At 35.9% G+C, this 1,153,433-nt stretch overlaps 1 protein-coding gene, 2 long non-coding RNA genes and 4 pseudogenes across 13 annotated transcripts; 4 read left to right on the top strand and 3 right to left on the bottom strand.

Moving 5' to 3' along the window:
* Positions 1-314,593: 314,593 nt before the first annotated feature.
* On the bottom strand, positions 314,594-315,929 carry LOC116587821 (annotated as a pseudogene).
* Positions 315,930-352,970: 37,041 nt separating this feature from the next.
* On the bottom strand, positions 352,971-353,473 carry LOC116587820 (annotated as a pseudogene).
* A 16,029-nt stretch (positions 353,474-369,502) lies between these two features.
* On the top strand, positions 369,503-971,261 carry KHDRBS2 (KH RNA binding domain containing, signal transduction associated 2). 11 transcript variants are annotated; one of them, XM_032340347.1, is made up of 17 exons: positions 369,503-369,847; positions 469,581-469,708; positions 587,260-587,376; positions 676,853-676,999; positions 757,922-758,049; positions 764,199-764,397; positions 902,025-902,107; positions 924,306-924,364; positions 937,163-937,228; positions 943,774-943,825; positions 945,910-945,969; positions 960,993-961,071; positions 963,326-963,359; positions 963,891-964,060; positions 965,655-965,766; positions 966,597-968,343; positions 970,815-971,261. In XM_032340347.1, the coding sequence occupies exons 1-11, from the start codon at positions 369,757-369,759 to the stop codon at positions 945,932-945,934; spliced, it is 1,095 nt and encodes a 364-aa protein (XP_032196238.1). In that variant the 5' UTR covers positions 369,503-369,756; the 3' UTR covers positions 945,935-945,969; positions 960,993-961,071; positions 963,326-963,359; positions 963,891-964,060; positions 965,655-965,766; positions 966,597-968,343; positions 970,815-971,261. The 11 variants fall into 11 exon arrangements, with proteins under 11 accessions (XP_032196238.1, XP_032196235.1, XP_032196232.1 ...); XM_032340344.1 differs by having other exon boundaries at positions 943,774-943,947; positions 966,597-966,918; XM_032340341.1 differs by having other exon boundaries at positions 943,774-943,947; positions 966,597-968,057.
* On the top strand, positions 605,099-616,159 carry LOC116588804. Its single transcript, XR_004285096.1, has 3 exons — positions 605,099-605,108; positions 609,950-609,951; positions 616,008-616,159. It is a non-coding gene; the product is annotated as an uncharacterized LOC116588804 (long non-coding RNA).
* LOC116587889 lies at positions 795,515-895,852 on the top strand (annotated as a pseudogene).
* Positions 971,262-1,047,832: 76,571 nt separating the features above from the next.
* Positions 1,047,833-1,047,989, bottom strand: LOC116589514 (annotated as a pseudogene).
* Positions 1,047,990-1,121,212: 73,223 nt separating this feature from the next.
* LOC116587819 lies at positions 1,121,213-1,138,914 on the top strand. The gene is made up of 3 exons (XR_004284657.1): positions 1,121,213-1,121,247; positions 1,138,135-1,138,139; positions 1,138,874-1,138,914. It is a non-coding gene; the product is annotated as an uncharacterized LOC116587819 (long non-coding RNA).
* The last annotated feature ends 14,519 nt before the right edge of the window (positions 1,138,915-1,153,433 follow it).

Raw genomic sequence — 1,153,433 nt, 5'->3', positions numbered from 1 at the left:
TTGTATTTTCTATATTACCTCTTAATATGTTCAAATGTCCTGTAGCTTCTTGAGCATATGGCATACATTTTTAATAATTTATTAATATCCTTATATAACAGATTTACTGTATGTATCATTTTTTGCATGATTAGATTGGTTGAGTTTTTAAAATTAATTTTGGGAATGTCTGGGTGGCTCAGTGGGTTAAGCCTCTGCCTTCTGCTCAGGTCATGATCTCAGGGTCCTGGGATTGAGCCCCACATCTGGCTCTCTGCTCAGCAGGGAGCCTGCTTCCCCTCTCTCCCTGCCTGCCTCTCTGCTTGCTTGTGATCTCTCTCTCTCTGTCAAATAAATAAATAAAATCTTTAAAAAGTAAAATTAATTTTGGGTAGTATTTTTCTTCCTTGAAGACCTATAATGTTTAACTGGATACCAACCATGGTGGACCTTGCCTTGTTGGTGCTGGATGATTTGTATTTCTTTAAGTATTTTTGAATATTATTTCAAGATGTGGTTAAGTTAGTTGGAAATGATTAGTGCCTTTCTTTAACAACAAATTAGGCAGTTCATGAGCAGGTCTCAGCCTCAAGCTAATTATTCTCCAAATGAGGCAAAACTTTTCTAAGTACTCTTCCCATTGTCTCCTGAATTATGAAATTTTTTTCTTTTTTTTCACTCTGGCTAATGGAAACAGTTACTATTCCTGAACACTATTCCTTGTTGATTGTTTCTTCTAATCTGTTGGGGTAGTTTTGTTGTTGTTGTTGTTTTGTTTTATTTCGGTTTTTTGTTGTTTTTTCTTACCCAGCTTTGCATGGCTTCCTTGAAAGTGTGCATTGATCAATACTCAGCTGAATACTCAAATGGGTGTCTTGCTTATATCTAAAATGGTCTCTGTGCTATGTTTTATTCCCTGCGAATTCTGGATGCTTTGGCTTTCCTGGATTTCCATGTCAGTCTATTCAACTTAAGAAAACCACCTAACTCTGTTTTGGATTTCCCTTGTACCCAGGGAGTAATCTGGAGCAACATTAAAGCTTACCTCATTTATTTTCCATCTGTCAGGGAACACTGACCTTTATTGCCTGATGTCTAATATCTTGAGAATTGTTTCATGTGTTTTGTCTTTTTTTAAATGTTTTTTAAAATTTTTTTTCCCTCAGGTACTTAAATCCAGTTTCTGTTACTACATCTTGGCTATAAATACATGTTTTTTGGTATCTATTTTAATAATTTGAATTCAACCTCATGGAGTCATCTTAACTTTCTATCTTCTGAATTCCTATCCTTCTTTAAAATACTGGATAATTTTTCCTCATCTCCTTATTAACTAGAATGGGAAACATCTTACAATGCTTCTTTATGGTGTAGAGTTAGAAGTATGACAATTCCTTCAGTAAAGTCATTTTTTTTGAAAATTTTATGAACTGAGAAAAATATTAAGAATTGGCAAGCCAAATCTTCATTTTGGTCATTCCGTATATGTTATTCCACTTAATGCAGTCTTAATAGCAGACTGAATTATGTGAGCCACATGGATCTTTATACACTGTATGTCCTTCCAAGATTAGTTGCTTTGAATCTTTTAAATTATATTTATATAAAGAGCTAGCATACACCTAAATATTCTTCAGATAGACTCTTTTCTTATCTCAGGACTTCTCAGACTTAAATGTGCATTTTTTTAAGAGATAATTTGGTACTCAATACATCCCAAACATGTTTGGATGTGATTTTTTGTGGTTGTTTTGAGTATATTTAAGTAATAGTATTATTATTATTATTATAAATTATTATTATTATCATAATCATATTATTATTATTATATATTATTTTAAGTAATACATATTGGAAGTATATCCTTAGTAAATACTTTAAAATCACCAAGAAGTGATTGACAGTCTATGACAGCATTCCAAAAGAATTGCTTTAGAAAGCATATTATTATCAAATACTTAAACTGTACCATATTTTTTCTTTTATTAATGCAGAAGCCTCATCTAAATAAAAATTCCAAGGGATTGAAAAACAACATATCTTTCTGCTTTGTCACTTGTGCCATTCAATAAATGCTTTTGAAATTTATGTTAATAACACAACTATGCTAACAGAATTGGAAAGATGAGCATGAATATCATAGCTATCAAGAAATAGGGATTTTGTTAGAGAGAAACAAATTTTTCTATTTGGATATTTTTCTTAGTAGTACAAGGTGTAGAAATTATAGTACTTGAATTTAAATTCAAATATCTTATAAATAATTCAAATCATTTTCTTTTACTGGCTTCTAAATACTAGTTAATAGTTGATTTTTTTTTCTATATCTCAAGGCTTTTAACAATTAATACTTCTTTTGGTGCATTTTTGTTTCTTTGAATATTTTCGTCTGCTGTTGTTAATGTTAGAGACCTTAAGTTTTTAGAAATTACAAATTTAGTCACTGGTTTGAGTTATCAACTTGAATGTAAAGATTGCCTTACTATTGTTACATTTAGTAATAAAGCATTAATTAACTAGACTACTTAATAAGTGGGTGTTAAGGTTAGCATTGTCACAAAATTTTAAACATGTTTCTTAGTCAGGAAATTGGATGATATTTGTAGAAGATACATTGTATTTCTCTTAATAAAATCTTTTGTTGATGATTGAAGGTCTTGTCCAGTCTCAGGGCCATCCTTCTGAACATCAATGAACTCTGGATTGTACTGCATATAAATAAATGGGGTGTTGGATGTATCTATTCAAATTATAGGACAAAACCCAGAAATGCATTTCGTTGTAGGTCTTATGATAGAATTCTTACCTCAAAATCTGAATATGGAAGACAAATGAGAAAGTAATTCTAGTTAATTGATAATTCTCCATTGTGCTTTTGTTCACAGAAATGTCCTTATTATGGTCAATTTTTTGTATTATATAAAAGAGAAAATAAATGGTGTTTATTAGTGATGAAACTTACTATAAAATAAGGGCTTGATAATTTTCCAGCTGCTATGAAGGAACATCTTGACTATAACAGCCTAACATATGTAATAGAAGGGGGAGATAAATGGGGAGTAAGGCATCTCTGCATAGCGAATAGAAAAGCACATTACACAAAACAGGTTTTAAGGCTTTACTTATTCATTTGGAGAGTTGATACTGAGGCACAAAAACCATTTTCCTTTTGTATTTGTTGCACCTTCATCATCTATTTCATAGAATACATGGCCACAAAAAGCCCATAAAATAGGGATCTATATTAAGATAGATCACTTCTTTCAGTATGGGTAGTCATGAAATAGGACAAATTATAAAAACTCACCTACTAAAAATATTAATCTTAACTTTTTCCCTTACTTACATAGGCACAAAAATATGTTTATGAAATTTCAATCTACATCATGGAATATTTGTTTTTATAAAAAATATTTTAAAGGCATTCTTGCTTAAGCATTAGAAAATTATGAGTCACATTTCTTATTTTATCCTGACGCCCCATTGAAAAAAAAAATTTAAAGAATGATCAATTTTTTAACTTCCCAGGTTGTTCTTTCAAATTCCCACAAATCAGATTTGCTACTCTGCTTCATTGCTTCATGTGGTCTGAGATTAATCTGTGGAGTGTCAATAAATCAAAAACTCTTTTATTCATGCATAAAGTACATTCAATCAATTTTACCCACTGCTGAGTTTCTGGTATTATCAAATCTCTGATCTATCTTTGTGCATTTAATACATAATTTAAGAATATGTTATTGACTGATTATTCATTATTTTGAACTACTCATGGACTATAGCAATATTAAAATGTTTCAAACTGACAAACATCACCTCTAGTTGCTATTAGAGTATAATGTCTTACAATTGACTTTCTTTTCTAAGGTACAAAGTTGTCTTATGTACTGGGGATATGTTTTAAATTATTTTTAAATAATTTGGTATCTGGTTATATAATTACATTTGTTTTTATCTGCTTTATTATATTAAGTAGTACATTGTCTTATCAACTATATTCTTCTCCAATTACTCTTGGTCATTCTCTCATTTTCAGTTAATTTTTTTTATCTTGAAATGATCTAAACAGAAAATTAAAAGAATATTAGAAAATATTTCCATATGCTATTACTCATTTTATCTTACTTGACTTATGGTTCTCTCTCTCAATATGTGTATATATATTTAGATTGAGATATATATTTTATATTTATATAACTATTTCTTTTATATAAATATTTTTATGGACTAATTGAGAATAAGTTGCAGACCGGATGCCCATTATAACTAAAAGCCAAGTACACTTTTTGCACAACCTTAGACCAATTGGTGGTATGCTACAACTACTTTGAATTGGCTTGCAAGAGCTAAATGGCACATCTCTTCTAACTCTTCATGTTAGTGGCGTGAAATCAGCAGTTGTGGGAATACTTATAACATGGAAATCAGTGAATGTAACAAATTTGGGCTTCCTCAACACCACTTAGGGAGAGACAGTTTACCCCTTACTTTATGTATTTTCCCTCTGTCTCTCTATTATGGAAAACAGTAAATATGTTGGGAACATAGTCTGTGCTTAATGAACATTGGTCTAATGGATGAATTTCCTATGGATATGTTGTTAAAGCAATCCAATACGTAAGGAAAAACTGAATTTTATCTGATGCTTTCTTAAAATTCTGATACATAATTCAATATAAGTTCAAAATGCTTGCTCAATTTTATTATATATCAACAAATTTAACTTACTTTATAAGTAATTTAATTTTTCAAACATTTAACTTAAAATATCTAGCAGTGTAATATATGGTTGAATATGATCTTTTCAAATTTCACTAGAAGTAAAATTTTTCCTTTGTTACATCTCCATTCAGTGTCCTGTTTATTTGCCTACTTAATTAAGTATTCTACCCATCTAGAGTGTGTATTAACACATCAAAATAGGACTTATACAGTCTGGCGAAGTAATCAATTTTGCTTGTTTTACTTTTCGCAGTTCCCTGACTCTCTAGAATCCCTCCCCTACTGAGTCTATAGATTAACAAATATTAGTATGGTAAAGGTTTTCAGGGATTACAAGGCTTTGACTTCAGAACACATTATCAGAACTCTGTAACAGCAACTTCCTGCTTATTAATGGACATTACTGAATGGAAAGTATCAACTATGGTATGTATGTGCATATTTATCTTTTGTCCACAGAATAAGTAAATAGAATTAATCCTTCAACTGCCATTTTATTCAGGATTTTCCATCTACACTAATTCCTAAAACATTTAAAATTTTTGAAAAGTCTATCAGTAAAGTCATATTCCCTTTATTGATTTATATTTAACCTTAAGTTTATGGTAGCTTCACCCTCTAATTCTAAAAAAATCCAATTTAGTATCTCCTCTGGCCCTTCCCTTTTCTAGCAAATACGATATATTGCTTCTATTTTCCCTTGATCCAAAAATCTTCTTTGTTATCTCTGGAGATTACCATAAAAATCACTTTTAAATTTTTTTCTAGATGTATCAGTACCACTCAATAATACTCTAATGCTTTGAGTTGTGCCCCAGGGCTTAGCCCTTGGACCCTTACTCAGTCCTTTGGTGATTTTAACCTGTCTCACATTCTTAAGTATTATCTGCAAGCTCCTAACTCCCCAATCCAGCCCAGATCTCTCTTCTGAACCACCTGGAGTTGTTTATCCAACTAACATTTTGAGAACTCTACTTTAATAAATTAGAGATATATCCAAAATGTATATCTCAAACTAAACTGTTTTTCTTTACCAACAGTAGGGGGTATCCTCAAATGTCTCTCTTTATAACTTCTGCTTCCATTGCCACATCTCTGACTCTGACCCTTCAATCTCCCTTTTATTAAGAACCCTTTTGATTACCTTGGGGCCACCACTATAAGCTAGGTAATTTCTTTCTCAACTTTCTCAATTAAACATATGTGGAAGGCCCATTTTCCTATGTAATTAATCTCAGTGTCTGGGTGTTCTACCTTTTATGTATGTTTCTATTTGTGAAAACTTTAAATTCACAGGGAGTTAAATATACAGTTTTATCAAACACATACACCCATTTAACTTATATCCCTACCAAGATACAGAATAGTTCCATCACCCCAACAAGTTCATTTGTGCACCAGTCATTTCCTCACCTAGAGACAGCCATTATTCCAGTTTCTATCTCTATGAGTTGTTTGTTGTTGTTGTTGTTGTTGTTGAAATTCTTATAAATGAATCATATACTTGTACCATTTCTATGACTGGCTTTCTTCCATCCATATATGCTTTAGGTTATCTATGTAGTTGTGTACAAAAATAGTTTGTTCCTTTTTATTGCTGAGTACTAATCCATTGTATGAATATGCCATGATTTATCCATTCTGTCTTTCTTTTATGAACATTTAAATTGTTTCCAGTCTTTGATCATTATGAATAAAACTACTACAAACTTTCTTGCCTTATAGATATACGTTTTCATTTCTTTTGAATAAATAAGAATAAATTGTTGGATCAGGAGAAAACTAGCAATATATTTTCAAAATGGTTAAAACATTTTATACTAAGACATTCTTGCTGATATTTGCACTGCCAGGCATTTCAATTTAAGCCATTATAATTGGGGTGAAGTATAGTTTAAATTGCATTTTATGGTGATTAATTATGATGAACACTTTTTCATGTGCTCATTGGCCTTTCACAAAGTTCTTTGCTCATTTTTAATTGGGTTGTTTCCTTTTTTTATTATTGCGTTAAGGGTTCTTTATATATTCTGGATATAAGCAGTTTGCCAGGTATATGCATTACACATATTTTCTCCCAATCGGTGGCTTATCGGTTTACTTTCTCAATGATGTGTGTGTGTTTAACTTTTTAAATTTTTTTTAAGATTTTATTTATTTATTTTTTTGTCAGAGAGAGAGAGAGAGCACAAGCATGTGGAGTGGCAGAAAGGGGGAGAAACAGGCTCCCCACTGAGCAGGGAGCCTGAAGTGGGGCTTGATCCCAGGACCCGGGGATCATGACCTGAGCCAAAGGCAGATGCTTAACCAGCTGAGTCATGCAGGCATCCCTCAATGTTGTGTTTTGATGGGCAAAAGTATTTTTTTTTTAATTTGTGTTTGCATGTGTGTGGGGGAGTTCTTTTGAGAAAAAAGTTTAAGCATACAACTAATTTTATTATTATTATTTAAAAATACTTTTGGGGGAGCTGTTTAAGGTTCACAGCAAAAATAGAAGGTACAGAGATTTCCCATATGCCACTCCCCTGACACATGCACAGCCTCCCCCATGAAATATACACCCCACTAAAGTGGTATATTGTTTACAATTGATGAACCTACACTGACACATCATAATGACCCAAAGCCCATAGTCTATACAAGGGTTCACTCTTGGTGATTTACATTTTGTTTTGTTTGTAATTATTGATAAAGCCCAATTTATCAAAATTTTTTGAACACTAGTTATGTATTTAAAACATACTATTATCAGTATTTGAGAATTGGGAATCTAAAGAAAATATATGAAATGCCATTGGAAAACATTCGTCTACTTCATGCAACAGTATTTAGGAAGACATTTAAGATCAATTACATTTCAAAAAAATAGTTGTTTTATAAAGTCATATAAAAATATGCAAAAGAGGGCGCCTGGGTGGCTCAGTGGGTTAAGCCGCTGCCTTCGGCTCAGGTCATGATCTCAGGGTCCTGGGATCGAGTCCCGCATCGGGCTCTCTGCTCAGCAGGGAGCCTGCTTCCCTCTCTTTCTCTCTGCCTGCCTCTCTCCATCTACTTGTGATTTCTCTCTGTCAAATAAATAAATAAAATCTTTAAAAAAAAATATGCAAAAGAATGAAAATTGGACAATTATCTTACAATATACACAAAAATTATTTTAAAATGATTAAAAACTTAAATGTAAGACACAAAACAATTATCCTACTAGAAGAAAACAAGGGAAAACTCTTTGATATTGGTCTTGGCAATGATTTTTTGGATGTGACATCAAAGTAAAATCAACAAAAGCAAAATTAAACAAGTGAGACTACATCAAAGTAAAAGCTTCTGCACAGTAATAGAAAAAACAAAATAATAAGTCAACCCAGAGAATGGGACATTATTTGCATATTGCATATCTGATGGGAGCTTACTATCCAAAATATATGACTCACACAAATCGATGGCAAAAGAAAAAGAAAAAGGAAAAAACAGGAATCAAACAGATGTCTTCCCAGGAAAGATATACAAATGGCCCAACAAGTATATGAGAAGATGTTTAATATTACTAATCATCAGGGAAATGCAAATCAAAACCACAATGAGCTATCACCTCAGACATATTAGAATGGCTATCATCAAAAAGACAAGAGTTAACAAGTGTTGATGAGGATGTAGAAAAATTTGAATCTTGGTGCTCTGTTGTGGGTATAGCCACTATGTAAAATAATACAGATGTTGTTTGTGTTGTTTTTAGCAAAATTTCCCTAGTTCTGAAAAAGTTAGAATTCTTTTTTTTTTAATTATTTAAAAAAATTTTTTTACAAACATATATTATTAGCCCCAGGGGTACAGGTCTGTGAATCGCCAGGTTTACACATTTCATAGCACTCATCATAGCACACACCCTCCCCAATGTCCATAACCCCACAACCCTCTCCCCACCCCCCTCACCCCTGCAACCCTCAGTTTGTTTTGTGAGATTAAGAGTCTCTGATGGTTTGTCTCCCTCCTGATACCATCTTGTTTCACTTATTCTTTTCCTGCCCCCCAACCCCCCACATTGCCTCTCCACTTCCTTATATCAGGGAGATCATATGGTAGTTGTCTTTCTCCAATTGACTTATTTTGCTAAGCATAATACCCTCTAGTTCCATCCACATGGTCGCAAATGGCAAGATTTCATTTCTTTTGATAGTTGCATAGTATTCCATTGTATATATATACCACATCTTCTTTATCCATTTATCTGTTGATGGACATCTAGGTTCTTTCCATAGTTTGGCTCTTGTGGACATTGCTGCTATATACCTTCGGGTGCACGTGCCCCTTCGGATTACTACGTTTGTAGCTTTAGGGTAAATACCTGGTAGTCCAATTGCTGGGTTGTAGGGTAGCTTTATTTTCAACTTTTTGAGGAACCTCCATGCTCTTTTCAGAGTCGTTGCACCAGCTTGCATTCCCACCAACAGTGTAGGAGGGTTCCCCTTTCTCCGAATCCTTGCCAACATCTGTCATTTCCTAACTTGTTAATTTTAGCCATTCTGACTGGTGTGAGGTGGTATGTCATGGTGGTTTTGATTTGTATTTCCCTGATGCCGAGTGATATGGAGCAAAAAGCTAGAATTCTTAATAATTACTACTTGTTGCTATCCTCATTTTGAGCATTCTTACCCCAAAGAAAGACTGGAGCTATTTCTTGTGTTCTGATGAATATCTATGACTTATGCTCATAGCTTACATAATAATTACTCTAAGTCCCCAAATTGAGAATAATACAACTACTTGATTTTTCACATGCAAACTATTTTTAGAGATCACCATTTGACTATTGGATAGCACTGAGTTTAACTCTTTCACCTTCAAGAGAGGTTGAATGTAACTAAATATGATTGGTATTTCCACTATTTTTAAAAGATTTTATTTATTTATTATGACACAGAGAGAGAGCACAAGTACACAGAGCAGCAGGCAGAGGGAGGGGGAGAAGCAGGTTCCCCACTGAGCAGGGAGCCCGACATGGGACTTGGTCCCAGGACTCTGGGATCATGACCAGAGCTGAAGGCAGCCACTTAACTGACTGAGCCACCCAGGCATCCCTCCATTATTTTTAATTAGTTCACTAACTATCATGAGTTGTCTTTTTTTTTTAATTTTTTATTTTTTATAAACATATATTTTTATCCCCAGGGGTACAGGTCTGTGAATCACCAGGTTTACACACTTCACAGCATGAGTTGTCTTTTTTATTAAGCCGCAATATGGGAAAGTCAGTGAAATAGATTAAAGGAGCTAAAATTTCCCTAATCTATTATGTAAATGTAAACTGTTCTTTAAATGAATACATTTCAACAATTTTTACTTTTTAGTATGCATAGATGCACACTAATGTTCATGTGCAAAGATTGACATAATGACTGTCACTCAGTTGATATTATAGAACATATTATTTCATGGTTTTAAAGTATCTTTGTGAATTGATGGACTTTGTGACACATAGTTTATTGAAAGAGTTGGAAAGCTCTAGAAACTTGTCATCGTCCTCACTGTCCATAATATGTTCTTATCCTCAGAGTAATCTAAAGATTCATTCAATAGTTTAGTATTATAATACCTGATAAATGGAGTCCATAATCCTCAATTCTTATACTGTTTGTAACTATAATAAATGAACCAGAGCCAGAGTCTTCAAGAATGAATACCTCAATAAGGACAGTGCCATTTACTCTCTCTCTTTTAAATTTTTATTTATATATTTGACAGAGAAAGAAACAGCGAGAGAGGGATCACAAACAATAGGAGTGGGAGAGGGAGAAGCTGGCCCCCCACCCAGCAGGGAGCTTGACTCAAGGCTCGATCCCAGGACTCTGAGACCAGTACCCAAGCCAAAGGCAGATGCCCAGCGACTGAGCCACCCAAGTGCCCCACTGTCATTTACTCTTAAAACTTTTTTTCAAGATTTTTAAATTTATTTGAGAGAGGGAGAGAGTAAGAGGGAGAGAGAGAGAGCACAAGCCAGTGAGAGGGAGAAGCAGGCTCCCCGCTGAGCAGGGAGCTCAACTCCATCCCAGGACCCTGGGATCATGACCTGAGCCTAAGGCAGATGCTTAATGGACTGAGCCATCCAGTCACCCCTCTGCCATGTACTCTTGAGAATTCATAACCATATAGCAGTCTCATGAGTACAGACTTCCCAGTGGAAGCAGGCACTGCCATGAGCACACTCCTATCAGTCTTGTCTGATAAACCAAGTCAGGATTTCTGGGACTTTTAATGCAGAGGCAGATATCTCAGAAAAGTAGACTACTAGCTACCCAAAAGGAACTGAACAAGAATGAAGTATATAGAAAAATAAAATAAGTGAGGGAGACCTCATGAGATTGTTTGTAATATTATTGGTCTCATTGTTAAATTTTTATCTTCTGATAGATGTATGAGAAAATCTCTGTCTTTCTTCTTTATCTATCTCTAATTCTCAAGGTAGTTGGCTCTTCTTACGTAAAGTGAAGTGAAACATTCTTTGAGTGATAGCTTAACTCAAATGACCCTGCAGAACTCAGGAAAAATCCTAATATTGGCATACGAAAGATTCTAAGAGGCTATGTAGTTAAAAAGTCATGCTTAAGTAAAAGTCCCAAAAGCCTATTCTTCAGAATTTATATTCTCTAACAACTATTAACATCTTTCTGAACTCTAGGATTCTCAAAACATAATTTTAAAAAATTACTATGGAGTTCATCTATCTCCAGATTTTCAGAAATCATTCCTTTGATGTGGACTGGCCCTTAACAAGCTTTCTTTTATTTTAACTTTTTAAAAAGAGGCTTTGGGAGGAAGAGATTTCAGCTTCAACTCTCTATGTATTAGCAGGGAATTGCTATAAAATGTAATTTGAATTATCAGTAGGCTCAAATTGATGACTGGTCAATTCCAGCCTGCAGACATGTTAGAGTTTGGCTTAAGCAGCTCATTTGAGTCAGCATTTAAAAACCAGGAGTTTCTGAATAAAAATAGTCATTTCTGGCACTGCCTGATAAACTGGCACATCTGCCAATGTTAGGAATGCCTTCCCTTGTGCCAACCACCAGCCATAGCTAAGTAGTACTGCTTCATAGAAAGGGAGCTGTATTGGCTGGAACCCCTGCTGGTCTACGTAACAACGTTACCAGTCTGGTCACCGCATTGAATTACGGTCCCTCATTTCATAGTAACTGACCTTAGGTTTGTTCCTAAACATTTACTGAGCCTCTTCACAATAAATGGGAAAGATTCAGAACACAGAACACATAAAATTAAAGCTCATAGCCTGGGTAAAGATAGGGAGTCAGTAAGAGCACAGAGAGTTTCATTTTTTCTGGACAGTGAACAGTATTAGAAATGTCATTAAAATGAAGAAGCCCACTTCAATCAATCAAACGTTTGATAGATAGGAAGAGAGTATCACAGCATTGTAGGGAAAAAATTAGTAGCATTACCAAGTGAAAAACCAATTTCATTTATGTTAGCCTAAGTTTTTCAGAGAGTAGGATGAAAACTTAGACTCATTCTTTCTTCATTTAACAGGCATTTTTCAACACATAACCCTAAAGAGTCAGATCCTGTGTGCTGCAAACCACTTGAGGACATCATCCTAAAGGTACTTGATAGGGTATATTTGGAGATGGGTGAGAAGAGGAAATGTAGAGCAGATAATTTAGCAGCATAAGCTAAAGCATAAGCAGTCACTTTCAGTTACAAGTCACAAAAGAAGTCACCTATCAAAAATGTATAAGGAGTCCAAAGTTAAATCATAAAGTTTTCTGAATGAGTATGGAGCTAAAGTGTTCACAGCCTGGAATTAATTTGTGTTCACTGAAAAAGAATAAGTTTCACCTTTTGACTAATATCTTTTCCCAAATAAACTGTAGAAAAGATAAGTTGCAAAGAAACACTTTCAATCATTTCTGTATGCAGATTAAGCTCTGAGGATCCCAACTATGATTTGACATAGCAATTTAGTTAGAGCTCAACTTGCCTTCTTGAAAAACAATCACTTAATTTTTATTTTGATAGTTTCTTTCATTCAAAATACTGGACATTAAGACTATGAGGGAATCTATGAGAAAAAAATGAAAAGATAAATATTATCGCACAGAGGTAGTCTTGTTTCTAAATATATTTTTCAATGTGTTCCATGAAGAATCTGGTTACCTTAATCCATTTTGAATATTTACAGACCATTCCAAACCTTTTGAGAACCTCAGCCACTGATGAATAGTTAGTCCTTTTTCTCACTTTAATCAAACATTTCAGCATGAATTCATGCACTTAATTCTAAGGACCATTTCCTCTGAAATTATCCATAAATCTTCTATGTCCTATGGTAGAGAAAATAAAATTTAATATCATTTTTAAAGTCTTGAAATTAAACTATGTTGAGTTTTTAATGGAATCTTAGGTTGAGTATGACATCCATAGTCCTTTGGGAGAGCTACTAAAATACTTACAAAAAATTTTTGGATGAGACTTTCTGGTCTCTTTCTTCATATAAATTTTTAGTCACTCTAGCTCCTTTATTTCAAAGGAAATATTCTTTATTCTTTCATAAATAGGCCTTTAATCTTTGATAATTTTTTTTCTTTATAGTTAATATGCTCTCTGACTTTGAGAAAATTATTTACTTGGCTAGGCTTTTGATTAAACCCATATATAATTAAGATGATGAGTATTTGAGCTTTATAGTCTGAAATTAATTATGTATCAAAGTTTTGGTACTATGCATTTTTTAACCTTTAATTTTGAAATAATTCTAGATAATAGAAGAATGACAAAGATAGCAGGCAGTTTCTCTATACTTTTCATTTGACTTCCTTTATTTATTTATTTTTCATTTGACTTCCCTTAATGATAATATCTTACATGGCTATGATATCTTTGTCAAAACTAAGTTTTGAGAGAACTATTAGTATAACATTATACTAATATTATATACTATATAACGGTATAAACCTCAAGGTTTGATTTGATTTCATGTTTTTCCCACTGCCTTTTTTCTGTTTCAGGACCTAATTCCAGATCTCATATCACATTTAGTTGTCATGTCTCTTTAAGTCTCTTTTAAACTTGGACTCAGTCTATCCTTGTGTTCATGACCTTTACACTTTTGAAAATACTGATTAGCTATTTTGTTAAATGTCCCTTATACTAGATATGTTTGATATTTTCTTGGGAATAGATAGAGGTTTTGGATATGGGGGAGGAATATTATAGATGTTATATATTCTTTTCATTGCATCATATCAGGAGTAACATGATATCAACATAACTTTTCATTGGTGATGTTTATCTTGATCATTGGTTAATATGGTCTGTCAGGTTTCCTATTCTAAAGTTACTATTTTTCTCTTTACACTAGCGAAAAGAAGCAAGCCCCCAAGTCCAGCCCACTCAAAAGCGAAGGGGAAATAAAGCTACATCTCCTAGAGGGATGGGTATCAAGGAACTTGTGGTCATTGAAACTGTGCCATTATTAGTAAATTTTGGGGAGAAACTTTGGGGCTAAGCAAAGATCTTGTTTCTCTTTAAAGTTTCATCTACAGATTTTAGCATTCATCAATGGACCATGCCTGCTACAATTCCTTCTATATCAATTAACTGGAATTTTTCTGTAAGAAAGATCTGTCCTGGGGCTCGTGGGTGGCTCAGTGGGTTAAGCCTCTGTCTTTGACTCAGGTCATGACCCCAGGGTCCTAGGATCGAGCCCCAAATCGGGCTCTCTGCTCAGAAAGGAGGCTGCTTCTCTCTCTCTCTCTCTGCCTGCTTCTCTGCCTCCTTGTGATCTCTCTCTCTGTCAAATAAATAAATAAAATCCTTAAAAAAAAAAAAGAAAAGAAAGATCTGTCCCTTCTTTCTCATTGTTTTATCTATCTATCTATCTATCTATCTATTTATTTATTAAAGGAGGAGATTCATTTTTTTTTAAATTTGTTTGACAGGCAGAGATCACAAGTAGGTGGAAAGGCAGGCAGAGAGAGAGGAGGAAGCAGGCTCCCTGCCGAGCAGAGAGCCTGATGCGGAGCTCGATCCCAGGGTCCTGGGATCATGACCTGAGCCTAAGGCAGAGGCTTTAACCCACTGAGCCACCCAGGCACCCCTATCCACTTATTTATTTATGTCAGTATACCCTTATAGAGATTTACTTTATGTTTAGCATGATAATCTAATATTATTATTACTTATTATATTGTTTAATTTGCTTTTGCCATTAGGACCTCTCTCAGATTGACTTGGGGGTCCCTTTAACATGATCCATCATAAATTTTGGCTTTGGGGGTGTGTGTGTGTGTGTGTGTGTGTGTTCACTTCATACTTTGTGTCACTAGAAGACAATGCTTGATTCTTTAGGAGGCTCTGAAGGGTAATCTCTTCCATCCCTGGCTCTTTCCTAGCTTCTGTTGGTTGCTTAAGGGCTTGGCGTTTCTTGGTTTGTAGCTGCCTCACTCCAGTCCCTGTCTGAATCATCACATGTGCCTTCTTTGCTATTTGTCTCTCTGTGCCCTATCTTTATAAGGACACTGGTCATTGGATTTAGGGCCCACCCTAGTACAGTATGACCTCATCTTAAATACTGACATTTGCAAAAAACTTTTTTCCAAATAAGGGCAAATTCTGAGGTTCTGGGTAGATGGCAAGTTTAGAGGGACACTATTCAACTCACTACGATGTTTAGAAATCAAGATCTAGGCATTGCATTTTAAAATAAAAATCACTCTGTATGTATATGTGTGTGTATTATATATATAAATAAAAATGTGATATTTTGTAAGATACTACAACCTGTTTGATAATTGCACTGCTTTACTCCTTTGTTTCACATTGTATTTCGAAGTCTAGAAATTTCTTTAGGTGCACTATACCTTTAATCTCTGAATTTTCAGTATGTAAATTTCAAAATATTTTTGTAGAAATCAAATCTGTTGAGCCACGTGATAATTATGTTGTTAAAAGAGCTTATTTTCAGTATTTCAGATGACCAGAGAAAAGCAAAACCATAAAATTTACATTGGTTCCATTTAGCTTAAAATAATTTAAATTTCAATGTTTAAATTGTGAAATATTAAAAAGGTACAGGAAAGGTACACAGAGTAAGAACAATGTATTCACTACCCATATTTAACACATGGTTTGGTAATTTTTGCAACATGAATCTTTGAAAACTAAGTAAATTATTCTAAAAAGAACTAAAATATTGGTGTAAAATTGAAAGCCTTGTGTCATGTATATTCAAACTCATATGTATAATAATAATATCTATGAACATAGCATTACTTTGTTTTCATATTTATGTAAATGACACACTTATCAAGATTTATCCACATTAACACATGTAGATAGAGTATATTTTAATAACATATATTATACAAATTTCTAGATTTTAGTAAAATACAGAATGATTAACTATTAGTTCATTTTCCATTCAAAATTTAGATTGTTTCATTTTTCAATATTAAAAGTATTTTTCTGTAGATACCCATGTACAAAGAACTGCTGATTTTTAATATATGTGGATATCTAGCTCCAGCTGATATTTCCATATTGTTCTTCAGAGTGGTTATTCTTGTATTCATGCGTATTAGCAATGTAAACAAGGTTCTGCTTCTCCAAGTCTAAGCCTATTTGATATTATCTTATATAGTTTTATATGTATATATAACACATTTTTATTTTTGCCAATTTGATAGGTGTGAAATTATATCTCATTGTTTTAATAAACACTTCCTTAATTACTAGTAATATTAAGCTTTAAATATGTATATTGGGAATTCAGATTTTTCCTTTTATGATTTGTTTATTTAAATCCTTGGCTCATTTTATTTATTTTTTTGTTATTATTTTTAGAAACATAATACATTCAGAAATTAAATATTGATTAGTTATAGGCAATACAAATATAATTTTGCAGTTTATGGGTCATGATTAATATTTGTTTTTGTTGTCATACAGAAATTTTAAATTTCAAAGTAATGAAATGAATCACGTTTTTCCTTTGTTTCCTTTCAGTGTGTGTGCACGTGTATTATTTAATTTTATTTTTATTTTTTTTCATCCACATTATCACTTCGGTGACCACTTTATTTATTTATTTATTTATTTCCTTATTTATTATATGTTAGTCACCATAGAGTACACTATTAGTTTTGATGTTCCATTATTCATCGTCTGCGTATAACACCCAGTGCTCTATGCAATCTGTACCCTCCTTAATACCCATCACCAGGTTCACCTTCCCCCATCCAAAGCTGTCAGTTTGTTTCCCAGAGTCCATAGTCTCTCATGGTTCATCTCCCCCTCTGATTACTCCCCCTTCAATTTTCCCGTCCTTCTCCTAATGTCCTCTATGCTATTACTTAGTTCCACGAATAAGTGAAACCATATGATAATTGACTTTTTCTGCTTAACTTATTTCATTTAACATAAACTCTTCCAGTTCCATCCATGTTGGTGCAAAAGTTGAGTATTCATCTTTTCTGATGGCTGAGTAATATTCCATTGTATATATGGACCACAACTTTATCTATTCATCTGTTGAAGGGCATCTCCGCTCCTTCCACAGTTTGGCTATTGTGGACACTGCTGCTATGAACACTAGGGTGCATATGGCCCTTCTTTTCATTACATCTGTATCTTGGTGGTAAATACCCAGTAGTGGAATTGCTGAGTCATAGGGTAGCTGTATTTTTAATTTTTGAGGAACCTCCATACTGTTTTCCTAACAATCTTCTTACCCTGAGGACATATAACTGTTCTTTTAAACTACATGTTTATTCCATTGGGATTAAATTTTTCATAATATAGGATAAATATTCTTTTATATTTTGTTTTTTTCCATTTAGCAGTCCATTGTTTCCAACATCATGTGTTGAATAATCCATTATCTCTCTGCTTGATGTGGTTGTAAAATCACTAACTTTAGAATATTCCAAGTTGACATATCTGCGTCTATCTGCTTCTGGGGCACCTCTCCAATTCTATTTCTCTGTCTGCGCCAAAATTGTAACATCTTAATTTCATCCTGTTGTGCTATTTATTAAGTCAAATCTTCCCACTTCACTTTTCTATGTAAGGGATATAATGTACTGGCTTACCATGTAATGTTTGGAGATAGATTATTAGAGTTCAAATCTCAATTCTATCTTCTTTTAACAATATGACACTGGCAAGTTACTTGGACTTTCTGTGTCTCATTTTCTTCATCTGCAAAATTAAAGTATTAATAGATTCAATATTAGAATGCTCTTTCAAAAATTAAGTGTTCTTATTCCTGTAAAGCATTAGAATTATTCCTGACAAATAGTAACTACTCGATAATTAGTTATGACTTTTCTTGGTCTTATACTTTTAGCTGTGAATTTTAGGGTTAGCATTTTGAGGAGTTTAATAAACCCTATCCAGATATTTAATTGAAAATTCACTGAATTTATAAGGTAATTTATGTTCTCTAGCTGATTCTGTGAGTCAACTTTGTTTGAGCAGCATTAATTTTAACTCTTAAGTTGTGACGGAAACTAATGTGAAAGTAGTCCTGATAAACAACACTGTGTGGAGCAGCTTTGCAAAGTCTCATGGATGTGAAGTAATTTTAGAAATGTGAGACTTTTTCAAAGAATAGTGGAGTAACTTAACAATCATGTAAAATCAGGCCCCGTGTTACAAATGAGGAACTTGAGGTCTGAAAACTGACTTCTCAGTGGGGCATAAGTGGTCTTAGGCTCACAACTGAAGTGTGGCTCTCTGAGTACACTAGAGTATATTTTATAAAAAATAGATTGATTAAAAAATAGACTGACTCATTGTTACTAGGGAATTAGGAAATAAGACATATTAATGTTAAAACTCTATTGAACATACTTAGTATGTTTTTGATAACTGACTATACTTAAGTATTTTAAAGTGGTCCCAGGTGAACAGGAACATACACTGATACTTTGGAGAATATTTAATTGAGATTTTCAGCTGAGAAAAATGGCATATAAAAATAAGCTTTTACTTGGTTTTGATACTTACCTCAAAAGAACTCTGAATTCCTTCTCAAGTCATTTTCTCTCTCTCTTTTTCTACGAAGTCTATTAATCACTCACTACTCTGCAAATACTTAAAGGTTTGGAGCATCCCCGATCAGCTCGGGTTTGTGACTGGTGCTCAGCAAGCCCTCTTGGAGAGTGATTTGGGAAGGATAATAAGGGTGCTGATTACGTTGCTTGTGAAAACACCTAATTTTTAAGTCACACCCACCTTAAAGAAAAATTGTATTTGACTGCAATTCATGTTTCAAAATCCTGTTTTGCTGTCGTCTCTTCTGTGAAGCCATTTATGACATTACCGGAGGAAAACAGAAAATGTTTTGTAAATAACTTCATCTTTTCAAAAATGAATGTAACTGTGTCGTAACTGGATATAAGGCTATCAGATGACTCTAAAGATGTACTTCAAAGACCATGCACTTGCTACTATTGCTTGCACATCATGAATAAAAATCCTAGTGATTCGGTTAAAGGAGGAAAATTTCTACCTATTTTTCAGGTAGTTCTGCTGCTTAAAGCAGGCAGATTCTTGATTCAGTTTTAGTTGAAAAGGGTTTTACAGAGGAAAAAAAAATCTTCATTTGTTGTTTACTCATTGGTCCATTTTGCAGCAATTCACATTGAATTGGTGATTTCCATTTCTTTTTGGAATGCATCTACTCAGACCAATATGATTGAAAGGCACTTCTACTTCAAAGCCTCTATTTTTAGTAGCTTGTAACCAAACTAATTAACTGGTGAAATGAAATGATTCATGCCTATTGTCAGGTGAAAAGTGAATTTAGCTATATGGAAACAAAATCCTTGATGTTATTTTAGAGGATTAGAGTAAAACAATCCAAAGTTTGATAAACATATTTTGATAAAAATTCTTTGGTGATATAAGTCAACCTAGACTCAGTTATTTAGATTAAACAAGTAAATGTCTGTTCAAGAACACAGCATTATGCCTAATTTTGATTCTCCTCAGCAAGAACATAGGTGTGGTTTCATCACATTAAAGAAGTAATTTCATATGTTAAAAATAAAGCAAAGTTTCTACAATATTTAATACTTCATGTATTATGCTTCCATAATGTTCATTTTTAGGAATGTATGTGCAAAACCAGTAAGATTTATATTATGATTAATAGCCAGTAAAATCCAAATTTGTTTCTTCACTCAATGCTTAATAGTAAAGTGACACTGAACAAATTACTTAAATGTTCAGTACTATAGAACAGAGAAGCAATACCTAATTTATGAAATTGTCATGGAAAGTAAATATGATATGGTAAGAAGTATAAACATTTAGACAATTTATTTTTATTTTATTTTATTATTATTTTCTTAAAGATTTTATTTATTTATTTGACAGAGAGAAATCACAAGTAGATGGAGAGGCAGGCAGAGAGAGAGAGAGAGGGAAGCAGGCTCCCTGCCAAGCAGAGAGCCCGATGCGGGACTCGATCCCAGGACCCTGAGATCATGACCTGAGCTGAAGGCAGCGGCTTAACCCACTGAGCCACCCAGGCGCCCCCATTTAGACAATTTAGATATGGAGCAATTTTGTTTTCTTTCCACCCACTCTTCTTACTACTCACAAAAGAATGAAACAATCCAACAAGAACGATTTAAGACCTTCCTGTCTTTATAGAAAGGAGAGTTGGTATCTTTGAGTATAGAAAGACCTCAAAAAATGTCACCTGAGGATGGCTAAGGAGGCAGGAAACCAGTCAATCTTAAAGAAGTTGTGTCATAGTGGAGAAGATTCCACTCTCTTAGAACACCTGGGTGAGCAGATATAGTGAAGGCTGACAAGAGCAACCAGGAATAACCAGCTCTTTGGAGCTGAATCATGTATCAACTTCCCTACTATTCATGGGGGCAAGATTGCTCTATTGTTTATGTCCAGGGTACTATAATGTTGAAGACCAATTGGGATCCAAAGAATTTTATCTTGTCAGCCTCCAAAACCTCACCTGTTGATTGCCAGTAAGAGTAAGATGAATGAGACCCCAGATGCTCCCAAACTAATTTCTATATCCCACCAACCCAGTATACAAATACAACATTCCAGACCACAAACAAACTCAATTCTCTAATCTTAACTATATTATGGAGGATATGAATTTAGGAGAAACTTTAAATATTCAAATTCCACTTAGTGAATAGAAAGACAAAGAAGTAAGAATTTTTAAAAAGTGGAAATCAGTTTCTTGAAGGTTATTTAAAATATTAAATGCTATTAAAATCAAGAGGAATGATGACTAGGAAACAGCTTTTAGATTTGACAAGGACATCTGGTATCAGGAAAAAATAGTATATTCATGAATGTTCAAATCATAGAATTTTGTTCAAGAAACTTTTAGATTAGGGGCGCCTGGGTAGCTCAGTTGGTTGAGCTGACTCTTGGTTTTGGCTCAGGTCATGATCTCAGGGTTGTGGGACTGAGTATCCTGTAAGGGCTTCATGTTCAGTGAAGTCTGCTGGAGATTATCTCCCTCTTCCTCTTCTCCCCCGCTGCTCCTCCCCAACTGTGAGTGCCCTCTCTGTCTCTCTAAAATAAATAAATACAATCTTTAAAAATAAAAAGAAACTTTTAAGTTAATTGATGGAATCTAAAATTCAACTTTCACAAAGGAAAATTGGTCTCTTTTCTATAAAATTTACTCTTCCAAAGTTAGAATGATCTCTTGGTCTCTGTCCTCTTTAACCATCCTATGTTTACCATGTGGATAGGGGCACATCTTCAAGTGATAAGAGATGGGTACAAATAAATGCACCTGGCTATAGGGAAGATTTAAGTATATTTCTCTTTGCTTATCACCTCAAGATCACCCTGTGAGTGCAAAGCCCAATATTCTTATCACAGTATATTAGAACGTAAGCAGACTCCATTATTCTAAATATTTAAATAATACTTGATCCTTTAAATGCATTATTTGGTCAGTCATTTTTTAAAACAACATGACAATTATTTCTTCCCTCTTTCTTGTATCATGTGAGGAATTATATGGGATTATGTTAAGAGAGATCTGGTTAAGATCCATCCTTCTGATACACTTGATTGGAAGAATCAAACCAAATGTGCTCTTCAGTAACTTGAATATTTGTATAAAATGAAAAAAAAAAACAATAAAGGGACACTACAGATTCGAGAGGTATTGAAAATGGCATGGTCTATGCTTGTGGGATGATCTGCTGCCAGAGATCATGATGTCACAGCAAAGTTTCCTAAACTATTAAAGACGATGAATGAGAACCTCATCTGTTCAGCAATTATAGTTCTTGACTGAATATAAATAAAACAGCAATTTAGTTTATGCAACCATTTCTGTGAACTTAATAAGTGCAAAGTCACAAGAAAGAAGCCCATTCAGTGGACTATCAAATTAAAAGACCAGATGTTGAGATTGTAGTGAATCGACCAAGAGAATACCACTGTATGTGACTGGTCCAGGGGCCCAGCTAACTTTTCTTGTGAGATGTTGCTTTAGATAATACTGTCCTCAAAACTTTTTAACTTCTACTTCAAAGAAATCTTCTGAGAAATTTAAATTTAATTTTGAATATATAAATCTGCAAAAATGATTACAGTGCTGCATCCTTTGTAAACAAAGCTGTTTGTCCATTATTTCCTAAGTAACTAACATTTCCTAACTAACATTATTTCTTTTTTTTTTTTAATCAAAAGTGACTTTTATTTTCTTTTTTCTTTTACATAACTTCTTTGCCGTGGATGAAAACACTGGTAAGGGGACCTCTAAGTCCCAGCTTATCGGCACTATCAGAACACGATGGAAAGGGATCATGGCTAACTACGTCAGAAGACCTACACAGGTGTCAAAGGTCGTACGATTCCTTGAATGGTATCAGTTGTGTTTTATGATTTCTACACAATGAATTTTTTTTTCTTTTTAATTTTTTATTTTTTATAAACATATATTTTTATCCCCAGGGGTACAGGTCTGTGAATCACCAGGTTTACACACTTCACAGCACTCACCAAAGCACATACCCTCCCCAATGTCCATAATCCCACCCCCTTCTCCCAAACCCCCTCCCCCCAGCAACCCTCAGTTTGTTTTGTGAGATTAAGAGTCACTTATGGTTTGTCTCCCTCCCAATCCCATCTTGTTTCATTGATTCTTCTCCTACCCACTTAAGCCCCCATGTTGCATCACCACTTCCTCATATCAGGGAGATCATATGATAGTTGTCTTTCTCTGCTTGACTTATTTCACTAAGCATGATACGCTCTAGTTCCATCCATGTTGTCGCAAATGGCAAGATTTCATTTCTTTTGATGGCTGCATAGTATTCCATTGTGTATATATACCACATCTTCTTGATCCATTCATCTGTTGATGGACATCTAGGTTCTTTCCATAGTTTGGCTATTGTGGACATTGCTGCTATAAACATTCGGGTGCACGTGCCCCTTTGGATCACTACGTTTGTATCTTTAGGGTAAATACCCAATAGTGCAATTGTTGGGTCATAGGGCAGTTCTATTTTCAACGTTTTGAGGAACCTCCATGCTGTTTTCCAGAGTGGCTGCACCAGCTTGCATTCCCACCAACAGTGTAGGAGGGTTCCCCTTTCTCCGCATCCTCGCCAGCATCTGTCATTTCCCGACTTGTTGATTTTAGCCATTCTGACTGGTGTGAGGTGATATCTCATTGTGGTTTTGATTTGTATTTCCCTGATGCCGAGTGATATGGAGCACTTTTTCATGTGTCTGTTGGCTATCTGGATGTCTTCTTTGCAGAAATATCTGTTCATGTCCTCTGCCCATTTCTTGATTGGATTATTTGTTCTTTGGGTGTTGAGTTTGCTAAGTTCTTTATAGATTCTGGACACTAGTCCTTTATCTGATATGACATTTGCAAATATCTTCTCCCATTCTGTCAGTTGTCTTTTGATTTTGTAAACTGTTTTCTTTGCTGTGCAAAAGCTTTTGATCTTGATGAAATCCCAATAGTTCATTTTTGCCCTTGCTTCCCTTGCCTTTGGCATTGTTCCTAGGAAGATGTTGCTGCGGCTGAGGTCGAAGAGGTTGCTGCCTGTGTTCTCCTCAAGGATTTTGATGGATTCCTTTCGCACATTGAGGTCTTTCATCCATTTTGAGTCTATTTTTGTGTATGGTGTAAGGAAATGGTCCAATTTCATTTTTCTGCATGTGGCTGTCCAATTTTCCCAGCACCATTTATTGAAGAGGCTGTCTTTTTTCCATTGGACAGTCTTTCCTGCTTTGTCGAAGATTAGTTGACTGTAGAGTTGAGGGTCTATTTCTGGGCTCTCTATTCTGTTCCATTGATCTATGTGTCTGTTTTTGTGCCAGTACCATGCTGTCTTGATGACGACAGCTTTGTAATAGAGCTTGAAGTCCGGAATTATGATGCTACCAACGTTGGCTTTCTTTTTCAATATCCCTTTGGCTATTCGAGGTCTTTTCTGGTTCCATATAAATTTTAGAATTATTTGTTCCATTTCTTTGAAAAAGATGGATGGTACTTTGATAGGAATTGCATTAAATGTGTAGATTGCTTTAGGTAGCATAGACATTTTCACAATATTTATTCTTCCAATCCAGGAGCATGGAACATTTTTCCATTTCTTTGTGTCTTCCTCAATTTCTTTCATGAGTACTTTATAGTTTTCTGAGTATAGATTCTGTGCCTCTTTGGTTAGGTTTATTCCTAGGTATCTTATGGTTTTGGGTGCAATTGTAAATCGGATTGACTCCTAGATTTCTCTTTCTTCTGTCTTGCTGTTGGTGTAGAGAAATGCAACTGATTTCTGTGCATTGATTTTATATCCTGACACTTTACTGAATTCCTGTACAAGTTCTAGCAGTTTTGGAGTGGAGTCTTTTGGGTTTTCCACATATAGTATCATATCATCTGCGAAGAGTGATAATTTGACTTCTTCTTTGCCGATTTGGATGCCTTTAATTTCCTTTTGTTGTCTGATTGCTGAGGCTAGGACCTCTAGTACTATGTTGAATAGCAGTGGTGATAATGGACATCCCTGCCGTGTTCCTGACCTTAGCGAAAAAGCTTTCAGTTTTTCTCCATTGAGAATGATATTTGCGGTGGGTTTTTCATAGATGGCTTTGATGATATTGAGGTATGTGCCCTCTATCCCTACACTTTGAAGAGTTTTGATCAGGAAGGGATGCTGTACTTTGTCAAATGCTTTTTCAGCATCTATTGAGAGTATCATATGGTTCTTGTTCTTTCTTTTATTGATGTGTTGTATCACATTGACTGATTTGCGGATGTTGAACCAACCTTGCAGCCCTGGAATAAATCCCACTTGGTCGTGGTGAATAATCCTTTTAATGTACTGTTGAATCCTATTGGCTAGTATTTTGGTGAGAATTTTCGCATCTGTGTTCATCAAGGATATTGGTCTATAGCTCTCTTTTTTGATGGGATCCTTGTCTGGTTTTGGGATCAAGGTGATGCTGGCGTCATAAAATGAGTTTGGAAGTTTTCCTTCCATTTCTATTTTTTGGAACAGTTTCAGGAGAATAGGAATTAGTTCTTCTTTAAATGTTTGGTAGAATTCCCCCAGGAAGCCATCTGGCCCTGGGCTTTTGTTTGTTTGGAGATTTTTAATGACTGTTTCAATCTCCTTACTGGTTATGGGTCTGTTCAGGCTTTCTATTTCTTCCTGGTTCAGTTGTGGTAGTTTATATGTTTCTAGGAATGCATCCATTTCTTACAGATTGTCAAATTTATTGGCGTAGAGTTGCTCATAGTATGTTCTTATAATAGTTTGTATTTCTTTGGTGTTAGTTGTGATCTCTCCTCTTTCATTCATGATTTTATTTATTTGGGTCCTTTCTCTTTTCTTTTTGATAAGTTCGGCCAGGGGTTTATCAATTTTATCAATTCTTTCAAAGAACCAGCTCCTAGTTTCATTGATTTGTTCTATTGTTTTTTTGGTTTCTATTTCATTGATTTCTGCTCTGATCTTTATGATTTCTCTTCTCCTGCTGGGCTTAGGGTTTCTTTCTTGTTCTTTCTCCAGCTCCTTTAGGTGTAGGGTTAGGTTATGTACCTGAGACCTTTCTTGTTTCTTGAGAAAGGCTTGTACCGCTATATATTTTCCTCTCAGGACTGCCTTTGTTGTGTCCCACAGATTTTGAACCATTGTATTTTCATTATCATTTGTTTCCATGATTTTTTTCAATTCTTCTTTAATTTCCCGGTTGACCCATTCATTCTTTAGAAGGATGCTGTTTAGTCTCCATGTATTTGGGTTCTTTCCAAACTTCCTTTTGTGGTTGAGTTCTAGCTTTAGAGCATTGTGGTCTGAAAATATGCAGGGAATGATCCCAATCTTTTGATACCGGTTGAGTCCTGATTTAGGACCGAGGATGTGATCTATTCTGGAGAATGTTCCATGAGCACTAGAGAAGAATGTGTATTCTGTTGCTTTGGGATGAAATGTTCTGAATATATCTGTGATGTCCATCTATTTCCTTGCTGATCTTTTGCTTGGATGATCTGTCCATTTCAGTGAGGGGAGTGTTAAAGTCCCCTACTATTATTGTATTATTGTTGATGTGTTTCTTTGATTTTGTTATTAATTGGTTTATATAGTCGGCTGCTACCATGTTGGGGGCATAGATATTTAAAATTGTTAAATCTTATTGTTGGACAGACCCTTTGAGTATGATATAGTGTCCTTCCTCATCTCTTATTATAGTCTTTGGCTTAAAATCTAATTGATCTGATATAAGGATTGCCACTCCTGCTTGGAATGGTAAATTCTTTTCTACCCCCTCACTTTAAATCTGGAGGTGTCTTCGGGCTTAAAATGAGTTTCTTGGAGGCAACATATAGATGGGTTTTGTTTTTTTATCCATTCTGATACCCTGTGTCTTTTGACAGGGGCATTTAGCCCATTAACATTCAGGGTAACTATTGAGAGATATGAATTTAGTGCCATTGTATTGCCTGTAAGGTGACTGTTACTGTATATGGTCTCCGTTCCTTTCTGATCTACCACTTGTAGGCTCTCTCTTTGCTTAGAGGACCCCTTTCAATATTTCCTGTGGAGCCGGTTTGGTGTTTGCAAATTCTTTCAGTTTTTGTTTGTCCTGGAAGCTTTTAATCTCTCCTTCTATTTTCAATGATAGCCTAGCTGGATATAGTATTCTTGGCTGCATGTTTTTCGCGTTTAGTGATCTGAAAATATCATGCCAGCTCTTTCTGGCCTGCCAGGTCTCTGTGGATAAGTCAGCTGCCAATCTAATATTTTTACCATTGTATGTTACAGACTTCTTTTCCCGGGCTGCTTTCAGGATTTTCTCTTTGTCACTGAGACTTGTAAATTTTACTATTAGGTGACGGGGTGTGGGCCTATTCTTATTGATTTTGAGGGGCATTCTCTGAACCTCCTGAATTTTGATGCTCGTTCCCTTTGCCATATTGGGGAAATTCTACCCACTAATTCTCTCCAGTATACCTTCTTCTCCCCTCTCTCTTTCTTCTTCTTCTGGAATCCCAATTATTCTAATGTTGTTTCGTCTTATGGTGTCACTTATCTCTCGAATTCTCCCCTCATGGTCCAGTAGCTGTTTGTCCCTCTTTTGCTCAGCTTCTTTATTCTCTGTCATTTGGTCTTCTATATCACTAATTCTTTCTTCTGCCTCATTTATCCTAGCAGTGAGTGCCTCCATTTTTTATTGCACCTCATTAATAGCTTTTTTGATTTCAACTTGGTTAGATTTTAGTTCTTTTATTTCTCCAGAAAGGGCTTTTATATCTCTCGAGAGGGTTTCTCTAATATCTTCCATGCCTTTTTCGAGCCCGGCTAGAACCTTGAGAATTGTCATTCTGAACTCTAGATCTGACATATTACCAATGTCTGTATTGATTAGGTCCCTAGCCTTCGGTACTGCCTCTTGTTCTTTTTTTTGTGTTGAATTTTTCCGTCTTGTCATTTTGTCCAGATAAGAGTATATGAAGGAGCAAGTAAAATACTAAAAGGGTGGCAACAACCCCAGGAAAATATGCTTTAACCAAATTAGAAGAGATCCCAAATCGTGAGGGGGGAGAAAGGGGATAGAAAGAGGTTCAAAAAGAAGAAAGAAAAAAAAATGAAAAAAGAAAAAAAAAGAAAAGAATTTTTAAAAAAGAAAACAAGAAAAATATAAAAAAGAAAAAATATATATATTGGATAAACTAGTTAAAAATCATTAAAAAAGAAAAAGGTAAAAGTTAAAAAAAAAATTTACCAGAAGGCAAGAAAAAAAACAAAAAATGAAAAAGAAAAAAATTAAATTAAATGCAAGACTAAAATAAATCACAGGGAAAAAGCCATGAGTTCCGTGCTTTGCTTTCTCCTCCTCTGGAATTCTGCTGCTCTCCTTGGTATTGAAACCGCACTCCTGGGCGCCTGGGTGGCTCAGTGGGTTAAGCCGCTGCCTTCGGCTCAGGTCATGATCTCGGGGTCCTGGGATCGAGTCCCGCATCGGGCTCTCTGCTCAGCAGGGAGCCTGCTTCCCTCTCTCACTCTCTGCCTGCCTCTCTGCCTACTTGTGATCTCTGTCTGTCAAATAAACAAATAAAATCTTAAAAAAAAAAAAAAAAAAAAGAAACCGCACTCCTTGGTCTTGAACTTGGTCTTGGCTGGATTTCTTGTTGATCTTCTGGGGGAGGGGCCTGGTGTAGTGATTCTCAAGTTTCTTTGCCCCAGGCGGAATTACACCGCCCTTACCAGGGGCCGGGGTGAGTAATCCGCTCGGGTTTGCTTTCAGGAGCTTTTGTTCCCTGAGCACTTTCCGTAGAGTTCCAGAGGATGGGAATACAAATGGCGGCCTCCTGGTCTCCAGCCTGGAGGAGCCGAGAGCCCAGGGCCCCACTCCTCAGTGCACCCTCAGAGAACAGCGCCCAGTTACTCCCGTCTGCCTGACCTCCGGCCGTGCTCCGAGCTCACGGAGCCTGCGACCGGTTCAAGGTAACACCGAGCTGTGAGCTTACTCTCGGCTCTGTCTCTGTAGCCGGCTTTCCCGTTCCAATACCCACAAGCTCTGCGACACTCAGACACCCCCGATCCTTCTGTGACCCTGTGGGACCTGAGGCCACGCTGACCCCGTGTGGGCTTCGCCCCGGTTTAGCCTCTGGAGCGATGTCCCTCAGTGGAACAGACTTTTAAAAGTCCTGATTTTGTGCGCGGTTGCTCCGCCGCTTGCCGGGAGCCGGCCCCTCCCCCCGGGGTCTATCTTCCCATCGCTTTGGATTCACTTCTCCGCTGGTCCTACCTTTCAGAAAGTGGTTGTTTTTCTGTTTCCAGAATTGCTGTTCTTCTTCTCTTCGATCTGCCGATGGATTTTCAGGTGTTTTCAATCTTTAGATAAGCTATCTAGCTGATCTCCGGCTAGCTGAAGTAGTCTCAGCCTGCTACTTCTCCGCCATCTTGACTCCTCCTCGTAACTAACATTATTTCTAATAGCTAAATTGGTTTAGTCAGTAAGTGTATGTAGGGCAACTAACTTCTTTAATAGAATTCAAGTCAATGTTGACAGTATATTTTGTACTCTTTCAATGAAGCCAAAGAAATCTCATTTTTATCTTTATTTCTTTGGAGTTATATGCATTATTTTATGACATCTACCAGCTATGTTTTGGCCCCAATATGCATGATTTTAACTAGGAAAATTCTTAGTTTGAAATAAGTAATAGCTACTATAAATAATATATTTATATTATAAATATAAATAATATTTTATGTAAATAATATATTTACATAAAAGCAGGTTTTATGATGGAATCTTTACCCCCAAATTCTAATTTTGTGACACGTGGTGACAATTTTCATTCTTTTTTGTTTCTCTTTTAAGCAACTGTTTAATCTTATAATGTTGATATGTTTATTAAATACACAATAATTACTTCATATCAACTGATTGAAAAATTAGATAATTGGAAAATGCAGAAAATATCTAAAATTATAGAATATTAATTTCAAATTTCAAATTAGCAATCTAAAGCAGAGGTCAATGAACTTTACCTGTAGAGGGTCTGCCAGCGAGTATTTTAGACTTTGCAAGCCATATGGTGTCCATTGCAACTACTCAACTCTGGTGTAGTGAGTTAGCTACAGACAATATGTAAACCAAGAGGTGTGGCTGTGTTCCAATAAAACTTACAAAGAGGCAGCAGGCTGGATTTGAAGCCAGAGCATGGGCCAGAGTTTGCTGACTGATTTCTGAGCTTTAGCATTCAGAAATATAGACTTAAACTGGGACTGAAATATCAGTAAGGTAGCTGTGCTGCTTTGGAACTCAGAGCTTTGGCAACTCTTCGTGGGCTTGATTCCTAGATCAACCCTTGCTCAGCTCTGTGATTTTTGTCAAGTTACTTAATTTTTCTGTGCTTCAAACTCTTAAATTGCAAATGGAAATGATATGGATACCTGTTTTGTAAAAATATTTGAGATAATTACCCTAGATAATTTATGTAAAGTGCTTAGCAGAGTGCAACTTGGTATGTGAAAAGCAGTCAATAAACCTTAGCAATGTTATGACTTTTCCCTCACTAAGATTCTATAATATATATGCTATGTAATATAACATGTTTAATATGTACTTTATTGTTTGTCTCTAAGATTATGTATCACAAAATTCATAATGTATGTCATCTACGCAATACAACCTAAAACAGATATTATTTGTGTAAGAACAATTGATTTTGAAATTTTTGTTGCCCAATAACTTTTGTTGATTTTTCTCCCTTAGTTTTGTATGTATATTACTTAAAATGTTTGAAATAGCTCTGTATTATTTTAATTGAACACACTTTCATTTAATCATTTCTACAAATAAATTTAGGAATAGGCATAATAAGAAATGCTAGACATATTAGAATTAATTAAAGTTTAGGGAAAAAAAATGTTTAGGGCACCTGGGTGGCTCAGTTGGTTAAAGGACTGCCTTCGGCTCAGGTCATGATCCTGGAGTCCTGGAATCAAGTCCTGAATCAGGCTCCCTGCTCAGCGGGGAGCCTGCTTCTCCCTCTGACCTTTCCCCTCTCATGCTCTCTCTCTCTCTCATTCTCTCTCTCTCTCAAATAAATAAATAAAAATAAAATCCTTAAAAAAAAGAATTACTGGAAGTCGATATACATAAAGATTAAAGAAAGCTAGGGGGCACCTAGCTTGATAGGTGGCTCAGTCCCTTAAATGTCTGACTTGGTTTTGGCTCAGGTCATGATCTCAGGGTCCTGGGGTTGAGAACCTCCTCATTCAGCAGGACATCTGTTTCCCCTCTCTCTCTGCCCCTATCCCTGCTCACACACACTCTCTTTCTAAAATAGATAACTAATCTTTAAAAAAAAAATAAAGCTAGATAATCTGTTGTATTTAATTAAGAACCAGACTGGCATTAAAAAAAAAAAAAAGTGACTCAAAAGGTTTTCACATGTTAACCACCTGTTCTGTGGAGCACCAACATTATCACAAAATAATTTTTGTCTTGGAAGTAAGGCAAATGAGATGTATGCCTTTGCTGTTTCAAATGGTACAAATTAGCAAAATCTGGATTTCATTAAAAAGTATGTTCAACATTTATCATGAGTTTTAAAAATACCTTTTAGTGAATTCTTCCCTTATACCATTTGTGTATACATATTCATATAAATGTGTATGTGGCTATATAATTGCTTAAATATATTACACAACTTTCTGCCTCAACAAGGTGTAATAAATATATGTGTTGATCATAACTGACCTTCTCTGGGTGATTCATCATCTTACTAAAATAAGCATGATTGTATTTAAGGGCCCCAGGATGTTCCAATTATTGGTTTCATTTCATTTGGTATTGAGAAGTTCTTATCCTGTGTAATCTGGTGCAAATCAATTAAAAGCATACTGTTTCATTTTTACTTTGCATATAATTTGAATGCAAGAGTAGCCTGTCTTTGGAATTGGAGCTTTGTAATATTTTTATGCTCAAGATGTCTATTTGTTTGCTCCTATTTTTAGAAAGATATGACTTCTGAACTTAATATGTGAACCCAGAATTCAAAGAATTTTCCTGCTCCCTCTAAAAATATACTAAGCTTAAACTCTTGGAAGAAAATGATGATGTTTGCTGAATTCCAAAGATTACTTGTAGGTAACAAAATAAGAATAATATTGCCATCGGTGTGCTTAATTCTGACTATTGAAAGTTTTACGTATATCAAGATTTTACTGAATAATTTCAAATAGTTTTTGACAGTATGGGTAGTGAAGACTTCCAAAAATGTTTATCTGAAATCCCTTTCTCCCTTGTACATTAATCAGTATTGTGATTTAAAATAATTGCAGGACTTCATCACTAATAAAATATTTCAGAATTTGTCCATGAGCCCAGATGGTTAAAAAAGATTCAATGAATCACCAGAAGTCAGGTTACGGATTAAATAGCTCTCATGACTCTTAATTTCTTTCAAAGTCTCAGTCAGTAGGATGTTTATAGTATTGCTGAATTGGTCTTTTCTCATTCGATTCTAATAACTGTAAGCCAGAAACCAAGATACCGAAGATGCATAAATATGTAAACATGTGGTTTACCACAAATGTTTAAAGTTCTGGAGTTTTACTAGCAGAGGCTATCTAAGCTTAAATTAATTGAAAAATGAAGAAGGAAGTCATTAACATAAAACAACACGGGATTTTTTTTTTTTTGAGATAATGGTCTATTCTCCCCAACCAAAAGGATGAAATTATTAACTATGGTACAGCCTTCTCCAATACAAATCAAAATAGATTCCAAAAGCATTTATCTTGTACTTTACATGCTTTTATTTGTGTTTTGAAATATGCTTCCTGAAAAAGACTAGGTATAATTGTTCTTGTGGTTATTGGTGATCTTAAGAATTGTATTTAAAGATAAAATTTTTAAGGAACCTGGCAGCCTACAACTAGCTCCAGTGTCCTTGATTTATTACCTCCCCCCACTGAAGTCAGTCCTTGAATGGAGCAGCTGAAAACCTGTAGCAGAAGCCAATTCAGCAAAGCTAGTGAAAGAAGCAGCCAGTGTATCCGGGATCCTGTTTTCACCAACTCAGGAGAGCCCGTTGTGCATATGTCTTCCCAACTCTGTCAGTGACATTGTGTTGGTAACTTGAAATTGGCCATGGTAGGAGTGTTACCCCCAGAGAAATCAGAAAATGCTACAAATCAAGCCTTTTCATCTTTTTTCCTTCTCTCTACCCGTAGCCCAGTGAACCAACTCTTAAAGATTTCTGAGCAAACCACTGGATATAAATCACAATAGGATAGTTTCTGATAAGGATTATATATATATATATATATTTTTTTTTTTTGAGATTTTATTTATTTGTCAGAGCGAGAGAGAGAGAGAGAGAGAAAGAACCCAAGCAGGGGGAGGTACAGGCAGAGGAAGAAGCAGGTTCAGCTCCCTGCTGAGCAGGGAGCCTGATGGGGAACTCATCTCAGGACCCTGGGATCATGACCTGAGTCGAAGGCAGACACTTAACTGATTCAGCCACCCAGGCGTCCCTTCTTTTGGTTTATAGAAGGTACAGTGATATTCTCATTTAGATTGTTATAAGCAGAATAAATAAGGAAATAAGAACAATGAGCCAAAATCAATGATAATAATACCATTTTTTACTTTAGATGGCAGATTATGGATTGTTTATTAATTTATTCACCTAATCATTTCTTGTTTTGTTCTGACTATACTGTGTGCCAAACACTATGGCTGGGTGCAGTTGTTTTGAAGATGAGTAAGAAAAAGGCATTGCACTCAAAAAGCTCATATCTGTAAGTAAAACCATATAAAAGCTATGTATTAAATGCAAATGTGTAGATATGCATGGGATATTATGGGAACCCGTAGAGAAAAGAACCTGTAACAGGATAGTGAGTTCCTAGTGGATTCCTAGAGGAGATACCACCTAATTTCTGAATAAAACTTGGAATGTAGGTACTACAATATATACTGTTGGTTAAATCATTATCAAAGAAATGGAACCTGTCACTTAAAATCCTTCATTTAAAGTATATATTTAAGATTTTTAAATCTATCACAATAAAAACATCTTTCTCTTCAATCTAGAATATATATCTATTCTTTTTGTATCTAGTCATACATCCGTCATGATATCATGGTATTTTCTACTTTCAAATTTTCAAAGAGAATTTGGTTTGTTCTCAGACTATGCAATAATAGCTACATGCAATGGGAAGAAAAGCAACATTTTCAATGTAGATTTTATTTTTAAGGCTCTGATATTTATGTACATACATATACTTGCTTAAATTATGTTTTTGCATATGTCAGAGAAAACATATTTTATGCTTGGCAAATGAAAGTTTATAAGACCTTAGTTGAAAAAATGAAAAATGCCTTAAAAGGTTGCCAAAATGAATTCAAATATTGAATGTACAGGGTGTGTCCAGACTGCACTGGATGCTTTTTGAATATTCCCAGAGATGGCATCATTATCTTTGCAAACAAAAATAATTACTAACAGAATCCTATAATTATAGGTTTTATGTGAAGAAGTCATTAACAATGGCAAGAATAAACTCCATTTCAGACCTCAGACACTTGAGTACTGAAGCCAGAGAAATCACCTGAAAATCCAAGTACTAATGAATAAAATGTTATTTGTCCAGATCTGAGACCATCCAACTTGGCTAAATATGAATGTGGTACATGTTAGGCCCTAGAATCATTGCAAAAAGGCAAGGGCTTCAAATTATATTACATCACTGAATGCTTATTTTCATCAATTGGTTGTGTTGAACATTAGTTGCTGAGGTGTTATTAATAAATTTACAAGAATGTTCCCTGAGGTAATTTTCCAGTGGTGAGGTATAAAGCAAAGTGAAGACATAAAGAATCACTCTTAAAATTAAATCTGTCAGAGAATGATCTACTTAGCAGACTCTAAATAGGAAAAACTTATATCCATGGTGCTATCTGTATGGAGAAACATTATCAGGGTGTAATGGTGAAGAAATCCTAATTGGATCCAATAGGATGGCTTAGGGGTCCAAATGGGAAAGTAAACCCAAAGAAAGGCAAATTTGAACATGGAAATAATTACCAATAGTTGAATAATGCATTATACACATAAAATACTTTCAGGAGCATCATCTCATTTTAATCCTAATAAATACCCTGTCAAAAAGGATTTCTTTTTATTACCATGCTGCATATAGAGCTCAGAAATGGTATGGAACTTGTTTGAAGACACAGGGCTAGAAAGAACTAGAATTGAAATTTGATCAGCAATATTCAAAGGTCACATCCAAGATTCCTGATACCATGAGGAAATTTTAAAAGAGAATTCCTTTAGCTAAAACTGAGATGAATCACTTGATTGTAAACATAATCAAGTGACACAGTGAAATGTACCTGTGATCACCTGGATTATTGTTCTGTACAGCATGTGGACGGTGATGGTGGGGTATTCTGACCCACTCAGACTACATCTTAAGGAACTAGTGCAGAATCAATAAGTGTGGCCCTTTATTGATATTCAATCACAAATTCCCTTCTTCTCTTTTGAAATATGAAGAGAAATCTGGTCATTTTCTTCCTAAATTCTTTGCAGAGAAGTAAAAGGCAAATAGGTTTTTTAAAGCAACAAGCTTAAGCAAGTGATTTTTATAAGTGTTTAACTTCCTTCTTTTACAGTACCGGTATTCTGGACAATTTCTAAAGTGTAGAGGGGGAAATCTTTATGTGAGAAAGAAAATTTTACTACCTAGTAATAATGGGAATTTCCTAGAAGGCATTCAAGAATATCAATGTTATGTAATGTAATTACTTTGTTTCCTGGTAGTTTTAAGTGAGGTCTGGCTTTTGAAGAATATAGGGTAAACTGCAAGGAGTATGAAACTTACATTTAATTTAATTTACTGAGCACTGTTTATGTCTAAGGTGTTAGGGTAAATAGAAGTGAACACAACCAGGTGGTATTTACAATTTGGTGAAGAGAGACACAAAGACCTTTGATACAATGTTGCAGTAAATACTACAGAAGAGATAAAAATACAGTGAGAGACCAAGAGAAAGAAAAAATATTTTCACTGGGAAAGAGATATGGAAGAGGTAGTATAGAATTAAGACAAGGAATGGCAATTGGCGAAAATAGTGGAAGGGGTAACCTGAAGAACGACATGTTTTGAGAGAGGTTTGAGATGGATTGATGAGACCAGCATAGAAGGATTCTGCTAAGAAGACTGAGACCCGGAAATCTAAAAGACATAGTGGTAACAAAGAGGCCAAAAGACATAGTGGTAACATAGAAGCCAAGGCAGACAAGAGAGAAATTTTCTCTAAGTGAATTCAGATCATTAAAGCTGCTATTGGCTTTGACACATCAAGACTGTATGTTCATTTCCAGGATAGTTCCCAGGGAGTGGAAAGCCATGGAAGAAGAAAGTAATCTCAGTGTATTGAAGAATGAATGGAATTTATAGTGATGATGGGAGCTGGTGTGAGTGGGTAATATTTCTTTCTGAAAATCTGCTCTTAGAGAATATGTAGGTGAGTAACAAAGAGTCTTGAAAGAGCAAGTTTATAGGAGCCAGCAGGGAGGGCTAGAAAAAGAGGAGAAATATGTCATGGGCATTGCCTTGGAGGAAACTGGATCCATCACTCAGGTGAAAACAGGGAAACTAGTCCTGAATAGAAGGTGGGACTTCTTTAGCTGAGACTAGAAAAAAGGAAGGGAAATATGGATAAGGATATGTTAATAAGTAAACATGTTGGAAAATTGGAAATATCTACTTCTAGTTACTTCAGTTTTCTACTCGAAGTTGAGTTAAACTACCAAAAGATTATGTGGCAAGTTAAAGCTTGAAAAATGAAACCTTCAGTGAGGGGAAATGGAAGGTGGAACTAAGTAAGAACAAATAAATGCATTATTAAATAGATATGAGGGTCCAGCTCTTTCTGAAAAACTTTTTTTTTTTTTTTTTTTTTTTTTTTGGTGTCATTAATCTGCATGGTTGTTTAGTTTTATCTCGCAGAGCTTGGGAAGCTGCCTAGGTAAGAAGAAAGAGACTAAGGGATTGAGTCACAATTGCAATGTTGTCCCCAGTGAAAAGACACAACTGCAAGATTATTGAAAATGCTAGTGAGCAGTTTCAGAAGGGGGTAGGGAGAACGCACCAAAAAGGTGAGATCAGGGGGTGCCTGGGTGGCTCAGTTGGCTTAGCCGCTGCCTTCGACTCACATCATGATCCCAGGGTCCTGGGGTCAAGTCCCACATCAGGCTCCTTGCTCAGGGGAGAGCCTGCTTCCCTCTCTGCCTCTGCCTGCCGCTTTTGCCTGCTTGTGCTCTCTCTCTCTCTGAGAAATAAATAAATACTTTTTTTTTTTTTAAAAAAGGTGAGATCAGAAACTTTTTACATGCCAGGTGAAATGGAGGGATGGAGGGACTAGAGTTATGAAATTGGAAACGATGTCCAAGGGAGAGAACACAGGTATGCACATTAATTTACCTTTTCAGGGTTACTTTTTCTCAGTTCCGAATCTTACCTTTTGTGTAATAATTATAAATATTTTCAAAAATACATCTATTATTTCATGCTTAACTTACAGATTCAAAGCTTTCCTCTTAAAAAAAGAAAAAAACACATCATAGCATCAGCAACCCCACCACAGAACTGATTTGGGGAGACGTGTTTGGCAAATAGCAGTTTCCTTGGATTGCTGATTCAGCTCAGGTGATGAGGGTCGGTTCTCATACACAGTACAGCTAGATGAAGACAAAATGAGCTTAACAGCTAAACTGTAGACGATTCAACATTCTCAGCAGGTGAGCTCTCTAAGTTTGGCCCCACAGATTTCTAACTACAGGAGGCTGCCTGGTAGTCACTACTGCATTAATTGGAACTGATTTATTTATTGGACCAGCTACTATACATGCATTTAAGTCATAGATTTTTCTACCTGCTAAATTGAGGTCACTGCGTACAATTTAAGGGCTTTTGTTAGGTAATAATGCTTCTAAGTAGAGCAAAATATTTAACAAAAACAAAATTGAAGTTTGCATACGATTAACGTGTAACACCCATAGGGTCTGAAGCTGGTAAAAGCATACTTTAATATTAATATCAATTTAATATTGCATGAAGTTATTTTCATTCTAAATGGAATTTTGACTATAGATTTTGTTAGACTATTTGGAAATCTCCCTTTAGCATTCTCTTGGTTTTCTGTTAGCCTGTTCACCTTTGTCTTCCTCACATTTTAAGATATCTTGAATTACCCAGGCTCAGTGTTTAAGTAAGGTTACAGCATTACTGAGGAGAGATGCTAGTAAATGAAACTTGGTTTTTAATTTTTCATTCTAACCAGAAACACATTTTCCAGAAACTCTCATCACCAAACAGTGAGCTTACTCTATTTTTGGTAAATTCACAAATTCCTTTTCCTTCACTTCTTTGTCACTCATAAGACCTTAACAGTATATCAAAACATATATATATATATATATATATATATATGAATCCTTTCCATATTACTTACCACTGTACTAGATATTTTGGAAGATAAAATCCAGGCCATGACCTTAAGTTCTGACAGTCTGAGGCAGATTAGTATCATTCAGGAAAGTAGAGGGAATATGAAGTGTTAAATTATGCTCCTGACACTCCTTTATTCAGCAAACATCAGTGGAGTACCTCATTTCAGGTACTCCTCTTCAGGTACGGTACTGAACAAAACTGATAAAAAATACCTATTCTCGAATGGCTTACAGTGCAGTAGAACAGACAATAAGTAAGATAAATAGGTAAATACATTAAAGAGTAAATAATGCTAAGCAGAAACAACGAGGAGGAAAGGGGTATGCAAAATGTCAACAGGACAGAGTGAGGAATTTTGGTAAGGTATGCAGTGAATAGAAATCTGAAGCAAGTGGGTCACTGAATAGAAATCTGAAGCAAGTGAAAGAGATAAATTGACTGGCCATGCAGATAACTGGAAAAGCGTAAGTCATGTGGAGGGGAGGTCAGGTACAAAGATCCACAGCAGAAGTATGTATGATCAAGAGGGCAGAATAGTGGGTGTGGTGTGACTGGAGAGAGAGCAGTAATGCAATCAGAACCAGATCATTAAACATGCATTGGTCATTGGAAGAGACTTGGAGTAAGAGAGTTTTGGGATGAGAATGAATAAAAAGGATACCCCAGGATTTCAGCTCTGAACTGGGTTTCAATGAGTGGATAGAATTTGAATGGTTGTGTCATTATTGATATAATATTATAGCTTAATATTAGCAAAGACACAGTAAAAATTACCTAGGAGTCTTCGAGGATAAGATGCCTGGTGTGCCTTGAGTAGAGGAAACATTTTGGGACTGGCTAATTGTGGTGGAATTAAATTACTAATCGCCTTGGAAGACCTGAAAGGAATTTCATGTGGGATTTTATAGAAAATCAGTAATCTTGGAAGTTTTTAACCAGCAATTTTGAGTAAATTGGAGACAAGAGATAAAAGGAAAACAGAGAAAAAGAAAATTGACCTCTCTAGCAGTTTAAACAATCAAACTCTTATTTCTAACCCTCAGTGGACTTTGATTTTCTTCCCATGGTTTGTAAACATGGATCATTATATGCACTTGTGAACAGAACCACTGATAATGATAATGTAAGAAAAGTAGTTGAAGATGGTAGAAGAGACTAAGAAGTAAAGACGGGTAAAGGAAGATAGAAGAGGGAGGAATAGGAAAATAAGTGAGAACATATATGAGTAAGCCAGACAAGCTAGAGTTTTATTAATAATTTTTATTAGATATTAAGAATGTGTTAATGTAGTAACATTTGTTGCAGTGTAGTAATCTGTTTTTTAGGCTACCTCTGACTGGTCCTTCAGGTGTCAACATTTTGAGATAGACGGTGGTTTGAAACCTGTTTTTCTGAGAGTAAAATAATAAAGTACTTTAATGTTTGCCTCCTACTGCCTCTCTGACACAGAAAAATTTTCACACAAGCTGATATAGGAAGTAAAAATAAAAATTGCTTTTACTGAGCCACTGGACTGTGAAATGCAGTAAATTTCTAAATAGCAACACTAGAATGGTGTTTATGACTGTGGGGGATTTGCTTACTACAGGGTACATTTTTAGGTGGGCTAGCAATTTGTGAAATTCTATTTTCTATATGTAACCTTTAGCAAGTATAGAAGATGGGAGAAAAATTCTTTTCAACCTTAACTGGTTTACAAAGTAATATCCAATAATTGGGTTGTTGGTTAAACTAACTGAAAACAGAATCAGTGTAAATATGTGAAGTTTCATGTTTCTGAGCCAAAATGAAAAAGAGGTAGAGGGGAGTTCTGTGAACAAAGATAAAGAGCAACAGCATCTCTAGTACTTCTAATTAATTTTCTGTGATCTTTCTTATCAACACTTATTGTCTTCAATGAGACAATCCCGGTATAGAAACACAAAACGCCCTAATTACCTCACACATTCTATTACTGATGGCAAAGGTACAGGAAGCAATATTCTAAGTCAGGCGGTCTCAAACTGGCCGGTGGACTAAATCTATGAACCCCAGCTTCTCTTTGTAAATAAAGTTTTATTGAAACACAGTCATATGCATGATTTACCCATGGCTTATGGCTGTTTTTTGGATACAATGAAGAGTTGAATAGTTGTTATAGAGGTTTCCTGACCCACTAAGGTTAAAAATATTTCTATGCGGTCTTTTATAGAAGAAGACTGAGACCCTTGAGTGGCTCAGTCCCTTAAGCGCTTGCCTTCGCTCAGGTCATGACCCCTGGGTCCTGGGATAGAGTTCCCCTCTGGCTCCCTGCTCAGCAGTAAGTCTGCTTCATCCTCTTTGTCCCCACCCCCCCTTTGTGCTCACTCTCTCAAATAAATAAATAAAATCTTTAAAAAGAAAGAAAAATTTGTCATTCCTCTTCTTAAGAATCATTGCTTATGAGAATCATGCCACTGAAGGTAACAAATATTCTGTTAATGGAAGGCAAAGGAAAGTGGGGGAAGAAGTGGATGGCAGAGATAAGAACTCATAGCAGTAAAAGAGCTCATGGGCCTCATTAAACAGCTTTTGAGTACTACTGTCTATGTACAGCTTACTTGAACCCCTATGTCATCCAGTGTTTTATTTTTTTAAATAAAAATTTCCCCCCCTGAATTCTATAACACCATATTTGTCATTGCCTTAGGAGGAGGTATTTATTCACCTTCTACCAAACTACTACAAATATAGCAGGGATGCAATGTAACAAACAATTGTTAAGAATTACGCTTCTTTACCAAGGTGGTCATTAACAGGCTGTTGTCATTTTCTCATTCTCATCCCTTTCCTTGTAGAAGCAGTCACATCATTTTGAGACTGTATGGAAGAAAACTGCTACTTGCTGAGATCAAAATGTAAAGGCAAAAAGAGATGAGAAAATCAGATGTATCACATGCCACATGGGCTACTATTTATTTAAAGACTGAAATTTGTTTTACTGAGGGGAACATCCATATTCTCTCTCTCTGAGGAGAGCCTGATAACACTTCTACCTCATCCACGAAAACTCAAGGGGCTGTGCAGTTCATGAACATGTGCGGAGAACATGCATAGTGCCAAGGGGTGATGGAGACACTGACTTCAGGGTTCCCTGTGAGCTAGCTGCTTTTGCTGCTGTTTTCATGGCTGTTGCACCCTGTTGAACAAACTGGATTGATAAATACTTTCATTTGTTTCAAGACAATTATTGTTAAATTTTTCTGAAGAACTATGCCTCTTTTCACTTTTACAATAGATTTTAAAGGTTTTATTAAAGAAACACTATACATGGTCACATAAATATTTTAATTCAAAATAACTATTTATTTATTTTAAAAGAAAATTTGATTCCCCCTCCCCAAATTCTCTAAAGGTAAAAGTGGCATAGGTTTACTTTTTTTTTTTTTTTTAAGACTTTATTTATTTGACAGAGAAAGACACAGGGAGAGAGAGAACACAAGCAGGGGAAGTGGGAGAGGAAGAAGCAGGCTGAGCAGAGAGCCCAATGGATCCCAGGACCCTGGGATCATGACCTGAGCCGAAGGCAGACGCTTAACAGCTGAGCCACCCAGGTGCCCCAGTTTTACATTTTTAAGGCCTCTTTACTATCTAGCTTAATAGAAGATGTCAGATGTCAAATTCCTTTATGTACTTCTGCATTCATTTTACAGCAGTATGTTGTTTGGTGGGAGTATATGAGGAAATTCTGGCCTTGTATAGATATGTTTATTGTGATATATTTCTCCCTTCAATTCTGCAGTGTTTGCTTCACATATTTGGGAGCACTGATATCAGGTACACCTATACTTGTAAATGCTGTATTTTTGGGTAAACTGACCCTTTTATCATTATGTAAAGTCTTTTTTAAAAAATAACAGTGTTTTACTTACAATCTATCTCATCTGATACAAATATGGCCATCTCTCCTCTCTTTTCATTACCACTTGCATGGCATATCTTTATCCATCATTTCCTAAAGTGTCTTCAGGAATCCATCAAAATCCTTAAGGAGAACACACGCAGCAACCTCTCTGACCTCAGCCACCGCAACTTCTTGCTAGACACATCACTAAAGGCAAGGGTAGCATTGGCAAAAATAAACTATTGGGGCTTCATCAAGATAAAAAGCTTTTGCACAGCAAAGGAAACAGTCAACAAGACTAAGAGACAACCAATAGGATGGGAAAAGACATTTGCAAATGACATATCAGATAAAGGGCTAGTCTAAAATCTATAAAGAACTTACCAAACTCAAAGAAGAAATAATCTAATCCAGAAATGGGCAGAAGACATGAACAGACATTACTCCAAAGACGACATCCAAATGGCCAACAGACACGTGAAAAAATGCTCCACATCACTGGGCATCAGGGAAATACAGTCCAAAACCACAGTGAGATACCACCTCCCACCAGTCAGATTGGCTAAAATTAACAAGTCAGGAAATGACAGATATTGGTGAAGATGTGGAGAAAGAGGAACACTCCTATGCTGTTGGTGAGAATGCAAGCTGGTACAGCCATTCTGGAAAACAGTATGGAGGTTCCTCAAAAGGTTAAAAATAAACCTACCCTCCAATCCAGCAACTGCACTACTGGGTATTTACCCCAAAGATACAAATGTAGTGATCTGAAGGGGCACCTGCAGCCCAGTGCTTTTAGCAGCAATGTCCACAATAGCCAAACTATGGAAAGAGCCCAGATGTCTATCGACAGATGATGGATAAAGAAGATATGTGTGTACACACACACACACACACACACACACACAATGGAACACTACTCAGCCATCAAAAAATGAAATCTTGCCATTTGCAATGTCATGGATGAAACTAGAGGGTATTATGCTAAGTGAAATAAGTCTATTAAGAAAGACAATTATCATACAATCTCTCTTATAAGTGGAAATTAAGAAACAAAGTAAAGAAACATGGGGAAGAGAGGAAAAAATAAAATGACAAAATCAGAGAGGGAGATACACCGTAAGACTCTTAATCACAGGAAACAAACAAAGGGTTGCTGGAGGGGATGAGTCCGGGGATGGGGTACCTGGGTGATGGACATTAACAGGGGCATGTGATGTGATGAGCACTGGGTGTTATATAAGGCTGATGAATCACTGACCTCTACCTCTAAAAGCAATAATACATTATATGTTAACTGAATTTTAATAAAAATAAATAAATTTTTAAAAAATGCCCAAATACCCCCCAAAAGCAAAGAACAAACAAAACATAAAGTGAGTCTCTTTAAGATAGCATATAATTGAATTTTTTGTTGTTAATTTAGTTAATCTACGTTTTTGCTTAGGAAGTTTAATCCATTCACATGTAAAGTAATTGCTGATAGAGATAGCCTTATCATTGCCATTTTCTTTTTGTTTTATGTCTTGTAGCTATTTTGTCCTTCTTCCTCTTTTACTACATTTTTTTGTGCTTCATTGATATTTCACAACCTTGTGCTTTGAATACTTTCTCATTTCCTTTGCTGTACATTCTGTAAGTATTTTCCTTGCAGTTACCATGAGGATTACCTAACATCTTGATTATGTAACCTATTTCAAATTGATAACAACTTCAATTGCATAAAAAGCTCTATTCCTTTCCATTTCTGCCTTTTCCACTTCATGTTTCTGATTCACAAGTCACATCTTTTTATATTGTATATCATTGTCATAAATTTGCAGTTATTTTGGTACTTTTATCTTTTAAATTCTACATCAGAATTAAAGGCGATTTAACCATCAGTGGTATAATACTAAAGGATCATTTTTCTGTCTATATATTTACCTTCACCAGAGAGCTTTATATTTTTATACGCGTTCATGTTGCTGTCTAGCATCCTTTTGTTTCTGCTTGAAGGCATCCCTTTAGCATTTCTTATAGGGCAGGAATAATATTAATAAGCCCCCTAGCTTTTGTTTATCTGGGGAAGTTTTAAGGTCCGCATTTTTTCTCAGCTTTATTTCAATATAATTGACAAAAAAAATGTATATATTTAAGGTGTACAATTTGATGTTTAATATGCATACACATTGTGAGATAACCAGCACATTCATTAATGAGCATATCCATCACCTCACATTATTATCATTGTGTGTGTATGTGTGTGTGTGTGTGTGTGTGCACGTGCGTGTGGTGAAAACACTGAAGATTTGCCCTCTTAGCAAATTTCCAACACACAATGAAATATTATTAACTATTGTCTCATTGTTAAACATTGGAACTCCAGAATGAATATATTTTACATAACTGAAACTTTGTATCTTTTGATCAACACTCCCTATTCCCCCACCCTTTGGCAACCACCATTTCTGCTTCTATGAGTTTGACTATTTTAGTTTCCATATATGAAAGAGATCATGCAGTATTTGTTTCTGGGCCTGATTTATTTCACTTTGCATTGTGTCTTCCAGGTTCATCCATGCTGTTGCAAATGACAAGATTCCCCCCCTTCTTTTTTTTTTCCTTAAGACTAAATAACATTCACTCATATATAAACACTAACACTTGTTACTCTTTGTCTTTTTGATAATAGCCATCAACAAAGTTGCTAAGAATATATAATGGGGAAAGGACAGTCATTTCAGCAAATGGTATTGGCAAAACTGGATAGTCACATGCACAAGAATCAAATTGAACCCTTATCTTTTATTATTTCAAAAATCAACTCAAAATGGTTTAAAAATTTAAATTTAATATGTGCAGCCATAAAACTAACAGAAAAAAAATTGGGTAAAATCTTCTTGACATTGGTCTGGGAAATGATTTTTTAAAATATGACCCCCAAAGCACAGCAACAAAAGCAAAAATAAGCGATTCAGTTTGCCTCAAATTAAAAAGCTTCTACACAGCAAAAGAAATAATCAACAACATGAAAAGTCAACTTATCCAATAATACATTTGCCTACAACTTCTAAAAAAATAGTCTTGAATAATTAAAGCAACAGCAACAACAAAATAGCCATATCTCTCAGTCTTTACTATTTTCATACCAAGGAAGATCTTGGTTAATAAGCCTAGCCAGAAATTTTGGGGAGTGTTTAAAACCTTTTGTGGGCTTGTACAGGTAATTTCCCAGTTAGAGAAGTTTGCCCCCTTCTCTGCATCCTGTAATCTCTTGCGCCCCCTGGTGACTAGAAGCAGTAAAACAGTCTCTCTAGTAGTGCCTCAAGAAGGCGTGCTTGCCTTTGTTCAGAGGCCCTTGGTCTGGCGCTAAACCGACAATTATTTCAGGGCTCTGAATCAGTTAAGAGGGAAAGCAGTCCCTTGAGTAGTCTCTGAAAAAAGAGATCGTTAGACTCACAGTCCACGCTTCTCTCTGAGTGGAGAAAGAAGCCCGAGAGTTTGTGGAGTTTTCTCCAGATGACGCTGGGGTGACTACGGTGGGTAAAAGCAAGGAACATTCTCACTGGCTTCTAGCCATCTTTTTCTGGATTTGTACTCACCTGTGGTGCTGCAACTTCTTACTTGGTTTCTGGAGTTTGTAGAAAGGTAGTTTGGGCTATATATTATTGCTAAGTCAGTGTTTCTGTTGGAGGAATGTGAACTTGGAGCTTCCTTTCCCACCAATGCTGATGTCACTTCAGTAGGTCACTTTTGAAATACAAATTTTTATTAAATTAAATCTAATGTAATTATGAATATTTTGGCTCATTATATCTCTTTTTAAACCCCGAGTACACTTGATTAATTTTACAAATCAGCAGACACACTTTTGTGAAATTTCACATAAGTTAATATGAGCGTAACATTATAAATTTCTCTTTTCAGTGGCTATGATCGGCTTCTTATTCTTCCCTTGCCTGTTTTACTGGTTAATATATCATCATGAAAGAAAGCAGTTTTCAAAAGCTAATCAATTTTGTTAAGCTTTAAGTGGTTAAAGCTTAAAAAGTAAAAATATTTCCTAGTATTAGTTTCAGGTATGCAGGTAAAAAAGAAGATAGCACGCTGACTTACTCAGTCAATATTAATTTTCATTAGAAATTTACTCAATAGAATTTGTATTGCTTTCTGCATAAAAAAGTAATAATGTAAACAAAATTAAGAAATGATGTGTTTTTTAAAAGAACTACAAATAAGAATTAAATAACTGCTTTTCTTTAAAAGAAGCTATCTTATTGAGAAATTCAGGGCTTTGATCATAACTGATGAAAACTGTGTTTCTTTGTCCAATTATAAAAACATCAACACTAACATATTTATTGATTTATGGACAAGGTGTTTGGACCTGCTAGAAGCTGTTTTCTTATCACTTTTTTGCAATGACCAGAAAACAGTAAAACTGTTAAAAACTTAAAACTTTTTTGATAAATAAAGCACATGAAACTATTATTTCTGAGCATGACAAAGCATGCAAATATTTTTGTATTTATAGTAAAATATTTCAAGAAGAAAATGTCTACTTTTCAATGGTAGCATTTATTTTGTGAGTCAAAGAATGAGTTTTGCAAATGGATTCGCATTTGTGAATATTGCATTAGTTACACTCCCAGTGCCACTGCCTTTAGGGGCTGAATCCATCGATTAACTGTCTAGTAAGATAAAGATAACAGATAAAAATCTACTCTTGATTAATTACATATAAGGAAAAGTATGTTTAGAAACCTGACTTACAGGCTTGGTATGTTCTTAGAAAACATAATTTTCAAATTCGAGATGGTTTATCTGGAAGCATCAGCAATAATGGACATAAATTACAGATTTCTTTTTCTTGACTCTTCCAAGGTATTATACCCTACATGCTTCCTCATTTTACCTACCTATGTGTATATCTGTATATCTGGGTGTTTATATATCTATCAGTGGTTTATTGCTCCATTTACTTCAAAATATTTTTCAGAACATTCAAAACAAATAATTCAAGACAAGTAAGTCAATAGCTAAGTGCAACAGTGAGCAGTGTAGGACATTTTCTAGGTTGGAAGCTCTGATGGAAATAGCTCTTTAAGTTCTCATGAACAGACTCCCTTTTACTCATTTTCCAAAGAGTCGGCACAAGTTTGACATATACTAGATGAAAACATGACTATTTGGAGCACTTTACTGGGGGTAGATAAACAATGGAGATTTATTTGCATCTTTTCTTCCCTACCATTTTGTCAAGGATCAAAGCAGAGTGTCAGGTACTTGAACTCTTCCTTTTAATATTTTAGGGTATTCTAGATATCAAATATTATGTGAATTAATCAGATGTTTAAATAAAATAATAGAAATAGAACACAGAAAGAACTTGAAAAAGACTTGTTTCTCTAAACCGTTCCTACTCCTGGCTAGTGAACTAATGTAAGTTATCAGCTAAAGCATGGTCACCCTGATAATCATTCCCCCAAAGTGTTGTCTTAGCTCTTGGAGTTTGCTCTGTTTGATTTTCCTTCTTCCTATCCAGATGTTATTTCATTGATCTTCACCAACCCCTTTCACCTCATGTCCTCTTGATTCATCTTAGGCTAAGTGAAATATCACAGGACCCATCAGGATGAAATGTCGTAGTAACATTTACACTGCAAAATGGCATTGCAGGACAGCCTTCAGCAACTGAAATGAGTATCAAAGTAGTGGTCTTCCTGAATATCTTGATGGCTCACACTCTTCTAGCCTATTGTGCTTTAACACCTAGCTCTTGATGTCATAGTAATTTTATCCGGCAGCCTGATAAGCTATGCGCTATTGCATATCTATACACCTGCTGAGGGTGTACCTGTTTCTAGAATTTCTTCACTTTAAAAACACAAAGAAATGATTTCCATAGCAGTCAAGAGTTTGTGTTCATTTATTATAAAATACAGCTAGACAATGCTGTGAAAACAGGTAAATCTCTAAACTGCCTTATGATAAAATAGAACAAAAATAAACTGCCTTTAAAAAATATATATGGCTTATCAAATATATATGCATTAGCTTTAATGATGGAATAATCCACTTTTCCTGTCCAGAGTAATAAACATTTTAGGTTAAATTTTTAGTCTTTTGGTGATCTGCTTCTGAGGAAAGACTAAGTCTTTTCATACACTGTCTGAGTCATAAATAGTGAGGTAGATGCAGTGGGGAGGAACTTGCAGTTATTTTAACTGAAAGAGTAGATCATTAGCTTCTCCTAGTACTACTTCTTTGGGCTCTAAAATATAGTTTTTTTCAGCCCTTACTTTACAAAGATTTTGTTACATAGTTAAGAGACTCAAAGAGCAATGCTACAAAGAAAACAAAACCAAAACCAAGACAATTAAAATCACATTATTTTCTTGAATACTAGTAAAATTCTTAGATATACAAAACCCATGTAAAATATACATATTTGCATATTTAACTAACAACACACTGGATTTAGAAAGGACATTTTTTTCTATACTAATTTATTATTGACTATTCATGCTTCTTTTCTCCATAGTTCCTTTTTGAGCAAAGAAATGTTATATTTGAAATCCTAATGAATAAATAGGATATTAAAATGTTTGCAGTTGGAGTAGTGTGCAAATTAAAATGCAGTGTGTTATACTCTGAACTTCAAAGATTATCACTTAAACTAATTATCCTCAAAATTAAAATGACACTATCCATCTATTACAGAATTACTCAAAAGTGATAAAGATCTTTTAACTAAATTTGAAGAACAAGCTTGGAACAGTTTGGTTTGGTAAAAAAGACTATATAGTACATGTGAAACTCACTTGAATTGTCATTAGGGGACATTAAAAAATATAGTCATTCTGTAGAGAATGAGAAAGCATGGCTTTTTTAGCTTCAGAGGTTATGACTGTATAGTCTAATGATATGTAGGCTATGCCCTACTTAAAATTCATCCATTTATATGCTCAATAACAGACTACATGTTACATTTATATGTTTGAATTCCTAGGATAAAATAGTTTATACATTAAAAAACAGGTTTTATATAAATACATATAAATAAGTTATCTATATTTATATATACTACTACTATTCTTTTTATGGCCATTTAACTTTTTATTCTTTTAAATACGCTTTTCTATCATAGAACTTATATATTACTGTGTGTGTATATATATCATTATAAAGTATATATATCATTATATATGATATATAAAATATGATAGTGTCTATCTCTCAAATTATATCAAGACATCCAATTCTTTCTGATGAGGCCCACCTTGAGCTTAAACTACCCAAAGAACTCAGAACTCTTCAGTTAGAAGGGGTCAGTCATGCTTCCAAACATCTGGTGAAGAGGTAGTTGGGGGGTCAGTTTCATTGTATTTATCTCTGCCAAAGTTGCTGAAGAAAGCTAGTGTTAGTCCTTCACCTGCATCCTCTCATTTTAGAAATATGATTCCCTACAATTTTAGTAAAGAGAAAACTAAGTCATAAAATGAAATAATTTGCCTAATAAATTGAGTAAATGTCAGATTCAGGATTTAATCCATGGTCTTTAGACCCCAGGCTCCACATTCTTTTCACAGTATAATAGTTCTCTTCATAATCAGCAAAATTAACATTTTGAAAGAATGTTGATATTTCAAGTTCTGCATTCACTGGCAATTTAACAGCCTAAAAATGTCATTAAAAGGAATATGAGAAATTATACTTGTAACAAGTAGAGTGCACTAATTAATCCAGCTGATATCTAGTGCAATATGCTAGTTATTAATGAATAACACTTGCCTAGTATTACAGCAATTTAAATTTTATTTATGCATGAAAGAGATGACACTTTTTCTTTTTGCTGACTCCTTTTTCTTTCCTATTTTCCCAGCAGGTGACTTGAAAATGGTTTGCATATTAATGTGTTGGTATAGCCAGGATAGTAAGGTTTTTTAATTTGACTAAGGACCAAGAACTGGAAGTTATCTACTCATTCATCCATTCACTTGCTCATCATCCATGTGTGACTTAATATAAAATTACAGTGGACCATTTATGAATGTGGCACACTAGCAAATGTTACATCTTTTTATGGATTTGCCTACTTAGAAGCTAAGTCTTGACTTCGAAAATATTTGGGCTCCAGACATAGACTGGAATAGTCAGCACAATATAGTGGAAAAACATTTTCACATCAGACAAATGTGAATCTTAGATCTGCCACCAACAGGATGGTCTTGGATAAACCACTTAACTTTTCTTAGCTCCATTTGACCATGTGTAAAATGATAGAATTAGTTTATATATTCCACATTTGCAAATTTGTGTAGCAAGGGTATATGCATAGAATCTGATATATAATTTAGGCACTATATGCATGTTGTGAACATGACTATCATCTGCTAAGACTAGATCTTTCCTGAGGTGCCTAGGTATCTCAGTTGGTTAAGAGTGCCTTTGGTGGGACGCCTGGGTGGCTCAGTTGGTTAAGCCGCTGCCTTCAGCTCCGGTCATGATCCCAGCATCCTGGGATCGAGTCCCACATCAGGCTCCTTGCTCGCGGGGAGCCTACTTCTCCTTCTGCCTCTGCCTGCCACTCTGTCTGCTTGTGCTCTCTCTCTCTGACAAATAAATAAATGAAATCTTTTAAAAAAAAATTTTAAAAAAAAGAGTGCCTTTGGCTCAGGTCATGACCCTAGGGTCCTAGAATTGAGCTCTGCATCAAGATCCCTGCTCAACATGGAGCCTGCTTTGCCCTCTGCTCCTCCCCCACCCTCCATCAAACAAATAAATAAAATCTGTAAAAAAAAAAAAAAGACTAGATCTCTCCCTTCCATTGTTATGGAAGGAATAATTGAGCTGCCTTTTTAATTTAATTCAATCATCTTTTTTATTTAACTCGAAGAATGTTTCAAGTTTAAGCACTAGTTTAAACACTATTTTCTCTTGAGTAGGTATGTAAACCAATATATTTAGTACTTATTAAGTGCCAGGCATTATGTTAAGAGCTCCAAGCTTACTGTGCTATTTAGAAGTCATGCCTCAATAAATAAATAGATAAATAAATAAATAAATAAATAAATATTGCTACAAAATTATGTGGGAGCTAATGCAATCTTTTATACTATTTTTTAATATCATAGAACTTAGATTAATTCATTGAAGATTTTAAGCACAGTAAAAGAGAAATCCAACAATTACATTAAAAATTGATGGTTCATAATTTTCTTTCATCATACTTTATAGTAATCATCTTTTTTTAAAGAGATTTATTTATTTGACAGACAGATAGAGAGCATGAGTAAATCAGAGAAGCAGGCAGAGGGAGAAGCAGGCTCCCCGCTGATCAGGGAGCCTGATGTGGGTCTCCATCCCAGGACCCAAGATCATGACCTGAGCTGAAGGCAGCCGCTTAACTGACTGAGCCACCCAGGTGCCCCTATATTAAACATCTATGAGGTTGTATCTTTATAAAATTAAAACACAGAAAGTAAAATATATAATAAAGTCTTGATATATTTGAATTAATTTGTTGATAATTTTAGAGCCTAAAAGAAACAATAATGAAAAGCATTATTTTAAAATTCAATTTTACCAATAATGAAAATATGTATTTGTAGAAACAATGGTTATCCATAGAAAAAAGAATACCATCTTAATATTTGCAAAACCAAAAGAAAGGAATATTGGTCTATAATCCCACAGGGCCAAAGACGAGGAATGCATGTTTGAATATCTCAAGAGAAAGAAGCCATGACCTATTAGCAGAGCAAGAAGCATTATGACTCAAGTACCAAATAAATTTCAGAAAAACATCCCCCCAAATCCAACCTTATCATTTTGAATAACCTTAGTGAGAAAGAAAAAATGGAAACTAGGAAATATCCAAAGAAGTGGCATATGACAATTACCTCCATGAAAAATTTAGGTCGGAAAAGAGGTAACAAAATATAAGTTTGAAATGAGTATCAAATAACTTTGCTAACAAACAAATGGAATGACAATATATTGAAAATTTCAGTGATATGAAAACCTTACATTGTTATAGGATTATATTTTTAGAAGCTAAAGATAATTGCTAAAGAGTCTTTTGTTTATTGTTTGTTCCTTTAAGAATGTTCAAGCAAGAAAATGAAGAAAATATAAGTCTTTTATGAGTATGCTCTATAGAATCAAGTGAGTCCTTTCAAATATCCAAACTGGAGAAATCTTTGCCCAATCCTTTAAAAAATGTAAGCTATCATTCAAGATTTATAAATTGTAAGTTCTTGTGTAATGTCAAGACATGACAGTTTGTAACTTACTAATTGTACTACCTCAGAGGAATTATTTAACTTATGTGTACCTTAGATTTCTCACCCTTAAAATGAGGATAAAAATAGTTGCTAGCTCACAGTGTTATTGTGAGATTTAAATAGGTAACATAACATAATGTATAGAATTGTTGAATCATTACATTATAAACATGAAGTGAATATAACACTGTATGTGAATTATACTTGAAAAAATACATAAATAGGATAACACATTTAAAGCATGAGGACCAAAAGGTACATGGCAGCAGCATTTAATTCTTTCTGTTTCTTTTACTCTACTGCTTGGTGTGCTGATAAACTATTCATAACCAGGTGGGTAGGAGGGAGACTTGATCTATAGTGCTTGCTAATGTCTATGGTGCAAATACTCCCATCACGGATGATCCCATCCATCATGAAGTCATTGAATGGAAGCTGGAAAGGGACGCACGATAGCATATTACTTAATAGTTCCATCATACAGATATCAGTAACTTAAAGAGCATTGATGACAGTAAAATATAGTAAAGTAACTAGGAAATAAGTTTTGAGTAACTATTACTTTGGTTTTTTTTGTTGTTTTTTTTAATTTTTTATTTTTTATAAACATATATTTTTATCCCCAGGGGTACAGGTCTGTGAATCACCAGGTTTACACACTTCACAGCACTCACCAAAGCACATACCCTCCCCAATGTTCATAATCCAACCCCCTTCTCCCAAACCCCCTCCCCCCAGCAACCCTCAGTTTGTTTGGTGAGATTAAGAGTCACTTATTTTAAGAAGAAAGAAAGAACGAAAGAAAAGAGACTTCCTTGAGTAATGAATTGCAAAAATATATATTCAAGGTGTGCCATGTGCAAAGCTTACTTAGAATCTTAGATTCTAGGAGAGCAGACTATGTCTGGTCTATTTAACATTCATTTGACTCTCCACAACACAGAGTTAATGAATAGAAAGTACTTATTCATGGAGGACTTGGTGGAATAAGAATTAATATTTTTTTTTCTTTAAAAATTTTCAATTTATTTATTTTCAGAAAAACAGTATTCATTTCCTTTTTGCTGTTAATAATAAGAGTAGTATTTTTTTTATTGTAGAATAAATGCAAAGTATGGAAAAGCTAAATATATATACAGATATATAATACCATATTATTGATATCGATATATCTTTAAAATATTAATTCTCTGAAGAATTCTCTGAAGAATTAATATTTTAAAGATATATCGATATCAATAATATGGTATTATATATCTGTATATATATTTAGCTTTTCCATACTTTGCATTTATTCTACAATAAAAAAAATACTACTCTTATTATTAACAGCAAAAAGGAAAGCTATGTAACATCCAAATCAAGGTAGTTCCTATAGAAACAATTAGGTAGCCAGCATTACAGGGATGTTAAGGCATGATTGTGACCAAGTTATAGCTGGATCCAAAGGTTAACACAAATTTTCAGTTTCCTTTTCCATCTAACCTCCTATAACTATGAGTTGGTTTTATGCTATCCTAATACCAACAGATTTTCATCGTCCTGGCAGATCGAATGGTCACATTCTCCCGGTTATTATGGTGTGACCACAAATGTATTCTACATTTGATTTGGCATAAAACTCTTGCAGAGGATTCTGATTGACCCAGGATGGTTAATGGGCCCATCCACAAACCACCTCTGTAGCCTTGAAATAGAGTATCAGATTAACCAGTATAGATCATATTTTCTCTAGTGGAGGAGGAGTGGTTTGCCAAACTTCCCAGTTCTATAGAAGGGATGATTCTTTAAAGAAAGCTATGAAGGGAAGTAAATAATATGTATTTACTGTAATTGTGACATGAGGGTGAAAGGTAAATTGGTAGCTAGAGGGGAATATAAGGCCTAAGGAATTCACATAAAGTAAAATGTTATGTATGATATTTGAAAATTACCTAAAAGCTGAGAGGAACTATAAATATAGTAGATAGGAGGACTGGACTCAAAATGATCTCAGTTGACAGAAATGAGAAACATAAGACAAGATGTAATTTCAAAGGAACAAATATAAATTCCTACATTTAGGTTCAAACAGTTGGTTTTATATAAATAAAAAGTGGAAAAACAGGATTTGTAGCAGTTCTACTGAAAAAGAAATACATGAAGTTTTATTTAGCTTCAAGTTCAATAGGAACTGACAGCATGACACTATTGCTAAAAAAGGTAATCCAATCTCAGGCTGTTGTATGGTTCAGAACAAAGATGATTATAGTCTCCTAGTGCTCTGTACTGATCACATTAAATCCGGATTATTGCTTCCAGTTTTGGATTCCATACTTTAAGAGTGACACTAACAAACTCAGAGGACTCCTGAGTGAGATGAATGGGATCAAATAATATCTTGAAACAACAGAATAAACTGGGTATGTTTTTATCATAGAAGGAATGGCTTTAGAAGTGTAAATATAGCATTCTTCAAATATTTTCAGATATATCCATGGGAAAGGAAGATCATTAATTCTGGAGTCTAGAAGGACAGACTTAGACTAACAGAATTCAAAATAAAATGACATTTTAGGCAGATGACATTTCTAAATGAAATCACTGCATCTCAAAGTAGTGTGTGTCTTTTAAGCAATAAATTAGCACGGTGAAGTGAGAGAGTTAATATCACTAAGAAAATGAATAAGAGCAGGAAGTTGTGGACACTGGTCCCTGCTAAAACACTACACAGATATTTAAAATATACATATCATTTATATTCTAACTTTTATTTGCTTTCTTCAATTTTAATCCATGCTGTCTTTGTACCTGTTTTTTAAATTTTATTTTTAACAGTTTTATTCAAATATATTTGACATAAAACAAACTGCACATAAAGTATATAATTTGATGTTTTGACATATGTATGTATCTGAGAAGCCATCGTCACAATCAGTAAAGTGAACATGTCAATCATCTCTAAAAGTTTTCTCATGCCTGGTTGGAATTCCCCCCTCCCAAAACTTCCCTCACTCTAATGCTTGTATTTCTAGGAAAACACTGATCCTAGTTTGTTTGTTTGTTTGTTTGTTTTTTGCCCTATTAATTTGTTTGCATTTTTTAGAATTTTATATTTGCCACTCTTTCTTCCTGTCTTGGTTTACCCAGAATAATTACTTGTGGTTTATCCATGTTTATGTGTATCAATAGTTTAATCACTTCATCGCTGACTAGTATTCCACTGTATAGATATTCCATAAGTTGTTCATCTAGTCACCTATGCATGGACATTTGGACTGCTTTCAGTTTGAGGCTATTACAAACTTTGTCATAGACATAGACTTTCACATCTTTTGTGTAAATATCTAGGAGTCAAAAGGCTGGATTGTATAGTATGTGTATGTTTAACATTTTCAGGCATTTTTGCCAAACTTTTTCCAAAAGGATTGCACCATTTTACATTTATAAAAGAAGTACATGAGAGTTCCATTATTTCCACATCCTGGCCAATATATTCAACTGTAAACATTCAAATGGGTGTATAGTGGTAATTTTCCTAATTACTAATATTGTTAAGCATTTTTTCATGGGTCTATCTGCCATCCACTTGTCTTCTCTGAAGTGTCTAAGTCTGCCCAGTTAAACAAATTAGCTTGATTTCCTATTATTTCATATTATAAACACAAGTTTTTATCAGATACATGAGTACAAATATTTCCTCTTCATTTGTAGCTTGTCTTTTATTCTTCTAATAATATTTTTCTAGAGCAGTGTTTTTAATTTTAATGAAGTCAGTTTATCAATTTGTTTTATGGATTATACTTTTTAAATAGAGTGTGTTAAGAAATCTTTATCTAGCTAAATATTCATAAAGATTTTCTCAAAAGTTTTATTTTAGAAACTTATTGTTTTTGGACTCTACATTAGGTCTATTATCCATTTGGAATAATTATTTTATATAATACACAGGATGGAACCAAATCCATTGTATTCACATATGGATAAGTGATAGGTCTAGTGTCATTTACCAAAAGGATAATTCCTTCTTTAGTGAAATACCTTTTATATGCTTTATAGGAAATCACTTATTATTATTATTTCCAAGGTAGGCTTTTTATACACATAGCATTGCATTACTTGGTTTGGTTACAAACTTATCTCCAAGGTAAATATCATTTTTTTCTTTACAGATGAAGAAATAGGGTTAGGGAGGTTAAGTAATTTGGAAAAGGTCACACAGCTAGTAAGTGCTTGGCTGATATTAGAGATTGGGAATCTGATTCCAAATCCAAGTTATTTCCATATATCATTTACCTTATTTCAGACTCAGTAGCCTCAAATGTTTTAAAAAAAGGAAGGATCAGATAATCTTTTAACCTATGTCACTTTGGAGGTTTCCTCTCTGTTTCAGAGGTGACAGGCATTTCTTTAAAATGGAGCAGAGAGAGAAACAATCAAGATGGTAGAGATGTAGGAGACCTTAGTTTCGTCTGGTTCCAGGAACTCAGCTAGATAGCTATCAAATCATTCTGAACAGCTGTGAACTCAACTGGAGATGTAAGAGAATAGCTGCAATTCTACAAATAGAAAACTGACCACTTTCTGCAAGAATGACAAGATGGAGAAACTCACCTTGAAAAAAAGAACAACAGGCAATACTGACTGCCAGGGACCAAATCAGAAACTAAAAGAATTTGTGATTACCAAACCAGCCCTACAAGAAATATTAAAAGGGATCCTTCAAGCAAAGAGAGACCTCAAAAGTAACACAGACCAGAAACAAACAGAGGCAATATACCGGAATGGTGACTTCACAGGTAATTGTCACAGATAATACAATGGCACTAAATTCATATCCTTCAATAGTTAACTCTGTAAGAAAATGAGCTAAATACCCCAATCAAAAGACACAGGGTATCAGATTGGATAATAAAGCAAGACCCACTGATATGCGGTCTGCAAGAGACTCATTGTAGACCTAAAGTCACCTCCAGATTGAAACTGAGGGGGTGAAAAACCATTTATTATGCTAATGGACATCAAAAGAAAGCTGGGATGGCAATCTTCATATTAGAAAAATTAATTTTAAAACAAAGACTGTAATAAGAGATGAGGAGGGACACTATATGGTAATTAAAGGGTATATCCAATCAGAAGATCTAACAACTGTAAAAATTTATGTCCCTAACATGGGAGCAGCCAGTTATATAAGCCAATTAATAACAAAATTAAAGAAACAAATCAATAATAATACAATAATAGTAGGATATTTTAACACCCCCCCTCACTGCAATGGACCAATCATGTAAGCAGAAGATTGACAAGGAAACAGGGGCTTTGAATAACACACCGGACCAGATGGATTTTACAGATATATTCAGAATATTCCATCCTAAAGCAACAGAATACACATTCTTCTCCAGTGCACATAGAATATTCTCCAGAATAGATCACATCCTGGGTCACAAATCAGGTCTCAACTGGTACCAAAAGATTGCCACCATTCCCTGCATATTTTTAGACCACAACGCTTTGAAACTAGAGCTCAATCACAAGAGGAAATTTGGAATGAACTCAAATACATGGAGGTTAAAGAGCATCCTACTAAAGAATAAATGGATCAGACAGGAAATTAAAGAATTAAAAAAACCCATGGAAACAAATGAAAATGAAAACATAACTTCAAAACCTTTGGGATGCAGCCAAGGCAGTCCTACGGAAGTATACAGCTATACAAACCTTTCTCAAGAAACAAGAAAGGTCTCAAATATACAACCTTACCTTACAACCTTCCTACTGCTCCTAAAGGAGCAGTAGGAAGAAGTGCAAATAAAGCCTAAATTCAACAGGAGAAGAGAAATAATAAACATTAGAGCAAGAACCAAAGAAATAAAAACCAAAAGAATAGAACATATCAATGAAATTAGGAGCTGGTTCTTTGAAAGAATTAAAAGATTGATGAAAGTTTAGCCAGATTTATCAAAAAGAAAAAAGAAAGGATCCAAATAAAATCATGAATGAAAGTGAGAGATGAAATGAATGAATGAAAGTGTGAGAGATCACAACAAACACAACAGAGATATACACAATTCAAGAACATATTATGAGCAACTATATGTCAATAAATCAGGCAATCTGAAAGACATGGATGCATTCCTAGAGATGTATAAACTACCAAAACTGAAACAGGAAGAAATGGAAAACCTGAACCGACCCAAAACCAGCAAAGAAACTGAAGCAGTATTCAAAAATCTCCCAACAAACAAGAGTCCAGGGCCAATGGCTTCCTAGGGGAATTCTACCAAACATTTCAAGAAGAATGATTACCTATTATTCTGAAGCTGTTTCAAAAAAATAGAAATGGAAGGAAAACTTCTAAACACTTTCTATGAAGCCAGCATTACCTTGATCCCAAAACCAGAATGAAGACAGTACCAAAAAGAAGAATTACAGAACAATATCCCTGGTGAACATGGATGCAAAAATTCTCACCAAAATACTAGCCAATAAGGTTCAACAGTACATTAAAAGGATTATTATTTTTTTCATTAAAAGAATTATTCACCACGATCAAGTGGGATAAATTTCTGGGGCTGCAAGAGTGGTTCAACATCCACAGATCAGTCAATGTAATACACTACATAAATAAAAGAAAGGACAAAAACCATATGATCCTCTCAATAAATGCAGAAAAAGCATTTGACAAAGTACAACATTCTTTCTTGATTAAAACTCTTCACAGTGGGGGCACCTGAGTGGCTCAGTCATTAAGCACCTGCCTTTGGCTTGGGTCATGATCTCAGGGTGCTGGAATGGAGCCCCACATCAGGCTCCCTGCTCTGTGGGAAGCCTTCCTCTCCCTCTCCCACTGCACCTGCTTGTGTTCCCTCTCTGGCTGTCTCTCTCTGTGTGTCAAATAAAATCTTAAAAAACAAAACAAAACAAAAACAAAAACAAAAAAAGCTTTTCACAGTGTAGGGATAGAGACAACACACTTTAACATCATTAAAGCCATCTATGAAAAGCGATAGTATCATTTTCAATGAAGAAAAACTGAGAGCTTTTTCCCTAAGGTCAGGAAAATAACAGGGATGTCCACTATTACCACTGTTCTTCAACATGATACTAGAAATCCTAGCCTCTGCAGTCAGACAACAAAAAGAAATAAAAGGCATCTTAATCAGCAAAGAAGTAGTCAAACTGTCCCTCTCTGCAGATGACATGATACTGTACATTGAAAACCCAAAAAGATTTCACCCCAAAATTGTAGAACTCATATAGAAATTCATCAAAGTGACAGGATATAAAATCAATGCACAAAAATCAGTTACATTTCTATACACTAACAATGAGACAGAAGAAACAGAAATTAAGGAGTAAATTCCATTTACAATTGTACCCCAAACCGTAAGATATCTAGGAATAAACCTAACTAAAGAGGCAAAAGATATGTACTGGGAAAACTATGGAATACTCCTGAAAGAAATAGAAGAAGACATAAAGAAATGGAAAAATCCATGCTCATAGATTGGAAGAACAAATATTGTTTAAAAGTCTATGTGTCCTAGAGCAATCCATACATTCAATGCAATCTTTATCAAAATACCATTGACATTTTTCACGGAATTGGAACAAATAATCCTAAGATTTGTATGGAACCAGAAAAGACCTGGAATAACCAAAGAAATGTTGGAAAAAGAAAACCAAAGCTGATGGCATCACAATTCCACACTTCAAGTTCTATTACAAAGCTGTAATCATCAAGACATTATGGTACTGGCAAAAACAAAACAAAACAAAAACAAAACAAAACAAAACACAAACAAACAAACAAAAAAACAACCAGACATATAGATACATGGACAGAAATGGACCCAGATCAATGGTCCATAAATGTACACTAAACTCTATGGTCAACTAGTCTTTGACTAAGCAGAAAAGAATATTCAGTGCAAAAAAGACAGTCTCTTCAACAAATGGTGTTGAGAAAATTGGACATCCACATGCACAAGAATGAAACTGGACTGTTCTCTTACACCACACATAAAAATTGACTCAAAATGGATCAAAGACCTCAATGAGACAGGAATCTATCAAAATCCTAGAGGAAAACACATGCAGCAGCCTTTGTGACCTCGGCTGCAGCAACTTCTTGCTAGACACATTTCCAAAGGCAAAAATGAACTACTGGAACTTCATCAAGATAAAAACCTTTTGCGCAGCAATGAAACAGTCAACAAAACCAAAAGATAATCAACAGGATAGGAGAAGATATTTGCAAATGACATGTCAGAGAAAGTGCTACTACCCAAAATATATAAAGAACTTACCAAACTCAATACCCAAAGAACAAATAATCCAATTGAGGAAATGAGTAGAAGACATGAACAGACATTTCTCCAAAGAAGACAACCAAATGGCCAACAGACACATGAAAAAATGCTCCACATCATTCAGCATCAGGGAAATAGAAGTCAAAGCCACAATGAGATATACACCAGTCAAGATGGCTAAAATTAATAAGTCAGGAAAAAAACAGATGTTGGTGAGGATGTGGAGAAAGCAGAACCCTCCTACACTGTTGGTGGGAATGCAAACTGGTGCGGTCACTGTGGAAAACAGTATGGAGGTTCCTCAAAAGTGTGAAAATTGAGCTGCACTCTGACCTAGCAATTGCACTACTGCATACTTAACCAAAAGATACAAATGTGAAGGGGCACCTGCACCCCAGTGTTTATAGAAGAAATTTCCACAATAGCCAAACTACAGAAAGAGCCCAAATGCCTATATATAGACACACACACACACGCACACACATATGCAAATACACACACAAATTTATATATATATATAGAATGTATATATGTGTGTGTGTGTATATATATATATATATATATATATATATATACATACATACACAAATACACACACAGTGGAATACTATTCAGCAATCAAAAAATGAAATCTTGCCATTTGCAATGATGAGGTTGGTACTAGAGGGTATTATGCTAAGTGAAATACGTCAATCAGAGAAAGGCAATTATCATATGATCTCACATGTGGAATTTAAGAAACAAAATGGAGGATAAAACGGGGGAAGAGAGGGAAAAATAAAACAAGATGAAATCAGAGAGGGAGACAAAGTATAAGAAACTCTAAATCATAGGAAAAAAACTGAGGGTTGATGGGGGAAGGGGATATAAGGAGGGGTAACTAGGTGATAGACATTAAGGAAGGCATATGAAGTAATGAGCATTATATAGTGAGTATTATATAAGACTGATGAATAATTGACCTCTACCCCAGAAACCAAAATACATTATGTTAATTAATTGAATTTACATTTAAAAAATGAATATTAAATGAAACAGAGATCCAAAACAAGAGAAAACAAAAAAACCCTATGTCACTTTGTAGACACTACCAAAAAAAATGAAAAGTTAAGTTTTTAAAAAGTATGTGCATGTGGCACAGCACAATGATTAAAATAATAAAACAGACTGTCATTCCGTCTCTGTGCCAGCATCCCACTTCCTAGAATTCCCAACACAAAAATATTTTATCTGCACAGGTTTCATTTATTTGAGTAGAAAACAAAAACAAACAAACAAACAAACAAAAAAAAACAACGACAAAAAAAAACAGTTATTATAACCTGAAAAAAATTACAGGATTTATTTCTAATTCTAAAAATGAAGCTGGTATACTCTTTCACTAAACCAGAAAATATACCTTCCTCTCTCATGAGCCTGATTCATATTTCTTTTATTAATTCAATATGGGGTTCATAGAACAATGCATTTTATGACTATTAATTCACACCCTGTCTTCTCAATTTTCAAGTGGAACTCCCTAACTGTGAAAAGAGTTTCATATTAAATCTATAGTAGGATATGACCCATGGTTTTGTGCCTTGAGATTTCATCAGTGGAATTATAACTCCATAATTCATGCTTAGCTGTTGTAACTTCTATACTTGAGTAGTATATATTTAAAGTATGTTTATAAAGCATGCAGATGCAAACATTTCTGAATTAATTTTTTTGTTGGTATTATAGGCTGTTTTCTTTGATGTATATTTTACTTCAATTTAACGAATTAAAAGTGAAGCAAATTGGAAAAAGAAAATGATGAAAAATACAAGTGTAATTTCTTTGGGTTTTTTTAATAGATAGGTTTAGAAGGAATAACTTATGTGTATTACATGAAGTACCCAGCATAGTCTACGACATTCCCCTCAAATCCTCCTACTGTCTAATTAAGGGTGCCTTAAATTTATCCTAATAGTAACTTTTTAAAATAAGCTTTATTTCTTACATTTAAGAATTTAATAATAGGTTAGAAATTTTTTTTAATCAGTTGATTATATTTCAGTGGGAATACAGTCCTCATACTTTCTGAGAGGTTTCATTTACCAATCTTTATTGAATCAATCAAACAATGTTGACTGAGTAATAATTAGATGCCAGACACCATGCTAAGCAATGAGTTACACAGACAGGTCCCTTCACTGTTGGAGGATGTAAAGTGAAACTGTGGTTAGCATGGGCAAATCAGGCCAAGGTTCTCTGGGATGGTGAAATCAGGCTGAAATCTAAATCAGACTGAAAACTGAATGTGAGAAGTCTAAATAAGACGGTTCCAAGAGGAACAAACAGTAAGTGCAAAGGTACAGAGATAGAAACAAGCTTAGAACATTTAAGGAACAGAAAGAAAGCCAGTGTGGTTTTAAGGTGGAGAGAAGAGGGAGAGGTCTGGAAGATAATATTAAATAGATATGCAAGTACGAGTTGTGTAGAATATTATGTGTCATGGTATGGAGTCTGTATTTTATTCTAAGTATAAGAGGATGTCTTAAAGCAAGAGTGATTTGATTAACTAATTTTTAAAAATTATTTTGTCTATTTTTTGAAGAATGAATTGAAGGGGGCAAGTGTGGGGAGGTGTAAGTGTAAGATGGCAATTTCAGATTTATTTATTTATTTATTAATCAATGACGGAACATGAGGTCAGCGGGGTTGGAGAGAAACTTATTTAAGACTTATTTAAGCTTATTTTGGAAATCAAGTCAATAGGATTCGCCAATTAACTAACTGGATTCAGGGAGGAAAGAAGAGTTAAATCAAAGGAACACTCTTGGATTTTTTACCTAATCTTATAGATAGTTCCATTTATCATGACGGGGAAGACCAGAAATAGGGTATAGTTATGTGTTTGGGATATTTAATGGGTTAAGTTAAGAGTCCCATGTTCAATAGGGTAAATGAAGGGACTATTATTAAGACAATAAGATGTATTCTAGAGGGCACGGATTGCATGGAGCACTGGGTGTGGTGCAAAAATAATGAATACTGTTATGCTGAAAATAAAAAATAAATTAAAAAAAAAACAAAGGTCAAAAAAATTACCTATATATATATAAATGAACCAGAATAGTGGGAATGAGTGAAAAATAAAAGTTTTCCCATGGGGGAAAAAAAAAAGACAATGAGATGTATAGAAGGAAGCTGGATATTTTGAGTCTGGAACTTGAGGGAGGCAAGTGATGGATGCAGACAATTATGAGTCAGATAAATACAGATAATCTTAAAGCCATAATCACCAGAAAATGATATAAGTAAAGAAAAGTTTAAAAATCAAACGGTGGTTTAACTTAACATTTAAGGTCAGTCATAACAGGAAGATTCAGGAAAGGCAATTGCTGAGGAAGGGCAAACAATTCAAGTAAATCAGGGACATATTTTGTGGAATCCAAGAATGGAAAATGTTTCAGGGAAGCAATGGCCATCTGTGCTGAGAGATGGAATAATATGAGAGCAGCCAAGTGGCCAGTGACTTTGGCAAATGAAGGCTAATGATGGGGTTGAAAACACAGTTTTAAAATAATATATTTGATAGGACATATCAGATAAAGGGCTAGTATCCAAAATCTATAAAGAACTTATCAAACTCAACACCCAAAGAACAAATAATCCAATCAAAAAATGGGCAGAAGACATGAATAGACATTTCTCCAAAGACCTACAAACGGCCAACAGACATATTAAAAAATGCTCCACGTCACTTGGCATCAGGGAAATACAAATCAAAATCACAGTGAGATACCACCTCACATCAGTCAGAATGGCTACAATTAACAAGTCAGGAAATGACAGGTGAGGCAAGGATGCAGATAAAGGGGAGCCCTCCTATACTATTGGTGGGAACACAAGCTGATGCAGCCACTTTGGAAAACAGTATGGATGTTCCTCAAAAAGTTGAAAATAGAGATACCCTATGATACAACAATTGCACAACTGGTTATTTGCCCCAAAGATACAAACGTAGTGATCTGAAGGGGCACAGGCACGCCAATGTTTATAACAGCAATGTCCACAATAGCCAAACTATAAAAAGAGCCTACATGTCCATCAACAGATGAATCAATAAAGATGTGGGGTGTGTGTGTGTGTGTGTATATATATACACACACAGTGGAATACTATGCCGCCAACAAAAAACCTGAAATCTTGCCATTTGCAATGATGTGGATGGAACTAGAGGGTATTACGCTAAGTGAAATAAGTCAATAAGAGTAAGGAAATTATCATATGATCTTACTTACATGAGGAATTTGAGAATCAAGACAGAAGATTATAGGAGAAGGGAGGGAAAAATGAAACAAGATGAAACCAGGGAGGGAGACAAACCATAAAATAATCTTAATCTCAGGAAACAAACTGAGGGTTGCTGAGTGGATGGGGTTGGGAGGGATAGGTGGCTGGGTGATGGACACTGGGGAGGGTATGTGCTATGATGAGTGCTGTGAATTGTGTAAGACTGAGGAATCACGGATCTGTAACCCTGAAAAAAACACATTATATGTTAATTTAAAAAAGAATATATTTGATAAAAGGGCAGGGAGGGGTATAGTGTTATTATGAGAAACTAAACGTTCATAGGCACAGAGTAGCTATAAGTCTAAGTTTGCCAGAGACAAATTTGTTATACTTCACACATCAGTGCCTACAGAACAGGTAAAAAGCTTTTCCTATTCTACATGGTTGGATTACTTCTTTGACATTTTCTTTTCATTATACTCCAATAAATGTTTATAACTCACTAATTAATCTGACAGCCTAATTATTTTTTAGAAGATTTATTTATTTATTTTAGAGAGACAGAGAGAGTGAGAGAGGAAGTCAGGGAAGGAAGGGGCAGAGGGAGAGAATCTTTAAGCAGACTCCTGAGTGTGAAGCCCAGTGCAGGGCTTAGTCTTGAAATCCATGAGATCATGACCTAAGTCAAACCAAGAGTTCGCTGCTTAACCAACTGAGCCATTTGGGTACCCCCTAAACATTACTCTTTCTTCATTGTCTTGGTACTCCAGTCAAAAATCAGTTGACCATAAAGTTGTGGTTTATTTCTGGACTCTCAAATCAGTTCCATTGATCTGTATGTCTATTCTTAGGCTAATACTATCCTGTTTTGATTACTGACGTTTGTAGTAAGTTTTGAAATTAAGAAGTGTGAGTTTTCCAACTTTTATTTTCTTAAAAAATTGTTTTGGTTATTATGGTTCTCTTATATTTCCAAATGATGCAAAAGAAATTCATCTGTTAAGAATCGCCTTGAATCTGTAGATCAGTTTTGGGAAGCAATATATTTCTGTGCACTAGCAATGAACAAATAGAAAATGAAATTAAGAAAACAATTTCATTTATAACAGCATCAAAAAGAATAAAATATTCAGGAATAAATTTAAAAAACAAAATGTAGAACATTCTGAAAACCAAAAATGTTTAAAAGAAATTAAAGAAAACTTTAAAAATTAAAGAAAACTTAGGAGAGAGAAAAGAGCACGCAAGTGAGTAGGAGGAGGGGTAGAGGGTAGGAATCATCAAACAGACTCCCTGCTGAGCCCAGAGCCTGATGGGAGGCTCAATCCCAAGACCCATGATGAGATCATGACCTGGCTGAAACCAAGTGTCCCATTTTCAACAGATTGAGCCACTCAGTTGTCTCTCGGCAGCCTAATTCTTAAGAAAGAATTAAAGATTTCCAGTAGTGTTTACCTACTGCGTGCCTGCTACCTAAGTTATGGGGGTTTTCTTCTAATTTTGTCTTCTTGCACTTTGATCTTCCTTTAAGGTTTATCTTTTACTTTTATTTAAAAAAACATAAAACATAAGGGACAGATGTATTTTTTTATGATACTAACAATTTTAAAATTTAATCATCAGTTACACTATTATTATATTCCTTGATGGGAGATTTGTGTCAAATATTGGAAAGAACTCCCAATTATCATTTAATACCTACTCATGCCAAAATTGAGCACAAAATAACACATTACATAAAACTAGGTATAAGTATATAGTTGGAAGTTATGCATATTATAACTTAAAACTTTTCTCTTGTGGGAAAACAAGAAGTAATCAATTATCATCTTATTTGTCATTCTTATAAATTCATAGAATCCAAAGAATATCCTTTTGGTTTTTAGTAGAAATAAAATTAAATTTCTTCAAAATTCTTTATAAATTTTCAATGTTTATACAATGTCTTAAATATAGAACAAGTGACAAAAAAGATTACCTCTTTAATGGATATATATGTAAACATATACGAACATGGTAAAGACAAAATATAAAAAGCTTTATATATACTGGTAAGGTAAGATAAAGTTACCTTAAGACCTTATCAAATACCACACCACAACTGTGCTGGTTATTTTCAATTTTAAAAGATATATAATAAAGTTAGTTATCCTTTCACAATTGCAAATAAATTTAAATCTATGTGAAAAGATAAATTTGAGCTAGGGGTTCTAAAAAATAATCATCATTTAAAAAGTTAGCAGAAAGTATACAATAGATCATTTTAATTTCCTCAGGTTGACAAAATATGGATGACAAATATTTCATTTATAGGCAAAGGAATATAATTCAAGAAGTACAACTTGAGTAATTACATGTGTTTAATGTAATGACATTATTTTAAGGATTTAATTCATTTAGTAGTTTGAAATAGTATTAAAAGAGAAAATTATCAGTTGACATAATGTCTACCTAAGGTGAATAGTACCTATTTGTTGCTTAGTTGAAGTTAAATTAAAACATTTATCAAATAGGTATCTTATATTCTGAATTAAAAGGATAAAGAACTAAGTGATTTGTGAGTTAAATGATATAACATTTATTATTTATCCTGAAAAGATTACCTAGTAAATCCATTACTTCTTGACTGCTTTCATAAATTGTTTCAAGACCTTAGTGAATATCATCTATTTATATACTACCTGCCTGAATGGTTTCAGGCATTACAAAAATGTTGGTGGACACATATCTGTACTGAAAATGTTACTTCTTACCTCCTACACTTGGAAATCACATGGTGAGTTAGTATAGTATTAGCTATTATCAACCATTTTTGGCAGATTCCCCTGAGACCACTTTTCCAGAATACTTTAATAAGGACACTAACTTTCATTTGTGAAAACTTCTGTTTGAGGTAGGAAATATTTTTTCAATCTTTAGGCATCTATATATGGAGCACATCAAACTAGTGCTTTCCATGTTGAATATCTGAAATATTATCAACTGAGGAGACCTAATTTTGAGGGTTCCAAACTAGAATGTCAAAAAAGTTAACTAGAAAACTAGAAAACAAGACAGGATTGTTTTGGGGACACCTGCATGGCTCAGTCATTTAAGTACCTGCCTTTGGCTCAGGTCATGATCCCAAGATCCTGGGATCGAGCCCCACAGCAAACCCTACAAAGGGCTGTCTGCTCAGTGGCAAGCCTGATTTTCCCTCTCTCTCTGCCATTTACCCAGCTAGTTCTGTCTTGCTGTTTCTCAAATTAATAAATAAAATCTTAAAAAAAAAAAAGAGAGAGAGAGAAAGAGGATTGTTCATCTTGAATGAGAAATATCAAACTTATTCAGCAAGAATCTTTCTAGAAAGTCATGGTTTTCTTTTAGAGAAAATGTTCATCCTTTTTGAAAAAAATCATAGCATATTGATGTATTAATTTTAATATACAAATTAAAACATACTATCAGCAAAATTTCCAATTTTTACTGGAAGAAGTTGGTATTTCCAAATCATGTGGCAAGCAAGTAACTTAGCTGCAATCAGAACCAAGCTTTGCTGACTATTTTCCTACAGCCCATCATGCTATACTATGCAATTATTCCTGAAGTATCTCCTTTATGTAATTACAACAGCGAAAACAAACCCTACTGAAGATATTTGTCTTGGGGCCAGGAATATCTGCCATTATAAAAGCCCCTTGCTTTCCAGCCACAGCGGCTGTAAGATTTATGAGATTCATTGGGAAAGAGGTTGAATTTTAGAATATTGCAATACTCTATTGGCACTAAAAAATTAATGACACAAAAAACTGTCTGCAAGACAAAAAGTAATGGAAACACTCTATCGTTCAATAATCACTCTGGTATTTAGTATTTCAAGATGGGTAAGATTGTCTCCAATGTATCATTCTCCTAAAATGAAAGAGTGCTTTAAAAAAAAAGAAGAAGAAGAAGAACCTGAGGTGTTTCCTAACAAGAAATTGAAAAAAAAAATTTTAATACTGTCTAAGCAGATGAAGCAACAGCAGCCAGAATTTCCCCTTAAATTGATATGCTGTGAGGTGTATTAAAAGCAACAGCTTCCTATAATTGTGACATTCAAAAGGTGATTATTTAATATCTGTAGCCCTTTTAAGAGATTTGGAAAAACAGAATTCAAATTAATACCTCATTTCTTTAAATCATAAGGTTTCCTACTAACGTTAAAAAAAAGTGTTACATAAATTTTGAAAAATGTTACTATGCTGTTAAATGTCTCATTTATGTTTCACACACAGTTCTCAGAAATAGGGACTAATTTACTACTGAGTATTTTTGAATTAAGGAACTAAGATTGAGAAAAAAGAATTCTGAAAAGTTTAGAAAATTACAAAATATTTTTTTCATTATCAAAGAGAAAGATATATGCTCTGTGGGCAAGAGATCTAAAAGAAAGTAAAGAAAATAAATCCCTTGCTTGGACCCTGAGATACAACTACTTACAAGATATCCATTCACTATGAAAGATAAGATGAGGACAATGTATTCTCTGTAATGACCAATGAATGCACAAGCCCATAAATGGGTCTTGTAAAATAACTGAAAAATAGTCCATGTATAATCTAGTTTCATATATAATTATGTAATTAATAACAAGGTCATATAATGTCAATAATTTGAGGAAAAAGATATAATTTCATAAGAATTTTTGGCACAACTGTCATTTTATTTCTTCTTCTGCAAATATTTTATTCATTACCTACTATACTCCAGCTACTAGGCAATGGGTATCCACATAAACAAGACAGATGAGGACCTTCATGGAACACACATTTAGTGGGAGCGTGGAGGAGACACTGCCCAACTCAAAAATGTATATAGATAATTTCAGGCAATTATACATGCAGGGCTATAAAGTATAGATAATTGGAATCTGGCTGGGGAAAGAGTAATGTAGGGTAGGAGTGGGGCTTTTTAATTCAGGTAGATCAGTGAAAACCTCTCTGAAGGATAGTATTGGAGCTGTTCCGAATCCTGTATTAGAACCAAATATACAAAACTATAAAAGAATAGTGTTGCTGGCTGGAGATCAAGTATTAAGATTCTCAGTAGAAAATAGTTAAGGTTCCATAAATATTATTTGATATTTTATTTGGAAACTTTGACTGTCATTGGTGCTCACACTGAAGAAAAGAAGCAAAGCTAAAATCACAAGTGTGAAAATTCACAGATTCTTTCATCTACTGTAATCTTAAGTCATTTATTTCCCTATTCTTATTCTTATTCTATTCTTACTTCAGTACAATTCTATTTAAAATATATGATCCAAATGTATTTAAGATTATAAAAATTTTCATTTAGAAGGGCAAAATTAAGTGATGCTTGTCTTCAGAAAACCCTTAATGATAAAGCACAGATAATACTTGTATCATTTTTCTTAAATTCATTAATCTAATTTAAATCTTAATTTCAATAGTGCAGAGAAACACAATAGTTAGCTTTAAACTTGAGTTTTAAATTATATTTCCACTTTAAATAAAGTTTTATAAACATGTTTTGTAAAAAAAAAAAAAAGGGGGAGCTTTTGTGCATTAAAGGACACTACCAACAGAGTGAAATGGAGAAAAACATTTGCAAATCATACATGTGAGGGCTTAATACCCAGGGTATATAAAGAACTCCTCTAACTCAACAACAAAAAAATTTGATTTAAAAATAGGCAAATAACTTGGCTAGACATTTCTCCAAAAAATATACAATTGCCCAATAAGCACATGGGAAGATGCTTAACATCACTAATTACTAAGAGAAAACCAAACAAAAACCCCAGGGATATTCTACTTCACACTGGCTATTATGAAACACACACACATGCTAACAAGTATTACTGAGGATGTGGAGAATTTGGAACCCTAGGCATTGCATGTGAACTGCTGCAGTTGCTATAGAGAATGGTATGTCAGTTGTTCAAGAAATTAAACATAGAATTACCAAATGATCCAGCAATTCCACTTGAATTTAAAGCAGGGAACTACACAGAAACATGTACACCCATGTTCATAACAACATTATGTACAATAGCCCAGAAGTGGAAGCAACCCAAGCGTCCATCAAGAGATGAATGAATAAACAAAATGTAGTATATACATAGTGGACTGTCCTTCAGCCTTAAAAAAGAAGGCATTCTGACACATGCTACGACATGCTTGGGACTTAAAGATATCCTGTTAAATGAAATAAGCCAGTCACAAAGTGTTAAATACCATGTAATGTACTTACATGAGGTACCTAGAGTAGTCAGATTCATAGAGACAAAAACCGGAATGGTAGTTGCCAGGAGTGGAGAGAATGAAGAGTTACTGTGTAAGTGGTACAGAACTTCAGTTTCAGAAGATGAAAAAGGTTTTGGAGATGGATGGTGGTGATGATTGCACAAAAATGTGAATGTATTTAATGCCACTGAACTGTACACTTAAAAATGGTTAAAATGGTAAATTTTGCTATATGTATATCTAACACAATTTTTAAAAAGAAAAAAAAGAAATGTCTTATTAAATGTGGTGGTGATGTGCTTTCCATTTGTGATGTAGACTCCTTGCTTAATATGGAATTCTCAAATAAAGAAGCATAACTTTTACTGCTTTGATTGTGTTAAATATTTCAAAATATCCAGCACTTTCTCTTATTAAAATAGAATAACTTGAAACTTGTTAACCAAAAAATTCTACATATAAATTTTCCTCAAATTTTCTTGATTTTAAATGATTATAAGTAGCATGGTGAAGTGTGTGAAATTTTAAAAAATGATGTTATATGCTGGCTAAACCTTATTTACTACATATATTATATATATTATGTTATATAAAGAGAGAAAAGTGGAACTTACTATAACATATACTTCAAATAAGTCTAATTGTCGGCTGTAACATGTAACACATTTCATCAAAATTTAAAATCAATGAAAAATTCTAATAATTGTGCTAGAGCCTTATCCCACTGGTTATTGAGAAAGTGATTTTTCTCTGGAGCCAAGCAATTTATAAGAAAGATTGCACATTGTACATGATGCCATTTTATATTAATAAACATGTTTCTAGTAATGCCATGGTGAATTCCCAAAGCATTGCTTTAATTAAATGTTTTATTAATTAATGTAAACCTCATGTAGTGAGAATGAAATAAACTGCTTTTTTCCATTGCACTGTGCTAGAAAAGCTTAAAGACAAAAGGTAACTTTACAATAGGGAAATATATATTGAGAGATGAAAAATTATGAAGCTGTCTTCTAGGAAGCAGTTTGCTTCAAAATCATTTACATTTAGTCCAAAACTACAAAAGACCATGAAACATCCCTCAGCTTCATAGAAGGCTTTCCTGAGCAAAGCGAACTCAGAAATTCAGCCACTAGGGAGTGGCATCTCTCACCATTTATGCTACCTACATATTATTATAGTAGAAGGTAGGGGAAACCAGTGGTAACAAGATAATAGAAATGTGGTTATTGAATGCTCTAATTGTGTAGAAAAGCCTGTATTTTAGCACATTCTCTAGTGTATTTGCATAATGTATCAATTTCTTTGCCTAAACCCACAGAGATGACTACGGCTAGAAACACAAACCCATCTGGATTCTAGACTCATGTTAAAACATAATCAAAAGTCTTCAAGTTGAGCACTGCTCAGCAATCCTTTTTGTTGTCACTATTTACTCCCTCTCTTTCTCTCTTCCAGATTTTATATTTCCTTTTATCTCCTCAAAATTCCATCTCCCTTTCCACTTTCCTAACTCTTGAATGATGATCTTACTTTTTATTTCACTGAGACAACAAGACTACAGTTGACCGTTGAACAACACAGGTTCAAACTACATGGGTCCACTTACGTGAGGATTTTTTTTTTTTTTGGTAAATATATAAATAAACACATTGTAAATGCTTTTTTGATTTTCTTTCTTTTTAAAATACTTTACTTTTTTATTTGACAGTGAGAGACACAGCAAGAGCAGGAACACAAACAGGGGGGCGTGGGAGCAGGAATGCAGGCTTCCTGCAAGCAGGGAGCCCTATGTGGGGCTCGAACCCAGGACCTTGGGATCATGACCTGAGCTGAAGACAGAGGCTTCACACCTGAGCCACCCAGGCGCCCCTCTTCCTTGATTTTCTTAATAACATTTTCTTTTCTCTAGCTTACTTTATTATAAGAATACAGCATATAACACACAGAACATACAAAATATGTGTTGACGGTTATGCTACATGTAAGTTTTCCAGTCAATAGCTCCAGTCAATAGTAGGGGAGTCAATAGTTGTATGTGGATTTTCTACTGCATTGCAGGTTGGCAACCCTAATTCCCATGTTGTCCAGGGTCAACTATATAGGCAACTGCCAATTACACCAATCCATTTGCCTCTGCTTCCATTTCTCCCTTCACTCCTGACCTTGCTCTTATCAAGGCCAACACCGCTCCTCTAGATCCTATACCCTGACTTCCTGAAGGAATTTGCTTAGTAATTCTCCCCTCTCACATATCATCAATATTGCTCCTCACCAGGATGATTGTTATGAGAATACAAAATTAATTCTCATTTTAATAATTTTTAATAATTAATTTAATAATTAATAATAATTTTTAATTAATAATTAATTTAATAATTTTAAATAATTTAATAACTCCCTTCCTTAAATCCATTTCCCTCTTTCAACTATATAGAAAAATCACTCAAGAGAGCAGACTATACTCATCGTTTCCAATTTCTCACTTCTCATTTTTTTAGATAATTCTAATCATGGCTTTTTACCCGTATGAAACACTCTTTTAAATGACTGCCTTGTAATATCCCATGTTAGAAGCTTTGTCTTACCTTATAAAAATTATCAGTAGCATGGCACAATTATTTTGTTTTATTTTTTCAAATTCTAAGTTTCTTTCTTTTTTCCTTTCCTTCTTCCCTCCCTTCCCTCTCCTTCCTTTTTTCCTTTTCCTTCCTTCCTTTCTGTTTCCTTCTTCCTTTCTTTCTCTCTCTTCTCCTTCCTTCTTTCCTCTTTCTTTTCTTCTTTTTTCTTTCCCAGAGAAATAAATTCAAAGATGAATAAAGAATTAATGGTCTCCCCCATTTTGTCTCTTGAAATAACCAATGTTAAAAACCTATTGTCTAATATTCTTCATGTTTCTTCATTACCATACAATCTTACACAATCGTATGTACACAAATGTATAGTATGATTCCATTTAGAAAAATTTCTAGATCATTCTAATCATGCCTTTGTACCCATATGAAACTTTCCTTCAAATGACTGCCTCATAAAATTTCAAAATGGAGTCATATTACATATGTTTCTCCATAATTTATAAATGTTTCTGATTTATGTATATTTAACTTAATCTTTTTAATAGTTGAATAGTACTTCATAATAAGGACATACCAAATTTTATTCAATTATTTATCTTTTGCTAGTTGTTTCAATTTGTCATACAAATAAGAGTGTTGATACAATTAATATGTTTGTTCATTTATATCTATGTCTGGGTTCCCCAGAAATCAGAGCCTAAAATAAATGGTTATGTGCAAAGGCTTTTCTAGAGCTCATCATTTAATGAGCAGGAGTGAGAGAGTAGAACAAAGCAGAAAGAACTGAGAGCTAATACAAATACAAATGGTATTCTAAATATTACTTCTTCACTTCTAAGTTTCCCTCATCTTCAGACAGTATTTCAACTGGTTTGAGCCATTATTTGCCTCGATTTCGTTGAACTGTGGTTATGTCACCATTATCACTGGACACAGATGCACCCAGTAAATCCTATGTTTTCCTTAGATACTCATGCCTGACCCCAGTGTGTAAAAGCAAAGGTAGTTCTTTATGCTAATCAAAATGGATTACCCCTCTCCACCTCTCCCACCCATGTAGCACGTCCTTTCTTTTGATCCATGGGCATGAGTAACCCAAAGTGAACAAGTAATTTCAGCTTCCAGTTCAGCAGAAGATTATCTGTCTATCCTCACAAGAACTAGAAATAGGACTTCAAATCTGGAAGACTAATTTTGGGGAGATAAGAGCACTATTGTTAGTGGGTCTGTAAGAGTAACCAATCCTTTGTTCCTCAAACTGAGCATTCTATCCACTAGAAACACAGCACCCACCACATATTGGTTGTTTATTCAGCAACTCCACTGCATGTTATTGTCCATTCTATCATCCATTAGGATTTATTTGGCTGTTCTGGATAACAGTATACATGATAAGATAAGGGATCATGTGGTTTTGTGTCCCTCTTTTAACTTCTCCTTCCTAAAATGGGCCTCTGATCTGAGGCAATGCTCTGGGGCATGTCATGGCTGAAATTCACTGGACAGGTCATACCATCTACCTAGTTGGAGAACTTCTGTGGTGGGCATCTTCTAAAGGAATACAACCTACTTCTTTTGTGGGCAGTCCCATAGGCCTAGCTACACATCTCTTTCTGTGTTTCCTTATCCTAAATCTTTGATTCCCACCAGGAGCTCTTTTTCCAAAGTACACAGTATGAAATATTTATAGGAACCTAAGTGCCACTATTTCAATTATCCTATTGAGGCTTTCCAGAAATCTGTAGGATTTTCACATAGGAAAACTATTATTCACAGATAATTCTTATTCCCTTGGACTCTCTGAATCATATAGCCAGAGAGCTAAGGCATCTTGCCATACAGACTTGATTTGCTCTCTTGCTCTGTGTTCACTGAAAACTGGACATCTTCTTAGTCCCCGGATGAATGGTGATAGGAACAGTATTCCCAAACATGGTATATGGTGCGGCAAAATCAAAGACTCCCATGAAGCTCTGTGCCTCTTTTTTAATGAAAGACAGTGCCAGAGTTAACAGCCACCAGTATGTTCAATCCCAAAGTACTTCACAGAAGTGGAAAGTCTTTAATTTTCCTAAATGTACTTTCTGACTGCCAACATGCATGTATTTAATTAGAAACTTCAACATGTGTGCCACTTATTTCCAGCTCAACTTTGCATACTATCTCCAATACAAAGAAAAACTGTGATGTTCTAAAGAATGTTAAGTGATCAAGATTCCTCTGGAACAAAAGAAAAATTACAAGGCATTATAACTCTGGGGTATTGTTGTGAATATATGCCACTGTATTTTCCATGCAATTCAAAACTGCACTTGATTCTTCCTATGGATGAATATTAAGAACACATTTGCTAGCTCCACAACCTGATTTCTTTACCTCTCTGTTGGTGGTTTGGCAATAGTTTTACTAAAACAGAGTTTAAGCCAGGGGTTTTATATTCAGCCAAGTAGTCCATTAAGTAAAAAGTTAAAAACAAGTGATATTGAAAGTGTAAGAACATAAAAAGTATTAGAGCTGTGTTGTGCAAAGTACAGCAGCCACTAGCCTCATGTAGCTAAAAACATTTAAATTAAAATTAATTAAAATTAAATAACATTTAGGGGAACCTGGGTGGCTCAGGGGTTAAAGTCTCCACTTTCGGCTCAGGTCATGATCCCAGGGTCCTGGGATCGAGCACGGAGCCTGTTTCCTCCTCTCTCTTCCTGCCTGCCTCTTTGCCTACTTGTGATTTCTGTCCAATAAATAAATAAAATCTTTTAAAAAATTAAAGAACATTTGAAATTCGGTGCCTCAGTCACAGTAGCCATATTTCAAGACACATTCACTAGTGCTACTTATTGCATGCATTTAGAATACCTCCATCATCACAGAAAGTTCTATTCAACAGCACTCTAGTAGAGGATGAGCTTGATTGAACAGAAATGGTTAGGAAACCCCAGCACTGCTGGTGAAACCTGAATATATTTAATAAATTGAATACTCTACTCAACATTGAAACTACTATTCATATCTGGAAATAAAACTAAAGAAAGGAAAGGATTAGGATGAAATGTTGCTAAGTACATGACATGTACTTTTACAAGAAAGAAATAATACAACTATCACTTTTTAATAGGAAGAAAATAGAGAACAATGATAGAAAATAGAATAGAAACCACTGACTTCTGTAGTTTAGGAGCAATAGGTGGGAGATTAAAATATATCATTTAAATCTGATAACCCAAATAGTAGAATCTTAAGTATATAAAAGATAAACATTAAATAATCTCACTAAATCAAGCTGGGTGAAGGAGAAGAGAAATAGAAATGAAGACTTAACAAGTTTAGTCTGTTTTACTCACAGTAGGGAATCAATAAACAGTATCTGAAAAAGAGGCAAAAAACCCTACATGCTAATATAAAAGTAATTTCTGGAATAAAAATGGGAACTTTACTAAATATTACAACTTATATCATCATGATGAAAAAATATTAAAAACTCAGTGAGAGTAATATTTACATATATACTGATTATATAAAAAAAGTTAGTAAGAAAAAAAAATGAGAAAAAAAAAAGTTAGTAAGAATGGCTCACCTATCAGAATTATTTCCAGATTGTCTTTCAAAGCAAAAACCAATTCTATGCTATAGTGATAGATGATTAGGAAAAACTGAATATAAACAGGGGACCAAAAGCACACAGGCGACTCCAAACAAAAGGAAAGTGGAGTTTTCTCTTATCAGACAAGCTAGATTTCAGTGCAAAAACACTGAATGAAATAAGCTATTATTCATCAAAATTCTCAAGTTATAAAAGTCATTATATATATATATATATATAATGACATTATATATATATATATATATATATATATATATATATACAAAATAGCATGTAATCTTTAAAGAGTGAATCATCTCAATGCTAACTATAATGTTCAGAATATGTAAAAAAGAAGAACACTTATAAGTGATTTCCATGAAATGAGTATAGTTGATACCAGGACTTTTTAAATATTGGAAGCAATTATTATTTTGGTGAGTACATTACAAGGATGGCAAATTGATTTCTCTCATTGAAGCACCTTCAATATACTGGCAATGGTGATGGACATTTTGTGTTGAGAAGGATTCTGAGGGTGTAACTGGGCACAGTGAATATCTTCATTAAATAAATTTTTCATCAGGAAGAAAGTAAGCTGTCTTTGATCAGATAATTATGATTTTTTATGATTAAAAAAACCTGCAGCAATGGGCAATTGACTTTTTTTTTTTTTTTTTTTTTTAAAGATTTTATTTATTTATTTGACAGAGAGAAATCACAAGTAGGCAGAGAGGCAGGCAGAGAGAGAGAGAGAGGAGGAAGCAGACTCCCTGCTGAGCAGAGAGCCTGATGCGGGACTCGATCCCAGGACCCCGAGATCATGACCTGAGCCGAAGGCAGCGGCTTAACCCACTGAGCCACCCAGGCGCCCGCAATTGACTTTTATTTTATATATGTATTAATACATATCTAAGTTCAGTATTGTTTTATATATACACTGCTGAAGCAAGCACAATTGATATATTTTGTGAAAAATATATTGTGAAATATTGTGATATACTTATTATAACACTAACTTTAAAGTTACTCAAAGTAGGTTTCCCTACAGTAATTTTACTTAACTCTAGTCCTGAATTAGGACTTGATACAGTTTAATGAATAAGCAAGTCATATATAGCGTGTTGACCGAAACTACCGAATCTGGAATTCAGTGTGGGTTTGTGTACATACTGGATTAAATACTTTGAAAAGTTTTATTCAGTTAAATTCACTCGTTTAAGTGTTTATATCAGAGGTTATAGGGATGAAGCATTTTATACTGGTTAAGAATATAAAATCTGAAATACAAGCCCTGTTTTTTAAACCTCCACTTACTGGCTGTGGAACCTTGTCTCAGTTTCCACTCTGCCTCAGTTCCCTTGCCTGCACAGTAGGAATTATAATAATATTTATATCATAGAGTTGTAGGAAGACTAAAGTGAGTTAATATTTATTATGTGCCTAAAACAGTGCCTGACATAGTATCATATAAATGTTTGTGAATAAGCTGTGGGGCACAAAGTTTAATCCTTACCCTCAAAAAGATAGCAATCTTGACTCGTGCTTCACTGCATCAACCATTTTCTGTGTCAAAAAACCACAGTCAGGGCGCCTGGGTGGCTTAGTCATTAAGCATCTGCCCTTGGCTCAGGTCATGACCCTGGGGTCCTGGGATTGAGCCCCGCTTCAGTCTCCCCACTCAGTGGGAAGCCTGCTTCTCCCTCTCCCACTCCCCCTGCTTGTGTTCCCTCCCTCTCTTTCTCTCTATCAAATAAATTTTAAAAATATTTTTAAAAAATCAGTCAAATATCATAGAGAAAGGGAAAGGTATTTATAAATTAAACAACTTGAGAAAAGCATTGTTTTTGTTATTGATCACACACATAAAGAAATATGATGCAGGTTGTTGCTCAATAACTTAAAGTTATTTGATAAAATATTTATGTAAAAAATGGCTTTTCAATGAGTGCTACTGAATGAAGTCCTAGAAACTTTTCCCAATACATTTTAGCCTACGCATATTTTATCTGTTAAAATTTTAATCTTGGCATGAAATTAGCCCTGTATGTGGACAAATGTCTTCAGCAAAATTGAATAAATTAGATTTTTCAAAAAATATTTTATTTATTTATTTATTTATTTGACAGAGAGATCACAAGTAGGCAGAGAGGCAGGCAGAGAGAGGAGGGGGGAAGCAGGCTCCCTGCCGAGCAGAGAGGCCGATGCGGGGCTTGATCCCAGGACCCTGCGATCACGACCTGAGCCGAAGGCAGTGGCTTAACTTACTGAGCCACCCAGATGCCCTGAATAAATTAGATTTTAAAATAATATTATTCTTTCAGATATTTAAGAATCACATATATTGCCTACAAAATAACATTTTCCAATGCATTTTATGAGACTTCAGATATACATATGATTTTATGTGAAATCTAGTTTTACTAATTTTCATTACTTTTCAATGACAAAGTATAAGATTTATTAGCATATTTTTATTTCATTGACCAAATATAAAAAAGTAATTTAGAAACTTTATCCCTACTGTTTTTGGGATAAAGGAAATGGATTAGGAAAAAATATATATACATAATAATGACCTACAGATGTTGCCTCTGAGTTGTCCTTTCAATAAGAGGATCTCTTAATTTTTTTTTGTATTTTAGTATAGATCATGAAAAATACCTGTATTACTATTTAAAATGAACCATGTCAACACCTAGCATTATTTCACCCCCTTGCCATGACTAGACCTATGAAATTTATTAAAAAATTTTTTTGTATGACCATCTCTCTTTTCCCAGTTATCTTACTGAACCGAGATTCCTTGGTTCATCCTTACCTATACAGCTTTCACTTAATTTTCTTTTATCATTATCCAATTGACAACCAGAATCTCACTTTTCCTACTGGGTTTCTCCTGTTTAATTAAGTGATTTAATAGTCCATGCTGAAAAAGCTTCTGCCTCACTCTGTTTTCATTAAAGTAACATTTCCTGATTGTCAATTGTACTAAGGGATATGAGGAAGGCATTTTTAAAAAGCCCCACAGTGATATCAAGAAGAGGAATACACATCAGTGAAACACTAGAGACCAATTAAAAGGCAACAAATCAGTAAGCCCACGATTATGTGGTATAATCAATATGCATGAGTACCAGGAGAATGAAAAATTAGGGAAAATAAGTCTGAGATGTAATTAGGTCTAATTACATTCTCTGATAATAAGCCTGATTGTCCGGTGGTGATTTTACATTTATTGTTTGAGGTCGTGAGGATATGGTTTACCCATTATTCATTCCACGCAGTAAAGACATTGCTGCAAAGGATTACCTTAGTCACCTAGACAAGGTTTTTGTTAGTATTTCTCTCTCTGTGGCTAGCAATTCATGCAATTTTGAGTTTTAAGTAAATGCTTTTTTATGTCTATGTTTTACATTTTTAAATGTCAAATAAATATCATGTAAACATGACATAATTATGAGCGTTATAGATTAAAAAAGGTTATCCCATTTTTATCTTTTCATTTTAACTTCAAACTAAAACAACACAGATTAAAATGTACTGAGGACCAAGAACTGATTCTCATATACGAAGAAGAAAATTAATAAAATCTCCTTACCTTTTGTATGTTTTCATTTTTGTCAAGTAAGTAATATATTTAGATTATAATTCGAAGTAATCCAGTCTTGCCTTACCCCTCAAAACAAGGATTCCATGTGAATCCAACTTTCCAGAGTATGGGGCATTATGAACATGTAGTGACAATCTACACATGAAAACATGCACAAGTAATAGATATACTTCCATATTGCATGTATTACATGTATGTATTTGCAACTCTTAAAAAATTGCATACGACTATATACAAGATGATCTGATTTTAAAAGCTCTGTCCCATTTTATTTAATGGAACGACCACCATTAATTGAACAAATTTGCTCTTTATGAACACTTTTTGATTATGACAAACAGTTACTTGGTAATATTTTTATGTTATAGTCTTCAATATTGGTTTAGGCATATTTATTCACCAAATATATGTAAATTTAGAGATTTCTATCTGCCCTGAGGTAAATTTGCTTGGTTAATGAGAAAGCAAAGTTAGGTGTTCTTTTGTTTGTATTTTCCCGAATATTTTTCCAAAAAAAGAGTATAGGTTTGTACTTTTGCTAATAATGTCTAGTGACCTTTATTGTCTTATTTCATATTTTAAGTATATTTCAAGATTTTGCTTAGGTGAATAAAAATACCTCCTTGTTATTTTACTTTGCATTATTTATAATGAGATTCAACATCTTTCAAATTCATTGTCCATTTATATTTTGCTTTTTCTTTGCCCATTTGTATATTGAGTTATTTATTCATATTTTCTTGTTAATTTATAAGCACTCCTTGTATGTTAAAAATATTTAGCCACTTAGCTTTCACATTTTTCTCGGGTTCTTGTCTGTCTTTGGCTTTGTTGTTCATTATTTTATTTAGAAAATTTTAATTTATATATAATTAAATATGGAAGCAGTTCATTTTTAGAAATAGCATGTTTTCCCTTATAAGATATGCTATAGCTTTACTATAACTTTAAGCTGTACCATAAATATTTCCTCTACTACTTTTTTGCAAAGGTAACAAAAGACTACTCAATAAACATATGATTGTTTATGTCTATATTTATATTTTGTATATTGAAAACAGAGACAAAATACTATTGTGGGTTTTTTTTTTTAAGATTTTATTTATTTTTGTGTCAGAGAGAGAGCAAGCGAGAGCGAGCACAGGCAGACAGAGTGGCAGGCAGAGTCAGAGGGAGAAGCAGGCTCCCTGTGGAGCAAGGAACCCGATGTGGGACTCGATCCCAGGATGCTGGGATCACGACCTGAGCCGAAGGCAGCCGCTTAACCAACTGAGCCACCCGGGCGTCCCAATACTATTGTGTTTTAAAGTTACGAAAGTCCAGGGCAAATTGACAGAAAACTACTGCCAATTACTGAGTTTTACGAATTAGTGAACAAGCCAGCAAAACAGGATTAAAAATGAAGGAGATCATATCACAAAATGTACTTTGTTCCTTTATCTTGACAAATGTATTTCAGTACCAATTCTTTGATAATGCTTCAGGGTAGACTAGTAAATTTCTTCTAACACATTTTGTGAAAATAGTTTAGTGTGAGTGATAATGAGGTCTCACTCCAGTTCTTAGCTAATGATTTGTTGCTGAGAAATGGAGGAAGATGGCTGGATATGCAATGAGAATGATGGGTTTGCAAGCTATGGAAATGACACTTAACAAGTTTCCCTTAATGGGGGAACTATTTTATCTTTTTGGAGTAGGATGCAATTTCATGGCTGTCTCTAATTCTAAAAGCCTGTGGTGAACCTGGAGTGTCGCTGTAACTGAAAATGAAATATTAATGAATGAAGTACACTTAATTGCAATAACTAAATATATCTATGACTGCAGAGGAGAAAAGTAAAACAGGAGACAAAGGATTTGTATTTACAAGGGCTATCTCACAACTTGATATTCAACACCTTTTTTTGGCTTTTCAATGAAATGAAACTTGCTCTCTTCATTTCCATGTATGTGGTGTAAGAATACAAGTGTAAGTTTTGATACAATATGTTAGAAGTTCATAAGGAAAATAATTAAACAAATTTAATTTTGATCCAGATTAAACTTTTAGGAAAAGCAGTTTACAAGGTGCTCTGGGGTATATATCACCAAATGATTATGCATGGGATTTTGCAAAACCATAGTTTGGTCATAAAGAATTTTTGAGGAGGACAGAATTAGGAGAGAGACTAACAAAAAATAGACTAATAGTACACTACACCACCAAATTATGTGATATGAGAGCTGTGATTTTTCATCCATTCCCTGTTTCCCATCACACTGTATTCATATTTAAAATATACCAATCTATTTCTTAATGGAAACAGAGTTCTGTAGGAATACAAATTTCTTTAAATTTCTAGTCCTCCTTCTTCAAATACAAATATCCCATATCTCATCTTGTGAATAAATGGTATAAGGATTCTTAAACTTCACTTTCCTTCCTTTCCTTTTTCCTTTCCTCTCATTTTGCTTCCTTTTATTTATTTATTTTTGCTCTGCCCTGCTTTACCCCTATTTTCTTTATATTTCAGTTTTAATGCAGTAAATACTTGAAATGTGCTAGAAGTCAAGATTTCAAAGATATATGAGTAAAAGATGGAGAAATGCTTGATCCCTACCCATGTGAACTCATCAGTTAGAGGAGGGATTTACATCAGGTGTGCCAAGATAAGGACATTACCAGTTCATTCTTGTTTCCCCCAATGTAATTACAATAGAACTTTCTTTGGTTCTCAGAAGCTTCCCAGTGGGAGAGACTATATGTTCACTCTGGATGTTGGAAATATCGGGGTCTGAGGCTTGCTTTATTTGACATAATTTCAATCAGTGCTTTTACTTCTTGCACCTCCATTACTGCAACCTCAAGAGACTTAAGCACAATTTAGTTCAAGCAAGAGAATTCAGAGGTATTAAAATTTCAGGAATCGAAAATTTCTAACTCAATAAGAATTAATTTAAGAATTTAAGAATTCAGCAAGCCCTAAATATAAAAATATTTGCTCCAATAGAAATGTTGAGATTTACTCATATGTAACTCAGAAAAAAAAACAATTAATTATATAAATAAAAACATTTATTTTATGGTTAGAGTTTTAGTGGTTGTTCTCTACTTCCCTTTAATGTATTAATTGCCCATGGAAGCATAACATCTTTTCTTGTTATGGTTTCTTTGTTTTGGTTTCTTTTAATAATTTGAAGGAAACCAGATGAGGGAAAACGAAAAAGGACCACTGAACCAATTTTCACTAGTTTTGTTGTCTAAGAAGTTCAGACTGATAAATATAAATAGTAAAGACAAATATAGAGTTTTTAAAGAAGGCTCTATCTACTATGACAAACAAGGATTAATTCCTTTTATTTGAGCAATATTGGATATTTGATTTGAAACAATATGTTGGATATATTGCTGATCAGTTATTTAGACATCTGCTTCAAAAATAGATATAGGTCTTTAAAAAAAAAAAATATATATATATAGGACCCTTGAACAACAGGAGATTTAAACTGCATGGATCCACTTCTATATGGATTTTTTTTTACAGTACAATACTTAAAATGTACTTTCTTTTCCTTATGACTTTCTTAATAACATTTCCTTTTCTTTATCTTACTTTAAGAATACAGTATGTAATACATATAACATACAAAATATGTGTTAATCAACTGTTTACGTTATTGGTAAGGCTTCGAGCCAATGGTAGGCTATATTGGTAGTTAATTTGGGGGGTAATCAAAAGTTATACACAGATTTTCAATTGTGCAGGAGGTCGATGTTCCTAATGTTCCTCCATATTGTTCAAGGGTCATCTGTATACTTTAAGAAGGGTGGCTCAGTGGGTTAAGCCGCTGCCTTCAGCTCGGGTCATGATCTCAGGGTCCTGGGATCGAGTCCCGCATCGGGCTCTCTGCTCGGCAGGGAGCCTGCTTCCCTCTCTCTCTCTCTCTCTGCCTGCCTCTCCATCTACTTGTGATTTCTCTCTGTCAAATAATAAAAAAAAAAATCTTAAGAAAGTTATGATGAATAAAATATCAAGTGATGTTAGGTAGTGCCAAGGACACAGTTCTCACTTTCAAAAATATGACTGCTTGCTAATTATCATAAACATTGAAGGCAGAGTTTACTGTAGTGATGCAGAATTAATCAGATTGCTTCTTATTTAACATGAAATGCTATCTCTATACACCTGTCTATAATACACAAAATCAAGTGTTTACATTCCCCTTCGGAGAAAGATTTCACTTACCACAGTGTGGTTTCCTGGGTTTATGTTTCATTATTTTTCGTTTGTCTGATTTTGTTTGTTAGGTATTGTCATTTATAATTTTCAAAGTGGGATGCATAAGGACAATAAATTCTTAATCAAGTTTTCTTATTTTTAGAGAAGCAAGAAATGCATACTAGTCAGTAAGCCAAAAATGTTGTAGTATCAGAATAAACACACCCAGACCACTACTGATTTATACAATGGTTTGGAAAGGAGAATCATAAAACTTAACTGAGCTTGCAGGAAGCAAAAATGAAGTCAAAGACACAAAGGCTTTTTTCAGACCTAGCGGATATTTATTTCCTGGAAAAACTCAGATGGAAAAAGTGGGGGAAGAAGAGCTGTTCAACCTACATCCCAAGGAATAAAGAGGGCACATAAACATGACATTTGTTTTCTTTTTCCTGGGGAATATTCAGAAGAAAAAAAAATTAGTTTCATTGTCTATTGTGATTCTATCAAATCTTGTTATCTTCATAAAATGAATGTAATTATAGATTTTATGAGTCTATAATTTTATATAAAGATGAAGGATTGAATTTCTTAATTTTAGTAAATTAAAGGTATTTTTGTTGGATATATTATACATACTGGAAAGAAGTACTTTCTTTCTATTCATTCATTCTTAAGTGCATTTATTCATAATAAGAGTGTACTACACATACACAATTAAGTTCCGGTGAGAATTGCTGAGTGGCTTATGGTTAATGACCTCTAGGAATTCACTGGTTTTTCATCGCTTAGCAAACATTTGTCATTCCATGTCCTTTGGCTTGGACAAAATCAAATCATATATGTTTCAATTATATTATTGGGAATATTGGCTTCAATACTTAGTGAGGCTATTTAATTTAGCAACCATATGACAGTTCTCACTTTTGGTGATTCAATATGCAACCCCAACTACACAACTCAAATTTCAATTATCACAGTATATTAATTGTAATTACACAAAATATCAACTTTGCTTTTAGCTTTTTAGTCTATAAACTGACTGCATAAATAACAAATGTGCATTACAATCAGGAACCAAGCATGTGACTTCTTTCAAAGGCTGTCAGCAATAGGTCATTGCACAGCAGTTATTCAGCTCATACACAGACAGCAAAGAGTGTAGTTGTGTTGCCTCATCACCTACAGGTGAGAGACACTACAGGCAAATTATAAATTATAATCAGAAAACCTTTCAAGTACCATTTCTTTTGAATAATGCTCCAGGCTACTCTGATTCTCTTTGGAACTTGAATAAAAATGTGAACATTTAATTTTTACCACCAAATTCAACTTCATCAGTTCAGCTAATGGACCAAAGAGTCATTTCAACACTTGAAGCCCTATTGTCATAGACAGGCTAATGATGCTACTATGGAAGATCATGAAATTTCTTTAGATGAATTTTGGAAAAAATATGACTTATAGCATGCCTTGGAAAATATTTAAGCATGATGGCTGTAAGTAACAGAATAAAATACATGCAGTACAGCAGAAACTACATTGTGCAAATAATTTTCAGAATTCAAATCAAACATAAAAGGGGTTGCAGAAGAAATAGCTGATCATGGGAATGTCAACACTACAGCTGTTTGGGAGATACTAGGTATGCATCCAGAGGAACTTCGTGAAGGCACACTTACTGAAATAATGATGACAGAAAATGGTTGTGATGAAAAAGATGAAGATATCTCAGAAGCGATGTGGGCAAAAACTTAACATTAAAGCAATTCTCAGAGGCACTTCATGACTTCAAAAGAACAAAGGATAAAATGTTGGAAGTGGATCCAGACTTAGAAAGAAGTATGTCACTTCACAAGGCATAGAAAGGATGCTCAATCAGTACTGTAAGTTATAATGACAGAAAGGAGTCAAACACTGTTCAACTATTGCTGACACTTTTTAAAAAAAGATTTTATTTATTTATTTGACAGAGATCACAGCAGGCAGAGAGGCAGGCAGAGAGAGGAAGGGTAGCAGGCTCCCCACTGAGCAGAGAACCCAATGCAGGGCTCAATCCCAGGACCCTGGGATCATGACCTGAGCCGAAGGCAGAGGCTTTAACCCACTGAGCCACCAAGGCACCCCTGACACATATTTTTTATCAAGATATAATACATCTCAATTCTCAACGTTCTTAATATTTTAAATTATAATATATAAAATAAAATGTGAATTTACTATTTTTAAATTTTCTATATACATTTATTTTTTTTTTGACCTGTGAGATATCTGATTCTTTTTTTTTTAAAGATTTTTTTTTTCCAGCATAACAGTATTCATTATTTTTGCACCACACCCCGTGCTCCATGCAATCCGTGCCCTCTATAATACCCACCACCTGGTACCCCAACCTCCCACCCCCGTCCCTTCAAAACCCTCAGATTGTTTTTCAGAGTCCATAGTCTCTCATGGTTCACCTCCCCTTCCAATTTCCCCCAACTCCCTTCTCCACTCTAAGTCCCCATGTCCTCCATGCTATTTGTTATGCTTCACAAGTAAGTGAAACCATATGATAATTGACTCTCTCTGCTTGACTTATTTCACTCAGCATACTCTCTTCCAGTCCCGTCCATGTTGCTACAAAAGTTGGGTATTCATCCTTTCTGATGGAGGCATAATACTCTATCCCCAGGGGTACAGGTCTGTGAATCACCAGGTTTACACACTTCACAGCACTCACCAAAGCACATACCCTCCCCAATGTCCATAATCCCACCCCCTTCTCCCAAACCCCCTCCCCCCAGCAACCCTCAGTTTGTTTTGTGAGATTAAAAGTCACTTATGGTTTGTCTCCCTCCCAATCCCATCTTGTTTCATTTATTTTTCTCCTACCCACTTAAGCCCCCATGTTGCATCACCACTTCCTCATATCAGGGAGATCATATGATAGTTGTCTTTCTCTGCTTGACTTATTTCGCTAAGCATGATACGCTCTAGTTCCATCCATGTTGTCGCAAATGGCAAGATTTCATTTCTTTTGATGGCTGCATAGTATTCCATTGTGTATATATACCACATCTTCTTGATCCATTCATCTGTTGATGGACATCTAGGTTCTTTCCATAGTTTGGCTATTGTGGACATTGCTGCTATAAACATTTGGGTGCATGTGCCCCTTTGGATCACTACGTTTGTATCCTTAGGGTAAATACCCAATAGTGCAATTGCTGGGTCATAGGGCAGTTCTATTTTCAACATTTTGAGGAACCTCCATGCTGTTTTCCAGAGTGGCTGCACCAGCTTGCATTCCCACCAACAGTGTAGGAGGGTTCCCCTTTCTCCGCATCCTCGCCAGCATCTGTCATTTCCTGACTTGTTGATTTTAGCCATTCTGACTGGTGTGAGGTGATATCTCACTCTGGTTTTGATTTGTATTCCCTGATGCCTAGTGATATGGAGCATTTTTTCATGTGTTTGTTGGCCATCTGGATGTCTTCTTTGCAGAAATGTCTGTTCATGTCCTCTGCCCATTTCTTGATTGGATTATTTGTTCTTTGGGTGTTGAGTTTGCTAAGTTCTTTATAGATTCTGGACACTAGTCCTTTATCTGATATGTCGTTTGCAAATATCTTCTCCCATTCTGTCAGTTGTCTTTTGATTTTGTTAACTGTTTCCTTTGCTGTGCAAAAGCTTTTGATCTTGATGAAATCCCAATAGTTCATTTTTGCCCTTGCTTCCCTTGCCTTTTGCGTTGTTCCTAGGAAGATGTTGCTGCGGCAGAGGTCAAAGAGGTTGCTGCCTGTGTTATCCTCAAGGATTTTGATGGATTCCTTTCGCACATTGAGGTCCTTCATCCATTTTGAGTCTATTTTTGTGTGTGGTGTAAGGAAATGGTCCAATTTCATTTTTCTGCATGTGGCTGTCCAATTTTCCCAGCACCATTTATTGAAGAGGCTGTCTTTTTTCCATTGGACATTCTTTCCTACTTTGTCGAAGATTAGTTGACCATAGAGTTGAGGGTCTATTTCTGGGCTGTCTATTCTGTTCCATTGATCTATGTGTCTGTTTTTGTGCCAGTACCATGCTGTCTTGATGACGACAGCTTTGTAATAGAGCTTGAAGTCCGGAATTGTGATGCCACCAACGTTGGCTTTCTTTTTCAATATCCCTTTGGCTATTCGAGGTCTTTTCTGGTTCCATATAAATTTTAGCATTATTTGTTCCATTTCTTTGAAAAAGATGGATGGTACTTTAATAGGAATTGCATTAAATATGTAGATTGCTTTAGGTAGCATAGACATTTTCACAATATTTATTCTTCCAATCCAGGAGCATAGAACATTTTTCCATTTCTTTGTGTCTTCCTCAGTTTCTTTCATGAGTACTTTACAGTTTTCTGAGTATAGATACTGTGTCTCTTTGGTTAGGTTTATTCCTAGGTATCTTATGGTTTTGGGTGCAATTGTAAATGGGATTGACTCCTTAATTTCTCTTTCTTCTGTCTTGTTGTTGGTGTAGAGAAATGCAACTGATTTCTGTGCATTGATTTTATATCCTGACACTTTACTGAATTCCTGTATAAGTTCTAGCAGTTTTAGAGTGGAGTCTTTTGGGTTTTCCACATATAGTATCATATCATCTGCGAAGAGTGATAATTTGACTTCTTCTTTGCCGATTTGGATGCCTTTAATTTCCTTTTGTTGTCTGATTGCTGAGGCTAGGACCTCTAGTACTATGTTGAATAGCAGTGGTGATAATGGACATCCCTGCCGTGTTCCTGACCTTAGCGAAAAAGCTTTCAGTTTTTCTCCATTGAGAATGATATTTGCGGTGGGTTTTTCATAGATGGCTTTGATGATATTGAGGTATGTGCCCTCTATCCCTACACTTTGAAGAGTTTTGATCAGGAAGGGATGCTGTACTTTGTCAAATGCTTTTTCAGCATCTATTGAGAGTATCATATGGTTCTTGTTCTTTCTTTTATTGATGTGTTGTATCACATTGACTGATTTGCAGATGTTGAACCAACCTTGCAGCCCTGGAATAAATCCCACTTGGTCGTGGTGAATAATCCTTTTAATGTACTGTTGAATCCTATTGGCTAGTATTTTGTTGAGTATTTTCGCATCTGTGTTCATCAAGGATATTGGTCTATAGCTCTCTTTTTTGGTGGGATCCTTGTCTGGTTTTGGGATCAAGGTGATGCTGGCCTCATAAAATGAGTTTGGAAGTTTTCCTTCCATTTCTATTTTTTGGAACAGTTTCAGGAGAATAGGAATTAGTTCTTCTTTAAATGTTTGGTAGAATTCCCCCGGGAAGCCGTCTGGCCCTGGGCTTTTGTTTGTTTGGAGATTTTTAATGACTGTTTCAATCTCCTTACTGGTTATGGGTCTGTTCAGGCTTTCTATTTCTTCCTGGTTCAGTTGTGGTAGTTTATATGTTTCTAGGAATGCATCCATTTCTTCCAGATTGTCAAATTTATTGGCGTAGAGTTGCTCATAGTATGTTCTTATAATAGTTTGTATTTCTTTGGTGTTAGTTGTGATCTCTCCTCTTTCATTCATGATTTTATTTATTTGGGTCCTTTCTCTTTTCTTTTTGATAAGTCGGGCCAGGGGTTTATCAATTTTATCAATTCTTTCAAAGAACCAGCTCCTAGTTTCGTTGATTTGTTCTATTGTTTTTTTGGTTTCTATTTCATTGATTTCTGCTCTGATCTTTATGATTTCTCTCCTCCTGCTGGGCTTAGGGTTTCTTTCTTGTTCTTTCTCCAGCTCCTTTAGGTGTAGGGTTAGGTTGTGTACCTGAGACCTTTCTTGTTTCTTGAGAAAGGCTTGTACCGCTATATATTTTCCTCTCAGGACTGCCTTTGTTGTGTCCCACAGATTTTGAACCGTTGTATTTTCATTATCATTTGTTTCCATGATTTTTTTTCAATTCTTCTTTAATTTCCCGGTTGACCCATTCATTCTTTAGAAGGATGCTGTTTAGTCTCCATGTATTTGGGTTCTTTCCAAACTTCCTTTTGTGGTTGAGTTCTAGCTTTAGAGCATTGTGGTCTGAAAATATGCAGGGAATGATCCCAATCTTTCGATACCGGTTGAGTCCTGATTTAGGACCGAGGATGTGATCTATTCTGGAGAATGTTCCATGTGCACTAGAGAAGAATGTGTATTCTGTTGCTTTGGGATGAAATATTCTGAATATATCTGTGATGTCCATCTGGTCCAGTGTGTCGTTTAAGGCCTTTATTTCCTTGCTGATCTTTTGCTTGGATGATCTGTCCATTTCAGTGAGGGGAGTGTTAAAGTCCCCTACTATTATTGTATTATTGTTTATGTGTTTCTTTGATTTTGTTATTAATTGGTTTATATAGTTGGCTGCTCCCACGTTGGGGGCATAGATATTTAAAATTGTTAAATCTTCTTGTTGGACAGACCCTTTGAGTATGATATAGTGTCCTTCCTCATCTCTTATTATAGTCTTTGGCTTAAAATCTAATTGATCTGATATAAGGATTGCCACTCCTGCTTTCTTCTGATGTCCATTAGCATGGTAAATTCTTTTCCACCCCCTCACTTTAAATCTGGAGGTGTCTTCGGGCTTAAAATGAGTTTCTTGGAGGCAACATATAGATGGGTTTTGTTTTTTTATCCATTCTGATAGCCTGTGTCTTTTGACAGGGGCATTTAGCCCATTAACATTCAGGGTAACTATTGAGAGATATGAATTTAGTGCCATTGTATTGCCTGTAAGGTGACTGTTACTGTATATGGTCTCTGTTCCTTTCTGATCTACCACTTGTAGGCTCTCTCTTTGCTTAGAGGACCCCTTTCAATATTTCCTGTAGAGCTGGTTTGGTATTTGCAAATTCTTTCAGTTTTTGTTTGTCCTGGAAGCTTTTAATCTCTCCTTCTATTTTCAATGATAGCCTAGCTGGATATAGTATTCTTTGCTGCATGTTTTTCTCGTTTAGTGCTCTGAAAATATCATGCCAGCTCTTTCTGGCCTGCCAGGTCTCTGTGGATAAGTCAGCTGCCAATCTAATATTTTTACCATTGTATGTTACAGACTTCTTTTCCCGGGCTGCTTTCAGGATTTTCTCTTTGTCACTGAGACTTGTAAATTTTACTATTAGGTGACGGGGTTTGGGCCTATTCTTATCGATTTTGAGGGGCGTTCTCTGAACCTCCTGAATTTTGATGCTCGTTCCCTTTGCCATATTGGGGAAATTCTCCCCAAGAATTCTCTCCAGTATACCTTCTGCTCCCCTCTCTCTTTCTTCTTCTTCTGGAATCCCAATTATTCTAATGTTGTTTCGTCTTATGGTGTCACTTATCTCTCGAATTCTCCCCTCGTGGTCCAGTAGCTGTTTGTCCCTCTTTTGCTCTGCTTCTTTATTCTCTGTCATTTGGTCTTCTATATCACTAATTCTTTCTTCTGCCTCATTTATCCTAGCAGTGAGAGCCTCCATTTTTGATTGCACCTCATTAATAACTTTTTTGATTTCAACTTGGTTAGATTTTAGTTCTTTTATTTCTCCAGAAAGGGCTTTTATATCTCTCGAGAGGGTTTCTCTAATATCTTCCATGCCTTTTTTGAGCCCGGCTAGAACCTTGAGAATTGTCATTCTGAACTCTAGATCTGACATATTACCAATGTCTGTATTGATTAGGTCCCTAGCCTTCGGTACTGCCTCTTGTTCTTTTTTTTGTGTTGAATTTTTCCGTCTTGTCATTTTGTCCAGATAAGAGTATATGAAGGGGCAAGTAAAATACTAAAAGGGTGGCAACAACCCCAGGAAAAAATGCTTTAATCAAATTAGAAGAGATCCAAAATCGTGAGGGGGGAGAAAGGGGATAAAAAGAGGTTCAAAAAGGAAGAAAGAAAAAAAAAAGAAAAAAGAAAAAAAAAAAGAAAAGAAAAGAATTAAAAAAAAAAAAGGAAAACACCTTTCAGAAAGTTCTTGTTTTTCTGTTTCCAGAATTGCTGTTCTTCTTCTCTTCGATCTGCCGATGGATTTTCAGGTGTTTGCAATCTTTAGATAAGCTATCTAGCTGATCTCCGGCTAGCTGAAGCAGTCTCAGCCTGCTGCTTCTCCGCCATCTTGACTCCTCCCTCCTCTATATACATTTATAACTGACATTTTCATTTCTTGCCAAAAACTGCTGAAGGTAATAAGGCAATCATAAATTTATCATTTGCTATTAAGACCACTTTGCACTCTTTCAGCTTATACAGTAATTTATAATGCATTAACACTACAGAGCAAGACAAGGACTGCCCACATTTAGATTCACAGTAGATGTGAATCAGTACAAAATTATACTTTTTACTTATATTTATTTTCAATATATAATATACAATTTATTTAAATTTTACTATTATTTTTACATCTATTTATTTATTTATTTATTTATAGAGAGAGCAGTTGCAGGGGATAGCCAGAGAAACAGAAGAAGAGAGAGGGAGAGAATCTCAAGCAGGCTCTATGCCCAGCATGGAGCCCATCACCAGGCTTGATCTCACATGTGTGAGATCATGATCTGAACCAAAATCAAGAGTCAGGCACTTAAACAAATGAGCCACACAGGCACCCCTACTTATATTTAACTTTAACATCTTTTTTCCTCATTCTTCTTCAAGACTCTCTTTTAGACAGAGACTAAGCTATGTATATGTTAATTACATAAAGAAAATAATAATATAAATTGCAATTGAGTATTTAAAATTCGAATCTAAAATAGCTTTTTTTAAATACTTAATTTTTTTTAATTTATTTTTTAAATTTCTTTTCAGTGTTCCCAAATTCATTGTTTATGTACCACACCCAGTGCTCCATGTAATATGTGCCCTCCATAATACCCACCACCAGGCTCACCCAACTTCCCACCCTCTGCCCCTCCAAAACCTTCAGATTGTTTTTCAGAATCCACAGTCTCTCGTGGTTCATCTCCCCCTCCAATTTCCCCCAACTCCCTTCTCCTCTCCATCCCTCCATGTCCTCCATGTTATTTCTTATGCTCCACAAGGAAGTGAAGCCATATGATACTTGACTCTCTCTGCTTGACTTATTTCACTCAACATAATCTCTTCCAGTCCCATCCATGTTGATACAAAAGTTGGGTATTCATGCTCTCTGATGGAAGCATAATACTCCATAGTGTATATGGACCACATCTTCCTTATCCATTTGTCCACTGAAGGGCATCTTGGTTCTTTCCACAGTTTAGTGACTGTGGCCATTGCTGCTATGAACACTGGGGTATAGATGGCCCTTCTTTTCACTACATCTATATCTTTGGGGTAAATGCACAGTAGTGCAATTGCAGGGTCATAGTGTAGCTCTATTTTTAATTTCTTAAGGAATCTCCACACTGTTTTCCAAAGTGGCTACAACAACTCGCATTCCCACCAACAGTGTAAGAGGGTTCCCTTTTCTCCACATACTCTCCAACACTTGTTGTTTACTGTCTTGTTAATTTTGGCCATTCTAACTGGTGTAAGGTGGTTCTCAATGTGGTTTTGATTTGAATCTCTCTGATGGCTAGTGATGATGAACATTTTTTCATGTGTCTGCTAGCCATTTGTATGTCTTCACTGGAGAAGTTTCTGTTCATGTCCTCTGTGCATTTTTTGATATGATTATCTGTTTCGTGTGTGTTGAGTTTGAGGAGTGCTTTGTATATCCCAGATATCAGCCCTTTGTCTGTATTGTCATTTGCGAATATCTTCTCCCATTCTGTGGGTCACGTCTTTGTTTTGTTGACTGTTTCCTTTACTATGCAGAAGCTTTCGATCTTGATGAAGTCCCAAAAAATCATTTTCGCTTTTGTTTCCTTTGCCTTTGGAGACATTTCTTAAAAGAAGTTGCTGTGGCCAATGTCGAAGAGATTACTACCCATGTTCTCCTCTAGGATTCTGATGGATTCCTGCTCATACTGAGGTCTTTTATCCATTTTGAGTTTTTCTTTGTGTATGGTGTAAGAGAATGGTCGAGTTTCATTCTTCTACACATAGATGTCCAAATTTCCCAGCACCATTTATTGAAGAGACTTTTTTCCACTGTATATTTTTTCCTGCTTTGTCACAAATTATTTGAACATAGAGTTGCAGGTCCATATCTGGGCTTTCTACTGTGTTCCACTGGTCTATGTGTCTGTTTTTATGCCAGAATCATGCTGTCTCGGTCATCACAGCTTTGTAGTAAAGCTTAAAATCAGGCAACGTGATGCCCCCAGTTTTGTTTTTCTTTTTCAAAATTTCCTTAGCAATTTGGGGTCTTTTCTGATTCCATATAAATTTTAGAATTGTTCGCTCTAGCTCTTTGAAAAATGCCGGTGAAATTTTGATCGGAATGGCATTGAAAGTATAGATTGCTCTAGGCAGTATAGACATTTTAACAATATTTATTCATCCGATCCATGAGCATGGAATGGTCTTCCATCTTTTTGTGCCTTCTTCAATTTCTTTCAAGCTTTTAAGAAACTAAAACCCAGGAACCTAATGTATTTTTTAAAGTTCCAGAGAAATAAAAGAAATAAAATGGACATTAGCAGCTATTGTTCTAACATTTTATTACATTTGAATCTGGCAGAAGATTTTTACATATTGGTAAAGATCAGCCACCTCAAATGAAGGGGAAACCTAGACTAAGTACTATTAAGATGGGCCAAAATGAAGCTACCTAGGAATACAGCTCAAATATTCAAAATGCATTTTAAAGAAGGTAATATGCATGTTAAATTGTTGCTTTTTTTACTTGTTAGACATAAAATTTCATTGAATTTGCTTATGTAATTCACACATCTCAGTCATATATACATGTCTGTATGTATGTGTATTTGTATATATATACATATACATATGTGTGTGTATATATACACATACATACATAAGACTTACAGACATGTATATATGTATATATACACACATACATACAGACATGTATATATATATGTGTGTGTGTGTGTGTGTGTGTGCATTCTCAGACCAAATTCGTCTAGTTTTACCCATTATTACATTTTATTCCAAAATTTGCACACTGGAAAAATGGAAGTTGGGTTTAAGGAAGAATATTTTATAACCATAAGGGTGATGCATCCTAGTTGTCTAAGTAGTATAAGCTCCAGTGTTCAACAAATCCTATAATTACAGATACCAAATAAATATTTGGGCATATCTGATGTTATTGTAACACTTACACATTTCTTGGACCATTACTATTGCTCTAAGTTATGAAAATATCCCCCAGGTAAGAGAACTGATTTCAGTAAATATTCATCACAACTGAAGAATTAGGCATGGGGGAATGTTGTTCATTCATCAGTTCATTGTATTAGGTGCCAATGATTGTTTTTTCCCATATATATCTACACATAGTCTTCCCATTTATTCCCTCTGATCTTTCTGACTTCCTCTGACTTGTTTACTTCTTTCTTCTCTCCTATTCCTCCAATTTGCCTGGCTTACTCTTTGGTTTCCCCTTTTGAGTATATCATTAGAGTAACACAAAAACTTTATGTGCATCCAGTGTCAGAGTTTAGATTGTGTTCATTAAAATAGCACAACCTCTCTCTCTTTTTAAAAGAGTTATTTATTTATTTGAGAGAGAGTTAGAGAGAGAGAATGAGCAGGAGGGGCAGAGGGAGAAAGAGAGGGAATCTCCAACAGACTTTGTGCTGAGCACAAAGCTCAATACAGAGCTCAATCTCTCAACCCTGAGATGACCTGAGCTGAAACCAAGAGTTGGACACTTAACTCTCTGCACCACCCAGGCACCCTAAAATATCACAGCCTCATAAAAGTAACATAGAACACTGAGGAGACAGTGATTTATAGTATTTTTCAACTTCTAGTGTGATAATCATCACATAATATAAAGTGTTACTATAGAAGAGATCCTAAGAGGCATTCAAAGAAACTGGTAATCCAAAGTGACCAGAAGTTAGCAAATAAAGGAGAGCCTATGGGTGCCTGGGTGGCTCAGTGGGTTGAGTGCTGACTCTTGACTTCAGCTCAGACCATGATCTCAGGGTCCTAAGATTGACCATGCCCAGTTCTATACTCAGATCAGAGTCTGCTTGCCCCTCTCTTTCTGCTCCTCCCTTGTTCGTGCTATTGCAAATAAATAAATAAAATCTTTTAAAAAATAAATAAATAAATGAGAATAATCTACAAATGACAATTGACTTACATCTTCCTGCCCCTGTTCCATACTCCTATTCTTTTTGGTCTCCCTCTTCCGATAAGCACACTAAACATATTGTAAGTGTTTTCTGATTTTTGATTCTCAAAATTGTTTGCATGTTCTAAAATCTCTAAGGGCAGGGGTTAAATTCTGCAATGGCTTTGACATTCAAAAGTTGAAAATCCTAAAGACTGGTTTTGAAAAAGCTAACTGAGCTCCTAGTATTCACAGATGATTGTTAACTAATTTTATTATTCTGTCAAGTGCTTTATACCCATGATTCTTTATAAAATCCTATGTAGACACTTTGAAATATGAAATTTTGGTTGTTATACTTCTATATTTCAGTTTCATTTTTATACAAATGTTCTAATCCCTTGGAATCTTAAAGAACAATGAGGCACAAATTTCAGGAAGCTCAAAGAAAATTTATTTCCTTTGGGTGAAAATATCTAAGAACACCCTCTTCCCCAAGAAAGGGAGATCAAATGGCAATTAGAGGCTGCCTTTAGATGGGGTTTTTTTGGTGTGTCAGTTACTGGGAAAACATAAAGAAACATATGCAGCCAGCTTACAACAGAGACTCCTTGCAAAGGAAGTGCCACAGCTGATAGAAATGCTAGGGAATACATGACTCCCAAAGGAAAGAAGGAAACTGATACTTAAGTGCAAGTTGACAAAGATCTGCAGGCCAAACCTCTAACTGATCATGATCAAGTGGAATCCTGACTTTAATTATGAAATAGGAAAAAACAATGGTGGATTTTAACCATCTGAATATAATGTAATGAGTGAAACATAGAAAATAAAATCACCAAATACAATTTCAACAACTTATACTAGATATAGATGAGAAACCTCTATGACCATTCTAAGTACAGTACAATGAAGAAGATCAGAAATACATGTGTGTTTCCCCTAAAGAAATCATAATGTGGAAATCTTTTGCTGCTTATCTAAATATGCCTATTTCCACTATACTTATGTTTTGTGGCACTTAGCTCTCAAATTTAGGTATGGAAAGGTGAAAACACTGAGGATTAGGTGGGATATGTGTGTAGTCATTCCTTCGTACACTCATTCAAAAAACAAACATTGAATTCTTTCTATATTTTATCTGATTTTCTTGAATTAATTCTAACGTTTAAAAAACAACAGTACCATGGATCTTAAATGGAGAAAAGAGAGATATGAAAATAATGGAGGAGGTATCAGACTCTTAATCAGTCTCTTAGATGTTTGCATTTTAACTACACCAGGATGAAGCCAGCTTTCCAGTGATACCGCCAAGCACAGGAGAGTCATCATGTCTGAGCCTAAACAGAGTTTACCATCTCAAAAACACTTTTAATGACATCATAAATCCCCCTTCTCTGCTTTTTTTTTCATAACACTAATATGATAAAGGCTCATTGCTGGCTAACCCAACTATCTACTGTTCCTGTACCTGCCTTCTAGTAATCAAACAGTGCTGGAGAATGTAGGTAAGTTCAATGACAAACCTAAGATCAGTATATCAAATGGAATCAAATAGGCAATTCTACTCTATTTTTTAATTTTTTATTTTTTATAAACATATATTTTTATCCCCAGGGGTACAGGTCTGTGAATCTCTACTCTATTTTTTAAAAGATTTTATTTATTTGTCAGAAAAAGAGAAAGAGAGCACAAGCAGAGGTAGTGGCAGCAGAAGGGGAAGCAGGCAGAGGGAGAAGCTGGCTTCTTGCTGAGCAAGGAGCCTGTTATGGGACTTGATCCCAGGACCCTGGGATCATGACCTGAGCCAAAGGCAGATGCTTAACTGACTGAGCTACTCAGTCATCCCCACAATTCCACTCTATTCTTTTCCTTTACCTTGTCCTCATAATTTACACATGTATTCATACACACAAACACACAACTCTACAGTCTTCTTAAATCTGAAGTCTTCCAATGAATCCTCAAGTCTTTATAGAAGATCTACAATAAATAGCACAGGAATTTTTCAATGCAACCATACAAAATTATATCTGTGAACACCTTGTCCATCCTACTTCTTACTACAAGAGAGGAAAGGCCCTTACTATGAATGTACTATAAATCCAAAATATTCTAATATTATTGAATACCTTTTTCTCATTTTATATTCAACCTGTACCTGGATTCTTACCATTGGATTTTAGACAATTACAGAATTATCATATTCATACCATTGGCAACAAACACACCTCACCATAGTCACTCTTTCATTCATTCATTTATAGCTACTTTCGTAGCTTTCTCTTTTCTTCTCTTTTGTTACGAAAAAGGTTTTCTATATAAGCTGTCTTCATTTCTGCATCTTGCTCTTATTTCATATTTGCTGTGTGCTAGTATGGATATAAGCCCAGCTGCTACAACAGAGATCCAGACTTAGCAAAAGACTAAGCAAAAGTGAATTATCTTTCTCTTGTAAAAGTTGGAACTGTTGTGGCAGCACCCGTCTGATAAGTTTTCAAAACTCATGCTCCTTCTTATTGCTCTGATATCCATAAATTGTTGCCTTTATCTGCATGGACAAACACAGCTTACCAACATACCCACATTCCAGTAACTGGGTGAAAGAATAGGAGAAAGAAAGAGTATTACTAGGAAGTTGTGTTATGTTATCTATATCTATATCCATAAATCAAAAATATAATCACATTTAACCATGATGGTAATAGAGAAATATTGGCTTAATTTTGGAAGTCGAGTGCACAGATAAAAATGGGAGGTTCTATTACTCTGTAGGAGAAGATAAGAATGGATAGTGGAGAACACACGGAAGAATCTACCAATTTTATATGCCCTCCTCCAAAAGAACTTCCACTAAGAATGATGATTGTGTCCATAAATTTAAATTCAGTAGGTCTGAGGAGCTAAGATGGCAGAATAATAGTAGGACTTGAGTCTTGCCTCATCCCTCAAACACAGCTTGATAAATATGAAATCAATCTGAATACCAAGAAATTGATCTGAAGACTGACAGAACAAAATACATAACTAGGGAGAGAGAAGAAGCCACATCATGGAGGGTAGGAGGAGTGGAGATGTGGTTTGGGGAAGAAAAGGATCAGAGATGTGGTAAAGGGAAGGGAGCCCTGGTCACAGAGAGAGGGGAAGGAGGGAAGAAAGGAAGGAAGGTGAGAGAAAGAGAGAGGAGCACACAAGGAATCACACCAAAAATAATAAATAAATAAATAAATAAATAAATACTTTCCCAATGTCAATGACGGAGAAAATGAAGGGGGTTAATTTTCAGAAGTTTTTACAACCAGTGGGGCTCACACACCAGAGATTAAGAGGTCTGTAGGGGATGGTTGGTGTGGCACCCCCCAAGGCACAACAGTGTTCCTGTGGAGAAGTAGGTCAAAGAACAAGAGAGCAGATGGTGTAATCTGAAGATCCTCTGGAACACACTGGGAGAGGTGCCATTGCCTTGCCAAGGACAAAAAAGCTAATAGGCTCCATTTCCCTCACCTGTCTCTCAGCATAGAGGTGCAGAGATACCTGTTGAGGTGGCTAACCTGGACACTGGCTCTTTGCTGTGCTTTACTCTAAACTCCATGCTCCTATATTTTGGTGCAGTTGCCCTACTGGGACAAACCTTCATTAGTCCCAGAACAGTGAGAACTTCCCACAGAGGACTAACATGGGTCTGTGTCTCCTAAGGTCCTTAACTTTTGGAATTTTAAAACTCAGCAGGCCTGCCGGGATAGACCCCAAGGTGCACTGTGCTGATGGGTAGACAGACAGCCCAGACACAGGGTAAAGATAGGGATCTGAGGGACAGCTGGGGCACAAAAGGGGAGACTGTTCACTCTTCTGGGAGTGCTTCTCAGACAGCAGTAAGTACAAACTCCCCTCTCTGGGATAAGGGTGAGTGCTGGCACTTTTCTCTCCCCCCTACAAACTAACTTCAGCAATCACCATAGTGCCAACAGGGACTGTCTAAACCACTTACATCAAACCCTATTCTCCAGTGCTCTGCAGGTACTGCTTCTCTCAGACACGTGTGCTTGAGAATCAGCACAGTTGGCCCCTTCCCCTAGAAGACCAGCACATATCCCTTACACAAACCATGTCTACTACCCAAAGAGTTCTGCAAAGTTTCAGCCCTAGCAGAAATAGCACCAGGTCTCTTCTAACAAGTGGACCAGAACACAGCTACTTAAAACCCACTACACTCTGGCCAAGGTCCAAACACTCTCCACTGGAGGCAAGGAGAAGCTCTGCAAAGGACTGACTTGGGGGAAAGAATAAGCAAAACAAAGCAGCAGAGTACACACAGCATACAGCAGAGACACCTCCTGAAGTGTCCTGGATAGCATATGACCTCTCCTTCATAAAACCATTATGCTTAGGAGCAAGAAACAGCAGTTTTTCCTTACACACAAAAGAAGACAGAGATCTATATAAGATGCAAAGATGGAGGAATTCATTCCAAAAGAAAGAATAAGAAAAGGTCAGGGATCTAATCAAAACAGATATAATAATATGCCTGATTCAGAAATTAAAGCAACATTCATGATATTAGCCGGGCTTGGAAAAAGTATAGAAGACATCAGGAAGTCCCTTACCACAGAGATGAAAGAAATAAAAACTAGTTAGGCAGAAATGAAAAATGCAAGAACCAAGATTTGAAAATGACTGGATGTAATGACCACAAAGATGGAAGAAGCAGAGGAACAGATAAATACCACAGAAGATAAAAATATGAAAAAAAGAAGATAAAATTATGGAAAATAGTGAAGCTGGAAAAAAGAGAGAAATAAAAATATTAGACCACAAATGTAGACTTAGGGAACTCAGTGACTTCAAAAAAATGTAATAATATTTGTAACATAGGAGTTCCAAAAGAAGAGAGGGAAAAGGGGGCAGAAGGCTTATTTGAGGAAATTGTAGCTGAGAACTTCCTTCATATGGGGAAGGAAACAGATCTCCAAATCCAGGAGGCACAGAGAACTATCAAAATCAACAAAAGCATAGCAACATCAAGACATATCATAGTTGAATTTGCAAAATACAAAGATAAAGAAAAAAAAATCCTAAAAGTAGGAAAAAAAGAAGTCCCAAACTTATAGGGTTAGATAAGTAAGATTAGCAGATGATCTCTCCACAGAAATGGCAGGTCAGAAAGAAGTAAAATGATATATTCAATGTACTAAATGGGGAAAATATGCAGCCAAGAATACTCTATCCAGCAAGGCTATCATTCAGAATAGAGGAGAGACAAAGAGTTTTCCAGACAAACACAAAGGAAAGGAGTTTGTGACCACTAAACCAGCCCTGCAAGAAATATTAAAGGGGACTCTTTGAATGGAAAAGAAAGACCAAAAGTGACAAAGACTAAAATGGAACATATGAAATCTAAAATAATAATAATAAGAAGAAGAATAAAAATAGAAGAAGAAGAAGAAGAAGAAGAAGAAGAAGAAGAAGAAGAAGACGATGAAGAAGAAGAAGGAGGAGGAGGAGGAGGAGGAGGAGGAGAAGAAGAGGAGGAGGAGGAGGAGGAGGAGGAGGAGGAGGAGAAGAAAGTGGCACTAAATTCGTATATATCAATAATTACTCTGAATGTAAATGGACTAAATGTTCCAATCAAAAGACAGTGTGTTAGACGGGATTAAAAAAAAAAAGAAGAAGAAAAAAAAAAAACAAGATCCAGCTATATGCTGCCTACAAGAAACTCATTTTAGGTCTAATAAAACCTACAGATTGAAATTAAGGGGATGGAGGACCATTTGCCATGTAAATAGATGTCAAAAGAAAGCTGGAGTAGCAATATGTAAGTCAGACAAACTAGGTTTTAAGCCAAAGAGAAAAAGAAGGACACTATATCATAATTAAAAGGTCTATCCAACAATATCTAATAACTTTAAGTACTTGGGCCCCCAAATTGGGAGCATCCAAAAATATAACATAATAAATATTAATAATAAATATAAAGGAACTCATTGATAATAATACAATAATAGTAGGGGACCTCACTTATATCAACAGACAGATAATTTAAGCAGAAAATCAACAAGGAAACAATGGCTTTGAAAGACACACCAGACCAGATGAACTTAGCAGTTATATTCAGAACATTTCATGCTAACACAGGAAAATACACTTTCTTTCAAGTGCACATGGCATTGTCCAGAATAGATCAAATTAGGCTTCAAAAAATACAAAAAGATGAGATCATACAACGCATATTTTCTGACCACAGTGTGATGAAACTTGAAGTCAACCACAAGAAAAAATTTGGAAAGACCACAAATACATGGAGGTTAAAGAACATCCTACTAAAGAATGAATGGATCAACCAAGAAATTAGAGAAGAAATAAAAAAATACATGGAAGCAAATAAAAATGAAAACTTGACTGTCCCAAACCTCTGGGACACAGCAAAAGCAGTCCTAGGAGGGGAGTATATAGCAATACAGGCCTACCTCAAGAAGCAAGAAAAATCTCAATACACAACCTACCATTATACTTAAAGGAGCTAGAAAAAGAACAACAAATGAAGGCTAAAGGCAGCAGAAGAATGGAAATAATAAAGATTAGAACAGAAACAAGTATATATACATATATATATACACACATGAAATAGATATACTTATACACTAAATACATTTATATATATAAATATCTATAGATAGATACCGATATAGATAAGAAATAACAGATTGAACAAATCAGGAGCTGGTTCTTTGAAAAATTTAATAAAATTGATAAACTCCTAGCCAGACTTAACAGAAAGAAAAGAGAAAGGGCCCAAATAAATAAAATCATGAATAAGAGAAGAGAGATAACAACCAACACCACAGAAATACAATTATGAGATTATTATGAAAAAGTATATGCCAAACAATTGGGCAATCTCAAAGAAATAGATAAATTCCTAGAAACATATAAACTGCTAAAACTGAAACAGGAAGAAATAGAAAACTTAAACAGACTGATAACCAGAAAAGAAATTAAAGCAGTAATCAAAAATTTCCCAACAAATTCCAGGACCAGATGGCTTCCCAAGGGAATTCTACCCACCATTTTAAGAAAAATTAATTCCTACTCTTCTCAAATTGTTCCAAAAAATAGAAATGGAAGGAAAATGTCCAAACTCATTCCACAAGGCCAGCATTGCCTTGATTCCAAAAGCAAAGATGTCACTAAAAAAGAGGATTATAGATCAATATCCCTGATGAACATGGATGCAAAAATTCTTAACAAAATACTAGCAAATCGAATCTAACAGGCATTAAAAGAATCATTCAGCCCAATCAAGTGGGATTTATTCTTATATTGCAAGGGTGGTTCAATATTCACAAATCAATCAATGTGATAAACCACATTAATAAAAGAAAGGATAAGAACCACATGATATACTCTTTAGATGCAGAAAGAGCATTTAACAAAGTACAGCATCCATTCTTGATAAAAACCTTCAACAAAGTAGGTATAGAAGGAACATACCGCAGAGGGAGGAGTCAAGATGGCGGGGAAGTAGCAGGCTGAGACTACTTCAGCTAGCCGGAGATCAGCTAGATAGCTTATCTAAAGATTGCAAACACCTGAAAATCCATTGACAGATCGAAGAGAAGAAGAACAGAAATTCTGGAAACAGAAAAACAACCACTTTCTGAAAGGTAGGACAGGCAGAGAAGTTAATCCAAAGCAACGGGAAGATAGACCCCGGGGGGAGGGGCCGGATCCCGGCAAGCGGCGGAGCAACCGCGCACAAAATCAGGACTTTTAAAAGTCTGTGTCGCTGAGGGACATCGCTCCAGAGGCTAAACCGGGGCAAAGCCCACGGGGGTCAGCGTGGCCCCAGGTCCCGCAGGGTCACAGAAGGATCGGGGGTGTCTGAGTGTCGCAGAGCTTGCGGGTATTGGAACGGGAAAGCTGGCTACAGAGACAGAGCGGACAGTAAGCTCACAGCTCGGTGTTACCTTGAACCAGTCGCAGGCTCTGTGAGCTCGGAGCGCGGCCGGAGAGCAGGCAGACGGGAGTAACCGGGCGCTGTTCTCTGAGGGTGCACTGAGGAGTGGGGCCCTGGGCTCTCGGCTCCTCCAGGCCGGAGACCAGGAGGCCGCCATTTGTATTCCCGTCCTCCGGAACTCTACGGAAAGCGCTCAGGGAACAAAAGCTCCTGAAAGCAAACCCGAGCGGATTACTCACCCTGGCCCCTGATAAGGGGCAAAGACACTTGAGAATCACTACAACAGGCCCCTCCCCCAGAAGATCAACAAGAAATCCAGCAGAGACCAAGTTCACCTACCAAGGAGTGCGGTTTCAATACCAAGGAGAGCAGCAGAATTCCAGAGGAGGAGAAAGCAAAGCACGGAACTCATGGCTTTTTCCCTGTGATTTTTTTTAGTCTTGCAGTTAATTTAAATTTTTTTCTTTTTCATTTTTTGTTTTGTTTTCTCGCCTTCTGGTTAAATTTTTTTTAACTTTTACCTTTTTCTTTTTTAAAGTTTTTTAACTAGTTTATCTAATATATATATTTTTTCCTTTTTATATTTTTCTTATTTGTTTTCTTTTTTTAAATTCTTTTCTTTTCTTTTTTTTTCTTTTTTCTTTTTTTTTCTTTCTTCCTTTTTGAACCTCTTTTTATCTCCTTTCTCCCCCCTCACGATTTGGGATCTCTTCTAATTTGGTTAAAGCATATTTTTCTGGGGTTGTTGCCACCCTTTTAGTATTTTACTTGCTCCTTCATATACTCTTATCTGGACAAAATGACAAGACGGAAAAATTCAACACAAAAAAAAGAACAAGAGGCAGTACCGAAGGCTAGGGACCTAATCAATACAGACATTGGTAATATGTCAGATCTAGAGTTCAGAATGACAATTCTCAAGGTTCTAGCCGGGCTCGAAAAAGGCATGGAAGATATTAGAGAAACCCTCTCGAGAGATATAAAAGCCCTTTCTGGAGAAATAAAAGAACTAAAATCTAACCAAGTTGAAATCAAAAAAGCTATTAATGAGGTGCAATCAAAAATGGAGGCTCTCACTGCTAGGATAAATGAGGCAGAAGAAAGAATTAGTGATATAGAAGACCAAATGACAGAGAATAAAGAAGCTGAGCAAAAGAGGGACAAACAGCTGCTGGACCATGAGGGGAGAATTCGAGAGATAAGTGACACCATAAGACGAAACAACATTAGAATAATTGGGATTCCAGAAGAAGAAGAAAGAGAGAGAGGAGCAGAAGGTATACTGGAGAGAATTCTTGGGGAGAATTTCCCCAATATGGCAAAGGGAACGAGCATCAAAATTCAGGAGGTTCAGAGAACGCCCCTCAAAATCAATAAGAATAGGCCCACACCCCGTCATCTAATAGTAAAATTTACAAGTCTCAGTGACAAAGAGAAAATCCTGAAAGCAGCCCGGGAAAAGAAGTCTGTAACATACAATGGTAAAAATATTAGATTGGCAGCTGACATATCCACAGAGACCTGGCAGGCCAGAAAGAGCTGGCATGATATTTTCAGAGCACTAAACGAGAAAAACATGCAGCCAAGAATACTATATCCACCTAGGCCTATCATTGAAAATAGAAGGAGAGATTAAAAGCTTCCAGGACAAACAAAAACTGAAAGAATTTGCAAACACCAAACCAGCTCTACAGGAAATATTGAAAGGGGTCCTCTAAGCAAAGAGAGAGCCTACAAGTGGTAGATCAGAAAGGAACAGAGACCATATACAGTAACAGTCACCTTACAGGCAATACAATGGCACTAAATTCATATCTCTCAATAGTTACCCTGAATGTTAATGGGCTAAATGTCCCTGTCAAAAGACACAGGGTATCAGAATGGATAAAAAAACAAAACCCATCTATATGTTGCCTCCAAGAAACTCATTTTAAGCCCAAAGACACCTCCAGATTTAAAGTGAGGGGGTGGAAAAGAATCTACCATGCTAATGGACATCAGAAGAAAGCAGGAGTGGCAATGCTTATATCAGATCAATTAGATTTTAAGCCAAAGACTATAATAAGAGATGAGGAAGGACACTATATCATACTCAAAGGGTCTGTCCAACAATAAGATTTAACAATTTTAAATATCTATGCCCCCAACGTGGGAGCAGCCAACTATATAAACCAATTAATAACAAAATCAAAGAAACACATAAACAATAATACAATAATAGTAGGGGACTTTAACACTCCCCTCACTGAAATGGACAGATCATCCAAGCAAAAGATCAGCAAGGAAATAAAGGCCTTAAACGACACACTGGACCAGATGGACATCACAGATATATTCAGAACATTTCATCCCAAAGCAACAGAATACACATTCTTCTCTAGTGCACATGGAACATTCTCCAGAATAGATCACATCCTCGGTCCTAAATCAGGACTCAACCGGTATCGAAAGATTGGGATCATTCCCTGCATATTTTCAGACCACAATGCTCTAAAGCTAGAACTCAACCACAAAAGGAAGTTTGAAAAGAACCCAAATACATGGAGACTAAACAGCATCCTTCTAAAGAATGAATGGGTCAACCGGGAAATTAAAGAAGAATTGAAAAAAATCATGGAAACAAATGATAATGAAAATACAACGGTTCAAAATCTGTGGGACACAACAAAGGCAGTCCTGAGAGGAAAATATATAGCGGTACGAGCCTTTCTCAAGAAACAAGAAAGGTCTCAGGTACACAACCTAACCCTACACCTAAAGGAGCTGGAGAAAGAACAAGAAAGAAACCCTAAGCCCAGCAGGAGAAGAGAAATCAGAAAGATCAGAGCAGAAATCAATGAAATAGAAGCCAAAAAAACAATAGAACAAATCAACGAAACTAGGAGCTGGTTCTTTGAAAGAATTGATAAAATTGATAAACCCCTGGCCCGTCTTATCAAAAAGAAAAGAGAAAGGACCCAAATAAATAAAATCATGAATGAAAGAGGAGAGATCACAACTAACACCAAAGAAATACAAACTATTATAAGAACATATTATGAGCAACTCTACGCCAATAAATTTGACAATCTGTAAGAAATGGATGCATTCCTAGAAACATATAAACTACCACAACTGAACCAGGAAGAAATAGAAAGCCTGAACAGACCTATAACCAGTAAGGAGATTGAAACAGTCATTAAAAATCTCCAAACAAACAAAAGCCCAGGGCCAGACGGCTTCCCGGGGGAATTCTACCAAACATTTAAAGAAGAACTAATTCCTATTCTCCTGAAACTGTTCCAAAACATAGAAATGGTAGGAAAACTTCCAAACTCATTTTATGAGGCCAGCATCACCTTGATCCCCAAACCAGACAAGGATCCCTTCAAAAAAGAGAGCTATAGACCAATATCCTTGATGAACACAGATGCGAAAATACTCAACAAAATACTAGCCAATAGGATTCAACAGTACATTAAAAGGATTATTCACCACGACCAAGTGGGATTTATTCCAGGGCTGCAAGGTTGGTTCAACATCCGCAAATCAGTCAATGTGATACAACACATCAATAAAAGAAAGAACAAGAACCATATGACACTCTCAATAGATGCTGAAAAAGCATTTGACAAAGTACAGCATCCCTTCCTGATCAAAACTCTTCAAAGTGTAGGGATAGAGGGCACATACCTCAATATCATCAAAGCCATCTATGAAAAACCCACTGGAAATATCATTCTCAATGGAGAAAAACTGAAAGCTTTTCCGCTAAGGTCAGGAATACGGCAGGGATGTCCATTATCACCACTGCTATTCAACATAGTACTAGAGGTCCTAGCCTCAGCAATCAAACAACAAAAGGAAATTAAAGGCATCCAAATCGGCAAAGAAGAAGTCAAATTATCACTCTTCGCAGATGATATGATACTATATGTGGAAAACCCAAAAGACTCCACTCTAAAACTGCTAGAACTTATACAGGAATTCAGTAAAGTGTCAGGATATAAAATCAATGCACAGAAATCAGTTGCATTTCTCTACACCAACAGCAAGACAGAAGAAAGAGAAATTAAGGAGTCAATCCCATTTATAATTGCACCCAAAACCATAAGATACCTAGGAATAAACCTAACCAAAGAGGCACAGAATCTATACTCAGAAAACTATAAAGTACTCATGAAAGAAATTGAGGAAGACACAAAGAAATGGAAAAATGTTCCATGCTCCTGGATTGGAAGAATAAATATTGTAAAAATGTCTATGCTACCTAAAGCAATCTACACACTTAATGCAATTCCTATTAAAGTACCATCCATCTTTTTCAAAGAAATGGAACAAATAATCCTAAAATTTATATGGAACCAGAAAAGACCTCGAATAGCCAAAGGGATATTGAAAAAGAAAGCCAACGTTGGTGGCATCACAATTCTGGACTTCAAGCTCTATTACAAAGCTGTCATCATCAAGACAGCATGGTACTGGCACAAAAACAGACACATAGATCAATGGAACAGAATAGAGAGCCCAAAAATAGACCCTCAACTCTACAGTCAACTAATCTTTGACAAAGCAGGAAAGAATGTCCAATGGAAAAAAGACAGCCTCTTCAATAAATGGTGCTGGGAAAATTGGACAGCCACATGCAGAAGAATGAAATTGGACCATTTCCTTACACCACACACAAAAATAGACTCAAAATGGATGAAAGACCTCAATGTGCGAAAGGAATCCATCAAAATCCTTGAGGAGAACACAGGCAGCAACCTCTTTGACCTCTGCCGCAGCAACATCTTCCTAGGAACAACGCAAAAGGCAAGGGAAGCAAGGGCAAAAATGAACTATTGGGATTTCATCAAGATCAAAAGCTTTTGCACAGCAAAGGAAACAGTTAACAAAATCGAAAGACAACTGACAGAATGGGAGAAGATATTTGCAAACGACATATCAGATAAAGGACTAGTGTCCAGAATCTATAAAGAACTTAGCAAACTCAACACCCAAAGAACAAATAATCCAATCAAGAAATGGGCAGAGGACATGAACAGACATTTCTGCAAAGAAGACATCCAGATGGCCAAAAGACACATGAAAAAGTGCTCCATATCACTCGGCATCAGGGAAATACAAATCAAAACCAGAGTGAGATATCACCTCACACCAGTCAGAATGGCTAAAATCAACAAGTCAGGAAATGACAGATGCTGGCGAGGATGCGGAGAAAGGGGAACTCTCCTACACTGTTGGTGGGAATGCAAGCTGGTGCAGCCACTCTGGAAAACAGCATGGAGGTTCCTCAAAATGTTGAAAATAGAACTGCCCTATGACCCAGCAATTGCACTATTGGGTATTTACCCTAAAGATACAAACGTAGTGATCCAAAGGGGCACATGCACCCGAATGTTTATAGCAGCAATGTCCACAATAGCCAAACTGTGGAAAGAACCTAGATGTCCATCAACAGATGAATGGATCAAGAAGATGTGGTATATATACACAATGGAATACTATGCAGCCATCAAAAGAAATGAAATCTTGCCATTTGCGACAACATGGATGGAACTAGAGCGTATCATGCTTAGTGAAATAAGTCAAGCAGAGAAAGACCACTATCATGTGATCTCCCTGATATGAGGAAGTGGTGATGCAACATGGGGGCTTAAGTGGGTAGGAGAAGAATAAATGAAACAAGATGGGATTGGGAGGGAGACAAACCATAAGTGACTCTTAATCTCACAAAACAAACTGAGGGTTGCTGGGGGGAGGGGGTTTGGGAGAAGGGGGTGGGATTATGGACATTGGGGAGGGTATGTGCTTTGGTGAGTGCTGTGAAGTGTATAAACCTGGTGATTCACAGACCTGTACCCCTGGGGATAAGAATATATGTTTATAAAAAATAAAAAATTAAAAAAAAAAAAGAAGGAACATACCTCAACATTATAAAGACCATATACAAAAGACCCACAGTTAATATCATCCTCAATGTGGAAAAACTGAAAGCTTTTCCTCTACGGTCAGGAACAAAACAGGAATGTCCACTCCCACCACTGTTATTTAACATAGTACTAGACGTCTTAGCCTCAGCAATCAGACAACAAAAATAAATAAACTGGATCCAAATCAGCAAGGAAGAAATCAAACTTTCACTATTTACAGATCTGAAAGACTCCACCAAAAAATTGCTAGAACTGATACATGAATTCGGTAAAGTCTCAGGATACAAAATCAATGTACAGAAATCTGGTGCATTTCTATACAGAAAGAGAAATCAAGGAATTGATACCATTTACACGTGCACAAAAAACCATAAATTACCTAGGAATAAACAAACCTAACCAGAGGTAAAAGATTTGTACTCTAAAAACTACAGGAAACTTGTGAAAGAAACTGAAGATGACACAAAGAAATGAAAAGACATTCCATGCTTATGGATTGGAATAACAAATATTCTTAAAATATTTATATTACCCAAAGTAATCTACACATTTAATGCATTCCCTATCAAAATACCACCAGCATTTTTCATAGAACTAGAACAAACAATCCTAATATTTGCATGGAACTACAAGAAGAAGAAGTGGTATATATGTACAACGAAATATTACTCAGCAATCAAAAAGAATGAAATCTTGTCATTTGCAATGACATGGATGGAGCTAGTGTGCATTATGCAAAGCAAAATAAATCAGCTAGAGAAAGATAAATACCATAATATTTCATTCATATGTAGACTTTGAGAAATGAAATAGATGGACATACTTGAAAAAAGAGAGGGAAAACACAAAACAGACTATTAACTATAGAGAAAAACAGTGTTGCTGGAAGGGAGGCAGGTGGGTGGAAGAGATAATTGGGCAATGGGTATTAAGGAGGACACTTGTGATGAGCACTGGGTGTTATATATAAGTGATGAATCACTGAATTCTACTTCTGAAACCAATATTATACTGTATGTTCACTAACTATAATTTAAATAAAAACTGGAAATAACAACAATCCAATAGGTCTTTCTTCCATATTACTCTTGTGCCACTTCTTAGCATCAATCGCCACGGATTACATACTTCCTTCTTGAAATATGCTTTTGACTTGATTTTTATGACACAATAGTCTCCTGTCCCCTCTGATTTTTCTGCCATCTACTTCGTGGATTCAATTTTTCTATCTATGAAATTCTGGGATTCATTATGAAAACAGCACACCATTCTCTCTTCCCCTCTCACTTTTTGTATTCCACCTCCTGTAGGCAGATATTTATATTTCTGCTATGTGCTTCCCTGATTTATGCCACCTCCAATCTAGGCATCTTCTAATGCTCCTCATTCCAGTTAATGACACCAATATGTTCCCAGATGGGACACTTCCAGGGCATAACATAGTTTCTAGTTTACAGCAGACACTTGATACGTATTTTTGAAACTGGTCTATGAATAGTTTCAAAATTTTTGAAATTTTGATACTTATTTTTGAAATTGGTCTATGAACACATAGACCAATGAGATGATAGCATATCTATCTAGGAAAATCATTTTTAATCATTTTATGCTATATTTTGTACTTATTAAGGATGATAAAATTGAAGCCTAGACAGATGAAATTATTTTACAGACTCCTATAACAGAGGGAATTGTATTCTAAACAATGTTTATCTGTCTGCAAACCTATGGTCTTCCTACAGTATTATATTGCCTGTTCTTGACAGAATATGAAAGAAACCAGACTGCAGGAGGAAGAGAGAGGAAGAGAATATGAAAATCGATTTTGCAATGTGTTATCTATAGGAAACAAAGGAGAAGTGTGTGGAATTATGAATTTGAGTCATTGGGAAAAGACTGGCACCATGAAAAAAAGGAGACATAATGAATTGAATTTTTGACAGAATAAATTTAAACTGCTGAGAATCTATGTAAGATTTCCAAAAGTTATTTGGAAGAATGATTCTAGATGTACACTCTAAAAGTGAGCACTGGAATGTAAATATAGGGTAAGAGTGTCAGCAAAGGGGAATATTAAGCTGGGGAAAAAAATTATCTGAGAATTTTTCTTTGTTACACTTCTGGCTCCTTTGAAAATGCAGAATAAAAGTCACCCTGCCCAGTTTACCATGAAGTCTAGTACTAGCCATTTTATGGAAAACTTTGATCACTTCTGACCTCAAAGCCTCGCAAATCTCCTTTGACTGTAGTTTTTCCAGATGTTAATTATCCTGTTCTCCTCATTATCTATCTGAGAAGAGAATTCCTTCTCTGTAGTCAGATCATTCTCTCTTCACATGTTCAGCTATGATCGTTACATACAGATGACTTCATTTTATATGATTCTTCTGAGTTTTTCAAGTAAGTCTTCAGTCTAATAAAACTGGATTATTGAGATGCATGTTCTCCTCGTTTGGCATATACACCGGTCATTCTCACATTTTTTCCCACTTTAACGCATTTTCAAATGCAAAAATTGTCCTTGAATGCCATTACGTTTTGACAGTCCTGCTGCAAAACTATAACAGAGACTTTAGAATAGAAGGTAATGTCTGGATTCATTCATGAGCATTGCTGTCGAAAGATTAAGTAAGAAAATCATGTGATCGTACTGAAGTCACAGGAAGACCCTCTAGATATGAAATTCCTTGAAGACTGGAAACATATCATGTTCATTTGTTTCTTCATCAATTAGGCCATTTTTGGGCACATAGAAGGCACTGAACATTTTTGGTGTTCTGAAATGAACTGAGATGGTGAACCATTTTATGTATCACTAGGACATAAACATAATTCAAAATTCAATTTCTACCAAAATAGGGAACCAGTTATCTGTTGCCTTAACTGATCCATGATTTAAAACTCAAAATGCTTTGGCTACAATTTTTAAAGGGCATGGAACAACATGTTTGTTATCAGTATTGGCAAAGTTATATCCCGGTGTCAGTATTTCCTTTGGATAACATAATTAAAAAAGCTAAACAAAGCACACAATTCTTAAACCCCAGCATGGATAACCCACTTCAAACAGTTGCAAAAATTGGGGGGAATCTCTTGCTGTTGGAAAGAGCACCATGCAATTTGTCACGATTGTTGTAGTAATTGTGTCTGCCTTTAGGAAAAATCCAAAGCAGAACTGGGTATTATACTACCTCAGCGTGATCTCTGCAGGCAAATATATCACCATGTGGCAGAATGCCATGCTGAAGCAAACTGCCCTGCGCAAGTCTGAAAAATGATCACTTTTAATCCCTGTATGATGTATGGCGGTATAACACTTAAACTGTTTTCCATTCCCTGGTTTTTAAAGCAATTATACTGTAGGCTGCAGGGCACATTGTTAGATGCGTTTTTCTGTCCTCAAAACTTTCCTTTTCCTATTGAAATTTTCCAACAGGAACAATTCCTAGCTTGCTATGGAAACTGAGTATGAAGCACAGAAGTTGTAAAGGCAGCTAGAAAGTCCAGGTTTTGATCCAAAGCAAGAAATAACAGCTTAATCTGGGATTTGGTTGTGAAGAAATCACCCTCTCTTCTATTTACCTACGTACTCTCCTAAGGATGTTTACTTGCATGTTATTTTAATGTATCTTAAAAACCTTGAATTTTGAAATTGTTCAATAGATCATGAAGGTTATTATTAATTGGGAATTCTCAAATCTCTTAGTAAAAGAATTTCCTCATAAAGTACATTATAATTGAAAAGTATTTGTTAGATTCCCATTAAATGTTTTTTAGAAAGTCACTTATAAATATAGTTAAATGCATTCCACTTACGTCATCTTTCTACAGAGCGCTGTTTTCCTCGTGCTTCTCTTTAAAAATGGACAAAAATAGTATGAAAGTTGAAGTGTTCATACCAATGAGTAGAGAAAAACCAACCTTCACTGTAGTATAGAAAGGAGGTGCCTGGTCTGTGATGAAAGTTAAAAGAAAATCTTGTTCCCTCTCCAGCCCCTCCAAATTTGTAACTCAGCAGAAGTGAAATTTAACTATATGGCATAGACTTTCAACTCTATTATAAGTTGACATGGAAAAATTCCTGCTCCAGAGGAAAGCTTGAATTAAATGAGGTCATCATTTTAAAAGTAGGAAAGTAGGTGAATATGTTAACCCTTGATTTCCACTGGTAGGTCCATTTGTAAACCCACCCATGTCTCCTTTAGTCTCCTTCAATTGCTGCGGCTCTGTTCATGGGCACCCTTCATTATTCACTCATTTACTCATTCATTCAAAATAAATTGTTGAGAACTTCTAAATGTTCTATACCGTATGAACCAAAGAATGGGGCAAAGAGACATTCAATACCTAAGTCCAAAAAATGCATTTTGAAGATTGTTCTTTGAAAACCCAGAGTAACAAGAGAAAGACAAAAGTGGAAATAGATTGGATGCTTTAGAAAAGCTTCTGACTATCTGAACAAAGTGTAGAAATGTTCTTGTTAATAGCTTATAAGTAGCTATTTCCATCAGAATACAAACATGTTTTCTCTAGCTGCCAAATTGGGACATGTTACTTTCAACTGTCTAACTTGTTACTTTAGTTGCCATGCTAACCATGTCCCTGTTTTTAGTTCCTAGGCTGCACCAGGGCCAAATTCTTAAAGACACACTAGGGCAAATCCTAAACTTTTAGGATTATCAATTATATGTAGATTGCTACTCTGCTCAATAGGATAAAAACACTGACTACATTATACATGCTACAAGGACATATTCCTCTCCTCCTCCCTCAACAGCTGCCTAAAATCCAAGATCAACATTGTTATCATATTGCCCATAAGATTTCAGAGAGAAGATTTATCTTAGGTATTATCTGCCCAAGTCAGTAAGTTTTCAAACCATGAAGGACAATCAGGCAGAACTGTGAGCCCCTGTCACTTTTCATTTGATTAAAAACTGATTAGTGATCTCTGGTAGGATTTTGTTAAAAAAAAATTCTGCATTCTATAAGCATAAAACGCTAATTCACCTCACTATATCACTATCTGCTTAAATAAATTAAGGCACTGAAATGAAGACTCTGAAGCCTATAGCATTAGTTGCTGCTCTTACCATTTACCCACTAATTTTCACTTAGCCAACATAAGTTATTTTTTGTAGTCCACAGATTAAAAAAAAAAAAAGAACCATACAAAAATGATAGAAACATGCAATAAAAAAGTGTGTCTAAATTTGGATTCCTTTTTCTTGGACGCTAACATTTTTTACTTTGTGTTGCCTCTCAGAATTGTCCCTGAATAAAATGCTTCCAGTGAGGCACAATTTTATTGGCTATTCAAGGAAAAAACATCTACGGAAATGCATTATGAAGTCAAATATACTTCTATTAGCAGCCAAAAGCCAGAACTAAGGAGAACAAAAAAAAGACAGTGGAGCTCGATGCAGCTCGATGTGCATCCCAACTCTTCTCAAGGACTCAAACTAATTAAGAGTGCTCAGCACATGTCAGAGACTTAAAAAAAGAGTAAAAGGTCTAGTTAGAATGTTGGAGCCTAGAAATCTTAGGTGAATGCCTCCGACTGACATCAGAAATACTGCTGGGCAATTCAAGAGAAGACAGCCTATTGACCAAAGTCGATAAAATCACCAAGCTTGTGACAGTTTAGCAAAGGTAACGAATTTACCTTTGATAACCTCTAACAGTTATTTGTTCTGTTACAATCAGGAAATGATAATAGATAGAGACATGGTCACTGCTATTTAGACCTGAGACCATAGGAGACTTCGAATTTGTTTCTGGTCAGTGGTTTGTCACATGATGAGGGAAGTCAAATATCAAGAAATGAGATGGATTTTTTTTTTTTTTTTTACTTTTCTTTTTTTTTTTTTTTATTTCCAGCATAACAGTATTCATTATTTTTGCACCACACCCCGTGCTCCATGCAATCCGTGCCCTCTATAATACCCACCGCCTGGTACCCCAACCTCCCACCCCCCGTCCCTTCAAAACCCTCAGATTGTTTTTCAGAGTCCATAGTCTCTCATGGTTCACCTCCCCTTCCAATTTCCCCCAACTCCCTTCTCCACTCTAAGTCCCCATGTCCTCCATGCTATTTGTTATGCTTCACAAATAAGTGAAACCATATGATAATTGACTCTCTCTGCTTGACTTATTTCACTCAGCATAATCTCTTCCAGTCCCGTCCATGTTGCTACAAAAGTTGGGTATTCATCCTTTCTGATGGAGGCATAATACTCTATTAGAACTTTTTATATTGAATTGAACATAGAATTCAGACCAGTTTGAATACATATTTTTCTAATGATGCTTTTACTTTTAAAAATATTTCTAATGCATTTTATGTTTATTTTCATTGCTCAGATACTATAAAAATTGGTAACTGCTATCTTAATTGCAAAGCAAAAATTTCCTTTATTCCTCATTCCTGCTATACTCTAACTATAGTCCCATTGCTTTTCTCAGTGCAATTCTTAAGCTATATGAATGTCAGTTTCCAAAATCCCAAATCTTCTTCAACATGTCTTCAGTGCAGTATAACTTTCCTCCTTTACATAAGTATTTAAAATCTCGTAGCCTTGTCTTCAGCTTTATTCTTCAAATATCACGTGGTATTTTATCACTTTTTCTGTCGTGAAATTGTTTGCTCTTGTGCCCTTTATTCCACGGCTCTAGAATGTTCTTTTTACCTCTCTGGTATATATTTCACAAGTTCCTTAGCACCTTCCAGTCCTCATATATAAATACTCCAAAATAATCAATTCTGCTCACTGCTCGAATTTGAAAATCTCAGATAAATTCTGTCATCCAGGATATCTATCATCTTTTTAACCCTCAATTTTTTCAACATTGGGATAAGTATAATAATAATAACAGCTGGTTATAGTCAAAGAATTGTTGGAATCAAATGTGTAAAATTAAATCATAAATTTGAATAATTTATAAAGATATGTTGATTAATGGCTAATCAATTAGAATCACATTGACAAAGATGTGTCTGTGATGCAAAATGGCTCATCAGAGAGTTTGGTGGAAATTTTTTTCCTGACTTATCAGGGAACACACTCTTTTCTGTGATTGATAAACTGAAAGATATGGTCTAATTAATTCTACCATAAAAGAAAGGCTGTTTGAGAAACAGAGAGAGACAGAGCCCAATGATATTGCTTGAGTTCTTGAATCCAATCCTATCCTTGGAGGAGCCAATCAATTATTTTTTCCTTATACCTGTTTATTCTTTTTTTTTTTTTAAGATTTTACTTATTTATTTATTTGACAGAGAGGAAGAGCACGCCAGGGGAAGTGGCAGACTACCTGCTGAACAGAGCCCAATGTGGGCCTTGATCCCAGGACCTTGGGATCATTACCTGAGCCAAAGGCAGATGCTTAACAGACTGAGCCACCCAAGCTCCCCTATCTTTTATTTTAAGCTATCAAATCACTGTTAATTCCATATTTTTCCTCTTGTTCAAATCACAGTGGATATGAGAATTCACTCTTACTAGGATAAAAGCTAATCTATTTGCATAAATATATTTATATTATTCATTAAAAAGTGCCAGAAGTCTATAAAGAATCATACAATCATAAAACCTTCTCTAATTAAACTGAACTTGAGAACTCAAATATCCCCAAGTCCCTATCTTCTTGTTTGCATAGAATTACATATCCACCTCAAATGCCATCCCCCTTTCTAACACTTGCCCTCTGCTGAAATATTACTAAACACACCATGCACACAGCAAATGTCATTTCACTTTTAAAAATCCTGTCTTACCACTGTAATATTGTATGTATATCCTGTCTTGCTTCCCTCCTCTATGGTAGCCCTCTACTTTGGTTATCTAGATGCCTTTTAAATATCTCTTACTAAAGTATAAGCTCTCTGAAGGCAAGGATTTTGTGTTCACCTTTGTAGCTCCTACAATATCCACAAAATGTAGATAGCTGATACTCAGTACTATTGGTTTGTTTGAGTTAAATCATGTTCCTAAGGAAATAGGAAGATTTTGATCTTAAAAACATTTAACATTCCCTATAGCTATCCACATGAAAACAAGGGGGACAATCATAAAATTAGTTTGTCTGTTAGAAGGTGAGTATCAGAACCCTCTCTGCCTTTCAAATTGTGAACTGAATTAAATAAGCAATAAATTGAGAGCATCTCTTGGGAAAAAACTGTCCACTCTTCCGAAATAATTTGTTTGTTTTTTAAAGATATTCTCGCCTTAGTATCATTATCTAAACCCAATATGCCTTCTGCAAAAACCTTTAATTTTTCCCAAATCTTATATTGACATTAGGAGAACATTAGTACTTGAAACATTTTTCAATGCATTTGTGACATCCCTGAAATTATTAGATGGATATGAGTTCTCCTTAAAGTTAAAGCATTAAGTAATTCTTTTAATCATTCATATCTTGGCATAATTTAATAAGGAAACTGTAGTTACACCAGACTAGAAGCATTTAGTTTTCTATCCAATGCATGGGATTTCTAGAGAGCTCCTCTTCTACCCAAAATAACTTCATGCAATAGAGTAAAGCTTAGTGTGACTCTGTATGTGCCTCTCTCACATCACATAGTTCTTACTCTTTATTGGTCCTAGGATTGCAATACAGAAACATTATTTATGGTTTTTTTGGTATACATTTATAACTACCATCACCACTTATTCTATTACTAAGGTATTACATCCATTAAGAGAATTAATTTTAAGAGTCATACAGACTTGGGATCAAATGGAGACTAATACCTGCTAGTTTCCTGATATATTGCCCATTAGTTTACTTCACCACCCTGAGTTTGATTTCTTTCCTGTAAAATTATATTATCATAACAAGACAGATAAATCTGACAATGAATTTGCCATGAAGCTATGTATGAATATTCAATTTTAGAAAGTTGGAGCTGGAGCACTTGGTTGTCTCAGTAAGTTGAGCATGAGACTCAATCTCAGGGTTGTGCATTCAAGCCCCACATTGGGCGTGGAGCCTACAAAAAATAATAATAATAAAAGAAAATAAAATGTTGTAGCAAACCTGAAATGCTTAAACAACTTTGTCAAAAAGTCCTGCTTTGTTCTTTAAAACAGAAATAAAAGGAACCTAGTAAGAGAATATCTATGTGGCTTGGATTTATGTGCTGTTTATTTCTTTTAGGCTTTACTGAGCAATAACTGATAAATAAAACTGTATTTGAGGTGTCAAAGTGATGTTTTGATGTACATATACATTGTGAAAGGATTCTAACAATTGAGTTAATATATCCAGACTCCCCACTGAGCCTGGAGTCTGATGTAGGACTCCATCACACAACTCTGAGATCATGACCTGAGCCGAAATCAAGAGTTGGATGATTAACCAACTGAACCACCCAGGAGTCCCTTCTTTGCCCATTTTTTAATTGTTGTATTTTTTGTTTGTTTGTTTGTTCTATTTTTATTTCTTTGTTTTTGTCATTGAGTTGTATGGGTTCTGCACAAGGTCCTTCTAGGGAGATACTGGTGATTTACAGAAGGCTGCTTTGAAAAGCCCAGGTGCATTCTTCTGGTTTCCAAGTCTCTGGGGAAAATTGTGGTCAGCTCCTAGATATATACTAAATTAGCCTGACCCTTAGGCAGCAGCTTTGAAAGTATCCAGATGGCCTCTTTCACAGCAAGACTGGAAAATGGGCATTTTGTTTGTTTGTTTTTGTTTGCTCCCTCTGCATTGGGTCTGGAGGAATAGCCATGTAAGTCTTTATAAGTCCATTAAGAATTCTTTCAGGGCACCTGGGTGGCTCAGTTGGTTAAGCAACTGACTTTGATTTTGGTTCAGGTCATGATCTCAGGGGTCCTGAGATGGAGACCCGCATTGGGCTCCATGCTCACCTTGGAGTTTTCTTGTCTTTTCTTTCCACTCTCTCTTTCTCTCTCAAATAAAAAAAATAAAATCTTTTTTAAAAACATTCTTTCTTTGGGGCAGCTGGGTGGCTCCATGGATTAAAGCCTCTGCCTTCAGCTTGGGTCACCTGGGATTGAGCCCCATATCAGACTCTCTGCTCAGCAGGGAGCCTGTTTCCTCCTTTCTCTCTCTCTCTGCCTGCCTATCTGCCTACGTGTGTGATCTCTGTCTGTCAAATAAATAAATAAAATCTTTAAAAAAAAATTCTTTCTTTGTTAGCTATATTCTGTAGTCTCATGGACACAAGCCCCATTGGCTTTCAGAGCTAGGTGTTTGGGCCACCTTTCCCTCAGGTGGGAGTCTTTAAAGAGTTGTCATGCTAGATGTGGGGTTCCAACTCTTTACTCCTTAGGGAGAAGCTGGAAGTTAAGTGTTCCCTTCAGATTGCATGGCACTATGCTGGTAGTGGAGTTCATGGTGAGAGCATGTCTCAGCCTTTACTGCCCATTTTGATTTGGGTGATGTGGGTATCTTCTCATTTGCCTGATGTGTAGGAGTTGCCTAGCTAGTTTCTGAATTTCTTGCAAAGGGGACTTCTCTGAATGTCAGTGTAGATTCATTATGTCCGTGAGAGGAGATGAGTTCAGAAGGCTCCTACATTCCAATCTCAGATTAGATAACTCAGTAGTTTTTTATGGGATTAATTTTCTCCAATGTAATAAAAGTGACATACATATAAGAGTGACAAAATACTCAATAACTGGGACCATAAGTGTCCATCCTAGAGAATCTCAATGGAATTAGTACTATCTCTTTCTATTCAGTAGCTTAAACCATTATCACTAGTTGTAGACCATTTCCAAAATATATATATTTCTAAGCTTATATTAAAGAATATCACAGGATGATCCTCAGACAACAGTGCCAACAATTTTGTTTCTTCTTGTAGAAAAAGGATGAGTAATGAATGGGCTGAGCGCAATATTGAAAGAGAAGGAATAAAAAAAAAAAATCCAAGATTGAGAGCACTGAAATTATACTTGACATTTAGGTCACACTCACACATTTGGGAAAGAGCAAGTAGAGATGACTCTGAAAGCTTAACTGAAAGATAAGGATACAAATAAAACTGCTTACCAGATTCATGGGACAAAGGGCAGGAGAGGCTCTGGATGGGGATTAGCTGGACTTGCTATAATAAGCAGAATTTGTATAAGTGTGTCAAGAGGGCTTATACAAGCATTATTGGTAATAAAAAGAAGTTGTAAGAACAAGTAATGTTTGGTTTATAGCAAGTTAGATTTGCAAGAAAAACAGTTTACTCTTTCCAGAAGATAATGAAAAAGGACATACTACAACAATAAAATAGCATTACCTATAGCTAATGTCCTGAGGTCTTTACCTTACAATACACAGAAAAGGGGGAGATAAAAGTTTTAGAGGTCCAACAATGTATTATGTGGTAGTTCTTTGCATTAACCTACATATATTCTTAATACAAAAAAAAAAAAAACACATGCTGATATGTCAGATTTTATGCATAGTTTTTAGTTGCTTGAATAGAGAAAAACGAAATGTGGTTGTAGCAAGTTCGATAGGGGAGCCTGACTGAATTAGGCCACTGGGAATGGAAATGGAAGGAAAGAAAAAGAGAGAAAAGAGAACAAACTGGCAGTAATACAGCCACTTACAGTAGGATTAGGTACTGTTCATTACCAAACCATTAGTATCACAGCCTATGGCATATAAAAACTATTGGCCTCCTAATGAATGCTGAAAGTGCCTCTCATATATCGTGTGTGTGTGTGTGTGTGTATGTGTGTGTGTGTGTGTAAATTCATGTTGACATCTTTTAACTCCATTTTCTTGCACATTATTTCATGGATATTAAATAGGAAAACCATAATTAATGCTTGAGCAAACTAGTAAATATCTCCCAGCTGCAGCACTTCCACAGGGGAATGGCTCAATTTCATTGTGTTCATGAGGTTTATCAGTGGTTCAGAGTTTAAATCAAACAAGGTATGCATTTTCCTCAACTATAATTGGTGTCAGTTATTATGGTTGAATGGAGTAGATTTGAGAATGCATTCTATACACCCTTAGAAGCACATATTCTTACACTGATGATTGATTAAACTACAAAGACTAAGTTGAATGTTCATATTTGCCTCATATTTAAGAGGGAAATTATTCTTTAACTGACTTGTTTTGAAACATTGTGTGATCTTAGCAAGAATCAAAAGTTCAGTTAAAAGTAGAGAAAGTCAGCTAAGAAATCTCAAATTTGTTCTAATATTGTTCTTGGGTTCTTAAAAAATTTTGGATTCTTGAGATTAGATTAGCCATTATTAGCTCACCTGACTTTATTCTGTCTAAATTTATATTATTCAAGTGCCTTCTAGTTCTGATTAGTACAGCTTTATATAGACTATATATGGATGTAGTAACATCCCTCTCATGTTTATTTTGCCCTATCATAGACACAGGGGCCCTTCCTCCATAGATTCACATATATTCTCTATCCCTTTCTCTCTCTCTCTCTTTCTCTCACTCTCTGTAATTGAAAAACCATGTACTTGTGCCTGGTCATGAATTTAGTCTCTCTTCTCCCTTCTTAAATTCCAATACATAAAGAAAAACTACTTTTCTTTAATCTTTGATCACTTTCTTGTTCTCTCACAATGTAATTTAGATACATTTTAAGTTATTAATAATTTTAAAAATTTTAGAGTAATTTTAAATTCATGGAAAAATAGAGAAAGAAGTACAGACATTTCCCAAATGCTTCCTTCTCTTGTACTTTTCCTCCCCAATTATGAGTATTTCCCACCAGAATGATACATTTGTTACAACAGATGAATTTACATGGAGGTATTATTATTACCACCTGAAATCAAGAGTTTATATTAGGGTTCAGTCTTAGTGTTGTCTTTCAACAAATATATAATGTATCTATTGTTAAAGTATCATCCTGAGTATTTTCACTACCCTGAAAACCCTATTCATCCTTCTCCTGCTCCCTCAAAACTCCTGGCAACCACTTATCCTTTTAATTGTCTCCACATTTTTGCCTTTTCCATAATGTTGTGTAGTTTGAATCTATAGTATGTAGACTTTTCAGATTGGCTTCTTCTACTTAGCAATGTGCATTTAAGGTTTTGTTTTCATGTCTTTTTGTGGCTTGATAGCTAATTTATTTTAAGTGATGAATAATCTTCAATTTTCTGAATGTACCATGGTTTACTTGTCTATTCACCTACTGACAGACATCTGGGTTTCTTCCAAGTTTGGCCAGTTCTGAATAAAACAGCTATAAACATCATATGCAGGTTTTTGTATGTATATAAGCTTTCAGTTCCTCTGGGTAAATACCAAGGAGTATAATTTCTGGATTGTAAAGTAAGAGCATATTTAGTTTTATTTTTAAGAAACTGCCTGACATCCTAAGTGGCTGTGTCATTTTGCCATCCCATCAGTAGTGAATGGGAGTTCGTGTTGTCCCACATCTTTGTTAGCATCTGGTATTGTCAGTCAGTGTTCCAGATTTAGGCCATTCTAATAGGTGTATCATGGTAACTTGCCATCTGGACATCTTCTTTGGTGAGGTGTCTGTTAAGATCTTTGCACCATTTTTTTACTTATTTATTTGACAGAGAGATCACAAGTAGGCAGAGAGGCATGAAGGAGGGGCAGGAAGCAGGGTCCCTGCTGAGCAGAGAGCCCAATGCGGGGCTTGATGAGAGGCTCCATCCCAGGACCCTGAGATCATGACCTGAGCCAAAGGCAGAGGCTTAACCCACTGAGCCATCCAGGCACCCCAGATCTTTACCCCATTTCTTAATTGAGCTAGTTCTATTCTTACTGTTGAGTTTTTGTATATTTTGGATAACAGTCTTTTATCAGATATGTCTTTTGCAAATAGTTTCTGTCAGTCCATGGCTTCTCTTCTCACTCTTGGCTTTGTCTTACAGAGCAGAAGTTTTTAATTTTAATGAAGTCCAACTTCTCAATTATTTCTTCCATGGGCCAGGATTTGATGTTGCATCTGAAGAGTCATCACCATACCCAAGGGCATCTAAGTTTTCTCCTATGTTATCTTTTAGGGTTTCATAGTTTTGCATCTTTTATGTAGTTCTGTGATCCATTCTGAGTTACATTTTGTGAATAATGTAGGGTGATGTCCAGATTCATATTTTTGAAAGTGGATCTCCAGTTTTTCCAGCACTGTTTATTGAAAAGACTATCCTTTCTCCATTGTATTGCCTTTGCTCCTTTGTCACAGCTCAGTTGACTTTATTTATGGTGATCTATTTCTGGGATCTTTACTCTTCCACTGATTTCTTTTTTCTATTATTTCACCAACACCACACTGTTTTGATTACTGTAATGTTATGATAAGAGTTAAAGTTAGGTAGTATCAGTCCTTCAATTTGGTTCTTCTCCTTCAATATTATTTTGGCTATTCTGAGTCTTCTGTCTCTCCATATAAAATGTAGAACCAGTTTGTCAATCCCTATAAAATAACTTACTAGGATTTTATTGTGATTGCATTGAATCTATGAACCAAGTTGAAAAGAACTGATATTCTGACAAAATTGAGCCTTCTTATTCCTATCCATGAACATGGACTATTTCTCCATTTATTAAGCTCTCTTTTTTATTTCTTTTATTAACATTTTATGGTTTTCTGCATATAGATTTTGTGCATATTTTGTTAGATTTCTAACTCAAGTATTTCAATTTTGGGGTGCTAATATAGATGAAATTGTGTTTTTAATTTCAAATTTCACTTGTTCATTGATGATATATAGTAAAGCAATTGACTTTTTTGTATTAACCTTGCATACCACAAACTATCTAAAACCCTTTATTAGCTCTTATTTTTTATATTATTTCATGCATATTTATATATATTCATAAAAAGGTATATACAATATTTACAGTATTTATTGAGATTAGTTTTACATTTTCCTGGAAATTATCTAAATGTAATCATTTAATATGCACTTTCAGGGGCTTTAATTAGCATAAAGCTCATGACATTAATCATAGTTTCATGCTTTCATAATGAATATATTTTTACTGCTGAGTGGTATTCAGTTATATGAATGTATTTATTTATTCACTTTTTAATGAACATTTCGGTTGTTACAAGTTTTGTGTTATTAGAAAAGTGACTGTAAATATTTATCTACAGAATCTTTTGTAGATATATGTTTTCACTTATTTTGAGCAAATATCTACAAGCAGAATGTCTGTGTCATTTTAAAGCAAAGCCAAAGAATTAACCAGAATGCCTGTACCCTTATTCTTCTCCTACCAGTACTGTGTGAGAATTCCAATGGATCCACATCCTTGCCAGAATTTGATACTCTTAGTTTTCTTTTTTTTTATTTTACACATTTTAGGGGGTACCTGACTCTCTCTTTAGCTCTTCCTTGTCTTTTCTACATCATCTCTTAGTGACTAATTTCCACTCCTTCTACTTCTGAAATATATCTCTAATACCTTTTAGCTATCCCAAGTGTGTCTTTGCTAACTTTAACTTTTTAAAGGCAATAACATTATTATTTCTTTGACAGTGTGATTCTTTAACCTCCACACAAAAACTAGCAGAATGCTAAATATCACCAGAGGTTAAGTGACATTAAATTCTTAAATCACAGAATATTTGAGGTAAAGGAGACATTTTCTTGATGAAATGCTTTGCTTTACAGGTACCGTAAAGTATTCAGATTGTACTTGTATAATATTCAGATTGTACTTGTATAATGCATTGCTCAGACTACACAATGGCTGAGTTAGGATGAGAAAACAAATCTTTAGCTTGTGATCCAGAACAATGTACACTGTACCAGGCAGCTTCTCTTGATAGACTGACAAATAAGTTGTTTTGAACTCTGATCCTTTTAAGAGTCAAAAGGTAAGGGCATGCAGACTTGAGTCTTTAAATAGTAACATACCCTGAGGAATGCTTCTCTCCCTGGGGCATCCATTTTATGTTTCTTACTTGGTGCTCATGACAACTTTTCCTGCTCTTGAAACAATCTCAAAGCTGGGATTTTTTTTTTTCCTGATAAACAACCTGAGTTTAAAAAAACAAAACAAAACAAAACAAAACCAACCTGAGTTTTATTTGGAATGACATAAGGAAAAAAAGGGATTGCTTTGGATTTTTTCAGAAGCCATAATATTTAAAAAAGAAGAAGAAGGAGAAGAAGAGGAAGAAGAAGAAGAAGAAGAAGAAGAAGAAGAAGAAGAAGAAGAAGAAGAAGCAGCAGCAGCTATAATATTTCAATTAATATATAAACACTATATTTAAGAGTTTTTAAATAGATTCTTTGCTATATTTATTATTGTATATTTGTTGTACTAGGATGGAGGGGGGGAGAAAGTACCACTCACTCCTTGGAAATTGTGGCAACGACTAGATAAGCTTGTGATATGAAGAACATCTTGTAATATACAGGTCTTTCCAAGTTTTACCAGTACTCAAAAGACCTAGACAAAATCAGATGTGGACCAACTCTATGTGGATTTCAGAGTCTGAAATTACCAGATCAAGATATGTTGCTATTCATAGCTTTTCTAACTGCTATTCATATCTTTTCACATATGATAAATGACACATAAATTATGCACAAAGAAAATTTCAAATACCTACATTTTAATATTGGGAATTAGAGCATTTTCTTATATTTCTATGAATTCTCTTCCTTTAACTATAATTACTATGAAAAATTCAGAGCATGCCAGAAATTATGGCAATGCTTATCAGAAGCCTAGAATATGGGTAAAAGTTGTTTATTGCCATGCTTTGTTCTTTGAAAATCTATTAACTATTCCCTTGATTTATCTGTCTAATAAATCTTAGGAAGATATTCTGCATATATTTTTTATAATTAGTGTATAAAGAGATGTCTTAAAATTTAGCAGAATATTTCATGACTACTAAGCTCAGACACATAATTCTTTTTTCCCTAACTTATAGAGTAGAATCTGGCTTTTCTTAAATCCTGACAGTAGTTCCACTGCCTTGCCTGTTGATGCCTCTGACTCAGTGAACACAGAATCTTGCAGTATTGCCAATGATTCTTACAAGTGTTGATCCCCTCCCAACAAAGCCAAGGTGTTAAAGACTATTGTGTTGGTAACATAGTTCTACATTTAGAGCCCTTGAAATATTATCAAAGTCCTTTCTAGGAGATTCTGGAAGGCTGAAATATACTTATATCACATTATGCTAAAGGTTCTATGGTAAAAGTAACAATTTTACCTATTATATAAAATATTTCCTCATTCTGTCAAATGACCTATACAAAAGCATGTGGCAAATATTGCCTAGTTTCCACTTGATCACCTGCTGTGGCACTGGACTCCTTAAGACTTACAATACTGTTCTGGATCATAAAGGCAAGATATGTTTTGTGATTGGGAACCAAAGGCCAAATGCTTATAATATCCTTTATGTGCAATTGTAGAATGATAGCATACGCTCAAGGTGAATTTTTTTTGCTGATGCTGAAGACCAGAATTTTTGGAAAATAAGATAAACACCAAAAAAGAAACCAGTAAATTCATTTTTTTTGACAATGGCTTGACAGTTAAAGTTATAACAGGATGTTGGTATGTTCATAGCACTGTAATTACATATCTTGGATTCTCTTTTGATTCTTACCGTATTTCTCACAATATCTGAAAGTTTAAAAAAATTACAGGATTTATTTAATTATTTATTGTTTTTTAAAAAGTTTTTAAAGATTTTATTTATTTGACAGAGAGAGAGAGAGAATGAGCCGGGGGAGCAGCAGGCACAGGGAGGAGAAGCAGGCTATCCGCTGAGCAGGGAGCCTGATGTGGTGCTCCATCCCAGGACTTTGGGACTATGACCAGAGCTAAAGGCAGACACTTAAATGACTAAGCCACCTAGGCATCCCCCAAAATTACACGATTTAATGTTTGGTTTTTATTCAGACCATGGTATCCCAGAGTAATCATGGATAATCTTTCCCTGTAACTACTGACTTAGGTTTCTTCTCTGTATTAGTGAGAAAGACAGACATTATAAACAGTAATTTATTTTTTTAAATCCTACAATTATTTTTATTCTGTATAACTATATTATTAAAATGACCATATGCTCAGTTCATCACAAAATAATAGTATTTAGTCTGAAATATACTTTTATATTGAGGTTTCAGGACCTAGGATAGACATGGGTGATTTATTTTTTGTGTTTTACAACTAATTATTAACGTGGATTTTTATCAATCTATAGGGGGAAAATAATTACACTTGTAACCTGTGAGAAGTATTTTCCAAGATATCTGGGGGGAAATAAAAAACCCTTTAGTTAAATTACCAATGTCATATAGATATGTACTGAAAAACTATTTTTAAATAAAAGCCATTGAGAGATTTCATAGGTGAGCTTTTTAATGTTTTACTGAGGTTTACCATGCATAATGTGTGCAAACATGTGTACAATCAATGTTTTATGTATAGACACCTATATGGCCTCTAAGGTACATCTAATCCTAAAATTTTAGCTCCTTGTTATAGAACAACAATAACAAAAATCTGTCCCTTTTCTAGCAGAAGAAATTTATTTCTTATTTATTTCTTATATAATTATTTTTTACATTTATTTCTTATATAAGCTAAGCAAATTTATTTCTTATATAATTATTTATTTATTATATGATTGCTTTGGGGAGTAGCTAGAGGCCAAGCATGATGGTCAGTCTTGCATTCATCTTGTGTAGGCCACAGTACCCAGTTATTCACTGAAACACTAATCTACTTGTTGCCCATGAAAGTATTCTGAAGATATGATTAACATCTACAGTCAGTTGACTTTAAATAAAGGAGATTACTCTTAATAATCTAGATGGGGCTCATCCAATCAGTTGTTTGGCCTGGAGAGAAGAACTGAGGTCACCCTGAAGAAAAAACTCAGCCTCTGAACTGCAGGACCATGGAATGAAATGAAGGATTTTTCAGGAGCTACATTTTTATCAAGTTGTAAAATGTGATGTCTCAGCTCTACTGTAACTTTAGTCTCAGAGGTTCTCGATACTGTAGTGGGGACTTCTTGGACCCTGAGCTGTCCTGATTTCCTTCACTTTTCTGGTTACTCTCTCTCAGTACAGATTCCACTGCATGTCCATCCACTCTCCTCTATGTGTATTTAAGTAGTGGATTTGACAAGAGTAAATCTTAAACCCTCTTCTCCTCTCACTCTGTACTCTGTACTCTCCTCCTAGGCAATTTATTCATGATTGTGTGTGCAACTGTAACCATATGCTAATGATTTCCAAATTTGCCTTTTTAGCCCACATGCCATGTGTAAGTTACACATGCATAAATCTCTATCTGATATCTTGGTTTTAATGGCTTTAAGTTGCCTGATAGTCACCAAACTCAAAACCCAGCTCTCCAGTTTTTCTCACTAACGCTTCCTCAAAGCACAGCTACAGGTCCTTCATTGCGCAAGAGCCTTTTGAAATCACAGCAAATGCCTATGTGCCAATGAAACAGTAGTGTTGAGGAATAAAATTTAGTCAGGAGAGTTAGCAATAACTACCTTTCGCACTCCTTCCCCAGCACATCTGTATTGTGAGACCAATCCTTCCACTCTAAAAACCAGCTTTAGCTTTGTCGCAAGCATTACAATGATTCTATTTCTGAGTCCTTGAATATGCTCTCAAAAGCACAAATAATTTAATTTTGTGCATAGTTGTACACAATACAGGTGGTAACAGAGATCTAAATAATGAACCTTTCAAACATCCTTTTAATTAATTCTCCTAACAGTTCTTGAAATAGGTAATGTTACCCGTATTTTGTAGATAACACAATGCAGGCACAGGGAGAGAAAGTATTTCCTCCAAGATCATAGAAGACAGCAGTAAAGTTAAGATTTAGATATAAATGTATCTGAGTCAAAAGTCTATGAGCTTTCAACTTCATGAATCTAGGAATTGACATTCCCTTTGCCAATCCACAGCTTAAGACTTACATATTCAAGAATGATTTACCTAATAGCAATTTTCAAAAAATTGAATCTAGAATTTTCAAAAAATTGAATTCACTTTATATATTCCTAGAGATTGCGACTTTATATAACTTCTCATGTAACATAAAATGGCATGGAGATGTAGATTTATTTTAGCAAAAATATTGTACTCTAGTATAACAACTCTCTCAGGCTGTCTTTTTAACTCAGAATAATGTGTGTGTCCACACACTTGAGTGTGTATGTTTAATATGTCACAATTTCTTTCTGTTTGACTATTTTTTTGATATTTTGTTTACTCAAGATTCCAAAACTGATCTGTACTTTTTCCCATGGTTTTTAAATAAGGTTGTAAATTAGCTCATGTAAAAATGTTATTAACTGACTATTAACTTGCTCTTCCAGATCATGACTCAATAAAATATCTTGTGGAGAAGAAATGAGAATAATATTTTTTATTTTTTCTTGCATAACAATTGAAATGATAATATTTTTTAATAAAAAGGAGACATATTCCTCTCACAGCCTGAAAATTACAAACACCTCAATTCTTATTATAAAATAAAAACTGTCATTATGCCCCTCAGTATAGTGCCTTTTTCAATGAGCAAGATTTGAATACTTTTGATTTTGAAAATGAGGGTTTTTTTTTTCCCCAAGTCTGTATGGTTTAAGTATTTCCTGACATCTATTTACATCTTCTTTATAGAACTGGATTAATATCAATCACTTTATAGACTCTACTTTCGGCTGTCAATTGTCCCGGCCTCTTCTTTCATTTCTGGAAAGCTCTGAATAGCAGAACCTTGCACAAGTGTGACCTGGCCAAGTGTATCCTCTACCCCAGCTCCCATCACCTAGTACTTGCTCTTGATTCCATTTGGTTTTTTTTTTGTTGTTGTTGTTGTTTGTTTTTTGTTTTTTTTAGTGTCCTACTCCTATAGTACCTCTGATTCTTTCAAAAGAATTTTTAAAGGAAGAAAAGAAAACACAGGTAAATAGACCAGTATAGACCAGAAAAAACAAATAGATCCCAGGCATCTGTATAAGAGAATGAAAACATAATTTTTGGTCAAAACATTTGTCTTTAAGGGCGCCAACGTGACTCAGTTGGTTAAGCGTCAGACTGTTGGTTTTGGTTCAGGTCTTGATCTCAAGGTTGTGAGATCCAGCCCCACGTAGGGCTCCTCACTCAGTAGAGTCTGCTGGAGTCTCTTTCTCCCTTTCCCTCTACCCCTCTCCGCCATGTGCACCCTCTCTCTCTCTCAAAATAAATAAAATCTTAAAAAAATGTTTATGTCTCTTGATGAAATAAATTTAAATTTTACTAGCTTTTTAAAATCTTACATTAGTCTAAAAAGGAAATAATTTTTCTTATTTTTTCATTTTTCAGCTGCTAAAATTTCAAAAGAAATTGTAAAATGTAGTAGAATCACACCCATTTTAATGACTGAATGAATTAGATTATGATCAAAACAGGACATGAAAAATATTTTAATTTTTTTTATTGGCTAATAAGAATGGTCAGTTTTAGGAAACCTATACACAGTTTTCTCAACTAAAATTAAGTTACATATACTTAAGCTTTTTTTAAAAAAAAATTCTCTTTCTTTCTTCTTTCTTTCTTTCTTTCTTTTTTTTTTTTTAAAGATTTTATTTTCTTCTGACAGACAGAGATCACAAGTAGGCAGAGAGGCAGGCAGAGAGAGAGAGGAGGAAGCCGGCTCCCTGCTGAGCAGAGAGCCCTATACGGGGCTTGATCCCAGGATCCTGGGATCATGACCTGAGCCGAAGGCAGAGGCTTTAACCCACTGAGCCACCCAGGCGCCCCTCTTATTTCTTTCTTAAAACTTTTATTTTTTTTTCTTTTTTAAAGACTTTACTTCTTTTGTACTCTTATTCTGTTAGCTCTGCTACTGAAAAAATATTTTTATTTATTATATTTTAATTTCTCTGATTAAAAGCAGCAAAATTTCTACATAGATTGCATTAGTGATTGAAATATTCTTTAGATGTTACCTAATCTGATGTCTTTCTTTCTAATTTGTAAATATATACAGTCAACCAGAGTCATACCTTTCTACAGAACTCATTCTCTTCAAACATTTTTAAAATGCCCTTCTAGAAAATGGCATAGTCAGAGTATCACATCAATTTACCTCCATTAAAAATAATTTTCCATTCATGATATAAAAAATGAACAAGTGTTGCAATAAATATAATATATTAATTATTGGAATATTCTATATGAAGTAGGTCTTCTGGTCTTCTCACTTAACTTCAGGAAGAGTTGATTTAGCTTGAATTATTCAGATTCTACAAATCTTTGGTGTGGATAATTTGGAAAGCTTTACCATTTCAATAACTGAGTGTCTGTCAATTCAATTAGCCATGTGGGACTCTAGATCAACCATTTAGACCACACTCCAACTGAACATGCTAAGATCCTTTTGAATGTGTTCAGTTCTTAAAGCTCTATGAGTCCCATCTCTGTGCTGTGCTTTATAGCTTGAATAATGGCAACACTGCTTACTTCCTTCAGGGAAGGTGTTTTAATAGCTGTAAAATGCTGCCTTGTTTTTAAATGCATAATTATAGGTTTTGCATTTGCCTGAAGATTTTAATAATTTAAAAGATGTTTTTCTAGTAATCAAAATGAAATAATTTTTCCTGATAATTACCTCAGTCAACTTTTAAAGAGTCAATGATGAACATATTCATGCTGTGAGATATAAAAAGGTGATTAAACAGAATTTAGCATTGAATATATTTTCTCTCTGCCATCCATTGAAATCGCTATTTAAGTTTAGTACTGGTGAGAAATTGGTATTTCTGTAATGAAACATAATTAATAGCATCTTTTTCATTTCAGGAAAAATAAATTTTATGCAAGTTTTTTATTTTCATCATTGATGACTGTACTGTGAGGGAGCACTGAGTAGGCATGTACAGAGAGAGGTATTCCCTGAGCCTAGAGAATGAACTCACTTCAAAGACTACATCAGGGCAGCTTCATAGACTGGATACCATCTCTAAAGAGACAGAACTATCTCAGGCTTAATTCGAGGGCAGTTCAAGATAAGGAAAATTTAAAATTATGAGCAGAGCAGAGTACTAGGGAGTCCCCATGATAGTTAACACACAGAATACATTAAGAAGAACTTGGGTTAATGCACAGCGCTAGCTTCCATTCCCTTAATGAAGATAAAAGCAAGGCTTAGGGAAGTATCTTCAACCTACAGATTGGTATTGGGATATTTTTAGGTAAGAAGTGGTGGAGAATATAGAAGAGGAAGTAAGAAAGTATCTAGTCCTTTGGTTCTTTGAACTGAGTTGATGAGAAGGAGTGTAATTAGAAGCAGGCTTGGATGAAGAGTGGTGGTGATGGTGGGTAAATATGACTATGAAATAATGTAAAGTCTGAGGTGTGTTCCTCAAGCAAATGGGTCCAGGGTCTTGTAAAAATACACAGGGTGTCACTTTGGAGCTTAGTAGTCATGACTAAAAAGCCATAACTCAAACATTTGAATCTGGGTTGTCTAATTCTGAGTTTGATTTGAAAACACTGGGTATTGTTATAAGAATACGGAGAAAAAAATATAAGGGGATCAAGACAAGGAACGAGAGTCTTCACGATGCTGTAACAATGTCTCAGGTCTCCTTTAACTCTGAAACAAACTTAAAATTAATTAGTGTTCCAAGATTTTCTTAATGAAGTTTCTCAAACACATCCTTTTTCTGGGAATAATTCTGCTCATTCACAGAACTGTTTAATTCTGCTTTATAAAATAGAATGCTAGTGAATGCTGATTCCCTCCTCTAAAGGACAAGTTTCTAGAACCCAAGACTTCAACATCAGCTCACTGGCAATGATTAGGAAGAACTGAGTAGAGAAATCAAGCAGGATTATTACAACTTCAGCAAAAAAATAATTTAAGTATATATTCCTTTAATGGAGGACAGTGGCAATGTTTTATAACTCAAAAAATGTGGAAGTTAAGGCATTTTGTAAAACAGTCTTACACACTCATAGATGAGGAAATTTTGGTTAAAATGTGATTTTTTTCATATCCTCATCCAGATAGTGTTCATTTTAAAATATTTGTGTAAAGCTAGTTATGCAGCATCAATGCTGTAGTAGAAGGTAATTTACAATGATAATAAGAAGAAGTCATATGCTGTATTCAAGTTTATAATATGGCACCAATGTTAATTTCCTACTTTGACAATGTACTCTTTATTTGAGATGGTAATGATGAGGAAAGCTGCATGAACAGTACAGGGAAACTCTGTACCATCTTTGCAACTGCTTGTTAAACAAACAATTTCAAAATTAAAAGTAATTTAAACTAACAAAGACAAAGAAGCTCTCCTCATAGGTATCATGGCATACAAAATGAGAGAGGAATTAAGTAAACAGTCACAACAATCTCAACTGTAACAAGTGCTATGAAGCAAGACTCTAAAACATAGCCTTGGAGATTTATACCAGTTGTATAACCAGAGAATACTTCTTTCTGGAAGTCTAGATGCTGACTAAGAGAAACTTAACTAATTGAACGGGTTGGGGAGAGCACAGCAGGCAGGTAGGACAATCATGTCAAGACTCCGATGTGAGAGATCTGGGCAAATATTTGGAGCTCAAAGAAGCCCTCTTCATCCCGAATACACAGCAAAGTGAGAAAGGATGCTCAGTGTGGCAAGGGGACTAGATAATGCAGTACTTGTATGGTATGATACAGAATATTAATTTTGTTCTGGTAGTAATGAGATTATTATGAAAGTCTCTGTGATGCTCTACATATTAGAGGACAACTGATTAGTCTTAGGAAAATATATGTACTCTTTTCTCTTAGGGAAGCGGACATGTCTGCATGGCACAACAATCTCTTTTCTCAATTCAGATATACAATGACTTATTACAGCATATAAGGATAGCTCATAATCTCAATGCTAACCTCTATTTGAACATTCATTTTTTTAAAAACTTTCTATCAAAACATACCACAAATCATACACAAATCATAAAAGTATAGCCCCAATTTTCACAGTGACCACGCTCATGTAGCCTCCAGTCAGGTAACGAATTTGAGCATCAAGAACACTCCAGGTGGGGCGCCTGGGTGGCTCAGTGTGTTAAGCCTCTGCCTTCGGCTCAGGTCATGATCCCGGGGTCCTGGGATCGAGCCCCACATCGGGCTCTCTGTGCTGCAGGGAGCCTGCTTCCTCCTCTCTCTCTGCCTGCCTCTCTGCCTACTTGTGATCTCTGTCAGATAAATAAAGAAAAAATCTAAAAAAAAAAGAACACTCCATAGTCTCTCATAGTCTATGGACTCTGAAAAACAATCTGAGGGTTTTGAAGGGACGGGGGGTGGGAGGTTGGGGTACCAGGTGGTGGGTATTATAGAGGGCACGGATTGCATGGAGCACGGGGTGTGGTGCAAAAATAATGAATACTGTTATGCTGGAAATAAAAAAAATATATATATATATAATATATAAAAAAAAAAAAAAGAACACTCCAGGAGCCCCTCTCCTGCCATAAGTACCTGCCCTTCTCCCAAAAGATGGCTGCTATGCTGACTTCCATTCTGAGGTCTGACGTGTGCTTCTTTGAATTTATATCATGTAATCTTTTATAGTTGCCTTCTTCCCCTCACTATTGTGCTTGTGATTCATCCGTGTTATTGCATGTAGCAGTAGTTTGTTCATTTCCATTACTGTTATTCTGTTGGAATATTTACTGATTTATCAGGTCTTTTCTTGATGGAAATTTGTGTTGTTTCTATCCACTTATTTTTAAGCACAGAGTATGATGGTTTGGGTCATTATTTTAGGGTAGCAGCCTCATTTGTGAATTTTTTATATACATAATTTAAGCCACAATACATAAATACAATGAATTATTAATAACATAATTTAACAACAGAGTCAAAATATGCTAAAGATACTGGAGAAAAATAGAAAATTAGGGAATTTCTTGTTGATTAAAGAGTTTGAAATGAGTGGTAACAAAATTTATAGGTTGGAGGACAGGCATTGAATTAACAATGTTCAAACCAAACATTTAATTTTACATTTTGGTGACTCATATATTGTTATGTTAGACATCTCTTAATTGTTATTTCTTGCAGAAAAGGGAGAACTAAAACCTGTAATTATATAGGGTTTACAACTAACATTAGGTTTCAAAAAAATTCTAAAAGCTTTCTTAATTTTTCAAGATACCCTGCTGTGTTTGCCTCTTTACATAATTTATCTTGCATATGCATTGTAGAGAAAAAATGTCTTCAAGAACAGCCCCCTTGTGTTTTTTTGTGGGCTTCTCTTCCAGAGGACAGACTTAGAAAAGAGAAGATACTGGGATGAGCTACCACTGTCATGACTGGAGTCAGGGACTACATATGGTATTCATCCTGTCCCTCCTCTACTATCCATTCTAAATTCTCATCAAACTTGGTTATCACCTTGGCAGATCTTGACGGCTTATCTTGTGATGTGACCCAACATCATTCCTACAGAGTCTGAGACCTCAGTAATAAGAAACTTCGCAGGCTAGGGTTTCTTCACGTATTGATCCGAAGTTACCATGTTGGTAACTTCTGATTACCAGAAGGCTCTCCAGTGGATTACCAGCACCCCACACAAACTCCTCCCTGATGGCATTGTGTAATAGTAAGCCTAGTGTTTCTCCTGATCAGGGTTAACTAACCCTGCAAGATAGTGATCCCTAACACAAGAAATCCAAATAACTCTGGAGGTATCCATAAATTATAACTCAGTAGTATATTTGCTAGTCTTTAGAGTACAGTCCTTCAAGTATCAGGACTTATAATCATTCAGAGCCCAAGGTTAGATGATGGGGTACACTATAGCTTTTGAGTTCTCTCTTGGCCAAGGAGATTGGGGAAGTTTCAGAGGCTTCCACTTGACCATCTCTATCATGATAAATATTAACCCACAGGCCAACACCACAATGTGGAGGTTATTCTAACTACCAACTATAGCAATCCCAATTATAAATGACAACTGGTTGGTCCACAAATGTGATTTGGATTTGTAAATGGGCTTATCCATGGGAAATGAAAGAAAGTTATCATAACCTTTCACTGAGGAGTCATTCCTAGGCTTCCTGCTCCTCCTTCTTCTGTCTATAAATATTAAATAGCAAACTTCTGTCCAGCCTGTCCACTTATCCCTAGGTATGCTCTCTTAACTATCTGCACAAATCCATGCCAGTTGAGCTTCTTGGTGCCCTTCCACTATTGCCAGTTGTTGCAGTACTTCTAAGCCTCTTGTATCCAGTGGTGAGGTTAGTCATCATCACCTGCCCTCTATTACTAAGAATTGAGGGAGAAGACTGAGCATTATGTCCTTGGATATTATGAGTCCAACTATGTGATCACCTTTCCTATTATCACTTGCCTGAACCACCCCAGAACTACTTGGTGTTATCCATGCTGTTCTTTTCAGCCCATTCCTGATGGCCATGGTGAAAGGAATGCACTCTGGGCCCTCCAGCTGAGCATAATCTATTGTGGCCTTACATAAAATGCTCATTCAGTCATGACCATTTCTCTTGGCCCCTTCATTCCTTCCTCTGCTGTCTACCAGAGCAACCCAGACATTTCTACTACAACATTGGCTCTTGATTTCTCTTCTAGAGCTCCTAAGGGCTGGGCTTCTAAGAGCCAATTCGACCTCATCCCCTGGAGTATTTTCCAGGGTATTAAGTCTGAGGATGTGCCCTCAAGTTAATGGAATTCTCACTTATCCAGTCTATTGTCTCAACTCCCTTGATCGAGCATCCTTAGTACTACTCTGGTTCCTGTCAATGCATGCTAGGTAGTACTTATAAGTACTATCGATTACTATTGGTTTATACTCTCTTTTCTTCCTTATTAGGCACAGCAACTCCCCAGCAATGTTGTAGTTAGAGGTCTGTCAACAAGGAGAAGGAATAAATTTCCATTTATTCCTAAATGGAAATACCTGTTAACTTGCAAGGGAGAGGCCTCTGCAGTCTTCCAGCATGGGGGAAATGCTAGCTTTGGTTGGGAGGTGTAAGTCACCTATGCAAGCTACGGTCATTGAGGAGATCTGCAGAACCAATAAGCTCAGAGGCATATCAATGTCTCCCTCCTACATTTTCCAGTCCCAGATGTTCTCAACCAAGACCCTGACTATAACACAAGTCATCTGCCTTGGATGAGCTTTTAAATGTCACTGGAGCTCTACGACTAATTATCAGAACCTCAGTTCTACTTAGTTACATCAGCTATCCCCCTCCACAAGCTAAAGCCTTTTAATAAGCTACCAAAGACACATGAAAGAGACTTACTGAGTGAGGCTTATGGAGGAAAAAAAAGAGAAAGCAAGAGAAGGTGGAAAGTGCCTTCACATGTTAATGCATGTCTGACCCTTTTTAAGCAGAAGAATGTCAGACCACAGTACAGTACTAAGAAAGCTTGCCTAAGCCCATGGGGAGATCCTTGAACTGCAGCCATTTTTTTTTTTTTTTTTAAAGTCCCGCATCTTGCAGGAATGAGCCTGTATTAGTACCTCTGCAATGTTAATTGGCTAGGTACTGCCCTCCAGAAATACAGCGCAAATACAGAGATGGAACCAGAAGAGAAGCAGCTGAAGACCTCAGTCTTAATTTCCCTCCACACAAGATCCAGTCACACATTAGCAAGGCTGCCACAAACACATTTTTCAGCCTCCCTTTTCAACTGGTTACCTGTTAAGTACAATGGAAAGCACTGATGGCATATTGATAAAAGACAGGGAGATACCAGGCAATTACTCTCCCTCTCTTTCACTTTTGCTTGATGACCAAAAACAACTGTACCTCTTTTGTGGTTTTATCAGAGAAGAGTTACAGTTACAGCCCCTCTGTCTATGGTCCCAGCAATTTCTGGGCAGTCCCTGCTACGGTTCCAGGCTTGGGACTCTGGCTTCTGTGATCTCAATGGGCTTCTCTCATTGTCTCTTTAGCCCTAGGGAAGACTGAGTTTCCCATCTGTATTCATCTCTGGATTCAATCACTGCTCTCTCTGGCTTCACAACTTTTCCCTCATCTGAATAATCAGTTTCTTTTAGTCAGTTTTTTTCTTTTTTTTTATAATTTTTTAATTTTTTTATAAACATATAATGTATTATTAGCCCCAGAGGTACAGGTCTGTGAATCACCAGGTTTACACACTTCACAGCACTTACCATAGCATATACCCTCCCCAATGTCCATAATCCCACCACCCTCTCCCAACCTCCCCTCCCCCCGCAACCCTCAGCTTGTTTTGTGAGATTAAGAGTCGCTTATGGTTTGTCTCCCTCCCGATCCCATCTTGTTTCATTTATTCTTTTCCTACCCCCCAACCTCCCCCACCCCTGCCACATTGCATCTCCACTTCCTCATATCAGGGAGATCATATGATAGTTGTCTTTCTCCAATTGTCTTTTAGTCAGTTTCTTATAATTTGAACAGTTAACGTCTTTTAAAAATTTTTTTTTAATTTTTTACCTTCCTGGGCTTTAACTAATAGAATTAGGTTAAATAATGTAGAAACCCATGTCATTTTTATATAATAATATCTTTTTTCTTTATATCTAGCTTTCAGAAAAATGACTATTACAATTCTCTTATAAAATCTTCCTAATATATTAAAATTATCATCAATTTTAGGGATATTCTTTTCCTATAACTCACATTTCTAATTAACATGTTCTTAAAATCACAGCAAAAGTGAGTTAAGAAAGAACAAGAAATTACCTTCCATAAAACATGTTTAATTGTTGAAGATATACAGTATTTATACTTAGAGACACATAATTCTAATTCTATACTGCTGAACTTGACATTTAAAAAATTTATTAATTAGTTTAAAACTAAATCAATACACATACATTGCAAAATAGAAATGTGTATTAATTTGGATATTTTTCTTCCCTACTTATTGAGTTTTCAAGCCAATAGGTAAGGGTAATAAAATGCTCAATGATGCATTTAAAATTGTTAATGCCTTTTTTAATGGACTGTCCAAATACAGATTTATCTACCAGATAGATTCATGTTCACCATTTAGGCTGAACTATAATGAACACATTTATCTGTATCTTGATCTCTACTGATACGTTTCACTAGACAAGTAACCTTTCTCAGTGTTTCTGATCAGTCTGCGTTTCAAGCATTATCAGTTAGCAAGGCTTGCACAGTCTAACATTGTCTATGATTAAAGAGTTCTTCCTTCCACACACATACAAAGGAGGGAGAGGAAGGGAAAAAAGAACGTAGAGGTCAGTGGAAATAGTTTTTCTTTGCAGTTTTACCTTATACATAAGGAAAAAAATATGCGAATTGTTGACTTTGAGAATGATCTTGACTCTATAATCTTGTCTTATCTGCTGGACACAGGCCTCCACCTTACAGACTAAACTCACCAGTCTTTTTTGGCCATGCCTGAACCCATACCAAAGCCTAATCATTGATGTTCCCTAGTGGATTTTAGAGAGTGTAGGGTTCAATGGCAATCTAATCGGGATGTTTTTTCCACTCATATCCTTCATAAATTCTCTATTATAATTGATACAATATAGAAATGATCCATACACTAAGTGAACAGATTGGCTGTCACCTGATGCTGGAGTAAGACAATAAGACTGAAAGTCAAGAGGTCTTTATTGATCTCAGAGAATTCCTATCTCTAAGATAAAATTAGCAAAATCCTCCCAATATATGATGCATTTGAAACCTCTTTGATTTTTTTTTTCTTAAGCCAAAAAATCTAATCAGAATACCATCTCCTTTTTATTTGGTCGAACTATAGGAATTGCTGATATTTGACCATTTTTGGTCTAAAAAATAGCAATTTCTTAAAGTTCAACAAAATAGGCTTCTAAAAGCCGAAACAAAATCACCTAAAAACATCTGTTGAGCATGTGAGGCTCCACGTACATGTGAAATAACCTAATGCCATTTGTAAAATGAAGACATTCAGCAAATATCTATAATCTGTGTGAAATCACCCAGACTCTGCAAAATGCCAAAATCAGATTTTTCAAAGCATCAATCTTTTCTCTCTACTGACCTAGTGATCTTGCAAGGTTTCAAGGTCAATGTGCCTATAAAGGAATTAATATAGTAAATCCATAAAGGTTCAGACTCTTTCATCCTGACCATTCTACTTATAGCAAAATGCCGTTATTCAGAGAGAAATCTGGATGTTTTTTCCAGGTCTGTCACCAACTAGTCTTGTAAATTTTAAGAAACTGCTGTCAGAATATCCTTTTCACTTGGAAAGAAAGGTTATTAACCTGGTGATTTCTGAGGTAATTTCACAACCTGCTTTTGCCTCTTGAAGCATTCTTTTGAATTAAATTCTTCACTTAATTAGGGCACAGTAGTGCTTAATTTTTATCGCATCCCTACAATTATAAGACCTGTTGATCTGACTTTATGTCACTGTGCCATTCACGGAAGTTCTCCTTTGTAAACTGGTAAGCCTCTAGTGTTGGTTAAAATTGTTTTTCTAGTTTTATGATTTAAACACAAAAAACAGCAAAGAAGACTTTAACCAACATTAAAGAGCTATAAATTTAAGTTAGCTGTTCTTGCTATGTTTTCCTATCCCTCTAATTTTCACAGTTCTCTGAGGGTCATGTTCCCACCTGTAGAATACATAAAAGCCCACACACTTCTGGAAGAAGCTTGAAGATCTGGTAGTACCCGCAATTAGCACTGTCTGGGCCACAGCCAGAACCCATGAACACCACAATCAAGGTTGCTCTAGCATTCCCGCCCTAGCTGGCAATAGGACCCTACTGCTTGAGAATGACAATGAAATCCACAGATTCTCCCACCGCTGCAGCAGGTGCTGTTGGAAGCACCCTAGAAGCAGAAACAATAATACTTTTCTTTCCTAACTTTCATACTCAGACTAGGATTTCCCATTAGCAGAAAGTATCTAGGAATCCATCACCAAGGAAGTCTGGGTTATGTAGTTTTCTCACTTATCTCTATGGCTCTTGATAATCTATTCTCACCTTTGTACCCCTACTCAGCTTCCATACATCATACATTCACCTAAAAATGCAAGTGTTTTTGTACAAATTAAGCTGCTCTCAGAAAAATGGGAAGTACAAGGACCCAGAAGTCTCCATATCCATGTCTGTGTGGTGTTAATTTCTTTTCTAGTATATTCAATATCCATCCTCCCTATTCAGCAATCTAAAGACTAAATCACACTGTCAAAAACACTGTGAGTTCTCCTTACACAAGAGAGTAAGGGAAAGGGAGAAATTGAAACAAGAAATAAAGTAACTAATGAATATATACATAAATGCTCAGAAATAATATACATTAAAATTACAAACATAAATAATATGCAAACAAGAAAATGTGCACTAATGTTCTTTTCTACACATGGTTACCTAGCCACACTTGATATTAATAACTATATAGATAAGGAGGCACAAGAGAGTGAGGAAGACATAAAGAAATGGAAATAGATATAAAGATAAGGACCATAAAGCATAAATACTTAACCATTAAGTGATATTAACTAAGCTTGAGCACCAGTGAATCCTTTTTCCCTCCACAAACCAGTTTGAGAATACATAAGAATATAGGCCCAACCCCCCCTAAAAAATGTACATGAGCAGATACATGTAGTATCTCTCACACGACTTCAGAAGGTTCACTGACTCCCTGAAGTCCATCAACCCACTATTCATTTTTTACATTGATCATTTATTGTTTTTTCTAATGAGAGAAAACTAAGCAATATGCCAAGAGCACATTTCTTCTTCTTAAGAAGAAGAAAAGGAAAAGCAGGCTACCTGATAATAGGGACATTTTCTATATTTCTAGGAAATGAAAACAACAAAATCTTTCTAAGGTTAAAACAGCCACATAATATCAAACCAGTTTGTTAGAATATGAGTAGATAGTCATTTGTTTTGAGCAATTTCAAAGGATATAGGGTTCTGTTCATGAATGCTGCATCATTTTTGTAATGTAAATTTTATCTTTTAAGTAATGTAAAACTATACTCAAATTATTCATTCAAAATTGCTTATAATAACTCATAAATCTTCCATAAAAACATTGTATTTTATTTAGTGTATTTTCAAACTGACTCATTTGGGAAATCCTTTTGAATTACAAACTAGCAGATACATGAAGTCTCTGTTGTGGGAGAATGAAAATTATTTTATAGTATATAATAATATTTAGTGGTTAATATCTGATACATGTAGAGGTTTAGTTTCAATTTTCTTTGAAAATAGAGATTAAGCATTTTTCTTTCAAGGTTTTTATCTAGTATTTTCCCTTTTTTCAGATCCAGTTGAAACCTTTAGAGCTATGTATCCACCCAGTGTTTCTTCAACTATGCTCTTTTAATCATAAAATAAGGATTGAATTTTTTCAAACTCATAAATATTGCATGTAATTCAATTAATTGGTGATGATACTAATGCTGCTTAAGAATAGTTTGTTACTAAATTCACAGGAGGAAGCAACCACCTGAAAGCAAATTATCAAGAACAAAATAATTGAACATTATTTATTTGATTTAATATATAATTTTGAATAAGTTAATTGCATTTGTTTTTTTTCTCAATATTATTTTCAACTCATTTTAGGAGGTAGGTGAAAGAAAGGTGGAATGAAGGAAAATAAAACTAAAATTTAATTTATGTAGATTTATAATTGTAACTTAAACATCTAAAATTTAAAAAATAAAAATATCTAATTCAGGTAATGAAATTAATTTGTTTCAAACCCAATTTGATAATTTTGTCATTATTAATGTTCATCCGTCCTCCACTCTGGGTCCTACCTTGTGTTTCGTAGCCCATTATTTGCTTTTTAGGTATCTGCTTTTCACTAGGGACTAATGTTTTCTCAGGCATCAGGATAGTTGTTGTTTGTGTTGGATAATAACCCTCGTACTCCTCTGAATATTTCTCAGGCACAATACATAATTCATGGGACAGGGCTTCACTAAAACAAACATTGCAACAGTATCTCAGGGTCCCCTACATTTCCAATTTTATTTCCTACTTTTATCTTTGAGGATTCTAGAAAGTTATCTCCAGTAAGCTGAGAACCATTGTTTCTATATTTTGGCATTAGTTATGGAATCAAAAAGGACACCTTCTCCAGTGGGTGCCCAACAAATATTTACCAATGTAAAAATCTGAGAATCTCCAGTCAGATCACTCACCTCAGTTTGACCTTTCCATGCAGGAATACTTTCATTCGTTCATCAGCACACATATCTATTACCATCTCTCCTTCCTATGAATTATCTTAGTTGTCATATTGAAGCTCTGGGTCTATCAAATAGATTAGATTGTATACCATTGTTGGTATATTATGTGAATTTATTTTGGTTTGTTAGCTTTCTTTTTCTTCAATACAATTATAGGCAGAAATGTTAACTGTGTTCTTCAGCAACCTCCTCTATCACCTATTTTCTCATTGAGTGAAACATCGGGGGGTGAATTGAATAAGCAAGTCAAAGGCATAAGCAATTGTAGATACTTATTCAACCCAAATTTATAGTGCTCCTACTTGATGTGAGACACTATGCTTTTGATGTTGAGGACTCAAAGCAGAATAAAACAAAAACACTAACCTCATGGAGCACGCTCTGTTGATGTAGAAAGGAAATCACACCAAAAGTTAAAATTCAAGGCAATTATACTATCAGAGAGGAAAACACGAGATGCAATAGCAAAAAGGGGGAGACTGTGGATTGTCTGCAGGGCAGAGTCAGTGAGAACCTGACAGAGGGTAAGGGTTAGTGTCTGAACTTCAGTGCAATAGAGATTTAATATGATTACTTTTATTTGTGTTTAATAATCCCTGGTCCCGAAGTAATAAATCTCATTTATGTATATTGTTTTACCCATGTGAAAGACCAATGTATTCATTGTTACATCTCCATCTATACTAAATGCTATACAACATAGTTGAGGACAATTAGGGAGCTTCTAGGTATTAGTTTTCTCATGAAAAGAAAAACTAGTAACATAGCTGCCATAAGAGTACATTTTTATTTCAAGTGCAGATTTATTTATCAATTTATTTTTAATCCTACCCAGAAAGCAGCACAATCTGTGGGCTCATACTTTCAGTGGTAGGTGTGATTCATTCAAGCAATACTGATGAGACAACCCCAGTGCAGCTTTATCTTCCGTGTTCATTTACTCCAAGTGCTCAACTTAAAAGCTAATCCAATGTTGCCTAATTAAAAATTACATGTTTCATCTTCTCATAAGTTAGCAAAATTGTGCCTTTTACTATCGATACTGGCTTGACATAGCAATTTCTTTATATAAAAGCACTAAAACACATTATAATCCTTATAATGAACATATATAATTTCCTTAATATTTGGAACAACTTCTAAAATGCTTCTGAGCTTTCATTTTATAGCCCTGTTTTGGCCAGGGCTTCAGGGTTTTTCTAGGGTAAATTGTATCACAGTTTTGTCTGGGAGATCTTGACGTTTGGGCTCAAAGTTTGCTTTATGGGATTTTTTTTCTTAAGTATGAAAGTTGCACATGCCTGGCCTCGTGCGTCCAAAACCACACAAAATCAAGATATATTTCCTTCATATAAACAAAGTATTAGAGCAGGAGCCTTACACAAGCTTCATGGGAGAACCCTATCCCAGGGGTGTTGTCCAACTCTGTGTGAGAACTATTTCCTCTGTCCCGCCACTCACCAGAATTTGCATCTTACCACGGGCTCCCAGTTCTACAACCTCCTGGCCCTGTGTGGAGCATGGACTCTGTGGGAAGAAGGCTGGAAGTCTGATAGCCACAGGACAGCTTTGGGTAGAGGAGGCCAGTGCCCTTCTTCCACACAATGTACCACTCTGGCTGCTCTTAATGTTCAGGGCACCCTGTGGTGGATGAGGTGAAGGGGCAATCATCAGCCATTGCAGCCTCTTCCTAAGTGCCTTCCTTAACCGTGAGAGAGCTGGAGATCTAAAAACTACTTCACACAAACTCCCTTATATCCAGAGTTATGGATGGGAATTAGCACCTGCCAGTTAAACGCACTCTCAAGATGAGATGGGCAGAAGTGAGGCTGCAGAGAAGCTGCTGTTGCTGCAAGCGAAAGGGGCATGGAGGTGTGGACAAGCCTGTTGTGGTGTTGCGGTCATGGGTTCTGGGATTGCTGACATATAGGTATGCTGGATCACTGCTACTTAGTCCCTAAGCCCCAAAGTGTACAGGATGGCCTCTGGAGGCCCATCCATCCTCACTGGGATAGAGGTAAGAGCTCTTTTGGAAGTCCAGTTAAGCAGTGTGTTTTGGGGGTTCACTCAGCCCATAATTCTTATGACAACTTCCTGGTTTAAATCTCTTTCTCCTTAAAATAACTAGAATGGTTGCTATTTTCTGCAACTGAACTATGACAGATATTCATTATGAGTCTCACTCATGGCTGCCCAAACTTGCTTCAGAGACTTTTTCTGCCTCATTTCACTACATTTGCAGCTGTTGCTGTGGTTGATGAATGATACACTCATTTTAGTAACCTTATTCCCAAACTACTTTCACATGGTGAGGGATAGTTGGAGATCATTCCTGAAATAGTTCTGGAATGTCTTATAATCAGGGACGTATGAGTTCCAGAGTACAAAGAGGAGGTCCTCACTCAACTTTACCCTACCACTGATCTAAAAATCTACTTCATTAATTGTCCTAGAAATAATCTCCCCCTGCATAGTTGTTATTGGCAGCTTCAACTCCCTTCAGTTGAAACACAACCCTCACTCACAAGTTTTCCTCTATCCTCAAGATATGTGATAGCAACTGATACATATATAATCCTCGAAGAAAAAAATATCCTATTTTGTCTTCATTTGCTTTATAATACTTATAACTATCATATCAGAACAAGCTGTAATTATGACCTTATACCTGTTGGCAAAATCCTAAGCCAGAAAAAGGGTAGTTCTTATTAACATATCAAAATTGGGCATTTTTATATACACATTTATTCTTATCTTTTCTATGACTGAAAAAGCTACCCATCTTCTTAAAGACCTATGCACGTTAGCTAATGTTAAAATCAATTTTTGTTTTTATGAATATTTTCACTTTGGTCTTTTACTGAGTTTACTTGAGATACAATACTGTACTCTGTACACGGAATAGGAGGAACTATGATTCACTTACATACATATCCACTTTCAGATATTGACTCCCCAAATCCACAGATCATGTGGTTTTCCCAAATTAATACGGTATCTGGTACACTTGAGTGTATAACATTTTAACTGTACAGTGGAACTGTTTGGGGATTTTATTTTTAATTATCGGTATATTCACTACTCAGATATTGAGTATGCTCAGTATATCCATTTATTTATTGTACTACATTAAAGATGCTACTCTTCCCATTGACAGATGGATTCTTTCCCTTGAAATCAGGCTTGCCTTATGACTTTACATGTCTAATAAAATGCAGAGGAAGAGATGTATTGGGAATCCAGGGTAAGATCATAACCAATTTTTTAGGTTCTACCAAGCCTACTTTGAACATTTTGTTGAGTGCACATCCTTGTGGAAGTCAGCTTCATTGAAGAAGTGCAACACTGAAACTACCATGATGTGTGAAGCACAAGCCACATGAAGAATCTCTGGAAGGTGAGACACCATGTAGAGGGAGGAGAGATAAAGATGGAGATGGAGACAGAGATAGAGATAAAGACAGAGATGTAGAGAGACACCAAGGAGCTCTAAGGCTCAGACATGTAAATGAAACAGCCATCATGGAAGAGAATCCTGATGCAGCCATTTTCCCAGCAACCACTCCCTTCACAAACTTCTGACCTCTGAAATTGTAAATAAAATAAAATGTTTGTTTCAAGCCACTAAATGCTGGGATAGTTTGTTATGACACAGTGAGGAAAGAACAATCATTCATTCATTCAGTAAATGTCTTCCCAGAAAATGACTGCATGTTGAGTAATACAAAAATGACCATATTTAAAAAGAAAAACCTCTAGTCTTAAATGAAGAAACATCCTAGTATTCACAATAAAAATTGGTAGGCAAATAGTTACACAAAGACCTGCTAAGAGAAATATTAAAGAAATGTACAGAGTGTTGAGAAGAAATGAAGACATATTTCATTCCAAGTAGGAGCTGGAGAATGAAGTGAAGAATCACAGAGTGGTATCTAAATTGAGTCCTTCTATATTAATGGGAATCCATTTTGTAGATAAAGAAGTAAGACATCTAAGGTACACAGAATAACCTACAAAGGGAAAATGACACATGTTCCATCATAGTATTGGTGAGGTGTCCTAGTATAGATACATAGCATGATATGCACAGGGAGGAAGGGGAAGCAGATTTTGAATGAAGAGAAAATTTATAATTATCAGGTGACTCGTGGGTCATAAATAGTATCTAACAGGTAACAGAATTTTTTTAAAGGATTTTAAAAGTAGTCAAACCACTATTACAAATAGATTCCCAAATATTTGGCAGCACAAGTATATTTCTTGCTCAACAGAGAAGTCCTGACAGCCACGGAATGTCTACCTTAACTGTTAATTGAAGGATGGCAGGGATAGTGCAGAAAAACTGAATGGGAAGAAATCAGAAGGAGCCAAACCATGAGAGACTCTCAATTCTGGGAAACAAACTGAGGGTGGTGGAGGGAGAAGTGAATGGGGGGATGGGGTCACTGGATGATAGGCATTAAGGAGGGCACATGATATGATGAGCCCTGGGTGTTATACGCAACTGATGATTCATTGAATACATTAGAAACTAGTATGTTGGTTAACTGAATTTAAATTTTAAAAAATAAAAATAAAAAGGAAAGATGGCAGTGGGACAGTGATCTTCTGCTCCACACAGTAATTCACAGAATCTGAGTGAGGCAAGCTCCATGTCTTCAGCAAGTGATGTTCAAGGTCACCCTGAGTGCAAACACAGCAAGCAGAAGGGAAAGAGTATGGTGAATCAAGCTGTAAGTCTCTATGAGCCACCCCTGGAAGTGACACGTAACACATCCACCAATACTTCCCTGGTTAGAGGTCAGTCTTAGTACCACACCTAACTATAATGTCATCTAGCCAGATGACCAGAACGAAGAGTTCTTCTGAGCAGCCAGCAGTTTCTGTCACAAGGATAAAATTAATAGATTTTGACAACTAATTAGTGTGACAGAGAAGGTGTTTAGGCTGACAACCAGATTTCTCACTTGGACAATTTAGGGGGTACTCATGTCTTTGAACTAGCATAAGAAATACAGTAAGAAAATGTCACTTACAGATTTTTTTTTTTTTTTAACGATTAAGTGATGTTAACAACAGGTTAACAGGTGTCATCACATCTTGATTTTTTTGGATGAGGAGCCAGAAGTGGTGACAGGTTAAGTAAATTCCCTAAAGACACACAGCTATTAGATGAGAAATTCGATCTATTTTTCAAATAGATCCAAAATCTATTTGATTTCATAGCTCACATTTTTAACTACAAACATGACATCTAAGTTAAAACATTCAGAAAATGGCTGTGAATTGTATTATAATGCACAGAGAACACTTGAAACTGGGCCTATTTCTGAGCTTGCCAAGGGAGAATGCATAGAGAAATAAGAGGACCTAAGAGGAGCAAAGAAAGTCTGCTCAGATGAGTCTCTTAGTCCTGATGCTAGACCACAGCTCCACTGTGGCATGGCTGAAGAAGCTGACAGGCCATGTAAGAACTGCTTGTCTTTGAAAACTGAGGAACGAGTTATAGGGACACTCTAAATTTGAGAAATCCAATACTATAATGTCTAAACCAAGGGCCCATATGAGGTGGGAGGCTAACAGTCTTCATAAATGTAGCTCTCAAATCCCCAATTCAGAGTTTAAGTTGATGACCTGCTAGGCAATACTAGAAACAAAGATCAGGTCTTAGCAAAGAGTCTGTCCTTTGCACTAAACATGCTCATAAAGTTTATGTCTTATTGCTTCCTCTTATATCAGGTTAACTACCGGATACCATCATGTTTGCCTTGTAGACTTCCACTATGCTTCTACTTTGGTATGACAGAGACTACTGTGTTCACAAAGCCTGGGTCCTCTTCCTCCCGAACCCACAACTAGACTATATTTCTCAGACTTCTGATTGAGTGCTATTGGTCAGTGCCATAAAAGTAGACATGGTGCAAGATACTTAAGGGATGCCTTTGTGCACAGTATCTCCCTTCATGCTCTTCCTCCATCCACTAACTGTACATAAATGATTCCAATCCTAGAGTGCATTAGATTCCCAATATGAACAGAGTTGTATAAACAGGTAGACTACAACATGAACAAGAAATACACTCATACACAGTTAAGCTAGGGTAATGTTCAGGATTGTTTGTTACAGCTAATGTTACTTTAATGCATAGAAGGATAATGAAAAACTCCTACAGCTCAGACATGAAGGCAGATAGGATTCTTTTAATGAGGGTGAACATGTTACACTGCAAGTCTTGGGATTGTAGCCATTTATTATATTTCCAAATTTAGGCATTTTCCCTTATGAGTGGTCATTCTAGTCCAACAGAATTCTGTAGAAAACCTTTAAGTGGAGATCAAGGGAGGTCAAAGGCATGAAGAAGAAAAAGGAGTATGAAAGATAAAAAGAAAACTAGGGAGACAGTGGCACAAAAGCCAGGGAAGGGCAGAAATTAATGAAGCAATGAGTGAGCCAGAGTGAAATACCATAGTATTATGGATTAGTTTAAAGAAAGAAAAGAAAAGAAAAGAAAAGAAAAAGAAAAAAGAAAAGAAAAACAAAACAAAACCTTGAATTTACCAGTTGAAGTCATGAGTGACGACTGCTTAGAAAGTATTATTTAGTACTTAGAATGTGCCAGGCAATGTACTAGCAAGAGATGGAAAAAGAAATGAGGAAGACAACAGCATACTTTTTTTGGGTTTGCATTTCATAAGAGTGGCTCTTAATTTGAGTTTATTTGAGGTAGATTAAGTGTAATTAATACAAAAGAAGTAAACACAACAGGGTAAAGAGATAGAGGGTGAAGGGGTAGAGAGTGAATAAACCAATATAAGACAAGCAGCTGAAACAAGCTGAATCTGGAAGGGAGATAGATGAGCTCAGAGATGACAGACAGGGGCCAGATCACATAGAACCCTATAAATAAGGATCAGTATTTGGGTTATTTCTAAGTGTAATAAGAAATCATCAGAATTTACTCTAGCTTTAGAAATTCTAGCATTAGAAATTACTTTGTTTTCTTTAAATATCTGTCTTTCTTCAGTTATACACTTTTGGGGAATATAGACTCAAAGATACTGCAGGTTTGGTTTTGCAAAGCGAATATCACAATAAAAAGAGTCTAATGAATTTTTTAGATTTCCAGTCATAGAAAAGTTATGTTTTATATCTAACTGTGGTGTATCAAGTGTGCAATGTGTCTCTAAAATGTACATACCATAATCTAAAGACACTTTAATCCTGCAATTTGCTAATCATCATCTGAGTTTAGTGAGTGAACTTTTTGCTGGTGGAGAGTCTTGCCTCCATGCTGATGGCTGCTAACTAATTGGTGGAGGTTGCTGAAGTTTGAAGTGGCTGCAGCAATTTCTTAAAATAAGACAACAATGAAGTTTACCACATTGACTGACTTTTCCACTCACAAACAATTTCTCTGTAGCATGTTTGAGAACATTATACCCACAGAACATCTTTCAGAATTGGAGTTAATCCTCTAAAAATCTGTTGCTGCTTTATCAACTAATTTATGTTTTACTCTAAATCTTCTGTTGTCTTCAACAGTCTTCATGGCGTCTTCTCCAGGCATAGATTCCATCTCAAGAAACCACTATTTTTTGTTCAGTCAGAAGAAGTAGCTCCTCAGAGAGAGACTTTTGAGATGTATTTCTTACATAAAAAGACTTGAAGGTTGAAATCACTTCTTGATCCATGGGCTGTAGAATGTTGTATTAGCAGACATGAAAAAATCATTAACCTTGTAATATATCTCCATTAGAGCTCTTGGGTGTCCATCAGAGCTCTTGGGTGACCAGATGCATTGACAGTGAGCAGTCATATTTTGAAATACAGGATTTTTTTTTTTCTGAGCAGTACTTCTCAACAGTGGGCTTAACATATTCGATAAACCATGTTGTAAATAGATGTGCTGTCATCCAGGCTTTGTCATTCCATTTACAGGACATAGGCAGAGTATATTTAGCATAATTTATTATGCTAATATATAATTTATTATGCTAATATTATTATGCTATTATTCCTAAGGGTCCTAGGAATTTTCAGGATATTAAATGAGAACTGGTTCCAATGTAAAGCCACCAGCTGCATTAGTCCCTAGTAAGGGAGTCAGTCAGTCCTTTGAAATTTGAAGCCAATCATCGACTTTTCCTCTCTAGCTATGGAAGTTCTAGTAGGTGTCTTCTTCCAATATAAGGTTGTTTCATCCGTGTTGAAAATCTGTGGTTTAGTGTGGCCAGCTTCATGAATTATCTTGGTAACCTATGGCAGCTTCTACATCAGCACTTGCTGCTTCATCTTGTACTTTGATGTTATGGGGATGGTTTCTTTCCTCAAACATCATGAACCAACATTTACCAGCTTCAAACATTTCTTCTATAGCGTCCTCACCTTTCTCAGTCTTCATAGAATTGAAGAAAGTTAGGGTTTTGCTCTGAATTAGCTTTGGAGTAAGGGAATATTGTGGCTGGTGTGATCTTCTATCCAGATCATGAAAACTTTCTCCAATCATCAGTAAGTCTATTTTTATTTTACTTTCTTATCATTTATGTTTTCATTAGAGTAGCACTTTCAATTTCCTTCAATAGCTTTTTCTTTGCACTCACAATTTGCTTAACATTTTGTCACAAGGGACCTAGCTTTCAGTTTATCTTGGCTTTCAACATGCCTTCCTCATGAAGCGTAATCACTTCTAGCTTTGGATTTAAATGAGATATGTGGGGGCGCCTGAGTGCCTCAGTCAGTTAGGCATCTGACTCTTAATTTTGTCTCAGGTCATGATCTCAGGGTTATAGCATCAAGTCCCACACTCAGCATGAAGGAAAAGGACTGCTTGAGATTTTCTCCCTTTCCTCTGCTCCTCCCCCTGCTTGTACACTCTCTCTCTTCTCTCTAGAATAAATAAAAATAAATAAAATGAGAGACATACAACTCCTCCTTTCACTTGAACACTTAGAAGTCATTGTGGAGTTATTAACTGACCTAATTTCAATATTGCTGCATTTATGGCATAGGAAATTCTGAGGAGGGGGGGGGGGAGAGAGAGAGACCAGGGATTGGCTGGTTTGTGGAACAGTCAGAAAATGGTGGAACATTTATGAATAGCTTGTGATATTATATGAATGTGGCTCAAAACAATTACTACATTGAATATCACTGATCACAGATCATTGTAACAAATGTAAAAGTATAGGATATTACCAAATATGACACAGAGACATGAAGTGAGCAAATGCTGTTGGAAAAATGGCACCAATACACTTCCTCAACTGGAGGGTTACCACAAACCTTCAATTTATAAAAAACGTAATTTTTACAAAACACAATAAAATGAACCACAATACAATGAGGTATACATGTATTGATTTGTCAAACTTTATTTAAAAACTTGTTGGTATTTTTATTAGGATTACATTGACTTCACTTTACTTTAGGGAGAACTGACATCCTCAATTCTCATCCTATACAAGAATGTCATCCTATACAAGAGTCATCCCTTGTTGAGTCATCCTATACAAGAACGAATGGCGTCTCATTTTTAAAGGTCTACTTCAGTAGCTTTCAGGAGTGTTTTAAAGTATTCTTTGTATATGTTTTATGCAATTCTTGTTCATTTTTTTAAGTATTTAATCTTTGTTGCTATTGCAAATAGGTTATTTTTCATATATTATGTCTTCTAGTTGGTTATTATCTACATAGATGAAGGCTAATGATTTTTGCATGGTAATTTTTTTAGCCTACTTTTATTTTATTAGTTTTTTATTATTGTAATATTAGTTAATTGTTAGTTTTAGCAATGATTCTTTTCAGTTTCCAAAGTTCACTGTTATAGCATCTATAAATAGATACACCTTTACTTAAAATATATATATATATGTGTATATATATATATATATATATATCTTTGATTGAGTTGTCTAATTTCTTTGACAAATGTATATAGTAGAATGCTGAATAGTAGTGGAGAAAATGGGCATCCTGGACTTACTTGTTCCTTGTCTTAGTAAAATGTCCTTAGCATTTTCTCATTCTATAAAAAGTAAGATATCCTATTTTCTTGAGTTATTTTGTTTTGTTTTCAATCAGGAAGAAGTACTGAATTTTGTTATAGTTTTAGCATATATGGAAATACATGATTACATTATTTTTCTTTGCCATTTTATCATAGTTTATTATATTAAATGATTTTTTAATATTCAACCAAATTTCTATCACTAGAATAAATTCCACCTGATCAATTATATTATTTTCTTAGTATGGATTTAGATTTCTAACACTTTATCTGGTATTTTTACATTAATATTCACAACAATGTTTCTGTATTTACCAGGTTTATATATAAAGAATTAATAAAAATAATTAGGGGATATAATTCATTACAATTCCCTGAAACCATTCATAGAGCATTAGGTCTATCTGGTCTTTAAGGTTTAATAGACTTTGTAAAAATATCTGGGTTAGTTGCTCTTAGAAGGAAAAGGGAACAGTTATTTAATTACTATCTCGATTTCTTGTACAAAAATCAGTCTCTTTAGATTCTCTTTATAGAATGGGATCAATTTTGATAAACTGTATTTCCACAGAAAGTTATCTGCTTCAATTAGGTTTTCAAATGTATTCACATAGAAATAAACATGGGCAGTCTCACGGTTTTTACAATTTCTTGTTTCAGGGATTCTTCTTTAATCTATTTCATTCTTAGTTTATTTTCTACCTTGCTCAATGATCCTTATTAAATTATCACTTGAGTTAAGCCTCTCACTTGCCTTTGTAATTTAATTGTTGTGGACATAATTTTTTTTTCACGTCCATTTCCTGACTTCTAACAATTCTTTTCATTCCTCATTTTTTTTTCTACTTCTGTTTCTAGTTTTGTTAGTTTCTCATTCATCATGGTTTTTCCTATTGACCAATGCTTGTTGAAACCTATTCATTCAGTTTGGAATGTTGCCTTATAGTTTCTTTTTTCCACAGTTGTGTTTCAAGAAAACTTTTCAAGAGTTGAGTTTGTTGGATCTTATTTCCTGATTTTGTGTGTGTGTGTGTGTGTGCGTGTGTGTGTGTGATAACTCAGAATTAGTTTTGCTTCTATGTATTTTTTTTTTAATTTCCTCTTTGTTCTCTTCATTGACCCATTAGTTGTTTAGTAGCATGCTGTTTAGCCTCCACATATTTATGTTTTTTCCAGGTTGGGGTGTTTTGTTTTTGTTTTTGTTTTTGTTTTTGTATAATTGATTTTTAGTTTCATACAATTTGGCCGGAAAAGATGCTTGATGTGATTTCATTCTTAAATTTATTGAGAGTTGTTTTGTGGCCTAACATAGGATCTCTCCTGGAGAATGTTCCATGTGCTCCTGAAAAGAATGTGTATTCTTCTGGTTTTGGATGGAATGTTTTGCATATATCTCTTTGATTCTTCTGTTCTAAACTATAGTTCAAAGCCACTGTTTCTTTATTGATTTTCTGTCTAGATAAGATTTGTTGATGAACTGGCCATGAGAGATGATGGAAAGAGGGAGTAAGAGCATATTTCTGGCTTGAGTAAACATGTGCTTGGGGGTGACTTTTATTATAATGAGGAAGACTGAAAGACAAAGATATTTATGACTGAAAAATTTTGCTTTGATCTTGTTAACCTTGAAATGTTCAATATGCATCCACTTGGAGTTGCAAACTGGCTTTATTATTCTGAGATTTGGGGATGAAATCAAACATGGAATTACCTTGTTATTTTATCAATGATCTATGACCTCTTATTTCAATGAGTTATCTAAAAAATTAAATATTCCAGAGAAATTTTCATTTTTGAGTTTCTTCCTCTAGATCAGTACTTCATCTTTCATTTACATGTTTTGTTCTTTTACTTTAATTTACTTTCCTCTTACAGTAGCAGGTTTTGCACTGGCCACTATGACTCTTCTTTACCTCATATTCAGGCTGAACTTAAGCAGTTTTGTCCAGATAAGGAGAATTTAGCTGGAATTACTTCTGTACTCTTATTTGAGATTATTTTAATTGTCCTATGCCAGGCTATACTTAACCCGGTAGAGAATGCAGTCATTTATCATAAGGGCATAAATAAATCCTGATGGCTCCCTAATTTGCCAACAGATCCTAGAGGCTCTATTTCTGTCAGTGAGAGTCAGATACCATATTTCATCCCTACTATTTAGCCAGACTCTCTATGGCAACTACTTCTATCTTCACTCAACCATGTTGTGGTTTTCCACCTTTTCTAATCCTCATTCCCAAGTTAAGAAGGGAAAAAAATAATATTCATAAGCCTAATGACTTGGAAACATGATGGTCTAAGTGAGCACTGTGACGATTTTGTTTAGTCAGAGTACAGCTTCTGAGGTTGGGTTAGGGGTACTTAAGAGTAGTATTATCCACAATCTGCCAGTTTTCTTGGCTGTCACCTTTGAGGTATATGACATGAAGTTAAAATCCTTGTTTGTTTAATACTACAAAATTTTTGCCTTAAAATTTTTAAGTTTTGCATGTTATCAAGCACTGGAGAAGGAAGATTTTGTAATCTGGTGTCATCCCACCATCTGTATATGGAAGTCCTAAATTGAAAAATCTACATAATGTAGTAGTTAGAAGTCAGCTACAAGGGTCTAAAGGATTCAGTAAAGGATTCATATCCATAAAGATATGGAGGCAATAGGTCAGGCTATTTTTTTTATTTTCTTAAAAAATAATTTTGAAATTATTAAGAAGAAATAAAATTGAAGCAGGAAAAGAAACAAGTTCAAGTAATTTTTGTTATTTTTAACATTGGAAAGATAGATGCAAGATGCAGGTTTAAACTCAGAATGGAAGATGATTTTTTACCATGACTGTAAAAGTCACTTATATTGTGGGCATTGATTTTTAAACTTTCACAATGAGTATACATCTTATTTTTAAAGTGTTTCATGGGAATCAATGTACCAACGTCTACAAAGCTACCATAAAACTGAGAAGTTTTTTTATTGTTTACTGTGATTTTTTGTTTTTCCTATGCATTCTCAACTATTTGGCCCTTCCTGGGAGGGTTCCAGGAGTAAAACATATGCAACCTGAAGTTAAGTATATAGAAGTAAAGCCAAATTATTCATAGTAGGTAAAAGCATGCAAGTTCTAAAGAACTTATAGATATTTCAAAACACTCTCTATGAGCAGACACTACTCGTTGCTCCGAAAACCTGCAGGCAGGAAAAAAAACACAAAAAAACAAAAAAACACCACAAACAAAACAACAAAAGCAGAAACAAAAACTCTAACGCAGGGATGGCAAATATGTGATAGCAAGTCCTCACTCAGTTCTCATTTGCCAGTGATGGCCTTCACTGACACACCACAGCTCTTCTTTGTGCTGAACAGAATGATCTCAGAATCATTTTTTTAAAAAAATTTTTATTTATTTGAAAGAGAAAGAGAGAACGTGCATGAGCAAGGGGAGAAGGACCCAGGGAGAGGGAGAACCAGTTTTCCTGCTGAGCAGGGAGCCCAACTAGGGGCTTGATCCCAGGACCCCCAGATCACAACCTGAGCTGAAGGTAGACGCTAACTGACTGAGTCACCCAGGTGCCCCAGAATCATTTTTTTTAATTTTAATTAATTAATTCTATTTATTTATTTTAAAGATTCTATTTATTTATTTGACAGAGAGAGAGACAGAGAAAGCAGGAATGCAAGCAGGGGGAGTGGATAGGGAGAAGCAGGCTTCCTGTCCAGCAGGGAGCCCAATGTGGGGCTTGATCCCAGGACCCTGGGGTCAGGCTCCATCCCCAGGGCCCTGGGATCATGATCTGAGGTAAAGGCAGTTGCTTAAAGACTAAGCCACCCAGGCACCCCTCCCTAGAATCATTTTTGATAACGCTACCTCTGTTGTCTTTTTCCACCAACGACAGACTGAGTAGATAATTAAAATGAACGTGAATTTGCCAATGGTGTGTGAAATCACTGGTGTTCAGCTTTGTTTATGTCTTTGATCACCTGACAGCCACCTAAAAACCACTTCTTCTTATGCAACACCCTGAGAAATTGATTTCCTTGTTCTAGAGTGTGGCCTGGGCACCACTGTAGTTTAGAACTCCCTGAGTGATTGTAATATGTAGCCTGAAAAAGTCTGAGATGGACTTTTCTAGCAAACACAGACTGCACATTCAACCTGTGCTGGCCTTCATTCAGGGAACTATAATTTTTTTTATTCAGTCCACTGTAGCTGCTCCTGTAAGGCTAAGGTTTTACTCTCCCCACAGGGTATGTTTCCTGCAGCAACCAAAATATTGCCTCAGCTGACCCAAAGAAGCCTGTCCAAGTCTGAGGGAAACCTCCTTCCTGCCTGGCCTTTGTGCACCCTGTTTTTGTTTTTGTTTTTTTTTACATTAACTAGTCTACATTAATGTGTCTTTATATATATACAAATCTAGTTCCTTATTAAAAAAATAGAGATACCACCTAGGCTGTTTCCTTCATTTTAGAGAAAAGTATATTGAAGATCAGAGCAATCAATGATTTGTAGAAAGTATCAAACTTGACAGAGGCAAAGCTTAGTTGAGAATTCAGTTCACTTTTCTAACTCCCGGGACAGTGGTTTTCTAGGTTTAATATTTCTTAAAATTAATGTTTACTTCCTTCCCTGTTTACTTCCAAATGGTAGAAACAAAAGCATAGGAAACTTTTATTATAATCTGATGCCATCTTCAGAAAAATAGTAACAAACAGCACTCTCTAATTTGATAGAAAGATCCTAAGGAAAAAGTGCTCTAGTCAGCAGGCTTTATTCCCCCTCCCCCCTCCCTGCCCCAAATTCTTACTGACTTGCAGTACTAAAGAGAACAGCAAGGTTTACCATAGCCCTCCTTGCTAATTTCCGATGTCTCAATGAGATTTTTTTCTTCTGAACTTTGACAAATTACTGTGAACTTCTGAGTTTATTGAGACTCAGTCCTCATTTCCAGAATTCATTAAGTCTCACACTACTAAATAATTTATTCTAGAAAATAATGATACTCTAGGTAATAATTGGTTAGATGAATTCAGCAAAGACTGAAGATGTTATAGATCTGGAAACAAAAAAAAACAAAACAAAACAAGAATAATTCCAAACTTAGAAAAGTAATAGGGATGGCACAACTAACTTCATATTTTATGGTAGGCAAATTAGAAATCTTTTTATGTAAAACCTGTAATGAGTACGAACCTTTAATAAATAAAGTATAATAAATAAATGAATAAATAAATAATATGTAGTAAGTGCAAACCCCTACTAAATGAAAAACAGGAACAAAATACAAACTAATCACATAGCAAATAAGCCTAGACCATAGGCATGTAGTGATAACAAACTAACCACATAGCAAGTACCACATAGCAAGTAAGCCTAGACCATATGCGTGTAGTGATAAGATTAGCGCGGAGTAACAAGTTGTAAATATTTTAACTTGTGCGAAATATCGTAAACCAAGACATGTTTACGACGTGTGTATGTTTTTGGTGTGTAAGCATAAGAAAAATAAGTGATGTAATATGTTTATGAAGGAGACTTAGCACAGTATATAAAGAGGCATCGGGTTGGACTGAGGTGAAGCGAGTTCCCTGTTGGGAGAACATCATCGCTGGTGCTACCGACGCCCGAACAATTTCATTGCCGACCACTCGCTGGTTCCCAGTCTCAACTTCTGCGTTGACCTCTCTGTCTGGATTGTGAGGCAACATCTCCTTCTCCGTGACAACGTCAGCGGACCGTGACCGGGCCACGATAGTGGTGCGGACCTCGTCCCAATAAAGATCAAGTGAGTTACATCATATCCATCTCTCTATCTCTTCTTTACACGTTGCGACCTCCTGGCGGGAAGCAGGGGTTTTGCTTGCGACAAAACACAAACTCAATCAAATATTATAAAATAATGAATTGATTTTTTAAAAGTTATTGTTGGGAAAAATTTATTATATAAGACTTTCATTATGACATAACTTACTACCTTAGAGAATCATATCACCAAGATCAAATTACATTCAGAGATGCATATCAACATACAGTAAAAGTCTGACATAAAACAATCAGTGCATGAGGCATTCAAAAGGATTAATCTTCTCTAAGATAATCATATTTGAAGTGCTGTTGTAGTTGTAAATAAGTATTTTTAAAATAAATATATATTCTGGGAAATGTTAGAATTTTTTTTTTATAAACATATATTTTTATCCCCAGGGGTACAGGTCTGTGAATCACCAGGTTTACACACTTCACAGCACTCACCAAAGCACATACCCTCCCCAATGTCCATAATCCCACCCCCTTCTCCCAAACCCCCTCCCCCCAGCAACCCTCAGTTTGTTTTGTGAGATTAAGAGTCACTTATGGTTTGTCTCCCTCCCAATCCCATCTTGTTTCATTTATTCTTCTCCTACCCACTTAAGCCCCCATGTTGCATCACCACTTCCTCATATCAGGGAGATCATATGATAGTTGTCTTTCTCTGCTTGACTTATTTCACTAAGCATGATACGTTATAGTTCCATCCACGTTGTCGCAAATAGTAAGATTTCATTTCTTTTGATGGCTGCATAGTATTCCATTGTGTATATATACCACATCTTCTTGATCCATTCATCTGTTGATGGACATCTAGGTTCTTTCCATAGTTTGGCTATTGTGGACCTGGCTGCTATAAACATTCGGGTGCACGTGCCCCTTTGGATCACTACGTTTGTATCTTTAGGGTATATACCCAGTAGTGCAATTGCTGGGTCATAGGGCAGTTCTATTTTCAACATTTTGAGGAACCTCCATGCTGTTTTCCAGAGTGGCTGCACCAGCTTGCATTCCCACCAACAGTGTAGGAGGGTTCCCCTTTCTCTGCATCCTCGCCAGCATCTGTCATTTCCTGACTTGTTGATTTTAGCCATTCTGACTGGTGTGAGGTGATATCTCATTGTGGTTTTGATTTGTATTTATTTCCCTGATGCCGAGTGATATGGAGCACTTTTTCATGTGTCTGTTGGCCATCTGGATGTCTTCTTTGCGGAAATGTCTGTTCATGTCCTCTGCCCATTTCTTGATTGGATTATTTGTTCTTTGGGTGTTGAGTTTGCTAAGTTCTTTATAGATTCTGGACACTAGTCCTTTATCTGATATGTCGTTTGCAAATATCTTCTCCCATTCTGTCAGTTGTCTTTTGATTTTGTTAACTGTTTCCTTTGCTGTGCAAAAGCTTTTGATCTTGATGAAATCCCAATAGTTCATTTTTGCCCTTGCTTCCCTTGCCTTTGGCGTTGTTCCTAGGAAGATGTTGCTGCGGCTGAGGTCGAAGAGGTTGCTGCCTGTGTTCTCCTCAAGGATTTTGATGGATTCCTTTCGCACCTTGAGGTCCTTCATCCATTCTGAGTCTATTTTCGTGTGTGGTGTAAGGAAATGGTCCAATTTCATTTTTCTGCATGTGGCTGTCCAATTGTCCCAGCACCATTTATTGAAGAGGCTGTCTTTTTTCCATTGGACATTCATTCCTGCTTTGTCGAAGATTAGTTGACTGTAGAGTTGAGGGTCTATTTCTGGGCTCTCTATTCTGTTCCATTGATCTATGTGTCTGTTTTTGTGCCAGTACCATACTGTCTTGATGATGACAGCTTTGTAATAGAGCTTGAAGTCCGGAATTGTGATGCCACCAACGTTGGCTTTCTTTTTCAATATCCCTTTGGCTATTCGAGGTCTTTTCTGGTTCCATATAAATTTTAGAATTATTTGTTCCATTTCTTTGAAAAAGGTGGATGGTACTTTGATAGGAATTGCATTAAATGTGTAGATTGCTTTAGGTAGCATAGACATTTTCACAATATTTATTCTTCCAATCCAGGAGCATGGAACATTTTTCCATTTCTTTGTGTCTTCCTCAATTTCTTTCATGAGTACTTTATAGTTTTCTGAGTATAGATTCTGTGCCTCTTTGTTTAGGTTTATTCCTAGGTATCTTATGGTTTTGGGTGCAATTGTAAATGGGACTGACTCCTTAATTTCTCTTTCTTCTGTCTTGCTGTTGGTGTAGAGAAATGCAACTGATTTCTGTGCATTGATTTTATATCCTGACACTTTACTGAATTCCTGTATAAGTTCTAGCAGTTTTGGAGTGGAGTCTTTTGGGTTTTCCACATATAGTATCATATCATCTACGAAGAGTGATAATTTGACTTCTACTTTGCCGATTTGGATGCCTTTAATTTCCTTTTGTTGTCTGATTGCTGAGGCTAGGACCTCTAGTACTATGTTGAATAGCAGTGGTAATAATGGACATCCCTGCCGTGTTCCTGACCTTAGCGAAAAAGCTTTCAGTTTTTTTCCATTGAGAATGATATTTGCGGTGGGTTTTTCATAGATGGCTTTGATGATATTGAGGTATGTGCCCTCTATCCCTACACTTTGAAGAGTTTTGATCAGGAAGGGATGCTGTACTTTGTCAAATGCTTTTTCAGCATCTATTGAGAGTATCATATGGTTCTTGTTCTTTCTTTTATTGATGTATTGTATCACATTGACTGATTTGCGGATGTTGAACCAACCTTGCAGCCCTGGAATAACCCACTTGGTCGTGGTGAATAATCCTTTTAATGTACTGTTGAATCCTATAGGCCAGTATTTTGTTGAGTATTTTCGCATCTGTGTTCATCAAGGATATTGGTCTATAGCTCTCTTTTTTGATGGGATCCTTGTCTGGTTTTGGGATCAAGGTGATGCTGGCCTCATAAAATGAGTTTGGAAGTTTTCCTTCCATTTCTATGTTTTGGAACAGTTTCAGGAGAATAGGAATTAGTTCTTCCTTAAATGTTTGGTAGAATTCCCCTGGGAAGCCATCTGGCCCTGGGCTTTTGTTTGTTTGGAGATTTTTAATGACTGTTTCAATCTCCTTACTGGTTATAGGTCTGTTCAGGCTTTCTATTTCTTCCTGGTTCAGTTGTGGTAGTTTATATGTTTCTAGGAATGCATCCATTTCTTCCAGATTGTCAAATTTATTGGCGTAGAGTTGCTCATGGTATGTTCTTATAATAGTTTGTATTTCTTTGGTGTTAGTTGTGATCTCTCCTCTTTCGTTCATGATTTTATTTATTTGGGTCCTTTCTCTTTTCTTTTTGATAAGTCGGGCCAGGGGTTTATCAATTTTATTAATTCTTTCAAAGAACCAGCTCCTAGTTTCGTTGATTTGTTCTATTGTTTTCTTGGTTTCTATTTCATTGATTTCTGCTCTGATCTTTATGATTGCTCTTCTCCTGCTGGGCTTAGGGTTTCTTTCTTGTTCTTTCTCCAGCTCCTTTAGGTGTAGGGTTAGGTTGTGTACCTGAGACCTTTCTTGTTTCCTAAGAAAGGCTCGTACCGCTATATATTTTCCTCTCAGGACTGCCTTTGTTGTGTCCCACAGATTTTGAACCGTTGTATTTTCATTATCATTTGTTTCCATGATTTTTTTCAATTCTTCTTTAATTTCCCGGTTGACCCATTCATTCTTTAGAAGGATGCTGTTTAGTCTCCATGTATTTGGGTTCTTTTCAAACTTCCTTTTGTGGTTGAGTTCTAGCTTTAGAGCATTGTGGTCTGAAAATATGCAGGGAATGATCCCAATCTTTCGATACCGGTTGAGTCCTGATTTAGGACCGAGGATGTGATCTATTCTGGAGAATGTTCCATGTGCACTAGAGAAGAATGTGTATTCTGTTGCTTTGGGATGAAATGTTCTGAATATATCTGTGATGTCCATCTGGTCCAGTGTGTCGTTTAAGGCCTTTTTTTCCTTGCTGATCTTTTGCTTGGATGATCTGTCCATTTCAGTAAGGGGAGTGTTAAATTCCCCTACTATTATTGTATTATTGTTTATGTGTTTCTTTGATTTTGTTATTAATTGGTTTATATAGTTGGCTGCTCCCACGTTGGGGGCATAGATATTTAAAATTGTTAGATCTTCTTGTTGGACAGACCCTTTGAGTATGATATAGTGTCCTTCCTCATCTCTTATTATAGTCTTTGGCTTAAAATCTAATTGATCTGATATAAGGATTGCCACTCCTGCTTTCTTCTGATGTCCATTAGCATGGTAAATTCTTTTCCACCCCCTCACTTTAAATCTGGAGGTGTCTTCGGGCTTAAAATGAGTTTCTTGGAGGCAACATATAGCTGGGTTTTGTTTTTTTATCCATTCTGATACCCTGTGTCTTTTGACAGGGGCATTTAGCCCATTAACATTCAGGGTAACTATTGAGAGATATGAATTTAGTGCCATTGTATTGCCTGTAAGGTGACTGTTATTGTATATGGTCTCTGTTCCTTTCTGATCTACCACTTGTAGGCTCTCTCCTTGCTTAGAGGACCCCTTTCAATATTTCCTGTAGAGCTGGTTTGGTGTTTGCAAATTCTTTCAGTTGTTGTTTGTCCTGGAAGCTTTTAATCTCTCCTTCTATTTTCAATGATAGGCCTAGCTGGATATAGTATTCTTGGCTGCATGTTTTTCTCATGTAGTGCTCTGAAAATATCATGCCAGCTCTTTCTGGCCTGCCAGGTCTCTGTGGATAAGTCAGCTGCCAATCTAATATTTTTACCATTGTATGTTACAGACTTCTTTTCCCGGGCTGCTTTCAGGATTTTGTCTTCGTCACTGAGACTTGTAAATTTTACTATTAGGTGACGGGGTGTGGGCCTATTCTTATTGATTTTGAGGGGCGTTCTCTGAACCTCCTGAATTTTGATGCTCGTTCCCTTTGCCATATTGGGGAAATTCTCCCCAATAATTCTCTCCAGTATACCTTCTGCTCCCCTCTCTCTTTCTTCTTCTTCTGGAATCCCAATTATTCTAATGTTGTTTCGTCTTATGGTGTCACTTATCTCTCGAATTCTCCCCTCGTGGTCCAGTAGCTGTTTGTCCCTCTTTTGCTCAGCTTCTTTATTCTCTGTCATTTGGTCTTCTATATCACTAATTCTTTCTTCTGCCTCACTTATCCTAGCAGTGAGAGCCTCCATTTTTGATTGCACCTCATTAATAGCTTTTTTGATTTCAACTTGGTTAGATTTTAGTTCTTTTATTTCTCCAGAAAGGGCTTTTATATCTCTCGAGAGGGTTTCTCTAATATCTTCCATGCCTTTTTCGAGCCCGGCTAGAACCTTGAGAATTGTCATTCTGAACTCTAGATCTGACATATTACCAATGTCTGTATTGATTAGGTCCCTAGCCTTCGGTACTGCCTCTTGTTCTTTTTTTTGTGTTGAATTTTTCCGTCTTGTCATTCTGTCCAGATAAGAGTATATGAAGGAGCAAGGAAAATACTAAAAGGGTGGCAACAACCCCAGGAAAATATGCTTTAACCAAATTAGAAGAGATCCCTAATCGTGAGGGGGGAGAAAGGGGATAAAAAGAGGTTCAAAAAGGAAGAAAGAAAATAAAAAGAAAAAGAAAATAGAAAAGAAAAGAATTAAAAAAAGAAAACAAATAAGAAAAATATAAAAAAGAAAAAATATATATATTAGATAAACTAGTTAAAAAATGTTAAAAAAGAAAAAGGTAAAAGTCAAAAAAAAAAAATTTAACCAGAAGGCGAGAAAAAAAAAACAAAAAATGAAAAAGAAAAAAATTAAATTAACTGCAAGACTAAAAAAAATCACAGGGAAAATCCATGAGTTCCGTGCTTTGCTTTCTCCTCCTCTGGAATTCTGCTGCTCTCCTTGGTATTGAAACCGCACTCCTTGGTAGGTGAACTTGGTCTCGGCTGGATTTCTTGTTGATCTTCTGGGGGAGGGGCCTGTTGTAGTGATTCTCAAGTGTTTTTGCCCCAGGCGGAATTGCACCGCCCTTACCAGGGGCCGGGGTGAGTAATCCGCTCGGGTTTGCTTTCAGGAGCTTTTGTTCCCTGAGCGCTTTCCGTAGAGTTCCAGAGGATGGGAATACAAATGGCGGCCTCCTGGTTTCCGGCCCGGAGGAGCCGAGAGCCCAGGGCCCCACTCCTCAGTGCGCCCTCAGAGAACAGCGCCCAGTTACTCTCGTCTGCCTGACCTCTGGCCGCGCTCCGAGCTCACCGAGCCTGCGACCGGCTCAAGGTAACACCGAGCTGTGAGCTTACTGTCGGCTCTGTCTCTGTAGCCGGCTTTCTCGTTCCAATACCCGCAAGCTCTGCGACACTCAGACACCCCCGATCCTTCTGTGACCCTGGGGGACCTGAGGCCGCGCTGACCCCGCGTGGGCTTCGCCCCGGTTTAGCCTCTGGAGCGATGTCCCTCAGCGGAACAGACTTTTAAAAGTCCTGATTTTGTACTCCGTTGCTCCGCCGCTTGCCGGGAGCCGGCCCCTCCCCCTGGGGTCTATCTTCCCGTTGCTTTGGATTCACTTCTCCGCCAGTCCTACCTTTCAGAAAGTGGTTGTTTTTCTGTTTCCAGAATTGCTGTTCTTCTTCTCTTCGATCTGCCGATGGATTTTCAGGTGTTTTCAATCTTTAGATAAGCTATCTAGCTGATCTCCGGCTAGCTGAAGTAGTCTCAGCCTGCTACTTCTCTGCCATCTTGACTCCTCCAGAATTTTTGTTTAAAATGATTAATAATTTTATAGTGAAAATATTAACTCTGAAATGAAAATCCTTATTATTCCTCAGATATTTGAAACCTAGGTTTAGGCCTATCCATTCAGCATCATAATAGGCAGACAAAATAAGAAAGCACACATAAAGGATTAACAAATAATTTATAATAACAATAATACAATATCAAAGCACTTGCCTTGGATATTTATTTTTAATGAAGATCTATAGATAAATGGTAGAGAGAAAGAACAAAATGATTACAATTAGACATAAAAGAGTAATGATTTCAATAAAATTTCATGTTTGGGAGGTAGTATGGTCTACTCCAAGGAAATATCCAGTACTCTCATTAGCTAGCTCTGTAATCTCAAGAAAATTGTAATATTTGGGAAATGTGTGTGCTTTAACAAAGATAGAGCCTTCAAAATAAATTTGGGTAATGTGGTATGGGTTTGAAGGTTAAACAGAAGGACTTCCTATCACCAAATATTAATACGTCAAGTTGTCCCAGTGCCTGTTATTTCAGAATGACATTCTCTCTTTTGGGTTAAACTTTATCTTATCCTTGGCAGCCCTTCCTGAAAAAAGGAAAGACCACTGCATAAATGAGGAATTCAATGAATGCATTTCCAGACAGTAAGTTGGTAACGATTACTGGGTGGAAAATTTCTTCAAAAAGGATGTAATGAGAATAACATGACCCCAGAGAAGGAAAGAATATCTAAAAAGGGAAAACTATGTTTAGAAGAAGGCATGTATCATAAATCTAAGACTTATATCATAAAATTTCCCAGGACACCCTTATTCATCAAAGAGCAATTTTACTTGAAGTAAAGAGAGCTTTCTTTACTGTCATTTAGTCTTTGGGTTGTTCCAGAATTAAGTCAAGAAGAAACCAGACTGCATTCTAAATATATTATTTGAATATGTGTTATTCAGATACATTAATTTCATTTAAATGTATTGACTTTAAAATGAAAACTGTATTTCATCCAAAAGAAAGACATCTTTTTTTAAGGATTTTATTTATTTGAGAGGGAGAGACAGGACTAGAGAGAGTAAGCACAAGTTGGGGGGTGGTGGCGCAGCAGAGGAAGAGAGAGAAGCAGACTCCCTGCTGAGAAGGGAGCGCCATGACGGTCAATCCCAGGACCCTGGGATCATGACCTGAGCTGACGGTAGATGCTTAACTGACTGAGCCACCCAGGTGCCCTGGAAAGACATATTTTAAGAAGGAAATAAAGCACATAATATAGGTGAACAGATAAAAATTAGCAAAAACAAAAAATGAAAAAACGTCTACACTTTAAGCATTTACCTCACCATTTAAAAATTTCCTGCTATTACAATGTTTCTGAGATAATAGAACTCATCAGAACAGAATTTCAAAGAGATAAAAGGTCAATTCCCCCTTTGCTATAACACTGCCAGCCTTATTGAATCACATCTCCTTATTTTAAATGAAGTTGTCCCTATGCCTTTTCAATCTGTAAAACTTATATAGCAGCATGTTAAAGTGAGGCAGCAGCCTCTAAAAAGAAGCTGAACCTGTGCTAGCCAAGTTGGTAAGATAAGAATCTCACTAATACCAACAGAAGAATTTGGGGTAGAGATGTGGAATGTAGCACTTCTAAAATTCTGAGAAGCACCAGAAATAGCACATTATTTCAGAAAGAAGATCTTATGAATCAATACATTTAGGTTGAAGTATTTTCTGTATAAGGTCATTGTGAGGTATACTTAAGTAAATATAGGTGAATGACATCGTTTTGAGACTAGTATATGGGAAGAAGCAAATATTAATTATAGGTACGTACTTTAAAACTATATAATAGTGAATTTTTCCTGGAAAATCTTTTATTACTAGTCTTGATGGCCAAAACATCTGCTTTGAATATTTATGTTTAATGAAGACTGGTAGAATCAAAGCAAGAGAAAGCAGATAAAGAAGTTATTTCAACAAAAGTTCTTATTTCAGAGACAGTACAGCCGGACTTAAATATATATATATATATATTTATACACACATTTTTATATATACATATATGTATAACACACACACACACACACACACACACACACACACACACACATATACACACACACCAGCTCTGTAATTATTTAGCTGTGCAATGTAAACCAGAGCTTCTCATTTGGAAAAATGTGTGGTTTAACCACAACATAAACACTCAAAATTATTTACTCCCTCTGTATGACCTCCTCATCCTGACAATCTGTTCAAATGTCAACCTTTGATTTTTCAACCCTACTGATTAAAAAGGCCTTCTGTATGTCAGGGATTAGCTTCAGTTGTTCTGAGCTGTCCTGTTGTCCAAAATACCCGTCGAGCCTTCTCTCCCTGAGCATTCCAGGTGGCATAGCATAGTGCTCTGCTCCCTTACTACCTTTCAAATCTCTTTGCCCTTTTTGATGATAGGGTGCAATAAGAATTCATTGTTCCATTATTTGATGCTGTGTATGTCCCTTCCAATTGCAAATTTCTGCATGAAGCAGCACTCAAGCTACTATTCTAAATCAGAGGTTGGCACTTGCATAAATTGGATTTGTAAGCAGGAGCCATTTACAGTTTCTTTGCTTTTAGATTTTATCTAATGAGGAGAAACAAACACATATTCAAAGTTACTTTACTGCTTCTACGAGAAGGGCACGATATGATGGTACAGTTAACTACGGAAAAATATGAAATGAATGCTGAAAGCCAGTGGGTCTCCAGGAGTGGGATCTCTCTCATCTCGTCTCTTAAGTCATCAGATCCCAATGGATGTTTGGTATCAGCAAAACCAATGTACCTGTCCATGCTACATCAGCTCTTTGCAGGGAGGGTTGAAGAGACCTCTTTTTTGGGAAAAAGGTCCAGGCCCTTCTTAGTAGAGCCCAAACACTTGAACATGCTACCTCAACCCCCAGTTACCTTAAAGCTTTCTCATTTAATCCAACTTTTACCATTGAATCAAAATTGGTTTTTGGCAACAGAATTTTACTAATTAGACAGGATTCCAGGAAGCGTCTGAAAGGAGCAAAATTGCCTGTTATTTCAAGCCCAAGAAAAAACAGATTTCCCTAGGATTTACTCAAGCTACAGAACAATGGCATTAAATACTGTTTTGTGTATGGCTTAAATAATCATAATCTTGACAAGCCCAATTTTGATTGTGTCCTGGAAAAGAGACAGCTGAGGTCTTGAAGGAATATAAGTGAAGTAGTCCTCAGCTTACGCAAATCAGGTGAGACCCCAGAGCTGACCAAAGCTAGGAGAGTGGTGGGTAAATTGGATTGGTGAGGATAGGTGGTAGCGTGCAGAAGATAGAAAATACTGAATGGAATACAGCTATTGCCACATGTATATTTTCTCTTTATTCTCAACATTTATCTTTTTAATTTTATCTAACATAACCATTTCCTTCAGAAAAAAAAGTTAGAAACTACCCCAAAATTCTGTTAGAAGATTGACTGATGCATATGAATGAAATGATATAGCTATTAAATGCTTTTGTTGAGTAATACTTAACACTGAAAACATATGCATGATATATTCTTGAGTCAAAAAATGGTTATGCAAGAATAAATAAAAAGTAATATTTCAGAAATTATTTTTGTATATATATAATCTGTAATCATGTCAGAAGATAAAAAGAATATGCAGGAAAAAATAGCAGTAATTTTTTTTTTCCATTATAGCTGTTTTGTGTCTTTTTTTGCTTCTTTAGGCTCAAACAGCTCTTGGTTTAAGGAAATTCTTTTAGGACTTGTTTTTGTTTCGAGAGACATATCAGTTTTCCTCTGGGGGCTCACAATACTATAAGGAAGCCTGACAACACAATCAATATAAATTATAAAATCAGGGCAACAACAATGACAGAGTCAAGATAATATGCTGTTATACTGGAGAATATAGACTCACCTAGGAAGTGACATCAGGATTGAAATAAATGCAGAAGTGCTTTGCAAAAGGTAATGTGTTTATACTAAAAAAGTATTTATATGTTAAATTCTGGAGAAAGATCTCTCTGATGGCCATCTTCTGAACAAGACACAAATAATTAATAGTTAATTAAAATAACTAATTATGACTCAAGTTTGGTGCTGTAATTCAGTAATCTATTTACCACACCCACATTAATATTATATTTATAGCAAGACTGAATTCTTAAACAATGGTATGCTCTTTTAACAAAAAATGTAATATTACTTCAGTAAAATAAATGGAGAAATTTATCAGATTGATTTTAAGAATACATTCATCCAAGTGTAAACTGATGGACAAATAGGCTGATGATAATTTCATTAAGTAATGAAAGCAGGATTAAGAAAGTCCTGAAAACCTATAATGTGATTCAGAGGAAGCTGTTTTAAAATTGTTCCTTCCTAGTCCCATTATTCATTTCTAATACATATTTTATATATTCTAAATTTGAAATTGCTATTAAAAAATAACACAACGAAAGTGTTTATGAAATGTATGGTTATAAGATGAAATCTACAAGCTCCCTGATATCCAAGGCCTACTCCTTGGAAGTGCCATCACTGTTGATGGGAAGGGGGCTTATGTTTTTTTATAAATTTTCAATGGATAGACATGTGTATGTAGACACCATAGAAACACAGAGGGACATGTACAAATTCATCTAAACAAACAGGATTATACAATACACACCACACTGTAACATTTGTTAATCATTAATAATTTCCTAACCAGAAAGATAATAGAATGAATTTGTAAGCCCATTTATATTTATCCCCTTACTTTTTAACAGCAGCCTTTGTATATATAAAACTACCACCACACTCTCCCCCTTATTGCCATATGACTTATGCCCTGCTCTTCTGGTCACACTTTAAATGTCACCTGTTCAGAGTTCTATCTTGACCCCCCCTTACCTAATTTAGGCTTCCTATTTCCTCTATCATGCTCCTTAATTTTGTTTTCTTCATAGTATGCATTATAACCTGAATATATGTATATGAATACATATATATATAAGCAAAAATTTGTTATTTGTTTTCCATGACTTCCACTAGAATGTAAGCCTTTATCTTATTCATTTTGGCCTACTTACAAAGTTTAGGACTAAGCCTGACTTATAACATATTATAAGTACTTATTGAGTAAATGATCAAATTTAGTCACTTTTTTGGTAAATATTTATCCTAGTTATCTCAAGATTACAAGCAATACTGGAAATAAGATCTTTTCATTATTTCTATAATTCAAGTATGTGTGTAAAAAATACCAGTAGTCAACTGGCTAGATTAAAGAATTTGTACATTTAAAAATGTTGATAAACAGGAGGAGTCAAGATGGCGGAGAAGTAGCAGTCTGAGACTACTACAGCTGGCAGGAGATCAGCTAGATAGCTTATCTAAAGATTGCAAACACCTGCAAATCCATCAGCAGATCGAAGCGAAGAAGAACAGCAATTCTGGAAACAGAAAAACAACCACTTTCTGAAAGGTAGGACTGGCGGAAAAGTGAATCCAAAGCGACGGGAAGATAGACCCCGGGGGGAGGGGCCGGCTCCCGGGCAAGCAGCGGAGCAACTGCGCACAAAATCAGGACTTTTAAAAGTCTGTTCCACTGAAGCACATCGCTCCAGAGGCTAAACCAGGGCTAAGCCCACGCAGGGTCAGCATGGCCTGAGGTCCCGAGGGTCACAGAAGGATCAGGAGTGTCTAAGGGTCGCAGAGCTTGCGGGTACTGGAACGAGAAAGCCGGCTACAGAGACAGAGCCGACAGTAAGCTCACGGCTCAGTGTTACCTTGAACCGGTCGCAGGCAGCTCGGAGCACGGCCGGAGGTCAGGCAGACGGGAGTAACTGGGCGCTGTTCTCTGAGGGCGCACTGAGGAGTGGGGCCCTGGGTTCTCGGCTCCTCCAGGCCGGAGACCAGGAGGCCGCCATTTGTATTCCCGTCCTCCGGAACTCTACGGAGAGCGCTCAGGGAACGAAAGCTCCTGAAAGCAAACCCGAGCGGATTACTCACCCCGGCCCCTGGTAAGGGCGGTGCAATTCCGCCTGGGGCAAAAACACTTGAGAATCACTACAACAGGCCCCTCCCCCAGAAGATCAACAAGAAATCCAGCCGAGACCAAGTTCACCTACCAAGGAGTGCAGTTTCAATACCAAGGAGAGCAGCAGAATTCCAGAAAGGAGAAAGCAAAGCACGGAACTCATGGCTTTTTCACTGTGATTTTTTTTAGTCTTTCATTTAATTTAATTTTTTTCTTTTTCATTTTTTGTTTTTTTTCTCCCTTTCTGGTAAATTTTTTTTTAACTTTTACCTTTTTCTTTTTTAACATTTTTTAACTAGTTTATCCAATATATATATTTTTTCTTTTTTTTTCTTTTTTCTTTTTTTTTTTTTGTTTATTCCTTTTTTAACCTCTTTTTATCCCCTTTCTCCCCCCTCACAATTAGGGATCTCTTCTAATTTGGTTAAAGCATATTTTCCTGGGGTTGTTGCCACCCTTTTAGTATTTTCCTTGCTCCTTCATATACTCTTATCTGGACAAAATGACAAGACGGAAAAATTCAACACAAAAAAAAGAACAAGAGGCAGTACCGAAGGCTAGGGACCTAATCAATACAGACATTGGTAATATGTCAGATCTAGAGTTCAGAATGACAATTCTCAAGGTTCTAGCCGGGCTCGAAAAAGGCATGGAAGATATTAGAGAAACCCTCTCGAGAGATATAAAAGCCCTTTCTGGAGAAATAAAAGAACTAAAATCTAACCAAGTTGAAATCAAAAAAGCTATTAATGAGGTGCAATCAAAAATGGAGGCTCTCACTGCTAGGATAAGTGAGGCAGAAGAAAGAATTAGTGATATAGAAGACCAAATGACAGAGAATAAAGAAGCTGAGCAAAAGAGGGACAAACAGCTACTGGACCACGAGGGGAGAATTCGAGAGATAAGTGACACCATAAGACGAAACAACATTAGAATAATTGGGATTCCAGAAGAAGAAGAAAGAGAGAGGGGAGCAGAAGGTATACTGGAGAGAATTATTGGGGAGAATTTCCCCAATATGGCAAAGGGAACGAGCATCAAAATTCAGGAGGTTCAGAGAACGCCCCTCAAAATCAATAAGAATAGGCCCACACCCCGTCACCTAATAGTAAAATTTACAAGTCTCAGTGACGAAGACAAAATCCTGAAAGCAGCCCGGGAAAAGAAGTCTGTAACATACAATGGTAAAAATATTAGATTGGCAGCTGACTTATCCACAGAGACCTGGCAGGCCAGAAAGAGCTGGCATGATATTTTCAGAGCACTACATGAGAAAAACATGCAGCCAAGAATACTATATCCAGCTAGGCCTATCATTGAAAATAGAAGGAGAGATTAAAAGCTTCCAGGACAAACAACAACTGAAAGAATTTGCAAACACCAAACCAGCTCTACAGGAAATATTGAAAGGGGTCCTCTAAGCAAGGAGAGAGCCTACAAGTGGTAGATCAGAAAGGAACAGAGACCATATACAATAACAGTCACCTTACAGGCAATACAATGGCACTAAATTCATATCTCTCAATAGTTACCCTGAATGTTAATGGGCTAAATGCCCCTGTCAAAAGACACAGGGTATCAGAATGGATAAAAAAACAAAACCCAGCTATATGTTGCCTCCAAGAAACTCATTTTAAGCCCGAAGACACCTCCAGATTTAAAGTGAGGGGGTGGAAAAGAATTTACCATGCTAATGGACATCAGAAGAAAGCAGGAGTGGCAATCCTTATATCAGATCAATTAGATTTTAAGCCAAAGACTATAATAAGAGATGAGGAAGGACACTATATCATACTCAAAGGGTCTGTCCAACAAGAAGATCTAACAATTTTAAATATCTATGCCCCCAACGTGGGAGCAGCCAACTATATAAACCAATTAATAACAAAATCAAAGAAACACATAAACAATAATACAATAATAGTAGGGGAATTTAACACTCCCCTTACTGAAATGGACAGATCATCCAAGCAAAAGATCAGCAAGGAAAAAAAGGCCTTAAACGACACACTGGACCAGATGGACATCACAGATATATTCAGAACATTTCATCCCAAAGCAACAGAATACACATTCTTCTCTAGTGCACATGGAACATTCTCCAGAATAGATCACATCCTCGGTCCTAAATCAGGACTCAACCGGTATCGAAAGATTGGGATCATTCCCTGCATATTTTCAGACCACAATGCTCTAAAGCTAGAACTCAACCACAAAAGGAAGTTTGAAAAGAACCCAAATACATGGAGACTAAACAGCATCCTTCTAAAGAATGAATGGGTCAACCGGGAAATTAAAGAAGAATTGAAAAAAATCATGGAAACAAATGATAATGAAAATACAACGGTTCAAAATCTGTGGGACACAACAAAGGCAGTCCTGAGAGGAAAATATATAGCGGTACGAGCCTTTCTTAGGAAACAAGAAAGGTCTCAGGTACACAACCTAACCCTACACCTAAAGGAGCTGGAGAAAGAACAAGAAAGAAACCCTAAGCCCAGCAGGAGAAGAGCAATCATAAAGATCAGAGCAGAAATCAATGAAATAGAAACCAAGAAAACAATAGAACAAATCAACGAAACTAGGAGCTGGTTCTTTGAAAGAATTAATAAAATTGATAAACCCCTGGCCCGACTTATCAAAAAGAAAAGAGAAAGGACCCAAATAAATAAAATCATGAACGAAAGAGGAGAGATCACAACTAACACCAAAGAAATACAAACTATTATAAGAACATACCATGAGCAACTCTACGCCAATAAATTTGACAATCTGGAAGAAATGGATGCATTCCTAGAAACATATAAACTACCACAACTGAACCAGGAAGAAATAGAAAGCCTGAACAGACCTATAACCAGTAAGGAGATTGAAACAGTCATTAAAAATCTCCAAACAAACAAAAGCCCAGGGCCAGATGGCTTCCCGGGGGAATTCTACCAAACATTTAAGGAAGAACTAATTCCTATTCTCCTGAAACTGTTCCAAAACATAGAAATGGAAGGAAAACTTCCAAACTCATTTTATGAGGCCAGCATCACCTTGATCCCAAAACCAGACAAGGATCCCATCAAAAAAGAGAGCTATAGACCAATATCCTTGATGAACACAGATGCGAAAATACTCAACAAAATACTGGCCTATAGGATTCAACAGTACATTAAAAGGATTATTCACCACGACCAAGTGGGTTATTCCAGGGCTGCAAGGTTGGTTCAACATCCGCAAATCAGTCAATGTGATACAATACATCAATAAAAGAAAGAACAAGAACCATATGATACTCTCAATAGATGCTGAAAAAGCATTTGACAAAGTACAGCATCCCTTCCTGATCAAAACTCTTCAAAGTGTAGGGATAGAGGGCACATACCTCAATATCATCAAAGCCATCTATGAAAAACCCACCGCAAATATCATTCTCAATGGAGAAAAACTGAAAGCTTTTTCGCTAAGGTCAGGAACACGGCAGGGATGTCCATTATCACCACTGCTATTCAACATAGTACTAGAGGTCCTAGCTTCAGCAATCAGACAACAAAAGGAAATTAAAGGCATCCAAATCGGCAAAGTAGAAGTCAAATTATCACTCTTCGTAGATGATATGATACTATATGTGGAAAACCCAAAAGACTCCACTCCAAAACTGCTAGAACTTATACAGGAATTCAGTAAAGTGTCAGGATATAAAATCAATGCACAGAAATCAGTTGCATTTCTCTACACCAACAGCCAGACAGAAGAAAGAGAAATTAAGGAGTCAGTCCCATTTACAATTGCACCCAAAACCATAAGATACCTAGGAATAAACCTAACCAAAGAGGCACAGAATCTATACTCAGAAAACTATAAAGTACTCATGAAAGAAATTGAGGAAGACACAAAGAAATGGAAAAATGTTCCATGCTCCTGGATTGGAAGAATAAATATTGTGAAAATGTCTATGCTACCTAAAGCAATCTACACATTTAATGCAATTCCTATCAAAGTACCATCCACCTTTTTCAAAGAAATGGAACAAATAATTCTAAAATTTATATGGAACCAGAAAAGACCTCGAATAGCCAAAGGGATATTGAAAAAGAAAGCCAACGTTGGTGGCATCACAATTCCGGACTTCAAGCTCTATTACAAAGCTGTCATCATCAAGACAGTATGGTACTGGCACAAAAACAGACACATAGATCAATGGAACAGAATAGAGAGCCCAGAAATAGACCCTCAACTCTACAGTCAACTAATCTTCGACAAAGCAGGAATGAATGTCCAATGGAAAAAAGACAGCCTCTTCAATAAATGGTGCTGGGACAATTGGACAGCCACATGCAGAAAAATGAAATTGGACCATTTCCTTACACCACACACGAAAATAGACTCAGAATGGATGAAGGACCTCAAGGTGCGAAAGGAATCCATCAAAATCCTTGAGGAGAACACAGGCAGCAACCTCTTCGACCTCAGCCGCAGCAACATCTTCCTAGGAACAACGCCAAAGGCAAGGGAAGCAAGGGCAAAAATGAACTATTGGGATTTCATCAAGATCAAAAGCTTTTGCACAGCAAAGGAAACAGTTAACAAAATCAAAAGACAACTGACAGAATGGGAGAAGATATTTGCAAATGACATATCAGATAAAGGACTAGTGTCCAGAATCTATAAAGAACTTAGCAAACTCAACACCCAAAGAACAAATAATCCAATCAAGAAATGGGCAGAGGACATGAACAGACATTTCTGCAAAGAAGACATCCAGATGGCCAACAGACACATGAAAAAGTGCTCCATATCACTCGGCATCAGGGAAATACAAATCAAAACCACAATGAGATATCACCTCACACCAGTCAGAATGGCTAAAATCAACAAGTCAGGAAATGACAGATGCTGGCGAGGATGTGGAGAAGGGGAACCCTCCTACACTGTTGGTGGGAATGCAAGCTGGTACAACCACTCTAGAAAATAGCATGGAGGTTCCTCAAAATGTTGAAAATAGAACTGCCCTATGACCCAGCAATTGCACTACTGTGTATTTACCCTAAAGATACAAATGTAATGATCTGAAGGGGCACGTGCACCCAAATGCTTATAGCAGCTATGTCCACAATAGCCTAACTATGGAAAGAACCTAGATGTCCATCAACAGATGAATGGATCAAGAAGATGTGGTATATATACACAATGGAATACTATGCAGCCATCAAAAGAAATGAAATCTTGCCATTTGCGACAACGTGGATGGAACTAGAGTGTATCCTGCTTAGCGAAATAAGTCAAGCAGAGAAAGACAGCTATCATATGATCTCCCTGATATGAGGAAGTGGTGATGCAACATGGGGGCTTAAGGGGGTAGGAGAAGAATCAATGAAACAAGATGGGATTGGGAGGGAGACAAATCATAAGTGACTCTTAATCTCAGAAAACAAACTGAGGGTTGCTGGGGGGAGGGGTTTTAGGAGAAGAGGGGTGGGGTTATGGACATTGGGGAGGGTATGTGCTTTGGTGAGTGCTGTGAAGTGTATAAATCTGGAGATTCACAGACCAGTACCCCTGGGGATAAAAATATATGTTTATAAAAAATAAAAAATTAAAAAAAGATGTTGATAAACATTGCCTTCTGAAACTCACAGCAGTATGCACTCTCACCAATAGCATCAGAGAAGATTATTTCCAATACCTTGAATAAAACTCATTGTTATCAAACAACTTAATCTCTGCCTATCTGATAAATAAAAAACATCTCATAGTTCTTTATATATTTTTAAAACATTTTATTTATTTATTTGACAGAGAGAGAGATCACAAGCATGCAGAGAGGCAGGCCGAGAAAGAGGGGGGAGCAGGCTCCCTGCTGAGCGGAAAGCCTGATGTGGGGTTTTATCCCAGGACCCTGAGATCATGACCTGAGCTCAAGGCAGAAGCCTAACCCACTGAGCCACCCAGGCGCCCCTCATAATTCTTTATATTTATGCTGCATTTATTATGATAAAGTTTCACAGCTTTCTATGGTATACACACACAATGGAATATTACTCAGCCATAAAAAGATGAGATCGTGCCAACTGTGATGACATGGATGGACCTAGAAAGTATTATGCTAAGTGAAATAATTCAGACCTTGAAAGACAAATGCTATATTATTTCACTTATATGTGAAATCCTAAACAAACAAACAAACAAAAGAAGAAACAAACAAAAAAGCAGAAACAGACCCATAAATATAGAGAACAAAGTGGTGGTTGCCAGAGGGTATGAGGGTGGCAGGAAGGACAAAATGGATGTGGGGAAGTGGGAAGTATAGTAGCCACTGGTTATGGAATGAATAAATCATGGAGGTGAATGGTACAATATAGGCAGCATAGCCAATGGTACTGGAATAGCATTGTATTGTGACAGATGGTACATACACTTCTAGTGAGCAAAGCATAGTGTATACTTGTCTAATCACTACATTGTGTATACCTGAACCTAATGTACATTGTATGTCAATGATACTTAATTTTAAAAAATTAAATTTAATTTTTTAAAAGTTCCACATCTTTCTACATTTAAATTTACTTTGTGGTGACCTCAATGTTACACAATTTAACCATTTGTCTTGTGAGCTACTAGTCTTTTTCTTAGTTACTTGCAAAAGCTATTTGTACATTAAAGAAATTCTTCCTTAGTTAACTATGTGAACTAATTTTCCTAGAATTTCCTTTGTGTTTAAAAATTCTGTAATGATATTTTTCTGCACAAGTGTTTAAAATTTATGTAGGCAAACTTATCAAAGGCTTCTAGGCTATTATTCATTTTCTGTAAGTGTTTTAAATGATTTCATTAGAAATGGCCAAACCATTTCTTGAAGATATTAGGTAAGAATTATATACATAGGTGATGAACAAATCCACAGTCATATCCAGAAATTAAAATCATAAATGTGAAGCTGCAAATTAAAAGGCAAATGAGATGAAAGCAGTAGCCTTGAAAGAATGATTCATCCTAGGCTTGATTTTTAAAAAAACAAGTAGGCTTGATTTTCTTTAAAAGATTTTATATATTTATTTCAGACAGGGAAGGAGAGAGAGAGAGAGAGAGAAAGCACGCGTGCATGTTTGGGGGAGGGGGCTGGGCTGCTGAGGGAGAAGCAGATCCTCTGCTGAGCAGGGAATCCCAATCCAGGACTCCATCCCAGGACCCTGAGATCATGACCTGAGCGAAAGGCAGATACTTAACCAACTGAACCACCCAGGTGCCCCGAAACAGCCTTGATTTTTAAAAACTGTTTAAAAATAAGAGAATGAAATTTAGTAATGTCTAAAATTTAAGTGCATTTTTCATAGATGAAATTCCATACAAATGTTCTTGAAATAAGCTTACTATTTTGGAAGGAGAATTTAAGAGAAAAAATAGAACTTTAAAAGCTGAGAGAAAAAAGTTTATTTTTTCTGAGAATCCATGTGGTTTAGAGATGGTACAAGTAATACACTCAGAACGGTTTTAAGTAAGTAGCTTATTTATATCTTGAGTTAATCCACAAAGGATTTAGGATGGTTTATAAAAACACAACTAACAAAATAGTAAAACATAAATAAAATATAAGGATCAAGGAAAATATAAATTAGAATAGAAGGAACAGACCAAGGGGAAAGAGAACACAGATAAGCAGATGTAAGGTCCAAAATGGTTGTTATAACTGAGACATAAATTTGTGTCTAACATCCCAAAAAGTCAAAGCAAAATGGAAGGTATTGTTAGTTACATGGTTTTCATTATCTATGAGAAGAAAATAATCCAGATCTTTGGGAGAAGCAAACCTATTCTTAGATAACATTTTAAAACATATTTCTTATGTAGATAAGCAACATGTAATTTTTGAGTTGGAACTTAAATCTTTAACTGGAAATAAAATTCATCTGTCACATATGCAGTTGCCTCCAGTACTCCATCTATAGCCATGACACAGCATTTTACCTCCCAAGGTCAGTCATTGATTTGTGTTTTCATTTCTCTCTGGCAGACAGCAGACTGTAGCCCTCTTGGAGCTCATAGTGTAGTCAGGGAAATGGAATCCCCAGAGATGAGAAAGGGATAGAGCAGGGTAGGAGCTTGGGGTTTAAACAGAACTAGAAGATGGGCATCTGAGTGGCTCAGTCCTTAAGTATCTGCCTTTGGCTCAGGTCATGATCCCAGCGTCCTAGGATGGAGCCTGCATCCAGCCTGCATCAGGCTCCCTGCTCTGCGGGAAACCTGCTTTCCCTCTCCCACTCCCGATGCTCATGTTCCTGCCCTTGGTGTCTCTGTCAAATAAATAAATAAAATCTAAAAAAAAAAAAAAAAAACACACAAACAAACAAACAAACAAAACCAGAAGAATGGGAAAGGTTTTCCTTGCAAGATGGAATCTGAACAGAATCTGGAAAAATTTGCACAAACCTTCAAGGTTAAAGAAGAAGGAAAGGTCATTTATAATTCCATAAGATTATAAAATGAAGGCAATTTCAATATATATTAAAAGCATATAAATTCAAATGGGTTTATATTTTGATCCAATAGATAGAATTAGTCTTTTCCATTAGGTTTTTTTAATATTCAGTAGACCCACAATATTTCTTAAAGCAAATCTCGGATAAATTGAATAACTTTAAATAGAAAATTGAATTGTAAAAAAGTATCATCATCTTGGTTGACCTTTCCCAGGAAGATATTTAGTTGCTGATGTTGAAAACTTGCTTTACACACAGGAGACCTCTATGGAAACTCTCCACCCATCTTCTGTCACATCACCTATTTCATTTTCTTCATTACAGTTCTGACTCTTTGAAATTATCTTTATTAGTTGTTGATTGTCTCCTACATAATGTACACTTCACAAAGGCAAATTTACAATGTTCTCAGCATTGCTCAATAAATATATTTTGACTAAATAGATGGATTCAGAGGTTCATGATATAAATTTAAGTAGACAATTTTAAAAATGGAGAAGAGGCAAGGTCAGGCCTCAGTGTAGGAAAAAAGACACCATGTCCCCTGGCAAGTACCTATCACTAAACTGTTATTTTGATGGCTGCTTCCCATAGCTGCAATATCATAGATTTTAAAGATGTCCATTTCTTTACCTATCTAAATTCTCTAATGTTGTCCAGGACTTGATTTTTGAAGATCACAGCACTGAATTATGTAACTATATTGGGGGAAGCTAGCAAACTTGGAGCACTCTTTTCTCTGACCCCCAACATTTGTTAAGAACTAATAATAAGAAAGAAAGTGTGTCTTAATTTGCTGAGTACAACCTTGTAGAAGAGGTAGCATATTTACCCAATGTTTGCCAGTAGGGGGAAAAAAAACCCACAAAAAATGAACTTTGCAATTAGAGGTAAGTTGAAAATTGTAGGCTTGGCCACAAACTAAGGTGCAAACACTCATGATCATGAGAATTGTTTTGTGACGTAAAGAAGTCTTCTATGAGGTCATGATTTCTAAGTGTTCAAGCAGAGATACATACAAGATCAGATCTTGTATGTAACTGAGAACTTTTCCAGAGGCTAGGCTTCATTTGAGGTATAGTGTGTTCACTAGTGGGGGATGCGTGACAAAAATAAATTAGAGTATTAATTGATTTGTGAATCAATTGTGGTTTAGGGCCAACAAAACATGGTTAATACATTGCAGCTCAGAGCCTAAATTAATCGGATTAAAAACCATATATTGTTTTTTACAAATTAATTTTCTCCATGTGTTGCTTTCTGGTATGTCAAGACACACCTGTGTCATGATTAAAAGCTCACTAGCTTAGCACATGCTCATCTCTTTGACCTTAAAAAAAAAAAAAAGCATAAACAAGTTTCTTGTAGCTATTCACAGTTGTACTTTCAGTGCCTAACATCCCATGAATCATTCTATGTAGGGGAATAGTTCTACTCTGGTATACTGATAACTTTGCACAAGTCCACACACACCATGTAGGCAAGGATCGACTGAAATCTATGCCCAAGTCTTTGTGAAATACACTGATTTCTCTGGAACACGGAAAGATAAGGAGCTTGGTGAGGAGATGCCATAAGGCCATTTCTCATCCACATCCCCATCTTGAGGGAACTGCCACAATCTGTTTCTATATTCCATTTCCCTAATTTCTGTTGGACACAGGACTTTCTACCTTATCTTCCTCTATGGTACAATTAAAGGCTTTAAAACCCCTTGGTTTAGTGTTTAGTGTTGACTCTTCAAAGTCAGAGCAAACCACCACCCAAGAGCTGCCTGTTTCCTGCCTTTCTGGTTGGTATCTTCCTGTAGGTCTTAGGACACAGAAGCTGACAACATGCAGAACTTGCTGCTGCCATTCGTGCAAGTAATATATTGTCTGAATTCATTCAGAACATTTTCCTTACTAGCCAGATCCACTGAAGTGTGGCAAGGCAAACTAGCAGCTCCAAAAGTGGGTATGGTGGCCCCGGTAGCCACCATGTTGCTGCCTAATGACTGTCACATAACTTAGTATTTTATACTCAGCAAGAGTTACCCTATCCCCAGCCCCTTCTTCTGCCTGCCTGAACTTGGTAATCAGACTATAGTCTTTTGGAATGTCATGGAACTTAAACCGGGGTTTCCAACAAACAATATTCACTTATGATATACCCCCTTCCTACTTGTGCATTACAACATGGTCCTCTGATTTTGAGTTACACCTCAGAGGACAGGTAGGACAATGTGTTGTGGAAATCTCATCTTTCTCTGACATCTGCTGCCCAAGATACTCCCACATACATGCATCTGACATTGCTGCCCAAGATACTCACACATACATGCATGGAGATGAATTATCTCTGTTTTCCAATCTGAGCTCCATCTTGAATTAAACAAACTTTGCTTTTGAGTTTTGTGTATGTATAATCCATTGATGCACATACATTTCAAAGAACTGCCTCTTCTAATAGCATAGTGGTCCCTCTATGTCTTTACAATGTTTGCTGCATGAGAAATTTACAAATATATCACAGAGTTTGATTATCCAAAAGCTTATCATGTATACAAATATTAGAGCCTTCATATCCTATATTTGATAAGGTTCAAAGACTAACAAATCTTCCTAATGATTCATTATTCTTTCAAAATCCCCTGAGTAGGAAAAAGTATTAAAGATGACCATTTCTCTGTAATCACTACATTTGTAGTTCGCGACAAAAGAAGAGAGAGAGCAGCATATCATTCTAAAAAGGATGTCCTAACAGCACCTTAACAGGTGTGAAGAAGAAATATAACAAGAATCTAAAATTTGGTTTAAAACTGACACAAAGATCACCACAGCAACTTTTCTCTAAGAATACTATCACAGCTTTTGTTAAAAAATATTTATATCTTTCTGATTAAAACAGTTTTATATGTATATGTGTATTTACTGTATATACATAAATGTATAAAGATCATATTTAATCATCATATTACTAAGTATATAAAAATGAGTTAACTAAATTAAGTGGAAGATGATCAGTTATTCCACAATGTGCATACAAAATATATAATTTATAGAAAAATACTTATAAGTGGTAAAGCAAGATATAAATATAGTATAATCCAAATATACATTTCATTTATAGATAAAGATACACAAATATAGAGTAAAGCTTTTGAAAAATTTAATCTAGTTGCTATTAGCTATTTGTGCTATCTGGAGCAGGGAGTATTAAGAAGTTACGTGTTTTTTACACTGCTTTTCTAATTTTTCCAACATGCATTTTATACATATTGGTGACAACACTTTTTAAAATAAGCACACGGTATACTCATTTCTCTCCCCTCCCTCTTCCTCCTCCACTTTCTCCTCCTCCTTTTGATAAACTGTTCTATGAGTCTTAACTCATGTATTCTGATAACTACCATCACCAAAAGAATATAGAACAATTTCAACACCCCCAAAGAATTCCCTCCCTTCTTCCTTTGTACTCAGACTCTCTTCCTACTCCAGATCCTTGTCACTTGTCACTGATCTGTTCTCTACTCCTATAGCTTTGCCTTTTCCAGAATATCAAGTAAATGGGTAACCCAATTTTTATTTTCACCTTAAATGTTTTCATATTGTTTCAAATTAAGAAATGAGGTTTTTCACAGAATTATTTATTTACAAAATGATTATATTATAAGAAGTAAGTTCTGGATTCAGAATTGCTTATTCAATGGCATACCTTTTGATTGATTCATAGGTATTTCAAATTGCTTTCCAGGAGTTCAGCATCAATTTTTGCCTCTACAATTAGTGTACAAGGCTGCTCTAAGAAAATGCTTTGCTATCATAGATTGAAAATATGGCAGGTAAAAATTACATTCTATTCACCTGATTTTTTTTCATTACCAATTTGTTAGATTTTTTTTTCTAAGCATGTTATTAGCCATGTACATTTTCTTCTATGACTCATTGGTTCCTATCTTTTGTTTACATTTTCTAGGCTATTAGTGATATTTTTAATTATTAACTTGTAGAGGGGACCTGTGTGGCTCAGTCAGTTAAACATCTGCCTTTGGCTCGTGTCATGACCAGGTCAAGATCTCAGGGTCCTGGGATCAGTCCCAGGTCATGTCTGGCAACCTGCTCAGCGGGGAGTCTGCTTCTCCCTCTCCCTCTGCCCCTCCCTCCTGCTTGTGCTTGTTCTATCACCCTCTCTCTGTCTCAAATAAAAATATTTTAAAAAATCATTAACTTGCAGAAATCCTTTAAAAATAAGCATATTAACCTTGTGCCTGTTGTATTTGCTGCAGAAGGTTTCCCAGTTTGTCTTCCTGTTTTCATTATGATTTTTTAATCTATTAAAGTTCCATACAGTTTTTGTTAAACCTATTGTTTGGGAGTTTTTAACTTTTCTATTGATTTTATTTGGAAGAAAATATCCCCTCCCTCAACATTAAATATTTATTTATATTTTTATTTTGTAAAAAAAAATGAAACAAAACCCATAATTCCATATTTTCTTTCATAGACCAAATGTTGGCTATTGGATTTATTTGTTTTAGTCATCATCCACTTGGCTGTGTGTAGATCTATATTTGGACAGCAGATTAAAATATCTGATTCCAGGGTGCCTGGGTGGCTCAGTGGTTAAGCCTCTGCCTTCGGCTCAGGTCATGATCTCAGTGTCCTGGGATCGAGCCCCGCATTGGGCTCTCTGCTCAGTGGGGAGCCTGCTTCCCACCCCCCCTTCTCTCTCTGCCTGCCTCTCTGCCTACTTGTGATCTCTGTCTGTCAAATAAATAAATAAAATCTTAAAAAAAAAAAATCTGATTCCCAGTCCTCCACAATTCACGCTCTATACTATTCCAATTCTTAGAACTGATGAGGAACATATTCCAGCAGCCTATGTCAGACACAGTTAATAGTTTTCTCTTTCTCTCCTCTCTTTCTTGAAAAACAACAACAACAAAAACTGCCTTTTTTTCCATGCAGGTAACGTGCTCAAGCCTAAATGATAAATCATAATTGGTTTAAGATCGCATGACTGTATTATTTGATTTCCCAACTCTTTTCATAATAGGGTAGGTGTGTGATCCTGTTAGGATTGCCTGATGGAGTGTACAGGATATCCAGTTAAATCTGACTCTCAGATGAACAATGACTAATTTCCTAACATTGCACTGAACATACTTAGAGTTAAAATTAGTCATAGTTCTAGTTACCTCAAATGCAAATTTAACTATGTGCCTTATATTTCTACTTGTATATCTGGTACTCACCTATACCCCGTTCTGGCCAATGAAATCTAATGGCGAGTCTATTGAAAAGATTTCTGGGAAAGTTTCTGTCTTCCAAGTAAAAGGGTCACATAGCCCTGACTTTTGCCCATTCATGAATGTAGATGCAGTGCATGGTGGTGTAGTAGCCATGTCGGGATGAGTGTTACCCCCAAAGAAATATAAATGAAAGTGACAAACTGAGAAGGCAGATAGAAAAGCTACCTGAAGCCTGGGCTCTGGAATAAGGGGCATTGGAACCTGACTCCTGAATTCTTTCCTTTACAAGAAAAATAATTCCTATTTAATAAAACCACTGTAAGTTGGATTTCAGAAAAGCTGAATGCATTTCTAATAGTTGCATACTGCTGGGGGACAATTTCTGCATTAAGAGTGCTTCATTTGTAATGATAATAAATACAATCATTCCTTCATTTAGCACTTACCTTTTGAGCACTGACTTTATGTTTTAGAAGCACTGATTTACTATACCACTCTTCTAACTGTCAATTATTTTCCAGGGTGGTGTAAAGTATAGAAAGTTTTTGGCATTACTAACATACTTCAAGTTCTTCAAAAATAATGTTAGCCACATGCCAGATGCAATATTTAGGTCAGGGTCAGAGAAGAGGGAATTTATAGTGTATCCTCCTATTTTTGTTCAGAAAGCTAGCACAGCTCTTTGACATGAAGTAAAAAATATATGGTCACTGTTACTTTTCTCTGTCTAATAGTTTTGGTTTTATAAGCTGTGAAAATTATTTCTAGATACTGAGGATAGGTCATCAAGCATGGGTTTGTAGTGTGGCTTTTTCCCCACTTGCTCTTTTGGGCATCATCTCACAATTGGGCTGTCTCAAGAGATATTAGATAATGCTATTAAAACCTGATGTTCCTATTTTTGGAAAACTTGACACAGTTGTCTTGTAGTCGTGACTTACTTGCTGATAAATTTTACATCCATGTTGTAGCAGAAGGTAATTTCTTTTAGGAACTAGCACATTTTTTCAATGTTATGGGCTTTGTATCCTGTTGTATACAGAGGAAAGAAGTGAAGGAAATCATGAACCAAGCACAGCCAATCAACTTCAATCCCAACCAGACAAGTTTTCAAAAATAAATCTAAGTTCTAGTTTGCTTAATATTTTTAAATACTATATTCAAAATAAATTTTATATTAAAAGTATATTGTAGGGTTGCCTGTGTGGCTCAGTTAGTTAAGTGTCTGCCTTCAATTCAGGTCATGATCCCAGGGTCCTGGGGCTGAGCTCCGCCTTGGGCTCCGTTCTCAGCAGGGGAGACTGCTTCTCCCCCTCCTTGCTCATGCTCTCTCTGTTTCAAATAAATAAAATATTTTAAATAAGTAAGTAAATACATAAATAATGTGTTGCAGTATCAATTACTCTATTAGACAGTCAATAAACTCTTTAGTAACTGAAAAATGTTAATGGAAAATTAATGTTGACTTATATCATGTTGATTACCTGAACAATTGCTTTCTGAGGAAATCTAATAATTATATGTTATATATTTGGTGATTGCAAAGTTATGTTAAGCTATTCAGTGCTTTCTCGTTTTTAAAAAAATACATCTTCTTCAAGTGAGGTTACTCAAATTTTATTCAGTTAACTGTAGTATACATGGGTTAAAAGCATAAACTACGTGTGGTTGGCTGAATAATGGCTTCCCAAAATGTTTATGTCCTAATTCCTAGAACCTGTGAATGTTGCTTTATATGGCAGCAGGAACTTGTCAGGTAGAGCTAAAATGAAGAGCTTGAGTTCATAGATTTTTCTGGATTATCCAGGTAGAACTGATATAATTACAAGGATCTTTACAAGAGGAAGGAAAGGAGTCTGAGAGACAGAAGGAGATGTAAAGAGAGAACAGAGATTTGAAATGCTATCCTTCTGGCTTTGAAGATGGAGGAAGGGGCCATCAGTCAAATAATGCAAGGAATGCATCTCTGAAACCTAGAAAAGTCAACCAAGATGGCAACATGTGTCATTCCTGAATTGCTACCCCTAACAAGAACAACTAACCTCTACACAATAATAGGACAGCACTGACAGGTTCTAGAATCTGAGAACATAGGCATGAGGATAAAGCACCATACTACAACACAAGATCAAGACAGACTGCATTTGAAGGGTAAGAGAAATGGCTACATGTTGACTGGACTGCTCCTCTTCCAGGCCAGCACAGCACCATAAGGAGAAGTCCTCCCTAAGTGTTCGGCTTCTCTAGTGGGGGAAAAAACCCATGGGGGACAACCAATTCTCCCCAGCATTGTCAGTCTCTTTGTGGGAGGCACCAGTCTGATCTCATCCCACTGGGATTGCAAAGCAATCTATGGGAACCAGCCACTGGGAAACTGATTATAATGGAGAACGGAGGAGGGACCTACAACAACCAGCACTCATATTTTAGCAGACTAAGTTCATGCCTGCATTGCCAAATGGCAGTCCCAACCAGCAGCTTTGCTCCTCTGTAGAACCAAGTCAGTGGTGCACTCTGACCAGGAAACTCAGGGGGATAAAGATCTGCTTGATTTGGATCAAGCAAGGAGATGAGTCATAATCCCTCCAGTTGGAGAGTGTCTCCCAGTCACATCTGACCAGAGGGCCTGTATAGCCCAGCAGCACTCAAGCTCAGAGAAGGGCTAGCAGAGCTGATCACTTGCAAAGCAAAGCCAATGGACCTGTTCAACCAAAGAAATTGAGGTGCAGGTCAGTTTGAGTTAAGACACCAAAGAGCTCTACTAGTTTTAGAGCTGCTCTCCCACTGCAGTGGGGCAGAAAAACTAATTCATAGCCCTTCCTATTACTGTATACAGTCTCCAGAGCACATAGGAAAACTGGTTAGATGGCTGGTCACATCTGCAAGGCAAAACCAGTGGTCCACGTGAGCAGGGAATTCAGTGTGGTCTTCTTGATTGATTTGATAACGCTCAAACAATGAGCCTTAACAGGCCCTGGTTCCCATCCTGCTGCCCTGCCAGGTCAAGAAAGCTAATTCATAGTCCACTTGTAACTGAATATAGTACTTTCTCTTCTTCCTTTTGTGACTGACACTTACAATTTAACCTCAGAGAAAGGTACCCAACCAAGGACATAATTTTTGCCTAAGCAGGGGTCTTCCTGTTGACTCTGAGGACAGCTTTATTTTTGACCTTCCTATGTTTTAAACTCAAGAGATGACACACTCTTCTTTAAGAGTTGCCTCTTCTAAACTGAATTTCTGTCATTGGCCTCTAAAGTGTCTTGACAGATGCACTCACCTCCATGTGTGTTCTGTTATCCACCCATTTTTACATTATGTTTAAGCCTACTCAGATCGCTTCATATTTTCAATATTTTGTGAGACTTAAAGTGTTTTGTTTCCTCAGCCTGAACTTGACTTTATTTAAACATGTCTTAAAACATCTAAACACCTGAAGGTACAATTTAATATCGAATTATCATGTCTTAATGAAGTTTTTCTTATTCTTGTGGTTGCAAACTACACGTTTGCAACTCCATGTTCTTAAAGCTGGTGATTTCCTTCAGATTCGAACTTGCAAAAGGTATACTTCAGTCTGTACTTTAAAACCTCTTGCTCCCCAGAACCCATATCCTTCTTTTAGTCAATTCCTTCTCAAAAATGTTTCTCAAGATTTTTATTAATACTAAGGTGTGAGTAAATGACTGTCACTTACAGTGTTATTAGTAACTGATATTTTTTAGAATAAAAATGATCGAAATAATAAGAATAGGTTGTTAAGTTCTAAAGGTAGAAGTTCAGGTATTAATAAAAAATCAAGGTGATTTCATGGGTCTTTAGGCTATCAAGTCACACTTGGATTTCTTAAGTCAATTATTGTGTGAAATACAAAATTTAATTATGTATCATTAGGTGCCTTGTAACAGAAGTGTTTTTAGATAAGCCCAGATATCTAAAGTATCTTTAGGTGTTTAAAAGAAAAACCATACCTGAATCAATATGTGTGGCAATGATTTTATATTCTTGTGGTTATCTTTTAAAATGTAATCATGTGTATAACAACCATCAATGTTCAATCTTTAAATGGACTGTTAGTTTTAAGACAGAATACAGATACCTCCTCTTTTCCTGTCCCACTCTACCAGATAACAAGACGAATGAGAAAGAAAAACGGAAATCTGCCTTGATGGTAAGAAAAAATAGATATAGAAAAAAACATATGCATATATACATGCCTCCCATTATAGTAAAAATAACACAGGGATGAGAATGAATGCCTAAAAGCATGCCTGCTGGTACAGATTTCATGCAAAGGTATTGGAAAACTAGCTTTTCAAGGGAAGTGGGCTATTCTAAGTGGCAAGGTCAATGATCTTTTCCTTGAAAAAAGCAGATTTGTCTCAAGGATGAGAACTCCTACAGAAACTTCCTTCACATTTTGTTCATACTAGGATCTTGCAAGGGAAGATGAGAAAATCCACCATCTTTGCAACTGAATGGCAAGGTGGAAGAAAACCTGTGGGTTGGAAGCAGTTTTCAGCTAAAGAAAAACATGTGCCAGGGGAAAAGATGTACTATGTATGACATGAAAATCAAGTAAGCAATTTAAGTGTGTTTAAATGTATGGAGGTAACCTCTAGAAAAGCCAGGAATTAATTATATAACCTACAAAATACTGTGAAACCATGGAGATTACAGAGATGGAAGAAAGTAGATGTATAGACATTTCAGCATCACTTGCAGTAGGAAATCAGTAGGCACTGATAAAGTCACAGATTAATTCCACTAAATAAATTACAATTATGAAGGACCACAATAACTTTAAGAGAGCATAAACTTTTAAAATTATCAAAGGTAAGCATACACAGAGAAGGAAACACAGAGCTTCTTGAGAAAGAAAATAAACAAAATACAAATTTTAGGAAAAAAATAAAGAGGCAAAACTAATCCAAGAATTAATTTCATCTCCATAAATTTAAATGAGGTTTGCTTATCTATTAAAAGAAAAAGTATGCTCACATTGGATAATTAAGCAAAGCCCAACTGCATGTTATATACAGGCAATATAAAATAAAATAACTTGGAAAGGCTGAAAAGAAAAGAGCAACCAAAACATAGCAGTAAACTGAAAATTTAAAACTTCTCAGCACATTATCAGATAATACACAATTCTACTAAAAAAACTGAATCATAAATAAATATGTTTACAAACACAATCTAGAGATTGTTGTTAACCCAGTCCTATATTTGCTGATACAGAGGGATTCAGTCAACAGAACTTTTTTTCAAGCAAGTCACAGTTAATTCTGAAAACTTTGATAAGAACTAGCCTAAGAACTATTTGGTAATGAGTCACTTCATTAATTTTTTCATTTTACACCAACACTATAAGCATTTAAAAAGATGACAAACTGTGGGCTACTTTAGAATGAATTCAGAGTAATAAAAACTTTATCCTGAATTAAGAATAACTTATGTTTAATTGTTGATCTTTTTTAAGTTTTTTTTTTTTAAAGATTTTATTTATTTATTTGACAGACAGAGATCACAAGTAGGCAGAGAAGCAGGCAGAGAGGAGGAAGCAGGCTCCCTGCTGAGCAGACAGCCTGATGCAGTACTCTATCCCAGAACCCTGGGATCATGACCTGAGCCGAAGGCAGAGGCTTTAAACCACTGAGCCACCCAGGTGCCCCTAATTGTTGATTTTAATGCCAAAGGGTGTTTCATATGACTTCCACAGTGTTCTAATGTCCTGATTAAAAACAAAAACAAAAACCCCAAAACCCCAACTATGGCACTTCTTTATGTATTAGTCAATAACAACTTTTTTGTTTGGAATTTCTAAAGGATTTCAGTTTTGAGACCTAGTTACATTAAAATGAATCAAACTATACTTTTGGGACCTCATCAAAATCAAAAGCTTCTGCACAGCAAAAGAAACAGTCGAGAAAACAAAAAGGCAGCCCACAGAATGGGAGAAGATATTTGAAATGACAATACAGACAAAAGGTTGATATCCAGGATCTATAAAGAACTCCTCAAACTCAACACACACAAAACAGATAATCATATCAAAAAAATGGGCAGAAGATACGAACAGACACTTCTCCAATGAAGACATACAAATGGCTATCAGACACATGAAAAAATGTTCATCATCACTAGCCCTCAGGGAGATTCCAATGAAACAACATTGAGATATCACCTTACACCACTTAGAATGGCCAAAATTAGCAAGACAGGAAACAACATGTGTTGGAGGGGATGTGGAGAAAGGGGAACCCTCTTACACTGTTGGTGGGAATGCAAGTTGTTGCAGCCTCTTTGGAGAACAGTGTAGAGATTCCTCAAGAAATTAAAAATAGAACTTCCCTATGACCCTGCAATTGCACTACTGGGTATTTACCCCAAAGATACAGATGTAGTGAAAAGAAGGGCCTACTGTACCCCACTGTTGATAGCAGCAATGGCCACGGTTGCCAAACTGTGGAAAGAACCAAGATGCCCTTCAATGGACGAATGGATTAAGGAAGATGTGGTCCATATACACTATGGAGTATTATGCCTCCATCAGAAAGGACGAATACCCAACTTTTGTAACAACATGGACGGGACTGGAAGAGATTATGCTGAGTGAAATAAGTCAAGCAGAGAGAGTCGAGTATCATATGGTTTCACTTATCTGTGGAGCATAACAAATAACATGGAGGACATGGGGAGATGAAGAGGAGAAGGGAATTGAGGGAAATTGGAAGAAGAGGTGAACCATGAGACACTATGGACTCTGAAAAACAACCTGAGGGTTTTGAAGGGACAGCGGGTGGGAGGTTGGGGGAACCAGGTGGTGGGTATTAGAGAGGGCATGGATTGCATGGAGCACTGGGTGTGGTGCAAAAATAATGAATACTGTTATACTGAAAATAAATAAAAAGTAAATAAAAATAAATAAAAATAAATAAATAAAGTAACTATTTTTAATAGAAGTTTTAGCATGATTAGGTTATTCTGGAACCCTGAATTAATTTTTTTTGGTAGAGTCTAGCAATCTTCTGACCTTGTACAAGATATCCAACTCCTGAGACTCAATTATTCATGTTTAAAATAACAGTACTCCCCTCATACAGTTCTTGTTAATCATATCAAAGTAGGTAGCACAAAAATGATTCCTACATTAAGCTTCTATTTTACTTTATTACTTTTGGGAGTGGGGGGTGAAAGGATTTAAAGACCATTATCTTTTGCATAACATTTACAGAATCAATATTCAGTGCCTCAAATGCCAATGCACGCAGTTGAAAACAAATACACTTAATTAGTGACAAAGCATTTCTACTTTTGATAGCAGTCCAGTAGTTTGTATGAGGCTCATCCTCTTATATATGGCAATTGAAAACTCTGTGAAAAAGCTAAAAAGACAACTACTGACAATACTGGAAAACAACCTACATCAGGCAGAACTGGAGGGAAGATGATCGCAGGAAGGGTAATTTTCACTGGGTGATACTTGAGTTTAAATGGCTTTTCTCTCCTTAACAGTGTGAAGAAGCACAAAGTCAGAGTCTAACTAGTCTGAAAAGCCAGAGTTTAGGAATTCCAGAGGAATTAAAACATCCAGGGAATATGGAGTATCCACAGATAGGATAGACCAAAACCTGACTATAAACTTTCTCAATATCCTTGATTCTTCCATAAATAATGTACACAAAGGTGCCCTACAGATAGCAATAGATGAAAGATTACAGCACTGAGCAGGGATTTTTAACTCCTCCTTTCTTGAAGGTAAGACAGAATTTAGAATTTAAGTCCAACCAAATTCACTATTTGAAAAAACAAAACTCAACATTCTTCAAAGAAAGCTATCTGGTTTCAGTGTCTACAATGTAATATTCACAGTGCCCCGAATACCAAAACAAAGCAAAATACTGAGAATTAGAAGGAATATTGGACCATTAGATAAGAGAAGTGATCATTAGTAACAGAATCTGCAGGTACGCAAATGTTGAATGTGGAAGTGAAAAACCAGAACTTCAAAGCAGCTATTGTAAAAATGTTTGGACTTAAAGGGAAATATGGCCATTAAAAAAAAAAAAAAAAAAAAAAACAGATGGAGAATCTTGGTGGAGAAATATCAGCCATTAAAAAAAAAACTAACTGATATTCTAAAATTAAGAAGTAAAGTATATGAAATGAAATCAGCTATCCCTCAAATGGCCTTAGCAAGCTTAGTGGAGATGCCAATAAACATGGTGAGCTTGGAGATAGAGCAATAGAAGTGATCTACCAGAAAAACAAAAAGGAAAAGAAAAGATTTTTAAATAGTGCATAGAGGCTTCCTGTCAGGCAATACTGAGAAGTCAAACACATGTGCAATTATAATCCTCAAAGATGAGAGACAGAGAAAGAGGGAGGGAGGAGAGATAATCAAGTAAGCCAAAATATAAACCACTGGTCAACTGGAGTGTAAGTTATTTAAATTTTTTTACTGTTCTTGCAATTTTTCTATAAGATTGAAAATACATAAAAAGAAAAAGGAACTAAAGCCAAAAAAAAAATTATGCTGCTTTTTTTTCCTTGAAGTGCAGTTTAAACATTTGATTCACCTCTATAATAAGTCAACACCTCTGGGCTATTTAATAAGACACTTTAGAACAAATTAAATTAGAGTATTTACAGTAATTAAAAATTCAATTAAGGAAAAGTCCAACATGTATATAATGCATGATGGAAGAGCTAATTATTCACATTCATAATAATCTTAGAAAGAGACTAATCTTTCTATAACTTTATTTTCAAAGACAGAGTAATATTGAAAATAAAGATGAAGACTTAATTAAGTCTTAAAAATAGATTCTGAAAAATTAACTGCATTTTCCATTTAATTTGTAATGCAGAATGCTGTTTTATTGAGCAATATTAAATAAATACACTTTCAATGTGTCAATGGCCTGAAACCTTTATTTTTCCAGATTTAGACCAACCTGCTTCCGAGAGTTTGGCTAATTTTAAAAATAATTGGGAATCTGAATTTGGGTCAGATTGCTCAAGGATATCTCAAAGCAGAGCCTTTGCTTATCTTGAATTTACACTTTATGCACAGAGTCATACCTTTTTATATACCCATCCATACACAGATATACATACACAACTACAGAGTAATTAAACAGAAAGGTTACGTTGTTCTAATACAGAAAAATTATTTTCTCTAAAGTTGGATTTTTTTTCTCTGAGAGCACATTAAAGACAATGAAGATCTTTAAAGTATTAAAAATACTTTTCTCCAATTTAGGCAGTTATGTTTTCAACAGCATTTTTTCTTTTCAATATATAAAGTATGTTTAAAATTACAAGTAATTTGCAAACTCAAGATTGTGTTATGAAAACTAGGGTAGTAGCGTTTTACAGCATTAATGTTAATAAGTTCATTAACTTAGATTTACTTGTATATAACAAGTCAAAACAACAGCCTAAATAAGAGTAAATGTGAACAATGCAGAAAATAACATAATTTAATAATGTGAGGTTTATCTAGTTTTTACACTTTTTAATGTGTTTTGAATTATACAAATTATAGCTAAATGTGTACTTGTTAAAAATGTCAAATTGTACAGAAAATATAGTTCGGAAAGTCTGCCTCATTGTAGCCCTGCATCTACTTTATTTCTTTCTCCAGATATAAATATGTTGATGTTGGTTTTGTTTTTCCAGACCTTTAAAATTATTACTAAACTTTCATTCATGAATGTATGTATATTTATATTTGTTTCATATATTTCCTCTAATGAAAACTACTAAATACTATTATGGAGTGCCTTTTTTTTACTTAATAATATAACCATGCCATACATATCCTAATATCTATGAAATAATTCCATGTCTATAACACTTCCCTTAAAATTATTCCTCAGTATCCCATTGTACAGATATAACATATATATGTTACCATTCTCCACTGAGAGAAATTTAAGTTTTACTATACAAACCTGAATGCAATGATTCTACTTCTTCATACATCTTTGAGTACAGGTGAATTGCAGTGTCAAAGGCTTTGATAAATATTGAAAATCTGACTTCAAAAAGATCACTGGTTTATAATTTTATCATTAGTATCAAAGGTACTGTTTGCCATTCTCTTTGCAGCACTGAATATTATAGAATTGTTCAGTATCCTGAGGTCAAGACAATATTATGTTGTGCTAATTTGCATTTTCCAGTGATTGAGTATTTATTTTTAACAAAGATTGACTATTTTTATTAGCCATTTTTCTTTCCTAAGTTTTTTTTTTAATTTTTAGGACATTTTTCTTCAATGCTGTTAACTTTGTTCTTACTGATTTTTTAAGAATTGTCTTCAGTTTTAGTTTAGTCTTTAGTTAGCATTTATTTTCCTGAACTGTTGGTGGAGCTCACGATACTGAATGATGAATGAAAAAAAAAAGCTGAATATTTATTATAGACATTAATAATGATGATGAACTCTGGAAAAATTAGACCATTTACTTTTATATTCCTGAATCTAGAAACCTCTAGGAATATGACAGGCATCCTTGAGGGCCAAGGGATGCTCTCTAGCAGGCCAATAAATTCTCTCAATAGGTACGAAAATATTTGTGTTCATGTGCTTATTCTTTTCTTGGCAAAAGCATAGGTTTGTTTTTTTTCTTCTCTTTTTTCTTTTCTCTTTTCTTCTTTTCTTTCTTTTTTCTCTCCTCTCCTTTCCTTCTTTTCTTTTTGTCTCTTTCATCCTCCCTCTCACCTTCTTTCTTTCCTTCTTTTTTCCTTTCTTCCTTTCTTTCCCTCACTCCTTCCCTCCTTCTCTTTCTCTTTTCTTTTCCTTCCTTCCTTCCTTTGCCTCCTTCTCCTCCTTCCTTCCTCCCGCTCTCTTTCTTTCTCCTTCTTTCCTTCCTTCCTAGAATTACCAACTGGCTATAAAATATACAACTCGGGAACAGCCAGATGGAAGAGATGCATAGGGCCAAGTATGTGGGAAGGGGCATGGTGTTTCCACCACCTCTCTGGATGGGTGACTCTCCCAGTACTTTCTTTTTTTAAAAGATCATATTTATTTATCTGAAACAGAGTGAGTGTGGGGGAAGGGGCAGAGGGAGAAGAGAGAGTTTTAAGAGACTCCACACTGAGTGGGGAGCCTCAATGGCTCCACACAGGGCTTGATCCCATGACCCTGAGATCACCAACAGAGTCGAAACCAAGAGCCAGACACTAAACCGACTGTAGCATCCAGGTACCCCACTCTCCCAGTACTTTCATATGTTTACCAATCAGGAATCTCTAGGTAGATTTCATCAGATTCTCAAAGAGGTTCCAAACCACAGGGGTTTATCACTGTTTAAGACCAAACATGGAAATAGTCTTAAAATTTATTGCATGTGACTCTTCTAACCTTGATTCCAAACCAGACAAACTGATACGGAAAAGAAAAATATGACTAACCAAGAAAAAAACAAAAATATTAAAGCATTCATATATAGAACCCACCCATGTCTATGAGAGATAGTATACTATGATAAAGTTCAATTAACACAGAAACTCAGTAGCATAGTGGTAGCAAATTAGGAAATGTCAGTTCCACAATAAATATGTCATTCCCATTCTAATTAGCAATTATGATAACTTGAATATACTAAAAACCTTTGAAAATATTATCAATAAAATATCAAAATCCCACTATCTCCACTTTTATTCAACCTGGGAAGTCTTAGTTAGTGCAATAAAACAAGGAGATAAACAAGGATTAAAACCCAGGGCTATCATTATTTGCAGGTGTTTTGGTTGCTTACACATAAAATACAAATAAACCTATAAATAAGTTATTAGAATAAATACATGAGCAATTAATAGTTGAGTAAGTTTACTGGAGGGAAAAAAGTATAAAAATTAGTTGTGTTTTTATTTACCAGAATTAAACTGAAAATGTAATTGTAATAGGATGTGACTGATAACAGGGTATCTGAAAATAAGTCTAGAGTCTACATAAGCATAATCACATTCTTGTAACATTTTGGGAGTGTAAAAAGAGACTATTTAAAAGATACCTTCATAAATCTTATGTTATAATACCATTGATGTCAATTATTTAAATGTACATGATTACATGCATAAATAGCTATATGATTATAGTGATTCAGTAAGTTAATGGCAGTTACCTCTGGCTACTAATATCTCAGGTGAATTTTACTTTCTCATAATACCATGTATTCAATTTTGTGCCAAATTAACTTTTGTCATTTACCTAATTAAAAACTAGAAGATAGGTATAATATCACTGTTGCAAAGCAAAACTCAAAAACCTGCATGGTACTATGAAAATTTATTTATCTTCATGTCACACTGTTTAGTTTAAACTAAAACAGTTTAGGTGTTTTAATGGTTGCTGATAACATGCACAGCAGTTTACATCATTCTGAAAATATATGTATTCTCAAGAACATGAGCTAACACTGCTCATTCTACGTTAAAGTTGATCTCTTTCAGAAATCACAGCAAAGAGAGACATATATAAGAAGAATATAGCAAAATCCTTCGTAAGCTGAAAAATGTGAGTACCTTAATGAGGGGAGAATAAACACTAGAACTGTCATACCAGAAATGTCATGTAAGCTGGGACACCGATAAAATTTGGGGAGTCACCTGTGAGGAAGAGGTAAGTGATCCTGCCAAAAGAGAGTACAGAAGGAAGACAACCAAGCATGGAAACCTAGATAATCTCAACACTGAGAACCCCTTCCAAAGTTATATATAGAAAATCCATAAAATACTCTTTTATGGCAAGAAAACATGCCATTGAAGCGGGGTGTAGCTGAGTCCAAGCTCCAGCTCACCACAGGACAAGCTAGTAAGTCATGAGGCAATATGCTCAAAAAAACAACTTTATTCAGAAATCCAGCAGTCTGATGGTGGACTCTTGTCCTAAAGAACCATCTCCCCTTGTCACAAAATTCCAGCTCCTTTATGTTAGCAAGAGAAGGAACTGGGAGGAGACTGAAATCACAAGATGAATGACATCTCTAGACATCTGGGGAAGGTTGTACAACTTCTTTGTCCTTGGTCAGTAGATCTGACCGGTCAGGAATCCGGTCATGTTGTTTCTGTAAATCTTAACAGCCTACTTATTTCTGTACACTCTTACTTTTCTCCTTAGGTGACGGAGATTTGAAGTAAACAGCAGTTTTTAAAAATCTTAGCTGTAACATGCCTTTGGACAGGGCTAAGCAGAAGTTTCTAAGCGACAAGTCACAGTAGCAAGGGAAACAGAAGCAGTATGGAGTCACATATGCCAAATTTCTCCCTGTTATACTGCCTACTCTCTAAGGTCCATTCCACAGTCATATGGGATAAGGGACAAGGGGACATCATCACTCATCTGATTACTTCCTGTTGAAACAGGGTCAACAAGGGGCAACAGTAGAATAGAATCATTTGACTTGACTGTGAAATATTCCTTAGTGCCTCTTTTTGGTGTTGGGGTCTTAGAAGTAACCGTAACCATTTCTATGGAAATAAAAGATAAACACAGGTTAATGGTTGAAGCAAACTATAAACCCAGTGCCCGAGTCCCAAGGACTGCCAGTGAGAAGATTTTTAGATGCTGGGCTCAAAGCATTCTCAGATGGAGTGCGGGCATGCAGCAGCATTCTGATAGATGTTTCTGGTTTGTAGTTCAAATGTCTCTGGTGATCCTTTTGAAAGGCTCACACAACAGGCATGAAGATTGTCTATGTAAGAGCTTTTGTGGCAATTTCTCTGAAGTTTACTTCAGGTTGTCTAGCTTCAGTTTGCAGGACTTTAGGAAACAAGGCAGTTTTAGAACTTGGTGATTTCAAATGTAGAGAATGGGAGAAAACTGGAAATTTAATGGGGCGTTATGACCAAATGTTTGAGGAAAGCAGAATAATTCAGGATCCAGATTAGTTTTAGAAGCAGGGGCGCCTGGGTGGCTCAGTTAAGCCTCCGCCTTCAGCTCAGGTCATTGTCTCAGGGTCCTGGGGTCAGGCCCCGCATCCTGCTCTCTTCTCAGCAGGGAACCTGCTTTCCTCTCTCTGCCTGCCCCTCTGCCTACTTATGATCTCTCTCTCTCTGTCAAATAAATAAATAAAGTAAAAACTCTTTGAAAAAAAAAAAAGCAAATAACACTCAAAGACTAGAATCTAGTGACAGAACTAGAATCTAGTATCTACAGAAGTCTGTTTCTGAAACAAAATTTTTCACTCTAAAGTCACCTTCATTTTGATCAAAAATGGCCAAGTGAAGAATAATTTGATTGCGAAATAAGACCAGTTTTAACAGACTTGACCTAATTATTTACATAAATACAGCAAGAATAGTGATTAGTGATTAGCCATATCGGTTCTTTTTAATCTGCCTCACTGAACTTTTTCTAAGGAATTTCAGATTGGACTTCTAACAGCCTTTTTTTTTTTTTTTAAGATGTTATTTGTTTATTCATGAAAGACAGAGAGAGAGAGAATGAGAAAGGCACACGGAGAAGAGGGACTCAATCCCAGGACCATGGGATCACAACCTGAGCCAAAGGCAGACACTTAACAGACTGAGCCATCCCTCTAACAAACAGCCTTTTAAAGCTAAGAGCCAAGCCAAATGTCTGTCATCAGGTTTGCCTGCAATACCCGTGTTGGTTATTTGGGTGAATTCCTCTCCTCTCAAGGTCCCCAAAATATCTTGAGGTTCTTGCACCTGTCAGGAAGTGACATTCTTTACCCTCCTGGTAAGGCTGCTGGGAACTCTGTAAGCAGAGTATCAGGCTGTTTTTTTTTTTTTTCCCCAGGGGCTTTGTTGGCTGCATAAAGTCGACCTTAGTTCCTTGAAGCTGCCTGGTCATCTCCAGGTCTATTGTCTTTCTCAAATATAACATTCTAGTCAAGCCTTGGTAATATAACCAATGTTTTCAATGGTGTTCTGTTATAAGGGCAACAGATGTCTACTGAATTACGCAAACAATGATAATTGCCATGAAAGAAAGAATACTCACTGAGAGTTTCTGAATTCTGGAGAGTTCAGGTAGGGAGAAAAGATAAATGTTTCTATCGTGCACAAAGGAATATTTTATCAAATTTCTGTAAATCACAGATAGCTTAAGAGAAAAAAGTTTCCTTAAATCTGGAAGGGCAAATATTAGAAAACCAGTGATGTTTCATACAAAAGTCTTAAAAACTATCATCATTTTTCTCAATTTATTTACTCTCATGTAACCAATTCTTGTTCTGTTTGCATGCAGGTTTTCTATTAGTTTCTGAAATCCCTAGTTCAGTTTAATGATCTTAAAGATAGCAGAAGCCTGTATTTGTCAAAAGTCCTTTTCATGAATCTCCTTGAAGCTAAACACATTTACAAGAGTATCAGAGTCAAACAATAACTGTAAATGACAAAGACTCAAAAATGGCCATGAGTAAAAACTTGATGAGAGTTCATTATAATGTTGATAAGGAAATCTGGTTATTTTTGTGACACACATTTCAATAATTAGAATTACAATTATGATTGGGGCACCTGGGTGGCCCAGTGGGTTAAAGCCTCTGCCTTCGGCTCGGGTCATGATCTCAGGGTCCTGGGATCGAGCCCCCCATCAGGCTCTCTGCTCAGCGGGGAGCCTGCTTCCTCCTCTCTCTCTGCCTGCTTCTCTGCCTACTTGTGATCTCTGTCAAATAAATAAATAAAATCTTTAAAAAAAAAAAGAATTACATATGATGACATTATACCAGGGCATAATAAAACTTTAATTTTGTAAAATTTCTGCAATAGTTATAGCATTCACCCACACAATATAACCTCAGAAGTTTTTACAATGCTTCCCGTGTCACTCAACATACCAAGTAAACAAGCCTAATTAGTCAAAAAGACTTCATTTAGAATTTGAATTTTGGGGGATTTTGTTAACAACTTCAGAAGGTTCTAAAGGGCATGCCTAAATAGGATTACAGATTATTAGAAAATTTAGTATTTAATTCTCTATCCAACCAAAGTGGCAATAAGAGATTTCACAGGTCACATAGTTAACGAAACTTATCTCCTTTAATGTTGAGAAGTTTTAATTTTCTTATTTTTTTAATTTTAAGATTTATTTATTTACTTTAAAAGCGAAAGTGACCAGGGGGAGGAGTAGAGAAAGGAAATCCTTAAGAAGTCTCCCCGCTGAACTTGAAGTCCCAAGACAAGGCTTGATCCCAGGACCCTGAGATCATTACCTGAGCTAAAATCAAGAGTTGGATACTTAGGGGCACCTGGGTGGCTCAGTGGTTTAAAGCCTCTGCCTTTGGGCTCAGGTCATGATCCCAGGGTCCTGGAATTGAACCCTGCATTGGGCTCTCTACTCAGCAGGGAGCCTGCTTCTGCTCAGCCGGGAGCCTGCCTCCCCCTCCCTCTGCCTGTCTCTCTGCCTACTTGTGATCTCTGTCCTTCAAATAAATAAATAAATAGACAGATAGATAGATAAATACATACATACATACATACATAAATGAATAGATGGATACTTAACCAATTTAGCCATCCAGGCTTCTCCAGAAGTTTTACCTTTCTTAAGTATTCAGAGTCCTGATGAAGGCAAAACATAGAAACTGTTTTTCCAGAGCCAATAAAGAAAAAAAAAAAAACTTTATTTGAAATTTCTTATCAAAAGCAGACCAACAATCTAAGAAACCAAATTCTGATCTTATACCAGTGTACTCTTTTTTTTAAAGCTTTTTTTTTTTTTTTTTTTAAAGGTTTTATTTATTTATTTGACAGAGAGAAATCACAAGTAGATGGAGAGGCAGGTAGAGAGAGGGAAGCAGGCTCCCCGCTGAGCAGAGAGACCCATGCGGGACTCGATCCCAGGACCCTGAGATCATGACCCGAGCCGAAGACAGCGGCTTAACCCACTGAGCCACCCAGGCGCCCCACCAGTGTACTCTTAAAACACGTTCATTCCAATCTCAGTCCTGACCATGCATAAAATTCTTTTCAAAGACTCTCCTTCATGAATCCTCTACAACTTCCTTTTTCATTCAGATTTTGTCCTAAGTTTTCCCTCTCTACACTGCAATTCTCATTTTAGGATGATACCTTTTTTTCCCTCAGCAAAAACATATTCTCATTCCTCATACCTTTTTTTTATTTTTAACCTATAACACATATTGTTTTCCTTATCATTTCTATCATTAATTATGTTTTCAGAATTTTAACTTTTAAAAAAACCTTAGTTTCCAATGAAAACTAAAGAATGGTGAATTATTATACCAGAATTCTTTAGATTGGCAAATTTATACATAGATTTCATAATTTTTAGAAACATGTGTTTTTCATGTAGAAAATAGAGCGTAATATATGTTTACTAACAGACCCAAGTATTTTTGGTTTCTCTATAAGACAAAGGCATACAAACCCATGTTTAGCAATTAATGGTTTAGTCCCTTATCTTTTTTGTAAAAGACTTAAGATATTCTAGGAACTCAACACAATTTATCATTTAACTGAGCAAAACTTCAGTTTTAGGTTCCCAAAGATAGTGTTCACACTATTTAAAACTTCATCTATAAACCTTTTGTTATTTAACCTATTTGCTCTTAACAATTACCGATGAAATCTTCATGAGACAATATCAACCATCATTTTTAAGTCATTTTCACTGACAACGTGCAAGAGAGATAACATGAGCTTATTTGACTTTTAGTGAACCTCGTAGAATAAGTTTTATAGCTAATGCTGATGATTCTAAAGGCATGTCTATCTTAAGTTAACAAGCCTGAATTAGCTTTAACATCAAAATGTTGCCACCTGTAGCCACTAAAAGTCAACCACTTTTCTCCCCATTGTCAGTTGTTGTTTTTAAGATTTTATTGAGTCATTTGAGACACAGAAAGAGGGAGAGAGCACACAAACAAGGAGGAGGAACAGAGGGAGAGGCCGCCTCCCTGCTGAACTGGGAGTCCCATGTGGGGCTTGATCCCAGGCCCTGAAGATCGTGACCTGAGTGGAAGGCAGATGCCCAACCATCTGAGCCACCCACGCCCTCCCCTCCTGGGTCAGTTTTACCTGGGCTTCCGTGGGGAAGTTTGGAGTGGGAAGTTCAAGCCCCTGGGCCCCTTCATGTTTGAACCTCCGAAGGAGGTGGCTCAACAGATTGGGGTCCTTTCTGCTCCTCTATACCGAGGGTAGGAGGAGCAGGAGCCCATGGCACTGGGGTTGTGGAAGATAGAACAGAAACCATCCGCACAGGCCATACTGGTGATAGTACACGAGCAGGAGGAGGGTAAGGTGAAGCCAGAGCTGGCAGGGGTTCAAAGTTTGGACTAACATTCCTCCATCCCCATCTCCTGGCTCTCCTTCCTGCAAATTAGGCTTTTTCTCTGGTTGCTTTTCAGCATTCTTCACCATTCATTCAAAATAGTCCCTAACAGACTTTATTTGGGAACAGAACGAATATTCCCTATCCTCCTAGGCAAAAGCTCAGAAAGAACACAGAAGAAACACCACCATAACTAAACGAAGGCCAGGGGACCTCTGTGGGCAATGTTCCTCCCCAAAGGTCGGGAGTTAGACTGAACCAAAAGGCCTCCTAGATAAGCTCAGAGAGGCAAACCAAATGGCCATTTGGAGGCAACCAAATGGGAAAAAGATCTCCACATTTTCCAGTCTTTTCCAAAAAATTCCAAATTTCCCATTTGGACGCAACCAAATGGGAAAAAGAAAGCTATGAATCACTAATATCTGTGCAGGGAACATTAAAGTCCCAATTTCCAAATATCTCCCTTTGAGGAAACAAATCTAACACAGCCAGTTTCGTCCAAAGATACCAAAAGCTGCAGCAACAAACAAACCAAATGCAAACGAAGGGGTTCACAGACAGAGCTTGTCCAAAGTCCAGCAATTCTTCCCCCTCTACAACAGGGCGCCTGAGACAAACGCAAACCAAGTGGCTTCTCCCCAAGATAAAGTCCAAACTGACTAGCAGGGAGTTCCCGGATGTACACGCCGCAGCGACTCGCCCTACTTTCTGTTGCGGAACTGGCAGAGGCTTGCAGATTGCTGCCGCGACAGCCTGACACAAGGGCGACGCGGGCTACAGGAAGTGGCCGAGAAGGCCCCGGAACCAATGCTGTCGTCCCCCGCGCCCTTCAAAAGGGACTTCCGGGAAGAACCGCCGGAAGGTGGGCGGGCTGGCTACCTGAGGTAAACTCCCGGCGGCGTCGCAAAATTGTAACCCGGTGCAAGCTCCTTCTGCTTGCCACAGGACAGGCCAGCAAGTCGAGAGGCGAGATGATGGGGTAAGGAAAGCGACTTTATTTGGAAGCCAGCAACCCGTCCAGATGGTGAACTATTGTCCTAAAGAACCACCTCTTCTTGGCCTGAAATTTCCAGCTGCTTTTGTTAGTGGGAAGGGGTTGGAGTCAAAAGATGACTCACATCTGTAGACCTCTGAGGAGGGTCGTATAACTTCTTTGTCCTTGTCCGCTGATTTGTGCACGGAGGAATATGGTCACGTTGTTCCTGTAAATCTGAAGCAGAGCATAGTCATTTCTGTATGAACTTCGTTTCTCCTCAGGGGAAGTAGGTTTGGGGTAAAGAGCGGGTTTTGCATATCTTAGCTGTGTGCAGGGCCAAGCAGAATTTCTAAGCCATACGTCACAGCAGCAAGGCAGATGGAGGCAATATGGAGGCACATGTGCTAAGTTTCTCCCTGTTACAGGAGTGATGTGGGTTGCAGATGTAAAAACTCTGTGGGGCCCTGCCCACATCTTGGAGCCTTACTCACTTTTGCTGGAGAATTTCATGCCATAGCCTTTCGACATGGGTTCATGAGAGACTGAAGTATTCCAGAATTAACACCTCTTCTGGTTCCCTGATTAGCCTTCAGTCTATAGCCGTTAGTGGATTGGTGTTTAAATATCCCAGTATTTTCACCTCTTGGGTTAGTCATTCCAAGGTATGGGTTGTACACCACTTCCCAGAGTTTCCCCATGTTTTTGAGTTGTTGCCACAATGTTAGCTGAGTTAGTAATGTACACATTATTGGCTGTCTTCTCTTTCCTACCTCAGTTTCCCATTCCTGTTAGTCTTACCTTGACTTCCCACATAAATCATTTGCACTCAAATCCTTGTCTCGAGACCTACCTCCAGAGGAACCCAAACCAAAACTGCAGAAAGTTTGCAAATAAACAGTAAGGACTTAGTTAGGAAAGGTACAGAAGTGGACAATTTTCAGGTGGTTATTGGCCAGCAGAGACTCCCCCCTCCCCCCACATGTCGAATTTTAAGCTTATTGTTAAACTATAAAGTAGTCACATGAATAAGTAGAGAGGAAACAGTAGAAGCACAGTAGGGATTTTTTTTTTTAATGTCCATGAGCTAAAAGAGGAAAAAATTATCCTTACTTGCCATTCCAGATGAATTTATAGTTGGCAACTGGGGCAGATATATTTGTGATACTGGTACCATAAGCCAATGAAATGAGGGGGGAGGGAACAGAGAGTGTGTACAGAAAGTGCTGGAAGAATGAATGAAATCATTCTCAAAGACTCAAATTAGAATGTTGTTGTTAGAACTGACAAGTTAATTTCAAAGTGTTATGTTAACGGAGACTTTTGTAACAAGTTATTTTCTAAGTCAGAGATGATGCAGGTATGTCTCACTTGAATCTGGTTGAAAGAGTGACTATGGAAAATTTGAAGAGAAGCAAACTCATCTTTTGACATAAACCAGTATTCTAGTGGTCCTGTGGTAGGGAGGGGTTAGTAGTCAAAATTAAAAGAGCTTTTTAAAAAAGGCATACCTATGTTCTTATACTAGAAAAAGGGAAAATATATAGGAATATCTCATTGTTGTGGTAAATGAATGATGTAACCAGATTCTAACAGATGGCTTTTCTTCTTCATTTTATTATGTTAGAAAAATCCCACCTGCTTTTAGAAAAATAAAAAATGCTGTCTTATTTATAGGCAAACTATTGTAAAGGCAGTTTAATAATTAAAATTCTTAAGGCTTTCTTAGTTTATGGGGGGGTGGGGAGAGGGGGAATGATTGCTCCTATACAGAAACTTCTGGTTTGGAGAACAATATGCAGATGTTTGTTCTAAAAAGGAGTTTAAAGCTGTTATGAATTTTAAGACTAGTATTCAGAGTCACTTTTTCTAAGTAATTATTGGTGCTTCTTTCATAGTTTGATGACTTAAAGATGTTGAAATATAATATTTGCGCTAAATTCTTAAGAGATCCACTTGGGTTATTAACTGTCTTAACTTATTTTAATTTAATAATTGGGAATGGAATATTGCAACTGACTTTAGAGTAGCCAGTAAATGACAGTTTTTACTAGGACTGGATGTAGGTCATGATGCCTTCAACTACCTATTATCAAACCAGAAGCAAAGTTTCACTCCTTGCAGATTCATCATTCTAATGGACCTCTTGGTTCATATTCTCTCTATGCTCTGTCATTTTTGTGATACCGCTTATGAAGTTTCCAAAAGTCTGCCCTACCTCAGTAAAATGGAGAATAGCAATATTAATTAGGAGAGAACCAGATGAAATGGTTGTCTGAGCCATTAAAAAAAAAAACCCTTCTTGGGAAATAAAATAATATGCTGTTGAACAACTCTAATGTGTGTTGAAGAGTAGAAAAGGTCTCTTTGTCTTATGGCCTCAAATGTTCTTGTTGAAAAGAATTACCTGGAATAGCATAAGCCACAGTCTGCATAATGCAGTACATCGAAGTCATGGCTGACTGCTAATTCCTCTTCTACTTCACTTCTAGAATTGTGATTCTGATGACCCTCTTACATTTTTGAAGACCACTATTTATCCTTGGCAGTCCACTTCTATGAAATCTGGTTGGCTTAACCTTATCCCATGAACAGTAAATTGTACTGAAAGTGTGGGAAATGAGGCCACACTTAGAGGGGCCTCGGAGATAAGGAGTCTGCTTTAAAGTATGGTGAAAATAATGTGAGATGAAATAATTGTTTCAAGATCACTTTTTAAAACTCTGTCCTTTGAAATCTCCACAAGGAACTTACACTCCTGAAAATTGTGTGTCTGGAACAGTACCCTCTTAACACTCTTTTTGTGATAGGTAATTGCTGATTATTGCCCCTGTACAATCATCAGGATTTTCTAGAAGAAAATGAGCATTCTGGAATCATGCAACAAGACTGAATGAGGCAGAATTCTTTACCTTTGTGAAATGAATTTCTTCAAGTAAGTTTTCTCTAAATACCTGAAATAGCCGAAGTGAAGAGCAAAATACTATTTTTAGTGGCTTCAAATTCTCCATGTATGGGATAACATTACATCAGAGATGACTGAGTGACACTTATTAAGTCTGAGCAACATGTCTAAAAAAACAAATATAAGGACACATTTAAAGCTGGTTTCAGTCCTGGTTCCTTGTTTGCTTTTATGTTGGGACTGAGTTTAAAATGCTTTTAAAGGAGACTCTGATGTATGCCTTAAGGGGACAGCAAGGATGAAAATGAAAACGGCTAGAGAAAATGAACAGGTTCCAAAGAAAATAAGATACCTTGGTCACCTTAAATGTCACTTGATTTCAGAGATACTATTTACCATCATTTAACAACTTAGAAAAGACTATGCCTTATTAAAGTATTACCCGTTTAAGCAGAACTCTTCAAAATCGACAAGGGATCATACTTAAACGCATAGCCTAGAGTGCAGTGCATTTTAGATACTAGTTGATGTCCTCTCTTGGCAATAACAGTCAATCCTAGATTGCTTTAGGAAGAACTATAAAAATGTAAATTACTAAGACCTGATTTGGTCTTATTGCCTTAGCTAAGTTCTAACACTTAAACTTAAAATATATGGCTGCTGGAGCTAATTAATACTGGTTAATTTGCATATTCAAGAGTCTTCCCATAGTACTCCTTCTCTCTCTTAATATGAGATGACTCTTTCAAAGCTCATGAGGCCATTTAAATACTGAACTGGATTAAAATTTGTGCCTTCATTTAAAATGTTTCAAATTTTTCTCAGGCACCATATCCCAGTTTGAATTCTATCTTATGTTTCTTACTAGTTCTCCTCTCTAATAAACAGAAGATAAGGACTATTTGGTATCAAATTACACAATTTAAATAGAAAGTAATGTCTTAAATTAGCATAATAAAAAGTTTTAAAAGTGATTGTATACTCATAAAATAATTCAGTCATGCATTTAAATACAGCAGAAAGTAAGCCTAGAATATATACTTGCAAATGGGTCATAAGAAAATACCTACCAGAGTAGATTCATAACACAGCAGAAATGGGAATAAAATAATTATATATTTAGAATAAAATAAAAGTGTTATTTACTTGATATTAATATTAATTTTCCAAATTCAGTAGTCTCTGATTTTGAGATTACTTGGTTTTTCAAATAAATGAGAATTAAGAATAATTTATTACAAGTTATTGAATGAAACTAGTTGGGAATATAATTATATATTACTCACAAAATTCAAGGCATATGTTGGTATACATGCCATCTATACAGAAAATGATATAAAAAAAGTGAGGGTGACTAAATGTCACATGCAAGATCTGGTAAGCCAAATTTAATCTTTTATAATATTTTTTAACTTTTCTTCATAAAATCCATCAATGTTAACTTTTTTTTTTGAAAAATTGAGAAATTACCTCCAAATTTGTTATCTTACAAAGTTAACATAGCGTTTATCACAGGACATTATGCCCCTCTTACTATGATCACCAAAGTATATGAAGAACATATATTTAAGGAAATAGTCATTACTGAAACAAGTATATGGTCACGCCTAGTTGACTACTTTTCAAGGAAGAATATAATACCAATAAGAGCTTATAGCCATCCGTGATCTATAAATGGCTATATTAGAGATACATAGCTGAATTTACCCAGACACAGATAACGTGTCAAACCTCACTTTAGAGTTCCAAATTTTTAGTACCTAAACAAGGTAAACAAGTACCTAAACAAGGTGAGAATGCCTTAAACAAATTCTAAAGCTAAGAAAAAAAGGGGAAAAAGTAACACAATTGGTCCTTCATTACAAGGCTTTAAATATAGTTGCAAGCTTCAGTTTTAAAATATGTTATCTAATGCACCCTGGATCTCCAATGTGTAATTAATTTTTATGGTTACCTTCCTCTTGAAGGACAAAATGGCCATTGGACATTTTATCCTTCAGTAAGTTGTTTTCCTCATCCTTTACTAGACTGGACTATCTCTCTCAACACCATTTTAATGTCTAAAACCGAACACCTAGAATTTTCATGAGGCTAGGATCTCTCAACTACTAGTTTTAATTGAATGTCTTAGCATGTTTTGTATCCATTATGGATATACAGTTTCCACAGATATAATTTAAGGATGCTATGTTTCCACATTAATAGAAAGCAAATTTTCACTCATGTTCTTCTGCCAGAATTGCATATTCCTAATTCAAAAGCATGAATGGGAAATTCATTTAATTAGAGATTGTGGTGTGTTTTCAAAGTAAAAACCTAGTATACTTATTAGAATGCATGAACCTATCATTGTTCTGATAAGCCTTTATTGCATTCAGTGAGCACTTCCACTCTCAGCTATGGGAAACTTGTTCCTAAAAGCAACGAGACCACCTGTACCCTCTCTCTTGCCTCTACTCAACCCTGAATAGTTCATGTAAGATTGTAGAAACAACACCAACTGATGACAGAAACCAGCAACTCTTGAGAACTCAACTTTCACTGCACTTTGAGAAAACACTGGAAAAAAAAGAAGTTGAGGATGAGTACTTGATTGCACCTCTCCAGCTTCCACACTCAGCATCTGACATCAGTCGAGGTTAGAAATGAGAACGGTGTATCTTTTGAAAGTTGGATATCATGCTTAGAGTATTGTTTAATGTAAGCACATAAATTAGTGTATTTACATTAACAAATTTATGATGAAAACTATTGGCTAAACACTGAATGCTCATATATTCATTTATAATTTTCAAAATAAGTTAGTTGTAGCTTATTTGAACTTTACAGCATGTTAAAAAGTTACTCATGAGCAAACTGAAGCCCAGTAAAAGTAGGTAATATGTTGAGTCAGTCATCTAGAAAGTACTAGACCCAACCTCCCCTCCAGGGCTCAACAGAGCTGGCAGGAGGGGCCTTGCCAGCTTCCGCAACAGAGTGGCTTCAGACTTGGAAAAGAGGTTCCGGCTCCCTCATCTCTGTGGGGCTTACAGGGGGGATGAAGTCAGGGTGGGGGGACTTGCAGGAGCATGATACATGATGCAGGAAAAATTACCAGACTGATATAAGGATCTACCACATCCTGGTCTTTCTTTAGATGCATGATACTTCTAGAGAGTATTTCCTTCCCTTGAAAGGCAAATAATACCATACTGTTGGGAAGTCCAATTATTAAAAAACTCTTCCTTTCCTTGAGCAAATGTGTAAATGAGCAAGTCTTTTATTGACTGTTATTAAAGAATAAAGAACATAACATTAAATCTGAATTCAATAATGAGTTTCTTTGCTGTTTGGAGACAAAATGGTTTTGGTACTTCACTTTATGATGTCATAACTAAAAGTAGATATTCAATTCAGTGAAATAAATTCTGACCATGTCTATGTCAAAAGTCCTGTGAAATATGCAAAATTAATTGAGCTAAGCTTGAATGGTAAGAACAGAAACAATTAATTAGTGTTTCCTCTCAATTATCATCTAACTTAAATCTTGAAGAGATTTAGAGTGACAGTAAAAATTGTGACTGAAAATCTTACATGTGCCCATAAGTACAGTTGGCTAATTTTAGACACCTGACGTAAAGATGTCAACATAGTCACTTTCTTGTCAAAGTATAAGAGTGTCATTACCCACTCCCAAACAGAAAGCCAATACACTTCAGTCTGGTGTCATTTGAAAGAATATCATGTACATTACACACCATGAGATGTCTCTGCTCTAGGCTAAAGCAAATCTCTCATCTATTTTTTTTTTAAACTCTCTTTTATTGATTATCTCTTCACTCACCTGAATCTACAAACTCTACTCATTCGTTCCTGCCTGTCAGAGTAAAAATAGCACCTCCAAAGTTAGACAGGTAAGAAAAATTTTATTCAGTACTGTTGCAATACAGAACACACTATTAACTCTGCTAAAACAAAGGGCACCATAGTTTCTAGGAAATGGAGTAGGGAGCTTGTAGGCGATTCGTATTTCCTGATTGACCTTACCCAAAGGAAAAGTAAACTTTCTGATACCGTCACAACAGGAGGTGGTTTTACAGTTTGGGCTGGTGCCTATCAGACCCTCCCACAGACACTGGGAGATAGGGTGCTACCTTCCCTGATGTTCACATTTCAAAGGGCAGTTCCCAGGTCCTTGAGAAAGACAGTCCAAGGTTATAAAGCTAACAAGAGGCTTTTTGAAAGATTTATATCTCAAACATGCCGAGAAATACTTTGCAGGTACAAATGTTCTTAAGTAAATGCCCTGAGCAAAGGGAGGCTACGAGACAGGAAGAAATCCACCTAAAGTTTAATCACACTGAGAGGAATGTTGTGGCTATCTAAAGGACACAACTATTTCCCTTCTTAAAACAATAAGCAAACAAATAAACCCTAATTCTTCTTTCGACACCTTATTCTCTTTTGCTGTGAAGTGGTGTAGGCAGGAAGTGATGGAGATGAGTGGTCTGTTCTGACCAAGAAGAATATTTCATCATTGAATTGCCTATTAATTGTGATAATAAACACAGACAGATTTTTACTGAGTTCTCTTGCTGTTTTACAGTTCTATAGATAATAGTGCAAAGTCTTATCCCCTGCATGTTGGGCAGAAAACACCAACTGGCTCTGCCCATAACCCCTTCACATCACTGCCTCTATTGCCCTGTTTCTTGTTTTCCCTTCAAAACCAAACATCTTGAGAGTATTTTCAATGCTCAATGTATTTGCTTCCTCATAGAGATCATACTATGCTAAGGAATTCACTTTTTCCAGTCACTAAGAATTGAATCATTTCTAAGTCCAGTTGATAATTCATAGTATTTATGTTGTATATCCTCTCAGGTATATTTAATAGTTTGTAATGTCATACATCTCCAGTTCTTCTGTTGCTCCCATTATCCTCTTTGGTGGTCTTTCTTGCTCTGCCATGTCTTAAAATGCCCATGCTTCTCTTTCAGATGGTCTTATCTTCCCACTTAAAATATTCTCTGAGCAAACTTAGCCTTTCCCATAGATTTATGCACATCCATATTCTGATGACTGCAAATTATAATTCCAGCCCATGTCTCTTTTCTGAGCATTAGGCTTATACTTCCACCTTCATTCTAAATATCTCCCAAAGCTCTCCTGAGGATATCCTAAAGTCAACAAAACAGAAAAAATCAACTGGCTTCCAATTCTATTTTTCTAAATTGAAAACCCAACAGCTAACCTTGATTTCTCCTTCTATCCCTCATGTCAGATTTAGTTAAACAGAAACTTTTATATCATCTCCAAATTACACATCTTTCAAACCTATCCTCTCCTCTCATGCTGTTTTCTACCAAAATCAGGGCACTGCAGCTCATACAAATTATCACAACCTCCAAAGCCAGCAGCTCTGTGCAGTCAGTAAAACTGTCCTTTTCTGTTCAAAGTTCTGTTCTGTTCTTAGCACACTGCCCAGGACAAAACAAGAATTTTATAGATTTTTTTTGAGTGAATAAAGGTAAACCTGATATTTTTCTTATTTTCATTGAAAAGAAACATAGATTTAGAATCTTTTCACTTTTTTTTTTCTTAAGGAGGGGGTAGGAGAGAGGGGCAGAGGGTGGGAGAAGAAAAAGAGAGAGAGAGAGAGAGAATGAGAATCTTAAGCAGGCTCCATGCCCAGCGTGGAGCCCAATGCGGGGCTCAATCTCACAACCCTGAGATCATGACCTCAGCTAAAATCAACAAACAACTAACTGACTAAGCCACCCAGCTTCCCCTGCTTTTGAATATGTTCAATAATTACTTAAATATTTTCAGTTTACAATCCAAAGTTACATGTCATATATTATTGAATAAGTTACTAGGAGCTATATTCTCTTTCAACTGCATATTTATCTGTTTCATATTTGAGCACAATATCAGAACATGGAATAAGTTATGACCCTCCTCTACCCACTACTAAGTAGGGCTGAGATATGCCATGCTCTGTATTTCAAGTACCTGTCTGACACCCTTCAACTTAATAAAATTAAAGCAACAACTATTTTATTGTATGTCATGATTCTGTGAATTGACTGGGCTTGATTGGGAAGTTCTGCTCCACAAGGTGCTAGCTGGGGCTGTAGTCATCTGAAAAGCTCTACTGAGCCCAGATGTCCAACCAAGGTAACTCACTCACATAGCTGACATTTGATGTTGTCTATTGGCTAGAGCTTCCTGGTTCTGGTCCCAACTCATATCGTGGCAGTGGGTTCCAAAAGCATAAAAGCATAAGCTTGTAGGCCTTTTAGGCTTGGGATTCAGATTGACTGAGCATTATTATATTGATTATTGTCCCATATTATATTGATTAAAGCAGTTCACATGGTTGGCACTGATTTAAGAGAAGGGAAATTCTGTGGGAAGTTTTAGGTGATTTTGATTATTGTGAATGATACCACTATAAAAATTCATGTACTTGTCTTTGTATGAACATATGCTTTTATTTCTCTTGAATAAATACCTAAGAGTGGAATTACTTGGTCATATGATAAAGTGTCTGTACCAAAATTTGAGGAAATTCAAAGCTTTTTTTTCCCCAAGTGACTATACATTTTTACATTGCCACCAGCCATGAATGAAGATTTTAGTGTCTCCAGATTCTCACCAAAATATGTTATCTTCTTTCTTATTACTGCCATCTAAGTGGATATAGAGTAGCATCTCTCTGTGTTTTGATTTGCATTTCCCTGATGCCTAACAATGTTGAGCGTATTTTCATGTGCTTATCTCGTTTATATATATTTGTATATAATCTTTGGAGTAATATCTATTCAAATCCTTTGTCCACATTTCATTGGGTGATTTGTATTTTTATTACTGAGATGTAAGAATTTTTTATATATAGTCTGTTTTATATATATATAATATATATTACATTATATATTATATATAGTCTGGATATAGTCTATTATCAATATTTGAATTGCAAATACTGTCTCCCATTGCATGGGTTTTCTTTTTTATTAGTCTAACCACTCATTTATTTTTAGTTTTATTGAGGTATGATCAATATAAAAAAGGCACACATTTAATGTATACCTTTTGATGAGTTTGGACATATGCATATGTTTGTGATACTGTTACCACAACCAAGGTACTAAATATATCCCACCTCTAGCAATTTCTTTGTATTCTTTTGTGGTGTTCTTTCTTCCTTTGGTAAAGAACACATGAGATCTATCCTCTCAACATATTTTAAAGTGCAAAATATTATATTATTAATTATAAGTATTATGTTGTAGAGCAGATCTCTAGAACTTGCTCATCTTGCATGACAGAAACCTTATACCCCTTGAAAATAATTTCCTATTTCCCCTTCCCTTCTTCTATTGCTTGGTTTGACTATTTTAAATACCTCATAAAAGTGAAATCACACAGTCTTTGTTCTCCTGTGATTGGCTTATTTTACTTAATGTCCTCTATGTTTATTTATTTATTTATATTGTGAAAAATGGCATTTCCTTTTTTTTTTTAAGCTGGATATACCATTGCAGGTGTACCACATTTTCTTTATCCTTTTATCTGTTAGCAGATATTTGGGTTGTTTCCTTATCTTGGCTATTGTGAATAATGCTGCAATTAACACGAGGGTAAAAATAGCTATCTCTTCAAGATCCTGATTTCAGTTCTTTTGGATATATATTGTCATTTATGCTTTTGATATCATATCTAAGAAAGCATTGTCTACCCATGATCATGAAGATTTACCCTAGGTAAACTCTTTTTCTAAGACTTTTAATGGTCTGGATCTTATATTTAGATCTATGATTAATTTTAAGTAATATGCTTGTATGGTGTATAGTAGTGTTTCAACTTCATCTTTACATGTGGATATATTGTTTCTCAGTACCATTTGTTGAAAGGACTATATCTTTCTTCATAGAATTATCTTGACATCTTTTCAAAAAATAACCATAAATATCTGAGCTTATGTCTATACTCTCAATTTAATTCCATTGATCTATAGATTCATCCTTATGTCAGTAGAACACTATAATGATTATAACAACTTTGTAATAAATTTTGAAATTGGAAAGTGTTTGTACTCCAACTTTATTTTTCTTTATAAAAGTGGTTTTGTCTGTTTTGAAGTCCCTGGATTTCCACAAGATTTAAGAAACAGCTGGTCAATTTCTGGAAAAACTATAACAGAAATACCGATAGGGCTCATGTTGAATTTGTAGATCAGTTTGGAGAATAATACCATTTTCATAATTTTTTGGATTCATGAGTTTGCAGTATCTTTCCATATATTTAGATCTATTTAAATCTCTTTGAAATTTTCATTGTACAAGTTTTGTACTTCTTTTGTTAGATTTATGTGTGTTTTATTCTTTTTCAATATTACTGCTAAATAATTTGAAAAAAAATTTTATAGTTGCAGTGTTCATTTCTAGTGCATGTAAATGCAATTGATTTTTGTATATTGATCCTTTATTCTAATAACTTGCTGGACTCCTTTATTAGGACCAATAATTTTAGGGGATGCTTTAAGTATATTCTGTATATAAGATTGTGTCACCTGCATATAGTGATTTTATTTCTTCCCTTAGCAATCTGAATGTCCCCTTTTTTCAATTTCCAGAGACTTCAAATTGTTTCATTTGTGTTTTTAAATTTTCTCCAGTTAAATGTTTTTGTTAGGGAGTGAGGCCACTGCACCCTTCAGTTTACGCCAGAAGTCAGTCTCTGTTGAATCACCTTGGTCGCATCTGGACTCTTCAAACCAGGCAGATTGCCAAGTTTCAGTGAGTTCTGGCAGGAAATAAATGGCACATTCTAGGGTATTAACTAGGGTATTAACTGAGGAGAGTTCAACGAATGTATGGAGGGTTTTATGGAACAGCAAATTTTAGTGAAGAACTCTGGAATGAGAACATTAGGAAGCCATTACTATATGAAACAAGAGGGGCAAGAGAAGAAATTATTTAATGAAGCCTGTAGGGAGCTAAAAACCTTGGAAATGGGTCATCCAGTGAGCTGCATCTGTAGACACTACTCTATTATTTCCTTTCTCTCTCCTGAGTTTTTAATCACTGAACCTCTTCTGGTCCTTTCGCATAAACCAACACAATGCAGATGCAGGGAGAAAGTGAAGGAAACTCCAGACTATCTCTATTTCCACACATCCATCTCCTGTTGGTGCTTTGTATTGTACAGTCCCCGTGGGAAAACCAAGGGGAAGGGAACCTGAGTGATACAACTTGTAGAAGTCATCTCTAATGCATAGCAATACAAGTAAAGGGAGAGAGTGGATTTGGAGGGGCAAGTAAAGACTAACAATCCCAATCACAAACCCAATTGCTTTAGAATATGTTTGATAATGAAGGTTACCACAGTCTGCTCCTCCATGTCTACCACTACATCTGACTTCTTTAGATATTTTGTGCTATTATATATATATTTGCTATTATATATATATATTATATTTTTGCTATTATATATATTATATTTTTGCTATTATATATATATTTTGCTATTATATATCCAGATTGAGATTGTAATTTCTCTTTACATACTGTTATTTAAACTTTTTTTTACCATTTGCCCTTGGTAAGATTTATTGCCCTAGTTTTAATTTCTGGTCCTCTTCATCCCTGCCAGCCTGCTGAACAGGCCCTAGGCATTCCTTTCTCTACAATAGTATGACTTGTCCCTTGCAAAGTGTAGATTATATCTAAGGATAACCTAGCTACAAATGTGCTCCTAGACAGAAGATGAATTTAAGTATGTCTTGAGGTTATTTATATATTAAAGAAAGCCTTGCCATCAACAAGGCAATAATTTAATTTTTTAAAGTTAATGAAAATGGTCTCTTTTTTTTAAATACAGTAATCCAGTAAAGCCAAATGTTTTAAACCATTTTTCATCTGATACAACAAGATTATATTTATATGACATGGAGAAAAACAGGTTGTGTTTTTGCTTGCTATAGAAAAAGGAAATTTGTTTAATTCATTGAGTACTGAAAAAAATGAATATAACTGTAAGGGGTATGTCTTAAGGTACTGGGGCGACTGGGTGGCTCAGTGGGTTAAGCCGCTGCCTTCGGCTCAGGTCATGATCTCGGGGTCCTGGGATCGAGTCCCGCATCGGGTTCTCTGCTCCGCGGGGAGCCTGCTTCCTCCTCTGTCTCTCTCTGCCTGCCTCTCTGCCTACTGGTGATCTCTATGTGTCAAATGAATAAATAAAATCTTAAAAAAAATATATATTGCAATATTAGATGAGTGTCTGACATGAAATTACTCTCACACTATTTTAGCAATACCAATGTGTTCAGTATTCTGAAGCTTAAGACATTGTAGGGGTAGAAAACTTCTCCCTTCTAAACTTCTAGGTTCTTTTGCTGATCCAATAATTAAATTAATATAAAACAGATTAACAGAAGGAAAACAAATTTAATTTTGTATGTACATACAGAGCCCCATAAGAAATAGACTTAATGAAGTGAACAAACCAGTGGCTTTTATACCTTTTAAACAAAGAAACAATAACTTTGTAAAGAATTGATAAGATAAAGAAGGTTAGATTTGGGGTAGGAAATTAGTGAGGACACAAGTTTTGATTATCCATCTTTCTCAGCCCTAAATTTCGTATTTCTGATAATAAGGATGCCTTCTGCTCTCCTAGTACAGGAAGGACACTTTTCACAAGGGAGATTTGTTTTCTGTTTTCAAGGGGACAAAGGAAGATCAGAAGGTCCTTGTACTGGCTATTTCTTAAGTAACTTTAACTCAAAATAATCAATATGCCAAAATGACTTATTTTGTTTATTCTGCTTCTTTTCAAGCATATTCTGCTTCTTTTCAATATATATTAAGAATATATGGTTTGGCCCATAGATGGTTTTCCTCAGTTAAATCAAACTTAGTATTTTTGCCTTTAATTTTTCTCATTTTCCATGATAAACAAATAGAAAAAAGATTTCTTAAAGTTTATTTATTCTTCATGTAAAGTATTATTTTGAAAACTCAGTTCTACTGACATTAATATTTTAAAATTTATATTATTTTGAAAACAATTTAATATCCTACAGTATAAGTGATAAAAAAATTCCTTTTCTAAATGTCTAAATGATTATAATCTATGCCCTTTACAAAAGAAAGATATTTGTTTTCAAGTATGTAGGTAGTGGAGGAGTGTGAAATGCTTGGGGCCAGAATTGATCTTCAGAACACCTTCTGAATCACACACAAAGGTAATTTGATGACAGTTCTAGATGTTTACCTAGTATTACCAATAATGAGCTGTAAAGCTGAAAGCAGCTTTCTAGACTATCAATAATAAGCACATTTTTATAAATTATACTAGAGAAAAAATACTTTTTTATTCTCTCCTCTAGTTACCTTACAAACAAGCTATCAGAATTTGTAGCCAACAAATGTAGAAAAATTGGTTATTATTAATAACATGGGTTAGGCAATTAAATAATAAAAATGGGGTCACCTGGGTGGCTCCTTTGGTTAAGCATCTGCCTTCTGCTTAGGTCATGATCTCAGTGTCCTGCAATCTAGCCTTGCATTGGGCTCCCTGCTCACTGGGGAGTCTGTTTCTCCTTCTCTCTGCTCATGCTCTCTCTCTCTCTCTGTCTCTCTCATTTAAGTCTTAAAAAGAAAAAACTTTCTAAATTAAAATTTAGATTTTTTAGATTTTGTAATGATTTTGATGCTTGTCAGCTTTAAAATTTATTTTTATGAATGCTTTTTCGTTTTAAATAAATATTCAGTTGTGTGCCTACTCTTGTGTTCTGTTGCTAAAGTTAGTATGGGAAATTGCATGAGTTCCATGTTCCACAAAACCTAGATTTGCTGCTTACTGACCACCTTCGATGACATCTTTTTAACTCTTCTCCGAGCAGATTCCCCCATCCTGTCACCAACAAACACTACCAAACAGAAGTCTGGGCTTGAGTAAGGATAATCTCAAACATAGAAAAATCTGGGTAGAACTCTGTAGAAATCCCTGAAGTAGGATGCTCAGATTATGAAGTGGTTTTTCTCTGGGACTGGGAATGATTAAGTAGGATGGACATTTGGGGTCACCCTGGATGGTCATTATAAAATCCACCTCATCCAAATACTGGTATTTCCATTATAAATGCCTGAAATTGAACTGAAATTATTCATATGGGTTAGAATTTTATTATTAACTTTTCCCCTCTTTATCCTGATTACTCTGGCTAATTTAGAAATCATTGACAGCAGCTAGTCAATGTTCTCCTTCTCTAGCAAAGGGAATTTACAGTATATACTTGCATTTACTTAATATTAAATTTTCCCCAACTAGGCAAAATGAAAGGCATATTTTCTAATTCTTCTTAGGAAAAACTCACCTATCCCCTTTTTATATTGTGCTCTTTATTCCAGGAAAAAAAAGTAGTGGAGTCAGTGCTACTGGAAATTACTTATATGCTTCTCACACTATACCTGGATTTCTTTTCTTCTTCTTTTTTTTTTTAGAACAAGACAAATACAATTCTAATCTATTTATTTATTTATTTATAATTTTTTATTTTTTGTAAACATATATTTTTATCCCCAGGGGTACAGTTCTGTGAATCACCAGGTTTACACCCTTCACAGCACTCAACAAAGCACACACCCTCCCCAATGTCCATAATCCCACCCCTTTCTCCCAAACCCCCTCCCCCCAGCAACCCTCAGTTTGTTTTGTGAGATTAAGAGTCACTTATTATACGTGGATTTCTATCTTGTATTTTTGTTTTAAATCACATTGACTAAATTATCCAACTGGTATAAAAACTGAGGACTGAGGGGATATCTAAAGTCTTCACAAAAAATAGAAGCAAAAATATTTATTAAGATAGTGTATAATTTGATCATTCCCAATGTTTGTGCGGTCAAATTCAGAAGAATATGATAGTAGGTAGTCTTTGGTTAATTGGTGTTAATTATATAATTATATTTTATGTGAGAAAATGTTGGTGTCTTTGCTTTATAACATTATTAAATATATGGGTTTTTTTTAAGTTAAGACAGAAGACTAAATAATAAATATGATCCAGTATCTTTCTACTACAATATTTACCAAAAGAAATCTTTACAATATTTAATTTCATTAGACATCATTTACAAAATGAATTAAAATATTTTATAAACAAATTTTAGTTAGATCCAATCTTAATATTAATAAAATATTAATTATATTTTATATATAGCTTATATAACAAGAAAATTAAAAATTCAACTTTAAAACAACTAACACAGTTTTATTAGATACTATCAGATAATGTGAAATTCCTATAGAATATTACCACTTTAGTTGCACATTTTGCCAGAGAATTAAATAGATGAGATTGATAAGAGTTCTTAGGAAAATTTCCCAATTGAAATGTCATAATGAACATAAGTTTGTACTCAATTTACTGGCAATCAGTTGGCCCTTATGCTATATTGATGCTGAGTTTATCATAAATAGCACAAGTGAAATTAGTTTCTGAGAAACTCAGGAAAACCTTGTGTTTGAATTGATAATTCTCTTCTATATTTTTAAAGATACGTTTGTTAAAGGGCAGATAAAAATATTTGAGCAGCTTTTGTTAAATATTTTATTAATCAATCTAAATTATTTTAACTTAACAGCACTGTCTCAGAAGACTTTGTCTTGGTAATTAGATTCTTGAATTCTGCCTTTAACAATGCTTCTTTTTTCATTTTCTTCCATTTGTCTTTCAAGAGTATCTTTGCTTTAACAGAAACTTCTAGTCTTGCAAATGTGCTGTCACCACTCTTTCTTGCAGTTCTATGGGGAAAGAGGAGGGGGACATATTCTCTTTTTGTTTTTCTGCCCGTGTCTATTTTAAGTCTTTCCTCCCAGGCAGGTTTCTCTTTCTCCAGGAGCACTTGCAAGATTTTTTCAGCCCACTGAAAAAATGGGCTCTCCTCCTGAACACTTGTTTAGCCACTCATTTGTAGAGTAATAATGCCCTGATACTTGAATATTCCATATGGTTTCACACTTCATCATGTCTGAAAGAGTACAACAAATATTTTGCACTCTAATCACTGTTTTCTGTGTTTGACCTATTCTACACCATCTCTAGCTCCGTCTCTGATCTTTGACCTCATCTAGACTTCTGAACCTATTTATTTTTCCCTAGTTTATCCACCTTGCCTTACTCTCTTCCTGCCTTCATTGCCTTTCACAACTCTTGTTCATGCCTCAAATCCTCCTACCTCACACTATTACCTTGCTGCACTCACTAGAAAAATCTGCCTGGATATACATAATAGTCTGCCTTCAACATGTACAATACAGTAGTTCCCTCTTATTTACGGTTTCACTCTCCATGGTTTCACTTACCCACAGTCTCAATTATCCATGGTCATCTGCAGTCCAGAAAGATTATCCTCCTACTGACATATCATCAGAAGGCCCGTGGAAGCCTCATGCTGTCATCGAGTAGGTCTTTATCATCTCATATCAATTCAAGAAGGGTGACTACAAGATGTTTTGAGATAGAGACCCTATCACATAACTTTTATTGCAGCACATTGTTATGATTGTTCTATTTTATCCTTAATTATTGTTGTTAATCTCTTACTCTGCCTCATTTACAAAATAATTTTATCATAGGTATATATGTGTGGGAAAACACACAGTACATATAGGGTTTAGTTCAATACCTGGCCTCTGACATCCACTCAGGGTCTTGGAATGTATTCCCCTCTGGGAATGCAGGGAGGATAACTGTACCTAAAAGATTAAGTAACTGCTGAGGTATTGCATCATAATGTAGACCAATACCATTGCACATCACTCTTGAAGACTTCAACTTTAGCTGCATCCTCATTGATCTCTGAAAATCTTTCTTTGCCTTACCCAGCTTGTACATCATTCTTCAATCATCTCCTCCAGCTTTGCACTTTTCTTAAGTCTCTTTCATAGCATCTACCACAGCCATTTTTGGTAGACTTTCTGGCCTTTTCTCTGACTCTAAATGAATGGGTTAAGTTGATTAGCCATAAACTCCTTCAGGTTCAAAATCATAATAGCAAAGTTAACAAATTTGCTACAATATTCCTTTCTTTTGTTTAGTGTCTGAGAAAAAGCTCTCCTTCTCATCTTCAATTTGGCAAATTCATCTCCAGATAGTAGCTTTTTAATATCACTCTAATTCCTCTCCCTGGTCCCATCTCTTTTACTGCATTAGTTCATCATTTTTAACCTTCTAGGGTGCTTTTCCTTGTACCTGTGTTTTACCCCTGCTACCAACCAAATTCATTCTCTGTATCACTGCTGGAGTGATATTTCTAAAATATAGACCGAATACATCATTCTGTACTCAAAATTCTTGATGTCTTTTCTTTAATTTTGTTCACAACCCAAATGACTTAGCTCCACTAATCAGACTCATTGTAAGTCTGGCTCATCACTCAGCTTCCCACCAGCCACTGAATTCCTTACAACCTTCACACGTCTTACATCCTCCTGTATTTGTTTCTGTGTTTTGCTTTGTTTCATTTCATTTTTGCCTCTGTACACGTGGCTTCCTCTACCTGGAATTCTTTCTCCCTGGAAAAATTCATGTATGTAATTCAGTTTTGCCTGATTTGTAACATTTTCCTGGACAACCTCTCTTCCAACCCTCTTGTCATCTATCTTGGGTCTCATACCCTTTGTTGTACTCTGTGGCTTTGTGTTTACATTCAGCCTGTGGGGGGGGGGAGTGGTGGTAATGATAAGTTCATTTACCTAAGATCACATTAAAAATGAAATACAAAACTTATTTCCCCAAAATTAAAATGACCCTATTTTGTTTTGTTTTGTCTTAAACATCTCATATAAAATAATGCGAAAGTTATCTTACCTAGTCTTTAACATATCAGGCAAAATAGCATTTTATACAACATAGTATAATGTCACATTTACATTTCATGATTGGTGTATTTTATTAAAGAGTAGACATTATTGAACAAAATACCTGGTACTGGGGCGCCTGGGTGGCTCAGTGGGTTAAGCCGCTGCCTTCAGCTCAGGTCATGATCTCCGGGTCCTGGGATCGAGTCCCGCATCGGGCTCTCTGCTCAGCGGGGAGCCTGCTTCCTCCTCTCTCTCTGTCTCTCTGCCTGCCTCTCTGCCTACTTGTGATCTCTGTCTGTCAAATAAAATAAATAAAATCTTTAAAAAAAAATAAATACCTGGTACTAGCAAAGTGAAGTGGCTATAGTCTGTCAGCATGTGGTTAGCAGTGAGATCCTGTCCAAAGGATGGTTTTATAAGAATGTTTAGGTATTTTGTTATAGACACAAAAAATTTTCCGTAATTTGTCTTATTCTTATTCATTAATTTATTCATTTATTTATTAGTTCCTTCAGTATATGTTTATTGAACATCAAGTAGGTGCTAGGCACTGTGTTACTTGATGAATATATGCTGGTTACAGAAAATAGTTATGGCTCTGACTTCATGATACTTAGAGCTTTTAATCTTGTCATTCCAGTTACAAGTGCAATATATGCTAGGTAAGAATATAACAAACACTTCTGCTCTAATATAGGCATTTATAGGTATATGATTGACAAAAACATACTAATGTCTCAACACCTGTTTGGAGCTAGAAGTTAAATTTCCATTAGATTTTACATAAGCTTCCATTTACTCTCTATATGAATGGTTGGCCACACAGTGTCTTTATTAGAAAACATATATGCAACTTATAGCTGAAGGAAACTTCTCAGTTTCTAGTAGAGATACTAGGTCAGGGAAAAAAGTAGTCATCTTGTGCTCAGAAATAAATGAGGAAAATAACCCTTTCCAAACACTGCCGTGAGTCAGTGTGCTAGCCATTCTCTTATGCTATCCCATTTTCTACAGTAGACTTGCTATTTATATTCTTACACTCATTTACAGACAAAGGTTCAAATATTCAGAAAAGATAATATTTTTTTTTTCTAAAGGGCACTCATCCAATAACTATCAGGCCAGAATTTTAATTCAGGACAGTGATCTTTTTATTACCTAGATGCTATATGATTAACAACACTAGGGTGGAACAGGTTTTCTTCTGACCAAGGACACAGCTCAGTGCAGGAATTCCTTGCTGAAGAAGTGTCTATAGAGTAGTAAACTAGTGCATCAAAGAATTAGGGCTAGAAAGCTTATTTTCTTTCAAGAAAACCATATCCTTTAGTTAACGAAAAAAAAAAAAAAATGTGAGCAAGAGCCAGTATGAATATCTCAGCCCTTGATAGAGAGGACAACCAAGATGGAATTACGTTTTTGAAGAGAATGAATAATATCACTTAATAGAGATGTCAGCAGGAGAGATTTAATAGATGAGGATATATGTCCATCTGATAGATTCTCGTGACAAGTTGCCAGAGAGGCTTATTTCAGGAAAATAATACTGTGCTGGATGAATTAGTGTCAAGATCTAGTCCTCATATATTTAGAATTATTTTGTAGGAATTAAAGCCCTCAAACCCATCCACAGAGTTTACTTTTTTCTGCTTTAGGGCATGAGTAAAGTAGCACAAGATCAACTTACGTCATTTTCTATGTTTTTAAAATGTTTTGTGAGAATCCTAAATTGAACCTAATCCAAAAGTGATAAAGATATTTTCTTTTTGAAACTCTACAGTTGGCTTTCTTGGATTCCATATTTGTATATGAACACTTCTTTTTTAAAAGATTTTATCTATTTATTTGAGAGAGAAAGATTTAGCAGGGCATGGTGGGGAGAAGGGAAAAGGGGAGGGACAAGCAGACTACTTGCTGAGCAGGGAGCCAGATGCGGGACTCGATTCCAGGACCCTGAGATCATGACCTGAGCCGAAGGCAGACCCTTAACCAACTGAGCCACCCAGGTGTCCCTGTATATAAACACTTCTTTAAATAATTTCTGCTTTGCTTTTAGTTCTCATAAGGGAAAGAAATTAGAAAGGTCTACACCATTAGAAACCTGTTAGAGTACTTTCTTGACTTATTGTTCAGTAGTTTTGGAGTATCTATTTTCTATCAGGCTTTGGCATATGCTAGGAATACGGAAGTGCACAACCGACATGGTTTCTGCTTTCTTGGAGTAGCAATCTAAAGGGAAAACAAACAGTTCACAATTAATGTTTGAAAAAAAAAATAGGGGCACCTTGGTGACTCAGTTGGTTGAACATCTGACTCTTGATTTCAGCTCAGGTCATGATCTCAGGTTGTAGGATCCAGTCCACCGCTGAAGTCCACACTCAGCGGGGAGTCTGCTTGTCTTCCTCTCCTTCTGCCCCTCCCCCTAGTCTCTCTCTCTCTCTCAAATAAATAAATAAATCTTTAAAAAAAACTTTAAAAATGAAAAAAGCTTATAGGTATGTGCCTTCTTGATATATAGTCCAAGATAATTCTTTTGAGATATTTGCTGGCAAATAAATCTTAATAGAAGATTAATTAATTTGCTATTGGTTATTCAAAAAGGCGAGACTGACATTAAAAGGCATTAAGTAATTCCTTTGCAGATTCTGGCATTTCTATGATAACAAACTGTCAGAAATATAGACCATCTCTTTATTCCCTATACTGAAAACTTCTGGTTTTGCTTTCATTGGATATATCTTTACTCTGGTCTGGTAATATCACCTAAATTTTCCAGGGGGAATTTCTGTTCTTCCATGCTACACAACTTCAGTGGCTGTCAATCAAGGTGCACTGTGTTCATTTTGAAAAGAAATAGACAAAGGACCCAGACTAGAATAATTTGAGTCTCTTTTCTGGGCATTTTAATCTAAAGATTAAATTTAATCTAAGTCAAAGGACATGAAAACACAGATTAGTTAGAACTTATTTGTCCACAGCAACAAGGCCCTAAAAAAAAACCATCTCATTCATCCAGCAGCCTGTATTTTCCTGTAGCAGCTCTGTTTTCTGTGTTCGCTTCAGTCAAACCCTACCCTATGCGCTGTGGATAATATGGTGATGAAAATAGATGTGGCCTTTGTTCTCATCATGCTCAAAGTATGGTGGTGAGGGTAGATGTTTATGACATAATCACACAAGTTAGTTAATTGCAAACCAAGAGAAATAGGACCAAGGAAAGACTGAGGTGAGACTAGCAGTTAGGTGTCTAGTAGTTAGCATTGTGGAAAGTCCCAACACCTTCCCCATCTCTCTTGCTAAGTGAAATTTTTGACATTTTATTGAGAATTATTGTTTAATTTGGTTTGCATAGGTAGATACATATAACTCAAAATGAAAGCCCCTTGAAAGCAGAGGGAGCTAACAAGCTGCATCATCATCAGTTTTCGTTCTTCTTGGAGAACCTGTTGTATAAACAAAAGTTTTTTTGTTCAGTAGAACGCTAACATCATCAAAACTAAAATGATATGGATCAAAAAGGTGAAGCAATTATGACACTATTAAGCTTACATGAAATGAATAAAAGTACTCCACTTCACTTACTTTTACTTCAACATGACATACTTAAGAGCATAGGTATAGCTAAAAGAAAATTGAAGATTATATGATGGTAAAACATCTGTCTTTATGATTGTAGTAGATATTGCTTCACATTTGTAGCCTTTCTATTTAAGTGTTATGTTTCCCTTGGAAGAAAGGCATGTTAGTATTTCTCTACAGAAATCAATTTTCATGACTTAAAAAAACCAAAAATAAACAAACTGGAAAGTCGTCACCAATAAAGAAATTTGCTGCAGACCTAAAAATACCAATTTAAGTGTAGAAAGGTGAAATTTGATGTTAAATATTTATTCATTTAGAAGATTAATCTTTTCCCCTAATATAATATGCGTATAACAGTAAACAGCAACTGTAAGAGCTAATGCATATTTTTTCTTAAAATCCTTAATTGGTTAAAAATATTTATAGGTGAGCTAACTAGCCCATTGATGGATTTATAATATTCCTTACTGATCATTACAATAGAATTCTGGTATTATCTTTTAAATAATAACAATAATATTAGTTATTCATCAATAGTCATTAACTCCAGTCTAAAGGGAAAATTCAAATATTGATGTGCAATGTAAAAACATATTCACTTTCTGACTTTAGCTACATATACTTGCACATATGTTTTTCACCATTATCTTTTTAACTCCTCTGGGGAAAACTTAATAATTGTTTATAGATCTTCAAGAAAATCATATTTACCAATTGTAAATTTTTCCCTGATTTATCTGTGACAGTATAGTTATGGATTCTGTATAAAGTTTGTCTTGTACTTGAATGTGATATAATTTCAGTGTACTCTATTATAACCTGCCTTTGTCATTAGACACATATTATGAATATATTCACATTTTATTAAATCTTTTGATAAAAGAGTATTTAACCAATATCATATAATGGAATCTTTCATTTGTTTTTCTTTTTTATTATGATAAAATTGAAGTAAGTATTTTTGCAAAAATAGTTTAGGATGTGAAATAAAATTGTTTTCAGTTTGTGCTTACATAATTTGGTAATTATATTTTATTTTATTTTATTTCAAATTCCAGTAAGTTAACATACAGTATTATATCAGTTTCAGATATACAATAGAGTGATTCAGCAAGTTCATACATCACCTAATGCTTGTCATGACAAGTGCACTCCTTCATTCTCATCACCTATTTTATCCATCCTAATATGGTATTTTCGAACTGATTTGTTTCTCTTTCTTTCTTTTGCTTAACATTCCTTACTTTGAAACAATTAACTTCCTCCCATATGTAACCATATTTCCAAAAATTATTTAGATAATGATTACATTCCGCATCCTTTTAGACCACAAATTTACATTCTTGAAATTTCTTTTTTACTCATTTTTCAACTGAATGAATGGAGTGGATACTCACAGACTAAATCCTTGCATATGTACAAAGAGTGTCTCTTGGCATTACAAAGTGGTTTGGGAGGGGTGAATTTGTTTCTACCATTAATCTCTCCATTTTCTTCTTTTGTTTAATAAACAGAAAGGAAAACTGAAGTCAGGTATTTTCCTTCAGTGAAAAATTCTGTCAATGTGTTTAGATGGCATATTTTATTTTACCTTATTATTGAATAATTTCAGCAGGATTCACTTAAGAATTTATACTCTCTTTGGAATTTGGTGCTATTTAAAGGATTTCTTCATATGTATAGAATTAAGTCTTAGCACAGAAAATTTATTTTTCTAGTTATCTATACTTTTCATTTCTATCCTACTTGTTCTTTCTCAAAAATACATGTTGTTAACACTTTTCCCTTCTTCATAACTGTCACCTTAAACTGTTTTCATCTATTTGTCATTTTCTTTCAATCATTTGACCACTTTTACTCACATGTAAGTTATTTGATTTTTTTACAATGTCAGTTCTGTGTTCATTAGTACAAAAAGAGATTTTTGCATTGTTCCATTATAATTTGTGATCACAATTTTTCTTATCTCACTTAGCTTTCTTTTTAAATGACATTTTATCTAGGTAAAAGATTTCATCATTCTATCTTTCACTGCATTCTTCATGCCACCCATGTTTTCTTGATTTTGGCAGAGATCACAAATGACATAATACCTGAAATGGATTTCTTATCTTATTAAGGCTTATAGAAACTATGCTTGTCTTCTATTTCAAGTTTTATTTTTAGGGGCACCTGGGTGTCATTCAGCATCTGCCTTCAGCTCAGGTCATGACTGCAGGGTCCTGGGATCGAGCCCTGCATCAGGCTCCCTGCTTAGCCTGAGGCCTGCTTCTCCCTCTCCCACTCCCCCCACTTGTGTTCCCTCTCTTGCTGTGTGTGTGTCTCTCGCTCTGTCAAATAAATAAATAAAATCTTTTAAAAATAATTTTTATTGTTGTTGTTGTTTTTTCCCTAATCTCTCTTCTGTTGTCTTGAATGGTAAAATATCTATTGGCATTTTCTTGAATTCTAAGACTCCTCTCTGCATGCTCTTAGGATCTTCTTCTCATATCTTAAGAAATTTGGATGGCTGAGGTAAAGTGACATAACCAGTTCAGGAATACTGCATTTTGAGATAAGTAGGACAGTTTTCTTCCCCATGGTAGCCAAAGTGTTCCCAAGTTCATTTGTTCTTCCTCATCATTGAGCCCTGTCTTCAGCCTGCCTACCTCAGGGTATCAAGAACCCTGCTCAGCTAGTTGAGCAAGAATTCCCCACTCTTGTTAGCCGATCACCCTGGCCTGCCTTCAGTAAGAGTTCTGTGAAGTTGGTTTATCAAGAATACTTCTACCTTTGGTCTTCCCTTAATAATTTTTTTTTTAATCTACTCACCCTCTTACTCTGCTCTTTGGCTTTAAATCCCCAGTTGACTTTATTGTGTTTGGAATTGAGCCCTCTCTTCTTTATTTCTATATTCTTGACACCTATTATACTAGCTGTGAATGAAGTCTTTCTTGCCATTTTACTGTCAGAATAATTTTTTCTTTAACGTGAGCAGTTGCCTTTTGACAGCTCTTCCACCCATTGCTTCTTTTCCATTCTCTCCCTTGAAAATGAAGAGAATCTAATAAATCAAATCATGAGATTTAAGATTATAAAATACTTTCTTTTGTTTTAAATAAAGCATTTTCTATTACTCTAAAAATTAGTTTAACAGAAAGTAAATACCTAATATAAATGACTTTGAAACACATCGTGTATGATTTGTGTGTCCATATTTAATCTGCATTCAATAATTTGTGACAGATAAAGTGTGAACCACTGAATCTAACCAATTTCCTGTATCTCAGTGCTGAAACCAAATTGAGAAATTATTTATTTTTTAGGACATGTCATGACTACTGCTCCATTTATCTGATCATATACAGATGAGGCTTACATAAATGTTAAAAATAATGAATATATTACTGAGCTTGAATATAGTCACATTTATTTTGACATTTTATTCCCTTAGCCACTTATTTATATATTGGCAACCACATGGAAAGATTTTAATATTATGTATTTTTCTCTTATTGTATGAAAAAACATCTCAGAAACTGTTTAGGTATGGGATCCTTTCAGTATTATCTCCTTTGAACTGTGTTTGCAAATGTCTGATGAAGATCCCTTTTTTAAAGATATTATTTATTTATTTGAGAAGAGAAAGAGTGAGAAAGAGATCATGAGCAGGGGGGAGGGGTAGAGAGAGAAGCAGACTCCCTGCTGAGCAAGGAGCCCTAGGTGAGACTCGATCCCAAGATCCTCGGATTGGGACCTGAGAAGGCAGACACTTAACTGACAGAGTTACCCAGTTGCCCTGATGAAGACCTTTGATTTAACTTTTAAAAATGCCTTCGCAGGGTCGCCTGGATGGCTCAGTGGGTTAAAGCCTGTGCCTTCCGCTCAGGTCATGATCCCAGAGTCCTGGGATGGAGCCCTGCATCAGGCTCTCTGCTCAGCGGGGAGCCTGCTTCCTCTCTCTCTCTCTGCCTGCTTCTCTGCCTACTTGTGATCTCTGTCAAATAAATAAATAAAATCTTTTAAAAAAATGTCCTGGCATTAGGTCATCGTATTAATATTTGACTTGTGCATGAATATATATGTAGAGCCTAATAAAGGGAATACTTAAGGTCAAAATGATCTTTTTAAACATTGTTTTTAAAAATTCGAATCAATGGACTAAAAACAAAGCTTTTTAAAATAAAATGCTACCTTACTTTTTCTGACGTCTATTAAGCTCTTTTTCAGCAAAGTGAGTTTTTAGGAGATGTGTATATCATTTATGAAGTAAAGACAACTTTATGCCTATATTTCGGCTGAATAACAGATAAGCTTATCTAAACAGTATTTCATTTACCCAACTGTCAGCTTACATTTTATTACCAAATTTTTATCAAATGGTGAGAGTGGCATTTTAACACTCAGATGACGAATTATTTAAAGCATATTTTTCTAAGATTATTATCTTTCACGAATTGTAAAGTCAGTCATTGATAAAAGGAAAGAAAATAATTACAAATTAACCAAAATCATCCTTTTGATAGATAAATACATGATTTCATAGATTTATGTTTATTTATTTTGTAGCTGGACTTACATTCACATCTCTAAGTCTAAATTCTGTTTAATTCATTATCATGTGCAATATCATTTCTCCCTAATCAGTTCCTTGCACAATTTATACTACTCCCCCAAACCCCTGCTAGTCTTTCCCCATTCTTATAATCTAGTCCTTCCCCATTCTTATAATGATCTCCCATATTGCCCAATAAACACTGGTAAACACTTTGAAGTGTTCCCTAGGTGGTATTTCGTCCAATTAATTTTTTTTCGTATATAAGTTTGAAGACTCTACCTTAGCCAAACAAAATTATTTATTACAGACACAAAATTGATTTATACTCTGAGTATGAAGTTATTAATCTACCTTCATTTGCAACTCTAATTAATATGATTCTTAACGAAATCTTTCCAGACTAATCCCTTTATGGTCTTTGACTTGAGTGAGCTCCCGAGCCTTTATATTTCCTTACCTTCTTAATCACTTTGTACTTCCACAGCCCTCAAGTGTTATCCTCCAAAATGTGCAGCATTGAGAAAAGAAGAAAATTAGCAGGATAAATTTGCTAATTTAAATTCAATTATGTACAAAGTAAGAATAACAGATTTTAATTTCAATGCTGGTTTATGGGTATAGACTGTCTTTACAAAAACATCTGTGTCATCCATTGTGATTTATTTCGCTGCAGTGTCTTTGCACTTATAAAGAATGGCCACTAGAGTGCTGCAAGTATCCATTCAAGTTTGAGTCCTTTTTCTGTGTGAATATTTTAGTAGTGATTAAAACAATAAGGCTGATGTGTCTTTGGAACATCTGGGCCACTATCAGTAAAGAAATGCCCCAAATCATTTAAACCATGCACAGTTTTATTTGCTAATACGTTTATGCTTCTGACTCTTTCTCTGTTCATGCGTTACATTCAGAAGGTCTAGAAACTATTGAAATAAAGTCAATGTTTAGTTAATAAAAGTTAGTTTCCAGGGGTACCTGGGTGGCTCAGTGAGTTAAGCCTCTGACTTCAGCTCAGGTCATGATCTTAGGGTCCTGGGATAGAGCCGCACATCAGGCTCTCTGCTCAGCAGGGAGCCTGCTTCCCCTCTCTCTCTGCCTGTCTCTCTGCCTACTTGTGATCTCTCTCTCTGTCAAATAAATAACATCTTTAAAAAAAATTAGTTTTCATTTTGCCATCTTACCATCAGCACTTTACAATGTAGTTACTTTCTTTTAACATTGAGCCTTGAGTATTTATATATATATCCTTTACATAGCATTTCTTAATTTCTATTCACTAAGAATATAGGCCAAGCTAGAGATAAACTTTGATTAATTTTCTCTTTTAAGATATGTTTTTGAGTTTATATATCCATTCAAAATATCAATGATAAGTTTTTTATTAATTTTTTATTTTTTATAAACATATATTTTTATCCCCAGGGGTACAGGTCTGTGAATCACCAGGTTTACACACTTCACAGCACTCACCAAAGCACATACCCTCCCCAATGTCCATAATCCCACCCCCTTCTCCCAAACCCCCTCCCCCCAGCAACCCTCAGTTTGTTTTGTGAGATTAAGAGTCACTTATGGTTTGTCTCCCTCCCAATCCCATCTTGTTTCATTTATTCTTCTCCTACCCACTTAAGCCCCCATGTTTTTAAAAAAAAAAATCCTTTTTTACGTGTATAGGCTTCAATGTCAAGCTGCCCCAAGATGGGCCATTTTGGCATGAATATAATTATTTTGAGTTAAGGCAATCAGAACTCAACAGATTCAGAAAGAGCTCTTTACCTCCACATCTACTCCTAAAAAGAATTTAGACAGGGGACATGATCCAGAAATAAAGTTCTTACCATAGATATCTACTTTATGTTATGAACTAGTTATGGTAAACAGCAAGGAACCTAGCAAGGTCTGTTTAATCAAAATCTTCTATGTTCCATTGTTTCTGAGTGCCAGCAAACATTTGTTTACCAAACATCTTTTTCATCTTCCTGGGAACTGCATTCCTTCCCTTTGAAGTCCCAAACTCCTACCCACTTCTCCTTAGTTTCTATATACCTCATTTTGATTGCCTTATCTTTGGAATTTCTGTGTGGATTACTTGTGTGGATAAAACTAAACTTCAGTTTATCTGTCTCCTGTCATTTAATTCTTAGTCCAGCTGGAAGAACCTTGAAGGACAGAGTAAATTCTTTCTCCCTGACATGTTTTACTAGACATGTTTGAATTTTAAAGTTCAGCCTACAAACTAAATGCATTTTTTATACTTAGAGGTGAGTTTGTTGAGGACCAGGTGCTATTTTATTTATCTTCATAGTTATAGTGTCTACTTTGTATCTTTAGAAACAAATATGAATAATGGTCATTCAAAAACAGGAGAATAAAATGTATTTCTTAGTAAACATTAAGAAAAGCACTTGAGCTGGCATATATGTATTTTATTGTCTGTATTCATTCTGATATTTCCACTAGAGTAATACTTTATATGAAACATCTTGGGATATTGTGACTAATTAGAAATATATGTATTTGCTCTTCGTCCCGTCCCCATTTCTGACACAGAGCTCCTAAAACCCTTGGAATTTCTTAAGTGATGATAGTGATAGAGGTGTCTTTTGTGATGTTAATGAGAGTTTGGGAATGCTTCTGGGTAGCTGAAGGATGGGGGCTAGTTCTCAGAGGAACCAACAATGTGATTAAAGGGTTGGAACTTTCATTCTTACCTCTCTGACCTCCAAAATGGGGAGAGGGCCCGAAACTGAATTAATCACCAATGGCCAATGATTTAATCAATGTGGACAACGTAATGAAGCCTGCATAAATTTTCAAAAGGATTGGATTTGGGGAGTTCCTGGGTGGGTGAACATGTGAAGATGCTGGGAGAGTGCTGCAGCTGGAGAAGACATGGAAGCTCAGAGCCTTTTCCTCTTGCCTTGCCCTATACATCTCTTCTCTCCGGTGATTCCTGAGTGATGCTTTTTAAAAATAAACCAGTGATCTCATGGGTAAGCAGGTCTCTTGAGTTCGTAAGCTGCTCTAGCAAATTAATTGAAATCAAAGAGAGGATCATGGGAACCTCTGATTTATAACAAATCAGTCAGAAGAAGTACAGGTAACACCTGAAATTGCAACTGGCATTTGAAGTCAGGGAATGAAGGCGCTCTTGTAGGACTGAACCCTTAACCAGGGCATTAGATATTATCTCTTAGTAGATTGTGTGAGAATTAAGTTGAACTTGAACTATTTCTTAGTGAACATTAAGAAAAGCACTTGATCTGGCATTTATTTATTTATTCTTGAACTCCTACTGGTATCTGAGAATTGCTTGGTGTTGTGGAGCAGTGTGGGGAAAGTCCCCTCATGTGGAGTTAATCCAAGAACACAAAAAAGATACCTTATTTCTTTTGTTAGGATTAGAAGTATAGGGTAGTAGTACTATTTTCACTGTAAATAAAAAAATGAGATCAAGGCACAGAATTTACTTCATATATTAAGTTGTTAATAGATATTATACTGAAATTATATCTCCTGACTGAGAAAAGAATTATTTTTATCATCTTCTTCCTTGTGATAAAGTCTTGAACTTGCCAAAATCTCTATGTTCAATCAGCTCCTATCTCAACGGTATGTAAATTACAAGTTTATCACTATACACCAACTAAATAGAATTGGTTAGCTTCAAATTAATTTAATATATTTCAGCTAAGACCAAGAATTAGTATTTTTACCAGTCAAGAAATCAGTCATTAAGATCCTAATTTTGTTCATTTGTGTCTGAGAATTACAGGTTACCCATTGTAGCCTGATAGAACCAGTTGGTGACACAGGCATTCATCTTCAGTAAAACTTGGCTTCCCACTGCTTGCAGGCATCCAATCAGTTTTCCATGAAACTTGAGGCAAACCTGTATTTTCAATCTCATTTTCCATAAGAATCTTTAATAACAGGTACCGCCAGAATTTGTTTCTGCCTGTGCCTATATTCATTATGCCCTCTTATTCTAAAATACCCCTTTTCCAAGATAGCTCAAGTTTTGGTTCATTTGTTATGCCTTCCATAAATCTTAAATTGGATATAATTGCTTCCTTCTTTGGAATCCCATAAAGTTTTGTTTACAGATCTAATTATAATATGGTTTATATTTTTCTCTGTTTTATTAAATAGGCCCCATTTTCCTGATGTGTTTCTCTCAGATAATTAATTGAGTTATCTATTCATTCATTACACAAGTATTTGATGAATGCCTGCTATGAGCTCAGAATTGCTATAAGGCCTGAAAGTAAAATAGTGAACAAGACAAAATCCCTGCCCACATGGGGTTTACTAGACTGTAGTTTAGGCAGATAGTAATAAATAAATGGAAGCACATAAATATATACGTAATTGCAGGAGATACATCATATGCAAAATATAAAGCAGGTTAAAAGAATAAAGAGTGACAATGAGTATGTAGCTGGCCTCTGTGGAGATGACAGAAGTAAGCAGATATGTGCGTGCCCAAAGGAGAGGGGCAAGCCACGCCACTCTCTGAGGAAGCAGTGATCTGAAGAGAGGATACAGCAACTGCAAAGCCTAGGAGGCAGAAGTGGACTTGGCAAGGTGAAGAACGATAAGTGCTTAGCAAAGGCCTTTAAAGGAGACATGTTTAAGGACTCCTGGTGGCTCAGTTGGTTAAGCACCTGATTCTTGATTTTGGCTCAAAATCAAGATTATCCTGATCACAGGATAATGAGATCAAATTCCACACTGAGCTGTGGGCCGGGCTTGGAAGCCTGATTAAGATTCTTTCTCTCTCCTTCTGCCCCTCTTGCTCCCTCTAAAAAAAAAAAAAAAAAAAGGAGACACATTTAGAGAATAGAAAACAATATGATCATGATGCCTTACCATCCCTTGGTTTCTTGTATCTCATATTGCATTTAGTATACAGGGCTTTACACAGAGTAATACTCAGTGGTAATACAATGTGGTGATTTTGGGGTAAGAAAAATTGGGGTTTGAATTAAATTTCATCTCCTTATCAGCTTAATGACGATGAGCACATTGCATAACCTGGGCTTTATGTCTTTGTTTGATCAATGTTTTCACTTTCCAGTTAAACACCTTATATTAAGATCATCTATTAAGAGAGAAAAAGATAAGTTAAAAAGGTAAATTCTCATAGGAGAAAATATATACTTAGGATAATTAATCAAATAGAACTTATAAAATAAACACTCTGAAGCACATTAATATTCAAAAATTGGACAAAGTTGGTAAATTGTTTTAACTAGTAAAACTCCTTAGAGAACCTAGTGCCTTTCCTCACTGAAAATCAGCTCCACACAGCCTTTCTCTGCTCTGAAGAACAAAACGCTTCTAAGAACAGGGTTCATTCATCTGGACTCAATTTTTTGTTCCTTTCAACCTGATCTGCATTAAATTCTGAGCCTCACTCTATTTTCATTCTTAAGACAACTGGAAAAAACTAATTCAAATGATGTAAACTGCCAGTAGACAAACATTACATTTTTCTGTTTATGTCTATGATTAAAAATATTTTGAGGGGTGCCTGGGTGGCTCAGTGGGTTAAGCCTCTACCTTCAGCTCAGGTCGTGATCTCAGGGTCCTGGGATCGAGCCCCGCTTCAGGCTCTGCTTGGTAGGGAGCCTGCTTCCCCCTCTCTCTCTGCCTGGCTCTCTGCCTACTTGTGATCTCTCTCTCTCTCTCTCTCTCTCTCTTTCAAATAAATAAATAAATAAATAAATCTTTTTTAAAACTATTTTGAGATAAAAAACTAGTCATCATCATTCTCTTCCATTTTTAATGGGCAGTAAAATTCAAGATCCTTCATTAGGGAAAATAGTTTTCCCCAAATCTGGAAACCAATAAAATTGGTATCAATCTATCCTGAAATGGTTTATTGTCCTTTTGAGGTAGAAGAATTTTCTGAGAATATCTTATGTCCTTCACTTACTTGAGCTCCCACCTATCTTCTTGCGTATGTGAATAGAAAATATTGATCATTTTAAATGTGAACTGAAGCAGTATGTTCATTCACTTTTCTGATAAAATCTCCAGAGTTAGCTGCACACTTAATATGCTTCAGAAGCCTGGGTTCGCTTTACCAGAAAATAATAAAATGAACAAAATAATTTTGCCTTTTAACACATTTACTTTCAGTATATGCCCTGAAAAATTAATATTGCCTAATTAATTATAATTTTGGGATGAATTTCTAATTTCATTTCTTCCTAACATGCTCTTTGCTTCTCTTCTTTTGTACCTCTGTATCCTGGAAAACAATTTGTTTCGTTATATCTCTGTAAGTTTGTATTTGTCCTTTGGTACCCTATTCTCTTTTTACCCTTTCTCTTTGAAAATTCCTAGTATTACTAATTAAAAAAAAAAAAAGTCTTCACCTCTCCACTCCCATTAGAATTAATCAGATATAAATATCTGCAATTGATGAAGGATCATTGGAAGAGAGGCAGGCAGGGACAAAACGCCCCCTGCCCCCTGCCCTAGGAGGAAACCACCCTTAAGGATTCTACACCACTCAGAAAGAGCCCTCTACCATTTCCCATGTGATAGATGACAAAAACCTGGTTGAATGATAAGTACATGGAGGGTTAATCAGATTAAAACAGCCTGCCAACAAGCCCCTAAAAACCCCAGATTTAGAAACTCTGGTGGCAACCTTCTCAGGTTCCCTCCTGCTTTGGGAGCTTTGTGCTGTCATTTTACTGTGGCTCAATTAACTTTGCTTTTGCTGCCCACCACTCTTTGTCTACTCTACCTCCTCATTCTTCCAATTGGCATGATCAAGAACCTTGGGCACTGAGAGGAGAAGAAATCCTGCGACACAATGTTCCCTCATCATTTTATAGACATTATATTCTACTCCTTGTGCTAGGATACAACTAATGTTTTACAGTTTACAGCCTTCTGTTACATTGTGAAACACTTGGACAGAAAGTACTTGTGTTATTAATTTTTGTAATCTAGAGATGGACCCTGTGAGAGGTACATAGTAGATACAAAATTTTAATTTGGTTAATTTCACCTTAAAATGAATAGTATTTTTTTCTGAACTAGAGAATTTCTCCTCTGTAAATTGCCTAGTCTCACCATTTTTATTCTCAAAAAGAAAAAAAAAAGTTACCTATCTGTGAAATTACTTATCTGTAAGATATTGGCTGGTAATTCTGCCTTGCCACACCTAGAATTTATCTCATCTTTTTGTGTCTTTAACAACTGCTTGTGAATATACTGTCATCCATTGAGTCTTAGAAAAAAGATACTCTATATCATGAAAACATTCGCTAAGATGTCAGCAATCAGCTCACATTGGGAACTTCTAAGTACTTATGCACCTCCCAACTTGGACAGTTATGCCAAGTGGTCTCTGTGTAAAGTAGATCGCTCAAAATTTCTAATAGATTTTTAAGCCTTTTGAAGATAGAAGCTGTGTCATACTATCTTTGTATCATTTGTTGAATTCAACACATGCTTTGTACATGGAAAGTAATTAATAAATATATCTTGAATGAGTATGTAAGTATATATATCTAAGGATATATTATAAATAGATAATTTACTACTGTCTATTAATACCTGTCTTATTAATTAGCTATACATTTGTAGTGACTTTACCTGAAAGCTGTAAGAGATAGGAAAATTAGTATTAAGCAGGGTTAAGCAGGATATTCCCTGAGAGCCCAATTCTGCTTGCCACCTGTTTCTGCATTGCCCATGAGCCTAGAATGGTTTTTACATTTTTAAAAAGGTTACAAAGTAATCAAAGGAAGAATATTTTATGGCATGTAAAAATTACATGAAAATAAAATTTCAGTGTCCATAAATAAAGTTTTATTGGATAATAGCCACACCCATTTTTTTGGGTATTTTCTATGGCTGCTTTCATGGTGCCATAACGAAGTTGAGTAGTTGTAACATGTGTGGCCCTTAAAGCCAAAAATAGTTACTGTCTTTCCCTTTATAGAAAAAGTTTAATGAACTTTTGGGACTTCATCAAAATCAAAAGCTTCTGCACAGCAAAGGAAACAGTCAAGAAAACAAAGAGGCAACCCACAGAATGGGAGAAGATATTTGCAAATGACAGTACAGACAAAAGGTTGATACCCAGAGTCTATAAAGAACTTCTCAAACTCAACACACACAAAACAGATAATCAGTCAAAAAATGGGCAGAAGACATGAAGAGACACTTCTCCAATGAAGACATACAAATGGCTATCAGACATATGAAAAAATGTTCATCACCACTAGCCATCAGGGAGATTCAAATTAAAACCACATTGAGATACCACCTTACACCAGTTAGAATGGCCAAAATTAGCAAGACAGGAAACAACATGTGTTGGAGAGGATGTGGAGAAAGGGGAACCCTCTTACACTGTTGGTGGGAACGCAAGTTGTTGCAGCCACTTTGGAGAGCAGTGTGGAGATTCCTAAAGAAATTAAAAATAGAACTTCCCTATGACCCTGTAATTGAACTACTGTGTATTTACCCCAAAGATACAGATGTAGTGAAAAAAAGGGCCATCTGTACCCCAACATTTATAGCAGCAATGGCCATGGTCGCCAAACTGTGGAAAGAACCAAGATGCCCTTCAACGGACAAATGGATAAGGAAGATGTGGTCCATATACACTATGGAGTATTATGCCTCCATCAGAAAGGATGAATACCCAACTTTTGTAGCAACATGGACGGGACTGGAAGAGATTATGCTGAGTGAAATAAGTCGAGCAGAGAGAGTCAATTATCATATGGTTTCACTTATTTGTTGAGCATAACAAATAGCATGGAGGACATGGGGAGATGGAGAGGAGAAGGGAGTTGAGGGAAATTGGAAGGGGAAATGAACCATGAGAGACTATGGACTCTGAAAAACAACCTGAGGGTTTTGAAAGGGCAGGGGGTGGGAGGTTGAGGGAGCCAGGTTGTGGGTATTATGGAGGGCATGTATCACATGGAGCACTGGGTATGATACATAAATATGAATTCTGTTATGCTGAAAAAAAAATAATAAATAAATAAATAAATAAACAAATAAAGCTCTTGCTGCAGAAGACAAAAAAAAAAAATTTCCTCCAAATATTTTGGATTTTGAGTGTGATTGCATACAATTTGGATAAAAATATGTGGAAAAAGAAAAAAAGAAAAAGTTTAGTGGCTCTCTTCATAAAAACTAAACAAACACTTGATAAAGCAAAATTGACTATAATAATGTTTGCAGTCTTTTTTCAACAGCAGACTTATCTAGTCATTTCTCTGCTCTTTCAATAATGCAATCCCATATTGTACAAGATTAGTGTTTTAATTCCATGTATAGCAGTGATGTGTAGATTTCTCCTTCAAGGGATTCAGATATATGCATTTTCAAACACACATGTACCAAATCAATTCATTATAATAAGAATTGGGAGAATCATGGAGCAATTTTATGCTGGGAAGCATTCCAGTGGCTGGAATGGTATATAAATCTAGCACAAATTTAATAATTTTGATTATCTGATATAGGTAAGAGTAATATTTAAAATACTGAATCTTACTAATTTTAACTTTTAAAAAATTTAAAAATAAAAAGTATACTAAGTGCTAATGTGTTCATGTTCCTCCCAAATATTACACAAACATGTGATGAACTTTAGGTGAAACCACATCTAATTTAAGTTACATTTGATCATTTTAATTAAAGGAGGTACAAAGATTTTGTTGTGCATCTTTAAATCCAAAATACTCTATTTGTCTAGAATGCCTAATTTTGGTTTTGTTTATTTCTTTGAGGACAGAGTCAGATGAAGAAATTTCGACTGATATTTAACAGGAATCTTACAATAAAATAAACTTAATTTCTGCTTTTAAAAACAACATGAGCTTAAATAAATGCACTCATTTTAGCTACTTCTTTTCTTTTCCACCACAGATCTATCTCCTAATAATTTCTTCACTCAGCAGTCTAGCAGACTCTAATCAGCTAAGTTTATAAAACGGAAGAAAACAGTTAAGCCACAGAGTTGAGTGGGTAATCTTCCTTTCATAGCAACTGCATTGCTAATTGAGTCTCAACTTCTAGTGATGAACTGTTTGACTTTTGCCAATTTAATGATTGCATATGTCCAGGATTGCACAGCTGATGTGGCAGTGGAAGTCTACCACTATATCATTTCGTGTGTGTATTGATGAAGAAGTTTACCTTCATATACACCTTAATGCAAATTTTCTGTTGCATTACAGTAGGTATCAATTAATGATAATTATTCCAAAGCTAGTACACATGATAATTCTCAACAATACCACCAAATGCTGGTTACCTTTAAGACCCAGAGCATAATTTTAAAGCAGACCAAGTGTCTATGGCATATTGTCAGCTCCTTTTGTGAACATATATATACTTCCTACATTTTCACAGTGCCTCTGTTATACCTGATGCAAACTTCTAGCCTTCAGTGATCTCTTTGCTGTTCCATCCCATCCTGTCCTGTGACACAAGCCCCCAACTAACATCATTTTCCCTTATTATATGATCACAGATGCAGCCATTTATTAAAATTTCCATGTGACATTTCCATGTGACTTTTGGGAGGAATTATGTTAGAACACACACACATATTAAATAGAACATGAGTAATCAGAATAAGTCTGTGATATTTGATTGAGTAGTGATGACATAACAAGAAGAAGTAATTTCCTGACATTTCTGAAAATACCGAGGTGCTACCATTAGAATTCTCTCCACATGATCAGCTACACTTTGGGAAAGTAGTGCCCTCATAATTTATAAAGTCACTTAATTATTTTAAGGCAGTGTTGTATAGAATAAAGAGAAATGGTACCCTCATACCTGTCTTATTTCTATACTCCCTTACCATCATCTGACTCTCTCATCTACTTAATATAATCCTTAAAGTCCTATCCTCTTCCCACTAAATAAATAGTCTCAACACTTGCAATGATAGAATGCCATAAATTTGAATATTTAAAAAATAACTGAAGTCCAATGTCTTCTTAAAACAATATTTATCCCATGTTTCTAGAATATTATAGAAACCCACTCAAATTTTACTTTTTCAAGCTCATCTTAATATAATACACTGAATAAGCACATTCTCTTTCCAAGTGAATGAATGAATGAGTGAAAACCAAAATTAGCCAACCTAAACCAACAAAACCAAAAGTCTTCGGGAAGAAAATTGAAGTAGAAGGAAAAGGAGGAGACACTGATAATGACCTGACAGACTGATAGGCATTTCTCCTCATATTCTCTCAAAAATGGCTTTTGTGAGCACAACAGACTATCACTTAACACACAAGTATAAATGACCTCAGCTGAAATCAGCAGAGAAACTGTCCAGGTGAGTCCATTCCAAATTGCTAACCCACAAAATCATGAGCCGAATGCATGGTTAGTGTTTTAAGCAACTAAGTTTTTGGATTGGTTCATTAAATTGCAAAGGCATAACTGTGACACACACAGATGATTATCTTTCTAGCTGTCCTCAGTCCTAAACAGAGCAAGAGAGGAAATATGGATATATGAATGCTTAGCTTATTTACATTGACTCCAGTTAAATCACAGAACAATAAAATAGGTCTGCCTTAACCATTAAGTCCTAAAGCCTTCATACTCATTGCAGGCTTTAGTTTACATCTCAACTGCATTTCTCCATCACCTAATTTATAGCTAGTTCACTGAGCAACCAAAACCACCCCAATTCTGGCTCCCGCTCATTTCTTCCTCTGAGTGATTCTCTACCCATTATTTTCCTCATTGTATTGTTAACCTCACGAGGAACAAGGCCTAATCACTTGGACATTCTTAAGGGATATGTGTATAGTTTCATTTTAACTTGAATATCATGTCAGATTTTTTTGTTTTGTTTTAACTTGTCTGTCATCACTCCCTCATGCTCTAAAAAAATTTAAGCATTTTTTGTGCCAATTCTTCATGTTGTTAGATTTTCCCCAACCATTCCCTGAATTTACTAAAATATTACATTTTTCCACCTGATTAATTTATAAAAATTGATGTGTGCAAAATATTAATAACAATCAGTATAAAAAATATTAAATATGTACAACCTGGTAATTATACTCTTTTCAAAAGATCTAATCAGTTGCTTCAACAGCAAATTTCTTTTTTTTTTTTTAAGATTTTATTTATTTATCAGAAAGAGAGAGAGAGAGAGGGAGAACGAGCGAGCACAGGCAGACAGAATGGCCGGCAGAGGCAGAGGGAGAAGCAGGCTCCCTGCTGAGCAAGAAGCCCGATGTGGGACTCGATCCCAGGACGCTGGGATCATGACCTGAGCTGAAGGCAGCTGTTTAACCAACTGAGCCACCCAGGCGTCCCAGCAAATTTCTTTTTTTAAATAATGTTTTGTCAAATGCTAACTTTACTGTATGGTAAATTCTGAAATTGACTTAAATTTGATTTTGCACTTTCCCATTCAGTTCCATCAAGCTGTCTAGACCTAATAGTAAGAAATCTCTTGAATTATCCTGTTTTTGAATGTACTTCAACATTTTCTAGAGCTTAATTGGCCCACTTGATGATTATTCTTTTCCAGCATCTAAATGGCCCTTTTCATAAGTTATTTTTTTAGATTAAATTTCTATTATTTGTCAAGTTCCACAATAATCTTTGTGCTTTGATTGGGATTGTTTTGAATTTTATAAAACAATTTAGGCAGACCAAATCATATGATTATTATCTTCATAAATACTAGAAAATGCATTTAACAAAATTCAACACTGATTTATGTTAAATCATGTATAAAATAGGAATTTATGGATACTCCCTTAACATGGTAAAATATACATAATTCAGTGCAATTGCTAGAATGTTACTTAGTGGCAAAGTAAGAGAGATTTTCCTACTAAATTCAAGAAAGATAAACATACCAATTCTTTTGTTCTACTAGTTAACATTCAATGGAAAATCTTAGCCAAAGCAATTAAACAAGAAAGTAATTAGAGATTATAGATTTTGTAACTATAGATAAAGCTATAGATTAAAAAGGTAAGAGGCATAATAACATATCAACAATCACATTTTAGAAACCTTTGTTTCTTTGTTAGTTTGCTTGACAAACTAACAAATTATGTAACAAGTCAAGAAATGTGAACATAGGTAATATTTAGAAAGTATTTTACTATTTCAGGTGTGATAATAGTATTGAAAATCTACTTAGAGAAGATTCTGACATATTATCAGATAAAATGATGTATCATCTCAAATTTCCTGCAAAGTGTTCTGGGGTGAAGGAAAAGAGATAAAACAAAATTGGCCTGCATGAATTGTCAGAGTTGGGTAGAGGTACATTGAAGTTCACTATACTGTTCTCTCTAAATTTCCATATGTTTGAAGTTCATCATAAAAATATATACACATTTATTCATTTTTTACTCAACCTTTCATTTCTTATAAAGATGTTACTCCTCCCAGAAAACAATGTACAGTCAACACTTTATACTTTCCTTATGCACCCTCAGTGTTTTCTTGGGAGTTTTATTTTCCTGAAGTTTTTGTATTGATTGGTTATATAAAGATGACAGGAAAGGAGGAAGGTTAAAAGACTGTATACTAACAGAATCTGTCAAGTTCAGAGATCAGAGGGGCTGAAAGAGAGTAACAAATAGACATCTACACACATTTTTTATTGGAATAGATCTCACAACTCAAGATTCAGAAGCTGATGGGTCTTTTTTACCTTTGTCACATTTGTTTGGTTGCTTTATTTATTTATTTATTTATTACAGTAAAGGAGAGAGTTCTTTTTTTTTTTTTTTTAAGATTTTACTTATTTATTTATTTGACAGAGATTGTGATATAGGGAATACAAGTAGGAGGGGTGGGAGAGGGAGAAGCAGGTTTCCTGCTGAGCAGAGAGCCTGATACTGGGCTCCACTGAGCCACACAGGCAACCCAGTAAAGGAAAGAGTTCTACAGTTAAGTCCAGGCAATTAATTAAAAAATAAAATCCCTTAGAAGAATAGTAGCATGTAATGCAGAGACACTGATATATATCATTTGCAATATGTAGTTTTTGACCAAAAATTAGTAAAAATGCAAAGAAATAGTCAAAATTCTGGAAAACTAAAAACATTCAATAGAAGTTGTCTCTGGACTCCAGTGTTGATGTTAGTCACAAAACCATCAAAGTAACCTTATAAATGTGGTCAAAGAATTAAGCAGTATGCTAATAAGATTCAAGTAAGAAATAATCATAGAGAACTGGAACTAAAATTAAAACAAATTGGAAGTTATAGAGCTGAAAGTACAATAATTTAAATGAAAAATTTATCAGCTAGGACTTATATAAAACAAGCAGTTGCACACATGGTCCACAGTCAGTGAGACATGCATAGATGGATTGATGGATGAAATTTAAGGTTTTATTCTAAGAAGTGAATTTACCATTTCTCTGCTTGAGTAAACACTCCCTAATGGGAAAACCTTGGTATATTTCCTTATGCTGGCTTTTGTAATCAACTGTTACATAATTTCACATCTCTGTACCCATTTCCTATCTCTTCAAAAAAATTAAGCAATAATAGCATTAAACTATCTTGTAATTTATTTGGTAAGAATAATGAATTGATCTACACAAAACACTTTGTTAGCATAATGAAGCATATTAATGTTAAGTACCATGATTAATACTTCTGATTGTTATGAGAGGGCATATAAAAGAACTAGTAGAAATTTACAGCTCTTTAGAAGAATCCTATAAACAAAACTCCCTAATGGCTCATCTTAGTTCAACAGAGGAAAAAAAAAAAAGATTGTCACTTAGAACCATTATATAACAGTATCTTTACTGTACAAATTTCAAGTGTTAAAATGTTTTAATTTTCCACTTCCTCTGTTCCAGAATTCTAGATTCAGTGTAAATAGGATAATTTTTAGACATGGGATAATTTCAACAATACCATATTATTTGGTTAAAATCCCCTTCCTGAATTTTTCAGTTCCCCCAGCCCTCCCCAATTCTTCCCATTTATACAAACCAAGGCACAAATATAAAGGTAAATATATACAATGTTCCATTTTACTATAATGAACTTATGAAAGTGTCACTATTTAATGCAATGCTTTTAGTTCTATTGTTTCTATATTAGAACATCAGTTGAACAGCTCATACGAAATATTTTTCTCATAAAATGTATTTTTTTTAAAGATTTTATTTATTTGTTTGAGATAGAGAGTGAGAGCAAAAGTATTGGCCAAGAGACAGAGGGAGAGGGACAAACACGCTCCTCACTAAGCAGGAAGCCTGATGCTGGGCTCGATTTCAGGATTCTGAGATCATGACCTGAGCCAAATGTTCAGACGTTTAACTGTCTAAGCCACTCAAACTCCCTTAAAAAATGAATTTTAAGGAAGAATTACAGATACTGTTAAAAATGATAGTTACCAATTCAGGCTTACACTGGGAACATATGTTTCTTTCTTCTCCATAATGAGAATTCAATATAATGACAGAAAAGTATAATTTTAAATGGTATAAATAAACAAACAAAAAGATACAAACTGATAACAAAAGTGAATGAGAGATATATTGTTGGATGAGATTTCTGTCACATTTCTGGGAAAAGAAAAGGTGATGGAGGAGTGTTGACTGGTGAAACAGAAGGAAAGAAATCTTACATAGAACAACATGCAAAGGGTGATACACCAAAGGAAGGGAAAATTCATGGTAAAGGCTGCTAATTTTCCCCAACATCTATTCTGCCTTTCTTCCTTTTTGATAATTAAAGAACACTGACATCCAACCTCCCTTCTTAACAATATGGCTCAGCTAGAGATTTTACACCTTTGTTTTCCTTATAACTAAATGCAACCATGTGACTAAATGCAAACCAATAAGATGTGGGCAGAATTTGATGTGTAAAACTTCTGAGTCAAAATCTTAAAAAGAAAGATGATTGTGTGGCTTCCCCCCACCTTTCCCTTTTAGATTGACAGGAAAATAAATGGCTACAGCCAGTCTGTAACGGGAGTCTATGACTGGGAGTCTATGGATAATGTCATGGAGTGGAGTCATCTATCTGCCATGAATTACCCACAAACTTCCGGTCTTTTATGTTAGAAAGAAATTAACTTCTGTTTATTTAAAGGATTGTATTTTGGAGCATCTTTTTTTAAAGATTTTATTTATTTATTTGACAGAGAGAGACACAGAAAGAGAGAGAACACAGCAGAGGAGGTGGGAGAGGGAGGAGCAGGCTTCCGCAGAGGAGGGAGCCCAATGTGGGGCTCCATCCCAGGGCCCTGGGATCACGACTGGAGCCAAAGGCAGATGCCCAACAACGAGCCACCCAGGCACCCCTTTTAAAACAGCTTAGCTTTAACCTAACGAATAATCATTTTACCTGACAAAATTCCATATAGGCTCAAGACCATGAAAAAATAACTAAAAATAATGATGAGAAATTGGGTTGAAAACAGAGTACTGTTTTGGAAACTTTAAATAGAAAATTTCACTCCACCCGTGTAACATCCTTTTCTATAACACCCTCATCTGCAGTCTGTTAACTTAGAAGGAAAAATGAAGTGCTGTTCTCTTTGGAAATTAAACCAACTTTTAGGGAAGTAAGAGGACAGTTACACTTAGATTTATCCAAGGCAGGAAGCACAGTGAGTTGAATGAAAGCGAGTGTGGTCAAGGGAGGCAAGTTGAGGTTTGGATCCTATCTTATTTAAAGTAATGATATTTTTCCACCAGGGATTTTTTTGGCATTAATTTTGATTTTTTAAAATACTGTATTAAATGTACCTTGATTACTATGTTTTTTGTCACCACCCCAAATTCTGTGTCAGTGTCAAATGCCTCCTCAGTCATTCCTTCTAGTTCCCGCTGGGATCTTATCAGCTCAGTTTTCCCGATCATTTAGATCTCTACCAATGTTTTGTTTGTTTTTTTAGTGAGGGAGGTGGGGGAAGAAGCAGAAGAAGAGGGAATTTGCTTAAAGAAGATACTTGCTTAAAGGTGAGCTATCAGTGAGCCATTTTTAGCATTGGCAGAGATCTCAGGGCACCTGGGTGACTCAGTTATTAAGCGTCTGACTCTTGATTTCTGCTCAGGTCATGGTCTCCGTTGGGAGATGGAGCCCTGAGTCAGGCTCTGCACTGGGTGTGGAGCCTGCTTAAGATAATGTTTATCCCCCTGGGGCTAATAATACATTATATGTTAATAAAAACATTTAAAAGTCATAAAAAAGAAAAAGATAATGTTTATCAGTTTTGTTGCTCTGTTCTGTTTCTTACCTTAGTAGTTTCCAAAATAACTAGAAATGTAAGCACATCACAAATAAACAGTTATCTAGTATTTTCATTTCCCTTTTTATGGTTTCCCACATATTAATTTATGTTATCCACCTTTCTGCCAAATCTCTTAATATATTAATCATATAGAATACAGCTCTCATGAGATTTATGAAAGAATATTTGGAAGTTATTTGAAGAAATATTAAAAATGTGATTTAAATATATAAAAATATTTAAATGAATTAAGGAATGAATACTCAATATGATTATGATATTCTGAATATAGAAAGGTAAAAATCAGCAAATGGATTTTGATTTTGCAATAATAATAATAATATCAACAGTATATAAAATAGCAAAAACTAAGCACAGGAAAGAGATATCGAAATTAGCAAATTTAATATAAATTCCTAAAACGCACATGCAAATGTAAGTGTGTATGTGTTGGGGGGGGTGATTATCTCAGGTCATTTTTCTTTACAGCTATCTTTTCTACCCTTCTATGTAAATAATTTTACTCTAGCAGGAAAGATATGGTAGTAAGGGAAGTATGTTGATGAAAGAGGTGTATATGCTTTTCAAACAAAACCAAGTTAGAATGCTAGCTCTATCTTCTTAACTTTCTAATGTGATAAAATTGTGTAACTCTGATGTGTAGTATTGTCACTCGTAAAATGAAGGCAAAATGGCTTTAGATGGTGATTTAAATCTGGGAGATAACAGATGCAAAGAACCTAACAAAAAGAAGATACCTTATATATATTAGCTGTTTTGGGGCGGCAAGGCCTGTGGGGGTGGGGGATTTGGGAGCTGGGTATAGAGGAAGGGTTGTTATAATTAGCAGGTACATTGAAAATAACAAAATTTAGACTTGTACTTTAATTTTATTTTTGTGACTAGTTTTGTAATCTTGAGATACATTTTTAACTTTAATGAGACTGCTTTTTATAAAATAAAAACATAATTTAAATCATGTTACTGTGAATGTTAGGAAAATATTCATAAAATGTCTAAAGTGCTTATCAGTAAACACTCAAAAATAATGGTTATTGTTCTTATTAGTAAGTACTACTGCTACTATTAGTTTGACATTTTTTAATGAAAGTCATCTGTTCGCATTAAAAAAACTCTCTTAAATGTTAAGCCAAAATTTTCATTTTTATTCATAAGTCTTGTATCTATTTTTTAAAATATGCTATTTATAATATGCTTATTTTGCTCTTTGCACTAAAATTTCATTTGATGTGGTTACTCTTAACCACCGTTCTCTTATGTAACCATTAATTTTAGGGTCCACACTTTCAGAAAATTCCTACTTTCATCTGCTTCAAACTGTCAAATAGAAATCAGTTCTGGATCATTAGGTAGTTTATCTAAGTTAGCTTTTATCTTAGAAATGTGTCACTAATATTAGATTGTCTTGGACATATATGGATATGAATCAATAGTATGACTGTATTTCCCATTTCTGTTATTCCTCTGCTTATACTGCTTAAGAAGACAAAAATCCATACATACTACATATCCCTTGATACTTTGCTAGTTTCAGCTGTATGAAAATATCAGTATTCTCGGATGTGAAATCTTATTACACAAGCTCTTAATTTCACAAACATTCAGTTGTTGCAGTCTTCAAGGTTTTATGCACTTCCCCTATTCATTATTGGGGGAGATTTTCTTCATAATTAAGTAAAATGTAAAGTTGCCAGTTTTAAAGAGAGTGACACAAAAAGTACTGTTCTTTTTTTTTTTTTTTGATAATTTTTCTTTTGAAGATTTTATTTATTTATTTGACAGACAGAGATCACAAGTAGGCAGAGAGTCAGGCAGAGAGAGAGGAGGAAGCAGGCTCCCCGCTGCACAGAGAGCCCGATGCGGGGCTCGATCCCAGGACCCTGAGACCATGACCTGAGCCGAAGGCAGAGGCTTTAACCCACTGAGCCACACAGGTGCCCCCCAAAAGCACTGTTTTAAAATTTTAGACTGATAACTATAGTTACCACATTTTGAAAAAAGTCTCAATGAACTAGTCTAAACAATAAAAATCATATAAAGTACTACATAATTGGTCTTTTGAATAAGGTACAGACAGATGTCTACTAAAAAAAGTGCCTAGCTTTTCAGAGAGGAGCTATAAGTAGTTTCATAGAGCAGGAGTTACGGATTTAGTTTTTTAAAATGTCATGCATTTTCAGGGTAGAAAAAGGAAGATTATTAAAAAGCAAAAGGAACAGTTCATGTCAAAGAAAGCAAATATGAAGTGTGTGATGCATTTTTCAAATACTGAAATGTTTAGGAGGTTCGAGTGTTATGTGCCCAGTTAATATATCTGAAAAGTTGGGCCGTGTAATATTTATTGACTAAGTGGATTAAGGGAAAGAAGGGAAGGTGGTAGGGAAGGAAGGAAGGAAGGAAGGAAGGAAGGAAGGAAGGAAGGCAGGCAAGCAGGCAGAAAGACTGAGCCATGCTAGGTAAGAAAGATATTTCTTCATCCTAAAGGGAGGAAAACAGGTACTTACAGATACCACAGTAGGTAAGTCTACAAGTGACAGGATAAGAGGGACAAAAGCCATTTTTCCTATGATGAATTTGATGGTAAAAATAAATTCATATGAAGTTTATTTCAAAGTTACAGGAAAAGTGTCATAAAAACTGATAAGTTTGAAGACTTGGAAAGTAGCCTTAAGAACTTTATTGACTCAAATCAGAGAACTCTCATCTCAAAATACTAGATTCATCAAGAATTGCTTGGCAGAAGTGGAATTTAGGGTGTGGTTTCAATTTAATAGAACCAAATGGAAAGATGAACGAAGATTGTAAACTTTGATTCCTTCAGCTCTCTAAGTAACTCTGTGTGTCCACCCACTGGAGTTCTTGACTTTTCTCTTCTAGTAAAAAGATATCAGTTATTTCAGTCACTTTAAACTGGGCCTCTCATGATATGATGAGAACAATCTGAACAAATAGTGTTGCTTAATACATGTATTTGACAAAAGTTCAGAGGAAAAAATGTCTTCAACATTTTTATTCTTCACTGAGGACGAGAAATTATAACCAACTTATAAACTCACATGAATAATTAGTAGCAGCATCTAGACTACAACCTAGGACTCTAAAATAACAATAAAAGGGGTACAATTCACTTCTGGCAGTAAGGTGACATTTAACAGGATGCAGTTCATGACAGGAAGGTGAGAGACACTCTTTTAGCCAGAAAGGTGCCATAAAGTATATGAAGAAGAAAGCTCTATATAATTGTGTTTTGGGGGGGTGGTTATTGTGTAGAGATAAATTGATTCTCCAGCAGGAGAAAGTTGGGTCATTGAGACAGGTAGTCAAACAATACATATCTTATGCATTGAAAAAGATGTCTTTTGGACTTAGGTTCCCAGATATGAGCCTTTGGAGACATATCTTGAAGTTGCTGTGGCCAATGTCAAAGAGATTACTACCCATGCTCTCCTCTAGGATTCTGATGGATTTATCCATTTTGAGTTTATCTTTGTGTATGGTGTAAGAGAATGGTCAAGTTTCATTCTTCTACACATAGCTGTCCAATTTTCCCAGCACCATTTTTTGAAGAGACTGTCTTTTTTTCCCACTGTATATTTTCCTGCTTTGTCGAGGATTATTTGACCATAGAGTTGAGGGTCTGTATCTGGGCTCTCTACTGTGTTCCACTGGTCCATGTGTCTGTTTCTGTGCCAGTGCCATGCTGTCTTGGTGATCACTGCTTTATAATAAAGCTTGAAATCAGGCAAGGTGATACTCCCAGTTTTGTTTTTCTTTTTCAACATTTTCTTAGCAATTCAGGGTCTTGTCTTGTTTCATACAAATTTTAGGACTGTTTGTTCCAGCACTTTGAAAAATGCCAGTGGAATTTTGATCGGGATAGCACGGAAAGCATAGATTGCTCTGGGCAGTATGGACATTTTAACAATGTTTATTCTTCCAATCCATGAGCATGGAATGGTCTTCCATATTTTTGTGTCTTCAGTTTCTTTCATGAGTGTTCTGTAGTTCTTCGAGTACAGATCCTTTACCTCTTTGGCTAGGTTTATTCCCAGGTATCTCATATTTCTTGGTGCTGGAGTAAATGGAATCGATTCTCTAATTTCCCTTTCTATATTTTCATTGTTAGTGTATAAGAAAGCAGCTGATTTCTGCACATTGATTATGTATCCTGCCACATTACTGAATTGCTGTATGAGTTCTACTAGTTTGGGGGTGGAATCTTTCAGGTTTTCCATATAAAGTATCACATCATCTGTGAAAAGAGAGAGTTTGACTTCTTCTTTGGCAATTTGAATACTTTTTATTTCTTTTTGTTTTCTGATTGCTGTTGCTAGGACTTCTAGTATTATGTTGCATAACAGTGGCGAGAGTGGGCATCCTTGTCATGTTCCTGATCTCAAAGGAAAGGCTGTCAGCTTTTCCCCATTGAGAATGAAATTTGCTCTGGATTTTTCATAGATTTTATGAAGCTGAGAAATGTTCCCTCTGTATCTATACTTTGAAGAGTTCTAAATAATTTTTAAGGTTTTATTTATTCACTTAACAGAGAGGGAGAGTACAAGAAGGGAGAGCAGTAGGCAGAGTGGGAGGGAGAAGCAGGCTCCCCACCAAGCCAGGAGCCAGATATGGGACTCAATCCCAGGTTCCCAGGATCACGACCTGAGTTGAAGGCAGCCACTCAACGAACTAAGCCACCCAAGCATCCCTGAGAGTTTTAATCAGGAACAGATGATGTATCTTGTCAAATGCTTTTTCTGCATCAAGTGAGAGGACAATGTGGTTCTTCTCTCTTCTCTTATTGAATTGTTCAATCACATTGAGTGATTTGCGAATGTTCAACCACCCTTGCATTCCAGGGATAAATCCCACCTGGTCATGGTGGATAATCTTTCTAATGTACTGTTGGATCCTATTAACTAGGATGTTGTTGAGAATCTTGTCATCCATATTCATCAAGGATATTGGTCTTAAATTCTCTTTTTTGGTAGGATGTTTGCCTGGTTTGGGGATGAGGGTAATGCTGGCTTCATAGAAAGAGTCTGGAGGTTTTCCTTCTGTTTATATTTTTTGAAACAGCTTCGGGAGAATAGGTATTATTTCTTCTTTGAGTGTTTGGTAGAATTCCCCAGGGAATCTGTCGGGTCCTGGGCTCTTGTTTTTTGGGAGGTTTTTGATCACTACTTCAGTCTCTTTACTGGATATTGGTCTATCCAGGTTGTCAATTTCTTCCTGTTTCAGCCTTGGAAGTTTATAGATTTCCAGGAATGCATCCATTTCATCTAGGTTGCTTAACTTATTGGCATATAACTGTTGATAATAATTTTTGATGATTGTTTCTATTTCCTTGGTATTTGTCGTGATCTCTCCCCTTTCATTCTTAATTTTATTAAAGTCCTCTCTCTTTCTTTTGAATTAGTTTGGCCAGTGGTTTATTGATCTTATTGATTCTTTCAAAGAAACAGCTTCTAGTTTTGTTGATGTGTTCTACCTGTATCTCTAGTTTCTAACTCATTGATCTCTGCTCTAATCTTGATTATTTCCCTTCTTGTGCATGAGGTTGGCTTAGTTTGCTGTTGATTTTCCAGTTCTTTAAGGTGTAAAGAGAGCTGGTGTATTTGGGATTTTCCAGTTTTTTTGAGTGAGGCTTAGATGGCTATGTAGTTCCCCCTTCCGACTGCCTTTGCTATATAGCCTATAGGTTTTGGACTCATGAGCCTTCATTCTCATCAGTTTTCATGAATTTTTTAAGTTCTTCTTTGATTTCCTGGCTTATCTAAACATTCTTGAGCAGGATGGTCTTTAGCATCCAAGTTTGAGTTCTTTCCAAACTGTTTCTTGTGGTTGAGTTCCAGTTTCAAAGCATTGTAGTCTGAGAATATGCGGGGAATGATCTCAGTCTTTTCGTATTGGTTGAGCCCTGATTTGTGACCCAGTGTGTGGTCTATTCTGGAGAAAGTTCCATGTACATTCGAGAAGAATAAGTATTCTGTTGTTTTAGGGTGGAGTGTTCTGTATATATCTATGAGGTCCAGTTGGTCCAATATGTCATTCAAAGCTCTTGTTTCTTTATTGATTTTCTGCTTCGATGATCTATTACCGAGAGTGATGTGTTAAGATCGACTATAATTAATGTATTCATATCAATCTGACTCTTTATTTTGATTAATAGTTTTCTTATGTAATTGGCTGCTCTCATATTGGGGGCATAAATATTTACAATTGTTAGCTCTTCTTGCTGGGTAGACCCTTTAAGAATGATGTAGTGTATTCTGTATCTCTAACAACAGTCTTTAGCTTTAAATCTAATATATCTGATATGAGAGTTTCTACCCCAGCTTTCTTTTGAGGCTCATTGGCCTGAAAGATGGTTCTCCATCCCTTCACTTTCAGTCTGGTTGTATCTTTAGGTTCCAAATGAGTCTCTTGTAGACAGCATATGGACTGGTCCTATCATTTTATCCAGTCTGCAATCCTGTGCCATTTTATGGGAGCATTTAAGCCATTCATGTTGAGAGTTAATATTGAAAGATAAGTTTTTATTGACGTCATGTTCCCTGTGAAGTCCGTGTTTCTATAGATGGTCTCTGTGCTTTTCATTCTGACCCTACATACATATATGGCACAAATTCTATAGTTCATCATATCAGCAAGTACTTAGAGTTCCTTTTTATTAATTTCATTTATTAATTTTTTAAAAAAAAATTTTAAGATTTTATTTATTTATTTGACAGAGAGAAATCACAAGTAAGCAGAGAGGCAGGCAGAGAGAGGAGGAAGCAGGCTCCCTGCGGAGCAGAGAGCCCGATGCGGGGCTCGATCCCAGGACCCTGGGATCATGACCTGAGCCGAAGGCAGAGGCTTTAACCCACTGAGCCACCCAGGTGCCCCTCATTTATTAATTTAACTTAAATTTTGTTTAGTTGGAAACTCTTTGCCAGTTGTAAAAACATGTAAATAATTGCAAACTTTATGTTCAGGCAAGGGAAACAAGCTCATCTCTCTCCTTATCACTATATCCACAACTGTTTCTTCAATGAAGAAATAAAAACAATGTCTATAAATTACTGCAATTTTATTTCTCCTTCCAGGGTCAAACTTTCACTACCAAAAAGAATGAATATTCAGTATAATAGAATAGCTTTGGGGAACATACATGTAGTTATCCTCATTCTACTCCAGGGGATTGGCTTTAAACCTCCTGAAATAGACACTACTCATCATTATTCTGTGTCTTGATTTATATAAGTTTTTGAAATTGAACTTTTTAACATTTGAAAATATCTTCATAAACTGTTCTATAAATTGTTTAGCAAGATCTTAAAAAACAAATTGAACTGAGTAAGTTTTAAAGATCTTATTAACTTTATTCAATGCTTCATGAAGTGAGCAACATCCAATTTAGCATATAGGAAAGAGCTACGACGAACTGTTCAAATGAAAAACTTTTTATAAGCAGAAGGGAGCAGTAAAAGAGGTTACAGTAGACAAAAAAAGCAGATCGGTTATGCCAAAACCATTTTCCTTGAGGGGATAAAAGGGGCCTATTAAGCAGATTACCTAAATAGTGCTAACCAGGGAATTCCTGGTTGAGTGGTTTAAGGTTCCATCACTGGGGGAGCCAAAACTGTAATTAAGTCCAAATTGGGCGAAATGGGGCTTACCTTACCTGACTCCATTTTGAGCTTGTTGTCTTATTTTTAACAAAGATAAAAAATAAATGAACATTTAAACCACTTTGATCTATTTAAGCGATCTAATTTTTTTTTCATCCTTTTTGGGAGGTGTCTAAATTTTTATTTCAATAAATATTTTTCTGTATTAAGTAATTACTTACTCCAAATGCTCTTTTAACCTGCTCTTTTAACCTGCTCTTGTAATATATAATTACATGTAGTAGCAAATCAAAATTACACTTTCTGACATGTTCTGAATGTTTTGTAATAAGAAAGAATTAAGCAGAACTTTGATTTACTAAAAATCCTTATTGAAAAGTTACATTGTAGTTCTGTTCAAAGCAACCACCTTGCCTTTTCTAGAATATCCAATTCTCTATGTAAATAGGAGAAGAAAATGGAGATGGGCTCTGGTTGGCAAAACTCTTCTTACTAGAAGTTACTTAAAGCAGTGTTATTTCTGATACCAGAATTCATACTGTGCATCCCCATAGTGGTACAACCATGATTTCTTTGAATTTACTTAGAACATATTTAAAACCCTTTAATTCACATGAAACAATGAATGAATGATTCACCATATATTTTTATGAATAACATATATAAATATTTACATATATATGAATATATGTACTCATTCTCAAAATGAATTATATTCTGCTATATTTTAACTTTGGAATGATCTCTAATAACAGTGTTTGAGATTTATTTTCTTCCAAAGGGCTATGGGTGTAAAACCCTTTTAATATATAGATTATTTAGTATCATTTTAATCAAACCTGTAGTTATCAGAGACATGCAGATTCCAAATAAGTAATAAATTAACTTAAATAGAAATTATATTTATTTGAAGCTGTATTGGAAATGAATTAATCTGATCTTAAAATTTTACTATTCTTTTGTATTTTAAGTTGACTGTAGCTCATGGTGATATCATCTAAAATTCTTTTGACATGGAAGGAAAGACATATGATTTAACAGTCTTTGCCATCATCCATCTCCAGGACATGTTGAATTAGAAAACCTAGAGGATTGAATGACACATTTTTCTTTCATTTCGTTTCCTTTATGTGATCCTGTTATATACCCAGCTGCATGATCCAAACATCACAGGTGTGTGTGTATATGGGTGTGTGTGTGTGTGTGTGAGAGAGAGAGAGAGAGAGAAAAAAAATAAGAAAAAGAAAAAGGAAAAAGAAGAAGAAGAAGAACTAGGGGCAACTGGCTGGTTCAGTCAGGGGAGCATGTGACTCTTGATCTCAGAGTCATCAGTTTGAGCCCTACCTTGGGTGTAGAGTTTGCCTAATAAATGAAACTTTAAAAAAGAAGAAGAAGAAGAAGAAGAAGAAGAAGAAGAAGAAAACAAAAGACAAGATGAAAGAGGAGGAGAAGGAAGAGAAGACAAAGAGGAGGAGAGGGAAAAGGAGGAAGAAGGAGAAGAAAGGGCAAGTGTGGGGAGGAGTAAGAGAAGAGTAAGAGAAGGGGAAGAGGAATGTAAGGAAGGAAAAGACACACATGAAAAGATATGAGTGCAATAAAATAGAGAAACTAAAAACACAATAAGAAGCACAGGGAGACAAAAACAAGAAAAGGAAGCTTTTACAAATCTTTTATTAATTTTTCTCAAAATATTTATCTGTGCAAAGAATTTTTCCTTTCTTTTGCTAGGCACACAGTCTAGGAAACTAGCAGCTGAAAAAGAAGGCCCTATTGCATAATCGTTTAGAACTTGGGTTCTGGAGTTAGACCATTTTATTTTTGAACCCTCGGAACTTACCATAATGAGGAATTGCAATGAACCTCAAATAAACAAAGTTAAATTTTTATACGCAACTGTTGGCTATAATGATCTGTTCAGTTTTGAAGGGTATTTAATAAAAACACACATTTTTTGGAATATTTGAGATAAAATATTTTGTATAGAAATAGCTAGGTACTTGAAAGAAAAATTAAGGCTACTGCTGGCTTGTGATATTAAGATTCTTTTTAGAACTTACAAAACTGAACTCAAATAAATGAACATAATTTCAAAAGAAGAAAGAACATCAAATGATCTGATCTCTCACCCTTGCTGTTCTAACTGCACATTGCTGTTTAATGTAGTTTGCATAAGATCATTCAGACTGAATCCATATTAATTTCTATGTCTTGACCTACAACCATACTTGTCAATATTCTAATCTTCAAAAGAGGCCAGTCGTCTCCTCACAATCTTTGTCCCTCTTCAAATAAAGTAAAAGACTGAGACAGAGATTAAGAAAGGGATAAACATGTTTAATATCTATCTGTTCCTCATACATAATATTGGGTTGGAAAGGCTGGACTTGGAATTTATTAATAGTATAAGAAAATGGTGACAAACAAATCAGAACTCTGAAATTACATGGTGAAAACACTCAATGGATCTTTGAAGTGGAATTGCCTGTATATTGAGTCTATTAGTCAAGATCGTATTTTAGAACTAATCTGAAGGACAAGAGTTTGCAAGAATCAGAATTAATAGTTAAAAGAGATATGGATGCTTTTAGGGACAAAATGTTTTATTTGCTTTGATTTAAAGTTTTAAATGAATAAATGAGAAAATACTACTTGATGTAATCCAATGAAAGAAGAATTTAAGAAGTATGAATTTTAAATATTTTTATCTCTGGATTGAGTAGGGGAACGCATATGCAAACTATAGCTTTGCTTGTTTCACTGGTGACCTACATTTTAGCTTACTTTTAGTCTCCCATCCCCCATGATGTATGTTGGAACTTGGGCTGGAATTTCTAAGGGCCATGTATGTTTTTTCCTTTTCCTCACCTTTATCCCATCCCATGCTTAGGCTGTACACACCAATGTCTTCCATGAAGACATTAAGGAAAATAGTTTTTAATAAGAATGTAGGATAATTTCTTCATTTATGGATGTCCTTGTTGAAATGTTTTCAAATGTACTTTCTTTTCACCAACACAAAATCTGAGAAAAATCATCCTCTTCTGTTTCACTACACAGGTCTCTGCTTTTAGCACTTTTTACATTTTGTTACAATAATTGATTTTCTCATCTATTTCTCTTCATTAGTTTATAAGTTCATTGAAAGGGGCTATTGTTACTTATTCATCTTGGGATAGTCAGCACATAGCATTTTGTGTGATATAGTAGAACTCAATCCACATTTGAAATAATGAATAAATGAGTAAATGACATGAGTATAAAGGGAGAAAATAATGGAAAGGCACATTTCTCAGAGGAAATATTTAGGAAGAGAATTTTTAAAAACCTCATATGTCTCTAAGTTTTGCAGAGACAAAAATAGACTAATCTATGGTTCATTCTTACCTCTTAAGATTTTTCCTGCCTTCACAAAATCTCTTGGAACATACCATATATTATGGCTTAGTCTAAAGGAAGAGTTCCAATAATAGGATTGGTTAGAAAAATGGTGAATAAGTAGATTCCCCTATCAATAGTTCTTGTTAAGATAAATGCATTGCTATGTTTTTTGTTGTTTCAGTCTTTTCAGGTTTCTTTCTCATCATCATACATAATATAGGACCTTCTTAATCAATTACATGTTTTTAAGATTCAAGTCAATGGAGAAGCATAAGAAAAATCAATTTGTAAATTTATAATTCATAACTCGGGCTGGAACACTGTTCTTGTTTACAGCTATTTCTTTATGATGTTAACTAATTGTTACTATCAGAGGGCTTGTAACAATTATTTTTGGTTTCTGTCTGTTGATTTCAATAAAAAAGAGGTTGAGCACAGTGGATTTCACTATTTGGTTGTCAAAACACAGCATAATGTTATTAAGTAAACTAAGGCTAATTACGCATTATTTTAAATCAAACACAGTAGCTAGAGTTTAGCTCACAAACATAGGCATGAATATCAAGCATTCAAACACTAAATCATCAGGTAAATTTTTGAAGTTTCATTTGTATGAGTACTTTTAGGGAAATACAAGAAAATTAAGAACACTTGTGAGGTGGTCAAAATATGGGCAACTTCTGAACTCATCCCCTGTTGAAATTTTCTTGTCTACCTATGTTTTAATAAATCACACCAGAAAACCATGAATCCATGTTGAAATTGGCCTTATTGCATAGTTGATCTGATTCTTTGAAGGAATAACCAACTCTGTAGTTTACTCTTCACATTTGCTGTAATAAATGATAACATTCTGCAGGAGGATATATTTAATTTAGCATTTTCTTTAAGATTTTTTTTTTTTTTGCTTATTTCTTTGACAGACAGAGATTACAAGTAGGCAGAGATGCAGGCAGAGAGAGAGAGGAGACAGCAGGCTCCCTGCTGAGCAGAGAGCCCAATGCGGAGCTCAATCACAGGACCCTGGGATCATGACCTGAGTCGAAGGCAGAGGCTTTAACCCACTGAGCCACCAAAGCACGCTTAATTTATCATTTTTATATATCTCCAAGAATTATTTTTTTCAAGCTAAAGCCAGTGGTCATGTATTTTCTTAGCACATGATCACCGGTTGAAAGAATTTCTGAAGGTAGGGTTTCTAGATAAAATACAAGAAACTCATCTAAATTTCACTTTTGGATGAACAATGGTTAAGTTTTTAAGATAAGTATGTATGTAATATTTGAGACATAGTTATAAAAATTATTGGTCATTTATCTAACCTTCAATTTTAAATGTAAATCTTGTATTTTTAATAGCCAAGAGTTCTTTTAGAGTGGATTATAATAAATAGCTACGTACTAGATGTTTTACTCCCCTTTGATTGCCTTTCCCACTTAAAACTATGAGCATCAGGCACCACAATACTCTTAATGATGCCGAAATTACAGTATATGAGAAGTTGTCCCATGGCCTTCAGAATATTTAGAAATTATTGAGTCTTATTATTAGGTAGGAGAAGGGAAAGAAGTGAATTGATGGTTAGGGTTAGAGTCATGCAAATATAGTTTGTTTTTATTTGAGGTAGTAGTTTAATGGAATGTGCTGGAAAACTGCTAAAATGCTAAAGCTAGAACACCTTTGTTTTGTAAAGAGTTTAACCTTGCCCAAAAAGACATCTGTCTTTTGTTATTAGCTCCAGGAAGATAAACTCTAAGCCTTTAAAATGTCATGCTTTGTAAGAGTATCTTTGTTTGCCTGGGGGCTTTGGGCCCCCAGATGGTAATAGTGTGATTTAGGGCCACTTCAACAAGGTAATATAGGGTGGTGGTTTTGGGTTCTGCAGGAGGTGTCAGCTCAGCCTTCTAAAGGGCTGGAGACTGAGGTAAGCCACTTGAAAGAGTAAATGAGGCTTATGTGATAGAACCCCAATAAAAACTCCAGACATCAAGACTTTGGTGAGTTTCTTTGGTTGGAAGTACTCCATGTGTATGGTTACACATAGTTTCTAAGAGGCATTACAACTGTCTGTGACTCCATGGAGAAAGGACATTTAGAAGCTGCATGTTTGGAACCCTCCTGGACGGTGCCTTATGCCTTTCTTGCTTCAAGTGATTTTAATCTGTATCTTTTCCCTGTAAAGCACTGTGACCATAAAGATTACATCTTTCAGTGAGTTCTGTGAGTTCTGTGAGATCTTCTAACAGATTATCAAAATTGAGGGTGATTTTGAGAATCCTCCCAAACCTGCAGTTGACAATGGTCTTATATGATCTGTACTCTCCAACTTCATAGTTGGCTAACTCTCGCACCCCTCAGCTTTCTTTTATCTATAAAATAGTATCAACTTGGTAAAAAAAAAAATTTCCAAAACAAAACGAATGCCAAAAGGAGTAATCTAATTGTATTACTAGTTATCTATTGCTACATAATAAGCCAGATCATACTGTCTGTCAGTTTTGTAGATGGATTGAGCTCAGCTTGGAATCTCTCTCTCCTCGTGAAGCTAGTTTAGGCTTGCCCACAGCATGGTGGGCTCAGCGTAGTCAGACTTCTTACAATGGTCAGACATCCCTCTGAGCTAAACTAATCTAAGACCATAGGAAACCGGAAAGGCTTCTTTTGACATAATCTTTTGAGTCACAAAGCATCCGTTATTCTTCATTTTCTGGGTAAAAATTTACTCCTGTTGCTGATCCTAGTTTAAAAGGGGGTCATCTACATAAGAATAATAAATGCTAAAAGGCATCACCCACTGGGTGACCATTTTTGAGACCATAACAAAATATTCAATATGATATCAGGAAAAGAGTTGTCCACCTATAATTACCAAAGTGCTACCCTTATTTTTTTTTTAATGAGGTTAAATAAAGATACTTTCACAAAAACAAAAACTGAGAGAGTATTGTAAGGGCCTATTTAGCCAAAGTGATTCCATCTCGGTTAAACAGTGATTTTGTTGTTTATGCAGTAAAACTTAAATTGACCATCCCTTCCCCAGCCCACCCTGAGGAACTTACTTAGAAGCAAGTCCAGAAACCAGTAAAATATGGTTGACCAGTCCCTGATAACAGAGCCCAAATACAAGGGCAGGTCAGGTCAGGTGGAGATATCCAATCACTATCTCCCTAAAGACTATGGGCCCCACCTTTTGGGTGCCTTTTGGGCACCAATTCTGACCAAGGTGATAGGCTAATTCATATAGCTACTACAGGGTGAATTGTAATTCAATTGGCCACCCGTGTGTGACCTAGCATGACTATACAACTTTCTCTGTGTGTTACAATCTCATTGGCCACCTGTCTGTGGCCAGGCTTAACCACATGGACTTTGCTCTATAAAAGTTAGTCTGCGGAGGAGTCAAGATGGCGGAGAAGTAGCAGGCTGAGACTACTTCAGCTAGCAGGAGATCAGCTAGATAGCTTATCTAAAGATTGCAAACACCTGCAAATCCATCGGCAGATTGAAGAGAAGAAGAACAGCAATTCTGGAAACAGAAAAACAACCACTTTGTGAAAGGTAGGACTGGCGGAGACGTGAATCCAAAGCGACGGGAAGATAGACCCTGAGGGGAGGGGCCGGCTACCGGCAAGCGGCGGAGCAACGGAGCACAAAATCAGGACTTTTAAAAGTCTGTTCCGCTGAGGGACATTGCTCCAGAGGCTAAACCGGGGCGAAGCCCACGCGGGGTCAGCATGGCTTCAGGTCCCGCAGGGTCACAGAAGGATCGGGGGTGTCTGAGTGTCGCAAAGCTTGCGGGTATTGGAACAGGAAAGCCAGCTACAGAGACAGAGCCGACAGTAAGCTCACAGCTCAGTGTTACCTTGAACCTGTCGCAGGCTCGGTGAGCTCGGAGCGCGGCCGGAGGTCAGGCAGACGGGAGTAACTGGGCGCTGTTCTCTGAGGGCGCACTGAGGAGTGGGGCCCTGGGCTCTCGGCTCCTCCGGGCCGGAGACCAGGAGGCCGCCATTTGTATTCCCCGTCCTCTGGAACTCTACGGAAAGCGCTCAGGGAACAAAAGCTCCTGAAAGCAAACCCGAGCGGATTACTCACCCGGGCCCCTGGTAAGGGCGGTGCAATTATGCCTGGGCAAAGACACTTGAGAATCACTACACCAGGCCCCTCCCCCAGAAGATCAACAAGAAATCCAGCCGAGACCAAGTTCACCTACCAAGGAGTGCGGTTTCAATACCAAGGAGAGCAGCAGAATTCCAGAGGAAGAGAAAGCAAAGCATGGAACTCATGGCTTTCTCCCTGTGATTTTTTTTAGTCTTGCAGTTAATTTAATTTTTTTCTTTTTCATTTTTTGTTTTTTTTCTCGCCTTCTGGTAATTTTTTTTTTAACTTTTACCCTTTTCTTTTTTAACGTTTTATAACTAGTTTATCTAATATATATATATTTTCATTTTCATATTTTTCTTTATTCGTTTTCTTTTTTTAAATTCTTTTCTTTTCTTTTTTTCTTTTTTTTCTTTCTCCCTTTTTGAACCTCTTTTTATCCCCTTTCTCCCCCCTCACGACTTGGGATCTCTTCTGATTTGGTTAAAGCATATTTTCCTGGGGTTGTTGCCACCCTTTTAGTATTTTGCTTGCTCCTTCATATACTCTTATCTGGATAAAATGACAAGACAAAAAAATTAACCACAAAAAAAAGAACAAGAGGCAGTACCGAAGGCTAGGGACCTAATCAATACAGACATTGGTAATATGTCAGATCTAGAGTTCAGAATGACAATTCTCAAGGTTCTAGCCGGGCTCGAAAAAGGCATGGAAGATATTAGAGAAACCCTCTCGGGAGATATAAAAGCCCTTTCTGGAGAAATAAAAGAACTAAAATCTAACCAAGTTGAAATCAAAAAAGCTATTAATGAGGTGCAATCAAAAATGGAGGCTCTCACTGCTAGGATAAGTGAGGCAGAAGAAAGAATTAGTGATATAGAAGACCAAATGACAGAGAATAAAGAAGCTGAGCAAAAGAGGGACAAACAGCTACTGGACCACGAGGGGAGAATTCGAGAGATAAGTGACACCATAAGACGAAACAACATTAGAATAATTGGGATTCCAGAAGAAGAAGAAAGAGAGAGGGGAGCAGAAGGTATACTGGAAGGAATTCTTGGGGAGAATTTCCCCAATATGGCAAAGGGAACGAGCATCAAAATTCAGGAGGTTCAGAGAACACCCCTCAAAATCAATAAGAATAGGCCCACACCCCGTCACCTAATAGTAAAATTTACAAGTCTCAGTGACGAAGACAAAATCCTGAAAGCAGCCCGGGAAAAGAAGTCTGTAACATACAATGGTAAAAATATTAGATTGGCAGCTGACTTATCCACAGAGACCTGGCAGGCCAGAAAGAGCTGGCATGATATTTTCAGAGGACTAAACGAGAAAAACATGCAGCCAAGAATACTATATCCAGCCAGGCTATCATTGAAAATAGAAGGAGAGATTAAAAGCCTCCAAGACAAACAAAAACTGAAAGAATTTGCAAACACCAAACCAGCTCTACAGGAAATATTGAAAGGGGTCCTCTAAGCAAAGAGAGAGCCTACAAGTGGTAGATCAGAAAGGAACAGAGACCATATACAGTAACAGTCACCTTACAGGCAATACAATGGCACTAAATTCATATCTCTCAATAGTTACCCTGAATGTTAAGGGGCTAAATGTCCCTGTCAAATGGCACAGGGTATCAGAATGGATAAAAAAACAAACCCCATCTATATGTTGCCTCCAAGAAACTCATTTTAAGCCCGAAGACACCTCCAGATTTAAAGTAAGGGGGTGGAAAAGAATTTACCATGCTAATGGACATCAGAAGAAAGCAGGAGTGGCAATCCTTAAATCTGATCAATTAGATTTTAAGCCAAAGACTATAATAAGAGATGAGGAAGGACACTATATCATACTCAAAGGGTCTGTTCAACAAGAAGATTTAACAATTTTAAATATCTATGCCCCTAATGTGGGAGCAGCCAACTATATAAACCAATTAATAACAAAATCAAAGAAACACATCAACAATAATACAATAATAGTAGGGGACTTTAACACTCCCCTCACTGAAATGGACAGATCATTCAAGCAAAAGATCAGCAAGGAAATAAAGGCCTTAAACGACACACTGGACCAGATGGACATCACAGATATATTCAGAACATTTCATCCCAAAGCAACAGAATACACATTCTTCTCTAGTGCACATGGAACATTCTCCAGAATAGATCACATCCTCGGTCCTAAATCAGGACTCAACCGGTATCAAAAGATTGGGATCATTCCCTGCATATTTTTAGACCACAATGCTCTAAAGCTAGAACTCAACCACAAAAGGAAGTTTGGAAAGAACCCAAATACATGGAGACTAAACAGCATCCTTCTAAAGAATGAATGGGTCAACCGGGAAATTAAAGAAGAATTGAAAAAAATCATGGAAACAAATGATAATGAAAATACAACAGTTCAAAATCTGTAGGACACAACAAAGGCAGTCCTGAGAGGAAAATATATACCGGTTCAAGCCTTTCTCAAGAAACAAGAAAGGTCTCAGGTACACAACCTAATCCTACACCTAAAGGAGCTGGAGAAAGAACAAGAAAGAAACCCTAAGCCCAGCAGGAGAAGAGAAATCATAAAGATCAGAGCAGAAATCAATGAAATAGAAACCAAAAAAACAATAGAACAAATCAACGAAACTAGGAGCTGGTTCTTTGAAAGAATTAATAAAATTGATAAACCCCTGGCCCGACTTATCAAAAAGAAAAGAGAAAGGACCCAAATAAATAAAATCATGAATGAAAGAGGAGAGATCACAACTAACACCAAAGAAATACAAACTATTATAAGAACATACTATGAGCAACTCTACGCCAACAAATTTGATAATCTGGAAGAAATGGATGCATTCCTAGAAGCATATAAACTACCACAAATGAACCAGGAAGAAATAGAAAGCCTGAACAGACCCATAACCAGTAAGGAGATTGAAACAGTCATTAAAAATCTCCAAATAAACAAAAGCCCAGGGCCAGACAGCTTCCAGGGAGAATTCTACCAAACATTTAAAGAAGAACTAATTCCTATTCTCCTGAAACTGTTCCAAAAAATAGAAATGGAAGGAAAACTTCCAAACTCATTTTATGAGGCCAGCATCACCTTGATCGCAAAACCAGACAAGGATCCCATCAAAAAAGAGAGCTATAGACCAATATCCTTGATGAACACAGATGCGAAAATTCTCACCAAAATACTAGCCAATAGGATTCAACAGTACATTAAAAGGATTATTCACCACGACCAAGTGGGATTTATTCCAGGGCTGCAAGGTTGGTTCAACATCCGCAAATCAGTCAATGTGATACAACACATCAATAAAAGAAAGAACAAGAACCATATGACACTCTCAATAGATGCTGAAAAAGCACTTGACAAAGTACAGCATCCCTTCCTGATCAAAACTCTTCAAAGTGTAGGGATAGAGGGCACATACCTCAATATCATCAAAGCCATCTATGAAAAACCCACTGCAAATATCATTCTCAATGGAGAAAAACTGAAAGCTTTTCCGCTCAGGTCAGGAACAGGGCAGGAATGTCCATTATCACCACTGCTATTCAACATAGTACTAGAGGTCCTAGCCTCAGCAATCAGACAACAAAAGGAAATTAAAGGCATCCAAATCGGCAAAGAAGAAGTCAAATTATCACTCTTCGCAGATGATATGATACTGTATGTGGAAAACCCAAAAGACTCCACTCCAAAACTGCTAGAACTTGTACAGGAATTCAGTAGTGTTAGGATATAAAATCAATGCACAGAAATCAGTTGCATTTCTCTACACCAACAATACAGAAGAAAGAGAATTTAAGGAGTTCATCCCATTTACAATTGCACCCCAAACAATAAGATACCTAGGAATAAACCTAACCAAAGAGGCACAGAATCTATACTCAGAAAACTATAAAGTACTCATGAAAGAAATTGAGGAAGACACAAAGAAATGGAAAAATGTTCCATGCTCCTGGATTGGAAGAATAAATATTGTGAAAATGTCTATGCTACCTAAAGCAATCTACACATTTAATGCAATTCCTATCAAAGTACCATCCACCTTTTTCAAAGAAATGGAACAAATAATTCTAAAATTTATATGGAACCAGAAAAGACCTCGAATAGCCAAAGGGATATTAAAAAAGAAAGCCAAAGTTGGTGGCATCACAATTCCGGACTTCAAGCTCTATTACAAAGCTGTCATCATCAAGACAGCATGGTACTGGCACAATAACAGACACATAGATCAATGGAACAGAATAGAGAGCCCAGAAATAGACCCTCAACTCTACAGTCAACTAATCTTCGACAAAGCAGGAAAGAATGTCCAACGGAAAAAAGACAGCCTCTTCAATAAATGGTGCTGGGACAATTGGACAGCCACATGCAGAAAAATGAAATTGGACCATTTCCTTACACCACACATGAAAATAGACTCAAAATGGATGAAGGACCTCAATGTGCGAAAGGAATCCATCAAAATCCTTGAGGTGAACACAGGCAGCAACCTCTTCGACCTCAGCCACAGCAACATCTTCCTAGGAACAACGCCAAAGGCAAGGGAAGCAAGGGCAAAAATGAACTATTGGGATTTCATCAAGATCAAAAGCTTTTGCACAGCAAAGGAAACAGTTAACAAAATCGAAAGACAACTGACAGAATGGGAGAAGATATTTGCAAACGACATATCAGATAAAGGACTAGTGTCCAGAATCTATAAAGAACTTAGCAAACTCAACACCCAAAGAACAAATAATCCAATCAAGAAATGGGCAGAGGACATGAACAGACATTTCCGCAAAGAAGACATCCAGATGGCCAACAGACACATGAAAAAGTGCTCCATATCACTCGGCATCAGGAAAATACAAATCAAAACCACAATGAGATATCACCTCACACCAGTCAGAATGGCTAAAATCAATAAGTCAGGAAATGACAGATGCTGGCGAGGATGCGGAGAAAGGGGAACCCTCCTACACTGTTGGTGAGAATGCAAGCTGGTGCAGCCACTCTGGAAAACAGCATGGAGATTCCTCAAAATGTTGAAAATAGAACTGCCCTATGACCCAGCAATTGCACTACTGGGTATTTACCCTAAAGATACAAACGTAGTGATCCAAAGGGGCACGTGCACCCGAATGTTTATAGCAGCAATGTCCACAATAGCCAATCTATGGAAAGAACCTAGATGTCCATCAACAGATGAATGGCTCAAGAAGAAGTGGTATATATACACAATGGAATACTATGCAGCCATCAAAAGAAATGAAATCTTGCCATTTGCGACAATATGGATGGAACTAGAGCGTATCATGCTTAGCGAAATAAGTCAAGCGGAGAAAGACAACTATCATATGCTCTCCCTGATATGAGGAAGTGGTGATGCAACATGGGGGCTTAAGTGGGTAGAAGAAGAATCAATGAAACAAGATGGAATTGGTAGGAAGACAAACCATAAGTGACTCTTAATCTCACAAAACAAACTGAGGGTTGCTGCGGGGAGGGGGTTTGGAAGGGGGTGGGATTATGGACATTGGGGAGGGTATGTGCTTTGCTGAGTGCTGTGAAGTGTGTAAACCTGGTGATTCACAGACCTGTACCTCTGAGGATAAAAATATATGTTTATAAAAAATAAAAAATTTAAAAAAAAAAAAGTTAGTCTGTGAGGCTGGGAGTGATCACTCTCTTTGTAAGAGGCGGCCCCAACCGGTCGGTTTGATTCTCGATGCTTGGTGCAAGATAAAGCTTTGCTTGACCTTTGCTTTGTATCAATCTTGCTCCTTTGATCACGTACCATAACAGTATGTAACAGAATCTCAGTAAACGAAATTTTAAATGAGCACTTGAGCTAGAAAGAAAATAATTCCAGGTGGGAATACTATGATATGAGTAAGAAGGATTAATGTTTGTTGCCAAATCAAATAATTAACTAAGACAATGATAATGATATACTGCCTTAAGTGACAGATTAAGCAGACAAAATTTAGTAAGAGTTTAGAAAAATTATACAACATAAGCTTGATCTAATAGACATATGTAAAATTCCACTGAGGAAGTTGATATTATAGCGTTCTCAAGAACATACTGAACATTAAGAAAAGCAATCTTAAAAGTAAATATAAAATATGATTATTCAAAATAAGTTTAAAAATCAATATTTAGGCAGAATTGAAATGTAAAAGTATGTAACTGTAAGAACATACAGAACTATAATCCCATTTTTATGACATTAGAAAATTAGCACCTCCTGTTGATTGTCTCTATATCAAGAGTGGAAAATATTACTTAAACTATATTCTGAGAATGCTCAGCTTACTAAGAATAAACCAACTAGAAATTTGTAAAGGACTAGAAAAATCCACAACCATAGGAGACATTGAAATGTTATTAAGGAATTGCCTCCTAAAATGGCTCTGGGATAAACATTTTTAAGCTTGAATTATTTTAAACTATCTAGAAAGAGGAAACTTACATGTTACGATACCCAGGGTAAAACATAAAAAGAGGGAATGTTATGCAACTTAGTGCTAAAACTGACAATGAGAACATAAAAAATGAAAAGCATTGATTAATGACAGCAGTTTCAGGTCTCATTCCAACTCTGACTCATTAGTAGTAGCTGCTGACAAGTATTATGTAAATAATGAATCATTAGCCTCATTTGCTTTCACCAATTATGATATCTGCCATGAACACACGTGGTTCTACAGATGACAAGCATTTTCCATTCTTGCTATAAAAACTATTTTGAAATAACATAGATAGAAATTCCCATATAGCATCATCAGAATCAATTTCAACATTATAGTAATAGTAATCAGTTACTATGAGTAAGATGTGTTCACTCCAGGAGTCAAAGAATAATAATATCTTGGGAGATCTATTAATATAATTTATCACATTAATAGATCCAAAAAAAGTCTCTCAAATGATAGTATAAATTTAATAAATATTCCTAGTAATGGACTCAAAATTAGTAATGGCAAGATATTTCCTTTATGATGAAAGTTTTCTGATATAAACTAATAGCTAACATCATATTTTGTGGTGAAATTTTGCTGGTGCTACCACTGCCAGCCCAGATTTTACTTGAAGGTGTTTTGTTTTGTTCCATTTTAGAAATTCTATCTAATGCAATAGGCATAAAATTGAATTAAAGGTTTAATTTTTTGAATTAAAGAAGGTATAAAATTATCATTCAATTGGAAGTTATAATGCAAAAGTGGTTATTTTAGTAAAGGGAATCATGACATAAATAGCTAACAACAGCCCTAACTACAAATGCTTAGACTTCTTCCAGTTAGGATCTAGAAGAATGTGAAAGACATTTGTTTCATGATAACAAGAAAAATATGAGTAAATAATGACTGTAATATTTTATGTGGTTATCGAAGAGCAGTAGGCACAAGAAACCCTTGAAGAATTATATTCCAGAGAAAAACAGCCTTTCTCACCTAAGTAACAGGGCTACAACTTCCATACCTGGAGCAGGCTGGGACAGGTCAATTGAAGAGTGGCCCTAACATAGAGAATAATTGCAGGGACAAAGAGAAATCAGTTGATCATTAGATGAGGTAAGGGTAGCTAGAAAGGAGATAAAGTCAGGAAGGTCCCCAATGCAGAAGCAAATCAAATAACCAGTTTTTCTCTTAAGACACACACTCAGGTTTAACCAAGAAAGTACCATGGAAGAGGGGTTATATAACAGAGTAATTGCATAGTTCCACATAGTCTCATGGTGTTAGATTCCAGAGCTCTGACAGAGTGGAAGCATAAGGTAAATAGAAAACATCTCAAACAGCTACCCCAACACAATCCAGCTGTACTACTAGTAAGACCAATACCATATCCTGATAAGATGGTGGAAGTTTGGGCTTGAGCACATGTGAACCACTCCAATTGCAGCTCAGTTTAAATTAAGGAAGAACCAGCTGTTACCCTAACTACTTGACAGAGGAAAGGGCTAGTGTCTGTTGGAAAATAAAATGAACAAAAATATTATTACAAAATATTGCTGCATTATAAATGCAGCCTAAACCTCATGGCATAAAATACCAATTTTATTATATCTCACAATGATTACTATGAATTTTTACATAAACTAGGCTTTCTGAAAATGTCTGGTGAACAAACAAATGTTAAAGAAATTTGCAAAAAAAATTTTTTTTCTAAGTTTATGCATAAAGACACACTAATTATTTTGCCTTTGTAAAATCTTTGAAAATTCCAAATGGAAATATTAAAAATTTATTACCAGTTTAAATTAGGAATATTGTCTCAATGAAAAAAATCGTGTTTTATTCTTCTGTGAACTGCTCTTACTGAGCTCTCTATAACTACCCCTTTCTTGTAGTTGGCATGTCCTTTAATGATATTTTAGTCTGAATCCATAAAATTTTAGTTATTTCAGTTATTGAGAGTCTCATTTCAGTAATTAAAATTTGATCTTTTTCCTTTAAATGCTTCAATTTCACATTTGATGCAGAGCCCACCAGAAGTAAGTACAAGTTAAAGCATGGTGATTATGAGAGCATTTGTATGGTTTATAAGGTGAAGGGACAGAACAGCTTGGAATGAAGGGACAGGCTCGGAAGGGAATGTATGTGGCCGGACAAGAAGGACTGGAGTCCAGAAGAATCTCTCACAGATGACTGGAACGTAGCTGTGAGAGATCAAAAAACCAAGGTATCTTACAAATTAACAAGTAAACACAGAGATTTGTGGCAAATATTGTCATATTTAGGAAATACCCAGCAGATGTAGAGGAAACAAATTGCTGAGTTCTACTGCCAAAGGAGAGCTAAATATCTTGCATCATCATGATGGGTTAGAACATATGATTTCTCTCTTGATTTGAAATAATAAAGCTATTATACCAACAAGCAATTTAGAAAACGCTACATTGTAAAGCCTTTGAAATTATAAGTTTTAAAACTAATAAATTGAATTGCATTGAAAATTTTTGAAAAGGAGTCAAACTATCCCTTGTTCTCATTTCTAGCAACATTAGGCTGAGTTCCACTGTGGAAGTTAGAGAGAATAGTGGGCTGCCCTTTTTTACCATGGTTGTCCTGGTGCTCTTCCCCTCATCTTGGGACAAGGAAGACAGAGGGTAAAGGCATTTCTTTCAGTGCTTGTTCTTATTGGACAGGATAATGTGAGTAACCCCATGCTTCATCTATCAAGAATGGAAGGTGTGGTGGTACTGCTAGTCCTTATTGTTTCTCTGTCCAATACCAACTGGCTATTTGTTCTTTCTGTATTTTGTGTGTTTTAAAGCCATCTCCTAGTGAGGCATTTGCTGGTTCCTCGAAGTTCTAGATCTTACTCACACATGATCCCTGGGCATGAGAGAGCCACTTGAAGTGCAACCTTCTCCTTTTCTCCCCAACTCCAAGCCATGCCATGGCCAACTATCTCATAGCCTTGTGCAGTTAGAGTCCTCTCCCAGAGAGTGGCCTTCTTGGAGGCATTGGCAAGAATACTTAAGATGCTGTAACCATCCAAAGTATCTCATGGGAAGGCCCTAACCACTGCTATGTTAAGTGAAGAAAATCCAAGCTCTCATTTCTTCTCTGCCCCCTCTCTTCTGCCCGTTTTGTGCTCTCATAGCAGCAGAAACTGAGCTGTTTTAATGACTCAGAAATTTTCTGATAAGAGGGCATCATTTATTAGAACTTAAGAAAAAAGTGTTTTAGGCACTTTCTGGTGAAGAAGTTGGAAAGAAAAAAGATGGATTGATTGGTTGTTGCTGTATAACTTCATTCATGTAAAGACCATACTTTCTCACTCCTGGTCTACTTATTGTATCTCTTGATTAGTTCACTAAAAGAGTCAGACCTTCCTCTAATACCAGGGAGCATGAGAATTTTATATGAAGATCCAGGTATTCTTCTGACTCTGGAGCAGTTAGCAACTTTTCTGTAACTATACTTTAATGACAGCATTATTTGCATTAGCCACACTCCTGCATCCACCTAAAATATAGATCTTAATCAGTACCTCATAACCAGTTTTGTAAGTATACCTCTGTAATAGAGATTTATGAAAATAGGGTAAGTTATCTATGGGTTTTTTGATCTTCTGCAATCATCTATAAACACAAAATGTATGCAAACCTGTATCTTAGAGCATTTTATATTATCAGGGATGATATGGGTACATTCTACCCAAAGAGATAGATGGCTAATGTTCCTTCAGGCAATTTTCAGTTGCATAGTTGACATTTTGGCATAAATAAAATATTCAAAGTAGCATGAAAGGTGCAAATTAGGATTGGTAATAGCTCTGGTATCAGATATATTAATATCATTTTCTGAAGTTATTATCTCATACAAAATTCTCTCGAGAAAGACAAAGAATGAACTATATAATTACACAAAATATAGGCATCTTACAATTGCTTCCTGTGATGGCTCTTAAAATGATTGCTCTGCATGTGAATATTTTAGTAGTTGTAACCATCCAATTAGATATACTTCGGTATAGTAAATTAAAAAGTTTATTTCATCTACTGTAACTCTTGAATAAATCACATCAGCAGTTAAGCAAAGGAAAAGTATTCAGAAGTTTAAATCAGAATGAAGGAAAACAGCATTTTCATTTTTGAGGTACTTTCTGAACTTCTCAGATTGACAGATTGTCATCACCACACCTATTCCTCTAAGGAACATGGCTGGTTTTCTTATTGTCACAGAGCAGAAAAGTGGTTTTCTGGTAGCAACACTAGCATTTCTGCCATCTCTTAGCACCAAATTTGACACAAATGGAACACAACAGCCTATAATTTTCCAAAAAGTGGCACCAGAGATGTGACACCATCTTAAATTACTGTCAGCTCTACTCCCTGAACTGATGGCTTACTGCTGAGAAAGGCAAAGCTGGAGATGAAATTCTCTCATGATGACTGCATGGGATCTTTGTCAACACTCGGCATTCTGGGAATTTTCAGTACTCTGATTATCAGTGTGCATGAAGAAAGACAATAAAGACAGAGATTTGAGCATTAAAGCAGATTTATGTTTGTTAGAAAGGAAAATCTATAATCATAATATACACTATATTATTTTCAATCACATTCCTACAGTTGGAAAGAATAGGAACCTAAAGCTACATTGTGATGACAGTATTTTATTTATAAGTTGAATTCTATTATAGAGGACCTTATCTTTGTTTGATATATAATTAATGATAGAGCACATTGTCTCGTAGCATTCTAACTCCCAAATAAACTTGTTAGGTGAATGGTCTCCCTATTTTGCAAAGAAGAAACTAAGACACACAAATTGTTATTCACCTTATTTCAGATCACATAACTGGGAACCCTGGCATGGAACTTGAAATTAAGTCCACTTAAAGATCAATACCTTTTCTTATATGCCACAATTGTCTTTGCAGCATGGAAGGGACAAGGGGTGAAATGGTAAGAGCACATACTTCTCAAAGTTTGAGTCAAACACAAATCCGGGAATCAGATTTGGAAAACATAATATACTGACTTTTGAACAAATGTTTTCAAAAAAGATTTAAAAATATGTGTTGATTTCATTATGGAGGCACCTATATGAAGTACTCTTCATCAAAAACAAAGGCAGAATGGACTCCAGATACATTCATTATGTATTGCATAGAGCAGGACCTAAGACTTAAACACATTCTAAAGTCATGTCTCATTTGCATGGGTGGTTGTCTCTTTTAGGACAACTTTATTTCTGTTTTGTCAACTCTATGTCTGTTTTGTGACTTCTGGCCTATTAGTATCTGCTTATAGTGTCTCAAAAAAGATCAAGAAAAAATACATTCTGCTCATAGAGACTTCAGAATTTTTTCTGTTTAATTTAATAAGTAATTCAAGTTACACGTAGAACTCCAAACCATAGTCTTTTAGAAGTAGCAGTGTAAGCTGGCAAATTAGAAAGGGATGTGATCATTTGATTTACTAACTCATTGCTACTTGCAGCACCACACGGAGTAATGAGAAGGCAAAAATAGGAGTCAAGAAACTCAAGACAAAGGAAGATGATTCTGGTTTTGGTTAAACCAAAAGTGAGTGGCTTTGAGGTTTCAGTGAGCATTGGCTCTCTGCTGTCTGACCAAGGAGAGTGAGTACCAACTTTGTGATCTCACAAGTCACAACCACCCTTATTTCTGTTCTCCCTTATTATACTGAATGGTCAGAAGAGAAGACAGATTTTTTTAAGTCAATAAAATATAAGAAATGTCATCAGAGAGAAAATTGGCAACTACTTAGCCATTTTTTCAGCCCTGCAATTTTTTTAAGCGTACCTTCCAATTATAGTATAAAACCTTACTTTGACAATGAAGCCATACGGTCCTTCTGAAAATAATTCACTAGTGGCTCCAGACACTATAATCAGCACCAAATGCTAGGGAAATCCTGAAATAATGATGTCCTGGGAGGTAGTCAATATTCTGACACTAAACAAATGCTCCCATCCAGTTGGCTTTGCCATCTTGGAGGCAATCACAAGCCCGGCAGGCAGAGACAAGAGCAAAAGGCAAAAGAAAATACATTTTTGAGCAAATGATAACTAGGAAAATAGCAACAGTAGGGAGCCAGAACTAGTGTGTGTAGCAACTGGAGATGAGAAAGCTCAATTTGATCTAAATTATCTGACCATCCCTGAGGCATATTATGAGTCAACCTTTGAAGCTCAAATTATGTTAGTCATTTCCGTCATTAAGCAGCATCTCTGCAGATACCACTGAGTAGACAGGGAAGAGTGTAAGGCTTGTAAAATACTTACTGATAGTGACTCTTGTTGGATTATTAAATCTGTGTGCCAGTTGATAAGTAGCTATTTGGATGTGGTCCTGTACCTTTGAAATTACAAATGGACTGCCATTACCATATTTGAACTTAAGTTCATTTGTAAGGCTTAGGACTTCATGTGAACATTGAACATAATAAACAATAACAACCTGTCTTAATGGAGGGTGAGGACTAAGCCATATTATATACTGTTACTATGGTATACACAGAATCAATTTTTGTGAAGCTTTGACTGATCTGTGTGATAGCCATATTTATTTTATAATGGTTCCTATTTTATTATGCTGTGTTTTATTTGGATAATTATGTGTTCCATTTTTCTCATTATAATTTGTGTGAATATAGTCCTATCAAAATATTCCAGACATGCTGGCAACATGTGATATGCAAACAAAGACAATAACAGTCAACTAACTCTTTTTAGTTAACCCAGTAACAGGATGGGCCCATTATCTGGACATGTCCTGAAACATCAGTCAGTTTGGCCAAAAATGTTCTCATCAGTTGACTTAAAAAGGGAAATGATAGTGATATATTATGATTGAAGACATTTACTTTAGAATAACATTTCCATTTTTATTTAGGGTGTGGAATTTTCATGATGAAGAGGTGGGAGCTTCATTGTTGCCTTTGTAATATGGAAAAAAAAGTGGCTATATTCTCTTTTCCTCCCATGTAAAGTTGCAAAATGACACATATGATTCTGTGAGTTACAGAAAGATATTATTGCATTTATTTTACTTTTAACATTTCTAACTCATGATGTAGCCAACTCTTTCAACAGATCCAAACTTGCAGGCAGACCCAAGTATAAAAGGGACATAATAATAATACAGATTTCCCAGTATAGTAACGATTAAATGAAATAATGCACATTAAAATATTTTAAAATACAAGTATCACTTATAAAAGTAAAACTTCTCATTGAACTCACAAAATTTCTAAATTAATTAATTTAACTTCAGCTTCCTTATTTGGTTATAGCTGAAATTTATCGAAGTGTAATTTAGATATAATAAAATAAACAGATTTTAAAGTTATAGTATGAGTTTTTAAAATGTATACAATTTAACCACCACCAAAATCAACATAAAGGAAATTATTACAGAGCAAAGTTTAATTGTGCCAGTTTTTGGACAATCTCCACCCACCTCCCCCTTTTTAGAAGCTACTAACAGAGCTTTTTTTTTTTTTTTATCACCAGAGCTTAGTTTCCCTATTCTAGAACTTTATGTAAATGCAGTTATACAGTATATACCCGTTTGTGCCTGGCTTTTTTTGCTCAGCATAATTTTCATTGTCCCTAGCACAATGTGGGAGGAATACTGACATACTCGCTTTTTGAAATTCCTTTGAGTTACAAAGCACCCAGGTGACTCCCTGGATTATAGTAGAATACTATTGAAATTTTTTTTCATTTTTGTAACATTTCTGACCTATGGCATAATCAACTGTACACGACAAATTGATCTCAAAGCCTAGAGAACTGGTTTTTGTCATTTAATAGTTAAATAATATCGGGCAAGGATTTAAATTCTCTGCAACTCGATTTACTTATATACAAAATAGAGATGATAGTAGCACACAAGATTCAATGCTTTAATAAAGGTTAAATAGCAAATAACAATCTATATGAAAACGTAAAACTTCTGGTTTCTGCTGAGCATCTAGACAACAGATAATCTACAGAAGTATAACTTTTCAAACCATCAGAGATAGGTCATAGAGAAACTAACCAGTCTATAATCCAAGGACAGGCAGCACTTTCAAGTAGGAGTGCAGTGTGAGAGCTGACTTATATAGGGCAAACCACGGGAGGAAAATGAAGTTTTCATACAAGTGGGAAAAATAATTCAGCTAAAACTTTTAATGAATGCTAAAGGTTTTGTGCGGGCTAATGTGAGAGTTTAGAAGCCTTAAGAACTGTAGACACAAAGGATGTTTGCATTCACTCATTGGCATTTCTACAAAGAACTTCACTGAATACTCATGAACAAAGTGAAAGTAGGGTTTTTGACCCAATAATTGCCTCAGTTTTGCAGATTTGGAGGAAGAAAGCGTTCACCACCTTGGAAAAATGAGGAAACCTCACTTGGTTCCTTATTTCCTACAGAACAAAAGCCTTCGTCTTTTGGGGAAGGGAAGCAAACTCTATATTGATCCTAAAACACATGTGAAGACCCATTTTTGACTGAAGGAAGGGGATATGAAAAATCCCTCTATCCTTGAGAAAGGGACAGTATAGTCCTGAGCTTAGATCATTCAAAATTTTCTTCATCTGGAGGATGGACAAAATTATTTCAAAGTCTCACCATGGGGGGACCTGGGTTGCTCAGTCAGTTAAGCATCCTCTCTTGATTTTGACTCAGGTTATGATCTTAGGGTTGTGAGATCACGCCCCACATGGGGTTCCATGCCCAGTGTGGAATCTGCTTGAGCTTGATTCTCCCCCTCTCCATGTGTCCCTACCTCCACTCATGCACTCTAAGTAAGTAAATAAATAAGTAAATAAACTTCAAAAACGAAAACAAAAAACAAAAATCCCACCATGAAGACACATGGACACACTATCTGCTTCAGACTGAGATAGCATCAGAGCACTTCCCCCTACTTTGCACCACAGGCTGGCAAGCCCCCCAAACTAGCATCAGCTGTCCAGTCCTGCAGAGAACAAAATTTAAGGGAGACTGTTGATCTGATAAATTTCTAGAAATTTATGTAGGTAGTTTCTTAGGTAGGACATTTGAACTTAGGTAGGACAATTATTTTGGTAGCTACATTTTACAGATGGGAAAAGTTCCTAAATTCTTTAAATCTTAATTTTTCTAAGGTCACACAGTAGGTAGAGCAGAAGCAATTACTCAAGAATTTAGAGGGGACTAGGAATAATTACATGGAACCAGTTGAAGATGTGAGAGAATAATTTTTTTTAAAGATTTTTATTTGACAGAGATCACAAGTAGGCGGTGAGGCAGACAGAGAGAGAGGGAAGCAGGCTCCCCGCTGAGCAGAGAGCCCACTGTGGGGCTCAATCCCAGGACGCTGCAATCATGACCTGAGCTGAAGGCAGAGGCTTTAACCCACTGAGCCACCCAGGCACCCCTAGAGAGTATTTTTTATAATTTTATGTAGAGTTAATATTTCTCTATTACAGAACATATGTTGTGATATTTTAAGGTATATATAATGACGATTTAAGATACAGTCTTGTGTGATGGTTGACAATCTAAGCTCTAGAACCAGATAGTCTAATTTTGCTTCCTATCTCTGCCCATACTAGCTATGTAAACTTGGGCACATTCATTACTTAACCACTGTGTCCTTCAGGTTTCCTCTCTATGAATGGTGAATTTAATAATAGCATCTAACTGGTAAGGACGTCGAGAGGATTTACTGAGAAAATACGTATTGTTTACTTAGGGCCGTGACTGACACATAATGTCCAATAACTGTTAGTTAATATCATCTCCATCATCACCCAACACCACCACCATCACATCATCATTAGGAGTAGATATTGTCAAGAACAGATAAAATAAAATTTCAAAAATTAAAGTTCCATTAAAATGTATGCAGATGATGGAGATGATGATAGAGAAAAGATGATGATAGAGAAAAGATGATGGAGAAAAGAAAGATGTAAGTTATAGTATTTTTTTTATTTTGGAGTGGAATCATCAATTTAAAATTTACCTTGTTCTATTTTAGTTACTTACCTATATGTATATGACTGTATTTCCTGTTAGATTTTATGTACTTTTATTATTGGAAAGTTTTTTTAACTTCCAAAGTTTTGAATAGTTCTATGCATGTAGTAGTTATCCAATATTTATTGGCTGACCACAAACGAATGAATAAAGTAACTGTCACCATTTATAGCACAGAACATGGGAAATGAAGCATCATTCATGTTTAACAGAAAGTTAATTGAAATAAGTAGCTATTTTTGATTAAGCTCCTTTCTCAGTTATTTAAATCCTTTGGAAGCACTGAACTTGGTTAAAATATAAAGGGATTACTTCTTTGGGGACATGAATTAAGATACATTTGTTTGTGTTTAATTAGAAGAGGACCTTTACCAATAGTAATTTCACTGAATTCAAATTACAACCTTATTAAATAGTGAATGTTGAGTTCCCTTCTTACAGAGCCATTAAACAAGGGTCATCTCATTGCATCTTAAAGTTGAAAGGTATTTTCTTATCAGTGCAGTTTCTTATTTTGCTACTAATTTGATAAAACAAATAGAGTAAGTTCCATAAATTTTCAAAAAGGACTTTACAACATTTTGTTAAAAATTTCCCTAAATGATAAGAAAGATTCATTTTCTTCGCTTACTAGTGAAATAAAATTATGTCTTTCTATCCTTCATTTTGATCCTTTATGCTCAAAGTTCATGGAAGAGGTATTTCCATAAAATATTCTGCATTAGTAGAACATAGTAACTAGTTGATTCATATACTAATTCAAAAAAGGCTGCTCCTCATATGAAATTAATCTTCCACAGTAAAGATTCATCCTGGAATTGTTATTCACATGGGACCATGATGTGCTTTTTTTCTATATTCCTGCTTGGATAGTAAGAGTGTATTCATTTTGATTTGCAGCAGTCAATACCATGGTAACATATGAGTGTTCACTCTTTTGTATAAAACAATTACACTTTGAAATAAACTTTTGAGAAAACTAGAAGGCATTGAGGTGACTGTATCTTTCAGTGTAATGTTCTGTGCTTATAAAAGAAGTGCCCGATGCTTACAGTCTCAAAAATATTTTGTATAGCAAAATTAGGGACATCTTAAATATTCTGATATTTGTCTGCTGATGGAAAAAAAAAGGAGCATATATTTCTTAAGCAGACCCAGCTAGAATGTATGGAAGTGACTGCTGTAAAGATCAAAAAGAGGTAGGTTGTGACAAATCGGAACTCATTATTTGAAAGTACAAACAAAGCCAATGTGTGTATATGAAAGAGAAACCTGAGAGAGGTCTCTTTGAAAACTTAAAACTAAAAATGAAGTCATCAATACATGTGAACAGAATGAGCAGAAAGTTAACAAGCTAATATAAAAATACGTGTTGATTAAAACCTATTAGTAATAGGCATTGAGATGTTTTGTATTTTTTTATTTTATAGGAGGACTTTTTATTTTATAAGAGGAAAAATATTTCAGTAACAAGAATATGAAACGATAATAGTAATGGGAAATAGTAATAGGAATTAGTGATAAGAAAAGTTATATCTGTAAATCACTGCCATATTTTATTAATTAGAATAAAGGATTGAAGGAGCAATCATTAGTGAAATTCTAGTGGAATAATAAGCTAAGAATCTATCTTCTTATTTTTCCAAACTTTTAGCTTCCTTCTAGTTTAGGATGATGAATAGCCTCATATATATACTTCACTTTGTGTGTATACATATATATATAATGTGTATGTATATATACATACATATGCATGTGTCTGTGTGTGTATGCATTATTATGAGAAGTGAGGTTCTGTAAGCTTAAAGTATAAGTTTATGTTATTATTATATTAATTCTAAAATGTTCACTCTACTTGGTTGTCATCAGGTCTAGCTATTCCTGTGCCTGTGGACATTAGAATTGTAGTACTTTTTATATGTCCATTTCTACATTTCTTCTCTGAAAACAATCTCCACAGCTCCACTTCTTAACTACTACCCTATTTGTACTTCAACCAACTATAACCAGACTTTACTTATCCCTGTGGTTCTAATTCTGAGCCTGTTCTGGACCTTCTTGATTTCTCATGTCCCCAAACCTGGTTTTACCCCACTGTCATCTCTTTTTTGTTTTGATCTTGAGCTTCCAAGCCCTCTTGAGATTACTATGAAGTAATCTTCCCTGACTTGAAAAGAACCTATTTTCTTAACAATCTTTAAATTGATCTCTACTTGACTTCTTATTACATTATTCACATGCCTTTACAATCTTCTAAATAATAAAAATAATAATAGAAAGCAGTTCCATAGTGCCCACAATGTGCCAGACATAGTCCTAAGCACTTCACATATATTAACTCATTTAACCCTTACAGAAACATAAAGGTATTTAGGTGAAAGATTTTCTGGAAAAAAATCAGCTATATCACAAATGCAGGAAAAGAAAGTAATTATGGATTTTAATGTGATTTTCTGACCCACTTTTTCAATGAAATTCTTCTTTAAAGTCGATTATCTTCTCTCATTAACCCAGTTCAATAGCAGGTTTTAAGCATATCATTCTTGAGCACCCTGTAAAATGTTTGGCCAGACTTCTTTCTAACATTCTTTCCTTTCTTTGCTTCTTTTATATTGCTTTGATTTAGTTGTTTTCTTATCTTCATACTATGAAGCTTTCCCATTTCATTATTACTCTCTTTCTCTTTGAGCACCCCGAATAAGGGCATTCCAAAGTTTGTGCTTTGACCCATAGGACTGAAGCAGATGTCTTTTTCATAAAATCATCCATTGCCCTCGGCACAACTCTGACTCAAATGTGCATTCTGATAGACAGTTCAGAGCAACCTCAGAATCATCTTGGCTATCAGGGTCCCACTTCAAGGGCATTCTCTGAACTGGCTATTTAACAGGGAGCCACCCAGAAATTCAGCAAGAATTAATCTCTGTGGGCACTCATCTACCAGTGGGTTATAGGAAATGGTGGCTAAATGCTCTGGCCTCTTGCTTTTAGGTGGATAATTCTGGGAGATAATTTTTATGCTTCTTGCAAGTCATGGTGGCACCAAGCCCAGTTATTTACAGCAGCAACATTAATGATGCATCTTTATATTTAGGCTTTTCCCTCCTTGCTGTCCAACTTTGCCTGTTCCCTCTCTCCTGCTTCCTGGGGTCCTCTTCCAAATAAATGACCTGACTTTGTCTTTGATTCAGGTTCTGCTTTCAAAAGAATGAAAACTAAGTAAGCAGATAAATATTTTATGGGGAAGGGGATCTCTTTTAAAAAAAAAAGAATAAAAAATGTTAGTTTCTGATAAATCACTGCACACTACATCTAAAATTAAGTATGTACTATATGTTGACTAATTGAATTTTTTTAAAAAAAGATACATGACATATATTTTTTATTTTTTATTTATTTATTTTTTAAAGATTTTATTTATTTACTTGACAGACAGATCACAAGTAGGCAGAGAGAGAGGAGGAAGCAGGTTTCCCACTGAGCAGAGAGCCCGATGCGGGGCTCAATCCCAGGACTCTGGGATCATGACCCGAGCCGAAGGCAGAGGTTTTAACACATTGAACCACCCAGGTGCCCCCGACATACATTTTTTTTTTAATTGGCAGGGATGAGGATCAAAGAAAGGGGTCTCAGGTCTGCCAGAGGATGGAGTACTGTCCATAGGTGTGAGTTTATTTTTGTACAGTGGGTGAGGGTGAGGGGGCACTGTACCCTGCTAGCCCCTTCAAGGGCCTATTTTTGGTACAGTTCCTATCATCCCTGCGACAGAGTTGTGTCTCCAATAAACATGTGTCTTGAAGCACAAAAATAAATAATGGTGTACAAATTAAAAAAAAAAATTAGTTTCACAAATTTTACAAAACCATGTGACCATATGAAGCTATTCCTAGAGACCCTCCCATGGCCTTGGAAGGGGCACATATAAGTGATGGGCCCGGTTACATTATAAGTATCATTTTCTGCATGAAAACCACTCTTGGCACCAATGCAATAAACAGAGACCAGTGCCCAAAGTGAAAGCAGAAAAGAGTTTTATTAAGGACAGTACAATCTCAAGGTGGGAGACCAGGCAGTATCAGAGGTCGCAATTGCCCTGAGACTATGGAGGAGGGGAGTTCATTCTTCTTATGTGAGGTGGGGGTGGGGGGGTGCTTGCATCATGCATAGTGTAGTTTCTAATGGAGGCTGCTTCCAATCATTTGGGGGACTCCTCCTTCAGGTTGGGACAAAACCCTATGAGGTTTATTATGGTATCCTTCCTCCATGGGGTGGTGGTAGCATTGTAATGCAAATGGGTAGAGGGGTTACCTGGGGCAGAAGTGGAAGAGAGCTTAGCTTGTGGCTCTTGGTTTGTTAGCCCCAGTGCCTATGGAGCCAAAAGATCAAAATGTTGTGCCCTCAGGCTTCTAATATGTAACCTATATATCACCCTCTTCTCCTCCAGCCCCTAACTAACTTCCTACTCTATCATTCCCCTCTCAAGGACTTGTGACTCTAAAATCTTTCAGGTCAAGGTATGAAGGTTCCTCTGTGCATTCCTTCCACTGCTTTTATCTAGCTTCTACCTAATTAACTTTTTTTGACATGTGGGTACTATTTGTCCACTACTTTTCTCTCTCAACACTCTCTTTCTTAGCAGAGTTAGCTATCATTTGTATGTGTATATTTTCTAATTCTGAGCTACAAATCTACATAAATAATGCCATGCTGGATACACCATCCTGGGCATCATCTTAGGACATCAAGCATACTTTGAACAACTAAGCACATTTCATTCTTAGGTTCTTTTGTTCCAAATGGTAATATTTGATCCCTCACACCTGATATGCAATTATTTATACAACATTCTGTAAATGACTCATCCCATTTCCAATCCCATCCTTTCTAATCAGCAGTAAGTTTCTAATACCTCTTGTCTGTATTTTTAAGTATTCCTAAGCATAGACTAAATTCTCATTGAGATCACCAGCTATACTGTCCAACTTACTAATACAGCCAACGTATTGCTTGCAGATTGTTTCTTCTATGTGATTCTAATCATATTATTCATTTGCTTATATATCTTTAGGTCTTCCCACTGCTAAAGTTAAATATCAATTTCCAATTCTGTCTTTTAATCTATCAATCAATCAATCAATCAATGTATCCTACTTATTTATGCAAAGGTGAGCTGGCAGAAAAAGAAGGAATATATTTCTAACACCAGAAACAACGGGAAAGGTTAAACCAGAAAAATTGAGTATTTACCCCAAGATAGTATGATTAGCAAATAGAAAATTTAGTATTTAACTCGGCCATTCTGGACTCAGAAGAGGACCTTTCATTCTTACTTTATTCTTTAAACACTTTATTCATTAAACACCATTGAAAGAGAATTAGTTACTTCCAAGTTACATTTGAAGAAATTATATAGAGGATAGGATATTGAAACAAAGAAGACAAACATGAAAGAGATAACAGTTTCACTGTGAGGTATCTAGACATGTATTTCCTTTTATTTTTACTGATTGATATTTGTTGGGTTTCCTGAATCTGAGAAGTACTTTTCATTAGTTCTGTTTAGTAGTTTTATATCTTTGGTAAAATTGGTAAGGCCAAGTGTACTTGTACTTGATTCTCATCCAGGGACTGATTTTAAGGATAAGATGATTTGGTTGACTACTTGAATAAGTGAGGAAAGAAGAATTTTTGCTTCATTGGAATTGGCCTGACTTTTGGAATTTGTCCATACAAAATATGTGAGCATTTTCCATGGATCAGAGGTGAGTGATGCAAAGGAAAGATAAGCAACCTGAGGCCAGTTCAAATCCTCTAAGAAAGTTGCCAGAAGAGGAATGGGAGGCTAAAAAAGAATTGATTGAAATTATTAAAAATAAGGATCCAAGGAAAAGACACATCCCCAGACCTTATTGTGCAATCAAATATCACCAGCGGGGGTCCCTGAAGTATCTTTGAAAATATCTATGGGGGAAAAAAATAGTTTTTAAATATACACCAGACCCAAACAAACAGATTTATCTAAGAAAGTTATAAATCTGTGTGAGAACATTCTTTACCACCAAGCTCAATTCCCTTTTCATGATTGGACCTTGTGAAACCATATTTAGGAGGCTTACAGAGAGAGAAGTAGGATGACGCTGTTCTATCCCACATCAAGAGGCCAACCAGAAGAAAGGAGCAAATTTATCATTAAATCTAAATCAGAGTTTTGGTTATCATTGAGACTGTATATTGTCAATAATTTCTTCAAGACTGTGTTGGGTCTTAAATAACTATAGGCTTTTCTATTGCCTAACATTGATTAGAAAAGTCATAGTATATAAGTAAAGAGATATGGAGAAATAAAACAAAGTTTCTCTTACAAATCCATTTTATAAACTCTTCTTATTCAACGTAACAGTTGCCTATAAGCAATTGATTCTCAATTTAATATATTTAATCTTTATATTAAAAAAAAGACTCCCTTATTCAACTGTCTAACCAATATATACAAGATAGATACATCCCATGAAGATAAACTTATTTGATAATCTGGAAGAATAGGTCTTTTGGGGTTTGGTTTTGTTGTTGTTGTTGTTGTTGTTTGCTTTTTGTATGTTAAGACCAAATTTTGTCATGTGTCTACCTCTGGACCAATATCATTAGTCAGGAAAATGTCAAGTACTGATTTGCTTAACATTGGAATCCTGTATCTGGCAAGGAAGAAAGTATTAGCATGATTGATTATGACTAGTATCAGTGAAAATGGAGTCAACTTCTGGGGCATCAGATAAGCTAATTAGGGAAGAGAAGTATAAAAATCAAAGCAGCATATTAACACCAGGAAGACTGGTAAAACAGAAGCTATGAACTATCAACAGGGTATCTTTGTCTATATTTTGTTCCCTTTATTTTATTTTACTTTTTAAAAATTTTTTATTATGTTATGTTTGTCACCATACAGTATATTGTTAGTTTTTGATTTAGTGTTCCATGGTTCATTGTTTGCATATAACACCCAGCACTCCATGCAATCCATACCCTCCTTAATACCCATCACCAGACTCACCCTTCTCCCCAACCCTCTCCCTTCTAAAATTGTCAGTTTGTTTCCCAGAGTCCATAGTCTCTCGTGGTTTGTCTCCTCCTCCATTTCCCCCCACCTTCATTTTCCCCTTCCTTCTCTTAATGTCCTCCATGCTATTCCTTATGCTCCACAAGTAAGTGAAACATGTGGTAATTGACTTTTTCTACTTGACTTATTTCACTTAGCATAATCTTCTCTAGTTCCACCCATGTTGATACAAAAGTTGGGTATTCATCCTTTCTGATGGCTGGGTGATATTCCACTGTATAGATGGGCCAAATCTTCATCCATTTATCTATTGAAGGGCATCTTGGCTCTTTCCACAGTTTGGCTATTGTGGACATTTCTGCTTTGATCATTGGGGTGCATATGGCCCTTCTCTTCACTACATCTGGGTCTTTGTGGCAAATGCCCAGTAGTGCAATTGCTGGGTCATAGGGTAGCTCTATTTTTAATTTTTTGAGGAAGAGCCACACTCTTTCCCAAAGTGGCTGTGCCAACTTGCATTCCCACCAATAGTATAAGAGGGTTCCCCTTTCTCCACAACCTCTCCACCACTTGTTTTCTTGCCTTGTCAATTTTGGCCATTCTAACTTGTGTAAGGTGGTATCTGAACATGAGTTTTATTTTAATTTCCCTGATCATTAGTGATGATGAAAAATTTTTCATGTGTCTGTTAGCCATTTGTATGTCTTACTTTGAAAAGTGTCTGTTCATGTCTTCTGCCCATTTGTTTTTTTATTTTTCAGCCTAACAGAATTCATTGTTTTTGCACCACACCCAGTGCTCCATGCAATACGTGCCCTCCTTAATACCCTCCACCTGGATCCCCCAACCTCCCACCCCCTGCCCCTTCAGAACCTTCAGATTGTTTTTCAGAGTCCATAGTCTCTCATGGTCCACCTCCTCTTCCAATTTCCCTCAACTCCCATCTCCTCTCCATCTCCTTATGTCCTCCATGTTATTTGTTATGCTCCACCAATAAGTGAAACTATATGATAATTGACTCTCTCTGCTTGACTTATTTCACTCAGCATAATCTCTTCCAGTCCTGTCCATGTTGCTACAAAACTTGGGTATTCATCCTTTCTGATGGAGGCATAATACTCCATAGTGTATATGGACCACATCTTCCTTATCCATTCATCCGTTGAAGGGCATCTTGGTTCTTTCCACAGTTTGGCAACTGTGTTCTGCCCATTTTTTGACATGATTTTAGGTGTTGAGTTTGAGGAGTTCTTTATACATCTTGGATACCTGCCCTTTATCTGTAGTGTCATTTGCATATATCTTCTCCCATTCTGTGGGTTGCCTCTTTATTTTGTTGACTATTTCCTCTGCATGCAGAAACTTTTTATCTTGATGAAGTCCCAAAAGTTCATTTTCACTTTTGTTTCCCTTGCCTTTCTTTGGAGACATGTCTTCTTTATTTTCACTTTTGTTTCCCTTGCCTCTCTTTGGAGACATGTCTTGAAAGAAGTTGCTGTGGTCGGTGTTGAAGGGGTTATTGCCTATGTTCTCCTCTAGGTTTTCGATAGATTTCTGTCTCGCATTGAGTTCTTTCATCCATTTTGAGTTTATCTTTGTGTATGGTGTAAGGGAATAGTCAAGTTTCATTCTTCTATATATAGCTGTCCGATTTTCCCAGCACCATTTATTGAAGAGACTATCTTTTTTCCATTGGTTATTTTTCCTGCCTTTTCGAAGATTATTTAACTTAGAATTGAGGGTCCATATCTGGTCTTTCTATTATGTTCCATTGGTCTATGTATCTTTTTTTGTGCCAGTACCATGCTGCCTTGGTGATCGCAGCTTTGTAATATAGCTTGAAATCAGGCAATGTGATGCCCTCAGCTTTGTTTTTCTTTTTCAACGTTTCCTTGGCAATTCACGGTCTTTTCTGGTTCCCCACAAATTTTAGGATTGTTTGTTTCAGCACTTTGAAAAATGCCATTAGTGTTTTGATCAGGATGGCACCGAAAGATTGCTCTGGGCATCATAGACATTTTAACAATGTTTATTCTTCCAATCCATGAGCATGGCATGTTTTTTCATCTTTATGTGTCTTCTTCAATTTCTTTCATGAGTGTTCTGTAGTTCCTAGAGTATAGATCCTTTACCTCTTTGGTTAGGTTTATTCTAAGGTATCATATGGTTTTTGGTGCTATTGTAAACGGAATTGATTCTCTAATTTCTCGTTCTACAGTTTCATTGTTAGTGTATAAGAATGCAGCTGATTTCTGTGCATTGATTCTTGTATCCGGCCACGTTATTGAATTGCTCTGTGAGTTCTAGTAATTTGGGGGTGGAATCTTTTGGGTTTTCCAAATAAAGTATCATGTCATCTGCGAAGAGAGAGAGTTCAACTTTTTCTTTGGCAATTTCTTTTTGTTTTCTGATTGCTGTTGCTAGGACTTCTGGTACTATGTTGAACGACAGTGATGAGAGTGAGCATCCTTGTGTTCCTGATCTTCAAATAATAATCATTTGGATTTTCCATAGATGGATTTTGTGAAATTGAAGAATGATCCCTCTATTCCTATACTCAGCAGAGTTTTAATCAGAAAAGGATATTGTGTTTTGTCAAATGCTTTTTCTGCATCAGTTGAGAGGACTATGTGGTTCTTCTCTCTTCTCTTATTTATGCATTCTATCTCCTTTTAGTTGATTGATTTGCGTATGTTGAACCACCCTTGAATCCCAGGGATAATTCCCACCTGGTCGTGCTGCATAATCCTTTTAATGTACTGTTGGATCCTATTAGCTAGGATCTTGTTGAGAATCTTGTCATCCATATTCATCAGGTATATTGGTCTTAAATTCTTTTTGATGGGGTCTTTGCATGGTTTTGGGATCAAGGCAATGCTGGCCTAATAGAAAGAGTCTGGAAGTTTTCCTTCTTTTTATATTTTTTGAAACAGCTTCAAGAGAATAGGTATTATTTCTTCTTTGGATGTTTGGTAGAATTCCCAGGGAATCCATCAGACCCTGCACTCCTGTTTTGGGGGAGGTTTTTGATCTCTGCTTCAATCTCGTTACTGGTTATTGGTCTATTTGGGATGTCAATATCTTCCTGTTTCAGTCTTGGTAGTTTATAGGTTTACAGGAATGCATCCATTTCTTCCAGGTTGCTTAATTTATTGGCATATAGCTGTTGACAACAATTTCTGATAATTATTTTTATTTCCTTGGTGTTAGTAGTGATCTCTCCCCTTTCATTCATAATTTTATTAATTTGGGTCCTTTCACTTTTTTTTTTTTTTTGATAAGTCTGGCCAGTGGTTTATCGATCTTATTAATTCTTTCGAAAAACCAGCTTCTAGTTTCATTGATGTGTTCTACTGTAGTTCTGTTTTCTAATTCATTGATGTCTGCTCTAATAAATTATTTCCCCTCTCCTGCGTGGGTTAGGTTTAATTTGTTGTTGATTCTCCAGATCTTTAAGGTGTAAAGATAGTTTGTGTCTTTGGGATTTTTATATTGTTTTGAATGAGGCTTGGATGGCTATATATTTCCCTCATAGGACCTACTTTGCCATATCCCATAGGCTCTGGACAAATGTGTCATCGTTCTCATTGGTTTCCATGAATTGTTCAAGTTCTTTGATTTCCAGGGCGCCTGGGTGGCTCAGTGGGTTAAAGCCTCTGCCTTCGGCTCGGGTCATGGTCTCAGGGTCCTGGGATCGAGTCCTGCATGGGGCTCTCTGCTCAGCAGGGAGCCTGCTTCCTCCTCTCTCTCTGCCTGCCTCTCTGCCTACTTGTGACCTCTGTCTGTCAAATAAATAAATAAAATCTTTAAAAAAAAAAAAGTTCTTTGATTTCCTGGCTGACCGAAACATTTTTGAGCAGGATGGTCTTTAGCTTCTGCGTATTTGAACTTCTTCTAAACTTTTTCTTATGGTTGAGTTCTAGTTTCAAAACACTGTGGTCTGAGAATATGCAGGAAATAATCTCAGTCTTTTGGTATTGGTTGAGACCTGATTTGTGACCCAGTATGTGGTCTATTCTAGAGGAAGTTGCATACATGCTTGAGAAGAATGAGTATTCTGTTGTTTTAGGGAGGATTGTTCTGTATATATCTATGAAGTCCATTTGGTCCAGTGTGTTATTCAAAATTCTTGTTTCTTTGCTGATTTTCTGCTTAGATGATCTGTCTGTTACTGAGAATGGAGTGTTGAGGTCTCCTACTATCAATGTATTATTATCAATATGTCTATTTTGGTTAACAGTTTGCTTATGTAGTTGGCTGCTCCCATGTTGGGGATGTAGGTATTGATAATGGTTAGATCCTCTTGTTGGATAGATCCTTTAAGAATGATATAGTTTCCTTCTATATGTCTAACTATAGTCTCTAGCTTAAAATCTAATTGGTCTTTTATGAGAATTGCTGCCCCAGTTTTCTTTTGAGGTCTGTTGGCACGAAAGATGGTTCTCCTTCCCTTCACTTTCAGTCTGGATGTATCTCTAGATTCAAAATGAGTCTCTTGTAGACAACATGTGGATGAGTCCTGTCTTTTCATCCAATCTGCAACCCTTTGCCATTTTATGGGAATATTTAGGCCATTCATGTTGAGAGTGATTATTGAAAGATAAGGTTTTATTGTCATCATCTTGCCTGTGAAGTCCTTGTTTCTATAGATTGTCTCTGAATATTTATGTTCTATATCACTCTTGGGATCTTTCTCCTTTTATAGAACCTCCCTTAATATTTCTTGCAGGTCTGGCTTAGTTGTCACATGTTCTTTTAATCTCTGCCAGTCCTGGAAGCTCCTTATCTCTTCATCAATTCTGAATGACAGCCTTGCCAGATAAAGAACTCTTGGCTGCTTGCTCTTCTCATTTAGTACCCTGACTACGTCTTGCCAGCCCTTTCTGGCTTGACAGGTCTCTGTGGACAGGTGTGATGCTATTCAGTGTTCCTCCCACTGTACATATGGAATCTCTTCCCCCAATTGTCCTTAAAATGGTTTCCTTTGTTCTAAGATTTGTGAGTTTTACTATTACATGCTGGGGCATTGGTCTTGTCTCCTTGATCTTGGGAGAGGTCCTCTCTGCCCCTAGGACATGAATTCTTGTTTCATCCCCAGATTAGGGAAGTTCTCAGCTACAATTTGCTCAAATATATCTTCTAGTCTTCTCTCTTTCCACCCACTCAGGGATCCCAATAATTCTGACATTGGGACATTTCATGGCATCATTTATTTCTCTAATTCTGTTTTCATGGACTTAAGCCCTTTGTTCCTCCTCCTGTTCCTTCTTTCTATTAGTTTGTCTTCTAGATCACTGATTTATTCTTCTGTCTCATTTACCCTAGCTGTTAGAGTATCCAGATTAGATTGGCTCTCATTGATAGCATTTTTAAGTTCTGCCAGATCAGCTCTCATTTCTGCCCTTAGAGAATTTATGTCACCATTAATAGTTTTCTCCTGCCTGACTATTGTCTTCATAAGTGCTACCCTGAAGTCTATTTTTGACATCTTGCTGATATTCATTAGCTCTGTGGGAGAGACCATTGTCTATGGGTCTTTTCTTTGTTGGGAGTTGCTCCTCCTAGTCATTCTGCTGAGTTGTGTTTGAGGGGATGTACAGCTGAAAATATCAACCACAATTCAGGCAAGGTGCACCCTCTTGACTAATGATCCTCTGCCCATAGAGATCCAGATGTGTATAATCTTACATCTCAGACTGATTTCATGGGTGTTCAGAATGGTTTGGTAGATTTCTAGCTAAATTCAGAGGACTAGTTGAAACGGAGTCCCCCACTCCTTCACCATCTTGGGCAAAATCCAGGATCTGTTCACTTTATTTTAATTGATAAGAATCAGTGGAAGTAAAGAAATACTTTTATCAAGTTATTAAGAACATCTCTATTAAGTTATTAAGAACTATTTTTATAGTATTGATTTTCTTAAACCAGTGTGTTTAAAAACCACACATATAATACTTAGGCTTCTACAAAATTTCTTTTGTCCTGTTGGAAATAGCTGGACTCAACTGCTTTCAATCTCAATTCATAAAAATGTTCATCTTCAATGTGATCTTCTATCATACTGATAGCACAGCAAAGTGTCTCAAATAAAATACAGTCTAGGATGTTTTACTTAAAATTTGGTTTCAAAATCCCATTTTTTCTTCTTCGGAGGTCTTTCCTTAAAGATGTATTTACTTGGCTAAAATATGACTTGAGATTTACAGCTAATGCATGCAGAAAAATGTGTAGCCCAGCTTTATAAATATTCAGGACAGTAATAATGGGAAGAAATATAGAGATTACCTTATATCTTATTAGTCGTCAGTAGTTCTTTTTACATTATGCTATAGATTAAATACCTTACAGTAGACATGGAAAAAATGAAAGTATTTTCCTTTGCAGAAATATAAAATGAATCCTAGTACTTCTATTTCCATAGATTTATATGTTCTTTGTGTTGTCAGGATTTATATTAGGAAAATGATATGTTCATTTTTGACACACAGGACTATTTAAATATTTTAAATTTCCATGTTCCATCTGAAAAAGCTATCATTTATAGCATTTTTTGTACAACATCAATTTCTAAATGTAGACTACCAAATAAAATTCTTTGTCACTAAATTTAGATGGTATATGTTAGGGATTTGTTCTAGTCTGCTTTATTATTGCTTAGATTTAAATATATTTTTCTCAAATGACATCCAAGAGAGAGAAGTTATGAAATTACCAAAATTATCTCTATTTTTGATACATGAATTCTAAAGGTATAGGATGCTCCATTGTGATTCTTGTTTAATGGCCGTGCTATTGTTCCTAACATCTATTAGAATATTGTTACTAATAAGTCTACATCTCTTTTTGTAAGAGAGAAGGTATACTTTCTTTATGTTTACAGGTTTGATCCTGCTTACAACTTAGCTTCCTCCGTTTACAAGAACCATTTCATCTCATATTACTAACATGCCAGCTTGGTCTGCCTGTTGCTATGGTTTCCCAGCAGTCATTGGCTATGCCCTGTTGCTTGAAATTATGCTTAGGCATGTCCTCATAGAATTTCATCTTTCTGCTGTGATTTTGGTTGTTCTCAGTTTTGCATAGAACAGTAATCCATTTTTTGTAATCCATTTCTACACTGATTTTATTTGACTGCAGCAGAATTGAATGTCTCAAAGATTTGGTTGGCTCAGGATTTATGGTGGCTTGCCTTGTTAATGGCAGACCCTAGACTTGTAATATCCCTACTGCTCATGGAGTTGAACAAATGGCATTGTCCCTGCATGTGCTTTAATACCCTCATGAATCTGACATATTATTTACCTAAGATGAGTTTCAGTGGTGACACAGCTGTTGGTTTCATCTAAGGGCTTACCCTTTTGTTCATTGTGACATGGTGGAAGTACTGACATTTAGCAGCATCTGTGAAAATCTAGGTCTCACAGTCAAATTTCAAATTGCATACTACCACTATTCTATGGGCTATTAGCTTGGCTAGGAGCATTTTGCTCCACTGGTGTCACATTTTGTTAGTTAGGCTTTCTGGGAACATGCTGGCATTATTTATTTTGTTCTCTATTTCCTGAATATCATGCTGTTTAATATTTTGCCAAAATGGTAAAATTCAATAATCAATTTTTATTTTTTCATCTCCAGTAAAAGGTTTTATGCTCTTATGCTATGATGTGCTTTCCACTTAGATGAACTTCAGACTCATTATAGTTATTAACATTACTGAATAACAATTATTAAACACTCATTAAAGTAAGATCCTTTTAAAGAGAAATACAGAATTGAAAGGGGAGAATCATGATTTATTTTTTATGATATTTTTTCTATTCAAAATTAACTTTTTTACAAGATACTCTTAGAGAATTGGTAGAGAATAGAGAGAAAAACAAGGAGGACACAGGAGAAATCAATTCAGACTAAACAATGGTATGATTGGTCTGGATAGAATAATTAAATATTATATGAAGTTATATATTCACATACTTTCACATATACATTCATATTAAAGCATTAAAAATGATTTGATAAGACATTTATCTATTATCAAATACATCTATCTCCAATTCATGCTCAGTTACACCCCAGAAATATCTTAGAATTAAATTTACAGGATTAGTTTTAGATGTAGAGAGACAAAATTACAGTTTCTGTGTTCTTTAATTTGGTCATGACTAGGTATAACTTCATTATTGGTTAATAAAAACCCTAAAAGAATGATAGATTTTGGATATAGGTAATTTGAGAGGACAATCCATAAGCTGGACAGTTTACTCTGTTGAAGAACTGTTAAGAAAGAAGTTAGCAAATATTTATATGTTACCTTAAAATTTAAGTTAAATTTATTTATTTATTTTTTTGTATTTTGTATAATAGCATCATAAATTTGAATTTCTGTGTAAGCCCATTTGTTAATCAGGGCAAAGGGTTTTCCTGGAATTTTGAAAAAAAAATGGTATGTATATTGTCAAGTATTATTGATTGATTTTAATTCCAGAAGCTGTCATAAGGAACAGCATTTGTTAGGATATTTGTTATGTAAAATCATATTCACTCATTTAAAGTTTTAAACCATGCTTCTATAAAACATGCATCTTCACCATGACCTTGGTAATAAATTAGCTCAATTTTGCTATAACAAAACTAATCCCCAAATGTATAAAAAGACAGTTACAGAATTTACTCCTGGTAGAAACATGGTAAGGTTCTATTTTTTATCCTAGATTATAACTGATTATTTAGCAAGCGAAATAAAAAGTTAAGTAAAATAAAGATGGTCTTAAAAATGATACAGATTCTGAGTTCATGATCACATGGGATTTTGAGAATATTCAATTAGACAAGAGCACTGTCTCCTAGATTCGGAATCTCAGCATTAATACTTTTGCTGTTGATGAATTCCTGTCAATAATGCTGCTTTTATAATGGATATTATTTTGTATTATTTTACATGTGCTTCCCTGCCTCTTCTATTTTGGGCCTACTGGACTGTGTTCTCATTTTACCACTTGCTTTCTCTGTGGCCTCAAATATGTCACTCCAGTTTTCCCATTCTTTGCTATCTGGAAAATGAAGAGGCATTTTGTGAGAATGAAATGGGAGAAAAAAAATTTTAAGTTTTTATTTTAACCACCTGGTGTTCATCAGGACAAGTGCACTTTAATCCCCATGGCCTATTTCACAAACCACCCCCCCCCAACACACACACACAGAATGGTCAGTGTGTTCTCAATAGTTAAGAGTTTGTTTCTTGGTTTGTCTCTGTCTCTGTCTCTGTCTCTCTCTTTTTTTTTTTTCAAATGGGAGAAAATTATGATAAAAATTTTAAGCTGTAAATTAACACAAATGTGAATTGTTAACTTAGCAGTTATAGAGGACTATTTCATGGATTTCTGAGGATGTATTCTAAAGTTGAAACTGTTTTCTGCCAATTACCTAAAACCATATTTGTTTTACTTTAGAGACAGAAAATATTCTCCTGGTCATTAAAGTCAATGTATGAAATTGAGGTGAATAAATATAAGCATTTTATGAGAAAAATACTTTTCTTCCTGAAAAATTTTCCTTTGTGGGGTGCCTGGGTGGCTCAATGGGTTAAAGCTTCTGCCTTCGGCTCAGGTCATGATCCCAGGGTCTTGGGATCGAGCCCCACATCAGGCTCTCTGCTCAGCAGGGAGCCTGCTTCCCTTCCTCTCTCTCTGCCTGCCTCTCTGCCTACCTGTGATCTCTGTCTGTCAGATAAATAAATAAAATCTTAAAAAAAAACATTTCCTTTGTTACGAGCCAGCCATTTTTTTACTTCTAGGTTCTTGACATAACTCAATGCATTCAGAATTTTTATTGTTTTAGCTTAAACACATTCCACATGAAAGTAATTAATAATCATTATAATGGACATAAGATTAAAAAAAGATGTAAATAAGCAGATAAAGATAACCTGTTACATTGGAAAGAGTAGGACTAGTGGGTTCAATAGATTTGGGCTCAAATTCCAATACTTCTACTTTCTTAATATGAACTTTGGGGAAAATTATTTAATTTTTTGTACCTTAATTTGCTAATTATATAAGGACAAAAAATCCATTTTCCCAAGATAGTCTATGTAAGTGATCTAAGATAATACATGTAAGCCACTTTTTATAGGGCATGGCTCGTAAGTGCTTAAAAATGACAACTTTTATCATTACAAGACTCTCATTCCCTGTGGAACTATTGTTTATATTATTTCTTTGCTTAAATTTCAAAAAGTACTTTTTAGCTAGAATAAAATCAGGAAAATTAATTATTAGAAAAAAACAAAGATTATAAATCCTTTAATCTTTATATTACATGCCTGCTTACTCTTTATAGTTTTATGTAACTTTTGCTTAAATAACAGTTTCCAGGCATTTTTACTAGGTAAGCATTTGTTTCTTAATTTCATATTCAAAATGTGGGCCCCAGAATTAGATTTACTATACCTTAAGTATTGGACCAGCGAATATTAGAATGGAATTAATCTCTTTCTCTGTCTGGATAATATGTTTCTATTACTAGAACTTTTTTTTCCAAATTCTACTTTCATCCTTAAACCACAAGAAGGTGGGACACATGGGTGCCTCAGTTGGTTAAGGGTGGGGCTCTTGGTTTTAGCTCAGGTCATGATCTCATGGGTCATGGGGTCCAGCCCAGTATCAGGCTCAAACCCCACCTCAGCCTCCATGCTCAATGGGGAGTCTGCTTGAAGATTCTCACCCTCTGCTCCTGCCCCCTAAAATAAATGAATAAATCTTAAACACACACACACACACACACACACACACACTTTTGGTTACGAGGGTGACTTTTGGTTAAGCTTGAGTTCCACTAAAGTGTCCTACCTGTCATTCCTAAAGAACTAATATCTTTGTTTTTAAATTGAAAATGTAAATACAAAATTTTATATTCTTCTTGAAAAGATTTTATTTATTCATTTGACAGAGAGAGAGAGAGCGTGCATGTGCACATGAAGAGGCAGAGCAGCAGGCAGAGGGAGAGGGAGAAGAAGGCTCCCCACTGAGCAGACAGCCTGACGCAGGGTTCTGAAGCCAGACGCCTAACCTACTCAGCCACCCAGGAGCCCCTATATTTATTCTTAATAAACCTTATCTGCCTTGTTTTAGCTTAATATTCTAGCTTAATTTCACATACTTTTATTCTGATCCGGTTGTCAGATTTTTTTTTTTAAGATTTATTTATTTATTTATTTGACAGGCAGAGATCGCAAGTACGTGGAGAGGCAGGCAGAGAGAGAGGAGGAAGCAGGCTCTCTGCTGATCAGAGAGCCCGATGCAGGGCTCGATCCCAGGACCCTGGGATCATGACCTGAGCCTAAGGCAGAGCCTTTAACCCACTGAGCCACCCAGGTGCCCCCTATTGTCAGATATATTAACAATCCTTCCTGCTTTGTAACAGTGACTGAATGCTTTATATATCTTTAGAAATATCTTGACTTTTTAAAAAGTTAAGTAGAATAAAGCTAATATGGAATCCTATGGCATAGCCTTAGAGCAGTTTCTCCAGGTTGATAACATTTCATTGATAAATACTCATTTTTTTGAGACAATTACTCAAATAACCATTAGTCATATGCTTATAATCTGGTGTCTATTTCTCCACCTTATCCACAAGACATTGAGAATTTTGCTGAATGAAAACTAAAATAACAACATACTGTTTATAGAGCAGTCAAATTCATCTATTAGTATAAAGACCCAATCATGATAGAGTAAGTCAATTTAATTTTTACATGATTCCTTTTAGTGGGGATGGTGGTTCAGTATTACTTCTGTATTCTTTAACAAATCACTCATTTAATAATCTGCTAGGAATTTTTATCTTGATATTGAACATATTGGTTTGATATGATATATTCCAGATTCCATTATTTTTTTCTATTAAATAATCCATTTCCATTTATTTTTATTGCCCAAGCCTCATATTATTGTTTTTATTTTATAGAATAACAAATATCCAGAGGGCACTTACCCTGTGCTAAGCCCAGGGGTGATGCAATGTTGAACTGGACAGACAGATCCTTTTCCTTATGAAATTTATATTCTAGAGAGTTCAATAGACAATAGGGAGGGGCACCACTTAATGCACAAAGAAAAGAAATCTAGAAGGAAGTAGAACTAGAAAGGAAAAGAATAAATTGCTGTGATAGAGAATAATAGAGACAGTTTTTCACAGATACAAGTTTAGGCAATGACTGCTGAAGGGAGTTATATTTTAGATTAAAAGGGGTCAACTGAGTGAAGAACCAGGAAAAGAAAATTTCTAGCAGAAAGAATAATACAAGGACCCTAAAGAGAAAGCATTTTTTCTTTTCTTGATTCAAATAGAGCTCCAGGTGCTGAAGTGTGGTTAAACAGAGAAAGAGTGGCCTGAAGAAGCTGGACACCAAGTCAGGAGTCAGATCACTCAGGGGATATTAGGCTTCTGCCAGGCAGATTAGATTTTACTGTGTAAATTGGGACTCCATTAATAGACTTTAAATAGGCAGTCTTATGATCATCGGAGCATTTCAAAGTGGAATGGTCTCTGGCTGCTGCGAATGGAGAAGATTGAAGGATGCATGAGAACAAAAAGAGGAAGACTAGTTAGAAAGATTTTTAATATTCCCATTAAGATATAATGAATGAATTACTTTAGTTCAGTTTGTCCAAGAGAAAATATGCATCAATTGCAAAATTCTTGAATCTCTACAAATAATTCATATATATGCTGAATGATCAATATGCTGAGTGGTAAATTTGCCAAATTTACCAATTTACTGGAAGATGTTATTTATTCATAAAGTTTAGAGATATTTTGATTGAAATGGATGGTTTTAATAAACTTCAAAAATTCCTAAAATGTTTTAGTCAAGGAATTTAAGTTTTAATTCAGTTTGTTTTAAATTTATTATGAGTGATTTCACTCTGGCAAGCCAAAATCTAGTATATTCCTGATTGTTTTACTATTTCCTTGTTGAAAATGAGACTATTTTACACATTTTCAGTGACAAGTTTTGGGCATATATTCAATATTGGTACTTTAAAATGAATGAGTTTCTATCTTCCAATAAATTGAGAGTCACAAATTCATCAACAAACTCAAACAAGTTAATATTTGAGAATTCCTTAAGGACTAAATTGTGAATCCCTCTTAAAATAGACATTTAAATAAATTTCACCAAAAATTCACTGCAAAACAACTACAGTAAGTAATATGTAACAGTATTAAGACTATTATGGATCAACTCATCTTGAAGATTATTTTAAAATCCTGAAAATCTCATTAAATAATCCATGTCTCCACAATATGCTGAAAAACTATATAAATATTTAATATAGATGTTTTTGAGGGAACTTGCATTTTTATGAATTGGTTTTTAGACAATTGATTTTACACTAGTTTGTTTATTAAAAACAAACAAGGTTTTGGTGATTTGATGATTTAGCTGAAACATTGATAGTGGCAAAGACAATTAAGGTAAGTGGATATGATATTCTGGTTGGAAAGACTACCACATTTGATGCTAAGCTGGATTTGAGGAATGGAGAAAAGGATATATCAATGACTACTACAGTTTGTAGACATGGTGAGGGCTAGGACTGTTCTCTGAGAATAGGGAAATTTGGGTATAACAATGTTTACTGCCAAGAGGAATTTTTTCAAACCAATATTTTTAATATACTTGAGATGCTAATATAAACACCATGTAAAGCTATCAAGTAGACAGTAGGGTATACCAACCTGGATCTAACAGGAGAAGACTAGCATGGAGACAAATCTTTAGGAGTCATCAGAATATGGATGACAATTAAAACGAAGGATGGGAGAAGAAAGACACACTAGGATTCACTCCTGAAGTTCTCCAACATTAACACTATGTATAGAAGTAATACAGATGGGGAAGGAGTCTGAAATGACTAGCCAGTGAGTTGTGCTGCTGCCAAAAGTAAGAAAAGGAAGTTTTCAAGAAGGGTAGAATTGTCACTTGTATCCTATAAAACAGCAAAGTTTTATTCAGGTTATCACCTTTGACTCCCCACTTTCTTTCTTTCTTTTTTTTAAAGGTTTCTAGTTCATTTTATTAGCATACTTCCTGTGCTTTGTTTTTTAAGTACATATATACAGACATACATACACATATGCTTGCATGCATTGGATACATATAGCATCTATTTGTGTGATTATGTCTGTCTTCTACTTCACTCTTAACCATGAACTTTTTAAAGGCAGGTACCTTGTCAATCATCTTTATATGCTTAGCACAGTATCTGGAGAATAAAAGGTACTCAGAAATATTTGTTGAATTGCATTATTATTTCTAATAAGGACTTCATCTCAGTCACCATCAGTATACAAATATAAATATTGATAAAACCTGTAAGTGCATCATGCATTCTCAAGCCAAGTGTATTTTAGTCCTTACTGGGCATTTTAATCTTCACACTTGAAAACCAAGTTAACTTTTTTTTATTGAACACACATTATTTCTTTTCTGTTTATCTCTAAATTTCTTTCTTTGACTGTTTATGAACATCCCTTGAAACTACACGGTTAAATCACAAATGCTGAGCTCAGAGCAGAAAATTTGCAAAAAGCCACATCTGCTTGCTGCACCAGCTACTGATCTGAAACTGCAAACCACACCTGTAGTGCTAAAATTGATTTTACTCATCTTTGCATATGTCATCAAGATCAGCATGCATTTTGAGCCATTACTTAAGATTTGTTATGAAATATTGGAAGTTGCAGCCTGTGAAAATGATTGGTTTTTTGAAAAGCTTCTCTGCTCATTTGCACATAGACAAAGGCCATGTGTAAACTCCTCAGCAAAACTGTAAACCTGGCATTATGCCATTATATGAGCAAAAATCCCAGAGATTTGTTTATTCCTGAGATTGAAATATTCACTGAAACAATATAAATGGGAATGAGTTCCATTCTGTGAGATCACATAATAAAATAATAGAGAATGTAGCCTAGTATATGTGAGAAAAAATTAAAAAAAAAAAAAAGAAACTAGAATGGGAATGAATCATCAGAATCCATAAGCGTAATCCAGAGGGTACATGTTTAAACTGACCTTAAAAGTAAATCTATGTACAGAAATCAGTTGCTCTCTTATACACTAACAATGAAAATATAGAAAGAGAAATTAGAGAATAGATTTCCATTTACTATAGCACCAAGAAACACAAGATACCTGGGAATAAGCCTAGCCAAAGAGATAAAGGATCTGTACTCAAAGGACTACAGAACACTTGTGAAAGAAACGAAGAAGACACAAAAAGATGGAAGATCATTTCATGCTCATGGATTGGAAGAATAAACATTGTTAAAATGTCTATACTGCTTAGAGCCATCTATGCTTTCAATACCATCCCAATCGAAATTCCACCGGCATTTTTCAAAGTGCTGGAACAAACAATCCTAAAATTTGTATGGAATGAGAAAAGATGCCGAATTGCTAAGGAAATGTTGAAAAAGAAAAACAAATCTCACCAAGACAGCATCGTACTGACACAAAAACAGACACGTAGACCAGTGGAACCGAGTAGAGAGCCCAGATACAGACCCTCAACTCTATGGTCAAATAGTCTTCAACAAAGCAGGAAAAAAATATACAGTGGGGAAAAAAAGAGTCTCTTCAATAAATGGTGCTGGGAAAATTGGACAGCTGTGTGTAGAAGAATGAAACTTGACCATTCTCTTACACCATACACAAAGATAAACTTGAAATGGATAAAAGACCTCAACGTGAAGCAGGAATCTATCAAAATCCTTGAGGAGAACATAGGCAGTAACCTCTTTGACATTGGCCACGGCAACTTCTTTCAAGATATGTGGACCATATCTTCTTTATCCATTCGTCCATTGAATATACAATGGAGTATTATGCCTCTATCAGAAAGGGTGAATACTGAACTTTTGTATCAACATGGATGGGACTGGAGATTACATTGAGTGAAATAAGTCAAGCAGAGAGAGTCAAGTATCATATGGTTTCACTTACTTGTGGAGCATAAGGAATAACACAGAGGACATGAGGAGAAGGAAATGAAAAGTGAGATGGGGGAAATTGGAGGGGGAGACAAAGCATGAGAGACTGTGGACTCTGAGAAACAAACTGAAAGTTTTGGAAGGGAGGATGGTGGGGGGTTGGGTGAGCCTGCCAGTGGGTATTAAGGAGGGCATGTATTGCATGGAGCACTGGGTGTGGTGCATAAACAATGAATTCTGGAACACTGAAAATAAATAAAATAAAATAAAATGAAATGAAAAAAATAAATCTACGTGCAATAGATTTTCTAGCATTTCAGACTCAATCTTCAGGGTTATTTCATTATAAAGCCACAGAATTTCAGCATTAATATAAAGCTTAAGAGATCTTACCTGACTTAAAGGGGAGGGCCATTGGATAGCAGGCAATACAGGGGGGAAAGGGTAAGAACAGCTGCATTCATGTCTATTTACATTGTTTTTCTACCTTATCACATGTTTCTCAAAGAAGAGATGAAAGCTCTTATCTCAATCTAGTTTAGTATGTTGAATGTTTCCAATAAATACGATTGCAAAAAATATGATTGCTAGTTAATAACCTGCTTTTAATTATACTTGAAATTAAAGTAACAATGAAAAACTCCTTTTTATATGGCTTTGTCCTATATTTATGACTAGTAATGGCAGCATATCAACCTCATATTAAAATTGGTCTTCATTGCCCAATTACATACTGGGATAAATGAGAAAGGAGTGCCAGTGTCATATGTTGAGAATCTAGACATTAACATTTGAAATTGATCAACCATAAAGAGCACCTTATAACATACAGTATTTTTTTATATTTGGTTTGTTGATGTTTATTTCTCATCTTTTCACATGAATTTTGCAAAACAAAAGGAGAGATTTACTCAAAGTGGACAAAATGAAACCAGCTTTTTGTTTTTTATCTTTAAAGTCTGAATCACCTATAGTAACTCCATTAGCACTAATGGAAATTTGCATGTAATAAATCCTTTTGGTGCTTGGAGAATATACCACAGCTCTTTTAAAGTATCTGGTGCTTTTACCCTTGGGTCTCTCAGAAGTGATGAACCATCAGATACAGTGTTCTTGGAAAGGAATAGGAAGATAATTAGAGTATCTTCAATTTTCTGTCTTTGCATATAACAGTCCTTTTTTTTTCCCCCCCAAGTGCGTGTATACATATCTTAATACTCCAACACAGCTACAGAAGAGCTCAGGAAAAAATGCTGAATCCACATGAAGGAGACTATGGTTATTACTTCTGAGAATATTATAAGAATTTCCTATATTTTGTATAATTACAGTTAGTTATAAAAGGAGTTAGAGAATGTTACATATACCTTTAAGGACATAGTGTCTGCTTAACTTTAAAATGACCAGTTGCTTCATTAACTTAAAAATGGTAAAAAAAAAAAATATTACCAAGATGAAAGTCATACTTCAGTGTATCCATCACTTGGGAGTGTTTGCTATTGTGTCTGAGTGTGCTTCTCATATTCGCAGTTAGGGTTTCTACATATGAATTTTGGAAGACATAATTCAGACCCTAACAGATGTGATCCAACTAATATAGAACCTCTTTCTGACCAAAAATGAGAAGTTTTTATAATTCACCAGCTCTTTTCTATTTATTTGTTTGTTTGTTTGTTTGTTTGTTTAAGAGAGCAAGAGAGAGCACAAGCAAGGGGAGAAGCAGGCAGATGTAGAAACAGGCTCCCCGCTGAGCAAAGAGCCCAATGCAGGACTCAGTCCCAGAACACTGTGATCACGACCTGAGCTGAAGGCAGACATTTAACCAGCTGAGCCACCCAGGCATCCCAATCAGCTCTCTTCTATATGACTTGTTAAGCAAAACTCTGGATAGAAAGGCTACCAATTAAGATGTATTTATAAAAATATTCTGTTGCTTTAGGCAGATTATCACCATGCCCTAATTCATCTTTAGCCAAAACATACAAAATTATTGATTTGTATCAATTCTGATATAATGATAAATTGATAATAGCATTAATAAATTTTATAAATTTAAATAGTAATTATGTGTTAAGTAGGGATAGTGGTAGTTAACTTTCAAGTATTTATAATTGAGTGTTTAGCTAAACAGATAGAAAAGTCTATGATACGGAGTTATATTTCTCTGATATGAATAATGCATTCTCTCCATATCCCATATCCTTTTTAAAACTATCATGCAGTGGAAAATTCTTTTGTATTAATACATCAATTCAAATTCATCTGTAATTTTAATAGATATTTTAACATTTACTTTTTAATAAAGCTATTTCTTTCCCAATAAACCAGATAATTAAAGGGTTTAAAAATAAACAAGCTGGTGGGGTGCCTGGGTGGCTCAGTGGGTTAAGCCTCTGCCTTCGGCTCAGGTCATGATCCCAGGGGCCTGGGATCGAGTCCCGCATTGGGCTCTCTGCTCAGCAGGGAGCCTGCTTCTCCTCATCTCTCTCTCTGTCTCTCTGCCTATTTGTGATCTTTCTCTCTGTCAAATAAATAAATAAAATCTTTAAAAAAAAATAAAATAAAATAAACAAGCTGGGGGCACCTGGGTGGCTCAGTGGGTTAAAGCCTCTGCCTTCGGCCCAGGTCATAATCTCTGGGTCTTGGGATCAAGCCCGCATTGGCTCTCTGTTCAGCGGGGAGACTACTTCCTCCTCTCTCTCTGCCTACTTGTGATCTATCAAATTTAAAAAATAAATAAATAAACAAGCTAGAAAATACTTATTTTAATGGGCATTCCATTTGTACATAAATTTCTTTTAAGTATGTTTAATGACAATAAAATGATATTTAAATGCACTAGTAAAGCTTGCTAACAAATCTTTTTGTAGAAGAGTCAGTATTCAAAGTGAATAATCTACAGAATACATGCTTTGTAATTCCAGTGGCCATGATAGTTTTCTATTAGCAAAAATTATTTTTAAAATAATCCTTAATACTACAAACATATATACAAAGAAAGCTATAAAGGAGAACAACAAAATTATTTGTAAGCTCATAACTCAGGCAATCCATACAGATTTGTTAAAATAAAAGTAAAAAATCCATAAAATTAGAAAATTTAACAAATAAGTAAAACCTCCATCCCAAACCTGCACATATTTTCTCTTCCAATGATAACCATTTTAAGAATTTTTTATCTTACATTTTATTACACATAGAAGTATATTAATTTGAGCCATATAAAAGTTGCTAAATATTGACCAGCAATTTTATGACTCAAACTAATACATGTGATTCTATATCTTGTTTGTTAATCTAATAATATATTTGAGTACTTTTTATATTAGAAAATGTGCTTTATTTAGATTACATATTATCGTACATATATAATAGACACTTTCACTGATGCTCTTTTGGTGAAAAATTATGCATCTTTTTGCTATTTCAACCTTTATAGATTATCTTGATATATGTTTGTATATATATTTATATTTAAGCACCTAATAGTGCAACTATTGTATCAAAATGATGCACATTTAAAATTTTTACAGGTACCTTTAAATTACTCCCCCAGATTTCTCCCTCCATAGCACATACAGAACTTTGTCAGGACTAGGTATTACTTATGATTGATTAAAAAAAATAGTATCTCATTTATTTAGTCATGAGCTGAACATTTTTTCATATGTATTCATTTATCATTTGTGTTGCTGTTTCTCTTCCAGTATACTGACTATACATATGCTTGGTTCCTTTTTACTTTCTTATTATCTGTAAAACACTGCTTTTCATATCTCCTTGTATGCTTTTTGTAAGATAAATGGTGCTTTATTTACCATATATCTTGTCATTCTTCTGAGTTTGTTTACTAAAATCACAAATAAATTTATCCAGCTTTTGCTTTTAGAAATCTTGGATTCATTTTTACATTCAAATCCTTGATCTCTCTGGAATTTATTTTGATATAGAAGTGAAGATGACATTTAGCTTTGTATTTTTTTTTTCTGAAAAGTCTGTTGTTACTATTGTAAGTGACCCATCATTCTTGTTAGCATGCATCCCACCAAATTTTCTCTTTGTTTTACATGGATTTCTTAACTTAATAATCTTGGATTTCCTAAATAAATAAATATATCACAAACGATAATTTTGGCAGATGAAACACTGGCCACATTGCAAAAGAAATTTGAGACCTAAAAATACTTATTAATTCCATGATAATGATTGAATTATCTAAAGCAGAAAATTTATAAAAGGTAAGTCTAAAGATTAACCTTTGTAGAGTATCAAATATCAGTTTACATTTAATACTGGAGAAGGTAAGAAAAAGTAGAAGTTTCTCTTCACAGGAATTGGAAGAGAACCATGAGAACATCTTGTTGCCTAAGTCAGAGAACTTAAAAAAGTGAAAATTGAGACAAAAACTCTAAAATTGGTGAGAAAAGCAATTTGGACACAGTTACATGCACAAAATTAACATTAGAGATCAGAGAGGGAATGGTATAGGAAAGGATATCTCAGTTTGTAGATTATTCTTCCTAGAAGTTGGAGATACTAAGAAAAGAGAAAAACTCAGCGGAAACTATCTTTAAATCAAAGGCATTTTTAATCTGAATCGAGATTTGGGCAATTTTAAAGGCAGAAGAGAGGCCAGGAGAGGCAGTGGGTGAATGAGAAGGTATGAGAGTTAGAACATCCTTCAGAATTCAGGAAGGATTAAAACTGGTATCACTGTAATTTTGAGGAAAATAGGAATGGGCTAAGGACAGAAGGCCAAACTAAAATGTGTTCTATTCCATGAGATTAGGTTTGGCATTTGGGAAACTCTAAGACAACCAATGTGAAAATGAATTGAATGACATCTAAACATTTAAATATGAATATAAATAAATATTCTAACAAAGTCCACAAATGTCAGTATTACTTAGTAATATCCATAGCTTTCATGGAAAAGATAACAGAAAGTTAGGAGAAAACATTTGAAGTATTGCAAATAGGGACTTAAGCAAAATTAAAAGCAAAATTTGAAAAAAAAAAAAAAAAGCAAAATTTGAAAATAAGGATGCTGTAGTAACACAGAGGAGAGTGCCAATTAACTTAAACTGATGTATATGAAATTCTTCCTCTGGTGAAATTTTTAAAACACCAAATTATAAATATTAAGAGCATTGAGTTTGTTAATCTGTTAATCTATTATGCATTTGTCATAAATCATAGATAAATCACAGATTTTAGTGAAATTCCTTTTATCAGTAAATATATTCATCTATACCTATCAGAACGTTTTTGTAATCTTTGTGAGTACAAATGGACTTTATTTCTTTCATATGTGAGTCATATATACACACATATATACATATAAGCAAATAAAAAATATACCTATATGTGTACATATGTATGTATGCATATATGTATACAAATATACATATATACATATAAATCTCCAAATACATATATATACACATATATAAGCAAATAAAAATAAAGTAAATAAAAATCTATCATGAAAGTGTCCCAAAAAGGTCTTTTGGAAAATGTATTTTCCAGAAATTATGTAGCATTTATCTTTTATCCAAAATAAACTTAAACATTAATGGTGGCTCTCAAATAATCACGGCAAAGTAATTTTAAATAAATGTTTCTTTTTTGCAATCTTTGAATAAATAAGTTTTTCTATAGTCTATATTAGGTGATGTTTATTTTACTTTGATTAGATTGAAAACGGATTTTATTGTTCTATTTCCTGAACATTTCAAAGTAATTTTAAGTCTAATTGAACAAACACATCTTATTAGTCTTTCCCTGAGATGTAATAATTTAAACAGTCCTATTTGTAATTAAATACAAAGGAAAATTCAATCCAAAAAGGAAATGTAGCAAGACAGAGGGCCACTGTATTTTGCAAATTATTTTTCCCAAAATCTGACTGGTATTTAATTAGATAAGGGAGAAAACCAGACAATGAGGAACTTGGTAGCATTATCCCTTGCATTTGGGAACACTTGCCATAACATTAAGCTATTTCCTGGGTTAAAATTCCTGTTGCTTTCAATTCTCCATAGATGAATATAAAACCTCCGTTTTGAGAGACCACTTGGTCTTGTTCTTATTTATGAATACCTTGAAAGAAACCAGGAGAAAATAGGTAACACTGACATACCCAATATATGAACTCTTTATCCTTTTATAATTATAGTTCAAAATAAAATATACTACATGTATTCTTGAGTATGTCTTTATATCAAGTTCTTGAATGTAAAATTACTTTTGGTCTTTTATAATTTCATGATGTTGGAGTTAATTTTTTTTAAGGTTTTTATTTATATATTTGACAGGTCACAAGCAGGCAGAGAGGCAGGCAGAAAGACAGGGGGAAGCAGGCTCCCCACTGAGCAGAGAGCCCAATGCAGAACTTGATCCCAGGACCCCAAGATCATGGCCTAAGCTGAAGGCAGAGGCTTAACCCACTGAGCCACCCAGGAACCCAATTGTGTTGGAGTTTAAAAATGAGAGGGATGTCCACCTCTCTCTGTGGCTACAGCTTTCTTTAGGACAGAGAGATCTGTTGCAGGACTACTAGAGTCGGCCTTAACTTCTGGAGTTCCAGAGGACCTTTCATTGAGAAACTACATTCCTCAAAAAAATGCAACATTCATCTTTTATTCCAAACAAACCTAGATATTAATGGTGGCTTTCAGATAATGATGACAAAGCAATTGAGCCTTCTTTTTTTAGAAGAATACTTCAGCTTAAGAGTTCTGTTTATTTTTTAAAGAATGATGAAAACACATTGCTTTGATTAATAATCTCCACGAGCCTCCTAGGAACTTAATATGCAAGTTCAGGTTTTCATTGACAAGGGATTTCCCACTTCTCATTTTAAATGTAATTAATTATTTCCATATATATGATGTTACTGTTACAACACATTGTGTTCCCTACTGAAGAGACAGTTCAATGTTAGGCTTCTTCATATTTGCCTTTGATCTTTATTCCAAAGAGCTTCTTGTAGCAGAAGCTTAATAATTTAAAGCCACAGCCTTGACAAAAATCAGAAAGAAAAATGAAATTAGAAGAGATAATAAAAAGGTGAAAATAAATAAACATAGAGTTGCATAGTTTTCTTAAACAATAAGCTCTCTGGATTTCTTGTTGAAGAGATTATGCTGAGAGCATTAGAAGGATTGTACATGATATTCCTGCAGTTTCTATGCCTCACAGGAAACAGTGACAACCTACTTCACATTTGGGCCCCATTTGCCAGTGTGTGAATGTGGGAAGTACAGATAATAAGAACTAGGAAGAGTTCAGGAGTGCTGAACTGTTTAAATTCTTTGTGACAGCTCCTATTCACCAATGTCCAAACTAAAATCCCATTTGCTGTTATCTACAATGGACAAATGGGAGATATTGGCAGTAAGGAGGCAGATAAAGGAAATCATCCAAACCATGAGGTAAGGTCTGGATGGCTGCTCCAAGGTAGGTTTTGGAATTCCAAAGGATAATCTTGCAATTCAAACATCTAACAGTGAGATAATTCAGCCTTGAGAATGGAGCTCTGGACCACAAAGTTTGTTTAATAATGTATAGAATAGGGAAAAATAGATAAAAGGAAGCTAGAAAAGGAAATAGGATTATATGATTTACTCAGAAAATTTTTTACAATTATTCAATAATGTGATTACTACATTTATTTTATTAAGCAAGAAATGAGGCCAATAATCTTCATTTATTGAAATATTTTTTATTATTGACATTATTCCTTTGGATAATTTGTCTTTCTAAAAGTCAAGTAATTAAAGTAAATTACTTCTCTATGATACTTTCAGCTTTTTGAGTTAACAATCTAAATTTTTTATTCAAATTCTTCCTGGTAACCCAATTCTTTTAATGTATACAAGTTAACATATTTGTATTTTCCAAGAATCAATCCTTATTCCTAAAAATATGAAGAGATTAAAAGTTAATTCATAACATCATGAGGTGAGTTCTATCATGCACTGGGATAGGAAGGAATTCCTTACAATTATATCCTTTCTATCAATAAATCATCTTTAAGCACTAATTTTATGCAAGGCTGTATGTTAGCTCTAGGAAATATATATATTAAAAAAGCAGCTCCTATTCTTAAAGAATATCGCCACTGACCTAGTTCTGATTGCTATCTTTTCTTACCTGTATTGTTACAGTAATTATATAATTGTTCTTCCCTCATCCAGTTCCTTTTGCTTTAAAGCTGCCTAAATTCTCATGTCATACCCTTCTCAAAATTTTCCCATTTCTCCTTTTCCCTAAATTGCTTAACATGTAGCCCAAGATTTTCCAATATGTGATTCCATTCGGTCTCTCTTAGCTTTGTCTTTACCAACATCCATCCCATGTACACTAACATCACAAAAATACTCATTCTGAAAATTTTGTGATTTTGTAGCTTTTCCTTTGACCTGATATGTCTTTATTAATTTATATTCATTTCTTGTCAAATTCAAATTCAAATCCCACTAAGAAATCTAAGAAATTTTCCCTCATCTTTTCTTATCTTGAAGGAAATGTTCCCTGTTCTGTGTTTCAACAGCACCTAGTATGTTATGGTATTATTTCATTCTCCTTTTGCATCATATTTAATCACCTTTTTTTTTGGTTTCCCATTTGCCTTGAAACTTTTAATTCTTATTTCTTTTTTCTGTACAGATGTCTTTCACTGAGGACCACTTCAAATCCTCCCCCCCCCCATAATAATCTTTCTTGTGACAGGCAAGGCTGTTCCCTCCCATGCTGGGAGATACCGTGTGGCAAGTGACAAAGCTTTGAACCTAGCCTCTCTGGGGGCTGCAGTGGTAGTGATGGGGGAAGGCGATGGGCCCCATGGCTGGGCTAGTACCATGACAGAAGCCTGCTGCTTTGGGGAGACATACTCTTCTAACTGCATCCTGATGCCTCTGGACTTTAGGCAAGAGCTTTCCAGCTCTACTTGTCCTGCATCTTCTCCAGGATAGGCACAATCATATCAAACTTGGACTACTTAGTGGGTCTTCATTCACGCAGATCTTCATGAGCTTACATACATGGGAGGAATGGCTAGTGGGATGGTAGGCCGAAGGCCCTCCAATGCCACCTGCATTTGAATCTCCACATTGGAGAGTTCAGCAAAGGTCCATCCCATGTCACCATTTCCCACAGAAGCACTGCAAAACTCCACATGCCTGCTGAACATCTGTTTGTATCCTCAGGATTCTGCCGAGCTCAGGGGCCATCTAGGCAGATGCATACATGCACCCAGAACATTGCAAGGAGAACTTGACATTGGCCATGTTGATTAGGGCAGTCATGTCCTCTTCAGTCATTACACTATGGCTATTGAGTGCATGTTGTGGGATGAGGGGCTCTAATGTGTGTAGGAAGGCCATGCCCCTTGCCATGTCCAATGTAAACTCTACAGCCTGGCTCGGGTCCACAAAAGAATTGCTGCCTTCATGTGATACATTGTACAGGGATCCTGTGTGTGAGACTGGTGAGGAGAAGGTAGAGACTGACGGGCACCTAGCACAGGGAGAACATCTGGATTCGAGAAAATCCTTAGATGGGGACATTCCTCATTAAAGTCCCTGCTCTTCCTTGTACTCCAGTTTCAAACCTTTAGCATCTTCATGACGATGTCATTGACCTGTCAACAGCCCTTACATAGCTCTCCAGAGTGATGGTCATTGAATTTTGCCAGAAAGTTGAGCTGTTTGAAGTCAGTGCCAGCATGTTTGTGCAGAGTCCCATTCTGGGGCCAAGTGCGGGTGGTTCTCTTCCAAAATGTGTCCTTGTATGGAATATGGTTAAAGTTGTGGCCCATCTTCTCTGCCTGCTCTCAGAACAGATCCCTCAGAGGTCCTTGGCTTTGTCCTTGGACATCTCTCCATACTTGTTATAAATGCTGACAAGACCCCCATTAGCCACCAGGTCCTCTGCAACCCGATGTTGGCCCAAAAAAAACAGGCATAATGCAGGGGCACATTTCCATGTACATTCACTGCATTGATGTCAGCTTTATACTGCTGCAGCTTCTGCACAATATCACGGTGTCTGGGACCGGCTGCCGGGTGCTAAGGGGTGTCATCACCACGGTTCATCACATTGATTCATGTTCCCCACATGATCAGCATCTCAACCACAGGACAACAGCCCTCTTGGCAGGGCCAGGGCAAGGGGGAGAAGCCATGATCATCTCCTGGTTGAGGCTGTTTTCGTGTTGTCCAGCCTACAGGTGAATGGCCACCACATTGCCCTCCCACCACTGGGTAAAAATGTCATCCATAACAACTTCTGGGCACTGAATATGCTAGATTGGGGAAGACTGTGGATGGAGACTCAGGCTGGAGCAGCCTTCATCAGGGAACTCCCCTCCGGCCAAGCCAGCCATTGGTCCACCCCTGGCCCTCTTCAGACCCCGTTCCTCCCTCCTTCTCACCTCCCTTGCCCTTCTCTCAAATCCCTTTTTTTTTCTTTTCTTTTTTTTTTTTTAGTTTTTATTTAAATTCCAGTTAGCTAACATACAGTGTAATATTAGTTTCAGATGTACAATATAATGATTCAACACTTCCATACAACACCCAGTGCTCTTCGCAAAAAGTGTGCTCCTTAATTCTCCATCACCTATTTCACCCATTTCCCCACCCACTTCCTCTCTGGTAGCCATCAGTTTGTTATGTGTAGTGAAGTATGTTTCTTGGTTTGCTTCTCTCTTTCCTTATTCCCCCATGTTCATTTGTTTTGTTTCTTAAATTCTGAAAATGAATAAAATCAGACGGTATTTGTCTTTCTCTGTCTGACTTACTTCACTTAGCACAGTACTCTGTAGCTCCATCCATAACATTGCAAATAGCTAGATTTCATTCTCCTTATGGCTGAGTAACATATATATATAAAACTTCTGCATCCATTCATCAGTTGATGGACACTTGGGCTGTTTCCATAATTTGGCTATTATAGATACTGCTGCTATAAACCTTGGGGTGCATGTATCCCTTAATGAATCAGTATCTTTGTATTCCTTAGGTATATACCTAGTAGTGCCACTCCTGGACTGTAGGGTAGTTCTATTTTTAGCTTTCTGAGGAACCTCCATATTGTTTTCCAGAATGGTTGTGCCAGTTTGCATTCTTACCAACAGTGCAAGAGGGTTCCCCTTTCTCCACATCCTCACTAACACCTGTTGTGTTCTGTGTTGTTTTTAGCCATTCTGACATGTGAGGTGATATCTCATTGTAGTTTTGATTTATATTTCCCTGATGATCAGTGATGTTGAGCATCTTTTCATGTTTGTTAGCCATTGTATGTTTTCTTTGGTAAAATGTCTATTTATGTCTTCTGTCCATTTGTTCACTAGATTATTTTGTTTTGGATATTGAGTTTGGTAAGTTCATTATAGATTTTGAATACTAGCCCTTTATCAGATATGTCCTTTACGAATATCTTCTTCCATTCTGGGACTGCCTTTTAGTTTTGTTGATTGTTTCCTTCTCTGTACAGAAGATTTTTATTTTAATGACATTCCAATTGTTAATTTTTGGTTTTGTTATTACCCTTATCTCAGGAGACATATATAGAAAGAAGTTGCTATAGCAGATGTCAAAGAAGTTACTGCCTTTGTTCTCCTATATGCTTTTTTATGGTTTCAGTTCTCACATTTAGGTCTTTAATCCATTTTGAATTTATTTTTCTGTTTGATATAAGAAAATGGCCCAGTTTCAGTCTTTTGCATGTGGCTGTCCAGTTTTCCCGACACCATTTGTTGAAGAGACTGTCTTTTTCCTGTTGGATATTCTTTCCTGCTTTGTCAAAGATTAATTGACCATAGAGTTGTGGGTTCATTTCTTGGTTTGATTTTTTGTTCTATTGATCTATGTGTCTGTTTTTGTGCCAGCACTGTATTGTTTTTATCACTACAGCTTTGTATTTTAACTTGAAGTCCAAAATTGTGATGCCTCCAGCTTTGCTTTTCTTTTTCAAGATTACTTTGGTTATTTTGGGTCCTTTCTGGTTCCACACAACTTTTAGGATTATTTGTTTTAGTTCTGTGAAAAGTGCTGTTGGTATTTTGATAAGGATTGCATTAAATGTGTAGATTGCTATAGGTGGTATAAATATTTTAACAATATTTGTTCTTCCAATCCATGAACATGGAATATCTTTCCATTTGTTTGTGCCTTCTTTAGTTTCTTTCATCAGAATTTCATAGTTTTCAGGGTATAGGCCTTTCACCTCATTGGTTAGGCTTTTGCCCTAGGTATCTTATTGTTTTTGGTGCAATTGTAAATGGGATTGATTCCTCAAATTTTCTAACCACACAGGCACCACTAATTTATCAGTTTTAAGAGTTTTTTGTTTTTGTTTTTTGGTTTTAGTTTTTTTTTTCTGTAGAGTCTTTTAGGTTTTCTATATAGAGTATTATGTCATCTGTAAAACAGTGGAAGTTTTACTTCTTCCTTGCCTATTTGGATGCCTTTTATTTATTTATCTTTTAATTTTTGTTGTCTGATGACTGAGCCTAGGACTTCTAGTACTATGTTAAAGAACAGTGGTGAGAATAGACATCCCTGTCTTGTTCCTGACCATAGAGGAAAACTCTCAGTTTTTCCCATTTGAGGATGATATTTGCTGTGCTTTTTCCTATTTTTCTTCTTTCTTTCTTTCTTTCTTTCTTTCTTTCTTTCTTTCTTTCTTTCTTTCTTTCTTTCAGATTTATCCGTTTATTTATTTGACTGAGAGAGAGAGAGAACAAGCAGAAGGAACAGCAGAGGGAGAGGGAGAACCAGGCCCTCCGCCAAGCAGGGAGCCAGTAGCTGGACTTCATCCCAGGACCCTGGGATCATAACTGGAGCCAAAGGCAGCAGCCCTAGGGACTGAGCCACCCAGGGACCCCATGGTGTGCGTTTTTGATATGTGGCATTTATTATGTTGAGGTATGTTCCCTTTAAACTTACTTTGTTGAGGTTTTTGTTTTGTTTTGTTTTTTGTAGTTTTTTAATCATGAAGGGATGATGTACTTCAAATCCTTTTTTTAGGGGCACCTGAGTGGTTCAATTGGTTGGGCCCCTGACTTAATTTAGGTTCAGGTCATGATCTCAGGGTAATGGGATCTAGCCCCATTCAGTGGGGAGTCTAGTTGAGGATTTTCTCTTTCTCCTTCTTCCTCTGCCCCTCTCCCTGCTGGTGCACAAACTATCTCTAAAATAAATAAATCTTTTCAAAAATCCTTTTTTTAGAGGTAAAAAGATTATGTTAGTAAATAAATGTCTTTTCCTCTAGGTTGAACATTAGATAGAGGCAGAATCACATCATGGTTGCTTTTGCCTTAATCAATAAATATATGCTAATTGGATTGAAGGTGATATAAATTGAATTGTTTTCAACACCAATTAAATGGAAGATGTTTCAGAAAGAATTTTTATAAATAAGAAAGAGACCTGAGGTTTGCTATGCAAATTCATACTAATAGTGAAAATCCTTTGAGTCGTAAGTCACTTTAAGTTTCATGTTTTGTCAAACACAATTTATATTTCAAGTTATGGAGAGATGGAAAGTTGTATGAGTAAGAATAATTTCTGATATGATAGATTATTATCAAAGCTAATGTTTGTTTTATATAAAGAATCAGTGGGGTTATTTAACCCTAGGTACTTCTGTTTGATTATTACTGGTTCTGGCTAATGAATGAGAAATTAATAGAGAGAAAATAAAGGAGCACAAGTATACACCAGACTTAATAAATACCAGAATGAGAAAACACCCATAGTTTATCTAATTAAACGACGTGTGTTGGTTTCAGACACATCTGATGGCAGGGACATTTGCCTGGAGGGCACTGTTTTTGATGAAAATATTTAAATGCATCTATGTTACTTTATTCAATTTTTTATAAGCCATTATGTCATTCATCTATGTATTTTTCAAATACTCATTGAATCTATTAATATTTTCAACTTGTATTGCAGCTTTAACAGATTCTACATACTGACTCAAGCCAATCAAATCCAAATAATATTTACCAAGTGCCTATGATAAACCAGCATCTATTCTGAGCAATGTTATTCAAAGGCATACCAACAGACTTTATTTTAAGATGATTGGCTAACATAAACACTGTTATAAAAGAGCGTGATGAAACAGCCAGTGGTAATTTTACATAAGTATTAGAGGAGCCCTGGGGCGCCTGGGTGGCTCAGTGGGATAAAGCCTCTGCCTTTGGCTCTGGTCATGATCCCAGGGTCCTGGGATAGAGCCCCACATTGGGCTCTCTGCTCCGCGGGGAGCCTGCTTCCTCCTCTCTCTCTCTCTCTCTGTGCCTGCCTCTCTGCCTATTTGTGATCTCTCTCTCTCTCTCTCTCTCTGTGTCAAATAAATAAATAAATAAAATCTTAAAAAAAAATTTCAAAAGTATTAGAGGAGCCCTGAAGAGAAGCTTCTAACTTGTGCTCGTACAGCTAACGTTGGCTTTCCGGAAAAATTGAAGACTATTAGAAAACTTGAGGCAAAGTAATGCAGTTAGAAGAGAGGGAAGACAGAAAAAGAAATGGAAATTACAAGCAGAGGAGAAAGTGTGAGTTAAAGCAGAGGGAAGCATGAATCAGTAGAACTGGAAACTGCTGACAGTTCATGGTTGCTAAAAGATAAACCATTCTCAAACTGGCACGAAAGGAATGACCAGTATTTCTAATGTCTTAGAATTTGGTCAATAAAAACATGGTTGCTTTATCTTTTGTGTTGCACCTCTTTAAAAAAAAAAATTTCTGACCTTTTAGTACAACAGTCATAATAGGTATAATGATAATGACATATATAATATATAATTAGGTATTATAGATAAGTTTATATTATACATAATATATAATAATATATAGATGTCTCTATAATAATACCTATATATTATGTGTGTATACATAATAATATGTATATGCTATATAATTACAACACATAATTACATATAATATATAATAAAATTTCTTAAAGGCTTATGTCCCAGATATTGTGCCAAATCTTTTGCTTCTGTCGTCCAACTTTATCCTCACAAAATCCTTTGAAGTAGATGGTGTTATCAGCCGCATTTTGTAAAATGAAGAAATGAACTTTGTCCAAGTTCATACTGTTACCGGTATGGGAATCCAGATAATTTTAGGTGCCTTCACTAACACTTGAAGTTTCTCTGTATCATTTTGAGGTGGTAATTAACCTTTCATTATTTATGTTTTTAAGCAAAGAACTTTTTAAGTGACAAGTTTTCATTTCTAAGTTGTGGCTTGTCATTTTCTCTGTTCTCCAGGATGATGTGGAATTTCCTGTGGAAAATCTTAGGACCCCATTTGTCACTGATTTTCTTTGAGAAATAATTATTTTGGCTCCTCAACCTCTTTAACTCTCTACCCCACCTTTTGTCAATTTCTAAATTATAATTATCCATTCAGTCATTCAGGATTAGATCATGGTTATTATAGTTTTAAATCTGTTCTCTTTTCTGTGTCTTTGAGCTGGCAAGTTTCTCTCAAGAAATGGATGCACTTCTGCTTTTTGAAGGAGATGATATACCTAATTCTAAGACAACATCTATACTGTGACTTCTTAACCTTGATTAAACTAACGTTCTATTCTGAATCTACACCATATCAGATTTTTCCCTTGAGCTCAGACAAAATTAGTATGGATTTGTATTGTTTTTGTTTTTTTCCCTTCAGAAACTTTGAATTCTAGTACTGACACTTAGAGAACTATATCAACAATTTAAACAATTTTCTTTTGATTTGTTGTGATTAAACCTCAGCTGGTTCCAGTCCAAATTCCTCCCTTTTCTCAATCTTTCTCAATTAAAAAAATGGTTATGTGTGAGGCTTTTACTTTATTTTGTAGGTCTTTGTTTCCTAAGGTATTTTGGTGTTACAACTTGAAAGAAATTTATTTCTATTATTATGAACTAGTGTATGATTTACTTTAAATGTTTGAACAAATCATGGCATCATGCTATAAAAAGAAAATTCTAGTGGAGATTAAAAACACCACACTCTCCATTTACCCCTAACCCAAAGCCTTAATGCACTATATGTAGCATTAATCTGAATTACATATCTTTTTGACCAGGGGCTCTCAAATGTTATTGTGAAAAATAATCACTTGAAGAACTTATTAAAATGAAAATTATCTGGTTCCTACCTAGGATACCAGGGTGGAGTGCAAGAACATCTGTGATTAGCTTCATTATATAATACAATGTAGCGTCTTCAGGACACACTTAACCATTGAGTAAGACTGCTACAAAACACTTCCTTTCCCAAAGCTCTACATTTGTTAGGGAAGCTCCTTGACACATCTTCCCTGGAAGCTCACCTAACTTATTTATTTTAGTAGTTTTGTTGAGGTAAAAATTTATGTACAGTAAAATGCATTCATTGTAAGAATACAATTCAATAACTTTTAGTAAACTTAATGGATCATGTAATCATTACCACAGTTCAACTTTCAGATATGTCTATTAGCCCCAAAAGTTTCCTTATGCCCTTTTGCAGTCTACTGTTTACTTTCTGTCTCTTTATGTTTGTCTTTTCTAGACATTTCAGTCATTCACTCTGTGGTCTTTTTTGTCTGGCCTCTTTCATCAAGCATAATGATTTGAGATCTATCCTTGTTATAGTATGTATGTATCAGTGATATGTTCCTTTTCATTGATGAATAGTATTCTAGTGTGTGGACTTACCATATTTTAAAAACATCTATGCTTCAACACACAGACATTTGAATTGTTTCAAGTTTTGGCTTTAATGAATAATGCTAAGATAGTTTATGTATGAGTTTATTTTGACATTTTTAACATTTTTATTTTTCTTGGATACCTTCATCTAATTCATTTGTAAACCATCTGTCCAGTATTCAAATATTTTATTTCCTGAAATCTTTCCATTTGCAACGGCATGGATGGAACTAGAGGGTATTATGCTAAGTGAGGTAAGTCCATCAGAGAAATACAATTATCATATGACCTTCCTGATATGAGGAATTTGAGAGGTAGGGTGGGGGGTTGTGGGGAGTGGGGAAGGAAATAATAAAATAAGATGGGATTGGGAGGGAGACAAAACAGAAGAGACTCTTAATCTCACAAAACAAACTTCTTCTGCAAGAAGACTCTTAATCTCACAAAACAAACTTCAACTGAGGGTTGCTGCAGGGTAGGGAGGTAGGGAGAGGGTGGTTGGGTTATGGACATTGGGGAGGGTATTTGCTATGGTGAGTGCTGTGAAATGTGTAAGACGGATGATTCACTGACCTGTACTCCTTGGGCAAATAATACATTATATGTTATTAAAATTTTTTTAAAATTTCCATAATCAAAATGATATTAAAAATAATTTTATCCCTTAAGGAAGAACACAAATTTACAGGTATTTACATGTATTGCTTGTGTTACATTAAGTATACAGTTTGTGAATCATGCACCAGAAATCAGTAGTTGTCTAATTCAAATGTTATGCTTCCTTCTTTCTTGAGTAACAAAATTTTCATTTTTTTTTTAGTTTATTTTTATTTTATTGAGTACATTGTTACTCCCAATTTCCATTACAGTTAAATATGACCATGTGATTAAGCCCCAACCAAAGAGCTGTAACTAGATATACTATCTGGAATTTTGGGGAAGACTGCATATAACAAGTTTACTTAAGCTTGGAGGGACAGCTATTTGTAATTGTACCTTCAATGATGTAAACATAGATATTATTGTATTAAATTTTAGTTTTTCTTACTTTATTTTAAATAAACTGCTTTTGATATTAAATATTTATTTCCAATATTTTGTAACCCAAAATTAGCACAGATATGTCAAAAATATCAGGTTTGTTAATCGATCATCTTAGAAATATTATGAATATTATAACAGAATTTACATGATCATCCATAAAATTTCAATTCAGAACTTATTTTCCAAGGTGAGATGAGATGAAATAAGAGGGGAAAAGTCATAATATATGTTATATGATATTCTTCTCTTTGATTTTAATGTCTTTAAAATTTTTCTCTTAAAACTTGAGGAATACTGACTCAGTTACTTAAAATTTTGTTTTTATGTGAAGGGTTTTCTCTCTGTATAATGTAACTTTTATGATTATTAAATTACTACTGTTTTTCTTAATAAATAAAAATATTTTAACCATTGAAATTTTTAAAATATTATATCAGAAATGCTTCTCCAATGTATCATATACTGTGATGACTAAGTTAATAGTGTATGTAGGTAAATATTTTCTCTTTTTAAAGCAGATTTTTAAATTTTCAGATAATTTTAGACTTATAGAAATTTTCAAAGATAATAAAAATAGCTCTCATATACCTCACATTCAGTATCCTTCATTTTAACATGTTACAATACTGTGGTACATTTGTCAGAACTAAGAAAAAATATTGGTATATTGTTATTAAAAAAACTCCAGACTTTGTTTGGAATGCACCATTTTTCCCTTAATGTCCCCTCTCTTTTCCAAGATTCAAGGCACCCCAGTGCATTTAACTGTTAGGTTTCCCTACTCTCCTCTGGTCTCTGATGTTTTCTCAGTCTTACCTTGCTTTTCAAGTCTTCAGCAGTTTTGAGGAATCCCATCCATGTGTCCTGTGGAATATCCCCCAATCTGGGTTTGTCTGATATTTTTTCTTACGTTTCTTATGTTTAACATGGAGTTATAGGCTTTGGGGAAAGAATGCCAGAAAGGTGAAATGTTTTTCTTGTCATATCACACTAAGGGTACGTGCTATCCACATAATATCACTGACAATGCTAAGCTTGATGAGGTAGTATTTGCGAAGTTTCTCCACTGTAAAGCTACTGTTTTTCCCTTTCCCTACTCAACTCTTTGAAAACAAGTTCAGCCCACCTTCATGAAGGGAGTATATGATTTTGAATTCCTTTATAAGAAAGATTTATATTTTCCTCTTTATTTATTTATCCAATGTAAATATTTTCTTGATTGCAAAATTTTTTCATTAGGTAATGTATTATTCAATATATTAACTTTAGAATATTACATGATGTATCAGTCAGGATTCTTGAGAGAAACAGACCAATAGGAAATATACATACATGTATATGTATACGAATACCTGTGCAGCGTGCATGTACATGTACATTGTGAGAGAGAGAGTGTTAATTCAAGGAATTGTCTCATCTGGTTATGGGGGCTGGGAAATCCAACATAAGGAAGGCCAATAAGCTGGAAGTTCTTGGGTAGATGTTGATGCTATAAGACTGAGGCAGAATTTCATCTTTGGGAAACTTTAGTTATTGCTTTTAAAGCATTTCTATTGGATGAGGCCCACCCAAATTATCAAGAACAATCTCCTTGACTTGAGGTCAGCTGATTGTAGATGGTAACCACATTTACAAAATAGCTTCACAGTGGTAACTACAGTGTACTCAACTATATAATGGGATACTATACCAAGATGACACATAAAGCTCACATGGTCTGTGAGTTAAATTTGTGTCCACAAAGGAAGACACTGGTGCAAGTTTTGGTGTCTTTTTCTTCCTAAAGTGCATTTAATTTAAATTTATTTCCCATCATTTGCATCTTTAGGCAAGCAAACAAATAAACCAATATAATAAAATATGTAGAACTGTACAAGCACCTGGGTAAAGGAACTTCAGTTATTTTCCAAGAAAGGAAAGGAATTACAAAGAAAAACTAATGCATCAAAGGCAAGAACAACTGCTCTCTCTTAGCCTTGGTTCCCCCAGAGCAAAGCCTGAGGCAGTTAATGGAAGAATGTAATTTTAGGATGTACAAGTGAGGGACAGGTGAATAAATAGAGAAGTTAAAATACAAGATCTGTGTCTACTGAGATCTACCCTGAGAATCTTGGGTACTCAGTCCCACAGGACCTTCTGAGAAGTCTCCTAAGATGTGCTCAGAATTGACTTAGACCTTCCGTTGGTGTAGGGTAATCACCCTATGAGTGCCACATCGTTTTCTAAGAGACTGGTACAAATAGTGAGAGGCCCCATGCAGGCTCAGGTGAGAAGGGTTTGTTAATGGCCTGCAAAATGCTGGCAAGCCCAGGGAAGCTGGCAGCTAGTGCAGTGGCTGGAGCAGGAGGCAGGTGGACAGGTTATGAAGAGATGTACACACGTGCTCCTAGCTTTTGTGATCGATTGTGTCCCATAAAGTCACGCTCACTCTCTATCCACTTCACTGTCAGTAGAAAACCTCTGTCATTAACAATCTCACAAGCAAACATGACCATTTCCTTATTAGCTTTGGTGGACTTTCAGGGCCAGGATAGACACTGAATGGCTGGAAAGAGATATTTTTCAAGTATGAAAAACAAACAAACAAACAAAAAAATGAGGCCGTTTTCTCCTAAACATTTGAGGATTCATTATTTCAGCCTAGAGTATGGCTTCATTATTGAGGCTCCCAGCCACAGAGTCTCTCTCTTCTGTTACCTACGGTCTTCTCCTGTCAGATACATCTGTTTATTCCATTCCTTTTGAACAAATTGATGCATGTTACTGCAGCCTTAGCTAATTTTGAGCCCTAGCACACTACTTTTAGCATTTGGATAATTCCCAGGACTTACTTGTCAATGTGTGGTGTTCCACTCCCTGAGAAGTAAACCATTAATTTTATTTTCCTGATATTATTGTTGGTAATTCCTATGGTCTGTTGAACCTCAGTACCTCAATATGATAAAGTTTCAAAACCATCTGCTTTAAAAATAACATCTTTTTCTTGGCCTGACATTTTGTCCATGAGCCATTGGCCACAAATACATCCTGCATACATTTCTTTAATTGAAGAAATTTAGAATTTCACAAAATATTTTCTCTGAATTTCACAAACATTCCTCTGACAAATAAAACTGTAAGTGAAAGGGTTTTACACATTTATTTACCAGGAAATGAACATTAGAAAGAAGAGTCTTGAGTCACTTTTAAACATTACTGCAAAAGTTTAAACAGACACATGTATTTTTCTTATTTCACCCTCTCTTGTCAAGTGGGAATTTTTTTCCTCAATAATTACATTTAATTACATTTCAAATTACATTTAAATTTAATTACATTTAATTTTACATTTTAATTACACTTCTGGATTCCTACAGATTTCATCAGAATAACTGCAAATATTTCAGACTTGTTAGCATTTCAGATCATTGATTGATAATAATAGAGAAATCTATTGTGTACCTACCATGTGCCAAATATTGTGCTAAGTACGTCCCATACATTTCTTCACTCAAAGTTCACAAAGACCCAAACAACAGATGAGGACATTGAAGCTCGCACAGGGGTCTGGCTTGTCTAAGACCACAGAGTCAATATAAGAGCAAAATACACGTTTGTCTATCTCTATAAGCGATGTGACATAACCAAGTCGAGGAACCTTTCAGAAGCTACTACCACTCTGACAGTATTTTTCATTTGGGCCTGACACCCATTATCTTCTCGATTTTAATTCTTTGTGCATTTCTTTGAAATTGATGATATTACTTTAAAAAACTTTTTGACTCTTTGTAGGATTAGATTGGTGATAAATAGGAGACTCTTTTTTATTGAATTATAATCGACATAATAATATATAAGTTTCAGGTATACAAGATAGTGAGTCAATATTTTTATACATTATAAAATGATCATCACAATAGTCTAGTTACCATCTGTCACCATACAAAGTTATCAAAATGTTATTGACTGTATTTCCCATGCTGTACTTTATACCCCCGTGACTTACTTATTTTATAACTAGAAGTTTGCCCTTCTTAATCTCCTTCATTTATTCCCTACTTTCTTCCCTTCTGGCAACTACCAGTTTTTCTCTTTATCTATGAACCTGTTCATGTTTTGTTTTCTTTGTTCATTTGTTTTGTTTTTAGATTCCTCATATAAGTAAAAGCATATGGTATTCATCTTTCTCTGACTTATTTCACTTAGCAAGGTCTCCTCTAGTTCCATCCATGTTGTGGCAATTGGCAAAGCTTTTTTTTTTTCCATAGCTGAATAATATTTCATTGATATATTTCCCATTCACTTACTGGTGAACACTTAGGTTTCTTCCATATCTTGGCTATTGTAAATAATGCTTCAGTGAACGTGGGGGCATGTACATCTTTTTGAATTTGTATTTTTGTTTTTCCCCGATAAATACAGAGAAATGGAATTGCTGGATTTTATGATAGTTTTACTTTTAATTTTGGGGGAAAACTTTCGGTTAAGACATCTGTGGTCTCATCTTTGTGGAACTCATAAAGCCTGAGTCTGGAGAAGGCCTGAAATGGCAAAGGCCATAAAAACAAAGTGGAGGTGAGATTAATAGAAGAAAGGAGAGAGCCATTTTATTTTTAAGTAAGTTTTATGCCCAACGTGGGGTTCTACTCATAACCCCAAGATCAAGAGTCTCGTGCTCTACAGACTGAACCATCCAGGCACCCCAGAAGAGGGCAATTTTAGATTGAGGAGATAGAATGGGCAGAGGAGAACTGATCTTGGCAGGTCCAACAAATAATAAAGTCATTAACCTTCATTAGCAGAGAGACAGAAATTAGCTTAGTTCATGAGAGAGCTTCATATTTTATCCAATGGGATGGATTAAATTCAAACACCTGGAAGAAATGTGCTAAGTCTTTGATAAAGAGGTAAAGAAATGAAATGGTGTTTCTTAAATATGCCTCAGGTGAGAGTGAAGAGGCCATAGTGGTAAAAATCTAGAGGCAGAAATACTGGCTGAAATACATAGTAATCTAACTGATATTGTAGTTTAGGCTGGTAATTGCTGAAGTAAAGCTAAAAAAGAAGCAGAAAATATTGTTGTGGGAACATCAGGAAAACCAAATACCTAAATTGATACCAGATGGAAAGATGTACAGGCAGGATGCAATAAAATAAAATAAAAAATAATTGCAAAAGTTTGAGGATGATGGACCAGGAGACTGATAGTCTTTATGGAATTGTATGTTTTTGTGGGAGAGGATCAAAAAATAGTACTTATACTTAGCCTTGAATGTTAGAAAATTCCTCAAATTCTCAGAAAATAAAATGGTATTCAAAGATAATTTCATAGTAGTTTATTTTTTAAATTAAAATTCTAGGGACATACACATTAAAATGTGGAAATTATTTCAAGTTGTGTTGCATTTAAATGCACTTAATTTGTGTAAATCACTTGTGTATTCAAATAGTTGACCTTTTGTGACTAGATCAATAGTCTCAAGGTGATCTTTAAATATCAGCCTCACTTTTTGAATATCAATTTTTAGCTTTCCAATCAACTTAATTTTTTTAACTATTAGAAAATGACTCTTAAGGAAATAAAAACATGTTGTATCTTTCTTTCTGCTATTTACATTTTTTTTGTCTTGAACTTGGATTTTGTTATTGACCAGAATGTCTTACCTTGACCGGTGAATAGAAGTGGAATCCAACTTTTACATATCTGATTAATAGATGAATATATTAACATAGACTCACTCATATTACACTCACCAGGATTTTTCTACTATTTCTAACCTGGAACCCTGCAGAAATTTTCCTCTTTTGTTGCTTGCCACTCACTAATGTGTTATTACTTGAGCACCTAAACACTGCTCTCAATAAAAAAAACAAACAAAAACAAAAACAAAAAACCTGCTTGCAATATTAACCCAGCAGCAACATAACACTTTAGGAGATTATATTCTAGTGGGTAGAAACTGACAATAAGTAAGTAAGTGAGTAGGTAAGCAAATTAATGAATGAATGAATGATGAAATTTCTGATTATAGAAGTTATTATGAAGAAAAAATTATGGTTTTATGATAGAGAAATATGTAGAGAGGATAGCCAATGTTAGATAAAGTGGTTAGCAAAGACCTTTCTGAAGACATCACTTTTTTTTTAAGATTTTATTTATTTATTTGAGAGAGAGAGAATGAATGAAAGAGCATGAGAGGGGAGAGGGTAAAAAGGAGAAACAGACTCCCCACCATGCAGGGAACCTGATGCAGGACTCAATCCCAGGACCCCAGGATAATTGACCTGAGCTGAAGGCAGTCAGTCGCTCAACCAACTGAGCCATCCAGGCACCCTGAAGACATGACTTTTGAGACAAGACCTAAACAATAAAAGAGCTAACCATTCTAAGAGCTGAGTGAGAGGGTCCCAGGCAGGGGAAATAAGAATTAAAGCTAAAACTGTAAAATTCTTAAAAGAAAGCATAGGCATAAATCTGCATGATCTTGGACTTGGGAAAGGATTCCTAAATATAACATCGTAAGTACAAGCAACACATGAAGAGAAATAGATAAACTGGACATCATCAAAATTAAAGCTCCTTTTTTCAAAGGGCACCATTAAGACTTTCAAAATACAACATACAGAATGGGAGAAAATATTTGCAAATCATATGTCTCATAAAGAACTTGTGTACAGGGTATGTGAAGAACTTTAACAACACCAATTAGAAGACAAAATAATTAAAAATGGACAGATGATCTGAACAGGCATTTCTTTTTCTTTTTCTTAAGATTTTGTTTATTTAAGAGAGAGAGAGAGGGAAAGAGAGCAAGAGCAGGGGACTGGGCAGGGGGAGAGGAAGAAGCAGAGCCCCCGCTCCCCCCACCCCCTCATCAGAGAACCCAATGTGGATCTCGATCCCAGAACCAGGACCTGAGCTGAAGGCAGATGCTTAATCGACTGAGCCAACCAGGTGCCCCTGAACAGGCATTTCTTCGGAAACAATATGCAACAGGTACATAAGCATATGCAAAGATGTTTGACACCATTGATCATTAAAGAAATGTAAATCAAAACCATAATGAGATGCCACTTCTTATCCAGTAGGATGGCTATAATAAAAATAAATTAATAAGATAATAACAATTGTTAGCAAGGATATGGAGAGACTAGAGGTCACACACTCCTTACAGGAATGCAAAATGGTGCAGCCACTTTGGAAAATGGATTGATAGTTTCTCAAACAATTAAACATACAGTTACTATAGGACCCAGCAATTCCACTCCTAGCTATATACCCAAGGGAAATGGAAATATATGTCTACACAAAAACTTACACACAAATGTTCATAGCAACATTATTCATAATAGTTGAAATGTAGAGACAACCCAAATAGCCATTAACTGCCAAATACATAAACAAAATATCTGTATCTATAAAATAGAATATTATTTGATCATAGAAAGGAATGAATAATTGATAAATGTACAACATAGATGAAGTTTGGAAACGTTATGATGAAAGAAGCCAGTCACAAAAGACAACATATGATGACATTCATATGGGAATCCAGAATAAGAAAATAAAGAGACATAAAAGTAGATTAGTAGTTGCTGAGGGCAAGGGATATAGGACAAGAGGACGGTGGAGTGAGAGCCAAAGGGTATAGAGTTTCTGTGAGGTGATAAAAATACTTAAAATCAACTATAAAAATGTATTTGTGAAAATATTTAAAATCATGGAGTTGTGTACTTTAAAGGGTGAATTATGTGGTATGTGAATTATATCTTAACAAAGCTTTATCTTTTTTTAAAAAAATTAAAAAGTCTTTGGGAAAGAACAGAAAGAAAGCCACATGGCTGAATTAGAGTGACATGAATTGCAGATGTTGGGGGACGCAAAGCCAGATGTCAGAAAGTCCAACAGGCTCTCTGGAAATGAACCTGGGATTCCCTTCCCTTCTCACTGAATCTCACGTCAGCAGCTGCCTGCTTGACAACTGGGATTACCAGCAGGTCCTGAAGAGCGGCTGGAATTTACCTTCACGCCTTCTCCACGATATGCGACTTTTCTCTGTTGGCAATACCAAACCTCAGCTTTCCTAGAAAAATGAATAGTAAAGATGTGTCCCATACTTCAGGCTGAACATAGCTATTTCCTTCTTATTACTTAGGTTCTCTACATACACACCTTGCGACCTGGTTCTCATCATCCCTGCTTTCCTTTCAATTGCTTCTTTTCTTTGTTTATTTCTCCTTTTCGTGGGTAAAGAGTTTAGTGTCTGCGGAATTAGGAAGAAGGGTCCAGTTTCCCTTACAGGTCTGCACTTCCAGATGTTAATTAATGTAAAAAGGCCCCTTTTACTTGGACATACAGCATTTTTATTATAGCCTAACACAAACATTGTACCTATATGGGCTGAAACCCACTCATCATCCTTGTTTCCATGTTGTCCATTGTGACATGGAATAATAATGAATGAGAAGTGCAAATTATATAACCACGATTTTATTAGAAATAGTGAATACGTTATTTGTAAGAAAGGGGGAATTTAAGAAAGGAACAATTTATTGAGAGCGTATTATATATAAGAACTAATACTTAAAGAATGCTATATACTTTAAGCCTCTGAACAATCTTATCCTTTAAATATTATAGGTCCAGTATTATACTGGACAAACTGAGGCTCAAATGCACTGTTACCTATCAAAGTGGCTACATGCCTATATGTGGGGCCTTTCACTTGGGGGACAGAGCTGGGAACTGGCAAGAACAAGGACTAGGATATAGTGTAGAGGGGACGATGCTCCCCATTCCACAGTGAATTCCAAAATGTCCAAGAATTTTAAATTTGAGCATGGACTTCCAGGTTGCTATGGAAGTCAGATAGGGTACATCTGCTTGATATTGTTAGTATAATGTATAAGTGCATATTTAGACATTCAAACTCTTTGTTGTCTTGTTTCAGATCCTTAGTGTTGGGGATAGGCTAGTATCTGTGGATGTGATTGTGCAGGGGTTGCAGTGGAGGCATGGGGGATGGTGGGTAGTAGGTTAGGGAACTGAAATCCTATTTATAAAGCACTGTAAATGAGGACTAGAAGTTAACATATTATGCATACAGTCTGAGGGAAATTACTCTGTTGTATGGCGGATGTTCCTCTCTGCAGAGAGGAAGAAAGAATTAGCTTGCTCCTCAGTCCAAAGATCAGAGCCCTTATGACGCTACTTCTAGCTGCGAGTCAGGGTGTAGTCAGGAGGGTGTTTGCTGTTGGCCAAAATGAGGGATTCCACAGTGACCTCTCTTCCTTGCCTTCTGAAACAGCTCTCAACGGAGCAGGACTGTGGCTGACTTTCTTTGTGTTTTTATAAGAGATAAGGATTCCTAGGGGAGTAAGAAAATCAACCCAACCCCCACCCAGACAGAGACTGGGTAGAGAAATATCTTTGGTTGCTAATATCACAGAACCCATGTAAATGTTCATTGCCACTTTGAGGGTGTCAGGATGAACCCAGTGAAGCAGGAACTTGTGTATTATTTCCACAGTTCTGAGGGGGCATATTTGAAAGGATTATTGGGGGAGGTGAAGAAAGAGAAAGAACACTGCTATCCATTGCAGTGGTAGGTGCCAATCCACTGCAAATAGGTAACCTGATCGTCTATATGTTAGTTAGGAAGGCATTTCTCTTTTTAAAATGGTTTTTACACCAAGGGACACAAAACACCAATGCACAGATTGAATTCAGCTTGATGACATTATGCTTTCTGTGCACAGTGCATTTGAATATGATGTATTTAGATAAGCAGACTTTCTCCAGTTCTCCATATCCCCAAGTTTTACGTGTTATCTCTTCTACTCTATATTGACATTACCTAGCTGGCCCTGGCAGCATTTGAATTTTAGCCTCTGGTTTCAACTGTGCTGTCTCTGGAGATTAATACTTGCTCTTGAGAGATGTGAGATTGTATGTGTGTGTCTGTGTGCATGTTAAAGAGAGACATAGAGCAAGAGAGATAGGTGGAGAGAGAGAGAGAGAGTTTGAGAGAGATAAAGAGAGAAGCAGACAAAGAAAGAGAGACAGAAAGAGACAGAGTGACAAAGAAAGTAAGACAACGTCAGAAGGCAGGGACTAAGCAGAAAAATCCAGAGAAATCTGTGCAGTCATTAGCTGTAGCTTTCACTGATACAGAGACCTCATGATGGTCCAGATACAGAATGCCTGCTCTCCCTAGAATTTCTAGGAGATTGGGACTCATTAAAACTGAGAAAGACACATAAGGAGAAATAAACTGTGATGGATTAAATTGTGTCCCCTCAAATTTGTATGTTGAAATCCTCACTGTAATGTGACTATATTTGGAAATAAGGCTTTTAAAAGGTAACTAAAGTTAAATGAGGTCTTAAAGGTGTGGTTATAATCTGATGGGATCGGTGTCCTTATAAGAAGACAGAGAGAAAAATGTCTTTTTGAGTGCACACACTGAGAGAAGGTCATGTGAGGACCCCGTGAGAAGGCAGCCATCCATAAACCAGGCAGAGAGCTCTCACCAGAGCTCAGCTATCCTGTGCCTTGATCTCTTTCTTATTCTAGTCTCCAGAACTGTGAGAAAATAAGTTTCTGTTGTTTAAGCCATCCAATCTATGATATTTTGTGATGGCAGCCCAAGTGGACCAATACACATAGTGAGAAGAAAGGAGGGGTGGATTTCACAGTGAGCTCACCCCATTGATAACAGATGACATTTCCTCCCAAAGGGATCAGAAAAAGAAAGTGCTAGAGAGTTGCACTTTGAGAATCAGGTAGGGAAAAGAGGAAATTGGATTTCTATATGGAGTTTAATTTTGGGATGCTTTTCTCTTGTACTTTGGGGAAGAGTAGTGTTTAGACAAGTGTGAAATTTTTCCATCCCCTTTTGCCGTGAAATTATCAGAAGCAACCTCACCTCTTAAGTAAAATCTGATGGGTTCCTTCGATGTTGCTTGCCGATAGGGAGAAGAAAGGTTTGAAGATATCCCATAAACTTTTATTCAGAGGGAGAAATGGACTAAAGAAAAGAAAGGAGAAAGAGAACTAGATGATGAGAACTGACTCTGCTCAACTTGGGGAGGACAGGAGAACACAGCTGTTGAAGAGCAACTGCCCAGTAGATGATAGGAGAAGAAATGTGGGAGAGCCCTTCTTTTATCCAGGTTAAGAGAGAGAAAGGTAACTCAACAGGATCTAAAGGGTTCAGAAAGATGGACATTTGGGTAATTTAAATAATATTATGGGAGCTAACTAGACTAACAAGAAAAAATTATCTTACAAGAGAGATTGGTACAAAGGCATACCTGGAGTGGATTTGCTTTAATCATATATTTGTGGATTGATCATTGGTCACACCAAGAGAATAAAAGGGACCAAAGGCAAACCATCAAATCATCACAGTCATTTCCACAGCAGCTGGCCCTTCGGAGGGGGTGGTGGCAGAGGTGGTAGGGCTTTTTAAAGACTTATTTATTTTATAGAGAGAAAGAGAGTGCACTCACACAGGGGCGTGAGAAGGGGGAGGGGCATAGGGGGAGGGAATGAGGCAGACTCCCTGCTGAGCCTAGAGCTGGAAGACCTGGAGCTAGATGTCAGGACCCTGAGATCATGACCTGAGCCAAAAAGAAGAGTGGGATGCTCTATGTACTAAGCCACCCAGACACCGCACCGGCAGTAGGGCTTTTTAAAGGTACATTTCTTACCTCTGTACGTCAGTCCTGGAGATTGTGGCATCCGTCTTAGATGTAAGGATGGCTCAGCATATTGACAGATGTTGCTGCACTGCCAGATTCCTATTATCAATGTATATGATACATAGTATTAGAGTGGAAATAAATGCACTGTTAGCTTTTGTTAGTAACATCTGCATTAATTTTTGTGGTGGATGAGACTACGGTTGGACGTAATATTAATCAACATTAGCTACAAAGCAAAGGTAAGTTTTCCATGAGAAAAGAAATAATGGTAATAATGCCTTGTATCTGTATTACCTTTGATAGATTACCATATGCAATCATGTCACTGAACTCATTTAATCTTCACAGCAGCCTTTAATCTAAGAAAAATAGCTATTACATTATTTTAATATTTTTGCAAGTCAGGATAATACTTGTGTCAAAGTTTACTAGGTAAATAAGCAAGAATGAATTGAGTACACATCCAATGTTTGCCCATCATAACCACAGCTGTTTCCTGTAGCAGATAGCCCAGGAATGGAGGGAGATGTGTGCTCTATCCATCATTGGGCTAGCAAGAACCTCATACCCTCACTACAACTAGCACTTTCTGTTTTCCTATCTCAGCATATTATTCAGGCAATAACCTAAGGAAGAGTGCCCTAGGGCAACTCTCACAGGTGCAAAATAAATAACCAGAATCTTATCAAGCCAGTGGAATTCCCTAATGCCTTGTTTAATTTTTTAAAGCCCACCGATACAGTTATCTTTAAACCACTAGAACAGAGTTCTAATGCCAAAATCCAGCATTGATATTAGGCTTTCTGTATTTTAAAGAGACTTATTGAGATTACAGAACTGTCAATGATATATTGAAGTTTAAGAAGAGCTTCATAAGGTAGTCTTCAAGTAATTAGTTAATGAGTGTGTCTGTGTTTTTTTTTAACCTTTGTTGCTCTTTCACAGTTTAAATAAGCAAAACTTTCAGCATTCAACTCTAAGTTTCATTAATGATTAGCTTATAATCAATAAGTAGGTGACATCTATAGATGTTATAGTAAATTCCACATCTGTTATTGAAAGAAGTAAACTAAATTAATTAAATTTCCATAATATACCACTACAGGTCTTTTTTTCTTTGCCTACAAATCTAATGGTGACAAACAATATGAATTTACTATGTTCACTGGGTCATTAGGTGCTATAAATTAAAATCTTCTTTTAGCATTATATTTAGGATTGGCTAAATATTTGTTACTGGAACCAAGAACATTTATATACATTTTTAAAGATTTTATTTTTTTATTTGAGAGGGAGAGCAGAGGGAGGGGCAGAGAGAGAGGGAGAAACAGACTTCCCGCTGAGCAGAGAAACCCATCGCAGGGCAGGCCTCAATCCCAGCACTCTGGGATCATGGCCTTTTTGAATGAGCCACCCAGGCATCCCTGCAACCAAGAACATTTAGAACCAAGAGACATGTAGAAGGCCATGTACATATTAGATGAATTCCTTAAAAGGGGAATGCTTATCTTTGATAGATTTATAGTCTCAGCCCTGAACACATGACTTGCACATAAAAATAAACGTTTAGTAAGTTGAAATCAAGAGATTTGAGGTATAACTTTAGATCACAAACATTACAATATTTCAGGTAAAACCAAATCCAGAAACAAAATCAGAGAATAAGTAATCATTAGTGGTCAGCCATATATAGCTATATAGTAGTGCAACTTTTCCTTTCCTTTAAAGTCATAATTTGAAAATCACCTTGTAAATGTAAAATCCTACTGAAAAACTAGATTTCATTTAACTTTTAATATGTATTGTTTCCCGCAGCCGGCAGTGTGTTTCTTAATACTGAGAACCATGACTGATCTGTGAGTGCAGGTCAGGACGCTTCTCTGGGCTACTCTCCTATTAGCGAAATTGACTTTATTCCACAGATCACTCTATAGAATAAAAGCACATATGAATTACATATTAGACTATGAAAATTCCAACAAGTCAGGGACTGATATTTGTTTTGTTATTATTGTATACTCAAGGCCTTGAATACATTTGGTACTAATAGGCACTCAACAAATTTTTATAGAATATCAAAATTATAAAAATATAAGTACAGATAATCTTGCAGTTCATATCATCTGCTGTGATAGTATTTTTCAAGTGTAAATCACTACATGATAACATTTATTGCGCCATCCTTCTGTGTAGAAAATTGAATTATGCATTTGGAGACAAAACAAAAGAAATATTTCACAATGATTAAAAAAACATACAAATTCCTTAAAAGTCTTATTTGAGCAGGTGTTTTGGCATTTGCTAAGCATAATGTAAACAGATTATTTTTCTATTACACACTTTGAACAGAACTGGCTAAGAAGAAATTTTAAAAGACCCAAATTAACTGTTTTTGGATTCTTGGACAGTATCTGCATTCATACCCAGTGGCATGCTGCAGTTGACTCTGTTACTCTTGGGGCATTCTTTAGAGTCTGGAATCAGATCAGAATCTGGGAATACTTCTCCCTTGTTCTTTTAATGTTTTTTTTTCCTTCCCGTCAAATCTCAAGACAAGCCAACAGTGTACACCAGGCAAAACTGATACGGGGCACAGAGTTTCACTTTTTCAAAGTGAACTAAGCAAAATACTCTTCTTTTGTGTTTTTATTCTGTGGTTGAAGCTGGACTGGAGCCTTAGGCTCTTCGTAAATCTATAAGGAGTCATTACACTGGTGATGACCCTTACCTCAGGCATATCAACAATGTCCAACTCAAGAGTTGACCTCATTCAACCCTTTGATTAGATAGCTTACTTTAGGGCTAGAAAGGAATCAAGTTGATATTTGGAAAGAGAAAAAGAAAGTTATGATTCTCAAGACACCTACGTCTCCATATCACACAAATGCTTGCTGGAATTGTACAGAACAAAAGGAATAAATGTGTTAAATGTAAGGAAAATTCTTCACCATGACTGTTATAATACCTCAAACAGATACCAATGGGACTTATAAAATCTCCATTTTCACTGAATTTGATTTAAAAATAACTTACAAAGATCTTAGAAATGCAAGATCTCAAAATAGTCTTAATTTTCGTGTGTGGTTTTGTTTTGTTTTGTTTTAATGTTTTCAGCCTCCCAGTGCTGCTTTTGCTTCTCACCCAAGTTACTAAGATAGTTCACAGCCAGTCTTCTTGTTGCCATTCATCAATTATAAAATATCCCAAATATAACTTGTAGAAGAGTCTTCAACATTCAAGAGACTACGTGTATTTCAGAGGCTGCTTCCAGGGTAGTCGACTGGACAGGTGGAAGGGACAAGACACTGCCGGATAGCAGTGGAGGAAACAGCTTCAGGAAGAGAAAAAGAACAATTCTTAGATTTGGGCAGATAAAAAGGTAGAAATACATTCTTTTTCAGAGAGTGTGGAAGGGACCTGGGAGCTCATTCATAGAAACAATGGGAAATGGGACACAGGAAACAGGGGGAAAAAAAAATTGGAAAACTCAACTGGGCTCATTTGAATTGGGTCTATTTGAATTGATAGATTAAAAATTATAGCATAGACTACAGAATCCCCTGGGAAAATATTTGTCATTAAAAAAAGTCTGATTGTAGCAGACTGACTGTTAAGGGAATTATTATTTGGTCTAACTCCTCAAAATTTGGTCTGAGCATCAGGGTGAAGGCAAGGAAATCCTTAGGGTCGTTTCATAGACAGAGACGACGTCAGTCGCAAAGAGGAAAGGTATCCTCAGTTCCTTCAGTTCCATTGTGCAAACAGTCACCCAGATGATGCAGGTGGCTGGGTGTTTGGCCATTAAGAGAAAGATGAGTTATGAGTGAGCAAACTAAAGCAGATGTGGCAGACAGTGGTGGCACCACCACAGGGAAACCGAGGGGATTAGTTTATGAAACCTGTGTGAGAAGCACATTTGGAAGCAAGCCTTAGGGAATGGTTGAGGTGTGGTGATGCTTTCATTCCTGAAGCTATCATTTATTCTGTTAGGGATTCTTTTCTTAAGATTTCAGGCCTGTCTGTGCAATTCCAGGATTTATATTTCTATACCTGATTTGTAAGATGCATTTTCAACTGCATAATAACTGCTCTACCTGTATGACCTACTTGCACCTTGAAATCAGCATGAGCAATCCCAAATTTATTACTCCAGCTCCAAAAGCAGCAACTCCTGGTGACCTGCATGTTTTGATTAATGGCACACGCAGTCTCCAACTTACCCAGAATGAAACCTCAGAGACATCTCTGACTCTTTCTTATATCTACTTGATAAGTTGAAAAATCCTCAGTTACCTCCAAAGCGCCTTTTACTTCCGGATGCTGCTTTCTATTTTCACTTCTACTACCTCCTTTTAGTTAATGCCATTGACAATGACAGTAGCTGTGATTATTTGCTAAATGGTTCCTTATTAGGTGTCACCAGAGCACCAGGACCTTTCACAATTTACCTTATGCAATCCTCAACAAATCTAAAAAGAAGAAGCTACTTGTAGTGTCTGTTTTCTGGATGGAGATAATGATCCCCAAAGAGATTTAATTATTTGCCTAACGTAACCAAACTAATAAACAATGGAGTCAGGAGTAGAGCTACAGCCTAGCTCCACAGCCTAAAATGTTCCACATGTGCTCCTCTGGCTTCCATGGAGACGTGTGGCTTTCTAAAGCACAATTTAAACAGACTCCTGCCTGAATCTCGTCCTCCAACACACTTGCTCTTAACACTGATTTATCCTAAACATTGGTGTCAGAAAAGTTTTGTGATAGTGTGAAACTCCATTTATGTCAGCCTCTCATAAAACCTTCAATGGCTGTCCATATCTACCGAGACTGGTAAAACATTTCTCTCTGCAACTCCAGAAATTTAATGGTTTGGCCATAATCTACAGTTTTCTCCTTCTTACTGTCTATTTTTCCTGCATAACAGTTCTTGTGCAATCTCTGTAATTTTTCTGATATTATAGATCAGTGCCTAAAGTTCCTTCTGCCTTAGTTGCCATCCTATTGATTTCCTACTTGGTCTTCAGAGAGATTTTGAAATAAAGTCTTGATGATGAATATGTTTTTGAGATAATCTTGTAGAGGGCATTGTGTCTGCTGGGCTTCTATTTTTAGTGATGTCTGTACATCACTAGAAACCCTTAACTTCCTTTCGTGCACTTGCGTGGAAACTATTCAATTTATTGGAGAATAAATTCTCCTGACATTGGACCTTGGCCTCACTATTCATTTCCATTTTTATTTTACACATTGATTCATTAATTATCTAACTAATTGTACACTGAATCACACTGAGCTGACAGACAGGTAAAGGAAAGGTGTTTGATGTGGGAAACAACTGAGCAGAGGTGAAGAACATCAGGGGCTCGGGAAATGGAAACATTTAAAGGGGGATGTAGTCATAAGTCGCATATGTACTCCAAAGTGGGAAGAGATAGATCAGGAATGCTGTCCTGTCCTGGTAGAGTTTGGGGCAATGTCAATTTAGACTGGAGCTTGAATTAACTTGAATTAATGGGTGAAGCTACCAGGATGTTTTATCACAGTACAAAGAGTGTGGGACCAAGATATTTTGAGGGGAAAATGAAATACATGAGATTCACACTGGATGGCCCAATTTTATAAATGAATTGCCAACAAAGCCACCATCTTCTGGGGTTAAGGAAGAAAGAGCAAGTTGATGACTAAAAGAGAAAGGAACAAGTTTATCGTATCATATCCTGTGGGGAAGGAGAAAAGAACCCAACAAAAATGGGTGAAAATATTCATCTGCAGCAATAAGAACTAAAGGAAGGTATGGAAAATTCTAGCGAACCCAGTGAGCACGATTTTACTTTAAACCATAATGTTGAGATATTGAAACAATTAAGAAACATTAAGTTATGATATAACACCATAAAAATTGTAGAGACAGTTAATTTGGAATGTAAATTTTAAATGAGTACTGCATTTTGTGTATGTGTGTGTTACACAGAGTCAGTTGTGGTACTATGTATATATTAGTTCTATGAAATATATTTTATAGAAGACAGGTGTATATATTTATAGATATATTAATTAAATATATAATATAATTAAATTATGTATTTTAATTAAACATAAGACATGCATATACATATGCATATTAAATGACAAATTACAGATGGGAGGATAAAGTACTAAAATGACACCTTTTCTAAAAACATTATATGAATGCAGCTATTTATAATGAAAATGAGTATATATGACTAGGAAGATAATTCAGGCTTTTCTAGAATTAAACTTTTCTAGAATTAAAAGTTATCTTTTATCTTTTATCTTTTTTATTTATCTTTTTTATTTTTATCTTTTTTATTTATTTGAGAGAGAGAGAGAGAGACAGAGAAGACATGAGCAGGGAGAGGGAAGGAGGCTGACTCAGGACTCACCCCCAGGACCTTGGGATCATAACCTGAGCCAAAAGTAGACGTTTAACCAAAAGAGTTACCCAGGCACCCCTAAAAAGCTATCTTCTTTTTTAATGATGATTATTTCCACCTGAAGGTGGACCTTGTTCATTTTTTTATTCTAAAGTCTTTCTCTCTTTCAACTTTACATCTAATATTTGTATGTACTTTCCTTTCATAAAACTATTTTTCTATATTATGTGGTTATATCATTTTCCTAAATAACACTCACCATGCATATAATGGGCACTAATGAGAAGGTACCATTGAGCACTTCTCTGCACCATCAAACAAATAAGATCCTTATACCATATCATTTATAAAAGGTCATTTATGTTTGAAATGGACTTCCAGGCTCTCAGTCCTTGTCCTGTTCTTTATCATGGCTCTAATCAGGTATAGCACTGCTTTATACCATTCTCTTTTTAAGTACACAAATTAAGAAGTGCTCAGTAAATCAGTCTTAAGCCTGCCCTATATTAATCCTACTCTGACTTTGGGCCTAAATTAGCTAAATCTGTCTTATTGCTTATGACTCATTCTTTGACTTTTATTACTTTTTTCAATCCTTCAGTCATATCTGTTGGTATGTGCCATATGATAACCACTGAACTAAGCCCTCATGGGACAAAGATATATAGGACCCCCTGCCTTGAGGAACAAATAGGAGAAACTATCTCCTAGTTTTTGCAGGGCCCAATATTTGCCTTTACGTCATAAATGTGCTTGCTCTGTTTCCTTCTCAACCCAAGTACCAGAATTTTGACAGTTCTGAATTTATAACCAAGGTTCCACAATCCATTCATTACATAACCCCGCCCCTGGTTGGCCTCAATGCACTTACACAATGTACACTGGTAGTCCTTATTGGAATCCTTATTCCTGGGGTGCCTGGGTGCTCAGTTGGCTAAAAATGTGACTTCAGCTCAGGTCATGATCTCAGGGTCCTGGAAATGAGCCCTATGTCCAGCTCCCTGCTCCACGGGGAGTCTGCTTGTCCCTCTGCCTCTCCCCCCTGTTCATCCTCTCTCTCTCTCAAATAAATAAATAAAATCTTCAAAAAAAAAAAAAAAGGAAACTTCATTCTTGCTCTTCATCATCTTGCTCTCTCCATATCCACATGGGGTCAGATCCCCAGCACTTTTCCAAAACTCCTCCAGAAATATCTAATAATCCTGCAGTTTTTTAGGGCTATCTCTCCAAGTCTGATTTATGGTATATCCTTTTCTATCCTTTTAATTTTAAACTATTTCTTTGAACATGAAGCATATTACTTGTAGAAAGCATGCAGTTGATAATCTCATACTCTCTGCCTTTGGTCAGAATGTTAAATCTATTCATTTTTAATGTTACTATAGATATGTTTGGATTTACATCTGCTGTTTTGTGTTACATTTACATAACACAAAACATGTCACAAAACACAAAACATGTCACAAAACATGTGACATGTTATGCGTCTCATGAGTTTAGTTCCTCTGAGCCTCCTGTTATGCCTTCTTTTGTGTTAAGTGGGTGTTTTTTAGTGGAATATTTTAATTCCTTTTGTGGCTTTTTCATTATATTTTTGAATTATTTTTCTTAGTGGTTGCTCTAGGGCTCACAATATACATCTCAACTTATCAGATGTTTTTCAGACTCATACTTGGGTGTAAAAAGATATAGAAACTTTACTCCTATAATTCTAATTCTTCTCAACCATTTTATGTTATTCCTTTGATACAAATGTTTTATATGTGTTTCAAAATCCATGCATAGTTTTAATGATTACCTTATATAACCTTACTGTCTTTAAAGATATTGGAAAAAAGAAAAAGAGTAAGAGCATATTTATAAAGTTTGTTATATTAAGAAACTTACTTATCAGGTCCCATATTTTGCTATTTCTTCCAAATACAGAAAAATTATTTTAAAATATTTTATTATTGTTAATAGAAAACACATCCAGAAACCTAATATAAAGAGGGAAATAAACACAAGACTTCTTTTGGCCTCGTTTGCCTACCCTCTATTTCATGTTATTCTTCATGGGGCTCTGAAGACTTTTTAGACTCCAAAAAAAGTTCATTATTTAAATAGCAATTTTCTATTACTTTATGTCATAACTAAGGAAACTGTCTATCTAGATAATAATATTCTCCTAGAATTTCTTTTAAAGTATTTATCATCTAATTTTGCCAAATTATTTTGCCTACAAATAGAAGCCAGTTATGACACTTATTCTTACGTTCATATGATGAGAATTATTTAATGAAAAGCTGTCTGTTGCCTCTAGTTATGGAATAAATAGGTCATGGGGAAAAAAAGTACAGCATAGGAAATATAGTCAATGATATTGTAATAGTGCTATATAGTGGCATGTCAGCTATACTCAAGTTAAAAAAATTTTTAAAAACAAACAAAATAAAAGCTGTCTATTATGTTTTTATTGACTTCCTATTGTACCTATAATTCTCTACAATATAAAAAGACAGCCTCTTCAATAAATGGTGTTGGGAAAATTGGACAGCCACATGCAGAAAAATGAAATTGGACCATTTCCTTACACCACACACGAAAATAGACTCAAAATGGATGAAGGACCTCAATGTGCGAAAGGAATCCATCAAAATCCTTGAGGAGAACACAGGCAACAACCTCTTCAACCTCAGCCACAGCAACATCTTCCTAGGAACATCGCCAAAGGCAAGGGAAGCAAGGGTAAAAATGAACTATTGGGATTTCATCAAGATCAAAAGCTTTTGCCCAGCAAAGGAAACAGTTAACAAAATCAAAAGACAATTGACAGAATGGGAGAAAATATTTGCAAACGACATATCAGATAAAGGACTAGTGTCCAAAATCTATAAAGAACTTAGCAAACTCAACACTCAAAGAACAAATAATCCAATCAAGAAATGGACAGAGGACATGAACAGACATTTCTGCAAAGAAGACATCCAGATGGCCAACAGACACATGAAAAAGTGCTCCATATCACTCGGCATCAGGGAAATACAAATCAAAACCAGAGTGAGATATCACCTCACACCAGTCAGAATGGCTAAAATCAACAGGTCAGGAAATGACAGATGCTGGCGAGGATGCGGAGAAAGGGGAACCCTCCTACACTGTTGGTGGGAATGCAAGCTGGTGCAACCACTCTGGAAAACAGCATGGAGGTTCCTCAAAATGTTGAAAATAGAACTGCCCTATGACCCAGCAATTGCACTACTGGGTATTTCCCCTAAAGATACAAATGTAATGATCCGAAGGGGCACGTGCACCCGAATGTTTATAGCAGCAATGTCCACAATAGCCTAACTATGGAAAGAACCTAGATGTCCATCAACAGATGAATGGATCAAGAAGATGTGGTATATATACACAATGGAATACTATGCAGCCATCAAAAGAAATGAAATCTTGCCATTTGCGACAACATGGATGGAACTAGAGCATATCATGCTTAGTGAAATAAGTCAAGCAGAGAAAGACAACTATCATATGATCTCCCTGATATGAGAAAGTGGTGATGCAACATGGGGGCTTAAGTGGGTAGGAGAAGAATAAATGAAACAAGATGGGATTGGGAGGGAGACAAACCATAAGTGACTCTTAATCTCATAAAACAAACTGAGGGTTGCCTGGGGGAGGGGGGTTGGAAGAAGGGGGGTGGGGTTATAGACATTGGGGAGGGTATGTGCTTTAGTGAGTGCTGTGAAGTGTGTAAACCTGGCGATTCACAGACCTGTACCCCTGGGGATAAAAATATATGTTTATAAAAAATAAAAAGTTAAAAAAAAATTCTCTACAATCTTCACAATCTTTAGGTCTGCTAGTGATACAATGTTTATACTTTTTGTTTGCTTCTTATCTGTTTTCATCTAAAAATGTCTGAAATTTATCTTCATTTATGCTATTTTTGCTAAATAATAAAATTCTGGATTCAAATTATTTCTTTTCTTCCCCTACCACTTTGAAGATGTCATCTCATGACTTTTGGCATCCATAATTTCTTTTGTCGCTTATTTGGAGTAATGAGGATTTTTCACCTAGGTATGTGTTCACATTTTCAGCAATGTGAATATGATGTGCCTAAGGGGGAATGTGAATGTGTGTTTTTTAACCTCATATAGATTTGTGGAATACTTGGATCTGGGAGTTGATACTTTTCTTCCTGTAGATTTGGATATTTTTACAATTATTTCTTCAGATATGGCTTTCATCCCAAAGCACTTGGGGTGGCTCAGTCAGTTAAGCGCCCTATTTTTTATTTCAGCTCAAGTCATGATCTCATATCCAGGAGATCAAGCCCTGCATGGGGCTCTGAACTGGGCATGGAACCTGCTTAAGAGTCTCTCTCTCCCTCTGCCCTTTACCTGTGCTCTTACTCTATCTCTAAAAAAAAAAATAAAAATAAAAATAAAAGGCTTCCATCTTATTCCATCGTATTTCTTTTCACTTTTTCCCTTTGGGATTCCAGTTATATATATCCTAGATACTATGATCATATCCTGTGTGTCTTTTATATTTTGTTTTGTGTCTTTTTTGACCATGCCCCATATGTTTCTTATAATTCATTTTTTTTTTCTTTTGGTGTTTTTCTGTTGCTCTATCTACATGTTCATTAATCTTGTCTTCTGCTCTATAAAGTCTACAGTTTATCCCACCATATGATTTTTTTAGTTCTGAAATTGTATTTTTAGTTTTAGAATTTCTATTTACTATTTATTATTCAATTCTGATGAAACTTCCCCCCTCATATATTTGATCCATATTTTCTTTAATTGTTCCTTTATTTTGTCTAATTATAACACACATATTTACTTTGAAAGTGTTGTTCACTAAATCCAGTATCTGGATTGTCTTTGGGTCTGTTTTATCTCTCCAAAATTGAATAGTGTTTTCCTGTTTCCTTATATACCTAGTTATTTTTATTATATGCTGGATATTTTAGAAAATACTTTGAAGAGTTCTTGGGTTATTTTAATATCCTCTAAATAGTATTAAGTTTTGTTCTGGGGTCTACTTACATTACCATTGGATCACACTAATTTGATCAAGGATTGCTCTAAAGCTTTATTAGAGAGGAGAGTTCTGGTTTGCCCATACTCCCAGAGCACAACCCCTACTTTAATGGCATAGTCCTTATTTGTGTGATATGTCCTTTCTTCAATTTCTACTGAAAGCCTAAGTTGTTCATAAGGTGTCTCTGTTCCAGAAGGACCCCAAATCCCTTGTGTATCTCTTCACTATTTTGCACACTAAGAATTTCTTCTCTGCTCTCTAATCCTTGGTAGCTATTCTCTCCTAGTTTTCCAGAGATCCAACCATGTACTCACAGATTAAACGCCATCTAAAAGCAAAAGCTCCGAAAAAATTTTCCAGAGATTTTTAGGGTTAACATTCTGGGACCTCTGATTCCTGCCCCCAACTTTCTTGGTATCCCTGAACCACAATCTCTGTTTTTTCCCTCCAGAGAAACTTACTGTTTAATTGGGTTCTGTTTTCCTTAGCTGGAATATGCAAAAAATCCTTACAAAGAAATCTGTTAAACTTATGTTTTTCCTTGCTTTTAGGATACAGAACTTTTCATTGGTTACTGGATAACTCCCTGAAATTGTTGTTGTACATTTGTAAAATATGTAGCTTGAATATTACTTTAGCATGGAGGGTTTCAATGCCATCTAACCCACCATAGCTATAAATGGAAGTGTTACCCCATTTTTTCTGAAGTCTCTTGCTCATTTACTCCATTCCCCCCAAGGATTTTACCTCATACCTCATACTAGTTATGGAGCAAGACATGCTATTTATTGCCTATTGCCAGACTCACTGATGCTATTAGCTACATTTGTTTCCAGTAAATGCAAAAATCTTGTCTTGATCTCTTCTTTTTCCATTGTTCTGTTTTCTCACATTATCATTCCTCATCCTACTTACAGTGTCTGTCTAAGTATCAGATCCTTTTTCTCTGAATCTCTGTAATACGTTAAAGATTTTCTATGTCTGCCTTACAGTGAAAGCTTTATCATTTTTAAAACTTAACTTCCTAAGAGGGATGAACTTGCTTTATATTGAATTTGAATTGGTTTGTATTGTTTCCAGGGCATAAGTTAAATACAACTATATATATATATATATATATATATATATATATATATATATATATATTTATATGTATATAAAAATATATATATATATATATTTTTTTAAGTAATCTCTACATGCCCAATATGGGACTCAAACTCCCTACTACCTTGAGATCAAGAGTCACATGTTCTACTGACTGAGCCAGCCAGGCGCCCCTGATGCAACATATATTTTAACTTAATTGGTAACAACCATTTAAGTGAAATGTAGGAAGTAGAGAACAGTTTGCTGAGGAATGAGAAATGAGTAGGAAATGAAAATAGATGTAGATGTTGGTCTGTGAAGCATTGGCAGGAAATAGGTCGATAGCTAAAGCATTCAGTGCTCAAATGATTAATTTATGATTTTTCCATTCCTTAATTTAATTATTATTTATTGAGTACCTACTATATATTAGACACTGAGATGTGATGAAAAAGAAAATGAACACAAGAACTTATCCTCATGGAACATGTTTGAGTGGCATGTTTACAGTCAAACAAATATTTGAAGATATCTAAATGCTGGTAAGAAAGAACAAGTAACAAGGGAGAAATTGAAGGTGCTGGAAAAATAAGATAATTGAGAGAGTAAAGTCTTCGATGAGATGTAAATTGATGGGGAGCAGTAGTGCAAATCAGGTTTACTATTGGCCTTATGAAGGAGGAGACAGAGTAAACATTTATACCTGATTTCATAATAATAATAACACTTGTAGATTGTTCCTATATTCCAAACATTGTTCTAAGCATTTTGATGCATTAATTCAGTTATTCCTCACAAAATTGCCCTAAAGTAGAAGTTATTATTCACATTTCACAGATGAGGAAACAGATCCCAAGAGAAACATGTCGAAGGCCACAAGATAGTAAGTGGTAGAATCAGATGAAGACTCAGACATTTCAGAAATGATTAAACTTTTGAGAGAATGTAATATAAAGATAAGTAATGTTGTAAAGAATTAAATTTTAGTGAAGAAGGAACTATAATGAAAAGCTCGGAGCTAGGAGCTAGGCCTTGTAAGTGCACATCAAATTTTTTCATTATTGTTCACCAAGTTATATGTTCCTTTCTAAACACGGCAAACAACTTCTATGGTTGTAGACTGATTTAGATAAATGATGTGTCATTTGAACAATATTTCTGTGTATTTATTTGAGATTTAAAAAATGGCTCAAATATATTCTCTGCAACCAAGATTTTAAAATGTTAAGATACTATATAAACTGTTTCCTTGAGCACATAAAATAAAAATTGGATTAGAAACTGAATTAATTGATAGTTCACTAAGCAATAAAGTGAATTAAATATTGATCCTGAATACTTTAAGCATGAGAAACTAATTCACATCTGAAGTTGATACAAGGTATGTCTTACATAAAAATCAGTCTTTTATTAAGAGAAATAATATAAAGATTAATAGAAGTAATTCTTAGTTTAATGAGTGCTAAAGAGACATCAGTTGGTTGAGATAAGAAGCTAGTTCAGCACTGTGGGGAAAAGGTAACCTAGTAATAACTATAATGAGAGATTGATGACATTTGAAGGATTAGGAGAATAGGAGTTTTCAAGAGAAATTTATGAAAAACAGCCAGCTTTACATTTTGTATTTTATTATGTCTTCTTCTTGCTTCACATGGTGACAATGGTAGAATCCAGAAAATGGGTCATCTTGAAATCCCCACTGAAATGTTTGAATCATGGGAAAATATAAAGTTGTGAAATGATGTGATCAGGCCTGAATTAAAAAGAAAGAAAATCAATCCCATTATTTCTAAAGAATAGATGGACTAAAGAGGGGGATTAAAACTGGAAGGCCAAGAAAGTATTTAAGAGGTTATGGCAAAGTGCACTGGAACATAGTAATAACATTCATTAAAACAGTAGTGACAGTAGTAAGTTGGAGAGGAAGCAATAAATATGTAACTGATTGAAAAGTAGAATCTACAGAATCTGTGGCCAGTTGGAATGGGGTGGTGGGGGACATGAAAGAATCAAACATGATTACCAGGGTTTACACAACTGCATGCATAAAAGCATGCCAAAAATTATCTTGTGCTAGGTATTTTCCATTTCCTTTGCAAATACACCTTGCTCTGCTTTGAGAAGCTGACCTATGCAAGCTATTCTATACTCTTTCTTGCCTTTGACTTCCAATTTAGATTAAGTCCATGGGAAAAAGAAAGGACAATAGAAGAGAGTGATGTTAGTATATTTCTCTGGCTCCTCCCTTCAGTTTTACCTTAGGTCTCACATTTTATTTTTTCTCAAGATTCTATTTATTCACTTGACAGAGAGAGACAGCGAGAGAGGGAACACAAACAGGTGGAGTGGGAGAGGGAGAAGCAAGCTTCCCACCAAGCAAGGGACTCGATCCCAGGATTCTGGGATCATGACCTGAGCTGAAGGCAGGCACTTAATGACTAAGTCACCCAGGTCACACATTTTTTCAAGGAAGGAGTCTTAACTTGATCTCCTTCTGAGGTCTAGTAAATACCTTATGTCCTAGGCCCAAAGGGAACAGGGTTAGTAACAGCTCTGCTGCTATTAGCCTAGGATGGTTATACTGTTTATTGTGGCTTCTCAGTGTGCAACCAAATCTCCACGAATAACCCCTCTGAATACAAGCATTCTTTAAATTTTACTAATTTTTTTGCCATGCACTTCTGTTTGGGATCCAGAATGAAACGAGTATGATCTGGCTTCTATTTTAAAATTGTAATTGTAGAATTTTGCATTGCACAGAGATAGAGAAACAGGGACTTGATTTGTTCACTTGAAAAAATAAAAAATGGTAGACATCAGGTAATGATGGACAATGAACTCCAAGAAACTGAAAACAAAAAAGGAGAGCTCTATGCTTACTCCATTGCTTTGACTGCTGAGAGTGAGATTCCAAGCTAAGGTACAGGGAGAGCACTCAGCTGGAGGTAGAGGTGACAGTGCCGAGAGATTAAGGCAACTTGTGTTCACAGGACAGAGTACCAAAGAGGAGACAGCTGTACAGAAAAAGAACTCCAGCGAGTTCCCTACAGAGGGTCTCTCTCAAGTGTTCAATAAAAACAAAATGACTAGCTCATGGGTGTGAAGATACCCAGGACTTGAAGAAAGAACTATCTGGAAGTATTAAAGAGAACAGTGTCTAGCATCCAAGATGGCTAATGTAATGCAGTTGGTATGGGAATCTGATATCTCTTCAATGTAGAGATGTTATTGCCTTTGGAAAAATACCTAGAAGTAGGATTGCTGGATCATATGGTAGTTCCACTTTTAATTTTGAAGGGAAGATCATATTGTTTTCCATTGTAGCAGTACAAATTTACATTTCCATCATCACTGCATGAGGGTTCTCTTTTCTCCACATCCTCACCCATGCTTGTTATTTCTTGTTTGTGTGATAATAGCCATTCTAATAAGTATGAAGTGATAGCTCATTGTGGTTTTCATTTACGTTGTCCTGATGATTAGTGATGTTGAGTATCTTATCATCACCAATGACTGAGCAGAGTTCATAAAGAAGGAAATAAAAATGTTTCATAAGATATGAAATGCTCAATCTCTTTCATAATAAAATAAATGCAAATTTAAACAACACTGCTAATGTGTTTCATCTATGATCAAATTAACAAAAACTCCAAAAGTCTGACAGCACACTATCTTTATGAAAATATGAAGAAATGGGGACTTGATAACATTACTGATGGGAGCATAAATCAGTAAAAAAGGAATAGAGGCACTTACCAGAACAAAATAAGGCCACAAATCTAGAACACTGACAACACCAAATGCTGGTGAGAATGTGGAGTAACAGGAATCCTCACTCATTGCTGGTAGGAATTTAAAATGGTACAGCTACTTTGGAAGATGGTTTAGTGGTTTTGGAGAAAACTAAACACACTCTTACATACGATCCAGCAATCATCTTCCTTGGTATTTACCCACAGGGGCTGAAAACACATCAGTACAAAAACCTGCACACAGATGTTTGTAACAGCTTTGTTCATAATTGCTGAAACTTACAAGCAACCAAGATGCTTTCAGTAGGTGAATGGATAAGTAAACTGTGGTACATCTACATGATGAAATATTATTCATCACTAAAAAGAAGTGAGCTATCAAGCTATGAAAAGACATGAAGGAAACTTAAATGCATATTATTAAGTGAAAGAAGCCAATCTGAAAAGGCTTCATAATAATATTATTCCAACTATATGGCATTCTTGAAAAGGCAAAACTGTGGAGACAGTAAAAAGATCAGTGGTTGCTAAGAGGTGGGTGGAGGAGATGAATAGAGTACAGAGGATTTTTAGGGCAGTGAACACACTGTATGATAGCACAATGATGGGTGCATGCCCTTAAACATTTGCCCAAACCCATGGAATATGCAACACCAAGACTGAACCCATAATGTAAACTATGTGCTTTGGGTGATAATGATGTGTCAATGTATGTTCATCCATTGTAATTAATGTACCGCCTCTGGTGGTTGATGCTAATGGGACAGGCCATGTATGTGTGGGATCAGGGGGCATATGGGATATCTCTATACTGTCATCTTAATTTTGCTATGAACCTAAAACTTCTCCTACAAAAATCTTTACTTAGGAAAAAAAAAGGAGTGGAGGCTAATTAGGAAATACCCTTCAATATATTAAATATCTATATTCTGCTTGTAAAAAATATCTTAGAGATATGTTCATATACAAGAAAAATGACATAACTTACCCTGTTTATATTATTAAGATATTGAAAACATCTCAACATTTGCATTAGTAGATGTGTGGTGGAGACGCTCATGTGGGCTCACCAATATTATCTTATTTTTCTCTTTGTTACATTGCATTTATCATTCTGCCTATTTTTAGGGGGGACCAGGTGACTGAGTTCTGTGGGTCAAAAGAATGTGGTTAGAAATGATGTGCCTGATTTCTCAATTCTCCCTCAAAATCCTCTATTCTTCTATCTATACATAGTTTTTAAAATGTAGTGCCCTATGAGCAGAGGAGGTAGATGATTGAGAGTATTGGAATCAATAAGAATGAGTATATATTATACTAATTATATTTTACAAATCATTAGTTTAAGTTCTATATTCTCTCTCAGCTTATGTTAATTCATCATCTTCCTATTGTTTTTTAAGTTTTCAGTAATAGGTATTGAATTTTATGGAATGTCTTTTCACCTTATCCTTATGTTTATTAGAAAATGATTTTTGTGTTGAATTATTAATACTTTTTCTGATAAATATATTAACAATTACTACTAATATTACTCCTCCTCCTACTACTACCACTACCAGCTAGCAAATATTGAACTCTTGCAATTTTCTTTCTTTTTTTTTTTTTTTACTCAGGCTTATGAAAATTTATTATTATCACTTTTTTGCTATCAAAATTTATGATCTTGGTCTTTCCTTCTTGCCTTTGTATAAGGCCAAAAGAGAGACATTGGCTACTTTCGATAACCTTAAAGCAAACTCCAGGAATGTCACTGACAGCATAACCTTTGTAACCAAATCCAGCAACCAAAACCTCATCATTTTCCTCATAAAAATCAAACAACCATCCTTGGGTACAAAGCCTGTGATTTTTTTGCCATTCTTGATCAGCTGGACCCTGACACACTTCCTGATGGCAGAATTTGGCTGCTTGGCCTCAACCCCTACTTTTTCCAGCACAATTCCTTTTGCCTGGGACGTGCCTCCAAAAGGGTTGGCCTTCAGGGCTGTGCCCACAAGGGCTTTCTTGTACGGTTTATCATGCCACTTCTGATCTCGTCGGTGGCTGTGGAGCTTCCTGACAGTAAGGAGACTGCGACACTTGCCCATCCTGCCGGCCCCAAGGGCCTGAGCAAAAGAGTGAACTCTTGCAATTTTCCAGACACTATCTTAAGTGTTTTACAGCATTAATCAACCTAAATCTTCACAGCACTTGTTTGAGATACATAACACTAGCCCTATATTATGAATAAAGAAAGGGAGTCAGGTCAAGTTCAGCAACTTGACAGAATTAAATGTCCAGTAAGTGGCTGAGTTAGTCTTCAAATCTTCTCTTAAACATAGATTTATATTCTCCTTTATTAAATTACCTCGCATTCCTGAGAACTAATCTCACCTATGACTAAAAACTATTTTAATATACTGGTGAGCATATTTGCTTATATTTAACTTGTGATTTTTACATTTTTATCTATAATTGGAATTGGAATGTTAAAAAAATAAAGTTTTGGTTCACTTATATTAGCTTCTTAAAATGACGGCAATAACTACTTTCTTACTCTGAAACATATGGTATAGACTAAGACTAAGTCTGCACCAATAAATTTGAATTGAATTCGACTATATGACACTCTTAGATTGGAGATTTCAAGAGGTAATTTTCGTTGTCTTACCTGATCATAATCTATTCAGACTGTAAAATTTTCTTATGCCACATTTGGTAAAATATATTTTCCCATAGAATTATTCTAAACCTATATTCTTTTAACTAAAATAAAGTAGAATTTGTTTGTCAATAATATAGAAACTTTTCTTTTAAAAAATAATTTTTATCTAACTTGTAATTTGACATTTGCTTATTTAAATGGATATCCAGAGTGAGACTAGCATGTTCTGCTTTAAGAAAGCTTTCATTTGCCTTCATGGAGTAAAAATAATTAGTTTATACACAGAAGCCTCCCAGAATATCTGCTTTTTGTGTTCTTTATTAACACATAAAGAAATATAACTATCAGTCTACTGTATTAAAATTTTAACTTTAAAACTGTAGATGAGAAACAAATTTAGTTTTAAATTAAAAGTTGCTTTTTATTGAGTTTTTGAAATGAGTTTCTTGAATTTTTATTTCTATATTTACAATTAGACATTTCTTGGCACTAGAAGGAAAATATACTCAAATGTTAGACAATTACAAAAAATGTTTAAAACATCTGTTGACCTTAAATTGCCATCATACTTAAAAGAAATGCTCATGTACACTAATTTCATTTTTACAGAAGTCTTTTAAAATTTCTTTCTTTTCCCAAAACATTAAAATACACTAAAAATAGCAGTGGCTCTATTTACTTGAAAAAGTATTGTAATTTCTGTTTTGATCGTAATGAGTTCCTGTAAGGTATACTTTTTTAAGAAAAAAATACCTGATTCATCAGGTATCAGATCTGTCGGCACCTTCATCTTTGACTTCCAGCCTCTAGAACTGAGAAACAAATGCTTACTGTTGGGGGGGGTATTAATAAGATACATTAGTAGAAAAAGTGGAAAAGTCAGAGAAAAGTCTATATTAAGAAAAAGATATAATGAGGACTATATTTTTTAATGTAAAATTTCATCAAACAGTAATGTAACTTCAAATATACCAAAAGAAAATCTCTACCTGAAAGTTTGGGGGCAAGACTGGATGAATCAGGGGTTAAACTTGGGAGAGGGCTGGGGATGCTAACTTCTGGAAATGTGGCAACCCCAAGGTGGGAAGCCATTGCCCTGCCTCATTTAACACCAGAGGGAGCCAAGACAGGAACTCATAAAGTGATTTGGACACAGCACCGAGGACTGCAGATGAAAAGTGTCTTTCTGTCACTGAAAGTGTATATAGTTTTCTGATTTAACAGAGAGGATAGACTAGGAGCAGGGTGGCCTGATGGGAGCCCAAAGTAAGTTAGGAAACATCACTGAGAAGGAAAAGTACTGAATGAGGAGGAGGAGTAAAGGGTTGTTCTTTTTTCTTTTTTTCCCCAGGATTTTATTTATTTATTTGTCAGAGAGAGTGAGCACAGGCAGACAGAGAGGCAGGCACAGGCAGAGGGAGAAGCAGGCTCCCTGCTGAGCAAGGAGCCCAACGCAGGATTCCATCCCAGGACGCTGGGATCATGATCTGAGCCGAAGGCAGCTGCTTAACCAACTGAGCCACCCAGGTGTCCCTAACGTGTTGGGACAATTAGAAAATTGTTCAGCAATCAGCTGGAAAGTCTTCATTTAAAGTTAGAACTGATTGGGTAGTCAATATCCAAGGTTCAAATACTCCAACTGAGTGAAAACTGAAGATCACTTACAAAGATACATTTATTTGTGTATCTGTATATTAAATTATGTTTATTACTCTCACAAACCATTAGCAGTAATATAAGTTCATGAGCAGTGAAGCTTGTCTTATTGACTTAGAAATTTAGCACACATAATGAGAGCCTTTACTTAAATATGGTTATATGCAGACACACACACACACACACACACACACACACATTTACACACTTGTGTATGTATATTGTTTTCACAAGGAGGTGAACTCCTTGAGGTAAGAAATCACTAATTTCTCTTTTGTATCTATTATCACTTAATGTGTATCCTTTCATATAACGAGTTCATGATGACTGTATGCATGATATAGTTTGTTTTTATATGACCTCCTTACATTTGATTCTAGTATTTAGTACAAGCAATTTGCATGATGGTTTATACTATGTAGATAGTAAAATCACTGAACTCCAAGACACTGAATAATTGTTATACTAAAGAAAAGCAGGGTAATATAAAAAGAAGGAATCTAGGGGAAAGAACTATTCATATCACTAAGTTATTATTTTTTCTATAAAAATATATTCCAGTCTTTTCCTTAGTGGATACATTGTAATTTCTCCTGGCTAGAATTGGCAGTGCCCTTTTATTTACTCCTCTTACTTCTCATTTAAATATCACGCACTAGACTATCATTCTTGATTTTACTACTTTTTACTGCCTATGGGCTTTTCTTTCAACTCATTTAAAAGGCATTATGCTTTGATAATGGACTGTCTGAAGATGGAACTAAATTATAATTTTTTTAACTTCAATTTAATCAATGCCAGAGGCGACCAAGAGATATCAGGTTTCTCATGAAAAGTTCTACTCTCGTTGAACTCTTTATATATTGTTCTGTATTGGAAGAATTTCAGAGTCTATATACATAACTATGTGTGGACAAATATGTAAATATATTTGCAAAAGTAATTCTCTTCATTATAATTAATTAGCATTAAGACAATATCTTTGAATATGTTTGGCTTTATTTATAGGATGAACATACAAGAAAGAAGCAATATTTAACAGTAAGAACACAGACCTCGGGATGTGGTAGATTAGCTTCAAATTCTTGTTCTGCTTTATTCTAGCTTGTAACCCTGGTGACATTTTTTTAACTTCTCTAAGTTACCCATCTGGAAAATGATGATGACAAGCCCTACAACTGAAGTTTGAATTAGATAACATTGTAAATCACTAGCCTTCAAAAACATTAGTATTCCCTTTAGAGAAAAAGAGAGAAGCTGATGCTTTAAATAGAGGTCCTGTTTGGGTGCTTTTTCCCTCTAGAATAAATAACAACCACAAGAAAATGGCATGTTTGCACAGCAACTTCATCTACTTACGAGTAACGTAAAGGGGAAGAGAAAAAAAAAAAAAAGAAACAACTCAGGTTCAGTGAGAATTCCTAAACCCACTATAGGGTTATAGATCTTCTGATGACATTCTAATTAACTATGAATTTTTTAATGAATTTAACAATTACAGTCATTTCTGAAAGTATATATCCATTGCTTGATAGATTTAGCACAGATTTTAAACAAATATGATAGAGGGATTTAGTATTTCTGAGATGCATCCAAAGTGAAGTCTTTATTTTTCCTCAAATCTTGCCTCTTCAGTTTATCCCCAATTCAGTAATGATGACACCATCTACCAAACTGTTGTTCAAGCCACTTATCTTGGATTAATTTTTGACATTTCTATTTCCCTCACCCTGCCATGTCCAATCTATTGTTAAGTCCTTTGGTTTCTCCCTTTAAAATAGAGCTTGAATGTGTCTTTTTCTCTCCATAGCCACTGTCTCTCTATGCTGCCTCTCATTTGATCTATTACATCAGCATCCTGTATTAGGTATTGGCTGCAATAATAGAAACCCCCAAAGTAACCATTGCTTTTAAAAGTTTGTTGTTTCCTTCTTAAAATAAAAGAAACATAGAGTTAAGTAATCCAGAGTTGACATGTTCATTCTATGAAGCTGTTGGAGAACCAGAGTCCTTCCTCTTCACCGTTTGGTGTGATTCTCAAACTCATGGTCCATGATGACTGCAAGAGCTCCAGCCATCACAACCAGAAGTATGGAGGAAAGAGGGCAGAAGGATGTATTTCCTCTCTTTAAAGAAAGGAGAAAAAAGTGCACATGACACATCAGTTTGCATAACTTTGGCCAGAAATGAATTCCATGGCCCACTAGTTATAAGAGATTCTGTAAAATATCTTTAAGTCAAAATGACCAGCTAAAATTTGGGATTCTGTTTTTATCTGGTTCTTGTCTGCCTCTCCATGTAACATCGCAGCAAACTCCTAGTATGCCTTCATATATGTAAGTATATACTAAACTTTCACCACTGCATGGTCTTAGCCTGAACTATGTTCTCTGCCTAAAGGGTTCTAACTCCATTCCTCCCCTGGATAACTCCTTATCATTGAGGTTTTAGGATAACTCCTTATCTTTCAGGTTTTACTTTTTTTTTTTTTTAAGATTTTATTTATTTATTCGACAGACAGAGATCACAAGTAGGCAGAGAGGCAGACAATGAGAAAGATGGAAGTAGGCTTCCTGCTGAGCAGAGAGCCCAACGCCCGGGCTTGATCCCAGGATTCAGGGACCTGAAGGCAGAGGCTTTAACCCACTGAGCCACCCAGGTGGCCCCAGGTTTTACTTTAATATCATTTCTTTGGATACATCTTCCCTGATAATCCAATCAAAATTGCCTCCTTCCATCAACCAATTTTTTTTTTTTTCTCGGAGGACTCCATTATTATCATAACACTAATTGCCAATGACATTTATCTGTTTTTTTTTCTTGTTTGATTTCTACCTGCTTACTTTATCCACCACTCTAAAAAGCCTATGAAGGTGAGAACCGTATTTCTTTTTTCTCAGTGTGCAATGCCTAGACATAGTGATACTCAATGAGCATGAGGGGAAAAAAAAGGAAAAGGAATGAAACAAGGGAAAGATTAAGAAAAAGAAGATAAGAAACATAAATTCTTTTGAAAACCCAGAGATGCTAATACCTTTATGGAATGATTGGTGGTTTGGTTTTAATCTTCTAATTAGTCATTTCTTCCATTTTTCTTGTCTCAATTACAGTTCCCAAAAAAGTACATTTAATTCAACAAATATCCATTGAGTTCACATTTATCTTAAATATGAAAACAATCAGAATTGTTTTTAAAGTGTTCTGCTTTGAAATAATGCTGATTTTCCAGATTCAGCTCTCCAGGTGAAGATGAAACGGATTGAATCCCAAAGTTTTTCTGCATGTTTAGACATTGCCTCCTAAGAAAAGAATCTGAATAGTTTTGGAGTCATGTTTATGGATAAAGACTTGCAGATCTCTCTCTGCAAGTCCAGACACAAAAATACGAGGATTAAACTCCTGAATACCTTACAAAGTGCCCCATCTGCTGCTGTAATTGTTTGTAAGGAAATAAAAATACATTAAAAGGCCTTTTGCCTGTATGGTAATGTGTATGAAAGTGTTCTACTGAATATAAAATCACATATTTTCCCTCAAAATCAATCCAATTGGATTGAGTGTCCCTGAATACCTTATGAAAGTTTGTCAATCCTAAACATGTCTCTTAAACTTGCTTTGTGTTTAATTGTCAATAGTTATGTCTTATTTTGCCTTTCCCTGAATGACACTTTTACCTTCAGTAATGAATATAGAAAACTAATTGAAATCAATGTTTATCTTGAATAACATTAGGTTATTCTCAGAGCTCTTAGCTATTCTAGTCTGTACTTTGATTAGTTTTATTTAAAGATTTTTCTGTCGTATGATGTTGGTGTACCATTTGGATTTTTCTCTATTTTTTTTCATCATTGATCTGGTTTTACTGTTCTTTTGGTTTGCCTTGTAGGAAATTAAAATTTCCTCTCATTTTACTTTCTACAAGCCATCTTTGAGACTGTAGAACATTTTTTTTAACTTATGCCAAAGAACACTTCATAAACATTGGTGAAACAGTGCACTGCCAATACTTTTAGCTGAGCTGTATTTTATTTTTAATGAAAGGATGTATTAGTATTCATGGGAGAGTATTATATATTTTGAACTCAGTCACATTTCCATTTGGCTGCTTTATAGAAATAATTTTTCTTTTTATGGGGGATTTATCAGAGAATTTTAAGAAAGGAAAAAGCCTTTGAAAACTAGTACCCTGCCACCAATACATTTTGAAGTAAGGGACATCATCGTACATGAAAGTTATTTTCACTTAAATAGAAGACAATTCTTCATTCACTAATATAATTACGAGAATGCATACTTAGTAATTCATGTGCCTAAAAATATAGATGCTATAGTAGGCAGAATAATGGCCTCCATAAATGTCTACATCCTAATTTCACAATCCTGTGAATATGTTAGGATTGTATTGTATTAGTTTTCTATGGCTGTTGTAACAAAATACCACAAACTTAGTAGCTCAAAACAATACAGTTTTATTATTTTATAGTTCTGGAGGTCAGAGGTGTAAAATGAGCCCACAGGGATGCATTTCTTTGAAGGCTCTAAGGGAAAATCATTTCCTATCTTTCTTGGCTCACGGTTCCTTCCTCCATCTTCAGAATAACAGTTACAAATTTCTTTCTCTCTCACTCATTCTCTCACTCTCTTTTTCTTGCTTCCTTTTCTCCCTTTCTGTTGGTTTTTTTCCCTCTTCTCCTTCTCCTTCTCTATGTCTATCTCTCTGTCTCTATCTCTCCCTCTCTCTTTTTCTCTCAGACCCTCAAACCCTTACCTCCATTTTATAAGGACCCCTGTGATGACACTGGGTCCCCACCTGGGTAAATCAGAACGAGCTTCCCTTTCTGAGCTCCTCCATCTGTGAAGTCTCCTTTGCTATGTAAGGTAACAGACTCACAAGTCCTGGGAATGAGGATGTGGATGGACATTTGGGAGGAGGCATGATTCAGCCTACCACAACTGCAGGTGGAGCTAAGATTGCTAATCAGCTGACCTTAAACTAGGGAGATGATTCTGGATTATAGAAGTGGGCTCAATGAAATGAAAAGGGACCTTGAAAGTAGAGAGGGAACCTAAAGAGTAGGTCAATGTGATGCAATGTGAGGAGGATACAATCTGCTATTGCGGTCTTTGAAGAAAGGGATCTGGGTCCATGAGCTAAGGAATTCAAGGAGCCTGAAGAAGCTGGAAAAGACAAACCTTCCACAAAGCAGGACAAAGACAACCTTGACCATACACATAGATTTTAACCCCATGAGACCCATGTGAAACTTCTGACCTATAAAACTGTAAGAAAACAACTTTTTGTTGTATAAGCCACTAAAACTGTGGTAATCGGAGACATTTGGCCAGCAGCTATGTTGGATGAGTCCTATATATCTTAGCCAAGCCTTTATATGACTACAGCATTAAGCAAAATTTTTGACTGCAACCTCATGAGAGATCTTACGCCAGAACTACCCAGCTAAATTAACCCCAGATTCCTGAACATCAGAAACTGTGTAATTATAATCAATATTTATTCTTATAAGCTGCTAAATTCTTGATTTGTTGCACAGTAGATAAATAATATAAAAATTGATAGAAGCCTGGCATATGGTAAGAATTATATATGAATGACTGGCATTGATGTTCTTCTCTTGAGGGCAAATGAATATATGTGTCTTATCTCGTCTACCCATCCCTAAGGGAATTCCAACAATCAGGAACGATGAAGAGTCAAATCTAGTTACTCTAGAATGATGAGCCTTCTTGCTCACACAGGCTCATTAGTGTCTCTGGTATTTCCTTAGGGCTCTGCTCACTTCTTAGAAGTGTCAGGATTACATTCCAGTCCCTGACCTCTGCCTTCAGAGTTAGAGTTTAGGTTTAACTTGCCAGAAAGTGGACATTTGAGGAAAGCTGCATGGAGAAACTCACAATTAGCAAGTGAGAAGGGTAAAGTATGTGTGTGCGTGCATGTGTGTATGTGTAGACAGTGAGTGAGTGCATCAAGGATTCAACATGTTGTGGCGAATTGGATTACTTAATTAGTACTCAGGGCAAAAGAATTTGAGACTCTGTTAATTAAATAGGAAAGCAGGTTCAGGTCCAACCAAAAATTATAGAATGTCTAATTGTGGCGAAGTCTATTTGAAAAATTCTTCATTGTTATACTGTTATGCCGAAAAGAAATAAAAAATTAAAAAAAAAGAAAGAAAAATTCTTCATTGTTGATCTGCTGAATAAGTAACTTTTGATTAGTTAGGTTTCGAAGGAACTAGTATTTAATAAATACTATGGGCCCAAATTATTTGTGTATTCTAAATTTTGAGCAAATTAGGATTAAATTTGAAAGTACCAATAGCCTTTATTTTAGTTATTTTTCATTTACATAATGCTGCTCCTGAAAATCTCAAGTTACTTAGTCTCCACTGAACACAAGATTGATGTCATTCCTTTAAGATTCCAACTCCCTGGGCAGTTTAACCAGATTATGCTGCCATCCTATTTGCTTTTCTATTATATATTTTAAGAAATACCTGAAAATTTCCAAGCCCTCTCAGCAGGCGTAACTTCATGTCATGAATGGGTAAAGTTAAGTCCTTTATTCCCTGCGTGAATGTGTGCGTGCATGCACGCGCCTGGCATACACACATGTACACACACACGCATAAATCTCTGTCAACCAAGTAAAACTCACATTCTGCTATATCATTATGTAATGACTCTGAGAAAATAATTAAATGAAAGGTAGAGAACAGCGACTTAACCCGATAAAAAAAATCAGTATATGGGGGCCTTGTTAGCCCTGGAATCCCTTTCAATAAGTGAAATAAAGATGTATTCTGCATATTTCCAAGCTTGAGGTCCTACAGCAGCATTTTCTGCTTCTAAACTTGCTTTTAAAAATTGTTCCATATTTTTATTTTATTTAGGTGAAGTTCACATAAGATAAAATTAGTCACTTTAAAGTGAAAAAATTCAGTGACATTTAGTAGATTCCCAGTGTTTTGTAGCCACCACTTCCATCCAGTTACAAGACATTTTTCTCATTTCAGAAGTAAACCCATTCTCATTAAGCAGTCACTCGCCATTTTCACCTGCCCTCAAATCCTGGCATCTCTCTCAGTCTGTGTTCTGTCTTTATGGATGTTGTGGCTATTTCAAGTAAATGAATTCATACAATATATGAATTTTTGCATTTGTCTTTATTTAGTATGTTGGTTTCAGTTGATCTGCATTGTAACATGCATCAGTGCCTTATTCCTTTTGTGGCTGGATAATATTCCATTCTATGACTATATCACATTTTGTTTATCCATCCAATGACTGACAGAATTTGGGCTTTTGACTATTGTGAATAGTGCTGCAATAAATACGTGAGTATATGCATTTGCTAGAGTACCCGTTTTCTATTCCTTTACATATATACTCAGATCATATGGTAATTTTATGCTTACTTTTTGAGAAACCATCAAACCGTTACACCGTCAGCAATGTATGAAAATTCCAGTTTCTCCACATCACTGCCAAAACTTTTTTTTTTTTTTTTTAAATAGTGGCCATTGTAGTGGGTATGAAGTTGTACCTCATTGTGATTTTGCTTTTCATTTTTCTGATGATTAATGAAGTTGAGCATCTTTTCATATGCTTGTTGGCGATTTATGTATCTCCTTTGGAGAAATGTTTATTCAAGTTCTTTGCCAGTATTCTAAATTGGGTTGTCTTTTTGTTGTTGAGTCCTGAGAGTTCTTTATACATTCTGGATATAGGCCTTTTTTTTTTTTTTTTTAAAGATTTTTTCTTTATTTATCTGACAGAGATCACAAGTAGGCAGAGAGGCAGGCAGAGAGAGAGGAGGAAGCAGGCTACCTGCAGAGCAGAAAGTCCGATGTGGGGCTCGATCCCAGGACCCTGGGATCATGACCTGAGCTGAAGGCAGAGGCTTAACCCACTGAGCCACCCAGGTGCCCCTGGATATAGGCCTTTATTAGATAGTTGATTTGTAAATATCCCCTCCCATTCTATAAGTTGTCTTTTCATTTTTGGATAACCAAAATGTACTTTTATGCACAAAAGTTTTTAACTTGAATGAAGTCCAGTTTATTTATTTTGTTGTTGTTGTTACATGTGCCTTTGGTGTCATATCTAAGAATCCATTGCCAAGCCAAGGTCATGAAGATTTACCCCTATATTTTCTTCTAAGAGTTTCATAGCTTTAGATCTTATACTTAAGCTGTTGTTCCATTTTGGGGTAATTTTTATATATAGTGTGAGAAGGGGGTCCAACTTAATTCTTTTGCATTTGGATATCCAGTTGTCCCAGCACCATTTTTTGTAGAGATTATCCTTTCCCTTTTGAATGGTCTTGTCATCGTCTTTGAAAATCAATTTGCCTTAGATGGCTTCCTTTCCTTTGGACTCTCAATTTTATCCTACTATCTATATGTCTATACTTAACCAAGTACACCCTTTCTTAATTACTGTAGCTTGGTAGCAAGTTTTGAAATCAAGAAATATGAGTCCTCCAACTCTATTCTTCTCTTTCAATATTGGTTTGGATATTTGGGGTCCTTTGCATATCTTGGCCTTCCCTCCTAATATTTGTGAGGATTCAGAAGAGCAGTATTCAAACACAAGAGTAGGCTTTCTACATATATCACTTCCTTTCTCTCTGTTTCTCTTCTGCTGTCCTTTAATTATACACTTGTGTCAGCTTAAATCCAATATGCTAATTTGAAATCTTCTCAATCAGAAAACACCCCCCCCCACACTCACACACACTGTATAGAGATAGGCCAGATTTGAGTGCTGAATTTTCATTTTGTGCTGTGACATGTTAGCATACAGTATGCATTCTGGCTCTGGAAAAATTACATATGAAAGATTTCTCACTGCTCATGCTTCTACTGCTAAAGTTTCTTGCACAGACAAGTCTCCATTCCCTTCTTCCTTTCTTGAAACCCTAAAATATGTCATGAAAGTGAGAAAGAAAACTGGGACTACTTTCAGTTGTCTAGTTAGTGAAACTAAAACAAGTAGAAATATTAAACCAGCACCTTTTATGTAATGAGCTCTGCCGGAGTCTTCAGTAGATGAAAATATGTCAGTCTTTTACTATACTCTGTCCAAGGTACCAAAGCATTAGAAAGCTTAGAAATAGTAATACCTTAAGTCTCTATTATCATTACATAAATTATTGGATTGCTGTAATTTTACTAACCTATGATTCTCATTGTAAGTAGCTTCTATTAAATTCTCGAAGAAGTAGTTAGGCTAGTGAAGTATCCCTAAAGCTGATGAGAACTCTGAAATAGAAACTGTGTGTTTTATTTAATAATACTGGTTGGGCACTTTTTATTAGTCTGCAAAAATAAGCTTGATTAAATGCCCTTTAGCTTGGCCTTTCTTATAAGGGTTTGTGAAAGTGTTGAATACACAGTCTGTGCATTAACTGCAGGACACATTCTATAGCACATACCTTATTCATCCTTCCAAACCAAATTTAGTTGGTGCAAAATTTTCCATAATATCCTATTGTAAAAATAATAGTGCAGGAAATGAAATACCATTAAAAAAACTTTTCAGGACTAGAATTCATATTTAAAATGAGATAAATATCTAAGATATACAAATCAATTTAGTGGTAATTTTGGTTATTTATACCATTAGAAGAAGAGGTGGGCTTACCAGTAGATGTAATTTGTTCATGTATAGGCACATAATACTCTATTCAACAATCACGTATAGAAGGCTAAACATCTAGGTTTACTAAATGTTTACATTAATAAGGTTATCCACTAAATAATTGTGGTATCTATAAAATATTAATATGTGAAATAAATGGAGAACACAGTGACAGAGTCATCTATTTAAAACACATATATCTCATGCTGGATAAACTTCTGCATAGGGTACTTGAAGAGTTTGCTTTTATTCAGCCATATCCTATTTGGAAACAGACAATATTTTACAAGTCAGTTCTGAAGCATACTAATTTTTAAGAGTCAATACAATGTGTATGTTTTTATTTTATGATGTCCATCATGTGCTAACACATTTGTGTTATCATCTTAAAGATTAGGTTAGCATTCATTAAAATTTTTTTAAATGTACATTAATACATTTTATTTCTGTTAGAATGCCTTTTAGGCATTTGCTGAGAGTTTACCTTGGAAAATAAAATTATAAATTGTGTTTGATAATAACTAGGAAAAGTAAAAGTTGGCTAGTTTTTCATATTTATAATTATCTGAATATCCAGAGATACTGTATAATAAAATCAGCCCTTGGACAGCTCTCCATGGTACCTTCTTACTGCCCCTTTAATCATAGTAAGAAACCTGTGAATAGATAATGTAATTGCTGTTGCTGAACATAACAAGAGTTACTGCATCTTTTTGACTCATTGAACTGGGTCTATGCATATCCCCATCAATGCCATATACTTTTAATCTCTTGGCATGCTACAAAGCAAAATGCAATTGTAATTATTGCACAATAATTACTCTAATTTATACTCATTCCAAAATGTTTACAATTTATTAGCTGTGGTTGGCATCTTATCTACTCTCCATTGCTATTGCATTTCTGTCCACCTCTCTGCAGACTGGTGGCACATTTTCCCTTCAAATCTCTGTAGCAAATCAAGTGCAAAATGTACAACCCTTCAGCTACTAAGCATCCTACCCACATTCACCTAAAATGGCAAGTTTTAGCCATTTTTAGCCATTTAGGTAGCCATCCTACCCACATTCACCTAAAATGGCAAGTTATAGAGAGCAAGCTCTCTATAAATATCCTCCATTTTACATTGTAACTTCTTTGAAAATAAGAACCTAAAGAAATCATTTGAGAAGCAAATGCAAATAGCATGAAGACAATCCTTTGTGGTTCCCCTAACACACATAATGAAATCTGAATTATTTTCCAACCACCGTCCCTCACCTTTAATATTTGTCTTTTGTCTTCCACAGCATTGCAGTCACATTGACTCCAGTCAGTTCTGGGAATAGGCAAGCTCTTTTTGGTCACATGGCTTTTGCATGGGCAAGTTCACCTGCCCAGAATGCTTTTCTCTTCATCTTACACAGATAGATTCTTCTTTTTCCATTAGGTTTTTCTTTAAAAGTCAACTCCCTAGCAAGACTACAAGTTTACTTTGGGGGAAAAAAAAAAGTTCTTTTCTTTGCATTACCTTTCCTAACTCCTTGTTTGGTCCCCTCTTGGGCTTTTTTGCAGGCAGCAATTACCAGTTCTCTTGTGTACTCAGTTTTATTGGCCTTTCTTCATTAGAAAACAATCTTTATGATGATAGGCTAGGTTCTTTTCGATATTCAATAAATGTTTATTGAATGCAGACATACATAAATAAATTAAATATTTAACATACAAAAAGGTAGGCTAAAGCAGTACAATCTCGAGCTAAATGGTGCTAAATACACTTGAATTTTAATCTCAACTTTATGACTAACTAGCTACAAGACTTAAAATTTTTTTTCTTGCAGGGGTGCCTGGGTGACTCAGTTATGCGGCTGCCTTTAGCTCAGGTCATGATGCCTGAGTTTCAGGATCAAGTCCTGCATCAGGCTTCCCACTCAGCAGGGGGTGTGCTTCTCCTCAGATCCTCTCCCCTCTCCTCACTTTCTTTCTCTCTCAAATAAATAAATAAAATTTTTATTTTTTTTAAGATCTATCCTTTACCAACTGTATCATTAACTGTAGTTGCTCTACTATATACTACATCCCAGGACTTATTTATTTTATATTATTTATTTTATAATAAAGTTTGTACCTTTATAATAAAAAATACTTTTTAATAAAGTTTTTACCTTTTGACAACCTTCGTGCATTTGCCCATCCCTCTATCACAAGATACCTTTATAAGCCTAGAAAAACATTATTGGGAGCACAGATTATTTTAAGGTGTTAGGTTTTTGTTTTGTTTTGTTTTTAAAAATTTGCATTATTTATTTGACAGGGAGAGAGATTACCAGGAGGCAGAGTGGTAGACAGAGGGAGAGGGAGAAGCAGACTCCCCGCTGAGCAGGGAGCCCCATGAGGGCTATCCCAGGACCCTGGGATCATGACCAGAGCCAAAGGCAGACACATAACCAGCTGAGACACCCAGGCACCCCAAGGTGTTAGGTTTTTACATAGGAAAGCTCTTGATTAAAAAAAAAAAAATCCTAAAGAAATGTGACATTTTTTCCTATTGTCAAAACTCCAAATTATCAAAGTGTCATGGTTCTCACAGCTTATTTCATGAACTTTTAGCAGTCCTATCACATTTGTTAGCCACATATCCCCTCATCATTGGCTCCCATGTAGTATACACTCAGCTTTTGGGTGGGATGAACATGGCTGGTGCCAAAAGAGATCATATTTGTTAGTTCTGGATCACTGAACTTCTCTATCTTTGCCTTCATTTCCATACCTATGAAACAGAGAAAACAATACCCATGCCACGTTTTTCAGAGTGCTTCTGTGAAGTCAAGTTGAGGTAATGGATATGAAGACGCATTGACATTTTCAAAATTATACAATAAAAAAATGTATCATGCTAAGTACAAAATGTAGATTCTGGGGGAAAAATAAAAATAAAAGCTGAAGTTTCCAAAAACAAAAAATAAAATAAAATAAAATAAATAATTATATAAGTAAAAGATACTTCTCCAACCTCATCTTGAAAAATAATGACAAGATTTGAATACAGGAAGAGAACTTGGAAAAGTTTTAGCACGAATTGTAGGAAAAGTAGTCCCCATTCTTCTACAATGAAAACAGTAGTGGAGAGGCAGATTGGAAAATGATTGTTCATGAAAAGAGACGGTGGGAAGATTGTTTTATAACACTTAAGGCATACAAGCTGCATTTTCAGGCCCCATTACTAAGAGAAGGATGGGCACTGCTTCCAGTGTTGGTGATACCTGGAGGATTTAACTCTCCTTTAAATAGAGGTGGGATAGATACAAAGTAGCTCAGCGACAGCACCAGGTGAAACACACTGTCACATCTAAAATAAAGAGAAAGGGGGAAATTAGAGCAACCGTGGATACCTATTTTCTAGTCTCTTCCTTCTTCCACTTCCTTCCCAATTCCTTCACAAACTGTAGCTAATTGATTATACTGCTCTTTAGTTTTAAAATTCAGCCCCCTCCCAGAACCTCTCCTATCGATAAGGATTGGGGGAGCAGGGGATGGACAGGAGGAAAACCAGAACTAAGTCAATACCATAATGATTGTACACCGGAAGCATGTTGCTGTACAATATCGCCAGAGCCGCTTTGTTTATCAATGAACATCCTACTGCGTCCCCGAGATGTAGGTCAGGCTCATTGGAAAATATCAGCCGCCGATCGCATGCAGTCTTCATGATATTTCCAGACCGGGTGCGCTGCTGATTTTTGCACACTGGAGTGCGTCTGAGCTGCGTGATGGAGAGGGGACACCTGTACCTTAGGGACGCAGGTGAAGTCCGGTCTACCTTCCTGGTACTTTTCCTAGCGCTTCCTCATTCCCTCAGCCTCTCACTCTTCATCTCCATCTCCCCTGCTGTCTTGGACCCAAGCTCCTCTGCTAAACGGTGCTTTTCCCGCTCTCTCCTTTCTCCGCACCTCAGCCGAAGACAGAGTGCTCCACACAACTGGGCATGCCTAATAACCAGGGAAAGCTTGGGCTGCAAGAAGAAAGCGCTTGCACCTTCGGAGCGGCCCTCCCCTCTGCAGCTGCCTCCTGCCAGTCAGGCGATCCGACGTGCAGCGAGGCCCAATGAGAGTCCGCAGCCTTCGCGGGGGCCCGGCCTCTCCGGGCGCTACCACCAATGAATGGTTGGCGGAGGTGGGACGCGCCCTGTTCCCGCCTCTCCAGTTAAGGCCGCCGGTGTGAGCCGGGGCTCAGCGCGAGAGAGGGACGGGGGAAGAGACCGGCAGGTGTGGGCGCGGGGCTGAGCAGCCCGACGGCGGGAGTCGCAGTCGCTCGGTGCATGGGCCAGTGAGGACGCGCGGAGATCTCCTCGCCGCGGCGGAGGCGGAGCAGCGCCACAGCAAGGCGCTGCCCGGCGACCCTGCGTCCGAGCGAGCGGAACCTTGCGCTTCGGCAGGGGACGGTCCGAAGTCCGCGCTATGGAAGAGGAGAAATATTTGCCTGAGCTGATGGCAGAGAAAGATAGCCTGGATCCATCTTTTGTGCATGCATCGCGCCTTTTGGCGGAAGGTAGGACTTGCCCCCACAGATGGGCGCAAACCACTGGCCACTCTTCTCACCCGCGGCTTGGTTAGGGGAGTGAAGTTGGGGAGGGACGCCTGTCTCCTTCGCAGACACTGTCCCCCTGAAGATGCTCGCTTCAGAGCTCGGGCGGACCGAGCCCGTTCTTGGGGCGGGCAGCAGTGCTCCTTCTCTACGTCTTAATTTGGGGAAGACCAAAGCTACGAGACGTAATGGCAGTAGTGATGTGACCTGTTAGGATCATTGATGGAGAAACCATAAAGTGTGGCGTGGTCAGCAGGGATCTTTGCACTTTGCAGAGGAAAGGGAAATCAGTTTGGGAGTAAATGGTAATCCGTGTGGTTTTCTAAGAGCTTCTTAGCTACAAATCGGCATATATATATATATTTTTTTTCTTTCTTTCTTTCTTTCTTTCTTTCTTTCTTTCTTTCTTCTTTTTCTTTTCTTTTCTTTTTTCTTTTTGCTGCATTTCGGAAGTGATTTTGATACCCTTTATCTAATTACAGCCGTTCCTATGGAAAGTCTTAGAATTAACCTAGATTAAAACTATTTATGTTCGTAAATGTTTGTGAATGTGGCAAAGGCTAAAGTGCTTATCAATTTATTTCAAGTGTGATGATTGGGTACTCTGAGAGATACTGGCCCCTGAGAACACTTCACAAGTGATCAACTGTTTTACCAAGTGTGCATTTTCTTTTGTGTTCCTGTAATGTTAAAGGAGATTTCATTCTCAGAGGAACATGTATATCATATTTTGCATTGCTTTGAAAGATTGTTTAAACACACGCACACAAACTTCTGTATGACAGAAATATTAGCCCAGTTACTCTATTCATCTTGAAATAATGCCATCTATCTGGTAAAGATACAATATGTGTAGTTATCTACACATGCCTTTTTAAAAACAACTCCAGATTTTTTTGATGAATCTTTCATTAATGAATTTCTTTATCATCAAATTGACTACAATGCAGTTTTGTAGCTTAGGTTGTTATGGACTTACCTATACCAAAACTAAAAGTGACAACTTCCTCTTCCTTGGCCCTTCTGCATTAAAAGAAATGCTTTCTTTTTTGAGACGTAGTTGTACATGGAAGGAAAAATTGTAATCCTCCATGTAGAATTCAAATAACCACTTGGTTTGCTTAAAATTTTCATTTATAGAGTATTTATAGCACAATGAAGTCCAAGTTATCTTTTTTCTTTTTGCATACTAAACAATTAAGATTTATAATCAAAATCTTGAACATGTGAAATGGCTAAACTGCTGCAAGGAGCAGGTTGGCTTTCCAGTGGATCTGGTAGGGTGAAAAGCAATTATGCCGACTACTATCGTGGTTACTGAATGAAAATAATAGAAATTAAGTTGAAAAGTAAAGTCCATTTAAAAATGAAGTTCTCCCTCTACCTTATTGAAAATAAGGATAAATGCATAAAAGTAATAGGAATATTGACAATTAATGAGTTAATAAATGCTTAAGGTTGTTCAAAATGATTTAAAATGCAATTAAGCTTTCTGAAATCTTTTATTTCAATATATCTTACAGAAGCATCTTTATTACGCTGATAATGTCTTTAAAATGAAAAAAAAAGTTACGAATTGATTATTTTCTCTGATCTGCTAATTGGAGTTCTCTTTGGGACAGTAGGCTCAATGATTAATTCATCAGTCATTGATGGGAAGTTAGTGGAGATGGTATATGTTTCAAAACCACCACACTAAAGAAATGCATATGAGAAACTCTTAGCAGAGTGTCTAAGTATTTCTGTGGTGGATGAAACAGTCAGAAAAGGCTGTGCCTTTGATTCTTTAACATTCTATCATTCCCAGAAACTTGATTTCTTGATACTTAGGAACATGTTTGAATGTACCTTGTAATTTAATTTTTTCCCAGTAGGGGGAAGCATGTCCTGCTTTTGTAAAGAATTAGGAGGCAAAAGCTCCTAAATAGAAAAACATCTAAGTAAGAAACAAAGAGAGGTGTTCAAATTTCAGAGAAATCATAATGAGGAAAAGAGAACAGAGGAGGTGATGATTATAATCATGGAGTATATAAAAATATATGCAAAAAATGCATAAGTTTTACATTAATTCTTTATTTCTACCTTAAGTTCTTTGTATGTACTTACTAAAGAGTATAAGGTGAGTGTCCTTTGGAATCTCTAATAAATCTTAACGTACATTTTACATTGTAGATCTTTCATTGTTTTTTCAAAGGCCATTTGCCAAAATTTCCAGATTTTGTTTCAGATCTCTATAGGAGAATATGTTGAGATGATTTTATTTCTCTTACCTGGAAATGCACTGATTGAAGGCAGTGGCTATAAATAAACCTGACATAGATATTCATTTGGAGAGAAGGTGCACACTGAAGTACATTTCAGTCAGTACTGTGCAGACAGTCTCAAGACTGAGTGAGCAATAAAAATGATCCAGATGATTCAGTTCTTCAGAATGATTTTCTGGAAGCCTATATATATATATATATATAAAAGGTCAGTGATGTAAAGCAATGAGCTTTCACAGTGATTTATTTCGCATTTTTGATTGGTGATAAATGCAAGTCAGTGCTCGATTGCAACTACTTCGTAAGGCCATGGGGTTAAAATACTAGTTTCTTGATTATTTTGTTATTTTTATTGTAATTTGTTTTATTTCACTTGTTTCTGCTATGTGTTTTCAGTAGGCATGATTCTGTGAAAGCTAATGGGAGAACCCATACATTTTATGTATTTGATTGTTGCTTAGAAAAGATCTTGAATAATATGGTTTGAAGAGTGCTTATAATATGTTTGATTAATTAAAATAATTTTCCTCCTGTGATTATAATATTGTTTAATTATCCATTTGTTATGGAAGGTGCTTTTGAATATGATAAAACAGCAAACTCAGCATGATCCTTAAAGTTCCACTCAGCCTCTGAATTTGCTTGCCAGATGAAATTAGATGAGGTTATTTATATCTACGCTGCTTCTGGGAAGTGCACTAAACTGAATCCAGATACCTGGATTTTGATTCCACTTTTGCCTAAACAGAATGTTGATAAACTTCCCTTCCCCCAGGCCCTAGGCCTTGTCTCTGAAATTAAGGAGTTGGACTAAATGATGTTTGGGTTTCTTTGTAGTCCCAGACTTAATTAGAATTATAAAGTTCTCCAGTCTGCAAGATTTCCTAACCTGACTTCTTCACAAATATTGGTAGATTCATCATTATTTTGGTTGACTGATCAAATAAGGAAGTCAAATATTGCCAAATATCCCAATAGTTAATTAATTTTTTTTTTTTTTTTAACATTAGGTGGTATTTTAAAATTTGGGTGAAGAGCATGGCCTTCCATCTAGGATTGGCTTTTGTGTTTGCAGGTATAGAAAAACTTTTAAAGCTATGAGAGAAACAGGAAATAATATTTATCACAAACGCTGACTGGTGGTGACTTAACTGCATGTAGATTCTCAGTAAGATCATTATTTAATTAGGTTGTATTCCTCAAAATTTTTTCCACAAAGAATAGAGTTCTTAAATTAAAGAAAGGCATTGGTATAATGTCTAAAACTAGCATCTGATAAAAAAAAAAATAGTATTCACGTGACTTTCCTTTTGATCAGTATAACCCATTTTTTCTCCCTGTACATTTGGGATAATCTGGTTTGTTTCTTAAATAAAAAATAAAAATTAGTGAAAAAATAAATTTCAAGGTATTTTTGATTTTCAAGTGAGACATAATTATGATATAGTGCAGAAACTTTGCTTTAGCAAACAAAACACTTCGGACAGAGTGTTGACACTTAACGTCTACCATGAAATACGGGATATATCATTTATGTCCTCTCTGATTCTCCGTTTCTTCATCTGTAAAACAGAAAAAGTTGTATCTACCACCCACGGTTATTTTAAGTTTAAAAAATTCTGTTTGTGATAATATAAGCAGTATTTTATACAAACATGTATAGTATAGATCTTTTATACAAATATAACATAAACAAATTACACAAATATAAAATGATGCTTTTTAAGATTTTCTTTAACATTTTAATGGTCTTGTGGACTTGACCTCAACTTGAAGCTTGGCTTTGTAAGAAAATGAGCACTGCCTTTACTCTTTGGATCATTGCTGAGTGAATTTTGAACTTACAGACCAAATTATGAAATAAATTATCTTATGAAAAATTATTCCAATCAGAGTTTTTAAAACATTGTGTTCTGTTGTGTTCCCAATGCTCACTTTCAGTGTTTTACTTGAGCTTAATTAGCCCTTGTCCCATCCATGTCTTTCCAGGGTAATTCCAAATCTCCTCAGGCCTCCTCATAAACCCACACATCCTTCACTCTTGGCAGCTGATTTCATCCTCTGTTTTAGTAGGAAATGAATATATCTCTTCTGATATTTTTCAACCTCCCGTCATCTAAAGACCTGCATAGTCCTTCTTATTCTCCTTCATTCCCAGAATGTGCTATGTTTCTTTTTTGTTCTAGGCTGACTTGTGCACCAGTATCCTAGATCCTAATGCTTATCGTGTCCTCCAGACTCATTCCATAGTTCTGTCTCTTCTGCAGTATCTCCAACTCCCTCTCCGCTCTTTTATAGTAGTAGCCTGTAATTGATCCAATTTGAATAACTTAAAAAAATATTTTTTTCACTTGCCAAAAGTAACCCAAATTTTCTCTCTCCATACTCCTTGTTTCCTTCAAGTTTCCAGTAGTATTAGGCTTTACTTAGCTGCCTCACTTTCTCAGTTAACCTCTTCAAAGCTCTTCATTCTGGCTTCTGTCTTCTTCATTGTCCTAAAACCAGTGACCAGGAGACAGAGTCGTCTCCGAATTGCCAAATCCAATAAAATCTTTCTGACCTCTCATCAGGTCTCTTGGCTGCAGTTTCCACTGTTGGCCTTTTTCCAGTTTCTTGGCTTTCCCCTTGGCTTCCAGGCACTACCATATTCTTGATTTACTCTTCTCTGTTTCTTGTCCTCACCATCCTTTATCTGTCTTCTCCCCTCCCCAGCTATGCTTGCCAGAGTGATTCACTCAAAGTCAAAGTTTGACTGTGTCACACTTTTTAATATTCTCTTTGGGCAAGCCTCCTCTAACATCATGCCAGCAGCAGGAGAGGGGACATTACCTTAACACCTGCAGGTGGAGGTGAAAGTCCATGTTCCCCACTAGGGACCCATTGACACCATTCTGGCCAGAAAGAGGGAGGTGCACTCTGTTCCTGTTTCCTACTTGGGACTCCAGTAGGGTTGGGGAGGCCTCACTCCTGTTGGAGCATGATGAAAATTCCAGCAGAATGAGTCCTCTGATACCACCCTGGCTTGGAGGGAGAAGGGCGTCTTGTTACTCTTTGTAAGATGGAAGGCCAAGGTTTCTCCATGGCCTCCACTTCAGGGCACATACTTACTGCGGGTGGAAATGAAGTCCCTGTTCCTCATCTAGTCTTTTCTGATTCCAGCCAGAGAGGAAAAATATATCTCTTTACATTTGGGTGAGATTAGAAGTCTAGGCTCCTCTATTTAACCTTTTTTGACAGAGGTGAGCACAAGATGCTGTTTTGTTTTGTTTTGTTTTCTTCTTTCTTTCTGTATTATTTGGCTAGAGAAGGATGTTTGTCTAAAAGTTTTCTATCTCGCTAGGTTGCTCTCTTTCTAGTCCTTTGGCTAGCAGGCTTCTCTCTCTTTTTTTTTTTTAAATTTTTTATTTTTTATAAACATATATTTTTATCCCCAGGGGTACAGGTCTGTGAATCACCAGGTTTACACACTTCACAGCACTCACCAAAGCACATACCCTCCCCAATGTCCATAATCCCACCCCCTTCTCCCAAACCCCCTCCCCCCAGCAACCCTCAGTTTGTTTTGTGAGATTAAGAGTCACTTATGGTTTGTCTCCCTCCCAATCCCATCTTGTTTCATTTATTCTTCTCCTACCCACTTAAGCCCCCATGTTGCATCACCACTTCCTCATATCAGGGAGATCATATGATAGTTGTCTTTCTCTGCTTGACTTATTTCGCTAAGCATGATACGCTCTAGTTCCATCCATGTTGTCGCAAATGGCAAGATTTCATTTCTTTTGATGGCTGCATAGTATTCCATTGTGTATATATACCACATCTTCTTGAACCATTCATCTGTTGTTGGGCATTTAGGTTCTTTCCATAGTTTAGCTATTGTGGACATTGCTGCTATAAACATTCGGGTGCACATGCCCCTTTGGATCACTACGTTTGTATCTTTAGGGTAAATACCCAATAGTGCAATTGCTGGGTCATAGGGCAGTTCTATTTTCAACATTTTGAGGAACCTCCATGCTGTTTTCCAGAGTGGCTGCACCAGCTTGCATTCCCACCAACAGTGTAGGAGGGTTCCCCTTTCTCCGCATCCTCGCCAGCATCTGTCATTTCCTGACTTGTTGATTTTAGCCATTCTGACTGGTGTGAGGTGATATCTCATTGTGGTTTTGATTTGTATTTCCCTGATGCCGAGTGATATGGAGCACTTTTTCATGTGTCTGTTGGCCATCTGGATGTCTTCTTTGCAGAAATGTCTGTTCATGTCCTCTGCCCATTTCTTGATTGGATTATTTGTTCTTTGGGTGTTAGCAGGCTTCTCTTAAGGCTTTTTTTTCCCCTTTCTGTCTGCTTCTGTTGACTTTTCTGGTTTGCCAGCTTTTCTCATACTCACTTTGATGCATCTGCAGCTCAAGAAAAATTAAGGAAATGACTCCCATCTCATTCTTGGGTCTTGTGATATCTCACCAGCCATCCTTCTTTTTTCTTCCTTCTGTTCCTGAACCCAGAAGTCAGATCTGTGTGTCTGATGCACAGTAAGGCAATCTCTAAGTCACCAGGTTTAAAGCAGTAAAAGTTTATTCTCAAAAGAGCAGCCCAAGGAGAAGGCAGGGATTTGGTCAGAAATCTGCCTTGTCTTTGTTGAGCCTAAGGACTATGGAGCTAGCAAGGTATGTGGGAGTTAGGGCAGGTACTGGATAGGCCTTGAAACTTATTTACAAGGAGAGGCTCAAAATTTTTGAGATTGTGTGCTGTTTTGGACATCCAGGCTCCATTCTAGGGCCCTGGTGCATTATATTCGTGTCTGCAGAACAGGTGTTACCAAGTAGCCTCCTTCCCTGGTTCTTGCAGGTAGTATTGGAAAAAAATAACAAAGAACAAGGTTGATAATTTTTGCATGGCTATGGAAGAATGTGCCTATGTGCATCATTGAGATTATAATGAAGGAAAAGCCTAGAGTGGGTTGACATGAATAAAGAAGTGGGAGCCCAGACTTCACAGTGTCTTCTATGTTTATTTCATATGTAATATTCAGTCCCTACTTATTTGTATATTGTAATTTCTTTCTTTTTTCTTTCTTTCTTTCTTTTTTTTTTTTTCTTTTAAGATTTTATTTATTTATTTAACAGAGAGAGAGAGAGGAGAGAGAGATCACAAGCAGGCAGAGAGGCAGGCAGAGAGAGAGGGTGAAGCAGGCTCCCTGCCGAACAGAGAGCCCGATGCGGGACTCGATTCCAGGACCCGAGATCATGACCTGAGCCGAAGGCAGAGGCTTAACCCACTGAGCCACCCAGGAGCCCCTGTAATTTATTTCTTTATAAAATTTTCCTGTGAGAGGCACTTGGGTGGCATAATAAAGTACGTTGGACTCTTGGTTTCAGCTCAGGTTGATGAGATCAAGCCTGGATTGGGCTCTGAGCTCAGTGCAAAGTTTGCTTAATATTCTCATTCCTTGGGCGCCTGGGTGGCTCAGTTGGTTAAGCGACTGCCTTCAGCTCAGGTCATGATCCTGAAGTACCGGGATCGAGTCCCACATCGGGCTCCCAGCTCTATGGGGAGTCTGCTTCTCCCTCTGACCTTCTCCCATCTCATGCTCTCTCTCACTCTTTCTCTCTCTCTCAAATAAATAAATAAAATCTTTTAAAAAAAAAAAAAACAACAACTCTCTCTCCCTCTGCCCCTCCCCTTCCTTCCCTGGCTATGGAGCGTGCTATTTCTCTCTCTAACTCTCTCTCTCTTAAATAAATAAATAAATCTTAATTTTTTTTTTTTCTTGTAAATGAGTGTTAGACATTGTACATTCATATTTTATTAACTGGTTATATATGAATGAGAATGACCAGGATAAACCCATCTGGATAATGGGCGCAATATCTTATTTCAAAGATGCTTTGAGACAGTTTCTGAAACTGAGATCAAAGTGATGTCTGGTCATTATTCTTAGTTTTTCTGTTTAAGTATACAATCTAGATTGAAGCTCTTTGTTTCCATAGCAGCTGAAGGGAAAGAAGTTTTAGATGTAGTTTTTGGAAACCCTTGGAAATAATTCTATAGTATTGCCCACTTTTCTTATACTCTCATTTGTTTGATGCCTGATTTGATCTTTTATTTTTTTGTCTGAATATATAAGAAATGTGTCTTAATTGGAATTATATTCTGATAACAGTTTATTTTTAAAAGCTGTAAATAGTGAAAGATTTAATAAATTCAGAGATTGAAATATGATTCTTTTTCTCACAAAAATGGTTAATTTCAATAAAATAAGTGTGGTATGGAAATTGATTTATTTAAAATAATGGCATACAAGTTGAAAACCGATTTGCCAAATTGTTAGCAAATACCTATGCTGTATGGCGTCTTCATGTTCTCAATATTTTATGTTTTGTTAATGAACATGATTGCATCTTTTATTTGGTAAAAACTTGAGAAGGCATAGCCAAGCATCCTGTTGCTCAATTATTATTAACTACTTTGGGAAATAAGTCATTTGTAGCATATCCTCCTTTGTCTCTTGCACACTATTTCCAAGCAGATTTTGCAGTAGAGAGGTAAGGAACATTTGAGAACACCAGAATGACAAATTTTTAGGCTGTTTACTATAGATACCCTTATAGTTTAGCTACAGTTTGGGATCGGATTAGGATTCTACTGCATTGAACTATGTAATCACACATGCACTTTGATGTGTGTTGGTACCATTTGTCTGCAACATGTGCTGTTGGTATTTGAAGAGGTAGTAGATGTTTAGTGTGTTGTTTTCTGAATAATCTGTGGGAGATTCAGTATATACATAAGCTGCAAATAGCAGTGCATGGGAAGATCTGCTAGGTTTTACAGACCAATGATATCATGGGAATTCATGATTCTTGTTGGTCATGGTTTCCATAGATTCTTCTTCATTGTTGTCATTGCTGTCAACATTTATTGGGAGATTACTCTTTTGTCAGATGCCTTACTAGAGGTTTTGCATGCATTACCACAATTAACTCATCCATCAACCCTGTGTGATAGTTATTACCATCATCCTTGTTTTACAAATGGGAAAAATGAAAAATTAGGGAAGTCCATTTATCTCAAGTCACACAACAAATAAATTGTAAATCTGAACCCCAGAGATCACATGTAACCATTGCAGGGTATTGTCTCTTGTGAAAGAGACATAGTTTTAGTGAGGCTTTAAAAGAAGGGCCAATATTAATATGCAAAGTATGCCTAGGAGATCAGCGTGGATGTTGCCATTAATTTGAAATAGGTTCCTGAATGCAAGTATTGGATGAAATTACTTCACAATATTGTTACATAATTATAGCATATAAAAGGTTGGTGAATTTATAAGTGGGGAAATTTTCTTAAGTACAGAATTGGGTTAAAGATTATTCAGATAGCCTAAATTTTCCGAATGTCCTCTATTGACAGTGGTCTCTGAGGGAGTTTGGTGATGAGGTGGCAAGGGACAAGAGAACATTTTCCACTTTTTTTTTTTTCTTTTTGAATCCTAAAAAGTGATTGGAGAACTTTGTGTGATTTGCTGAGGCATTTTTCTTTCCATGTTTATTAGAAAATTACTTATATTTGCCGAATTCTTCTAGGGAAGGGCAGCTATAGGTCCTCTCTTTGTGTCTTGAGGCAGTGTTGGTTTTGTTTAAAATTTGGAAGTGGGCAAATTTCACATGTGGTCAGAAGCAGATAGCTCAGCAACATGGCTTGATTAAAATGTTATCTATAGGTTCTGCGGTTTTAGGATTTAATAACTTTGAAACGGAATGGTTGGTATTATTACACTGTTATCAGAAATGGCACAATTGATGCCTATTTCCTTTAAAATATTAAAGATTAGATTTTACTCTTCTAATAGAAAAGCAGAATGAATGTGTTTTCTCTAGAGTGTAGATATTTTTAGCAGGTTTATAGAATTGTGTGTCAGAAAATGATGGGCCCTGGCTACAACTCAGAAAAAGGAGCCTCTGTGACAGAAACTCAGTAAAGAGGCTGAAGGAGAAGAAATTTGTTAATTTGAGAATAGAGGGATGGCTAAAGGAATAGCTTCTTTTATTGAACTTAGGCTCAGGTCCTTGCATTATATCCCAAAGGCAGGTAATACTTCACCTATATATGGGAGAAGATAAAGAGGCAGATTAGAGAGTAGCATACTCAATTTGGTTTTTTTAAGCAGTAAGTCAGAGGTTATATAGATGTTCAATTATAATATAAAAGACTGTCAAAAAGCAACCATCAAACATTAAACACTATTGAGTATTACTGGTTTAGGGGAATACGAAGAACATGGCTTAGATAAGTTTTAGAGGAGTTAAATACCTGTAACTATAGAATTTATTGCTTCTTTTAAAATACTCTTCTCCAGCAAATTTAAGGAATTTGATACACATGCAGCAATTCACTCATTGTGTGAAAGAACACTATAAAATGCAAATAGTAGATCAATGAATACATAATAGAATAAGTTTCTTATATGTTTTTAGGCTTGTAAATATTCCTTAAGTGGGAAATTTAAGTGAGTGTTAAGTTGAATTAGGTACCATTCATGTCTCCAGATAGTCTAAGTTTTTCTTTCTGGGAGGGAAAAAAAAAACCAACCCAAACCAAAACCAAAACCAAAACAAAAAAACAAAAAAAAAACCCAAAACTAGAAACTGTTTTTTTAATCCATCCAAGAGCTGGTGGAAGAAGAGGCCCTTAAGGAATTGTGTGAAGATGAAAGAACATTTGGTGTGCTGAGGCAGATGGCATTTTATTATATGATTCTGTTTTGGAATGGACTGGGTGATAGATGGCTGTGCTTTAAGCTAGTATTCTGGAATTGGTGAAAGATTGGAAATTATGTCATATCCACATAAGGAAAATCTAGCAGAATAAAGCATTGCGATAATTAAAGGCCACTTAATGGAATTAGATGGAAGTGTTAAGTGTTTGAAATAAGTTGCAGTAAGCCAACTGGTTTTCTTTGAGTAGAATAAGTGTGTGTGTGTATGTGTTAAGCATATACTGGACATAGGTAAAGAATGAAAAACAGTGCAGACTTGGTTCACTGTTTTTTATTATCTGTGCTCTTCATTGCCATTGGAGACTTAACTTTAGATTGGGGAGGTAACAAGAGTTTTAGGCAACTAAATAAGGACACCTAGGTGGCTCAGTCTGTTAAACATCTGCCTTCGGCTCAGATCTGGGATTGAGCACTGCAATGGGCTTTCTGCTCCACCGGAAGCTTCCTTCTCCCTCTGCCTCTGCCTCTCTCTCGGTCTCTCATGAATAAATAATAGAAAAAAAAAAAGAGTTATAGGCAATTAAATAATTCCCATAGCATCTGCAAAATGCAATCATAAAGTAAATAGATGATGCTTTAGGAGTGCTGGCTAGGGCACCTAAAGGAGTCTACATGTAAGGGCCTATTCAGCCAGTGCGGCCCCACCCCGGTTGAACTGCCATTTTGTTGTAAAACTTAAATTGACTTTGCCACCTGCCCAGGGGAACTTACTTAAAAACAAGTCCCGGAAACCAGTCCCAGGTAACAAAGGCCACATACAAGGGTGGGTCAGGCCAGGTGGAGGTATTCTATCAGTGGGGGCGCATACTGTCTCCTAGCTACCAAGAAGTATGGGCCCTGCCCTTTGGGCACATTTTGGGTGCCAATTCTGAACTAGGTAATAGGCTGGTTCAAATATCTACTAGGGTAAATTGTAATTCAGTTGGTCGCCTAGCATCATTGTGGAGTTTCCTGTGTGTGTTACAATTTCATTGGCCACCTGTGTGTGGCCAGGCCCAACCACATGGCATTTGCTCTATAAAAGTTAGTCTGGAGAGCAGGGAGGGGTCATCCTCTCTGTTGGGGTGGCCCAGACCGGTCTGTTTGACGGTCAGTCTGATTCCTGATGCTTGGCGTGAAATAAAGCTTTGCTTGACTTTCACTTTGTATCAGTCTCGCTCCTTTAATCATGGACCCATTATTGGGGTACCCAATTTTGGGGGGACCCAACATACAGAAGTCAAGGTTGTCTTCAGTAGGAAGGGGCATGTTAGTTGAGGTCTAACAAATAAGTAGTATATGGCCAAGATTCGGGGAAGAAGGATCTCGAAGTGTACAGGGCTATATAGCAAACAACACCTCCAAAGCCTAAAAAAAGAACATTTATTTGAGTAAGTATAAGTTAAATGGGATATTGTGATTTATAATAAGAAATACATACTCGGTTTTTCTTCTGTGTTCCTGTCAGAGCTCCTAAAACTTTTGGAATTTCCTGAGTACAGCCATTAAGGTCTTTTGTTATGTTAATGAAGTGATTTTTCAAATTTACCTAAGGATGGGAGCTGGTTGTCAGGAAACTAACCCTGTGATTAGATGGCTATAACTTTCTCTTCCACTCCCACTGACCTTCCAGAAGGGAAAGGGGGGCGTGGAATCCATTGCCAGTGGCCATTGATTTAAACATGTAATTCAGTCTCTGTAAAAACTCTGAAGGACTAGGTCAAAGAGCTTCCTGGTTGGTGAACTCTAGGAAATTTGGGAGAGCACTGAGCTCAGAGAGAACATGGAAGCTCCTCAACCTTTCCCAGTACGTTACCCTGTGCATCTCTTCTGTCTGGCTCTACCTGAGTTATCTCCTTTGGGATAAACTGGTAATCTAACAACTATGATATTTTTGTGAGTTCTGTGAGCTGCTCTAGCAAATTAATTGAACTCAAGGAGGCTATGAGACTTCTGCTGACAGCCAGTTTGTTAGAAGTGCAGGTAGCAACCTAGATTTGCAACTGGCATCTTCTGTCCAAGGAAGGGAGGATTGGAATCCCCAGCCTATAACTGGTCAGTCAGAAGTACGGGTAACAACCTGGGCCTGCAGTTGGTGTTTGAAGTGGAGAGGGGACTGTCTTGTAGGATTAAACCCCTAACCTGTGGTATCTGATATTATCTCTGGTTCTAGTGTCAGAATTGCTTGTGCTGTGTGGGAGGGAACTCCTGCACCCACCCCACCCCACCCCCCAACTTTGGAATTGGGTCAAGAGATCCAAAAGATTAAGTATGTTTGGAAAATACAGTAAAAGAGAAAGCATCAAGAAAAGTGGGTGTAGGGGCGCCTGGGTGGCTCAGTGGGTTAAAGCCTCTGCTTTCAGCTCAGGTCATGATCTCAGGGTCCTGGGATCGAGCCTCGCATCGGGCTCTCTGCTTGGTGGGGAGCCTGCTTCCCCCTCTCTCTCTGTCTGCCTCTCTGCCTACTTGTGATCTCTCTCTCTGTGTCAAATAAATAAAATAAAAAAATCTAAAAAAAAAAGTGGGTGTAATGAGAATAGTAGTGGCTTAGTACACATATCCTGTAAACTACTGTGTTAAGTTTGGATTTATTCGAAAAGCAATAGTAAGTCATTTAAAGGTTTTTAAAAGGGCAGATAGGACATCAGAGTTTCATTTAAAGCATAGCGTGGCTGCAGTGTTGGAGAATGGAATCAACAGATAAAAGACATAGGCAGGTTTTTGGATAGCTAAAGCAGCAATCCGGGAGAGAAGTTATGGTGACCTGAATTCAGATAATGAGAGACATGAAATGGACATAACTAATAGAAATTTAGCAAGTAAAAGATAAAGGTTAAGAATGGATAGAGGGTTTGAAAAATAAAGGGTGGTCAAGGCTGTTGTCTGGGTTGTTCCTTTGAAATAGTGGTATCAGTTGTAGACTGGTTTGAGGGTGGTATCAATTATTAAGCTAGAAATTAAAGGAGGTTAATGCTGAGTTCAGGTGGATACACATACATAAACGTGAAAGCGCACTTGAAGTGTAGGGTTTGGAGTAAGATATGTGCTACCTGTAATGGTTTCATTAGCATGTAGGTGATAACTGACTTTAGAAGTTAGAAGAGCTCACCTAGGGGGAGAGGATATGGAGTACAACAGACAGGAGATTTAGGATAAAACCCTGAGGAATGTCTGCATGAAAGAAGAGAAAAGAAAAGTCTACAAAATGGACTAAAAGGACTTTCCTAGAATATAGATAGGAAAGATCAAGTAAGTTCAGTGTCAGATAGAGTATTGGGATGATGAAGGATTTGGTTAATATTTTCAAGTGCTGCAGATAGGCCAATTAAAACAAAGATTATACATTTCTTTTTTAATATTTAATTTTAATTAATTAATATATAGTGCATTATTAGTTTCAGGAGTAGAATTTAGTGATTTGTCAGGTGCATGTAACACCCAGAGCTCAAACATCACATGCCCTTCTTAATGCCTGTCACCTGGTTACCCCATCCCCATCCCTCTCCTCTCCAGCAGCCCTCAGCTTGTTCCCCATAGTTACAAGTCTCTTATGGTTTACTTCCCCCTCTGTTTTTATCTTATTTTATTTTTCCTTCCCTTACCCTATGTTCATCTGTTTTGTTTCTTAAATTCCCCATATGAGTAAAATCATATGGTATTTGTCTTCTCTGACTGGACTATTTTGCTTAGCAGTAATACACTCTAGTTCCATCCATGTCATTGCAAATCACAAAATTGCATTTTTGATGGCTGAATAATATTCCACTGCACTACTTTTTTAAATATACTTATATATATTATATATTTTATATATTCATATATGTACATTTTATTTTACATAGTATATATATAATTTTAATTTTCTTAAGTGCCTTTTGAAAGGCAGAAGTATACACACACCACATCTTCCCTATCCATTCATCCGTCGATGGATATCTGGGCTCTTTCCTTATTTTGGCTATTGTGGACATTGCTGCTATATACATTTCTTCTAATGGATTTGGCAAAAAAGAACAAATCAACAGAGGTGATGAAGAAAATCTCAAATTTCTTCAACCTGAGGAGTGAATAGTAAGGCTATGAGAGAATGAGGTTGGAAAACTCTTTGAGAAACTTCAGCTTCATAGAGGACAAGAACTAGGAGTAATTTGTTAAACTACGAAAAATTAAAAATATTCAAATATTTTCACCTAAAAACAGCAATTTTGTACGGTTTAATATATGTGGGGGAGAGAGGCATTTAAGGGTAGTGGTTAACAGCATAGGTGCTGGAACTAGACTCCCCAAGTTCCAATTTTATTCTTATAATTAAAGCTCTGTATTATTTTGGTGAGTTACTTTCACCTCTATGTGCCTCTTTTCCTCATGTGTAAAATACACGAATAGTTCTAGGCTAACAAGACAATGACAGCCAAGCATTATTGTTTCTTTTGCTCACTTTAAATTACAGTGTGATTCCTAGACTGCTCCATCATCTCTGTTTCCCATTCCCTCTGCTTCCACCTTGCTCCTTTTCTTAGCTTTACATGGACCGTCCTAATACAAAACTACATCTCATATCAAAAAATTGTCAGTTTAATCCCTACTCTTTTTCCCAGACTGTCTTTGAACTTGAGTCTTTCCTTATCCCAAATCCATTGCATGCACCTGTTGTTTCGTTTGACTGTTCTTATTGACTTGCTGGCATATACAACTTTGTTGACCATTGCCCCTTTCTAGATATACTTTCCCCCTTGAATATGTGATTCTACCATCAATATAGGAATTTACCACTTTCGTTCTAATCAGTGAAGCTATGATGAACCATGAGCATAAGATGGGTGCCAAATCTATGATACTCTTCGATCCCTTAAAACTTGTACTATGAGCATTTTTCCACACTGAGTAACATTATAATGTGAAAAGATACATGAGTTCATTTCAGGACCGGAGGAAATACTGTGTTGGTCCTGAAAGAAAACATGTGCTTATGCAAAATTTTAATTATACATTTCAAGGTTAAACATTCCTTTTGAAACATTTAGTGTGTGTGTGTGTGTGTGTGTGTGTGTGCGTGTGTGTGTATGGTTATTTCTTAGTCTGGAATGTGGTAAAACAGGTTTGAGTACTATTATAGCAGAAAGAACACATCAAGAGAAGTCAAAATACTAGTGTTTGAGTCCCAGATCTGCTATCTCTTTGCTTTGTGACTGTGAGCAAATTTCTAAATCTCTTGAACCTGTATTTCCTAATTTATCAAACAGGCAGGCTCTTATTGGCTATATCATAGCTCAACCAATCATCTCATGAATCCTATGCAAGGGTACATTTAGTACATATCCAATGGCAGAAATCAGTGAAGATTCTTATCTTTACTCCACTTTGCCTGGTTTGCTTACTTTAAAGATATTGAGGCAAATTTTATAAACAGTGAAATATGGTTTTTAGGTATACAATTTGATGACTTTTGATAATTGTATAATCTTGTGTAAGTAATACTCTTGGCATAGTGGAGAACATTTCTTTCCCTCAGCCCGGAGACTTTCCTTACGACCCCTTCCCATTAATCTTCATTTCCTTTGCCGGCCACTATCGTGTTTTCTACTGTTTTAGATTACTTTGACTCTTCTTCAACTTTATGTAAATGGAATAATAGACTGCGTACACTTCCTTCTTAAGATCAGTGTTATTTTTGAAGTCATCCATAAGTGTTTTTGCACTTATCAATAATTTTTTTTTTCTTGCTGAGTAGTGTTCCATTGTATAAGTATGTCATAATTTGTTTATCCAATCCCTTGTGGATGGACATTTGGGCTATTTTCGGTGTTACTGTATTATAAATAAGCTGCTACGAATGTTCCTGTGCACTATTTTGTTGAACAAATGTTCTCTTTACTTGGAGTGGGATTTCACGGTCTTAGAATGTCTATGTGTAGTTAGCCTTATTTTATAAGGTATTGCCAAATATTGCTTTAAATCGATTGAAATATTTCACCTTCCATCAGTGATCTATGAAGACTCTAGCTGTTCCACTTCCTGGCCAACATTTGAAGTTCTCAGTCTTTTTAACAACAGTTATGCTAGTGGTTTCAAGTGCTAACTTAACCTTGGTGTTCGTTCGCATTTCCTTGATGATTGATGATGCTGAGCATATTTTCATGTACTTTTTGACCATTTGTATGTATTCTCTTATTTGAAATAATTCATTGGAATGTTGACAAATTTTATTTAGATTATTGATCTTTTTATTGTTGTGGGAGTTATTGATATGTTCTGGATTTTCATCTTTTGTTAGATATATGTACTGCAAATATTTTCTCCCAGTATGTGGTTTAGCTTTTAATTTTATGAAGTGTCTTTGGAAAGGAAGAAGTTATTAATTTTTCCTGAAGTCCAGTATTATTTTTTTCTTTATGCTTAGTGTTGTTTGTATTCCCTCAAAGAAACTTTTGCCTACCTCAAGGTACCAAAGATCTCAATGTTTTCTTCTAGAAGCTTTATGGTTTTAACCTGTAAGTAGAAATAGAAGTGGTTTTTCTATATCATGTCAAGTAGGGTCACAGTGCTTCCTTTTCTTTTAAGATTTCGATACCCAGTTGTTTTAGAATCATTTGCTGAAAAGCTTTAACTTTGCTCATTATTGTGTTTAAATGTTGGAAGATAGAATGCAAATAGGATGACTGTATAGTGCTTAAATGCATGAAATGTAGGAAAAGATCATAATGTTTAAGTATGTGAACTGCCTTACAATATTGGCCCTCCCAAAAGGAAATGACTACCTTAGAATTATTAAGCTTGATATGGGTTTATACTGTGCTTTTAAATTATGTATAACTTTGGTGCCTGGGTGGCTCAGTGGGTTAAGCCTCTGTCTTCAGCCCAGGTCATGATCTCAGGTCCTGGGATGGAGTCCCGGATCGGGCTCTCTGCTCAGCAGGGAGCCTGCTTCCCCCTCTCTCTCTGCCTGCCTCTCTGTCTACTGGTGATCTCTCTCTCTCTGTGTCAAATAAATAAATAAATAAAATCTTTTAAAAAATAAAATAAAATTATGTGTAGCTTTATGAAATGTTTGCCCTTTCCTCATAATTTAGAACATGATCCTTGAAGAAATATGAATATGCTTTTCTTATTATTATTGAGAAGACAACTAGCTAGCCATCTTAGAAGCCTTGGTGTTTACTGAATCTGACAAGTATAGCGTTCTACCAATAAAGATGGAAGGTATTTGCTGCTTATGAGCAGTAGTGATGGCTATTAAAACTTGAACAGTTGCACAGTCTTGAGTTGCAGCGTAGTATCACAAAACAGTAGGGTCTAGTGTACACATTAAATATTTCATTTAAAAAGGCCTTATAATTTTAGATAATAGGTTATATGCCTTTCCTATTTTTTCAAGAAAAAAGCATATTGTACTGAAACAATATATTGTGCAGAATTGACAACCTTACCCTGGGTGAGAAAGGTATACTGGTAGACGAACAGTGGAGACCTACATCTACATCCACAGTGATAGCCCATTTATTATCTCTTGATCTTCAATGGCATAGTAACTGCCAGCATTGCTATCACCCTGAAATGTGACATAAAGTTTTTGAAATTGCCCAAGGGCGTAAGTGCCTGGTGACTTTACATTAATCCCTAAAGCATAGGTACCAAACCACTATCATTTCGTAAACACGTAGGTACTCATCATGTCAACACTAATAACCAAAAGGAAGATTTAACAATGATCCAGACTGACAGACTAGAACAATGCTGGCATCTGACAAGGTAATTCTTGGGGGAGTGTGTTTATATGGGCAAGAAAGCAACTCCCTGAAGGAAAATGATAACGTTGTGGGGTTTAGAGATGCAGTGGACAATTTCTGTTTGCATTTGGACAGGAATAAAAATGGATTTAGATTCTATCAAGTGATATAGCATTGTGAAGTATCAAAATGTGTTCCCATGGGGGTATTTAGAACCTCCTATAGAAAGTTGTGAGAAAAATGGGGCTCCTGGGTGGCTCAGTAGGTTAAGCCTCTGCCTTTGGCTCGGGTCATGATCTCAGGGTTTGGAATCGAGCCCCACATCAGGCTCTCTGCTCAGCAGGGAGCCAGCTTCCCCCTCTCTCTGCCTGCCTCTCTGCCTACTTGTGATCTCTCTCTCTCTGTCAAATAAATAAATAAAATCCTTTTTTAAAAAAAAGAAAGTTATGACAAAAGGAAAAAAGTTATTGTTTTCCTCAAAGGATATAGATTGATATGTCCTTGGAAATGGAGATTTTGGTTAGATGACCCATGAATATTCATTTTATCTTATATTTTAAAAATTTCATCATGTTAGACAATAACTCCTTATGTTACCATAAAGAAAAATGGTTTTTGAAATTTATCTTAATAGTATGTTAGAGTGTATGATTTATGTTAACAGTATAAAAACTTACTAACAGTGTCTAAGCAGTATATTAACAAAGAGATATAAACTGTCTTTTTATATATGTATCAAACTTTTACAACATTAGTCAGTTTAAGATTCACAGTGAGTGGGGCGCCTGGGTGGCTCAGTGGGTTAAAGCCTCTGCCTTCGGCTCAGGTCATGATCCCAGGGTCTTGGGATCGAGCCCCACATAGGGCTCTCTGCTCTGCGGAGAGCCTGCTTCCTCCTCTCTCTCTGCCTGCCTACCTGCCTACTTGTGATCTCTCTCTTTGTCAAATAAATAAATAAAATCTTTAAAAAAAATTCTTTAAAAAAAGATTCACAGTGAGTGAATAGGAGAGAATAAAGTCTCTGATGCATCTAATGTTTAGCATTAGTAGCTCATTTTGACCACTCCCAATTAGAAATGAAAAAACAAGTACAACTTTCTTAGATGTAATTTGCTTTCTAGTCCCTAATACCAAATATTATATTGATGTTTTGGAATCTTCTTTAAAATTGTTTTGACCCCTGTTCTCTTAAAACCCCAGTCCCTTTCTTAGTGCTGTTACAGACCCTTGTTCACCTGGCTGCAACCAAATGGATAAGAGTGGCTACCTAACTCTTTCTGGTAAGAAACTGGCATTAAAACTGGGAAAAAGCCAACAAGTTTGGACTGGTTCCTAGTACAGAGGAAATGTAAACTCTGGAATTGTAGGTCTAATCTTCCGACAGAGCAAAACAGATATACAGAGTGAGGCCAATATGAGAGATAAGTTCCTGAATTTCCTTTCTGAGGATGTCAAGGGGCCCAGCTGTCCTTGTTTCCTTGAGACACTCCAGAATTTGTCCAAGATACACACTTTTCTGATAATTATTTAAGATACTTCCAATTGCAAGTAAAATAACTTGGACTAAGGGAAAATAGAACTGGTCTGAGTATACTAGCAATCTCTTGGGATGTTTTAGTTTGGGCTCCCATAAAAGCAGATCCTGAGATGAGGATTTGAACGTAGGAACTTACTTTTACTAGATAATTGTCAGCATTGAAATGGATTAAAATGCCAGAGCAACTTTTTTAGTCTCTAAAGAGTTAGGATTTTTCCTTGTTTGTTTGAATGCTGGTAAGTCTAATTATAATTTTATGTAAGTTAAAATGCCTATATAATATACACTATTATTTAAAGTGTTTATTTTTAAAAACCTATTAATCCTAAGAAATGGAAATAAAGACAAAGAACACAGTTATTAGTTTGTCCTATGCTCTGTTGACATCTTCATTGTTAATGGTATGTTAGAATAAATATGCATTTTGGATTTGCCCTGTATTCCTTTTTGGGTGAAGTTAAGTCCAAACTTATTTACCAATAGTTGTGTGCATAATGTCTTACAATTTTCTCCAGAAATAGACCTTGAAAAAATATTAAAGTTCAAGTAATTTATTTTGGAGCTGCTCTCAAGAAATGGGGAAGTTAGACATGAAGGAAGCAGCCCAAAAAAAAGGTTTGTTTTTTTAAAGCAAATTATTAGTTGAGGCAACTGATGCTTAATCACACCAGGAAATTTTGGAAGCCAGCGTAAACTATATCCACACTGAGGGATGAAGGAGCTAGAGCTCTAGCTCCTTCATCCAAATTTGATTTCACACCGAATCCTATTAGTTATTGGTTGAAAGTAGCTCCTCGGCGGTATTATTTCTTGATGTATCATTCTTGTCACTTGGGGCCCAAAAGCGGGCCCTTAATAGCCAGTGCTAGCCCTTAGGCAGGAAATTTATAGACCTTTGCTATTGGAAGTTCAGCAGGTGTGCCTTGATATTGAAAGGATGAGGGAAATTAGGCGAGCACAGACTCTACTGTGGCCTCGGTTGCTATAATGTAATGGATTGTTACATAATCCATTTTTTTTTATCAGTTTAAGACAGACAAAACATGCAAGAATCCCTTGTGAGTTAGAAAAGAGTTGGCTAAATAAGGAGGAAGAAGGTTTGTCTACCCAACCTCTTCCTGCCCCCCGCAAAACAACAAATTGATAAACACGAATGAGGTTTGAAGAGTACCTCCTCTGAAATGTTTCTATATGAATGAACTTTAGAATAATGCTGCTCTTTATTGAACTGAGGCAAAATATTTTAGCTGCCTGATAACAGCCTGCCATATTACAAATCACCAAGGTTACAAGGTTACACAAGGTGCCTGTAGAAAAAGCTAAATGAATTACTTCAAATAGTATGTTTGTATTCAAAGGGAAAAGCTGCACATTTGGTAGTGACAGTCTTTTCTGTTGATTTCAAAAGGCCCATTGCCACACTTTGCCTTTCCATTTGCTGCTGGGAGTCGAAAGCCTGCCGTGAGCAGGTGAATAGAAGATACTCCTAATTGAGAAAGAAAATAAGAAAAGAATTTTTGTGAAACAGTCACAAGGTCTCTCATCTGACTATTGTAATATTTATAGACTCTCAGTTTGGTTAAACAAAGTGCAATTGAAAATATAACATTTAACTATAATTCGTTTTCTTAACCCCTCCTCAATTAATTTTCTTATTAGAAAAAAAATCCCATACTTTTTGATCCTTTTTTATGTGTTAAATCTAGAGGAGTCTATCTAATTTAACTGCTAATGATATGCCTCAAAAAAGGCACACATAAACACATGTCTGTATACACGCAGATGGCATTAGGGGAGGGATACGGACACATACATACACACACATGTTACAGTAGTGCTGGTGTTTATTCCTATCAAGGTGGAAGCATAAGTTGGCTTGTAGCTGGGAGGAGACAGCTGCCCATTCGGCCACGGTGGTATGCAGGGGACAACTTTTTCAGTGGTTTGTTTTACCCTTACCTTGTGTCATTCTGATGGCTTACCATATGGGCAAGATCAATTAAGTTCATTTTCTGTCTAAATACTGTTTTAGTGTATATTGTACCACAAATACTTTTAAGGACGCCTGTTATCTCTCTTGGTTTACTTAACAGTGTTTCAGGTAAAACTTTTAGCTTATTGCTTCTCTCTGGTAGTTTGTGAACCCCAGCTCATTAAAAAATACCCTTCTTTTTACCGATAATAGCCAAAGTGCAAACAAACTTCCTGTTATTATTCCATTGGGTCTATTGTGTTTAGAGTTTATTTTCATATTAAGTAGTTGAAATTGTTGGTCTGATTAGTGAGTAGGAGTATTGCTATTTATTCAGTTCTTTGTCATGAGAAATTAGATTTGTGGGATCTCTGGAAAGACAGTACAACCTTGGATGACACTTAATCTTTGAGTTCCTTTTCAACACAAAGATTCAGTTTTTCTAATAAGGAACAGGAAAAAAGATAGGCTCAGTAAATTGGATGATAAAGGAAATAATGAACTAAAAATGTAGATTAAAAAAAGAAAGAGGAAAAGGCAAGGTGACCAATCAGTAAAGTTAGAATTATGTGGTTATAAACTTCTACTATAATTATCTCAGTAATTACAAAGCCAATCCACTATCACATTTCACAGTGAGAATAAGATAACTTGAAAGCTGAGAACAGTTCTGTGTGGGTTCTTGCAAAAAGGTCTGTAGAAATATGTAAGGCTGGAGAATGTAAAGGAATGTAAAGGAATGTAAAAAAAGAGAATAGCCTACCTGTGTGTGATCTTTTGTAGTGTCAGAACCTTAAGGGTAGCGTCAAGAAGCCAACAAGTTAAACGTGTGAATCACTGTGTGAAGACATAAACTGTTTCTTCTGAAATGAATATGACAGCTATAATATAGTGCATGGTCAAAAAATACTGATATATGTCTTTGGATCTTAGAGTATTTGATGACAGGAATGGGTAATGAGCATTTTTTGGTATGACAGGTCCCTACCAAGAGAGCAGGTCCCTGAAAAACTGTTAATTGTTATTTTTTAAAACTGACATTAAAGGGGCGCCTGGGTGGCTCAGTGGGTTAAGCCTCTGCCTTCGGCTCAGGTCATGATCTCCGGGTCCTGGGATAGAATCCCACATCGGGCTCTCTGCTCAGCAGGGAGCCTGCTTCCCTTCCTCTCTCTCTGCCTGCCTCTCTGCCTACTTGTGATCTCTCTCTCTGTCAAATAAATAAATAAAATCTTTAAAAAAAAAAAAAAAACAACTGGCATTAAAATCTTGGATGTAAAGGAAGCATAGTAAAGTTTCCAGCTAATATTTTTTCAGCAAGCAATATGACTCAATCACTTCTTATATATAACTCTTTTTTTTTAATTACCTGATTTTAGCTGATTATGAAGAGTATATATTGTTAATATCCTTTCATTTATTTGGCTAGATGCCCACTTAAGTTGTCGTATTAAGTCAGACTTAATTTATTTTTTTAAAAGATCTATTTATTTATTTTAGAGAGAGAGAGTGAGAGAGAAAGAGCGAGTAGGGAGAAGGGCAGAGGGAGAGAAAGAATCCTGTAGCAGTCTCCCTGCTGAGCACAGAGCCTGACGCTGGGCTAGATCTAGGACCCTGAGATCATGGCCTGAGCCAAAATCAAGAGTTGTTTGCTTAACCAACTGAGCCACCCAGGTGGCCCTCAGATTTCCTTTAAATGAGAAATAATACATTGTTGGGTTTTCTTCTTTTTATTGCATTATGTATGTAGCTGTGTATTTGACCGTACTTTTTGAGAAAAAAAGCTTCCCTTCGTTCTTTTATTTGCTAATAGGACAGTGATGTCCTATGATTTTCATCCTGAGGGCTCAGATTTTATCTCTGAAATTAAAGCAGTTTCTGACTTGCACAATTGTGAACAACTTGTCTTAGTGCATGAATTAATTGTAAATACGACTCTGTGGGCACAGATATAAGAACAATGACTAGAGAGGTCATTTAAACCTAAGGCTTCGTGCACATTTTTGTAAAGTATTGAATATGAAGCAGTAACTAAGAGAATCTAGGAGATAGATGTTATTATTTAAAGATGCCTGATTTCATAAGTAGAAGAAGTGTTAGCTACATAGCTTGTAAAGAGATTCTCAAATTTTTGTGTTCTAGAATGTAGTTGGGAAAAATATGTGTATGTTTGCAGTGGTCTTAGTGATGCAGTAATATTTTAGAATGGCAAAATGTGAAAACAATTGATATTAATTATTCCAGTTGGAATTAAGATATTATCACCCTGTTAGGCAAAAATAACATATTGTTTTCACTGCAGTGGACCTGAATCATGTGTGGATAATATTTGGTTGCAACAATATGCAGCAACTCATATTTTTAAAAATATTTAAAAATAGTATAGTTGATAATTTGTGTAATAGAAAAAAATGAGTTGGTATTACAACAGAGGATCCTGCTGGATCCTCAAAATGCCTAAAAAAGAAGCTGGGTCTTTAGTTATGAAAAACATTCAACATCTTATGCTGAATTATACATTTATAAAAATAATTTATGAAATTTCTCCAGAAAGTAAATGCGATAGTTTTATTATGAAAATTTTATACCACTGCATGTGCTTTTGAAAATTAGGTTGAACAAAATATACTTACTACAACTGATGTAGAAAATGCAAATATGAAATTCTAAGTTACTAATGAAAACTTGCTTGGAAAATTCAGTGAGTGGCAGTGTATGAATATCAGGTTTGTTTCATACAAGTTTTATGTTTATACTTAAATTTGATCTCTTGCTTTTTGTTTGCCTGCCTGCAAGTTTTAAAGGTAGGCATGATGAAATGTCAGTGTGACACAGGTAAAGCAGACTAAGGCACCAGTTTTATGTATATTTGATTTTAGAGAACATTTTCTCTCTAGAGAAAATTCTTAATCTATTTTTTATATATTGTGGCTTATTTTTCTACTGAGGTTCATTCATTTACTTATAGTTACTTTTGTATATTACATATACCATATAGGTGCTTTTGTATATTAAATATATGCTAATAATCTAACTTAGCATGTATTTATCAAGTGTAACTATGATGTAAGCACTGGGCTAGATTTTAATACACCAAGGTGATAAAACAATCCCAGCTAAAAATAAACTCTTCAAACCCCATGAAATTAGAATTTCAGAATTTCACATATGGTGTTGGATTAGATTCCAATTGAGGTTTCATGAAGTTTTGTACATTTTATTTATTTATTTTTTAATTTTATTTATTTATTTGACAGTAGATGGAGAGGCAGGCAGAGAGAGAGAGAGAGAGGGAAGCAGGCTTCTTGCTGAGCAGAGAGCCCGATGCGGGACTCGATCCCAGGACCCTGAGATCATGACCTGAGCCGAAGGCAGCGGCTTAAACCACTGGGCCACCCAGGCGCCCCAGTTTTGTACATTTTATTAAAAGCTGTATTTCAAGAATTTAATTTTTAACTTTATTTCTACTTTTATTGTTTAAATATGTAAATTAACATAAAATGTTTGATTTTGCTGATAGTGATAGGTTAGCCCAGTGACAGAACCTCAGATGGTATGGCTGATAGATGTGTTTTAATGTAATTTCAGTGGAAGTTCATGTGTCTGGTTATAACAAAACGGGAATTACTTTTAAGATTTTATTGATGTAAGTGATAGAAATTCACAGTGGAGTTCTGAGTCCTCACTTCTGATGTCTTGTACTAGAAGAGTACTGTATTTCCAGAGCTATTCAGATATTCATATCTAAATACTGAGTATGCCTCCTGCCACTTCTTGATAGAATTAACAAAATAAATGAGGGGATTTTAATTTTTTTTTTCAGTTTTTAAATAATTATATCAAAGCTTCAGTGAAAAACACTAGTACGTGCCCATGCCTTTAATTAGCTATTTATGGGGACTTGGGATAGAGAAAAATCTCATTGTTACCTGTTTTCAGAATATCCATTGGAGGATATTGAATTGGATCATGGGCTATTTAATGCCACCAAATACAAAATAAAGATAGTAGTCATGAGCTTAGAATTAATGTTTGTTGGATTAAAATGAATAAATTCCAAAAATTAATATATTTTTAGTCTATTACTTGTGGACCAGATGGATAATATATGATTTTAAAGATTTTTATTTATTGTTTATTTGAGAAAGAAAGTGTGTTCATGGGGGAGGAGGGAGGGGCAGAGGGAGAGACTCTCAGACTCTGAACTGAACCTGGGCTGTCTCTCTGACCCTGAGATCATGACCTGAGCCAAAACCAAGAGTTGCTCACTTAACCAACTGAGCCACCCAGGCACCCCAATAATGTATGATTTTAAAAGCTCTTTCTTGCTGTATAACTTACTTTGAATGGTAAGGAAAGATATTGCTTGTTTTCTGCTTTAAGAACACTTTGCTGGCTAACTTTGCCACTAATGGAAAATGGTTTATTTGTCTTCTATTCAGAGGTCTCTTTATTATATTAAGAGGACTGTAAGAACATACATACATCTCTTTAGTTTTAAGTCATTGTGTATAATGATTTCGGGCACAATTTTAGCAAGTAGTAATACATTTCTTATAAAATGGGAGTCACCAAATTAGTTGCAACTCACTGATACTGGTACACTTTTGCCAGTATGAAAAACACTGATGATCCTTTTGCTTATTCAGATCTAGCTCAGAACTGGTAAGTAGTTCCATGGAACTAAAGCATGTGGGCACACATGAAACAGTTGAGACTAGAAAAATTTACAAGGACAAATTCATGAAGGAAGTTAACCCCTAATGAGTTGAATATTTATTCTTTTGGTAAAAAGAAATTATAGATCTTAGGTAAAGTGTGAAATTATTATAGTGGCTTAAATCTACTTAAACACTATTACTTAAACAATCATAGCACATTCATTTAGAATCTCTTCTATTTTTTATAAAGCTATCATTATGGATTAATAAAAGCAAGTAGATCTGTTTAGTAGCCTAGAATTAGATGTATTGCTGGTGACTATGTTTCAGGAGGAGAAAATTCTGCATGTGAGAAAAGAAAATAAATTCCTTGAAACAGGACACTGGAAAGCAAAGGCTACTACTAGCTGTTGTGAATTGTTACTAATTCCTTTTTTTTTTTTTTTAAAGAAAAAATGTTTCTAGGGATGCCTAAGGGGTTCAGTTGGTTAGGTGTCAGCTCAGGTCATGATCTCAGAGTCTTGGGATCCAGCCCCATTTTGGGCTTTCTGCTCAGTGAGGAGCCTCTTGTCCCCCTCTACCTCCCCCTGCTCCTGTGCTCGCTCTCTCTCTCTCTCTCTCAAATAGATAAATAAAATCTTTTAAAAAATATTTCTTAATTTTGTCTGGTTCTTAAAAAATTACTTAAGTATTATGTTTGCTCATTATAATTAGAATAAAGGTGATAAAGCAATAGAAATGGAAATGGTTAGACCTGATACTTGAGGAAAACTTTCCTTAAACCACCACAAAGGGATTGAAACTGTTCTGAAAGTGATCTTCCCGTAGAATATAGCTTCAAAGGCTGATACATTTATCTACAAGTATCAGTCATAAAAGAGGTCACTGGGCATTTCAGGTAAAAAGGCCAGGTGGCTTTTCTTTGGACAGGAGAAGAGAAGTAGAGATCAAGGACTGTGTGGATAACTGCTTGAGAATAGTGTCAAATTGTTACTTTCTCTGAAGCTCTGAGGGGTGACACACGTAAGAGTAGTACGGTTTAAGAGGAGTCAAAGATGGCTGCCACTGTGTTCCATTCAATCAAAGACACATAGTTTAACTCGGACTTCTGTGATAATCAGAATTTGTTAATGGGACCAAAATTATATCTGATGAGAAGTCCATTCCTTGCTTTTATCTAGAAGCCCAATGAATGTTAAATCTGAATTTCTGTAGAATTAAGGTTCATGTTACTTCATTGGAGCCTCAAACAGAGGTAAAAGGATACATTGTATTTGCATCTTACTGATAAGAGAGCCGAGGTGCATGCAGCCAGAGCCATGCCAAACTGGACTTGAACCCCAACCTTACTGAGAGCAAAGCCTCAGTTCCTTGTGCAGCACCGTGAGAACTTTTGGACAGGTGCTGAGTAGCCTAATCATGTACTCACACTGACAAGTAACAAATTACATTCTGTATAATGTTGACTGCTTAGAGCTACCTTGAAAACTGGGACTTTGTGCACAATACAATCCTGACATATATATTGGAATTCTGGAATTATCTATGATTGTCTTCATTGTGTTTTTAGTAATCCCAAGATTTTCTACAATGACATTTATTTCTTTTAGAAACAGAAAAATATTCCTAAAAGAAAACTACTATGTTTTGGGTTGAAGCTTTTAGTAGGCATAATTCTTTGTCTATTGAAACGCATCCATTTTCCTTTCTTCATCTGTTAGAGCATAAGGTTGGTTTCTCTCCTTCAGTAACTGGGACCTTGAGAAGGGGTCCATTGCCTCATTTCTTATTTTCTCCTCTGCGAAAAGGAGGCACTGCACCTAATACCTGAGATTCATTTCTGCACTAACACTGGGCATTCTTCAGAATGCTCTCTTATCTGAGAGGTCATCCCGATGTTGCCATGGTCAGAACTGGAACCCCCCTGCCAAGGCACCCCAGTAGGAACACCACTCATTTCCATGAATTGTTAACTAGCTAAACCTTCTTCAGGCTTGCGGGCACATTGGGTCATCCCAGGGATTGCAGAGCAAAAATGTTTCTTGTAATTAGGGGAATATTAAGAGATGGATGTGAGTTTATCTTTCTGGGAAAAAACCAGGGTGCTTGCTCTGTAATTTTTGTGTTTCTAAACAAGAAACCAAAAAAAACACAAACTTATTAGAGACCAGGTGAGTGAGAGGTTTATAAACTCTTGAAGTAGGTCAGGAGGAGAGGGAAATCTGAGTAAATGGTTAAATTTACCTATTCAACTAATAAGCAAGCAAAATATAGACTTGCTTTTACTCAGTGGAGGAAATAAGCCAAGGATACAGGAAGATAAACTGCCTGAGGGTTTTTTGACACTAACTTAATAATGGGTTATTAAAGACAAATAAGAATTAATAGTAAGTCAGTTGTCTCCTATAGGAGGGTTAATTGCCTCACAGTACTGTAAAATTAATCTACTTTCATATATCCTCATCTTTGATAGTTTTAATAAATGCAAACAGATAATATACCACTTGTGCAACAGAGAAGGCAATTAGTATTCGTTATGAAGCATTGGTTATATGCTAGTCAATGTTCTGGTGCTTTCCATCTTAAATCCATCTAATAACTCAATAATAGGGTTGATGATAGAGATGGCAATGGTAATTGTAACAGTGGCATTTTATTTATTTATTTATTTATTTTTAAAATTTTTATTTTTTTAAAGATTTTTATTTATTTATTTGACAGACAGGGATCACAAGCAGGCAGAGAAAGAAGGAGAGGAACCAGGCTCCCCGCTGAGCAGAGAGCCCGATATGGGGCTTGATCCTAGCACCCTGGGATCATGACCTGAGCTGGAGGCAGAGGCTTTAACCCACTGAGCCACCCAGGTGCCCCAACAATGGCATTTTATCGTTTACATTGTGTCCAGGAGAATGCTAAACTTTGTGATTGAGGTTGAGACCGAGGACCTAGACTCCCAGTGACAACACTTGCACTCTATGTTGTCTTGGGAAAAGTTCTTATCAATCTGTACACCTTCTTTTCTTTTCTGTAAAATGAATGCAGTATTGACCTAACATAGTAGTTTTGAGGGTAAATCCATATGACTCACTGATAAAGTTCATGACATACAGGAAAGGCTTAGTGAAATCATTGTTGCTTCTCCTGCCCCACTACCTTATTATCATTTATCTGCACAACAGTGTGAGGGTGATACTTTTTAAGCCCCATTTGGGGAAACTGAGGATCAAAAAGCATAAATAACTGACCCCAAATCACACTGTTTATATGAATGAAACCAAGATTCTCTTTTGCATCCTGAATGCTCAGAAATGTCTGCTTTGGTTCCCTGACCCTGACTACTACCTTATCATTGCTGTTCCTCTGACTGTTCTTGAGAAAAAAAATAACTTAAATTCTTCAAAAGTAGTTGTAAGTGAGAAACTGGGCCAAATAGTAACAGGTGACAAGCTTTCCTGGGATTACAGAAGTCAGGTATCTGGACAGATGCCCCGGTAGCTGCTGCTTGAAGTCCAAACTTCTTCCTTAGTCCTGAGTCAAAGGAGGTTTTTGGGTTGGTTTTTCAAGTTGTGTCAATGCAGAATTTTACTAAAGATTCAGTTGCTCAACTTACCGTGTCCTGTAAAAGTGTGTAGGTTGGTTTTACCCAGGTATTATATTAGAATATCCTGTATTAGAAGACGGAGCAGTATGTACCAATAAGTTCCGAAAGAGCTTGATCAAGATTCACAGGCAAAATCACAGGATTCACATTACTATTTCTCCGGGATTTCTTTTTTTCTTTCTTTCTTTCTTTTTTTTTTTTTAAAGCATGAGGAGTAAGAGTAAGTACAGTTTACTTGGTTGTTAAGAGGGTTTAAGAGAAAGCAAGCTTGGTTTGAACTGCCTAGATTTGACTCCCTGCTCTGCAAACTACTGAAAGCAGGAGCTAGTTAACCTGAGATTCTTGGTGTTTCATCCGCACCATGGAGACACCCATTCTATGTACTTCTGATGTTGCAATAGGCTTAGCATTATGCTGGTACTGGCTTAGCATCCAGTCAACAGTAGCAGTTGTCCATTTTCCTTTTATGTACCATATGGACCCCTGTTTGTCAAACTCAAGCTGTAGAATGAGTATTATTAACACATTGTAGAGTACATAGAACTCGCTGGGAAAAAAAAATAGTGGGCTTTTTTTTTTTTTTTTTTCTGAGAAGCATGTGCTTTAGATTTCCAGTTATGGAGCATGTGCTTTAGATTTCCAGTTATGGAGACATGAAAGAACTTCAGGAAGACCCATTTATAAACTGGAAACTGCCTGTTTATTTTTCTCACTTTATAAACTGCCACTATACGCAGTGATTACAGTTGCATGGTCTTGAGTGGAGTTCACCTTAGCTGGAGTCTCAGGATTAGGTTACGGTTAGGTTACAACTCACTATCCAGATTTCAGGATCCGTGGGAAAAAAACAACAGTAAATTTTTTATCACTAACACTCATTTAGGACTTATAATATGCCATATATTTTGTTAGCGCTACATTATATATACACTGCAATTTACAAATCACTTTCCTTTTTAACTTTTTTAGCAAATAACATTATTATAGTATTATTATTATTATTATCCTTTTATTATTTTTTCATATTTTTGTTCCAGTAGCTTTGGTTTTGTTTTGTTTTTGAGTTTTTATTTATATTCCAGTTAGTTAACAGATAGTGTGATAATAGTTTCAGGAGTAGAATTGAGTGATCATCACTTAAATATAATACCAAATGCTCATGACGGTAAGTGGCTTCCTTAATAACCATCACCCGTTTAGCCCATCCTCTACCCACCTCCCCTCCATCAACCTTCGTTTGTTCTCTGTAGTTAAGGTTCTCTTATGATTTGCCTCCCTCTTTTTTTCCTTCTCCTATGTTCATCTGTTTTGTTTTTTAAATTCCCCATGAATGAAATCATACAGTATTTGTCTTTCTGATTTCACTTAGTATAATATACTTTAGCCCCATCCACATCATTGCAAATGGCAAGATTTCAGTCTTTTTTATGGCTGAGTAATATTGCATTATATATCATTATACACACACACACACACACACACAAAATATTGTGTGTGTGTATGTGTATATATATCTATATATACACATACAGATATATATATATATATATACACACACATATATACACATACACATATATACACATACATATATATATATATATATATATATATATATATATATATACACACACACATACCACATCTTTATCCATTCATCATTCAGTGGATATTTGGCTCTTTCCATAATTTGGCTATTGATAATGCTGCTATAAACTATTATTATCTTTTTAGAAACCCTCATAATCTATTCCTTCAGCTGCTTTCAGGAGTGTTAGAGCCTGCTGTCAACCTTCTCTAACCCTAACTGCCCATTGCAGTTAGAATGAATTATAGTGTCTAAATCATGGCCTATTCAGTTCCCCCTCCTCTAGCCTTGTCTACCTTTCTCATCTAATTTCACACCACTTACATTCCATTGTTCACTTTGTTCCAACAGCACTGGTTTCCTTTTTCTTTCTTGACCATTGGTCATTTCCTGTGTTAGGTCCCTTGTACCATTTACTTTTCTGGGAAAGTTTCACCCCCAGAATTTTGCGTGGCTGATTCCATTTCATTGTTCTTGCCGCAGCCCAGAGTGGCCTTCCATGGCCAGTTTAAGTCAAATGGTCTCTTTCATCACCCTTCTCGGTCCCATTATCATCTTTTCTTTTATTGAAAACATTTGTCATAAACTTAAATTTGTTAACTTACGTGTATCCTTATCTCCTTTACACATTGTACATTCCATAAGGGCAAAATCTTTTGTCTCTCTGATTCTCTATACCTAGAAAAGTACTTGGCATATATTAAGCATTCAAATATTTGTTGAATGAATGGATGCAGTTAAGAAAGGTTACGAAATGTGTCTATCATCTTGGAGCTAGTGAGGTGACAGGATTCAGTTTGTTTGAATACAAGCCTATTGCTCTCTAAGGCATGAGGACATATAAAATGCATGAGCATCAATGGAGCAAAACCATAAATGTTATGATGTAATAGTTTTTTGACATTTGTTTTATTTTGTCAACCTTTTTGCAAGGAAGAAATGCCATACTTTACTTCCTATTGTACTGTTACTTCCCATGTGTATGAATTTCTGTCAAAGTTGATGTTCTGGGGCAGTCATATCAGTCTCTGTTAAAAGTTGGAATCCTTTCCTGTGCCAGTCTGCATGGCTGCTGACTAATGGGCGAATTCCCCACATGAACGAAGAACTCTGGTATATGGTCCGTAGGGTTATGTGTGTGGAGGAGGAAAAAGTTCCCTCACAGTTGTACCAGAAATAGAAAAGTTTTATTTCAGAAAAATAATGCTAATTGCAGTAGTTTGTAAGTCCAACATTCAAGTCATTTCGGTTCTTGTAAGGAAAAGTAGGAGGGCATTTGTGTGTCGGGATTGGGTGAAAATATGGAGTCTAGTTACACAAACTTACTGTAATAATTATTACAGTGATTACAAATTATTACAGAATATATTTATAAGAATCACTACAAATATATTACAGTGATAATAGGATTATTTTTCTCTTCTTCATCCTCTTCCTTGTCCTTCTTCTGCACATCAACTTTATTCTTATTATAGATAATTATTAATTTATTTTTATTTATTTCTTACAGATAATTTCTTAGAGGAAATGGAACCTGAATGTTAAACAGCTTCCAAATTGTACATCTTGCAGTTTTATTAGAGAAAACGAGGGGCACCTAAGTGGCTCAGTTGGCTAAGCATCTGCCTTCAGCGCTGGTCATGATCCCGGAGTCCTGGGATCCAGCCCTGCCCCTGTTGGGCTCCCTGCTCAGCAGGGACTCTGCTTCTCCCTCTGCCACTCCCCCTGCTCATGCTTTCTCTTTCACTCACCCTCTTTCTTAAAAAAAAAAAAAAGAAATTAAAATCTTTAAAAAAAAATAGAAAAAGAAAGAGAGAGAAAGAAAGAAATGGCAAGGGAGAGAAGAGGTCAGAGGGAGAGGGGGGAAAGAGAAAGAGATTGCCTTAATGACTTTTCTGATCCTCAGGACTAAAAAATCCCAGAGAAGGGTCTCATAGACTCAACTTTGGTTAAGCTAAATCTTTTCTGAGGGAGGGGCAAGAGAACAAGGTTAATACCCTATGGGTATCCATAGTGTGAGTGTGCATAAATTATGTATAGTTCATGTGTCAATATACATAAGGCAGAGAAACCTCACCTGATTAAAATGTGAAGACTATCTTGATACTCGAAAGCAGTACTGTGAGTCAAACACCTCGCTAGAAATGGCATCAGGGAAATAAAAGTAGAAAATACTCACTGGTCTCAAAAATCTCATAATGAAATTTGGAGTACATAAAACAAACAATAATTTTAAAGGCAGAATGATGTTTTATATGCCCTTTATGGGATATATATGCATATTTGGGGGAGGAGCAGGAAGCCATGGTAGATTTTAAACAAGGGGAAAACCACCCAGCATTCCACTCTGAGGCTATTACTGATAATATATCAGTATGATATATATATCATATAGGGCGTTTATATACGCCATTCACGTTGTTTTATATTATAATTTGGTTTTTCAAAGTTATGATGATATTTTATATATGCCTTCTGGGTTGTTGTGATTACTTAACATTTTAAGTACAAATTTGTGATTCATATTTAAACTATGAGTACATTCACCAGGTGAAGGCAAGGGACAAGTCGAAAAGTTTTTGAAGTCTTCCTTTGAACTGGATTTTTAAGAAATTGAATATTTCAACTAGAGAGAAGAGAAGGAGCAGTCATGCTATTTGTTTTCCCTTAAGTAATCACAAGTATCGTCAAACAAGATTTAAAGACATTTTAACTGTATGAAACTTCAGGAAAAATTAAAAATAAAATCACTAGTAAATATTGAATTGATTCAACCAGAGGCCATTAAGCATTATGATTAATATAAAGATATTTTACACAGTCCCTTGTCTCAAGAAGATTATAATCAGTTCAATTAGAAATGAAAGAACTGGTAAACAAACAAAAATCCAGTTTCTATAATAAGTTTTGAGTAAGTGTTCAAAGTAATGAGAAGGCATACCAGAAGTTGGCATTTATGGCTAAATGAATTAAAACATTTGAATCTGAAATAAGAAAAGTTTTAGACAAAGAGGTGAGATAAAATTGTTTTTAAGGGATCAGTAGAGAAGAGCAGTCATGTAAATTCTGGCTGGCAGGATGGTGGAATGAAACCATAGAGGAGGCCTGTACAGGTAGGAAGCTTTGCTGTAAACCCAGCAACCATGAAATGTTTCCTAGAGTAAATCTAGCACTCATAATACTGAGTGCTGTCATCAAGCAATGAATATTATCATTATTGTTTGTCAAAGCCTATTAAAAATATAAAAACCTTAGGGAAAGAACACATTTCTAAGACATTTATTATACTTTTCTTATAAATTCAGTCAATAAATATTATTATGTGAAGTGTTATACCAAGAATACTCACCTCCTTGGTAATAGGTAGGCTACTCATTCGTGTTCACAGATGTCCCACTGTGAGACCTTACAAATGGTAATGGAACTGGATTTTAAATTACTCTGAGCATTTAGCCTTTCATACAATTCTTATTTTTCTTACAACTTTAAATATTATTTATTTTCTTTAAAACTATATTTACTGCTCTCTTTCTTAATAATTGTGAATTCGAAGTAAAAAGATGATAACATTTGTGGGTGCAAGAAACATCATCTGTTTTTTGTTGTTTTTGAAAATTATTTCCACAGTGTGTAATTACACGAAAAGTAGAGTGTTAAGTATGTATGTAGAGTTTTAGTATCTGGATTTGTTGTTAAGTTGACATCCTCTAACTCATTTGTGAGGATAACTATACTACCTCATTGTCGTTTTCATTTATTAAAATCCCTGAGCCTCCTTGGTTGTTTCCACCAACTTGATAGATATTCTGTTTATTTAAGGAACTTTGAAAAATTGTCATAAGAGGCACTTTGGACTTAGGCTGTCTGGGTTTGAATCTTGGCTCTGTCAGTTATGAAATACGTGATTTGGGCCAGTTGTAAACCTCTTTGCCTTCGTTTCCTTAGTTGTGAAGAAGAGGGTGCACATCTCAAAGGTGCTTCTTAAAAATTAAATGAGTGGTGATAAAGTTATCCATACATCACATGGTACATGCTTTGAGGTTTGTTTAAAAAAAAAAGAAATTCAGAGGTGCTAAAAGTGCCATTCCACCTGCCACATATTTTTTAACATTTTATTTTAAAATAATTTCAAACTTACAGGGAAGTTGTAAAAATGAAAATAGTACAAAGAACAAAGAACACCGGTATACCCTTTATCCAGATTCACATGTTTTTAAACATACATCATGTCTCTTTACCCCTAACTATTTTAGCAGGGACATTATCTAAGATTAGGAATACTCTGTTCCATAATTACTGTTCAGTTGTCAACCTCAGTAACTTTGATGCAATGCTTTTATGTAATCTATCATTCCTAATACACTTGTATCTGCTGACACAATAATGTCCTCAACATTTCCTTCTCCAGTGTTGGATTCAGCTTAGGATAAGATATTCTGCTGAAGAGTTATGTCTCTTTAGCCTGTTGGATCTAGAACATTTTCATAGCCTGTCTTTATCTTTAATGACATTTTTGATGCATATAGTACCACAATCTCCCCCCCCCTTTTAAAATGCAACCTGTGGTGAGACACTCCAAGATCCCTCTAGATTTAGCATCCATGGATAATTCATGCCTGATACGATCTGTACTATTATGATTAAACAATGATATTTTCCAACTCTGGCACTCCGTCCACATTTACCAGGCAGCTTTCAGTATTCCACTGAAAACTGGAGCCCTCTTTTTTCTTTCCTTATTTCCCTCTTTCCTCCCTCCCTCCTATTCTTCCTTCATTTCTATATGAGCTCTGTTTTTCCACATTTGAAATCAAAATTTATATACATTTCCTAAATTAGGTTATAGAAATTTCTCATTAGAAGTTACCTATTTAAACACAATTGTAAGACACTCCAATTACCCTTACATAAATCAAAGCTAGTTGTATTCTCAGACTTGTATCTTATGGTATTTTTTACAGGGAATGTCAAGAAAGGATATTATGCACATGTATAAACAAGTCTAAGCATGCTTTATAATTATAGTGTTCCATCAACAATGGCTGATCTAGAGGAAACTGTTTGTTTACTCTCGTAACTAAGTCTTTATTCATCTGACAGGAGAGTCAGTGTGCTTCTGTATTCCCTGGGATAGACTTTTGAAGGTTTTCTGGGTAGCAGAATGACTATTGCCCGGAGAACTATTTCCATTTCCATTTAAGTGATAATAAAAGTGTTTTCTTCTAATTTGAATCTAGTCTTGAGTGCAAGAACAGAGCACTACAGTTAATAAAAAGATAATTAAGAGACAACATGTGGGTAAAATTGGTGCCTCAGTGGAACTTCTGAACATACGAGGAAGCTGCCTTTTTAAATGTCAACTTCAATTAACTAAATTTATCATATTAGTTATCTGAGGCAAGACTTTTTTTATGGAACTGTGCAGCATGGACTTAGTCATTAGAGAGTGGAAGGTCATGTTCTTTTCATAAACATGAAGGCCACTTTTCTGAATTATTCTACATGGAAAATACGCCCTTGATAGAGAAATTGAACATATGTAATGTAACATAATGTATTGGATTGCACAGGGCAGCAAGATGGCAGTTTTCCATTTGGGTTAAATGGAAGCTTGTATTTCATAAACTATAATGGTGAAATGAAAATGAAATTTTTTTTGGTCTTATTTTAGTTTATTTTAGAATATATTTCCCATATAAGTAGTTGTCATATACTCTTTATTCTATAAAATATTGATAAGTTGAGGGAAGAGAAAATTAGACATATTGATGTTGCTCCATTGTTGCTTGGCTTTGTTTGAGAAGTTAGAGTAGATGTTAACCATATAACTATCTAAATGCGATTTTGGTCCACTAATATATTTGATTCATGACAAATATCTTGTAATGTTTAATATACTACCTTAGAAATTGATGTTTAAAACTAACTTTCAGATTAAGGTAAGCACTCTATACTTTTCAAAATGTATGCAGAATCTACCAAAGAATCTACCAAAGAAGACATAGGTTGAGATCTTCCTTAATGATAAATGGATTTTTCTGTATTTTTGATCATTGGGACTATAAATAAATGTGTAATGTCACATACATATATAAATAATTGTGGCAGTTAAGCAATAGTGGAATACTTTACCTGAGAAATTTTACACATTTAGCTTATCACTTTAGAAAATTTTTATAGAAATGGCTGAATGAACATGTTTAAACCATCTTTTAAAACCTTTTTTTCAAAATGAAGTTATAAAAGTTGATGAGACTCTTTTCTGCAGACATTTTTGCTAAATGTACAAGGTCAAAATCTAAAGGATTATTTATTCAAAATATTACATTTATAAAGAATGATAGCATTTAAATTAGTCTTGATTTGTCTTTTCTTTCTATCCCAAGTCTGTAGATGTCCTCATTCTCTTTTGAATATAGTCTTTATGCATTCATTTTAGTAGTCTTTAATTCCCCCAGTGTGTCTTCCCCTGTTTGCAGTTGCGCTGGTACAACATGCTCACTTTTCAGTTATTTTCTAATGTCTTTTGCCTTTTGGGGTTTTCCTCTAAAATCAAGCAATTTAGTTGAGCTCTGCATCAGTCTTTCGAAGTTGAAGACATAATGCCATCAATAAAAAGGAGACTGGATCAAACATCCTGATGGGTCCAGGTTAAAAAAAAAAGAATCCCTTCTTTGTATTGATAATTTTATCTAATTCTGTTAATTACTCATGCTCTTATTTAAGTAATTACCTCTTTTTTGTTTTTTGTTTTATTTTGTGAATCCTAGAAATAATGGAAGCTACCATGATTTATGGTAATTTGATTAAATTTATCATGTGACTACAAACCAGCTATAGAGTTAACAGATCTAGTGTAGGCCAATAACTACACTAGAATTAATAATTTATGTGTAACTTATTTCCCAGTTAGCATCTATCTGAAAATAATTTAGATACTGAGACTGGCAATGGTATCTTTGTTTCAGGATAGCATTACATTAAAGAAAGCATAAAGGAAGACCATTTTTTTTTTTTAAAGATTTTTATTTTATTTATTTGACAGACAGAGATCACAAGTAGGCAGAGAGGCAGGCAGAGAGAGAGAGGAGGAAGCAGGCTCCCTGCTGAGCAGAGAGCCCGATGTGGGGCTCGATCCCAGGACTCTGGGATCATGACCTGAGCCGAAGGCAGAGGCTTTAACCCACTGAGCCACCCAGGCGCCCCGACCATTTTTTTTTAAACTTTATTTTTTCAATGTTCCAAGATTCATTGTTTATGAATCACACCCAGTGATCCATATAATACATGCCATCCTTAATACCCACCCACCAGGCTTACCCATTCCCCCACCCCACTCCCCTCCAAAACCCTGTTTGTTTCTCAGGGGCCATAGTCTCTCATGGTTCGTATCCCCTTTCAATTTCCCCCAACACTCTTCTCCTCTCCTTCTCCCAATGTCCTCCGTGTTATTCCTTATGCTCCACAAGTAAGTGAAACCATATGATACTTGACTCTCTGTGCTTGATTTATTTCACTCAGCATAATCTCCTCCAGTCCCATCCATGTTGATGCAAAAGTTGGGTATTCATCCTTTCTGATGGAGGCATAATACTCCATTGTATATATGGACCATATCTTCTTTAACCATTCATCTGTTGAAGGGCATCTTGGTTCTTTCCACAGTTTGGTGACTGTGGCCATTGCTGCCAAGAACATTGGGGGTACAGATGGCCCTTCTTTTCACTACATCTGTATCTTTGGGGTAAATACCCAGTAGTATTGCAGGGTCATAGGGTAGTTTTATTTTTAAATTTTTGAGGAATCTCCACACTGTTATCCAAAGTGGCTGCACCAACTTGCATTCCCACCAACAGTGTAAGAGGGTTCCCCGTTCTCCACATCCTCTCCAACACTTGTTTACTGTTTTGTTGATTTTGACCATTCTAACTGGTGTAAAGGTGGTATCTCAATGTGCTTTTGATTTGAATCTACCTGATGGCTTATGATGGTGAACATTAAGGAAGACCATTTTCTAACACTGTAGAAAAACTCTTCTTCATCCCCAGTGAAACTTCATTGAGTTTGAAAAATGGAGCTATTTTCCAGAGAGACCTTCAAACAAGAAATTAATACCTACCTACAGCCTTCTTATTGACAGGAAATGATGGTATTCTAATTGACTACAATTATTTAGTAGTACTAGTAGCTGCAATTTTTAAAGCACTTTTTGTTCCTGTTACTATGCAAGTCACTTAAACCTTTTGTCTCTTTTCATAATGGGGATTGGTCTGTGAAGTAGGAATTATCTCTATTTTCTCTTACCAATGAATAACACTCTGAGGCTTAGAGAACCTAAGATAAAAGAGTTAGTGAGTGGAATAGCAAGGTCTAGAATCCAGGTTGGCCAAACCCCAAAAGCCTTTGTTACGCATGAGGTTTGCAAATAATGCAGCTGATTTCTTAAATTATGATAGTCCATATTATTTTATGCAAAATAAAAGAATTCTACAAAATCTCTTTTTCTTATAAAGCTAGAAATTCCTCATTAGTGTTAAAAGACTTCCAATGTAAGCATATGTTCTTTTGGTGTAATCTGTACTATAGTAGCCATAGAAATAGAATGTAAACTTAATAGTGGAGTTGTGGCCCTAGTGGCTAGATTTAAAAATGTACCAGAAATGTCAACCACAATAGTGCTGTTTACCAGAAGAGTTAGGAGAGGGTTGCTGTTTTCTTCAGCTTTTAGAGGAAGTTTCTCTCCCTTCTCTCTCTGGAGACAGTTTGTATGTAATGAATGTGTTTAGTATTGATCAGACAACCTTCATCTTTATAAGGTATTGTTGATAAAATTATTTCAACCAAATCTTTTGGCCTAGGACTCAGTGATCTACAAATTTCCTCAGAAAAACTTAAAATAATTCACTCTCAGGTAATTATTCAGTGTTGCCACTTTTCATGTTTTTGACTGATAAATTCAGTTTCTTTTATTAAAATAATGCTTTCTATTTGATTCATATATTTGTTTGAAATTGAACTCAATTGAAAGGGGCATGGCAGTATAATATTTTGCTTTACCAAATTAAGGAAAATATTTTTAAAATCAGAAATCACTAAGGTATGTATAGATATATTTCCCTGAAAGCTTCATTAAAGATACATGAGGGTTCATTTTTCTTTTCCTACTTTGTCAGCATTTGAAAATGGCTCTATATTTTTCTTCTGAAAGCTGACTTTGATTAAATGCCCTGTATACTACGCACTGAAAATTTCTTACTTCTTTTATTTTGTAAAGCAGGATATTTAAAGTTGTATGCTGTAGATTGCAAAGAACAAGAAAAGAATTCCTGTTACATATCCTTCCAGGATCACTGATAAGAAAATCTGGAAAACCTCACTTGAAAAAGGAACTGTTAGCAGTAGAGAAGAGAGGGGAGTGGAAGTTTTTTTTTTTTACAAAGTTATCTCAGGTTTATCTCAGTTGAGGAAATATGTTTTCTTTCTTTTTTTTAAAGATTTAAAAAAAATTATTTGACAAAGATCACGAGTAGATAGATAGGCGGTGTGGGAGGGTGGGGGCGTGGGGGGGGGGGATGGCCAGGAAGCAGGCTCCCTGCTGAGCAGAGAGCCTGATGCCCAGTGATGCAGAGGATCAGATCCTAGGAGCCTGGGATCATGACCTGAGCCGAAGGCAGAGGCTTTAACCCACTGAGCCACCCAGGCGCCCCATTAGGATTTATTTATTTATTTATTTGACAGACAGAGATCACAAGTAGACAGATAGGCAGAGAGAGAGGGGGAAAATATGTTTTCTAAGGTGCAAAATCATGTAACTTCAGCTAGCTAATATAACTTGCTGAATAATCAAAAAAGATCTTTCTTGTTCATTTCTTGGAACTCCTGAGCCTGGCTGATTCTTTATCTTGGTTCTCTGGCTGTTAATCCTCCCTTATATACTTTTGGAGACAGGTCACTATAACAAAAACCCCTTACTTTAATATACATTCCTCCACTTTGATGAAATTCTTCCTTACATTGAACAAGATTAATACTAGCTTATGGGGGTATAATTTTAACAGTGATTTTTATGTACCAAATAATTACACTAAGATTTATAAATTCTCCATTTAGAACACATTATTTGGCACAAGTCCACATATGTATGTATAGGTGTGTGTGAAACTCGTGACTGTCAAATTTTAGAAATTCTCAATAGACTGATATTGGCACATCATTTCTATTTTGTATTTAAAATACAGATTCTTTTAGAGATGCAGACAGACTTGTTTGAGCTGATTCTTACCTGTAGTTATTTCAATAATCACATACATTGAGGCTAGAGCTTTGCTTTCAACTGGAAGTGCTTAAAGTAGTAACAGACATAAAATAAAATGTAATTATTTGATTTTAATTTTCAAAAGATTTTAGCCACTCTTTTCAATTTAGAGGAACTGCAATTAAAACAATATTCAGGAAAGTTTCATTTAGAGTAGTGAAGGTAAGATTTTCTTTGTGTAGTCTGCACAGGTTTGAAACATTCAATTAGAATTTCCTTTTTCAGATAGCTGGGCTACAGAGATGATATTGAGATTAAAATGCTAGAAAAGCAACCAGAAAATATGTATCTAAAAGTAGCAGAGAATACCAAGAACAAAGAGAATGCAGCATACCTTCTTAAGCATTAACAGGATAAAGAACATTTCTGAATTGCACTTTCCACCTTGTGTTCAGATATTTAGTATCAGTCTTCAAAACCCCTTCCAGATGGATGAATATGTTGGCTATATTTTTAGTGTTCTGGTGTATGAGGATCTTGGGAATAAGCTGTAGAACTCATAAAATGCCATAATTTCCCTCTTCTCCTAGGCAGAAAGTGACCTTTCTTGGTGTAAGCAAGGGTTGAGCTTGTGGCTGTGTTGCTCGGATGACCATAGCCCTGAGGTCATGGGGTGCAGGTACTTATCTGGCTGGCTTTGCTCAATATTCCACTTCATAATCACCGGAGGCTGCAGAAACAAGTGCTGAAACATGGCAAGGCAAACGCAAACTGCTGTGTTCAGTAGAGATTACATTCTAAAGACATGAGATTTGGATGCAAATAGGCATAGTTCAGAGATCTGTAATGGAGATCTTTAGAAACAGATGTATTGTTTAATCTGTTTATACTTATCAGTTTACAGTTGGACTCTGGATTAATGCCATAGTGATGCAGTTCATTTACCTGCAACGATAAGAATGTTGGATATCAGGAAAAAAAACCATTTCTTTCTTACATCTGAGCTTTATGCTTCCCCTGAGGTCCATCCCATTGTCTTTAATTTATTCTCAAAATAGTCTTTTAATTGCCATTTGACAATGCCTATGTGCTTCCTTTGTTTACCTCATAATGTCTGTATTTGTCACACTTCTCCTCATTCTCCACCTTTTTTGTTTTTTAAGGTAACTTGAGACCATAGGAGACATTATAGACAGATGGATTTCAACTTCCTTTACATTCTTTTTTAAAATAACATTTGCCTAACAATGGAAGGAGCTATTTAGAACTAGGCAAATCCTATTCAGCTTTCCTCGACCTTAAGCTCTTTATGATATATAAAGACTTCCCCTAACATAGAAAAATATGGAAATATTCCAACCTGTGTTTTTGATAGTCAGCAAAACCCAACATAAGGCACTGATAAAGCAAACAAAGCCAAAAGAATAATTACATGCATACATTTAGATGGAAAACCCTAAATACATTGTTAGGAAATTGAGCGGTCTTTTTTAAAAGTAGCAGATGGCAGGAACAAGTAATGTTTTGCTTCGTTCCAGGAATGACCGGATGATTCAATAATTGGAAATGTGATTCATATAACTTATCAGTAATTGATAAAAAGGGAAAAGAAGATGTAAGATGCTCTTGAAAACTATGGAAAAAAGCTTTTAAAATATTCTATTAGATTCTTAATACACCGTGTGTAGGACACTTCCTTTAGCTGTTAAAGATTCATGTCTACCATTTAGTGAACGTCTATTGTGTCCAGCTCTTGGCTTGCCATTTTATATACCTCTTAACCCATCCTTTCGGGAATTAGACAAGGTAAGAAATGATAGTTTTTGTTTATTTATTTGAGAGAAACGGAGAGAGAGAGAAAGTGCACATGTGATTCAGAGAGGCGGAGGGAGAGAATCTCAAGCAGACTCCACTGCTCAGAGCTGAGCCCAATCCAGGGCTCGATCTCAGAACCCTGAGATCATGACCTGAGCTGAAAACAAGAGTTGGATGCTTAACTGACTGAGCCACGCAGGCACCTCACCAATGATATCTTTATATACAAAGATACAAAAGATTATGAGATGTAGGTTTGAACCCACCGAGTCTGACTCTAAAGTCCATACTTTTCCATTAGCCCCTTGTACAGCACTTCTGTTTCCTTAATAAATTTTTTTCTAGTCCATTCGAATGAGATTTCTTTTCCCTTCTATTTTTCAGGTAGTTATTATGTCTTTTTTTTTTTTTTTTTAAGTGAACTCCATGCCCAGTGTTGGTCTTAAACTCACCACCCCATGATTAAGAGTCATGTGCTCTACCATCTGAGTCAGTTAGGCACCTCTTATATCTTATTTTGAAGTCTTCGGAACACATTGCTTTTTCTTTACATTTGAAAGTAAAAGTAAAATGCAAGAAAACCACCCTGGAGGGTAGACATCTCAATATAATCAGTCCCTTTACATGTCTTCACTTGGTTTACAAACCTGACCAGCAGTGTGATTGTTTTCATTTTAGGTTTTTGTATTGAGGCCACTGAACCTTAGTGTATGTGCTATCCTGGAGTACTGTTTATATTATAAATTTCAAATTGATCCACAAGACCAAATAACTACATCATGCCAATCTTTATGAAGAGATTCCCTGACCATTGTAGAAGACATTAGAAACTGAGTGTGTCTGGGCGACCTGGGTGGTGTGGTCCTTTGAGCCACTGGCTCTTGGTCTCAGCAAAGATTATGATCTCAGGGTTGTGAGATTGAGCCCTGCACTGGATTCTGTACTGAGCTTAAGTTTCTCTCTCCTCCTCCCTTTGCCATTCCTGCCACGTGCTCTTTCTTTCTCTCTCTCAAATAAATAAATAAATAAAATCTTAAAATCTTAAAAAAGAAGAACAACAACAACAGTAAGAAGAAACTGAGTGTTTCCTGCCTCAGAAAACACTAGAATTTTCAAAACAAATTAACCTATTAAGGTGTGTATCCACAGGTATTTCTAAAGTAACTTAACGTGCTCAAACAGGGCATTGCGTCTTGTATGTTGGACCCTGTGTCCCTTTAATTTCAGACTCAGAGACTAAACTGATGCAAAGCTCACAGGATGGGAAGGTGTTTCTGAAAAAATGATCTCAGTACATACGCTGCTTCTCCCATACGTTTTGTCATTCTGTGAGGGTTATGGTTGTGGCACCTGACAAAGTGTACAAAAGCAAAGAGGCATGTCCTGCAGGTGTAACATGAAGGCCAGCTTTGGATTGGGTTTTAAATCGTGTCAGTGCCATAAGGGCAGATGACTTTAAAGAAACAAGAAAAGCGTTGGTTCTGAGAGAGAATACATTGTTCAGTTCTCTACTTGTGAGGACGTAATTTATAAAAGAGATGTGTGTCTTTCTTTTTTTTTTTTTTTTTTCTTTTTTCAGTGCTATCAAGTTTGACTTGTTTTGGAATAAAATTTGAGCCAGTTAACTCCTGGGGGAAAGAAAAAAGCTTTTTAAAATAAGCCTTGATTTTGCTATACTGTCAAAAGTTCTCTTATTTACGTTTAGTAAATACCATTCCCCTAAAGTTTTGGCTCTTGACCAGGATGGCAGTCTCCCTTGGGCACATTGGCAATGCCTGGAGACTTTTTGCTTGTCACAACAGGGTTATAAATTATAAAGTAGAAGTTTTCAGTTGTCGTGTCCAAGTCTGTAAGTTAGGATCATCTAAACTCCCTCATGTTGAAATACTACACACTGACATTTGGGAGATCCTTGAAACTCTTCCAACAAAATAACTCCTTTCTTAGAGAATAGAAGACCAATCTAGCAGAGCAGTATTTTCAGTTTATTATATATATATATACATATTTATATATATGTATATATATATATATATATGTATATATATATATACATCCATTTGTTCTTCTACTATACTTAGCTCACAATCTGATATTCTGCATAGTCATGATAACGATTGCTAACATGTTTTGAGCCATAACTGTGTATCAGGCACTCTATCAGTATTTTTTCATCCCCATTTGCAAATAAAAATTAAGCATACAGTATTTCAATAGTTTATCTAAAGTGACATTTGTATTAATGGTGGAACTGAGATTCAAACCATGTGGTTCCCACGGTAGCCTGCTGCCTCTCTGGTTCATTGCAAATACCTGTCTTCACCATTCTTCTGCAGGATAACTGAACACTGTTGGAAAAACAATCACAAAGAGCTCATGGCCTAGTACGGGTGTGAATGTATTTTCCAACCTTAGCTAGTTTACTGGTAATTCATCTGTTATTTCCTTGTATTTTCAAATAAACTATTCAACATCTTCAGCACTTTCCTAAAGCTTATTCAGAGCTTCTTACCTCAATTATATGACTTTATTTTTTATCTTTTGTTATAGGAAAAAAAAAGGAGAAAAAAGATAGTCCAGGGTTTTCTATTAATTCTTGATGAGCACCTTCCTCTGTATCCTTGTATGTATCCAGCCTCATAATCTTTACTATTTCCTCATAAGGTTACCATGAAGATACCAAAAAGTTAATCAAGCTTAAGCTTCAGGGTCTTTCTTTTATATGTTCTCTTCAAAGGCAGTCGAAAGGCTCCTAGCAATGTCTTTTCGTGTTTTTTTATGATGTTATAAATTTGCCAAAATAGGATGATTTTACCTTATTTTTTCAACAGGTTTTTTTTTTTTTTTCATTTTCAAATACTTCAAACATGTAGAAAAGATAGAGCAAGAAAAACACCCATGCAGGAGAAAAAAGACGTTGATCTTAGTAACTTTGGGAATGAGCGCAGTCTGTATGATCAAAGGCAAAAGGCATTGCCCATAAGCACTGTATGCTACAGATAAAGTTGTGTCCCAAGGAGGTAACAGTCAGTAGTTCTGAAACTACTATATATAGTGTAGTGGAGTTGAACAAGGAGGTGAATGTACGATGGATGGGAGGTGCCCCATTTCTCATTGCTGGAACAAGTGGCTGCATATAAGCAAGGAGAGAAGACTAGAAAGATCCTTGTAATGAATTTAGGTTAAAGACATCTGTATGAACTCATGGTTATCATAACGTGTGTTATGTACTGGCTAGAGACATTGTATGCTATATATTCATGATTAATATACACAGATGTGTATATTGCTCTGTGTTCTGAGAGAGCCTAAAGCAGTGACCATCGACGAGCAATAGCATACCCAGCAGTCAGATCTTGCTTTTCAGTAAGCTTCGACCTATTATAAAAGAAACCAGGGTCTTTGGGAAATCATTGATTGTAGGACGGGGGCAGGATATATACAAGGTGAGCCTGAGCGTCTTGTAGTGCTGGAAAGCAAGGGGAATTCTTTTTAAAAAAACCCACAATAATGGAAATAGGTCAGAAGGACACAAGAACCACTGAAAGAACTCCCAGAGGCAACTATGGAGCAGTTTGAGTTAAAAATAAATAAATAAATAAACAAACCAGTCTTGGATGTTAATCCAAAATTTGAGATAGATATCCATGATTCCACGCTGCAATAAATAAATAATTTATAAATAAAGAAATGGGAAAAACACAACCAAATCCTGTGAAAGAGAAATCCAAATAGTTTATGCAGATACTTTGTCCTCAAGAAGGAAGGAGTTGAAGCATAACTCCTCTTTTCTGAAGTCAGGGCTGTTCATAGTAACTTTTTCATGAAGAATATAGTATGGAAAGGGAGGAAAGTAACTTTACCGTGGGGCTCCCTGAGAGATGCTACCTCACTCAGTTAGGCAATCCAGGTAAACATCAGTTGTGAGGTCACATTCATAATATGTATTCCTGTTATAATGTAGCAAGAATGTCATTTTAACTGTGTGGTATTTGTCCCCAAAACACATTACCCCGATCTAATCGTGAGAAAACTGTCGGGCAAATGCCCATTGAGGGATATTCCACAAAATACTTGATCAGTACTCCTCAAAACTGTCAAGGTCATTAAGAACAAAGAAATCTGAGAAAATATCATAGCCAAGAAAAGCCTAAGGGGATTGACAACTAAATGGGATTTTATTATCCTGGATGGGATCATGAAACAAAGGACACTAGACCAAAATTAATCTATGAGTGTGTGTTTGCATGCATTCACGTATCTATGTAAGCATGCGTGTGTGGTTTTGTGTGTGTGTGTGTGTGTGTGTGTGTTTAAATAATCAGGTCATTTTCATAGTTTTAATTCAAATCTAGCAATTCAGAGTTCTTCCCCACCTTCCCCCATTTCATATCACTATCTGCCTTCTTCCATAGTGAAAATTCTGGTTCCCCAAATATTGGTGTTTTTACTCATTTGCTCTGTACTTAGGTATATATGAATTAGTTGCAGAATTTCCATACTGATAACACTATCTGCAAATTTAAAAGGCTCTACTAATTAAAGGTGAGATTGTTTGGCAGTTCTTTTTATTCCTGTGGAATATTTAATAAAGTTATGTAATCAAAGTATTCTAAAGTAGCTTGATTTATTGTATATATGTGGTTATAGGTATGTTATTAATTTGATACACATAAGGCATATTCCACTTTATATATGATTTTTCGAACTTTTATTTTTTAATTTATTTGAACCATGTAAAACACAGTCCTTTAGTTCTGTATTTTCTAGAATGTCATCTAAATTGAATCATACAACAGTAGCTTTTGGGTTCTGGTTTCTTTCACTTAGAAAAATGTGTTTGAAGTTCCACCCACATTTTGCATGAACAGATGTTCCTTTTTATTGCTGAGTTGTATTCCATGATAGGGATGTACCACAGCTTGTTTATTCATTCATCTAAGTTGTTTTGTTTTTTTTGGCAATTATGAGTAAATCTACTCTAGGTGTTTATTTTACATATTTGTGTCACTTCACTTGGCTAAGTTCTCTAGAGTCTGATGACTGTGTAGTGTTGTAACTATATTTTTAACTCTAGAAGACACTAACAGACTCCAGATAAGATGTTTTTTGGGGGTGTTTGATGTAATCACCTTATTCGTTTTGTTCCTTTCTAGATGATGACCTAAAAATACTATGTTTAATAAAATGCTTTTCTTTTTATAAAATGAGACTATATTTTCTGAGAAAATATGTAAGAACTGAAATAAAGGCAGAATAAATGACTTACTTTTTTTGGAGTAGGTTGAAAATAATTCTACTGACATATTCACTTGGGACTTATAACCCAAAAAAGCTTTGTTCTCTTTTTTCAAAAGGCAAACCTATGACTTTTTAATTTATTTTTAATTTAAATTTTTTTAAATTAAAAAAATTTTTTTTTAAAGATTTTATTCATTTATTTGACAGAGACAGAGGGATCACAAGTAGACAGAGCAGCCCAGGCAGAGAGAGAGGAGGAAGCAAGCTCCCTGCTGTGCAGAGAGCCCGATGCGGGGCTCGATGCCAGGACCCTGGGATCATGACCTGAGCCAAAGGCAGAGGCTTTTAACTCACTGAGCCATAATGTAGTATTAGCCCCAGGGGTACAGGTTTGTGAATCGCTAGGTTTACACACTTCACAGCACTAACCATAGCACATACCTCCCCAATTTTATTTAATTTTTTAAAAGGATTTTATTTACGTATTTATTTGAGAGAGAGAAGAGGGAAAGCAAGCTGGGTGAGGAGCAGAGGGAGAGGGACAAGCAGACTCCACCCTGAGCACGGAGCTCAATGCCCAGATTCTAGAGCCGAGAGCCTCAGCAGGACATTTAACTGACTGAGGCATCCAGGCTCCCCATACCTGTAACTTTTTAAAAGTGAGAAATGCTCCCAGAAAGATAAAACAAAATGAGAGAAAGAGATACATTCTGACAATAGGCAATTTTAACATTTCTACATAAAATTGGTGCTTTAGATGCCATGTTAGTCAGAGGTAGAAGAAGGAGGTGAGTTACGTGGAAACAGTCAGATTTGATTTAAATGTGTACCTTTATGGGAAATAGTAATGCTTGTTTTGGTTACACTTTCTTACCTTCACTAACCGCATACACAAATAATTTCAGCCTGAAGATATTTTCATTTGCTGCACTTCATCTTTTCATTTTTTTTATTTCTAAAGACAGATTTACTTTTGGGATTATGGCATAGATGAACAGTGGCAGTTCATCGTAAATGCAAATTTAAATGTTCCCTCAGTGGGTGGGATGGGGACAACAATAGCCAAACTAACACAAATTTAAACAGCATGATGAACATTAATCTAGCATAAGCTAGTATATGAGGTGTGAATTGGGTCTGTCTGTGCATCTAAGGCCTCTTATAGAATGAATGCCTAGCAGTACTGAGTGAGATCCTGGAGCATACAGAAGGTTATTTTTCTTCATTCATGGGTATTGCTGAACTCATATGCAACATGATGTATACCAGCATTACTGGCATGCAAATTACTCTATACAGATTGGTGTATGGAACTCACATTTTAAAAATTCATATAGTTCTTAATGACATTTTCACCTTATATGCTAGCTTTTTGTCCTACTCATTGTATCTTGAGTCTTTTTTTCCCCAAATTTAATTATTAATGGTGAATGCATATAAAGTGCATAATTACCAATGCTTTTGCTAATTTATGATTGGTATACAATATTTGCTAAGTTTTGAGTGTAAATTTGGTACTTCAGATTTTTTTTTTTTACTTTACTGAAAAAAACCTTTGTCACTTTCTTGAAGAAGTCAGCCTATGATATGTCTTCAAACCATATTGGAACAATGAGTACTTAGGGTAATGACTACTTTAAGTAATGTAAGTTCTATTTAATACATGGAAGGGTTGACTGCACCAGTAAGTTAATAGAATAGTCTAGTTGAAGAACTTAACTGTTTTTTTTTTTTAACAAAGGAAAACTTCTTCTCTAATATAGTAGAACTCACTACTTAGATTATATGCTATTTCAAAATGTAAACACACGCACGCATATATATGTGTGTATATATATATATGTGTATATATATATATATATATATATGAACTTTTTATGTATTTATATATCCCTGGGAAATGTAGTAAGGTCTATATTTTTTGCATTGTAGAAATCCCAAGCATTTTGAAACTACATAAATATTTGTCAGTAGTGACAAGTGACTTTCTTTTTAGTATCTATACGACAAATCCAAAATCAAATACATTGGCTATTTGTTCATAATATACTCTGTAAGACAGCTTTGATTGAATTGAAGATAGGATCTGTGACTCTCCTTTGTGTCTTTCCCTTCTGAAAAGTGTGTCCTCAAGGCTATTTTGTTGGAAATGCATGATCTTAAAGCTCTTTTTACTGATTTTTTTGACAAAAACATTAGATCCTTTAATCATACTCTTAAATTTTTATCATTTGTCCAAGGCCATGCAGTTGAGTATTGTTAGGACAAAGATAAAGCTAACTTATCTTGATGCCCATGACTACTCTTACATTAGATTAGGCTGTGACTTAGTTCTCTATGATATCTTAAAGATACGGGGTCTCTAAAAGATGAGTGTAAAGATATATTCATACATAAACATATATTTACATAAAGATATATTCATTAGCCTAAAGTCTCAGGTGTGATAGTGGAAAGTATCACCTGTTTTATGTATCTACCTATCTACTGTTGGATCAATTAATCAATTGATTTTACTCAAGTACCATAAGTAAAACCTATTTTGTTTCAGGAAAAAAAAAAAAAAAGCAGAGTGTTAAGCAAACTAAGTAGATTGGTATTATAAAATTTAAGTCAAAATTTATATACTCTTCTCTCTAATTATTTTCCAAACTCAGATAATATTAAGCTTCTTAAGAGTTAAGGAGCTTTAAATATTTTTCTTCATATTCTACTTCCACTGTTTTCTTCACTTTCTCATAGATTTTTATGGCTAATAAATTCATAGACTAAGTCCTTAGAAACCTCCAAGTTTTCATCTTTTTAATATCATTCCTATTTACTGATTTTTGGTTTTTGTGAAAGTCTGATTTAGATCTTACCAAGATACTGCACTAACACTTCCATTGTAATTAGATGGAACAGTGATGGAATGTTTCCTCTTAGTGACAGCAATTGGTGTAAGTTTTTTTTACCGCCTTTTATCACCTTGTGTGTATTATGAGTGAATTATTTTAATGATCTTCCCCTTTAGCAAGGAAATTACTTATTACAATAAGTAATTTCTACAGAATTCTCTCTCTTTCTCTCTCTCACATGTATTTGTTATGGTATGTCAAAAAATAATTAGTAATAGAGAATTCTTTTGAAAATGAGTTAGTTGCTTATGCCAAGACAGTAAACAATTTTGATGATTACTGCCATTAAGCCAGTTCTACAAACAAAAAGGGATGATGGAAAGGCCTTAAAAGTGATCTAATATTCTTCCTCTGAAATAAAAAAATGGTAATCTAAATAGGCCATGTGACTTAGTCAAGATTATAATATTAGTTTAAAAAATCCAAGGAAAATCAGAATGTTTGATCTGTCATTTCTGTGGGTTCACAAAATTAGATTCAAAGTAATTAACAGGTTTCACATTTTATAAATCTCTGAGATACCCCATAGAAGAGTCTTGATATGTTTTTTGTTTTGGGGAAGTAGTTAGTGGTGAGGGAGAGAAATACTTCACTGATCTTGCCATTTTTTTGGATAAGTTTTAAATGGGATGAGAATGGTTTTCTATTATAATCTTTTAAACAAGTTTCCCTTAAAATGTTGTATTATTCAATCAAATTCTCAGGGGGAAATTTTGCATTCCAGTGGCTTCCTGGGAAAGTCATTTGGACTCTTCAGTGAGAAAACACAATAAGAGTATACATAATATCTGATCCCAGAGGAAATAAATGCAATTTTGGGAAAAGAAGATAAAATTTAAAAATAAATTCTCTGTGATAATTATCCTCAGAAAGATATGAAAAGATAATGTGACTTCCAGTTTCAAGGTTGGTAAAATAGAGGCAGAATGTAGGCTGGTAAATAGGTGAGTTGGGGTGGATGGCATGTTGTGGTACTAGTTGACTGAACATTATGATCCAAACAGTTTAAGAATATCAGGAAGCAATGGGAGAGAAACATAAAACAGAGATAAAAGGGAAGTGTGAATTAGAAGGTAGAAAAAGAGCAGCATGGATAACATTTCTTTAATGATTTATCACCAGAATATTAAATATATGGTCATCTTTTAATTAGGTGCTTAAGATAGATCATGTAAGCAATTAGTCCAATGGTTTGTTGTTTTGAACTGGCTTAAAAAAAAAAAATAAAACAAAAAGAAAAAACAAAACAAAACAAAAAAACCTCAAAACTAAAATAAGTGGAAACATCCTCAGTTTGTACCATAATAAGCATTCTATAATCTACGTTAAATCTTTTATTAAGTGTTCATCATTACCAACCAAACCATTTACAAACGAAATATTCTAATGTTTTTAAAATAACCATTTTATAATTGATATTTTTGTTTTAGTTGGGTTTTGGTGCAGAAGGGAAATGGGACTGTACCCTGACCCAGGAGCTCAGCTGTAATCTTTGTCAAATTTGTCTTGGCCATTAGAGATGAGTAGATATATGATAGATAATGATTTTGTGACGGGGCTGGAAGCTGTGCTGGAGGATTTATTTTCAAGCACTTCTGTGAACTGGTCGCCACTCATTGCCCAAGTCAGAGAATGGGGCAGTCGGCAACAAAGGAACATTAAGGATTTTGATGACATTAATGACTATTCTTTCTAATAAACTTGTTCTCATTACTTTGTGGTTATTGAGTTAGACTTTCCAAACTCGCATTTTCCACTTTAACAGAGTATTTTTAAAACGGTATTTTATTTTATGTATTTTTCAAGATTTTATTTATTTGTTTGTTTGTTTGTTTGTTTGTTTGAGAGAAAGAGAGAGCATGCAATGCAAGTCGGGGGAGTAGATGAAGAGGGAGAGCATCCGAGGCAGACTCTGCACTGAGCATGGAGCCTGTAGCCGGGCTTGATCTCACCACCACAAGATAATGACCTGAGCTGAAACCAACAGTCAGACACTTGCTTAATCAACTGAGCCACCTGGGCACCCCAACAGTATTTTATTTTTTGAGTTTCAGATTGAGATATGAGAGGAGCATAGGATAAAATGTAATGCTTCTTGTCTTTTTCTTTGTATCCCCAGGACCTGGGATATAAAAAGTACTCAGTAAATATTTTTTGTCTGAATTAATAAATTAGCTGACTATATTGCATTGGCCCTTCCATATGCAAGTTACATAATCTTCACAGCAAAAATGTATTGTGGTTAGTAATAAAACCCCATTTCACAGAGAGAGAGGGCTTAGATGATTTATCTAAGGTTGCCTATTCATAGTAGCAAACTGAGACTCAAATCCAGTTTGTATCTGGTACTCTTTTTCTCCAAACTACAGGTGCTAGTTTAGGGGATTGGTGGTTAGAGCTCTAGTGTTAATGTTGCTTATTATCAGTCAAACTGTTTTGAGCCATGCATTTAACTTAACTGCATTTTGTGTGTTATTTCATATTCATAAGTTTGGAAATTTAGAATACATGCATAATTTCTTAAAAAAAACCTGCCTCTAAAATTATATAATTCTACAACACAAAACCCATGTTCAATTATTCCACAGTGCTTACATGTATATGGTGTGAGTTATGATAAAATCCTCTATTTAGAGTCTTATAAGACACTTACTCCAACTTAACTTTTTATCCTGAGATTTTTGCATAACAGTATGTACTGACAGTAGAGAACAATTTCCCCCTACTCTTGTAGTTTGCTTCCTGACATGATGATCTGTTGCTATAACCCTGGTCCTCTTGTGGATTCTGCCCCAGAAATGGACTGATAAGACTGATTAATAAATTTGTGAATGCTCACTTCAGCCCCACCTGCTTTATTCTGGGAGACAAGAGCAAGAGCATTAAGAGAGAGCACACAGCTAGATCTGTTTCCCCAGAGGGCAGATCTTTGTGAGGCTCCATGTGGATTAATGAACACATTTAGTTTACAGACTTAACCTACATTCTCCAGCCTGGCCCCTATCGGCAATAACAGCAATATTTGACCCTAATTTGCAGTATTTATTTTAGTTCTCATTTTGATCTTAACTGAGCATGGGAGAAAGGTGCTATTTTTTTGAGGATCCCATAGAGATCCTAACAGGACTTGATTTCATGGTTATTGTAGGCAGTTAACAACGTGAAACCTAGTTTTCTGATCATGTCTCACTTTTATTGACTAGACCTTTGAAAACTATGCTATTCTTAAAGATACCATATATTAAATTTCTTTTCAATGTTAGGGGCTACTGGGTGGCTCAGTTGATTAAATGTCCAACTCTTGATTTCAGCTCTGGTCTCAGTCTCGGGGTTATGAGTTTGAGCCCCTCATTGGGCTCCATACTGGGTGTGGAACATACTTAAAAAAAAAAAAAAAGATTCTTTAAAATGTTTAAGCTCAAGAATTAGCTGTACTGGTAGGCTATGAAAAATTGAATATTCAGTTTTGTGATGTTGATAGCTTTTGGAGGAAACTATTGAATTTCCATTTCATACTTGCACGAGGCTAGAAACGCTGAGATAGTAATGGAATGGAGGGACTGAGAAGGAGACTGTTGATGTGTATAATGCCCACTTACCCATTATGCTTTCTTCCTTTCCAGTAGAAGCCAAATTTTGCTCTGGGGTCCGAATCTCCTTCACCCAGCTTGTGCTGAGGAAGCTATCCTTCTCACTGGTGTTTAGGGTGGGCCCAATTAGATCAATCATCACATGACTTTTTTTTTTAGCAACTGTGGGCAACCTAATGTAGTCCAGTAAAACGAAAAGGAATGACTACCGTCGTGGTTCCAAGAATGGTTTCTTTTTCTTCATGTAAAATGTGGTAAGGAACCATGATTCTTTTTTTTTAAGAACCATGATTCTTAAGTGCTTCTCTTTGGTGGGTGACAGAGCAGGGGAAATAGAGTTCTCTGTGACCTAGTTTTACTTCGCTGGTGGGCTCTAGTTCTCCTGTTGGTTTGCTTTAATTTTAGGCTGTTTACTATGTTAAGTAATCAATTTCTTTATTAAAACCCATTTTATTGTTCTAAAACCAACCTAGTGAATTCTTGTAAGACATTTTGACAGAAAAAAGTTTCAGAATAGAAAATAATGGCCACAAGAAGATAGGAATCTATTTACCTGGCTCAGTCTGTGGAGGTGTGTTTAAATAAAGTCTTAAACACAGTACAGTCAGTAAGTTTTAGGAGTGTGTGTTTCAGGTATGTGGGTGTGTTTCAAATAAGTGTTAGCAGGTTTTAGATTCATGCGTGCATGTATTTATTTCAAGTGTGTGTTTTGTTTCTTAGGGAAAGTAACTGGTACCTTTCCTGTTTTGGAATTTCTTTCCTCAGAGTAATTTTACTCTGAGGTCAATGGCTTGGTCAAAAGAACAGAATTTCATTTGACACATGTTGGGATTGCATAGGATGAAAATCATTCTCACTTGCAGAAAAGACTTATTTATTTGTTCAGCAGGTATTTATAAAGTGGCAATATTTACCACGTACTGTTTTGAGCACTGGAAATAGAGGTCTTAAGCAAGACAGATAGTTTTTTTCTTCATGGATTCGTAGTCAAGATATGACAAATTCTCTGATGCTACAGTGTTACACTATCTGTACAGTTCAGGTCAATCTGAAATCTGTGAAAATATTAAAATGTTCTCTCCCCTCTAAGAATAATTACTTGTCCCAATAACAAATCCTTTTTTTTCATAACTAAAAATGATAGTGTAACCTAGATTCAATAGTGTAACTGCCCTCATGGAAGTATAGAACATGAACACATTAGAAAGGCAGATTATTTAAAAACACAGTAATCTAGGAAACTCTGTATCAGTTCATTACTGTACAATATGATAAATTAATATCTATAAGAAACATTATAAGAAGCCGTCAGGAGGCAATCAAGACAGATTGGTGTCTTGAGCATCCATCATAACTAGGTAGACCATGTATTGCACCTTATCTCAAACACTGGGAGTAAATGCCTCCAGAGAAAGCACATTCACCAGAAGCAAAAACAAAGGAAAAATGAAAGATAATAAAAATGTTCTTTGGAAATTAAGGTGTACTACAAACAATATTTTATAATTTTTGCCAATTAGTTCTCAGCTGCCCCTAGATGTGCATAATCTATTAGGCTTGATGCAGAGTACTGTTGATGATTTTATTTTCCATACTGTTGAATATTCTTGGCATGTGAGGTTTTGCTGGGGAAATTTTACATTTGTACTTACATGTGGACCTCTAAAACAGTGATTGGATTATGAGGCATGACCATATGAGGCGTGGACTCTTGTATGACCCAGTATAGCATTCTGCATTTGCTTTGACATAAGTCCCAGTCAGTTATAGTCATCATGCATTTAAAGGAGCTGCTGATCATAGGGTGATTGATTTGGGTCCTGGACTATTCAGGAAGAGCAAAATAATCAAACCAGTCAGATTCTTAACACGTGTAGTTGTTAAATTCTTGATGATAGCAGTATCGTCTGATTTAGTCAAGCTGAAACATCATAGTTTGGGTTTTTCACTGACCTCCGAATTCGGAATTGATTTTTCTTTTTCCTTACTTTCAAAAGTTTTTGGAAGGTAGTGAATTGGGTAAATACACTTGACGTTAGCCAAAAGACCAAGAAGCACTTACGAATTGGGTAAATACGTAATAACATTTAAGCAATTAAAATATAATGATTAAAAATTTCTTCTAAGTGCTAGGAACTATTTTAATTGCTTTCCACATGTGAAATTCTCTTAACTTGATGTAAACTAACAGGGCTAGGATTTGATCACTAGCATGTGGCTCTAAATTCAGTGATAGCTACCACTGTATTAGATTGCTACAGTCTGCACAGAGCAGTCTTTCTAAGGGAAAAGATTATTGTCCTATTACAAACTTGGAATTCCAGCTGAATCTTTGAGTTTTACTAATAGTTTACATAGATTCTAATTCTAACAGCTTCTTATCAATTTAGAGTCTGTGAGTCACTTAATGATGTAAGTACTGCAGAGATTTCATTTTGGGGCTTCTTCTGTCATTGTGTTTGTCATTTAATTTCCTGCCAAATTTACTCCCAAACTAAACAGAAACTGTTTTGTGACATTTTAATGAAACATTTTTTTTTTGCTTTACTAATTTATGAACTTGCAGAAAATAAACAAAAGGGTGTTGAAAAAATGTAAAATATGCAGATAAGGCAAACTGGCCTTTTCCAGGTCTGCATGTTGTATATGGGAGGACATAATACATTTGGATTTTCCGCAAACAATGAGTTTGTCTTCCACCAAAACACCAGTTTCAGAATCGTGGTCTCTAGGTATACATAGAGGGGATCTCCAGATTTCATGAAGATCATTGCATTTCTCATGCCAGCGTGTAAAATAGGAAATAATTTAAACACTTAAATTTTTATTTAAATGGACACACCCCAAGCTGGTACAGTAATCCTCTCTTCCACTTGTTACAATATATGATTAAAAGGCTCTTTCATGAAAGTGTGAATAGGTAAAATTTTATTGAGTTTACAGAAGATGACATTAAGTATATCCTATTCTTCACAGCTTAGAGTTTTTCTAATATTAACTTTTAAATTCCTTATTCTAAGGGTGCTTTTTGTCCAATCTAGGAAAATATGAAAGAAAACAACACAAAATTACTATCACACGAAAATCAGAGGGATAAGAAAACCCTCCCAGACTGATCAGATTAGACGAGGGTTCCGCAACGTGGCACCATTGACATTTTGGTCTAGGTAATTCACTCTTGCAAAGGACTGTTTTGCATATTGTAGGCTGTTTGACTGGTTCACAGACTTCTAGCTGCCATATTCTGGTAACATCTCCTTCAGTTATAAATTAAAAAAAAAAAAATCCACATAGTATCAGATGTCCCCTTGGGGTAAAAAAATCACACTCAATTGAGAATTAACAAATTAGCCAGTATTAGAGGGAATATTGAAACCAAGAAAAACCCAATTTGAAGAGTAGACAAAACACTGGGAAATGTGTTTTGTTGTTTTTGTTTGTTTGTTTGTTTTATGTTGACATATCAGATATGGGTATCTTTGAGCGTGCAACTTTTCTTTCTATATTTGGACCGTGAGTCATTTAATCCTTTTATTTGATGGCAGTGTAACTCAGAAAGTCACAAAATGGCATATAAAAGATTTTTACTTAACTAATTTCTAGACAGTAATGGTAGAAATTTAAATCATGCTTCCATTCCTAAACACTGCACTCTTAAACACTTCATATAAAATTTTGAAGATGGATTGGACTGACACCTGTTTAAATATTACATATACATAAATTCTAAACTCAGCACATAAGGAGAAAATTGTGTATGTCAAAGTAATTATTGAAATCTATAGGATGGTGCCAGGTTGAAAAATGATATTCTGCCTGTTAGTAAGTCCTGAATAACTAGTGTTTCCAAAAATGTTAGGAAAGTTTAGCCATTTCTTCATCTGAATACCAGATGAAAGGGTTATGTTTAGGGAGTCATAGTCACGTGTATACCCACACCCTTCTCTTTCTCTCACACACACATGTGCACATATGCATGTGTTACACACGAGAATGAGCACACTCGTATACACACTGCATCCCATGGAGATCTGCAAAATACTAATACTGAGAGAAGCACACCCAATCCATTTCTACTACCTCTTACACAATTTCAAATTTTCCTTTGTTTTACTACTCAGTTTAAAACATTTTCTAATTTCCATTGTGATATCTTTCATCAATGGTTTATGAAGTATATTTCTTGATTTCCAGGTGTGCAGGGATTTCTAATTATTTTACCATTTTTAAATTTGTTTCTAACTAAATTTTATTATGATAATAAGCCACAGACTCTGTATTATTTCAGTTTGTTAAAATTTGTAAAAATTAGTTTTTGGCCCAGTAAAAGGTCAATTTTGTAAATTTGTGAACTTTCAGATGTGCTTGAATAGACTATTTTGCTAACAACATCAATAAAAATTAGTTGTCTACCTATTCATAAATTTAGGTTTCTAATTATTTTGCTCAAAATACTGATTCCCTTTTTTTCTGATCAATCTATCAATTTTTGAAAGGATCAAGTTTAATTCTAACTGTGATGGTGGATTTTTAAATTTTCTCTTATATATAGCACTATCAGTTTTTGCTTTGTATACTGATAGTGCTATATATAAGAGAAAAAAGAGACCATGAAATTGTTTATTAATTTAGAGGTTTTATATCTTCCTGATAAATTAAGCCTTTCATCAAATGAAGCAGCTCTTTTAATCTAGTTTTTTGTGTGTGCCTTTTTGATACTAATATGACCATTCCAGCTTTCTTTTCTTTTAGTATATACATACTGTATCTTTGTATATCCTTTATTTCCACAGTTCTATTTCCTTAATATATAGGATTTTTTACAAACAGCAAATTATTAAGTATCTCTTTCTTTTTTTTTTTTAATTTTAAAGATTTTATTTATTTACTTGACCGAGAGAGATCACAAGTAGGCAGAGAGGCAGGCAGAGAGAGGAGGAAGCAGGCTCCCCGCAGAGCAGAGAGCCCGACGCGGGGCTCGATTCCAGGACCCTGAGATCACGACCCGAGCCGAAGACAGAGGCCCAACCCACTGAGCCACCCAGGCGCCCTTAAGTATCTCTTTCTAATAAAACAATCTTTTTCTTTAAATTGGAGCTTTAATTTCATTTCCATTTAAAATAATCACCTATATGGGGCGCCTGGGTGGCTCAGTGGGTTAAGCCGCTGCCTTCGGCTCAGGTCATGATCTCAGGGTCCTGGGATCGAGTCCCCCATCGGGCTCCTTGCTCAGCAGGGAGCCTGCTTCCTTCTCTCTCTCTCTGCCTGCCTCTCCATCTACTTGTGATTTCTCTGTCAAATAAATAAAATCTTAAAATAAATAAATAAATAAATAAAATAATCACCTATATATTTGCTTTTAAATCTGTCATAGTCTAAGTGCTTTCTCTATGTCTTGTTTAGTGTCACTATACTTTTTCTTGCATGTTTTATTATTTTATAATTCCATTTTTACTGTATTATGAAGTTACGTATTCTTATGCCATTCATTCATCTATTGCCCTAGAAATTATATAATAGCTAATGAGTATGATGATAGTCTAATGGTAATTGCTAATTCCACTCTTCTCCTTAGAACACTTTAATTTCCCTTACTCCTGATATACTTAATATATGATCTATTCACATAAATGTGTGCACGTGTGTATACATATAATTATATACAAATATGTACACTTAATATGTGTACCTGTGTATTTAAGTGTGTATATATATTGTGTGTTTATATATGTTGCATATATATATTGCCCAGTAAAATCCTGTTATCATTAAAATTCATAAAGGTGATAAGCCATTTAGATTTCCCCATGTCGATAGTATTTCCGTTGTTCTGCTTTCCCTTTGTGTGTTTGTGCTTTCATCTGGTAGCATTCTTCTATTGAGGAACCCTCTTAATATTTCATTTGCTTAAGCTTGTTGATAGCAAATTCTGTCACCTTGGTTTTGGCTGATAGCATTTATTTCTCTTTTTAAAAATACCTTTATTTGGTATAGAATTCTAGGTTGCCAGTTACTTTCTTTTCCAGTATTTGAAGGCTATTCTCTTGTCTTCAGGCTCACATTGCTGTTACTGAGAACTTTTTGTCAGCCTCATTCTCCTCTCGTCTTCTTTCCACTGACTAGTTATCATATATTCTCTTTATCTTTAATTTTTGCTATTTTATGCTGACATAGTCAGACAGGAATTTGTGTACACTGTCAACAGTAATTAATTTTAACACTTCATTTACTTGAACTTTCAACACTCTACATTTTGGTGTTTTATGGTTTTATGTTACCATAATTTTTCCTTTGGCTTTTAAAAACTAACCCCCATTATTATAAAAAGCAAATTATATTTTCATGTTATGTATTTAAGACAATTTGGCACATTTCCTTAGGCTCAAACTGTTCTAATCAAGATATCAGTTGGTCACTCTTCTAGAAAATATAGCATAGGGCGCCTGGCTGACTCTGCCTGTTACGCCTCTGACTCTTGGTTTCTGCTCAGGTCCTGATTTTCAGGTGGTGAGATGGAGCCCCACCTCCAGCTCTGTGATCAGCAGGGAGTCTGCTTCTCTCTCTCTGACCACATCCCAAAGGCTTGCATCCTCGGTCTCCCTCTCTAAAATAAATAAATTAATTTTAAAAAAATGTAGTTTAAATGTCCTTTTACTTATGAGCCAATCTCCAGTATTCTAGCTAATTTTCCATTCTGCACTCCCTTGGTACTTTACTAATTCTTATCACATTGACCACACTGTATTACCAATCACATTTTTCGAAACAGCTCTTCAGTAATAAGGATTGAGTATCATTACTGTTTATATCCACAGTGCCTACCAACAGCATCTGGAATTTAGTAAGTCCACAGTAAATGCTTAAATGAATTAAAAACTTTTGCTACTCAGAATTGTTAATTGAGCATAATCAATGAAGTGGCATTGAAATATACCCCTTGAATACAAAACCATAAACCAGTTGTTAAAGGCTCTGTTTGTATTTTCACCTTTATTTATTTGTTTATTTAGGAAGATAGTGTTGATTGATCAGGAATAATCTCATTCTGATTTTAGTGTGTGATTTCAGTTTGTGAGAGACTCAACTTCTTTTTGAAAAAAGCATAGAGATGTTTCTCCTGCATTATTTAAGAACATGTATTATTCTCTTTGAATTGATATAGTGTTCAGAATAAAAATATAGTAGAGATGTCGATGATAACAAGAACATAGTCTCAAATTTCGTTCTTTGACACTTTATTTTTTTAATGATATCATCTTCTTTTGAGAGGATATTTCAGCCACACAATTTATTTTTTTAAATTTAATTAATTTATTTACTTTAATACACATATAACGTATTTTTATCCCCAGGGGTACAGGTCTGTGAATTGCCCGGTTTACACATTTCACAGCACTCATCATAGCACATACCCTCCGCAATGTCCATATCCCCACCACCCTCTCCTGTCCCTCCTTTCCCCCAGCAACCCTCAGTCTGTTTTTTGAGATTGAGTCATTTGTGGTTTGTCTCCCTCCCAATCCCATCTTCTTTCATTTTTTCTTTTCCTACCCCCCAAACCCCCCACATTGCATCTCCACTTCCTCATATCAGGGAGATCATATGATAGTTGTCTTTCTCTGCTTGACTTATTTAGCTAAGCATAATACCCTCTAGTTCCATCCATGTTGTCGCAAATGGCAAGATTTCATTTCTTTTGGTGGCTGCATAGTATTCCATTGTGTATATACACCACATCTTCTTTATCCATTCATCTGTTGATGGACATCTAGGTTCTTTCCATAGTTTGGCTATTGTCAGCCACACAATTTCTATAGTCTGTTAGTTCACCTCCTCTTGATTCCAACCCCTAAAACCACTGTTAACAGGTCTTGGGTTCATTTCAATAATAGTGCTTGGTTCTCCAGAGAATGAAAATTAAACATTTCTGGAAAAGTTTGTCCATGTGCAAACTTCAGGCTCCTGATATCCAGCCAAGATTTAGGGATCCAGGCTTTTCCTCTTCCGTTCTGCTGTTCTGCTTGAAACTTGCTCTTCTAACATTGGGAGAAAAATTACAAACACTGAATAAGAAAACAGAAGAAGGAAGAAAAAGAAGTATGTTCAAATTATTTGAAGAACGTGAAGCTAACCTTAGTTACACGACTTTTTTGCTTTGCTTCCCAAGCCCACCACCATTGCCATGCATCATTATAATGAATCCTATAGAACACCAATCTCTCAGAGACCCTTAGAATAAATGTATTTTAAATGCTGAGGGTGTCTTACTCAGTCCATTAAGACCCCTAACCTTTAAATAGTTTATTGCTTTTATGGCATATAAACAACTCTGTATATTTCATAAGAATTTGCAGGTTCCAGGTCTAAAACAGATTTGATATGCTCTGCTGAGAGATTTTAAAGGTCCACAGAACAAATCATTGTGTCACTAATTTTATTTAGAATTATCACTCAGCCTTATTCTTAATCACAGTAGTCAACATTTTGTCAAATGATTCCAAGTTGTCATTGGACATTTTTTGTAACAGTATGAAGTGTTAATGTATGGTGATTCTAGTACTTGAAAATCAGTTTTATTGAGTGTTCTGGAGATTTAAAAGTAAAATACAAAAGGAGTCTTAAATAAAAATTTCTATAATTGATGTACAACGCCTATAATTTATGACTAAACAAAAATTAAAATGTTGAGTCCACTCAACATGTGATCAGCTCAACATGGTTAAAAATACTAATATGTCCACAGTGTTTAAAATTAAAAAAAGAATGGGCAGAGGACATGAACAGACATTTCTGCGAAGAAGACCACCAGATGGCCAACAGACACATGAAAAAGTGCTCCATATCACTTGGCATCAGGGAAATACAAATCAAAACTACAGTGAGATATCACCTCACACCAGTCAGAATGGCTAAAATCAACAAGTCAGGAAATGACAGATGCTGGCGAGGATGCAGAGAAAGGGGAACCCTCCTACATTGTTGGTGGGAATGCAAGCTGGTGCAACCACTCTGGAAAACAGCATGGAGGTTCCTCAAAATGTTGAAAATAGAACTGCCCTATGACCCAGCAGTTTCACTACTGGGTATTTACACTAAAGATACAAACGTAGTGATCCGAAGGGGCACGTGCACCCGAATGTTTATAGCAGCAACGTCCACAATAGCCAAACTATGGAAAGAACCTAGATGTCCATCAACAGATGAATGGATCAAGAAGATGTGGTATATATACACAATGGAATACTACGCAGCAATCGAAAGAAATGAAATCTTGCCATTTGCGACAACATGGATGGAACTAGAGCGTATCATGCTTAGCGAAATAAGTCAAGCAGAGAAAGACAACTATCATATGAGCTCCCTGATATGAGGAAGTGGTGATGCAACATGGGGGCTTAAGTGGGTAGGAGAAGAATAAATGAAACAAGATGGGATTGGGAGGGAGACAAACCATAAGTGACTCTTAATCTCACAAAACAAACCGAGGGTTGCTGGGGGGAGGGGGGTTGGGAGAAGGGGGGTGGGGTTATGGACATTGGGGAGGGTATGTGCTTTGGTGAGTGCTGTGAAGTGTGTAAACCTGGTGATTCACAGACCTGTACCCCTGGGGATAAAAATATATGTTTATAAAAAATAAAAAATTAAAATCTTGTAAAAAAAAAAAAAAAGAACACAATTTTTGAAAGATGTGTGAAAAAAAATAAAATTAAATTAAATTAAAAAAAGATACGTTGTGAAAATTTTTTAGTGTTATTTCTAAATGAGATTAAAGAAAAAAAAAAAACCCTTGTGAAGATACAGTTCATCGCTTATGAAAGACCGTAAAACTGAAACTGAAACGTAAAACTGAATTTACAGGGCAATAAGCCTGAGTAATATACATTGTTTAGATATTATCTGTGGTTTGAAGAAGATCCCAATTTAAAGAAGATGAACCCAAACTGTAAAAATGTCATATGTTTGTTCTGGTAGGTTGGGGAGATTATGCTGAAATCTGTGAACTCAGAATGGCTTAAATTACGAAGAAGACTTTATTTTCTAATGTAAATACTATATATATTATTTTTGAAAAGATATTTTTTTCTTACTGTGTTTGGGGATGACATCTTGCCAGGACCTAGTATTTCTTTTCATGTGTAAGAATCGCCAATGATTTAGCACACCGGAATGCTCTCTATTTCCTCCGTCACTTCTGTCTAGGAGGAGGAGGAGGAGGAGTGGTTTAACATGGTTGAAGAAAGTACTGAGAGATCATAACCCAGCCTCTATTTCCTTCCTTTACAGAAAGTTTCCTTCCCATAGGAAATTTGTGTTTTTCTCTGTTCCTCTGTGCTCTAGAATTTAATGGGCAGCACTCACCACCCTAGCGAGATGAGATAGCACTGCAGGTGATTAGGTGAGGAGAGAAGGTATATCGATTATAGGAATCAGAAATAGAAAATTCACTTGTTTGTGTAACTAAGTTATATTTTTGAATTTCTACTTTATTAATAATAACATGGTATTTTGCTCTTTGTAGTTCCTTACTTTTATTTCTCAACTGGTTCTGAATTTCCCTAGGGAAAAAGGATGCTATTAGAATCCTGTTTGCTTTCCAGGAGAACAATGACAGGTCCAGTGAACTTGTTTACATTTTTGTATATTTTAAGTTTATTTTCTTCCACTTATGTCTTGATGTGCATGTATATCTCTTTCCTTAAATTAACTGAATGAATAAATACTGTCAGTAACAAATGAAGAAAAAGTATATTTTGGGGGGCATTGATGAATGTGATTAAAGCTTTCAGCCAAGTTTGAGAGGAATGGAAGTGAATGGAAATAAGAGGAAATTGATTATTGTGATCTGTTAAGAGCGGGGAGGGGGGAGAAAATATATGTGGGAAGTACTTATTGTCCAGCTAAATTCTGCTACTATAGGTAACATTTTATGTGGCACAGGCTTGCCAGATGCTGCTGAGCCAATTTTCTCTTTCTGGGTACTCAGAATAAAGAAGAAGAAATAGAAGAAGAAGAAGAAAAACTACCTTTCAGATAAGCTGCAATTGTGTGAATGAGTTTTGATCATGGGCATGAGTGAAAAGGATGTCATCGATTTCTAGGCATGCTTCTATTCCTTTTTTAATGACTTCAGTTAGCTGTTTTTCTTCTTTATGTCCAGGATTTAGTTTTGTTATCTGAGGGAGAATTAGTCTGGCAAGATCTTACTCAGCCAATACCACCAGTTAACTTCTAAATGGGTTTATAGTTCATCTAAGTTATTATTTCTGAGAAATTTTATTTTATAAATTTCATATTATTACAGCTTTCCAGGGTTACAGTTCTGTTTAGTATTAAAAGAAGTTCATAATATATCAATATTTCATACCTGCATTTATATAATCATGAACAGTGTTTCTAATATGATATATAATCCTTTCCTGCATATGGTGGAATGGTATAAAGTGTGTATAGTGGAGTTCAAAAAAATAAAAGGTATCAGCAGTTACACAAGTAATTTATTTTGCACAAGAAAATTTTGCCGTGGATGCATTTTCTGCAATATAAATCAAATCTCAAAAGTAAACAAGTGAAGGATCAAAAGGCATAAAAACAGGATTTGAGCATACAGATAGAAAGATCTGCAAGGGACAGAAGACAAGGCTGTTCAGTTTGCCATGGACAAAATCTTGGAGTTTGTTAGTTATTTTCTAAATACATTTTGTACTTAAATTAAATGCCAACATGTTTTATCATCCTGTTTGTCTCTTGGCATGAAACCTATTTGAGAAAACAAACACATATATATTAGAATTAGAAGTTTAAGTTATTCTTTTTTTTTCCATTACAAGGATAGATATTATATTATTTCCCAGACTTGTTTTATCTCTGAAATCTTATAACTACAATCTGACTTCTTTATTTTCCCCCTTTGAGTTTACAAAATCTATTCTATGGAAGGCCAATTCCCTTGATAATTTTATTTATATAGTGTTTTCTTTTAAACAAATTTAATGTTCCAGGATGATGTTACTTGATAAGGACTACACATTAACTCTTTGGCAAAGACTAGCTGATCTTTACAAGAACTCAGATGCTTAATCTATGACATGTTTATTTTTCAGAGATATCCCAGTATAAGAGATAAAAGAGGGGAACTCTTCGAACTCTGTGTGTGTGTGTGTCTGAAGATATGTATATTTAGAGAAAGAAAAAGAGAAAGAATTAGGTGGTGTTTGCAAAGCTGTATTTATTGGTTTGAATTTTCATTAGAGATGAAACTTTTTTGTACATTAGAGTGTTATTAAGAAAAGTTTTTGGCTGGTGATCTATATGTGGGGTTTTCTCTTCTATCTTTTTTTTTCTTTTCTTTTTAAATTATTTTTTATTTTTTTATTTTCTTTTCAGTGTCCCAGAATTCATTGTTTATGCACCACATCCAGTGCTCCATGCAATACGTGCTCTCCATAATATCCACCACCAGGCTCACCTAACTTCCCACCCCCCGCCCCTTCAGAACCCTCAGATTGTTTTTCAGAGTCCATAGTCTCTCATGGTTCACCTCCTCTTCCAATTTCCCTCAACTCCCTTCTCCTCTCCATCTCTCAATGTCTTCCGTGCTATTTCTTATGCTCCACAGATAAGTGAAACGATATGATAATTGACTCTTTCTGCTTGACTTATTTCACCCAGCATAATGTCTTCCAGTCCTGTCCATGTAGATAACAAAAGTTGGGTATTCATCCTTTCTGATGGAGGCATAATACTCCATAGTGTATGTGGACCACATCTTCCTTCTCCATTCGTCAGTTGAAGGGCATCTTGGTTCTTTTCACAGTTTGGTGACCGTGGCCATTGCTGCTATGAACATTGGGGTACAGGTGGCCATTCTTTTCACTATATCTGTATCTTTGGGGTAAATACCCAGGAGTGCAATTGCAGGGTCTTAGGGAAGCTCTGTTTTTAATTTCTTAAGGAATCTCCACAGTGTTCTCCAAAGTGGCTGCACCAACCTGCATTCCCACCAACAGTGTAAGAGGGTTCCTCTTTCTCCACATCCTCTCCAACACATGTTGTTTTCTGTCTTGTTAATTTTGGCCATTCTAACTGGTGTAAGGTGGTATCTTAATGTGGTTTTGATTTGCATCTCCCTGATAGTGATGATGAACATTTTTTCATGTGTCTGATAGCCATTTGTATGTCTTCATTGGAGAAGGGTCTGTTCATGTCTTCTGCCCATTTTTTGACATGATTATTTGTTTCGTGTGTGTTGAGTTTGAGAAGTTCTTTATAGATCCTGGGTATAAGGCTTTTGTATGTGGGGTTTTCTCTTCTATCTTTATTTTAGAGAATAACTCAGATAAGTTCTTAACTTCATCTTTAAAGTCCACTGAAATAAAATCAGTGATTTTTATTGTTAATTGAATCAGTGTTAATTGAACCATTCATGTTCAGGTTTCTCTAATAAAGTAATTTGTCAATAACTCTTAATTGGAAACACATGAAGAAATATGACTTCTCTAAAAAGAGGTAATCTATTTGCTGATGACTTTTAAGAATACTAAAATAATTGCTTTTAATTTTTCTATTGTGACTAGCATGTGCTTAGTGTTCATCAGGAATTTATTATTTAACCAGAGAATTCTTAAGAACACCATCTCTACTTTCTACCATTCTGTCCAGTAAAAGTAGATGATCTGATCTGCGATTCTTTGATGATAATTGTTCTTAACTGATAAATAGAACAAACTATTTGCAAAATTTCTTGCCTGTGTGATATGAGTCCTAAACTTTATGTAGTCTTCTCAGTATCTAACAGTAATATGGTTAGAGAATGGGTGTCTATGTGCACATGTGTTCACGTGCTGTGCATGGGTACACATTTTTTGTACATGGAGTATGTAAGACTTTATACAATATGTACTTTGAGGAATGGTCTGTAAAGCACCAAGAATGAAGCTTATCCACTCTCACAGAATAATATGATGCCTCTATCTTACTCTGTCTTTGATTTCCTCTCTTCATATCTCCTTCCCCTTTGACTTACATTTCTTACATACCAGAAAGAAGAATGGTAGGAGATTTTGAGAAGTGCCTTTTGCTTTTTATATCATCCTTTTCTAAAGAATCATCTACTACTTCCTCCTCTCAGAAATCCAGTCCCTTTAAAATAATCTTTGCGTGAATGCTAGAGATGTAGAGATGACATTTTGATTAACTATATGATAATCAATTGGGGCGACAGATGTCAAAGACAGCTTACCTTCATATAATAATGTTTAGATAACAACAAAGAGTTTTGTGGATTTCTTTTAAATTTCTTTAGGTTTTGTTTTTTGTTTTTTGTTTCTTTTTTGTTGTTGCAAAGCATCCTTCATATTTAAAATCCACTTTCCCATGGATTTTCATTTTGGCTTCAGGCAGTTTGGGAGATAAATTGGTCCAGTTGTTATTCACTCATCTTCCTGGCTAAAAAGGTATGAGTTTTGTAATGTAAGGATGATGGTTCCAGTTTCTTTCAGTGTCTGAGATTAAGCTGGTCAGTAGGACTAGCAGTCTTACTAATCATATAAACCAAATTGGCCCTGGAGTTTGTGGCTAAAACAGACATTTATAACACATATTGGAATACATCTCTGGGTGACAAATCATCCCATTTATTATTTTTTTTTCATTTATTTATTTTCAGCATAACAGTATCATTATTTTTTCACCATACCCAGTGCTCCATGCAATTCGTGCCCTCTCTAATACCCACCACCTGGTACCCCGACCTCCCATCCCCCCACCACTTCAAACCCCTCAGATTGTTTTTCAGAGTCCATAGTCACTCATGATTCACCTCCCCTTCCAATTTACCCCAACCCCCTTCTCTCTAACTCCCCATGTCCTCCATGCTTTTTGTTATGCTCCACAAATAAGTGAAACCATATGATAATTGACTCTCTCTGCTTGACTTATTTCACTCAGCATAATCTCTTCCAGTCCCATCCATGTTGCTACAAAAGTTGGGTATTCGTCATTTCTGATGGAGGCATAATACTGCATAGCGTATATGGACCACATCTTCCTTATCCATTCATCCGTTGAAGGGCATCTTGGTTCTTTCCACAGTTTGGCGACCGTGGCCATTGCTGCTATAAACATTGGGGTACAGATGGCCCTTCTTTTCACTACATCTGTATCTTTGGGGTAAATACCCAGGAGTGCAATGGCAGGGTCATAGGGAAGTTCTATTTTTAATTTCTTGAGGAATCTCCACACTGTTCTCCAAAGAGGCTGCACCAACTTGCATTCCCACCGAACAGTGTAAGAGGGTTCCCCTTTCTCCACATCCTCTCCCAACACATGTTGTTTCCTGTCTTGCTAATTTTGGCCATTCTAACTCTGGTGTAAGGTGATATCTCAATGTAGTTTGAATTTGAATCTCCCTGATGGCTAGTGATGATGAACATTTTTTCATGTGTCTGATAGCCATTTGTATGTCTTTATTGGAGAAGTGTCTGTCCATATCTTCTGCCCATTTTTTGATATGATTGTCTGTTTTGTGTGTGTTGAGTTTGAGGAGTTTATTATAGATCCTGGATATCAACCTTTTGTCTGTACTGTCATTTGCAAATATCTTCTCCCATTCTGTGGGTTGCCTCTTTGTTTTCTTGACTGTTTCCTTTGCTGTGCAGAAGCTTTTGATTTTGATGAAGTCCCAAAAGTTCATCTTCGCTTTTGCTTCCTTTGTCTTTGGAGACATATCTTGAAAGAAGTTGCTGTGGCTGATATCGAAGAGATTACTGCCTATGTTCTCCTCTAGGATTCTGATGGATTCCTGTCTCACATTGAGGTTATTATCCCATTTAAATTATCCCATTTAAAATGATTAGATTTGATGTTATTAATGTGTTCATTTATATGTGTACATATGTGATACTTCAGTTTTTATATTATGGTTTTCAGAGTTAAAAATTTTTTGTTTACTGATGTGTCTCAATCATCTTGAACAATGCCTGCCACATGATAGACAATAGTTGTTGAATCTACACAGTTTCTGAAATATGGATGCATAGATCCAAGTTTAACAATAGTAACTGTGGGATTATTTAAACTTTTCTGTTCTGCTCTTTGCTTTCTCATATGTTATTCTTTTTCTGCCAATAACATTTTTATTGCATCTATAAGTGTTTTATGTATGTGTGGGTGGGTAGGTAGCTAGAAAAATAAATATTGTTAGGTGATAGTTTTAGACTTCATTGTTAAATGATGCATACTGCCTTAGCATTGCTTTGGTGACTGAACATGGAGAAGACAGATCAATAGCAATGTGTCTACACATGAAATGAGAACACTCAAAAAGTCAGTAGGGGGAAAATGACTTTCAACCACTTACCCATGCATCCATCTCTGTCTCTGTATCTAGGTGTGCATCTATCAATCGTCTACCTTTTCTATACCTTTGTATGTATTATATAGCATAACTTCTTTTTTAAAATTTTTTATTAACATATAATGTATTATTAGCCCCAGGGGGTTACAGATCTGTAAATCACCAGGTTTACACCCTTTGCAGCACTCACCATAGCATATACCTTCCCCACTGTCCATAACCCCACCATCCTCTCCCTACCCCCCTACCCCCAGCAACCCTCAGTTTATTTTGTGAGATTAGGAGTCTCTTATGGTTTTTCTCCCTCCCAATACCATCTTGTTTCATTTATTCTTTTCCTACCCCCAAACCCCCCACGTTGCATCTCCACTTCCTTATATCAGGGAGATCATATGATAGTTGTCTTTCTCCAATTGACTTATTTCGTATATAATATAACTTCTTAATTTGTACTCGAATATGGATATATAATGTAAGTATGCATGTATATATGTATTTGTATCCCAAAAGCATTTAAAAAGGAACCGGAAGGATTTGAGTAATGTTTTCAGTATAGTAGGATAGATAGAAGAGGTCAGGGGAGTTGCCAGGCTTCTGTGTTTTTGAGGTACTGACAGATAACAATGTTGAGTTGGGAGGTCAGTTATTAGTCAAAGTAGGTGTGAGAGTCTGAAGAACACAGTTTCTGAACATTTAACAGCAAAATTCCTGTTCACTGATTATAAAATTGAGGAAATGGTATAGCTTTGTTATAAAATACTATTTCTAACTACAGTAGAATGTGTATATTATTAGGAGTGTATAACCAGAATAAATACAAGCTTTATACTTAGTGTCGATTTCTTTTTAAGTGAGGTTATTTTCACATACTGCTTGGAAACTACATTTTAAAAAAACAAATATTTATTGCATGTGCATTTAACTATGTAGAGTTTTTGACCCTAAGGGTTATTTAAACTTTTTAGATAGCCACAAGAAAAAATATTTCTGAAATTAAGGAGATAAAAAACACATCCCCAAAATATTTAATTTTTGAAATTTAATTTTTGAAAGTGCACAACTTTGAAATGTGTAAACATTGACATTGCTGAACATTAACTATCTTTTATAGAAAGAGTCTCTTCCCTACTAGTTTAAGTCATTATGCACAAATGACTTACAGTAGTGACTAGTGGTTTAAGGTCATAGGACAGAATATTTTATTCTTCTCATCCATTTGTCCAAAGCAAAAGTGAAAGTTTGCTTCACAGATTAATTTAGTTTGGTTAGATGCATGTATTTACCCATGTCCCTGTCTTCTATTATTTATACCAGCCAGATGTCATTTATGTGAGGTCTTAAACTATCTTGGACACTTTAATATGAACTGTACACTATTGTTCCAAGCACCTTTAAAGATTCACAGCCCTTTCTGACAACTTTCAAAATGTCTTTCAAATGTCTGCCACATTTACCACATTTTAATTACACCTATTCTGTTCTATTTTTATATAAGCTTCTTTCATCTGTTTATATAAGCTTTAAAATTCTTATCCCTACTCTAAAATCTGTATTTATAAATTCATGGACTTTGTCTCTACTAGACACACTAGAGGGCTTTTGTGTTTATTAGTTTGTAAGACTGGGCTCAAGAAAGCTCATTTTTAATGCTTAGTGTGATAAATACTTGAATTGGCAAGTACGTGTCTTACTAGAAGAGTAAACTCCTTTAGGACCCATTATTCTTAGAAGCAGTGTTCTTAGAGTAATCTTAAGGAACAGTTTCTGTAAATGATTGGTGATGTATTACATATGATGCCAGTTAGAATTCATACCGATTTGATTGTACCACAGCTTTCCCTCAGTAAAATACAGGTTTTCAGAAATACTATTTGATCTATGTTTACAATTGAGTTTGCAAGTTTTAACTTGATGTTATGGTACATATCTTTATCACATTTTTCTCAGGTTGTGATGAAATTGTAGGGAAAATGTTAAGACTGTTAAATCTGCTTGCCTATCCAAGGGGCTTTGGAATTACGTATACATGATAGATTTTTATTATTATTATAATCTAATACTCCATTTTTTGAGGGAAAATTTCATGTTCTGAATCCTTATTCTAATTTTTTTTCCACAGGATGAAAAGCTTATGTAGTTGCTCTAATTATCATACGAATTATTTTGTCCTTGGGATTTTTATCTTAAAGATTGTATTTATTTATTTGTTAGAGAGAGCGCCTATAAGCGGGGACGGGCGGGGGGGCGGCAGCAGCAGGCAGAGGGAGAAGCAGCTTCCCACTGAGTAGGGAGCCTGATGTAGGACTCCATCTCAAGACCCTAGGATCATGACCTGAGCTGAAGCAGACACATAACCAACTAAGCTATCCAGGTGTCCCGGAATTTTTTATCTTGTTTCATAAAATGCAAGAGAACAAAGTAGATTATAGAGTGACCAGCATGGTACCATCCTCACCAGACATGGGCCCATGCTCTGAGCAATTTGCTTTATGGAAAACCCTATTGTTCTCCTCTGGCTGTGCCTTCCCCATGAGGAAGGAGTCCAATAGGACCAAGCAGAATTTCTCTGCTAGAAAATTAGACTTCATTCATTTCTACATTCATTCAATGAAAATTTTTTGAGTGTCTAATAACCAATGACAGGATGCTATTATTATTTCACAGTATTCAAGTCAGTTGTACTACAACAACAACAAAAGAATAAGCTGTGTTTTATAACAAATGTGTTTATTTTTTAGGGGAAATTTTGTTGTGCCCATGTAGAGTCACAGCCCCATCCCCATTTTCTAGAATATAGGTCTGAAATCCTCAATTCCCTGCCCACTTGACCTAAACCCACTTCTTGGGCCTATTTAAGTTTATTCCTCAAGTCCGTCTTTCTGAGGGCAGACCTCATTGCTAGTGTATGAATATCTAGCTTGAAGGTTTCCAAGGAATTGGCTATATGCAGAGGATGGGTGACTGAAGCTTGGAGGTATAGGCTGAGTGTCCCATCTTCCTGTGGACAGACCACATCATAGGTATGCATACCCTGAGCTGCTTCTAAAGTGTGGGTGATATATAGGTGGAATATGTGGTGTGGCCTGGATATCCATCTTTCCAAGGATAGTCCACACATAGATGTGCCCACCCAGGGCCTAAGAATTCCAAGACATGGTTCTCTGCCAAGATGGAGTTTGGTGGTGGGATGGATGTCCACACAGATGTGTGAATGGCCTTTTTCAGTACTAGTTAGAGCTGAGAGTGAATCTGGCTCTTCCTATACCATTCTGTTTGGGCAGAGAACTTGGAAAAGTTCTGGACATCTAAATCTAATCAGGCAGTTAACCTAACTGGAAGTGTATTTATCAGAGAGTAGTGTATACCAGTACAGCATTGAGTAGAATTTGTCATATTAAAAGAATAGAACTTGGAGCGCCTGGGTGGCTCAGTGGGTTAAGCCTTTGCCTTCGGCTCAGGTTATGATCCCAGGGTCCTGTGATTGAGTCCCACATTGGGCTCTCTGCTCAGCGGGGAGCCTGCTTCCTCCTCTCTCTCTCTGCCTGCCTCTCTGCATACTTGTGATCTGTCAAATAAATAAATAAATAAAGTCTTAAAAAAAAAAAAGAATAGAACTTATTTTATTGAAAGTTTGTTAACTTGATTTATAACTTACAAATATTTAGATTTATGATATAGCACCTTCTTTTTGTATTGCTACCCCAGGCCCTACAAGTGATAGGAGTTGGTCTAAACAGTGGTTCCAAATTCTATTTTCTAAATACAATATTCACTTTTTATTAAAGTTTCGAGTTCTTTTTATTTATAGAATTGTAGATCCTACAGGGAACGTTGAAGTCCTTTGGTCCACGTCCTCCCCAAGATTAGAAAATCACTTTGTAGGATCATGTTTTACTATGCCTCTGTTTTAATATGTTTAGACATGGGCATCTTAACAACTTATGAAGTGGTGCTCCCAATTATTTCTTTAATTTAAATTAAAAAAATAATTTTTAAGATTAATCATGTTCTTATTTCCCTCCATTTGTTCAGTTGAAATAGGGCTCAGTGTCCCAATTATCCAGCCTAAGCCAAGACTCAGTGCTGGAGCCATCTTGTCTACATGGAGACTTTCCTCTGGGGATGAGAATTTACTGATTATTCTTAGTTAGACTGTGCACAATTTATGTATTTTTATACACACCATTCATTTTCACATTCATTCTATGAAGATTAATTGAGTGTCTAACATCCAAGGACTTTTTTCATTCCTTAGCTTAGAAAAGATTCTCAGAATGTCATTATTTCACAGCATCAATTTCATTTCAGTTTTACCAGAAAAAAAAAAAAAACTGTGCTTTATAAAAATGTTATTTATTTTTCTAAGGGAGGAAGTTTGTTTAATGACTAAGAAATTTCTCATTCAGTCATTGTGTCTTCCTCAAACTTATTTTTTTTTTTAAAGATTTTATTTATTTATTTGTCAGAGAGAGAGCGAGCTAGAGCGAGCACAGGCAGACAGAGTGGAAGGCAGAGTCAGAGGGAGAAGCAGGCTCCCTGCGGAGCAAGGAGCCCGATGCGGGACTCGATCCCAGGACGCTGGGATCATGACCTGAGCCGAAGGCAGCTGCTTAACCAACTGAGCCACCCAGGCGTCCCCTCAAACTTATTTTATTAAGAACTTTGCTGAGTTGGAAGAATAATGTAGGAATACTCTCTCTTTCAAAGAACTTATGGGGGGATTGGTAGATAGATTGTTAAGAGAATGCAAGTGCCAAAATGTAATTGACATAGAAAACCCTTAGAGATCTACACAAAAAATATTAGAACTAGTAAATAAAAAATATACAAAGGTTGCAAGATAGAAGATTATCCAAAAATAAACTTATTTCTATATCAAAGGTGAAGGATCAAAAAATGAGTTAAGAGAATAAATCCATTTACAGTACATAAAAGGGAATAAAATACTTAAGAATGAGTTTAACAAAATGTGAGGATTGCATGCTGAAAATTGCAAAACTTTGTTGAAAGACATTAAATACCTAAGTAAATGGAAATGCATCCCACATTCATGATTTGAAAGAGAAATTTTATTAAGATGACAAAGTTGCCTTATTGACCTATAAACTTAATGCAATCCCTATCAAAATCTAGCTGCTTTCATGCTTGTATAAACAGGCAAGCTAATCCAGAAATTCACATGAAAATCCAAGGGATCCAAATAGTCAAACCAATCATGAAAAAGAGGAACAGATTTGGAGAATTCATACTTTCTGATTTCAAAACTTAAATACAAAGCTACAGTAATGAAGACAGTGTGGTATTGATGTAAGAATACATTGAAAGATCAGTGTAATAGATTTGAAAGTCCAGAAATATGTCTTCACATTGTAGTCAATTGATTTTTGACAAGGGTGCCAAGAACATATAGTGTGGGACAGATAATCTTGTTAAAAAAATGGTGTTGGAACATCTGGATATCCACTTGCAAAAGAATAAAGTTGGACTTCTACTTCACACCATACCCCAAAATAAAAATAAAATAAAAATTAACTCAACATGGGACAAAGACCTAAATTTAAGGGCTGAAATTATAAAATTTTTATGGGAATAATTTTTGTGACCATGAATTAGGCACTGGATTCTTACATATGTTACAAAACTTAAATGACCAAAAAAAAAAGGATGTATTGGACTACATCAAAATTAAAACTTGGGTGGAAATGATGCCATCAAGAAAGTAAAGAGAAAATATAGAGATTAGGAGAAAATTACTTGTCTGATAAGGAACTTACATCCAAGAACGTAAAGAACATTTACAACTCAATAATGAAAAGACAATCCAATTAAAAATGTGCAAAGGATTTTAGACATTCCTTCCTAGAATATATGCAAATTACAAGTGATCATATTAAAAGACGTTCAGCATAATTAGTTATTAAAAAGCAAATGAAATTCATAATGAGATACAGCCTCACACACAGTAGGATGGCTAAAATAATGATAGACAATAACATGTGTCAATGAAGATGTGGAGAAATTGGAACCCTCATGCATTGCTGGTGAGATTTTAAAATGATACGGTAACTTTGGAAAACAGTTCTGTGGGTCCTCAAATGTTAAGCAGATAGCTACTGGAGGACTGAAAAATTCTAGGAATCTATCCAAGAGAACTGAGCCCATATACCCACACAAAAACTTGTACACAGATGCTCAAAACAGCATTATTTATTTTATCAAACCAGTAGAAACAACCCAGATGCCCTTCACTCATATCCATACAATTTAATATCATTTGGCCTTTAAAAGGACTGATACATGCTACAAAATGATCTTGAAAACATAGTAAGTGAAAGAAGCCAGGCCTAACAGAGTACATATTGCATGAGTCCATTTTTATGCAAAGCTTAGAATAGACAAATCCATAGAGATAGAACGCAGATTAGTGGTTGCCAGCAGCTGCCGCCAGAGGAGAATAAATAGTGACTGCTAATGGGCATGGGGTTTTATATATATATTTATTTATTTGGTGAATGAATTGTTTCAAAATTTGATAGTGGTGATTGTTTCACAGTGCTGTCAATATATTTAAAAAACCACACTGAATTACAACTTTAAAAGGGTCAATTTTATGGTGTGTGAACTCTATCTGATGCTTTTAAATGGAGAGATATAGATATAGATTTATGAATATATAGATATCTCTCTTGGCGCCTGGGTGGCTTAGTCGTTTAGTGTCTGTCTGCCCTTGGCTCAGGTCATGATCCCAGGGTCCTAGAATCAAGCCCCGCATCGGGCTCCCTGATTGGCGGGAAGTCTGCTTCTCCCTTTCCCACTCTCCCTGCTTGTGTTCCTCTCTCACTGTCTCTCTCTGTCAACTAAATAAATAAAAAAATCTTCTAAAAAATATATAGATTTCACTATATATCTAATATTTATACATCTAATGTCTGTCTGGCTAGTATCTATATCTACATCTATATCTAGATATACCTCCTACCAGAAAGGTAATTCACAGAATCCAGTCTAACTCACCTATCTTGTTTTGAAGATACAAAACAACTTTCATCTGTAAAATATTTTTCGACACAGGAATACTTCCTCTTTTACCACAGCTGAGATTTCCGGAAGAAGATACTGTGGTCAGCTAACTAAACAGGTTCAATCTGTGAATAATTAACAAATACGTGCTGTGTAAGACAGAGTGCCTTAGGCTCTCCCTTATCTTGTTGACTTTTCCTTCCTTTAGCTATACTTCTGAGGAGTCTCCGGTTTGAGACCATAATGTAAGCACGGTGCTTTTTTCTACAGGTAGATTCATGGACACCAAGAATCATAAAAACAGCAATAAAAGTATATCAAGTAATATTCTAAGCAATTTAGTTGTTATCACCATTAACACCAAGACAACAGCGTGAAGTAAGAATATTGCTATCTCCATTTGATAGATGAGGAAAATAGGGTCCTGTTTCTTAGGTTACTCTTAACCATTATAATATAGGATGTGAGCGATAGTGAAATTGCAGTAAAAATGAAGAAGAGTTGAAGTAACAAAAAGAAAATATTTCAAATCGAGTTAACCTCAAGCTTTTTAAATCAAGGACCAAATAATTATGTTGAACCTGTCTACCCTACAGACATCACAGTCTATTTTTGCATGATAAAGTTAGACTCAACACATAGCAGAATTGGAAGAGCCCTTCTGATTTGTTAAGGAGAAAAAAATATCATTTGCTGATAATGACACTTGGAACTAAAAGTGTAAATGGACTTGCACAAGGTCAAGTAATGGAGTTATGGTACATGTTAATAATAATAATGGTGGTAATTCCAAGTTTCTAGTCCTATGAGTATGATAAAATGGATATATTTTAGCTACTTATGTTTGGCATGGGAATTGTAATGAAACATGGGCTTCATGTTCTAGGATATTGTCAAATGATAACGTGTGACAAAGAGAAATTAGAAGCTTTTCAACTGTTATTTATGTCTTCATATATTTGAAAACGAAAATGTCTCTCTGACAATGTGACAGGGGGAATGCAATACAGTGACAAAGTAGAAGGAAAACAGCAGACAGTTACACCTTGGGTTCCTTCTGAGTAGCTGAGTGTAGCTGAGTGTCTGTTAAGGAGAGAGATCTCAAGATCCCGGTTTCCAAGTCTACAGTCAGCCACCTGTTCCCACTGCATGTTCCTGAATGACCAATGAAAAGAGATTGTTTCCTGGCACGTTGCCACAGAACACATTCTGCTTTATCATAGGATAACCTGTGCCATTTGTGAGACCTATGGAATCTATGGCAATTAAATTCAGACTGCGTGCCGACCAGACGTTGGTACCTTTTCCTCAGCAACAGAGAATTCATTTCTCAAGGATTTACTGCTTCATGGGTGAGGAGAAGCAGAGGAAGGCAGACTCGAAGAAAATAAAGCATTTCTCACTATATCTAAAGATATAGTTGAAGACAGACCCTGAGTGTGTATTTTGTTCAGGACCACACCATGGTGGTAAGAGGCCCATTCATAAGATGATACCAGTCTATTTTATCATATCATTTGCATGGGAATAACTAAAAAGAGGAATAGGAAGAACAAATGGAAAGTAGATCATCTGAAGCACTATAGGAACTTTGTTTTTAATATGGCCCCTCATTGTTTGACTTGATTTAGCAGAGGAATTTCTCTCTTTAGAATTGGTTAAAGATGATTGGGGTAAAGGGAAAAGGTTGGTAAATTTAGAGAATAGAAATTACCACAAACACCGAGTTCATAAATTATATCCTGTCCAATTTTTAAAACAGCCCAACAAAGTAGGGAGATATATATAGATATTATCTATATATATCAATCATATGTTATATGTTATATAATATAAACACATATGTATATATATGTCTGTGTTAATATACACAGACATATATATTTGGAATCTCTTAATTGCTTCTATATACTTATGCCATAATTGGATAACTGCATATATCAAATTCAGCAGTAACATTGATGCTCTAAGGAAGAGGGCTTCCAACTTATGTTTATGACATTTGTATATACTGCATATAAATTTAACAAATTCAATTTGCCTTTGATAGTTTGACTTACTGAAATACACAAATAAGAAATTAGGCATGATCTGAATAAGAATAAAACATTGTTTCACTGTGATACTTGCAATTATTGGTCACTAGATAATTAACATTTGAAGATAGGATGTTACTTCTGCTTTTTCTTCTTCCCAATAACTTACACACAATATGACATTCTTTGTAACGTTTGCTGAGTGTACAAAAGTATTGGACGAAGTAATTGTGCCCTGGAACATGATGAATGTGAAGCAGGTCATATTCAGTTCTATTTAAATACCTTCTGCTTTGGCATATTAGGAATTTTTAACTCCAGTGAATAATAGCTCACCTTTATTCAATTCAGGAAAATTGATTTTCAAACACAAGGAATACCTAATGTAATTAGACTTTTGAACATCTTGAAAATAAATTAATACAAATTCAAGCACATCTGGGTGTAGTATTTCTGTAAAATTAGTCTAAATGGTGAATAAGTGCTGATTTAGATAATTATCACAGTAAAAGTAGACTCAGGAAAAGGTCTTTTAATTTGAACTGAACCAATGCTGATTTAAAATTTTTTTTTATTAATATAGTGTATCTACAGGCAAAAGTATATCTTTGGCAAAAGTGAAGTCTCCTTTTTTCCCAACACACACACACACACACACACACACACACACACACACACACACATATGTTCTACTCATGCTTTAGGAATAAAAATAGTTGAATATGAATATGAGAAAATCAGAAATATCAGTAATGACTGCAGTCTGTGCCCACTTAACACTAGTAATACATTGAAAAAAATAAAATAAATTGAATAAAAAATACTGACACCTTATTTTTCCATATTTTACATGAGAATATTATAATGCATAACATATCAACTCAAAAGCTTTAACCAGTTTTCTAAAATAGAACAATAGAACAGCTAAATAGCAATATACTAGTAACAGTAACTCATATTTGATTGCAACATGCTTAAAATATCACTTGATTACTAAACAAACTTCTACCTTAAAAATAATCTAGTTTTTAGACCTCCACCTCTAATACCTTAGCCTTCATCATATCCCACCTGGTCTCTGTCTCACAACTGGTCTCCCTGCCTCTTCTGGCTCTTCTACATAAGACTGCAGAATAGTCTTTTAAAAACACAAATCAGATCAAAGCCATGGTAAAATTCTTCGAACTCTTTGCATCACACTTAAAATAAAAATTCAGTACCATGGTGTATCATCTGTTGTTTCATAATAAATGACCTCAAAACATAACAGCTTAAAATGACCAACATTTATTATCTCACAGTTTCTGTAGGTAAGGAATTTGTGAGAAGCTTGGATGGGTGGTTCTAGCTTAGGGTCTCAGAAGAAATTGCACTCATCTGAAAGTTTTCTTAGGAACAGAGTGTCTGCTTCCAAGATGTCTCCTGTGTATTACTATTAGCTGCAGGCATCTAGAATGTGGGACTCTACCTAGCGCTAGTTGAGTGTCTTCTCCATGACAGGGCAGTTACTTCCTCTAGACACATGATCCAAGAAAACAAGGAGGAAACCATAGAGTTTTTCATGATATAGTCTCCAAAGTCATACACCTTCACTTCTGCCATGTTTTATTCATTAAAATTGTGTTACTCCATCCACACACAGGCTACAAGTCCTTCATATTACTCCTTCGAACTCTCTCACCTTATCTACACTGTCCTTGTGATAGTTGTCAAGAATGCCAAATTCTTTGCAGTCTTAGGTGCTTTGGACTTGCTGTTCCCTCTGCCTAGAAAACTCTTCCTAGATGTTGATGAATTTAACCCCTCATTTAATTCAGGTCTCTGATCAAGTATTAGCGTATTCAGGAGACATTTCCTAATCATCTCTATCTAAATATCACACCCCTCCCACCATTTTCTGTCATTATGTTTCTTTGAAACATTTATACCCACTCAGATTCTGTCATAATTTACTTACTCACTTACTTTCTACTTCAACTCTATAAGATTCAAGAGGGCAGGGATTCTGTCTGTCTGCATTACCCTAGTTTTTCGCATTCCTGGAACGGGGCCTGCTGCACAATAGGCTCTCAGTAAATATTTATTGAATGAAAGAGTTAATGGGTGAGAAGATGAATGATTCATGTCATGGCTAAGAACCAGCAAGCATAAATATGTATTCTGCTTTTGTTTTGTTGAGTGCAACTTGGTGTGTGTGTAACCTAGCAAGAACTAAAATAAAAACCTTGAATGCATTCAAAGAAGGGCAAACCCAAGATTGTGCATGGATATATTTGGAATGAGTAGCGATAAAATATTCTATTCCTTTTAAAAGGCATTAATTTTAAACCTTAAGACTTTGTGTCTGGCAGTTAACTAGGTTGAGAAATAAAAACTTGACCTCTTGCCTTTTGTGAAGTATCACTGCTTAGTGTTAGGTGACAACACTATCCCAAAAACACATTTTTGATGAGGTCTCAACAAATTAATTCTATACCTGTTCTTACTGTCACTGTGGGATTATGTTTCTCATTCTTTGTCATTTTGTCCTATTTCTCATTTAAATCAATGCCTATGACATTTTAAACATGTACATAATGGTACTAGTCTGGTAAAGGAAACAAATATAAATCCTGGATGTGCCCTCAATAATTAATAATCTGCCTAAAGACTAGGTGTAAGCATGTGGTAGTGTTGTCTGTCATGATGTCTTCTTCTTTTTTTTTTTTTTTTTAAAGATTTTATTTATTTATTCAACAAAGAGAGAGAGATCACAAGTAGGCAGAGAGGCAGGCAGAGAGAGAGGGGGAAGCTGTGCAGAGAGCCTGATGCAGGGCTTGATCCCAGGACCCTGAGACCATGAGCCGAAGAGGTTTAACCCACTGAACCACCCAGGTGCTCCATGATCTTTTTTTAATAAAGATTTTATTTATTTATCTTAGAGAGAGAGATTATAAGTTTGGGGGTGGGAAGGGCAGGAAATGAGAGAGAGGAATAAGCAGACTCTGCACTGAACGTGGAGCCTGACCAGGGTTCAGTCTCACGTGATCTCAACTAAAACCAAGACTTGGACGGTTAGCTGACTGAGCCACCCAGGCACCCCATCATGATCTTTTAATGATGGAAAAGAAAAGAGTTCAGTGAAACCTCATGTCCAGCCATCAAAGACAAGTAATAAAATTATAAGAGCTAATAATAATAACTCTTATTATGTATCAGGTATTATACCAAATTATTTTGGATAAACTTCTTTGACTCATTTAATCCTTACAGCAGTTTTGTGAAGATATTATACCATTTTACAAGCAAACAGTGTGGCACAAAATTTCTAAGTAAACTAAGTGAACTCAACTAGTCCATGTATAGGATCATTGCCTATCACATAGAAAATTCTTAGAAAGGAATAGGTATCATCACTCTTGATGCCGAGTGTTCTACAACAAATAAGTAACAGATACAATTCTATATTATGAAGTTATGATCTTGAGAATATACTAGAATGTGCTTCCTAAGAGTTGTTTGCATTTTAAGGTAGGTTGGAGGGTGGATAGGAGGGAACAGATGAAGCCCAGAATGCTTTTACATGACTTGTCCAAAGCCATAGAGTTAGGGTGTGGCCTTGTGTTAGGACTGAAAGGTAGTTCTGATTGAACTACCTTTGAACATGTAGTACATGATTTGAATCATAGGAGTTCACAAAGAGAGAAATCCCTTTAAGTTACTCTGTACTCCATGGGGAAGAGGAAATGTGAGCTGTGGCTTAACAGTGGTTGGAATTTAGAAAAGCAGCTAGGAGAGGGCGGCAGGTAGGTATCAGTAGTTTCACAATTTTAGTGACTTCAGGGTATTAAAATGAATTAGTAGTTAAAATAGTTTGTAGTCTTCTTTTTTTTTTAAAGATTTTATTTATTTATGTGACAGACAGAGATTACAAGTAGGCAGAGAGGCAGGCAGAGAGAGGAGGAAGCAGGCTCCCTGTCGAGCAGAGAGCCCGACGTGGGGCTCGATCCCAGGACACTGGGATCATGACCTGAGCCGAAGGCAGAGGCTTTAACCCACTGAGCCACCCAGGCACCCCAAAATAGTTTGTAGTCTTATGGTTAATCTTGTTGAAAACAAGGAGTTGCTTTATTTATTTATTTATTTATTTATTTATTTATTTATAAGTAGGCTCCACACTGGGCATGGAGCCCAACACAGGACTTGAATGCAGGACCCTGAAACCAAGACCTGAGCTGAGACACTTAATTGACTTAATTGACTGAGTCACCCAGGCACCCTTGGGTTGTTTTTAAATCAAGTTTTACAGTTTCTGTTTCTGTTTCAATTATCAAATTACTTTTGTAGGTACTTAAATTATTTGCAGAACTTTACTACTGATTTATCATTAGTAAATCTGAAATAATTGTTTATGCCTTCAATAAAAAGGAAAATATTATGCCATGTTTTGGAATATCCTCTCATCCCTTAAGACCTTTTGGAATTCGACTACTATTTACTACCTCTGCTGACCTTGATTCTGAGAGATCCATTATTTGCAACATCTCTTTTGCTAGCATCATTATTCACACATAAAGTTCCCTTCTTATTATTTAAGCTTTGTTTTGTAAGAAATAGCCCATTTCATTTTACCTTGGTGGGAAACACATATTTAAGACATAATTTCTTCTTTTATCTAGTTAGTCATTGGACTAAGTTCACAGATGTGAAAACAAGTAAAATAAATCTGCTCAGACGTTAAAATATAGAGGGAGACAGATATGAAACATTATAATATCAAAAAATCATAATTATTGCCTAATTCCCATAATGTCATTTGATAGATTTGCTTTCCTTAAAAAAAAAAGGAAATTTTGCTTAAGATTGTGTAGCTAGCAGGTGACAGACCTGCTTTTAGCATTCAGAGTTAACTCCAAAGACCAAAAAGAGAGCTTACAGAAATTTTGCATTAGTAGAGATTGTTGGCTTAATAATTAATTTTTAATACTGAATATTAATTTTAAAATAAAATGGTACTTATCACTTATTTCTGAGGTGGATTTGAGGCAGCTTATAATAAAACATGTACAAAATAAGGGTAAAAATGCTATCACAAATTAAATAATCAAAAAGTTGTAAAGAGGGTGAAAAGGAAGAAGAATTACACAAGAAATCCTTATCCTAGGCTAGTTAGAAGAAGGTAAGTTTTCTTTAAAGACAACTCAGCTCTGAGCTTCCTAGAAGCAGGTGAGACAAGACATGAACCTTAGTTACCCACCCCAGAAGATATTTTATATAAGAACAAGTTGCTACATGGTATTTTTTAAAAGATTTATTTATTTATTTTGGAGAGATATAGAGAGAGAAAAAGAGAGAAAGAGAGAGAAAGAGAGAAAGCACGAGCAGGAGGGGCAGAGGGAGAGAGAGAGAGAGAGCGAGACAGAATTTCAAGGTCAATGTAGGGCTCTATTTCATGACCCCGAGATCATGACCTGAGCCAAAACCAAGAGTTGGATGCTTAACCAACTGAGCCACCAAGGTGCCCCATGATAAATGATACTTTTAAGCAAAGTCTGGCTCTTTTAAAAAATAATTTTTGTTTGCATTATTAAATATAAGGCTACACTGAGAACTGCTCTTCTTGAATTTTTATTTATTTTTTATTTTTTTAAAAGATTTTATTTATTTATTTGACAGACAGAGATCACAAGTAGGCCGAGAGGCAGGCAGAGGGAGAGGCAGGCAGAGAGAGAGGAAGGCAAGCAGGCTCCCTGCTGAGCAGATAGCTCGATGCGGGCCTCGATCCCAGGACCCTGAGATGATGACCTGAGCTGAAGGCAGAGGCTTTAACACACTGAGCCACCCAGGTACCCTCTTCTTGAATTTTCAAATCCCCCCTTTTTCCTATTGTTCTCCTTCTTGTATTTATAGTATATATTACATTAGCTCTTTGAACTCCTGTTTATTTATTTGAAAAGGGAGATAATTGTTACCCCATGGAGTTATGCTGCTAAAAAAAATTACATATGTCAAAGTAACATTGATATTTCCTCACCCTTTCTTTGGGACTGAGATTTGAAAGTATATATATATCTTTCTGATCAATAGCAACAAAGCAAATTTTGTGCCAAATCATTTCCTCAGATTCTTTTACAGTTAATGTTAAGTTTATGTTTCACAACAAACAGTTGTTATTTATGGCCTATTTAGCCATTCATTCTAGACTTAGATCTTTAGAATTTTAAAATGCTGGAATCCTACTGCATTATAGAATGCTGATGTCTAAGATTTTACATGGGGATTCTAAAAGGATGATGAAAATTACTCTATATTTCACTCTTGTATTCTATTACATTAATTGATAAAAGCTTGGTTCTGTATTCAAATACAAACAGCAGAAAACATTTCTACTTAGCAACTTAAAGGGTATAATTTGAAGGTGAAATAAGTAGGATAACCTTTGCTTAGTTTTATAACATAAGTGTAAGTTGTTCATGCCTCATTTATAATAAGGACTTCTAATCACTAGGCAGTTGACATTATTTGTATTATAAAGTCTTTTTGGAAAATACCCATAAATAAAAGAATTTTTTACAGCCTCTTACTGACTTTTGGTTTTAGACAAAGCACAAATTTCAAAATAACTCAATACTGGCATCATTCCCCATTGTTATATTTAAAGGTCATTTGTATTTTATTGGCAATAACTTGTTTTCCTCCCAGACTAATTCTATGTTCTTTGCTTCAATATATTATACAATTATACCTTGCATGTAAATGTTCTTTTCTCTCATATTGCATTAAAAATTATTTTCAAAGTCTAACTGGAAAGTAAATGTATCTTGATTCTTTAAAATATCACTAGAGCTAGAAGTTATTTGAATTTTAGAACTTTTAAGTACTTGGAAGAGCATGTATTTCACTCATGAAAAAATTTAGGCACACAAAAAAAGTTAAGTATAACCATGTTCTTTGTAATTTGTTTGACTAAGAACATTTATTATTATTTAGTATATAGTTTTAACAAGATTGGTTATATGATTTCTTGGTGAAATAAATCAGCACGTGTGTGTACACTCACACACACGATCAATGTTGTTGCTAAGATCACTTATTTAGGGACTGTCATTTATTTTTCCCTTTCTCCCTTCATTTCTTACCTATAGTTAGGAGAATATATCTTGCTTTCAGGATTTATCCTAAGTCTCATCACTAGTGACTTTTCAACCTCAATCATGTATACTAAGTCTCCCTCATTATTTCCTGGATTTTACTCTTTTCCTTCTCTATTTAACCCTCCATATACTCTGTGAGGTAGACTATAATTCAGGAGTATTTATTCAATTAATGAAAGACGAAATTCATTGCTCACATTGATTAGCTTTGATAGAATAACTCACATTCATCATAAAGTCCCTGGATCATGCAAAGCATATTCCTTGAAATGTCTGGGAAGTAATGAATTTATTTTAGAAAGATCACTTAAAATATGCAACTGCCCAATTTTTAAATATGGTTTTAAGAGAAAAGCTCATTTATGTTAAATAACTGATTTTTCATGAAACAAGATAATTGTGATTTCCCTGTTATTGTGTAATTATATGTCATTTATGTTTAAAAATATGAATCTCTATAATGTGCCAGTTACAAAAATAAATTTAACCACAATAAAATATCTTGTAGAAAGCATTGCTATATAGACACAGCCTAGCACATCAATTTTATGGCTACTAATTTTTCTAAAATCCTAAGCCAGCTGTATTCTGGAGGTCAGAAAAATGCTATGTAGAAGTATATGGGAAACCACTGTTAAATACTCAACACCCAGTTTAGAAAGTATGAGTTATGGGCGCACCTGGGTAGTTCAGTTGGTTGAGTGATGGACTCTTGGTTTTGGCTTAGGTCATGATCTCATGGATGGTAAAATCCAGTCCAGCCTGGGTTCCATGCTCAATGGGGAGTCTGCTGAGGGATTCCCTCCCTTAGCCCCTCCCACTATTGGTGTGTGTGTGTGTGTGTGTGTGTGTGTGTGCACGCGCGCGCACGTGCATGCACACATGCACCCACATGGTCTCCCTCAAAGTGGATACATAAATATTTTTTAAAAAGAAAATGTGAATTATGACTTCAGAAGAAATCATGTATTAAGAAAGTGACTGGAATGTGGAGGTATGAATTCACACATTCAGATAGAATCCCCTTCATTGAAATTTTATTCATATTTTCAAGATGAGTTTAATCTAAACTTTAAAGGATTTGACATTGTTTATACTTGTGGCTATAGAGTATAATAAACTACAAATATAGGGCAGATACTAAAAATATTTTTAAAACATTAGCAAAATGAAAAGCCTTTCCTTTTTTTTTTTTTTAAGATTTTATTTATTTGACAGACAGAGATCACAAGCAGGCAGAGAGAGAGAGAGAGAGGTGAAAGCAGGCTCTCAAGGAGCAGATAGCCTGATGTGGGGCTCGATCCCAGGACCCTGGGATCATGACCTGAGCTGAAGGTAGAGGCTTTATCCCACTGAGCCACCCAGGTGCCCCAAAGCCTTTTTTGATACATAAGAATTACACAATATAATTCTTCAGTCCAGCAAGTTGCTTTCCCTCTTTCTCTGTAATGCTTTCTTAACCTGGAAATCAGTTTCTGGATCCCTCTTCGGTGAAATTTTGCCTTATGACTCTAGTGCAAACATTGCTTTGGTCCTTTTAAATTTAGTATATAATAATGAGAATAATAATAAAAACAACAATGCTTTTGACAGACACCTTTCTAAGCACCTTGCTCATATTAATTTAGTTAATCCTTACAATACACCAAAAATTCTTTCCTAATTTCTGTTATGCCTCAATAATGGGTCCGTGAGTAAAGGAGCGAGATTGACACAAAGCGAAGGTCAAGCAAAGCTTTATTTCGCGCCAAGCATCAAGAATCAGACCCACCATCAAACAGACGCATTGGGGCTGCCCTTTACAGAGAGGACAACCCCTCCCTGCTTTCCCAACTAACTTTTATAGCGCAAAGGCCATGTGGTTTGGCCTGACCTCACATAGGTGGCTAATGAATTACAATTCACCCCATGGTAGCCATAGAAACTAGCCCATCACCTTGGTAGCTAGGAGACAGTGTGCACCCCCACTGATGGGATATCTCCACCTGGCTTGACCCATCCTTGTATTTGAGCTTTATTACCTGAGGCTGGTTTCTGGGACTTATTTTTAAGTAAGTCCCCTGGGGGAAGGGGAGCAGGGACAGTTTAAGGGTTAAAAAACAATGTTTTTGTTTAACCTCAATGGAAGTCTCTGGCTAAAATATAAAAATATAAAATAGGTCCTTACAATTTCCAGGTGTCAAACTGAGGCAGACATTTACTGCTCATATTTTAAAACAGTGTTTTGTCTTCTTGCTTTCTGTGTGTGTGTGTTTGTTTTTTCAAAGATTTTATTCATTTATTTGACAGAGACAGAGAGAGATCACAACTAGGTAGAGAGGCAGGCAGAGAGAGAGGGGGAAGCAGGCTCCCTGCTGAGCAGAGAGCCGGATGCAGGGCTGGATCCCAGGACCCTGAGATCATGACCTGAGTTGATGGCAGAGGCTTAACACACTGAGCCACCCAGGCGCCCTGTTTGTTTTTTTAAGCCTGAGTTTTAACCACTGTCTGAAACTAATTTTGTAGCAATTACTTCTCGTCCATTAAATCTTGCATTATTGTTTATACCTGTCAGCCTCAAAATCGATCTCTCTCCTTCTCTTTTCCACCCCTTTTCCCTCTACCTCGCTTCCTCTTTCTGCCTATCCCTCTCCCTCGGATCAGCACATTGAGCTAGTCACAGTCCTCAGTTCATGTGACATTATCATACAGTTCTTTTATGAAACAATTTCTTGAATTGTAGTTTTTAGTGTTTCTTCAGTTTTATTGCTTTAGTTTTCAACTTCTCAGAGCTCCAGGTATATACACCTTGGTCATTACCTGTCTTTTATATCTTTCATGTTCTCTCACATCTTTTTAACTTTCTGATTTGATAGTGGTGCTTAATTCTTTCCTCTGATTTTATTTCTTTTCTTTTGACCATTTAGTCTTTTTTTATTTCTAGTTTTTCACTTATGAATTAAACTCTTTCTCTCTCTTTCACTCCTGAGCTTTGATAGCTCTTTTTACATGTTTCTCTAATTTATTGGTTCTTACATAATACATTTCTATTTCTGATACATATGCCTCTTTTATTACTTTTGTACATTCCGTATCTTCCCCTCATTTAATATATATTTTCTGCTTTGTTATGTTTCTCTCCTGCTTTCACGTTCTGTCAATATATTATTTAGTTCATCTTCCTTTTTTGTTTTCTTATGTAATATACTTGTATGAGGTTCAACACAAACTGTTTCTCTTTTTAATGTTTAAATGAGAAAGTTTTGCCTGTGTTTTTAGGAGGTATTCTCTTGGAATAGTCTCTTCAGCTGGGGTGTCATCCTTGCCTTATGCTCCTTGAGGACTTTGTTTGAAGCAGTTTTTCCCTCTCAGGAAGGGACTTATTCTTAAAGAAGAACATTTTTGTTTTCTGAGATCCTGAAGTGCTTGTGCTACTATAGTACTGCCAGCTTTTTCCTCAAGCATTGTATAGTCTCCATTGTTTAGGTTTTCCTCATGCGTTATATGGTCTCCATTGTTTACTTCACAATCACTTATCATTTAGAGCTTGTGTGGTCTTGTCCCAGTTTTTTGTTTTTCTTTCTTACTTTTCAGATCACAGAGAATTCTACATTACAGGCCATCTCTTCTTTTGAGGATAAGTACTTGCTTGAAATTTCTGTGTTCCAGGGCTCTTGGAGCTATCTAAATTTTCTTTTTTTTTCACACTCTACCTTATACAGGACCTAGTAGAGTTCCTACTATTCGGTTTTTTCAGAAACCCACTTTTTGATAGGGTTCTTATAGATTGTCTGGATTATGAGGATGTTTTCAGAGTTTAAGGTTTTTTGTTTTTGTTTGTTTGTTTGTTTGTTTTTCTTATTTTATCCTAGGCATTTGTCTTGTTTCTATCTGTTGCGAGCAAAACCCCTGCGTCCCGCCGGGAGGTCGCAACGTGTAAAGAAGAGATAGAGAGATGGATATGATGTAACTCACTTGATCTTTATTGGGACGAGGTCCGCACCACTATCGTGGCCTGGTCCGCTGACGTTGTCACGTCGCCTCACAATCTAGACAGAGAGGTCACCGCAGAAGTTGAGACTGAGAACCAGCGAGTGGTCGGCAACGAAACTGTCGGGGCGTCGGTAGCGCCGGCGATGATGTTCTCCCGACAGGGAACTCGCTTCACCTCAGTCCAACCCGATGCCTCTTTATATACTGTGCTAAGTCTCCTTCATAAACATATTACATCACTTGTTTTTCTTATGCTTACACACCAAAAACATACACACGTCGTAAACATGTTTTGGTTTATGATATTTCGCACAAGTTAAAATATTTACAACTTGTTACTCCGCGCTAATCTTATTACTACACGCATATGGTCTAGGCTTACTTGCTATGTGGTTAGTTTGTATTTTGTTCCTTTTGCCTGTTTTTCATTTAGTAGGGGTTTGCACTTACTACATATTATTTATTTATTTATTTATTTATTTATTACACTTTATTTATTAAAGGTTCGTACTCACTACACTATAGGAGAATTAGGTGAGGTTAAAAATCTAAGCCATTGGGGGTGCCTAGGTAGCTTAGTTCGTTGAGCATCCAACTTTTGATTTCAGCTCAGTCATCATCTCAGGGTTGTGAGATCGAGCCTTTCATGAGGCTCCTCGCTCTGTGAGGATATCTGGTTGAGGTCTCTCTCTCCCTCTTCCTCTTTCCTACCCATGCACTCTCTCACTCTCTCTCAAAAAATTGGAATGAATAAATATTTTTAAAAATATAGGAGCAGTTGGGTGGCTCAGTTGGTTAAATATCTACTTTCAGCTCAGGTGAAAGTAGGTGATCTTGGGGTCCTTGGATCAAGCCCTGCGTTGGGCTCCCTGCTCAGTGGGAAGCCTGCTTTTCTTTCTTTCTCTGCCTCTTCCCCTGCATGTACACTTTCATTCTCTCTCTCAGTCAAATAAAATAAAATAAAACAAAAATTAAATAAAAAATCTAAGTCATTGGAGGGAAATGGAAGTCATAGAAATACATCTTTTCTGTTTGTGGGAATGTTCCTACCATATTTTATGGAACAAAACAGTAGAGTTTGGTCAAATTAAGTATGTGCATAATTTAGGAACCAAAATTCCACTTATACACATATTACAAAGAAATTCTTGCACACTTCTTTGATTCCAAGTTGAGCCCAGTGTAGGAAAAAGATCACATTGATTTACAGCTAACTTTCAACCCAACAGCAAAGAATATATACCCATTCCTGGTAATGTTTATAAGCCCTGACCAAAAATTTACCCACTAAGAATTCCTTCATTGAAGTCTAAAATATAGGGGCACCTGGGTGGCTCAGTGGGTTAAAGCCTCTGCCTTCGGCTCAAGGTCATGATCCCAGGATCCTGGGATCAAGTCCTGCATCCTGCTCTCTGCTCAGCAGGGAGCCTGCTTCCTCTCTATCTGCCTGCCTCTCTCCCTGCTTGTGATCTGTCCATCAAATAAATAAATAAAATATTTTTTAAAAATCTAAAATACAGAAGTAATACTAACAATTCAATTAAAAAAAAAAAAAAGAAATTAGGGATGCCTGGGTGGCTCAGTCAGTTAAGCATCTGCCTTTGGCTTAGATCATAATCCCAGGGTCCTGGGATCGAGTCCCACATTGGGCTCCTTGCTCAGCACAGAGCCTGCTTCTTCCTCTTGCTGCCACTCCCCTTGCTTGTGCTCTTGTCTCTCTCTCTCTGCCTAATAAAAAAGTATTTTAAAAAAAGAAATTAATATCAAAGTAGACTGGCTTTGGACATTTGGACATTTTTCTTATTTTATTTTATTTTATTTTATTTCTTTTCAGTGTTCCAGAATTCACTGTTTATGCACCACACCCAGTGCTTCATGCAATACGTGCTCTCCATAATACTCACCACCAAGCTCACCCAGCCTCCCACCTCCCTCCCCTCCAAAACCCTCAGTTTGTTCATCAGAGTCCACAGTCTGTCATGGTGTGCATCTGGACATTTTTAAAAGTGGTATTAAACACTAAACAACATTTTGAGAGTAACAAAATGAAATTGCCAAAATTCTGCAAAGATATTATTATTGAAACACAACTAATCAGAATAGACAGATATAGCTGAAGAAGTTTTCTAAAGAAAATTCATAGCATTAAATACATTAATCAATAAAGATATAAAAAAGAAAATGAATTAATATGCAAATTAAAAAGTTTTATAAAATAAAATAAACCAAGAAGAGGCAATTAAGAAATTATATGCCCAACAAAAATGAGGGAAATGTGAAACAAAGCAGAACTAAAAGTTCCCTTCAAAGTATCTTCTTACCTGAAATCTACAAAAGTCACTAACCAATATGAAGGAAGATACAAATAAGAAGAAGGAATCCTGTGTTTGTGAATTGGAAGACTTAATATTGATAAGATGTCCATAATACCCTAAGAAACCTACAGATTCAGTGCAATCCCTATTACATCTCAATTATTTATTTTTTTTATTTTTTGCAGAAATAGAAAAAAATTCTGAAACATGTATAGGATCTCAAGAGACTCCAAATAGCCAAAATAATTTTGAAAACAAAAGACAAATATCAAGTGTCACACATCCTGTTTTCAAAATATGAGACATTGTAAAAAAATTGTATATTATATGTAATACATTACACACACACACACACACACACACACACACACCCCACATCTTTATTCATCAGTCCATGGACATTTGGGTTGTTTTTATAATTTGGCTATTGTAAGTAATTCTGCTGTAAATATCAGGGTGCATGTATCCCTTCAAAATAGTATTTTTGTATTCTTTGGGTAAATACCTAGTAGTGCAACTGCTGGATTATAGGGTACTTCTATTTTCAACCTTTTGTGGAACCTCCATACAGTTTTCCAGAGTGGTTATACCAGTTTGTATCCCCACCAACAGTGTAAGAGGGGGGGAAAAGAGAGAGAGAGAGAGAGAGTCAAATCAAGAAATAGACTCTTAACCATAGAGAATAAACTGATGGGTATCAGAGGGGATGTGGGTTCAGGCATGGGTTAATTAGGTGATGAGGATTAAGGAGTGTGCTTCTGATGAGCACTGGATATTGTATGGAAGTATTGAATCAATATTGACACCTGAAACTAATATTGCACTGTACGTTAACTAACTGGAATTGAAATAAAAACTTTAAAAAAAAATCCAAAACTGAAACAATATATCTGTATGTATGTGTGTGTGTGTGTGTGTGTGTGTGTGTATTATATGATGTAACCCTCATGATGACCGTGTGATACTGACATGAAGACAGAAATATAGACCATTGGAACAAAATACAGGGCCCAGAAATAAACCCTTGTGTATATAGTCTAATGTTCTTCAACAAGGGTGCCAAGAACATACAATGAGGGAAGGACAGTCTTTTCAACAAATAGTGTTGGGAAAACTGGATCTCCACATGCAAAAGAATCAAGTTGGAGTCTTGTCTTAACACCATACATAGAACCTAACCCCAAATGGATTAAAGGCCTAAAAGTAAGGCCTAAAACTATAAAACTCCTAGAAGAAAACATAGGGGGAAAGCTTCAGGACATTAGATTTAGCAGTGATTTCTTGGATATAGCCATTATCAAAAGAACAGAAAATATCAAGTATTGGCAAGAATGCAGAGAAATTGGAACTCTTGTGCACTTTTGTTCTGAATATAAAATGGTGCAATCATGGAAAATAGTATGGAGGTTTCTCAAAACATTAAAATGGGATTGCTATGTGATCCAGCAGTCCCACTTTTGCATATATATCCAAAATAATTCAAAGAAAGAGCTCAAAGAGATACTTCCATCCCCACATTCATCAAAGCCCTATACACAGTAGCTAAAAAGAGGGAGCATCTCAGATGTCTATTGATGGATGAATGGATAAAGAAAATGTACTATGTATCTACAATGGAATGTTATACAGACTTTAAGAAGGAGGAAATCCTGACACATGCTACAACATGGATAAACCTTGAGGATATTATGCTAATTGAAATAAGTCAGTCGTTAAAGAGCAAATACTGTGCTATTCTACTCATAAGAAGTATCTAATGTGGTCAGGCATAGAAACAGATAGTGAAAAGCTGGTTGCCAAGGCCTGTGGGAAGGGTATGGAAAATGAGAGTTCAATGAGTCTAGAATTTCAGTTTTGCAAGAGGAAAACATTCCAAAGATATGTTGCATAACAACATAGTAGACTTATCACTATTCAACTGTACTCCTAAAATGATTAAAATGGTGAGTCCTGTCATGTGTTTTTTATTACAATAAAAAAAATACTTTCTCACTATAGCTTCTAGCTGACTAAAATGCCAGTGGATGCAAGGTGAATACACCCATGACCAAAAGTTAACTCTGTGGTAATGTCATACTTTCAGTACTATGGAGAGAGCCCCTAAAAATAAGACCATGAATGCTTTAAAAAAAATACTTGAACGAATATGGACATTAACAGATAAAACATGAAAGGAGAACAGAAAATACTAAAATCTGTGTAGTTTGACATTTAACATAAGCTCACCCTAATGTAGAATATGTTTTCCCAATAATATGAAGCTAAATTTTAAGAGAGACCATATAAACAAGTATAAAATAATTGTTCAACTCTTCTGCACAAAACTGTTTAGTTATTACTAGATGATAATGGGTGCCTTTAAATTTTTATTGATACCTGTCCCACAAAAAATGTGCATTAATGATGAAGTAAAGAATTATTTTAAACTAAAATTTAGAAAGGAAATGTGTTGTATACATTGTTTTCTCTGGTTTTAAATCAGGCAAATTTGGCTTATACCATTCTATGACTATGCATTTGACAAATATAATTACTGAGCTATTAGTCATGTAGATATGTCAAGAAAGACAAGATAACTCCTTGAAAGTATCAGAAGGGCAAAAGATGTATCAACATTTCTAAAAGGAAAGTGTAGAAATGAGCAGAAAAAGCGTTGAAATGGTATTTTATTCAGCACCATTTCTTGATGGAAAATTTATTGGAATTAATCACTGATTGATAAAATTACAAACATCTGAAAATGCCAAGGGTAGTAGTTTTGTAGAGAACAAATAATGACAAACAAATTCAGTTTATTTTATGGCAGAGTGACAAGGGGAAACCATACGTTTAGTAGAGCGGGGAATGAGTTGGTCTCTTCCGTGTGTCTCACATTACAATCGCCTCAGCAAAACTAGGAAGTATAGTATGAGATAGGATCATTTACGCAGAGGGCAGTGATCAGAAGTTCACTGTCAGTATCAGAAGACAGAATGAATATTCTTTCTTTGCAGTTGTCAGAGTTCTGTATGTAATAATTATATAAGGGATTGAAAAGCCTGAATAGAGAATGCTGCTTGTTTGAAAAAGACAGTCAGTTAAAGTGGCTTGTTAATAATCTGGAACAGAAAAGTAAGAATCTGATGCCATTGTTCTTAGTAGAAATTAGAGACATACTGCATATAGCTTCTTTTCAAGCAGTACAGTTTATTTTAAGATAATTGTCTTTAGGAAAATTACAGCATATACCTGAAAAAAGTGATTGTAAATGATTTTGTGCAAACAATGCAGTGTGGCATTCATTCCGCCAATCTGAGGAAGCAATGTAATCTTACTTCAGAAAGATTTTTAACAATTCCACATGAGCCAAATAAATAGTATGCTAAAAGATTTCCGTCCGGAATGTTATAGGGATTTTATGTAAGGTATGTGAAATCATTTTGGAAAAGATGCTAATTACAAATAAAATAGCAAAGAACAAAGCTGTTAGATGCAATACAGTATTCCTTTTACCTCCAGAAGTAGTCAGATCTGTAAAAAATAATTGTTCAAAATGCAATATAAATTAGCATGAATTGAGAATTTCCATACTTAATGGGTATCATCACCTTTCTTTTACTCCAAAATTACAGAAACAGAATGCTTTTGTCCTATATCTAATAAAACTAAAAAAACAAACAAAAAACCTATCTTAATAGCTTTATTTATTCTTTATCCCCACACATAAATATGCATGTGTATGTTTATATATATATATATGTGTGTGTGTGTGTGTTCATTTTCTAATTTCTCATTTTTTGCATCAGAATATAGATTCCATGAAAACAGAGACTTTTTTGTTCTCTGTTTTGTCTGTGGTACCCACAGTAGCGGTTTAAGAATCTTTTTGGAATAAACTAATTTAAAAAGAGAGAGTAGATAAGTATTGTACATTTGCTCAAAAAATATCCATTTTGGGAATAGTCTCATAAGGCAATAGTAGTGATTCATTTTAAACATACGGACAGATAATTTCATAATGATGAATATGAATGATAGCATTTACAGATTTAATCCTTTAAAAGACTTTGCTGTGACCCCCTTTTTAATTGCCTTTAAGTTTTGTTAGAATATAAAATAACATGCTATTTATCTTTACTATCCAATTAGATAATGGATGATTACTATTTTCCAAATTTTTTGTAGGAATAATCCCGAGTAAAAATGAAACATGTAACCTTAAAATATATTTTATTCTATTTACTGTCCCTAGGAAAGTTATGTTCATTTAGATATTTTTTATTGTTAAAGCGCATATATTTTTCCTTGTGTTTTGTTTGAAGATGCTAAAAATTAACTTCTTCATGGAAGACAGTCGCATCTTCAGTGCTAACTTTTTAGTTTAAGTTGACAGAGGACTTTTTTTTTTTTAAGATTTTTATTTATTTATTTGACAGAGAGAGACACAGCTAGAGAAGCTAGGAAGCTGAGGAAGTAGGAAAGGGAAAAGCAGTCCCCACCCCCCACCCCCCACACACACACCAAAACACTGTGGAGCAGGGAACCGGATGCGGGGCTTGATCCCAGGACCCTGGGATCATGACCTGAGCTGGAGGCAGATGCCCAACAACTGAGCGACCCAGGCGCCCCCCCCCCTTTTTTTAAAGATTATATTTATTTACCTGTCAGAAAGTGCACAAGCAGGGGGAAGTGGCAGGCAGAAGGAGAAGCAGGCTCCCCGCCGAGCAAGGAGCTGGATGTGGGACCAGATCCCAGGACACTGGGATCCTGACTGGAGCCAAAGGCAGACGTTCAAGGACTGAGCCACCCAGGTGTCCCAAAAGAGGTCATGTTAATGTATGGTAGCAGCACGTCCATAGCTGTTAACAGATGTTTTAAGTCTTTCAAGGGTCTTCAAAATCTCTTTTTAAGAAGTCAAGTAATAAGAATACTCATATTTATGATGACTACTCCTTTTGCTTACTGTTTTTTCTTTTTTTTTTCAGAAATTGAAAAATTTCAAGGTTCTGATGGAAAAAAGGAAGATGAAGAAAAGAAATATCTTGATGTCATCAGCAACAAAAACATAAAGCTCTCAGAAAGAGTATTGATTCCTGTCAAGCAATATCCAAAGGTACTGCAATATATGCTCTGTTCTCATGGAATTAAGAAAAAAATGATAAACATATGACCTGATGTTTTATTCATTGTCTTTCATGAAGTAAATATTTAAAATTTCATTATATTAATATATACAAATATATGATACTGATACAGAGGAAAGAGAAGTCTTTGAAAGTATACTGATATGAACCGTTTTCACCTAAAGACCGTAGCACTTTTATTCCATGAATATGGGAAGCGTAAATAGATATTTAATTATTATTTAACATGTAAATTGTTCAACAATTTGTCCAAATATACATACTCACTTGATTATGTTTTGGTTCATGTTACAATATATATTCCTACTATAAAAAAGAATAGAAGTAATGATACCAAATATACAGCATTAGCCAATCCACAGGAAATTATAACCAGGAAAGTAATCTAGTCTGTATTAAATCCTTAGATTATAACCTCTAGTCTTCTGTAGTCAGGGTTCATTTATAAAAATAATTATCATACTGTTCTCTTGAGAGTACTTTTTCACTAGGCATTTGCTTTTCCTACAAGATTTCTATCACCAGAATCATGACATAGCATTCAATGGCAAGGTTTCATCACTTATACTCATAGATTCCAATGGGTAACCAGAGTTTCTTTGTTAAATAAATTAAGTATGCTAACAATGGAAACTCAGATTTAAGCTGGCAATTTACTTTCTGAAGAATGAATTTGAAACAAGGACCATGTAATTATCTTAATAATAAAAATTACAGAAATAAATGCTGTAGTTTACCATTGTCTTCTAATATGATAAATTTTAATAAATATTATTAAGTAGAATGTTGTGTTTATAATTATTTCAAATAGGAATAAATTGTTACAGCCCACCAAACCGTAAAATTTAACTTTCAGATGAGGTTTTTGGGCATGCAACTATTTCGTTTTTTGTGTTGTTTTTTTTTTTAAGCTATATTTACTCTACTGCAAGAAAGGTGCATTCAGTAGATTTATATTTTACAATTAAATTTTTAAATTTATTTCATAATCATGTGTTTATGAATATTAAATTAGGCAAAGAAATGTACATGAAAATGTTTACTTAGTAGTGAAATGTGGGAGAAATGTGGGTATGAAGAACAATGTCTTTTTAAAGGAATTTGATTAATCCATTATGAAGTACAAGATTCTCTCTCTAAGTCATCTATTTAAATATTTATATAACTTGATACTGTTCCTCAGAAGAACACTTGTCTATTCTCTGGATATGGGAAAGCCAATGACAGGCTCAGTATCTCTTTCTCAATAAAATGCAGCTCTGTATTTCTGACCAACTCAGGTTGGCCAGGTGTGAAAGGCATTTCAAGTCCTGGTGGCTCTTCAAGTGACAGCATGAGTGATTTTATAGTGAAGATTGCCATAGTCTATATTTGATGCATAATGATGAATATTGAAACAAGAACACTGTATAGTGTCTAATTTTTGTGTGAGATTTAATTTCACAATTTGTGGGAAGATGATCAAATAACAAAACTGTCTATTTGTATTAAAACAGACCATATCTCACTAGCAAGTTATTGTACCTGCTTGAATATTTAGAATCACAGAATGTTTAAGCTGGGACTAATTTTTGAAATCACAGAATATATAAAACTTTTATTTTCCAAATGAGGTAACTGGGAAATCAAGAATTACTCAAAGACATATCTTCATCTTGCAGATGGAGATAGCGAGCTTGCTGTTATTGTAGAGTCTTCGCTTTTTTTGGGACCCATTACATTTTTTAACTTGATCGGTAATGCTCACATTTTTTATTACTTATTCATGTAAAATATGGAAGATTGTGAGGAATGAGAGCTCCTAATGATTAGGACTTTTATGGAATATTATCAAGTAACAATTTATGCCTTAGAAAATTTGCCATTTTTAATTGATGAATAGAATACTAAATCACTTTAAATTATTTCTAAAGGGATGTGCAGTTCATACATCCAGTTATCACAGTGAGAGAAGTCTTAGAGTCCTTTTACAGAAAAAGGTACTGAGAAACGGAATGGAACAGAATCATCTATCAAGTTGACCTACATTTGTTTTCGTTTGCTTTTAGAGTATAGCAAATTAAAACCAACATTCTGAAAACCATGTTTTATTTCAAAACTAGTGATTCCCTCCCGCTGAGTAATTATTGCCCACCTCTCACAAAAATAGTGGTGGGGTTAAGATTACAGTCACTGTGCTTGCGTCGTATTGGATGGACTTTTGGGAGCTGTAAAGTATGTGGTGTGGTGTGATGCTGTGAACTGTTGAGCAGAGCACAACAGCATTTATGGATTTAAAGTTTAATCTTTTATAATAAAAAGTGATTTATCCCTCAGGGGGGTATATTGGAGAAAGACCCACTTTTCACAACTTCTCTCAGAGCCTTCTCTCCCCTTGATGCCTGCTGTCTGTTTGATCCGGTAATTAGTGTGGGAATGACACAGTCCCCTCCAACAAAGGGCAATAAATAACTATGGGACTTCTTGAGGAAATGACCTTATCCTGACTTTACTACATGACCTTTTTGGATAGATTGGACTTCAGTTAGTCTCCAGTATCAAGTTAATTTGCTGACTTAATTGAGTAACACAAGGAATTGAAAGACATTTAAGATTTTGAATTACAGAAAATAGAAAAATACTGTCAAACACTTTAAGAATGATTTATCTAGCTCTCCTGCTTACATTTAATCACTCAATTTGGGGAAAAATATGTCATATCAAATTATTATAATAAACAACTTTTCTTATTTTTTTTAATTTTTTTGTTTGCAACAGGATTAGTCAAGAAATAGACTATACACATCTATTGTTTACATTCGCAGATGTTTCAGAATCGGTGCAATTATTTCTTGATAGTCAAGTCTCCAAGGAGACATGTGGCATTATGTCCCTCTGTAATCATAAGAGACTCACACAGAAGATCCTGGAGAGATTTAGGCAGAAAACTCATCATCGTTAATGTGAATTCTTTCTTCTTAAATCCACACATACTATATTTCATAGTCTAATACACACTTATTTTTTAAAAATTTTACCATTTCCAACTGGTATGTATATTAGAATCATTTTACAGTCTCTGTCGGGCAAGCAGTGGTCATAACTCATAACGAGTTGTCTATAAATTCGGTCCAAGTAAATTTGGCCATGCCTTCTTGCATCTAGTTGTTTATTGTATTGGAAAAACGCAGATTGAGTTTCATCACTATTTAAAATGACTCCAAAGATTGCGTTATGATTTAGTGTTGACATACAGAGCTATATGACATATCCAAGAAAAGAATAGAACTGTAGCTAGAGTACAAATTTGGTACGAAGACAATATTTATCGTTGGAAGTCAGAAAAATAACATGATTTTATGGTCCTGCACCAACAAGTGCCTTATAGGACCTAAGAAACAAAGATACATGTAAGTGGCTAAGGCTGTATTCTGTTTTATTACCGCTAGACATGCAAAAGGACAGCGTCTCACAAGCATGGGCCATGAGTGGATGGGATATGCTGGTTGCTTGCAACTATACCTATTTGGCAATCGAACCTCTCAACGACTTTTAAAAGTATCTTTTGATGTTGCCTTCAGAATCCTCTGAAATGCATCAGACCTTTCCTTCAATTAATTTTGCCTCGAGGCCCACTTTTTATTTCCCAACTTGAGTTACTGCCAACTTTTTAAAGCAGTAGATCTCCAGGAGTGTAAATCGGCCCCAAATTTGGCCCCTTTTAAAATCAAACGCAGCTACGTTACTGAGTGCTGCTTTTCAAATCAATTCCTTATGTAGATTAATGCAGAAAATTAAAGTTCCAAAAGATGTTCAAAAGCACCACACTTGCCCTATATTTTGGTTACCCTGCTCAGTCCCAGGGAGAGGGGCTGCCTTTGTGCCTGGCTGGAACCAGTCTCTGAAACCTGGCATGTCTTCTCACAGAGCTTGTTTCTTTCTTTGTGCTCCAAAAGATGAAACCCAAATCCAAATTCTTGATGAGTGCTATTTTTTCTAACTTAATAAGTAATTATCAGATAACTTTAAGAAGAGGAAACCCAGTATTACTAGCTGTGGAAACTATGACCGAATATCAGAGCCAATATCACATCCTACAATCTGGGAAACACCTCTCTATTTTTCTAAGCAATGTGGTTTTCCAAAAGCCACTCAGTAGCTTACATCTTAAAGCTGTTTTATCTTTACCAGACAGAGACTATTGCATCGCATTGCTTTTTTACTTTTCTAAAGGAAATGGAAGAGAGGATTTGATGCGGGCTTCGTGATTTCAATTTCATTCATATCAGTTACCTAGTCTCTCACCTGTGAATGTAAATCTCAATTGGAAAATAACATGACAGTCAGATTCACATTTTCTATGAAAAAGAAAAACTTTCCAAAATGCTATGGACTGCATTCTCTCTAGTAGAATGGCACCTGAAATAACTCTGTTTTTTGCAAAATTTAGAAATTTGCAGTAATATTATGTCTAGTCCTCATCTTTTCCAAGAACTCTTTCTTTTAACTAATGTACATCCCATGTATTTCAATATTATTTTCCATTTGGTACTTAAAGTTTTTTTCGTCTCCGTGTTACACTGATCTGTGTGTTCCTAATCCTGAATTATGTTCTTCTCTCCACATCCTTTTTAATGGGTTCAGCACAGCCTCACAAAATATGTCCTCATACTTCTCGAAATAATCTCTCCTTTCTATGTCTAGATCTCTTAGAGGATCATTAGTCTGTTTTCCTCTGTTGTTTCCTTTCTGCCAGGTTATTTCACATTTACCCTCAACTGGAAAACTGCAAACTACTTCGGAAGGATCATTAAAATGCAAGTGCCTTTTGAAATATGTGTAAACCTATATCCTGACTCAAGGGCTCCTGGAGAGTGAAAAGATCTTCCACCTCACGACCCTCTCTATAATCTTACCATTCTTCATTCACTTCCTTGTTCATTTGTTTAATTCAGCAAGCCTTCAGTGAGTTTCTCCGCACCCATAGAATACAGATGACTCTTCTGTCATTTCTTTCATTGTCGCAGTAGAAGGGGCTTCTCATATAGATAGACCTTTAAAGGACTAGAGAAGAAAGATCACTTAAAATCAAGAGGTACTACATTAGCAGTCTAATGGATTCCCATATTATTATTAGTTTTGAAGGAATTATTGACATATGGAAGCAAGTGAATTTGATGTGAAATCAAACACTCTATATGTTGAGATTCACAGAAAAACAAACTTTCTCTGGAAAGGATACAGAAAGTAAAAATGAATGCATCCTTCCCCGCCACCATACAGCTAGATAAGGGATTACTGTTACTTGTAGTATGAAGTTAGAACCTGACTATAAACACTTTTTGAAAGAAATTTAGATCCATGCAGAAAAATTGCGACTTTTATTTGTTTTCTCAAATTTAAGTGATTGTTTAATTTATGTAGCACATGGGGCTCCTGGGTGGCTCAGTGGATTATAAGCCTCCGCCTTCGGCTCAGGTCATGATCTCTGGGTCCTGGGACCGAGTCCTGCATCAAGCTCTCTGCTCAGCAAGGAGCCTGCTTCCCCCACCCGCTCTCTGCCTGCCTCTCTGCCTACTTGTGATCTCTGTATGTCAAATAAGTAAATAAAATCTTTTAAAAATTATGTAACACAATTTAGATTTCTATCATTTTATAAGTAATTTCCTTAAATATATATGGATTTCACAAGGATATCTCAAAAAAATAAAACATTGCAAGAATTGAGTTTGAGTATCAATGCAGGAGCTTTAAGACATTACCAAATGTTGTGTTCCCGTGTTCATAGCCTCGTTATTTACGATAGCTGAGAAGCAGAAACAATCCAAATATCCTCAGAAGCTAAATGGATAAACAAAATGTGGGGTGTGTGTGTGTGTGTGTGTGTGTGTGTGTGTGTATACAACAGAATATTACCCAACTTTAAAGAGCAATGAAATTCAGATACCTGTTATAACTTGGATGAACACTGAAAACATGCTAAGTAAAATAGTCTAGACACAGAATAAATACTATATGATTCCACTTATATGAGGTACTTAGAACTAGCAAATTCATAACACATGGAAAGTGGAATAGGTGTTACCAGGGGCTGTGGAGAGGGAAAAATGAAGAGTTACTGTTTAATGGATACAAAATTTGTCTTTGGGATGATCAAAAAGTTCTGGAAATGGATGTGGTGATGGTTGCACAACACTGTGAATATACTTAATGCCACTGAATTGTACAGTTAAAAATAGTTAAACTAGTAAATTTTATGTTATATAAATGTATCATAATAAAATGTCACAAAAATACCAGTAAATGTATTTTAGTGCACAGTACAAGCAGAATAAATTACACCCAAATGTATTTTATTTCAGGGGTGTAAGAGTGGCTGAATATTTAAACATACTTTTAAAAATTTAATGAATTTTAAAATAGGATCAAACATGATAAAGTTTTACAATAGTATCAAACTTGATAGGATCAAAATTGATAAAACAGATTTCTCAGCCCTCATGAAATGTAGACATATATCCTATAGTAAGTATATATTTGTAATCAGAGTGAAAAAATCCTTTATTCAATAAATATTGGAAAAGTAACTAGTGAAGCATTTAGAGGCAAAAGAAAAGAGAGACTAAATCTCTTGCTCATCTTTTCCACCAATATCAGTCTCAACTGGTCTAAGATTAAATGCAAAAAAAAAAAGTAGAATATATTATAGGAAATTTATTTAATGGGTTTCTAAGAAAGATGGAAAAATACTAAAGCCATAAGTCAACAATTAAAATATTTTATGACATAAAACTTCTGTACAAGCAAAACTGATAATGATGATTACCAAAATTAAAGATCACAATTAAAATGGCAAACTGGTATAACTATTTGAGAAATATTTGAAAAACAAATGATAGAATGTTCATTTCCGTCAGATGTAAGGGACTTAATTTTTCTAATTGCACTAGAAGTTGATGATACCAACAGATAGCTATCACACACGTACTGTTTAATTGAAATGATTCTGTTTTCTATCAGACTGACAAGTTTGATTATAACCAAAAATGATGTTAGGGTATGGGGAAAAAAATACTCCATAACCTGTTGTTCAGAACATTGAGATTCAGACATTTGGAGAAGCAGTTTTGCAAGATCAGTGAAAATCACAAAGGCACAGACTTTCAGAAGCAGTTGGGTATCTAGCAATTTATTTAAGAATTATATATTTACAAACATAAGTACTGTTAAGTAAAAGTATAAAAAATGATAATTTATTCCTCTTGAGTATAAAAGGAATATATTTACATTTATATTTGTATATATATATATATATAAGATGCTAGATTATAAGTAAACGGAAGGAGGCCCTTTTTTACTGCAGTCTGGTTGTGCTGTTTGAATTAGTGTTAATATGTTATTTTCCTAATAAAGATATTTTAAAAATAGTTTGAGCTAATGACAACATATTAAAATAAAAACAATTCTGTTTAGAATTTTTTCCTAGAACAGAGGAACAAATAATAAAAGCTAAGGATCACTGACTTTTTTTTAAATAAATGAAACACTTTATTTTGTAGTTTTTACATAGTTAACTCATTGTAAAAGTTTTAATAATTCATTCCTTCCCATCTTATAGACAAGGAAACTGAGACTCAGAGGAACTTACTTGCCAAAATCACATTACCAGGAAATGACCAATTCAGGATTTATATCCAGCTACTCTAATTTCACAGCTTCTTGTGAAATTAGAATACATTTCAATTAGGGGCACCTGGATGGCTCAGTTGGTTAAGTGTCTGCCTTTAGCTCAGGTCATGATCCCAGGGTCCTGGGTTGGACCCACATTGTGCTCCCTGCTCCCTGGAGAGCCTGCTTCTCCCTCTCCCTTTGCCTGCCACTCCCCCAGCTTGTGCTTGCACTCTCACTCTCTCTCTGTCAAATGAATAGGTAATGATACAAAAAATTCTTTAAAGAATATCTTTCAATCATTATAATGTAAGCAAATGACATCTTGAAACGTACATAGAAAATTTGATCTTCAAAACCAAATAAAAATTTTGTCTTGATGAAAAAAATCATATATTTCTTTTTCTGGTTTATCAGTAAGAGTGTTGCTTAAATGAAGCATATGTTCTAGAACTCAAGTTTGCAGGAGCAGCTAACTTTAAAACATGAAAATAGTCTTTAAATCTGGGACCTCCCACTTAGAGAATTAAGGTTTTTTTTTTTTTTTTAAGAATTCAGTGCATATCAAACACTGCGCAAAGCACAGTGAGCTATTTTATTCCTTTAAGAATACTATAAAAGTCTGAAGAAGAAACCAAGTTTAAAAATATTTAAGGAACTTTCATAAAGCCACGCAATGTATTAGTGATAGTATTAACATTGAAATTCATGTGTGTTTGTACTGAAGCTTCTCTTCTTTGCATTAAGCCATTGTTATAATTCACTTTTTTATAATATGAAGAGGCATTGAGATAACTCTGGACACAGACTGCTCAGATTGCAAAGGCCCACAGATGGAAAAGCAGATGTATTTCTCCTCTGGTGTTAAGTGAGGCAGAAATAATAGACTCATTAGTTGGAGTGTATCTCATAGGTCGTATGGTCTAATCTACCCAATTAGGAATCATTTCTAGAATATCTGTGATATTCATCAGCCTGTCTGTGAATACCTTTAGTGATTAAAAAGAAAGTTCAATATATTATAAAACAGCTGGATCTAATAATGAATAGATGTTGCTGTTTGAATTTTTTTTCTCATTGAAATATGATTTTTATCCTTGTAAGTTGCCATTAGTCCTGGTTCTGGCTTCTGCATCATAAAAAAAATCTCACTTAAAACACTTGATTCACAGTCTTAATTGAAGTATCACTGATAGACTGTCTTCTTTTGGCTTCTGGACACCAGATTTATTTTTATCTCCTGTTATAAAACTGGTTTCATTTCTCAGCCGCCTGCTCTTTCTCCTCTTCCACAACTTAATGTGGAAGTTTCCCAGGGATTCGCCGTGGTACTCCTCTCTATGTGCATTCACACTCCCTCGGTCATCTCACCTATGACATGGCTTTACATACCTTATAAACTGATGATCCAGTCAAGACCTGTGCTCAAGACTTAGATACATGGAGCCATCTACTTGACATCACCATGTAGATGTCTAGACACCTCATATTCAAAAGATATTCTTCTGACCCCACGTGTCTCACTGGTTGGCAGTACCATTTTTTTATTTGGTCAGAACAGAAACCATGGACCCTCCTTGATGCCTTTCTTGCTCCCACATATCCTATCCAACCTGTCAGGCAAATCTGGGAGTCTTATCTTCAGAATACATAAAGAATCCAATAGCTCTCACCACTTCCACCATTACTTCCCTGGCCCAAGTCATCATTTTCTTTTACCTGGATCACTCTGATGGTCTCAGCCTCTATGTGCCTACAAGTTCCTTCATCTATCCCAATGCAAGTACTCATATTCCCTTTACCCTTCTCTAGTTTTTCTTTTTTCCATAGCAGGTATCACCTTCTAATGGACTTTGTAATTTACTTGATATTTTTATGGTTTCTCCACATTTGTATGTAAATGAAAAAATGCCAAGTCTCCTTGTCTTTCTCGATCACTCATGTATACCTATCGCATAGAATAATGCCTAGCACATAATTAGGTGGTTTATAAATAATTGCTGAATGAATGTAGTGTAACTTCATAGCCTCTTTGCTAGGACACTCTCTCTGGAGGAAATACAACCGACCCAGAACAAGGATCTCCCTATTCTCACCTCTTGCCTCTTCTTACAGAATTTTCAGGGGACCTATCACACTTGTAGGAGTGACATCACAGTTTCTCTCAAGGAGACCCAAGTATTGCTGTCTTCACTGAAGCCCCAGTGCTGTTCTAATCTTGCCAGAGAGAACCCAAGTACAAGAAGAAGGCAAAAAGAGTGAAAATTTTACTCAAGTCTAATGCCTAGATAATCGGTTATTTTACTTAACCAAATTTTCTAGTTAAAATGAAGTTAAAGGTTAACTCAGAAATTAATTTCAAGTCATTTCTGAATATCATGTTACAGTTTTATTATTTAATTATCCATTTTTAGTAAGTGCAGTATATTGAACATCAATTGACCTTTTTCAAAAGAGCTTACGACGCTTCCATATCATAATTCTGAATATTAATTCCAGTTCATTCATTCATTCAGGAGATATTTATTGAATCTGTATGGTGGTCACTTGGAATTTATCTTGTAAATGTGAAAATTAAAAAGATGCCTTCATGGATCTCAGGATGTCTTATAGTAGTTTTAAACAATTGTCCCAATATGGCTTTGTACTGGGATAGATCCTAAAGCTTGGGGACTGTATTAGTTTAAATGTAAACCTGAGGTCAGATTGTCTTTAAGAGTTTCCCTTTAAACTTAAGAGACTGATACAGAATGAAAAGGAGACAGAGATATGAGAAAATAGGCCTTATTTGAAAACAAACAAACAAACTTAGCAGGTAAGAGAAGGAGGGATAGGGTATTTGGAATGGAGGGTTGAGAGGAGCAAAGATCAGAGGAATGTTTATTTTACTGTCAAGTCCTCTCAATAGAGAAGCTTTACTTTATATGGAGGCTTTTGCAACCTGGTAATTTTTAGGTCTGGCCTCTTTGTTTCTGGAAAGAAACCTGTAAGAATATATTAAGATGTAGCATTTTTGAGAGGCTAAAGAGAGCTGTGAATAGGCAGTATAATGTACTGAGAAAATAATAGAATCTTGGACCAGATAGACCTAACTAAGTGTGAGTCACAGCTCCACCTTCATTCAGCTATGGCAGTGGAAAGTTCCATAAACACCGTCCTCAATGTTTTTCAGCTGCAACATGACTATAATGATATGCCATGAAGTTTCACCCAGGATGCTTGAGAATATATCTATATATTTGGCTTGTATCAGTACATGGTGTAAGGTTGCAAAAGTATCATCACTAAGTAAAAATTAGTTTCTTCTCTTTTTTTTTTTTTCCACTCAGTAACAATCTTTTTGGTGGGGAAGCATCTACTCTGTAATAGGCTCTGTATACGTGTGACACAAATAATTGGAATTTTTCCCTGAGAATTCTGTAATACCATTCCTGAAAGGGAGGCATTAAGACATTCATAAAAATAGGGAGAAAGTGAATGAAAGGGGATAACGATTAAATTGAGGGTAATAAAAGTTTTATTTGTTGACTACTGTGTATCAAGCAATTTTATCTGTGATTTTATAGTACTACCTGATTTAATCCACTTAGTGTCTCTGTGGAATATGTACTATACAGAGAAAGAAATTAAGGCACATGGGCGCATGGGTGGCTCAGTCGATTAAGTGCCTGCCTTCAGCTCAGTCATGATCTGAGGGTCCTGGGATGGAGCCCCGCATCAGACTTCCTGCTCCCCGGGGGATCTGCTTCTGCTGTGAAGCTCCCCCTGGTTGAGCTCTCTTGCTCTCTCCGCCTCTCTCTGTCAAATGAATAAATAAAATCTTTAAAAAATTGATGCACAGATAATTAAACTGTTTAAAGTCACATAGACATTTAATCAGATTGAAGAAGAGAAAAAAACTTGTGCATAAATGTTATGTACAATGTTCATTTACAAACTAAATTTTATCCTTATTTATTTAAATAGAACTGTAAAGCATTGCTCACATACTCTCTCCACCTCCTTGTTCAAATGTTTAGAATTTGAGATTTAAATTTGTGGACTGTCATAGATTGACATTCATTCATTAAAAATGAATATTTGGCATGTGACATTAAATTATTAAATGAAGTTTCTGTAACTATGTTGCTATAATTGAATTTTTACAGATTAAATCTGTGACTCATTGTGTACACCAGTTTGTGTTAAAATATGAGTACAAACTCTGACAGTGTATTTTGTTTACTTCCTATGTTCCCATCTGAAGACACATCTCTTAGAGGTAGAAATTGATGCTGCTGCTAGTTTATTTTTAACTATGTGTACTAACTAAGTGAGAGTGAAAAGTTTTGTGTTTCACTTACTTGGATATCTGTTAACCAACAAATATTGAAGTTTCACAGAATTTTTCATTATCACTTGTGCCAAGAATAACTGCTTCATTTATATGAAAGCCCGTGTAATGTGAAATTAGAAATCATAACCCATGGGCTTAGCTTGCATCACTTTTATTTTCTTCTTTTAGAGTAAGGCATTATACTTAAAGTAATGGAAAAATTATTAAGTTTATGGTGTCATAAAAAGCTACAAAATTAACTTTTTAGAGTTAAAATCTAAATGCCAGAAAAATTTAATGATATACTTTTTTTGTTTTATAATTTGAGCAATAGAATCTAACAAAAAGCTGAGGAGAGTATTTCCTTTTCTGTACTCTTTTTTGTTGCAATTCAGGTAGAATACTAATGTTAGATTCAAAATAGAATTTAAATTTTAAGGTAAAATTGTAATGAGGAAAATTAAATTTCTGAAATGGTCAATGCCCTTCTGAATTTTCATCAAATTAAGAAAAAACTCAAGTTAATGAGCACTTTTGATAGTTTGGTTATCTGTTGGGATCTAGTTTCAAAGTTTTCGAATAATTTTTTATTTTATAGTTTCATACTAACTACACAGTTGACTTTATTACCAACATTTGATCATGTAACCAACCTATTACTCCATTTTGCTTTAGGTCAATCTAAATCTAATGAATTAGTCAAAGAAATATTTTATTGTAAGACTTAATGTAGTCCTCAAAAATTCTCTATGAAATCGACTGTTTAGGGGCGCCTGGGTGGCTCAGTGGGTTAAAGCCTCTTCCTTCAGCTCAGGTCATGATCCCAGGGTCCCGGGATCGAGCCTCCCATCGGGCTCTCTGCTCGGCGGGGAGCCTGCTTCCTCCTCTCTCTCTCTGCCTCTCTGCCTACTTGTAATCTCTGTCTGTCAAATAAATAAATAAAATCTTTAAAAAAAAAAAAAAGAAATTGACTGTTTAAAATGTAACTTCTCAGTTGATAAAAAAATAAATGGTACAAGACACACAAAAATGTGCATAGTTTTGTGGAACTTGGGGAACATTTTTCACATGTTTATCATTTTTATGTTTGCATCACAGATGGTTTGAAATTATTAAAAGCTTCTTTACACACAGTGATTCTGAACCTAAGCTATCAGATATAATTGGATTGATTGCATTACTAAGAACCTTTTGTATTTCTGGTATGGATAGAATTGTTTCTGACTATACACTGGGAAATGTGTGGGGAAATGCATTAAGTTAACATATACAATTCTGCTGCCAGACAATATGTTGTCTAACTAGACAGAGAAATTGCTGCAACTGCATTTCACACGTGTGATAAAGGAGTGAGCCCATTATGTACTCCGAAATTATGATGGGATTTTTTCCCCCAAGACACACCAGTGGGATAGAACACTCCAATTTTCACAAAAATGGAAAGATTATGCAGAAACTATCACTTTCCCCCTGTTTCCATTCTTCTTGCAAATGACTTATGTGAACTCTTGTATTTTTGTAAACTGCGGAAGACAGATCTGGGAATAGCTTACTCTGTGCATTCTAAAAACAACCATATGAGAGGAAAATTGTTTTAGATTATATGAATAGTAATTTTACATTAAAGAAAAAAAATAATAGCCTAGCAATAAAGTTGAATAAAATGAATGCATGTGCATTTTGCTACTCTGGGCATTGTTGAGAGGAGAGCAAACCTACTGGCCTTAAAGTCTGCATATGAGGCAGAAGGTACATGCATTATGGTCTTTGGCCAGGTCCCTTATGTTTGCTCTATACCAGTCCCTGGCAACTCCATCTCCTGCTGTGATCCTTAGAGCAATGTATTTGTTAATGACTTTTAAAGTCCAAATCTTTAGGGACGCCTGGGTGGCTCAGTTGGTTAAGCAGCTGCCTTCGGCTCAGGTCATGATCCCAGCGTCCTGGGATCGAGTCCCACATCGGGTTCCTTGCTCAGCGGGGACCCTGCTTCTCCCTCTGCCTCTGCCTGCCTGTGCTTGCTTTCTCGCTCTCCCTCTGACAAATAAAAAATAAATAAATAAATAAATAAAGTCCAAATCTTTAGCTGATATTTTTTTTTTACTTCGATTTATTTAGTAACTTAGTTAACATCCTCACCTGAATGTCCCCAAGGCCGCTCAAACTCAGCAAGATCAAAACCAAATTACTTCCCTTTTCAGTAGAATTTGTTTTTACTCTTCTCCTATTTCAGTGAATGGCACATCATCATCTTTGTTGAAGAGAGACATTTGGGTATCATTTTTGACTCTTAATTTGACTTTATAATTGCCAGAGCCTGTACATTCTTACCTTCTAAGCACGGTTGAAGTCTATTCATATTTCTCTAGCCCCACTCCCACCCCTCCTCCTCTAGGCTACCAACATTCTTGACATACATTTTTGCAGTAGCCTGCTGACATGTTTTGCAGAATTCAGTCTTCCTCCTTCTGATGTATTCTTCATAAAGGATCTTGAGTAAGTAGTTGTACATGTTGTTCTCCTGCATAAAACCCCTTAGTGTTTCCCCACTGCCTGAATCCAATCTTCATGATAATTCTTGTCTGATTTGAATGGTTTCACTGTTCCTTGAATCCCATCATCAATTGCTTCTGTCTTTTGGTATATTTGTGCATGACTGATCCTCAAAATTCAAAGCTTTGTGTGGTTATAAGCTCAAATCTAAATAAAATAAATGTGTGTGGTCTTGTATTCTTAAAACAGTGACCCTTCACTTGACATTCTTCTCTTCAGCATCATTTGTGATACTCTTTCAATTTTCTCTTTTTTGTTTACACATCTTTTTTTTTTTACCACTTTATTAACTCTTAATTTTTTTCCCCACTTTTTCTTTTCGAGAGGGAAGAGGAGGGGCAAATGGAGAGGGATCGAGAGAGAGAGAATCTTCAGCAGGTTCCATGCCCAGTGGAACATGGAACTCAATCTCACGACCCTGAGATCATGACCTGAGCCAAAATCAAGGGTCAGACATTCAACGAACTGAGCCACTTGGACAGTGACTTCTCTCACCTTCTTAAGATGGATAGAAAAAACGGAAGCAATGCTAAGAAATGAATCCTTCCACAAAGAGATGTTAGCAGAGATTGAGAGAGCATATACATTGGAACCCTGCTTCTTTCTTCCATATATAGCTTAAATAGCAGAGCTTATATTATTTGCTATTTCTTAATTAAAATTTGATATATTCTTGAAGTATCTGGCTAGAAGTCCCATAAAGTTACTAAATAGTGAAATAATTTCAGAGCTTTTCATTCCTTTTTTCTTCTATTCAAATCTAGGTTAGAAAGTCATGCAACAGATGAAATAAGGCAGAGGAAACTAGAAATGTAAGAGGAAGATCTTAAGAGAGAACATGAACAGAAGCCCAGTGACACCTGAGTGGTGTGTCCCAGGGGCCCACGTGTTTTTGTTCTACCTCTGTGCCTACATTTTCTGAACAAGCACTTGATCACGCTAAAGCCTTCTCTGATGCAGCCTCTCATTATGCTCCATCAGTACCTTGCTTGGCTTCCTCCATTTTGTCTTGTCCAGGAGGTATTATGGTCATTTTAGTACAAAGATGATAATCCAGTGATAAAAGAGCTTCTGCTAGTGAAAAAAAGAAAGCAAATGCCTAGGATTCTAGTACCCCCAACTCCTTAAGAAAGATGTGTTTCGTGACTTCAGGGGAGGCGGGTGTGGAATGATTAAGTAGGATGTCTAGGACAAGACGTTTGAGATTCTTACCTTTGAAGTCATACTATCAGCGCTTTAGGCAAAGTCTGTGTGGAAGACTTCTGGTGGTTGCAAAAGAATCTCCCTTAGCTTATACTCATGATTCAAGAGAACGGAGTATAATTATGCCAGACATTTTCTAAAAAGCAAAAGAATATTCTTCATTAGGTTTAGTGAACAAGAAAAATTGGGCATGAAAGAGGGTTGAGTGAATTTGACAGTAGCTATTCTGCCATTTTGCCCATACATCAAGATGTAACTGTGGCCTTGGGAAACGCTGATCCTATTTTATTGTTTTCTCTCCATGTTTTACAAAAATAAATATTGGAATGAATATTTATATCATTTAACTTTAAATGCACACTTAAAAAGGGAAACCTTTTAAACCATTTTGCTTAGTTATTATTCGGTGCTTTTTTAAAAACAATATAAAGACTGACATCTCTTATCTTTTCTTTCCTTTTTTTCCCCTCTTATCTTGGGGCCATGCATTACGCTTTTTATCTTAACACCAGTCATAGCTCCCTGTAAAAGAAAGTGCTTCTGTGCTATTTGAGATGAAATATTAATGAATTCTGAAAATCTGACTCAGTACTCATCTTTGTTTTTCTTTATTAATAACCAGATTTTACTTTGCACTAAACAAGCCTTCAGGACCTTCGTCATTTGCTCAGCCTTAGAATTGTACAAGCAAATTTGGATTTGGAATTTTTGCAGCATGTCCTGCTTAAAACACTAAACAAGTTATTCCCTAATGCTCAATTCATTCATAGTTTATGCTAATGAATTTAAGTCTTGGAAGAGAGTGAAACTAATCCTTGAGATATGACCTTAAAATGTGAAGTTTAATGTTTATCCCATTGAGCAAGCTACAAACTGTGAAATACTGTTTCACAATCCAGGGTTTCCCCTCCAAGCCCTTTATTCACATACATAATCACCAGTGTGCCTCACATGGGCCCAGCTCCGATGCTATCAGGTGGATCCAAAGTTCCATAGCTTTACCCTGCTGTGTTCTTGGTCTCTAAATATGCAATTTAGAAAGCTTGTAACAGGCTGAAGATATTAGTTTGTTTACTTCAGATCTGAGTTCTATTCCCTGAGTTACTTGTCATGCACAAGTTACTTCTGAGTCATTCCTTAGGAGTGATGTGTGTGTGTGAATGACAGCCACAGAACACACTCTTCCCGTGTATGCCAGCCGTCTCCTCGGATCAAGCAGGTGGTAAAGCCATAAATGAACCACAAAGAGGAATTTAGCCAGGTCAAGATTTGAATATAGATTTTCCATCATCATCTTCAAGACATTTTGGACAGTCTCCTACGAAAAGTCTGCATTTTTAAATTTTTAATAACTTGATTAAATGAGTGCTAGTACCCCACTCTAAGAGTCCTTCATGTCAATCATGTATTTTCTCAAGAGTCAATAGATTATTAAGTAAATAAAGTAATGCCTTTTCTAAAGCAAATGACTCAACCCCATTTGTCTTAATATGTATAAGAATAAACAGATAATGAATTCTTCCTGAGTGGCAGGCACTGTGTTTTTTACTTGTATTATCTCAGTTAAGCCTCACATAAGCCCATGTGCTAAATATCATTATTATTTCCTTTTAACAGATGAAGACATTAACTTATAGAGAAGAAAAGTATATTGCCTAGTCTCATGCCTATCCATATATGGATATTTAAGATTCAACCCAGGCAGTTGGCTCCAGGTGACATACTTAATATTCACTGCACTATTCTGGCGTATTTATTTTCCCTTCTTGTTAGAAATTTTGCCCATGTGATTAATATATATATCTCTTTCTGCAGATATAGCCTTTTTGTTCCATATGTTATGTGCCATCTTTATTCGAGATTAACACCAGTGCTGGATCTTAGTTAGGATAGCCTGCTGACATTTCTTACTTATGCTGTGATATTGGAAAGTGTGTGTGTGTGTGTGTGTGTGTGCATGTACACATACCTGCCTGAATAACCTTTCTTTTTCTTATACTTGTAGCGACTTTAGTTCACCACCCACAAGCTTAAATATCTTGCTGCCACTTCCTTCAGTGTTTAATTAATTTGCACCTCCAAGATACGTGTCATGGTCCATCTTAGATTATACAAGCCTGGAGAAGACTGAACTGCATTTTTTCTTCCTATACTCTTAGATATCTTCTTCTTGGTTAAGATTAAGGAAAGCTCTATTCCTCACTGAAGGGAAAAATCTTAAATCTAAAAGCAATCCTATTGTTTAATTTTCAAGAAAGCAGCATTTCAGGAATACTCCCAGAGAGAAGAAGATTAATTCGGGGACTATGATTGTGAAGTGTAGAAAAAGATGGGTTTTATGTGACAGTATGTGAACTCAATTTGTTTTTTGAGCTAGAAGGAAGGAAAAGTAATATCTATTGATTATACAATAAGGAGGAAGTTCTGATACAGTAAGTTCTTATATCCAGTTTAGAGATGAGGAAACCAAGGCTAACAGAAATTAATTAAATACCTCAGTATTACATCAACAGTGTGTTGCTAAGGCAGGATTTGATGGTATGAGCCCTGAGTCCATGTATGCTCCCTGTCTCCCTACTGCTGCCCTGTAACAAAGATGCAGGTAAAATCTCTTGGGAGGGTGGGGGATGAAAGTGACAAAGTGAAGCTGAAAGGAAGATTGTTCAGGGAGAATTGAGATTAAATTAAGATCAAGCATGAATTATAAAGGATTATCTTTGGCTTTTGAACCTGTGTAAGAACAAGATAAGAGCTGTCAGTTGCTTACAGAACTATACATTAAAATCATTACCACATTGATTTGATGTCTTCCTTATAAATATTCACTGGGTTCTGGGAGTATAAAGATTTCTGTGGCACAGCCCTAGACCCTAAAGGATCAACAGACTCCTTGTGGGGAAATGGCGTTTACATTGAAGCAAAATATCTAAATAGGTGAAGACAGAGGAACCAACATTTTTTATTTGGGTGCTTTGAAAAATGTTTGTTTGGATCAAATTTTTTAAAAAAATAATTCATGTTTCAATCTTCAGTGGAACACCATTTAGAAAAAAAGGGGAACATTATGTTTTGGTGTTTAGGCATGAAAAAATGGGACTGCTCTTGATCAGAAATATTCCTGTACTACTTATTACTAGCCATGGGTGCGACCAAGGGACTGTCTTTCCCATATCTGTGATCGGTGGCCATCTCTATCACAGGGATACATGTAGTACCAACCCCCCAGGGTTTTCTTTTCTTTCTTTTTAAAGAATTAAATAGAGATAATGCATATAAGATACCCAACACACCTTCCAAACCATGGCAAGCAAGCTTCCAATGTATGCTAGAGTTTAAAATAAATATTTTACATATATATATGGGGGGGGCTATATATATATATATATATATATATATATATTTTTTTTTTTTTTTTTTTTTTTTAAATAAACTCTCAAGAATGATCCCTGTCTCGACTCCCACCAACCACATGGTGGCAGCAAAAATATTATCAAGGCCATTACTTAAGAGGTGGACATTTATTCCCCCAAATGGTGAGATTGAAATGTGGTAATAAAGGAACCAGCGCAACATAGCTGGGTTAAATGTAGTCTTTCCTTTTGGCTGTATGACTTTCTCAGAAAACCCCCTGCTCCTAGTGCTGATCTGGTTTGCCATGGATTTAGAGTGGAGAAAGGAAGATTATTATGAATTCAAGATGTACTACATGCCAGCCACAGAGCTAAATGCTTCACATCTGTTATTTCATTTAATCCTTTTTAACAATTTATGATGTAGACAGTATAACTTCACATGAGAAAAAGAAAAATTGAGTTCAGTTGGGTTAAATAGCTCACTTACCAATCAGTGCTAGTATATGTTAGATGGAAAAGGTTAGAACACAGCTTTGTTCAACTACATAGGTCTATATGGATGAAAAGATTTTTGATAGGTATCCTTCTGTAACCATGAATACCTTTAATGGGTTATTTCCTGAAAAAAATTTTTATGTGACTAATTCAATAAGTTCTTACATGCTGAACCATATTATACTTGGCTTTTTGTTGAATTCTTAGAAAGTGCTTTATTTGTATCATATCGGTTAATCATCATCTACAGGCTCTGTAAGTTAACTTATTTAATAAATATTTGTTGAACAAATTACTCTTGCACTATGCTAAGCAGCAGAACTAAAAACACCTGTAATAGTACTTGTTTTTTAAATGCTCACTTTTCCTTAAAAGACCTTTTAGCTTGGGAAGAAAACAAGCAAGCAGACACTACAGTGCCATGTGCATAGACCCTGTGAGGTAAACTGCACAGTGGTTTGGAAGCATGCCACTACCCAAAACTCCAGAATAAGGAAAAGCTCCTCAGAGGATCTGAAAGGTGATTTAAGACATTGAGGAATTACACATATAAAGAGGGAAGGAAAAGGGCAGTGGTGAAGGGGTAAGATTCTTCTAGGTATTTAAAGTGAATACCCAAAACCCTTTCTGTTTTTGTTGCATTGTTCTAAGTAACTTTGAGTGCAAATGAGAGAATTTTGGGTGCTCACTTTTTTTTCTCGCTTGTTTTAGTTCTTATAATGGACCTTGTGCTTACTTACATCATCATGCTTACCACATTGCGAGTCTCTGTTAATGTACTGAATCTTGTCTCCAAGACTGGGCTTCTTGGAGCTAAGGGCTGCCTTTTATCTCCTTGTTCTTAGTGCCAGGCTCAGCGCCCTGCTTGTAAATGGCAGTCAGTAAATGCCTTGGTAGATTAACTAATTTATGTCTGTATTACAGACCTTGTTCTTTATAACTGTAAAGAGTAAGTACCAGAGGTTTTAGTCTATGGTTAAGAAAATAGACTGTTTAAAAAAGGATACCAGGGGGGCACCTGGATGGCTCAGTTGGTTAAGCAACTGCCTTCGGCTCAGGTCGTGGTTCCAGAGTCCTGGGATCGAGTCCCGCATCGGGCTCCCAACTCCATGGGGAGTCTGCTTCTCCTTCTGACCTTCTCTGCTCTCATGCTCTCTCTCACTCTCTCTCTCTCAAATAAATAAATAAAATCTTAAAAAAAAAAAAAAGGATACCAGGACTTTGCTTTTATTTGTATGTTGGCTATAATTGGTTAAAAAAGTATGACCAAAGATAATGCAGTTACAGGCAACTTTTTATTAATTTTCAAATTTTTGAGGTCAGTCCATTCAGGAAATGTTCAGATAAAAATGTATGCTAACCCATCAGCTATGAGTAGTACTGATGATTCCAGTTTGCTTGTTTCAGAGCCTTGCAAAGTTTTACTATATCCTGTGGAGCGTTTGTGTCCTTTTTTTATTTGCTCCTGGCTCTGAAATGGATAATGTTTGTAAGAGCTTTGTGTTATCCTTTCATATGTAGACTTTTGGTGCTGAAATAAATTATTTAGTCCCTGGCTATTTGACCTCTTCAGGCCATGGGTTTAGGGAAAAACAAAGAACCCTTGGTGTAAAGAAAAGAGATGTTATCAGCATTATCATGTAAATACACACCCTTTCTTAACAAGACACTGTAAGTGGTTTAATGATTACATTTATCATCCCCTCCAGCCACTAAGCTTTCCATATTACCCCAAGGAAACCTATCAGAAATATTGACAATTCCCAGGGTTTAATTTGAGTTCTTTGTTATTACACATCCTTCTTCTCACATATTATTTCTGTAAAAGTTCTTTGAATAGCAGCTTTTTCTTTTTCTTTCGTGTGTGTGTGCATGCATTCTAGAAGAGTCACAGGGCAGCTGCAGCCTAACTTGATTTTGGAAGAAAGAAAAGAAAAGACAATCCATTATGGAACCAAACAAGGTGAAATTAAGAAGTGTCCAATGACCAGTGACTTATGGGAAATAAGCTATTTTCTCTTTCTTTCTCTCTATAAAAGAAATATTGATAATGCAATTTGTAAAATCAGAGAATCCTAGCTTACTAAACATATTGCTGTTATTTGACAGATTTAAGGAAAATCTTCTGCTTAGTAGAGTGTTTCTGGGAAGAGGTAGGGAAAAAAAAACTTGCTTACTTCAGTTTGGGCCGTCTCCAAAGTCTTTGAATTCCTAAGATTGATTGCCCTAGGAGAATTGAAGCAACATACAGCAAACTTCTTTCCTCATGGGATTAGTGAACTCCATGAGCAAGAATAACTGAGACACCCAAAATGTAATTTCTGAAGAGGAACCAGTCTGAGGGCTAATAACTGTGTGTTTGTGTGATCATGTGTTCTTATGTTGATCTTATATAAGATCAATGCTCTTATATTGTGAGCATTTTTAACAGTAAGAAAGCTAAATAACTGATTGTAAATACTGTTGGGGGTGGGACTTGAGCATAAAAGTACAGTCTTTAACAGCGGGAACTGCTCATCCCAAGATTCACCAGGTCAAAAGGTTAGAGCCTCCTACCAGTGGAGGAGCCTATGCAGATATTTTTGTTTCTGCAAATAAATGTTTCTGCCAGTGTTTCAAAAGTTAGCATTTTCATTGATGTATACATGTATATTTCTTAACACTTGAATTGGGTCTGATGCAGAAGAGATACTTCATCTTTGCTGTTGGGGCTTAGTGCTGGGATTAGTCTTATACATAATTGTAATCAATTTAGAAATACTTTAGAAAGGTATAATTATGATTTAGGAGACAGCTTTCTTTTGGTCACTTTATACATGTTGGCACATAAATAGAGTTTTTGTGCATGTGCTCCTTTTATTTTTCTTTTAGGGAAAATAATTTATTACTCTGTGGCTAAGAGATGTTGGCAGTGAAGGGAAGGCCTTGTAGTAGAGAATATATTGTATAGGAATGGGGATCAAATCTGTAGAGACTCTTGTAAAGATCATACTTCCAAGGTGAAATGTATGGAAAGAAATTTTAAACCTTTTAATTTTCTTCTTTTAAAATCCATCTATAAAGTAGTTACTTAAAAGCAGGACAGTGAGGTCAGAAATAGCTGAGAAAAGGGATAGCAGTGAGTGATTTCTTAAAATATTTTCTTTTGTTTAGGTGATTCGAGACACTGGTCATCCAACATATAGTCAGTGGGGAGAGATTATGGAAACAGGGAGATAGTAAGAAAAATTTTAAAACTTTAGGGGACATTTTTTCTGTTTCTGAGGTAATAAATAATAATAATTTATTAATAATTCATAATAATCAATGATATTCTGAGTGTAGTAGTGGACAGTTCTGTCTTATGGGTAGAATAAAGGAGAAATTACATGATAATTTTCAACTAGAGAGATATCCATATGGAATCTGAGAACAGAGAGGTGGCAGAGACCCAGAAAAAACAGGCAGTGGTTTCATTATTTCATCAACACAATTACCAAACCCCATTTGAGAATCCTTTGCCTACTTCCAAGTTTGGAAGCTGAAGGGAAGATGAGTTTCTGAGTAGAATGAAAGAAAGAATGCAAAATAGAATCCAAGAATCAAAAGCAGTACAGTGGGAGGAAGTTTCGTGCCCAGATGTGAGAGGCTGGACAAGGAAAAGACTTAGGAAGGGGGAAAGAGAGAACCCTACACCACAAAAGCCTGCCTGGTAAATAGGAGGGTGTTCACTCAAAGAAAATAAGATCCCTTCCTGTGGCCTGAATTGCATCCTCCCCCAAATTGATATGTTGAAACCCTAACCCTCATTACCTCAGATTTGACCGTAAGTGGAGACAAGGCCCTTAAAGAAGTGATTAAACAATCTGGTGTTTTTATAAGAGGAAATTTGGATTGTGCAAGAGGGTGGCCATTTGCAACCAAAGAAGGGAGGTTTTTTAAGAAATCAGACCTGACAACCCCTTGGTCTTAGACTTCTAGTATCCAGAACTGTGAGGAAATGAGTTTCTGTTGTTTAAGCCACTCAGTCTATGGTAGTTTGTTATGGAAGCCCTAACGAATACATCTGTCTCTCACAAAGCAATTGCATTGGAGAATGCGGAGTGGGGTGCTGAGATAAAAAAGGGAAGGAGGATGGTAATGTTTGCACACGTCTTTCAATGTGCTAGAAATTACTGAACTGTACCTATAAAATGGATGGTATGTAAATATACCTCAAACCTAGTTGAAAAAATTATAATAAGTATAACTAAGATTATAATTTCTTTCAGAGGATCAAAGAGAGAAAACTTCCTAACTCATTCTATGAGGCCAGTCTGACTTAATACCAAAACCAGACAAAGACACTGCAAAAAAACTGCAGACCCATTACCTCTCTTTAGCATAGATGCACAATCCTCAACAAATTGTTAGCAAATCAAATCCAAAATACCGTGAAAGGAATTAGATGCACACTACCACCAAGTGGAATTTATCCTAGCCATGCAGGGCTGGTTCAGCATTTGGAAAAGCAATTAATGTAATACATTGCATTAATAGGCTAAAAACAACAACAACAAAATCACATGATCATATCAATAGATGTAAAAGAAGTATTTGACATTCAATAACCATTCGTTAGAAAATTCTCAGTAAACTAGATAGAGAGGGAAACTGCCTTAATTTGATTAAAATAAATCTACAAAAACTCCACAGCTAATATACCTAATGGTGGGAAATTCAAAGCTTTCCTACTGAGATCAGGTACAAGGCAAGAATGTGAGAATGTCTCCTCTTACCACTCCTTTTTTAACACTGTGCTGGAAGTCCGTGTTAATACAGTAAGTCAAGGAAGGGAATAGAAGTCATACAGATTGGAGGCACCTGGGTGGCTCAGTGGGTAAAGCCTCTGCCTTCAGCTCAGGTCATGATCTCAGGGTCCCGGAATCAAGCCCCACATCAGGCTCCCTGCTCAGTGGGGAGCCTGCTTCCCCTCCCCTCTGCCTGCTTCTCTGCTTACTTGTGAGCTGTCTCTGTCAAATAAATAAATAAAATCTTTAAAAAAAAAATAAAATTAAAAATGTATTATCATTTAGATTACAACACCAAAATGAAATACTTAGGTATAAATTTAACAAAACACATACAAGATCTCTGTGAGGAAGACTATAAAACTCTGATGAATGAAATCAAAGATGAACTAAGTAAACTGAGAGATATTTTATATTCATGGATAGGAAGAATCAATATTGTCAAGATGTCAGTTCATTCCAACTTGATCTGTAGATCTGACGTGATCTCAGTCAAAATCCCAGCAAGTCATTTTACAAATATCAACAAATATTTTCTAAAGTTTGTTCCAAGAGGCGAAAGATTCAGAATTGCCAACATGATACTGAAGAAGAACAAAATTGGTGGACTGATACTACCCAACTTCAAAACTTACTACAAAACTATAATAATCAGGACGGTTGGGTGCTGACAAAAGAATAGACAAATAAACCAATGGAACAGAAGAGAGGACCCAAATAGATCCCCATAAATAGAGTCAAGTGATCTTGCCAAAGGAACAAAGGCAATACAATGGAGTGAAGTTATTCTCTTCAATAAATGGTTCTGTGACAACTGGACATCCACATTTTAGAAAATGAATTTAGATGTAGACTGTTCACTTTTCATAAAATTTAACTCAAAATGGATTATAGACCTAAATGTAAAATACAGAATTATAAAATACTTAAAAGATAACATAGAAGAAAACCTAGATGATATTGGGTATGGTTATGACTTTTTAGAAAGGACAGCAAAGGCATGATTCATGGAAGAAATAATTGATAAGCTGGACTCTTAAAATTTAAAACTTCTGCTCTGCACGGTATTAGAAGACAAGCCACAAAGTGGGAGAAAATATTGTAAAGGACACATCTGATAATGGACCTTTAATCAAAATACAAAACAAAACAAAAACATTCAAAAGTCAACAATAAGGGCACCTGGATGGCTCAGTCAGTTAGGCATCTGCCTTCTGCTCAGGTCATGGTGCCAGGAATCTGGGATCAAGCCCCGCATCAGGCTCCTTGCTCAGGAGGGAGCCTGCTTCTCCCTCTGCCTGCTGCTCCCCCTGCTTATGCTCTCTTCCTCTTTCTCTCTGTCAAATAGATAAATAAAACCTTGGGAAAGAAACCTCAATAATAAGAAAACACATAAGCCAATTAATATATGGTCCAAAATCTTAACAGATACCCCACCAGAGAAAATCTACAGATGGCAAATAAACATATGAAAAGATGCTCCCCATCATGTTTCATCAGTGAAATACAAATTAAAACAATGAGATACCACTACATACCTATTGATTTTATGTATGATTGAATGGCCCAATCAGTCGTAGTAACACTGAGAACACCCAATGCTGGAGATAATGTGGAGCAGCAAAAATTCTCACACCTTGCTGAGAATACAAAATGATGCATCCACTTTGGAACACAGTTTGACGGTTTCTTGCAAAACTAAATATAGTCTTGCGATATGATCCACTAATTGTTCTCCTTGATATTTACCCAAAGGGGTTGAAAACATGTCCACACATGAACCTGCACAGAAATGTTTATAGCAGCTTTACTCATAATTGCCAGTTACCACTTTGGTGGGGGATGCTGATAATGGGAGAGGCTACATGTGTTGGGGGAGAGGGCATATGGGAAATCTCTGTATCCTTCTCTTAATTTTGCTTTGAACCTAAAACTTCTCTGAAAACCACAGCATATTTAAAAAAAGGGAAGGAAGTTTTATTTGGAAATATCTCTCAGAATTTTGAATATCTGTGCTCTGCATGTGGGAAATTATCTTAGAAATGTGTTCATGTTCACGAAAAATGATATAACTTGTTTATATTCATATAATATTGAAAATGTCCTAAGTGTGTATCAGTAACTATGTGACAGAGACACTCATATGTGCTTACTAATATCATTTTGTTTCTTCCTTGGTCACACTATATTTATTATTCCCCCAGTTATTAGGTAGAACCATGTGGCCAAATTCTGTGACCTTGAAAACATTTTGCATGATATTGTAATGATGGAAATATATCATTATACATTCGTCCAAACCCATAGGATTACAATACCAGTAATGAACCTCAAAGGTTACTATGGACTTTTGGTGATCCATGTAGGTTCATCCTTGGTAAGAAAAAAAAAAGTACTATTCTGGTGAGTGATATTGATAATGGGGGAACCTATGCATGTGTAAGTGGGGGTGTATATGGGAAATCTCTGTATCTTCTCAGTTTTATTATAAATCTAATACTGCTCTAAAAATAGTTTTAAAACCCTCCAAAACCTATGATGCTTTTTTCACATATTGATGGCTCAGTCTAAAAAGTGGAGAAATAGGTCCAAGTATGTGTGAAAATTTATGTTCTAAAAATTGGGCATGTCAGATCATTTGTAAGAGATACTTTACTCAATATATGATGCCACAGCAGTAAAATTACTTTGTCTCATAGTTTATCCCAATATAACTCAGTGTATTGAAAATTTAAATATATATTTTATAGTTCTAGATTGAAAATTTTGATAAAGTGAAGGTCTCAATCTGGGATTGAGGCCCACATCAGACTCCCTACCCAGCGGGGAGCCTTCTGATCCCTCTCCCCCACTGCTTGCTCTCTCTCTCTTTTTCTTTTGCTCTCTAAAATAAATAAATAAATAAAATCTAAAAAAAAAAAAATGAAATAAAACTGTAGGTCTGTATTTATTGACAGAGAAAGATGTATTTTTAACTATTAACAGGAAGTTGCATAATAGCTCACATGGAATTTTTTTTTTTTAAGATTTATTTATTTATTTGACAGAAATTACAAGTAGGCAGAGAGGCAGGCAGAGAGAGAGAGGAGGAAGCAGGCTTCCTTCTCAGCAGGGAGCCCGATGTGGGGCTAGATCCCAGGACCCTGGGATCATGACCTGAGCCAAAGGCAGAGGCTTTAACCCACTGAGCCACCCAGGCGCCCCTCACATGGAATATTTGTAAGCACTGAGCCAACCACACTATGGTGTTTAGACTATAACAAACAGTAGGCACCAAAGAAATACTGATTTTTATTTTGTTATTTTATAATGTATGTGTTTTAATATTTAGCATTAATATATCATTAAAATATTATAATTAATGATGTAATTAATATGCATTTACTATAATTATAGTAAATCACTCAGTGTAATCAAACACCCCTATTAAACTCCCTGCACATCAACTTTTCAGTCCATGCATGCTCTCTCCAACGTGTCATATTATGTTTATTATGTTGGCCAAAAATACCACTTCCATAAACTATGGACGCAAGAAAAATTGATTCCGTCATTCACTTCTCATCTTTTTTGGTCTATTTCTCAGTCGTCTCCGACATAATGTAGACAACACAGGACTATGCAAATATTCTTCCTCTAGATTTATTCTTACTTCTAATTATGGCACTTGTGTCATTTCAGTTGCTTGCTCTAATATTTGGATTTTATTCTTGACACCCTCTTCTTTCTTGAACCTCACGGTAATTATAGTCCCTCAATGTAGTTGAGTTTGTCCATTTCTCTCCACCTATTTTGAGAAGTAGCAGCTGGGCTCCCAGCTTCCAGTCTTGTCCTTCATTCTCGTACAGTTTTCAGACAGCAGGCAGGTAATCATTTAAGAAAGATGAATCCAATCATGAATACTGCTTGAAACAATTTGATAGCTTCCCAATGCACTAAAGAAATATCCTTAATGTTTGACAAGGTCTATCACATGGTTTCCCTCCCTAACTTCATGGACATGCTACTGTCTTCCATATACATGATTCTTCTTCATACGTTCTGTCACATGCAATCTTATCTCAGCCTTTACATTACCTTGCATCTTCTTTCTGGGGTATTCTTTTCACTCTACTTATCTACTCCCAAAATGCTTCTCCCTGAGATACTAGGTTAATGTTATTTTTGCATAGGAGCCTTTCTCACATCCTTAAAACTACAGTAGGTAGGGCTGTCATCCATAAATGACAATGAATGTTGACTGGTAAGATGAAAGTGAGACCCAAATAATTGAGTAAAATTGTGAAGGGCATGTAGCTATTCCACATGAACTTGGGTCCCCTAGAACATAGAAATTTCCATATCCAGGTATAAAGGGAGCTTACAGATAAGATCATTGAGCCACTGTCAGAGTTTGCTGAAGAATAGAAACATGTATTCAGAGGAGCTCTGAGAGACCCAGTTTGGGGAAATGCCTGCTAATTTTTATAAAGCGTTAGAGGATAGAATTTATGAATCACTGACTTGTTGACTTGCTATCAATCCTGAATGCTATCTTCAAAGACTTTATTTAAAAAATATATATATATGTAAATAGTTAACATTTAAAACAGGAAAAAAAAATGTGTGATTAGAAATAACTAGCATGGGTCTCTAAATGTAGATTATACCAAACTAGCTTTTTGGCAATAAAATATAGTAGACTTAACAATCTTGTCCTTATTAAGGCATTTTATTAATTCCTTCATGATATAACAAAGAAATATGGGGTATAGGTAAAACTAATTGAGGAGACTAGTGCCTGGTTTTAATTGTCAGTTTTGATAGACATGTTTATTTGAGTGCTATGAGATACCTTCACTACTTTTGTGACTGGTTTAAATGAGGTGCCAAGAGTAGGCTTATCACACTTTGTTGTTGTTTCAAACTGCAAAGAATGGCTGTTATATTGGATAACTGAATTAAGATATGTTTTGTATCTTAAAAAGGGATAGATTTCAAAAGAAATAAATACAGGAACATGTATTTTTTTCCCAAACGTGTCATAATTCTTATCTATATAAATCCATAGTATACCACGGTTTTAAGAGCAGCATGCTATTCAGAATAAGTGAATCAGTAATCCTATTTTGTATTACTCAGGCTCTTAGTATATTACATTCTGCTCTAAACCTGACACTCTAAAATACAGGGAGAAAAACTACCCTGAGACTTACCAAAAGGAATTACCATTATATGATTCAGAGTTGCTTAAAATCACCTATTATGAAGAAGAGTACATAGAACTGGAAATTTACTGTGTGAAAGAGAGGATTGCAGGGGGAAAAAATGTAGCAGTCTTTAAACATTTGTGGTTGGGGCGTCTGGGTGGCTCAGAGGGTTAAGCCTCTGCCTTCGGCTCAGGTCATGATCTCAGGGTCCTGGGATGGAGCCCCGCGTCGCGTCGGGCTCTCTGCTCAGCGGGGAGCCTGCTTCTTCCTCTCTCTGCCTACTTGTGATTTCTTTCAAATAAATAAATAAATAAACCTTTAAAAAAACAAACAAACAAACAACATTTGTGGTTGATACCTGAACATGGAACAAATGGGTGTTAAACACAAAGAGGCATTTCAGCCCCATATAAAAAATGTGAATGATATTGACCATTGTCTTTAAACTGTTTAATATATACATTAAAATAACTTTATCAACGTTAAAATAGCTTATGTCTTATAAAAACAGCAGGCTGTATGGATACATGAGTTTAGCATAATAAAAAAGTGTGAGTAGTTTTTCAGAAAAGGAAAGCTTTTGTGGGAAGTGTACAGTGAGTTAGGAATTACACCCATTAGCTTAATCACAATAAATTTGTATTACAGTGGGATCACATAAATCTTGTTATAAAGTGAATGAAACAACAAGTTTATGCAGAAACTTTGCTAAAGGCTTGGGATACATTTTCTCCTAGTTTTCAAGCCAGAGTGAGTCATTTATGTGACAGTTAACTTTAAGGTAAACCTATTTTTGAACTTAAGGTTTTGTAGATGCTAAAGAGGTGATTTTAAAACTCAGTAATTAATACAAACTTAATATCTGTGTTTTCCAAAAAATCTAAAACCCTATTAATTTAGATGTTGAGGAAGGAAAATCAATTGTATATATACATATCAGTATATATGTATGTGTGTATATATATATGTATATTTGTGTGTGTGTGTGTGTGTGTGTGTGTGTATAAATTGATCTCTATCTATTTATAATGTATAATGTGTAAATGTTTTCCTGGATATATTTCACCACCTGCTTGTTTCTAATATGTAGATATTTAATTATAGGACTTAAGAATACAATTCTTTAGGGCGCCTGGGTGGCTCAGTGGGTTAAGCCGCTGCCTTCGGCTCAGGTCATGATCTCAGAGTCCTGGGATCGAGTCCCGCATCGGGCTCTCTGCTCAGCGGAGAGCCTGCTTCCCTCTCTCTCTCTCTGCCTGCCTCCCCATCTACTTGTGATTTCTCTCTGTCAAATAAATAAATAAAATCTTTAAAAAAAAAAAAAGAATACAATTCTTTAAAAAAACATAAATGTATAGCTTATATAAGATTTAACATTTGTCTGTTCCTTCTTGAATTTATACACATAATATATCTTGACTTAGGATAGTCCTAGTTCCTCATTGACATGGAATTTCCTCTAATATTCATGTTGCTTATTCCATTGTGGTATTCTAGATGTTTACTTAAATTTACAGTGTTACTGATGTTTACTTAAGAATAATTACATTGATTACATTTTTAGATGGAAAATAAACCTATAGTTACATATAAAACATGGTGCTTAGGTACTTAGAAGAGGTACTCATGTTTAAGGACAATAGTCTTAAAGAGTTCACTTTACCAAATATTTCTTTGGAATGAGGCTACATCCTGAGATCTGTGTTCTTTAAAAATAATCTGGGTTCGGGCGCGTGGGTGGCTCAGTGGGTTAAGCCACTGCCTTCGGCTCAGGTCATGATCTTGGGGTCCTGGGATCGAGTCCCGCATCGGGTTCTCTGCTCAGGGAGGAGCCTGCTTCCCTCTCTGTCTCTCTGGCTGCCTCTCTGCCTGCTTGTGATCTCTGCCTGTCAAATAGATAAATAAATAAAATCTTAAAAAAAAAATCTGGGTTCTTGTAGTACATATGTAGTCTCTGGGTGTCAGTTTAGTTTATTAGAACCTAAATCAAATCATAATTTCAGATCAATAGGAACAGATATGTTCAGAGACATACTTTCTTTGGATGTTTTAAAATACAAATGGAATTGCCTTTGTAATCTGGGGAATGACGAGGTCTACATTTTGAAATTTATGTTTCAAGCAAAACTTAGCTTACTCCATACAGTAGTAATAATGGTAATAAAATAGGATCACTACCCACTCTGCAAAGGTGTGAGTCTTCACTGTCTGTTCCCAGAAGGAATATATTTTCATGTTTTGAAAACTGAATCTACATAATATTTATAGTTAAAAAAAAAATCTTATCTGTAGGGAAAGCTGCACCAAATAGAATATAGCATCAGCTTTTGACTACCAAAAGAGACATGAGTATAAATAGAATGGAAAAGTGTAAGAATCAGATCATCATACTTAATGTACAACACCAAATCTTTTGGACATATGACCATCCAAGTGTGCATGAGTAAAACAGCAGCTCATTGAAACCAGCTACAGGAGGCACTGATTGTACTCTGTCCAGAATATGTCAAGTGTCCTACTTGAAGTACCTTCAAGTGGCTAGTTGAGGGCTTTTTCTCAGTCCAAACACAGATCGTGTCAGATGTACCAAGGAATTAGTTACTTTGGGCATAGCCCTTGGCCAATGACAGATGACAGTTGGGGTTTCTTTACTTCTTAGGTGGATAAGCTGAGGGATGTTCTCTGCTGTCTCACGGAGGTCCCCAGTGTTACTGAGCCACAGCTGCTCTTAGCAATAACCTGATGATTAGTAGGCTTTCTTTCATTCTTTTTCTCACTTATTCCCTTCCCCAGTGCTCCCTAGAATCCCCTCCCAAATAAACTAGTCACACTAAAGCCTTTGTCTCAGTCTGCACGTAGAGTGATCCAACCCAAGACAACTGCTTATTGACCCTTCCGGGTGTTCTCAGTGACATCCATGTTAATATACCCAAGGAGATACAAGGTTGGAGAATTGTACACTGAGGGAATATTAGGCAGCAGTCTTTCAGGGTACAAGACACATTTCTACCCATCAAAATAGAAATAGAAACCTAAAGCAACAACAAGAATTAGACAGGAAGAAGGCAGTGGTTTTTATCCCATTCCTATTTTGTATCTTTGTGTGGACTTTGGTCTTTGACCTCCAAAAAACTGGCTAGAGTTTACCCACTGCTATTTTACCATTATCTTGACAGACTGATCTCACTTACCTGCCCTCATGAGTATCTTCTTCCTATAATTCCCACAAATTGGGTATAACCAGTCAAAAAGTGTAGAAATTCACTGAAGGAAGCAGTAGTAGATACAAAGAGTCCTAGAACTGTTGATTGTCATTTTTCTTTCTCACTTCTCATTTTTTAAATTTTTATTTTTAATATTTGTTTAATGTTTCAAGTTTTTCTGTATATTTTAGTTAGTTAACATATAGTGTAGTATTAGTTTCAGGAGTAGAATTTAGTGATTCATCCCTTACATGTATCACCCAGTGCTTATCACAACAAGTGCCTCCTTAATACTCATCACCCAGCTAGCCCATCTCCCACCCACCTTTCTCCATCAGACCCCGGCTTGTTTTCTGTTATTAAGAGTCTCTTATGGTTTGTTTCCCTCTCCCCCATTTCCCCCATGTTCTTCTGTTTTATTTCTTAAATTCCACATATGAGTGAAATCATATGGTATTTGTCTTTCTCTGACTGACCCACGTTGCTTAACATAATACAGTGTAGTCTTTCTCTACTTTTGGTGAGTTAAGATGTATGGACTATTTAAAACCACTCAGGGATATTTCCCACTCCATATATTGTTTGACAAAGCATATTAGGAAAGGTAAAATTTTTAACCCAGGGAAATCACACTAGAAAATATGCTTTAGATACAATACATTTAATTAAAAGTTCTGTAGATCAGCTTCTTTTCTAACTTAAGATCTAAGGGTACAGTTATTTTAGCAATCATGTAAATGAAAGGCACAAGAGGAAATCTGCCTACCTTATATGTTAATATGTGCCAGAGTAACGTGTGGCATAGAGTAAGTACTCAGAAAAACAAATAAATAAGTAAATAAAACTTCATATACTCCATACATATATCAATACTGGCTATATAAAAATATTATTATTATAGAGCCTATGATGTAATCCTTAAAAAAAAAAACAAAAAAATTTCATCTCATTTAAAAAATAAGCATTGTATTCATTATGCACAGGAAAGAGATATTTTGAAAAAAAGATTTGTTACTGTAAACAGAAGAAAAATGAGAAAAGCATCTACTGCACTGAATTTAAACTTTATTTTGTTGAGAAAATTGAGGCCAACAGGCATGATCTCTTTCATCTCCCCTATCTCTAAAACCTAAGGACTGCTCCTTCATCTGTCACATAGAATGAAGTTTCCTCTGTATGCTTAATTTCAAGTCACTTTTCTTTTTCTTTTTTTTTTCTTTTTGTTTGTCAATTCTCACATTATCTTCTCACAATCTTCTTTAGAGCCTTGTTTTATTAATATTGTTTGCCAACATCACCATTCTACAGACTTTCTCTTCTTAGTCAAAGTAAATATCTAAACCTCTTCCATTCAGGAAAGGAAGTATATATATCTAGCTGCTATCTAATATCTTTTCCCTCTTTAATTTTAGCTTTAAAAAATAATTCTGTTCTCATTGTGGTCACCTCTACACTGCTGTTAAATTCCAAGTTCACCCTGTTCTGGCTTTCATGCTTATTTCTTCCTTATTCAAAGCTATTACACATTTTTTGAAAATGTTTAGCATCCCCCAATCCTGTGAATTAGATTTCAGTAGTTGTGACAATCAGAAAACACTTCATATATTTTCAAATGCCCCCGCTCCAGGTGTAATGGTATCGTCACTGATTGTAAATCATTGTTCTTTCAAAACTGTCCTCTTTAAGCACTTTAGTGGTATTCTAGTTGTAATCACCATAGAATTTCTTTCTATGCAAGACTTCCATACTAAATTGTACACAGTTAATCCTGTCCTCCTTTTTAAAGCTTTATATTTCCTTTGATTGTAAAGCAGTGCATTTGCCACTTTCTCCTTCTACTTCTCTAGTTATCCTCTTTGCCTTTTCCCCCCTCTCTTGGTCCCTTAATTATCAGTGTTTCTCAGAGTTTCATTCATTGCATGTAACACTACATGAGTGATCCTTAGTGCTTTTGGTTTTTTCTCTCTGAAAGTCTATTGACAGCTGTGGTCTTTTTAAGGGAGATGAGTGGTGGTAACATGCATATCACAAGCACAAGACATTATATCTATATTTCAGAGGGCTTAGAAATCCTCTGAAGCCCATTAGTGGACTTTTGATTTAAACTTTTGATCATCGATTGTCATTAACTATCCATTGATAACCCCAAAGTTTATATTATTTATTTCCATGTTTATTACAGAAGTCTCCCAACTGTTCCAGCCTCTAGTCTTGCCCCCAACGAATGCAACCTCCATTCAGCTGCCAGAAGTGTCTAAAATGGAAATCTGTTTGTTGATTTGTTTAAATATCATGTAAAAGGATGCTTCCCATTCTTTGTACACTACCTGTCTCTCCTGCCATATCTCTTGTTATCTCTTGCACGTAAATACTTCTCATGGTGTGCATGCTATGGGCCAGAAACTATATCAATTATTTTGCCTTGTGTGTCTCAAAAAGTTGTCTTGTTAAAGCCTTGCTAAGAGATTTGGAACTCTTTATGGAAACTACAAAAAGCTAGGAACTTAAGAGGAATTATGGAAGAAAAGTAATTATGAAGGAAAAGGTTTCCTGGGAAGTTTCTATCTTTAAAATTATGGAGTGAGATTAGTAGACCATAGGGTTCGGGTTATTTTTTATTCATATCCAGATATTTTAAATATTCTACATGGATATTTGAAAGTAAACAAGATGGGCAGAGTAGAAGGAAAACAGCTGAGAATGTGAAATCTCACATGGCAAATTTGAAAAGTGGAAGAGGCATTAGGGGGCAGTAGCAGAGCATAAACCGTCGGCAGAGAAGCTGGGTTGATTACTGCTAGCAGCCCTTATGGTTGATTGTCAGTTAGTGAATGATTTGACTTATGTCATGTTACTCTAATGGTTTAGAAGTCGGTGACCTTCCCATTATTCTCATCAGAATCAAGTAGCTCTGATTAAGTGTATGGTGTATTGATAAAGGGTCTGTATAATGAGAACTACGTGGGTTGAATCAATATCTAGAAATGGGGTAATAAATGGTTGTCTTAATCTATTTTCGTGTTCTTCTAGATTTTCATTATAAATCAGTGATTTTCAAGGATTTTTAAACTCAAACTAAAAAAGTCATTTTAATAAAATAATATATATTTCCACTTTTGCCTTTCCATTGACATCTACTGAGAACTTCTTCTCCCCCCTGACAATTTTTGCTCTTGGAAAAGTAATAAAATCTTAAACCAAAGGTTCCAACATACTATGTTTTCAGATTGTTTTTCATCTTAAAAAAAAATCTGTTGTTTTCAGCACTGCCCATTACAGGATAAAAGGGAAGCATTGTATTTGCTAAGAGAAAAGTGCATAGAAAAAATTACTTATGACTTCCCAGTACCCATTTTATGCACCGCCTAGGAATAATTTAAAATATCCAATTTTACACTCTTCCTGTAAAAACATGCTGGCAGTTTGATAAGATAAAACATTAAAGAGGCAGGCTTGTTTATATTTAACTTTACACTTAGTTATAATGGCAACACATATAGTGTTTGGTGATATTTCTCTATTTTCCTTAAATCTTTCTTGAGGGAGTAATCTGTTTAAGTCATATCTGCAAAATATAATGGGTCTGGAAATTCTAGTTCACAGTCAGTTTCACACAGAACCATTTCTAGGTTTAATCCACCTCCTTGATGGTCTTGACAAGCTTCAGTTATTTGTTACTCCCTTTGTTTTGGCAACAGACTACTATTTTAGGATTAAGTGAAAATGCTATATGAGCAACTCATTGTAGAATCACTTTTTTATTAGCTTCTGAATTGGTCACGGTAATAAGAGATAACATTTTGGGTTAGGTTTTGCATAAGTAGAAATTTAGAGGCCTACTTGCTTTACAAATAACAAGAATTTCACATAAATCACAATTGATAGTATAATATTCTCCTGAAATATGGATCCTTTAAAATACAAAACGACTCTTATCAATATTGGTTTTATTGCAGAAGTGGCACTGCATCTTCAAGTGATCTGATTAGTCAAAAGTGCAAATGCATTCCAAGGGCACAACTGTTGAAAAACAGGTGCAATTACAGAATAATTGAAACTTGTCAAGATCACCTAGATGCCCGAGGAGGAGCATATGATAATCTTTATGCATACAATATTTGGAATCAAGAAGACAGAAGATTATTGAGTACCTTTGCATGCTATTGCATTGACTCCAAGTCTTACTCAGAATATAGTGATCAATCATGGTTGTGTTCCTAGAGCAGAGAAGAGTTAGCCCACAAGTTTAACATCTGTCGACGGTAGACCCAGGCAAAGAGGGAATAGGAAATGTGCACGTGAATGCAGCAGCAGAACAAACATACAGAGCTGCAGCCATCACAAGGTTGCACGTTGTGAACTTTCTCATGTAATTTGAAGATCCCAACTAAATAGATCTCACTGAACAATAATTAAACCACTAGGAGGAAATGTCGTTCATTTAACTTTGGAAACATTAAGACATGAACTCAAAGATTTTAAATAATTTAAAGTAATTGAAAACTTAGGGACACCTGGGTGGCTCAGTGGGTTAAAGCCTCTGCCTTCCGCTCAGGTCATGATCCCGGGATCCTGGGATTGAGCCCCGCATCGGGTTCGCTGTTCAGCAGGCAGCCAGCTTCGCCCCCTTTTTCTGCCTGCCTCTTTGCCTACTTGTGATCTCTGTCTGTCAAGTAAATAAATAAATAAATAAATATCTTTTAAAAAACTAATTAAAAACTTAAGTCAGAGTTTCTAAAGTAGGAGCCTATGAAGTGCGTTCAATCTTCACAGTATTTAAGGAACAGTAATTACTGGACAGCATTTAAAACCTGAGTATTTTACATAGAGAATCTGTTTCAAAATATTGCTTTAAAAAAAAATGGAAAAGAGGGTAATACTGACTTTTATAGCCTAACGTAATTAATCAGGTGGTGAGAAGTAGTGAGTCTTTCCTTCTGGTAGGTTATAACCCCCTTTTGTGTGCTCAATCCTCCACCACACCCTATTGTTCACTGGCACAGAAGACAATTACCAGTTGTAACTTAATATGTCTTGCAGTGCTTTTTCATTTATATCTGGAATTTGCTCTCATTATTTTTAACCTGAATCACCTCTGAAGACTTTGAGATTGTAATTCTGCTCTAATTAAACTGATTTTGAAATTATATACCTCATATAGTTTATCCCCAGGAGACTGTCTACTTTAGCATCGAGAAATCTAGAAGATGAAACAAGCAGTCTCAGAATCTGAGAATTACACAGATTTAAGAAAGAGCTAGAAACCACTCAAATGAGATTTGGCATCTAGGGGCTCAGACCAAAGAATAGGAGATGGGGAACAGACCAGGCCAACTTTGCAGGTGCAGTTTGTGAATTCTTACATATGTTACTAAACTATGTGCTTTGCCTCAGAGAATAGAAGAAAAGACTGTGTGTCTAAATTGCTGTACTTTTAAAGTGCTTGGTGAGCACTTGGCAGGCAAAAGCCAGATATCTCCTACGATTGTGACTGTTTGCTGTGGTAGAGAGGCCGAACTAACAACTCACACTGACAATTTAACATTAGTGATAGTCTTACATTGTTACTGGTTTTCTAATGTTTTTTTCATAAGGGAGGAAGAAAACTCAATGCCTTAACATCATAAAATATAATTTTAAGAAACCAAATCTATCATCTAAGTAAAAGCAAACACTATTCTATTTGTGATAGTCATACAAAATTAAGATAATCTTGAATAAACTATAATGCATAAAAACATTTATATAATAATGGAATGCTGCTGAATCTTTAGTTTTAACGAGTTCCTCATATTTAAAGGACTATGTCTCCTGATTGGAATCATTTACTGAAACTGCCTCTTCTAAGCTACATATGATTTGGGGGAAAAAAAATCCATCTTCCTTAGTTCCTTTTTTCATGTCTAAAGTGGTTGTCCTCAGATTCCTTAGTTCACAAGAGTTGAAACAATGATGGCCTATGGATCAAATCCTTGACACATTTTGGTAAAGTGTTTTTTTAGACTCCTTTGATTATGTATTATCTATAGCTAATTTGTTTTATGTCATAGCCAAGTAGTTCCAAGAGAACATATGATCTGAAATCTCCAAAATATTTACTATCTAATCCCACGACTTAGATATTCAACTAATTTTTATGAATAAATCAGACCGAAGTAGACCCTGCTAATCTGGTTCAAAACTATCTGCAACTTGTATTAAGATGCATGATTTCTGGTCTTGGTGCTGGAATTCGTGGGAATTTTCTAAAATCCATGAGAAGGAAAGAAAGTAAGAGACCTGATCCTTTTTAAACACATTACAGTTGGTGGCGTAATGAACATCGTATTAGCATATTATATGTTTCTACCAGGTATCCTTCTGGAATGATCATAATGATCAGAAGGTTAACATGGTGACAAATTTATCATTTTAAGTCAGGATAAAACTGTAGAAAAGTTTCCATCAGTAGATTTTGGTTCCTTCCAGATACTCAGGTTTCAGCTATATTGGCTGCCTGCAGTGGATTACAGATAATCCATTAAAGGAGTGGTGGTCAAACTATGGTTGCCTCAGGATCACAGGAAGGGCTTGTATAGACACAGATTCCTGGGCTCCACTTTTAGTATTTGTGACTCATTGGGGCTGGGAGAGCGGCAATTATTTGTATTTCTAACAAGTTTCCAGATGATACTGATTCAGCAGCTTGGTCAAGTGACCACACTTTGAAAATCACATTAAGGTGTTCATTCAGTGATAAGAAAACAAGGAATATCCTACATGACATACTCGCCTGTACATTTTAAGGATGATATTAGGTGACTCAGTAGTTTCCCTTTATCTGCAGGGGCATACATTTCAAGACCGCCCTTGGATGCCTGAAGCCCCAGATAGTACTGAATCATGTATACCATGTTTTTTTCCTATACATACATACATACATTTGATAAAACTTAATTTATAAATTAGACACAGTAAGAGATTAACAACAGTAATAGAACAGTGGTAACTATATATAGTAATAAAAGGTACAGGAATATGGTCTCTCTCTCGAAATATCTCATTGTACTGTACTCTTCTTCTTGTGATTATGTGAGATAATAAAATGCCTATGTGACAAGATGAAGTGAGGTGAATGCCTTAGACGTTGTGACATAGCATTAGGCCACTACTGACCTTCTGATGATAAGTCAAAAGGAGGATTATTTGTTTCCAGACTGTGGTTGACCATGTGTAACTGAAACCATGGAAAGCAAAGCCACAGATGAGACTACTATAGATTAATAATTTAAACAATGGACAGAAACTTTAAAGCAATAGTAAAGACCTGGATCTGAGACTGGCTTTTTTCTTGTATTCATCAGCCAATTAAAATCTCAATTTTTGGGGCACCTGGTTGGCTCTGTAGGTTAAAGCCTCTGCCTTCAGCTCGGGTCATGATCTCGGGGTCCTGGGATCGAGCCCTGCATCGGGCTTTCTGCTCAACAGGGAGCCTGCTTCTCCCTCTTTTTCTCTCTCTGCCTGCCTTTCTGCCTACTTGTGATCTCTGTCTGTCAAATAAATAAATAAAATCTTAAAAAAAATCTCAGTTTTCTTTTATTAAATACTGGAGATGAATTTCAGTTTCTACCTATCTTATAGATGGTTTTATAGTATTATTGACTGCTTGACAATTTGAAAATTACTGTTAAAATGTAAGACATTTACAAACATTTTAAGACTATTAACTAGTTCCTAGCAATGTCATTCATTAAAATAAACTAGATCGTTTTGCTGATATCTATCCATAACTATCTACTTCACCTTATTCTCAATGTCTTGTTAATGCAGTTGTGATTTGCATCATTAGAAATTTTTATGTAGTCATTTGGAACACAGTCCACCATAAAGATAACAAACCATTCATTGAAAATGAGAAGTACTAGACACCTAATGTGTATGACGTACATCTCCCATTTACTTCTCCATTCCAGCTCCTTACTGCTGTCCTCCCTATTTTCTGCTATAGTCATGATATACCTGGACTACATCAATAGGCTAATAGAGACTCTGGCTTCCCATTGGGTTTTATCAGTTAGGACCCCAGCAGGAAATTAGGGAGGAAGAAAATGGAGAATGAGGTGAGGATATTTATTCCCCTGGTTCTTCTCTGATATTTCTCAAGATGGCTATGTTTCATCAGAGTCATTGTTCCTCTCATGGAACCTGCTCCGTGGCATCTCTCTGCTAACCTCTGCTCCTTCCTCTCTTCAGACGTGGTGAAGGTACAGCTTGATGTTACAAGCTCCACATGAAGACTTACCTGGGTGACCCTTAGATACTACTTTTACCTGTCTAAATATACCTTTTAGAGTAAAGCCCTCTGAATTATTGCAATTTTAGTGGCTCTTGTTGCGATCCTAACTAATAATAACACCCTTACAGTGAAATTCTGAAATAAATATTATTCTACCATTTACAGATGAGGAAGCTAAGTCACCAAGAAGTGTCTCTATTCAAACTCAATCCCAATGCTCAAGTATACAGTGTTTCTGCTACCAAATTTTCTTAAATGTTGGTACATAAAACAATTTCTTGCAGAGTTTGTGATACATATTTATTAGTAAGCTCCATCAACAAAAATTGTGAATTTTGGTAAATATGATTCATTTTAGAAGGGCACACTTTAGAAACACAGTTTTTCCTGGACATAATAATGTTAATAGCAATCTCATTACCTTTACGAATACTACCATTAATTAATATTTCTTATGTTCCCTATTAGGTAATATCTTTAAAAAATCATAAGGAAAAATATGCCATTCTTACCTTTTTATAGACGAAGAAACTGATGAATACAGAATTTAAGAAACTTGCCTAAGGTTATATACCACAGAGCAGTGGCTCAGGTATCTGATTACCAGCCCATGCTCTTGTATACCCCACTATATAGTAGACTTTTGGGCCATTATTTTTTTTTTAAGATTTTATTTATTCATTTGAGACAGAGCACAAGCAGGGGAGAGGGACAGAGGAAAAGGAGAAGCAGACTCCCTGAAGAGCAGAGACCTCTGACACCGGGCACCATTCCAGGACCCTTGGATCATGACCTGAGCCAAAGGCAGATGCTTAACCAATGGAACCACCAAGGCTCCCCCTTTGGGCCATTTTTAGGGAATTGCTACAAACTACCAGTAGGTCCCCAACTTTACGGACTCTCAATTTTCTCACCTTATTACATTCTTTAGTTATTATTCTAAGTGAATGATTCTATCATCATTATAATCCTAGTATCTCTAATTTACTTCCTTATGCCAAGGACTATGAAAGCAATAATACTACCTGCTTTGTTTGTTTGTTTTTCTTTGTTAATTTCATTAGACAGAATTACATCTCTACTAAGGATTTTGGAATTTATTTATTTATTTATTTTTAAGATTTTGTTTATTTATTTGACAAAGAGAGAGAGATCACAAGTAGGCAGCGCAGTAGGCAGAGAGAGGAGGGGAAGCATGCTCCCTGCTGGGCAGCTCAGTCCCAGGACCCTGAGATCATGATCTGTCTGAAGGCAGAGGCTTAACCCACTGAGCCACCCAGGCACCCCTGGAATTTTTTTTTTAATACCTGGTTTTAGTAGTTACATACAGATAACATGTCCAGTATTAAAATGCATGGATGTTTTTTCAGCTGATCATCTACAAAGAATCTTGTCTCATTTTTTTGTTTTGAAATATTGTATATAAAATCTAGAACATTGGCTTTAGGTGATAATAACAACTTCATTCCATATTCCTGAGTCTGAAGAGTAGTGTTTTCTTAATACTCTAGAATACTATTCTTTAACAGAACTTTCTATGATGATAGACATTTTCTCTCTGCATTGTCTAATGTATTACTCACGAGCCACATGTGGCTTTTGAAAACTTGAAATATGGCTAGTGTGACTGAGAAACTGAATTTTTAATGCTACTCAATTTCAATTAATTTAAATTAAAATAATCATATGTGACTAGTGGCCATCATACTAAAGAACACAGTTCTAGAAAGCACATTAAACAGCAGTCTTTGGTCACTGACTCTTTAGTTGACATATCTAAAACAAATTTTAAATATATTTTTTTGAAACTTGGAAGCGGCTAAGATATTTAAGTCATTAAAAGGTTTAGATCTTTTTCATCAATGGTTTTATTTCTATTGCTATTTAAATTTAACCCAGTGTATCAAAAATATATAGTTGGTTTGTGTATTCTATGTCTAATGACTTATTCTTTTTTTTTTGTCCCTTTGTTACATGTTTTATGAGTGCATTTTTTGCACTTTGGAACTTTATTTTCTGTAGTCATGATGGATGTTGTTGGAGTACTCCAATATTTGAACAGTCCCCCATGAAATCATGACAGTTTCCTATAAGAAGCAATTCAGTGTGTCTTCCATAAATCTTTAATCAAGTATATAACTTGTTGTGAGGTTTTAATAAAGTTGTAAACATAGGAAATTTAAAGCCATCATTTCACACTGTTTTAATCCATAAAACTTAGAAAAGTGGTTGTTATTTTATCCATCTGCAGCAAAATAGAATGATTTTAACAAGCCTTGGAATAAATACATTGAATATGATACACATTTTTCAGTTGAATCTGACATCCAACCTCATGAATAAAAAAGGTCCTATTTATCATGCAGTGATAGTCCTACACATCATATTTATCACGTCTATAAGGGAATAAGTTATTTCCTGAAACTCTCTTCTGTTACTACATAGTAATTATGTAATATAATTATAATAATGTTAAGTATATAAGCAGAATATAACTACTTTGAATTTGTTTTTAATTTTATATTAATCTGTGTATTGGCTGGGATGTCGTTTTAAAATGTCGACATTCTTAATGTGTTCTTATAACAATTTTCATCTCGAGGAAGTTATTAATTCTGTCATGCCTATGAATATCTACATTAAAATATATTTAGAAAGGTATAAATCTTAAATTTATCAAGCTGAATGAAAATAGATAATGAGTTCATTCATCGGACAGATTTGAAAGGTAGTTATTAGTTTAAAAGACTGTGATACTTTCAATTTCTTTATAACAGATAATATTTAAGAGAAATTTGGAGTCTTTCATTTAAATAACGTTTATCCTAAAAATCATCTCTCCTACATTTCCACTAAAATATTATTAAAATACATTCTTAAGGAGAAAATCTTACACAGTGAATATTTGAATTCACAATTCACCTATATCCAGAATCAGAGAGATCTATTCACCAACTATAAAACCAAAGGAAGTAGACTGAAAAATTCGGTAATAAGAATCATCTCAACCCTATGAAGTAGCTACTGATAATATCCCCAATTCCCAGCTGGGGAAATAGGAGCATCAAGTAATTTGCCCAAGGTCTTACAGGGAGTAAGGGGCAGAGTCTATTCTGGCTCCTGAGTGCGGGGTCCTAACCACAATTCTGTGTAAATACTTAAATGTCCCTGCCCCGGGGGAAACTATAGACTAATAGGGGGGCATAGGTTTATAAGCTTTTAAATGCAGGAAAGTTACTGGTTGTAGGTAGTAGACTCATGTACGCTCATATAAAAGAAGAGAAGGAAATATTACTTCTATAAAAGGTGAGAAAGATAATAAGAGAGAAACCTTTTTTTAAAATATTTTATAAACATATAATATATTTTTATCCCCAGGGTACAGGTCTGTGAATCGCCAGGTTTACACACTTCACAGTACTCACCATAGCACATATCCTCCCCAATGTCCATAACCCCACCCCTCCTCCCAACCCCCCTCCCCCCAGCAACCCTCAGTTTGTTTTGTGAGATTAAGAGTCACTTCTGGTTTGTCTCCCTCCCAATCCCATCTTGTTTCATTTATTCTTCTCCTAACCCTTAACCCCCCATGTTGCATCTCCACTTCCTCATATCAGGGAGATCATATGATAGTTGTCTTTCTCTGATTGACTTATTTCGCTAAGCATGATACCCTCTAGTTCTACCCACGTCATTGCAAATGGCAAGATTTCATTTCTTTTGATGGCTGCATAGTAGTCCATTGTGTATATATACCACATCTTCTTTATCCATTCATCTGTTGATGGACATCTAGGTTCTTTCCATAGTTTGGCTATTGTGGACATTGCTGCTATAAACATTCGGGTACACGTGCCCCTTCGGATCACTACGTTTGTTTGTATCATTAGGGTAAATACCCAGTAGTGCAATTGCTGGGTCATAGGGTAGTTCTATTTTCAACATTTTGAGGAACCTCCATGCTATTTTCTAGAGTGGCTGCACCAGCTTGCATTCCCACTAACAGTGTAGGAGGGTTCCCCTTTCTCCGCATCCTCGCCAGCATCTGTCATTTCCTGACTTGTTAATTTTAGCCATTCTGACTGGTGTGAGGTGATATCTCACTGTGGTTTTGATTTGTATTTCCTTGATGACAAGTGATATGGAGCACTTTTTCATGTGTCTGTTGGCCATCTGGATGTCTTCTTTGCAGAAATGTCCGTTCATGTCCTCTGCCCATTTCTTGATTGGATTATTTGTTCTTTGGGTGTTGAGTTTGATAAGTTCTTTATAGATTTTGGACACTAGCCCTTTATCTGATATGTCGTTTGCAAATATCTTCTCCCATTCTGTTAGTTGTCTTTTGGTTTTGTTAACTGTTCCCTCTGCTGTGCAAAAGCTTTTGATCTTGATAGAATCCCAATAGTTCATGTTTGCCCTTGCTTCCCTTGCCTTTGGCGATGTTCCTAGGAAGACGTTGCTGCGGCTGAGGTGGAAGAGGTTACTGCCTGTTTTCTCCTCAAGGATTTTGATGGATTCCTTTCTCACATTGAGGTCCTTCATCCATTTGGAGTCTATGTTCGTGTGTGGTGTAAGGAAATGTTTCAATTTCATTTTTCTGCGTGTGGCTGTCCAATTTTCCCAACACCATTTATTAAAGAGGCTGTCTTTTTTTCCATTGGACTTTCTTTCCTGCTTTGTCGAAGATTAGTTGACCACAGAGTTGAGGATCTATTTCTGGGCTCTCTATTCTGTTCCATTGATCTATGTGTCTGTTTTTGTGCCAGTACCATGCTGTCTTGATGATGACAGCTTTGTAATAGAGCTTGAAGTCCGGAATTGTGATGCCACCAACGTTGGCTTTGTTTTTCAATATTCCTTTGGCTATTTGAGGTCTTTTCTGGTTCCATATAAATTTTAGGATTATTTATTCCATTTCTTTGAAAAAGATGGATGGTACTTTGATAGGAATTGCATTAAATGTGTAGATTGCTTTAGGTAGCATAGACATTTTCACAATATTTATTCTTCCAATCCAGGAGCATGGAACATTTTTCCATTTCTTTGTGTCTTCCTCAATTTCTTTCATGAGTACTTTATAGTTTTCTGAGTATAGATTCTGTGCCTCTTTGGTTAGGTTTATTCCCAGGTGTCTTATGGTTTGGGGTGCAAATGTAAATGGAATTGACTCCTTAATTTCTCTTTCTTCTGTCTTGTTGTTGGTGTAGAGAAATGCAACTGATTTCTGTGCATTGATTTTATATCCTGACACTTTACTGAATTCCTGTACAAGTTCTAGCAGTTTTGGAGTGGAGTCTTTTGGGTTTTCCACATATAGTATCATATCATCTGTGAATAGTGATAGTTTGACTTCTTCTTTGCCGATTTGGATGCCTTTAATTTCCTTTTTTTGTCTGATTGCTGAGGCTAGGACTTCTAGTACTATGTTGAGTAGCAGTGGTGATAATGGACGTCCCTGCCTTGTTCCTGACCTTAGTGGAAAAGCTTTCAGTTTTTCTCCATTGAGAATGATATTTACGGTGAGTTTTTCATAGATAGCTTTGATGATATTGAGATATGTGCCCTCTATCCCTACACTTTGAAGAGTTTTGATCAGGAAAGGATGCTGTACTTTGTCAATTGCTTTTTCAGCATCTACTGAGAGTATCATATGGTTCTTGTTCTTTCTTTTATCAATGTGTTGTAGCACATTGATTGATTTGCGGATGTTGAACCAACCTTGCAGCCCTGGAATAAATCCCACTTGGTCTTGGTGAATGATCATTTTAATGTACTGTTGAATCCTATTGGCTAGTATTTTGGTGAGAATTTTCACATCTGTGTTCATCATGGATATTGGTCTGTAGTTCTCTTTTTTGATGGGATCCTTGTCTGGTTTTGGATCAAGGTGAGGCTGGCCTCATAAAATGAGTTTGGAAGTTTTCCTTCCATTTCTATTTTTTGGAACAGTTTCAGGAGAATAGGAATTATTTCTTTTTTAAATGTTTGGTAGACTTTCTCCGGGAAGCCGTCTGACCCTGGGCTTTGGTTTGTTTGGAGATATTTGATGACTGTTTCAATCTCTTTACTGGTTATGGGTCTGTTCAGGTTTTGCATTTCTTCCTGGTTCAGTTGTGGAGGTTTATATGTCTCTAGGAATGCATCCATTTCTTCCAGATTGTCAAATTTGTTGGCCTAGAGTTGCTCAAAGTATGTTCTTATAATTGTTTGTATTTCTTTGGTGTTAGTTTGATCTCTCCTCTTTCATTCATGATTTTATTTATTTGGGTCCTTTCTTTTTTCTTTGTGATAAGTCTGGCTAGGGGTTTATCGATTTTATTAATTCTTTCAAAGAACCTGCTCCTAGTTTCGTTGATTTGTTCTATTTTTTTTTTTTTTGTTTGTTTCCATTTCATTGATTTCTGCTCTGATCTTTATGATTTCTCTTCTCCTGCTGGGTTTAGGGTTTCTTTCTTGTTCTTTCTCCAGCTCCTTTAGGTGTAGGGTTAGGTTGTGTATTTGAGACCTTTCTTGTTTCTTGAGAAAGGCTTGTACTGCTATATATTTTCCTCTCAGGACTGCCTTTGCTGTGTCCCACAGATTTTGAACAATTGTGTTTTCATTATTGTTTATTTCCATGAGTTTCTTCAATTCTTCTTTAATTGCCTGGTTGACCCATTCATTCTTTAGAAGGAGGCTGTTTAGTCTCCATGTTTTTTGTTCTTTCCAAATTTCCTCTTGTGATTGAGTTCTAGCTTCGGAAGATTGTGGTCTGGAAATATGCAGGGAATGATCCCAGTCTTTTGATACCAGTTGAGACCTGATTTAGGACCCAGGATGTGATCTATTCTGGAGAATGTTCCATGTGCAGTAGAGAAGAATGTGTATTCTGTTGCTTTGGGATGGAATGTTCTGAATATATCTGTGATGTCCATCTGATCCAGTGTGTCATTTAAGGCTTTTATTTCCTTGTTGATCTTTTGCTTGGATGATTTGTCCATTTCAGTGAGGAGAGTGTTAAGTTCCCCTCCTATTATTGTATTATTGTTGATGTATTTCTTTGATTTTGTTATTAATTGGTTTATATAGTTGGCTGCTCCCACGTTAGGGGCATAGATATTTAAAATTGTTAGATCTTCTTGTTGGGCAGACCCTTTGAGTATGATATAATGTCCTTCTTCATCTCTTATTATAGTCTTTGGCTTACAATCTAGTTGATCTAAGGATTGCCACCCCAGCTTTCTTCTGATGTCCATTATCATGGTAAATTGTTTTCCACCCCCTCACTTTAAATCTGGAGGTGTCTTCGGGTCTAAAATGAGTTTCTTGTAGGCAACATATTGATGGGTTTTATTTTTTTTTATCCATTCTGATTCCCTGTGTCTTTTGATTGGGGCATTTAGCCCATTAACATTCAGGGTAATTATTGAGGATATGAATTTAGTGCCATTGTATTGCCTGGAAAGTGACTGTTATTGTATATTGTCTCCGTTCCTTTCTGATCTACTACTTTTAGGCTCTCTCTTTGCTTAGAGGACCCCTTTCAATATTTCCTGTAGAGCTGGTTTGGTGTTTGCAAATTCGTTCAGCTTTTGTTTGTCCTGGAAGCTTTTTATTTCTCCTTCTATTTTCAATGATAGCCTAGCTGGATATAGTATTCTTGGCTGCATGTTTTTCTCGTTTAGTGCTCTGAATATATCATGCCAGTTCTTTCTGGCCTGCCAGGTCTCTCTAGATAAGTCTGCTGCCAATCTAATATTTTTACCATTGTATGTTACAGACTTCTTTTCCCAGGCTGCTTTCAGGATTTTCTCTTTGTCACTAAGATGTAAATTTTACTATTAGGTGCTGGGGTGTGGACCTATTCTTGTTATTTTTGAGGGGGGTTCTCTGCACCTCCTGGATTTTGATGCTTGTTCCCTTTGACATATTAGGGAAATTCTTTCCAATAATTCTCTCCAATATACCTTCTGCTCCCCTCTTTCTTCTTCTTCTGGAATCTGAATTATTCTAATGTTGTTTCGTCTTAAGGTTGTCACTTATTTCTTGAATTCTCCCCTCGTGGTCCACTAGCTGTTTGTCCCTCTTTTGCTCAGCTTCTTTATTCTGTCATTTGGTCTTCTATATCGCTAATTCTTTCTTCTGCCTCATTTATCCTAGCAGTGAGAGCCTCCATTTTTTATTGTACCTCATTAATAGCTTTTTTGATTTTAACTTGGTTAGATTTTAGTTCTTTTATTTCTCCAGAAAAGGCTTTTATCTCTCCAGAGAGTGTTTCTCTAATATCTTCCATGCCTTTTTCGAGTCCGGCTAGAACCTTGAGAATCATCATTCTGAACTCTAGATCTGACGTATTACCAATGTCTGTATTGATTAGGTCCCTAGCCTTCCGTACTGCCTCTTGTTCTTTTTTCTGTGGTGAATTTTTCCGCCTTGTCATTTTGTCCAGCTAAGAGTATATGAAGGAGCAAGTAAAATACTAAAAGGGTGGCAGAGAGCCCAGGAAAATACACTTTAACCAAATCAGAAGAGATCCCAAATTGTGTGTGTGTGGGGAGAAATGGATAAAAAGAGGTTCAGCAAAAAAAAAAATAAATAAAAATAAAAGAAACAAAAAAAGAAAACGATTAAAGAAAAAATATAAAAAAGAAAATATATATATATTAGCTATACTAGTTAAAAAACTTTAGGGGCGCCTGGGTGGCTCAGTGGGTTAAAGCCTCTGCTTTCGGCTCGGGTCATGATCTCAGGGTCCTGGGATCGAGCCCCACGTCGGGCTCTCTGCTCAGCAGGGAGCCTGCTTCCCTTCCTCTCTCTCTCTGCCTGCCTCTCTGCCTACTTGTGACCTCTGTCAAATACATAAAATCTTGGGACGCCTGGGTGGCTCAGTTGGTTGGACGACTGCCTTCGGCTCAGGTCATGATCCCGGAGTCCCGGGATAGAGTCCCGCATAGGGCTCCCAGCTCCACAGGGAGTCTGCTTCTCTCTCTGACCTTCTCCTCGCTCATGTTCTCTCTCACTGTCTCTCTCTCAAATAAATAAATAAAATCTTTAAAAAAAAATACATAAAATCTTAAAAAAAATAAAAAAAATAAAAAAATAAAAAACTTAAAAAAAGAAAAGGGTAAAAGTTAAAAAAAATTTAGCAGAAGAAGAAGAAAAAAAAATTGAAAAAGAAAAAAAAGTTAAATTAACTGCAAGACAAAAGAATCATGGGGAGAAAGCCATGAGTTCCGTGCTTTGCTTTCTCCTCCTCTGGAATTCCGCTGCTCTCCTTGGTATTGAACCTGCACTCCTTGGTAGGTGAACTTGGTCTCGGCTGGATTCTTGTTGATCTTCTGGGGGAGGGGCCTGTTGTAGTGATTCTCAAGTGTCTTTGCCCCAGGCGGAATTGCACCGCCCTTACCAGGGGCCGGGCTGAGTAATCAGCTCAGGTTTGCTTTCAGGAACTTTTGTTCCCTGAATGCTTTCGGTAGAGTTCTGGAGGACGGGAATGAAAATGGCGACCTCCCAGTCTCTGGCCTGGAGGAGCCGAGAGCTTAGGGCCCCACTCCTCAGTGCGCCCTCAGAGACAAGCGCCCAATTGCTCCCTTCTCCCTGGCCTCCGGCCGCGCTCCGAGCTCACCGAGCTTGCGACCTGTTCAAGGTAACCTTGAGCTGAGAGCTCACTCCTCAGCTCTGTCTCTGTTGCCGGCTTCCCCGTTCTAATACCTGCAAGCTCTGCGACACGTGGACACCCCCAATCCTTCTGTGACCCTGCGGGACCTGAGGCTACGCTGACCCTGCATGGGCTTCACCCCAGTTTAGCCTCTGGAGCGATGTCCCTCAGCAGAACAGACGTAAAAGTCCTGATTTTGTGCTCCGTTGCTCACTGCTTGCAGGGAGCTGGCCCCTTCCCCCGGAAGTGTATCTTCCTGTTACTTTGGATTCACTTCTCTGCCAGTCCTACCTTTCAGAAAGTGTTTGATATTCTGTTTCTAGAATTGCTGTTCTTCTTCTCTTTGATCTCTCGTTGGATTTGTAGGTGTTTACAATCTTAGATAAGCTATCTAGCTGATCTCCTGCTACTTGAAGTTGTCTCAGCCTGCTACTTCTCCGCCATCTTGACTCCTCCCCCAATAGAAACTTTTTTTAATGTGTATTTTTAGTGGCTTCTCAGCACAACCCTTGGTGCCTGGCAAACTCTAGGTGTGAAATAATTGCGTGGTTGAATAAGTGAATTAATCAGTCAGTGAATGGATCATTCAGTGAATGAGAAACTGTACAGAAAATCATAATCAGTGTTCAAGGGGTCTTGAAATATTATAAGGAAACTAGAAATATTAGGCTTGAATGGTAAAGATAGCCTCTGTATTAGTAAAAATTTTTCAGATATAAAAAAAAATTTTTCAGATATTAAAGACTAAGTATATTTGTCCTATATGACTCCATAGGGCAAAAGTAGGGAAAATTAGTAAAAATTTAAGCATAGTAAATTTTGACATGAAGTAAGAAAGAATTATCTAAAAGTTGTTCCCATTTGTATCTTAATTTATGAAATGTATGAAATTTATTTCATATAAGTGAAATATCAGTATAATAAAATACTTAGTATAATAAAAACTTCAAGTAGCATATATTAGTTTGTAACCTATTAATATATTACTAATTGTTGCAGTAAGAATTTTTTAAAACATTGATCTAGTTTCTTAATTATTAAAGTATAACTAACATTCAATGTTGTATTAATTTCAGGTGTACAACATATTGATTGCGACAATTCTGTACTTTCCTTAATGCTCACCACAGCGTCATCTGTCACCATACAACTTTATTACAGTATTATTAACTATATTCCCTATACTATACTTTTCATCTCTGTGGCTTATTTATTTTATAAATGAAAGTTTGTTCCGCTTAATCCCGTTGGTTTCACCCATCGCCCCACCCACATCCCTCTGGCAACCACCAGTTTATCTACTCTATTTGAGAGTCTGTTCATTTGATTTGTATTTTAGATTCCACATATAAATAAAATCATATGGTATTTGTCTAGAGTAAGACTTTTTTATTTGACCAAATCAGTGATAAAGTTGGCCAGTTTAAGTGCTGCATTTGTCTCTCAAAAGCTTAATTACTTTTATATGAAGAAAGAGTTTAATAATATTAGAGAATTCCCATCACTGTGGAAGCCAGTTTGGCGATTTCTTATGAAACTAAACAAACTCTTATCATATAATCCAGAAATCATACATTTTAGTACTTACCTAAATGGGTTAAAAATTTATATCCACACAAAAACTTACATACAGATGTTTATAATAGCTTTATTCATAATTACCAAAACTTGGAAGCAACCAAGATGTCCTTCAGTCGGTGAATGGATAAATAAACTGTGATACTTCTAGACGATATTTCTCAGCATTAAAAAGAAATGAGCTGGGGCACCTGGGTGACTCAGTGGGTTGAAGCCTCTGCTTTCGCCTTGGGTCATGATCTCAGGGTCCTGGGATTGGGCCCCGCATCGGGCTCTCTGCTCAGTGGGGAGCCTGCTTCCTCTTCTCTCTGCCTCCTTGTGATCTCTGTCAAGTAAATAGATAAAATCTTTAAAAATAAATAAATAAATAAATGAGCTATCAAACCATGAAAAAAACATGGAGGAAGCTTAAATATATATTACTAGGTAAAGGAAGCCAATCCAAAATCCATTTAATTCCAATATATGACATTCTAAAAAGACAAAACTATGGAGACAAAAGAATATCAATGGTTACTAAGGTTGTGGAGGAGAGAGGCAGGTGGAGCACTGATTTTTAGGACAGTGAAAATACTCCAAATGATATTATAAAAATGCATATATTTTATTATATATTTGTCCAAACTTTCAGAATGTACAAGATCCTACATAACCAAAACAGTCTTGAGAAAGAAGATAGCTAGAGGCATCACACTTCCTCATTTCAAGTTATATTACAAAGCTCCAATAGTCAAAATAATATAGTATTGGCGTAAAAACAGACACACAGTTCAGTGGAACAGAATAAAGATCCCAGAAATAAACGCATGAATATATGACCAATTAATTTATGACAAAGAGACCAAGAATTTATAATGGGGAAAGGATAGTCCCTTCAATAAATGATGTTGGGAAAACTAGGTAATCACATGCAAAAGAATGAAACTAGACCGCATCTCACACCATACACAAGATCGACTTAAATAGATTAAAGGTGTGAATATAAGACCTGAAACCATAAAACTCCTAGAGGAAAAGTAAGTTGTAAACAACTTGACATCTGTCTTGGCAATGACTTTTTGGGATTTGACACCCAAAGCATAGGAAACAAGGGCAGAAATAAACAAGTGGGACTCCCTTAAACTAAAAACCTACATAGCAGGATAAAAATAGAAAAAAAAATGAAAAACAAAAACAAACTGGTCAGAGACTCTGAATAGACATCTTTCCAAAGAAGACATACAAATGGCCAACAGATACATGAAAAGATGTTCAACTTCTTTTAATCATCAGAGAAACATATAAAAACCACAGTAAGATATAATCTCATACCCATTAGAATGGCTATCATCAAGAAGATAAGGGATACCAGACAGTGCCTGGGTAGCTTAGTCAGGTAAGTGTCTTCTTGGGAAGGAGGGAGGATATGCCAGAGATCTACAAATAGGGATTGGTTCATTAAGGTACCATGCATGATTGTTGTTAAGAAACTATGAATATAAAATTCATGAGTCAGAGAAGAGGAGGGATGCAAAAGAAACCATAAAGACAAATGGCATTTATAGGTAGCAAGCAAGACTTACACAAAGGCATTTTTAACCAAACCAAATTCTTTATGGATAATATAACTTGTGTGGGTATCACTGTTTAGAAGACTCAATTATCAGTGCTGAAATTAACCACAGTGGAAATTATTTTTTTGAATTACTAAACATCTACATGTAATATTGAACTACATGATCTGATGAACAAAACATCCAGTTCTTGAACTTAGAGAGTTGCTAGCTTTAAAACATGGGGTCCCCATGGAAACTTCCATATGCAATCCAAGATGATGGCTGCAGGGTCACACAGGAGAGTGTGGTGAGGAGGATGGTTCAGGAAAGATGTGATAATAGAACTGATTCTGAAATTCAGCAAATTTTCATTGAATTAAGGAGGAGATTCCAGGGAAAAGGAGAGATAAAATATGTAAATAGGGCATGAAACTGGTTTGTGAAGAAGAAACCCTGAGAGGTTTTGTGGCCCAGGGCACAAAGTTCAGAGTGGCATAAGTTGAGTGGAGCACTTGAGAGAGTGTGGATGACCACCAAGTCACTCAAGAGCCTTGTATTCAAGGAAAGGCAAGGCGGGTTGAGGCAAGGTGAGGTGAGGAAACCTTGCACTTTATTTTAGATGTTGTCAGGGACTACATCTATCATGGAGGAAGTTAGAAGTTGAAAATTGCTTGAGGTTGGTGCTCAGGATTGACTTTCCAAGTAAACATTTACTTTATAACACCTGAAGCCAAAGAGGTGAAAAGGGCCCTTAGGCAAGAGCAGAAGGCCATGCTCAGATCCTTGGGGATGCCAATATTTAGAACCTTCAACTCCAAACAACAGATAAGTAAAATGAGAACAGAAAAGTGTCCATCAAATTTAGCAGTTTGGAAATACTCATAACTTTGCCAAAGCCGTTTAAACACACACTGAGAAGGACACATACAGGGGGGAAAATAATCAATGTGATAATTGTTTTATCTACTCACATCTTATCAAGCCTCAAAGGACAGTTTTACAAAGGACATAGGACATTTGTTTGTATTTTAAATGATAAATGCGAATCTGCCCAAAACAAAACAAAATAACAATAACAGAAGGAACAGTGTTCATAAGTGTCCACAGGATTGAGACTACTTCTACCTGATGTTGTCAAATAGCATTATAGGATTTGCACATCTGAACACAAGCATACAGAATGCATCACTTTGAAAGGGATTATCAGTGATAAGGTTTAAACATTCTCTTTTGTGGCCTAATGCTTCTTAAAAAATTAAATTCAACTTTGAACAAATGTAATTTATTATGCAATATAAAAGTTATGAATGGGGCCTCTGGGTGGCTCAGTCAGTTAAACACCTGCCTTTGGGTCAGGTCATGATCCCAGGATCCTGGGATCAAGCCCTACATAGAGCTCCCTTCTCATCGGGAAGGCAGCTTCTTCTCCCTTTCCCTCTGCCTCTTTCCCCACCCAATTTGTGCTTTCTCTTTCTCAAATAAATAAATAAAATCTTTACAAAATATATAAAAATTATAGCATTAATAATTCTAAGGCTTTGGAGATTTGGCTATGTTGTTTGAAAAACAGAAGATACAATTTAAGGGTTCAAGATAAATTTGTAACGTGTGGGGCGCCTGGGTGGCTCAGTGGGTTAAGCCTCTACCTTCGGCTCAGGTCATGATCCCAGGGGCCTTGGATCGAGTCCCGCGTCTCTGCTCAGCAGGGAGCCTGCTTCTCCTCATCTCTCTCTCTGTCTGTCTCTGCCTATTTGTGATCTCTCTCTCTGTCAAATAAATAAATAAAATCTTTTAAATAAAAAAAAAATTTGTAACGTGTTTTAGAAAACTTTAAAAAATGGGCGCCTGGGTGGCTCAGTGGGTTAGGCGGCTGCCTTCGGCTCGGGTCGTGATCTCAGGGTCCTGGGATCGAGTCCCGCGTCGGGCTCTCTGCTCAGCAGGGAGCCTGCTTCCCTCTCTCTCTCTCTCTGCCTGCCTCTCCATCTACTTGTGATTTCTCTCTGTCAAATAAATAAATAAAATCTTTAAAAAAAAGAAAAAAAAAGAAAACTTTAAAAAATATGATTGGAGTTTATCCTCAAGTAATTTGATGATGCTGATGAAGCTGACTTTGTTTAAATGGTCTTGCCATTCATCTGTAGTGGACACTCATGTTTAAGAGAATGCAGAGAGGACAGATTGACTGTGTATCATTAAAGCATGGAAATAGCCTCAAAATAAGAAATTTGCTCATTAGAAAAAATTTTTTTCTGGAGTTTTGGAAGTTGGTATACCTTTATCAACTGCTTACATGAAGCAAGCCATTAACACATGCATAACCATATTATTTTCCTCCAATTGATTCTGTCATTCTATTTTTAGTGAAATATCATCTCACCACCGTAAGCCCAAGTGCATCCAGAAGCTTAAGACTTAGGAGTTTGGGGGCGCCTGGGTGGCTCAGTGGGTTAAAGCCTCTGCCTTTGGCTCAGGTCATGATCTTAGGGTCCTGGGATCGAGCCCCACATCGGGCTCTCTGCTCAGCGGGGAGCCTGCTTCGCTTCCTCTCTCTCTGCCTGCCTCTCTGCCTACTTGTGATCTCTCTCTCTGTCAAATAAATAAATAAAAATCTTAAAAAAAAAAAAAGAGTCTGTTTTAAGACTTGGGAGTTGGCTTTCATCTTACCTTTGCCATTTGTCTTTCTTCCCTTTGAAAAGTTACTTGCCCTCTCAAAGCTTTGATAAATCTTTATCTGTAAAATACTGAGTAATGAGATAATGGTAGCAACTCCATCCAGCAGCACATTCTAATTCTGACTTCAGGAGCAGTAATACTGGGGTGAGCTGGACCCTTAGTATCCTGCAAACTATAAACATGTCACCCTTTGACTGTCTTCTCCAAGACCTCATGTTGTGCATAACCTTAATATAAAAATTAATTGTATAATAAAAAAAGTTGTGGTTTATATTCAAACTCGTTCTTTTGGGAGTAAAATAGACTTTTGAAATAGATCACAATAAGAACAGTAATTTTGAGAATGGAGAATTTACATCTATTTGTGGATATTTTTAAAAGAAGAGAGAAATTCAGAATCATTTCATCATACAGAATCAGAACCAACTGAACCACTCCTAAATTAAATAATTGCAAATGAAAGGGCAAGTGAGAAATAGTTTCAAAGGGCAGATGTGAATTCCTTCCATTAAATATTTATGCCACTAAAAGAGTTCATTGACCCGGAATTATTAGATATTGAATGTGATGTTTCTTTAATATTTGGACTCTTCAAGTTTTGACATTTTTTTAAAAAAATTAATGTAATTGTATATTGCAATCAACATGTACTTACTGTGGGTTTTGTTTATTTGATTAGGATTAAGTTGAGAATTTAGACTCTGGAACCAATGTGTGCTAGATTCCCCTTCAATTCCCCTGATTCATTGTAAAATGGGCATAGTAAGACTTTTAATGAGTTACTATAGATAAAATGCTACAACGATACCTAGTATATGATAATGTGTATTAAATGTAAGCTGTCATTGTTGATAATACAGTTTCTGTCACTTAGATCATAATATAATTAGGTGATGAATAATACACAGAGTCATAGGCTTTTTTAAAACATATTTTATTTATCTATTTACTTATTTATTTATTTATTTATCTGAGAGAGCGAGAGAGAGAAGGAGCAGGGGGAGGGCAGAGGGAAAGTGAGAAGCAACTCCCTCCTGAGCAGGGAGCCCAGCGTGGGACTGGATCCCAGGACCCTGGGATCATGATCTGAGCCGAAGGCAGAAGCTTAACCAACTGAGTCTCCCAGGTGCCCAGAGTTGTAGGTTTTAAAATCTTCTGCACTGTATTTCATTTAGTACTTTTTGTGGCTGATATTACTGCCATCCTATTTCTCAAATAAGGAAAACTGCTCAGAAAGGACTAGTCACCTGTTCAATATCTCAAAACTATTCTATTGCAGAATTAAGTCACTAAAACATGCTCCTTTTCCCTTTTGTCAACTCACAATTGAAGAGAGGAGCCCTACTATTATTATTTATTTTCATTTATTGAAAGCAAATGTTTCTTGCAAGTGACTTTTATTTGGTCACTGAAGCTTTTTATCGCCTCTCATTAATTTCACAGAGTAGGAATCATTAATTTTTATTTTCTGTTGCATTTGGTTCTTCCAACTTTATTGACAAATAATTGGCATGTCATTGTAGAAGTTTAAGATGTACAATGTTTTGACTTGATAGACTTATATTTTGTGAAGTGATTACTACAGTAGTGTTAGTTAACACTTCCATCACCTCACGTAATTTCATTTTGTGGTGAGAACATTTAAGATCTATACTCTCAGCAACTGTGAAGTATGTAATACAGTACTGTTAACTATAATCCCCATGATGTACATTAAATCTCTGGAGCTCGTTAGTCTTATGAGTGGAAGTTCGTGTCTTTTGACTGGCATCTCCCCATTTCCCCAGCTCCCTAGTCCCTGGCAACCACCATTCTGCTGTTCTCTTTTTTTAAATGTGTTCACCTTTTTTAGATTCCACACATAAGTAATATCATATAGTCATTCATTGTCTTTCTCTGTCTCACTTATTTCACTTAGCATAATGCCCTCAAGGTCTATTCACATTGTCACATGGCAGAATTTTCTTCTTTCCCATGGCTGAATAATATTCAACAATATGTATGACATAAATATGTAACTGTGTATGTATGTTTATCTGTATACCTATTTATAGATGTATGTCTGTCTCATACCTTCTATATCCAGTACAAATTGTTTCTATATCTTTGCTGTTGTGAATAATGCTGCAGTGATTATGGGAGTGCAGATGTCTCTTCAATATCTTATTTTTATTTCCTTTGTATATATAACCAGAATGAGATTTCTGAATTATATGGTAGGCCATTTTTAATTTTTTGAGGAAATTTTATACTGTTTTCCTTAGTGGATGAACCAATTTATATCCCATCAGCAGTGCACAGGTGTTGCCTTTTCTCCACATGCTCACCAACATTTATTATCTCCTTTTTCATGATAGCCATTTTAACAGGCATGAGATGATATTCCATTGTGGTTTTTATTTGCATTTTGCTGATGATTAGTGATGTTGAGCATATTTTCATGTACTTGTTGGCCATTTGTATGTTTTCCTTGGAAAATAACTTGTTTGGATCCTTTGCCAATTTTATTAATTGGGTTGTTTGTTCTGTTACCTATTAACTTGTATGAGTTTTATATATTTTGGATATTAACCTCTTATCAGATATATGATTTGCAAATATTTTTTCCCATTCTGTAAGTTTCCTTTTTGTTTTGTTCATTATTTCTTTGGCTATATGGAAGCTTTTTAGTTTGATATAGTCCAACTTTGTTAATTTTTGTTTTTGTTTCCTTTGCTTTTGTTGCCAAATCCAAAATCTCATTACCAAGACCAAAATCGAGCTGCTTATCCTATATGTTTTCTTTTAGGAGTTTACGGTTTTAGAGCTTATGTTTGAGCCTTCAATTTTGAGTTCATTTTTTGAGTAGTATAAGGTGGAAGTCCAATTTTATTCTTTTACATGTGATTATACAGTTTTCCCAGCACCTTCTATATGAAAAGAATATCCTTGCCCCTTTGATTATTTTTCGCTTCCTTGTTAAATATTATTTTATATTATATGCAAGATTTTATTACTGGGCTTTCGATTCTGTCCCATTGGTCTGTGTGTGTACATTTATACCAGTACCATATTTTCATTACTATAGCATTATAGTATTGCTTGAGATATGGGTTGTGATGCCTCCAAATTTGTTTTTCTTTGTCAGGATTGTCTTGGTATTTGAGGGTATTTTGTGGTTCTGGATAAATTTTAGGATTGTTTTTCCATTTCTATGGAAAATGCCATCAGACTTTGAGTAGGGTTACATTGATTACTCAGTATGTAGTACGGACATTTTAACAGTATTAATTCTGATCCTTAAAGAGAGGGTATATTTCCACTTATTTGCGTTTTCAACAATTTCTTTCATCAAAGTCTTACAGACCTGGTATAAAAATCTTTTACCTTCTGGGTTAAATTTATTCCTCTGCATTTATTATTTTTGAATTATTATAAATGGATTTATTTCTTTTTCAAATATTTTATTGTTAGCATGTAAAAACTCAACTAATCTGTCTGTTAATTTTGTTTTCAGCAACTTTGCTGAATTTGTTGATTACTTCTGTTTTTTGGTAGAGTCTTTTGGATTTTCTGATATATATGATCATATTAGCTTCAAATGAAGACAGATTTCTTTATTTTTGTTTTTAAATATTTTCTATTTATTCATTTGAGAGAGTGAGTGAGAGCATGAGCAGTGGGGACGGTTAGAGGGAGATGGAGAAGCAGACTCCCCACTGAGTAGGGAGCCCAACTCAGGGCTCAATCCCAGGCCCCCAGGATCATGACCCAAGCTGTGAAGGCAGACACTTAACTGAGCCACCCAGGTGCCCCATGTAGACAGTTTGAATTTTTCCTTTCCAACATAGATACATTCATTTCATTTTCTTGCCTAATTGCTTTGTCTAGGAATCAAGGACTTTGTTGACTAAAAGTAGTGAGATTAGGAAACCTTGTCTTGTTCCTGATCTTAGAGGAAACCTTGTCTTGTTCCTGATCTCCACAACTTTGCTGAATATGATGTTAGCTGTGTACTTGTCATATATCCCTTTTATTATATTGAGGTATGTTCCCTCTTTAACAATTTTATTGAGATTTTTTATCATGAGTGGATGTTGGGGTTTTTTTCCAAATGATTTTGTCTTTATCTATTGAGATAATTATATGATTTTTATCTTTTATTTACATGCTATGTTGTATAGCATGGATTGATTTGTGTATGTTGAACCACCTTTGTATAACAGGAATAAATCCTGCTTGACCATGGTGTGTGATCTTTTTAATGTAGTGGTGAGCTCAGTTTGCTAATATTGAGAATTTTTGAAATTATATTCATCAGTTGTTTTTTTTCTATAGTTTTCTTTTCCTATAATGTCTTTATCTATCTTTGGTATCAGGGAATGCTGGCTTTATGAAATGAGTTTGGAAGTGTACCCTCTTCAAATTTTTCAAAGAATTGGGTTAGGATTGGTGTTAATTCTTTTTAAAATGCATAGTGACATTTTCAGATAAACCATCTATTACGAGGTTTTTCATTACTGATTCAATCTCCATATTAGTAATTTGTCTGTTCAGATTTTCTATTTTTTCATGATTTAATTTTGATAGTTTGTTCCTAGGAATTTATTTATTTCTTCTAGTTTACCCCTTTTGTTGGTGTATCATTGTTCATAGTAGCCTTTTATGGCTACTGTGTTTATGTGTTTATAGTCACTGTATTTATGTGATATAAATTCTAATATTTCTTCTTTCATATCTGTTTTTGTTTATTTCTGCCTTTGCTCTTTTTTTTAGACCAGCTAAAAGTTTGTCAATTTTGTTTACCTTTTCAAAATACAGCTCTTAATTTCATTGCTCTTTTCTATTATTTTTTTATCTCTATATTTTTTTTAATTTCTGCTCTGAACTTTGCTATTTCTTTTGCTGAATTTGGGCATCTTTTTTGTTCTTTTTCTAGTTTCTTGAGTTATAAATTTAGGATTTTTTTTATCTTTTTTTTAGTGTAAGAGTTTATTGCTATTTTTTAAACTTTCCTCTTTGAGCTGATTTTGCTGCATCCCATACATTTGATATGTTGCATTTTTCATTGTCATTTGTTTCAAGGTATTTTTAATTTTCCTTTTAATTTTTTCTTTTAGTCATTGGTTTTTCAGGAGTATGTTGTGTGGTATTACTTTTTTTTTTTTTTAAAGATTTTATTTATTTATCAGAGAGAGAGAGGGGAGAGAGCGAGCACAGGCAGACAGAATGGCAGGCAGAGGCAGAGGGAGAAGCAGGCTCCCCGCCGAGGAAGGAGCCTGATGTGGGACTCGATCCCAGGACACTGGGATCATGACCCCAGCCGAAGGCAGCTGCCCAACCAACTGAGCCACCCAGGCATCCCACTTTTTTTTTAAAGTAGTCTTCACACCCAACATAAGGCTTGAAGTCATGACCCTGAGATCAAGACCTGAGATGATATCAAGAGTCGGACACTTGACTGACTGAGCTACCTAGACACCCTGTGTGTTGTTACTTTTCACTTTTGTGAATTTGCTAGCTTTACTTTTGTTAATGATTTCTCGTTTATATCATTGTGGTCAAAAAAGATACTTAGTATGATTTCAGTCTTCTTAAATTTGTTAAGACTTGTTTTTTGCTCTCTCACATGATTTAACTTGGAGAATGTTCCAGGTGTATTTGTGAAGAATGTGTGTTTTGCTTCTGTTGAATGAAATGTTCTGAATATGTTTCTTAGGTCCATTTAGTAAAATATGGTTCAATTCCATTGTTTCTTTATTGTTTTTGTCTGGATAATCTGTGCATTTTCCAAAGTGGGATATTTGAAGTCCTCTACTATTATTATATTGTCTCTTTTTCCCTCAGATCTGTTAATATTTGATTAATATGTTTAAATAAATCCATGTTGGTTGCATTATATTCATGGTTGTCATAGCTTCTTGATGACTGAACTCATTTTCACTATATAATGACCTTTGTTTTTTGTTACTGTTTTTGGTTTAAAGTCTATTTTGTATGATGTAATAGTAGGTACTCTCATTCTCTTTTTCTTTCTATTTGCATAGAACATCTTTTTCCCTCCCTTCACTTTGATCTTATATCCCTTCCTTAAAATTGAAGTGAGTCTCAGAATGGATGCCTCTAGGTCAGCTGAGAAGATGGTGGAGTAGGAGGACCTTAAGCTTGCCTCCTCCCAGGAACACAGCTAGATACACCCATATCACCATAAATAGCCATGGAAATGACTAATGGACTGGCAGGATAAACTCCACAACTAGAGGCAGGTAAGAAAATAGAAGAAGGTAGGAAGGCAAAGATGTGGCTTGGGAGCACATGAGAGATGTGGACTTTGGCTCTCCACTGTGGGGAGGGAGCCTGTGGTACAAATATTGGAAAACAGACTTTCACACTGGGGAGCCCATGAACAGAAAGAATAATCTCCATAATATTTGCCTTTGAAATTGAGAGGGGCTGCATTTCATGAGTTCTTAATTTCAAGACCTACTGGTCTTAAACCCTGGACTTTTAAAAATCAGTGAGCTTGCCTTTGGGAGAGCATGGATGGCATTAAGAAGCAGAGTCCCTGCCCTTAAAGAGACACCAGTAAAAACAGCTTAGAACAAGCTGTTCAAAAAACACCTGCAGCAGATGCAAGGGAGAGTGATTTGCTTAACTCAGAATCAACTGAAGAGAAAGATTCACAGGGACTGGGAGACCCCATGAAGAACAAAGGAGCTGGCAGGTACCATTTTTCTCCCCTGTCCCCAGAGTAAACAACAGCCACCTGTCAGAGACAGCCTAGCACCAGCACTCCTTATCTAACTTCTTTTCACCAAGCCCTGCCCCCGTGCTTTGGGGGAATCCACCTTTCCCGGTTGGGCTGGCCTCAGTCCAGGTGCATCAGGTACCTCCACCAGAAGACCAGTGCAAATCCTTTTGACAACGTATCTCCTGACCCACGTGTTCTGTGGGACCTTAGTTCTAGCGATGATAGGGGCAGGTCTCATTTCATAGGCAGACCACCACACACCTCGCTGCCCACAACAGGCAAAGAGAACATCTGCAAACAACAGGACTGAAGGAAAAAGAGACCAATACCCAATAGCAAAGGACATGCAACACTCATAGGAGACACTACGTAAAGTGCCAGACCCAGGGAACAGGCAACACTGCACTACAAGACACTACATGGCACCACAAAAAGAAAATAATGCAAATTGAGAATAGTCTCAGAGGACTCAGTGATTCCATCAAGCATAACATTTGCACTATAGGAATCTCAGAAGAAGAGAGATGAAAGCACAGAAAATTTATTTGAAGAAATAATAGTTGAAAACTTTCTTAATCTGGGGAAGGAAATAGATATCCTGATCCAGGAGGCACAGAGATCTGCCCAAAAATTCAACCCAAGGAGGACTATACAAGACACATGGTAATTAAAATGGCAAAAAGTAGTGGTAAAGAAAAATTTAAAGCAGCAAGAGAAAAGACCATTACATACAAGGAATAATCCATAAGGCTATCAGCAGATTTTTAAGCAGAAACTTTGCAGGCTACAAGAAAGTGGCATAATACAAAGTGCTGAAAGGAAAAAATCTTCAGCTAAGCACTGTATCCATCAAGTCTGTCATCCAGAATAGGAGAGATAAAAGAGTTTCCCAGACATACAAAAACTAAAGGAGTTCATGATCACTAAACCAGCTTTGGAAGAAACATTAGAGGGGACACTTTGAGTGTAAAGGAAGATGATTGGTAAGCATCTAAAAATTTAAAAACACACACGCACACAAAAGGAGTACAAATAAATATTTCTGTAAAAATTAGTCAAGGGATTGATAAAAGCACATAAAATATGACATCATCTACCTAAAATATGGGGAGGGAGAGTAGTAAAGAATGGGCTGAAACCTAAGCAGCTATCAACTTAATATAGACTGCTGTATGCAGAAGATGTTATATGCAAACTTAATGGTAATGATAAAACCAAACCAAACCAAAAAAAAAGTAATAGATATGCAAAGAATATCATTAAAGAAAGCCAAAAAGCAATAAAAGAAAAAGGAGAAAAAGGTTAGAGAATGCCTGTAGAAGCCACAAAACAAATAACAAAAAGTCAGGAACAAGACAGGGATGTCCACTCTCATCACTTTTATTCAGGATAGTACTGCAAGACCTAGACACTGCAATTAGATAAACCAAAGAAGTCAAAGGCAACCAAATCAGTAAGGAAGAAGTACAAGTCTTACTATATGCAGATTGCATGATACTATATATAGAAAACCCTAAATACTCCACCAAAAAACTACTAGAGCTGATAAATGAAATCAGTAAAGTCACAAAATACAAAATCAATGTATAGAAATCTGTTGCATGCCTATACAGTAATAACGAAGCAGCAGAAAGTGAAATTAAGAAAATAATTTCACTTACAGTTGCATTAAAAACAATAAAATATCTAGGAATAAACTTAACCAAGGTGGTGAAAAATACTCTGTACTCTGAAAAGTATAACACTAATAAAAGAAATTCAACACAACACAAAGAAATGGAAAGACTATTCCATGCTTATGGGTTGGAAGGACAAGTATTGTTAAGATATCTATACCACTCAAAGAAGTATATAGATTTAATGCAATCCCTATCAAAATACCAATAGCATTTTTCACAGAGCTAGAAAAAATAATTCTAAAATTTGTATGGAACCACAAAAGACTTCAAATAACCAAATAATCTTGAAAAAGAAAAACAAAACTAGCAGTATCACAATTCCAGATTTCAAGTTAAAATAATTAAATCTGTACAATACTGACATAAAAAGAGGACACATAGATCAATGAACTAGAATAGAAGACCCAGAAACCCACAATTCTATGGTCAGTTAATCTTTGACAAAGAAAAAATGAATATACAATCAGGAAAAACACAGTTTTTTTTTCAAGAAATAGTGTTGGGAAAACTGGACAGCCACATGCAAAATAATGAAACTGGACCATTTCCTTTCATCATATACAAAAATAAACCCAAAATGAATTAAAGACCTAAATGTGAGACCTGAAACCATAAAAATCCTTGAAAAGAGCTCAGACAGCAATCTCTGATACTAGCTTTAGCAACATTCTTCTGTATATGCCTCCTCAGGCAAGCAAAATAAAAGCAAAAATAACCTATTGGGACTGCATCAAAATAAAAAGTTTCGGGATGCCTGGGTGGCTCAGTTGGTTGGACGATTGCCTTTGGCTCAGGTCATGATCCCAGAGTCCCGGGATCGAGTCCCGCATCGGGCTCCCAGTTCCATGGGGAGTCTGCTTCTCCCTCTGACCTTCTCCTCGCTCATGCTCTCTCTCACTGTCACTCTCTCTCAAATAAATAAATAAAATCTTTAAAAAAAAATAAAAAAATTAAAAAAATTAAAAATAAAAAGTTTCTGCACAGTGAAGGAAACAAAAGGCAACCTACTGAATGGGAGAAGATATTTGCAAATTACATATCTAATAAAGGGTTAGTATCCAAAATACGTAAAGAACTTATTTAAAAAAAATGCCCCCCAGATCCTGATAATTCAATTAAAAATAGGAGAAGACATGAACAGACATTTCTCCAAAGAAGACGTATAGCTGATCAGGAAGAGATGCTCAACATCACTCATCATTAGGGAGATGCAAATCAAAACCACAATGAAAAATCACCTCATATCTGTTAGAATGACTAAAATAAAAAACATGAGACGCAAGTGTGGGTGAGAATGTGAAGAAATGGGAACCATCTTGCACTGTTGGTGGGAATACAAATTGGTGCAGCTATTGTAGAAAACAGTATGGAGCTTCCTCAAAACATTAAAAAATAGAACTACCCTACAATCCAGGATTCCACTACTTGGCATTTACCTAAAAATACAAAAACAATTCAAAGGGATACATGCACTCCTGTGTTTATTGCAGCATTATTTACAAGAGCTAAAGTGTGGAGTCATGGAAGCACCCTAGGTGTCCATCGACAGATGAATGGATGAAGATGTGTATACACACACATACACACACACACCCTGGAATATTATTCTGCCATAAAAAGAATGAAAATCTTGCCATTTGCAACAACATGAATGGAGCTGTAGTGTATAAAACTAAGAAATAAGTCAAAGAGAGACAAATAGCATATGATTTCACTCATATATGGAATTTAAGAAACAAAACAAATGAACAATGAAAAAAAAAAAAGCCAGGAAATAGACTCTTAACCATAGAGAACAAACTGATGGTTGCTAGAGGGGAGGTGGATGAGAGAATGAGTGAAATAGATGATATGGATTAAAGAGTACACTTACTATGATAAAAAAAATAAAATAAAATTTAAGAAAGTATAAAAAAACAAAGTTTTCTTTAAAAAATGAAGTGAGTTTCTTGTAAGGAGCATATAGTTGTGTCTTGTTTTCGTTTTTGTTTTTTGTCCATCCATCCACTCCATGTCCTTTGATTAGAGAATTCAATCCATTTACATTCAGAGTAATTATTGATGTGTAAAGACTTGGGAATGCCATCTTTTCCCCTCCCCCTGGTTATTTTGTAGTTCTTTTGGTCCTTCCTCTCTTGCTTCCTTTCTTTGTGAATTGATAGTATTTGTAGTGGTATGCTTGGATTACCTTCTTTTTATTATTGTATATCTACTCTAGATTTTTGCTTGTAGTTACCATAAAACATCTTATAGATACAAGTCTATTTTAATACTGGTAACAAATTAGAAGGCATACAAAAACTCTACTCTTTTATTCTCCTGTTAGGTTTTTATGTCACAATTTCTCTTTTTTAATATTGTGTATTCATTAGCTGATTTTTATAGCTATATTTATTTTTAATACTTTTTTTTTTACTGTAATCTTAATACTAGATTTAGGTGGTTAATACCACCATATCATGCTATAGAGTATTCTGAATTTAACTTCTTACTTAGCTTTATTAGTGTGTTGTGTATTTTCCTGTTTCCTCTGTTTTACTTGCAAATTACAGTCATTTAATTTCATCTTAAGAAACCTATTTTAGCACTTTTTGTAGTGCACATCTTAGGGGTGCTGAATTTTCTCAGCTTCTCTTTTCTTGGGAGAGTATCTCTCCTATATTTCTGAAGGATAACTTTGTTAGTTAGAGTGTTCTTGATTGTCAATTTTTTCTTTCAGCACTTTAAATATATTATCCCCACATTCTCCTGGTTTGTAAGGTTTTTGTTGAAAAATTCACTGATAGCTTTATGTGGGTTTCTTTGTATGCTATAAGTTTCTTTTCTCTTGCTTTTTTCAGAATCTCTCTCCATCTCTGATTTTTGATAGTTTTGTTTTAATGTTTCTTACAGAGGATCTCTTTAAGTTGAATTTTTTTAGTGACATATAAGCTTCATGAACTTGGATATCTGAATCTCTTTCCAGATTTGGGAAATTATGTCATTATTTCTTTGAATATTTGTTCTGCCTCCCTCTCCCTCTCTCCTCCTTCTGGAAGTCTAACAGTTCATAAGTTGTTGCTATGCTATAATTCATGTAGTCTTTCTTATTGTCTTTCAGTATTATTCCTTTATTCTGCTCTGACTGGATAATTTCAAAGTGCCTGCATTCTAAGTCACAGATTCTTTCTTCCATTTGATCCATTCTGATGTTGTTGCTTTCCATTGAATTTTAAAAATTTCATTCATTGTGTTCTTTGGCTCTAGAATTTGTTTGCTTCTTTTTTTTTTTATGATTTCTGTTAAACTTTTCATTTTGTTTGTATATTATTTTCCGGATTTCACCAATTGTCTTTCTATGCTTTGTGCTAATTCTTCGAGTTTCTGTGAATAGCTATTTTGAATTTTTTTACCAGGTATATTGCAGATCTTAAGTCTTTCAGATCAGTTACTGGGAAACTGTTTTGGTTTTTTGGTGGTGTCATGTTTCCTCAACTTTTCATCTTCTTTCAAGTTTTGTATTGCTGGCTTTGCATTTAAAATAGCAGTCACCTCTTCTAGTCTTTATTAACTACCTTTGGGAAAGAAATATCATCCATAAGTCCTGCTAGTTCTCCTATTAGATACATTTTTTTTTTCTTCTTTCTCCCTTTTGTGGCAGAATTCTTTAGCTTGTTTGCCTTCTCTGCATCCTACAACATGCCAGACCAGATGCTGACAGCTTCCTTTTTGTTTTCCCACAAGTGGTACTAAAGTTCAAGTTTGTGGTCTCTCCTTGGCCTACAGATTCAGGCCAGCTTTCTGTACATGTTTACTAGCTGTCAGCCAAAGCTCTCTCACCACCACCATAGGGAGTGGGTATAGAGAACTAGTCATGGGTTAGGGGTGTGTGTAAGTAAGTCCTGCAGAGGGGGAGGTGGTGAAAGGGGGGTATGCAAACAAGGCATCCCCAGCAGTTTGAGGGCTGACTCTCTCTCACTCTCTCTCTTTTTTTTAATTTATTCATTTGACGGAGAGAGAGAGAGATCACAACTAGACAGGCAGAGAAAGAGCAGGAAGCAGGATAGCTCTCTGGTGAGTAGAGAGCCCAATGCAGGGCTCGATCCTAGGACCCTGAGATCATGACCTGAGCTGAAGGCAGAGGCTTAACCCACTGATCCACTCAGGTGCCCCTGTAGGCTGTCTCTTGATGGAGTCCATGGCACATTCAGTAGTATTAATGTCCATTTAATGCCCTCCTAAAGTCCTATCCATAGTCTCTTCTTGCCCCCAATTATTGGGAGTATTATGCAGTCCTCCGAATATGGCAGGGGAGAAATGGGCTTTTGGCAGCATCCCGCATATCTGGAATAGTGGATGCTCATTCACATGCTGTCATTTTTCCCCCATGGGAGAAATCATGGGGTAAGAAGTTCTCTTTTGGTGCTGAGCTGTGCTGCCTTGGAGGAGTAATGCAGGTAAAATCAGTTTCTTCTACCCTCTCCAGTGCAACAAAATTGTGTATTTTTTTCTTCAATGATATGTTTGAACTTCTCTGCTGAAAAACCTGGACTTCCACAAAGGCTCTTTCATCTCTGGGTGATTGTCTAAGACAACATTTTTCAGAGGATCCTGGACCATGGCTCAAATGGGTAGGAGTCAGCTCATAGGTTCCTTCAGAATTCACAGCTGGAACTGAGGTTTTCGCCGGTACATGGGTGGGCAAGACCCCTGGGTTCCTTGGCATGTGGCACTGGATCACACAACTCCCACAAAGGCACTTTTGTCCATGGATGGATTGTTGTTAAGGGGGAAATATGATGAGAGATGTCTTTTTCAGCCAATAAGATCCACAGATGGGAATATTGCCATCTTGCTAGCTCCTGAGAGTCATTACTAATTGTATAAATTGTGATTATGTTAAGGTTTGGGATTTGCAAATTCTCTGTTAGTGAATATATTTTGTCAAATCTCTGATTCTTCCTGCTGATTTATCAGATAGCCCTCCTCAACTGATTTATTTTATTTATTTATTTATATTTTAAATAAAAAGTCTCTTGGGAGAGTTGAATGTCCATAATACTGTTGTTATGAGCATAGAAGCTGTGTAATTTTTTGAAAACAGCATTTGGAGAAACATGAAAAGATGATAAGGTTTGTTATCTCTACATAAAAATGACTTGCCATAATTCTTTGAAAGCGGTTATACCAAAACAAAGCAATATTTTAATTATATTTTTCTATATTTAATACTAAACCTAAAGGTACATTTCTAAAACCATTTTTCCAAATTAACATCTTATCATTCATATTGTCTCAGTGAAAAAATATATTTTCAGGACATGAAAAATTATATTCTCATCTGTCACCAGCAATTCAAACCTGGACTTTAACACTGTTTGCTCTTTTTTTCTTAATTTTAGGTTTTGCTTACTATGAGCTTATATAGCAGTCAGTATGTCCCACGAAGCTTTTGTTCAGACAGAGTGTGAGTCTTGTGACATAATGCATGCATGAAGAACATTAACCCTCGGGATGCCTGGGTGGCTCAGTTGGTTAGATGACTGCCTTCGCCTCAGGTCATGATCCTGGAGACCGCGGATCGAGTTCCGCATTGCCGGGAGTCTGCTTCTCTCTCTGACCTTATCCTCGCACATGCTCTCTCTCACTGTCTCTCTCTCTCAAATAAATAAATAAATAAAATCTTAAAAAAAAAGAATATTAATTCTCAATTTGTTGATTTTTCTAGGTTTTAATATGTAATATACCACTCCTGTAATGTTATAGTTTCCTTACATTATATCCCATTAAATGAGATATTTGAGTCAGTACATCCCCTGGACAGCTTCATTGGTTTAACCAAATAATATCAACACATTTTGGATGCCACTGATTAAAAATAAATGGTACTTAAAAGGAAATGATAGCTAATTACATAGAAACGTGGGTGGTTGGGGGGGTGGATGAATGGATGAATGGATGGGTATAGAGATAGACATCACAATTTTGGTGCATGTTTTAGTTTTTCTGTGAAATATTTCCACTTACATGAAAATTCCAGGGAAAATATCCGGTTAAAGGTGATTTTGATGCATTGGCTGCCCTGTTATTCCAAGAATATTTGTAATGCCCTCTTCGCAGAAGGCATGGTTTCTGTTGAACTTTTTGGTGAATAGTCATTCTGGTTTGTCACCACACAGTAGTTTATATAAGTGTGATAAAAATACACAGGAAGCTTACACAGTAATTTAGCATCTTTATTAGGTTTCCTACAGCCCTTCATTATATAACACTTTTCATTTTTGGAAAGGATTATTGTATAAGATATGGGGTTGATTTTATTACCTTTTTCTATTTAAGTTCCAGTCTTCTGTTTCACTCTCCTCATGAGAACTCAGTGAACAGATTTGCTGGTGTATAAATCCCAGTGGAGATGCCCTATTTATTCAGTGTTGCCTAAATCTTTTGTGCCCAAAAGATTTCTTCTGGTTTTATTGCTCCACTGTGATATTTTAATATTCTCAGGGTAGAGAGATAGATAACTTGAGCCAAAAGAATGCTCAAATATGCAGTAATCATTTGCCCTATCCAAGTTGCTATAGTATGTCTCTCCCATTAACTGAAGAAGTTGGTCAGATTTGGGGTTCACAGAATTTTTCCCCAATTCTGTTAAGAAATATTGCAATTGTAAATGCCACACACAGGAGTGCTGATTCAGTTTAACTACAGACTTTCACATTTGTAATCATGATATAATATATGAAGTGAGATTTAAAGTGAATAAAAGGTGTTTCCTATTTTTTTTATTGAGGTACCTTACCTTTATTACTCCCAAGATTTAAACTCTATTTTTTAATTAGTCACAATTATACAGTTATTTCTAATATATCAGTGATTCACAAAGAATGATTCCTGGGCCAGCAGTATCAGCTTCACTTGGAAACTTACTAGAACTACAAATATCCTGTACCAGCTCAGACCTCCTGAGTCAGAAACTCTGTGGTTGGCATTCAGCAATCTATTTCTTAACACTCTCTCCAGTTGAATCAGATACAGCCACAGTTTGAGAACTGCTGTAATAAAACTTACCACAGGAAATTAAGTATGATAGCTGAAGCATACAAATTTCCTAAACATACTGTCCAATTTCACAACATACTTACGGGACTTCACCATTAAATAATTTTATATAAGGTATGCTGTAACGGAGGCAACACATAGAATGGGCATTCAGAAATATTTGTTGAATGAATAAATGAATTCTGTGTAGACCTAGTTCATTTAGGCTCTATAATAGTATACCAGTTTTAGAATTTGAAAAAAATGACCCAATAGGCAGCATATTTGAATGCCATTATTTATATTTCAGGGAAGTCTTAATACATCACACATTTTTTTTTCCCTACAATGGTAATAAACATAGATCTAGCTATGAATTCTATGTGGATACATTAACTTCCAAAAGAATCATAAAATATCTAAAGTAAATTTCATGAAAATACAGTAGAATTGATTTGCAACAACACATCTAGTATTGAACTGTGCTGTCACAAGTTATAAGCATTTGCTGAGGTTCTTTAGCTATCTATCACAGAAGAATAAAATAGTCACTTTATATATTTAATGGCATTATTGCAAAGGTCCATTATACTTAGAAGCAAGTTCTAAATTTTAACACACAAATATATTAGCTGGATAGGCTGTCAAAATGCACTTTACATTTTTTTCTGTTATTTTTAACAGGTTTTTTGAGTTAAAATTGATATACATGCAATAAACTGTGCATATGTAACCTATACAAGTTTTTACATATATGTACATATATGTTCTTACATGTATGTACACCAGAGAAACCATCATTAAAATCAAGATAATGACCTTCATGGCCCCAATTTTCCTGTCCCAAAAGATTCCATCGTAGTCCCTCACTCTTACCCTTACTAATTCATTTTATTCACAGGCAACTTCTGTTCTGCCTTAGATTAGTTTGCATACCATTGAATTTGCATAGATTAGTTTGCATAGATTAGTTTGCATACCATTGAAATTTATATAAATGGAAACTTACAGTATGTGGGACTTCTTTTGAGGGCAAAGGCTTGTTTCTTTCATCCTGAATAATTAGAAGATTTGAATGGCAGGATTATATGTTAAGTGTGTGTTGGCATTTTAAGAACCTGTCAAATTGTTTTTCAAAGTGGTTGTATCATTTTATGTTTCCATAAAATCATTACCATCTCTTCCACATCATCACCAGAACTTGATGTGGTCAGTCTTTTTAAGTTTAGCCATTCTACTCAGTAGGTAATAGTGGCACACTGTGGCTTTAATTTGAAATCCCTTAACGCGTAATGATACAGAACATCTTTTCATATGCTTATTTTCCATCTGTACATCTTTTTGATGACTGTCCAGATCCTTTTTGCCTGTTTTTTTAAATTGAATTTCTTTTTTATTATTGAATTTTGAATTTTCTGTATGTATTCTGGATACAAATCCTTGATTACATATATATCTTGAAAATATTTTCTTCTAACCTGGCACTTTTCATTTTATTCTCTTACAGTAGTGTCTTCTGAAGAGCAGAATTTTAATTTTGATGAAGTCCAGTTTACCAGTGTATCACCCCTTTTATGAAACTTGTTTTTGGCTTCATATCTAAGAAATCTTTTCCTAACCCAAGGTCATAAAGTTTTCTCATATGCTTTCTTCCAAAAGTTTTAAAGTATTAGGTTTTATATTAAGGCATATAACCCATTTTTAGTAAATTTCTATATGCAATTTAAAATTTAGATAGAAATTATTCTTTTCTTCCTTATCCTCCCTCCTTTCCTTCCTTCCTTTCTTTTTTTTCCTCCCCTCACCTTCTCCTCCTCTTCTACTTGTCCTCCTTCTCCTTTTTTTTTTTTTTTTTTGGCGTGTAGATATCAAGTGTTTCCTCCACTAAGCTGACTTTAAACCCTTTGTTGTAAAATCAGTTGTCCATATATGTGTAGATTTATTCCGGGGCTCCTTTTTGTTCTACTGACTTGTCTGTCTTTATAATAAGACCCTGATAAGTAGTTTTACTCCTTCAACTTTGTTCTTCTTCTTTAAAGTTGTTTTGGATATTCTGGTTCCTTTGAATCTAGTTCCTTTGAATTTCTATATGAATTTTAAAATCCAGTTGTTAATTTCTATTTTTAAAAAAGCCTGCTGGGATTTTGATTGGGATTACATTGAATCAGTAAATGAATGTAGATGATGTAGATTTGGGAAAAATTGACATCTTAAAAATACTGTTTTCTGATTCTTGAGCACAGTGTATCTTTTCATTTACTTAAACCCTGTTTAATTTCCTTAGGAATATTTTGTAGTTTTCTACATATTTTGTCAAATTAACATCTAAGCACTTCTTATTTCTGGTATTTTAAATGGTTATTTTGAATGTCAGTTTTATAATATTCATCACCACTATACAAATACAATTTCTTTTGTATATTGATCTTAATATCCTGTTACCTTGCTGATCTCACCTATTAGTAGCTATTTTGTAGATTGCATTGGATTTTCTATGTAATTAGTCACATTATTCTGAATAGAGTTTTACTTCTATTTCAATTCTGGATGCCTGTGTTTTCTTTTTCTTTCCTCATCTCATCAGCTAAACTTATAGGGTAAGTGAGTAGAAGTGATGAAACTAAACATCCGTGTACAATATTTTTTCCTCCAGTATAGTACTAGCTGCAGGATTTTAGAAGATGTCCTTTATACAACTGAGAAATTTTCCTCCTCTTCAAATTTGGTGAACATTTTTGAATAGGAATGGATGTTGGGATTTTCTCAAATATTTTTTTCATTATCCGGAGAGGATGGAGTGATTATATTTCTCTTTTTCAGCTTATTAAGGTGTTGGATGTATTGATTAATTTTCAAATGTTTAAGATAACCTTGCATTTTTGGAAAACAGCCCTTGGTAATCCTTTTTATATATCATTCATTTCTATTAACTAAAATATTGTCAATAATTTTTTGAATTTATATTCTTGAGGGATATTGATCTGTACTTTCCTTATATATTTTTTGTTTAAGTTGTTGGGGTAATGCTGGCCTGATTGAAAAGGTTTGAAATTATTTGCCCTTCTGTAATTTTTTGGAAGACTTTATATATAATTAATATTATGTCTCCCATAAGTGATAGAATTCATCAGTGAAGCCATCTGGACTTTTATTTGTAGAAGTTTAACTAAAAAATACATTTTTAAATTTCATATAGAGCTATACAATTTATCACTTTTTTGATGAGACATGGTAGTGTGTTTTCAAGTAATTGGTCCATTTCTTCTATGTTGTCAAATTTATAGGCATATCATTATTTATGTTTCTTTATTTTTTTAAATATCTCTAGATTCTCTAATGAAGTCACTGCTTTTATCATGTCATTGATATTTTGTATTTTTTCCTCTTTTTTCACAACCAATTTGTCTGAATATTTATCACTTTTATTTATCTTCAGCAAGAACAACCCATATGTTTCATTGATTTTTCTTTATTATTATGACTTTTTGTTTTCTACTTCATTTATTTTCACTTGAGTTTTTTGTTTGTTTGTTTTGAAATTTTTATTTACTTATTTGACAGACAGAGATCACAATTGGCAGAGAGGCAGGCAGAGAGAGAGGAGGAAGCAGGCTCCCCGCTGAGCAGAAAACCCAATGTGGTGCTGGATCCCAAGACCCCAGACCATGACTGAGCTGAAGGCAGAGGCTTTAACCCACTGAGCCACCCAGGTGCCCCTTCACTTGAGGGTTTTTTTTTTTCCCCCCCTTTTCTTAGTTTGGATTTAATTTATTCTTCTTTTACCAGTTACTTAAGTTTGAACCTGGGGTTATAGATTTTGAGACCTTTTTTTCTTAATATAGAAACATATTGACATCAGTTTCCCTTAAGGAGTCTTTTGGTGAGACTGTGCAGGTATTGATTTGTTGAATTTTTATTTTCATTCAGTTTGGAGTACTTTCTTATTTCTCTTTGGGTTATATTTTGACCCCTATGCTATGAAGAAGTGAATTATTTACTTTCAAAATATTTGGAGATAATTAAGGTGTCTATTACTAATATACAGTTTAATTCCATCGTGGTTACAGAACATATTTGAATGAGTTTAATCTGATTTGAAAAAATGGTCAGAGTGAGCGCTATTTTGGTAAATACTATGTGTACACTTGGAAAGAATGTGTATGGGCTATTGTTGGGTAAAGTGTTCTGAACCTTCAGTTACCTCGAAATGGTTGGTAGTCCTGTTAAAGCCTTCTATTACCTCACTGATTGTCTGTCTTGTTAGTATTTTTGTTTAAACAATAAATTTGCCTTTCAAAGTGATTTTAAAAATGAATAGCTTATATATTTTCCTATATGCTTACTATTTCCAGTGTTCTTTGTTCTTTATATAGTTTCATATTTCCTCATGGTGTCATTTTTCTTTTGCCTGAAGAGCATCTTATATATTTCTGGTAATAAAGATCTACTGTTGATGAATATTTTTAGTTTGTCTGAAATTACTTTCTTCCACCTACATTTTTTTTAAAAGATTTTATCTATTTATTTGACAGACAGAGATCACAAGTAGGCAGAGAGGCAGGCAGAGAGAGAGGAGGAAGCAGGCTCCCTGCCCCTCCACCTACATTTTTAAGAGATATTTTACCTTGTATAGGATTCAGAATTGAGTTTTTGTTTCTTTCAATACTTTTGAAAGTCTTGCTTCACTTTCTTCTCACTTGAATTATTTCTGATGAAAAATGTGCTGTATCCCTTTTGTTTGTTTCAACATATCTTTATTCTCTGGCTGCTCTTCAAGTTTTCTCTTCACCACTGGTTTCAGCAATTCAGTTATGTTGTGCTTTGGTGTATTGTTCATGTTTCTGGTGTTTGGTAAATGATGACCTTCATGCATTTGGGGTTTATGGTTTTAGCAGATTGGAAAAAAATCTTCAAAAAAAATTTGGGGGGCACCTGGGTGGCTCAGTGGGTTAAGCCTCTGCCTTTGGCTCAGGTCATGATCTCAGAGTCCTGGGATTGAGCCTTAGGGCTCTCTGCTGAGTGGGGAGCCTGCCCCCCCCACCTCTGCCTGCCTCTCTGCCTACTTGTGATCTCTCTCTGTCAAATAAATAAATAAAATCTTATAAAAAAATTTTTTTTGTCCACTTTTTGTACTTCAATTACATGAATATTTAGGCTTTTGAAGTTGTCCCATGGTTCATTAATACTCTTTTAATCTATTTTAAATTTTTTTCTTATTGTGTTTCATTTTAGATAGTTTCTATCTGTATTTCTACCTATATAGCTATATCTATGAGTTCACTAATTCCTTGCTTGGCAATGTTTAGTCTCTTTCTTACCCTATGCAGTCTATTTTTTATCCAAGGTATTTTAGCTTTCATCTCTTGACTTATCTGGGTCTTCTAAAAATCTGTATCTCTAACTTTTTGAATATATGGAACACAGTATGATAACTGTTTTCATGCCCTTGCCTGTTAACTTTATCATCTGTATTAGTTTATTATCTGTATTATCCATTTCATCTGATTGATAATTCTCTAAATAATGGCTCATACTTATTGCTTTTTTACATGTTTGGCAATTTTTGGCAATTTTTGGTTGGATGCCAAATTATAAATTTAACATTGTTGGGTGTTGGATACTTTTGCATTCTTACAAATATTTCTGTGATTATGAGTTTGTTTGTTTGTTTGTTTTTTCGTTTTCGTTTTGTTTTGTTATGTTTTTGTCTGAACTGCAGTTGAGTTATTTGGAGATAGTTTGATTCTTTTAGTCTTGCTTTAATAGAATGTTAGGCAGTCTTGGAGCAGTATTCAGTCTAGAGCTAATTATCCTCCATTACTAAGACACAGTCTTCCATATAGTATTGGTACTATATCCAGTATAGTATCTTTCTCAGGTGACTGTTTTCTTGGCCTCAGATAATTTCCTCACATTCATCTACTAATCAGTGTTATGCTGAATACTTGAGGAGAACCGTGGCTATTACAGGTACTCACATGTGAACTCCAGCTGCCTTGGTCTCTCTGGACTCTCAGCCTTGCCTCTTAAATTCAGGGAATGTAATGCATCTGCCAGGGATTTCCCTCCCTATCTCACTCCCTGGAAACTGTCAAGCAGTAAACTGGGGTAGACTTAGGCTTCACCTCATTTGTTTTCTATTTCTCAGGGAGCTTTCCTTCATTACTTGATAAGCAGTATGTACCTGATAAGCACTATCTTGAAAAGTGTTCCCTTTGCCCCATTCATATATTTATATACACATATATGTATGTATATAATAATATGTACATATATGTATATACATATGTATATATTTTCCCCCCTGATTTATTTTTGGTAAATCCAATCCTGGTTTCTCTGTCTTGCCTATAACTTGAAAAGCTACCTGTATCCTGGTTTTTTACTGGGGTCTTACATAATTTTTTTTCAGGATGTAAGAAAACCTGTATAACTTGAAAAGCTACCTGTCTTCTGGTTTTTCACTGGTAATTTTTTTCAGGATGTAAGAAAACCTGTATTTGAGGTACTAAAAATGTATATCATTTTCATGTTTTATTTGCATAACTTTTTTGGTATACCTTATGCAACAGCTCAGTATTTGCCCAAAGGTATATCTCAACATACACTCAATGGGATATCTCAAAATTACATTTCTTTCAACTATAGGCAGGGAGAAGTTTCATTTTTACTTGTAGAAAAGTAGAAAATATTATTGTTAGTCTATCTCTGTACACAACCTCATTAAATTAACTAGAAAAGGTTATGGGACACCTGGGTGACTCAGACCGTTCAGCATCTGAATCTTGGTTTTGGTTGTCCCAGGTCATCATCTCAGGGTCATGATATCAAATCCCATGGTGGGCTCTGTGTTCATCCCTGAGTCTGCTTGAGATTCTTTCCTTCTGCCCCTCCACCCCCCTGCTTGCACAGTCTCTCTCAAACAAATGAATAAATAAGTAAGAATTATACTGGAAAATGCTAGAAGTATTGACTGAATAATTTTAGTGCAAATGGGCAAGTAGTTTTTTGCACTTGTGTTATCCCTGCCCTTTTTTTTAAGATTCTATTTATTTATTTGTTAGAGAGAGACAGAGAGAGAACACAAACACAGGGAGAGTGGCAAACAGAGGGGAAAGCAGCCTCTCTGCTAAGTAAGGAGCCCCATGCAGAACTCGATCCTAGGACCCTGGGATCATGACCCGAGCTGAAGGCAGATGCCCAACCGACTGAGCCACCCAGGCGTCCCTTATCCTGGATTTTGTGTTTGGCTGTTATTCTGTTAACTAACATCCTTTAGATTATTATTTGTTTCAAGTATTATTCTAGTGGTTGCTGATTATTTGGGGAAAATTTTGAATCAAAACAATTTACATTTATTTTTAAATTACCTATTTTTAATGATATAATTTCTAAAAATTAAATAGGCACATATATATTAGCCACTCTGTTATAAACATTTAAATAATTGCAGTCTGTTTCTGAGAATCCCTCAGATTATGTTCAAAGTTTGTGGATTTCTTAATTAATAAGGTTAAAGGATCCTGCATTTTAGAACCTACTAAATAATTACCGTAGAATATAGTGTTTTATCATTATTTATAACTCTAAAAATAAACATAGGCAAAAAACTTGATTTAGTTATTCTAATTAAAGAATTTTGCTGAGTACCTGAAACTATGATATAACTAGTGTATTTGCTTACATTTCAAGTCTTACAGACTCTGGGAAAAAGTTCTATTAATATGTGTAAACTTCATAATAGAGTTGTAATGCTTGTGTGTGCCTCTTGAAGACTGTAAGATCATCTTATGTTAATTTGATTGTTTCTTTGAGTTTCTGAAGATTTGTGGGGAAAAAAAATAATACAAAAAGAAAAAGAAGAAAAGTTAAATGGGCTTGCATTGAATTTCAGGTCCATAATGATGAACTTTCATATATCAAAATAAACATCCTCTTAGTCAGTATGTCCAAAACTGAATTCTTGATTATCTACCCTCCCCACAAATTTCCTTTACTTTTAATTCTTCTATTTGCTCAGACCAAAACAACTTTGATTACTCTTTGTCCCAGACCCCATATTCATCAATCAAGAAGTCTACGAACTCCACCTTTAGTATATATCAAGAATGTTTTCCGCTATGGTAGCCTTGTCTGAGCCTCTATTATTTTCTTGCCATGACCATTGCAATGACCTCCTACCTCATTTCCTTACTTCTTGCTTTGTATGCATGCCTACATCTATTCACAACAAAGCCGTCCAAGTGATTTTTTTTTTAAGATTTTATTTATTTATTTGACAGAGAGAGATCACAAGTAGGCAGAGAGGCAGGCAGAGAGAGAGAGGAGGAAGCAGGCTCCCTGCTGAGCAAAGAGCCCGATGCGGGACTCGATCTCAGGAGCCTGAGATCATGACCTGAGCCGAAGGCAGCGGCTTAACCCACTGAGCCACCCAGGCGCCCCCCAAGTGATCTTTTAAAGTGGACCGTTACTTTCCTCTGCTCAAAACCTGTGGAGGTACCTGTTTCATTCCATAAAAACCCAAAACCCAGCAGTTGCCTGGAAAGTCTGTTTTACCCACTCTCCCCTCCTGAATCAGTTGCATCAAAAATGTGCTTGTTGACTTTTTTGGTATAACCTGAGATTGGCTGCTGCATCTAGGTAGAATGGTATCTTTTAGAACAGGATTACCTTTGGTAAAATTTTTATTTATTTTTTGATTCTTGAAGCCTAAGTTTTCATACCTTGCATGTGTTTTATTTCCCCCACATTATAAATAAAAAATGAACTACCTGATCAACTACCTGAAGATTTTAAGCTCAAGGCTACATTATGAATGAGCTTTACTTCCTCTTCTCCTGTAAAAATGATTTTTAAAATTCATGCTCTTTCAGGCACTAGAGATAGATTTTCTGCCCATGTACTTACAAGAAGACTGCTTGGATTGGTAAGTTTTCATTCTCATCAATTTATTAGTCTTTATAAAAATCTGCAACACAATAGCTTTCATCTCTTTCTTTAGTCTAAAGATACTTACTTTGTGGCTCTTACCCAATAGGCTCTGAACTTGAGGCTGGCTGAGCAAAATAAACAAAAGTCCTGTTCCCAGATAGTTTACATTCTTGCACATGATAATGACCGTAGCTAAATAGTTATGGAAATATTTAATTATGGTAGATTTGATGGCTTTTATCACAGGGACCCAGTCTCATCTAGAAAGTCACATATAACTTCCCTGAGGAAGTAAGATTTGAACTGAAATCCGAAATGTGCAAAGAATATAAATTTGCAAATTCTAAGAAGGTTGAGGTAGATAGGTAGATTTGTCAGGGAAGTCCTGAAGCAGGAAGATGTATAGAAGCTGGATAAATGTTGGCGTGTCTGGAGAATAAAGAACAATGAAGGGTGTGGTGCAAGAAGAGGTTGGAAACAGAGAGAAGATGGAGACTGAATACCTAATAGATTGTTTCAAGGATTTACGTCTTCATTCTAATCATACTCTTGAAGACTTTTACTATGGGAGTAATATTTACCATTTAAAAAGTGGTCACACTGAAAGCCATGTGTATTGCAGATTTAAAAAGGTGAAGAATGAATGTGATACAACTCATTAGGAGGACAATCCAGTATGCCAGCCAAGAGATGGTGGTTCTTGGGTTAGGGTGGTGACAATGGAGAGGGAGAAAAGTAAAAGAAGGCTAGAAGTATTCAAGAGATAAAAACAGCAGGTTTGAATAGTGCTGCAAAACATAGCACTGTATCAGTGAAGACTTGTAGGTTTGAACTTTCACAACTACATAGAGTGTGGAGTGTAAGACATTTTACTACATTAGGGAATGTTGGCAAAGAATCCTGTTCACCGGATTGTGAGTTCTAACTTCGGGATATTGAGTTTAGGTGCTCAGAGATGAAACTTGGAGATGGCCATTGACAACTGGAAGTCCATATGTGGAGTTTAGAATAGATGCCTCTTCTAAAGATCTGAATGTGACATCATCAGCACATAGACAGTCATTCAACCACGGGCATAGATGAAATAACATATCACTGAGTGAAAAAAGAGTGTCCATACTATACTGTATCCTATTTTTAAGTATAAAAACTCTCTGAACTGCCCTTCTTTCAATTTAGGGTCTTGTTATAATAATTTATATTCCATTTTAAGAGTGTGAACTTTTTCTCTCAGTTGTTTGTAAATCTGACCTTTCAAGAAAATATTCTTTGTAAGGAACAGGCAGGCACTGGGCACGTTTGTTCTGTTATTGACTGGTGTCATTCTCATGATAACCACAAAGAGAAAATCTTTTAAGAAAAACATAGGCTTGTTTGTGATATTCACTGCATTTTCATAGACTTTTTTTTATGAATAGGAATTAGTATTGGACTAAGATGTGTAAACTGCATATAAACACCTGCTTTTTTAGAATTTTAAATAATTCTCTTCAAGTGGCAATGGTCTGTATGAGCAATTTGGTATTGTTTTGTTTTGGAGTGGGGAAGGAGTGATACATGTAAAATTATAACTTTCAAAGTGGCCAGACAAAAGTGTGTTTTAACATACCTCCTTTTGAATTTGAGTCTTAATGAGTTGACCCTAGTTTCTGATCTGAATGAGTACCCTATATCCCTCCCATTACCCACATTCATTATAGATAGCAGATTCATATGTGTTTTCTTGTATTCATATTATACCTTTGTTATTTTGTGGATATAAATTTAATAGGTGCCTTGATAGATAACTGTATAATTGGTCCAATTCTCTCACGGCAGAAAGAGACATGGAAATAACAATTGTTCCTTTTATGTCTACTTTTCATCCATAGAGGTAGCTGTTGGACCTTTTAGAAAACCAGAGCTCTATGGTTTTTAAGACTATCAGTCACTCTGTTTTGAAATGGATTTAGAATCTTCGCAATATGCTTGAATAATTCCTTCCTCCGTCTATTTTTATACAGAAGTATATGGTCATCTCTGCAGTTTTGGGTCCTTATTAGAGTTTTTTTTTTTCTTTAATAGGAGAATGTCAATCTTATTCTCAGCCATTAACCCTGTTTAAAAAATGTCGATCTTACCTTGATCAGCAACGTAGACTATCTGAATTCTAGGCATTTGTCAGTATAACCTCAAACTTACTGGTTTTTAATACCTATAAAAAGCTTAGTTGGGGGAAATGACATCTACAGAGAATTTCCTAAAGCTTGTTCATTCATGTAGAAATTCTGAATTTTACCCTTGGACTGGCAGAAGCCACCCGAGACTTGTGTTTTGCATGCTACTCTTTCTTTTGACTTTATCTTACTTTACCTAAGGTTAGAGCAGTTTCTCCATTTCCTTATTCCTTATTCTATTTTATAATATATATTGTTGAAAGTTGCCTTATGTGTTTTTGACTAGTTTGTGCCTAATTTACTGAATAAAAAATGGAGGACCTTAATCTGTCAGTTGTTCATAGCTGAATATGAAATACAAATATTTAAACATCTCCTTATGCAAAAGATAAATGCTGTAAAAGGGCTTACCTTTCCATTGATTTCTCAATATTAAATGAACCAATAGTATAAAACTCTCCAAATCTTGCCATCAGCCCTTTCAGAATTAACCTGTCTGGTACTCCATAGTGGTTTTATCTAAATCAACCCCTGAATGGAAGCTAGAGGCTAGACAATAGATATTTCCTATTTTATACTTTTCTAACATTCATATGCCTTACAAATTCACTGATAATTGATCATCAAAGTATAATTCCTTTTTCTGCAACAAAAATTAAATGATTATCTTGCCTTTTCATTGTTCCAATACATTTTTCACTTTTACCTATAAATTAGAGTCAGAGAAGAGTGATTAATATAAAGGTCATTTATAAATTCATCTCTATTCCAGAGAAAGAAGGTTTCAGGAAAACATGTAACAGGAGAGGCAGAAATATAATGAAATATTATGTTACCTTTGATCAGGTGGGTAATTTTTTTTAATTAATAAACTTTATTTTTTGAGTCCCAGCAAAATTGAGCAGAAAGTAGAGAGTTCTTGTATACCCCCATTAGGAAGGTGATTTCGATTAGTATGAAAATATCTGTTTTTTCCCATAGGCAGAGGCAAGAGGGGAATAGAGTAACATACATTAGTTCTCAACCATTCCAGCTTTAGAGGAAACTTTCTAAGAGTCTAGTAAAGTTGCTCTGTGTAATGTTTGACTCGGGGGTACCAGTACTTTCTGATGTCAATGGGAGCTGAGAGAAAACATTTGAAACTGATCACCTATTTGGAAATGTTTATTTCCATAAAGTTATTACCTATTTCCAGGTTGGGTTTATTAAATCATTCTCAAGAATGTGATTTTATTGGCCTCTTTGTGATTATCTCTGCTCAGTAAATGCCATGTAGATGACTTATGCAGTGAGATGTCGGGGCCAAACTCCAAATCCACAGAATCTGACTGGGGAATGAATACGGGGACTTGGATGGCTGGGGCCTATAAAAGACCATTGGAAACAGAATGGCAGAAGGAGCAAAAAAAAAAAACCCTGGAGAACACATGAAGCAGGACTTTAGGAGATGTATCATTGGATCTGACAAGGCCTAGTTGTCAAGTAGGGTAATACTCCACTGTCTTTGCAGTTTGCTTCCTGTAATAGCCCCACCCTGTGCATCCACCTAGAGGCTCCTTGATCTACCGAGGTTTCACTTAACCCAGAACCTGGTTAATAGTTATAATTGATAATTAACATATAGTGAGCTTTGGTGAGCACTAGTCTTGATGTCTTATATGTAATCCTTAGAACAAGCCATAGCATTATTATCAACCTCGCTTTATAGGTAGAGAAATGGCGGTATAGGAATGTTCATTAATTTTTTTCAAGGACTCAAGAAGCAGAGCAAGAACAGGGCCAAAGTCAGCTGGCTCCAGCATCTGTAGTTTTTAACTCTGTACTCTACTTCCTGATGATCATGTGATGATGTGGAAATGGTACTTTTTCTGGTGAAAAATTAGTATCTATTATTATTATTAATTGGGAATTCTGACAACACACTTGCAACCATGAATGGCAAGCACATGAGCTATCAATGTAATTACAGAAAAACACAATTTCCTGGAAAGAAATTGTAAAATGTCAACAACTTTCATTAGTGTGGAATGAGTAACTTACTTAAGTGAATTAATTTCCTAACTTTCTATTAAATGCCAATGGAATTACAGTTTCAGATGACTATTACTTTTATTTTCCTCATGAGTAGCACCAAGGTAATTAAATACTGATATTTCATGCTAAAATTATTAGAAAATTATCATTCTTTATGTATGTTATACAACCTAACTAGAAAAAATGTTGAGTATACTGATACAATTACATGATTAGCTTATGTGTATGTTGTCAGTGACCCTCAGGACCAATTCTAGCTCTAAGGTTTTATGAATGTGCTCATCAGGTCCCCACCCTGGAGTATAACTTAAATGTACTGTTCAGTGATATCAGGGCATGGCAATGCTGTCCTTTTAGAAGAGTGCTGTGCTTTTAGTCGTCCAAACAGGCACCCAGATAGTACTACAGCTGTGTTCCCCATGTCAGAGCCGCCGCTGGGTTGCAGTGAAGGATGTGACACATTCTGCCATTCCCAGTTACCGTGTCACCCATATGTTGTAGGAATAGCATTAAGCCTGTGGTATCTCTGTTTCTCATAGAAGCACCTGCCATTCTAACCCTAACAAGTGGTATTTAAGGTGCGTATTGGTCAGTATTCTTTGTGACATTTGCTAAAATCATGTACCTAAATATACCTCAATCAGTGATGTTTCCACCTTCGATTTACCTGAGTTTGAAATAAAATTGACATCAGGAACATAGAATTCTGAGTTCCTTGGAAAAATTTTCCACTTAAATATAGGCTAGCTTTTGTAGTGTGCATTTTCATCTTAGTAACTTCTATTTATTTTATAATCAAACTGTTGGATAATAGAAATGGTATCTCTGTTCTCCCTGACACATAAACATATTCAGGTCTCTTTGGATCATCATGCATGACTGGTGCTCAGTAAATGTTAAACAGAACCCTTTCTGTATCCTCTGGGGGTTATTGGCAGATACAGCACTGCTCCGTTATACAATTTATGCCCCAGAAGGGAACTGGCTTTGTTTGCCAATATATGGAACTTAGAGTGCTGAGTACAGAATTGTTGACTACTACATATCATTGACAGTGACTGTTAATTTCTTTTGCTTTCTTGATATAAATGAATATTATCTATCTTTGGAGGCAATCACTCCTGGGGACTTAAAACTGTGAGAAGAGCCTATGAAAAATTCTAGACTCTTTCAAGGGTTAATTTCTTGGGTACAGTTAAGGAGTTATTTCTTTCTTTCTTTTTTTTTTTTTAAGATTTTATTTATTTATTTGACAGACAGAGATCACAAGTAGGCAGAGAGGCAGGCAGAGAGAGAGGGGAGGAAGCAGGCTCCCTGCTGAGCAGAGAGTCGGACGCAGGGCTCGATCCCAGGACCCTGGGATCATGACCTGAGCGGAAGGCAGAAGCTTTAACCCACTGAGCCACCCAGGCGCCCCTAGACCCAGAAACTTTATCAGACTTAGGATTAAGCCTTTTGGCAAGACGATGCCTACTGTATAGCCTTGTTTTTATGCTATCGGCGGTTGTTGATACCCAGTGCCTGAATCTGTTAGTTCATTGGGAGATGCCAATTGATAATTTGTGAAATCTTTCATTGCTTTTTATTTAATAGCTGAAATAACATTATAAATAAATGCTTGTACTCGTCTACCATTTAGCAGAATAAGTGCTTGATTCTTTTATTTACATACCTGTTTTCAAGGTAATAAATCGACTCCCTATAATTTTTCAAAGTTGGCAAATCCATTTTCTATAAAATGTCTTTATGGGGGCGCCTGGGTGGCTCAGTGGGTTAAAGCCTCTGCCTTCAGCTCAGGTCATGATCCCATGGTCCTGGGATCGAGCCCCACATTGGGCTCTCTGCTCAGCGGGGAGCCTGCTTCCTCCTCTCTCTCTCTCTGCCTGCCTCTCTGCCTACTTGTGATCTCTGTCTGTCAAATAAATAAATAAAATCTTAAAAAAAAATGTCTTTATGAACTGGGATTAAACTATATTTGAGGGGCTTGAGTGTATTATAGTTTTCACCCCTTTTGGAACTCAAATTATTCCATTTTGCACCAGTGGGAATTTTGCTCAGTTGATTTTTGAGTTCTTTTGATTTTTGAGTTCTTTTGACATCACTTCAGTATAGTAGTCTTTGGTAATTTTTTCATTATCTGCTATGACCACAATTCCAGGTACCTTGTTGATTCTTCCACCCTCACTATGCCTTTCATCCAATAAACTCTGATTTATCGTAGTGGAAGGCTGTACACAAAACTGCAGTCTTTGTGCTAGGAGTACATATATGTTTGTCATTGTTTCTGGGACTTTTCAGGAGACAAGCACTGGGTATAGGAAAGGGCACAGAATACTGTGGTGTAAGCATCATACGAGTTCTCACTGATACTCTCAGTGAAGGATTATGTGGGTTTTTTACTTACCTTTTTAAATATTTTATCTATCTAATATCCATACCACAAATGCTGGTTCTCCAGGTGTATCCCTTATGGTAGAAGGGATTTAACATGACCCCCAGTGACCCCACTTCTGTTATTCAACCTCTGATAATCCTTTTTGCTTAACCACAAGACTTGTTTCTAATCGACAGAATATGGCAAAGGTGATGAGATGTCGCTTCTGTGATTATATTATGGAACCTAAAGTACTGTCTTGTGGGAAGACTTACTGTAGAGATTCTTACTAGTTTGATTAAATAAGTGACCATATTGAGGAAGGCACAGGGCAAGGAACTTCTGATGGCTTCTAGGAACTGCAGGCAGTCTCTAGATGCTGAGCGTGGCCTCTCAGCCACAAAACCTGAAGTCACCGGTTTTATACAGCTGTGAAGAACTGAACGCCGCTGACAGCCATTACTGTGTAAGAGGATCTTTCCCTGGTCAAGCCTTAAAAATCAGAATCCAGCTGTGGCCAACCTCTTAACTGCAACTCTACACTCATACAACAAAACCCTAGACTCATGCCTGGACTTCTGATCTGTAGAAGCTGAGATAATGTGTGCTCTTTTAAGGCCCGGCACTTTCGCACTAATTGGTTATGCAACAATAGAAAACAAATAACATCCCCATACTTACTGACTGGCTTTATGCCATTTACATAAGCAGTAGTCTTAGAATATCAATTTTAATGCTACCCACCAGTGTGATCATTGCAAACAGTAAGTAAATAAATAAATAAATATCACATGTTCTTCCCTTTTCCACACATTATCTTCAATAACCATATGGCATGTACATTATCAGAGCACACAGCTGTTTCTACAGTATACTTTTTTACCTTCAACTCTTATAAGCTCCAGGTCTGCACATTACTGTTTAATCCTCACTACCATTTCCGATTTCAAGGACTCATTACTTACTTGGGTTATCCCAAACTACTTCTCTGTGGGATTCTTCAGCAGGTGCTCACATGTTGAGTTCTTACGTGTTGAGATGAGTTTGATTATGGCATTTTTATGCTTGAAAAACCTGGTGGAGAAGAAATCCCTGGCTCAGGCTTTCCTGAGTATCTTGAGGATATTACTGCATTTTGTTTTTCTGTTATAGTGTTGCTGTTGAAAAGCCTGGTGGTAATCTCATTTTTTTCCCTTATGAGTCACTTTTGAATAGATTTCAAAGAACTTTTTCTCTTAATTTGAAGTCCTGTAATTTTAACAGACATATTTTTTAATGTTGATTGGTGTCAGTATTTTCCTGTACATGGTATGTACTTTCAATATGTTGTAGCTTCTTTTTAATTCCAGAAAATTTTTCTAGAATTATAACTTTTAATATTTTGTTATTAAAAAATTCTGTTATGTTGCTTTTATTCTGTTATGTTGCTTTTGCTTTCTTCTTCAGGGAACCCTGTTTTTCCATTTGGATCTTCTTTATATATCTTCAGTACTCACTTTCTTTTTTAATTTTTTTTCCATTTTATTTTATTTTATTTCTTTTCATTCTTCCAGCTGTACTCACTTTCTATTAAACTTTATATCATCTCATTTTTTTTCATTTATTTCTGACCTACTTTAAACATTTTTTCTTCTATTTTTCTTATCATTATCTATTATATTAATTTGCCTTTTTTTCTTTCCAAATTTGTCTAAATTTATTTATTTATTTTTTTAAATATTTTATTTATTTATTTGAGAGAGAGACAGTGAGAGAGAGTATGAGCAAGGAGAAGGTCAGAGAGAGAAGCAGACTCCCCGCGGAGCTGGGATCCCGATGCGGGACTCGATCCCTCAACTCCAAGATCATGACCTGAGCCGAAAGCAGTTGCTCAACCAACTGAGCCACCCAGGCGCCCCATGTCTAAATTTATTAAATGATTTTCTTTTTCTTTTATTTCTAATTTTTTCTTCAGTTAAAATAAATTATTTTTGAATTCCTTAATTCTGATTTATCTTTAGACCTAATATAAATTTGTTAATGTCTTTGAGGTTATTTGAAAGAATAAAGTACAATTTTGATATGTTTTGTGGCCATACATTTCTGGCATGCTTTTTATGTTTGTAGGAATCGTACATGGTCTATATTCTGTTTTGAGTTATAATAACTGCATAAAATTTGACTTTGATCCTTTTCTGGTGCTCGTTCATAAAACTCATGTTTTCTAAACTTTTAGAAGGAGGCATGGTTCATATGGGGTTTTTTAATTCACATAGTTCTCTATTTCTTTTTTTTTAATTTGGTAAACTATTTGATATATCGCTTTTGTTACTTCTTGGCTTTCAAACCTTCTCTCTTATTTTTACTTTTCTCTCTTTGTTTATATTGTCACTTTTCTGTTCTAATTTTGATTCTACTTTTGGTAATTTTTCCTTGGTGTGACAGTCATCTCTGAAAAGGATTTTTGGTCAATTTTGAGAGAGCATTGCTCTTCAGAATTTACAGTGAATGCTCGGTACCTACCAGCTACTAGATTAGAAAGATACTCTTATTTTCTTTTTTTTATTATTATTTTTAAATTTAAATTCAATTAATTAACATAAAATTATTATTAGTTTCAGAGGTAGAAGTCACTGATTCATCAGTCTTATATAATACCCAATGCTCATTACATCATGGGCCCCCCCCATAATGTCCATCACCCAGTTACCCTAACCCCCTACCCCTGTCCCCTCCAGCAACCCTCAGTTTGTTTCCTATGATTAAGAGTCTCTTATGGTTTGTCTCCCTCTCTGGTTTGGTCTTATTTTATTCTTTCCACTCTTCCCCTATGATCCTCTGTTTTGTTTCTTAAATTCTACATATGAGTGAGATCATATGAGCACTGTCTTTCCTGATTGACTTATTTCGCTTAGCATAACACCGTCTAGTTCCATCCGCGTCATTGCAAATGGCAAGATTTCTTTTTTCTCTCTTCCTCTTCTCCTTCTTCCTCCTCTTCTTCTTCTTCTTCTTCTTCTTCTTCTTCTTCTTCTTCTTCTTCTTCTTCTTCTTCTTCTTCTTCTTCTTCTTCTTCTTCCTCTTCTTCTTCTTCTTCTTCCTCTTCTTCTTCTTCTTCTTCTTCTTCTTCTTCTTCTTCTTCTTCTTCTTCTTCTTCTTCTTCTTCTTCTTCTTCTTCTTCTCCTCCTTCTTCTTCTTCTTCTTCTTCTTCTTCTTCTTCTTCTTCTTCTTCTTCTTCTTCTTCTTCTTCTTCTTCTTCTTCTTTTGATGACTGAATACTCTCATTTTCAACTGTTGATCTCAAATTGGCCTGTCATGTTTTCCAGTGAATACCATTTAAATGTTTTGGGGTTCTCCTATTTTCAGATTTGTCACATACCCCATTGCTTTTCTCCTCTTCATGTGAACAATGTGCTGACACAGATGCAGGCCGCCAACATTTATGTTTTGTGGTTCTTGGAGAATCCTTGTGACCTAGTTTTGTTATGAGTCTTTCCTAGTGGTTTGGATTTGCTATTTAGTTGCCCAGTTTGTATTTGTCAGAACATTCAAGATTTCAATGCTATCACCACTCCCTCTACCTTCCAAAAATTCTCTGTTCTATGTGTTGCATCAGAAACCCAAATTTCTTAGTTTTCTCCTGCACATTCTCTATGACTATTTGAGTCCATTAAACATACACCAAACCTTCAAGTCCTTCCACTCTTCTCTATTGCTGATGTTTCTGAATCCTTTCCTATGCAGTCAGAATCCTAGGATTAATCAATCACTTTGAAATAATCAATAGTGCTGTCATTTCCCTAGTTTCTTGTTTTTTCCTAAACAATTCCTGTCAATGACCTTTTTGTATTTTAAGCTGACTTTAATGCTTTTTAAATTTTTATATGTATATACTTATTCATATATATTTTATATATATATATATCAAACATCACCCAAAATTGAGAGTTGATAGACGCAATTAGACACATAATTTACAAGCTCTTTCAAACGTTAAGGACTAGTTTTTAATGTGCACTGGCAATTCTTTTTTTGTCTTAGCACTTACTCAGATTTTTCGTAGCAATCTAAATCACCAACAGTCTTCAGAAGCCCTCTAGTCTCCCCTCTCAGCTATTAACAGATTATATTTTTCACAAATTCTGAAGGAAAATAGACTCTATCATACAATCTCTTTTTCTTATTTCTAACACTAACTTTATTCACGCTAATTCTTTTTAAAATTTTCTTGCCATCCTTTCTTTTCAGTACCCCCGTGCACGCATTTTCAATGTATAATAACATTCCATGACCATGCAACCCTACAGTTAACCCTAACCCTAGCTGTAACCATACCCCTCATTTTCTGTTTGCTTCTCAATACATTGTCATAAGGCCTTAATCTCTCATCATTCTGCTGAAAATACATTCCCTAGTATCTCCCTTAGTTTCCTAAGAAATAAGTTCTATGGACTTTGTTCCTTCACAACACTTTGTTTGTATTTAATACAAGGGTTTATTTCACTTATCAAATTCAATTCTTTACTTCTGTATATTTCTGTATATTCAGTACTTTAATTGTGTGTTTAAATAAAAAGGAGCAGAGATCTTCTGTAGCACGTTTTTCCATTAATTATTCTTTTTTTTTAAACTTTCTTTGCTTCCTTAGCAGTTATCTTCTCCATTCTTTTTTTAATTGAGAGAGCACAACAGAAGAGTGTGAGAGAGAGAGAGAGAGAGAGACCATGAGCAAGAGGAGGGAGGCAGGAAGTGGATGTGGAGGGGAAGAAGCAGACTACCTGTGGAGCAGGGAACCCAATGTGGGGCTCAAAGCCAGGACCCCAGGATTATGATCTGAGCCAAAGACAGCCACTTAACCTACTGAGGCACCCAGTCCCCTTCCACATTCTTTTTTTTTTTTTTAAGATTTTATTTAATTATTTGACAGACAGATATCACAAGTAGGCAGAGAGGCAGGCAGAGAGAGAGAGAGGATGAAGCAGGCTCCGCGCTGAGCAGAGAGCCCGACACAGGGCTCGATCCCAGGCCCCTGGGATCATGACCTGGGCCGGAAGCAGAGGCTTTAACCCACTGAGCCACCCAGGCGCGCCCCCTTAAATTCCTTTTGATGCTCTCTCTCTTCCATTTTTATCCCCCACTCCCAGACTTTGCTGATCCTCAGCTGTCTTTCCAGTGGTTTTTATATTCTTATTTTACAGAGTCTTCATCTTTCATGCATTGAATTTTGCCTTCTTTTCCATGTACATTCTTCATTGCCTTAATTCGGAACTTCATCTTATCTGGCTAACACTGTTTTACCTAGCAATACTTGTAACCTTTGTATCTCAGTTAAATAATGTGATTATTTCTTCAGCACCTTCATATTCTAATATATCAAATATAATATCAGAATGAGTAGGTACTGAAGAGTATTTCTTTGGAATTCTTAAGTATAGAGTAGCATCTATATGTTAATTTCTAGAAACTTAATATGCAGATAATTTTATGATGCTGTTTCATTGTCAGATGTTTGAGCTTCACTTGTATGTACTTTAAATGTTTTGTTCTAATGATTTTTATAGACACATTAATTTACATGTGATGTAAGAATTTGGAATATACTGAATCATGTATCTTTCTTGAAGGAAAAAAAATAGTTGTAATTTAATTTGTCATGAAAATCATGTTTCTGTAATGGGTGAAATAAGTTTAATGAACTATTTAATGGGAGAGCTTTTCTCAGCTAAAGCATATTTTGAGAAATGTGAGAAACCATTATTATAAATCCACATAATACTTCATTAAGACTATTAACAGAAAACACATTTTTCATCTTTAACGATGCAACATGAATAATTTCATCTATTTTTTCTTTAATCTTTGTTATTAGTTCAGAATAATTGTGTTGATTCCAGAGAAACCTCTAGGAGAATATTATTACTTCTTCTACTTGTCATTTAATCACGCCTTGGAGATATCTACTTAAACATCTTCTATATTTTCAGAAGTGGATTCTGAGTTCATATCTTTATATTCTCCTGGCTACCCGTTGTTCTTCTGGGAAAATGCTGATCTCCAGAGTTCTTACTCCTTGGTACATATATCATGGCCTTTTCTCTTTACTGACCCCTGCATGGGAGCTCTACTTTATTTCACCAAGAAATGGGAAAAACGTCTGCATTAACTGGGCCCTTATCAGCAGAGCTCTCCAGCATCATTGGATAATGTGGAATCCCCAAATATCTCTTTGGCTTTTGTAGTGGTCTCTTGTTCTTCAGAAGCTAAAAGCCAATACTTGAAGGTGAGCAGGGGCAGACCTTAAATCACCCCCTTCAGCTGGATATTATGCAGATAGATACCAGAGGTAGATAAAAGCCTTTGCAATTTCCTTTTTTTTTTTTTTTTTATCTCTTTCGAGTTGCACCTGATAGGACTATATGAATACAAAGAAACCTATACTAATAGAAGGAGTACAAGAAAGGAATGACAAAATATTCGGTTTATAACCTTTTCTGATGTATGAAAATTAGAAATATGTTCTGTTTACAATGGAATTTGGTCCATGGTTACATCTTTTTTTTTTTTTTTTTTTTTGGTTACATCTTTCTTGATGATATTCATTTTTATCTCCTTAATTGTTTCCATAAGCTAATATTAAATTTGACAAACAACTGATGTGGTTAGGTACGTTTGTGTAGCCTATCACTAGCCTATAAAATAGAAGCCTCTCTATATAGTTGACCACTGAATCTACATTTTTCAGGATTCTTTTGATTACAAGTGACAGAAATTCAAACTGTGCTAGCTTAATCATAGAGAGATTTAAAGGAGGATTTAAAGAGTATCCCATATGCTTAAAGGAAGGATTGAACATTCAAGTTTTGGGACATGAAGGGATCAAGCTGGGCTCAGCACAATTAGTAGACAAGACTCAAAGAGCACGAGAACTCTGTTTATCTCCTCTCTATTTTTCTCCAAGTTTTAGCTCTATTCTCTCCTATATATACCTACTTCATACATATGGCTGGAATAAAGGGTGCTTTGAGCTCTGAGTTTCCTATTTAGAGTTCATTCCAGAGGATATACACTCTTGTCCGGTTTTCTAAAAATTGCCAAGAAGAACAATGACTTACATTGGCTAGGTCATGTGTCTATCCCTATACAAGTTAAATGTGCAAAGGTAGATGTGGTAGTGAGAAAATATGAAGTAGTTCCCCTAAATGGAAAAGTCCAACACAGAATATATTCACTGGACATTCTTAATGTTTATCCTTTAAATTCCCTTTTTCTCAACCCAGACCAAGACACAACATGCCTTATATTAATAAATATGTAAAATCTCGGGGCGCCTGGGTGGGTTAAAGCCGCTGCCTTCGGCTCAGGTCATGATCCCAGGGTCCTGGGATCGAGCCCCACATCGGGCTCTCTGCTCAGCAGGGAGCCTGCTTCTTCCTCTCTCTCTGCCTGCCTCTCTGCCTACTTGTGATCTCTGCCTGTCAAATAAATAAATAAAATCTTTAAAAAAAATAAATAAAATAAAATAAAATCTCCCCAATAATGTTTCTATAATACACAGTAGTATTGTGTCTTAGCTTCTTCAATAAACTAAGCGTTGTTTTTTTGCCCTTTTCCTTGTCAGAAGACTGCTTTTAATAATCTTTAGTGATTTGTTGATTGGGCCAGAATCCAGCTCCAGTTCTGGAATTCCATTAGCTCCCTCTTAAGGGATGAGTCCAACTTTGACTCAGTTACCTCCTAAAGTAGCTGTTTGAATGGTAAATTTTCAGTTCCCATTGGCTGTAAAACAATTTTTTTTTTTCATTTTAAATCAACAGATGAATACCCTCAGTTGTTCTTGATTTATTGCAGTTCTGAGATTTAATTTTTTGAATTATTTCCAATAATAGCAATAACATTTCTATTTACCCTTAATATTTTGCTTAAATTAGATATTTAAATCTGATTCTACATACATAAAAGAGAGGAAAAGTAACTTTAAATGCATATAATTTTTAAAAATTTTCCCTCAAAAGTGTGTGAAAAGTTATAAACATCTGAATTTGGCAATAAAAAAACCTGAAACTAGCTACAAATAAGAAGAGACAAATAAAGAAACAAAGGAACAATTTAATTGTATAGTTTTACATTATTAGTAATGAAGATACTTAAAAGATAAATAAAGATAACTCAAAATTAAATAACTTGTTGAAAAGCTTTACCATTATATATGTTTAACTGATTTGGGAAGGTCCCTCCCTTCCTTCATCTGCTTTAACAGAGCACTTTATTTCATTATTCTGTGTTATTCAGTTTTAGTTTTACACAGTTCCATTTAAGACACTTTGGTAAATTATTATTCCCCCAAATGTCTCTCTTTTATAGCATATTTTTCAACCTTTTCAAATTCACTGTTTAGGTACAATTTCAATACACAAGAAAAATCTCTTGCCCATTTTATATTAAGAAAATATTTTAATCCTCTTTATTCTTCAAAGATGAAGCCTAACTTTTCCCTAGAAGATTTTCCAACTAAGTTCTTCTACAACACCAGGGAACTCTATTTTTACATCCCTTTTTCATAATTATACATTCCTCAGTATACCTCTGGGTAAATGTGACATGGCTAGCTATTAGGTAAAAATTAGCTATTAGGCATAAGTTTAAAAAATACATCACCTTAACATTTGGTCTTCATGACTGTATTTGGTCAGTGTCTCAAAAGGGAAAAAGAGCACAATCAAAGGTAATGATTAACAGATGTTCATTGAAGAGGGCATTTACACAGTATGGTCAGTGTTAAGGGAAACAAGGAACAATGAGATGTCCAGGGACAGTAATAATGAGGAGCCTTACTACTCCTGAGTCCAAAAGGCCAAGGAAAGAGAGAGAGAGACTTTGAGTTGTGGAAGATGGTTGCCAGACAAGAGCTGTGTCCTGTGATAGAGGAACATAGCGCCAAATGAATGTGCAGCTAGGAGGGAGCCCAGAAAATACACGCTCTGGTTTCTCTGGCCTGTTCTCCAGTTATTTCAGTTGTCTCTCATTGGCCAAATCCAATCAGAAACCGAAAGGAAAGAACACGGAGACCTCAGGTTCCAGACTTCCACAGAGAATCTCAGGGCACAGACCAGGACAAAGAAAAATTTTTAGGGTATCTGAATGGACAAATGGAGACTATCCAGAACAATAGTTAATATACAACATTTCAGTCCAGTTTGTTATCATAAAATATAACCACAAACATGAGGTCACTGCTTGAGTTTCATCACATATTTGTTTGAGGAAAACAGTATCTCTGATGCTGCCTATTTGGCTCATTTAAACATCTGTAAAAATCTATAGGTTTTCTCTTCATTAATCCTCATGGTTATAGAGACCATTTTCTTCAATCCTTGTGCCTAATATAATAACTGCCCTTGATATGTTCTTTGATGTTATTCCATCAAAACTTTGATTCCATCAAAGGGTATATAATAGGTTTGGCTTAAGAATGAAATAAGATAATGGATATAAGACATTTAGCATGGTTATTGGCACATCACGAATAATCAGTAAATATTGATTAACATGTTTTTGGCTTTTCTTGAGGAATGCTACAGTCAACCGCATTATAAAACATGTCTCTGAAGGTATTGCTGCATGGAGTTGAGAATCTTTCTGTGTAGTGCCATAAAAAGTTAATTTCACATGTTTTTATGTATTTTATAGTACTTGTAAATCTATTTATTGTAAATATATGCTTTTTTCATATTAGGAATATTACAAATTTTAACATCATCTTTCAATTAGCTTTGGCCACAAGAAAGCTCATTGTCGAACATGCTAGATCAGAAAACTTTTGGTGTCTCTGTGGTTGGCACATCTATAGGCACTAATTTTTAACCTATTTTGTAGTGTTTCGTACAGCATTTTATGGTATGATTTTATTTGTAAAAGTTCCTTTGTAAAATTAAAGGAGATTTTTGAACATATCAATGAATACACTTTCCTGAGACTCAGGTTTTAGTTATGTGCAGACTTCAGAAGATGTCTGTCTTGCTTCCATCCATCTTAGTATAAGCATTAGAAATACATTTAATACTTACCAAATTGGAAAGATCCTCAACTATTGTAGCTATTTTTCTAAATTTATGCATGCAACATTAAATTTTTCTTAGAACTTTCTGCAGTGACAAATATTAAGAGACAATTTAAAATTTTTGAATTCTTGATAACTGTTAATACATGAGTCCAGGCTGTATTTGATAAGACTAAATATGTAATAGCTGCCAACAAGATTTCTAACTTGTATTCTGGTGATTGTTAGTTAAAATAAAGCATCCTTTTTTAATGATCATATCTTACAAGAATGGTTAATAGGACAGGATATCAAAGAAAAATCATTTTTCATTTAAAATGTGATATTAAAAAAGCCATAGCATACTAAAAAACATGGTGAAATAGATATCCTCATACAGAGAAATCCAAGACCTAAATTCACAGTGGACAGACAGTTATGGATCATGGTGAATAATTGTTTCTGCTTAGTTCATGGTGCAAAGCAATTGTTTTTAAATATGCTGCACAGAATTTAAGGGTAGACTTTGCCACAATGATTATCATCCTTTTGCAAGTTAGTGGGGAATGAAGTTTGCCTATGGAGAAGTAAGATATTAATGGGAAAGATTTTGAGAAGACATCAGTTAAAAATATAGCTGACTTCTTCTCTATGAGCAAGTCTCCCAACAATGACATACAAAAATGTTCCCTTTTAGTAGCAAATGCAAAAAATATTGATTTTCTCTAAAGCATGTCATTTGCCATTTTGCTTCAAAGCACTTTAAAACCTTTTAACACCACGGAAGTAGAAACTAGGGTACATTAAGTGTACTTTCTGTGGTGTAATTTTCTTCAGAATATTAGATCTTATGTATAGAATAATTATTACATTTCATGCACACTTTCATGAATTTAGTAAATTTTTCTTTCAATTCCTGTCATGACTTCTGTGGTATAAATAATCACAAAGAAGTTGTCCTATTTCCCTTCTTCTGATAAAGAGTAAATTATAAATTAAAAGTATTTGCTTTTAAAAGTCAGATCATTAGCGATTTCATCTTTATTTTGAGGAAAAGTGTTAAAACTTCTGTAGGTACCAGAGATGAAGTCATATTTGACGGTTTTAAAGCTTGATAATTTAAATAATCAAACCTGCTTTACATAAATGATAACATAAGTATATTTTAAATCTCTGATAAATCTGTGCACCTCTGATAAATATGTTAAGAACCTCCATAATATATAAGCTTTTATAAATATAAATATTTATTTATATTTTACTCCCCAAATATGTTTATTTTATACTGTTGTTCATTACTTATATGTTACTTTATGATATTGGTCATAAGATTCTAAATCTATCACTTGGAATTCCCGTTACAGCTGTATTATGTTCATAAAATATGCCAAGGTGTTATGTGGTCATAATGAATTACAAAACTGCTGAAGACTACTTTAGGTGATTTTGCAAAAAGGTGTCATGCAAATATTCTTAGCAGCATTTATGAAGTCACTTTGCTGAAGACAACTAAAAATGGCATTGTAATTATGTTATATAGGTATCTTCAAATGTGTGTAAGATGTATTTTTCCTCATGTTTTAGACATTTAGAAAGATAAATGTCGTATTTCTTAATTTTTTTAATGAGGGAGACACCGTGCCTGTTGATGTACATTTGTTATGTATTCGATTTGTGCACCAAGCTCATATTGCTTTATGACCTTTCTCTTACTAGACTGTCACATATTCATTCGTCAATGCATTCCTTCTGTCAGTTAATTAATAGAGCACCTACTCTGTGTTGAGCTGCCAAGTGTCAAGGTCGTTAATTAGGACAGTAAGTCAGAAGGTAACATTTATATTTTTATTCACTTATTATGACAGTGCAATCAAGGGGCCAAAAATGGTGCCAGCCACTTTTCTTCACAGAATAACACTGTGGGAAGATTAAGTGGATGCAATACAGATAATGTTGCGTTCACACGAAGGAGCCCCAACAAAGACTCCTGACTTTTTGTGGATGCGGAGGCCTGGGTAGGGAGTGAGGAAGATGGAGAAAGGCCAGAAGTGGAAACTACTGAATCAAAACTGGGAAAATACTCATTGAAGACCCCAGAAAAGTAATTCTTTGTCAAGATGCCTGGGACTAGAAATGCAGGTGTGTGTGGAGGAGCATGACTGGCCGGGTGGGCCTTAGTCCTTGACTGCAACTTCTTCCAATAAACTGCAATTCAGTAGCTGTGCACCAGCTCTGGTGTGGGAATGGCAGCTTCTCGATCGACATGAAACCTGCCAGGAGAAGACTTGTACTTGCCCATGGTCAGGCCTCAAAGATCATACATAAGATTTTGACCCGGAGCTAGACTTCTTGCTATGTGATGTGCACTAATAAGAATAAAAGGACATACTTGCCCTTCAGAAAATGAAATTTTGTCAGATATAACATTTTTTTTAAAACCAAAAATGCATTCTTTGGTAATAAATTCTATAACTGATACAAGATGTCCCACAAGACCTTGATGTAAATCTTCACTTGCTTATTTATTTATTTGTTCACTCAGCAAGTACTATTAAACACCTCCTTTATTTTAGTCACCCTGTCAGGCCCTGGAGATGCTACTGAACATAATAGACTTGCTGTCTGGACATACACCATTAAGTTTCTGTTATTTACAGAATTACGTTAAGATCCTTTAATCTAAAGCATTTGAATCTCTTAATTGTATGACCCCAAACTAATTCTCTACTGAAAGGACTTCTAAATGAACACCTGGCGTAAAACCCTTCCCCCCACTTCACCACAACCAACACAACCTATTGATCGTTTAATACAAATTAGTGATTCGTTTCATGTGCCTTGACTTCCTAGAACCTTTCATGAACATCTCCTTAACTCCCAACTTCACCATCTGGCAACATCTCTCCATCTTCACGCAACTCTTGTTATTCCTTATCATAATGTGTATTGTATTAATTATTCCTTCATCTTCTTACTGTATAGAATCCTAGATCTGTTGAGATTAGACTGTTTCTGCCTTTTGGAATCTTGTTACAGCATGTTTGTCAGTGCTGTGTGTATACTAAGAACACAATATGTATCAGTGTAATTTAATTCAGTCTAGTTTTTTAGCAGATAAAGAACACTCATTTAACCAAAAAGTTAGTTTGCAGTACATGAGGGCTAACAAATATAGGGGGTTTAGATGAACATAGATATTCTAAATTAATTTCATTAATAAAACATATTGAGATGTGGGACAGGAACCATGCACACATGGACTATGTACACACAGAAATGAGAACTAAAGTAAACAATAACAACAAAAAAGTCCACATACAAAACTGATCAAAGATAAAGAAAAATCTCTCATTGCTCTGAAAAGAGAGAAATTAGTTATTGCTAGGCCACTGATATGGTGTTATGTGTAAGTCAGAGCATGCGTATAGCCTTCTGGGTCTGGAAACTGAACGCAGGGGCTCTATTACCTACAGAAAGGCAATAGATTACCTTAATCAAGTCTTTCTTAATATTCCCATTGGCCGATCTGGAATTGTATAAAGCATAAATTGCATAAATCCTGGGACAAGAAGAGTTACCAGCTAGGAAGTTAGGATCAGAAAAATCATACCATTCAGGCAAGAAAGATTTTAATCCTTATAGGAGTTAGGGTGGAGGAAAATCCACCTATATGAAATTGAAACCCCAATCCTGTGCTAAAAAAGTTGAGATCTCGATATATATTCATATGGTACATGAACCATAAGCCATTAACATCATCATAAAATGTAAATATTTATAAATATTTGTATAGTATAGTATAAAAATGTCTGACTCTCACTTTCTCTCAGTGTCTCTCTCCCTGCCATTTTTTCTCTCTTACACACACACACAAGCTCATTTTAAATGATTACAGGAAGAAAATAATGTAATCAAAATAATAATTTAAAATAAGTATGGAGGGGCACCTGGGTGGCTCAGTCGTTAAGCAGCCGTCTTCCTCTCAGGTCATAATCTCAGGGTCCTGGGATCGAGCCCCGCATCTGGCTCTCCTCTCAGTCTGTGGTGAATCTGCTTCTCCCTCTCCCTGTGTGATCTCTCTTGCTTTCTCTCTCTCAAAGAAGTAAATTTAAAAATTAAAAAAAAAAAAAAAAGAACCTTTAGCTTGGACAGGGTCCATTGGCTTAAAAGAATCAAGTCCAAGCAGAAGAATCATTGAGTTTAATATATTGTGTTCTGCTTCTGGTATAAGAAGTTTCCTTTCAAATATATAGTTCCTTTTACATTTTCTAATACAACTTAGTGGGTATGAAGAAGGACTTGAAATTTGAATTTCCTGTTTTCTCTTCTAACAGATCCATGTCTGTTTCACAGTTGAGGATTTCAGAAAAGCAGGTAGGAATACTACCTATAGTCAGTTGAAAAGTAACCTGAGGAGTCTGCTTAAATGACCCAATCTTTTAACCTGTGTTCATCAGATTAATGCTATTTATGTGAGCTAATCAAATTAACTTTCTTCTTAGTCTACTGCTGAATTAGTATCTACCCTTAGGGAATTAAGACATATCCTTCTAGAATGATTAGGACTTTCCATATTATATACAGGAAAATACGAAACAATACAACAGTTGTTTTTTTAAAATATTCTATTTATTTATTTGACACAGTGAGAGAGGGAACACAAGCAGGTTGGGTGGAAGAGGGAGAAGCAGGAAGGGAGCCCGATGCGGGGCTCAATTCCAGGACCTTGGGATCATGATCGGAGCAGAAGGCATACACTTAACGACTCTACCCAGGTGCCCCCGGTAGTTGATTTTTTTTTCTTACCTTGAAATTATAAATTTATTTAAATTTCTTAATGATCAAAGAATTATATTTTTAAGTCTGCAAAAACTGTAAGAAAGTTACAGCAAATTTTTTTGAGCAAAAATTTTACCATTTTTAAAAAAATTTTTAAATTTTTTTAAATTTTTTATAAACATATATTTTTATCTCCAGGGGTACAGGTCTGTGAATCACTAGGTTTACACACTTCACAGCACTCACCATAGCACATACCCTCCCCAATGTCCATAACCCCACCCCTCTTCTGCTAACCCCCCTCCCCCCAGCAACCCTCAGTTTGTTTTGTGAGATTAAGAGTCACTTATGGTTTGTCTCCCTCCCAATCCCATCTTGTTTCATTTATTCTTCTCCTACCCCCTTAACCCTCCATGTTGTGTCTCCACTTCCTCATATCAGGGAGATCATATGATAGTTGTCATGAAGGACCTCAATGTGAGATAGGAATCCATCAAAATCCTTGAGGAGAACACAGGCAGCAACCTCTTTGACCTCAGCCGCAGCAACATCTTCCTAGGGACATCGCCAAAGGCAAGGGAAGCAAGGGCAAAAATGAACTATTGGGATTTCATCAAGATCAAAAGCTTTTGCACAGCAAAGGAAACAGTTAACAAAACCAAAAGACAACTGACAGAATGGGAGAAGATATTTGCAAATGACATATCAGATAAAGGACTAGTGTCCAGAATCTATAAAGAACTTAGCAAACTCAACACCCAGAGAACAAATAATCCAATCAAGAAATGGGCAGAAAACATGAACAGACATTTCTGCAAAGAAGACATCCAGATGGCCAACAGACACGTGAAAAAGTGCTCCATATCACTCGGCATCAGGGAAATACAAATCAAAACCACCACAAGAGATATCACCTCACACCAGTCAGAATGGCTAAAATTAACAAGTCAGGAAATGACAGATGCTGGCAAGGATGCGGAGAAAGGGGAACCCTCCTACACTGTTGGTGGGAATGCAAGCTGGTGCAACCACTCTGGAAAACAGCATGGGGGGTCCTCAAAATGTTGAAAATAGAGCTACCCTACGACCCAGCAATTGCACTACTGGGTATTTACCCTAAAGATACAAACGTAGTGATCCAAAGGGGCACATGTACCCGAATGTTTATAGCAGCAATGTCCACAATAGCCAAACTATGGAAAGAACCTAGATGTCCATCAACAGATGAATGGATAAAGAAGAAGTGGTATATATACACAATGGACTACTATGCAGCCATCAAAAGAAATGAAATCTTGCCATTTGCAACAATACCGGGATAGTTGATTTTTAAGCAGCTGGAGCCTTGAGAAAACTAGATAACATCTAGGAAGCAGAAAAGCAATTAGCTGTTTTAAGCTGGAAATAAATATATGCCTCTTTGTTTGTTTGTCTGTTTGTTTTAAAGATTTTATTTTTAACTAATCTCCACACCCAACATGGGGTTTGAATTTACAAACCGGAGGTCAAGATGCACATATTCTACCAAGTGAGGCAGCCAGGTGCCCCTAAATGTGTATTGAGAATGTAGGTCACTGGGGTCAAAGAACTTTGTTTCATGTGCTTCGCTATCTCCAGTGTCTTGAACAGTGGCTGGCACATAGGAAATACTCTATAACCAGTTCTCGAAAGATTATGTCCTTATCAAGCATAAGCTCATATATTGATTTCATGACATGGTATAGAGAGGAACAAGTCCTATAAAGAACAAACATCTGTAGTTTAGACATATAAACACAGCTTACAAGAGATTTACATGACATTTAAATAAGAGATTTGCTTTAGAAATTCAGGATTCTATGTGATAGCATCATTTTGGCTTATTTAAGATTTTTAAAAAATTCTAAAGTATAAGAATATGGCTGACATAAAGTGTTAGTTTCGTGATTATTCAAAAAAGCCAAAGAACTATCTTCTAAGTAAAAGCAGCAGATTAAAAAAAAAAAAAAAAGTTATCTTCCTACATGTCACTATACTGAGTAAATAATCATCTACCTTTACAAATGACTATATGATCTTATCCTGTAGTACTCTAGAAACTTTTATTCAGACAGTCATACGTGCTGAGCAAGTTAGTGTTTGGGTTTGAACTGTGGATATAATTCAAATTAGGGCTGTTTGGTAATGATACTTTTCACTTAATGATGGTGATTTAAATGTATCTTTCCAAATCAAAATAACTTGAATTTGGAGAATGATGCCCTAGAGTTGTATAAATATGACAAAGACATGGATCAGGAAACATTTAAGGATGGTCCACACAGGATGAAAAACATTTAAAACACGACCAAAGGCTCTTTAGTTGTCTGTGAAAGGAGAATATGATTTACACACATAAATGCTGAAACATAGTGAAGAATTATTTATAGCAGAACAAATGGGACATGAATTGTATATGTGTTTAAAATTATTAAATTATTTACATTACTAAAATTATTAAAATTTAAAATTGTTAAATTATTTATGTTACTAAAATTCACATCTAATCATTTTTATCAGCATATTCTCAAGTTTCTTTGCTGTGTCTATAAAACATGGACTATCCTGTAAAATGGTAAAATGTTGGGTGATTTTTAACCTAAACCATGTTATTTGGATACTTTCAGAGACCAATATTGATTAAGCACAAATTATACCAAATCACCACATTTTAAGGGACTCACATTTTTTACTTGTTATAAATCTTCTCTAACTATGTATGCTTCCTTCAAATTCATATACTTCCCTCTAAAGAAAGTGATCCCCAGTGGGATTTTGGGATCTTGTGGCAAGCAAGAGAAATTGCTCCTTACATTTGTGGTAAGCCTTTTTATTTAAACTGTTCTAGTTCATGTATGTGTTGGCATTTACTATTGTATTTTGAAATGTATAAATTCTGAGATAAAATCTACTGGTAATGATTGGCATTTTAACACAGAATCAAAATTCTTCCTAATTGCCCAATCCAATGAATGGTTTGTTTTTCTCAAAGTCTGGGCTACCTCCGTCTATAACCTCTGCTAAAATGATCGCTTCCTCATTTCTCCATCTCTTGACTTACTCCTTCCATTCCTCACATCTCAGTCAGCAAGATGCCTTGAGAGTAAAAGCAGGTCATGCCACAGTTCACTTCCCCCATCCTCCACCCATTGCAAGTTTAGACGGTTCAAAATACCTTTCACTGCTTTTACCTCAGACCAAAATTCTCAACAGCATCATGAGTACCTAAATATTTTTTCCGCGTTTGTCTCCCTTCCAGCTGCATTTCTTACACTTCCAAAGGGAATTTCTTGCTATTTATCAAACTTGTCATGCTCTTGGGGTTTCCTCATTTGTCATTCTTTCTGCCCGCAAAGTCTCCATCAGAACTCTCTCACCTTCCGTCCCTGCCCCAGCTCCCCATACATCCCATCTCTGTTTCAATGCTAGGGCCCAGGAAGAGTTTTCTAATGACTCCAGTTTCACATTTCCATGGAATCCTAAACTTCTCCTAGCACGATTCTTGGTGTATAATTGTCATTTGATATGTATTTGGGGATTAAGCAATTTATTTTTTAAAAATCTAGCTTTCTTTTGTTTTTTCCGAAACTCGTCCTTTGTCGGTCTTCCTTCTTTTCTCTTCTAAATATAAGTGCTCCTCAGACTTCTCTTCTGGGCTTTTTTTTTTTTTTTTCCCCTTAACCTTCTCCCTTAGTAATTTCTTGACTCTAAGTAGCACTTCTATGTAGAAAATTGCTGGAGCTGTATTTTCATATGTGTCTCTCGGTGTCTATATATGCGTGGCTACTAGATTTCTCCATTTGGAGGGCATCTGAAATAGAATATACGACAAATTTCCCTCTAAAACTTTTGCTTCTGTCTTCCACAGTTTTATTAATGATACAATATATTTTCAACCCTCTGGATGTATACTATATTTTGATTACTAATTCACGTTCCTTTCTTCATATTCCCCCAGCTGAATAATTTTCCAGGTCTTAATGTGGATACCACCCAGTCTCTCTTTCACTTCCTCTCCGCTTCTATCTTTGTGACCACCATTTTACTTTATGTTCCACTATCATTTATCAAGGTTACACCAACTTCCAATGGGCTCCTTCATCTTTAGTTTTTCCCCACTCCACTACATCTTTCCCAATCTTCCCTGTTGAGCTTTTTTATGTCCCTGTCTTCTTTCCATGCCCAGCTTCTTCCTCCCTGTTCAAGATTCAGCAAAAACATCAAACTTCCTGAATTTCCCAATATGGAAACAATTTCTTCTTCCTTTGAATTCTTGTAACACTTAATATACTTCTGTTATGGCATTTGCCAGTTTCTTTTAAAAAGTTTTACAGCTGGGAGGCCTGAGTGGCTCAGTAGTTTAAGCTCCAGTCATGACCTATGATCCTGGGATTGAGTCCGGCTTCGGGCTCCTTGCTCAGTGAGGAGCCTGCTTCTCTTTCTGCCTCTGCCTGCCACTCTGCCTGCTTGTGCGGTCTCTCTCTCTCACAAATAAATAAATAAAATCATTAAAAATATATATATATATATATATATATGAAAAATAAAAAGTATAACAGTTTATGTACATTCCCTTTTCCCCATATAAGTTTCCTGAGGAAGTACTTATATCTGGGGTTCACTTTGTATCCCCCATACATTTCACAAGTTCTATGTGCTAACAATGTGTTTAGTAAGTAAATGAATTGATTTCTTCCTGATTTTACATAAATATGTATTTGAATGGCATTTAGTTTATGACAACATATTGATATTACAGTTAATAGTTAATTCTAAAACACTCTCTCCCCACCACTGTTTTCTTGAATACTCATCATTGTCTGTTTTGTTAAATTGAAAGTGGTCTTCTTTGATAGAGTTCTCTGTAAATTCCAAATGGCATTATTTAATTCTACAGACATAGCTTGATATTTTTATGGTTGAATAAAGCTCTGTTCCCTTGTTCACCACTGTCCTTTGATGATTGCTGAAATGAGTACCTGAAGTGTTGTCTCTTCCTGTCTGTTTATACAGGAAGAATATTTTTTGATCTGCAACTGTGGTCTCTCCCTGTGCAATCTGCCCAAATTTGTTTAACTTTATTTTAATGGCAACAAACACAAGAGTAGAATACTAAAGAATGACTTAATACTGAATTCCCAAACGCAGAACAGCAAGCAGCTCTATGAATTCCTACTGATTAAGAAGGGGATTCGTACTCAAGTCAGGAATAGGATGGAGATGAAAATAGTACTCAAATGCAAACATAAAGAGATGTGAGGACAAGAGTAATTTGAGGATCAAGAAACGAGGGAGTTCAGACCCAGTTGTGGCATATGAAAGTAGAAAAATATGCAGGGACTAGTCGTTCAGAGATTCCTCTCAAGTGGCCCTGGTGATCGGCCCTGCCCTTTCATCTTCACAAAGCAGATGTAATCTTAGTGCCCACAAAAAGAGAACTAAGGCTAGGTGAATTGCCCATTCTATTTAAGAAACAGAGCTGCTGGAATTAGTTTACAAACATTTCATTAGAAAAATAACGTTTTTTTTTTAAAGATTTTATGTATTTATTTGACAGAGAGAAATCACAAGTAGATGGAGAGGCAGGCAGAGAGAGAGAGAGGGAAGCAGGCTCCCTGCTGAGCAGAGAGCCCCATGCGGGACTTGATCCCAGGACCCTGAGATCATGCATGACCTGAGCCGAAAGCAGTGGCTTAACCCACTGAGCCACCCAGGCACCCCACGTTTGTTTTTTTTTTAAAAACAAGATTTATTTCATGCAAGTACTGATGAAGTATTATTAATCATGAAGAAACACATTAATAGAGAGGAAAGGATATAAAGGAAGACTGTAGCTTCTGGTGTATTCTATACTTAGAGGATGAGTTGATAAACTTTGAAATAAATATGCCCAATATTATTGAAGTTTATTTTCACCTAATTTTAAGCTGTTCTTGGGTTTACTCTGTTAAAAATGTCCCTGGGAAACCTGGATGGCTCAGTCGGTTAAGAGTCTGCCTTTGGCTCCGGTCATGATCCCAAGGTCCTGGAATCGATCCCACGTCGGGCTCCCTGGTGAGCAGGGAGCCTGCTTCTCCCTCTACTCTCCACTTGTGCTCTCTCTCTCTCTTACCATCTCTGTCCCTCTCAAATAAATAAATAAAATCTTTTTTTAAAAAGTCCCTAAAATAGGGGCGCCTGGGTGGCTCAGTGGGTTAAAGCCACTGCCTTCGGCTCGGGTCATGATCCCAGGGTCCTGGGATCGAGCCCCAAGTCAGGCTCCCTGCTCAGCAGGGAGCCTGCTTCCTCCTCTCTCTCTGCCTACTTGTGATCTCTGCCTGTCAAATAAATAAATAAAATCTTTAAAAAAAAAATGTCCCTAAAATATTTTTCTTAAAATGTCCCCAGTTTTATGAAAAGCACTTGCTTTGCCACAAATTATATTTTATAAGTTTACAAATCCAAATCCATTGAAATGTTTTCTGTTGGTTGATATTACTTGACATAATTTTAACATTTCCTTTTAGAAAAAAATTAAAAATCTGATTAAAATTGCTCAAAAGGTTTTTTGAGTTTAAAAGTTATTGCAAAACAACTGTTCAGCGACTTAGCATAAATGAATTTGACATACACAAATATAATTTTCTTAAAACACATGTGGATAAAATACCTACAAACTATTTGAAGATATTTAACATACTGAAAACACAGCTGTGTTCACTCTGTTAAGCCTTAAGAATCTTAGAGGTTCCCAAGTTACTAAATTATTTTAAAGACACTGTTGTATAGTATTTGAGTTATTTTCTGTGTTTAAGAGAGATTTTGTTTAAGGAAAAGGTTAGAACTAACTGTTTTCAATGAACTGATAATTCACCTGTCATGATTATGTCACTTGACTTTGGTTGAAGGTGGACTGAATATTGGATGAAAGCAGAGAGGGAAAAAATGTCTTATTAGAACAACTTTTTTATTGGCTATTTTCAGAATTTATGTTAAAATACATTTCCAAAAACTAAGCACAATATAAAAAATATGTACCAGCTTCATTATTACATCTTATGTTTTAAAATCTCAAAAAGAAGTGCTCTCCACTCTTTGGATGGAAGTACCTGCCTTTACAGTAGAGGCGGCCATGTGAGCAAGGGTTTGTAAACATTTCTTCTCTCCACCACACTTATTGTGACATCATCCATGTAGAGGACTTAGTGCCCAGCACACAGTGAGCCTTTGAAAAATGTTAATTGTAACAAGTAATCGCACCCAATAATCATAAAAATCACAGTATATATAATAACTACAAAAATAAAAGTATTAATAGAGAAATAAAAGAATGAGGGTTACTCACTATTTCAGTATAGGTGTCAGATACTCTTACAATTTGCTGAAAAAAATATCTAATAATAGCAACACACTTTATAAAACTGAAGTATAATTAACATACAGTGTTATATTAGTTATAGTTTTACAACATAATGATTCAACAATTCCATACATTATTCAGTGTTCATCAGGATGAAGGTAGTTACCATCTGTCACTTGAGAAAGTTATGACAATATTATTGACTATATTCCTTAAGTGGTACTTCTCATCTTTATGTCTTTTTTTTTTTTTTTTAAACAACTGGGAGCTTGTACTTCTTAAGCCCATTCATTACCCCTGACCTTCCTCACCTCCTCTCTGGCAGCCACCAGTCTGCTCTCTGTATTTAAGGGTCTGTTAATTTGTTTTCTTGCAACCCAGTCACACTTGGGTTGCTTCCGTATCTTCACTATTATAAATAATATCTTTCAAATTGTTGATTTTGCTTTCTTTGAACAGCCCACATTTATTGAGCAATATTGTCATGTATTACTATCTTTATTCTCCCCATTTACAGATAAGAAACTAAGGAACAGTTAAGTAATTGAGCCAAATTTACATAGCTAGTGAATTTCCAAGCCCATGTAATCTGGCTTCAGAGCCATGCTATTAAGCATTATGCTCTACTTACTAACTGATGTTCGGGCATTTTACTTATCCAAATAATAATCAGGGGAAAAAAAAGTTTTCTGAGTCATTCCTCGTACTTTGTTCCAAATGCAGATATTGGGGAAGTAATAAAATAATATAAGCAAACTTAAAGTATGGTAAATAAATACTTATTTGCAAAAGCAAATGGTGATTGTATATTTACAAATTTTAGAAAAACATTAGAAGGACTTCATGCTTAAAATGCCATGTAATTAATGTTACTCATAAAATATACTTTCCATCACTTTAAGTTAAATCTCTCATTATACAACACCTTCATTCTGTTGGATGTATGTGTTCTACTTCAAAAGGTAGAGTTTGTGAAAGAATTAAAAGGGATATCTCCCTTACAGTTTCAGAATTGGCTTCAAATTGGTCATTGGTTAGAAATGAAGCTACTGTACTGAAATAGAAGTGTTGGGAAATGTGTCACAATAATCAAGGTAAGAACAGAAACTTCTCAAGAGTATGGCCCACGTATGTATTTTGTCAATAACCTGTCCTCTGCCAGGAAGGCATGACATGTTATGTCTTCCTTTCAGTCATAAGCATTCCCAATGGAGACATCACTTTGAGTGCTTTGTATTTTTCCATTTGATGTTTTACTACTACCAGTAAAGAGGCAAAAAGGTTCTGTAACAGAGTATTGAAGAGTTCAGTCAAATTTGTTTAACTGGGGGCACCTGGTGGCCCAGTGGGTTAAAGCCTCTGCCTTCGGCCCAGGTCACATCCCAGGATCCTGGGATGGAGCCTGCTTCTTCCTCTCTCTCTCTGCCTGCCTCTCTGTCTACTTGTGATCTATCAAATAAATAAATAAAATCTTAAAAAAATTTATTTAACTGGAATTGATCTGATTTTTTAAGTTATATAATATTAATACATTCGAAGACTGTAATTTTCAAGTAGAGCATAAAACAAAATAAAATGGGGACTCATGAACTCCTAAGTTAAAGTCTCAAATATTACCTGTTACTTTGACAGCACCTGTATGTTTCCCTTTCATCTTTCCTATCCATTCCCAGAGGTTACCAAGACCTTGAATTTTTGTGTTTATTATTACACCTGTTATTTGAGGACTAGATTAACTACCTAAGCATTTATTCATAAATAAAAACATTAATTTTGCTTATCGGGTTTTATAAAAATAGTGTCATATGTTTAGAGCTTGAATTTTTCACTAACATTTTATTTCTAGGATTTAATAATAGAATTTCATGTAGTTATGGGCAATTTATGTTCACTGCTGTAAATATTCCACTATCAATATGTCACAGTTTACTTAATGATTTGTACCATCGTGGTTTTGGGAGGAAAATAAGATCTACTCTCTATATAATATTATAATCTATAATTTAGAACTAGCATGATGTTGGAAGAGATGAGGGATGGGACCTTAGGAAAACTGCCACCCATAGGCAGTGAACACTTGAGCCTGAAGCTTGCCAGAACTTAGAACCGGAAGCTTAGAGAGATCTGTGGGGCTCCTGTCTCCACACAGTGGGAGCCCATGTAGAGGTCTGTAAAACTGCGATGCTGAGCACCATGATTTGCCGAGAATAATGGACTCCAATTCATGTTAACCTTCTGTATCTCATGCAAATTCCTGTTATTGACGAAATCCACAAAAGGAAGCATATGGGGGAGAGGATCGAGGAAACACAGACGTGACGTATTGTTGTGGGGTTAAGTTCACCCCATATCAAGCATACCATTCTTGAACTGATGGCTTTTCCCCAATTATTTTTACTCCTACAAGCTTTGAGACTTAACATTCTTGTACATGTGCTAAGACTTCTCCACAGAATATAGTAGGAATGGAATTGCTGAGACACCGGTTAAATACATTTACAGATGTATAAGACAATGCCAAAATGGTTGTATCTTTTACATTCTTATAAGAGTCTTTGTGGCTCCACATTCTGACCCATGTTTGGTTTCTGACTTCTTCATTTCTACCATCACAGTGTGTATAAAATGATGTCTCATTGTCATCTTAATTTTAAGTTCTAATGAGGTTGAAGTCTTCATGTATTTTTCTTTTACAATTCTTTCTTCAATAACATTCATGATTTTATCTTTTATCTATTAAGGTGTCTGTCTTTTCCTTACTGCTTATACTTGTTTTTGTAACCTAATACTTTATTGGTAACATGTACTGTAAATAGTTATCAAATTTGTGACTTATGTTTTCCTCTGCTTTGTGGTATATTTTATTTTAATAAGCACATATTTTTAATTTTAATCAAAATTTTATTTTATAGTTAGCATATGTTTATGTCTTGTTTTAGAACTCTTAGGCATTATTTCCCTATATTTTTCTGTTAGAAATTCTAAAATTTTGCCTGTCACTCTCAATCTATAATCCATCTATATTTCTTTATTTTTTTTATTATGGTGTAGGAAGCAATTTCATTATTCTTATTATGAATAGCCAATCATGCTCTGTATTAGATAGTCCCTTCTTGGCTTAGTATATTAGATTCCTATTATTTCTTTAATAGTTAGCACAACAACTCAGTGGCTTAAAACAGATTTGTTATTTTATAGTTATGTAGGTCAGAAGTCTAAAATGGTTCTCATGGGCTGAAATTCAGGTGTCACTAAGGCTGCATTCCTTCTGGAGGCTTTGAGGGAGAATCTGTTCCTTAACTCTTACAGCCTGGAGAAGCTACCCTTAATCTTTGTTCACGCTCCCTTCCATCTTCAAAGCCAGCACTTGCATCACTCTAACCTCTGACTTTGTGGCCTTCTTCTTTAATTTATAAGGACATTGGGCACACCTGGATAATCCAGGATAATCTCTTCATCTCAAGATTCCTAATTTTGTCACAGTTGCAAAGTCCCTTTTGTAGGAGAACGTATTTACAGATCCTGGCTATTAGGGCATGGGCATCTTTAAGGGGACTTTAGTTAGTGATCTGTACTGCCCCTGTATCATATATCATTTAACATAAATAAGAGTCTGTTTCTGGATTCTGGATTCCATTGCTCTATTTTCTATCTGTGTTCCAGGACTATACATAATCATACTAACATAATTAATGATAGTGATTCTTTAAAATGACTCCTTGCATGTGATAGACATAGTCCTTGCTCTTCTGCTTCTAAATGTTTTGGCTGTTTTTGGACTTCGACCTTTTCATACAAACTGTACAACTAATTGGTAAGTTAATCCAAATCCTATTGTGATTTTTATTAGAACTGTATAGAACCTATAGATATTGAAAATACTAGAAAATGAGACTTACTGTCCATGAATATAATCTGTCTCTCAATCTATTTATGTCCATTTGACAGCTTTATGAATATTTTTATACATTCTCTAAAGGTTTTAATTATAAACAATTAAATATATTCTTAGAAAATCTTAGTTATTTTATAATGATGCCATAAATGGTCTCTCTCTATTTTTTAAATTACTAATTATACGTTGCTCATGTACAAAAACACAATTGATTTTTTTATATTGATTTTGTATAAAACACCTTGCTAAGCTCTTTCACTGATTCTAATGACTTTTCTGAAATTACTTTGAGCTTTTTAATGTATATAAATTATATAAACCTTGACTGGTATTTTGTTTCTTACTTTCTGACCCTTATAACATTTATCTTATTAGGTGACTTAAATCTTCAGTAGGGAATAAAACAAGAATGTGCACCTTTACCTTTTTTTTGGTATTATTTTACTATGAAATACGCAATTCTTATTGGGTTTTAATAGAAAGCTTCTATTGGGTTAAGAAAGTTTCCTTCATTCTTCAGATGATGTGAGTTTTATAATGATTGAAATTGAATTTCATAAAATTATTTTTCTTTTGAAATAAAATGTTAGCCTTCTTTCTGTCCAAATAAAATACTCACCTCGTTTTCTCCATTGTTAGTAGGTTAGTTACAATTAGGGGTTATAAATCTTAACCTACCCATGTAACTGTGATAAACATGACTCAATCATTATATATTTTTTGTATAAACAGCAGGCCTTGATTGTGCTGCTATTTTGTGAAGTGGGTTTTGTTTCATGAGTGGATTTGCTCTTTAAATTTTATTTTCTGGTTTGCTTTTACTATCAAGGTTATATTAGCCTGCTAACTGAGTAGAGGGATATTTCCCCATATCTTTCTCTGACTAGACTGCTCTTAGCTCACAACCTCAGGAATTTCCTGGGTGAATTTCAGACCTAGCCCCCATAAACAGAGGGCAAGAACAAACTGAGGAAAGAGGCAGGCCACTCCAGATTGATGGCTGAAAGGCTTAAAAGCAAGGGAACTTACAGAGGAGTCTCGTTTTGGGCAGCTGCAAAATGAGTAGATCTCAGGACCTGCCCACCAGTACCTTAAGAGATTATATAAGGACCTTAATGAGGTTCAATCATATACACAATCCAGACGGTTCCATAACACATCACTCTTTCTCAAGGCTGTGTCATTGAAGTGGATCCCACTGTGGGATCAGTGGGCAGAACATAAATTCCAAGGAAAAGCCAGGGGGTAAAGAGCCTCTGGTTGCCAAAATCAAGGTGGTGGGGTCAATCGGCAATCACATCTTCTCGGTGACTCCTCCCAACATCTGCCTAGATTGGAATGATACATTTCCTAAAGGTCTGTGATATTTCTTTGTACGACTACCTGGGATTAGTATTTACTTGTAGGACATTTCATTATGATATTATTTTTAAAATATTTATATGTTTTCATCCTTCTGATTTTTTAATTGAAGTGCAATTTACATACTGTGAAATGTACAGGTTTTAGTTCATGATTTGAGGAGTTTTGACAAAAATTTACCTATACTTTCAGCAAATTAGAGAACAATTCTAACATCCTAGTTGATTCCTTCATGCCACTTTCCAGCCAGTCCAGTCCTGGCCTTCTATTTTCCACAGGCGGCCACTCTTAGGAATTCTAACAGCATATATTATTTTGGCCTCTAGAATTTTGTAACAGTGGAATCTAACATGATACATTTTTTTGTATCTGGCATCTTTCACTCAACATAATTGTGAGATACATCCATGCTGTTATGTTAATCAATGACTAATTCTTTCAATTTATGTATAAACGTATTTATTTTTTCCCCTTGGATGGGCATTGGTTTATTTCTAGTTTAATGGTTATTGTGAGTAAAGACATTCTTGTATAAGTCATTTTGTGAACATATGCTTTTATATCCCTTAGTTAAATACCCAAATAGAATTTCTGGGTCACAGTGGAGCTCAATGTTTAACTTTATAAATAATTGTCAATCTTTCCAAGACAGTTACTTTATTTTATTTTTTTATTTAAAGATTTTATTTATTTATTTGACAGACAGAGATCACAAGTAGGCAGAGGCAGGCAGAGAGAAAGAAGGGGAGCAGGCTCCCCGCTGAGTGGAGAGCCTGATGTGGGGCTCTATCCCAGGACAGCGGGATCATGACCTGAGCTGAAGGCAGAGGTTTTAACCCACTGAGCCACCCAGGCACCCCCAGTTATATTGTTTTAAATTGTTAATAGTGGCTGCTGTATTAGTTCCACATCCTCATCATTTGGTCTTTTTTGTTTTGTTTTGTTTTAGTAATATACTGACTTGATAGAGTTTTTTATAGATATAGATACTAATCATTTAGAAAAAATTTAATTCCAATTAGTTAACATACAGTGTTATATTTAAGATACTAATCATTTTTTGGATGTATGCGTGGGGAGTATATTCTCTCAGTCTGTGGCTTATCTATTTAATTTCTTAATGGTTTTTGGATCAGCAAAAGTTTTAGTGAATGCTGTTTGCTTACTATTAAGTAAATCTTCTCAGTTTAAAATTTGCAAAGGCATTCTTGTATGCTTTCTAACTAGCATTCTTAACATTTTGTTTTTATGTTCAGATCTTTGATAGATCTCAAGATAAAGTTTGCCTAAATGTGAGGTAGGACAGAAAAGGTTTTTTAGTGTTTGTTTTGTTTTGGGCTTTTGTTTGTTGCATATAAATTTCCAATTGTTCTAGATTCATTTACTAAAAAGATTTGCATTTCAGATTTTATTACTTATGCACTTTTGTTGAAAATCAATTTACCTTCTCAGTGTATAGTCTTTCTGACCTTTATAATATTCCATTTATCTATTTGTCTATAGGTAAGTAATCTACACTTCAGTACAAAATTAAATAAATGTCGTGACAGCAGACTTCCTTGAATTTATCCTAGATTTAGAGGAAAAGCAATTAGTCTTCAACCATTCAGTATGGTGTATTTCTTACTACAGGACTATAGATTTAAAATATGTATATAGAAAAACTCTGATTTAGAAGGCAGCAACTTAATTTTATTTATCTTTGTTTTTCATTTACCCAACACAGCTTTTGGTGCATTCTATAAGCCCTTTGTATTTTTTAAATTAATCAGTGAATGATTATCCAAGATGTTTGTTGTGGTAATGTTCCATTCAGTAGCTGACAATATACTCTCATAACTGCTCTTATTTCACCTGTTTTTAACCATGTTTCAGGATGAATGAACAAACTGAAAAACCTCCCAGAATTTCTCATTTAGAGAAGCTGTTTTGTATTACGTGGTATCAGTAGTGTTTTGAAGTTTTCCGTATATGGGATCGCATCTTTTGTTGTATATGCGATCACATCTTTTATTTGCTGATCCTTAGAACAACTCTTTTACATAGAGAATGTAAGATTGAAGAATAATTGAATCGCTTTATGCCTAATCATGAAATTTGGGATAGAATGTTACAGGCACTGATAATACTTAATAAAAATGAATATTAACTTTTATTTTAAAAATCTATTTAAGGTACACCTGGGTGGCTCAGTCAACCGACTGTCTCCTTTGGCTCAGGTCATTATCCTAGAGTCCTGGGATCTAGTACCACATCGGGCTGCCTGCTCACTGGGGAGTCTCCTTCTGTCTCTCACTCAATCTCTCTTGCAAAAATAAATAAATGAAATCTTTTAAAAATCTATTTAAAATTAACCTTTGCAATTTTGGAGGTGCATAGTCTAACATAATTGGTGTGTGTGTGTGTGTGTGTGCGTGTCTGTGTGTTTTCAGAAATCTGGAGAGAAAAAGCCTTTAGCAATTTTGTAAACCATAGTTCTCCCTGATTTCTCTCTTACCAGTGATTTATTTATTTGATTATGTAAGTAACATATATGACATGTTCAACATATTATTGATCTTGGCAATCCTATAGGAAGAGCCCTCCTTTTTTAAAATGGATCCTAGATTAGAGGTCTGAAATAGTTTCATGCTTGTGTCTGTTGTGTGAATGGCATAACTCTCTTCTGCATGGTAAAGTTTGAAAAGCCCATTACCCATCATTTATTTTGGGTGAAAATTATTACTTTTTCCCACTCTAAAACAATATTCTATTGATTTTGTTTCCTAGTTCAATTTTGTGGGGAAATTGCTCGGACCACGAGGCAACTCCTTGAAGAGACTACAGGAAGAAACAGGTGCTAAAATGTCTATCCTGGGCAAAGGATCAATGAGAGATAAAGCAAAGGTACTGAACTTTGATTTTGATTTTTAACACATACAGAAGGTTACCTGTAACAGTCAGGGTCAAATTTACAAGCACATCTGCACTGTTCTCCCATTGTTTCCCACGATTTTCACCTTCTGGGGCCACCTTGTTGCACTCTCAGTCAATTCCTCTATTTTCATAAAAATCAATTACCCTTCTTTTTTTCCCCCCCTACCCCAGAACATGTAATTTTGTATCTTTATTCTCTTTAGTCCTTTGTGTAGGTTGTTGACAACTCTCCTTACTTTTTCTGTGTCCTCTGTAGAATATTTCTATATGTCTATGCTCATTTTCTTTAATTCCCTGTCTGCATCCCTTTTCTCTCTTCAACTATGTCACCTAATCACATCCATTGTATCATTCTCTCTTTTTATCTCTATGCTCCATTTCACTCTGACTTCCTACCCAAAGCAATTTCAAATACTTATCTGCAAATCTAAGAGAATTCCACTTATTTTCTGAAATGTTTCAGTGATGTTTAACCATTCACCTGACCTCAAAAGAACAAATAAACCAAGAAAGATATGAAGTTTGATGTTTGAAATGATTTATTTCACATCTGAACTACATCATTTTCCCATTTTATAAAGTGATAGCAATTTTCTCTGTGTTAGAATTCATTGTTTTGGAAAATACCAACCATTTTTAGATATGTATTCATAAAGGACTTTTAAAATTCATTGAGAAAGGGTGGATATATTGAGGTGGTCAATATACTGGTCAAATAGGACCACGCCATGCTTTTCTGATTCAATATGTTGAATCATATTGAAAATAAAATATTCAAACATTTATTTCTGACTATGGGAATCACATAGGAAATTGTTTAGATATTCTCTCTTTTAACTATTAATGTGAAATCTTAAAGAAAATTACAGTGGGAAATGTCACTGAACAGATATCTCATAGTATTATACTGCGCACTTCAGACTGTATTTTCTTTTTTTTTTTTCTTTTTCTACACACCTTTTTAAGATTTAGATCAGGCATCATCTCCCCAACGGGTCTTTTCTGAAACTCCTGTGATAGGTTAATCCTCCCATCACTTAACATAGTTTGTTGAAATTTTCTGTTTCTCTCATTAAACTGTAAACTCCTACCAGCCAGAGAAATAAAGTAGTGAGTTTCATATACCCAGAGCATCTGTATAGGCACTCCCATATCTTCCAAAGCAAATGGGTGTTTATTGTTTATTCCCATATATTTGGAATTTTTTTTTTCTGTTCACAGAACTTTACATTGGATTTCTTTTTCCTTGTGAGCATGTTAGGAAGCAGCATAAGTATTTGAAAATCTGGTTGGAAACAAATTTAGTTCTATTTAGTTTCCATTAGGTTTAATTTAGTGATATTAGCTGTTACTTAAACTCCAGTTTCTCATTGATTACTTTTTGGGCGATCAATCAGTTTGTCTTTGCTTCAAGCATTTTCACTGTACCTTTACAAAATGAAAGAAAATGAAAACAATAATAATAATAATAATAATAATAATAATGTATTGTACTATAAACTACATTTTATAGAATCTAAATAAGACCTTACCTGCCAGGGGTGGTGGGCATGCACCTGAAATAAAGCCACAGACATGAATATGCAAAAGTCTACCTTAGGAAACATTTGATTAAAATAAAAATAAATCCTTGGTAAAATATTGATCACTGGGCTGCTATTTCACCTCTTCTGCATGATCTGATCAGGAAGGAAGATTTTATATGTGATTTTGTTCTTCTAACAAATAAATAACTTATCTCATTCTTCAGTGGCAGCACATACGTATTTGTACAGCCACACAGGAATATATTCATGCATTAATTGCAGGAGTATTTGTTGCTGTGTTACACTGTGTCACCTGTAGTTCTGGTTTATGGTAATGAATAGGACAAAAATTTTTCTTCTCCTAGAGTTTATAACCCAATGGGAAAGACAGACAATAAATAAGTGAATAAACACATTTTAATAATTTTTATGTATTAAAATAATACAGATTGTTTTTCTGTGTTGGCTCTGCTATTACGATCTTTGTTTCATGATAAATAGGAGACATTTGGATAGTTATCTAAATCAGGATGAAATAACTATGCAAAAGCCTTTCTTACACATCTGCTATGTGCTCAACTGGAGATTACATATTATGCTATGTAGAAAATAAGTATTAGACATGAGTTGATCCCTCACAAAACTTATAATTTAATTAGACATACTGATCTGTTTAATGCTTTCTTTAAAAAGAAGAGTTAAGAGTGACATTCTCATTGAATTTTAGTTTTACAAATCTAATAAGAATTTTTCAACCTTAGAAAAGCTTGAAGTTTTAGGATTTGTTGTAAGATCATTATAAAATTGCATAATACAGAAAATAGTTCTAGTGGTTTGGTGTATTAAGAAGATTCTAACAAGTTCAATGTTTTTATTTGTCTTATTTTGGTTTTGGTGTGTTTGGGGAAAACCTTCCTTTTCTTTTAGCTACACCTAGGCAGTAACTCTGTGAGCAGAGAGAGAAAACAAAAGCCAAAACAAAATGAGATGTAGTGATATTCAAGGGAATACCAGTAGCAAAATCCTACCTTATATTCAATATTTTAGTCCCATACTGGTCAGATCACTGAGTATGTGAATTCACGTTTTACTTAGAACCATCCAGGAATGCTTGAACAGAAGCTAACTTTTACATAATGATGATAAAGATATTAATAGAGAAAATTAGAAAGTAATATATACAGTATATTTACAATATTTCAAAATATCTCGGGAAATTAACTGGTAGTTCAGAAATTTCTTTAAAGTCTGAGTCCCTCATACACCATATGGCCAACCAGTTCTAAATAACCACACAGCTGCCTGCTTCTCTAGCAGTTGCTTCCCCCCAAGCATTTGCTTCTGAGCAATCTTCAGGGGTAACTTACTGAAGCTTCGGATAGAGTGTTGCTATTTTTAGTGATGCTGATGGCAGAGATTAGTGAGCAAGAACAGAGGAAGCAGTGGTCTATAGGCTTATCTTTGAAAAGAGTGAGAAACAAACATATTATCTTGGAGAAAAAGGGTTTGAGAGGTTAGAGAAGACCAGACAAAAGCTGAGCACACCCAGAGAGAGGAAACAGCAGGAAAGGTTTAAAGCAAATTTCTTGCCTACCTTCATTGTCCTTAAATGGAAATCACAAATAGACATGTTGCAAGTCAATTATGTTGTAATGACAGGTGTTCTGGCATTTCTATTAATAAGCTTGGTTGAAATTATGGAACGCAGTCTTAGAACATGCTGGTGACTATATATTAAAAATAAAGTGCTGTTTGGTGGAGTTTTATTTGAAAATGTGTGATAATTCTCTAGGCTAGCTTCTCTCTCTTTGATGTGCTAATATCATGTGCAGTTTCTATTTTATAATCTATCTTCTGTATTTGGTGATGGCTACTTTAGTAAATCCTTTCTAATTTCATGGCAATTTGATTTTCATCAACAAAAAAATCAACTGAACACTTTCAAAGTGATGCTGCTGCCTGGTGGGTGTGAACCCCGTACCAATCATCCTTCTCTCATTTGGCTTCTGGGCTATGCCTCACATCAAACGGCACGGTTAGTCTCTCAAATCCTGAAGGAGCGAGGCCATGCTCACTGCTTGTCAGTCAGGCTGAGATCGGTTAGGTGGACTCCTGTTTCAACTTTTTAATATCCCCAACAACAAAGCAATCTGTAATCCCACAAAATCAAGAGCCCAGATACTCTGATTTTAATTTTAGCTGTGCCCCTAAGACACTGCACCAGAGATCAACGTTTGCTTCTCCATTTTGCTCTGCAGGAGAGTGTGCCTAGCCCATTGTTACTTCCAACCAGAGAGAAAGGAATAAGCATTTTTTTTTTAAGATTTTATTTATTTATTTCACAGAGAGAGAGAGAGAGAAGTAGAGGGAGCAGCAGAGGGAGAGGGAGAAGCAGGCTCCTTGCCGAGCAAGGAGACCGATGCAGGGCTCCACCTTAGAACCCTGGGATCATGCTTGACCTGAGCTGAAGGCAGATGCTTAACCAACTGAGCCACCCAGGCACCCCGGAATAAATGTTACTTTTGTTTAAGTATCACTTGAGTTTGTGAAGGACAAAAAGAGTAGATGAGAAATTACAGATAGGTGGGAATTTATTTTTGATTTATTCACTGCATTCTTCTGTTTCTTGGATCTGCATGTTGAGAAATCAGAGTAACAGACTGAGCGGTCCCACCTGAAGGGTAGCGCAGTAGTGCATGCGATATAGGAATAGTATGCTGCAAATACGTGTTTTGTGAGAAAACAAGGAAACTAGTTTCAATGATAGACCAACACAAGGGTGTTTCAACCTATGATCTATTTCAGCTATAGGGGACCAAACAATGAAAATAGGTTTGAGTTGAAGAGTGAAATAGATCATGATACTAGTGCGAAATCATCTCTTACATTAACATCTTCAACCCTCTTAGGTACAGTTTGTCATTCATTTTAGTGGATGACAAAGAATGAAAAGGAAAAAAATGCCACAAACCTGTCTGGGCTCAGTTCTTCATAAGCTTCAATGACAAAGCGTGAGCTGGCAATGTTTTGTATGTTGTGAATCAAAGTTACGTGTTACCTTAAATCATTACTTTCCTCTAGTTTGATTTTATTTACAATTACACAAATTTATAATGGTTCTTGTCATTGAAGCCTGCTGTTAGAAAACTTCCAAGGACCTAATGTCTCGGCCATAAACCAAGGATACTGTACAAAAAATATATCTTTTAAAGTTACTAGTATAATAGTTTTTCCTTCATTGCCACTTGTCACTCATTATTTGGTCTGTACCCGTGTTTCCGGTAAGAAGTGAAATAAGGGAATCGCAGAATCAAGATCTCTCACACCACAGTGCAGGAAATTTTTATTTATTAAGCTGTTAAATAGAATGTAGGAAGGAACATTTCTAGATATTTTACATTTTATAAGTCTATTGTATTAATATACATTTGTAATAGTATATTTCCTTCCTGCCACTGAGAAAGCCTGTCCCTTTTTGCTCTGAGATATACTGTCCACCTCAAAATACTGCAACCAAAATTCAAATGAGGTATCTCCAGTATAGAAAGGGACTGAGGATGTCTTAGAAATATTTTAAATAACATATTCTGTGGTAGTTTTAAACATGGCTGCAAATTCTTTGACATTTCTTTTAGAGAAAGATGAGTAGGGTCTAATTCTCTTCCTCTTGAATCTGGATAGTTTGAGTGGCTTGCTAGTAACAGAAAGACTGCGAGGAGGGGGTCACTTCAGGATTTCTGAGGGTAGGTGGGAAAACACAGAGCACCTTCTGCCTCATTTACAAGAACTCTGTCTTTTTTGGGAACTCTGAATTGCCTTGTAAGGATTCTGACAATCTTAAGACTGCCCCCTACCTCCCACTGTGAGGAAGCCAGAGTGTTACAGAGAGGAAGGCCCTGGATAGGTACCAGTGGGAATTTCCAATGGAGCCCACCATTGAGTTATCCCAGGCTAGCCGTTACACCTGAAAGTAAAGAATTCTCCAGATGATTCCAGCCTCTAGCGATCTGAGTGACCACAGGCTGTTTGATTCTTCCTATCTGCAGCCCCAGGCTCTGGGAGCCAAACAAATTATCCCCATTGTACTCTGTCTAAATGTCTCACCTACAGAATCCATGCGCATCGTCATAATAACAACATGGTTGTTATTTTAGGCAACTAAATTTGGCATGGTTATTTATCTAACACTGGACAGCTGGAACACATTCCTACAATTTTATTTGTAAAATGCAAAGATTCTCAACATTGTGATCCATTGTCCAAATACTGGATTTGTTCTCTTCTTGTGTTTCTACTGCCCTCTCATGGCAATTACTAAAGACTTTTAAGAATTCTGCGGTTTTGTGGGGATTTTTGTATTAGGTGTTTTGATATTTTTGTTATTTACTTACACCTTATTTTGAAGCATATGCCAAAGTTCTATCTCCAAGTTGCCAGTAAGGGAAGAGACTTCCAAGAAAGACAATGCAAAGATTTCCAGAACGTTTGACCTAAAAGGTATTAGGCTAGTCGGAAGGCTGGACTTAGAAGTCCTTGTACCTTCGAATGTCTGCTTTAATAACATGAGACTCAAGGTTAATTGGGCAAGTAATTCTAATTTCTCTGTTAAGCTTCTTAACTTTATTACAACCTGACAAAGCGAGTGCTCCAGCATTTTATCGGGGATGTTAGATAGATCCTAGAAGGAGATAGAAATGCACCATATAGCAACTATTGCCCCAAACCAAGATTAGGAGAGTTTTCTTTCTTAGTCTCTCTTTTTGACCAAGTCAGATGGCTAAAGATTTGTCTTAGCCAAGAAAAGGAGGACCATACAGCATTTTTGTTCTGAGAACATTAACTGAGCTTGTTGCTTCATCGTTCTTTTCTTACATTTCTTATAGATGGTGGAAAATACATAAGGGATCAAGTTATAAAATATACCACCATGAAGATTACCTGCAGTCTATATAGGGACCCATTGACATTCTTTTCTTTCTTTACCAGTTTCCTATGTTAGGGAAAAATTTCTAAGAAGAATGCTAATGTGATTCCATTTACTGATACACATTTACATATTATGAATGTATTTTGTATTAGTGCTAAATATATGCTTAGTTGACCTCTCTCTCTCTCTATACACACACACACACACACACACACACATATATACATATATATGTATATATAAATATTTTAAGTATTAATGCTGCTTTGTGTTTTTAAATTGGACCCAACCTTTGCTTTGCTTACACATTGCAAATTCCAGTAGACACATGAATAACCAAAGCAATAGACCCATATGAATAGACAATGAATATTTTGGGTCTATATAATAGGCCAAATAAATACTTGGGTCCAATAGACCCATATGACTATACCATTGCTTTCACAGAATTGGATATTAGAAAGAAAAATTCCTAAATAACTTTATTTTGCTCATTATGAAAAATCATGCATTTTTCATTTTATGGATAATTTTAATGCCAAACCAAGTAAGAATGGTTATCTAAAAAAACGTTTTAAATAATGATATTTATACTCATAAAAAAGCCTTTGATAAGAAAGGGTATTATTTATACATTTTTAGAAACATGGTGTGTTAAATGTTTGTTCTAAATGGTTAGAATTTGACCCCAGTATAAGCCTTGTTCTCTGAGGAGAAGCTTGGACTACTTGTTCTAGCACAGTGTGGGGAATTCGGAGATACAGTTAAGAGGATAATGGGCCCAGAGTGGGAATGTTACAGTGAAAAATCCCGCACTTAACTCAAGTACACTATCAGCACTAATTCAGATTCTGAATTTCTTGCAGTGATGTTTTTGACTTTGTATTCTGTTTTCTCTTTATTGTTTTTCTTTTAATTTCATAATTCATTCAGAAGTTGAATAGTACTCTAGTTTTATCAGTCATAAATATCTGAGTCATTCTCAGTTCAGTAGTGTTGTTGTGAATACTCGAAAATTTGTTTGAGCTCTTAACATCCCCTGATAAATAGTAGAGAGCTGTATTTTCTGGTTACAGTTCATGATGCTGTACAGAGCCCAAAGAAGGACAAAGTAGGCAAACTCCTTCCTAATGGATTATGTTCCTGAGTTCACGTTTGCTTTCTGTGTGTACTGGTTCACCAAAAGTAAAATCAAAAAGACTGAGGAAAAATGAAAAACCCAGGATACAAAGGAAATTTTATATATTTTGCTATGAACACAGTCAGTTGCACCAGTTGACTTATAGTAGCTGGGACAAAGTTTTGAATACTTCCAGGGATGCCATTCACAAGGCATTCTCTTGTGAACTGCGCCTCTAATTGTCTGATACTGTTTGTCACCAGCACCAAAGCTAGTTACCAGAGAAAGCACACCAACTGTCTATATAGGAAACACTTCCATGTATGTTTTTCTTACTACCTAAATACCAGAAATCACCTCGACTTCTTATAAATATATTTAGTTTTACAATGTTATCTGCAAAGATATATATTGTTTTGTATATTTTTTGTGCAAATGGCATTTGTTTTTGATAATATTAACATCTAAATTTTTTTGCTTTTTGAGGTCAGGGTTTTGAGATAAACTGTGAACGTATGCCAGTATTCTGCATGTGGTTTATCCCAGATAAGCCATGCCTAATGTATAGGTAGGTATATAATTGCTAACATCTACAATTCTAGGATCACTATGGGGTTAAAAAAAAAAAAAAGGGCAAACAAAATGTAGCGATTCATTTAGAGAATTTGGAGTGTCTCCACAAGCTTTCATATTCACATTTCTAAGCTTTCTATACACTGTTTGCTGTTTCCTCTTTCTCAATAGTAGGCTGTTTTCTCTTCCTTTTGTATGTTTTGACAAATTTTTTTATTTCAATTATTTGGCATTTTTAGGAAATGTTTTCCCCAGTCATTCTTAATTTTCTTCCTTTCACCTGTCTACCTTAAAAAATAATTTTAAACCTAAAATAATTTAAAGTCAGAAAAAATTTTCCAGCGTTTGAATGTGGAGTAGCTCTCATTTCGAAAGGTGTGAGAGATATTTATTTCCTCAGCAGCACCACCAATATCATATTTACTTAAATCAAACCAAGTCAACAGTCACTACTACCAAACCAGGAGCATAAACAATAAAAAATAAAATAGTAAGACCATCAACTGAACAGACATAGTCTACCTTGTGCTGAGTTAATATTTCCAGGATCTCAATTCTATACCATTTTAGATTAAAAGTGATATCCACATTTAAAAAAAAATAATAACAATAATAATCTTAAAGCATGCAGAAACTTTTATTTTGATTATCATATATCTTTTTTTTCCATTTTTTCTTTTCTTTATTATGTTCAATCCATCATTGATCTTTTTTAAAGATTTTATTTTATTTAAAATTAAAGATTTTAAATAAAATCTTTAAAAAGATTTAAAAAGACAGTGAGAAAGAGAGAGAGCACATGAGCCAGGAGAGGGGCAGAGAAGCAGATTTCCTGCTGAGTAGGAAGCCCAATGTGGGACTCAATCCCAAGACTCTGGGATCATGACCTGAGCTGAAGGCTCAGGCACCTTGATTATAACTTGTCTTAAGGAAGATTTCATAATATATGGACTTTTTTTGAAGGCCTATAAAAATACTATTTATTGTCTTATTAGTGACTAAATGAAGAGACTTTTACAACTGAAAAGTCTCTCTAGAAAAGGAAAATACTTTTTGAGGCTGACCCCTCAACTTGCCTAAGGCCATATGGTCATGGCTCACGGTTCAAAGGTAACATGTACCTGGGGTGGGGGAGCACAGCATCATTCTGGAAGTCTCCAGATAAGGCAAAACTATGTTTGTTAGCAGCTCTGTATCTTTGGCATAATAATTTGCTGGAACATAGAAATTAAACTTGAGTAATCCTTAATTTATTAAGGTGACTGTAGGGTTGTCTTAATTTTCACTGAACTGATTGGAGGTGTAGCATATGTGCTTTTATAGCATACATGTACCCACGCATATATATATTGGCTTATATAATCTTAGAGTTGGCAGAGAAGGTAAAGATGCTAGTTTAACTCATTAATTTTTATAACCAAAATATATTGTTCCCCAAGAGACAGTAATTTTCTTGAGATTCCTGTGAAATTACTAGGAAATATTTAATTATTAGAGGTAAAAAGGAAAACATAAAGATGAGGACCAGTTTTCATGAAAGTATCTTGCTTAAGTATCTTGCTTAACTAGCAGATTAATTTCAAGGAACCATAACACTGAGAGGAATAGAACTTACTAAGTTTTTTCTTACTGTTTCATAAACTGTTATATCCAAGATAAGAAGAGAACAGACCCAAATTACTTTAAATAACATAAAATTACCTACAGGATGTAACATTGAGTTGACCATGATTCTTCATCACGATCTAACCTCTATAAAACTGAGTAGTTTAGATACAACTGATTTGTGAAAATGTTTTTATCTATCTTCTGTACTGTTTATATTACATGCAGTGTGTACCCTGGATGGATGAAAAAAAGAGAAGGGAGCACCCTTTGCTCAGCATGCCTGAGTTGGCAGGCTTTATGTTGGGGTTTAACAGCTGTCTGCATTTGTGAGAACTCGTGCAGAGAAGTGAGGGAATCACTTTGCCAGTCTAGTCCCATCCTTGGGAGAAGAGTAGAAGCAGCATGGGCACTTTTGGGAAATCTTCCTGTCTTAAGAGCCCAGTTTCCCTTTTAGGAGGAAAGAGTTTTTCTCACTCCTTCATCCCTCTATAGTTTTAGAAGTCAAGAAATTGATGACAATATATTTAGCAGCACATGTAATACCTTCTTCCACGTTGCTGTGAATTCTTGTTACAGTTATAAGCCAAACGTCGTTTTAGTGCAGGTATTTTTCCTCTAACCATTGTTTTATTCTGTTTTTTAAATCACCAGGCCTGGATCATATTTTTTTGCCTTGCTTTTATTCGGGTATAATTTACATATGTGAAAATCTACCCTTTTTAAGTGTACTAATGTGTATAGTCATGTTTGTATCATTACCATCAAGATAAAGAATACGTCTGTCACACCAAAAATTTCCTCTGGGCCTCATTTCATACCCTGGTCCCTGAAGACCACTGATCTGCTCTCTGTTATCATCCTTCACTTTTTCCTAGAATTTCAGAAATTGATTTATACTGCATACAGGCTTGCTTCTGAGTTGTTTCACTTAACATAACGATTTTGAGGATAATCGTGTTGTTGAATGTATCAGTAGTTTGTGTTTTTACATCACTGAGACATTTTCCATTTGTGGCTACACCAAAACTTGTTTATCCATTTATTGTATGGTAATTTAGATAGATTATTATGACTAAGGCTGCTCTGAAGATTCATATATGTCTTTGTATGGAGCTACGATTTCACAATAGGGAATCTGGGAATTATTCATTGAAAGTTAAAGCAGTAGGACATTTACATAATCTTTTTCATTAATGTATTTGTCACAGGACTATATATTTTTAAGAAAGTCAGAAAGAAGTACTCCGAAAGTCTTGGTTGTATATTTACTCTCCAATTTTTGGTATGGTTTACTTGACATTTGTAACATCTATTAGTTCTATGAAAGACTGTTTTATTAGTTATTCATTTTTCATTCTGCAAATAATCATTTCTAAATTAAGGTTTAGAGAATTTTTTTTTTTTCCAGCAGTACCCTAAATTAGGATACCAGAGTTCAGATGCAAACTGGAGATTCTGATTCCCTAGTCAGAGAGATGAGATTTGTTAGATAAATGAAGCCATCTGCATCAATTTAAATAGTTCTACCAAATTGATTCATGAAGTGTCTAATATTTCCATGTAATTAGCAGTGGCATTTTCAAATCTCTATAACTGAGAGGAAAATTTAACCTTCTCTGAAGACTTGCACACTCTAGGGTTGATACTTTAGGAAATTATATTGTTCTAAGGGAATACTCACCAAAGAATTACATCAGATTTTGAACAGATGCTGCAAGAACCCTGTTTTATTGCCGGTGCACAAGAGTGGTGATATTAAAAGTCTTCATCTCCTCCCTCGCATCTGATGTTAAAACAGATTTCCCATTTCTCAACTCTGTCAGTTTAGTGGTGAATCTCTTGTGGCTCTTCCAAAAAAAAATTCTGCTTTCTCTTCTTTTCTCCTCTACTGTAAAATTAAACTCTAGTCATTAAGTTCAATGTATCTCTTTTTGTTGGGACTCTAAGGAGTCTTTCCTCTAAGGGAAGATGGAGGGTTTATTTCAAAGATAATATCTGTTTTTCTCTCAATCAAAGAATTTAATTTTTTAGTATATAATTTTACATCTACATATACATTTTCACTTAAAAGTAAATAAATGTGCAAAATCCATATATAATAATGATAGAATTTTATCTATAATTATATTAAATATCTATAAATATAGATGGTATTATCCATGAGCTTCACATCATATCTCATATAATTGCTTTACCAGGGGAAATCTTAGCGCTTGATTAATTATAAAAATCCACAAGTCTGTTAAGATGCCATATTCCTATTTCATCTTTGCTGTTAGATTTCTGATCTTTTTCTTCTTTGTGCTGCATTGATGGTACTGAATGCAGATGAACCACCTTGTATTTTATGTTATAGAAGATAGACATACTTAGATAATTAATCTGGAGAATGTTTGTCTCTCGTGGCCTATTGCATGGGAGTTACAAATTAATTTCTAAAACTAGTTATGTTTTTTCATAATGTTAAGATATTCATAATTTTTTTAGACATTATAGTAGATGATAAGTATAGTTTACTCAGAAAATGTTGATTCATTCTGTGAAATAGTTTAATAAGAAGGATGTTAGATAAATCAGGCATGTGTTGTAAATTATCTGAAGGTTTTCTTTAGGGCTATACATCATCCATATTAAAAAACAAAAACAAAACAAAAACTCTTCTTTCCCAAATATGAAGTAATAATTGCCAATGGGTTGACATTAATATGTCAACATATTAATGTTGACAAAAACTATTATTGCTATCCCAAATATTTTATTGTACCTACTAACTAAAACTTAGTTATGAGGTTTTTTTTTTACATATTAACATTATTAAAGTATGTGCTATCAAAAATAAGATTTGGATAATTATTATATGAAATTTCTAAACTACAAGGCATTATTACCCAGACTTAGTGGAATTATAATATAGTTCATGACCATGGCTAACTTATTGGAGGATTGTTAACTGTTTAGTTTTAGGATATAGTTTCCCAAAATCCACCTGTGCATAATATGTTACCATTTTTATTGTTTGTCCAAATAATTTGACAGAATTCTAGATGTAGACTAGAGCAAGTAACAACAAGACACAAGAGAAAAATTAAAATTCTGACTTCTCAATCTTGGTTATCTTGAAGATATGTGTTACTACTTGAAAGCAGAGGGTCTTGTGAATTTTCCCATGTGTTGACAAGCAAATTTTCACATTCTGCCCAAGTGATTAGTTAAGAGTTGAACACCTATTTATTTTATTTATTTTTTAACTTTTTTTTAGTTTTGAGTTTTTAAATTCTAGTTAATGTACAGTGTAATATTAGTTCAGAAGTACATTTTGGGGTTCATCACTTACTATATAATACCCAGTGCTCATCACAACAAATGCCCTCCTCAATACCCATCATCCATTTAGCCCATCATGCCCCCCATTTCCCGTCTAGCAACCCTCAGTTGAATATTAATTTATTTAGGCAGGTTATTTACTAATGTCTTTAAGGAAACAAGTTTCCAGGGGTGCTTGGGTGGCTCAGTGGGTTAAAGTCTCTGCCTTTGGCTCAGGTCATGATCTCAGGGTCCTGGGATTGAGCCCTGCATCAGGCTCTCTGCTCGGTGGGGCGCCTGCTTCCTCTTCTCTCTCTCTGCCTGCCTCTCCGCCTACTTGTGATCTCTGTCTGTCAAATAAATAAATAAAATCTTTTTAAAAAATATAAAAAAAGATAAGTTTCCAGTAAGCATTACTAGTCTAATGTTGCACATACATACTCATATGCAAGCACACATGTCCTGATACTTTAAAAAGTACAATAAAAATATATCACTGGAAGCTCTGACAAAAGATCATGATAAATATAATAGATATATGATAAATATAATGTAAGTAATATATGAAGAGAGAAAATAAATAAAAACAATATAAATAAGATATAGAAACCAAAATACTCACAAATAAATCAGCATCTGTACCAAAACTAAGTGACAGCTATCCTCCACAAACCCCAAAATGCAGGTGGGTAGAGATAAAGTAATGAAAGCTACGAGAGCCATGTGATATCAGCATTTGTGGGAGAAAAGCAGAAAAAAACAATGTGGTGTCTGATGGCACAAAAAAAGGAATATCCCCAAGTAACAGTATTTTGTCAGGTGAATCTAAGATTAGAAGCTGAACCTCGAGAGGTGTTTTTATACCTGGATTCATGGGTGAAGTCATTGAATCTACTTGAAGATCTGAAGATACTAGAAAAATCTAGGTTCTATGAACTCTTGAAATTCTAAGACAGAGCCACACAATGAGAAGCTGCAAGAATAGCCCCAGACAGAGCAAGGAAGAAAAGAGCAAAATAAATGGAGTATTTAAATTAAATGGATCGTTAAGCAGAGAAGGTAGATTTCAGAAAGCAAGAGGCTGTAATTTTTATCCCTTTGGAAAAGGAACAAAAGAGGGGGTGGTAGTGTTTACTCCACATACTAAACAGTAAAGAAAATCTCTCCTCACTTAAAAATGAGCAACAGAAAAGGATTTTGGCTACATTTCATTCATAGGGAGCTATTTTAAGAAATAGATGATGAAGCCTCAAAATGAAAATGAAAACAGACATGCACACAAAATAAGTAAAACATGTAATCACATATTTAATAGCAAACTAAAAAAAAAAAAGAGAGAGAGAGAGAGAGAGAGAAGTGTTGAATAATACCAGAATTATTTAATTGGGGAAAAGAGAGTTTCATAAAGAGAGATGACAGGACTGATGAAATTATTTTAATAAAAGTAAAACAAATTTCAGAAATAGAGTAAATTAAAAGAAACAAAACAATAGAATCATCAGTAAGATTATTAAATCACTGTGCTGTACACCTGAAACTAATATAACATTTTATATCAACTACACTTTTAAAAATTCTAAAAAGAGTAACAAAAGAGCAACTAATAATTTCTTAAATTCGAATGTAAGTGGAGAAGGAGCTGATCAGAATTTGAGGGGTGATGTATATAGAATACAAGTGAAGAATTCTGCCATATGTACAGTAGGAGTTCTCAAAAAAGAAAAGCTAAGCAAAGGAACAGAATAAAAAGCCATAATAGAATGAAATTTTCCTGTAACTAAAATTAAGACTTGTAACTATGTACAGAAAGTGTTCACCGTGTACTTTGGGAAACTGGCCATAAGGTATTAAATATAGCCTAATAAAAATAATTAGACTTAAAAAAAAAAAGTCTTTGTTCATGAAAGCAAAAATACTAAGTCACTTATATGAGGTGAGAAAAAATTAGACTATCTCAACAATGGTTTTTGCCAGAGATAATCAACTAACATATATCAGATGTTTAAGGAAAGATAACGTGAACCAGGAATTTTTATTCAGCCATACTAACATTTTATACATAAAATGCTAAAATTTTTAGTAATGCACAACAACTAATGAAATATTGTTGCCATAAGTCCTTTCTGAGTAATTTACTGTAGAGAACAAATGTAATGGGTTTACTGGGTTATCCTTATGATATATGGGTAAGTGACCAAAGCACAGCCAAGAAAATTATATATATAATTCTATTATTTATGTAAGAAATGGGAAATATAAATATAACATAAACATAAGTAGGTAAATATAAACTTTGAGTTTGAAACATCTTGTCATAATAGAAATTAGGATATCTGTTTATTTCAGGTTTAGGTACAGAGAGTCTTAGAAGCCAACTCAAAATGGCTCCCTCTGTTAAAGACGGGACAATTTGAACATCAATAAGGACAATGTATTTTTCATTTCGTGATAGAAGCATACAATTCCACCTATGAAAAATACTTGATTGGGGCACCTGGGTGGCTCAGTGGGTTAAAGCCTCTGCCTTCAGCTCAGGTCATGATCCAGGGTCCTGGGATCAAGCCCCACATCGGGCTCTCTGCTCGGCAGGGAGCCTGCCTCCCTGCCTCTCTCTGCCTGCCTCTCTGCCTACTTTGATCTCTGTCTGTCAAATAAATAAATAAAATCTTTAAAAAAAAAAACTTGATTTTTATCAAGCCATTAGATCTAATTAAAAATTTATATAAAGCATAGGAGAGGGAGGAACATGTTAAGCAACATAACGTTAATATAATAAGCAAAGGCTCATCTGTCCCAACAGTACCAGGGAAAAGGGTCTTGGTATCTTCTAAAGAAAAAGACGTGAGGAAGTGAGACAGTTTGAGAGACAACATAGAAATATATTAAAAAAAAAAAAACTTAGGAAACATTGTGTCTGATCACAATGTGTGTACCTAATTTCAATTTTCAAAATAAGAAACAAAAATGTAAAAAAATTACAAATGAATGAGTGAACACTAAATTGATACTATTGAAATTAAAGTTGTATTGTTGATTTTTATAGGTGATGATGGCATTGTAGTTATTTTTTTTTTTAAGTCTCCATCCTTTAGAAATGCATACTAAGATAGAGATACACTTTTTGGGAGAATAAATGTAGATATGTGGAAGAACAGTTTTTTTAATCCAAAAATAAGATTATAAAATGCTTTTCTGAAGGTAAAAAGTGGTAATTGGTAATTATAAAATACTCTTCCCATAGATGGAAAGACACCAATATCTTTAAAGTTTCTTTCATGTAATATTAAAAGTTAGGAAGAGGAACTTGTAAGCAATTATAGTAGTAAAGTTGAGATAAATGATTAAGGGAAACATGCCAATTTAAAAGTGATGTCTGAAACAATAAAATTTAAATCTTCATTAGCATAGACTTTTAGAAGAATTGTATACCATTGCCAGACTATCTCTAGAGTATGAAACTGCATAGGGACAAAATTAAATTTCAAAATTAAATTTTAGTTTTATTTAGTACATGAATTTGACAATATTGGCAAATTTAGAGAAATTTGCCCTTCAATTTTATTTTTATTTTTAGGTATGAAAATGATTAATTTTTAATATTTTATTGATTTTTGTAAAATAAATTCTTATTTTATTCTGTAGTTTAATTGTTATTCTGGCTTTTTTACATATAGACAAATGGAGAGAGGTTTTTTTTTTTTAATTGTTTTTTTTAATTGTTATGTATCCCAGGTTTATATTTGAGTATTATTGGTATTTGTGAGGATCATGATAAATACTTTTAATATACTCTAATGGGTTACTGTTACAGGAAATTTTGCATTGCCACAATGGAGAGAGCATTTACATTAAATTACATTACAGGGCTACAATTAAATAGAATGATGAAAAAATAAAAGCTCAAAAGTTCAGAGAAATTAGATTCCTTGATAATCAATTCAAAAAATATGACAAACATAGTTTAAATAATGAAAAAAATGATTATGTTTGTAATATAACTAGTAAAGATTAATGACCTCTCATTTAGAAAGATGGATGTCTATAAATTATTTTACCTTGATAAATTGCTGTAGTAATATATTTTGCCTTCAAAATGTATCTGTGCTAAGTCATTTCAATTTTGAAGTTATGACTTTAAATAGGTTTAAATATGGCAAAACTTCAGTAATTTATGGTTTCCTTAAAAAAATTATTTAAAGGAATTTTCATAGTCTGTGCTTCAGTTTCCTTGCATGTAGGCATACAGACCTTAAGAGTTACACAAGATTGGGGTGCCCGGGTAACTCGGTTAAGTTTCTGACTCTTGATCTGAGCTCAGGTCTTGATCTCGGGGATGAGTTCAAGCCCCATGCTGGGCTCCATGCTGGGTATGGAGCCTACTTAAGAAAAAAAATAGAGAGTTCCACAAGATGATCAATGGGTGGAGTGGAAAGTAAATATTATAAAGCTTTTTAAAAACTTTTTAGAATGATATTAATATTACTTCAATAATATGTTAATTGAATTATATACATGTATCTCATCTATGTGTTTTTTATTTTATTTTTTATTTTTTAAAAAGATTTTATCTATTTATTTGTCAGACATCACAAGCAGGCAGAGTGGCAGGCGGGGGGGGGGGGGGTGTGGAGGAAGCAGGCTCCCTGTTGATCAGAGAGCCTGATGTGGGGGCTCGATCCCAAGGACCCTGAGATCATGACCCAAGCCTAAGGCAGAAGCTTAACCTACTGAGCCACCCAGATGCCCCTTTGTGTTTTTTTTAATATAAGATGTGCATGTTCAACAAATTATTTTGGTAAAAGTATATAGTCAATAAACTCAAATAATAATCTAGTGCCTTGAAGTTGCAAATAACTAAATAGATTCTAAAAACTTAATGGTGTAATTTTAAAGAACAACGGAAGAATATAAGGTTAAAAAATATTGGTCTTTGGTCTTTGAGGCAGCTGACTGGCTCTGTGGGTTAAGCCTCTGCTTTCTGCTCAGGTCATGATCTCAGGGTCCTGGGAACAAGCCCCACATCCGACTCTCTGCTTGGCAGGGAGCCTGCTTCCCCTTCTCTCTCTGCCTGCCTCTCTGCCTACTTGTGATCTCTCTCTCTCTATCAAATAAATAAAATCTTTAAAAAAAAATTGATCTTTGGTTTTTGTAGCAATATTTACATTTTACAGCACGAATTCTTTGCATTTGTAAGTAATTTTAAGATTTACTTAGATATGCAAAGAATACTATTGATTATATAAAATATTCTCAAATTTATTATGTTTATAGTCTTACTCTAACTTCATTCATATTATAAATATATTGCTGACTGAAAATTTATTTTACATAATGGTGCAAAATGTTGTGGAAACAATAAATTTATTTCCTTTGATGGTTTTTGTTGTTACCTTACTTTAGCAGTAAATGTATGATAATAAACATAATTTTTCCTTAATATCTAAAATTATCATATATTTACTTATTTAATCGTTTCAAAAATAATAGTCACAAAATTAATAATTTTTGAGTAAATTTTTTTTTCAAATAAAGTGCTGTTTAAGGCACATTTTTACAGCTAAACAAGAAACAAAAGTGTGGATAATGTCAATTAATAATGAAAAACAAATACTGGGAAGCAAAGTGGTCTTTGTGATCAATTAAGATTTTATAAAGAACATCTGTTCCAGAGCCAACATTAACTGAAGACCATTTGACCTGAATCTGCTATAAGTGTTCTTACCATCAGATTTCATTATTTTGTATCAATTCCACAAAGATATATAAATATATGCCCACATTATTTCCTGAAGTAGACAAAAGTTGCCTGGCAAATTAATATTGTTTGACAATCTGACACACATTTCAATGTACTCAAGTTTTTATGAATCTTTCTTACACACACACTAGAAAGTAATTTTTAAAAATATATTCTCCCAATCCTCCTTAGATCTCCAGTTTAAGATAAAATGCAACACATTGTTTTGAAGGTACTGATGATACTGCATATTTATTGTTTCCCATATCCCATGTAGAGCCTTCTCCAGTATTTCTAAGACCATAGAAGCCTACCCTCTTGACCAGGCTTTTAAAATGTCTTTCTTGGAAATTAATTATAATGATGGCTTTATGCTACTTCATTGCAAAAGCTGTTGCCAGCATTCTGAGAGCTAACATATAATTTTTTTGCTACAATATGACAGGACAAATTATTGCAGAAAAAGAACAAAAATAAAGAACTTGAATTCTGAATAAAGCAAATATTATCTGATAGAAAAATATGTATACCATGCATACACTATAGAAAGATTATGTTGATTAAATGAGAATCCAGAAATTTAAGTGGACTTTGTTATTGATTGTTGCCTCAAAGCTGAGGTAATAATCCAAAGAAGACAATAAGTTTAGTCAAAATGAAATGAAATGGAAAAAAATCTAATGAAAAATTACAAATGATAATAAAGACAGCAATATGTAAATTATAATTGTTCCTATCATTTTTTTAAATATACAGCACAAAATAATTTGCCCAGAATTTTATCTTTCTAGTAAGATGACCAATATGATATATTTAATGTGTGGTTACCTAGGAATTGAAACATAATGGTATAAACGTTTTCTAGATTTACTGTTTTGATACAGATAGATTGGTTCACTCAAACAGTCCTATAGTCTTAGCAAACCTGAGGATATTTAGAATATGATAAATTCCTACTGAAGTTGGCTAATTAAACATTTTCATTTCATGAAGAGAAATTTATTTTCCAATCTTATAGGTAATCCCTTTTCAAGGTGAAATCCTAATAACTGATTAAGAGTTTTTCTGATATTTGATGTAGCACATGAATAAATTCTCCTTTCCTTCATACAGTGCATACTAACTCTTTTCCCAAATATCATTTAGCTGTTTCCTTCAAGGGCCCATTCTCTTTCAGAAGATTTTGTTGTTAATTCCATTTTCTTCATTACAAAAGTTTCCTTTCCCTTCCACAGACTCACATTTTGTTTCTGTACTATGAATAGGACTAAAATTACACTTGAAGGGATTATATGATGTACTGTGTTAATCCATTTTAGAATTTCACTTCTTACACCTACATTTTAACCTTCAAGATGAAAATGTAGTATATTAATACATTTGGGGTGACATCATTTTGGTGACATTAAGAAGTATAAATGTGCATTTGGTTGGCAAGTAGATGACTGCTATTGGTCATGACTCATTATCCTGTCACAGACATGCTATTTCAATAGATTGGAAACTTACTCCCTCTACATATTCAGTCCAAATCATAAATTCTTCAGTACTGCATTTTATTTTCTTATAAGGTTCAGGGTGTTATTTTTTATAGCTAAATTATGATTTATACAAACTGTACTACATAGTTCTTCCTATTCAGGTGTTAGCAAGGTGCATTATTACATTCCAAATTAGGCTCTTTTAAAGTACTTGGTAATATTGAGGTGAATTGTATATATTTTTTAGTATCCTTGTTCTCCTTAATGTTTATATACTTTTTCAGTTTTGAGAAAGAATTAGATTTCTTTACAGATTAGTCTCAGAAGTCAGTGGAAAATATACAATATAAAGGTTTTCTTTTATAAAGAGGGAGTTTGCAAAAATGAAAGATAATCCTTTAATATTCACATGACTTTAATCATAAATCTAAATTTGTCTACACCATCAAAATATCTTTGTATTTCCTGGGAAAATTGGAAAGGATAAATTTAATTTTAAGAATGTGATTAAAAGTGTCCAGAAGACAACATAAGCAAATGGTTATCTTGATGACTATAAAGACTGTTCTAAATTAAACATTAAATAAGCTTTGACCCAAGGGCTTCATTACCTTCTAGGAAGGAGAAAAAGTAAATTCTATTAAGTCACCTGGACATAGCTGATGGCAGTTTAACTGAAATAACTTTTAAATGTATAAAGAGGATTTATGAAAGTGCAAGGATATATCTGACCACTTAGGCTTATGCAGTGAGTAGTCATGAAATTGATTTAAACAAAAATCAATTTATCTTCATATTTAAAATATCCAGATCTTTGGATTATGTCCTACACTTTCAGTCATGTAAATGAACAGTTCTATATTTATTTGAATTGACAGTACACTCATATATTTATATACACTAGTAAGACCATAACTAAAAAAGAGAATATATATGTATACAGAGAGAGAGAGAAAGAGAGAGAGAGAGTATCCTTCAGTAAACTTTTTAGTCCAGTGAACCAAAGTAATGAAAAAGATTTATGAAAGTGCAAGGATATATCTGACCACTTAGGCTTATGCAGTGAGTAGTCATGAAATTGATTTAAACAAAAATCAATTTATCTTCACATTTAAAATATCCAGATCTTTGAATTATGTCCTACACTTTCAGTCATGTAAATGAACAGTTCTATATTTATTTGAATTGACAGTACACTCATATATTTATATACACTAGTAAGACCATAACTAAAAAAGAGAATATATATGTATACAGAGAGAGAAAGAGAGAGAGGGAGTATCATTCAGTAAACTTTTTAGTCCAGTGAACCAAAGTAATGAAAAAAGATTTGCAAGGCAAAATATAATCCTATGATCATTTATATACCACAACATCAATTTTATATTGGTATTTTGTCTTTTAGAAATTCATCTTCCGATTGTATACACTTACTCAGCTTCAATCTACTTCAGACTGGATAACAAAATCCAAGGATTAGGTGAAAATTTTAGACCCACAGATATTAAAAGGAAAATAAGAAAATGTTAAAGCAACTTTATGTCAATGAACTCTACAACTTCAGTGTAAAAGAAATATTCTTTGAAAGATACAAGCTGCCAAAGTTTCATTAAGGTTCATTAAAAAATAGATAGGTAGCCTGATAGCCCTTTATCAACTAACAATTGACTTTGTTCTTAAAGGCCTTCCCTAAAAACTCAATGCCCAAGCTGCTTCACGGGTAAATCCTATCAATCAAATAAGGAAAGTATAATACCAATTCTGCATAAAATATAACTAAATATTGAGGAGGAGGAACTATTTTCCAAGTCATTCAATGAGGCTAGCATTGCCCTGATACCAAAATAAGAAAAAACAATGGGGGCGCCTGGGTGGCTCAGTGGGTTAAAGCTTCTGCCTTTGGCTCAGGTCATGATCCTAGGGTCCTGGGATTGAGCCCCACATCAGGCTTTCTGCTCAGCAGGGAGCCTGCTTCCTCCTTTCTCTGCCTGCCTCTCTGCCTACTTGTGATCTCTGTCTGTCAAATAAATAATTTTTTAAAAAATAAGAAAAGACATTAACAAAACAGAATAAGAATGAAAACCCATATGATAATCTCAGTAGATGGCATTAAAACGATCTGTGAATATCTTAACACCATTTCTAATAAATATATAGTAAACTTGGGGGCACCTAGGTGGCTCAGTTGGTTAAGCGTCTACCTTTGGCTCAGGTCATGAGCCCAGGGTCCTGGGATGGAGCCCCACATCGGGCTCTTTGCTCAGCAAGGAGTCTGCTTCTCACTCTCCCTCTGGGGCTCCCCCTGCTTTGCTTTCTCTCTCTCTGTCAAATACATTAAAAAAATACAGTAAACTTGGAATAGAAACAGACTTTTTCAATCATACAAAGTGCATCAGTAAAAAACCTGGAGGTAACATTATATTTAATCCTGAAAGACTGTATCCTTTCTCCCCCCAGGTTTAAGAACAAGATACCATGTCCGCTGCTACCATTTCCATTCAACATTTTACAGAAATTTCTAGCCAATGCAGTAGGGCAGTACTATTTAAGGCCTCCAGATTGGAAAGTAGTAAAAGGGCCCTTAGACACAGATAACATGATTGGCTATTGAGAAACTCTACTGGGATGTTAAAAGAAGAAAAAAACAAAGAAAAACAAAAAACAAGAGCTAATAAGTGAGATAATGAGATTGCAAGATACACGGGTGCCTGGGTAGCTCAGTCTGTTAAGCATCTGTCTTCAGCTCAGGTGATGATTCCAGAGTCCTGAAATCTAGCCCCATATCAAGCTTCTTGCTCAGAGAGAAGCCTGCTTCTCCCTCCGCTTTTGCCTGCCACTCTTCCTGCTTTTGCTCTCTTTTTTTCTCTCTCTGTCAAATAAATAAGTGAAATATTTTTTTAAAAATTGCAAGATACACAATCAACATACAAAAGTCATTTTCTAAATTCTTGCAAAAAACAATTCAGAAATTTAAATTAAGAAACTGTACTATTTACACTACCAGAATAAATGAGAAGTATTTAGGACTAAATATAATTAAAAATTTGAAAGAGCTATATATTAAAAATTACATTGATGAAAAAAATTACATTGATGAAATTAAGGAAAACATAAATATATCAAGAAATATGCCATGGCTGTGGGTAGACAGATTCATTAAGAGGTCAATGTCCCCAGTCTACATTTTCAACACTATCCCAAAGTTCCAGAATTCTTCAATGGTAAACTTATTCTGAAATTCATATGGAAATGCAAAGAACCTAAAACAGGCAAAACATATTTAGAAAAAAAATAGAAGAGGGGTAAATACTATGTGATTCCAAAACATATAAATTACAGTAATAAAGACAATGTGGTTTGGGTGTCGAGATTTGACAAAGAGATCATATTTACTATGCAATGTCAAGAAGGCCCAACCCTGAATTTTAGTTTTTTTTTTAATTCAATTAATTAACATATGGTATATTATTGGTTTCAGAGATAGAGATCTGTTATTCATCACTTATATAATACCCAGTGCTTATTACATCATGTGCCCCCCATGATGTCCATCATCCAGTGACCCAATCCCCCTGACACTGTCCCCTCCATCAATTCTCAATTTGTTTCCTATAATTAATAGTCTCTTACGTTTTTTTTCTCCCTCTCTGGTTTTGTCTTGTTTTATTTTTTCTTCTATTCCCTTATGATTTGTTTTGTTTCTTAAATTCACATATGAATGGATAATGTGATAATTGTCTTTCTCTGTTTTATTTTGCTTAGCATAATACCCTCTAGTTCCATCCATGTCATTGCAAATGGCAAGATTTCATTTTTTTGATGACGGAATAGTATTCCATTGTGTATATATACTGCATGTTCTTTATACATTAATCTGTCAATGGACATCTGGACTCTTTCCATAGTTTGGCTGTTGTGGACATTGGTGCTATAAACATTGGGGTACAAGTGCCCCTTCAGATCACTACAGTTGTATCTTTGGGTAAGGACCCAGTAGTGCAATTGCTGGGTTGTAGGGTAGCACTATTTTTCAACTTTTTGAGGAACCTCCATACTGTGTTCCAGAGTGGGTATATGAGCTTACATTTCCTGTTTCTCTGCATCCTCACCAACATCTGTCATTTCATGACTTGTTAATTTTAGCCATTCTGACTGCTGTGAGGTGGTATCTCATTGTGGTTTTGATTTGAATTTCTATGATGCCAAGTGATGTAGAGCATTTTTTCATGTGTCTGCTGGCCATTTGTAGGTCTTTGGATAAATGTCTATTCATGTCTTCTGCCCATTTCTTAACTGGATTCTTTGTTTTTTGGGTGTTGAGTTTGTTAAGTTGTTTATAGGTCTTGGATACTAGCTTTTTATGGGATACATCATTTACAAATATCTTCTCCCATTCCACTGGTTGCCTTTTGGTTTTGCTGACTGTTTCCCTTGCTGTGCAAAAGCTTTTGATCTTGATGAAGTCCCAATTGTCCATTTTTGCTTTTGTTTCTCTTGCCTTTGGAGATGTGTCTAGCAAGAAGTTGCTATGGCCAAAATCAAAGAGGTTGCTGCCTGTGTTCTACTCTAGAATCTTGATGGATTCCTGTCTCACATTGAGGTCTTTCATCCACTTAGAGTTTATCTTTGTGTATGGTGTAAGAAAATAGTCCAGTTACATTATTCTACATCTGGCTGTCCAACTTTCCCAATACCATTTGTTGGAGAGACTGTCTTTTTTCCATCAGATATTCTTTCCTGGTCTATCAAAGATTAGTTGATTGTAGAGTTGAGGGTCCATTTCTGGGTTCTCTATTCTGATCCACTGATATATGTGTCTGTTTTTGTTCCAGTACCATACTATCTTGATGATTACAGAATTTGTAATAGAGCTTGAAGTCTGGAATTGTGATGCCACCAGTTTTGGTTTCTTTTTTCAACATTGTTTTTGATATTTGGGGTCTTTTATTATTTCATACAGATCTTAGGCTTTGTTCCAGCTCTGTGAGAAAAGTTGATGGTATTTTGATAGGGATTGCACTGATTTCTCTAGGTAGCAAACACTTTTTCACAGTATTTGTTCTTCCAATCCATGAGCAAGGAATGTTTTTCCATTTCTTTGTATCTTCCTCAATTTCTTTGATGAGTGTTCTATAGTTTTCTGAGTATAGATCCTTTGCCTCTTTGGTTAGGTTTGTTTCCTAGGTATCTTAAGGTTTTGAGGACAATTGTAAATGAGATCAGCTCCTTAATTTTTCTTTCTTCTGTGCTATTGTTAGTGTATAGAAATGGAACTAATTTCTGTGCATTGATTTTATATTCTGCCATTTTGATGAATTTCTGGATGAGTTTTAGCAATTTTGGGGTGGAGTCTTTTATTCTTTCCACATAGAGTATCATGTCATCTGCAAAGAGGGAGAGTTTGACTTCTACTTTGCTGATTTGGGTGCCTTTTATATCTTTTTGTTATTGTTGAATTGCTGAGGGTAGGACATTTACTATGTGAACAACATTGGTGATAGTGGACATCCCTGCCGTGTTCCTGAACTTAGGAGAAAAGTTCTCAGTTTTTTCCCATTGAGAATGATATTCACTGTGGGCTTTTCGTAGATGGCTTTTATGTTAAGGTGTGTTCCCTCTATCTCTATGCTGTGAAGAGTTTTGATCAAGAAAGAATACGTACTTAGTCAAATGCTTTTTTTCTGCATCTATTGAGAGGATCGTGTTTTTCTTGTCCTTTCTTTTCTTTTCATTTTTTTTTTTTTAAGATTTTATTTATTTATCGGGGGGGAGCACAAACAGGGAGAATATCAGGTAGAGGGAGAACTGGATCCCCACTGAGCTAGGATCCTGTTGTGGGACTCAATCCCAGGGCCCTTTTCTTTTCATTTTTTTTTTTAGATTTTATTTATTTATCGGTGGGGGGAGCACAAACAGGGAGAGTATCAGGTAGAGGGAGAACCAGGATCCCCACTGAGCTAGGATCCTGTTGTGGGACTCAATCCCAGGGCCCTTTTCTTTTCATTTTTTTTTTTTAGATTTTATTTATTTATCGGGGGGGGGGGAGCACAAACAGGGAGAGTATCAGGTAGAGGGAGAACCAGGATCCCCACTGAGCTAGGAGCCTGTTGTGGGACTCAATCCCAGGGCCCTGGGATCATGACACAAGCCAAAGCCAGACATTTCACTGACTGAGCCACCCAGGCATCCTTCCCTTTCTTTTATTTATGTATTGTATCCCATTGATTGATTTGTGGATCTTAAACCACCTTTGTAGTCCAGGAATAAATCTCACTTGGTCTTGGTGAATAATCCTTTTAATGTACTGTTGGACTCTATTGGCTAATGTTTCAGTGAGAATTTTTACATTCATGTTCATCAGGGATTTTGATCTGTAATTCTCCTTTTTGATGGGGCCTTTGTCTGGCTTGGGGATGTAGGTAATGCTGGCCTCATAGAAAGAGTTCGGACGTTTTCCTTTCATTTCTATTTTTTGAAACAGCTTCAGAAGAGTCGATATTCATTCTTCTTGAAATGTTTGCTAGAATTCCCCTGGGAAGCCATCTGGCCCTGGACTCTTGTCTTTGGGTGATTTTGATTAAGGCTTCAGTTTCCTTGCTGGTTATGGGTCTCTTCAAGTTTTCTAGTTCTTCCTGTTTCATTTTTGGTTATTTATATGTCTCTAGGAATGCATCCATATCTTCCAGATTGCCTAATTTATTGGCACCTAGTTGCTTATAATATAATCTTAGAATTGTTTAGATTTCTACAATGATGGTTGTGATCACTTTCATTCATGATTTTATTTACTTGGGTCCTTTCTCTTTTTTTGATACATCTGGCTAAGCTTTTATCAATCTTTTTATTCTTTCAAAGAAACAGCTCCTAGTTTCATTGATCTGTCCAACTGTTCTTTTGATTTCTATTTCATTAATTTCTAATATAATATTTATTATTTCTCTTCTCCTGTTGGATTTAGGCTTTATTTGTTGTTCTTTCTCCAACTTCTTTAGGTATAAGGTTAGATTGTGTATTTGAGATCTTTCTTGTTTCTTGAGAAAGGCTTGTATTGCTATATACTTCCCTAGGACTGCCTTGGCTGCATCCCAAAGGTTTTGAAGTTATTTTCATTTTCATTTGTTTTAATGGATTTTTTAAAAAAATATTTAATTTCCTTGTTGACCCATTCATTCTTTAGTAGGATGCTCTTTGGCCTCCATATATTTGAGTTCTTTCCCAATTTTCTCTTGTGATTGAGTTCCAGTTTCAAATCATCTTGGTCTAAAAACGTGCAGGGAATGATTACAGTCTTTTTATACCAGTTGAGACCTGATTTGTGACCCTGTTATGGACCCTGTTGTGATCTGTTCTGGAGAATGTTCCATGTGTACTCAAGAAGAATAGGTATTCTGTTGCTTTAGGATGGAATGCTCTGCAAGTATTTGTTAATTCCTTCTAGTCCAGTGTTATTTAAAGCTCTTGTTGCCTTGTTAATCTTCTGCTTAGATGATCTGTTCATTGCAGTGGGTGGGGTTAAAGTCCCCTACTATTATTGTATTATTATTGCTGTGTTTCTTTAATTTCATTATTAATTGGCTTATATAATTAGCTGCTCCCTTGTTAGGGGCATAAATATTTGCAATTGTTAGATCTTCTTGTTGGACAGACCTTTTGATTATGATATAGTGTCCTTCCTCTCTCTTATTACAGTCTTTGACTTAACATCTAGTTTGTCTGATATAAGGGTTGGCACACCAGCTTTCTTTTAATGTCCATCAGCATGATAAATGGATTTCCACCCCCTTAATTTCAATCTGGAGGTTCTTTGATTCTAAAATGTGTCTCTTGCAGACAGCATATCAATAGGTTTTGCTTCTTTATCCAATCTTATACCCTGTGTCTTTTGACTGGGACATGTAGCCCATTTACATTCAGAGTAGCTATTAAAAGATATGAATTTAGTGCCATTGTATTACCTGTAAAGTCACTGTTTCTGTATATTGTCTCTGTTCTTTTCTGGTCTGTGTTACTTTTGGGCTCTCTCTTTGCTCCAAAGATCCCTTATAATATTTCTTGTAGGGGCAGTTCTGTGATCACAGATTCTTTCCATTTCTTTTTGTCCTGAAAGCTTTTTATCTCTCCTATTTTGAATGACATCCCAGCTGGAAAACATATTTTTCTCATTTAGCACACTGAATATATCATGCCACTCCTTTCTGACCTGATGGGTCTGTGTCCTGCCAGTCAAATGTTTCTACCCTTGTCAGTTATGGACCTCTTGCCCCAAGCTGTTTTCAGGATTTTCTCTTTGTGTCTGAAATTTGCAAGTTTCACAATTATATGTCAGGGTGTTGACCTCTTTTTATTGATTTTGAGGGGGGTTCCTTGTACCTCCTGGACTTGGATGCCTGTTTCTTCTCCCAGATTAGGGAAGAGCTCCACTATAATTTGCTCCAATATACCTTCTGCTCCTCTCTCCCTCTGTTTCCTCTTCTTCTGGGATCCAAATTATTTTAATATTGTTTCATTTCATTCATTCTCTCAAATTTTCACTTCATGATCCAGTAGTTGTTTATCTCTCCTTTTCTCAGCTTCTTTATTCTCCATCCTTTTGTCTTCTGTATCACTCATTCTCTCTTCTGCCTCATGTATCCTAGCAATTTGAGCCTCCATTTTTTATATTATCTCACTAATAGCCTTTTTAAATTTCAGCTTGATTAGATATTGTCTCTTTTGTTTCTCCAGAAAGGGATTCCCTAGTGTCGTCTATGCTTTCTTCAAGTCCAGTTTGTGTATTTATAATCATTATTCTGAATCCTAGTTCTGACATCTTACTTACTTCCATACTGATTAGGTCCCTGGCAATCAGTACTGCTTCTTTTTCTTCTTTTTGATATGTATTTTTCCATCTAGTCATTCTTACAGAAAGTGGTCACTTTTCTCTTTCTTTCTTTCTTTCTTTCTTTCTTTCTTTCTTTCTTTCTTTCTTTCATCTTCCTAAGATTTTATTTATTTAGGACAGAGAAAGAGAGAGAGCATGCATGAGAAGGGGGTAGGGGCAGAAGTAGGCTCCCTATTGAGCAGGGAGCCCAGGTCCCTGGTATTAAGACCTGAGCTGAAGGCAACCATTCAATCACTGAGCCACCCATGTACCTCCAAATGGTCGCTTTTCTATTTGTAGAGTTGCAGCTATTTTTTTCTTAGAATTATGGTTGAGTTCACAGGTGTTCTGGAAGATTTGATAGCTATGTAGCTGAATTCCTGGGACCAGATGAAACTAAGATCTCCTACTCCTTTGTCATCTTGGACTCTCTCCCAACCCTGAGTTTTAGACTTAATTTCTAAGACACAGCAAATTAGCAAAACTGGATTACTATAGTACTATGTTAGCACACTCTCTAGAATTAAGCTATCTGACTCATTCCAGATCACTCACTGACAGTTGTTGTTAGCTAGGCTAGTCACCAAAACTTTCAGGGCATCAGTTTTCCCATTTGTAAAATGGTTTTAGAAATAGAAGTATTCTGAGATGCCTGGAAGGCTTAGTCAGTTCAGCCTCGAACTTTTGGTTTCAGCCACAGTCATGATCTCAGGGTCATGGGATTGAGCCCTGTGTCTAGCTTCATGTTTAGCGTGGAGTCTGCTTGAGATTCTTTCCCCTATCCTCACCCTTCTCCTCTGTTTCTCCCCTGCCCACACTCCCTCTCTCTCTAAAATAAATAAATAAAATCTTAAAAAGGGTAATAAATGATAGAACTAATCAGAGGGACCTGGGTGGCTCATTCAGTTGATCCTCTGACTCTTGATCTCAGGGTGGTGTTCAAACACCTGGTTGGGCTCCATGCTGGGTGTGAAGGCCACTTAAAAATAATAATGATGATAGTGATGATGATGATGATGATGATGATAATAATAATAGAACTAACCTAATAGAGTTAGTGGACATATAAAATGAGTTAATGTGTGCAAAGCATTTGGAAAAGTAGTTGACAGTAGTTGACATGTGGTAACCTTTATATAAGTATTAGCTTATCTTTTTATTACTATATTATAATTACTGTTATTTTTATGTTTAGGAAAAAAGAAGCCATATTCTCCAGGGTACCAAGATACTTAATGGACATAATTAGTCAGACAGGAAAAAATCAGTTATTAACTTAATTTGAGATTATATAAAGTCTTTCTCTTTTAGAAAAATATTTTCACATTATTCACTAATTTACTTATTCAATAGTACAGGTTAAAATATATATGTTAATATTAACTTAAATTGTTATGCTCTATTATTTTAATAATATAGTTTGTCAGACTACTGAGTTATAATTTTTTGACACATGTAAATTATTTTTCTAATGTCAGTTATATATGTTTTTTCCTAAAATTGAAAAGAATTTTATCTCTGACACTACTGAATATTGAGTCCAAATACACAATAAGCTAATTTATATTAAATAGGCAGTAGCAAAAAGCCCATTTCAATGTAAATCACATTTTGGTCATGGTAGATGCTGATCCATAATGGCATTAATTTTCAGTTGTTATAATGACGTTTCTAGTGGAACTGAGCACTAGAATTTTAGATAGATTTATTTTTAGGATTAATAAGTGCTGGAATAAAATCACACTTTTTATAATTTGCAGTGGGGAGTGAAGTTTTTATATCACATTTACAAGAAGCAAACTGATGTATTAAAAAAATAGCTATGAGTTTGCCCTCTATTATTATATAACTCAAATCACATTAATGTTCTGAACATGCTTAAACTTGGGAAATGTTTGCTATTTTAACAGGTTTCTTGTAGAAGGAAAAAGGCTATAATGTGAGTTGCTTCCAAATTGCTCTTCTAAACTAAGTTTATAGAAAAAATATATATATATTTATATATTATAAGTATTTATATGTTTGTGTTTATGTTATTTTATAATATTTTTGTATGAAATTTCCTTTCATAAGATAAGTTTCTATTTCATCATTTTGAAGAGGTAGCTCAGAGATAGTAAACTGGTATTTTCCCCCTCACATACAATTTGTTTGAATTCTCAGTATTGATGAAAAAGATTAAACATTTTTCATTTCTGATTTACATTTCTTTTATGAAATTTTGTGTTCTGAGTTAAAATTTTATGACACATGTTCTTTTTGTGATTCTTTTTATATTATTTTATAATGTTTTGCTGGACAAGTGTGATTAATCTACTTTGTCATTTAATCAGTTTCTATCTAAAGCAGATCTTACCTTCCTTTAAGGATTCCAAGATGCTACTGAAAATCACCTTCTCATGTTACTTGCAGTACAACTTCTTATAATTAAGGAATGAAAATTATTTGATAGAAAAAAAAACAGATAAGTTGATTCCACTAATATATAGTTGTTTTCACTTGATTGTTTTGTTATGATTTGTTCAGTATCTCTTATTGGGACTTAATTCTTTCAAGTAGTAAAATTTGAGTGTGAGGAACTACGGCTTTATTCTGATTTCATATAATGTTAGAGTGGGACACACTGCCTTAGAAGTGGTAACATTATGCTAAGGCAAAATTAAATAAGAAACACAGTTATGGCCACTGTCTCTGGCCACAATCTACTTGGACTGCTCAGGGTTGAAGAATATACATATATATATATATATATATTATATATATATATATATATATCTCCTTCTTACCTGAGTACTTTACTTAATTAGATTTTTGCCAAAGCTATCAGTTATCAAGTATTTTCCTTTTTTTAAATTGATACATAATTGGCATACAATGTTATATTGGTTTCAGGTGTATAACATAATGATTTGACAATTCTATACATTAAACTATATTCACCACAATAAGTGTAATTGCAATTTGCTACCATATATTATTACAGCATTATTGTCTATATTCCCCATGCTATATAGTTTTCATTCCATGACTTTTTTATTTTTGTAACTGGAAGTTTGTACCTATTTATCTCCTTCACCTATTTTGCAGAGTCCCCCAAGCCATCCCTTCTGGCAGCCACCAGTTTGTTCTCTGTATTTATTATTTTATTTGTTTTTTGTTTGTTTTGTTTCTTAGATTCTATATATAAATGAAATCTTATGGTATTTTCCTTCTCTGGCTGATTTATTTTACTCAGCCTACCTTCTAGGCCCATCTGTGTCACAAATGGCAAGATCCTTTTTTATGGCTGAGTAATATTCCATTACACATATACCATTCCATTATACATACACCATGGCTTTGCTATCCATTCATGTATCAGTAGACATTTAGGTTGCTGTTATAAATTGGAGGTTGTAAATAATGCTGCAGTATTAAACATATGGGTGTATATATGTTTTCAAATTAGTGTTTTCATTGTATTTGAGTAAATATCCAATAGTTGAATTACTGGATTATACGGTATGATGGTTCTATTTTTAATTTTTTGACGCATCTCCATACATTTACCACAGTTGACTGCACCAACAGTGCACAAGTGTTCCCTTTTCTCCACATATTCATTAACACTTGTTATTTCTTATCCTTTTTATATTAGCCATTTGGACAAGTATAATATGATAATCTCATTATGGTTTTGATGTACATTTCCCTAATTATTAGTGAGCATTTTTTTAATGAGTCTGTTGGCCATCTGTATGTCTTCTGTAGACTAATGTCTGTTCAGGCCTTCTGCCCATTTTTAATCCGATTATTTGTGTTTTTATTTGGTTTGATTTGGTGTTGAGTTGTGCAAGTTCTTTATATATTAGGTCTGAAGTATTTTTCTGAACACATATAAAGACAACAAAATGTTCAGTGCTCTTGTATTTCTCCCAATATGACCAGAACTCAATTTTCTACACTAATACATGAATGCAAATGACAGAGACTCTCAAGTTATTTGCAGAAATTACTGATGTGATGAAGCTTTTTAGGATGCTTGAATGTTAATCATCCTGCCTCATTCTACCATTAAATATATTCTTGGGTTAAAAGTTGAAATTCCCAAGTATAAGCTGATAGGATCCCTGGAAAATGTGTGTGTGTGTGTGTGTGTGTGTATTCTTTTTTTTCCCCACTGTCTGGATCTGGCTATTTAAATTAATGATGAATTTAAAAACATATCAGAAAGTCTCAACCTGGGTGAAGGAAAACCAGTTTGAGGGAGTTCAGAAAGAAGACTAATTACTCAGCCCAAATGGCCTCATCTACCTTCCTTGACAGTGGAGTGAAATTACTGAAGTCATCAGAGCAAAGAGGAAAATCCTCAAACAATTTAGCCTTTGTGATTCAAGAGGGGATGCTAATTGTACCTACCCTATGAGAAATTTAGAAATGGCATTAAATTTACCTAATTTTCTGATCTCAGGATAACAGTTCTGGCTGTCATTAGTAGGATTGGAAAATATAAAGGCTTTCTCTGTGTTTTTCAAACATTTTAAACCTAGAATGAACTGCTGTTTTTGTCATCCGCGTGGGCTCTTCTGTCTATTTCTCATACCTGACCATGAAGCTGGCAGTGGAGGTGGTGAGTGGGAACACAAAGCACTTCACACTTTTGTCTGGAGCTCTGGAAATTGTCACTGCACAGGAGGATCACAGGAATTTTGAATGAAAGACTGGTCATGACAAGATGATTCTGACAAGATGTTTCTATTAGAAGAAGGTAGACTGTAGTACTACTGACTAAGATGAATCATGGCAGAGTGTGAAAATACTACAGTAGACACAATTCATGCACCTCTGTCTCCCCAACTTTTACTACATCTTGCAAAGCTGAGTGGGCCAGGACATGGGACTGAGTCTGGGCTCATGATGTTTCAACTAGGTGACCTTCCACAAAAGGTTTTCACACCACGAAGCCTCAGTGTCGTTATCTATAAAAGTCAAATTGCATAGATAGTAGATTCTTCTAACTCTATAATGTTGTCATAGGCATTCTATTTGTGTATTAATGTATAATTTTAGCAGCTCTAAATACCATTGTACTAACAGTATAACTATTATTTAATTATGTAAGTTTGAGAGATGCAAAAAACAGGAAAGAATCACTTTTAAATGTGCCCCTGGTTGTGCTCATGTCATGCACATCCGACCCTGAACACATTTCATGATTATGATTTGTCATCATAAATGTTTCAAGTCTTCCTTGAACACATGCTAGGTGTGTTTTGCCAAAATGAAAAACTCACAGTAAGAAAACCAAGGCTGGGAAACTAAAGGAGATTAAATTTATCTTTGTGAATTAAGAATCATCCTAAATGAAATTAGATTCTTATTGTTTTCTTATAGAATGTGATTTATACAATTCATTAAATATATGACAGTTTTATGACCAGCTATCCAAAAAAATTACATTCAAATAAAAATATTTCATGTGTTGTATGACTAGACAGAAGTAAAATCTAAGATTTCTCAGTTCAGGAAAGAAGTAATTTTAGAATCCAAATTAAGTGTTGAATATTCGTTAAGAATGAGAGATTATTCAGTTAATCTTTGTTACTCTAGTAAAGGCAGTTAGATCTCTTACTGCTTAAATTACAATTTTAGGTCTTGCATTACCATATGAATTAAATTATCTTTTTTTCCCTTTTTCTTTCTGTCACTCATACTCTGTGTAGCCAATAATATTATAAAATGTTTTAAAGGAATTAGATACAATTTGTTATGTCTAGACTGCCAGGTAACTTAACTGTTATTTAGATATTCACAGAACAATTTGGAGCTTGCATTTTGACAAGTTGTTGGACTCTTTTTTTTTTTTTAAGATTTTATTTATTTATTTGACAGAGAGATCACAAGTAGGCAGAGAGGCAGGCAGAGAGAGAGAGAGGGCAGCAGGCTCCCTGCTGAGCAGAGAGTCCGATGCAGTGCTTGATCCCAGGACCCTGAGATTGTGACCTGACCTGAAGGCAGAGGCTTAACTCACTGAGCCAAGCAGGCACCCCTGGACTCTCTTGATTAAACTAAAACTTTAATTAAAAAACTGAATACAAAACAAACAAACAAATAAAACAACAAAAAACAAAAACAGAAAACAGGCTAGGAGAGACAAACAAACACACATATACAAAAAAGAAAAAGAAAACAATACCCCCCCCAAGCCTTTCTGTCCCTAGGAAGACCGGAAGCAAGATCTCCTAGCATATTTATACTTTATTTATGAGGAACTATAAGAAAGAAACGCAAGTATGATTGATTCTTACCCAACAAATTTGGAACTAATATTTTATAGACTGAAAAAAATGTGTAGAACCCATTAAGAGTAATGATATAACCTAAGATTTACGTGGGGAAATAAGTAATATGCCTTTTGTTTAAATTATTTAAATATGTGTATAATTAGTACAGACACCACACACTTACTACTATGCTTTAATAATATTTTCTTAGAAATTTTAATCATTAGTGTCATTCATATCTCATTGCAACAACCCACTGTGGTTTTCAGATTTTCAGTCAAAACTCAGTAGTATATACATAGCTTTGATACCCAGCAACAAACATCCTGCAGAACCAGGAGTGGGAAATACTACTTCCCTCTTTTCCATGGTCCCTAGAGCTAGCTATCTAACCCAGGCTGCTTCTCTGGGTGCTCCTCTGGGAGCTCCTTGCTCTGCCACTTGCTGTATCAGTGTGTTTTGGTGAAGTCTTTAGTATGTTTGTGCTCATAAAGATGGAAGTATTGCTAGCATAGTGATACCATACAAATGGTGCCTGTGTTGGGCAGTGCACCCCTGCAGATACAGCAGATAGTACCAGCTTCACTGAATCATTATAAGGTGTTGACAGGATGAAATTTGTAAAAGTACATGGAACAGTGTTTGTTTGAGGGTCAGTTCATGTTAAAAGTTATGTCATTACTGTTGACAAGTTTGGACACAGGAAATTGCACAAGGCATCATCAGGGATGAGGTAAAAATGACCTCAGCTTGATTGGCAACTTTGAATGGAAAGAAAGATGTGTTAGAAATGCGATGTGTCTCTTGACTCCCTCAGAAATATTTTGGTGAGGAAAGAAAATGTTTTACTTGAGGAGACCAAGGTATCACGTAGGTTTTAACTGTGGGCAAAGTAGAGATTTTGTCTTCTTACAGTAAATATTAAGATTTTTCAAAAATGCAGGCTGGGGAATCATGGCTAAGAGCATATATTTATATTGTCTCACTCTACACCCATTTCAAGTCCCCTCTGCTTGAGGCTGAAGAGCTAACCTGCTCTCTGCAGGCTCCCTTACAGCCTGTGAGCCTGCCTCTTCCATTCAGACATCTCAGAAGCTCGGAGTCCAGATGGCTGTAGGCATGGAGGCTGCGTGTTCTGGCAAGAGTGGTGGTGACAGGTCTTATTTCAGGGATTGGCTGTGGAGGGGCTTTTGGCAACCCTTTGTGAGTGTGGTCAAGGCTAAACGGTGGACTGCGGTGGCAGTTTCACCAGAATAGTCCTGCGGTGCAGCCGGGGTGTTATTTCTCTCTGTGGGCTCCTCGCTGGTTCTTTGGACATTTTAGAGAGCCATAGCTTTACCTAACAACTGTTTGTGAATACCCTTGTCACTACACCACCTGAAACTCTGATAATGAAGTCTGGTGAAATTTGTTCTCTCTCTCTCTGTGTCTCTTTTCTGGATAGGTATAGATATGGCTATGTTGACAATTTAAAATTAAGATACTTGTGTGATAAAAGTAATTTTCAACCAAAATTGACACCTGATTCTATTAGGGTTTCACTTAACTGAGTTTCATATTGATATTTATTGTATGTGACTATAGGTTTTTAATTAAATTTAAAGCCAAAATCCTGTCCCCAAACAAGCAATACGATATGTTAAGAAAAATAATTTCAGGGGCACCTGGGTGGCTCAGTCGTAAGCATCTGCCTTCAGCTCAGGCCATGATCCCAGGGTCCTGATATGAGCTCTGCATCAGGTTCCCTGCTCAGCAGGAAGTCTGCTTCTCCCTCTCTTACTCCCCCTGCTTGTGTTCCTTCTCTAGCTGTGTCTGTCTCTGTGAAATAAATAAATAAAAACTCTTTAAAAAATAAAAAGAAAAAGAATTTCAGTGGCTGAATGTTTAGAACATGTTTTTATTTCTGCTTTAAATAGTTATATTATGAAATGAATGTTTTTAGTCCAAATTATCCAGATTCTTCAAATCGTTATTTTGATTTGTTAACTAATGTTATCTTCAAATAAAAGTAATTCATTTTTAAGATATAGTTTTCTTTGGCCTCCAATTTTGCTTTCTCTCATTGCTTCCCTAATATATTTCCAAACTGTCCCCCCAATCCTAAACCTCATTCCTATTCCGCCATTACTACACTTGCTTTGGTTCTCTCTACATCTATGCAAATCTTATTTTCAGCTTTAGTCCACTAATATTCATCCAGTGTTTCATTTGTGCCTTTTAATCAGTTTCTTCTAAAATTATATTAATATTTTTTGACCACTGGGTGAAGTATGGAAATATTGAATCACTATATTATACATATGAAACTAATATAACACTGTGTGTTAACTAATTGGAAGTTAAAAAAAAAAAAAACAAAAAACTAGGGTGCCTGGGTGGCTCAGTGGGTTAAGCCTCTGCCTTTGGCTCAAGCGTCCTGGGATCGAGGTCTGCATCAGGCTCTCTGCTCAGCGGGGAGCCTGATTCCCCTCTCTCTGCCTGCCTCTCTGCCTACTTATGTCCTCTCTCGCTGTCAAATAAATTAAAAAACCTAAAAAAAATCTTAAAAAGCCAAAAAAATGTTCTGTTTTTTATGTTAATTAAAAAACTATTCTTTAAGTAATGCAATAATAATGGTAACTAACATTTATTACATGGTTGTTATTTGTCAGGTACTGTGCTAATAAATTTGTGTGTGTAATCTACTTTAGCCCTCACAACCTTATACCAAAAGTTCCTATTCTATACATGTGAAAACCGAGCCTTAGAAAGTTTAAGAAAGTTAACCAGGGCCACCAACTAGTAAATGGTAAAACAAGTATGGGAACCTGAGCAGTATGCTTTAGAACTTTTGTCCTATACTGTTTCAATTTTATAGTAATAATAATAATAATACAGATAGATAGACTTTGCTAGGATTTTAAATGATACTAAGTATATCACTTTGGGATAATATGATGACAATAATTTTGATAAAATTTTACTCTTTTCTGTTTTTAAAATTGTTATTTAATAAATAGGTTAAAATGTAGAGAGTGTAAAATGAAATTTTGTTGGGGTGTCTGAGTGGTTCAGTTCATTAAGCAGCCGACTCTTGGTTTCAGCTCAGGTTGTGATCTCAGGGTCTGGGATCGAGCCGTGTGTTAGGCTCTGTGCTCTGCAGGGAGTCTGCTTCATATTCTCTCTCCCCACCACCCTCCCTCCAGCTCATGTTCTCCCTTTCTCTCTCTCAAATAAATAAACAAAACCCGTAAATATTTTTTTCTTTCCACTACCGTTTGGTCAAACTATACAATAAATTATGAATAATGCATTTAGGGTCTAATATATTTGAAATAATTTAACCAGATTATCAATTACAAAATGAGAAGTACTCATTCTGTAATTTCTGTTCATTTTTACTACTAGGTAGAAATCATATTTGCTAAGTTTATTTGTGCCTCCTAGCTCTCCCTATTGGCTGCCTTGTGGTCTGAATAAAATGCTTATAACCTTCCACCCAATGAAAATGCCTTAGAAGCTTTGCCTTAGAAGTTTCTAAAGGCCTTAGAAACTTTATCAGTAAGATTTGTTCCATAAGGCTCTCCTTCAAATTCCAAAGAATTTTGGTTCTGCAACCAGAATTTCCTAAAATGAAGAAGCTATTAAACTTCTAGGAGCAACTTCTTGATGTGATCCTCCCTCTTGGAATCCTCTCAGTTCCCTGTCCTTCCGTAATACCATCAATTCATTTCTTCTGCCAATATTTATTGAGGACTTACCATATTCCACTAATAGTCTAGAATCTAGACACAAGAGCTAACACCTAAACAAGATAAATATTTTCTCTACTTTCATTTAATAGGTTAATTTCATTTAATTCTATATAGGGGTGTAGTAGAAATGAAAGAAAGCAAACAAGCAAGCAGACGAGAAAGCCTGTCAGGTTGTGGTAAATGCTGTGTAGGTAACTGAAATAGAGTGATGTGATCAGAATGCTTGGTTGACTCTCTAGATTGAATCGTCAAGAAAGACCTCTCTGAGAGAGTGACATTGAAGTTGAGATAATAAGCTGACTATGAAGAGCCAGCCAGGGTCGGAGGAAGAACATTACAGAAGGAAAAGCAAATGCAAAGACCAGAAGGAAGGTATTTACTTGTGTTTGAGACTTAAAGAAATTTGGCTGGAACCTTATGGGTAAGGAAGAAATGTCACAGGGTCAAGGACATTAGCAAGGATTGAGAGCAAGTAAGATGTTCAAGCCAGAAAGAACAGTTTGAGTTTTACACTTAGTGAAAAAGGAAGAAGTTGAAATGAATCTGATTTGTATTCAAAACTCTGTTTAGTGAACAAGAGTGGTAAAAGAATTGCTGGTTAGAAACAGTACTGCCGTGGCCAGACAATGTACATAGTGGCGAGATGGAATGAGAGACCAGGAGAGAGGGAAGTTCGTGGCTTTTGAGTATGTTTTGAGAACAGAATCCGCAGGGCTAATTATTTACAAATGATGTAGTGAAGAAGACTGAATACCAAAAATAACTCATGGACTCTTGGGGTAATATAAGTAACTGTTGTCAATAGCGCTGTACTCATGATTAGTTGTAGGTGCCTTGCAGACATTAACATGCTCATGTCAAGAAGACAGTTGCTATGTGAGTTTAAAAGATCTGGGGAGAAAGCAATTCCTTGGTTCAGGTCAGGGAACATCTTAGATGCCATTTTCTTATTGCTTATTTTATATGAACACCTCCTGCCACTTCTTTTTTGTTTATGTAAATATTGCCCTAAATCTGTTTCTAGGTCATTAAAAATCTGTACTTCTCTTAGAAACAGTTTTAGCAACTCTGTATTTGCTGAACTCGTTTTTTCATGGTAGATTTGAGAAAGTTTATAATAAAGGGAATGCAAATAATAAACTAAAACAAATAGTAATAATGATGCATAGCTCACATTTATTGAGCACTTAGTATGTGTATATGTGTCAGGCATTGCTACATGGGCTTAGAGAGGTCTGTTATCAAAAATAATAGTTGCAACAGCCCTAAAAAGTAATTTCTAATAAAAAATGGGAAATCAAGACCATGAAGGAGCAAATGTTCCAGCCAATAGTATTAATAGTATCACTGTCATTGAACCCCATGAGAAACTAAGTGTCCTATAGTATATTTAGCATAATTCTTGTGGTTGCAAAGGAGAAAACATACTCGTTCTGCAAGGGAGGTAAGTATTTTCCTAGTACTCTACAATAGTTATCCCCCATGGAGTATTACTTAAGGAGTATTATTTTGCCATATTTCATTGATTTTAGCACACATATTTTTAATATTTTCACATCTCTGAAATTGGGGTGAATATTATGATTATGAAAAAACAAGAAGCAGTTGCAATACAGTTATCATTGTTTATGGGCTTCAAAACTTGAAGACTGTTTGGAAGAAAGCCCTGGGGACAATGATGAGCCATTCTGTTAAGAAATGCTGATTCATCAGGACTCCTGGGTGGCTCAGTAGGTTAAGCATCTGCCTTCTGCTCATGTCATGATCCCAGGGCTCCTTGTTCAATGGGAAGCCTGCTTCTCCCTCTGTCTGCTGTTCCCCCCTGCTTGTGCACTATCTCTCTGATAAATAAATAAAATCTTAAAAAAAAAAAAAGAAAGAAATGCTAATTCATCAAATATTCCTGATGGCACAAAGATCATATCATGTTGTGTGATAGACTGCATTGATGATCCTAGTTATTCACTCTTCTCTATATTAATTACTTTACAATGTAACTTCATAGCACCACCCATGTTGGGAGTATGTCAGCCTGCTTCGTACTTTGGCACTGGATCCTCATTTTGACCAAAGATGAATTAGTTTACATGGTGTTAACAGAGGCTTGAAAAGGAGATTGTTCTCTTGTATGTATGTCAAAAACATGAGAACTTTCTTAGAGTCAGCCTGATGGAAGTTGGGACATGTGGCTAAAACCAACCTCCACCACCCAGCCAATAGCCAGCCAGCTAACCCTCAGACAACTAAGTAAATTTAATCAATATCAGCAAATCCAACACCCAGCCGACTTCAGATATGTGAGCTAAATAAATGTTTATTGCTTTATGCCATTGAGTTTTGAGCAGCTTGTTACTCAGAAAAAACTGATACCTATAGAAGAAAACAGCCATCAATGATTTTGAGTTGAAAAATGACAGAAAATTCATGCTCTGAGTGTGAAAAAGTTTTAGGAATAACTGAACCAGTTTATTTTGCTAAAATTTTAATTTTTTGCATTTATATAAAGAGTTCTTTCAATAATATAAAATAAAAATTATAAGGGAGGAAGTATTTTATTATATATATATTTTTAATATTTTATTTATTTATTTGACAGAGATCACAAGTAGGCAGAGAGGCAGGCAGAGAGAGAGAGGAGGAAGCAGGCTTCCCATGGAGCAGAGAGCCCGATGAGGGGCTCGATCCCAGGATGCTGTGATCATGACCCAAGCCGAAGGCAGAGGCTTTAACCTATTGAGCCACCCAGGCGCCCAGAAAGCAGTATTTTAAAGTTAAATTGAGTATTTCTTCTTTTTCAAGTTGTGCATTAAATACAGGTCAGTCTTACAATAGATAGTACTCTTACATTGCATGTAGGTACCTGATTGTACCATTTCCTTGTTTCCTTGTTTATTTCTTACACTGAAGAAGCAAGGACTACCTCATATGTATCATTGGATTAATTAGACTTAGCCTTATGGCTTGCACATCATTAAGTCAATAAATACTATTTCTATACAGCAAAATTATTAACTATTAAATAATTAGCATGTTTTCCTCACTATCACTGTCTTTTTTAACATGATTGGATAGAGGATAGACTTCAGTGTTAAAAAAGTTGTTAATTATTTTACCAACTTTTTTTTAAATTTTTAAATTAACATATAAGTATTAATAGCCCAAGGGGTACAGGTCTGTAATTCGCCAGGTTTACACACTTCACAGCACTCACCATAGCACATACCTCCCCAATGTCTATAACCCAACCACCCTCCCACCTCCCTACCCCCCACCCCCGGCAACCCTCAGTTTGTTTTGTGAGATTAAGAGTCTCTTATGGTTTGTCTCCCTCTTGATTCCATCTTGTTTCATTTATTCCTTTCCTACTACCCAACCCTCCCATGTTGCCTCTCAACTTCCTCATATCAGGGAAATCATATGATAATTGTGTTTCTCTGATTGACTTATTTCACTCAGCATCATACCCTCTAGCTCCATCCACAACGTCACAAATAGCAAGATTTTATTTCTTTTGATGGCTGCATAGTACTCCATTGTATATATACCCCACTTCTTCTTTATCCATTAATTTGCTGATGGACATCTAGGTTCTTTCCATAGTTTGGCTATTGTGGACATTGCTACTATAAACATTTGGGTGCACGTGCCACTTCGGATCACTACATTTGTATCTTTAGGGTAAATACCCAGTAGTGCAATTGCTGGGTCATAGGGTAGCTCCGTTTTCAACTTTTTGAGGAACCTCCATGCTGTTTTCCAGAGTGGCTGCACCAGCTTGCATTCCCACCAACAGTGTAGGAGGGTTCCCCTTTCTCCGCATCCTCGCCAGCATCTGTCATTTCCTGACTTGTTGATTTTAGCCATTCTGACTAGTGTGAGGTGGTATCTCATTGTGGTTTTGATTTGTATTTCCCTGATGCCGAGTGATGTGGAGCACTTTTTCATGTGTCTGTTGGCCACCTGGATGTCTTTTTTACAGAAATGTCTGTTCATGTCCTCTGCCCATTTCTTGATTGGATTATTTGTTCTTTGGGTGTTGAGTTTGCTAAGTTATTTATAGATTTTAGATACTAGTCCTTTATCTTCTTCCATTCTGTCAGTTGTCTTTTGGTTTTGTTAACTGTTTCCTTTGCTGTGCAAAAGCTTTTGATCTTGATGAAATCCCAATAGTTCATTTTTGCCCTTGCTTCTGTTGCCTTTGGCAATGTTCCTAGGAAGTATTTGCTGCAGCTGAGGTCGAAGAGGTTGCTGCCTGTGTTCTCCTCAAGGATTTTGATGGATTCCTTTCTCACGTTGAGGTCCTTCATCCATTTTGGGTCTATATTCATGTGTGGTGTAAGAGAATGGTCCAGTTTCATTTTTCTACACGTGGCTGTCCAATTTTCCCAACACCATTTGTTGAAGGTACTGCCTTTTTGCCATTGGACATTCTTTCCTGCTTCGTCGAAGATTAGTTGACCATAGAGTTGAAGGTTTATTTCTGGGCTGTCTATTCTGTTCCATTGATTGATGTGTCTGTTTTTGTGCCACTACCATACTATCTTGATGATGACAGCTTTGTAATAGAGCTTGAAGTCTGGAATTGTGATGCCACCAACTTTGGCTTTTTTAACTTTCCTCTGGCTATTTGAGGTGTTTTCTGGTTCCATATAAATTTTAGGATTATTTGTTCCATTTCCTTGAAAAAATTGATGGTATTTTGATAGGGATTGCATTAAATGTGTATATTGCTTTAGATAGCATAGACATTTTCACAATATTTGTTCAATCTCTGTTCTTCCAATCCATAAGCATGGCACATTTTTCCATTTCTGTCTGTCTTCCTCAATTTCTTTCATGAGTATTTTATAGTTTTCTGAGAGGCAAGATTGCTTGCCTCTTTGGTTGGTTTATTCCTAGTTATCTTATGGTTTGGGGTGCAATTGTAAATGGGATTGACTCTTTAATTTCTCTTTCTTCTGTCTTGTTGTTAATGTCTAGAAATGCAACTGATTTCTGTGCACTGATATTATATCCTGACACTTTGCTGAATTCCTGTACAAGTTCTAGCAGATTTCGAGTGGAGTCTTTTGGGTTTTCCACATAAAGTATCATATCATCTGCAAAGAGTGATAGTTTGACTTCTTCTTTGCCAGTTCGGATGCTTTTAATTCTTTTTGTTGTCTGATTGCTAAGGCTAGGACTTCTAGTACTATGTTGAATAGCAGTGGTGATAAAGGATATCCCTGCCGTGTTCCTGACCTTAGAGAAAAAGCTCTCAGTTTTTCTCCATTCAGAATGATGGGGCGCCTGGGTAGCTCAGTGGGTTAAGCTGCTGCCTTCGGCTCAGGTCATGATCTCAGGGTCCTGGGATCGAGTCCTGCATTGGGTTCTCTGCTCAGCAGGGAGCCTGCTTCCCTCTCTCTCTCTCTCTGCCTGCCTCTCTGCCTCTTGTGATCTCTGCCTGTCAAATAAATAAATAAAATCTTTAAAAAAAAAAAAAAGAAAAAAAAAGAGAATGATATTTGCTGGGGTGTTCATAGATGGCTTTGATGATATTGAGGTATGTACCCTCTATCCCTACACTTTGAAGAGTTTTGATCAGGAAAGGATGCTGCACTTTGTCAAATGCTTCTTCAGTATCTATTGAGAGTATCATATGGTTCTTGTTCTTTCTTTTATTAATGTGTTGTATCACATTGATTGACTTGCAGATATTGAACCAACCTTGCAGCCCTGGAATAAATCCCAGTTGGTTGCAGTGAATAATGCCTTTAATATGCTATTGGATCCTATTGGCTACTATTTTGGTGAGAATTTTCATCAAGGATATTGGTCATCTGTGTTCATCAAGGATATTGGTCTGTAGTTCTCTTTTTTGATGGGATCTTTGTCTGGTTTTGGGATCAAGGTAATGCTGGCCTCATAAACTGGATTTGGAAATTTTCCTTCAATTTCTATTTTTTGAAACAGTTTCAGGAGAATAGGAATGAATTCTTCTTTAATGCTTGGTTGAATTCCCCTGGGAAGCCATCTGGCCCTGGGCTCTTGTTTTTTGGGAGATTTTTGATGACTGATTCAATCTCTTTACTGGTTATGGGTCTGTTCAGGTTTTCTATTTCGTCCTGGTTCAGGTGGTAGTTAATATGTCTCCAGGAATGTATCCATGTCTTCCAGATTGTCTGCTTCCAGATTTGCTGCTCTATAGTTGCTCATAATACGTTCTTATAATTGTTTGTATTCCTTTGGTGTTGGTTTTGATCTCTCCTCTTTCATTCATGATTTTATTAATTTGTGTCCTTTCTGTTTTCTTTTTATAAGTCTGGGCAGGGGTTTATCAATCTTATTAATTCTTTCAAAGAACAAGCTCCAAGTTTCGTTGATTTGTTCTATTGTTCTTTTGGTTTCTGTTTCATTGATTTCTGTTCTGATCTTTATTATTTCTCTTCTCCTGCTGGGTTTAGGCTTTCTTTATTGTTCTTTCTCCACCTCCTTTAGGTGTAGGGTTAGGTTGCATATTTGAGACATTTCTTGTTTCTTGAGAAAAGCTTGTACCGCTAAATATTTTCATCTCAGGACTGCCTTTGCTGTGTCCCACAGATTTTGAACCATTGTGTTTTCATTATCATTTGTTTCCATGAATTTTTTCAATTCTTTTTTAATTTCCTGGTTGACCCATTCATTCTTTAGAAGGATGCTGTTTAGTCTCCATGTATTTGGGTTCTTTCCAACTTTCTTCTTGTGATTGAGTTCTAGCTTCAGATCATTGTGGTCTGAAAATATTCAGGGAATGATCCCAATCATCTGGTACCGGTTGAGACGTGATTTGTGACCCAGAATGTGATCTATTCTGGAGAATGCTCCATGTGTATTATAGAAGAATGTGTATTCTGTCCCTTTGGGATGGAATATTCTGAATATATCTGTGATGTCCATCTGGTCCAGTGTATCATTTAAGGCCTTTATTTCCTTGTTGATCTTTAGTTTGGATAACCTGTCCATTTCAGTGAGGGGTGTTAAAATCTCCTACCATTATTATATTATTGTTGATGTGTTTCTTTGATTTTTTTATTAATTGGTTTATATAGTTGGCTGCTCTCATGTTGGGGGCATAGATATTTAAAATTGTTAGATCTTCTTGTTGGACAGACCCTTTCAGTATGATATAGTGTCCTTCCTCATCACTTATTACAGTCTTTGGCTTAAAGTCTAATTGATCTGATATAAGGATTGCCACCCCCAGCTTTCTTTTGATGTCCATTAGCATGGTAAATTGTTTTCCACCCCCTCACTTTATTTATTTTTTTTAAAGATTTTATTTATTTATTTGACAGATGGAGATCACAAGTAGGCAGAGAGGCAGGCAGAGAGAGACAGAGAAGCAGGCTCCCTGCTGAGCAGAGAGACTGATGCGGGACTCGATCCCAGGATCCTGGGATCATGACCTGAGCCAAAGCAGAGGCTTTAACCCACTGAGCCACCCAGATGCCCCACCCTCTCACTTTAAATCTGGAGGTGTCTTTTTTTTTTTTTTAAGATTTTATTTATTTATTTGACAGAGAGAAATCACAAGTAGACGGAGAGGCAGGCAGAGAGAGAGAGAGAGAGGGAAGCAGGCTCCCCGCTGAGCAGAGAGCCCGATGCGGGACTCGATCCCAGGACCCTGAGATCATGACCTGAGCCGAAGGCAGCGGCTTAACCCACTGAGCCACCCAGGCGCCCCAAATCTGGAGGTGTCTTTGTGTTTAAAATGAGTTTCTTGTAGAGAACATATTGATGCATTTTTTTAATCCATTCTGATACCCTGTGTCTTTTGATTGGGGCATTTAGCCCATTTATATTCAGAGTAACTATTGAGAGATGTGAATTTAGTACCATTGTATTGCCTGGAAGGTGACTGCTACTGTATATTGTGTCTGTTCCTTTCTTGTCTACTACTTTTAGGCTCTCTCTTTGCTTAGAGGACCCCTTTCAGTATTTCCTGTAGAGCTGGTTTGGTGTGTACAAATTCTTTTAGTTTTTGTTTGAACTGGAAGCTTTTTATCTCTCCTTCTATTTTCAGTGATAGCTTAGATGAATATAGTATTCTTGGGTGCATCGTTTTCTGTTTAGTGCTCTGAATATATCATGCAAGTTCTTTCTGGCCTGCCAGATCTCTGTGGATAAGTCTGCTGTCAATCTATTATTTTTACCATTGTATGTTAAAAACTTCTTGTCCTGGGCTGCTTTCAGGATTTTCTCTTTGTCACTGAGACTTATCAGTTTTACTATTAGATGACGAGGTGTGGACCTACTCTTTTTATTTTGAGGGGGGTTCTCTGCACCTCCTGGATTTTGATGCTACTTTCCTTTGCCATAATAGGGAAATTCTCTACAATAATTCTCTCCAATATACCTTCTGCCCCTCCCCTTTCTTCTTCTTCTGGAATCCCAATTATTCTAATGTTTTTTCATCTTATGGTATCACTTATAGCTCGAATTCTCTCCTTGTGGTCCAGTAGTTGTTGGTCTTTCTTTTGCTCAGCTTCTTTATTCTCCATCATTTGGTCTTCTGAAACACTAATTCTCTCTTCTGCCTCATTTATCCTATCAGTAAGAGCCTCCATTTTATATTGCATCTCATTAATAGCTTTTTAGATTTTAGCTTGGTTAGATATTAGTTCTTTTATTTTCTCCAGAAAGGGCTTTTGTTTCTCCAAACAGGGTTTCTCTAATATCTTCCATGCCTTTTTCGAGCCCAGGTAGCACCTTGAGAATCGTCATTCTGAATTCTATATCTGACATTACCAACGTCCATATTGATTAGGTCCCTAGCCTTCTGTACTGACTCTTGTTCTTTTTTTTTTTTTTTTTTTGTGGTGACTTTTTCCATCTTGTCATTTTATCCAGATAAGAATATATGAATGAGATAATAAAATACTAAATGGTTGGCAAAGACCCCAGAAAAATGTGTGTTAAGCAGATCAGAAGAGACCCCAAATCGTGGGGAGAAGGAAGGGGGTAAAAAGAAATTTTTAAAAAAGGAAAAAAGAAAATATATATATTTGAGTGGTGAGTAGAACAGAGCTAACCACTTGATTTTGGGAGTATTTTGGTTTCTTAGAAGAAACTACCTCCCAAAATTTTAAAGAAAGATAGATATATATATATATATATATATATATATATATATATATATATACACACACACACACACACACAAATAAGGGTAAACATGATGGAAGATGGAATATAAATGTAAAGATGAAATTTTAAAAATTCTAAAAAAGGAGTTGATAAGATAAGTTGGTTGAGAAAAGAAAGAAAAATAAAGTGGAGGGAATTTGCTCATGCTGGAGACTAGAACAAACCCTGTGCTAAAATTAGGGTATATTTTGATCTATTAGAAGAGGTTGTATCCCAAAATTTTTTAGAAGAAAAAGTCCTATGTGTATACGAAAGATAAAGTTAGATACAATGAAGGATAAAAAATGACTATAATAATAAAGGCTCAATAAGATTTGTTTTAAGAAAGGTATTGTTAAGATAAACTAGTTCAAAAACGTTAAAAGAGGAAAGAGTAAAAGTTTAAAAAAATTAGAATAAGAAAAAATATTTTTTAAATTTAATTAACTTTGCAAGACTAAAGAACCATGAGGAGAAAGCCATGAATTCCATGCTTTGCTTTCCCCTTCTCTGGAATTCCACTGTTCTCCTTGACCAGTGAGCTTGGTCTTGGCTGGATGTTCCTGCTGATCTTCTGGGGGAGGGGCCTGTTATAGTGTTTCTCCAGTGTCTTTGCAGGAGGTGGAAAAGGGGCCAGGCTGAGTAATCTGCTCCAGTTTGCTCTCAGGAGCTTTTGTTCCCTAAATGCTTTTCGTAGAGCTCTGGAGGATGGGAATGAAAATTGTGGCCTCCCAATCTCCAACCTGGAGGAGCCGAGAGCTTGGGGTCCTCTCCTCAATGTGCCCTCGGAAAAAGCATGAATCACTCCCATCTCCCTGGTCTCCAGCCACACTCCGAGCTCACTGGGCCTGTGACAAAGCAGAAGAAACATTTCTGTTTCTGGCACACAGCCTGTTTGGATCTCCAAACCCAGCAGATTCCTGCAACTCTTCCAGGAGGGTTTCCCTGGATCTGCCACTTGTGGGGTCCCTGCTCAAAGAGCTTCCCCACTCTGATACCTGAGAGCTCTGCTACACTCAGACACCACTGATCCTTCCATGTCCCTGTGGGATCTGAGACCACGCTGTCCCAGTGAGGGCTCCAGCCTGCTTAGCCTCTGTAGTGATGTCCCTCAGTGGAGCAGACTTAGAAAAGTTCTGATTTTGTGCTCTGTTGCTCTGCTGCTTGCTGGGAGCCAGCCCCTGCCCCTGTGGTCTACCTTCCCATTGCTTCAGATTCACTTCTCCACAGGTCCTACCTTTCAGAAAGTGGCTGATTTTCTGTTTCTAGAATTGGTGCTCTTCTCTTCGATCTCCTTTTGGATTTGTACGTGTTCAGAGTGGTTTGATAAATCCTCTAGCTGATCTCCTGCTACCTGATATCATCTCAGCCTGCTACTCCTTCGCCATCCTGAATCCTCCCCCTCTTTTACCAACTTTTAAATATAGCAAGATATATGAAGAATAGCAAGAATTTTTGAGGTTGGCTGAGAAATTCATTTTAATTTTTTAAGATATTATTTATTAGACACTCCGTTTTAATATGAATAGAAATAAGTTTACTTTGCATCTCAAAAATCATTAGTTAAAATGCATTCTCTCTATCATGAGATGTTTGTTATTGGTTGAATGTCACTAAGCTGCATAATTATTTGCTTTGTGTGTTTTTGTTTTCATACGCATTGTTATTGCTTTGTAATGTTGATTCTAATACAGTGTTCATGTTTGTAAATAGTATCATTTTATTTTTCATGATGGTTTTTTCAGCATTACAGGAAGAATTATGGAAACCATTTCTACCTGATTCATTCTGCATTCTAGGTGCTCCATGAGTTTGGCATTTGTGATTCTAAACAGATGGCAAAATCCTGTAAAGTTCACTTTTAATAATTTCCTTCATACTAGCCTGGTTGTACATTTTTAGGGGATAGCACAAGTTATCAAAATGTTACTGTCCTTATATGCCTGCTCATTACTTAATAATGAGCTCTTCATTAGAAACCACAAAGTGAAGACCTGTGTGGGTCAAGGAAAAAATGTACAGCACTTTAAAGTGATATCTGTACTAAAAGAGACAGATGTCTTTGTTTTTGGAAAACTGGAGATGAGATATGGAGGTCTTAGTTTTCTTTGCTGCAGATTTTTTTTCCCTGATTTTTAAGAAGGTGAATTTTAAAAAAGCAAACATTTTGGACTTGTACTGTGTAATTAACAGTTAAACAAAGATCCATTTAATAATACATCAATGAAAACTAAAATCATCTTTGTCCTTTGTCACATTTTCCTGTGTTTTCAACAAAACACAGGATTCATGTTATATTTGTATATATGTATTTGTATATATCTATTTTAATTCTACAATTAGCAATCAAATTTTAATTATACATTTTGGTTGTAATTTTTTCAATAAAACATTTCACATACAAGCTCAAGAATCAGCTATATTAGAAAAGTTGTTTTAACTTTAAAGAAAAATTTTGACTACTTTATAAGTAGATCTCTTATAAGAGGTCCAGAAATTGGTAAATTTTATATAAAGTTCACTGCACAGAAGATTAAAAACCTCTACTTTCTTATTATGTGAAGTCATGACTTTTATTTTAATGCACAGTGATTGATAGTTTATCCGAACTACTTTTGAGAAAAAATTATGTAAAGGCAGAAGTGTCCAAAATGACAGGTTTTCAAGTGAGAGTTTATGAACTGATGCCTCTTGATCTCCGTGCCTCCTGCTCTGTGCCACTGTATAACATTATTAAACTACTGCAGTTTCTAATGTCTCCATTAAGCCTTGTCCAACATGGTTCCTGTCCTGATTTTTAGCTTCTATACATTTTTGTTCACTTACAGACATTGTCACATAGTTTCCATGTTACAATTTTATTTTACCACTCAGTTATTCTTTGGGATTTTTAAGGTAAAGCTATAAGCTTCTAGATGACTGAAATTATACTTTAAATGTAGCAATTCACCCAAAACAAAAAGCTGTATTTCAAGGGCACCTGGGTGGCTCAGTGGGTTAAAGCCTCTGCTTTTGGCTCAGGTCATGGTCCCCAGGTCCTGGGATCGAGCCCCACATTGGGCTCTCTGCTCAGCAGGGAGCCTGCTTTCTCCTCTCTCTCTCTCTGCCTGCCTCTCTGCCTCCTTGTGATCTCTGTCAAATAAATTAATAAAATTAAAAAACAAAAAAAGCTGTATTTCATCTATGTAGCAAGAGAGAGAAATCCCCTTCTACAGACTTGGTGTTATAGGGCAGGGGGTTGCTAGTGAGAGAATGTTGACTCTGCAGTTTTATTCAGAGGCATGCTATCTTTATCTGTTTTCTGAGGTTGAGAGAGTAATTATGATGACAACAGTAATGATTGTACTTAAGTAACTGATAGGCCATGGCCTTTACACCTTAGGAGAAGGCTCTGAAGGAGAAATCCTCACCCTATTGCACAGAGGAAGAATCTGAGGCTCATGAAACACTGAACAGTTTGTCAAATGTCAAGTCATAACTACCAGATGGCAGATGTGGGACTTAATATCAGATGTGTTCCCCTCGGCAGAGCTTGTGTTCTTCATCTGCTATCGTGCCATTAGAAGAGCCCTCGGTACAGAAATCGTTATTTATTACTTTAAACTGGGAAATTTTAATTTTTCAAATGATGTTCCTCCGATGCACTATTATCCTATAAAAACTTTATGTTTCATTAGTGTGGTTTTCAATATTGCTTTTCATGCATTCTGAAATTGAATTTGAGGGAAAACAAAAGTCTTTAGCAAAACACTCCTTCAAATGTAGGCTAATTTTTATCAATTTTGGCTTTAGAGGGTTAACATTTGATGCTAATCATCCCCTAAATCAGACACTGTACACTACGTAGATGTGGAATTCTCTGTATTGATTTAATTAAAATTTACAGACTTGTAATAAAGATAATAACCATAATAGTTAACTGTTGAACACTGTGGTCAATTCTGTGCATGTGTCTTTAGATGATTTAGGCTTAAAACAATTGCTCTTAGGTGATTAAAAAACCCGAAGCATGTGATACGTTTTATTATACATTGCTGAGACAGGTTATACCCAGCTAAAAATGTTTACTTATTTGCTTTTGGTGACCCTGAATGAAAGTGATATTGTGTCCTAAATGAGAACTTTTATGATGAAGCAAATAGTAAAATTCTGTGATTTTTCAATCAAAACATGTTACTTTTTCAACTTTTATTTGAGGATTTCCATATCTATATATGATCAGTGCTTGACATTTTTTAACATAGAAAATTAGGAATTCATTTCTCTCTGATATTTTTCTTTACTTCTGCAGATCTCCTCTACTCAATTTTGCCATTAAACAGTGGAGCTAGCACATGTATATTCTAATTTTATTTTTTCTCTAATGTCAAAAATGCCTTTAAAAGTATGACAAATGTATGAAGACAGCAGCTTTCTGGTTTTGTTTTGTTTTTTAAATATATGATTGAAGGTTTGACTTAAAGAAAAGCTTTGCCAACTGATTCTGCATCCCCTTTTCAGTTACAAACTTACTTGCAGTGAATTTTAGTTGCTGTACCTTAAAGAGTGAAAGATGTGGTGTGAGTTTGTTCCTTGTTAACATACCTCTATGTTTTAATGGTTTTATTCAGAATGTTAATTACACTCTACGTTTCACTTTCTATTTTTGATAGGTAATAATTAATTCAACAAATTAAAATTGCATGAGAATATAAGCATAAATAAAATGTGGTCTGTGGCATCAATTATCATACATCTGATGAGTTGAGCAGAGAAGTAAGTTCACGCATAAATTTTAAAAAACAGATAAAGGATGCACATGACAAAAAACAAAACAAAAAACAAAACAAAAATAAATTTTAAAACCCCACAAAAATGTAAAAGAGCTTTGAACAGCAAGTTTTTCTCTGGCATGTTGAGGAATGGTGGCAGAGTTGAGTGGTCATGAGGACTGTCCCACAGGTATAATTATAAAATCTGGACAAAATAATAAAGAAATTATTTAAAGGCACTTGGAGCTTTGTAAAAATAAGGAGAAGCTGCAGGATAATTAATTCTCAAAATCTGCAACTATAAGGGAAAAGAACTGTTGTGTTAGTAGCTCTCTTATTGAGAAGGGTCCTAGCTCCCATGGCTAAAGGGAATGGTGGCAGAAAACTGCAGTATCATGTCAAGGAAGTAACTCGTTTTTTGTTGTTTTTTTTTTTTTTAACTTACATAAATTTTATTGTGGTTAATATCATCTGTCATCACTTTTTCCATTTCTTTTTCTTTCAATGTTGTCATATCCTTGTGTTTTGGTTGGGTTTCTTATAAGGGTCATGTTAGGGTAGCCAATGACGTGGGTGGCAAAGAATTGCACAAAGAATAGAACTAGCAGGGCAGAGTTTATTCACTCTCCAAGGGAGGCATCAAGAGAGATGTCTGTTAAGCTGAGCCTTTTAAGGGGTTTTGAAGGACATGGGAGGGTTGCATCTGTGTGCATGAGGAGGGGAGAGGTCTACTCTGGCCAGGAGAGCAGGAGGTGGCAGGTTTTGGGGGTGGGGGGGCTCTGTCTGAGACTTGGGAATGTGGGTTGGGGTCAGGCTAGAGAAGAGTATGTTTTGTAGTTGGGAATCTACTTTTTGAGAAAGTACGGCACCGTGACCTAGGAAAACTAAGAGTTAGGGCCAAGCACTGACACCTGTGAGTTTTATCTGAAAGCTTGGCTGGGGAGGGAGCTTTAAACAGATTCTTTTCATATCACAAAGCTGGATTTTTTTTTTTTTAACTCAATCTGACAACTTCTGCCTTGTAATTTAGGATCTATATTATATTTATTGATAGATTTATACTAGTTTCCTTCTTAGTTATCTTGATTTGTTTTACTTTACTCCATTTCTTTCTTTTTTGTTTTCTTTGAAATTTCAATTAGAATTTTTTTATTTAGTTTTTCCAAAATATGTTTGAAAATTATATATTCTATATCAAGCTTTGTTACCTTTGAAATATTTACCATGCCCATTTACAGGATAAAGTTACTATTTTAACTCCACCAATAAGCATAGAAGGAATTAAAAACACCTCAATAATCCCTCCTAAATCTATATTTTAGTTCTCTGCATGTATGCATGTGTTTGTATGGGCACACATGCTGTATTCTAAGCCATGATTTAGGCATTATTATTGTTGCTGTTGTTATTTTTATATAGTCTGTGTCTGATAGATTTGCCAGTATGCTTACTTCTTTCACTGCTCATTTCTCTTTGCATTTCTAGCCTTCATTTTGAGATAATTTCCTCCTTGAAGTATAATTTTAGCAATTTCTTTGGGAAAAATATTGAACACTTAGTTTTCAGTAACCTGAAAATGTTTATCTTGTGTTTCTTCATGCAAGGTAATTTTTTGCAGATATAGTTTTAGGTGGACAGTTTTCCACTCTCAATCTCAGTCATCATTGAACACCTTTCTGGACTCCCCTGTTACCTTGAGGAAGTCTGTATTAGTCTCACTGTCCTTCATACAGAAGTGGTAATCTTTCATTCCACTCTGGCTGCTTTTTCAGGTTCTTTTTTTCTTTTTATTTCTCTTTTTTTCTTTTTTTGCTCTTTTACAATTTCACTACTATATATTCAGGATGGACTTCTTTTATTTATTCCACATGTGATTCGTATCATTTCCTGGAGATTCTCAACCTTTAGAATATTTCTTCTTCCTCACTATTTTCTCCTGTGGACCCTGCAGTTGGACATAAGCGAGGCTGTCTCATTCTATATTTCTCTTAATCTTGTTCTCAAATTTTTCATCTCCTTGTATCTATGTGTTATATTTGGTATAATTCCTCCAGTGTTTCATATCACATTATCTCTTAAGCTGTGTTTCATTTTTTAAAATTGACATATGACTAACATACAATATTGCATTAGTTTCAGGGGTACAACATGATGATGCTATATTTGTATATATTACAAGATGATCACCACAATGAATCTCATTAACATTGTCAGCATATATAGTTCCACAGAGTTGTTTTTTCCTGTGATGGAAACTAAGACCTACTTTTTTTTTTTTTTCTTTAAAGATTATTTATTTATTTATTTATTTATCTGATAGAGATCACAAGTAGGCAGAGAGTCAGGCAGAGAGTGAGAGAGGAGGAAGCAAGCTCCCTGCTGAGCAGAGAGCCCAATTCGGGGCTCCATCCCAGGATCCTGGGATCATGACCTGAGCCGAAGGCAGAGGCTTTAACGCACTGAGCCACCCAAACGCCCCTAAGATCTACTTTCTTGCCAACTTTCAAATGTGAAATACAGTATTATTAACTAAAGTCACTATGCTGTACCTTACATCCTAATGACTTATTTCATAACTGGAAGTTTGTAGCTTTTGACTCCCTTCACCCGTTTGGCTCAACTACTGTCCCAGTCTGTTCTCTGTTTGACAACCATCATCTGTTCTGTTTCCATGAGCTTGGTTTTTGTTGTTGTTGTTTCTATTGTTTTAGATTCCACATATGGATGAGATCATATGGTATTTGTTTTTCTCTTTCTGACTTATTTCATTTGCCATAATGTCCTCAGGGTCCACCCATATTGTCACAGATGACAAGATTTCCTTCCTTTTTTTAAATGCTTGAAAAATATTCTATTATATACATGTACCACACTTTCTTTATTCATTCGTCAGCTGCTGGACGCTTAAGCTGTTTCCATATCTTGGCTATTGTAAATAATGCTGCAGTGAACATGGGGTACATATATCTTTCAACTTAGTGTTTTCACTTTCTTCAGATCAAAATTCAGAAGCAGGATTACTGGATCATATGGTAGATCTATTTTTAATTTTTTAAGGAAGTTCTGTACTGCTTACCACAGAGTGCACCAATTACAATCTCACCAACAGTGCATGGGGTTCTTTTTTTTCTCCACATCCTCACTTGTTATTTCTTGTCTTTTTAATAGTAGCTTTTCTAAAGTTGTGATCTCTCATTTGGTAGTGATCTCCATTTCCTTAAAGATTAGTGACGTTGAGCATCTTTTCATGTATTGGTCATCTGTATGTCTTCTTTAGCAAAAATGTCTGTTAAGATCCTCTGCCCATTTATCAATTGGATAAATAGACTTTTGTCACTGAGTTATATGAGTCCTTTATGTTTTTGGATATTAATCCATTGTTTTATATATGTCTTACAGATATTTTCTCTGACGGTATGTTGCCTTTTCATTTTGTTGATGGTTTGCTGTGCAGAAGCTTCTGAGTTTGATGTAGTTCAACTTGTTTATTTTGGCATTTATTGCCTCTCCTTTTGGAGTCCTTCCAAAAAATCATCATCAAAACCAGTGTTAAGTAGCTTACTGCTTGTTCCTTTTAGAAACTTTATGGTTTCGGGTGCTATGTTCAAATCCTTAATCCATTCTGAGTTCGTTTTTGTGCATGGTTTAAAATAGTGTTCTAGTTTCCCAGTTTTGCATGAGGCGGTCAAGTTTTCCTAACATTATTTCTTGAAAACTGTTCCTTCCACATTGCATATATAGGCATACCTCAGAGATATTGTCAGTTCGGTTCTAGACTACTGCAATAAGGCAAATATCACAGTAAAGTGACATGAATTTTTCAGTTCCCCAGTGCATATACAAGTTCTGTTTACACTATAGTGTAGTCTATAGTGTGCAATAGCATTATGTCTAAAAAATAATGCACATATCTTATTTAAAAATACTTTATTGATAAAAAGTGCTAACTACCACCTAAACTTTTGGAGAGTCACGATGTTTTTGCTGGTGGAGCATCTTGCCTGTATGTTCATGGCTACTTACCAGTCAGGGTGGTATGTGCTGAAGGTTGGGGTGGAGGTGGCAATTTCCTAAAATAAGACAATAATGAAATTTGCCATATCAATTGATTCATCCTTTCATGAACAGTTCTCTGTAGCATGTGATGGTTTTTGACAGCATTTGCCTACAGCAGAACTTCCTTCAAAACTGGAGTCAGTTCTCTCAAACTGTGCTGGTGCTTTACCAACTAAGTTTATGTGATAGTCTAAATACTTTGTTGCTAACAATCTTCACAGCATCTTCACCAGAAGTACATTCCATCTCAAGAAACCACTTTCTTTGCTCATTCTTAAGAAGCAACTCCTCTTCCATTCAGGTTTGATCATGAGATTGCAGCAACTCAGGCACATTGTCAGGCTCCACTTCTAGTTCTGGTTCTCCTGCTGCTTCCACCCCACCTGCACTTACTTCCTTTCTCTTTCTCTTAAGAGGCCACCTTAACTGACCTAAATTTAACATTGCTGGGTTTCAGAGAATAAGGAGCCCCAAGGAGAGGGGAAAAGCCTGGATTGGCTGGGCAGTGGAGCAGTCAGAACACATATAGCATTTATTGATCAAGTTTGCCATCTTGATATGGACATGGTTCATGGTGCTCCAAAACAATTAAAATAGTAACACCAAAGATCACTGATCACAGATCATCATAAAAAATGTAATGAAAATGTAACACAGAAACACAGAATGAACTAAAGATCTTGGGAAAATGGCCCCAATAGGCTTTCTGAATGCAGAGTTACCACAGACCTTCAATTTGTTTAAAAAAAAAAAAAAAACAACACAAAAACCAGAGTATCTGTGAGGCATAATAAAACAAGGTTTTAAATCAATGTTCTCCATTATTTTTATTGCCATAGTTACATGAAAAACTAATTTATATATATATCTTTTTATAAAAAAGGTTAAGTCAGAGGAGAATAGGGCTAGTACCATGAATGTTGTATTATATAATCAATACTAATAAATATAAATGCTAGCTTGGTGAAACTTCCAGAATGCTTATTATTTTATTCCCTGACCACATCTGGATGAAATTATTCTCTCTAGGGTGGAATTTTAGCTTAAATTAATATGTTACTCTTCATTTCATAGAAGTTAGTAAATTTCTAACCTCCAAATATTATTTGAAATGATAATATGTTGGATAAGATTAGTCACCTAGTAAAATTACTGGGTAATTTCTGGGGAACCTGGGTGGCTCAGTTGCTTAAGCAGCTGACTCTTGATTTTAGTTCAGGTTGTGATGTTAGGGTCATGAGATCAAGCCCCATGTTGGGCTTTACACTGAGGGTGGAGCCTGCTTAAGATTTTCTCTCTCCCTGTCCCTCTGCTACTCCCCCTCCCCCCCCCCAAAAAAAACTATTGGGTAATTTGTTTTTAAATGTAATTTTGTTTTACTGTTATTGTCTTTATATTTAAATCTATTTGATAAATTTTTTAAAAATATTTCACAAATATTGTGAAATACTGTGAAATTTGAAGGAAGCTACCACTTGGAGATAGTATTTTTAGGATAGACAAGGACTCTTGCCTTAATTTGAATAATGAATACATGCAAAGGAAAAGAAGTTGGAAAATCAGTTGAAAAATATGTGTAATTTAGCCAAAAAGTAAAGGGATAATATTTTATATACATTAGGTTTATCTATGAAAATTTCTGCATGTAAGCAGATGGTGGGATGTAGTAAATATACTAAATTCTCAAAATGATTTTGTAAAGTGCAGGAGTTGTGAAATCTTAGTTGTCTTAGTTTTCCAACTTGTGTAAGAGTTATTGTCTTAAAATTACGTTATAGAATCTCATGTTTCAATTTAATATATAGAATATAAAATTAATATAAAATTAAATTGTAAGAAATTTTACCTTTACTATATCTCCTTTCTGTTACGACATTTGTGACTAAAGTGTAATTATAGAAAAAGAACATAAATTAAATGGGTCTTTTATGATAGCTGTTTCTATTACATTCTTTGTAATTTTATTGAATCAGTGAATTTTAAAATTTTATTGACTTTTATATTGATGAATTACATAATTTAAATTTTCAGATAATTTATTTTATAACAAAAAAATAAACGTCATATATAATAGCTTAAACCAGAAAGATGCTTTTATAAAAGAGGAAAGTATGATTTGATTTTATATTATTAGTATAATTATTCTAGATAGAAATGGTAGGAAAGATTAGTATTATGATATTTCATTAGTAGATTTTAAGAGACATCAGAAAAGTCCCCCAACACCAAGTGAATAATAGATGTTTAAAAAAAAAAAAAAGTTTAACTCTTTCTTTATTCCTAATTTTTAGCAATAGCAATGTACCAAGAAAAGCACTCACATCCCATATAATCCTATTGCCTTTCACACATGATCCATCTTTAATAATAGAAAATTTTGGAGACTCATGAGGAAAAATATCAAACACCTTCATTTGAATTAAAAGAAAAAAACTGCTGGTTCGTAAAGCCCATAAGGGAAACTTAATAGCAAAATGGAATGGTTTCAATAGCCTTCTCTGCCTGAAAAAGGAAAATGCTCTAACTATTCGGTAAACGCCTTACAGAGATCAGGGAGCATTACATCTCCTGTGCTTCATCTAAAGTGACTACAGTGCCATAACGTGCTCAAATTTAATTTTCTCTTTGATCTGCTTTGCAAGTTCACTAGCTTCTTTCAAATAATTTCTCAAATAACCTTCTTTCAGTAAAAGCCTTGCCCGATAATCCACCTCTCTTCAAACTCAGTATGAAATAGATGTGTCAGTAGTAAGCACAAAGACGTTTGAAACAAAATCCAATAACTTTTCACTCCTGAGATTTGTTCACCCCGGTGTCATTTTAGTTCATCTTCTGTGTATGTCATTCATGTTTGTACAGATTGTCTTGGTCGTTTCTTGTCCAAAGGCCAAATTATTCCCCTGATATTCAACACACTGAATAAGTAATGCAAACAAAATCTATTAATGACTTGCATTAACATTCAAAAGTCAGTGTGTTTACCAACTGTCAAAATTTAATCTTATTAAGACTGTGATCCATTCTACCACTGCTGAAGCTTGCTTTGTTGCTGCTGTAAATCTTGGCTTTCTGTAATTTTTTTTTCCAACCTGGGCAATTTCACGTTTGCATTTTTACACTACTTTTTCAAAAGGAATGCTATTTTGCAAAATATTTTAATTTTTCCAATATATTCAGTGTTTCTAATCAGAGCAGCACAGTAAGTAGAGCCCCAATATGTAAAACAAAACAAAACAAAAGACAAATGATTGTGAGACTCTCAGTTTTATACCATCAGCTTAAGAAATAGATTTCCTTAGTGATCCTCCATTCCCGGAAAATAGCATGTAACCTATTTGATAAAACTCTGGGTATATTTGATGGTGTTTAAACTTTAAACCAGAGACTACTGACCCATTAACTCCACTAATTAGGCTGAAACCTAATTTGCATGTTCTTTAAGGACTTTGCCCTTGAGTTGCTCATCTGCTTTTACATTTCACTAACCATTTAAATTGTCCTTCTCAAGTAAGGTGACCAAAACACAATAAGCTACTCTAATAATACTGTGACTAATGCAAAAAAGAAGGCCTGCTTCTCAAATTCTCAAACACCATACATCATTCTTCATACATAAATGTTGTTACTTTTCCAACCAATATTCCTGGTGATAATTTGTTTAAGTTGTATTTCTCTGTATGTCAATTGAACATGTTTCTGCAGAACTTAAGACAGTGTAACAGTAGTTAGTAGTCATCAAACTCATTTTTTATTTTTGCCATTGAAGCACCATGCTTTCCCAATTTTGGATCATTTGAAAATTGTTAAGTCTGTAATTGAACATTTACAAAGACACTGATTAAATATCACAAATCTGTATGATGCTTGATTTGATACTTTTATCTCTTTTTCCTGTCCTCTCATTCCATACCAGGTTTATATTAAGTTCTCTTCCAGTTTAATTCGCGTATCTGCTGTTGCTTATTCTTTTAACAACAGTGTGATTATGAGGAATGGTTAAAAGGTTGCACGTATATTCCAAATCTAACTAACTGATATTGTGTTGGAATCAGTGTTGAGAAGGATTCTGAGGTTGCATTTGAGTTTAGAAGAAAAAAAATCTAAGATCAAGGAGTGATGTTTACTGCGCCCTGTAACTAGGAAGATGGTAACATTTTTGCTACATGTGTGCTTTCACTGGATCTAAAGGAGGTTTTCTGTTGTTCTTAAGCTAGAACTCACAGTAAGGAGTATGTTTTACATCATGACTCAGTGCACATGCACACTCATGCAACCACACACACACACACACACACACACACACACTTCTGAAGATGTCCCTATCTAAATCCTGCAACCTGTAGGGATGTTACCTTATTGACCTAGTAGTAAAGGAGATTTTGCAGATGTAATTAAATTAAGGATCTTAAGAGAGAAAGAATATGCTGCATATCCCAATCTAATCACAAGTATCTTTCTAAGAAGTAGATAGGGGAATCAGAGTTAGAAAAAGTAAAGGTAAAGATGGAATGAGGAGATGTTAAGGTAGAATCAGAGGTTGGAGATCAGCTTTGTAAAGGAGGAAGGAGGAGCCACAAGTCAAGGAATACAAGCATCCTTTAGAAATTGGAAAAGCAAAAAAAAAAAAAAAAAAAAAAAAATTCCTCAACTGAAGTGTCCAGAAGGAATAGAGCCCTGCTAACACGCTACTTTAGATTTATGAGCTCAACAACTATAAGAGAATAAATTTATATTGTTTTAAGCCAGTAAATTTGTGGTAATATGTTAGATCAGTAATAGGAAACTAATACAATAATGTATAATTGAAACAAAAGTTTTACTGGATGGTACTTACTAGGTGTGTGTGTGCCTGTGTGTACCTCCTTATTCAAACATTAATATAGGACATGTTCTTTGATATTAGTATTCTATTGTATTTCACTTTTTAAAGTGTCAGTTGAAACTCAATAAAATAAGGTCACTTACCTGCAATGGGTCTCTACCTGCAGTTTGACAAGCCAATGACCAAAGACCTGCACTTTAAAAATATTGGCTCACATTTATTTTATTTTCATTTTTGTGACAACTCCTACAGAATCTAAAAAGATTTATTATATATCCTAAGTTCTTTATTACAAATCCATAAATTCTACCACTTTTAATAAATAGCACCACTTATTCAATGTTTAATTCTTGGCATTCAGTATTTCTGCTTATAAAACTGGACTTTCAAAATTGCATATCTCACTTTCAAAGCATATCTACTATAAATGCAAATTATTATAAATCAAATCATTAGGTCCAAATGATGCATTTACTTATTAAAAGATAGCTTAAAGTATTCATTTGCACAGAAACCATGCTACACAATAACTTGGTAGTACCGAACAAAATTATTATAAACCTTAGAATCATATATATTTTTAGTGAGAGTTAAAAACTACTTCCTTTCTAGATATTTTAATTCTTTCTAGCCTTAGTTTGTATTTTGCCTGTACTACAATTTACATCAGCTATTTGGGCTCAGCTATAGTTTTATCAATGCTTATCTTGTTTCTGTCTTTGTCATTAATGAGAAAATAATTTGTTTAATATCCTTTGATTTCCACCATAATATAAAGAGCATTTAATCTTTAATTTTGTTTTTGCTTTTAATAATAAAAATATGATGTTTTCTATTTTATTAATATAAAGATTTTGTCAACTAGACACCATAAAAAGTTTGAAGGGCAGAAAAAAACTAAAAAAAAAAAAACCAACCATAACTTTACATGATTTAATAGGCATATTGTCTTTAAGTGGCTTTAAAATTCAGTTTGTTTTAGTATTACCAAAACCCTTTTGGGCTAAAGATTTCTTTTCATTTTCTTTCTTTTTTTTTTTTTAAGATTTTATTTATTTATTTGACAGAGAGAGATCACAAGTAGGCAGAGAGGCAGACAGAAAGAGAGGCGGAAGCAGGCTCCCTGCTGAGCAGAGAGCCCGATGTGGGGCTCTATCCTAGGACCCTAAGATCATGACCCGAGCTGAAGGCAGAGGCCTAACCCACTGAGCCACCTAGGCACCCCAAGATTTATTTTCTTATTTGAGTTGTTGTCTGAAATCAATGCAACATGCAGAGTTAAAAAAAAAAAAAAAAGTAATTTAAGCACTTTAGAAACTCATTGTGAGATTTAAGGAGGGTGGTCATTCTTTGGGGCAGATAAATACAACATGTGCCTGAAGTACAGGAAAGGGGTATGGGGAAAATATCTTTAAGTTATGTCAACATTTTTGCTTATAATACTAATGCTTGTTCACTCACCGTAATGTGAATGAGTCCAGTCATGTTCTAGGTGTATTTTAAGTTTAGTGTGTTTTTTTTTTAATTAATGAATACTTTCAAATTGATCTATAATTTGTCTTAGTGCAAAACAGAATTTTAGTCAGTACAGATGCATAAATGTAAGAAGTTCAGAAAGAAAATAAATGAGATATAGTCAAAGAAACGTAGATTTTGGGATGCCTGGGTGGCCCAATCAGTTAAGCTTCTGCCTTAGGCTCAAGTCATGATCCCAGGATCCTGGGATCCAGCCCCATATCGGCCTTGCTCAGTAGGGAGTCTGCTTTTCACCCCCCTCTGCTGCTGTTTGTGCTCTCTCTGTCCAATAAATAAATGAAATTAAAAAAAAAAAGAAAAATAAAAAAGAAACATGGCTTTTGGAAATATGACTAAGTCTAAAGCTGGTTATATATAGTTAAAAAAATAAGTATGTACATACATGTTTATATCTAAAGATAGGAAAAAATTATACTTACATGAATAAACAGCAATTGGTATGATTTTGAGGTGAGTTTTTGGGGTAGGAGATGTCAAGAGGAAGAAAAGGATGCCGATTTACCCTGTAGTCTACAGATTAATTTCAAGGGTCATCGAAGTTTTTATTTCCTTTAGAACCAAGGTGGCATGTTTAGTTTTTGGCATGAATTTGGAAAGCACAAGACAAAAGATAAGACACACAAACCAAATGTATTTAACAATATGCCAGTAAAGATGAGCAAAACAATGTTTTCTGGAACTTCTATAAATGTAATTTGGTTTAATACAATCACCTCAAGAAATAAAAGTCATCAAAGAAATTAAATTTCCACTCGGGGAAAGAAACCTCTTGTCAAATTGGCATGTGTGGCCCACTTGCTTTTATTCATAAAATATGCAGGAAATTAAGTATTATTTAAAACAAAAATATATTTTTGCTTGAGGGAATTGGGTGCATTCCAGAAACTTTTGACTAGACTCTTTCAGGAGCATAAGGAACAGCAACAAATATATTATGGGTAAAATTTTGTCAATGAAGTATGATTACAAAATAGTTGTTTGAAATACTCATTCACTGAATTAATCCAATTGCTTTTCACTCATTAAAATTGCCTCCGTGAAACTGCTTTAATGAATTTTTACTTCAATCACGGTCTTTTAGAATGCTTTAAACTTCAATGGGTCTCCTTCATTCAGGTTTTGAATTTAATATATTGAAGAGAAAATATACTTCATTTCAATAGTGCCACTGTAACCATATTAATTACACTGATGTTAATCTACACCTATAATTCAGTTTTAAAATTAATTGTGATTACTATAGCTTCAAACAATTTGAGTTACTTTGTCAAACATTAGTAAACCAAACATATTGATTCTAGTTGATCTGATTCTCCAATTTCTGTGTCCAAAGCATTTTTCACAGGCATTTTCAAGAACACCTAATGCCTCCTGAATGTGCTCTGGTCATTTGTCTGCTCTCTAATACTATGCATGTCTTGTGGGAAAGTACTCTTCATCTTTGGAGCATGGCAACTGAATGTCATTAGAGCTTAGGAAAAGAACATATAACCTGGGTTGCGAGTTAGCTGGGAGAAAGCCCTGAGGGAACATCCTACAGACTCAGTGATAGATGTTGTGTCTAATTATACCCTAAAGAGCTTGACTGAAGATTAGGAGGATTCACAGCTAGTTGAACCCTCAGAGTGCTACTTTAACAGATTGGTGTTAAATTGGAGGAAGGTCCTAAATTGAGGCAAGATAATTTTACCACTGGACTTAGATGGGAATGTCAATGTGCGCTCGCAAAATCTGCAAGAAAGAGAGCTTGGATGAAATGTTTGGGACAAACAGGTATAGATACACTTGAATGAGGTTCTGCAGTTGACTGATTCTTTCAAATATTTTTAACAAATTTCAAAATGTCAGTGATGTTACTTCTGAACATTCGGCAGTACATGCGAGGTGTGCATCAACTACCGGTTCAAGAAGGGTTAAGGGTGGGTCGGCCTATGTTGGCCAGTATTTATGATCTTTTCACCCAGGACCAATAGGATGATAATTAGTTTCTTTCTACTGTGATTTAAAAAAAAAAAAAAAGGTAGAGAATTTTAAAAGCTACATTTTTTTTTTGAAGATTTTTTTTTATTTATTTGACAGAGATCACAGGTAGGCAGAGAGGCAGGCAGAGAGAGAGAGAAGGAGGGAAGCAGGCTCCCTGCTGAACAGAGAGCCCCATGCGGGGCTCGATCCTAGGACCCTGAGATTATGACCCGCCCGAAGGCAGAGGCTTAACCCACTGAGCCACCCAGGCGCCCCTAAAAGCTACATTTTAAAAGGAATATTAGCAAACTAGAATTCATCAGAATGAATCCAGGATAGCAACAGGGGTAAAAACATGGTTCAACTTAGAAAACAAATGATGGAAATGTTTTAGGTTAAAAATATGTGTGTCCTGAGGCGCCCGAGTGGCTCCATCAGTTAAGCATCTGACTCTTGATCCCTGATCTGCTCATGATCTCAGGGTGGTGAGATTGAGCCCCACATTCAGCTCCAGGCAGAGAGCAGATGGCAGGGTGCAGGGAGAGGTGAGCAGACAGGGAGGGAGAAAGAGAATCTTAAGCAGGCTCCATGCCCAGCCTCAGTCTGATGTGGGACTTGATCTCACCACCCTGAAATCATGACCTGAGCTGAAATCAAGATTCAGTTGCTTAACGGACTCAGGTGCCCTGATGAGATACTAAGGTTCTATGTGACTCAAGAGAGTAAAAGTAAGTAGTGGATGGAAGTTTAATTTCTAGATTTCAACTCAATTTAGAGAACTCTGTAAGAAATAGAGGTTCCTTGCATTGGAAAAAGTTACTTTTTCAAAGGGAAAACATTTCCATTTTGTGGTCTACCAACCATTCTTTGATATACTACAATTCAAAATATAGAGAATAGTTTTCTAATAAGAAGTGATGGGGGTTGGTGTATGGAGATTTTTAGCAAACTTGATTATAAAGACATTTAGGAAAATAGATATGACAGCCAAATATCCACTTATAGCAGAAAACTAAATTGGATATAGCGATATTTAAATAGTGATTTTTTTTTTCCTACTCATTTCAAATATATAGTGTCTTCATCAGAGTCCTGACATCAGTGTCTTCACTAGCCAATTTGGGGATCATCTAAAGCTTTCCCTAGCACCTCATTTTCATTCTCATGTAAATTACTTGTGACACAGCACTTTCTGAACCTCTAATTAAAAATTTCATCCCAAATCACAGATACCATTTTATAAGGCATTAAAACATTTTTAACATCTGTCCTGTAAGCAGATTAAACATGATAGCATTGCTTTTGAAAATGATCTTTAAAAAAGTGTTTACATAGCCAATTGAGGTGTCATATCCCCAGAAACAATTACACTTGTGCTCAATTCCTTTGTCTCCTTTCTTTTTTAACCAATATTATTAGGCAGCCTCTAAGTATCTTAAGCTAGTATGCATTGATTGAAGTCTTTACAGACTAATGTACCTTTCACAAACCGCAGGGGTTTTTTTGTTTCAAATGAAGCAATTGCTAAAGTCCCAAGTAGGAGAGAGTTTGAAAGACCCGGGTTTAAGGCATCTCTCCATTAACAGACAGAAAACTGATAGGGAAAGTGGTGATGAGTCAACTTAACAGGAGACAGATACAGAATTTTGTAAATTGCCTGCTGATTTCTTTCCTTGGCACCACGGTGCTAATTAGCATTACCCTCCTCACGCACCCACAGGTCTCCCTCCCTAGGTTAGAGAATTACAGTCCAATTCCCCATTGAGTTTTACAGGGCCTCTACACTCAGATACCACCCGCTTCTTCCACCTGAGATCATGTTGCACTTTTCACACACCTGCCTGGGACCACAAACCTGCCTGGCAGGAGTTTTTGCCGTTCCTGACAGAAATGCACGCTTTCCTGCTTCCGTACCTATAATGGTGGTAATTAAGGCTGGCCATCTAAGTTGCTGTCCAAACCCGAACACTTTTGACATGAAAGTACTTACTAGGGAAGCCTGGGTGGCTCAGTGGGTTAAAGCCTCTGCCTTCAGCTCAGGTCATGATCTCAGGGTCCTAGGATCGAGTCCCGCATCGGGCTCTCTGCTCAGCGGGGAGCCTGCTTCCTCCTCTGTCTCTGCCTGCTTCTCCGCCTACTTGTGATCTCTGTCTGTCAAATAAATATAAAAAATCTTAAAAAAAAAAAGTACTTAATATTAGCTATTAGGCAAAGGCAATAGTGCAAACCTGGACTCTCCCAGGGCAAACAGGGAAATGAGATTGCTGTGGTAGTAGTGCTCCTTCTCCATCTACTCCCGGGCATTTGCAAATCCCAGCCATCCTTAAAGCCCAGCTGATTCAACACCGCTTCCATAATACTTCGTAAATTATGAAAGTAGACATTAAATGTATTGAAAAGTAAAGCAAAAATAGTCACCTCAAGTTTGAATTACTCGTTTTCTAATATTTTGAGATAGTAGCAATTTTATCCTTTGAAAATTGAACAATGACCACCATTCTAATCTTCCTTCTCAATTAATTGTACCTTTTGCATTACATCTGACTACTTTCACAAAATTCAAAGACAAAGCCTCTCTTCCCCCAAAGAGACAACATGTCCCTGTGCACTTCAAAAATCTCTCTCACGCATTCAGTCTTTACGGTACTCTGAAAAGCCCGATGTTGTTTGTCTATGTCTTCCACTTCACATCTCATTTGCCTCCACTTTGCACTTTATTCTCTATGTTTAAGCAACACTGGCTTGCTTTCTGCTTCACACATGCCAAATTTTTCCTGCCTGGAGGAAATTTCTTTTATTCTTGACTTTGCCCACAATACTGCCTTCCTTTCTCTTCAGCTCTATATAGGCAAGCACCGTATCATTATTCAGCACTATGCTCCGAGAAGCCCCTTGACTCCACCCTATCCAAATAATACTCTGCCCACCCTGGTGCTCCCACCCTTGTCTTTTGTTTTCCTTTATTGCACTTATAATATAATATATATTGCAGTAATTATATATGTGTGTATAATATATAATGTAACATATATAGTATATACAACGTATGTGTGTGTATGCATGTGTCTGTGTATGTGTGTGTGTGTGTGTGTATGTAATTCTTACATCCTTTTGTTATTTCACTTCTTCCACTAAAATGTAAGCTCAGTGAGCAGACAGGCCTTGGATCCGGCTGAGTCTGTATATTGGAACTGTGCTCCTACAGCAGAGGGGCTCAGGAAATATTGCTGAATGCATACATATGCCCAGGAATAAAGTCACATAACTTTTCTTCTGACTTCTATCACTTACCGGAATTATTTTGTAGAGATGCTTCATCTGTCCCTGTAAGTAATGAGCTCTCTATGGTCAGAGTCTACCCAGAAAACTCATTTAGCAGTGTCTTCTCATGAAGATGCATTTTAAATGTTTAATAGGTAAATTAACATATATGTTAGTAATTATTTAGAGCACAACCATCAGTGCAATCTTCCGAAATACTTATTTTTCAGAAAAAAATCAGTTTGTTTCAAGAGGAGAATGATTAGATTTCCTTTTACCAGAGGCAGCCTCTAGAATAAAAGTAATTCACTGTCAATGCCTTGTCATAAAGTCCTGAACAGGATCCTTAAGACAGGGGTGGCTAAAGCCTTGGAAACTCCTCTTTGAAGAATTAAGAATTCTTGAAAATTAAGGCCTCTTTAGAAGTCCTTATTAGAAGGTCTTATTAATATTCTTGTGAACGCTCAGAGTGGGAACTTGTGACTTACCTGGTAATTTTCCTTCAGCATGCTGAGAAGTTTCTGGTTTCCGGAAAACCATTGCCTTTCCACTAGCTTGTTCCTCCAGTAACAGGCTGTGAGGTAAACAGCAAAATATCCCACAGCTCAGAATCCAGCCTCAGGCTTGCCTTACTTCTTGTTGTGATATGGGATAAGATAGGATTATCAGTGTGGGCTTAACAGTTACCATTGAGCCAAATGTTTGAGTCAGTTGATTCCCTTAGATTTTGTCTGGCTTATTCAAGGTATTCAAAGAATCCTTTGTTTCCTTAAAAGTCAAAATGCAGATAATGTTAACCCATTGGGAGGTTTAAATAGACCTTAGGTGAGTGAATCGCTAGTATACTTCCAGCACATTGTGGATAGTCAAGGTATGTTCTCCTCTGCGCCCCCCCCCCCCCAGCAGAGTCTAAGTAGCAATGTTAGCACCAGGACAGCAAGACAACTGAATATATACCCTCACTTAAGAAAATGATGCATGTGGTTTTTTGTGGTTGGAGGACTGGAGGGCAATTATAGCCCTCCCATCCTTGACCTGTGTTCTCCAGACGGATCTACCATTGCTGAGTGCCACCACCAGGGACACATGGGCTATTGGAGTAGCAATGGCAGGAGGAAGGCCATGATGAAGTCTTAGAATATAAGTGAGGTTCGGTGGGGTGAGGTCCAGAGCTGATGACCAAGAAAGAATTCTTGAGACATCTTTGGTGTAAAACGGTGGTTTATTAAAGCATGGGGACAGGACCCATGGGCAGAAAGAGCTGCTGCCCCGGGGCTGTGAGGAGTGGTCCATTTTATGCTTGCAAGTTGGGAGGGGGTTAGGGACGGTGTAAGTCTCTAAGGAATTTGGGAAGGAAGATTTCCAGGACCTTGAGCTGCTAGCTATTGTGGGGAAAAAAGGTTATTCATTAATGGTAATAAAACCTTCTGTGGGACCCTTTAGATATGTGTCAGTGGGCCATATACTTGGGAATGTTTGTCAATGTGTATCTTGGAGGGTTTAGAGATGAAGTTTCTGTAGGAACCGTTCAAGTAGACTTACAGGATCCTGGTTGGGGTTAGGGGTTGGTCAGGGTAGGATTGCCCTTTGCCTTTAGCAAAGCCTCCAGGTGGAGTTAGTTGAGTCCCTAGAGGAATGTCACCCCACCCTTCTCAAGGGCTTGTTAGTGGGTAAGGAAATTCAATAATTTTTCTTCTGCCTCTGTTTCCCATATCACTAAGAAGAGACTTGATTGAAACTTCACAAAGTCTCTTAATATTTTTCTGTATATTTTCAGTGTTACAGGACAAACCCTCATTCTTTGAACTACTATGATTCCACTTTTCCCGTCTGTTTATGCAGCATGCAAAGATGTTTGCTGGCATGGGGTGAAAAAAGACTGAATCTAAACCTCCTTTAAACATAGGTAGGTGGTGATAAAAGATTTTCAGATAATGACATGAAAATAACCCTCCTAAGTATTGGTAAGAGAGGAGTTCCTCTCCTGGAAACGCTCTTTTCTGGGTGAAAGGAGACAAGAGATGCACCAGCAAATAAAAAGTGGTATGAGGAGCCACTCCAGATCCATAGCTCTTCCTTTCATACATTTTCTCCCCAAAAAATTATTTCACAAATTAAAAAAAAAAAAATTGCAGTAGGGCTTTGCCCAATTTTGAATTGGCTTTGGTATTGAGGCGGATCGAGACTCACGGCTCCAGCCCCTTTCCATCCACCGCTCCCCTTTGCTCCCGCTGAGGCCAAGGAAAGACCAAATAGCCATCCCATTTGACTAAGATAAGAGAAGGAGTCCTTGCTCCTGCTGAGACGAAGAAGGGGACCAGTTGCCCAGTCCTGTTTGAATAAGAAAAGAAAGAGAAACAGCCCCCTAGGTGATTTAGCACTCTCCTGACCTACCTTCACATAGATGATACTTCCAAGTGAAAGGGCCATTTGGCCTTGAGAGACTGGGCAAGCGCCTGGTCCTTGAGAGACCTCGGTAACACCCTGTTAGCGTCCCCCATTGCCTGTAACCGTAAAAACTCACTCCTAACCCTGTCCGTGCTCAGTCTTTGGGAACGATCCCACTGAGCCCGCTGGCATTGATAAAGCTGTGTTCTCCCATCTCTCCGGGTGCTATTTGGGTTTCCTCGGTCACCTCAGATTTTCCGCAACAGTATCACATGTCCGAGTTCAGATTCTTGGTAAACAATCATGCTTGAAAGTTAGTTACAGAAGGGTGCGAGGATGCCCTTCCTCCCGTGTGCTCTAACCCTTACATGTTTGGGTGTCTCTGGCGCTGGATTTGTATTTTCCAGCACTGATAGAACATTCTGTCAGTCTGTAAAACAAAGCGGAGATGAACTCTTCAGAAAAAAAATGTTTATAAAATTAGCATTCACTCGCTACCACTTTCCTCTGAGACATTATCAAATTTTATTTTTCTAAGACAGAGTGAGGGACAGAACGGGAAAATGATCATGTGATAAGATATTGCAATATCCAGAAGATCAAGTTCCTGTCCCCCATTCCCCCTGGGAAGTATTTGTTATCTGTGCAACAGAAAGTATAAGTGTTCATTTGATTAAAACAATTAATACAAAAGTATATAGAGATTACATATCTTATTAACATTTAGATAGGATTTAAGAAGCATCACTTAAGTATATGCTGCCCTCATCTACCCATGCCCCTCCTATCTCTCTCTCTCTGTCTCTCTTTCTCTCTCTCTCACACACAGATGCATACAGAAAAACATACTCCATGTTTAAAAGATCCACGGATCAAAATATTCTGATGGGGGTTTCAGTCAATATTATAATATAATGCCAAATATTTACAATATAATATTATTGAGATGTTACTGTTGAGAATCTGTGGAGCATTGAATCGTCTCTGCATTGCTGGTTGTGTAGAGTCTGACCCGAACCTTGCAAGAAAAATACAGGTCCACAGGGCTTTGAAAGAGGATGATGATTTCAGAGAAAGGTGAGGAGGGTTTTTTAGTGATTGGAAAATAATGTCTGCAAAAAGGATGCCCGAAGATGAAACATGAGCTAAGCCAGTGCCGGATTAGAAAGGTCTGCAGCGCCTTGTTGCAATTGTTGAATTTTAGGTAACTAGGGTATCAGCAGAAGGTTGTAAGCAGGAACTAATATGATCTGGAAACCCTTTCTTCAGAAAGCTAAAAGTGGCAACAATAAATATTCTTCTGTTGTGGCATTTATTGACCTTGAATCTATGCTGTAAATTTGGATGCCCTTTCACACTGATACCAGGTATATTCTAGTCAGTGGTTAGCCACTTTATGGGTCCTAATGGTGTTTGCTTCTCAGTCTGGTCACTTGATGAACAGCATAATGCATTTGTTCAAAGTAAAGCCTTCCATAGCATATCTTCAAAGGCCAAATTGATCCGTCTGCTGCCATTGCATTACCAGTAGACAATGTCTGCACAACTCCACGGGAACTTCTTCAGCAACTTTTATGGCCTTTTTGTTGTCATTCTTGTTTTCTCTTCTCTGGCTATAGTCACTCCAGCATCCTAGGTCAAAACTGTTTTGGTATCTCTTTGTCGTATTCTCTACAGACACATCTGGTTGCACAAGATGTCTTCCCCAAAACTGATATTCCATCTCTAAATTTGCTTTCAGAACCAAGCGGTTGGCCTGTTGCTCCCTGCCAACTGGGCTACCCTAGTATTTGGTTCTCTATTACTGGTTGGTGGTGACGACTTGTCCTTTCAGGGTCATGAGGCTTGGAAGCAACTCTGGCAATATCTTGCTGGGTAAAGATGGCTTTGCTGAGGTCCCCTTGTCTAACTCACTAGTTGTCTTCACTTCTTCATTGGTTCATGGGCTTCTTTTCAGCGCACCTTTCCTCCTGGGTCCCATTCTAAATTCAAATGATGCCAGTCTTGGGCTTCAGTAAGCCTTTTAATCTTTAAGAATGCCTCTTCTTGAAATGGAAAACAGAATATAGGTACACTGAGAGTCAGCATACTAAATAACGTGATTTATGAAATATTCTCCATCTTTACCCACGTTCTTGCCAAACAACTTTTGTTTCACTTATTGCTCTTTTTAAAAAATATATTTTATTTATTTGAGAAAGAGAGAGAGAACAAGAGAGAGCAGAAAACATAAACAGGGAGGTGGGGGAGGGAAGGGCAGAAGCAGACTCCTCACTGAGCAGGGTCCTGAACCCAGGACGCCAGGATCATGACCTGAGCCAAAGACAGACACTTAACCATTCAGGCGCCCCTTGCTTATTGCTTTAATTGGAATATATTCAGAATTTTTATTTATATATTTGGTTTTTTTAAAAAAAGATTTTATTTATGTATTTGACAGAAAGAGAGAGAGAGAGATCACAAGTAGGCAGAGAGGCAGGCAGAGAAAGAGGGAGAAGCAGGATCCCCACTGAACAGAGAGCCCAACACAGGGTTGGATCCTACTACCCTGAGACCATGACCTGAGTTGAAGGCAGAGGCTTAACCCACTGAGCCACCCAGGCGCCCCATATTCGGAACTTATTAAGTCCAATTTTAGACTAATGAGTCCTCTTGAAAATAAGCCTTGCCTTTTTGCATTAATGATAATCTTTCAGTGGACTTAATTCCAGGTAGTCTAAACATTGTATTTCTTGGAAAAGCATAAGAAGTGCCATAATTTATATCAAAATATTTAAAATAATAATTATCACCTTTTAAATCATGAGCATCCATGGCCCTGGGAACTTTGCAGTCATATCTTTTCTCAGTGTTGGAGAAGGGTTATTGAATACTCTCATTTCTGGAGTAGTAAATAAAATTATATATATGAAACACTTAACATAGGGCAAGGTTACCATATAACCTTGAGTTATGGAGAAACATGTCCTTATTTCTAAAATCAAAATTTTATAAATGAGAAGTCTACTGCCAATCATATTTTTCCCCTTTGTAAAACTAGTTCTAAAGGCTTTAAGAGTTTTTGTTTGTTTGCTTACTTTTGTTTTCATTAAAGTTCAGGGGTTTTACTTCAATGTACTCCTTAGATGTAGGTCTTTTTCTTTTCAATCCAGGATAGAATTAGGTAAGCCTTCATCATCTTTAAACTATGAAAATTTACTTCTATTATGTATTTGTTTGTTTTTGCCCTTCCTTGTGCTCTGTTTGTGGAATTCCTGCTGATTAACAGAGTAGTGTTGGGTCCAAGGTCAAAGGAATGAGACTGATACAAAGCGAAGGTCAAGCAAAGCTTTATTTCCCGCCAAGCACTGAGAATCAAACTGACCAGCCAGGGCCGTCCCTTGCAAAGAGGCGACCTCTCTCTGCCTTACAGACTAGCTTTTAAGGGCAAAGGCCATGTGGTTGGGCCCGGCCATGCACAGGTGGTCAATGAGATTTTAACACAGAGAAAACTGCACAGTCATGCTATGTCCCACACAGATGGACAATTGAATTACAAATTACCCTATAGTAGATATTTGAACTAGCCTATTACCTTGGTCAGAATTGGCGCCCAAAAGGCACCCAAAGGGTGGGGCCCATACTCCTTGGTAACTAGGGAGACAGTATGCGCCCCCACTGATTGAATACCTCCACCTGGCCTGACCCACCCTTGTATTTGGGCTTTGGTACCTGGGACTGGTTTCCAGGCCTTGTTTTTAAGGAAGTCCCCTGGGGGGGGGGGCAGGGTCAGTTTAAGTTTTTCTGCATAAACAACAAAATCACTGTTTAACCGGATGGCATCACTCTGGCTAAATAGGCCCTTACAGTAGCTTTCCTGGATCTGTCCTCCATTTCTGATTTTCCTTCATGATCTTTATCTATTCATGTACTTTTTTGGCATTTAATTTGGCATTTAATAAATCCTGAGTTCAATCACCCTCTCTCTCCTTCATGGAATGTGCTGAATTGTCATTTGGGTTTGAGTTCCCTTAGAAAAGATAGTGTGTCAAGATTAGTTACCCGATATTTATTTGGCAAGAGATGTCTCTGGGAATCCTCACAGAGGAGCGAAGAAGTAAAATAAGAAAACGGAAGAAACCTGTATAACATGCATTGTCAAACAAGTTCAGCCTGTGAGCTTATTTCATTGAGGTACTCTGAGAAACGAGAACCTACAGATTACCTTGTCTAAGGATAAAGCAAGCTTGATTCTTTAGAAGCCAACTCTCCTAGTCACTAGTTGAGAGCTGCTCCTAGAGGGGGTTGATTCCCTGCCATTTCTTTCCTGCTAAATACATAAGTGGGGCTATCCCTCCCGTCCAGAGCAAGCCGTCTGGCAAAAATGATGAAGTTCTAGAACCTAGGTGAGGTTCCGTGGACTGAGGTCCGGAGCCGATGACCAAGAAAGAATTCTTGAGACATCTTTGGTGCAAAATGGTGGTTTATTAAAGCACAGGGACAGGACCCATGGGCAGGAAGAGCTGCTGCTGCCTGGGGTTGTGAAGGATGGCAGGTGTAGTACCCTGCGGTTGGGGGAAGGTGAGGGAAAGGGAGGTTTCAAAGGAGTTTTCATATGCTAAAGAGGGCCTACAAGGTGCCAGGATTTGGAGGTCTCTGGGCTAGTTCACTGTCTTTTAGCAAGCCATTAACATGAAGATAGTTGGGAGATTCCGGTCTTGTAGGATTGTGATCTCTGCAAGTTAACTATTTGTTTCTCATTTAGGGCAGTCAGGGGTCAGGGGTGCCTGAGGAATGCTACACATATTACCGAGGGGAGCGGGTGGAGAGGGGGTGCAAGGTGCCAGCTTTTGCTTTGTCCTCAGCCAGCCTCCTGCTCCCTCATCAAAAAGGTGAATAAATCCTGGATGCGGGAAGGTAAGAGGAGGATATGGGCAGAGTAGCCACAGCATGGGTTACTATTTCAGTGGGTGATGGGGAAATATAAGTAAAGCAAAATCTTTTCCCAGCCCAGAAATCCTTTCCACATAGCAGTAAAGAAAGTACTTTCATTATTGAATAAGCATTAAGGCACAATGCAGTGGACATCACAGGCAATCCACTGAGAGATGGCAAAGACAGAAAGAAATCTCACTTTTTCATGTATCCCAGGAGACAGAAACCATTACATACTTGTTCTCAACATAAACAATAACTCCTCCTCAAGTAAGAAGTCTTGAAAGGACCCTTTGTCATAGAGTTCATCCTAACTTTATGTGGTTCTTGGGGTGATTAGTGTTAGCCAGTCGGCTTCATCCCAGGGAAAAATAAACTTACTCCATCTTCATGATGGGAGGTGATTTTGCCCCTTGGAGCAAGGCAGCCCTGGAAGTTAGGCTTCTCAGTCCCACAGAAACTGGGAGACCATGGTGTTATCTATCCTGATGCTTACATTTCAAAGAAATGACTCCAAGTCCTTGAGAAATCAACTTCTAGGTAATAAAGTTAACAATAGGCCTATCTGGTCTTCAAAAGGATTTATGTCCATTTCAAAGAGAAGAGGATTTACAATCACAAGTTTTCTAAAGTAAGTGCTGTGAGAAAAAGGAGGGAAGGAACTCTCTTATTTTCAACAGGGAGAAGTCAGCCTCTTAAAAGCCTTTTTTAAAAGTTTTTTTTTAAAGATTTTATTTATTTATTTGACAGAGAGAGATCACAAGTAGGCTGAGAGACAGGCAGAGATGTGGGGGCAGGCGTGGGTAGGAGAGCAGAGACCCTGATGCTGGGCCCAGTCCTAGTGATGAGGGAACAGAAGGCTGGCTGAGGACAAAGCAAAAGCTGACACCCTGCAACCTTCCCCCACCCCCACTCCTGGGTGGGACATATGTGACATTCTTTGGGAATCTCCCAACTATGTTAATGTTAATAGCTTGCTAAAAAGGGAAAAAAATGATCTTGACAATGGCAAGACCTCTGGTATCCAGATTCTTGTTGGTCCTCTTTAGCATATGAAAGTTCTATTGAAACTTCCCTTTTCCTTACCTCCCCAACCCCATCTTATAAAACCTTACATCCTTCACAACGCAGGGGCAGCAGCTCTTTCTGCCCACGGGTCCAGTCCCAATTCTTTAATAAACCACCGTTTGCACCAAAGATGTCTCAAGAATTCTTTCTTGGTCATTGGCTCCGGACTCTACCCCACCAAACCTACTTACATTCTAAAACTTCATCACTAGGACCCTGAGACCATGACCCAAGCCGAAGATAAAGGCTCAACCCACTGAGCCTTTTATTTTTAATTTGCATTTGTTCTTACCTTAGAAGTCTTATCTTTTAAAACCATAAATTTTCTTTTTTTTTTAAGATTATTTATTTATTTATTTGACAGACAGAGATCACAAGTAGGCAGAGAGGCGGGCAGAGAGAGAGAGGAGGAAACAGGCTCCTGGCTGAGCAGAGAGCCCAATGTGAGGCTTGATCCCGGGACCCTGGGATCATGACCTGAGCCGAAGGCAGAGGCTGTAACCCACTGAGCCACCCAGGCGCCCCACAGCCATAAAATTTTTGTGTCTGCATTTTTATCTCCTTCACTGCTTCCTAAAATGTGTTTATTCAAGTGTTCATCTTTCTCCTTCTGCCATTCAATTGGCATGTGTTCAAATGGCATATGTTGAGATGTTCTGCCTGATTTTCTTGTCTATGGCTGCTAGTATTGTATGCTATTTTTATTTGTCAACTTAGATGTGGTTGTTGAAATCAATTACTGCTGACATTCTTTAAATAGTGAGTGGAAGACACAGGGATTCCCACCCTAGTGGGCCTCTGATCCCAGTTTCCTTGATTTCTCCTAGTCTCAAAGGCAGGGCAGGCTTTTTGGTTGCTTCTCAGCTCCGGAGGTCAGGGAGAACCATGACACTCCCATGTCCTTCCCCCACAAAGTGCACAGATCTCTGAGGACAGACTCTTCCCAGGATCCACTCCCTTTATCCGTTTCTCTCCACTGGGCTCCAACACTGCTTTCCAAGTGCATTCACTTCCCCTTCTCAATTCCCTCTGCTGAACCTGAATGGAGCCCATTTACATCCAGCTGGATATGGAAAAGAAGAGGCTAGAGAAGCATATTTAGAAAATTGTGTTCCCAAATGGTTCTATTCCACAAATGTTTTTGAGGATCTTAATTACTAAGCAAGTGACTTTTTAAAAAAAATTTTAAAGATTTTATTTATTTATTTGACAGACAGAGATTACAAGTAGGCAGAGAGGCAGGCAGAGAGAGAGGACGAAGCAGGCTCCCCACTGAGCAGAGAGCCCCATGTGGAGCTCAATCCCAGGACCCTGGGATTATGACCTGAGATGAGCCAAAGGCAGAGGCTTTAACTCACTGAGCCACCCAGGCTCCCCTAAGCAAGTGACTTTTAAATAAAATGAGGGGATACAAGTCTTTCATATGTTAATTCAAGACGAAGACCTTGACCATTTGGTCAAGACCAATGACTTTCTTTTTCTTGAAAAGTGAAGAGCCCTTTTATTGTATCTAGACACTCCATTCACTGTTTCAAACAACACACCTTCTAGTTTGAGAAGTTAGACCATTCTTGATGTAATGTAGAATGTATGATTTGATGGTCTTGAATTGAGGTTTATACCCTCTAGTAAACACTCAGCTACCAAACTCAACCATAAGGAATATTCTGGCACTATCCACTAATATGGTTTTAAAATCCTGACCTACTTTAGAAAATACCATCTTTGGTTCCACTATGTCTGGTACTTCACCCTTCATGAAACTAGGTCTATTAGAATGGATGTGGTGAGAAAAGATTCCCCATAGCTGAGAGCTATAACCTAGAAGAGCTCTTGCCACTTTGAATTCGAGGGGGCAGGAATTTGCAAGTGACAAACTGACAAAAACCTGAGGTGTTCTTCAGGATCAAGCCATTGCTTCTCTACCATGTATTTATGTGCATCCATTTGTATAAAAACACTTTGTGTGGATAAATTTTTGGACCACTAATTTGTACTGTCATAAAAGAATTTCCACATATGTGTATTTAAAAATGCTTTTAAATTGACAATTCAGACAAATCCTATTCAAGCCAAGGTATAAATAATAAATGTGTGTTTATTTGAACTTCTTGATGGAGAAAGCTGTGCAGACAATAGACTTATTTATTTCTAAAGAAGATTTATGTTAAAAGAAAATTCCCTGGGGCATTAAGAAGAAAAAGCCTGCAAAAAGCACTCTAGTAAATTATAACTCTGAGGATAAAATATGACAAAAATAATTGCTAAAGCAAAAACCACAGCATAAAACTTGCATGTACTCTATATCATATGTTTTCAACTTTTTTTTTTTTTTTAAAATTCCTGTCACTGAAAGAACTACTCCTGGGAGAATAATTGGGATTTTCCAATATGTTAACTCTCTCAATTTATATAGAATTTTGAATATTGTTTTGAATTCTGTATATTTAGCATAATGATATTTAGTGATAGTCAGATTAGTGCTTATTATTTTATTACTATCTTCATCTTATAAGGAGGAATTCAAAACCTGGAATAGTAAGGTCACTTGCCCACGTTTTATGCCATTAATTGGAAGAGCTGGGATAAGCTCTTCCAATTAGAAAGAGCTCTTCCAAAATGAAGACCTGACATGAGCAGAACCTGGTCTGTTACCTATCATGATATATGGTCTTTCAATGGTATATGATCCATGTGACATACTGTAGACAATAAATTTGTGAGTCATTTGAAAGTTAAAATTCAAGGAAATACATGGGGTGATGTTAATTTTTCCTTATCTTTCTAAGACATGTGAGCTCTCTGGTTTAGAGTAATTTTCAAATATACATTCTCTTAAAGTTATACATTTAAATTAACTTAATAGGTAAACCAGCATTCAACCGATGTACTCTTACATCGAAACAACAGTTAATTTGAAACTTTTATAATTATATTTTTTCAAGTGAATTTAATGTTCATTAAAAGCACCCATTAACATAAGAGTGCACTTTAGAGTTAGGCCTGCTAAATTCAAATCTCTTATTCACTGAATAATTGCAACCAAGTTACTTAGCTTCTCTGAGAAAAAAACCTTTAACTTTTTCTGAGGGTTTATAATGTGCCAGACACTGTACTTGGGATTTACGTCCATTATCTCATTTCATCTTTACATGAGAGACTTAGAGTTTCCTTATTTTGTAGATGAAGAAACCCAATCTCAAAAGAATATAGTACCTTTCTATAATAAGTATCAGGGCTATTAATTCAAATTGAGGTATTTCTAACTCCAAAATCTTTTTTTTTTTTCACTTTTCATTACCCTCAGCTTCTTCCAATACCCCCCTAAGGGTTCTATAAAATTAAATGACATAATGTGTGTAAAATACACAGTAGCAGCCTCACTGTAGGTGCTTAAAGAGTAACATGAATAGTTTCTATTTTTAATTTTTAATTTTCCAAGTAATATATCCTAGTAGATACTCTGCTTGGAAAGTGGCATATTCTACTATCAAAGTCCTCAGTAGCTGTGAAGGAGAGTCATATGGTGAGTCATGAAATGTTGAAGATGTGAGAAAGCTTAAGTATCATCATATCTAACATTGTCTATTATTTTTTGTTTAGTGAGCTTGTGGAACAATATCCTCTTACCCCAAACTGTTATATATAAACAGGTTTAAGTTGAGTTGATATGGTTGAGTGGGATGGAAAAAAATCCTCATTTTGTATCCATGTGGTCCATGAGACACACCTTTCTGGAACCCTCAGGGCTCCACAAAGCACCATTTGAAAATTCCCTCTCTGTAACTTTCTCTTTTCTTGCATATGAAGAAGGCCACAACAGCAAAATATCTGATAAAATTTGCAGTTAGTAGAGGAGCTATGGCAAGAAGAGATATTACACTTGGTGCTTTCTAGGTCCTGCTCCAATGCACTTTCCTGGACTTGGAGCTACATAAAAGTGTCTACAGAAAAGCAGTCGTTTGGGGGCAGCTGGTTGGTTCTGTTGGTGAACCATCTGACTCTTGATTTCCGGCTCAGGTCATGATCTCAGGGTTGTGAGATCAAGCCCCGACCTGGGCTTGTGAGTGAAGCATGGATGCTGCTTAAGATTCTCTCTTTCTCTCTCTCTCTTTCTTTCCTTCTAAAAAGAAAGAAAGAAAGAATAAAGAAAGAAAGAAAGAAAGCGGTGGTTGGTATTTGTAGGATTTTTGAAATATTTGTTTCTATACATAGAAAGCAATACAAAAAATTATTTCAGTCTCTAAGATTATAACAGTTGTCGATAAGGTATTACTATAAATTTTGCATCACTGGGAACTTTCTGGATGCTAAAGTTTGCTGAGATTGATTTCTGAGAGCAAAGAGTAAGCACTGTACTTATATAGAAATTGATTCTCCTGAAATGGGAATGATCTAGTAAGAACTGATCCATCTGCCAATTCCTGAGGCACCTGGCTGGCTCAGTCAGAAGAGCATGTGACTCTTGATCTCGAGGTTGTGAGTTCGAGCCTCGTGTTGGGTATAGAGATTACCAGCTGCCAATGCCATTATGCAATAAGGTATCAAGCCAAGGAAGGTCTAGAGAGGAGGGGCTATGGTAAAAAATTTGCTTATTCTAACTTGTTTATGAGTAACACCACAATACTCTCTTAGGTTACAACCTTCTGTTGTTTTACTCACTTACACAGACTATATGCTTGTAATAACAGAACAAATACTTGATGTGGTGTAAACTGCAATTGCATAATTATTTGCTTACAAAATAAAATATCATTGAATATACATATTTAAGACCTATACATTGTTATTCATTTAATCAGAGACATACTAAATATAATAATAATTTGGACATTTTTTCCTAAGCTAAAAATAAAGTCATACTAGTAAATATAGATCACTCCATTCCAAGGTTTCGGGACAATAAATGGTTGAGCATTTAAAGAAAACCTTAGCCTGAGGGGTACTTGGGTGGCTCAGTTGTTAAGTGCCTACCTTCTTCTGTTCAGTCTTCTTCCCAAGGTCCTGGGATTGAGCCCTGCATTGGGCTCCCTGCTCTCTGGGAGACCTGTTTCTCCTTCTCCCACACCCCTGGCTTCTGTTCCCTCTCTCACTGTCTCTCTCCCCTCTCTCTCTGTCAAATAAATAAATAAAGAAAAAAGAAAAAAAAGAAAAAAGAAAAAGAAAAAGAAAAGAAAACTTTAGCATGAGCAATAGAGTAAAGATTTCTTTTTGATAAAAGAAAACTGCAGCATGATTTTTACCCCTAAGTAATTAATTCAACAAGAATTTATTGAATATCTTCCTCATATTCTATCAGATACACTTATATATGAAGAATAATTTGGGAGATAAGAAAATGATGAAACAGATGTGTGTAAAGATAAATTATGAAATAGAATAATGATGCTGTAATCTAGGAACAAAATATTGTGCAAAAATCATAATTAATTAATGTAATTACAGAAGCAATTTTGAAACAGTAAAATCTCCCTTAACCTATATGTTTTTGGTTTGAAAGTTTTTTGATAATTTTTAAAAAGTTGAAAGGGGAATTATAAAAATATAATAAAATACAATAACAATAACAAATACAACAGGTATAAACAAGTTTGGGAACTAATGCCACTGACTCAGGGTTTATAAAGTTTAGGCAGTAGGATCTTAACAATCAGATTATCGTGGACATTCGGTTAACTATTTTATGGGGGAATAAATATTTAGCAATTGTGGTGAGTTGGTTAAGTGGTTCAGAGTAAAGACTACTTCTGTAATTAAATATTTAAGAGAAGAAAATATAACATATATATGATATCACATATATACATCTAGGTGAATACATAGGTGTTTAAAAAAATGATGGCTTGGGGGCGCCTGGGTGGCTCAGTTGGTTGGATGACCGCCTTCGGCTCAGGTCATGATCCTGGAGTCCAGGGATCAAGTCCCACATCGGGCTCCCAGCTCCATGGGGAGTCTGCTTCTCCCTCTGACCTTCTCCTCGCTCATGCTCTCTCTCACTGTCTCTCTCTCAAATAAATAAATAAAATTTTTAAAAACAAAAAAAATGATGGCTGGGACATCAACAGAGTTACTCAGGTGTCCTCTCTGCTGGTAATGCGTGCTTTTTCAGGAGACACTGGAGAGACAAAATAACCCCAAATCTGGAGTAACACAAAGGAGGAGTACATGATTTACATCATATTGAGACAATTTATAACATTTTTTTTTTTTTAGAAAATTGCCCAAAGCAAGTGAACACTCTTCTTAACAAAATGGAAACATTTTCTTTAACTAGAGTTCCACTTTAAAGAGCATTCTATTTGCATGTGTGTGTGAGAGATAAAAAGAGAGGTGGACAGAGACAGAGACAGATTCCAAAGGGTCATCCCAAGTAGCAAATGATGATCACCACTGTGACTTTTAAGGATAGTAGGGTCGATTAACTGGTAGGCCCTTTATTTCACTGAGCTCCAGTAAGTTGGACTTGCAAGCTTAGGAATTAGCCCTCAATAACTAAATTACTCTCTCTAATAGAGGTGAAAATAATTTGAAATTTCCTCGGAAATTCCAAGTGGGAGGAAAGAGTAATACAAACATTAGACACAGGAAAGAAAAAAAAATTAAAATTGTGTAATGAAGCAGGGAAGAACTTGTGACAAGAGAATGAGAATTTTTTGAGTTGCTGTAATGAGGTTATCAATGTGACCTCTTTGCTTTGTGCCCCTCTGATATTTTAAATGAAGTCTCTGTCACCCATAAATGATTTTAACTGTGGATATTCTAAGGTACTTTAAGACATTTTGGGTTTTACATTACAACTAAAAGTTGGCAAATCCAGGGAGCATAAGGCTGGACTCAGGCTCACAACATAAGGGAACATCTAATCCTGTGTCCTCTTTGGGCAAATTTGCCTTGAGTCATCTGAACTAAGATGAAATACCCAGTTGTAAGCTGACTGAAGTCTTTACTCCAGAATGGAATGTGGGTACAGAGGGTCCCAAAGACCCTGCCCCTCTGTTGGACAAACTATGCAGGAAAATAGAGAATGACCCTTCATGAGGTACGTTTGTTGGAGGAATACAGCATGAGTATCCATGAGAAATTGTGCAAACTAATCTGAGCTCCACCTTAAATACTTTGGATAAATGCCTTGTTTGGAATGGATGGTCCAAACAGAGGATTAGGCATAAACAATGTGACGTGAGATCACTAGCATTTTTAGGTAAAGTCCTTCATAAAATAGGAGATGAGTAGTGAGAACCTTGAAAATAATAGTTTCACCAAGCACTGATAAGCATACAGCTTCCAAGGAATCAGAACCTTTTAGGAGGGGAGAAGAAATTCATATCATATGGGCTAAGTGCATAAGGACCTGTTATCTGCTGTAGGATACCCTGGACAGCCCAGGGCTACATGGGACTGAATACCAGGAAATTGCTGAGAGACCACTAGCTATGATATTCCATAAACTACGCAGATACATCTATGGGGAAATCTGGACCTAGAAAATGTTTATTTACATTTATCATACCTATATCAGTACATACCAGTGTGATTAACCACTAGACCTGGTGTGAGATTATCTGAGTTCTAACCCAACTCCACGATTTATAGTCTCTGTAATCCTGGACAATTTTCTCTCTGTGTACCAGTCCCCTCATCAGTAGAATGAAGGAAGTAACATTATGTAGAATAAAGTATAGTTGTACATACAAAATTAGATAGCCTATGGAAAGTACTTTGCATACCCATGACCTAAGAAGCAATATTAAAATTATGATTTCAATTTCATTGCTATTACTGTAAAAAGATACTTGAAGAAGATACACTGAAAATGCTAATAGTATGTCTTAAATTGTGTGGTTGTTGATATTTTTTAAGATATTTGTAGTTTGGGGGATTTTTTTCAAGTTTTTTTCAATGAACATGCTATTTTGAATTAAGAGGAAACTTTTCTAATTGTCAAATTATTTCCAAATCAGAAGCATTCTTTTGTGGAAGCTAAAATACAAGTGATAATTCCTAAGAGAAAGTTTTCTTTAAAATCCTTTTAACGATTTAACACACGAATGCAATTCAAATTAGACTCTCTTTCCTGTAATGCTATTCTCTGTAAAACAACCAGTAAAAAACTGATATGTTTTACTTATATTTTACCTTAGGGTACAACACGGGTGTAGAATGTTTGGGGATATGTAAAACTAGATTCGATATTTGTAATGACTTTGTTTTGAATTTCTCATGTTTAGCAGCTAATAATTGCACTTGAAATAATTAGCTCGTGATTCCTTTGTAATAGCTGAACACCATAAATCGTGTTCTGAAGGTCAGCGGTTTAAGTAAATATCCTCAGTGGAATAAATGTACCTTTTTCATGGAAGATTAAATAATATCAACTGAATGTGCAGTCTTTTAAGCAGAATTCTAAATGACGTCATGCTGATTCACCTTCTAATATGTGCATCTTACATTCTTTTGATTTAGTCCCTGTGCCCTTTTCTGTGCTTTCATTAGATGGAGAACCAGTCTTCTGTACTGGTAACTTCGGACCAGTTCGTGTCAATTTATACCCAAGATTTTTCGCTACCATTTCTAATTCCTTTTTTTTTTTTTAATATTTTATTTATTTATTTGACAGCGATCACAAGTAGGCAGAGAGGCAGGCAGGTGGGGCAGGTGGGGTGTGAGAAGCAGGCTTCCCACTGAGCAGAGAGCCCATGCTTCGGGGTTCCATCCCAGGACCCTGAGATCATGACCTGAGCCGAAGACAGAGTCTTAACTCACTGAACCACCTTGGTGCCCCTACCATTTCTAATTTCTTAATCTTTTTCTTTACTTTTCTTGCTGTTATGTCCTCCTTTCTATCTAGTGTAACCTGCCACAATACTATGATCTTTGTTACAAAACACACAAAAAGATAATTGGGCAGAAACATAAAAACACTACTTACTGCCCCATTCATAATCAACTTATCAAATAATGAATTTACTGCAAAGATAAACTTTTTTTTTCCCTCAAAATACATTTGGAACTCTTGTTTAAGAAATACCTCATGAGATTTTATTAAATTACTATAAATGTACTTACTGGTTTCTGGACATTGGTGCGATTTGGAATGGCTGTGGTGTCTGCCCAGAGACAGACTTGAAGCTTCATGTTACAAATCCACTGGGGCTATAGTCTTGGTTTTTGTTTGCTTGTTTGTTTGTTTGTTTTTTCTTTTTTGTTTTTTGTTTTTAAAGATTTTATTTATTTATTTGACAGACAAAGATCACAAGTAGGCAGAGAGAGAGGAGGAAACAGGCTCCCCGCTGAGCAGAGAGCCCAATGTGGGGCTCGATCCCAGGACCCCGGGACCATGACCTGAGCCGAAAGCAGAGGCTTTAACCCACTGAGCCACCCAGGCGCCCTTGTAGTTTTGTTTTTGAAAATAAAATCTGGACGTTCTGGCAGACAATGGCTAGCTATTCAAAAAATTAGATTTAATGAATAGGTATGATTTTAACTAGCCCTAAATGAAGACTGGGTGCAAAGATGGCTTGTTGTCATCCAGTCTCCATTCTCACTTGTTTCTGTCATAAATGAAACCCTCACACTGAGTCTCATGGCTTCTCAGTCTGAAACCACATTTATAGCTTCCATTGCATTGGGCCACCATGTGACTACACTTTTACCAAAGAGAAGAAGAGCAGAGATGATGTATGAAACCTCTGGTATGTGTCCCTGACATAAGCTTTTTGCTGCTACATTTTCTTTCCCTGGCCCCTGGAGCAGAATTTAGAAGTGATGGTAGACAGCCTCCTTCGTCAATAAACATGAAAATGATGTCCTCGGGGCCGCTAGAGTTAAGAGAGGGGGAACCAGGATCCCTGGATAAGACCGCAGACAAGAACCACCTGCTCTTCCAGTTACTCACCGCTTAGACATCTACTTCAGAAAGAAAACTCTTCTTCACATTTGAGATACATTTATTTTGGTCTCTCTTGAAACAGCCCGGCAATATTTTAAAATACTACTTGAGAATGTAAGAAATAATACTTATTACTGTAAGAAATATGTGTAGCATTTTTAGATTATAAAATGTCCTTCACTTTTCTCAAAATCCACAAAATCCTGGGACCTCACTATTATTATCGAAGTTTGACAGGAAGAAGCAAAGGCCTGGGAACGTTTGCTCTGTCAAAAGTTACGCCAATATGTGAGTTCCAATGTAACACACCTTTGAAGATATGCAATTTAGTTTTGAGAATAACCAGTAGTAGCTCACGATTGCTTCTGCTGTGTTAACTTTTCTCCTTTGAAATCTTTATCACTGCTAACACCTACTTTACTGGGTCCTGGCTGAAATCCTGACCCACATGTGACCTCCAGCAAGTTTTTTAATAGCCAAAGACCTCAGTTTCCTCATCTGCTTATATAAAAGATGATGGGGGAGGGGAGAGGCAAATATTTTTTTAAATAGCAAGCTGCATTTTATTCATGAACATCAGGCTAGTGGCCCGACTGTAGTCAGGCTCATTTTATTTGAGAACCTTTAAAATGAGTATTATTATTCATATTTGAATGCCATACCTCAAGGCATGCAGACACTATAAAATCTGGCTAGCAAGAAGCCCTTGATAACCAGCAGGAAATCAGTTCAGGAAGTATGGAGAAGGAGGCAGTGTGAAGAATCCTGATTTAACCACCTGAACACTTAGGTGCAAGTGAAGCCGACCCCAGAGAGAAGGACCAGCTTGCCTTGCAGCAGAACCCCAAGAGGAAAGAAATGTTTACTACACTCTGTAAGTGCATAGTCTTTGAGGCAAGTGCTTCTTCTCCCTAAACTGAGAAATGGGCGTTAAGATAACCCTTTTAAGTAAAAATTCCTACATAGAGATGGAAAGTAGGCTTAGGGGTGTAGAGTGGACTACCAGGCTGAAAGATGTTGCTGTTTGGAGACTTTTGATTACATGGGGGATGGACAGAAAAGCAAGCACACCTTCCCATCTCTTTCATGGATCCTTCATGTATTGAAACGATGGACATTTCTTCAGTTAAGCACACTAATATGGTTCATATACTTAACTCATAAGAGATCAATAGCAAATTTGCTTTCATTTATCTAGTTAAGGTCTACTCATGTTACTTTTCTAGTCAGTCCCCACATAAAACTAAAAATTACTTTGTCATTCAGTTTTTATCCTTTGAAATTTAGTGGAACAACTACAAGTTTACTGGGGAGGGGAGTCAGGAAGAGTAAAACATAATTAACATTATGTTACTATTTTAAATGAATTTTGCTTCCATGAATACCCTAGACAAATGCAAATCTGGTTGCAAAATGAACTGGATTTGAATCCTAACTTTGCTGAAACGACTTGAGGTTTTTTAAACTCAGTTTTCTAGTCTGAGTTGTGAATAATGTGCAAGGTTATTGTGAGATTAAGAGATGTTAGGCGTCAACTTCCTGGCACTCATTAGCAAAGTATATAGATCAGGTACTGATTGGCTCTGCTCCTGTGTTGAATTAATCAGGCCACAGTAGTCGCTTGGGTACAGTACTACAAAAAATCTGATCTAACAGTACCATGTTGTTGGTTAAGCTGAGGAGATATAGATCATGCAGAATGAATGCCAACATAATGCTTAACTGCCAGCCCTTTAATGGACTTCTGTTGACTAAAATGAGGCAGCAAATGACAGAGAAAATGTGGGTACAAAGGCAGATGACAGCCTGGGCCAGTGGGCACCTAGACAAAAACCAAGACATTGGTTTTGCATACATTAATGGAGAACAGGTAACCTTTACACTGTTTCTCAAAAAATAGCTAGAAAGTGCTTGTTTTCTTTTTTTTTAAGATTTTGTTTATTTGAGAGAGATCTAGAGAGAGAAAGCAGGCACAAGCTGGGGGAAAGGGACAGAGAAAGAGCGCGAGAAAAGCAGACTCCCTGCCGAGCAGGAAGCCCAGGGCAGAACTCGATCCCAGAACCCTGGGATCATGACCTGAGCCGAAGGCAGATGCTTAACAGACTGAACCACCCAGGTGTCCCGAAAGTTCTTGTTTTCTTAAAGAACAGTGATAATCTTTCGTTTATTATCTGCAAAATATTACTCATCAGACACAAAAACAATCCTTTTCTTCCTCAATATAGTAGTGTACACTCAAACTTTAAGGCATTTCTGTAACTTCTTTTCAGGGGTTTAGCATTTTCATTTAGCTGATTAAAATCCATTGTAGATGATAATTATGCCAGCTTTTTAGAAAAATCATTCAAACACTCAAAAATGATTTTAAAATCTTTAAATGGCTTGTACCAGATTTTTATTTCTCAAAGGGTTTCTACTTATGGAAAATTTGCTTAGATTATGCCCTTTTGTCACAATCTCAGTAAATGTTAAGTCAATGCAAAATGGGTGGATTTGTATTTCTAAAAATAACCTCTTTCACAGGAAGAAGAATTAAGGAAGAGTGGGGAAGCCAAATATGCCCACTTGAGTGATGAACTTCATGTATTAATTGAAGTGTTTGCTCCACCTGGGGAAGCTTATTCACGAATGAGTCATGCATTGGAAGAGATTAAAAAATTCCTGGTTCCCGTAAGTGTCTTTCATTTTTCACAAAGATGTTTCTCATAACTTTTTTTTTAAGTGCGCCTTTGATCGTCACTGACTTTTAGATAGAGAGTCATGTGGCAAACTAGTTATTTGTGGAGTTGACAAGAAGGTAAAATAAAATAGGTTACATCAATCAATTAGCACAGGACCTGGCATGTTGCCACATACCCAAGGTTTGACCGTGTCCTCCATACATCACTAGTTCACAGTCAGGAAGAAAATGACCATTGACACATAAACACAAATATGTAATTGAAGTAGTGAGCTTTTCTCTTGTGTCTGAATCACTTGGTAGTTGACATGTATTCTTGGTAAAGCATTTGCAGGTACAATGGGAGGGGGAAAGAGATTAGATATGTAATATTTGCAACAAGACAAAGACGTTACTTGAAAATACCAAATGTACTGTTACGTGACATTATGCCAGGTGCAGGCTCATTATAAAACATAATGTAAAATAATCAATATTAATAGAGCCAGACAATTGTTGACATCAAACAAAAATTGGAAAAATAAACTCTTAGCACTCTATAAGAGCAACAGAGATCGTTCATTTAGTAAGGCAGCAAATTCAGGGCTGCATATTGGGTAGAATTAATTCTCTACTGATTTTCTAAGAAATAGAGGAAGGTTAAATGAATGAAGCTTTTATAAAAGTAGACAATTTAGCATTCTAGGAAGAGGTCATTCAAACAGAATTGGCGCTGGGGCTTAGAGCTGGGAATAAGATAATTGGAAGAGAATGCTGAGTCTGGTTTTCTGGAGTGCCTGGGCAGAGGAGCAAGAGAATAGCTAAGATTAATCTGTTCAATGAAGAAACACTGTAGATTTCTAAAGTAAGCAATAAACTCAGAGGAAATGGTAGGTAAGATTCATTGATTGGCAATGATTTTGAGAATGGGAAAAGGAAAAAAACAAAACAAAACAGAATTTCAGAACATAAAAGCATCAAAATCTAGCCACATAATGTATTTATGTGCCCAGCTTAAAAATTTCTGTCAAGACAAGGTTATGGAGCAGTCCCATACCACACTGATTATTTCCTAACTTTATACGCACACAGAATTTCTGCACAATTTATTTTTTGGTGCTTATCAGAACACTTTCCTAAATAGATCCAATATTTCATAAGCATGAGGATGTTATGTGCTCTCTTCCTTTTGCCTCCAAACTAAATGCCTCGTGCTGTTGGGTAAGCAGTTTTACTATACTTAGATCAGGCCTCTAGTGATATAGGTGGTGTAGAAAAAGACTAGGACTACCTGCATTACTAACTCATTTCATGCCTGTAGACATATAATTTAAGTTCTCAGAGCTTCAGCTTCTTTAAAAAGAAGATAATTATAACTGATTGACCTCTGTCACAGTTATTGTGAATATTAAATAGCATAATGTATATGAAAGGACATAGAAAATTATTAAGTAACACTTAAATGGATGCTTTTAATCTATTTTATTGTTATAGTAGATAGAATCTTGGAATGACTTCTTGAGGTTAAATATGTATACTTGAGGTTAAATATGTATATTATATGTACACTATATAATTGCTACATATATATTGGATCTAAGTTGTGGGCTAGGTTAACCCTGTTTTATTATAAATGCCAGTGATACATCTCCCCTATTTCTAGACCTTGTGATACGTGTAATCATTTCATGTGTAACTTCTCCACGGAACTATAGACCCCATGAGGACAGAGCTGGCAGTGCCTCTTGTATTCCCATCATTTAGCATCGTGCATGGCGCAATAATTATTTGTTTGGGAGTCTGACTGATGGAATGGTAGATTAATAGGCACCAAGAGTGATGCAGAGATATAACACAGCTACTTGGGTCAAGTTGAAAGCATAGTATCCCAAAATTAAGATGCTTTATATATACCCATCCGGCTGAGAAAGGAAAATCTCACATTGACCCATATAACCTGTTCCTGCCCACCTCTGGGAATCTTCTCTCTACCTGACCGACTACTCCCCCTCTCTGCTCCAGACGTGCGGTCTTTCTGCTCATCTCGCACTCCAGACTCTCCAGGCTCACTTCTCACTGAGGGTCTTTAAAGATTCTTCGCCGAAATACTGACAGCTGTCATTTAGGTTGCTGCTCATGTTAGGAATGCAGGAAATTCCTCCCTGATCACACCGTCTAAAGTCACCTCCCTACATTTGTACAAGCCTATTATATTTTGCTCACAATATCACTGGCCCCTTAATTAACACTCCAGTTTACTGTCTTCTCATGCTTTGGCCCTCTTCACTTACTTAATTTTCCTCATAGCTTTTATAACCTGTTCTATATCTACACACATAAAATATATATTACTTATTCATTTATTGTTTCCTGCTAAAATATAATGTCATGAGGGTGAGCATTATTGTTAGTTTTACTGCTTGATTCCTTGTTTTGAACTATGCCAGACACATGGGAACATGTAATAAATATTTTTTGCATGGGTGAATAAATGATTGAATGAATAAGTTTTTGTTCTCTTTTAAAATTTTTTTTAAAGATTTATTTATTTTGGTGAGAGAGGGAGCATACCAGTGTGGAGAGGGGCAGGGGAAAAGGGGGGAAAGAGAGAAGAAGTCCTCTCACTGAGCCTGGAGCCCAAGGCAGATCTTGATCTCACAACCCTGAGATCTCAACCTGAGCCAGAACAGAGAGTCAGACTGACTTAACCATGCAGATGCCCCTGAATAAGCTTTTTAAAAAATAATAGGGGCACCTGGGTTGCACAGTCAGTTAAACCTCCAACTCTTAGTTTCAGCTCATGTTGTGATCTCAGGGTTGTGAGACCAAGCCCCAGGTTGGGCTAAGTGTGGAGTCCGCTTAAGAATCTCTCTCCCTGGGGCACCTGGGTGGCTCAGTGGGTTAAGCCTCTGCCTTCCGCGCAGGTCATGATCCCAGCATCCTGGGATCTAGCCCCGCATCGGGCTCTCTGCTCAGCAGGGAGCCTGCTTCCCCCTCTCTCTCTGCCTGCCTCTCTGCCTACTTGTGATCTCTCTCTCTCTCTGTCAAATAAATAAATAAAATCTTAAAAAAAAAAAAAAAAGATTCTCTCTCCCTCCCCCTCTGCCCCTCCCCACCCATGGTCCACCCCCCAACTCATGCTTTCACTCTCAATAAATCAGTAAACAAATAATTAAAGAAATATCCTGATATCTCTCAATGTTGTATTGGCTAATTATACAATCGGTAGAAGTCCTACTTGATAAATTTTTCCCATTTGCCTTATTTGCCTCAGCACCAAGCAAAGGATGGCAACTGTGTACTTCATCTTTCTCTGGAACCACAGGGAGCAAACATGAAATGCCAGTTCTTCTTTTATTATGAAAAATCACTTGGTGATCCAAGTTTCTTTTGACATTCAATATTAAAGTCTATAGAAACGCTAACATATCAGGACATTAAAATTTACAAATACGATAGGTGAAGAATTATAGCCAGTAAGAGGTATGCTAGAATGATATAGAAAGCTAATGGAGAATAAGACTACCATCTAATTCCTCTACAAAACAGAGTGTCTTTCCATGGTCACAGTTTTTATCCAGCATGTATCCAATGTGCCCTATGTCTGGACGTTGTAGTTGTTCGAGACTGCTAACTTCGGAACATACAACATGTCATGAAATGTCTGAATGCTGTAAGCTGTTTGTTTTCCAACAAAACAATAGGGAGTTTTAGTATTTTGAATGAATTGTTAAGGGCAAAAGAATTATTATTACCTAGGGAGAAAATTTCTAACTTGCTGGTCTCTCCATCCAGTTACTACGGTCTTATCAAAACATGTAGGGTGGCATGTCAATAAAACATCAATACATTGAATTCTCCTAATTTTTAATCTCTAATACTTAGAGCAGATTCTCTATTAAAGTTTTCATTTATTGCTAATTTGTGTTACAAATACAGATTAAGCCTATTAAATCATTTGACAAATAGTGACAAAAAGGGTTTAAAATCCTAAACTAATATATGTTTAGATAATGGTAAAGGCTTTCACTTTCCTTTATCATCAGTAAAGGAGTAAACAAATGTCATTATTATCATTATTATATTTTATAATACTCCTTTCTCTTATAGTTCAGGCACTAAGCATGCCATCTATGGTTGTGCAGATCGCCTCCTACACAATGCTAGGGAACAACATTTACATTGTAGTTTATGAATGAGACCCCTTGGGATCCCTGAGTACAACTTCCCTTTTTCCAAACCCTTGTCAGCAGATTACTTTAAAATAATGACACTGTATTTCATATTTCTACGGGCTAACTCTCACTTTCAATTAGGTTGAGCTAGTAAATTATACGAATGCTTAATAATTAGCTCATGATTGAAGCATAATACGTTGTCTCAGAATTTATGAGGGCCTAGCAAAATTCTGCTCATTGAATGTGAGTTTATTAATTCTTTCATAGAAAAGATGAAAGGATGGGTTCCCACACCAACCAGGAAATTAGGTTTAGGTCACAGAGAACAAAAAGATTACTTTGTCACTGGCTCAAGAGTTAGTTGTTGATAGAATTAAGAGATTACAATACTCATTTCTACCAAGCCCTGTCATGGCCCCAGAATCTTTCTCATCATAGTGTGCTACACAGAACTAGAATATTATCAGAGTTGACAGAATCTGAAAAGTGCTTGTCATACTGGGATAGGTCTCTAATGATCATCACTAGAGGTTTTAGCACTTAAAGAAAAGGCATTTTATATATATATATACATATAGGTAATATTCAACATAGAATACAGCATATTGTACATTAGTAAGAGAATACAATACATTAACACAATTCAACACAGAAACAAAAAAGCATCATTCTATATTATTTCTTTCCTACATCAGATTGGATGTGCGTCTTGGCGACAGCAGTGATGCTTAAAATGGGGCAATTAGGGCATATTATATCATTTTGGGTTTGGGATTAGAAACCTGTATAGGAAACCTCTCAGGAGTGTGCTATGGAAGAAAAGTAAATGCTTTTCCTCTTTAGAGTAAAAGCAAAGAGAGGACATTCTTGCCTTCTCTTTCTCAAAGACTGTCATCCTAGCTCTGAAATGGGAAAATGACACTGATCATTATTAGCAATCACACAGGGAAGTAGGTACAAGGAAAATAGAAAAGGAAAGCAGAGTATTTTCAGTCTAGGAGATGGAATATCTAGACTTTCATGCACTGAAAAAAATTTTATAAAGTTTTGAAAGATTATAAATATAAGAACATATTCCTGAAATTCATGTTATAATTTGATAAGAAGTAAAAATTCGGTCAGAGTATTTTTTGCAAGTGAATATGTAGGGAAAACAATGTATTAAATAAAAAACCCACCAGCCAGCAAAAGTAATGATAATTGGTACAAGACCTATAGACAAGGTGGAGAATGCAGATACATTCTGGGGAGCAGGTGGCCGGAGTTCAGCATGTACGGCAACAGCATCTTACAGGCAGGGTAATGATCAGCAATAGCATAAAAAAAATGAAGTTCAATGTAGAGAGAGAAACAGAATCCATAACCTGGATATCATTCCCTCACTGCTGTGGTTGTTGTTAAAATGTTGCCAAGAGTTTCCTCAGATTGCTTCCTTCAAAACAATTGATTCTCTTTTCTTTCTCATAATTAACCATATTCTAATGGTGTGGTAACTAACAGCACTAAGCAAAAAGCCACATGTATTCATGTAATTATTACTTGCTCAGAAATGCTTCCTGTATTGCTATAGTACTAGGATAATATTCTGATTGTATTTGGAGACATTTGTAATCAACTCGCATTGAGTATTTCTTCTTATCTGATAAGTTGTAATAGATAATACAGACCTATGACTAGGGAAATAATTACAATTATTAATTATTCTTAGAAAATAACTAATAATGATGATTATTATAATTAATTAGAATGACATTTATTATAATAATTTATAATTAATTAGAATGCCACTGTAATAATATAATTTTTATTATTGTTGTTGAGATAAAGCCACTTTAGTGACCTTAGTGACTGGCTTAACCTGGAAAGCAGATAAAAAGAAGAAATGGATAACTACTGAGTTTGATTTTCTACACTACTCACAGTACAAATAATCAAAGTTTCACTTTATGAATCTAGGGCCAGGATGTGATCATCTCCTTTCTGTTTTAAGAAACAATTTATCACTAATGATTTCTGGGCTCATTTGACTTCAGGGATCTCAATTCTTCAAGGCCACTCTTTTCAGGAGTTTTTATTGCTTTTTAGTTACCCAGTATCTTTCTCCTGTTTCTTTCACCATCTGGATTTCATCTTGATGATTTACTTCTTCCCCATTAACTGGCATTAAATCACAAGAACTGCTTTTGCAATACCAAATGTAGTCATTTGCATGAAGGTTTAGCATCATTCCTAAGGTTATCTGTGTTTTTAAAGATCTGTGGTTCTTAAGGATACAGGTTTGATCTTCCAGGCAAAAATCTTCACCTCTTGGAGCACCTGGCTGGCTTAGTGGAGTGTGCAATTCTTGATCTCAGGGTTGTGCTTTCAAACTCCATGTTGGGGGTAGAGATTACTTAAAAAAATAAAAATATCTTTAAAAAAATCTTCACCTCTTAACGCCTTCTGATTCAAGTATAATGGAATTCGTAGAGGATCAAATAGAAATTTTATATTGTAATTAGAACATTTACTGAATGCTAATCCTGCACTTGTACACAGGTACACAACAAACATATGCCAATACTGACCTGAAAATACTTTTATAGCTGGATGCAACTTAAGAAGACTCATGATTTGTTACAAAATAATTTGGTACAAAAAAAGAATTTGGTACAAAAAAAAAAGAATCACAGCAGGAAAATAATTCAATGATCAGAATCTGTTAAATAAACGTATAATTTTAACCAAGTCAATAATTTAAGTAAGTAGTATCAATGGTCTAAATAATGCAAAGCAGAAGATTTGTTTATATTCAATTCAACAAATATTTCTAAACATCAAATATATGCTAGGTATGATTCTAGGAATTTGTGTATTTAATAACTGCCTGTGTATTTAATAACTGAGAACTATCTACTATTTAATAACTGCCTGTGTATTTAATAACTGAGAACTATCTTCAAGATTTAAAAAATAAATATTATGGAGACAGATTTAAGAGAGAAAGGGAAATGAGAGACCAGATTAGATAGTAAGGACAATATGGACAGTAGTATGACGGACCAGGCAATTTTGATCAAACCGAAAGTGTTAATTCTAGAGTCAGCAAAATCTTGTCTCCTAAGAGGGGTTCAAGGTGGCAGTGTAGGAAGATCCTGAGCTCACAACCTCCTATGGACACAAAAAATTTACCACCACATGTGGAATAATTTCCTCAGGAAAAAAAAAATCGGAAATCTGGATGACTAAGCCTTCACAGCAAAGAAGAAAAAGACTGTCAAAATAGAAGAGGCAGAGGCAATCCTCAACAAAATATTAGCAAACCATGGTCTTCCCAGGAAAACCCCCTTCCCCCTGCCTAGGCACAGCAATCCACAGTTGGGATCTCAAAAATGCAACTCTTTTCCCTGAAAAGGGAGGGGTCTATGCTCCATACCAGGTACCCAACCCTAGATTCTGATCAGGACAGATGAGCCCCCAAGAAGCCTGGCTTTGAAAATCACCAGGAATTATATCCAAGAAAACCATAGAGCTGTAGGAAATGTGAGAACCCACTCTTAAAGGGCTTACACATAAAGTAACTTGTCCCACAACTTAGCTTAAAAACACCAGTTGGATAAGCACTTGGACCATGAGTGAAGGAGACCCACTTACTAATTTGGGGTGTCTGCTGGAGAAGCAGGAACTTGTTGGGATTCTCTCTGGGACAGAGACACTAACATTTGCCATTTTTGTGATCTCATTCTGAACTTGCTAATACTAGCACTGTCAAACACTATTTTGGAAATTTCTTCTAGCCTGTTAGTGCTAGGAGACATGGTACTTTGAAATATAAACCAAATTGGCAAACTTTTAGTTAGACTCACTAAGTCACTAGATAAAATAGAGAGGACTCAAGTAAATAAAATCAGAAGTGAAAGAGGAAAATTACCACTCGTATCATCACGTTGATACCAAAACTAGATGAGGGCACAGCAAAAAAAAAAGAAAAAAAGAAAGAAAGAAAAGAAAATTATAGGCCAGTATCCCTGATGAACATAGATGTGAAAATCCTCAACAAAATAATAGCAAACCAAATTCAGTAATACAGTAAAGGGATCATGCACCATGATCAAATGGGATTTATTCTAGGGATGCAAGGATGTTTCAACATCTGTAAATCAATCCACATGATACACCACATTAACGACAACAAGAAAGATAAAAATCAAAAGACAATTCAATAGATGCAGAAAGCACATTTATAAAATCTAACCTCCATTTACAATAAAAACTCTTAACAAAGTGGGTATAGAAGAAAAGTACGTAAACATATAATATAGGCTATATATGACAAACCCACAGCTAACATCATACTCAATGGTTGAAAAACTGAAAGATTTTCCTCTAAGATCAGGAACAAGACAAGCATACCCATTCTTGCCACTTTTATTCAACATAGTATTGGAAGCTGTACCCAGAGTAATAAGATAAGAAAGTGAAATAAGAGCTATTCAAGACAAAAAGGAAAGGTTAAACTGTTACTATTTGCAAATGACATGGTACTATATATAGAATACCTTAAAGTCTTCACCAAAAAAAGGTGTTAGAATAAGTGAATTCAGTAAAATTGTGGGATACAAATTAAATATACAGAAATCTGGCAGCTCTATACACTAGTAACAAACTATCAGAAAGAGAAATGAAGAAAGCAATCCCACTAACAGCTGCATTATAAAGAATAAATCTTAGGGTAAATTTAAACAAGGTGAAAGACTATAAGACAAAGTTGAAATAAAATGAAGACACAATAAATGGAAAGATAATCTGTGCTCATGGATTAGAAGAATTAATATTGTTAAAATGTCCATTCTACCTAAAGCAATATACAAATTCAGTGCAATCCCTGTCAAAATTCCAGTTGCATTTTTCACAGAAGTAGAAAGAATTCTAAAATTTGTATGGAACCACAGAAGATTCCAATACCCAATGCAATCTTGAGAAAAAAGAACAAAGCTAGAGGTATCACAGACTCCTTGACACTACAAAAGGTGTCATACTCTCTAGACTACAAAGCTAAAGTAATCAAAGCAGTATGGTATTGGCATAAAAATAGATAGATCAGTGAAATAGAATTAAGAGCCCTGAAGAAAACCCACAAATGTATGGGCAATTAATTTATAACAAAAGAGCCAAGAACGTCTAATGGTGAAAAGATGATCTCTTCAACAAGTGGTACTTGGAAGACTGGACAGTCACATGCAAAAGAATGAAACTAAGTCACTGTCTTACACCATAGGCAAAAATTAACCCAGTGGATTAAAGACTTGAATATAAGACCTTCATACCTAAAATTCCTAGAAGAAAAAATAGTGATAAGCTTCTTGACATCAGTCTAAGCAATGTGGATCTGATTCCAAAGGCAAGGCTAACAGATATAAAAGTAAATGAATGGCACCACTTCAAACTAAAAATAAAACTTACCCGCAGAAAAGGAAACCATTGTCAAAATAAAAAACCTACTAGATATTTGCAAACCATATATCTGATAAGGAGCTAATCTCCAAAGTGTAAAAGGAACTCATATAACAACAACAAAAACCCAAACAACCCTATTAAAAAACAGATGATCTGAACAGACTTTTTTCCAAAGAAGACATACTAATGGCCAGTTGACACATTAAAAGATGTCCAACATCAATAATTCTTAGGAAATTTCAAATCAAAACCATATTGAGATATGCCCTCACACCTGTTAAAATGACTATTATGAAACAGACAAGAAATAACAAATGTTGGAGAGGATGTGGAGAACAGTGAACCCTTATACACTGTTATTGGGAGTGTAAATTGGTGCAGCCCCTATGGAAAACAGTAGGGAGATGTATCAAAATGTTAAGAATAGATCTACCGTATGATCTAGTTACTCCACTTCTGAGTGTTTATCTAAAGAATATGAAAATACTAATTGAAAAGATATATGCACCCCCTATGTTTATTGCAACATTATTTACAATAGTGAAGGCATGGAAGTAACTTAAGTATTCATCCATGGGTGAATGGATAAAGAGAATGTGTTATATGTATATACAATGGAATATTATTCAACCATAAAGAAAAAAAAAATCTTGCCTTTTGCAAAAGCATGGATAGACCTAAAGGGTCTAATGCTAAGTGAAGTAAGGCAGATGGAGAAAGACAAATACCATATGATTTCACTCATGTGTGAAATCTAGAAAACAAAACAAATGAATAAATAAAATAATGCAAAAACTCACAGGTAGAACAGATTGATTGTTACCAGAGTGAAAGGACGTTGTGAGGTGGGCAAGACGTGTGAAGGAAAGAGGTCAGTTGTATGGTGATGGGTGGTAATTACACTTTGGTGGTGATCACTTTGTAACATATACAGATGTCAAATTACAGTGTTATACACCTGAAACTTACATAACGTTATAGGCCCATTTTATCTCAATTAAAAAAAAAAAAAAGAAAGAAAGGAAAAATCAATTGCTGACACCACCACCATACAGATAAGAGTCAGTTATGCAGCCAGATGGAGAAAGTTCGAAAGATAAAGGTAGAACAGGAGATCAAGGTGAAGGGGCTGTGGAGTAAAAGAGAGTGTGTTTTGATTAGTTTCTTGAAGGTGTTGATAACCCCCAGTTAAAAAGTCTACCTCATAACGATTATCTTTTAAGAAATACAAGAAAAATGTAGGGAATGGCATATTCTAAAACTGGTTATTTTTGCAAAATTATGTATTCCTGAAATATATCTTCAACTTCTGTTCTAGCAATTAGTTTTTACTTTTCAAACAGCTTATTTTGCAGCTACGTAAGATACAACGTAAGCTTATTTTGAATTGCTCTTCTTTGATTAACTGATCTCATTTTACTTTCAGCAAGTTGCAATGGGAAATATATTGACAGTTTTCAAACCAGATATCCAAGGGACTTGGAAGGATCCCTACTCTTCTAAGAAATATATCTTCTATCTCATCTCTAATCTTTTTTCTTTTTTTTCCTGGGCCCTTTCTCTGTTGCACCCAGCCTCTCCACAAAGCGTGTGTAAGGATGCATATACAGGTGACCCTTGTACAATGTAGGAGTATGGACGTCAACCCCGCCCTGCGTACTTGAAATTCTGTGTGTACCTTATAACTCCCCCAAAACTCAATTACTAACAGCCTACTACTATTGAAAAGAAGCCATTTCATGAGGTAGTCAACACATATTTTGTATGTTTTGTATATTATATACTACATTTACAATAAAGTAAGCTAGAGAAGAGAAAAAGTTAAGAATCGTAAGAAGATTAAGAATTGTTAAGAAAATCATAAAGAAGAAAAAAAATTTACAACACTGTGTCGAAAAATGCATATATAAGTGGGTTCAAACCCATGTTGTTCAAGGGTCACCTGTATAATTCCTTAAAATACAAATAGAAGTGGCTTACTGGATGGCCTGTACTGGATATGGTACAAATAGGAACTGGTTTTATTTTTCTGTCATTAGTGTTGTTCTTTCTTTCTATTCATTACCAGCAGCGTGAGCAAATCACATAGCTTTCCACTCATTCTCCTATTAGAATCTTAATTTACGTAATTCAGGTTTTAAGTCCAGTTATTTCCAAATTATGATTTCAATTTCAATTCCAGTTCAAACCTCCTCCCCAAATTTACAGTTTGGGGAGTAGCAGTGGGGGAAGGAGGCACGGTCAGCTCATCTATCTCCTCCTACTTTTTCCATATTTCAGCTTCTAGCACTCCCAGAGCTTTGTGAATGGTCTTGGCAGGTGAGTTAGGAGGTGATAAGAAATTAGAGAAACGTGGGTTCTAAAACTGGTCCTGTGGTAATCTGGTTAATTTGAAACTATTTCAGTTATTTTCCTCAGAGGGGATTTATGGATAACAGACTAGAGGAATTCCTGCTGTTCCTCAAGTATCTTGCTTTCTCCCTTTCACCTGAGTGAAGTCTGGGAGGAGGTGTGTTTTCACATGCAGTCCTTTCTCTCCGTGGTGTCTTGATGGTATTCTACCATCTTCTTGCTTCCAGGGCTTCAGGTGGGCTTTGTCCTGTGTACCTAATTTCTCCTTTCTCTCTGAGAGCTGGAAGGATTATTTTACCTTGTCTTGAAGTTGAAGAATTGTACCAAAATATGCGGAGGCTGGGCCCTTTTCTTATCAACCCCGTCTGGAAATCAGTAAGCTTTTTCAATTGGCCGTGGCATTAGGTCTTCCTTTCAGCGAAATGATCTCCCTGTTATTTATATATTTTCTTCTCTCTGTATTTTTCCTTTCTCTTCGTTTGAAACTCCTATGGCGCGTGGCAAGTCTCCTGAATTTTTTTTTCTTCAATTGTCTTTTTCTATCAATTTGCATCCTCTCACCATTTTGCTCCTGTGTCCCTCCTCCATGGTCTTCTAAGCTACAGATGCAAAATTTAGCAGTGACGATGCTATCTTCCAGTCCCTTGAATTGTTTAGATGGAATCATGTAGATATTGTGCTTATTTTTTTGTTTTGTTTTCCATCTTCAGAAAATACTGGAACTGTATTGTCTTAGGTATTTCTTCTGCTTTTCTGTTTAGGTTTATTTCTATCCTCTCTAACAGTTTTATTTCACTGGGCAGGTTTTCTGACTGCTCTTGCTCTCTCCAGATGTTCTTTCCATTTTTTTTTTTTCTTTCTTTCTATCTTGATTAGGTAATAGCACCAGTCAGAAAGTCAACCAGTCTTCCCCACATGGACCAAAAATGTAGAACTATGCAGGCCAGAAACACTTTCCTGTTCTCCCATCTCCTTTTCACCTTCCCAGATTTGAGGGCTCACTCATTCTGAGTCATTCTAAGGTTTTCCGTAGCTTCTCGCTGACTAGAGAGAATTGGCCTCTTCAGGTGAGTCTCTGTGGCAACTTCACACTTGGATGAAGTACAGATCTTTGCAACCCATAGCCTTTCTCAAATAGTCACTCTACCATTGCCCTGCTGGGGTTTTCCTGCACTGGATTTCATGTACTGTCTCAACCCACACACAGTAAAGGCCTATACCAGTTCGTTCTCTTAGCTAGGTCTCTCGGAGAACTCAAAGTCTGACCTACACATGAATTTCTGAGCGTCTCCGTCTTTATTTCAGCCAAACTGCGCTACTGTGTTACAGCTGATAAAGAAGAAGAAAGCTGTATTAAGGTCACTACCTTCCAAGGAATACTAAGGTCTTCCACAATTAGTTTAATGAGTTCTCTTTACATATGGAGGAAAACATCTAAAGTAACTTTATAGGTGCCAAAGATTTTAAGTTTGAACTCTGTACATCATGCGACACTTCAAAGATGAGTATTTTATTCTGTAATAAATCGGAAATTATGTATTTAAAATACAATAAAATTAAATATTTCACAAGAGAAAAAAAATAATATTCCATGCACATGTACCCCTCTGAAAACTAGATACACAGTAGTTTCCATGTTTTATATACAGATGTTGTTGAGTTAATATGCACAAATATCAGTGAAGGCCTTGCCTTAATGGCAGAAATATTCAGGTAAACCTAGCTGGGAATTCAGAGCATTCGTGTAAGTGATAAATGTGCCAGTAACAATTCCTATGTGCCATTAATAGCCAATCATGAGTGTAATATTAATTTTACTATGTTTTTCAATACAAACACTAAAATGCTAATAGCATATTTCTACTCTTTTTGTATAACTTTTGCCTGGGATTTTCTGTAAGGAAGAGATAGTGACATTTATTTAAATTCTACGACCTGCTAGACATTCTTGTGAGTAGCTTATCGACATCATCTTTTGTTATCCTCCTAACAAGCCAGTGAATGTGTAATGCTTATTCTATAGATGAGGAGGTTGAGGTTGGGCAGGATGGCATAGCTACGTAAATAGCATGAGTAGCCTGGCGTAGCAAACCCTACCTGACTTTGAAGCCCTAGTTTTCTCACAGCAGTGCATCATTTCCACATTAGACAATAAAAGAGTGCAATGTCTAAGATTGGATCCAGTCAGACATCTGTATTTAGTTACAAAACTGTTGATAAGTGACAAACTAGATATGAATAAAACATAGAAAATATCACCTTCGCATAGCTCCGTTTGGTTTTTGCCATCGGATGTTTTGGGATTCTAATTCTGTATGTGTGTATGTATATAAGTGTATAAAATAATCCCTTATGGTGTTTCTATGTATAGAACCAATCAGTTGTTACCAGTAGTAAGTCACTGTGGAAATTTGTTCCTTTCCAGGGCAAACTTCTTTTGAGATTCCTGAAAACCCATTTACTCTTAGATTGCCGGCATGTTCCTGATGCCCTTTGTTCCTTCACTTTCTCCTGAAGTTTGCAGTTTTAGGGCTTGGCTGCTATAATATGGAACTTTCAGTTACTCTATTAGAACAAGAATGATAGACTCTTAGAATTTTAGGAGATTCTGTTGTTTTGGCTCCATCTTTGATGCAGGAGTCCACATTCTCCAACCAGTATTTATCTTTGTTTAGGTCAAAATAAATTTTGAGCACACAGATTCTTGTAATAATTTTATCCAACCTTACTGGTCCTATTGCCTGGGGCACATTGAAGGTGATACCAACCACCACCTGGTATTAGCACTCTTCTGCAAGATGAGTTACATTTTATCTTCTCTTCTCTTCCCTTCCTCGTACTAATCTACGTCTCATTTGAGAAAGTTGAAAAGCTTTAGAAAGTCATATTATAAGCAAGGGTAGATAACAGAATCAGAGTGACATTCTTTTAAAAGTGAAAAAAGGACCTCCTACAATTAGGAGGTAGATTACAATTAGAAGGTACTCTCCTTAAACCCATAAAGAAACAAGCTATAGGCAAGATGAGGTTTCAGCTAAAATTAGTCCTCATGCAAAGTACAGACATCATCTTATCCCAAACACATTTTTATTTTTTTAAATGTATTTCTTAATTTAAATTCCAGTTAGGTAACATACAGCGTAATATTAGTTTCAGTACAATATAGTAATTCAACCATTCCATACAATATGCAGTGCTCATCACAGCAAGTGCCTTCGTTAATCCCCATTACCTAATCCATCCCCCACTCACCCCCCTCCCCCAGTCACCCATCAATTTGTTCTATATAGTTAAGGGTCTGTTTCTTGGTTTTCTTCTCTTTTTTTCCCCTAGGATTGCTGTTTTGTTTCTTAAATTCCACATAAGAATGAAATCATGTAATATTTGTCTTTCTCTGACTGACTTATTTCAATTAGCATAATACTCTCTAGTCCCATCCATGTCATTGCAAATGACAAAATTTCTTTCTTTTTTATGGCTGAGTAATATTTCATTGTATAGACCACTTCTACATCCATTCATCAGTTGGATCCTTGGTCTCTTTCCATAATTTGACTATTTTTTAAAGATTTTATTTATTTATTTGAGAGAGAGAAAGAGAGCGAGCACAAGCAGGGAGAGCAACAGGCAGAAGGAGAGGGAGAAGCAGTCTCCCCACTGAGCAGGGAGCCTGATGCAGGGCTTCATCCCAAGACCTTGGGATCATGACCTGAACCAACGACAGACACTTAGCTGACTGAGCCACCCAGGTGCCCCTTGACTATTGTTTTTAATGCTGCTGTAAACATTGGGGTGTATATATTCCTTCAAATTAGTATTTTTTTTGTTCTTTGGCTAAATACCTCTTAGTACAATTCTTAGATCATAAAGTAGTTCCATTTCTAAATTTTTTTTTTTAACCACGGCTGGATATTTGTATTTTACTTTTTTTTCTTTTCTTTTCTTTTCTTTCTTCTTCTTCTTTTTTTTTTTAATACATTTCTAGAGCTGCAGAACAACACAAATAGTGAAACAAGTACCTATATTCCTATTATCCAGATTTAAAACTTCTAACATTTTATCTTACCTACTTTCCTTTGTTTTTGTTTTTCTTTCTTTCTTTCTTTCTTTTTTTTTTTCTGGTAGTTATTTTTAAGAAATATAATATTACCAGCCTCCCATGGAACAACTCAAAAACACATTTAACTTTTTGAGGAATCTCCGTACTGCCAAATACATTTTTAAGTATGAAACAAACCTACTGTGTAAGAAATAAATAAAAGACCATGTGTAAGAAATATTCTTCACTTAGAGAAGTATACTGAATTATTAGAATTAACACTAAGCTAGTAATTGCACAAGTTTCTGATACAAGGAGAGCAACCCTTTAGAACTTAGATGCCCTAACAATAATACAACAAAACACAGGTCATACCCATACAAATGATAATGTCAATATTAAGTCAAAGAATCAACTTGAAGTTCGATGAGCAAAGATATTCTTTTTCCAAAAATTCAACCTTGTTATCCTGGAATTAAACCCAACCCATTTTGTCACAGGAAACATTTTCTGTGTTAAAGCTTTTATCCCCATGTCTATATAGACAAATTTTTTAAATTATAGATCTGTAAGGAGTTTTTAATCTCAGGGCAATTAATAAGTTTCCAAGGCAATTTAAATTTTGATGGTTAGGAAGAAAATAATTGAAAATACTTCATTTTTGCCGATTCCCTAAAGCATTTTCAAAGCTGTGGGGTTCCAAAGAGGGTAGTTTGAAAATTACTGGTGTAATCCAACTCTCATTTTACCAATGAGAATACCAAAGACCAGCATGATTACCTGAGTTATCCAAGGTCAGGCAGGAAAAGATGAAGAGGTCAGATGCCTCCTTATCAGGAAAATTATCAAAATAAGAGGGCCCAACTGCTAAAGATCTCTCATGTTCTGTTGAAGAGGATGAAATAAGTCATGTACAGATGATGATGATTGTGTGGTTAACATTAGGCTTCTCCATGTAGTGAACTCTGGACTTACTACCTTTCAGTAAGCATTTACCAACATTATTTTTAATGGCATGGCAGGCACAGTTTTCCCTTCTCATTCTTAGATACTCACTAATTCGATAGTATCTTCATAAGTCTATTCTACTTGGGGACCTCTTCCTTGCTTTCACTTTCTTATTTTTATGGCACAAATGCATTATACTCTTAGTGAAAGAATTTGCTGTTGTTTTTAAACATAGGTAAAGAACTGTGACAGAGCTTTTATGGTAGGACTAGAAACATTAAAATAACATATTTTGAAATTATACATTGCCAGACACTTTAAGAAATATTCTTTCATCTAAGAGCAAGCTGATGCCTCCTTACATTATAATGTAGTCATTCTCACAGTTAGTAGTAATGGTTAATAAGGCAACATATTAAAATATATGTTTATAAAAAATAAAAAATTAATTTAAAAAAAATTAAAAAAAAAGATATATTTAGAAAGTACACTGCAAAAGGAAAAAAAAAAAGGACTGACACAATAATGAATATATGGTATTGGCTATTCTCAGAAATAAAAGCAAAATACCATTTGAAATTACCCCTTTGGAACTTCAGGGTCCTCTTGCTTGGGTAACGAGGTTATAGGTTTAAGTAATATTCCGTACACTGTGGAGAGAATGGTTCTACTTTAGTTAGACCCTTCTGGTTAAAGTGAAAAGTGATTTACTCAGATGAGATTTTATATATACACATAAGTGGAGGGAAGGGGTGTCATAATAAAATATCGTATATATTTTTAATATTCATATTGTATTCTAATAATTGTTATGTTAACTAGTTATACACACACATCTCTGTGTGTCTGTTCACTTCTCAACTTCTTCCCAACTGCCACTCTCCTTGTTTTCCTGTATATCACAACTTCTATTCAGTCGTGCCTTGTGACTCCTTCGAACTTTGTTTTGCCATCAGAGCTTCACTTCATCTTGCTCCTGGCCCTTTAGATCTCTCCTTTGGGGCATAGCTCCCAGGGCTGCCCTTTGTTCTCCTTCTTGTATCGATCTGCGATTATAGATTCAAGGTGAACAGCTTGGAAAATTGGCTTAAGTATCAGAACACTCAAATAAATGTAATTCTCTGCCCCAAATCTCATTGATATGGTGTTATATTTTTATAATTTTTAAATTTTATATTTTATAAATATAGTTTACATTTTAATAAATGTTTTATATTTTTAAATTTTATAATTTATATAATTTTTATATAATTTCTTCACTTTCTTCCTTCCTTCCTTCCTTCATTCCTTTCTTCCTTTGTTTTCTTTTCTTATCTTCCTTAAATTTTAGTGGAGGCATTTGTCTATTTTTTGTAGACATAGGGAAAGAAATCCTACTCTAGTCTAATAATTCAAACATAACACAATACTATAGTCGTAACTTCAGATGTATTGCTACATTTGTATGACTTTAACAACTAAAATTTTTTAAATTTTTGAAGAAAATAACATGAATCCTCTTCTCCTTTAAAATGTATACCAATTAAAGTACATAATTTTTAATAGATCTTAGTTCCTAACACTATTCCATCCAATTAAAAAATACATATTAGGAATTGTTTGATAAATAGCCCTCATAAATTCTTAATGTTGCTTAAATTAGCTTGATATTTAGAAATTAGAAACATATTGATGAGTAAATGTCTGATAATGCTACTATTTAGGGAGATGTTTTCTTTACATACAGGATAGGGAAAGGCAAAAAAAAAAATTCAATGTCTGAACCAGGAACACCAACCTTATTCCAGTGGTTTTAGGTACTCTCGGATCTCTTGAAGTCACCTTCCAACAGATGACACCAGGGTTGGAATAGTTATGCAGTGCTCATGCAGTTGGGGACAGTATTGAGAATTTGGAGGGAAAAAAGATAAATACCTGAGATGATGGATGTGTTAATTAACTTGCTTGGGGGGATCCTTTCACAATGTGTACATATCACATAATTGACTAAATATCTTACAGTTTTGTCAAGTATACCTCAATAAAGCTGAAAAACATAAACCAAATGTTATTTATAAGACAAAAAAATAGAGAGAATTGGACTGTCACATCATGTGACATCAAACGGACTTTGGCTTCTTAGGATACTGTGTCATTCTTATTTTCTCCTGCCAGATAGATCCAGATCCCTGATCACTCTGAGATGACTTTAAAATCAGATGAAACCTCCAGGTACCTTGCCCAGAAAAATGCACAGGCACATTAATATTTTTCACAAAAGTCTGGGGGATTCACATTCACGGATCCAAGATTAAGGGGCTCACACTAGAAACTGTCAAACTCTTGCTATAGGAGAAGAAAATATAAAAATGCATGACTAAAACTGTATTAAAATGCTAAACTTATTAATATTAGAAAATTAAGTGATCTATATTGAAAAACACAGGTCAAAATTGCCTCAAACTACCTGAAGATAATTATAATAGAAAAGCAGTTTTTCCTATAGTTATCTTCTTAAATGAATGAATATTTTATCGTACAATGAGGTAATTTCATCACCAAACTGTAATTCACCATCTTTCTCCCTTCCAAATTTCATTTTAAGCAGAATATGAATGTCATATCACTTACAGTGCATTAGAATATATTTCATCCAGAGGTTTCTTCCCCCTAATATCAATCAAAAGATTTTGTCTGATTGAGCAGGAATAGGATTCTGTATACACTGAATAAATATGAGGTTCTACTGCCTATTGCCAATTGACCCTAAACTTCTTATTTAAATAACAAAATCAGGAAATGTAGCTCATTATAAAAAAAAATAGGCAAAGTGGTGAAGAAACTTGACTCTAGGTTATTTATTACATTTTAGATTAATTTATTGTCGTCACTCAAACTGCCACTTCCAGTTGCAGTGATTCTCTAAACATTATCCATCAGAGTATCAGTAGTCCCATGGCTTTCTACTCTCCCTTACAAGAAAATGCCTTTATTCTCTAATCTAGAAAAGCTTTCCCACAGTCCAGAATATCTATATCTGTAAATTGTACCTCTTATTCATTTCTGATGGGGGGGATAAAAATAATTGTATAATATTATAATGGAAGAAGTGTTGCCTCGTATGGGTGACCCAGGTGATTGTTTTTAGGGTATCAGCTTTCCCACGGCCCCACATCCAGCCAGTCTGGAAAATATCAATCCTCCTTCACTTTGTGCTCTCCATTTGCATACATTGGACCTGGGGTTATAGGGAGGAAAATACCTGAAGGGAATAATGTTAACCTGAAAACCAAGCATCTCCTCAGATCCCCCTTGACTTTTATTATCTGAATTTAAATAATCAGAGATCGAGAAAGGGCAGGAAGCCTAATGTCCTTTCTTTCTCCCAGGTCTGGTGCTTGGCCATGCCTGTAGCAGTCCACAATCTGGGCCCTCTTGCCTCTTTGCTGGGCCTTCAAGATTTCACACCCGTAAGGGCTATGATTGGTTTTGGGGGCAGATGTTTCAAGCACCCTGAAATTGGCCACTGACACATGGCAAACCCTAAGCCCTCACAGGGGAGTAGGGAAAAACCCCACGAGCCCCTGTCATTTCATCTTAACGTTTCTTCTTTACATTTTCATCTCAATTTTAGAAAGTCAACATCAGAACCCTTTTCCAAACAGCATCAAAGTTTAACTAACCCTCCTCTTCATCCAAGTGCCTAAGATTAATAAATTCTCCAAAATATACATTGAGGGACATCTGGGTGGCTCAGTTGGTTAAGCATCTGCCTTTGGCTCAGGTCATGATCCCAGGGTGCTGGGATTGAGGCCTGCGTCAGGTTCCATGCTCAGCGGGAAACCTGTTTCTCCCTCTGCCTCTCCCCTTGCTTATGCTGTCTCTCTCTCTGTTAAATAAATAAATAAAATATTTTAAAATATATATTTATACATTGATATTCATAAATCATACATTTAATTCAATATACAAAATATCTAAATATTTCTGGGTATCCAGATGTTTACCCATGTGCAGAACAAAATGTACACATATTTGACTAAGGATTTTTTAATCCTGTTGACAGACTCTATTTTTGCCTAAACACCTGTGTGGAAATCTGCTTAAGTGGTTTTCTTTTGAAGCACATTTCTGCCACCGCTGTTTGGCTCATTCATCTGTTATTTATGTTACAACTCGAATGTCAGAATCACTTGAAAGCTAGACCAAGACAATGATTGCTTAATTAATTTTTTTAGATAACTCAAAGTCTTAAAACCACATTGGCTAATTAAATTCCTCAGAGTCTATTTTTAAAAAAATTCAAAAATCCAATCATGACTTGTAATAATAGGCAGTTAATTTCAGGAAGGGGAAAAAAAAGTTTAGCTTTCAGAAAGAGTCCGTCTATTTTCAGAAACTATAATTTGATTGATCAGATTGCTAGTGCAGTGCTAATATGCTGGAGAGGAGTATGAATTGACAATGAAGGTGCTGTTTGCACACGTATCTATCCACTTTTCTCCTTGAAACCCAGCTCTCTGAAGTCAGAAATCAGAGCTGGATTATACGTTATAGGCGCATGCTGCCTGATCTGACTACATACTCTGTTGGCCTCAATAAACATCGATTAGTGGAAGTAGCCTCTTACAGTGTGACAAGGTTAAAAATGTTAAACTAAATTTTTACATTTGCCAGGTATTCTTCTACAATAATAAGTGTATATGATACGTGTGGGCTTTTTTTTTTTTTAAGATTTTATTTATTTATTTGACAGACACAAGTAGGCAGAGAGGCAGGCAGAGAGACGGGGGGGAAGCAGGCTCCCCACTGAATAAAGAGCCTGATGTGGGGCTCGATCCCAGGGCCCTGAGATCATGACCTGAGCTGAAGGCAGAGGCTTAACCCACTGAGCCACCCAGGTGCCCCGTAATGTGTGGGTTTCTAAAGAGCAGTGTTATCCCGCTATAGCTCCAAATTTGATACAGTGAACCATAAATGATAAACCTTTAGACTCATTCTTGATTTTTTCTCTGAATGAATCCATATGGTAACGGGCTGCTGTCCAAGGGGGTCTGATACTTGGTATTGCAGTATCTACAGAGGGAAGGAGTGCATTTATGTATCTATAACCTATCTTGAGATATCGTTATATTTCTTTAAGTCAACTGGAAAACAGAATTAAAATTGGCCATCCACGGGGCACAGTATGAGATTCGTAAAAGGTGTATTAATTTATGGAAAAGCCTATATAGTTAGGGATAAAGGAAGAAACAGAATTTCTGCAGGCTTAGTTTTTAGGATCTTGCTAAGATTATTATTCCAATATAAATCCCAGCAGTGGTTATCAAGAAGACCTTTGTCTTGGATTTATCAGGGCCCATACACAGCCTTTTACCTCGGTATGGAGGTGGAAGGGAAGACCTGTAAGATTCTGCAGGCTGTGTGCCTCAAGCAGACTGAGTTAGGGAACTTCCTTAATTTAGACCCGGTTAGAACATCATTTCCCAAAATATTCTGTGGAACATTCATTCTACACAGTGGTCTGTGGGAAAAGAAGAAGTTAGAGGGTCCCTGTGGTCAAGTAAATTTAGAAAATGCTGTTGTCTTTATATCCTTTTCAGAGATTCATAGTCCAAATTACCATTTTAAAGGCTCTGAGTGGTCTGAAGTAAAGAAGTTGAACCAGCTGAGAGCAGTGTCATTTAGGGGGTGCCTGGGTGGCTCAGTCAGTTAAGCATCAGACTCTTGATTCCGACTCAGGTCATGATCTCAGGGTCCTGAGATGGAGCCCCACGTCAGGCTTTGTGCTCACTGGGGAGACTGCTTGGGATTCTTTTCCTCTCCCTTCCTCTCTGCCCCTGCCCCCACTCATGCTCCCTCTTGCTTTGTCTCTCAAGTAAATAAATAAAATCTTTTTAAAAAATGACCTTTACCTCATCCTAAATTTTCTATATTCTCAGGTGTTCTCTTAGATTACTAAAATGCCATTGTTCATTTTTTCATAACCTAACACGTAAATCTGAATGCCATAATTTATAATTACCTAAACTGTGGCTTCACTTCATGCTCCAGACATAGGTAACCAGATTGCCATGGAACTTTCTCTGCTTTTGCATGTATTTGACAGCACCAGTGCCCCGTCCAAGCATGTTTATGGCCATTTTTTATTTCACTAATAAATAATAACCAACTCAAGGGATACTTGATAACTAACAAATTGCTGTTACCTATGTGAGAAATAAGAACAGAATGATTAACATGCTTAACTTGAGTCATTTCTCTTTAATCATATCTGGTTCCAGAAGAACAGACTTAAATTCACATATGTGATATCACATTAAAAATGTAAATTAGTTTCCCTTTTGATAAGCTAGAAATTTGGCCTTCAGAGTCAGTATTCTTTTTTTTTTTTAAGATTTTATTTATTTATTTGACAGAGAGAGAGAGATCATAAGTAGGCAGAGAGGCAGGCAGAGAGAGGAGGGGAAGCAGGCTCCCTGCTGAGCAGAGAGCCCGATGTGGGGCTTGATCCCAGGACCGTGAGGTTATAACCTGAGCCAAAGGCAGAGGCTTAACCCACTGAGCCACCCAGGCGCTCCCAGAGCCAGTTTTCTATATAGAGAGCAGGTGGGATATAGGTTGCATGTCTGATTTGTATAAAATGGGCATATTATCCTATTATCACAACCCAAGAGTTACCTGGCTGAGGTAACTGGGGTTGCTATCTAATTGTCACAAAGCAGTTTAATAGTGATGGATGGTAACTAGACTTTTATTGGTGATCACTTTGTAGTGCATATAGTTGTTGAATTATAATGTTGTACACATGAAATCTTTTCATTAAAGATTTTACTTATTTGTCAGAGAGAGAGAGTGTAAGCAGGAGGGGCAGTGCAGCAGGCAGAGGAAGAAGCAGACAGAGGAAGAAGCAGGCTCTCGGCTGAGCAAGGAGCCCGGTGCAGGACTCAATCTTAGGACCCTGCGATCATGACCTGAGCCAAAGACACCCACTTAACCCACTGAGCCACCCAGTATCCCCACCTGAAACTTAGATGATGTTTTATACCAAATTTATCTCAATTAAAACAAAAATGAGTCACCCTTGTAAGAAAGGAATCACTTTTTAATTAAAGGGAGATTTTAAAGCAAAAAAGAAAAAAAAATTACAATTGATGAAAACCATCATTTTGGGCATACATCCTCCAAATGTATTTATCATAATTTACCGATTGTCTTCTAACTAGAAAAAGATATAAACAAATTATAAGCATGTTCAGTGTTAGGAAGTTTAATGAATCTTCCATAGCATTGTAGCTATACTTTCTATATTAATGAAAGGTAACATTCACTTGCAAAAGCAGATCAATAGACAGTTTTGTGAAACCTTAACACTGTCCCCCACAAATGACTCCCTAACATCTGCAGCCCCTGGATTGGGAGCCACTGCAATGGAACACAGAATTGGGGGCCACACATGTTATTTTATCTATGTTAGAATACTAGTTTCCTGAGAATAGTCTTGGATATGCCCACAGTTACTGCCTCATCTCAAGCTGATGGTAATGTTTCCTCCTACCAAGACAGGGCTCCTAGAGAGACCCTTTATTGATTTTTATTGCCATTTATCTTCCCTACCCATTCTTTTGTAAATCAGCGATAACCAAAACTATCTCTGTGTCAGTCAGTCCAAAGACTAGCTCTTTTGAACTTAACCACACACTTTCAAAGCATAGAGTTACACATTTGATTGGCAACACAAGAGACCTGCCCTTCAGATCCTGCCAGAGATTACAAACTCAAATGCTCAGCTGCCCAATTCCTATCAAAGCTTGGTTGTGAGACATAATGTTTATTGAAGATTGCCTGTAAGATATGCTTGCCTTCAGATCATAAATAAATTCATGAATTACATTTCCTAGAGTATTTTCCATGGATCAGAGGTCCTAGAGGGTTCTGGCAAAGAACACACACAAACACACACACACATTTCTGCATAATCACAGTGCCCTGCAGACTAACATTTTATTTTTTTTTTAAAGATTTTATTTATTTATTTGACAGACAGAGATCACAAGTAGGCAGAGAGGCAGGCAGAGAGAGAGGAGGAAGCAGGATCCCTGCTGAGCAGAGAGCCCCATGTGGAGCTCGATCCCAGGACTTTGGGATCATGACCCGAGCTGAGGCTTTAACCCACTGAGCCACCCTGGTGCCCCCTAATATTTTATAAGATAGCCCTAGAAAATGTGCTATTGTATTTATTCCACGGCCTTCACATAGTCTTTTTACAACATGGCAGCCAGAATAATCCATTTTAAACTAAACCAGGTAATATTAATCCTGTGCTCAAAGCCCTTTGGCTCTGAGGCTCTTTCCTTCATGATGACTAAAACTTAAAGAATTTATGATGGCCTTTAAGATACTACCTGAGTTGCTCACCCCACAGTTTCTCTTCAGCCTCACATTTTGTGAGTCCCCTCTGCTTCTTCTGCTCCAGCCACTCTAACCTTTTCATCTCACCTAAAGCAAGTCAGGCTTGTTCCTAGTTCAGGGCCTTTGAACAGGCTTTTCCTCTGTATGAAACCCACTCCCCTTGATTCAGCATTGAAGACTTCCTCACCTTTTGCAAATCTTTGTTCAGATGTCATTTTTTTCCAACGAGTCCTTCCCCAAACCCAAAGCCCTTGAAACTTCCTCTTGCTTCCCTGACAGCACTCCTGATTTCCCTCACCCTGCCGCATTTATTGGCTTCTCTTTTTCTATAGTGCTCACCACGTTCTAAACCACCATGTAATTTGCTTAATTATTAGGTCTCTTGTTTGCTGTCTGTCTCTTTCTGGTACAATGTAAGATCCAGTGATCTCTATCTGGTTTATTTATTGAGAATCACCAGAACTAAGAAAAATGCCTGGCTCACAGTAAATGCTCAGTAAATTAGTATTGGTTGAATCAGTGAATGAAAGTTTATTGTAGGTTGTTGTCCCAGCATAATGTAACGCTCACCTGGTTGCAAACTCGGGGAGAATTTCTCTTAGGTTTCTCTTTATCCATGACAATGCCCACTTCCAAGTTATGAACTGATGTGAGTCCAACGGAGAAAAAGCAGTGAACTCCCCACTAGGTTCAGTGTTGTTTCAAATTATTGTTTTCTTCCCCTATCTGCATGATACATTTTAGAGTCCTCAAATAATGACTTCATCCATTCACTGGGATAACAGTGTGGAGGATGCTTATTACATCTTTCCCTGAGCTGGAGTCTCTCCAATTTCTTCTGCTTTTCTTCAGAATTTCTCCAGAATCTTTTCCAGTGTGACTCTTTACCTCATTAAGATTAAGGCTCTGGGCTCAAAATTTACTCACAAATGTTTATAATTCCTTTCAAAAACAAATTTGTGTAGAGGAAAGAGCATTGGTTATTTTCAGAGGACACATTTCTTTGAAGTGCTTAGAAGAGTTTAGCTGTAGCTGAATTTCATTTATTTTAATGGAGACATACTGCTTCTTGTTGACATGTTGCAAACTTGACTTTTCTTATTTATTTTATAAAACCCATCTGCGTAAGCTACTCATGTCTTTATTGATCTGAGGTTCAGTGTGTCTATTGCTTCTGAATTATCCCACTTTATTTGACCACAGTATTGTGGAAAACATCAAACCACACATAATTGTGATTATTAACAATCAGTTAGAGTACAAAAACTCCCTGCTTGAGTGTATTTTTTTTCCTTCGTGTCGCTTCACAGATATATTAGGATAGCATTTTTATTTTCTTATTTGTAAATGTTCTAAAAAAATGGTAGAAGGCGATCAATACTTATGAGATTTTTAATATCCTTTAAACATCTATGCTTTAATATTTTTATAATACTGAACCACAGCCAACTTCCAGAGATCTACTTTTCTTTTGTACAGTGCTCTCTCAGGACATAAAATTATCATATTGCTTCAGTTTGATTTTTCAAGAAACATTGGCTCATAAAGATCTCAAGGTTTTTTAGCAAGTGTAAATCTAAATTAAATACTTGTTTTTAAAGCTACATATTCAGTGGGAGTTTATGCACATTATTTTAACTCTGAATTTGACTTATATAAAAGTTAAGATACTTCCAAAATTATGAAGATAAGGGGTGCCTGGGTGGCTCAGTCATTTAAGCATCTGACTCTTGATTTTGGCTCAAGTCACGATCTTAGGGTTGTGAAATCGAGCCTCACCATGTTGGGCTTACATGCTGGGTGTGGACCCTGCATAAGATTCTCTCTCTCTTCCTCGCCCTCTGCCCTTCCCTCCCCCCCAGAAATTATGAAAATAATCTCCAGGAATGCTGTCCAATATTATATATCCAATGTGTATATTAGCATATTCTTCTTCCATAAATTTTTTCAGCATGAAATAACACTTAGCAAATTAATAGAGTTATTTACTATTAATAACATTTATGTGAATATATGTATCATTTGCCTTAAGCTCTGTGTGGACTGCAATTCAAAATATGTGAAAATGTTGATTGAATCTAGATTCTATCTGTGTGATTAAAAGAGGAAGTAAAATATAGTTTTAGTATCCTGGAAATTTAATGACTTAATACAAGGAAATTGATTAAACTAGGCTTCTACAAAACAGAAAGTATGATTCTAAGTTACAGATTTTTTATTTTACCCTTAAGTTGTATCTCCTGATTGTTTTGGACTATAACAAAAGTATCTGGAAGGACTGCAAAGCTTTTGTTAGTAGAAGGATATGAGTCTAAAGAGACCAGGAACAGAGGATCTGGAAGTTGTCCGTGGTTTATAGAGTGAAGGCCAGATTGGGAAGATTTTCAGACTAAGTGAAAGCAGATAGGTTCTCTAAACCCAGGCAGGGAAACAGACTTCAGTATACTGGAGATCAGCTCTAGGAAAAAAATAAATAGGAGATCTAAAGGGGGACACCTCCTGAGCCCTGGGAATCACCACAGAGAGCTGTGAAGCCAAAGCTAGGTACCTGAAGATTGCAGAGAAACATTTAGCAACAAAGCTAAGTAAATTAAGGCTAATTATAGTTTAGATTTCGTCCTCCAGTCTTGATTATTTCCAAGTCAAGGGATCATTACTTTTTTTAATGAAATCAGAATCAAGTTTTGAGCCAGTTGAAAAGGAAAAACATTGGGGCGCCTGGGTGGCTCAGTGGGTTAAAGCCTCTACCTTCGGCTCTGGTCATGATCCCAGGGTCCTGGGATCGAGCCCACATCGGGCTCTCTGCTCAACAGGGAGCCTGCTTCCTCCTCTCTCTCTGCCTGCCTCTCTGCCTTCTTGTGATTTCTGTCTGTCAAATAAATAAATATATCTTTAAAAAAAGAAAAAAGAAAAGGAAAAACATATATGTAGCTGGTATCTAGGAGCACAGAGGCAGGGAGTCAAGAAATAACGACGGTGGCATTTAAGCATTTTTAATATTTTATTATAAAGCTAATGTTTACCTTATTAGAATTTGTCTGCTAATATGGTTGCCATTGAATGCACACTTGACTTCTGTGGCAAATCTAAAACTGTATTTCATCTTACCTAGCCCGTAACTGTCTTCATATTTTTGCTTACACTTGGCAGAGTCTACTTTCTGTTACATTTTATATTTTATTTTTAGTCCTGTTATATAATTAAGAATAGTGGAAGCATCAAGAAACCAGACCGTATCATCTCATGAAACCCTTAATTGACTTTTCTATTAACTTTTCCAGTTTCCCTGCAGAAATGGTTTCTATCGATATTTTAATTTCATGTGAGTCAAATGACAGGAAGTAAAGCGATTTCAGCAGATGGTTACTACAAACTACACACTACATTTCAGAATTGGTCTACAAAACTCTGCAGCTTGGCAGTGTGTGGTGGATCATTTTACTGTCTGTTAATGCCAAAAGAAATCTGGTGGAAACGTGTGTGCTTTTCCATTTAATTTATTCTCTGACTTTATTAAGAGCTACCAGACTTGATTTACTTGTGTCTGACGTATCCATAAAATTAAAATTCAAGAAGTTTCGCAAGTCAGTGTTTCCCATTTGCATTAACTGAAATTTCACGACATCTAAGATTAAATCTTTAAAGGAACTACTGATAGCTTTAAATAGAGCTTTAAATATTCTTTTCAGTGGGCATTCCTTTAATGCAGGTAGTTGAAAACATTGACTGTTGTTGTGGTAACTAAGAGTATGCCCTTATATTTTTAACCCAAATCAATATTTCCATTCTTAAAAATCTCAGCCAACAACTTTCTGTGAAGTAGGAGGCAGTGTTATCTGCTAAATGTCAGGACGGAGATGCTGGTCCAAGGCTAAGGAGATGTAAAAAACTTTTAAATTGTTGTGGACAGTGCTAGCTTCGGCAGCACATATACTAAATTGTTGTGGACAATAAGAGAGATTAGGCAAAGTCTAAAATGTTTAAAGAACCAGATGCTGTTGAAGTGGCATCAGTTGAGGTTATAATAGTGCCATTGACATTGGAGTGCATTTTCCTGCAAAATTGTCTGTCCCTCAGCTGTCCACAGTAACGTTCATGTGGATGGATACCAAGAGACAGAAATTTCGATGGACCCACAGTTGGGTTTGGGTCACATGGGTTTGATGTAGCGGCAAGAGTTGAGAAAATTAAAAGCATTGTCAAGGGCATAGTTTGAATTCTAGATCATGGGGCCAAAGCTAAACAGAGGAGGGAGTAAAAACAGAAGACAGGATGACTATGAAAAGAAAATTAGAAAAGAAATTAGACTACTGTATTACATTTAAAAAAAGGGTTATAGAAATAAGAACACCTAAAATAGAATAGGAACAAAGTTGTAAATATGGATGGTGGTGCTTAAATGGAAAATCCAAGAGATTAAGCAATTCTAAGTAGTGCAAACTGAAGAGTATGACCAATAGAACAAGTCACAGGGGGTGCCTGGGTGGCTCAGTCGTTAAGCGTCTACCTTTGGCTCGGGTCATGATCTCAGGGTCCTGAAATTGAGCTCAGCGGGGCTCCCTGCTCGGCGGGAAGCCTGCCTCTCCCTCTCTCAGTCCCCCTGCTTATGTTCCTGCTCTCACTCTCTCCCTCTCTCTCTCTGTCAAATAAATAAATAAAATCTTAAAAAAAAAAAAAAGAACAAATCATTAAAGTGGAATAGAAGTATAAATACCACTATGGCAAGAGCTAGGAAAATGGATAGGTCTCTATATGGCTACGTGAAATCTTTATATTAATGAATAATTTGTTAGAAAAAAAAAGCATAGATTTTAAGGTCACAAATGAATAAGGGTATATGTAGATGGCTTACAGACAGCAGTATGTGAAGAAGGGTGGCCACACGCCTTCACTTCAAGAGCACAGGTTTTTTTTCTTTTACCTGCCAAATAGGAATTTAATCATTGGAAGCAACACTGATGAAGGTGGAAGAAATGCACTTCTCTTTGTGATCCGGACAGATGTGAGGGACAGAAACAGCATATGCTCACTGGATTGCAGAGAAAGGAGAGCCAGGCTCTAGTTAAGAAAATGTGGGCTCTGTCCACCTAGAGATGGAGAATATATAAGGTATTGTGTTCTGTTGTGTCTTTTGTTATATCACAATAGTTGAAACAGAAAACAGAATTAAATGGTTTAGGTATGAATAGAGAGGTCAGAGGTTGGATCAGGGCCTAGAACCGTGAGAACATTTATGAATGAGAGTGAGGGGATAAAGGTAGATTATAGTCATGATGATGACATCAACAGCTGATGACTGTTGAGTGCTTGCATTTATAAGGTGCTGTTTTAATTGACTCACCTCAAACTTCAGATTCATCAGATCATGTACTATTGTTTTGAACTGAGGCACAGAGAGTTCTAGAGACTTCCGGCACACGGCTGAAATGTGAAGAAGCCGGGAAAGATTGATGGAGTGTACCTTTATCTGCAATCAAGGTATAGGGATGTGTGGAGAATGGTGAATTTTCTTGGTCCGTTAAAAAAAAAAAATCACTAGCCTTAGTAACCCCTGGACTTTTCTCTCTTTTCTCTGTGTGAAGAAGGTGGGAGGGGGTTGGTGGAGTTCTGTTCCCGGAGTGCTGCCTGTGGCTCCGGTGTGGTAGCTGTGGTGGTTAGCAGCCTGGAGAAGCAGCCGACGATACACTGTTGGAAAGTGTTTGAGGTGTCGAAGGAAGAATGCGGCGACGGTGACCCAGGAATTCAAGGAGACAGAAGAGACAGTCCATTTTCATTGGTGAACCATAGGACGTTCAGCAGTTTACGCTGTGAAAATTAATAAAAGGAAACCTCACTAACGTAGCATAGGGAGTCTGGGAAGGGGAGCCTACCACTCAACATCAATTATAGGAAGGAGAGCCAATTACAGACTCTAGTGAGGTTTCCCTTTATTAATTTTCACAATATCCTGTGATGGCCTCTCAGTGCACTGGTTGATACTACATGGCAAAAGTCATTAACATAGATTTATGAGAATCAGAATTACATGTAATGGAAAAATTACATATATCGGTATATTATGCTTTGAATCTATAATAAGAGCTGTGTTTGGAGCATGAACTCTAGAGCCAGACTGCCTGCGTTCAAAGCCTGGCTCCTTTGTTCACAAGCAATGACTCTGGGCAGAGTTAACTGTTCTGTGCACAGCAACATCATCGGTAAATTGAGGATAATTATAGTGCCGCTCTCTTAGGATCTTTCTGGGTATTTAGATAGGTGATTGGCACTTAAAAGTACTCAGTAAATACTAACAATTATTATTTATAGGAGTATGTCTTTATCTATCTATCATCTACCTATCAATCATCTGTCTAATCTAATCTATACGCACATGCACATACACACAGGACCCTATAGACTCCGTTCCGGACTAAGAAAGAGTAGGTGCTGAGGACTGTGGCAGGTGCTTCCGAAAACGACATACCACTGAAGCGTGCTTCTCAGTGCTGTGCCTGGTGGCACTCTGCGACGCCCGTGGCGCGTCCCTCTGCCAGAATTTCTCTGGTACTATGTGACAGTCCTTGATTCTGTGGCAACTTTGTCCTGATGCCCGTTTATTCACTGTGGCGTTTCCATTGCCATCTGTTTCCTTTCCTGGCCCATTTTCTTTTTCCCTCCCCCCCCCCCCCAGTTTAGAAACTTGTCGTGGGTCTCCTCTAAGTGAGTTGCTCACAGTGATCTTTCATCTCTGCTAGCTGCAAAGTTAACCGTGGTATCTTGCTTGTGTTTTATTTGCTTGTGGCCCCTGCCCTTCCACTCAGTCTTTCTGAGTCAGCATCTAAATTTGTTCTGTCTCAAGCTGCCCTTGTATCTTTGGAGAAGGCAGAGAGGTCGGGGCGCTCTATCTCTCCAACAGTATCAGCAAATTGTTTCGATTTCTTGAGCATGGGTGGGTCACACACTTTTTGCTTTCCTGTAGAAGAATGGATTTCATGAACAGGACGAGAGAGGTTCATTTTTTACGATTTTATGGCTGAGAGCAGTACTTAATCGTTCGAGTAGCTTGCTTTTTCAGTTGGTGGCCGAAGGGCATCATTGTCGCAGACAAGAGAGCAGCAGTGTCATAATGCCAGCAGTATTAAGTGAAGTTCTGCCCTTTTTGTCAAAGCTGAGTTGGTGTAACAAGAATTTCCCTCAGAGCGCTTTAGGAATTGTAATGATATTCCCGGATTCCAATTGACCTTTCTTTAAGTGGTTGTAATTCGGCATATGTTAATGCCTATATGGAAGAGGGTTTGGGACAATTGCAAAAATACTTGTGGCCCTGGGGCACCTGGGTGGCTCAGTCAGTTAAGCTTCTGACTGTGGCTCAGGTGATGATCTCAGGGTCTTGCCATCCGGCCCCCTCTGGGTCTTTGCCCTTAGTGGGGAGTCCGCTTGTCCCTCCTCCATTCCCCCTCCAGACCACTTGTGCTCACTGCGCACACACTCTCTCTCTCTCACACTCAAATAAATGAATAAAATCTTTAAAAAAATACTTGATGTTCCAATCTTTATTTTTCTAACGCTTATCAATATGTATACTACGGACTTAGATGGTTTTCAAAATGCATAGCATTGTTTGAAACATCATGCTGGATTGGTCAGAGTCAGAGTGTGTGGAGTCTGAATGGTATCACTTAAGCCATGATTCCCTCATCCTTAAAATAAGTAACAATAGCTTCCCTGCCTTTCGCTGGGCCATTGTGAGTCTCCAGGTACCTAATATATGTGAAAGTGTTTTGAATATCCTAGCTAAATTGTAAGATTTCACATGTAATGAACTATATAACACATTTTGGGAGTTTTCTAAGTTGAACCAGGTATAAACAGTTTGTTCAAAAAACTTTGAGTCAGTGTCATTATTCACAGTTTTTACAAATATAACAGAAAAAAAAAATCACCTCTAAAGTATACATTCCAGAGTAGACACGATAACCATATGGTTGCAACACAGGCCCCAGGGCAGTAGGGGCATGGAGAAGGAACATCCACACAGGTGATGTGAATTGAAATGGGACCAAATGATGAGTAGGGAGACTAAGCTGTTTGATGTATTTGTTTTATTTCATTTTATTAATGACAGTTGCAAGTCATGGCAACACTTTAGGAACATGTGTAATGCACTTGACACAACAGGCTGCGGTAAGCGCTCTATACTCTCCAGTTCTATTTGAAGTATACTGATAGGAAAGAATGACTGTACTTGTTTTGAGGATATTGTGTGTAGAGGAAGAGAAACAGATGTGAGTCATGGGATAATCTATGAACTTATTAAAAAACAGGTTTAAATGGTAATTGTTCATTGTGTGAATTTATGTTCAGTGCACTCAGTGAATAGTCTTAAAAGTCCAAACTGAAGAATAAAAATTATTATGGCAAGATGATGGCAAAAAGATCAGGTGGAAGATCCAGAAATGGTTTGTGATTCCAGCCAGTCTTTAGTGTGTGGGCACCCAAGCCAGTGGTCCTAGTCGGGTCACCCTTATTGTGCTTCTTGCTTATGTATCTTCAAGTTTGTCTTCTCGATATAAAGTTTGTAACTGAAAAGCTATCTCAGTCAGTACCTTAAAGATAATTAAAGTTATCAGTCAAAGTGAAAAAATGGAGCAAAGTTCTCTGCTATGTGTTATGATCAGTTGTTAATGAAAATGAACTAGAAAATGTTTATGGAACCTTTTGAATGTTGCTGCATGATCATCAAAAACATGCAGGATCATCGATGGCAATTACATCATTATTCTCCAATACAGTGTTTTGGGTATAATTATAGAATTCTCGTAAACAGAATTGGTCTGAGGAGTGGTTTCCTTTGATTGTACAGATAATGTTTTACTTCACTTTAGCAAGGCTATTTGAATTGCAAAAACTATAATTATAGAACCTTTCTAATGTGCTTTCTGAACTTCTCTGACAGTATGCCCCCCCCAACCCGCCAAAAAAATCCTCAACAAGAGAATGAGGGATTACTTATGCAGACACTGATGTGATAAACACCTTTTATTCACTTCAGGTTAAATTGTGCATTTTAAACATGGCTGGAAATAGCTCTTTCAAGGTCACTTTATGGCCACTAACCCAAGATTGGTGCATCCTGTAAAAGTATTCACTAATTTACACTGTATGCTGATTTTCTAATCCTGCCTTTGAATGTCTTCAAGTACCTCACCGTTAGGCTAATACATTTAAAGGAACTGGATGAGTGAGCAATCAAGAGGTATTAGCATGGCAGGATGTTGTACAAGTGCCCTGTATTCTTGACCATGATGTTGGAAGGCAAGTTTTCAAGCCTCTTCTAAGAAAGGCTTGTGGGGGAGAAAAGTAGAGGCAATACTAGACTATTTCTGGCACGGTGCTAGTACAGAAAAAAAAAAAAGTTGATTTTTAAAAAACTAAAATGTGCTGTTTTGCATGGTAGAAAAAGTAATTAGTAGATTGATAACTATAGATTATGCAGTCACTCCCCTCCTCCCCCCAATATTTTTGAAAGCCACTCCAAAGCCTTCTTTTCTAAAGGAGTTTACTCCCTATTTTCACCTGGAGCTGTTTGTCAATTTCAAGGCTACAGTTTTTCGAACAGCAAAAACACTTTGTCTACAGCAATTGTCTTTGGAAAAACCTGCCTCTAATACAGATTCATTGATATCAAAGTTTTTCTCTTATTCTTTTCCATTTTTGAATGATGATGACTGTTTTGAAGCTTCAGATGAAAGAACCATAGAACAGAGCAGAAAATAGCATGAATTTGCCATCAGTCTCCATGACACATTATGCCTCCTGCTTCTGTAGGGGAAAACTCCGGAAGTTATGGAAAGCTTACCTTTCAGTTTTTGTGTATGCCTGTGATAGTTTTGAGTTCAGTCACCCCACATTTGGGCCTGGTAAATATTCAATAATCAGGAAAATAATATTAGTGAGATTTCATCACTATCAACATCACTAGAATTAATCTGAATACACGGCATAGTTAAGCTTGTTACATACTCATTAAAAACAATAAACACACACACACACACACACACACACACACACACACACAACCACATGAAAAAAATGGTAGTGGAACTCAAATTCCTTCCCTTCTCCAAGGGGAAGTTTGACATTTAGCCTTACCTCAAGCAAGATCAACTTAAAGCAAATATCACTTAAAACCCTCAAGGGATATCATGTCTTACACATTTTAAGTCTTGTAAAGACAAATAATCCTACTCCAGGGAGGGCAATAAACCAAAAGCTAGTATAGTTGAAATAAGTAAGTTAAGAGAATTTCATAGAAAATACACTTTCCTAAGACTCCGTGTAGCCTATATTAACACAAAATCCAGAATTACATCAATATCATTGATTGATGGGGAAACAGACGGTAGATCTATCTACATGAAGAAAAAAAAAATCTAGGATTAAGAGAGTCTTGCAACATCTGGAATGTTAACTTTTAGTGAGCATTTCAACACTCTACTATCTTAATTCAGGAAATTCATTTCGTAGCATCTGTTTCAGAAGGAAATTGGTGATATCAGTAGTGATTACTATAAGCTCATTTACACCAGAGTAATATATTGAATTTTCAACATCAGCACTTACTGTTAAATAGCAAGCCATTCAACTCTTGGAGCTGTACTGTATCCAAGGGAAGAGCATTAAGACACAACTAATACAATTTTCACACTGAGAAGCTATTCCAGTAGTATATCAGCTGTCATCCAGTAAGCTTGCCAAAGACAGATGTTTCGTAAGATAAAGGAATTTTCAGCCACCCACCTTCCTGTTGATTCTGTTATTAGGCCGGTCTTTCTTTCTTTCTTTCTTTCTTTCTTTCTTTCTTTCTTTCTTTCTTTCTTTCTTTCTTTCCTTCTTTCTTTTTGAGAGAGAGAGAAAAAAATGACAGCTTTCACAGCAGCCAGTGTATTTCATTCCTTTCAGAACTTTCAACTGTAATAAAACACGGTATTTTGGTTTTGAATATTGTGCTGATAAACTTTCTGCCAACTAAAGAAAAACATCTCATTTTTTAACAGTTAAACTAGCTATAGATAATATTATGTCTTTCTATTTCAAATTTACAACATGAGATAATAGAATGGTAGATAAAACAAGTTGTAGGTGTTTTTGCCTTTAGGGAGTTATTTTTATTTATTTTATTTATTATTTTTTTAAATTTTTTATTTTTTATAAACATATATTTTTATCCCCAGGGGTACAGGTCTGTGAATCGCCAGGTTTACACACTTCACAGCACTTACCAAAGCACATACCCTCCCCAATGCCCATAACCCCACCCCCCTTCTCGCAACCCCCCTCCCCCCCAGCAACCCTCAGTTTGTTTTGTGAGATTAAGAGTCACTTATGGTTTGTCTCCCTCCCAATCCCATCTTGTTTCATTGATTCTTCTCCTACCCACTTAAGCCCCCATGTTGCATCACCACTTCCTCATATCAGGGAGATCATATGATAGTTATCGTTCTCTGCTTGACTTATTTCGCTAAGCATGATACGCTCTAGTTCCATTCATGTTGTCGCAAATGGCAAGATTTCATTTCTTTTGATGGCTGCATAGTTTTCCATTGTGTATATATACCACATCTTCTTTATCCATTCATCTGTTGATGGACATCTAGGTTCTTTCCATAGTTTGGCTATTGTGGACATTGCTGCTATAAACATTCGGGTGCACGTGCCCCTTTGGATCACTACGTTTGTATCTTTAAGGTAAATACCCAGTAGTGCAATTGCTGGATCATAGGGCAGTTCTATTTTCAACATTTTGAGGAACCTCCAAGCTGTTTTCCAGAGTGGTTGCACCAGCCTGCATTCCCACCAGCAGTGTAGGAGGGTTCCCCTTTCTCCGCATCCTCGCCAGCATCTGTCATTTCCTGACTTTTGATTTTAGCCATTCTGACTGGTAGGAAGTTATTTTTAAATCTGGAAAATATTTGTATCTGAGAATATAAATAAATTGTTGGGTATGGGTTTATTCTTTTAAAATTTAGTCTCGATAATTTTATATAAATATACAAAACAGTCTACCATGCCTGTAAATATAAATCTATGAATAAAATTACAATGTTAGCATAAATGGAAATAGTGCCATTTGAGTTACAGAGTACACACAGAATGCCTGGGTGTGTGCGTATGCACGTGCATATACACACACAGACACACAGACACACACACACATGCACTGATAGAACATTAATGTGATTTATAATGACAGATTTACCAGTTCTTTATTTACCTGGATCCTGGCATTCTGTGTGGGATCTTAGTCCTTGCCTAAGTGAAAAGGCATTTCAGTATGAGTAACTAGTTACTATTATGGACCATAAATTGATTTCATGTATCCATGTAACTGTTCACAAATCCTGTCTTACAATGTTTCTTTCATGTTTTTGCTTGGTAGTATCAATTCTTTTTATTTACACCTAATTCATTTCTGTTTATTTTGAGCTGTCTTATTTGACTTAATTTCACGTGGAAGTAATAGAAAGAAGATTAAAATAAAGGAAGGACATTTAAAACTAAATCCACAGAAATTCAGGCTGCAGGGAACAGATAGTAACGCATTACCAAAAAAATGTTTCTAAATAAATAAAACTTCACATGTAGATATCTCTGTGTGCACTTGGGTATCAAATTCAGGCAAAAATAAAGATGTGATTCAAGTGATACTTTTGTATCTTGCTACCAAAAACAAGTTTGCAGGACTGGAGAAAGAAGAAAAAAAGAAGTGGTAATACATTGTGCCTTCTGGCTGTGCTAAACACATTTTTTTAGCACAATAAATAATTAAGTATTTTTATTTCCTTATTGTAATAATTTTACTATATTTCCTTATTGTTATATATTTCCTTATTATAATAATTCCTTTATTATAATATTTTATCTTCCAAAAATAAGACAATCCTATCTTATTTTCATAAAATTTACTCATCTTAAAAATATGGCTTTAAAGTATTGAGATGTTTAGTGATAGTTTTTTATAATTAACAAAATATTAATTTTTAATAAAATGAATTTTAGCAAGACAAGTCTTCTTTTTTTTTAAGATTTTATTTATTTATTTGACAGACAGAGATCACAAGTAAGCAGAGAGGCAGGAAGAGAGAGGGAGGGGGAAGCAGGCTCCCTGCTGAGGAGAGAGCCTGGTGCGGGGCTCCATCCCAAGACCCTGAGATCATAACCTAAGCTGAAGGCAGTGGCTTAACTCACTGAGCCACCCAGGTGCCCCAAGACAAGTATTATGTGTATTTCTAAGGTCTATATTGTTCATGTAGGTTGTTTAATAAGGGTACTACATTAATTTTTTTGGAGCATTCACTTGCCAGTACACATTATCAAAGACCTTCCTATTACATTTTTATTGATACATCAACCATTTTCATTGGTATTTGTTATCTTTACTTCTGATGAACAATGGAGTTACTATTATTTACCTCAAGACTTCTAAATTAAAATAAGAATAGAGATTTTTGCCAATAATGTTGGCAAATGCTATGAATTTTTCTCCTTTTTTTTTTTTTGACTTAATATTATTATGAATAGTATCACTTATGATTAAGAATATTGGTTCAGGAGCTCCTGGCTAGCTAGTCAATAGAGTTTGTGACTCTTGCTCTCCGGCTTGTGAGTTCAAGCCCTATGTTGAGGGTAGAGCTTACTTAAAAAAAGATAGATAGATAGATAGATAGATAGATAGATAGATATTGAGAGAATGTGCCAAGGGAAAAAGAGATGGACTTGACTCTGAGTTGAATGTCAGGGGAACAAAACATTTTGCTATCACATTTTTCCTAGGAAAGTACTAGAATACTTCCACATGGATAGAACATCCTCTACATAGTCTGTGACAGCTGTTGTCTTTCTTTCACTATTTAATGAACCATATGTCCACTGGTTTCTTCCCAGTGTCTTACAATCAGCATGGAATTCTGTCCATCACATTGGTTCTTCAAAGAAAGGAGGGTCTTGGAGTCTAAAATCTAGATTCATTTAAAAGTATAAAGAACCAAATAGGATGTGGGGAAGATAACTTATGGTCATACCTACTCTCCTTTCTTCTAAGTATTTCAGTCTTTAAATTTCAATAGCATTGATTAAACCATTAGAAATCTGTATATTTTTAACCAGCTTCATTCAATCATTCATGAAAAAGGTGCTTATTAAGATTCTACTCTGTACCAAGCACTGGTGATGGAAATGTCAGTGTACAAAACTTGCAAAGATTCCTAAACGGATGGAGCTTATGTTCAAGCGATTGCTGGAGGTTAATCAGGTGATAAATATGAAATAAGTAATTTTGAATTCCACAGGAAACCAAGCGATTTTGATTTTGGTAAATACAATGGAAAGTAGAGCAGGTTGTAGTCGACTGCATATGATAGAACTATGTTTAACATTTCAGATTCACTGGATACCTGAATGTGTCTACACAAAAATGACCAGCTTAATCCTACTGAGTTTTAAAATCTCAGCACCGCTGACATTTTGAACCAGAGAATTCTTTGTTGCAGGGGCCAGCCTGTGTGTTGGAAGTCAGTTAGCAGCGTCCTTCACCTGTCACCACTAGATGGCAGTAGCACACCCTCCTCCTCACTCAGTATGACCGTGAAAAATGTCTCCAGACCATGATAGATGTCTCTTAGGGAGCAAAATAATACCCAAATGAAAACCACTAGAAAACATGAATAAGAGGTTGTTTTTTTTTTTTTTTTTTTCCAGAAGTTGTATCTAGAAAAAAACGTCTGCCTCTCTTGAGAAGGCACATTTCCATATACGCACTGCCATATACGCACTGCCGGCCAGAAACCAGTGCCATAGAGCAACGATTTTTTGTCTTTATAACATCCTCCCTTATATTTCTAGTTCGTCTTTTTGTATTTTCTCAAAGAGACACTAAATCCTTTGTAAAAATAGTGGGTGTAAATACATTAAATTGCCTTTGTCAGTTTTCCCTTTCCTTTCCACTTCCCTTACCAATCTACTAGTCTGAGCTTTTATCTTTGTACAATGGAGTTACCGCACTGCCTTCCTGCCTCTGTTCTCCCATGCCCTGATAGACAACACTGACAGATTAACCTCCTCAGAGCAACAGTTTCAAACGGAACATTCTAACTTAAAATATCTTCAGTAAAGAACATTTAAACTCTCAAAATCTCTCCTAGGTCTTCTGATCTCTCATCTAATTAGTCTGCTCAAGGGAAGGCAGCAGTGATTATTACCTCACAATATACTTGGCACATCCTCACCTCCGTAGCATATCTTATTGCTTTTGACTAGAAATACTTCCCCTAACTTTTTAAATTTTCTAAACTTGTGGGTTTTTTATGTTACTTATTTAGAACAGTCTTAGGCTCACCACAAAATTGAAAAATGGTACAGAGAATTCTCATACACTCCACACCCACACCTACCCCCAATACCAAGTATTGATATTGGATAACCTCACCCCTACCCCCAATATCAAGTATCGTTCACCAGAATGGTACATCATTACCATTGACACATCATAATCAACCAAAATCTGTAGTTTACCTTAGGGTTCATTCTTGATATTGTATCTCCTTTGGGTAAATACCAAGAAGCGTGATTGCTGGATTGTATGGTAAATGTATGTTTAGTTTTGTTTAGTTAGGCAAGAAACTGCCAACTCTCTCCCCAAAGTGTTTGTACCATTTTACATTCCCATTAGTAATGCATAAGAGTTCCTATTGCTTCATATCATAGTCAGCCAGTGCTCCAGATTTTCACCTAAAAGGTGTGAAGTAGTATCTCTTGTTTTAATTTGAGTTTCCCTGATGCATTATGATGTGGAGCATCTTTTCATATGCTTATTTGCCATCTGTCCATCTTTTTTTTGAGGTATTTGTTAAGATCACTGGCCTAGTTTTTAATCAGATTGCTTTGTTATTGTTGAGTTTTAAGAGTTTTTTTTTCTGTATTTCACATGAGTGTCTTTTATCAGATTTGTCTTTTGCAAATGTTTTTTCCTAGTCTGTGGCTTATCTTTTATTCTCTTAAATTTGTCTTTTGCAAAACAAAAGTTTTCTTTTTATTTTATTGAAGTCCAGCTTTAATTACTTCTTTCATGGCTCAAATATAGTGTTGTATCTAAAAAGGCATCATCATACCCAAGGTCATGTAGGTTTTCTCCAGGGTTTTCTTCTAGGAGTTCAATTGTTTCATATTTTACATTTCATCTCTGATCCATTTTGAGTTCATTTTTGCAAAGGATTAACGTCTGTATTTAGCTTTAGTTGTTTGTGGGTTTTTTAGTTTGTTTTTGTTTGCTTGCATGAGGATGTCAGATTGTTCCAACACCATTTGTTGAAAAGACTGTCTTTGTTCCCTTGCTGTAATTTTAATTGAGGTTGCATTAAACTTATAAATCAAATGGGAAGAACTGACCTCTTGACAATATTGAGTCTTCCTATCCATGAGATGGACTATCTCTGCATTTATTTAATGATTCATTGACTTCTTTCATCAGTTTTGTAGTCTTCTTCATATAACTCTTGTACAATATGTTGTTATATTTATACAGTAAGAATTTTAACTTTAGGGGATTCTAATATAAATACTACTGTGTTTTTAATTTCAAATTCCACTTGTTCATTGCTTATATACAGGAAAGCATTGACTTTTGTATATTTTTTTTTAAAGATTTTATTTATTTAACAGAAAGAGAGAGAGCATGAGTGGTGGGAGGAGCAAGGGAAGAGGACCCGGGACCCAGGACCCAGGATCATGACCTGAGCTGAAGGCGGACACTTAACCGCCTGGGCCACCCAGGCACCCTTGACTTTTGTGTATTAATTTTATATCCTGCAACTTTGTTATAATTGCATCTAGGAAATTTTTTGTCAATTTTTTTGGATATTTTACATAGATGAATATGTCATCTGTGAATAAATAGAATTTTATTTTTTCTTTCCCAATTTGTTTATCTTTTGTTTCCTTATTGCAGTAAGTACATGTATCAATTACAGTGTTGAAAAGAAGTGGTTAGAAAACTCATGCTTGCCTTGTACCTGATTTTAGTGGAAAAGCTGTGAGTGTCTCACCATTAAGTGTGATGTTAGCTGTAGGGTTTTTTAAAGATAGTCTTAACCAAGTTCAGCATATTCCCCCTCTCTTAGTTTCTTGAGGTGTTTTGTTTTGCTTTTTTTGTTTTGTTTTGTTTTTTAATCATGAGTGGCTGTCGGATTTTATAAATTGCTTTTTCTTTTTTTCTTTTTTTTTTAAAGATTTTATTTATTTATTTGACAGAGAGAGATCACAAGCAGGCAGAGAAGCAGGTAGAGAGAGAGGAGGAAGCAGGCTCCCCGCTGAGCAGAGAACACGATGTGGGGCTTGATCCCAGGACCCTGGGATCATGACCTGAGCCGAAGGCAGAGGCTTTAACTCACTGAGCCACCCAGGCGCCCCTAAATTGCTTTTTCTTAATCTATTAATGTGATCATGTGATTTTTAAAAATCATCTGTTTATATGATATGTTACATTAATTAATTGATTTTCAAATGATCAATCAGCTTTGCATAAATCCCAGTTGTTGATCCTACATAATTCTTTTTATATATTGTTGGATTCAATTTGTCTGTATTTTATGAAGGATTTTTGCATGAGAAATAATGATCTGCAGTTTTCTTTTTTTTGGTAATATCTTTTTGTGGTTTGGTATCAGGATCACTTGGCTTTATAGAATGAGTTAGGAAGTATTTCCTCTGCTTCTATCTTCTAAAAAAGGCTGTAGAGAATTGGTATAATTTCTTTCTTAAATATTTGGTAGAATTTATCAATGAACCCATAAAGCCCTGGTGCTTTCTGTTTTGGAAAGTTATTACTTATTGATTCAATTTCTTTAGTAGATATAGGCCTATTAAGAGTGTCTGTTTCCTCTTGTGTGAGTTTTGGCAGATTGTGTCTTTCAAGGAATTTGTCCATTTCATCTAGATAATCAAGTTTGGGGGCATAGAGTTGTTCACAATATACTTTTATAATCCCTTTAATGTCCATGGCATCAGTCCCCTCTTTGATTTCTGATATTATAACTTATATTCTTTCTTATTTATTTATTTTTTTTAGGTAGTCTGGCTAGAGGCTTATCTGTTTTATTAATCCTTTCAAAGAACCAACTTTTGGCTTCATTGATTTTATCTGTTGATTTCATATTTTCAATTTCATGATTTCTGCATGACTTTTCAATTTTTCTTTGCTTCTGTTCACCTTAGATTTAATTTGCTCTTCTTCACTAGTTTGATAATGTGAAAACTTAGATGATTGAGTTTTTCTACTTTTCTAATATTCACTTTTCTTTCTACTTTTCTAATAATTACATTAAGTGGTATAACTTCCTCTCGAAGCACTGCTTTCCCCCAAATTTGGTAAGTTGTGTTTTTATTTTATTTATGTCTTCTGGATTTATCTGTTTTTATAGCAAGTTGAAATTCAACTCTTCCATGAAATCTTTACATGTCATTTACTCAAAGTGATGCAGGCCCTCTTTAATGAACACTGATCTTATGTCAGTGCATTTTTTCTTTTAATTTTGTTAAAGTTTAAATATTTTATCTTATTTAATTCAGCATTAGATTATAACCTTTTCAAAAAGAAATAATAAAACTTACTTTCACATTTGTGCAGACATAGAAAATATGTTTAAGAGAAAATAGAAAATATTTCTAAACATAGCAAATATTCAATAATGTATTAGTGATTTAAATAGTTAGTTTGGAGTCATAGAATGTGCACTGAGAGTTTCTGGCCAAGATGGTGAAAGAAGCTGACATGGAAAACATCTACTACCCTACTCATATGCAAACAGTGGATTGAAAAATTAGGGGGTAATTAAAATTAAAAGTAAAAAAAAAAAAAAATTAATTCAGGTGCCAGAAGTTAAGAGGAGATTTTCAGGACTATGTAGGAGTGTGTCCTTGTAGCTCATGGGGATTAAGCTGTGGTTATAGAAGACTTAAAGGATGGAGTTTAATTCTGTTTAGAGCTCAGAATAAAGGCAGTAGGCCTTATGGATCTAAAAGTTACTGAACCAGAGCTTCCTTTACAAATACAGTTACCAAGCTAAGGAAATCTCAGTAGAAAACCTCAGTCTATTGGCTGAGGCTATTAAGTCCAAATTCAAATGGAAAACCTGTGATTTCTAGCCTTATGATAGGTGTGTGGTCTCAACTCTTGCCTTACACATATATAGCAGAAATTCTCAAAGAAGAAAATAGTGAAACTACCCAATAGGTTTAAGAAACATAGAGCACATGAGAAATAAGTCAATAACAAAACATTTCAAAACATGTGAAATACGTTCAATGACATCATGCAGCAGTCAGAGTAATAATGGCTAAGGAGCCATTAACAAAAGGAGTCTGAAAGATACTTTAAGAACTTTGAAATGATCGATGAACAAAATAAGCAACATGATTCACAATGCAAGAGAAGACATGATAAGATAGAGAGGATGTGGGATGCCTGGGTGCCTCAGTTGGTTGAGCATCTGTCTTTTCACGTCATGATCCCAGAGTCCTGGGATGGAGTCCCATGTTGGGCTACTTGCTCAGCGGAGAGCCTGCTTCTCCCTCTACCTGCTTCTCCCTCTGCCTGCCGCTCCCACTGCTTGTGCTCTCTCTCTCTCTCTCTCCCTGACAAATAAACTAATTAATTAAAAAGAGAATGCTTTGCAAAAGACCCAGGTATAAATTCTAGACAATAAAATAAACAGATTAAAATTAAGAAAAACTCAACGGGATGGGTAAAAAGGGTGGACCAAATACAACTGAAAAGAAGGTGGATTTGGGGTGGTTATTCAGAAGGCAACGTCATGAGATGAAAAGAAAATCATGCCGGAAGGAATAAGAAGTTCCTACCATGTTTAGTGAAAGTTCAGAGTGGATCAAGAAAATGGATCAGATACACTGTTTGAAACACATTTTCTGAGAATTTTTCAAAACCCAAAACGAAATTAATTCTGAAAATATAAGCAAAAGTCCTGGAAATGATGTTAGACATATTTGTCATCTATAATGTATTAAATAAAAATTTCTAAAAAATAAAGTTTTTTAGGAAACTTCATCACCAAAACTAGATACAGTGCATAAAAGAATAATATTTTCAACCACTGACAGAAAATAATTATGATCAATTTTCAGTTCAATTAGAAGCTAAATTGTCATTCAAGTCAGAAGACAATAATGATATTTTCAGACATATAAACAACAAGTTTACCAGCTGCAGACCTTTACTGAAAGAACTACAAAAGATATACTTCAGCCCAAAGGAAAACTGACATAAAAGAAAATGATGGAATGCAAGACACAAAGATGAGTCCAATATCGAGAAAGTATAATGCTCAAATCTAGAAAATTATTGACTTGAAAAGATAATAAGAAGAATATATGGGGGAATGGGGATGGTTAAAATAACACAGACTAAAATATAGGCTAACATTAAAACGAAAACTGAAAATGAGGTGGCAGTTCACGCTAAAGTACAAACATTTTCATGAGGAGGGAGAACTATGGAGGAGTGCCTGTGGGGTGGGCTACTGGTTTTGACGAATGTTCCACTGTATTGGAATATTCTGAAGTCATTTTGCATATTTAAAATGTATAATAGGAAAACATCTAGTTTTCAGATTACTACAGAGGACATAGAAACGTGATCAATCTACTAGAAGGCAAAAAATGGGGAGGGTGGGAAGCAACAATAACAGAGCAAAAAACAAAAGCAAAGAATAAATATAATAAAATATATGTGCAAACTATAATTATATGTGCCCATAGATATTTATAGGTATTTATTTATATAGATAGATACTTATTTAAAGACAATATTGACTGGAAACCAGTTGCCACAAGATTAGCAGAGTATACATCACTTTTTGTTTATGAGTGCATAGACAGATGATAGAATAAGGAAAGTTTAAAAATTTACTACCACAAATAGGAAAGAATACACACCAAACAACTAGAAACCATAAAATGGAATTGGGAAATTGGAAATGTTCACTTTAACATTGTTAATGTATAACCTATGCTGACATCAATATGATAAGATTGTTATTTTCTGAAGTTCTCTGTAGTTAAATATTCAAAATATCATTCTCTGAAATTCCCTGTGGTTAAATTTTGTTTCTAAAAATAAAGATGGGGTGAGCAGTCCTGCATTCTTGCTCTATCTTTGGCCTCAAGTAAATGTTTTTTGTTTGTTTGTTTGTTTGTTTGTTTTACCTTACTGGCCCTCAAATTTCATTAATTTCAAAATGCGTGAGTTGCACTATATTGTCTCATTCATTTTTTTTTTCTCCCCTTGGAGTGGTAGAGGAAGAGGGAGAGAAAAATCTCAAGCAGCTCCACACACAGTGTGGAGCGCAATGCAGGGTTTGATCTCATAACCCTGAGATCACGACCTGAGCAGAAATCAAGAGTCAGATGCTTAACTGAACTGAGCCACCCAGATACCCCTCTGTCATTCAATCTTAATACATTGTGCAGAATGTGAATAATACTGAGGATTTAGCATCGTTGAGCCAAACAATTTCACTCAGGGGAATTTGCTCCCCTTTTGCAGCACAGTGTGCACAATTTCTTGTATAGTATTATAAAACCTCAGATAATATCCTCTATGACTGTAATTATCTAGGTGATAAACTATTAAGTATTCATACCTATTCTGACAGTCTCCAACACAATGTGTTGTGCGGGAATGACCTCTGAAGAACTCCCTGCTTGGATACATATATAATCTCCCTTTCTCCAGTTGCCCCTGCACTTGCATTTACTTTTTCTCTGCCTGATCCCCACGGAGTCATCCTTTTGCTGCTTCACACCTGTTATCTCCCTTTCTGCCTGTCCTATTGCTAGTCAAGGACAGCATGGACAGGGGTGACACTGACAATGGCAAAGGGAAAAAGAAGGATAAGTAAACTTTATATGCATTTTTCATTCAAAAATCCACTAACTTCTGCTAAATTCCAGGGATGATAACTCTCGGACCACATTTAGTGTCTCATGCCCTCTCTTTTTTTTTTTTTTTTAAGATTTTATTTATTTATTTGTCAGAGAGAGCGAGCACAGGGAGACAGAGTGGCAGGCAGAGGCAGAGGGAGAAGCAGGCTCCCCGCTGAGCAAGGAGCCCGATGTGGGACTCGATCCCAGGACTCCAGGATCATAACTCGAGCCGAAGGCAGCCGCTTAACCAGCTGAGCCACCCAGACGTCCCTGTCATGCCCTCTCTATAGAGGTCTATTCCTCAAGCCCAATCCTCAAGGTCTACCTGAATTCCTTTAATGAAATACTAAAGTGTTAGGGAACAAGAAAAGAAATATGATAGCCCATGAGTTTACTAAATCTTCTATCCATTTCTATATCTTTTGAGTCTCTGCCCAAGTAAATCTGAGAGAATTCTTGAATTCCAAGTTTCTATCACTCAATTTGGCATTCTGATTGCACTTTCCCATTAAAAAATAATAATAATAATACAACCTTTGGTAATGTTCTTAGATTTCTTTCAGTTTCTAAGACAATAAATTCTGGCATTCTCAATCAGTTTTCTGCTAAGAAAACTGATCTTTTAAAGTTAAAGGTAAATTTCAGTAAGTAGAAGCTGCACAGGATTGCACAATTTGTAGAAAAAAGAGAATCTGCCTCTTTAATTAGATGGTACTTATTGGACATGTTTCTCTATGTTCTAGAGAGGAAATAGTGACCAGTGTTTACTTTATGATGCAAGAATTGCTTAGTCTGCAATGCTCTCTCAGAGGTATAAAATTATAATATTTAAAATGATTACCAAAAGTAGCAAACATATAAAGCTTCTTAAAATAACTTCTTTGATTTTAGATAAATACATATATATATATGTATATATATATATACTTAAAATTTCAAATAAAAATTTTTAAGTCCAATATTCAGATTTTTTTGTTTCTCTTTTGGTAATATTATTCTTTTAGCTTTTATAAACTTCGAAACTTTTATAATAGGTTCAGTTACTTGAAGGTTTCAGCAAGTATTTGACCATCAGAGGTTTACAGATCCATGATCATACACTCATAATCAACTTTCTTTACCCTTTATTATATAACAATATACAAAGGAATCAGACCATATTTTCTTGTAGTGATTTTCATTAAAGATTCATATGAGTGGTATTTTAGGCACAGCTTTTTCCTATTTTTATTAAAATTCACTTTTGCCCATTAGACAGATGTATAGAAAATATTTTATTGTGTGTAGTCTGAATTCTTTGTTGATTGCTATTATTATGTAAAACTGGGAATGTTTATTTCAAATATAAAAAAAGTTGTTCATTTGAAACAAAAACAAATTATTTCTACTCACCTGAGTGGAAACATTGCATGTGTTAATTTTGAATGATCTTCCTTTTACTACAGAGTATGTTGCTAGGTTTGGACATTGAAATGAACTTAAACTCTACTGAAGTCTGGTACTTAGCTTCCTCCAGACAACTCATAAACTAACTTGCTTGAGTTAGCTCCCCCTTTACTTGCTTTAATTATGATTCTTTTTCCTTTTCTGTGTATATACTCATTAAATTTATAGTCACTACCCTTCCGTCTTTAGGAGATTTATGGAGTCCATTGTCACCTGCCAGTTCATTTACAAAGTCTACCATTGGCACACAATGGTGCAAGTTAGTCTCCTTGAACATTTTCTGTGAGAATGCCAGTTCTAAAAGGTTAGCCATTTCTCAACCCTTCTGTTTTAACTGTCTTATAAATAGACATGGCAAGCCATGGGATGGGTTTGGGAAGGAGGGGATTAAGTAATTGAATAATCCTGATCTTTTATTTACTGGATGAGAAAACCAAGTAAACCCAGAGAGAGGACATGTTTAAGTTCATGCAAAAAGTGAATACAAACAAGCTTCATGCAGCAATTTTGAAGATATTATATATTTATAGTAAATATATTTAGAGTAACTTTCCTCTTTGCAAACATTTGTTAAAGGATAGTTATATCCTTTTAGCTTGTTAGTTTTCTGCTTATCAAATTTGTATCTACAGTACACTTTTGTCATATTTCATGATAATGTTCAAGAACTTAATAACATCAAGGAGTCCAGCTAAATTAATCCATTTTGAGTAAGCAGTTTTATCTCTCCCTGTGATACATTCTAAATTGCTTAAATCTTCTCTGTATCTGGATTTTTCTCCCCACTTCTGAGTAAGTTGAGTGTGAATGATTGAAAAGGTCGTAATAACCTATAGGTATTCAGATGGTAGAAAATGGCCTTTGGGCATTTTATATTTCAGACACATATTATATTGCTATTAAGATGACTAAGTGATGGAAATGAGATACTTTAAAAATGTTCCCTAAGTCAAATTCATGCAGGTTAAAAAGAAAAAAAAAAAAAAAAAAACTGATGGCAGCTTTTGACTTTGGCCTACACCCACACATGTTAAAGACAGCTATGATGAATCAATCTGAAGAATTTGCTTTTAAGGTATAACTATCAGTAAAATTAGAATCTTCTTCCAAAGTTGTTTTTCTGATAATTACCTAAAAGAAAAAGACTTACAGTCATCTGATTCAGATAGAATATGACATCATTTAGGTACATTTCTTTTCACATGTATGATTGCTTTGAAAACTTAGTTTTAACACTTTTAAAAAATACCAAACAAAATTAGGTATTGAAAAATGATCTATAAGGCCTCCAAATGGAAATGGAAACAAAATGTCACTGGCACTTAGAATTTGCATCACTTTTTGGAAGCCTGATTTTTGCCAAGATGGCCAAAATACTATTATTCTAGAATATTTTAAAAATAAATACCTTCTCAAAATAACTGAACAAATGAAAAATGTTGGCCAGTCCTTTCAGATTGAGTATTTAAGCAGAACTACTACAACACTGTCTAAGAAGACATTACCTTTCACTAAGGTATAATTTGATGAAAGAGGGAGATAGCTGTTACACACTCCAGCATAGAAAGGGCACGTGTTATTCTAATGAAATGATAAACTCCTGGTGGTGCCTGGCTGGCTCAGTCAGTAGAGCATGCGACTCTTGATCTTGGGGGTGTAAATTAGAACCCCACATAGGTGTAGAGATTGCTAAAAAAATTTTTAAAAACCTTAAAAAATATGACAAATTTCTGAATTCTAATTTCTGATCCTCCAAGACTATTTTCTTTATGGCTTCCCACATTAGCACTTCTTTCCACTCTATTTTATGGCAGCTGGACAACCACAAGGAGTATAACCACACTGTAGTCAGTGTTCCTAGAGACCTAGATTATCCTTCTTTGCTCAGTTTGGATTCTTTTTTGGCCTCCTTTAGAAGAAGAAAATTTGCTTATAGCAGTCTTAAAATTTTTATCTAATTATATATGTAAATATGTAAATTAAAGCATGGTATTTTGTAATCAGTAATAATATTTACTTTCGAATTTCACTTCCAAAGAGCCGCTACTAGTCTTTAAAAATAGTGGCAACAATGGAAAAGAGAATCAGACAAAAGATAAATTTTAAGGCCTAATACCTAGTTTTGTAATCTTTCCAAAGTGTCCTGAAATCTGTTTTTCAGCTATAAATGTGGTATAGTTCATTAATTAATTTTGTCTTAAAAATGTAGGTGGAAAAGATATAGAGTGGAAATACCAGGCATGATAAAACCTAGGAAAACATAGATGACACATATGAATAATTGCTCTTCCTATAGCACAAAAATATAATGACCTGCATATAGTCCTCTTTTAAATCCCTTTCATATAGTGCACCCCCGTAAAATGGGCATTTTTTATGTTTACATGATCTTAAAATACACTGGAAAGCATATTGAGAAAGCTTAAATAAAATGAATGAAGTAATTGCTTGAGATATTTGATCATTCTGAATAACAGTATGAATAATTTAGAACTTAAAATACTTTTGCCTCAACAGAATGGGCATTGTACAAATAGCAGACTCATATTTCCTCTTCACTAACCTGTTTCCACATAGCAGTTTTATAATTTTATCATGAAAACAGTGTTTTTCTCCTCTGGAGAGTTGAGAGTTGTAAATAAGGAGGAGGAAAAAGCAATGATTTCCTCTAGAACTCATTCAGGTTTGCTTAGCACTTTATACTAAATAAGTTCCAGGGACTACAATTACTAAAGACGTATAAATTTGAATGTAGAAGCTGGAAAGAATTGCTGTATTATACACTGAATTTGAATAGGCAATCAAGATGTGAATTGATAACAATCACATTGTTTTCTATAGGAAACTTCCATTTTTCTGTGGCAATCTTAACAGTTATATGATGAGGTAACCACAAGAACATGGTTTGCTCACCAATCAAGCAGGGAGTAGCACTTAGCCAGTATTTCCTCTGACACCAGAAAGCATTCCAGGTGTAGGGTGTATCCAAGATTGGGCAGCACTCACCAACAACAGTCAACAGTGTCAGTCTCTTCATCTGTGAAATAAATCCCAATAATTATCTGCTCTCATAGCCTACTTTATTTGTAGATACAGAACTATCACACATTACAATTTTGTAGCTGATTGAAAAACAGCTGTAAGATTTAAAATAAGTATCTTACCCTTGTGTTTTTCCCATTTCTGTACAACAGATGTACATTATACAGTATTATGCATTGAAGCATATTTTTAACTATTTATTGTGAATTGAATCAACCAGCATTTTAAAAGTGATAGATTATGAATGTAGTCATACATTATGAATTTGGGCCACCAAATTGTTAGGGTGTTCAAGGGAGATTGGGAGTTTGGACAATCAATTCTTTACCTTCAGCATTTAAGGAATTTTTTACTTTTATTTAAAAAGATGTGATAGTCCCAGAGGGTTGACTTGGAGACCTAATGGAAGATGTTTTCTCTTCTCTGTAATGCTCTGAGTAATAAGCACCACTCTTGAAGTTGTCAGTACCTCAAAGAGAGTAGTTCTCAAATTTTAATGAATAATACAGATATGAGTTCCTTTATGTTTTGTAGGGCAGCTTATAATGGAGATTGTTATGTCTCTTATGGGTAAAAATGGTGACTTGCTCAAAATAATAACCCTGATTTAACATACACTAGTTATTCTAATTGTTGGTAAAATAAGTCTACAAATCTATCATATGCCAGCCTACCTCTCTACATTTATTGTCAGTCATCCCATCAATAAGGTAAAAAATATTTTTACTATTTTTATTATTGTTATTTTTATTGTTATTATTGTCTCTGAAAATTTAAATGTTTTTTTCACTCAGCTGTTCATTGACAAAGTCAGTAATCTAAAAAGTCTGTCCTAAGGGGCTCAGTCTGTTAAGCAGCCAACTCTTGATCTGAGCACACGTTGTGATCTTGGGGTCCTGAAAATGAGCTCCACGATGACTCCACACTTAGGGCAGAGTCTGCTTGCAACTGTCACTCTCCCTCTCCCTCTGCCTCCCCACCGCTGTTGCTCACGCTCTCTCTCTCTCTCTCTCAACAAAACAAAACAAAACAAAAACAAAAACAAATAAAACAAACAAAAAGCCCCACAAAAAACAAACAAACAAACAAAACTCTACCCTATTCCAAATTTTAGGCAGTATTTTCCTATACTGGAGCTATACTGTGTTCAGCAGACACTGCTCCTGCCCAAAGAACTAGATGGTGGATGAGTGCTAAGCGTGATGGTGGTAGGGAATGAAGTCAGAAATCCAGAGACTTATTTGAAACCCTTTATCACAATATTCATTTCTGTGGAAATGGGAGATCATTAAAATATGTATATATTTAAGAATTCAGGAAAATCCTGGTTAGCCTGTGGCCCATTTGTTTCTCCCAAGCTTTTGTTTCTAGATGACATGCTTCACGTTCTTAGCTTTGACCCCCCGCCTACTTGCTGAACCCCAAAAAGTCCTGCTTCAGATTCTCTCCTGACTTAGTTCCCATCCTACCTGATACCAAGAACTTCCCTGATCAATGATGCCAGGTCCCTGCTGCCTCATGAGACACCCTCCCTTGAAGACCCAGGTCGCTCTCCGGTTTGCTGCAGCTCCTCGACCACAGTGACGTGGATTTGAGCACGGGAAGCACCACTCTTGCCTGGGTTGGTGTCCAAATCTGTCCTCTGAACTTCCACTGGTGTGCTGTCCGTCTCATCTCCCAGCATGTATACAGTTAGTACATCAGGATGGGATTCTACACCTTCTTAGTCCATTGTCCTATATAGCACTTGTACTCTACTTAAAAACAGTACAAAACAAAAAATGAGAGAACAAACAAACAAACAAAGTCCTCAGGGACTCTTTTGCCTATAGGATCAACTTTATATTCCTAAGAAGGACATTTTCACAATCTATTTCCGGACTTGTTTACCAAGCTCATTCCTTGCTCTATCTAAGCCCACCCACTCCCACACCACCAATGGTGTCCAGCAATGATTAGTACATTGCTAGTCCAGAAATGATTAGTACTTCTTACACAGTTCTTTAAAAAACCAAAATACATTGTACCTTTGGACAGGCAGCTCCATGATGCTCTTTGCCTCTTTTCGGTCACATAGAATCCAGCCCACGTGTCACTTTCTTCCTCAGCTATAATTCCTGCATACCCTTGGACCTCACCCTATAAACCCATTGTACTTTTATGTAACACCCAAACACTTTTCACAATGATTTTTACATAAATAGCTACATTTTAAGAATTATTAATAACTCCTAAGTAATTATAGACATATCATTTAATCTAAGTATCAGTTTTCTCATTTTTAAGATGTCAATAATATTATTACCTACTTTATAGGTTTGTGAAGATTGGAGATGTAATACATGCAAAACAAGTCTAGTACACAGTAAGTGCTCAGTGAATGTTCCAAGTAACATAATGTGCTTACCTCTATTAAAAATTTTATTACTCCAGGGGCACCTGGGTGGCTCACTGGGTTAAGCCTCTGCCTTTGGTTCAGGTCATGATCTTGGTTCTGGGATCGAGCCCTGCATCGGGCTCTCTGCTCAGCGGCGAGCCTGCTTCCCCCTCTCTGTCTGTCTGCCTCTCTGCCTACTCATGATCTCTCTGTCAAATAAATAAAATCTTAAAAAAAAAAAATTACTACTCCACAAAACTGACTTTCTTGGAGAAAAGAATATTTATCTTTGTAACTGCAAGAGATCTCTTCATCCTGGCATGTAGTATGTACTCAGTACATTCTTACAAATTATTAAATTATTATTCCTTAATGTTTCTATGTCATTCATTTTAAACCTGGTGTTGTTTTCTTTTCTTTTCTTTTCTTTTTTTAGAAAGTTTGGATTATACAAATTTCAATAGTAAATTGGATGATATAATTACTAAGCAGTGATTTCAAACACTTTGGACTCCACTGCACATGATGTATACCTATAAAATAGCATCCACTCAACTATTCCGCCTTTTGTTAGAAATCTTAGTGATTACTCTTCTAGCAAGTTAATTTTGCAAGTACTAATACAACCAATTCAATTAAAAGCCTACATGTTGTTAGAGTCACCACATTACAAAAAAAGTTGCTCATTTAAGTGAAAGAATTAAATAGCCTAACATTACTAATAACAGTTTTACTCCCTTTACCCATATGGACTAAAGGAATGTGGTCTAATTTCAGCAACACAAAAACAATGAGTGGTTATTAAATACATAGGAAGGGTTCTTCTCCCCCTTTATTTCTGAGCTTGATCTGTCCGTCTGGATACCATGTTGTTAGGCTACAATAAATGGGTTATTGCCTCATAACCGCCCTCCTACTTCTGCCATGGTCTCCATCCTCCACATAGCCTACTCTCCGTGATCCTTTTAAAGCTTCTGTCATATCGCATTTCTCCTCCATTTAAAACTTTCCAGTGATTCCTATTGTACTGGGGGTAAGGCCAAAAGCTGCTCCAGCCATACTCCATGATGTTCCATAAACATCACAGGCCTATTCCCACTGCCAGGCCTCTGTCTCCATGCTTCTGCTCCCATAAAGCTCTTCACCCAGATCTCTTCATTTGCCACCTTGAATCTTTTTTTTTTTATTAAATTTATTTATTTTTTTATTTAAACATATTATATTTATTATATATTTTTAAATAAACATATAATGTATTTTTATCCTCAGGGGTACAGGTCTGTGAATCGTCAGGTTTACACATTTCACAGCACTCATCATAGCACATACCCTCCCCAATGTCCATATCCCCACCACCCTCTCCCGTCCCCCATTCCCCCAGCAACCCTCAGTCTGTTTTTTGAGATTGAGTCTTTTATGGTTTGTCTCCCTCCCAATCCCACCTTCTTTCATTTTTTCTTTTCCTATCCCCCAACCCACCCACATTGCATCTCCACTTCCTCATATCAGGTAGATCATATGATAGTTGTCTTTCTTCGATTGACTTATTTCACTAAGCATGATACCCTCCAGTTCCATCCATGTCATCACAAATGGCAAGAATTCATTTCTTTTGATGGCTGCATAGTATTCCATTGTGTATATATACCACATCTTTATCTATTCATCTGTTGATGGACATGTAGGTTCTTTCCATAGTTTGGCTGTTGTGGACATTGCTGCTATAAACATTTGGGTGCACATGCCCCTTTGGAGCACCACATTTGTATCTTTAGGATATGTACCCAGTAGTGCAATCGCTGGGTCATAGGGTAGCTCTATTTTCAGTTTTTTGAGGAACCTCCACACGGTATTCCAGAGTGGCTGCACCAGCTTGCATTCCCACCAACAGTGTAGGAGGGTTCCCCTCTCTCCGCATCCTCACCAGCATCTGTCATTTCTTGACTTGTTAATTTTAGCCATTCTGACTGGTGTGAGATGGTATCTCATTGTGGTTTTGATTTGTATTTCCCTGATGCCGAGTGATGTGGAGCATTTTTTCATGTGTCTGTTCGCCATCTGGATGTCTTCTTTGCAGAAATGTCTGTTCATGTCCTCTGCCCATTTCTTGATTGGATTATTTGTTCTTTGGGTGTTGAGTTTGCTAAGCACTTTATAGATTTTGGATACTAGCCCTTTATCTGATATGTCGTTTGCAAATATCTTCTCCCATTCTGTCAGTTGTCTTTTGGTTTTGTTAACTGTTTCCTTTGCTGTGCAAAAGCTTTTGATCTTGATGAAATCCCAATAGTTCATTTTTGCCCTTGCTTCCCTTGCCTTTGGCGATGTTCCTAGAGAGAAGTTACTGCGGCTGAGGTCGAAGAGGTTGCTGCCTGTGTTCTCCTCAAGGATTTTGATGGATTCCTTTCTCACATTGAGGTCCTTAATCCATTTGGAGTCTATTTTTGTATGTGGTGTAAGGAAATGGTCCAATTTCATTTTTCTGCATGTGGCTGTCCAATTTTCCCAGCACCATTTGTTGAAGAGTCTGTCTTTTTTCCATTGGACATTCCTTCCTGCTTTGTCGAAGATTAGTTGAACATAGAGTTGAGGGTCTATTTCTGGGCTCTCTATTCTGTTCCATTGATCTATGTGTCTGTTTTTGTGCCATCTTGAATCTTAGCTCACATGTGGCCTCATGAGGCCTTTCCTGAGTTGAGCCTATTTAAAAATTGAAATCACTACAACCTTCTTCAGAATTATCTATTTCCCTTCCCTGTTGCATTTTTAAATATAGCACACATATCACATCCTTAATATTTAATATTGTACATGTCATCACACATTACTTACTTTACTTTTTTATTTGTCTATCGCTATTCCACCACAAAAATTTTAGCTCACATCAGGCAAGGATTTTTGTCAATTCAGTTCACTTCAGTACTCCTGTGCTGATAATGTTACAGGGAGTCAGTAAATACTGATGAATGATCAATCAATAAATAAAGAAAATGCAAGAATAATTTTGTTTTAATTTAATTTGATATTTTCAGTGTCCCAAGATTCACTGTTTATGCTCCACACCCAGTGATCCAAGCAATAGGTGCCCTCCTTAATACTCACCACCAGGCTCACCCAACCCCTCACCTCCCTCCACTCCAAAATCCTGTTTGTTTCTCAGAGTCCACAGTCTCTCATGGTTTATCTCCCCCTCTGATTTCCCCCAACACTCTTCTCCACTCCTTCTCCCAGTGTCCTCCGTGTTATTCCTTATGCTCCACAAGTAAGTGAAACCATACAATGATTGACTCTCTGCTTAACTTATTTCACTCAGCATAATCTCTTCCAGTTCCATCCATGCTGCCCTCTTCTTTTCACTACATCTGTATCTTTGGGTTAAATACCCAGTAGTGCAATTGCAGGGTCATAGGGTAGCTCTACTTTTAATTTCTCAAGGAATCTCCACACTGTTTTCCAAAGTGGCTGCACCAACTTGCATTTCCACTAATGGTAGAAGAGCGTTCCTCTTTCTCCACATCCTCTCCAACACTTGTTTACTGTATTGTTAATTTTGGTCATTCTAACTGGTGTAAGGTGGTATCTCAATGTGGTTTTGATTTGAATCTCCCTGATGGCTAATGATGATGAACATTTCTTCATGTGTCTGTAAGCCATTTGTATGTCTTCTCTGGAGAAGTGTCTGTTCATGTCTTCTATCCATTTTCTGACATGACTGTCTGTTTTTGAGTGTTGAGTTTGAGGAGTTCTTTATAGATCTTGGATATCAGTGTTTTGTCTATAGTGCCATTTGTGAATATCTTCTCCCATTCTGTGGGTTGCCTCTTTGTTTTGTTGACTATTTCCTTTGAAAATGCAAGGATAATTAAGCTAAATTATCATGTTTCAAGTTTTAAGTTATCATCTGTTTTTATTAATGTATAATAATTAACATATCATTTCTACTTAGAATTGAATTAATGAATAATCAATAATAAGTTGAATGAAATCTTTGGGTAGATGTAATATTAAATAGCATATTTGGGGTCCCCTGGGTGGCTCAGTGGGTTAAAACCTCTGCCTTCAGCTCAGGTCCTGATCCCAGGGTCCTGGGATCGAGCCCCAAGTCGGATCTCTGCTCTGGTGGGGAGCCTGCTTCCTCCTCTCTCCCTGCTTGCCTCTCTGCCTACTTGTGATCTCTGTCTGTCAAATAAATAAATAAAATATTTTTTAAAAAATAGTATATTTACATAACCTTAGTTTTCGTTAAATTTTTAAAAAGATTTATTTGTTTATTAATTTATTTATTTGAGAAAGAGAGAAAGCAGAGTGGGAGGAATGGAAGGGCCGAGGGAGAGGGAGAGAGAATCCCAGGCAGACTCCTCCCTGAGCAAGGAGCCCAAGGAAGGCTAGATCCCAGGACCCTGACATCATGACCTGAGCCGAAATCAAGAGTTGGTTGCTTAACTGACTAAGCCATCCAGTTGCCTCAGTTTTTGTTAATATTTTAATGCAATCCAAGAGTCCCAGTTTTTATAAGTTAAAGACTTAAGAATGTTTATCTGACTAGACATATTTATCTATATAAGAAGAAAAACAAGTAGAGTAAAAGATTAACAAAATCTTAAGATCAGTGTTAAACTTCAAAAATTCTAATGCTTGAGGGCACCTGGGTGACTCAGTGGGTTAAACCTCTGCCTTCAGCTCAGGTCAGGATCTCAGGGTCCTGGGATCAAGCCCCACACCAGGCTTTCCACTCAGCAGAGAGCCTGCTTCCCCCTCTCTCTCTGCCTGCCTCTCTGCCTACTTGTGATCTCTGTCAAGTGAATAAATAAAATCTTTTTTTAAAAAAGACTCATTTAAATTAAAAAAAATAAAATTATAATGCTTATTACAGTTTAAGGGTGAACAATAAAAAAGGTTATCTAAAATTTTTATTAGATTTATTATAAGTGATAAAAACTTGAACCTATTTAAAGTAGACAGTTTGATATTTAAGCATATGCCTACATCTATGAAACAGTCACTAACTCAAAACAGAATACCTTCAACACCCACAAAAATTTTCTTATGGCCTTTTGTAAAAATCCCTTCCTCCTATAGCTCTCTTACCAGGGATCACATTATAGATTTGATTGAATTAAATAAATAAACCAATTTGAGGAGAATTGCCTACTTATCAATATTGAGTCTTCCAACCCATATCTTAGCATATCTCTCTATTTATTTAGGTTTTCTTTAATTTCTTTCAACAAAGTTTTATAAATTTCAGTATATAGGTCTTTCACATCTTTCGCAAGATTATTTCTTTCACATATTTTGTTCTGTTGTAAAGGATATATTTTTATATTTTCAATTTCTAATTGCTCATTTAATACACAAAATGCAATTTTTATATGTATTTTATATCTTACAGCATTGCTAACTTTACCTATTAATGGCTTAACTTTTTAGTAAATTACATTACATTCCTTACATAGACAAATATGTCATCTTCAAACAAAAATTCTTTAACTTTTTTTCATTCCAATTTGAATGCCTTTTCTTCTCCTTGCCCTATTCCATTAGCCAGAGCCTACAGTATAACATTGAGTAGAAGTGGTGTGAACAGACTTGCCTTTTCCCTGATCTTAAGGAGAGTAATTAATTCAGTTTTAATCATTAATATGAAATTAGTTGAGGTTTTTCATATAATTTGTACCATGTTAAGCAAGCTTTCTTCTATTCCTGTTTTGTTGAATTTTTTGTTTTATTTTATTTTATTTTATTTTATTTTATTGGTCTGAAAAGTGTCCCATGCTCTTCATAGTTCTGAAAGAGTTTGTGGAGAGTGAGCATTTCTTTGTAATTGGTAAATTTCATCAGTGAAGACATCTGAGCTTGAATTTTTCTTTTTTGAGAAGGCTTTTAATCTATAAATTCAATGTCTTTAATAGATAAAATGATATTTGAGCTATTAAATATGTAGTCTCCATGGAACTTTGGTAGCTTTTGTCTTTGAAAGAATTTGTCCATTTCATACAGGTTGTTGGCTTTGTTGTCATAGAGTTAGCTATAATATATTTTATTAAACTTTCAACATCTATAGAATCTACAGTGATCTTACTTCTCTTGGTTCCAGTATTAGTAACTCATGTCTTCTCTTTTTCTCTTCATTTTATTTTTCTAATTCTTCATTATTTCTGTTCATTTTGGATAATTTCTGTTGCTGTGTCTTCAAGTTTGCCATCTTTTCTTCTGTGGTGTTTAATCTGTCCTTTCTAGTACATTTTTCATTTCACAAATTGTAATTTTCATCTCTAGAAATTCAATTTTCAGTCTTTTATTTCCTTCGTGTTTACTTAACTATTTTATTAAATGGAATATAATTCATAGCAACTATCTTAATACTTTTGTAACATTTACATAAATTCTGCATCAGTTTCAAGTCATTGTTTTTTGTTTTTTTTTTCCTGATTATTGATCATATTTTACTGCTCCTTTGCTTGACTGGTATTTCTTAACTGATTGTTAGACATTATGAATCTCATCATAATAAATGCTGGATATTATTCTGGAATGGTCTTAAGTTACTTGTAAACTGATCCTGCTGTGTCCTGCTTTTGAAGCTTTATTAGGGAAGACCAAAACACTATTTAATCTAGGGCTAATTATTCCCCACTACTGAAACAAAACCCTTTTGAGCTCCCTACCCAATATCCTGTGAACTGAGTTTTTTAGTGTGGTTTGTCAGCCTCCACTTCTGGTTCCATATGAGCAATACAGACTGTTCCCAGTAGTCTTTTCTTGTGGTTGTTTTCTTGGCCCCAGATAGTTTCCATTCACACAGGCACTGTAAAGAACTCTGTTGAATACCCAAAAGGGATTCTCCTCAGATTTTCAGAGTTGTCTGTTTTTGTAGCTCTTCATTACTCTTTCCTGGGAATTCTAGACTCCTTGGTCTCCCTGAACTCTTAATAGTGTCTCTGTAACTCAGGGAGTTTCTGGACTTTGTTCAGATTATTTACTCCTCTCTGTGCCTTGGCATGAATACTTTCTCAAGACAATATACTCTAGAGCTTACCCCATTTGTTTCTCATCACTCAGGGATCACTATTCTAAATTACCTGAAGTCCAGTGTTTTGAAACTGTTGGGTTTTTTATATCTATCTACCTATCTATCTATTTCTACTTTTGTGTTGTTTTGTTTTGTTTTCAGATGGGGAGGTAATTCTGTTTTCAGTTACCCCATCTTGGTTTGAATCAGAAGTTTCTACAAATAGATTCTTAAAAATTATAAACAATAGAATAATGAATAGGCTGTTCAGAAAAGAGGTGTTCATATAAATATTCACTGTGAGATACAATTTTTTACCCATATAGGTGGCAAATAAAAAAAAAAGATGGTAACAAGTATTATTAGTAAAGTTGCAGAAAATGAGCATTTAATATCCTGTGGCTAGATAGTTGTGTGAATAATACAAGCCATTTTGAAAAGCCTGGCTGTGTGCATTAAAATTTTCTTAAAAATAACACATAATTTGACACAATGATTCCTTTTCAGAGAATTTAAACTAGGAATGAAAAGAAACCATGTAATAAAATGATAATCATAGCATTGTAGTGACAAAACAGTAGAAAAACTTAAACATCCATAAATAGAAGAATGATCAAATGTATTAATAAATCACATGTATGCTATGAAAACTTATGGAAGACTAATTAGCTACTCTACAAACATTGAGTTCTTTCATTGGCCCTGAGAAATGGCTATGTTCAGTTAAAAGAGAAACTTGCCAAGCAATATGAATAATAATATAATAATAATAATATTTTCAAATAGAAAAAAAATTAAAGAACCATAGAAATATAAGTGAAAGGATAAACCCTATCCTATTTATTTTGACCTTCAGGAGGATGTGTTGAAGAGGTGTCATGGATAGGTTATTAACTTTGTAAAAAAATTATTAATATTTTTATCATATTACTTGCTACACTAAATATTCCTTTAAAAAATAAAAACAACAATTTAAAAATCCCAAGAATGTTACCAACCACTGTCCAATATAATTGCTGAAATACACAGATACAATTGAAAGAAAATCAATAAAGAAGGCCACTTTAATGTGTATGTAATGAAATGCAAGAATTTAACAGAAATATTTTATTTGTCTAAGATCACAAGAGAAGTTACCTCGTTAAATGAATGAGATAAGAACACTCACTGAGAGGTACCATTTAACATTTATTATAAAAACAAGGCACTGGAAATGAAAGGGATATTTGATAGTACTTTAACATATCCCATAGCTTTGGCCTGTGTTGCTCATTGCCCAAGGATATTGCCATGCAGTTTAAGATGAGACTAGTGATTGGAACTGATAATCTGGTACTTTATGTCTTTCTTGTTTATTCATCTTTCCTAAATGAATCAAATTTAAAATTTTTGTCTTGAAAATTTATTTCTTTTAAACTTTTCTTTGTCATTTGAGTTTTTTTTTTTTTTTTTTTAATATATCTGGCTTGGAAATAGGTAATGCCACTGCCATCATTCTCCACCCCCACACCTCCCCCCTCCCACCAAAAAAAAAAAAAAACATTTGAATTTATGTTGACATTTTACTAATTTTTCCTTTTATGGAATAATTTGCATGAGTATCCTCTTTCGTTGTGTTTCATTTTACTTTTCTTCCAGCTTCATTTATACAAAAACTTTTTTTAAAAAGATTTTGTTATTTTAAAGAGAGAGAGAGTGTCAGCATAAGTGGAAATGGCAGGGAAAGGGAGAAAGAAGCTCAGGCAGACTCTGCACTGAGCACAGAGCCCCGATACAGGGCTGGATCGCATGACCTTGAGATCATGACTTGAATGGAAACCAAGTCAGATGCTTAACCGACTGCACCACGCAAGGGCCCCATGCAAAACCTTTTAGTCACTTTCTGTTGTTATTTTATTGGTCTTCCTTAGACTCAATTTCATGCTGATGATATCATGTTCACCAAGTCTAAATAAACTAGCTCTGGCTGTGGACTCTTCAAGGATTGGAGCTTTTCCAGATATTCAGTTAAGAATAAGCTGCAGACTTGGTTGTTGGCTAAATGTACTTAAAAAGAAGCAGCCTGAAACTGACTCATGGCTATGAATCTTCCTGAATTTGTCAAATCCGGGTTTGCCTACATGTTCTCCCCCAAGGCCTTAACCTTCCAAGGATAAATATAGTCAAAACCAGATTTATTGTATTTCATAATTTAGATTCTCTACCACTTTAGAAAAATAAAGGATAAAATGTATTCACATACAATCAACACCTGAGGATTTCTTTTTACCTAAAATTCTTCTAAGAAATAAAATGATATAACAGACTTGCCTTATCATTTCAAATACGTGGTACATCAGAATAGGGCATCCTGTAACCTGCATGGGAAAAATAATAGCTAACATTTATCACATGCTCAGTGTGTGCTAGACACCATCTTAAGCAATTTACATATGTTTACTTATTTAACCCTCCCAACAGCCATACTATTTTGTTTATTACTGTTATTAATCTCATTTTATAGATTGAACATTTAGGCCCCGAAAGGCTTAGCATTTACATTAAGCCACACAGATAATAAATGTTATTGCCTGAATCTGACCCAGGCAGTAGGACCACCCAGTCACATTCATAATTGCTACATGATATTGTCTCTCCAGAGTCCAATAAAGACCATTTTACTTTTTGCTCATAGTTTTAAAACTTAATTCTTCTAAATATTGGCATGGCACCTAAAAATATCATGAAATCAAACAACTAAATGCTACCACTGTACAGTAATGCTACAATCATGTTTTTGTCTCCTTTAAGCTCTTTGGGTCTTGTATCATTTTTTTTTTTAAGTAGAAATTGATTTTTGTTCCAACTCAAAATACATAAAAATAGATTTTTTTTTCACACCACTGTTAGAATTGTGAAAGGGGAGAGAAAGGTACTGAAGTGATATTTCACCCATACAAACCTCTGAAACACACAGTGATGGGATCCACACGGAAAATACCAGTCTTACAGCCCCCGGAGAGAGGGAAGGTCTTTTCTTATTTCTCAGGCAGGCCGTAGTTTACAAAGTTTGGAAAGGTGTGATGGTTTAGTAGTTACTCGTTTTAGATCTTAAGCCACAGTGATCAGGACCAGAAATCATTCATAACAAGGAAATTAGACCAAAAAAACAACCTTTTGGAAGAGAAGACTAAATGAAAGATCACATCATAGTCATATTTCTACAAATAGACGTTATGCAAAAACTAGCCAGTACATCAGAGCTAGGGAAAAAAAGTGTGTGTCGGGGGGTCTTATGAATTGGCTGGTTTACATGAATAATTCTGACATAACAGTTTCATCTAATCACACTGTGAATTTAGATCTCATCAAGCAGTCAATTTCCAACATACTGACAAATAACTATGCTGTCATTTATTGCCCATATTGTTATAATGCAAGCTACTCAACCCCATTTCTCCATGCCCTGAGTCACACTTCTGCTGCGCTTGCTAACCCTTTCCTGACTTCTTTAGCTATCTTTTGTATTTCTAAACATTTTTGCACAATCACATATTTTATGTAAACCTCGGGCTGCTATGTGTTCTGCTTTTCTATTTACTGGTCCTTGCCCTCGGTTTTAATTGTCTTTGTAAGTGCCTACAGTCATGTACACATAAATGCATACTGTCCAGATACACAAGCATGTAAATGAACATGTGTAAGAATAACATGTGGTTACCTAGACACTCCCAGTATCAGTTGAGTTGTCTTCACATCTGCAGAAATGGAGTCAGGTTTTAAGTCCGTTTGGAGATAAGAAAATAGATAGTTGAGGGGCACCTGGGTGGCTCAGTTGTTAAGTGGCTGCCTTCGGCTCAGGTCATGATCAGGGTCCTGGGATCGAGCCCCACATCGGGCTCCCTGCTGAGCTCCCTGCTTCTCCCTCTCCTGCTCCTCCTGCTTGTGTTCCCTCTCTTGCTATCTCTCTCTGGCAAATAAATTAAAAAAAAAAAAAAAAAGAAAATAGATAGTTGAGAGAAGAAAGGTGACTTAGCCAAACTAGAGCTCAGAATTCCTATTTCCAGGCCCAGAAAGTATCCTATCCAATTTATACATTTATTTATATCACCTGCTAGCTAGTAGCAATTTATTAGTCAAACAGCTGCCATACACGTTTTACAGAATTGTCAAACACACACGTCCTCCACCACCACCCGTAACACCACCACCAGCAGCAGCAATAATACCAGCTTGGCAACAAGGGCAATGTGACATCCTTGGATTTCTTTTTCTGTTTTCAGAAATAACACAGGGGGGTTCCTGGGATGCCTCAATCAATTGAGCATCTGGCTTCCGCTCAGGTCATAATCCCAGGGTGGTGGGATTGAACCCCACGTCAAGCTCTTTGCTCAAATCTCCCCACTCTGCCCCTCTCGCTGCTCATTCTCTCTCTCTCTCTCTCTCTCTCTCTAATAACTAAATAAAATCTTAAAAAAAAAAGCCACAATGATTCAGAAGGATGGCCCCCATACGCCCCATGATAATGTGGAGATCAAAGGACTTGGAGCTCTGATTCAGAAATCTATGGTCCTTTGACTGCAACATGCTTAATTTCTAGAATAGGTCCAGGCTGACAGGTTCTCAGACCTGGAAGAAACTAAAAAAGGAATAATTTAACTGGGATAAAGATGAGGGATGTAAGGCATTTAAATGTTTTTACCACGAAATCCTGGTTGTGATTTGCCTCACATTCATCATTTAACCTCTGAGTCTGCAAATGGGGGTAATAATCCTCCAACCCTCCATCATTCACCAAGGTGCCATAAAGATGAATTTGGTCTGCTCCTGATGCACTTACGGCTCCTGACAGATTGGCAGTGCATAACAGAGGAGCTTTCAGTAGCCTCCTACCTCTTGTGATGAGCAAAGAAAAAATTGGGTAGCACCATGATTTTTGAAGCTTGCATAAATTGTTTCACCTTGATGAATATTGTCTTTATTTCCTAGCATCATGCTATCAAAATAATACCCTGATTGGTTTTTTAATAAACTTGATTCTGAGAGCAGTTTTAGGTTCACAACAAAATCGAGCAGAAAGTGCAAAGAGTTCTCTTTTATCCCCTGGCCTCACATATGCGTAGCTTCCCCCACTGTCCACCTCCGTTACTGGAGTAGCATATTTGTCACAACTGATGAACCGACATCGACATATTATTGTCCCCTAAAGTCTATCGTTTACATTAGGGTTCACACTTGGTGGTGTACATTCTATGGCTTCTGATACGTGTATAACAGAGTATTGCTATACATGAAATGTTTACCCTCCCCGCCCCCAAATTCATATGTTGAAAACCTAACCCCAAGATGATGGTGTTGGGAGGTTGGACCTTTGGGAGGTGATTAGATTATAGTGGTGGAAGCCGCGCGAATGGGATTAGTGTCTTTGTAGAAGAGACTCCAAGAAAAAAGATGGTCTGTAAACTAGAGAAGGCAGGCCCTCACCAGACACTTAATCTGCCGGCACCTCGTTCTTTTTTTAGGTCCCAGTCTCTTGAACCATGAGAAATAAATTTCTGTTCTTTATAAACTGCCCAGTCCTATGGGTATTTATTATAGCAGCCTGAGCAGACTTAGAGCCACCTCCACCATTGCACTATTCTATAAAATAGTCTGACTGCCTTAAAAATCCTCTGTGTTAGTGTCCCCTGGGTGGCTCAGTTGCTTAAGCAACTGTCTTTGGTTTAGGTCATGATCCCAGAGTCCTGGGATTGAGTCCCACATTTGGAGTCCCGGGATCAAGTCCCACATCAGGCTCCCAGCTCCATGGGGAGTCTGCTTCTCCCTCTGACCTCTCCTCTCATGCTCTCTCACTCTGTCTCTCTCTCTCTCAAATAAATAAAATCTTAAAAAAAAAAAAATCTTCTGTGCTCCACCCAGTCACCCCTTCCTCCCCTTTCTACCCCTGGGAACTACTGATCCTTTTATTATCTCCATAGTTTTGCGTTTTCCGGAATGCCATATAGTCGGAATCAGATAGTATCTAGTCTAAAGCTGCTACAAGCATGTGTGCAGGCTTTTGGGCTGACCTAAGTTTTCAAATCCTTTTGTAAATACCAAGGAACAGGATGGCTGGATGGTATGGTAAATGTATATTTGCTTTCATAAGAAACTTCCAAACTGTCTTCCAAAGCAGCCGTACCATTAAGTATTCCCCCCAGCTATAAATAAAGGTTCTTATTGCTCCATATCCTTGTCAGAATTTAGTGTTATCAGTGTTTTGAATTTTTGTCATTTTAATAGGTACATGGCCAAAAATTGTTTAAACTAAGAATTACCTACTGGTATATGATGCTGACCCTGTTTTCATATGCTTTTTTCTAATCTGCATTGTCTATTCATATTTTTTGTTTATTTTTTAATCAAGTTGCTTATTTTCTTATGATTGAGTTTTGAGGACCCACTGTGTATTTTGGATAACAGTCCTTTATCAGATGTGCTTTTGCAAATATTTTTTCCCACCCTGACTTGTTTTCTCTTTGTCTCAAAATCCTGATTGATTTTTTAAATTTACCCTGCATTATTTTTCAGATTATTTATTAGCTTTCCAATCAGTATTTGCATTTGATTCCGAGCACAAAACTTCTTTGTAGGGGCCCCTGGGTGGCTCAGTCAGTTAAGTGTTCTAGTCTTGATTTCAGCTCAGGTCATGATCTCAGGATCTTTGAAGAGAAGGCATCTGCTTGTCCTTTTCCCTCTGCTCCTCCACCACTCTCTCTTTCTCCCTCTCAAATAAATAAATAAAATCTTAAAAAAAAAAAAAACTTTCTTTGTAAAGCTTAGTTAAGCAGGAGTTGGCAATTCTTCCAGTATTTATTTGTATATGTAAATGCAATTACATTCTAAATAGGATAAAACAGAAGATGAGATAGCTAGGAAGTTTGCTGGCGTCCCAGAACTTCAGTTGTGTTGCAAGTAATTTAGAGAAATAGCAAAAGCAATTTGGTGAGAGTTGAATTCCCTGCTTTCACACGCACACCTTCTCTTATACACACATCAATAATTTAGAACAATAAAGGTCTTTAAAATAATAAAGTTATACAAGTATCGTTTAAGCTTTGTAGAAGAAGACTGTATGAGAATCCCTCATATCAAAGTCTAAACCTCAATATGGCTGACTTGCAAGGATCAGGCTAATTAAGTTGAGAATTAAGTGTATTTTAGAAACCCATGAAAATCAGACCTCTTGGAAGAATGTTTTTGTTCGTTATAAAATCAAGACTTGGTTATGTATTTCTAATCTATAAATTGTCTGGAGGGTGATAAAGGAAAGAGAACCATAGATCTGCTCTGTACTTACTGATGCTTTGGAAGCAATATCCGTGATAGTGCAGAAGACAGCCAATTAATGGCTTTTGTGGTTTGCTAAATGCCTGAGTAAAGTTGAGGTGTTTAATAACCACAAAAGCCCTTTACTGCCACTAGAGTCCTAAGATTCCAGTAGCAATTCATATTCTCGACCAGCATTAAAGCTGGTACAACAAACCAGAGTGTAAATCTCTTTTTAAAGCATTTTCTTTCTCCCTCCAGAGGAGTTGTTGGTACTATTTTTTAATTTCTTTTTGTTTCAATGACTTTGCAGTAAAGAAGTACATGAAATGAGAAGGTTTGCAAAGCAAAGTATCATTTGAGTATGTGTTTTGTGAAGAAATTATTACATAAAGAGACAAAAATACAGCTACATTTCCACGTGCACACAGCACCCGAATCATCTGTATTTCGATTCTGCAGTAGGAAAGTAAAAATTGAGTAGTCTGTCCTCCTTTTGATATCCATGGCAGACTTCTTCATGAGGAAGTCTTGTGGAGATAGCTCGGGCATTATTTAACTGAATTATTTTGACCACTTTTTTATTTTCTACAGAAATAGAGCCAGAAATGACTTGTTCAAAGGCCCGAATCTAGTTTAAGAGCAAAACTTGAATTCTGCCCTCATTCCAACCTTCATTGTCTCAGGTCCAGATGGCTCTAAAAGTCCCCTCCAGTAACTGAATTTCTGTAGAAGAAGTGAATGACATTCCTCTGACTTCAGTCCCTCATCCACATTCCTGAGTGATCCTTCCAAAATCTGTCCATGCGGATGCCATTCTGTGAGTACTCATTATCCTGAGACCCAAACCTCCGCTCTTCCAACCTGCATTCTCCACACACCCTTCTACTGTCTACCTCAGACGTGAGGCTTTAGGGAAATTGCTTTATTGACTATTCTACCCCATCACTTTTTTTCGTCACTTTTCATGACTTCATATGTTCAAATCTTCCTGGATCGTTCTTTTTCACCTCTACCAAATTTCCACCTTTCTTTCTGATCCCTAAATGACTTCATGTAAGGACATTTATGTTTCCTCTTATGAGAAACAGATCATGTCTTTTGCATTTATTTATTTATTTATTTGTTTGTTTAGTAAGCAGGGTTTTTAAAGACAAGCTATCCATATGGGATAGAATCACATCACACTTTTTTAAAAATCCCAATTTAGAAAGGCTTCTTGGGGCACCTGGGTGGTTTAGTGGGTTAAAGCCTCTGCCTTCAGCTCAGGTCATGATCCCAGGGTCCTGGGATCGAGCCCCGCTTCAGGCTTTCTGCTCAGCAGGGAGCCTGCTTCCTCCTCTCTCTGTCTCTGCCTGCCTCTCTGCCTACTTGTGATCTCTGCCTGTCAAATAAATAAATAAAATCTTTAAATAATAATAATAATAAATGAATGAATAAATAAAAATAAAAAGTCTCCTTGTTTACAAATAACATTTGCTTTCCTTTTTTAAGAATAGAGAGAGATGAGGGAAACACATCCACTATCTTTCTCATGCTATCTCTCTTTAATAAATCTTTTAAAAAAGACAAACTACCAGTTATTTCACTTCCATTTAAAAACTACCTAGGCCATCTATTATACTAAGAATAAAGCCAAGAAGAGCCAGCATGGTCTGCCTTCCGCCTACTTACCAGACCTCTCTCATGCTCACTAAATTCTTGACATATGTGCTCTAGAATTCTGTCCGTTCCTTAAGGAGACTCAGCTTCTTCCTGGCTCATGGCCTTTGCTTTCCAGCCACCTGAGAGACTAGCGATTCAGATCCTTCTCTATAAGGCTTCTTTACACTCAGGTCTCAGTTCGTAGGTTATCTCTTCAGGAAGGCTGTGCCTGACATCCCATCTAAACCAACCTTTCCAAGCAGCCCCTCGGTCATGTTGCCCTCTTCCTTTTTATCATAGCATATTACCATCTGAAATGAGCTCACATTTTCCTGGTTCATTTTTTTGTGGTCTGTTTCCCCATTTTAGAAGATAAGCTCAAGGAGGGCCATTTTGTTCACTATATTTGCAGCACTTAGAACAAATATATAAACAAATAAGCATATTTTCTATATTAATACTGTAGTGGTACTATATTTAATAATAATATACTTTTTCACCGAAGAATGCAATAGTCCCAGATGCTCCCTTCCTGGCTCCTGGCCTTGTAGGTTTGTACAAGTTCCGTAGAAATCCTGCTTTCTGTCCCTACCTGTGAGTGGTATGAGTCTGTGCTGATGGTAACCGAGGCAAAGGACAGAAGCATTGTAGATAGTATGAGGATGTTGTTTGATGCTGCAATTCATAGGAAATAAAGCAAAACTGAAGTTCCTTTGGCCGGTCTCCACCTCTTGAGAGCCTATAATGTCTCCCATTGGGATGAAAACAAACCCAAGAATAACCTTCATTACAGAACATAGAACTAATGTTGTTGGATCCCAGAGCATGTTCTTTATAGAACAATTAAATGGTTGCCTTCTTTCAATCAAAGTTTGCAGAATAAATCTTAAAAGAGAGTGAGAAAGGGATGAGGGAAAGTTATTTATTTTAGGATTTTATTTATTTACTTATGAGAGAAAGAGCATGAGTGGGGGGAGAGGCGGAAGGAGATGGAGAAACAGGCTCCCTACGGGACAGGAAGCTGGACGTGGGGCTTGATCCCAGCCCCCTGGGATCACAACCTGAACCCAAGGCATACACCTAACCAACAGAACCACCCAGGCTCCCCATGAATGCTAATTCTTAATACTACTACACCCTTGGTTTTGATGAAAGGGCTTGACAGACACGAGTAATTTGGTAGGGAAACCGAATGGTCTTGAAGTACCTGATATTGGACGTGATTCCAAGAAAGCAGGCATTACCTTTACTCTTTGAGATGCAGGGTTAGAGATGGAAGAGATCCAAGAGATCCTCCTGAAAGGAGCCCTGGAAATGGCCCATCAGTCCCATGTTTTTTGAGAGGATCTGGTGGCTTCCTGCAGCGAATCCTTTCTACAGAAAGATTGGTTCAGACAACCTGCGGTATATGTTCATTGTGTGGAGAAGGAAAGAGGGCTGCCTGACTTAGTGGATTCCAGTGCCCCTGAGGAGCACCATGTAGATGGCAGGTGGGATTAGGGAATCTTGGGAGAAGTTTGAGAACAGAGAGGTGTGCTGTCCCCTTCAGAGGAGAAGCCAGCATGCTGGCTGCTCTGCACGGGCCCATGGCAACAGAGAACCCAAGTCGTCGTCGCTCGGCAATCTGCCCAGCACAGAGAGGATGCAACTCAAGACCCATTCAGAGGCAGAACAAACCCACCCACAGATTAGTGAATACAGCTGAGAGTCCATTAAAGAGCCTTAGTCAGTTGAGGAAGAGAAATCCAGCCAAACAATTCAACAGAGGTTTTTTATTGATGCAGAAGCAGTGGAAGCAAGGAAAGGAAGGAAGGACGTGCACCTCACTCCTCTAACTCTAAACCTGTGTTCTTTTACACCTTGCAATTCTAATTTATTTCATGAGGATATGTGAGAACTTTCACATCATATTTTGATGCATCTTCCAATACTCCTTCATTGTATTGCACTCATATATCACAAGTCAATTCTTCAGCTACTGACCAGGGAGCTAAAGTCTTTCATCAGGTGTTTGTTGGCTTCCTCTCCCGAGTACTTGGTAGCGGAGCTTCCAATACAGCGTTTGGAAAAGCAGCACTTTAATTATTTGTAATGACTACTCTACTGTAATACCATTACATATTCAGGAAGGGTACCATGGCAAGGATTTTTTAAAGGATTAAATGTGGAAGGAACTGGTAGCTGCAAGCCAAACAAAAGGATAACTTTAAACAAAAGAAAAAAAGGGGCATGTACAGCATATTTTATACTCAAAAAAGCTTCAAAAAAGTTGCCATGGCTGAGTAGGATGTTGTTTTCCTGGTTAAAAAACACAGAAGGAATCATTACAGTATTTTCATTTGGGGAAAAACAAAAAAATACTTCTAGGAGAGATTTTTCTCATGAGCCACCTATATACTCTTCTTAGTTAATACTTTTCTATCGAAAACAGAAATGTAAGGGCACCTGGATGGCTCAGTCAGTTAAGCGTTTGACTCTCAATTCTGGCTCAGGTCAGGATCTCAGGGTCATGGGATAGAGCCCCCTGTCGGGCTCTGTGCTCCGTACAGAGTCTGCTGGACATTCTCTCCCTCTCTCTCTGTCTGATTCTCCGCCTACTTGTGATCTCTCTGTCAAATAAATAAATCAATCTTAAAAATAAATAAGTAAATAAAACAAATGTAGAATTCGACATTCTACATAAAAAGGTGGCAGCTACTAAAAACATCTTTGTGGCAGCTACTAAAAACATCTTTATAATATCAGGAATAAATTATTATTTAAATCAACAAAAAGAAAAATGAATTGAGCATACACTGATTCAGAGCATATTAAGGAGGCTTCTCTCCTTGCCTAGAAAGAACGTTTCATGAACAGGTGCAGAGATCTAGTCATCTGGAGGGATTTGAGGCCTGTGGTTCAGGGACGTTTTTCCACTGTGTCTACAACACCAACATCGATGTCTGGAACTTGTATGCTGCTCAGAAATACACTGAATAAATAAAATGATGATTTTTTTTTTAAGATTTTATTTATTTATTTTACAGACAGATCACAAGTAGGCAGAGAGGCAGGCAGAGAGGGGGAGGGAAGCAGGCTCCCTGCTGAGCAGAAAGCCCAATGCAGGCCTCGATTCCAGGACCCTGGGATCATGACCTGAGCTAAAGGCAGAGGCTTTAACCCACTGAGCCACCCAGGTGCCCCAAAAATGATTTATTTAGCAAAACTCCATTAAGCACTTAAAAAAATCTAGTTGGTTAGGTGCATTACTATCTTAATATGTAAATTTTCTATGTCTGGGTGAAGTCCCAGAATTACAAGGTTATTAATAAAAAATCACCCACATGTGCCATAGTCTATCAACTATGCACAGAATAATGTTTTTCATGCATGGAATTTGCACTCTTCTCTAAATGTATCCTTATCATGATGATTTCTCTGTTAAAAAGAGTTTGGATCCATTGGATCGATGGTTCCAAACAGAACATTAGTTCTGTGTTAGCCTAGAGTTTGTTTGTTTTTTGTCTTCATAAATTAAGGTAGATATATGCCAAAGTATTGAATCAATGCCTATTTCAACTTAAAATTCAGAAAGAGCTCCTGTCTCATGTGTGCAGTAAAGTTACCAAGGAATTTTGCTGAAGAAAATAGGGTTATTTTGGCTCTATTTAAATAAATGGAACTTGGTATTTTTAGAATGACAATCCAAATCTTTCATTTGCCATTATTTAAATATTTATCTCCTACCCTAAATCTAACTTGAGGTAGTGGCTGATTTTATAAGCCAGGATGGGTGAAGTTATAACTCCAAATACACAAGTCAAATACATTGAAATACATGAATCCTTCAGTGCTCAATCAAAAGGTCTTGGCTCCTAGAGCTCATCTATCAGTCACCAGTGTTTGCAAATGTTTAATAAAATAAGATAGAAAATAAGTCAACTGTCCTGCAAAATATCTGCCTGAAATCTATATAGATATTGTCTTATTTGATGATTTTTATGTAGTGCACAATATGAGTTGGTAATGGGGAAAAATGAGAAAGCTTTCTTGAGTGACAGAAATTGTCTTCACTAGCAGTTCAAGATACAAAGTGCACGTTTTTACTTTGTGATATTCTACGTCTTTTGGCGAACAAGCTTTATAAAGCCTTTATCTAGACCTTATGCAGAGTCATGCACCGAACAGATTCTTAATAAATCTGAATCGACTGTTCTTTGACCACATTTTGTTAATGAGGTTTCCTGGTACCATGCCTGGGCTGATTAAAACTCACCCCGTGTTGGCTAAGCGCTGTTATCTAATAGCCTAAGATGTTTTGCTAAATAATATCCAGCACAGCACTAGTTGTTTTCCGAAAGAGCTTCCTACCCAGTCTAATTCAGCTACAGATTTGATATTGGCACAGGACCCATTACCTCCCAGACTTTCTTGTTTATTACTCTGGTGAAAGTGCCCTAACCTAATTGTTTGTAGGGGCTGAGGAAATCCCAGGTCTCTTTGTCATGGCCCAGCCAGGTTACAGTCTGCATTTCATTCTCCCCTGATGTCGTCTGACAGTCTTGGCCTTGGTAGAGCTGAATATACGTTCACATGTTACCAGTGGTTATAATCACAGTTTTAAATGTGCAGCACCAGTGCCCATCAGGGTCTCAGAGGAGGGAATTTGGCAGGAGAATGGTCCCTCACTGTGCCCCCAGGTAGCCTATCCACACCTGTCATCACCTGGCATCTATAGGCAAGTGAAATAATCTTCCCAATTTGTATGTGGGCATCATGCCATCCTAACAGATGGACATGAGTGTATGTAACTGGGAAATTATGCATATACATTAAATATGCAGACTATGAGCATGAGTCCTTTCTAGGAACATCCAAACATCTGTCTGCTCTGAGCTTTTGTGTATACTGTTTACACCATATGCCGTCACAGTGGGAGGGCCTTGTCGGAGAGGCAAAAAGGAGCACGCATGAATTTCAGGGAAATTATTTCATAGGGCTAATTTGCCTCATCCTGAGCAAAAGGAACATGTAACAAGTATTGTGAATATCTTTTTTATTATTTCAAGGGGGCGATTTTTAAATTTTGGAGGCAAACAAGCAACATTTTTGGACATTATAGGAAAAATAAAATTAAAATTTGAATCAATCCTAAAAATGTTTTTGTATATGTGTGTGTTATTTAAGCCTTGATAGATTCATTTAAAAGTTCAATGTTTCAATCCCTTCTATCTGAAACAAAGCTGCAGATCAAACCCATCAGCATTTGTAAAGCGCCTTATAACTCATCTTCAAGGCAAAGGGTATTTTTAATGTGTGTATGATTTATTTTTAATGTGTGTATGATTTATTTATTGCTGGTATACCCAAAGCTGTAAAGCATTCTCTATTATTTGAAGTGTAAAATCCCAGTAATTTTGAATCTTATCTAAAATAATATTAAGGTTCATCTGTAAGTATAACTCATTTTTTTCTAGACATTTATTTTCTTCTTTCTTTAAAATATGGGTAAGTTTTATTTAAAAAATTTTGTAATATTTCTGTTTCACATACCAGTTAAATACATAAGATTTTATTTTTATATTTATTATTTTATTATTATTTTATTTATTATAAATAATATGTTTATATCATGTTTATTTGTTAAAATATTTATTTTATTATTTATTTATCTCAAATAACTGGAAATTATTTTTTCCATTTTTGTTCATCCTGAATTGTCATAACTTAACCTTTCTTGGTCCCTTATGAACTTTTTCACATGCTTAGGGAATTATTTTTCTATCTCTATCTCTTTCTCTCTCAAAGGTCTTTTAATATCAAATAGGAAATAAAAAATACTAAAATAATATAAAATGCAAGTTATCATAATTACTACTTATAAACTTATATCTTTACTTTTCAGTGAATGTATGTGCTAGCTAATTGAGTGCTAACATTAAAAATGCCATAAAACTACAACCACCCATTCATAGTATAATTATTTTATGACTGCAGAACCTTAGAACTCAGTACCACTCAGATGAACTATGTGGTGATATTTTTTTTTAATAAGATAACATTTATAAGGTAAATTTGGAATGTTTTGTTTACTTGTATCTTTAAGGTTCTATATAACTGAAAAAAATGATTTTATATAACTGAAGAATCAGCAAAACATGCCATAATTAAATGTTCAACTGGATATACAATTTTCAGGTAGACTTATGTTCTAGTTATGAAAGATTAATTCAAAATTAGATCTGTGCTTACTGAAGACTGGAAAAAGCACTATAATATAAAATTACAGATTTAGGGTTTAGAAAATTATATTTATGTTATAAAAATAATCCACAGACTATATTCAGCCTAGAAAATATTTAGTATCAAGTATCCTTACCTGTGGGCATTAAAAATGTTCTCTTCCATATTTATTTGCAACATGTAGATGCTTCATTACTATAAATGCAGTGGTGTATATATTTTGAGTATCTAATTAGAAGAACTTGAGTTTATTAAATGACCTTGTCTTTTAATATTTAATAATCCACATACTGTAGTTAATAAGTTAACTGACATCTTCAGTGATACAAATTTACATTAACAGTATGTTTAGAAAAGTTTTATCACTGCATTATTTTACTAATCTCTTATGCAATCTTTGTGCTAATATTTTATTATCACAAATATGTGTGGATGACATTCAGATTTACTCTCCCAACCCAGATCTGAATTTCTAAGATAACCCTTAATGTCACTTTGACATTTTAAACCTTAGGTAATTGAAATCAACTACAAGGGATGCCAGGATGGCTCAGCTGGTTAAGTGTCTACCTTCAGCTCAGGTCATGATCCCGGGGTCCTGGGATAGAGTCCTGCATCTGGCTCAAGTCTGAATTACCTCTCCCCCTGCCACTTCCCCACACTGAGCATGCTCTCTCTCTCAAATAAATAAAATCTTTTTTAAAAAGACCAAATACAAATTCTCTACCTCTAAGCCTTTTTTCCCCCCTAATTTCTTCTTTTATCTGGTTAATGTTCTACTTCTAGTCATCTCTACAGTTAAAAATGTCTTTTGTCCCTACCTTTCCCAATCATATCATTCACTTACCAGTAGAAGACTCCTAAATTTTTTTGTGGTTGCCCATATTCTCTCTCTCTTAACCCACCACACACCTGCACACACAGATTTTCATTGTTGCTGCAGTTTATCTGAGCCAACCACATTGTTCTGGTCTCCTGCCCAAGATATGGCTTGTGTCTGTCCACTCCATGACTCTTTCATATTGTCCTATTAAGTGAACTGTCAAAAAAATTGCCATTCATTGCCAATCATTGGCAATATGCCATTCATTTTTTTTAAAAATATCAATTACTACCGTTTTTGGTAATCAATAACCGGTTTCATGTTTAATCCGCATCTAACCATTTTTAAGTAAGAGAACAGCAATAGTTATTTTGTTCTGTTGAACAAAAGCTCCACCAGCATTAACGTTAATACATTTATCAAAGCTCTCAGCTTTGTAATCTTAAGAACTTGGTTTTGTCAACACTTTATATATTCATTGATACCAAATTGGGATTATACACATAGGATTTTGATAGGGAAAATGTTCTTGTAACAAAAATAAATAAATAAATAAATAAATAAAGGAGCAAAGGAAGACTGGGAAGCCCTCACATCACAATATCTGACCTAAAGGAAAGAGAAGTGGAAAGGCCTATTCTGTTCTAGTGCAATGACATTAAAACCAAGTTCAGGGGAGCCTGGGTAACTCAGTCAGTGGTGTGTTCAACTCTTGGTTTCTGCTCAGGTCATGATCTTGGGGTTGTGAGGTTGAGCCCTGTGTCAGGCCCCATGCTTGGTGGGGAGTCTGCTTGAGATTCTCTCCCCTCCTCCAGTTTTTTTATCCCCCATCTAAAATAAATAAATTAATTAATTTAAAAAAAAAAAAACACAGCCAATTCAGTAAGGCAGTCAGAGAATCCTTGAGGCACAGACCGAGGCGTCCCGTGACTCCCCGGAATGGCCCTCTTTTAGCATTTTGACCATATCTGGTCATTGACTAGGAGTTGCTCTTAGGGAGCATGGCCTTGAGAGCAAGAAGATTTCAGAACAGAGCAACGGGGATTCCTAGTCAATTACATCTGTAGGTAGAGGCCTGTTCTTTTGACCACCACAACCCTGGAAGATGGTCATTTCTTTAAACAGAATATGTAGCTAGGTTCATAGAAAGATGGTCATTTCTTTAAACAGAATATGTAGCTAGGCTCATAGAAAACTTGATTGTATATCAACAATAGCTGTTTTGCTTACACGAAGAATTAACCCACAGTGTCAGATATTCATGTCAGTAAGATGAAGATTTTCTCCCTGTCAGCAGGTTTCCGTCTAGACACTAAATTCCAATCTGCAGATGGATCAGTGAGCACCGACTCTGAATAAAGAATTTTAAGTAGACATTTCAAACTTTAGTGACACTAGGGTATGACATTAGCTATATTTACCGCCACATGAGGGCTATACCTACCCCAAGAAACGTGTAGCTCACACCTGGGCCTGCACACCCTCCTTCGGACAGGAAAGGAGAAAGCCTGCTGAAGTAAGCCTCTCCGACTGGTCTCTCGTGTTCCACGCTGGTCAGCCCCCTCTAGATTTGTTAGTTTTTGCATAAAACAAACCACCAGAATGCTGGCTTAATGCACCCCTTTATTATTCCCATTCTGGGAGCAAGAAGGTGAATTGTTTTTTCAGTCTTCATCCACTTGACTCATGTTGGATGGTCTAGGATGACGTCACTCTCATGTTTGGGAACTCAGATGGGATGGTAAGAGGGAAGGGGTGGCTGGAGCCTCTCTCCACATGGTCTCTCTTTATCCAGAAAGCCAGCATGGGCTTCTTTACCTGGAGGCATATGTCTCAGTGACAAGAAAGGGCAGGTTCCAGAGTATGGAAGCACCTTTCAAGTCTTTGCTTTTGTCACCTGTCTTCTTGTCCAATTGGCTAAGACAAATCACATGGATAATATCAGAGTCAGTGTAATGGGATCTCTCTAAGGTATGGATGCAGGGAGGTCTGATCTCCTCCTCCCCCTCTTCTTTATGAGTATCTGATACATGAGACTACATCTACATTATTACATTTTCTGATTCTAGCATAAAAGTAGAATTTACATATATTGGATTCATCTCCAATTTCTTAGTTTTTCAATTTCAGGGTTGCCAACAATGAAAATCTATCTTGTTTTACAGTTAATAAGGACCCTGAGAGTTCATGGATCTTCTTCAGATAAGAAAACAAAATGATTCCCCTTACCAATTAGGACTATTACATCAGGAAATTACAGAATTAGTATTTCATTTTAATGGTGGCTGGCCAGTTCACTCAGAAGTAGCAATTCGTCCCATTCCCTGATCCTAAGGAAATAATAGACATGTTTATTCTTCAGTTTGGTGGTTGCGTGAATGTGAAAATTAAGAAGTAGAAGTGGAATATATATATATTACAGTGGAAACTGTAATTTTCTACTGTATAGCTCTCTGTCAGCCAAGTGTGCTGAGCCCATTACGAGATGCTGAAGAGGATGAACATGAAAGCAACATGTTAAAAATAAGAAGATAAATACTTTGGAGTGACTAGTACTTCTGCTTGAAATCAAGGCAATTTTTGGAGCATGACGTAAAGCTGTGCATTAGAAATCCTTGTAGGCTGAATGCATCCCTGCCTTTTTCTGAACAGAAGTGGGTGGGTAAGGATACAAAGTATTTAGTTAATATTACTGTAACACATACATGCTGAGCTAAACCGACAACATTGGTAAGAGGATATATTTGTGTTTTGGGGCACACAACTGAGCTTCAAACATCATTTCTGTCAGCCTTCCCTTTACAGATATTTCTAGTGTCCACTTATAGGCCCTTCTTCAGCACTAGCAAATCCACTACCATGTTTTCACTTAAACATATATTTAGAAAAAGAATTTAATTAGTGGCCATTTGGTAAAAATAACCAATTATTCAATTTTGTACTATTCAAGCAGGGGTGCTGTATGGGGGGTGTGGGGGTGTGTGTTAATAAAAGGAGAGACAGGTAAGACTGATACTTGTTTTTTAAAGAGTATTCATTGTTAGTGACTCCAATCATTTCTTTGGGCTCATTAAAATGATGGACATATTTCCACACTGATGAAAGATAAAGTCCCTTTGACTTTGACTGAATCTCTGGTTAATGCTGTGAAATTTGCCTTTCGCTGTGGCTATCTTTCCATCATCCCAATGCTAGAACGCCAGAAATCCCTTATTTTTAAGTATTGTCCGTCAGGTTGTTTGGTTGGATCACGCAGCTTCTCGGTTGTATGAAACTTTGCTCTGTGGTTTGTCCTTCTTTATGATTTTAACACAGGGTCTGCTCCGGGCCTTGAGACCACCCCTTTTTGGTTTATGCATCAGGAGGTGTTTGAGACTCATGCAGCCATCACAGTTTACACATACCATCCCAGGAGAGCTGTTTTTCAGTATTCCTTATGCTAATCACCACTTTGGTATATTCCACGATTTTGTTCTGTATTGCTGTCTTTCCTTTTCTGGCTAATACATCAAGTGATATCCCAGCACATTTCATCTGATTTCCTGCTGAGTACTTCCTTGATAAAAGAAGCAACTTCAATTTCTCTATATAAAAATAGGAATTTAAAGTATATACACTTTCTACATCACTTTAGATTTTCATATACAAGACCCCAGAAAATGGATGAAAAATGTCCTTTTGTATTGTTTTTGTTCAGCTCTAAGAACCCCCCATTCCCCATTTTAACTCATCAGGTCCTGTTTTTTTTGTTTTTGTTTCTCTAGGACTACAATGATGAGATTCGTCAGGAACAGCTACGTGAATTATCTTACTTAAATGGCTCAGAGGACTCTGGTCGTGGCAGAGGCATTAGAGGCAGAGGGATCAGAATAGCTCCCACAACCCCTTCAAGGTACATTAGCTCTTACTTGAAATAAATTAACAGCAAACACGGATGGCAAGCCTTTGCCGACCTGCCCAGTGCCATGGTCACAGGTAGGAATAAACAACAGTGGCCACCACAATAAAAACCATGACAGTGGATGCTTATATAATGCATAAGAACTTTCATAAATTAACTCACCAAGCCTTCCATACCAGGCTTAAGTATCATTCACAGGTGACAGATTGAGGTACAGAAAGGTGTAAAGAATTTGCCCAAAGTTTCATAAGCGGTCTGACTCTAGAATTCACAGGTAGGGCTCTTAACAACTATCCCAAGAAAATAAGAGGCATAAACCTGAGACTTTCTTCTTTGTGGTTCTGTGCTCAGGATTAGAGCATGCAGATGATACAATTCTTTGCCTTTTTTGAACCAGGATGCTCTTGCATGAAGAGAAAGTTAAAAATATGTCTGTGCCTTAAGTGGCCCTTGAATTGATAGTCTTTCTGGATAGGTAGAGAGACAGGGATGAGGAGCTAGGAAGGTAGATGTTTAGATAGATAGGGAGAAAATATCTATGCCACTAGTCCAGAAAGCCAGAAAGGCATACTTCTTATATGGCTGATGGTAAGAGTATTGAAAGTTCAGGTACATTTGACTTTGGAATGCCTTTGGTCAGCAGAGGAGGATTTTATTTGATATTATTCACTTCACACACACACACACACACAAAATTGGGATCTTTCTGCATCAGAATTTGTTTTGTATGATTCTGAATTAGTCCAGCTTTCAATAGAAAGCATTGGTTTGTGAAGAGGTAAAGCAAAAAATACTCATAGCCTTCACACACTGACTGTGTAATTCAGTCATTCTCTCTACCCTGTTAGAGTTGGCCTTCAAATCTCTCAAGGATATAGATCTAGAATATTATTTCATACACTGCATAGAAATCATCATTAGAGATTTTAGGATACTTTGCTGATTCAATTTATTTAATAAATTATGCCCCAAATATTGTCAGCCACCAGTGTCAAAAATCAGTTTTAACATTTAAATCATAAACATCTCCATTTTGCAGTTAATCAGAAAAAAAATGATAAATATCCAAGTAAAATACCAAGGCAATGGCTATTTAAAAATAAAATGTGTCAATTCTGAAAATTACATTTAACTAAAGGAAAACTTCTTAAAATCTTCCAGAGATTATTACATTTTTATCCCTAAAGATGAAAATAAGTGCTCTCTAATGCTAATTAGCTAATTATTGCTAAAAATTAATGTGACATAACTTTTTTTATGGACATACTTTTATGGAATCAGTCTTTTATAAAATCTTGTACATTTCTAAGCTCATCATGATGGGTTGTGAAATGATATCGTTACAGGTAATCTTAAATTGATTAAATCATGTGCCTTAAATAATGGAACTGTCACTTTTGTAATTCCCAAAATGCCAAATTTTATATGGTGTAACCTAGTATATATTGAATTTTATATAGTGTAACCTAATATATATTTAGAAAGTCTACAGATGGGGAACAAGTTTTTTCTATTCTATATTCCTTGAAATTAGGACCATTTCTTAAAAAATACATTAACTAACTTTTGAGATTATAAATTCGTATTAATATATTTTATTTTGTGATGCTCCTTAATGTATCATTATGTTTCAGAATTTCAGCAGACCATATAAGATTCAATTTCAGTACAGTTTCATTCTAAAATATTAATATTTATGGTTTAATAAAGAATAGTGCATTGTGGTCTAGTTTTTTAAGTGTGCTAGAAAAAAAGTGTTTGAAAGTTTTGCTTTTTAAGAACACATATATCATACAAATCTGATACTACCTAATGTTGAAATTTAAACCTCACTTCAATGCTATATTGATATCATCAATATATTAACGTTAATGAAAGTAAATGGACCAGAATTCTGCTGTCTTCTATTTCAAACCACATGATGGAAAGTATCTACAGTTAAAAAAGAATAAGGAAACAGCTTTACAAAACAGAAGATCATATTGATTAGGAAGCTCTTGAAAACATGAGTTAATAGAAGCTAATTTGTATATGCTTAGGAAATTATGACTTTATTAAGTCATTCAATTACACTTATATAAGAATGGTGTCTGGGATACTTGAAAACTTCTATAATAATTTATTGGAAATATATTTAATTAAAGCAATTTTCATTTCAATAAATATAGGTATCAAAACTAATCTTCCAGTAATTGTGCATACCACAGAACAAAGCATTATGTCTATATATTATAATAACTTATAGTACATAATTGAAGAATTAGGATATTTGACATCTCTGACACACATTATCACTATATATTGATTGAGAGCAAACTGAGGAAAATAAAACATTAGGGGCGGATTTTGGAGGCTTTTGTTTACTACGATGAGAATTAATATATAGCACTAATGCAGTTTGTGAAAGACGGGGAGTAGTCATACTTGTTTCTAAGGAAGACTATTCAGTCTTCACTGTAAGTGAGAGAGAAGAATTAAAGCACTCAAAGAGAGACAAACAGAAAGACACTGACTTATGGCAGGGAAGCCAGTAAGAAGACGCCATTATCCAGGACAGAAATGAACTCCCTGGACTGTAGAGATATAGGACTAGCTTAGAGATTAGAATTTATAAGAATTAGTGCCCAATTAGATGTCGGAGAAGAAAAAATATTTGGCCCACGACAAGGATAACTCTCTGATGTCTAACCTAGTTAGGGATGAATGATATCATCCACTAAGATTAGGTGGAGAACCAATTTAAACAAAGAATAAAATTATTCCTATAATTAATTCAAGGACTGTGGATTGCTCGTGTCACCTTAGCAGGTGACTTGTACCTTCTGTGTAACTTGGTACTCAACCTTTAAAGTATCTCAGGAATAGCTACATAACAACATCATCAAGGTTTTAAAATTAGATAATACATATAAGGCAGTGGTTCCCAAATTGATCTGCACACAAATCCCTGAGAGATTCCTGCCGTTTGAGATTGTGATTTAATTGGCCTGGGGTGTGGTCTGGAATTTAGAGTTTTTCACAGTCTTCGGGAGATTCTAAATATTGCATATGCCTCAGTTTAACTTTTTTTTTTTAAAGATTTTATTTGTTTATTTGACAGAGAGAAATCACAAGTAGATAGAGAGGCAGGCAGAGAGAGAGAGAGAGGGAAGCAGGCTCCCTGCTGAGCAGAGAGCCCGATGCGGGACTCGATCCCAGGACCCTGAGATCATGACCTGAGCAGAAGACAGCAGCTTAAACCACTGAGCCACCCAGACACCCCCTTCGGGAGATTCTAATAGACCAGTGAAAGAACCTCCAATATGAGACATATAATCCAGGATATGGCACGTGTTAGGAAGGAAACAGGTAATAGTCATCATTAGTGTTAGAGAATGCAAGAGTCCAAAAAAGGTGTTTTCCAGCTAGTTATCAATGCACAGTGACATATGTAATAAGTGCAGTGGAATGGGGACTGTTTGGGTTTGGAAACAGGTAGGTTACTGGTAATCTCAGTCAAGATAATTTTCAACAAAGTGGGTAGACAATAACTAGATTGTATTCAAAGACTTTCAAGAAATCAGAAAAATGAAGGATACTGTAGTATAGATTCATCCAGGAATGGTATCCTAAAATAGGTGATGTGAGACTTCAGCTGAATCGGAGAAGAGAGATGTGAGATTAAAATTCAAAGGAAAGGAAACAGCCTATAAGAGGTGTTGAGTCAGATTCAGGAGACAGGTTTCTAGGGTTGTGTCTGGGACATAACTGAGGGAGGAAATAGGGTGAGAAATTACATTTGTGTGGGCATCATTTTCTTTTTATTTTACTTTTATTTTTATTTATTTATTTTTTAGAATGAGAGCTTGAGTGGGGAGAGGGGCAGAAGGAGAAGGGAGAGAGAGAATCTCAAGAACACCCCCTGCTGAGCACAAAGCCCCACATGGGACTCAATCTTATGACCCTGAGATCATGATCTGAGCCAAAATTACGAGTCTCTGCTCAACTGACTGAGCCACCCGGGGGCCCTGAGCATCCTATAATTTTAAAGCAGGAAGAATTGTTACAGATGCAGAGATTCGATTTTACCCATTAGGGAAAACAAAACAAAACAAAAATCCACCTTAAGCCTAGGGAGTTAGTTACATGACTTACTTACCTCTGATTATTCAGTGGGATAGACAGCACTTGTGAATGTAGTGTAGATATAATTTACTACCCACACCTGGGCACTTCTGAGAGTGTTAAAATGCTCAACTGAACGGGAAGCTAGGACAACAGTTGTAAATCAGAACTGTTCTAGGCAAACCTGGACATATGCTCACCCTGCTTAGGAGGAAACAGAGAGAAGCTTGGAGGCCCAGTGAAGGTAAAATTGGTCTTTACATCCTTTTTCATAGATGTGTTTTATATTATCATGGTAATATAGTATAGTGTATTCTCAGCTACTGCTGTATTTGAAATGGGCGCTGGGCCTTCTGGGTCCTTTGTATTTCACCTTCCCCAATCCAGGAGAACATTCTCGGTACATTAGACTTACAATAAATTGTTTGATAATTTCTCTATTCATCAGCTCTATAATCTATTTAAAACTTTTAAGGACTCTACCAGCATTCTTACCGTCCGCTCACAAAAGCTCATTTTCCGCAAGCAAGAAGGAGCCAGCTGACTGCTATTCATAGCTGAATGCAAAACCTCCATCCCCCACCCGTGGGCACAGCCAAACAGTGTGATTGTTGACATCCCCAGGATCATCATTTTCCCCAAAGCTTTAGTGTTCCCGCTGAAAGCAGTGCTTTCTGGAGGCCAGCCTTTCAGACATAATAAAAAGTGAAATAACCATGCTTTTGCCCAAAGACTTCAAACACTCAACCTTTCCAAAGGCCTTGGAAAACCATAAAAGTTGGCTGCAACCATTTGATCTTAGGCTTTTAATACAAGTTACTTGTGTGTCAAGCACCGTAGTACAGAGCATTCAGTCTACTCTTTTATCTCAGAACCCTGACGTATTTCACTAACACTGTAGTTACCATAGGCAAACAAATTATATTAGTTCAGGGGGTCGTATGCCCGATGACAAATCAGTGACAGTGAGTTGTGGTTTTAACGACCTCAAGCTTCAGCTACAAGAATAAGCAGAATGATATCACCGTGCTTCAAGTTCCACATTTTATTAAAGTGTGAAAGTGCAGTCAGATGTTTTTTTTTTCCTTTGTAAATACAACATTGCACCTCACTATCAATTACCTCCAGAGTGGAGGAGACATTGACATTCAGCAGTTCAGTTTCGTGGGTGGTCCAGCGGGTCATGCAGGTTTCCCCTGCTATCCAGCATGCCTGTGAGACCTTTCATAAGCTGAAATGGCATAAAGCAAAGAAGCAATTACCATTAATTTATATGGAAATTTTTTTGAGTGTTCCCAGACCCCTGAAAAATAACCTCTCAGGCTTTTCTGGTACCTTAGGACACATCCTGGTAATGGATACACAAAATAAATGAAGATAAAGCACAGGTGTTCACACAGTTCAAAGCTCTGAGGGCTTGGTATGGAGATGCTAAGTGTAGTTCTTGGGGAAGGAGCTTGGTGGAGACACTCTGGCTGCTTAGGGTACATGCTACCTCTGTACTGACTTGCTACAAAAAAAAAAAATGCTCAACACTATTTTTACTTTTCACCTTTTTTCATAAAAGTGGAAATCATCTTCTGATTTCTTTCAGTTAGCGAAAACAGGTGCCAATGTACGTCTTTTGTAAAAGCAAACTTGGCATACGGTGAACTTTTAAAAAGCAGGAAATACTTTGTGGGTTAGCTGAAGCTCTGATATGGGTCTGCTTGGAAAAACTGGAATAAAATGAGAGTGGGTTGGTTTGTGTTCATTTTTTTTTCCATTTTATATTAAAGCATTTTGCATGAGTTTCATTATGAGAAGTTATAGCCAACATTTACAAAATTTATTCTGCCGTAGAGATCAAAATACTTTATACCCTAAAGAAACTCAATTACACACACACACACACACACACACACACCTGGGAGCACTCATGCATACGGATAAATTTGGTTTTCTTCCTATCATATGGCGATAAGATGGGCATGCTATGTTTTAGTCTCTTTCTCTCATCCCTGATTTCTCATCTATACATGACCTGTTTCTCCTAGGGGCCGTGGGGGTGCCATTCCTCCCCCGCCACCGCCTGGACGAGGTGTACTCACCCCTCGAGGGACTACTGTGACTCGCGGAGCTCTTCCAGTGCCCCCTGTAGCAAGAGGAGTCCCAACCCCACGAGCCCGGGGGGCACCGACAGTGCCAGGATATAGGGCACCCCCTCCTCCAGCCCATGAAGCTTATGAAGAATATGTAAGTACCCTTGAGAAATCAGTGGGTGGGAAGAGTTCAGCTGGTTGGGTAATAGGTTAACCCTCAGAGACACTCAATACAGAGAGTCACAGAAAACAAAGGTCATTTGCAACAAAATTTAAGCAGCGCATTTAAAGGAGAGCATTTTGAGAAAACTTTTATTTTCCAGGTGCCATGATTGTTGGTGCCAGTTAAACAGTTTGCATTTTAAAAGTCAAACTATCCTGAGGTTTTCTTATTCTTTAGAAGATCAATTTCAAAATGGATATAATTATGAATATAATGTAAATTGTCATATACTCAGAAGTTTCTTCTAGGACATGTTAAAGATGAGCATGAAAATCACTCAGAAGCATTTGACAGATAAAATATAATTGCCTTGTAAACTTTGGTAAGAATGTAAGATCACGCGACTGGTCTTTCATTTAAATATCCTTGCTCTCTCTTTCACCATATGAAATATATGGGATTGGCAGATGTGAAGAATTCAAAAAATATAGAATGAGCAGAAGGAATGAGGTGTCTATAGGCATTCTCCTCCCTTCCTAACCACTGGGTCACGATATACACCCTTTGACCTTTCATCCAGGTTGTTAATATTCCACTGGTCACATGTATTCTAGTCCTGGTGACTAGAATATTGGTCACATGTATTCTAGTCCTGGTGACTAGAATATTTACAGGGCACTGTAAAAAGGGACAGGTTCTTAATCACTTGTGTAACCATAGCAAATCTACTGTAAATGTTAAAGTTAATTGACGCAAGCCAGTCGTCATCTTATGAAATAGATTCATTTTACCTTTAAACTTTCGAGCAAGCTCATCCCTGGTCTGGGTGTTTATTTCATTGAACCATGCACAGACACGCTGTCTTCTTAAATGTCCTCTGTGAGTGGTTACTCATTAAACATAAACTCTTAAATAATAATAAAAAAAACCAACAACATAAACTCTTCAAGGACAGTTACCATCACATGCTAGACACTCAAAACATATAAATGTTTAATGAACTGGTTAATAACAAAGTAAAATATATTCTAAAACAAAGTGAACATTATCGATAGGTGTCACTAAAAAATGTATTAGTGCTTGGAATATGTTAGTATTTAGAAATAACGTTACTGCTTAATATGGAACATTGACTCTATTTGCAAGAGTGAGAAAAATTAAGTTTAGAAATCCATTTCTACTGGAAAAGAAGAAATACATTCATCTAAAGTATGTTTTATGCCAAAAAAAGTCTTTTATACGGTATCAGGTATCAATATTTAAAATCTTTTGACAATCTTAAAATTGCAAAATTGGAAACAAAATGTATTCTACCCTGTGAACAAGACTACAAGACAGGAAACACAGAGCCTAGTCTTGATTCTGCCATCTCTTTCCTGAGATATATAATGTATGAAATACGAACTTGTTAAATGGGTGAACATCCACAACAGGGATGATGAGGTTTGGGGGGTTTCTTTTCTTTTCTTTTTTTTTTTCCCAAGTCTCCAAGAAACCTTCTACCTCTGCCATCTTTATGTATATTGCTACTCTGGTGTGTTTTTATCTTCCAAATAGAAGTTTAAATAGTCAGATCTTACTTCAAAAACTTAAAGAGAGAGAAAACTTTTTCAGTTAATTGTGGTCAACACTGTTATTAACCAGAAAATGTTTAGGGCATGTGAAATTTACAGGGCACTGTGAAAGAGAATAAGATTGGCAAAACATTGTAGCTTTGGTATAGCTAAGAAAACGCTGTAGCCTTCCATGTGCATTCCAATTTATAGTCAGATAAATCACTGGAATGCAGACCCAGTAAGAGTAAGCTACAAAAGCATAAAGAGTCTATAGCAACATGAATGAGAAAGTTTATATTCTCAATGGAAATCTAGGAGGAGGGTAGTTCTTAGAGTAAGGAAAGGAAACTATGTAAAGTCATATAATCTGAATTTTTTACTTAGATATTTGGGAAGTATCCAGTCCCTTTTATTTATTCACCCAATCATTGACTGAGCCTCGCTCTTATTGTAGGCACTGTCCTGAAAGTCCTGGAGATGTAGCTGTGAACAAAACAGACCAAACAGCTGCTTCCTTAAAGTTCACATTTTAGCGGGAGGAGAGCAAACACATGTCACTGAGTGAACCAAGTAATGCCAGGTAGACATAAATGCTCTGGGGTTAAGTGGGAGGCCCCTACTGTACCATGGGCTGTCGGGGAAGGTCTCTGTGCTGGCAAGACTTGAACAAATGCATCACGAAGCGAAGGTCCAGTCTCAGGGGCTGCCTCCATAAAAGGCATCACTGGTAAAGGAAACAAGGAGTACAGATACCCTGAAATGGAACCTGCTTGGAATATTTGGGGAACAGCAAGGAGGATGTTACAGCTGGAACAGGATGTGTGAGGCCGAGGTGGTAGATGAGATAAGGTGAGGGGATGGACAGGACTGTGGGGCAGGAGAGTGACATGATCAGATTTATGTTTGAAGAGGTTTATTCTGCGGACATCTGGAGAACAGAATATGGGGTGGGCACAGAGTAGAAACAGAGATGGGCAAGTGACTTTTTGCAGTCATTCCGCATGGACAGAATAATGGCTTGGAGGGGATGAGAAGACATCGGAGTCTGAGAGCACTGGGAAAATGGTCTGTTAGGATTGGATGATGGGCTGGATGTAAAACTTGCGAAAAAAGAAACGAAATGAAATCTTTGTGAAGTTTCTGTGAAGTGCAGGTTACACTGAACCTTGAACTGAACAAGTGGGTTAAATGGAGGGGTCCTTTATTGAAATGAGGAGCGCCAGAGAGGGAAGGGGAAAATCTAGCCTGAGGGAACGTCAGTTGCGTTGCTGGAGGGAAGGGACCTGACCTGAGAGACACAGAGCTGCATCCCGAGGTTTGCATTCTCACCACGTCACTTGCTCTGTCATTTGTAAATACTCGGAGGCTTGGATTTCCCTTTCTACAGGAAAGGGGAAATGTGTTCATCTAACGTATGTTTTATACAGTATCAGGTATCAGTATTTAAAATCTTTAGACAATCTTAAAATTGCGAAACGAGAAACAATAAATATACTCTCCCCCATAAACAACCCTCAGGTCAGGAAACCCAGAGCCTAGTCTTCTGCCATCTCTTTCCTGAAACCTAGTAGGTATGACATAAGTACCTATTGAATGAATGAATTAAAAGTTCACAACAGTGTGTGTTGGGGGGAGAGGGGGTGGTTCATATGAATAGAGAGTCATGAAATCCAGTAATAGCAATGCCATCAGGCCTAAAAGAACAAAGAACCAGAAAATTTTCAAGAATCCTTATATCTCATGTCTGTTCTTTGCATATATGTTTCTTCTTTTAATTTAAATTCAATTAGCCAACATATAGTACACCATTAGTTACAATGTAGTGTTCAATGATTGATCAGTTGTGTGTAACACCCAGTGCTTGTCACATCACGTGCATCTGATTTTATTCACTTAATCTACATACTGAATTTGCTGCCGTCTCTGATCAATGTTTGTCCATCCTAGGGCTGCCATATTCGTGACCAGTCCTTGTCACCTACAGATACTGACTGGTTTGTCCGTCTCTCAGTCCTAGTCTAGATCCCCAGCGAAGGAATGATGTTTACCCAGGCTTGTCAAGTGTCCAACACTAGTCAGTCAGCTATGACTAGAGAACAGTTTCTGGAAATTAAGTCTGGGATCTACTACTTCCCAGCCACCAGTGGCAAGAATAAGGTAAAGGTCAAGTTCATACAATATAAACATGTTTACTGGGAGCCCAACTCCAGGGAGAATAAGAGGAGATTCTTTCTCTAGTTTCCAGAGAAAGAGAAAGTATATCTCCAATATCTTAGTCTTGGTAATAGGAAAAGGTAGATAACTTTTTTTCAAAAACCCCTTTATGCCATGTTTCATTAAAACCTGTCATATGTCATATTTTAATTTTTTCCCTATAAACAGTGAGTATGTACAGAGTTTAATGCATGGCTGGTAAGCTGCTGACAGCAATCTTTAAGGTCTCAGTGCCAAGCTCAGATTAACACTCAAGAGCTGCTCCTCTCTGCTCTAATTTTAAACTATTGATTCCTCTGTAAGGGGTAGGAAAAACAAAAGTTTAAGTGTCTCAGTAACAAAATAATAGCACCATGCTGAGTTGATGGTAAAAATCTCCAAGGAGTTCTTAACTTTCAGATAAAATTTCTTAGAAAAGGTTCCCTTTATTATAAATGACACTGGGAGCCAATTCTCTTTTCAGACTTTTCTTTCTCCCCTGCTGGGTCCCAGCACTAAATTTCTGACCACACAGAATGTATAGATGTAATCAAATCCACTCCTTGCAGCTTGCCTGACAAGCAACAGCTTACAGTAAATGAGATTGCTGTTTAAAGCCACCATTCGTGTTAGTGGAGTCTTAAAAAATGTGAATTTGTGTCTCATGGTTGCACATCCTAATCCAGACTTTAAATATTTTAAAGTTTCCTTTCACTGACTTCCTACTAAGAGGTACATTTAAATTTTACAGATCCGTCATTGTGATTAAAGTAGATGTCCGGAATTGAAGAGTAGAGTTCAGAAAATCTCCTACATGACAAAATATGAAGCTGATCAGCTCTCTCAGTGGATAATACGTTAAGAGAGGGTAAACCGAAACATGAATTTTTGAGTACCTACCAGGTTCCAGGCACTATATTAGTTCACTTAATCTCTTAATAAATGACGACCAGTTGTTCATGAGCTATTTTAGTAGATGAGGAAAGTAAAGTTTGATATTGAGACTTGCGTGCCGTTTCCGGTCTCCAGATCTCTGGATCTCTGTCATCATAAGCTTGCCTCACAGAGAAGTCACATGCAGGAATACAAACCATTTGTGCTCCACACCTCCCATCCAGACCAAACATGACATCTAGTCAGTGTTTGAATCTCCTCAGCCATATTTAGGACGTCCCCCATCCCTACAGGACTATCTCTGACTATGGAAAACTCAGTATCTTCAGAAATCTTCAGGTGCTGGAAATATAAAAGCTGTGGTTAAAAAGACCTCTACTCTGAAAAGCATGCCATCTAGTGGGAGAGAGAGTTAGTCTAACAATTAACATGTCCTATGAGATTGCTATATAGGACTCTTACTTTACTCTACCTTGTACTGCAAGTAATTTTTGCTCTTCTCTCACAAGATTTAATTAAGCATCCTAAAGGAAGAAAGTATTTCTTAAATTTATTTTATGTTTGCAGTTCTAATAGTAAAGTGTTTAGTGATAGCAATTGAATTGAACCTTCTTATAATATTGTTGGAAAGATGTTATAGCTGTGCACACTTAAGTACACATGCATGTTTTATATAAATATTAAACGAATAGCATATATTAAGTGTCAAAGAGAGACCACACTTGCTTCCAGTAGAGGGAGTTATCACCATGGCATTGGATGTTTTAGAAAACTTCTAACACAGCAAGGAAGATGGCCAGAGCAGACCAAGATGAGCAAGTAGAGCTTTGACAAGTAGAGAGAAGAGGTAGGAAGCTCCATGCAGAAAAGAATGATAAGGGGGAAGGCTAGAAGAGGGACCTTTCAAAGGAAGTCTGAAGAATCCAAGAGAATGGTTTGGGGAAATAGAATTCATTTAAGATAGCCATGGACATAATATAGGCTGACCTCAAAGGCTGAGGGTCTAGCGTTACCCACTGTAATTAAAGGCTACCTAAAGATTTATAAGCAGAAGATAAAGATTTGGGGGAGTTTTATAATTCTCAATTGTTCCTAATTCTCAGTTTTCTAATTCTCAATTATTATGGTGGGTTGGAGAACAGTTAAGAAAGAGGAGATATTTAGGCAATCAACAACAATGAGGCTTAATGAGATGTGACCTTGACTTACGTAAGCATAAGAATGGATTGGAAGTATCCAGGCCAAACACTGAAAATGGAAACAGTAGGGTTTAAGACAAGAACCATGAGAGACTATGGACTCTAAAAAACAATCTGAGGGTTTTGAATTGGCAGGGTGGGGGGGTGGGGGGGCGGTTGGGGTACCAGGTGCTGGGTATTATAGAGGGCACGGATTGCATGGAGCACTGGGTGTGGTGCAAAAATAATGAATACTGTTATGCCAAAATTAAATAAAAAATAAATTAATTAAACAACAACAAAAAAAGAAGTTATGAAAGGAATTGGAAGGACCAGGCAAGGCTCACACCAAGGTTTGCTGTAGGAGGGATGAGAGTGGGACAGAAGGGAGGGCTGGAGTGGGGAGGGGCCAGGCAGTGAAGCATGGACTTTGAAGCTGAAGAAACTCCTTTCCAAGGCTTACCCAGGTGCTCACAGGGTCATGTCTCTGAGTTCCAGAAATAAATTCTTTCACCTGCTGTAAGTTGAGATCACTTCCTGACCTGTCACACTTGCCTTCGGTTGAGGTGATGTTAGCAGACAAGGCCATTTGTGAAATCATGGTACGTGGAGTTCATTTACTTTCAGTGTAGTTGGATATTTTATTTGTGTGATTAGTTATGGCTAGCGCTCTGTTACAGAAATGATTCCAGGAATACTCTTCCTGTCTCCCCTGGTGTCATGATACACAAGTCTTCATGGACACAGTTCTCACTGTTATTTAAACTGGGGACTCAGACACTGGTGCTGAAAATACGTGCTTAGTGGTGGAGAAATATGGTTCGAATTGTATGGGGCCAGAAATATTCTGTCAAAAACTCTTCCATATCATGACGACAGATCTGAGGGAAACTTGATAGAGGCTTCCCCTAACTTGACAGTAATCCTCATAGTCTAGAATGTAACCACTAATGAGTTGTGAAACCGAAAGAAACTTTCCAAACTATCAATTATAACAAAGATTTTGTCAACCAGGCTAGAGGAAAAAAACTGAATTTCCTCTTCTCTCTACAGAAAATATGATAAAGTCATTGTCATAGTAAAGGTGATAAAAAATTATGCCTTCAAAAAATAGGAAAAATAATCTAGGGGTAGGTATATTAGGCAACTAGTTAATAAAAATACTGGACCATTTTCTGGATTTTGTGATGCTTGTATTTTGAGTTTTTAAAAATTTTCTAATTAGTTGTGATTGCTTTTGTCATTCAAAATATTCACTTTCATGCCAAATACATATTCATAATTTTGTAACCTTTTTTTAAAGATAGAATGCAAAATTGTATACCTTTAGGACCCATAAACTCTTGATCTGGTCCCCATAGAAGAAAATAATGGCAACATTTATTAGGAAAGTGGATGATAAATGTAGGGCTGGAGGGGTGGGGTGGGGTATTGTTTAAAGAAAAAAAATGGGACTGTGTAACCTTAGTTTCTTTCTAGGACTGAAAGTCTGTTTGGCTGCACTTTGCCGTGGCTGTGTTGGTAGTGTTGATAAGGATGTTGCTCCTTTATTATTATTATTTTTAAAGATTTTATTCATTTATTTGACAGAGAGGGAGACAGCAGGAGAGGGGAACACAAGCAGGGGGAGTGGAAGAGGGATAAACAGGCTTCCCTCTGAGCAGGGAGCCCGATGTGGGACTAAATCCCAGGACCCCGGGATCATGACCTGAGCTGAAGGCAGATGCTTAACAACTGAGCCACCCAGGTGCCGTGAGATACTCTCTTTTTAACAAAGATTTCATAGTAGAATTAAATGTGCAGATAAATGCACACAATTTCCAGAAGTGTCCATCAGACCATCACTCCCTATAAAAATATACTGACAACACAAATATTTGCTTAAACACTCTTTTGTAGCCTCTATGTTGGTGTAGCATAAAGACCAAAAACAAAACCCTCAGGTACACAAAATGGTTCCCTGTTTCCAAAGATGTAAGTCCAGTTAATTTTTAAATTACCTTGAATTTTTTCCAACAGTTAATACCCAGATACCAAAATGGTGTATGGGGATACAACAAAGCAAGAAGCAATGTCAGTTCAGTGCTACATGAGAAATTTGGCTGCGTATAATCAATCATGTTAACCTAATTTATAAAATTCATTTTGACAAACTTTTGAAAAGCTTTTCTTTCCATCAGTCTTAACTAAGCCTATCAGCATGCAAGCCCGTCCTATCATCTGATTACAACTCTGAGGCATCCTTCCAGTAACAATGAGAGAACTAGAAAATTCACTGGTAAATCAATAGTCCTTAAAATTTCCATAAATGAGTTCAGGCTGCCAACCTCCAATTTCATGTGTATGGAACATTTTTTGACAGGAGAGGGAAATAAGTATTAAATGATAATTGAAATCAATTCTTGTGCCATTTTTGTGGAAAGAAAGATTATGAGCCTGATCTATAATGCATTTTGAGGGAACCACGTGTGGTGGTTTTCTGTATAAAAGCCAAGAGCCTTCATCCAACGAAAGGAGATTTTTATTAGCGTTTCTAGATTAGACATTTGTATTCCATTAAACATTCTTGTTTGAGTTTCATGCTCTAGTCTCCTCTTAGTAGAGACTAATTTGCTGGAATACAGTGTAGGATTATTATTTTTTTTTTGAAATGTAACTAATATTTAAACTAACCAAAACATGTGAAGGTAATGAAATTTTTTTTAACTAGGATGGACATAATGCTACTGTGGTTTAAACCTCCAGAGAAAGGTAGGGGTATTTAAGGACTATTAAAATACTCAATTATTGCCCATTAATATAAGGCAACATCCTCTGAAATTGTGTGCATTTTCCTTCTGAAGTTGAAACTTGAACAAACCATCCTTCTTCTAGCATTAAGTTTTAGATTTTAAGTCATTTTAGAACAGATGCAGTTTCTCCTATTGGCCACTTAGGATTGTATGCAATTGTATCCGAACCTGTACCTTATAATTACCACGATGACTAATGGCTTTTGTAACACTTACAAAGATGAAAATAAGTTTCCTCCATGTGCCTTTTTCAGTCAACTGTTAGCTGATGGAAAATGTTATAAAGTATTTTAAAGTTTTCTCTCAGCTCTGCTCCTACGATCTTTTTGCAGGGTCTGCCATAGACATAAGGAGGAGAGCCATGGCAAAAATGTCCCCAAAACTGCCTCTTCAGCCTTCACAAGTTCTACTGCTTTTTTTTTTCCACATTATTTAGGTCATCTTATTTTCTATCTTTGCTTCATACACATGGCCCAAGGATTCATAACAAAAGTGAATTGAGCCTTAATTTCTTTCTATAGATATGTTGAGAGGCAGTGTTGAGTACAAATTAATCATTTTTATATCCTTTTTTTTCTTCTGAGTTTATTATGATTTTGATGATTATGTCCGCACCAAAAAAAAAATAATAATAATAATAATAATAAAAGACTTACACAGGGTGACTGTCAGACATAAGAATCCTAAAATCACTTTTCTTTTGCTGGCCAAAAAGCAATGTTCTATGTGTTTTGTTAATACCACCCTTAAGGTTTTGTAGCAAACAGAACTTATTAAATATAACTTGCCTAGCTATTTAGATTGCCAGGGGCTTCTGCAGAAAAACCAAATAGGAGTGGCCACATAGGATTGAGTCCCTATCCATATTTTGGCTCTCTTTCCTTATGGATCCCCCCTGTAACTTGAAAATAGTAGCTGCTGAATCTTCCCATCCATCACGGATCTTTGTGATTATTTTCTGTATATCTTGTGAGTTAAAGGCACTGCTGGGGGAGCTGCAAATGTTCTTTGCAATAACTTTTAATAATCTCAACATTTGAATTAAGGCAATTTCTCTTCATTATTGGAGATAGGAAACTGTACTTTCCCTTTATATGAAACCATGTTATGGATGAATTCTGCCTTATATTTCTTAGAAACAAAGTAGAGAGTATGCCACTAGTGGGCTTTTTTTTTTTTAAATATCCCTTAATGTATTATATTCATTGCATTCACCTATGACCTATAAACATCCGTGTAAAGTGATCTGGTCCCTATTTTCCACAGCCACGGTACTAACAGAGCTAGAGACCATCGGGGGCAGCCGGTGTGAGGGCTAGAGAGAAGGTTTGGGAGGCAGAGAATGAGCAATTTGTCCTCTCAGGTGATCTTTTCTTTCTGCTTCTCAACCCGCACACATAAATCCCAAATCCCCCTCCCCTTTCTTTTCTATTCTTGATGTAAAAAAAAATTAAATTAACAAGCTCATTTGATGTGAGTCATGAGGATGTGTGTCATAGGGAAGGAAAGAAATTCCGCTTTTAATATTCTTGCTGTTCTTCGCCTCCTAGCAGTAGTAGATGTAACTACTTGAAAAGAAAAACCAATGTCTTTTGCTCTAATGTCAGCCCATGTTGTAATTTTTGTTACATGACAATATTTTTTATTAAATAATATGGATGAAATTTATACCTTTGCAAAATAATAAATAACTCGCCAGAATAGTAACTGGTACCCACCACTGATATGTTCATCTGCTCCACACAAGTACAGAGCACCAGCTGGTGTTCATTCTGGCTGTTAAATGTTGTATGACTTCCACACTGGTGAAATTCTAGTAGAAATATAACGCAACAGACTTTTGCAAATAGACAAATTAACTCGACTAAGCTTAGAGATCAGGAGGATTCCTTAGCCAAACCATCAGGCCATTTGTCTGAGCCAGATGGCTGAACCGCACCACGACCTCTTCTGACCACAGCTGCAGCTGATGGCCCTTGTGATCCAGATCCCAGTGCTCTGCCTGTCATCCTGCTGAAATCCATCACGGTCTCTTTCCTGGACAATGTGTCCCACATCTGTAGAGAGAATGGGATATGATCTGATGTACCTCTCCTACCTCACTTCATTTATATAGGGTCTCCTGAATGCAAAAGACCATCATACACTTTTGGATGTTACAAAGGGTCTTGTCTAGTCCACTACTTTATTTTATATTGAAGAAACTAAGTTTCAGAAAAGGGATGACTGAACTAAAGTCACAGCCCTGGTTTCCTGACTTTTCTTACAATACTTTTTCTAATAGATGTTACCAAAAGAGCAGGAAAATCACAAATACACTCTCTCATGTATCTCCCAATTAACTAGACTCATCATCCAGCCCCATGCTGAGGTTCAAGATTTTCTAAAACTTGCAAGGAATACATCAAGAAGATGACATAGGAAAATGTTTGAGGGGCACTCGGGTGGCTCAGTGGGTTACGCCTTTGCCTTCGGCTCAGGTCGTGGTCTCAGGGTCCTGGGATCAAGGTCCGCTCTCTGCTGAGCAGGGAGCCTGCTTCCCTCTCTCTCTCTCTGCCTGCCTGCCTGCCTGCCTACTTGTGATCTCTGTCTCTCTCTGTGTCAAATAAATAAATAAAAGCGGGGGGGAATGTTTGAGACCTCACCCTAAGTAAATCTACCAGTGAGGTTTATAGGGTCCAATGTTATTATGTCTTCCCTCATCAGATACCTGAAAACCTTCTAGAAGTCACACACATAATACATACGCATACACATACACACATGGGCAAACATACACGGGTACATATCCTCTGTATTTTATTATTACTTTTGTTAGCCTCTTGACACTCCCAAAGAAACCAAGAGCAAAATAAAAACAAAAGGGGAAGGCTCTAGTCTTCCTTTATTTATCAAAGTAGCTCCATCTTGGAAACAGTATTTCTCGAAACCATGTGAGAGTATCCATTTCTCATGATCTCCCTTCCTTCCAAAACCCTACCCAGCGCTACAGAGTTAATAGTTGTGGAGACAAGAGTCTAGTTTACTGTCACATAGAAAACATACCCAGGAGGTAGGAAAAGGTTTGAGGAGATATCTCTGTGGATTTAGTAGATTAAAAAGTGCTTACTCATTAAGCCAAAACTGACTCCTGATTGAAACCAGATTTTTACCAAACATGTCTAATCTGTTTTAGCTGCCAAAAGTGAATTAAAGCATTTTAAGCAATAAACTACAGAATGGAATTACACACATAAAGCATTAACTATAAGGAAACAAAACATATATTTCATTTCATACCTAGATCACATTTAAGATTTTCTTTTACATAAGAAAATACAGTCTTAAAATTTGATACAGGATATATGATCATTTTCTTAGTGGCAAATAATGAGCCCAAATAAATCTACCAAATCCTCTTCATCCCAGAAAACAATCTCAGTTAAAATTTCTTCCCAAACAAACAGGTTTCATCCAGATGTATTCTCCTTTTTTTTTTCTATTGTAAGCTCCTTACAGGGCTTATAACCCATATTTTCTCCTAATACCACATTTTCAGCTTTCATTTCTAAAGCTGTCTTAAACTTTGACTCTCCCTATTGACCTATATGTTCGAGAGTCTTCAGTTATTTCCATTCTAACTGTACCTCTCTTCCTACACCCATGCATCTAAACCATTCTGCAACATCTCCCAAGTTAGGATTCCTCCCCAGTTGTCTACTTCTGTTTAGTTGAACCCCCACAACATAAAAGCCCTTTTTTGATTCTTTCTTTGTTTTTGTTTCAAATGCTAGACTCAGATGAGTTTTCCTAAAATTCTAACTTTATCTTGTCGCTCCTTTGTTAAGAAACATCAAACTCTTCCTATTGCCTAAAATACAAAATCCCAAGTTCTTAACTTTACATACATAACATTACGAGGATATAAAGTAAGTGACCTCACAGGCTTGCTGTGTTAACTGTGTTTCATTTCCAAATGAGATTTTGACCAAGAATAAAAATAAAAATAAATCACAAAGCAAGAGAGAAAAATGTTAAATTTATATAGTGGTAAATTAGCAGCAACTTTAATATATATCAAATATATTCTTAATATATTAAAATATACTCTGCTGTTTATTCTTAATTGTATAATTCTTGATATATTAAATTCATATATATATTTAAAATATCAAAATGTATTGTGCTATTTGATTCAATTCAACTTAATGTTTATTGAATGCCCATTCTATAAGATGTTAAGTTCCACAAGAAGAGGGATGAGGGATTAAAAAAGGTGGTCACTTTAAGGGGGTGTCTATTGTATTTTAGGGATTTTACATGCATAATCTCACAACAATGATGAAAAGTAAGCAGTATAATCCCTGTTTTTCCGTTAATGAGGTTTGGGTTCAAAGATTAGGTAAATCTGTCATAGATTGATAGGTAGATAGCAGAGCCAGGCAGGTGTATCTTCAAAACTAACACCGTGTTGGATATACAGATGTAATGGCAAAGCTCCTGGCTTTAAAAGGACAACAGGTGGGGCACCTGGGTGGCTCAGTGGGTTAAGCCTCTGCCTTCGGCTCAGGTCATGATCTCAGGATCCTGGGATGGAGCCCTGCGTCGGGCTCTCTGCTCAGCAGGGAGCCTGCTTCCTCCTCTCTGCCTGCCTCTCTGCCTACTTGTGATCTCTGTCAAATAAATGAATAAAATCTTTAAAAAAGAAAAAAAAAAGGATGACAGATAACACACTTGGACCAAAATCAAAGCTTACAGGTGCAGGGCAGAATGTAATTTGTGAGAGGACTCAAGACTTCATTGTTAGATACATACTGGTATTTTCCTGACCTACCTCACAAACTCAGTATAAAGTAGTTATGACACCTGCTGGAAATCCTATTAAACTAAATGTATCTGTAATATTTTTTTATTTGCTTTGCTTCCACTCAGGTCAAAGAACTAATCAGTTCTAATGCTATTTGATACAGTGCAAATACAGGCATTTAGGGGAAAAGCAACCAATAATCTTCAACTTTATAGTAGTCAGGATAGAAAAGACTAGAGCAGTTAATATGCATACATAAAATTCTTCGGAAATCTAGAATATTAAAAGTAGCCAGAAAATCCAACAAAGATAATAATTATTATTTTAATAATGATAATGAAAACAATTACTATAATTAAGAACTCACTGTGAGTCTATATAGTTATTATATAGAGACACTATGCAAAGTTACTTACCTTTAGCATTTAATATTTACCACAGCATTATTATGTTAGTATTATTCCCATTTTACACTTGAAGAAACTGAACTTTAAAGAGGTTAAGTAGTATGCCCACAGTGAGCTAGCCAGGAAGTGGCAGGGCTGGGATATATAAGTAAGATTCCAAGGATAGTGCCCTTAGTCTCCAAGCTTTCACAGTATGGTAGTTAACACGTGGCAGGTGCTTGCGGAAGTGCTTCACACACGTACACTCAAGTTACCTTCCCCACAGTTCTGTGAGCTAAGCACGAGTACTTTCTTAGATAGGAAAAATTACGTGTCGGGAGGTGTGCAGAAGCTGAGCGCTGAGCCCACGTGATCCAGGTAAGGAGTGGCAGAGCTGGGATTTCACACCAAACAGACTGGCTCCAGCCCACCCTGCTCTGCTGTCTGTGGGGAAGCTTAGCAAAAATATGGTTTGGACAGTTAGTTACAGATGATACCAATAGAAAAGAAATGAGCGGGATATTTAAAGGAACCATCTGGTAAATCTTCCTGGTCTATAGTGAACCAATAAAAACAAGGACTTTGCAGGGGTGTGGGGGAAACTTGAAAGATGAGTTGGGGCAAAGTAAATGAGTTGTGGGAAAAAATTACTGGAAGAGAATTTAATCATATGTTGTTAGGACTGGCTGAAAGTTACTGAGGCATCTCAGGATCAAGGTAGCTGTGCTTATCAGCAGGGACTGTGGCAAGTAGCTGCCAAAGACAAGAATCACCATTGAGAGCCTATGTAATAATCTCAGTAGAAGTGCGGTAGATGAGAAAACAATGGGAAACATTATGGACGATAGAGTAAATTAATTAGACCAAACTAATTCCCGAATTCTCGTCATTGTTCAAAGGACTTTAGGTAATCTAAACATAGAATTCTATTCAATATTATTTACTTTTAGGCTTAAAAGTCATTTATTCCAGAAAATACTTGTTCTGTTTAAAAAAATATATATGGCAATTAGTTTCTTTTTCCATCTTTACTGAGTTATATCGTATAACACATATAACATATTTGTGACATACAACACATAAGCACAAAGTATACAATGTCATGGTTACATTCATGTATATATTACAGAACTGTTACAATAACACGAGTTAATGCGTAACTACTTTTGTGTGTGTGGTGGTAACATTGAAGATCTACTCTGTATATAACAAGTATTATCGATTATAGTCAAAATGCTGTACATTAGATCCCCAGATCTTATTTATCTTATAGGTGGGAGTTTGTCCTCTTTGACCAACATCTTCCCATTTCCCCTACCATCTCAATATTAGTTTTTAAATCACACCTCTTTTCCTTTTCCAGTTTATCTATATTGTGATAAAAGCTTCAGTTAGGAAACATCTTTGACGATTGTTTATGAAAACTACAATTTTTAATCAGATTTTAAAAAGATCTAGAAAAGAAAAATGATTTTTCTTTTAACTCTAAGTAAGAATATAATATAGTCATATCATGACTGTGGATTTTTTTCAGCCAAATGCTCTGAGCCACTCTCTGAAGAAATGTTTTAAGCATAATATCATAACACAGTGGTTTTTACACTATTTTTTTTAGAAACATCCATCTGTCAAAGGCAATTTTAGCCCTTGCCCCAGTTACATAATAGTGAGGAACAAGTGTTTTATTTTGTTTTGCCTGGTAGTTTTACATATTATCTCAGAAGTTGGTTCTCTGTTGGCAGGACCTCTGCAGCCCCTCAGGGGAATGGTGTAGGGCTGGGTGAGCTGGAAACCCCAAGGGAGCTAACCAGGCCGAGTCAAAGAGGGAAGCACAAAGCCCAAAAGCATTGCAGGTCAGACAGAGGGAAGAAAAACTAGAGCTTTTCAATTGCTGGAAAGATTCTTTTCCTCTTCCATATAGCCTCCATTGAATTTTCTACTTGTACTCCTAGGAGAGTATTTAGAAGTTGTTCTATAGGAATTGTGGAACTGTCATTACCCCATTATATTTTCTGGTCATTTCCAACTCTCTGGCCTCCTACCTTTTGTCCTGTTCCTTCCGGTTCTTCACACAAACCAGAATCAAGATATCTAGAGAGTCCACGGCGCTGCTGGTCCAGCGCAGGGGTCAGCAAACCTTTCCTGTAGAGACCCTGAAGGTAAACATTTTTGGCTTTGTGGGAAATACAGTCTGTGTCACAACTACCCAATTTCACCATTTTAGCACAAAAGCACTCTACACGGCGTGCAGGTGAGTGGGAGCCACAGCGTTTCTGCGAAACTACCACCATTGGTCCATGGGCCTTAATTAGCCTTAAATAGCTTCATTAGTCTACTGTATTTTGTATTTAATTAGCCAACCTCTAGTCTACCGTATTTTGTATTTAATTAGCCAACCTCTAGCCTCCACTGTATTTTGTATTTATCTCATGACGGACATCAGAATCAAATTTATAAGGAACATATTTGTGCAATGACCACAGAAAGAAGACCCTGGAATCTGAGCCTCTGTGAATTACCTGAGGCATCTCCTTTTCTCGCAGGAGCTGAATGTTAAAGAGGAGGGATAATACATCCCCTAAAACCATATCAAATTCACTCCATCAGTCACCATCAGAGATGGAAGTTTGCATAGAATTATTTCCAATCTGAGCCTCTCCCGCCCTTTTCATTTAAAGATACATATGTGATGCGGCACACTGCCAGATTGCTCACTAAAATAGCTGAATACCATTAAAGAAAAAAAAAATCTCATTTTCAGCGGAGCTTCCGAAGGCTGCGTGATGGAGGCACTGTGCAGGGACATGTCTTACTAAGTGATAAATGAGCTTGGCTCCTCATAATTTTTAGAAGAATGTAGGTACAGTAATACCAATATTCTATAAAGCTACCTACTTCTGATGATAAATTCTCCTGTGTCACCTCACTGGTCGTGCTATGTCCCTGCCATTTGTAATAATCTAGTATTGTAAGCTGCTGTCAGATAAATATTCACACAACCACACCACTTGTTTTCTCCTGAAAGAACCTGTTAGCCATCGTGCTTTGGACAGACTCAAATTTAATGCATCCTTTAAAAAATGTATTTGGCAGTAAAAATGTTGTGAAAATTGATCTTGTTATAAAATTTAGCACCTTAGATTTGACATTAAGGCCACTTAGAGACTTCAGCAATCAGTAAGGCAGAGAGGGAACAACTGAATTTCAAGGTAATGGTTCGGAGGCCATAAAGTGAGAAATTGGAACAGGTTACAAAACCCCATCTTTCAAGTTGGTCATTTATTTGTCAACTACTCTAGCTCTAGGACACTCCACATATACAAACAAATAAATAAATAATGCTCGCTTGCTGACATTTTTCTTAAATCCCAGGGGAGCAAACCTGAGTCTTTTCAGATTGCCCCAACATGAGAGAGAATCAGCAGAAAAAAATCAAAGCCATGTAGCCAGTGACAAAAAGAAAAAAAGAATGTAATAATCTAATAAATAAGTACAGATGATGACAGTTCATTTTAAATTCGAGGAGTCATAGCCGATATGCTAATTTGACTTCAGAAATAAAGGAATATAAAATTAACCATTACGGGCATGGAGCTTAAAGCATCAAGTTGACAAGAGAAGGTGAAAAGTCATATTTGTCCTTGATACCTGTTAGCAGCTTGATTTTAATCACATATGTTACAGTCATGACACAATTCAGTGGAAGGATAGATGTATTCTTGCATGGAAATGTGGAAAGTTTCCTGGTGAAGGCTTCCTCCAGTCTGTGAAGGACAGGTAGCTCCGGAGAGATAATTGCAATCCATTTTCCAGAGTTTTGGCTGGATCAGTCCTAACAAAGTCTCAATTGTACACTCTATGAAGAGTCCCACCTTCAGGGAAGAGTGGAAACTGAGTAAAAGAGATTGGAAAGACTTTCATTTATTAGCACCTATGACATGCGTATATTATGAAGTGTTCTCGTTTACCCTGAAACTTGATTTTTATGGACAAGCTTGACTTCCTGCTTTATTTTCCCGCATATCCTGATTTTATAAACCCTATCTTCAGCCTGACCTATTTACTATGCCAGAACGTTATATGCATTTTCTCACCTTCCCGGTTTTACTCTATACGTAATTCTTTAAACTTTTCAAATAGACACACATACACACACACACTTATATTTGACGGGTGTACCTACCCTTCAGGTCCCCAGTCCCGAATTCATACCACCGTTCCTTTCACACCTTAAAAAGTGATGTTTTGTTCAGTCCACCTTTAATGTAGTTAATTACATACTTGCTGCCTCTTCCCCTAGATTGTATGCCCTCCGGAGGGCAGTTGTATTCTTGTTTATTTCCTACATTATTTTGAAAGCAGAAGTGGTCCATAAAAAATAAATTAAAGGAATGACTTTTATCAGTCTAGCCAGACAGCTGAAAAGAGATGTGGAGCCCCTGCCAGGGGAAGGAAGGATATAAGAAATCCCAGGAGGCTTTTAAATCATGGCATTGGTTCTGATTAGACTCCCAGACTAACACACGATGGGGGTAGGATGGGGAAGGCTGTGCCATATTCATCTAGGCTAACCCCCGCCTAACGTCCTTGTTCGTTCACATGTGCTCGTTCACATCTGTTTGACTCTCATGGTTGAGATCTTTCAGACGGATTTAGATGAAGTGCACATCTTGTCACCTGTGTTGAGCTGTATATTCGTGTAACACACAGATTTCTCTACGAGGGCCAACGTTGTGGTGAAGACATTAAAAAAAGGCATCTCAGCAAATATTGACTAGTTACTGATTAGGTAAATAAAGTATTTGCTTAGCAGTAATTACCAGTTTTGGTGGAGAAGTGGGGTTGGGGGAACAGTACACACGTTCAGGTAGGAAGGGGCTCAGTGACATCAATTCTTGATCTAAATTGGAAATTACTTTTGTACTTGTTCTGCCAGCTATTTTGTTTCATCCATATGAATTCTTACACAATATTGACAAATATTCTAAATGAGGCATTTTGTGAGAAAAAGGTGTCAATGATTAGATTTCTTAGGAAAAAATTACTTCTCAGTATTTATTTTTGATGAAGACATTTATTACTGAAGTTATTTTTATCCATGTGTGTAATGAATGTTGGTTACTATTTCTTATGTGAAAATTGTCCTACAAATGAATCAATTCCTCTAGTATTTAATGTAGAAACAGTATTATATAATCAAAGGCAATTTTCAAAAATTAAAAATTCAATAATCCCATTATCCTAATAGTTTCATTCATTATTCTTTATTGCCATGACAAGTTGCATGCCTATGAGATTTTATATCATTAATGTGTACAGTTTAAATAATAATATTCATAAAATAAATATGCATAAAACACACAGATTAAAAACTAAAGTGTTACCTGTCTCAAGTCTCCCATGCATCTTTTTTCAATCATATGCCCACAAAGCCTCTCAGATATAATATCCTGAGCTGAATAATAATCATCCCCTTGCTTTGTCACTTAAAAATGTAGCTCAAAAACACTTACATATGTATTGTTTAGTTTTGTTTCTTTTAAACTTTATAAAAAGGACTCAGACGATGCATAATCTTAATTTTAAGTTTTATTCATATTCATATAAGTACCTGTAGTTCGTGCATAAACCAGAATTTTTTAAAAAATCCATTTTATTGTGTATGAACATTTGGGTACTCTCTCTCTCTCTCTTTTATTTTGCTTTTGTGAACAATACTGCCATGAACGTTCTTGTGCCTGCTTCCTGGTGCTGGGCCACAGGGAATGAGAATGTTCAGTTTTTTTAGATAAATTGCCGTTCTAGGCAGAAACTACATAAATTATCTAGTATGTTCTTATAGTCCTTATTACTCCACGTTCTTACCAAATAATCAAATATGAAATCAGATTTTATTGTGGTTTTGATTTGCATTTTTATGATTGCTAATGAGATTTCTTATATTTTCATATACTTATCGCCTGTTGCTCTTCTCTCTTTGGGGAAATGCATGCTTGACTTATTCCTGTTTTTCTACTGGGTTGTCTTTTGCATTTATTTGTAAGGGTTCTTTATATATTCTAAATACCAACCCTTTGTCACTTCTATTTGTTTCTTAAATCATCCCCGGGCTTGTGGGTCATCTTTCATTCTTTTTTGATGTCTAGTGAATATAGGTGATTCTTTGAATGTGGCAGAATGTATCAATTTTCCTTTTATAGAATGTGATTTTTGTGTTTTTAACTAAGAAATCCTTTCCTATTCTGAGATAATAAGAATCTTTCCATAAGGTGCCTGGGTGGCTCAGTCACTTAAGTGTCTGTCTGCCTTCAGCTCAAGTCATCATCGTGGGGTCCTTAGATCTAGCCCCACATCCAGCTCTCTGCCGGATGGGAAGCCTGCTTCTCCCTCTCACTCTGCCCCTTACCTCTCCCCTCAACCCCGTTCCTTGTGCTCTCTTCCTCTCTCTCTCTCTCCCTGTCAAATAAACAAAAAAAATCTATTTAAAAACTCTTAAGAAAAATCCTTCCATAAGTTTTCCTTTTAAAATAGTTTATTTATTTATTTGAGAGAGAGAGCGCACAAGAGTGGGGTGATGGGCAGAGGGAGAAGCAGACTCCCCACTGAGCAGGAGCCCAATGAGGGGCTCCATCCAGGAACTCTGGGATCATGAACTGAGCTGAAGGCAGACACAACCCACTGAGCCACCCAGGCCCTAAAAAGGCATTGCTTTTCCTTCCACATCACTTGGCCAGGAACAGACTTTATGTATGGTAAGTGAGGAGATTTAGGTTTGGTTTTGTTTTGTTTTTTCCCCCCTTCATGGATCACCCATTAAATCAGTGCAACGTATTGAGGAGCCTAGTCCTGTCCACAAATGTGCGATACCAGTTCTTTTACATATCAGGCTTTTATGTGTGGTGGTAAATAAATTTTCAAGCTCTGGTTTCCAGTTTTTCTTTTTGCAAAAGCTTAATTTTCATTGCCTTTAAATTAAATTCTGATGTGTATGCATCAAAGACCTCTGTTTCTTCTTCTTCCTCACGACCATCTTAGATTCCTTTGGTCCTGTTCTTCTTCATAAAAATTGAATTGATATATTATGTGGGACGGAATTAAAATCTTTATGAGATTGAGTACCCTATCCTGTAGATGGCATATCTTTCTATTTAACTCCTCCTTAATTATTTTCAAAAAGTTTCATCCTTTTCTCTCTCTCTTTTTTTTTTTGAAGATTTATTTGTTCATTTTAGAAAGAGAGAGAGCACAAGGCATAGGGGCGGTGGGAGAGGGAGAGAGTCTCAAGCAGACTCCACACTGTGTGCACAGCCCAACAAGGGGCTCAATCTCATGACCCATGAGATCATGACCTGAACCAAAACCAAGAATCTGATGCTTAACTGACCGTGCCATCCAGGTGCCTCTCCTGCTTTTCTCTGTAAGTCTTCCATATCTTTTAGATTTAGGTGTCTTATATTTCTTTATTGCTTTAATACATGATGCACTTCTTAAAAGTTATTAATATAATTATTCTACATGTTTCCTTACTATAAAATGTCTAATTATAGATTTATTTTTCTTTATTCTACTCTGAATTTTTAAGATTTACTAAACTTGTGGCTTAGCATTTTTCATCAGTTCTGGAAAGTTTGTAATTTCAAAAATTTCTTCTCATCCACATCTCCTGTCCCAGACATGTGTACAGCCTATCAAAAATCAAGCATTAGGCAGCATGCATGTAAGGAGATATTCTAAGGAAAAGTTTGGTCTCATAGCTTTTTAACTTTTCTGGAATCACACTTTTGAATCATTTGAGGATCTTAAGAATTACTTTATTTTATACCTGTGCATCTATAAAATTAAGTAGTTAGATATATATTTTAAAATATATTTTGTCCTTCTCACTGAGGTCTAAAAAGCTTTCACTGAATTTCTCACCCATGATCTTTCTGGAAATAACTTTTGTTTTTTTCCCTTTTCTTTGTAAGTCTTTATCCACCTGTAGACATAATTTTAAACTTACAACTTACAGTATCTATGCAACTATACAGTAAGTTGAATATACACCATATAGATGATATAAGTTGTATGAGTTCCTACAGAATGTGGCAAATATACAACTCTTATGTAGAAACTGCTATTATATATTACATTATAAAGTTAGTAATTTAGAGAAGATACAAATGAGTTCATACAATATATTTCTTTCTATATCTGACATTTCACTTAACATAATGCCTTCAAGATCCATCCATCTTGTCACAAATGGTGGACTTCCTCATTTTTTATGCTGAATAATATTCTATTATATATCTGTATCTAGATATCAGCTACTTTATCCACTCATCCATCAATTGACACATAGTTGTTTCTATGTCTTGGCTAATTGTAAATAATCCTACTGTGAACATGGGGATGCAGATACTTTTTTCAAGTTGGTGTTTTCATTTCCTTTGGATATATTGGAAGTAGAATTGCTGGATCATATGGTAGGTTTTATTTTTAATTTTTTAAGGATCCTCCGCACTGTTTTCCATTGTGGCTGTACCAATTTATAATCCCATCAATAATGCACAAGGGTTATCCTTTCTCCACATACATGCCAGTATTTGTTATCTCTTACCTTTGGGATGTTGGCTATTCCAACAGGTGAAAGGTGATATCCCATTTTGGTTTTAATTTGCTTTTCCCTAAGACTAGTGATGTTAAGCATCTTTTTATGTATCTGTTTGCCTTTTGTGTACCTTATTTAGAAAATGTATATTCAGGTCCTTTGCCCATTTTTATTTACTTATTTATAACTTTTTTTTTCATTTTTTAAAGATTTTATTTATTTATTTCAGAGAGAGAATGAGAGAGAGAACATGAGAAGGGGGAGGGTCAGAGGGAGAAGCAGACTCCCCTCCAAGCAAGGAGCCTGATGTGGGACTTGATCCCAGGACTCTAGGATCAGGACCTGAGCCCAAGGCAGTTGCTTAACCAACTGAGCCACCCAGGCACCCCCTTTGCCTATTTTAAATTGGATTATTATTATTGCTTTTATTATTGAGTATATTATTATGATTATTATATTATTAATATTACATTACTAATATTGTTATAATAATATTATTATTGTTACATTAATAATATTATTACTGCTATTGCCATGAGTTGTATGAGTTCTTTATATATTTTGGGTATTAACCCCCAATCAGTTCTAGTGTGCAAATATTTTTTTCCCCAGGAAGCTAATAGGTGTTTGTAAGGTAAGAGATAGTCTTGATATAATGTAGCTCAATAAATAAAACATTGTAAGTGCATATTTTCCATAAAATTACAAGTGGTTATATCTTTATAAGGGTCAAGAGTCAAAATTTGAACTAAAATTCAGTTATAGGGTAGGTGTGAAGACAGAATATAGAAAAAACCTAATATTTAAAAATAACTATATTATCTCAGATTCTAAATTACTTGGCTGATAAAAATAGAAAATTAAATTTAAAAATTCAATATTGAGTAAGATATACCTTTATGAGTAAGTTTAGCCCACTCAGATCATAAAGAAACAAAATGTTGGATTACATTATGTTGTTTTTTGTTGTCATATTAATTGCAGGGAAGGTTCTTTGAAATACAGTATTAAGCCTGTCAGATACAAATGGGTGTTAAAAGGATTGTAGAATAGAGAGTAGGAATACAAACTTCTGAAATCCTCATTACGCTGTGTCAGAAATAGAAAAACCAACCCAATAGGTCTGGTTATTTAACAGTATGGCTAATTTAAACTCATGCCACTATGCCAATCTTGAATGCATTTAATTCTTCATGGTGAGTCCCTGTTACTTGACTTTTGAGAATTTGTTGGCTCTGGCATTTTTCAGGGATTATACGATTATAACATAACATGATAAAATTATAACATAACATAACATGATGTAATATGAGATGTATCATAATATAATAAATTGAATAGATTTGTCATATACACAGAAGTATACTGTCAATGAAAAATCCACATAATGTTGCATTTTATTCTTTAATGAAAGGAAGATTATTGGACACAAAGAATTTCAAAGGTTTACGGAGAGCAGGAATTGCACAAAATGATTTATAATCTCATTGCCATTACCCTGTTTGAGGTTTATGAGATCATACTGATCATACTGTTCCATCAATTCCAAAAACTTCAAGGGAAGCTCTGTGTATATAAGTTGCTGGGGTTCACTCTGGCAACAATACCTGTATCTTACTGTTCCTTAAAAATGTTGTGACAATTCCCATGGTTGTTTTTTAATTATGTAATAAATAGTTATAGCTTTTATTATCCATGGAAAGATTGATTATAGATTCTTTCAGAACCCAGAGAAGATTATTTTGAAGAGACATGGAAAGAAAATAAGGTGTAATGCCAGCCTTTTTTTTTTTTAATTTTTTATTTCTTCACAATACTTGCCTGTTCTTTACCATGAATGCTATTGATTATTTGTGACAATTTTTAATCTACAGGTATAGTTAAGTTGATGGCCATACAAAAAAAATACCATAAAAAGTCATGTAAATTTAAGAGAAAGGTTTAATCATTTCTTGTAACATATATAGTGAAAGTTAGATCTTAAAATCCTTTTTACTCAATTTATGTAGTCACTTCACTATATATATATATATAGTTTTACAAGACACCATACCGACTCAAATAACCTGGGAGGAAACCTTCTAAATCTGTTTTCTGCCAAAAATGTAAGAAGCACAAGAAATTCTCCAAGTAACGCTTCCCACTAAAGAAATAATATTTCAAAAGAAAACAACTCTAATACAAGCTTTTCATCTCACCCAACAATATTATTCTTTTTTTTTTTCAGATGAATTAAAACCATGAAATTTAAATAGGTTTATAAAGATTTGGGGAGCTTCCTTCAAACTCAGTCATCCGTACCTAGTAAAAATAAGTAAGTGACTATTGCAAAGAAATAAAAATGGAGGAGGCTTTGTTTCTGTTATTAGCAGGAAAATACAGTAGCCAGCAGGTTTCGGACGAATCAGTTACCTATTGTCTCCCTCACTAGCATGAAAATTAGGAGAGAAGAAAATGAATAAAATTCTAAAAGAATTAGGAAATTCAAATCAAGATGATTTAAGCCAAAGGAGACGCTGATAGAATAAGGAGGCAGAAGAAAAATTTAGAGTATATTGTAAAAGTGCCAAGGAGAGAACAAAATTTCATAGTTTGACTTTGACAACTGCATTTTGAAATTTGCAGATTTCTTGACACTGTGACCGAAATGGTGAGTTTTATCTTTAATAATTCTTCTCTATATCTGTGACCATGGAAATTCTGAACTAGCTTGTTCAATCTTATTTTCCCTAGCCGGGTGGAGACATGTGAATGGGTTCTGGCCAATGTAAAATGTTCTATGAAGTTTCTAAAAATAATTCTAAAGACAGTGTAAAAGATCCTCTTCCTGGATTCTCCATTCATTCAGCCAGTTGTCAGAAAAGAAGATGCTACCACATTGACCTTGAGGTCAAAGTTGTGCAGGATAGAGCAACAATAATAGAAGGAGCTGACATTTAGAAAACCACATTGATCCTAAACCATCCACCTTGATTTTTAGGCAAAAAGCAATGAAATTTCATCTTGGTTAAACTAACTCTATTTGGGGGTTTATGTTTCCTGACCCGCATCCTACTGGATACAGAGATAAAATTCAGCAAACATAAAATATTGCTTTTCTTCCTGCAGATGTGTATCAGTTAGCAATTTTATATACAGATAGATCCATAAACTTGTATATTTGATATACTACATTTGCTATATATGTTAGTATATATACACTTGACATATATATGATGTATATATTGTATACATTTGATGTATTTTTGACATATATTCGATGTATATCAAACTGTTTAAGTAAGCTTTGCTTTTTTTTTAATTTAAAGATTGTATTTATTTATTTGAGAGAGAGACAGAGATAGCAACAGAGATAACAAGAGACGGCTTGACCAGCGGGGGAGAAACAGGTTTCCCACTGAGCAGGAAGCCCGATGTGGGGCTTGATCCCAGGACACCAGGATCATGACCTGAGCTGAAGGTAGATGCTTAACTGACTGAGCCCCCAGACGCCCCTAACCTTTGCCTTTCATTACATTTCTCCATTCAGTAGATTCCAGAAGGTCAGCAGGATGAAAGAAGAGAAGAGACAAAGGACTTGGTTAATATTTTAGCTCATTTCCTTCTAGTCCTTCTTCCAGTGTCTAGGCTTTTGGTGGCATAAATACAAGTATGTATATGCAATTTGTTACTTTTCTTCAATATGACGTCATGTTAATACATAATTTTAATAGCTGTAAGTTGTTAAGGTTTATGACAAATACATTTAATAGTTATAAACTAAGAATAGCTTTGTTAGACAACAAACTCAATGATTAGATTTGGAGGTAGGCACTAAAAAGCTGTCATTTAAGCAAAAACTCACTGAAATAATGTAAGGCCCAAGGAACAGAGAAAAGCTCTGCTGAGTCCATAGAAAAGGGCTGAATCCAAGACTAAGGAAAGTAAAGATACCTAATACCAGCTCTGTAAAGGCCAAAGGCAGGACAGACAGTCTGGTCACAGCTGAGAGCCCACTGGTCAAAGGCAACATCCTAATAGCACAGTATTCAAAAGTGTGTGTGTGTGTGTGTGTGTGTGTGTGTGTGTGTACAATGGTAAAGAGAACGGGGCCTTGACATTGCAGTAAGTTGTTCCTATTTAATTTGGTGTGGTGGCAGAGTTAATTAAAGTGATCCTTAATAAACCATGGTCATAGTTGTAGGAGGTTTTTAATTTTCTATTATAAATAACAGAAGTAAACACAATGCTGCCCCCCCACACACATACACACACTCAATTTATAGACTACTTCCATAAATCACTTAAGAGAACTAGAATTGCTGGCCCACATTCCATTTTATGTTTTTGTTATATCTCTTTATAAATTTTTCTTTAATCAAAGGCAGGATTTACACTGTATTAAAGCAAATAGGGGATTTTTTTCGCTCAGTTTTCCAGGAGAGATTTTTAGATAAGGAAATAAAATAATCATATTTGTTTGGAGTTTGTTAATCCTAACAACACTGCAGAGGGTAGACGTGATTAGAGAAAAAATGGAAATGAGTGACGAGCAGGAAGGCTGCCAGGACAGCTGAGGATGGAAGACCTGAGGTCCTCAACCATGTTGTGGCCAGGGTACTGGTTCCAAGGACCATTCAAGAGGCATTTTCTCTTTCTCAGACAAATTATTTACAACCTTTGGGGCGCCTGGGTAGCTCAGTGGGTTAAAGCCTCTGCCTTCGGCTCAGGTCATGATCGCAGGGACCTGGGATCAAGCCCCGCATCAGGCTCTCTGCTCAGCAGGGAGCCTGCTTCCTCCTCTCTCTCTGCCTGCCTCTCTGCGTACTTGTGATCTCTGTCTGTCAAATAAATAAATTTAAAAAAATTATTTATAACCTTCTTCAACAAGAACAGACCTGGAGCATATAATAAAATCGCTTTGGTAATGGCTTGTGATGTAGGTAGGAGAAGGGAGGTCAGTGTTCTAAAGCATCCTTGTTGCCCTGGGTTCTCTTAGACCCACCCCTGGGGACTGGGTCCAAGAGACCCACTACCGCTCCCTTCAGAAACATTGCCTCCGCCTCCTCTCAGCAACTGTCTGAGCTAAACTGAGAAGAGCAATTCAATATTTGAAAGTAGACTAGGGCTTGAAATTACAATAATTCAATTTTAATAGAAAACACTTTTGGGTGTTTTACATAAATTTTAGGCCAAATGACCCTGATGATTGACTCTGAACTTTTCAAAGAGCAGGTGCCTAAAATCCTTTGTGGAAGTGTGATTAGTATAGGTTATAAGCATCCACATGGCTAGAGAAAGCTGGAAATATTTACAGAAGTCTTCAAACTGAAATAGATGAATTTTTCAGAAATATAAATGTATTTCCCAATAGTATAATAAAGATGACTATTCTTTTCCTAAAATATTAAGTATTCACACTTAGTGAAGCATGTAATAATAGTGATAGGGCTGGTCAAAAAGCAGGTGCCAGGGGAGTTTATTAAAGCTGAGCTATATTGGAAGTCTGACTTGTGGGTACGAGATTTTGGACTCGGTATTGATATTAGTGTTCTCACAGACATTAAGATGGTCCATGGATATTGGTTCATTTCCATCCCAGTCAGTGAGCCATGGATCTTCCCACAGTGACAGCTGGGCAGCATGCAATTCTCTGTGTCCACCATAAGGTGAAGATCGGTTCTAGCAAACCTTTAAGCACAAGGGAGCTCTTAAAAGATCTTTCTCTGCTATAAAATTGTAAAGGGGCTTAATTGTGGTCTTGTGATTCATATTAATAGCATTTTATGAATCTCATTGAAAGCTCCTTCTGTGTCACTGGGGAAGATTTAGTTTAAAAAAAAAAAAAGCCTCTTTTCTCTGAGGGGCATTACTTGTCAGGCCACTGAAATCCAAAGTCGGTGCTAAGGACAGCTACATTTTCTTAGACTTAGCAGGTTAATGGTTAAAACTAGCCTATTATTAATAATCCACAAAAAGATGCTAATTTCTCTACTTTAGAGCTGATTCAGGAGATTTTTTAGTTGAATAAACCTTAAGGTTTTGTACTTTGTAAGTTATTTCTTTTATAAGGGAAATGTTTCAAAGTAGCGTACTGTTTATTAACATGTAAGCAATTTCTAAGTGATGTTTGAAAAGAGAAATAATTTTTAATAAAGCAGTGTATTACTGTTAAAGTTTAATTTTCAAAGAGGCAAAATCATTACTGCCATCCAAATATGGGAATCTGTGCCAAAGATTCTGTTTAACTCATAAATTAATGAGGGGGGAGCAGTGATACTGTGATCAGTTCAGGGAGCATTTGAGAAGTAAAGGTATTTATAGGCAGTTTAACAAAGAAATGTCAAGGCAGCTTAGAAACTGGTTAATTAGATACAAACCGGTTAGTATCTAACAGGCCATCAATCTTTATGGCTATCTGTTCCACCAGACAGAAATTATTTGCATCTCTACTGGAGAAAATCCATAAGTTAGCAAGCAAAATCTAGGACCTTTAATGAAGAGTAAACAGTGAGCTGAGCCAAATTCATCCCTAGATAGTCCTTGGGTAGCTGTTGCTTCTGTGTGATATTTGAAGAGTGTGCTGTTCATCTTTTTGCTTTTCTTCAAAGTTTTGAATAATTTCTCTGGCAACGAGGTGCATAAATGCAAATGTATACAGAGATACATTTATTTGACTATTCAAAATTATACATTGTGTGTCTGCTTTTCAACTCAATGTAGGTTGAAAATATAAATAAGAAATTTATCCTATCTTCAACTAGTTCACAGTGTGAAAGGGAGATACAGACATCTTGGGATACATTTTGATAAACACAGTAAAAGAGATATGAATGAGTGATGGCCAGAGATTCTGAGGTGGGCCAGGCATGTCAGGTTTCAGTGATTGGGGAAGCTCCTTAAAGGGATGACATGAGCTATCATGCATTGAAGAACAGATACAATATATCAAACTCCTGGAATCCAATAAAGAGAAAATAGACCTCCATCTCTCTTAACATACAGTTTCTGGAGCATTTCCTTCTGCCTTTATTTGTAGACGGAGAATTTTCTACCTATTAGCACAGTGCATACAACCTTGCCACCTGCTCGTTCTCTTGGATGTATGTTAAGCAGTTTTCTGTAGATTTGTTAAGCTTTAGGAGTTTGGATGTAGAAGGAAATAGAACAGTATGTTTCATAAATGGAGTTTCATAAAATGTGGGCTGCAGACCACCTGCATCAGAATTAGGAGACTTGTTTAAAAAGCAGGTTCCTGAAAGCACTTGCCCATGAATACCTTGCCATGTCTTGCACCTGTAACTCCTGTAGAGAGCCCCGCACATGATGCTACTCAAGCAGTTGCTTACGAAACTGAACTTGAGCAGCCAGTGCGGTAACAGATGGTTGGTTAGAGATGAGGGGTTAGAGATTACCAAAAGTGTGCCAGTAAACCAAGGAGAAGAGGAAGCAAAAGTATCGAACAAATCCCCGTTGTGAGAGGGCAGTGATTTCTCAGTGTAACAACAACATAATCAGTTCATAACATTAAGCAGAAGCAATCATTTAAAAAGACTTTACCAAATGTTTTCTAACCTGTGGAATACAATTAAACAATTACATTTATTGCTCCAAATAGCATAGGTCTCTCTATTAATAACTTCCAAATTGTTGGGGGAAATATAATTAAAAGCAAAATCTTCTCCCAATACAGAAATCCTTTCCACAAACATAGTACAGAAAAAACAAGCCAGGTCTATTATTGAACAAGCATTACACCAGAACATGCTGCACACCACAGGCAATCCACTAGAAGAATGCAAGAACAGAAAGAAATCTCCCCTTTTTATATAGCCAAATAGATACAACCCTTCCCATGTATGTTTCCAAGATAAACAATACCTAGTCATGGAGTGAGAGGAATTGACAGCACCATTCGTCACTCATAGTTTATCCGAATTTTATCTGGCCACCGGGGTGATCATCCCTGTTGCCTAATTGGCTTTATCCAGAGGAAAAACAAACTTCTCATGAGGATAAAACAAAACACTCATAAGGATGAGTGTAGGTAGTTTCGCAACTTGGAGCAAGACAGCCACCAAAGTTACAATCCTGCCTTCCCACAGAAACTGGGACACAGGGGTGGTGTTCTCTCTCTTGATGTTTACATTTCACGGAGATGACTGCTGGGTCTTTGAGAAAGACATCCCTGGGTCAGAAGGCTGATAAAAGCCCTATCGGGTCTTCAGAAGGATTTATACACATTTCAAAGAGAGGAGGAAGTATTTAGAATTCCAAGTTTTCACAGTAAATACCCTGAGAAAAAGAGAGGAAGGAAATCCCTTATTTTCACCAGGAAGAAGCTACCTCTCATTTTTAATTTGTGTTTGTCCTTAACACCATAGAAGGTCAACACTGGGAGAAACACTGTGTGACCTTATAAGACAAAAGAAAAGTAGAACCACTTTCTTCATCTAGGTGAGTTCCTATGGTTTGTATTAAATGACCATAATACACTTGATATAAAATGAAATCTTTACTCAGTAAATGTTGAAATGAAGGTACCTTTCTCAGGAAAACTTCGTTAGTTATAATTTATTTACTCTCTGTCTCTACTGCACTAAAAACCATCATACATGAATTGCCATAACTGTCATTTCACTGGAACAAAATAACACTTTTATTCTATTTTTAAAAGACACCGAAGGGAAAATTATTGTAAATGTAATTTTTTCAATGTTTTGCTCTTTTCACGCTACAAATTACTCGATAATGGCCTGTGTTTATCAGGTATATTTCTTTTGCAAGGCCTTTATCTTACAGTATTAGAACCACCAGTTTTTGTGGTGTTTATTTTTGGAGTTCTTGCCTTATACAGGTGCTTAAGGCTTATAAACAGTATCTTCTAGTTTTGAGAATTGAATTATAAATCTCTGTAATTACTGCAGGACTTCTTAGTAGACAGAGAAAACTGTATTTGCAAGTAGTATTTTTAAGTGCTAAATTCAGTTTCTGAGATGGAAACATATTTAAATGGAGAACTATTCAAAATAGAGCAAAACTCAGTTCAGGCAGACTTTTTCACCTCATTGGCAACAGGTAGACACCAACCGGGCACTGTGTCACCCGGCAAGAAGGCAGCGACATGTATGGGACACGGCAATACGATTCATTATACGGGAATTGTCACTTTGGTTGGGCTAAATAAGGGTAGCAACTGTGGTTTAGGTTCCCTGTTAGATGAAAAATTCACTTATAAGTTGACATATAAGGTATTATCCATGCAAAATATAGTTTGATCAGTAGTCTAGAACTTGGTCTATGTTACCTTGCCTAGCAATGGTTATCACAGTGATATTAAAATACATGAAGGATGTACAGCTTCTATGAAACTCTACTAGTGTTCCTTTGAAAGAATGGTGGAAAGAGATTGAGATCTTAGACTTAGTTTCCTCACATTCACAACCAATAGCAGTTAGTAAGGCGTATTCTAAAATTCCATTGGCATCAACTCTGATCCCAAAGGTGAGTCAGAACTGGGAAGTGATACATCCTGTGCCATCACATGCTACTGGAAAATAGGAAAATGCCTTAATATACATGTTTGCATCAAAAGCCACAAGTTTGTTTTTTTTTTTAATGATTTTTATTTGTGTGGGCTCGTTGTCAATCATACTTATTTTAAGCAGATTCTATAAAATTCAAAATTCCCAAAGGAAGTATATCATGACATATATCATACTAAATAAACACTAAATAATTAAAATTCGTAGGGTTTACCTTGCTCTCTGTTCAGCACATTTTCTGTCTCTAAGCATGTAATATTTATGTAAACCAGCCTGTAGGGGAAACAAATGCAAAGTAGATACAATTTCTAAAGTAGGGATATTGAGCTGTGTTGATTAATTTAATGAACAAAAATTGACTGAACAGAGACCACGTTCAAGGCAGGGTGAAATAAAATGCTGGAAATAAGACATGAACGAGAGACAAGGAAGGTAGAGATAAATACTCCAGGAAAACATATAGCAGAGCATTTAGTACAATGAAAACGTAGTTTTGCATGAGTTCAGGAGGAGAGAGAATTGGAATATCAGGAAGGATATACAGAAGCTTTAAGTTCCTTCATTTAGCCATAGATTAGTTTTATCCATGACTTATTTACTTCTTTCATGTTTGAATTTCTCCTTCATCTCAGGCACTCTTCTAGTCACTGGGGTTACAGCAGGGAGCAAGACAAAGCTTTTGCTTTCGTGAGATTTCCGTGTTACCTATGACGGACGCGAGCCCTGGGAAAAGGATATAGTATCAACGGGCGCGGGCGGCGTGAAATGAATGTAGGCGGCCCGAGATCCCAAGGATCATGACAAGAATGTGCAAGAAAATAGGAAAGAGGAAGGAACAGATTCGGCGCCTGCACTATAAAGCACATACAGGAATTGGTGGAATGTGTGGTAGGAAGAAAAGTCAAAATACCGTCTTGGAAGTTATACCAAGACCAAAAAGAAAGTGGTAGTGAAGGTTTTTGAAGAGAGGAACACTGGAACAGAATGTGCTTTGAAGATTCAGTGTGTGAGGAAGTCAAAGAGGTGGAGCGAAAGGACCCACACCGGTTACGAGATCATTTTTACAGTCCCAGTGAAAGGTAGTAAAGTATCTGAAATCATGGAATAGATTTTGAGAAATATGGTATCTGAGGCTTTAAAATGTAGTTATTCTTGTCTGAAAGATAGAACTCTATCTTCACTGGACTTCCAGGACAGAATCAACACGTAAAAATAGCGTGATCCCATTCCTTCTTCCCCTACCCAAAGGCGATAGAAGAACCTCCCCCGCAAAACAACAACAGCAACAAAAAAGCTTAGATTTTTAAACAAGTGTGAATGTTAGCGATAATTTAATTCTCCTTATCTTAAACAGAAAAGATTGCCATATTAAGAGCATTAAAGAAATTCAAGCAAAGAGAATTAGGGGTTCATTCAATAAAAAGAGAGGTAAAAAAATAATAAGTGATAATTGGGGGCATTAACAATTATATTTTTAAGGGGCACCTGGGTAGCTCAGCAGTCTGGGGGAACTAGGTTGGTTGGTAGATAGGTCTCCGTCCTCAACATGGAATCTGCTTGAGATTCTTCTCTCCTTTGTCCCTCTCCAACTCTCGAGTGCTGTCTCTGAAATAAATAAATCTTTTTAAAAATTATATTTTTAAATGGAATCCTGGGATTTTTAAATAAAAATGCAGTTGAAATGTTTATACTTGAAATACTTCTCAAAAGAAATTAGTCCAAATAAGCTTTCTATGAGCATGTGGAAAAATAATGGCCTAACAACATCTAATACGAAGATGCTTATCACTTCATGAAGGCATCAATAATAATGTGTATTTTTAAAGATACAGTTCATGTACCATAACCTAAACCTTTTTAAAATGTAAATTCAGTGATGTTTAGTATATTGATAGCTGTGCAGCCAACACCACAAACTAACTCTAGAACATTTTTATCATTCCAAAAAGAAACAGTGCCCGTTATTGGTCGCTCACAGCCCATTCTACTCTTCCTCCAGACCCTGGCCAGTGCTGGTCTACTTTCAGTCTCTGTGGATTTGCTTATTCTGGATAGCTCCTAAAAATGGAGTCCTACCTGTGGCCTTTCGTGTCTGGCTTCTTTCACTTAGCCTAATATCTCAAAGTTCATCTGTGTTGTAGCACCTGTGAGTACTGTGCTCCTTTTTAGGGCTGAATAATATTCCCTCTTGTGAGTATGCTACATTTTGTTTATCCATTCATCAGTTGATGGCAATTTCGGTGGTTTCCACTTTTTGGCTGTTATGAGGAGTGCTACATTGCACACTTGTGCACAAGCTTTTGGGTGGGTATATTTTCAATTCTCTGGGTATATACCCAGGAGGGGAGTCGCCAGGTCATACAATAGCTGTGTTTAACTCTTTGTGGAGCTGCCAGACAGTTTTCCAAAGCCACCACACCACTTTCTATTCCCGCCAGCAACACGCGAGGGTTCCAATTATTCCATCCTCTCGCCAGCACTTATTATCGTCCATGTGATGTGTGTGTTTTGTCAGCAGATATAGAAGCTCCTTATGCCGTGGCTCACTGGCACCTTCTCCGCTTTTTTGACACATGGGACAAGCTACTCAGTCGGGACTAAGAAGCAGGCAGACTCTCTCCCCTCTTCACTGTGAAATTTGGGTCACACACGCAAAGGGAATATAGACTGTCATTATTCACAACAATTTTTGAATGTGAACGTGTGCGTCTCATTGAATAATGAAAACACGTCTCGCACAGCCAGGATGCCAGGCCCTGTCAGCCTACACAGCGGTAACCAAATTTGCTCTTCAGTATGTATGTCACTCTAATACTGCATAAGTAATAGCTATTAGATTCACATGCTAAACCGGCGCTCTGACCTTGTTTTGTCAGAGGTGGCAGCACGAAGAACCTTAGCAGCTTTCAGATTGGGTGGCTAGGTAAACATTGCTTTCGGTTAAGATCCAGCGGGAAAGCAAGAAGGCAGCAATTTCCGATGTCACAGAAGCCAAGAACACATGGGGCGAGGTGCATTTTCTTTACACAGCTCAGGATATAAAGGACAGACATTCTTCATCTGCCAGTGCAAGGAGGAAGGAACAAAAATGGGTTAGCATTGTTTAAAGCTCATAAACTGCAACCATAAATCAGCAAATTAGCTAATGATGGCCTCTGGGTAGTGATACATGATGAAAAACAAATGAGGAAAGGTACTCGAGCATTGCACTTGGTAGCTGCTGAAAAAATTAAAGTTCCATCTTCATAAAAAAACTGTTTAAGGGATGTTATAAAGGGTTGTGCCCTGGTAGCAGAACAATTACTGCTTCAAATGAGTATGTTTTATAATAAATGCTACCCCATCAACTGTGCTTTTCAGTGCTAACTCTTGTAAATGATTCATACTGTTCCCAGGAAGAGGCAAGTGTGGGGCTCATTTGGGAAGACAGTCAGTCCTGTCTCGGCAGAGTGCATGGAAATAATGAGTGTTTAACCCATACTACCAAGACCAGGGCCCTGTCACCAGGAAGGACCCAATAAATATTTATTAATGAGGTTGCTTATAAAATCAGAGAGTGCCATTAATCTTTGTAAAACTAAATTAATCTTCTGGATCTTGTTTACTTTCTCTATCTATTTTGCTGCTTTATTTTAAATGTAATGATGAAATTTTAAGAGACTGAATTCTGTAATTGCAAATATCATCAGGAAGTATTTGCTGATGATGTAAAGCACCTTTGTAGGAGAGGAGGAAAATTTAAAGACATGGAGCCAGCCTTTAGAAGGGCTGACAGTCTAGTAACCATGCAAAATCATGCCTAGTACTATATTTTATTATCTATTTTCAGAGGACTTAAATGGCAGTAAGGGAGAGTAAGCTGTAAAGAAAGCTTAAATGGAGACTGGTAAGTTCCAGCTAGAGTTTATTAGATGCTTGCTTTTCCTTAAAACTAAGGAAACTATTCTTTTCTTTTCTATTTTTTTTTTAAGATTTTATTTATTTATTTGACAGATATCTCAAGTAGGGGGAGAGGCAGGCAGAGAGAGAGAGAGAGAGGGAAGCAGGCTCCCCGCTGAGCAGAGAACCCCATGCGGGGCTCAATCCAGGACGCTGGGATCATGACCGAGCCAAAGGCAGAGGCTTTAACCCACTGAGCCACCCAGGCAATCAGAAACTACCTTTTCTTTTGATTAGTACAGCCAGAGCTGAAATGCCCCGAGATTTTAGGACCATAAGTTGTTTTAAGGGCTACTCCAAGGCTACAAATTCGGATTTATTTTGATGAAAAAATTTAGCTGTCATGTTTATTTCCAGGATTTAATAAACGCATGTGAAACAGGTGGCCCTCAGCAGTCACTGAAGCCTGTTGTTTGGGCTCCCGTGTCTTCGAGTGAGTTCGTAGGGATCCTTTACTGTGTTATCAGGGGATCAAAGGTGGGGAGGTTGGAGTTAGGGAATTACTTTCTCCTCCCACAGAGCAGCAGGATGGGAATCACAGTTCTCCTCCATTCAAACCTCAGCTTAATGAGCTCAGTGGGATGCCGACATGGGTTGACTTGCTACGGAATGCAGCCAGCACAGAAGTCACCAAGTGGGTCCAGCATCACCGTGTGCCGTCACATATGTTGTTTTGGATGAGCAGGGGACTTCTCCCCCTGTCTCAGAGGGCACCCATAGCTGTTTTTATCTCTTTCATTGCCCAAACTCCTACGAGAAAGCCAGCTTAGCATTAGCTAGTTAGAAGCAGTTAGTATGATCTATTATCATCTTTTCTTCTTGTTGCAGAGAATTGTAACCTTCAAATTGTTCCTCCCTTTCCTTTTTCTGTTTTTTGTTTTTTGTTTGTTTTTAGCAAGCCCCGGTCCAAAGATCTGAACGTAGCCTTGACTCTTATGTGTTACATCAGTTATTAAGAAAATATGCTATTATTAAAAGTACTGGGTTATGTGTTACCATTAGAATATATGGATTGAGATGTTGCCAGCAGCCAAACAAAATTATATTTAGGTTATCTACTTTTATAATGTCAAAAGTCATTATTTTTGATGATGTAAAAAAAAAAAAAGATCCCTTGCTACTAGTAGGACATGGGCAAACATATATTTTTAAATATATACAACTTTAATGTCATTTTTAAGTAAATCCTGGGGTTTTTTGTTCAAGTTTCTACCCATTTAAATTGAAAACATTGTAAAAGTCATTTGAAAGTTCTTGGAAAATGGCCCTTCCTTTTCACTCACACAATTTTTTGGTTTTGTTTTCTTGCCCTCATAGTAATTGAGAACAAATATTATTATATAAAAGTAAGAAAAAAGACTAGATAGATAATTTCACTGAAAAACTATTTTGCTTAAAATTAAGGCACAGACATTATGTGGATATTTTCATTACAAAATATTTGCTCCAACGGGAGAAGAGACGCATTGGTCATGGACTTCTACACTCCTTTTCTCCTCCGTCTGTCTTTATCACCTGTTCTTACTTCCTTCTTTCTACACCCATATGCTATTCGTGCTCCTCCTTTTAGGCCGTCTTTTTGTTTCTTTCCAATCTGAGTGTCCAAACACCCGTGGTCTTGACCTTTCACCAACTTTCAGTAACCGATTAACACGGCAGTTCTTCATTTTTACATTTTTACTTTCTTATTCTACAAGTCATTTCAATTTTACTATTCTAGGAAGACCAAAACCATAAAACTTTTAAAAAGCTTAGAAAGTTTACTGACTTGTCCAATCTCACAGAGAAAATAAGTAACCAACCTGGGATTTTAACCTAGCCACAATGGACCCTATACACTTGACTGTTAAGCTCTTTCACCTCTTGGAGATTAGCCTTGTGTGCTACCCTTCACCCACCTATCCGTCTCCTTTATCATTTATTCAGTCTTTCACAAATGTTTATTATTTCGTGGTTTTCTACTAGCTATGCCCTTGCTAGGTGCACGATATTCAATGCAAAACAACTAGAAACAGTCGTGAAGTAGGGTAGGGTGATAGAGAAATTACAGAGTAAAAAGTTCATAACTACAAATTATAATCTAATTGGAGTAAGAAAAGTAGATACTTGAGACACTATAAGTGACTACTTTAGACCGGAGGCTCAGAGAACCTTTGTTTTTACTGTGGAAAAGGCTTTACTATGAGATCTGGAGGATGTGAATAATAAGTCAGTCATAGCAAAGGGAACAATGTTCCAGCCGAAGGAAAGGCATCAGAAAATCCCTCAGGTGAGCAAAGGGTTGGCTTATTAAGGAAATCTAGAGTTACTGGAACACTGTAGGTGGGTGGTGAGAAAGAACTCTGGAGAGGGAGGCATGGTTAGATGAGTCACAACTTTTACTCATGTTGAATATTTTTTAACCTTATGCGATAAGAAATCTTCGAACTTTTAAACAAGAGAATATATGTACATATTTGGATTTTTTTAAAAGATCACCCAACTTCAGCATAAGAAGTGAAACAAAGAGGTGAAGAAATAAGAACCAGTTATTAATCCATTATTTGGTCTCAAGTGAAAGATGATACTGTCTTGGCTTGCTGTGGTGATGATGGGGACCAAAAATGTAGATGGGCTCAGGTATATTTCTATTTACAAACAATTCCAGAGCCTGGATAAATCACAGATCATTCTGGGTTTTTTTTTTTTTTAAAGTTTTTATTTATTTATTTGCGAGAGAGAAAGAAAGTGCTCCTGAAATAAAGGAGGGGGGAGGGGCAGAGAGAAAGACAGAATCTCAAGCAGACTCCCCACTAAGCTTGGATCCCAACTCATGGCTCCATCTCATAGCCCTGAGATCATGACCTGAGCCAAAATTGAGAGTCTAAAATCAAGGGTCAGACACCCAATAGACTGAGCCACTCAGGCGCCCCACAAATCTTCCTGGGCTTTACTGTCTCCTTTATATCTTTCTTGGATTTTATACTGCATACAAGTTGAAGAAGGAAATAGAAATTAAGGAGTTTGGGTTTTTTAGAAGAGACAGTAAGATGCTTTCATTAATGTATTATGACAATGGTGTATGTAATTATTTTGAGGTAAATTAAAAATAGAAATATTTCCAAGATATATGAAATAATATTGAGAATAATGTTCTTCGTTTATGAGAAGGTTAGTGGTATGATATCCTTTCCTTAATTTTTTATTTTTTTGATTTAATCATTACTCAAATATATATGTAACTTAAGAACTGTTTTAGTTTGAACATCTCAGAAATTAAGTTTGACAACATAAGCGTCTCAAAACAAAGTTAGTCATGTATTTCCAAATTTTTACATCACAACACTTGTAACCTATGTGGGGGAAGTATTCCATGTCAACACTGAACTGAGACCATTTGTCATTAATTCCTTTGGAAAAATCCACATGTGGGCAGAAAGAATCTGATCAGTGTGATTCTTTCGTGCCTTTCCCAAACCGGTCGTTCCCTTCCTTAGATCTTTAAAAAAAAAAAAAAAAAAAAAGTGTGTTGTGTTTAAATTCTCTCTGACTCATACTTGTACCGGAAGAGGATCTTTTTTCATTATCTAGGACTCAGATATGTATTTCCCTCCGTGGCTGGCTGAAGGAGCAGCTCTTCATACTACTCCTGCAGATGTCCAAGTTCTTCACCTCCATTTCTGGTTCCAATGCTCTAGGTTCCTGAGTTGCTGAGTGAGGGCTGATCACAGAAATTGGTGAGGAAGAATGTTCCTATACACTAGTCAGTGGTCTGTTGCAAGGTGTTAATTAGTTATTCCTTCTAGAAAAACAAGACAAGACAAAACAAACAAACAAACAAAGAACAAACAAACAAAAAAAAAAACAAGGGACACCTGGGTGGCTCAGTTGTTAAGCGTCTGCCTTCGGCTCGGGTTATGATCCCAGGATTCTGGGATCAAGTCCCTCATCAGGCTCCTTGCTCAGACAGAAGCCTGCTTCTCCCTCTCCCACTCCCCCTACTTGTGTTCCCTCTCTCACTGTGTCTCACTCTGTCAAATAAATTAAAAACAAAAACAAAAACAAACAAAAAAGAAACAACAACCCACAAGTGGTTTTGGAAACTGTATCCATATCCTCCTGCTGCCATAAAATGGCAGTTGGTCTTTTGAACCTTGTAAGTTTTGAATCAGGAGCCATCCTTACTGATGTAGTCTTTCCTTGTCTCTACCCACCAATCATATAATCGTTACATTGAAGAGAAGAAAAAAGAGGACAGGAATATTCATTCTAAAGGAAATGTCTGAATGTTCCTGACTTACTCAAAAGCTGGCTGCTTTTTTATATCATTTTCATGAATCCATTGTTTGATTGTGACCTCTGCCAAAACAGTCAGTGTCTCATGTCCAGCCGTTGGTGCCTCAGGAAGGGATTATCTCCAGAGTAAAATGTTTGGTGTATGGCAGGTGCAGAAAAGCATGCAGGGTCCTGTGTTAAAATTATATCCCACATATTCCCATTATTTCAGTAGTTTCTAAAATGTGGAACAATAATGTACACTTTGATTGTGACACTCAAATACTAATGCTTTGTCTTGAGTGAGTGATAGGACAAAACACCTGCTGATTTGTGAATTATATTTTGTGGTTGCTTTTTAAAAAGTTATAGTTAGCATTAGCATATCTACTTGGGTATGCAAGTTTTAAAAATAGGAAATTTGCCTTACATGGAGTCTGTGCACAAGGGAAATCTGAGGATGTGTACAGAATACGTGAACAAAGCTTCCTGCATTTAAGGTTAATCCAGAATGGCACTCTACATTTAGTTTATGTACTGTACCTTATTACACATTTAAGATCTTTTTTAAAAAAAGTCCTTATATCCCTGATCTAGAAGGACTGTGTCATGGATGAATGAATTCTGCTCTACTGCTCAATAGATAAATTCTTGAACTTCAAATAACTTGTTTTCTAATATATAAATGTTTTTAAAAATAGCATTCTATCTGCATATTAATGGCGGGAAAAAGGATTTTAAGTCTCTTGTCAACACCAACTAATTAAAGTGTAAATACTTGAGTGTCCCAAGAGTCATGGTGATTATAGGTTGCTTAACCTTCACTGCTATTAGTCTATTGTCTGTATGCCTGTATATGTGCATATTCCATACTGAATTTCTATCTAATAGGTCTAAAACCATAGGTGTAACACTATCTAATAAGTGTAACACTATATATAGCCACAGCATCATTACTTTTAGCCACTTGACACTTCATCCTTACTAAATAATTGAAGAGAGGTCATAGACATCCATTTTATTTCTCTAGTTAGTTATAGCACTGATGTCTGAATACAAATTAGATTCATCTGTTGCAAATAACACAAGGCAGTCACAGGATTTTTCATGCTGCAGGCACATTTTTCTTATTTATTGGAAGCATTAAAAATGTGTCCCACCTAATTTTATCTGAGTAGATAGATAATAAAACATGAAAAATTTCATAAAGTTAAAAAAAAAGGCAGACGGCTTGATCTTCCTGTCATTTGTCAGCTTTTCAGATTCATCCAATGATGCATGTGTCTTTTATATGGAAAAATTATGAAACTTGCCTTATGTAGAGTCTGTGTATAAGGGAAATCTAGAATATATGGGATACACGAATAAGATTTTTGCCTTCACTACCAAAACTGCCACGCAGGAAGAAGAGGGTCCCAGAGTAGCTTGAATAACCACTTTGTGTCAAACAAAATGGTGGCAAAGAAGAGATCATGCTAGTTGATATTATTCATCAGACATATAAATGCCCTACTCAGTTCTTGTTCTATGTGGTAGATAGATAGTAAAAAGAAAACCTCGACTGAGAATCAGAAGACATTATTACTATTTCAGCTCCAGTCCTGAGTTGTGTGACTTGTGTGTAACACTTAAACCTTTATGAACCTCAGGATTATGACTTAAAATCTAAGGAGTGCAGTTTAACTTAGATAGTTTATTTAATTGCTCACCGTGTTTGTCATTCCTGGGAAACTTTCCCAAGTTTAAAAATAATAACACATTCTCAGTATATGCGTGGAAGGCTGAGGAAATAAATAATGGTCATTAGATTCCAAAGTGGATTCATTCATTCATAATGCTGCAGGATAGTCTTCATTTTCTTAGTATCTTAACTGTTCCGATTGGAGTTTGTCTTAGAAGTCTTGCATGTGTTACATGCAGTGACGACGCAGTACATTTATGTCTGTATTTTTGGAATCCAGAAATGATGTCAATACCGTATGTTTTTATTGTCGGAAAGTAAACCAAAAATTTTTTCAAGGGTTTGGGAAAACATCACATACATTCTATGTTAAAAATAGTAAGTCCTTGTCTTTCTACAGTACCCTGTTCTGTTCGAAGCTTTTTCATATTCATTATCTCAGTAGATCCTGGCAGTGGCAGTGCAAGATGGCTCTAGCTGATGGCACTATCTCTGTGCCGCGGGAGAGAGAAATGCAACACTATGATTAATGAGCTGTCTGAGGTTCACACACAACTGATTAGTAAAGGACCCTTGACACTGACTCAATGATTTTTCTTACACCTCACTGCTACTGCAATTAAAACACATTAATAAGAAATATTTAAGAGAATGACTGTGTAGGCATAAGAAGAGTGTTTTTAAGGAACTTTCTGCAAGGGATACAGTCTGCAGTTGTCACCTCCATCTGCGTGAGCCAGAACGTCAGCGGTAGATGTTGGCTGCATCTCTACAGACTTAAAAGCTCCAAAATTCAAATGATGAACCTCAGCTCTTCTCACTTTCCTAATCAAATTGGCAAATTAAAAAATCTGACAAGAGTAAAATCTGTGATAGGGAAGGCATCATTCTGGCAGGAAAGAATTCCGGGGAAACACCGATCAGCGTACTTCTCATCCCTTTGCTTTTGTTCAGTGTGGGTGCTTAATGTTGAAAAAAGTAAGGAAGAAAGAGAGAGTAAGAGATGAAGGAAGGAAGGGGGAAAGGAGGAGGAAATGAATTAAATAGCATTCCTATCAACAATTCATATATTTATTATTTTAAAAATTTACAATGGCAAGTTTTAATAAATCTTATAGTAAATATGACTCCAATTTATAACTACACATAAAGTAGAATTGTATTTTCCTATTGAATTAGCCTTTTAAACATAAAAGACACCTGCTCATTAAGATTTAACCAACGTGACTTATCGTCTAGATACTCTTCCTAATGAGAATTGGATGGTAAACTCTACCAACTATGAGAAGGCAAGCAAGTCTCTACCTCATGATTCTCTGCTGCTAAACATGATGGCACAGTGACATCTTTGCATTTGCTTCTAGAGTAACGCACATAAAAAATGTAACTACAATAGATGCCCTTAAACCAAAAGGAATTAACTTTTGAGAATATTCTTTACTGTAATTATGATAAAGAAAATTAAAACAGAATCAGAACTACCAAAGGTGAAAAAACTCATCCTCTCTGCTGTTAATTAGTTTTATGATGCTTAGTGATTACATTTACATGTTCACATCATTATGAAGTTTCATTGCGTCTTATATTTCATATGCTGATTAAACACATATTTTTGTTTTTAAACAACAATACTGAGAAAACTTTTGCATTCCAAAAATGAAGAAAATACACTTGGCCACACAAAATTGTTCTCATTATGTGATTCACTGTCTTAAGAGCTCTTCTTCTTTTTTTATGCTATTAATGTTTAGTAATATGTACAGAAATGGTATGAATGGTTCAATAAAAGCAAAATAGAAATACTCCTGAGGCTAACGGAAATACAGGTGAAGTCTTGTTTGCATGGAAAATGAAAATAAAATGATTTTCCATTTAGAAAATCCACCCATCTATATAGATCAAGTCGTCACTATTGATCAGATGTTTGTCCATTTCTATGTTATGTCTGTGTGTAGACTTCAGCCAATCTCTGGTTGTAACAGTCATTTGAAAAAGGTTCAGATGAAGGGTAGAGGGCAACAGGGAGGTGAGAGAGACAGAAAAATGGCCAGAGGAAAGGAGGAACGGAGGAAGAGAGAGAGAGGAGAGAGACAGAGTTTTTCTTTTTTCTTTCTTTTTTCTTAATTTTAAAGAAATTGAGAGTTGCTCAGGGATATTATGTTCTTTCAATAGGTTTTCTCAAAAAGTCCCAGAAATATATTTTGCTGGAGAGAAACTGGGCACAAGTTCAGTGTAACCGTAGTATTTTTCACACCAAAATGTCTGGAGCAGCACTTGCCCTTGGAAGAGCTTTTCAAGTCATTAAAGCCTGTCTTGTCCAACTACCTCAAATGATGAATGATGGAGAACTATATGCTGGGGTTTCATTTAATTTGTATCTGGAAGGAATGTTACAGCTCACGACCAAATGTCTTCCAAATAAACACCTTGTTGATTGATGTGACGCATCATAAGACAGAAGGTTTTTTGAATTGGGAATATATGATAGGAGCTGAACATATGGTTTTATAAAGGAAAAGAAGCTCTTCCAGAATGTGTGAATGAAATAGCATTTTCAAAGCTATTTCAAAAATATTATATTTTAGAGATGTTAGCAATTGCCTGGCCTAGAATTTAATCAACAGCAAAGCTTTGAAAACACTCCAGGACAAAGAATGTAGGTAATGTGAAAAATGTCACTCAGGCAAGAAAGCACTGCTGATACATTGTGATTCCGTGCCATAGAAATCATTCATACCAATGTCAATAATAGCTCCACAAACTGTAATTTCATAGATACTGAGATATCTAAACAGCCTGCCTATTTTGTCTTTTAAGTTCTCTTCTGGGAAACCCTTGAAATAATTAAAAAGAGGTGGTGCTTTTTAGGAAAGTTGTAACCAAATGAAGTTGTCAAATTATGACTCGTGTGTATCAGTCTACTCTAGTTATAATTTATTAAGATATTTATAAAATTTACTTTCAACTTATTATTTGCTAAGATTAAATTAGTATTAATTTCAATTTACTATTTTAAACATAGTAATATGAAACCTAAGTCTGATCTTCAGCAACATTTAGGAGTTACATTCTTTGCTATGACTTAAAACAGAAATAGTTCTGATTCAATCATACAAACCCATTTAGACGCAAAGGGCTTTGAGACCCCCCCCCCGCCCCCCACCACAGGTCTTTTAGATTCCAAATACACCAAGCGTCAGCAGCAGCCAGATCATGACTGGATACCATCATCTATCTTTGTCCTTCTGGACCATTCTTAAGTAGTTTGGTTATTATCAGCTGCCCTAATCCCTTACAACGTGCTAGTTGCTGAACATGATACTTAATGGCTTAAAACAGGCTCTTAACAAATATTTCCTCATGTGATTCTCCTAGCAATCCTTGGAGAGAAGTATTCTAATAATCTGGTTTGAGGAAAACAAAACCAGGGCTTTCCCAAGGCAAAAATGGCAGCTGAATTCAGTTTTCTTGCTGTGTTTGCAGCCTTTATTTACTTTATTATATTATTAACACTTTTGAAGGTAGTTGAGGATTTCTCTCTCACACACACACACACACACACACACACACACACAAAAGAGGGAAGAGGCTTTTAAATTAGAAGGTATGCAAGCCATACTCCAAATCATAATTCATAATTTAAGTGGCCTTTTTTCTAAGGCCAGGCTTGAGTGAAATATCCATTCATTATATTTTTTATCCATTCATTATATTTAGAAATAACTTAGAACATTTACTACTTTTCCATTTTATTAGTATACAAATATATTCACTTCATATAATGACTTATTATCCCTAATTATGGTTAGAGTATGTTTATTATGATTAAGATTGCCCTTGGAAATTGTTATGGAAAATTATTGTGTAATCAAGTTATTTCTTAAGTTATTCTTTACTGGCATATTTTGAATAGCTAGATAATTTCATCTGTTTGCCAATAAGGAATTTTAAAAAAATATGTTATCTTTATAAGATTTAAGATATTTGAGAAATTCCAGATAAATCTATTGACCATATTATGTGCATTTAATGTGCACTGAACATATAAATTATGTTCCTAAAAATACTAGAAGCTTCCCTCCACCACCCCCCCAAAAAAAATACAGGACGCTTCCAACCTTTGAGTTATACCATAAGGTTTCTTATGTTAATCAGTTGCTTGGAATTCTTCTCTGGAAAAAAAATTATAAATATTAACTACAATCTCAAGACATCCTTCAAAAGTTCCTTTTAATCATAGGGAAGCAAATGGTAGGAATATTTGGTAGAAACCTGTAATATTTTATAAATTAAAACTAAGGGTATAGTTGCTATGAACGTTAGGGTGCATATGGCCCTTCTTTTCACTATATAACAGAGAAATGATTGAATAAATTGAAGTTACCACAAAAGTCAATCAATCAATCAATCAAAGGGTACTTTATAAATCCTAGTGTACACAAACACACATACACGTGTCCTTTTGTCTTCAGAAATTGTGCAGTTGGTGATACATTAAGTATAAATAGATATGTTACTGTTTTATTATTTGAGTTTTTTTTATAGTATAATGTAATAGGATATTAATAACAAGTGAGCCATTTGATAATCTTCCAGAATTTAAACAGCAAAAAGATATTGCTAGAGGTTCTTTAGGCTAAGAATTCCTTTGGTATAGAAACTACTGAACAAGTCGTAAAAAGGCTTATGGAGCCTTAATGCTAATAACAAAGATTTACCAGATTTATAAAGAAGGAAATCACTGAGCCTCTGACCTGTCATTGTATTCAGTGCACTTTTAAGTATGGCAAGAAAAAACGTATTTGATCTAACTACATCGTTTCTCAAATTGTCAGATGTAAATTTTCCACATTCAAACATCCCTGAAAAAGAGGTACATCTTAGAGTCAAGAATTTAGTTGGGAGCATTTTATCCTTCCTTAGTGGTATATGAAATGATGGCCTATCTTATAACCATCTTAGATTTGATGAAATAAAGTGTTATCAAATCTCCAACTTATACACATCTCTCATATTTTTGAAATTGTATTATCATGACTAGTAATAAGCCTTTAGAGTGAATTACTACCCATAAGCATGCATATATTTATTTCAACTTCTCCTCTACCCTTGGCTCAGAGGTAGAATGGTGGGCTAGCTTTAATTGGGACCTAGGCCATGACATTAAACCTACACTGGGAAGCCAGGGATAGAGCTGCCAAGTTAAAGCAGACAGACTAATGAGAAGAGGTTGGACTGCCAGCTTCTTTGTCAATGAGAAAAGAAAGGAAGAGGAATCAAAAGCTTCAAAAAATAAATTCTATACAGGATGTAGAAATGCAGAATTCAAGAATAAATGGAGATTTCAACATCCATCTCTCTCCATCACTTTAGGGAAAATTGCAGATAGGCTGCCAAAATTTTCTATCTCTCACCAGTTATCCCTTCCAATTTCTTTTCATAGACAGTGACTTTGGAAAGGATAAATTTGGAGGAGGCTTATTTAGGTATTAGAGAAGATCTGTAACAATAACTCCTGAATTTACAGCTCTCAAAAAAACATTCCTGCACTTCCCTCCGGACTTGCCCTGAACTGGAAAAAACAACACTAACCACTCAAAAGCCAACTAAGCTGAAGTGAATCCACATTGGCTCCACCCCCATCAGTATGCCCTTGACCTTCTTATATTATCTACTTCAGAAATTTAATTAAAGAGGACATGGAAAGTGTGGATTCACATTGCAAAAACCCCATATTTCTTTTCTTTCAAGCTTCTCGAGATGTTATATGTACAGCAAAAACTTGTCTATTTTTTTCAACTTCTTTCAAAATAGATTCAGAAAAGTAAGATCCCAGCTGGGCTCATCTAGTCACGCACCTCTGTTTTCTCACTCTAGCTGAACTCTCTAAAGTCCCGTATGGTGGGTCCAATCTTTGCCCTTACTGCACTCAAGATTGAATATCATGTATGATTCCCCTTTTAAATTGATGCATTGTTGTTGACTGTCATGAAAATGATTCAGTACATAAGTTTATAGTGATTATTTTGTACTTTACTCCTGGCCTTGCTTACAATGAAACTATGTTTCCCACTATGCTTAATAGATCTCTAGATACATTTTTTAATAAATATGATTACTATATTCTTTTATTAGATCCTTTTGATTTCTAAGCTGCTTGGTTTATCTTTCCCTGACACATTTTATTTACTTTTACTTACGTAAAGTCAATAAAAAAAGAGAACTACTTAGGATCCTCAGTTTCAGCTACACACACACACACACACACACACACACACGATCTCAATAGCATTCTCTCTCTTCTCTCAATGTTATATGAGTGTTAATTTAAAAGGGAATAGAGAATAGCCCTATAGACCAGTCTGGAGGCAAAGACTTAATTTTTCAACACTTTACTTGCAGTTAGTGGTTTCCAGGATATACATTAATAATCCTAACCCATTGCATACTAACAAAAATGTTTTCAAATGCTTTCAGTTACAATCCAAGATTCATTCATTTATTAGGAAGACATTCATGGAGTGACACTTACATGCCAGATATACAGTGGTATACAAATACAAATTAAAAACATAAGGACAAATGAAAGATAGGAAAAACATACAGAGATAAATAAAAGATTGCAGCTGATCTCAAGGGTCTCTCATAGGTGGACAAGGATGATCAGTGCAATAAATACTGTAACAGAGCTACAAGGAAGTGCAGGTGAGGAACAGAGCAGAATGGAGAGACCCGCGAAAATGTAGAAATAGTTACCTCCCAGCTGCCTGGGGCATACAGACAAGCTGCACAGAAGAGAGGACCTTTGAGCTAGGATGGAGAATGAATAATACTTGTAGTGACTTAATCATGTTATGATGAGCTCTAGATATTTTATCGAATGCTAGGTTAACATTGAAATGGAAGAAAATAGATAACAATTAACCATACAAAGAATAATTAAAAGGCATTTACAAATCCCCACCCCACCCCCCCCACTCAGCCTGTAACCCTTTTTGCTAATGTGAACCTAACATTCAGGTGTTAACCCTGAAGTCACCTCTTCACAGAAACCGTAGTTGACAAACAGATCTAGATCCGGTGTTCTCTTTATAGTCTCTTAAGATACCCCACACTTTTCCTTTACAGCCTTTATCCAAATTTGTAATTATATGCTGTCTGTTTATCTGTGCCCTGCTTCCTCATTAGATGAGGATCAGATGGCTAAATTGGATCCCTGGATCGAAGATTATATCCAGCCTTAAGGATACAGGCACTCCCGACGCTCTGGCAAAGGACAGAGTTCTGGGCCATCAGAAACTTCTTCCAGGTCCTCCTTCACAGATCAGACTTGTCCCAGAATAATCAGTGATGTCTCTAGGTGGGTCCTCAGGATTACCTTACAGAATAGGGAGCATTTAAATTAGGCAATATCCCCATTTTATATCAGCTATGAACTGAATGGTGTCCCCTCACGATTCATTTATTTAAGCCCTAGCCCTGAGCGTGATAGTATTTAGAGATGGGGTCTTTGGGAGTTAATTAAGTTTAGATGAAGTCCTAAGTGTGGGCTCCTCATGACAGGATTAGTGCCTTCTAAGTGGAGAAACCAGAGAGGCTGCCCTCTCTGTCTCTGCTGTAAGGACACGGTGAGAAGGCACCATCCTCGGGGATCTCATATCGTGCTGGTACTCTGATCTTGAACCTGCAGCCTCCAGAACTGTGAGAAAATATGTTTCTGTTGTGTAAGCCACCCAGTTAAGGGTGTTTTGTTATGGCACCCTGAGCAGATGAGCACAATACCCAAGAGAGCTGTGTAAGTTGTGTGCATTCTCCAGGGAACTATGCCTCATAAATCCATAGATTCTGGATTTGTTGACCATATATGGAATTTTTTAACCAGGGTCATCCTACCTAGCTCTTTCAATAGAGAAAGATCCCATCCTCCTAGCAAGTGTGATGTGTCTTACTCGATCTGGTAGATCAAGAAAACAAATTGGGTTTTCTGTCTTCTTTTTGCCTCTGGAGCAACACCCATACTCCCCTTCCACAAAGGGGGTGAAGGGATCACAGGCAGGGTGCTGTAACACCTTCGTGCCACGTGGGCACTTGAGGACAGGGGCTCTGCCTGTTTTGTTCACCACTGTTTATCTAGCACTTTGCACACTGCTTAGCACCTAGCTATTAAAAGAATGAATAAATTAATGATGCTGATTAACTGCTGTGTAAAATTATGACTTAAAATTGTTTGTTCTAAATATGCTTCTGTGAAGCTCCAAGAAGTATATTCTCCTTCTCGTACTCGATTATTTGATTCATTGTTGAACTGACTGTACTCTATTTTCTAATGAAGTAAACAGTTGGCTTACTTTTATGTAGTCCAGACTACTTCCTTGCTAAAATTATGTTCTCACAGATTTAGGGTCATTGAAGGAAAGAACACAGGCTTTTCAAAAAAAGCAGCAAATATCTCTCCAGAGAACCACAGATTCTTTAGCAAATAAGCATTTTCAACCAGCTAGGAAACAATGAATTGCCCTATTATTTTGAAAATTCAACATGAGTTTCTTGAGAGGCCAGGAAGATCAAATTTATAATTAATTAATGAATCCTACCTGTATGGGCCAGGTTGCCAGCGTTGACCAGATGGAACACTCTCACGTGTAATTCAAGAGAGTCAATCAAGGGACTGTTTCACGTAGGAATGGTAAAGCAGCCAGAGTTTAGTGTCAGCAGGAAGCCTTTAAAACTCTGCCCTGAGGGCACAAGCACAAGGCAGTACTATGGACTATGTATCTAGTACTAGGGACCATGTTCCACTACTATGGAATAAAGCAGCCCTGCAGTGGGGAAGGGGATGTCTCACAGGAGTCACTGTCAAAGCGGAGGAGAGCGGACATGGTCGTGGAGGATAAAACTCATTCCTTTCTCTTTCTCTCCTCCAATTTCTTGCAGTGCCTTCCATTGGCCTAATTAAAGAAAATGCTAGGAGGTGGCAGAGACCTTATGTGACACAATCTGTAGAGGTTAGCATCCAAGGCACAGAGCAGAGTAGGTGAGGCAAAATAATAGGTATAGGAAAGCAAACAGAAAATAACCATCAGAACTCCTAAAAATGCCCCAGTCCTCTCTCTGAAGATCAGGGACACATCTGAACCTACGTTAGGGGAAAAAGAGAACATTTGGAAAAGTCCCTTCCATCATTTGCAACCCACAGGTCTTCTTACATCTGTTTTGTCAGGGTAAGGAAGCCCCATCTCTTATTTTTGGAAGGGAGAGAAATCTTTCAAGTGGTGACATCCTAATCTGGCAGTGTTTCTTTAAAATGTTACTTAATAATTGATTTTATAGTGCTTACTGTGTGGCAGATGCGGCTTTAAAAATTTCGGCAAATACTAATTTAATTTTATCCTCACACAGTGATATGAAGTGGACTCTATTCTCTTCATCCTCATTCAGTGTGTGAGGAAACCAAAAGCAAAGAAAGCAAAGTGGTTTGCCCCCTAGTTCACACATCTGAACTGAGGCTCTTGGGTTCCATGTCCATCCTCTGAGCTTCTAGTCTTTTGTGGGAGACTTGTTGCGAGACCACATTCCCAGTAGAAATAAATTGTAAATGGTGACCATGTCAACAGATCAGAGGTGGTGATTTTTTTGCCCGTGAATTCTCACAACCCACTCAACCATCTTAACTTGTTCGGAAGACCTTTAGAGAAAATGCATTTTCTACTCATAGTCAAAGCTACTGCAAACACCCTTCGAGATAATTTGGGTGTAAGTGTCCACAGACCAGGGTGCTACTTATCAGAGCCAAAGATTTAGAGGATTAAGTGAGATCAGAGGCAGAATTATGGCAGCCGTTAACGTAACCAAATCTAGCATGTATATTGTCAATCCCAAAGGCTCCAAGTGTGTTTCCCAGGATGGAAACACTATTTTAAGTTGATAATTCACTTACTTTCCTAAGAAAGAAAATGCACAAACTGTCAGATGATAATTCTTAGACAAATATAGTTTTTAAAGACCTCAATAACTTTTATAAAAATAGCCTTTTCACTAAATGAATTCCATTTTCAGAACGTAAATTATATCCTTTTCCAAATGCTTTTGGCTAATGAAATAATTTATCCCCTGATTTCAACTAAAATAAAATGAATATTAAAGTGAATACTGAATTAAATTTGTAATAAAAAGATGAGTCTCTGTGAAAATTTTCCAGAGAAGAGCTGTGAAATTATAGAATTTAAACACCCCAGCACAATAAATCTACCTAGTTTTAATACTGGTAAAGTGGACAGTCAGCCATTTGAATGACAGGACTATAATTATGCATTACTCTCATTTGGAAAATATATAACAAATTTTATTTTTAGGGAGCTGAGGTTTCCAGTAAAGGTCTGGCAGTCATTTGCAGACAATCTAACAACTGAACCCAGACCACATCATAGTATCACCTAAAACAAGCAAATGATTTGATGTCTTACTGAAAGTTAAACTCCTAGTTATGTGTGTTGTATGAATTTTCAGGGTACCTTAATTTTCCTGATGTATTTGAAAGTGGCATTTCTACAATGTATGTCTTCCTGTGCTCAGATCCTTGTACAAAGTAGAGTTTGTGCTTTCAGTAGATGTTGACTAGATAAGGCATATGAAATAGGAGCACAAGTTTTATTCAGCCCAGAGCTTTCTTGGCCATAAACATAGGTGCTTAATGCTCTCAAAATATTCTTTGAATTTTTAAAGTCATGCATCTCTTGTATTATCAAAACAAGAGGGAAAACAACTGTCTTCTAGGGATATGCTGAAGATAAAACTAAATGCATTTTCTTATCACCAAATTAAGAAAGGGTCAGTAATAGTCAACATTTTTACATGATTTAACATGGATTAAAGATCCAATATTTTGGAGTGTGTTATTTCAGGCACTATTTCTTCATTAAGAAACCCATATACATGTTTTAGTGGTCCCTAGTTTCCCAGTTTTTATTTTGTTATCCCCAGATTTTGTGGAAGCCACACATTTTTGAAAACCATAAATTTGAGCAGCCTTTACTTCCAACACAAAGTCATCCAAAACACACATAAATACTCCAAAGGCAAACTATGCTATAAGGAAGTAACTATTTCTAGGTACCTCCTGATAGTGAGGAAAATAAATAATAGGAAACCACTTTGATGTTGTTATACCATTGAAACCATTAAACTAGTCTGCTTGCAATGTGATCACATTCTGAGAGAAATAACCTCTGTCAGGATGGCATTGTGGAAGATATTTTGTTTCTGAATTTGCTCACTGGGGGCACTGGGCTATCTTCTATAAGTTCCATCCAATCTCCATATCTAGAAAGGGCTTCTTTAAATGAGAATTTTAGGAAGAACAGCAGTGATGTGTTGTGAAAGACTGAACTCACATGCTTTATCAGGACAGAACATATTTAAAATATTTTAACTTAATAAAAAAAATTATATAGACTTTTATGAAAGATTCCAATATTCATTCCTAATTTCTTCTCCCTAAAAAGCTGGAGAGAACCCTTAGGAAGAGCAATGTTGTATAGCAATGTAGAGTGTATGGCACTTCTTGACTGTAGCAGACATGGCTAATCCATCCTCGTGGTTCTTTTCTTATTGAGTCCTTAGGGGCTTGGAATCTACCTCAACTTGTAAACTGGGCAGACAACATCTATCAGAATTACCACATCATTCATTATTTAGGCATTGTGTAAGGTACTAGAGATTCAACAGTGAAAAATACATACATACATACATACATACATACATACATACATACGAATGGCATCTCTGCTCGAGGAGCTAATCAACTGGTGGAACACAGGTTTTTTTTTGTTTTTTTTTTAATTTTTTATTTTTTATAAACATATATTTTTATCCCCAGGGGTACAGGTGTGTGAATCACCAGGTTTACACACTTCACAGTTTTAAAAGCAGCTAATTATAGTAGATTGTTTTAGGGATTCCATTGGAAATAATACAGGCCATCATGGATACCAGAGAAAAGAAAAATAGATTTCTCTTTAAAGGGTTGGGAAACACAGGATATTGTTGGTTGGGATTCAAGCCCAAGTAACAGCTTGGAGAAGGAAGATTAGAGTCTGAGAGGAGAGAGCTCCTCTGTGAGACCACATTGCTGACCTGGTACACTCACAGAGTTGAACAGAAAAGCAAGATTATGGAGCAGAAATAGGTTAGACTAGAGAGTTAACCTGATGCTATGTAAATAATAAATTTGGGGGGTATTTTAGGAAGTTAGACATCTATCCTGAGAGAAATGTAAAACCATTAAAGGGTTGTAAATATTTTGGAGAGATTTCTGACTTCGTAAGGAGAATTAGTGAAAGGAAGAGAAGATGGGTGTGGGGGAGGGAGAGGACCACATTAAGAGCCTGACATACTGACCAAAGTGAGAGAAAATGCTGATCTACTATAAGGCAGTTGGTACTGGGGATGAAGATAAGTGGAGACATTCAAGAGACATTTAGAGGATAAATTTGACGGAATTCCAAGTCAACCAGATATGGGAAAGGAGGAGGACAGATGGTTCAAGGATGATGCCTAGCTTTCTGACTTTAGAAACTGGATAAACATTGGTCTCATTTATTGACATAGGCTTGACAGAATGAAGAACAAATATGGCAGAAGAAGATGAACTCAGTTTTAGGTAGACTGACTTGGAGGAGCTGGTGAATCAGCCAAAAAAAGGTAACTAATGGGCAGTGGGGAATACAGGTCCAAAGTTCATCAGAAACATCTGGTTTGGGATCATACAATTAAAATTTATCCATAGAAATAGTTACTGACGCCTTGTAACTTAATAAAGTCATTCTATTTAGGTTTAGGGATATTTTAAGAAAAGAGAAACTAAGAAAGCACCTCAAATAATAAAAACATTAAAGGGAATTCCTGAAAATTCTTTGAGAAGTTTCACACAGTGGACCAACTGTGTCTTCTAGCTATATAAATGAAGAAAGTTTTATCTGGGGTGAGCATCCTAGCAGGTTCAAACCTTAGACTGCTCTAGATACCTGTCAATTCTGGACTTTATTGAATTCTTACTGTACCAGAAATCCCCTTTCTTGGTCACTAGGAGTGGCACAGTATGATTCTAGAGTTATATAAAGATGAAGAGAGTGCCCTGATAGAAAGAGAAAAAAACAGTAATATGATATCTGCCAGTAATGGAAGCAGTCTAGGACACCCAACATCTCACCAAAAGGAATTTATTTTGTAAAGCTTTTAAGTGGGAAAATAAACTCATTGCAGTAGTAAAATGAGCTTCTACCTCTCATCATCATACCAACCTGTAGAAGTATAGAAGGAACATATAACAAGGAGAGATGAAAAGAGGAAGCTGTGAATAAAAGTTTCACATTCAACACAGATAAGCAATCTTAGAAGTGCAATCTTACCTTTTGTACTGCTTTCAGTATTTTAGTTCATGGAGGCCTGCCTGTTAGCACTGATAAGTTTCCAGATGGATCCCAGATTTTTATGCTGTTTAAATAGTGTCTCAGTACATTATGACAAAGGTGGTCCACAAAAGACATTTTCAAAAACTCTGAAGTCAGGGAGAACTGAAAGCCAAATATTGTAAGACAGAAATGATTTGAGTTCCTGAGGGGTGAACTTGTTTAACTGATAAGGAAATATAGAGGTCTCTGATAGTGCTTAATCTTAGGAAACTAAGGGAAAAGAAATAATATTACCAGGTTTAACCCAGATTTAATCAGCTCAAGTAGTCAGTGTATATAGATATCCCAACCCTTACTCAAATTCTCCTTACACAATAACGAGGAATCTCTTTGGTCCCATCAAGGGATATATTGCAAACTTGAGAAGAAGGACAGCAGATAAACATGGCGGTGCAGGTGCAGGCTTTGCTTCCCGCCAGCTACGGAGTGTTTAATGTCATTTAACTTGTCTCCAAAAACTGTTATGAAAAACCACAGCCCTAGTAAACACTCATTAAATGTGTTGCACATGCACAGAAGAGGCCATAAGAAATGAGATCTTTTCTGCAAAAGTGGGTTGTAAAAGTTTGTGATATACAAATTTCCATCAGAACTGTAACTGATACGGATGTGACTGCCAGAGAGTCCCTAAGGGCAAAATTATTTCAGACAGGAAGCATGGATTCGTTTTACTCTCTAAATACTTCATGTCTCAACAAACCTAAATTGATTTTCCAGAATTAAACTCCCCAAGATAGAGATATGTTAATCTAACTTCCTGCTTAAAATAGTTCTAAAACAGAGTTTCTGTTCTATTACCTCAGGCCCTGTCAAACCCATCCTGTATCCAGCATTCTTCATCTTCCTTACAGTACCTCCATTCACCCATTGTTCAAGCAAAAAATGTAGAGTCATCCTGTATTTCCCTTTTTTTTCACTTTCCATATCAAATCTCTCAGAAAGTTCTGTTGATTATACTTAAAAACACATCCTGAACCTTCCATGCGCAGTATGGCCTGAGCTGAGTCTTAATCATCTCTTGCCTAGAATCATTAGGAGAATGAAAGTCTCCTAATGGCTTACACTCCTGACCTTCTCCAGTCAGCTGTGGATAACCCATTCTTCCCCCAGCAGCAGGAATTCTCAAGTATAAATTGAATGGCACTCAACTGCTCACAACTCTTCAACCCTTTGTCACTTGACAAACAAACAAGTGAACCAATGCAAGTACTTTTCACAGGAAACGAAGGCCTCTTACTACTTTTCCTAGCACACCTTCATTAATTGTCTTGTTTGTTCAGCCAATTAGCTGTGTGTGTGTTGAGAACAAATTTTTGGAAACAGATTATCTAGGTTTGCATCTAAGCTTTACTGCTTTCTAGCTTGGACAAGTTAGTGTACTTTCCTGTGCTTCACCTGAAAATAAATGATAAAATGGGATGTACTTAGGAGAGAGTTTGGAGATGCATTATGTTTGCTGAAATTCTTACATTAGTTCATCCTTCAGGACTTTGCTACCTGCTGTTTCCTTAAGCAGGATTGCTAAATCTCAGGTCTTGGTATAGCCATCTCCTCCTCATCAGTTAGGCTATTGAAAGATAGGTCCTTAGGACATCTTGCCTCATATCTCCTAACTTCATACAATTTTCATGTTCCTTTTTTTTAAAGTTTGTTTATTATTATTTTTATTAACATATAATGTATTATTTGACCCAGGGGTACAGGTCTGTGAATCCTCATGCTTACACACTTCACAGAAATCACCACAGCCCTCTAGTTCCATCCACCTCATCACAAATGCAAGATTTCATTTCTTTTGATGCTGCATAGTATTACATTGTGTGTATATACCACATCTTCTTTATCCATTCATCTATTAAGGGACATCTACATTCTTTCAACAGTTTGGCTATTGCGGACATTGCTGCTATAAAAATTCAGGTGCACGTGCCCCTTTGGATCACTACATTTGTATATTTAGGGTAAATACCCCAGTAGTGTGATTGATAAGGTAGCTCTATTTTCAACTTTTTGAGGAACCTCCATGCTGTTTTTCAGAGTGGCTGCACCAGCTTGCATTCCTACCAACAGTGTAGGAGGGTTCTCTTTTCTCCACATTCTCTCCAACATCTGTCGTTTCCTGACTTGTTAATTTTAGCCATTATGACTGGTGTGAGGTGATATCTCATTGTGGTTTTGATTTGATTTGTATTTCCCTGATGCCGAGTGATGTGGAGCACTTTTTCATGTATCTGTTGGCCATCTGGCTGTCTTCTTTGCTGAAATATCTGTTCCTGTCCTCTGCTCATTTCCTTATTGGATTCTTTGTTCTTTGGGTGTTGAGTTTGATAAGTTCTTTATAGATTTTGGATACTAGCCCTTTATCTGATATGTTGTTTGTAAATATCTTCTCCCATTCTGTCAGTTGTCTTTTGGTTTTATTGATTGCGCCCTTTGCTGTGCAAAAGCATTTGATCTTGATGAAGTCCCAATAGTTCATTTTTGCCCTTGCTTCCCTTGCCTTTGGTGATGTTTCTAGGAAGAAGTTGCTGTGGCTGAGGTCAAAGAGGTTGCTGCCTGTGTTCTCCTCAAGGATTTTGATAGATTGCTGTCTCACATTGAGGTATTTCATTGATTTTGAGTCTATTTTTAAGTGTGGTGTAAGGAAATGGTTCAGTTTCATTCTTCTGCATGTTGCTGTCCAATTTTCCCGACACCATTTGTTGAAGAGACTGTCTTTTTTCCATTGGATATTCTTTCCTGCTCTGTCGAAGATTAGTTCACTATAGAGTTGAGGGTCTATTTCTGGGCTCTCTATTCTGCTCCATTGATCTATGTGTCTGTTTTTGTACCAGTACCATGCTGTCTTGATGATGACAGCTTTGTAATAGAGCTTGAAGTCTGGAATTGTGATGCCACCAACTTTGGCTTTTTTTTTCAACATTCCTCTGGCTATTCAAGATCTTATCTGGTTCCATATAAATTTTAGGATTATTTATTCTATTTCCTTGAAAAAAAATGGATGGGATTTTGATAGGGATTGCATTAAATGTATGGATTGCTTTAGGTAGCATAGACATTTTCACAATATTTGTTCTTCCAATCCATGAGCATGGAACGTTTTTCCATTTCTTTGTGTCTTTTGCAATTTCTTTCATGAGTACTTTATAGTTTTCTGAGTACAGATTCTTTGCCTCTTTGGTTAGGTTTATTCCTAGATATCTTATGGTTTTGGGTGCAATTGTAAATAGGATTGACTCCTTAATTTCTCTTTCTTCTATCTTGCTGTTGGTGTATAGAAATGCAACTGTTTTCTGTGCATTGGTTTTATATCCTGAACTTAACTGAATTCCTGTAGGAGTTCTAGCAGTTTTTGAGTGGAGTCTTTTGGGTTTTCCACATAAAGTATCATATCTGCAAAGAATGAGAGTTTGACTTCTTCTTTGCTGATTTGGATGCCTTCAATTTCTTTTTGTTGTCTGATTGCTGAGGCTAGGACTTTTAGTACTATGTTGAATAGCCATGGTGATAGTGGACATCCCTGCTGTGTTCCTGACCTTAGGGGAAAAGCTCTCAGTTTTTACCCATTGAGAATGATATTGGCTGTGGGTTGTTCATAGATGGCTTTGATGATATTGAGGTATGTACCCTCTATCCCTACACTTTGAAGAGTTTTGATCAAGAAAGGATGCTGTTCTTTGTCAAAAGCTTTTTAGCATCTATTGAGAGTATCAAATGGTTCTTGTTCTCTCTTTTATTAATGTATTATATCACATTGATTGATTTGCAGATATTAAACCAAACTTGCAGTCCAGGAATAAATCCCACTTGGTCGTGTTGAATAGTCCTTTCGATGTACTGTTGGATCCTATTGGATAGTATTTTGGTGAGACTTTTCACATCTGTGATCATCAAGGATATTGGTCTGTAATTCTCCTTTTTGGTGGGGTCTTTGTCAGGTTTTAGGATCAATGTAATGCTGTCCTCATAAAATGAGTTTGGAAGTTTTCCTTCCATTTCTAATTTTTTGAAAAGTTTCAGGGGAATAGGAATTAATTCTTCTTTAAATGTTTGGTAGAATTCCTCTGGGGAGCCGTCTGGCCCTGGGTACTTGTTTGTTGGGAGATTTTTGATGACTGCTTTCATCTCATTACTGGTTATAGGTCTGTTGAGGTTTTCTATTTCTTCCTGGTTCAGTTTTGGTAGTTTATATGTCTCTAGAAATGCATCCATTTCTCCCAGATTGTCAAATTTGCTGGCATATAGTAACTTATAATATGTTCTTATGATTGTGTTTCTTTGGTGTTGGTTGTGATCTCTCCTTTTTAATTCAAGATTTTATTTATTTCGGTCCTTTTCTTTTTGATAAGTCTGGCCAGGGGTTTATCAATTCTACTAATTCTGTCAAAGAATGAGCTCCTAGTTTTGTTGATTTGTTCTATTCTTCTTATTATTATTATTATTTGTTTGTTTGTTTCTACTTCATTGATTTCTGCTCTGATCTTTATGATTTCTCTTCTCCTGCTGGGTTTAGGCTTTCTTTGTTGTTCTTTCTCAAGCTCCTTTAGGTTTAGGGTTAGGTTGTATTTTTGAGACCTTTCTTATTTCTTGAGAAAGGCTTGTACCGGTCTATATTTTCCTCTCAGGACTGCCTTTGTTGTGTCCCACAGATTTTGAACCGTTGTGTTTTCATTTTCATTTGTTTCCATTAATTTTTTCAATTCTTCTTTAATTTCCTTGGTTACCCATTCATTTCTTAGAAGGATGCTGTTTAGTCTCCATGTATTTGGGTTCTTTCCAACTTTCCTCTTGTGATTGAGTTCTAGCTTCAGAGCATTGTGGTCTGAAAATATGCAGGGAATGATCCCAATCTTTCGATACCAGATTGAGACCTGATTTATGACCCAGGATGTGATCTATTCTGGAGAATGTTCCATGTGCACTAGAGAAGAATGTACATTCTCTTGCTTTGGGACGGAATGTTGTGAATATATCTGTGATGTCCATCTGGTTCAGTGTGTCATTTAAGGCCTTTATTTCCTTGTGGATCTTTTGCTTGGTTGATCTGTCCATTTCAGTGAGGGACTGTTAAAGTCCTCTACTTTATTGTATTATTGTCAATGTGTTTCTTTGATTTTGTTATCAATTGGTTTATATAGTTATATATTTTATATAGTTGGTTTATATATATCAACTGGTATATATAGTTGTTCCCATGTTAGGAGCATGATATTTAAAATTGTTAGATCTTGTTGTTGGACAGACCCTTTTGGTATGATATAGTGTCCTTCCTCATCTCTTACTATGGACTTTGGCTTAAAATCTAATTTATCTGATATAAGGATTGCCATCCCAGCTTTCTTTTGATGTCCATTAGCATGGTAAATTGCTTTCCACTCCCTTACTTTAAATCTGGAGTTGTCTTTGGGTCTAAAATGAGTTTCTTGTAGGCAACATATTGATGGGTTTTGTTTTTTTATCCATTCTGATACCCTGTGTCTTTTGGTTGGGACATTTAGCCCATTTACATTCAGGGTAACTATTAAGAGATATGAATTTAGTGCCATTGTATTGCCCGTAAGGTGACTGTTACTGTATATTGTCTCTGTTCCTTTCTGGTCTACTGCTTTTAGGCTCTCTCTTTGCTTAGAGGACCCCTTTCAATATTTCCTATAGGGCTGGCTTGGTATTTGCAAATTCTCTTAATTTTTGTTTGTCCTGGAAGCCTTTTATCTCTCCTTCTATTTTCAATGATAACATAACTGGATATAGTATTCTTGGCTGCATACTTTTCTCATTTAGTGCTCTGAATATATCATGCCAATTCTTTCTGGCCTGCCAGATCTCTGTGGATACGTCTGCTGCCAATCTAATATTTCTACCATTGTATGTTACGGACTTGTCCTGAGGTACTTTCTGAATTTTCTCTTTGTCCCTGAGACTTGTCACATTTACTATTAGAGGATTGGGTGTGGACCTATTTTTATTGATTTTGAGGGGAGTTCTATGTGCCTCCTGGATTTTGATGCTTGCTCCCTTTGCCATATTAGGGAAATTCTCTACTATATTTCACTCCAATATACCTTCTGCCCCCCTCTCTTTCTTCTTCTTCTGGAATCCCAATTATTCTAATATTGTTTTGTCTTATGTTATCACTTATCTCTCAAATTCTACCCTCGTGGTCCAGTAGTTGTTTGTCTCTCTTTTGCTCAGCTTCTTTATTCTCTGTCATTTGGTCTTCTATATCACTAATTCTCTCTTCTGCCTCATTTATCCTAGCAGTAAGAGCTTCCATTTTTTATTGCACCTCATTAATAGCTTTTTAAAACTTCAACTTGGTTAGATTTTAATTATTTTATTTCTCCAGAAAGGGAGTTTATTTCTCTAGAAAGGTTTCTCTAATATTTTCCATGCCTTTTTTGAGCCCAGCTAGCACTCTGAGAATTGTCGTTCTGAACTCTAGATCTGACTTATTACCAATGTCCATATTGATTAGATTCCTGGTCGTCCATATTGCCTCTTGTTCTATTTTTGTGGTGAGTTTTTCTGCCTTGTCATTTTATCCAGATAAGAATATATGAACAAGAGAATAAAATACTAAAAGGGTGGCAAAGACCCCAGAAAAATGTAAGCTAACCAAATCAGAAGAGATCCAAAACCAGGGGGAGAAGAAAGGGGAAAAAAAAAATTAAAAAAAATAAATAAAATATTATATATATTAGACTGGTGAATAGAATAGAGCCACCCACTTGATTTGGGGTATAGTTTGGTCTCTTAGAAGAAACTACCTCTCAAAATTTTACAGAGAGAAAAATGTATGTATATACAAAAATAAGGGTAAACACAATGAAGGGATATAATATGATTGTAATGATGAAAATTTTTTAAAAATTCTAAAAAAGGAATTGATAGGATTGCCTGGGTGGCTCAGTAGGTTAAACCCTCTGCCTTCAGCTCAGATCATGATCCCAGGGTCTTGGGATCGAGCCCCACATCGGGCTCTCTGCTCAGCAGGGAGCCTGCTTCTCTTCCTCTCTCTGCCTGCCTGTCTACTTGTAATCTCTGTCTTCAAATAAATAAATAAAATCTTCCAAAAAAAAAAAGTTGATAAGTTGGTTGGAAAAAGAAAAAAAAAAAAAGAAGGGAATGTACTTAGGCTGAAGACTAGAACGAAGCTATGTGCTAGATGAGGGTATGTTTTGATGTATTAGAAGAAATTGTATCCCAAAATCTTTCAGGAAAAAAAAACCTATATGTATACAAAATATAAGTTTAAATACAATGAAGGGATAAAATATGACTATAACAATGAGGGCTTAAAAATATGTTTTTTAGAAAGGTATTGTTAAAATAAACTAGTTAAAGAACATTAACATAGGAAAGAGGAAAAGTTAAAAAAATTGAATAAGAAAACAATAAAATGAAAAAAAAATCAACTTTGCAAGACTAGAGGATCATGGGGGGAAAAGCCATGAACTCTGTGCATTGCTTTCCCCTAGTTCTTAAGTTCCGCTGTTCTCCTTGATTGGTGTGAGTTTGGTCTTGGCTTGATGTTCTTGGGTGATCTGTGGGAGAGGCCTGTTGCTGTGATTCTCACATGTGTTTGCACAAGGTCAAACTGTACCACCCTTGCCAGTGAACAGGCTAAGTAACCTGCTCAGGTTTGCTCTCAGAGGTTTTGTTCTCTGAACACTTTCTTTACCACTTTGGAGGATGGGAATCAAAATGGCAGCTTCCCAACCTCCAGCCTGGAGGAGCCAAGAGGTCAGGGCCCCCCACCTCAGTATGCCCTCAGAGAAAAGGGACCAATTACTCCTGTCTCCCTGGTCTCCAGCTGCACTCCAAGCTCCCCCACGCCTGTGACTGAGCATTTCTATGACTGGCACACAGCCCCGTTTGGAGTTTCCAAACTCAGCAGATCTCTGCCACGTTACTCTTCTCAGAAGAGGAAGGTGAGTCTCCCCAGATCTGCCACTTTTGGGATTCCTGCTCAAAGAGCACTGGTCCAACTGTGCCTTGGATCATGGTTTAAGGTAACCCTGATCTGAAAGCTCACTCCTCGGTTCTCTGTAGCTGGCTTTTCCACTCCAAACCTGGCAGCTCTGCCACATTCAGACACCCCTAATTTTTTCTGTGATCCCTCATAGGACCTGAGACCACACTGTCCCACGAGGGCTCCACCCCTGCTTAGCCTCTAGAGTAATGTTCCTCAGGAGAGCAGACTTCCAGAAGTTCTGATTTTGTGCTCCACTGCTCTGCCACTTGCCAGGAGCTGGCCCCTCCCTCCGCAGTCTATCTTCCCATTGCTTCAGATTCACTTCTCCACATGTCTTACCTTTCAGAAAGTGGTCAATTTTCTCATGTTCATTTTTTTTTTAATTTTCCTGTATTTCTTCACCTAAGTTCTAGAGGAGTAGATACTTGCTTTCCCTAATACCAAAAGCACCATCTATAAGTAGGAATCAAATTTATTGTAAAGTCCTGTTTGGAAGACAGAAGAATGTTTGTATCTCATTTAATCTCAGGAAAAGCAGTGCCTTCAGTTACTAATCAATAAAACAAAAAACAAAATGTTGAAAACACAATGCAGCTATTATTTATAGATATCTCTGTATCTAGCATAAAAACATGGGCAGAGAAAAACATACGAAGCCCAGCATTTGGGTTATATCTCTCAGAAAGAAGAGAGAGGGTGGGAATCCCAGCAGGGCTAAGTGAGCTACAGAATTTTGTTTTATTTCCTTAAGTTACATTGTATTATACAATATTTTGATGAAATTAATAAAATTTTAAATTTAAATTATCCATTAAAAGTGGTGAGAAAATACTCTGCCCTCAATCCCTCATTACTTCATGCTCTTTTGGACTCATTGGTCACATTTGTTGCCCTAAGAGCATTTGTATGATGAAATGATAATTTTATATTTTCCAAATTAAATACTGACTGCTTAAAAAAGGGCTAAACGTTTCTCAAATGTTAAAATACTACACCTAAAATAAACATGTTTAAAAGAAAAAGATGTGGGGAAAATTGAGAGAGAAGAAAGTTAGAGGATGTAGTTAATTCAATTATGTACTAAAGTTACTATTGAGGATATTATTGATTTTCCGAAATCAGTAAAGCAATTCACAGTAACATATATAAGTTTGTGCATTTTCCTACTGGGACATTATCCTAGACAACAGTTGCATTAACAACAAATTGTTGGAGGGAGACAAGTCTGGGTGGTGTAATCCTTTGCTTTTTTTTCACTTTGTGGGTCTAGATACTTAATTTTAATGTCTTTCTACACTTAGCAGGTTCTGGAAGATTGGTGTACTAACCAAACCCAAAAGAAATAGATGAGTATAATACGAACCATCAATTTAGCAATTTACAAAAGGAGGCACACATTTCTAATGAACTTTGTACCATTTCCATTGTCCATTATCCAAAACTGTCTGGTGATCATGGAACAACAGCAAAGTAAAGCAGATAAGGTATATTTCATCTAGACCCCCTCCCAAAACATATAAAATCTCTCCAGCCCAAATCAAATCCAGAGTGGGTCTTCTATCCACTAGGTCCTGCAGGGTTCCTTGGTCTTTCAGGAACCGCACACAGCTTCACATTCCCAGGTTTGTACTGTTGGAGCTTCCACTTCTCTTTCTAGTCACTCCCTCTTTTCATCAGCTTATACTATCGTAACAACTTTTAATAACCTCCTAAGTGTCCCTAACATCCTTGTTTCTTTCATCCTTTCCTCCTCCCTGATGCCTGCTGTTCCTTTCTTTTACTTCATCATGCCTCCCCAGCCCAATATCCTAATTTTAACAATGGGGAGGTCTTTTTTTAAAACCTGACAGTAAAATGTCCTTTCTGAATTGGAAATGATGTGAAGAACTATAGAGCTGCATACGTGTTATTTATCGCAGTAGATAGTGTCTTGGCAAGATGAACATGAAATAGCAGGTGAAATTGCCATTGTAAATTGTGTGGTGTTCTCGAGAATTCTCCCTGTGATTCAGGTCTCTGGGTTTTGAGATGGGGGATAGGGGCAAATATGTTAAAAATAATAATAATAATGCCATTAATATGTGGAAGTTTTCAAAGTAGAGAAGTACACATAGACAGCCCTGAGCATATCAGCACCGTAATTATAGTAACTCTGGCTCATCACCAATGTTTTAACACTTGATTTATTTCCTGTTCAATTTGTTCAATAGAGCCAGAGTTAATTGGTTTTCCAAATGAGTGTTAAAAATATAAAGATCTAGCTTCATTAAGTGGAGGCTATACTTATTATGCACCAGTGACTTGTAAGTCTATGTAAAGGTTACTAGGGTGAGCTGTCGGGGCATTGTATACAAAGCCGCAGCCTTGACTTGGTACTAATCTGGCTAATAACTAATACATATTGAAAGCCACAGTTGCTGGTAAAAACAGAGAGAGATTTTAGGAATTGAAATTTCCCCCAAACCAAATATATATTATTAAAAAGATTGTCTAAAAACATAGCATTCTTTTTCAAATCTAATGTATTTTGTTTTTCTTCCAGGAGAGACATTTAGAATTTTCTACAGCAAAAGAGAGAGAGGAAGTCTATGTACCAGTAGAGATTTAGATTTAGCACTGTGACTTTTTAATCTACTGCTTAGCATTTCTATAATTGTCATTTTTCCATAGCACAGCAATGCATTTAATGTGATATTTGGACACAAGTGACAGAGGATTAAACAAAAAGAAAGGCAATATGTATTGGGATAGTTTTGAACTTCTACACATGCACAAGAAAATCAAAAAGCAGTGATCTGATTTTCCAAAATAAGAGCCTTTTTAAAAAATAAGTTGAACACCATCATCAGTAATGCTATTCTTATTACTGTTAAACATAATTCTTAAGAAATGTCATCATCCCTTTGCAACAGAGTCATTATTTAGGGGGCAGCATCTATATTCGCTGTAGAGAAACAAAAGAACTCAGGTTGTGTTTAGGAAAAACTTTCAGAAAAGCTGTATGGGAATAAATACTGACTTCACACCTTTGTGCTGCTGCCTAGTGTTTGGGCAACCACCTCCTTGTTTCTGGAGACCATGACAGAAGTATCAGGTAAACTGTCTTCATTAGAAACACCAAAATTGAAATCTACTTAACTTCTAACCATGATATCAGTTGTGGAAAATACATGGTTTAAACCTGGACAACCCCCATAGGTTTAAGAGGAATATTTTGAACATAAAAATATTAGTTTAAAGAAAATTCATGTAGGAGGATTCTAAATGCCACCTCATATGAATATGGTGAGTTAGTTTGGTTTCATTACATAACATCTTGGCATTCTACATTTTAATAGATTTAGTCTTTAAGAGTAAACTAATCTTTCTTTGGCAAATTTAATTGTAAAAGTAGCCAACAATGTTATACTCATTTCCTAGGGCTGTGGTCACAAAGTACCACCAACTGGGTGGTTTAAAACAATAGAAATTTATTCCTTCATCGTTCTGGAAGCTAGAAGTCTGAAATGAAAGGGGCAGCAGGGCTGTGCTCACTTTGAGAATCTAGGTAGAATCTTTCTTACTTCTCCATCAGTGGTGATGGCTGGAAATCTTCATATAAGATCACTTTTACAGGTTATACAATGTATATTTTGAGGAACCCAATTCAGTCTGTAACTGTTTTGTGGAAGTACTTTCTCAATCAGAAGTATTGTGCATAATTATTTAACTCAAATTCATTTATTATTTTGGCAAGTGGGTAAGTTTGAGAAGTGCGTTATTCCATCATCTTAGATTTTGTGGGGGGTGGTGAAGGTGAGGTCTGGTTCACTAAGGACGTTTTGATAATTGTGAGAGATCTTTTTAGTTAAGGAGCATAGCTGAAAAATCCTTTCTTATAATAAAATCTGCTTTGTTTATTGATTCTGCTCTATTATTAACAAATATTCTAGTAGAACATATTTAATAATACATTCAGTAAGGTTTTTAATGTATTAGTTATTATCCACATAGGGTTTTATGGTGGGTATCCAGAGACAGGTTATACAAAGCCTAGAGTTTATGTAACCTAGGTTGGAAGGCAGAAGTCCTCCAAAATCAAAGTGGAGTCCAGAACTCATTTGCTTGGTTGAGCAAATTAATTACACATTTTTCACTAAAAGCAAGGGCAAGAAAATTTTTCCCCTTAATAATTACTTCGGTGATAAAAATGTCCATGGAGATCAAGTCTGTACCAGGTTTCTAATAACACCAAGGTCATGGAATTGAAAACCTTGGGAAAAGTTACTTTCTCTCAAGCCTATGGCCAACATCTTGCAAATGTATGTCCAGGTCACTTTAAATATATGAATAGATGGGCAAGAACACATAACCTTTACTGAAACTTCAAGTTAAAATAAGCACTTAGCTACTTATGGGTACGTAATGGCATTTGGAGGAAGACAACATTATTATTTTCATCATGTCATTTATGCTCATTCCCTACCACATGCTCTTAAACACAAATGCTTATGATTCCAAATTTTAGGTAAAACTAAAATGTATTAGCTTCATGTATGCAGTTTTTAATAGTACTTATTTACTATGGCCCACGAACTAGATTGTAGTCATTGATTTTAATTTTAGTCATGGTGGATTGTTACATTATATTATTATAGAAGGCAACAGTAGCTCAAAACTCTGATTTTTTGTTGACTAGGTAAACAACTGTTTTGCCTTGAAGAATCCATCTGACATATTTTTGCCACTTCAAAGAATCACAGAAACTCTCAACTGAATGGAGCTTGAAGGTCAGCTAGTGTAAATTTTTAGGCACATCTCCAAAAATGAATAAATAAATTCAATGCTCTCTTTCATTAATTTTGCTAGAGTTCAAGTAGACTAAACCCAAGGTGGAACCATTTGTTTAGCATGGGGTAGGAGTGGGATAGGGCAGTCTAGCAGGCTCTGGACAGCAGTGGGAGGTAAGGAAAAGCAAGCAATAATGGTGGGATTGTGCCAAGTGAGTGTGATAGAACTACCTCTGTGAGCTGGGAGGTCACCAAGGAGAAAAAAAATCTTTCATTGTTATAATTAGTTATAGTTTAGTTCAGTCCAGAACATAAATTAATTCCATTGAACCCTTCTAGGATTTGACTGCATTGATATTGATGAAATAAAAGCAATTCTGCTAGTAGCTAGATGATGAGCAGGGAACTGAGCATTCAAATAGAAACCATACCTTGCAAGAGTGTACTAAGATTTACAAAACAGATAAACTGTACCAAATAATGATGTGCAAGACAGATATCTAATCTCAAACTCTTTTAGTGTTAGTTCATTCAGACCTATCAGATCCAAAACCTACAGCAAACAGTAACTCCTCACAGACTCATGTGGTTCCAGCAATTCCTTAGTTTACAAATTCTGACAATCCCTGCCAGTCCAATGTATGCCTAGTTATGTGGTGTTCTTACAACAACAAACAAACAAACAAAAAACAATTTTGTTTGTCTGTAATTTGGTTCCTGGTGGTCAGTTGGCTTTAATGATGTAATAGCAAAAATAATTCTTTTTTTTTTTTTAAAGGTTTTATTTATTCACTTGACAGAGATCACAAGTAGGCAGAGAGGCTGGCAGAGAGAGAGGAAGGGAAGCAGGCTCTCCGCTGAGCAGAGAGCCCAATGCAGGGCTCGATCTCAGGGCCCTGAGATCAGGGCCTGAGCCAAAGGCAGAGGCTTTAACCCACTGAGCCACCCAGGCGCCCCTAGCAAGAATAATTCTTAACGCAATATTATCCTGTCTTCCATCTGAGTAGTATCTGACTCATTAACTTAACTAACTTTTCATCTTGGATCATTCTTTCTTTTTTCAAAATACCACAAAGCTTTTTCCACTCTAACTTCTATAATTAGTCTTAGATTTTATTTTTTTGAAACTTGTATTTCCTTCTCATTTCCTTATCCATTAAATTTTGATTTTAAACAGAATTCACCTAAATACATTTATATGAACACATGATATTTGATGGTAGACTAAAAATTTTTCACTGGGGACATAAATCCTACTGATTCCAAACTAGGTTAGATGTTGAGGGGTTCTCAAAATCAAATAGTAGATGACTGGTAACAAACTATGATGATTATAACATACATGTGAAAAATATACAAGAATATATGTATAAACGTGAAAATATGCTATTGTCAAGGGGGACTAAATTAGAAAAACATAAATGCTTGTATCTCAACAGTAAAACTAAGGTTTTGTAACAATATACTTTTTAATCTTTTTTTTTTTTTTACTAACATACAGTATATTATTTATTTCAGGGGTACAGGTCTGTGAATCATCAGTCTTACACAATTCACAGCACTCACCATAGCACATATTCTCCCCAATGTCCATCACCCAGCCACCCATCCCTCCCTATATTTTTTAAACTGTTGTTTCTTTGTAAGGAGAATTTACATTACATGTGTATTTATTCTGCTTTCCAAAGTAGTGATTTGTCTTGTATTTTATCTTTTCATTGATTAGGTTGACTATTAAAATCTGTTATGGATCTTTGTGATGTTAATAGTTCCCTTAGTAAAAAATATCCAAGTACATTAGCCATTAAATTATAAACTAGCTGATGGGCATTATTTTGCATTACTTTAATACATTTATGCTAATTCTGCCACTAACTGTTGACTTTGGATGACTTATTTGGTTTATTGGCTTTTTTTTTTAAAGATTTTATTTATTTATTTGACAAACAGAGATCCCAAGTAGGCAGAGAGAGAGAGAGAGAGAGGAGGAAGCAGGCTCCCTGCTATGCAGAGAGCCCGATGAGGGGCTCAATCCCAGGACCCTGGGATCATGACCTGAGCCGAGGCTTTAACCCACTGAGCCACCCAGGCACCCCATTGGCTTTTGTTTTCTCTTAAATTACAAGATTAAATCGGCTGACTTAATGTAAAACTCCCATAAGGGGTCTGGCATTTAGCAAGCGCTGTCTTTGGGGTTTGTATTTATCATACATTTTCGAGGCCCTACCATGTAACAAGCACAGTTTACAGTACCGGGAAGGAAAAGTAGATAGGACACTCTTAATGAACAATTCATGGACTAACAATCTGGAGGACACAAATTCCCATGGGTTCTTTTAGGCTGATGTATCTTCATGGTTGGAAAGATGTAAGAGATCAAATGCCTTCTTTGCAGAATTTTTAAGTCGAATTAGAATTGCAGTCTAAATTTCTGTACTTCAGTTACTGTAACTGTAACTAAGAAATGTAGGACATTTAGGATTTGAAGTGAGGTAAGAGATTACAGGAATGTGAAAAAATATTCAGACTGACATTTCATAAATTTTAAGCTATTTTTTAAAAAATTACATTCCATTTTTTCCCTCTCTTAGTGATATGTATTTGGACTGAAGCAACATACAAATTCCTCTCCTCTGAAAGGAAGAAAGGAAGCCAGAAGTAGAAAATTTAATGAAATTTAATAAAATTGGGCATAAAAATGTGTTTAAAGTTAGGCAAGAGAAATTTGTCACTGTGGTTGTAAGGGAGACGAACCATGAGAGACTGTGGACTCTGAGAAACAAACTGAGGGTCTTGGAGGGGAGGGGGGGAGGGGGTGGGAGATTGGGTGATCCTGGTGGTGGGTATTAAGGAGCGCACGTATTGCATGGAACACTGGTGTGGTGCATAAACAATGAATCTTGGAACACTGAAAAAATTTTTAAAAATAATAATAAAATAAATAAATAAATATTTTAAAAAGAAAGTAAAGTCTCTAGCATTATCATGATATCCAGCAGTACAAAGGAGAATGAGAAACTAATTCATACAGAATCATGAAAGACACAAAGATTTTTTTTTTCCATACTCTAAGACACAAAGTTACAAATTTTATCACTTCAGAACAATGCTTTAAAGGAGACAACTTTTTTTTCTCTATGTAAAAGACATAAAGGCTATGATATAGGCATTTTAATTCAGGAGCTAGAAGACTATTGATTCAATGATATTGGAACTAGAAAATGAAAATGTGACCAAAGTTGTACATGAAGAAACTTCACATTTGATCATGACCTGAGTATCATTCTCAAAGAAGTGAAAGTTGGAGTTTTGTGACATTTTGGTAACTGGAACTGATAGAAATATAAAAAGCAGTGAGAAAAATGGCCAGTGGATTTAAGCCTGGGAATAAATAAATCATCCAAGGGAAGAAGAACCAGCTTGAGCAAACCGTAATGAAACTGAGGTATCAGGAAGCATGTTGGTTCTAGATGTCCTTCCCCTGAGTCTATAAAGAGCCTTCATTCTGTGCTCTTTAGGTCATACTGCATTGTTTTACTCTATTCTGACTTATAAGGAGTAGCTTATTGCGTTAATTTTCAGAAACTCTCTAAATGTTTTCAAAGGTTTTTGGTGCTGAGTCAGTATTTCTGTTGTATCTTTATGTTCTTTTAAAAAATGGTATCTATTTAATAATCTCTCCAAAAATCTCTTCTATATATAAATATTGGCATTCTTTTTAACGTGAATTTTCTTGAGACCTTGTGACATAAGCCATAGATTTTTTTCTCCTGGGATATATTACAAAATTTCCTTTACATCACAAATCTTTCTTTACAATGATACAACTAAAAATCTTCACTCACCGATGCACCAGGATTTCCCCCATGAAAATCCTAGTTACAGAATAAAAATTGCTGCAGTATTTATTCATAGCCTTGAAGTGATTGAAAGGAAGAGGGTACCAGAGTAGGGTCTTGATGAGAATGTGTCAAAGAAGCTCCATCACATTTGTCAGACAATTTTTAGAGGCTGACATTTTCTGGGCACAATAGTTCAACCTGACATTGGTTTGCAAAGCTTAATAAAAAATTTTTTGCAAACCACATTAGTTCAGATATCAATAAAACATTGGCTTTGGGTTTCTTTATTGATCTGACATCAACTGAGAAGAAAGCAGGAATTTGAAGGTCAATGTTTTCTTGAGATATTTTGCAGGTGCCTATTCTGTTAACTGGCTCAGCATTAGAAGAGCTAAGTATTTCAGGCTTATGTGTAGTAATATCCTTTTTACATGAAAAGTTGCCCAAGTTTTTAGCTAACCAAATGTCAAAGCATATACTTGGGCAGTAAACTAATTGGTAGCAAACCTCATTAAGAATTCTGGATGCAGTAATAGCTTTTCTTCAATTGCCACTGCATTTAATGAGAAGCAGAACAACAGAAGCCACATTACTGGTCTGACAATTTGTTCTATTGATTTATTATGCCTGCTCTGCCACCATCTACATGAAGAGACTACAAAACATTAGTCTTATAGTGGTACATTCTGACTTCCGTGAATATAGTAAAAGGAGTCTAGTACTTAAAAGTGACACCATTGTTTGGTAGTTTACCTTTTTTCCAGTGTAGCCACTGGCTAAACCTCAGATAAGAAACTTGTGCTCAGGAAATCATTACAGATTATTTTAATCTCAATCCTAGAAGTTCAGAAATGGATGTTATATTTAACAAATTGCTTTAAACATATTTTATGACAAATTGAATTCAATTTCCTTTAGTTTTTCTACCTTTTTTCTCCCTTCATTCATTTCAGAGGAGAGGAATTTGTATATTGCTTCAAATATATAGGTATCACCAAAAGAAAGGGAAAGAAGAAAGGGGAAAAACAGATACAGGGGCACCTGGGTGGCTCAGTGGGTTAAAGCCTTTGCCTTCAGCTCGGGTCATGATCTCAGGGTCATGGGATCGAGCCCCATAGCGGGCTCTCTGCTCAGAGGGGAGCCTGCTTCTCCCCTCTCTCTCTCTCTGCCTGCCTCTCTGCCTACTTGTGACCTCTGTCTATAAATAAACAAATAAAATCTTAAAAAAAAAAAGAAAAAGAAAAACAGATACAAATATATGAGATGGCAATCTGAATATTCTTTCACAAACTTACAATGTCTTCCCTCATTTCAAATCCCAGAATGTCCTATTTTTCCTTTAGTTACAATTACAGCAATTTAAATCCAAAAATCTGGACTGTAAGTCATATCTAACCCAAGAAATCCTGCAAAGAATGCACTTCTCATTTATCTGCTTTCAGTGTTTTATCTTTAATGAGAACACACTCTAAAGATATGACTCCGCTAATGACTCCTTTGGTGCCATTTTACAGAGTTATATTTAGACGAAAATAGATCATGTCACTGGGAGAAATCACATTTGCCCTTTGGTCAATACTTCTTCAGAAATCTAATGCTGAAGCTCAGTTTCATTGTAATTACACTGACTTCTAGTAAAAAACTTGTTTAATGGAACTAGAACTAGAATTCTGGATCTAGTTTCATGTTTATAACCTCACATCATGTTGAATCTTAGTTTTATATTTTTTAGGCCCCATTTGAATGCTCAAGTTCCTACATAATGGATTAATTTCTGTATCCTTTTAGCGGACACACACAGAAAGTAGCTTCTTAATGTGATTGTTCTCTGGAAATAATTCTACCCGTTAATATTTAAGATGAATCAGTTTTATAGATTTAAACTACTAATGGTAGTTGAGCTAATGCTCTCACATTTTCCTTCACGTATATATATTTAAGTAAATAAGCTTGCCAGTGGAAATATTCCTCCTCAAATAAGATGCCGACCGAGTGATGAGATGATGCCCACTGAGTGAGCATTCAAGCAGTTGCTTTATTTGAATGCTTGAATGGGAATTTAATTTGTTCTTCGAATCCCACCCCCCCAACATGACAGTTGATTTAATGTTGTTATCCAGTAGGGGTCTTCTGGCTGGTTTATTAACAGTGATGTGTGGTACCTTATTCACAAATGAAAAATGTTTCACCAAAATAGGATATTTTTCAGGAAGGTAGAGTACTTTCATCCTAAAGGAATTATTTCACATTGAAAAGACAGTAAGCAAATCACAGTAATTTAAGAAGTAGAATCTAGTTACTCTAATTTCTATAGAAATTAACCCATCCCTTGAAATAATAGAAGACAGAACAAAACTGGTAACTGGATGAAGCCAACTTTTGAGATTCAAACAGTGTTATCGTAGTAAGAAAATTTCTACTTGGGAAACCAGGGCATATACCAAAATGGAAACTTACAATTAAAACACATTTTTTAGGATGCCTGGGTGGCTCAGTGGGTTAAGCCTCTGCCTTCAGCTCAGGTCATGATCTCTTAGTTCTGGGATCGAGTCCCGCATCAGGCTCTCTGCTCAGCAGGGATCCTGCTTCCCCCTCTCTCTCTGCCTGTCTCGGTGCCTACTTGTGATCTCTCTCTCTCTCAAATAAATAAATAAATAAATAACCCACATTTTTAATTAGTAGATATAATAATTGTATGTACTTCATTTTAACTGAATCCACTTTTCTATAGAAATATCTCTATATGTTTCCATTGCTGTATAACAAATTGCCCCCAAACACTGTGGTTTAAAACAATAACAACTGTTTTGTCTCTCAGAGGTTTTAGGGGCCAGGAATTTGGGAGTGGCCCTTGGTGTTCTGACTCAGGTCTGTTCTACTTGTGAAGTCAGATGGTGGCTGCAGGCGGGTCGGTGGGGATGTAAAGCAGCTGCGGGCTTCTTGGGCATCTCCCGTTTTCATGTGGACTCAGCGCCTCTCCAGGTGGTCCCTTCTTAGGGATTAATTTGGGCTTCCTCAAACCATGGTGGCCACAGGGGTTAGACTGCTTACTTGGTGGCTCTCAGGGCTCCCAAGGCAAGTGGCCCCACAGAGCCTCAGAAGACTGCTCTACCACTTTTTATGACCTCGCTTTGAAAGTTCCCTAATGTCAGTTCTAACTTGGACCAAAGCCCTGCTCTGATTTTAGAAAAAGAAGCCTAGATTTCACCTCTTGAAGGAAGTACACCAGTATGACATTGTAAGAAAAGCAGGTGGATAAGAAATATTGTTGTATGTGGCTTTGGAAAACAAACTGTGTTACAGAATCGGTGGGTAGACATAGTGTCTGAAGTCTGACTGCTTAGGGTCATGTCCCAGCTCTACCACCCCCACCTACCATACACATGTGGTTTCTCGTCTGCCTCAATGTTCTTATCTCTAAAATAGGGACAATCGTTGTGCCTGCCCTAAAGTGTTGTCACAAAGATTAAATGCGATAATATGTGTAAAATGCCATGAGCATGCCTGACATGTAGTAAGTATGATTAAGTGTCTGCTGTGACCATTATTCAGTTGTATTTGTTCAAATAAGATTGAAAGTATGGGAACATATATGAGTGTGTGCGATTGATAACAAGTGGCGTGTCTAAGTCAACACTTCAGTTCGACAGTCAGTAGGCTTTTAATATTTTTCTTTGCAAAGATGCCCCTGTGCATTCAGTCCCTCTCCAGAAGAGGTGCTAGGAAAGACCTTGATTTTTAGACTTCTTAATAAGCATTGTTTCCATAGGCAACAGGGCTGCCTAGAATTCTGTCTTTGAGTCTGAAAACAATTGGCAAATTGTCTTGTTTCCAATTCCCACTCACATCTAACAACGAAAGAATTGATTATGAGAGGAGGAGGGCAGCATGATTGAGTCCGTGATTCAGAAAATACATTTTGAATCTGGGAAAACAACGTCAAGATTTAAATTAAGTCAGTTTTACAGTCAAATATGCTCACACCAAGGAACTTCTCTAATTTCCTTTCTTTTATCCCCATAAGCTTTTGAGATAATTGCTTTCAGTTTTTACATCTGTTCTTGATCAGGATGTAGAGATCCATAACTTTCTGTCTCTTCACCTTATCTCTCTTCTCTCTCTTCCTCTCTCTCTCTCTCTCTCACACACACACACACACACACACACACACACTTGATTTACCCTCTCATCCTTCCACCATTCCAAGATAGGGAGGGTAGAGGCATGGATCTAGCTGTCTTTAGGCTTCTCCTCCATGACCCATCCAGGCTTTAACTGAAGAGAAAGATCTGCCAATGAATAGGTGAGAAAAAGGCTTTTCTGAAGCCCATGGCTACAAATTGTACCCAGAGAAAATGTATAAATTAGAGATAAAACACTGAAGAAAGGACATTTATAACTCCCCACCTCACCTCAAATAAAATTTGAAGCATTTTCTAAATCTTGCTTTTGGCTCTTAGGGATTTAAGAGTTCTTTGAAGTTCAGACCTCTTTGTCCATGTTTGGAATTAGACTTAGGGTGAAAATATTGTAATTTCTTGTGCACAAACTTAATTGGCAAGAAGTTCTTAGTCATAGCATCAAAAATTAAATTAGTGTAATATGAAAGTGTTATTTGCACAATATTGAAGAAGTTCTGTTTCACATTATCAACTGTTGTGATACACAGAAAAGATGAGCAAAAGTCCTTACACTTCACTTCCCTCACCTTGAAATGGGTATAATGAAGTGACCAGTTTATTGACTAGGAGAATTATATCAATGTCCTATTTTTGAATGGTATACTTAGTAGATCAAAACAATACTCATTTATTATTTCATAGCTCTGTAGGGCAGAATTCTTGGTGGGCTCAACTGGGTTTTCTGTTTGGGGTCTCACAAGTTTAAAACCATGGTGTCAGCCTGGCTCTGATCTCATCTGGAGCTTGGAGTCCTCTTTCAAGCTCATGTAGTCATGGAAGAATAAATTTTCTCAGCTGAGTAGATTCTGCTTATCAGTCAGGACTCACTCTCAGATCCTGGAGGCCACCTACTTCCTTGCCATGTGGCTTCTTCAAAGCCAGGGTGATACAATGAATCCTTCTCATGCTTTGGATGTGCTTTGGGTCTCTTGACTCCCTCTGTCTCTGACCTCAATCTATGACTAAACTTAAAGGACTCATATGATTAATTCAGGCTCACCAGGATAATGCCCCATCTTAAGATCCACTGATTCAAGACTTTAATGACATCTGTAAAATCTCTTCAGAGCAGTATTTAGGTTAGCATTTCATTGAATACCAGGAGAAATTGTGTGTACACCAGCATCCAGGAATCTAAGGGGCCATCTTGAAATTCTACCTATTGTAAGGATCAAATGGAATCAAGCATATAAAGGTATAAATCCATTTTAGCAAATTTCCCAGAATATATAAACACTCAAGTGGTATTTATTATCATCATCATCACCATTCTTGCTATAAGGTTATCATCATCTGCAGAAGAGGGAAGAGCACACACAGTGACGCATCAATTTTGGCTAAATGCAGCTAAACTGAATTGGGCCTACAGAGAGTTGCTCATTGGTCTTCTTTCTTTATCTGATATGCCTATGAATTATCAATTTAAGTAAATAAATGTAGAAACAGATATAATTCCATTAGACACCATCTTAAATAATACTGAATCACTGATGGTCAGCATGACTACTGTCACCTCCTCTGGAAAGCTCAGACTAATGTCATTTCCTTCTATCTTCCATCCAAGCTTAATTAGAATCATCTGTCTTCTCTTTTTATACTCTTTTAAAATCATCTGCTTTTATCATATTCTTTTCTCTAAGTAGTATTTGGACTCTTTAGGGATAAAAAAAATAATGCCTATCATCTTCAGGAAATGTCCCAGCACAACAAAGATGCTCTGAGATTATCTGTTAAATAAAAAAAATAATCAATGGAAATTTGAGGAAAGATTGCTCTCCTATATTACATGCTATCCAAAATGAAAGCCAGGAAAAAATAATTGATTCAGTGTAATATACAGAATATCTAAAAGAATTAGATTATGTTAGAAATGGGAATAACTGCTGTTACTGGTTTTATTTACATAGATGCACTCATGGAACAAGTAGTAGACATGAAGGATATCTAGCATATCCACCCAGGATGTCCTAATAGGCAGGTGAGTGGGCTACAGCAACCCAGAATCTAGGAGCTGATGATATTTTGATATCCACAAAAGCAGTCTGCATTAGGAAGTAAGGTCACAGTCAGGTATTTAGAAGCAAGAGTACTATCCGAGTATGAAGGACTGACAAGAACAAGATGGTATCCCATTTCTAAAGAAGTAGACATTATAGGTAGAAACTAAAAAAGGAACTCTGGCAAAGGTGAACCAAAAAAATGAATTTCCATACCAAGGTATGAGATGGAGATGCCTGGGTCAGAAACAAGGGTTGACTACCTACAGAAACAAGGATGGTCCTCATTCTGAGGAAATAGATACAGCCATTAGGTTGAGAAAGGTCCAGAATTGGGAGGATGCTGAAAACAGCACATCAGAGTAAGACTTTTTTTCAAATGAGTTTGTGTTAAATTAGGTAATGTACTACTGACCACATTGCTATGCAACTACCCACCAGTGTGGAAACAGATTATTATAGAAATTCCTTTTTTTTTTTTTTTTTTGATTATAGCAATTCTGAGACACAAGTAGCATTTGCTTTGCTGCTCATGGGGAAGGAACTAAGGGAGCCAAGGCACAGGAAAAAGGAGCAGTTGTGATCCCCTAAAACTCCTTATATTCATGGTGAAAGAATCTAGTTTAAAATATATTTTTTAGACAGGATCACCTGACTATTCTAAAAATATAATATATAGCAACATATAATTCATCTGTATAGGATTTGAATCACAAAAACATGAAATTAACTTCTTAATAATTTTCTTTGTAAAAGTTTTGTGCCAAGATTAACCAGGGACCAAGAATTCTGATTTTATCTCAAAAGATAAAGAACCTACAGACACTAGCACAAGTCCAAGCAGCATCATTGCAATTCTAAACTTGAAGTTAGGATGTAAAAACAATGCCTTTCTCAGTCATCCTTTTAGGCATATTATAGAGAAAATCTTATCACTTAGGGATGTGTGTGCATTTACACTAGCATGCATGTAACTTAGATACTGATATGTTCTCTTTATTACACATAACTTACTACTTTATAACTTTCACATGCAATTACCAGTACTCATAAATGACATTTTCATAGTGCTACTGAACCACTGTAGAATTATGAAGTGTTGAAAATAGGAGGGGGTTGATGTAGAGGGACACACAAAGTAAAGATTAGACCTCAAACTTCTTACTGCCCATTCACCTATTTTGTTTCTTCTAAATATTATATTAGTACATTCTATGCCTCAGTGGATATAATACAGTGGAGAAATTCAGAGTCATGGTAGTGTTGATGAAGGTTTTAGTTTTATATGCCAGGAGGGTTCTTTTGAGAAACTCTTAATTGGAAGGGAACTAACTAAAAATAATCTACCAAAAGAAGTTTTGTGAGCTCTGTGCTTTATTATTTTTTTTAATTTCAAAGTAGAAATTCTAAGTCAATACTTTGTTTCATTAAGGTGTTGTGATGCTGGCAATATCTCTTGATTATCTTATTGAACATATACATTATTCACAAAACCATGAACTATGTAAAAGAAAGACCTAGTGAGCTTATAAATAAGAGTACTTTTCCTTTTTTAGGTTAGAGCAGTAGGACTTGCAGTGAAAAGCCCTCGAGATGTTCAAAATGATGAAATGAAAGGGGAAAAAAGGGACACTTATATAGCTTGTGTCTCTGACTGCTTATATATCTCTGACCACCTATTTGTTTTTAATAATGTTTTTTATAATGTTTTTAAAAAAATGTGTAATGTCTTGGAACAGATACCTTGGGGACAAAACACTGCAGCATTTAAAACTTACTGTACTGTAATTTATGACTGATACTTTCTTGAAAGAAAGTATGATGAGTGAAAGAATATGTGGCCTCATAGATGTATCAAGTGCAGAATAGTTTTTCACTTGGTCCTTTGACTCTGTATTTGACGGCTGCTAAATATGCCACAAAAACGAAGGGTACCAGTCTTTATCAATTCTTTAATTTCCTTTTTATTTTTAGTGAAATTTAACAACTTTAACTTTGTAGCTATAAAATTACTTACTTAAAGAATTAAATAAATGGAACTTTTTTTTCTCTTATGCATACATTAGCATATGTCTATCTATATACAGCATAGACATAAACTACTATAAAAATGTATAGGGTTTTTTGTTTGTTTAAGAGAGAACTATAGAATAACAACTGAAAAACATGAAAAGCATAGGTCCAATTTCATGTTTTAAATATTAAATAAGTTAAAATGCCTCATTACCCAAGGCATTAACATAATAAGAAAGAAAAGATAATTATTTGCTTTTATGATGATTGTTGTGGCCAAGTAGAATAACCATAAAATTTACAATTTAGAAGTCATTCTAATATCATAAAATTCTATAGTTTCTTAGATTACCTTAGCAGATAGTATAAAAAGCATTTATACTAAAAACCATTTATGTTTTATACTTATGAACTAACTATAGTATTCTTTAACCAAACTAACCATAACTAGTCACTCTTTTTTAATGATGTTTCATGGTTTTAAACAAATTTCACTGGTATAAAATGTTATCTTGCATTTTCTTTGCTGCTTTGGCAGTAAAAGCACAGATTGGGCACCTTCATGCCCAAGAACATTAAGATGAAATAATTGACATTGCAGAGGGCTTTTTGTTTCTCCATTTGAGTGTTTCTACTCATATGCAGAATGAGCTATGCACGTAGTCTGATAATAACGTGATGGATGCATCAAAATGAAAATGAAACAGATACTCATCCACAAACAAAAGTGCTTTTGTGGGTGTTGTGGGATCTAGCACCAGACACCAAAGGTCCTAGGATGAGTCTCACCCACCTATGCATCCAATAATAGGCAGACAGACATTGGTCTGTAGAACCAAAGGGGACAGTCAACATGTCAGATCTCTCCTGCCCCTGTTGGGAAAAAAATAGCTGGAGAGTGTTGACCTAGGCACATATCCACTCACAAGAGAGAATTTTCTGAAGCCTAGCATTCCCTAGGAGAGATTCCAGCACAGCACTGAAGTGGGGGGGGGGGGGTCGATGGGATACATACTTATGTATATATATAAGTTTGGTCACAGAGGAGGCAGCTATATGAGAAACTTTCCTAATGCCACCCTGCTCACCAAGAAAACATTGCATGGGGCTGCTCTATCCAGTAACAGTGACCTCTTCTGTGTGTGGTGGGGCTGGAGGTGGGGGTGTTGATTACCTGGTCATCTCAGTTATGTGGGACATGGACATAGAAACCCATTTCTCTCCAGCAATACCCAGAGTGCTGAGGTGGGCCCTTCAGGACTTGAAGGGAGAGAGGAGATTAGGAAAGAGGTAAGAGACTTGAATTTTGCAGACTACTCAGTAGAAAGTCCACCCTCTAGCCTCTGGGAGTAACATATCCTGGGAACTCTGTACTGGGTCCAGGGGTCTGCAGGCACCTTCCCGAGGGGCTAATGTCACACCTCCCCCCACTCTGTGGCTGGTTCTTTGTGTGCACTCCTGAGTGCTGTGGCAAGAGAGCTCTTAAACAGATAGACACTCAGAAAATAGGCCAGGGTCTTCTGAGTAAGGAAGAAACCTCAGATTTGAGAGATAGTGTCATTTTCTAAAACAAAAGAGAGGTTTCCAGTAGCCTGCCCGGTGACTTGAAAGAACCAGAGAGGACACAAAATGCTGCCACAAGAGGGAGCAAGTACAGTTGAACAGGTAGGGGCACACAAAGATAAAAGCTCATCAAACAGAATTCCCAATCAGAAGGCAATTAACAAAGACTTAAGGGGTGTCTTCCAACTTCAAGTGTGAAAGCAGCAGCACAAAACTAAAAGAATATGGAAAATCAAGGCAACAGGCCATCAAGATGCAAATGACCTATTTTGGAGAAATTCAGTGAGCTACAAGAAAACTCCGATGGTTCAAAAAAATCTTGAAAGAAAATATGATGAAAATTAGATTTTTTTTTTTTCTGAAGAGATAGAAATCATAAAGAAAGGACCAGAGATTCTGGAGCTAAAGACCTCACTAAAATGAAAGGGAAAAAATGTAGTAAAACGGCATCTGCAGCACAGTAGAGCAAATGGAAGATAGAATAAGTCAGTTAGAGGATAAGAATTTTGAAATAAACCAGTTGGAAGAGAACAAAGGAAAAACAATAAAAAGGGTTGAAGAAAACCTACATGACCTATAGGATTTCGTCAAAAGAACAAATATTGAGATAACTGGGATTCCAGAAGGAGAAGAAAGGAAGAAGAGACAAGAAAATTTATTTGAAACGTAGCTGAGAAATTTCCAAACCTGGGGAGAAAATTAGACATCTAAGTTTACAAAGCTAAGAGATCATAATTACTACTATCTCAATGCAAAAAGACCTATCCAAGACACAGTACAATGAAACCGTCCAAAGATCAAGGATAGGTAAAAAATAATTCTTTTTTTTTTTTAAAGATTTTACTTATTTATTTGACAGAGATCACAGGTAGGCAAAGAGGCAGGCAGAGAGAGAGGAGGAAGCAGACTGCCTGCCCAGCAGAGAGCCCGATGCGGGACACGATCCCAGGACCCTGGGATCATGACCTAAGCCAAAGGTGAGGCTTCAACCCACTGAGCCACCCAGGCCCCCCCTCCAAAATTCTTAAGGCAGCAGGGCACAGGTGGGGGAGGGGAAGACTGTAACCTTCAAAGGAACCCCCATTAGTCTATCAATGGATTTCTCATCTGAGAGAGTAGAATGATATACTCAGATTATGCAAATAAAAAAAATGCCAGTCAAGAATACTGTAATCAGCAAAGTTATCTTTCAGATATGAATGGGAAATAAAGACTTTCTTAGACAAAAGCTGAGTGAGCTCATCACCATGAGACCCACATTCGAGAAATTTTAAGAGGAGTTCTTCAAGCTGAAATCAAAAGACACTAACCAGTGAATGAAAACTCAAGAAAGTTTATAGCACACTGGGAAAGGTAATTATATAGTCCATCTTGGAAAATTCTAAATCTGTAATAGGATGGTGAGTTAACTAAACTATAGTATAAAGATCACAACAAAAAGAGTACCAAGCATTTATAGCTACTATGTTGTGTTAACAAATACACAAAACAAAAGAGGTTAATAATGACTCAAAAATATGAAAGGGTAGGAGTAAAAGGGTGAAGCTTTTATGGAGGATCAGCTTAAAATGGATCATTTTATCTATGAGATACCTTATGTAAGCCTCATGGTAACCACAAAGCAAAAAGCTAGCACAGAAGATAAAGAAAGGGGAAATAGAACATACCATTACATAAAATCACCAATTTACAAAGGTAAGCAAAAACAAAAGAAAAAGGAAACAATGGAAATACGAAACAATTAAGAAGATGGCATTGATAAGTCTTTATGTATCAATAACTCTAAATGAAAATGGATTGAGCAATCAAAATGCACAGAGTGGCTGGATGGATAAAAAAACAACATCCAACTATATGCTGTCTATAAGACTCACTTCAGCTTTAACGACACACATTGGCTCAAAGAGAATGGATGGAAAAAGATACTTCATTTTAGTGGAAACCAAAAGAAACCAGGGATAACTATATTTATATCAGACAAAATAAACTTTAAACCAAAAATGATAACAAAAGAAAGTCATTATATTGATAAGAAGGTCAATCCATCGAGAAAATATAACAATCAAAAATATACATTGGGGCGCCTGGGTGCCTCAGTGGGTTAAAGCCTCTGCCTTCAGCTCAGGTCATGATCCCAGGGGCCTGGGATCAAGCCCTGCATCGGGCTCTCTGCTCAGCAGGGAGCCTGCTTCCTCCTCTCTCTCTGCCTGCTTCTCTGCCTGCTTCTCTGCCTACTTGTGATCTCTGTCTGTCAAATAAATAAATAAAATCTTATATATATATATATATATATATATATATATGCACCGGACACTGGAGCACCTAATATATTAAGCATCTACTTACAGATTTGAAGAGAGGAAAAACAATTCAATAATTATAGAAGAATTAAGTATCCCACTGAGAGCAATGGTTAGGTCATTTTCCAGACCAAAAATCAACATGGAAATGATGGACTTGAACCATACTTTGGACCAAATTAATCCAGAAGACATTTTTAGAACACTGTCCAACAGAAGTAGAATGTAGGTTTTTCTCTGGTGCATATGCAACATTCTCCAGTTAGACCATATGAAGGACAAAATCAAGTCTTACCAAATTTAAGGAGACTGAATTCATACCAGGTGTCTTCTCCAGTCACAATGATATGAAGCTAAAAGTAAACAAGAGGAAAGCTGCAAAATCTGCAAATGTGGAAATTAAACATTAAAATGGTTTCCTGGAAAGCCAGGGGATCAAAGAAAAAATTAAAAGCAAAATTTAAAAAAAATGTATTTCAAAACAAATGAAAATGGAAACACAATATACCAAAACCCATACATGCTGCAAAAGCAGTTTTGAGAAGGCAGTTTATACTGACAAATGCATGTTAGAAAATAGAAAAATCTTAAATAAACCACCTTACTTTACACCTCCAGAAAATAGAAAAAGAACAAAATAAGCCCAAAATTAGCAGGAGAAAGGAAATAACAAAGACCAGAATAGAAATAAATTAGATAGAGCAGAAAAGAAAAAAGAAAAGTCAGTTAGGATCTAGTTGTTTGAAGAGATAAACAAAATTGACAAACGTTTAGCTAGACTAAGAAAGACTCAAGTCACAAATGAAAGAGGAGGCATTACAACTGCCGATGTATAGAAATACATAGGATCATAAGAAACTATTATGAAAATTTATATGGCAACAAACCAGATAACCTAGAAGATATGAGTATATTCCTAGAAATATACAATCCACCAAGACCGAATCAGTAAGAAACAAAATTGGAATAAGCCAGTAACAAGTGAAGAGATTGAATCAGTAATCAAAAACCTCCCAACACAGAAAAGCCCAAACCCAGAGGGCTTAAATGAATTCTAGCAAACATTTAAAGAAGAATTAATGCCAGTCCTTCTCAACTCCTACTAAAAAATTGAGGAGAAACAAATGTTTCCAAACTCATTAAGACTAAATACCAAAGGCAGATAAGGAAACTATAGACCAATATCTCTGATGAATATAAGTGCAAAAATGCTCAAGAAAATATTAGCCAACCAAATTCAACAACACGTTAAAAGGATTATACATCATGACCACGTGGGATTTATCCCTGGGATATAAGGGTGGTTCAGTATGTGCAAATCAATCAGTGTAATAAACCACATTAACAAAATGAAGGATGGAAATCATATGATCATCTCAACAGATGAAGAAAAAACATTTGACCAAAACAGAATGCTTTTATGAATAAGAGCCTCAACAAACTGTGTGTAGAAGGATCATACCTCAACATAAGAAATGTCATATATGACACATTCATAACTAGTATCACACTCAGTAGTGAAAAATTAAAAACTTTTTCTCTAAGATCGGGAACAAGACAAGAGTACCCACTTTCACCACTCCTACTCAACATGGTATAGAAAGTCCTCGCTAGAGCAATTAGTAAGAAAAAAAAAATACAAATTGAAAAAAAAAAGTAAAATTGTCATTATTTGCAGATGATATGATCTTACATATAGAAAATCCTAAGACTCAACCAAAGACTTGTAAATAATCAATGAATTCAATGAAGTTGCTGGATATAAAATTAATATACAGAAATCAGTGCTGTTTCTACACCCTAGCAAGGAAACCTGAAAAAGAAATAAAAGTATCTCACTGACAGTAGCATCACAAACAATAAAATAACTTCAGAATAAATTTAATCAATGAAGTAAAAAATCAATACAATGAAAACTATAAGACCTTGATGAAATAATTTGAATTTCAGGGGGAAAAAAAATGAACATGGGGTGTGAGGGAGAGAGATGCAAACCAAGAAACAGACTCATAAAGAACAAACTAAGGGTTACTGGAGGGGAGGGGTGAAATCCTGGTGGGGGATGGGTGAAATAGGTGATGAGGATTAAGGAAGGCACTTTTGATGAGCCCCCGGGATTGCATGGAAGTGATGAATCACTAAATTCTACAACTGAAACTAATAATATGTTGTATGTTAACTAACTGGAACTTGAATAAGTACTTGCAATGGAAAAAAATAATTTTAAAAAGACACAAATGGAAAGATACAGTGTTCATGGATCATAAGAATGAATATTGTTAAACATGTCTGCACTACCCAAAGCCATCGTTTGATCAATGTAATCCCTCTCAAAATTACAATGGGACGAATACCCAACTTTTGTAGCAACATGGACGGGACTGGAAGAGATTATGCTGAGTGAAATAAGTCAAGCAGAGAGAGTCAATTATCATATGGTTTCACTTATTTGTGGAGCATAACAAATAGCATGGAGGACATGGGGAGATAGAGAGGAGAAGAGAGTTGGGGGAAATTGGAAGAGGAGGTGAACCATAAGAGACTATGGACTCTGAAAAACAATCTGAGGGTTTTGAAGGAGCGGGGGGTGGGAGGTCGGGGTACCAGGTGGTGGGTATTATAGAGGGCATGGATTGCATGGAGCACTGGGTGTGGTGCAAAAATAATGAATACTATTATGCTGAAAATAAATAAAAAATAAATTAAAAAATAAAAAATATTTTAAAAATTACAATGGTATTTTAAAAAAGATTTTATTTTTTTATTTGACAGATAGAAATCACAGGTAGGTAGAGAGGCAGGCAGAGAGAGAAGGGGAGGCAGACTCCCTGCTGAGCAGAGAGCCTCATGCAGGGCTGGATCCCAGGACCCTGGGATCATGACCTGAGCCGAAGACAGAGGCTTTAACCCACTGAGCCACCGAGGCACCCCTACAATGGCATTTTTCACAGATACAGAAAACACATTCTGGAACTGTGGAAACACAAAAGACCCTGAAAAGAGCAAGCAATCCTGAGAAAGAACAAGGCCAGAAACATCACACTTCCTGATTATAAATTATATTACAAGTTACAATAATTAAAACAATATGGTCCTGGATAAAAATAGACCCACAGACCAATGGAACAGAATAGAGAGCCCAGAATTAAATCCCCACATATATAGTTGACTAATACTAGACAAGGGAAGAAAGAACACTCAATGGGCAAAGATAGTCTGTTCAACAAATGGTGTTGGGAAAACTGGTCAACCACGTGCAGGAAAGTGAAATTGGGCTCCTACCTTAAACCACTCACAAAAATTAACACAAATGGACTCGAGATTTAAACATAAGGCCTGATACCTTTAAACTCCTACAAGAAAACATGGGGAAGAAAATTCTTGACACTGGATTGGGCAATGATTTTGTGGATATGACCCCCAAAGCCACAAGCAACAAAAGCAAAAATAGGACTACATCAAACTAAAAAGATTATGTGTGGCAAAAGACACAACCAACAAAATGAAAAGACAACTTACAGAATGGGACAAAATATTTGCTAAATATATACCTGTCAGATAAGATACAAATTATATCAAGAATTCATACAATATACAACAACAGCAACAATCTAATTTTTAACATTGGCAGAGGAATTAAATAGATATTTTTCCTAAGACATCCAAATGGCCAACAAGTACATGAAAAGATGCTCAACATCACTAATCATCAGGGAAATGCAAATCAAAACCACAATGGCATATCACCTCACACCAGTTAGAATGGGGATCATCAAGAAGAGATAGCAAGTGTAGGCTAGAATGTGGAGAAAAAAGAACTCCCGTATACTGTTGGTTGGAATGTAAATTGGTTCAGCCACTGTGGAAAACAGCATGGAGACTCCATAAAAAATTAAAAATAGAACTATCACATGATCCAGCAGTTCCACTTCTAACTATATATCTAAAGGAAATAAAAACAGGAGTTTGAAGATATGTATACACTCCCTTGTTTATTGCAGCATTATACACAATGGTTAAGATACAGAAACATCTTAAGTGTCCATCCATGGATTTTTAAGTAGATCAAAAATTTGTGGTACGTAAACACAATGGAGTATCGTTCATCCATAGAAAGAAGGAAATCCTGCTATTTGCAACAACGCATAAGGATCTTGATGGCATTATGTTATGTGATACAAGTTAGAGAAAGACATACTGTTTGATATTACTTAAATGTAAAATCCAAAACAAAAAAAAAATGTAAAAGCTTATAAACAGAGAGTAGGATGATGGTTATTTAGTTTAGGTTAGGTGTTTTGTTTTGTTTTGTTTTGTTTTTAACCAGGGGCTCTCAGGGGCTGGGAGAGAATTGGGGATGTGTTGTTTAAGAGTACAAATTGGGAGCTAGTAAATAAGTAAGTCCTGGAGAGCCAATACACACACAGCATTGTGCTTATACTCAACAAAGCTGTGCTATAAACTTCAAGGTTGCTGGGAGACTAGATAGTAATTGTTCCTACAACAAAAAGGAAATGATAATTATGTGAAGATATGGGGTGTTAGCTAAGGCTAAAGCGATAATCATATTACAATGTACAAATGTATCAAATCAATACATTGTACACATTAAAGCTACACAATGTTATATGTCAATTATATTTCAATTTTCAAATAAACAACCACTCTGCCTGGAGATTGTGTCACTAACCAAATCAAGAAATATTTTTTTAGTCAAAAGACTGAGATTGTTTCTACCAATGCAAGCATTTTTGCCTGAAGTGTGTATGTGTGTGTGTGTGTGTGTGTGTGTGTGTGTGCGCACGTGCTTCCACGTGTTAAATATTGACATGCTATTATCAAGCTATTTTGTGAGATCAGTGAGTTGTTCTTACTTAGGAGACTATTATAATGGGACACTGTAATAATGCATGTGAGATATAGCCAGTGAGAGTAGAACCTGGCATTTCCAAGAAAGGACCTGATAGCCCAGAGGTTGGCAGTGGAAAAGAAAACACACTAATATATTTGGAAGAGTGCCAGTATTTGCTAAGTGCTTACAAAGATATTTGTGGAATGAACACGATGAAGTCTTGAAGATTGGTTACTATTTTTCTTTGTAGCAGGTCATGCTCATGTTTCTCTCATCTCTTCCAAGTTTAAGACTCTGATCCTATGTGTCCTTTTGATAAAGATGGAGAGATTAATACCTATCTAACTGGGTTGTGATGAAAAAATTAATGAAATATATCTCAGATGCAACTAATGAGGTATTAGGATGCTATTACACATGGATGGGAAACCAGGTAGCCCCGTGTTTGGCAATAGTATGTCATCTCATGGTGGACAGACATTTTCCTCTTCACTCAATTTCTTACTTCCCCTAACTGCAGCATAAAACAGAACTCCCATCACTCCTCCTCTTTTTGGTAAAAAATGTATGTTCAGCTGGGTATCTTCAGTGCTATTTAGTTGTTATTATTGTTGTTTTTTAATTGTAAATTTACAAAGAAATTGCTTAAAAACACATCCAGATTTTTTTGTTTGTTTGTTTTAAGGGAGAGAGCACATTAGCAGGGTGGTGGGGGGTGGTGGGAGCAGGGAGCAGAGGGAGAGGGAGAAGGGGAATCTTAAGCAGGCGCCATGCCCAACTCAGAGCCTGACACAGGGCTTGATCTCATGAACCTTAGCTGAAATCAAGAGTCAGAGGGTTAACAGACTGAGCCCCCTAGGCACCCCCAGAGATGTTCTATTAAAGCAGAATCTTCTTCTCATAAAAGACTTCTTTTTATTCTCTATCATCACTTACATAATTTAGAAAACAGAGGTGATATTCGTTCTGCACATTTTGTTTTGCTTATATACTATATGACTATAAAATACAGGTAGTTTGGAAACTCAAGTTCATTATCAGCATTTTATAGAGTAATAAAGAATTCTCATTAAGTAATATACAGTTGTCATCCACCATGACTTCAGCTGAAAACTGAAACCATCTCTTCTTATAAACATTGCTATAGCATACAATATATGGTGTTAAATTATATCCTTTTAGGGGCACCTGGGTGGCTCAGTGGGTTAAGGCCTCTGCCTTTGGCTCAAGTCATGATCCCAGGGTCCTGGGATTGAGCCCCACATCGGGCTCTCTGCTCAGCAGGGAGCCTGCTTCCCCCTCTCTCTCTGCCTGCCTCTCTGCCTACTTTTGATCTCTGTCAAATAAATAATAAATAAAATCTTTTTAAAAAATTACATCCTTAACTGAGGGTTGTTGGGGGGAGGGGGGTTTGGAGAAGGGGGTGGGATTATGGACATTGGGGAGGGTATGTGCTTTGGTGAGTGCTGTGAAGTGTGTAAACCTGGTGATTCACAGACCTGTACCCCTGGGGATAAAAATATATGTTTATAAAAAATAAAAAATTAAAAAAAAATTACATCCTTTTAAAGTCTGTGAAAATTAAGTAAATGGTCCCTTTTAAATATAACCATTACACTTTTTAAGTATGAAGGGACTCTTATACATAACCCAAATTATGGTAGCCATGCTAGGTATTAAATATTTTTCAAATTCCTTAAGCATTTATGTGGTTCTTTTGTCATTCTGTACTATATTATTTTTTTCAATTATATAACCATTATATTTATTTATATAAAACCATTTGCTGGTAGGTTTTAATGTACCCTATAAGAGGAACAGATTCAAAAGTAAGTTTTGTGAGTATAAATTACGGCTTGCTTTGTTTAATACCAAACCCTCATCATTTGAATTCTTGGCTGATAATAGGCATTCAGTTAATATTTGTTGAGTAAAGGAAAACCTGAAAGATATATGTTGAATATTATGGATTACCTATCAAAAATTACATAATTTGAAAATTCTTCAGGCATTCCATTTCCAAACAAACCAACTCTCTGTACGAATGGAAAAGAGTTGAATAACATGTTTTAAGCTTACTTATCTGTCTTACATCACTTCTCAAATAAGAGCCCAATTATGAAGAGCTCAGTCATTAAGTGAAGATATAAAATACTAGTATATTCAATGCCCTAGAAAGTGGAAAGAGCAACCTTATTAATATTCTCATTTTCAGAATGAGGAAACAAAATCATCTTAGCTAAAAATGACAAAGTTGAGCCTAACACTCATGCCACCTTATTCCAGATCCCAGGCTCTTAACCGCTGGTCTATGTTATTTGTTCACTTCCTTCACGTCCATGGAACAGCCCAGCATTCAGGGATTCTATGATAGTCCAATGATAATAACCTTCACTATTTCAGAAAAAAAAGTACTCAGGTCAACTGTAAAAAAGATGATTGAAGTAGGGCAGAGCAATAAACAAACTGGAGCATAGTATATTATCCATTGCTCAAATATATACTTTAAGAAATACACACACACACACACACACACACACACACACACACACACATAGTAGGAGGAAAGAGGTAAAATGTAAAAATTATCTTCAGGAGAAGAACAAATGATAAACCGCATTGATTTGAAAAGGTCATACACAAATAAGACAAGTGTGGTAAATGACATCTTTCATAAAACTAAGGGAAGAGAAATAAAATGGGAATAGAAATGGCATCAAAACCATCTTTTTCTTCTTATATTCGTGAACATTGATTTTTTAAAAATATGTATAATGTATATCAGTAGGTTCAATATGCCTGCTTTAAGTAAAGCAGTTTTTAAAGATGTGCAAGTGCTTGGGTGTTACAAGTATAGCTCTGAATGTATGCAGTCCCTATCAAGTTATTATCTGCAAAACGTTTCTCAGCAGGATGTTTAATCTTGTGTATAAATTGACACACCTCCCTTCGAGTGTTTTTTGTGTTGAGTTTGCCCTGGGTTACAAGCCGTGCCCAATCATTCATTTTCTTTCCCTAGCATTTCTCAAGAGCATGCCTTTCAATACCTTGAGTACAGCATTTCTAGATATAGATAAGACTTATGTACATAAGTAGAAGATGGTATGGGAGATATGCAAACAAAAACGTTAATTTTTTCCTAATTCCAAGTGGAATTTGTCAGCTTCACTAAAATTCTCTGATTAGTCTTCAGGGACATACTTTTTTAAAATACGATGTATTTGTGACGACAACAACTTTCTAAAACTTGTAATGAACTATTTTGTTCGATAGTTTATGAAGAAATCTTGAGTATATTTCAGATTTTTCAGTGGTTTCATAATTTGCAAAGCTTCCACTATTTTGATCCCATGTTCTTTTATATCATTTGATAAAATTTCAAATATCTTCTGAGATAAAAACACTATTTCTAAAAAATGTTTGATTTAGTAGTTTGTTCTCATCCAGTCAAATATAAAAACTATCACATTTAACTGACTCACTTTAAGTTTGATGCTAGATAAAAATTGTCTACCACTAAAACGTACAGATGCTTCAACAGTCCGAGTCTTGCTAGCTACACTAAAATGTACAGATGCTTCAACAGTCCGAGTCTTGCTAGCTAACATGCCATATGAAAAACATCCTCCTTCTTTCTGGAGAAATCAATTTATTTGACAATTATGAAGTTGTCATTAATGACCAGGAGGTCATTCTGGGCTGCAGTTGCTGAGCTCTGCCACTTACTCTGATCTCAGACACATTGTTGGATTACTAAGCTTCAGTTTCCCCACCAGGGAAATGGGTAATAACTGTACCTCCCAGGGTTATGGTGATCATCAAACAAAATAATAGATAAAATTTTTGATTCTCTGCTCAGCACATAGTGAGAGGTCAGTAAATTGAACGAACTATTAACGTAGTATACAACGATTTCATTGTCTGGGTGCTGGCTAAGTTACCTTGGCCTAAGTGCCGAGCTTAATTAAGCCTCCGACTCTTGGTTTCCACTCAGGATTGTGATCTCTAGGTTGTGAGGTCAAACCCTTGTCCAGTTCTGTGCTCAGTGAGGGTCTGCTTAAGACCCTCTATCCCTGTCCATCTGCTTCTCCCGTCTTCCCCCCTCTCTCTCTCTCTAAAATAAACAAATAAATCTTTAAAAAAAAAAAAAAAAAAGATTTCCATTGTCTTAGTACCATGCAACCAAAACTCTCTAAGACCTTGATTATTCTTATTTTGTAAGTTGATTTAAGCATTTAATATAGCTAATGCTTTTTTGACCAAAGTCATACTGTATGTGTGTTACTATCTTGGCAGCATGCTGAATTTAAATTAAAAGCAGTGTGTAATCATCACTTAGGTCAATTGTCGTTGCCCACTGCCATGTGAACTGTTCTTAATATAACATATGATATTAACACCTGGATAAATCAAAGGTAATGCTACAGTTGATGATTTTCATCTTTTTACAAGGTAATAGCTGGGAAGATCAGAGTGTACTAGGAATACATATATTATACGCATGTAACGATTAAAAAATAATTGTTTGATTTGGTTTGTGACAGCTATTGTAATTTGCAAAGAAAGTTGGTATCTCTGAATCAATTTTTTAAAAATTATTCAATAATTATAAATTACTTTAAAAAACTCTGACCATACACAACAACATACATATATTATCCCATATTTATTTCTATTTTTTACATTTCACTTTTTAGATTTAGATCTTTATCTGAAACCTATTTTGAAAGTGTGGTGAGGTAGATTCATCATCATTTCATTACTGATTTATAATGTCCACATTGTCATATACCAAGTTTACATATATGCATGATCTATTTCTCAGCTTTCTCTCAGCTTTTGTTTTTATCCCTATATAAATACAAAGGTGCCAGTCACCAAAGCTTTGTAGTAAGTCTTGAAATTAAGTAGAGAAAACCCCACACTACTCTTCTTAATCTTCAAACTTGCCTTGGCTATTATTGGCTGCTTTTACTTCCATATGAATTTCAGGATGTACACACATATGCATAAACATTTTAGGATTTTTTTGGAAGCCACATTTGTATTTGTAGATTACTTTAGGGAGGACTAAATATGATATGGAGTCTTTTTTTCAGGAACACAATATACTTCTCCATTCAGAATATTTGATACTAAATTCATACTTCTAGGGAACTTATTCATTTGGGGAGAGTATTTTAAAAATCTTATTATGTTTTGTAATCACTTGTCATTCTGACTTTTCATGAGCAACAATGGAAGTAAGGTGACAGGAATGATATTTTCAAAGTGCCAAAACTAAAAAATTGCCAGTCCACCAACAGATCCTCATTAAAGAAAATTTTGAAATGACACAGAAAAAAATGATTCTGGATGGAAATTATAAATTTCAAGAATGAATAACAATATTAAAATGTGTTTTTAAAAGTGGACAAATATTATTAAGATAAAATAATGACATGATTACAATAATATAGAGCTTAAATATCTAAAACAAATTTATTTATAAATGAGTAGCATATGCATCAGGGCAGAGGGCAGTGGATGGGATTAAAGTGTTCTTAATGTCCTATTTTTTAAGGTGTTCACACAGATATTAATCTTAGACTGTACCTTGATAAGTTAAGTATGCTAAATATGGCAAAATAAAGACTTCAATAAGTTAGGGAGACGAATCAAGAGTGGAAACCGAGGGTTCAACTTCCAAACTAGCAGACAGCAAAACATGAAATAAGGAAAAAAAATTCAACAGATAAGATAGAAGGAAAAAAGAACATATGAAGGACAAATCAAGAAATTAGATAGAAAGGTAGGAATGAAATCCAGACATACCAGTAATTACAACACTTCTAAATGTACTAAGTCAAAAAAGATAAATATTATAAAGTAAAAGGATGGAAATACATATGTAATTGTTAAAAAGAAAAAAAACATTTAGTTATGTTAATATGTAAGCAGAATGATAGGTAGAAAAAAAATGCTAGGAAGAGGGTAACTTTGTAATGCTAAAAGCTTTATATATATCTGTAACTTGTAATGATTTTAAATTGCTTGCGGTGCACTCAAGAACATAAGAAGCACATTCTTTTCAGGCACATAAGATGATTTAGGAAGACTTATCATAAAAAGACTCCAAAGCAAATCCATCCTACTTCAAAGAACTCAGAGCATACAGAGATTTTTCTCTGACATCAATGTATTTTAAGCAATAAGAAACATTTTATATAACCAGTGCTTTGAGGAAAATATCCTAATGGATATTAGAAAATATTTTAATCCAATAATAATATTAATAAAGATGCTACAAATTAAAACTTGGGAATGTAATTAAAGCAGTATTTAGAAATAAATTAAAAGCCTTAAATACACATTAGTAAAGTATACAGGCTTAAATTTAATGAACCAAGCAAGCATTTTAAGAAACAAAAACAAAGAGAAAGAAAATTAAAACAGTTCCAAAGAAAAAAGTATAAGAATAACAAAAGTTGACCAAATAGAAATATTTGCAAGCGAGGTTAAAAATAAAAGGCAGAAGTTGATTTTTTTTAAAAGATTTATTTATCTATTTATTTTGGGGAAGAAGCAGAAGGAGAGGGACAAGCAAACTCCCCACTGAGAGGGGAGCCCAATGTGTGGATCAACCTCATGACCAGAGATCATGACCTGAGCCTGTATCGAGATGCAGCCACTTAACCAATTGAGCCACCGAGGCGCTCTGATTCTTTGTTTTAAGAAGGAAAAAATAAATTGGGCAAACCTCTGATTTAAATAATCGAAAAAAGAAATAATTCACAAATCACCAAAATTCACAGTGGAGACCCAACTATGCGCAGTCAAATAATAAAAGTATACTATAAATAACTTTATGGTAATAAATGGGAAATTTTTGATTAAATTTACAAGTTCCCAAAAAAATATATAACATGATAAAATTGTTTCATAATGAACACAGATGCAAAAAATCTAAACAAAGTATTAGTAAACCGTATCCAGCAATGATCATGATAATTTGACAAAAGAAAATATACCATGGGAAAATTAGGTTTATCCCATAACACAAGATAGTTTAATTTAAAAATCAATGAATGAACTCATCAGAAGAATGGATTAAAAGAAAAAATTCAAATGATTGATTTAGAGTTATTTTGAGGACCAGGTGGGAACAGTGCAAGGGAGGAGGGGTTTTTGTTTGGTTTGGGGGGGGGGGGGTTGCGTCCCCCCTGCCCCAAGCTGAACTGCTGTTAAAGAATTATTCTTGCTGGTTCAGGCTGACTGCTGTTGTATGCCTCTGCTTTTATTTAAAAGAAAAAAATCGCAAGTAAGGTGTATTGTGAGAGCCTTGATTAATTTCTTTAGCAATTGCTGCTTTATATTGCACTCATTTGCGCATCTTTCAAGTCTAATGGATTAGAAATCTTGATGAAACTGAAGGGGAAATACTTCAAAATAGGAGGGAAAGGTAGAAGCGTACCTAATGAGGAAATCCTGGTAGTATTTTACTTTTACAAGGATCTCTATTTTATTTCTAATAAAAACATCTTTTGACAAGCACCCTTAATATGGAAAGTGCATTACTTATTTTGGTCAGTACGATCTCTAGTCTAGTTCTGGATATAAAATGCCATTGATTTTATGAGGGGTTATATGTTTAAATCAACACAGCCGTACCCAAACCAACATGAATAATAGGTAATTATACTTCCTCTTTCTAAAATATCATTTTCCAAGAATTTCAAGAAAGTGTATAATAATAATCTCATGGAAGGGTACAATTCCTAATTAACAATGCGACTTACCCTTCTGTTTCATGAAAGCAGGTGATTATTAAAGTGCTCCATTGGCTACCTTGTTTGTTTGAGCCCCCTCTTCAGAGTCTGAAAACAAATGGGCCTCCATCACCTGCTTCTTTATCTTGCTTTTGTTTCAAAGGAACCGTGTTTTTAAGATCTTCAGTATTTTTCCTTACTCATTACTTTTGAATCCTCTATGATTTCTGTCCTATCTAATGTCTCTCTTTGAGTTTTATCAAAACAGTGTGATTTCCAGAGAACAGGACTTCAGATCGTTTCTTCTTTCTTTCTTTCTTTCTTTCTTTGACACTTTTGAGCTGTAGGGCTTTGGGCACATGGAGAAAATAAGATTAATTTTTAAGAATAAAGCAAGCATAATAGCACCTTTATTAGATAGTTGTGACATGAATGTTCTTAGGCGGGTTTTCACTGGTTACCAGTGTAAATGTGATCATGCATCCATCAAAGGTACTCCATTTACTAACTAAATTATGAAATTCTAACCCTAAAAAATTATCTTGAAAATTATTCTCCTGGTCATAGGACATATAGTAGTAAAGAAATTATGGCAACCGGCACCATTATTATAAGAGCAGCCCCAAAGTCTGGACTTTGTGCATTAAAATAAAATTTTAGAAACATAATTTACAGTGGTCCCTAATTTATTTGATTCTTTGCAGTTCCCTTTTGGCTAATCAGCATAAAGACATCTTTAAAACATGTGTTACCTGCCCGCTGTACAGACAGTTCCTTTCCAAATACTAATGCTACATTTTCCTTCTTTCTGTGCTTGTGTGCTTAGCGATTTCACTTTTTAAATATTTCTTTATTCTTTCATATTTAATAATAAACCTGTTTATGTAATTTTGACTTTTGCTTTCCCTGCCAGTTACCCCGGTAACTCTGTGGACTTCTTGCCATGTCCATGTTTTTCTCCTATGCCTTTTTCAATCTTTTTTTTTTTTTTAAAGATTTTTTTTTTTTTTTTATTTGTCAGAGAGAGAGAGAGAGCGAGCGCACAGGCAGAGTGGCAGGCAGAGTCAGAGGGAGAGGCAGGCTCCCTGCGGGGCAAGGAGCCCGATGTGGGACTCGATCCCAGGATGCTGGGATCATGACCTGAGCCTAAGGCAGCTGCTTAACCAACTGAGCCACCCAGGCGTCCCCGCCTTTTTCAATCTTAAATCCTCAAGATTTGCCTTTTCAATTTACCGCCGCAAATTGCTAGTATCTACACATACTCTGCATCCATTGAATTTTCAGTAAATGCTAATGACTGAATATGTAACTTTTAAAAATAATTACTACTAACAGGATGTTAGTATTTATTGAGGATGATTAGATGCCAGCACTGCTGGGCTTACATAAATTACAAGATAACTACTCTTATCACAACCACTTTGCAGATGAGAAAACAGCCATACAGAGGTTAAAAACTTGCCTATGTAGGTGGAGAATCTGTGATTCGAGCCCAAGAATTTTGAGTTTAGAAACCCTATATCACAATTAGATATCAAATATATAACAACAAATTGTTCTCACACTGATATTTTACACGATAAAGCAACATTTGAATTCCACATGGGGGAAAAGCTGTTCTTCCACTCTCATTACAAATGATTTGTTTGAACTGACAATAAGTCTAGAAATAATAACCACTCAAATCTCATCTAATAGCTATAAGTAATGGGATTTTTCAGTAATTTGTGTTCCCCCATACTTCTTTCTTTGGCCACAGATAACATAGGCCAGAATTAAAAACAACCAATATTTCAGAGCATAAAATAGCTGCATAGGATTTTCTTTCCCAACGACATCTAACTGTGGACTTTGTTTTCTATAACTTATGCAATCATTATTTTGCCTGTATCTGTAAATAGAAACTACCCAAATTATTGATCACTGAATTAGAACACATGTAGAAAAATTTATCTCCAACAGAAGTATTAATGCAAGTTCACTAAAATACAGCATTTAGACAGTAGAGTGTCTCTAACAATGATATATATCTTGATGCACTGTGGACACCAGTGTGCAGTTACCCAGAGTTATGAATAAAGCAACTTTTTAAAAACGTGCAGGTTTAGGGAGAAGACTGACTGCAGGATTCCTGAGCTGAGTTGAGATTATGGTAAACCTTTAGTGGTTAAGATCCAGTCTGCTTTTAAAAACATAGTTTTACAAAAGTAAAAGCAACATTACATTGCCATTTCCAAGGAAGAAGAGAATAACTTTCCTAAATGAATCTGATTGTAAGAAATCCAGAAATATACAATGATTCCAATTGGCACTGGGTCAGAAGACAGTTTTAGGCCTTAATATTAGTGAAAAATACCAGAACTTTGGATTGATAATAAGTCAGGCCAATTTACCAAGTAAATAAAACAAACAGTAAACCAAAATCTTAGTAAGAGGAAGGATAAAGTACTTAGTGTGATAACTTTGACATCTTTTTTAAATGAGAGGCATTGATAAAGCAGAGTCTTCACTTTCTAAAGAAAATAACTCCATGGTTTTCATCTGTAATGAATAGCCATAGGAGTTCAAATGTGTAAATTACTCGCTGTCTATAATAGCATCTGTCATATAATATTCTCAAAAGTTACAGGAAGATAGAAACTATGATCGTGGTAAAGTCATAAATCATTTCACTCACAATTTTATACTAAATAGAGATGGACACTCTTTGGCAATTAATTTAATTTCTAGAAATCTGTCCTAAGGAGATAATGAGAGAGGAGGTCAAAGATTTATATGCACAGATGTTCATTATGGCAGTATTTATAATAGCCAAATGTTGAAAGCAAACTCAAAGTCTAATAATAGGGAGCTGGTAAAATAATTCCTAACTACCCCATAATTTTGTGTTCAGGAATATTTAAAAATAAGGAAAATAGCTTATTTTATATAATGTTATTATAAATACACTTATATGTAATAACTATTATATACATATTTATTATTGATAATTATATAAAAATATATACGGATTTATGTAAAGGAAATGTGAGTCATGAAATTTATGTAACATTTTGTATTGGATTATTTTGGGTTACTCTGTTAAGAGAAAACCAAAATAATTTCCTATTCCTATGCCAAACAATTCTGTGACAAATTCTGTCTTGGGGAATGGGGTGGTGTGGGTGTGTATGTGTGTGTGCACACGTATGTGTGTGTGCACACGCATGTGTGTGTATAGGGGGGTGTGGGTGTGTGTCTGTGTTTGTTAAGCAATACAGAGAACAAGTGAAAATATCTAAGCTACTGTTCCTACTCCTAGAAATTAAGACTGAACCAACCTAATACATTATATGTTTATAAAAAAATAATAATAGGTAAAATTTTTTAAAAAGATAAAAAGGCAAGCTAACGACTGAGAGAAAATATTTACAAACCACATTTACTACAAAACACACATATCTAGAGTGTTCAAAAAAAAAAAAACCCTCAAAATGCAAGAGTAAAAAAAAAAAAGGCAATCCTGTTTTTGGACGAAAGACGTGATGTAGGAGAGCTGACAATACCAACTCCATCTTTGCGCCTCCATTTGGTTCCTGTTGGCGCAATGACTTCTCTCAGGACTATTTGTTCTGGGCCCCTGGGAGATTAATGCACATGCCTCAGAAATGACCACCAAGGTGAGGATGGGGGAGGCTTGGCCTCCCAGGAATCTGTTAGAGATAGCATAGTTTTCCCTTCCTGATGCATAGCAACTCCACGAGGTCTCATTAAAGGCTAGCCATCACTTGGGTGTATGCCACCCCTTTCAGGTCACTGCGGTCCCCCTTCCTCGCCACCCCTTATTCTATAAAATCTGTGGACTAGAATTTGTAAAAAATAGCTCTGCAGCTACATAGTTACCCTGAATAAAACACTGTGTAAGCTTAAAAAAAAAAAAAAAGAAAAAAGAAGACTGAACCAACCTACCAAGACTAACTGCTTAAGCATAAAGACAGAATTCGGAAACTCTGCTTTGTTATTCCCACTCACCAATCTGGAGTCAGGTCATAAATTCTGCCTGATCCCAAATAATTCCTTTACTTGCAAGACCCACCTCAAAATCCCTCAGCCTGTGTGTGAAGACTATACATAGTCTGTTCTAATTCCCGTTTAAAAGCACTCATAAGCTTAGCTTTGCTTGACCCATCGGGTTACTTGATCTTCATTTTTTTAGCCGTCTTTTTATATAATCATGAATGATTTTATTTTCAAAATAATTTGGAAATTTCTCCAGTGAACATGTGTTCTAATTGACTTTATAGCAAATTTTTCCTCTCCACATCCATTTTATTTTCTTCCTTTCTTCCATTCACTCTTCCTTTCCTTCTCCTTTTCATCATTTTGATTATAAGAATTAAATAAATGAATGTAATTTAAAGCCTAGCAGTGTTTATACTTTTCACACTGTCTTAAAGGAGTACGTGGGGATGTGTGGGTGACTCAGTCACTTAAGCATCCGACCCTTGATTTTGGATCAGGTCAGGATTACAGGGTTGTGAGATTGAGCCCCTGTCTGGCCCTGCGGTCAGTGGGGAATCTGCTTGAAACCTTGCCCCTTTCCCTCTCCCTCTGACCTTCCCACACCCCTGCACACGGGCACTCGCTCTCCCTTACATAAATAAGTATTTTTTTTTTTTTTAAGTAGAGTACTTGCTACCTACTACAGGAGAGATCAGGGGGCTGTGTGTGTGTGTGTGTGTGTGTGTGTGTGTGAAAGAGAGAGAGAGACAGAGTCCTGTCTGTATGTGTATACGTGTGGCTCGGTCTGACTTTAGCCAAAGATCTAGTGAACAGGAGAACAGATACAAGTAATTAGTGGCTGAGTAAGTTCAACTGAGTAAAACTGAGAGGAGAAAGAGAAAAAGAGGTTCACAACATTGGGCAATGGAAGCTCATTCCTGAATAGTATTATTATTACTATATAGTCACAAAATGTGTGCATTTTTTTCCTTCGTTGACTGTGGAGGTGAGGGAAGGGTAACATTTCTTTATTTGTGTTCTAAAGCAATTTTAATGTAGACAGTGTTTTTTAAACATTCACAAAAGTAAGGAGCTAAATGATCCTGATGCTTGCTTCATCTTGTAGTTGGAAAATATAATTTGAAAAAGAAAACCTCCTCCCTGTACCAATCCCATAGAAAATTATTTTTATAGTTTATAAGTCTTTATGATTTTTGTATGTTTATCCATATACCTATTTCATTTCTCAAAAAGGGTCCAGTTGCACTTTCACCCTACTGTATCTGTGGGATAAAGTTTGATACATATATTGCTGGATTCTAGAGTATATACAACATTAAATTTTTATAAGTGCTATCCAATTATTCTTCGACATGCTTATACAAATTTGAACTGCCGCAATCAAACAACAAGGAATATTACTTTTCCTGCATTGTGAATAATAATAGCTATTTGCAATTTTTGTTGAGGTGAGAGATGAAAAAATAGCTTTTCATTTTTAAAACTTTGTCTTTGAGCATTAGATTCTGAGTAGCATGTCTTACATTCTATTTTTTTTATTTCACTGCCTGTTAATGCCTATTTTTAAAAATTTAAAAAATTTATGCTAACTTAAAAATCCTAATATTGGTAATAATTAAAATGAATAACTAACATTACTGTATGGACACATATGCATGTGTAGTATTCTGTTAATAAACATTTTTATTAGATTAAACCATGTGCAATTACCATTTTCGTAGGTAAAAACAAAAAATCAACAGATATTGTCAACTTCATGATTCAACCTAATAATTCACCTAAGAGTTCATATTTATGCATTTAATTATATTAAATACACCCATGTGTTACTTGGAGAATGTGCCAAATGTCAGGCTAATTTCTAGACTAAATTGATTTATAACACAAAATTGGTATGTGTTGAATCATATTCTGGGGAAAAACAAGCACTCTTACCCACAGCTTGAGCAATTTCTCACACAAACTACTAGTATAGATTTTTGATTTTACTATTTCAAAATGATTAAAATGAATCTATATAGAACAACTGAATGACAAAGTCCATTTCTTGACAAAAGTCATTAAATGAAGCAAATTATTTTAAAACGTTATCAGTTGATTACTGTAATGATTAAAGTAATAAATACTTTTCAGGTTCTTTTTTTTTTTTAAGATTTTATTTATTTATTTGACAGACAGAGATCACAAGTAGGCAGAGAAGCAGGCAGTGGTGGGGGGGAAGCAGGCTCCCCGCTGAGCAGAGAGGTCTATGTGAGGCTCAGTCTCAGGACCCTGTGATCATGACCCCAGCGGAAGAGAGGCTTTAACCCACTGAGCCACCCAGATGCCCCACTTTTAATGAGAAGCTGTACCCAGAACATGAGGCTAAGATTGCTGAAACACTAAAAATATTTAGGGATATCTGTGTGTTTTCAATTTGAGTAATTTATAATTAAATAAATATCTAAGACTAAATATTAAGGTAGTTCTGGTTTAGATAAATATTTTTAAAAGTCATGATTAGCTGGGAAGTCTATACCTATTGCTAGATTTAATTTCAGGTTTCTTTTCTTTAACTGAATAGAAGAAACATATTTGATAGAGCCGTTATAAGATTTGTTTTCATACTCTTTAATGAGATTTGAGTGCTGTGATTTAATTGCTTCAATGATTCACATTTTATAATCTAAAAGGGTGATGCCTGATATTATCAAGTAATTCTTAACAACCATTCATAATAATTAAATGTTTTATTTTCCTTCTAATATAGCAGTTCAGTAGTTTACATATGATTAATAACCAAGCTCCAGCTTGTATAGGTAATGATATACTTATTAATCTCCTACACATAATTCTACATAAAATAAAAATGCAATTAGTTTTAGGGCATAAATATGTGTTACATTGTTTTAAAGAAGATAATGGAGTACAATTTTTTTAGTGAATAATATACTTATGTGACTTTGGTAAGGAAATATGATTTTATAATTTAAATTCACTTGTATAAAATTATTAGGAAAATATGTACTTTTAGAGCATAGGACTTGAGTTTTGAAGGCAGAAACTGTGTCTTTTTATCTTCTTCTGTTTCATTTATTGTTTTCCTTCAATAAATATAAATGAGCACTGACTACATGCAGTGTTAGAAACAAAAGATTCAAAGGCTTTCTCCTCCTTCTGGAGAGACTGACATGTAGATCATTACAATGCAACATGGAAAGTGCTGGGCTAGTGGGACATGCAAGTGTTTCTGCCATAATCGACGAAGGTCAGAATTTAGTTTCTCTAAAGGGTGGTGTATGTGCTGGCTTGAAGGGTGAATAAATATGGATCAGGTTAAGAAAGAGAAGGAAGACATTCTAGGAGAAGGAGCCAGTTGTAGGAATGAACAGGAAATGAGTGATAGGAAGAAGCTGATTACAAATAAATTGCGTGATACTTTAGGCTGAGGGCTTTTATTCTTTCCAACAAAGTGATTTCATTTTGTAAAAATTACATTTTCTCTCCCACACTGTAGTACGTTTAAGTATTGTGCTCAATTATCACTCCCGTGTAGTAGCATTACACATCCATGTAATGGCCAGAGTCTGACCATGGACAGAGACTGCCCATGTGATTTGCTTTGGCCAACGTGATACAGTGAAAGAGAGTAAGAAAAGACATAAAACATGCTTGAGTCCTCTTTTGCTTCTGCCACTACATCAGAAGGATATAGACTGAGTATCCCTCTACCCCGAGAAGGATGAGAGACATGTGGATGCAGCCCTCAGCGTGGGTAAGTTCACCATGCCAAGCCTAGATCACCCCAACTACAGACAACTCATAGACACATGAGTGAAAAATATGCGCTCATCTTCGTGTGCTGTTGAAATTTTGTGTGGTTGTTATGCAGTAATAGCTAGCTAATACACAAATTTGAGCATAAATTCTGCCAACATGGTGGTCATTGCGAATTTTCTGAATTGAAAGACATAACTTTATCAGTTACAGCTTTTTGAGAATTAAATTTACCCAAATTTTTAAAAATCATATCAAACCCTCACACAGGGGCTCCTGGGTGGCTCAGTCAGTTAAGTGTCTGCCTTCAGCTCAGGCCATGATCCCAGGGTCCTGGGATTGAGCCCTGCCTCATGCTCCCTGCTCAGCGGGGAGTTAGCTTCTCCCTTTGCCTCTGTCCCTCCCTCCTGCTCTTGCTTGTGCTCTTGCTCGCTCGCTCTCTCTCTCAAATAAAAAAAATCTTTAAAAGACAAAAAATAAAAATAAATAAATCCTCACACAGTTCCCCTGGAACTGAAAAACAAACCAAAAGACTATAGCACAGAAAGGACTATCTATATTTGGGCCCTTCAGAAATGGCCTTTTATGGTCTATAATAGGAGAATAACACTAGCAACTAAAACCAATTTATTGATCTTCAACTCATGGGGTGGCAAATCCTGGCATGGCCACCCAATCTGCTCACTGGGGTACAAAACGAAATCCTGCAGATATAATGAATAAAATGACAGATGCATTGTTTATAGAGGAAGATCATGTCCTCGAAAAAACAAGCAGGTATAGCTCATTGTCCACACAACAGCTAACCTAACGTGGCCCAGGTCCTGCCAGCCAAACACAGCACAACAGTAGTAGCCAGAGACTTTGATCTTCTAGAATGTGGTAGAAACTGGGTTTCCCAGGCACCTGGGTGGCTCAGCTGCTTAAGCATTGCCTTTGGCTCATGTCATGATCCAGGAGTCCTGGGATGGAGTCCTGCAGCAGGCTCCCTGCTCAGCGGGGAGCCTGCTTCTGTCTCTGCCCCTCCCCCCTGCTCATGCTCTTTCTCTTTCTCGCTCAAACAAATAAAATCTTCAAAAAAAAAAAAAAAACCTCTGGATTTTCAATTCTAAAAAATAAAATGGACAAAGCAAAACCTAAATAAATAAATAAATAAACAAAAGGGCAAACCAACAAGCCAACCAAGCAAAATACACTTCTCAATTTCCCTTCCTGGAGACGTATACTTAGATACGCCCCGCCCAACATTTATTCGAGATTCTTAATTTGGCACGCAGGAATCATCAGTGCTCAGTAGCATGTTTATATTCCCTGGATAAAATTCACTTCTCTTCCTGTTGTGTAAGTGTTCAGAGTGTCTCTAAAGAGGATTTAAAGCTGCTCATAACAAGGCTTCTTCTCTCTCCTTGGAACACCAACAGCAGCATCTGCTTTCCATTTTTAAAGGCTTGAGAAAAGTAAAGAGCTTGGAAATATCTAATCTGGAAGTTGCCAGTTATGCTCATTTTATTTATTTTTTACTTATTTGTCTGTTTTGAAGGATAGGACTTATTGATGGCATGGAGGTGTCTACACTTAGTGCTATTTTATGAAAAAGAAATTTGTAGAAAACATTTCTACAAAAATTTCTAGCCTGAGTTTAGAAGCTTAGATTTCTTAAGATTGATTTTATTAAAAGGGAGATTTAGTTTATATTGGGAATCTTATCCACATTGCATCAGTTTTTACTTTATTCTTTGTTTGCAAAATCATTCTATGTAAACATGGACTTGAGAGTTACTATAGGAATAAACTGTACACACATCTGTCTTAAAATGCTTAATGTCATTCCACTGTCTACAGATAGAATAAAAGGGAAGTTAGGTGATTCACATAAATAAAATTAAATTCCTGCCTTTGTGTCATTATGTCATATAAAAATAATTGGGCATATTCTCCTCGAATATGGGCCATATCTTTGGGATGATCTGTTATAAATATTGGCTATGGCTCACATGATGGTCACTTTAGGAACTTTACCATGTGCCTCAAAACAAAGGCCATGGTTTTCTGTAATAAATGAATCTGAGGTACAGGGAGAGGCATAGATGCCTCATATGCAGGAAGATGCCACTGAGAGAATACAGAATGGCTTCACACAGGAGCCCTCAAGTGAAACTCAGAAGGGCAACTGACTGTAGACAGTTGGCTTCTCATATAGGCAACAGTGGGTAGTGACAGGTGTATATTTATTATAAATAGCTTATTCTTTTCCCAAACAGCTAAATTATAGATTTCAGAAAGAACATCCATATTTAGGTTTAAATGAATGTTGTTTGTTAAAAGGAAATTACTAGAATAAAAAGCTGGATTTTTTTTCAGGGGATGAAAATGATCCTGAATAGATTCAGTAAACTCGAGAAGTATTAATCACTTGTGGTAAACTATAATGTTACATATTTTCCAAGGCCAACAGGTGTTTTGTATTTGGTACTCAAGAAATATATTTTTTCCAATTTTGTTCTGAAAAAAAAAATGTGTTTTAAGTTTAACTAAATTAAAGTACTCAGACCACAACTCCAACCATTGATTAAATAAAGCTGTCTCTTTATTTCATGGATTAAAATGTGCTGAGGATACATCATGTGTTTAAAAACACCTCTACTGTGTTTTTATAAGATGCACAGGGTTAGTCTACTGAAATGCCACCCAGGAAGGAAATAAAGTACTCTAATTTGGTGAGTTTCTTCTACTTTTATGATTGGCTTCTGTCTATGAATGCTAATCAATCAGCTTTAATGTCGGACAGATGTGGGTTTCATTCCCAGCCTGGACACATTCTAGCTGTGTGATTTTGGACTTTATGCCTTAGTTTTATGAGGAGTAAAATGGGGATGGATGGTACATACCTCTTGGGAGTATAGCAGAACAAATTATGACATTTAATATAAAAAATGTGCCTAGAATATCATATCCATTGAATGTTAGCTGTTATTGGTATTCATATAATTTTTAAGTCTAACTTGCTTATCATTTTGTTGTTATGTTTTCAAACTGGGCTGTTTTCTCATTGGGTGGTTTAAGAAACACAGCATATTACATACTATCTGGTCAAAAAGTCTCAATTACTCTTTCATTTATTTTTCATTATGATCCACTCGAGAGAAGTGTATTATTTGCCACTATCCCCTACAGATTATCCCACTTTTCTTCTTCTTGTGATGCTACATACACTGATCTAGAAATCAATGTTTTTTTGAATTCCGTGTTCCCATGCAGTCTACATCCTTATATTATTGCTATCTTTATTTAGATAAACATCCACTTTTACTATCATATTATCCCATACCATAGCAACTCTAAGAGCTGTATTTCTTATGGTTCCCATGGGAGAAGAGTTCTGAGATGGTGTACTTCAGATATTAGTAGGTCTCTAAGAAGTGAACCCAAGAAACATTATATAAATGTTTTGGGTATCACTAAAATAAGCATTCTTATGTTACATTTACATATTTAAATTAGTATTATTAAAGAGAAAAAATGTTCTACTATTGTTGATGGGTGGCAAGATAGGAAGATACTTAGTTTAGAAGCTGGGGTTATGATTGAGAAAATGTCTCCTAATATCCCAAATTGTCTAGTTAATTAAGTGCCCACTTTCCCCTCCTGAAAACAATTAGCAACTGCCCACATTGGGTAATAAGCTCACTGGAGGGGAAGGACATGTTAGGGCGGAAAGAGTCTGACACACTACAAACAACACTAGTTGGGCAGGAAATGAGTGGTAGACTGTCTGTGAGCAAAGCACTGAGAAATAAGGCTGCAGAAGTAAGCGGAACCAAATTGCTAAGGGTCTGAAATCAAGGCAGAAGGGTTTGGCTTTCAGTCAATAGTCAATCTATTCTTTCTGACATCTTGTCCTTTAAACCGACGGAACAAAGAGATCAAAAATAAAATCTAATGCCTCTTGACATTAGAGGGTGGGGTATGTCATTTAGGATTGACAGTGGAGTGAAGGAATGAAAGAAGACACAAAAAAGCAACTGTGGCTGGTGGCACCAGATCCTGGCAAAGAGCAGACGGTCATCTGCGCTGTCTTTAGAAAAGTGTCCTTTATGCTGTGACACCTCTATCCACAGAATCTGTATTTTTATCTTTTAATTTAACTGCCTATTTTATTTTATAATATTCTCCTCTGTAAGTCATGTTTATTATGCCCTCTGTTTGGAGAGGCACATGGTACTTGAATTTGCTGTCAGATTAACCAGCTGTGTGGTCTCAGGTAAATTATTGTCATCTTTATAAATTTCTTCAGCTGTAATTTGAGGGAAGAAATACTTGTTTCATTGAATTGTGATAGTGGGTTTACACATGGGATTGAGGATGAGAAAGAACCTTGCACATTCCTGGGCATAATAGGCAATGTCAACTCTATTCAAATGCCTTATTGCCAAATAGTGTGTCCGTGCATGGAATTTAATAAATCCTTGAAATTCTGACTTTTAGAGCTGGTATTAATATATTTTAGTAAAAAATATATGTATATATATATTTTAGTAGTAGTTCATTGTCTCAAAGACATATTCTGGTAAATATTTTTTAAACTATATGATGAATGATATAAAATTAAAATCTTAGAGTCATTCTTCTTACAACTAGGTCTTACTCTATTTTATACCCTTAATATGAGTGCTGAAATTCTGGAAGGATACCAAACATATGTTGTTATGTTCTTTCCCAAATTAAAGAGGGTATTTCCTTTGAGGTTTCTATCACCAGAGAACATAGACATCCTAGGTAATTTTTTCCCCTCTCCACACTGATCTCTGGACGCTTTCATTGTGTGTCACTGTATAATTCCATTCTGTTCTTTCCCAAATGAGTAAGTAATAGTTAGAATGAATTTTTTCATTGGTTTGCCATGGTTTCTCAGCATTCTCTGCTTCAGTGTTTATTTGCAAATGAGAAGCAAAATAACATCATTACTCTTTTCCTGTATTGGAAACAGCTTCTACTGTAACTCTTTGTCAATGGGTTAATAGCACAACATGGCAAAATACACTTTTTCCTTTTTATCCAGGTCCTCTTCTAAATATAAAATCACAAATTTTTATTTTGTCAAATCCAGAACAATTTTTAAACCATAAATACTTTCCAGTGGCCTCTACTTAACATCAGCCTAAAATGCAGCATATCAAGCTGTAAAAATGGTCACATACAGCATGCCCTTAATAGGAAAATGCATTTTTGATATAATAAAATCATGAAAGACACTGAAGAAAGGCTAGACGCCAGAGACAGTCAACAATGATTCTTTCACTTTCAGAGGAAAATGATACAGGTATACTTTGAATTCAAAGTAAAGAAATAGGTTGCTTCCAAATTCTCTGTAAGTTGAATCAAATTTTAAAATCAGTGAGTTCACCATTTTAAGTTCTCTGTACTTTCATTGACAGCTGAGAAACAGCTTTTGTATTTTAATCACCTCCAATAGTTCTATTTTATGAATCTAGTTTTAATCTAGTTTTTTTAAAAATTTAATCTAAGTTTTAAGTTTTTGAAATTCTTAGTTGAAGTAAATCAAGAACGTGGAATGTGAAGTCGACATATGAACCAAAAGATAGTCCCTATCCACCCAAATTGTGCATAGAAATTCACAATCTGCACTTTCCTTGGAAGGATAATCATAAAATGATGTGTGGTTTCCACATAAGTCTAAAAGGTGGTGAGTAAGGCTCCCCATATGCATTTTAAAAGTTGTGATACTCTATTGTTACTGGTTTTATTTCAATACTGTATGAATCCTATGTGTTTTCATTGTGTAAGAAAAATATTTCCCTATAATTTTCGTTTTAGAAACTGCTCCATTTTCAAGTATGAAGGGGCTCCTTAATGATCTGATACCTGAAGCTGGTCAGAAATGCATGTCCAGAACAAACCTTCCAGGAACTCTTGGTTTTTCCATTATACTCCCCTCTTCCACCTCTGTTCAGACACTGTTCCAAATTCTCCACAATAATCTAAGAGACCTACATAGAATGCCTCTGTAGTCTAGCATTTAGAGTTACAAGAGGATTAGGAATCAACATATTAAGGTTTAAATATTCATTTATTCCTATATTTCTTTATCCAACCAATATTTTTCAAGCCCTTTCAGTGTGCCAGGTGTGGAAGAAGACACGAGTGAGCAAAATTAGCACCCCTGCTGCTGTGGGCCTCCTTTCCCAATTCCTGCTCCCTGATTTTAGGAGGTCTCTCTGATTTCTCTGCTCAACTTGGGGCTTTCTCTTCTTCTGACTGAGTCCACACGTGAGGAGGGACATTGAGAGGAGTTTATGCTAATATATATTTAGAAAGAACTTGGAACTCTTAGTGAAAGAGGAGATAGAATAGACCCCAAAGACAGAACATTGAAGGAGGAGGGAAGATTTATAAAAACCAAGGGAGAAGAGGCAGAAGGACTGCCTTGCCCCGGACCTCACCCCTGCATCCAGGAACGTTTAAGGAGTCTGGAACTGGAAGAAATGTCAGGCTGGCTTACTATGAGAGGGCTTTGAGAAGACAGGCAGGTAAGTAAGATTTGGAAGGACCCTTTTCTGTTATAGCCCTCTCTGTGTTATTGCTACCTGTTTTAGAGGCCTTAAGTGTCGATTGTTTTTAGCACCGTTGGCCCTGGATTTGAGCTTCTTTCTCTGTTGACACTACACTGAGACTCATTAAGAGGCTACCCTATTTTGCTGGGATACAGGAGCCCAAAAAGGATTCTTTTCAAGACAGAGAAAAAAAATGCGGAGTAAAAGTGACCAGTTTCTCCACAGAAAAACCTGAGAAATCATTATGGAGAGATTGCATAGGATTTCATTTTTCTAAGGCATTTCCCCAAGTTGCTCAACTCCTATTATTCTTATGGATTATGTCCTGGATATATGCTAGGCTAGTCACTGAAGTGTATGAAACATAACCAGTGAAAATTAACCCTTTCCCAATCATTTTCTATTGACATCTACAAGTTATTCATTTGCAGAGAAAAGTACCAAGAGTTTTCCTTCTTGTTCCCCCCCTTAGACTTTATCTTTGATATTATATTTACATCATTTGATATTATAACTGATCTCTTATTTTTGTTAGTAATGACAGGTATCACAGAAGTTTTTTTGTTTGTTTGTTTAAGTCTAATGGAACAAACCAAATGTAGGACCAATTAGGTCTTGTCTAATTTTATGGTACCAAGGCACCCAGGTTTATTTGTGCAGATTAAATCAAATCTTCCAACTCCCAAATACAATGTATATATTAGTATTACCATTTTACAAAATGGAGATGCATTAAAGCCAAGATTCAAATTAACAGTTAATCTGATTTCAAATTTCATAATTTTCTACTCCATCATACTAATTTCCCAAACTTTTATAACCTGCATATGTAATGATCATTTCATTTAATATATATGTATTTATTTTATAGAATTTCCATCAGCAGGCTTTAAAGAATCTATGCTAGGTTATCTTTATTTGACATAAAGTCCAGATAAATAGTACCAAATACCTTAATGTAATGATTTGCAATTCTGTTTTATAAATATCCAGAGACATATTAGTTGGTGTGTACAAAATCTTTCAGTTTAAAATGAACCATTAGAATTTTATAAATTGATACACCAGCATATTATTATTGTAATAAAAAACTTAAAGACTGTGTCACTGGCACAAAATCAAATAGGTGTTTATAGGAATTGCTAAGAAGACATGTATTTGTCTTCTAAAATATGTAACAGTCAAAAGTGTCAGTTAAATTTAAACCCAGCCACCTTGATTAATTCCAAAGGAGACCAACAACTGTGATTGACAACATCTTTCTCTAATCTGCATCCTTATTTGCATCATACAAGCATTACATCTCTTCACTGACCACACATTTTGAAGCTTAAAACAGTTTCTCTGGAAAGCCTTGCCTTAAAGGCAACAGAAATAGCTATTCCTTATAGCATATGAAACTGGTCCACTAAAAATACAGTTAGGGAGAATATTTTGAAAGCAGAGATACTACAAATTTCATTTCCAGCATCTTTCAATCTTGACTATTTGCCTGAATCTTACAACTAAAAATATATTAATATTAATAACAAACAATACATAATACAAAAAAATCTTTGCCACTCAATTATTGAAGAAATTCTCAAAACTACTCAAGCATTTCTCCATGGCATTTCCCAGAGTGTCACTTACTGTCCATTTGTGTTGTATCTGTCAACATATTTAGATTTTATATTTAATTTGAAGGTGCTCTATAAAAGTACTGGTTTTCTATAAGTTTTCCATGATTCCTTATTTCCATTTCAAATAAGTTAAAACAAGGAGTGTCATAAAATATTCAAAAATGTATCATTTTCTATTGTGTTGGTAATGGTTTTTCTTTTAAAAATCTTTTTTTTTTTTAAATCTTCCTCACACTGAAAAGAAATAAAATGGAAAAAAAAAAATCATCCTCTCCAGGGTGCTATTGGCCTACTAGTACCAAGGACAGTTGGGGCCTTGTTTTTTTGTCATTTCCACACTTGCTTGCAAACCTTCTGTAAGAGAACAATATAAAGGCTTTTAGAAAAACAATTAGAAATCTATTGAATTTCTCTCACCTATAATAACTTCAGAATATTTAGGCAGACCATGTATAATTGAATTTTCCAATTAAGAACAGTACAACATTCATTTTCAATAGCTCATCTTTTTTTGATGTAGTTCAACATCACCACATTTTTTAAAAAATTTAAGTGTATGTTATTTTTTCAAGTCATTTTATGAATAAGTAAATAAGTATAAGCTAACTGAAGTCTTCTCCCATAAATTGAGTTTGCCATTTAGTACCTGCCCACAGGCTCAGACCTTTAAAAAAGTCTGGCCAGGCTTAAAAAACAGCATGTTCTGGGAGAAGACAAAATCAATCAAAGCTGAAACGACAATCCTTTGCACACATTCTGGTTCCTTTAGGCTGCTAGTGTTCATTTAATTTTTGCTGATTAGCCAAATCCTACCATTATGATGGTCATCAGTTGTATCAGGCAGCTTAGCCTGCCTGTTCACCATAACTAGAGGCTGAAATGTGCTACCAAGGGAAGTGAAAGACAGCTTATATTTTCCAAAATAGTTTGGTGTTTTACAAATGCCAAGGCATGAATTATCTACCAGGAGCAAGTGACTTAGTGAGCTTGACTTCATCTGTACTTAAAAGGAGAGCTGTTTAACTTTTAGTGTAACCCTAAAACCTAGAAGATAAAACACAGTTCTTAAATGTCAAAAAAACAAAACAAACAAAAAAAAAAACAAGAAAAAGAAAATTAAGAATGATAATCCATTTTAATTATATTTTCATAATATATTAAATTATGAGATGCAAAGAGGTTCAGAATTACTATTAAAACTGCTTTTTGTGATACATTTAGAGAAGTGCTATATGAGAGGAATGGACCGACCATTTTAACTTTTGTGTTTTTAAGAAACACATAAAGGACAGAGTCATGCAGAAAAATGAATACAGCAATGTGGGAGCTCAGTTCTTTTGGTGTGGCAGTGTTCGATAAGGGATGGGTTAGTATCCATCATAGTTACCAGCATTGCTAACCTGTATATATGATCAGATGCCTAGTTAAGAAGGTTTTGCTTTCTTTTTTGAATAGAGGCATAGTGACTATTCTTTTGTGCTTTTTTCCACTGAATTCTCTGAAAACATTGGAATCCTTTGAACATTAAACTAGCTATATGCAAAATCACTGTTTTCATTAATATTTTAAGTAGCTGCTGACAGAATACTGTTGACTACACACAAACTGAGCTTTCATTACAGCCACATTACAATCATTTATTTAGAGCCAGTATTACTATATACATTTTATAAATGGCTGGAACTCATCCACCACAAGTTGATTAAGTAATTTGCTTAACATCATCTAACAGAACTGAATTTTATATTGGACTCTAACTAGTTTGGGAAAAGATGTTTAATCCTTATGGACCATATTTGATACAGTTATAAAATGAAGCTTACAGCCTTGTGAGAGTTTCTAGGCTGTGATATAGGGAGGAGGGTCTCAGGTGGAGCTCAGCAAACTCCCTGAATTGAGCTGAGAGTCCAGGGAAGCTAAGGCAGAGAGAGATTCTAAGAGTACTGGACAGGACAGAAATGCACAGTGAAATCTAGAATCTGCAGAATATTGATTAGCACACATATGTGAATAGATATGAGTTGGGGAAAAAGATTACTACTTAAAGCATCAACAGTAACAGTGTCCAGCACTTACACAGGACTAGGAATAGTACCTGCTTGTTCCCAATTTTCATACTATTCTTTATTATGAATGGGACATTGAGTAGAGGACATATGAAAGTCTCAATAGTGGGAAATAATAAGACCTAAACTGAGCACTGTTTTAGTCCACCTAACAAATATTAGAAGCAATGCTGAAAAGAAAAATTGTTTTCCGGGCACCTGGGTGGCTCAGTGGGTTAAGCCGCTGCCTTCGGCTCAGGTCATGATCTCAGGGTCCTGGGATCGAGTCCCGTATCGGGTTCTCTGCTCCGCGGGGAGCCCGCTTCCTCCTCTCTCTCTCTCTCTGCCTGCCTCTCTGCCTACTTGTGATCTCTCTGTGTCAAATGAATAAATAAAATCTTTAAAAAAAAAAGAAGAAAAATTGGTTTCCATAATTAAACTGCATCCCAGAATGAAGCTCTAGAATATTTATATGAAACAAAATATCCAGCACTGAAAAGGTAAAACTCACAAGGCATGGCACTGAGTAGAAAATATCAGGTATGCAAAGAAATAGGAAAACCACAACACATCACAAAGAGTAGAGCCAATAAAAACTTACACAGGGAGACACATGGGTGGTTCAGTGGGTTAAGCCTCTGCCTTCAGCTCAGGTCATGATCTCAAAGTCCTAGGAATGAGCCCCACATCAAGCTCTCTGCTCAGCAGGGAGCCTGCTTCCCCCTCTTTCTCTGCCTGCCTCTCTGCCTTCTTGTGATATCTCTCTCCATATATATATCAAATAAATAAAAATCTAAAAAAAAAAAACCAATAACAACGACAAACTTACCCAGAATTTGGCACAGATGTTATAATTAGTAAACTAGGACACTAAAACAGTTGTTATAAGTATATACCGGTTGTTCAAAATGGTAAGTAGAGACATGGAAAGTATTTTAAAAAGACACAGGTCAAACTTCTCATTATGAGATGGAAAAGAAACTGGGTGGGATTAATAACAAATAAGACATTGAAGAAAAAAAGACAAGACACTGAAGAAAAGATTAATGAACTTGAAGACTGATAATATTACAGCAACTATTCACAAGGAAGCACAGAGAACAAAAAAATAAAAAGAGCACAGTGGATTATGGAGTAATTTCAAGAAGCCAAATACAAAGAAGTAGAAAAAAGAAATGAATAGAAAATTCTTTGAAAAAGACTTTAGCTGAAACTTCTCCATTTTCATGAAAACTATGTAAGCCCATACCTCTAGGAAGCACAATACAGCCTTAAGCACAAAAAATGTAGAGAAAACTGTTTTAAGCACATCCTAATCAAACTGATCAACCAGTACTAAAGAGAAAATTGAAAACACAGCCAAAGAAAAAGGACACATTATGCACAGAGGTACAAAGATCAGGGGAAGAGCAGATTTCTCTAAGGAATGACTATTCTTTAAGGAATAGTCATGTGAAAAGATAGTGGAGCAACTTTGAAAGTATTGGGGGAAATAAGGGGGAAAAATCTGTCAGCTTAGAACTCTATACCCAGAAAAAAAAACTTTCAAAAATGAAGGTGAAATAAACACTTTTTCAGACATACAAAAGCTGAAATAATTCACCAACAATACACTCAAACCACAAAACACTGTTAAGATAGTTCATTAGGCAGAAGGAAAATGGTAATAGTGGATGGAAATCTGGATCTACGTATGGAATGAAGAGCACTAGGTAAGTATAAATACACAAGATGAGCAAATATATAAGATGTTTCTCAATATTTATATTGCTTAAAAACAAAATTGACTGAGATATACGAAAATAAATTGTATGACAATAGCATAACAGCATAGGGGAGAAATGGAAGTAGACTAATAGAAGATTCTTATACAATAATGAAGTAAGTATCACATGAAAGTAGACTGTGATAATTTAAATTATATACTATATAAAGACACAACCAAGATGACAATAGTAATAAGGTAACAAAGGAAATTAAATTGGATGATTAAAAAATACTGAATTAATTCAAGAGATGTCAGAAAAGAGTTTAAATGAGAAGAACAAATGGGACATATTGAAAACAAAAATAGTAGTAGTAGTAATAGACTACTACTTAGGAATAAAAAAGAATAAAAAAGAATGAACTTTGATTAAAGCCAAAGCATGAATGGATCTCCAAATAATTATGCTAAGTGAAAGGTAAATGAAAAAGAGTGCATACTGAATGAATCCATTTATATAAAATTCTAGAAAATGTAAACTAATCTATAGGAAAAAAAACAGACTGGGGTTGCCTGGGGACAGGGCTTATCATCTTGATTATACATCCTTGTGTCAAATTGTATACCTGGAAAATGTTCTGTAGAGTGTACCCTGTGTTACTTACAGGTGAATAAAGCTATTAAAAATTCAGATGACAAGATCTAGAAGTGACAGGAAGGAGGAGGGATAACTATTTAAGAGCTATTTTTTTAGGGTCTCACATTACAATAAAATGGATTGCTGTCTGTCTCCTGATCAGCATTCCCAGATCTGAATTATTTGCTGATTGATGCTATTAATTGTGCATTAAAGTAAATTTTTCAAAAGAATCTACTGATTTTTATGCATGAGCTCAAGTTGACGGCCTTGGGCACTGTCTAAGTTCCCAGGGAAGATATTTTCTTATAGGCTCTGGTTTGGGGGATTTTTTTTGTTTGTTCTGCTTTTTTATTTGTTTGTGTGAATGTTTTTCTGTAGACTAGTTTTGATGACCATTCAGCCTCAATAGGGACTTTTATCCATAGTCTAGGGCTAATAAGACTCCAAAACAGTGGTTCTCAAATCTCTCTGTTCATTACTGTAATCTGGAGAACCTTAAGAATTTCCCAATGCTCAGGCCCCTAGTACAGAACGATTAAATTAGAATCTCGGGATGGGGCCCAGGAAAAATGCCAAGAGATTTTATTAATTTACTTTGATATCTAGCATTTCTTTAGAAAGCACATTATACCTAATCCCTTTGGTGTCCTATTTTCATACATCGCTGAACATAAAAATAATCTCTTATACATAGGATAACATAAATCTATACATGTCAAACAACTTCAGAGAAGAGAGTGCCTGGAAAAATTCCATGAAATATTAACTTGTTAGATGTAAAATATCATTTGGGCTCAAAGAGATAATGTTATACTAAATTCTACTATAAACTTGGTATTAAAGTCAAAATTGTAATGGAAATATCTGAAGGAAAAACTTCACGTTGAAAATGTACATTCATTAACTCTGTGGGTTGAAAAACACTGCTATCATTACAATACTTTACACTGGCCTTCAAAGTTACAGTTTAAGAAACACTTCCACAGGCACCTGGGTGGCTCAGTGGGTTCAGCCTCTGCCTTCGGCTCAGGTCATGATCCCACATTGGGCTCTCTGCTCAGCAGGGAGCCTGCTTCCTCCTCCTCTCTCTCTCTCTCTCTGCCTGCCTCTCTGCATGCTTGTGATCTCTGTCTGTCAAATAAAAAAAAATAAATCTTTAAAAAAAAAAAAAACATTTCCATGGCCAATACAGCATTTTCTCCCAATAATCAATTACAAAAATTTATAAAAACCATGAGCAAGGTCCTATATAAGATTCTGTTTCAAGTGGGAAGAATCAAAAGAGCAAAGAAGTCTAAGACACAGTTACTTCTATGAGTTCCTAAAATCCTGCCCTTGTTGTGTCTCTAAACACAGTCTGGGTTTATAACTCTTGATTCTCCGACTTGTACCTCAATTTAGAGAAAGAGGAGGTCTGAGAAGTAATCACAGGCTCACCTGCTCACTTAGGGAACATGAAGTCCACAGCACACATAGGACTTCTACTTGGTGAGCTCGTGATGCTGAAATGCTCTCTTGCCCCACTCATGAATAATGGGACAGGTCCACATTTAGCATTTGAGCTGCTAAAAATATGACTACAGAGCAGCGAGTGCCTATGTTCCCTGTCAAGTAGAGATGCCCAAAAGACAGAGAGATAGAAACTAAAAGACTAGGAGAGAGAGGGAAAGCGGGGAGAGAGTGAGGAGCATTCCTAGAGCTGCCTTTCCTTCCGGTCTGTGAACTACTGAATTCAGTATAGTTCTAGTTGGTTTGTAGACACATACATGGCCATGAATAAAATAGCTAATGAAAGGGAACTAAGACCTTAAGTCCCAGTGAATTCTGCAAGTCTTCTTTTTAAGTCACTGTTATTACTATTTTTGCAGTCCAAAACACATCTTATTCAAACAGTATGATAAATCTCAGGAAAGCCTGCCCTGACTATCCTATTAAAATTTCCTCACCCATTGCCTGTCCCAAAAACTTGGATCTATTTTTTTCCAGCTATCTATCTCCATATAGCATAATATATACTCAGTTTAATTACTTTGTTTATTCTTTCTCTCCACTATAAGCCAGCAACTAGACTATCATCTCAATTTATGGAGAGATTTTTGTTTTATTTACTTGTGTATCACAATTACTGAAATTGTGCCTGGCACCTTACAGACACTCCAAATACACTTGTCAAATGAAATAATTAGGTTCTCAGATTGTTAAAGTCTGTAATATTAGAGACAAATATTGGAGAAAGCTAATGGAATGAAAGTTTAAAAATAATGCAATTGAGTAACTTATCTTCTTATATTTCAGTTACAATTGTGTTGGATATTTGACTTATAGAACAGCAGATTTAGCACCCTGATTTAATAATGGAAAAAGATTAGGATTTAGAATCAGCTAAAGCTGGGTTGAGTCTTGTCTGCTGTCTACTGATCTGTGAGGTCTTGAGCAAGTTACTTACTCTTCTCAGCTGCAAAATGGGAAAAGTAATCCTTATCTTGCAGCTGAGGCGAACTGAGGAGACTGGGCCTACATGCCAGTCCCAGACCTGTGATGTCTCAAGACCTTCCCGCCTGCCTGTTAGGGCCTGTATTGTGTCTCACCCACCTCAAATTCATATGTTGAGGCCCTAACAACCAGTACCTAAGAATGTAACTATATCTGGAGAAAGGGGCTTGAAAGAGGTAATTAAATTAAGATGGGATTGTTAGTGAAAGAGGTAATTAAATTAAGATGGGATTGTTAGTGTTAGCTCTAATCCAATATACCTTGTACCCTTATGAGGAAGGAGATTGGGACACAGAAAGACACCAGGAATGCACACACATAGGAAAGGCCAGCGTGAAGACACACGGGAAGGCAGCCATGTGCGAGCTAAGGGGAAAGACTTCAGGAAAAACTAAACCTCTGACACCCTGATCTTAGAAAACTAATTTCTGTTAAACCACCCAGTCAGTGGTATTTTGTTAGAGCAGCTCTTGCTAACTAATACCCTTTGCTCAAGTATTTTTCTGCCAGCCGAGTGGCAGAAAAAGTATTTTTCTTCCATCAGAGTGTGCCAATTTGGTTAATCCCTAGAATTGAATTAACAGCTCCTTACTCCTCTTTCTAGGTAAAATCCAGCACCATTCACCATTTAATTGTTATGTTTATTTAGCAAAAATGTGATGGATTGCATCAGGGACAGTTTAGCTGTGTGCTATTTAGCTGATGGTTCTGTCCCCTTTTCTCTGAACATCTTTCCCACCTTTGTGTCAAATTTGGGCTCTTGCAATAGGACACATATATTATCCCTAATGTAGAAATCAATATATAGAAACTATTAGTAGTGGCAGGAGTTTGGAAATTGAGTATAAATTTTGAAAAAGCAGGGTTATTCAAGAACTTCAGAAGTTGAGTCACTGGTCCTTTAGGTAACTAGTACTTTTTATATATATATATATATATATATATATATATATATATATATATATATATATATATATATATATATTTTATTTTTTATTTCCAGCATAACAGTATTCATTATTTTTGCACCACACCCCGTGCTCCATGCAATCCGTGCCCTCTATAATACCCACCACCTGGTACCCCAACCTCCCACCCCCCGTCCCTTCAAAACCCTCAGATTGTTTTTCAGAGTCCATAGTCTCTCATGGTTCACCTCCCCTTCCAATTTCCCCCAACTCCCTTCTCCACTCTAAGTCCCCATGTCCTCCATGCTATTTTTTAAAGATTTTATTTATTTATTTGAGAGAGCACCCACATGCATGAGCACAAGAAGGGAAGTGGGGAAGAAAGAGGGAGAGGGAGAAGCAGACTCCTAGCTGAGCAGGGAACCCAGTATGGGGCTCCATCCCAGGACCCTGAGATCATGACCTGAGCCCAAGGCAGAGGCTTAATGACTGAGCCACCCAGGCACTGCCACTTAGAGCTTTACTTTAGAAATTATATAAGGATATTCTCAGTTATAAAATGAGTATGCATAAAAGTAGTAGCCTCCTAACAGTAAACAGAGTAAGAGTAATCTATGTAAAGTGTTTACCACAGATCCCAAAATATGTCACTCAGAATTCTTTACTGTACTATGACATATTATAACATAAAATTTTATGTTTGTATATTTCTGTTTGCTTTGCTAATAATAGCAATAACATTACAATCACTACCATAGTTTACCTTGTTTTTACTACAGACTTAACACCATTTATATGCAAGGCTACTCAAGATAAAATCAGAAACATGGGAATTTGACCTTGGAAAGAACTATAAAATTTGTCAAATTTGACTATCCCTGGGATGATTTACTCTTTCCTAGTTCTTCTTCTTTTTTTTTTTTTTTTCCTTGTTCCTCTTTGGTCATAAATGAGAAGAAAGAGGCAGTTACTCCCTGGTAATAGAGAGAAATAAAGAAATGTTAAAAGCTTAGAAAGGAAATATAGAGGCATAGAATCAGAAGATGGATTTGTCTGGGATCACTTGATTGCTTTCCAAAGAAATGGACCAGAGCTGGTGAGCAGAGCATCCTGCTGGATTAGCGAGGTGAATGGAAATAACCAACAGAGCCCGTACCTAGCCATCACCATCGCATGAAAAGAACAGTAGAAGTTCAGAAAAGCCCACAATGTGCTTCGTGGCTAGAGGAGTCTTTCTTTCTTTTTTCTTTCTTTCTTTCTTTCTTTCTTTCTTTCTTTCTTTCTTTCTTTCTTTCTTTCTTTCTTCTTTCTTTCTTTCTTTCTTTCTTTCTTTTTTCTTTCTTTTTTTTTTTTTTTGGAAGAGCCTTAATCAAGAAGATTTAACAGAAATCTAGGCAGTAGAATGGTCTGGCTTGTTCCCTTTGTTGTTCTCTATATTTACCAATCTTTTTACAAGCCTCACTACCATGATTCTGCTTCTTTCATTTCTGTTACCATTTACTCAAACAAAAGTAGCCTTTATTTACTGGTCTCAGATTTAAGCATGACACAGATTTTTAAAAACTGACCTTTCATCTCTTATGGCGCTGTAATCAATCCCGACTTTCTTCTGCCTGTGTGTATATTCTCCTTGTGGCAAGAGTGTTGTTTTCTTGTTCTTGTTCTTTTGAAAAAATGGATACTATCACACATAACATGTTTCTGGTGACTTCTATCCTTTTCCACAAAGTAACCTTATTTATTCTTAAAATAACTCTTCACTAACATTATTAACTGGAATTTAAGTAAAAACATGAAACTACAAAAAAAATGAAGTTCATTTTGAAAAAAAGCTCTTCATTATCAATTTCATGAATGTTGAAAGCCTCCTCAAGCACAAAATTCAGAGGTCATTCTATTAGTTTATAAGCAGTAAGGAATGTAGCAGAACTGACAACAGAAGAGCTGCTTTAAAATAACCATCTTTAAATCATTGAAGATTCAGACATATGGGTCTATTTGTCTCCTCTTTGGTTAATTCTTTAAAATGTCTATAAGAAGGGCTTGCCTGGGTGACCCAGTCAGTTAGGCATCCAAATCCTGATTTTGGCCCAGGTCATGATCTCAGGATTGTGAAATCCTTGCTTTGGGCTTAGCATTCAGCAGGGAATCTGCTTGGGATTCTCTCTCTTTGTTTCTCTGCCCCTCCCCCTGCTCGCATGCTCTTGCTCTTCCTCTCAAATAAATAAATAAATCTTTTAAAAAATGATTATAAGAAGGATAAGTGCAGAAAGTGTCTTATATTTCCCCTAACCTCATTGCTCTTTGTTATTGTTTGGGATTCTCTCTCTTTGTTTCTCTGCCCCTCCCCCTGCTCGCATGCTCTTGCTCTTCCTCTCAAATAAATAAATAAATCTTTTAAAAAATGATTATAAGAAGGATAAGTGCAGAAAGTGTCTTATATTTCCCCTAACCTCATTGCTCTTTGTTATTGTTTGGATATTTGCATATTGAAATTTTCTCAGAACTATCAAATATTATTATGTCACTAATCGTATTTTCATTTTAGTTGTGAATGCTCCCTAAAAAGTCAGGTTTTTGAACATGCCCTCTAAGTTCTCAGTCCATTTCATTCATTAGAAAGTGAAATCACTCAAATTCAAAAGAGAAAATCAAGGATAATTTATACAATGAGATAGAAAAGATGAAGGCAGAGTGGATGGCAGATTCAAAAATCCATCATTTTTGTTATCAAAATGAAATCACTTATAAAGCCTAAATCCTTTGGTTTTTTTCTCCTTCTTTGTTTAAGTTTGAACTAAAAAGGAAAGTAGACATTAAAAAAATACTGGCAGCTTAGTATTTCATATATATTTATTCACTAAGTGCTTCAGTGTTCAGTATGGCAGCCAGTAGGCACATATGGCCACTTAATTTTAAAATTAAAATTAAATTAAAAATTCAGTTCTTCAGTCACACCAGCCACATTTATACACTCAACAGTTACATCTTACTATGACTACCATATTGGACAGCACAAGCACAGAAAATTTCTATTATCACAGAAAGATCTATTGGAAAGCCCTGTACTAGGATACATAAAGTTGCCAAGTACGAAATACAATAGGAATTTTAACATTATAAGCCAATGCAATGTTAAATTTGGAAAGAAATTAATTACCACAGAGTAAATGAATAGTTAATAGAATAATACAGCAATCTGAATGATCCTTTTATAGAAATTTGTGTATTTGATGATCCTTTGATATAAATGTGTATATGGCAAACTGATATTTTTAACCCTAATAGCTAATGTTTGGGAGTTGAAATAGAACACATGAAAATGGTCAGTAAAGCAGAATGCTCTCTACCATGGTTTATGAAACCTTTTAGATTAAAGTTGCTCTCATGTAAAACTTAAAACACAGCTAATCTGGTTGCAGTGAAGCTGCGGGGTTCCTGCCTGGTCAGACAGTTTGGCACGCTTCAGGTTTCCAACATACCTTGAGTCATGAATCCCAAGGAAAGCCTGAGCTTTAAGGAAAAAAAAAAAAAAAGCGAATTCTGACCACAGTAGGTGAGAGTGGTTTAAAAAGTAGACTAGTAAAGCTCAGAACTAAAGCTAATTCAGAAGTGAGACCCCTCCCTACTCTATGTCAAAGTAAATATTTTATTATTAACTTAATGTGAATGTTTATATCTTCTCATGAAAATAAGTACAGCTGAAAGAGAAAAAAAATCCAGGAAAATAAAATTGGTAAATGCTGTCATGATTAAGAACAGGACGAAGTTTCAGAACACAACTCAAGTTTTATACTAGAAGTATCAGAAGGTTAAGGATGAAAAGAAAGGCATTGTTACATCTCGCTATATTTCTAACCATAGTAATCTGTAAAGATTAGAAATGCTTTCACCTTTGGATAATAAAAGAATTTTTGTTATATACAGTGCCATATAACAGGAAAAAAAAACACCACAAAAATGAAAATTACTTAACTGGCTTATATGAAATCATTATTTCATTTTGATATGCATTTGTGTGATGAATAATTTATTAGAAAGTGATAATTGTATAAAACTAAATACCAAAATTGCTTTATTTATGAATGTAAATGATAGGTTCTTAAATTGTTTTTTAATTGGAAAAAAATGTTACTAAAGATCAGAGCTCATATAGTTTTGGGGAAGATGTATTGAAAAATATTAAACAGATACATCATGCCATCATACTCTTGTACTGCAAGCTATTAAAATCCCTGCTCCACAGCCAAAATCATATTGCCAAGAAGTGTGGCAAGAGTCATTATGGGATGTTAAAATTTTGGATTCTGTTTTGTTTTGTTTTGTTTTCTAATTTATCCCCTGCTGTCCACAGGTTGAATCAGATAATTTGAATCATATCAGCTCCAATGACGTTAACAACTTTTTAGGCCTCCATTTCTTAGATCCTAGAACAGCATCAACCTCAAGGCACTATGTAGATTATTGGAGGTAAAAAGACATTAAAAAAAAAGAAAAGAAACTCTCCCCTTGTGTGGCCAGCCCACTGGATACCTATGATTAGAAATATATTAAGCTATGACAGTGCTCTGCTATTCATCTTTAACCTTTTGGTACTTATGAATGAAAAACATGAATTGTCTTCTAAAACTTGATCCTGTTCTTAATCATGAAGTGTTTACCAATTTTATATTTTTTTCTGTTTGGTGAGTTAGAAGGTCTTAGAGACTTATAACACTGATTTTAAAGCATCTGCTTTGGGTTCTATTCTGAAGCAGGATTGATGCTTATGATGCAAAGTACATAAAGCATCCATTTAAAATGGATCCCTTAGCAAACTAACATTCATTAGTACATTACTGTAAACTTCCAGTTTCATTAGTCATAGTGCTGTTCATTAATTGGATTGAACATAGTGCTGCCCGATCTGTAAAGTGTTAAAAGACATTTATAAAAATGGGGTAGGGAAACCTTACTGACAAAAGAATCTTCTCAAGAAACACAAAGTTAACAATCTTTCATGGCATGTTAAGGGAAAATAACTAAAATATTACAGGATATCCAACCTAGGTTACACCGTGGAAGCATTTTGTAAATAGCTACTACTTCCCTCTCTCTTCACCAAGCACCAAGTTGTATTATTTTTTATTAATCTGGGTTTGTGATATACTTTGTTTTATTATACAGTTTTTTAACAGAAAATTAAAAAAACATGTTCATGAATAATACTCGATAGAAAAGGTCTTTTTTTTTTTTTTTTTACAGTTCCTTTGGAGCTTTTAATTTCCAAAGAAATTAGGTCTCATAAATATGCCATTTCTTTACCCTTCATGTAAAGTATACATATATATATGGAAAAGCTGATTAATAGCTACAATCTACACAGAAGATGAAGGTAGTATAGAATACCCCTTATTAGGGACTTATTCACTGATTTCCATAGAAAACTTTCTGAAAATTCAACTTTTGCCTCGTTGCAGAGTTAGGCTGTTAGGTGCAGTGAATCCCCACCAATTACGTGGACCCTTCTGTTGTAGGATGGTTTTGAAGAGATAATGACTTCCCGCAGCGAGTCAGTGAACTGACCTCCTGCATCAGTAACAAAAGCTACACATTGGGGGGTGTCCGTAGCCATGCGGCTCCAAACCGGCAATCTGTAATAGGCAGCCCTACTTGCAGTGAGAAAAAAAGAAATGGAAGTTACTATTAAAATCTCCTCTGTATTGTAAGAAATGCATCTTTACAGCACCAAATAGGGAATGCATGATTTAAAAAAAAAAAATAGGGAGATATTCACATCAAAATAAAACTTTTAAGAAAAGAAACATGGGAAAGCATAAATAATCCATAATTTAGGAGATACTTGTCATAAGCATTGATCATTACATCTTATGGGAATACTGACTATTAAAACATAGACATTCTGTGTTTAGTTTTTTGTTCTAATAATATTTTATGTTTTTTAATTTGTATTATTACCAGGAAGTGTTATTATAATAACAAAAGATCACATATGAAGTGGATCTTATGCATTTTATGATATAACTCATTAAGTTAAGGAGGGAACATATGTTATAAGAATTAACCACACTTCATAAAGAAAGTTAAATGTCAAGTTCTGTTTGACCTGTTAATTATATTCAATACCATTAAAGGGCAGCATTTGCAAATTGCTTCTGTGCCTAATATTTTAGTGTTTAGTGACAAATTTATAATCTTGACCCTCATAATTAAATTACTTAATTCCAGAATGTTTAATGGTTCTTGATTGCATGCTTGTCTTTATTTTCTTCTTCTCTCGATTATTTTAGAAAATTCCATGTTATTTCCTTTTATTTTTACTTTCTTTTAATACCCACTGACCTTTTACAGAAAATAAAACCTGTAATGAGAATAATGACCAAACGTTAAACGTGCCTGTTAAGTTTAAGAATCTTCGATGAAAGTATAGGTATATACCAGAGTGAGGATGGTGTTTCATATCATTTAAATCCAAATGATTTTCTTCTGGAAGCCACAATAATTTACTAGCATCATAACACATTTTTACTTCTCTTCAGTCGATAAAAACATGTTAGTCATGTTAGTTATTATAGCTTCTAATACTAGTATTAGGTTGGACTACAGAAAATTGACTTTATGGCAATGTCATAATGATCCAACTCAACTTCTTAAATAGGTAAATTCATTACAACAATCATTAACAAAGTGTCAGTAACATAATTTAGTATTTTGAAAACATATGTATGCATGTCTACATTGCAGTCAGAGATGTTCTAAACTATTATGAGTGATAACTCCCTTTTTGAGTTACAAGAAATCTGAAATTCCATAAATGAGCACTGATTAGCAAACCTCTATGTACTGAGGAAATTTAATACCTAATCTATTTATGTTTCCATTTTTGCCAAGATGTTTTGGTGTCTGTGGGCGGTAGAGAGAACACAGAGACAGCCAAAGATTCTCACGGTACAGGTCAATGTTAAGAAATACATTAGCATGGGTACTTTTACAATAGGCTTTCCAAGAAATAACATCTTCTTTATGAATTCAAGAATGATTTTCTTTTTGGAGTGAGTTCTTTTTATAGAAAACATGATTCTGTTTATTATAGTGGATGCTTGTACCTTCCATTTCCTAGTGAGATAAAGATCAATTAAAGAGGGGAGTGGGACTTCTAACATTGTGTTCACATAGAGCCTGCTGTAGCCTAAGCTTCTCATCTCCGTAGACCGTCTGAACAGTGGTTGTTATTTCAACTGTCATCTATGTGCTGGTGACTTCCAGAGCTCCATTTGTAGCCCAGACTATCTAAGTCTCAAACCCCTATGGCCAGTTGCCTCAGACTAACTCTCCAGGACATTGAGGTCATCTGCTGCTTTCTCAACTGCCTATCAGGAGAACATTTAATCGTCTTTGGAAGAAAATACCATCAGCCAAAGTTTTCACAAATTTCAATACACAACACTGAGGAGAGGGTTCACTGAAAAATTATAAGGCATGTTAAGATCAATATCAATTCAACCAAAAGCAAGAGAAAAAAAAATGAAGGCACTGATGACTCAGATGTTAGAGTTATCATCCAGGGGTTTTACAATAACTATGATTAACATATTCAAGAAAGTAGAGGGGGGAAATGGAGCCTCGTCCCAAAAGACTTGGAATTTTTAAGAATCAAAGACAGTTGCAAAATGCAGATGTATATTTCGTCATTCCTTTGCTTGAAAGTTTTCCATGGCTCCCTTGCCTACAGGATGCATACAGATAAATTCCTTACCATGTCACAGGAAGAACTTCAAAACTTCCTTTTATCTGTTTCTTGAGCCTGACTGCCTACCCTTTCATAGACATTTAGTGCTTTAGTTACATTCAACTGCTAACAGTTCCCTAACACAGGACTTTCCTTTGATGTTGCCCAGCATTCACCCTTGATGTTCTTGGAAAGTGGAATGCTCCCACACCACCTGCTGGTCCATCTAGAAACAGAGATTTATCCACAAATAACCATCTCAAATAAGACCTTTCCTAAGAAATTCTTGCACTCATAGCACCTATTACATACTCTATTAAATGCTTTCCATAGGTATTTCAGTGTCTCAGACATCTACTGGTCTCATGTATATAGTAAGCTGAGAGTAGTGGTGTGGTACAACTGACTTTTGCTGGCTCACCAGACCCCTTGTAAAATGTTCAGAAATTTTGTGATTGGCCATTTGATCCAGCTATTATTAAAGATTAAATTAAAATTAAATAAATTATATGAAAGAGATAGTTAATATTTTCAGGTTCATCATATCTGATTATTTTATTACAATCTATGCTCTAGGTTATTTATGTCTGTTGCTTTTGTATGGTGAAAATAATTTATAATAGTGTGCTACTGTTTATCTCTTCCCAAATTTGTTGCTTTTCCATGTTGATATCCTGAAATCAGCCGTGATAAGAGTATTTACACCACAGATACCAGCAAATGCCAAAAGCTAGGACTTGATCTTTTGTTATTAATTATGTAGATTTAAGAACACTATGGAGAAAATATTAATAATGCAGATTTAACTTAAAATGGTATCATCCTATAGCCTGTTACAGTGTGAACAGAACACAAAATTTAGAGACCATTCTCCTAGTATGTGAAAGCCATTGTCCAACTCAGAACAAAGTTGCTCACATAACTGAGAAATGAATAAAGCTGAAATATGTATTTAAGATTTCCCTTTCATTTTACTTGCCAACCAACATGAATGAAAATTTCAAATGGCATTCGAGTCAGATTTAGAATGTTCATCAATACAAGGCTGTCTTATTTGCTGCATAAGATAGCCATCACACAGGAGATAGCATTCCATTGTCTTCTTGCTTCCATCATTTCTGTTGAAAAATTTGGCTTTGTCTCTTTTTGTTCACTTTTAAGATGATGTACCAATTTTTCCTGGATGCCTTTAAATTTTGATTTTCAGCAGTTTCATTGGGATATTCCTAGGTGTATTTTCTTTGTATTTATGCTAATTAAAATTCATAGAGTGCCTTTAAAAAAAGATGATAGTCATGTTTTATCTGTTTTGTGATTTATTATGGTATCATTGTAATATCAGAATTATAAAAACTGATTTTACAAGAGATAGCAAGTCACAATGAAATTGTATGTGTATAAAACAAAATAAATTAGATATTTTATAAGTTGTGTGCTATAAATTTAATTTTAATATAAATTAAATATACAATTTATTATAAGTATAAATTAAATTTATATATATTTATATATTTTATTTTTATTTGCAAATTGTGTGGTTATGTCAGTCAAATTTATAGTGAAAATATATATACATACACACCACACACATGCACATACTTTTTTGAAGAGGCATTTGTTAAACAGTTATCAGATCTCACAGGCTGAGAACCTCTCAAAGACAGGAATTAAGTCTTATTCTTCTTTTATCTCTGTTGCTTGGATAATAAATTCAGTGATTAATATACAGTCTGGTGAAATTACTATTATTTTAAGCCTACATATAGAGAAAGCCAATATTATTTAGATTTGAAACCCAAAATTGGTGCAGAAATCATAGTTCAAGAAGGAGTGCTTAAACTAAATTGAAAAGGGCTGGCTTTGTATAATTATGTATTTATAGTAATGCACATCTCCCCTATAAGCTGCCTTGCCCAATATTCATAAAGTATATGTATAAAGTGACCTATATAGAATTCATAGGGAACTACAAAGAAATCATTCTCTTCTTTCACACTACTCAGGACTTCACATCTGACTCCACTTCAAATTATAACTTAAGCAAATTGTAGAGGACTTGGTGAAGATCTGGAAAATAGCCAAGACTGAATTTCTTAAGGATCTTGTAAGGATCTTTTATTTGGTTCAAAGAATAGAAAACTAAAGAATTTATAACTTCACAAATATGAAGGAATTCAAGATAGAAGAGATGTTCTCCATAACCATGTTCCAGAAAACAATGAATCTTTTCCTCCTTGGATATTTTGTTTTTTTGAGTGAAAGATGCCAAATCATCTGGCTTCAGCTGGAAGGAAATAACATTAAAACTTTTAATTGCAGAAGGTGTTTTTCTCTTTCACTGGGACATCGGATATAGAAAATTCTATTCTGAGACCCTGATAATTTAATTAGCATCTAAAACGGTCTTGGACCATCAGCTGTGGCTGGGCAGGCCGGGTTCAGGCTTGGGGGCCAGCTGCTGGCATAATCCTGCTGGAGGTGAGCAATGACATCATTGAGGTCACACGCAAGTTAAAAAATGTGGCCGCTGGTCACAAACCAGAAGCAGTAGAAGTAAAACTTGCAGATTTTGTTGGGAGTCCTCTATCATATTTCAAATCCCAATGGAGAAAAAAAAAAAAGTGACGGTCAGTGTTTCTTTGAAATTCTACAAGGAACTTCAGGCACGGGATACTGATGAGTTAATAAAGAGGGTGTACAGAGTTTTCTTGGTAAATCCCAAACCAGGATACAATGTCTCTTTGCTATATGACCTTGATAATCTTGCCGGCATCCAAGGAGTCCATTGGGCATCAGGCTGGCATGTTGACATTAAATTGTTTTGCCTCTGTCTTTGAGAAATGCTTCTAATCCCAAGATGAGGGCAGAGAAGGAGAGAACGGTGCATTTATCTGTTAGAGGGATGGTGAGACCATGTATGTTTAGTCTAAAAAGGATAGCGTCACAGTAGTCTTCAGTACAGTGTTTAAGGATAACGACGATGTAGTGATTGGAAAAGTGTCCATGCAAGAGTTCAAACAAATACACAGAGCCAGCCCCACAGCCCCCACAGTTCCCCCTTAGCCACCGGGAACCTCCTCTGGAGCTGAAAGACACAGATGCTGCAGCAGGTGACAACACTGGCTCTATGACCTTCATTGCCTCACCACACCGACGCCAGGGCTCGAGAAAGCACCAAAAACCTGATCCACATGTTCTGGGACCACCTTCACTACCACCTCAAGTGCTCTAAGGCCTAGATTCACATATGATGTAGGCAAAACCAGCAACTTCCTCGAGGTGCTGAAATGTGCAGACACTGAGAAAACTGAAAATCACAGGGAAGACCATTTTCATACCGCTAGAATTGGGAGCAGGAGGAGGAGGTGGCCGGCAACAGAAGGCTACTGGCTAATCATAGCTTTTCATATGGCGCGGCTTCAGGTTCCTAAGGGGTTCTCCATTTTGGTTCCATTTTGTACATGTTTGGAAAATAATCTGGAGAAATGAGCAGTGCTGGCAGGGACATAATAGTTCTCAAGATTTTTTTAAAAAAAGGAAAAAAAAGAATTCCATTTGATCGACTTAATTCCTTTTCTTTATCTTCCCTCATTCCCCTTGCCTTCTTCCTCCTTTTCCAAGCTGTTGCACCTTGCAGTATGTCACTGGTAATAAATTGCAGGACAAAGCAATCTTAACTTGTTTTCTCCTAAGTATTTGAGTTCAAAACCCCTATATCTAAGAAATACACTTGGGGTCATTAATAAAGAAAATCTTTCTATTGTCAAAAAAAAAAAAGTCATAATTTTTAGTACAACTGTGTGAATAGGCAGAGACATAAGATAGTAATTTCTTCAGGGGCACCTGGCTGGCTCAATCAGAAGAGCATATGACTCCTAATCTCAGGGGGTGAGTTCGAGCCCCTCCTTGGGCATAGAAATTTCTTTAAAAAAAAAAAAAAGTAATTTCTTCAAAGGAAACAGCAGAAACAATGGAGCAAAAATGGGAAGAATATGTTTTGATATCTTAGTTGATTATTCATATCTAAGTTGAATCTCATACAGATACTGACTGGCTTTGTAGGGAGCATTTCTATTTTACTGATTTATGTTAGAACATTACCAGTATGATTCATAATTTTACTTGTCCTAAGAAAACTATATAAACTTATGTCAAATGTAAGAAAACAAAAATAAATTATGTATAAGTATCCACATTTACTTTCCCTTTTATAGTAAGGACGATTACTTGGGGATCACTGCACTATATACCTTATGAAACTGTGCATTGCCAGGAAAAATTTCTGTATGTTTTACGGATTTTCTGTGTAAGACTTAAAAAAATAAAAGTGTAAGTGAGGAGGGAAGATGTAATAGCATTCCACAAGCTAAATGGTAAAGCTATCCTTCATAAATGGAGATAAAACTACTACTTGATAAAATCATCATTTAAAATATTTCTCTTTCAGTGGTGACTGATTTGAGTCAATCCATAGCTGCTCTGGGTGAGAATACTCTCCTTCATGCTAATTTAGCAATTTGATACATATTTATTAAGAAAATACTCTATGGAATAAACTATACTAAACACCATAAGGCATCTAAAAAAAAAAAGGTGATTAAGTATGACATAGTCCATGCGTCTCAGGAGCTTCAATTTTAAAAAGTGAAAAAATTGTAAAAAAAAAAAATACAGTACATATTTGGTACTGTTCTAAGTACTGGTGATAAAAACAACAGTCTTTTAGAATTCAGAAGACAAGGGTTACCATAAACTTGAAAGAAGCAGGAAAATTTTCCTGAAGTAATATAAGAAAATTTCCTGTGTAATATAAAATAACCTTTAGATATAAGTAGCATTTCAACAGATAAAAACAAGGAAAACATAGGAAATTTAGGGATTTGAAGGCTCTGAAAATATGTACCTGAGTCCCACCTTGGCTCTTCTAGTGTGGTCCCACAAACACAAAAACAAAACAAAAGCAAAACTTGGCTTGCTTCCTGTTAGAAGCTAGAGCTTTGAGTCCAGAGTAACAACTGGGGGTCATTGAAGCCATATTTTTAGAATTTTGTTGGAGAACAATAGTATGGATGCTAGAAAAGATGTGTGCAGCCCCTGAGACACCTGTGGCAAATACAATTAATGCCCTAGTTACTGACCCAGTAATCCCCAAGATAGAGAACCAGACTGCCCGTCTTGTTCAGCTATGGGAAATTCCAGCTGTAGTGTTAACTGTTGTTCTACCAGAGGGGAGATGAAGCCTTGAGTTGAGAATAAGGAAGCCTAAATTTCACCTGAGAACACAGGAGCCTCCCATATACACTCTAATGGTTGTTAATGTGTGTGTTGGAGGGGTACAGGTGGGCAAATAAAGTTATATATCTTATACTATGGCTGAAAGATTGATTTCTTAGAATTCTCCCATTAAGTAAAACAAAAAGAATAAGAGATATCACATAAGACATAAAGGAAAGATTAATGCAGCAATGCAGAAGATCCAATATCTCATTAGTAAGAGTACTAGAAAGAGAGAAGAAAAGTACAATGACATTTGCCAGAACTGGAGAACACAAGCTCCCACAGTTGAAAGAGCTCCCTGAGTACCCAGCGTTCTGAATGAAAAGACACACACACACACACACACACACACACACACACACACACAGGCAGAGCATTATAAAATTTCAGAAAACCAAAGGTAAAATTTGTAAAAGCATCCAGAAAGAAAAAAAGTGAAATGAAATAAAATAAAACTAGGTCACATACAAGTAGCAGGAATTCTCAGCACCAATATATAATAATGAAAACATTCAATCAAAGCCCTCAAAAATTCTGATCGAAAACCATTTTTCAGCCTAAACTTCTATACTCAGTTAATCAATCTAGTGTGGGGTTAGAATTTTAAAATTTGCAATCAGATAAATGTTCAACACAGTATCACAGGTGCAGTATCCTTTCAAAAACATTGAAACAAAATGTAATTATGAGAATAATCAAATTCAGAATATAGGAAAGTCTACAAAACAACTGGTTTAGACTACTCAAAAATGCAGAGTTATAGAAACCAATAAAAGCCTGGAGGACTTTGATAGGGATTGCATTCATGTGTAGATTGCTTTGGGTAATATAAACATTTTAATATTATTTGTTCTTTCAACCCATAAGCATGGAATGTCTTTCCGTTTCTTGGTGTCATCTTCAGTTTCTTTCATCAGTGTTTTACACTTTTCAGAGGTCTTTTATCTCTTTGGTTGCATTTATTCATAGGCATCTTATTGTTTTTGGTGTAATTGTAAATGGGATTGATTCCTTAATTTCTCTTTCTGCTGCTTCATTATTGTTGTGCAGAAATGCAATAGATTTCTATACATTGGTCTTCTATCCGCGGATTATAGCATTTTTCACAGTGCTAGGACAAACAATCCTTAAGTTTTATGGAACCATAAAAGACCCCAAATAGCCAAAGCAATGTTGAAAAAGAAAAGCAAGCCTGGAAGCATCACAAGTTATATTACAAAGCTGTAGTGATCAAAACAGTATGGCACTGGCACAAAGATAGACACAGACACATAGATCAAGACAATATAATAAACCAAGAAAGAAACCATAAGCATATGGTCAATTAATCTTTGGCAAAGCAGGAAAGAATATCCATTGGGAAAAAGACAGTCTCTTCAACAAATGGTGCTGGGAATACTGGGCAGCCACATGCAGAAGAATGAAACCTGACCACATTCTTACACCATACACAAACATAGATTCAAAATGGATGAAAGACCGAAATGTGAAAGTTAAAATCCTAGAGGATTTTAGAAATTTAGTTAAAATTCTCATGGAGAACACAGGCAGTAACTTCTTTGACATTGGACATAGCAACAAAAAAATCTATTGAGACTATGTCAAAATACAAAGTTTCTGCACAGTGAAGGAAACACTCAACAAAACTAAGAGGCAACCTGTAAAATGGGAGGAGGTATTTGCAAATTTCACATTCAATAAAGGGTTAGTATCCAAAATATATAAAGACCTTATAAAACTCAACACCTAAAAACCAAATAATCCAGTTTAAAAAATGGGCAGAAGGCATGAATAGACATTTTTCCAAGGAAGACATCCAGACGGCTAACAGACACATAAAAAAAGTTAAAAATAGAACTACACTATATAATCCATAAATCACACTACTAGGTATTTACCCAAAGGATACAAAAATACTAATTTAAATGGATACATTGATACTGATGTTTATAGCAGCACTGTGTACAATAGCCAAATTGTGGAAATAACCAAGTACCCAATGACTGATGAATAAAGAGGGGTGTGTGTGTGTGTGTGTGTGTGTGTGTATGTATATATGTATACATATATATGTGTATATATATATATGATGGAATATTACTCAGCCATAAAAATGAGTGAAATCCTGCCATTTGCAATGACATGGATGGAGCCAGAAAGTATTATGGTAAATGAAATAAGTCAGAGAAAGACAAATACCATATGATTTCACTCATGTCAATTTAAGAAACAAAACAAATAAGCAAAGGGAAAAAAAGAGGGAAGCAAACCAAGAAACATTGTGTTAACTACAGAGAGAGCAAAAGTGATAGTTACCAGAGCAGGGGTGTGTGGGTAAAACAGGTGATGGGGATTAAGGGGGCACTTGCTATAATGGATAGTGGGTGTTGTATGGAAGTGCTGATGCGCTATATTATACACCTGAAACTAATATTACATTGTATGTTAACTAGACTCTTCTGAGAGAGAACGAGTACATGAGTGAAGGGGAGAAGGGGAGGGGTAACAAGAGAGAGAATCCTGGGTGTGGAGCCCAACATAGGGGGATAATTACAAAGAAATAATTCAAAATATATAGGAAGCCAAGAAAATAAAATGATTGAGCAATTATTAACTTTAGAAGAAACAAAAAGTATATGAACATAAAAAAAGAATTGTATTAACCTATTTGGATTCTTAGTGAATAATATTTATTATTGAATGACAGTGTAGATATTGGCTATTTAACAAAAGTAATGATGAAACTATATTAAAGTAGAGGGAAAAATGTAGAGAAGACTCTAAAAAACAATCCTTAGTAACCTGAATGGCTAGTCAATAGAAAATAATCAAAATTCATAAATCAGCAACATTAACCATATTACTTAATACAAAAAATTAATGGTAGAATAATAGATGAAAAGACTTAAAGAGAACTGAGGTTTATAGAGGGACAAAGAAATAAAGTGCTGTTTTTTGTGCATGAATCCTTTAGTACTATTTTAAAAAATAATCTTATATGTTAAAATTAACTTTAGAATATTTAATTTTTTAATTCAACACGAACTGAATTCGAATAGTCAAAGATCAAATAGAGAAACGATCCCATAGTGCAGAGCAAAAATATGAGGAAAACCATAAGCAGTATAAAAGAAATTAAAGTCAGACTCAGCAAACCTCATATATAAATAATAGCATTATATAAGTGGTAAGCCAAATGGAGAAGTCATAAATAATATTTTAAAAACGTTCTTAGGTTGATGAAAAAAATATTAGTTTTCAGATTAAATGAACTCAAGACCTTAGTCAAAAATGATATGGAAACTTTCATGTCTACGTATTTTTTGTTTAAATTTTTGAACATAATAGATTTATAAGCCTCCAGACTGAAATGAAATTATGAATTGGTGGGATAGGATGGAAGTGCATTCCAGGGAAAGAGACACACCAGCAAAGGCTCAGAGGCAGAAAAATCAAAGGCTTTTTTCAGAGGTAGGGAGTAGGTGAGGTGGATGGCTAGGGTTTAGAGTATAGTCAGTGACTACAAAGGGAAATAAAAGTAAATTTCCCACACAGTGATTGGTAACTGGATTGTACGCTGCTAGTTTGCTTTCACCGTCTGCAGTGACAAATCTGCATGAGTTTGGGTAGCATTAATTTAGTGAGGTAATCAAACTCACCACCAACATTATCTTACTTAGGAGATTTAAAAACTGTAGAATGGACAACAAAATAAAGGCTCTTTGTGGGGTTTCTGTCTTTTTTTTCTCTTCCCTCCCTTCCTGCCTCCTACCCCCGCCCCAGTCCTTCCCTCTGTCACTTCCTTCACTCGCCTCTCATACTTTCTTCCTTCCTTCCCTCCTACTCTTTCTTCTTTCCCTTTTTCTTTTTTCTCCTTTCTTGTTTGTTTGTTTTGCAATGGTGACTGTATCTTTTTTATTGAAAGTTGGTAACAATTTAAGGATCCTGAATTTTATAGTTTCAGTCATAATTGTGATTATTATCAGTGGGGAAAAAAAACCCAGTGGGGCTGTAACCAACATGTTAACACCACCATGATATTAGCACACTATCTAACCATAATATTTTCAAAAAAATTATTTTTAACTTCTTATATAGTCTTATAGTCTTCTTTAATATTGATTAAAATTCCAGATAAATTATAGGGTAGGTATTGCTATTTTAATGACATGCTGAGTTTAATTATTAAGCATTAATATCTGGTCCATGAAATATTAGTCAAGGTTATGAAGAAATTATTAGTCTAGTAAAATCTGATGCAGAGTAACTAACCAAACATAAAAACTAAATTAAGGTCACATCATTTAAAATCTCATTAAGCCAAACCAGATCTAAGTTAATCAAGTTGATTGCTAATAGGTCTTTCTACCATTTTCTGCCTCAGGGGTATGATGATGGCTACGGGGGTGAATATGATGACCAGACCTATGAGACTTACGATAACAGCTATGCCACCCAAACGCAAAGGTAAGGCATTTGCTGTCTTAAGCATCCTTCTCAGGATTATTTCTAATCCTGCTATTTTGTCTCTTGTATCTGAGTTCCTGTTCTGTTATGTGAGAGTTTCTAGCAGTGGCTTTTCTCCATTGTCTTCCTGAATTATTAAGTTGTTTACTAGACTGAGAGATAAAAGATAATAATCTTAAAATTGTTAATAATAGCCATGCATTATTTTAAAAGTAGATGATTATCATAACTAATAAACTCATTAAGTAAGCTTGTATTTAACAAAATACTGTTACTTTGGGAGATTATTTTAGTAAATTCGTAATTAACACAACAGTGAAACATAAGGCATTTGTTCAATGAAGTTTTTTTTCCCAAAATGTAATTTTTATTTGTAAAATAAAAGATACATGAATGTTATTTGTACTCCTTCTGAAAAGGGAATTTTATAAAACAGCCTATGGAACGAATAATTCCTTTCTGTTCTTGATGGACCTCTAAATGATTATTGACTATATCTTTTCAGATTGATCACATTTTGAGATATCAATTTATTTTTACTTTTTTAAAGTCACATTTTTTGAGGTAGTATTTATATATAGTAAATTTTGCCCATTTAAGTTACAGAGTTTGTATGAGTTTGACAAATGCAAACAATCATGTGCCCACTATCAAAATTAACCTTTAGGGCAGTTAAGTGAACCCAAAATGTTTCCTTATGGCCCTATATGGACAACTTTTCTCCCTCCAAGGGCTTGGAAACAGCAATCAGTTTTTTGCCATTACAATTTTGACTTTTCTAGCATGTCATATAAGTAGAAATGATATGATATGTAACCTTCTGAGTCTGGCTTCTCTACATGATATATTTGATATTTATTTATTCATATCATTATGTGTATCAATGTTTTCTTCCTTTTTATTACTATGCAGTGTTTGTAAGGATGTGCCATAGTTACTACATTCACCATTTGAAGGACAAATACATTGTTTCTTTTTTTTTTGGCAATTATGAATAAAATTGTCATTAAACAAATGCATTCTTAGAAAAATCTATCTCCCAAATATTTTTTCCTGAAAAAAGTTACAGTCTTCATGGGAAAGTAGGAGAAGTTCCTATGATAGTTAAGTGATTCTCCCCTATATGTGATTGACAGAAACCATAGAACTAATTGTCACAAAATCATTACAGCATTGACCATTTATTGACCAACTTTAATGGGACCCAAAGAGATCTGGATGCTTCATTAAGTAATATCTGGGTTGTGGGGGGAGGAGTGACAAAGGAAGAAACAACTTTAAGGTCATTATGGAGTGGAAGAAAACTACATGTAATGCATAAGTATGCATGTTGCGTGACTAGAAGGACAGCTTAGTGAAAGAAGTGAAAGGAAATTCTACTTAGAATACTATAGGCAATTAGGAAAAAGATGAGTGTGAACTGATACTTTTAAAGCTAAGCATAACATTATATATATATATAATAAATATATATATATAACATATCATTAGGAAAATGACCATCTTCAACTTTGAGTAATTGCTTTATTTGTAGTATGTTAAATAGAAAAGCCATCATGAGTTACGAATTTATACCGTAGGTGATATCTTAATAATCCCAGTTACATATCAAAAGAGCACAATTATTTAGGATGTCGGAAATTTTGCATCATGTCACAGACACTGAATATTGTATGTGAATTGGCTACATATTTAAAGCATCTGCTAATATTTTCAAACAAATTGTAATTTAATCTTTGTATATTAGTGCATAAAAATGGTGATAATAAAGTATTATATCTTGTTTTAGAAACTATTTGGTAGAAAAAAAAATTACCACACACTAAAAACACAACTAGGAGAGAGCAAAACAATTTCTTCATTTAGCTTTGTAGAGTTACATTCAGCTGATAGAGATTTGGGAATAATTTTCTGAAAGTGAGTGACTTTCAGCATCTTTCTTCTGCTAATACTTAAATGGGCTTAGCTAACCCTAAGAGACAGGGAAGAAGAAAAAATGGGAGATTAGGATAATTTATTTTTGAATATTTCAAAGGTGAATATTACAATAATTGAAGATAATTATGCATAAAAAGTAATAGAATAATTTCAGAAAAATTGGTCTTGTTTTAATGAATCATAATTTATATGTAAAAAGATACTTTCTGCACACTTCTGCTACCTTTTCTTTTTCCTTTCTTATCTATTCCATTTTCTATGGCTAAATTCATCCCATTTTCCTAGGTCCAGCTCAAAGCCAACTCTTCCAAAAAGTTTTTCCTTAATCCTTTATTTGGGAATAACCTGGTTTTGCTCTGAATTTCAATAGCACCATATCTTTATTTCTCTATGGCTCTTTCTCTCTCTGTCCTACATGGGATCAATTGTGTACACATTACATATCACTCTTACTGCCTTCCTAGGATCCTTGTCTGATACCCTCACAGTATCCAGTGTTGAGCCTTTTATAGGGTGTGTACTGAATAATGATTATTGAATACGTGAATGTCAGACTTAATGTATACCTATACTATGAAGCTGTAAAATAAGAGCCTCTTCCCTCAAGAAGAATACAATATGCAAAATTCTATGTATTATATTCATTGACAAAATATTTATGTGTTTCTCAGATATCTTAGTCCTAAACCAGAATAGATAAAGAAATCAGGTCATGAAATTAATTAAAATGAATCTAATATTCTCAAAAAGTGATACTAATGTTCTCTTTTGCAATAATTATAAAATATCTATTTTGGTCAAAACATGGCCTTAATACTCATAGAGTTTCTGGCACACTAGAGGTTCTCAGTAAAGATTTGTTGAATGAATGAACAAAAGATAAATGAACGCATTAACAAATGAATGAAATTAACAACAGTATTTCAGAAAACTATGAGGAAGGATTTTTAAATCCTTCCAATTTGTAATAGAAATAGATAAACGCTGATAAAATTCATGACATATGTACTAAATTCCTATATCTCGATTATTTCTCTTGATCCAACTATGCCAGGAGAAGGTAATATTAACAATTTACTTAAATAAGCACTTATTAAATGATTATATGTGTCAGAAAGCATACTCACCATATGGTGACAATACTTATCTAAAAAAATTTTTAAATATATTTTAGTATTTGCCCCTAACAATTTGTTTGAGGAATCATTTGCAAGCTGCATATATATTTAAATAAATACAAGTGAAACAACTATAGTGTGACCAAGTATTAGAAGTTAGAAGTGAGAGAAAGTTCATTTTTTACAAGAATCAGTCTAGAACTGTTTTTTGTTTTTTTTTTTTTTAAATCAAGTGATGCCTCTTTAATAGGGTTTTTTAAAGTATGATTTGGATTTATGGAGGAAAATGGAGAAAGTTTCTAAAGTGGAATAAAGAGAAATGTATGAGCATAAAACATCTCCATCATTTACAAACAATATGAATATTATTTTGGCACTGTCATGGTCAAAATCAGAAGAAATTCCAATTTAGAAGCTGAAGGTAAAGTAGTAAATTATGTGTGACTTAGCAGAACTAATAGAAAAAAATAAAAACCTTCAGAGAAAATGGTCTTTAAATGATAGTTAGTCAGCATAGGTGAGGACAGAATTTGTGGAAATTATAAAGTAGAATCTGGCAGACACCTAAATGGAATAATTATATAATCTTCAATAAAGAGTCTAAGGGAGGTTCACAAGGTAACAACCCTAAAAAGGTTCACCTGGAGTTCAGAAGCTCTAACAACTTTAATTAATCCCCAGTTGTCTTGTAAGGTGTCATTAGTTCTGGAAATTTTCAGATGGATCCGAAGAGGGACTTCTCTAAAGATTCCTTAGGAGGCAGCTCAATGTAATGACATTATTAAGGACTGGTAAAGATGATGATGATATGAGGGGTCTCAGACCATCTTTTTTCTCTTGCGCTGTGTCAATGAGGATAAAAAGTGAAAAAAAAAAATGGATTGATGAGCTTATTATGCAACCTTCAAATTGCAGGACTAGCATTGCAATTTCCAGGGGAATTCAATTATTTGAAGTCTTTGGCTTAAGACAAGTTCCAGCTGGTGATTAACAACTTTAATTGGACTCAATATTAAATTCTGTCCATGTTCTGATACCCAATTTTTTATGTACTCCTCAAAGTCATTAACATTTTCAGAGATCAATCTTCTGAAAGTATGTAAATTCACATATGTTTTACATACGTATTTGTTGGTTTTTTTATTACTGACGGTTAATTTTGATAGCTAAACTACTTGTCTAAGTAGTCAGTTCGTATTTTAAAATATGCAATAAAATAGCTTTTGTAATACTTCAATAAGAAAACATATTTTACATATTTACATATGTCACATCATTTTACCAATAAGTTGGTTTTTCCCAGTGCCCAAATTTTCAGGAAGAATCTATACCAAACCAAAGCCATAGATGTTAAAAAAAAAAAAAAAAGTTACTAACATTTACCTAGACTGAAACAGTGATACTGCAAATGAAAATCAAGAGGGATTTTGATCATTGATTCTAATGACAATTTAATTTGGATGTGAAATGTTAAGAAACTATAATTTTTAGGTGTAAAATTTTAACTGAAAATTGGTATAATAGGCAAAATATCATAATGGAAGACTTTGCTTTTTTTAATCATGAATCAGATGAGGAATTCACTAGGAAAAGAATCTTCTGTAAATTACAAAGGAATGAGCTAGGAGAGCGAATGTACTTCTCTTTCTGATATGTAAGTTCCCAACGTTTTTCTAGAATGAAGATCACATTTTGAATATCTTTACCAGTCAAGGTCTACACAGTGGGAAAAAAAAAAAGACACTCTTAAATTAGGATAATTTGAGGAGAATTTAATACAGGAACTATCTTCAGTGGCAGAATACAAGGGAAACCACAAGGAACAGTGTAATACTCTAGCACTAGGATCCCCAGGGCAAGGTGTTTGTTACCAAAATTAGGATTGAAAGGAGCTGAGATCTTTGATTCAGAATGGGAGCCATGGTCATTCCACAAAGAGAAAGTTCAGGGAGTTAATACCCTGACCTCATTCTCCTCCCTCTTTCAGTTTCCCATCTTTGCTTCCATTGGCTGAACCCATTAAGAGGCAGAAGACAAGAAACATACTAGGTGGTGTTGCTGTTAGTCATCCCCAGAACAGGCTGGAGGGAAGAGTGGAAGTGGGAAGGCAAATGGAAGAGAGGCAGCACAGCATCCAAAAATTGTATCAGACTCCCAACAACTAGTAATTGTATATATTAGTGTCAGATGCTTATAGATATAAATAATGAATTTATTGAATTGTCATGGAAACAGTAATGCCTTTAAATGAATTTGTATTTTATTAATGAGAAAGCATCTAGGAACTAAAGAAGAAAAGTCAGAATACACAGTGAGCACACAAATACACATTTGGTGAACAAATTGCGTTCTTGGACTCCCTTGCACAACTTTTTAGCTCCTCAAGGGTCAGAGCCCACACAATGGGAACGACTGGTCTATTGTTCAGAGGCTTGAAACTTGAAACTAATGATTCATGCTAACTAACATTAGTTTTATGCTGGCTGCTGTGCTAATTGTTGAGGCCACTTTGTCTCATTCAATCCTTGCAGTAACATTTGAGGCAGAAAAAACTGAAACTTAAAAATGTCAGGTGATTTTCCCAAGTTTATTCAAGTAGTAAATATTGACTTCCAAATCATCTCTGCTAACTCCACAGGCCTTAGACATAGAGACTAATAAACAGTGTCTGAAAATCTAAATCGATTCATTGAGTCAACAGATTTCTGCTATTATTTGAACAAGCCACAGAGAATATGCACTTAATATAATAAAAATCTAGTAATTTATTTGCATGCTTTTGAAAAGTTTGGACCAAAGGAAAAAATGCAATTTATTTATTTACTATTGTTTTTAAGCTATAAATGTAGTGCAAGTCCTTATATTTGATACTAAGAATCTACAGAAACCCTTCTAATGTAAACTTAAGTATAAGTCACTGCAGTTATCCAGTAATTTAATAAAAGTTATCATATTAAGTATGTAACAGTTTGTTCTATTCATTTAAGTGGTACTATTCAGTATAAAATGACTCACCCTCATTTTGTAATTCAATTCTCTAAATGTTTCAAACTATAGCCAATGATGAGATTGAATTTACAGAAGTTATTGGATTTGAGATATTTTTCCACAGTTATTCTACAAGTTAGTTGTATTTTTCATACCATCTAGAGATCTCTGCATACATGAACAATGGATTGGGTATTGCCTGGATTTACTGCCTCTAGATCACCTAGAGACCTCTGCATATATGAACAATGGATTGGGTATTGCCAAGATTCCAGCTCTTGATACACAGTTTTTTTAGTCCTCATCTGGAATACTTATTTTAGGCATCTAGAATACTTGCTGTTGGTTTTAGGAAAGGAACAATGTGTTTTCTCAAATTATTCATTACATATTTATTGTATTTTTTAATTTTTTTATCATCGAGGGTTAATTTTGATAACCAAACTACTTACCTAAGTAGTCAATTTGTATTTAAAAATAGCAATAAAATATCTTTTATAAGTCTCCAATAAGAAAAGCTAGGAAAAACATTTTCCCTAGTCACTTGAATGACGAGTCTCCCAAGAAAACGTAAGGAAGTGTCCCAGTTAGTAACTGAAACCTGTTTAATCATTTACTGAGATCAGGATATGTCAGTAGTCAGTCATTTCTTCTCAGCAGATTACTTTAGAACTAGAGATACCCCTCAAAAGGAACAGGAAAGTACTGAGCAAACCATATGCAATCAGAGCTTCAGAAATGGGAACTGTTAGATCATCTTAGATTCTTGAAGAACATGATGTGTTGCAAAAAGCCTAGTATTAAAGCCAGTCAAAGAGCCCAAGGTGAAATTCTGGCTTCAATGGTCGCTAAAGATACTTAGCTCCACTAAAAACAAACAAACAAACAAACAAACAAACATATGTAACAAATAGTTATCAACATATTTAGGGATCATAAATGTTCACAAGCATATATAACTGTCAAGGTATAAAGACAAGGAGTACTGGAGACTGTGGCAAACTGGAAACTGTGTGCTCTGTTGAAAGCAACTATCTTCTGTTCAAGTTTAGGATACTATGGCCATATAGTTCATGTAGACTAAAGGGCCCAGGGGAGCTTAGATCTTCCCCCCAACCCCCAAAGAAAACCTGTTTTCCAGTTACTATTGCTGCAAAAAAAACCATCTCCAAACCAAGTGGTATAAAATAACCCTCTTTGGGGCACCTGGCTGGCTCAGTCAGTTAAGCATCTGCCTTCAGCTCAGGGCATGATCTCAGGATCCTGCGATCAAGCCCCTCACTGGGTTTCCTGCTCAGCAGGAAGCCTGCTTCTCCTTCTCCCACTCCCCCTGCTTGTGTTCCCTCTCTCACTGTCTCTCTCTCTCTGTCAAATAAATAAAAACATTATTTTAATTTTTTAAAAATTACCATCTTTATAATGCTCTTTCATACTTGAGGATTTTGTATATCAGGAATTCTAACAAAGGACAGCAGGGGTGTTTGTTTCTTCTTCCCTTTGTCTGCAGCCTCGGCAAGAAGACTCAAATGGTAGGGATGACTCAGTGGCTGGAGTGTGGAATCATCTGGAGATTGTTCTCTCATTTATCTGGCAGATGATGCTAGATGTCAGCTGATAACCTAAACTGGGGCTACTGCTTAGGATGCTCATGTAGTACTCGATGTTGCTTAGGCTTCCTCACAGCATGGCAGCCGAGAGTGCCACATATGAGTATCCCAAAGAACAAAAGAGAAACTGTATTGCCTTCCACAACTTGGGCTCAGTCTGTTAGTTACAAGCAAGTTACAAGTCCAGCCAGATTCAAGAGAAAGGGTATTAGACCTCACCCCTCTCTGGGGAACTGGCATGGTTCAAGCATGGAAAATTGTATTGTGGCTGTTTTGGGAAACTATAACTAGCCACATCAGTTTTTCAGTGCATATTAGCAACTAATTTTTGAAAGTTAAACCCTCTATAGGTTAAACCAAATATATCTGTAGGTAGCCACAGTCACTGTTTTCTAAATTCTGTTCTATACATAAGCAAGAAGTCAGTATCCAGAAAATGTGTCCAAGGACATGGAATTAAGGAGTCCTTCCAAATGGCTATTTGAGGGCACTCAAATAGTGGTCTGTTAAGGACGTCCTGAAATCCACGAGTGGGCTGTTTGGAGACAATTAGAGAAGAAGACAGATATGCAAATAAACGTGTAACATGCAATGAGCACTGTGCTAGAAGGATGTGCCAGAGGTTATGAGAGAACATAGGCGGCCATCGAGTAGAGGGTGATGAGAAAGTACCAGAAGCTTTCTGAAACAGAGCTGATGCCCAGCTGTGATTTAACTGGGTAAAAAAAAAGAAAAAAAACTTAACCAGGCAAAGATAATGTACAAAGACAAAGAAATGAGAATATGATTCATTACTAAATAACTACATGTCCTTCAGGTGAATCAAATTATAAGATAACTTAGGAGTAGTAGGGCAGTTATTACCTGAAATGATAGGAAAGGAACAGGAAGGCCTGGATTATAGCATTCCAGTGTAAGAAAAGAATGATTTTGGGGTAGAGTTTGAGGTTATCATCATATCTAGAAGCTGGTAAAGCTGAATTTGTCTTTGGTGAAAATTATGAATTATCATCATCTTTTTTTTTTTTTTTTTTTTTTGCATCAGCCTCACTTGCTCATTTGAGCTCAGCAAGTTCTCTATTAGTTGTTATTCCATCCTTTCTCTGAATGATCTGTCTGCACTTCCATTGCTTTCTTTGGTTTCTAAATCAATTTGCACTTAAAACAAAAACGAAACCAAAACAAAACAAAACCTCTAGGTCTTACTTTTTTGTAGTTAAACACTAGTAATGAGAGAAGGGAGGTATTTTTCTTGAAACACCTGTGGTTGAGATGGAAAATACGGACTTTGTGATCATTAAATTATAGAGTGGGAAAAAAACAAAAACAAAAACAAAAACAAAACATGACACTTTAACTCCTGGGGGTACCTCAGAAAAGGGAACAGAATTTATTTCAGATGCATATGGAATAAAGCCCAAATAAGATATAGATATTAGTAAGTCTCCAGAACTAGATTTCTTTTAATAATAATCTCAACATCCTATTTTACTGTTTCATTAAGGTTATTATGTATTAAGGACCTTCTATTTTCTAGGTGGTAGAAGGAGAATAATGAACTCTATGATATATTTAAGCACAGGATCACAATTCTATAGTTATAAAACTGTGGACCAGATATTTCATATTCAGAATAGTTTATATTTTATAAGGGCAGTACAATGCATGTATTATTATTGCATCTGTGCCACAAATATATATTAATATTATTGCATTGAAATAAATGAGTAACTATAGTAGGCAGGACATAAATAGCTATACATAATTTATCACTTTAGGTAAGAATTTTGTTGCCTGATAATTTCAGACACCCAATTTAAGAAGAAAAAATTTGATTTCAGCGTTTTTGAATTTAGAATTCAAGTATAAATAATTGTAGATTTGTATTATATAATATTCAGTAAGACTGAATTATAGAAGATGTGTGAAAGAAGCAAAGAGAGGAGTCGGAAGGACTAGTCAGCAAACACTTGACCATTTCTTGACCAAAGAAGTAAGTTGCTAATAAAAATAATACCATAACACAGAGCAGCTTGTGTATTAGGCACTTTATAACATGATCATATGAGGTAGACAGTTTTATCCGTATTACAAATAAAGAAACTAGGTTTAGAATGTTTACTTTGCCCAGGACTAGACAAGGTTTGAACTGCTTCCTGTCCAATTCCAAAGACTGAGCACTTTGTACTAATACCATATTGCTTCCCAAACACTTCATTTTGTTTTTTAACACCTCAGCTTATTAAGAAATTCTCAAGCTGAAGTAATATCTTCTTCCCTGTAAGCTCCATTTATATACATTGATCAGTAAGCAGCTTGTGAAGCTACACATAGTAAATCTAATTTTGATATACCTATCAGCTTTTCTTTATAAAGATAATGTCCCTCTATCAATATCCACAATGTGATAGAGTGCATTTTTTTATTATTGTGTTATGTTAGTCAGCACACAGTACATCATTACTCTTTGATGTAGTGTTCCACGCTCCATTGTGTACGTGTAACACCCAGTGCTCCATGCGTTCTTGGCTACAATTCTTCATCCCCTGCCCCCATGTGTGATTGTTCAGTATCTCTCACAAAAGACGTAGATTGTTTTCCTAACTCCTCACTATTCCATATCTTGCTTTGACTAATACAATAATGTCACATCTTAAGCCTATACATTAAGAGGACTAGGCATTTCCCATTTGCTCTCTTCCTATTGCCATGAGAAGAGCTTCTCTAGGTAGCTATTGAGCCCTTAGTCGGAGTTCTGTAAACACATGGGCAGTGCAAACCTCAAGGCCAATCCCAATTCCACCCAAGCTTGGTACAGAGCCCCCAGTGAGCCTAGATTAGCAAACCTCTAGCCTAACAAAAACACGTGAATTGTCTCATATTGTATGATAATAATATTTTGCGATTGTTTGTTAAGCAACATTATTATACCAGTAACAAGCCAGTGTCCAGGATCAGGGCCCACATAAACATGGTTTTCCTCAACTGTTCTTCGTTCATCATGATTCCCATTTCACTATTTACTCTAGTTGTTCTCTCATAAAACCACTCCAGTTGTCCAAGCACCCATCTGAAGTGTGGCACAATGATCTTGAGGCGCATTATATCAGATGAAAGTTGACTGGTGCAAAGATACAGCATTATTATATCATTTGTAATAATGCTTCTTACTTTACTTCTACATCATCCTACCATGTGATTTTTTTTTTTTTAAGATTTGATTTATTTATTTGAGAGAGAGGGAGAGACAGAGATGGTGAGAGAGAACATGAATAGGGAGGAACAGGGGAAGCAGGCTCCCTGCTGAATGGGGAGCCCAGTGGTGCAGGGTTCCATCAAGGACCCTGGGATGATGACCTTAGCCCAAGGCAGAGGCTTAACCGACTGAAGCACCCAGAAGCCCATACCATGTTGTTTTATTAAGTGGCTATGTCACATTATTGGGTTTTATTGAATTTGTTTTCTACTGGAAACCTAGGTTCTCCCTAAATGAACTTCTGTCAAGCCAGTTCTAACACCATCCTGCATCGTTGCAATTGATTTTTTTAACCTAAATGCAGACATGTACATTTATCTCTGTGACATTTCACCTTGTTGTTTAGGCCTTCTTTTGTTGATTTGGAACTACTTTTTTGAATACTAATTTTTAAAATCAGAATAGTAGCTATACATCTTAGCATATCTTGTATTTCTTTATCAAGTACCTTTCAAAAAAAATTTTTTTTAGAAAACAGAGTACCAAGGACACAGCTCAGTAGCAACCTTTAAATTGACATTGACCACTAATTAAAATTCTGTGAGAATAGTTATAAACAGCCACAAATCTACTTGGCAGGACTGTCAGGCAGCTTAGAAACTATTCACAAAGAAATTATGTAGTATTTTAAAACTACTCATTCATTTACTCAACAAGCATTCATTGTCACTATTCTGCACATATGTATTCAAAGCAAATAAGGCAGAGCCTGGATATCTATTTATACACAATTACTGCAGTTTTGTGTGTGTGTTGTTGTTGTTGTTTTGTTTTTGGGTTTTTGTTTTGTTTTTTTACAAAACATGATCCTGGACTTCTGTATAAGAATCACCTGCAAATGAAATAGATCTTGGGGCCCCTGCTGAGGACAGCTGATTTAGAATCTGAAGAGTGGGGGCTCAGGAATCTGTATGTTTGGTACAGTATCCTTCTGATCTTATGCACATTAGCTACTGAGAGCCACTGTGCTAAAGGAAGAGACAGATTTTACATTCTGGAACAATCACAGCTGATCTACATGAAAATGTCCACAAGGTCTTACAGAGGGCAAGTGGGAAGAGGTAACATCTTAACTGGTTAACACTTTAATAAGAAGCCAACTGCTGAGCTAGATCCCAAAAGGACAGTGGATACCTTCTTAGGTGAAGAAGTAGAGGAAGTCCATTTAAACAGAAGGATGCCATGGTTGGAGGCATGGGACCATGAATGGAGACATGAAGTGGGAGACTCCACTTCATGGAGTCATGAATTGTATACACTCCATGTATGTTGGAGTGTGGGGTTTGGTAATTACAATGTAGATAGAAAAGGGATTTGTATGGCATACTAAAGAATTAGTATTCACAGTCAGGATTAGAGAAAAGAGAAACATGAAAATACACAATTACAATTCAGTTCATAGCATGCCACTATGGTGGTATACAAAAACACAGCCTCACCTGATTTAAGTTATATTTTGAGAGTTTTTGGAAGAATGTGGCTTTGTTTCCTCACATAAAAAAAATTATCAAAACAGAATCAGTTACTAATTCATATATTCTTTACCCAGACTTTGTTTTATTTATTTAAATTTCCAAAATCTGGTGCATGAAAGCAATCCTTTAATAAGTAAAACCTTCTTCTGGAACATTATACAACAGAGGTGAGATTCCATTTATGTTTGAGTGGGGAGAACATAAATCAGCATTAACACATAGCCATAATGCAGCTTGCACCAATGAATTCAGTCTCAAAGTCAACTAGATTAGAGTATTGAAATAATTAGAAATTATGCTGATGTTTATAGCACTGAAATCTTACTGATACTCATAAATTATGATCCAGCCAAAAAGATAATGTGTATACAGTTGGAATTATGTCATTTCAAACTAGGGTTCAGTAGCTTCTGTGTACTTATACCAAGAGCATGTAACAGTTCATTTAATAATGTCATGTATCACTGAGCCTAATTAATCAGTCAGTTGAAGGTCTTATTTATAGAAAATAATTGCTATGTTCTAGTGATAATTCCATGAAATAAAAGAGAAGATTAATGTTTTTGTTATAAAATTGCTCACCCTTCACTTATGTAATAAAGGGTCAAAGTAAGCAAAAAAATACAAGCCGAATTGGAAACAAATAATTAAAGGGTGTCTATAAAAAGAGGCCATTTTCAGACATGTATGTGCAGTGTTGAATCCAGATCAGCAAAAATATATTTAATGCATTTCTCTCTCATTTGGAACATAAGCTTGCACTCCTAAAACACCTATTTTCTATACAGTAGATGATTGCAAAGCTGATCATAATTCTATACTCGATGTCTTATATAGATCATCTACCTTGATCATTAACCTATGAGCAGAACAAATATGTCACTCCCCTCAAGAATAATCAGACTGTTTTTCATCTTGTGGACATTAAATTCCATCAGCTGAAACTTAAGAGGGCATGTATGGTTATTTCCTGTTTCAGAGTATTTCAAGAAGATGGAATCTCCTTCAGCATTGCAACCATTATGAATATGAAAAAGAGAAGCTTTATGTCTATGACTTTATTGATTGGACAATTACCCATTATTAATATTTAACAAATGCCTGCTATGTACTAGGCAATAATCATGGGGCTGTCACAGGTTTTCTCATTAATACTTGAGGTAAATATTATCATTTCCATATTAAAGGTGAAGAAATTGAAGTTCAGAGAGATTAAATGATTTGTCCAAGATGACACACTCTATAAAAATGGAAAATAGCGGTTTTCAATGTTAAGTTCAAATACTTCTCTTTCTATATTCTGTGTTATCATTTTTAGAAGAAATCCTTGTTTTCCTCCAAATGGATTAGGGAATGGACTGTGAACTTTTTCTGACTCATAATGAGCTACCTTTGAGTGAGAGACTTATATCTTTTACTTCTCAAAACAAATTGGCCAAGATAACTGCAGAAGGTTATTATGTTATCTCTCTCTCCATCCATCCATCCATCCATCCATCCATCCATCCATCCATGTTTAATGTAGTTTTTTTTTTTTGTTTGTTTGTTTGTTTGTTTTTATTTGACAGAGAGAGATCACAAGTAGGCAGAGAGGCAGGCAGAGAGAGAAAGAGGAGGAAGCAGGCTCCCTGCTGAGCAGAGAGCTCGATGCGGGACTCGATCCCAGGACCCTGAGATCATGACCTGAGCCGAAGGCAGCAGCTTAACCCACTGAGCCACCCAGGCGCCCCTGTTTAATGTAGTTTACTAGTTATTTTTGGAAGACACAAATTTATATTCTATTTATACTATAGTATATATTTACACTATATATTCTGTGTGTACGCAAAACAGCTGCCTATAACACAATGCTATTGACTGAACAGAATGAATGAATGAAGAAATGAATGAATGAATGAATTTCTAAAATATTTTAAAACTATTCATCCAATCTTGATGGAATTCCAAAGATACTTTAAAAATATATATGTATCTAAAGCATTGATCTTTTCCTTTGTTAGAACTCTGAAAACTTGATATTAGAGCAGGGAAAAGGGTATTTGCATTTTAGTTGAACAGGTACACATAAAAAGGAATGTATTTCATGTAATATTTTTGAGCACACACACACACAGAATGATCAACATATTTCAAATTTTAAAATATTTTAGGGTCATCTGGGTGGCTTAGTTGGTTAAACATCTGACTCTTGATCCCAGTCAGGTCTTGATCTCAGGATCATCAGTTCAAGCCCTGTATTGGGCTCCATGCTGAACATGGAGCTTAATTTAAAATATATATTTATGACATATATAGTTTTAAGAGAATTTTATTTCTTTAATATTTGTTTTGATTATTTCTGTATTAATAATGTATAAGTTTGTCTCATATGGTTTCTTTTTACACAAGTTTTTATTTACTAATGAAAGCAATGATAGTGATTTCCCAACTAAGCAAATGATCCTATATGTGAGCACTAATTTCTAGTATCAGAAAGATTAGCTTGTATGTTTTAATTCTCCAGTTTCCTTCAGAATAAAGTCCAATTTCTAAATGGAAAAATTCTTGAATGGAAAATGAAATGTATAAGATATGAACACATAATGGTGCTTAAGTAATGTAAGCTATACCTTTTTCATATTTAAATCTATTAATCCCAATGTTATTGCTATTTGTGATTTTAATCTCCAAGCATGAAATTAAGAATTTTAAACTATGCATAGAAGGATTCACTCATAATTAGCAGTTATAGTATATGTTTTCTTTCCTATGTTTTTCCTTATGACTTGATATATCATAATTGTTTTATATTTACCTATTCTAATAATAATTCAGAGTATTTCATTTCTAAACCCTTGAAATTAATTGGTAGCAGCCCAGTTAATATTATGAGTCTTCATTTCTAACTACTGTAGTATTAATCACGACAGTGGATTCAGAGACCACCAGTCATTTGTGCAATTTAGTAATAAAATTCAAGTACATTTGGTTGCTTTTCAAAATGTACCAGTATGCTGTGATCATAATCTACTTGCTAGGTTTACAAGTTGCTTTGTAAGTAGCACTTTCATGGAACTTTATGAAATTTAACAGAAGGCTTTGATCACCATGTAAGTGGATATAAAAATAAGGAACTACCAATTTGTAATTTGAGGATGGAAGCTGGGCTGAAAACTTACCTTTACTTGACAAATATTTCTGGAACTACAGCATAAACGCACACCATAACTTATTTCAGCGTAAATGCTTAGGAGAGCAAATTTAAAGAGAGTTTACTTGCATGCTAAAAATAGCTGGGGGAGCATGATCTCAGGGTCATGAGATCCAGCCCCATGTCTGGCTCTATGCTGGGTATGGAGACTGCTTAAGATTCTCTCTATCCCTCTGCCCTTTGCCCCCCTGCTCACACGCTCATCCTAAAAAAATGGTAGTTATAAAATAATAATTCCTATTAATACATTAATCAAGTCCTTTATCCCCTTTTCTAAAATATTATTTTGTAGTTTTTACTTTTCTTCAATTGAGAAAATAATGAATGAAGCTTTAGTTAAGATTCATCTTCATCTAGTTGTACAGCTTCATAGACACAAACCTTCAGTCTACTCAAGCATCAAAAAGAAGTTGAGATGAAAGACCACACAGCATAAACTAAGTGCAGCCCGAACTCACGAATGCGAGCGCTTTCATCTTCGGATGACCACAACAAACCGTGGTGTATTCTTAAAGTGTTTAATTACCTCTCGTGATTTTTTTTAAAGATTCTATTTATTTATTTGACAGAGATTACACGCAGACAGAAAGGCAGGAAGGGGCATGGGGAAACACACTCCCCGCTGAGCAGAGCACAGGATGCGGGGCTCCATCCCAGGACCCTGGGATCATGACCTGAGCTGAAGGCAGAGTCTTTAACCCACTGAGCCACCCAGGTGCCCCTCTCTGGTGATTTTTATGTCTTACCAAAAGATCAGGCAAAAATTAAACAAAGTGTGGATCTTTTATTAAGTGCATCCTCTATTTTTCCCTCACTTGTACCAGTCTGGTTTGGTTACTTGAACAACCCTTATACAGCAGTGTTCTCATTTATATTATGGCCAGTGTCTGTCTTTGTAACAACTGAAGGTCCAAGTATTTCCTTGACAAGCTTGGTTAGTCTCAGTGAGTCCCAGCTAGGCAGCTCCACCATCCGTGTGGCTTCTCCTGCCACAGGGCCATGAACACCAACTGCTAGATTGTGAAGCCCTAGAGAAACTAAGGGTTGTTACGTCACAGGTGCTGGGGAAACAGCTAGATTATGGTGACGATATTATTTGGTTTCCTGGACTCCACTTTTCATCCTAACTTTTTCTATTGTGTTCACTGCTGTTTCATTAGTTGTCTGAGGGAATTGCTATTGGTCTGTTTGGGATAAAATACTCTTCTATCCATCAAAAAAGAATTGGAATTTTCCATCTCTGATTTTTTTACTATTTTTACAAATGACCATTAATAAATTAATCAGATATTTCCCTGCCTCCTTTTACTCCGCTTATGTATATGTTATTTTCCCAAATATTTATTAATGCCTATGGGTCTTGATATCAAAAAGCAAAAATTTGTGGAGAATTTTACTAACAACTAGATATTGTTTAATGAGTCATTGCAGCTAACATGATTTTATATATGTGCCAGTTCTTAGGAAAATTTCATCTGCTATAACCACCAGAGTAATTAAGTTCCAAATCACCAATAATTATCATTTTAATTAACACTTCCACAATTGTCACAATGTATTTAGATACCTTGATAGCTATATATTTTCTAAATATAAATATAAGAATCACAGTGAACCAAAAATTAAATAACCAGGTTGTGTTTATACTAAATTTATTTGTCTGCTTTTACTCACATTATTACACAACAGAAAAATGAAACTAATGTAATGAAACAGTAGCTTTCTGAAATAATGGCATGAAAAGCTTAGAGCCAACACTACAGTTTACTTTCTCTAGCCAAATCATATATGTTTTAAGTTGAAAAATAATGTAACAATATATTAAAATCACAGATGAACTGTCAGTTACACTACTTTTAAACTTTTAATCTGAATTTCATTCATATCAGAAAATAACGTGTTTCTTTTTTCACTGCTCCCATTGCTGTCAATATAAATAGACATCCCTTCTGAAGCATATACAAAGTTTTATAAAGATATTTATAGCAAAATGTTCTAAATTATTCATGTTCAAACACAATCATGTCTTCTTGAATTCTTTTGCTCAATCACTTATTCATTCAACAAATATTTACTGGATGTCTGTTCATTTTTAAGGTCTGCTTTAATTGCCAACTATATTATCGGTTATAGCTTATTAGTAAAGAGATCCACAATTCAGTGGCCCAAATAAGAGAAAAGTTTATGTCCCTCACACATAATAAAAATGGGTAAATAGGTGGGTTCTGCTCCATGACACCATTTAGGGATCCAGGCTAGTGGAATGCTATCTTATTTTAGACTGCTGTCACAGAATATCATACATGGTGTGGCTTATAAAACAAAGACTTATTTCCTGCAATCCTGGAGGCTGGAAGTCCGAGGTCAGAGTACCAGCATGGTTGGATTCTGATGAGAAGTCTCTTACAGATTGCAGACCTCCATCCTCTTGTATCTGCACATGGTAGTAAGAGAACAAGAGAGCTCTCTGGTGTCCCCTTTTTAAGGGCACTAATCTTATTCATAAGGGTTCCACACACTCATGATCTAATTACTTCCTAAAGTCCCCACCTCCTAATACAATAACATGGGGGTTAAGATTTCAACGTATAAATCTGGGGAGACAAAAAGATTTAGTTCACCACACCATCACTGGCTCTAATCATTCACACTTCCAGTCAGTTACATAAAGGTTGAAAAGAAGTAGAGGACAAAGGACTTTACTTTTATGCAAATCATTAAAAAATTTTTACATATCATTCTGTACCTGCCCACCTTCCAATATAAGGGAGACTTATAAGGGAGTCTAGGAAATGTAGTCCGGAAGTGGTCAGTCTCTCTTACGGAAGAAAAGACAAATGGATTTCGGAGGGGAACAACTAGAAGTCTTCTATGTCCAGCCCTCTAGTCTTACAAATACGAGTGAATACCCTTCTTCTCATTAAAACAAAGATGCCTACTTTCTACCCAACAGAAGAAATCCAAGTTCAATTCCAATTACTGCAACCGCTGAAAATCCAGGATCTCTGGGAAATATACAGACTTACATATTAGGTCCGGATTCTTTGAAGTCCGGCAACCTGTAAATGACAAAGAGATTAATGTTCCTGCTCTCAACTTTCTTCCCCATAATACCCAATATAAAGTGGCGGTAAAGGAACAGTCATCATAATAGAAACTTCTGTTGGGAAACACTGATGGTCCATAGACAACAAAAATGATAAAATCTTGACAAGCTAAGACACCTAAACAACAACATTGAAATAATATATTGGTTAGTGCATCCGGCAGCCTTGGTTTTCTTTTATGGAGGTTGTACCAGATTTCCTAGAAGATTCTTCTTTATCCTAATTGATAAGTGGTCTTATCCATAGCCACACCTGAATTGAGCCAAAAATAGCATGCCCTTTTTAGGGAGTTCAAATTTTATGGCATGCTTCCCGATTGTACATGTTCAGGGAAGTGAAGATTGTTTTAGGGATCATATATGAGAGTAAAATCTAATGGGATGAGATGAGGGCATTTTTGAGCAGCATTCATTATCTCCTCCTATTGGAATACAGGAACAGCTGATTTCTCTAATCCTGTTAAGCCCCAAATTTCTGAACATTCTCTCATTTTAAATTACAGAACTGACACATAAATCAGGCAGAGATCATTTCTCTTAGCAAAAGTTCTATTCACTTTTGTTTCTCCTGGAAAAATGGCCCATTCTTCTTTAAGTTCATGACTTTTGTAAACCTTTCTAAAGGCAGCAGGATTCTGAACAACTGAGCTTTGTTCAGCTTTTTTCCTGTAGTGTCAAAATATACGCAGACCTGCAGTCTACTGCTCCAAGTTTTCACAGGCAATGGCGTAACAAAGCTTATTTGCTCTCTACCTGGATGTATTTTTTTCCTTGCACTCTCCACCCTACCTATAAGATTATGCCCAATATTGGGGGATTTTAATGGCATTTCCACACTTCTATGTACTCCTTTCTTTGTTAGACTCAACTGTTGTAACAGAAAGAGTTAAGTTCAATGGCTCAAACAAGATAAAAAAAAAAAAAAATTCTCCCAACAATCCCTGAGATCGGCAGTGGTTTACAGTAAATCTACCCCAACAGGAACATTTAGAGACAAAAGCTCCTCCCATGTCACAGTCCACCACTTCCTAAGGCAGTCTTTCTTTGCGTGGTAGCTGCTAGATCATCACTTGGACTGCATGCTACCACCTGAGCAGGTGAGAGTGCACAGGTCCAAGATGAAGAGGTTGTCATAAAACTGGAAGTAACCCTCACTTCTGTGCACCTCCCATGTTTCCTGGCTTAGTCACAGGGCACATCTAGTTGTAAGCATAGCTGAGGAATGTATTCATTCACCGTTCAGCTTTTTGTCCACGCAACGTGTTTTCCTATGGAAGAAGTGAGAAGTCATATTTAGATGAGCAAAGGTATGGACTCTGGCAGAGTCCGCTATGATTATCATCTATTATTTTGCATCACCCATTATTTTACAAATGTCTTATATGTCCTACTTTCTCCTTTTCAGAGCAGCTGAAAGTTAAAACTCCTTCTTGGTGTGTATGTACCATTGATGACCCATAATAATTAGAGTTCTTTTCTCATGGTCTCTCTCACTATTTTCTTCTTCCTGTTGCTTATCTTCATCAATTAAAATTAAAATTGAAATACAGTGAGACACATAGTTGCACCACTAGATAGTGGAGCTAGTGGTCTTTATACAGCATGCTGGGAAACATAAGCACGCATTTTCAGGGAAAAATTATTGATTGGGATGAAGGGAGAGAGAAGCTGCTGTCGATGTCTTCATTTTCTCTTCATCCCTCTAAATGGGAACGAGGCTTCTTAAATCACATTCTCATGACTGCCATTTCTTGATCACCTGGGAATCAATGTAACAACTCTCAGGAATTTGCTACATATTAATGAGGGTTCTCAATTAGGTTATATCACTTCTATTAAGCGAAGGATGCGTAAGAAGGGATAAACATCCAGCCGATAGTCAATGGCCTTAGACTTATACAGTCCCAGAGATGGGAAGAAAAACATATTGCCATGCTTTTTTCCTAGACAGTTTGTGTATAAACATTCTGGGCAATGAGGTTTAGGTTCAGTAGCCTTCTTCTTTTATTTTTTCTCACTATTTTACACTAAAAATTGAATTAATGCATTATGAGTTGCCTCCCAGAAAGACAAAGAGAGCCAAACTTCTCTTTATTTCTCTTTTTCACCTCTAATACATAGACCTGTATTATCTGTTTTGCTTCTTTTTCCTTACTGTCAGTGAAATCTGAAGTGTTTAATATAATGAGACCTATGGGATTTCCCTGAGGGATAATGACAAGCACAGAATTTTAGGCTTTTGTGTCTTTCTTTCAACCTAACCCTTTGGTATCTGTGGCTTACCCTCAGTCCTTATACAATTTAGTATTTGATATTAAGCCATTTTTCTCACCACACTTTATATAATTAAGAGAAATTAGTAATCTTGACATAACTTACAAATTTATTATGTATGTAATATAAATCAGAAATTAAGATTCAAGCTGTAGATGTAAAATGAAGGAGCTTATTTGCAGGAAAAATACAGGGTCTCATAAATTATCAATGTGAGTATATTAATATAAGTAGCTACTGTTTATTCTGAGGACATCTCAGAAGCAAGTGGAATGGTCCCAGGATCAGGAAGTGGTCAACGGAGTTAAACAGTGCTAATGTAAACCAAAGACCACCTCTCCACGACTAGATTTGAAATGTCAAGGTACTGACAAGAGCTACGTTATTGGAGACAACAGATTGGTTGGACTGTCTTCAAAAACATATGTATAAAAGGAGAGGCAGCGAAAAGAATGAGCACTTGTCTCTTTTCAAGAAATTTTACCAGAAAGGGGCAGAGAAAGGGGTAGTCATATCCCTGTGTGGGGAAGTGAGGGTTGAGAGAGGACTTTTGGGGGATGAAATGCATGAATGCTAATGAGAATGGTGCCTTAAAGGGGAAAACGGTGCAGGACAGAGTGATGAGATCCGTAGTGAGAGAAGACTTGAAGCAACTTGAGTAAGAAATGGAGGAAGGACACCTAATTGTCAGTTATTGAAACAGGGAAGCATCTAGTAAAATATTAAAGATAAATCACTTATCTATTTGAGAAGGGCATGGACAGGCTGTGGAAGGGCTAGAGGGGCGTATAAATATAATTTCAGTGTTAGGAAGTGAAGATGAAGGGGATGCATATTTCTTAGGGTAACAGGGTTAAGAGCCATACACAATTGGGCAAATTGTCATCTTCTATAGCACTTTTTCTTGGAAATAGATCTTTATAACTTCCCTCTTGACAAATTTTAAAGTATTATACTTGTGTTTTAAGCAAAATTTGATTTATAAAATTGGAGGTTAGAGATAAAGAAGTTCTGAGGTGCCATGAGAAAATCATAGCACTCTTTGACAATAACCTGTATTTTTCTTCCTGAATTTTTTTTTTTTTTTTTTTTTTTTTTTTTTTTTTTTTTTTAGGATTGTGTTTGATGCCTAGAAGGTTCTCAGGATATTACTTTAGCACACATTTTGCTTTCAAATTCCATATGAGTTTCTGGGTTGATTCCTCCTGATTACAGTAGCATTGATTGCTGTCTAAATCTGTTGCAGTGTCCCTGAATACTATGACTACGGTCATGGAGTAAGTGAGGATGCCTATGACAGCTACGGTAAGACCTTTTCTTTACTAAATCTGTGAAATCAGAACATCCATCAGTCACTGACAACTCAGAAATTACTTCTTTCTACCCCCAGTTTTTACAGAAGTCCAGGCTAAACTGATTTATGTAATTCCAGGGTGAGGTCTGACATACAAGAGCCAGTACCAGAAACCTGGACAGATCAATTTTGATCGAAATTTCAAAAGCAATTAATCAAAATCATAGATCATTTTCAACAGCAACAGTGAACATTTTGAACAGTGTCTTATATGTTCCACTGTGTCCACTGTCTGACTCATTGATTTGCCAACAATGCTGTGTCTTTCCTGCCGTCACAAAGATCATTGAGGAGTAATATAGTCAAAATTTTCAAAACATTTAAGGGCTGAAACTGCGGCTTTCAGGTTATTTTCTTGTAGCTCTTAGAAGTGCCATATAACACTTGGCATAAGTATTAATAGTCAAAAACCATAAGAGACTCTTAACGTCACAAAACAAACTGAGGGTGGCTGGGGGGAGGGAGGTAGGGAAAGGGTGGTGGGGTTATGGACATTGGAGAGGGTATGTGCTATGGTGAGTGCTGTGAAGTGTGTAAACCTGGCGATTCACAGACCTGTACCCCTGGGGCTAATAATACATTATATGTTTATAAAAATAAAAAAAATTTAAAAAAAGAATAGTCAAGTAGCATGTCAGTCTATAAAATTAATTTCAAAAATACACTCTAATTAAAATACTACTTAATATTAATTTTAATTCGATTCAATAAGATGTATTGAGTATCCATGACATAACCCTATAGCATATCACTTTTGAAAGGTAGTCTCTTGCTCCTTAAAATACATATGCAATGTCACTGCTTGTCCATCTTGAAAAAGGACACTGATTTAAATGTTTTGGGCCCCAATTTTTATTGAAGTAATACCAAAGCCACTCCGTTCCTCTTTATGGGGAGCAGTAGAAGACATCACGAATGCTGTCTCTGGGTCCGCGGCTCCACGGTATGCAGGTGCGGCGCTATGCAGGTGCGGCGCTATGCAGGTGCGGCGCCTCCTGAGGGTGAAGGAAAGGTCCAGACCTCGGGAGGAAAGGAGGAAGTGTGCCCTCCTTGAAACTAGTTACCTAACTGACTCGCTTCTCCGGGTGGAGTATCACGAGGCCAAGCTCAGAAACAGGAGTAGACAAAATAGACAAATAACCCGTTCCCACGGTGACTGCCATCCATAAGCTGCTTACTTACATATATCTTCTCATTTATCTTTTATGATAAATTGAACTATTAACTGTTTTAACTCCATTTTGTAATGAGGAAACTAAACAACAGCGGTTAAGTCAATATGAGGGTACAGCTGTGGGACGCAGCTTCTGTTTTTAGAGTCTCATCGGTGTTTGGAATGCGATTAGTTGCTGCTACCACACACAAAGCACCTACCTATTAGGGCTCCATACTAAGCAATTTATAATGAGGATTAGGGATGATGGAAATAATCCTCATTAAGCACTCTGTGTATATCTACATAATCGAATCCCCACCAGAATCATACAAGGTACGCGCTGGTATCGTCATCGGAGCTTCACAAATAAGGAGCTGAGGCTCAGAGCTGGAAGTAACCTGCCTAAGTTAAACAATTCACAAAGGACAGCAAGAATGTGAATTCAAGCGTGTCTGGTTTCCTTGTTGGGAGTAGGGGCAGAGTTCAGTGGACCTAGCAAGAAAGAACAGGATCTGGTACTTAAAACCTAAGTTTATTCTAAAGGAAGGATGTTGAGCTTGGTGAGATTTCTCTGAATCCTGCCAGCTGCTCTCCCACTAATCTAAGGGGATGAAGGTCCTTGAGAGTATTTTACAGGAAAAAATAAAGAATTAACCCAAAATGAGCACTAGACTCACTCTCTCTCAGACTCCAGCTTCTCCAGCACCAATCAAATGAACATAATTTCCCTGCTGTGAGAGACAGGGATATTCTCCAAAATAATGGAAACGTATTTTCAGGTTATTTCACAGAAAAAATAAGCGATGGACAAGTTCGCACAGGTCTGCCTTAGTTGCTGCAGCATTCTCTTAGTTCAAAGGTGCAATGAGTAAATCTGCATTGTTGCAAGGATATTCCTAATTAAATAGGAATCAAGGGGTGCCTGGGTGGTTCAGTAGGTTAAGCATCTGACTTCGGCTCAGGTCATGATCTCAGGGTCCTGGGTGGAGCCCTGAATTGGGTTCCCTGCTTCTCCCTCTGCCCCTCCCCCTGTTCTCTCTCTATCTCTCTCTAATAAATAAATGCAATTAAAAAAAAAAAGAAATAGGAATGAAGCCACATGCCTTGTATGATTACTTAGGATGACAAGTAAATAAGACACAACATGGGCCTTTCTTTAATTTATTCAACTGTGTGCATATAGGTATTTACAGGCTATTGGAATATGATGGCATACATAATAGACGTGTTCCCTTCCCGGTTCCTACTGTCTGTTGTTAAGAAACCTATGGCTACATATTAAAAAAAAACTGTGCCAGATTATAAGCCATGTGATAGAAGAGAAGGTCAGAGAACATTACTCATGTAACAAATATTTATTTAATGGCTAATATATGCAAGCTATTGTACTCAATCCTGGAGATACTGTGGTGAACAAACTCTTAAAACTCCCATTACTATTTATAAGTCACTGGGATTTTCATTTGCAAAATACGGTCATTGCTTTTTACACTTGCCACAATTTGAGGAAAAATCACTGCCATGAGCTTTACTTTATGGAATTACATGTTCTAAAATAAATGGATAATATCTGACAGTGTAGCTCATAATAAGAGATGTTTTCTGTTTCTAAGTACTTTTTTTTAATGTTATTGCCATGTAAGGTAATAGAAAAAAGTGTGTGAATATAAACTATTATCTTTTCGGATCTTTTAACGGACATCCTGGGACCATGGTCAGGAGGGTAGGGTCCACCTCTCTGATCTATGGGTCTTACATGATTCTATCTTGTTTCTTTGATTCTTCTCCTGCAGCAAAGTGTATAGACAAACAACAACCCCTTTTATTTTAAAAGCTACACCTGCCCATAAGCACAAGATTTCCTTCTGGGTCAAATTACAATTTACCAATAAGTACTTCTCAACATCCAGAAAGAGTTGACAAATTATTTTTAATAAGTAATGAGGAAAATGTCTGGTCAGAGAAAAAAAGATATTAAGTAGGAATTTTAAAATAATAACTTTTTTTATTTTACCTATTTTACTAACTAAAATGTCAGCCAAATTGGCCATATTCTTATTGTGGAAAGAATAGATACATGTACGTGGCTAAAAATAGATTGCTCTTTAGGGCCATGATCTTTTCTTTGGCCATTCAGATCTGTTGCCATTTTCTGACATTATTGAGCAAGCATCAATTCAAGAATACACTTCACATTCAAGGTGTTTTTATTCTTTATTTGAAAATATTGATATGTCAACACTCTATGCGTTCTAATTTAGGAAGCCCTTCTTGATTTTCCTGTCAGAAGGATAATTGTTCAGGACAGAATTTATTAAGTCATTCTATTGGGGTCAGAATGATATTCCAGGGGCTGAAGCAAGGACATCTAACTAATGTGTTGCAAGATTTTTTTCATGGTATAGATCTCAAAGGAAATGATATGTGTGCAGCACAATGGATTGAGAAAGAAGCTGCTCATGAGGCAGGTTTTCAACAGCCCAAGGTCACCCCACTGCCCCAGAGCCCTCTCAGCTCACTATGAATCATCTGTGGTACACATTTGACCATAAAATAGGGACTAGAGGGGCGCCTGGGTGGCTCAGTGGGTTAAGCCGCTGCCTTTGGCTCGGGTCATGATCTCAGGGTCCTGGGATCGAGTCCCGCATCGGGCTCTCTGCTCAGCGGAGAGCCTGCTTCCCTTCCTCTCTCTCTGCCTGCTTGTGATCTCTCTCTGTCAAATAAATAAATAAAATCTTTTAAAAAAAAATAGGGACCAGAGACTCTGAACAAAGGCAACTATGTTTTGAATGATGCATATGTGAAATAGTTTTTAGAATTTTTTTGCCACAGTGTTTCAAAATCAAAGCAGATACATAGTTCTGATTCACCTAAAAAAAATTTTTTTTCTTAAGCTAAAAATAGTACACATCTACTATAGAAATTTAAAATTTTTTTTCCTTAGGCTAAAAATAGTACACATTTACTATAGAAAATTTGCAAAAAAAAGGAATTTAAATCATCCTTAATTATGCTACTATATGTATTCATTCTTTACTTTTTGTTATATATTTTGCCAATTTTTTAATCCATCATGATACACATTTTATTTTAAAAGAGAACACAATGTAGACTGCTTTATAAAAATTCCTTTAAGATTTTCCTATCACTAAGTAAAGGTTTTCTTTTTCAGCTCTTAATCATTACAATTGACAAATGCAGAATTTAATATATTTTTCACATGTGCTATCAGAATTAACCACTAATATGATCAGTTGAAAAGGGATACTCCTTTTGTATAACCAAGAAATAACAACAATACTTGCAGTCAATCCACATAGTAATGAGATTTAAATTTTAAGAATTCTCATCCTCTCGTATATCTACAGACAATAGAAAAAGGGCCAAGTCAAAAGCTGAGAAACAGTGAGTGCCCAGCATCATCATCTTGAAATCTAATTAACAAATTAATATGCATTGTATACACTCAGATATTGGTATCAGGTTATTATGTGGAGGCAGCTTGAAGTACAGGCTTCGCGCTGATAGGTGCTGATAGGTTGCTCATCCTATCCTATCCTATGCAAAAGGACAGATGATGAAATTTAAATGTGCATGTGGACCAGTTATTTGGGGACTTACTCATCTCAAATACAGATGAATTTTTTTCATTAATTTTCCATACCTCACATAGTAGCTAATGTATTAACTAGCATCCACTTATAGCTTACCTTTGAAGAACCATTGTACAACCTTTCAAATCAGTAACATTTAAACCTTGCATCTCCACTTATTCATTCATTTCCATTCTAAATCAATAATTCCTCTCTTACATTTTGGTTGTATCCTGGGCGCAGATACTAAGTCTCAGTGGGATGACTGTATTATTTTTATAAAACAAATAGCCCCAATCGTCAGTTTCCTGGCCACAACCCAGATTTGGACAGTAAGTGAAGAGTGTTACAATAAGTTGCCTCTCCTGCTCCAGTTGGTGGAAAGAACTGTGGGGCTAACAGGTATCGGGAAAAGGAAGAAGGAATGCTCTTCAGGATAATCTGGTCTCGCGTTTGAAAGACTCATGGATGGACTCTTTCTTTTAGGATTCCTTTAGAAATGGTTTGAAATAAACCACCAGAAGTAAAAATCCAGTCATTCAGTGTGATTCCTCACTCTGAATCTTCACACATTGTGTTTTGTGTTTCACTAGATTAAAATTGTATTTGTCTCTTTCAGGCCCATAAGTCATGTTGAAGTGACAGATAATGTTGACCTCAATGAAAATCCTGCATCCTTTTGGTTGTAATCACAATTGGATTATTCAAGATATTTCCATACAATTTGATATTAAAGATTAAACTGTTCTTTCTTGAAGCATTATAAATATAAAATTTTAAACATTAAATCCTTTATATAGATGCTAGTACTAAAATACAACATAAATAATTTATATTCAATACTTAATGTATTAATATTTGTCAAATACTTCATTGATCTTTAATTTTATTAAGATTTAAATTTTATGTTTCTGATAACTTGAATTTATTTTTGGAACACAAATATTGGACTCACAGAAATCCAAATCAGTTTCTTCATTTTAAAAATATTTCTTAATTTATCAGAGTCATTATAATTGTTTTGGGTAAATCTAAATAGCTCATAATTCAATAAGCGTGCATTTTAAATATAGTGCCTAGATCAGCTTGGCTAAGCAATACTTCACACAGGAAACACCCTCTGAATTCTCTCTGAGACTGACAGCTAAGAATGGACGGCAATATTCTCTTCTCAGAGAAAAGAACTGTTTATTAAAATGTATTTAATGTACGAACTGAAGAGCTAATTACGCATCCATTCTTTAGTGGCATTTAAGATGACAGCTGTGTGGAAGCAAGGAGGATAATATTAATACACTGTCTTGAAATGAATGAAAGCAAAAAGAATTTTGTCCCATATTCCAGGGCATTTGAGTGCTTCACTTCAAGACGATTGCAGAACACAAAGCTCATTTTGTTTTCAGAGGCAGGAATGATTATTATCCCAGTATGAAAATAAGCCCTGCATTGATTAATCTGTGAAAACAGCAAAAGGAAAGGAAGCTAACTGACAGTCATGCCATCCATGTGATTCAAGAACAAATTCTGTCCATTTTTAATAGTATGTAGAAATATCAATTTGAGGAAATTGATTTTATAAATGAAGATAATCTTCTTAACATGGGAAAGAATTTACCAGACATTTTAAAAACTCATGTATCCTATGACTTATTTTTATTTTTCCTAGAACTTATTAATATTGAAGTTGTTACATGATAGGCTATTGAGAAAAATATCACTATGATTTATTCTATTTAACTTTTAATACAGATTTTTAAACTTTATTTTTAAAGTTATTAGATTTAAATTATTAGACTTTATTAGTCCTTTCTTTTGAAGGGCTAATGAAATGGTGCTTCTAAAGTATTTTAAAATTCACTTTTTAAATAAAGAATTTATTTATTTATTTGAGAGGGAGAGAGCACAAGTGAGGGGGAGAGACAGAGAGAGAAGCAGACTCCCTGCTGAGGAGGGAGCCCCTTGCAGGACTTGATTTCAGGACCCAGAGATCGGGACCTGAACTGAAGGCAGATGCTTAACCAGCCGAGCCACCCAGGTGCCACTAAAACTCACTTGTAAAATTAACTTAAGGCATAGTTAACTTTTTGGTCTTTCCTAATTCAGAGGTTGCAGTGAGATGGATATCTAATTCAACTAGTCTGGATAATAAATGTAGATTATGTTGTCTAGACAGACAATCAAAAGATCAGTGTCTTGCTACTCTATCTCTTCCAGTGTAACGGATGTATTACAGTTTCCATTCAGTTTTAGGCAAAACTGGAACTTGCTTTACAATATTTCAGATCAGAGATTGTTAACCTTAATGACACATTTTAGAACCACTTAGTTAATCTTGAAAAAAATATTAATGTCCTGTTACTACCCAAGATCAGCTTCATCACAGTCTTTGGAGATGAGAACTGGGGGCATCAGTTGAATAGCTTTCTAGGTGGTTGTTCTGTAAGCTAAAGTTGAGAACAAGTTTTAGATACATATCTGGGAGGTGATGAAAAGTGGCCTGTGATTTTAATATGAATGATCAAAACTGTGCCAGGCACCTGCGTTCTTAAAGGCACCACACAGAGTTCTGCAAAGGCTATCTTTTGGAACACTGGGTACTTTATAAGCAAATGTGATATCATAGGACCTGGCATTTTAAATTCATTTTTTAAAAAAACTGTAAGTTTGCATAATAGAAAATAGGATTTTTCCCCTTTTTGAACAATTGTGTGCTGAACATTTAAATCTCAAGTTTGACTTTGTCTAAAATTCACCCAACAGAGAGTTCACAAAAAATTACAGCTCACATGCATCTATCATTTCTCTTGTTTAGGCAATAAAACAAGCCATAGGAAAGTTCTTTTATCACTTTCTTTTCTGCTGAGTTAATGGTGCAATCATTTTAACTGATGGGGAGGGAAGAGTTCAGTGATTTACTGTCAGAATCTTGGGGTGTACAGATGATGTACAAAAAAGTAAATTCAGTATAATGATTTATATTTAGAATATACAAAAATGAGCTGTTTTTAAAACACAAAGTACAGAATATAAAATATAAAGCCGGAAAAACATTTTCTTGGCTACCTGGAAATAGACTAGGTAAGAAAAAATATATCCTGAAGGCATACAACCTTAGGGGGTCTTTATAAAATTTCCACAGTTCGGGTAGATTTTTATTTCTATTAATAGAGAGCATGAATTTTTAAAAGACAAAGATACATCGTTCTGAAATAAATGTGCAACATATTTATCAAATATGTCATAATTTATTGACTGATCCAATGGGAACTGATATATATATGGATTGCTGGAAAAAATGCCCGTTGAAAATGTAATTATGATTACTGATGACTAATATCAGTGTCTTTTTATAGATTACCTAGCTCTGCTGGTAACAAGATAGGCTGGGGGAGGGGGAGGATGGATCTAGAATACTTAGGTCAGTCTCTCTGGAGCCTGGCAACTGTGCAGGAACGTTCCAGGAGACGTCCCCTCAGGATCAGGAGAGTGCAGCAGCAGGTGACAGCTCCCCTGGAGGCTGTTGGCATTTGAAAATTCTACCAGGGATAGGTCCAGTCATGGGCAAAAGAGCTAAATTCAGGCTGATAAGAAGGATGGGAGAGCGAACAGACTAGGGTGAGTGCCCAGAGTTCGCCTAAATGTTGCAAGTCAGGACTACAACTCTCCACAAAACTGCCCTCACTTCACACTCCAGTCACAAATTTGGAAGACTCTAGGCCACCCTTTCTTCTGACCAGCTGGCTACAACTTTGGAGTTCCCACTACCCCCTCTGGTTTAATAACTTGCCAGAATGACTCACATAACTAAGGAAATGGCTCTAACTTAATGATTACTTATTAGAGCAAAAGGAAAGAATGCAGAATTAGGCAGAGAGAGAGAGACAGATACATAGAGCAAGGTCTGGGAGAGCCCCAAACATGAAGCTCTCAAAATCTTCAGGGTGGCACTATCCTCCTGGCGTACTGATGTGTAACCACATCCAAGGTGTTGCCAAGCTCATGCAAACCTCAGTGCCCAGAGTTTTTATTACAGCTTCTTTATGCAGCATGAACGACTGAATCATTTCCATCTCCAGACTCCTTTCTCTCTTCTCCAGATTGGGCTGGTATCATGCGGTTAATGCCCAAACCCTCTAATCTCCTGGTTGGCCTCTCAGGCATGACCAGGCCCCATCCTGAGTTGTCTCGTTGGCATGAACTACCAGGTGTGGTCAGAGGAGCCTATCATGAATAACAAGACTTTCCCATTACTCCAGGAAATGCCTGGAGTTTAGAGGTTACTTCACAGTAACTGGGGACAAAGGGTAGCCCAAATTTTTATTATACAGAGGCTGAGGTGAGAGTGCCTACTCAGGAAAGCCAGCAGAGACATGTTGAGGCAAAAAGCACAAGAGTCAGAGCCAGTCAAACAGCCAGGTTAACATTTTGCTACACTTAAAACCTGGTTTTCTGTAACTTCTGTAACTTGGTGTTGGTCTAAGAATGCACTCTGGGCTCATTTCTGGTCTCAAGTACAGAAATGACAGGTGTGGGGTGGAGTTAGGCAATCAAATTGCTACAAATTCAGTCTCTTCGTCTATGAAGCTACGTCACCATGCCTACCTCCTTCACTGAGTTGAAGGCATTATTGGAATTCTTAGAGAAGAGAATTATAAAATATCATTTTATATCATCATTCTTATTCTTCCATTTTTCTCATAAAGTCCACATGTATATTTTAAAAAGTCTATAGCTGAATTCTGCAGGTTTTTGATTGACTCCACATTTTATTTGACAATTGTAGAAGAATTTTTTCAATTCAAGTCAGAAAACCTCTTATATTGTGTTCAGTTATCATTCACCATTTTTTTCCTATACCTTCCATTTTGGAAATCCTTTCTCTAACTGGATTCTTTATCTCCTTTTTACTTAGACAAGATCTTAACTCTAAAGTAAGACGATAGGAACACATTTATTTTAAAATATTGAGAACCACTGGCCTTTATTATTCTATAGGTATAAGATATTACTCAGTAGAGACAAGAATAAAATATAAGGTTAAATTTTAGTTATGTGTATAATAGGTGATAACTAGAAATGAAAGGGTACAGAGTCATTATTAAATATGATAATGTGTAAAGTGTGTAAGGTAGGGGCTAAAACAGAGTAGACAATATAAAAATAGTACCACCTGCAAGGTATGGGTAATATACTAATCACAGCATATTTGAATTACAGTGATTCTTCCTCACATTGCCAATCATGGTGGCTGCATCTTGGAATACAGAAGCTAGTAAAAATCACTCGTTGTAAGCTAAACTATTCGGCATGCAATTCATGTAATTCTCAAGTTTGTTAGTCATTTTTTAAAAAATCTTCCTGGAGCTCACAATAGAAATAGCAGTAATTCCAATAACTTAAGCTTAGCCACACAAGATAAAATTGTGAAATCGTGTAATGATTTGGAAATTAGGTATATACATGATGTAAATTTGGAGATACTAAACAAGAGTATGTATAAGAATGGAGAAAGGTTAAGAAAAATGGCCCTAGAATTTCCATACCTAGACTGAAAAATAGAAACTGGAAGATGATTTAATTCTCAGGTTATAAAACCCAGCCATGGCTACAGACCCACATTTTATGAAGGTGAATTAAAGTTAATAGAGAGATGTCAAGTACCAACTAGTTAAGCCACAGATGTACTTCAGAATTTTACCCTCAAAAGTTTCTACAGCTTTCCTCATTATAGATGACTCAAATATTTATTGAATTGTCTTCCTGAATTTACCCATGAATATTTTCAATATGGAACACATTTTAAACAGTCATATTTGTTTCTTATGTCAACAAATGCACTTTGGAGTCAGTTGTTATTTATCTGTTTCATGGTCCAGGCAGCCAATGGGAAATACCTACTTTTGAAAACCTCTTCAGGACTTAATCTAAGAACTTCTTCAAAGACTAAAATGAATCTCACTGGTTTTGAGGAAGATGTTGGTATTTAGGACAAGTTCCCCAGGAGCCAAGAGAAACTCTTAAGAAGTCCCAAAAGACCCAGCTCATCTCTGGTTTTTTGGGATCACTACCAGAAGTCATCATTATCTTTCTTAAGATGAATCAAAATAAATGATCCAAAAAACTAATCCATAAACATTAGCTAGTTAAGGAAAATGTAAGCTTTTCTTCAATATATCAAGAAAAATGAAATCATTCACTTGCCAAAATATAACAGGTATCTAAAGTTTGGGTCTTTTGTACTTGAAACCTTTAAGTGGTTTGTTCTACTGATTTCTTCTACTAATGGGTCCATTTCCATGCAAAAACAGAGGACCTTCCTTCTGAGAAAAAGATTTTAAAATCTTAACCATACTAACACTCCTCTTATTTCAAGACCTAAGACATTTTTTTCAACGAGTATTGTAGAATACTTGTGCTTCAGATGATCACCAAAGTCATCAATTCTAAAATGAAGGTAGGGGTCAGATCATGTTAGGCTCTGGGTGGAATTTCTTACTAAGGAATTTGAACTTGAGCTTGAGTATGCTACCAGAGCAACTGAACAGACCTAATCAATCGTATTTAGAAAAGTCCCTCTGGCTAGAAGCTGGAGTAGAGTAGTATATATATACACACACACACAGACACACACACACACACACACACACACACACACACAAACTAGGGAATACATACATGTTTATATACATATACATGTATATACACACAGATACACATATTTTATAATGTATATAACATACATATTACAGCATATAAATATCTGATATACAATCATGGGAAGTCACACACACACACAAAAGAACTGGGTAGTCTGGGCAAAGATGAGAATGGCTTGCCATGGAATAGGGTTGGTAATGGATGGAAAGAAATGCATGAGTTAAATACATATTAAGGAAGAAAAAGCAAAGCTTAATGACTGGTTAGAGTGACTGGGCCAAGGTGAGAGGATGCCGAGGGTTTTAGATGAGTAACGAGGCAGTTTCTATGTAGTAGCTTCAGTCTCTGCAATAGGAAACTTGGGAAGAGCATTAAGTAATATGGAGAAAAAGATGAGTTTCGTTTTGGAAAAAGTTAACTTTGAAACACCTGAGGAGATGCCCCACAGGCAGCTAGATACGCACGTCAGAAGCTGAGAATGGTCTGTGACAATTAAAATTTGCCATCAGCGTGTAGATGAAGAAACTTGCCACTTGCCAAAGAAGTCTTTCAGTAAAAAAAGAGGAAGAACCAGAATTCAACTGCAAGCCTAGCTACAAGACCCCTGGGAGTCCTATTTGAAGTGAAGAGATCCGAGGGAGGGCTGTGGCTTCTTCAATGGGTACAAAATGAAGATGTAAAATATTTAAATAGAATTAATGCATTCAATAAATAATTACAAGTTCTGCCATGTGCATCACAAAATTCTAGAGTTGAGAAAAGCGTGCTTAGAAAGGCCTAGTCCTCTGTTAGTCTCTAGATGGATTATTCCAAGTGTTACTTTTTTCTAACAGGGAATATCTAATTAAAATTTTGAAGCAGTGACAAAAGCTGTAAGTGCTTTCCAGAAGGTGACTGAATTTCCTGAAAGCATAACTTTGGTGAACTCAAAGTTAACTCTTCTTGGAACAGAATTCACTAGGTTCATCTGTGCAAACAGATGCTCGTCATCCATATTTCCCCTTCAGTACTATAATGTTTTATCCTGTGTATCTTAAAACAATAAACTCTGCAATTACAACATAGTGGCAATACAAACTGTGTAGATAAAATTGTTGAACCATTAGGTTCCGATATCCCATTAATATTTTTAAATGTTCAGAACAGAGCAGACGATCTTTCTTTCTACCTTAGATGAACGAACACTTGCATTTGCACCTTAACAAATTCAGTTCAAGCAGCCCACACTCTTGTTAACAAAATTAAAGCTACATTCTCACTCATTTAGCTAATTAACTGTTGTTGGAATCACCAGTTATTATATAATTCAAGGGAATTAGAATAAATGAAGTCTTATTTTCCAGGCAAGAAAAGAAAAAAGAGAGTGGGAGTCAGGATCTTCTTTCAGATGAAGGGAGTGATGGAAAATGGTAAGACAATTACAGATAAAAATTTCGGGTCTTCTGGGGCACCTGGGTGGCTCAGTTGGTTGAGAAAAGACTCTTGATTTTGGCTCAGATCATGATCTCAAGGTTGTGAGACAGAGCCCCGCATAGGGCTCCGTGTTCAGTGGGGAGTCTGCTTGAAAGTCTCTCTTTCTGCCCCTCCTCACCTTCTAAAATAAATAAATAAATATATTTTTTTAAATTCTCAGTCTTCCAAATTCTGAGCTATAATTGTCTTATCTTTAAAAGGAAGATGACATTGGTACCTATCTTGCAGGAAAATTTTAAGTATTTGCTAATAACAGCATTGTGTTTGACCCTTGGAAGATGTGATAAGAATATTGATTCTCAGAAAAGATGGTTCTCATATAAGATTCTCATATAAGATGAGAATCTTATTTTCTTAATAGGATAGGTATTTAAAAATTAAATAAAGAAAACAGACATTGTCATAGTGAGTTACAACAGCAGAACACCTAACCTAACCTATTCTCTTTGGGAACAAATAACAATAAAACAACATAGAAGTATTGAAGAGTGTTTTTAAATAGAATGCTATTCCTTAGAGAGAAATCAGAAATTTAACCGAGACCAGCAAACAGAGAGGATGAGAGTCAGGTGAATTCTAATCAACCTTGTAAATGCTCTTATACGAGACACTACTTGTTTGTAATAATAGAGCTTAAATTGGGCTTCCTGCTTTAGTTGTGGTTTCTGCATACTGGCTTACAGTATACCAAAAATAAATAGCATGAGTTCTCCCTTTTTGTTGTGGTAAATTAAAAAACAATTTTTTAGACTCTTTTTCAGATCTCAGATATATAAACAACTAGCTGTGTAGGTCTCGCAAATTGGACATAAGAGCTGTGCCCTCAGTCATCCGCATGACATCCTATATCCTTTCAGAACTGATTCCTAAAATGAATGTACTCTGAAGGTGGCATTCTAAACCTACTTCTGGAAAAATAAAACACTGAAAGTTTACTTTGCATGTGTTTAAATAATGCTGATGTGTCCCAAATTTGTGCCTTGTTCCTATTTTTCAATTTCCCCACCAAGAACCCTAATGTTTATAGTATCTCTGGAAGAATCAGAAAACACAGTTTTGCAACTTTAAATATCATCCAGATTTTTCTCCCCCACTCTGAATGCCTCCCCCACAAAGTAGCTGGTTCTAGGGCAGGAGGGGGAGCACACTGAAAAATGCACACCACTAAATACATCTGACTGCCCTGAAAGCAGAGTACTTGAGATACAGAAGCTTTTGAAGTCACTACAGTAACATCGAATGCACAAGAGTTACCTGGGTAATTTACAAGCCTTCATCAAAGTAAGATGTTCCACAGTGATGCCTATCAGCATGTAATGGAGATACACTCTATGGAATTCTGTAAAATTGACTGAACTGGGAACAAAATAAGTCTAAGTAGAAAAACAAAACAAAACAAAACAAAAATCTAAAGGTGGAGTCATGTTTTTAAAAGAAATATTAATATATTTCAAATGCATGAAACACTATAATCTAATTACAAACAATGTGTCTCTGAATAAGAATTCTGTTGTACTTATTTCTCAGAACTGATTTCAAGATTCCTTTTAGTTAGTAACATCATCTATTCATATGTAGCTTACAAATATTTGTGGTGTTCTTCCTATGTGTCTGTCACCAAAGGGCTCTCTTTTTATAGGTCTTGGAATCCAGTTTAACAAGCCTGGGTGATACAAAATAATTAACATAAGAAAGTCTTCAAAGAAAGTGAGTTCTCTTAAATAGGTTAAACAGTACCTGAATTTTTAGTTACACTCTATATTTGCTCAGAAAATTACTTCCTTGAGATGATTAGATATTAGAGCTCAATCCAAGTTCTGTTGAATGATAGAAATTAGTACTTCCCTCCTCTAGGCTTTCCCCAGCATTTTCTTCAAATATCAATTATAAATATGTGCAATCTATGCAATTTCATAGTAGTTTTGTCCTGTGATCTCTAAAAATCCCTAAGTATCCTCATACTCAGGGCTTAGTACAATGACTAGCATATAGGAGATCTTTAGTAAAGGAAAAAAATATATTTAATGAATGCTTTATTTTCCTTCTTCCCTCCTTGTTTCATTAAAATGGTACATTAAAATCTGAATTGGGAAACCTAGAAATGGTGGGAATTTGATCAAGTCACTGAAGCTATTTCTCATATCCTCATTTTCTATTTCCAGATCCCCAATTTTATAAACCATCCCAGTAATTTCAACTTGGCAATTATTTTGCACATTCTCTGTGGGATAATTTGTTATCTAATTTGCTATTCCACATCCATAGTCTAGCTGGTGCTTCTCATATGACATAATGATATTGACAGCATCTTACATCCTTTATTATTTTCCAAGAAGACGAAGAAAGATTACTTCTAAATTTCATTGTCTGTAATGATTTTTAAAATGACATCCTATTACCATACCATGGGAATAGAAACCACTGTCAGGACTCCAAAATTTGTATGAATCCCTAAAATATATTATTCTATTTTATGTTATCTAATTTTATTTTATTTATTTTATCTTTTTAGAGAGAGAGAGTAAGGCGAGGGTACAGAAGGAGAGGGAAAAAGAGAACCAAGCAGGTTCCACACCCAGTGTGGAGCACAGTGCAGGGCTCCATCTCACAATCTAAAGACCATGACCTGAGCCAAAATCGAGAGTCAGTTGCTTAACTGACTGAGGTGCCTCTCCCTAAATATTTTAAATTCATCTTATCTGCTGAATAGTAGAGCTCAAAGAAGACAGGCAATTTCCTAATCTATTCTGGGGGCTTTATACTTCAAATTTTAGGGAATTCCCATCATAAGGACCAGATAATGATTTGTCTCTTCCTATGCTTAAGTTGTTCCCATGTGCTAGGTTCTACGATGGACTTACATTAGCACTTCTTTGGATTTCTAAGAATCACTTCTATCTCTAATACCATGGTGGAGAAATCCAATGACAGGCACTGAGGGGACTGGCTGACCATATAAGTAAGGCTCAATGACACTAGAAGATGATGAAGGAAAAAATTCCATTGAGTCAGTACTCTCCAGTCTAGATCCAAAGAAAAGAACTTCACTGAAAGAAGTTGGCTTGTATTATCATGTGGTAATTGTAAACATGTGACTATTTATAAACATTCTGATATTAGAAAAAATATAGACCAAGGAAATGTGGCACAAAAAGAAAATTAATACCTTTCCTGATCTCAATTCGCTATTATTATTGAGAATATGAATTAAGTGAAATAAATTCTTGATTCCTCTGTTAATGGTAAGGAATCTTAGAAAAATCTACAGTTTTCACCTGGGTAGGAATTCATTTTGGCTGCCTTTCTGGTTACAGTTATAGATTAGCAGTATTTCCCATTTCTAGCCTTCAGCAAGGAAGAAAGAACACAGTATGAATTTACATACAGAGAATTATAAGAGCACATTTTTGTGCAATGAGACTTGCTTTTGCACTTTTTTTTAATTGGATTCCACTATGATTGTTTCATGAAATCCAGTTGAGAAATACTTTTGTTATTTAGCTAACTAACCTCTTGAGTAAGAAGTCTGACTTTAAAATATATAATATTTCTAGTTATAAAGCTTCTAAAACTAATGTCAAATGTCTTCAGCTCAAATATTACTGTTTTGTCAGTAATGACAAAACAATTCAATGACTGGTTGTCATTGAAAGCTCTTTCTGTCTCACAATTCCGTCCGTCTGTCCTTCCTTCCTTCATCCTTTATTCATGCATACTTGGTGTTCAACCTTTTCTAGGCACTGCATTTTTTCCAGGCACTGAGAATACAGCAGAAAATAGTGACCGTCACCATTTTAATGCTAGCCAAAAGTTAGGAAATGAAAGGTTTTAGCCCATAAATTAGCTGCCCTAGAGCTTTAGATAAAGCCTAGTAAAGCTAATCAGTGGGTTCTTATCAAACAATGTGGTCTAGGGCAAGTCCCCAAGACTATGCAACTTTAAAAATTCTTTTTTTTTTAAGTGTCTTGTCCCCCCTTTCTAAGATTGACTGATTGATTGATTTAAGATTTATTTATTTATTTGGGAAAGAAAGAGCACACTGAAGGAGAGGGAGAACCAGACTCCCCACTGAGGAGGGAGCCTGACATGGGGCCCGACTCAGGACCCCATGATCATGACATGAGCCAAAGGCACCCACTTAACCAACTGAGCCACTCAGGTACCCCCCCAGTTTAAAAAATCTGATGAAACTGGGGTAGCTGTGACAGCTCCTGCTGTCATTCTGTTCATATTGTTGCACTATATTACAGAAACCAAGAACATTAAGCTTCTGAGAAAGGATCCAAGACTTCCATTCCCTGGGAAAACTTGAAACTTCTATTATCCCAGTTTCTAAATCCCATAGACTACAACCGGGTATCTCTAATACTCTAGAACAGAATAAAGCAAAAAGTATTACATTCCTTTTGTTAAAAACATGAATAAAATGGGGTAGATTTTACCACCAGAAGACAGGGGACATTGGTATATTCTTGATCATTCATAGTTAAAGTGTAAAATTCGTATTATATAAGGCTGAGAAGGCATTTGCTAGTTTTGCAAGCAGAATCCATTTTCCCTTCCAGTACATTTTTTAAAAAAGTTTTATTTAATTCCAATCGAGTAAATACAAAGAATTCTTTTCCACAATCTGTCTGCTAAGAAAGTCTAACAGCTTAGGGGTAAATTCCCATCCTTAAGAGATCACATCAGAAAGACCAACATCCACAATCTCCAGCCAAAAAAGACAGCAAGATCTAGAGCAGGGGTCTGTAAATCTTTTCTGTAAAAGCCCAGACTATATATCTTAGGCTTTGCAGACGTATGGTCTCTGTCACAGTTACTCAACTCTCTCTTTATAGAGTGAAAACAGCCATAGACAATATGCAGATAAATAAGCATGCCTGCATTTCCTAAAACTTTATTTTAAAAAAACAGACAGCTTGCCAGTGTGGTTCGCTGGCCATAGTTTCCCAGCCCCTGATCTAAGTCGATCAGTATTCTGAGAAAAGGCAGTATTTCCTACTTTTATTTAAGTTTTCATTTCTATTTTATGTCCTATCAAATACTGAAATAAACTTAAGCACATACCTTAAATAGCAAAGAGAAATTTTTCACTTATCAGATAATAATAATAAAGAAGTTCTGATGAAGAATATCCCCCCAAAAATATTTAAATGCAATTTTTTCCTATTTGATGGGCTTTTATTATTTTTCTATATTGCACATCACTATCCTCTGCCTTATGTATAGCATAGTGAGTGCAGCATAAATTTTAATTATTGTTCTTCCTTAATCTCCCTGAACTGTGTACAAAATATCCTTAGGGGCACTTGAACTCTTCAGGGACACATGCCCCATCTACATCAATTGGCCTCAGTCTGCAGTTTTATGTCCATTACCAGCACTATCCTTTATATCGGTTATCAGTGTCAGTGCATTTCTTTCTATCAATCTCTTTTTCTATGTCCGTACTTCCTCTCACCATAGTTCCACGAATGAAATCTGCTCTCAAATGAAAACTGAATTTGGATTGGAAGACCCAAATAACTTAGCTTCAGGAGTTACATAAGAAACCAACATAAACCCCATATTAAGTCCCTGGCCCTTTCAAGGAGGGCTACATTCCTTTTCTGGGGTCATAAACTTAATAAAGCCTATTTTCCACAACACTCAAAAGCTTGTTGGCTTGTTTCTTCTGTATGTTTTTTTTGTTTGTTTGTTTGGTTTGGTTTTTTTGTTGTTGTTGTTGTTGTTATTTTGTTTTTGGCTAGGTTCTAGAACATTCAGGTTACTGGAAATCTGACTAACAAGTGAATGAGTTTTCTTAATGTACAAATACCCCTTTATTTTCAAGGTATTTGTAAAAACTGATGTGAGCATACTCTTTTGTTGATTTTACTGCGTAAATTTACTCTGTTCCATATCCTGTCTATCTCTTACTAACTTTGTCTAAGAAAATTTAGCACAAGGACCTCACCCTGTCCCATTTACAAACCATCGAGGGGAGCACTGGAAAATAGCAAGCCCCAGGTCTCTTTTCTAATCATTTGGTTTGGGAGACAGAGAACAGGCATTAGTCATTTTTGGTTTTGTTTTATATTATTTTAAGATTTCCAGGCGATTCTCAAGTTACTCAAAGACTAGGAACCACTAGGTTATTTTAGAACTCTACTACAAAGGATAAAATGAGGAGCAGTTTACACTGTTACCCTCTTTCTTTTCTGTGGAACAAAAATTTTACACATAATAAATGTAGACTTATCCAGGGACTTTAACTTTCTCTTCTTTGAAGAATGCCTCACAAGTTTAATTCCACGTGGCTACATTTCAAAATATATACTTTTTTGATGATCTCACCATGTGGAAAAGGTAGTAAGGCTTTACCCATCAGTGTTGAGATCTTTTATTCTATTTTCCTTGGTCAACACTTACGTCTTAAATGACTGTTTTGGGTAACTGTGAAGCCACGTGAATGTTACTGTCTTTCTCTTGTTCATAGCACCAGAAGAATGGGCCACAACCCGCTCCAGCCTGAAGGCACCACCGCCAAGGTCAGCCAGAGGGGGATACAGGGAGCACCCCTATGGTAGATATTGAAGGTCCTTCTCACCCGTGACCTCACCTCAAAGACAATTCATAGCCTGTGGTCTCCACATAAACAGCAACAAGACAAGTAATAGTCCTTTTTTTTTTTCTATTCTAGGGATAACTGCTCATGATTTCTCCTATATATTTCTTGTATTTCCCCCTATACTGTTGGTGTGACATTGACCCTAGTATTATTTTACAAAACAGACTAAAAAAGACATTGGCAAGCATTGTCTATAAACCATTCAGTAGGATGATATTCTCTTGGTTGTTTTTCATTGTTGTGTGTAAACTTTTTTTCTTTTTTCTTTTTTCTTTTCTTTCTTTCTTTCTTTCTTTTTTCTTTTTTTTTTTTTTTTTAAGAAACAGCATGAATCTGTTAACAGATTTTGAGTCTCAATCATCTAGCAAAAACTTTGTTTAGGGTTGCTAAAAGGCTGTAATATGATTTTTGAACTAGCTGATAATAAAGTTGTAGATAAGATGTTTTAACCTGTCTTTTAATATCTGTCAGTTAGATGAAGATGTTCGATATTAAGTTTGTAAATTTAATTTTAAATGCTGTTTTAATGGAGTTGAAAACAAGCAGCTACTGTATGTATGTAGCTAACTGAATTTGTTCAGTGTTTTAACCTGTATTTGTTAAAAAAGAAAAAAAAACACACATAAAGTTCCATGTGTAAGCTACTCTAAATAGGAAACCAATTTGTCAAATATGTTTGCCATAACTTGTCAATAAAGCTGAAAACTTTTGTAAAAACTAAATTTGGAATTACTTGTTTTCTAGCTTTAAATGCCTGCTTTATTTCTTCTTCAAGAGATGCCTAAAATGTTTTCTATTTAAAAATTACAAAAATGAACCCAAGCTTGTTTTAAGATATTTGTGTAATACTTAAAAAATGTATTAATAACTTATGGTTGTTAAATAATTTAAAAGTTAACAAACTAAACTGTTACATGAATCATGGTTAGTAAACACTAATGTATAACATGTTAATGGAAAAAAATGGATTTAGAATAATAAATGGATTTTAAACTATCCTCTAAGCTTTATCTTGCTAAACACAAATTCTGATTGACTTGTTTGCATTAGCATGTCTCTCGTGAGAAAGAGTAATGGAGTATAAAGAGGTAAGATTACCACTTACCACTGTCTAAATGCCTAGTTCTTCAACCTTTGAGTTTCCCCGCACATTAAATATCCCATCCAACATGTAAGCATTGCGTAGATTCACTTTATTGTTTTCACTCAAAGGAGTGCGTGGACTTCATTTGCGTAGTTTATAACAATTTGTTTTGACAAACAAATCATCAGTGTCACTGGCCAGTTGTTGCTATTCAACCTCAAAAACTTTATTTGTAATTTTCAGTGCTAAATATCACCGCCCTTGAAGGCAGTTTAGAGGGCTGATATTTCTTTTGAGACTATCAGACTTGATGGCTGATGATTATTAAGGAAATATGTCGCAGGACTCAAAGGATGACTAAACGTTAAACAGGTAACACTAATAGTGACTCTGTAATTTTGCCTATGCAACAGTAATGTTAAATATTCTCAGTTATTAAGTTCCTGATAGTTAAAAAAGTAAACCTACAAAAACATAACAAATAGGTCTATAGGTTATTAAAACAACTAATTAACATTAACTAGAGGCACCAAAATTATTTTACAATATATAACCCTCAAGGCAATAAACAGAACTAAAATTAACAATAATAGTAATGCAACTCTTGCTAACATCAAACGTAAGCTAAATTTTGATGGAAAAAGAAAGCGAAAGACTTGATGGTAGGGATGAATGCCAAAACTGTTAATCTTTTAAATACAGTTTTTTTGTTTATGGTGGCTTTTGTCGATGTGATTGGTTTACTTTTTTGCTGCTAACCAGCTTAGGCATACTGCTGTTCAGTTTTTGCAGCTGGAGTTGCATGCTATAGTTTTATGAAGTGTGTGTCTGTCCTCAATTAAAATTGTAAATGTCTGCCTTGCAAAAATGCTGTCGAGTTATATTTAATTTTCTTTTTTTATTCTTTCTCACTATTTTAGGTATCCACAAGCAAAGAGCACATAAGTGAATAGCAGATGTGGTGGCTAACAAGGATAGAGGTAAGCTTATTTGTTATCCCCTCCAAGAAAGATAACCTGTTTACCCACATACAGCTGTGGCAGTGTGCGAAAACACCGAATGCCGCTTATTGAAACACTGCAAAGGTTTAGACTGTTGTCAAGGAACCGGAGGTATTTTTTTATCTTCTTCGAAATAAAGTGACGAACTTGGTGTTTATTTGGTGGGGCTTTCTGAGCTTACTCAGAAGCTTATCAAATGAAACGTGAATTACTAGTTAATCTTCAGCCTTTTTTCTTTGCTACGGATTACTCTCTATTAACTTTCCCTAATAGTACAAAAGAAGAGTATTCAAACTTTTACTCTGCAGTTTTAGGGAAAGAAATCACAACTGTTGACAGAGATGGAGGAAGGGGAAAAGGGAAGCCCGTAACTAACTGCTCACCTACCCTTTGTCAATGAGGGTTTATTAACATTAACATTTATTTAGTCAATAAAAAAATAACTAAACTTACCATTATTTTCCCCGGTTATGCCACCGGACTTAGTGATAAACTTCTTGTTTCTCATCTGCCGTTCTATTTGATTCAGCAAATATTTACTGAACTCAAAGCACTACTGAAAATTGAGACTTGATTTCTGTACACAAGGAGTAGAAAACTTGAGCCAGTACACTTCAGACTGAAAACAATGCAAGGGCAGTTATGAAGTCCACAGACTGAGCTGAAGCTCAGAAAATTTCAGTGGCTTTGCCATGACATTTGAAATATGGCTGAAGCCCCAAAGTTCTTGTGGACATGGTCCTTTTTCTTTTTACTATGCAATTATCTGTAATACCGCATAGCCTTCAACTAGCCCTCTAAGAACAGTATGAGAAAGCCTGGAGAGGTCCTAGCACCAGATGAGGAAGAGAGTGCCACCTAGCGAAGGGAATAGGTTGTCTCACTTCACGGAGTCCAAAAAGTTCCCAAAGTATTTCAGAGGAAAGCAGATCGATGGGCCCTGTGGTCCAGCTTCCTGAAGGCACAGAGTGAAAGCAAAGCCTAGAGAGGAATGGTCAAGTCAAGTGGTTGTCCTAGAGTGCTATGTTAAATTGTTCAGACTTTATGTGAAAAATTAAAGGAAGGCACTCTAGGTTTGAAGTAAACAGAGCTAAGGCAAATATCCCAGAGAACCATGGCAATCCACACATTTAGTAAATCTTATAATTACGAACTTCATCTGGGAGAACTTTTCTAAAATTCAAACTGTTAAAATAACTATCTAAAGCTGTATGAGCTTCAACTAATCAAGTCCCTTTGTGAAGCCACAGAATCAAAGTCAAAAGTTACAGAGAATACGGTTCGGAATTTTATTTATCAGTAACATTGCACATCTGATTTGACTCTTTAGAAATATTACTGTTTTTATAAACCAGGGGGAGAAAGAATCTCTAACCCAGAAGTCCTGTATATTATTCTTCTTTGAGACTTTTTCAAACAATAGGCTTGATCTTGTAAAGCAATGAAAGAGAAACCAGTCACTGTTACTCTTTTGATATATTAATCAGTGTGTTTTTGTGGCTGCTGAAACTATTTTATTGTTGCTGTTGTTTTATCACCTGTGGCTTTCTCACCATTCAGACTACACCTTTGAATGCATTAACTCAGGGCGGGGCTATCACAGCAAAAATACCAGTGCTGAGCAGAGAACAGAACATTCTTGGCTACTGAGATAAAAAGTTAAGAGTTTTTAAGCTCAAAAATATTGGTTTATGAGAAAGGGGATTTTGAGTTTCAGAGCTTGGATTTTTAGTAGATTTTAACCAGGACATAAACTTATGTGTTAACAGTAGATTTAGAAGTCTCCAAACAATCAACCAGTCAATGACTCATCCACCTTCCTCCATATATATTCTACAAGATAAATACTGTCCAAGTTGAGAAGAAAGCTCAAAAGGCAGCAATATCCAAGATATTAGTTTAAGATATTTGTATGGCCTAGAAAACGGGTTCTGTATATTGTATCAATTGTCCAACAAAAGCCTCAGGTAGGTTTGGAACACAGAAGGGACCGTTAGCTAAAGTAGAGGCTAGGGAGGCATCAGGCTTCACAGAGTTCCCCCACACCAGTGTATACCTGGTGCTAGCCTGCAGAAGAACGTTTCTACAGAACGTTTCTCCATGCTGGCAAGAGTGAGGCAGCTGTGGCAGGGACAGCCACACACACCACCGCCTCCGCAGGAAGAATGGGCAGGTGCAGTGGCGTCAGCACGGACCAGCGCTGACCCAGATGTGCATGTAGCGTAGATACGATGGGGAAGGGGACAGGATCCACTGCACCCCCCCCCCCCCCGACAAACTCCAAAACTAAAATCCAACCCTGGGAAAAAGAGATGGGGCAAAAATCAATCTCTGAGTTGATAAAGCAACTCCTGACCAAAATTAATTCATATTCAGCTGAGATTGTTTTTCTCCAATTGGCAGTCCAGAGACATAAGATTGAAATGAAGCTGAGATATAGAAAAATATAATTAAACATACACTGCAGTCGTTTATTGCATAACTTTGTTTGACTCTCAAGATAGTCCTAAGTGAATATAGTAGGTTTCTCTGGCAATGGGGAATGAGAGTTTGCGTAAGTTACTGGCCTTTCAGCAGAAACCTTTTATTAAAATGCAGACTGTTCAGAGCGGCCCTAGCTAACAGACATTGATTCGCCCAGGCAAAGGTTGCCTTCTTCTCTTGTCCATATCAGACAATGACGCCGGGTCCCAACATCTTCGCTTCATGACATCATGTCTGCTCTCACTAGTCCTGAAGTGCCGACTCCCAAAGATGGCAGCCAGGAGGCTAGACCTACTGATCTGCAAATGTCCTCAAGTGGGACATTCACCTCTGCAAGTCATACAAACTTGCATGGCAAATCAAGGTTCCTAAATTACAGCGCATTCCGTGCATCGGCAGCTTGAAGTTATTCGGGTGTATGGTCTATGCATTTATTCAGATAATGCTGTAATTCTTGGTACACTGATGATTCTGTGACAACTGGGAACTGTTGTTCACCAAGATATAAAAGGCAGCTGGTCTGGACACTAAACAAAGTATTGTAAATAGTACTAATAACATTAATATGTAAGAAAGTCTTTGCGCCTGCTATTTGTCCAATAAAAAGTTTTACTACACTCAAGTATCATTAAATTAGAATCAATCTGATGCCACCTAAGAACTTTTAGGTGTTATTTGTAACATTTAGATCTTTTCACTTTCAGTATATTAATGGAATTGAAGCCATTTAACTTAGTAACAATGGAAGCACTAATAGTTTTTAAGTAAATATGGCACAAAATAACATATTAAAGGTTCCCATGAATTCTTCTAAGGGAAATAGTTTTTTCCCAAGCTGTATCATTAAGACATTAATCTTGTGCCTTTATTTCTTCACTTAAAAATAAATAGTCTGGTATTCCGAAAACCACAAATGTCCCTTAAAAATGTAACCCTTTAACCATACAGACTTCTCTCCCATTATTTCTACATCTCTTGGTTAACATCACATAGAAGTTTTTAGATCTGTTTATTTTTTTAAGGGAATAAAGAATGGTGATCAGTAATCCGAGTTGGCTGAGTATCAAGTATCAGTCTCAGTAACAAGAGACCACCTGTTAACGGAAAACTCCATCCACTCGCCACTCTTGCAGGTTCCATAGGAAGGTTTAATTTTTTACTCCGAAATGTTCTGTAATACACAACTGAAAATAACCAATTGTATAATTTGTAAAATTTATTCATGTTTAGTGTGAGATTAGAGTATTAATAGTAACAATAATAATATTGGGCCATGTATTTTCTTTTTTTTTTTTTAAATATTTTATTTATTCATTGGACAGACAGAGATCACAAGTAGGCAGAGAAGCAGGCAGAGAGAGGAGGAAGCAGGCTCCCTGCTGAGCAGAGAGCCCGATGCGGGGCTCGATCCCAGGACCCTGGGATCATGACCTGAGCCGAAGGCAGAGGCTTAACCTACTGAGCCACCCAGGTGCCCCGGGCCATGTATTTTCTGAGCATACCTTCCAGGCAAGGAACTGTTATTGTCACATTTAAAAAAAAAAAACCTTACATGAAACATCTGTAATGCCTAACCCTATTTTATAGAACAGGAGGTTAAAGCCCAGAGGTTTAACAATGTCACACTACTAATACATAGGAAAGCCAATATTTAAAACAAAGTTTGATAACCCACACATTTTCCAAAATGTTATGGTGATCCCCAACTTTGAATGAGTTTAACTGAAAAGAGATTCTAAAATCTCAGATAGCTTTAATATAATTTCTGTTCTTTAGCAATATGTGAATATTGACTAAAAAAGATTATGATAAAATATTTTAACTTGAATTACATCTTTATTTTGATCTTTGCTCAAATTTGTCATTCTTCCAAAAGTTCTGAGTCCATCATAGAAAAATGCAGATGAAAAGTATCCCACATTTGTTGTAAAGCATGACTATTGTCTTTTGTAGAACAAATGAATTCACTGATAATCTAAATTCCATTTTGACGTTAAAAAAAAATTCACATGATTAAATAAGCAAGAAAGCAATTTCAGGCTTTTATTCTTCAATCTGTAAATCAGAACACAGCTTTAAATACTGAGAGTCAATTTCAAATCAGAAATAATCTTTTTGTAGTTCTTCACTACACAGTCATGTGTTAAGAACACAGGTGAAGTTATCACCCAATGTTAACTATTTTAAAAAGAATTACTTCCTATTATGTGTAGCATTTATCTGGACATTCTAGTTTCCTACTAAAATATCTGAGTTAACAGTAAAATCACAGTTCTTGTTGACAATCAGGCCCCGGCCTTCCATATTCAGCACAAAGATGAATTTCCTATCTCTTTACATGGAATTTATTAATTGGTACTAGAAAGATCATTTACAGTGGGAGAAAAAGGTCACTCTACTTGATATGCTGTTTCACATCTCAATCTCTTATACTTTATTGTCAGACAAATTGAGAAACCAGGAGAGGAAACTGTCTGATTCATATACCACCGGATACCTTAACAACAGGCAGCTTATCTGCTTTTATTTAAAAAAAAAAAAGTGCAGAGAGAGTCATCTTAAAAATTGGTAGTGAGCTTCTAAACACTAATTTAGTTCAAATTTCTGTTCCATCACGTTTCATACTTCGCAGTAGAATACAGTGAATGATCTACTTATAAGAGAAATTTGGAGACTCTTAGATAATCTTGGTAGAGCCTCTGCAAGCAAATGTCAGAACTGGGGACATAGGTTTCCTGTCACCTGATGCCTCTCAGGATGACTTCTATCAGTAGGAAAATGTTCCTCCCCTTGTCTCATTCTGCCCTAACACACACATAGCATATTTCCCATATTCTAGCCTCTTAGCCTGCCTTTTTTGACATTAGGACATCTTTCAACTTCTCTGATACCACCTTGCCCCTCCCTTCCCAATGCCTTCTGTCATTTTCCCAACTGCACACAGGTATCTGAGAAGCCAAAAGAAAGGCAACTGATTATTACTAGGGAAAGAGCACTGTCCAAGCATTCAACAGAGTACCATGTTAAGAAATGTTTATTGTCTCCATTTTGAAACCAGTACATGCCCACTGTAAGCCAAAAAGTATGCCAAGAAAAAAAAATCACATTCAATTAAAACAAATACAATATATATATATCGTTATATATAAATTAACATTTATATACAACCTCCTATTCACCAAATCTTGAATTCTTAGCTATAAAGGGATGCAGTGGATAAGAAAATGTCTTTAATTAGTCTAAGCACTCTATTTCAAAATATAAACTTTAATAAAATAAAGTTTAATAAGCTTTAAAAATAAAAAATAAACATTAATAAACATACTTAAGGAATTCACCAAGATCAATGTATAATATCTATGCTGGAGTAAACTTATTTTATTTATTTATTTATTTTTAAGATTTTATTTATCTGAGAGAAAGCATGAGCAGGGGGAGGGTTAAAAAGGGGAGGGGGAGGGGCAAAAAAGGGAGAGAGAAGCAGACACCCCACTGAACAGGGAGTCTGCTGAAAGTCTTGATCCTAGAACCCTGGAGTCATGACCTGAGCCAAAGGCAGACATTTAACCAACTGAGCCACCCAAGTGCCCCTGGAATAACACTAGTTATAAAACATCTTTAAACAGAGAAGATTATATTTATATGTTGCATAAAGATCTTCTTAATGGATTAATGCTGAATTTTTAAACTGTTTCTTTCAACTTGCCTGTTGGAGGTTTAAGAATATAAATTAATTTATTGATTAGAACATAATTATTTAGAACTAACATTTGAACAGATCTGCTGCTTTAGGCTTTCTTATAAAGCAATAATTTTTAAAATAAATAATACCACATTCCATCAGAGAAACTTCTCTGAATCCTTTTTATCATTGATAATCCCAAATAAAGTACAAATTGGCTTAACTTAGAGAATTTTTTTTTCTAATAAGTAAGTCATTCAAGTACAAATAATGGTGTTTCAGGATATGGCAGAATTGCCATGAATTGGGTTTTTTTTTTAAAGAATATATATATGTATGTGTGTGTGTGTATATATATATATATTTTTTTTCTTACCAAAAGTAACTCACACTCATGGTTGAAAAACTTAGAATGTACAATACAAATATGTAATGTAATTATCCCAAATCCATAATCCTAATCCTCAGAGACAGCTCTGTTAATAGCTTGGTTGGTATTCCTTCTGATTTTCTTTCTCTTCCTTTCATTCTTCCTCCATTCTTCAGCTGCTTGTTACTTATTTATTCATTTGAAATGGGATTCTGTTGTATACCTACATGCAATTTTAATTTTCAGCAGTGAGCTGAATTTGTTTCTTTGTGAAAAAGCAAGCTAATACCTATTCCCATAAGGTTGATTTGTATGTGGAGGATTAAAGATGCATTATTTATACTATGAAACTTTAACCCACAACAGATGCTCTACATTGTAAGCAAAATTACTTGAACTTGTGAAGCTTCAGTTTTCTTATAGGTAAGAGGGGGATAATAATACCACCTCCTCATAAAATTGTGAGATATACAGGTGTGAGTATATCCTCCTCAAATTTAGTTAATACTCTCCCCCAATTTTTCCTTAACTAAAAATTTTAACTTTGAGACACCTTCATGCTGTGTATCAAATGTATAAATAAAAGCTAATTTAATAAAAAAAATTTCATTATCCAAATCAATTCGTAGCTTAGATGTTTTTAAAATAATCTTTTCAAAATACTCAGCTAATGTAGACCTTAGACTACAGATGTAAAAATGCTCACCATTGTATTCATAAGCAAACATATCCTGGGTATCTTCTTGACAGGTAATATAAGATATGTTTATACACAAGAATCTTATAGTAATGTTGCACATCTATAGCTTACACTGAAATAGAGGTAAAAATGAAAGTAAGACAAGTGATAATTTGGTACGTTGTTTCAGTAATGACAATAATATGAAGAAAGAGATCTTGGCACTAATGGCATGCGTAAGACATATCAAACACAGTCTTAACTACTTTTAGGAATTATTTCATCTATTTTCTCAATAACCCTATGATGCAAGTTCTAGGGTATCCCCATTCTCTAAATGAGCAATTCGGGCCTGAGACCGAATAAACTCCCCAAGGTGACATCACTGGGCAGTGGAGTGGACTCTAAACCGAAGCAGTCACAATCAGAAACCTCTTCCTTAACCCCTGCACGTGACTGCTGTCCCCTCTGATTTTGACTGACAAGTTTTGTGGTGAACTAAGTTTGAGAGGAAACCAAAATGCAAATGTATAATTGATTCTTCAAGCCAGTAAAAAGGAATTAGAGGAAAGATTCTCTTATTATGGATGTTGCCAAGATTAAAGTCTGATGATAAATTTCTAAACACTTCTATATACATAAACCAAAATATTTGGAATAGCTCTTTTCCCTGGATTATCTAGAAAATGGGTCATGCATAATAACCCTAAAATCCATATATGTTGTCCCTGACCGTCTTTATTTGCCCGTCTTACTTAAATAGAAACCATGTGTCTTTAAGTATAGAAGTTAGCCTTCATGTGAGGTTGAGATATCCTAAATAAGACAAAACTTCAATGAAAAGTGAAAATAAACTGCAAAAATATATTTCTGGAAGAATAGTAATGGTTACTTATTTGTTTACTAATGGCATGTTCTGTTGTATTGATTTGCCCCAATCTGTACAATTACAAAAATAAAATGGAGTTTTCCTTTGTTTAGAGATCAGTGACAAACACTATTGAAATGTATTTTATATTTTATTATACTTAAATAGGACACCAGATGAAGGTGAACATGAGAGCAAGGAAAAAGAAAGATTCAGAAAGAACGTGAGGGCAGCTAGAAGGCTGATAGAGAGCCATTAGAAGTGCTGAGATGAAACAGGTAGCAAAACGAAAAAGGAGATAGACAACCTTTTATGTCCTTCAGGGAATGTAATGTCCTGAGATCTAAAAATATTCAAAAAAACACCAACATGTGCAACTTATCACATAAGTCAGCAACTTCAAAAAGTAAAAATATGCCGTCCCTTTAGAACAAACACAGAACACCCCTCGACTGAATGTATCTGGAATTTCTGTTATCTTCTGTATCTGATTTGCATAAGACATTGCCATTTCCCCTCACTTTCACCAGCAGATTTTTTTTTTTTTTACCGCTCTGGAAAATTTCTATGTGTCCAATGTTGAATAAAGAACAAACATTTGCACCAGACTCCTATAGTGTATGTTAATTCAAATTTGTGCTTTTAGAAAGTTACGAATTACTACACATCATTTAACTTCAGAATCATTCAGAGATGTTATAAAACAAGACCACTAAATCTATGAATTCCAAGGATATGCCAAAGTAATATTTATTATACTGCTTTGTAATACTGATGTTTGAGAGAGACTGTCCTCCAATCTATTAAAAGTTTTATAGTTTCATATACTATAGATTGGAGTAAAAAATAGACCCTGTTGGAAGAATTAACTCCATAAATGTTCTCAAAAAGAATTTATTATTTGTTCTATTTAGATTATTAAGAAGATGTCTAATGTAGGATTTTATAAGTGTAGTAATTAATTCTCTCAGGATTTATGTCTAAGGTGTTTATGTTCTTTTGAAGTAACAATCAAGTGACTTTCTGAATCCACATAGTTTTCCATCACTTATTCTATTATTCACTATATCACTCAAGGAAGCACTTTAACTAGAAATAATAGCCTGTGATTAAATGAAATAGGTTTAAAAGAAAGCGGTCTTATGACAACGTGCAGCTAACAAGTATTCCATGGATGCAAACAGTCGGCTGAGCTAAATACATTGGTAGATATCACAGAAGAAAAAATTTCATCAAGCACAGCAACTTTGTTGGAAGATACTCGATATTTTTGGGAAAGAATACCTAGGCTTTACCTTTCTCAGGGCAAAAAACTGAGCCCCCTTGGAAAAAGGCATCATGTTTTTTTTTTTTTTTTTAACTTAGCTAGTATCCTAGACCAGACTGATGGAAGACATCTATTAAATATAATGAAATGAATAAATATCTATCAATTAGCTTTCATCTACTTTTGATCTTATATTTCATATGTGCTACTAGGATTATGTAAATTATTTTTTATGTAAAATGTTAATACTGTATATGACATTGTAAGTTCACACATTTGTATTTTTAAACATACCTATTTATTATGCCTTGATACTTTTGAAAACATTTACAATTATGTTATGTTTATCACAACAGCTCCAAGAAGAAAGCAAGTCAAATTTTCTTATCCTCATTTTAAAGATACGAAAGCAAAATTTCACAGCATTAAGAGGTTTGTCCAAAATTACATGAAGTCTAAATGGTGGGAGTTGGGCTGAGACATTAACCTCTCCAGAATAACAATCTTGTTTTTGTAAATGATAGTGGCCAATAATGGAAGAAAGAACAATCAAGGCTGTATGGGAAAGAACACTTTTCATTTATTAAACACTGTTCAGTTATTAAACATCTTACAATAAAACACATTCCAAAGTATCGACACTTACTTTTACCTATATCTAAACATTTATGCATAACTTTAATAATTAATACTTAAATGTTTCCTTAACACATGGCATAATATTGAAGATTTTTTAAAAATAGCCTATTGGTGTCAGATGCATATGAAATTACTCAAAATCAAGAGCCTAATGATTACAGAACTACTCAATTTTTATAAAATTTTATACAGATTTTTGTTGTAAAATCTAAATTAATAATTTTTCTGAATTTAGTTAGGACAGAATGGAATTAAAATTAATTAAGTGTAAAACACTAAGTAAGAAATTAATGGAAACATTCTAACTTGATTTATAACATATCAAAACTGCAACTCCCATTTCTTTAACATCTATGATTAAAAGAACTTCAAAAGAAAACAAAATGGGTTATCATTCTACCACTAGACAACAATTAGCATAACTTTGGCCATCCTTTCACTATTACTTACATTAGTCCTTCCATCTTAAAAAAAAAAAAAAAAAAGGACTATATGACTATTGGATAATTGAGATTTTAAATGCCCTGTGAGTTTCAAAATCTAATCTTGGCTCAATTTGCAAAGGCAAAAAAAAGTCACTGCAATTTCCTAATTTTAAACCAAGCACCCTGTTTTTGAGAAAAAGATGCTGGAAGGTTTGAGTCTACATTATCCAGATCATCAGTTGGTCTTGATTTAATTTACTAAATAATTTCATTTAGCAGTGCAAAGATTTGGGCTAGTCCTCTGAAAGGATTCTGCTATTTGGTCCAACTTATCTCTATCCAGCTTTGTTGCTAAAGTACATCACAAGCACCCAGGAATACCTATTTGTGCGAACCCACTGTTGAGTGAGTACATCAGATCAACAGGATTTACTGCTTTACAACTAAGCTGCTGTTGACAGGGTACAGAAAATATATAAAGCATACTTAAAAGAGTCTTAGGCTTGCTCATTTCCAGGTCAACCTCATCCCTGAATTTGACACGAGTTCCTGAATTCCTGTTCGTGTGGTGCGAGAGCTGGACTGTACTAGAACGCTTCAGGTGCTGGGGTGCTCCAAACCTCACAGATTTCTAGCTGACTGCTGAGATTGATAAATGCACTTTTATTAAACATATGTGACTAATTAAAATATTAGAGCTTATTATATAAATAAGATAACAGTACCTTAAGTGCAAATAGTAAAATAAATACATGTATTGGATGATGAGATGATCCTTGCTGCCTTGCTTCCCCAGTGTAGGAGATGGAAGGGTCTAGGAATGTAACATAAAATGTAGACTTTAACTATACCTATGACGCCCACACACAAAGTAAGATACTGACATGCTACAGAGTATTTCTACAGCATGCATTTAACTATAAAGAGAGTTTATTTGATTATGCTATTTGGAAAATATCTAAATGGACATTTCTACCCTTCTTAGGCTGGATTTGTTTTTAGCAATGTTAAAATATACTATATAGGCTTTATTTCATTGATTACCTAATTAGAATTCATTATTATTGCAGTAGAATTATACCTGTTTCCCAAAATAAACTTGGCTGTTAACATTAATATATTGCAGTTGCATTCAGTCAATTTTATAGAGAGGACACATACCAAACTTCTCAAATAATTTACGTATTTAACTAATAATAACTAATATTTTTATTCTTAAAAGGGCCATAGACCTCAAAATATAATTATTTAGCTTATCAGACTATTGATTCATAAATATGGTAGTTGTTTTATTTATCTTTGATTATGTTTAATGTAGAAACAGATTAAAAAAAAACAAAACAAAACAGAATTTAGTAGGGGGCCTGGGTGGCTCAGTTGGCTGAGTCTTGATTTGGCTCAGGTCATGATCTCAGGGTTGTGGGATCGAGCCCTGCCTCAGGCTCCATGCTTAGTGGTGAGTCTGCTTGAGATTCTCTCTCTCCTTCACCCTTTGCCCTTGTTCCCTCTTTCTCCCTCTCTCTAAATTAAATAAAGAAATCTTTAAAAAAAAAAAAAAAGAAAAGAAAAGAAAACAGGATTTGGCAACAGAAATTTTAGGACAAGTCATAGTCTGTTAATTTGTAAATGACTATGTATTATGATGGAATTAAATTTCAAAATCAAATCACTGGAGTGCAAAATAAGCTATGAATGATCTTTATAATTAAAAATATAAAAACAAAACCAAGTCTTGCTTATTTGTATAGAATATCAATTTCACAATCTTTAATTCTAGGTATACTAGTTCCTTCAGAAGATATTCTGACTTCACTAGAACTTAAGTAAACGAATAAGATTCTTATTTCAAACTGTAATGGAATTTGTTTAGTATTCTATTTTCTATGTCATATATTTCCCAGCATCTAATTGTACTGACTAGGCAGTTTTGAAAGTTTATTTTCTTTCTATTTTAAAACATGAAGTTTAGAAATAAGTTTTATTTATTAAAGTGATAATCAATCCAAAATAGGACACTTGCCAAAATTACCCAACAAACTGCCAACTACTCGTTCCACTTTGCATTTGTGGAGAATCTAAGCATTACTTATAAGTGATGTAATTCCTTTCACATTTCAAAACATGCTCTTATAATGGACTCAACAGAAAAAAAGTGTACAACATAAAACACTGAAGTATCATCCAATAGCCTGATTACTTTTAACACCAATGACTTATGTATTATTTTAACACAATGACACCCACAGTTTATTCCCATTATTCTATTTCCCTTAGTTTCCTCTACTCTAATTTTGACATATAAAAATCAGCTATAAGATAACTAGGGAGGAGCGCCTGGGTGGCTCAGCTGGTTAAGCTACTGCCTTTGGCTCAGATCATGATCCCAGGGTTCTAGGATCAAGTCCCACATCAGGCTTTCCCTGCTCTGCAGGGAGCCTGCCTCTCAGTTTTTCTGCCATTCCCCTTGCTTGTGCTCTCTCTCTCTCTGTGTCAAATAAATAAATGAAATCTTTAAAAAAAAAAAACCTAGGGAAACATATTATATAGATTTTTATTAGAATATTGAGGATTTATTATTTCATTCCTAATCAGTTATTCTACCAAATGCCTATGCAGCACATTCAAATTTTTGTTACATGTTACTTGCTCAGTAGTTTCAAAATCTACTAGAAATGAATTTGGATATTAGTTAGTATCTAACAAAATATAGAATTGGAAAAGGTATATCCAGTTAAGTTGTAATGATTGGTTTTAAAATCAAGTAATGATACATTTAAAAATCATAATAAAAGTCAATTGCTCTACTAAAATGTTTCTTAATGTGCTGTAACACCACACAGCCAACTTCGTTTATAACAAATAATGAAACTGTAGTGCTAAACTAATCAAATTCTAATCAATTCAATTACATATGTTTCACTGAAACCCTGTTTAAGAAACCCAAAATGAACTAAAAAATCAAAGGTTCATTGCTTTATAATCAATTTATTGAGATTTAAACTTCAACCAAATACGTGATCAATTCATTTCTCAGTTGTGGTCTTAGTGGGAAGTTGTCAAGAACATTTGACATCTCTTTAACTTGCTATCTCATTTGTCCTTGTTCATGAACCTCTTGTTGATACATTAAATCACAAGACAAGAAGGACAGCCACCATTCTGTTAAAATATACACATCAGTATTTGCAAATACCATGTATATTGTTAAAGAGTCTGTAATTTCCAAAGGAAATATGCAGTATCTCTCATTTCCTCAGTTCTTGGGGTTTTCTTTTTCTTTCTTTCTTTCTTTTTCCTGTATCTAATGGTGCCCAACTAATTTGGAACAATAAGAAATACCATTAATTGACCTAGTGGTGGAGACATCAGCACTCTTATCAGAAAGAAAAAATGGTAAATGAAAAAAACACTACTTTATCCAAATATAGTAAAAATATTTTTTGTGACAAATATTTTTTGTGACAAAAGTCACAAAACATTTTTTCTCACAAATTCAAAAGTGGCTATCTTTTACTGAAAATACACTTTTAGCAATTTCACAAAACTTCTAGCAAAAGAAGGTGTTGAATTAACACATTTTTAATCAACTAGTGCTTTCAGCGAAGTCTTTATATCAGGAAAGTAGAAATATTAGCAGGTAAATAGTTACAAGTTAAGAAAGTACTTGAAACACAAAAGCAGAGCCTTTTTTAGTATCATAAACCAAGTCTCACATTTGCCTTAGTCTGACCTGGTCACTTGTAATTCTAACCCTATTTTGATCTTCAGTTTGAAGGCAGTAAGGCTCAAGATACATAGACCATTTCCTTCTAGAACTTTGATTTTTCTGTCATTCTTACAGGAAGGAAAAAAGTTTCTGAATATCAATGTATGTTCTCTATTCCCTAGCTGATAGTTGGAGTTACTGTAAGAATCTTGGAAACTTTTTTTATAATAGTTGAGGTTCCATTAAACTTAGTTCTCAAATAGCTTTTTGGAGTTTATTCATCAAATAATTCAGGGTGTAAAAGTAGCACATAAACATTAATTGAACAGCCATTAAGCAGTATGACTGTTTGTTTTTGGTTGATGGAGGACATAAAGGTCCATACCCTGTGGTGGAAAACAATTAGGTCTTCCGATGAGCACGCCATTAAATATAGTACTACCAGACTTAGACCCGTTTCACTTTACTGAATAGCAGTCAGCCATAGTCGACGCCTGCCCAAGTTCTAGGAAGTCATATTTTTACTGTCATGACTTAGCTGCTTATAAATATTGTAGTCTGCCTCATGCCTTATGCTAATGGCAATGACAAATGGTTGTCATTATCTTCATTCAATCTCATAAAATACTTCCTCAGGAGAGACTGATCATAGCTAGAATGCTGCTTAAAGTTAAACTGTTTTTCTAAAACACAGAATATAAAAAGCACTTAAGTACAAGAGGTTGGATGGATAATTTATTTTGTTTTGAGTATGTGTGACAACTGCTACTGTTGTTAAATTTGCCATGAACTGAATTGATACACCATATGGGAATGCCTTAGAGGGGCCTATAGGTGTGATTGCACAATGCTCTAAATTGTTCCACTCATCTGGGACTATAGGTGAAGATGTGTGACTGAGAAGCCAGAAGATGGAATAAATCTGACACTGACTGGAGGTTCAGCGTTTGGAACGATGGAGGTGAGCCCAATCATCTATTTGATTTCCTTAATGCACTCTGCTTACAGGACAGGTGCAGAACACTTCATTATGGCCCAAAAAGAAATGCTTAAATGGATCAAGCAGATCTTTCATCTGATAGAGGCTAAGTGGGACTCTCGGTGAATGTCAAACAAGTGAGAGACTTTTAGTTCTATTCTACATCATAGCAGCACAGCAGTTACGCGCTGATTCTCTATGTGCACGATTTTCCCATGTCTTGCATCTTCAGAACTTGAGGTTATGAATTTCTGTATTACAGAATAAAATCAAAACAAAAATCAACTAATAAGGAAATATATTTTGTCGAGGGATTGTGATGCTATTCACTTGATTTTTATTAAAAGGCAGACGGGGGACAGAAAGTTCCTGAGGAGGGGAAAGTTCATCCACTACATATGATACATCTTTATGGAGCTTGTGTCTAAAGAGTTATCTTTGTCAGCCTTCTCAACGTCACTTTTTTGTCTCAGAGGGAAAGTTCAGTGTAGTGGGCAGGAAGGACACTATATGGTGGGTGTCCAGTAAATGTCTGCCGAATGAAATGGGGTGGAAGGTGGAATGGGGCAGAGTGGGACAAAACACAATAGACCGGGGACATGATTATTTGTTCCCTCCAAAAATTCTACTTTGTTTTAAAACAAAAGGAGAAATAAATGTATAGGATGGATGGGTGGGCAGTGATATATTTGCTTCAAAATAGAAGCTTGTTTTCTTCTTCATGCAAACTTTTATTTAAAAAAAAAAATTGTGGGGCTCCTGGTTGACTCCGTTGGAAGAGCGTGCAACTCTTGATCTCAGGATTGTGAGTTCAAACCCCATCCATGTGGGGTGTAGAGATTACTGACATAAATATAAACTTAAAAGATACAAAAATAAAAAATAATCTGTTTCAAGAGTATAAATTACAATATATTTATTTGTTTTAATGAGACATGAAATTGGATAAGGGATTTCAGAAAAGTTTCTCTTGCAGGTAATTAAAATAATTTTTTTAAATTAAAGTGCACTTTCTGGGACCTAGTCAGAGAGACGTTAGGGACCTTAACCTTCAGCTAAGTTACAAATACTATAAAAACATCATACCTCCTATTTTGTCTCAGAGGAGCTTGAATCTGACCTATACATATCATCTTTCCAAAGAGTTCCATGGAAATTTTTCTGCACAGTCTAACACTCCCTTAGGGATTTGTTTTTAGCTAGAGTATACATTGTAGATAAGGTGGCTGTGCGTCCTGGTTTATGCCTGTTGTCCCAGTGTAATCACTAAGAGTCCCGCCTTTCACTCTCAGACATGTCCCAGTATGGATAACAAATTATGGTAACCTTATCTATAAATAATAATAAAATGTTAATAATAATAAACTAACCTTTTTTGGAAGCTTGTTATTCGCCTGAGACTTTGAAATACTTTCCTGCATAATGAATTCTTCAGTAACCCAATGAGGGAGATACTTTATTTCCCTTGTTCTACAATTAAAGAAACAGGGATGGAGAGATTGACTAGCACGGCTCCTCTCATAGTGGGCAAACTGAAACCGGACTAAGGTCTGACTCCTTAACAGCATAGGTCGGAAGATGGTACACGATCTTCCTATTTGCTGTCTGAAATGAGTAGCAGGGTTTTACTGAATATATTCACAGACTATCAATAGTTTTAATTTGTTATTCTTATTAGCTATTATAAGACTGTATTTTTATAAGGCAACATACATTTTAAGATGCAAGAAAAGAGCACTAACTGAGCTAGGTTGTGGTTCAGGGTATCACTATTACTATACTAATGATAATAATGATTTATTAAGTGACTAGTTTTTCTACACAGGGCTTTCCCTGGGTTCTTCTGACTCTTAAAATAGGTCTGTGGGGCAGAACATTCCAATCCCACGAATGTGTACAGATTGCTTTAGCTACTAGCCCTAAATTGCCTCTAAGGTTAAAAGGAAGATCGAGGATCATTTCATTGCAGCAGCCCTCCCAGCTCGGACATTCTCTGCCTAGACAGATGTCTCTGGGAGTAACTGGTTATCAGGATATAAGGCATGAGATCTGGACACTGAGGAAAATTCTTCTATTATGGAAATATAAATATATATGAGAATTCTTATATTCTTATATATGAGATATATATATATATACACACACATATATATCATATATATGTTAGCTATTATAAATGTTTACTAAGGGCCTGTACTTTTTATACTTTTTTCTTTCATTTGTCTCCTCACCATAGGCCATCTGAGAAGATCATTTGGATTTGAACCAATGTAAGTTTAACTCCACTATGCTAGAAGTAGCATCTTTCTCTGAACCTCTCTACGGATTGCCCTAATTCCGGAACCTTTCTGAAAAGCAATATTAAATAAAGATGAATAAGTGACATTTGCTTATAATCAATTTTGTTCCACCACTGTGTAAGAAATATAGATAGAAAAGCAGATATGATAGTATTACATAGAGGTTGTTGAGAAGAAATTCGTTTTTCAAAAAAGAAGTGTAGAAATTCTTACCAGTGCAGAGTAGGTTCTGTGTGCTACGGAGAACAAATAGAAGTCTGTGCCTATACCCGAAAGATGCTTAAGGTTCACTTGGGGGTAGAAGAATATAAATGTACAAATATGGATTATAAGCTATTATAAAATGCCAAATCCTATAGTGTAACGTGAACAGTGGTTCTTAACTGGGAATGCAATGTGTGTGGTGTGCTTTAAAAATACGAATGTTAGGACCGTATTTGCATTGACTTAATAAGTGTCTGAGGTTAGAGCCTGGAAATGTGTATTTTCTAAACTCCACAGGTGATTCTAAAGTGACTATGAAAAACAACCACTGATTAAAATATATGTGGACCATATTAATACATTAATTATGTGGCTTTAAAAAGAAGTGGTTAATATGGGCTGGGATTTTAAAAGAAGGCTTCCCAGAAGAGGTGAGATTTGGATAAAAAGTCAGAGATGGACAGAAGGTAGGTGAAAGAGTTTCTTTTTTTTTCTTTTACTCTTTTTAGCGCCAAACAAAATCTTGCCTTTAAAGGTCTTTGCCTGCATTTCAGATTCCTAGTAGGTTAACTGGATGATAAAATTTATAACAATAAACACTTGGAAATGTTCCATTCTCTTCTAATAGGAAACTCAGTTTTAAAGTCTTACTTGAAAGCTTGTGTATTATTGCTGGAAAGCTCGTATGTTATTATGGATTATATATTGATTATATATATGGGGGAAGATATATCTATATGTGGATGTATAGGTAGATAGAGATTATAGATTTTAGTACTTATAATAAAGAATTTTTGTCATAATTAGTAAATGCAGTTTAGACTACAAACTGCCAAGGACAAAATCTATATTTTATTCAAATTTGAATTTTTAAATCTTTATCATAGGGATTGGCACCCAAAATGTGCCGGACATATATTTGTTTGTTGAATGAATGAAACATTTAGATTTATTCCATCCCATCTTCTGTGTAGGGAAGTTTCCAGTGGTCTCTGCCTGAAGGATCAAGTATTTAATCTATGAAGGTTTTGTTTAGTTAATTTGTTTCCTGACCCAGAACCAATAATCTGGCAAAGATTTTCAACAATTGTTACTTTTCTTTCCCAATAAAAAGATGGAAAAGGCAAAAGAGTCGCAAGCTGCAAGCTTCAAGGAGGGGCATTTCCCAGCCATGTGTGTGTCCAGAACAGCTGGTAAACCCCTCTTCTTAGACCAGTCTCCCTGTGGAGGGCGACATCACTAAATCTGTCAGTGGGAAGGAAAAAAGTCTTTATAAATAAGCTTTCCCAAGCTTTCTGCAGATCTGCTTTTTTTTTTTTTTTAGAACAGGCTTATTTTGCCATTGTTTTGGTTTGGGTTGTTAACAGTTTTGAAGGCGTGACTGTCAGAAAGATCACTGAGAATCTTTATGTTGCTGGATTACATCTTCCCGGCACCAAACAAGCAGAGCTTCCTTAGTATTTTGTGGTTGTGATTGTGGTTGTTGCTGTTGTAAAAAAAAAAAAAAAAAAAAAAGTCAGGGGATATTCATATTCTCCCTGTAAAATTTTATAATACTTTTGGGAACAGTTTCATTGACAAGAAAAGTAATAGGAAGAACAAAGAATAAACAGAAAATAAGAGACAGATGAGCAAAGAGTACGATAACATGATGACAGAAAGCTCTGAATTTATTATTTATATATGTGTTTCAGAGAATAAAAGGGAAAATAGAAGGCATCACATGGTGTTTAGTTGTGGACATGTATTTGTAAAACATTTTTAATGTGAGACAGCAGTGACAGTAAAGGCAGATACTTATTTTTGGCATTAGAGAAGGGTCAGGTAGGATCCAGAAGAGGGAGCTTGGGCAGAGGCAGCAGAGGCAACTGAACAGGACACCTGTCAGCTCAGCCTCAGTGGCACTCAAGGAAGTCCGCACTGCCCATCCCCATTGTTTCTGGTTCTATTGATGTGGCTCTGGGCTAGAGGGGTTTAAACAAATGTCCACTCTTCCTTAGAGGACTATTGGATGAACTCTTCACATGACTATACTCTGTAACACACAAATGGAATTCTTAGGTGGACCCAAATGCAAGACTACCAGATTGCTAATTGGAATCTTAGTAACCGTATTGGCTACAAAATAACCCAAGGAACTTTGGTTTGAGAAAAGGCTGGCACCGGGCTCAAGGTTTGTATCTACTGATCATCATGAATAGCTAAACTTTTCCCACCTCCCCTCTCCTCTCTCCAGATGCTCCAGGAGCTCCTCAACCCAGACAAGCTTGATTATCATCAGCGAAAAACATTCCAACACAAACATGATTACAAAATTCATTCTAAGTAGTGACTGAACACTGAACATATCTACAACGGTTTAATTCATATTGAGTTGCATAAAACATCTGAAAATAAAATGAACTTGCGTTTTAAGACTATTTCAAGAGTAGATCATCACATCCATGGCATACGTGTCATCCGGAGTACAACAGTAATTTTAATCAGCCACTGGTGTGCTAGAGCCGTAAGCCAGTGAGATCCAAATATCCACATCTCTTCTCAACTAAGCATTCAGTGACTTCACTTTGGTATCTTGAAGTAGACCCTGCAGGGGCTATTCATACCATGGAAATTATCAAGGGTTTTGTCTGTCCCGTCCATTCAGGATGGATGGATGGATACCACAGAGCGGGTAGCTTCTAAACAAGAGAAATTAATTCCTCACAGTTCCGTAGGGTGGGAGTGTGAGATGAGAGGGCGGCACTGTCCTGCGAGGGCTTCCAGCCTTCTCCTTCTATCTAGGAACTCCGAGGAGTCTTGTTTATAAGATCTCTAATCCCACTCATGAGGGCTCCACCTTCACGACCTAATGATCTTCCAATGGCCCCACCTTCTAACACCATCACCTGGGCATGAGGACGCCAACATGAATTCTCCGGGGAGAGAGGCAGACCATTCAGACCATAGCATGCTACAAATTCGAGTTTTGTTTTTTTCTTTTTCTTGCTCTCTCTTTTGCAGAAAGGAAGTGAGCCGGTTTACCAGCACATGACCGAGTTACATGCACATTTTGGAAGAAGAAGAAACCTAATATAAATATATGTCTGTAATTAAGAACACTGCTTGTTAAGAACATATTTAAAGAAGACACTGCTGAAGATGGATCGTATTTTGTTTGCCTGCTAGGGCTCATTTCTCTTATTATGCCAGTTAGCCACCCTGCCTCTCTTAGCTCCTCTCTCCTGAAAATAAGAATATAATAATACCTACATCAGAGAATCGTCCTGATGATTAAATGAGTTAATACATGTGATACACTTTCAAGGTGCCTGGCACAGGGGAGGTGCTTGATAAGTATTTTCTATTACTATCAGCAGGAGATCCAACTATATGGCATTTTATAGTCTTCTCCTAAAAGACTGCTTATTTTCAATGTTATTTTCCTTGTTGTGCTGTCCTATCTTTTAGAAGCCCATACCTAACTTCCACAAGTTCTGTGAAGATCTGTTAAATGAAAGCATATCAAATCACTTTGAAATGCATAAAGTACTATGTAAATGAAAGGTGGAATAATTATGTTAAAGGCATCATTTTGAATTTTGTTTATACTGCATCTTTGAAATGAGCATCAGATTTTTCTCCAGGCAGTTACGGCTCCTACAGAAACAAACACAGATGGTGCCCAAACCTCCTACTGAATAGTTGTAGGCAATGGCATTTATCAAAATACTGCAGGTCACTAAATGTGCAAAGACTCAAAACAAACCCCACATCTCAGTGTCAGGCCAGCATGGTAATTTAGGCAAATAAGCCTTTGTTTGATAATTCAAGGATCTTCTGATTTGTCAAATATACTAGCACAACAAACAGAAAATCCTACATGTAGGCTAAGTTTTACAAAATAGGACATTAAAATGCAATTTCTTTTAGAGAAAAAAAATCAGGTTTCTTTACTGATGAGAGTTTCTAGCCAAATTAGAATGTATTTTGGGGATGTGCATGCAGATGTTCTGATTTTACATTGACCTTCTAGCCAAGCAAAGCAAAGAAAGAGAGGAAACATGACTTAAAGATAGGTCTTCTTCTACTCAAACCTTCTAAGAACCCAGTTTTTGGAGTGCAGGCTTCCTTTTGTCAGCCCCTAGTCCTGGGATTTCTATAACATAACTCTCTTGATGGGGTCATGGGCTTGTTTGCCCTTGGATCCATTCCTTGCCCTCCCTCTGGCTGACTGGGGGACAGGAAATTCTGATCCCTGAGGCTTCCTTTCCTAGAGCGCTGTCTCAGGGGAACTGTCGCTGGCTTCTGCCACTGGCACTTGGGAGTGGTGACATTGGGAGGTGACAAGAGATGGGGAAGAAGGGAGCAGTCAGGGCACTCCTCTCAACACTGTTTGCCTCCGGCACCTTCTCAGGCAGAAGCTGTGTCTCTTCCGTGCCCACCTCCTGCTGCTAAAGCCTGCCACGTTCCAGTTCTTACCTGGTAACGCATGGCTCCTAGGTTTTGGTACCCTCTTTTCATCCTGTGTCCCTCCAGCTAGGGTGGGTTATACCTTGCTCCTGTGGCTAAGTCTCCTGTCACCTCACTTTTCTCTGGTTGGCTTTCATCACCTGTTTTGTGCTTTAATCAATTCCCTGCCTTTGAATCTTCCGTTTAACGAATATTCAAAGTGAATCTCGTTTTTCTTGACTAGACCCTGACTCACCTAAGATCTGGCATAGGCTACCCGGCTCCACTGAATTCTTACGCAAGAAACACTGCGCTCCTGGTAAAGATCTCACAGGCTCTTCCGGAGCGTGAACTCCTGCAGTCACTGTACCCTTTCAGCTCTTCTCCTTTCCTTAAAGCTTGAGTCTGTCTCAAGTCTGAGCTGCACCAAACCCTGAGCTGGAGGCAGAGAAAAAGTGTTCTTCTTTGTTTCTGCGAAGCTTAGTGTCACCAGACTGTATTACACTGCTCAACCTAGTCTGACCCCTTCTTGAGACCACACCCTTCAAATTCGCCTCCAGGTGGTGATTCTCACAAATGTTAATACCCTTCCTAGGAAATTGCAAAGGACGCCAGAATTCCCAGATTATTTCCATGCACATGAATGACGTGGAATGCAAGCAGTGAGCTGTTGCCCTTCTAAAATTCTGTCCCTCTGCTTTCTTTTCATGAAAGGAAGATTGGGCCCCAAACAATTCCGTGTCTTAAAATGGTTTTAGGGAGTTTAAATTAGTTCTGTGAACATCATCTCAACCCTGAAGTATCAAACTAGGGTTGTACGCCCCATGTATTTTTCAAACTTAGTTTGGACTCTGACATTAAAACACACCTTGATGCCGAGTTTCTAAAAAGACTATCCTAGGAGGGTTTTTCACATTTTCTCCTATACCTCACCCTATTCCATTGCTCACGCTGCTCCCCCTTCCTGAAATGGCCCTTTTCCCATCAATTCTCAATCAAATAACCATCTTTCTAGGACTGTTCTCTACACTTTCCTACTCATCGTCCGGCGATGCCGCCTGTCCCCCATTTGTGTCCCCATGCTGCATTCTATGAAATAGATGCATGTCTCTCTCTGTCTTGACTTAACCTATAAGCTCCGAAATGACAGAACTACGTTTACTTTTTGTAGTCCTGCTGCTCCGTGACATCCTTGGCACTGAGGGATTATTCCAAAAATATTTGTTGGACTGTGGCTGAACACCCTGAAAGGTCTAAGGCCTCTCATGCCAGACAAAAATTAATTTTCAGATCATGGAATGATCGTGGAATGATGTGTTTTGTTTGGTATGAGAGATATTTTAGTCACAAACACATAAGAGACACTTGCCATTTCACAAAATGCTTGTGACCCACATACAGAAGTACCAATTTTTAAAAATTTTTTAAAATGATTATTTATTTATTTGACAGAGATCACAAGTAGACAGAGCAGCAGGCAGAGAGAGAGAGGAGGAAGCAGGCTCCCTGCTGAGCAGAGAGCCTGATGCGGGGCTCGATCCCAGGACCCTGGGATCATGACCCGAGCTGAAGGCAGAGGCTTTAGACCACTGAGTCACCCAGGTGCCCCAGTACCAATTTTTATTAAGCAACATTGACAAAGAGGGAAATGGACACACAAGAGGAACAGTAGCTCCATAACGAGTTTAGAACAAAGCTTCTCAAATCTCTGCCTTGTTTATCATCCTTCAGTAGAAGTTGCATCTTCTGTGTTTGGGTTCCCAAATCTAAGCTCTTATTTTCAGTGTCCATCTAAATATATTCCCACTGCCTTCACCACCAATTAAGTAAATGTCATGGCTCTAACTCATTTCCTTTGAAAAGGATGAGCTCAGCCATGCTCTGTTTATTCCATTTATAATGGATCTGCTTGCACAGTTTGGTCCATTGCCTCCGGTGTCATTCCTCATGCATCTGTTTATTCTACCCAATTAGACTCAGATTTTTTTTTTAAGATTTTATTTATTTATTTGACAGAGAGAGATCACAAGTAGGCAGAGAGGCAGGAAGAGAGAGAGAGAGGAGGAGGCAGGCTCCCTGCTGAGAAGAGAGCCCGATGCGGGACTCGATCCCAGGACCCTGAGATCATGACCTGAGCTGAAGGCAGCGGCTTAACCCACTGAGCCACCCAGGCACCCTAGACTCAGATCTTTGTGGTCAGAGGTACTTTAATATCTCCTCACAGCATGGTCACAACATAGGCTTGTGAATTAAATGTCTTCTACATTTCACCAATATCTGTGCTAATCTTTTTAGTTCTCTGTCAAATGACCATGTTGGTGTGTTCCCTCTGTGGTAGCCGCCATGGGCATTTGGTCATCCACACAGAACACATCTCTGAGCTCTCCCATTATTCTAGATCAGAGAGTCTGTGTATGAGTCTGGGCAGCACAGGGACTTCAAGACCCCCTCTACCACTTTCTTTTAGAGCCGGGACTATCCTTAAGCTACCTCCCCCCAGAGACTCACTGTGGCCCTTGTAGTACCACCATCGATAAGTGATTCTCTGTCACTGAACCTGTTTGTTTCTGTCATAGCACTTAGGGTAATTTATACATATACACATGTACAATATATGTAGAATAAGCACATAAGGTAAATGAACAAATTAAATGTATACAAATATGTAAAATATATAGTAGATATAAAGTATATGCATGTATATGTATAAGTAATATTACAAAAAAAAACCATATGTGTGAGTGTACGTATATGTGTGTTTTATGTTTCATTTTCTCTTCCCCTCCACAGACTTCCTTCATCATGACTTGCTTCACCACTTAACGCCCAAGCCTAATACAGAGTCTGGCACAAAGTACATACTCAGAAATATTTGTTGAATAAATAACACGTGAATGAATGAAGCTATGAGACGAGAGAATTCTTTCCAACCTTCATCACATCAGATCTTAAGTTGTACTGACCAAAAAGTGAAATGGGGAGAGAAACAGATGCATAGAAAAGTGAAGAAGTCAATGTTCTTTTCTCTACTCCGAAGTTTCATAAGACTTATAATGCCTCCTCCCAGAAGGAGGGTCCCAGACTTCTCCGTTTGTTTTTATCTGGAGGGAAGACAGAAGAAGACAAGAAAGTGTTTTCTGTTCACTATTGTTGGTGCTACCCACTAATAAAAACTACAAACATTTCAGCAAAAAGTTAACAATTTCCAAATAGTGTAGCCAAAAAAAAAAAAAAAAAGAATTGGACATTCCTACATTTACTGCTGCAACCTTCCGTTTCTTCTCTATGAGCACAATCCTAATATCATTAGGATACATCCATAGCAGGTACACCCACTAAAGAAAGAGCAGGACGGCATTACAGCCCCGAGCAACAGAGTATGAAAGCTGATGACAAGGACAGTGAGCCAGACCACCTGATTTCAAGTCCCCCATCCACTGTTTCCTAACGGTGAGATCACAGGCAGGTTGGCAACCTTGCTTTCTTTCTTAAAATGAAGACAATACTAATACCTAACTCACAGGGCTTCTTACTGGATTGAAGAAGATAGAACATGTAAAGCCCTTAGAATAATTGCCTGGCACATAGTAAACACTCAGTAAATGCTCACTAATCATATTCTTTGTATTACTATTTTTGTGACAAATTCCAAATTAAGGCAGGTGTACTTCTATTGCAGAATGGATAAATTCTCACTAAGACAGAGCAAGGGGAAAAGGAGAATATGTACATATGTATAAGTATCCCTTAGGATAGAAGGGAGTATAGCCATAGATGCATTGGAAATATAAAATGGTATGATAGAAAGTGAGAATTTTAAGATTTTTGTTATGTCCTCTTGAGCAGGTTTTCTTTCATTCTTACTCCTGGTAGAAAGTGTTCCTTCATATACCTTGTACATACCAAATAATGAAGATTACTCTTCTTTTACCTTTCTTGGTCTAAAAGTTTGGAGATGAGCTGATCACAATCTACTTTTTAATAACCTTCAGCCAAAGCAAAACAAACAAAACAAAACACCCCAGCCTTGCTAAGGAATCACAAGTGATTTACTTCAATGATTTCAAACTTGTTCATTTAAAGTCTATTTATATCCCCCATAGTTGTTTGAATTCCTTTACCTCATCAAGAAAGGAATTAAAATTTCCATGCTAAACTATGTAACATAAATAATTAACACTAACACCTTTAGTTCTTTTAAAAAGAGGAACAAAAATCCTTTTCCGCTTGATGGCACCTTTCCCTGCATATTTGTTCTTTATGAAAGTATGAAATGTATTTCATTTAACAAATATTTATTTAGTTTCTATTATGTTCTAGGCACTATATTAGAAACTCAATTAAAAAAAAAAAAAAAAACCAAAAAGGAGCAGTGAACAAAATGAAGTCTCTGTTTTCATGAAGTCTAGAGTCTACTGGGTGATAGACATTAAGGAAGGCCCGTGATGTAATGAGCACTGAGTATTATGTAAGACTGATGAATCACTCACCTCTACTTCTGAAACCAATGATACATTCTATGTTAATTAGTTGAATTTAAATTTTAAAAATGGGGGGAAAAAAACCCTAGAGAATAGAGAGGGTTTTGAAGCAATAAACAAAATACATACATCTCAATTTATAATTGAGATCATTGTAGCCCCCGAAACAAATGGAGAGCTTGAGATAGGACAGTGAGGGTGGGTGGAGGGCAGGGTGACAGCTACAGAAGGCCTAGCTGAGGAAGTATCATTTAAGCAACACCTAAAAGAAGAAAAGGAAAGAGCCATTCAAACTGCTAGGAGAGGAACACATTTCCTGCAGAAAGAACAGCAGTACAGAGGTTGTGGTGTGAAAACAAATATGCACAAGTCACTGGGTCTGTAAGTGGACACTGGTGAGGAACGGGAGTATGTGGTGTGAGAAGAGCTAGGAAGGTGAGATCACGCAGGGTTTTGAGGCTGGGATGTTCTCAGTGTGAACCGGACACTGCTAAAAGGTATATAAACAAAGAGCTAGTGTAAACAGGATCTATGTTTCAGAAGATAACCCTGGTGGCTATGTGGAGAATTCATGGAAAGGAGACATCAGTAAAATAAGAAGATAACCTAGCAGAGTATTACAGGAATTCAAGCACTCTAGAGTCGAGTGCTTGCTTACTCTACTAGAGTAATTATTTATTAGAGTAATTACTTGAGTAATTAATTACTAGAGTAAGCCAGCTTAGACTGGAGAGTCGGCAATGGAGGTGTAGAGAACTAAATATGAGAGATGCTTAGGAAGCAGAAATGACAAAATTTGATTAATCAGAGGCATCAAATCTGGATGATAGCTCCATTTACTGAAAACTGTGGAAGTACTAGGAGTTCTGTCTTGGCCGGGTCAATTTTATGATACTTACGTGACACCCCAATGTAGATGTTAAATAAGCATTTGATTATATTGATGTGAAGCTGTCATATAAATGAGCCAAAGATGTCCCCTGGGTCATTTCTTTTCTCACTGCAGGCTGAGACCATTCACTCAAAAGCCTGCCAGAGACAAAATCAAATTTTTACACATCCATTTATTTTTAAAATAGGCCAAACAAGCAGATTTTTATAGCCATTTAGAGCCTACTTATTTTGCATTTCCCTCAATCCTAGCCCTATCTAGGCCTAGCACTAGATAAGCCCTGGGGCCATGGAGACTCCAAACCCACGCCTCCCTTCTGAGCTCTCTGACCCCAAAGACTGTTGAGTCGCCAAGCCGCCACAGTGACACTGCCCACACAGAAGCTTCTCGCCAACCCCCAGCGCTGCCCCAGCCCCCAGGAGATCCTTTGTCCTCCTTCCCTTCTGAGCAGCAGCCCTGGGCCCTTGTCTGTGGACAGCCTCCTACTGGGTGGGACTTTCCCGGGGAACCGATCAGTGCCCAATAAAGTTTGTGTGTGCTACTGCCACCTTGTGGTCATATCTTGAACCTCCCCACTAAGCTCAGAAGTCTACCTGGAAATAATTAACACAGACATGGCCCTAAGGCCCCAAGAGGCAATGACATTACTTCCAGAGGAGTCTATAGAAATAAGGCAGAAAGGCCTAGGACTAAATCTGAAATATCAGAATGTGAGATCTAGCAAAGAGGAAAAACATGCAAACATAGCTACTTGGTTAATTACTACTCATATGCTATCGCTCAGGCCAGACACTAGCTCTTTTAAGACAAAACCCTGTCTCTTCCCTATTAGGTCAAGCTGTGTTAGAATGACCGCCCTCTTCTCTGATTCGATGGTTTTTCTGTTATTGCTATCCCACATATTATTTGTTATTACTTGTCCGTCTACCTGTGAGGCTGACCTTGAGGCAGAACATGGTTCACCTCTAAATTCCAGCGATTTACCACATCATGGATGGAAAGTGCAAAATAAGGATATTTTTATTTCTCAACAAATGAATGAATTGCACAGTCTGTACGAGAATGGATATAGGAAAAGCTAGAACTGATAGTGTGGTGGCAGAGAGCTTCAGGTGCTTAGGGAATACTTGGGACATCTTTTGTTTCATGAGCATAGTATGGTATGGCCACTCCTCTTTCTCATTATGAAGTTAGATTCCACTCTTACCTACCTAAAGACGCTGGGACACTGGGCTCACATGTGTTGTATCTCTATACATACTCATATGTATATGTGTGTATCTCTATAAGTAAAGATAATGGAATATATGAAAATATTTCAAATAGTTAGGCAGCTAATTTCATAAAAACTCAAGATAGCATAATACTGAGGATCTTTTTAAAGTATACTTTAAAATATTATTATACTAGTTTGGTTTTGCTTCTTTATATGAAATTTAAAATGAAGGGGAAAGGGGGCATGTTAGGTCAATTTGTGTAAGATCTAATATGAGTCATATCTGAGACCATTTTCTATTCTTAATTGGAACCCCTTTTTGTGATTTCAGTGCTGTATCTTCTGATTCTCATTCAGAAAAGCAAGGCTGGTCCAAGAATGCTATGGATGCATTAGACCATTGCTTCCATATATTTTTTTACTAAGACACATGTTCATCATTCACAATTTGGCTTTTGAAAACAAAATGTAGTACTAGAGAAGTCTGTGACCTCTACAGCATGGCACTTAATGACTAAGGTAGAATAAGCATTCATAAATACTTCATAGCAAAAAATAAATAAATGTATAGATGATGATGGAGGCTAATTAAGTATTAGGCATTTATATCCACAAAATATCCACAAAAAGTCTCTAGACACATGGAGTACAATATATTCTGCTTCCTTAACTATGAAACAGAATTAGTTGTAAGACATAATTAATGAAAGTTTTGCAGTATAAAAGATAACTAACCAGCAATTTTTTGGATATTGATTATAAGAAGTACAGCTTATGTTTTTAAATTAAATTAAATTAAATTTACTTTTTAAATATTTTATTTATTTATTTGACAGAGAGAAAAATCACAAGTAGGCAGAGAGGGAGGCAGAAAGAGAGGGGGAAGCAGGCTCCCTGATGAGCAGAGAGCCCGATGTGGGCCTCGATTCCAGGACCCTGAGATCATGACCTGAGCCGAAGGCAGAGGCTTAACCCACTGAGCCACCCAGGCATCCTATAAATGTTGTTTAAAAACCCTGTGTGTCACAACTAAACTGAACTGAATTAATTTCTATGTCAGGGAGAAATAGCAAATGTTTTAGAATTCTGTATTTAAGTTATGTAATTATCTATGATTATATCTAACTATAGATAATTATATATTAACTTACATAAACATTATGTTTTATTGACTTATTGGTATCTGTTGGTGAAAATATTGACTGGGATTGGTCCCTCCTTGGAGACATAAAATAAGTAAAATTATAGACCTAAGTATGAATATCCCACACACCAATTTATTATCATTTCTACTAGCAAACATATTTTCATGTTTCAGCATTTATAGAATGCTTTCACAATCATTTCTCTGTGATCTTATTTTATCTTTAGACCTGTAACAGTAGAGTTTCTACAGATGATAGAGTTGTACATTTGAATATGTACTATATATATATATATATATATATATATATATATACACACACAAACTCATTTTCTATTTGTTTTTTCCTGATAAAAGTTGGGTACAAAAGAGTACAATACCTAACAAATCTTTCTGTTTGCATAGGTGATGAAGTGTGTTTTTTGGAAGGTGAGGATGGAAGGTGAGGACTATGCTTGCCAAGAAACTTCAGGGAATTTTCTGAACATATGCAAAAGCGAAATTACAAAGATCATATTCTTCACAACTTTGTAAGTTCAAGAAATCAGGATAACTATCTTCTTAATAATGCACAGATCAATATGTTTTGAGGCATCTTTTTATAATTCCTAAGTGTTACATTTGCATACCAAGAATAATGTCCATATAAATTTTTTTCTTACATAATAAGTGGTCCTCCAGAGATGAGGAGTTTGTGTGTATATATATATATATATATACACACACAAATATATATATATATACATGGATATATATATATATTTAACCCATGAAAAACAACACAGAAGCAAAAAGGTAGTTGTCCTCTGGGGGACAGACATATATTGTGTATTTTTTTTTTTTTGGCCCTGCCTACTTTTTTAAATCTAGAAGGGCTCTCTAAACACAAACTATTGGGGTTTTAGTTTGGTTGGGTTTTTTTAAAGTTAATTTTGCAGCCAATTTTTTAAAACATTTATTTATTTGAGAGAGCAAATGAGAGAACACGTGTGAGGGCAGGGGAAGAGGGAGAGAAAGAATGTCAGGCAGACTCGCCACTGAGCATGGAGCCCCACACATGACCTTCCCAAGACCAGGACCCTGAGATCACAACCTGAGCTGAAACCAAGAGTCAGAACCTCAACCTACTGAGCCGCCCTGGTGCCCTAAACACAAGCTACTGTAATGCACGTGGTGTTCTGACACTTTAGTGTTCATCGTAGAAAAACATACCTCTGTTTATAGCACTGTGTGCTCTTTCATATTCCTGTAACTGGGAACTTCCAAAAGGAAAGGTTACCGCTATTGGAAATATCAATACTTTCTCACGGGCCTAGGGGATTGCCCAAATCATGCTATTACTGAGCAACTGAGCATGGTTCCAAGCACTTCACAGGGGCTGACTTATTTAATCCTCTCGGCAACCTTAAGCAGAGGCGTTATGCTATCTCTGTTTTACAAAAAAGGAGATTGAGGCTCCAAGATTTTAAATAACTTTCCATAATCATACAACTTGTAGATGTGAAACCGAATAAAAAACAAGAAACTGTTCAAAGCACACACATACCAAAATATGAGGGATGCTACCATCATCATAATCATCAGCCTAAATAGCAGTTTTATTTACATGGGAAATGGGAGTATTATCAGAGATTATATAGAGAAAATAAGGGTAAGCCCTTATCAAATGAGTTGGAAATGTAAAGTAAACATCTATTTTTTTTTTCCTGACAAATATTTTCCCAACACATTTGACCACCCAACTCACCTCAGCTGCTTTCCACATCCCATGCTTTCAAGGAAATGCTGTGCTATATCCTAAGGCTATCCATCTCCCAGGTTAAAGCCCCATGGACTACTCGAATACATTTCCTTCCAGAATTCTTTCGTGTCTCCCTCATCCCCAGAATAAATTTCTTTTTTAAAATATTGAAATTTCTGGGGTGCCTGGGTGGCTCAGTGGGTTAAGCCTCTGCCTTCGGCTCCGGTCATGATCTCAGGGTCCTGGGATCGAGCCCCGCGTAGGGCTCTCTGCTCAGCAGTTGACCTGCTTCCTCCTCTCTCTGCCTGCCTCTCTGCCTACTTGTGATCTCTCTCTTTCTGTCAAATAAATAAATAAAATCTTAAAAAAAATATTGAAATTTCTGACATACAGTAGTAATTAGTTGACATTTATGATATACTCTCTAACTAGGGAATTTTAAAAAACTATATATATATGCACACACACATATATATATATATATATATATATATATATATATATATATATGCAGATCAGAACACAAACAAACACACACACACCAGATTTTACACGTTCAAATGAGCTCTCTTTTAAGTGGCCCCCATGGGGAGCTATGCATCACCCAAATAATTTTTAAAATTCCTTTTGGGAGTTGGCTTTTAAGAACTACATCTAAAGGGACACCTGGGTGGCTCAGTCAGTTAAGCATCTGCCTTCAGCTCAGATCATGATCCTGGGGTCCCGGGATCCCAGGATCAAACCCCACATCAAACTCCCTGCTCACCTGGGAGTCTGTTTCTTCCTCTCTCTGACCCTCCCCACTGCTTGTGTTGCTCTCTTTCCTCTCAAGTGAATAAATTTTTTAAAATCTTAAAAAACCAAAAAGAACTACATAAGTATCCACATGAAATTCTCATCCTTTCAGAATTGAAGAATTTCTAGAAAGAATCAAAACCATTCAGAACAAATTGAAATTGAGACTATCAAGTAATGAAATTGATTTTCTTGCAAGACTTAGAAATTGGTTCTGAAAACAACTGCAAAAGTAGATTAGAACATATATGTTAGAATATGACAGTATTGTTTAAATAGTCGCACAGGCTGATGACATGCCTGCTCTGGGGAAGTAAAGGCAACTCATTATAGTATGTGAGAGGCTGTACATTTAAATGCCTTCAAACAAATTAAAAATATGAAATCCTTGGGTATATAAGACAACAGGTAATAAAGAAAATAATGAAAATAAATGAGTGTCCCACCTTACAGACAAAAATAGAAAATAAAAAAGTTCACTAAAAAAAGAAAAAAGAAAAGCTTCTGTTATTGAAGTAAAAGATGGGTAAAGGAAATTATCTTCTGTTTGAGTCTTTTTTTTTTTTTTTTCAATCTCTTGAGGTGTCTTTTGGGTTATATCTGCTAAACCCCAGGGCTTCCCAGGCATGATAATAGAAAAATGACTAGGTCTGATTACAAGCACACCTGGTTTTGAATCAGATAGACCATGTACAGAGAAGTTACCCAATCTCTCCAAGTCTCAATTTTCTCATCTAGACAGTTATTAAACTGAGAGGATTAAATGTGACAATGCGAAGATGCACTTAGCCTAACGCCTGGGATAGCCTCAAGTAAATGGTGATAATTTATTTGATAATTAGAATTTAAACACCATAATGTTTAAATGTGTGAAAACACTGCTTTGCCTTGACTTCTACTTTTGCATAGAATTTTTAGTATTCCTTCTACCAGCTTTTTAACCAATATTTACTACACATATCCTAAACACAGACCACTGTGCCAGAGACTAGGGATACAAAGGTGAAATCAGTAAGTTGTGTTCTCAAAAGCTTATGATTGGAGAACTAAAGCTTATACCAGGTTATAATACCAGTGAGAGGAAATGGTCCGTGGAAGATATACATGAAGAGCTATAGAATCTTAGGGAGAAAGTGGTGGATTCTGACAGAGACAGGAAAGACTTCAGTGCTACATGATGATGAAAGAAGAATTGGAAGGTCTCAAGTAGATATGTATGGAAAGAGAGGCTGTAAGTAATTAGAACATTAATAAACCAAAGAATGGAGACCCAACAGTGTATTTTCAGGGAAGTTCAATTAGTTCTGTTGATTTACAGGTTCAAGTGCTTAAAAGAAGTTACACTGAGAATGTAAACTAGACAGATTGGTGAAGCCTGGAATGCTGAGTGAACAAAAATGGGCTTTTATGTAATAGGCAATGGTAAGCCACTGCAAGTTTTTGAACATGGGATTCGTATGTTAAGTGCCAAATTTTAGGAAGCTTAATCTGGAACTATCCGATAGTGTGTGTTGAGGAGGAAAAGATTCGAGCAAAAAGACCACCAGGAAAGATGCTGAAGTAACCCACAGGGAAAGGGAGGTACACTGCTGTCAGTAGAGAGAAGGACATAGGGGCATCTGGGCGGCTCAGTCCATTAAGCTTCTGCCTTCAGATCAGGTCATAATCCCAGGGTCCTGGGATCAAGTCCCACATCGTGGTCCCTGCTCAGTGGGGATTCTGCTTCTCCCTCTCCCTCTGCCCCTGCTCATGTGTTCTCTCTTTCACTCACTCTCTCTCTCATAAGAGACTCTTAATCTCACAAAACAAACTAAGGGTTGCTGGGGGGTGGGGGGGGTAGGGAGAGGGTGGTTGAGTTATGGACATTGGGAAGGATATGTGCTATGGTGAGTGCTATGAAGTGTGTAAGCCTGATGATTCCCAGACCTGTAGCCCTAGGGCAAATAATACATTATATGTTAATAAAAATAATTTTTAAAATAATTCAAAAAAATTAAAAAGAAAGAAAAGAAGGAAGGAAGGAAGGAAGAGAGAGATAGAGAGACAGGTGGGCATAACAGTGATTGAAAGCTGGGAAGGTAAAGGGCTCTTTTGGAAGTCATGTTTCTTTATCAAGCACAAGACTATAATTTAGATTTTATGTTTTGGGGGTTGGTTTGGGGCATGCTTTTGGAGATAACCAAGGTTGACAGCTTTTGGAGCTTCACTTGAGGAGCTGTGCAGAGGAACTTGTCTAGGAAAGTGGCAACAAAGATGGAAAGATAATAATGAGTATGAGGGAAAGACTTGACAATACCAAGTCTACTATTGAAGTCACAAATTCATCTGTCTTCTCTCTTCACCATCTTTCTTTAGCATTTACTGTTTGGTAATGTCCACAGCTTCTGTATCAACTTATCTGATCCCTGGTGTGTCTATTAAAGTTTTCCTCATATCATTTCTCTTCCATGGCATTAATGATGAGTGGATGCAGTTCAGCTAGCAAAGATAAAAAATTATTCTTTGCTTTTTCCAGAGCTGTTGGTCATTCTTGGGATAAGAGAGTAAGTCATTTGGGGTCAGTGACTGGCTACTAGGTTGACACTAATCTCCTTCAAGCCAGACAGTTATGAATAATAAAAAGAGGGTCCTTAGAGAAGAGCAAATAGCCAGACTGACTCACTAAGCACCCAGTCCTCTGTACCATACAGAGGAGTAGGGCATTATACAACTAATGCAGTGTTCTCACATGGTGAGTCGGCTCATGAGTGTTGGGCTAAACATTTATAATGAAATTTTATCCAAGGCACTGGAATCCCATAGAGTAAATATGTAAAATGACTGAAAGATTACTCTCTTACCATGAGGATGACTTAAAGGTGATTCTTCCAAAGCAATTTATGTATCTACCTGAACTTTCAGGGGAAATATTTAAACTTAAACTGAGCTAGAGTGAAACAGTTCAATGAACACTGTGTAACTTTCACTCTGCTTCAGTGATTATCAATATTTTGCCAATTGTTGCCAAGTTTTTTTTTTTATTATACTTAGTACTTTTTAATTGGAATATTTTAAATCAAATATCAAACATGTTGTTTGTAAATAATTCAGTATGCATCTCTAACTTGTAAAAAACTATTTCTGACATAATGAACATACTCCTGTCATACCACAAATCCTTAATATCATCCATTACCCATTCTATCACATATTTCTCCAATTATGTCACAGATGTTCCTTTACATTAGTATGTTCAAATCAATTTTCAAACAAGAGTCACACATCACTTTTGGATATTATGTCCTTTCATTTACTCTTGATGTTTATTTGTTGGAAAAACCAATTTCATTTCATATTTTATAGCCAGGTTGCCACATTATTTTCTACTCCTAAAGCAAAACTGTAATCCATTCAACATCTATTCAACTATTGTATAATAAACAATTACTACATACAGGACAGTATACTGGTGCTGAGTATACTCAAAGTTGTCTGTAAACCATTGTCCCTATTGCTAGGACTTTACAATCTGGATGAAAATGAAAAATAATAATGCGTAAATATAATGACAACAACGTGTCAGTAGAAGTTAACGGAGTTGTAGAAGATGCTATGTTTTAAAGGCAAAGGCATGATTTAGAAGATAAAGGGATTCTTTTTAGGGAAGCTGGCATGTGACACGGATGGTTTAGAATGGCCAGCAATTCAGAGGCATAAGAGAACTGCATCCTCTGATTGAGAAACTTGAGGGTGGAAAAAAAAAAAAAAAAAAAAAAGGAAGAACAAACCTTAGAGGTAAAGGAAGTAAGAGATACATTCAAGAGATTATAAATGAAATGATTCAGCTGAAGCAGGACATTTCTGAAAGAAACACAAGTAAGTAGGGGGCAGATCTGGGAAGACTTTGAATGGCAGGCATATTGCTTAAACTTGTTCTTTAAAGCAGGGAACCATCACCTCCATTCGTTTTTTCATATATCAGAGACTGTGGGACATGATGTAAACATAGATATTCCATTAGTAAGCAAAATGCATCAGCTCATTTCATAAGGAAGCTTAAAAAACTGCTTATGTATTCCAATACCAATCATTTTCAAATATTCATAGCAAGTTGGCAAGGTAATTTAATGTTTTATTTTGCCCAACAGCTAGATGCTTCACTTAGAGGAATACAAACAAATTGAAGCTGATTTAACCAGCACATACTACCCAACAGCTGAGAAACCTTCATGAAACAAGGATTAATTGTTTGTGGCACAGTAGTATATGACAATAACAACAACAACTCAACAAATCTACCATAGGAGAAATAGAAGATATCTATTAAGGATAGGTATACCAGCCCTGAAAACCTCAGCCTCATTTTTCATTACAATGAACATAAAGTGAAGTTTGTAATATGTCTCTTATCAACAATAGACACATACTGACCCACACGTTCTCTCTTTACCAGCCATAATGCCAGTTGATTTTCATCATTAAGAGATCTTCCAATGATAGATGAATTTTCAAAGCCTTCAAAGAAAGTGTATATTGAACTTAATGTAGCTTGATTGGTAAGTGTTTTCTTCTTGCATGCTTATTCCAGGTATCCATTTTACATAGATTTTAAAATGTTTTTGAGTGCCCGCATATACCAAAGTTTGTGCTAGACTTTTGTGGAAATAAAATTCTGCATAAAGTGTGGTCCCGCTATTCTAGAGGCTTATATCCTAATACCGATGACTAAAGATAAACATATTCAAATAAAATTATGGGAAGGATTGAGATAGAGGTGTCAAATTGGATTAAATTAGGTTTTTGTTTTTGTTTTTGTTTACCGCAGTACTATCGACGTTTCGGATCAGATCATTCTTAGTGGTGGGGAGCTGTCTTGTATATTGTAGCATGTTTAGCACCATCCTTGACTTCTAGCCAGGAGATGCCAATAGCACCTTCTCACTAGCGACAATCAAAAATATCTCCAGATATTGCCCATATCTATAGACTGAGTGAAAAATCACCTGTTTTTAACCACTGTAGTAGATGAAAAGTGCGTTTTTTTTTAAAAGACTTTATTTATTTATTTGACAGAAATCACAAGTAGTCAGAGAAGCAGGCAGAGAGAGAGAGAGGAGGAAGCAGGCTCCCTGCTGAGCAGAGAGCCCGATGTGGGGCTTGATCCCAGGACCTTGAGATCATGACCCGAGCTGAAGGCAGAGGCTTTAACCCACTGAGCCACCCAGGCGTCCCGAAAAGTGCATTTTGTAAATGAAGAGAACTCATGGTTGGGGAAATCAAGGAAAGTCCACAGAGGGTAGGGGGTGCTGGTAGAAGTAGGCTGAGAAGAGTATTTCAGGAGTGGAGAAGATAGTGAGATAGTGGCCAAACTGGAGATGGGAAGCCAAGTGGATAAGCATAAATTATGTTTGAGAGTCATGTGTAGCATTCAGTGTTCAGAAGGTAGTTAATAGAGAAAAACTGAGCAAGTAAAAAGCAATCGCATCATGGAGGTCCTTGATTGTATAAAATAGTTTTTCATTTTGTAGGGATGCCAATGGAAATACAAATGAAATGAATAAAGCATCATTTGGAAATGTTAAAATGGCAGTTCTGGGCAGAATGATCTGGGTAAATGAGAAAGTCCATTTTAAGTGTGGGACTCAGTTAAAGACATAATTGGGGAGAAATTGGAGAATCTATTTGTAGGAGATGTATTTCCCAACACAGGATGAGAGGAAAAACAAGTGAAGAAGTAAATTCAATAGCTTGCTTCTACATTTGATCTTGCAAATTGTTGTTGAAATTGTTTTCTCATAATAGAGTTGACACTTCATGACAGAGCTGATTGGCAGATGTGCCCAGATTCTCTGGGATTCCATGAAGTGGAAAGTTCTAACTGATGTTGCAGAGTTATAAAGGCAAAGATGATATTATTCTCAAAAATAACTCCCCAGTGACATAGAAACTATGAATCCAAGCATTTAAATAATCTTGCTGATAAAAAGTATTCAATTAAAATTCCAAGGCCTGGCACAGAAATTTGTCTGCTAAAATTAATATTTATGCACATTAAGGTCTGCACCATTCAACCAGACTTTTGAAAGTCTCCTCATTTTTCTCATGCCTTTAGAGAGTTTCGATCTAAGTTTATCTTCATGATACATAAAATATGAGGACAAGATTTGTGAAGACAAGACATAATTCAATTCTATGTGATATGCAACTATTGTACTTGAACTTCAGAAAACCCCATCTAAAGGTTTAAAATACATACTTTGTAAACTTACTCCTGATTCATACTGAACTGCTCATTTGCTCTGAAAACAGTTACTACATCTTTGAACATCAAAACCTCTCATGTACACACAATATGGTATTACAAATAGGGAGACAAGGAAGCAACAAAGAGAAAGGCCCAGAAAATCAGCACTGCCCCCCTCACCCCTACAGCCTCTGACTTACATCCAAGAAAGGGGCATTTTCTGAAATCACAGAGACTTTCTAGTCTTTGTTTGCCAACAGGCTAGTATTTTTATTTTAGAAATTCTTAAACTTACATATTAGAAATTATGACACCAGAAAATTAAAATGCACTTTTTTGAAGAATATGGATGCATTGAAGTCCTAAGAGATTAACTGATAGGAAGAAATGAAGATCTTGGGAAATCAGTGAAAAAAAAAAATCAATCTCAAGCACAAGAGTTTTGAATAAGCAAACTCTAGTTTCATAATAAGCAGGGAATTAAATATTGGTGGAAATTCAAGAGAGAGTTTTTCTTCCTGGCAGTTAGATATAAAGTAGGTAATAATTGGAAGAAACTTGAATAAGTGAGACAAGTTAAGAGACTGATGCAATAATCCAGATGTTGTTCATTTATCCAAAGCAATTTATAAGGATCCTCAGTATTAATGGCACTTTATTAGATACAAATTAATGCTTACTTGAACTGGGGCAGTGACTACAGAAATGGAAATGATCCTACTGAATATTAATAAAATGATTAAACCAGCTCAGTGCCCATTTTTTCTTGAGGCCTTTATTCCTGCATTTACTAGACTTTACCTATTTGAAATGCATCCACAGTTTTGGGATTCTTTCCTAAAATAAACTGCATTAAGAATCATGGGGAGAATTTTGCTAATAGCTGCCGATCAACTGCTTGTCAGTCTGTACCAAGATGACATATTTTTCTGAGTGAAACAGGACTGCGTTGTAAAAATGAGGGGAAGGAAAGAATGGTGGGGCGCAGTGCTACTCCCTCTAGGTTTTTATCAAAGGCTCTATTTCTGTCAGTCACCAGAGAATTGAAATCCATCCCAGTCCTATAAGAATGCTTTTAGTGAGTTGTGTGTTCATTAAAAGAAATGAATGAGCAAATGGCCACCATTATTGATCATTTCTGCCCTGTAGCTTTAGACTAGAAATGGTTTTCAAGGGTCCCAAAAGGGATTTCGAGTTTTGTTTTTTTTTTTTTTTTTAATTTCATCTATACACTGTGGACTCAACTCATTCCAGCCACATCTGATCTGTTCCATCAGGCCATTGGGAGTAATTGTAATGAATAAAGGAACTGCATTTAAAATAAAAGACTCTCCCCCAACACACCAAAAGACTTTTTTAATCCTTCTGTATCTTTTAAAATTTACCCACACTGTTAGAAAACTCAGTTGCAAGGGGCACCTGAGTGGCTCAGTCATTAAGCCACAGCCTTTGGCTCAGATCATGATCCCAGAACCCTGGGATTGAGCCCTGCATCAGGCTCCCTGCTGGGCAGGAAGCTGCTTCTCCCTCTCCTGCTCCCCCTGCTTGTGTTCCCTTTCTCTCTGTGTCTCTGTCAAATAAATTTAAAATAAAAAATTTTTTAATTAAAAAAAAAAAAGAAAATTCACTTGTAGTCCCACTTCTGACTTTGGCTTAAAGTATCAATCTAAAAAAAAAAAAATCTAAATGGTCCAAAAGTCTAAAAATAAGGCTGAGAAGTGAAATCTCTGTCAGTCTCCTAGCTTATCAACATAACATTCATTACTTTGAGTTGTTAAAGGAATATTAATTACAATTACATGCTTTTTCAGTATTTCATAAAATTGTTAAGTGATATAAATGAAATGAGTTTTTTTTTATGTTAAATTCTTTTTGGAAGAAGAAAATATTTAAACACAATCAGTGGTTGTATTTGTCTATTTTAAATGCTTAATACAAAAATATCTCAATCTACATGTTCATATATACTCTTTTTTTATGAAGAAATGTCCATGGACTCTCATTTTTATTTCCTCGATCTTACAGTTGACAAACATTTGTTGATACTGCTGCTTTGTGTTAAATGCAGTACAAGGGACAGGCTATGTGAGGGTGTGTAAGACGAAACTCCCCATTTTCAAGGAATCGACAATTAAACTGGTGCATGCAGAGGAAAGACAATTAAACTAGTAATACAGAAAATGTAAAAACTGCTATCACTAAGATGAATATTTAGGAGACTAATTAAGTCAGAGTAAGGTTTTGTATCCTTTTTCCAGTATATTTAAAATCCTGACAAAAATCTCAGAAATTTCCTGTGAAAAATGGTAACATGAATATGTGGCTTCTGTAAACAGTTCAATATCCTCACGGAATCTGCAGGGCTTCAAGGAAGCTGCAATAACTATTATCTTTTTACATAAATTCATTAACTATTTCCCCATTTTGAAATTCCTATGAAACCTTTAAAACCTACCATATTTTATTTGGGGAGTATCTTCTGAGTCAAAATTCTTGTTTTTTTTCTCCCTCTATTTCTTTCCCAATTTTCTCCTAAATAAGTAAGTCTAGAAGCAGTTCTTTTATTTCACTGATAAATATGATTTATCTGCTTTTGAAAAAAAAAAAAAAAAAGGAAACATTGAAAAACCTGTGGTGCATTTTCTGCTTCAGTAAATGGGTCATGCTTTGTCAAATTCTGAATATATTAAGCTTTTGTGAAGCTCTGTTTTTCTCAAATACTAGGTTGCTACACTCAATATCAAAGGGTAATTTATTTTGTTCTAAGTAGGCTTTTACACAGTTCAATTTTCTTTTTTACCTCAAATCATGAATACTTCAAAAAAGATAACTCAGATAAATTAGAATGTTTAAAGAAGGAGAATATTGGCTTTCATTTATATTTTCACAAATATAAATTTGTGAAACTCTTTCACATATGGAGATGATTATTTCAAATTGAGATCTGTAAGATACCTACTTTTTAAATTTTGTAGTGGCAGTGATGATTTTGACGCAATCCATACTGAAGGACAATGGCCCTGTCAGAAAGTAACTTCTACCAATGGGGAAATCAGCGTTTGCCAGCCTCATAGGGACTGACCCTAAAGCATAGGTGCCAACAAATATAGCTACATATAAACGGAGGTAGAAAATATATATATAATCAAGAGTATACCACTCACAATCATTTGCCCAAATGTTTATAAATGGATCTTAACATTTACTTTTTGTATCCAAACTATTTTTCAAAATTGTCTATGCTATAATTTTCTTAGGAGGACTAATATCATTCCATCAAACTTTCCAACTAAAATGATAAAATGAAATATATACACATTCTAATTTGAGAAATATTTTGTTCTAATAAAGCACCTAGCACAGTTATCTGGAATATCACAAGCACTCGTTAAGTATTTCCTTCCTCTATTTCTCCATGATATTTATCATGATAAATTATTTTGAGTGAGCTTCCTTCTCATAGTAGGACCATTCCAAGTACCATATGACACATTTTTTTTTTCTAAAGATCATTTGGTATTAAAATAATAGTTACCAATTACCAGGTATATTAAACTTTACCTCAACTCGCAAATTTCTGTTGGCTAAACTCATGTTGCTTGGTGCAAGTCTTTTCATACACTTTAGCCATTCCCTTTGGGGGGTATAGCTCAGTGGTAGAGCATTTGACTGCACTTTAGCCATTCCCATTTTCTTCCAGAATATTTTCATCATGCTGAGAAAAACAACAGCAGCCCTGTGAAAGAAATAAATGGGCATATAAGTGGACATTGATAGCTGCATCTGGGAACCAACTTCAACTCTCTCCATTTCATCTATTTCCATGTCTCTTTCAAATTTTGTATTTACATCTTCAGAGAGTTTCAGTCTTCAAACCAGTTATCAGTTGGGTTGTCTTGTTGATTGATTTATGGCTTTCTTCTCTCCTCCAGTTTCAATCAAATGCCCATTCTTGAGGAAAAAACATTTGAAATACACTCAGAATGCAGACTCACATGCTGACGATTTGTGTTTTCCCCACAACAATCATCTGAGATTCAGATCTCCGCTGTTTCACATGTAAGTGGTTGGCACTGCTTCCCTCTCTTCCTCCAATCCCCTTTCACCTAATTGCCCTACTGACTGAGAGACTGAGAAGTATTTCTGCCATATTGTTCCTCCCAACTTAAAAACTTAAATGATCTCCCATTCAAAATCCCCTAGTTTGCATTTCAGGTCTAATACTAACTCATATTTGAAGGCCACTGATATATTTATTGTCACAACTCAGTAGATAGCCTTGTACACAAATTCCTGAGCACATATATTTGATGGTTAAATTTGGTTCAGCCACTACTGTCTTGAAAATATTTTCTGACCCTTTTCCTTTGTCCCTGGTGTGGGTTAGTACTCCTCTCAGAATACTTCCAGCAAATCCATCAGAAAATGGAACATACTGTATGGTCATCTTTTGCTTATATGTCTGTATCCCCCATTAGGATGTAAGTTTCTAATGAGCAGAAACACGTCCTATTCATCTTTATAACTCTAATACCTACCAAAGGAAATGCTGAAAAATGATTACAGAAAGAAAGACATTTCTTAAGTGAGGGACTATATTTCTCATTCCAAAAACTTACTGATGTATCTCTTCTAAGTAAAATGCTGCCTTTATCTCCATCTCTTTCTTTGTCTTTCTCTTACCTTCTAAACTTGGATCAAATTGAACTTCTTGGGAAATAGTGAGATGTTCGCCAAAGAAAGGGAGAGATAAACTTTAGCTTCCAACTCAAAATAATTTGTTTCTAAAACATTAGAGTCTAAAAATCACTCTGGAGTCTAAAAAGTCACCAAACCAAAAAAGACAAATAGGTAACATATGCAGAATCCTGACATAAGCCTCTAACACTCAACTCAGCCCTAGATATATGCCCTGAACTCCAATATGCCAGTCTTTGTGGCAGTTTCTATCCCTCATACATAGAGTCTTGCTCTTCCCTTTTATTTATTTATTTATTTAAAGATTTTATTAATTTATTTGTCAGAGAGAGAGAGAGAACAGAGCGGGATAGGCAGAAGGAGAAGCAGGCTCCCTGTTAAGCAGGGAGCCTGATGTGGGGCTCGATCCCAGGACCCGGGATCATGACCGACACTGAAGGCAGACACTTAACTGACTAAGCCACCCAGATGTGCCCAGATCTTCCCTTTTAGTGATATGATGTAATCTTTCCTTGCTCATCACTGTTGTCATTGTCTCCTGGCCAGTCTCCTCTTGCCCAAAGTCCAAGGACCCCTAAAACAGAAAACCTGCTCCACTGGTACCCAGTCTGCACTTCTTCATTGCAGACATCCGTTCAGAATTTACTCTTCTCTGTAAGCAGACACTGTATTATTGCCATAATACAACCCTTTATTGTATGTGACAAATTCCCCAAGAAATCTTTCCTCAATCATATACCTCTGGTTTGGTTCTAGGTACTTTCCTCGAGAGACCGTCCTGCTCACTGCAGAAGACACTGGAACCTTCAATAGTTGGAGCTGCGGGCCCTCACCAGGAAGCAGTTTTTCACCTACAGTTTTGCTCTGCCTCTCACCCTTGAAATCAACTTTGGTACAAGCATGATCTTCAGCTATCATCGTACATCTGTAAAATTTGAAAATAAACAAGTGTCTAAAATATGTGCATACCTGTTTCTTTCTACTAGTCTGAATTCTTACCAGCTCAGTATAATGCTTAACAAAGAATTCAAAAAAGGCAGGAGTACGAAATTTTCAGCCACTGTCTCATTTCATAGACCCGTCATGAGCACGTATGAAGGTACACACAAATTGTGTCTTTCCACAATGTCAGCTTCATTCAGTCATAAAACAAAGTTAATGTAATTACAAAGCAGGTTCAGGATTCCAAACTCATTGACATTTCACCATGTGATTAACTTGGGCTTCTTACATGGCACGCAGAGCAGAACACAGGACAAGTCACACAACAAATAAGATACACGGGGGGAAGGAGGTTAACAGACCAAACCCTGCTCATTGGGCACACAGTTGAAATAAGGCCTCACTCCAGTCTGGGTCAGCTCTCGGCACTTACTGCTTGTTATGTTCAAGCAGTGAAGGATCTCGGTTCTATTCAGAGATCAGTCGGGCAGAGCCTTTGGTGGCAGCTGCCTTTTGAAAGTGGTCATACATAGAGATGTCATGTCTGAAGAGTCTGACAATTTGCTATAAAAATCCTCCCCTTTTAAAGGGGATTTAATCAGTCTTGGGCCCCTGTGAACCTCCTCTGCCTTTCTGTTTGCTATTGGTTCTGGGGTGTCATCAGCTGAGGCTGGTCTTGGGGATAATTCGTAGCTGCAGTATCCTTTACTACCTACATTATCACCTGACACAGGCCCTGTTGACATGAGTGACTCCATCTTGCTCTCTACAAGACCATTATATCAGTACATAATTCTGCTATCCCTTTGAGTTGATAGGAGTTAATTTTCAAATTCCCCACTGAGTGTTTTTAAATGTGTACTGACCCCTTAATGTGTAAATTGTTGAAAGAACTATCTGAGAGAAACCATTAAGTCAGGTGTAGGAATATGGAATCACTACAAGATTATATTTGACCAAGCAAGATCTGTAAAAAATGTACTTCTACTGACAGTAAGTAAACATAATGTGGAATCTTATTAGGAAATTTGAAATTTATCTAATAAATTTAGATCTAATACATCTAACATTAACATTTTTCAGAGAAGTAAGCTTTCACTACTCCCTTTATCTTTATTTCCAAACACATTCATCTCTATTTACAGATTAGATGTGCTGTACTTTAAAATTCAGCTTTATAATACCCTAGTTTTTCAATATTATTATTGATCTGTCTGTTTCAGAATATATAAACCTCTATAAAACAAATGCAGACCCCAGGACCCATTTGCCCAAAAGTAAACTTTGTCAACTCCCTGTAGTCAACTTCAGGTTTGATTTTTTTCTAAAAAGTTGTGTTTTGCTGACAAAAGGCCATTTCTTCCTAAGGCAGGTCTCTACTGAATGAATGCTGAATTGTGCATCCTTCTCGATTAGTGAGAACTGAATCTTGTTTTTCTTCCCGTTGCCACAAAATAACAAAGATTGCCAATATTTAGTCTTTAATTATATATGGGCATGCAGGTGATTTAAGAAGATATGCTAAAGTAAGGACTGCAAAACTCCCTAAAAAGACTATATTATTTAAATACAGTTTGGGGCTTAGTTTCTTCCCTGTTTGGAACCTGTGAGGGATGCCCTATTATGCTTCTAAGTGCATTTTTTGCTTCATTCCATGGTGGAAAATGTGAGCTTTTGCTGACTTTGAAGGTTCAGGTGAGAAAAATTCAGATTAGAACAAATAATGAAAAATCACACGTGCCCTACTGAAGGACAATAAATTCTCCATAATTCCGGCTACAAAGAGGACAGTATGGAACAATACTACCTCTAAAGTTTCAGATATGAAAATACTGGGTTGATTAGAATAGCTGCAGAATTAGTAGATAAGGTATTTTCCCTACCTTCATTGTTTTTATAAATCAGGTTTGACTGCTTACACTAATTAGACAGAATAAAAGAAAAGTTATCAACAAACTGGAAATCTGATGCACCTTTTACATGTGTTAGTCCTCATGATCACAAGAAATTATATTACATTTGCCTGTTTTCAAAAGATCATGGTATGGTTTTTATTTTTGTTTTATTTTATTTATTTATTTATTAAAGATTTTATTTATTTGACACAGAGAGAGCGAGTGAACAAGAGCCAGAGAGCAAGCATAAGCAGGGGGAATGGTAGGTAGAGGAGAAGCAGACGTCCTGCTGAGCAAAGAGACTGATGTGGGGCTCCATCCCAGGACCCTGGGATCACTACCTGAGCCTAAGGCAGCCGCTTGACTGACTGAGCCAAGACTGTTGGTTTTTAAAAGAACCTGGAATAATGTAAAATCCCAGGTGGTCCAGACTAAGAGCTAAATGAGAACTGCATACAATACACACAATAGGCCTACAGGGTGTACTAAGAGAATTCAGAGGTGAGAGCCATCCCTGAGGAATGGAGACCATGAAGGCTCCTGGAAGTGGTGCTTAGACAAGTGGTGAAGGAAAAGGAGCATCTCAGACAGGCAGGTGGTTCAGTGGAATGGAGAAGGGCCCGTATTATTTGGGAGCAAACAACTGGGTTGGAACAAGGGATTAATTTATGGAAGTAAGAAAAACAGAACTGAAGAGATGTGTCAGAACCAAGTTGTAGGATTCCTTGGAGCAGTAGACTTTGAACAGCCAGGAGATATTTATTAAACAAATAAATGATTGCCTGCCATGTGAGGGGTTTTTGCAGTGGGCACTAAACAGATTATCTCTGAAAAAGGTGTTGGATCTTGAAGAGAGGGGAAGAGAGATACATTCCACTAACAATACAGAAAAGAATGCAACAAGGATAGACCAGCTTACGTTGTAGTGAACTAGCCCAAGCAAAAAGGGATACAAGTGTGACAGCAAAACACAAAGTAAAGGAGATGCCTCTGAAAAACGTTACAAAGGAAGAAGAAACAGGGCTGAATGGTGGAAAATGTGGGAAGAGAAACAGAAAGTTCCACATTCATACATTGGTTGGCTATTAAAGGAGATTGTGCTTCAGGCTTTAAAGAATGTGCAATGCAGTTCTGATGCTAACAATCCAAATTCAGTCAAACTTCAAAGGTTAAGGGCACAGTCTCCCACAAGACTGCTCTCCCTTCAGCCATAAGCTCTAGGGTTCCCAGGCCACCCATCCTTGGGGCCGAGTGGCTCAAATTTGGAGCTGCGCACTCTTCCTTCAGGTTTGATAATTCATTAGAAATCATTCTAGTGAATTCTGGAAAGCACTAGATGTAAAGGATAAAAATCAGAATGAGCTCTATGAAGAAACATACAGGAAGATGTGGGAGCTTCCCACTTGTAAAGCTTCTGTGTCCTCAAGCTGTATCACCCTCTCAGGATATCGATGAGTGTCAGCCCCTCAGGAGGCTGAACTAAGCATCGTTGTACATGATTTTTTATTGACGTTTCATTACAGAGGCATGACTGGCAGAATCACTGGCTATAAAATTGAACTTAATCTCAAACCTCCTTCCCCTCCCCGGAGATCAGGCTGATGTCACAGGACTGAAACTTCTACTTACATGGTTGATCTTTCCTGTGTGGCCAGCCCCCATTCTGGCTCATTGGGTTGGCATAAACTATCTAAAGGCACTCCAGGGGTTATCTTATTAGCATAAACCCAGGTGCGGCTCAAAAGGCCCCCCAGAAGGAACAAAGACACACCTATCACTTGGACAATCCAAGGAGTTTAAAGGATTCCTCTAAAGAGCTCGGGACAAAGTCCAACCACAGTCTTTACTCCACAACACAATGAATTTGAAATTAACTCCAGGCTCTCTTAGCTGGAACCTCAAGCAGACCGGGGAAGTTAGGAAGCAAACTAGAAAGAGAAAAGAGGACTAGTGATGCGACTTTGGCCACAAAGAAAGGTCACATGATATAGTTCAGGGTTCGGAGCTACTTAGCAAGGTCTACCGTCCTTGTCAAGAGTATATGCATGGGAAAAGCAACCCAAACATACATCAGAAATCAACCCTGGGTCTGATAACAAACATTAGCATGAAGAGAAACAGTCCTTGCACCTTCTTTCTTGACCAGATGTCTAAAATACATACCTTTTATACACATGTAAAACAAATCCCTAAAGAAAATGTAATCTAAAAAAAAATACACAAATCCAAAATTGATATAGTGGCAACTTAAAATACTTCATTCTTGTTAGACAAATGCAAAAGTGATGAGGTCAGCATTATTAATGCCCTTTTATTTTGCACACTGGCTACCAGTAAAATAAACTTAGCTGTAATTACTCTATTTTTTAAAAAATATTTTATTTATTTATTTGAGAGAGAGAGAAAGAGTGAGAGAGAGCATGAGATGGGAGAAGGTCAGAGGGAGAAGCAGACTCCCCATAGAGCTGGGAGCCGGATGCAAAACTTGATCCCGGTACTCTGGGATCATGACCCGAGCTGAAGGCAGTCGCCCAACCAACTGAGCCACCCAGGTGCCCTGTAATCACTCTATTTTTGACATGTTTTCAGTTCAACTCACTGCAACAGATTACTGCCACTATCAGCTAAGTAGCAGATCAACCAACCTACTCCCTATACCTGAAATAATAACTACATGTATTTGCCTTTGAGGATGATTGTATCCAAATGAAAAACATTATCTTTTCTATTTTATTCAGTGACAGTGACTCAAGTGAAAACTATGTAAAAGATTTTTTTCTATTTCAAGTATTTATTATTCAACTTTTGAATGATCAGAAACGGATTCCAGAAAGAACACGCCTTACTTAAAAATAAGATATCTATAAGCAGAAATGAGTTATATTATAAAATACACTATATTTGGATGTTGCTTCTTTATACTTCTATAATAGATTATGGATTTGGCAAATAATATAAATGAATATTTGTTATTTCAAATAAATAAGTACAGTATAATATATTTTTTATATAATCAGACCTTACAGGTATGCAAAATATTCATAGCTCCATGGTTAGGAGGTATCAGAAAATGACTTAAGACATAAGCAATTTCTATAATGTATTAGAAAAATATACTAACAGATAAGGACTTAAAAACAACATTTTTGAGTGCTTAGTTTGAATCACAATGATTAGAACTTATATAGGAAGCATTATCTAATGTCTCAGTTTTATTCCTATGAGAAGAAGATGCCAAGAATTAGATGTGCAAGTGATTTGCTGGAAGAAATCCCTGCAGAGGATAAAAAGAAGAAGCGAGATCAGGAAAAGCCTTCAGATGCTGGTGCTGATATCTGTGAAAGGAGAGAAGGAAGGAAGAAAGGTTGGGTAGTGGAGCAGTGCAGTGCCAAAGGAAAACTTGCACATAAGCAGAGTGTTAGATCAGGCCAGAATTACCTGGCTCTATATAGCACCTCTGTTGTCCTCCATTATGGGATGGGGGACGCCCAGGAGAGCATGGGCTTTACAGGAATGCTACAATGGATACTAAAAGTATAGCAACAATGGGCACCTGGGTGGCTCAGTGGGTTAAAGCCTCTGCCTTCGGCTCAGGTCATGATCCCAGGGTACCTGGGATCGAGCCCCGAATTGGGCTCTCTGCTCAGCAGGGAGTCTGCTTCCCTTCCAACCCCCACCCCCCCGCACCTCTCTCTGCTTTCCTCTCTGCCTGCTTGTGGTCTCTGTCTGTCAAATAAATAAATTTTAAAAAATTTTTATTAAAAATAAATAAATAAATAAATAAAAGTATAGCAACTAGAGGTCATTTGCCAACTACTTCCTAGAAGGGAAATCCGCGTGGTACACTTCCATGACCACCACAGTCCACCCCTTGTATGTCTCATAAAATCTCTCCTTCACAGATTTCCAGAAAGTATCTATTCATTCCTGTGGATCTCTCTTCCTGAGAGAGATTTTAATGGCAGTATGTTAGGAGGACAAATCATAGACCTGTCTCTGTGGTTAGTCTTTGAACAATAATTGTAGGTCCTGCTGGTTTCCCTGGTGTTAGAACCCAAAAGCTTATTCTTGATGATTCTGAGCCATACTCAATCCTACCTTTTTCAAACTAGGATTGCTGCGTATGTCCACTCACTATTTTTTTTAAAGATTTATTTATTTATTTTAAAGAGAGAGAGAGAGCGCGCATAAACAGGGGGAAGGGCAGACAGAGAGGGAAAGTGAGGCAGAGAAACAGACTCCCCACTGAGTGCAGAGCCCAACCCAGGGCTCCATCCCAGGATCCTGAGATCATGACCTGAGCTGAAAACCAAAAGTTGGAGGCTTAACTAACTAAGCCAGTCAGGCACCCCTGTCCACTCACTATTAAAACTGAATAAGGAATATCACAGGTTGTCAAAGTGAATCACCTGGAATCCACACATATTGCCTCCCTCATGAAAAATGTGGCCTTATATAATTCTGGAAAGTGGATTCATTATTGCAGCAGAGATGGTGACTGCCCTCCTTACCTGGTATTTTCTGGACACAAACTGTCTGAACTGCCTAAGTGGCAGTTGTAGCTTTTAGTTTTATGGTACCTCTGCTTTATTCCTTGGCAAGAGTTTGCCCCTTTGCAGCCTCGAACCACTAATGGAAAGTTCCACAGTGGAGTTAGGAGTAGCCGGTAAATGGCTCCATTCCTTTCCTACCTCTTGGTACTTGAGTCCACATATTCTTCCTATTTAGACTTCTGACTTAGTATCTACTATGTCCTAAAGTATGGCAATGCCTCTTCACACAGTATTGCCCTCAAGCTGGCTCTCCAATAGAAGGCCATTCCAGTATTCTGTGAGAAGAGGTGCCTCTGGATGGTGTGGTATATGATTCAGTCAGTGGATCCTGTGGTATTTGTCCATTCCTATACCACATTTATTGTCGTTTCTCTGTTGGGTGGTGGTGTGAGGAATTCAATGCCTATGGATCAGACTTTTAGTAAACCTCCCGATAATGGTGCTGTCTAAATCTTTATTGGAAGGAAAGTCAGACCCATAAGTATATGCATATTTATAATAGATATCTATCCCTGTGGGAGTGAATTCCTGGACCTTTTGGAACAGAGCATCCCTAGTGTAACTGAATTGTTAACAAGCATTCACTTGGTATCTTTTGCTGGAAAATTGGACATCCAGATGTGGCAGTAGCTGGATCAGCTTTGGTATAAGTGGGAATCCATGCAACGGGGCCAATTTGTAGACTCCATCTCTGCCACGGTGACTACTTTGTTCATATGTCCATTACACCAGTTCTGGGGGCGGGTGGTTGATGACAAAGCTGGCTAAAGTCGTTAGCCAAATCATTTTGTGTACTTAGGTATGCAGTACCTCTGCAGTGGAAAATGATTTGTTGTTGGCATTGATTTAGGATACAAAAATCTCCAGATTCTTCGTCTCCTCCCATATGACTTTCCACATATTTCTACTCCAGACTGCCTTATCTCGACTAATCTAATCCTTTTATTTTCCAGTCCTAGGTCATTGCCACTGCCCAAGAATCTGTGTATGTTTTCACCTCAGATCACTCTTCTTTCCCTATAAAGTAGAAAACCATGTCAATTTCTTGCATTTCCACCCACGAGGAAAGATTATCCTCATCACTGAATTTCTAAGCCACCCCTGAATATTACTATAATGTAGCCAACATCAATTTTCAGCTTACATCCACATACAAACTGAACTGTCCATAAGCTGAGCTTAGGACTTTTTCCCTCTTTCAGGTGATCATATGGAATCCCAACCCCACACCCTGTCCTCCACAAATCAGGCCTCAGGTGCAAACTGGGGAAGGTGCACTGGTGCAATTGTGATGAGTGACATGGTGGTTTGGGATACCGGCTTATGCCTTATACTCACGTCCTCTAGTCATTCTCAGGCTCAACCAGGATGTACTATTTCCATCTTATGATGGAATACTGATGGGCCTGTTAACTTTATGACTTGGTGTGTCCAACAGCGCCAGTTAAAATGAATAGTTCTGAATGCACGGTCCCTTGTTATATCACGGACAAGGGTTCTGTCTCTACCAGGGCTCAGTAACATAGCAGGGGTGGTTTCTCAGGAGGTTGCTTTGTTGAAAATGGCATTGCCTTGCTCCCACAGTCTACACTTGCTGCATTGTTATGATATCATTCCTCATTTTTACCTTCTACTGTGTGTACATGTTAAGCAGTTCCCATTTTGATTGTCCATCTATTCTGTCCCTAAAGATCCCACTAAACATTCCCACAGCTCCTTGCAAGTCAAGGTCCTGTGGTTGTCAGTCATCCTTGCCCATCATTATAGAAATTGCAAAGACCTAGCTTCAGGCAATCAAGCACTTCCAAATAGGCTCTATTTCTCCAAGACCCATTATTTGTTCTGCTCTTACTGAGCCCCATTCTGTGAGTACTTCTCCTGCCATCATCTCTGGCCTGCAGAGGAGAGTCAGCACTGAAGTTCTTAGCGATGCTGATACTCCTACTATGGGCACAATTTTTTTTTTTTTGTAAAGATTTTAGTTTTTAGAATAGTTTTAGGTTCACAACAAAAGAGAGGAAGGCACAGAGATTTTCCAAATAGTATCTGCCCCTTCACATGCGTATCCTCCCCCATCATCAACATCCCTCACCAGACTAGTACATTTATCACCAAGGATGAACCTATATTGACAGGTCATAATCACCCACCACTGATGCATTCTTGACGGTCTTTTTTTTTCTTTTTTAGATTTTATTTATTTGAGAGAGAGAGAGCATGCGAGGAGAAAAGTGAGAGGGAGAAGCAGACTCCCTGCTGAGCAGGGAGCCTAATGGGGGACTCAATCCTGGGATTCCAGGATCATGACCTGAGCGGAAGACAGTTGCTTAACATCCTGCATTCTTGATGGTCTTAATGATGTGTCCTCGAGCCTCTGCTTGGTTTTCTGGTCTTACATAATATATTCATTTCGGCATGCTCACTTTTCTGAGCTTTTTTTTTTTTACTTCTTTCTCCACTACCAGGGAAACAGGTAGATCCACTCTGGCATGGGCTCTCACTTTCTCCAGGCTTCTAAGAGCCACTCTAACACCTACTTCACCATATCTCTGAGGGTCCTTGCTATAGTGTTAAATCCTAAAATTCTAAGAAAGACACCCAAGTCAGTGAATTCTTACATATTTACACTTACATTCTGGCCACTTGATCAAGCTTCCTCAAAATCCAGCTTATTCTTTGGATCCATCTTTACAGCTCCTTTGGATGTAAAATCTTTCATCCATTATCAGGCTTAGCTCATCACCACTCAGATTATGTTGAGATTTAACCCGAATTTTTGGTCTAGAAGTCAGGAGAGGAGATGGGTTACTCTTCAAGGAACATCTGTTGCCTTAAAGGGGAGAGACCCTTATAGTGTCTTTACTGATCCAGATATGCTCTCCCTTAATAGAAAGGGACAGTTTCAGTGCACCTGGTTGGCTCAGTTAAGGATGCTACCTCTGATCTCAGGGTCATGAGTTCAAGTCTCATACTGGGTACAGAGATTACAGAAGAAGGAGGACAAGGAGAAGGAGAAGAGGGAGAGGAAGAATAAAAAGAAGAATAAGAAGAAAAAAACAGGGGACCGTCATAGATCCATGGCTACCACATTTCTTTTAATCTTTAAGAGGTAAATGTTATTATTTCTCCTTTGTAATGACGAAATTTAGCTCAGAGTCACTGACTGAATTTACAGAGCCATACATCTTGTAAAGCAGAACTGGAATGATAATTCAAAGCATCTGGTTCCAGAGCGATTGCCTCTCCAATAACAGACTATAATGACTAACACTCCGGTTCATTACAAAAACTCGAAAAGAAGAGATATTGTCTTAAATGTATAACATATATGAAATCTCAACAAAAATAATCACTAATATTACTAATGAATTAGGTCTTCTGAGCCTATTTATATAAAGAATAAGTGAGAAATTTAAAAGAATAATTACCAAAGTAGGTGAGAAGGAATGAAGCAAACTTCTCAAAGCACAAATTTTTATACAATTTTGATTTTTGATACACATAACTATAGTGTATAGTTTTTTAAATTAAGCAGTTTTTAAAAACAAAATAAATCCCACAAATCAAAAACTACACTACACACAAAGTTGGGGGTGGGGCGAGAAGCCAACAGCAATGAATGATTGTGTCAAGAATTTTTCTAAGAGATTCATAATCACTATATTTTTTTATCTTTATAACCAAACCTATACTAATAAACTCATATTAAAGAGACTATAAGTCTTACTGCAAAATGACTGACTTTGATTAAAAGTTCAATATTTTTAAAATTGCAGATTGACAAAATTTAGCTCACTTACTCTTCAGCATTATGAAGGAAAATAACTGAATTTCTTAAGGACAGAGAAAATGTTTGTTTAATGTGCAGCTGAAAATGAAACAGTGTAAAACAAAACAGGCAAACTCTCTGCCCTTATGGAGCTTATATTTTGGAGAAACCAACAAATAAACAAACAGACATATAAACAAATACTTAAGGCATTAAAGAAAAAGCTGTTTGTGTAAGAACTGGAATCACTGATATAGATGCCAGCAGAAGATCACTGAAGAACTGCAACTTCCTGAGGGTTGAGGTACTGCCTAAAAAGTTTATCCACATTAGGACCAGTTATTGTCTAACAGAAAAATGTCATGTGAAAATTAAAGTATTAAAAAAAAATTTTTTTTTTAAAGATTTTATTTGACAGAGAGAGAGAGATCACAAGTAGGCAGAGAGGCAGGCAGAGAGAGAGAGGGGAGAAGCAGGCTTCCCGTTGAGCAGAGAGCCCGATGCGGGGCTGGATCCCAGGACTCTGGGATCATGACCTGAGCTGAAGGCAGAGGCTTAACCCACTGAGCCACCCAAGTGCCCCGCATTTAAAAAAAATTTTAAAAACCATCTTCTTCCTGAAAATTGCCCATGTTATACATACGGCCCAAAGAACAGCCCATGTGTAATGGTAGACTGAATTCTAAAACTTCTAAGTAACTAGCAGACCACCGTGTGAGAAAACTACTTCCCAAAGGCACAGCCCCTGGTACCATGGGGCTCAAAATAGTACCTCACCGGGGCACTGGGTGACTCAGAGGGTTGAGCCCCTGCCTTTGGCTCAGGTCATGATCTCAGGGTCCTGGGATCCAGCCCCGTATCCACAGGGGGCTCTTTGTTCTGTTCCGCGGGGAGCCTGCTTCTCCTTCTCTGTCTGCCTGCCTCTCTGCCTAATTGTGATCTCTCTATATGAAATAAATGAATAAAATCTCAAAAAAAAAAACAAAAAACAAAAACAATATCTCACCAATGACAGAATCAACATTTGTTAATGATTGATTCAGGAGCATCTATAGGAAATATGTGCCTTCAAAATGTAATAATTGCTAAAAGAATATCATTAGTTATTATGACTAATAATGACTTTCTCCTCAGGTTCAAATTCCTTCCTAATTTTAAGAACTCATTCCGGGGATGCCTGGGTGGCTCAGTTGGTTGGACGACTGCCTCCGGCTCGGGTCATGATCCCGGAGTTCTGGGATCGAGTCCCACATCGGGCTCCCAGCTCCACGGGGAGTCTGCTTCTCCCTCTGACCTTCTCGCTCATGCTCTTTCTCACTGTCTCTCTCTCAAATAAATAAATTAAAAAAAAAAAAAAGAACTCATTCCGTACTGATATGGAGAATAATCTGATATGAAACTTTATGAAAATCATGGAAAGAATAAGGAAATAAATGGCCAGTTGATTCGAGGTAGTGTTAAATTTTCTTGGAAAAGATGACAATTGGGGGAAAAGTTAAGATTTATTGCATATTTTTTGTTTTTAATTTTATATGGTATTCTTGAAAATCCAAAGTTGAGCAAAACAATGAAATTTTCTAATTATTTCTAGGGAATATGTGGAAATTAATGATTACTTAGTGTCTAGACATAGGCAAACACTTCTTCATACAAATTCAATTTTATTTGTGCTTTTGTAGGTTATTAGCATTCATTTGGATACAGTTTTTGTTAAATTACTTTACTTAATGAGGTGTGGTATGAACATGATATTGCTGACACAAGATACTCAAAATAGATAGAAAATCAGAGTTTTCTTCAGTTAATAAGCTTTCAGAACAAAATAAATTAACATTCTTCTTAATTTGTATTTTTAATATTTAACTCTAATCACATACTCTAGTTTCCTAACATATCAAAGTAAATGTGGTTTGTAAGATACCAGAATGCTATAAAGCACTGCTGCAAGAAAATATTCAGAGGTAATTACTTTAATAATAGGTAGTATTTTAGAAAGAAGATCATCAAAATAAGATGATGGTTGAGACAATGAAATAGATAATCTGGATGAAAGCATAGCTATCCTTCAAAATCGATACCCAGAATATATGCAGACAGCCACCCTGATCACTGAGAAGGCTGAAATAAATCAATTTTTCATGCATCAGTCTTTAAATTCCAGGTGTAAAGTCCTGTAGGGAGACTAAAGTTTAAAATGTGGTATGAAATTAATTTTACTGTTTCTAAGTTCTAAGACAAAACTTAACAATTACATATATCTAAATAGATAAGCTATATTTTTAAGTGTGTTTTTGAATCCCCAAAGTCCAATTATTTCTGGTGAAAATATTTAATTGCTTCACATCTGCATCTAAATTCTCATGTCTCTTGTTTTGAAATTGGCTTCAACCAGGCTAAGTTTTGGCTATAATCTCTTTCTTCTTTTCAGCATACATAAATTGGAAAAACAAACAGCTTCTCAATAAAATAACTTGTCCCCGAGAATTAAAATAGTCATTGAAACATTGATGGCTTTAGTAACTTCAGATCTAGCCTAACAAAAGAGATTTTTCCTGAATGTTTTAAAGTTTTCTCCACTTCAGTTGTGAAGTCAGGGAGAATGCTGGTAGTTGGTCTACTCTGTGCCTGGTACTAACTACGCTAGCTAAGCAGACTCTGTAAGACTTTGTTGATTCTTTAGACTTCAGTCTTCTTTATTAATATGTCCTTAAGCAGGGTCGTTAGGATTAAACAAAAGGAAATAAGGTAACATTGTACAAGTTTGATATATGGAAGTTTATCATTCATATTTGGCCTTAGCAAATGCCAAGGATCCATTCTAAGGGTTTTTTTTGTTTGTTTGTTGTTTGTTTGTTTTTTTAAGATTTTGTTTATTTATTTTTCAGACAGAGAGGGCAGGTACAAGCAGGGGGTGCAGCAGGCAGAAGGAGAAGCAGACTCCCCGCTGAGCAATGAGCCCAACATGGGACTTGGTCCCAGGACCCTGGGATCATGACCCTAGCTGAAGACAGACGCTTAACCGACTGAGCCACCCAGGTGTCCCTCCTTTCTAGTTTATTAGTCAAATTATGTTACTTGATCAACTACAAATATTAAAAAAATAGTTTAGGTTATGGATGCTTTAGAATACAATAATATTTCATATATATTCTATCACCTTGTAACTAAAATGTTATAATGTTCTTATTAAAGGATCATCATATTCTATTCTTCTAGCTAACTGCTCCCCAATAATCCTTTCCTCAACCTCACACACATAGCCATTGAGGTCAAGATGAAATATTTCAGTAGCTTTAAAATATAATGTGTCTTAGTCTTCCAGAAAGAGATTCAAACAGGGGAAGCTTTAGTGTATTTCAAAACAAACAGTAAGCTGGCTCATATTTTCAAGTCGTCCTTTTTTTTTTTTTTTTAAGATTTTATTTATTTATTTGATAGAGATGACAAGTAGGCAGAGAGGCAGGCAGAGAGGCAGGCAGAGAGACAGGCAGAGAGACAGGAGGAAGCAGGCCCTCCAAGGAGCAGAGAGCCCAATGCGGGGCTCGATCCCAGGACCCTGGGATCGTGACCTGAGCCGAAGGCAGAGGTTTTAACCCACTGAGCCACCCAGGCGCCCCTCAAGTCATCCTTTTTTTGCATCTAAAGCTCTCACCCTCATTCTACCCATTGGTGCTCAATGTTTCTGCTGATGGTTCAGAGAACATAGGAACATAAACACTTGTCTATAGTTAACTTCTTTCAGGAAGAAAATGCCATTTTGAGACAGAACTGTAATCTATGACTCAGGACTCTCTCTCAAATTCTGTCTCTTAAGAAATAAAAAGTAACATTTGGAGGAAAAATGACTGCTATTCTTTATAATACATCTGGAAAAATCTTGTATGTACTTTTCATAGACTTTTATGGATTGGTTAACTTTGAACTTGTCCAACTGACATTATAAATACTGTAAAAAAACGGAACAACAAAGCTAAACAGATTCCAACTATTTCTCTGATTTCTTTCTTTGGCAGTTAATGTGTATAGAATATTATCTATCAATAACATCCAGTGATTCAGTGATTCCCAAAGAAAAAGAAGAAGGTATTTGACTTTAGAAATGGGAATGGACAGACTATGATGAGAAAGCAGCATTGTTGCTTGTTTCTTTTTTTTTTTTTTAATTGTGTTATGTTAGTCATTATATAATACATCATTAGTTTTTGATGTAGTGCTCCTTTATTTGTTTTTAGTTCTAATTTTTCATGTTTTTAAATAGTAAATGACATTCACCTAATAACTCAAATAATATGAGCAAAGGAGAAGGCTCAGCAGAGTCCTGGTTAAGTTTATCAAATAATAATACATACTTAATGATTACTATGAGCTAGGAACCATTATCTGCAGTAACTCATTTAATCCTGATATAAAGCATATGAAACATACTATTGTTGTTGATGTCATTCCAATTTTGAAGATGAGAAAACTGGGTTTTTTTCCAAGCCAAAGTTCACAGAGCTAGGCTGTCACAGAGCTAATATCCAAACGAAGGTCATGCTGTCTCTGGAGCCTAAACTCTTAACCCTGGTAAAAATCCCGAGTTCATGATTTTAAAACAAAACAAAACAAAAACTTCATTATACTCTTTGAAGACAATAAAGGCATCTGATGCTCACGACGATGCCTCTATCTAGAATGAAAAGTTGGCAGACCAAGTGATCTCCCCCATCTCACCATTCCTTTTGTCTGTATGTAACCTAGAATGTCTTTATTGGTCAAGACAATTTAAGCCCTACCCGGAAAGACTGAACAGGAAGGCACTGAAAAGATGAAACTGTTATCATCCCACATATTAAGGCATTATATTTAATCAGAGGAAATGAAGATAAAAGTCCTTAATCTTGTAGTGAATTGAGATTGTCAGACCAGGAAATCTTCGGAAGCATTATTATCCTTAGCAAGGACATTGAGGAAAAAAGCAGATGTGGATCTATTCTGATAATCACCGTGTCAGGTGAATTAACAGCTGAGTCAGCCCAGTTACTTATGTTATCGCTAGAATCAATAGTCACTATTATTGTCTGTCTGCTTCCCACTCACCACCCCCACAATTACGGCAGATTACAATAAAGAGGCCACAACATGTTCAGTAAACAAACACAGAAAAGTGGCTTCAAATCCTGACTTTATTCTTAGTATGTGATTATAAGCAAGTTATCATTTGGGACCCTCGGTCTCTCAGGTCTAAAATGGGGCTATGGTACGACTGAAGAAGTGAATGAAATAATGGATCTTAAAGTGTCAAGCACTGTTTCTGGGTTAAAATCCGTCTGAATCAAACTAATTGGAGTGTAAATCCCCTTTATTATTTTTGGTCAAGTTGATGAATTAGCCCTGAAATAGACCAGTTAATCTAGGCGATAAAAAGATGACCCAAAACATCATGCGGTAAATTGCTTGAGTAGAAAAAAGCCCAAATATTGCTGCCTGCTTGTTTGTTTGCAAGTTCAAAAGAAGAGTGTATACTTATACCATGGGTCTCTGTGGAATGCCAGACACCTTCTGGTGGCATTCATTTGGTATTCATGGAAATAGCTTTCTTCTAGTTCTTTGTGACACTAATTTACATTATCCAGTAAAATTAATACTGACCAAAGTCAAAGAACAGCTTTATGTAGAGTTACAAACATTAAAAAATAAACACATTGAGGGTTTCTTACAGCTAAAGAAAGCAAGATTATAGTGACTATACAAAGATAATTGTAAGGAGTGGATATAGGAAAAACAGGAAGAACTGTGGATTAGTGTGAAATCCATGAGTCTGACAGATGTGAAACCCGATTTCTGGGAATGAGATAATGTGGTGGTGGTAACTGTAATAAGTGCGGTGATGACTGGAATGTGACTTTGCACAACTAACGTAATCTCTCTGAAACACAGCTGCCCTATCTGAAAAGTGAGGGAAATAAACTCTCCAGGTTGAGTCCCAAAGTCTCAAGCATCCTGTGATTGTGTTAAGGGTTGACAAAGAGCTCTTGTAAAATTCAATGTTATCAAACAGGAACACTGACTCACTTAGGCATCCAGAAAACATTTGCTGAGCACCTACTAAGTGTCAGACATTATTTTAGGAAAGTTGGTTACAGCAGGAAATATAGGCATACCTTGGAGGTTTCATGGTTATGATTCCAGATCCCACAATAAAGCGAATATGACAATAAAGCAAGACAAATAAATTCTTTGGTTTCCCACAGCACATAAAAGTTATATTTACCCTATACTGTAATCTATAAAGGGCACAACAGCATTATGTTTAAATATATATATACTTATTTGAAAAATACTTCATTGCTAAAAAATATTAACCATCATCTGAGCTCTCAGTGAGTGATCACTGATCCCAGATAACCATAACATATGTAACATAATGAAAAAGTTTGAAATATGGCAAGAATTTCCAAAATGTAACACAGAGACACAAAGTGAGCTAATGGAAAAAGGGTACCAGGAGCCTTGTTCAATGCAGAGTTACCTCAAACCCTCAATTTATAAAAAAAAAAGAGACATTATCTGTGAAGGGCAATAAAGCAAAACACAATAAGTTAAAGTTCCCAACTTCATAAAAAGAAACAAGAAATAAATTGGCAAAAACCTACATCTTAGATTGCTTTAGACTACTTTACCTATGGGAATGAGATAATGTGGTGGTGGTAACTGTAATATTTAGGTCCATAAAAACAGAAAGGATGGGAAATCTTGAGCCCTGGAGGGCGATAGGAGCATGTGACTTTTCCATTTGGAAGTAGTGTGCTGGTACACAGGTCTTCCTAGTCCTGCTTTGCAATCCACAGTGATGTTGAGTGATTTCTTCACTCTAAGAGCTCGTAACAAGTAAGCTGAGAGATATTAATGCATTTCTAGGAAAGAGACAGAACTCATGACTAGTGTCACAATCATCTCTCAACCTCATGCTCATCCCCCTACCCTTCTTCCCATCCACCCTTTCTTTATTCATTTATCCGTCCATTCATCCGATCACCTATTCAATCAAATGACACTCACTGAGCCCCAATCTGTAGCAGATACTGTGCTGTGTCCTATATTATTTGGCAGTGTCCTCAAAGTGTTCATGAAACATCAGTGGTAGATCAGAAAGTGCAGAGATAAATGACTTCTGGGAGGTGATAGCCATAAAAAGATCTCCAAGAGATTAGTAAGGGAACAGAGCAAACAATATCCTCTTTCCCTTTCTCAGTTAATTGGAACTCTCCTTGGAGCTTGGCTGGGATGCTGACGACAGGAATGTGAACCATTTTTCCTGATTATCATAGCTAGACATGATTTTTTTAAAAAGGATATGACTCCATTTGACAAACTTCTACATCCAAGATAATTTTGAAAGACTGGTCGTTTTATCAATATAACAGAGGGGGAAAAAGTACATGTAATGGGTATGACACTCTCATTTAAGTACTGGAAAAGACGCCTGGGTCTGAATACTGGCCAATGACCTGGGGCAAGGTCTTAAGTTTTTCTCAGTCTCAGTTCCCTTTTCTGTAAATTAACAGGGTTTTTAAAATGTGTATAAAGTGCTTCACACATTCCCATTATAAGGTAAGCGCTCAATAAATAATAGATAATATGATTATTTATTAACTCTTTTTTTTTAAGATTTAATTTATTTATTTGAGAGAGAGAGAGAGAGATCACAAGTAGGCAGAGAGGCAGGCAGAGAGAGAGGGGGAAGCAGGCTCTCCGCCGAGCAGAGAGCCTGACGTGATGGTGGCGCTCCATCCTGGGACCCCGGGATCATGACCTGAACTGAAGGCAGAGGCTTAACCCCCTGAGCCACCCAAGCGCCCCTGATGAGTAACTCTTTAATGCCAGGCACTATGACACGAACGTAAAGGCATTATTTCATTTATCCTCTCACCACAATGCGGGATGTAAATGTGACTATGCCCATTTTACAGCTGAGGAAACAGATTTACAGAGTTTAAATAACTTAGACAACACCACCCAGCAATACTGAGCTGGTTAGGAAATTATGCTAAAGCCCATATTTATCCTAACAGACTCCATAGCCTCCCAAAAAGCCATCACTTAGTCTGTGTGTCTGTATGCTCTTCTTTCAACTCCAGTCTTACAACAAGACCTGTGGTCAGTGCTAAAAAATAAGAAATAATGTACAAAAAAAAAAAGTAATGTACAATTTGAGGGTCTAGGTAAAAGTGTCCTCATTAGCTTAATAAGGAGAGCAACTGAGAGATTTTGTATAGACAGTGAGCATATACCAAGTATTCCTCTCTACAAATTATGAAAAACAAAACACGTAGAAAATCTTTTAAGATTTTTTTTTTAGCTTTTTTTTTCTAATCCTTTACTTTTACATATGACCCGAACAGGATAGATGCTATATATACTGATGTATCTAATTTATATACACACACATATATATGCACATATATTTATGATCTGATTTTATTAGCTTTCTCCCTTATGGTTGATGTAGTAAATTGTTCCTAAATGAAGCATGGTACCAATATGCTTTAAAAAATAGAATCTATTGAGTGTGTCTAGGATTCACTGGTTGAATAAATTCCACAATGTATGCAGACTAGTCACACATTGAATTGCTACTTCTTTTCTTTCTTTAAAGATTTTATCATTTGAAAGAAAGAGATCTGAGAGAGCATGAGGAGGAAGAGGGGTAGATGGCGGGGTAAAAGGAGGAATGAAAGTTGGGGTGGAGAAAGCCAGACAAGCAGACATCCCGGGGAGCTGGGAGTCTGACATTGGGCTCCATCCCAGAACCCTGGGATCATGACATAAGCAGAAGCCAGATGCTTAAGGACTGAGCCACCTAGACGCCCTCGATTGCTACTTCTTTTTTAAAAGATTTGTTAATTTATTTATTTGACAGACAGAGATCACAAGTAGGCAGAGAGGCAGGCAGAGAGAGAGGCAGGATGCAGGCTCCTTGCTGAGCAGAGAACCCCATGTGGGGCTCGATCCCAGGACCCTGGGATCATGACCTGAACTGAAGGCAGAGGCTTTAACCCACTGGGCTACCCAAGCACCCCCGATTGCTACTTCTAAAAAAGGTTTACAATGCTAGGATTCACAAAAAATTAAAAGGAAACTAACAATAGAGAGAAAATGTAAGGTTTTGTCCTAGATTTTTCCCAGGGATAATTAGTTATCCCATCTCTTTGCTCTAAGACCCTCCATCGTATCTCTGTGAGGATATTTACTTTAGCCTTTTTCTTGACAATTGGTTTCTTGACAATTGTGTTCCCTTTCACAAGACCGATTTTTTTTCTTAAAGACTGATTTTTTTTTTTTTAAGGTTAAGTGGAGGCTTCTTCTGTTCACTAGAATTTCTATACAGTATATAATGTAGTTCTGATGAACATTAAGCTGTCAAGATGGGTTGACAAATGGAAGAGTAGATGTAAGAATGAGTAAATATGAGAGAGAAGTTCAAGATACAAACCCATGCCCTGTCCCTGCTGCTTGATTTTTATACAGGATTTACATGTTGTGGTTTTGATTTGCACTTAAACACATACCTATTTATCATATACCTATTTATCTATTATTTAAAATATGTTGTTCCTAAGGAGATGCAAAATGCAATTACCATATAGATACTGAATACAGAATTAGTTCCTACTACTCTCCACTGAAGAGATAACATAAGGAGCCCCCTTCAGTGTGAAGGCCTTATTGCCAAGTGTTCCCACTGTGATCATTACAATGTTGCTAGGTATTATCGACAAAAAGAACAGCTCCTGATACTGTGATGGTTTCAAACTATGCCCACAAATTCTTTGATATTCTTCTCTTCAAAAGGTAGAACTTAAGCACCTTCCCCTTGAGTGTGGGTTGTAATTCCTGACTTGTTTTTAACAACGTATAACTTAAGGAACAATGTCATTAAAGGCATTAGGAAGAAAAAAAGGAGGGAGGCACATTGTGTTCCCTCTTATTCTTGGAACATTTGCTCTGGGAGAAGCCAGTTGTCATGTTATGGGGACATTTTAGCAGCCTTCCGGAGAGGTCTGCTTTGTGAGGAACTGACCATGACCAGCAAAGGGGTGAGCCACCTTAAAAATAGATCTTCTGGGGCTAGTTAAGCCTTCAGGTGATTGTATCCTCAGCCAACATCTTGACTGCAAACTCGGGAGAGACTCTGAACCAGAAACAATATAGCTAAGCTCCTGACCTAGAGAAATTATGAGATAATACAGTTTTGTTGATTTAAGCTGCTAAATTTTGGGATTGTTTGTTACAAAGTAATTGAAAACTAATAACATTGTTAAATATATTTTTAAAAACTTTTTAAAGCCATGCCTAGAACTTTAATGTCATTTATGGAATACTTGGCAATAATCTAATGGGAAAAGATAGTATCTGGTTTTTTCCCAAATTTCTTTTCAAAATCTTTCAAATGGAATGCCTTGAAGTCTGGTGTTCCTTAAAAGATATTCTGAGAAAGCATATTTAAAGCAAGTTTTCTCTGTTCTCACTGTTACTGACTGCTTTCACAAGCTTTCTTCTGACTTTTAAGGGTTATTTACATGTCTCTTGCCTAGAAGGGCCAAAGCAAACTCAACAAATAATTCATTAGTTATTTTCTACTTCCACTGATTAAGTTTCAAAACCTGCCTAAAACAACTGACTAGCTGGTTTTAGAAGATACTGAAATAACAAGCAACTTTTACAAATGATAATTATGAAGACTTTAGCGAACATAATGTAAAATTTTTAAGATTTTAAAATCAAACAGAATTGTGACAGCATGAAAATAGTATGCTCACACACATACTTAACGATACAAGTAATGCATGGCATTATTCTTGTTTTAGCATATGAAAATATACAGAGAAGAGTTGCTAAATCTTCTTTCAACTTCTGTCATCTACCCAGAGGTAACCACTAATAGAAGTTTGGTGTGTACCCAACCTATCAGTCCTCTTCCTATAGTTATAGGCTTTTTAATTTTATATTTATACAAAAGAGATATTATATATTATATATTATTTATATAACTATTTAAAGTTTAACTGTATAACTTCTAGATCTTTCTATATTAATTCAAATACACCTACATCATTGGATTGACAGATTTATTTCCAGTCTTTTACTATTATAAACAATGCTGCAGTAACATATGCTTGCTCACATAGCTTGTACATGTATGCAAGTTCTTCTTAGAACTTGTTTGTAGAAGCAAAAATTTTGTGGTTAAAGAAGTTATGCATTTTAAATGCTAATAATTCATCTCAAATTGGTTTCTAAACTTGTCTTTTTACCTAAAATTGCACAAAGAAAACTTACTTTTCCATATCCTTTCTAATACATTAAAATTATTCTCCTTTATTTGCCAACATGACTGACAAAACATTTAGAACTTGTTTTAATTTGCTGTCCTCCAATTCTTGCAGAGTGCCATCATATGATTATTGGTGATTTGTATTTTGGTTCTATGAATTCTCCATGAATCCTTGTGATATCCTTTGGTCAGTACAGAATTGACCACAACAGGAAAAAAAAAATGCAGTCATAAAATTTACATTTTGACAGAGAGAAGAGAGGTACTATAATGCAAATGAGTAATATATATAAGTATGTCAGGCACTATGGAAAAAAATAACATAGGAAAGGGGACTTGGCAGGGTTGTTTTGTTTCCAATAAGATGATTATCTTCTGATAAGTTTTTGGTAGTGTTTGACATATCATGATAATAAATATTTGCCTACTAATAAAGGAACTAAGGATATCTTTTCTCTGTCAGTTTTTTAAAACCATGTTTGTGAGGCATATCATCACCATTTTTAAATTTATATGAGGTCAATGCTGTCTCTCTAAACTGTATGAATTCTGAATTTTATGTATTGTTTAAGAAAAGTCTTCCATGTCACAAGATCATTATTAAAAGAAAAACTTTTCAGCAAATTTTAACTCTCCTGGAAAGTTGTCCATTTTTGTCTGTATTTTCAAACTCATTAGCATAAAATTGTACAGAATTTCTCACATATTTTAATCTCCCCTGAATCTGTATTCATGTCCTCTTTCTCATGTTTAATATAATCTATTTCCATATTCCCTCTTTTTCTTGATGATTTATTCCAGAGGCTTGCCTATTTCATTATTTTTTCAGAAACCAGCTGGTTTTTCCTCTTGGCTTTTACATTTCATTGTTTTTTAATCTGAATTAATTTCTCTCTTATTTTTATGAACTTATTTTATTGTGCTATATGTTCCATCCCTTATTTATGTTGAAATTTGGGGGGAAATTCTTAGGTTAACCCCTAGCTCACAATCACGCTCTGTAGGTATGCCTATTTTACATCCAGTCCCTCTATTATTTTTTTTATTTCAACAAACTTTGAATGTCCCAAATCTCTTCATTATTATTTTTCATGGCCATAATATTCTGCTGGAACTCCCCTCAAATATGATCTTGCTTATCCTCAGGTTTTCTACTATTTTTGCTATTTCTTAATCTATTTTGTCAGGTGTTATTTACTTAATGTTTCTTTTAGTCACTCTTTCATAATGTGAATTTCCTTTAGATGCTTGGTGATTCTCAGCAATTTGATCGTATTTCAATTAGACACCTCTTGACTGCTTTGATGACCACATTTTGCCTCCGACGGGAGAGAAGAGGGAAGGGCTGTGGTAAATGTGGGATGTGAGTTAAATAGTCTAATGAATAGAGACAACCCTGTCTTTCTTGAAAACCAACAGCTCCCTGTCATCTTGCCTTGATTTTATAATCACTTATGCTCTGGCTTTCAGCTTTATCCTGTAAGCAAATAATGCCCAGACCACTGCTTGGTGAAATAGAGGAGAAGGAGGAAATTAGTTGCCCTAGGTGCACAAGATACAGTTCAGCAATGATCAACCTGTCATCCCAAGTTTCACCCAACAGTCTGTGTTCATTGCATTGGGCCTGGCTCAATCAGGACGTTATCACTACTACTTCAGGAATATTTAGATCATGATTTATGTTTTTGTTTTCTTATGGTTATACTCCAGTAATCTACTCACCCTGGGAGTATCATCGGGAACCTTATGATAATCCTGATTGTCTAATGACATTCTGTGTAGGTTCTCCATATTCAGGGGTTCATTCACTGAATAAATGAATCTTCTCTTTTCCTTGGCTTTTAGAAGGGAGGATGAGTAGGCACAAGTTCTCAGTCTTTCATTTTGGTGCAGTCTCCCTATAATGATAGTTTTGGTGGAAAAGTGTAAACTTCACTATATCAATAATGAAGAACTTCAAATGCTCCCCCTCAATTTTAAGTCCCTGAAGCACAGAATGAGAAACAGCAATTTAATTAACTCCCCTCATTCTGATTTCATTCTCATCCAGAACATTTTGTATGTGGCCTGGTTTTCCACATAGGTCTTCCTAGAAGAGAAAAATGCATAAGTGATGTACTTTGAATACTCCAATCTTTATGGTGGCAATTTCTTATTATAAATTATAAAGTAGACATTTTGGTTTGAAACATCAGTGTCTGGATTTTGTCTAGTGTGTCTCTTGCCCTACAGGTTAGAACATTCCAGGACTTGCGAGTAAAATCAAGTTTCTAAAAATTAAAGTTTAAGTTTAAGTTCAAAACATGGATGTATAGTGATCAAATGCCTAGATTTTGGTACCAAGCTATCTGAGCCTGAATTCTGGCTCCACCACTTAATCATCACAAGATCTTGTTATCTCAGCTTCCATATCTAAGAGAGTAGCTAGACCTAGAGATAGAAATATGTAAGTATTAACAAAAAACATCAGAAAGAAAATTCATATAAGTTCCTATTATCCAAAGAAAACCTACATGATATAACTTGTTTCAAGGAAGCAAGGTTCTACTACATGGAACAAAGTTAAGCAAGTATACTTAATATATAGCTTCTCAGATCTCTTAATGTGTTAAGTGCAACATGCTTGAGTCTTTAATAATGGGATATGATGTAGAGATAAACTCAGTTGACTCCAAAATTATTTTATTTTAGCGTATCTCACAGAACTTATTTCCTCAGAAAATACTTTGGGGAAAGGTGCACCAAAAGGAAATGTCACCCTGACTGTCTCTTGGGAGACCACGGTCTGTCATGTGTCCAAGAGATAATACTGAGGCATCTCCATGGTAATAATGAGTTTTTAGTAGACAGAGCTGTCTAGAGTATACTCTATACTAAGAAACTCTGCATAGCATAAGCACCCCATACTTATAAGGGTCACCATCTTTTCCCACCACCAAAACTTATTTTTTAAAATCTTAGTCTCCCAGGCCCTGTGGTATTGAGAATAATCCAGGAACATTGAAAAGTGGATTTTTAAAATATTAGTAGGTCACACTGTTGGGTTTACTCAAGAAATATTTGTCTCTATTGTGGTCGCTATTCTGTGTTTCAGCACATGCTTCTTGGATACACAATACCTTGCCCATATCCAGAAGGAGGCACTTTCCAGGGTAGGTTTTTCTGTTACCATGGTGGGGCTATTTTTGAACAGTTGAACATTTGGGAATTTGACAGGATAACATATCGTTGCCTCTTTCTACTGTTTATGGTTGGGACTGACTATAAGCTCTGTAAGGGATGTGAGAGGGATTATTTATAGTCCTCTGTGGGGAAAAGAAAACTCCAAGCAAAACGTAACTAAAAGGATTATTTCTCAACATGTATAAACCTTTCTTTTGGGTAAACAACTTTTTCCTCTTCCACTACTAAATACCTACTACGAGGAAGACACAAGGTCAGCGCATCATCTACCTTGGGGGCTGAGAGGCCTTGTTTCCTTAACTCCTACTCAGCTTAGAGCTTGTTGTCAAATTGTTGTCAAATTATATCCAAAAAATTTAAAAAGGCACTTTTGCATAAACTTGAGTGATACAGCTAGTTAAGAGGGTTTTTTGGGTTGCATTATCCTAAAAAACTTGCTAACTAAGAGAAGAAAATGTTATTATTGATGAGAAAATTAAGAGGAAATTAGTAGAACTAGATGCTGGAAGACACATTGATTCTCAACTACAGTAGGGTCTTTTGGTGTGGCTCCAAGAGAGGCGAGCTGTCTCCTCATGACTCACATTCTATTTGAGAAACTAAAAGTACAGGCTTAGAATGATCTGAATCATTTAACTATTATCATGAAATTAGGTATGGTTATCTGTAAAATTTCATTATCTATTTTTATAAAAATATGACATCTGGGTATAATTATGGAGATTTCCAATTTAAATCACATGGATCCATAAATGATCACTCTTACATCCCCAGGCAATGCCACATAACCACAGTTACCATAACAATAGTTGTTTAAAAAGTTTTAGTTTTTTCCTAAATCTGTGCCACCTCCAAGAAGGGAATGTAGGGAGAAGAGAGAAAAGGATACAAAGCAATGCATGCCCTCTTTATCTTCCTGTCACTTTTAGAGTTATTGACACAATTAATTACTTATTTTGCATTTAGTATAATTTACCAAGCATGCACAAATAATAGTTATATGAATTATAATTGGATGATGCAATAAAAACACTAATAAGTAGACACTTGACTAAATAAGAATGGAAGGTAAGAGCTCCCCAACTCATCTTTTATTAGCTAGCTTGACGACAACAGAGTTCGGCCTTCTCTTGTTTGCCACGGTGTCTGGCTCAGAATAGGCAACTGATAAGTATCTGCCGATTAAATGAGCTAGAAATTGATGACAAAAGATGAAGCAGTCCATTGTCTGAAATAATGTTTCTTAAGTATAAATTTGAATGCAAGAATGAAGACATTATCTACGGTTAGTTTTCTAAGCACATGTAACTAGATGGTAATACCCATCTCTAGAAGGGAGACACTGATCATATTAACGGACTGTGTGCACAGGGCAATGGAAGGGCAGTTGGAAGAGAGAGAGACACTGAGAGAAAAGAACAGAGATGTTTTCGCATAAAGATATGTACTGTGACCCGTGACATTTTGAGACATTAACCAGCCCATTGTTTGACACAGTTAAAGAACCACAATCTGTCAAATAAAATATACCATCCATTTGGCCCCAACTGTAGCTAAGTAATTGCACTGTCTTAAACTGATCCTAGATTGAGGGAGATAGGGGCATCCATGCCAACCTTAGATCATTTCTGATTATCTAAATAGGAAAAAAAATGTAAATTTTCCATTAAAAAACAAAAATAAGAATAAAATGCAATATCAAACTAGACCTATTCAAGATGATGATCAGTGTTTCCATTGATCTGGGGATATTCTCTGGTAGCCAGCTCTGCCCCTAGGAACCACTCTGCAGAGAAAGAAAGAAAAAAAATGCTATCTCTTCTTAGTGTTGCTAGCTTCAGTTGACCGTCACACGGCACACAGTCAACAAAATGACGGTGAGATTGCAGTTAATCAATTCACATGCATGCCAGTATATTGGATTTGTCCACTCCAAAAGAAATGTCTGCTAAGTCCAGTTGATATAAGACCCCAAGCAGTGCTTTAAAAAGGCAGCTGTGGCTGCTTCCTCACTAGGACGCTTGTTGTCAGGGACAGGCATGGGCAGCATAGAGTGTGGGGAGCTGGCAGTGAGTGCTATCAGTTTTCCCAATACCAGGAGAGCATCAAATGCTGAGAAAAGACACTACAAATGGCAAGGAGAAAGTGAAATGAGCAGGTGTGCAGCTAAATTAAATCAGGGGGTATCTTTATGTACACAGATGTTTTAACTGGTTCTCTTGTGTTTTATAAGTGAGGTCTTGAGAAGTACAGAAATCCTTCTTATGCTACATTAATCTCAAAAAGGAATTTATTGACTGAAAGAAAAGATAAGTTCAAGTTTGACATGTCAGGAATATTGGTCTTGAAAGCTATTTTCTGGGCTCCCCCTCCCCCACTATTTCTTCTTTTTTTCTAAGCTAGCCTCGTTCTTTCTTACTTCATATGCATTCGCTTCGACTGACTGGGGACATGGCTATTGGGAACCCAAATCCAAGTCCTCCCAGCCTAAAAACCCAAGCTGGAAAAAGGTTCTTCTTTCAAAATGTCACAGATTGATAAAGAGAAAACTTTTGCTTCTTTTATTAAGCCACATGTCCAGCCTTAAGCTAGTTACTCTGCCAAGAATGTTGGATTCTTTGATGGGTCCAAGCTAGCACAAATGGCTTCGATATTATCATTACAGGCACTACAGAACCCACATAGACTGAGTTAGGAAGTTCCCTAAGGAAAGTATGAGCTGGTCCACATAGAAAACATGGAAGATTTCTCAAAAGAAATGGATCTGTTTCATAAAGAAGAGGAATGGGAAAAGGTAGTGAGCAGGAAGAGAAATCACTACTAGCAGGACAAATATACAACGGGGAGATACATGCTCCTTGTAGCCTGTCTAGCTGTTTAAAGCAAAGCATTTTCTCAATTAATATGAGCAAGATTTTTTTAAGATTTTATTTATTTATTTGACAAAGAGAGATCACAAGTAGGCAGAGAGGCAGGCAAAGAGAGAGAGAGAGGAGGAAGCAGGCTCCCTGCCAAGCAGAGAGCCCGATGTGGGACTTGCTCCCAGGACCCTGAGACCTCAACCAATAGCAGAGGCTTAACCCACTGAGCCACCCAGGTGCCCTGAGCAAGATGTTTTTGACTAGAAGTAAATAACACACAAACCAAATTAGTTAGTGAATAAAGGAATTTAAACCACTAAAAAAAAACAACCGAAGATTTTGGTTTATCTGACAGGCTTGATTTGAAAACTTAAAAGTGATTATGCCTTTGATTCTCATTCATTTCTCAGTACTGGCTACATTATCAACAAGCTTCACCTCTGTGGTCCTGAGATTCTGCAGAGAGCTGCCAGGGCATCATGCTTTTTCACTCATGATAAGCAGAGAAATAAATCTTTCTGTAATTCCTAAATAAGAGGTTTAGGATAGAGTTTAATTTAATCAATTAGTTGTGGGGTTTTCTTGTTTTTTGTTTTTTTTTTTTACCATACCCAAAGAACCACTGAAATTAAGGGAATGGGATCATACCAGTGATTGAAGCTTGAAGTACTTGCATCATTCGTGAAGCAATGAACTATCTGGGGAAGAAAAAAATATCACAGCATTTTGAGTGCTGTTCCCACGAGAAGAAAGAATAGATGCTGGGTGAATAAAAGCAGCAAGTGTCTATAAAATAAATTTCAACATAATTTCTTTGAAGACTCAAAAGCATTTCAAGACTTCATAATGTTTCAGAGTCAATCTCATGATTATTAATTATTATAAGGTGTGGTAGCATACATGAGGTCTAAAAAAGATCTTGCAAACCACATTATATTTTCTAAGCCTCTCATCTTAGAGAACAGGGAAGAGATTCAGAAAGGTAAATGACTTCTCCAAAGCTACAGTTAGTGGACACTAGAATTCTAATTTTAGTCAGTTTTCTTGCATTTCCTCTCATCATGATGAACTACTATTCAGTAGTAGCCAGTACTACTGAATTATTATTATATGAATTTTGTGAACACTATAAAATGCTTTCATCACTGGGTGAAGGCTTATAAATGATGGAATACCATTTTCCTCTGTTTTATGATTTTTAGAAGCCTTTTTAAAACCCACGGTTCTATCTGATGATTTCTCTAGTTCTGACGGACCACTTTTTTTGAATCATTCTTTGATGCATTGAATTAAAATTGGTCCCAGGAACAAATCCACAATGACTTTTAAGTAAAAGTGATTAGTTATATGTAGAATAATACTGCTTTCATGTTGCTTTGCTGCAATACCCTTGTATGCTCCATAAAATCACATGAATTATAATTTCTATATTACTTAGTTTCCAATCAAAAGAATGCAAGAATAGTTTCAAAGAAAATTGATAATCTCAGTAAAAATTTACAGAGGAGGGGCGCCTGGGTGGCTCAGTGGGTTAAGGCCTCTGCCTTCGGCTCAGGTCATGATCCCAGTGTCCTGGGTTCAAGCCCCGCATTGGGCTCTCTGCTCAGCGGGGAGCCTGCTTCCTCCTCTCTCTCTGCCTGCCTCTCTGCCTACTTGTGATCTGTCTGTCAAGTAAATAAATAAAATCTTTTAAAAAAAAATCTACAGAGGAAAAATCCCAAACATAAATGTAATATGAAGAGAAAATTTTCAGCAGAATTAAAAAATTTGCTTTAAAGTTTTCATAAAAAGAAACCACAACTCAGAGCAAATGTTTATTGTGATCTCTGGCTCAAATACCATTTCCCAGTACTCTATTTTCATTTCTTTCCCAAGGAGTCATCAAATAAGCCTGGAGAGTTTCTTTTACTTGAGATGGCCAAACAAGAATTATACACTGACACTGATTTCATACCCTTATTCTAATATTATAAATGTACTATTTACTTAGACAGCATGTTTGTTAACCACCCACTATCCCAAATATCACTGAAATTATAGATGTAAAATCCTCACCAAATGCTAGCAAATCATTCCAACAATACACAAAAATAATAAACTTCATACTAAATGGGGTTGATCCCACAAACGCAAGTTTAGTTTAGCATGTGTTAGTCAATACACTTTATCGCATCAGCAGTTTGAGACAGAAAAGTCAACAATTATTTCAGTGCAAACTTTTAGTAAATTCCCATTTATATTTAAAACTCTCAGCAAACTAGTAGTAGAAGAAAACTTCATTAAACTATAAAGGGCATCCATGAAAAATTTGGAGGTAATATGATATAAAGTAGTGAAATATTGAATGCTTTCTCCCTTAAGTTAGTAACAACACAAGGATGTCTTTTCTCATCACATCTATTCAACATTATACTAGAGTACTAGCTAATGTAATTGAACAACTAAAGATCATAACAAACACGAGGACTAGAAAATATGCAGTAAAATTATCTGTCTTTGTCATGCAGACAACATTACCATGTTATTTAGAAAGTCCTAAGGAATCTACCAGAAGAATACCAGAATTAATAAGTAAATTTAGCAATGTCACAGGATACAAAATCAATATACAAAAATCAGTCTCTCTCTCTCTCTCTCTATATATATATATATGCAATGAAAAATTTGAAGATGAAATTAAAAGTACCCTGTATTGGGTGCTGGTGTGGCTCAGTGGGTTAAGCCTCTGCCTTCAGTCAGGTCATGATCTCAGGGTCCTGGTATCCAGCCCTGCATCAGGCTCTCTGCTCGGCTGGGAGCCTGCTTCCCTCTCTTTCCCGGCCTACCTGTGATCTTTCTCTCTGTTAAATAAATAAATAAAATCTTTTAAAAAAAAAAGTACCCTGTACAACAGCATTTAAAACATTAAGTATTATGCATAAATTTAATAAAAGATGTATAATATATTTACATTGAAAACTATACAACATTTCTGAGTTAAAGGGGCCTTAAGTAAATGAGAAATACACTATATTGGGACACGTGGCTGGCTCTGAGAGTGGAGCATGCTACTCTTGATGCCTGGATTGTAAGTTCAAGCCCCACGTTAGGTGTAGAGATTACTTAAAAAAAATAATAAAATTTAAAAAAAAGAAGACATATACTATGTTTCTGGATCGGAAGACTTGATATTGTTAAGACATTAATTCTCCCTAATTTGATCCATATACTCAGTACAATCTCAAAAAACTTTGAGGATTCTTTCTAGAAAATTAAAAGTTTATTTTAAACTTTATTTTAAAAGACAAAGGAACTCAAATTGCCAAAACAATTAGATAAAGAAGAGCAAAATTGAAGAATTTATTCTACCTGAATCTAGACTTACTGTAAACCATTAGTAATCAGTAAGTGTGGAAAAGGATAGACGAAATAGGCCAGTGGAACAAAACAGAGAAAGAACTACACATACCTGGTCAAATGATTTTTAAACAATGCTGTCAAAGTAATTCAATAGGGCAAATGAAGATCTCTTAAATGATACTGAAGCAAACATATCCATTTTTTTTTTTATTTTAAAGATTTTATTTATTTTATTTGACAGACAGATTACAAGTAGGCAGAGAGGCAGGCAGAGAGAGAGGGGAGGAAGCAGGCTCCCTGCTGAGCAAAGAGCCCGATGTGGGGCTCGATCCCAGGACCCTGGGATCATGACCTGAGCCGAAGGCAGAGGCTTTAACCCACTGAGCCACCCAGGCGCCGCTCCATTTTTTTTTTAAATCTAATTTCATTCATAATATTCATGTTTTAATTCCTAATAGTCAAAAACTAGAATTAGCAATGTCTAAATGTCTACTAAAGGAAGAGTGGGTAATTAGTGTTGTCATTCAATGGAATATTATCCCACACTACAAAAGAAATGAATAAATTATACATACAACATAGATGGATCTCAAAAATATTCTGCTGAGTGAAAGAAGCCAGACACAAAGTACATACTGTTTGACCTCATGAAGTGCCAGAATAGGTCAAATTACTCATTAGTGATACAAATCAGATCAGTGATTACTTCCCAAGGATAGGGGTTCACTGAAAAAGGGATGAAGGACTTCTGTGAGATAATGGAAAATTTCTGATTCTTGATATGCAACCTACTCCCAGAGCAAGAGTAAGACAGTTATAAAATGTGGCTAAATATTAACAATGAGTGAATCTAGATAAAGAACATAAAAAGCTCATATTACTATGCTCACAACTTTTCTGTGGACTTGAAATTTAAGTAAAAATGTTTTTTTAAATAAAGTAATTAATTTTATCCAATCTTCATCTTAAAGGATTTAGAAAGACTTATAGTAAGAATATGTGCAAACTTATAATGGTATAGCAAGAATACATAAATTAAATTATAAATTAAAGTGGAACAATGTGGCCTAGAGAGAAACAGGACCAGTAAAGATGATTACAAATATATAGCCATATGTATATTTGAACTTTGAATGTACCTTGGTGCTTCTAAAAAAACCAGTAAGGGACACCTGAGTGGCCCAGGGTCTTGGGATTGAGTCCTGTAGTCAGCAGAGAGCCCTGTGTTCTCCCTGTCTCTGTCTCTGTCTCTTTCTCTCTCTCTCACACACACACACAAGTGAATAAATAAAGACCGTTGAAAAAATTTTAAAATTTAAAAAATAAAAAGCCCAATAAAATACTGAGTTTTTCATAAGTATATCAATTATCATAAGGAATATGAAGAATTTATCTTCATCAGATTGTAAAAATTACACTAGTCTTACAAAGTTGGAAAAGAGAAGAGGTTTCCTCTCCTTTCCTAGGTTCCAGAATCGTTTACATGATACAGAATTTCTGTTCTTTAAGGTTTGAAGGAATTGCCTATTAAACCACCTCTTTTGTGAATCATTTTATTACTGGTACTTTGAACACTATTCTAGTTAATTGTGTGCTTAATGGCCTATTCAAGCATTATACTTTATTCTGAGTAAATTTAGGTCATTAATATTTTCCCAAAAGTATATAATTTACTTTTGATATTTGCTGCATCTATTTATATATCACTGGGTTTTTTTCTTTCTTTTCCTGCATTAGCTTTCAGATCTTTTCTTCATGTATTATTTCTTTTAATTAAATTAAATTAAATAATTAAATTTTTAAAAATCTCTTGGATTTGTTCATCCTATTGCATTGTCCATACGAAATCATTATTTTCTGCTTTTATGCTTATTTCCTTCTCTATACTGTTCCTACGCTTTTTTTGGTCTAACTGAAGCTGAATGACTAGCTCACTTATTTTCATGTTTTCTTTTTTAATGTAAAACTGTTTAGGTAAGGACTTTATCACTGATTCATTAAATGCTTCAATGTGGTTTTTATTTGTATGATTATAAGTTGCGTTATTATATTTTTTAATTTAACATACAGTGTTATATTAGTTTTAGTTATACAATATCATGATTCAACAATTCTATACATTACTCAGTGTTCATCACAATAAGTATATTATCTTTTAAAAAAATCAAGATCCCATTTTTTAGTGAGTTTTAAGATATTTTCTTTTTTAATTTTTTATAAGAATTTATTTATTTATTTGAGAGAGAGAGAGAGAGTGAGAGCAAGAGAGAGCACATGGTGGGGTGGGGAATGGGGGTATGGGAGGGGGAGAAGGCTTAGTAGAGGAAGAGGGAAGAGCAGACTCCTGCTGAGCAGGGAGCCAGATGCAGGACTGAGTCCCTGGACCCTGGGATCATGAGTGGAGATGAAGGCAGACACTTAACCAACTGAGTCACCCAGGTGTCCCCAAGTTTTAGGACATTTTGTGGATCATGTCTAGATTCTGAATTGGAAGATGTGGTCACTACAATTTTTAATTTCATTTTCAGTTTTTAAAAGATAAGTTTTTTTTTTTAAAGATTTTATTTATTTATTTATTTGACAGACAGAGATCACAAATAGGCAGAGAGGCAGGCAGAGAGAGAGAGAGGAGGAAGCAGGCTCCCCACTGAGCAGAGAGCCTGATGTGGGGCTCGATCCCAAGACCCTGAGATCATGACCTGAGCCGAAGGCAGTGGCTTAACTCACTGAGCCACCCAGGCGCCCCAAAAGATAAGTTTTTGAAGATGTTCCATGGACATTTAAAAATAATGTATACTCTTTGATTTTTGTGTTTAAAGCTTTCGATATATCTCTTTAAATAACCTTCTTAATGTTATTCAGATTTTCCACTTCAATATATTCTGATTTAGTTTGGTTGCCATATAAAGAGAGTGATGTTTTCAGATTTCCCAGGTCAATTATACTTCTGTTAATTTTTCCTTATAGTTCTATGTTCACTTTATATTTTTTGTTTTGTTCTATTTCATCCATTAAATTTCATAGATTTTATGTCTTTACTACTTGGCTTCAAAATGTTTTTGGTCTTTAATTCCAACCTTACATTAATTTTGCCACTACTGTTATCTTTTATATATTTGGCTATATACATTATTTTAAAATTATAGTTGCTGGTATCAGAAACACAGGCTGAGTGAGATAAATCAGTAAAGAAAGTCTGTTATGGAACCAGAAAAGACCTTGAATAGCTAAAGGAAGGTTGAAAAGAAAACCAAAGTTGGTGGCATCACAATTCCAGACTTCGAGCTCTATTACAAAGCTGTAATCAGCAAGACAGTATGGTACTGGCACAAAAACAGACACATAGATCAGAATAGAGAATCCAGAAATGGACCCTCAACTCTATAGTGAACTAATCTTCGACAAAGCAGGAAAGAGTGTCCAGTGGAAAAAAGGCAGTCTCTTCAACAAATGGTGTTGGGAAAACTGGACAGCCACATGCAGAAGAATGAAACTGGACGACTTTCTTATACTGCACACAAAAATAAAATGGATGAAAGACCTCAATGTGAGACAGGAATCCATCAAAATCCTAGAAGAGAACACAGGCAGCAACCTCTGTGACCTCAGCCACAGCAACTTCTTGCTAGACACTGTTTCCAAAGGCAGAAAAGCAAGGGCAAAAATGAACTATTGGGACTTCATCAAGATCAAAAGCTTCTACACAGTGAAGGAAATAGTCAACAAAACTAAAAGGCAACCTACAGAATGGCAGAAGGTATCTGCAAATGACACATTGGATAAAGTGTTAGTACCCAAAATCTATAAAGAATTTATCAAACTCAATACATACCCAAAAAATAAACAATCAAGTGAAGAAATGGGCAGAAGACATGAACAGACATTTCCCCAAGAAGACATACAAATGGCTAACAGAGAAAAAATGTTCAACATCACTCATCATAAGGAACCACAAATCAAAACCACAATGAGATATCACATCACACGAGTCAGAATGGCTAAAATTAATCACTCAGGAAATGACAGATGTTGGCAAGGAGGCAGAGAAAGGGGAACCCTCTTACACATTTGGTGGGAATGCAAGCTGGTGTAACCACTCTGGAAAACAGTGTGGAGATTCTGCAAAAATTTAAAAATAGAAGTACCTTATGACCCAACAATTGCACTACTAGGTATTTATCCAAAGGATACAAAAATACTGATTCAAAGGGACACAGGTACCCCAATGTTTATAGCAGCACTACCAACAACAGCCAAATTATGGAAAGAGCATAAAAGTCCATCAACTGATGAATGAATAAAGAAGATGTGGTGTATTGGGTTCTGGCTCAGTTGTTTAAGCACTGGACTTCTGATTTCAGCTCAGGTCATGATCTCAGGGTCATGAAACTGAATCCTATGTGGGACTCCCCACTCAGCAGGGAGTCCGCTTGTTCCTCTCCCTCTGCTCTCCCCCCAACTCTGTCTCTCTGTCTCAAATAAATATATAATATATATATACTTATATACTTAAAAGACATGATACACACATATACACACAGTGAAATATTACTCAGCCATCTAAAAGAACAAAATCTTGCCATTTGCAATGACGTGGGTGGAACTAGAGTGTATTATGCTAAGCAAAATGAGTCAGTTAGAGAAAGACAAACACCATATGATTTCACTCCTATGTGGAATTTAAGAAACAAAACAGATGATCATAGGGGAAGGGAAGAAAAATAAAATAAGACAAAAACAGAGAGAGAGGTAAATCATAAGAGACTCTTGACTACAGAAAACAAACTGAGGGTCGCTGGAGAGGAGGTAGGTGGGGGGATGGGCTAAATGGGTGATTGGAATTAAGGAGGGCACTAGTGGTGAGCACCACGTGTTATATGTAAATGATGAATCATTAAATTCTATTCTGAAACTAATACTACACTCTATGTTAACTAACTTGAATTTAAATAAAATCCTGTTAGATAAATAAATAATTAATTAGTTAAAAGTAGAATGTTAGGTGATATTGAGGTTTCTCATAGAAGAATTGAACTCCTAAACCACAGGAAGGAAGGAAGGCAAACACCTCATTTTGAGGGCACAGAACAAGGACAGACATAGAGAGAAGAATACAGCATGTGATTTGGAAAGTATATGCTCACTAGCTTGCCTGAGGTGGAGAGTTTGAGTTGGGAATGAGTGGACAATGGGGATCCTGAGGTCAGTATGAGTCTCAGGCTGAGACTCATGTTTCAGGTCTGTGGCTGCCTTCCAAGAAAAGGTTTGCTTTGGTGCCCCACCATCTCTAACTTTAAGAATACATGCTTGCTAGGGCGCCTGGGTGGCTCAGTGGGTTAAGCCGCTGCCTTCGGCTCAGGTCATGATCTCGGGGTCCTGGGATCGAGTCCCGCATCGGGCTCTCTGCTCAGCAGGGAGCCTGCTTCCCTCTCTCACTCTCTGCCTGCCTCTCTGCCTACTTGTGATCTCTGTCTGTCAAATAAATAAATAAAATCTTTAAAAAAAAAAAAAAAAAAAAAAAGAATACATGCTTGCTAAGGGTCTTGAGGAGGCATTTACAACTTGTCCAAGAAGAAGATCCAACATTTCCAATCATTGGGTCCAAAGAGTCTATCCTTCACTACCAAGGAGGATCAGCTGTGGTCAGAGTTCCACAAACCCGAAACAGAGTTAAGAGCCCGAGAAGAAGTTCTGAAGAAGGGGCAGTGAAGGACTGAGGTCCTCAGTCATGACAGAAACAGTTCTCTCCACCACTGCCAGGGCAGAGCCTGTGCTTGCTCTTGCCCAGTCTCATTCCCACACTCGTCCTTATTCTACATTTAAATCTGGCACGGGCAGCCTACCGCCTCCTCTCCCTGCTTCAGGGACTGACTAGAGCTAATATCTTGTGGCGTGCTGTCACACTGCATGCGTGTTTAAACAGGGATAAAACCATTACCGACCTTCCTCTTGGGCTGAGAGGAAATTACTAGTAACATGTAAATCACATGAAAAGTACAAGGTATTCGATGCAAATGGAAAGTACTAGCTAAATGTTGAAAAGGACAACGAGGAAAAGAAAAAGAAAGTCCTTTTCTCATTGCCTTCAATAAAATGGAATCTCCTTTATTTAATTGGTAAGGATAGTGTCATTGTTCCAGCATCTGACTGTAATAGCTTTACTACCCACAAATCTGTAAAAAGATAATTTTATCACATTAAAATATCTTATCACTACAACTATAATACAGATGCAATGGAGCAGCCACACTCCTCATTTGATGAATCCAATTTGGTTTTTATAAGGCAAATTTTTATTGGCAAATAAAAGCACTTTCAGATGAACTGTAGAATGCAGGGGCAATGGTATCTGGAACGCTTTATCTGACTGAAAGCTTTACACCTCTGGAGATACAAGCAGCTGACCTAATAAACCAGACACTTCCAAAACTCATTCCATAAAAGTCAAAGCTTTTACAGCCACACTTCTCAATTCTAAATGCAATGATGACATGTAATTGTCACTATTATCTCTCACACACATATTTTTAACCACTGTACTGTTTTTCAGAATGGTCACTCTGAATTCTTCGGTGAAAATAAGCAACTAAAATACTCTTGACAAAATGATGATGCAGTGTGCCATTAATGAACTCAAAAAATACACTGCTTTTCCCCTGTGACCTGACCCTGTGACCCCACCTCCACCATCTTCCTCTGTTTTCATTGCTTTAACCCAGCTGAGAACATGTCACGTTCAGCCTTTTTTTTCTAGGAGTCCAGTATCTTCTACCCTCATGACTTTATGACTCAAAGGTCAAAGTATAGAGTTGTTCACTAAAATATTAAGAGTGAAGTTTTAGTAAAGAAAACGGACTTTACTTCTTAAGTAGTTCTCAAATGTCTGCCTATTATTTTGGAGGTTATTAATTTTGCTGTCAGGTTTAACTTTTGTGAAATAATCATTGAATTAAAAATTATGAAGGAAATATCCTCATTCCCTAAGATTTTTAACTTCCATGTTTGTCATGTTGAGATTATTTAAACAAACAAAAATTAGTATTTTGGCACCATAATTAATGTTAATTAAAACATTAATGTTTTAAAAGATATTTTACTATAAGAATACTATTTCTAGGGCACCTGGGTGGTTCAGTCATTTAAGTGTCTGCCCTCAGCTCAGGTCATGATCCCAGGGTCCTGGAATCAAGTCCCACATAGGGAGCTTGCTTCTCCCTCTCCCTTTGCCTTCCCCCTGCTGTGTGCACGCTCTCTCTCACTCAAATAAATAAATAAATAAAATCTTTAAAAAAATACTATTTCTATATTCTTAATTCTATGAGAAACACATATTGTATAAAGAACATTTTGGTTATTAGTATAATTCTGATGTTAGTATTATTAATCAGTATAGTCTAGTTAAATGGTTTTACCTTCAGACAGTAAGTCTCTATATGACTTCTGGAAAGAATGTTCATATCAATCATATATATATATTATATATATAATATATATATATATACACACACATATCAATCATATATAATCTCATATATAATCCAAAGTCCTATAAGAAGCTTTTAGCTTTTGTTTTCATGTTTCCTCAAAATCCAAAGTCTAGAATTGAGCAGGGGAATACAGTTTGCTGGTGTTGGATGTGACTCCACAATAGCACGCTAATGTCTCTGACATTCTCTAGGCTTTTCCTTCATGGACACAACGTGGCCACTGTGCATCAATGTTTATTCCTCCAGCACTTCCTCCTGAAGTACTTACTTTGTACAACTTTTAACATGCAGGCAGGCAAAGAAGGTGGTTTGGGTGAAGTAGCTCGTGCTGTGTGCACAGGCCTGCAATGTTTACACTAGTAATAAATCAAATCACTACTTTAAACTAATCAGAAGAAGTAACGGAAGAAAAAGTCCACATTACAGAAGTAATGCAACCATAAACACCTAGGAATAAACTTAAGAACAAATATGCAAAAACTAAACAAAGAAAACATAAAGGACTCCCAAAAAACATAAAGGAACTCTTGATCAAACTGAAAAGGTTTGGATACTATGTTTGCACAGAATGGTACAACAACTTACAGATATCATTTCTTCCAAAGATAATCTATGAATCTAACTTGATTCTAACCAGATTATGTTTTTTAGTAATCAACAACCTGTTTCTAAATTGTACATAGAAAATCAAAAGCTAAATTAAATAAAGAATTTTTGAAGAATTATAAACAAAGTAGGACTAATTCTATCCAACATCATTTCATAAGGTCATAGAAATTAAAACAATGTGGAACTGGTCATGAATAGACAGCAATTGAATAATAGGGAGCCAAGAAATAAACTCAAATGCAGGCTGGAATTTAGGACATGACAGGCACCTTTCTGCCTAGTAAATGATATTAGGACATTTAGAGAGCTGTGAGTGTTTGTGTGGGGTTGGTGATGGTAGCAACGCTGGTTCTACACTCAATATTGTACTCCAAAATACATTCTATAAAAACAAACAAACAAACAAACAAAAAAAAACCCTGATGTTTTAAAAGAAGCCTGAGTAGCAGAGGCCATTTGAAGTGGAATACAAGTATCAGATGCCACAAGAAAAAATATTGTTAAACTTGATTGCATAGGATTCTACCCAAGTTAGAGTAGCAGGGACCAGATTCATCTTTTAATCTAAAAAGTTAGACGTAATATATAAAACATTAGTTTTCAGGACACTAGAATCAGGCCACAAATCACTACTTTCAACAAAGAATGATGCCTATGAAATGGGAAGCAAACTAGGCAAGCCTTAGTTTCTTCAAAGGTAAAGTTAGGAAGTATTTTAATTGAATGAAAATCAATATATAACCAATCAAATTTCATGTGAAGCTGCTAAAAAAGTACTTAGAGAGATTATAAGGTACATGAGGAAATTTGGGGGCAATGAATATGTTCACTATCTTGTCTGAAGGTATGGTATCACATGTGTATTCATATGTTAAAACTTACAAATTGTATACTTTAATATGTGCACTTTATTGAATGTCAATTATATCTCAAAAGAGCTATGGAAAAAACACATTTTTTAAAATTATGCAAGTATAAAAAAATGACCTTAGAAAAACTTGCCACAAACTACTTTAGAGAAACTCCAAGTTTCAAAAAATGTGAGCAATTCATATCACAATCATGGTTAATTTGCTTAATGTATAAAGAGCTACTATAAATTAATAAACAATTGAAAATGGCAAAAATATATGAACAGATTAGTGCAAAAAAAGAAGAAAAAATATGTGTGTTAAACAAATGAAAATGTGCTCAATTTCCTTCACAAGAGAAAAATACTAATTAAGACTAAAAAGCAGTAACAAGAAGATAGTTTGATAGTGTTAGATTGTGTTGATGAGGATGTAAGGGAATAGGGATCTTTATATATTGTTGATTCATTGTAGCAGTCTGACTGATACAACTCCTTGGAAAACAACTTGCCAATAATGAACAAATTTTGAATTTTGCTGATTTATGTATCTGTACATACATATGTGTGTATACGTGTTTATGTATTTGCATATATTATACAGGTCCTATATATGTTTAGAATATGGCTGTGATGATAATCTGTGGATTACTAAGAGATAGGACTCTATGCTATTTAAAACCTGAATTTTTTTTATAATTTGTATGTATTAATTGTTCCAAAAACATGTTAAAGAATTGTTTTTGGAAAACTTTGGGCTTTTTAAAGTAAATTTAAACTATGTGAGACCATTTTTTTACTTTATATACAATTAGTATTTTATCTGGTACATTCCCAAATTATGTAACATCCTAAATACTAATAAATGTTACAATGATATAAAGGAAGGGGCACCTGGGTGGTTCAGTTGGTTAGGCGTCTGACTCTTGATTTTGGGTTGGGTCATGATCTCAGGGTTGTGGAATCAAAACCCCTGTTGAGTTTCTCATTGGGCATGGAGCCTTCTTGAGATTCTCTCTCTCCCTCTTCTTCTACGCCTCCCCTTGGTGCACATACTTTCTCTCCCTCTCTCTCAAATAAATAAGAGAATCTTCTTTTTTTTTTTTTAAAGGAAAACCATAAACCAATATAAAATGCAACTTAAGCAATCATTAGCCCAACTCATATTATGTTGGAAAAAAGAAAGTTGTTTTATTTCACAAAGAAAAGTAATTCTCTTGTTGTATTAAGATGAATGTAACCACAGGTGTTTACAAATATGATTGGAAATAAAGAGAACAATCTATGAAGATGCTTCAGAAATGGACAGAGAATTCATGTAAACTTGCCTTAAACTTGTAATCAAAGATATAAGAGTCACATAGAAATTAATTCTAAAAATGTCACTAAGTACCAGTGTGAGGTCTTTTACCTTGGTGGCTTAATTGCCATCTAAAGTGGCAGAAATATGGTAAGAGATTTTTGTTCTAGGGCCAATTTAGTAAGAATGTGTGAAAGAACTTCTATAAAATTTATAGAGCCAGTGTCAAATTTTTTTCCTAGGTACATTAAGCCACTATTAGCTTCTGAAGACATCTTTTATTTCTTTCTTTCTTTTTTTTTTTTTAAATTTAAAACTACATCTTTCCCTCAAATCTCCTATCACTTTGCCACTGGAAGTCAGGCACATCCATCTTCTATGTTATTACATACATCTCCTGAAATGCCTTCCCCACTACCAGAGTCCTATATGCCTACAAGGATCACCTTTAAGCATTTATTTTTTTCCTTTACATTGAAGGGTGTATTGATTCATCTAGCAAATTAAGACCATGGGATCACATGGGGCTTGAGCTCACCACACTGAGATCAAGCCCTGAGCTGAGATCAAGAGCCAGATGCTTAACTGACTGAGCCACCCAGGTGCCCCCCCACATATTTGTAATTTTTTCAGCCTTTTGTCCCATAATGTGGGATCACAGATGTGAGATTTTAATAGTTACAAATATTAATAGTTCTTTATACTGGTTAGTAAGACATGAAAAGTGAATAAAATTTTTCTTACTACAGTATTCACATCCTCATCAATGAAATATAGCTTATAACACTCATTGTTTAATAAGCTCTTAAAAATAATCATGATACATTTTCTAGGAGTTGAGAGGGGAGAAACTAATTGTTAGTTGTGTTAACATTGTCCTACAGCCTATGGGGAGCCACTCTTCTTCAGCTGGACCAAAATGTAAAGAAATCTGAATTTTAAAAGGATATGGAAGCACTAATACCAAATGTTCAGACTTCCCATAGATCCTCTGAAGACCAAATTGCATATTTAGGTGGCTTAGAATTGGAGAAATCCCATTTAACATCTGTAGGCTAAGGGCAAAACATCCTTATTTTGTTGCAACAGCTATCTTGACAAAATTCAGTTAAAGAAAAGATGTGCTGGAAAATATGCTGGTGCAATCTACCTAGCCAGTATGTTCAGCACAAAACTCTGGTGAAGGCAGATATCAGAACCAAATGGGGTCCTGGATTTGCTTTCCATAACATTCAGGTTATTATATAAAATAAAAAGTTCTATGTAAAGCATTTGTAGAACTGAGTCTCATATGGAAGAAACAATCAAAAAGAACTTAGTATTTGTGTATGTATAAATATGCTATGTGTTCATTCCTTCATTCCACAAATACTTATTAAATCTCTTACATTCTAGGCACTATACTAAGAACAAAGAAGGTTTCAGCAAAGTCCCTATGTTGAGATGATTCTTTTATATTGCTACATGTGCTACATGTGCATAAAATATATCGTCACTATATTTTATGCTATCCTCCTCCGTTAGCCTGCAAGCTGCCTGAACCCATCTAGACTCGGACCACCACTTTCTACAAGATGAGGCTTCCAAGAGCCACCAGTGAACAGAAATCAGTCAGAGAACAACATCCATTTCCTTGGGACACAGAAATAAATGAGTAAATAACATTTTGTATGCCTGTCTCCCCATGCTGTTAGGGGGTGGAGGCTGCACTATCTTGTTTATGGAGTTTAAAGAGAATTACATCTTTTATCCAAGCTCTATTTTCTCCACTCGCTCTATACAAAATGCTAAATTTTTTTAAACAGATTTTATTTATTTATTTGACAGACAGAGATCACAAGTAGGCAGAGAGGCAGGCAGAGAGAGAGGAGGAAGCAGGTTGCCTGCTGAACAGAGAGCCTGATGCGGGACTAGATCCCAGGACCCTGAGATCACGACCTGAGTCGAAGGCAGAGGCTTTAAGCCACTGAGCCACCCAGGTGCCCCACAAAATGCTAATTTTATGATGAGAATGAAGAAAGCATCTATCCGGCCTTGAGATTTGGGCACTAGTGTTGTGCCCAAATTTCGAGACAAAGGGCTCAGTTCCTCAAGGCCTAAGGTCGCACCATAAAACGGAAGGAGGCTGAAGCAGAAGGAAATGTAAATAAAGTTAAATTTCCTCTAAACCTAAATCTTGCTTAACCGCCAGGATGACGCCAGGGTGACGCCGGTGTGGCAAAAGGTTAAACAAAGTTAAACTGTCAAAGTGGGGTGCATGATACGTATGTAGCTATGAAAAAGTGCCTTGAAAATGCTATATAAACCCTTGGCTTTGAGTGCTCAGGGTCCTTGTTAAAACCCGCGGCGCCGGGCAGATACTTGGACCCCAGCTAGCTGGAAATAAACCTCGCTGTGTGACTTGCATTATCGAGAGTGTTCTCTAATTGAGGGATGGTTAACTCTGTACCCTAACACTAGCTTTAAATCTGAGCTGTTAAGAGGAACCAATGAAGAAACAATTGAGAGGTGGCTCCCAACGCCTGCTTTGGGACTGCACTGGGAGGAAGAAGGGAAAGAGGGAGGAATAAGGAAGAAAGATTTCCTTCTAACTGCCTGGACCCATTCCTTGAGTAATTTAAGCAGAATTCTGGGCAGTGGTCCTGTTCATCCAATTAGGTTGTACATTTAGACTAATCATGCCTTTTATTATTTCTTTCAGAACACAGCTGGGTCAAGGTCACAGATAATCAAGGACTAGCCCTGGATTTCCACTCCTCATCTCTTTTCCCCCGGGCTCCATATTGTGGTTCACTGTTTCCATACATAGGTATTTACCTGAAAGTTAGTTGTACAATTTAAAAGTTTCATGTGGAGCACAGTAAGCTCTTAGGAGGAGAGGTGTTATATCAATTCAATAATGAGTAAATATTTGATGATCCACATGGAGTTTGTCAGCAGTGCTCCTGTCAGCATGAATAAAATAAACAGGCTCAGGAACCAACTGACCCAAAGGGATCACTACCGGTCACATTATTAATATGTAGGACTCAAGTCAGCAATAATTACATCATCCTCTATCATAGTCTTAGTTCTGTGCTTTCTCCATTTCGTTTTATTACAGCAGTTTCTTTGAGCAAGAGACACGTACACTTTGATTATCAGTGTGTGTGCTCTAAATTCTGTTTCCAGTGCAATCACTGTATAGCAATTCACACAAGGGGAAGGAACATCCATCTTCTCTTCCTTCTGATGGAAGAAGAGTTTCATTATACTCCATGTTTCCATTGAAAGTCAAGACTACAATTTATATGCTTTGTGCCTCCAAATCTTGTGCCCTTCTCCCTCCCTGTTGGCACATTAAATTCTCCACGATGGAAAAAAAAAAGTAAGTTATAGCTGAATTTCTATTAACACAAGGGATTTTCCTTTACTTCCTGGTTTCGGGGTTATATTTGTGGAAAGATAAGCACAAACACAATGTAGAACAATATAGATGTTCATGTATAGAAAAGTGTACCCCAATACTTTTTTATTCACCCGTGCCAGGGCTGGGTTACTATAACAGGAAAGGGGCCTCAAAAGATGAAATTTAACTAAATAAGTGAACAGTTCTGAAGGGAGGAAGAATTTCACACTACTGTAAGATTCAAGTGCCTGCCCGTCAGGGCTGCAGGCAGGAGCAGCTGCAACACTGTGGGAGCACAAGAAGGGCCACTACAGTGGGATCTAATTCAGAGGCTAGAATGCCCACACATGCTGGAATTGATGAAAGATGAGAGTAAATCAACAAAAAGCTCAGAAATACCTCAACACTCGATATTAAAGTCTACTATGAATTAGAAATTAGTTTGGCAGGCAGAAACCATGATGATACAAGAGAATTAGGCAGAGTGAGACTTCAGAACTTCAAATAAATAATCAATGGCCAAGATACTTACCAAAAAACCCAAAAAACAAGGCAAAGAAGGCTGGAAACCAAATATAAAGCTCTTTAAAAATGGGGGCAATACTTGAAATTGTCAAAGGAGCTTTTATGCCCTTGCATGCAAAAGTTGAAACAAATTCCCAGATAGGCGAGTGTTAGGGGTCCAGGCAGAAATCTGAAAGTAGAATCATTAAAATAACATATAACAAAATGAACTAACAAACACAGGCCTTCACATTAATTGAATGCTTCTTATGGGTCAGCCACATTTCTAACTGCTTTACATCTGTACTATGTGTATTGAACAAGCTTAACTCCTGGGAGACAATCAGAATGCAACTCTATTTTTTGTTTCCTCTCTCCAATGAAATGTACTCAATTAGGGAATTTCTTCATGTCCTCTGGAAGAAAACTCAAGTAAACCCTATGAGTTTCCTGTCACTGACAATATAAAGCCCTGCTATCTCTTTATGTCATAAACCTATTCTCAGTTTAGTCGATTTTAAAATTCTGCTTTCCATGTAAAAAATCAAATTTTTCCATATAATAATCAACTTAATAGGGAAGGGAGATGCACAGAATGGTAAGGAGGGCAGGAAAATTCTTATATGAACAGAGGTCTCATAAAATGACATCCTGTTCTCTGTGCCTACTAGACCACCCTGTCTGACCCTTATCTCATAGACCTGCCAGCAGCTGCTCCCTCCAGGAAAATGGACTCCCTAACATCATTTCCTGTCTAATTAGCTCCTAGAAATCCTGTGGTCCATATTCAGCTTCTCAACCATGTTGAGGCCTGATGGTCCTCCAAGAGTCCCCTTTGGACACATCTCTCAACACACATCTACTCCACATCTGGTCCACAGGAAACATTCATGTATTTTTTTCTAGAATAAGGCTCAGTAATGCAATGCCAAGGAGTTCAATTTGACTCCACTCTGAGACCCAACTTCACCAGATTTCTAGGGTAGGAATAAGATACCAGTCTGCTCCTATGCCCCAAATCAGAGCACATATGTGAAGCTCTCTGAATGTTACGATTGAAGCCCTTTCCCCTGACCTGAGAGAGCTGTGGAAGCATCCATACTTACACACTGTTGACATGGTGTTGGAAGGCAAATAAAGAATGGCAGCTGCTCTCTGGAAGAGAATTCTGCTCATATATATCCTAATCTTCAATATCTGACTCTCTTCAATGATGTCATCATCTCACCTACTTCAAAATGTGTACAGAACATTCTATCTTACAAAATCACTTTAGCATCTCTTTTCTCTCTTGGTGTCTAAGATGAGATTTCCAAAATGACATCCTCTTAACACAGTTATTGTTTCATTTAGTTTTCATACACACTCTGTCCTCTGGGTACCCTTACCTCCATCTTGAAGGATCAGGAAACTGAGGTTAAGTAACTTACCCAGGTCATGAAGGTAGTGAGTACGAGTAGGGCTAAAAATTCAGACTTTGGAAGACTGACTCCAAAGCCTGTGCTCATATACACCATATTATATTGTCTCCCTAATATCCAATGGAAAGGCAAAATCGGGACATGAAAAGTATCAGAGCCTACCCTGATGTGATTTTTTTAAAAAAGAAAGGTGTATGACATTATTCATATTGGCCCAAGACACTGACCATTTTAAGAAGGGATTGGTTGAGATCCAGAGGACAGGCCATGCCACATTCTATCAGCTAACAGATTATAGAAGTGAATTCTGGCCTGCAAACATAGTGTTCATTACACCAGCAGTTCTACTCGCTCTAGAACCTTGCCCTTTTTTTTTTTTTTTTTTGTCCTTCTGCAACTGTTGCATTGACCATGGCAACTATTTGTTTGGATTCCTTCTGATTAAAACATTACTAAACAGGCAGTAAGTAACACATTGCTGGCCCTCTAAGAAACAAAGACAACTATAGGCAATCAGCTTATCTCTGGCAACTCTGGAAAACTAGAGTGGGTTAATAATCATCCAGGTCTTGGCCGATTATGGATTATCACATTTTCTGATTATGATGATCAGCAGAAGCAGAAATTATTCTAAAAGGGAAAAGCCATCTTCTTTCAGAATGTGAACCTGGATTGGAATTGATGAGGGAGCAGGAGGCTGGCTGAGGACATAGCAAAAGCTGGCGCCTTGCACCCCCTCTCCACCTGCCCCCCTTCATATATGTAGCATTCCTCAGGCACCCCTGATCGCCATAAAACGATAAATAGTTAACTTGCAGGGATCGCAATCCTGCAGAACAGGAATCTCCCTTGCTCTACAGATGTCCTAGAGACCTAAACAGGGAGGTTACCTTATCAATAGCACAAATTTCCAGAGGCAAATAACTCTCGGTTCCTGAAGCCCTAATGTCTCCCTCCCACCATAAACTGGAGGAGACTGAGGTAGAAGGGAATGTGAATGATAGCCGGATCATAATACCCCACCAAGAATCCCCAAATTATCTTGATGTTAGTGCCTGACCTAAAGACGACATTGATCAAGCCATAAGGGCAAGGACTCCCCCCGTCACCTTGTAGGCCCTCCCTAACATGTGAAAACTCTGTTGAAATCTCCCATCCCTTCACCACCTCCCCCCCAACCGTGGGATATATAACATGCCTACCCTCACAACCCGGGGCAGCAGCTCTTCCTGCCCACGGGTCCTGTCCCCGTGCGTTAATAAACCACCATTTTGCACCAACGATGTCTTAAGAATTCTTTCTTTAGTCGTCGGCTCCGAACCTCCTCACCCCACAGAACCTGACTTAGGTTCTGGGACTTCATCAGAATGAGCACATGAAACAATAAAATGAATTGAAGTCAGGGGATATAATGAATATCTTTGGAATATAATTTATAGAAGTATTACTTTAATATTAAATCTTTTGGAATCTCAATCACACTTTTATGCTTTAAAATTATTTTAGCCTATTAACCCTAACAAAGAAAATGTCAAATATTCTATATAATATTTAGGAAAATAGGCCTATTTTCATATCATTAGCTTTCGCAAACTGTATTACCAAAATAAAAATCATTTTGCACATTCTATCCCAAATCATTACCATTATAAGATCACAAAAATTAGTTTAGGGCATTTAAAAACTATACAGTTAATGGTGATTGTATGTAAAACACTTCAAGCATCTCATAAATGATAGGTTCAAAAATATTTTGTATTGTGATAAATACATCTCATCACACTTGAACTGAATATTGCTATAGTTCATCACACTCTGACGACTGCTAAATCCATGATTAATTATTATAACTTGTTCTTGGTCTAAATGTCCACTATCAGATCAGGCTCAAAAATAAAGGCTGATGTACATTACTGTGGCTTCACAGACTGAAAAGAAGGAAGAGAGAGAGAATATGTATATGATGAGTGAGACAGAAGAGAGAAGGAAGAGTGAGGGAAGGAATGAAAAAGTAAAAGAGGAAGGGAGGGAAAGTAAGAGAGGAAAAATCTTAGCCATTCGTCTCAGCCCCATTTACCTTAGTAACCAAGGGAGCCTGGCCATTTCCCTGAGCTTGACTGAAATTTAGTGGGGCTTCTTCCTCTCTATAATTTCCTGACCTCCCTTTTCTTAGAGCATTTATTTTAGAAAACTTGCAATTCTAATTCTTCTCTGCCCCCTTTGAGATGTAAATCTTCTACAACCTAGAATTGTCTTTCTCAAGAACCTGGGAGTCCTCTTTTTGAAATGTAATCTGGGGTAGGAGATAGTGCTGCGGTCTCCCGGTCTCTGTGGAAAGGGAGGAGATTAACCTCAATAAGCAACAATTAGCAAACACAGATGGGGCTAATCACATCCACAAACCTTACCCTCACTTTAAAATCTCCCCGTCTTTTGTTTCAGAGGAATTGAGTTCAGTTTCTCTCCTCTTTGCCATAGTCTTGAATAAAGTCTTCCTTTCTTATTTAACTGATGAGGTGCAATTTTTCGTTTACATTTGCCATTATTCTAACTTAAGCACATTTTTAATGAAGTCTCATTCCCTCCCCCCAACACAGGTGTGGCACCTTAGATCTCTAAGTAATTCACCATAGACCTAGTTTGATTGGCTCAAAGAATGAGGATATTGGGGCGCCTGGGTGGCTCAGTCGTTCAGTGTATGCCTTCCGCTCAGGTCATGATCCCAGAGTCCTGGGATGGAGCCCCACATCAGGCTTCTTGCTCAGGGGGAGGCCTGCGGCTCCCTCTCCCACTCACCCTGCTTCTGTTCCCTCTCTGGCTGTCTCTCTTCTCTGTCAAATAAATAAATAAAATATTAAAAAAAAAATCAGGATATGTTTTGACTACCTGGTATCCACCAGAGATAAGCCTGACTTAAAAAGGAAAAATGACATGTTCATTGAAAGAGCCCCTATTCAATGTTAAAACATTATATAGAGTCATCTCCTGGAGTTGTTCGGTTTCATCTCCACAGCCTCCTTTTTCCTTAATAAACAGAACAAAAGACATACTGGTGGACATTTCTTGATCTTGTCTTGCACTTTTCCTCTTCCATGTATTCCAGAGGTGTGATACCATCCTCAACTTTCAGGTATCTATGTCAGCTCTCTGCTTTGGGAAAAACCAGATCATTTATATTTTTCATAAAGGAGGGAGGTACTCATTAGAGAGCCATAAAATGCTATAGGCAAGCAATTACTTGGGACAACAGAAGGAACAAAAGAGAAGCCATTATGCAAATGTAAGCCATTTAAAGATGGTCCCACCCAGAGGAGATAATGTAAATCACTACTTTGTATACCAAGAAAGGTTGGAAAATCATTTCTGGACTTCTGCTCAGTTCATTCCAGTTCTGTTTGAATACTGCGCTCTTTTTAAGGACAGAACTCTGTCTGATACTTTATAGTTTTCAGAGCACTCGGCAAAAAGACACTACATACTTAATAAAATGCCCATTAAACTGAATTTAAATGAATTGTCATGTTTATTAAAGTTAGGCATGTGAAAGTGCTGATGAGCGCTTTTTAGGGTTTTGACAAAGATTTGTTTTGTGCTTGGCCAGGGTATTTAACACAAACAACTACTTGTTTTCTCCAAGCTGATGATTTCATAGCAGTAATCACAGAGGTAGAGAAAATCTTTTTACTTGAACTGACTTTAATGAACACCACATGGAAAATAAAATGGACTGCAGGCTCTAACGGACTGTCCAAGGGCATAATCAGACTGCCATTCCTCTACTGCTGCAAGTTTCAAAGTTTAACAGGCAGTAGTGGAGAAGCAAGCTCTTCATTTATGTGCAAATGACCTTCAAAATGCAGTTTCACGTGCTACACTGAGCTCCTTTAGTTCAAGTTAACTATCCCAGTCCCTCGCAGGCTCTAACAGGCACTCTGCAAAATGTTTTCTATGACTGAGCCTCAGTAATAATAGCTTTAGAATCTGTTTTAATAGACATTTTTTTCTGTACCTATTTTGTCTGAAAAGTACAGCTGCAAGTCTGTTTAGAAGGACGCCTATTTTGGAGGTAAAAAGGGCTGTAGCTTAGATTACCCTTGATTCCTATAGCCAAATTCTTATTGACCGTGACTCTTATTTGAAACGCCTGTTCCTTCCTTCCATTTGTTAGTAAGTTAAATTGATTCTATCAGTGTGAATATTAATAGAATAAAAGTCAACGATCTTAGTTAAAATTCAATCCAAGATTAGCAATTAACATTTACCCCTTAAAATTGAAATAGGAGAACTTTGGAAGTCATTTTCTACCTAAAATTAAGGAGGTTTAAAAAATACCTCCCAGTTGAGGAACATAGGGAGATGGGATTTCATAGATAGCATTTACAAAACAAATTCCCACTGAAAATATCTGCACCAGCTTTTTTTTTTTTTAAAGATTGTATTTATTTATTTGACAGAAAGGGAGAGAGGGATAGAGAGAGAGAGAGAACAAGTAGGGGGAATAGCAGAGGGAGAGGGAGAAGCAAACTCTCTCCACTGAGCAGAGAGCCTGATGTGGGCTAAATCCCAAGACCCTGGGACCATGACCTGAGCCAAAGGCAGAGGCTCAAGGGACTGAGCCACCCAGGCGCCCCTGCACCAGCCTTTTAACAACAAAGTCAATGTGAAAAGAACAATAAAATGCAGCTGAGAAAGTGGTAACTTTTAAGACTGTCTTTTGAGCAATTCCACACAGAACCTAAGAATAGCTATTATTGACAAGAAAGTGACCATGCCATCAACTGGTCACTAGTTGATCAACTAGCACAGGAGTAAGCTTTCTGGGGAACCAGTGTTGCAGAGACATAATTAAAAGCAAAACCTTCTTCCAACCCAGAAATCCTCTTCACAAAGGCAGTAGAGAAAGAAAAACACTTTTATTAGTGAAAAGTACCTGTCTGATCTACAGAAACCCAAAGGAGGTGGGTTTGAGTTCTTTCCCTGTTTTTGCTTCTCAGTCTAAAGTAGTCCCTGATCTTGCTTGAAGTCAGGATAAACCTGACACATCCTCCCAAGCTGGAGATTTGACTAGAAAATTTGAGGGAAAAAAAGTTAAATTTTGCATTTTTTGACTCTACACATGTGTAAGAAAAATGATCTGAATAAACCACATCAGATGATGTTATGGGAATTTTATATTGGATGAGGTCAACTATTTCAAGATTTCTTTATAGTTGGCTAAAACATGGTGAATTTGGCCATTCTGTTTGATTTATAATGATTATATCTGTGAAGACATTATGTAAATTGTTTGACCATGAAATAATTGGGAGTATTTTATTGGCCAGAGAAGTGAGTTTTTACCCATGTTGCTTGGTATGTAAGGGGCTGGGGGCAAGGGGTGAGGCAACATGCAGATGTGCATACAGCAAGGACCAAATCTCTGGGAGGCAAAATTGCAGACTGGTTGCTTGAATCAACACCATCATTTTAACTAGATCAACCAGTAACTTCAATAGTGCCTATAATTAGCACCTTAACTCCATAGAATGTTCATCATTCTTATGTGTATCTCCTAAGCAGAAGTTGGATTGCTTTGGAATTTTAAAATCTTTCTTTAATCATTTACCAATTTTATTAATCACTTATTGTTTTTTCAAGTAAAAATCACTTTGCCTCAAGGTGAAAATAGTAATGATATAAATAAATAAATAGTAATGATATAAATAGTATATGAAATGAAAATAGTAATGTTTAAGGGGTGCCTGGGTTGCTCAGTGGGTTAAGTCTCTGCCTTCAGCTCAGGTCATGATCTGTGGGTTCTGGGATCCAGCCCCACATGGGAATCTCTGCTCAGCAGGCAGCCTGCTTCCCCCCCTCTCTCTGTCTGCCTCTCTGCCTACTTGTGATCTCTGTCAAATAAATAAATAAATCTTTAAAAAAATAAAAAGGAAGAAAGAAAAAGAAAAAAACTTTAAGCAAGACAGTCTCTTGTTTAAAATGCTTATTCGTTTCCCCAGTGTTTATTTAGGGGAAAATGATAGGGTGAAGGTCTTGAAATATTCTTCTGACTCCCGACTCTCTAGGCATGGTGGCATGATTGACACCCCAGAAGATTGCCTAGACACTCCATTAGATAAGAAGCTAAGTAATGAGTTTCTCATAGAAATCTGAGGTGAAAGCTGTTCAATGGCTGGCTCAATGTTTTTAGCTCTTCAGCAGAAACATAAGTCAAGCTTATAAAGTGATAGCCAGGAGCTAGACCATCATTCCCAGCTGCTTTATCCTTTCCCAGGGTGGGTTTACTCTCGTCAGTTTTCTTGAAGGAGCTTCCTAAACCTCATTCTTGATATTACAGAGCCTCTGCTTCAACATGGGTTTTCTACATAGTATATCATGTCATTGGGAAAGGTGAGAGGGCAGGGTATACAGGGGATTATGTCAACTCATAAGTAATATGTATTGTTTGTAGTTAATGCCTCTCTCTCCCTCTCCCCATCCCCATGTCTCCCTTCTGCTCGGTATAAATTTACTGCTAATTTTCATACATATACATTAAACCATACTCAAAAACAGTATTTCTAGCATATTACAAACATTGTATGAGAAAAAAAAGTGGTATGTGCTGAGTCAAGTCTGTTATGGACTGGAGGCGTCCTACTCAAATTTATGTGTTGAACTACTAACTTCCATGTGGCCGTATTTGGAGTCCCGGCTTCTAAAAAAGTAATTATGATCAAATAAGGTCATAAGGTGGAGCTCTAATCTAATAGGATTAGTGACCTTAGAAGAGAGACACCAGAGAGCTCACTCTCTGCTGCACACACTCACCAAGGAAATGCCACATGGGTGCACAGAGAGAAGGCAGCAGCCTTCGGCAACCCAAGTAGGAAACTGACCAGAAACCGACCAGGCTGCCACCCTGAGCTCAGACTTTCAGCCTCCAGAACTGTGAGATTATAGATTTCTGTTATTTAAGTCATCCACTCTGTGGCATTTTATTATGACAGCCCAAACTGATTAATACACTGTGTCTAGAAGTTTGTACTCTACCAAACGCATAATGACATAGTATATTGAACCAGAACGTTTAATCTATTATCCCTCTGACTTACCTTGAGTAAGGTGATGATGGAGAGTTTTCTAATGCAAGTTTTCTTATGAAATTTTAAATATACTAATATTAAAATATCTATTATCTTTTGAATTATATATTAATAACTAGAAATACATATTTCATATTTGATCAATATATTTGATGAAATATATATCAATATATTGATATATAAGACAAAATGTATTTATGAGATATAATGCAAAACTGATATAAAACTTTAAGAAAAAATAAAATTTCAAATCACTGTAGGTTATTGTACTAGGTTAGCTTGTGCTTATGTCTTTAGGCTCACCTGAAATTATGTATTTATATTCTGCTTTTACTCGGAGAACAGGTTTGAGGTATTACCATATATATTCATCCTTACATTCTTTTTTGTTTGATGCATACAGATTTCACTTTATGTTAGCTGTTTTTATTAAACTTTATATGATAGTGTAACCTCCTGATCTTTGTTCAGTTTTTTGTTTTGTTTTGTTTTGTTTGTTTTTTTTGCTGTATTTATAAAGCTAGGTTAAAAATAAGCATTTCAATAATTCCTAAAGATATGTAATTAAATGTGATGGACCTAGCTGACAAATTTAATCACCACATTAGTGCCTGGAATAAGTAGGCCCCTTAAGGAAAGAGAATGCTGTCAGCAGGGTGCCTGGCCAAGGCCTATTTATTCTTGGCTTTGGCACTCTGTATAGCTGTGACTCTCAATCCCTGGTTTGCACTATGTGGAGAGTTTTTAAAAATACTGACACATGAAAACCACACTGGATCAAATTAAACCAGAGTCTCTGGGGAGGGAACCCAGTCCTAGGTTTCCTAAAGGCTTTCTGTATAATTCTAAAGCATAGCCAGAGTGGGATCAGTTGCCTTAGAGAGACTTGCTTAAACTCCTATAAATATGTCAGTTTTATATGTATTCTTCTTCCAAAAAAAAATGTCCATTTCTCTGTCAAGCTCTTGAACTATTTGATAGTAAATTATGTTCACTTTTATAGCCAAGGGGTTGGGGATGATTCATGGAATTCAGAAGCACAGCCCTTGAACACCTTACTAATTGAGTAACACATAAAAGTGAATCTCCATATCAAGAGAGAAGGAAAAAATACGTACTAACTCTGACTGATCATGCCACAAAGCAAAGAATTTATGCATCAATATTTTGAAGGAGACAAAAATCTAATAGAAACTGAAGTGATGATTCTGATGCTCTAAAGAGAATAGAAATCCTATGTTTTAAAGAAAATAGATTATGAAAAGACATAGACACATACATAGACTTAACTTCAACTAACTGGGGAAAAATAACGTTAAGGATAAACTCAGAAGTGAGGTGGATGAAATATCTTGGTTAATATTATGAAACATAACACATTTTATGAGATTTGTATTTTTGTAGTAACCATTTACCAATATAAGGACACAAGCTGAGATCACTAGGGTTCAAATTACCTTAAAGCAGCCCTCAGAAACCTTATGCCCATAAGAACCATCTGGGGATCTTGTTAACATGCAGATTTGGATGAAGCTGGGGGAAGAGGGGTAAGGCCTGAGCTTCTGCATTTTTTAAAAGATTTTGCTTATTTATTTGACAGAGAGAGTGCACAAGCAGGGCGAGCTGCAGAGAGAGAGGGAGAAACACGCTCCTGGTGAAGCAGAGAGCCTCAAACCGGGCTGGATCCCAGGACCCGGGATCATGACCTGAGCCAGAGGCAGATGCTTAACAACTGAGCCACCCAAGCGCCCCACGTTCTCCATTTCCAGCAAGCTCCCAGGGGATGAGGAAGTTGAAGTCCAAGAACTGCGCTTTGAGTAGCAAGGCAGACTACGCGTCCTTAAAGTTCTCACGGATAAAGTTACGCAGATAACAGTCACGTTTAAAATTCAAAGTACATTGTGTGGGTTTGGCTCTTCAGAGCAGAGAATGTTTGCCCCCTTTTACAGCTTTGTGTAATGCCAGGTGTCTCCACACCACAACTACGGGCCTAAATAGCCGACTGCTCCACAGAGAGACGTTAAAAAAAAAACCCAACAAACCCAAAGACTCTATTTTTTGACAAAGATGTCAGAACAGGTATGTTCTAAATGAAAATAAGAAGATGTGGAATTATCTCTTCTAAAAGATGAAAGATAGAAACACTTGCTACTAGTAATGCCGTGGGCAGAGGCTAGGCTGGAGCCAGTTCCTGCCGCTCAGGAGAGCCACTCGCTGTTCACATCTCTTCCCCACTCCTGCTCCGTGGGGAGTGACGTTAGCTTGCTGGCTTCAGGCATCAGCAAGTGCTTCACACCAGGGCTTTTTTTCCCCCCTCAGGGTGGGTTTACAAGCACACCATGCCACGTGGCTTCTGGCTCACCACACAGTTTTGTCAGAAAAGAACTATAAACCTAATGTGAAACACAGTGAGAAATCCAAAGTCCTTCGGGATCATCATGATTTAAGAAGCACGCGGGGTGGGGTGGGGGTGGGGGGCGCTAAAGGAGTCAGTCTTCTTACCTGAATGGCGAAAATAAATAGTGGAGAACAAAAGAATGAAACCAAAGTTGGTGATGTCAGGAAGAACACAAAAGCGACAAATGGATCAAAGTCTAAAATGTATTAAATAATGGTATAAAGTTAAACCATGTGTTTTAATGGTTTCTTTGTAACAGTGGTTCACAAACATTTGGTCTTGGAACCCCTTGATAGTCTCATAAATTAATGTGATTACATCAACTGATTTATACTATTTTTGAAATTAGTGGGGCTACCTGGGTGGCTCAGTCCATTAAGTGCCTGCCTTCGGCTCAGGTCATGATCCCAGAGTCTTAGGATCAAGTCCCCACATGGGCTTCCTGTTCAGTGGGGAGCCTGCTTCTTCCCACTCCCTCTCCCTCTGTTTTCCCCTTACCCTTCCCCCTGCTGTGCTCTTTCACTCTCAAATAAATAAAGTCTTTTAAAAATAAATAAAATACAGATATTCATAACTTTTATATAAATTAAGCTACTTACAAATAACAGTAATAAACCCATGACAGTTTCACATTAAAACATATTATTTATGAACAATTACTATGTTTTCCAAAACAAATATAATAAGAGTTTTATTATTTTTATACATTTAATAACTGCCTTAATAGAGACAGCTGGGTCCTCCTATTTGTTTCTGCATTCATTATATTGCTATATATTGTTTTGCTTGAGCTATATGAGAGAAGTCTGGCCATACACTGATAAGTGGTTGGAAGAAAGAGAAGTATTTTAGTAACCTTTTTAGATGATTGTGGATACTCTTCTTTGACACTTCACCAAAACAGGACAATTGATAGTCTCAGATCCAGCTTGGCAACTAACTTTTAAGAAACCATGTTTCTCACAATGATCTTTTTGTACTGAGTCTATCTTATAGGTTAAATGGATCTTTTACCAATTACTTTGGTCAGTTGGAAAATATTGTTTCACTGAATTATGCAGAGCTTCCGAATACTGCCTTTTCATTATGCAATATCAAAAAAAAATCACATGCATTAATATCACTCCTTATCTCATCAGAAAAGTCAGTAAAAACTGGAAAGTAGTCAAATTAATGGTGGCAAACGCAAGTTTTTAAAAATACTAATTTTCATTTAAAAGTTCAAATACATACATTAACAAACCTACGTATTTTCCTGAAGTGATAGACTCACTTTATTTTTGAGAAAATGTCTGCCCCAACTCTCAATACCATAGTTTGTCATTTTTCTTTTGGAAAAGGAAGGAGTTCAGTTAAAAATGAAGCTAGTTCAGCTCACAGCACAGTGTGATTTCCTTAAGACAGACCAGGAACCTGAGTGTGCAAAGAAAGTGCTATCAGAAACCCCTCGCAATTTTATCATACAGAATATTAAAGAGACATGTAACTCAGGGATCAGTATTTAATAAAGTTAATAATAACCACTGCTTTTTCAAGGGTGAGTATTTAATAAAGTTAATAATATCCACTGCTTTACTTAGGGATATCCCTAAGTAAAACAGGTGTGTGTGTGTGTGTGTGTGTGTGTGTGTGTGCACGCACGGACACACATGTACTTCCTTTAACTGCAAGTGCATGGTGACGGAAAATACAAGTACTAGTACAGTTTGGTGCCACCTCCTTGATTCATGTTCAAGTGCCAGCAGTTTTCTCCACTATTGGTTTGCACTATCAGTACAAATGTCAACATAGTAAAAGATTGCAAATTCATCTTCAATTAGCAATAATTGCATCTCAGATAAACCTCATTGGCTATGATACTGCCACTGCACAAAGCTTCATATTATTGTGAAAACTTTTTAACTAGCCACTAAAACAGTCTGGGGACCACCAGGAATCCACAGCTACGCTTAGAAAATGACTACTTTACAGTGCTACCTCAGTCCAGGATTTTGTGTTACAGTACGATCATAATAATATTACACTGTATTTGTTTATATTTTTGTATCAGTATCTTGTAGTTTTATAAAGGGTCTTCACAATACTATCTTGCTATAATTATAGTGTAATAATATAAAGTTTTAGCCAATTGATCTAGTAAACAATAACAATAATGAAGAAACTGAAATCAAATGTCCAGAAGTACAAATGGGATATAAATATACTAGCCCTTCTGCTATGTCAGAAAGACTCCAAAATATCCATAAAGTCGTTCCTTAAATATCTTCAGTGGGTGTAGTAAGATACCTTTCTGGAAGTTTCCATTGCCTTTTCCCCTATTATTCAAAGAGCACTCCTTACTACAGCTTCAACCCATTATACCATGTTCTGTCCTTATCAACTAATAGAATAATTGCTATTTAACTGTATAACACACCTTTGTATACCTGAGAGCTATCATACCTTCCTTCAGTGTTGTTTCTCTGTCCAAGAGAGACAATGCTCAAATTTTCAGAACTCTTTGAGTTTTACAAATTGCCTATAAATTTTGTGGTGAATGTGTATATATCTCTTCCCACTTATTAATCTGTATATTCCAAGTTTTCAGTTAGAAATTCTCCTTGAAAGTGGTGCCTGAGTGGCTCAGTGGGTTAAAGCCTCTGCCTTTGGGTGATGATCTCAGGGTCCTGGGATTGAGCCCCGCATCAGGCTCTCTGCTCAGCAGGGAGCCTTCTTCCCACCCTCCCACCCCCCTGCCCCACCGCCTGCCTCTCTGCATACTTGTAAACTCTGCCTTTCAAATAAATAAATAAAATTTTAACAACAACAAAAAAGAAATTCTCCTTGAAAAAGACAAAATTGCCACATAAATGATAAGCACTTTGGTGGGAGGTTCTGAAATAAGTTCACAGTATCACATTGTGAAAGATTTTGAAACCTCCATACATAAAATTAAAAGAAAAAATAGTATCTTTGATTTTTCAGTTGTTTTATTGTGTATATATTATTATTTATAGGTGCATTTACATATGTGTGAAACTTCATTTGAAACTAGTATAAATGATCTATAAATAATATATGTAGGTATATACACACAGATGATTAATCATTTATATATACATTGATGCAGTAGCATGTATGTGTATGAGTGGCTCTGTGTGTGTGTGTGTGTGTTGCCTGATGGAATTTCATTTTTTTCTTAATTTTATATTTTTATATTTTTTTTCAGTGTTCCAAGATTTGTTGTTTATGCACCATACCCAGTGCTCCATGCAATACATACCCTCCTTAATACCCACCACCATGCTCACCCAACACCCCACCCCCCCCCTTCCGAAACCCTCAGTTTTTTTCTCAGAGTACACAGTCTCTCGTGGTTCATCTCCCCCTCCGATTTCCCCCAACACCCTTTTCCTCTCCTTCTCTCAGGGTCCTCTGTGTTATTCCTTATGCTCCACAAGTAAGTGAAACCATATGATAATTGACTCTCTGCTTGACTGATTTCACCCAGCATAATCACTTCCAGCCTGATGGAATTTCTAAGAATTTTTAAGTCAGGAACAGCTAGTTAGCTAAATTTAATTTTGTATGTTTCTTACTTTTTTCTAAATTCTCTTTTACTTGCTCATGATTATTTGATAGTTCTTAAGTCCTTACACACCTATACCTCATTTGATTTCCTCAACAACCCTGAGACATAAGAGGATGTGGCTGGCAACTATTATTCTCCCCTTCTTCATTATCTGAAACTCTAATTTTCTTCAAGGTAGCAATAGCACAGTTTATTTCCCAGCCTCCTTTACAGCTAGAACTGGCCACATGATATGAATATGATCTATGGCCACTGAAATGTGATTCAAACTCTGCTGGGGAATCTCTGGAAAAGTGTGGGCTACTACTGATGTAGGCTTGTCTCTTTTTCATTGTCTCTCATCTTTCCTGCCTGATGTTATGGGTGCTTTAACTGAAGTCTACCAATTATCTTGCAAGCATGAGGAAATACCACAGGGACACAGGGGTCTTGGCCTCAATATTCTTGGGCCACTCTATCTGCTCTGGCTTATCCTATTAGTTCTTATGTGATGAAAACATTATACACTTTTTTGGTTACCTGCTGCAAAATATATTTCCTAATGGACACAGAGGGTGAGTATTATGAATTTATTTATATAGATAAGGAAATTGAGGCCAGTTTGTTTTATAGCTATAGGACTGGTACCTGGCAAATCACAAATGGGAAAAATCTGAAAAAGAGGAAAAATCAGTCTCGTATACTTGGGAGGCATAGGAAGTTCATCTAATAAACATGTGAGATAGGGAATTTGTTTACCTTTTTTTAAAATTTTTTATAAACATATAATATATTTTTATCCCCAGGGGTACAGGTCTGTGAATCGCCCGGTTTACACACTTCACAGCACTCACCAAAGCACATACTCTCCCCAATGGGAATTTGTTAACCTTTAATATGATTTGTTTACAAAATAAAACTCTGATTTCCACTACTTTCCTGCTTTCTTTTCACTAGCTTTTTTAAAGAGGTAGGATTACAGACCTGATGTATCTAGTAGAGGAAAAAATAGTTGGTCAGGGCACCTGGGTGGCTCAGTGGGTTAAGTGTCTGCCTTCAGGTTGGGTCATAATCTCAGGATTCTGGGACTGAATCCCACCTCTCAGTGGGCTCTCTGCTCAGTGGGGACTCTGCTTCTCCTTCTCCCTTTCCCTCTGTGCTCTTTCTCTCTCAAAAAGATAATAAAATCTTTAAAAAAATAGTTGGTCATGATGAGCCATAACTTTTTCATATTTCTGACTATGTTTTTCTTAGACTATTTGACCTTCTTCTAACTCTCCATAAACTTTCATGCCATTAAGATTTTTCTTATCCAAGTTTAAGAATGAAAGTAAGGATTGGGAATAATATTGCTTTTAGTCCAACATTTGCTAACTAGGGTTTCTAAACTGTAGATCATGAAATCAACTTAGTGGGTTGTGATTAACAATTCACAAAATGAAATCGAATACAATATAAAAGAATGCAATGGAATAGAAATATCAGAGTATATCATAATGTACTAAGGTTTTTTCAATAAATATATTCACTCATTTATCAATTCAACAAATATTTGTTGAGCACCTATTATATTCCTTGCACTGGCTTATATGTACATGTATGTACTGGGTCATGTAAAAATATTCTATTTGTGATTTAGTCACATTTATTTCAGATATCTGAGATCCCTCCCTATTAAGCCACTCCTTATGGGAGAATTATATTTCCTGCCCCACAGACATTGCATTTGGCTACATGACTTAATACGGTCAATTAAATCTTAGAAGTGATGTTTAATCTTCCAAGCAGAAGATTTAAAAGTTATCTTATCACTCTACCTCTGCTCTTTTTCTCTGCCATAAATTTGATAACATCTCATTAGAAACTGACCCATCGGCCTGGGTCATGGAATGAAAATAGCCTTCAGTAGGACTGCCGTCAATTCCCAATTATAGATGATAGGAGCAAAAATCAAAGCTTTTTTTCTAAAAGAAGATAGAAACTTGAGGGTCATTTGCTGCCACAACCTACTGTGGCCTAAACTAACTCTATCGGCTTGACAGACACTGAACAAGAATGCCTTGGTGTGAGGGGAAAACACTGTGAGTGTGATTGCATGGAGACAACAACAGCAATCCTACTCCCAGGACGTGGGACAAAGGGTCTCAAGCCAAGAAAACCCAGTTATAGAGAATGATGTGTATATAAACAGAAAAGTGTATGTGAGAGTGTGATAAATAGTCATAAGGGAATACTGCGATCAGGAATGTTAATTATGAATACGTGCAAATAAACAAATGAGAAGAAAAAAATTCCAAAACTGGCATCCATTTGGATATAAAAATTCAAAATAAGGTTATTTCTATGAACATCTTGCCATCTTTAACTAGATATCTTTCAGCACACTTATAATGTATATCATTAAAAATATGTCAGAATAATTTTGTTCTTTTGTTTGATTACCAAAATAAACTCCAGTCTTCATAGTTTCAGATTTGCACTGTCTGTTCTTATGGCTACAACATAATAAAAAAAAAATTACAAGGAATAACTGTCAGACCTGAGGATGTCCTCTCAGTTTACAAAAGCCTGTATCTCTTCTCCTTTGAAACTATAATACAGGTCTACTTAAAAGGTTTGTTGGGTCAAATTTTTCAATCTGACAGGTCTCCAAATTTGGCCTGATACAAGAATTCAGTTAATGAAATTTAAAGCAGCCTCATTTTCATCCTTTTTTTAAACACAACTATGTATTAGAAATCTGGCAAAGGCTTCTGTCAAATTGAACTATTGAACTCAGGGCAGTAAAAGTCCCTCCCCAGGCAAGAGATTTAAATCATTTTCAAAGTTAATTTCCTGCTCCCAGATGGAGAACAAATCTAATCGGGTTTACTTCATTCTTCGGATGAACAGGAAAATGTCACTTGCATACTCAAAAAGGAAAACGAAAATCTCAGGGAAGGCAGTCTCTAATCCACAACACAGCAAACAAAGGTGATTCTGAAATTGAAAGTATGGGGTCATTTTGAATCTAAAAGCATATCTGAATTTAATCTAGACAAACCTCCAAGCTTGCTTCCAACCTAGTTTTGTTCAGAGTGTGCTTGTTCACAACTGAAATACACACATAGGAATTTAAAACTTCATTTTAAAGGGGGAAAGGGGGTCGAGGGGACACAGCTTCTAGTCCTAAGAAGGTAGTTGAGTAAACTGCCTGAGCTTCATTTGTGAAATGAGGCTAAAACCTTCCAAAGCCCTATGGATGCTGGTAAAATGTTGCTCTTTATTGGCTACAGCTTCAATATAAGATAGGATGAGTTAATGTTTGAATCACAAAACAATGGGACTATAGAAAAAGTAAAATAAGTCTTCTTGTTCTTAATTTAAGAGCTGCTAGATTCTATTTAAAGGTCTGTTGCTATGTACCTAGGAAAGATTCACATTAGCTGTCACGCAGACACTGAGTACCTGTATCTCTCAACCGTGCACTTTCTTGCTGACAAAAGTGTTGTCAGCAAAGAAGCGAGTATGTCATTAGATCTTCATGAAGCAGGTTAACACTAGCTGGGCTTCTCTCAATTTACCCTACCACATAAGGCTTTGCTTGACTTTCAAGGGAAAGCAAAGTGGTATGTTACAATCTAAAACAGGAGACATTTTCCTAAGTGGCCTATTTAACTCCATCTCCGTTATTACCTCTGAAGTCAACAAGACAAAGAAATCATTCTGAACACGCTGCGATACACTTGGTAGTATTAAAGTTCATTCTGACAAGCATAAAGCAGGAAAACAGTTATGCTTCAAATTGATGGTGAAGAAAAGACCTTCAGAGTTGAAGAAAGGATTTCATTCACTCTTTGTTTTCAATATTAATTCCAGTTGTGGGATTCCAATTTATTGTTTAAAGTAAGTCTGTCTGTCTTAATCCATTACTTAATGCAAAGCATGTCCAGACAATTAAAAATAAATTGTCTGTGTCTAATGAGCAGAATATTCAAAATCAATAACATAAAAATTGATAGATTAAAAAAAGAATATCAGGGATCTATTCTCTCTTTTGAAACACAGATGCTGCTCAGTCAAAACAAGGTACGTTTTAAGGCATGACCATGAGTCATGAATCATCACAAGCATTCTGTTGGAGCAAAAATACCAAAAGCAGAGAGGAAAAAGTAACAGCATTCTTGAGAACCTCATTCTATGCCAGGTAGGGGGTGAAGCACTTTTTTTTGCCTGCAAAATCTCATTTAGTCCTTACTGCAATTTCCATTAAACAAAATTCTAAGACAGTGCCTCCAGGGTCATAAAATAATGAATGGTGAATGTAGCCCAGCTCCTTACTAAAGAGCACTTATACTTTGTATGATACTATCACTTTTTTAGGAGGACTAAAATAGAATTATTTTGTTGTTCCAGAAGCAGGCAAAAGTACAAAAATGGACAGAATATATTGAAAAAGTTTATCTTGAAAAATATTTGTATATCTGGATAGAACTATACATTAATTAGCAAACTTGACAAGCTTGGGGTTCTAATTCTGGAGTTGCATTAGATTATGGTAGGTTCTTTAATTTTCGCTGCAAAATAAGCTTTTACTAACCATTTACTTAATAGAAAATATGTGTGGCAATAAATACACTTAAGATATAGGGAGTTTACTTTTTAAACTTTACACATATTATCGAATCATAAGGGTATGAGATTTCGAAGGATAAGGTTGCAAAAAGAATGGCATTAGTTTTTTACTAGTCAGTAAAAAAAGTAAAAAAAGCTGTCGTTATGACATTAGGATGGTCTCACTATGTATATTATCTTGGATTTTTATTCTGTGTAGTTACAGTTTAATAATTTGCTCTCATCTACAGTCATGGAATCAAAACTTATTTGTATACCTTCAGTTAAAAAAAAAAACTGCCAAGATATTTGAAATTTGGCACTAGAACTGCCACAAGTAGAATCTGGCTATTAAGTATAATTAATAAGAAATAGCTTAATTAAGGAAAATATTTCTTATGCAGACTCTTAACAGTCCCAAGGACACAAGCTAAATCCTATGCAAATACGTTTGCTACTACTGCATTTGGGCAGGACAGTTTTTGTTGGGGGAAGGGAAAATCCTGTGTACTGTACAGTATTGTACATTGCAAGGTGTTTGTGTTTGGCAGGGACCCTGACCTCTACACATTCCATGCTAGTAGCCCCTGTCCAGAATGACAACGGAAAATGTCTCCCCACACTGCCATTTGCAGAGTTGCCCTCAATTGAGAACCACGGCTCCATGTTTGAAGACCACTTTTTAAAAATAAACATCTAACTATTTAAATTAAATGACATTTGCAGATTCAGCAATGGGTAGACAATAGTGAGACCATTTGGAAATTTTTGTGAGTTGTATTCAGCCAATTTTCCAGGAAAATTACTTATATTCATCAAGGAGATAGACTAGATATAATTCATTTTCCCCTGATATTATTTTTAAGATTCTATGTCCCAGGCACTATATGCTATTGGAATTATACACTGAGAGCAAAATTTTCTGAAAAATCATGAATGATAAGCTATTAGAAGTAGCCAAAACATTAAATAGGAAGCCATTCCGTGTTTCTTAGCAGGCACAGGATGTATCCAGACTTGCCTCACTGCTCCATGATGTAATTCGACACACAAACCTTTTCTATTTCTTTGCTTGTCCCGGATGAGTGTGTTGGCTTTTTTCCTAAAGCCTTGTAGAAAGAAGGCAGTTTCATCGGGTGCATATTCATAGAAGGCAGCAAGAGGTAAGAGGCCACCAAATGGGTATAATTCAGCCACATCTGTCCCCTTTTACAAGGTAATTAAATACCTTCTCAGAAACCTCGGCTCTTTTCTTCCCTTTCCTCTATATTTTTTATCGTAGGTGGTTGACTAATTTAGGAAATTTAAAAAGAATACGGAGGGATATGGTAGCTTTTTATTATTAATGTTTCTTAGAATGCCATTGCCTTCTTTCTGCATTTGAAGCAAGCTCTGGATCAGACAGAAAGGGCGGTTTCCCCAGACGGTCAGTGCCCCCACTTAGTCATTGATTTAACACGCTTCCCTTGTACTTGTTTGGAGTCTCTCTGCACTTCAGTGGATACTAAAACCACAAGAATTCTGTGCCCATGGTGCATCCCAAACACGCTTTTTGAATGGAGCAAAAAGGAATGTTGAACACACATTTTGCCAGAAACGTATGCCCTCTACTGACACATGTTCCCCATCGTCCCCTTGGATTTCACTTACAGAACACAGGTTCAGAGATACAGTTAAGAATCTCCAGATACTCTCAGCAGATCAATAAACCAAGTGTGGGGCTCTTCTGAGCACTGCACCGAGCTGGTCCAACAGCACAGGTCACATGCCCATGAAGTCAGCTTTGATGACATTTTAACTTCAGGAACTTTTCTTTTTATAGTGTTCAGCTCAAGTAACAAAACAGAAAAAAATCTAGATCTTTTTTGGATGATAATACTTTTATTTTAGAAAGTTCCACACCTTTGAATGTTAACAGTCAAAGTTTCTTAACTAGAGTTCTTAAGTTGAGCACATTTGTTTTTCCTTTAAAGTGACTTTACAAATCTCTGGTCTACTCTACTATATGCAGAGTAACTTAAGTTCTCAGAAAGAATTATTATTTTTGCAAAATGGTAGGGGCAAGGAGTGAAGCTTGAGTTGCACCTTATACCATATAATCTTCTAATTGTAAGGCTTTCTATTTCTTCAATTCTACTTTTCAGTATTACATCTATCATTGTAGTTTTATCTTTATAAGCCATTCACCATGAGAAGTTTCTGAAATGCACATGGAATCATAGCTCAAAGCTTATGGAAGAGTCAGGACTAGAACTCAAAACTCCACTTTCCTTTATGTCTCTTGCCACTGAAACAGGCTATAAAAAAATCTATTACTACACCAGTCATTGACACAGGCACTCTGAATCATTTATGAAGAGTAGTGGTTATGCTGCCTTTGAATAGAATATGAGTCAACAGATTGGTTTCCATTTAACTAATTTAGTAATTTAAAAAATATCTTCCTGTTGTCTGTTCCTGTTTCAGCAGTATTAATCAATAGAATACCCATATAGTCCATTTTTCCCTCACCGTCACCCTTTCCTCCCTGGGGAGGCACTAATTAGAGAGAATGACTAAAATTTTTAAGGATCATTACCCACAGTGTTTCAGTGAATATAAAAGATTTTGCCTGCTTCTGAAAGTAGCAATGAGATGAAAGTCATGGGGAAGAAAAGCCTCCATGGTTTTTATTCAGGGATGGTTGTGAATCTTTTACCTTACAAATAAAATATTAATTTTTAAAAAGTTATATGGATATTGGAACACTGAATACCTGTCATTTAGAACTCAATGTATATAAGCAGCATATGAATGTAAAAGGCATGAAAAGGTACTTGTTTCTATACCTAAGCATAACTAAAGTTATTCTTTGACAAGTGCTACAAATAGAACTTGAAAATATAATGTAGTTAGCATATGAAAATGGATTGTATTTCCCATGAAGAGTTATATCCAATGGGAAGATATGAAGACGACCACATGATAAAACTAATAAGAAGGTTCAGGTAGTAAAAAGTACAGGAACTACTGTCAGGATAAATTAATTCCAAACCTTTTCAATCTTTGGGTCCATGGCCACCCTTTGCTTGGAATAGGTCGAGTAGCCCTCCCGTTATACCCGTTCACCCTCCTACTTAGAGAGAAGATCACTGGGACTAGACAGATAAAGCAAAACTAAAAGGCAATTTTATCGGTCAGGGTTCACCAGCGAAACAGAACCAGAAGGTGAAGTTATGATTTCTCATAAGAAATTGGCTCACATAATTGTAGGAGCTGGCAAGTTCAAAATCTGTAGGGCAGTCCAGCAGTCTAGAAACACAGGCAAGAACTGCTGCTATCTTGAGTCAGAAATCTGTAGGGCAGGTCAGCAGGCTGGAAATGAGGCAGTCTTGAGGCATAACCCTTTCTTTTCTGAGAAAACTCAAGTTTCTGCTCATAAGAACTTCAGTTGATTGGATGAGCCTGACACACATTACCAAAGGTCATCCGATTCATTTAAAGCCAACTGTTTGTAGATGTTAACCACACCTATGAAATACCTTCACAACAACACTTAGATTCGTGTTGGATTAAATTGCTACTAAAATGACACATAAAATAAACTATCACACCAACTTAAAAGAAAGAAGTTTACGGTTTATGATAATGATATATTAGACCTGAAATTGGGGCTGCATAGTTGCGGGAACCAAGACAGAACTACGGGGTCTCACTACACCTAGATTTTTAACACGTTCAACATGATTTTTCAAAATGAAACAGGGAGTATCAAAGGCTGAGCACATTGCCTGGAATTTAGCAAATGCACAAAAGACAAGGATCAGTAGTTGGCCATTTTATCGTTTAAAGCATTTTAAATGGAGATATAATTGATATAAAACATTATATTGTTGCATTATATTGTGTATTATAATCATATATACATATTATATAAATTACATATTATATAATATAATCATTATATTGTATACCACATAATGATTCAATATCTGTATATATTGCAAAATGATCAACACAGTAAGTCTAGCTAACATCGGTCACCATACTTAGTCACAAAATGTTTTTTTTCTTCTGATGAGTACTTTATTGTTTTTTTTTTCTTTTGATGAGTACTTTAAGTTTTACTCCTACCAACTTCAGATACGCAACACAGTATTATTAACTATAGTTGTCATGCTGTACATTACATCCCCATGACTTACTTATTTTGTAACTAGAAGCTGGTACCTTTTGACTCCCTTTACCTGCTTAACCCACCCTCACTCTGTCCCTGTCTCTGGCAACCAAAAATCTGTTCTCTGTATCTATGAGATTGTTTTATTGTTATTGCTGCAGTTTTGTTTTTATTCCACATATAAGTGAGATCATGTGGTATTTGCCTTTCTGTGTCTCTGACTTATTTCACTTAGCATAATACTTTCAAGGACAACCCATGCTGTCTCAAATGGCAGGACTTCACTCTTTTTTTGATGACTGAATGATATTCCACTGTGTGTAAAGAAAACACACAGTTTTCTTTATCCATTCTTCTATCAGTGAACACTTAAGTTATTTCCTTGGCTTGGCTGTCATAAATAATGCTGCAATTAACAAGGGGGCATATATCTTTTCAAGTTTGTGTTTTTGTTTTCTTCAGATAAATACCTAGAAGTGGAATTGATGGATCATATGGTATTTCCATTTTTAATTTTTTGAGGAAACTCCATACTGTTTTCCACATTGGCTGCACTAATTCACCTTCCCACCAACAGTGCCCAGGGTTCCCTTTCCTCCACGTCCTCACCGATACAGGTTATTTCTTGTATTTTTTTTTTTTTTTGAAACAGCCACCCTAACAGGTATGAAGTGATATCTCATTGTTGTTTCAATTTGCATTTCCCTAATGATTAGTGATGTTGAACACCTTTTCATGTACATACTAGCCATCTGTATGTCTTCTCTGGAAAAATGTATATTTATATCCTCTGCTCATTTTTAAATCAGATTGTTTGTTTTTTGGTATTGAGTATATGAGTTCTTTTTTTAAATATTTTATTTATTTATTTGACAAGAGAGAGAGATCACAAGTAGGCAGAGGCAGGCAGAGAGAGAGGGGGAAGCAGGCTCCCTTTTGAGCAGAGAGCCTGATGCGGGGATCGATCCCAGTACCCTGAGATTATGAACTGAGCTGAAGGCAGAGGCTTAACCCACTGAGCCACCAAGGTGCCTGGAGTATATAAGTTCTTTATACATTTTTTTATATTAACTGCTTATCAAATATATGATTTGCAAATATTTTCTCCCATTCAGTAGTTGTCTTCGCCTTTTGTTGATGTTTCCTTTGCTGTGTAGTAGCTTCTTAATTTGATATAATCCTACTTATTTATCTTTGCTTTCCTTGCCTATGCTTTTGGTATCAAATCCAAAAAATCATTTGGCCAACACCAATGTCAAGGAGCTTACCACCTACGTTTTCTTCTAGGAGTTTTATAGGTTCAGGTCTTACATTAAAATCTCGTGTCCAATATTGACTTAATTTTTGTGTATGGTGTAAGATTATGATCCAGTTTCATTCTTTAGCATTTTGCTATCCAGTTTTCCCAACACTATTTATTGAAGAGACTGTCCTTTCCCCATTACATATTCTTGGCTCCTCTGTTATAAATTATTGATTCTGTATGGGTAGTTTTATTTCTGAGCTCTCTATTCTGTTCCATTATCTGTATGTCTGTTTTTTATAGGAGGTTGCCATTTTAAATACCGGTCAACCTTTGGGATATCCAGGTAATAATACACAGTTTGATATATGGCTCTAGAACTTGTATCAAGATGTTAATTTAGTCAGAGCAGCTTCTTCTAAGATTTGGACTGCATAATATGGAATATGGAAAGGATAATCTTGTTTTAATGAGGGAATAATGGAGAGAACTTACATACAAAAGCAGAGATGATATTATCTGGGCTGGTGATGGAGAATGCCCAAAAAAGGGGCAGGATTGAGGAACTATTAGGAAGACTTCATAATCCTCACCTCTGTGTTCTTCCCACCTCTTGCACTCATTAGCTCAATGATGGGGGGCTCTATCTCCCTCAAATCTCTAGTCTCTCTGTCTCTTCTGCCACTACTAGAATAATTCTCCTAAAACTAAAAAGTCCCCCTGCCATTCTCTGGTTTAAAATCCATCAATGACTATCCATAATTCTCTTCCAAACCTCATACTGTGTGAAGACTATGACTGCCAGACCCCTGCCTGCTTACATGGACTAAGTTTCAGGCATTTCTCTCACCTTTGGCATTCTGTTTTTAATAGATATTGAACCCACTTCCATTTCTGCAAATACGCCTCTCTCTTTTGACTCAGTCTTTTCAACACCCTTCTATTTCTTTCTGACTTTTCTAATGCCCCACTAAAGCTAAACTGCTGACGAGCAGAAACCATGTCTTACTCTTCTCTGTACCACTGGTGCCTAGCATTGCACAAGGCACAGATAGGCACATAATTATACCTGCCCTCCCTTTTCAGATGCCAAATACTTTAACCAGCATCAGGAACTACACCTATTTCGTCTTTATATTTCTCACAATGTTGTTAGCAAAGTACTTTATACTTAGTTTCCTCAGTAAATTCTTACTGAATTTGGTGAAAGTAGTGATAGAACTATAAATCCTGATAATTACTTAAAATAGGGAAATTATATTCCAAGTGTTACAAAATGGGTATAAATGAGCCATATGTGTTGATTATATATGGGGACCGAATATGCTATAAAGTGCACATATGGTAACAAGAACACAACTCTACTGTATTACTCAATGTGACTCATGTAAACCTAATATGCTAGCAATAAATGTTAATTATACATTCAATTAACAATTTACTTATCCTTTTGAAACTTAAAATGATTCGAAGGGGATTATTTGGGTCTCTTAAAAGCACTTCCCTGGTAAATTTAACTAGGTATTTTTTCCTCTCTATTAATTTCTTTAAAGTGTACAGAGGCCAGCAAAATTATTCTATTGACCTCAAAGTTTGGCTCCTTCACTTCAAGAAGAGGTTCTGCATGGTTATAAGAGATGCTCACATACAATCAATAGTGCTTTCTTTCCAAAGGCTTTGTTTGGGTCCTTTGCTGTTTAGTTAAAATTCTGGATGTATTCTTTATCCTCTAATATAATAAAACACACACACACACACAATTCCAAAGTTACAGTGATGCAGACTGCAGTCAATTCCAGTTCATTTTTATTGGTATTGTTTTAGGTCCACTTTCCTAATAATTTTAAGGGCATATCTTTGTGGGGTCCCTGGGTGACTCAGTCAGGTTTTTGGCTCAGGTCATGACCTCAGGGTCATGAAATGAGCCCTGAGTTGGGCTCTACACTCAGTGCAGAGTCTGCTTGTCCCTCTCCTTCCCTCTCCCCACCCACTCACATGTGTGCCCGCTCTCTCTCTCTCTCTTTCAAATGAATAAGATTTTTTTTAAAGGAGCATGTCTTGGGATACTGTAGCTGTCCAGATCACTCAATAGCTCCTCAGCATTCCAAAGAGACTTTGTGTACAACAAGTCTGTAGACAGTGTGGGGTCAGGAACTACTTAACTTGTTCATCATTCTCTCTAGTGCCTAGTATTACATATGGTACATTGTAGGTGCTTAATAAATGTCTGTTCACTGGAAACAGGTAGCATGGATTTATAGGACTGTGAGCATACATACTCCCTAGCAATATTAGTAACTCTCCAAAATACTTTGAAGAATAAAGATTATGGTACCTACACAAAGAAGCAAAAACAAAACAAAACAAAAACTGTGTTTGCACTAATCCTAATCCTGCAGTAGGTAGGGATTATCCATAGGAAAAAAGTGACATCCAAATTAACACTCACTATACGACAATGGAATCCCAGTACAGACATGGTACCTAACTCAGTTGGAGTAAAATGAATAGGAAAGAAAATCTATATACTGACATACACTTTATTGCATCAATTCTAAGATACATATTTTCCCATAATTTAACATCTCTAAAATAATAAATCATTTTAAAGTTAATGTTACTTATTGAAATCACCAAGATCTAAAGGAATGGAAGGTTGGGCCTTATTAGCTGAGTATGGTAAGAAGAAAAGCCACTGAAGAACTGCTTCAAAGCCATTATACAGGGGGCAGAGTCCCTCAGACCAGAAACAACAAAAATTTTAAGAATGGCAATCAGTTTCAAGCACTCTAATATGTGAGTTTGCATCAAATAGATGGTTCCCATGAACAAGAAAAAGGGAGCTGTACAATTTCCCTTGAGAAAGAAGACATCAATGGGCTTCCTTGGTAACTAGTTATAACTCAGGGATAGGTGGAATTTTCCAGTTAGCCTGAATAAAGCCTGGGAAAAGTGTTAGAAGAACAGGAGAGTCAACCCAAGATTTGTATGGAACCACAAAAGATCCCAGGTAACCAATGTAATCTTGAGCAAAAACCACGAAGCTGTAGGTACCACAACCCCAGATTTCAAGATATAATACAAAGCTATAGTAATCAAAACAGTATGGTCCCAACACAAAAATAGACACACAGATCAATAGACTAGAATAGAGAGCCCAGCAATAAGCTCATGATTGTATAGTCAATTAGTCTACAGCAAAGGAAGCAAGAATATACAATGGAGAAGAGATAGGCTCTTCTCTTCAGTTGGGAAAACTAGACAGCTACATACAAAAGAGTGTAACTGGACCACTTTCTCACACCATGCACAAACATAAAGCCAAAATGGATTAAAGACCTAAATGTGAGACCTAAAACCATAAAACTCCTAAAAGGAAACACAGACAGTAATTTCTTTGACATTGGCCTTAGCAACATATATATGGGTATGTCTCCCCCAGCAAGAAACAAAGCAAAAATAAAATATTATAACTATACCAAAATAAAAAGCTTTTGCACAGGAAAGGAAACCACCAACAAAAGGAAAAGGAAACCTACTAAATGAGGGAAGATATTTGCAAGCAATATCTGAGAAGGGGTTAATATCCAAAATATATAAAGAACTTTATACCACTCAGCAGCAAAAAACAAACAAAACAAAAAAATAGAACAAAACAAAAAACAAAACAAAAACAAAAAAACCCCACAATAACAAAAAACCCCAATCAAATTAAAAAATGAGCAGAAGACCTAAACAGACATTCTCCCAAAGCCATAGAGATGGCCAACAGAAACATGAAAAGGTGCTCAGCATCACTAAACATCAGGAAGATGCAAATCAAAGCTATAATGAGATACCACCTCAAGTCAATCAGAATGACTAGTCAAAAAAAGCAAGAAATAACAAATGAGAAAAGGGAACACTTGTGCACTGGTGGTAAGAATGTAAATTGGTGCAACCACAATGGAAAACAGTGTTGAGGTTCCTTAGAAAATTAAAAACAGAAATACCATATAAGCCAGTAATCCCACTTCTGGGTATTTACCCAAAGAACACAAAAACATTAATTCAAAAGATAAATGCACCCTTATGTTTACTGCAGCTTTATTTACAATGGCTAAGATATGGAAGCAGCCTAAGTGTCTACTGATAGATGAATGGATAAAGAAGATGGGATACACTCATATAATGGATTATTACCCGGCCATAAAAAAAAAAGAGCTTGCTATTTGTGACCATAGCAACATGATGGACCCAGAGTGTACATATTATGCTAAGAGAAATAAATCAGACAAAGACAAATATCATAAGATTCCATTTATTGTGGAATCTACAAAACAAAACAAATGAACAAACAAGCAAATAGAAAAAGAATCCTAAATACAGAGAACAAACTGGTTAACCAAAGGGTAGGCGGATTGGAGGATGGGTGAGATAGGTCAAGGGAATCAAGAGGTACAAACTTCCAGTTGTAAAGTCAGTGAGTCACTTATTTCCACTTACAAAATAAGGAAGGGATAAAAAGTAATATAATCAATAATACTGTAATAACCTTGTATGGTAACAGTGGTGACCACACTTAGTTGGTTAGTGCTGACTTATGTACGGTATTACTGAATCAATATGTTGTACACCTGATACTAACATAATATTTTATGTCAATTATACTTCAATAATAATAAAATTTTAAAGAACACAAAACTGGGAAAAAAAAAAAAAAGACCGGGGGATTTTTCAGGGAAACATAGTGTTTTAGATCTTCCTGTCATTCTCGACCAGGCAGCAGTAATGACACAGTTGCCATTGCCTGCACATAAGTAAATATGGTCATGGTTTTCATATTGTCATTTTAATTGAGTTATATTAGTACTACAGGTGGTACATTTAATTACCATTTAAAATGTCTTTAAAAATTACATTACGATTTTGCACTGAAATGAAAAGTTGTGTGTTCAGACACAGAAGCCCCACAGCAGGACATATATTTAATAGTCCAGAAGCAAATTTCTGTCCTAAAAGCAATGAATTCTATTATTTCTTTTATTCTTAAAAGAATTTTATTCTTTTAAGAATAAAATATTCTTTTATTCTTTAAAAGAATTTCTTTTATTATTCTATTATTTCTTTTCTTGGACATCAAAACCAAAGTATTTGTTGGCATTAAAGGAGAAAGGCCCTATGAGAAGATAAAGATGTGTTATCTTTTTCTTCTGTTGATTATTACATGCCAGAAAAGAAAGTGCCAGCAACAAATTTTGTGGAACAGGTGTCAGTAGCTGATGAGGAAATCCCAGGGTTATAGTGGTGCACTCTTGAAAGAAACGCTGCACTAGTAATGCTCTCTTGATGGCACAGAAGACCATATCTTATGACAAAACAGATATATACCAACAACTCTGGGTTTAAAGGGATGGAGAAAAATTATTCTAAATGTGAAATGGTTTTAAAAATATGTTAAGCAATTTATTTCACCAATTTAAAAATATGCACAATTATGATTTATGGTAAAACATCCTTAACAAAGTAATCTTTAAAAGGGTATTTCAATTACTGTAAGATAAAAATTCTAAGAGCTAAAGTACTGTCACAGTTTAATGGGAAGCTTGTGTTTTTCTTCCTTTTTGAGTCAAATTGGTGTCTTATATTAGCAAACTTACATCTTATTTTGTTTCAATGTTGGCTGGATCCTAAACTATCTGGAAAATCCTGGGGAGGTAAGCGTTAATCAGAAATACAGAATCTAACTTTGGTGGTAAGAAGAAGAAAGGTAAATAAATTAAAAAAGATTAAAAGGCATTGAAAAGAAATGTTACATGTGACTAAAATAACAAACCACTGTCACTAATATAGTTCAATATAACAACACAAGCTGGGGCGCCTGGGTGGCTCAGTGAGTTAAAGCCTCTGCCTTCGGCTCAGGTCATGAACCCAGGGTCCTGGGATGGAGCCCCACATCGGGCTCTCTGCTCAGCAGGGAGCCTGCTTCCTCCTTTATCTCTGCCTGCTTCTCTGCCCTCTTGTGAACTCTGCCTGTCAAATAAATAAATAAAATCTTAAAAAAAAATACAAGCTGATCTGCAAAGCACTTCTAAGTGTGGAGTCCAATCTTGGAGGTGTTTATCCTCTAAGAGTCCATCCTCTTCAGTGGGGTCTTGGAGGAAAGAGGGGAGAGTAAGTATCTATCGAAGCAGCTGATTATCTAAATCAGCTCTGTTGCCTCTTGGATTGGTACTAGCTACAGCCGTATTGTGATGTTGTTTCCCCCCGTACTTTAATGGCATCTACTGCTGTCTGTGCTAGCACTCAGCCCAGAAAAAGTACGGGATTTATGGGAGAGCTGACTCTATCTGACGCTGATGATGCTATGTGGCTAGGTAAACCATTTATTTCAAAGTGACAGAATATGTCCCTTGCAGTGGTTTTAGACCCGTTCCAATACCTAGAACAGCATTTTACTGTGCTACAAAATTAACTTAGACTGACTTTCATGACTCTACATTTTTCATTTCCTTCTGAGTTGCCACACCCTCTGGGAATCAGTCTAGCTCTAAATGATTCAGGCAATGAGGCTTCCATTTCTTCCCCTGGGAAACTAATGTACAGTCTAATAGACTGTTAGGAAATTGTTTCTGATATTCAACCTACATTTTCTTTTCCCTAATTGCATCCCATTACTACATTCTAAACAATTTTTCTTCCTTCTTTATACCCTACAGATTCTTGTCTAGGACCATTTCAATTCAGCCAGGCTTTATAAATTGCATTGTTTTTGTTGTTTCTACTGGAAGTCAAACTTTCTTGTTTCTAGTTTTCTTGCTTGATAATTCTGCAAATTCCCTTGCTGCTGGCTGTTACTATGATAGTCAGAAGACTGCCATTTACTAATGGTCTGACCAGACAAGCATAGGAAATAGTATTGTCCTCTTATTTTGAATGCAAAAATTCAGTCACTGTCATGATGGCTGTATATTACATTATCTGCATCTTTTCCATCTACACACAATTTCCAAAAATTGATGTTATTTAAAGGATCTTCCCAAAATTATATTTTGATTTCTCTTACACAGTTTTTGTTTTGCATTCATCAGTGTTTTGTGTCCTACACATCTTTTAGATCACCATTTGCCAGTAAACATCACATAAGTATATAACTTTCCCCAGTTTTATGGTATGAACAGTTTGCAAATAACAGAAATACACCCCAAAATAAGTATCACTAATCCCAAAGCTCCTTATTGCTAAATTCTGCCCCCCGCCCCCCTTTTTTTTTCAATTTAGGGGGCCGGCCCGCTTTGTCTCCCGCTCTGTGCCTGGCACAGTGCCCGCCTGGCCCATGCAGCTTCCAGCATCTCTAGTTCTCCAAAGCCAGCAGGGAGCACGCGCACCAGAGAGGAAGACTGAGCAGACTCCCGCCCCACGTAGGGTGGCAGGTCCTAGACGGCGCACCGGGCCAGTGGAGCTGAGGAGCTACGGACCAGAAACTGGGGCAGGGGCGTCGCCCTGGACCCAGTCCCGCTTCACAGAAAGGAAGAAGTCTTACCTCTCTTCTTGGCTTGTTTTGGTAATAAATGCATCAAAAATGTATATAATATTTTTTAATGGGTACATTCTCACATCTATTATAGTTAATTAGGATCTTAACTCAGTGATTGACTTCCATGACTTCTTTGAGCCCCAAGAATGGATATGCTGCCATTCTTTCTCCCAGAAACAAATAAAATGTTCTTTTCACTATAACTCGCCTTCTAATAATTCATTAAATATTTATGGGAGACTAAACTTGAATTCAGGGCACTATAAATAAAGGAGCAAAGCATTTCTAGACTTCAGTCATCCTCTAAAATTGAAACAAAACAAAACAAAACACAGACCACCCTAATGAAAAAGACTCACCCACTGCGGGGGTGGAGGGGAATGCCCTAAGGAAAGGTTTTTATGTGTTTTTAATGGAACCACAGTTTCTAAGAAAATCTTCTTAAGAGAAAGGACACTTTTGAAAAATCTGCCACCTACTAAGTAATATTGTAAGGTGTCAAAGATAAATGTGTGTTGTTTACTGAAGGGTGATAATCTGACTTAACTTTAGAAAAACTGCCATATAATTAGTATTTTTCTATCTGAGTATATAACTTTACTTTAAACCATGACTGCAGTATTCAGAGCACAAGCCTTCCCACTACCCTTTCCCTGATCTTTCTAATTACCTTTCTTGCACAGCAGTGGAAAAGAAACTAGAAGCAAGATTCTTTGGGCCACATTCCCCAGAATGATCTGGGAGCATTAAAGTAGCACCTTGCAACCTCATGAAGTACCAGCAGAGCTTTCATTTGTCCTACTTTCCTTGGAGGACAGTAAATAGGGGAAGCTTCCTCAAAGGGAGTCAGTCATGTGGTTTTAAAAACGCCTATTGTTAGATTTTTATTTATGTATTTGAGAGAGAACATGAGGAAGGAGAAGCCAGAGAGAGAAGCAGACTCCCCACTGAGCAGGCAGGCCCATACAGGACACGTCCCAGGACGTCAGGATCATGACCTGAGCCTAAGGCAGTTGCTAAACCAACTGAGCCACCCAGGCATCCCTAAAAACACGTTTTCATCTTCTCCTTCTGTTTCTCTAGATGTGTTAGAAACATTCTGATAACGACAGACTTTGCCTCAGCCCTGTTTGGAAAACTATGAAGATTTTGTAAGAAATTTTTGAAGTATTCTCTTACAATATTTGTTGCTTTTTTTTTTTTCCATTTTAAGGTAAATGAATGCACACTGTAAATTCTAATCTTGGGTATGAGAACTGATCAATAAAATCGATAATGATGACACTTAATACAAATTCAACTGTGTGAGTCAGAGAGAAGAGAGAATGGAAAAGAGAAAGAGAACAGTGTTGCTAACCTTTCTACTCACCGCATCAGAATACGGAGACCTGGGCATACCTTTCTTCCACGGAGCATTGTCTCGATGAGCTAATGGCCTCTCATCACAAGAGGATATTGCTGTGCCAAATGTCATAAAAAAAGTTTTATACTTCTTGACTTCACCTGGACAATCAGTTATGGATCCATTTGCAGCAAAAGTCTTCAGAAGAATGATGTATACACACTATTTTCAATTCCTTTCATGAAATTCTATTTTCCAATATTTTACTTAGAATTAATTTCAGGCTTACTCATGAACTGATATAAGAATAGTACAAAGAGGGGCGCCTGGGTGGCGCAGTGGGTTAAAGCCTCTGCCTTCAGCTCAGGTCATGATCCCAGGGTCCTGGGATCAAGCCCCGCATCGGGCTCTCTGCTCAATGGGGAGCCTGCTTCCCCCCTCTCTTTCTGCCTACTGCTCTGCCTAGTTGTGATCTCTGTCAAATAAATAAATAAAATCTTAAAAAAAAAAAAGAATAGTACAAAGAGATCCTATATAGCCTTTGCCCAAATTCCCTATCACCTTTATCATTTGCACTATCATTACTCTTACTCTCATATACATACTATTTTTCAGAACTATTTGAAATGCCCCTTAACAACTAAATATTTCAGTGCATATTTCCTAAAAATAAAGTTAGTCTGTCATCTGATTACAGCTCATTTATCAAAATCAGAAAGCCAATATTGATGTAATATTATTATATAATCAACTGAACTTATTCCTCTTTTGTCACTTGTTTTTTTAAAAAAGTGTTCTTTAGAGCAAATACTAATACCTATAATTGTGGTCATGAATCCAATCAGAGATTTTTTTTTTTTTGTAATTTCAGTTTACAGTTGTTTGTAGAAAAGGAAGTGGTTTTTGCATAGCAAGCTTTCATTCCGCAATCATCCTAAACTCACATATTAGTTCTATTAGTTTGTTTTTGTAGATTCCACCATACTGTTTACATAGATGATCATTTTGTCTTGGAATGAAAAGTTTTCTTATTCCTTTCCAAACTGGCTGGTTTTTGTTTCTTTTTCTTGCCTTATTGCACTGACTGGAACCTTTAGTACAATCATGAATAAAGTCTTAAGAGTGCACATCCTTGTCTTATTCCAGTTCTTAGCAGAAAAGTATTCAGTCTTTCACCATTAAGTATGATGTTAGCTGTAGCTTTCTTAGACATCCTTTTTCAGGATATGGAAATTCCCCTCTGTAGTGCGTGGAATGATGGCCTCCTGAGAAACGTGTCTGTTCGAATCCTTGCACCTGTGAGTGTTATCCTATTTGGAAAAAAAAAAAAATCTTGGCAGTTACAATTAAGTTAGGGATCTTTAGACAAGAGCATTATGGATTACCCAAGTGGGCTCTAAATTCAGTAAGTGTTTTACAAGAGAAAAGGGGAATCCACAAACACACAGAGGAGAAGATGAAGTGAAAGACAGAGGTAGTCGGAATGATGAATCAAGAAACCAAGAAAAGCAAGGAAAGCCAACAGCCCCCAAACTGGGAAAGGCACAGAAGGATTGTCCCCTGGAGCCTCCACAAGGAGTGCAGTCCTTGCTGGCACCTCAATTTTAGACTTCTGACCTCCAGAACTGTGTGATAATAAATTTTTGTTGCTTAAGTCAACCAATTTGCAATTATTGCAATTGCAATTTGCAATTACAGCAGTCAGAGGAAGCTAATACACCTTCTATACCTACTTGGTGAGAGTGTTTTGGTTTCTTTTAAAATCAGGAATGGACACTGAATTTAACAAAGGATTTTTCTCCAACAGCTTCCCTCCCGCCATTTGTTAATATGGTGTATTGCGCTGACTGATTTTCAGATATTAAACCAACTTTTTATTCCTGGGATAAAGCCCATTTGGTCATGTCGTATGACCCTTTCCTGTACTGTTGAATTCAACTTGTTAAAATTTTGTTCAGCATTTTTTCATTTTGTTTATGAGACGTATTGGTCTGCAGTTTTCTTGTATGGTATTTGGTTTTAGGATCTGAGTAATGTTGGCTTCATAGAATGAGTCTGAAGTATTTCCTCCTTTTAAATAATTGAAAGTTTGTGTATAGAGTTGATATTATTTCTTCCTTAAACAGTTGGTAGAATTCACCAGTAAAGACATCTGGGTTTTGTAAGGAGCCCAACTCAGGACTTGATCCCAGGATCATGATGGGAGCTGAAGTCAGATGCTTTAAATAACTGAGCAACCCAGGCATCCCCAATGGCTTAGATTTTCTATTCTATATCCTATATTCTATACTACTCTTTTTGTGTGTGTGAAACTATATGTTCTGTATTTCTTCTTTTTTAATGTCTGTTTCTAAAATATTTTTCTTTTACATTTTTCTAGAGCATTACCAATTTCTTGCTATCTTTTCAGATTCCGTGATTGTCTAGCTACTTCACGTTGAAGCTGTTGTATTAGAGATTTATGCTTTTCCTGCAAACCTTTGATCATTGTCTTAATTTTCTAGACTATTAAAAAAATCTGACAGTAATTTTTATCTTGTTTGTGACTCCATTTTTCTGGCATCTTCTCATCCGTTGGAATTTATTTATAACTTATTTATTTATTTATTTATTTATTTAAAAGATTTTATTTATTTATTTGTCATAGAGAGAGAAGCGAGAGCAAGCACAGGCAGACAGAGTGGCAGGCAGAGGCAGAGGGAGAAGCAGGCTCCCTGCCAAGCAAGGAGCCCGATGTGGGACTCGATCCCAAGACGCTGGGATCATGACCTGAGCCGAAGGCAGCTGCTTAACCAACTGAGCCACCCAGGCGTCCCTTTATAACTTATTTATAAATTGCAATTTATTTATATGAATTTGGATTGCAAATTATTTTTTCTGTGTTTGAATGAAGTTGTTTGGGGGGTTTTTGTTTGTTTTTGTTTTTACTAATTAGTTAAATTGGGAAAATGTTCCTATATAGGGAGCAGAGAAAAGTCATAGTTTCACAAATTCATGCCTTAAGAGCTCCTTTTTCTGCTGCTAGTATGAATATATTAAAAAATATAGCTCTTTTTTGTTTTCATTTCTGTGTCTGGAGGCTAGGCTTGACTCAGAAAGTTGTCTAATCATCTTGCACAGTGACAGATGGTAGCTACACCGGAGCACAGTGTAGCCTATAGAGTCACTGAAGCACGCTGTTGTTCACCTGAAATATAATGTCACATTGTGTGTCAACTATACTCAATAATAAAATAGGTATAATTTCCCCTGAATCTAGGCAAGAAAGAAAGGGGGCGGGGGAGGAAGGGGGGAGGGGAGAGAAGAGGAAAGGAGAGGATCTGGAGGGAACAAGGAAAGAGGGAGGGAGGGAGGGAGATATCCTGACTCTCCCTCTGAAAGGCCCAGAATTTCAGACTTCCACATCATCATTCTCATGTTCAAAAATTATGTTTTGTGGTTATGGTATATCCCGAGGCATTTCTCTCTTGGTCTCTTCTCTAGGGTTCCAATTTGTTCAATTTAGGTTCTGTTCTCAATAAAACAGCTTCTTCAGTTTCTTCTCTATCATCCTAAAAACGCACATTTGTTGAATACTTTTGAGATTCTTCAGGACTTAGGCTGCTTCACTAACGTGTGAGTCTTAGAGAGCACTCTGTGATTTCTTACAGCTTTTCCTCCTTGTCTGTAATTTAGAGTCTGTGTGAAATTTTCTCTGTTTCACTGATTCTTCTTTATTTGCCTAGCTTCCCTGTGTTGAATTTTAGCTAAATCCCTCTGTATTCTGAGGATTGTAGGAATTCTGATCATCTAGCTTTGCTGAAAACAAAATCCGTTTTTATAAAAGGATTATTTTTTAAAATGTCATGACTGTCGTATTCTTTCTGATGGAAAAGAATGCTTTTTAATTTAAATAATGTGGTTGGTCCATAAAAGAAAAAGTATAATGCCTAAGAATCTGATGATGAAGTCAGGAAAACTTACCTTATGAAATGAAAATTAATTAAAAAATTTCATAATAACCATGATTATTTGTTTAATTCAAAGTATAATTTTTTGTTAATGCATTTATGTATCTATAGCTATGGTAAGAGTTAATGATAAATAAAATTTCTATAAGCCAGGGTCCCCTGGATGGCTTAGTCAGTTAAGCATCTGACTCTAAATTTTGGCTCAGGTCAGGGTCTCACGTTCATTACCTAAAGGTGGTGAGATCAGGCCCACGTTGGGCTCCATGCTCAGCGGGGCGTCTGAGATTCTCTCCCTCTCCCTCTGCCTCTCCCGCAGCTCATGCATGTACATGTGCGTTTTCTCTTCCTCAAATCAATCAATCAACCGATCAATCAATCAATCTTTTAAAATTTTCATAAGCCATAGCCCCACTTTTCAAGCTTCTTATATTATTGAGGCGATGGTAATAATAACATACATAAATAACTACTAGAAAATGCACAATAGGCTATTAAAGATAATTCTTAATTAATATCTTATGTAAGAGAGAACTATTCTGACCGAAGGAAGAAAAAAGGCTTCATGGAATATGTATTATTTCAATATAACCTAGAAAATGAATGGAAAGCCCAAGTTAATGTTTTTGAGGATGTGAGAGATAAAAGTAGGAATCCTAAGACTGAGCAAAGGCAAAAAAGTGAGAAAATTTAAGATGACTAGAATTCTTAAGCAGTAGTTATATGTAGATATAAACTCGCTCAGAGAGAAAACTCTTGAAAGTGTTACTCCAGGCAGTTCAGACCAAAACACATTTCAAAAATTAATACCCTGTTCATTTATATTATAAGAGAATGGGGGTTTATCCAAGTTCCATTTGGTTGAACAACCCTCAGCAGGGGTGTAAATACATTATTAGATACTGAGAAAACTGTTAAAAAATTAAAGGATATTTGTTTTTCAGTTTAGAAATGAAAAAAGGAATCATTGTGAACTTTAGAACCGTCATTAACTTTTTTTTTTTTTTAATCTCTTTTGGGGGAGAGAACAGATCAATTAAGCAGAGGTACCTCAATTTTAAGTACCATTTATTTATTAAATATTTATTTAACATCTACTTTTTTTTTAAGATTTTATTTATTTATTTGACAGACAGAGATCACAAGTAGGCAGAGAGGCAGGCAGAGAAAAAGAGGGGAAAGCAGGCTCCCTGCTGAGCAGAGAGCCTGATGTGGGGCTCGATCCCAAGACCATGGGATCACGACCTGAGCCAAAGGCTCAGGCATGCAGAAGACTCCTGATATATTTTCAGCCCTCACTACTCCATCTCTAAGCCCATATATTCAATTGCCAACTCAACCTCTCAACTTTTATGTCTGATAGCTCTAGAAATTAACACACCCAAGACCAAACTTATTTTCCAGCCCCCCAAACCTGCCCTCCTCCTAGTGTTCCTTAGTTCGGTAAGTATAAGCTCCATGCTTATAAAAATCTTAGAGATACTCAAGAGAATCTTGAGTTCTTCTTGATCACAATCCACATCCAATCCATTGATGATTCCTGTCAGGCCTGCTTTTGAAATAGAGAAACCTCATCACTTTTCCCAAATGACAACTACCACTCAGGCTCAACCTATCACTGTATCCCACCAGGTCTATTGCTAGAATTTTCTAAATGTTCTCCCTGCTTCTGACCTGGCTTCCGAAGTACTAATCTCAACACACCAGATATTTTCTTTCACAGCCCAAGTCAGAGCTTGTCATTCCTCTTTCCTGTTTCATGCAGAGAAATCCCAAAGTCCTTATGATAGTACAAAAGTCATTTTCCAATAAAGCTCTTACTACATTTGCAACCTCCTGTCATATCACTAGAATCTCATCCGGGCTTGTGGGCCCCTTGGTGTACCTCAGGATGCCAGGTATACCCCAGCCTCAGTACCTACACACTTGCTATTCTCTCTGCTTGAACGCTCTTACCTTACTCCTTCCCTTCCTTCAAGTCTCAATTCAAATGTTATCTTTTCATAAAGAACTACTTTTAACCAGCTCCTTTCTTACCACCAATCCCTCTTCGTCCTTTTACTTTGGTTTGTTTTTCTTCTTAGCCCTTATGATTACTGGTATTTTATGTCTAGATTAGCATATTGTCCATTTCTCCAACAGAATGCAAGAAGAGAGGCTTCATATATCTTGTTCACTACTGTTTCCCTGGTGTCTAGAATCTTAGAATTGTACCTACTCAATAAACGTAGTATGAAGGAAAACCTGAATAGGTAAGTGTAGAAAGTGCATGCAAAGGCCCTTTTTTTTTTAATTTATTTTTTTTTGCAAAGGTCCTTTCTCAGAGACATAATAGTCTGTGAGGTTTGTGAATAGTGTACAAAGTTGTTTATAACTAGTGGACTTCTATAAATATGAGTTGTGATCATTGAGATTCTCTGAAAATACAATTCAAAAAATTACGTTTTTAAAAAAATTTATAAACAATAACATCTGAATACAGGTTAAAACAACTGTAGAAACCACTGATTACACAAACACCTGTTAAGTTTCTTCTTTGTGTCAAGCACTAATGTTAAGCACTAGCACTACAATCAGGGAAACTGATATCTGACAACAAATTTTGGGGGGACCATAAGTGGAGAGCTACCTAAGATAATGTAAAGAATCTATATGTGACTTTACTACATAATTCTTCTCCTAGCCTCATTAAATGATTTATCCCCACAAGTGATGATATAAGTGATATAAGTGTGGTAAAAAAGTCACAGCTGGAGGCAGGGCTGGAGTCATAAGGAAGTGCTACTTCTAGCCTAAGAAGGAAATCTCTGAAACATTTTTAGAGCAAAAGACAGTCTCTGAAGTTTGACAGCACTTGTTATTAGTATCATTTGTTTTACAACACAACAAACCCTCTGCCATTGTTGTCTATTTATATATCTGTGCTCTGTGCTATTATATTACATCCTCTTGGAGGAGGGGTGTCAAGCATGGTAAATATATAACCTAGCACTCAATATATTCTTGTTACTTGGTTGAATTAGGAACTGGGCAAAATAACACAATAAGCTAGTAGAGCCATAAACAACATCCTGGATTAATTTAAATCATCATCAAACATAAAATTTCCTCCTATTATTTAGAATCTCATAATCTCCTTTCCCCATGGGAGTGAAAATCTTTATGCATTTGAAAAGCCATAGAAGCCCAAGCTAGAGTTCTTAATTTTTTTTTTCAATCTAAGTATTAAAATAAGCCAAGAACATGCATCTGTCAAAATGACAGGTTGGATATGGACTTCAAATAATACTGTATTCTCACTTTTTTTTCTTAATATCATCCTCCCACCTCAGACTTAGAGTGAACCAAAGTCTGGGATGCAAAGTAGCTCATTCATATTTTAATTCAGCTAAAGAGAATATGAACTTAATCCAAAACTTCCCATATAGTTGCGTTATGAATTTATAACTGCAGCTCCATAATTTATAGGTTGATAGGACATATTTCCAAAATAACCTGGTATGACTAATGAAACAGTGTGTCACAGTTCACCAACTGAATAGGTAATATAGTTACTGGCTTGATTTTTAAATCACTAAACTCATCGTGAGGATAGGAGAGCTGCATCTCTCTGTGATGGAAATAAAGAAGGAACACATGTGACATGAACACCAGTAGCATTAGGATTGAATTCCACACACCAGATATGAATTTAAGTTTGGAAAGGGATATAAGAACCCATTTCTAAATTTTCATATTTGGAAAATATTATCGGGGTCAGATTCCTCAATTCAAATAAAAATAATGATGATAATAATAATGCCTGTTATTGATTGGGCATTTAATAGGTGGCAGGCACTATTAGGAGCACTAACAAAAATATACTAAAAAAACCTAACAGCAAGATATGACTAGCTCCTACCTCCATTTTAGACACGAAGAAACTTCTTGCTTTTCATCCAACTGACCTTCTAGTTTAACAGTTCCTCTTCCTTTCGTACACACTTTTATATGTTTATCTTTGGCCTTGCTCTTATAATTAGAACATGACTTTATTTCTAACCTTATAAAATTTTCTGGTTCTTACTTTACCTCTTCTCTCCTGGCAGTTCTATTACCTCCCAAACTCTATTAGGATAATAAAAATATAATGCTTGAGGATCTACCATTAACTTAATCTCACAACAGAGAATTCTCAAGCTAACTCCAATTGGAAGGATGATAATATTTTTCCTTTAAAATGAGGGGACACACAAATTTAAAAGATTTGCCAAAAATACCTGACCCCCCACATGTATTGAAGTATTATTCAATAGCCAAAATATGGAAGCAAATTAAGTGTCCATCAATAAATGAATGGGAGCTATATGTCCAATAAACATGCTATTTGCAACAACAGGGATATACCTAGAGGGTATTCTGCTAAGTGAAATAAGTCAGACAGGGAAAGATAAATACCATATGATTTCACTCATATATGGAGTCTAAAAAACAAAACAAACGAATAAACAAACAAAAAGCAAAATCAGACCTATAAATACAGAGACCAAGTGGATGGTTGTCAGAAGGGAAAGGGGTAGGGGAATGGGCAAGATGAGAGAAGGAGAGTGGGAGATCCAGGCTTCCAGTTCTGAAATAAATGAAGTCCCATAAATAAAAGGCTGAGCAAGGGAACATAGTCAATGATACTGTAATACCATGAATAGTAACCGATGGCAGCTACACTTGTGGAGAGCATGCCATAACATAATAGAGAAGTTGAATCACTATGCCATATATCTGCAACTAATTTAATATTGTGTGTAAACTATACTAAAATAAAAAATATTTAAAACCATTTCTGGTTAAGGCATATTTCAAAACATAAAATTCAGCCTATGGTCTCTGTTCCATACACCAACCCTCATTCTCAGGCCAGAATCCACGTAAACAAATAACAGGTCTATCAAGCAAACCCCGTGGAGACCCCTGAAGAGATGTATATATCTTAGAATTATTTTGTGATCCCATTTAGATCATATTTAGGGCAGATCACTTAATAGATAAGGGTAAAATCTGGCATTAGATAAATCAAATAGTTCAACCCATTTTGAGAAAGGCCCTATAATGCTTATACCAAGAGTAACACTGTAATGTTTCAAGCTTATTAACTTTGTGTTGGACAGCAACTGAGGATGCTAGTAAAGAGAACATGCAAACCAGATTTCTTTAGAGCACCATGCTGTAACTGGGAAGAGAAGAATAGCTATTTGATCAATGAGAGAATAGTGTTTATGTCCTTTAGAGTTCTATGTCCTTTAGAGCTCTGTGCTATAACTGGGCAGAAAGGAATAGCTATTTAATCAATGACACAGTAAGTGTTTCTTACAAAGTATCTCCTCTTGTTTACACATAAAAAATAATTACTCACTTGAGAAGCAATCTTAAAACTTCCTTTACCTGGAGTGTTAACCTTGTATTAGAAAACAAATATGTATTGTTAGGGGTGCCTGGGTGGTTTGGCTGGTTAAACATCTGCCTTCGGCTCAGGTCATGATCCCAGGTCCTGGGATCAAGTCCCATGTCCAGCTCCATGCTCAGCAGGGAGTCTGCTTCTCTCTCTGCCTCTCCCCTGCTCGTGTTCTCTCTCTCTTAAATAAATTAATAAAAAATGTTTTTAAAAAGCAAATATATATTGTTACACAAAGGAATAACAAATCCTAAAATCATTTTTTATTAATAATGATTCTCATTCAGGTATTTTGCCCCAAACCTCCAAATGCAAGGTCATTACAGCCAAGTCAACAGAAATAAGAGTTAAGCAAACTATATATCTAGAGAAGAAAAGCTAAAGATACATAAATCTAAAAACGTCACAGCAGAACAAAGATTCAAATGGGGGTGCTAAGCTGAAAAATAGATTTAGCTGTCTGTTTTCCATAACCAATTAACATTTTTATAAGCCAGTGGATAGGTTAAAAGACTCAATAGAAATAGGTTTTTCATAATAAATGCAGCATTAAGTGATAAAGGAGAAAATGAAAAGAAAAATTGAAATGTTTGTCTTTCAGATTTTGTGGCTATGGTTCAAAAATATATTCTTATAATGAGATTAAAATAAAAAGTTCTAGATTTACAGGATTGCAAAGGGTTCTTCCCAAAAAAATAAGAGTAACAGTAAAACAGCCTGTGCCTGGCTTGACTCTTTCCATTATGCATTATGCTTGACTCTTTCCATTAATCATTTCCTAACAATGGGCACACAGACTGAGGAAGTATGTTTACATTCATTGCAGAGATGAGATAACAGAGACTTGCTAAGGTTAAGTAATTTGCCTTCAGTCAGTTCTCATCAAACTTCAAGTTCATGTAATCTGACTCTTAAGATTTGACTCAATTATGTAATTATTCTAACTCAAAAAAGATAAAGAAATAGTTTGATGGCAATAGACAAATATTTTTTAAAGGATAGTTAGAATTTCTTCACCTGCAGTGCTCATGCTAAATACCTCTGGGACTACAACATATTTAGACACTCGTTTAAATATATAGTATTTATGTGAATAATATACATAAGATTCAATATTAATTAAACACTTACTCCGTACCTGGTGCTCTTCTTCTTTTTATGTTTTTTGGTTTTTGGTTTTTTAATCTGGTACTTTTCTAAAGGCTTTACATGGATGAGTCATTTAAGCCTCACAGAATTCTATATCATGGGTAAAATTATCACTCTCTTTTGACAGATGAGAAAGAGATTGAGGCTTCAGTTACATGCACATATTTCAACTGTTCAGGAACTATGTTTGGCCAGTGGCCACCATATTGGATAGCACAGTTCAAGATGGTCTCTTAAAGTTTAGCATTTCTCTTCTCTAACCCAAGATATATAAACTGCTATCAAGATAATCATCCAAACCCCCACTTTTATAGCTTCATTCCTATACTTAATAATCTCCCGTAGCTTTTTAATGAAGTGACCGTATCAAATTCAGAATCCAAGCACACATCATAGTCTAACAAAGAGTGTCCTTGTATTTCTTGAACCTAAATGTCATTGTTCTCTGCTTCCATAAAGCCCTGAATCCTTTAGTCAAACTAGTCTGTACATCCCATCTCAATCCTTCACATGTGTTTTTCCTCCCCCTATTAGCCCCATCTCCTTCTCTTCAATACTGCTGGTAGTCCACATTGAAGATTATAGTAATAAGAGGTATCATGGATGAAACTTATGGCATGATTATTCCTTTATGACACAATCATCACTGGCAGTATCCCTTTAGTATAGCAGATGTTATGCATTTAATTTATAATATGTTGCAATTTATGCAATGGTTTGGACTTTTTTTCCAATGTGAAAATAATCTATGTTTATAGTAGACCAGATTTCAGACATTTTGACCATGACCCATAGCCCACATTAATAAATGCATTTAATCCTATGAACCAACATACAATTGTGTGTGTGTGTGTGTGTGTGTGTGTGTGTTAAAAAGCAATATCTACATGAATATGAGTTGCCACAGTTTGAAAAAAACACTGTTCTAGACTATGTCAGCACCAAACCTAGGTATTACTAGATTGCAATAAAAATCAAGGAAAAAGAGGTTAATTAGGGCACAACTAGGAAGTATGAGTGTTAATCTAGATGATGATCCTGGAAACAGAAAGCCTGAAGTTCACATGTAGCAGAATTCAAGTACAAAGTTTAAAACAGGAGAAAAAAAAGACAACTGCACTCACAGAGATAACAAGGGCCAATGTATGTGATAGAGGTAGGAAATAAGTAAATACTCAAACAAAAATTGGTTAAGCAAAGTGCTCAACTAATAAACCCTCTAGGTAATAGGAATTTGAAGGGCCAGGTTTCATAACTTAAAGGAAAACTCGGTGGGCAAAGAAAAGAGTATCAGAAAATTTAGGTATAGGACACTAAAAATACAGGAAAATTCGCTACTGATTCATAAGGGCAAGTTTCCTGGTTCATGAGCTATGCAGTTAGCCAGAGCTCTGTGCTCAGAGCTATGCTTGATTAAATGCTTCACTAACAATGTTTTGAAAATCTGTTTGTTTGTTTGTTTGAGGGACAGAGAGAGAACATGCATGTGAGTGGTGGGAGAGGAGCAGAGAGAGGAAGAGAGAATCTGAAGCAGACCCCCTGCTCAGCACAGAGCCCAACGCAGGGCTCAGTCTCCGGACTCTGAGATTGTGACCTGAGCTGAAATCAAAAGTTGGATATTCAACTGACTGAGCCACCCAGATGTGCCCTCAATAATTTTATTTTAATTTTATAATTTTATTTTTGTCTTTAGTAAGTGAATTCCAGTGGGGCAATGGAGCATGCATGTGAATAGAGAATATACATAATGTGCATTAGGCCTATCCACCAGGCATACACAATACTTGTGGACCCACCAGGCATAAGAGTTCAGTGAAACTCAAAGCAAGTACAGATTAAGTGTGTTACATATTCAACTGAATAAGCAGAGGCACAACAGCTCTAAGCAACCAGGTATTCCATTTTAACCAGAACTTGCTTCAAATGCATAAAGCAAGCAATGGAGTTCTAAGAACACAAATGATTAAGAATCATAATCATACCCTTTCTTATGCATGTTACTTCCTTGTATTATCCAACTAATTATGCTAAAAGATGGCATAGAAGAATAGAGAAAGATAAAACAACCCATAGTCCCCTTTCTTTTCAGTTGTTACTCACCCACTAATAAGCTGAAGATAAGCTGTCAATAGAACGCATGTGTCCAAGAAGTAAAATAAAAACAGTTTAGTTAGTTTTATGTAGCATTCCCACTGTTCTGGTAAGAACAAAATCCATATCATATACAAATTTTGCACTTTTAGAGATTCTACATATAAGTTAAAGGCTCATATAGCTGTGTTAAAACTGGTAGAAATATAAAAATGAATGGTAAGATTTGTAAGTTTTTTTTTCTACTTAGAATAACTATTAGCATACTTAAAAAAAATCACCATGACAATCCAAAAGAGACAGCAGAAAAAAAATTAAGCTTTGTAGTTTAGTACCTTTAATGGCCCTTTTCCTGTTTTTCAAATAATGGTCCTATATTTTTATTTTTGCACCAGGTGTACAAGCTATGTAGCTAGGGTTGTCCACAGAATTTTTAAAACCCTAAAGTATGGCAACAACTACAAGTAAGAAAAAAATAAATAACACTTGGCTGAAAAGTACTACTTGCTGGCCCAATCATCTCTTCAGCCCACCCCTTCCTCCGCACATCTATACCTAGATAAAGTTTTCAGGTTTGTTTGTTTGTTTGTTTTTAAAGATTTTGTTTATTTATTTATTTATTTATTTATTTGTCAGGGACAGGCTCAGAAGCAGAATGGGGGGTGCTGGTGCAGAGGGAAGAATCAGTAAACTTGAAGACAAAGAAATCAGCCAATCTGGAGAATGAAGAGAAAACACACTGAAGGAAAAAGCGGCGGGGGTGGGGGGGAGTACATCATCAGGGAACTGTGTTATCGAAGTCCCAGCAAGAGAGGAAAAAGATGACAGTGCAGAAAAATTATTGAAAGCATAATAGTGGAAATCTTTCCAATTGGCAAAACCCCATAAACCTAGGGAAGCAGAACAAACCCCAAACATGAAAAATTCAAAGAAACTGATGCCAAGAAAAATCATAGTCAAACTTCCGAAAGCTAAAGACAGACATCTAAAAATGAGAGAATACCTTATACCTATAGTAGAAAACAATCTGAATAACAGGGAATTTCTCATCAGAAACCATGGAGGTCAGGAAATTGTGGAGTAATATTTTTTAGGGCTGAAAAGGAAAAGAATTGTGAACCTTAAATCCTATATCTAGTCACCCTACCCTTCAAAAAGGAAGGGAAAACCAAGACATGCTCAGATAAAGGAAAACTGAAAGGATCTGGCATCTGCATACTTTCCTGTAAAAAGTTGCTGAAGAAATCTTAAACAGAAAGGAAAACAATAAAATAAGGTGTGTTAGAGGATCAGGAAAGAAGAAAGAACATAGTAAGCAAAAATATAGACAGCTGGGGCACCGGGGTGGCTCAGTGGGTTAAAGCCTCAGGTCATGATCCCAGGGCCCTGGGATCAAGCCCCGCATGGGTCTCTCTGCTCAGCAGGGAGCCTGTTTTCTCCTCTCTCTCTCTCTCTGCCTGCCTCTTGACCTACTTGTGATCTCTGTCTGTCAAATAAATAAATTAATATATATATATAGAGAGAGAGAGAGAGAGCTGAAACAGACTTCCCTTCTCCTCTTGAGAATTATCTTACGATTCCAAATGTATGTAGAGGAAGTATTTAAGATGATTATATTATAAACAGAAAAGGGTAATAAAATGCAAGTAGAAATTTCTACACTTAACTTGAATTGTAAAATGACAACATGAGGTCATCAAGATGAAGGCCATCAAAAACAAGAAAAGTCTGAAAAACTATCACAGCCAAGAGGAGTCAAAGGAGATGTGGCGGCTAGATATAATATGAAAAGAAAAAGGTTGGTAGGTAAAAACTAATGAAATCTGAATAAACTATTGACTTTAGTTAATAATAATGCACCAACACTGGTTTACTAGTTATAACAAATGTAGCACACAAATGTAAAATGTTAATAATAGGGAAAAATGTGTGTGAGGAGCAAATGGAAACATTCTGCATTACTTGCTTAATTTTTATATAAATCTAAAACTGTTTTTAAAAAAGTGTATTAATAAAAAATAGTGACAATACTAAATGCTGGAGAGACTATAAAGAAACTGGATCATTCATACATTACTGATGTAAATGTAATATGGTATAGCTACTCTAAAAAAACAGTTTGGCAGTTTCTTAAAAAATGAAAAAAAGTTACCATCATACAACCCAGCAGTGGAACTCTTAGGCATTTGTCCCAGAGAAATGAAAATCTGTGTTCTCACAAAAACCTGTCCACAAAGATTTATATAGGCTTTATTCATAATGGGTCAAAACTGACAACAACCCAATGTCCTTCAGTGGGTGTTCTGGTAAGCACTGCGACATAGCCATAGCATAGAATACTACTCAGCATTAAAAAGGAATGCACTACTGATATAGGCAAGAACCAGCATGAAACCAGAAAATCATGCTGAGTGATAAACTACAACCCCAAAAGGTTAAATTTTGTATATTGATTTATATGACATTCTTGAAATGAAAAATAGAGAAATAATGACCAGATTCAGGGTTGCCAAGGGTTGAGGTAGAGGTAGAGGTGAAGGTGGAAGGGAATGTGGGTGTTTATTAATGTGCAACAGGTGGTGATGAAAATGTCCTATATCTTGAGTGTATTACTGGCAAAATCCTGGCTGTGATGTTGTACCACAGTGTTGGAAGACATTACCATCAGGAGAAACTGGTTAAAAGGTACATATTATCTCTCTGTACTAGTTCTTACAACTGCATATAAATCTACAATGATCTCTAAGTAAAAAGTGTAATTGGGGGACACCTGGGTGGCTCAGTTGGTTGGACAACTGCCTTCGGCTCAGGTCATGATCCCGGAGTCCCAGGATCGAGTCCCGCATCAGTCTCCCAGCTCCATGGGGAGTCTGCTTCGCTCTGACCTTCTCCTCGCTCATGCTCTCCCTCACTGTCTCTTTCTCAAATAAATAAATAAAATCTTAAAAAAAAAAAAAAGTGTAATTGGAAAAAAATATGGAAGGGTCTCCTCTCTTTCCATTAACCCTTAAGCTTACATGAACACAAAAAACACAAAATTTTAGAAAACATTACAGGAAGTATATTTCATAGTGCATGTAGAAAGTGATAATTCATACTACTTTTAAAAGTAATTTATGGAACAGGCTATACTATAGAATATTAACTACTTTATAGCTAAATATCAAAATTACAGCAAACCACAAACACCACCTCTCACTGCACATGCTGGGCTTATACTCTTTGACTCCTGATTTTCCAAGTGACCAACCCTCAGAATACACATAAAGGTTAAAAATTTAGAGTCATCTTGATAACATTTCTCATATAAGAGATAAGAAAACAAAAACCAAGGAAGTATAAATGGGGTGGCTAAGGTCCCTTGACTAATTTGAGGCAGAGATGTGTCTGGGACCCCAGTATCTGTGCTCCTAGACAATTGGCTCTCACACTCTAAATTTCTTTTGTCTTATGTAGATGGTCCTTATTTGCACCATAAAAACAACTGTGCTTTTGCTGCTTGTTGGTTCTGTACTTATGGAAATCTGTAAAAATTTGTTTATTGATAATTTAAGGGAAGAAGCCTGAATTTGTTTCTTTAAATGTGACTTCTCTTTGCAGAAAGAGCATAAAATTATTAAGATAAAGTTGGGTTAATGGTGACATTTGAGTATAAATTGTACTGTATGGAACATGGTAATGGGCCTTCAAAATTGTAAGACTGATTTTAAGTGATCTTAAAATACTGGATGGAGCCAAGTAAGTAAAAATAACATTAGAGGGCATATTATTTTATAAGTCTTTAAAAATTGTTCCCAGTTTTCTATACACCATTAAGTTAACGCTAGGTAAGTATAACTCAAATGTAACTTGGCTCTTTCTGCCACTTCTGGGACCAGTGACAAACATTGCCACATTTTAAAAAATTCCAACTCCAAAAGCAATTATTTGCAGAAATTTTAGAGAAACCAAACATTTAGAAAAGTCTCAGAGAAAGAGAAGTTACAGAGCAACTAACATTTCACATTTTCTACTTGTCGTTGATTGCTATCCCTCTTTTCCTGAGGTTTTTTCATCCTTCAGAGCTGCTAAACAAATTTCTCTGTTTCTGATGTGTCTGTTTTCTGCCTCTGTCTCACTAAATATCTTTCTGTTTCCTTCTCTCTGTCTTTCTGCTCTCTTCTTTCACCATCCCTATTTTTATCACTCTCCCTTATTTTCTCTCCCTCCCCTCTCCTCTTCCTCCTCCTTTCTGTCTCTACCATCTATTGCCTTCCCAAAGCCCATCACCTACCCCACTGCATAGTTTTCTGCTCTTACCACTTTTCTTACAGGGTGCAGACTTCTGGAAAACACAATTTTCCATCTCATTAACATGTGAAACTTCAAAATCAAATCAGTGTTTAGTTGGTTGAAATAAAAGCACAACTATAGGATAACAAAAGCGTAAATTGGCTTTGCTTTTTGGCTCGCTACATGTCTTTTGATTAGGAACCAGATAATGACTTACTGGGGATTTATGTGGTGAAATGTGATGTGTGAAGCTAACAAAAGCAGCCAGAAAGCATGCATCTTGGTTGAGCAAACACAGTACTGGCCACTGAGTCACAATGTAAGCACCCTTAACACAGAAAATGCCTTTAGTTCTTACATTTTTTCTTATTTTTTTTGTCCTTACTATAGGGTTTAGTAAAGCCACTTAAAATAGCACTATATTAAGAAAAGAACTTCCCCCACACAAAATCACATCAAAATCTCAGGATGACGGGGATTTCCAATCACAGGAGTTGCACACCATCTGTGATTTGAATCATGGTGATTTGGTTTAAAACATCGCAAAAGAAATATTTCCATAAAAATAGATCAATAACAGCTACCAAAATCAGGTCAAGGAGTCTGTAAATTCAATAGATAGAATAAATACAATTGTGTGCTGGCTGAAGGGAGCTTTACATATGGGTAGGAATTGGTCCCACTTGATCTCACCATTTCTATCATATATTCCTGCCAATCCCCTCTCAATCCAATTTTCCTCCTCAATGGAAAGTAGTTAGGGAGCACAATGGGTCTCTCCTCGTTTTGCTGATGATTAGGAGAAAACACTATAGAGCTTTGGGGAATAGTCAGGGCAGTGAGAACTTAAGAGGAGAGTGAAGGGATGGGAGTTGTAATCAGGTTTCTTTTCATTCATTCATTCAAAGTCTGAAATTAACTAAAAAATTATAAACCTACATCAGATGCTGAGGTAAAATGAGGGTGGTAAAAGATGAGGGTGGTAAAACAGAAGCCCTAAAATCAGGTTCTTGAGATTCCCTCTTCCTGCTCAGCCCCTGCTCCCATTAGTTTTCCTCCAGCGTCTTCTGTTTTACTTTCTTACTCTGTGTTGTAGGAGCACCCTTGTTACTTTATTACTCCCTCAGAAACTTCTCCCACCCCATAGTTACATATCCATAGAGATTTCTGATCCTTGATATCTCACAGTTTGCTTAACAAAAGCTTAGAAAATACAGAATTAATGTTGGGATTAATCAGCATTCTTTGCAACATTTTGTAAATGTTTGCTGGCCTTTAAACTTCATCTCCAAAAACAGAATAACTTAAATCATTGTTTTTCAACCTCAGCATGATTGATATTTTGGGTCTGCACATTTTTATGTGGGGGTTGTCCTGTGCATTGTAGGAATTTTAGCAGAATCCTGCACTCTAATCCAGTAGAAGCCAGTAGCTGCCCCTAAGTCATGACAAAAAAAAAAAAAAAAAATGATCTCCAGGTATCACCAAATGCCCCCTACGAGGCAAAAAATACCCGAGGTTGAAAATCCCTGGTAAAAACGATGATGATGATGATGACGATGATGACAATGACTTTTCCATGGGACAGAAACTATTCTATGTGCCCTAAGCACACATGAGCTAATTTCCCTCCCCAACACATGAATCTTAATTTTGGGGGAGAAGATGCAGAGGATACGCAGTTTAGAGACCGAAGAGCTAAATTTCATTTTGACTCTAACATATTCAGATGGACTCAGCAGTCTCTGACTGCCATTTTATAAACTATTTAAAATGTCATTATTGTTTATATAATTTTCCTTTAAAAGAGGTATTAACATATTGTTTTTGTATGTAGTACATGTATGTGTCTATACATATATTTCTCTACTGACTTCTCATCAGAAAAAAAATATTACTTAAAAAAAAGAAATTTGAAAATTATTTCTTCTTTATAAGTGTTAAAGTTTAGGGAAGTAAGAGAAGTATCTATATTCATCATTTATCCAATGCTCTGAAAATACTACAGATTAGTAAAAAATAATCATGTTTAATAGACTGCCTTAAAATACAAAACAATTAAATTAAACAATGAGAAATGATATCAGATACTCTTTGGGTTGCTAAATAATGACAATTTGCGGGTCAATGGTTTTTCAATAATCTTATGTTTCCTTTAGCCACATATTGATTTCAAATATTCTGGTATATAGGGAAATTTCTCATCAAGGAGTAGAATAAATAATCACCTAATGTTGGTACTATTTTTTCCCAGCTTGCTAAAGTGTTTGAATAAATCCTAGCCACAAAAGTTCGATACTATTGTATAATAGAAAGGAAGTATTCTGATATAGTTACAAAGTTTTAGTCCAGAAAATAGCCAAACATTACAGCTTCAATTCTTTCACCAAAATTCCTTGGAGAATATGGGATTAAGTCATCCAAGTGACATTTCCTTATATTAAGTTTGGAGGGTTTTTTGGCTTTGTTTGTTTGTTTTTCTCATTTTGTAATACAAATATATCCAAAAAGACTTAAAGAAATGGAATGTTTAGGCTTCTCTTTCACCTGACAACTTAATGTCTAAACTGATATTTTAAAAATCCAATCCACCTCTACTGACCAAATTAACATTGCTTAAATTACTTATGATTCATATTGTTACACTATTTTGCATTTTTCTGAAGTGAGTTGGTTTATTCTATGAATTTTAATATATTTTTGGTTAAACATTTTTTAAGATGTGTGTGGTAAAATAGATATAACATAACATTTACCACTTTAGTCATTTTTAAGTGTACATCTCAATGGCATTAAGTACATTTATGTTGTGCAACAATGGCCACCATTTCTCCCAAGAATTTTTTTTCAGCTTTTGAGCCAAAAATCCATAACCATTAAACAATAATGCCACACTTTTCCCTCCTTCCAACCCCTGGTAACCATTTTTCTTGTTTTTATCATCTCTATCTAATCTCTAGGAGCCTCATATAAGTGGAGTCATATAGTATTTGTCCTTTTGTGGCTGGCTTATTTCAGTTAGTATAACGTTTTCAAGGCTGATCCATGTTAGAGCACATGTCAGACCTTCCTTCTCTCTTTTTTTTTTTTAACATTTCTTTTTTTTTTTTAAGATTTTATTTATTTATTTGACAGAGAGAGATCACAGGTAGGCACAGGCAGGCTGAGAGAGAGAGAGAGGGGAGGAAGCAGGCGCCCTGCTGAGCAGAGAGCCTGATGCGGGACTCGATCCCAGGACCCTGAGATCATGACCCGAGCTGAAGGCAGTGGCTTAACCCACTAAACCACCCAGGTGCCCCTCTTCCTTCTCTTTTTTAAGGCTGAATAATTTTTCCATTATATGGAATTATATCTCCATTATATACCACATTTTGTTGATTCATTCATCCACCAATGAGCAGGACAGAGATGGGAACATCAATGAAATGTCAGCATGAATTGGGGGAGGGAAAGGAAGGAAGAACAGGGAGGAGGAGGAGGAGAAATAGAAAAGTAGGAGGAAAGAAAGACAGGAAGGAGGGAAGGGAGGGAGTGAGAAGAAAGGAAGAGGGAGCAAGAAAAAAAGGAAAGAAAGAGAAAGAAGGAAAATTAAAAAGAGGAAGACAGAAAGATTCAGAGATAAAAAAAAGGTTACTTTCACCTTTTGGCTATTATGAATAATGCTGATATGAAAATGTATAAATATCTGTTAGAGTCCCTGCTTTCAAATCTTTTCGATACGTACCCAGAAATGGAATCACTGGGTCATATGGTAATTCTATTTTTAATTTTTTGAGAAACCACCATGCTGTTTTCCATAATGGCTGCATCATTTTATATTCTCATCCAGTGCACAAAGGTTCTGATTTTTCTACATCCTTGCTAAAATTTGTTATTTTCTCCTTTTTTGATAATAGTATCCTAATGTGATATGTGATGTAGTATCTCATTATGAAACTTATTTATACTTCCTTAATTATTGATACTGAGAGTCTTTTCATCAGTTTATCAGCCAGTTGTATATCTTTGGAGAAATATCTATTTGAGTTCTTTGCTCAGTTTTTAATCAAGAAATTTGCTTTTGGTGGTTGTGGTAATAGGAGTTCTTTATACAATCTTGATATTTACCCCTTATCAGATATATAATTTGCAAATATTTTCTCCTATTCCATGGGTTGTGTTATCACTCTGTTGACACTGTTTTTTGATACATAAGAGTTTTTAATTTTTTTTTAATTTTATTTATTTATTCGCACAGAGAGAGAGAAACAGAGAGAGCACAAGCAGGGGGAGCAGCAGACAGAGGTTAAGGGAAAAGCAGGCTCCCTGCTCAGCAAGGAGCCCAAAGCAGGACTCGATCCCAGGACCCAGAGACCATGACCTGGGCTGAAGTCAGACACGTAACTGACTGAGCCATTAAGGCACCCAAGTTTTTAATTTTGATGTGGTCCAATTTGCCTATTTTTCCTTTTGTTGCCTATGCTTTTGATATAACCAAGAAATCACTGCAAAATCCAATGTCATAAAGCTTTTCCTCTATGTTTTTTCCCAAGAGTTTAATAGTGTTAGCTCTCATGTTTAGGTCTTTGATCAATTTTTGAGTTAATTTTTGTAAATGCTGTAAGGTAAGGACCAGCTTCACTGTTTTGCATGTATAGATACCCAGTTTTCCCCACAGCATTTATTGAAAGATTGCCCCACCCCCAAGGTCTTAGTGCCCTTGTCAAAAATCATTTGACTATATATGTGATGATTTACTTCTGCATTGTGTATTCTTTTTCATTCATCTATATTTATTCCTTTATACCAGCACTACACTGTTTCAATAGTGTAGCTCTTCAATAAGTTTTGAAGCCAGGAAGTGTAAGACCTCCCAATTTGTTTCTGTTTTTCAAGACTGAAACAGTCTCTTAAGATTTAGTATGAATTTTAGGATGGATGTTTTTTATTTCTGTAAAACAGCGTTGGGATTTTGATAGAGAATGCACTGAATCTGTAGATTGCTTTGGGTAGTACTGACATTTTAACATATTAAATCTTCCAACATAAAAACATGGGATATCATTCCAGTTATTTTTGTCTACTTTAATTTCTTTCAAAAACACTGTTTCAGTGTACAAGTCTTTAGCCTTCTTGGCTAAGTTTATGCCCAAGGATTTTATACTTTCTGATGCTATTGTAAATAGAGTCATTAATTTCCTTTTCAGATTGTTCATTGTTAATGTACAGAAATGCAACTAATTTTTGCATGTGGACTTTGTATCCTAGTACTTTACTAAATTTGTTTATTCTAAGTTTTTGGGGGGATCTATAGGGCCTTCTAGATATAAGATCATGTTGTCTGAAAACAGATCATTTTACTTCTTCCTTTTAATTTGGATAACTTGTCTTTTTCTTGCCTAATTCCAGGACTATGTTGATAGAAATAGCAAAAGTGGGCATCCTTGTCTTGCTCCTTATTTTACAGAAAAAACTTTCAGCCTTTCATTATTGCATATGATGTTAGCTATGGGTTTTTCATAAATGTGTTTCTTATGTTGAGGTAGTTTCCCTTAATTCCCAGTTTGTTGAGAATTTTTATAATGAAAGGATGTTGAATTTTGTCCGATGCTTTTTCTGAATCAACTGAGATGATCATATCGTTTTTTTCCCCTTCATTATATTAATGCAGTGCATTACATTAATTGATTTTCAAATGTTGAACCATTCTTGCATTCGAGGAATAAATTCTACATGGTCATAGTGTATAATCCTTTCAACATGCTGTTGAATTCTATTTGCTAATATCTTGTTTGGGATCTTTGCATCAATATTCATCAGGAATATTGGTCTGTACTTGTCCTGAAGTTGTTTTTGATTCTAGTATCAGATGCACACTGGATTCATGAAATGAGTTTGGAACTATTGCCTTCTCTTCACTTTTATGAAATAGTCTCAGGATGATTGGTGTTATTTCTTCTTCTTCTTCTCCTTCTACCTCTTCTTTTAGATTTGTTTATTTGACAGTGAGAGTGACACAGTGAGGGGGAATACAAGCAGGGAGAGCCAAAGACGGAGAAGCAGGTTTCCTGCTGAGCAGGGAGCCCAATGCAGGGCTCGATGCAGGGCTCAATGCGGGGCTCCATCCCAGGACCATGGGATCATGACCTGAGCTGAAGGCAGATGCTTAACAACTGAACCACCCAAGCACCACTGTGTTATTTGCTCTTTAGGCTAGGAAAGGCGTCTGGCTGTGGGCTTTGCTTTGTTGACAGATTTTTGATTACTGATTCAATCTTCTTACTAGTTATAGGTCTGTTCAGATTTTCTAATTCTGCATGATTCAGTTTTGGTAGGTTGTGTGTATTAAGAATTTATCCTTTTCATCTAGCTTATCTGATTTGTTGGTGTACAACTGTTCTCACTACTCTCATATTCCTTTTAATTTCTATAATATTAGTATTAATGTAGACTCTTTCATTTCTGATTTTTATTATTTGAGTTTTCTTTTTTCTTTGTCAATCCAGCTAAAAGTCTGTCCATTTTGTTGAATTCTCAAAGAATCAACTCTTGTTTTCATTGATTTTCTCCAATCATCCTATTCTTCATCTTATCTCTAGTCTAATCTTCATTATTTTCTTCCTCCTGCTAGTTTTATGTTTAGTTTGTCCTTCTTTTTCTTGTTCCTTGTGGTGTAAAATTAAGTTGTCAATCTGAGATCTTCTTTTATGTAGATATTTATAAATATAAACTTCCTTACTAACACCATTTTTTGCTACATCCCATACATTTTGCTATGCTGTTTTTCATTTTCATTTGTCTCAAGGTATTTTCTAACTTCCTTTTCTATTTTTCTTTCACCCACTGGTTGTTTAAGAGTATGCAATTTAATGTCCCCATCTGTATGGATTTTCCAATTTTCCTTATGCAGTTGATTTCTAGTTTCATTCTTTTGTGATCAGAAAATACACTTTGTATGATTTTAATCTTTTAAAATTTATTAGGACTTATTTTGTGATCTGACATACAATCTGTCCTAGAACACGTTCTACGTACATTTGAAAAAAAATATATATTCTACTGTTGTTGGATGGAGTGTTCTGGATATGTCTGTTAGGTCCCATTGTTCTATAGGCTTGTTCAATTTCTCCACTTACTTACTGATCTTCTGTCTGGTTGTTCTTCCTATTATTGCAAATGGGGTGTCCATGTTTCCTACTATTACTACATAGCTACCTAGTTCTCATTTCAATTTTGTAAATGGTTGCTCATACTATTATGTATTTTTTCAAAGAGGGGGCTGTATTTATGCTTTTAAACACATAAAGCAGGTTCTGTGGCTGCCATGTGGTTGTCTTATTCAGATGTCCCCTCAAGAGAACCTGCCAATAAAGAACATAGCTGACTGACAGTCCCAGCTGCTGTACATTTGGATCCACCATTGTATTTAGTCAGAGAACACAATTCCTATGGGCTGTTCCCAGCCAATAACTGAACATGGAGAATGGAGGGATCTAGAGCCAAGCTACTCCTGTCCAGTGTGGGACTCCTTCAGTGGGCAACCTTTGCTTGGAGACTCTCCATTGGTTCGGCTGAGGCTTTCTCAGAAATGCATCTAGTCTGATTATTGCTATCCAATTCCCCTCCCTTCTGTTTCTCCTTTCACGGGTATCAGTCCTACACCACCATTGAAACATTTCTCTTCCTGCTCCCTCTCTCTCTACCCCTATCGGTGTTCTACTCTCTAAATCTCCTGTACTGGAATATTATCTTGTATTTTTTTTTCTCAGAAGACTTGAGCTGACACAGCACCTCACTTGGAAGCAGAAAATAGTAACTTTTCCAGAACTGATATCATCTTCCTTTCAAGTCTTTGACCCTCACTGTCCACCATACTGGGAGGGGAGTGACTTAAACTTATGTCTATTTTTTTTTCCTGAATATTCATTCTATTCAAAGTTTAAATCTTCATTTGGGCTTGTTTAAATACCATCTTATGGAACATTCAGTCTTTTTAGGTAAGACAGATTTCCATACCACCTCTCTTCTCCCAAATGATATTGCCTATATGTGTGAAAACTCTTTACTTGTCCTCACGGAGAAAATGAAAATGATGACAGCAGTACACACAGCAGTAATTGTGTAGTGTAGCAGCTAACATTTTAGAGACTTCTATGATCCAGGAACTATAATGGCTGAATTAATCTTTATAATTCCCTCATGAGGTATATCCCCCACTAGCTAGCCTGTTGAATGCTTTTTTGTGAATCAGAAAAAAGGTGGTCTTTCCTCAAAAAACTTTATTTCCGTCTGTCAGAAAATTATTGCTTTATGTTGATTTCCTCAGAATAAGACATTTGACTGCCATCTGCTGGGAGATTTTTGTTAAAATAAATATGCAAACTATGTTATCTATTATGTGAATGGAGCCTTGCTTAATGTGACATACTTATGCAGTATACAACCTGTATAACTGTATGTGGCAGCCCCAAGCTATAGACTAACACCTCCAAAAAAAGCATTTGCTTTCCCCCTATTACTGTGCCTGCAATGGCAGTAGAGTGCTGGGGAATGTGATTTATAAAAGACAAGAAATGAAGCCATATAATTATAACGGTTTGAAAATATTATGCTAATTAGGTATATTTAATTTATTGTTAGGATTCTGAGCATGGCTAAATAAAGTAGCTTCCTATTTAATAGCTATTCTACATACTAGAAAAGTTTTAGCTTAAATGAATGTTTGCATTATAACACATTCAAATAGCTCATAAGTTAGATCTGCTCCCAAAATGAAAACATGCTGATTTTGATTTTCTCACAAGTAATAAATAAAAAGTGAAATGGGGGGGCCAACTTATTATCTAATAGTTATTAAATGTTACAATATGCTCTATATATGAATTACCAGTTTAAAAGGCAGTTTAACACAAGAAATATATTGGACATCATTTAATTCATTGCTTCTACTTCAGAAGGTACTTCAGTATCCTATAATGCTTAAAGTCATGCTTATATACATAAAGTAAAATTAGACAGAACTATGTTAAAAATACTATGTTTGAGTTTTATGACTGCTGTGATTGAACTGTGTCCCTCAAAATTCATATATGGAAGCCTTAATTCACCAATGGGACTGTATTTGGAGAAAGAGCCTTTAGGAGGTAATTAAAATTAAATGAGGTAATAAAGGTAGGGTCCTAATCCTATAGAACTGGTTGTCTTATAAAAACAGGAAGAGGTAGAGATCTGTGAATTCACAAACAAGAAATCATGTGAGCACGCAGTGAGAAGATAGCCATCTACTACCCAAAGCAAGAGCTCTCACCAGACACCAACTCTGCCGACACCATACTCTTGAACTTCCAGTCTCTGGAACTGTGAGAAAATAAATTTCTATTGTTTAAGCCAACCAGTCTATTATATTTTGTTATGGTAGCCAAAGAAGACCAATACAGTGGCTAATTAGACCCTAAATCGATGATATTTTATTATTCACAGCATCTAGCAAATATTTCAAAAATTTCTATTGATATCTGAAATAGGCAGTTAGAACTTCATGAAGATTTTGAAGGCACATCACTCAAAACAAAATCTAAACGCCTAGTAAAACTCTCACTTTTAAATAATCATTAGTCTGAAATTCTCCTGTTTCTTCATTATCCCATATTAGCAGCCTTTTCAGGGATCCCAGATCACTGAAAGACAGAGTACACAAAGTACACTTGTTACAGACAAAGTACACTTAATATTACACTCAGAATATTCAATTACATGAATTAAGTTTTTGTTTTGCAGAGTCACTCATGAAGACCACAGAAAATGATGGGAAAATAACACTACATAGCTGTACTAAGGCCAAGGAGTAAAACACTGGACAAATCCCACTGTCTGTGTCCAGGCATGGTGGAAAACATATGGAAAGCAAGAACATATGTTTACCAATACTGACTTCCCCATCCCATCACCAAAAGATAATCACTCTTTAAACGAAAACCTACAGGCATATGGAAACTACGGGAACTAGCCATTACCCAAGTGTTTGGTTCTTTTATACCCTAAGAAACCCAGTGCAAATTTTCCCTGAATGATCTTTACACTTCCGTATCACTTTAACTTGTTCTCAAGAGTGAAAGAGCAGCCATCAGGCTGGAAAAGAAGAGGCTAAAAAGCATGCAGTTCTGCTCACAATAGATTTTTACAGGCCTCACTGGAATTAATTACTGAAAACTTGCACATGTAGTAATTAATTTTATGCAATTCAGCACCATCTGCAGATACATTATTTTCATTCCAAACTAGTATAATTTGATGTGAAATTGAAATTGTTGGGAATTTTAGGAAAGCTAAATCTTTGCATCTTTGTTTATATTAACCAATTAAATAAGGAAATTACACTTACAGAAAATGGTTCAGACAATACCATCTAGATTACCTCTTGAATGTTGAGGAAAAAAAAAAAAACCCACAAATTCCAAATGTTGCCCTTTGCTTTAGAGGTTATTTAATCTAACTAAAATTACTAGACCATAATGATGCATGCCTGCTGTAATAAGACCATACAGAGTTTTCAAAAACTCTACAGATTCACAAAGTTGTATAAAACTTACAAAGTTTATATTATTCTCATTCATATTAAGTAAGAATCCCCAGCTACTGCTCCCATAATGCCGGTCTATAGAGAGTAAGCATCTTCTTGTTGCATATATACTCCAGAATTTGCTCCCCAGAGCCTGATAAAAAAAACTAATCACAAGAATATGAAGGAGAAGTAGAGTATTATTTCCCTTCTCTGCAGACTCCCTGCCTGGTCCTCCTTAGTTTTGCTGTCTCACCCTTTTGTAAGTCAGTGCTTTGGCTATTCATGACTGGTTTGAATATGCAAATAAACCCTGCTAAAGCAGAGCCTACTGTGCCAAGATTTGAATGTATCAATCAGAGAGGGTTGACCAGAAGATTCTCTGATTTGCAAACCCTGAGACTACCAAAAGTAGTTTAAGATCAAGGACATTACATCATCTAAGTCTGGAAGAACTGTGAGTTATTAATGAGAGATCCAGTAACAGTTCTTCCAGAAGACATATAACATCTGTGTCATATTCATCTGTGTTGCTCTCAAGATCACTCCATGACAAAAAAGTTGGGATGCTGTGGGACAAGTTCTGGGGTCCACCCTGAAGTGTTCTCTCCCATTCCTGGTGTAAGGAGCACATATGCAAATGCATTTGAAGAATAAGGGTAGACATTAAAAAATCTCAATCACGAAACATGTTTTCCTTATATTCAACTGGCAGTATTCACTACTCAGATAGAAATCAAAACTAACTTGTGGACAGAGATACACATTTTTATAGGTACAAAATATATATCCCAAGAGCTCACCTTTAGAAGTACAAATGTAGGATTTGGTTTTAAAATTATTTTATTTTTTAAAGATTTGATTTATTTATTTGACAGAGACAGAGAGAGTGAGAGAGGAAATACAAGCAGGGGGAGTGGAAGAGGGAGAAGCAGGCTTCCCGCAGGGCAGGAAGCCTGATGTGGGGCTCCATCCTGGGACCCTGGGATCATGACCTGAGCCAAAGGCAGACGCTTAACGACTGAGCCACCCAGGTGCCCCTAAAATTATTTTAAATGTGTGGCTTTGTTTTTTCCTTTAATATGTGTATTTCTTTTCTGGTATTATATACCTGCCTTCATATGCTGTAAAATAAGTAGCAGAGAGGCAACCATATGTGAATAGCTGTTACTTCCTGTGTGTGTGTGTGTGTGTGTGTGTGTGTGTGTGTGTGTTTTACACTACCTTAAAACTTCTCATAGAAAATTATACAAGCTATTTCTTCATGGAAAAGGGGGAAACTCATGAAACAGAATTAAATGATTGGTTCTGCAAATAAAATTTTTGTAAGAGACTAATTGTAACTTCCTCACTACTTAAATAAGCTTTTTACAATCAAATTAATTAAATAACTCTTATTCCTAAAAGTATAAAGGTGATAGCAGAACAAATTCTGGGTCTTTGTCTGTAATTTAGTCCCATAGGCAAAATAATTCATAGCAATTCTAATGCCATTCTTAGTGAAAGAAAGAAAGAAAGAAAGAAAGAAAGAAAGAAAGAAAAAGAAAAGAAAAGAAAAGAAAGAAAGAGGGAGGAAGGAAGGAAGAGGGAAGTCATGTGGTTTCAGACATGTATTTAACTGACATTTATGGTAGGAAATTTCACCTAGAAACCTTAGGAGTGTGAAAACATGATAAGTCATCCATTTCTCTTTCTTGTACAGGTAATTTGATCTTTATCTCATTCTTTCACACTCCAAGACTGGAATGAAGTCTTTGTACTTTCTAAACTAAGTGATAAGACTGAAAGAAACAAAATCAAGAGGCTCACGAGGCCAATTCTCCATGCGAGCTAGATAAAATCATCCAAGACTAAATCCTGTTACTGAACTAACTTGGCACAATTTAGCACTGATTTTGACATCAGGAGACTAAAGTTCACGAAATATTTTATCCTTTAAAGAAGAAATCCACAATCTTTGCTGAGAAACAGTTTGTCTTACTTTTTTGTAAACAATGTCTTATTGATCCATATTTTTTTTAATTACAAACTACAGCTATAGACATTGGTTACAGACATTCATTATTATGTTTGGACTTATGTCCTTTTTTTCAATACCTGAAGATAAACTAGCAGGTTATATTTTGAAATGAAAATGTTCATACATGCCTTGTTTAAAATATTTCTGAACTAGAACAACTAAAAATGCAATTTTAAAATACACTGATATATTGGAGGAGATTCTTTATCTCCCTTTTTTTGCACTCTAAAGTGTAAGACTGGAGTATAATGAGTGTAAAAATAGACTTTCCATTAAATGCGGCAAACTTAGCCCTCTTTCTCTCCCTGAGTTCCATGCATGTAAATCCTCATGGATGAGAGAACAGGAAACATCAAGAAAAAATTTTTAAAAGATGGAAAACTAAGACACAACTGCAATAGCACAGCAAAGGAGTTGAAAGGAAAGTGCCTGAAGAATGAATTGCAACAGTAAGAGACAAGGCATTGGCATCTGAGAAATTACTCTGTGCTAAAATTTTTCCAAACTGAAGAGGCTTATTGAGGGTCCAATGACAACAGGGCATATTATGGGCATATTATGGAATTTCAGAAACAAAACCTCTGACAGGAACTGAGATTTAGTCTAAATTTATGCAGATGAATTGAATCAAGTATGAGGGCAAAATAAAAATGTTTTTAGAGATAAAATGTCTCCAAACATTTACCTCTCATGCATCCTTTCTGTCGAAGCTACTGGAGAGTACCTACCCTCAAATCTAAAGTATAAAACCAAGAAAGAAAAACAATGGGATTTAGGAAACTAGGGGCTCAATAGAAGAGAAAGGTAAAAGGAATTCCCAGGGCATGTAAAGAAAAGCAAAGTTGTATGGAAAATAACTGGTGTAAACTAGCCCATGAAGCAGGAAGAATCCAGGAGCAAGACCTCCAAAAATGAATCTGATAAATTACTCTACCTGGTAGGTTATATGATGGACTCAAGTCTATAAAAAATTACACTTAAGAAGTTTCTGAATTGTGTGCAAAAAATAAAAACTGAGTGGATAAAAAATTAGTGAATGTTAAAAAAAATGGGTAAGTGCCCAGGAAAAAATTTATAAAAGAAAGAAAATTTAATAAAAATACACTGTTTGGTTTAGCAATTAACAATATTTATGTAGGTCTGGTAAACTGCAAAAAATTCAATTAAAAATTCAAGTGTTGGGGCACCTGGGTGGCTCAGTGGGGTAAAGCCTCTGCCTTCTGCTCAGGTCATGATCCCAGAGTCCTGGGATCGAGCCCCACATTGGGCTCCCTGCTCAGTGGGGAGCCTGCTTCTCCCTCTCTCTCTCTGCCTCTGCCTACTTGTGATCACTCTCTCTGTCAAATAAATAAATAAAATCTTAAAAAAAAAATCAAGTGTTATGGAAGGAGGCAAAGGTTTACAGTACAAAGGACCAATATCCTCACGTACCACACTGAAGGACAGCAAATAATGTGTAAAATGGAGCTATTAGAATTGTTGATCATTACTATATTATTTAGAAATATGAATATTAAAAGCCCCCCCTCCCACATAGACCTTGGGAAGGACCCATTCCCATCCCCCAAGGATAAGTGAATCAGATTCAAATGGTTTGGGTTATAAACATTTTAGTGTTATTTGACTTTTCTAAAAATGTTCATGCAATGCTGTTATAAAAATAACTAGTATTTCAAAACAAATACTTAATTCCAACTGTGCCTGTTTTAAGAAAAATACAAACTAATATGCAAGCAATACTAATGAAATTATCAATGTTACCAAAAAAATCCTTTTTAAAGAGTGCTTGTGAAAATTTATGAATATATTCAACTATACTCCATAATCAGGCTGTAAATCTAGCATTTCAATAAAAGTATATATGAAAAAACTGTAAGTCATATTTTCAGATTTATAATATTATTGTTTAGAAGAAGAAACATTTTAGAATTAGTTGTGAAGTTAAATATATACATCATTAAAGAAGTTTGAATTCAGCTCTGATGCTTCTAAAATAATGTACTTAAGAAATTACAAAAATGGGCTATTTTGGTATATGACATCATTATGTTTGCAAAAGAATTAAAAACAAGCAGAAAATAATTAAAAGAGAAATCTCACTTAACATGTCTATTTGATGAAGGTCTTGTTCAATTACAACAGGTAGCAAAATAAAGGTTAGCTAATATGGTACATGTCATAACCAGTACAACGATGGGTAGTTTTGCTAGCTGAATCAGATGTTAAACTGTAATTAAAAATATGTAATTATTGTTGACTTAAACCATTCATTGTCTTAAACCACTGTTTAAGTTGATCTAAACCATTCATTGTCAAATGTGTGCTACTAGTGTGTATTATTAGTTGACTAGTTAAGTTGATTCAAATTCATTGTCAGTGGGCTTCAAGCAATACCTTTGATTCCCATATAGTCGAGATAATGCCATTCGATTCATCTTTGACTATATCACCAACAGTGGCCAGCTTTCCCAGGATCATCATACACCATTGGTGACAAAGTAGCAGTGTGAGAATAAATCTAACTTAATATTTCTCTTCTAAAGAAAGAAAGAAAACAACATGTCCTATATTTATACAGTTTATCTTCATATATGTAAGAGAACATACTTAAATTCTTTTAAAAATTTTCCCAGTATTAAATCTAAAATTTTGTCAACTTTAGTAATATTACCAATTATTTCATAGGATATTTTATCAATCAGGATCCAATACAGAAAAAGAAGACTCACTATTAGTATTTAAAGCAGAAGGGGTTTCATACAAGGATTGATACACAGGTGATAGAATTGCTAAGAAGCCAACCAGGGATAGTAAAGCAACCCAGAGATTAGCAATTACCGGAAGGTGGTGCCATCTCTAAGTTGGAGGTACAAAGGATGGATGGTGTTACCAGAGTCCAGGGGCCAGGGCAACCTGGTAGAAGCTAAAACCTTAATGGGCCTGTCTGAAGAAACTAGAGCCAAAGAGGATAGGCAGCTAATATAGAAGATGCCACTTAGAGAGATCGAGAGGGCAAGAAACACTCAAGCTTCTTTTGTCCTTTCTTCAAGTATCCCCCATTGCCCAAACACAGCTAGAACCCAGTGACAGGAGAGCCCCCGGAAACACAGTCTATAGAGACCAGCACCATGACTTAGAACAGAGGAAGAAAGAAGAAAGTGATCTGAGGGCAAATAAGCCAAGGATTAGATCAAACACTAAGTGAAAGATCTTTTATAAGAATTTAGGTTTGTCTAGTATCTTTCTTCTGAGGAATGAGGTCTCTACTTCCTTTTTTCCTGAGGCTCTTAAAAATTTCCAAGAAGTAAATTTATTTTGAAAGACTATAATTCTCCTATTTTATGTAATGAAAAGCACAAATCAGAACTCTGGCATAAATCTTAACAGTTTATGTGTTAGGGAAAAATTTTTGTATCAGTTATCTTCCATGTACAAAGAATGAAAATTTCTATCTTGCAGCCTGGATATAAATAAACATATAATCCTTAAATATGTATCTTTTTTAATTGAGCCACTCATCTGTTTACCCAGGGGATCTTAATGAGCACTTCTTAGGGGGTGGAGGGGAGTGCATATGTAACCCAAGAGGCAAAAGGGAGCAAAAATGTAGATGAGAATGCAAAAGCAGCAGTATAGAATAATAGTCAAGGGTTTGGATCTGAAGTCAGATACATGTTATGCTAGGGAAGTTTCTGAACTCTGTGAGCTTTGGGTTCCTCTCATTTAAAATGGGATAGTAATATTTGTCACATGGCCGTTGTAAGCACTAAGTTTGATAATGTGTGTCTTACATTGAATAGGGCAGTTACTCTAGTCATCTTTTAGTTGTATTTTTTAAGTAGACTCTCTAGTCAGTAATCTTTATTGCCCAGTTGTATTAAACACATTAAAATAACACAGTGAGCCCTCAATAAATGTCAACTACTATTATTACCATTTCAGTAATGAGTAAGACACAGATCGTTTTCCTAAAGAATCTTAAAGGAGACAAGATTTAGATACTCAATTTTCATATTACCCAGAAAGCAGCTGGTATATGTAAAGAGATACAGAGGCAGTTCTATTCTTGCCTATTAATGATTAAAGAATAAAAAGTTTGTTTCCAACTTGAAATACCAGAAGTCTACAAAGAGGCTGAAGTTTGGGCCAAAGTTTAAAAGAGATGTACAATTTGGATATATATAGAGAAGTACAGAGGGAATCATGGGAACAAAAACATAAATGTGAAAATGTGGACATGCTAGGTGTCAATAGCAAATGTTAAGTAGGTACATTTGGGACAGACTATCCAGTGGGTGATAAGGGGTACTTGGAGTCAAATTTGCAAAGGTAAGGTAATTTCAAAGTGTTTTTTTTTTTTTTTTTTAATTTCAGAACATAAAGAGTCATCAAGGACTAGCTAGAGGGTTTGGGCTTTCAGAAAGCAAATAGGGAGCTAATATCTAGAGAGGCCTTAGAGACCATAATGGTATCATTTGGAAGTATGAATTAGAGTGGAAAAAATAAAGGAAAAGATCAAAACACATTAGGTAGTTTTTTGGGGGAAAAAAAAAAAGCCAGGAGCAATAATGAGAAGTCGAATTAATCAATTCTATGCATACGAGTTTTGTTCTTGGATAGAAAGAAAACTCTAGCAGTACTATGGACCACGCCTAGAATTCAAGAGAGGCTGCATCCACAGATAAGAATACAATCCCCCCAGATTCAGTGTCTCCTGATAGTCCATAACGACATTCTTCAACCCTTACTTTTCTCAGATCAAACAATTTGGCAATTCTGTCTCAACATTATTGTGGTGTGTTCTTAAATTTAATCCAGACCTGACTTTACAGGGCAACAGCCTACTCACAGTTTAATCCAATAGCAGAATAAGGGTCACCACAAGCTTCCTTCAAATCCGATAGAATTCCAAAAACAGCTAATTTCTTCAGGATGTACAGTGGTGACAAACTATTTCTGACTATGACTCAAAGCAATTTTCATCATCTTTAAGCGCTTAGAAGCCTGAACCTGGCTTTTCCTTCATTTAATTGAAAGATACAGTACATATGTATTCATATACTGGTATAAAAGGATCAAAACAAATGAGTAAGGGTATTTTTTCATAAAATGCAGTGAAAGTATTTTTCCTTTTATCATCGAAGTATCTTAGTGGGCCTCATCTTTACATATAGCCAAAACAGCCATTGTCCCACATTAGAATCGAGGTAGGTTGACTTATTTTTTAAATGAAACATAAATCACATCCTCTGACCTCATGCGTTACAATATTCATATGTATCTGACAGAGCATTCAGCATATTGGCATTTAATTAATTTTGTCTTTTTTCTAGATTTTGGTCTTCTGAAAATTGGGAACTATAACATATCCTTTACTTTTGTTTTATTTGTTTTATTTTCTGATCCAGTGCCTAATGAATACCTAGCAGACAATGGGGATTATCAGAAAATGTTTGATGAATAAATAAGTGGAATATTAGTTTGATTTTTTTCCCTCCATATTTTTTATACTTGTTTCTTCATTGAATTTGAACTACAGATTTTAATTATCTTATTTAGATGTACCTTTTATGAAAAATGGACTCAAAACTATGTTAGGAAGAAAATGAGGTATGAATTATACATTACATATAAATGCTGATTCTCAAGACAATTTCACATATGAAAGGCTGAAAAATCAAGAACCTTTCCTATATAAAGGGGGTCAATTTTGTAACCTATCAGCAATGAGAATGGCATATTGAGACTTTACCAAAGAGGAGAATTCTGTTCATCTGGATGGGAGAAGTTGCTGTAAGTTCATTAATTTGTGGTGGTGTGTGTGTGTGTGTGTGTTTTTTTAAGTGACCCCATTTTTTTACTTTAATGCTACCTGTAGAGGAGAAAATCTCTAGTTAAAAAAAATGAATATTCTTTTATGGCGTCTGCGATGAATCTGATAAAGCTCTCAGTATCAGATTTCTCCCATCCAAGTACTAACCAGGCCCGACCCTGCTTAGCTTCCGAGATCAGACGAGATTGGGTGCGTTCAGGGTGGTATGGCCGTAGACTTAGTATCCGATTTCTCAATGAATCAATTACTAAAAAATCAGAAGATAATATTCACAACAATCATTTTACACTAGAATGACATAGGAGAGGAATGAGAGGAAATCTCCACAAATAATTTAAGAAGTAAAAAGATATTTTAAAAAAAGTTACATGTAGAAATACATATGAAGGAAAATGCTGTGTTACTTCTGGGAAAAAAATCTGAATATCTGAGAAAAAACTAAGGCCCTGGGAGTCATTTGACTGGTAAAATAATAAAATTGGAAATAAAGGAGAGATACAAAGGAGAGGGGTCAGATCAGAATAATTGTAAGAAGGAAAGAAACAAGACTGATGGTTACTATATAAAGGAGGATAGTTATTATGATGAAGATAAATTCAAAGGTAATCCATTGCTAAATATGAGGACACAGAAAAGGAGACATTGGGAAGAAGTTTATTTATGTGATTAATAAAGAAGGATCAGGATCAATGAGAAAATGACCACAGGTAATAAATATACTATTTAGGAAATGTCACTTCTTTTTTCACCAAATGACTGGGAAATCTCAGCCTTTGCTAGATTTGACAAAACGACAATTTTCAAGCAAATCACAAAGCAAGAACAAAAATAAGGTAATTTAAAGTCTCCTTTTGGAAATCATTAGACAAATTCTCTGTGAATTCAGATGTATGGTATGCTCTGTCCTTTAACCCAGACCCTAATAGTTTATATATCCTACAGCTAAGATTTTAAAAAGTAGCTAGATTGTAAATATATCATATAGAAGTGATTACTTCTGTTTTGTTTGTTTTTGTATTTCCCATATACCCTGAAGACCTTTGAAAATTCTGCACTTGTAGACAAAGACGATTCAGTGGCTATTTGCCACGTGGTCACTCTTCCATGTGGGAGGTAAACTCCCACTAAAATTCCTACAGTGTGATAGCACAAGGCCTTCAGTGCTTAATTCCAAAAACATTCACTTCAAGTTTCAACACAAGAAGTGATGGTATGGCATGTTCTAAAAAATTCTTGTATCTTTTTCTGTGTCCTGAAAAATTATGCATGACCTCTAATTTGTAATGTGTCCATTAGGAAATACAGGAAACCAACCCACTAGTTTCCCAAAGGAGAAGAGGAATGTTGGATTTCCCTGTTACACTTTTACCACCTTTGTTATAAAGACAGAATCAGTTCACCTTGCCCTTTAGAAGCAGTGACCGGTCATTTCTAAAACTTTGATCTCTAATGTCACGTACTAAAACAGCAAGGTGAAGAGGGGTAGTGTCCACCAGACTTCCTTTTTAAACAAAATAGTAACTTTACCAGTAGAGGGCCGAGACACCACTGAAGGCAATGTAGTATAGGATTATTGCTCATTATTTTGAGTAGAAAAGAGCATAGATGAATGTTCTTTATCTATGCATTCATCTATGCTTCCCATCTCAGGCCTGCCCCATGCTTATTGCATCAAAATGTTCATTGTAGCAAGATATTCAGGTGATTACTAGGCACATTTAAGCTTGAGAAGCACTGTTATAATTTCTCTCTTCAACATCTGAATCATGACCTAGCAAAGTATACAAAAATCATTGATTTGGGTAGGAAGAGAGAAGGTATTCTCTCTTAATCTCTGCTGAAATGTCCCCAACATAACAGCATACTGAGATGGACAGACAGTAAATGCTCAATAAATATAATTCAATGCAACAAACCTTATATTCCCACCTACTCCAAGTCCTGATCTCACCCAAGGTTACTGAAGCTACTTACCAAAGAAAGGAATGATTCTTAGGAAACTTCTGTTGTTTACAAAATATTCATCTATCCTGTCTCCCCACTCTTGGATTATACATGGATATTCACAGAAACTCTTTATGATGCTGTCAAAGAACAATAAAAACACCCATTTGTTTAAGCTGTCTTATATCAAGATTTCACTGCATGTACTTATGTTTTAGGAGACATTATCTGAACTGCATTTATATCTGATTTTGTAAAACAGCATTTTAATGAGGTTGCATCTTTGTGAAAAGTATAAAGGAAGACATATACAAACAATAGGCAAGACAGTAACTGAAAACACCAGTTGAATAAAAATAGACGTTAAAAAATATTGTGATTCGTACCAGCATATTCAGACATGCAAATCAAAGAAACTTCATGTATACTGCATAAATCATGGCTGGAATTAACTTGTTCATCTATTAGTGTTTATAAAATCAAGCATTTTGATTAACAAATAACAAAAATAGTTTTTATCTGATGATTTAAATTTATTTAGATCTTTTTCCAGATATAAAGTTAAAGATTTCATCTTAAGGCATACTATTACACAAAAACTACTCTACCCTCCTTAAAAATGAGATAGTTATGTTTACCCATTTATTTTTAAATGAAATAATTTATTTCATTTTCTGACTTTTTCAAAAAGGCAATATTAATATTTCCATGGTATCATTCTAATTATGAAACTATCGATTTAAATAATTATATACATAAAATACTATGAAGAAATAATAAACCACAAATAATCATGCAAAAGTCAGCAACATTAAACATGTAAATGCTAGAAAACTAGAAGCCTCCGTAAATCAATTGAAAAGGTGATTCCAACCTAATAGATTAATTGCTAACCCATAAGCACTGATATACTGAGCATGGCCGCAGAATTGGAAGTTATGAAATGTTAGTTATTTCACTGAAGGATTTACGCTAACTTTTTAAAGTAAATTTTAGTTTGGATCAGATCCAAGAAGAACCCATACTTCAGTGAGGCAGAAGACTCTATCTCAAGAAAGAACTTCCCGTCCTCGAACGGCCCACTCTCACCCCTTGAATTTCCTCTCCTGAAAAATCTATGGCAAATACAGTTTTACTCTGAGCTTTTCAGAAATAAGTGATGATCTTATTGAAAAGTTAGGAAGTCAGAGATTCTTTAGAGGATTACTTTGTCCTCTAGAGAATTCTTGCAGTGTACACATATCCTTTGGGTGCTCAATATACATTTGTTAGAAGTTAGTATTATTGACTTGCTCTTAATAAGACTGAACACCACTAAATAACAGCTTAGAATTTAACAAGGACAACTCCATTTTCTTAGTCAGGTAGTTGAAATGTTATTGATTTTTTTGGTTTTCCTTGAGAAGATACACTGCTGAAAATATTCTTTATATATAAGCACTGTTAAATTGAAAACATTATACTAGAGGCACTCCCAGGGATTTACAAACCAGTATTTATACAAGGGTTTTTTGCTATATCTGATTGAAGTCAATTAATATTTATGGCGAAGCCTGCAAAAACAGTGATCAAATAACTTTTAAAAAATGACAATTCAGATGCATTAGAAATTGCCATACACATGTAATTCTTAAAGATTGTTGAAAGATAAGGGGAATGAAATTGGTTTTACTAGTCTGACAGTTCAAGAATCACCATAAAAGGAGAAAATTTAACATTTAAAAAGTACTACAGTCATTAAAAGAGTAAGTTTGACAAGAATAAGCACAAGGTAAGTAGAACAGACTAGAATAAAGTAAGGTATAGGAGCAACAGTATATGAGAACTGAGTATATCCTAAGATGTCATTTCAAATTATTTACTTAATAAATCATCTTGTCTAACAGTTTATGCAAGCAGATGTACACTAAAAAATATGGACAGTTTAAAGATATAATGTATGAAACAAAGCTATTAAAGTATAAAAAAATTACAATTAATTAAATATTAAATAGTTTTAAAAACTAGTCCTGAGATGAGAACAGGTTCCTAAGCAAGGAATGATGCCCAGAAGCCATTAAATATTCTAACAAATTTAACTTTCCAAAATTTAAAGCTAACATATGATAAAAAATTTAAAAAAATGTAAAGCATTGCACTGACAGAAAATATTTGCAATACATGTAACAAGTAGTTAATGTCCCAAACATACAAAACAAAACAAAACAAAACAAAAAACAAACCTTCCATTTACAAAGAACAAAAGAAAAATAGGGCAATAGAAAAAAAATGAGTCATGGATAAGAACAAATAACTCACAAATTCAAAATAATAACCAGTAGATTTTAAATAGGTGTTTACCTTACATCTAACTAAGGAAATGAAAATTATATTAAAATATCATACAACCATCAAAATTATTACTGGTTCATAAAGAAATCCACCAATGAATCGTAATTGAAAAAATACATTAATTCTTAGAAATAAGTACTTTTCTTCAGATGAGTGAATACACTAACTGTTCAATTATTATTATTATTTTTCAGATTGTATTTATTTGTCAGAGAAAGCACAAGCAGGGGCCACAGTAGGCAGAGGGAAAAGCAGGCTCCCTGCCTAGCTGAGAGCTGAATCCAGGATTTGGTCCCACAACCCTGTGATCGTGACCTGACCTGAAGGCAGATGCTTAACCATCTGAGCCATCCGGGTGTCTCTCAATTATTATCGTAATGTGTCTACCTATGTAAGAATAAAAAATTCTGGTCTTGTTATCAGTGGTTCCTTCTGAGAGGATTAGAAGAAAAGGATGAAGGAGAGAAATTAACTTCATTTTGTCTCTTAGAGGTAAGATTATGAGGAGATTTTCACTTTTTTGCTCATTTTCACATTCTGGAAATCCTGGAAATTAAATGTGTGTGTGTGTGTGTGTGTGTGTGTGTGTGTGTGTGTGTCTAGCAATGAAAATTAGTTTTCTTTGGGAAAAAACAATGTACTACGTCAAACAAAATTATGCCTTCTTAGTATGAACAGAACTGTCCACTTTTCAAGAAAGCTTATTGATTTGGCTTGAAAAGAAATATTAAATCCGAATATCCTTGTAATAAATTTTTCTTTTCCAGAGAAAGTATGTAAAAGATAATAAGCTGGGGCAGCTGGGTGGTTTGGGGCTCTACACTCAGCAGGGAGTCCACTTGAGAATCTCTCTCTCTCCTTCTCCCTCTGCTTCTTCTCCCGCTCATGTGCTCAACCTCTCTCTCTCCCCCCTACTACCCCCCTCTCTCAGATAAATAAAAAATAATAATAAAATAAAATAAATTACATTAAAATAAAATAATAAAATAAAATGCTAATAAGCTTTGTTGGTTCTTCTGCTGGGGATTTGGAAGCTAATTTCTTCAAGTCAGCCATGTGCTAGGTAACAGTGTATTAATGAAAGTATTAATGTAATGGAAAACAAAAACAGAACACAAAAATCACTTTTCTTGAACACAGTAGACGCCTATAAAAATAGATACCCCACTTTACAAGTAAGAATTTAAGGCCCTATACCTCTAATACAATCAGCTAATATAAACAGAACTATGATTTAAATTTTCAGCAACCCTAATTAATGTTCCTTTTCCCTTCTTTGGACCACATGTGTGTTATTGCATGTTTCTTGACATATTTCTTAAATATGGTTGAATGGCAAGCAGTATCCTTTTCCGGTTGTTCCTAGTTTGCCTTATGATGATGGTTCTCAAACTTCAGTGTGCATGAAAATCATCTGGAGGGCTTGTTAAAACACAGCCTGCTGGACCACATCCCCGGAGTTTGTGATTCAGCCAGTAAAGGGTGGGCCAAAACTGTTTCACTTTTCGTAAGTTCCAAGGGGAATGCTTATGCTACCGTTCTGAGGACCTCCCTTTGACAACCACTGTCTCATTGTGCGGCAGACACTGGGAAGCAAAAACTGTGTTTTCCAGATTCCCTAGCAGCTAAGGATCTGGATGTGATTCAGGTTCCATCAATTAGATGCCATCTCCTGGGATTTGGAGAATGAACAAATGGCAGAAGCTCATTTCACGTCCATTCTGGCTGTTTTCTGCTAGCAAGTGGGTGTAAAGAGAACTAGGGTTTTTCTACAGTAATATTCCTGTGTCCAGCTTCCTGCAGAGGTGGCAGCTGGGTACTGAGAGACCTTTGGAGTGGCAGTGGCAGCAGCAATAGCCCCCAAAGTGGCCCCATTTCAGCTTCCTATTCCCTAGAACACAGCATCAGCACTGGGATTCTCACTGGCACCTCAACTTCTGACTTGGCAGCAGTGGTAGCTCCCTGACCGGTGGGTTCCACGTGTTTGGGAGTCACTTTTAAAGGCCCAGCCTAATTCCAGCTTCTTCCAGCCCTTTCAGTGATTTCCTAAGCACATAATTATCTCTCTTCTTAAAATTCCTAAGGTGCTTTCTGTTCCCTCTAGTGACTCCTGACCCAATAGAAATGTAAAGATGTTAAGATAAGGTTCTAAAATAAGAATTTCTTCTGTGATTCAATCCTGCACAACCATGAGCAAATTACTCACTTAGTTTCTATAAATAGACATTTCTCAAACTAAAAATAGTTTACCATACTACCTAATAGAAATGCCAAAATATTTACAATAACAAAGGAAATTTCCCCAAACTTAACTATAATTGGGCAGCTCACTACTTCTTACAGAATACAGATTAGTCCTCAGATGATAAGACAACAGAACTGGAAGGGAGCCTAGAGGTTATCTATTCTAATTGCTCCTGCAGAAACTCCTGCCCTTGTACAGCAGAAAAGGACACTGAAATTCAGAAAACTTAAATGACAGCCTATACCCAAGTCCTGGACTTCAAATCTAATTCCTAACAGTTAATAGGTTAGTTGGGTTATCTAATTTACTGTTAGAAATAGTTAGCACCTTATATACCACAATGTGTACATTATCATCTTTTTATGCTGATGTGTTTCCCATACCTTAGTATATTCTATATTATAGTGTGAGGAAAAATGTGTTTTATCAATGTTTTATTATGAGAAGAGATTGCATGGTTAGTTATATGCACTTTATAGTTTGCGGCATTATAAGTCTCATCTCATAAACATTTTTAAATGATTCTTTTTTTTCCCCCTTTGAGTCTGTCCACAATCCTGTGGACATTAGTTACCATTTAGGGGCACCAGAATAAAATTCAGTATATATACTCTATCTACTCTGTAATCAAGACCTCAATGTGACTCACACCAAAAATTCTGTTGCGCTTCTGGAAAGAAAGCTCATAGTGATGCAAATTCATTTTTACACTATTTTATATATTTATGAAGAAAAAAGCTACCGTAAGTCTTTAGAACCCACCTAGAAAAAAACTCAGAAATACAAAAATTGTATGAGTCCATTGAATCAGTGTAGTTAATGTCTATAAGATACCCGTGGGCTCAGAAATTATGTGCTCAGGAGAGAAAGCATACTTCTAGAAATCAGGGCTTTGTTCTCCAGGAAACAGTAAAGGCAGTAATCAAAATGAAATAAAGGCACCCAATGAAGATTCCCATAGGTAAAACTGCTTCCTAAGTGGATGTTTGATTGCTCTCAGCTTCTCCTTTTATGTTCATCCTTCTACCACAAAGCCCATTCTCTGTGGCACTTCATAAGGTTGCTAATGATTTACTGTTGGAAGATGCAGGTGTCTAGAAGGGACATACACAGAAATAGTGCAATTTTTTTTTTAAATGTAGGAGTGTTGGACAGAAATAGATTTTAAAATTCTTATTCCATTACCTTTTTTTAAAAAAGAAGAATGCATTTCCCCTATATTCACTCTGGTTATCTTAAATCTATGTCTATTTTAATACCTGAGTATTATTAGTATGCGGATTACTATAAGCAAGTTGTAAAGAATACAGTTTACCTTAGTATGTTCTTATTTCACTTTCATCTTTTTCATTGCCCCATAGGTTCTCCCACAGGGTCACAATCAGGGATGCTGTTGTCATGGACTTTACTCAAAAATTAACCTCTCTCTCTTCTGGGCTCTATTAACACCCTCAACTATTCATTGTGGCTAATTTTACCTGCGTGTTAGAAGACAGGTCATCTAATAAACAACCCAGACTAAAGTATGAAAGACTAATGCCCCCCACATTTCCGTTTTAAAAGAAGTCAGTTACTAACTAAATGAGTTTCTAAATTGTGAAATTTTAATCTGATGGGCGAGACTGAAATTTTACTTCAAACGCAGTCTTCTTTTCTAATCTGATGGGGGAAAAAATTACCCAACCAACAGTGTATCTTATATATTGTGCTTCTCAAAAGTTATTTTTTGTTCAAAATATATAAACAAGAAAATATATCAGTTTCAAACGATAACAATTGGCAACCAACCGGAGTGGCAAGGACTTTGGTTGATGGCCAGCCATGCGCGGCAAGGACAATCATGATTCTAACACAGATCAATGTTCAATGATGATCCTAAATAATTTCTTCTATCCTGTATTTTAAGAGAAGAAATAGTAAAATGTAAGTACTTACGATATTGTCCCTAAATGGAAAAATCAAAGTTGAGCTCAACTTCCCTCCATCTGGTTTGTGAGGCTATGAACTCTAACACAGCTTCGTTCCCAGATTTCTGCTAGTGACTTTAGAGAAATGTGGCCCTTCAATCTCACAGTTACCGTATGTGAAGATGATGGCTTGGGGTTTTACTGTGCGGGGTATTTTCTTTCTCAAAATCAGAACTCATTTCTTTATAGAGGTCAGGATATTCACTAATGAATTCTTAGATAATATTCTTTAGGAATGTGGTGACGCTGTTAGTCAGCTAAGTCTAACAGGTCACCTACACCGAGTATTAAATACATTCTAAATATAGCCTGGACACAGCTAAGGTACTGCATACACTGGAGGTATTTAATGTACTTTAACATTCAAATGAAATGTGTGCAAGCCACAGGAGAGAATGTATTCACTGGCTTTTGAACGCTGCTAGCTCTCAGTTCTGCTCTACCCTGCTGGATCCTCTCTCTATCCAAGACTGCTGCTTTTCTCTGAGTCTTCGCAATCCTGAAAAGCACCCTTACGTATCCATCCCCCAAGTGGTGTGCCCCCGCTCAGACTGTCATTCAAGTTTCAGAAGTTACAAAGAGAGGGGCAAGGAAGAGCCAACCAAGAGTTTACGTGACCAAGAGCTTATTACGAGAAACCAGACATTCATGTGTATAAATCATCCTTCATCGATGCTCATTTACCATCCAACTGCAGAGCATTCTGGCTTTCTTTGGGCGGTTCGTCTACATTCTGCACCTTCCTTTCAGTGACCCTCTCCATCCCCTGCTTCCCCTTTCTTCACCTTCTGTTGGAAATTTGAGAAGTCTCATTTTATTATGAAGAGCAATTTAATGTTTGCTTGCCTTTCTTCTCAGCCCTCCCAGGTATGTCTAAGCCCCATTTTTCTCAAGCAATTGCCTCATTTAAGCATTTTGCCAAGCAAAAAAATGTCAACTTGAGGAAAATTATTCCATTCCTCTAAATTACAGATGCAAATACATTATCTATATTCTCTCTTCAAAACATGAGGATAAATATATTTCTAAATACATTTATTGACACAAATATGTATATTTAAACTGTAATAATTAAATTTGGTTTAGGTTTACTATAACAAGTTATTGTACACAAACCAAATAATACTTACTTAAACTTTTTTTATAAATTTACATACCCACAGGTTTGGCTGGTTCATTGCTGATAGAATCATCTTGTGTTAGTACAAAAATTATTAAGGATCTGTGTTCTGATCAGTATATCCATAAAAGCATATTTTGATGTTAATAGAGAACAATGCTTATTATGCCTTGAAATAGGTTCCTATCTATAAGAAAACCCAATAATTTTGAACTATTAGTGTATAATTAAATGTCATGCCCAACCAAGTGAGTTCTATCTAAAGTAGCAGTCAAGGGTAGATTCTGAAAATACTTTCAGTGTATGTTCTTCCCCACATAAGTGACGGACTGCCAAAGCAACATCCATTGCTTCTGTCTCTGTAGTGAATGGAAAAAAGTATATATCAAGTTACTGCGGGTAAGTATGAAAGTACATATTTTATCAGAAAAAGTTTTATACCATAAAACTTAGGGCCCCAAATCACAATGGAGATACTTAGAATCTTAATTATCCCTCTCGGCATTGATGATCACTTATCAATGCAAACATCAAAGAAAAAATTATTTTAATTAATGTGCATATTAAAGGGAGGAAGAAACTATGCTTTCATGACTGATGTTCTCTATAAGAATAATTGCCTCATTAACCTTATGGTATCAACTCTGCCTCATTATGAAGGTCAGATGAATGGATTTATGTATTTCTAAGTAGCAGAAAATTTTATACAAAATATTGAAAGTGCTACCACTCCATTTGTCAGAGAGATAAAATTTAAAGGGCAATCCTAAAAATTAAATAAAATAGTCATAGAGCCCTAATATATAAAATATACAATTGCTATTCCTTTATATTATTTGTGCAGAGTAAGTATGATGTGTCAGAATGGCTTTGTAAGTACACTCTTCAATAAACCAGCATAAACTACACACATTCTAGGAATAAAATATGATCAAAGCAGAAGTGTTTATATACAACTTTTAAAGTACAAGGGCACACGTCCTAAAAAAAGAGTTTAGAATGGTAAGACAAAATATAACCATCACTCTGATTATACAAAAATTAAGTAGTGTGCTATTTTTAGGACATCACCTCAAGTAGTGTCAGGACTCTTAACCTATGTTAGATGAACATATGAATATTGTTTCCCAAAATTTTTAGAGGAAATTATCCATTCCATTGATGTTAACTCTCTCTACAACAAATTGAGCATGAACAAGAAATTTTTTACTGTAACTGGACCCCTACTTTCATAGAAATTGCTCAAAGTTAAGGAAAAATGGATTGAGTTTAAAAAGGCTAAGATGCTAATTAATACCTTCTAGATTTTCAAAGGGCTGGAAAAGTAACAGATTCAAATACTAATATTTCTCATAATCTAAAATTCTGTAACAGCTTTATTCATTATAGTAAAACAGGACAAACATGTACTTCTGTTTGCTTCAAAATATTCTTGAACCTGAATGAAAAAGTACCTCCATATAGTTGGATGCTTTTTTAAAAATTTAAATAAATTTTTAATTTTAGAACAGTTTTTATAGGAAAGTTGCAAGGATAGTATAGAGTTCTCATATACTCTGTCTTTGGTTTTCCCTACTATTAACATCTTCTATTATATGGTACATTTGTCACAGCTAATGAGCAAACACTGATACATTATTATTAGCTGAAATCTACACTTTATTTAGATGTCATTACTTTCTCCCTAATGACCATTTTTTGTTCCAGGATCCCACTCAAGGACACTGAGTTGTCATGACTCAGTTGTCACTCACTTAGTCGTTATGTCTCCTTAGGCCTCTCCTAGCTGTGATATTTCTCAGACTTTCCTTGTGTTTGATGACCTTGGCAGTTTGGAGGAGTATTGTTTATATATTCTGTAGAAGGTCCCTTGAATTGGGTTTGTCTGATCCTTTTCTCGTGGTTAGAGTAGGGTTATGGGTTTGGAGTAGGAAGGTCACACAAGTAAAATGCCCTTCTCAACACATCCAGGGTATATGTAACCAACATGATTGTTAATGTTGACCTAAATTACATGACGGTGGTAATACCTGTCATCTTTCTCCACTTTCAAGCCTGGACAATTTTTAACAAATGTTAGTATGAGTTACAAGAGTTGAGTTTCCTTCTCTTGAAAAATAGGACATATACCCAGCTTTCCAATAAGGATTAGGACTATTTCCCCCCAGAAGTAAAAGTTGAGAAGTCTCCAACTCTTTTCCAACACTCCTATTCAAAACTCCTATTCTCCCTGAATTCTCTCTTGCTAACAGAATAGACTCTGTGGTACAAAGAAATTGATGGATGATCTTAAAACATGTCTTAAGACCAAGAACTAATTGAGACCCCATAGTGAAGGTTTTGAATCACACTAAATTGAATTTATTTTTTAAACTTGATTTTTTAAATAACTTCTGGATTTCAATATCATTTTTAGGTTAAAAGTCTTATGACACAAGTAGAATGTCTAACTTACAAATAGTAGAGAAACTGCAAGCTCCAAACACATCAATAAGAGAAAATAAACAGTGGGCCAGGAGGAAACCTAAGGGAAAGAATTATGGCAGGATGGGGAGGGTGATGATGTATGGGAGGGAAAGAGTTGTCAGAAATTTATTTGCAAATAGATCAAAGTCATAGTCTCACAAACACTAAAGTTCCCCAGCCTTTACTAAGTGAATTGAAGATTGCTTTTAACTTCTATTATTGCACTAGTTTAAAAGCTCCTCACATTCAGAGGCTTAAGAGTCTAGTAAGAGGAACAAGGAATGACTAAATAAATGCAAGGATCACAGGAAGACTTATTATACTCATCTGACAGGAGGAAGTAGGTCCAGAAAGGTTCCATAAAGGTGCTACGGAATAAATACATTTCAGAAAGAAAGATAAACTGGATTAAAGAGGAATATAATAAATCTTTTGAAAGAATTAGTTTCTCCAAAAACACCTTCTGATGTGTTGTCATTCTTAGGTGATATTTTACACACACACACACGACACTAGAATTTATACTTTTTATTAATACGCTCCATTGTGGTTTGTTGTGGAACTTGTATGTGTGTATATGGCATGTGTGTACTTCATTTGGAAAACATACCCCGCTATCTCTTAGCAGAAACAGAAGACAAACAACTCACAGCATACAAGGGATGGGGCAGTCTGATTTCTCCAATAACACAAAGCTAAAGTGGGTCAAATGTGACCTCAACTGAGATGACCTTACAGCTGTCTGCTGTTTCTCAAGTCAATAAAATGGGAAATACGATGAAAAGGATAGAAAAATATGAAAACTTTGTTGCCTTGGCCAGTTACTGACTGTAGGATAATCACATAAAAACCACAGAGACAAATAAAAGCTAAAATGGAAACCAGCAGATCATGTTGTAGCATATAATCTAATAAACACAGATTAAAGGTTAAGATCATAAACTCCTAAAACAAAGTGTGGGGGTTCAGATCCCACCTCTGCCACGTCCTACGTATATCACCTATCTGTTCCTCCATTCATCATATATAAAACAAGGATAATAATAGAACCTATCCCATATCCATCAGGTAGTTGTAAGACCACCTTTAAATAATTTAGTATTTGTGATTTATTTAAGAACAACTCTAACACGTAGTAAAATCACACAAGTGTTAACTGTCATCGTTATTTCTTGTCACAGTAAGGGTAGTACTCTACCACTGCTCTATGTAAGCCCTCCAGAATTAAATAAACCAAGTCTGAGTTCTTACCAACTATGTGTGACCCCAGGAAAGTCATTTATCCTCTCTGTTTCCTCAACTTTAAAATGGGACTTCTGAGGAGTAAATAAAACCATGTATATAAAATCCTTAAGACAATAGATGACACATTAAAGAGAACCAGTAATAGTGTTTGTTGTGATTATTAACATGCCATTAGCACTGGCCAAATAAAAAGTAGCAGGAAACCAAGTAAAGAAAAGCTGCTTTAATGGAAACTGATAAACCTTAGCACCAGCTATAAATGTAAATGACTTTGAAGAGTCCAAGAAACCTATGGAGAGAGGGTACCATGCTGCTACTTTTGAAGCCACAGCAAATGCGGTTATTGTTGTTATTAAAACATATTTTATGAGTTAATATTTTGCTTTGAAAGCAGAGCACTAGATTGTCTAGCAGGCTGGTGTTTCTAGATTTGTGGGATGTGGACTGATGCAAAAGAAAAATTAACCTACAGAAAATTATTTGTATACGCCATGCTCTGAACATTTCTGGGCAATAGTTGAGTGTTAATTATCACCAAAATTTTAAAAAAACTAAATTAGGTGAGGGAAAGAAACATCCTAGATGATTAGAAGTGACAATGCCTGATGCTCACGCAAGGCCAGTAATAGTGTTTGTTTCCAATAGCTAGATGAAATAAACTACATAGTTCATGGATTGTTGTGCAAAATACAGAGAAGGAACTAAACTCAGAAGAGGGGAATAAGTAGGCCCAGACAGAGAACTACACCATGCCCATCTAAGAAATCATAAAAACAAAAGACAAAATGATAAAATGGGTTCCAAATAATTTCCTTCTAGAAAAACTCAAGAACATTTAGTGGGGTACAAATATATTCAACAGAAACAGACAGAACAAATAGACAACAACAAGATAGTAGATTTACATATAGCCCATACACTGATCACATTAAATATAAATAATCTAAAGAACTCAACTAAAAGGCAGTTTGTCTGCTAGAACAAAAGAATAAGAACCAACTATATGCTGTATACATGAGACACACTTAAGTATAAAGATACAAATAGGTTAAAACTTAAATGGTGGAAAATAGGGGTGCCTGGGTGGCTTAGTCAGTTAAGCCACTAACTCTTGATTTTGGCTCAGGTCATGACCTCGGGGTTGTGGGATCAAGCCCAGTGTTGGGCTCCCCACTTACAGTCTCTATTATTTATGCATCTTAAATTTGATGAAAGACATGACTATAAATTTCTAAGAAGCTTAATGAACTCAATTAGGATGAATTCAAAGAAACCTACACTAAGACACATTACAGTCAAAATGTCCAAAGGCAGAATTTTGTAAGCAACAAGAGAAATATAACTAGTCACATACAAAGGATCCTCAATAAGATTACCCACAGATTTCTCATCAGAAATTATAGGCCAGTAGGTAGTATACTGCTATATTCAAAATGCTATAAGAAAAGACCTATGAACCAAGAATCCTACATTTGTCTTTCAAAAGTGAGGGAGAAATTAAGGATGAAGAATTCATTGCCACTAGACCTTCCCAGAAAGAAATGAAAGGACACTAGGCAATAACTGAAAGCCATATGAAGAAATAAAGGTCTTAGTAAAGGTTAAAGCATGGGAAATTATATAAACAAATACTATTGTAACAATAGTGTGTAACTATACTTTTTGTTTTCCATATAATTTAGCAGACAAATATATTTAAATAAAATAGTTTAAAAGCTACCATTATTATAACTACAGTTTTGAACTCCACATTTTGGCTAAATAAATAGGTATAAGGCCTGGACACATGCCAGTGAAGTGAAAGGTTTCAGGTAGTCTTGAAAAGCAGGGGAATTCCATTTGCTCACATTTATTCTTTTCTGCTCAAAATCAGTTTCATTGCTGATTGTGCTTCAAGAAAAGGTAAAGACTATCAATATATTTTCTAAAATGATTTTTTATAATTACAAACATATCATTCCACTATCACATTCCTTTGTCCTAATAACAGGGTGTCATTCTCATCTATATTTATATTGTTAGAAGGACAGGTTTGGGCTCCGGCATGCTTGGGTTCAAATTCTAACTGTGCTGTGGGCCAGATAAATTTGAACAGGCTGCTTCACCTCTCTGTGCCTCCGTCTTACATGCATCATTTTATTTATTTATTTTTAAGATCTTATTTATTTGACAGAGAGAGATGACAAGTAGGCAGAGAGGCAGGCAGAGAGAAAGGAAGGGAAGCAGGCTCCCTGCTGAGCAGAGAGCCTGATGCGGGGCTTGATCCCAGGGCCCTGAGATCATTACCTGAGCTGAAGGCAGAGGCTTTAACCCACTAAGCCACCCAGGCGCCCCTTACATGCATCATTTTAAAATCACAGTGTTCTTGCAGAGATTAAATAATGTATGTAAAACACTTAGACACAGTAAGTGTAAAATGTTAACTATTATTATTGAATAATACGTTATATTTTTAAAAGAACTTTTTGTATTATCATGTGTAGTACCTTTATATTTAAGGGAACATGATTTTTTTTTCTCCAGTTTCTCTCTTAATTAACAAAATAATGTTCATTCTACCTACCTAGAAAATGCAATAAATAATAAAATATGAAATAAATATGAAGGAATAAGATATGAAGAAAACAAAACCACCCAAAACTTCTAAAGACAATCACTATAAGTAGTTTTGTTTTTTCCTTTCTTTTTTTACATTCTGTGCATATTTTTGTCTCATTGAGATTATAATAAATTAAAACTATGTGATGGCAATACTCAAATTTTAGACTTCTGAGAGATGATCTATCAGTGTTATAGCTAATAATAAAGTCTAGGTCCTTTCATTTGAAGGGATATGTATTCTCCCTCATAACGATTCATTTTCAAATTGTAAGTGTAATAAAAAAGAATGCTTATGCTCTTATTTCCAATGGCTTCCTATCATTCTTCTGTCTTTATAAACTACCCATCTCAGTTGTTTTTTCCATTTCATGTACTCTTGATCCCTGCTTGAGCTCTGCATCATCAGTTAACCCAAGGCCACATATTCAGTGCCCCCAAAGTAGTCCTAGTGTTTTATAATCACCATACCACAAATAAAACAATGATCTCATCACCAAGATTATTAATATTATTTCTCATTTTTTTGTCTGCCCCTCATTCTTAGCAAAAATATTTTAAACCAAATTTCAAATATCATATTATTTCACTACTCATTTTAGTATACATTTCCAAAAAAAATAAATCTTCTCTCATATAGCTGTAATGCCATTATCATATATAACCAAATTAACATAATACCTTGGAAAGTAAAATACTCAGCTCATATTCAAATTTCTTTGACTAAAAAATGTGCTTCACATCCGACATATTTTTTTAATGGAGTATAATTGACACATGATATTATATTAGTTTTAGGTGTAAAACATAATGATTTGACAATTCTATATATTATGAAAAGCTCACTACCATAAGTGTATTTACCATCTGTCACCATACAAAGTTATTACATTATTGACTAGATTCCCTATGCTGTAATTTTTATTCCCATAACTCATTTATTTCCTAAGTGGAACTTTGTATCCCTTAACCCTTCACCTATTTCACCCATCCACATATCACCCTCCCCTCTGGCAGCCACCCAGCCACCAGTTTGTTCTCTGTATTTATGGGTCGGTTTCTGTTTTTCTTTCTTTTGTTTTTTAGACTCCACGTACAAGTGAAATCATATGGTATTTGCCTTTATCTACCTTATTTTACTTAGGGTAAGATCCTTCCATGTTTTTGAATTTTTCATTCTTTTTTATAGTTAAGTATTATTCCCCCATAAAATATATCACATAATTTGTATTCATTAATCCATCAATGGACATTTGGGTGGCTTCCAGATCTCAGTTATTGTCAATAATGTTGCAATCAACATAGGAGGGCACATATCTTTTCAAATTAATATTTTCACATTCTTCATATAAATATCCAGAAGTAGAATAACAGCATCACATGGTAACTCAATTTCTAATTTTTTCAGGAATCTCCATACGATTTCCATAATGGCTGCACTAACTTACGTTCCCATCAACAGTGCATAAGGTTTCCTTTTCTCTACATCCTTGCCAAAACTTGTTATTTCTACTCTTTTTGATACAAGCCATTCTGACTGCTGTGAGATGGTATTTCATTGTGGTTTTGATTTGCATTTCCCTGATTAGTGATGTTGAACATCATTTCATGTGTCTGTTAACCATTTGTATTCCTCTTTTAAAAAATGGTTGTTCAGGGTGTCATGGGGAAGATGCCAGAGTAGGAGTACCCTAGGCTCACCTGGCCCCACACATTCAACTAGATAACACTCACATCTGTGTAAAAAACAAACAAACAGAAAATGGGCTGAAGACTGCCAGAATAAACTCCACAACCAAATGTAATGAAGAGCCCACACAATGAGGGTGGAAGGGCAGAAATGTGACTGGGAACTAAACAGATTCTCAGTACTCTGGCAGGAGGAAGAGATACTAGGAGGGCATAGAGAAGGGAGAGAAACAGATCCTGAGGCCTGACAACACAAATATGGAAGACAAATCCCCATAACATTTACCTTTGAAAACCAGACAGGTTGAATTTCATGAGTTCTTACAACTAGTGGGATTTTAAAATCTGAATTTTAAAAAAATCAGCAGGGTCTGCTTTGGGGGAAATCCAAGAAGGCAAGAGGAAACAGAGTCTCTCACCCTTAAAGACACACACAACAAAGAGCCTGCAGAGATACAGCATAGAAGCAAGTTTGAAAGGTGCCTGGGACATACAGAAGGGGAAGTTAATTACTAGTCTTAGAGCATGTCCTAAAGGACAGAAATCACTGGGGTGCTCCCTTGGGAAGAATGGAACTAGCAGGTGCCATTTTCCTTCCCTGCCCTACCCTCTAGCACAAACACATAGCTACTTGCAGGTTTTGTTACCTAATTTGCCAGCACTGCCACCTTGCCCCCTTTCAGCTGTGCTATACTTCTGCCAATCCATCCTCCACACCCTGCCTCAGTCCTGGCACTGCAGGGCCTCTTGCACAAAGGAAGGGCAACATGAAGGGCAGCTAGCACCTCTGACCCCTCCTAATTGTGCTTCAAAGATTTGCCCTCTCCAATACATTTTTGTCCAGAGCCCATACAGGGTGATGCTGCAGGCCTAGCACTGAGCAGCCAGCCCCTACAGTGGCCAGCACAACTCCAAAGTGACTCTTGCCCTGGAAAGAAGGAATGAACAAGACACACTAGTCTGATAGAGACCCAGGAGTAGGCTGGAGACAGAAACTGGTCTGACTGCAGGCTACACCTACCAGTCAAAGCTTCTCAGAGAACAGCACAGGGAAAGCTCCTGCAGTTTAACGGTGCAGCATCTCGACAAACCCCTGGTCTAACTCAACTCAAGTCCAAGGCATTCCACAACGAGTTTGCTATATAACAGGGACCTAGCATTGCCCACAACAAAAACAACCGTGATGGCTGGACTGAAAGAGAATGTAAAAGGCACACAACAGCTGGGCACAAATAGCACATAGGTGACACCCTAAGGGGCCAGGTTCTGGTGAACATGGGACACTACACAGCGAGACACTATAGGACCTCTTCTTCATAATGCCATTACTTTCAAGTGCAAAAGACACATAGAAATAGACACACAGAGTTAGATAAAATGAGGAAACAGAGGAATAGTTCCCAGAGGAAAGACCAGGACAAAATCACAGCAAGAGACCAAAGCAAAATGGACATAAGCAATATGCCTGATAGAGAATTCAAAGTAATGATCATAAAGATACTCACTGGAATTGTGAAGAGTGGAGGACCTCAGTGAGACTTTTAACAGTGAGATAAAAAAATAACCAGAGATGAATAACACAATAAGTGAAATTTAAAATACAATGGATGGAATAAATACTAGATGAGACAAAACAAAAGAATGAATCAGCAACCTGGACAAAGGAATAATGAAAAGTAATCAAGCTGAACAGATGAGAAAAAAATAATTATGTAAAATGAGAATAGATTTAGGGAACTCAGTGACACCATTAAGTATAATAACAGTTACCTTGTAGGGATCCCAAAAAGAGAAGAGAAAGAAAAGTGTGCAGAACATGTATTTGAAGAAATTAAGCTGAAATATTCCTAAATCTGGGAAAGGAAACAGAAGTTCCGATGCAGAAGTCACAGAGAGCTAACAACAAAATCAGCCCACCGTGGTCAAAACCAAGACTCATAGTAATTAAGATGATAAAAAGAGAATTTTTAAAAACAGCAAAAGAAAAGAAGAGAGTTACATGTAAATGAAACCAAATAAGGCTTTCAGTTAATTTTTCATCAGAAAATTTTTCATTGGGCCAGAAGAGAGTGTCATGATATACTCAAACTGGTGGGGGGAAAAACATCCACACAAAAAGTACCCTAACAAACAAGGTTATCATTCAGAATAGAAAAAGAGTTCCCAAATAAACAAAAGTTAAAGGAATTCATGACCACTAAACCAGCCCAAAAAGAAATGTTAAAGGGAATTCTGAGTGAAAAGAAAGACCAAGAGCAAGAATAAGGAAAATAGAAAGCACAGAAGAAGTAAAAATAAGTATATCTGCAAAAATCAGTCAAGGGACTCACAAAATAAAAGGATGTAAAGTATAATACCGTATGCTTAAAAAGTGGGGAGGAGAGAAGTAAGAGTGGGTTCAAAATGAAGCAATTTAATATAGACCAATATATACAGAAGATGTTATATACAAGCTCAATGATGACCACAAAACAAAAACCAGTAATAGGTAAAAATAAACGAGAAAGGAATCCACGTATATCACTAAAGTAAGCCAACTTATTGTGAAAGAAGAGAGCAAGGGAAGAAAGGAACAGAGAAATACTATGAAAACAATCATAAAACAAGTAACAAAATAGCAATAAATACATACCTATCAATAATTACTTTGAATTTAATGGTCTAACCACTCCAATCAAGACATATGGTGACAGAATGCATAAAAAACAATGTATATGCTGCCTACAAGAGACTCGTTTCAGACCTAAAGACAGTGCATATTGAGAAAGAAGGGATAGAAAAGCATTTTTCATAGAAATGGATGTGAAAAGAAAGCAAGGGTAGCAACACTTATATTGTGCAAAATAGACTTTAAAGCAAAGACTGTGACAAGAAACAAAGAAGGAAACTTTACAATCATTCAGGGGACAATCCAACAAGAAGATACAGCAACTGTAAATACCTATGCATGGAACATGGGAGTACACAAATACTTAAAGTAGTTAATAGCAAACATAAAGGAAGTTATCAATAGTAATACAATAAGAGTAGGGGACTTTAGCACCTCAATAACATCAGTGGACAGATTATCCAAACAGAAAATCATAAAGAAACAATGGCTTTGAATGATACACTGGACCAGATAGACTAAAACAGATGTGTTTAGAACATTCCACCCTCAAACAGCAAAGTACACATTCTTTTCAAGTACACATGGAACATTCTCCAGAACAGACCACAGGTTAGGCCATAAAACAAGTCTGAACAAATTGAAAAATATCTAACTCATTCCATGCATCTACTCTGAACACAACACTATGAAACACTATCAACCACAAGAAAGAGCACAAATACATGGAGGTCAAGTAACACGTTATTGAACAATGTATGGGTCAGCCAAGAGATCAGAGAGGAAATAAAAACAAATACAGGGAAACCCTAAATAAATAAATAAATAAGAAAAGAAAAAGAAAACACAATGGCCTAAAATTTGGGGATGCAGAAAAAGCCATTCTAAGAGGAAAGTTTATAGCAATATAGGCCTAACTCAAAAAAACAAGTCAAAGATAACATAAACCACCTAACCTTATACCTAATGGAGCTAGAAAAAGAAAAACATACTAAACTCAAAGCCGGGTCTCCTGAGACAAGGGAAACAAAAGCCAAATAAACTATTGAGACTACATCAAAGTAAAAGCTTCTGCACAGCAAAAGAAACAATCAACGAAACTAAAAGGCAACCCACTGACTGAGAGAAGATATTTACAAATTACGTAACTGATAAAGGGTTAGTATCCAACATATAAAGAATTTATACACCTCATCACTCTAAAAACTCATTTAGAAATGGGTAGACGACATGTTCAGACATTCTCCAAAAAAGACATATAGATGGCTAACACATGCATAAAAAGATATTCGACATCACTCATTATCAGGGAAATGCAAACCAAAACTACGAGATATCACCTCATACTTGTCAGAATGGTTAAAATAAAAAACACAAGAAACAACAGGTGTTGGCAAGGATGTGGAGAAAAACCCTCATGCATCTTCATGAGAATGAAAACTGGCAGAGTCATGGTGACAAAAAGTATGGAGATTCCTCAAAAATTTAAAAATAGAAACAGCATATGATCCAGTAATTCCACTACCGGTTATTTACTGAAAGAAGACGAAAACACTAATTTGAAAGGAGATATATATCCCTATGTTTACTGAAGTATTATTTACAACAGCCAAATTATGGAAGCAGCCCAAGTGTCTACTGACTAATAAGAAAGATGAGGTGTATATATATATATGCAACTGAATATTACTTAGCCATAAAATGAATGAAATCTTGTCATTCACAGCAATATGGATAGAGCTAAAGGGTATAATTCTAAGCAAAATATATCAGTTAGAGAAAGACAAATACCATATGATTTCATTCATGGAATTTAAAAAACAAACAAACAAAAAAATGAGCATGGGAAAAAAGAGAGAAAGAGAGAGAGAAGCCAAAAAATGGACCCTTAACTACAGAGAACAAACTGGTAGTTACCAGAAGGAAGATGGGAGAAGGTGAAATAGGTGATAGGGATTAAAGAGTACACTTACCATGATGAGCACTGAGTAATGTATAGAACTGCTGAATCACCATATTGTTACACCTGAAACTAACATAACACTGTTAATCAACTACACTAAAATTAAGATTAAAAACCTTTTTTAAAAGGTAAAAAAAAAAAAAAATTAAAAGCCAGGGGAAAAAGGAAAAAGAAAAATGTCTATTCAGTTTGCCCATTTTTTAATTGGATTGTTTTTGTTTTCTGGTATAGAGTTGTATGAGTTCTTTGTTTATTTTGGATATTAACTCCTTATCAGATATATGATTTGTTAATATTTTCCAACATTCAGTAGGCTGCTTTTTCTATTTTGTTGATGGTTTCCTTTGTGTGCAAAAGCTTTTTATTTTGATGTAGCCCCAATAGTTTATTTTTGCTTTTGTTTCCTTTGCATGACGAGAGATGGCCCTACAGGGTGATGTCTAAGAGATTACTGTCTACATATTTTTAACAAGCTTTGTTGTTTCAGGCCTTTAATCATTTAGGTCTCTAATCCATTTTGAATTTATGTTTGTGTGTGGAGTGAGAAAATGGTAATTTCATCCTTTTGCATTTGGCTGTTCAGTTTTCCCAACACCATTTATTATATATATTTTCCCAATTGTGTATTCTTGCCTCCTTTGTTGTAGATTATTGCCCCTTTGTTGTAGATCACTTAACCATATAAGTGTGACTTTATTTCCAGTGCCTCTATTCTGTCCACTGATCTATGTGGCTTTTGGGGGGCCAGTACCATATTGTTTTGATTAATATAGCTTTGCACTATAGTTTGAAATCTGGGAGCATGATGCCTCAAGCTTTATTCTTTCTCAAGGGTGTTTTGACTTTTTGGGGTCTTTTGCGGTTACACACAAATTTTAGAATTATTTGTTCTAGCTCTATGAAAAATACTACTGGCATTTTGATAAAGATCACACTGAATCTATAGACTATTTTGGGTAATATGGACATTTTAACAATATTAATTGTTATAATCCATAAGCATGAAATATCTTTCCATTTATCTGTCTTTTTTTAGTTCTTTCATCAACATCTTACAGTTTTCAGAGTATACAACATTTTGATTATCACATTAATTTTGATTCCCAATTCACTTAAGGTCCTCACATTGCCATTAGAAACTATATCGGTTTATATCACTAGGAAGAACTAAGATGGTATTAAAATAGGATTAATTTGGTGTATTGTCAGTTTTAAAACTTCTTATCGGTTTATATCACTAGGAAGAACTAAGATGGTATTAAAATAGGATTAATTTGGTGTATTGTCAGTTTTAAAACTTCTTATTTTTCCTACCTCAAATCCCCACAAATAGGCTATGAGCACCCTGCTCAGGTGACCAAGAACGCCAGTGTAATAAGGCTGGCCCCTGCCATGAACTCCCCTTCTTTCCCTCTACTGACTATGACCTAATGACTTCAAATGCACCAATGAAATCCCTTCCTTTTTTTTTTTTTTTAGATTTTATTTATTTATTTGACAGAAAGAGAGAGAGAGAGCATAAGCAGGGGGAGTGGCAGGCAGAGGGAGAGGGAAAAGCAGACTCCCCAAAGAGCAAGGAGCCTGATGCAGTACTCGATCCCATGAGCCTGGGATCATGACCTGAGCTGAAGGCAGACGTTTAACGGACTGAGCTACCCCAGTGCCCCCAAATCCTGTTCTATTTTTTGCTATGTATTCTACCCCAACTCCTAATAAAGGCATTTGCTCACAAGTTCACCTTCTTCCCATTCCCTCTCCCTTTTCTCCCCACCTGCTTGGTTGAGCCTGGTCCCTCGGTGCTCCCCCTGCTCCCTGTGCAACCCCCTCTTAGTGGTGTGCGATGACTCTCTCTCTCTCTCTCTTTAGTACTATGTGTATGATAAACTTTTCCTGCACCTCTCCTGTGTCCCCTCTTGTGGTCACACCTGACTGAACATCTCATGAAAGAATACAAACCAGTACACTAAGAGTCCATTATTTATTAAGAATTAGAAAAAGAGAGAAAGTGCAATTAGACAGGAGGAGACGTACAGCCATGGTGCAACTGTAACAAAATTTCTGTCAGTCCAACAGAAAGCTCAGGAGCAAAGATTACTCTTTAGAGGCACCCTGTCTTGGCAAAAAAAAGGCCAGCCCTTGTACAACATTCTTGTTCAACTCAGTAGCCAGAGCACAGAGAAAAGCTGAGGCTATCCTACAGGAACTCACATCTGGAAGCTGTCAGCTAGCCACACTGCTCAAAGCTAGGCAACAGCACTTTCTTTAAGGGGGACCTAAGAGGTAGATCTCTGCCACAGTTGTATCTTTTAAGTCCTCTCTCTCTCTTTTTAATGTTACTGGCTTATTAAAGAACTGGGCCAAGGTTCCTATAGATTATCCTACATTATGATTTTGTGGTGTTCTTTAACTTGTTTTTATTCTTCATATTCCTAATAAACTCTAAGTTACTTATGAAGGCTTAGTTGGATTAAGGAAACATTTTTAATATAAATACTTCACAAGTGTTGCTTGAAACTCAGTTGTTATCTATCTGTTAGGAAACAAATCCCTCTACTATAAACTTACCCACCAACTTGATGGGTATTATATGATGAAGGATTTATTATTAAGAAATGCAAAATCAGTATGCTGGAAATAAAAATAAATAAATAAATAAAAGCAAAAAAAAAAAAGAAATGCAAAATCACAATTTTATAAATCTATCATTCCTTCTATTTATTATGGGATCTTCTATAAAGAATAACGTTCTCTTATCAATATGAACTACTTGGTTATCCTACAGTAGAAGTTATACAAGAAAAACAGAATTGTTTTCCTTTAAATTGCCAATTTTCAAAATAAGGAGTGTGTTCTAGTCAGTTCCTATGACCAGTGAGAAGTGGGTTTTATTTCATGGTTTTATTTATATTGCTTCTGCTTTTCTCTTTTTTGTGTCATATGAACTCATGGGTTTTGTTTTGACCCATATTTGAGAACAGAATTTCTGAATTACTGAATAAGAAGAGAGTGTTTAAGTATGAAAACCAAAACTTAGCCATTTGTTCTAAATTACTCTCTACTGAAATTTTAAAGAAAGTAATGAACCCTTTCCCCTCAAAATTATGAAATACACAAAAAACCATTTAATTCTTTCCCTCATATTAAGATTAAAAAACCACTGTTCTAAATAATCTTCATTTTTTTAAGACAGTACATTCTTTTGGCTCTTATATACTATATGTCAAACCATGATGTTCCTCACTCCTCAAGAACCCTCTCCATCCTTTTGTATTTTTTTTTAACTTTTCATTTTGAAATGAATTCAGGTTCCGAAAACATTGCAAAAAATTAGTACGAAATATTCCAAATACTCTTCAGCCAATTTCCTTGGAACAAAGACTTGTGGCTATTTTGGAAAATGTGTCAAACTTGGGGAGAGAAGTCATTAATTAAGGATAGTGAAGTAAGAGATTGAAGAATCCTGGGTCTTGAACAACAGCGGAACCGCCGAAGCAGTTGAGTACTGTCTGCTTCTGTATTGCTTGTTAGTGAGAGAGAAATAAACCTCTATTTTGTATAGCCACTATTTTAGGCTTTCTCATATATGCAGGCCAAATGAATTCAACTGATACCTAAGTCTTCTTGTATCCCATCTTCAATCCTCTCAATCCCATAACATCCTCCAATATATTGTTTACTCCATATTCATATTTACCATGTTGAATTATCCATAATATTTCTAAGAAGGAATTATGTTCTGAAATATTGTTTCTGAATATACATACCAATAAGCAGACACTAAGACTTTTATACATACTTATGCAGTCTACACCCTTTCTAAACCCAATAGATATGTAATAAATTTACCTTGATTGTATGTAATCACTATCTCAAGGCCTCTTTGAACAAGAATACCTGTCTTTTGCCTTGAAATCAGTTGTGCTTTGACTATTCAGTAGCTCTCTATTTAATCAAAGTGCATCACAGATTCTCTATATTCTGTTAGTATCGGCTGATCATTACCACCAGGTATTAAGGTGAGCAGAATGGAAATTACTGAAAGTTAATAAGTAAATAAACTATGAATGAGAAATATCAAAATGATTTTCTCCTTGTCTCATGGCTGGCAAGTTATACCATCAGAACTAGAAATTAGGGTTTCTGGCTTCTGTTCCCTATTTCTACTATTTTAATAAATATCAGAATAAGCATCTACATATAATAAAGACCAATCTGGAATAGAAAAAAAATCTTGCATTTTAACACATAATGATTTCCAAGTCCTTTAAAACATCTTATTTCCAGTATTTCATATGTTATTTATTTGCACTATATCATATTCAATTCAAAATAAGTAGCAATGTTTTTAATATATATTAAGTGAGGCATCATCTCTATAACAGCAAAGAAATCACATCATCTTAATCTACATTCTGGATGTTTACTAAAGAGGAAGCCATATTATTTTTTATGTTTGCAGCCAAGTTGATTTTGTGATTTTCCTATTTTTACCAGTTAATTGTGACCAATATGATAATATTATTTACCCCATAGAAATTTTTTACATTATGAGTGCCACATAATTTTAGCAAAAACTACTGTGGCTTATATTTAATTTTTATTTCCAATTATAATTCATAAGTCATATATAACATTTAAAATAAATTCTATTTGGCTAATTTGCAAAAGGTGGTTAGTAAAGAGTCCAAAGTAAACTGTAATAGTCACATGACAGTGTTTTCACTAACATAAAAAAAGGTGTTTTTTTTTTATAACAAGACACATACCATATAATCAGGATATTCTGTAACTAAACCCAAATTTATATGTTTACTAGAACATAAGATAATTACTCCAGAATTGCCATGGAAATGAGGACATTTTAAGACCATCATCATTGAATCTTTATGACCATTTATGTTACAATCTCTCTATGTTTCAAATTTACTCAAATAGAAAAGTTGCTAGCCTTCTAAAATAATTCACAAATTTTTACAGTTATTACCTTGCATTAGTTCCCAGAAATGCAAAACTCATGCCTGCAAAGAATATTTCTAAGCATTTTTTTTCTCATTTACCATGTGCTTTGCAATGCAGTAACATTACTAGCATTTACAAATAGGAGCATATAATATAGAATACACATGACTTCCCTCTTTGGTGATTTTTCCTTATTTTTTTGGTCACATTGATCTACATGTAGCAAGACAGCTTGACTGAGAAATTAACTGTGTCTTTGTTTTCACTATTGTGATCTCAGCATGAAAAAAAAAATAATGTGAGAGGTTTGCCCATCTTCCTTCCTTGAAAATGAGGAGTCAGGGCTTTGGGTCTTAGAGATGAGTGTCCTCTGCCCTATAGTAGAGGAGTTTGTTTTCATAAATAGAGGATTCAGAAAGTACTGTGGATGAGAGAAGAGTAAGGGTATTAATGTTAACTGGTTGGAAGTTAACCTCCCTGAAGAAGGCTGGGTTCCTTGAAACCATTAGCATTTCATTCTTCATGCAGCATTCCAGAAGTGGGCACAGCCTCCAAACCATGTGTATGTCTGGCACTAAGCATCATTTTTGGAACCATAAAAGAAATCTCGTATCAAAATTAAACAAGGATAAAGTAGATGTTGCCATCAAAGAAATGTGCAATCAAATATATCATATAAACTGAGTACAGAAAGAAACAGACTGAGCCCACTAGAGTTGTACTATACAACATAGTAGCTAATACTCACATGTCCCAATTTAAATTTGAATTTATATGGATTAAAATTAAATTAAAAATTCAATTCCTCATTAACACTAGCCACACTTCCTGACTACATACATTACAAAGCTACACCAATCAAAACATTAAGGTACTGGCATAAAAACAGATATATAAAACAATGGAATAGACTTGAAAGCCCAGAAATAAACCCATGCATATATGGTCAGCTAATATTTAACAAGGGAGGCAAGAATTCTCAATGGGGAAAAGATAATCTCTTCAATAAGTGGTGTTGAATAAACTGGACACATGCCAAAAAATGAAATGGGACCCCTAGTTATAGCACCCACAAAAAGTTAACACAAAATGGATTAAAGAATTAAATAACAACACCCCAAATCATAAAAACTTCTAGAAGAAAACATAGGGTAAAATGTCCTTGATATTGGTCTTGGCAATAATTTCATGGATAAGATACCAAAAGCACAAGGAATAAAAGCCAAAATAAACAATTGGGTCACATCATACTAAAAAAACTTCAGCATCTCAAAAAGAAACAACCAATAAAATGTAAAGGGAACCTACAGAATTACAGAAAATATTTACAAACCACATATATGGTAAGTTGTTACTATCCAAAATATATAAGGACCCATACAACTCAATAACAAACAAACAAAAAACCAAAAAGGCCCTCAATTTAAAAGTAGGCAAAGGACATGAAAAGACGCTTTTGCAAAAAGGATACACAAATAGCCAACAAGTCCATGAAAAGATGCTTAACAGCACTAGTTAGCAGGGAAATGCAAATCAAAGCACAAGGAGGTATCACCTCAGAGCTGTCAGAATAGCTATTATCGAAAAGACAAGAGATAACAGGTGCTGACTGAGGATGTGGAGAAAAGAGAACCCCAGTACACTTTTGTAGGAATGTAAATTGGTGCAGCCACTATGGAAAACGCTATGGAGGTTTCTCAAAAAATTAAAAATAAAACCTGGAAACAACCTAAGTATCCTTTAACTGATTAAATATAATATAATATAATATAATATAATATAATATAATATAATAATAATATAATATAAATACATATATGCATTATGTATATAAATATCCATTTTTAGCCATAAAATAGAAAATCTTGGCCTTATGACAACACAGTTGAACCTAAAAGGCATTACATTAAGTGAAATAAGTCCTACCAAAAAAGCACAAATAATGTTTGACCTCACAAATATGTATAATCTTAAAAAATAAGAAACAAACAAAATAAACCTCCTATAAACAGAGTGGAGTGCAGACTGGTAATTGCCAGGAGTAGGAGCAAGAGTATATGGGAAAATGGGTGTGTAAGGTTTTATAGGCGAGATAAACATGACAACAGGAGAGGTAGGCGCCAGGCAAGATTTATTAAAGGCACTCTCCAGTGAAGTTTCAGGGCTCGGGAGAAGGGGAGCCAGGAAAGTCACTCCGGGAGGAGGTAGGCACTCTGCGGTGAGGTTCCTCCACTCCGGAAAGGGGGAGTCGAGGAAGTGGCACTGGGAGGGAGTTGGCGGGGGTCTTTTATGGGGCCAAAGTAGGGCATGGGTTCACATCCATATTTGGTGATCGGAAGGTATGGGGTGAGGACTCTTGATACTCCTGTTTCCCGCATAGGTATTGGGTTACTTATGGAGACATGACCTAATAGCCTAAACTCTCACCTTATGAAACCAAAAAAAAAAAAAAAAAGGAGGGGGGCATTGTAAATAAGCCTAAAGGAAAGAGAAAGGACATAAGATTAGAGGAGAAATTAAGGGAATAGGGGATAAAAGTTCAATAGAGAAAAATCAATGAAACTAAAAGCTAGTTCTTAAAAAGATCTACAATTTGAAAGGTTTTTAACTATACTCACCAAATAAAAAGGAAGAAAAGATTCAAATCACTAAAATCAGGAATAAGAGAGTAGACATTACTAGTGGACTTAAAGAAATAAAAAGAATTGAGAGGTAATCCTATGCACTACTGTATGCCAGTGAATTAAACAAACCAGATAAAATGGGAATATTCCTGGAAACAAACAAACTACCAAAACTGACTAAAAAAAAAAAAAAAAAGAGAGAGAGAGAGAGAGAGTAATCTGAGGAAATTTATATTAAGTAAACAGATTTAGTTAGTAATCAAAACACTTCCCCTAAAGGAAAGGCCAGGCCAAGATAGCTTAACTAATTAGTTCTACCAAACTTTAAAAATAATTAAACCTATCTTTCACAAACTCTTTTCAAAAATGGGAAGGGAAGATTTCCCAACTCATTCTATGATGCTGGTAGTATTACTCTAATACCAAAACCACAGAAAGACATCACAAGAAAGGAAAACTGTAGAACAATGTTCTGTTTGAATATAGCCACAAGACTTATCAACAAAATGCTAGCAAAGTAAATCAAGCAACAAAGAAAAAGGATTGTATTTGATGATCAAGTGGAATTTATAAGCAATTCAAGATCAGGTAAACATATTAAAATCAATCAATGTAATACAGCATATAAACAAAATAAAGGGGAAAAAAACCAACATGATCACCCATCAGCAGATGCAGAAAAGCAATGGATAAAATCCATACCTTTTATGATAAAAAATACTCTACAAAATAGGAATAGAGAGCACTTTCACAACCCGGTAGAAAGCATTTTTGTGAAAAACCCACAGCTATCAACATGCTTATTGGAGAAAGACTGGATATTTTTTCCTGAGATCAGGAACAAGACAAAGATGTCTCACTTGTACCACCTCTATGCAACATTGTACTAAAGATGATATTTAGGGCAATTGGACAAGAAAAAACAATAGAAGATATCCAAGATTGGAAGGGAAGAAATAAATTTTATTTATTTTCATATGACCACATCTTGAATAGAGAAACTTTAACAGAATATACAAAAATATTATTAGCACTAATAAACCAGTTCAGTAAGGTTGTGGGATAGGTATGCAAAAAACCCCACTGCAATTGTATACATTAGTCATGAACATTAAAGCTACAGTAATCAAGACAGTATGGTAAGGACATAAAGATAGATAAGTAGATGAAAGGAACAGAATATGGAGTTAAGAGATAAACCTACACATTTATGGCAAACTGACTTCTGACAAGGCTATCAAACCAATCCAATAGAGAAAGAAAAGTCTTTCAACAAACTATGCTGTAACAACTGGGTATCTCCGTGCAAAAGAATGAAATTGGATTCCTACCTCAAATCACATACAAAAATGAACTCAAAATGGACCAGAGACCTAAATATAAGGAATAAAAACTATAAAAAAATCCTAAAAGAAAATATAAGAGTAAATTTTTGTGACTTTGAATTAGGTAATACTTCTTAAAATATGATACCAAAAGTAAAAATGCAAAAAAAACTAGATAAATTAGACTTCATAAAAATTAAAAACTTCTATGCTTCAAAGGACACTACCAAGAAAGTACAAAGACAGCAGACAAAATTGGAGAAAATATTTACAAATAAAATAGAAAGTAGTTTGACAAATAAAAAACAGGCAAATAACCCAACTTTAAAATGAGCAGTGTGGTGATCATTTTGCAATATGTATAATTAGTGAACCACATTGTACATCTGAAAATAGGATGTTATATGTCAATTACACCTCAATTTTAAAAATGAGCAAAAAATATGAATAAACCTTTCTCCAAAGAAATGGAGAAATCAGAAATGGGGAAATCAGAAACCTCATATATTGCTGATAGACTTACAAAATAGTGTGGCCTCTTTGGAAAACAGTCTGGCAGTTCCTCAAAAAGTTAAAAAAAAAGAAAAAGAAAGATATACTATATAACCCAGCAAGTGAATTCTTACATATGTATCCAAGAAAATTGGAAAATATTCACAAAAACATTTGTACTCTAACGTTCATAGAAGAATTATTCATAATAGCCAAAAAGTAGAAATAATTAAAATGTCCATCAGTAGATGAATGGATAAACAAAAAGTAGAGTATCTATCTATATGATGAAATATCATTCAGCTGTGAAAAGGAATTAAATACTGGTACATGCTACAACATGGGACGAATCTTGAAAACACGGTTAAGTGAAAGAAACTGATCACAAAAGACTCCCTATTATATTTCATTTATATGAAATATCTGGAATATGTAAACCTATAGTGACAAAAAGTAGAGTAGTGGTTGCCAGTGTTTAGGGGATTGTGAAATGTGAATACTATTCCTATGGAGTTGTTTTGTTTTGATTTTGGAAGGATGAAAACATTACAAAATAAACATGGCAATAGATGAATATACTCAATATACTAAAAACCCCTGAGTTCTGTTTTAAAGGATTGAAATATAATTATGGTATATAAATTTATCTTAGTAAAATTTCTTATTAAAAAAACCTTAAGATCTACATGGAAAACTATGATGCACTATTGAGAGAAATTAGAAAAGATGTACCTAGATTGTGCACTATTATACATTCATGGATTGGAAAATGTCATTTTAAATGTGAGTGAACTATTTTCAAACATGTCTCTTGATTCAATACAGTCCCAATCAATTACAAGTTTATTCTTAAATTTTTTTAAGATTTTATTTATTTGAGAGTGGGGGGGGCAGAGGGAGAGGGAGAATCTCAAGCAGACTCCACACTGAGCACCCCTATTCTAAAATTTATGTAGAAATGCAAAACGCCAAGAAGAATAAGACATTTCTGTGGTAGAACACATTTTATATGTAGGTAGTCATATTTTACCAGATGTTTAACTTGAACATTATTTAACATTTTTTAAAACCATATTAATGGAGATATTCTTGCACTGACACTTAGATGAACAGAACTGCCCACTGTTGTAGGGGCTCCAGCCAACCACAGGACCCAATATTGCTTCCAAAGAAATGAAGTGGGGGGGGGTAACAGCAACCATAGATGTCAAACTGTACCTGGGAAAGGACACTTCTGGATCACACAGCAAGACCTCCAACTCCCTGCCAGCAAGCTGCACAGGCTCCCCAAGAGATGTCATTATCCTTACAATAACGTAATCCCTTATTTTATACTGTTAAAATTTTTGAACCTGAATTATCACATTAGGGCAGACTTTACAGGGATTCTTCAAAAGCACTTAGAAAGGAAATAATTATGGAGAGCGGAGTGAGGTCTAGTAGCTGGGAATGCAGTATGTGAGCATAGTTTCTGGTTACTGTAAGCATCTCCCAGAAGGCCTAGCCTTCTAACCTAATTTAAGCTGGAATGAGCTGCACCTCTGGGGATGCTTCATTCCCTTCAGCTATACATTCTCAAATTGTTGAAAACCCTCACAGTTCTAATACACAGGAGAAAAGGAGAAAATATTCCATCCTTATCCCGGGATCAGCCTTATATTTTATGTATCCTGCCTGAATGAATATTTATATACTGTAGTTTACATACTGTACTATGTCATACTTTACTGATTTCACTCAACCTCTCAGCTGGTCACAATAGCTTGTACTTCTATTCTTTCAAGTACTGTAAATCTATCCCGAACTTGACCTTAAGCCCTTGGTAACACTACATACTTCAATTCCTTTATTGGAAAATAGGCATAAAAGTATGTCGTACAAACTCTAACTATCACATGAGTATGTAAATACATCTCGTGAAGTATTTTCAACTACAAGGTAAGATTTCTATATTAGTTGGGCAACTGCTATAACAAATAAACCCTAAGCTTTCATTGACTTAAAATCATACAAGCGGATTTCTCATTTATGTAACAGACTGGACTGGGTTCAGTTGGTGAGGGGAGACAGTCTGCTGCAGTGATTCAGTGACCCCAGTTTCTGTTTCTGACATCAAAAAGAGGCTTCCTGAGTCCCCTCAGGCATTGGCATTTCCCTGGCAACACAACTAACTGAAAGGGAAACTGAAATATCGTTTTCTCACATGCCCAGGGAGAAGAAAAACCACTTTAATGATAGGCTAGCACCACAATATTAAAGCTATTCCCCGATCACCTTCGATATCCCATTTTATATACAACCACTGAATTTGCATTCAGGTCAATTCAGAGAATGGGAGCAAGCTAGTATGAATAAATTGAAAACCAAGGGGTAACTGCCTGCCATATAACTTAACTCAGGTAGTAAAAATGGAATCCTAATAAAGAAAGGTTGGAAGTTGTTATTTGTCAAGTGGTGGTAAGCGAGTTGGGGGTGAGGTAGGAAGAAGGAGTATATAGGCAGCCTGTGGATCACACTGTGGGATGGAAAAGAGCTACTGCAATACATTTTTGAAAAATATGTGAATAGTTTAAAGGATCAGTGAGCAAGTGAATGTAAAAGCAGCGAACTTCAAAAAAGCAAATAAAAAACTGAAAAACAAAGCTACAAGCCACTCTAAAACATAAAAACCACCAACAAAAAACTGTCTCTTCTTGCCAAGGGGTCTAGTTTTTTAAAATTTAATTTACATTCAATTAATTAACACATAGTGTATTATTAGTTTCAGAGGTAAAGTTCCATGATTCATCAGTTAGATATAACACCCACTGTTCATTACTTCATGTGCCCTCCATAATGTTCATCACCCAGTTACCCCATCCCCCACCCACCTCCCCTCCAGGAACCCTCAGTTTATGTCCTATGGTTAAGGTCTCTTTTGGTTTGTCTCCCTCTCTGATTTCATCTTGTTTTATTTTTCCCTCCCTTTCTCAATGCTCCTCTGTTTTGCTTCTTAAATTCCAAATTTAAGTGAAATCATATTATAATTATCTTTTTCTGATTGACTTATTCAGCTTAGCGTAATACCCTCTAGTTCCAGCCACATTGTTGTAAATGGCAAGAATTCATCTTGTTAAATGTCTGATAAATATTCCATGGTGTGTGTCTGTATATACATACACACAATATACACACCACATCTCCTTTACCCATTCATCTGTAAATGGACATCTTGGCTCTTTCCATAGTTTAGCTATTATAGACATTGCTTCTATAAACATTGGGGGGCAGGTGCCCCTTCAGATCACTACATTTCCATCTTTGGAGTAAATATCTAGTAGTACAATTGCTGGGTCAGAGGAAGCTCTTTTTTTTAAACTTTTTGAGGAACCTCCGTGCTGTTTTCCAGGGTGGCTTTACAAGCTTGCATTCCCCTACCAGCACTGTAAGAGGTTTCCCTTTCTCCACATCCTAGCCAACATTTGTTGTTTCCTAACTAGTTAATTTTAGCCATTCTGAGTGATGTGAGGTGAAATTTCATTGTGGTTCTTAATTTGTATTTCCCTGATGCCAAGTTATGTTAAGCATTTTTTCAAACGTCTGTTGGCCATTTGTATGTCTTCTCTGGAGAAATGTCTGTTTGTGTCTTTTGCCCATTTCTTTTCTGGATTATTTGTTCTTTGGGTGCTGAGTTTGATAAGTTCTACACAGATTTTAGATATTAATCCTTTATCTGACAAAACATTTGCAAATATCTTCTCCCGTTCTATTGGCTGTCTTTTTGTTTTGTCAACGGTCTCCTTTGCTGTAGAGAAGCTTTTTATCTTGATGAAGTCCCAATAGTTCATTTTTGCTTTTGTTTCCCATGCCTCTGGAGACATGTCTTGCAAGAAGTTGCTAAGGCTGAGGTCGAAGAGGTTGCTGCCTGTGTTGTCCTCTAGGATTTTGATGGATTCCTGGCTCACATCTATGTTTTTCATTCATTGTGGGTATTTTTGTGTATGGTGTAAGGAAATGGTCCAGTTTCATTTTTCTGCATCTGGCTGTCCAATTTTCCCAACACCATTTATTGAAGAGACTGTCTTTTTTCCACTGGACATTCTTTCCTGCTCTGTCGGAGATTAGTTGATCACAGAGTTGAGGGTCTTTTTCTGGGTTCTCTATTTCGTTCCATTGACTTATGTGTCTGTTTTTGTGCCAGTACCATACTTTCTTGATGATTACAGCTTTGTAACAGAGTTTCAAGTCTGGAATTATGATACCACCAGTTTTAGTTTTCTTTTTCAACTTTCCTTTAGCTATTTAGGGTCTTTTCTGGTTCCATACAGAGCATAGTTTTCCACCACAAAATCGGTCTTGATAAGCCACCTATTCTTGGAGTGAAGAAGGGAGGGGGGAGGGTGGAGAAGGGGGCAGGAACTGCTACCTTATGTCTAAAATATAACAAAGTAGTTTTCAAAAATTATCTTCAAAATCGTTTTGTTCAGGATATCATCCATGTGATAAGCTAATCATATTTTAATAAGGTATAACATATGGTAATGTTACCCTCATGTACTTCCTTTGGAAAGATGTTAAGTAGAAATTACATTCCATTATAAATCATAATTAAAATGTCTAGCATTTATTCTAAGCTTAATCAAAGGTAAGATAGTAAGTATACAGTGTTGTACCTTAAAACCAAGTTTATGGTATGCCAAAAAGGGAATGAAGTAAATGGGAGTCAGGTAACATGGGACCCAGTCCATTCTGAGGTTAAATAGTTGTATAAAACTGAATAATAGGGCGGTGCCTGGGTGGCTCAGTCATTAAGCGTCTGCCTTCGGCTCAGGTCATGATCCCAGGGTCCTGGGATGGAGCCCCGAATTGGGCTCCCTGTTCAGCAGGAAGCCTGCTTCTTCCTCTCCCGCTTTCCCTGCTTGTGTTCCCTCTCTCACTGTGTCTCTCTCTGTTAAATAAATTTTAAAAATCTTTAAAAAAAATCCTGAATAGGTCCTGGGATCGAGTCCCGCATCGGGTTCTCTGCTCCGCGGGGAGCCTGCTTCCTCCTCTCTCTCTCTCTGCCTGCCTCTCTGCCTACTTGTGATCTCTCTGTGTCAAATGAATAAATAAAATCTTTAAAAACAAACAAACAAACAAACAAACAAAAAACCCTGAATACTATGGGTGGGGGGATGGGACAACTGGGTGATGGACATTACAAAGGGCACATGTTGTGATGAGCAATGGGTGTTACACACAACTGTTGTTGAACAATACATCTGAAACTAATGATGTACTATGGATTGGCTAATTGAATTCAAATTTTTAAAAAACCTGAATAATACTTCCTCCAAAGTTCTCAGATTAATAAAATGAAGGAAAAAGAAACATCTCCTAAGTGCTTATAAAACATCAAGTACATTAATTACATAATCATATTAGGTATTTCAACATTTTCATATACTTATGATGACCTACATCCCTTTAACTTATCTCTGATTTCTGTAGTTTTATGTGCAATCACTGAAGACAAATGCCCATATCCTGTCCTTTGGAGCAGCATTTCTAGAAGATAGTCTGAACTCCTTTCAGAAGCCCATGGGAATTGACACCCTTTTACCTGGAATAATGAACTCCATAATAAATACTGTTGGTTCAACTTCCTTCTCAGTCTCATTTCCTTACATTTTTATTCCTATTCTCATATATGCTACCTGAATGTAAATTCTTGACTCGGGCTCTGCTTTTGAAGGAACCCACCCTAAAGCCAGTATATTTGAATAATTTCATCTAAGGAAAACTGAGATACAGTCCAAAGTCACACAGCCAATAAATGACAGAGGCATAATGGTACAATTAGTCTGCTATGATACAAATCTCGTGCATTGATGTGACACCACTGCAGATGATCACTGATTTTTTCAGTTCTAATAATGTCTGAATCTTTTCATATTTATATGCATCATTTTCTCTCCTTTGTATTATGTTTCAGTATTATCAAACATTTACTGAATGGCTCCCACCATTACAGGTAAAATGGCAGGGAAAAAAAACCAATACTATTTATATTCTAAATATGCTCACCATTTAAAACAGAAGACAGAGAATCTGACATTGAAAGCAAAAGCAACAAATGCAAAAATAAACAACTGACACTACACCACACTAAAATGCTACTGCACAGCAAAGGAAACCATTAATAAAATAAAAAGGCAATCTATTGAATAAGAGAAAATATTTGCAAATCATATATCTGATAAGGGGCTAATATCCAAAAATATATAGAGAACTCCTAAAATTTAATAAATAAAAAGGAATTTTATTTTTAAATGGGCAGAAGATCTGAATAGCCATTTTTCCAAAGAAGACATACAGAAGGGCAAAAAGTACATGGTGTTCAACATCACTAATCATCAAGGAAATGCAAATCAAAACCACAATGAGGTATCACTTCACATCTGTCAGAATGGCCATTATTAAAAACAAAACAAAACAAAATCAAGAAATCATTAAGTGTTGGCGTGGATGTGGAGAAAGAGAACACTTGTGCACAGTTTTTTGGGAATGTAAGTTGGTACAGCCACTGTGGAAAACAGTATAGAAATCCTCAAAACTTCTACATAAAATATCATAGGTATTTGGGTATTTATCTGAAGAAAATGCAAACACCAGTTCAAAAAGATATATGTACCCCTGTATTCACTGCAGTGTTATTTATAATACGCAAAATATGGAAATAACCTGTGTCCATTAATGAATGAATGGATAAAGAAGATGTAAGATATAAATATATAGATATGATAAAGAAGATGTGATGTATGTATCACATATTATATAAATAAGATGTGATATATATATATATCATATCGTATTATATATATATAATATGACATGTAAAAAGATGTGACATATATATAATGGAATATTAGTCACATAATAAAGCATGAAATCTTGTCATTTGTGACAACAAAGATGGACCTTGAGAGCATTATGCTAAGTGACATAAGGCAGACAGAGAAAGACAAATACTATTTGATCTCACATGTAGAATCTAAAAACAGAAACACAAAAAACCAAGCTCATAGATACGTAAGAACAGACTGGTGGTGGCCAAAGGCAGAGAGTGTGGAATGAAGAAAGGGGGTGAACAAACTCCAAAGATTGAAAATTTCAGGTCTATAATAAATCAAAGGGACCTAATGTGCAGCATGGTGACTACGGTTAATAAAATTGTGCTGCATATTTAAAAGCTGCTAAGAGAAATATCTTAAAAGTTCTCATCATAAGAAAAAAATTATAACTCTGTCTGGTGACAGATGTTAACTAGGCTTACTGTGGTGATCATTTCACAATGTATACAAAATTGAATCATTATGTTGTACACCTGAAACTAATATTATGTGATATGTCAATGACACCTCAATTTTTAAAAAAGGAAGACAGAAACACACACTAATATATTTGAATGTTCAGTAGCAATTTTGATGACCTATTAAAATATTTTTTCATTTATCTGCTGGGAAAAAGCCACTATTCTGAGTTTTCAGCATAAACAAAAGGCAACACATTCCCTATAAGCTGGGAGTAGATATCTTAACCTTTTCCCCTGATGTCAACAGCAAAAAAACTGATATTGGATATGAAATCCTCTGAGATTTACACCATGATTTAAACAATGACCTTGCCTCAACTATTATTTGTTCCATACTGAGAGATGAAAGGACAGAAGAGAAGTATCACCAACTGTATTTTATTTCAGGAAGCATGGTATTGGTAAAGTATCATTTTTAAAACACTCGAATCTTAATCACGTCCATCTTTTCACTGCCATAATCAGCCTGATGGTGTTGTTGGAAAGCCCATGTTATCATTTTCTGATATAGTGAAATAAAGCTACCCATCATCGGGATAATTTCTGATTCTAAAAGTACATGGCATTCAAGAACAGATCCTATTCATTTCAATGTTTCTCTATAATGTAAAATACTACATATATATGCTAATATTTATGAGTAGTTTTCAGCTGACCTTGTTGAGAAGAGAAAATAATAAGCTTGGGGGTATTTATTACCACAAGCCAAGAAAGGTAGTCTTAGATTTTTTGGTCTTAACACCATTGTGTGTAACTTAAACAAACTGCCCACTTATGGCATTCTTAAATCTATTTTCCAAATGGCTACATATTATTTTAATTTCTGGGCCATTTTCCCTCACATTTCTGCCTTGTTCTAGTCATCTCTGTCTTTCAAACAATTAGATACTGATCTTCATGTACTTATTATCATTTGGTAATTTTATGTGTTTCTTTGTCAAACTGTTGACTCCTTCTCACTGATCATTATTAAAGTCTGTGACAATATTTTTTTCATGGATAAAGTTCCAATGTCCCTCTATTTCTGGCTTCCTTGAAGTGGGCAACAGGCACAGGAATGCGGCTGCAGACAAGGAGAAGCTATTCATTAAAGAACCAAATGATACCTCCACGGGTTAATTTGTGAGAGGCTTTTATTCATTTTATCATCACCTGAGAAAATAACATTATCTTATATAGTGAACTCTTTCTGTTTTTCACATGTCTCTAATATGGAATTGAAGTGATAACTGGAACTGGAGCACATAAAAGACAACAATAATATGATGATATTCCCCTATTTTATTTATTTATATCCCCCACCAACTTCCAAAATGATTTCATGAACCTTACAATAAAAGTGGAATGTATACAGGATATTTAAAATAAGGATGAAAGACAAACCCAAACCCATATAGATATGGGAATATTTTCATGTACAAAGTAACAAAAATCGGTATGCCATATTCTTAATCTTCACCATCTAGAGAAACCTAAAAACTCCAAATAGATTCTGAAAGCCCATATTCCTACTAAAGTCAGATTACCACACATGACTAGCACAACTAACTGGTTAGCAATGGATCAGAATATAACTGCAGTCAGAAACTAATCTACCACAAAGAAACTCGGCGTTATTTGAGATCTACGGATTGAGAAACGGAAGCAAGTAATCTAAAAACAGACACAGCCAGGGAGAACTAAACTTGGGAGCAACCTACAAGAAAGCCCGCCCACCCAAAAAGGTGTATTCCCTTTCCCTTTCATGCAGATTGCTTGACATTTTCCTCTTAACACTTTATAGTAGCTGAAGTTCCAAAACAGAGGTTCACTGAGATGATTATGTACCACCTTTCAAATGCAAATAATTTAGAAGTGTTAAATTTTTTTAAAAAGTGTTAAATAATTATTAGTCATTCACACTGTCATCTCAACTGTTCACTTTTGTTCAAAACAGAAAGAATTCCATACATTCTCTAATGGAGACATGGAGCTAAAGGGTGGGAGTAGTAGCAGTAAAGTAGGGAGACTAGAGCCAAGTAATTTAGGAACATACCTGTTTCTCTTTCCTTGCCTCAACCCCACATACTACATCAGAGTAGTCCAGAGGGACCCCGACCATATCACTGTTTCTACTTTAAACAAAACCAAGATAAATGAAAAAATACATATCTACATAAAATAAGCCACTACTTCTTGGTATGAATTCAGGTCCTCTGTACTCTGGCCTCAAAAACCACCATCTTTAGGTATGGTGGTTTTGGTCACTGTTATCCTCTGTCACACACACTATAACAGTGATTCTCAAAATGTAGTCTTCAGATCAACACCACCAGCACAACTGAGGAATGCACTGGCAGTTCAAAGTCTCAGGCCCACCCCAGATGTACTAAATCAGAAATTCTGGAGGTGGAGCTCAGCCTTTAAACAAACTCTCCAGGTGATTCAGATGTAGCTGGTTTAAGACCCACTGCTCTACTCCATTCATTATTATCTAAATTCACTTTTCTTTCTTTGTCCTTGCTTTTACTAATGTTCTTTTCTCTGCCCTGAATTCAGTTTTTCCCCAACTTCTACCTGTTGAAACACTACCTTTCAAGGTCCCACTTAAATGCCAAGTCCTCCATGAAGTGTTTGCCTGAAAATGGAGCTCAATGATTACTGCAACGGAGGAAAATGTTTAATCAGTACTAGGCACATTCAGTTGATTGGCAGAACAACATTCTCTTCCCCAAAGGAGAAAATCCCAAATCTGTGCGTTATATATTATTTATAGAGGCAATCTTAAGATCCATGTTTTAAAAACTGCTTGTCTATCACAGAGTTTAACTTCCCCCAAGTATTGACTCTTTTTACTTTAGATTTGTTGTAGGCACACCCAAGTGTTATTCTTCACCATTCTGAAATCATTAGAATGGTGGTTCTCAAACTTCAGCCTTAATTAGAATCACCTAGTGAACTTATACCAAGACTAATCGCTGGGCCCCACTCCCAGAGTTTCTCTTGCAGAAACTCTTTTATAAGGCAGAGGGTTTACATTTCTAATGCTAATGCTCCTGGTCTAGGAAACTCACATTGAAAATAATTGTTATGGAATAAAACCTAATCAATCAGCATTTTCCGAACTGACCTAATCATATAACTCACCTAGACCTCTTCTAAACATATTAATTGCCCTTTTTTAGAGGATCGGACTGAGTTGGGCTTGAATCAAATCTCTGTGTGCTTAATAAGAGCCCCACATGATTATATAATCAGGCATGTTTGGAAAACAGTGTTGTGTGTAGCAGTAGAATATATGGTTTTCTACTACTGCCTTCATTTTTATAATAATGTTATTTACTTACATAATCATTGACAAAAGTATAGCTTTTAATTATATTTTATTACATTATTTTTTGTTATTTTATCATTTTTGTACTCTGATTTTTTTATCCCTTTAAGACCTGAAATATTTAATCCCCATGACTGAATACATCTCCCAACAAGGTAGATGTTTATGGGAGGTATACAAAGAGAAGTATTTTGGGATAGACTGTATGTTCAGAACTTTCACTCCTCCCAGATATCTTCATCTTATTTTTGACAATGAGGACACTAAGTTTCACTACAGAAGTAAAAAATTAAATGGTCCCGAAATTAGCAAAAGTTTCAATTACACACACACACACACACACACACACACACATACTCACTGACTAGATGATATTCAACAATTTCAAGGTACTGAGAGAAGGAACTAGATCTTTTCAGCATAATCATATCTTGGTCTGCTTCCTTCTCTGAAAGCTAGAATTACTAAATACACCCTTTCTCTAATAGGTACCCCTCATGTACTAAGATATACATCCAATCATACTTCCCTTGAGTTCTTCATTCTATGGGAATTGGTCTGTGGCAGTGCCCTCTAAATCCCTCACAGTTCATTTCACTGACTCTTGCTGCTACCACCCATGGACTGCTCACTCTACTTCTTGGGATAAAAAAATTTTCTTTCATCCTTCCTCAGCTTGGCTCCACAGTGAGGTATCCATTTTCTCTGAGGGTAAATAGTGGTAATATGTAAAATCCCACTCTAATTACCACTTTCATTTGCAAATATTGTTAATTGCTCAAAGGTAACAGAGTTAAGGTTTAATACATAGAATTAGAAGTTGTCTATATAGAAATACCAAAAGCAACACAAGTCCATTAAGGAATACACGAAAATACTATTCATTTATCAGTCAGCTCTCATCACGATGATTCTCTGTAACAAAGAACCGCAAAACTCAGTAGCTTAACACAAGAAGTATTTGTTTCTCCCTCACAGATCTATGGGCCAGCTTGAATTGGACAAGACTGGACTTTGTGTTCTGGGCTCCAGGTTTCAGATTAGACTCTGGTCTACTCCACATGCTATTTATTTGCCTAATACCAGTAGCCACCCAAACCATGCTCTTCTTAAAATAGAGCACAAAATTCAGGACACCTGAGTGGCTCAGTTAGTTAAGAAACTGCCTTCAGCTCAGGTCATGATCCTGGAGTCCCGGAATCGAGTCCCACATTGGGCTCCCTGCTCAGCAGGGAGTCTGTTTCTCCCTCTGACTTCTCCCTTTTCATTCTCTCTCTTTCAAATAAATAAATAAATAAATAAATAAATAAATAAATAAAAGATCTTTAGAAAAAAAAGGTGCAAAATTCAAGTCAAACTATAAAGGTAAACTTAAGACTGCTGCTGGTGACATATATTAACATTCCATTGGCCAAAACGAGGTACATGGCCAAGTACAACCTAAAGAATAATACTTTCTCTACTCCATTACAGCATCTCTAATATTTTGTCTGGTGATTGTCGTTCTTTCCTACTACAATCTATATGAGGATAGCAATGTCTGCTTTTCAATAGTAGCTATCACATAGCCTCTTAGGAACTCAAAAAATGCTCAGTAAATTAATAAATTAACAAGTACTACTATAAATACACACATTTACACAAATGTGATCACACTATCCACATTTTATCAAGGAAAAATGATTTTGATTGTAAGTAACCAAAAACATGACTAATAGTGGCATAAGGATATTTATTGTTTACTGAAGCAGTATGGAGACAGGTGCTCCAGGACCAATTTAGCAGCTCAACATGGTTCCAGAGACCACATTCTTTCTGTTTTGCCATCCTCCACATCTTGGTTTTTTGTTATCAGCTCAGTGGCTTCGTGGTCACAAGAAGGCAGCTCTAACTCCAACTATCAAATCCTTGCTCTGATAGTTAAAGCAGGAAACAGGATACATTATGGAGCTAAGAGAGGCCTTCTTCTCAGCCTCATCTCATCCTTTATCAAAAAGTGGAAACTCTTCCAGATTCCTCCATACTTCTCCTTTGATATATCCTGAGCCTGAATTTGGTCTACATCTACTCTTAGGGAAGGTCCAACCCACTTCTCTAAGTCTAAGTAAGATTCCATACCCAGTTCTAATATGTATGTGTAGGGCATGAGAGTTCTCACACCACCAAGAAATTCTCCAACACCAGTAATATTGTCAGAATATTACTCAGCCATTTAAAAAAGGGGGTTTGGGACACCTGGGTGGCTTAGTCAGTTACATGTCCAACTCTTGATTTCCGGTCAGATTGTGACTTCAGAGTTCAGACTAAGCCCCACAATGGGTTCCATGCTGGGTGTGGAGCCTGCTTAAGATTTGTTCTCTCCCTCTCTCTCTGCCCCATCCCCACAACTCCCAAACAACAAAAAAGAAAGAATGGTATCTTGTCATTTGCAATAACATGAATAACCCTAGATGGCATTATGCTAAATGAAATAAGTCAGAGAAAGATATTATACTGCATGGTTTCACTTATACATGCAAGCTAAAAAAGAAAGCAAATGAACAAACAAGAAACATTCTTAAGCACAGACATCTGGTTGTTGCCAGAGAAAAGGGGGGGGAGGGACATGGGCAAAATTGATAAAAGGGATTAAGAAGTACAGATTTTCAATTACAAAATAAGTCACAAGTATGAAAAGTACAGCATAGGGAATATAGTCAATAATATTGTAATAATGTTGTCTGGTGAGAGACAGTGACTACATTTATCATGGTGAGCACTAAGTAATGTGTAGAACTGTCAAATGAATATGCTACACACATGAACAAACGTAACATTGTAAAATATATTTCAATTGTTTTAAAGTTTTTAAAAATGGGGAAATATTCCCCATACTCCCATTAAGATAAAAAAAAAAACCACAAAAGTAATAAGTGTTGGTGAAGATGCAGAGAAATTGGAACCATTGTGTACTATTGATGGGAACATGAGATGGTATAGCCACTGTGAAAACATATGGTGGGGCACCTGAGTGGCTCTATCAGTTAAGCATCCACCTTCAGCTCAGGTCATGATCCTAGGGTCCTGGGATTGAGCCCCATTTCAGGCTCCTTGCTCAGCAGGGATCCTGCTTCTCCCTCTCTCTCTGCCTGCTGCTCTGCCTACTTGTGCATGCTCTCTCTGTCAAATAAGTAAATAAAATTTTTGGTGAGTGCTGTGAAGTGTGTAAACCTGGTGATTCACGGACCTGTACCCCTGGGGATAGAGTATTATGCCTCCATCAGAAAGGATGAATACCCAACTTTTGTAGCAACATGGACGGGACTGGAAGAGATTATGCTGAGTGAAATAAGTCAAGCAGAGAGAGTCAACTATCATATGGTTTCACTTATTTGTGGAGCATAACAAATAGCATGGAGGACATGGGGACTTAGAGTGGAGAAGGGAGTTGGGGGAAATTGGAAGGGGAAGTGAACCATGAGAGACTATGGACTCTGAAAAACAATCTGAGGGTTTTGAAGGGACGGGGGGTGGGAGGTTGGGGTACCAGGTGGTGGGTATTATAGAGGGCACGGATTGCATGGAGCACGGGGTGTGGTGCAAAAATAATGAATACTGTTATGCTGGAAATAAAAATAAATAAATTAATTAATTAATTAAAAAAAAATTCAAAAAAAAAAAAAAAGAAAATAAAATTTAAAAAGAAAAAAAAAAAAAAAAAAGAAAAACAATATGGCAGTTACTCATAAAATTAAAAATAAAATTACCATATGATCCGATAATTCTATTTCCAGGTATATATCCAAAAGAATTGAAAGCAGAGTCTCACAGAGGTATTTGTACATCCAAGTTCATAGAGGAACTATTCACAATAACCAAACAGAAGAACCAACTCAGTGTCCATTAACGATGAATGGATAAATAAAATACAGTGTACATATATGCAATGGAATATTATTTGGCCTTTTTAATTTTTTTAAAAGATTTTATTTGTTTATTTGACAGAGATCACAAGTAGGCAGAGAGGCAGGCAAAGAGAGAGGAGGAAGCGGGCTCCCTGCTGAGCAGAGAGCCCAATTTGGGGCTTGATACCAGGACTCTGGGATCCTGACCTGAGCTGAAGGCAGAGGCCTTAACCCACTGAGTCACCCAGGCGCCCCTTATTTAGCCTTTTTAGAAGGAATGACACATGCTACAACATGGATGGACCTTGAAGACATTATGCTAAGTGAAATAAGTCAGTCACAAAAGGGCAATTATGATATGATTCCACTCATATGAAGAATCTGGACTGGTCATATTCACAAAAACAGGAAGAATGGTGGTTGCCAGGGACTAGGGGAAGGGGGCATAAAGAGTTGTTATTATGGAGTTTGGGTTTTACAAGATGAAAAACCCAAGAAATAAAAGACAATGTTACATCAGTTTATATGTTCACCAACAGTTTATGAGAATTATTGTTTATACATACTCACCAGTATCAGGTATTATTATACTTTTTTCGAGTGTTTGCCAATCTGATAGGTTAAAAAAAAAGTACACTGTTGTTCTAATTTGCATTTGTTTAATTATAAATAACATTGAGCCTCTTTTAATAAAATTATAATTTTTCTATGAGTTGCTCGTTTTTTATTTTGCTGATTTTCTACCATGATGTCTGTGTTCTTACTAATATATACGAATTCTGAGATCATCATAGAAATTAGTCCTTTAACTATAATTTGGACATGCCAATTTCACTGTACCAACTTGGGAGGAAAACACCCCAGAGTTTGGGACCATCACAGAAGAGATATGTACAAGGAAAAAGCTTCAGGGGAATTGTCTAAGAGTCAAGGGTCTGCTGGATGGAAACATCAAGGGGCTGAAGTAACAGAAACAAAATTTCTACCAAGTACTGCATAGAAATGACTCAGATTATATTGATCCACCAGGCAAAATTATGATAGACAAATATGACCTTGGAAAACAAACTCAGGGATTATAGTGTTGCTTACCTTTGAATGTTCTACTTTGTCTACTATTCGAATACATTTAATTGTTTGCTCATATAAACAGGTTTAAGAGCAGACAGGAGAGGCCTCTCAATGTGGTACCACTGGTGGAGGCAAAATGTGCCATTTCTATACGAGGAAATGCCCTTGAAATAGCAGGATTTACCGACTCGAAACATTTGCTTTGACAAAACATTTTAAAGATTAGGCCTGTTATAAAACTAATGACCACATCCATATGTATCAGTCAGTTCCTTTCCCCAAACTGTTTTTTCTTGTACTTGGCTGGAGCAGGAGTACTGCTAATGAATTGCACAATAGGAGACCTTACTTAATTCATTATATGGACTCTTAATATGGTTGTAATAGGCAGAACAGTCATCATAATTATAGACATATAAGGTGTACAAGCAATGATACACTGATTACCTATGCAAATTCATGTAAACTACTAGAGAATGATCTGATTAAGTGTGCACGCATGCAAGACTAACTGAAGAAAAATCTTGTCCAGCTATTCAAAAGCCTTAGCAAATGGTTTCAGTTTATAAAATAAAGCTAAGTAGTTTTTCTAGGAAGAAAATCCATATGATGAAACCTGCTTATCATATGTACTTTGTGTATGTTCTGGTATATAATGCCTACTGTGTTAATTTATACCAGAACAATTTTTTAAAAAAAATTTAGTAGTGACCAAGCCATGATTAGAATCTTGGTTATCCCACTCCAAAGTTTAAGCTCTTAAATATTGGAGGAAGTTAATATCTGACTGGCTCCTAAAAGAGTGAGAACACTGCCCTTAGTGGTCTTCCTTCTAATCTCCATCAATATATGTACATGACTATCTTCTACATTCATGGGAATATTTATGTCCATGGCTGTTACACTATAAACAATGGTGGGAGAAGAAACAAAGATCAGCCAATGTAATCAGAAGATCATGAATGAATGACTTTCAGCTCCTATTATTATAAACCAAACATGACTCAAATGCACCCTGAAAGCCTAGTAGTTCTTAGCTTCAGAAATAAAGAGTGCCTGAAGTCTGGGTTTCACAGCTCTGCGGTAGCTAGCCTCCGTTTCAAACAATACTATCCCACTAAAAAGTGATCATTCTGGAAGTGAAAACAGATATTTTACAAAGCAAATAGCTGGAGAAATCTGTATGCCTTATGTTTTTAGATTGTGAATCTATATAAATTTCAAAGGGAAAAGTTTTCACTACAATATTTAAATAATTTCAATAAAGTGTACACATTTGTGAATGAAGTAAAATGGCATGGTCTCTCCTATTAATTTGTTTTGAGCTGAAGAGTTTAGAATGTGGCTAAAACACTCAGATTATTTATAATCCTGAATATAGGTAACTAATAAAGTAGGCTTCCAAGTCCAGTGGTTCTCTTAAGATTCCTCATCTACTGCTACCTGCTTAAGCAAGGTTATTCTGTACATGCTCACTATATGCTGTCAATTCCCAACATAAGATCAACATGTACAAAACCCCAATCCAAGAATGCAATATTTGCAAAGATAGGTAAATAACAGACACATGTCCTTCAATTACTCAATTTTATAATTGTGATGGTCTTTTACAAAGTGGTCGAAGAAAGCACTAAAAAGAAGAAAGAGAAGACACACCCATTTAGGGCCAGGTATTTCTAAACACTACATTAAGCACTTAACATGGGTTATTTCATTTACCTCTCCCACAACTCTTTGAGTTAAACGTGAACTTTCCATTTTTAAGACACTGAAACTGACAGATTTTAATTAACAAGTCCCATCTTCCACAGGTGGGATTCAGACTCTGGTCTGATTGGCTCTGCACAAAAAGATGAAAGAGCATTCCATGCTCATGGATCAGAAGAATAACCATTGTTAAAATGTCTATACTGCCCAGAGCAATCTATACTTTCAGTGCCATCCCAGTCAAAAGTCCACTGGCATTTTTCAAAGAGCTGGAACAAACAATCCTAAAATTTGTATGGAACCAGAAGAGACCCTGAATTGCTAAGGAAATGTTGAAAAAGAAAAAACAAAGCTGGAAGCATCATGTTGCCTAATTTCAAGGTTTAATACAAAGCTGTGATCATCAAGACAGCAAGGTACTAGCACAAAAGCAGATACATAGACCAGTGGAAGAGTAGAGAGCCTAGATATGGATCCTCAACTCTATGGTCAACAAATCATCAACAAAGCAGGAAAAAATGCCCAATGGAAAAAAAGATAGTCTCTTCAATAAATGGTGCTGGGAAAATTGGACAGCTAAGTATAGAAGAATGAAACTCAACCATTTTCTCACACCATACACAAAGATAAACTTGAAATGGATAAAAGACCTCAACATGAGGCAGGAATCTATCAAAATCCTAGAGGAGAACATGGGTAGTGACCTCTTCAACATCGGCCAGGGCAACTTCTTTCAAGACCTGTCCCCAAAGGCAAAGGA

This window comes from Mustela erminea, chromosome 4, assembly GCF_009829155.1.
Source record: "Mustela erminea isolate mMusErm1 chromosome 4, mMusErm1.Pri, whole genome shotgun sequence".
Taxonomy (NCBI): domain Eukaryota; kingdom Metazoa; phylum Chordata; class Mammalia; order Carnivora; family Mustelidae; genus Mustela; species Mustela erminea.
The sequence above is the reverse complement of the archived record's forward strand: the minus strand, read 5'-3'. Positions and strand labels throughout refer to the sequence as shown.

What these genes read in the sequence shown, in the direction of transcription:
- KHDRBS2 (XM_032340346.1), top strand. Translation starts at nt 369,757, where the DNA reads ATGGAAGAGGAGAAATATTTGCCTGAGCTGATGGCAGAGAAAGATAGC. An exon ending in TTAAAAAATTCCTGGTTCCC is followed by an intron (nt 677,000 to 757,921) that starts GTAAGTGTCTTT and finishes TTGTTTCTCTAG; the next exon opens with GACTACAATGATGAGATTCG. An exon ending in GAAGGGAGTGATGGAAAATG is followed by an intron (nt 937,229 to 943,773) that starts GTAAGACAATTA and finishes TCTTGTTCATAG; the next exon opens with CACCAGAAGAATGGGCCACA.